The sequence below is a fragment of the Alligator mississippiensis genome, chromosome 3 (genome assembly GCF_030867095.1).
Source record: "Alligator mississippiensis isolate rAllMis1 chromosome 3, rAllMis1, whole genome shotgun sequence".
Taxonomy (NCBI): domain Eukaryota; kingdom Metazoa; phylum Chordata; order Crocodylia; family Alligatoridae; genus Alligator; species Alligator mississippiensis.
In genome coordinates, this window is record NC_081826.1 from 119313184 (window position 1) to 120466616 (window position 1153433).

Sequence of the window (1153433 nt, forward strand, 5' to 3'; positions counted from 1 at the left end):
GGTCCCGGGGGCCTCCCGGGACAGCAGTGGTGGCAATTTGGCTGCTAGGAGCCTGGCCAGCAGTTGGAGCATGGCTCTGGCTGCCCAGCCTCTGGTTTCAGATGGCACATGCTGCTGCCATGTATGCTGCACTGCTTTTTTCAGCAGTGGTTTTTTCTGACACCAGGATCCCCCGATGTCAATAGAAACATCCACACTGCAAATTATCAGTGTAATGAACACTTGCAAATGCACAGCGTGCAGTTTGCAGCACCTCAAACTGCTTCGAGGTGTCACAAACGGCACAAGAAAGCTTGTGGGGATGTGACCATAGGCCGCATCCAGATGAGCGTGGTTGTGTGGTATGTGGCACCACAGATGGGTCTGCAGCGGCACACACTGCACATGAAGGCGTTCCCCATACTGCTACTTTGCTTCTACTTGGGAGCAGTGCATCTGGCGACAGCATTCAGTGCTCAAAGCTGGAGCCTGGCAGGCTGGAGCCACACTCCAACTGCCAGCAAGGCTCCCAGCTGCCAAAAATCTGCAGCTGCAGCTTCCCAAGGCCCCCAGAACCCCAGGTAAGGCTGCTGGGGCCAGCACAGTTGGTAGTCCCAGCCCTCCCTACCCCACCTAGGGTAAGCTGCCACATGCCAGAGGATGTGTGGCATAGGCATTCCCCTGGGACAAATAGCAATGGCACAAGATGTGCTGCTGCTACTTGTCCCTGGAGAAGCAAACATCTGCACTCCTATAGACCTGGCCATAGGGTGCAAATAAGGCTTCAGAAGAAATACTTCAGAAACAATGATAAAATGACAAGCAATACACGCACACCATTGTACTAGAATAAGTGATTCATCAGAGTATACTGATGGAGTTCCCATTTTTTGGCAAAAGGAAACAGCTATGTTCCACCTTTTTTTTTTTTTTTGCAAATGTGACTCTGTGGGAAATTATGTTTGGTTCCAACTTCTAACCAGTGTAAATTTAATGAATACAGCAGAACAAGATAAACACTAAAACTGCCTAGAAAGACCAGCCTCAGCTTGCAGATACAATAGACGCTGTGACAGAGGTGTCCATGTTTATGTTACTAGAATATTTGCAAAAGTTGCAAACACATTTCTGCCTCTGCTAGGAAAGCATTAAATTCTCAGTCATCTTGTTCCATTCAAAATTGTCTAATTAGACCGAACTTTGCCAACATTTCAATATCAATATAAGTCTTTTTTTCCATTCAGTATTTCTAATTTCTGTCTATATTAGGCTCTCTTCAAAAGTCAGTAAACAGACTCTGTCAGTCATGGAAGCTATATAAAGGAATAATCCCTTAGAAGATTTCTCTTTGACATTTCTTCTTGCAGCAAAATTGCTTTTATCATGACAAGATTTTAAAAAATCAGTGCCTACAATTATTCTTCTATCCCCACGTTAAGGCAGGAAGGAAGGTCTAACTGGAGAGGTTACTGCATTAGGACTCAAGAGACCTGCGTCCAGTTCCTTGCATAGCTATCCGCTTCCTGCGTGACTTTGGGAAAGTCATTTTTTCTACAGAGCTCCTCAGTGCCTTGTCTGTAAAATCTCTCCATCTCACAAAGGCTAAAATCCATTTTGTGGTAGTCTAATACAACTGAAATTAAGGACCCATGTAAGTGGCTTGACTCTTGGAAGTGTTCAGCTCTCAGCAGGTACCACTGAAGTTGTTATTGTACAGCTCTGTGTGTTTTATTTCACTGGGGAAGTTCTCCTTTCTACAGCTTTGAAGGCATGAGAATACTAGTATTTTTTGGAAGGCAAAGTTAATATTACCTCTTTGCACAGCACTTACAAATTGTGCTGGTAGGTGGAAGAGTTTGAGTTTTTCACAAAGTTTTCTCAGATCAATCAGGGTAGATGTGGGGTTTAAAATAGTGTGGCATGTGCCAAAGACTGTTGCCTGCTTGCTTTTTCAAACATCTGGGTTATTTCTAGAGCTGCAGTCTTGGAGGAAGCTGTTTTGCATTCTCAGCCCCGCAGAAAGTATGGCAATCCCAGCTGCTACTATGGCAAAGCCATGCAGGAGCGTAGAGGACAAATTTAATTAGGAAAAATTAGAGAAGAAAGAAGTGAGCGAAAGCTCAAGAAATCCAAATTGGACCAGCTAACTTTACACTCCAATCACTGCGTTTAGGAGCTGTGAACCCTCTTGGCATACATCTCCCTAGCCTGGGTCAACTGGGTGAGGAAAAACATACACTAAGATTGCTGGGACCTTTCTACAGTAAGGAGAAAAAATGCTTTTTGGACAGCTTTTTGGAAAGCTATAAAATCAAATACAGTTCATAACACATGTTGTTTGATCAAGCAGAGCTTCTCCTCGCCTGCCAGAACTCTGCCCAAGGACTGAGAGATCTTTTAAAAACTGCCTGTGATAGTCTGATGTTTTCTTTTTGTACATTAGAATAGGTTATTCCATTCTGGGAGGAAACAACCAAAAACATGCATTGATGTTAAAGTATCATATTCCTGATGACTATTATTTACAATGGAGAGGTATATTTTTTTAAGTAAACCTCTCACTCTCTCCTTTTTGAGGCCTTTCATTTAAATCCTGTGCTTTTCAATGACCTATTTCCTCAACACAAGCATGAAAGCCTCAGATGATTATAGCATCCCTGCTTTCTGCAGCACAGCTCTCTGCCAACATAGTAATTAATTAACCTTCAGTGACCAGCTATGCCCTTTTAAATGTTTCTCCCATTTAAAAACAATTGTATACAGATCTAATATATAACATTCATAAAGAAAAGATGCTATTTTGTGCCAAGTGGAAATTTGCATTGTTGCCGGAGTTAGGGAATGTTTAAGCTGTAATACTTTGCATGTATGGCAAGTCAATAAAACAAATTCATGTTCATATCTAAATAAATAAATCAATCTCCTGGCTGTCAGGTAGTTAGTAACTCAAGGGTCAGTTGGATAACTAATTAATGCTTTTTCCACAAGGAGTACTTCCTCTTGTAGAACATCCTGTCCAGACAGAAAATACAATGGGAAAACAAGACCACTGTAAAAGATGCAATGAGACTCAGGAAAACCAGAGTCTAGTATGTCCATGAACAAATACAGATGACCTATACTGCCCTGACAAGAAAGTGTTGTGATATATATAGCTCTCTGTGCTCCAGGGCTCCAGCAGCCCTTATCATTCAGTTTGATCTATGATTGTTTACAAAGGGAGTGAACTTGCTTGTTTGGGTGAGTGACCTTGGAAGACATCCCACCATGACAGTCAGAGAGGTAGATTTATGAGATCATTAAAGCCTTTTACACCTTGGCCAGCTTAACAAATGAGTCCTTGCAGACACCCAAGTGCATAAAACTTGACACATCCTGTCTAGAAATAATTCCACCATATTTGTTCATTGAAAACCGATGGACATCCTTGTCAGATTCAAGACTAAACAATTTTATACATCTCAGCTCCAGTAATTAATATTTACTGTAGCTAATTTATTTTATTTATTTTAGAATCTGTAAAGCTTTGGAGAAAATCCAAACTGCTCCCTTTTCAATTTGGACAGATGAAAAATAATTTTTTTTTTCAACTTGATGCTTTTTCTCAAAATGTCCTTCCAGGGCAAAATTGTTCCCCTTCCTGATATAGACATAGTGTTTATGCTTAGAACCCATATGTAAAAATGCAGCAACATGGATTCAGTGAAACCAAGAGAAGATTAGCAAGAAACCTTAAAAAAAAGTAATCTGAAACCAGAAGTACAATTAATGCCTCAGTCACATCTGTACAGTTTTTACAGATAGTCAATAAAAGGTTGAGTTAAAGTTGTCCAGTGCCTTACCTGTACATTTTGGATTTTTTTAATTCTGAATTTCCTGGGATTTGGGGATAAATATATCCCTATAATTTATTAAATAAATAACTGTGTAGGAATATATGGAATGTACAGTGAGCTTTTTTTCTTCCAAGTTAAAACCTTGTAGTATAGTAAGTAGGTAGAAAAACATAGCTCTGCACTCAGCCATAGTTCATACCCCTGCAAATTAGAAACTGTTTCCTTGAAAAAGAGATTATTGGCCAGTATGCTGTTTTCTCTGAAAAGTGCCACAGCTTCAGTTTTTTTAAACTACAACAAAAGATGGGCTAAAGGTACTTATGCTTCCTATAGTATCCAAGGGATAGGCTTTTAAAATAAGTCAGAGTAAAAGTCAGTGCAGGGTATGAAGGCAAATTCTGGATAAGACATTTGAACCTTTGAGGACTGTCTGGTTCTGAACTTGTTAGCAAACAAACTGCATTGACAACAGGACTGATTGTTCTTAATTTGCCTGGGAAATAAATCTAAGCTTAGAATCAATCTAAGCCTGATAAATCTTATATGTTGATACATTTCCAAACGGTACTTTATTAAGTCAGATGGACAGCTAGCTAATAAAATGATATTTTACCTCTAAGGTAAAATATCTTTCATCTGGCAGCACGTTGCAAACCACGTGCTAATTCCACATTCACCCTGCTTGCTAACTCTTATTAGCATCAGTAGAACATGCTCCATCAATTTGTAAGGTATGGACATCACAAAAAAAAGAAGGATAAGCTGAGGATCTTCCCAGAATCTGGACCTATTGTACTGAGAAGTATAACTCAAAGACAACATTTATGCAGAAACCTAACAAGTGGTGGGGTGACCCAGGCACTCACCTAGAGAGGGGCACAAGAATGGCAGTTACTACTCCTGATTGCTCAGCTGCTGCCACTACTCTTGTCCAGGGCTTAGACCCTGGTTATTACACCTCTGCCAGTGGTGCTTAAATGTACTTACTGTAGAGCACTTAACATTTCTGAAAATCAAGTCATCCTCCACAGACGGTTAAGCATTCAAAGTGATACAATATACTGATTAACGGTAGGAATGCCTGGTACTTCTAAATACTTTCATTGACTAAGCAATGGTTGGTTTCAACCAACCCAGTATAAAAGCCTATAGTAAACATAAAGTCTTGCTTCTTTACCATAAGGAGAAGGCATCATGGTCTACCTGTTTGGGCACTGGACTGATAGTCAGAATACCTTTGTTCTATTTCTTTTGGCTTCTAAATGCATTACATTTCTGTACGCTTCTTGCAATGCAAATAACAACAGGGAATTCTTAAAACTACTACTGAATTATATAAAAGTTATTAGGAGACTTTTAAAATAGCAATTCTCTTTCTACTTTTATATTTCTAAAAATAATTCATAATCTCACCAGACCTACAAAATGAAGGAAATAAAAAGATAAACTGCTTTGAGTTAATATGTTATATTTCCCTTATGAAAAAAGTAGCTCAATATTTGTATTGGCTTTAATACTAAAATGGAAGTGAATGAAAACATACAGGAATTACTATATTCAAACACAAAAATAGTGCATAAGAAGGAACCTGGGAGGCATTATGTATACGTAGGGATTATTTGAGGAACAAGATTTTGGCTGCACTGAGTTTCTTAGTAAGAATTACATACTGTCTTATGATAGATATAATTAGTACCATTATAAACGTACAAGTTCATTGATATAATCTGAATAAATCTTTCCTGCAGGACTTTATACCCTTTGCAGCACATAGTCACATGAGACATGTTTACTTATGAGAGAAACTGAAGTCAACAGGACTGTTCATATGAGTGAATTAAAGTAATTAGGCTACCCAAACTCTGCCACCCACACTCAAGCCATGTAATATTTTATTTGAATTACTCAAGTTGAATAGTTCAATCTGCTGAATTACTCTGAAGGTACTGTGGGGTACCAAGGTGCTATGAGGTACCATGACAGTGGCAGGACGTGGTCCTCATTGAGTAACCTGTTGAATAATCCTTACAACTGTGCATAAGAACAACACTACAATGTAATTTCCATAAACTAGATATAATAGTGTAAGTGCTGGAGGTTTCACTGGGTTACTACTTCTATGATGAGGTGAGAAACGGCTACCCATTAATTAGTCTTCAAACATTTAGCGTAAAAAAAAAAAATTAATGTTCACCTAACACTAGTGCATACCCAATCTGGTCAAAAGCTAATGCTAAACTCTTTATTTCAAAGTCCAGAAAGGAAATTAAAAAAAAGTTAACCCTGCATGTACTTTTACAGAGTATCACAACAATGAGATCACTTGTTCTGTTTGTGAATTACAAACAAAATCCTTGTTTTTACGATATAATTTTGAGAAAATGAACCAAAGGAGACTTCCATTGTTTTGAGTCGGTTAGCAGTGTTGTACTGTAAAATTGTTTTATCAGTATGTTTATCAGTATGTATTGGACGGGTAAAATTCATACACACACACAGCCAAGTCCATGACCCAGGTAAGTGGAAAATGTGTGGGGAATGAAGTCACAACTGAAGTGGAAATGGAAGTTATCTCTACACTCCTTGGACAGATTTCACAGCTTTAGTGCTGCCACACTGCAGCTGTGACTCAAATCTAGTGACTGACATAACAGTCACTCACACCCTTCCCTGGTAGAGGTCTTGGGTCTCAGGTTCCTGGTAACCTGAATATGGGGATTCCTTTATATATGAATCATTTCCCTACCCCCCCGCATCCCTTACCTATCCCAGCACCCAATCCTTCCTTTCAAGCACCTGTTTACAGCCTGCACAGCGTGTACTCTCCTGATTTGAACTGGGTGATTTGTAGTTCCTCTGACTGACCACATTGTGTAAAGATATGCCTCAGGACCCCACCAGCAAAGAGATTCTTGCAAATCAATCCTGAATGGTAAGCTTTACCCTGTGGGTGTGTGTACACATGAAATTAATGTGACACAATAAACTCCAGTGCAGTTTGCACCAGAGTAAACTGCTCCCAGTTGCAGTGCATCTACATGTGTGCCCAGGACAGCAGCAATTCGAGCAGGGCAGAGCAGGCCCCCAGAGGACTGGGCTGACTGGGCTTACAATTTATGCCCCCAGTCACTTTCTACATGCATGTTTCAGCACAGTAAAATGCTCCGCCATAAGATAGTATTGCCCCGACAGTACTATCTTATGGCAGAGTTAATTAGTTTACTGAGCCCTAATACTAGGGCACATGTAGACTGTGATGCTTTACTGCAGATCTAATTAGTCTACTTCAGAGTAAAGCACACATGTAGATGTACTCTGTGTGAATATATTTATACATTATTATTTTTTTCTCAGCTTCTGCAACAAAAATATGGAATAATTGACTTTCCATACCAGTGTGCACATTGCCCAGGATAATTCTGATAAGTGGTGATAATTTTTTTACTTAACAGCTGACCATACTGTAGACTGAGAAAAGAAAAGAGGCATTAGAGATCTTATCAGTGGTGGAATCCTATAGCTGAACCTTCATTCAAAGTAGGTATGTGTGAAAGAACATCATTAGCTACATTTTTTAGCTAAAGAAGCATGTTTTTAAACATGTTTAAAAAACATGCTTAAAAATGCTAAAGAACATCATTAGTATAGTCAAAAAACAGGTTGCACAGTTCTGTGAACTTATTTTTCTTTTTGTATATTTTGAGTACACTGAGCTAATTATAAGCTACTTCCTAAGACTTAGCAAAATTATGTATATGTCTGTCAATTTTAAACTTTATTCTTAGAGACTTTACCTTTTGCCATATTATTTTTTGAAATCTAGCCTGGTGAATAGAAAATGCCATCTAAAAGAAGCTTTCTTGAATGATACCAGTAGGTGGGAGTGTTGACTTTATCCCAGAACCTTCACAAACCTTAATATGAACTTTTCATTGCTATGGAAAGGATAATTCCCAAGAAATGAGCAGATTAATCTTATCTATGTTTTTATACTTGCAAAAATATCATCCTTCATCTCAAATACCAATAGGACCTCTTTTTCAAAAGTACTGCTTTGTCCATATATTGCTTTTGGCTCCCTGTTCAGTTCAGTAGATAAAGGGAAATTCTCTGATTTGTCAGGTTTCAGTTATCCAGCACAGATATTTGCTTATCTATCCCATAGGTGGCAGGGGACTTCTGTTCATCCTGTCAAACAAATGATTTTCACAGGAAATCAAAGGGTTTTCCATGAAAAAAAAATACTAAAACATCCCTGGGGAGAAATGGGGGAAAGCATCTGACCTTGGATAGTAAGTATGTGAGCATTGGTCTGGAAGCTTAGATATGCTTGAAAAGCTTGTTTATCTTTAAAATGGGGTACTTAAATAAATGAATGAAAGGAGGAAGAGAGAAAGCATTATTGAAAAGTCAGGAGAGGAATGTGGGAGTCATGAGTCAACTCTGGGTTCTAATACCAGCTATGCAGCTGACACATAGCACGACTTCAAGCAAGTTACATACGTCCAGATTTTTTAAACTGACCTTTGAAAGACTCAGAAATAATATTTTAAATGACCAGCTTTAGATCCCTGTGACCTGATTTTCAGTGCTCAGCACTTGTAGCTCCCACTGACTTCACTGCAGCCATGTGACAGTCAAGTTTGGCCTGCTGTCATTACGCAGACTGAAATTTGGCCATTATGCCCCTGCAACAGAGAATGTCATGCCCAGAACAACCTTAATCTCATATCTCACCCAACCCTTTGCTTCAAGCACCTGTTTACAGCCTGCACAGAGTGCACTCTCCTGATTTGAAGTGGGTATAAAATTCCTCTGATTCAATCCTGATTGGCAAATGCAATCCTGTATGAATATACTCAGACCTTGTTATTTCATCCTCAGTTTCCACAGCAATAAAATACGCAGCAATAAAATGTCATGCCCAGAACAACCTTAATTTTGTATCGCCAGATAAAAAAATATTACGTCCAGCAGTTCATTTCCCATTGAAGCTCTTACTTAAGAACATAGATGAAGCCATGCCAGCCATTTAACACAATCCCCCTTCTCCACTTTAAAAATATTTTTTGGCCCGTGGTGCTTTCTAGAAAGATTGTACCCAGTCCAGTCCCATTTTATCCAAAGCACTGAGGTTGCACAAACCCCCACAACTTCTATCACATGTATTCTACCGCATAGGCCAGCTCAGCTCTGCTACTTGGTACCAATGGAGGTTGTGGCTTATGTCTGCCCCATTCTATCCCATTCCAGCTTGACAATCAGCACTGAAATACCTGAGTCCTTGTGCACCGAAGGCCACATTTCCTCAGTGGTAATTATATAAGTAAGAACTGAACTTGTCCCTGAGAACACAAGGACCTTGATTGCATCACATCCCTGCAAAGAAGCTCGAGAGGGAAATGCAGCAGACTAAGCACAATCAAACCTCTCTAGCAAGGGAACAGCCAGAGTTCAACATAATGGGAAAATATATCCAATGAAAACAAATCATTACAATACTATACAGATTGAACAAATTTAAGTGAAAGATTAGTTTTAAACTGCCAGATAAAATATCAGCCAGGCACATCTGCTCTTCAGGAGTAACTGAACGGCAAACCGTAGGTGGCTTTAATTTGTTTGCATAAATTCAGAGAAATTATGAATAATAATAGAATAGTCACCTATTCAAGGTTGGAGGTGTCTTTGCCACAAATTGTAAGAATAAAAAATAAAATGAAACAGCAATTTAGCCCTTCATATCCATTCCTCCCTCTCCCCTAAACAGTCAGCAGAACTCAACTTCCTACTAAAACACTGCCCCCTTACAGCACACAGACCAAACTCCCATCAAATCCAAGTCTCCACAGCTGCTTATACCACATACCTGTTGTGGCAGTTCTGAGATTCAGTAGTTTAGGGGAAAGGGAAATCTTGTTCTAAGGTTCAGAGGCCCTCATAGAGAGAATGTCTGATGCCAGACACTGAGGCACCTATACATGTGCCCAATGCCTGCTCTGATTCATTCGAATTAGAATGCATCAGAGCAGACTCCATTAATCAAGCCTCAGTATCAAGTGTAGTCAGCATCCCCACACTTCAAAATGCCAACGGGGGCATTTTAACTAAAGCTTATTGAACAAGCTTTAGTTAAAGTGCCCCTGCCACCATTTTGAAGCACGGGACTTTGAATACTTGAGACACTGTAGGCGCTTTAATTAAAGCAGCTCCCAAGAGCCACTGTAATTAAAATGCACCCCTACACATGCGCGCGCGTGCACGCGCACACACACACACACACACACACACACTCCAAAGCACATGTAAAGACACCCTTGCTGCTCTTCTAAACCAACAGGGATTCAGCTGCATCAGTAGAACATGAATAGGAAGGTCCCAAACTATTTAGGTGAAATAGCTGGACCACATGAAGTGGTTTATGTGTCTGTTGGAGACAGGAATAGACTCATAAACCTTTGAATGGGTTCAGCCATCTGGGTAAGACAAGAACTTGCATATTACCTACAATCTAACTTTCTGTTGGGATGGCTGGTTGCCAACATACTTGCAAAGATGTAAGCAAGAGTAGTGCTACAGAAACCTCAAGGAAATAAGAACTTTGAAAGGGTCCAGAGCCAATAGATGAATTCAGACAATTATGTGAATTATGTGGTGGAAGGAAGGCAAATATGACTGTAGTTTGTAGGTGAGCTGAAGCAGGGAAGAATCAGAGGCATGAGGTCATGAGTGACTGGTGCCTCCTGAATCTGGGGGGCACCCGCAGAGGCCACTGTCAGTGGTGGCCCTGTCAGGGGGAGTACCAGCCCTGCTGACAGCATCAGTGTCAGCCATCAGGGCGGGCACTGACCCCATCAGGGGTGGCACATGCATCCCCCGTGCACCCCCTACCAGTCGCCTATGCATGAGGTCAAAGAGGAGAAAAGGCAATGTCCTGACTTTTCTGTAACTGAAATCTCATTCATAATGTTTCATAAATGTAAATTTATAGCATGGGATTTCCTTTGATTTTGTTTAAAGTGAAGTTATCAAATAAAAAACAATAAACAAGAAAAGTGTGGGGCAGGAAGTGGAGAAGTATGTGGAGAACTGCAGGAATGAGTTCCATGGGTAAGGAACCAATAGTTGAGGTCTTATGTATAAAAGATGGGGCTCTTCAATGAAATCCCATTCTTCCTAGAAGTCTTCTATCTAAATACAACACAAGGACAGCTGAGTTTATTTTGGGAAACCTGGAAACACTGTCTAGAGTTTGGCCATTAAGCTAGGCTTTCAGAGTGTGATTTTCCAAGGAACATATAATTTTTATGATGAAAATAGGGTTTAGACTTCGAAATCATTTCGGTACTGTTGAAAACATTACCCGGGATCTTAGAGTCCACTTTAGGATTTTAAACTAGTGCCTGTCACCATAACCTCCAATCACCTCCCTCTTACCTAGATTAGAAAAAGAGGGCTGTAGATTCCCCAGATGAAGCTCGCCTATTCATAGTAGATGAATCATTTATTTTAGGCATCTCAGTTGCTTTTTCCACTACAGCTTACTGTGACTTTTGAAAACGTATTAATTCTAGAACTCAGTTCTACATCAGCAGTATCATTATTTGATTTTACTATATCGTTGCTTTCATGTGTTTACATACTATATGTAAATGACAAATAAAAAAGAATGTTTATGTTGTAGGAAAGGGACTCTTGATGAGCAATGGAGAACCTAACTGAAAAAAAAATCAACATATTGAGAGGCTCTTTAAGCTTTTTTTTAGTCATTTTCACCAAAATGAATTATTGGAGCACCACACAGTAGAATGTGTTTTTGAAATCAAGGGGGAAAAAAGACATTGAGCACACATTGAGAGCATTCTGATAAACATGCATGTGCAGGGGCACATATTTCCTGTGGGACAAATAGCAAATAGCAATAGCGGCACATATTTGTGCTGCTGCTATTTGTTCCCAGGCATGCCTCTGCACGTGAGCTCTAGCACGGGCAAAGGCACCCAGGTTGGGTAGGGGAAGCTGGGGCAAGGTCCTGGGGGCCTCCCAGGGCAGCAGCAATGCTGATCTGGCTACTCTGAGCCTGACCAGCAGCCAGAGTGTGGCTCTGGCCAGACAGGCTCCCTTTCTGGTGGCACATGATGCTGCAGCATAAGCCATGCTGCATTTTTTTAACAATGGCTTTTTTTGATATCCTGGTGTCAAAAATCCACCGTGCTGCCAATTAGCAGCACAGTGAATGGTTGCACTTGCACTGTGTGTAGTTTGCAGCACTTCAAACTGCTTTGAGGTGCCACAAATTGCACATGCGCACTCATCAGGATGTAACCATTGTGGGCTATTTTAGAAGTCCACAGTGAGAGTGGACTTTAGCAGCAGTGAGTGTTTTGAATCCAAATTTCTTTTAAAATGTTATGTGCACTATTAAGGATATACTCCATAGCAAACATGAATTTTTTAAACAAGCCCGTTATTATTTGTAGATTCTTCTCCCGACATGTAAGTCTGAGCCATGTAAGTCCATGGAACCACATTAGCTGGCCCATGGGCTCTCACGAGTCCAGAAATGTGGTGGTAGAGGGAGCCATACCTATTAACACTGCTACCACTCTCCCACCACCAAATTTCCAAAGCCCTCAAGCCAAATGACATGGCTCTGGATGCAGGAATGCACCAATGGATAGAGAGCTGGGGTTCAGGCCAAGACAGCAGGCTGAATCCAGGACATGCTGGATCATGGCCCTCTGCTTGAGTCCCAACCCTGGCCCTGGCTCCATGCATTGGATCCCTCCATGTTCCTAGATCCCTGCTGCCACGGCCCTGCACCCCTGGCAGAATCAAGCCCTGCCACCCCACAACCCTCGCTTTCTGCACACAGCAGGATCCCACATGCAGGGCCAGGTCATCTGGTCTACATAGCTAGCAAATTTGACAATAGGAGATTGGTGGCAGCCTTAATTAGTACCCTCCCTCCTCCCCTCCCCCCAATTTCTAGACCACTGGTAAGCCCCGTGACCAGATCACTTGGCTCTACAAGTTGGATCTAGCCTGCGAGAGCCTCTGAAAAAGGCTGAGAGCCTCTTTCTGCAGGGTCAGACCCAGAGAGTACTAATAGATGGATCTGTGTCGACCTGGCAGAAGGTAGCCAGTGGGGGTGAAAAGCACACTGGCAAGGTTCACCAGTGACACTAAGCTCTGGGGAAATGCTGCTGCGCATCAGGGTAGGCTGACAATCCAGGTGGATTTAGACAGATTAGTTAAATGGGTGGACCAGAACCAGATGCTGTTCGACACTGAGAAGTTTAAAGTGCTGCATCTGGGGAGGAAAAATCCACAACAAACTTACAGGCTCGGTAGTGCTATGCTAGTTAGCACCATGTCCAAATTGACCATAATAGTCATAATTGACCATAAAATGAATATGAGCCACCAGTGTGATGTTACAGTTAGCAGAGCAAACAATAAGCTGGCATTCATCAACTGAAGCATCTCACGCAAAACTAAGGAAGTGATTCTCCTGCTCTACTCTGCATTGGTGAGGCCACAGCTGGAGTACTGCATCCAGTTCTGGGCGCCACGCTTCAAGAAGGATCTGGAGAAGCTTAAGAGAGTCCAGAGAAGAGCCACTCAAAAGATTAGAGGCCTGAAGAGCAAGCCATACAAGGAAAGGCTGACAGATATGGGACTGTAGAAAAGAGAAGACTTTGTGGAGATTTGGTGGCAGCTTACAAACATATCAGGGGACAGCATCAGGGGCTAGGTGAACAACTATTCACCAAAGTTCCCCAGAGAAAAACCAGGAGCAATTCCTAGGAGAAGGTTTCAGACTGGATATAAGGCAAAAGCTCTTCACAGTTCATGTGACCATAATCTGGAATAGATTCCCAGAGTGGGTGGTACAGGCACCTACCCTGAAGATCTTCAAAAGGAGACTGGATGCACACCTGACTGGCTTTATCTGACCCGAGCAGTTTTTCCTGCCTAGAGCAGGGGGAGCTGGACCCAATGATCTCACAAGATTCCTTCCAGCCCTAAACTTCTGTGAATCTGTGTCCCAGGGGCACAACCACAAGGGAGCTAGGGACCCTCCCCACAGGGGACCCTGGTATGGGGGATACACACCCCAGGGTGCTACAGGACGCCAGATACAGGACAATCAAAGAGTGAAACCCGTGCAGTTCATTAGCCATGCTTATATATAGCTGGTGCTGGCGGGTGATGTCAGGAGAGATCACCAGCCAGCGAAGATAAAAAGGGACACTGGGGGAGAAACGGAGAGAACAGGAGAGGCAGCAGAGACCACAGAGCTCTCCACACCAGTGATGGGCAGCATCAGTAAGGAAATGGGGATCTCGCTCGGGGGGAGGCAGCGGAGGCTGTGGAGACTCCCCACATCGGTGGCAGGCTGCCCGGCACTAGGAGGCTGATTCCACTTGGGGAAAGGCATCCCAAGCATCTGCAATCAAAATTCAACCCCACACCGGTCACAAGCAATACCAGTGTCCGGGGAAAGACCTTGCTTCTGAAGGAGCTACAGGAGTCCCAGAGACGACAGAGACTCCCTACTCTGAGTTCCCACAGGTACAAAGCCAAGGAGAAGGGCTAACCTGGAGAAAAACAGAAGACACCCATGGCGAGGGAAAAGAGCGGAGCAATGCTGGGGGACACCACCTGGCTTAGGTTATAGGGCTGAGAGAAGGAAAGGGTGGCTCAGCCTGATCTATCCTTTTCTATCCGCCCTCTTCTTTTTTCTTTAAGTCTTTTTTCTCTTTAGTTGTCACTCGTCAATATATAGCCTCTTGTGTTGCTTTTTATGGCTTGTCTTCTTCGTTGGTTATTCAGGGATTAGGTCCACCTCGAGGGAATCCGACTGACACCCCAACACTGGGGGTGCTCATGAGGCTCAGCAAGTAGCTGGTAAGAGCAGGAGAGACAGACAAGAGAGGTGAATCCAGGAGGCCCATAGCCTGCCAACAGGAACGAAGGTAACAACTAGTCCCAGAGAAGGCATGAAGACCGAAGATCATCTGAGCTGGAGGGACAGCCTCAATAAGATCAGGTGGCCTGCTGAAGGTTGGCGTAAGGAAGGGGTGTAGGGGAGGTAGAGCCCTGCCGGGAGGAGCGAAAGACCCTGAGGGACCTTCAACAGAAGACCCCTCCATTGAAGATAGACTCAAAGTCATGGCAGGTGAGTTTAGGGGCCTTCTTTGGGGTGATCGAGGTCCCTCTCAGTGGTCGCATGAATCCTTACCACACCCATCACCAGGTGCTCATGCTAAGGCAGCTCGTGAGCGGGTATTTGAAGCAAGGCAGTCACAATCTATAAATAGAAGACCAGAGATGTACCACCTGCTTAAAAGGTATAGCTTGTGTTCTTCCATAAGCTAGTATGACATGGCCTGAGTACATGCTAGCAAGAATATTTGAGATGGGGAGCCTGAGAGCAGCTCAGGGTGTATGACTTCAAATGAGCTTTGCATCATAAATGCATTCTGCTTTCAGCCAAGCTAATTTCATTTGGAAAAGTTCTATTGTATCTTTGAACAAAGCCATTGGAAATGAGAGTTCATGGGATGACTACTCTAGAGTAGAAAGATGAAATTCAGTACAAAAAAATGGCTAATTCAGAAGCCCAGTACAATGTCACCAGAATTTCTCCCTTGCCTCTGTGACCTGATATCCTGAGGAATGAATTAATGATGTGTATCTTTCAATATCAACTTTGATCAGATTTTATGCTCCTCTCCACGGCAGTCTTTGAAAAGTTTCTCAGATCTTGGTGGGTCAGAGAATGAATTTTACAAATTGCAGTTAAGCAGACTGGAGATAATTACTTCAAAATAATGATTAACTGTCCAGTCTGGAGTTAGTGTGTCAGAGTAACATCCAAAAGAATTTTTGGATGCCTCCCCAACTCTTCTTAAGTATCATGCCCTTTTGTTAACAAATATCACCACAGTCCCTTTGCTTGAAGCCAGTTTTTATTTATTCCTGTGGTGCAGAAGAAGGAAGGCTATAAAATGGAAATTACTTTTGGGTACAGTTTGTATTTGGACTAGATATTGAGTCACTTCAAAATTAAAGCCAAACACAGAACAAAAAGGCAGTCTTTTGCCCAACCAAACCAGCCATCCTTTCACACACAAAGCTTTCCCAGATAAGCATCTTCCAGTTTACCAGTGTTTTAATTAAAAAAATATACAGAGCTAAGATTCCATTTAAATTCATAGAATTAAGGCCAGAAGAAATCACTAGATGATCTACTGTGACCCTGTATATGTTACAGGCTATTACATTTCACTAAGTTATGCTTATGTTGAGCTCAGTAATTTGCATTGAATTTCCTACAGGTTGGGAAATTTGGCTACAGGGGAACAGTGGCAATTAATACTGCCACTCCTCCCCTGCTGACAAATTCCAAGCCCCACACAGTCAGATCAGGGCCGGACCATGCCCCCTCTTCCCATGATGGGCTAGGTTGGGGCCGAGCCACGTCCCCTTCCCTCTGTATGGCTGAATTGGGACCAGACCACGCCCTCTTCCTGCATGGGGTTAAATCAGGGCTGGGCCCCCCTCCTATATCCACGTGACTGGATCAGTCCCCACTGTACCTGCCTGCCCACCAGACTGGGCACACCACCTGGACAAAGCCTGCAGACAAACCAGGCACCAGCCACCACCCATCTAGCCCACAAAGCAAAAAGGTTCAGCAACACTGGGTTAAACTGTAAGGTAGAGAGTGTAAGAGTTTGACTGTAACATCACGTTTTGGGGATGGAGGAGAAGAAAGAAGGAGTGGTCTACAGGCACATACCAGTCTTGCCTCATTACACACACGTACACATGTGTTCCCTTCAAGGTTTTCATTACAAAAATTCTGTTCTCATTAATTCTTCAATTCACAAAAAGTTCTCTTATGTGTAATGCTTTCCAAACCACAGCTTAAAGGCCCACAGTATTTATACAGCAATATAAATCACTTCTTTCTCAGCAAGTAAAGTTGTAACTAGTCTTAACATAAGTTTTAGAACTAAAAAGTTGAAATGTTTAATAATTTACATATGTTGCACAATCTGAGTAAAACTTTTAAACACATTTGCGTTGGTCATAATGATCCATAAATAAGTTGTACATAAGGGCTGAGATGTGTATACAGGCATAACTATGTACACATCATATCTCTTGCAGATAATGTATTCTCTTCCCCTTCTCTCCAGCAGGGATGAACTAAAATAACTTCCAACATTCCTGGAGGAAGTTTATTAGATCTCTATATAATATATATTTGACCAAGACACTGAAGTTAATGGAAGTCTTTCCATAGATTCACTGTTGGTAGCATCACTATTTAAATGACTATGGTGAAGTCCTCGTTGATGAAGTTAGATGAGTACATTGGTTGTTCTGTCTCTTTTCTCATGTTGGACCATGCATTTTGTTATCTCCTCCTGGAATTAACCTGATCCAATGGCCACTACAGTCAATGAACTTAAGTAAGTCTTAAAGCAAGTTCATTGTGTTTGTTTTATCATATATTACACAAAATCCAATCCTCTTATCCTCTTTCATGCGATTAGTTCTTACATATGCTGGTAATCTAATATAAGGACTTATGCATTGAGGGACTGTGCTATTTGTATTTAGACATTAAACTTTAAAAAAAAGACTAGATGCTCCATGCTCTTATTAGTATGTAATCAGCAATTTTGTGCCTGATTTTTAAACCTCCATTTCTATAGACAGAATTTTGCCCCTGCAAGAAATTACAGGAAAAAAAAATGAATTAATGAATCTTCACAAAAAGGATATACAGAAATCCAAAATATCCTTTTTGCTTATCAGGTCAGTACTGCACAGTAGGCACTCCTGGAAATCACAGTGAAGTCTGTGGGATGTTTTGGTTATGTATAAATTTAGGATCATGCCCCTACTAGAAGAATAATATAGGCTAATAATGTAAAACAGCTTAAAAGTATAGTAATGCTTCCAGTTTGGGTTATGAATTCCAGGAGCCTCCTACAGACTTTGTCAAACCTTTGTGGTTTCTGTTTAAAATTGCAGCAATTTTTTTCCACTAGAGCAAATCAGCCCAACATTTTAGCTCCCCATTGCAGAGTGGGAGGTTTCTCACATTTCCCCCTTACAGTTAAACAGTATTTTGGCAGCAATAAGTGCTAATTCAACAAATTTCTTTCCAATATTTTTTTTGCCAGCAGGCAACTAGAAACATCCTCAGGTATACAAAGAAGAGGTGATGTTAGGAATGGAAAATGGCATACTACATCCCAAGAAGCCTGGGGCATCTCCAGAGACTCAGTACTGGAACCTCCTGCCTGACTTTATACCAAATCAATATTTGATCTTAAGCAGCTAAGCATTTAAATGGGCTGACAGTTGGTTGCCATGAGGCAGAACAAAGTATGTGTACCATTTTAAACAGGATTGCGCAGAGTAGAACATATAAAGCACAAGTTTAAAAAGAAAATGTCTGTTTGTGTTGTGTTGCTGCCTACAACCCCTTTCTGTCCATTTTGACTTCTATTTTCCCAGTAGCTGAAAGAGGGATCATCTCAAACCTATGATAGGAAACTGAGTGTTTATAGGAAACTTTCTATGATTTACTCCATGAGGCCAATATTCTAGGTTGAATGCCAGGATAGGATTAAAAATAGCATGAACTCATCTTGATTGCTAGGGATTTATGCACAACCAACCATTACTGCTGTTGTGGCTAGGGGAGAGAAATCTATGGCAATTTCTTTAAGGTAAAAGTAAGGATTTAATGGGAATTGTGTGGAATTCCAAAGGGGTCAACTGTCAGAATTAAAAGGATGTTTCTGTTAGCATGTCTGTCTTGGACATTATGGCAGACTTTAAATCCACAAATTGAAGACACTACCTCATAGTTTATAGCCAGTGAGTCACCGAAAGAATCTCAAAAAGACTATCTATAATTATAGCCTCTGAAATTTTGTTAGACATGTTAGTATGGTCAGTGGTAGGATGGGGTTAGCTAATGCTGTCACATACTAACACATATCATATAGGCAAAGTCCAGTGGTGCTCAAGATTTGGACCCAGCAGGCTAGATGAGCATTGTAGGGCCAGTCTTTGGGCCCAGTTGAACCCTGCATGCTAGGATTGGGCCTTGCACAGCCTTGGCTGGCCCTCACATGCTGGGATCAGGCCTTGAAGCCCTGTGCTGCCTCTGCCCAGCCCTTTGCACCAGGATTGGGCCCTCCACTGAGCCCCACATGCCAGGATTAGTCCCTGCAGCCTCGTGCCACTTCCATGTGCTGCTGGGATCAGGTTCTGGGGCTCCACACCACCCCTGCAAAGTCCCATGTGTCTGGATCAGGTCCCAGTGCCCTGTGCCACCCCTAAGCAATGGGATTGGGCTCTAGGATCCCACACTACCTCCATGTGCCATGTTTGGGCCCTGGGGCCCTGCAGTACCCCTGGCTGGTTCTGCCAGGATTAGGCCATGGGGCCCCATGCTGCTCCTATCATGTGCTAGGATTGGACTTCAGGGCCCTATGCCACCCTCACCCAGCCAGGCACACCAGGCTCTAGCACACAGGCCACAGCCTGTGGGGCTTCCCAAAGACTTGTGGGGAGCCCCTTCGGTGGGATGACATGGTATTAGGGGCCAGATCTGGCCCATGGGCTAGGGTTTTCAGTACCTTTGCTCTAACCAAACACTTCAGCATAATGATGGGAATGTTTCCAAATAACTATTTCCCTCACAGTAGGCTGAGAAAAAAATATGGATTGGGATGAATGGTGAATAATTATCTGGAGACTTGGAAACACCAGAAAAGATAGGCCAGATGTATTGACAGGCCTCCACTTTTGGAAGCTCCATAAGGGCAAGAGTTTGCTTCAGTGCAAAGTGTCAATAGTCTTAGTTATCCCAAGGATGGATATTAGAGCAACCATGCCACCCAAAATATAGGAGGCTCTGATCATGAAAGGGGCTGTGGCCACCAGAGCTGGCCTTTGAAACCTGCAGACAGCCAAGGTACCAAATATCTCTGTGCTAATAAAAAATAATATTTTTAACATTCACTCAATGGAGATGGCCTTGAAAATGTGAACCAGCTCCAATCTGTTACTGGAGTTGTATGTATCAGTTAGCCACTGAGACTTTTTCTGAAGATCCCCTCTTCTTAAGGCTAAGCAGAGTGGTCTTTTGGGACACATTGAGGAAATTAATTTGTTTGAAGTAGGCTGTTGCCTGTGAACGCTAAGGTATCTGAACCAGCTAGTCTCTAAAGTCATCTTTACATGTGCTCCAGGGGGTGGGGTGCATCCTGCACTTCAAAATGGCAATGGGGGCGCTTTAACTAAAGCTTGTTGAATGATTTTGAAGCGCAGGGATGCTGAATACGCGAGCACACTAATTAACATGCTCCAACAGACTTAATTAATCAAGTTTGCTCTGGCACGCTGTAATTACAGCTCATTAGAGCAAGCATCCCTCACGTCTACAGGCATCATAAGGTGCCAACCTGCCCCACCTTCTGCCTGACTTCTGGCTAACATGGCTAACCACATCTCTGAAGAAATCTAGTAATTCTTTCTAAATACTGTTGTGCTAACATCTGGTAAAAATTTCTAATCAGTTCTGCACACAGAGATTCCCACATTCACTAGGTTTTGGAAGCATTTTTGCATAATTCTTCTCTCACTTGCTGCAGTTTTACACCAGTGTAACTCTAGTGTAGGGTTAACCTGGATTGACAGTACAGGCAGTCCTCAGATTTATGACACAATTGGTTCCGAAAACCAAGTTGAAATGTTGTAACTCGGAACTGATTTTCCCATAGGAAATGTCCATGACTGATATCCCAAGTTGCTACCACAACATAAACAAGTAATAATTCATTATCATCCATTCTGAGGCCTCCCAGACTAGACTGGTGGAGTATAGAGTTAGGATCTTGGTCTAAATGAGAACCGGGGCCTTCCTCTATTTCTAACCCTCAGTCTCTTCTGACATGGCAAACAAATTGAAATAGTGGAATGTCAGAATAACAAGTAAACTCCTTTGAATGAAACCATACTTCTTTTATGGGTTTGGTCAGAGCTTGGCATTGGTCTATTGACTGCTGTTCTTTGCATTTTTAAGAGAAGTTAGTGTTTTAAAACTAGGTTTGTATTTGTAGGTATTGTATATTCTTTATGAAAGGATCCAACAGCTGTAGATGAATTAAAAACAACTCCAGGGACCCAGTTGGAGCAGTTAAAAATACCTTTTAGTTGCAGCATTCACTTGTTTAATGGATTATTGATTTTCATTAAAACATATATAAATTCCTATATTGTATTCATCATAAATATCTTGGATCTAATTCTCTCTGTGCTGCCCAGGGCTTTTTAGCATGTGTACAGGGAGTGCAAAGGGTGTGTAAAACAACTTCTCTGATTTAGTAGCAATTTGCACTCATTTTGCATGTTTATTAAGGTGCAAGGTAGGGTGTCAGGTCCTGTTGTTTTTAAAATGTGAGAACAGCTCTGCTTTTCAACAAAATTCCCCCAAATGTATCTCTTGTTTTTGTCTCCCTCTTAATGTAGGGCTTGATCCAAAGTCCACTCTAATATAATACATGGGTATTCCAGGGACTTACCTGGGCTTTGTAAAAAAGCGTCTTATATCATCTTAAGATTGTGTTTATTATATGTAGCACACCCAAAATGTACAAGCCATTTTGTGCTATAAAGCATGTTTCATGTCACTGTGTATCTTGTTTGGCTGTAAAGCATGATCACATTTTCTGTGTGATGGTTGTATATTGTGCCTCCTCTAGAACTGCAGAGGACCACCTCCCATCCCTCTCCAGACCTTTGCCTTAAGATTCCTCAACAGAGCCTGTAAAACTAGTTTTGTGACACTGGCCAAATCCTGGAGTGCTGATCCCCTTTGAATTGATTGGTCTGCACCCCCACAGCCACTCAGGCAGGAGCAGAGATTGGCACTCCATAGTAGCTTGGCAGAGTCACATTAGTGGAAATCTAGGGCAGGAGCAGAGATTGGTGCTCCCCAGCTCACTGGAGCTACATCAACTCACCAGAGGGCCCTTGGCAGTGCAGAGGTAACCAGCACCCCTAGCAGACAGTGATGGCAAGGGGGATGACACACCCAAATTCCCAGGGACTAACCCCTTTTGGGTCAAGACTCCCCCACTCTCAGATTGCCAAGACTAGGGTTGAAGGCTCCCCAATAAGGGTAGGGGTGTTACAGGGTATACTTTGATCCAGGACAGTGTTTTTGTTTTGCTTGACCGTATGTTGTGTTTTTGTGTTTGCTACTGTAATAAATCATACTGCTTGAGATGGAAGGGTTGTTGGTTTTATTGGACCCCCTAGTGATTCATTTAGTGTTTCCCAGGTACACTGGGTTGGGGCTCAAGTCAATATATTTAGTACCCCCAAACTGAACCTGGCCCTTGTTGCTGCTGACAGGTGCTCAGCAGAAGGGTTACATATATGATATAACTATCACATACATATATACTGGTATGTTGATTTGTCTCCTACACATGCAATTCACATTTACTGTATTCTACTGTGCACACACCTGTGCCAAGTAAGGCATAAATAACATCAGGATGTCTGCTTACAAAAAAACTCTTGGAGATGTTCTATGAACTATGGAATTCAATATTTTCTTTTAATTTTCACTTATTTATTCTGTTTAGATTTTAAAAGATATATATGTAAGAAGAAAGCATTGCATCTAAAAGCTTGTCTATCCCAACCATGCATTGATCCAATAAAAGATATCATCCACAAAAATCCTCATCTCTTGCTGAATTATGTTGGGTTTTTCTAATTTATGATTCTTGCTTTACTACTAGTGATGTAAACTGTATGGCATGCAGATTAGTAGTTCTCAACCTGTAAGCTACAGAGGGCAAGGGTGATTACAATGTGGGGCTATCCAGCCAACTGTCCTGAATGTTCCCAAGGTGTCAGGAAGTGTCATGTGGAGATGCTGTGTTCTGTGCCCAATACCTCCCAAATAGAAAGCAGTATAGCTACCTTATTATGGTGTTATAGGCAGACTTCTTCTGCCAAGGGAGGGTTGCAATAGCTCACTAATGCAGCTATATTGCTTCTGGGTTGGGAGGTAACTGGTATATGGACAGTTTGCTGTGGTGCTGCCTTGATCTAAGGCAGCTAGACCACACATCTTCCAGTTCTGGATGTTACTTCTAGTTCTTCAGGTTGTGCAGCAACTTTGCAGATGTTTAGGAAGGCAGCAGGATCAAAAAGGTAGAAAATCACTGTATTAGATGGTTGTGAAAATGTGAGAGCTTGGATAATAATTCCCTGTCTTTTTTGGCAAGTGGAAAATGCAGATGTTGCAGACTTTCCTGACTAGCCTACAGTTTTCATTTATATGTAACTCTTGTTAAATTCATACACAGGAGACTTTTTTTTTCTTTTGTCTCATGGCTTTCATTCTATAGTTGGCCTCAGCTCAGGATGTCCTATTGAATCTCTCTCTCTCTCTCTCTCTCTCTCTCTATATATATATATATATATAGGTTTGTATTAAACATGCAGATAGAGAGTTAAGGACAGTCATTGAAGCTGTACACAGGAAGAAAGGGAAATAAAATATTGCTGACAGTGAATAAAAAATATTGAGACCTGTAGAAGGTATATCAGTATGCTGTGAGCTTTTTAAAGAGGTTCTATCTTTCTTCATTTTTAGCAGACTGTCAAGGCTGAGTATCAGGCTCAAAGACAGACAACACTGAGTAGATCACTGTTGCTTCAGTGACAAGGTAGCCACCAGCTACAAGCAGATAGGGATAAGTCATCCTACTGCAGGTGAGTGATTTCTCCTAAGTGGTGGAGGCTGAGTCATCATGCAGCTTGTTGGTTCATGGGACTACATGGTAAGAGTGATTGTGTGTGACCCATTTAGCTATAGCCATGTATAAAAAATAAAATTGAATTATTTCAAGGTGGGCACCACCTGTTAAAAAGAAATGTAAGAGCTAGCCTAGGACAAACTCTTATCTTTTATGGCATGGTGAAGCACAGGTTTGCACAATTATTTGGGATGGAAGTCCACTTAGGGGGTTGTGGTCATCTCTCACAGGCTGGGTCAACAGCCGCCACCCCACAACAGCTCATCAAAATTCCCTAAATGGCTCTGCCCTGGGGCCTGATCCCATGCTGTCACCACCAAGTGATCCCAGGGTCTCAATGGAGACTGGCCTGGGACACACATGGGCAGGGCATGCTCAGCCAGGAGGATGAGATGGGGCTGCAGGCAGGTGGGGAGCAGCTTCCAGAAGTGGGAGGAGCAGGCAGGACCAGGGCTGGAGTTGGGATTGCCGGGCAGGATTACAGGGCAGTGACAGTGTGGGGCCAGGGCCTGGGGCAGAGCCACGATCTGCTGCCTGCATGTCCCTATAATGGACACCCATTCCAAAGGCAGGAGTGTTCCACGAGTGGATTGTGGCTCTGCCCCAGGCCTTGGCCCCACACTATCACCACCCTGTGATCATGCCGCATTATCCTGGCTCCAGCCTTGGCCCCACCCACTCACCCAGTGAGCAATATACATCAACCCTCATCAAGACAGAATCTGAGGTTGAGGAAGTAGAAGGATTGTGGGTTAGGCTACATGGGGGGCAAGGAGAAAGGGATTTGGTGGTAGGGGTCTGCTACAGACCCCCACACCAAGGGGAAGAAATAGATACGGGGCTCCTGAGGCAACTCTCGGAGACCATAAAAGCTAAAGAGGCGGTAGTCATGGGGGACCTAAACTACCCAGACATCTGCTGGGAGACGCAGACAGCAAGGTCCCATCGCTCACGCAGGTTTCTAACCTGTATACAGGACCTCCACCTGACACAGGAGGTGCATGGTCCCACTAGGGGGAATGCCATACTGGATCTGGTATTGGCAACAGGAGATGACATGATAGGGGACCTCCAGATCGGTAGCCATTTGGGAGACAGTGATCACCTTATAATAGAATTCAACATAAGATGGCTAGTGGGTAAGGTAACTAGTAGGGTGAAAGTGCTAGACTTTAGGAAAGCTGATCTCAATGCACTCAGGCGATTAGTCAAGGAAGCACTGCAGAGTAGGAGTTTTGAAGGGATGGGAGCCCAAGAAGGGTGGCTGTGCCTAAAGGAAACTATCCTTCGGGCACAAAGCAAGACGATCCCCGAGCGAGGCAAAAAAGGGAAAGGGGCCAGAAGGCTTCCATGGCTGACCAGAGAAATCCAGGGCAGTCTAAGGGCCAAAAGGGGAGCACATAAAAAGTGGAAACAGGGTGAGATCACTAAAGATGAATATACCTCCTCTGCTCGTGCTTGTAGGGAGGCAGTTAGGCGGGCCAAAGCTACCATGGAGCTGAGGATGGCAACCCAAGTAAAAGACAACAAGAAATTGTTTTTTAGATCTATTGGGAGTAAAAGGAAGGCCCAGGGAGGAATAGGACCACTGCTAAATGGGCAAAAACAATTGGTGACAGATAGGGGGGACAAGGCTGAACTCCTCAACGAGTTCTTTGCCTCAGTGTTCCTAAGTGAGGGGCACGACAAGTCTCTCACTGGGGTTGTAGAGAGGCAGCAGCAAGGCACCAGACTTCCATACGTAGACCCTGAGATGGTGCAGAGTCATTTGGAAGAACTGGATGCATTTAAATCGGCAGACCCAGATGGGCTCCATCCGAGGGTGCTGAAGGCACTGGCCGACATCATTGCAGAGCCACTGGCGGGAATATTCGAACGCTCGTGGCGCACAGGCCAAGTCCCGGAGGACTGGAAAAGGGCTAACGTGGTCCCCATTTTCAAAAAGGGGAGGAAGGAGGACCCGGGCAACTATAGGCCAGTCAGTCTCACCTCCATCCTTGGTAAAGTCTTTGAAAAAATTATCAAGGCTCACATTTGTGAGAGCCCGGCAGGGCAAATTATGCTGAGGGGAAACCAGCACGGGTTTGTGGCGGGCAGATCGTGCCTGACCAACCTAGTCTCTTTCTATGACCAGGTTACGAAACGCCTGGACACAGGAGGAGGGGTGGATGTTGTATATTTAGACTTCAGGAAGGCCTTCGATACGGTATTCCACCCCATACTGGTGAACAAGTTAAGAGGCTGTGACGTGGATGACTGCACAGTCCGGTGGGTGGCGAATTGGCTAGAGGGTCGCACCCAAAGAGTCGTGGTAGATGGGTCGGTCTCAACTTGGAAGGGTGTGGGCAGTGGGGTCCCGCAGGGCTCAGTCCTTGGACTGATACTCTTTAATGTCTTCATCAGTGACTTGGACGAGGGAGTCAAATGTACTCTGTCCAAGTTTGCAGATGACACAAAGCTATGGGGAGAAGTGGACACGCCGGAGGGCAGGGAACAGCTGCAGGCAGACCTGGATAGGTTGGACATGTGGGCAGAAAACAACAGGATGCAGTTCAACAAGGAGAAATGCAAAGTGCTGCACCTAGGGAGGAAAAATGTCCAGCACACCTACAGCCTAGGGAATGACCTGCTGGGTGGCACAGAGGTGGAAAAGGATCTTGGAGTCCTAGTGGACTCCAAGATGAACATGAGCCAGCAGTGTGACGAAGCCATCAGAAAAGCCAATGGCACTTTATCGTGCATCAGCAGATGCATGACGAATAGGTCCAAGGAGGTGATACTTCCCCTCTATAGGGCGCTGGTCAGACCGCAGTTGGAGTACTGCGTGCAATTCTGGGCGCCACACTTCAAGAAGTATGCGGATAACCTGGAGAGGGTCCAGAGAAGGGCAACTCGTATGGTCAAGGGCCTGCAGACCAAGCCTACGAGGAGAGACTAGAGAAACTGGACCTTTTCAGCCTTCGCAAGAGAAGGTTGAGAGGTGACCTTGTGGCTGCCTATAAGTTCATCACGGGGGCACAGAAGGGAATTGGTAAGTATTTATTCACCAAGGCGCCCCCGGGGGTTACAAGAAACAATGGCCACAAGCTAGCAGAGAGCAGATTTAGATTGGACATTAGGAAGAACTTCTTCACAGTTTGCATGGCCAAGGTCTGGAACAGGCTCCCAAGGGAGGTGGTGCTCTCCCCTACCCTGGGGGTCTTAAAGAGGAGGTTAGATGAGTATCTAGCTGGGGTCATCTAGACCCAGCACTCTTTCCTGCTTATGCAGGGGGTCGGACTCGATGATCTATTGAGGTCCCTTCTGACCCTAACATCTATGAATCTATGAATCTATGAATCACCCATCTTGCTCCCAGAAGCCACTCCCCACCCTCCCATGGCCCCATCCCATCTGCCCAGCCTGAAGCGTGCCCTGCCCATGTGGATCCCAGGCCAGCCTTCATGAAGACTCCACCTGCTCTGTCCAGCATCCCCAGTGGTGGGTATAGGGAGGATGGGCCAGGGTGCCTGGGCAGTGGGGCTGGTTCCAGCAGCAGTGGCAGCCAAAAGGAGCTATTATCACTGTGCTGCCAGGAAGCGGAGTCTGGCTGCCACCTGGCCCCAGCCCTGCTGCACACCTGGGGGTGGCAGGACTGGCCACATGTGCTATGACCTGAACTTCCCTCCACACCTGGACTGGGTGGAGCCATGTGAAACCCCCTGGTGGCCACGTGGCCCCTGCCCCACTCTGGCTCCTCAGGATACCCTGCCCTGTTGACCTTGCCTGCCATTGTTTGATATTTCTTATGGAGTATAGGGAAGCTGCTCCAGGGTCCTAAAGTGAGTTCCAAGGTCTCAACCAGCCAGTCTCAGTCTTGACCCCCAGGGCACTTTTGGCTGTCAGTGCCTCAAGACATCGTCTGCTTTATGGGCTATATTCAAGGCCTCTATCCTTCCCTAACCCCAAGCCAGGCTGCTTTCAATGCCCTAGCCTTCAGCCCTCTGAGTCTTCAGACCTTAGCTTCAGACTAACTCAGTACACCAGCCTCATCCCTCTGGGTCCCTGACCCCAGGATAGACTGCTTTTTATTGACTGCTCTACCAGGCACCCCTCTGTGGCCTACATACCTCCTGCATAGCCACAACCTGGCCCAGCAGTATCTAACTTATCTACAACACAAGAAGAAGCACCCGCTTCCAAACTCAAAGTCACCCTCACTCAGGGTCAATGTCACCCCTGAAAGCTGTACTTCCCTTCAAGGTCTCAATTCCCAGCTCTTATGGGTGGCTTGGGTGCCTGCCAGGCTGTCTCCTGCAGCCCCTGTATCCCAGGAGAGTCATCTCCTGCAGTGTGCAGGGCCAGACTGTCCTCCTTGCTCCAAACACTGGGATTATATGCCTCTAAGTGCTGCCCCTTCCAATCAGGTGACTCCTCACCCATCAACAAGCATTTCTCTTTATTAAATGGCCAGCCCACCCTCCGCTGCAGCCCTGCAAAACAAACTCCTACCAACACTCCTACCAATGCAGTTCAGCCTGCCATTAAGCTTCTTGGCAACAAGGACACACTGCTGGCTCATATTCAACTTATTGTCCCCAGGTCCTTTTCTTCAGAGCTGCTGCCCAGCCAGTCAGCCCCCAGCCTGTACTGGTGCATGGGATTGTTCCATCCTAAGTGCAGGACTTTGCACTTGTCCTTGTTGAACCTCATGAGATTCCTTTTGGTCTAATCCTCCAATTTGTCTAGGTCACTGATTCCTAGCCCTGTCTACCAGTGTATCTACTACTCCTCCCAGCTTGGTGTCATCTGCAAACTTGCTGAGGGTGCACTCTATGCCATCTTCCAGGTCATTGATGAAGATATTGAACAAAACCGGCCCTAGAACCGACCCCTGGTTTGCTCTATTTGATACTGGCTGCCAACTAGACATTGAGAAATTAATTACTACCCTTTGAGCCTGATAATCCAGCCAGTTTTCTATCCACCTTACAGCCCATACTTCCTTAGCTTGCCTGAGAGAATGTTATGGGAGACCATAACAAAAGCCTTGCTAAAATCAAGGTACACCACAGCCACTGGTCTCCCCGCATCCACAGAGCCAGTCATCTCATTATAGAAGGCAAACAGGGTGGTCAGGTGGGCAAACTGCAGCCCACAGGCCACATGCGGGCCATTAGGCTATTCTATCTGGTCTGCAGGACCCCTAAAAAATTTAGAAAATTAATGTTTATCTGCCCCTGGCTGCCGGTCATGCAGCCCTCTATGGCTTGCCAAAATGCAGTAAGCGGCCCTCTGCCCGAAATAATTGCCCGCCCCTGCTGTAGACAGTAGCGTTCTGGCACTGTTATGTATGCATAGGATGACTAGAGGTTGGAGTCTTTCAGAACGTTTGAACTCCTAACCGTAATGATGTCATGACCCACTTCTGATAGCTGAGCATGTGCAGTGAGTTTTTTGACCAGTACCTAGTTGTTTGTTTGGTAACCAGGGGAACTGTGGTAGTAAGGACCATTATGCTAATGAGTTATTGTGGGTTCTTGGGATAGTTTGATTTGCATGGTCCTAGCTGTGGTTGACTTTGATTGGCATTGATTGAGAGAGTAATGATTGAATCTACAAGTGATTGACAGGGGGCGTGGTTCGGACGTTATAAAGCCTGTCCAGCGTAGGGTCTGGCACAGCTTTTCAGGGCTGTCGTTGCTGGAGTTAGAGCTCGCTGAGACTTGCTCTGTCTCATGTTCTCAACCTTTTTTGCCTGGTGTGTGTGCAACTGATTTAATCTTTGAATACTTGTTTTTGCGGAACCCATAATTTATTGACCAGAGCGAGTGAGAACAGTGTGTGTGTGGGACAGTGTTCGGGAGCAAGGGCAGGAGGGTCCTGATCACCTGAGCACTTGCCGGCCACTCAACTGTGTCATTACGTTATGTCGGTTGGGTGAAGTATCACCCCTTTTCTGAGGTGCTTAGTACCGACCTGTATGGGAGGGAACAGCATAGAAATCCTCAGGGGTGTGAGAATGCAGAGCAGGCCCTCCCTGCCTGTTAGCTCTCTAGGGTGATAGTTGGCCCCCTAGGGTGACAGACTGCCCTCGGGTTCTTTAGCTGTTCTGTAGTTTAACTGGTTATAGTAATGTATACAGGCAGTCCTCAACTTACAACGTTTCACACTTACAACATTTATAAATTGACACCCTGTTTCAACTTTATGATGTCAGTTTCAACTTACAACGCTTGATCCTATGCAACGCCATGCCAGCAAACAAGTTCTCTGCGTCGCTCATCACTTATGCTTTTGGGCAGGGGACTTGCTGGGGCGGGATGGGCTTCACCTCTCTCCTAAAGGCAAGTGTGTCTTCTCTTCCAGGTTGGCTGATCTTGTACAGCAAGCTTTAAACTAGCCTCACCGGGGGAGGGGGCTGCAGGAAGATGTGGAGACACCACCCGAGCAAGACAGGTGACATGTGCAAGGAGTGCCCAGGTAAGACACAGGGGTCCGGATAGTCTTCCTAATCAGGGGGGTGGCACGCGCAGCTACTCAAGGCCTTAAATGCCTATATACCAATGCTTGGAGTATGGGCAACAAACAGGAGGAACTCGCCCTCAGAATAGCCAGTTCAAACCCAGACATAGTAGGGATACATAGTAGTACAGAAACGTGGTGGGATTCATCCCACGACTGGGCAGTTAGCATTAGGGGCTATAGGCTCTACAGGCGGGATAGAGAAGGAAGGAAGGGACGGGGTGTGGCGCTGTATGTCAAAGAGCAATATACATCCTCTGCCAGCAAAATGGGGTCGGAGATGGGGCAAGCTGAAGTGCTTTGGGTCAAGATACAAGGGGGTCGTGGGGAGAGGGATTTAACGGTGGGGGTCTACTACAGACCCCCCAACCAAGGGGAGGAGCTGGACTGGGAATTTTCGGGCCAGCTTCCAGAGGCACTTAAGGCAAGGGATGTAGTTGTCATGGGTGATCTAAATTACCCGGACATCTGCTGGGAGGAGCAGTCAGCCAGGTTGGACCGTTCCAGGAGGTTTCTGGCCGAGATATAGGACCTTCATTTAACCCAGGAGGTGCACAGTCCCACCAGAGGGAATGCCCTGTTGGACCTGGTCCTGGCCACAGGCGATGATCTGGTAAGGGGGCTGCAGGTCCTTGACCACCTGGGTGATAGTGATCATCGCTTGCTGGAATTCATCATCCAGTGCAGGGTGACAAGGGCCTGCAGCAAGGCGGTAGCCCTAGACTTCAAGAGGGCCAACTTTAATGAGTTGAGGAGATTGGTGGGAGAGGCACTGGGGTTCTTGAGGGCAGGAGAACTCAGTGCCCAAGATGAGTGGTCGTTCCTTAAGGAAATGATCCTCAGGGCCCAAGGGGTGACGATCCCAACAAGAAGCAAGGGGTGCAAGAGTGCCCAAAAGCCTCCCTGGCTCACCAAGGATGTCTGGGAATGCCTGGTTGCCAAAAAGGCGGCGTACACCTGGTGGAGGGGGGGGGGGCGAACTCCAAAGAGGAGTATACCTCCACTGCTCGGGCATGTAGGGGGTCTGTTAGGAAAGCTAAGGCGGACATAGAGCTAGGACTAGCGTCCAACATCAAAGATAATAAAAAGTCCTTTTTCAAATATATAGGGAGGATGAAGAAGGTGCTGGGAAATGTGGGGCCCCTGCAAGATGCGCTGGGCAATCTGGTGGTTGCGCCAGAGGAGAAAGCAGACCTCTTTAACAAATTCTTCATCTCCGTTTTCTTGTGCAGGGACCGGGACTCCCCCACCGTGATTCAAGACGGACTCGAGGGGAATGCCTCCAGACCTAAGGCTGAGGAGGACTGGGTTAGAGTGCTTCTGGAAGGGCTGGACATGTTTAAATCAGAAGGTCCAGATGCTCTCCACCCCAGGATGTTGAGGGAGCTAGCAGGGGTTATTGCAGGGCCCTTGGCATGGCATTACAAGCCCTCATGGTGCTCGGGCCAGGTGCCAGATGATTGGAAGATAGCCAGTGTGGTCCCCATCTTTAAAAAAGGGAGGAGGGAGGACCTGGGCAACTATAGGCCCATCAGTCTTACCTCAATCCTGGGGAAACTCTTTGAGAAGATCATCAAGGAGCACATCTGTGATGGGCCGGCATCGGGGATGATGCTCAAGGGCAACCAGCATGGTTTCATTAGGGGCAGGTCATGTCAGACCAACCTGATTGCCTTTTACGATCAGGTTACAAAAGCATTGGATGCAGGTGTCGCCGTGGATGTAGTCTTTCTGGACTTCAGCAAGGCCTTTGACACTGTCGACCACCCCATCCTCATTAAAAAACTAGGTGACTGTGGCATTGATGCCTACACAGTCAGATGGATCGCAAATTGGCTGAAGGGTCGTACTCAGAGGGTGGCGGTGGATGGGTCATATTCGACCTGGGGGGAAGTGGGCAGCAGAGTCCCCCAGGGCTCGGTCCTTGGGCCCGCACTGTTCAATTTCTTTATCAGCGATTTGGACGACAGGGTGAAAAGCAACCTGTTCAAATTTGCTGATGATACCAAAATTTGGGGTGAGGTGGGCACGCTGGTAGGGAGGGAAAGACTGCAGTAAGACCTGTATAGGTTGCAAGGGTGGGCTAACAAAAACAGGGTGTGTTTCAATATGGACAAGTTCAGGGTGCTGCACTTGGGCAGTAGTAACCAGCAGCACACTTATAAGATGGGAAACTCCCTTCTTGAGAGCACGGAGGCAGAAAGGGATCTTGGGGTCATTACTGACTCCAAGATGAACATGGGCCGACAGTGCGAGATCACGGTTGGCAGGGCTAACCGGATCTTATCATGCATCCACCGGTGCATCTCAAGTAGGGCCAAGGAGGTGATCCTCCCCCTCTATGCGACACTGGTCAGGCCACAGCTGGAGTACTGTGTCCAGTTCTGGGCACCCCACTTCAAGAGGGATGTGGACAACATTGAGAGGGTCCAGAGGAGGGCCACCCGCATGATCCGGGGACAGCAGGGCAGACCCTACAATGAGAGGCTACGGGACCTGAACCTGTTCAGCCTTCACAAGAGAAGGCTGAGGGGGGACCTGGTGATGGTCTATAAATTCACTAGGGGGGACCAGAAGGGGTTGGGGGAGACCTTGTTTTCCCTAGCACCCCCTGGGATAACAAGGAATAACGGCCACAAGTTGCTGGAGTGTAGGTTTAGATTAGACATCTGTAAGAACTATTTCACAGTTAGGGCGGCTAGGATCTGGAACCAGCTTCCAAGGGAAGTGGTGCTGGCTCCTACCCTGGGGGTCTTTAAGAAGCGGCTTGATGCCTACCTGGCTGGGGTCATTTGAGCCCAGTTTTCTTCCTGCCCAGGCAGGGGGTCAGACCTGAAGATCTACAAGGTCCTTTCCGACCCTACTTCTATGATTCTATGATTCTGTGATCTCCCTGGAGAACATCTATCCAAACTTCTTCAGATGCTTTCTTTAAGAAAGCAGACAAGACTCCAGAAAAACCTGCAGCCAAGATTCCTGAGGAGACTCCAGCCAAGATCCCTTCAAAAAGTCCAGCAAAGTCACTTCAAAGAAGTCCTTCCAAATCAATATGATTGCTAATTATAATATAAATACATTAACGTAGCTATATTACTCATCTATAATTGATCTATTTTGAAAATTCTGGGGTATTTTTGGTGAAAATAGGGTATCGGGCCTTGGTTCAGGAACCAATCCCCCATTTATAACATTGTTTCTTATGAGAAAACTGGTTCTGAGTTACAATGTTTTGACTTAAGACATGGTTTTTAGGAACCAGTTGTGTCGTAGTCCAAGGACTGCCTATACTCTGTATGCTGTTGCCTGTACTGTGTCGTACTGTGTCTGTATGCTGTTATGTTGTGTTTGGTTTTGTTGGTTCTTGGCCTAATACACTTATTAAACTTTACATTCATGTGGAGTTTTGCTTGATATTTTGCACCTCTGGTCAGGGCTGGGCAATAAGTCAGTTTCCAGAGGGATTTAGCTCTTTGGTATCCCTTGAATCTAATAGGGAGGTTGGTAGGGTATAATGGCTTAACAACCCTCTGTGTGTGTTTGAGAGCATGGGTAGGTGCCTGAAGTGGTCCACGGGGTTCTCTGCTTTATTGTGGTGTGCCCACCTGCTCTTTCCCCCCACTCTTCAAGGCATGACTTGCCCTTGGTGAATCTATGCTGACTGTTCCTAATCACCTTCTTCTCCTCCAAGTGCTTAGAAATGGATTCCTTGAGGATCTGCTCCATGATTTTTTCACTGACTGAAGTGAGGCTGAGTGGTCTGTAGTTCCCTGGATCCTCCTTTTTCCCTTTCTTAACTATGAGCACTATATATCTTAAATGTCTTTATATATATTTTATATAAAACAATATATCTTTTTCCCTTTCTTAAATATGTGCACTATATATCCCTTTTCCAATCACCTAGGACCTCTCCTGATTGCCATTAGTTTTCAAAGATGATGGCCACTGGCTCTGCAGTCACATCAGCCAACTCCCTCAGCACCTTTGGGTGTATCCCATTCGGCCCCATGGACTTGAATATGTCCAGCTTTTCTAAATAGTTCCTAACCTGTTCTTTCACCACTGTTGGCTGCTTACCTCCTCCCCAAACCATGCTGCCAGGTGCAGTAGTCTGGGAGCTGACCTTGCCTGTGAATACCAAGGTAAAAAAGGCATTGAGTACTTCAGCCTTTTCTGTATCCTCAGTCACTAGGTTGCCTCCCCCATTCAGTAAGGGACCCACACTTTCCCTGATCTTCCTCTTGTTACTGACATATTTGTAGAAACCCTTCTTGTTTCCCTTGAAGTTCCTTGCTAGCTGCAACTGCAGTTGTGCTTTGGCCTTCCTGACTTCATCCCTACATGCCCAAGCAATACTCTTCTACTCCTCCCTAGTTGTTTCTCCAAGTTTCCATTTCTTCTAAGCTTCAGATAATTTTTCAAACAATGGAATAGATATTGGTGACTTGTAAGATGTTCATGTCAGCCACTATGGTTAAATTAAATCAGTGTATATGCCCAATTAAAACTTGAACTTATATGGCACTGATTTCTCGTAGCATCCATTAAAATGCAAAGCCCAGTTCATTGATTCCAACTCCCTATTGTGTGCACAAGAAAAATGCAGCTAAAACCTGCTGTCCTTAAGCACATTCACTATTACCATAAAGCTCCTCTCTAGCAGATGGGCCTGAAGGGCAAGAAATACCCTTCTGGAAATTTCCTCAGTATGAGAGGAATCCAGAGCCAATGAAGTGCTGAGAGAAGAGCTCTAAACTAGTCCATAAATAAAAAAAGCCAGCTGCAAACACAATTGCCCTCCTACTCACTATTGGTTTTAGCTCTGCACTAACTACAGAGGAAAAGAGAAGTGGGACCCTTGCATCTAATCATGTTACTGTGAAATTCCTATTGACTTTCATTGGAGTAGAGACAACTCCACAAGGCAGAGACATTAAAATAGATTCTCCTCCCATGCTGCTTTTACTGCAGCATAACTCTTTTGCCTGCAGTGAAATTACTGCTGATTTACACTGGTGTATGTGAGAAAAGGAAGAGACTTCTTTATTCTGGATTTTAATGGAGAGTAGCATGCACATCTATAGCAGTGATGATGATGATAATAAGAGCTGGATTTTAGCCTGTCAAAGCATGTGGGTTTGGCTGAGGGAGGGTAATCAGGGCATGGACTGCCAAACATTCTCCCAACTAAGGAAGCAAGTGGTTGTAAGGAAGGAAGGGAACAGAAAAAGCGTTGTATAATGGATCATGAAAGCTGAGCTAATAAATAGTTCCAGGTGGGACCCAGCAGTAGCCTGTGTTTTCCTGGTTTGAGGCTAATACTTCTAAACTTACTATGCCTCTGTATCTGCCAACTATATCTCCAAATCTTGACCAAACACAAGTCTGGCAAGTTATTAGAAGGGTAAGAATCACCTGTGAGATGTACCAGTCTTGGTTAACTTCTATCCACTTCTTGCCCTAAGAGTTACCATCCAGTACAAATCCTAAAATTCTCCTGGGAAAGAATCAAATTTCACGGGACTAGGGTTCAGCCCCACCAAAATGATAGTGGGCACCTGCATATTTTCCTTCCAATACTTAGAAAATGGAATGTGGGAATTCTCCCCCGCTCCTGTTCCCATTCTCCTACAATCCATATACATGGAGTGGCCAGAATGATCTTGCCTGTTTTCTCCTGCTATTGGCTCGTCTCACTATTGTTTCTGTATTGCTTTCCATAGATTCATAGATTCGGAAGGGACCTAAGTAGATCTTCAAGTCTGACCCCCTGCCCTGGGCAGGGGAGAATACTGGGCTCATATGACCCCAGCTAGGTAATTATCAAGCCTCCTCTTAAAGATCCCCAAGGTAGGAGCCAGCACCACTTCCCTTGGAAGTTGGTTCCAGATCCTGGCTGCCCTGACTGTGAAGTAGTGCCTTCTAATGTCCAGCCTGAACCTACTCTCAAACAATTTATGGCTGTTATTCCTTGTTACTCCGGGAAGTGCTCGTAGACCCTTCTGCCAGAATTTTCTTTCTTCCCTTTATTGCACCCATTCTCTTTTTCAGATCCTCTCTCCAAAATGTACTGCTTCTGTGAAGCCCATGAAGACTACCATTCCATGCATTATATTAAAGATGCAAAAAGAAAAAAGGAAGAAAGACTTTTCTGCCTTAACTTTCCTTTGGTCATCCCAGTATCTAACTTACTTGTTATGATAAAATGTAATCCCCACAAGAGGAGACTGTGAGACACATCCTACACTGTATCTATTCTCTGCTTTCCCCTGTTTTATTCCCGTCCCTTGAAGTTTAGAACAAACTAAAAACCACCAGGCTCATCAACATGTGAAATTAGCATGCCTGAATAAACTCCAAAGCAGTTTGCACTGGAGTTAATTGCTCCCAGGCACTGTATTTACATGTGTGCCCGGGAATTGACCTGAGTCAGAGCAGCCCTGAATGGTAAGGAGCCCTGGAGGTCAGCCTACCAGCCCAGGACTGTTCTGACCCAGCTTAACATGCTGTGGAGGGGCTGGCTAGGGCATTAGGGCACTTCAGTGTGAGCCTAGCCAGCAGGCAGCCCCTACACTGAAGCATCCTTGTGCCCCAGCCAGCTCTATCAGATTCTGCATGTGCATTGTGATACACATACTAATGCTGCCACAGGATAATACTTGTGTTTACAAGTACTATCTTACAGCAGCATTTGTGAGTTTACTGAAGCCTAATTAGTCATCTCTATCTCTGCAGTAAACGTCTTGTGTAGACGCACCCACTGTAAAGTAATAAGTCTTAAAGAGCCATCAGCTATCTGGAGATAATCAAAGTGTAATGCACTTTCATATCTCTGTGCTAGAAACTATAGGAGAGTGGCATAGCAACTAGTTGTACTATCTCAGTGCTTGCTGTGTATCATCCCACAATGTAGAATAATCCCAGCAGGAGGGGTATGGCCAGATTCTAACCCCTTTGTGCTACTAGAGTGATGCAGAAGAAATGAGGCAAAACACAGGATGGAGCAGGATCTGGTTCAGGCTTGCCTTTCAGTATCTTGTGCACAACTACTTGTAAGTGTACTTTAGAGGCTGAACAGATAAACGCTGATAATGGTACAGTAATTCAAAATTTCAGCCTCACCACTGTGAAGTATATCATATAGGTGGGGCAAATTTATCTCTGCTTTGACTTCATCTGTGTCAGTTGAATGATACTGGGGATGAATTTGGCCCATAAAATATAAACATATTTTATTCTAAATAAAAAATGTTCCTCTGTCAAAACAAGGTTACTTCTTCAAAAATAAGAACAGTCGGCTCCAATTACCTCCTTAAAGCTCACATCTACAACCAGTTTTTGAAAATCCCTGCTGGCAGCATAGAGCCTCATTAAAATATTTCACAATCTGGGACCAAAATTTGTATGTTCTTCAAACATAATAAACCAGCTTAGAGAACAAGAAAAAGGGAATCTTTTCCTTACTCATTTATAGTGCTTATTTTCTTTTATTTTGCATTCTTGAATATGTTTTTGATGTTGATGTTCATTTCCTCCACAAAATTGCTCTTCTTTCATAGGTTCATAGGTTCATAGATGTTAGGGTCGAAAGGGACCTCAGTAGATCATCGAGTCTGACCCCCTGCATAAGCAGGAAAGAGTGCTGGGTCTAGATGACCCCAGCTAGATACTCATCCAACCTCCTCTTTAAGACCCCCAGGATAGGGGAGAGCACTACCTCCCTTGGGAGCCCGTTCCAGACCTTGGCCACTCGAACTGTGAAGAAGTTCTTCCTAATGTCCAATCTAAATCTGCTCTCTGCTAGCTTGTGGCCATTGTTTCTTGTAACCTCCGGGGGCGCCTTGGTGAATAAATACTCACCAATTCCCTTCTGTGCCCCCGTGATGAACTTATAGGCAGCCACAAGGTCGCCTCTCAACATTCTCTTGCGGAGGTTGAAAAGGTCCAGTTTCTCTAGTCTCTTCTTTCTGCTCCACTTTCCTGAAAACATTTATTTTCTCTAATATTCTGCCTCCCTCAATGTCCTTTCTCACACTTGGCTGCTTTTATCTCATTGTTTTTGTCTTTGGTACTTCACTTCACTGATTTTTTTCTTCTTCCTTTTATTAAATTTATTTTTCTTTCCATCAGCCTCATCACCCTTTTTCCCCGCTGAGTTCTCTTTCTCATTTATTTCCTTACCATCCACTAACATGCAAATCCCTCGGTGGGTGCTAACAGAAGTGATATTTGTCATGCAATCACCCCCCAGGAAGTGCTTACAGCTGTACCCTGACAGAAGTGTGCAGCTGCAGAGGGCTTTAAAAGTGCCCAATTGCATTACAAATTAACCCTTATTTAATGAGGGTTCAGATGAAGGTGCTCCAAAGTGGAGCACCTTCACTAACTTCTGTTTGTCCCTGCATCAGGCATGGCTGCCCCTGTTCTATCTTCAGGATGGGAGGGGGGAAATGGCAGGGGAGGAAGCTCTGGGGTTTGCCTAACCTCCACTTGGGGAGGAATGGAGTTCCCCCAAGTGCAGGCTGGGTAAATCCCAGATCAGAATTCCCTCCCTTGCCTTCTCCCCACTCCCATCCTGAAGACAGCAGAGGGGCAGCCCCACCTGATGCAGCTCAGCTCTGCTCACATGCAGCGATCAATAGAACTTAGTGAAGGTGCTCCACTTTGGAACACCTTCATCTGAACCCTCATTAAACAGGGGTTAATTAGTCATTGCAACTGGGCACTTTTAAAGCACTCTGAAGTGCTTGGGCCAGGGTGGGGGTGTTCACTTAAGTCATGACACTTTCTGTGAAGCCCCATGAGTTACAGTGGGGAACTGCATATGTCTGTCAGCACCCTTTGTGTCTTATCACACCCTCCCCAGTTCCTGGCCTGGCAGTCATGTAGTTAACACTTGGTGGCCTGTGGAGAGTATGCCATTCTATTTGTCTGTTCAAGGTCTGCCTGTCCATTTGCTCCCTCACTGTGTATAAGGATGCTATTTCAACACTCCTATCTTCTTGCAAGGCTTTAAGGCTGTGTGTGGCATATGTGACCCTGCTGCCTTCTCTTCATGTAAAGAGCTTGTCATCAGTAAGATCTTGGCCATATCTGTGTGGGTGCCAAGTATAGCCGGAATGGGGCCGCGATGGAGTGGAATTAGGCACAAATGCGTACTGGTTGAATTGAAAAGAACTTTACTTACAAACTGACGTACAGGGACTTGCGTCGATGCACACAGTGTAGGTACAAGCAAAATCACACCGATGTTTTCCGAGCATGCAGGGTGCGGGGAGTCAGGGTGCGGTCATCGACGGGGAGTGGTTGGTGGTTGATCAGGCCTCCAATTTTGCTCCAAGGTACACGAGGAACTCGTTCCCAACATGCACGCAGAGTTCTCCGACTTGGGCGGAAACTACCCAAGGTTTTATACGGCTAGTGAGCCAATTGCTAGCCGCCGGGTATGAATAATTTACGATGAGCCAGTCGGTAGCATGCATCCAAATGGTGCAACTGCTAGTTTGGAGGGAGCTGATCACTGCACCAAGGCTTTTCCCGCCGTAACGAGGCATCCCTTGCACCGAGCACTCACATCGCGCTAAGAATTCTGCTGTGTCGAGGCACTTTTAATTACTAAGTACTGACATGCCCCCTTGCTGATGGCACAGCTGAAATTAGGAGCACATGCAAGTCGGTCAAGTCATCGCCTTCCCCGAAGGGTTCATAAGGCAAATAGGTATGAACAAAGGTAGATAACAAAACAAGTTCGTTCTCTAAAGATCAGATTAAACGATAACCTAGCAGAACACAACTACACAATAACAAATTCGTCACAAAAAGTTCAATCACAAGGATTTCGGTGGGTGTCATGATGACGTCACACGTCGAGCCCTTGCTTCCTGGAGTATTCTTTCCCTCTCTCGTCCGGCTCTGGCACGCGTCTCGGATCTCGGACCTGGGGAGAAAAAAACTCTCTAGACCATTAACCAATTTATCTTATAACATTATTTTAATAAGATGAGTCGTCATCTAGCTTAATTGAATATCGAAAACCTAGCTCGTATGCTAGTTTCCATTGACCCTCATCTCCCAAAATTCGCAATTGCCGCTTTGTGAGTCTAGAATGCTGCAGGAGGAATCCGAACATTATTCACTCCTCTGGTGGTCTCTGCGGTGACACATGTGGTCGTCGCGAGCTAGACTTGTGCAGGCATACGGTGGATCAATGCTCCGAATTACTGGTTGTTTCTATGCCCGGCTTGATGAGAGCTTGCAATCGTGGGAGTTGACACAAAAGATTACCTGCGGGCCGTCCGACTAGCGGGTTTAGAAGAACTTGGAGAATGGTGGCGGCTTTTCCTCCGTAAACTTCAATGCAGGCTTCCACGCCGTTGAGCGTAATCGGAACAGCTCCAGGATCTTGCAGGTAACGGTGAGGCCACGGTCCTCTTTGCTGGGGTGGTGTCAGTCCCAGTGCATGTGTTGTAGGATTCCAGGTGCAGTACGAGATTCCAATCGTTGCCAATAAGATTTGCTTTATATCAACTTTTAATGGGCAACCTCCGTGCCATGCATAGGACTTGCGGCTAACTTGATCTGCAACAAGCGCTGGAAGTGGGATGGGCCAGTGGGGATTATACGTCACTGTATTAATATCGGTGGCATGTCCTCCACTCCACGAGGCTCGTCCAGTTAGAAAACTTGCCTCTTCTCTGTCCACTAGGTCCGACCCAAACTCTACAACCAGGCATCCCAACCACATAGCTAAGGTTTCTTCAGGTCTCATCTTGGACTTCTTGCATAGCTCTTGCAATTCCGTCCAGGTTCCTGCGTGACAGGTGTTGACAGTGATACAAGCTGTACTCTGCGCACCAATCACTCGGCTTCTCGCTGCCACCAGATGTGTGGCCATCTGAGACGTTGCTGCATCCATTAGGGGAACCGGATACAACTGTTTCTCTGTTGCCCCGTTGCTGTACTGCGAGGGCGGGGCAGTCGGGAGCGACGCAGCCTCATGGGGCGGAGTCAGTGACTGAACTTCTGCCCGTCCGTCGAAGGATCCGCCTTTCTCTTCCGGGTCCTCCGGGCTTCTCCCTTCCCTCTCAACGCCATCTTGAAATGGCAGGGGACCAGGGTTTTTTTCTGTTGCCGTTTGCTCAGCCACCTGGACGGCAAGCAGTCGGGCTTCCAGGTCTGCTTTTTCCCACATCAAAGTTGTTACCATGCGGAACATTGCATTTAACATTTTCCCCTTTCCGTGTTCCGAGCCGGTCCTTCCAATCGCGGGGTGACTTTCCACTTCTAACTTTCCGCGAAGCTCCGAAAGAAGCTCGGGGTCTCTCAGCTCAGGTGCCAGTGTTAAATTAATCAGCACCGGCTCTTCGCCCTCCTGTGTGCAGCGCATGCAGCGGGCAAACTCCTGGCTGAGGGCAGTACTTTCTTCACTTGGCTTTTGTCCGGCGAAGGGTTCTGTGCCCCCTTCCTCTCGGGGTCTGAATAGAACCCGCTCACTTCCCATCACACATCAGAACGCCCCGGGATGGAGATGTACTTCCCACTCTTTCGTAGCTTCCTCTTCTCCTTCGAGCGAGAGGTAACCGCTGATGAGTCTTCCACCCGTTCCGCCCGCTTGGTGGTAGGCGATGTGTGCACCTAACTGCACGGCGTTCTGCACGTGGCGTTTCCCACTTCGCTAGGGGCAACTCTTAACTAATTCCAACTTCATTGAGTCTTCCCCGGATACTGATCCTGTTCGTGACGCCATGTGGGTGCCAAGTATAGCCAGAATGGGGCCGCGATGGAGTGGAATTGGGCACAAACACGTACTGGTTGAATTGAATAGAACTTTACTTACAAACTGACGTACAGGGACTTGCATCGATGCACACAGTGTAGGTACAAGCAAAATCACACCGATGTTTTCCGAGCATGCAGGGTGTGGGGTACGTCGGGACGGTCGTCGATGGGGAGTGGTTGGTGGTTGATCAGGCCTCCAATTTTGCTCCAAGGTACACGAGGAACTCATTCCCAATGTGCACGCGGAGTTCTCCAACTTGGGCGGAAACTACCCAAGGTTTTATACGGCTAGCGAGCCAATTGCTAGCCGCCAGGTATGAATAATTTATGATGAGCCAATCGGTAGCATGCATCCAAACAGTGCAACTGCTAGTTTTGGAGGGAGCTGATCACTGCACCAAGGCTTTTCCCGCCGTAGCGAGGCATCCCTTGCACCAAGCACTCGCATCGTGCTAAGAATTCTGCTGTGTCGAGGCACTTTTAATTACTAAGTACTGACAATCTGTACTTGGGGTATATCTACTCAGTGAATGAAGGCAGAATGGATAGGTTTAGTGGCTCAACTGTTAGTCTAGCTAGCGTAGGTTAACAACAGTAATGAAAAGGCAACAGCCCGGGGTAGCAGCCAGAGTTGCCCAGGGTTGCCAACACCTTGTACTCTGTTTATAAGCTAGTTCTAAAGCCTCTTTCACTGCATGTTCATATTTATCATTACTTGAGCTGGTTAGATTCAACAGGTGCATCCACACATGCAAGCATGTGTGCTTGCAGCAGCTCAAATAGAAGTGGTGCAAATTTGAGCCAGGGCTTTTTGCCTCAGCGCATGTGCTCGGACATGCACTTTATTGTGGAGCAAGTTGTGTCACTTGAGGCAAAATAACCTTGCCTGGCTCCTCCCGGATCTTCAGCCAGGGGAAGCTAGAGCCCGGGGCCAGCACCTGTGCTGTTCCCAGCAGTATAAAAAGCCGCCCTGTCCTGGTCCCAGCGGTATAAAAAGCCGCCCTGGCAAGTAGCTCAGAGCTACTCGCTCTCAGGAGTTTCTGGGGCCCAGCCAATTGGTACCTGAGGATACTATCCCTTGTGCCAGCTGGACTGCTGAAGAAGCCCTGAGAGTTCCCTGCACCCTCAACCCACTGCAGCAGTCTGGCAGTGGGGACTTCTACCTGGCTATGACTTGCTGCACACCTGCCAGACTTGGATGGGGACTGCACAGCCAGTAGAGGCATCTGCCCCTCTGGGCCAGCTGCCAATGGACTGCGGTTGCAGGGTTGGCCTTTGTGCGGCACTACTGCCATTTGTGCCCCCTGCCCAGCCATCTGGGCAGCAATCACCCGGAAGATGTTCCAGGTGTGGTGGCCTGCATTGAGCTGTCAAAGCATGTCCTCCTGGCTCAATCTGTCCAGGAGGTCAGCCACAGCCAGATGGGTTCAAGGTGCCAGCTCTGAGCAAGCAAGGTCCTGCCACTGGCCTCCCTAGCAGGAATTCTGGTGTCCCCTATTGGAAAACTGAAAAATCCCTGATAAAAAAAATCCCAAGGTCACTCTGTAAAATACCCCCAAATCTATGTTCCTCCACAAGTAAAACAAAAGACCACTATAAAGACAGAGAGCAAGACAGAGACAGTGATCAGTTGAACAATGTTTTATTGATATATCTAACAGTGTTAAAGCAAGTCTCTTATCATAATAATAAAGTGAACTCTAAATACATGTTTCATGAATTCATGAATACATGTTTTGCTGCACTCCCACAGGGCGATGGCCCCCACACAAGGGGTTTGGCCCCCCAACGGGAGGTTTGGCCCTCTCACAAAGGGTATGGCCCCCCAACAGGGGATTTAGCCCCATGTAAGGGTATGTCCCCTCAATAGGGGATTTGGCCCCCCAACAGGGGGTTCAACTCCAAAACAAGGGGTATGGGCCTCCAACAGGGGATTCAGCCCCCACATAAGGGGTATGCCCCCCCAACAGGGGGGTTCAACCCCCAAACAAGGGGTACAGGCACCCAAGAGAGGATTCAGCCCCACAACAGGGGATTCAGCCCCCACACAAGGGGTACAGGCACCCAACAGGGGATTCAGGCCCCATACAAGGGGTATAACCTGCCAATGGGAGCCAAATGGCCCCCACAGGGGCTACCACTCCCCTTGCAAGGCCCATATGCCCCACCCTAGCCCCCCAATTGCTGCCCCACCTGGCCCCATCCCCCACCAGTTGCTGCAGCCCCCCCCAATGACTGCTCCACCCAGCCTCACACCCCCAACTTGCACCCCCAGACCCCCAAGGCAACCCCCACAACCCCAGGCATCATCACTTAAAAAAAACCCAGAAAAAAACCCAGAAAAAAAATGGAAAAAGACTCTGCTTACCTTAGAAGCAGGGGTGGGGGGGGGGTCCACGGCCTCCTGGCAGAGCCCCCCCCGGGGCAGCACAGGGCAGCAGCGGGGCAGCAGGGCCAAGGCTGAGGGCCCAGCAGGGGGGCAACACAGCCCAGGCTGCGGGGTAGACCCCAGTCAGCCACACGGCAGCTGAACTGCAGGTAAGTGCTGGGGGTTTTTTGTTGTTTTTTAAAACTATGAGGTGGGGGGGCAGGGATCAGGGGAGCTTGGGGGGATGGGGCCGGCCAGGGCAGTGGTCAGGGGCCTCAGGGGGCTGGCGGTGGGAGGGGCAACCCCAGCAGGGATCAGGAGTCCCAGGGGGGCTGGTGGGCAGAGGGGGTGTTGGGGGAGTGGGCGGGGTTGTTTGGGGTCCCCTCCCATGGTCCCCTCCCCCCTCCTCCAGCCTCCCTGACCCCTTACTCACTGGCCCCAGAGCCCTGGTGCTGAAACATGTGGCCTGGCCAGCTGCGTGTTTCAGCACCAGGGTGAGAGGCAACCATAGAGATGCTCTGGCAGCCAGAGTGTCTCCATGGAGGACCCAGCCTCCGGTTGCCTCAGGGCATGGTCACTGCCCCGCTTTTTTAAACATTTTTTTGTTTCCACGCATGCCTGTTGCTCCGCCTCAAAGGGGTTTGAGGCGGGGCAAGAGGCACGTGCGCGCTCATGTGGACGTGCCCAACTGAGCCCAGGTTTTCTTGCCTTTGCCCAAGCACACCTAAATTTTGACGTGTAGGCATGCCTATGGAAAATCTTGGTGGTAAAATGTATATATCTCATGTACCAGGAAAGTGTTCCTAATTTAGTTATGATTTATGCCACTTTTTCTGTTAGAGCTCAATCCAGCCTCCTCCCCCATCTCTAAGCAATGTAAGATGCACCAAGAAACATGCATTGTGATTCACAAAACTACATGGGACTGTGGTTGGCAGAGATATATCAGTCAGAAGTCATACCCAAACATGAAAACTCATATTTGCTGGAAGAATTTTTGTTTGCTTGTTTTTAGTGGGAGAAAGAACCTAAAGAGACATCCTTGCCCCATATAAAAACAATCCTATATCTAAGGTGTAGCCTACTAAATTACTTATTGTCAGGTTGTCCTCTGCTTTGTGGTATAATGATGGCTGTAAATGGAAAGAAACAACAATTTGAAGCAATTCCTCAAAATACTGCAAAACCTGCCACAATCATTGCTAGAAGCATAACTGATTGACTATCTTGTCAATATCAACTGCAAAACAAGTATACTTCCTTTCTGAAGATGGCACTTGAATGGATTAATGCAGATCATATAATTTGAGCCAGCCAATCTCTCTCTAAAATGGAGACTAATATTTTCTGAATGGTTAACTGAAGAATCCTGATTGAAGGTGGTAAGAATAGCTAATTTGATAGTATGTTTTTTATCTTCTTTGACACAAATTAAAAAAAACAGCTATTGGTGCAATGTAATTTTCATATTATGAAGTATACTATTTTTTTTTAGATGATGCTTAATAAGCCAGGTTCAGAAACTGTTGGACCCACTCTTGGAATGAAATATGGCAAGTGTGTACCTGTATGCAGAAATATTATCTAATAGCGGGGAGGAAAAATGTTATATTGTTGAAGGGAAGAGAAAAATAGCTTGTCAGTTAAAATTGGGGGTGGGGGGTGGAGAGGTTGACTGTTGGTTGTTATTTCAAAGAGGAAATTTGCAAAAGTCTGTAAGGGATTTACAATACAAAGCCCATTGGAAGCTCAGATTCATTAAGCACTTTTGTACATCTGCTTAATGGATTATCTGCATCTAAGAACTGTGAATATATTGCATGGTCAACAAAATGCTGGGTTGTTGGTTGTAGCCATGTTGGTCCAAGCACATAGCAGACAAGGTTCTTTGGGTAAATGTGATATCTTTTATTAGACCAACTAAAAAACTTGCAAAGAACAATTTTCCAACTTTTTAGTTAGTCTAATAAAAGATAATATCATATTTACTTAAGGAACCTTGTCTGAACAATAGTAACAATTTTTTGTTCTATCAACAACCTAATTAACTGTTAGTGGAAGACCAGGTTTTGTGTTGCTTTTCTACTGAGCTGAGTAGGGGGAGGCAAGGGGAAAAATCTGTGGGTTTTGGAGGGCAGTCACAGTCCTCCTTGAACGGAGTCAGGTATGTCGTTCAGGATAACATTGGGGAAGAGAGAACAGTTCTCTGGGTGAGTAGGAGTGGCAGTGGGTCTACAACATGTGCACATTGGGGAATGTGAGAAGACGGTGTCTGTCTGCAAAGGACCCAGATGTGAGTAGGGGATTGGGAAGCATTGGGTGGGGAGAATGTTCCCTGAGAGGCAGGGGAGCAGGAGTGAGTGGTGTGGAGATTGTTAAGGTTTTGATGTTGTTTGGGAGGTCTATTTCTGTTTCATGCCTTGTGGGCTTTATAGTAAGCTGCCCTAAGCCTTCTTTGGGTAGGGTGGCATATGAATCAAATTAAATAAATGAAAATGTTTGTCAAAAGAAATTTTATTTTAGGAAATGCAATTACCATTGTAAAGTACCACAGCATCCTTAAGAATCGGAAGTAGACAGTATTTTACATTTTTATCTTTCTACTAAATACAGCACAACACCCCAACATCAGACTGGAACACCCACTCAAAGTTTCCTTAGAAATGCTGTATTACAAACAACCATTTGCATGGAAGCTCAGTGTGTGCATGTGTGCTTTTGTTTGCTGCAAATTGCATGGTGTACTGATCTTGGGCTCCTCCTAAGTTCCCAGGCAGTGCCTCTGCAAAGACCTTTTCCTCTTTGTGCAGAGCAACATTTCCTTCTCAACTAGGACCTGGCCATAACAATACATACCTCTGTGCCTTGACATTACATTGATTGAACATGCTATACCTGGGGCTGTGCTTTGGGCAACATCTATAAACGGAAACTAACGTATATAGTATACCTGTGGGAAGCAGACTATTCCAGTACATTGAAATTTGAATACACTTCCAGTAAGCTACTAGACAATTTTCCAGATACTAGGACTGTAAAGTGTATACAGTTAATCAATATCTCTTAACTGGATGAAAAGAAAAAGAACAATTAAGTGGCTAAGAACTAAAAAGTGTGTGTGTGGGGATGATTTTGGAGTTTTAGACTTGATGCATGGTCAAGTTATTTAATCTCTAGTTACTAGCAATAGATATCAGTTTTGCCAGCCACAAAACTTTAGAAGAAATGAGTCTGGATTAAAAATTGATTTGTGTGCAAACTTTGAGTTCTCCACCACCATATGGTCCATACCGTCTCTTGTTGAGGTTCCCAATTTCTTGATTCCAGAAGTTGTGACAATTGCCATTTTTTTCCTTTGCCCTAAGACTCAGGATGAATTAGGGAGGCTTCCGTCATTAACAACCTTGTGTAAGAGAAATCACTGAGACCTCAGTCTGTAAGATGGAAGGAGCTCTGAGAAGCGTAAAACATTGATGGAATTAAGCTGGAATTCCAGAGCAGAGAGTGGATGGGAAAGACAAGTTACTGGTGTGCTATCTAGTGAGGGGGACTGGATACAGCCATCCTGTGCTGATTCTTCCTCAAGGTTCTTGTTCTCACCCATATAGAAATGGTGTTTTATTATGAAAGTGCAAATGGGAAGCACAACACTGTTCCTGCCCGTTGAGCTGTGCCTGCCTGTCCAGCCCTGCTGCATCCTTTGGTGGTTTTAAATACCTGCTGCTAAGACAAGCTTAGTTGCTACCTTCCCACACTGCTGAGCCAGTGCTTCTCTAGCTGACGGTCTTTGCTCTTGGAGCTGAAGGGGAAAGCCCATGACCAGATCTAGGATTCTGAAAAGAGGAGGGGGTATAGCTGATGTGGTGCATTATCACACAGAACACAACACATATCTTTCTCCAGTTAAAAACAAACTGGAAGGTTCACTAGTATATAAGGGCCTAGAGCTATAGCATTCAATCTAAGATTGAAGCAAAAAAAAAAAAAAAAAAGACTTAATTGGCATGTGCATTAATTTACTGTATCATTTTGTGGCAGGCTTGTCGGCCATAGCTGTTCCCACCAATTAGGTCACACTTAGGGAAGGGCTGGGCCACTCCTACCCAGGGCAAGGTGAACACCTGGTTGTAGATGGGCTCCACCTCACCTTAATTGATCCCTTTACAATCCAGGGGTAGAGCCTCCAGAGGGGATAAGAGAACAGCATGTCCGACACGCGGGCAGATGCTTTGAGAGATGGAGAAGAGAGCGGGGCTTGAAAGAGCTGAGGAAGAGCAGCCCAGCAGGTGGATGCTGTTTTCCTGAAGAGTACCTGAAGACGCCTCTTGCTGGACAGAAGGAGCGGCAGATGGCTTCTGCCCCAGTCGGTGCATAGTGCGGCGCACAGGGCGAGACCCTGGGAGCTGCACAAGACAGCTCGGGTCTGCAACCCCTGGCGTGAGGCCGTAAACCCAGAGCCGGTAGTGTGGTGTGGTGCAGTGGGACCCTGACCCTGGGAACTGCTCAAGGCAGCTCGGGTCCGCCATTTCCTGGCACACAACCAGGACTCACGTGCACACTCGTTGTGCACCTGGTCCCAGGCAGGGACCTGGGTCTCGGAGCCACAGAAGACGGCCTGAGCCCCCAACCATGAGCAGCAGGCAGAGCCCTCAGTGGCTGAAGTGGGGCACAGGGCTGCGAGGGGATCAGAGGCCCTGCAGGAGCCAAAGGCCTACATCTTCATCAGCTGAAAGAAACCAAGTTTGGGGTGACAGGGACCCCACATAGCCCACGGGAGCTGCGAGTTACTGGGGAAAGGGTTCCCACAGGGGAGAAAGCCCCTGGAAGGGGGTCTAGCAGAGGGCCCTGCAAGGAAGGGGTCCCCGGCAAGCCCGTGAGGGGCTGAGAGGTTCTGGGGGCCCTTCCTTCTCCCCTTTTTTGGAGCAGTGCCAAGGCTCCTAGCATCAAAGGGGAATCTCCAGTACTCCCAGTGACTTGGTACACTGACGGGTGTGCATGTGCCTCATATTTTGTAGATAGTGCCTGATATTTTGTTATTTCTAATGGGAGTTGCTGTTTATCTGTTGTATATTGAATATATATTTATCTGTCTTGTTGAATCCCTTGTTGATACCCACCCCCCTGTGGTTTGCCAGTATTTATTTGCTGCTCACCTGTATTTACTTGTTGGTTATTTGGACTTACCTGTGCTTACCCATTTCAGATCAGTTACTTACCTGTGCTGGGTTCGAGGCCATTGGTGGTGGTATCATTTCCTGGTCACCAATTATAGACTAAAGCCTGATATGACAAGTGTATATATTTATTAATATCACTTTTTGGGTTGTGTGTGTGTGTGTGTATTATATATATTAATAAACCTGTATATAGTTTAAACTCTTTTTGTCCTGGCCTGACTCTAGAGAACAGAGGGGACGGGCAGCACAGGAATCCAATGCGAGGGGGTGGGCGCAACCTGCTACCTCACGTCCCGCCTGGGATGCCCAGCTGCCCCACGCCCCCTTGCCAGGAGCAACGCAGCGGCCCGGGCTGCAGTGTGCTCCTCCCTCCTGCAGGGGGCGCCCCGCCCCCTCCTCCCGGGAGCCCGGAAGTCGGGCTTTGCCGCCATTGTCCAATCGCAGCCCGAGAGCCGCCAGGTTCGGTGGCTCGTGTTTCTGTAGCTGCTCGTGATTGGCGGCCGGCGGCGGCTCTCGCTTTTCAAGTGCCCGGAGGGAGCGGGGTTGAGACAGGTGTGGCGGGGCGAGGTGGGCGCGCTGCAGCGGGGCGGGGCGGAACGCGGAAGTGCCTGCGCGCCCGGCGGCCGTTGCCTGAGGAGCAATCGCCGCCCTTGGGCGGCCCCGCCCCCTCCCGGCTCCGGGCGGCCCATGCGCTCCCCCCGCCCTCCCCGTTCCACATGGCTCAGCCACCCTCCTGTCCCGGCTCCGGCTCTAGCTGCGCGGCGGGCGACATGAGTGCCAGGAAGGTCGCGCTCATCACGGGCATCACGGGCCAGGTAAGCGATGGTAGCAGGAGCAACGATGGTAGCCGGCGGCAATAGCCACAGTGATGATGGTGATGCCGGGCGGCAAGACTCATGGTCAGAGCAGGCTGATGGAAAAGGTGGGCGGGAGGGAGGCAGCACTGGTGTTTCTCCGTCAGGGGGCTGGGGTGGCAGGGCTTTGCAGCAGTAGTAGCCACTTGCACTTTTCTCTGCTGTCCCTGCTCCCCTGGGGTTTGAGCAAGGTGCAGTAGGAGGGAGGGCACTGAAGCTCAGGGAAGCACGGAGGAGATGCAGTACGAGCTGGGGCTGGTGAGCAGGGGGGGCTTTGCCTCCCTCTGTAGTGGGCGTGTGATCCTGGGAGCTCTTGAATGTACATTGGCAGCATTTCTTAGAAGTAGGACCCTGGGTCCCCTGCTTTGCCTGTGGCAGGTGAGGGTGTTAGGTCTGTGTTGTGTGCGGGCTGACGGCAGCCTTGCGTAGAGTTTAGGGGATGGAGTGCATAGGGTGGTTTGGACAGCGATACTCCTAAGTCGGGCGGGGGCTTGGCCTAGGTAACTTGGAGGTCCCATTCAGCCCGACTTCTCCCTGAGTCATTCTTCTCTGGCTGTGCCATCTGTTAGGGCGAGTGTACACAAAATGCTGTGTCGCTGTAGCGATGAGCTACAGCAGCATAGCGTCAGTGGGCACAAACAGTCACACTGATGTTACTGTGCAGTACTAACCAGTTTGTTGCTACTGTGCAGTAGGGTTGGAAATTACTCCTGCGCAGTCATTTAGTACTTGCTAAGTCAAATACGAAATGACTGTGCAGTAACAACTGCGTAGTTGGGCGTGTGTGTAGATGCACCCTCTGAGTAACATACAGTTTATTTTTATATAGAGTCAGTCTCACCGTTGTACAAGATGTTGGATGTTCTGCAAACGGCCCAATCGCGGTATTGCAACATCTGGTTCCCAGGCTCAAGAGGAGAGATGAAACAGTTGCTTATATTTGCCTTCCTGGATCAGTCTGTCTTTACAAGCACTATCTGCTGAGAAGGTTTACCACAAGAAGAGAATAGGTCCTAACCCACATAAAATTCCCAATACTGATGTCTTGGCACCAGGCCTGAAATATGGATAGATGTGTGTTCTAGCATAGGTCTGATGGGTCAAAGCAGGATCTTTGAGGTCCTGGTGGCACAGGTTGTTGAGCTGCAGCTGGTGGTGGCACTTGGAATGAGCGCAGATCTCCAGGAGCTCAGCCTGCCGCTTCTCTACAGACAGCTGGTACTCAGCTGGGTCCAGCTCTGGTGGCAGCGACACCATTGGCCCAGGCTTGTAGCCAGGCCTTGAGGAGGCAGTGGATGCTATCATCCTGATCTGCTGCCTCTTATAGCCATCTGTCAGAAGCCTTAAAGTTGCCCTGTGCTATTATATACTGTCTCTCTGTAGTTGCCCAAGTGACAGCCCCCTTTGCTCTGTGATGCAGAAGCTGCATGCAGCTGCTTGCTCTAGCAGCTTTGAACTGTTGTATGGTACAAGTGATTTATTTGGAAAGCTCCACAGACCAGAGAGAGATGCTTTTGTTGCTGCATAGTGTCTAAGGCAGTGGAGCTCAACTATTAGCCTGCAGGCTAGGACTAGTCTACAGAAATGTGTCAATCAGGTCATGGGTCTGGAAATTTGGTGATAGGGGAGCAGTGACTGCATTAGTTACTGTTCCTCCTGCTGCAACATTTCTGGACCCATGGGGAGACTCAAGGGCCAAATGATGTGGCCTTCCATGCAGGATCTGGCCCACAGATGGACATCACTAGTCTAAGGTAATATCTTAGTCTACATGAGCAAATTGTACACATCTCACTAACTTTCTGTGCTATCCCTGAAAAGTCTTCTGTATACAAGATTTTTCCCCCCTTAAAATCAGTGATCTGAAAGACCAATAATTCCTACAAATGGTATCTTCTTCTTGTGAAATAAACCTTCCTTAGGCTAGTTATTAATTGTCATGTGGTCACGATTGACTATACAGTTCCCTTACAGTACACTCTCACAATGGAGATCTTGGACAGAGGCCCAGGACTGGAATGGGTCCGCACAGAAAGTGAACATGTTTTGGTGTTTCCTGCTGAGGGCATCCACAGCAGAAATGAAGATGTGTCCATAGCAGGGGTAGCTTTAACCTTGCTGCCACATCTTCATTAATGCTGTGTAGGTTAACTAAGACCAGCAGTCACCCAATGAAGGTGCTAACCTTCCTGTATTTGGAGTATGTTCTTGGTTGCAAGTTCATGATGTAGTTGTATTGAAGGTGTGACAGCACTATTGTTGCCTTTGTTAGCTAGCTAAAAGCTAGCATGGGTATGCCTTGTCCATACTCCAGTTATATGTGCAGTGCAGTTTGCTGTTGGAGGAATGGTTACTTGGAAAAGTGTCAGAAAGATACTATACAACAGTTGCTTGTACTTATGAATGCTTAAGGCTGTCATCAGTGCATCACCATTTGTAAGCATTATGTTTTTTTAAGATTGGAAAGGGCAGAATTTATATTTCCTTTTACTAATTGCTTATAACAACTACATATTAGCACAGTAAGGATGGCCTTCTCCATCTCTGATTGTACCAAGCGTGTTCAGATTCACGGGCAACAAACATAATTTGTTAAATGGGACATGGTTGCTGTACAGAACTGCCTGATGTCTTCTGTAGACCTAAATGGAACTATTAGATGCTAATAGAAGAGACTGAACCCACTGCAATAAGCTCTTCTGCCTAGCAAGTGAGTAGAGGCCTGGGCCATACCTGAAAAAGGGATAACTTAACAGGTCTAGCTGGCAGTGGCTTGATTCATTCTCCAGAAGCAGGTGCAGTTTAGAAGCTTCTCTAGAGTTGATCTAGCAACTTATTCACAACAGGCCATGCAACCTTGTGTTGACCAGCTCAGGACTTAGTAATATGACTATTAAAGCTATCTCTGTCTCATCACAGGAGGCCACAGAGAAATCACTACATTCAGACCTGTGTTTATATTGCATATGTAATGTCCAGGCCACAATCGGATCATATCTGGTTTGTCACTTTCTGCTGTTAACTTTTTGCATCTTACCCTATAGATTGAGGAGTAGTGTTGGCTGCCAGCGTTTATATAGGCTGACCAAGTGAAACCAGACTCGGCCAGTGGGACTGCTATTGAATGCTGTGCTCTTACTCTGATTCCAAGGTCTCCACATGATTTCCCTTTCCTTTTAAACTACACTAGGGAAGAATCTCAACTGCACAATCACTGGCCACCCAAGAACTTGGTCTTCAGCTTAGTGCAGTACATCTTGCTCTCCATTACCTGAAATGATTTTATAAGGGAGGCAGTTCCTGCAGTTGGATAGGTAAATCATGGATGCTGGTTTGCTGAAGGTTTTCTTGTGACTGGTGGACGTATGAGGAAAAAGCATGGTGGTCATTTATGTCTGCAGTGTAAAAGAATCCCTGGTGGAAATAAGAATAAGCTGTTCATTAAACAGCCTGTCAAATGAATAACATTCTACTTTTGTATAAAATGGTTGGGCTCGCTTTTGCAAATTTTTTTGTTGATGTTTCTTTTGCAGATCTTTGTGGGAAAAGGGAAGTTAATTATATATGGGCACATGCAGCATACCTTACCTCTGGGTGTTCAGACCTCCATCACCTATTTTTATGGGTACTGAAGCTGTTGTCTTTTAAATAGAGATGAGAGTTGTCTTCAGATATGCTTCATTGCAAGTATTTAATATTTGCACTTTGAAAATAAGGTTGTCAGGAAAGTACTTCTCTAATGGCCGGTTTGGGTGATGTCTTGCTATAAACTGACACCTTACAAGAATACCTAATTTAGTGAACAGTTGACTTCTGGATTGACTTTCTTATTGCTCATAAATTCTGTTTGGCCAAGTCTAGCTACTGAAGCCTCCCCCTTTTCTCCCTCACTTCTTTTCAGTGCATTTTCTCCACAGAGGTGTTATAAGACAGCTTATAGGCCAGTAGGAAAGAGCCACCTGCCAGGCATTCATAGCCTTGATTTAAATTTATAGAAGACCTTAATAGGTCATAAATGGTTAAAATGATTGTCTTGAATAAAGACTGCCGCCTTGTAGCTTTTGTGTACCAGGGAACTTCTGCTCACCTGGATGCCACTCTTTCTTTCAAACCCTATTACTCTTTGGGAAGCATGTGCTGAGAACCTTGTGAGGCCTTTTGCGACCTAAGAGCAGGTGGAAAGTGACCAGTGGTATATTAAAGTGATGGTATATTAAAAGCTTCCTCTCTTCCAGTGGTCAATTCAGGCAGAATTTAGGGGCCTGATTGTTGTTTGTTTGTAAGTTTGTTTTCTTTGTCTGTGTCCTAAACTTTGTGAACACAATCCCTGTGCAAATGGTGCACAGGTGCTGAAATTGCCACTTAGTATACACCTGATTTGAGAGGCTAACCTACCTTTCTGAGGGAGAAGAGCTTTGGAAAAGGCCAAATTTGTCGTGGTATATTGGTGTATAATATATTTGAGTATCTATAAAAACTGGCTGCTTAAAATGAAGCCGTGGTGGTTGAAAGCTAGAAGAGCAAGACAGAGCCTGTGAGGCAAAACCTGGAGAAATACTAGAGGTAAAAGATGATGTTTAAAGATGTTGCTTGTTGATATTACTAAACAGAAAGGTTGTAATTTGTGTAGCCAGTAATGAAGCTAATGTGGCATAGGTACTGTAGCCTATACGAGTAGTTGCAGGGGGAGCTGCTGTAACTTTCCTCAGTAGCTGAACTCCTTAGAGTATTGTTGTCAGATAGTGATCAGTTTTGTTATATACTTGGTAGATGAATGGAGATGAACACTATGGAAATAACAGGGTTGAATATTGTTTGTTTGTTTGTTTGTTTGTTTGTATAATTGGTGAAAGGTAAAATAAAAAGGGTAATTTTTCTGTACAAGAATGAGAGGGTGTAATTATCTTCAATCAGGGGTTGGCAGCCCTTAGTTACTGTAGACCTTTTGCTCGTGACCCAGCTCCCTGCCATGGACTGCAAATCCTCAACTCCCTGGTATGCTAAAACCATCTATGCTTACCTTTGCTGCAGTTTGACCTTCTGCATTGCCACTGGGAATGGGAATTGGTGGTGAAGCTAAGTACAGGCATGAGATAGCAGCAGGGAAGGCTGTGGAGCAGCAGGTAGAACTGCAACTGCATAGCCCACGCCCCAGATTCTGCCCTTTCTCCCTTCTGCCTTGGACCAAATCCATCCACTTCATGGGTCATAGGTTGCCAGCACTCCGTCTTAAGTTCCTTGATAGCTAGGGTTAGCCATGCAGCCGAAGTCAGGGTCACTTTCCAATTAAAAGAGACTTTCTCTGTCTCTAACACTTTGCTAACCTTTTTGGCTGCAGGTCTGGGTCTCCTAACATGTGTCTGGAACTGGGCTTTTTTTTCCTTAACTTTAGTTGAAATAGTATTATTTATAGCTATGATGGTCCAGGAAATATGCAGGAAACAACACTTGTTTGGTAACATTTTGGTTGGAGCAGCTGTATAGGAGCTTGCATTTTAAAGTCCAAAATGCTCTCCTTGAGGTTGAGGTCACTGGCAGGTTAAGTGTGTGGTGTTTCAGAATCTTAATCCTATGGCATCTCAAGTTGAATATCCAAGACTAGTGGTAACTTCAAAAATGAATTGGCTTAAGTGATATTTTGTTCCTAATTCATATAACGAGCTAATGGCATAGTTAGTAATCCTTTTTTGTCACTGGACATTTGCTGCCTTGCAGGAGGTGACAGGAAAAGGTTACCACACTATAGGGCTGTGCAAAACAGCTGTGCTTCAATTCGGTTTTCGAGGACAGTGATTTGTTTCAGTGTCTTGGATCACTGTCCTGTTTTGTTTCATCTGAATCAGATTCAGAGATTCGGCTCTGTGAATCTCCTCCAAATCTGTTTTGAACAGGCTGCAAGGGAAACTTTGCATAGCTCTACCCAGCTGGGTGGGGCTTGGGGCTGAAAGTCCCCAGTGGGGAGCAAGACGGGGCCGTGGGTGGCTCGTCCAGGGGAGGGCCAGTGCCCTCTGCAGGTGAGGAGACCTCCGCACAGATCTCTGATCTGTCGTGCCAGGTTGCAGGGCAAGGAAGCAGCACAGAGTGGCGAGCAAGCCTGCTGGTCCCTGGTCTGATTCCCCAGCTCTCTTATCATTCCCCTAGCTCTTCCCAGGGGGCGCTGGTCCCTGGATCTGTGCTCTGGGTTTTAGTGGGCTGCTGCTGCAGGCTGGGACCAGTGGCAGCATTGCGGTCTTCCTGGCTCTTGGCACGGAGTGTGCCAGGTGGCTGCCAGCGGCCCCAGCCTGCAGTGGTAGCCTGCTGAAACTGCCTACAGATTGGGGACCCACAGCCCCCTGGGAAGAGCTGGGGAATTGAACTGGGAGCTAGATGTCAATATCGGAGCAGTCCTTCCACCCCCCTTTCCCCTCCCTCTTATTAGTTTTTGTTTCCCTGCAAGCCTGGCTCCAAAACTCTGAAATTCTCCAAAACATTTTGGAGCCTTCTGTTTCAATTCAGTTTTGGGTGCTGAAACACCTCTGAAACGAAATGGTTGCCGAAATTTCACACAGCCCTCCCACACAGGTTCTTTACCTTCTCTAGTCTTTCTCCAAATTTGTGCAGCAGGACTCTTGTTAAGGGACTCACTACAGCAAAACATTTGAACCTTATTCGATGCAACATTTTTGGTAGAACCAGAGTATTACAGAACTTCTTTTCTGTGTCTTGGCCTAGTATTTTGATAGAATAGGTAAAATTGGGTGACACAACACCTTCCTTACAGGCTCCTTTGGAAGAATGTATCAGTTTCATAGCCCTTTAGCTCCTGTGTCCTAGGTGGGAATTAGAGCATGAAATGCATCTGGAAAGAGTTCTGGGGTTTGTGCTCTTTAGGAGTGCAACAATGAGAAGAACTGTAGGTCTTCACATCTAATCTAAAGGGCAGGATCTTAGCCTTTCTCTTGTCATTTCACCTTCAAAATCTTGCATCTGACAACATTGCCACCTTAAAGGTCTTAGTACATATACATGACAGGAAGAAAACCTGACCTATAGATGTGTCACGGTGCTTCTGGTAGTGTCATTTATCATGCCTCTCCTTTTATCTTTGTAATGTGGGTTTTTTTGTCGTTTTTCCTAACTGCTAGTACAACTCATTCTTCTGATAAGGAAAAAGCTCTGATTGTATGGCAAAGTTAATCATTCCATTTCCTTGTCAATACTTGCTTAAATGAAACAGGATGTGTACCGGTCACAAACTGGAATGTTCAGGTGGCACCTGAATTGCCACGTGCCAGTTAGCATTGTGAACCTGTTGCGGGAGGGGAGATAATACAAAATTTGTCCCAAGAAGCAGCAAAGTTAAAGCTAACTTTCATTTGTCACTCTGCAGGGGTACAAAGTAGGGTGGAGGTATGAAACTGAAGTCACACTTGAGTCGGTGAGTTGCTACCAGAGCACTTGGGCACAAATTATACCAGAAGCTGTTAGTATTTCTCTGTCTGAAACTACATGGCTTAGCAGCAGCTTCCTATCCGTGTATTTGTATTAAACCTGAACAGAAGGCAAAATTCTTTTGTCCTGCACTCATTTTGCTTGGTTATCTTTCCCATCTGGATGGATACATTTCACTGTCTCTTTCAAGCCCCTATAATCCGTTTTTGATTTTTCTGGTAAGGGATTTTTACATTCCTAGAAACACTTTCTTCTTATGTAGAAACTTGGTAGACTCCTTATCCTTCTGCATAACTAGGTATTCTCAACCCAACTGACACCAAGAAGACTTTTGTAATTCATTGCTCTGCAGAGTGGATTGATTTGGGGTAACTGCTATTTTACATAAACTAAATTTGAAAAAGTTACTAATAGCCTGGATTTGGACATTGCAAACAGGGCGTTAAAGTTACTTTGGTGGATAGAGTGGTAGGTAGGCATGGTGCTTCAAAAATCGAGTAATTGGATGAGCTAAAACAGGTATGGAATTGCCAGTGTGATGCCTGTTCATGCATCTCATACCCTAGTTTGAGGGAGTTGCTTCTAGAATAAGAAACCTAGTAAGCTAAAATGAACTGAAAGTATGAAACCAAGCTTTCCCCACTAGAGTGAGGAGAAAAGACTGGCAAGAGATACAAGCTAAGTAGCTATAGGTAAGACAAAATGTGCATCTGATTGAGCCATACTTTTCACTCCCATTTACAGTGTCAGTGTCATAAGCCCATCTTTAGATGGTCTTAAGGACAGAGGAGTTGTACTCGGAACTTTCTTCTGTAGAAAGATTTTTACTTCTGGCACTAAGAACTCTTCCTCTACACTGCATTTCAAGAGAGACAATTTCATGACTTGTCCCGCTCTGAGTGCAAAGCCTGACCAAAAAAAAAACTTCATCTGGAAAGATTTTCCATTATCTCCAGTAGTTCAACTTTTCCAAAGAGCCATTTCTACCCTCTCGCTGATTACAGATACTCTACAGCCACATCTCTCTGTGACAAACAAGTCTTTCTACTTTGATATGCTTAGTAACTTCACTGGTTAAAGCAAAAAACTCAAGGCCTGCAGCCTTTTATGTCCAAAGGAAGTACATTTTTATAGCTGACAAACCAATTGCCGTGGTGCACTTTTTCCTGCTGGAGCTTTCATGTTAACTGTTTGATTCTTAATTGGTCTCTCTCCTGTAGATGTTCTGAGGCAAATATGCAAATAAGCCAAATGTGTTGGTTGCACTATTTTAAGCAGTTTTAAGTTGTTTAAACATGAAAAAGTCTATAGCAGGTGTTAGCAACATATGACTTGCAGGCTGGATCTGGCCCATTGAGCAGGATGGCTTGCCTGTGCTTGTGTCCATTAGGGATGAAAACAGTTAAACAATAATTTATATTTATACTGTTGACTGCTTGCCACTTACCACTTAGTGACCTCCAGCAGGAATGGCCCCAGCCCCTTATGTCTTTATCATGCTCCCAGCACGGTGTGGGCACCAGGCCTCTGGCAGGGAGCTGTGGGGTAGGAAGCAGCAGGCACGGCTGAGTGACTAGGGGGTGCTGGCCAGCTGTGGAGCCTTGGCTTCCTCTTGCCCTCACAAGCAGGGGCTAGGGCTGCAGATGAGGATGGAGACAGGGCTGCGGACCTTTTCTGTGGTCGTATCCTGCCACCACAGGGTGGGAGGGAGGGAGGTGCCAGGTTCCCCACAGGGATCATGTGGGGCCATCCTGCCACAGCAGTGAGACTCCCAGCCCCATGGTGGGTATGCCTGGCTCCTCTGCAGCAGTGGGGCCTGGGCAAGGAGACGGACTCCCTGTGCCTCCCACCTCACTTGTGCTACTGTGGCCCAAACTTGGAAGGCTCCTTTGTGCTGCCTAGCTGGGCCCTCCCTGGCTTGCTGCGGAAGAAGTGGGGCTGGTCCTAGTGGGGCAGCCTCTGGTAGGTATGCTGTATCCTTCCCCTTCCTGTTTGTGATGCTGGGGCCCCATGGGGCCTTGCCCAGCCCTGAGGCAGGCCTGAGCATTCAGCTGGCTTGGCTTGAGGAGGTGCCACAGCAACTAGAGCAAGCAGCACCAGGTCTGAGTGGTTGCTGGCAGCCCCTTACATGGTGAGCATGGTCCCAGGTCTTTCCTGAGGGGTGGTGGCATAGCAGGTACCTGTTGGGAGTATTACAGGCTGCAAGGTTGTTGGTTGTAGCCATGTTGGTCTAAGCACATAGCAGGCAAGGTTCTTTGGGTAGATGTGATATCTTTTATTAGACCAACTAAATAGTTGAAAAAAATGTTTTTTGCGAGCTCTCGGACATAAATGCCGTTCTTCAGCATAGGGAGACTCTGCAGAGACATCTACTCAAAGAACCTTGCCTGCCTTAAGGTTGCAAGAGCAGCCTCCCAGAGTGAAGCCCCTGCCCCTCAGGAACACCCATGTTAGACTGGAGGTGGGTTGTTTTGGTCTGCAGCTTGTGGAAGTTTGCTGATCACTGCTCTATACTGTTCACACAACCAGGCTCTTAACTAGTTCTGTTCTAATTTCTCACTTGCTTGTTGCACACAGCACAGCTTTGCTATTGGTCTTCTGTTTGGTTTACCAGATGTGACTGATCCTTTTTTTTTTTTTTTTTTTTTTTTTTTTTTTTTTTTCTGCTTTTCTTGTTTCAGTTTAAGGGACTAGAGTAGCAGCAAAAAGAATTTTATGTGGACATGCCTAAAGAAGAACGTTCTCTAACCAGAGAACAGGTACAGCAGGTGCACCCAGTTCACTGCACACATGTGACATTGCAGCAATAATTAATCTGCGTAGGAGGAAATGCAGTTGTTCAACAATGTACACAGAAAATGGGAGTGCCAAACAAATGCCCAGAGCTTCAAATTTATATGTAGCAATCAGTCTAAAACAGAGGCTTTTCTATAAGGACTGTAGTCTTATATCCTTGTTCTACTTCCTTAAGGTTATATGGTTGGTCTAATAAAGGTAGTGCCAAAAAGTCCTGGCCTTATTTTTTCTTGGACCACCACTGCTACAACATTCCAACCCTACTGCAAAGATCCAAGGCATTTTTGTTCTCTTTTCCAAGAAGGCAGACTGAAAACTGGCCTGTTGCCATTTGTTGAACCCAGCAAACCTGAACTTCACGAGAGGACTGAGAGAACCTCCACATAGCTTGGATTCAGTGGTGCCTGATGAAGTTGGTCAGGGTGGGGGGTCAGGAAGAGTCAGGCCCCTCACCAATTTGAGTGTCCCACACAGGTGTGGAATCCCCATTGTTCCCAGACAGGCATAAGCAACTCCAATAAAACTCTTCAGAGGAAGAGGCCTGGGTTACAGGAGGAGTATACAGGATAAATACCAGCGTTGAGACTCCTGCAAACCGTTCTTGGGAGGACTGACTACAAAAGATATACTGAATTTCTCTCCAAAAGATGGATGGAGTAGACTTGCGTAAATTTAAATTGTATCATATGCAGCAAGCTGTGATGTTTATTTCTTGATGTCCATGCAATTAAAGTTGAGGCTCTCATTGGTCTCTTACTTCCTGCATAATCAGTGCAGTGGTCTTTCAGTAAGTTCCTATCTAATGTGGATTTGAGATTAAAGGTGAGCATTATTTTAAACAAAAACATACAACCTAATAACTTTGCTTAAAATCTTTGACAGTATGGGGAAGGTAAAATTCACTTTAGATGCAACTGCTAAATAGTAGGTCATATTATCCTTTGAGTCTGTATAAGCATTGTCAATGTTAACGAGGTTGATAATTGCCCTTCTACTGCATGAACCTGGGTGGGAATGTTTGTGAGGACTGGGCTTTGGTGCAAGTGCTTTTTTCGCAGTAATCTCAGTCTGTCCTCTCTAGGGATAGCTCTTTCTTTTTAAAGAAAATGCCTTGGTCCTACCTCTCTATTAGCATAGCTTGATAGGTTCATTTGTTATCTAGATTTTTTTTATTTATTTTTTGGTGGCTGCAGTGCACCTAAATATTAACTTCAGATTGCTGTTTGACACCTAAAACAGCAACAAAGCCTCTGGAGCTGTGGAGTTGCTGAATTGTGAACACAAAACTGTTTCTGTTTACACTTAATTTACAGCTGCAAGTATGTGTTTTTTGTATTTGTTTGGGGATTTTTTTTTCTTGTTTATTTCCTTGTTTGAATTTTTTTGTTACAAGGTCTAGAAACTCAAAATTGAGAGCATAGTTTAATGGCTTAAGCCCCCCCCCACTTTAGGCAGTTTTTACTCCCTATTGATAAGGAGTTTTCAAATCCATATAACTACTGATACTGATTTGTAAATGTTCACCCTCTTATTAAGGCCATACTGGGCGTGTCTACACGAGGTGCTAACTGCACAGTAGTTTAATAATGCGCAGTAGCGTGTCACAGCACAAACAGTGCTAATATGCTACTTGGCAGTATCTATTGGGCTACTTCACAGTAGTGCCACTAAAAAGGTGTGTGCTGGCACTATTACACAGTTGCATCAGTTACTGCCCATTCATTTAGGACTTGATTATACAAGTACTAAATTTTAATGCACAGTAACTAGTGCACTAATGAATATGTAGACTGTGTTCCAAACAGGAGCTTGCAAATGTATTATTGTACTTTTATTGCAGTCATTTCTATTCTTGTTCGTTCGCAAAATTTGAAGAAACATGAAGTAAAAACAACTGGGTGTAGAGAAGGCAAGTTAACCTCAGGTTTTGAGTACCTTTCTGGGTTACTTGGAGTTTGAAAATGAAATGACCCACCTGATGTTAATTGCATCTACTATAAATAATGCTGTTCAATTTCTTTATTGGCGACTTGGACAACAGGGTGAAGAGCAGCCTATTTAAATTCGTAGATGACACCAAGATTTGGGGTGAGGTGGGCACACTAGAAGGGAAAGACAGATTACAGCAGGACCTGGACAGGTCACAGGGCTGGGCAAATGAAAATAGAATGAGATTCAATGCTGACAAGTACAGGGTGCTGCACTTGGGCAGTAGGAACCAGCAGCATACCTCTAGGCTGGAGAACTCCCTTCTCGAAAGCACAGTGGCAGAAAGATCTTGGAGTCATTTTTAACTCCAAGATGAATATGGGCCGACAATTCGAGAACGTGGTCAGTAGTGCTAACCGTACCTTGTCCTGTATCCACAGATGCATCGCAAGCAGGGCCAAGGAGGTGATCCTCCCCCTCTATGCAGCACTGGTCAGGCCACAGCTGGAGTACTGCATCCAGTTCTGGGCTCTGCACTTCAGGAGAGATGTGGACAGCATTGAGAGGGTCCAAAGGAGGGCCACTCGCATAATCCAGGGACAGCAGGGCAGACCCTATGAGGAGAGGCTACAGGACCTTAACCTGTTCAGCCTTCACAAGAGAAGGCTGAGGGGGGACCTGGTGGCTGTCTATAAACTTACTAGGGGGAACCAGTGGGGTTTGGGAGAGACCTTGTTCCCTTGAGCGCCTTCCAGAGTAACAAGGAATAACGGCCATAAGTTGCTAGAGAGTAGGCTTAGACTAGACATTAGAAGGCACTACTTCATAGTCAGGGTGGCTAGGATCTGGAAGTGGTGATGGCTCTTACCCTGGGGGTCTAAGAGGAGGCTCACCGTTTACCTGGCTGGGGTCTTTTGAGCCCAGTCTTCTCTCCTGCCCATGGCAGGGGATCAGATTAGAAGATCTGCAAGGTCCCTTCTGACCCTACATCTTTGAATCTATAGTTCCTTCCTTTTTTGCAAGTTACATTCTTGTTCTCTAGCTGTTGAACTACATCATAGTATTTCTACTATACAAACTTATTATTAAATTTTATATTTAAAGAAATTCAGGTAAAATTTTTCAAATGTTAAACTGTTTCTTCTCTTATGTAGTATGGAAGAATGTTTTTGAACTTTGAATTTTCAAACTAGAAAGTAACATTTCAGTCACTTAAATAGTTAGAGGAGGTATTTCATTTGATGACATAATCCATCTGATCTGCAGCAAAAGTCATTACCATCAGTATTTTTATCACAGCTAGCATCTAGCTAGCCTAATCAGTTAAATTAGAGTGAAATGTAATGCATGCTCTGCAAATTGAAAATAACCAGTACAGTACCTGTAATGATGAAATGGCCCAAACAGTTTACTGTTTGTTTTAATTCAACTGACTCTAATTCAGAAGGGGTGGTTATATTATTATTGCCGGTGTAAAACACCTATGCATTCACCAACACTTTAATAAATAGGGAAATGTGATAGGGAAGTAGCATATTTGGATTGGTGGTATGCTCTGTTGCTTATGTTTTCATTTTTACTTACTGTTGTGTACAGATGCTACTTCCACTTAAAACTATTTACCCAGGCCCAGCCAGTAGTTTTTTGATATTCATATTGCAAATATTCATGACTCTTCAGTGTCTGTTAGCAAATGCAATTCTTATTGTTGCTGAGACTTTTTTTTTCTGCTGTTGGTACTCTCCTACAGTACTATAAGTCCTCCAGTAGTATAATTGGGACAGATTTTGCCACCTCTACTTCCTGTGGCATAGTATGTTGCTCTAGATGTAGTAGCAGGACCAGTAGAGGGTGAACATGCTACATGCAGCTGCCTTGCTAGCCCAGCCGTGTGCTGTTTGGGCCTGATCTGGACTGGCCTCAGTCAGTCAGTGCACAGAACTCATCCGAGAAAACACCCTGGACTGGCCATCTGTGCCAAATGTAGCACTCATGGCACCAGGTCTAGCCCTACGTGTCATGTGCAGCATACCTCGCTGGTTCCATCTACCACATGCAGCACACAAGGCTGGTGCCAGTGTGTCTTGCATGCAGCATGTGGGTTCAGTCTGAGACCTATGGATTGGAACCTATGATTTTTCCTCTAACTTTCCCCCATAACTTTAGCACCCATGCTTCTAGATCATGGATGGCAAATATGCAGCCTGCAGGTAAGGGTAAAGACATCTAGATGCCAGGCTGGGTCCGCATGTTGGGCTAGCCCAAGACTTACAGGCGGGACCTGGTGTTGCAGGTGCTGTTTGTGGCACAGGGGGGTTAATCTGGGGCATGAACTGTGTGGCACCTGCACTGGACTGACCTAGTGCAAAGGCTTCAGGACTTGTCCAGACTAGACCGTGCCAGGGCCATATCTAGTGGGGGGCCCAGTACATGCTGACATCTAGGGCCCAACCAGGACTGGCTCAAGAAGGCACCTGGGCAGTGGGCATTGCCCATGGTGCCAGGTCAGGCTTGCCATGGGGCTTGTGGGCTGGCTCCACATGACCCGATCCAGCTACAAACTGATCCAGAGATCCTGCTCTGGTGGGCCAGATTAGTTTGACACCTCTGCTGTCAAGGGCTGAGCGTGAGAAAAGGTGGCCAAAAATCAGTTAAAGAGAATGTTTTCATGGAGATAAAAACCCACATTTTTAATTAAGGCTTGTGGCCTGATGAGACATGTAATATGCTGAACAGACCAGTGTTACAAACTTGGTTCTGATCAGTAGTAGAGTGTTTCAATGTTTAGCTTTCTAATTTTTGTTTCTATCAGATTAATGCAAAGAAGGAATTAAAAAAAAAAAATGTTTATCTGCTGGCAGTCGCAGTTCTATCTCATATTTTTACTGGCTCTGCATACCACATGCTGGGTTGGTCCAAGACTAAAAATGAGAGATTTTTTTTTTTGTTAGCTTTGTTTATTTAATTGCATATATTTTGCTTCTATGGTACTGTTTTGTATCTTTTCTTTTTAAAAGGAAATACTTATAGGTGCAGTTCCTGAATTTACTTTTAGATGATGTTCAGTGTTTTTTAAATTTACTTTAATTGGAGTTGGAGAGTAGTTTGGGATGGGGATGAAGGGGAAGAGAAACCATTCTGGTATCTTTTTCCATGAACTGTAGTGTCTTACTTCTGTGTTTTGACTCTTACGTGGGGCAGTTCCAAAGACTTAGTTCTAACACGTTTATAAACAAAACAAGAAAACCTCTAAGCCCTCAGTCAGATTCCTACCTCATTGTCATGCTCAACAAATTATCTCATAGTGATGAATTGTATCACAATGATTAGTAGTTAGTGTTTTCTTTTCCTATGCTGATTACTTGCTCTTGCCTCGGTTCGTATGATTTTTTCATATGACCTTTCAGTATTGATTCTTATCCTTTCTAACTATGTCTTGCACACACTGTTGTGCAAATTCTATGTTTGTTAGGAAAAAGCTGTTCTGGATTCTAGTGTCTTTTAACTATATGTCTGTTGCATGGTCTCCCATCAGTACGCTTGTTGGTTCACTGAAGTGCTGAATCTCACCTTTTTATGTGGGGGGTGATAATTGCTCCAGGATGTGTTCTTAGTAATGTCCTTGCAATCAAGTTTACATATGGCTAGGTTTTCACAAATAATGATTTTTCATTTATCTCCTTTTTCCCACAAGAGCATATTTTGTCTGAATATGGGGTCTGACCCCACCTGCCCATGACGACTGTAGATCTCAGAATAAATTTTAATCTAATAATGATCTCTTATTGTTTGTAGTTTTGCACTACAGACAGGTAAGTTTCTAGGTCAAAGGAGTGCTTTATTAACCTTTAACAAGGGGGAGTTTGAGACAGTCTTGCTGGTAGGATACTTGTCTGCATGCTAGGGTCTTTAATTCCTAAATTAAAGTGAATTTAAGTAAAGGTCTCACAAATATTTTCACAGCAGTAAACATGAATGGGTGATATGATACAGGATCTCTTATCACCATTATTAAAAATTGGAACTATTATTTTTTTCCATTCCAATACTTTGGATAAATGCTTTCCTTCTAAAATAATTATATTAACAAGAAATTGGTCAAAATCAGAAATACCCAGTCAATATTATTAATAAGTATAGTTGAGTCTTTCACTAGGTAAAGCACAGTCCTGCTGCCTCTGTATTTAACCTTTATCAAGTCTAAATGAGGGCAGTTTTACAGCTGGGTGTTAAATGCTTGCACATAAAATGGAACTGATGATAGTCTTTATAGTGCCAAAAGTAGCATCTCCTTTACTGTACATCAGTTTCAGGGTTAGTATTAATAGCTGTTCCCTCACAGATGTTTGCTGTTAGACACTTGCAAGGAAACATTTTTAAGTTTCAAAACAGTAACTTGAATTTCCTTTAGATAAGTTTTCTCTTCCTTTGAGATTTGCAGGCATGAAACGAGATTTCATATATCCAAAATGCTCATTGTTTTCTTTATCATTTAAAAGTAGAGTACTGTGGTGTTAAGTAGAAGCTGAAAGTAACTTACCTGTGGTTTAGAGTGAACTGGTCTTGTCTGATGTTATTTCAAGTCCAGCCTTCCTCCCCCACCCCCAAATATATATATATTTTTTTTTTGTTTCTTTTGTTGAAGTTTTCATAGCAGGTATTTGGCTATCAGGATATTTCAAGTCTGCAATGTATACTTAAGTAAATACTTAGTGTATTTTAGACATGGTAAACCCTCTTCTCATATCTAATGTCAACACGACGTTTGAACACATTAGCAGTGAAAACCCTTTCTGGAACATACATACGTAAGTGTATCTTTACAATATGGATATTGGGCATCTCCTGTCTTAAAGCATGTAAAACCAACACTTGATAGCCTTTCTGTTGCTTCAGTTTGAGCATCAGCACTAGGAAGCTAAGAGAACAATGTGGAGCATTAACATCAGAATCCAGAATAATTTGGTTGCTTATGTTTTCCTGAACTGTCTGAGGAGTGACACCCTCGTACATCATGGGGAGAACCAAAAACTTGGTAACCACTTCTGTGCTTACTGTTTTTAAACTTCTTAAAGTAGCTCGAGAGTGATGCATTGCATCTTGTGGTTGAAGTAGGATTAACACTATAATGCATCTGGTAGGCCAGATAGCTCTATGCCCCAGAGCATTAATTTGAGTGTAACTGGAATTGGGTTATACTTTGTGCATACCTCTCCATTGCCAAAGGAAGACTTGGATACTGCAGTCTTCCTTTATGCACGGCTCACTCTTTGAAACGTGGAGCTATCTGTTCAGCTCGGATCTAAAGAGTTTTTTTGAGTGCCGTGGAAACATGGATTGTGAAAATGATATGTAGTAAAATGTAGTGCAGAACAGATAAAACATAGATTCTTTGCAGAACCTTCAAGATGTTCAAAGAAGTGGGTGAAAGAGAGAGATGTAGTGGTAACTTAATCTGATTTCAGGAACACCTCCTTTTGCATTGCATGTAAGCACATAGCCACACATGAAAATAGATTATTTATGAAGTATTTAATTTGGATATTCTTATTGCATTTAAAATGGTTGTTAGATTTTTTTTTTTTCTTCAGAGGGACAGTGCTTAATATGGGAACGAGGATCCTATCCATATCTAACACTGACTTACTTCTTGGCATGTTGTCACCCTTCTTAATGCTTCATGGCGAAACTTAATTCATTAATTAATTACATGGAAAAAGATGTTGCTGATTATGTAGCTAGAAACTGGAAAAGCTGAAGCTTCTGGATTTGCTGCTGCTTTTGATGATGCCCAGCTTGTTAGGTGACTCCAACCTTGTGACAGGTAGCACAAAGCCTGACAAGAGCATAGCACCTCTATACTTTGCCAAATGGCTGGTCAGATGAAGGGAAGTCACTACTTAAAATTAAGAGGTAATCATGTTTCAAAGGCACGAAAAGGACAGAGCTACATCAGGAGAAATTATTATTTAATAGTATTGTATTTTAAATGACTGAAGTTCACTTGCTTTGTAGGACAGTGAAGCTCTGTCTGTGAACTTGAAATCTCTCCTTCCCATTGTGTTAATTCGCATATCTGTTGTCAAATAGCAAACCGTTTGTCATGCTACAGAAGTACCATAGTATCATAACTGAACAGATAAAGTACATTTTAAAAATAAAGCTTGTTCATGTAGATTCACCTTGGTGAAATGTAGGATAATGTAACATTGGAAGGCCAACATAATGCATACTTTGCTAGAGGATTTGAAGACATCTCAGATAATGTCAGCCTTTGCACAACTCCTGTCAGAATTAAAGTTGGTGTAATGCAGTGGTTCTCAAACTTCTTAGGCTTGGGGCATCCATTGTTAGGCTTGAGGAACCCCTTGGAAAATGCCAGCTCTTTATTTTTTCCATAGTCAAAAGAGTAAAAATTATAAAGCAGTTTTTCTGTTGCCAAAACTGCAATAGGTCAGATTATTTTTAACAGTGGATTCCTTTTTGAAATCTCTAGGTTTATCTTGTGAATCATGTTTTGCATACCTAACAGTGCTAACATGCAACAGTGGCACCTCTAAAAGGATCTCAAGGCAGCCCAGGGTGCTGTGGCATTCTGGTTGAGAATCGCTGGTATGGTGCCTTGCATCAGCGGTGCTCAACCTTTAGCCCACAGGCCAAATACATCTCATCTGACCCATGGGGCTCCCCACAGGTCTGAAAATTTGGTGGTGGGGGAGCAGCGACCATTAATATGACCAAATTCCCAAGCCCTGTCTACCTGGCTGCGCCACTTCCCCATGCAGACCATGTTTGGTTCCCCCCTACCACCAGAGGCCAGGCTCAGGCTAGGCTGCCCCCATCCCCTCTCTTCATGGCCAGATGGCCCTGGGTCGGGATCACCATCTGGTCCATGATTGGACCAGGCACTGTCCATTTGGCCCAATGGGGGGGTGGAGGAAGGGTTGAGCACCTTAGATGGACTCTGTCTATACAGAATTACACCACCAAATAATGTAATTCTTCTTAAGAAAATTGGCTTCTTGTCTGTAAAAGACCTGTTTTGTGCAGATTTGTGGTATTCCATGGGCTGGCCAAGTAATTCTGAGGTGTGTTTAAAAATAAATTTGATGTATGCCTTAATTAACTATAAAAAATGGAACCAATGTTTAAATAAACCTTTGTTTGTAACACACAGTTCCTTGGAGTTCTTTCTTCTAGCTTTCCTGTCTTCTGTAAGTAAATACTTTCCCTATAATCTTTCATAATTTTTCTAGAAATATAATTTTGCTCCTTGGTAGGAATATACAATACCTTTTTTTTTTTATTGCTGAAAAAAATTAAATCTTGATATATTTCCACTTACAAATGCATTGTAGAGAGTGAACAGTTTGAATCCTAGGATTGTGTAGGAATATCAGTAAGTGGTCCATCTTCTAGGAAATAACACTTTTTGGGAGGGATTGTATGATACTACATGGAAAAACTGTTTTGGACTTCTCTCTTCAAATAAGGTTCTAAAGAATAACAATTGGAAGTACTAAGAGTTTCTTTTACAGATGTGTACTTGGACTTCTTTGTCCCTGAATCCTGGGCAGTGCTGCGTGCATACTGTTTCCGGTTAATTTGATTTGTTCTTTTGCCACCCCCTTTTATCTCCATCAATTCCCCTGCGGGCTACACATTGGGGAACACATCAGTGCAAAGAGGTGTGCCTGGGTTGAAAACGTTGCAGCTGCCAATTTTTTCTTTTTAATAAAGAAAACCTATTGAATACTGCTCTCGTCTCAGCTTGATCCCTCTTCCCATTGACACAAACCAGCAAACCTTTGGAGGGGATGGAGGGTGTGGTTTGTGAAAGGGATGAACTAACCTCAAAAAGGTAGTTAAGACAGAGGTGGGGGGGGTTGGAGTTGTGGGGGGTGGGGGTGGAATGCCACAGTTGCTGAACTCAACACACAACCTTGGAGGGAAGCATGAGATACAGAGGCTTTAGACCTGGCGTGCTAATTCCCAGACCCTCTGCACAGGTGAATGATCTCGGATCTACTGTCCACCAGAGAGGGCTGCAAGACGGGGGAGAAGGCTGTGGGGCAGGGGCCATGGACTCCTGGTGCTCCCTCATGGGATCCCTAGCTCCTCACTTCCCACGCCTGGGGGCCAGTCTTCCTTTGCGGGGAGACTCAGACCCTGCAAGCATTGGCTACACCTGGAGCCCACCTCATGCAGCAAGACTGAGCCTGGGGATTGCCAATTACTGCTGTGGCTGTGCCACTCTCTCCTGCAGCTGGACCCAGGCTAGAAAAGGGGCCACAGGAAGCAAAAAAGCTCTTCTCCCAGGCCCCTGCTTGGTGGGTGGATGGGCTGGGACAGGCAGTCTCCAGTGCCAGCTTCAGTCCCAGTGACAGCCTGGCCCAGTTGAGCTGGAGGACTGTGCTTTACCTTTGTTCTAGTTGCTTCTGTGCACCACTGAGACTGTCCTGGAATTGCCTGATCTAGACAGGGCGATTGCCAGGGCTAGGGGGCATAGATAAGCTTTGGGAGGGGGGGCAGTGTCCCAAATGGTCCTGGCATCAACGCCCAGGCATCCCAGTCCCACTCGCCTCATCCACCACTGTCTGCTGGTACACTCCCCACCAGGTGCCTTTCTGCTTCCAGAGACCATGAGTTGCTGACTCCCTTGCACCACATATCCAGTCCTGGGTCACCCTGAGTCAGGGTGTGGTAGGGACTGCTTTTCCCCCCCTGCTTGTCATCCAGGGGCCCCTCCCATGGGACCCCTGTTCCTGTTGTTCCTGGAGCGGGGCACAGTATGCTGTTGGGGACTGGGTGGCAGCATTTCTTGCCACCCCTGGCTTGGGGGGGACTATGGGCTCTTTACAGGAGGCAGCACTAGTGCCAGTTAGGGGTGTCATATGTGACTGCAAAGTGGTCCAGGACCCTGTTCATATCTTCCCTTTCCTGGCACTAGGACTCTGCCAGCTCAGCAGTAGCACGAGTTGCCTCCTCAAAACAGTAGGTGACCATCTCAAGCCTCTATTCCTGCACCTCAGCAGCCTGGGTGTCGGCACTCCCAGACTGAGGATGTCCTGCCCCTCCCCCATCTGGATTTTCTTCTCATGCATGTTCTGCAGCATATGGAGCCACTTTACCACTACTTCCATGGCAATGCCAGACAATATGCCCTGCTCCTGCTGGAAGACATGGGCCCCTGGGAGGTGTTCAGCACCTGGAGGGGGGGCTGTCTGCTTTGAAAGCACACAGGGGAAGCCCAAGGTGTTGTTCAGCAGGAGAATCCACCTTGTGTGCTACCTGTAGCTCTGATATGATGAGTTGATACCAATGGATGAATTTGCAATCGCCACAACTGCTGATGTGATGCTGGACCCTTGACTTGACCCAGGTAGAGGTTCCCCATACCGTGGCTACCTAAGAAGTTCTGCTGTGCACTGTCTTCAGTTGTCATTTTTCTGTTTTGAATAAACTGCATGGGGTGGGGTTTTCTTCATATTCAGGGCTTGGGGAGGTGGTGCTCTCTGGGACCAGGATGGGGCTGCATTTGGGGGGTGGGGGAAGGGCGTTGCTTAAGGGATTGAGACTATGACTGCCTGTAGCATATGACTTGGGGTCACCTGGCACCCATGGACTTCCCCTAGGGTTCAAATCAGATGGGTATCCTTAATCTGTGCCTGGGTCTTCAGCAGAAGTTGGAGGGGAACAGTCCATAAGTGCTGAAGGTTGTACTGTAGCAGCGACTGCTGCGTTGGTAATTGGGGGGGTGGGAACTGAGGGTCACTCCGTGCATCTGGAAGGGGGGTAGTGAACAGGCATTGGAGGAGTGGGAGCAGAACACCTGTGGCAGCTGTGTTAGGAATGGTATCCTGGGGGCTGTGTGTTTGGCCATGGTCCTTGGGGTCAAGGGCGGGGAGGGGGGGGTACTCCAGTGAGGTGGAGGGCATAGGCTCAGGCTCCAGAGCCTGGGTTTTGATTTCTGCGGCTTTGGAGCTTTCTCCATGCTCTGTGTTCCATGCTTCCTGCTCTCAACTATACCTAAGAAGATGTCAAGAGATCTCAAGTCCAGCAACAGCTACAGCTTCAACTCTGCTACCTGATCCTGCAGTGATGCAGGGACCAGCACCAGCAGGTCACACTCCTCTGGGCCCATCAGCTTTGTGGCCCCTGTGGACCTGCTCATAGGCACCTGGTTGTCCAGTCATCCCAGGGTTTTCCTGTGCTGCCTCCTCTGGTGGGGTCTCTGCCAGCAACTCCCCCTGTTCCCTGGGTGCTGTAGGTGTATGGGGTGGTGATGGCCCTGTCTATGTCAAGGAAATGGGACAGTTCCTTGTAGAAGGGCATGCTCTACATCCTGGCCCTGGACTTTTTATTGGTGTTCTTGCATGTGCCTATAAATCTTCATCTATTTCATCTTGGCCTGGCACTGCACCCAGTCCATGTTGTGGCTGTGTACTTGCATTTATTGTGGGGATATAAATATTGTTTAAAAAATGTTAGTGTAATTTCTTCTAATTATATCAGTTAAATGATTACCTGATAACACAGGAGCTCCAACATAGCTGCTGCTGGCAGCTGCTTTGGCTCTTGGAGCCCTTTTGACTGCAGGGTGTGGGGGAAGAGGCAAGCTCAGACAACACAGCCCACATGAAGTCATGCCTTGGGAGGGAGAGAACACCTGTGAACCAGCAGCAAATTGCTTAATTGAGTCATGCTGCTCCTGATTTTCTTCTTAGGCTATGGGTATTAGTTTCCCTCTCTCCGCCCCTTGCTCCTCCCTCCTGCTTGTCATCTGCCTTCTGGTTCCTGCTGGGGCACCATGCTGCTTCCCTGCCAGACTGGCCTGTCTGGAGGTAAAGGATAACCAGTTATCACTGCACTTCTCAGTTAAACTATTTAATTGTTTAACCTTTCACACCTCTAATTTGTTGAGCAACGTGCTTGGAACACATCCCTGTTGCCTTGCCCTTTGTGGAGTTGCTGCTGAGTCTCCTCTTTGCCCCATCTCCCTGCAGTCCCAGTTGTGTGACAGGTTAGGTAGTGGAGGAGGATGGGACATGTTCCTTCATGGTCTGCGGTGGTACCAGTGGCATCTCGGTGTCTCTGGATAGGTGAGGTCTGGGTTCAAGGGAGTAGATGGATAGACAGAAGGAATGGTGGGTGCACATAGATGTGGGTTCTAGCATGTGGCTACCCTTCTCACTGCAGTTGGATGCGGCCTCTGCTCCAGTGTGACCAGGACTCCAGTAGCCAGGCCACACTCATGACCTCATACTTTCCAGGGTCTTCCAGGATATGCCCTGTGATGCTGGCAATGCTCCACACCTCAGCCTGGATATTTCCAGTGTCCTCTACTTGCAATGCTGAAGCAGCTGCCCAGGCCCCAACCTGTTTCTGAAGTTTCCAGGGGCATCTGCCTACTTGTCCTGGCTTGGATGGTCAGCGTTGCCCCCCTCCTCTCCCCTCCCACCTGCCCTGGTACTACAGGACCCTGTAGCTGTGGGCTGAAAAAGCCTTGCAGCACTGCAGGTGCACCTGGCCTTGGGTACCTGCTGGCAGTGGCTGAGTTGCAGAAGTCACAGAGCCACCTCCATGCAGGCCCAGTTTTGATTTTTCTCCTATCACCCCAGCCCACCAGAGGTGAGTCACTTGTACTGGCTGCTGCTCACTCAGAAGTGTTGTCTATTCTGAGGTCTGGGGGGCAGGACGCCTGGCTCTGGCCTCTGAGAAATGGTATGCAGGTGCCAGGCATGTGGTCTGTAGGGCTGTGCCCAGGCACAGGAGCATGGTGGTTCCTGGCTGGGTGTGCAGGTGCCAGGGTCATGGTCTGCATGTATGCTGTGGGTTGCTCCATGATGGGGTATTGGGGATGCAGGGGCATGGCCCAGGGACTCGGGTCCCCAGGTCCCAGGGCTCGTGCAGGGCACACAAGCATTTCCCCCCCACCCATCTATAGGGAAACAGTACAGAAGTTCGATGCACCATCCTGCCCTAAATCAATCTGAACAGAGTGTACCTTGCACCAGGCCTGTCTTAGACCACTTGCACCATTTTTAAACCAGTCTTTGTGCACTGAAGTTCTTTATGATTATAGATTTAGATTAATTTCCATTCACTTAGACCGGTCTAAGTGTAATCTCTGTGTGTACTCTTACAGAAAAGTAGAAACTGAAACAAAAGAAACATCCCCTCTCTCTACTCCCCACTCCCCAAGTACCTTAAAATATTAAATAAATGAGTGTGACATGAATTTCATTTTCGACACATTTTGGGACATGGATGCCAATTAATCTTTCTTGTGATGGGATATGAACATAGAAGAAACACTTCTGCAGGAAGAGGCATAATCAATGGAAAATGTATGAGTGGTAGAACCTAAAAGGACTACTTTTTTGGCCAGAAAAGTAACTGATATATTACTACTAGTTGCTTCCTAACTAGCTGTTTCTGCTGCCTGGCAAAAATGTGAAGTATGGACTGACTGGTTTGGTTTTGTGGGGTTTTGTTTCATGTTGACGGGAAGGAAATGATAAGGCAGAGACAAGTCCCTTTCACTTTGGTTTCTGCTCTTTTCCAGGCTGCCACGTGTAGGACAAACTTCACTTGGCTCTGTAAACTCTAACCCTGAGGTGTAAATCATATGGTAGGTAGGGTGGTGTTGCCTTTCTTTTCCTGACTTGCAGTATTCAGTGCTTAGTAGCAACTGAGGTACAGTAAAGCTCTCCACCTAGAGGTAAAAGGCAAAACGGCAGTTTATCAGCACATGCCTTTGCAAGGCAGAGTTAATACGGAAGTCCTTATGCAAAGTAAGATGATGCACATATAGTCTCAGTTTTCCTAAGGTAGAAGAATATTTGGTTTGATTTCAAATAAAACTAAAAGGTACTCTTTTATGCATTAAAAATGGAGTTATAACACAAATATTTATTTTTGTTCATTATAATTTTTTTTTGCACGGGCATACATGCTCTGATTTGAAAAACAGACAACACAAAGTTTTTAAAATAGTAGATGCTTACATTGCTTTGCTTAAGGAGACTATTTTAGTAATTGTTTCCCTTTTTTGCATGTGAACATGCACATATTATACTTGCTGAAATCAGTCAAACCTAAGACTTTAAAGACTAAAAATAAATTCATTATTATTTCTGTAAGGTGCTGTAAACACATAAGGTAACAAGGAAGTAAAAGGCTTTTCCTGCCAACTATTTATCTGATTTTTCTCTTCTTTCTTTTTTCTTTTTCCTTTAAATCCTTTTGAAAGGTGTTCTTTCATTTTTGGGTTGTATTGCTGTATCACAGCTCAACTCTATGCCATCCACTGCCTTTGGATACTTGGAGAAAATCCCAGTCACTAGTTTTGACTGTCAGGGAAATTTCTGTCAGAATTGCTATCAGGAGTGGCTGCTACACTGTGTTAGTTTTCTGGAGGGACTAAATCAGGGGTAGGCAATTATTTCAGCTGGAGGGCCACTTAACAACTTCTGGTGAGCTGTTGAGGGCCACAAGGGTAGCTCTGCCCCCCAATCACCATCTTGGGACTTGAAGTCCCACCTCTAACCCCTGACCTTTGCCACCAGAAGTCCCTCCCCTTGCCCTTGGAAGTACTCCTTTGGGGGGGGGGGGGGCATGCTATCTTGGAACCGGAAAAAAACCCCAAAACAAAAATATACTAAAAATCAAGCATCTACTATACATATTTTAATTAGGGGTGCACCAATGGCTGGTTATTAACCAACTGTATTGCCCAATACTGATCCAATTGCCAATATGCAGCCCAGCAGCTTGGAGAGCAGTGTCCAGCTGGTAAGTCTGTTGCAGGGAAGGGGTTTGGGGAGAGAACAGATTGAGGCCCCTGTGGTGAGGGCAGTGGGGCTGGGGCAGGGGCAGGCGCTGCCCAGCTGGGATGGGGCAGGGCAAGGGATGGAGCTGGCAGCTTGTCTGCAGGGGGCGGCGAGTGGCTCCTGCTGCTGCATGCATCTCCAGGGGAGCCATGGGGAGCACATGCCCCCCCGGATCTGTGCATGGGACAAGGGTGGGCTGCAACTGTGTACTTGCGGGATGTGCCGGGGTCCTCCCGTGGGCTGTGCTTGGGCCGGGTTGGGCAGTGGCAGTGCTGGGAGGGGACCTACAGGTTGGGGGAGGAAACAGTGGTGGCTCTAGGCCCCCTGTCCCATAGACCCCACTTCCCAGCAGAAAACTGCCACCCAGCCTGAGCACAGCTCTGGGAAAAATCCGGCGAAGTCCACGAGCTCACGGTGGCAGCCTGCCCTTGCCCTGTACACAGATCCAGGGAGCATGTGCCTCCCCATGCCTCCTCCAGGGATGCACACAGTGGCAGGAGCTGCCTCCCCGTGCCTTCCAGACAAACCGCTGGCTCTGCACCGCCAGATGCTGCTCTCCAAGCTGCTGGGCTGCACTCTTGGCCATGTGCGTGTTGCAGCTGCGCGCGTGCATGTGGCATTTATTGGCAACATTTTCGGCCACATCAGCCAAAAAAGCCAATTGCTGATGAATGTCAATTTTCCTTTTATTTGTGCTGATATGCTATAGATTGATATGGACAGTACCTCCTATTTTTAAATTTTATTTCAAAAAAATATTTTTGTCCAGATTTACATGTTTGCATAGTGTATATATAGAGGTGATTGTATAATAAATACAGTTTTACTCTTGTATATTGTGTGGGGGTGTGGCTAGAGGTAGGTGTGTATGTGGCTTGTGAAAGTGGGGGGATGTAGGTGTGGGGTTTGTGAAGGGGTTTGTGTGCAGGTGATTGTGAGGGTGAGTGGGGTTTGCAGCTGGGTGTGGGACCCCCCCCACCATATACCTCCCCTGCACGTAGCCCCTGGTGGCAGCAGCCCCTCTGCTACATCTGCCTTTCCCCCCTCTGTGTAGCCTGGCTTGGCCCAATGGTGCATGGCTCCCACTTGCAGTGCTGTGAGCCCCATGTGCTTGCACAAAGCCAGCATGGTCTGGGTTGAAGGTGCACATCAGAGGGCCAGGGACTTGGCTGGAGCCATGTGCTGCTGAGATGCTCTTGCTGCTGTGGCTATGAGTACCCCAGAGACCTGCCACCTGCTGCTGCTGCCTGCAGCATGGGGATGTGCATATGGTGGGGGGAACCCACACCCACCTACAAACCCCACATCCATCCCCCCACCCCCTCCTGCAGGTAGGAGCTCCCCTCCTCACACATCGGCTGTCCAGTCGCGCACCATCACGCACAGTGCCTCCACATGGGGCTCCCAACTGGAGTGCTAGGACCCCCATGGAGGTGAAGGCACAGAGTCCACCTGGTCTAATGGTGCATGACCTCTGAAAGCTGATGCGTCCCTGCAGCTTTCGGAGGGGCAACCATGAGCTGGTTGGTAATAATTGGTTTCTGGAGGGGCCCTGTGGGCCGGATAGAATGGGCTGGTGGGCCTGATCCAGCTCACAGGCTGTATTTTGCCCACCCTGGACTAAAGGCTAGCTTTGGTGCAGACATCAACTGCTTAGTTCCTCAACTTGATTGGGGGTAGCGAAAGGGGGTGTGGGGAGAAACTCTTCAATGAATAGTCTTCTGCCCAGACAGCCATATGGAATTACGAAGTACGAGTCTGTCTAAACACTGTTTCCCTGTGTCACAGCTGGACTGCTCCACTGTGATATAGCTGGAAAATTAACACAGTGCTTATATCTCTCCTACCCTGGGAGTTGAAAAGTTGCCAGTTTATTCCCAAATTCAAATTAGCACACGTTTGAAGAAAGCCACAGTTGGCCTACGTTTCTTTTTCTTTTAAGGAGTTAGTCTTGCCCAGATGTTCATAGATTTGCATTTTTAATTCCTTTTTCAATAGTATGTGAAAATGTAATTAAAGATTGTTGGTATGTGTGTGCACAAGAGGCCTGATTTTAAAATTACGCAGGTATAATATGAGAGTTTATCCTGTGACTAAACCACCACTTCCAAAGTCATCTCCTTCAAAGAACTGGCGGGGTATTTCACAAAAAGGCTGGGGGCTAGCTCATCTCATTCAGATTTTAGGAGCATTAACAGAACTTTTGATATGCTGAACACCAACTATTACAGCAGTCTATGCCTCCCACACTAGATGAAGAATAGTCAGGCAAGTTTATTTGCTAGAAATTCCAAAGACAGTCTGTGGGAGTCTTTCTACTTGCTACATTACTGATTAGTTCTTATTTTGGCAAATACCCTCAGTGTTAAGAGACAAGATTTTTTCTGTTTGGGTGTTAGCATCCTGGAATCCTCAATCTCCGTCAATAGACCTCTTTGGAGCTGTTGGCAAGGTGAGGATTGAGGGAACATATTGTTTAAATGGTGCCTTCTTGCCCTTTCCTTTCCTTTTAAGGGCCACGTGCTGTTTAGAGACGTTTTCAAGGATGTCTTTGAAAAATATCTTTCTGCCTTTTGGCCTCTCACTAAAACAAGTTGTCAGCAGCTACCAGCACCTGTTCCTTTGGGAAAAATAAGCTTCAATTTTTCCCATCAGGAAATCTCCAGTGAAGTGTAAACCCAAGCCATTTCAAATTTCAGCACTTCTTTTTAGCAATTCACAATTCAAACATAAATCCTACTCTGATCAAAACCATATCTGGAAGTTTTTGAAAGCTCATCTAAGTCTATCCCAACCATGTAGTTAGTCCAATAAAATATATCATCCACAAAAATCGTTGCCTTGCATATTTCCTTGACTATCACAGCCACAACATCACTTAATCGCTATTTATTTCTTTATTTATTTTTAACTTTGTCCTTTTAAGATCTGTTTTTAAATATTCATGTTAAATCCATTGACCAGAATGGAAAAGCACCTAGGATTAGCTCATTTTATTCAAATTAATGTCTTTGCTGGGGTACTTGTCCTAAGGTATCAGGTGTGTTCACTGGAATCTAGTGATGAGAATAAACAGGCCTCTTCCAGCTTCTAAATTTTGGCTAACATAATCTCTTAATGGTGAGTCTGGATGCTAAGTAACTAGACAACCGCAGATGTGCTTTACCCAGCTGTTCTTTGTTCTGCCTGTGTCCTTCATCATTACTTGCATTATGCATGGTCTTGATCTCCAGCTGGGTGGAATTTTGCTGGAACTCCTGATTGTGCGGGCCGGGTGTGATCCGGGCCCTTTTCGTGCTGCATGCGGGCTGTGGCCAGCAGTCCGGGCACGCTGGATCAGAGAGGGCGGGCGACGAGCTAGAATTAGGCACAGATGCGTAATGGTAGATTTGAAGATTGTTTACTTATACCGGAGATGGTTGCGGCGCAGGCTGGAAAACTTGCTTGAGTTGCGGTTACAGATAAAACAACATGAACAATCATGTGGAGTTTGCTAGGCTCCACGTAAACAGAGCTCCAGATGCCCTGGACAAGCGTGCCACCGAAATGGAAACTTGTAGATATGTCTTATAAAATTTTATCGTTCGAAGACGGGAAGAGGTGGGCGGTGGATCAGGCTGCCAGACTCCTCTGAATCTCACACAAGGTTTCTATTGCTCTGCCGTGTACCCAGAGTCCCCACGAGATCGATGTGGAGTCCTCCTTGGCCTGGGCGGAAACCGCTCAAGCCTCTTATATGGCTAGCCGGCCAATCGCTAGCTGCCATGTGGGAATAATTTAGAACTAGCCAATAGCAGGGAACAAATTTGCATACGGGTGGCAGGAACTCCTTTGCACCGTGCATTTCTGTTGCAACTTGAGAAATGCACCCCGCAAATAGAGCTGCAAATTGGCAGAAACTTTTCCCTTGCACGCGGGTTCTCCATGCAGCAAAACTCCACCGTGCAATGAAGTCGCAATTCAACGGGGATAATTCTAGTGCCGAAGCACACACAAAATATACCTTTGGGTTATGACACTGATCTACAGAAATGAAGTAACTATATCAGTGGTTCCCTTTGTACCAGGACCCATTTGTAAACATCGATGGCCAGTCCCGACCCACAGCCCCCTGGCCCTGCCGGTGCCTCCTTATTCCTGACCCACAGCTCCCTACCCTCTGTCCTGCTGGTGCTCCTCACTCCCAGCCCACTGTCCCCACCCCCAGGCTCCAGCCCCCCCATTGTGTGGGGCTGGGGGTGGGTGTGTGGGGTGAAGGGATGGGGGCAGGTATATCCTCGGATTTGTGTAGGCATAGAGCTGCAGCCTGGCTGGACCAGCATGGGCCAGAGCCACCTCTGTGGGCCAGTGAGCACATCCCAGCATGGGAGGGTGGAGTGGGGCAGTGAGACTAGTCTGCCATGAACCCCATACCAGCTGCAGTTGCAGCAGCATGTGGAGTAACCAACGGGGGTTGGGGGGGAGGCCATTCTCTCCTCATCTCCTCCAGCCACTTCTGCACCAGGCTGCGGCTCTACCCTGTTGCCATGGCTGGGCTGCTGGCAACTAGTCTCGCTGCCCTGCTCCATCCTTGCGTGCTGGGACCCCACTCGCTGGGCCACAGGTGGCTCCTGCCCGTGCTGGTTGCCACCCCATGCCCGCACAAACGTTGGGGGGATAGGCTCCCTTCCTGTTATGTACTTGCAAGTGATGGAAGCCTAAAGAATTCTTCTGCATATGAAGAAGATACAGTTGAGACTCGTAGAATGGCAGTTGTCAGTGAATGGATAGTGCAAATTCTGTTACTGTGAGAATGGAAAATTCCTTACCCAGGTATGTTTATCAGGCAATAAGATTACCAATGAATATATTGTTGTGGAGAGATCCAGTTTATCATGCCACCGAGACTTAGCTCATGGAGGTTTGAAGAATAATATCTACTATGTGCCATTACAGATTGCACTGTTTCTGTGGTCAAAATGTGACAAATTTCACTGATATACATTAAACCGCTTCTAACACTGATGGGTCTTTTTTTCTCTCATCATTTTATAAACAATATGCAAGGTATGGAAAATACACTTACTGTCTTCAAATAACAGAAAAAAACAACCCACTCCTCCTACCACCTAATAATAATAGTGAATGAAACACTATGCATCTGTTGTCCATGTAATTGCAGTGAAGCATTTTCATTTGGAGATGGTGTTTTGCCTGTGCCATAGTCTTGAGGTTGTTCTGACAGATATTCCAAAGTAATTTAAAAGAGAATAGGCAAAACAAAAATGTGGTTGCATCAAAATATTTTTGCTTGAAATGGAACTAAAGCAGCCACTGTTTAAATTGGGTAGACTAAAAGTGCTTGTAAAAGTGCACAAATGATAAATTATCCCTCTTATCTGATTAATAGAAATAAGAATGTATACCTATCAATGCTGGAAGGCTATAGTAATATGAACAATTGCTTTGGTTTCATATTGGCAGAACTTGTTTAATTATTATTATTTTAACGCCATTGAATTCTAAAGTAATAATACAGTTGCCTTCCCATCTAATTGAACAAGTTTTAGCCTCAGAAAAGTAAAACCACCTTATGCTGGGCAAAATTCTGCATAGGTGGTAAGCCTAGGTTCTTCTGCTTTGATTTGTGTGTAAAAGAAAGCTGGAATTTGGCCCAGTATGTGTAATATTACATATGTTTTGCATGTATTTATTTGCACATGAAATCATTGGGTTGGATTATGCTGCATTGAAAGTCTCCTTGACTTGAGTGGGGGCAGAATTGAAAATTTTTAGTAGGAATGTTGTTTAAATTAGGAAAATAGCAGCTTAGCCTTCTCTCTCTGTATACCACATAAATAGATGCATAAGGATATGTACCTAGTTTTAATAATGCTCACAATTACATTTGTAAGAATGGAGGCCAGAACTCTTTGGTGAATTTAATACCTCAATACAGAATTTTGTAGTGGCCTCTATTTTAAAAGCAGTTCCTTGCTTTGATAACTCAAGATTGATGTAGTTGGGTAAGCTGTATTTTCAGGGTGTTTTTGTTTGTGTGTTTTGTCTCCCCCCCCCCTTTACACTTCAGCTTAATAGGCAGAAACAAAAGCTCCAAACATTTGCCTTTCCAGTAAGATTATTTTTTTTATTGTCATTCCATTTGGAAGTTTCCTTGGATCAGATGTTGAATAATTAACTTTTTCAGCTCAGAGAGATTATTTGAATAGCTACTTTTTATTTATAGAGAGAGCTTACATGCGCACTTTCCCATTCTCACGTGCGTGCACACTTATGCTCATGCGCTCTCCCTCTTTCTCTCTCTATATAAAATAGCTATTCAAATTGTCACTAGTCTATTTTTGTTTTGTCTTTTCCTTTGAAAGACTGAAACCTTCATGCAAGTAGAGATAAAAGGTTGCACACAGTAAAGGTGTCAAGGGTTTTAGTGAATAAGTTCTCTCTTTTATAGACATTATTTTTATGTTTGAAGATGACTAGAAGCTTTTGAGTAAAAACAAGCAGCCAAACTATTCATGGGAGCACAGTAACCTACACCACGCTTCTAGTATGCCACATACCAGACCCACAAAATACCAGTTCCCTAGGTGAAAAAGTGTGCTTGCAAAAGCTGAATATTGGAAGGGCTGTGTAGGAAAATTAAACTTAAAAACATTTTTTTCTGAAGTTACTGCCCTTTCCTTGTCAACTTTTCTGCCAGCTGTTATTTAAACTCATGTACCCCTGCATCATTAGGCTGAGCAGCTGAGACTACTGTACTAGCCGGAAACCAGGGCATTTATGATTGAGTTCCTGTTATTGACTTACTCTAGAGAAAATGCCAAGTTCTACTAGACATAGTACAGTAGGCCCACTGTGGGAATCTTATGCGAATGCTGTTTTGACATTTTAGACTGTGATTTTTGTTTTCTATTTCAAGACTTACTTTCTTTACAGTTTTTTTCCAGAGTCTTAAGTGCATTCTGCGGTAATTAATAAAATAGCTGAGCTTAACAAAATGTATGTGGGTAACATGGACTAAGAACGGTGTTTTGAAAAACCCTGTTGTTAGTGTATTGTGAAGGACGTACAAACTGTGTGTTAACATTGTTTGTGTTATTGTTATCTCTCCTTATTTAAATACCCTGGGACTTCTTTTTGGACACTACCTGCCGGCTGAATTACTGTTATTTTTGGTATTGATGTGAAATACTAGTGTTCTTAAACAAATTCAGAAAAAAAACCAGTATAATCCAAAGCCATATGAGAAGTACTTCTGTAAAGTTATTCCAACTTGTACAAAAAATAGTGCCACAGAATTTTCTAGGAATCTTTAAAGCTTCATGTTTGGCCGGTGTAAAATAGCTTTCTGAACTTAAGCTTACAACCTCTGAAATCTGTAAGTACTTGAGTTTAAAACTTACTTTACTTGAATACTTTTCAAAACTTGAGAACTGCAGCAGTAGCTTGATACTGAGGCTATACTGGGTGTTAAACTTACGGAGAAATATTTTACTTTGTTTTTTCAAAATACTGCATTGTAGTTTCATAGATCATTTAAGGATCAGTTCTGCTTAATTCATCTAAAATTTTTTTTCTGGTACTTATGAGAACAATTTACAGTAGTGGTAAGATGGAATTTCTGTTATCAGGCAAAAATAACTCTACACACATGCATTTTTTTTATAATGAGAATAGATGAGAATATGCTATACATGTCGATTCTCTTCTTATTTGTACCTTTCATTCTGGCTACTGACCATAAAGCATGGTTTACAATTACGTATAACCTTTAAGCAGTATTTGGTACTTTTAGCTGAACGGAAGAATACATTAATGTATATGTATGCTATTTAATCACAAGAAGAATAACATTTGCTATTTAACAATAAGAATATATTTAATGCTACATTTCTGTTATGAGATGGTAAAACTAATTTCTTGCTCAATAGATACCTTTCTTTCTTATCTGTGAGGTTTTATTTGGTAATAGGATTAAACTAGAATGCACAAAAGCAGCATTTTGAAATAATTTTGCTAAAATGGAAACAACCTTTAAATGTACTGGCTATACAAAAGGTAATCAGGACTCATAGTAGAGATGATATCTTTTATTAGACTAACAAGATACAACCTGGATACCTAGCTATACAAACTTTTTTTCTTAGTAATGAAGGCTTGCAGTTAAAATCAATGACTTACCAAATAGAAGTGTGATCTATGGTTAGTTGTTCTAAATTATTTTGTTTAGTTTTCTTGTTTCTCTGCACTAGAAATAGCAGATCTCATCCTCATCCCCTTAGTTTTTATGCATTGACTGGAAGAGAAAAACACGTGTTCCTGCTTTTTCAAATCCTGATAAGTTTTTCATCTTTGAATGATTTGGTTATTGAACTGAAGAAACTAGAATAAGGGAAATATTTTCTTTGCACCTGCAGAAAAAGCTTTTGCTGTGAAAAATCTGGCTTAACACTTCTACAGTCAGATTCCAGATGCTTATCCAGGGACTTCAAGTTTAGTGAATCGACTTTATTTGACTTTACTTAAAACTTTAAACAGTAAATGTTTATTGCTTAAATATTTAATTTTTAAATGATTTTAATGGATTTTATTCATTTGGGCCTTAACATAAGTTACCATCACTTGCTATTACTTTTAAAAAAAGAATTACCCTATCTAAATTGAATTTGTTGTATATTTTTATTTTTAAACATAATGTTGGGGAAAATATCTGTCTCTGGGAAAATAGCTTGATTAGTTCAGGATATATGTTTGTCTGCCACTTAGCAAAGGAAAGTAAAATCAGCTGCCTGAATCCTCCTCTCTTCCTGCAATCCCTTGCTCTTCTCCTTTATATTGCTTTGGCTTCCTGTAACAAATGACGCAATGGCATTATGGACAACACTCTCATTCACTGGACAGCCTAATTTGTCTGCAGAGCAGATCTGTTAAGGTGCTAGAGTTTTTTTTTTTAAACAAATTAGTTGTAAAGATTTTATATATATACATATAAAAATCACCCTAAAGTAGACACTTAGCATAGAGAATTTCATCACGAAATGTTTGGAAAAGTCTTACATAACTGAGAACAGGAACTTATGATGGAAAGCATTGGACAGCCTTAACAAGAGAAGCCTCTACCTCCATCACCTATCTTCAGTAGTTTCTGATTTTAAATAGTTTTATTGTAGTGACTCAGTCTCTTCTTTTATTGTTTTGTAATGCAATGAAATAAGTCTGGAGGAGCATAATATTTTGTATTTAGCATATGTGGAAGAGGAAGAATCATCATAACAGATGAAAAATTTTGTATATATAGTACACTTAAGGAAAAGCTGACAAACCTGAAAGTATAAAAACCCTATAGGAATGATGTATATACAACATAACACTTGTATTTTTAATACAAAAACATTTTTCACTGAAAGAGTGATTCAGAAACATTAATTAAAATGGGTGAAAAAAGATGTGCAGCCTTTTTTTAAATCAGTAAACTGTCTTGGACAGTTATTAAATCTAGGGAATAGGCAAACATTCATTTTAGCTGGTTTAAAATGGGGATGGGGGAGCTCCTGCTACAGTGCATGCACCAGCTGTTATACATGTTCCTGTAGAGATGCAAGGTAACTAAAACATTCAAAATTTGACCCTGAATAAGGCAGGGTTAAAATTGGAAGGGTTTTGTTTTACTTGTTTCATTACAGAATCCAGCAGATGGAATTGGTTGCATTGTAACAAATTGTATCAGTATGCTTTGATGGCATACTGTACAACTGTTATGTCTGTCTGTGCTTGGAAAGAAACAGTAATAAATTTCTTAAAATATTTTTGAGAGCATTTTATTCCTGGAAGAGATTAACTGACTTTACACATTCATTTAACTGTCTCCGTTTTTCAGATTACTTAAAATTGTAGTAGAGATTCCATAGAGACTCTCAATTCTAATGGGGAAAATAAAAAAAAAAGAGCAAGAATTGCTAACAAAATGAAGAGGCCAGGCCTGAGGGAGTGTTTATAGAATTGTGTAAAGCACTACAAGAAACTAAAGATACATTGATTAAAGCACTACAAGACCCTTGATTTCCTGAAATCTTTCAGAGACGTATTTTAAATCCCTGCAAAGATCAATGGGCATGTTTCCACATAGATCATTCTTTTTTAATTAACATAGATGCAAAAATACTACTGAAAAATATTGGCCAGTCTTCAAGGAATATCACCTGCTGTGATCAACAAGGCACACTTCGTGGCCAGTTTGTATTGCTTTTCATAATACAAGGTTTGTTTAATTTAGTATAATCAACTAAGGCTTGTTAAAGGATCAGTAAATTTGCATAGGGCCCAATTTTGTGAAGAAAATTATGGGTGGAGAATTGAGGCCTACTAATCTGGTTGCTTTTGCACAATTGGGGACATAGTGGGCTTTTTGGTGTGTGTAATGCAGGAATGAGGTTTTTGGGCAGGCTTCATAAAATGTGTACCAACCTTCTGCAATGCAATTGACCTGTTCTGCAACAAAAGGGGTATCATCCTGTTGACATAGATTCATAGATGTTAGGGTCGGAAGGGACCTCAATAGATCATCGAGTCCGACCCCCTGCATAAGCAGGAAAGAGTGCTGGGTCTAGATGACCCCAGCTAGATACTCATCTAACCTCCTCTTGAAGACCCCCAGGGTAGGGGAGAGCACCACCTCCCTTGGGAGCCCGTTCCAGACCTTGGCCACTTGAACTGTGAAGAAGTTCTTCCTAATGTCCAGCTAATGATAGTTGAGAAGGAGGATGCGTTAGGCTTGCTCTTTGTATCCATTAGTAATTGATATGATAAAGGTAGTTAGAGTTCTGTCAAAAGGCAGATACCATGGAATATGGACTATAACATGGCATTGTACAGGTAGCTAAAGAACTGTGATGTTAAATCTCCTAACAGGAAATTTGAACTCTTATTTTAGTTTCACATATGCCAAGTAGTTCATAAAGACAGTTGACTATTAAGCTCGTAAGTGAAATCTTTCATGTTGAAATTGGGGGTAATGAAGAGGGTTGTGCATAGCAGTCAATGAAGTAGGTTTGTCCTGAGGGATCAATGCTTCTTTCTGGAATATCTCATGATAATTCTTTTGTGTATGTTACATGTATAAGAAACTTAAACTTTGAGACGGGCTACTGCTCTTGTACAATCTTGTTTCAATTTTCTACGTGGAGGAGAAGGTTGCATTAGGACTTGTCTCTTTAGATTTTTAAAAAGCTGCGTGCCTTTTATTGTAATGAGATGTGAAATTATGAATGGCTTGAATAATGTCTATGACATGACATTGTTCAGTTTCCAACATCTTTTTTTAATTTCTGCTCTATCCCAGAGGTCCATTTTTTGCTATTGAAACACTTACTGTAGAATTGAGGATGAAAAATTTACTTTTTTCGGTTTCACAGATGCTTAAAGGCTAGAGCTATGGAGCAAAATTAAGCAACGATGCAAGTCTTCTCTAAAATCTTTATAAAATGTCTTTTACCACAGTCTTTTAGCTCTGACTTATGCTATATGTTTTATAATATGAACTTAATACTAGGGGTGTGTGAAGCAGGCCGTATTGGATTCAGATTTGGCTTGAATTGGAGGACAGTGATTTGATTCATTGATTCGGATCACTGTCCTGATTCGATTTGGCCAAATATGAATCTGAAATTTTGATGCCGATTCAGAGAATCAGTGATTTGCCCATAGACATGGCTTTAAATGTTTTTTTCTACATACCTCGAGGTACAAGGCGTGGCTCGTGGGATGCTGGGGCGGATAGAGCGTTCCACAGGAGCATGGGAGGGCCTCCCGCATGCTTGGCAGCACATCCAGAAGGGGACCAGAAGTACTTCCATTCTCCTTCTTGGTCCACTGCCAAGAGCATGGGGGACCCCCCCACATTCCCCCCGGCTCAGCAGTTGGCCATGGGGGGACCCTGGGTACCCCACTCCCAAAGCCAAGAGGCACCAGTCCCTGAGCTGGGGAATGGGGAAGGGTCCCCCATGCACGCTGCAGCGGACCCAGAAGTGCTTCTGATCCACTTCTGGGTCCGCTGCTGAGAATGCTGGGGACACCCCCCTACGCTCATGTAGGACATTTCATCTGCTCCACGAGCCCCCTGGTACTTTGAGGACTGTAGAAAAAACATTTAAAGCTGCCTATGTCTGAATCATTGAATCTCTCTGAATCGATTTAGAGGGTTCCAATTGGATTTGGAGAGATTAAAGGATCTCCTGATTCTGTTTGGATCCAGAGATTCGGCTGCCGAATTGGCCCAAATCTCTGCCAAATTGAATCAGTGACCAAAGGTTCACACAGTCCTGTTTAATACTAGCATCCCTATATTAAAACAAAATGTTAACTAATACAGGGTAAAACTGAATAGTGTGGTCGGTAAGTGTTTACAAATTCATCTGTTGTATCTTTTTTTTTTTATATAAGTTTTAATGTACCACAGTCAGTTGCTTCAGAAGAGTGTACCTGGTATAGAATAGTAAATTTTTAAACGCTGAAACTTTGTATCTTTTTTAGATAACATTGTTTTGCCATGGTCAAAGTAAGTAGGTTTTAATGAAAAATATTTTCTTTCTTTTTTCAATGAAAGCAAATGTCTCTGAATATAAAGAATCTGTAAAGTTATCTCTGAATAAGATTCAGCAATGATGCATTCTTTTCTGGAAGTGACAATGTTCCCTAAATTAGATGAGAAACCATGAGATCAGTCAAAGCGGGGAAGCATCAACTTCTCTTATCTCCAAATCTTATGGAAAAGCTTGTGGACTCTAAATGATAACTCTCAAGCAACATGTTCCAATCTGCAAATCATCTTTTAAGCTGAAAAGATAGAGCAGCATAAAGCTTCTGTTCTTTGCTGTGTAAAATTAAACATTTCTTCTGGACTCTTGAGATTTTTGTAACACTTTTGGAACAATCTTCTCATTTACAAGCTCAGAGAAAATAATCAGCATAAACACTTTCAAATTGAGGGTAGTGGTGCTGCCATTCTAATCTTTATTCTGAGGGATTCATGCCAAAACCTTCTTTAGGTATGTATAAAATTGAGGTGAGCAAAAGGGATGGAGAAGTCACAGGCAGAGAAGCACTGGAATAAAAAGAAATACAATTGCAGTCCCCCTAAACTGATAAAGATGCTCAGACAGAAACACTGATTTCGGAGTCCAGTGGCCAGGACATTCATCTAGAATGTAGAGGACTCTAGTTTATATTGTTCTTCCAATGAATATGTAATTGTACAAAGTGAGGCCGCTTCAACAGTAGATATTTGAGGGTCCTGTCCCAGAATAACAAGTAATCTGGGGGATAGAGCATTTGCCCCTGATATGAGAGATGTAGGCTACAGACAGGTGTTCATTTTTACTGATAAGAAATTGTTTGCCTTCCCCATCCCATCATCAGCTTATTGTACCCTCTTCCTGCCCCCTCGGGCTTTTTTTCCATGGTGGGAACCCTCCCAATAATTCCATCACAGGAAACAAGCCCCTGTTCCTTGCACACCTTTGGTCTGACCCAGCACAATGAAAGGAGGAAGCAACCGTGTTCTACTGCAGTGGCAAGTCTCCCTGAGTCTGGGCAGCCTTGCAGTAGTGGCACAACTGTCTCCCATCCCTGCTTCTTCCCCTTCCTCAACAATTCCTGGAAGAATTGGAGGTATGTAGGCATGGGGGACAAGCCTTCTGTGGTTGCAAGGTTGCTTGAACATGGGGAGCATTGCATTTGCAGGAGAACTGTCCTCTGGCTCCCCACAAACTTCTTGGTGGAGCCAAGGAGTGCATTAGGTGGGGGCTCTTCTCCTGTGGTAGAACCCTTCCTGGGGCTCTGCAAGGGTTTCTGGTACAGGAAGATAACCCTGCCCCACCTGTCCTGCCATTCAGCCGATTGGAGGGATAGGTGGGGAGGGGGCAGGTCATTCTCCCAAGCCTTGAACCTTCTTGGGGCTTCATAAGGGCTCCAGCCCAACATCTGTCTCCTGTTGTCTTTCAGGTTGAACTTAGATGAGTGTACCAGGTGGAACTTTTCTCCTGCCTCAGCACAGTACCTCCCCCCTCCCCTGCCAGTCAGGTGATTGGGTCCCCACAGGGTTCCCTGACATCTCACCCCTGGGTGGGCTGTAAGGGAGTTAGTGCTTCCCATCCTCCCTATGTACCCAGTGAGAGGATAGTGCATGTCATTAGCACCAGCGAGAAGCTTACAGCTGTTCAGATTTGTGTCGGAGGGAACAGATCTATCAGGTTTGAAGAGGTAGAATATTCTAAATAAAGCTGCTGTACACTTTCTGTGCTGGCTTTTTTTCTATCACAAATGTAATGTCTGTACATGTCCTTAGAGTCATGATTCCTAACCTTTTTTTTTTTCTTTCTTTCTGTGCCCCACTGCTGGGAGTGGAGTGTGGTGGCGGCAGCAGCCTGAGGGCGGGGGAGCTCCCAGCATGCAGCATGACTTGTCTTTTCTGTGCAGCGCCGCCGGCATTGTCCCTGAGACCCTCGTTTGGGTTGCAACTCAGGGTTAGAAACCACTGCCTTGGATTATAGCTTCTAGTTTGAATAGGACAATTGATCTCCCATATACCAGGTGATTATTCATTAGGCCATTGGCTGTTCTGGAATAGGCATGCATCTCTGATCAGAAATTTTTCTTTGAACCTAAGAAAAGTTTTCTGAAGAAAGCTTGATCAATATTAACATTCCCATAACAGTTTTGGTTCTGAGTTGGCACTTTTGGACTAAAATTTAGAAAAAACCTTTCAGGTAAGCAGAAAATTGCTGTCAGATTCCAGTGTGGAGCTGCCCCTGTGGTAAGATCTAAACAGCATTAAGAGGAGACATCTTTCAAGGAAGTGGGGGAGTATAAATACCTTACAAATGCTGTTTCACTATATCATTATTGCTTTAAAAATTAATTTGTCATTTTTACTTGAATAAGGGTGACCAGTTAAGCGAACAAACTGGAAGCTGTAGACTCTTGGCCAGTTTAAATTAAATGAAACATTGTCTGTGACAAAAAAAATACTACTGAATATTTTGTTTACTTTTTATATGGCTTGTTTTAAATGCAGAAAGATGTGATACAGTCTTAAGTAAGTGAATGAATTTTTTGAAGCAGCAATCAGTTTGAGGCCCAATATGTACAAAAATGCTTTAAATACATACACTTGGAAGGGTTAGTAGATTACTTGTAGTAATTTGTGCTGTATATTTGGTGATTGGACATTTTTTCACTTTAAAACCAATTTGCTTGAGCATTATTACAAAGTACTCCTTTTGACTTTAAATGGAAGATTGACACATCATCATTTGTGACAAGAATTGCTTTAACACATTTGCCCACTCTGTTTTCTTGCCATAAAAATCCTATAAAATTGCCCCTTATAATAAAAGCTCCATTAAGATACCATCCATTTAGGGTATTGTAAAATCAAACAGTAAAGGAATAGAGTAATAGTTTAAATATTCTGGAGTGTACTGAGTTTTCAAGTTTGTTGTTTCCATCTATTGTCTCAAAGCAAGTAGTGTAGGGAGCTGAAAAATTGGTTGCTTGAGACATGGCTTTTTAAAGGGCAAATAAAATTTTGAAAGCGGTGAAGATGTTTTTAAAGGAAATGCCTGTAGAAGCATACCCACGGGGTACAATTAGGAAACATATAGGACATGAGTAGAAAAAGATATAGTAGATATGGCTGGTATGATATTATTTGGGGTGCACTGATAGAGATTTGGGGGGGGCCAATACCGATAGTTGATTTTTAAGGAGGCCTATCGGCCAATACCGATTTGATTTTTGATGCAGCTGTGTCCAGCTGGTAGGTTATTTGTGGTGGCCGGGGAGTAGGGAGGGAGATCAACACCCCCTGTGGTAAGGAAGGGAGTGGGGTAGGGTCTGGGGCAGGGCGGGTGTGGGTTGGAGCCATGGCTTGTCTGAGGGGTGTGGGGAGGGGGAGCGACTCCCACCGAGTTGGGATGGGGGGCTCTTCCTGGTGCATGGGGGGGCTGGGCCACACTGCACTTGGGGAGGGCAGTGATGGCACTGGGAAGCGGTATGGGGGGGAGCTGCAGCCATGCCAAATTTCACTGTAGCCCCCCGTATAGCCCCCATTCCAGCACTGCTGCCACTGTGTGGCCCAGCCCTCCCCAACATTTATTGGCCACATCAAGTTGATTTTTTCCGATACAGTAAATGTTCTTTATATTGGTGCGGATCTGATATCGAAACAATGTGCACCTCTAGGTATTATACTTTGTTTCTGATTTCTGGTTTTTTACATTGTCTTGAACAGGACTGTCCAACTTGCACCTGGCTAGGGACTGCACACAGCACTGACCTGCAGTCCCTGGGTTGCACACTGTGTGGGCAGTGTGTCGTCCCCCCCGTCATGCTGGTCACTTGTGGTTCCCTGACGAGCTGTTTTCAGGGTCTGTGGGCTGCATGCTTGCCTCCTGTGGGGCACCAGTTGGACTGCTGTGATCTAAAACTATAGTATTATTTTTTTTGTCCTAAAAAGTTGTTGGAGTAATTCTTCATGTATAACAACTAATACATTCAGCAATCTAAAGTTTGGTTTTGTTATTTATACTAAATGCATGCTAAGATATGTTAAATTATAACACTTTAAACACTGAAAATCTGCCAAAGAGAAACTTTTTTTAACCTCGAATACCCGTTCCTTTTTGTTACTTCTCTGTTTTTCCCAGGTGAAAATGAAATTAACACTTAATGTAATGGGAAATTTGATTTGAAACTTGATATGTGTTCATTACTTGACTCACACCATAGATTTCTTTTAAAATATAACAGAAAAATAGATACTTAATTTTACACTTATCTCTATAGGGCATGCCTCTGAATGCATAAGATAATGAAATGGCTAATGCTGAATGAGGCAGTTCTAGATTAATCCTTACATCTTTTGCTAAAAATATCAGGATTATCAATTTGTTGAAGTGTTGATTTATATCCCTGTCATTAGAAATTAGCAGATTTTCAGCTGATACGCATGTCAGTTTGGAAAAAACAAAAAACCCTCAGAATACCTTTACTGACCTTCCTAACATTAGTATTATGAACAGTTAGTGTCATTGGGTACTGAAACAGTGCTGAGAATTGCATTTCACATGTCCATACTTAAAGCAGAAGAAAACGTACTATGTAGAGTCTTGGATGAACCAAGTCTTGATCCAAACTACTGAATTTTAATGAGCCATTAACTTTAGCCTTAATTGTATTGGAGGCGGTATTTTAAGATAGTTGAATTGCACTTTTTAGTCTGAAATATGATGTTGGATTTCCTGTTTTTAATAATTCACTGTTTTCATAAGGTAAAATGCTTTTGTTGTTAAACTCTTTTTCATCAGCACCTTCTTTTTATGATCTGCCAGCAGCCTTAGAAGGTGTGATTGAATTTGATGTGTGATCTCAACAATTGGAGCTCTCAGCCATGGGGAGAGCATCATATGCCCCTGCAGCTGGGAGCCCCGCCAGTGTTTAGAGCAGACTCCCATATTCTGTGGAGGCTGGGAGCATTGACCACACGTTGAATTAAAGGTGTGATAAGAATCAGCCACAAAGTTATTAGACGTTTTGTATAATATCTTTGTCTCCTCTTATTCCTGGTTTTATTCTGCCGTTAACTGAAGGAATGCGCAGCCAGGTCACTACTTAAGATATGATTAACCGGTTAATCATATCTTAAGTGTAATGTGTGTTAGACAGGATTCTTTGGATAAATCTGATATCTTTTATTAGACCAACTAAAATAGTTGGGAAAAATTCTTCTTTGCAAGCTTCCAGGTTCAAACACCCTTCTTCTGGCAGAGGAAATGTCTACAGATGTGTCTACAGATACTTCCTCTGCCGGAAGAAGGGTGCTTGTGCCCGAAAGCATGCAAAGAAGAATTTTTTCCAACTTTTTTAGTTGGCCTAATAAAAGATACCAGATTTACCCAAAGAACCTTGTCTGCCTGTGTCCTTAGACCAAGACAGCTACAACCAATGTCTCGGGTACCTAGAAGACATGCTATGCAGTTAGTTACAATTTGTCTGAATGCAGTATGTGACTCTGCACTGCACTGTTAACTTTGTAGTGATGAAAGTTGGGTTTTTCTCACTTCATAAGTATTCTGTATTAGCACTGTAGCCTTGGAAATTCCTACCTATTGCACCAGTGGGTTAATGTACTGGACTTCTATTATAAGGAAATAAGGGCCTTCAGTGTAATACTTGAGTTTCTGTATTCTTTGAAAAATAATTTTTCATCAAACCGGGTCTAGGAAAATCTCAATTATGGCAGAAGAGTAATCTTTTCAGGTAATTCATACAAGAAAGCTAACAACATGAAGTAAATTAGGCAGAGTAAATATTTATATAACTGAACAGCAAGAAGCCTACAATATAGGATTATGCAGAATTTCAAATGAAATGGGTCGTTACATTTCTTAATGCTGTTATAATTGAGGGGAAAATAAATAGATGGTTGGTGTTTATGATTCAGCTTCATGAATAAAGCTACTGTATGAGTTTCCAAAATGTCAGATAAAAGAATTTTGGCTTCTATATTATTTAATAGAAATTGAATTTATTCTTTTTTTTAATTGGATGTCTAGACATGGGAGATGCATTTGCTTTAACTAATAAACAGCTGATTTTTCTTTAAATATAGATTAGGGATTTTAACGTGGGTTGCATATAGATTAGTTGTAGTTACTTCAGAAAAGTTTCTGGGATTTTTTGCATGGCCCAGTCATTCAAATGTGACTGGTCTTGGTTTTTTTTTCTGTATTGCTGTGCTGTCAGAGTCAAAAGTGAGTCTTTCTGCTTTGTGTAAATGCAACCTTCTTAATGCATGCATGTGTGGTGATTCTGAAAAGTGTTGATTTTTTTTTTTACTGGAAATCATTACAGCATAACTTCATGAATTGGGCATGCTCGGGACTGAGCACCTGCTGGAAATGTAAAAATTCTGGAATTTTGAAACTGGAACAGCAGCTGGTCTCGGAACGGTGGTGGGGGGAGGGGAATAGCGGTGGCCAGTCTTTGAGCAGTGGCCACATGCGGAGCGGTGGCACGGGGTGGTAGACTGTGGTGGTGGCTGCCGCGTGCAAACTTTCCCTTCTGCTGCTCTGGGACTGGCTGCCGCAGCTCCCTGATGGAGTGTAGTTTTTAAAAAGTGTTGGATCTTTAATAATTCCAGATTTTTTATATCTGGCTTTATGGTGTTATACTGTCATAGGTTGTTGTTTTTTTAGGAGTTACACATGTATGTACACAGGTGGTCAAATACAGATCTGAAGTCAGAAATCTGCCATTTAGTTGGGCAGTCTGCCAGCCCCCACTCTTTTAAGTAGCATACCCCTTGTTCTTGAATTTTCTCTCTACCCTCTTCTGTTCCCCTCCCACAAGCAATGTATATTAACATTCTTATAGCTAGGTGAAGAATATAGGCGTCCTCCAAGCTTTACATTCCAGAGTTCTGATGCTACATTCTTTGTATGCACACAACTTTATATCAATATCTGTTAAGATTGGGAAAGATTCTGCACTCCTTTCTGCGCCTATTTTTATAATATAGTAATTATTTATTTTTAGTACCAATTCCATTTTTAAAGTACACTTGGTTAAGTTACCAGGCTCTTTTACATGGTATAGTAGCTGTTTTTAGAACTGCTAGGTTGCATCAAAAATGCAAACAGTTGTCCTAGATATTTTCTTAAAAATACTTAGGCTTAATTTAGACTTAGTAAAATGTGGTAAGGTAGACAATTGACTTGCGATATTGTTGCAATGTGTATATTATATTGCATGTTTACAAAACTTTGAAGTTGAAAGTGTTTAGAAACTTTGATATGCAAGCTTTCCATTGTTTTTATTTAACTATAGCTTTTACCTAGAGCTGCTATACATGTTTAGTTGACATTACTGGAGTGCAGTAGAACACCAATCCAAGATATATTGTTATAATTTTTTGCTTGTTAGTTTGTATGTATTGTATGTATCTTGCATTGCATGTATCTTGCCTTTTATTATTCCTTAGCCTTTTGCTGCTTTATTCCTTACTCCCTTCCCAAGGTAACTAGAGTGAAAATCAAGAGCAATATAAAACAGTACAATCATTTGTAATGGAATGGTTGAAGTAAAATGCTTCCTTGGAATCTGAAAAAAAATAGTAATTTATCAGATTACCTTCTACGTAGTTTACTTGCAGCATGTTGGCTTGAGCCTTTAGATTCATCTCAGTTTAAACAAGATCTTTCTTTCTTTCTTTTTAATCACAGCTGTGTTAGGTTATCACACTTGCTAAACTAAGTGAATTCAGAGTAGCATGCAAGACAAGGAGAAATGCTTCAGTCATAAAATATGTGAATGAAAAAGCTCATAGTAATGTAATATTAGTATTTTTAAATTAGTCCTTGCTAGGTTTAGAGAGATTTGGCCTAATTAACCTGCTGTAAATTAACAACACAACAGTAAATGCTTTGAAACCTTGGAACAAAAGCATAGTGCCCAATATAATAATAAATAAGATCCAGGTCCTCAAGGGTATATTGGTTTATATCTTCTTTTGAAATCTACTTTTGTGGCTGTGGCCCTAAGTAATTGTCTCACTTATAGATTCAGTGTGTTATATACAACTTTGCAAACTAGTTGCCTGAAGTTAGGCTACACTGAAAAAGAAAAGATGATTCTATAGAGTCTAGAATGGATTTTGCTGTTGCGGTCAGTTTTAAGTGGACAGTGTTTGGATAAAACAACATTAGAGGCAACAATCCTAAAACCAAGAGAAAGAGAGGCCCTTTAATGGACCCATCTTTCTTTTATCAAAAGACCTGTGTATCCAGGAGCTTCTGAACAGCTCTTTGGAGGATGAGTTTTCTTTGAGTAAGACTCAACATTTTATGAGTTTCATCTGAGCTGTGGCTTTCCATTGGGATGATGGTATTTTCCAGCTTTGACATCTTCAGCCTAAGGAAATATGAAGGTTGCCTAGTATTGACTTTCAGGATTGCTTCTTCTCCTGTCCCCTCTTCCCAGCTCTCCAATTGCTTTGTTTTATCAGGTTTTCTTTACATCTCCAGCAATACAGGGTAGAACTCGCACACAAACTGCAAAGCGAACTGTTCAAGGGCAGAGTTTAACTTCACAGCTATAGGAGGAGTCAGGGCTAGAATTGGAACTCTAGGATTCCTGGCTTTGCTAAGGCTCTGGTTTGTTAAAAGGGGAAGGGGAGGGGGGAGAATTAAGCTAGTTTATTAATCTTCAGTAGTGCATGTGTTTCAACAAGTTGATTCTTGCTAAAGGAAACAAAACCTAAACCTTAGTTTTATGTAACATGAATAAGGACTTACCAAAATTGAGGGGGAAGTGCGCTATGCAGTGGGTCCTTTAATTTTGCAGTTTCCTGGATGTACCCCCCTCATGTCTGCTGCTGATTGACAGAGGGGCCTGGCTGTTTGCTCCTGATCAGTGGGGAGGCAAAAACTGGTTTAAAATATGGTGCGGTTTTTGCCTTCTGGCTGTTAAGCAGCAAGCAGCAAAGCCCCTTGGCCAATCAGCACTAGGAGGCAAAAACCACATCATATTTAAAACCACATTTTTTGCCTCCCCGCCAATCTGGAGTGGGTGGCGGGGCCCTTCCACCAGTCGAGGGCGGGGGCACATGGGGAAACTGCAAAATTCAAGGAGCTGCAGTGCAGCACATTTCTGCCATGATTTTGGTACGGTCCTAAACATGAATATTCATCATAAAGTTGCACAAACATTAGTTCCTGTAAAGCCATTTCAGTAATTTGTTATTTGAAAACTGGTGGGATACTGTGAAGGGCATGGTCTACTGAAATTTGTCTTTAGGGTCATTTCCCATCATCTCCCATCTTCTGGGTGTATATATCCGTTCTATCTCTGGAGTCTCCATTTTTTTGGGGGGGTGGTGGGAGAAAAATTACAGCAACATTATAGTTTGATGCCTGGAGCCGTCTCCTAATAATGTCATTAACATTGAGCGTTAGCAGTCCTAATTTACTTGCTGCAAATTAACAACACAATACAGCATACATTGTATAATGTAAAGGCTACATAATGGTAAATAAATGCGCCAAAACACTTATTAAGCAAGTTTCTTGCCTTTTAGGCAAGAAAAGTTTAATTTTCTTTCTGCTTCTTCAAAATTTGGCCTATCTCAAAGGCTCTTCACATTCCAATTGAGGCATGCTGGTGAGAGGAAGTTTATGGTGTTGCTGTTTGTTTCTGTGCTGGACAAGTTTAGCATATGATTTATAGTTTGGTGTTTGATTTGCTTTTTGGTATCTTTTTGCAGGCAGTCTTTTTTATTTTATTTTATTTTATTTTATTTTTTAACAAAGGAGGAATTTAATTTTCAGTAATGCAACTGATATAGAATAGGCTTTAAAACCTAGACACACGTTTTGTTTTGTTTACTAGGAACAATGCACAGAAATCCATAAAATACTTTAACAAATAAATATGATATTTACTAATCACAGAAATTCAGAATTACTTTTTCAATGCTTTGCCACTTTATGGGAGGAATTACTGGTAATCTGTTTTGTACAACAGTTTTACAGTCAGTCACCAAAATGGTTTTGTCCTAAGGATACCAAGACCGTGCAAAATGAGACCTAACAATACAATTAATTTTAGGTCACAAACAGTTGCTTTAGAACTCTCTTGCTGACTGATGTCAACAGCCAAGCACTTATTAAAACACAGTATTTTGGGTTGTCTCTTGCTGTGCCGTAACCCTTACTCCATAGTAGTAGACTTAATAAGAGACACGTTGAATTATGACCACAGTATTGCTAATTTATTTACTGTGTGAATTTTGTTGGGTTCTGGCACTTGAATACGTGCAGAACGGGTTAATCAAAGCATGATGCAGTCCCCTATTCAAAGATGTATGCTGACTGTGTTTAGCATTGCAGTATGGGAAACGTGCCACCAGGTGGCTCAAGAATATAGCTCTTAAGACCTTTTAAAAACTATGGCTTGCATTATACCACAGCCTTGCATTACAGTTTAGTACTGTACTGTGTTAAAGCACTTGATCTGTGTGATGTGGTGTGTCATACTATATATTAAGTTTAGAATGCATCGTGTACATTTCATAGTCTGTGGATGTGGGGATAACAATATATTCCCTTAATTTAGTGTGACTTTATTCGGGTTTTCCATTTTTATTATAACTTTTGAAGAATCTGGAGGCACATTTCTAGTTCAGTAGGTCAGGAATAAAGCTTTCAACAGTGTATAAGCAGGTGACTTAGTCAATGAAAATTGTTATCCTAGATGTTTTGGACCAAGGGTTTCTATAGTGGTTGGGGAGAAAGGAAGGAGGAGAAGACAGATGCATTTCTAAAAATATGGAGGGCACAGAATGTTTCTAGACAAGTTAAGAGATCCCAGTGCAGCTGGTGAAGTGCAACAGTTGGGGGCCCTTGAATATGTCTTGAGATCAAAAAACTATCAGTGTAATATTGTCAATTTCCAATAAAAATTGACAATATTACTTTCAGTTTCCAGTTCAAAATGAAATTTTTTCCCACACAAGAATTCTGGTATTGGGACATATCTTAATGTTTATTTGCCTTTAGTATCAACAAGTCTTTAAATTTAAAACAAAAATTAAAAGGCTGTGTCACTAAGCGTTGCTTGAGCTGGAAGAGAATGCTACTTTCCTTTCATGGTTATCCTGGTTCTATCATGTGGTGAAAAGTTTAGTTTTAACACAAATTAAAAAGCATGTAAGATATAAAAGACGTATAGTAATAGGATGCACAGCATAAAGCTGTGTTCTAAGGATCTTTATGTTGGGGCTTATTGTTATACAGTTACTTCCAGGAATAACTGTGCTTCATCAACAGATAATCGCACAATGATCAAAAACTGCCTCCCACTATTGATCTTTGTTAGGGCTGAAGCACAGGTCAGGACAAGTTGTCCTAATATGATTGATGTCATTATCTCTCCCTAAAGCTTGAAACGTTCTGATTTGCAGCTGTTTGCTTAGTCTTTGTGGCTGGTAAAATTAAACATGACTTTCTTTCTGCTTCCTGCAGCAGGGCTTAATGTCCAAATCAATGTAGTAATATTATCACTTTTGCCTTTTGCATTAAGCAAGTTAAAACAGTTATTAAAATTGTGAAGGAAAAGCATCCTTGCACTGTGTTAGACTTGCACTCTGAACTACCAAGAAAAGTACGTTTCAGTTCAAGCACTGCTATCATATGAACGGTGAAAATGTAGCAAGTGCTCCCTGATAGGTCTTAATTGCTGTTAAGTACTGAGCATGCATCTAATTAACCTGATGTTGAAAATGATGGCTAAATTGAAGAACAGTCTGTATGAGGGCTTTCAATGCTGCTTACCATTGGTGTTGAACCCTTGTTAACAAAAAAAAAAAGAGAATCCTTTAAAACAGAGTTATCCTATTCTAGATAAAGTTTTAAGGGCATTGTAATCAAACACAGTTACATTTTTTGAAATCTGAACAATCATGTTGGAACTATGTGGGGAAAAAAATTGGTTAGAGGGGGTGAAATAGAGTACAGGGGTGTTACCCTGGTCTGCTTATGTTATCCCAGTTGTAGCTTTGTTTTGAATTACTTAGAAATTTGTAACTTCGGTGATTGTATTTAGCAGAGCACACTATAATAACCTAGTCTAGAGGTTAAGTTGGTGCCTGCAGATAACTAGCCTATTGCAAAGTCTGCATTTGAAGAATGGCTGATGTCTTCTGGCCAGTGCTTGATTGTAAAAAATCAGTGACATGAATGGTATCTATAAGCCAAGCAGCAATAATGATTCCCATAGGAACAATATTCAAAAACTTCTCCAAAAGGAAACCATTCCTAGCTTAATCATAGCTGTTTGCCTCCCCTTCTATGGAGACATTAACAATGCTCTTGAATAATGGGCATCTGTTATGGTACTTGGATCCATCTCTCCGGTGATTAGTTGCAAATCTGCAAGCATAGCTAAAACCTCAGAATGTGAAACTCTGTGAAAACCAACCTGTCTTGCAGATTTTGTACTCATAGTTGTTGTTCTGAGATTCCCCTTTTTCTAGCTAGCTCTCTTTTTTTTCCTTCCTGTGCTGTAGCATCTCCTTTCCCTGGCACATTTTATACATAGCGCTGAAGCATCTCTGTTGGAAACAGCATGGCATACAAGAGGAAAGGAAATGCTATGTCTAGACTAAACCACAACTCTTCTTCCTCCAGCATGAATATTTCTACACTACATAAGCTTGCATTGGAAGGGAATGCTATAACATACAGCAGTAGACACAATAGTATACTTGCTACAAAACCTGGCAAAAGCAAGCTGAGCTCCAAGCGCCTGATCAAATACCAACCCCATCATTATGACATACCTGCTTTAATTGGAGCAGAGTGTGGACTGTAAATGAGGGGGAAAGGATGGGAAAGGGGCTGCATTCTTTTAAGATAAATATGAGAAATTGGCAAGAAAACTCAATTAAAACATATGAAAGGTAAATGGATTTTTGTTTGGCTGTTATACTTGAAAGTTTCTCCCCTGGTAGAAGTCCCTCTTCAGCTCAGTTATTACTTGGCAGTGCCTGTAGTGAAGTAGCCAAAGAAGCCACAAATTGGTGTGCTTTTTCTTCCTATTAGAATACATGAGAGAGCAATTTTATAATATGGCTTTATCTAGTATGAATTGAAATAGTCACCAAAAAAGAAACTTGTTCCTTATCTTTATTCACTTTTTTTGTTGTGGCCACTGTGGTCTTAGTATCTACAACCTTTGAACAGACTAGTTATTACTACTTGAAATTCAGCACAATATCAAATGTTGCTGGCAGCATTAATATATCACTCCATTTTCAGTTAATTTACAGGTTTACAATGTTTCGCTGTACCTACTGATCATCAGTGGACTACAATGTTTCGCTGTACCTACTGATCATCAGGAAGAACTTCTCGTCTTGTTCTTTTTATACACATGCCCCCTGATGCTAAGCAGAATGTTTTAAATCATTCCCAAATTTTCTAAGAAAAGATGCCAAAACTTGTGAAGAACTTGTACATCATTGACAAAAATGCCTAACTTCTGGAATATTATGCAGCAGATCCTCAGTGTTGATGCATACATTTAAAAAAATTATTCCTTTTTAGGCATGTGTGACAATTTGTTTCCACGCTGTTGCAGGTGAAATACTTAAAATTGCAGTCTGATATGCCCTTCTTAATCTGATTTTTTTTATTTTTTAGACAAATGTGTCATACAAACAGGTTTAAAATAAAGTTTTAATGCTAGTTATGGAGACAGGTCTTGGATCAGTGAATACATTACTTCTATCTCCTTTGGTAGCTATTATTTATTAACATTTGTTCTTGGTTCATTATGCTTTAATAGCAGGTAAAGGTATGCTCTTGAATTCTAACTTAAAACAAGATGCCTATTTATTTCTGTTCAACAGTGTTCTAGGTTTGTGTATCTGTATGCATGTAAACATAAATATTCTTCTATTCTGCCAATTTTTTTTTAAAACCTGATAGAAAATCATCATAAAGGCCAAAGCAATATTCTTGTTTATAAATTGTCCTTAGCTTCTATACTAGTTCTGGAACTAGAGAAGAAATTCTTGAAGTCTTCTTGCAAAGTTATTTAAAAAATGGTTCCAACTTTTTCTTAACCACAGAGCCTCATGCTTCTATTCCATGTTATAATAGTGTAATTGCTTTTTGCTTGAAAGGTTTTTTGTTTTGTTTTAAAACCCCAAGAAACAACCAAACGCGTGTATATAGCAGGATAACAAGGCTTCCTTTAGCTTGTCATGAATTCCAGAATCGTTCACTGTCGGTCATGCCATTTTTTCCCTCCTTTAGTTTGGGAATTCCATGCCAATTTTTACTTGGCTCTTTGGATTTTACTTGGATATTATAGGTGTTTGCAAGATCAGGTTCTCTTGTTTACACAGTATTGGTAGGCTCTTCACTCCTATCTATTTCAAGTTTGAATCTTTTTGTCTAATTACATGCCAATTTTGAACTCAAAACAGTAGTGGGTTCAGTTGAACTATTTCTGCTGCCTGAGGGGATTTCATCATTTCTGGTGAGTAAATTATGTATTTACAGTTAAATGGGAAATCAGAAGTGATGTTTAAGGACAGATCTATCTGGAAAATACTGGGACCAGCTTTAAAGTACAGTTGCCATATACAGTTTTATTGACAACTTTTAAAATGAGAAACAATGCAAACATCCTCACTTTCTAGTTTCCTCCTGCCCTGACTTTCCTTGTGAAAGGCTTATTCTGATGCTCACTGAAGCTAGTAGATTTTGGATCAGGATCTAAATATTGTTATCCTTGAACTCTAGATATCCTAGATATCTTTGACCTCACACAAAAGAACCCTTGGTATTTGTGTTGCCATATTGTAGAAGAGCACCGAAAAGGTCTATGAGGCAAAAAGCCTAAAATACTGACTATATTAACTTTAGCTTTTTTTTTTTTTTGCTATAGGGCATATTTAAGGCTAAAAATATTTCATGTGATATCAAAATTTGATTATAAGAAATAAATTTGCCTGGTTGGTCTTTTAATTTAATTATTTTCCCCCATATTTTGTCTTGTGGTCATCTTCTGCTAATAATTAAATGGTTTTCAGCCATGTGTATGTGTTTTGTCTGTTTCTACTAAAGCTACCCTACCCTAGCTAACATTGAATATTTAGCTTTATAGTTCTGTGACAGGGTTGATTTGTATAGTTTTTAGGAATAGTTAGACAATTGATTATGAGATGATCCTACCTTGGGGGTTGGACTAACCTGAGGTCCCTTCCAACTCAACCTTTCTGTGGTTCTGTGACATAATCTGATAACGTTTTGAAAAGGGTTGTTCAGAATAGTGTTGTACAGACATATGGGCAGTACTCAAAGCCTTTAATGATCCTTTACTGTGCCACAACATAGTATTAAGGACTGTAATTTTAAATCCTTTTTTTTTATAATTAGTAAGATCTCTATGAATTAAGCCTTGTGGTTTTTTTGACCAAGAAAAAACAAAACAAAACAGTGGCCCTTTGCTTGCTTCAGTGAAAATTTTATTTTGAGCAACCAGAAGGGGCAGTAGAGAGGCAGATGTGGTTCCCATTGGCTTTTGCAAGTACTTCTAGTAACAGCAGGAAAGCTCAAACCCTTTGGTGCATTGGACATGCTAAATTTTTCTGAGCCTGCCAAAGTAGGTAAGGGCCTGAGAATGGCCATTTGTTTTACAGATGTCATGAAATTTGTCTTTATATGGTAGTTACTGTCAACCTAGACTAGACTTTGCAGCTGAAGGTTAGTATAGTTCATATTCCATTGCACGCTATTCTGAGCTATCAGGTTCCATATAAATGTTTTGTATATTATTATTTCCTTGCCTCTCTATGAGAAACTATACAACTTGATACTGTTGTGACTACTAACTGTTGAAATCAGGCTGTTTTTGTTTCAGAGCCTAATTTTTGGGATTTCTAGATCTGAAAGCTGTTATTAATATTAAACTTGATCATATCTGCTGAAGAATTACAAACATTGCTTGCTTCATCTTGACTATTGCATAGTTTTTACACCACAACAATGCTGTTCCAGAGGTTAATGATGTAAATTATTAGAGAATAATAGTGCAGTTAAGATAGTAGTGTCTCCCAAAGATTATATTTAACTTGAACAGTTTTTTTTATTTTGCCTGATTTAGCTGGGGATTAGCTCTTCAGCATTTCTAACTAGGTGCAAATCTAACTGGTTGTGGATATCTTGGGTATTTATCAAGTTGGGGAATGCTTGACCTTTACCCCTACTTGCCCTTTTGTAGTTATGTAACCTATGAACACTATAAACTAAAATTTTGTGATTTCTTTTAGCCTACTTGTTATCATAAGATGCCTTTTTCTTCATTCTTGGGCACGTTACATTTTTTAGGCGCCTTAATTTTCCCTTTCTAATACTGTGCTTAGTTCCAGGATTTGTATTTTGTCGTCTTGAAGGCACTTTTGTGCTGGGCAGGATTTTTATACTTGCAATGCACATCTTTAAAGCAGCCTGTGAGTTCTGTGAAAGCTGAAGCGAGATAAAGCAGTGGCTCAGTAGGTTAAAAATTACGCCAATATCAGTTTCCTCTTCTGAGATGCAAACAATGGCTACTGTTTTCTTTTCTCGCTCTTTCTACTGGTTCCAGTGGGACCATGTACTTCATCATATGCGTGGAACATTTGTTGTGATGTCACACTTTCTTAGAATTAGCAACCTGGAAGTAATTTGCAGGCTTATGTTCAAAGAGACTGCAATAATAAACTTATTAGAACAAAAATTCTCTCCATCCCCTTGTCTCCATTCCATGACAACCTGGTTTGCTTCAGTTTGAAGGAAGTAATTTCTTAAAGCTTAATAGAGCCAGGGACTCTGACTAAAGTTTGCTGAGTTAAAGATTTGAAAATGACTACTGCTGTTCATGTGTGCATCAGTGGTTGGGCTGTACCTTGCTATGAGTGCATGATCCTGTAGCAATTAAATTCAACTGTTGAAGTGCTTACAAGAGCTGCAAACAGCGTTTGAAAACTAGAAAAACTTTTTACTATCATTTTTTTTTCTTTGTCCCTTAAAAGCCTGCCAACTCCTGGTTTATGAGCAGTGGACTGAAATAACTCAGCCCCATCTTAGGTGGACCAGCTTCTTCAATTTGGCCAACACCACAGAATCCTGCTGCTTTAAAATCACCACCGATATCTATGGTTTGTGTGCTGAAATGGATTGGCAGCCTGGATACAACCCCACCTTAATCTATTAATTTAAGAAAGGACGTGATATTGTTGAGATGAAAGTGAAGCTATGTCATTTAATATATAAATTAAACTGAAGACTACTCATGCTCAAAATCAAGTTATCTTGCTAGTAGGAACTTAATCAGAGAAAGAATTACTGTATTTACTCAAATATAAGATGAGGTTTTACCTTAATTGGCATGGGGAGAAAAAGCCCCTTGTCTTATAATTACATACAAGGAAATCTCACTAACTATATAATTTGTCATTAAACTGCTGCCAAAACAGCATGTACTCAGCAATGAAAATCAGCTATGAAGTTGATTAAAAGCAGGCAACACTGAGTGTGAGTAGAACACATGGCTCACTTTGGGAAAACATGACGATGGAAACCAACCACAAGAATAAGTTAGTGTAGCCCATCTATAAGACATACTTGCTGCTGACTCTTTTTCAAGTCATGGTGAGCCACAACATTGCATACAGTTCACCCAGAATCCTTCTACCAATCCCTCTCAGCCTGGTGCATATGATTAATGTGGCCCTGCCCTTCATGAGGTGAAGTCAGACCAGGTTGCCCTCTGCCTAATCTGCATATAAACTTTTGGAGCATCCAAGGACTTGTGAGAAGAATATCCAGTTCCAGTCATGGGTGGGGGGCTAATTAGCACATGGATCCTTTGTGGCAGGTGTCTGGAATACATGCACATACCGAGCAGTGCTGAACTGTGGGTTCACCAATGCTCAAAATGTTGTTGACTTAGCTCATTGTGCTGGGCTCCACCAGTGTGGTAAATCGTGGGCCTTTGGCTTCCAAGTAGTATAAGTAGGTGCCAAAGTGCTGCTCTAAAGTGTGTTTATGGAATACCTGTGCTAAAAATTTCAGCAGTTTTGAAAAAAAGGTAACATGCATGAACTCCAGATAAACAAAGTGCATGGGTACTGTATGCAAATTGCTAGTCATGTGTAAATTCAAGGTTATTGTTTTCAAATTTGCCTCTCAGTCCCAGGGAGAGAAGGGCCTGATAGTGAGGAGAGGAGGGAAGGGGCTGCCAGGGGAAAAAGTTGGGAAGCAGAGAGAAAAGGGGCTACCTGACCCTACCCCCAGACTTACTTTCCCTGCTACAGCAGTGTGGGGAGGTTGGGGGGGGGGGAGGAGGCATGAGTGACTGGTGCCTCCTGAATCTGGCACCTGCAGAAGCCACCGACCCTGTCGGGGGGAGGCACCAGTCCTACTGACAGATTCAGTCTTGGCTGTCAGAGGGCATGTGCACCCATGCACCCCCTACCAGTTGCCTATGGGAAGGGGTAGTAAGGGGGAACACATTCAAGGCAAGTGTCCAATAATTTAAATTCTATACCTTGCAAAATATAACAAACTTATAAATTTTCCATATATAGAATCTAATTATTAGGGGGTTGCCTTATAATAAGCATCATCTATTCATGTAAATATGGCAATGATTGCTCTTTACTACAAACTTAATAAAAGCTTATCTGTTGCTCTCCTTTTTTGGGAAGCGTCTCCCTAAATTCAGCCCAAATTGCTTTTGCTCCTGGACACATTTTTTTTTCCAGTGCACCAAGACAGTTAGGCTCAGATCAGAAAATCAATTCATGTATCTTTAAAATTACATCTTTTGCTGGCTAGTGTGTTCTCATCACTCACATTTTGAAGCTTAATTGGAAAGATGCTGCCATTTTTTTTTAAGTGTCTGCTAGGTAGGGAATTTGCTAGCATTTCCTGACAGGAAAAATATTTCCCTGTAACCATCTGAGCTGATGGAATAGTTTTATACATAAAGTACATCCCAAGGAATTTTGCACAGAAAAATTCAATACTATTCACAGGAAAACTCAACATTTATTATTATTATTATTACAAATTAAACCTAAATATAACACTATTTGAACCTTCTTTACAAATATATGCAGGTACTTTGTATGGTTGGAGAGTGTGTGTGTGTGTGTGTGGTGGGGGGATTTGTGGATGGTATACTGGGGTGTGGAGTTTGGGGGGGGTTGTGAAGGGGTGTAGGTGTGTATGGGGATTTGTAGATAGGTGTGGGCCCCCCTGCCACACATTTCCCGCCCCCCCATGATGCATAGCTGCCAGTGGCTCAATGGCAGCAGGCCCTTGGGGCATTCATAGCCATGGCAGGCAGAGAGCCCCCAGCAGCACATGCCTCTGACAGAGTCCCAGGGCCTGTACATGCTGGCACAAAGTCAGCCCAACCCACTGGCACACACCTTGAAAACAGACCAAGCTAGCTCCATGCCAGACCCTGGGGCTTATGACACTGCAGGTGGGAACTGTGCGCCATCGGGCTGGGCGGGCTCCATGCCTCCATATGTGGCTTCCCACTGGAGTGCTGGAAGCCCCTCATGGAGGCACAGAGCAGTCTGGTCTGGCCTAATGGCATTTGGAGCGGGAGCTGCACACCATCAGGCCATTTGGGCTCTGTGCCTCCGCATGGGGCTTCCAGCACTCCAGTGGAAAGCCATATGTGAAGGCAAGCAGGAGCCCACCCAGCCCAATGGCTCACAGCTCCCGGTCCACGTGCCACTGGGCTGGACTAGCCATCCTTCCATGTGGGGCTTCAAGCACTCCAACAGAAAGCTGCACATGGGGGCATGGAGTTGCACGGCATCAGGCCGGGCAGGCTTCTGCTTGCCTCCACACGTGGCTTCCTGTTGGAGTGCTGGAAGCCCCACGTGGAGGCACTGAACCAGTTTAGTGGTGTGTGGCCCACGCCTACCCACAAACCCCATGTCCACCTCCCCATTACTGCAGGCAGGAGCTCCCCTCCCCACTTACCCAGCTGTCCAGTCGCGCAGCTCTGTTCCTCCATGTCATGGAGGTGAAGGTATAGAGCCCACCGTGGTTAAATGTTGCAAAATTATGCAATTATGCACGGTCATGCCTTTCGTGTGCAAAATTGCACGGGTGCATAATTCCCCAGGGTGTAATAAAGGTAATTGTGTCCTCAGTTTTAGTCTGGCAAGAAAACTGAGATCTTGTGTTCTTAGTATTCAGCTTATTCTCAGCAGTTCCCAGATCTATTTCAGTTCACTAAATTCTTTTAACCATGGTCTTTGGTAAAGTTTTTAGTTTACTGTGCTGGCTCTTCTGTTGCTGCCAGCTGTCAGATGCTCTTTTTCCCTGTTGTTTGGGTTCTCTTGCACAGTTGGAGGAGTGTCTGATTCCTGTCATCAAAGTATTATTTTTATTTTATTTATTTGCTGAATTTCCTGGGATTCAAAAGGCTTGTCTACACTGCCTCTAGCACTGAACTCAGGAGCAGTACTGGGAAGTGTGCCCCACCTGCTCACTTTCCTTCAGTGCATGCCAGATCTCAGAAATGAGACAATATAGCTGCCTTACAGCACCGCTAAGCACATACCAAGAGTGCCTAAGAGTGCTGGGGCATATGCTCTGGGCTGTTCTGTGGCAGCTACATTGCCTCACGAAGGAGCCCAAATTCCACAGAAGCTTGGGTGTTCAAGCACACCTGCTTTTAGCATCTCCTTTGGTTTCCTATTCCTAGTGGCTCCCTGCTCAGTCTGGGGCTCTGCACTGCTCTTTTGAGCCCCCCCACTAGTTCTTCCCATGCACTAGGGGGAATGGGATACTAAGCTCTGGGATGGGGGTGTCCAAATTAACATGCATGCCACAAATAGCATGAGCAAGCCTCTGTGTGGCACACAGTGGACTGGGAAGGGGACAGACAGCACAGTGGTAGGGCAGGGAGCAGGAAATAAGGCAGCAGATTGGTCAGGGAATACAGGTCAGGAAGTAGAAACCAAAGCAGCAGATGAGGCAAGGAGCAGAAAGCAGAGCAGCCTTTTGGGAAGGGGATTAGAGTGGGGCCTACCTGCCAAAAAGTTTGGCCCCCCACTGCTCTAGTCGTTGGTTTTCCCCTCTGAGCCCAATTTAAGTGTTAAACTTGAAACTGCTTCCAGATTGTTCAGAAGTACTTGCTTGCTAGAAATGAATGTCTGCAGTGGTCCTACTGGATTTTCTTTGTAATCGCGGCTTAACATTTTCAAGAATTCCACAATTCACCTTTTAAACACTATTAAAATATATGCACTTAAAGGACCTAAAATTCTTGGCGAATTACCCTCCAGATTTGCCCATTACATTTTTCTATGATGCTTCCTTATTAGGAGAGGGCAAGGGCCCAAGAGCAATTAAAATTCTTATTGTGATTATGCTGTGTAAATTCTAGACCTCTTAATTATAACAAAAAAGCACTGATAATTAAGCAGAAGTGAAGTTGTGTCCTGGGCCTGAATCATCCTTAGCATCTACATTCCTGACAGTTTCCAAGAGCATGCTAGATGGACACTTGACTGGGATGATTAGTTGGATGATTCTGCCTTATACAGGGGGTTTGACTAGATAATTCCAGCCCTGTTTTCTTTTGATCCTGTCATCTACTCTATTGACCCAGACAGCATGAAGTAAAGTTGAGGTTGGCCCACTCGTTGGTTTAAAAAACAGCATTTTGGTTTTGTCTCCATAAGTTTAAACTAGCCAAGCAAATGAAGTGGTAGGCGAAGCACCTTGTGCCTTCTTGAACAAGTAGGACCTATACAGTTGCAGGAGTTGAACGTCTTTTGTGTTTTCGCTCACCGTGAATCATTTGGCTTGCTCTAGGCGTGGGATGGTAAGCAGTAAGCTTTGAAAAACTCTCTGTTCTGGGAACAAAAAAAAAAGAGTAGGTGGTCCAGTTTCAGAATTCTTGCCAGTACCTCTCTCAGGTAGCTATGACTGAGTCTGAATGAGACTCTGGTAACATGTTCTGTTCACACACTTTTACTTGCTTATTGTAATGGCTCTTTGCCTTGTGCAAGGAGTCTGGTAATTGCTTTCAATATTCTCTTAGAAATCTCAAAGCCTCCCATTGTACACGAAATTTTGCATACAGCTGAATGGTTTGTTGTTCCTTGCAGTTTGCTAAGTCTTGTTCCTCAAAGTATCATTAAAGTTGGCCAGGGGCAGATTAGTAATTGATATTACTGGCTGCACCTTTAGCGGGATTTGTTTAGTGCCGTTAGCAGTAATTGCTATGCCAGAATATCACGCATTCTGCATTGTTGTTTGGACTAAGAAGTGTTGTAGATGGCCGTTAGTGACAAACAGAATAAGTTGGTTAACGCTGAATGCCTTCAGTATACAGCTTTTAAAATTTAATCTTCAGTTTGCCTTTTTATAGCAGAACACCTTGCATTCACAAGCCTTTCTGTGGAAAAGTCTTTTGTGTGCTAATAAATAGAATACATAAATATATAGGACTTAACAGGCTTCTGTTTTTGGCTTGTACTTGAGAATGAGCGTTTTAGATTTGTATTCATTTTGTTTCTCCTGTGGTGGTTCTTGCTAAGGCAGCTTGGTACTATAAATCTACCTCTCTTCCTTTTCCCTTTGCTACCCCCTTTTAAATGTAATTTGCTTGTTTTGTAGGATACAGGGGGATCAGAGTAACATAGATTTCCTTATTTTGAGAACTTACCTCCAAAGAAAGCAATGTTTGCTTAGAAATACTAACTATACATTTGGTATATTATAACAGTCTACCTCTATTGATAGTGCAGGAAAAGGCAGCTGTGGACCAGAGTCCAGCTGCAAGGAACTTCATATATGATATTAAAGTCAGATTATAGTAATCAAATGCCTTGTTGAATGTTCAAAAGAGATAATTTGACATCTTCAGTATCCCGTATCTCAAAGGCTGTACTTCAGCAAAGCTTTTTTGACCATGTAAGTATAGGGGTATTTTCCACATCCATTGCTGACAATCAACTTAACCCTTCATATGTTAACACCTAATTGCACTTCTAGTATGATCCTAATGGTGTCCAGTAATCTGAATTTTACCAAATTCCATAGGAGCAGAGTATTCCAACTTGCTGACATCTTGAAATGGGGGAAAAAACCCCCAAACCTTTCTATGTACCTACGTTGTTGAAGTATTTCAAATTAATAGTGAGGTTTTGAAAAAGTGATTTTCGTGCTCCTGACTGGTGGGTAAGAAACTTTCCTAAGCCCACTGATGGGGAAACAAAACCATCAAATTCTCCTCATACATGTTTTTTGGAAACTAAAGGATAAATTGGAATATTTCTAGTCCTTCTAAATAAGAAAATAGCAACCCTAAATGCGAGGGGGATGCAGTTTTATTCTCTTTAGTCTGCAACCAAAGAGACTTACTGCCTCTACCCCTTCTGTTTGGCTTCTGGAAGATAATTGTTTTATGAAACTGAGAGGGCTGGTCATTTTGACATATGGTATTAAAAATTGGTTAGTGCTGACCGTGACCATTAGATTACTTCTGCTGTTTGTGAAACTGAACAGAAGTAGGTTTTGCAGCTATTGCTTTGGGTACTGTGCCCAAAGAACTGGGTTGGAGTGTGTGTTTCTCCAACAGATTAGGGAGTGAGAAGCAAAAGAAGAGGATAAGGGGAACCCTTTCAAGTTATTAAAACGGTAGCAAGGTGGCCTTCACTTTTTTTGTTACTGCCAGGCTTCTGATAAATATGGAGCCCTGAGAGCAGGGTTCAGGGACATTATCTTGGCTAAATTTCAAGATACTGGCCCTGGAAAGGTTAGTAAGATGCTCTTTGTGATATTGCTGCTGGGCTTTCTGTTTCTGAGCTCCACTCAACTTCCAGAAAACATACAGGTTAGAGAGAACAAGGTGAGTTTAACTCAGAGGCAGGCAATTATTTTTGGCGGAGGGCTGCTTACTGAGTTTTGGCAAGCCATCGAGGGCCACATGACAGGCAGTCAAGGACGGACAAATATTAATTTTCTAAATTTTTAGGGCCCCCATGGACTGGATAGAACATCCTGGTGGGTCGCATCCAGCCCGCGGACCACTTCTTGCCCACCCCTGGTTTAACTCATGGCTCTGGATGAGTTTAACTTCTCTTCCAGCTCTTCTTTTCCCAGTGCTTCATTCCTTTTTCTCAGAGTACTACTTTTGTCTTGCCTAGGAGAATGTCGTTTTCCTATAATTCAGGGGCAAGCTGCTTATATGTGCATGTGTAAGTCTATCACCTTACTTAGTTTCAGATACTTAGTTTTTCTCTCTCTCAATGAAATACCTGTTACTGATGACAAAATTGAGTGTGGATTAGGGGAGATCACCTAACTTCATGACTACTACCTATATGCCTGAGGTAAAAGGTTTATACTTTTGTTGGCAATACTGTTAAGGGGAAAATAGTCAGACAAGAGTCTTTGCAAAGAAAGTGATTGGGGAAAAAAACCCACCATGGGAGCTGAACATGAAAGGCTAGAGAGCTTTCAAGAGTAAGTAAGGCACTGATGTGATTTTGGGATCTTGTTTTGTTGCTGCTACAGTTTATCATCTTAGAAACAATAGTGAATCACAGATGAATTGAAGCAAACAGGTTCTAACATGGGCTTACACCCACCAAAATTTTCAGATGCATTGGGAAAATCTGAAATAGGTTGTGCTTGTTCTGCTTCTTAATTGACCATTGTTTCACATTAAAGCCCTACACACCTGTCCTCTCTCTTTCAGGTTGAAGCATATATGTTTGTTAGGCAAGAGATATATTTGAGATTTGATTCTTCTCCTGTGGTCTCCACTTCCTTGAAATACTGTCTACAGAAAGAAGTGGTAAAATAACGTTGCAAGTATTCCATGTTTTGTTGTTGACTCATGCCTGAGGGACGTAAGTGTCTGATCCAGAGCACTTGAAATCAATGGATATGTTTCCACAAAGTTCAGTAGGCTTTTGAAAATCTTAAGTGACGTGAGCTGTATTAAGTCGAAAATAACCTGCCTTAATGCAAGGTGTAGAAATCTGTAAATGAGAGTGAGCGTGAGCACTGTGGCTACAACCTTATTTATCCTTTACTAGCATGTGTATGTTACATATACAGGCAGCCCTGGAATTTGCAACACAGTTGGTTCCTGAAAACCGCGTCTTAAGTCGAAACATTGTAACTTGGAACCAATGGGGGATTCGTTCCTTAACCAAGGCCGAATACCCTATTTTCACCAAAAATAACCCATAATTTTGTACTCAATCACTCATAGACAAGTAATATAGCTACATTAATGTATTTATATACATTAGCAAATAGCAATTGTGTTGATTTGGAAGAACTTCTTTGAGGTAACTTTGCTGGAGTTTTGAAGGGCTCTTGGTTGGAATTTTTGAAGGTTCTTGGCTGGAGTCTCCTCAGGAGTCATGGCTGCAGGATTTTCTGGAGTCTTGTCTGCTTTCGTAAAGGAAGTGTCCAAGAAAGTTTGGACAGATGTTCTCCAGGGAGATGAGCGATGCAGCAAACTTGTTTGCTGGTGTGGCATTGCATCAGATTAAGCATTGTAAAGTCAAAACTGACCTCAGAAAGTTGATACAGGGTGTCAGTTTATGAACATTGTAAGTGTGAAACATTGTAAGTCGAGGACGGCCTGTACTATTAAGCATCTTGTTTTTCTTTTGTTTTTTTTCCTTTTGAAGAGATTCCCCATCCAAGCTATTCATACAGTATCTATCAAAGGCTGCATAAATGCATTCAAATAATCGGGGAGAATTCTACAGGTTTGTTCTCTCAATAGAAAAACTTAACCAGAGCCACATGTATAAGCATTTGAATGCTGAGGTCCTGAAAAGTGGAGAGCTTCCAGTGCTGACTCTGTGTAGCTTGATGTTGAGGGCTTGATGCTGTGCACATATTTCGGCCTGCTCTGCAGACTTCCTTAGTCAGCCTGTTGACAGATGGCTGCAGTACATAGGGCAGCCTACTTTGAGTTAGACTACCCATGGTTAGCTTGTGTTTTCCTGAAGCACAGAGTGCAAATTTTGAAGGAGGCATGTTCTGCTTCCCGCTGTAACAGCAGAGTGTTGTGAGCAACGCAGTCTCCTGGGGGAGGTGGGGAGGAGGAAGGGAGATGCTAGAGAACTATGGTCTCTTTTGAGAAGCCACAGCATGCACAGATGCTCACTCTTCCCGAAGAAACTCTCCTGGGAGTAATTTAAATCTGGGTGTAATTCTCTGGGAGTAACTCTCCTGGGACTAATTTTTTTTTCTTTTATTCTGAAGAGGCAGAATTGTTTGGCATCAGGAGTCACAGGCCTGAATTTTTCATTCTTGAGCTGTCCAAGGGAAGCAGGATGCAGAAGAATGCTGGTTTCCCTGCCTGAACAGCCCCTGCTGTGGTAGCCCTGTCTTGGTTGCTTCCAGGTGGCAACAGGAACAGGGCAGTCTGGACGGGGCAGCTGCTCTAACTCCCTTCTTCCTACCCCTGTGTAGTGGAGGAGGGAGAGCAGAGCACTAGAGCGGGAAGGCCTAAGACTTGGCCAGACATTAAATTCGGCTTGAAGTTTGAAACAGGAACTTCTTTATTATGCGGCTGCCATTTTGTAGCAGAGATTGGATATTTTTTTTAACTTGGGGAATATCCCTTTAACATACGGTCTGTTATCAGTTGTTGCTGGAAGTTTGCACATATCATGTAACAAATGCATTGTTTGAAGGGGGGTGCACAGTGTACAACACTGATACCAACTATTCAGTTGTCCATGTTGAGTTAAATCTGTACATGTGATGTTTAAATGCAGATTCAGGTTAGTTGTTTTGTTTTTCTAACGCTATCATTTATTTGCAACAGAGAAAATAGATTTGCATGGTTTGTATCTCTGATGCTTTTTATGCATGCTGGATTTGAAACGCAGATTAAGTAACTTTTTTCTTATGTTTTTAGTCCTCAATCAGAAATTTTAAGATCTGAACAAGAGTATTGTAGTATGTAAAATTATTTAAAGCTTTGGGGTAGAAGGAAGACACCCAGGATTTAGATCCTCTGACCTTGCAGCAGTCTTGAGAAATGACTGTTTTCTTATAGATTCTCTCTCAAATCATAAAATCTCTGAATCAGAAACTATTGTGAGTTTTAGAAAATGCATTGAAAACATTAGAAAACACAACCTGAGCAATTTTTTGCTTTTCTTTTACACTTTGTGGAAAAGAAATAGTTGTTGCGAAACTGTGTAAATTTGTAAATGTTCTTTAATAGATTGAGGGGAATGGATTACAACTTTTTCTAAAACAAATGTTTGATTTTGTTTAATGATAACCAATTTTTTAAAATAAAGTTGATACTTTAATAAAAAAAAAATGCTTAACTAGTTGAATGATCAATGCTGAAAATAATATTTCTCTTTCAAGGTTAAAGGTAGCAATGGTATGACACATGGTCCATTAACACTTCATTTTTCTTATGGGCAGATTTTCCCTGAGGGATTGTGTTAATTGAAAAACCAGTGAGATTTCAGAGGGTATGTGGTGGTTTTTTGTTTTGTTTTGCTTTGTTTTTTATAACAAACTGTATGCTATCACTTTGGCTGTGTGGGATACACCAATCTTCTGCTGTCAGTCTGGACTCAGGTAGGTTGAAATGTCAAATAGTCATCCACTGGAATTGAGGAAATAAGATGCTTCCTTTTAAATGTTGAGGGAGTTGTTTATGAGGGGTGTCCAAAATGAGTTGTAGACTGCTGGTTACAGGTTTTTGTAACACAGAACATCCACCCAACTTTTAATTACTTTTAGCTACAAATTGTGGAAGTTCAGCTCTTTCTTTGGAACCAATCCAGTATTAGTTCCTTTATCAGTTGCCAAATTAGTAAAAAGGTTTGCATTAACTGCAGTTCCTTAGCTCCTTCAGTTTTCCTGTCCCCTAACATAATCAGAGGGAAACAGCATAGGGTTTTCACAAATGGATAAGGGAGAATAAATTTTGTTACATTCATGTATAGATAGTATTTATTTATTTATTTATGCATGCGAGAGAGGGCCATTCTGCAATGGAGCAAATATTTATGTTGTATAAATTTGGTACATCAGTAAAAAATAAATAAATAAATAAATAACCTGAATAGTTCTCTCTCTACATTACAATATCTATTGCATGTCTATATTTGCAGATATGAGAAGATGCCTGTTAAAAAGTTGCCTGGCTAGTGTGATTACTTTTAAATGACAATTTATTAAGACATATATAATTACCTACATCTAGATTTCATTATTGTTTCTCTACAAGCATTAAATGCTGAGGAATTCTTATATTGCTCTAAAAACCAAAGGTGTGCCATCTAGTTGTAGCTAATTTTTTCTGCTCTAGAGACACATCAGCAAAAGGTGGCTGCCTCTCAAGGTGTAACCATATGTTTTCCAGTCCCTGTTCTACTTCTGATAGAGAGCAGTTGGGGAAAAATGTACACAGGAACACCTCTGTATATGACCCTGGAAGATGCAGACATGTACCAAATGGCTGGCTTCTTGAATGTGAATTGTCATCTTGTCCACCAGTTCATTAATCCTGAGCTTAAAGGTTGAAACTGCCAAGTGTAGGACAGTATGCAGATAACTTGTGGTAAATCAGGATCTCAAGGGAAGCCTCTGTGACTACAGAATGGAATTGCACTACCTTCATACATAACTTCTAAATGAGAGCATTTATTTAAATGTGTTTATTAAGGAAAGTTATATGCGTGTGTGTCTCTTTGTGCAAATGAAACCAATGTCAGCTTTCTCTGGAGTTGGATTTCATGCAAACCACATAAATTAGCTGGATCTGAGTTAGTTTGGTGTACTGGAGGCATGCTTTTTTTAAACTGTCAGATCTGAGAAAAGATTACTGCTGTGGATGATTTTCACAACAAAAAATGCTAGATATTTAACAAACCATAACACCTAAATAACCTTGTGGTATGATCTATAATTCTGAAAATCCAAGCATGATTTCTCTAGTCAGTGTCTTCTGTGGTACACCTAGAAGCTGCAGGAAGTGGTACTGATATTTTGGTAGGTGGCACTTTGTTCTAATCAGTCCTCCAGCATGATATTGATGGACTCTAGGGTGCTAGAGGTATTAAAACAGAAACCAGAGGTTTTGACTACTTTGGCTAAAATTGAATGTCATATAGATTAAGAAGTCTTATTCTGGTTAGACTTCAGTTCTGGTGACTGCAGTCTCCTTGCTTAAAATTCCAGTCCCTATTTTCCTCTCTTCATGAACTTCAGTTATCTGCAGTGCTGTATTTACCCAAATCCAAGACTACTCTGAATTTAAAATGACCTCCCAATAATTAGATTCCATGCATAGACAGTTATAACCAGTCTGTACATGGAAAATATATAAATTAGTTACAATTTTCCACATATAGAATCTAATTACTAGAGAGTCATTTTAAATTTGTCCCCCTTCCAACACTGCAATGGAGAAGAAGGTGGTTGGGGGACAGGTGGTGAAGGAGGAAGTGGGGATGGGGGCAGGTGGTGGAGTTGTCAAGCATGGGGATGCCTGTGTGCCCCAACACCCATCCCTCCCTGTGGTGCCTGCCAGACCACCCCCACTTACTGTCTGGCTCTAGCTCTGGCAGGGCTCTAACCCTACTGCACTCTGGGGCACAGAACACAGGGTTGGTCTGCTCCCATCTTGGCTTAGTAACAGTGATGGTGGTGCTCCAGCTGGGCCTCAGGCTTGATTCTTGGGCTGGAGCTGCTGCCATGGCCATTGCTGCTATCAGGCTGGGCTGGGGTTAGAGTAACCACATATGCTCTGTGCCCTGGGGTGGAGCAGAAGTGGAGTCCTGCCAGAGGGTATGCAGAGGTTGAGGGGAGCAGTTGGTGGAGGCAGAGGCTGTAGGCGGGGGCAGGCAGTGGGGGCAAAACGGTGTCGGGGCAGATGGGGGAGCAGAGCTGATGGGAGGAGTGGACAGCTGCTGTGGCTCTGACCCGAACTCTGGAAAACCAGGGGAAAAATAATGCTACCTTTTACAGACTTCCTCTTGAACAAGATTGTATAAAAGCTAAAAACTATATTCTTTCAGCTTCATCTCCAATTTTCTGAGACCCCTGTTGATGATCAAGGTCATAGCATTAGCCTGCTTCCTCTGACTCTGTTGTCTAATCAGGTTCACAAATTTTTGATGTAGATGGGTAAAAAAAAAAATCTGTGTTGGTTATTTTTGCTCAAGCGTGGAACATCTCTGTAATAGTGTTAAAATATACGTTAGACTTTGATCTAGGAGTTAAAGGAGTCTTTTTGTGATTACAGCTCTACATAACCCTTTACATTGCAGCAGTTTTTTGGGATGCATATTTCACCTTCTTCCAATTTGTTTTGGTGCGAGGTGGTTCAGTACAGGTGGGAAGTCAGGTCAGTAACATACCTCTTGATTACTGTGTGGATTCTGCATGAAGGAATTTGCATGCTTTTAGAAAAATTGGGGATTATGCCATGGGTTTTAAAAAGGCGTTATGTTGGAGAATAGCTACTCTTTGCGGCACTGCTTTTTGGATAACTGGGCAGGAGTTAGAGCTGCTGAGGAGCAGTGTTTACCCCTGTTGGATTCATTGTGCTGCTGCTGCAGTGTAGTAGGGGAGGTTCCCAAGCCTAGCTAAAAAGTCTAGCTAGTATTTCATTATTTGTTATCATGAAAAATTAAGACGTTCCAATTTTATTGATTTAGCAAAGTGTTCAGATTCCCCTTTAAACCTCTTGAATAGGGTTGTGTTACTATAGCTTTATTAGTGAAGAGAGTACCTTTAGAGAAGGACGTGTACCATGTTTTTCTTGTGTGCACAGTTTTTAAACGTTTAAATAGTTTGTGCTGTTAAACATAGTATATTTCCCTCTGCCCATTAATTTTTTTGGTACAGAACTTTCACTCTTATCAGGCGGGTAGCCTAAAATCAAAAGTAACATATTTACCTCTGACCTGAGGTTAAAGTAGTTAGCTCTCTCAATTTGTGAGAGGGAAGAATGTTCTTTATAAAGGTGTATCATTACTTAGCTTAGTTGTTTTTGTGGTGATGCAATGAATTCACAGAAATCCTGAGTCTAGCAGTAGGCAGAAAAATAATTAAAAATCTCTTGTGGAAAGCAGGCAACACTATTTTGTCCTTTTTAAAAATACCTTAATATAAAGCTGTTGTCTGAATTAAAAATTATTCTAATTAAATACAATTCACATATGTTCAATAATTGAGTAAATTTATCATTATTTGACATAGTGATGCATACCTGTCAGCTACTTCTGTAGTATAATATATCACTTTTTCTTCTCCATTCTATGTAGTCAAAATTACCTGGCTTTCCTGCTTAATGTACAAGAGTAAATTTAAAGCTGCATAAGTGAAAACTTCTCTTCATACCATCCCTTACGGCAGTGGTTGTCAACCGGGAGTACATGTACCCCTAGGGATACTTAAAAAGGTCGTAGGGGGTACGCAGAACGAATGAGAAAAAATTACTGTCTTACAGAGGTGCACTGATGCATCGGTCCCATATCAGATTGACACCAATATAAGGAAAATTTACTGTATCGGCAATTGGCTTTTTTTTGGCTAATGTGGCTGATAAATGCCCTGTGCATGTGCGCAGCTGCAGCGCAGCACACAAGCAGCCCGGAGTACAGCCCAGCAGCATGAAGAACAGCTGGGTTTGATTGGTAAGTGTGTGGGGGAATGGGTATGTGGCGGGGGGGGCACAGATTGGGGCCCCAACAGTGAGGGAGGGAGTGGGGCTGGGGCAGAGGAAGGTGGTGTGCAGCTGGGACGGGGTGCAGGATGGAGCTGTGCCTTGTCTGGGAGTGTGGCCCCTGCCACTGCACGCGCCCTGGGGTGGGCAGGCTGAGGCTGGGGTTGTGTCGGGCTCTTCCCGGCAGGGGGGCTGGGCTGGGGCTGCATTTGGGGCAGGTGGCGGCAGTGCTGGGAGCAGGACTACAGGGGACCTATGGTGAATTTTGAGGTGGCTGCAGACCCCCCCTCCCAGCACCACCACTGCCCACCCCAAGTGCAGCCCACAGCGGCAGCCCACTTGTGCCCTTCACGCAGATCTGAGGGACATGCCCCTATGCCCTCCTGGGGTGTGCGCAGCAGCAGAAGCTGCCCGCATCCCACCAGATGAGCCACTTGTGACACCAATATAAGGAAAAGTGGACCAGATGAGCCACTTGTGGCTCTGTCCTTCATCCTGCCCTGGCTGTCCAATGCCTGTCTCTACCCCAGTCCCAACCCCCACTCACTGCTGAGGCCTCAATCTGCCCCACCCACATACCCTTTCCCTCCCTCCCGTTAATGGTAACATTAAAAACAAGAAAAAAGAATATAAAGGGATACATGAACTGAAACTTTGAGACAGAAGGGGTATGCTTATTAAAAAAGGTTGAAAACTCCTGCCTTACGGTATAGTAAAATAAGCTGCTACCAGTGTCTTCAGAAACTCCTAAAACTCCATATCTATTCCATGCTGCAGTTTCATTTATCCTTTGATACACTAGGGTTTTGGCTATATAGTATGTCTTGTGCCTTTTAATATGAATTCCTTCCTTAAGTGTCCTACAGGGTGCATCTACATGTGCTGATTTAAGGCTCGTTAGCCATTTGTAAGACATGTCAAGGGCACGGGTCTACACATGTGCGCCCTTAAATTGGTCATTTTAGGCTACTTGCACCTAGATTTGATACCTTGTAGTTCTAGGCCTGGGCATCAGATTTTACCAAATAAACACCTAAAACTGCTTTAATTGCAAATTGTGAACTACTTCTTCATTTTTTTTAAAGATTGTACTGACCCTAAACCTTGAAACAATTTTGCATTTGTTAATGCTGTTTTATGTTTCAAAGTGCTATACATTTCTTAAAGAAATAAAATAGAATGTTGACAGATGAAATAAAAATTATGGTTTCAGATTTGTTTATGGGTGTTTGGAATATTGCCATAGGAGAGGAGTTTCTGTAGTTGGAGGGCTGCCTGCTTTTGTGAACATGCTGCATACGGCAGACTGGAAAGCCATACTCCACTTGAGTGTTTTGTTCACAGCTTGAAAAGAATGGATGACCTTATGGCCTGGATGATGATGTGTATAATTTAAGAGTGATTTGTGATGCCTTATGGGTAAAAGTAGTACTTTTATCCAACCTACAAGAAGTTTGACTGTGTAGATTTCTTCTCTAGTTGGTAATATGTCAGATTTGACTTCTCTAAAGATTCATTGTGAATTTGTGCATTAAAATGTTTGACAAAGGAGGAGATTTAGTGTTGCCTTTTAATAAAAACAAAAAAAACACTTTCTACTAGTGTTAGTACCTTTAGCATCAGTTATCACATTCATCTTGCAGTCACCTCCCCTCCCTTGCCCCCCACCCCCACACTGCCGCCACTTCTCTGTGCTGCCCGATTGCCAAAATGCCACAAAAGACCCCCCCCCCCCCCAACTCCGCGGGCCAAAAAAAATGGATTTGGAATGTGGGCCATAGGTTGTTGATTTTCTTGGCTTCAGACTTTGTGTGACTTGTGTCAAGTCACCTAATCTACCCAGTGCTTCTGTTTCCCTTTTGTAATTTGAGGATTGTACTCCACCACAACCCCCACTTTACCAGGGTGAAGCAATAAGAATAACATTCATTTATTTCACTGTAGCCCAGTGATTGGGAACCTCTGTTTTAAGTGACGGTTTTCAAAAGTCACTTTTCAGAAGTCATTGTTTTATCTGTTGTTTAACTTAGGATGTCAGTAGAGGTACCCCGATACATCGGTTGGATATGGGGCCGATACTTTGGCTGATAAATGCCTGTGCGCATGCGCAGTCGCAACACAACACTAGGCAGTGAGGAGCACAGTCCCACAGGTTGGAGAGCTGCCTCCAGCTGGTAAGTCTGGTGTGGTGAAATGGGAGGAGGGAGGGAAGGGGCGTGGTGGGGTGCAGATCAACCCTTCCCCACGGTGAGGGAGGGAGCAGGGGCAGGCGATGCCCAGCTGGGGTGGAGCAGGCACAGGATGGAGGCGTGGCTTATGTGGGGGTACAGCTCCCACTGCTGCTTACACCCTGGGCAGGTGGGGGGGCCAGGGTGTGTGCCTCCTGAATCTGTACGGGGCAAACAGGCGGGCTGTAGTTGCAGGCTGGAGCTGGGTTCTTTTTGTCAGGGCCTGGGCTTGGAGCGGGGGCTATGGAGGGGGCTGCAGCCACCCCAAATTTCACAGTAGCTCTCTCCTAGCACTGCCACTGCCTGCCCACTAGGCACAGCCCTGGTTATTCCTGGCTCAGTCCCTGTCTCCCCCCACATGGGGTGCAAGACAGAGGTGTGGCTTCTTGGGGGGGGACGGCTCCCTCCCAGTGCCACTGCCACTGCATGCCAAGTGCAGCTACGGCTTTTCCCGCTGTGTGGGGGGAGGTAGGGGTTGAGCTGCGCTGTGCCAGGTGCACGGCAGCAGTGCTGGGAGGGAGCTATGGTGAAATTGGTTACGGTGCCCTCTGTAGCCCCCACCCTTAGCCCAGATCTCAGTGAGAAGAGCCCAGCTCCAGCCCGCAGCTGGAGCCTGCCTGCTCACCCTGCAGAGATCTGAAGGGCACACGCCCACCCTCCACCCTCCCAGGATACAAGCAGTGGTGGGAGCTGCCCTGCACCCCGATGAGCCACGCCTCTGTCCTGAGCCTGCCCTGCCCCAACTGGGCAGTGCATACCCCTGCCCCCTCCCTCACTGCAGGGGCAGGGGGGGTTGATCTGCCCCCCTCCCCTTCCACCACAACAGACTTACCTGCTGGGGGCAGCTCTCCACGCTTTATCAGAAATCAGATTGGTATCAGTAGATATGCCTCCTTAAAAATTGGATATCAGTATCAGCCCCCAAAATCTCTATCGGTGCACCCATAGATGTCAGTGTTTTTCCCAAACCTGAGAAGTAGCAGAGTGTGCCTAAAAGGCTTGTCTAATATTTCCCCCAACAATTCAACTGTTCCAATAAACGAGAGTGCTCCCCAAAACCTTGCTTCTTACGTTTTCCTTGACCATCACGGCTGCAACAACACACTAACCCTGTGTTAAGTATTTTCTCTTTTTTTTTTTCTTTTTTTTCCCCCACTGATCCCAGGGTTGGGGCAACAGCAAAAGTTTGAGGAGGTAGAAGGATCCAAGAGATCCAGGCCTGTCCTTACGGGCTGTATGCATCCTGTTGGCTCCCACTAGACAGCCGTGAAGATTCTAACAAGGAAAGGTGTGTCAAATTGTTTTTAGGTGACTTCTTGCATTTCTGTACTAGAGCTATTCAGTCCTGGTGCGAGCACCATTTTGCTTCTCCTGCTGTGGCAAAGGCTCCCTGTTGGAGGGGGTCCTGGCACATCCTTGTAGTTGGTGCCAGGGCATGGGGTGGCGGTTCCCCCATCCCCTGTCCTAGTTATACTACTGTGCTTTAGTGAAGCAGAATTATTGTTTAAAACTTGGTCCTAATTGTTCCAAGTTTTTTGTTTTCCAGTTTTTATCAAACTGCAGCTTTTTCTAGGAAAAGAAAGCAGTCACACTCCCCTCTCTCAGGAACATCTATGCATGCATTCTCTCATGCACGTATATTTACTCCTGTTCCACCCTACCACCTGCAAGGAAACAGTTCTCACGAAGCTACGGGTTCTGCAAGTGAGGCCTTACTATGCTTCCTTTTTTTTTTTTTTTTTTAGCACCATCTTATTTTAATTAAACTTTTATCCTTTTTTCCACAAATGTTCCTTGTAATACTTAACTAGATTGGTGATCTTAGCAAAAGTGTCTTTTAGGTGCGTTACATAGGAAGGTGGTACATAGGAAGTAATATCTATACTTTTACCGTTTTGGCTTTCATAAGCTACTATAAATTCTAGATTAATGATTTTTATGGCAACAAAAATAAAAAGCTTATAAATTTAAACCAATAATACTGGGGTGCTATAGTGTTTGGCTTTAGTTTTAACCTAATCAGAAATATATGTCAGAGAACAGTCTGCAAAGTAAATTAGACAGGGAGGTTTCTTTAGTATTTCCTGTAGTTTCCGGGATGCAAGATGGTTCAAAATAACTGCTTTAAAAAACTTGTGATTTGAGGAAATTACTCTGAATACAGACAGAGATGGCTAAAATCTGTCGTATGTAGTCAGTCTCTCCACAGCTTGTAAAATCTGTTTAGATTTATCCATTTTTAGGTTCTGTGGAACAGCAAATAAGAAAAGTCAAAGCAAGAAGTGTATGTGTGAGAAACTCTTGAAAAACCCTTCAAAGTAATTTGTTTTGACACTTTTTAAAGGCGTCTTTTGTGAAAGGGCTTTTAAATAGTACTTCTGTTTTCATAGATCGATGCAAGATTACAAAATAACACTAAGTAGTTTCAAAAGAGCTGGCGTGGGAATGTATTAAACTATAGAAGTGGGAATGCATTAAACTATAAAATTGCATTTGGTGCAGCCTTCAGTTCTCTCTCTCTCTCTCGTAATCCTAACTGAAAATTTTACATAAAACAATTAAAATTACTGTGCCAAAATCATCCTCATGCCAGTGTTTGGGTGAATGATACCTGGTGGTGTAAATGCAAGTTTATAAAAAGAACTGTTATTGTATTATGAATGTAAGGAACATAAATTAAACATCCTAATGACTTAATAGCAAGGTTGCCTAATCCAAAGCCTGTTTCTAATAGATATGATAAACAGAGAGACCGCATTGCTCACTTTTCTTTTCTGATCCCCCTTTTGACAAGAACCTTGGCAACTAATGAAACTGTCCTAAACTAACAAAGGAGAGCCACTGAGTTTGATCCACAAGGCATTGTATGGTATCTGTACATTATAGGAGTGACCTTCTTTAACCTTCTCTGAAAAAACATTTCATCCATTTGCAGTCTATCGTCTAGATAATTCCTATCCTGCTTGGCTTCCTGCCAACGGAAAGATATGTGCAGTCTTGATTAACAAAATGGCTGCAGCAATAGGCCATGTGCAATAGGAACATTAAGTTTAATGGCCAATAGTAACCAGTCTGTATTTCTTTAATAATTTTTGAACCCTAAACAGTTTATTCTATAGTTAAGCATCTTTGTTTGTAGTTGTTTTTTGCCCGTCTTTTTTGTATTTCTTTTATATACTGCCTGAATTATTGAATAGCTTTATAACTGGAGAAGTACTATATCAAGATTTACTCAGAAAGTCCAGTCCAGGTGTTTCATTTATTTTGGATTGCACTGTATACTATGTACTTGAAAGTTTCTGGACTCTAAAAATGCTTTTGAAGCCTGTTTACACTGTTGCTCAGAAGAATCTGACAAAATGTGGCGGTTCTACCAGACACGGTAAAAATGTGTTGCAAAACATAGTTATGGCAAGTGTTGACTTCGAAAACTGGTTTATAAGCATTATATTCAAACCTAACACGGGGTATAATGTTTCTTTGATTTTGCTAATAGTTTTTCCAGATTTGAGAACCTGCATGCATGTAAGTTTTATTGAGTGAAGACAACTTTTTGGAAGGTTCTGAGAGAATTCGTCTTCCTGTATTTTTGTTTGTTTGCTTTGTTGTTGGACTAAAGTGTAACTGTATGTATTTAACATTTGAAATGCTTCATGTGCAACTTTAAAAAAATCAAGCTCAAACAGCAGAGTTCTTCAGTTATGTAAAGAAGAGACTGCTATAAAGGCAGCCAAGATATTTAGTGGTAAAGGGGTAAGCAGAGGAGGAAGAGAAGGGAAGTCATTTAAAGGTGTAATTAAGACTCAGACTGGTAATTGGTTTCCACTGTTAAGGTTCAAAATGGACATATACCCATGAGATTCCTAAAATAGGTGAGGGGCAACATTAGTCCAGTCTATTTATCAGATTCAAGCTGATCCACTTATTTTTTAGGTTGGCTGCTTTTATACATGCATACATCTGTGTGACGGAGCACTTCATTAGTTTTATCTTTAGGTCTGTTTCTCAATAGTTTTGAATAAGTTTTTTTTTCCTTCTCCCCGCTGTCTTTGATCAATAAATGGTTTTGGATAGAAAGATAACATCTTCTAATGAAAGTAGTATATATGTTTGATATGTTGTGTAGGTCGAGCTCCAGTTTTTGGCCAGGCATTTCATCCAACATGCCTCAGAGTCTCTGTGTAGCATCTCAGGCATGTGATGGTGGTGGTAGAATTTCTGGTTTGCTTTTATTTCTGTTTTGTTGTTTGGATTCCAAAGCAAATATTAGATATTAGGGAAATCAGGAGAATGAGGCAGTTAGAGAAGAACTTTGTGAATGAGTACCTTTTTCAAGTGCAAGTCTTCTAAGAACCATGTTGCCTTGTTGGGGGTCTAGCTGATCCTCAACAGAAGAATGTGCTCACACTGCATTGGCATCTAGTGAAGCCTTGAGACTGGGCTCTTGTAGATGGAACTAACTCCTATCTTTCTAGCAGTGTGGCTGTCGAGGGGGCAAGGCCATATTTTTTTCCTGGAGTTGCTTCAAGCCCAGATGGTCGCAGGTAAACTGGAAAACCTTTGATGACATTTGTTACATTTTCATTTGAATATTGGAAGATACTTCTCTATATGTTGGTGTTCTGGGCTAGGTACAGACAGTTAAAAGCCTGAGGCTGAATCGATTCAGTCTTTCCAGGTTAGTCTAAGTTGCACAGATTAAACTGAAACAGAAATAAACAGACATTTTACCTTTGATTCAGGAAATGCAGCCACATGTCTGCAGTGGGTCAGACTAGATGCCAGGGGGTGCTAGAGTATGGCTTTCTGTGTGTTCACTTCCTCTTCCTGCTGCCCCTGAGGTCTCTGGAATTTGTAGTCAAGAATTACAGCAGCGGGACTCTGCAGGGTTGCTTATCACTAACACTTCCTGCTTCTAGGTGCCTCTGGGATTTGTAGTCCACAGTCACAGCCAGCAGGGCCTATCACAGGTGGGGCCAGGAGGGCCATTTGGTCCAGGCCTCTCGTTCACGGAGGGCCTCAAATTTAGCCTTTTGACATTATCTCCAAATGAGGTTATACATACAGACACAGAGATATACTGACAGGATTGAAAGACGAAGACGTTTATCATACAACTTTAAACTTGTGTCCCATTACTGGGCCACACTGCCTGTAGTTCATTATGAATTCATATTTTTTTAATATACCAGGAGCCTCAAAAAATGGAAGTGGCCCGGGCCTCTCTCGACCTGAGAGGGCCTGACAGCCAGCAGTAGGTTTGAGCTGGGAAAGGGGTATGTAACCCCTCGCCCTGGCCCCAGCCCCCAGCTGAGGTTTGTCTGAGGGGGGCAGTCCCTCCCCCTCCCCTGTAGGCTGGGCTGCAGCCCCAGCTGAGCTTGTCTCCCCCCACACTTGTCAACCAGTCCTCACTGCTCCAGCTAGGGAGCAAAGGGGCAGGGCCAACCCTGCTCTCAGAAGCAGACAGCACAGCCCAGCCCAGCCCAGGGCTGGAAAGCATAGTGGGATGCTGGGGGACTGTAATTTAACATGAATGAGGAAGGGGTCTGGGACAGAAGTTTCATAAAGCAGTTTTACTCAAATCAGTTAAGTCTGATACTACATTCAACCAGGTTCATCTTAAGCCAGTTTCAGCCATTTTGAAACTGGTTTATGTGCCCTGATCTTCTCTTTTGTTACAAGTTTAAACCAGTATCTGATCACTTGAATCAGTTTATGTGTAGCCTCTGCCCCTAGCCCTGCTGTTGAATACTACTGTGAAAGATCGGTATCGTATCTCATCTGTGACACAGCTAGAAACTACTGTAAGTGATATGCTCTAGTACAGGTGTCAGACTCACCGCAAGCTGTGGGTTGAATCCAGACTGCGAGGCTCCTCTTAGGCTGAATCTGTGGGGCCAACATCAGGGATCTGGGAACAGTGGAGTTGTGGGTCCGGTAGGGACCTGGCAGCGGCGGCCAGGCTGCTGCAAAGCGACTGAGGGCTATGTCACAAAACCTTTGCTCAACATCCTGCAGATGATAGCCATGTCCATGGGCCTGAATTGTGTATCAAGCCATTGTCTCTTCATGGCCACACCCCCAACTTCTGGTAGCCCGGCAGGCCAGATTGAACAGCTCTGCAGGCCAGATATGGTTTGCAGGCTGTATGTGTGACACCCTTGCTCTAGTATACGGTTGTTAGGGACTCAATTTTGAAATGAGTCAGTAGTGAATATCTACTTTTTTTCCACATCTTTCCTTAGCGCCACTCTGATCCCCTTCTTCTGCCCAGTCTGCTACTCTACTTTATGCTTTCTGCCCCGTGCTCTCATTCTGATCTGCTGCTCTGCTTTCTGTTTCTTGCCCTATATGCTGCTGTGCTGCCTGATCTGCCAGATCTGCTGCACGCTACAAAGCGAGAACTGCCTGTACTATTTGTAGCACTTAATGCTGCAGGTTGGCTATCCCTGGTTTAAATAATGGGTGAATTAAAAAAAAAAAAAAAATTGAAATGCTCATTTCTCTATTAAAGAGTATGGAATAAAAACCCAGAAAACTTGCTGGATACAAACTGTGAGCTGCAGGCAGTTTGATCTATTTATTGCTCAAATATCTATAAGTGCCTTCAGAGTTTTCACTCACAAAGTTAAGGTGGCTGCTTATACCTGTAATTCAGCTGTTTCTAACTGCCTTTATTCATGTGCACAGAATATGGGTGTTTGACATACAATGGGGTGTCTTTGTCTATAGCCTTTTATTGGCCACATCAGATAGTTTGCCCCTAGAAATTAAGTTACGTTTACTCCGTTGACATCAGTTTGCTTTATGACAGTGTCATAGTGTAATGTAGAAACTGCACCTGTGCATGAGAGCTAAACAAATTTGTTCACAATTGTATGGAATGGAATAGTTGAGTGTAAAAGGGTAAAAATATCTAATAAATAGGTAATAGTGAACTGGGTAGGTATAAATGAAAAAAGTGAGGACTAAGGGGAAGGAACCTTTTTGGGTACTGGGAAGAAGAAAGACAAATCTTTGTAATTAAGGAACCCAATATAGTACTCAAGTAGCTGTAATGTTTAGCAGCAGAACAGTGTCAGTGCTAATGTTGCACTGAGTAGGAAAAGTAATGATAATTCAGTCTTCCAACACAGCTTATTTGCATTAAAAACAAAATTAATTGGAAAAAGAGTAAAATTGAAATGAATTAAAAGGGAGGTTTGGGTTGTGTACTTTGTGGTTTAGGTTGCTCATTCTCTCTGTCTTTTTATAGTGCTAGCTTTCCCTCCTATTTCATACTTGTGCAATTAACCTGTTACAGAAATTTGCAATAAAGTGCAGAGCCTTATTTAAAAAAAAAAAATTATATATAGATTTACAATTATGTGCTCTTCTGTTGCCTTTGACTTTGGCAGCATGGACAAAAAGACTTTTGTTTTCCTAGACTTGCTTGGCCAGAATACAAATCACAATAATAAAATATCTACTGTATTTGGAGGATGGAAGCTTTAATAAATCAGGTAGATACTTAGAGTTCATAATTCTTCCTTTTTCTGTATGAAGTTTCTTTTTTTAATGTTTTAAAGTTTTTCCTCAAATATTGCTTGGAAGACTGTAGACAAAGTGCAGTACTGTTCTGTTTATAGTAGCTACAAAAAAATAGCCATTTCCCTCATAAATCATTAGAAATGATTAGAAGTATGCATTTTTCAGCAGAAATAACACTACACTACATTGCTTTTTCAGATTTTTTAAGGGGGTTGTTTTTTCCACATTACAGATGCATGAATAGTTATTATTATTTAAATAATTTTCATGGTGCTGTACACTTAGATGCTGCTTAACAGAATAGGACACATTCCCTGCCGCAGAGCACTTGCACTGTGCACTGAAATGGCATTTATTTGTAGTTATGTAAAATCTAAATGTTAAAAAAGGGAAAAGCTTAGTACTGAAGTGGGACTCTTCCAAATGCTCTATCATAGGTGTTGTTCCTTTATGATGGCAATGCTCAAGTACTATTTGTGTGAATTAAAAAAAATATTTTTGAAACACTATTAGTGCTATGTACTTCCCAAACTATCAACTTCACCAGATTTAATTGCATCTTTCAAAATCAACTTAACAAAGCAGTGCATATCCAGCTAGCCCAAAAGGAGTTTGGTTAATCACTGCCTCTTATGCCATCTGTCTATGTTTCTATCTATACTGCTGCCACCTTCTTAGATTCCACTGCAAAATAATTAGAAGATAATTTAATTAGAATCTAATATAAAACTTGATAGAAATATAACATTTCAAAGTTGCTCATTTGTTACCAAAAAGAAAAGCAGCAATAGTAGAAATAAGCTTTGTCAGCTTGGCTTCTATGTATGACAGAGCTGTACGAGATGAATGGATAACAATTGAAGAATAATTAATTAGTCACACTGTGAATATGCAGTTAATGATAGCTATTTAATCACAAATACTTTTCGTTCTTTAAAAACTCTGTGATCATAAATAATGCATTGGACATCAGGTAGATTTATTCTCTGTTCTAAATCCTCCAATTTTATCGCCGCCTTTACTCGTATGAAGACAGCCTAGATGAATGGACTCTCTTCCTCGACTGTAGTGTCTAGTAATGAGAATGAAATCTGCATGCACTGGGGGGTGGTAGGAGTGGAGAGGGAAACATGGTTTGAAACAGGGAGGTAAGAGTCAGGAGTGCTGGTTTCTATTCTGTCAGCATCATGTTTTGGGACCTAGTATAAGTCTTGTCTGTGTCTCCGTTTGTCTGTCTGCAATAAAGGAGTAATGTTTATCTCAAAAACATTGTGTTAGTGATATCCAGTGTGGTAGCTGAAAAGGCTTGACCTCAAACAGGAGGGAAAATTGAGCATGGGAGACAGAAGGGTAAAATTGACTGTGTATAGTCATTCAGAATTTGGGATGTGATCACCTAGTGATGAGAGTTTAGTATTGGCAATGAAATATTAGGATGCAAATTCTGCCGTTTTTATTTTTTGTTTATTTTATTTTATTTTATTTTTTAAGAAACTTAAAGCAAATCTTTGTTAGCTGGGCTGATGGCACACACTTTCTCTAGGAGTTTTGGGTATGATTTTTGGTGATCTTTTGTATGCTTTGGGAATTCTTAAAATGGGAGGTTCAGCAGGGGCTTTGTGGGAGTGTCGCTTTCACCAAAAGACTTGGTGGATGGTTTTTCTTAAACTACTTATCCATTTTCCTGCAGTGGGAACCATCTGTTGTGTTTGTGTGCATGAGTGATACAAAGTGCAGCAAGAATGATGCAATTATTAATTTTTGCCTTCTCAGAAATTCAACTATATATGTTTTATGGCCTGCTTCTTGTCTTCTTTATTATAACTCCAGAGCACCTCCATGGAATTAAATGGAATTATACTGGTGCAAGGGAGAGGAGAATAGAGTGCTTGGACTTTTTTTAAAGAAAGCCTGTGGAAGTTGTTTTTGGTCTAAAAGCTGCCAAATGAAACCTGTCAAAAATGATGAAACTGTTTTTCCTTAGCATTCTAGACATTTAGGCCCACATACTCATAACTTGTGATCATTATGATAATTCTTTTGCTCTTATACCTTACCAGTGGGTATTAATATTCTTATTGACTGTAGTTTTAATGTATTAAATATAAAAATACATGCTAATACTGTAGTCCAGCTTAATTAACTTCTCATAGGGATTTTTTTTCCATCTTGGAATTTGCCTTGACTTAGTTGTAAAGAAAGCTATGATTAACTAGTAAAATCTATTTGTGCATAGGAAGCAAAGAGAAATATAATTTTTTGTGGACACTTTTTCTATTACTGTATTTGGTTGTAAGTAATATAGTGAATCTCCAAACCAAATATGTTACAGTGATAAAGCATTTACTTATCTAGAGTAGTTTTGTTAAATGGTTATTGTGAAACTGTTTTGACCTCTCCAGGCTCCAGTGTAACTGTCTGGCATGTTTGAACAGGGCCAAACTTTGTTACAACTATATTATAAAGCAATTCCTTTAGCTTGGCCTGTTCTGTTTAAAGTGGGTGCCCTGGTCATGGAGATAGGGCCTCAAGTTTCCTGTCTCGTTCGGCTGGTTAGCAACATTTCAAAATGCAGCGTGCATTCATCTAAAAACAAAATTAAGCCAGAGAATTGAATAGCTCTTCTAAATTGAATAGAAGAGCACCTCACCCAGCAGAGCAAACTAACTGATTAAAACCAGTGTAGAATTAACGCTAGAAAATACTTTTGTCGGGTTTGGTGCAGTTTAAGTAATCCAGCTTTTGTTGAAAGGCTATTAAGTTTGGTAAGTATATACAAACACTGCCATTCAGAAAACTTAGGGCATTTTTACATGCGCTTTGGGATGCGGTGCCAGATGCTTTAATTAGCAAGCCACGCTAATTAAAAGCGTCCGCACACTGAAAAAATGGTGGTGGGGTGCTTTGAACTAAAGCTCATCGAACGAGTCGATGTATCAAACATGTATTTCAAAGTGTCTCACTGCTGTGTTTTTTCAGCGTGGGGATGCACGGGGATGTTGATGCACGTGATGCAGAAGGCTGCTAGAGTGCGCCAATTTCCGTGCTTCAGCAGACTTGATTTATCGAGTCTGCTCCGACCGCACAGGATTTCCAGCGCATCAGAGCAGGCTCCCTGCATGTCTGTAGGAGCCCTTAGATTCACTCTGGAAATGTATGTAAGAAGCATTGGGGGGGAAAAAAAATTCCAGCACTTGAAACAGGATCTAAAAAGTTCTGAAACTGATGCAATAACTGCCAAAAAAGCTGATATCCTTTTGAAAATTGGATAGGAGTGTAAACGTGTAGGACCCATACACAATGACCTGACAGCCAAGGAAGTCAGACAGCAATAAGTTTTTGCTCAGTATTAACATGCATTCAATTTTGAAGCTGTGATTTAGTGGTGCAATGCTTTGTATCCTATTTCCATTTCTTAAATCCATTGATTCACTACTTGTGAGGCCTGAAGATCACAAACAAGGATTAGGACTTAACCTAATATTTATAGGGTAGGTCCTGGTCCTTAAGCTGGAACACCACCTAAAGCCCCTACCTTCTCTCTCCCAGCCTTTACTCAGTTTCTTGCAGTGAGTCATCAGCGCTCCTTGTTCTGCAACACCTCTAGTTGTGTGCGTGGTAGGGATGGATGTGGTTGGAAGCCTGTGATTCAAAGAAAGCAAAACAGAAACTTTCAGAAAGTGGTTTTTATATTTCCTGGAATACTTCCCTCTAGTCTTTTCCATAAATAATTTCTAAAAATTGGGTGCTGTGATTGTAGAGTATAAATTTTTTGTTTTGAATAAAATTTGAATATACAATTTGCATATAATGTAGATTATTTTCATGCATAAGGTTGTTTTTGTTTTTGTTTTTATTGGAACATGTTTGTTGGAGGCCATTTAATAACCTCTGACCCTCGATCTCATTAGGAAAAGATTGAAACTTTAACCTACCTAACAAGTTGTAAACTTTTATGACATTTTAATCACTGTTCTGATTACTGCACTCATTGACAGCTACCATACTGAAAAGCCAGAGAGGGAAAAGTGAAACTTCACAACTGGTTGATACTGTATCTCAGAGCAAGACCACATCAATCTGCGTTGTGAGAGATAACCAGACAGTAAATCTGCTGTGCAGTGTTAGAGCCAGGGACCAGTAGCATTCGCACTTGCTGCCTCTTTCCCACTCATTGTAAAGCCATGCCCTATCACTTGATAGACCTGGAAGGGAAATGCAAAGGAAGTAAATGCCACTGCTGGTTCAGAATGTTCCAATGTGGCTGGAAAGTTTGAGAAATGGCCCGGGTGAGAAGAACAAGACCTTATTGACAGGGTTCAATCCTAGTCAGGTCTGTTTCACATCAGCCTTTTAAATAATCACAGCCTCTTCCCTCCCCTCTCTCTTTTGGGTCTCTAGCATTTTCACCTCTGCTTTCTTCTTTTTTTTTTTTTTAACAGGTTATGTAACTAAAGCAGAACTCTTTTCCCTCCTCCTCCTTTCCCCCCAAATCTTGGGGGATTTATGAAACATGTAAATTAAAGGTTTGCCTGTTATTTTTTTAAAACAAAATGTTGTGCTTTCTAATAATTAGTTTGTCTAATAAAAGATATCACATCTACCCAAAGAACTTTGCCTGCCTATTTGTGATTTCTAAGGCTTGTTTTACTGTACATTTTAGACTGTGTGTACCTTTTTACCCCTGTTGACTCTCATATATGACATTTAATTTATGGAACCACAGAATGTTCCAGTATTTCCATGGGTGGTATGCTAAATGTACGTTGTTATGTTCCAAATCAGCCAGCATTGTAATCTGATTTTGGTCTGAATCTGGGCATTTAAAAGCTAAGTGTCTGTATATCATGTGTGATAGAATATGTATATTCCAAGATACTCTTTTTTTTTTTTTCTCTCTGCTGCCCTCCTTCCCCTATCTATAAAAGCCTATAAAACAGAATATTTATGTCACAGTGTCATAAGAAAAGCTGCTGGAGTTTTAAAATGACCCACAAAATATGGCTTTTGTATACTGTGCCTTGTCATTCTGCATGGATTTATGTACAGCTACAGAATCAATATCATAAATGTGCTCTACTGGCAGCTCTTTCGTTTAGAGCTTCATAGTGCTTCTCAGATTTCCTAATTGACTATTTGATTCTCTTCAGGCTATCTGTTAGAAGGGAAGTTCATTAAATCAACGATCAATTAGCACACTTTTCTGGACCAAAAACAAATGTGTCGTTAACAATGGGTCCAAAATGAAAGTGTGTTCACTTTACTCTTGTGAGTGTCTTTGGCACATGGTGAACTTTATGCCTGTGAGTCAATTTGACTTCATTGCATTACTACAGCAAGTTAATTGAGTTTATTAGAAACACTTGCTTATGTGAATTTAAGCACATACCTCAATTTTCCCATGAGCAGGTTGTGATTGGTGAAAAACAGAGCAGGGAAGGGAACAATTAGCTGGGAATTGATGACTTGTTAATTTTTTATATGTGACATGGTACATTACATTCTATATGGAGTTTTTGCTATCATTGCAATAGTACTAAGTTTCATAAGTTTTTATAATGTGATTTATAGAATGCTATAATACAAATTGTAATAAAGAACATAAAAGAGTATTTATCACAAAAAATGCAAACCAGCATGTTCAATATTTGACAAGATTTTAATAATTAAACTCCCCAAAGGCAGAGACATAGAAGCCTAGCGATATGTAAACCTGGAACATAATTTTTATACACATGTACATCAGAATAGAGATTGTTAGACTCATTTTGTGGGACTGAAGTGATAAAGACCATGAAAATAAAATGCCTGCTTCTTTTTCTATCACAATATGTAGAATGAATACTGTTTTATGCAATCAGCAGTTCTTGGGCTTAACGCTGCATTATAAAACTTGTTGGGTCAGCTGGCGGGGCACTCTGGCTTCCCAGATCCAGAATTTCCCCCTCCTTTCCTCTGTGCAAAATAGCCTAAATTTGATACCCAGAGTAAGTTGCCAAAGATCTCAGTCTACTCAAGTATTTGAAAACTGGAGTGGGCAATGGAAAAGGAGGGACAGGAGATTTTTGAGTTGCGTACGTTAAAGTTACTTACTGTAAGATGGTTTATCTTGTATTGGATTGCTGTTTTAAACTAAATAATAGCACAGATGCATGGGTGTCCTCTTAAATAAATATACCCCATAAATCTCAGGAGGAAGTGCGAAAAAATCATGTGACATTACTTGTGGTAACTAAAAGTGAAATTTGCTCTTGCCCAGTCCAATATGATTCAAAATATTTTTAAGATTTTGTCCTACAAGTTGGGTACTTGCTACCCACTTTATTCTTAATGTTTTCCTATCTCTTGCTCTTTCTAGGATGGTTCTTACTTGGCTGAGCTCCTGCTGGAAAAGGGCTATGAGGTGAGTAACTCAAACACCAACTGCAGACTGATGGAATCATTTGGATACAGCCACCTCCAGCTTCCTTTGCTGTCCTCCTCTGTGTGTGTTTTCCACTCAACCCTAGATAACAAATCAAAACTCCCAGAAAAGAATGTGCAACACGGCTTGTAATCATGCCAGCTTATTGTACTATTTATCACATTGTGTCCACTAGTGGATTCTCTCAGCTCCTCTGGGTACAGCTGCTTTGCACACTTCCTCTAACTCAGATAAGTGGTGACCTGTGCAGCCAAAACTGTTTGAAAAAAAAAAAAAAGAGCATTATTTATTATGTAATATACTACATTAAAAAAGGAGAGAGAGGGAGTCGGGTGAGGGAGAAGTGGAGGAAGAAAAACCCTGCTCACAATGAAGTCACTTTTAAATTTTGAAATTGCTAAGTAATAAAAAAAAATCATGCTAATCCATGGCAGGCTCATACTAAAAATTTAAACCTGGAAGTTGCTTTCTAATAGGCATTCTGGTTTCTTTATGGAAGTGCAGACTTATGAATGTATTGTTGTAATATATTTTTCCCTTCTGATTTATTGCTTCCATGCTAAAAATGAGAGTCTTACTCACCAAACATAATACAACCAAATGCCTGAGACTTGTCACGTTGTATCTGTTGTCAAGTTTGCACTGGTAGTATCCATTTGTGAGCTCTCCCTTGAGTTTAAGCTTTAGCTGTCAAATGACTTGTACTTTGACAAACACAAGTATAAAGAAAATAAATATATGTGCCTTCCTGTCTTGTGCTTATCCCAGGGATTATATAGCTGAACAGTTCTGTTTGATGTTGGCATTGCAAAGGTCATACAGTTACAATACAATACACAATTGCTTGGCATTATTGTGGATATCTAATCACAGATGTTTGCCTGCACAGTAGAAAGTATCCCATAATCTTAGAATACTAGAAGGGAGAGGGGACAGGTTTCTCAAGAACACCTAGCCCTGTGCCTGGCAATACTGTTACAATGTTCTCTCTTTTTGGTAGAAAAACCTGAAGTTATGTTTAATATTGGCTGCTTCTGCTGTTTGGGAAGCCTTTGCTCAGCTTAGCAGAGCTTGCTATAGGGAAGCTTTTCTTGATATCCGCCTTTACTTTCTGCATTTCATCCTTTTGCATCTAGTTAATTTTAATGTATTGTACTACCTTGACTGTTACTTACATATTTGTGTTTCACAAATTTGCACAAAACTTGGCTCTTTCTATTTTGGAGCTACGTATGTGGAGGATAACATACAATTCTTGGAAAAGAGCCAAAAACAATTCTATATTGGTTATTTTTCTGCCTTGCTATAATTTGGTCACCCACACATTTTCTTTCACGTGTCCCCTTTCTCAGTTGTGATTTCAATGTAAATGCTTTTACCACAGCATAATATTTAGGGTTAGTACAGATTATTGACTCTCCTCAAGCCCATCTTCCTTATCTTTAGGGTGACCATATGTTCTTTTTGCTGGGATAGCGCCATTTTAAACACCTGTCTCTGGTGTTCCATCTGTTTCTTCAAATTAACACTTTTTATCCTTCTTTTTTCCCCTCTAGCAATGGGGATGGAAGAAGGTCATATGAACGGTTTTCCAGTCCTCCAGCCACACCTCTTTCCCCTCCCCCAAATCAGCTCTCCAAAAAGGGGTATGAATCTGAAGTGGGGAAGCTGATTTTTTTTTTTTTTTTTCTTCACTGGAATAGAAACAGGGAGGAATAGACCTATGCAGACACTGCCCTAATTATTGCCACTTCTCTTTGGCTTCTGCAGACAGAAAGTGTAGAATACTGTGTTAACTCTCGCAGATGTTAAGGAATTTGCAATAGCTGTTGGCTGAGCAGCATAGCTTGTGCCTGAAGCAGCAAGTGAGCTGGCTTAGGGTAAGTGAGCTGCTGCATGCTATTTGTAGTATCTTGAGGAGGCTTGTGTTGTGAAAACAGCACTTCTTTATACAACAATTTTTGTAAATAATAAAGTAACAGTCTTGCTACTGCCCTTGCAAGGGTCTGGAGCCTTGCCTTGCCTTGCCTTATTGTCCTGCCACACCAAAAAGTTCCTGCTGCCTCACCCAGATTGTCTTCTTGGATGCCACACTTTCTGGACACTGTTAGTCATCCATAACTCAAAAAACTCCCTCCTCCCCACCACATCCCCCACATTATGTCTTCCAAAACCAAGGTGTGCATTTTATTTGGAGGCATGTGGTATACAAGAAAATACAGTAACTTCCTAACTACAGCCTTATTCTTCAGTGTTACTGAATGCATAGCATCTTTCCTATAGAAAAGGCTCCTAAGTAGTTCACTGTGTAATATAACATAATTGAATGAAAAGACCTCTTTCCACACTTATCACTGGATTGGATTATACTATGTCTACTAGCAAACATTGTTTTGATCATTCTTCTGTAAGCGTTGTTCTGTCTGTCTCCTGCAGCATGATTACAAAGGCAAACTAATGTGTTTATGTTGGAGCTTGAACACCTATTGAGAGACAATATTGCTCACTTGGCGGATGGTAACAAGTTCAGTGTTTTCAGGTTTTATATTGCATAAATAAAGTCTGAGATTAAATATGATTGGCCTGATGTCTCAAATTTCCCTTCTGATCTAAAACCTGGTGAAAATGTCCTTATGGCCATTAGTAGCTTCAAATTAGCTATTTTTTTAACAGATGAGAAAACACATTTATAGGGGAATTTGAAACTGAAAAGTACCATGTAAATGGTAAAGTTGATATTCAACCTGTGGCTGAACTCATGCTACTGTATTTGTAGTTTTTAAATGTCATCCTGGCCCAAAATAAGTTATGAAAATAATATGGCTAGTACTAGATGCACCTGTAGTTATGTTGAAAACAGTCCCTTAGTTTGTATGAATTCAGATATGCAGAATAATGACAGTCGTTCCTAATTTACAGACATAGAAATTTACTTTGTTTGCTTCAATCTAAGTTTACTATCTTCCAAGTGTATGGAAAAAAGTATGATGGAATGAGCTGAAGGATAATGGCAACCTTAAGGACAATATTCAGCCCTTCAGAAATTTGTAGCTTAATGACTGGGGCCCTGGTCAAGCAAGAGACCTAGTACATGCATAACTGTCAGCATGTAAATAATATGGATTTAAATGAGATTATATAGGTTTTTAGTTATGCATGTGCTCGAGTTTTGCTTTGGATCATGACCTAAGGGGCGCTGAAGTTTTTGTTCATGGATGTGATATCCAAGTGCAAACTCTCTTTATGGTCTTTAGATGTTGAGCAACTGTTGTACAGGCCAGTTGTTATGCAGGACAAGAAATTAGGATCATAGGAAAGGAGCGCTGCAAGGGACCTCCTTGTAAGGTGATCTACTCCAGCTCAAGACCAGATTGTCCCTGACTAAACCATCCTAGCTAAATATCTGTGCAACTAGTTCTTGAAAACTTCCAAGGATAGAGATTCCATAGTTTTTCTAGGTAGCCTATTCCAATGCTTGACTAACGTTATAGTCAAAGTTCCTCCTCATCTCCAATATAATTTCCCCTGCTGAAACTTGAGGCCATTGCTCCTAGTCCTGTCCCCTGTGGCTACAGAGAACAGCCCATCTCCATCCTCTCTATAATTGCCCTTCAGGTATTTGAAGACAGTTATCAAATCCCCGTCTTCCCTTTTTCAGGCTAAGTAACCCTGGTTCTTTTAGCCTTTTCTCACAAGTCTTGCCTCCAAGGCTCCCAGTCATTTTTGTTGCTCTGTGCTAGACTTTTTGCAAACAGTCTACATCCTTCTTGAAGTGTGGGGCCCAAACCTGGACACAGGTGAGGCCTTACCAGTGCTGAACAAAGTAGAATATTCAGCTCCCTTGGTTTGCAAATGACTCTCCTCTTAATACTTCCGAATATGCTGCCAGCTTTTTGCACCAAAAACACACTCTTGGCTGTCACTCAGCTTAAGGTCAACTATAACCCACCAGATCCTTCTCTGCAGCACAGCAGCCTAGCCAGTCATTCCCCAGTCTGTATTTATTTGTGTATACAATCATTCTGTCCCAAGTGCAAGATTTTGCACTTATCCTGTTGATTCCCATCTGATTGATTGTGGACCACTTCTCTGGTGTATCCAGGTCATTTTGAATTGTAGCCTTACCCTTTGGAGTATCTGCAAATTTGCTAAGTGTACATCTAATCCCATAATTGGAATCACTGATGAAGATATTAAACAATACTGAACTCAAAACAGATCTCTGGTGAACCCCACTTGATACCTCCTTTGTACTGGGCATTGAGCCATTGATGACCACTTGCTGAGTATGATGATTCAACCAGTTATATCAACCTTACAGTGCTCATTAGCTTGTTAATGAGAATGTCATGAGAGAGTGTCAAAAGCCTTGCAAAAGTCTAGGTATATGTGGCAGAGCACCTTTGTGGGTGCTCGCCTCTTGAGGGCTCTCACAGGCTCCAAGGGGAGCCTGTTTTGGAGAAGCAGCAGGGGAAACCTTCCCCTGGTACCATTTAAAGGGGGAAGATGTGTGGCAGGGCACTGTGGGTGCCTACCACTTTAAGACCAGAGCCAAGCAGCCAGCAGGTGCTTGATTGAGGCAGCCATTTTAGATCCCTGGCTGCCTATATAAACAGCTCAGTTCCCTGCTGGCTGGGAAGGCAGCAACATCTCTTGGTTGTGAGGCTCCATAACAATGTGGAGGTAAGGGAGGAGCTGTAGGGGATGGATTGGAGGCTCCTGGTTCTGGGCATGACCTAAAACTGGACCCTGCCAGGACTGGGTGTCCTGGTGGGGCTCTCAGTGGTGCGGGAGCCCCCAGGAAATGCCAGGCCAGTTATCACCCCGGTGAAAGGTGGGTAGGGGCATCTTAACCCTAGCCCTCACCTTCTGGTGGGTCGCTTAACACCGGAGGTAGTTGGGGCCAGGCACGGCTGCAGCTACCTGAGCCCTGTGGGGTGCAAGACCCTGATGAAGGGCAGCTGGGGCTGGGCACGGCTATGGCCACCTGAGCCCACCAGGGAGGGAAGCCCTGTGGCCCTAAGTGACGGAGGGCAGACAGGTGGAGCCCCAAGTGTCATTATTGACTCCAAGATGAACATGAGCTGCCAATGCCAGTCCGCAGCCAGCAATGCCAACCGCACCTTGTCCTGCATCCAAAGATGCATCTCAAGCTGGTCCAGAGAGGTGATGCTCCCCCTCTACATGACATTGGTCTAGCCTCAATTGGAGTACTGCATCCAGTTCTGGGCACCACACTTTAAGAATGATGTGGCCTACCTAGAGAGGGTTCAGAAGAGGGCCACCTGCTTGGTTGGAGGGCAACAGGGCAGGCCCCATGCGGAGAGGCTGAGGGACCTGAACCTGTTCAGCCTCAGCAAACAGAGGCTGAGGGGAGATTTGGTGGCTGCCTACAAACTCATTAGGGGAGATCAGCAGCAAATAGGAAGGGTCCTAGTCCCCCCAGCAGCACCTGGGGTGATGAGGAACAATGGCCAGAAGCTGCTGGAGAATAGGTTCAGGTTAGAGATTAGAAGGCACTATTTAACTATTAGGGTGGCTAGGATCTGGAACCAACTTCCTAGGGAAGTGGTCCTCGCTCCTACCTTGGGCAAATTCAAAAAAAGGTTGGATCAACACCTGTCTGGGGTCATGTGATCCCAGTGTGTGCTCCGGCCTGTGGTGGGGGGGTCAGACTAAATGATCTATTTAGGTCCCTTCTGACCCCTAACTACTATGAAACTATGAAAGTGAGTGGGGGCAGAGATGTGGAGCCCTGAGTGAAGGGTGGAGGAACCAGAGAGTGAGAGCCCTATATGTTTATGTATATAGAGTTGCCCCCAGAAGGGGCCAGAGTAAGCTTAGACTCGGTCGGGTAATTGGCTGGCCACTACCCCGGTGAGGCCCAAAAGATGGTACGTCTGCCACTCAAGAGCTGGACTAGCTAAGCCTATAGCCTAAGGGGCCTGCTTCAAGAGGGAGCAAGGCAGGATGAGTCATTGAGATATGAAAGAGACCCTGTGACAGAGGGTGCAGTGTATGAGGCCCGAGTGAGAGGCAGGCGGTGTCAATGGGCATGTGACTGAGGTCTGACAGCGTGGCCTAAGATTGCTCCGGCAGTAGGCTGGGAGCACTGTAACAGCTGGATGCCATCTGCGAGGCATGGGCTGCGGTGTAGGGAAGGTACGGAGACTTAGATAGTGCCCCCTGGCATTGGGGCATGAATGGGCAGCCTCCCGCCTTAATCACCATCCTCATTAAGAACAAGGCATGGCAGGCGAGTCAGGTGGGGGGCTGTGCCCAATGGAAAGTAGGGACCCTAGCACTGTGGCTAGGTGGGGAGCCCCATTTTCTCACAGTATATCATATCCACTGCTTTCCTCCCCATCCCAGAGCCTGTCACTTTATAGATTCATAGAAGTAGGGTCGGAAGGGACCTGAGCAGATCATCAAGTCTGACCCCCCTGCCATGGCAGGAAAGAGTACTGGGGTCAAACGACCCCTGCGAGGTATTCATCCAGCCTCCTCTTAAAGACGCCCAGGGTGGGAGCCATCACCACTTACCTTGGAAGTTGGTTCCAGATCCTAGCCGCCCTGACTGTGAAGTAGTGTCTTCGGATATCTCGTCTAAACCTACTTTCTAACAATTTGTGGCCATTAGTTCTTGTTACCTCGGGGGGCACTAGAGGGAACAGGGTCTCTCCCAAACCCTGGTGGTCCCCTCTGGTGAGTTTATAGATGGCCACCATGTCCCCCCTCAGCCTTCTCTTGTGAAGGCTAAACAGGTTAAGGTCCCATAGCCTCTCTTTGTAGGGTCTGCTCTGCTGTCCCTGGATCACGCGGGTGGCCCTCCTCTGGACCCTCTCAATGCTGTCCACATCCCTCCTGAAGTGTGGTGCCCAGAACTGAACACAGTACTCCAGCTGCGGCCTGACCAGTGTCGCATAGAGGGGGAGGATCACCTCCTTGGCCCTGCTTGAGATGCATCTGTGGATGCACGACAAGGTACGGTTAGCCCTGCTGACCGTGACCTCACATTGTCGGCCCATGTTCATCATGGAGTCAGTAATGACTCCAAGATCTCTTTCTGCCACCGTGCTCTCGAGAAGGGAGTTTTCCAGCTTATAAGTGTGCTGCTGGTTCATACTGCCCAAGTGCAGCATGAAAGCTGAGGGAAGTCGAATTGGTCGGGGATAACTAATTCTTGGTGAACCTATGCTGGCTGTTTCTGATAACCTTGTTTTCCTCTGGGTGTTTTCCAATGGCTTCCTTGAGAACCTGCTTCATGATCTTTCCAGGCATTGTAGTCAGGCTGACTGGTCTGTAGTTCCTTGTATCTTCCTTTTTCCCTTTCTTAAAGATGGATACTATATTTAGCTTTTTCCAGTCATCTGGGACTTTACCATGAGTTCTCAGAAGATGGCCAGTGGCTCTGAATTTACCTCCGCCAATTCCTTCAGTGCCCTAGGGTACATCACATCTGGCCCTGCCAACTTGAAAGCATCTAGCTCCTCTGAGTAATCCCTAACCTGTTTTTCTACTATTAGGCTGTTTGTCTCATTCCCTGTTAGCTGTCGACTGCACTCATCTAGTAGCTGCCCCTCTTTGTGAAGACTAAAGTTAAAAGCATCAAATAGTTCAGCCTTTTCCAGAATTCTGCAGTCACTGCCCAATTAAGAAATACGCATAGGTAAGTCCATTGTCAGAGGAGAGGATAGTAGTAGAGGGGTAAAGCATCAAGGACAAATAAACTGGAAAATAGAACCAAATGAATATTTCTGTGGGAGAGCCTGCTAGGGTTAGCCCTTGCAAATGCTCTTTAAAAACAGTATAGGTAGGGAGAGCATACATATCCCAGCATTCTGTACAGGGTTATAAGTTTTACACTGTAATTTAAGTATACTTTTTAAATGCTTGTTTCCAGAGTTGTGCTTGCTGTAGGGTTTCTAACCTTGTACCATATTTCCTTCACTGAAATAATGTAGGTAACTGGTGATCAAATACAGGGAGGTGAATCAGTGATGGCTGGTATGAGCAGAGAGCAAGTTGGCTGCCCACACTTATAAATACATTAGATCCCAATGGCAATTGAATGATAGTATATGCTATGTTTCCACATAGGGAAACTTCTTATCGCCTTAGAATAACTTCATGAATCGACTTTGGCTTGTAGGAATTTCAGTTGCAATAGAATTAATATTATTCTTTAACAGGCTGTTGCATTATTTTTACATCATTAAATAATATAAACTGTTAGACTGCCTCAGTGATTCCTAACTCTTCTCTCATTGGTCACAGTCACTTAAGAGTGTAATGCTAGACATGCATAAGTCAGACTGCTTATTAGTGTGCATTACTTTGCACTTTTCAGCATTAAATTTTTTGAAGCCCATTCACTGTAGCTTTATTTGGTCAGTTGGATGTTCCATTTTTTCAAAAAAGTAAAATTTAAGTCATTTTAATTGAAGTTTACTGACTCAAAATACTGAGGTAACTAAACTTAGCACAAAAATCAGATGTAATTTATTTTTGTTTGTTTAAAAAAAACCCTCAACCCCTGTTGAGAGAAATCCACTAATCTTGCATTCTTGACTGGATTATCCAGTTTGCATGCAGTTTGGCTTGTCACAAAGTTTGTATTTCACCTGTCTTGCAAGCAAACAAAGGCAGCTTTCATCAGCTCTTACAGTAATACTTTCTTGCATGGATTAAGCATTTGGCAGGTTTTCTTTCTCTGGCATACACATACCAAAAAGGGGGAGTGTGGTGAGGGGGGAAGCTGAGTTTGTGTTTTCTTCTTATCACAGGATGCAAGAGACTCTCTATCTGTTTATTTGCTGGAACTTTATGAAGCTATGTGATGTTTGCATTTAGCACATCTCAATGGTTAACTGCATCCTAGTCATTCAGCTGACACAAAACTCCTGGAAGTACAGTCTTTCATCAAGCTTTGAGCTGCCAGTATTTGACTGTTGGTCTATGATTTGTGTAAACATGAACTTGAGCATAACTCAATTCTGAATCAAATAATCAAGAGCTGACAATGTCTATCATCAGGATTTCAAGTCAGAATATTTTAGTTTCAGAAATAGTGTTAGAATGATTAAGTTAACTTGATCATTTTTTCCTCTTTAAAATATTGTGTTTTTGGAATTCAAAGTTCATTACTTTCCTGGTTTAAAAAAATATTTGGATTAGAATATAACAATGTTTCCAATGTTTTTTGTAGCCTTTTAGTTATGGCTCTGTATTCTTTTAAGGATTTCATTAAAATAATTTTGCTGCACCTACAGAATTAGTGGAACATGAATTCTTATGTTGCAAACACATGCAATATTTCCTTCATTATGCTACAGGCATTTAGAAGGCAGAGTAGATTTGTACCTTAGACTAACTAAAGTAGATAACTAAGATCACCTCATCAGATTATATGAAAGAACATGCATAGAGCAGTATATAAAATGGAGAGAATGGTTTGACTACAGAAACCGGGAAGGGAAGGAAGGGATTTGTCATGTAATGGCATTAGTTAACCTCTAAGGCTAGGGACAGACATTCAAAAAGCCTGAGCCTGAATTGATTCAATCTTTGCAGGTTAGTCTAACCTAAATAGTCTAGCCTGGCTAGGCTAAATCACTTTGTAACCACACAGACATCCCCTCTGGTCTGAAAAAATGCTGGTACATGCCTGCAGTGGCTCAGGCTAGAATCCGGGGTGGGGCACTAGAGCAGCTCTCCCTTCCCTTTTACAGTGCTTGAGCTGACAGCGGCGGGGGGTTTGGCGAGTCCTCAGCAGGATGTTATGATTAGGCCCCTCCCTTGATAACAGAGCATTTATCAGCTCTGTTATCAACATTTAGCACGCTCTTCTTACATAGTTTTTTCCAAAGGAAGGAATCCAGGGACCTTACCAGCTGACCTGTTGATTAGCTCCAAAAAGCCCTAAGCAAACACTGTCCTATCTGCCTTACACAGACATCTCAGCATTAGCTAGCATACCACATTCTGCCTACAGTCCATGTTGTGGGAGAAAGGGATTCCGGCTTAAATAGCAAGTGGTGAGTGTAGAGGGGGACACAGATTGGGGCTAAGTGGACCCTGCTATGCCTGCAAGTCTCTGCCAGAGATCCAGCCAGGGAGCAGAGGGGAGAGGCCAGCTCTTTAAAAAAAAAAACAGAGAGAGAGAGGATTTATGGCTACAATTTTAGGGCAGGGAGTGATAAACAGATTAAAACATCTTAAAACCATGAAAGATAACGTGTACATCTTTGGTTGCCTCACTCAGTTTTGAGTATAGTGCATATTCTTCACTAAAGTCAGTCTTTATATACTTTAGATAAAATACAAGGAGTCTCTTGCATGTAGAGCCAGCCTTTGCAATCCAGAAACTTTGTCTGTGCTCTTGGGCACATGTTAATTGCTATGGGGATGACAAGAACAAAAAGAGACCTACAAGCAAGTTTGTTGCATCAAATTGTGAGGGAAAGCTTCAGAAATACCTGGAACAAGTCAGGTGTTTTAGTTTAAACTTCTACTTGTGCAGCTGGTGACTTAAACTAACATAAACCTTGGCAACAGAGAAAGGAGTATCTTGCATAAGGAGGAAATGGGATCAGTTTTTGAACAGATTCTCTAATGTATTAACACAAACAGGCTTTTCTTCAGCATCATGCAAGCTCATTTTTATTCCAACTATTTAATTTTTTCACAGACCTATTTATCAAGGAAATTCCCACTCTCAAGTTAAGTCTGAGTTGCCCTGTCTCTTTACATGTTATCTCAGAACACTGACTCTTGAGTTATGAACAAGGTCCTGTTTTGTCTGCTTGTTTCTGCACTTTCAATGTACCAGTTCTCTAGAGCAATTGACAGTGTTTGTTGAATGTCTGCACAATGTAATGGCAGTGTTTGGGCCCAGGAATGATATGCAGGGGTAGTAACAGGAGAGGATGTGAAACATTTAACATATTGGCAGAAGGATGGATCATCAAAGAACTCATCACAAAATACTTTGTGCTGAGCCATTGACAAATGTGTATTTATGTTTAATATTGCTACATGCTGTCCACCTTCAATTAAGAATAGAGAGAGATGCCTGTCAGCAAGCAGTATCTGATATCAGGATTTGTGAATTTGGGAAGAGAGGGGTTGGTAAACAGAATTAGATCCTAATGAGCTAATTAATTGTGCTTATTAACTGCTACTTTTTTGCTGTAGGAGGCCTTTGCAAAGGTGCTACCAATTGAAATCAAAGCTTTCCCTGTGATAATCCCTGATAACATAAATAAATAGAGGGTTGGTTTGAGCAGTTTCACTAGAGAAAATGTTTTAACAAGAATGTTCAGAGGTACACACAGAGGCATCTAAAATCCCATTTAATTTTACATTCTTCTTCCTCTTTAAACTATAGGTGCATGGAATTGTTCGCAGATCTAGCTCTTTCAACACAGGCCGGATTGAGCATCTCTATAAGAACCCACAGGCTCACATTGAAGGAAGTAAGGCTTTGTTTTTGTATTGTATTATTTCTCAGTCTCAATTTTTTCATGAGGCTTTTTTTTTTTTTCCCACAGCATGCCTTCCCCTGCCAGAGGTTTATAAATGGCCCCGTCTCTCTCTAAAACCTAACAAACAATTGTGATTCTAAAGCTTTCATCCTACCCAATTAAGGCTGAAGATAGTGGTAAAACTTCCATTAACCAAGCAAGGATTCCTTCTGGCTTCCTGTCTGTCTCTACCTCAGTGAGAAACGGAAGCACTATGTTTTTTTCTGATCAAAATGTGGCATAATTATTATGTATGCTCCTCCATGGTATGGGGAAAAATACATGCAAAACTTCAAGTCCATTTAATTGAAGTGGGAAGGGGATGGTATTTTATATTTTATGCAAATATTGATGTAATCTATGTACAAAGAGGTCATTGGTTCAGAAAAAAATAGTGGGTAGGTCCTGCAAGAAGCTGCAGATTGGGAAAGCTTTGAGACGCTGATGATGTGAAGCAGCATTAAGCCAGTATAGAAGACAGCCATTTTAACTGTGGATCACTTAAATTTAGATCCTAAAATGAAGGATCCAATTAACTTTTCTCTGTTTCTATTCAGTATTTCTTTCCAGAACTAATATAGTATTACTTCCTTACATCTGTTTGTCTTTGTGACCTTTGCAGTTACAGGGGCTCAGCTGTACCACAGCCTAGTCCTGGTGACTGATGAAATACTCTGGAAATGCTCATATTAGTTTAGCTGTACCTTGTAACTGCTAACATCTGCATCTTATGGATTTCAGTAAAAGATTTGCTCTTTATCTTTTGGAGTGGATTTTTTTGACTGTGAGATTTAGGAAATGAAATGCTTTGAGCTACTTTGTCAGATACTTTGGGTGGGTCTCTCAGTACTGCATCACTTTTTTTCCTCAAATCAGCTTCTATGGTTAAATCTTCCAGAGTCTGACAGAGGGGTCTATATGAAAAAGCAATAACTGACTCAGCATGAATAAGACATGATTGATTTGTTACCGAGTGGGAAGAATTGAATATGAAGACAGCCACATCTCTGCCTTCCACTGGATATGTACATACTTTTTGACACAGTGTTACAGTGTGGGTATCCCACTAGCTATGCCATTGCTCCGCAATTCGAATGCCAATGGCAGGTTGAATGCTCTGTGCAGGTCGGAGGCAGAATTCTAGGTACCTGTGGCTTGTCTCTGTTTTTTTGGTCAGAAAGCCGAAGCCATTCCTATTTAAGAGGTGTGAAAAATTGTTACAAGTGTTGATTAAACATCAAGCTCGCACAGTTTATATCAGACTAATGAAATTGGAATCAGGCATTTCTAGCCTGGTGGAAAAACCTCAGTCACTTAAAGGGCCTTGTCTTTGGTATCTGACCCCCTGGATGGTTTAATGGCAGCCAAGTTTGTCAAACTATGTAGAACATGATACAAGATATATATTTACAATATTTTTGCTGGTGCTTATTTTTAAAATGTTTAATTTTCAGCAAACCTTGAAGATGTTTCCAAAATGCATGGTTAGTTTGTGCTATAGTGACTTGTAATAAAGTTCAGGTGTCATGACTAGGGATATGAAAGGTTACATGTTTAAGTGATAAGATAACTAGTTAGCTTACCAATTATCCTTTAGCTGCAGATGATCAGTCTGGCAGGGAATGGAGGAAAGGAAGCTGTGTGGTACCCTGGCAGGAATCAGAAGGCAGCAGGGCAGGCAGAAGGAAGGGGGGGGGGGGAATGGAGGAGGGACAAGGGGATCAGTACCCATAGCTTAAGAGGAAAATAGGGAGTGGCCTAATGCTCATTAGCTAAGCAATTAGATGCTCATTTGCAGGTGCCCCCTCCCTCCCAAGGCAGGGCTTCAGGTGGACTGTGTTGTCTGGCTGGGCTTGCCTCTTCCTGACCTCCCAGTCAAAGGGCTTTGAGAGCTGGGATCAGCTCCCAGCAACAGCTGTGTCCTAGTCACTGTCCTGTTGGCAGGGGATCCTAGTTTTTTCTGCTTATTCACAAATCCTCTGATGTAAAAAAAGTGCAAATTTTCTGATTTTAAAATCCCTCAAATCTGTGTTTTTTCGACAATTAAAATGAAATGTCACTATAAGTGCCACCCCCCTGCCTGACCACCAAGGATCCGGGTTTTCTGTTTCCCACAGAAAAACAAAAAAACCCCATGGATTTTCCTCTTTACCCAAGAAAAACGCAGATTTTTTATCTTAACAGAGAAACGTGGATTTTGCTCTTTTGCAAAGAGCTCCAGCCTGCAAAGGGCTGGGGGAGTGGGATGAGGGTGGTCAGGCAAGGGGAGCCATGGGCATGTACATGCACATGGTTGTCAGGCAGCCTGGGGAGCAGCCCCCACAAGTAAATGTGGAAGGGGAATTGAGGCTCAGCATACGGAGGGAAGGAGGCAATTGGGTGGGGCTGGGGCTGCTGCACAGCCAGGCAGTGCTTGGGGCCCAGGGCCACAATGTGCAGCCATAAGGCCCTGTCTGGGAGCAAGGTGGGGCCAGAGATGACTCGTTTGAAGGGGTGGGGTGAGACAGGCTCCCTGCCACTGCATGCATCAGTCCCCCAGATCTGTGCATAGGCTCCAGCTCCCCACCCTGCCACCCACCTTTGGGACCTCCACAGCCTGGCAGGCATGGCAGGACCAGGCGGGAAAACTCACTGTGGATGCTGTGAGTCCCACCCTGTCCTAGTGATCAGCAGGGCAGTGGCATGGCAGCGGTGGGGGAGGAGGGGAAGGTGGCTCCTGCCACTGTACACACCCCTGGGGGAGGCACGTGTGCTCCACATTTGTGCCCAGAGTGAAGGCAGGCTGCGCAGCTCAGGACTTTGTGCCCTGCTGCTGTTGCCCCAGGAGCCATGCAATGCCATGCTGTGCCTCCCGCCATTGGGCAGGCAGCAGACACACAGTGCAGCCAATGCATGGCTCCTTGAGCAAAGGCAGTATGGCACACAGAGCCCCAGCTCACAGCCCACCTCTGCCCTGCACACAAATCCATGGGGCATGTGCCCCTCATGCCACCCCTGTGGGAGCATGCAGTGGTGGGAGCTGCCCTCCCCACCCCTGGAGAAGCTGCCCACAGCCCACCTCTGCCCTGCACACAAATCCAGAGTAGAATGCAGAACCTAGACTTGCAAAACTATAAAGTGTCTTGAAGACTGTCACTGAGGATATTTTTTCAGGTTTTTGCCAGTTGACTATGAACAAAGATTAATAGGCTATTACCACATTCAAATACAATACACACCTTCCCTGCTCCTCCCAAGAAACTTAACTCTTGGAAATTGAAATATGTGTTTTAAATGAGCAGAAGGCCTAATCATGTGAGCTGCATGGCCCCCCTTCTCCACTTAGGTGGGCAGACAGTGACATCTGCTGAGTCAGCTGAAGGGCCCACCTGCTTGAGAAGAGTTTGGGCAGTTTCATCCCTCAGATGACTTCCATTTCACAGGTTGAGCCAAGCTTCCTGGCTGCTCTTGTTTTTTGAGCTGAACTGGGTGGACAAACAGCAGTACCTACCAAGTCAGCTGAGTGCCTGTTGCTGCTGGAGCTGAACTGCCCAGCTCCTCCTCTTCACCTGAGTGGGCGCTTAGCTGACTCTACAGGTGCTGTTAGTTAGTATTAGGCCATCTACTGATCTGGAAGATGCTGCTGGCTCTTTACTTAGCTCAATGGAGGAAAAGAAGAGGGATCTTGTAGTTTGGCACAGGCGGTAGTGTCAAGGCTAATCTCTTTCTAAATGCATTTAGAAATGGGAGACTGTAACAGAGAGCCTGGGGCTTTCTGTTCCTTTATGAGAGAAGCAGCCCAGAGAGGGAGCTCTGCTGCCTGGTAGAGTGCAGCTGCTGCAGGTCACCATAATAACTGGGCAATGAGGCCAGTTAGCAGGCATATAAAACCAGGGCCCTAACTAGCAAACTAGTCTAGCCCTGCAAGCCACAGGGGTAAGAGCTTGTGGCCAGGGGGCCTAGCAGAGGATGCTGTAGGTAGAGACTGCTCTGCTGTCTGTGGATCCCCAGTGAGGCCCTTGGAGAACTGGGAAGCTATTCTGGCACAAAAGGTGAGGGAAAGTTTTCCCTCTAAAGTGTCTGTGTTGGTAGGCCCAGAGGGGACTGTTTGTAGTAGCCCAGAGGCTTACTGTTTAGGTTGCAGTTTAGCACCAGTGGTTTGGGTTGGGACTGTAAGGGATGATATACAAAGTCCCCATTAGTGCCCAAGGGGCATGTGATTGTCTCAAGTCTTGCCAGGGTTCAAACAAGTGCTGAGCCTGGAGCAGGGCCGAGCGTGAGGCCAAAGAGTCAGATGGGGGCCGGGGCCCAGTGCCTGAGAGGAGAGCAGCCAGACAGGGGCCAGGGGCTCAGTGCCCAAGAGAGCTGGACCACACTTAGTGCCTCAAAACCAGGTCCAGTACAGTGCGCCTGGATTTAGAAGGCCTAACTAAGAGGGAAAGGAGCAGTGGCAGTCAAGGAGGCTGAAACCCCAGCAGGAGAGTAACGATACAGCAGCACCCACAAGGCTTGAGGTGTGGTATAGCGGAGGAATGGAGACATGCAATTAGCCTTTAAGGCTATAGGGGCCCTGCAGTGGCACGGTCAAGACAGGCCCAGTGAAGAGCTTGGGAGTAGTGTAGTTGAAACCAGTAGGGTGCCGAGGAACCCCAGTGGGGATTCAACTGGATTGGAGCCCACGCTAAGGCCCAGGGCCCTTTTAATCCTGTTATTACATCAAGGTGTAACAGGTCCGTTTAATCTTGTTATTATATCAAGGTGTGATAGGCAAGACAGAAGGAAAGGCAGCCTAGGGACAGAGTGGGGCATAGTTGCAAAGCCACCAGGGGGAATTACAGCTGTCCCTGGTAACCCAGTATGCTACAGGGACGAAGTTGGTATCTTTTGCTCTATTGTGGCATTAAATTATATTGGCATGACTGTCTTCCCAGTGTGAAGAGTGGGGTGGTCATTAATGTTAAGCTTGCAGTAACAGCTCTGATTTGAATTTTGAGAATTTTCTCTCAGAAAATGTAACGCTGTGCTGCATGCACCATTTTTTTACATGGATGATGAAAGATATTATTCATAGCCAAGAGAAGTGACAGACATGTAGGCTATTAGCTGGGTGTCCTCTGCAGGAACCTGGAATTCTAATTTACAGCTGTAGCTTTAGCTTTGATCAAATTAACGTCTCCCTCCTAATAGCCCTGTCTTCAGTGTTAGTGTAAATTTACTTGCCTGGCTTATGGTGAGGAACAGAGATTGCTGGTAACAGAGTTCTTTGAGGTGCTTTGTCCATTCTCACTGGTGTTGTCTCTGTGCCTGAAACACTCAATTAGACATTTCTTTTGCCTTGGGAGTACCTGTGAGGTGCACCACAGCACTGCCCTGTCTTGTGGCAAAGAAGATAAGATATTTGCAAAGAAATAAAAGGCAGTGTGCACTTCCTGCTCCTCAGTTTTTTTCTCAGCCGCAGAATCTAATACTGCATGCAATTCTGTCCAAGAGGGTGGGATGCAGAAATGCGCACAGATTAAAACACTTGGAGAAACTCCAGTTACTAATAAAGAACTTGTCTCTTGTCATTATCCATGTGAACATTTTTGCTGGAAGTGATCAGAGCTCATCTGAGTGGCCACCAGGGGTCATGATGGCCACCCCTGGGGCCTGGTCCTGTCATAGTAATAAACCTGTTTTACTTTATCACTGACAGGACCAAGCCCCAGAGGTGGCTGTCATGACCCCTGCTAGCCACTTGGCTCCTGCCCTGCCCCGACTCCTTGAGTACCCGCCCTTTTCTCTTGCATGCCAAATCTCGATGAAGTTATTTTATTGAAAAAAAGGAGGCTGCCCTAGGGTCCCACAGCATATCCTTGTGATTCTAGTCCTGCTTCTCAAGCACCAAGTGGTTTAATTGCACAAAATTGCATAAATTTAGACCAGAAACATGTACAAAGTAATCATCACACAATAAAAATGACTATCCAACTATAAAAAGAGCTAACTAGCTATAAAATTAGTGCTTGAAAATGTGTAACAACTCGATTAGTTGATTTCTTTACAGCTTTAATTTGAATGTGTAGCAGGGCCCTCTGTCAAAAACGCTTTAGTGGTGACTTAAAGTTTGGCTATGTTTTGGGGTTTTTAAAAAATATAAAAAGCAAAGCCCCAAACCCACATAATTAGAAATATTGCAGTTTAAATGTTAAAAATAGCTTTGTGTTAAAATTGAAGAGCAACTGATCAGTTTTTATATACAGGTTTCCCTCGCTTTATGCTGTATATGCGTTCCTGCAAAACAGTGCAGAACTTGAATTTGCATAAAGGGAGCCCACTTTACAATGTAACAAATAGGGATACGTTCCAAGACCGTGACTGTACTGACCCCCAGGCCCATTTCTACCGTTTTTACAAAACAATTTTGGTACTCACAAACAGCAGACGGCACAGGGTGGTGATGAATGTTTAGTCGGTGTGAAGAGAGGGTAGTGAAAGGTGTTAGTGAAGCTCTCTTGCCCTTCATTGATGAACCAGCGATAGGGGTAGCACATAAGCTAATGGGATGCTTTGAAGCCATAATGGGGATGGCAACTATAGAGACACATGTCGCAGGCATCAAGCAAGGAGCACAGATTCACACAGGAGACTGTATTTTGGTGTGTGTCGCTCCCACACTGTACCACACAAAGCAGCTGACTGCGGGCTTCCACCACACCAATTCCATAAGAGTGAATTTACCTTGCATAAAACAATTTTTTGGTATAAAAAGGATCATCGCATAAGAGCGAGTTCGCGTGTGCAGAACCTGCATAAAGTGAGGGGAAACCTGTATTCCATTTTTGATGAAGTACAGAAGAGCACACATATTCCCAAGTAAATCAAATGTTAAGAACAATAAATTCACCATTATATATGCAACTCTTGTAAAGAAAAATGTTTCTAAAATATTAATTCTTATTTAGTGATGTTGTTACCCAATTAATGGATTGGACTTTAAAATAATAGGATCTTGTGGTTTTGAGAATTGTAGCAAGTATTGCTTTCTTTGGTCTAATTGTATATTCTCAATCTAAAGATATGAAGCTGCACTATGGGGATCTCACTGACAGTACTTGCTTAGTGAAGATAATTAATGAAGTGAAGCCTACCGAAATTTACAACCTGGGAGCCCAGAGCCATGTCAAAGTAAGCAGCTTTTGTTGTTTTCCTTTTGAATGGTTTGTGACTTGTGTGACTGTTACTGATTTTTAGTGTTTTGCAGTTTTCAGTATCTGACCACTGCTTTAGATCACGTAGCACTTGCCATGATGCTGTGTTCTGGTCTACTTTCAGTACTGAATGCATAATTAAATCTCATCCTTCTTTATAGATGAAGCTAACTCACCATTGCCAACACAATCCTCAATTTTTGTATAATTTCTTTGTCATTTGAAGCAAAATTGCGGGTGCAAGATGTTCTGCAAATAAACCCTAAGGGAACAGCGGCAGGCTTGTATCTAAACCAAAACAGGATTTAAAAATAGACTTTATTTTTAGCTGGCACATAGTATCATTTATACTAGGGATGTGCATGAACTTGAAGGGAAAAAAAATCTTAATTAGCTGAGTGTTCCAAATTCTAGTTGGAGGCCTTTGGGGAGAAAAACTTACTTTCATACCATCCCTCATCTCAAGCCTCTAAAGGTGCTGGCAGATGGTAAGGCAATTGTGCACTTTGGGCCTGAGGAATTTTATGTCCCATTCCTCACTCGTGTGACCTGCCTTGCCAGACATACATGGCAGGTTGCACAGTTCTGGGAATGGGGCATAAAATAACTCAAATCTCAATTGCACAACTGCCAATTGCCAGTTCTGGGCAAGGACACCTGCATTTGGGGAGCACAAAACTCTCTGCTCCCTTGCTGCACCCCCCCCCCACCCCCCCCGTGCATATAGAAGCAGCAGCTAGGGGGGCTAAGTGCTCCTCACAAGCCCCTTCCACAGGTTCCTGGGAACATAAAAAAGCAGGTGTACAGTTGGGACTCTCAACTATATGCCCACTTCTAAACATTTGGGGCACAGTGAGCCCAACATTGGGGAGCCCTTCCCTGAGGCTGGGCTCAGTAACCTGGACCTTTAAGGTAGGTGTGCAGCTAGGAGCTTTGGCTGAATGTTCACCTGAGCTTTTTGAGTTCCCTGGTTGCCCATAAGCCTAACATCACTTGTCGAGCTCATGGTGCCCCCGATTTGGTATTAGTATATGTGGGGGTTGGAGAGCTCTCATATCCCCTGCTGCACATGTTAGTTTAAAGAGGAACATGTTAGTTTAAAGGAGTACATGCAGCTGGGGATGGGGAAAGCTTTCTCATGCTTAATTGCACATTCCTGGTTAGAGTTCCGTGGCTCATATAACTGGGCCATATACTGGGTGGAGGGAACTTCCCCATCTCATGCTGCTAGCATCAGGCACCTCTTTAAACCAGTGCATACAGCTGGGGATGAGAAGCTTTCCCATCTCCAGCTGCATGTCCATTTTTAAACAGGTATATGGCATCCTCTGGAGAGAGTGCAGGGGGCAGCTGAGTTTGGGATCCCAAGCTGCCCCCTATCAACTGGGAAGGGGGTGGCTTTGTTTCAGACTCCAGGGCTGGCCAGCGCTGAATCCTGACCCTCAGTTGAGGATTGGAATTTGGCACTGGGCAGCCCTCATCCTAGTTCAGACCCTGGGTTGGCCTGTGTTTGATCCTGAAGATCCTGTGTCTGAGACCCCAGAGCTGCCCAATATCCCAAGGGTGTTCGAAACTTGATGGCTTAAAGAGCTTTCAAGAGAGGGGTCTGCAGGGAAGGCTCTTTAAGGTGCCAGGTTCTGGCAAGTCTGCACCCTGATGCTGACAATCAGTGATTGTCAACATCAGGACCACTGCAGCCTTGAGCCAGGTTCCAGACCTGGAGCTGCCCAGGTCCCAGTCCTGATAGTCAGTTGATTGGTGGTATTAGGATGATCATGCATGCATACCACATGTTGAATTTGTGGTGCCATATTTTTTTTATAGCTGGCTGATATTTTTTGGTCCCATAATGATGAATGTGTACTATGTTCCTATTTATGGTGCAGTTAATATGTTAATTGAGCCAAAATGTAATGAGCACCAGGGACCTGTCAACCTTCTGACTTGCTCATCCTTCTCTGTCTACCAGTAGTCTGTTCAGAACAACCCTTCCCTTTTGATCAGACTAGATTTTGAAGTGCTCTGGAGTGGTTCTTGGCTTTTCATATACTCATATTTGCAAATCTGAGTTTTTGACTAGCAGATGAGCAGCAATTTTATCATATATGTATAGTAGGTAACATAATAAACAGTATAAATATTTAATTATACTTAATTGTGTTCGTTCTGACACTAATATGTTTGAACTTTTACTAACATGGAGAGATTGCACAAATAGGCATTTCAGGGTCTTTGCAGTCCATGGTGATTTTTTTTTTTATTTATTTATTCTTTTAACAAGAAAGAAATTAAACATTTCTCTCTCTGATGATAACTTAACCCCTTTATACACTGTTATACTGCAAATGCTGACAGAATGCTGGCCTTTACAGAATTGATAATGGCAGCCATCTTCTCAACTTTTTCTAATGCTTTCAATTTATTCGTGATATACAGGGCATTTGATCTATTGATAGTTGTCTTGGCAGAGGCTGCTTAAAGTTAGTCTGGTAGCGGTCACATCTTTCTTCCTTCATTTGCAATCATTATGTATTCATGGGAAGTGAAAGTTCCACTTTACAGAGCACAGCTACAACCTATATCTCTTTACATAGCTGTTTTCCAAGCATATGTATACAAATGTATAACTTTAAGAAAGATTCTTCCTGTGCTATTTCTGATATCTATGTGTCTTTTGAAATAATGTGACTTACAAAGGAGGGGAAAAGGCAACGCTTCTTTTATGAGCAGAAAGTGAAAATTTTAAAATAGTCTACTCCTGCTACAAATCAGTAACCTAACCTGAAATACCACTCCTTTAATGGAGATGGATGGTAATGCTAGAGATGAGTTTGCTGTAAATGGGAGGGGCAGCAATGGGATGCGCAAAATGTTACACCCAGATCCCAGAAATATAAACAACATTTTAATTGTAGAAAACTCTTTAACAGGTAAAACCCCATTTACAATGGAAAATTATCGTTTACCTTTGGGGTTTTTTCAGTTCATTCTTACAAACTGACCCCCATAAACTACTCTCTACTGCTCAGTAGCAAGCTATCATTAGAAAAAATGGTAGATTATCCACCATTTCCTAGTCCTCTGGATAGTGTATAATACCCCCATGCATTAGAGATCCCTGGCCCTGAGGTCGTGGAGTTTGGAAGCAATGAGCAAGGACTTCGTTGCTTTCAAGACATAATGACTATTGTTTGTAAACCAGCCAACTGAAATTCATGCTTCAAAATAGCATCTATTGAGGGGAATAATGATAGAATTAAAACATGAAACAAGAATGCTTGGTTTTTAAATTGTGCTGAAAGAATGATCCTCTAGACTAGTGTCCATGTGATTTAGAACCAGTATAACAATGCTTAGCTTCTGACACCGAGCTAGGAAATAGGACCACCTGTTATTAGGAGAAATCTTGTGCCTTCATAGAATTTTTTTGGCGAACTCGTGAATATCATCCTCAGCACATATATTAAACATTCTTGCTTTAATTGTGGTCTGTTTAAATTAGCCCCTTTTTGTGTGTTGTACTTTCTAAGAGAAAAGTTCTAATCTTAGTTTACTGCACATCCTGGTCACTTTAAATTAGTGACATCTACAGTGTTATTAGATGTTGTTTGTGTTGGCCTGTGTTTATGTGGAATGAAGTGTTCTATCACTCTCACTTCCAGTTAACTTTGTGAGCTATGCTGAAAGTAAGGAAAATAAAATAATAGGAAGCTGGTCTGGTTTCCTGTAGGAAACCAATGAAGATGAAATTGGTTCTTGGAATGAACCCATAGCAGTCTGGGAAATACTGACAGAGAAGACATTTTTCTGAATCATAAATAGTGAAGATTATGACTCACAATGTAGGTCACAGAGAGGCTGATTTGATCTTACGTGGGAGGATGAGAGAAGATTGAAATTTACTGGTTACTAAAAACAATTGACTTAACAAAATTACATCATCATCCAAAACGTATGATCCAAGTCTGCAGTCCTGTTTGTTTGCAGAAGAATGGGGGTTATCCAGTCATACTATAACTGCTAAACATGCTGTTCAGTAACAGTAGTACACTCACGTCAGAGCTATTTTGCTACTACAGCGATGCCCAACCTTTTGGCCCTGCAGGCCTGGAGAGTAACATGGGATCAGTCTGTGGGCTGGATCCCTCTTGGAGTTGGCTTGCAGAGTTGGGCCCTACGTACCTGGCCACACTTCCCTGGTCCTGCTCAGATCAGGTTCCACACTGCCTTGGTCCAGCCCCATGCTCCAGGATCTGGTCCCACACTGCCTCAGCCCGGTGTACCTGATCTACTGAATGAATTCGGAACCTTGCTCTTCTGCCCATTGGGCTCCTCCTGGGTCCAGAAATTTCAAAGCGAAGTGCAGCCCAGCACCACTCTAGTGTATTTTGTATTTTAGTCTTGTTGACTTGAGTAGATGAATTGGTTAAATTGTGAAATATCTCTCTGCCCTCACAGGTATATTGCCACTGTACCAAAATGGGGACCCTCAGTCTGTTAACATCTTGGGGTTTCCCTGTCCTGTAGCTACCAAGTCCACCAGCAAAATCTTTGCTCGTCTGTCTTTCTGGGAGCTGGTCTTCTTATTGACCCGTGTCGTTAAATGGCTTGCTCAGAGTTGTAAAGTATAACACAGTTTCACTGCTGAAGGTAGAAATAGATATCACCTAAAAACTTTTTTGCAATCAGATGTCTATACATTTTTTCATGCCACAAATATCCAAATTTGAACAGAAGGTAGTCATAATTTGATCAGCTTTATTGCAGTGAACTTTGTATTTTGCATATTGCATTTGCTTTGTGGCAAGAGAGTGCGAGTAGCCTGGGTGCTGCCTGTGCTCTCCAACTGCCTTGGACTGGAGCTCAGGAGCTTGAGGGACCCAGTCTTGAATACTACAGGAATTCCCACACAAGATCTGGCCCTGGGAGAACTTGTTCGGCTTTCCCTGTGTACTAAGATGCACCCCTGGGATCTCTGAGGTACATCCAGATGAGCATTCCCAGGGTTTGAGGGACCTAATTCTGTGCCAATATTTCTGGGTTATGTAGGATTAGGCCCCTTAAGCCCCCAAACACTTCATCAACTCTTGTCCTTCAGTCTCAAAGGGCAGGAAAACAGGTGACATGTTTTGCCCAGTGAAATAGATCAGCTGGTGATGCCTATTTCTAGCCTGAGTAGAACCAAGGTTTTTGACCCTTAAGCCTTTCCCTAGCCATTGTGCCACACTACTTCCCATGTGATCCAAGTTAAGAGGGGTCAAAGTGTAAGAATATTTAAAATGCCAGTTGTTGTTTTCTCATAGTTATTTTTGTTATCTGCTGCAGCATCTTTACCAACTTACATGCATTCTAGGCTCCTGTATCTTGGGACTGGGCTGATGTATCTGAGAGAGTTACTGAAATGAAATAATTTAGGTGGTAGAAAGAAAAGAGTTGGACTCACTTCTTAAAATAATGTAAATGCATTTATTTATTTTTAAATACTTCTTTGATTTGTTGATACATGGCTCTTATTACAGTTGCTTATTTTTGCACCTCTTGGCAGAATTGTACTCTCAGAATTTCAGCACTTTTAAATTTTATGCATAGGATTAGATCAAAGTACAATGCACAGGCTTTGATTTTTCTTTCCATCTTGGTGGGATTAGTTTTTGTAGTACTTTAGTACCTAAAAATCAATGTGTTTTTTGTTTTTGTTTTTTTAAGTGGGAAGGTATTCTTGGACTGTAGAGGTGTGTTGATGTTGACTGTCTTGGTGTACTTTAGATTCAGCACCACCTGGTAAATGCTCTTTTACAGTTAAAGAACAAATTCCAGTACTGCTTGGCATAATATCCGAGCATCAGCAGCAATGAATTAATGTCGATCAACACTAAAAGTAACTGACCAGTATTTCTGTTTTAGTTAAGAGAATTATATCTACAATCTGCTTATAAACTATAATATGTATAATAAACACTATCCATTGTCAATAAGCACATCATGCTTCTGACCCTTGAGTTCAGACACCCCCCTGCCTTTTTTTTTGGCACAGTTAAGAATAGGGGTGTCAAAGATACGGCCACATGCCACATATGGTCTATGGAACATCTGGCCTGTGATGCTGCCTGTGGGTCTTGGGCTGGACCCATGCACAGCATGCAGTGTGCATCCTGAACTGGCCTGTGTTTTGTGTGCAGCACACATTGTCCCTGGCCCTACGTGCTACAGTGGCATGTGGGGCCTGAGTTGGTGTATGCACTGAACGTGCAGGACACAGGGCTGGTCTGGGATACCACAGGCCACATGATATAGGGCTCTGTGGGGTCTGGTGAGTTTTGATACCCCTACTTAGGAACTTCGCAGAAGCCAAACGCTCTTTGGAAAAATAAAGTAGTTAATATTTTACCTTTTGCCATTCTAAAAGCAGCAGTTTGATTAGTCCATGTAGCAAGATCTAGGTCACTTAGAAACCAGAACAATGGCACCATTATACCTGGCCAAGGGACTTAATAATGGATATGGGGAAAAATAATCTAATATGTCTTAATTTTATGGAATTTAAATTTAACAGTTGTGTTTTGTTGCATCACAAATCAATATTAAATGACCTGAAAAATCAACTTCATTTGCATTCTAAATTTGATCAGCTAAAATTGGGGTTCAATCTTCATGGTTGCAGCCATGGAACCATAGATGCAAAAGGGTGCATCTCTTCCCTGGGATGTCTTGGATAGTATTTGAAGGGGTAGATTAAGGCACCATATTATGCAGTCTGCTTTGCTTACATTTGTTAGCATGCTGTGCTCAACCACCAACTCTTGGCTGGCACTTCTTGCTTATTGCAGTTTGTAACACTAACCTCCTGACCACAGCCTTTGAGGAAGTGGTGTGTGGGGGCCAGTGCATCAGCTTATTCTGTGTCTGAACAGTGTCTTTCACAACACATCCCTGTCCCTTGACCAGGACACCATAAGAAAATGTTAATTAAGGTTTTTTTTCATTGCATGGTATGTTTGTGAGAAATGTAACACCCTACACATGGTAGCCAACTTAGCGAACAGTTGGAAGATGGCAGAACGGTTTTAGGCAATATATTTAACATGTGGTCTTATTTATGCATACATACATACTTACTTATAATAATCATCTCCTCCTACACATGCATGCATGCGCACATTCACGTGCCCTATGTGGGAAGGTTCTCTACTTGTATTTCCACAAGAGGAAAGGGGCTCTTTGTATCATCTTATTGCTCTCTGCATTAGGGGCTTCTTTCTATAGGGTACTGAAGAGTGTAGTTCTATGGTGCTCAACCTTTTTATCTAGACGGCTGGATTGGTAATGCCTGGTTCATCCACAGGCTGGATTCAGCTGGTGTTTCTGATTCGGCAAGCTTTATAGAGGGGAGAGGGGACAGGTCAACCCCAACACAGCCCCACAGGGAATGGAGCCTGACCCAGCCTTGTGGAGAAGGAAGGGGGCATGGCCAGGCCCTGCCAGGGATGAGGGGGCAGGGGGTATGGTCAGGTCCCAGCCTGGCTCTTGAGCTTGACCCAGCCCCATGAACACTGGGCTATGGCCCGGCTCCTGGTGGGGTGAGGGGGTGACCTAGCTCTGATCCAGAAATGGGGGTGTGGCCCAGCCCCTTAGAGGAAAGGGTTGCAGCCCAAACTGGCCTGACCTGCCATATAGGGCTTGGGGTTTTTGGAATTTGGCACAAGGGAAGTGCCCCCCACCACCAAATTTTCTGACCCGGGGGAGCCTCATAGGCCAGATGCAGTGGCTCTATGGGCCACATTTGGCCCATGGGCTAGAGATTGAGCACCCCTGGTCCAGTTCCAATCCAGCAAAGCACATAAACGTGTGTTTAACTTCAGGTTGTTAGGCTCCATTTGCTGGTGTTGAAAAACTTCACTGGATTAGGGCCAGAGTGCTGGGACCTTGTGGGACAGAGCCTCAGTGTGGCAGAGGACAGAATAGAGCTCTTGCTGCTCCTTCTTGAGAGCTTGTCTGTGTCATTCAGTCTGCGTCTGACTGGAAAACTCTCCTTTGTAATATTAAGCAATCTATTTCAAATGAAAAAACTTAAAAATTCCTTTACACTCAATATTTCATGTGGGAGGAAACACCCTCTCTGAAAAATCCTACTGTACCTGTTCAAACAGATTGCTTTGTTTTATTAGGTCTAGGAGGAGTTGTAACGTTGATAACAGCCAATAATTTGAATTTTTTTAATTGGTAGACCACACAAAGATCTAGTTGTTACATATCACACAATCAGCCCACTCATGCTCTCTGCATTGTTAAAACTATAGTAAATTTAAAGTCAAATATTATTTTTATAAGTCAGTGTTACTGTTATATGTACTAAAGAGATTAATGTAATTATTAGCTAAATATACATGTTGGACTTACTTAATGATATAAATGCATGTAAAAGGATGATGAGATTGTATACTGAATTGTACCAGTATGTATCAGGAAGTAGTGATACCAAATTCTTCCCTTTTCTAAATCGGAAACAAGTATTTTCTACACCCACGCGTTGTGAACTGAATTTAGATATTACTTTTTTGGGAACAGAGGGGCATACCCTATTGCAGCAAAAATCTGCTCTATTTTCCTTCCCTATGCCCACTCCACAAAAATCCCAAATTGAATTCTCATCTTTCCCCACCAGTTCCATACAAAACTCACCTCCTGTTTTTGAAGATGCAGGAATGCTTTTTTGGATTCTGGTAACTTTTGTTTGTAGGTCACATGGACAATTTTTAGATTTTACTTTTTCATCTTCTCTGTTTTCATGTGAAATTACTGGGATAAACACTATGCTGATTTCTACTACTTGGTTTTTTAAATTTACCAGGAAATCAAGCAGGTAAAAATGAAGCCTGACCACTTGCTGAATACTAATCAGGGGTGTGAAAAAGATGGTGTCAAACTCTGAAACAGAACTGTTCATACAGTTACATGGCAATGTGTGTATTGTCATGATGATCAACTAGCTAAAGATGATGTGTTGTATTGTCTTGTTTCTTTGTAACTCGAGCAGTTGTGTTTTGAGTCATATTTTACAAATGCTAGTAAAGGGATTTTTTCCAAGCTCTTCCCTTTTGCAATACAGCAGATATAGAGAATTAAATGTCTTGTGGCGAGTTGTTTTATCTTTGTGATCCTGATAGAAATAAAAAACCACCTCCTCACTATCCCACTTTCAGCATGCTTTCAATTTTAACACACCAGATGAATTTTGAAGTTTATGATGTTTGAAATCAAGACTAATGAATGAGGCAGTAGAGTTATATTCACTTGCACAGTATTGATATGGGTCTAGACCAATCTAATCAAAACCAGAATAGGACTCTTCTTTATGTTTAAGTTATTGCAAATAGGTGTAATTAAATCCCTTTGAAAGATTGATAATGAGATATGTAAATGTCCTGTTTTAAGATCTAAATTGAAAGTATTAATGTCAATTTAAGAATTCCTATTAAAATGCAGAGTTTATGTGGATATATGCTATGTTTAATATCCAGTTTTGGTTTTAAATGTACTTTATTCAAGTGGAGAATGAAGGTTCTTTGTGGGGCTCCTCTGTGTTCTTGTGAAAGTGCGCAAAAATATTTTACTATTTTTTCCTTCTGGCAGCTAGGTCAATGGAAAGAGAAGGAAAATGGCTATGGTGTTCCTGCCGTTCTATTTCTTCTGTCAAATAGATGGCAGCAGAGTGTTACAGACAATGGTGCAGCTGGGTCCTATAATTGTAATGAAAGACGAGTGACACTATAAGCTATCAACTGCAGCCTTGTATAACTTGTAGTTAAACATAAAATAAGAAAGAAAGCTACTATTGATAATGAAAGACCATAGAAGATGAAGGGTATGAGATGCTATAAAGTACTGAATTTCTGGACTAGTCTCAGTTGGGAAAACTTAATCTTTAAAGGTATGTCATTCACTCACGCAACATGATTCAGATCAGCTAAGATAATATGTATGTCAAAAGAGACAGAAAAAGGGAAAGTGTTCACAAGTTGCAACTGAAAGTTATGAACTGCTGCCTTGGGGTACTGTAGGAGTTGGCCTTCACGTGTGTTTTAGTGAAGCAAGTTACAGAAAGGAAATGTCAGTCCCCGAATCAGGCAAGCATTCTTTGGAAACATTTGCTCAATTGTCAGCATTTTTTAGAAACAGAGAAGCAGTCTATTATGCCACAATCCCAAAATTAGATTTGCCATTCAAATGGCTTCAATAATGCCCTTTCAGGATAAGTGTTGAATTAATAAAAATGCTGCAGAATCTTACTGTTCATTTGCAGACAAAATTAATGGCTACAGAAGAGGTTCATTTGGATACTGTGTATGAGCTATTGAATACTTGTTTGTACCTGGAGTTTTAGTAAGATTATTCCCAAAATATAAGGTGAGATCGTGGCCCCAGTGAAGTTCAATTAACTTCTGTGTGTGGCCAGGTTGTTGCACTTACAACGAGGAGAAATTTTAGAATCTACCAATCAATTTTAGTTATAGTATAGGAACTGGTAGCTTCTAATAAATTGTAAAGATAAAGGACAAATTGAAAAAGACATTAACAAGGAGAATATTGTTGTTGCATTTGTGTCACAAAGCTGAAAAGAAATTAATTTAGGGCAACAGTTTATTGTTACTAAACAAATTAAGGCTTTTATTTCTGGTAAGATTGTTAATATTGCCATTCAGGTTATGCTTGTGTTTCACCTTTTATTTTCCTGTTGAACCTTATATGGCTTACTTTTCATAAACAGACTTCTTTTTATTAAATTACTTTCAAGGGTGTATATAGCAACTTAATAAAGGTTGTATCTGGTGAGTATGTATTATGACAGTAACTTTTCACATAAGGTTTTTCCCCTATTAAATCTGACATTCTAACAATTCCTAGCCCTAGCTGGCAAGTTTAAAACTAACTGCCCCCCCCCCCTTCCCCCCAGTTCACTCTTCATGTTATAAAGGGGTATTGAATATTTCATTCTGAAGTGTTATAATTTATACTATCTGATACTTAAAAGTGAGAGCAGAAGGGAGCATACATTTATAGGGCTGTAACATTTTTCATTGTATACTGTAAGAGTGCTAAAATTGGTTCATTCTGGATGCTTGTGTTTTGATTACGATTGAATTGCTGTTTACTGCATCAGTAGGTCTGTGTATTTACAATATTTTTATAAAATGAAATATGGCAACATGTTGTTGGAAAAAAAAATACATTTAATAAAACATACAGCATATAATTCTGTTCAACCCTGGCAAAGCACTGAATGTGTCTGGATTAAATGCATGTAGTGTATGATGGCATCCTGCTCCTTTCTTTTTTAACTTTCTTATTATCTACCATTTATTCCATATTTTAGAAACTATTATAAATAAAGTATTTTTTGTCTTTTGGTGAATACTTAAGACTCCAAAGCAACAATGAAGTTTGAAATCATGCCATACTTGCATGCAAATAGTAATGGGGTTGCTCTGATACTAGATGGAAACCTGTAAGTGCGTACAAGTATATAGCAATACATGGATTACAGAAGGTCAATATCAACACAGGTATTAGAACAAGCATTGGCAACAGTCTCGACTGGTATATTGGATTCGTTAATAACATTTTTTCTAAAAGTATATCACCTGACAATTTTTTGTATCTTATTAAGCAAGTATTGCCAACCCTTACTGAAGTAAAAACTAATTGAAATCAGTGGGGGGGTTTGTTCACTGAATGAGGACATCAGCTTGAAAATATTATTTTTATTATTATTACTATTATTATTATTAATAATAATATTAATAAACTAAAACAAAAATCCTACTTTTTTGCACTGTAGAATGTACACTTTTGTAAATATTGTAAAATTTTTCTTTATGGGGCGGTTACATTTTTGTGATATTCCCCCCCCCCCCCTTTTTTTTTTTTGGTGACTAAAATCAGCTTCATTTTCTGTGTTTAGGAACTTACTCCTGTGGTTTGTACCTTTTAAAATACGTGGATTCATCCCTTCAGCTTCCATGATCCATGGAGGTGTATTACAGTATAACATGTAAAAAAACATTATATAGATTTTACATGTATGCAACAGTTGTAAATAAACCACTACTACTACTACTATATGCATGCAGAATAATTGAATATTTTACCAGCTTTAAAAGTTTTGCAGTTTTTTATACCATAACTATAAAAAAACCATTTTATTAGACCAAACTGTCTCAGTGAAACACATCTGAGACTACAGAACCTGTAATGATTAACTTCTGTAAGTTTAGTGATAAAAGTACAACTTTACATTGAGGTATCTTCATTGACGTATTGTTGTCTGAGCATTGGTTGCTTTTTTTTTTCTTTGAAAGTTTTTAAGGGAGTGAAGATGAAACAATAACAGGTTTTACATTCAAAACTGTACACTTGTATTGATTTATAGCTAATGTTGCTTTTTATGTCTGTCTTATACTTTTAAGCATTTAAGGTTAGGCATTGTTTGTACAACTTTACCCACATTTCAATAAAATATCATGAAGAAATGAGACAAAAATATTAAGTGTGATTTTTGGGATCTATGAACCTTAGCATTAACTTCGTATTGGCTTCTCTTCTAGAATATACAACCTATACCCCTGAGAATATTTTTAAAGCATTTATTGTTTACGTGGTCCATGCAAATTATTCTTTTATATGTATTGGTGTCAATTTTGAGTCATGTTTATCAATACAACTATTTGAATCAGAAATCAACAGATCGAATATACAACTTTTTGTTTCTGTTTTAAAGGAGGGAAAAAAAATCTAGAAATTATTTTGAGTTGAAGAAATACCATGTTAGTACCTTGAAATTCATTAAGCATAAAAAAAAATTGGTAAGGCCATTGTGGTTTATTTTCCTGAAAGAAGGATCAAGGACACTTTATCACTTTGAAGAATTAGGCCTGTAAAGGGAAAAATATCAGTAGATATTTAGTTTTCAAAGAAGCTGAAAATGTACTTTGTAGCAGGGAGTTGAAAGAACATTTTTTTTGTTAATACAGGTCATTGTCTGAAAGACCCCATGCTCTCAAAATTTCCCTGAGTTTTATCCTGGTTATGTTTCACATCCTTGTGAGTCGTCTTGAGAAGTTAAATCAGGCTTTCTGACCATATCCTTGGGCTCAAAGAGAGTTTAGACAGAACAAAGATAGGATTGGACCATAAGATAATTTTCTTTCTTACTCTTATTTTTATCACTAACAGCACTTTCCTATTTCGTTATGTTTTCATTTAAGTTATTAATATGTTGGTTTGATTATTTTGCAGTGGATGTTTGCAGAGCTTCATTTTTCTAACAACTAAGCAACAGCATTTTCATTTGTGACTAGCATTCTTTTATGATGGTGCTTTCATGATGATGCAGTTTCACTGGCAGCGCATCAAAACAACAGATAAACTATAAAACAAGGTTATAAAGCTAACTTCAAGGATGCTAAAATTTTAACAGTTTCAAGATTTAATATACATAGTATTTTTCCCAAAATTTTGGTTTCCAAAGTGTTTTTCCCCGCCCTTGTATAGATCAAGTTGTAAGTTTTGTGCTTTTCAGATTTTATATGTTGGTGTGATACTTGTTTTCCCTTGATTTTTTTTCTGTCTCTAAAAACTCATTGTGGCAAAGAACATCCCTGGTAAAAAATTATATATTTTAATTACAGGACATATGCAACCTTTTTATTTAGTTAGCTGGGCAGTAAAGTTTAATTGCAGAGCTCTAAAAAATGTTCTTGAACACATTGCATACATTCAGCACACGTGAGCACATTGTGTTATAAAAGATTCACTAAATCCCTTCCGTTAACTCTTTTAAATGCCAGTGCATAACACCCCCTCAAAAACAAAACAAAACAATAAGCTTCACTGTGACATGAATGGAGATGGGGGAAGATGCATTTTTAATATTTGTTATTCTTATGCTTTTTCAGTAATGCCTTTCCTTTTTACATGCAATTTATAGTAGCAGTTATATCATGAATTATCTGAAATATAGCTGAAATATTTTTCAAAAGGTGTAAACAATTCCTAACCAAATTAATTTACAATGTAAGAAGCAGATAAGCATGGGCTCTGTTTAGATAAACTGTACAGAACTTTTATTTTTGTTAAATACAGTTTTCCTGAACTTGGTTGTGGTATTTCTAACCAGAGGTAATATGACTGACTGTGAGAGAGAGATCTAATTCTCTTAAATTACTGGAAATGGTATTTCGTGTTGGAGGTTTTTTTCTTAGCTTAGTCTGATTTCTTACCAAATCTGATTTTTATAAAGGGTATTATGAACATCTAATTGTTTCTAGGTGTCATGCATTATTCTAACACAGTTGAACAGTTCTGTATTTTACAAGTCATCATCACTAAATGTTACAAATTCATTGAATTTGTGTTGATGTACTTTGGTGTGGGTAACTTTTATTATTAAAAATAACTTGCATTCATAGGATGTGTTCTTTAAAAATGGACGCTAAATATCAGATGCTAATTAAGATTTTTTTAAAAATCAGGTGTCAGTTTAAACTAATAAATGAATGTTGATGATCCAGGGAATCTCATACTATTTAAAATTGTTTAAATTGTGTAAGTACTTTATTACTCGTAATTCATTGCCTTTCATTTGTAGTAAAAACACTGAGCTAAAATTCCCCTATAAATATTAACATAAGGTATTCTTTATTTATTCTAAATAAATCAAAGCATATGACTTGTGCTTCCCTCTTAAAGGTAAAATAAATCATGGAAAATCTGATGTTTAGAACCAAATACTGTTAAATTCAAAACTTCACAGCGATAATATGCAATTGATCAATACTAAGAATTGATGCTATTTTGTCAGTGTAGCTTTAGGAATCTAAGAATAGCAATGCTGTTGCTATTTAAAGCTTGAACATGTATAGAACAGTACCTGACATCAATATCTATTTTGTATTCCAAAAGGCCAGTTTATTTTCATTTATTTCTTTAAACTAAAAGCTTCAGATAGAAAAGTAGGGAATGTACTACCTTTTGAAAAATCATAATATAGTGAGAACCCAGGGATAAAGCAGGATTATGTGCTATACATTACCCTTTTTGTCAATAAATATAGAATACAGTTGACTTGACTTCTGTAAGTAAGTGTTAACATCAATGATGTATTACATATGTATATTTTCTGGAACATGGTAACACAATCACAAAATGCATCATTAACAAATAGAAGCATGTAGTTTTTCAATAGCAGCTAACGGAAATAGTTCTGAAGTGATAAAAGTGGCTGATGCAATGCATAGAAAACATTGGTCTTAATGCCAGCAAGCAGTTGCACCTAATGTGCAGTGTAACCTAAAAATTTGATGCGTTTGTTTTTCTGTTTTTTTTTAATCTGTAACTATTTTGTTTTTTCATTGCTTCAAATGCCACATAAAATAGAAATGGCGCACATTTTGTGTTAACGTTTAGGAAAGGGATTATGTTTGATCGCAGGAACTATTTTTTTCCATTTTTGTTTCAAGTATAATGCAGTAATAGTTTAATTACATTTACAAATAATTTTTGGTCTTACAGAGTGGCTTCTCTTGACTATGCTAAAATTTAAAAGGACAAAGCGGAAGAATAGTTGCTTATCATCAGATCATTGCACCAAGTTCTGCTTTATTATTAATATTAATTAAATTAATATATATGAAGAGAGTAGGAATATAATGCAAGTGCTTCCAGACTACAACCATTAAGGCCTTACACAATGAGGCCTTGCTCTTGATTGCAACACGTTGTCTTAAACCACAGTGTTATACTGTAAAGATGCAATATAATTAAAACAAAAAAATTAAAATTGGAAATATGATACCTTTAATATAAATTTATTAAGTTACTTCCATATGTTAAAAATGAGTAATATATGTCTATTTAAATGGAAGTATTGATTGATGACTGAACTATTTATTATTTTTTCAAAAGGCTTTTTGAAACTATATAGTAGTTTTTTGTTTGTTTTTTGATCAGCATAGCATTATAGTTGCTGATCCCTGGTCTCTGTATAAACACCATTGTATGCCTTCCCTAACTTTCAGATATTGATGGCACATCTGGATAAATCAGTTTGTTTGGAATAGAAATCAGAATGGTTGCATTTTCTGAAGTGGACTTTTATTACTCATTAAGACTTTGTTCATTAATATGTGACAAAATCTTAATAAGAAATTTGTTTTCATTAGTGTCTTAATGAGTGGTACTGATGTAAAGGATGATGCATTTTAAACAGAAACACTGATGAATATTCATACAGCTGCTTCTTAATAAATGAACCATTGTTAATGAAGGAGTTTTTTTTGCATTTTTATTTCAGTGATGACTAGATTAATATTGTATTATATATTTGGAATGAAAACTGTATTAACAAGTTAACATCACTATAGCTTACATGATGAAAGACGAGAGCAATATGCACTTTCTTAAACCATTGACCAACAATTTCAAAAGGATCATTGATTTGTAATATATCTTTCAAGACTCTGATAACTATATTTTCCATAATCTATTGGCACAAGTGAAATATTTAATTTTATCATTTATTCATTTAAAAAGTTATACTTAAGAAAAAGAAAGGGTTTACTTACCATATAATGAAACTTTTGAAGCTAGTGCCTTATTAATCATTTTAAAAGTATAAATAAAATATTTTGTTAATTATTAGTAGTCTCAGGTTTTTCCCTCTGTTTTCCTCTAGCCATACTAGGAAAGCTCTTATGCAGGAGGTGCATGAAACTATTTTGAGGTAGTGATGGTAGTAAAAAGAAAGTTCAATTTACTGTTTTACTAAATTCTTTCTCCTCTTAGATATCACACCCACACGTATATTTAGCTATGTTCTTATAACATTTTCTGTTGCTTTTGCAGCATGAATGAATTACTTGGAATCTTATCAAAGCTTCTCCTGCTTATTAATATTGCTAAAGATTTCAAATTATTTGTCATAGCATACTGGTAAATGCAGTGGTAACAGTATCAGAGATTGTAGTGGATTTAATAGTAATGAAACACTGAAACTTGTGAAGAAAAGTACAAAAGTCAGACTGAATATATTTGTTTATTTCATCCTTTTTTTCTTCCTGCCACTTTTGGAGTGAAAGCCCCCACCTCTCTTTTTTTTAAGCATGGGGAATATGTAAAAATGTTATACTTTGCAACTGATTTAAAGGATTTTTTACTAGAAACGTCTATTCCCACCTCTTAATCTTCAGGTAGCTCTTGAAATACAGGCCAAACTTTATCTGTGGGTCAGTGGATAGTGGATACAACTAGCTATAACAACATGTAAAAAATACAAAATATACAGATAATAAAACAGGTCAGAATTTTTTTAACATTATGATTTCCTAATTGAAATTTCTGGATTTTCTTATGAATCATGTTTGTAACTTTTGCAAAAGCTTTAGCTGATAAAAAATCCAGTGATACATGGGATTAGCACACAAATTACATGTACGTCACCTCAGTTACCTTTTATTATCTTGATGTTTTAACATAGCATCTGTAGGACTTGCCCCAACTATTTCTCAGATCACTACTCCCTTCCATAACAGCAGTGTTGTTTGGGATCATGAAGCTGTTGATGAGTAGTGATGTGATTTATAAGTGGTGAGATGCATCAAGCTGCTATAAAAGTTCTGTAGGTTCTGATTTTTTATTCCTGGAAGAGACATAGGCCATGCCATTTTCAGTAATAAGTGCAAAACTCATTTCCTTGTATAAAATCTCTCTTGCACACAAACATGCAAGATCCTGTGAATTACTCCAGTGTGACTGTGTACATGAGAGAGAGTTTTTAAATGCTTATTGTAAAAATACTAAAAACAGAAAGGTGAAAGTGCGGAAGTGTGTGCACCCCCCACTCTCCACCCCACTCCGATGCCAGGAGCCAAGCATGAAACACTTGTAATAAACCACACCAGAGATTGACACCCTCTCTGCCCTCCCCTCATGGGGTTACACACTTTGGACTAGCTGTCTGTCTTTCATCAGAGTGCCCCTTGATGGTCCAACACAACCCACAGTGGTCCAAATTCTGTTGCAAGGTGAAGTGTCCAAACTTAACTGAGATATACAGACCAAGAAGTGGAGGATATGGAGGCATTGTCAGAAGCCAGAGGTGGCCTCTGCGAGTTGCTTTCTGGAGCTTGTCATGGTCATCATTTTGGCCTGGCCCAGCAGAAAATTGGCCAGGCAGATCACACTCCCTTCAGCTGCTTGGGACAGGATAGGGAAGAAGTATATAGTCTTAGTGAAGTCCAAGTCCAGAGCACCAGAGAGGTTGCTTAGGTAGCAAATAGTAGCCACAACTGGAGGCAGTTCAGGAAGGCATGGAAGGGAGTCTCTTCCACCTCTTTCTTACAGAAAGGGCAGGCTGCACCATAGGTCTGTGTGTGTGGACAGGTGTCCATTGCGAAAGAGGGAGGCATTGGTGCCATTTCAATTTTAAATAACTGGGAGATAACCATATGCTGTGGTGAATGCAGGCCATCAGTACATGTATGTGCATGTGTAAATGTACAGGTATATGTGTATGTTGTATAGGTTTGTGTGCATATATTTATATATATACAGTATACATATATATGCTTCGCTCCTCACGTACACACATTAGGTGTTTATGTAGTGTATAGTATTTCTCCATACACATATTAGGTGTTATATTGTGTATAGTATATCTATCTATACTTTGTATATGTTGTCATGTTACTCTGTTGGTGAAAGTACCAACATGCAGAATACGAGTGCTGCAGAAGTGGAGTTCTGGATAGTTGCTTAGGCTCTTTCTGCCTCTCAAGATAGTATCTGCTTATGTATCTTACCCTTATATTGATGATTAGTACTAATGGAATAAAATTTTACAATCTCTAAGTGATTTTTTTTAACCAGTAAACTTTGGTACATGACTTGCAACTTGCTCCTGAATTTCATGTTGCTTAACCATACATGTTACCTTGCTGTACAACTAAAGGCACTTACACAGAATACCCAAGGTCTCATCATGATGGCTTATTTCCATGTGAAAATACAGCCCTGGTACAAATTGATTTTTTTAGGACCTCCCTTGCCTCCTTCCCCCACATCAAGTTAGGAACTGGCCAGCCTTCAGCAACTGAAACGGGACATAGCTTGCCTCCTTTGTATTTTTCCACTGTTGTGTCTGTGCCTTCATTCCTGTTACTCCTTGTGATCAGTCTGCCAGCTATTTTCCTGGATGCCAGGTGTTTATGCCCTTGTATTGTAAGCAGGGTTCAAATATCTCTTTTTTTAACCAAATTTTTTCAGGTTTATTCTGAGCAGGCTTTGAGATGGCATTACACCTGACTACCATCCCCAGCATCATTTAAACTTTTGCTAAAATCTGTAAAACTGCACTTTTGTTGACTGTAGGTGACCTAGTGGTACATTTTTTTTCTTACTGCAAATGAGACTGTTACTGAAAAATAGGAGAACTCTAGACAAAGATATCCGAGTGCATATTTAAAGTATTTATGCTGAGAGTTATTACCAGTCTTAAATTCAGCTCACAGAATGCCAGTGATTTGTGTAAAGCCAAATGAGCTCCAATAATAATACTAATAAAGTATTATAGTGGTACTAGATCCATGATGCTAGTATACTTTTTGTGTTCTAGGAACTCCGATATTTATCTCTCTGTTTTTTAAAACTGCCTAGAAAAAACTCATACTTTGGCTTTTGTGTGAAAAATTTGGACTTCACAAAGTGATAATGACTTTAGAGCTATGATCAGTCATAAGCTTTCTTGTTAGCACTATCCAGTCAGGATGCAGCTGTTCCCCAGGCTAAGGGAGACGTATTTATTTTACTTCTTGTTATCACTAAAACTTATAGGCTTATTTCCTCTCTAGGGGAGACCTATGTTTCTCATTGAAGTTTCATAGACACATGGGACTTCACATCTTGGGTCAGATCAGGAGTGCATTTTTTCTGTATTCTGTACCCCAGTGGTCAGTGCCAGGTGCTTCAGAGGAAGGAATAAAGGAATTTCAAAAAAATTGATATATGTGTCTCCAATGGAAAATAGACCTGTTTACTATTGTACTATATAGTACATAGGTAGCAATAATTTGCTTAGTGAGAGTTGAGATGCATTGGTTTCTTTTTAGGGTAAAAAATTGACATCAAGTTGACAAATCTATTTGTATACTGAATAGGATAATGTTAGCACTGAATACAGAGCAGTCACAGACCTAAATACATCTAGCATAGAGCCAAGTGGCATTTCTGTCCCACTTCAAAATAGTATCCTGACTAACGTGCTGTAAAGTAAAGTACTCTTGTTAACCAGTAACTCTTTATTATATAGCATTTAGCTATTTATAAATGCTTTCATATAAGCTTTCCAGTACTGTCTGAAAGTTTGGTAACTTGTTGTGGCTGTATAAATGTCACTGCTACAGGCTTTGTAAATAATAGGGAAAGAATTTCCATAGAGCTACCTATCCTACTGAGGTCTGTTGACATGCAGGGAATTACTTTAAAAGTTGATCCGATCAAAATCAGGTTTTGGCATCAGAGTGTTTAGGACAACTCAAAAGTCTAGAAAGTGAATGAAATTCCTACAAGCCTTGCTTGATTATAACTGGATGTGTCTACATGAGACGCTTGACTTAGCAGCAGACTAATTTTCTGCACAGCAAGGTGTCACCATCTATACATGTGCAGCAGTTAAGGCACAGTAGACTAATTTACTGTACTGCTGGATAGTCCCATCAGATACAAGTGGTATCCAGCAGCATAGTAGATTACTGAGCTTAAATGCACATGTAGATGGTGATGTTGGGATTAGTTTACTCCAGCTCAAATTGAGTTGGAGCATATTCAGTTGCATTAATTGCATGTATAGATGCACCCACTGTGTTTTAAAAATAACATGTTAGGAACAAATATATTCTAACTTGATCTTGCTGAAATCTAGCAAAGGGACACTGATCTTTTTAATTGAAAGGAAAATCCTACCAAGCTGTTAATAGTTTTGAATTACTCTAGTGCAGCCAAAATACTGAAGCAGCTATAGTAGAAGAAACTGATGCCCACTGAATTATTTTAGGGACTATAATCACTGACTACCAACTGTTTGATTCTGTTCATTTGTTCAGTGTTAAAACCCCTCAACACTGATACAGTGAAACCAAGACTAAGGGGTAACTCTGTGTATCGATTACAAAAAGTTTTATAAAACTACTTTGAGATGCATTATTTATGGATTTATTCTGAAGTCTGCAAGGGAAGTTTTAATTTAGATACATACAATACTAACCATAACCATCTGTAAATTAGGTGACTCAACTATTATGTTTTGAATCACAATCCTTTGCTGTTGCAGCCTGGGGAGGTGTAGGGGGCAAATCCTGATCACCTGGTGCAAGTAGAACCAGTGAATTAATCTGAGTGAAATGGAGACAATTTGGACCTTGGTTAAAAAATGGAGGTGAGAAAGATGAAAAACCAAATGTTTTGGGGGGGATTTTTTGGATTTGGAGCGCAGGGTGTGTTTACTGTAGTTTAGGGAGGGGCAGTAATCTGAAATCTGGTCAGGGTAAAATTTGTCTCCTAAAGTTTTTTTGTATGTTACACCTGCCCCAGAGAAGCCAGCCCGATTGTTGTTGTTTTATAATTGCATTTTCTGGTTGGTTTGTTTGGGTTTTTTTAAGGTGGCCGCATCACCTTTTAGAGAAAGTAGCAAGGAAATATACTTTGTTCAACTGCACATTTCTGATGTGTGAAATAACTTTTAAGCATCAAGGATACAGAGTTATTCCTGTGGTTTGGACAGCATTTGATTGATTGACTGAGTTGCCATGATCAGACTTCTGATTTGGGGGCTTTGTGTTGTTTCATCAGTGCACATTAAAAGCAAGCCATAGCCGCTAAATGTTTTCTTGATCTTCTGTACAGTAAACCAGGAAACAATTTAGTTGGCGGCACAGAGGTGGACTGCAGTATGAAAATGAAATAAGATAAAGCTCCCTATGGAGAAGCAGTCCACATTTTACACCCTAAGGGGATGAATGCTGATACTATACATAAAGCACTTCTTTATAAAATCCTGGAATTTTAAAATATTTATTATGGCAGTGTATTATGGCTAAATTACATAATAAATATGTTGTAATTTCCTCCTTTCTCTGCTCTCAGTATGCCTGATAATTCAATCTTAAACAAAATTCTGCAATGATTCCTACACTGACATTACATTGTGATATTAATGCAGCTACAATTGAATTACATCAATAGAAACGTATAACAAAATTGAAAACTGAAAGAAAAAGGAGCAAAATGTTAGGTGAGGGTACAGTATTCTGATCAGTTGAAAGAACATATTCTAAGGGTTAGAAGATCTGTGTTTTAATTCCTCCCTCGGCTACTAACTTGCTGTAAAAACTTGGATAAAATCACGTATTCACTCAGCTGCTTCTGTCCATTGGGAATGCCAGAACCTATAGTACAGTATATCTTTTTTTAATTTATTTGAGACTCAGTTTAGAGATGCTGTGGAAATTTATGCTATATAAAACATTTACCTGAGAAAAATCAACATGTTATTGCAAACAGCATATGGACTTCAGAATAGGCAGACAGACATGGCAAGGATGGATGTACATTATTCTTGGCATACGAACAAGCTCCTTGGAAACTCTTCAAAATTGGTTCTTTTATTTCATTAAAATGTAACGTACACATGTTTTTGGTGATCTATTTGGAAAGTATAAACACTGTTAAAGGCTAGTGCAGGTATTTTGGCAAATGGCTTCTCTCCCTTTCAGATTATTTTTGGGAACTTTCTAATTTCTTTCCGGTAGCCATTGTACTACAAGAGGGCAGCCCTTAAGCTATTGGCAAAATTGCAAATAAAGCGTTCAGTGGAACAAAATGTAGGCTTGTCTTGATCTAATAGACACCATGTATTATGTTGGTCTTGCCTAAAATTGTATCTTGACCAAAATGGAAGTACTTTACAGTGTTTACAAAACCTTCTTAAAGTTCTCTGAAAATAATCTGATAATCAGTAGAGAACAAAAGATGAGCAATAAAAGAATTATTCTTTTAATATCTGGTATACTTAGTGTGCATAAACATTGAAAGAAGAGAAACAGACCTAAAGAACATAAGCAGTGTGTGAAAAACCCTACCTGCTGAACTGGAACTGGCAACCTGTCTATTTTGTTGTATTGCATATACTTACCTTACCTGAGTAGCCATTTTGTGCTTCACAATCTAAGCTTTCATTGCAAAAGAAGTAGTAAGGACTAAATTCACTGGTTCTGCAGATCCATTTTGTACTGAAGACTGCGAAGTAGAGATGACCGACTACTGGAGAATTCCACACCTAAGCACCTCTGCTGCCTCCTGTGCCAGAGCCACCCTTTCCCCTCCCTCACTTCCAGCATAAAAGTGTCGGGGCCGAGGGGCTGTGTCCAGCAGCCCGGGCACGTGGGCCGGGGAAGTCGGCACGGCGGACTAGAATTAGGCACTGACACGTGGAGGTTGATTAAAGATTATTTTACTTACACCGTAGATGGTCGCGGTGCAGGCAGGAAAACTTGCTTGAGATACAGTTACAGACAAACACAAGTGGAGTTTGCTAGGCTCCACCGAAGACACACGAGCGGAGTTTGCTAGGCTCCTCAAAACAAACATGATGAGAGCTCTCTGAACCGATACGAGAGTCCGAGCTGTGACTCTCAATGAGCACGCAGGGCAGGGGTACGTCAAGGATCATCCGGTGACGGGGAGAGACTCTTGATGGGTGATCAAACCACCGGTCGGCTCCGAGACACGCGCAGAGTTTGCTAGGCTCTACCACGTGGCCCAGAGTTCTCCACGAGATGGATGCGGAGTCCTCTTAAATGAGGTCCTCCCTGGAGATCTCCGACTTGGGCGGAAACTACTCAAGCCTCTTATACGGCTAGCAAGCCAATCGCTAGCCGCCACGTGGGAATAATTTAGAAACAGCCAATAATGGGGAACAAATTTACATGCGAGTGGCGGGAACTCCTTTGCACTGAGGTTTTCTCTCTGCAGCTGAGAATTGCACCGTGCAAAGAAAGTTCCATGTGGCGGGAAATAATTCTGCAGTGCCAAAGCACATACACAATCATTGGGTCATGACAAAAAGGAGAAAGAAAATGGTCCTTCAAAAGCAGTCTTAGCCCCTCTTGACTTTTTGCAGGACCAGATATGATATCCTTTGTACTCCTGTTTGAAACCTCCATTGAGAAAGTTGGAAGAAAGAAGAACCCATCCCTCTGTCCATGTAAACGTCTGCTGTCCATATAAAGGTCTGTTCCTAATACTTCTTCACATGGCACTATAGGATTTTGATGATTCAGATGCATTTACCATTCTGCTCTGAATTCCTAATTGCAGTTAGTAAGAAAATGGGGGGCAGGGATGACCCATGCTAAAGAAACAGAAGTTGGAATTCTTATTTCCCCAGGAGTGCAGTGTGCAAGTGGTAAGTCACCAAGTTGTCTAGGGTAGGGGTGGGCAAAATACATCCCGCGGGCCATGTCTGGCCCACCAACTGACTGGATCTGGTCCGTAGTTCCTGTGGTGCTCCACATGGGGCTGAGCCCACCCATTCCCACTGGGGCAGCCCATACTGCGCTTCTACCCAGGCCTGCTGGCCCAGGCCCCAAGCAGTATGTGGCTGTTCTGCTCCCTTTGCATCCATCAGGAGCTGCCCAGTTGAAGCTGCTCCCTGAATCCACCCAGAGCAGCATAGTGGGAGCAGGAGCCATGGCTGGAGGCGAGGGGAGCAATGCAGCACCCAGCTGGCTGCAGCTACTCCAGGAACAGCCCCATCAAAAGCTGTGTACACTGACTGGGGCCCAGGCCAGCAAAGCTGTTCTGCTCCCCTCACTTCCAATGGTGGCTCCTGCCCTTGCTATGCTGCTCTGGGCTTCAGTGTGTGGGGCTCTGGCTTCAGCTCTTAGCTGCCTTCTACCCACTCTGCCCACTTGGCATAATGAGCAGCCACCTGTGGGTGGGTGGAAGGTGGCTGGGAGTTGGAGCTAGATCCCTGCATGCTGTGGCAGGAGCTGCCCAGCTGAAGCTCCCCCCCTCACCCAGAGTGGTGCAGCAGGGGCAGAAGTGAAGACAACAGAACAGACCCACTGTCCCAGACTCAGGCCCTGGCTAGTGCACAGCTTCTAGTGGGGCTGTTCCTAGTGTGGCTGCAGCCGACAGGGTGCTGCTGTGCTCCCCTCCCCTCCGGCTGCAGCTCCTCCCCTTGTTCCTGCCCCTACTATGCTGCTCTGGGCATGGGAAGATTCAGCCAGGTGCCTCCCTCTGGAGGTGAGGGGAGCAGAGCAGCACCTGACCAGCTTAATACACTGGGAATAGGCCCACCAGAAGCTGTGTGCTGGTCAGCACCAGGCCTAGGGCTGGATTGACAGGCACGGGTGGGAGAATGGTGTGGGCTGCCCCAGGTAGAGCATAGCTTCACTCACAGCACTGTGGGGCAGCCATAGACCAGGTGAGCTCTGCTGCATGTGCCCCCTGCCTCCCCATTCCTCCCTTCTCCCACCCCCAAATGGCTCCTGGGGCCTAGCTCTCTGGCAGCTGTCCCTCCCCCACATGCACAGGCACATCCCACCACACACACACACACCTGTACACTTCTCCCCACCACTATTAGGCAGGGTGTGCAGGGAGCAGTTTGTGCTAGTCCCACTCTCAAAATCTGGTCCCTGCCTGCCAAAGCCCCGTAGGGAGTTTTGGTGAGTTGTTTTGGGGGTAGGGTGCTGACTCGACTCACAATAGCTCATCAGAACTCCATGTGTGGCCTTTGGGCCCAAATAATTGCCTACCCCTGATCTAGTCAGACAAGTTGGCAACTCTACTACTGTATTTAATTGAACAGAAAATGACCCTAATTATAAGACGGCCCCTTAGTAATCAGATTGTATATATGGAAAGTGGCTCAGCGGGGAACACTTCGGTAAACTAGGTCACAAAAAGGAAGCTTATAAGTGTAAACTTGGACAGACATCTAGGGAGGAGTATAAGAGCAGTGTTCGGGCACGCAGGAATGAAGTCAGGAAGGCCAAAGCGCAGTTGGAGTTGCAGCTAGTAAGGGACATAAAAGGTAACAAGAAGGGTTTCTATAAGTATGTTGGCAGCAATAGGGGGATCAGGGGAAGTGTGGGTCCCTTACTGAGTTGTGGAGGCAACCTTGTGACAGGATGCAGAAAAGGCTGAAGTGCTCAATGCCTTTTTTTTACCTCAGTCTTCATAGGTAAGGTCAGCTCCCAGACTGCTGCACCTGGCAGCATAGTTTGGGGAGGAGTTGAGCAGCCGACAGTGGCAAAAGAACAGGTGAGGGACTATTTAGAAAAGTTGGATGTGTCCTTGGGGCTGGGTGGGATGCACCTAAAGGATGTTGAAAGAGTTGGCTGATGAGATTGCAGAGCCACTGGCCACAATCTTTGAAAACTCATGGCAATCAGAAGAGATCCTGGATGACCAGAAAAGGGCAAGCATAGTGCCCATATTTAAGAAAGGGGAAAAACAGGATCCAGGGAACTATAGGCCGGCCAGCCTCACCTCAGTCCCTGGAAAACTCATAGAGCAGATCCTCAAGGAATCTATTTCTAAGCACGTGGAGAAGTAAGTGATTAGGAACAGTCAGCATGGCTTTACTAAGGGAAAGTCATGCCTGACCAACCTGATTCTTTTCTATTTTGAGATGACTGGCTCTGTGGATGTGGGGAGACCAGTGAATGTGGTATACCTTGATTTTAGCAAGACTTTTGATAGTCTCCCATAACATTCTCTCAGGCAAGATAAGGAAGTATGGGCTAGAAGAATGGACTGTAAAGTAGATTGAAAACTGGGTGGAGCATCAGACTCAGAGGGTAGTAGTCAATGGCTCAATGTCTAGTTGGCAGCCAGTATCAGGTGGAGTGCATGAAGGGTTGGTCCTGGGTATAGTTTTGTTCAATGTCTTCATCAACAACTCCTCAGAGTGTACCCTCAGCAAGTTTGCACAAGACACCAAGCTGTGGGGGGGGGTAGTAGGCTAGGATTCAGAGTGACCTAGACAAATTGGAGGACTGGGCCAAAAGGAATCTCATGAGGTTCAACAAGGACAAGTGCAAAGTCCTGCACTTAGGACAGAACAATCCCATGCACACTACAGGCTGGGGTCTGGCTGGCTGGGCAGCAGCTCTGCAGAAAAGGACCTGAGGGTTACAGTAGACAATAAGCTAAATATGAGTCAGCAGTGTGCCCTTGTTGCCAAGAAAGCTAATGCATACCGGGCTGAATTGGTAGGATTGTTGCCAGCAGGTAAAGGGACGTGATTATCAGGGATCCTGGTTTTCTCTGATAAAAAAAATCACAAATTCTCTGACAAAAAAATCGCAAATTTTCTGATAACCCTCAAAATCTGTTACTAAAATTAAAAGCCTCCTGCAGCCCCCAGCCCTGCTGGTGCCCCTCACTTGCCCCCACTGCCTCCTGCAGCCCTGCTGGTGTCCCTTACTCACCCCCAAAGCCATCCCAAACCTGCTGGTTCCCCTCATTGCCCCCACAACAGTCCTCTGCCCTACTCATGCCTCTTGCCCCCACCTATAGCCTTCCCTAACAGTGACACTAGCCTCAGCTAAAGACAGCTTTTAGAGTATGCATCAAACTGGGAAACTCAAATTGAAAAACATGGACTTATTTCTTGGTCTTCTCCCTTTTAGAGGACTGCGTGTTGCCCTTTGCTGTTCCAGGTAGCATATCTTCCCCAACATCAAAGTAGTTAGTCGTACTCATCAAAAAGAAACACCTCAGTAGTGGTTTTAGGTAGAGACGCACATAATAGTTAAAACATTTCAGATGTTGTGAGCATTTCAAAGGGCCAATTGGACATGGGTACAAGCCTTTAAAACATTTTAAAAATAGCTGAAATACTCTACATTGGGTGCTTGTATATGTGAAGAAAATTGGCCATTTTTTTCAGTTTAATTGCAGCACGTTGTACATATGCAGGGGGTTTTAATTATTTAAATGAGTTTGTTGCATTGCAGACTAATCCACATCTGCATGTAGCTTAGTTTGCAGTGTAACTATTTGTAACATTGCAGCCTTTTGACAGCTGCCTCCCTTTCTGCCATGGCAGAGGCAGGCTGAAGGCAGAAACAGTAAGGGCCCAATTTTTGTTTTATTTTGTTTGTTTTTCCTGTGGAGTCTACCCTAATCTCCTGCTTGCGGGGGGGGGAGGGGGGGGTGAGCTGTCAGCAGGACAAGTAGCCCCTGAGCTGTGGGGGGGAGGGCGGTCCTTTCTTCCATGGTGGCGGCACCCCCAGGGCCACCCGGGTGGGCTGTTAGTGGGCAGGTGCTGCCCCAGCTCAGGCACTAGCCATCCACTAGCCACCTACCCGGGGAGCACTGCGGGGGGAGGGAAGAATTGGGGTCTCCCATAGTTCAGGGCCCACCAGCAGCTTGCCCCTTGGCCACAAGAGAGGCAAGCAGGCTCTGGGGGTCAGGGAAATAAAGATCAGGCCCCACACTACTGCTTTTTCTTTTTTTTTCTTTTCTGGTGGAGCCTGTCTGCTTAAGCTGCCACTGGGCCAAGTGACCTGTGATTTGGGGGGGGGGCAGTCCTTTCCTCCACGGTGGTGACTCTGCCTGAGCTGAGTGCTAGCTGTTCAGGTGCTGCCTCAGCTTGCAGGCAGCACCTGCCGGATCCAACTATTTCCCCAGCCCACACAGTGCCTGGTGGGCTTCCAGCTTCCTACACAAGCTGAGGGAGGAGTTGCATCTGGTGGGTGCTTTCTGCAAGCTGGGACAGCACCTGTGCAGTTAGCACCCTGCCCAGGGAGGCACTGCCATCATAGAGGGAAGGCCCAGGGCTGCTTAGGCTGGCAGCAGTTTGCACAGGCAAGCGCTGACTGTGGGGGCAGTAGGAAGCAATGAGGGGCCTGATCTTTTTTTTGTGGAGCCTGCCTGCCTCTGCTGTGGCTGGGGGGCAAGCTGCTGGTGGGCCCTGAGCTGCAGGGGGGCTCCAGTCCTTTCCTCTGCCATTGGGGTGCCCCTTAGGTTGCGGCATAGAAAGGTTGGGAACCTCTAGTTTAGGGCCCTGCATGTCATAATCCGGCCCTGAATTTAGGGGATTAAACCCATATCACGTGTACAAGTGCCCAAGAGGACTATTTACATGAAATTTTTACTTTGGAACATTTCGTTTTGGGTAGCCTCTGTCCAAGAGTGCATGAGAGAGGAACTGGACTTAGCCCTTCCACCCCTCAGCCAAGCTGCATACTTTAAAAGCTCTGCTTTCATAGATTTCATAGACATTTGGGCTGGAAGGATCATCAAGTCCAGCCCCCTGCCCCAGGGGCAGGAAGTCAGCAGGGATCATAGGATCCCAGCAAGATAAACATCCAAATGTGTCTTGTGAGTGCTTGAGCCACCTCCAGCGGCAGTCTATTCCAAACCTTGGGGGCTCAGACAGCAAAGTTCTTCCTTATGTCCAGCCCGAATTGGTCACGGCGGAGTTTGCGACCATTCGATCTTGTCATCCCATGGGGCGCTCTGGTGAACAGATGTTCCCCCAGTTCCTGGTGAACACCCCTGATAAACTTATAGGTGGCTACCAGATCACCCCTGAGCCTGCTTTGCTCTGCCGTGCTTTCCTTTCCGCTTTCCCACCTGTCTCTATGAGGGGGAGGGTGAAGAGGGAACTGAGAGTGGAGCCTCAATTTGCTGAAACCTACCTTAGCATCCAGTTTGAGTGCCAATAGAAAAGCCTACAGCAGTGTTCCAGCCGGAAGAGCACAGGGATATACGTGTACCCACTAACTGAAATGTTTCCTTTTTGAAGCGTTTCCAAGTGCATTTTTCTTGGAAAATTTCAGTTGTTACGTCTGTCCTCACCCAATAAAAGGGTTCGTGGTATTTGCAGGTGCTCAGAAGAACATAAGGACTTTTCCATATTATTGAGCAAAGCGATCTTGGTTTTTGTTAAAAGTTGTTCAGAATTCAAAATGGTGATAACTGGTTTCTGATGTTAAATTGACAGCTTGTGACTGAGAAATGAGGGCTCCAGGTACCAAGACTCCTGGCAGTATGTTATAGGTTTGCTACAAAGAGGGAATTAGGTGGTGTTACAATAGGAAGAGGAGAATAGAGATGGGTCTTGTAAAATGCAGTGATTTAAGTTTAGCCAAGTTTTAAAAATAATATATTTAAAGTGGTGATGTCTCTTTTGTTGGACACTTGCTCATTCTGGTTTGAGGGATATACTTTAATATTAGCTTAAACTGCTTCCTCATCAGTCAGGGCTAATGCAAGATAAGTATCCCTGCAGGGAGTTTGCATCCATTTAACTAAATTTGTTTAAAATAATATTTTAATTACACATGTCAAGCCTCTCCGTATATGGATTATGGACCTCTTTTTGTTTTTCCTCCTTTTTTTCAATTTATCTTCATTAAATGTAGGGTTGTATCCTCCTAAATGTTCTGTGAAGCCTGTCTTGAGTTCATACCTGTTAGATGTGATGTGCCCTCATGTCTTTCCATTTCATAAAGAGCACTTCTGATGATTAATTTGCAGAAGGAGGCAGTTTCCCAAGAGGAGGCTGAGTTGGATCACTTTCACAAATAATACTCCCCCTCCACCCTGTCTTCTTGAATAAGTGACTGATAAATCCCCATCTTGTTCAGATGGCCATAGCTTCAACCTTGCAGTCAGTAGACCATTAACACCAGCTGAGGATCTGCCTCCTTGTTTGATCCAGGATCCTTCAGAAAGATAAGAACAAACTCCCATCATCTGATAGCAAAATGAAGGGAACATTTTACTGGGAAGCTGTTCTCAAGCTGAAAGACACTTGTTCAAGGAGATATTTAATCCAGGCCATTTTTTGGATTGAGCTAATTTGCACTTCAGATGATGTCAACTGTCTATCACCAAACCAGTCCTGTGGATTTAATAACTGGATTCTGGCTTCAGTTGAGTATAAAAATTGGCTCTGTTTACTACAGTGTTCATCAACTGCAAGGAAAAAACTTGCCTTTGAGTGTACATCTACTGTATATAACAAAAAGAATCCTTTGCACAGCCAAATATTAACTTAGTTTATTGTCTTTTTATTTAGCACACAATCTTTATAATAATTCACCCTTACAACTGTAATAACTTTGCTAAAACTTCCCGTGAATCCCAGGCAGCAATCCATGCTTATTGTTAGCATCACTTCAACTAAACAATATCAAATTAATACTTTTATTTAAAAGAATCTTTGAGTTTCAGCTGCCTTGGTTTTCATAAATCATATTTATGATAATATTTTTTTATTGTTTAGATCAAAAAATTAGTAGTTTAGATACAGTGTGCCTTATGGAAATGTATGATTGTCATAAAGAGCACAAACATATTAACACACTCTTATTGCAGCAAATACAAGGCAACAATAACACACACAGAGAAACAGAACAGTCAGTCTAGACATTCTCCATCAAACCCCTTCTTTCTTCACCCTTACCATAATCCTGACTGTAAAGACATTGGAAATGCAAGAACCCCTCCCTTTCTTTGCAGTAATCTGTATCACTGACAAGACAATAGAGGAAATAAAAGAAACTTGATATATACTTAAGGAAAAAGAAATCTCTGTCAATGACTTCCTCCAGTTTCCCATAAAAAAGAAGAAAGTCAGAAGGAGATTGGAGAAAAATGAAAAGGGACTAATATTTCACTATTGTTTCCTTCATAAAATCTTGATCAGCCATTGAAAAATCTTACTTTTATTTCAAATTCAGTTTTAATTTGGTACTCAGGGGCTCATTTCAAAACTTGTGCTTTGTAAAGCATTATGTATTCTAATAGCTACAATACAAAAAATGCTTAAGTAGTATTCTGTGTGTAATACAAAATAAATATGAACTGATAAAATAAGCAAACCTTCTTCAGTTCTTAAAAACACTTACTACTCTGATATGAAAAATTAGAGCCCAATTCTTGGTTTCCTTACGCGTTTAAGAGCTGTCATTGTACACCTTTCTCTAGATGTCCAAGCTTTAGGCTTTGCACTGAGGCCAACAAGCTCAATGCATTTAGGAAAAAAGATGTTTTTGGTTGGGTTAGGGCAGGAACTCATTTCAAAGCAAACAACCTTCGTGAGAGTTTGAGCATCTCCTTTAAACCAAAGTGGCTCCAACTTGGGTGCCTCATCTGTTCTCAATTTCAGCAGTATATTGCAGGGAACATGGGCGTCTTTACATGTGCTCAGGAGTGTGTGTGTGTGTGTGTGTGTGTTGGGGAGGTGCACTTTTAGCCACTCTAATTAAAACTCCCACAGCATCTCACTTATTCAGCATCCCATGTTTCAAAATGCTGGCAGGGGTGCTTTAGCACTCATTGAATGAGCTTTAGTTAAAGTGCCCCAGTGCCATTGAAGCATAGGGATGCTGAATACATGAGACACGGAGGCTGCTGGAGTGCACTAATTAGTACGGTCCAGCAGACTTGCTTAATCAAGTCTGCTCCAACACTCTGTAATTACAGTGCTTTGGAGCAGCATCCCCACATAGGTACATACATCCAATGGTAATAGTGCTATCTAAAGCCATTTAGAGCTTTATAAAAGGGTGTGAGAAATTAGGTCAGTACTTTGAAAATCCCACAAGAATGCTGATCAGAAACCATCAGGCATCCAGGGACCAGAAATGATTGGACACTGGTTATACTAACATCAAGTAAATCATCAAATCATGGTTCCACCCCTTCTTGCAACTTTGATATTTTTCTGGTCTCTCCCTGGTTTACCTACATAGGTGACAGACCTTTTGCCATCACCTCTATATGGGTCAAGTCCCACTATTCTTCCACTCTCAGGTTAAGTGCCTGGCCTTCAGAATCCTGTTACTCACCTCTGATTGATTGTTCAGCTGGTCCAGTTGGGTTTGACTGCCTATAAGTTCCCTTCAGGAACAATGACTAGTGAGAATATTAGTGCTGAATAATCACAACACTAATAACAAAGCATAATAGGAATTTTGAATCCAATCAGGTATCCCCTAATGTGTACTTAACCAACAGAAGGCACAGAGATCCCTTGGCTGTTTTCCTTGACCTATAGGCATTGTTTTATACTATCCAGATTCAGCTGTGCCAAGTAGTTCTCATCCAGCTCCCAATTTCACCCAGACAGGCCATCATCTACTAGGATTGACAGGAACTTGGGTTTCCTCAGTTAACTCTCTTACTGTATAAGACCAGAGAGTAAGTGGAACCCCGTGCAAGATGTCTCAGTGGTTTTCAGGAAGAGCTTTTGCTCAAAACTAGTTCCTGGGATCACTCAGTCTGAGAGAGATGAGCCATGTTGCCCAGGAGCAGCTATATTTGCTCCCACTAAGATCTGTGGGTAAGTCAACAATGCTTTATGATCAACGGTACTAAAGGCTGCTTTTGAAACCAGTAGTTCTATTATATATACCACATCTTTATCTGTTGTTATGAGGAGGTCATGCATCAACATAAATGGTATTGTCTCTGTTCTGCTCATATCATATAATATCCCCATGGTCTGGAATAATAACAGAAAGTTAGACACAGTAGGGACAGGAGAAGGAGGGGCTGCTGGAGGCAGGGGAAGCTGAACAGTACCTGGGCAGCTATATCAGTGGTTCCGCTGGGAAGCTGTGTTTGCTGGCTGGGGCCAGGTCTTGGATGGTTCTGTCTGGCAGGTGTGGGGCAGGTGCAGGTGGGAGCACAGCGCAGGCTGCCCCAGGTGGGCAGCCCCATGCAGAGTACTGCAGGGGTAGCTTGGCCCCATGCAAAGCACCACAGGGGTTGCTGCAGGCCAGATGTCGTGAGGGGGAGGTGGACTGCACCACCTGGGCGAGTTCTGTTGCATGTTCCCCCTGCCCCCTTCTCCTTCCCCCCCACCCCCCCCGACCAGCTCCCAGGACCTAGCACGCAGGCAGCCCCCCACCCATGTGCACATCAACCAGCCCACACATATACACCCCACACCCCTTCCACACAACCAGCATCACTCACTCCTGCCCTCTCTCCCCACAATATACAAGAGTAAGATTTTCATATCTATATCTATATTTTTAAAATGTTTTGAAACTTAAATTATAATATGTTATAGTACATGTTTGTTTTTTAGCATGATTTGTTTTTTATTTATAATTTGTTAAAATTATATCTTCTGAAAGATTTCATGTGTGTGGCCCTCAACAGCTTACCAAAACTCGTTAAGTGGCCCTGTAACTGAAATAATTCCTCCCTCCCTGTCTCCCCACCCAAAATAGGGGAAAGAGTGGAGCAATGTGGATGTTGGGGGAGCAAGAGATCCCCCTAATGCTACATGTAACTGTACAGATGTTGTATGTAATGCTTCAAAGAAGTTCCCGTTTCAAATGAACATTTTTATACTGCTACACATGGGGTGCATCCCTGTACATCCAATTTTTGTAGTGCTACAAATATAATACCCATCCATGGCTTGAATGTTCCCATTGAGGGCAAATTGCACAGTAGGTTCAGGGCTGGTAAGACAGTCAACCTGATAGGACTTTAGGGGCATGTCCAGATGAGCGTGCACATTTGATATGGGCCGCCGCAGACTCATCTGCCGCACCACACACTGCACACACAGGTATTTCCTGCACTGTTAATTTGCAGCATGTTTTTGTTTTGTTTTCTTTTATCTTTGGACAGCTGGAGGTCCTGGTGTCAAAAAACAAACAAACAAACAAAACCCACACAAAAAAAACCCACAGCAGAAAAAAGCATGTGTATGAAGAAGATTTTGTAGTTTTGTATTAGATTCAATAATTAACATTTCTCTGTTTTTTTCACTCGTATAATTCATTGTTTTCCTCTGTGAAAAACAGTTAAGCTTTTATAGTATTAATGATCTATAAAATGTGCTAATCACATTTTAAAATTGTCTTTAAAAATATGATTAGCACAAAACAAAGTGGAAATAAAAGGGAGTAAACCCAAGCTATAGGAGAGGAAGGAATAAAGAAAAAGTGTGTATTGAGAGGGGAAAAGTAAGGGAGTTTAAAACAATAGTTACATATGTATAATTAAAAATGTTGTGCAGCTTGTTAACTCTGGTGAACTTTTCTAGCTATTCCTTTAGATTGTCAGAAGAAACATAAGAGTAAATAAACTCCCTTTTTATTGAATTAAATGGTAGGGAAGCAACCGCTGATATTATTGGTTATCATTAGACCATTTGACTTTTTACTGTATTGCTCAGAATCCAGAATGCTTTAACTTGGTTTATTGGGCAAAGTTATGGATATAGTTTTGAACACAGATCAGTTGGGTGATGCAAGAGTTTTATAGTAACATTATTTATTAGATTTATATGCCACCCTTTCTGAGGCTCAGGGTGATTTACAGAAGAGAGAAAATTAACTTATAAAACAAGAACAAAATATAAGAAACAAAATAATTGAAAAAGATAATATTAGCTTGAAAAAGCTAATATTTAAGAGTATTAAAAGAAGAGTATTAACCTAAAGAGCAAATTCTCTGTAAATAAGATCTCAGCTTAGCCTTGCTTGCTAAGTGACTACTCAAATCAGAGCTTCTGGAAGATGTCCAGGCTCAGGCTCTGTTAGGCATCAAGTGAGAGGGAGTTCCAGAACAGAAGGCAACTATTGAGAATGACCTCCTATATGTTTTTGTCAAGTAAATTTGGTGCATTAATAATACTTGCATGAGGTTGCTTTTGGTTTACCTTAGCAATTGTGATGGTACAGAAGGGAGAAGGCAGTCCCTTCTGTATCTTGGGTCCACGTCATTTAGGGTTTAATACATCAGAACCAACACCTCAAGTTGTACCTGGAAAGCTGTTGGGAGCCTGTGGCAGAGTACAAGTTGTGCCTGCCACTCTAAAAGGTTAGTGGAGCAGCTGGCAGGTGCGGTCTGGCCCAATTAGTTGATCACATGACTGCAAAGGGGGCCACCTGATTCATAGATTCATAGATGTTAGGGTCAGAAGGGACCTCAATAGATCATCAAGTCCGACCCCCTGCATAAGCAGAAAAGAGTGCTGGGGCTAGATGACCCCAGCTAGATACTTGTCTAACCTCCTCTTGAAGACCCCCAGGGTAGGGGAGAGCACCACCTCCCTTGGGAGCCCGTTCCAGACCTTGGCCACTCGAACTGTGAAGAAGTTCTTCCTTATGTCCAGTCTAAATCTGCTCTCTGCTAGCTTGTGGCCATTGTTTCTTGTAACCCCCGGGGGCGCCTTGGTGAATAAATCCTCACCAATTCCCTTCTGTGCCCCCATGATGAACTTATAGGCAGCTACAAGGTCGCCTCTCAACCTTCTCTTGCGGAGGCTGAAAAGGTCCAGTTTCTCTAGTCTCTCCTCGTAGGGCTTGGTCTGCAGGCCCTTGACCATACGAGTTGCCCTTCGCTGTACCCTCTCCAGGTTATCCGCATCCTTCTTGAAGTGTGGCGCCCAGAATTGCACTCAGTATTCCAACTGCGGTCTGACCAACGCCCTATAGAGGGGAAGTATCACCTCCCTGTACCTATTTGTCATGCATCTGCTGATGCACGATAAAGTGCCATTGGCTTTTCTGATGGCTTCGTCACACTGCCGGCTCATGTTCATCTTGGAGTCCACTAGGACTCCAAGATCCCTTTCCACCTCTGTGCCACCCAGCAGGTCATTCCCTAGGCTGTAGGTGTGCTGGACATTTTTCCTCCCTAGGTGCAGCACTTTGCATTTCTCCTTGTTGAACTCCATCCTGTTGTTTTCTGCCCACTTGTCCAGCCTATCCAGGTCTGCTTGCAGCTGTTCCCTGCCCTCCGGCGTGTCCACTTCTCCCCATAGCTTTGTGTCATTTGCAAACTTGGACAGAGTACATTTCACTCCCACGTCCAAGTCGCTGATGAAGACATTAAAGAGTATCGGTCCAAGGACCGAACCCTGCGGGACCCCACTGCCCACACCCTTCCAGGTCGAGACCGACCCATCTACCACGACTCTTTGGGTGCGACCCTCTAGCCAATTCGCCACCCACCGGACTGTGCAGTCATCCACATCACAGCCTCTTAACTTGTTCACCAGTATGGGGTGGGATACCGTATCGAAGGCCTTCCTGAAGTCCAAGTATACGACATCCACCCCTCCTCCTGTGTCCAGGCGTTTCGTAACCTGGTCATAGAAAGAGACTAGGTTGGTCAGGCACGATCTGCCCGCCACAAACCCATGCTGGTTTCCCCTCAGCATAATTTGTCCTGCCGGGCTCTCACAAATGTGAGCCTTGATAATTTTTTCAAATACTTTACCAAGGATGGAGGTGAGACTGACCGGCCTATAGTTGCCCAGGTCCTCCTTCCTCCCCTTTTTGAAAATGGGGACCACGTTAGCCCTTTTCCAGTCCTCCGGGACTTGGCCTGTGCGCCACGAGCATTCGAATATTCCCGCCAGTGGCTCTGCAATGACGTCGGCCAGTGCCTTCAGCACCCTCGGATGGAGCCCATCCGGGCCTGCCGACTTAAAGGCATCCAGTTCTTCCAAGTGACTCTGCACCACCTCAGGATCTACGCATGGAAGTCAATTGGATGAGGGCTGGGCAGCCAGGGTATTTGCCCAGGCCCTAAGAGCTAGCAGTTCTGTACCCTGTTGGGGTTGGATGGTGTGGTGGGGCTGCCTGTGGCAGGGCAATTTCCAGGAAATGCCACACCTGTGCCTCCCCAGTGAACGGAGAGAATGGGGCACCGTAAAGCCTCAGCCCTGTTGCCTTGTGGGCATCCTGTGGATGCGAGAGGTGAGGGAAGAATGTCCCAACAGAAAAGCACAGGGTCCAGGCCCATAGAGTGGGGCCTGAGACAGAGGCCAAGCCTCACTGAGTGGGGCCTGAGGCCCAAGGGGTATAAGGCCCAGGAGCCCAGTTAGGGGAGGAGCAGTGACCCAGAAAGGGGCTAGAGACAGAGTTTGGCCTGGTGTGGGGCAGAAACCCAGAGGCTGCGTAGAGTAGGGCCTGTGAGTGGCCTGAAGGCCTGGGTGTAGGCTGGCCAGAGTGTGTGAGGGATGAAGCCCAAAGCACCCTGTAGACTAGGGCCCAGGTGGGACCCAAAGGGCTGTGCAAAGTAGGGCGGAATGGGTGAGGCCCAGTAGTGGACAGACTGTTAGAGGCCTAGCAAGGGGTAGAGTTCAGCCTGGCAAGGGGCCATAGTTGTCAGCAGTTTAGATGCCATGTGCGAGGCATGAGGCACGGTGTAGGGATGGTTGAGAACTGTGTATTTGGCCCAGTACACCAGGGCCACTGTTAGGGCAGCCTCCCACATTTAACAGCCATTATGGTAACATCAAAGGCATGGCAGGAGAGGCAGGGCAGACAGCCCCAGGCAGGGGGTGAGCCAATGACGTGAGCAGCCCAAGGCCGGAGCTTGTAGCTGCCTTCCTGCCAGAGAGCCGCTACAGACTCTGGAGTAACGTGAAAGGTGGGCCACCATGAACACCTGCCTGTTGGTAATTACATGTAAATTGGCTTAGCTGGTCACCAAAGTTCACACTTGATTGAATGAGCACTTGTTTAGTTGAGTTTATGCTTCCCTAGTAGTAAAATAGCATGGCAGAATAGCTTGTCATCTCTATCTGATTGTCTAAAGCTGGGTTAAGAGAGTAGCTAAGCATCTGCAAAACTAACAGAAGACAACAGTAGCAGATAAACTCCAGGGTCTCCTGGGGTGGTCTCATAGTTTGGACCCTGCAATGATGAGGATGCACAGAGACACTGTATAGTCATCGTTTGTGTGAAGTATTCTCCTGTTAGATTGCTGAGGTAGGGAGGTTATCTGGAGCCAATAGTGGTTGAATTCACTTTGAAGAGACTCTTCCCCTCTCTCCAACTTTTGCTTAGATATTACAGATACTAGCATCATGGCAGCATGTGTAACAGAAAGTATCTTCTACTCCTTTTCATACACTGAGCAGGGGCAGGTAGAATCTAGCCCTTTTGGGGTGTTTTCCTAGTATGGGTAATCTCAGATGTCCAGCAGTTGTAATATTAAAAAAAAAAGACTTTGACATTTTTTTATTAATCCTTTAATATTCATGCATTTTCTCCCCTAAGCTTTGCTCTGCAGTCAGAAATGCTAGGACTTTAATTTTATTTTATATTGAAGCTGAGTTTTTCCCAGGACTTCAGAAGCTAAGCCTTTTAATAATAATAAAAAAAGGACAACAACTATTGAAAAACTTGGCACTAGTATTTGTGCATGTCGTGTCTTCATGGTCACAATCCTGTGGATTGCTCCAGCTTCAACCCTTAGGTATGTCAGATCAAGCTGCTGTGCTGTGCTTTATGATGTTAGAAGGGATGAGGTGTTCTCAGAAACAAGCTAAATTCTTAATAGATGCTTACTGAATATAATTAAATTCTCAACTGCTGATTTTTTTTTTTTTTAAATCACTCCCACCAGGCTTCCCTGAGCTCTTTTTAGCAACCAATCTTGTTTTATGGAAGAATATACCATAAAATACCATACCATGCCATGCCATGCATGCATGCATACTCACTCACTCAAAAATGCCTGAATGGACTTCTTTCAAATTTTTCCAGAAAAATCAGTCCCTGAGATGAGACCAATCATAAAAAGATTCAGTGTCTATAGGAAAGTTTTTAGAAAGCTATAAATTTGTTATGTGAATATGGTCCCTTATTTCATAATATCGATATGTCTTTAACTATAGTCATCTGTGCTAGGCAGCTCTTATATATAAAACTTTAAATTAAAAAAACCAAAATATTTTCGAGCATGCATGAAAGTACCTGCTTTGCTGTATACTGTGTCGTAATGACTTCATACCCATCTTCATGCATAGTAGTATAATTTTGGCTGCTTACAGATGTAAACCCGCCCCCAAAAAAAACAAAAACAAAAAACAACTAAATATCATTTTACTTTAAATTCTGCACACCCCTGCTTGAACCCCAACACATGCCCAGAGGAGTCATCACATTAGTCGGACCCGGCTTGCCCAACATCTGTATAGATCAGGTGCTTCAGCGGGGCTTTTATGGCACTTTTATCTAATGGATGATTGAATCAGCTATTATATAAAAGCACCAAAAAGCCCCACTGAAGTACCTGACCTATACAGGTGCTGCAGAGTCGGGTTGAGCTAATGCAGTGCTTCTTCTGGTAAAACATGCTTTTTTTTTTTTCCCCCCCCCCTTCATGTCTGTCAGCACCCATAGAGGTACAGTAGAATGTAATCTGGGTTCTGCATGTGCTAACTCTGAATTTAACTTGACTATAATGCCCTACTTGTAAATTAATAAAGAAGCATGTTTAAGTTTGAAATCTTTTTGTGGTATTTGCAGTTTTTTTCTCTAAAAACAGTTAATATTTCAGATTTTTGACTTGCAGTTTGCAGCTGAGTACAGGTTTGCTTTATTAACCTGGCTTCTATGGAAGAAATGATAGAATGTAAGAGAGAAGTTGGTGACAAGTGGTTGCTCCTCTCATCTGTCTAAATTCATATGTTAGCATTTGATAACTATTGACCACCCCAAGGATTCCAAAACCTTCATAATTTTGGGTCCAAATTTTTTTTCTTTAATAATGGCTTGAAAAGCCATATGATTTTTTCAAGGAGTATTCCTTTTAATTTGACTTCTTTGCTTTCAGTTTGTATTCAACCCAGCCTTTTAAAATGTAGATTAGAAATTTACTTAAAGATTGAGATTTTCAAATAATCCCATGGTTCTGGAAACTGAAACTTCATCGAATAGTAATTACCAATGAAATTTTTAGTTGACGAGATGTCACTTTTCTGAAAGTGATTCTGATTGTACAATCTCAAGTCAGGTATAGACTTCCATTTTCAAATACCTGCTAAGTGTGGATTCAAACACCTGCTAAGTATGGTTAGATGTTAGGAAGGATTTTCTTACTAGGAGGGTAGTAAAACACTGGAACAGGTTGCCCAGAGAGGTTTTGGAATCTCTACCCTTGGAGGTTTTTAAGACCCTGCTAGACAAAACTTTGGCCTGGATGAAATAGTTGGGGATGGTCCTGCCTTGAGCAGGAGGCTGGACTAGATGACCTCCTGAGGTCCCTTCCAAACCTAATATTCTATGCTTCACTGAAATAATGTTTTTCTGTCCCACGGGGATTATTTTTTGCACATATTTCCTGTGTGTAAACTTGGAGCATGCATTGGCATTATGCTGGTCTGCCCAACCAAGATATCGCAGAGGCCAAATGAAATTGGATATGTTTAAAAAGAGACATCCAAAAAAAACCCCCAGAGCTATTCCAGAGGTGTTCCTGTGAATCCAGCATGAATATGGCATGTGCATAAATTACCATGAGTGGCTGCAGGTGGGAGTTGTATTAATTTTCTCTGTGCACTGACTGCCTAATCTAAACATTCCAACATGGAAATGAAAACTGTTAGTTAATATTTCAAGGCAAGGGTCAGTGAGCCCCTAATCGTAATAGGAATATAAAATGAACCAAGAAGATCTTGAGAGAGCTTATGTAGAATGTAAAACAGGGTAATGCACTGTTCATACTTTCAGCTAGCTGAGGTGGCCATAGGTTTGTGTGCAAGTTCTCTTCTTTTCTTTTTTTAATCTTTAAAAGGGCTTTGTTGGGAGAAGGGGGGGGGGGGGGAATTTAACATGGTGAGAGAAGAGCAAAGTGAAAATTCTGCTCTTTTCAGCAAGTTTTGCAGATATTTCAATCTGTTTTCATTTGCAAAATCCTGATGGAATGATCTTGAAAGAATTATGCCTGTTGTTCTTGGCATTTAGTGATCTTACTCCATGCAGTGTGAAGGACCTGCTGCTTGTCCCAAAAAGTATGAAATTGAACGAAGATTGATTCTGGATGTGTTCCAGTATCATTCCTTAAAACATATTCTACGAGCCTGTCCCCTCCTTAGGAGTTTAATGGGGCCAGGGTTTTACTCTGTCACATGTCCTTTTACATATACAGATAGACTTGTTCAAAGAATGTAATGCCTTTATGCATATCATTCTGTTGAGAAAAGTAACTTTATTACCAACCAGTCTGTCCCCTGGATTATTCTTATTAATGTGGAATCATATAGCATTCATGACACTGAGGGATTCCTGTTTTATTGTTTAATAAGGGCTATTGATGCATTTAGTGAAAGTACATATATGTTTATGTATGTATATTTGTGTGTTTGAATGCAAATGAGATTATTTGTAATTAATTACAAGAATTTTTTAGTGTACTAATATCTTTTATGATATGAGCTTCCTTGGATTAAAAGTATAGGTGTCAAAACCTCACAATTTACCTTTGGAGTTAGCTCACCCACGTCACTTGTGAGATCAAATTAATTCCATAAAGGATATGGATATACTGTGGATATGAATTATTTGCTGCATTAGTTATGGGTGACATGGTCTTCTAAATCATTCCAGTTTTCTTTTTTAATGGAGTGCTTTGACCTTCCTAGTGAAAGGAGTGATGAGCTCATTCATTTCATATATACCTTTAATTTACAAGTTCACTTTCCTGCTTACTGTCCTTTTTAGTAAACACAAAAATGTCTATTGCTGAGCAGTTGTTGATATTGTGAGATCTAAGGCTTTCTTCTGCTGTATTAGTTAACTTCTTTACTGGTTCACAGGAGAAAAAAGTGAACTTGAAACAATGTGGCTCAAATAGCCATTCTGTGTCTGCCTCTAAATGCAGCCACAATTCTGTTGACTTTGACACGCATCCCTTTCACAGATTAAGTTCTTAACCCCAGTATTTAATAATGACTGCTTTCCAGAGACAGTCTGCTGATAATTTCTAATGTTCTCAAAATATTTTAGGCAAGACCTATAACAGCAATAACGCGACAAAAATAAAGGATTTAACTGGTTACAAAGCAGAAGGCTGAGCTCAACTTTGCCATTTAATGCAGGAATCAGCAGCCTGTGGGCCAGATTTGTGTCTTGGAGCCATTGGATCTGGCTTGGCAGGGGGCTTAGGCCTCACCATGGCTGGGGTAGTTGGGTATTTAGTCCTCATTGTGACTGGAAGCTTTGTCTGTGCTGCAGCCAGGTGCTTGGATGGTGCCATGGCCAAGCAGGAGAGAGAAACAGTGGTGGCAGCAGGTCCTGTTGCCAGTCCATGTCGCATCTGAGCTGGGTCATTTTGTCCTAGTGGGCAAAAATGTTGCCAACTGCTGCTGAAATGCATCAAATAACCAGCATGTGATGGACTGCTCACTTTCAGTTGTAGCATCTTCACGAATCTGTGTAAACTCTCCCGAATTATTTTGCATCTAGTGTTGTCTGGTTAAGAGTTTGAGGAGATGTGCTGGAAGTACCTTCACAGTAGAATCTCTCTGTTTCCTGACCGTTCCCCCAACACAGGACTGGCCCTCCCATTCCACCATGCTGCCCTCTCCCAGAGATCCCAGCTGCCCTAGCAGCACAAGCAGTGGTGGGGAGAGTTACAGCTTGGTGCAGCCCACAGGCCATGTGTTAACCCTTCACAGGCCAGACGCAACCTTTGGGTAGCCAGGTAAACAAGGAACAGCTCTAGTTTGAGAAATCCTAGAAGGAGGGAAGGTGAGCAGATGGTGAAAATAAGATAAATTTGAATGCATACAATCTGTTCCGGTCTTTCCTGCTGACTTTTATTATGTTAGTCCAGGCTAATGGAACTCTGCCTCCCTGTGCTGTAGGTAATCCATTCATTTATGGCTACTGTGCTTCTGTTCTAGTCATAGCCTCTTTCATGATGAAGTAGTAACTTCAGATTTATTCATAAGGGTTAGGGACATACATTACACATAAACCAGGTTAAGTAATTAAAAACTGGTTTAAACGTGTAACAGAACAGACGCTCAGTGCATAAGCCAGTTTAAAAATGGCTGAAACTAGTTTGAGATAAACCTGGTTGAATATAGTATCAGACTTAACTGATTTAGGTCAAACTGGTTTATGCAGTGTCTATCCCAGACCCCTTCCTGGTTTAATGTAAACTGGAGTCCTCCAGCATCCCAGATGCTTTGCAGCCCTGGGCAGGGCTGTCTGCTCTATAGCAGGGCTGGACTTGCCCCTCTCCTCCTTCTGAAGCTGTGGCTGAGACTGCAGGTACAGCAGCATCTGCCTGGCTTCCCTTTACCCCACTCCCCTCACCAGCAGTGTCTGCTTAGGGCTTTTGGGGGGTAATCATTAGGTCAGCTGGTAATGCCCCTTCATTCCTTCCTTGGAAAAAGTTGTTTAAGAAGAGTTTGAACTAATGAAAGAAGCTTCTGTTTTTTTGATGGGGTGCTAAATGCTTTTTTATCAATGCCCTGCTGGCTCTCTGGTCAGGAGCAAGGGGCGGGGGGGGGGGGGGAACCTCTCCCTAATCAGAGTGTCCTGTCAGGGCCCCCACACTCCTGCTCAGCTCAACCCTGTGGAAGGGAAGGGAGGGCTGCTCTAGCGCCCCACAGCTTCTAGCCTGAGCCACTGCAGGCATGTGCCTGCATTTCTTTAGTCCAGAGGGAAAGTGTGAATGGTTGCAAAGCAGTTCAGCCTAGCCAGGGTAGACTAACCTGCAAAGATTGAATCAATTCAGGCTCAGGCTTTTTGAATGTCTGTCCCTAGCCCAGAAGTCATGGACTTTCACTGTCCCTATCCTAGGTGGCTTGCTGCTGAGTTTGTGAATATTTACAGATTTCACACTCTGTGTGATTCTGGTCTGCATCGATTAGATGCACAGTACTGGACTTGAAAGTCAGGGGTTAAGGAAGCTGCTTAGGACCTACTGAGAATCTGGTGCAACTTAGCCCTGATGTTCTGTGGAAATTGAGAGCTCTGTGGGCCAGAGTTCTGCCAGGCAACTTCATGATACTGCAAGCTGCCTGTCCTCCTCCTCCTCCATTTCCCCTCTTATGCCAGGTCTTCAGAGGAAGTCCTTGCATGGCAGTCTAATTACTACTCTTCTCCTGAACCTGGGACTTTGATGCCTTCTAAGCTATTCCAGCCCCTTCACACCAGATAGAGCAGCCCTGTGTGAAGATGAGGATCCCTCTGGTGCATTAAGAAAACACTGATTAAACTAGTTCAGTGTTAAGTGATATAAAAATGTTTATTGTAAATTGAAGCTTAGTTACAACTCTTCATGCTTTCTATGACAAATAGCTTAATAATAATGTTAATTTTTTTTTTTGCACTAACTTACTTTTCCAATTGGAATTCGGACTGTTTTTGCCTTGACAGCAACATGTACTAAGCACTATTTATTTCATATGCTGGGGCTTGTAATTAACCTCTGTAAAAATACTTCGATATCTCTATATGTAAAGGTACAGTATGGTTGCACTGGTTTCATTTAAATCTTCCAGTTTAGATTGTCCTAATCTCCCAAGTAAAGTGTTGCATGGTTTCTCCACTGGAATAAAGTGACTGTGGTAGGTACCATTGGATGGATTTGTTTGACTCTAAATAATCAAAATCTGACTGATTACCAATTTCCTTATTTATCTCATTTTATACTGAGAAAAAGCAATCTGCTGGGTCAGCTCATATCCAATTTCTACATCTGTATTTAACATAAATAGTAAAATAGATTATTCTTTTCATTTAAAGAATACTTCAATTTATATTACAAGTTCATTTTTGCAAAAAAAATTACAACATTGAATTATGAAAGTTTTAATGTCTTCCTGCCCCTCCCTCTGTTTAAGAAAAATATATACTGCTATAGACAGTGAATTTATGTGAGAAATGGAAAATATGAAGGATTAAATTTCAGACATTTATTTTTAGGTCCAATTTGTAAATTACAGATCATTTTTTAAACTGTGGCATATTTTCCATGCCTCGTGTCATCTTTTATGTAACCTTGATATCTAAATTTGTACATTACATGTGTATGTGTAACTATATTTATAACATCTGTTAACCAAAATTCTATTTTTGCACATAAACACAAAAGGTGGCAAGAATGATTGTTATTTATTGGTTGTTTTTTTTTTTACCCTCTCAGAACTCTACTCTCCAAAAGCTTGGGGTTTCTTTTTTCCCTTTTGCTTGAAGCACATTTGACACGCAAACAAAAGTGACTTTTGTCTTGTAATGGAAACATGCCAAGCTGTTTGACATAATGACAGGTGGCATATTATTTAGTGCTGCTAAAATTTGGGTTGTATGGGTGCTTTGTTCTTTCTAGATTGTGTTTTGACTTGCATGTTTCTGACTGCCATTGTAGCATTAACCTTCTTTATTGGACTTGGAATATGCCTGCAAGAGTTAGCCTTATAAATGGCATAGAGTTTTTTTTCCTATATTGTTAACATGTTTCTAAAACAAATTGTACAATAGTAGTTAAAAAGAGTTTTTCTTTTGTATTTTTTTCCATAGTGAATTATCCATTATACTTAAGTGTACATGTGACAGGAATATCTAATAACAAATAAAATATCTTACAAGTAAACTTGTAACAAATATTGAAGTTGCTTTTTCCTAAGCAACCTTCATAAAAGGTCCATGTACTCTAACTAGGGTGAGAGCTTAGTATTAACTTTGATTGGTTTTGCAAAGATGTTTATTTTGCCCAGACATCCCATCAGGCACCATTCTGTGAAGCCACAGTCACTGCAACCCCTGCTGGAGCATAGATCTGGCTTCTAGGAGTTCAGGCCAGTGTTGCTTTTAATTTTGTGTTATGTGTTTTCAGGGTGATGTCATGGTACTAGATTTTTTTATTTAATGCTCTGTTGTTTAAAATGACTATAAAGAAATATCCAGTGCAGTGCAGTAACAGGAAAGGGTTTTTTTGAAACTGCAAAACAGTAAAAGGAGCAGGCTACAGCTGATTCATTCTTTACCCAAGTGTGATGGAACCACTGTTTTCTTAGTTAGCCAGTTACCAAGTGAAGCTGACCAGATGTAGTTCCCCCTGTGTATTACTAGTTATCGGTCCTTGTGCTACCAATTTTCCTTTCAAGGTAGATGGCTGGAAAGATGAATATATTTGCCCTCTTAGAAAGATTAGTTTCTGTAGAGTGGCAGATTGCAGAACATTAACAATTGTTATACAGGCAACCCCCGCTTACCGCTCTTAATTGGTTCTGGAAAAAACGAGCGCTAAGTGAAACAGTGTTAAGCAAAACCCATTTCCTAATAGGATTTAATGCAAATAAAGATAATTGGTTCCATGCCACCTGCCGGCCCAGACTCTGCACTCCTGCAGCCCCACCATGGACCACGCCATCCTGGGTCTTGCACTCCTACCGGCCCTGGCTGGCCACTCCCGGTAAGGCACCACGCAGACTCTGCCAGGGAAGGCATCGGCTCCTCCTGGCCTCATTGTTCCCCTGCCGTGATGGCCCCTGCCAGCCTGCACCTGCCGGCCACCAGTGCACCTGTGCACAGCCCCAGCCGTCCTGCCCATGGGGCCTGAGTCAGGGGCCCACCTGCCCAGTGGTGAGAAGGCAGCAGGGCTCTGACACAGGGGGAGCAGTGGGGCTACCCACCTGCCCACGCCCCACTTTGCCCAGTGGGGGCTCCCTCCAGGTCACCCAGCACTGGGACGCCATTTCCAGATCACTGTAGGTTTGGGACAGTGTCTGCGTCCCATGGGTGAATGTGTGACGGGAGCGGAACAGGGCATGGGCTGCAGCCCGGAGGCAGGGGAGCTCTGTGGGCTCAGCTTGCATTGGCTTCTACCAGCCTAGGCCCTGCACTCCTGCTGGCCCTGGCCTTGGGCCCCACACTCCTGCTTCCCCGCTGGCCTGGGCCCCATGCTCGTGCCCCCCAACCGCCCCTTCTCACTGCCTCTGCCGCTCCTCCTCACCCGCTGGCTGCTCCAGCACCACATGCCAGAGTGGACCCTGTGCTCCTGCCACCCCGCCCTGGGCCCCGCTGTCCTGGGCTCCAAGCTCACACTGCCTGGCCCCCCATCCACCCCTTCTCACTGCTACCACTCTTCTCTGCCGACTCCAGCACCATGTGCCGGAGTAGACCTTGGGCTCCTGCCCCTCCTCCCTGGGCTCCCATCGACTGCCACTCACCACTTCACTTGATGCTGACTCTGCTACCACTGCTTCTCTCCACCCCCGTGCTGAGTGTTATAACACAATGTGCTGAGTGAAACCAGGTAGGTATTTTAAATGAGCGCTATAATGAAACAGCGGTAAGCAGGGGTTGCCTGTCCTGAATTGGGCCCAGGGACAACCTAGTACAGTACAGTGAAGAGCTGCCAAAGAAAGGGGTCAGAATCTTGCTGCAGACAAATCTGCCCTTTCTCTCCAGCTTGCCTGCAGTGTAGTGTAGGTACAATATACTGGATGGTGAGCTTGACCTAAATTCTAAGCTATGTCCACAGACTCTATGCTACAGTAGAGCACACTAGAAATCTTGTGGTGACTTTTGTTTAATGAAATGGAGGTTTTATAGCTAATTACAGTTTATAAATAATGCTACCAGTACAACGAGTTAGCAACTTACTGAGATAAATAGGACAGTTGGCAGTTCTCACAGCCATAGTTTTAGTGTGTCCTGAGTGCATTAGTTTTTACTCACTGCTTCAGCTTAGATTTCAGTTCATGTTTTTAATGTTAAACTCGTAACTGAGAACTAGGTTCTGGTTCAAATTCTGTTGTTGCATAATCTGAAAATACAGCTAATTTTGCTTATGAACAGAGGCTGTGCAGTAGACTAAATACATTCCAATGTTTACATTCATAAACCCGTCTTTTTAAAAAATGGGCCCAATAATAGTACTGAAATACAGAGTTCCAAATTACTTCAGTTGTATGGGAGTAAATCTTGAGCAACTCTTGTAGCCAAATAAGTTACCTCCAGCTTTAAAGTTGTGAAGCCTTGCAGTACAAATCCATGCAATTCTAATATTATAAAAGCCTCTGTCTGTCTGTCTGTCCGTAATGCTTTATTTACGCTCTGATTTGCTGATGGAAACAGCCAATCAGAGTGCTCCAAGTGTGGAAGAGTGCCGCCATGAAGGGCTGGATGGAGTTATAGAAGCCACCCTCCCCCACTACTGTTTATTGAAATCAGCTCAGGAAAGAGTGACATCCATAAGATAAAGCCAAAAATGGAAATTAATAAAAAATATATGCCTCTCAGGCTGAATTTAAGAAGAACTTGTTATATTTGTTATATTTACAAGTAAAGGGCAGTTAAAGAAATACCCCACAATCCCAATCTACTATTCTAGATACTCTGTAAGAATATAAAAGACAGTTGTAATGTATAGAATGCCCTAGTACTAGAGAAATTAATATGTTAAAATGTGCTAGTACCAATCTGAGAATCTCAGACTATGTAAAAACAGGGAAATGTCAGGGGCACTCATTTAAATTTAGTTAAAAAACAATACCTTTTTTACATTAGTAACTGACAGTGGACACAGTGCCAAAAATAGCAAAGCTGAATGAAAAAGCACACAATAAGCATGACAAATAAAAATGTAGTTTTCATATTAGTAAAGGTACGAAGACAAACCATATTGAAATATAGGGGAAAATATTAACTTTTAATTGTAGAATAATATGTGAAAATCAGATAAAAATTTCCTCCCGGTAAATAATTTCAGGCATTTGTTTTAATATTTGTTTTAAGAAACCATATGTATCCCTCAAATACAGTAATTTATTTTACTGTGTTTAGGTGTGAAAAGGGTGTATAGGATATAAAATGAGAAGAACAATGTTCAGGAAATGGCAGATAATTAGATAAAATATTAAAATCTCTCTCAAAATGAGTATAAAATGCTTAGCCAAATAGTATGTTGGATGTCAGCAAAGCATTATAGCCAGCAAAAACAACACAGAGGGGTAAAAATCCTGGGAAAAACTTAACAATTAAGCCAAGAGTTTCCTTCAAATATTTACTCTTTAGGAATAGCTCACATACAGCTTTTTTAAAAAGAACCTCTTTTACTAGTCAGGAGACTACTGACTGGAGGAAGTTTGGCTTATTCTCGTTGGTTCTCAAAATGTTATTGTGTAGTATTTGTCTGTGTGAACATGAGACTGAGGCAGTTGTGTTCCTTGTTTATTTTTCACTTAAGTAGCCTGCTTTCAAAAACATAGTACATGTCCAATGCAAAGTATTAATGCTATTAGTTTTAACTAGATTTTTGTTGTGGAACTTGGATCCAAAAGTTGTGGCTAGGGATTAGAAGCAGGCACTCAGTTAGTTAGCCACTAATGATATAAACAAGAATGCTCTGCATCCAAATAAAATAATAAAGGCAAAATCTTTTGCAACAAAAATATCAGCCTATACTTTACTGCACTTTTGTTGTGAGTGGTGTCAAGTAGAGATAAGTGCATGCAGGAAACGCTTAGAATCATAGAAAATTAGGTTTGGAAGGGACCTCAGCAGGTCATCTAGTCCAGGGGTTCCCAACCTTTTTATACTGTGGACCAGCAAACTCACTCAAAGATTGGGTACAAAACCAATTTAATTTACATGTTAAATTTGCAAACTTAAATTTAACCTTTGCATATTTAAATTGGATTTTTACATACTGGGGGTGTGTGAGAGCAGCCGGTTCTGGCTGGTAAGTCTGTTGTGGAGGGAAGGGCATGGCAGGTAGATTGAGGCCCCAGTGGTGGGGGAGAAAGTGAGGCTGGGATAGGGACAACCCCTGCCCATGCCCTCCCAGGATGTGCACAGCAGGAACTGCCTGCACCTCCCGGACAAGCTGCAGCTCCGTCCCATGCCTGCTCCAGCCCCAGCCCCAGTAGCTCCGCTCCCTCCCTCACCGCGGAGGTCTACAGGAGAGGGGCTTGTGCCACAGCCCAGCAGCTGATCCTTCATGGCTTGGTACTGGGTTGTGGCCCAGTGGTCAAGACCTCTGATCTAGTCCAACCCCTCCTCAAAGCAGGATCAGCCCCAACTAGATCCCAGCCAAGGCTTTGTTTAGCTGGCTTTTAAAAACCTCCAATGATGGAGATTCCACAACCTCTCTGGGTAACCTGTTCCATTAGTTTGTATATAGTACAAAAGACAAATTTCAAATTTCTTCAGTCTTTCACAATAAATTAGTAGAAAATTGCCCCGCAGTTGTTAAGTTTAAATATATATAATGTGACTTTTCAATATATGACAACTCTTTTTAAATTATCTCTCAATGTGTAAATGCTGAAGACTTTGGAGAGTCTTACCTAAGTAATATTTATTGGAATGCTTTCAAGTGGCTGCATAGGAATTTTGTGAGGATTTATTTTCAACCTACTTCCATGGACATCTAGCCTTTTTGTTTCTTTTTAGACTGTAAGTTCAAACAATATTTGTTTTCGCTGTAACTGACTTTGGTGAATCTGGATTTTGTCGGTTTGGAGACTGTTGATCCATATAATATAATCCCAGTATATAATAATCAGTTCTTCCATGGGGCTGTACCTCAGATTCATTCATATGGGTGGAGATTATTATATTTGGGCATATTATTTTAATAATGAGAGAATTTCATGGTAATGATTTAATAAAGTCAAGATTCTAAATGCCAGTACTTCACTGCTAGCCTGAATTATTTTCTACCCCCACAGTTGAAAAAAACTGTTATCATTTTCCAGATATAGAATCTAATTATCAGAGGGTTGTCTTAAGTTTGCACCCCCACCCCTGCACTGCTACAACAGGGAAAGCAGTGGTTGGAGAGGTGGGGTCAGGTGGCTTAAGGGGCAGTGTCAGGTGGCCCCCTTGTTCTCTGCCCTCCCATTTCTTTCTCCTGCTGCCTTTCTGTCCCCTGCCACCTGCATTCCTCCACCCCCAGCTCCCCAAAGTCCAGCTCCCCCCCCCACACTATCAGATGCCGCCTAGTAGGGCTGTGTGAAGCTTCAGCTGGTGATTCGATTCAGAGGAGATTCAGCCTGATTCAGTAGCCGAATCTCTGAATCCAGATTGAATCAGGGGACCAATTAAAAGGTCTGAATCAATTCAAAGCTCTCCGAATCTTCAGAAAAGATTCGGAGAGCTTTGATGATTTGGATAGTCCCTGGTGGCTGCAGCAGGGAGCTGGAGCTGGACATGGAGCTGGTAAGTAGGTAGGGGTTGGAGGAGTGGGGAGGGAACCATGGGGGGACCCCTGCCAGCCCCCATCCCCTCCCTGCTCGCCCAGTCCCCTTTCACCCCTGCCCACTCCCCCAGCCCTCCCCATGGCTGCCTGCCCCAGCTCCTGGCCCTTTAAAGAAAAGCCTTGGTGCTCACTGGGTGCTGCCAGGTGGAGGGGTATTCCCTGCTGCCCCCCACTGCCCCACGCTGCATGGGGGGTTCTACATGAGCCCCCTGCTGTCCCGCCACTTCCCCATGTCTGCCCCACTAACCGCGGCTTCGGCTGTTTAAGAAAAAAAAAATGGAGAAAAGCCCTGGGACTCGTTGCTCCTGCAGCATCCTTGGGGCTTTGAGGGGCTTGTGCAGACCCCCTACCTGGCACAGGGCAATGGGGATCGCCCCCACTGGGCAGGAATGGTGAGCGCAGGGTTTTTCTCGCGGTTTTTTTCTTAAAGAGCTGGGTCCACGGCAGGCAGGGCAGCCATGGGGAGGGCTGGGGTAGCGGGGATTGCCCCTGCCTGGCAGCACCCACTGAGTTAGGGCTTTTTCTTTACCAAGTACCGGGAGCTGGGGCAGGCAGGGCAACCATTGCTGGGCTGGAGGGGATGGGGCTGGCTGATCGAATCGGCCAAATCTGAATCTGAAGTGAATACTAGCCGCTTCACACAGGCCTACTGCTTAGGTTTTGTTCCCTGCTGGGTCATGGGTCACAACACTTGGGAAGCCTAGCCCTTGCCAGGCCATGCAGCAGTGCTGCGGATTGGCCTGGCAGGGGTTGGAGCTTCTGTAGGCTCTGTACCCCAGAGGGAATCCAACCCAAACTAGAATTGAGCTGCACCTGACAGTAAGGTGGGGGGAAGGAGGAGGCAGAAGCTGCAGAAATCAAATGGCGGTGAGGGAGGGAGCAGGTGGCTGCTGTGCATCTGACTCTGACCCCAACTGACTCTGGGCTCAAGGCCAGTCAGAGCTGCAGCAGCCACCTGCCCCCCTGACACCCCCCTCCATGCTGATGGGGGGGCGGGGAGGAACCTAGCCTTAGATTTCAGTAAACACAATATCAATCTTTTGTTTTACAAATCATTAATTTTACTGTAACTTGGAAATTGCACACTTTTTCCTATGAAGTACATAGAATAAATCTCTGTTTCATCCCAGTCTTAAATTTATGTAACAACACTAAAGTGGCAGTGATCAATTGGAACTAGAAACCTGAATCATAAAACTATCTTAGGTTTTTCTGCATCCATTTTAGCAATAATTTCATATCCATGAACATCATGGTATTAGTTATATTTTCTTTCTTTAATAGTAATAGTATTAAATGAAATAGTAAATTATTCTAGAAAATGCTAAGATTTGTTTTATAGTTGGATCTAATCCTTAAGTGTTAATCATTCCTGCAGTGTGTGCACATATATGTCTTACAGTACATTTTCCCTTAAATTCTCTACTCTTCTGATTCTTTTCTCGTTCATTTGCTCTTGATATTAAATTATTTTACTATGGAGATCAAATATTTGGAGATATAAGTGTAAGACAGTCTGCTCAGTAAAAGCTAATCAAATAGTGGTCTCTCACTACTGAGGATAAACGTATCCTGCAGATTACACTCTCTACAAACTGAGAAAAATATTTTAGAAATGGTGAATTTAAATGTATTTTATGCAAGATTTTAAGTCATCTGCTTGTAAGTAAGTCTGGTCTTATATCTTGGTAGATGCGTAGTGAAACACCTGTACTAAAGTGAACCAAAGGTACTTTTCAACACCTCGAACAACCAGCTTAGTTCTGAATCTCTGGGCAATGAATATAACTAAAGGGCACGATGTCATCACTCTCTTATGAAGGTGCAGGGATTAAAATGTTCTGCTGTAAAGAAAGAGGGGGAAAAAGGAAGGGGGAGAGTAGGGAATCTGTCATCCTTGAGGTAGGATTTTGAACAGTGCAAATACCAGAATCATTATACCCAGACATGACAGCATGTGGCAAGATTGTTACATGAAATCAGACATACAATGCACAGTGGATTGAGTGACAATAAGGTAATTGTTATAAACTGAGAAGCTGAGAAATGGACTGCTTACACTTAATTCCTACAAACATTCCTTGTGAAAGAGGTGCACATAAAGGCCACATTATGTGCTAGATTATAGGTTATTACACCATAAGTGCTGTGAAATTTCTGTTTGCCAACATGCCAGAATGCAAGTTTATTACTCTCATTTCATTCTCTTTGGTGCTGTGTGTGAATTGAATTGGGTCTTTTTGATATCCTAACTTAAGAATTTTGACCTAAAGACTGTATACTAGAGTCCCTTCTTCAGCACATGACATTTGTTAATAGGCTGGATATTTGTATAGGTTACTGGTTCCGAGAATCTTGTGGCTGTTTTGTTTTGTTGTTTGGATTTGTTTTTGTTTTAGGTTTTCAGCTACTTAATTCTGCTGAGAGTGAAATGCCTCCAAGCAACTAATTGTTGGATATTAATGCTGCTTATAGTCTAAAGAGGATAAAAGAAAATAGGACATTATTTGTCTATTTTTTCTCAATTAATTGGTCTGCCATTTGCAATGATTTTGTTTCTTTTTCAGGTCAAGATTTTATCTGACCATTGTACAATAAAGGTGCACATACTACCTTGCTAAGTTTGAAGTCAAACTTAAGAATCATGTAATGAACTTGCTATGACTGTGTGAAGCTATCTAAAATCATTGGCTTAGAAGGAACCTCATTAGTATTTTGTTCTACCCCCTTACAAAATTCCTCTATTATTCCAGACAAATTCCTGTAATGTATAGTATGCCATTTGTATGCCTACATATACACTCACTTCTGCACAAACATACACATATATTAGGCCTGTGTGAAGTAGCTAGTATTCGATTCAGATTCAGACGATTTGGGGGATAACGATTCGAATCGTCCATCTTTCTAAATCAAACAGGCCCCATCCCCTGCCCACTCTCCCAGCTCCGTCAATGGCTGCCCTGCCCAGCCCCCGCGTCCCAGCTCTTAAAAAAAGCCCTGCACTCACTGGCTGCTGCCAGGCAGGGGGCAGTCCCTGCTGCCCCACACTGCATAGGGGGCTCTGCCATAAGCCCCCAGAAGCCCCGACGGCCACTATAGCAACCAGTGAGTGCGGGTCTTTGTTTGTTTTTTTTAAGAGCCGGGACACTGGGGCCAGGCAGGGCAGCTGTTGAGAGCATATCGGGGCTGGGGGCTCATGGCAGAGTGGGGCAGTGGGGGGCAGCAGGGACTGCCCCCCCCCACACGCAGGAGCTGGTGAGGGCGGGGCTTTTTTTTCCCCTTTTTTCTTTTTTTTACAGAACCGGGAGCTGGGGCGGGTGGGGCAGCCATTGAAGGAGCTGGGAGAGCAGGCGGGGGTCAAGGGGTGCTCAGGGGACCGTGGGAGGCAGGGGATGGGCTTGGCGGGGGTCCCCCCGTGGTCCCCTTCCCCCCGGAAGCCCCCTTCCCCCCCATCCCCTATCTCCTACTTATCAGCACGGAGTCCAAGTCCAGCTCCCTGCAGCAGCGTGTGGGGACTGCCCGAATCTCCAGCACTCTCCAAATCTTTTCCAAATCAATTTGGACCTTTTTTATTGGTCTACTGATTCGATTCTGATTCAGAGATTCAGCCACCAAATCAGGATGAATCTCCTCTAAATTGAATCAGCACCCAAAGCTTTGCACAGCCCTAATGTATATCTGCATGTCTGAGTTGCACAATATATATTTCTACATAGAATTGAATATTCTGATTGAATTACATGAATCCAAGCTGCCAAAGTGGTGTACTACTAACGAGCAAGAGCATCATGAGAGATTTTTCCATCCACTGCTACATAAGTAATATTAAACGAAGTATAATTTCTGAAAGATCCCATTATGTAAACTATGAAACATATTTAGTAGTGGAGAAAGAATGAATCATTAAGTGCAGATTAAAATAGAATCTATATTTAATATTTCATGTCATATGAATAAGAATTTTATGACCATAGTGAAAGTGAGTCTGTTTACTTGCCTGTTAGTTGTGGCCTTCATAATGTTATATAACATCAGTTAAGCCTCCATCACAAAGGTCATGGCTAGGTTGTGAGAATAAATTTGATATTTTTGGCCAGAATGAAGTGTCAAATGCCCTTTCTGCACACAGGGTCAGTTTCTGGTCTCATCTCCGGAGTAAACTGAAGTTTAATTTAATTTTCTCTGGAATGAAGGTGCTGTATCTACATTTCAAATTCCATATTGGGCATCTTTAAAATGTATCTCTTTAGAAGACCTGGAAATATTTCTTATCTGTTTCTGCTTTGCAAATGTTTTATGCATTTTTCTTATGTAATGCACAGGAAAATAATGTTGGAAAACTGGAGTTAGCTTTACTGTTTTTCAGTCTGATTAAGTAACTCAAGGAAGGGCGTATCACATTAATTCTACCTTTAATTGAGAAAAATCAGTAATTTGCTGCAATAACTTGGAATCCTGTATAAAGTTACTGTATATGTCAGACAACTTCAGACAAAGCGTCTAATTGAAACTTCATAGCTGAAAAATGCTCTAATTAAAAAATTATTTTTCCCCATTTTAGCTTGTTGTTTTTTTTCTCCTTAATGCTGCATTAAGGCAGTTGGGAGTTGAGTTCAGTTGCTTAGTCAAATTACTGTCCTCATAGTTTTACATGGAACTTTTATTCCAAAGGTATTTTTAATTTCCAATTTGTGGTTTACGCTATATTTTTCCAGAGGGTTATTCCTACCTCTGTACTACAGTCAATATACTGTGCAGCTGAAACATCAGATATACATTTGATACATCAAGTGTCTTTTGTTGTAAAAACATAAGTGGCCTCCTGCTCATGGGAAAATTTCCCATTAGTTGATAGCTTGATCTCCTTATTTGATTTGGGGTTTTTTATCTACTTTCAACATTTATCTCCTAAAAGCTTTAGCCAGCTGACCTCCATTTTAAGGTACCTTGCACATAATCTGAACATTATTGTATGGTTTCCAGTATTTTCCTGCTGTTCTTCACATAGAAGGACTAGATAAAGAAGTGTTCAGAAATGCCTATAGAGTCATTCATCATCTCATGAGACTAATTATTAGGATTTTGGGCTTTCTTAAATATCTTTAGTCTTCCAAAGGAAGCTTACAAAACTGCTTAATCTCTGCAGGAGCCCCACATGAGGAAAAATTTCTGCATTCCAATAAAAGGCATGGTTCGGGGTTGGGTTTGGTTTGGTTTGGTTTGGTTTGGTTTGGTTTGGTTTTTAAAGGAGATTGACAAAAATTACTGGATGTTGCTTTGATGTACAGTATGTCTAACAGGTCATGTTGTTTTCTTCTTTTACAGGCTTGCTAGTTGTCAATCCAGTATAAAGAGAGACTTTGAAAACAGTAGTCAGTCAGACACACAGACTGTTCTGAATTAATGGTTACTAACTATATGCACTACTGTTCACAGAAAAGAAACGTCATGTTGTGTAAAATTTTCCATAAATCATATAAGTTGAAATGCAAGAAGGGAATTTGTATGACGGATTGCATATATTGCTGGCAGTTCTTTCTTTCTTGTCATGTTGTAGGACTATATTTAAAATAACAGGACCAATATCTTGTAAATCCCTCCCCTTGCTGCCAGAAAAAGGCCTGTGAGACGGCCCTAAAATCCCACACATTAATATCAGTATGGGTTATATACTTCTGTTTTTTGGAAGGGATTAACTCTTACACTCCAAAAACAAAATTAAGTGAGTATATGTATAGAGGAGCAGATCTGGTTTTTTTTTTTTATTCCCTTAGGTTTGGTTAGGATTTGCAATCAAAATTTCTTCATAAGAATAAACCACATTCAGTGCAGGCATATAGAAGTTAACTTGCCACATCACTGGCAAAAAAATTGGTATTGCTTGTTTTTGCATGCATTTAAGAGAGGGTTACTTATTTTTCTTCTTGCTTTACTATATGCATCTCAGAAGCATTTGAGTAGTCTCATAGTAAATTTATACGTTCATACCAAAAAGACATTATTAAAAGTAGGGGGCTAGTTGTGAATAGCTGGTTAATTGACTTTCTTCAGAGCTATTCCCAGTCTGGTATGAAGAAGATAGCTTTACTTTACAAGACTGAACCTTAATATGGAATAAAGCAAATTTTCAAGAATGGTGCCAAAAGATGTGTGTGTTATTATATGGACTCTAGCCAATGTCAATTGCATAAGAGCTATAATCTGGGGTGCGACTTGGGTATCAGTTTTGTTGCATACTCAAATACTTCTGATTTTTTTAAATACTTGGGATTTGTCCAAACGTAACAAAAACAAGCAATTCATACTCTGTGCAGCCTCTATTGCCAATAACTCCTGTCTTAGAATGGGAAGACTGGTAAAGCCTGGTTTCTTCTTTAAAGTATTCTCTGTTGGGATTTCCTGTAGGGAAGGGAGGGAAAATGCAGTTCTTGCTCTGGAAGAAATTGTGAGGATCTGTCTCAACACTTTTTGAAAAAAACCCTGCTCCTTCAATCACCAAACATTGGTCAGGGAGATTCTTTTACATCTTTGCACTGGCCTCTCATTAAGGCTAGGGACAGATATTACACGCAAACCAGCTTGAGTGATCAGAAACTGGTTTAAACCTGTAACAGAACAGATGTTCAGTGCACATAAACTAGTTTGAAAATGGCTGAAATCGGTTTGAGATAAACCTGGTTGAACATAGTAACAGACTTAACTGATTTGGGTCAAACTGGTTTATGCAATGTCTGTCCCAGCCCCCTTACTGGTTTAAGAGAAACCAGACACCCCCAGCATCCCAGCATGTTCTCTTGGCTGGGCGGGGCTCTCTGCTCCACAGCAGGGCTGGCCCCTCCCCTCTGCTTTCTGGCTGGAGCTCCAGCAGACTGCAAGGTGCTTCCCCCTCCCCCTCACTGCTCTCTGCTAAGCAGGAATTCCCCCCTCCACTCTGCCTTGCTGAGGAGGTGTCTGTGTATTAGCTAGCAGACTACATGTTGATTCAGCAGGGAACCTAGCCAGCAGGTAGCTGGTAATGTCCCTCTGCTGTTTTCTTAATGGGGTGATAAACACTGAGTTAGGGGGTGATAAACACTGTTATCAATCCCCTGCTGGACTAATCAGAATCTCCTGCGGGGGTCTGGCCACACCCCCCTCAGCTCAGTGCTATGGAAAGGATGGGGGTGCTGCTCTAGTGCCCCCCAGCTTGTAGCCTGAGCCACTACTGGCATGTGCCTGCATGTCTGGGATGTCTGTGCAATTACAAACCAGTTCAGCCTAGCCAGGTTAAACTAACTTGCAAAGATTGAATCAATTCAGGCTCAGGCTTTTTGAATGCCTGTCCCTAGCCTGCGGGTTAGTGTACATTGTAAGCCTACCATGATTCTGTGTAGCAACATCCTATCTCTTCAGGGGTGAAAATTAAATTTTGGAATTGAATCTCCCTTATTTGCATATTGTTTTCATTAAGCAGCTCTGCAAGCTCACCCCAAATGATTATCTGTCTGTTTAACATGTGCTCTAGGTTAGAGTTTTTAATAGAAATAAGTTATTTTTATTCCTGATTCTGTCTCTTCTCACTCAGAACGTTGTGAAAAAAATATTCTTTTGGGTCTAGAACACTTTAAAAATTCCCTGCACTTCTTCCTAGTCTGATATTTAGGATTTGGGAACATTTAATAAGAGGATTGCAATGGAAGAACATGAACTTCTAACACTGCAAAGGCATACTATTGAATATTTGGAAATTAGAATGAGGAATGGTGGTGTACCTGGTTCACCAGCCTTCCATTCTAGTGTCAGAACAGCTTTTTTCTTTTCATGTAACTTTTGCTTCTATTGTCATCTTGTGAATTGAATTGAACAGGTTTGGGGGTAAGGGAATTCTGTAGAAGAGTAGATACCCAATGTTATAGCATAAGGACAGACTGTATTCCTAAAAGATCAAGCAACCATAATTGCTACTTCAGGGGATAAAACCAGTGAAAATCAGCAGGTTTCCTGTTGGAAGAAAGGCATCAGTGGTTAGAGAGAATGTGTGGCTGTTTTAACGAAAGACTGACCTAGAACCAGCCTATTCTTTCCCTGCCATGGCTTCTGTGGTATGCATTAGAGAAAAATCTGACTGAATCTGACTTCTATATTCTGGTCCCTCCCAGAAAGTTTGTTCAGCATCTCAGTTGTTCCATCTTTAAAATGGAGAGAATTCTAGTTGCCTGCTTTTTTGGTAGAGATGTAAGTTCTTGCTCAATAACAATGGCTAGACAATGCACAGAATTGCCAACCACAAAGAGAAATGAAAATGGACCTCACAGGCCATGTCTACACAAGATGCTGACTACTCAGTACCTCATTACTATTGCATAGTAGTGTCACCTGGCACAAAGCATGATGTGATGCTGCCACACAGTAGTAACAAACTACTGCTCAGTCAACATCACCAAGAAGCCATTGAAGGATGCTACTGCTCAGTAACACCATGTATTCAATTAAAGAACAATGCAAACTAACCACAGAGATGGTCTGCATTTAATGAGTAACCTCTTTGAGACTAATTCATCCTTTTTACGACTACTTCTTCATATTTATTGTGTAGTACATTGTTTGAATGCGTGGCATGTTACAATTTATTGAGTGATTAACCCAATGTATTGCAGGGGTCTTATTAGTGACCTTTAGCTTATTTCTTTTTGCCTTTCTGAACTGTTCTGAGCCATTGTATTATTTTACCTATTCATTTCCTTTTATCTCATCTTTTCTTTACACAAACTTTGGTCAAGTGAATACAAGAAAATACAATACCATATTGCCATTAAGTAGCTTAAGGCAGGGGTGTCAAACTTGTCTGAGCTCATGGGTCAGATCAGTGGTGTGGGGCTGGTCCACAGACCTGATCTGGCCCATAGACCTCTACCTGTGTGCCTGATCCAGTGCATGCAGCACTCGCCCAGGCTGTTCTGGGATGCTTGTAAGCAAGCTCTGCCTGTGGTGCAGCCCGGAACTGGCTCCAGCAAGCACTGTAGCCCAGGACCTGGCCCCAGCAACAGCTACGTGTAGCATGAGGCCGGTCGGCCACAGCATGTGTCAATGGAGCAGAACTGGGGACTGGATTATGGGGCTCCTCAGGCCACATGTTTGATACACTTGGCTTAGGGTTTAATGTAGTCTATAGCATGTAAGTGAGTGTAGGTACCTAAATGTGATCTTACATAAACATCCTTGAGTCCCTGAAAGATGGGTAACACCTGGGTGAGCCCTGCTTACTACTTTTTGTGGTTTGATCTTAAGGTGAAGATGAAGGTGTATTACAAAATTAGACACGTTAATAGTCTGACCAGCGCCCGATAGAGGGGAAGTATCGCCTCTTTGGATCTATTCGTCATGCATCTGCTGATGGATGATAAAGTGCCATTAGCTTTTCTGATGGCTTTGTCACACTGCCGACTCATGTTCATTTTGGAGTCCACTAGGACTCCAAGATCCCCTTCCACTTCCATTCCACCCAGCAGGTCATTTCCTAGGCAGTAGGTGTGCTGGACATTTTTCCTCCCTAGGTGTAGCACTTTGCATTTCTCCTTGTTGAACTGCATCCTGTTGTTTTCTGCCCACTTGTCCAACCTATCCAGGTCTGCCTGCAGCTGTTCCCTGCCCTCCGGCGTGTCCACTTCTCCCCACAGTTTTGTGTCATCCGCAAACTTGGACAGAGTACACTTCACTCACTTGTCCAAGTCACTGATGAAGACATTGAAGAGTATCAGTCCAAGGACCGAGCCCTGTGGGACCCCACTGCCCACACCCTTCCAGGTCGAAGCTGACCCATCCACCACGACTCTCTGGGTGCGATCCTCTAGCCAATTCGCCACCCATCGGACTGTGTAGTCATCCAAGTCACAGCCTCTTAACTTGTTCACCAGTATGGGGTGGGATACCGTATCGAAGTGTTACCAAATTTGCCCATTACTTTGGGGTGTGCCCATTTATTAGGGATAGTTTCTAGGGTCTTGGTGATTCTGTCAATGTGCTGCTTGTGTTACTATACGGAGCTGTATCTCTCTCTTCTGCAAGCCCTCACCCCCAATGGAGCTATCTTGCAGGATTCAATCTCAATGGGACTGGGTTCCTCCAGTCACCAAATCAGTCATACACACAAACACACACAAATTAACGTGACACGCCTGACCTGGCCGGGCTGATCAGCATGGACAGGGTGACACCCTCATATGCCAAGAATCAGTTCATAAGAGCAACAATAAAATGCAGTCAGAGACAAGCACACAGGTGAACAGAATCCCTCTGAATCCGCTGGGTGTCCAGCTGACACCCTCATGGGCCAGCATTCAGTTCATAAGGGCACATCTGAGTCAAACTGGGTCAATCAGCCTGTACAAGCTGATCCCCTTATGTGTTTTAAACTCAGCACATCCCAATCTTTGGCCTCTTGATGAGCAGACCCCACAATATTTTTGGGCTTCACAGGGATCTTTAGCTTAGGTAAAAGAAGCGTTGCTACAGAGCATGGAAGGAAAGAGAAGCAGAGAAGGAAAAATATACCCAATTACTACCAGTTTGACTATAAAAGTTATTTATTGCTAAGCATATGAAATATATAATAGTACTAGTAGTAATAGACATGCAAAAGAAAAACAAACACAAACAATGACAATACTACCCTGGTTTCACTAAGTATTTGGGGAAACTTAGCTCAAGCTTAACTAATACAGTTCAGGTTCAGAAGTTTATGCCTACAGAGAAGAGAGAGAGAGAGAGAGCGAGCACTGGGATCTCACCTAGTCCAAGGTACTCAGGCTGCAAAGCTGACAGGCACAGTCCGTAGCACAATCCTTGAAGAGAGAGACGATCTGTTCTTCCAGCGTCCCAAGAACGACAGGGGATGGTGTCAGCACAGGAGTTTTCTTCTTCTTTCCTTCTTCTTCTTCTTTCCTCCTTCTTCTTCTGCTTCCTGAAGCGCACACACTTTTTACAGATTTTTATACCCTCAGTTCAGCTGCTTCGAAGCACCCTCAGTAGTGTAAATCATTGTCTTTTCTATTGACAAGGGGTTATCTGGTTTGGAACATCTCAAGAAACTGATTGATAATCAGGAAACACTTAAGATTAGGGAGTAACCAAATACTTGGGAGCCAGCTTGAGATTCCTATGGATGACAGATATACTGATGGGATATCTCATGGTTTCTTCAGGAACAATAGATAGCTTGCAGCATCAGGATTTTGGATTTTTACTTGTTGTGCCCAAGCCTCAGCTTAGCATGACTTTTCCAGATTTTACTATAGTCTTTTAACAGACTTAAGACAATTATTGGGGTGCTCATAATCTTTTGTGGAGAGGACTCCCACCAGTCGTCTTGGGAAAGGTATGACAACACCTGTGATTAGGGTTCCAACGGGCTGGACGTTGTGATGAACCCTTAACCATTGTTCAAATGTTGCCCATACCCCCGTTGACTCGGTCTCTTGCCTCAGCATTCACTAACCTGGCAACCGAGTTTTAGTCAATCAAGTTTAAATAGGCCTCCCATAGTGGGACCGGGGAATGTACGGCCCAAGATGCCTATTAAACTTAGAGGTGTGTGTGTGTCTGGGGGGGAAAAGTCCTTAGTAAATCCAGATTAGAACTGGTCTGATAAATGCTGAGCTGGGTGTGTGTGAACATGGGTTGATTAACATTTGGAGCACAGATTCCCCATCATGCAGTGCTTCCCTGCTTCTCTGGTCCCAGAATTCACTGCAGTCTCTGCTTCAGGCTTTCTGTTCTCCATCTCTCATGTAAATGAATGGTCATCTGTTCCATCTTGGATGTAAATGAGACCTAGGGCAGTTGGTTCACTCTTGTCACCCTTATCTTGAGGGTCTTAGGTGTCTCTCTCACTGCATCTTAATCAGTTTTGTTTAGGTAGAGGAGGGGAGGGAGGGGGGGTGAGTCCTTTGCGAGTCAGACAGACTGCATCCTGTGCCAGGGTTGCCCAAGAACACACAGCTGAGACGTAACAGAAGGCCTTCCTGAAGTCTAAGTATACGGCATCCACCCCTACTCCTGTGTCCAGGCGTTTCGTAACCTGGTCATAAAAAGAGACTAGATTAGTTAGGCATGATCTTCCTGCTACGAACCCGTGCTGGTTTCCCCTCAGCATAATTTGTCCTGCTGGGCTCTCGCAAATGTGAGCCTTGATAATTTTTTCAAAGACTTTGCCAAGGATGGAGGTGAAACTGACTGGCCTATAGTTGCCCGGGTCCTCCTTCCTCCCCTTCTTGAAAATGGGGACCACATTGGCCCTTTTCCAGACCTCTGGGACTTGGCCCGTGAGCCACGAGCATTCAAATATTCCTGCCAGTGGCTGTGCAATGATGTCGGCCAGTGCCTTCAGTACCCTCGGATGGAGCTCATCCGGGCCTGCCGACTTAAAGGCATCCAGTTCTTCCAAGTGACTGCACCATCTCAGGGTCTACGCATGGTAGTCTGGCGCGTTGCTGCTGCCTCTCTACAACCCCAGTGAGAGACTTGTCTTGCCCCTCTCTTAGGAACACTGAGGCAAAGAACTCGTTGAGGAGTTCAGCCTTGTCCCCCCTATCTGTCACCAATTGCTTCTGCCTATTTAGCAGGGGTCCTATTCCTCCCTGGGCCTTCCTTTTACTCCCTATATATCTAAAAAACAATTCTCAATCCAAAAACATAATATATTAAAAAACTAAGTTTAAACTAAGGAATACATATATGTTGGTACTTAAAATTATTTGGAAATAGCTCTGAGGTCAGAAATATGCTAAAGATAGCAGAGTATGTGTAGTAGTGACACCTTGCAAGTTGAACATCAGCGATGTGTAACTTACTAGGCAGTAAACCAAATGTATTGATGAATGCATTCGCATAATCTATATCCATATCTAAATTGTGGGTTAAATTTACTTTATAATGCTCTTTGAATTGCTATTTCCTTTTGGGGAAAAAATCCAAGAAATATACAAAAAGTAAGAAGCTTTACGTGAAACAGATTTAAAAACAAACAAACTGTATGAAGTAAAGATATCAGTCGGATCTTGAATGATGCTACACATCTTCAAGTCCCCAACATTTTAGCAAGTTTACTGTATTGGAATTACATGTATCCTGGCTTCTCCAAGTTCTCGATGCACACTGATACCATCTGATAGACAGCTTTCTTCACCACTTGGTTCTACAATCTTGCAGGGCATTTTTACAGTTCCTATACATAAATTAATGTAATTCAGCGAAAGTAGCTCCATCTGGGAAGGTTGTCTTTAGTGTGTATGTTTGTGTACTTTCCATACAGAATGCCTCTAGAAATGGAATTGTTCTCTTTGTCCCCTTATACTTATAATAAAGCCATAGTATTGTGTCATACAACAAAAGGGAGTACAGCTAAAGTTGACTCAAATCACTTTCTTTAAAAAAATAGGATTTTCAGATTTTTGATAGATACGCATTTTTAAAAATTTATTTACAAACTCAGTGTTTAACTTGTCAGAGCTAGAAAACTCTGGATAAAGTCTGTCAGGGCTGTTAGCTAGTGTGTCTGTTTTTTAGTACTTTCATCAGAAATGCAGCATTGGTGGTAGAGAGCCTCATTTTGCAAGCTGAAGTCTAAAGTGCATATTTCAAATCCAAGCATAATACTGTCATCGATAGAACCTTTGTGGTAAACTTTGAAGACTGGCAGCTGAAAGACTTGCACTTTGAAATGTTGGAATCCAATAGAGCACTGTTAACCTTTCAGTGCATGAATCTCTTGCATTTCAGCAACACAAAGTAGGCTGAGGAATCTGTGGAAAGAGATTTTTATCAGAAGGATGTGTTCACTCTTAAATAGCTGAAGTTTTTCCAGGGGTTATTCAGTATGTAGATGGAAAAATTCTTTTCAGTTCTTAAAGATCTTATTTCCCTTTAATATGCACCCATGTAGTTTTCATTTATGGAATGGCAGTTAGCCACATCCATTGAGAAGAGGTTATGCATCTTAGCTATGCATATTTTTTCTCCTTTACTGCAGTATTCCTTAGAGAGAGGCAGCAGGTCTCAGTTACATCTGTTTTCTTCCAGTGCTGTTATTCCTGTTTCTTGAACTTTAATTTGAACCTGTGCATTTGTTGTTCACTGGAAAGTAGATGTACCCAATCTATGCTGCTGCTTTTCCTGTGGAGCGCCCAACTCTTTAATACATTGAATTAAATCAGTTTTGTGAAAAATGAAATGAAGATTCATGAAAGCATGTGTGATAAAGTTTGTGTAGAAGTAGGAATATGTAAGGGAGCTAGGAAGCAATAATCCAAATCCTAACACCAGAATAGTATCTAAACCTGCAAACAGGTCCTTTTAAGTTGATGGGTCTAGTGAAGTAAGTAATTGTAGTTAGAGGCATTAAAGAATCTGAAAAGGCAGACAAGTGCATGGGGCAAAATTCAGCCTGATCCCATAATACCTCCACCTTAGATGTCATTGCCCCAAAATTAGGTGTTTTCCCCAGGAAGGTAAATCAGAAAAATAGGTCCTACACTACTTGTGCAGTGAATGAAGAGAGTCTGATGCCTCTGAAGGATGGTTCACAGAGCTCACTCTGAAAGGGGAGCTGCCAAAAGCTGGTGAAATGAAACATAAGCTTCATGATGTGTTTGAGTCCTCACCTTTCTGGAGCTTAGGAGACCCACTCAGGATTGAAATTTACATGCTTCAGGCCACTTTACATCCAAGCATTGAATTGTCTTCCAAAGGTAAGCTCCTTTCTGAGCACAGCTCACTGTTAAGAGTGATTCTTGCTTTCTGTTCAGTGCTCATGAAACCTCACCTGGAGTACTGTGTCCAGTTTTGGGTGCCACACTTCAAGAAGGACGTGGACAGTTTGGAAATTGTAGTCCAGTGAGGGGCATTAAGAATAATTAAGGGATTGGGAGGTAAGACTTATGAGGAAAGGCTGAAAAAATAGGGTTGTTTAGCTTGGTGAAGAGAAGACAGGAGGATGGTGAGGTGTATTTGATAACAATCTTCAAATACCTGAAGGTAGATTAAAGAGAAATGGACTTTTCTCTCTGGCTGTAGGGGACATGAGTAGGAGCAACAGCCTTAAACTGCAGCAGAGGAAATTTAGGCTGGAGATTAGGAGGAAATCTCTGGTTATGAGGGCAGTCAGGCATTCAACCAGGCTCCCTAGAGAAGTTGTGGAGTCTCCATACTTGGAAACTTTCAGAAGCAAGTTAGGCAGACACTTGGGTGTGATGGTTTAGTTGGGAATGATCTTGCCTTGTGCAGGGGGTGGATTAGGTGATCTTGTGATGTCCCTCCCAGTCCTAATTCTACGATCCTTCAATCCTAGGACATTTTATCCAGAGACCCTGAAGAAACCTGCTTCCTTAACCACTGATGATTTTTTGGGTGAATATGCCCTACAGGGTTGCGGCTGTTTTAACTCTTGTGCAGGGGTGGGCAAAATATGACCCAAGGGCTGGATCTGGCCCATGGAGGGACTTTGTCCTGTCTGTGGCGAGTCCCTTGGTCCCACTTGGGCCTGGCACTGTCTGGCCCATGGCGCATCCTACCGCTTCCTGCGCAGGCTGTGGGGCTAGTGTGACTCCACAGCTGGACTACCTTTCTAGGCAGCCCAGTTGGCAGCAGCTTCTTCCAGCAGCTGCAGCCACTGGCCCCAATCTTGCAGTACTGGTGGGGACCTGTACTCAAATCCCTGACCCTGGCTGATGGCTACTCTGGACCACCTGGCCATGCTGAGCAGTGGCAGCAGTAGCCATGGCTGGGCAGAAGCTGCCGCACAGTGCAGGGAAAAAGTGGCCCCTCACCGCTGTCGGGCCCTTCTTGCTGCAGCCTCCCAGAGCCCGTGCCTGGGCTGCCGTGCTGCTCCTCTGCACAGCCAGTGCTGCTCCACTGAGTGTTCTGGAGGCAACGGCAGTAAAGAGGAGCAGCAGAGCAGCCCAGGTGCAGGCTTTGGGCAGCTGCATCAAGAAGTGCCTGGCAGCAGTGAGGGGGAGAAGCTGCTTTTCCCCCTCACTGAGCAGCAGCTTCTGCCTGGCCACTGCTGCTACTGCCGCTACTCACCTGCTACTAGTCGAGCAGGTGCGGGGTGGGACAGGGCTGTGCGCATGGGTTCTGGCTGGTCTGGAGCTGCTCCTTTGTGCCAGGTTGAGTCTGGAGCAGGTATGGGGCAGGCTGGCGCTAGTGCTGTGTGTGCAGGTGCCTGCCAATACTGCAGTTCTGAGGTCAGCGGTGGTGGCATCCAGAAGGAACCACCGCTGCTGCCTGGGCTGCCTAGAAAGGTGGGGTGGGCCGGGGGCTGTGCACTGTTGGCAGTGGCACGTGGGCTACAGACTGTTGTAGTGGGGAGGAGGCGTGCAGAGGGGTGCTGACTGGCCCATGGCAGCTCCCCACAGCTGCCTTGGGCAAAAATAATTGCCCGCCCCTGCTATAGTGTGATCTTTTTACTTAGCTGCTACAGCTCTGCTGGTGGAACTTTGCAGTGCAAACAAGGCTTTCATATCCATGTAGAGTAGAAGAGGACCTCTGTTTTTAAGGACTCACTTGAAAGCCCTAGATACCAGTGAATTACTTAGTGCATATAGATGAGTACATTGATTCCAATGATTTTTTTAAAATGTATTTTGAAAGATGCAATCTGTTTGAAAGAGACTAGATGAAAAGCTCTATGTGCCTTTAGCACTGCAACACAAAATCTCCACTAAAGAGGTAGGGAGGCTGTGGTGTCTAAGCCATTTTTGTGTTCTTTTGACCTTTGGCAGCTTCAGAATGTAGAAAGGCCCCCAGATTAATTCAGTACTTTTCGTCCAGTCTGCATTTCCTTAGCTCGTGAAAGAGGATGTCATGGGAGACTGTCAAATGCCTTGCTAAAATCAAGGTATACCACATCCCCTGCTGTCCCTTCCTCCACAGAGCCTGTCAATTTATCATAGAAGGAAATCAGATTGATCAGGCATGACTTACTCTTGGTGAACCCAGACTGAATGTTCCTGATCACCTTGTTCTCCTCTAGGTGATTCATAATAGATTACTTGAGGACCTGCTCTATATCCTTTCCAGATATTGAGGTCAGACTGACTGGGATTTAGTTCCCCCTATCCTCCTTCTTCCCCTTCTTAAAGATGGCACTATATTTGCCCTTTTTCAGTCCCAAGGACCTCATATGACCTCCATGAGTTCTCAGAAAGGATAGCCAATGACACTGAAATTATCTCAGCCAATTCTTTCAGTACCCTTGATTATTGTCCCACTTTTGGACATTGATGTACAGAATACTCAGAACTTTTCATGATTGGATGCTATACAGTGAGTCTTCTGTTGCCACATAAAATGTAGAAGTGATTCAATAGGATATGTAGTCTTAATGCTCCATCTGGTGTTAAGTTATACTATGAAGGTTCTTGTGTCAGAACTGGACACAACATGACAGTCTCTTTTTAGATACCTGCACTTTGTAAAAGAGGGAGCATTTTATTATTCTGCTTAATGCATGTTTCATTCAAGATAATTCAGAAAGAGGTCACCGGGTAAAAAAAATAAATCCTTATCACCCTTTGATAAAGAAAGCAAAAAACAATAAAAAGTAAAAGTTTTTTAACATAAACACAAAAGGCTTGGAACTCAGATGTTGCATGCTTCTCTAGAGGGAAACTACCCTTACTCTACACTAATTCTTAACTATGACATTCCTGCAAAAAGTGGCACACTTAATAGAGATAAACAATCTCTGGCTACTTACAGTAAAGGTAGCATTTAGCTATGTTCTCTTTTAAATAATTCCTTAATGGCCAAATTCAAATCCTGTGGACTTTGGGCATGCCTAGTTTTTTTTCTTATTTGGAGGATATCGTGCTATCAGTATTACCCAAATGTTAATACTTTCAAATTGGTAGAACAATTGCATCTAGAAATACATTTTATTTATCTGTGTAGTAATTATTTTATTTATTTCATAGTTTGGTTGAATGCAAAAAGGAAAAGAAAGCATCTAATTCAATTAACCAAACCATTTTATAATGAAGTGGTTGAAGAAAATAAATCCTTTACTTCTGAGAGTCTCAAAACTGTGCCTGGTGGTACTATTTCTACAAACATTGCTGCCAATCTCACATTAAAATGTTCTTTCTGTTGTGGGATTGTTTAATATTTTTAAAATTGTTTTGTTGGTTCGTGACTAAAACAGCTTTACATTTTTATTTAGCATTGTGCCTTACTCCATAATGAAACCAGTCTGCATGTGGTATAAAATTAAAGTATAAAAGGGATAGGCAACCTTTTTTGGGCTGCAGTGACCCATCCCAGGTCAGAGGCAGGCAGGTGGGTAGGCACTAAAACCCAGTCACCACTGTCACTTGTCTTCAGCAGTACACACAAAGCATCTGCAGGCAATCCCCCCTCCCCCCAATACTACTGAATCCCACTGTATGTGATCTGGATGCAGTGGTTCTGTGGGCTGGTTCAGCCTGTGGATCATAAGCTGTCAACTCCTGATCCAAATGATTATATACTGCTCTGCAATAACAATATAATTATCTGGGATGGTAACAAGCACTCAGATACTTTAACTTAATCACTTTCAAAATACTCCTTTTGGCTGTAATATGAGACAATCAAGGCTGAGCAGTACAGTGTGCAGGGAGTATTTGCTTTGTCATGCACTGTACGTGTAACATTATCTAGTCCCTATCCCACTGTACTGAAAATTTACTCCATTGCATTTGTGGAGTGATGATTTTTTTGAACAGCTTAAATTAATGCTAAAATGTAAATGGTTTTTATATTAGTGGGATTCTTTTTTAAGTATAACTTGGACGTATCTGTAGAATGTAATATTTGATAAAAGATTAATATTTTTCTAGGAAGCCTTTGAATGACATCTGTAGTTAATTCACAAATTTATTTCCATAGGTGCTCAGTTGAAACTCAGAAATTAATCACAAAGAATCTTTTTTTCTTTGAATTGCTGTTAACAAAAAGTTAGGCAAAAATTTACCCCCATGTGTTGCTGGCTTGTGGTTGAGCCCGACGAGCACATTTCAGTGGGGAATTTTTTTTTAATGCTGCACTTCTGGTAACATTTCAGATTGCCCAAAACATTTTTATAAAAGGTTGCACTAAGGGAGGTGGTTGTTTTTTGTTTTTTTTTTAAAGCAGTTTTATATTATTATTTCCCATATGCACAGGATATTGCTCTGACATATCAAAGAACTGGTTCTGCTGTAAGCAGAAGGAAAATAAGCATATACCAAAAATGACTGAGAGTGGGTAAAAAATCAGAAACTGGGGAACACTATGCAAAAGATTCAGGTTGCTTCTACCAAACAAGTCAGACATTCATTCCTGAAAGTCTCAGCCCTGGCTCTTTTGCTGGTTTTCACTAGAATGGCTTGCTTATCAAAGCACTTTATCAGTGGAGAAGGGATGTGGGTTAACCACTTCAGTCAGCTTTAACTTCCCAGCTAGCAGTCTGTCACCAAACAGCTGTCTCTCAATACATACACTATGAACTGTAGAGCTCCTGACAAGAACAGCATTGTACTTATTCTAGGTGGGGGCTGGTTTCCTATAACCTCCAAGGAAAAAGAACTGAAGATCAACTTGAGCTTTTATTTTATTTTTAAGGGTTGCGTTGGCTATTGCATTTACATTTAAAAAGTGTGTGTGTGTGCATGTTCTTAAGGCAGTGTTTGTCAACCGTCTGGGACTTGAGACACCCCCTCATTCAACTTGATGTACTTCTCATTCAGCTCAAGGCCCCCCTCCATAACTTTTGTGAATTAAGTGGCACCCAATTTCAAAAACTAATCTATATATTATGTACTTAACTCCTTGCATAGGGGCCAGGCAATGAGAGTGGAGGATTGGCTGGGCAGGGACAAGCTTGAGCCTGCTTGTACCTGCTTATCTCCTCACACCTCCTTTATAAGTTCATACCTTGCAACACCCTACAAAGGATCTGGCAGCACCCCTGCATGCCAAAGCACTTTGATCAAGAATCACTGCTGTAGGGCAGTGGTTTTTAACCTGTGATCTGCAGACCCTTGGGGGTCCACAGACTACATAAGAGGTCTGCGAAAGATGACTATAATCAATTAAAAGTATGTGAATACCCACATTTAAAAATTCAGAGGGGTCCACACCTCCATTTGAATTTTCCAAAGGGTTCCACAGCTCCATTTGACATTTTTTAGGGATCTACAAATGAAGAAAGGTTGAAAACTACTGTTGTATGGTGTTTCTGGTGTTTTGTTTCTGGTCTTTTGCCTTACACACGAGAGAGGATTTGAAGTCATGATTTTGCAGCTTCTTGAGTGAATAACTGCCTGGAAGCAGAGGGTCTGGATTTTATGGTCCAAGAGTCCCCTTCTAGTCTTATGTTCCTGTATGTGTATAAGTACAGTAAAAGCTCTGTTATCCAGCACTTTACAAGCCGGCACGTTCTATTAACTGGCATGCCGGCTTGTAAGGTAAAATGAAACCGGAAGTGCCTACTGTGGCACTTCCGGTTTCTCTGAGCCCCCACAGCCCGGGGGAAAGCAGCCTGTGTTGATGAGCCCCCACGGCTTAGGGCATAGCAGGCTGCACGGGGCCTGCCTCTCTGTCCCAGTCCTCTTGAGATTCAGAATCAGAGAGGAAAATTGGCTGGAATGGAATGCCATTCTGCCAAGGCAAATCCCAGATGGGCAGTGTTGAGGCCTGATTTGGCATTGCTGTCTCTGTACAACTCTGTTAGGTTGTTAAATATACATACATCTGTGGTTCTTAGAGGTAGAAGATTTTTGATTTTCATCAAAATAAATGTGGATACATGGGTCTTGTGAGATGTTAATTATACTGAAAAAATGTCCTGAATATTGAGAGAAAACCACATATAGGCAAATAATCTAAAAAGATTAGGTCTGAAGGCAATTTGTATAATACAAGTCCATCCTATATCCTTGTTTAATTAACCTGGACCTATAATTAGTTTAAGTCTCTCTACTTCAGTACAGTGAACATACTTGGCTTCAAGAATGTAATGAATAGGGAATTTGAATTTTTTCTCAGTATTATTTATAGCATGGTATTAATGTTCTCAGAAATGATTGCCTGTAACAGCTATATTGCCTGATGCCTGTTTTTGAGAGGCATTCCTGGTGTTACTATGACGCATTAAGTGCAGATCTTTGTCTTGGAACTACTGATTTTATTAACACCTTGTTATCTTAAAGACCGCCCACAGAAGGACCATAAATCCTTCAGAAAACAGCTTGATTTTATCATTTCATTTTGTCTCACTGATTTCTTTCTTTGGGTGTATGAGGGAGGGGAAGGTTGCATTGACTTCTTTCATCTGCAAGGATGTCTGTTAAACTGAAGCATGTTTTTAAAAGCTCAATGAAGTAAAATGGTACCATTTTACTCTTAGTAACAATTAAGTTGAAAACCAGAGACAAACCCCAAAGCGTAATTTGCTTCTGATATACTAAAAGTGTGGAAGACATTAGCTGAGAAAACAGTACTTCCTATTACAGAAAACTGTGATAATTTCTATTTGCTGTAGAAGATAGAGGTGGTATTGCGTTTCATATGTTCAACTTTTTCAAATTATTAAATAGCAGAGATGAGGCTTGAATTTTATTCCAGGAAGTCAGGCTTGAAAATAGAATTTCCTTTATATCTTAAGGAATGAACAGATGAAGACTATTTGTTCAGACATTGTTTCAATAACTGCCATTAACTAGGAGAGAAAAGGTGGCCCTATACCTCTTTAAATTTCTTGTCCATTTTGTCATTTCTGCCAACATGAAAGAAATTCTTTATTTGACAGGAACCCCTTTTAAAAATAAATGCACTCTAACGATGCAAACTTTGCCACCTTCCCTTTAGGAAGTGCTCTCCAAACAGGCTAAAGGAAACAGAAGAACATTTTGCTGCTGTGACTAAATGAAGGTCTTGTTTATTTGATTGGCCCACTTCAATATTCATCTTTTTTTCTTCCAGAAACTCTGTAAAGGTTTACCTGGGCCACAGGACAAAAATAACAGAGAATCCCCTGCCAGCTACTATAGCTTTTCTTTTCCTTAACTGTTTCAGATAGATTAGTCTTGGAGCTCTCCTTCAAGTTGGGGCTGAGAGACTTTATCACCTGTAGCTTCTTCTGTATCCTTCACTTTGCTAATGTCCTTTACTTTTTTTTCAGTTTCATAGTTCCATAGTTGTTAGGGGCTGGAAGGGACCTTACAGATCATCAGGTCCAGCCCCCTGCACTTGGGCAGGAAAGACCCCTGGAATCAGATGACCCCAGCAAGATGGGTGTCAATACACTTTTTGAAGGTTGCCAGTTCCATCATTTAACTGCCAACTGTTTCTTTCTAACAGCCCCAGAGCCTTTTCTCAATTTTATTTGCGTGTTCAGTAACATAAAATATTAGAGAGAGGAAAAAGTAGGCCTCCTCCCCCCAAATCAATGTATTTAAAAGCAAACAACAATCTGTAATGTAAGGTTGTGCTAATATAAATGGGGTTTTTTTTGGTTAGTTGACCTATTCATTGGGACTCAGCCTCACAGCTCCCCACTGAAGCACTGAGATGCCTGGGAGATGTTAATTTAAATGTGCATTGGGAACTGAGGAACTTTAACCTGGATCACAAAAATCATGTGTCCAGGCATTTAAGATATGGTATATAGCAAGACATGCAATTTGGGGGATTTGGATAAAATATCTCAGACCCCAACATGCATGCAGACTTCTCAAGGCTCTCTGGGCAGCCTGGTATCAAGGAACTAGTCCCAGATTCTGGATTGGTCAGCACAGCTTTAAACTCGCCAGTGGGACGCCCAGGATCATTGCATTTAATATGGAATATTTTTGTGGCTAGTTTACCATTTTTATCACACAATAAATTGGTTGAATGTCTGGTATGTTACCATTTATTCTGTGATTAACACATTAATCATGTGATAAATGTGTAATGTCTGCCAGGGGTCTGAGGGACATGGATCTATTGGAAGCCCTTGATTCCTGAAAAGGGGAACAACTTCTATTTCTCTTTTTTCTGATTAAGTGACTTCAGTACTTGTTATCGTGCTCGTTCTTCATTACGTTTCCCTTTGCCATTGGTTCCTTCCCTTTCAATGTTCCTTCCTTCTGGTACTTTTCTTTGCTCCTTTTCCATCCCACCTCTCTCTTTCTCTCTCTCTCTCTCATATTTCTCCCTCCCATGGTGGGGGAGTGGCTTCTCTGATCTTCCAGCATCCACTGGTTTGATTCTTCTTATTTCAGTCAGTGCTGCCCTCAGAGCTTTGCTCACAGACTGAAGGCAAAGCAGGGAGAAAAGCAATAGCATTAGTTTGAGGAGATCAGGCAGCACAGGAGAAGCATAAGCAAAGTTCAGAAACATGCTGGGACATGGTCAGGAAAATGGCTTAATAACAGGATGTGCCATGAAATGCAGAACACTTGAGAAATGTGACAGCCTGTAGAACCCTTAAGGGTTGTAACATCTGTAGCAGTTTTTGGAACGCACACAGTTTCAATTACAGCTGCTTGTACTATATAAGGTTTGACAGGGACTCAACAGCTCAGGTAGCTTGCTAAAAACTGGTTATTTAAAAGAGTAGTAACTTAAAATTTCTTGTCTTGTTTTGAATTACCCCAAATCTTAACTTTTCCTTGCTGAAACATAAATGTAACTATGAGCAATATTTAGGGTCCTCTCAGTGCATCTTTCAGTCAATTTTAAGGGCATTATTTACTTAGTTAAACATGCATTTTGCTTCTGTTAATGTATTATTTATCTGATGGATCCTATTGGTTTATTTGGATTCTTTACAGCCTGAAGGGCAAACACATATCTTGGCATGTGTAGCAGTTTAGAAAACATGTATTATTTACCCATCAGAAAGTAATGGGTCCAGAGGAGCAATTATGGTCCCCCTTGTAAATCCTTCTCAGTTCACATATTATTGACCCAATAGACAGTAACAGCTCTTGGGAGCTTTTGTGGTCTATCCATATTCATTTAGTTGCTGTGAATGTTCATAAAGTCTGCTTGCTGCAAATCCTTACAAATGTTTAGTTGAAAAAATATATACAGAAAGCTGTGTTTATAAATGAAATTGCTTGGTCAAGTTTAATTTCCCTTTTTCTCCCCTTTCTTCCATAAATACCTAAAGACACATTTATGGAAAATTATTTGCTTTGGAATTATCCAAACACCCAAAAGATTTGTATCCTAGTAAAAAAAAAGTAACTTAATACACAGACTGACTTTTGGAGAATTTTTAAAAATCTTTTTGCAGCATTTTTATGCCAAGTTTTAGACTAAAAACAAAAATTTACAGCTAAATTATAAGTCATGAAACAAGAGTTTATAATGGAAATGTTGCAGGGGTGTAGGTTGTTGGAAATGTAGGGTGTAGGAAATGTTGACACTTCATAACATTTGGTATATAGAGTTTTAGTACAGTAACACTTTTGTATCTTAGAGGCATTTACAGTTTCATCCAAATCATGTTTTATAAACAAAAGAACAAAAATACCCACCTTTCAAGTAACATTTATGCATCAGTCTAGACTGGGTGAAACAGGTGTTTCCATTGCTGCTGTTATCAACATGTAGAGCCACGCAAGGTTCAAAGTGTTTTATGGTCATGAGCTAAATAAATAAATAAATAAAGAGCCTGGCCATTTTCAGCATGGGAGAATTATATCAGTATCAAACAAGTGTTTGGACTGTTTCCAGCATGATTTCATTCTATTCTAGTGCTCCATCACTGTGGAAGCAGATGCATACGGAGCACACTGACTTTGGTGCAGCAGTTGCTTTCAGTCCTGTTTGGCCCTGCACTTCTGTGACTGCTCTTTTCTGTGGATGGCATTCCTTCTTGCCTAGAGGACTGGCGCAAGTCCTTTGCACCAAATTCTCCAAAGTAGGTTTTGTGACGTAAGAGATACAGAAGCCTTGTTTTGGCCCACTGCACAAGGATGTCATGGTACGTATAATGTGCAGAAATATGCTGCTAGTAAGGCACTCGGTTGTCTCTGCACAGAACTAGCCAGCACCTCCTAAAGGCGCTTCGACATCTGTAGACTCACAAAGCCCAATTGTCATTTGACACTGCGTTAGCCTGCCTAGAACTTGGACAGGAAATCAGTCACAAGCCAGTGCTGTACAATGGCTGTTCAGCATTTTAAGCCAAAGGCCTTCTTAAAGACTGTAGAAAAATTCTTTGATCCCAAACCAACAAATTTAATAGGGTAGCTGTATTATAAACATACAAGGGAAGGTTGAATCTTGGGATTGCCCAGGGGCAATGTTAAGCTAGTTTGAGTATCTTAACTGTGAATTTTCATGCTTTCAAGCTTTTGTGAGTATAACCTGAAATATAACCTGTGAGTATTTCCTGGCTTTTTATTTTTTCCTTCCTCTAACTACATCATTATTAATGGTTTTTTTCCACTTGTCCTCTCCATCTCAGCAAAGTTATTTGGGATGGTACGTGACAATATAAATTCTCCTGAGCCAAACTGACCTAATTGTGTTTAGTCATGGGGAAAGGCAACACTAACAAATTAGTATGAAATAAGACTGCAGTGGAGCAGTCAGTGGTTTTTATTTTTATTTAAAATGTATAATATGATTGCAATGGAACATGCAGTTCCATATATTTCTTTTGCAAAATTTGCATTGAAAGAATCATGTCTTTGTTGCAGCTATAAAGTCCAGATTTGTAATAGCAAATAATAACTGTCCCAAAATGATTGATTTTATCAAGCTTAGAAAAAGGATCTGTACCTTGTTCTCCTCAGACCATCTGAAGTAGCACTAGTAGTTTTGATTTCAGAGCCTAGCTTGAGCAAGAAGGCTTAAAGCAGTTTGACCAATCACTTCGTTGTGCAAAATACCATCTGTCATCTTTAGCTTTCATATGAAACCATCAATCAGTAATTGTAGCTCTCATTTGTGGAATATAGCAATCAGTGCTTGCTAACCCCCATTAGGCATAAGTAAATCAGTGTAGAAAAATTTTAGAGGGCGTATATTTACAGTGTGTTTATTTAAAGTTCTTTATAGGTAATCCACCAAAAGTTGTGTTTTGCCAGAGCCAAAGAAGTCTATTGCTTTTTCTTTAGATTTCGCTTATCATTAATAGAAAGCAGCATGTGTACATCCTGCAGACTCATTTCCTTATTTAAAGTGGGCATCCTTCCTTTACTGAGATTCGCTTCCTCTTTTAATACAGGAGTGAGGACGAAGCCTTTGTAAGCTCTTAAAGTCACATCCCTTCCAAATGACCTTTTGTCCTGCACTACTAAGTTGCATTGTTTAGTCAATTCTGTGGACAGTATTAGTTACATGAGAAGTCCTAGGAAAAGAGAAAAAAACTTTTTTTTTTGCTAATTACATTTGGAACTAGATCAGATTTTCCTATTATAAAGTATAAATGAAAGCTCAGAAGACTGCATCGTTCCTTTTTAGATTCTACTGGGTAATATGAGTTCTAAGGGATAATACAATTTTTATAAAATTGTATTTTGTCTCAGAGACCATTGTACTGTATTAGCTGTAGTATTTCCTTTTTATTTTGATTATTGGGACACTTTAATTTGAACACACACTTGTTGCGCCTTCCTATTAACAACAACAACAACAACAACTGGTTGATTTGCTGAACAGTCCCCCAAGCTAATTGATTTTGCACTTAATTGGTGTGGAAGAGATCTTACAGGAGAGTATCAGAGAAGAAGGTAGGTAGTTATAAAATAAGTAGTTCTTATTTAACAGCAAATACTGGAGCCACAGTAGTCAGCAGGGAAGGAAAAGGAAATTCAGAAAAAAATGACTGAGGTTTTGATAGAACCTTAGGACCAGATATTGTCCTTGGATGCCCATGTTGGCTAGAAGAGTAGGTAAATTGATCTCTTCAGAGGAGAAACGTAACTGTTCCAAGCCATGACTCTTAAGAACCATTTTTTTCATCCCTTCCTCCATTCTCCTCTATCCTCCCTAATAAATGACCAGGCACATACAGTCAGAGTAATACTTTTCCTGTGGAGCTGCAGTCTATTTAGTTTGCTGTCCTTTTTGGGAGAGGGGGATGGAGGAAGTTCAGTAATACTTATGCATTTAATAGGAATTATACCAAGAAGTTAAATTATTTCTTCCAATTATTTTCACATACTGGAGAACAGTGACTGTTAATTTTGGGTTGTTTTTTTTAATTGGTCACTTTATTTCTATTCAGTAACTTATTTTTCAACAATGTATAGAACTTTTTTTGTTTTAAAGTCATGTTTGAAACTGGGGTCTGCTAATGCAGACTTTGTGCTTGTGTGGGCACCGATTGATTTAACCAGGACTCTGAATGGAGGCAGGGGTTTGCACTAGGGCATCCTGTGGCAGGATCAGAACTCAGGCCCCACAGCTGCAGTGATATATGTGGAGTCTCATCTTAGTGCACTGTTGACTTTAATTGGACTACACATAAGTTTCTAGCCTATAGATTTTATAGTCCTTGCCAAGTCACACACCCTCTCGGTCTAACAGTTCTCTCTTTGTAAAGAAGAAATGCAGATCCTTGCTTTTTTTCTCTTGTCTTTCTGACTGTTGCCTTGGCTATTTAAATTAGAAGCTAGTCTCCAGAAGGACTGTCTCTTTAATGTGGTAGGGGTATGTCTACATGCAGTCCAGATGGTAGCTCATGTTAATGCCAATCTGGCTTCATGTCAGTTGAATAAAACTCTATAACTTTTTCATTGGAAAGTGTGACTGTTGTGGCAGGGTTAATTCTTACTTGCTGTTAAATTTTACTGCAGCAGCCCTTGGGGACTCGGTCACATTTGACACTTCATCATGCAAGTCAGCTTGTGTGTGTGTCAACACCCTGAAAGGGAGAGAGACACAAAGATTTGGAGAAAGAAAAACAACAGTATTTCCTTTCTCAGGCAGAGAGCTAAATGGCGGTGAGATGGAGAGTGTATTCAGTGGCACAACTCTGGCTGATTTTAACGGGGCCTTCATACTCGGTGGCAGTGACCACATACAGATAGTTACTTTCTCCTAGGAGAGTTGCTGCTCTCCCAAGAAAAACCATGAGTGTACAGGTGTTCAGGAATTTTCTCCCAAAGCAAAAATAGCCAGTCCAGGAGAAAAATGACATGAGAACAACAGAACTAATACCTGTACAGCTTAACCTTCTGAGAGAAGCCACAGCACAGTCCTCCACCATCCCACAGTGCTTTGCTCTGCACCTTTCCCTACCCTCACCACTGAAACACTCTTCCTTCACAATCTGCAGCTGCTGGGAGACAGGCTGACTGAGCAGTCTTGGTCAGCCAGTCATGGCTGCCTTGTCCACTGCTGCAGTCTGTCACCAAGCAGACTGAGGTATCCTGCTGAGTGTGCCGAGATGTTTACACAGGGGTCTCAGCTGTGCGGTTTCAGCACTGCAAGCTCTCTGCTCTTCAGGGGCTCAGCATTCAAGTGTCTATTCAGGCATCCCCATGCAACCTTTTCTGCCAGGAGAACAACTCCAGGAGGTATTTCTTAAGTCACAAAGAAAGTTTTTAGCAGAGCTGGAATTTGAACTGCATCCCTGAGTCCAAGTCCCAGTCTTAACATATTGCACTTCCTAGAAACAAAATCTAAAACTAAACCTGTTGACATACTGCATTAAGATTTTTTTATTAATTTGTTGCACGTTTATTAGAAGTAATGGGGGTTTGAAAGTGCAATAAAGTTCAAGCCATCTGCTTCTTAAGAAGGTCATCTGTGTAGTAAGTAACTCTTCTTGCTAGAAGAGTTTGTGTCCAAGCCATATGAAAGCATCAGTATGACTTCATTATAAAGACAGTGCTGTTTGGCAGTGGCCAACTTCTTGCACAAGTCACAAAAAAGCATTGGGATCTGACATTTAGTTTTTGTAAATTAATGAGTGAAATTATAGGTGGAGGGAAAAAATATTATTTGGGAGGTGGGGGAGCTGTGCGCATACCCCCCCCCCCCCCAGCATGTAAGTCTGTCATGAAGGGTTGGGGGGGGGGGCAGATTGAAGTTCCTGCAGTGACAGAGGGAGTGGGGCAGAGGCAGGGGCTGGGGTGAATGGGAACCTCAGAGCCCAGGCAGCTATGCAGAGGCGCAGGGGGGGCTCCTTCTGTTATGCGCACCCCGGCAGAGGCCCAGGGGGCATGTGCCACCAGGATCTGTGCACAGGGTGGAGGCAGGCTGCCACTGTGGGCTGGGTTCTGCACCCCGCGTTCAGCATGCACATGGTGTTGCACTACTCCTGGGGCAGTGGCAGCAGGGTGCAAAGCCCAGCCTGCAGCAGCAGCTCACCTCTGCCCTGGGCACAGATCTGGGAGGCACATGCCCCTTCCCCCCACCCACACCCCCAGGCTTCTGCTGGGTTGCGTTCAGCAGTGGGAGCCCCCCGGCACCCCTGGGTGAGCCGCCCAGGCTCCAAGCCTCCCACGACCCGCCCCAGTCCCAGGGCCCCATTAACCCCAATCCTGGCACACAGGGTTCAATCCAATCTGTGGATTGGCCCCACCCCATTATCTGGCCTGTGGGGCAAAAGCTTGCGCACCACTGTATTTGAGTTTTGTTTGCTTACTGGCTGTGTGTGGGTGTCTGTTGGTGTGTGCATGTGCATGCCTGGGAAAAGCCAACTGAGTTAATGATCTTAAGCCTCCTAGAATCCTGTGCTCTTTTAAAAGTGGAAGATGGTAACTTCTTGGGAGTGCAATGTGTAGTTTCCTAAGTCAAATGCACTTTAGATTACAACAACTTGTGTGCCTACAGATACCTTGTTAGAAACCGATAAAAATTGTTCATCATAGAACTATAGAGAATTATGGCTAGAAGAGACCTCTGGAAATGACCTGGCCCAACCCCCTGCTCGGGGAAGAATCATCCCTATCCAAACCATCCCTTACAAATTCTTATCTAACCCAGTTTCATATTTTTAATCAAAGGAATTGGTATGGCTTCAGCTACAACTGTTTTACAGTATTTTCACCTTGAATATCTTACTTACAATATAAAGGGTTTCAGTTTTATAATTTGAGGAAATAAAAAAAAAAAGCTGCTTGGTTGCCAAGTTATATGAATGAAGACCCTTTAATATGTTTTCATGTGTTACTGCTATTGGGCAATTTGCACAACATGGTGTAAGCTGGGGGCATGAAATTATGTACAATTTGGGTTTGCTGTTTTGTATGCATATGAAAATAATATTATTTGAGTCTCCAATCCTGGAAATACAAACATATGAGCCTAACTAGGAGCACGTGAAGGCTTCAGGGGGACTTTTTGTGTGTTTAAAGAGAAGCACATTTATAAGGTATTGAAGATTGGGGCCTAACGCAATGTCAGCTGGGCTAGGATAGCTTAGATTATGCCACCCCTTACAGAAATGACCTTGCTGTTTAGAAGCCTTTTTTACGTACCTGGATAGATACAGATCTGTAGGTCCAATTCAAGTCTAGTGTAAATTCTATTTGTACGAATAGAGTAGCATTGGATTTGGTCTGTGCATGTGAAATGTATGGTTTTAGTTTTCAAAAATGCTTTTAGTTTAACTTAACAGTTCAAAGTGGCAACTCAGGAATATTTGAATTGAGCACAACTGCTTGTCTGCACACAATCAGACACTGCAGTCTGTTGTCAAATCATTTTTTGAAATTAATAAAACGAAAAATGCATTTGACTGTACAAGTAGATTGCATTGGTGTAGGAAGATGTATTCACTCTGATACGTGTCATTAAATACTTTTTACAAAGGTATTTACTCATGTGCCCCCCTTGCATTGCACTGCCTGAGCTGTGCTACATGCCCCGCCTCCCCACTGCACTGTACTCTGCTTCACAGCTTCGCTCCCCAGCGACAGGGACCTGGATCTGGCCCACGAGCCACTAGCTGGACAGCCGTGTATTAATAATTATTGGATGAAATACAGAAATAATCCTGGGAGCAGGGACTAGAACCCAGTAACATTTATCCCTCCCAGCTGGAAAGCAGTTGCAATCTCTCCAGAAACTCCTCCACCCGCCCCGCAACTAACACTGACTCGGCGTGAGACGGTGACTGCACAGTAGCTTGATACTATTGCTCAATAACATTGCATGGCAAAAACTGTGCCAAGACGCTGCCGGATAGAAAACTGGCTGGAGCATCAGGCTCAGAGAGTAGTAATCAATGGTTTGATGTCTAGTTGGCAGCCAGTATCAAGCGGAGTGCCCCAGGAGTCAGTCCTGGTGCCGGTTTTATTCAATGTCTTCATCAGTGACCTGGAAGATGGCATAGAGTGCACCCTCAGCAAGTTTGCAGATGACACCAAGCTGGGGGGAGTAGTAGATATTCTGGAGGATAGGGCTAGGATTCAGAGTGACCTAGACAAATTGGAGGATTGGGCCAAAAGGAATCTCATGAGGTTTAACAAGAATGGGTGCAAAGCCCTGCACTTAGGACAGAACAGTCCCATGCACCAGTACAGGCTGGGGGCTGACTGGCTGGGTAGTAGCGCTGCAGAAAAGGACCTGGGGGTTATTGTGGACAATAAGCTGAATGCAAGTCAGCAGTGTGCCCTAGTTGCCAAGAAGGCTAATGGCATTGTGCTACATTTAGAGGTGTGTTGCCAGTAGGTGAAGGAAAGTAATTATTCCCCTCTAGTCAGCAGTGGGAGGCTGTATCTGGAGTATTGTGTTCAGTTTGGGGCCCCCCACTACAAAAAAGGTGTGGACAAATTGGAGAGAGTCCAGCAGAGTGCGACAAAATGATCAAGAGTCTGAGGGGCATGACTTATGAGAAAAGACTGGGGGAACTGGGCTTATTTAATCTAGAGAAGAGGAGACTGAGAGGAGACTTAATAGCAGTCTTCAGCTACCTGAAGCAGGATTTGAAAGAGGATGTAGCTAGTCTGTTCTCAATGGTGGCAGATGACAGAACAAGGAACAATATGCTCAAGTTGCAGCAAGGGAAGTTTAGGTTCGATATTGGGAACAACTTTCTCACTAGGAGGGTAGTAAAACACCGGAACCAGTGAGGTGATAGAAGCTCCATCCTTGTGGGTTTTCAAGATCTGGCTACATGGTGCTTTGACTGGGATGATCTAGTTGGGGCTGCTCCTGTTTTGAGCAGGAGGCAGGACTAAATGATCTCCTTAGGTCCCTTCCAACCCTAACTTTATATGATTCTGTGATCCTATGATCACTTAAAAGGTGTTTGCTTGCACTACTGTGCAGTAACTCTGGTTACTGTGCATTTATTACTTTCTTAATTTAATTACTAAATAAATGCACAGGCTAGTCATTCTGTGTGTCTACATGAGATGCTACTGCACTGTTGTTACTGTGCATTTATTTAGTAATTAAATTAAGCAAGTAATAAATGCACAGTAACAATTGTGCAGTAGCATCTCATGTAGACGCACCAAATGACTAGCCTTTTGGGCCAGTCTTGAATATAAGTAACTTTTAGGACTTCCCCCAGTTACCATAATTCTTCCCTTACGAAGAGTTTATTCCATAAATGATAGGAGATACTCCATTTAGGATATTCTTCCCAATTCCAACACAACTTTACACGCTTCAGAAAAGTACTAAGTTAAAAAGAAAAGAATCTTTCTGTTCAATATTTCTAATTTTCTATGTCCTAACCAAGTCTGCTCATTTGGTGTAAGAGAGCAATCTGTGCTATCAATAGTACTGTCATTTCAATTTTTATTACTGAAATTTTCTGACAAGTGGTGATATAAAAAGCAAAGACATCAAGATCCCAGGACAGAATTTTAAGGTGGAATTAGAAAAAGAAAATAATCCTTTGATTCTTAAGACATAGTGCTTGGAATGACGTTAAAAAGAAAATTATTTTGGGACCCCAAGCAGGCCCTTTTAGATTAGGTTTGTGGCTCCTTTCTAACAGACTGGTGGTTAGTTGAGCAGAACTGTTACATTCTAGGGCCCGAAGTTGAAGAGACTGCATTCTGCTTCTCAGCCTGGTAATTATAAATAGGCATGAAAATGGCAACAAGCTGCATCTGTTGCTTCTCTTATGACCCTTTCCAAATACTTTAAAGCAAATGATTCATGAAATGAGGAACAACAAAAAGAAGAAATCTGCCAATTTGTAGAATTTGACTCCTCCTAATCAGAGCAAGGCAACAGGATGTCGAGTTCCTGCCTTGCACCTGATTAAAGCCAAATGCACTTGAAACAGCTGGGAATAAGAGGAAGCTCCAAGCTTCCCTCAGTTGGGGGTAGGACAGCAAAAGATTTAAAACACAACAACAAAACCCCTCCCCTTTACCTTTGTTATTCTGTTTTTTGACTCTTTGACAGATAAGCACCTACTTCCCCTGGTACTTGAACCTTTTAGAAACCGCGTGCAATGTACAGAACATAGGAAGAAGTGAGACGTGAATGTGCCTGGCCTAGAATTCATTTTTGTCATGGTGTTATAGGACATTCCTGGTCAGCAGAGTTTAGCCAAATTGCTAACTTTACAGACTGTGATTGTGCAGGTGCCAAATTCTCAGAGTTCTGCCCACCTACCTTCAGCAAGTCAAAAGCTGTGCAGGAATAGAAAGCAGACTGAGATACATTTTCCATCTGGACCATTGTGGTAGTTCTAGCTGCCCCATGCACACACAGTCCCTCTAAATGTACGTGTAAACTTGCATACTTTCACCCTTTTTTTTTAATAAGGTAGAAATAAACCCACTTTTGAAACTTTTTCTTCTTTATACTGTTTCATCTGTGTGGTCTAGAAACTGTCTGTGCTCAACTCTTAAAGTTAAAAAGCATCTGAATGTCCTAAAATAAGGAATAAACACATGGTTATTTTTTTAACTCATTCCAAAAACACAAGAATGCAAAGATGTCAAGTGCTCTGTAGATTGTGCCTGTAAATGTTGTAAGTTTTTCTTTTAAAAACAGGTATTCTCTTTGTGATGTCAGAAAGTTGCCTGAAATGTTAAGATGAAAACATTGTTAACATTTAGGAATTTTTTCCATTATGGATAGACTTGGCAGACTTGGTTTGTTTGTTTGTTTTTAATTTTGATGGCTAAAATTGATGTTTATTTTTTAGCAATTATTTCAATTGTTATCAATTGAAATTTTTAAGATTGCATTAAATTAGGGGTGTTTTTATCAATTTAGTGCACATGCATGCGCACACACCCATGCGTGCATGCATGCGTGCAGCAGCTGCTGCAGGAGCTGGAGGCCATGCTGGTAAGGCTGTGCTGGGAGTAGGGGTTGGAGGGATTGGGTTGGTAGCACCAGGGAGCTTAGTGCTGCTGGCCCCTTGTTCTGCCCAGGTCCCAGCTGGGGCAGCTGCCAAACTCCCATGGATGTCCCCAGCTCCTTCAGTAGCCTGTGTGTGTGCATGTGTTTCGCGTGCAAGTGCTCATCACCCCCTGCCCTGGATTTCCTCATCCTGGATTTTTTTTCCTCTAAATTTCATTGATTACCGATGGCAATATTTTTATGTCAGTCTGTCAGTGTCATATGTCTATTGATAAACATCAAATCCTGCCACGCCTAATTATGAATATACCCCATTGATGCCAGTATTTAGTACTGGCTATTCTGCAGTTGAGCTATTGTTAATAAAACAAGCTGTTTCTGTGTGCTCTCTGCTCTGTGCATGGGTCTTGACCAACAGGTGACTGACTTCAGCAGTACCCCTGTTGACTTCAGTGGGCTTTGGATGAGACCCCATTATTTTACACTGTGCACTGTTATACAGCTCTTCTTTCATTTGTTATGAACCCTTCTGGAGCAACAGAGTGAACAGCATCATTGTAGTGCTTCTGAAAAGCAGGTAACCAAAGGAAACTTTGCTTCAAATACAAACTTTTAATGTTCTCAAAAAACATTTTTTTTTCTTGCACTAATAAATAGTTTTCAGTTTAATATACGTCCTTCGTTCTCACCTGGCACTGGCCAGTTTCTCTCCCTTTGCTAACTCCTTGTACCCTTTTTATTTTCTAATTTATTTTCTGCCTTGTTTGTAAGCCTCCACATGAATACTGCGTTTGCCATAATAGTATTAGGGCTACTACTAATTGACTATAATACCATGAGAATGAATAGCCAAAGTTTTATGACCTTCATAGTTGTGTATGTAAGATTTCAGTATATATCAACCCAGGACTATGTCTTTATGTCCAACAGAAGGGAAGTGCTACTTGTACTCCTTTGTCATTTCAACTATTGCAAATATACAACCATTGAAAAACAAAAAGATACTTCAGTAAGCTTGCTCTGTAAATTAGGAACTTCAGGTATTTATGCTTCTCTTTTGGCTAACAGTGGGATGCAGGAAGCTATCAGTCACAATTCTATGGGAAACATTTTGCAGGCATCTCGGTTTGCTTTGTTATTTTGGGCATGACCCAGTACTACTAGACTGGATAGAAGTCTTGATATTTACTTGAAATGAGAACAAGAACCAGGCCTTTGGAGCAAATGGCATTGCATTTTAAAACAGTTTTGCTTCAGTGATTAACAAATATAATTTTGTTGTTACAGCTTTTAGCACCTGTTAGAAAGTGGCAAGTTACTTTCCCCTCTTACTATTATACAGTCTAGGATGCCTATTAATTCGTAATGCGCTTGCTTAATATAGCATAGGAAACTCTATGAATTATTGTGCATATTCAATACAACAATGCAACAAGTTTTATTTATATAGATTTAGTTAAAACAGCAAAGCAATTAAACACCTACTCACCACTGAATGCATTTTTCCTGTCTCATAGTGCCAAAAAAGGTGTTTGAAAATATCAAGAGATGCACTAATTTTCTCTGAGTTAATGGAACTTGCCTGCTGCTATTTTGGAACACACAATCATTATGTATTCTTCAATGTATCTATATTTAAAACTCCAAAACAGATGTTGAATATTGAGACAACTTGTGGAAATGTTATGCATCAAGTTCAACTTCTTTTGCTCGTTTGTTTTTTATTCCTGCAAAAAATAAAATGGTGTAAATGTCAGAGTTTATTGCTTTTTTTTCATTTTAAGTGGACAAAATATGCAACTTTTGAATAAGCATCTTAGAGCTTTCCTTTTTTTTTTTTGCTTTATACTATTCAAAAAGATTTTGTCTGTTTACAAGCATATTATAGATTTCAAAGAATATGCATATTTACTGTTAGGTTACTGGGTTACAGATGCACGCTATTAGTTTAATTGGCTTCTATTTGTATTAGACTGGCAACATTTATCTGCTTGATCTCCACACTAATATTCTGAATTTTAAATTTAGAAATATTTAAATTGAGTGAAAAGTAAATGGACTTATATATACGCACAAGAAATTCATTCTCTTTTCCTTTCCTGCTTAGTGCTTCCCTAGTCCTGTAGAGTAAGATCAGGCCTTTTATGTGCAGTTGTAGTAACTACATGAATGATCAATTTTCATTCCTTCTGGGTGCCTGCTTCATAGTCTATTTCATTTACATCCTTCAGATCCATCTATGCTGGAAATAGGTCCCCTATAAGCAACAAGAAAACAAAACTCTTGTGATATTATTCATTCTACAAAGGCTGATCCCAAGGGGAGAAAACTAACTGACCTTGTAACTGATTTTCCTGTCCCAAGTAATAGAGACAAGGCTTGTAGCTAACTAACAGGGTAGACCCTCGGATTAATTCTTCTCTTTATTTAAGCTGGCGTTTTTTGAGAGAACTTCAGTGAGTCACTTTTAACTTAATTGGAATTAAAACTAGTGTAAATTAAAAATAAAACTGAGGTTTTTTTTCCCTTCATTTACGTATATTCAGGTTGTATTGTTTTGTGGATTTAAAGAATTCAGACTGTGAGGGTGGAGATATTTTAACCATATGGTTCAAATGTTAAGTGCAGTAGATTTTCTTTTTGCTTTAAAGTTGAGGCATATGTATCTGGATTTCACCATTGGCCTAGCCTGAGGCTGTTCAATTATAAGCAGCCAGGAGGCCACACACCTTGCAGGTCACATCAGTGAGGACTTCAAGCCACATGGGCCTCACCAAGGTGAGCCATGGGTCCCCAGGCCATGTGCCTGTGCAGGTGCCCACCCACCTCTGTGTTACATAGCTGTTCAGCCCTAGCCTCACCCTCAGCTACCTGGGGCAGGATGCAGAAGCCAGAGGACTGAGGGGGAGCCCAGAGACTCTGGCTGCTTTTGCAGACAGAGCAATGCAGTAAGTGGCAGCTGGTCAGTAGCCCAGGGGCTGCAACTTAACCCTGAGGCTCATGGGCTAGCAACTGGACAGTCAGTTGTCATAAAGGAGTATGTCCTGGCATAGTCTGTAATACATTTCTCCTGTTTTAAATTTTGGACTTTTAAAAGCCCTACCATTCCATAGAGCTGTTTGTCATAGGTATAGCTTTGGTACATCTTTACTGAGGCAGATACATTTGACCACTGCTTTCCAGGGAAAGAAGTTTATTAACTTGACTGTAAATAGATGACTGATTGCTACCAGGGAAGTAAAAAAACTAGGTTAGCCTAGCGGTAAGGAAGGTACCTACCATCTTGACTGGAGTCAGAGTGCTGGATGAAAGGCTTGGCGGCTTCTTAAGGCCATACATGGTGGGCATATTTACACATGCATTAATGCACCATCATTTCAATGTATTAAGTTGAGTACCTGCAATAACAGGTACTAAACAGGTACTAAACTTAATATGCTGTAAGCAGCGCTACTGCACAGTAGAGCTGGCACATCTTACATGAGGCTAATGTGCAGTAGACTAATTCTACTGCACATTAGTGCATTAGCACAGTTTTTTCTGTAAAGCACTAACGTGCACTAGAATTAATCTACTGTACCTCTAGCATCTCATGTATATGCACCCAGTGTCTCAAGACTGCTGGTAAAGAATGCCTGTGCTACCTTTGGTTGCGAATCTTTACCTCCTACTAAAGCTTGTCCTACAGAAGGAGGGTGCCCCCTGTTGGAAAGACAATTTTCTGTCTAGAACTGTTGTAAATCAGATCTCTTCAGTTACATTTGCCTAGGGCTTGGGGGGTCTGGTTTCTGGGATGCATGGGGAAGCAGTGCAAAATAATATATATTTTTCATGCTATATAGTTACCATGTAGGAACATACATTTATATAAATCAGTTGTATACACAAATTTGAAAGAGAAACAAATTTTCCATCCTACCAACCAATTTAAAAACCATAAGAAAACACATTTTCCACAAAGCCAGTAATTCTGACAAAACCCCCAAAGAAACCACACTATTATTTTTTTAAACAAAAAAAGGTGGGAGGGGGCAGAGGAAGTTGCACACTTTTTTCTTTTTTTTTAAACAGACATAGAGCTCAGGACTGGGGAATCATTAGCTTGCCAGTTACAGCAACTTTGTACCAACAGTATTACTTCTCTTAATAAAGTTTCAGATGATTTGGAATAAATACCTTTTACCATCAATGAAGCAGAATTTTCATATAGTATTTAGAGGCATTCTTTGATGTCTGATTCTTCTTATGTCTTGTAAATGATGACTTGAAGTGATTTCTAAAAGAAGTTGTTTATCCATTAGGTATGTATGCATCATTCCCAAAGTTTACTTCTCCAACTAATCTGACTGGATTCTTTGTCAGAGTAAATAAGATTGTCCTATTTATGTATCCAAAGATCATAAGTAGGAACAAGAGGATAATATTACTTGTAAATGGCATTGATTAGACCACTACTAGAAGACAGCCATTGGTTTGGGGGTCTGCATTTCTTTAAAACCATACTGAAAGCCTGGAAAGGGTTCAGAGAAGAAATATACCAGTTTTGCCCAATCTTTTGGCCCCATGGAACAGATGAGTGCTATGGGCTCAATCTGTGGGCCAGATCCCACAGCTGGATCCAGCCCTGCACACCTGCGTTGGACGCCATGCAGGCCGGATCCAGCCCCATAAACCCACATTGGGTCTTGTGCTGGATGGATCAGGCCCTGCCTGCATCGGGCCCCATTTGCCAGCCAGATCCAGCCCCATGCACCCTCATTGGGTCTTGTGCTGGATGGATCAGGCCCCACCTGCATCAGGCCCCATGTGCCAACCAGATCCAGCCATATGTACCTGCACGGGGCCCTGCATGCTGGCTATATCCACCTTTGTGCCTACACATTGGGTTCCACACTAGCTGGATATAGTCATGTGCCTGGATCCAGCATGCACCAGCATAACTCTGCAGTCTAGCACAGAAGGCCACATGATTTAGCTGGCAGGGTTCTCCATGGATCTGCAGTTTTGGCAGCAAAAGAACACTAATTAATGCTACCACACTCCCTGCTGTAAAGTTTTCAGACCTGGGAGGAGGTCTGTGGCCTGGATGAGAGCTCTGTGAGCCAGATCTGGCTCACAGCCCTGGGGTGAGCACCCCTGAGATACACAATTGATATAAGACTTGTGCTTGGCCTGGATGCCTGGCCTAGGGGTTCTGTGCTGACTTTGGGACCAAAGAGTTGCAAGTTCAAGCCTGGGTGGGAGCTGAGGCTTTCTGTTATTGCATCCAGTTCTGGGTGCTGCACTTCAAGGGATGTGGCTAACCTTGAGTGGGTCCAGAGGAGGGCTACTTGCATGGTCAGGGGGCAGCAGGCCAGGCCCTATGAAGATAGACTAAAGGGCCTGAATCTATTCATCCTCCATAAGAGAAGACTGAGAGGGGATCTGGTGGCTGTCTATAAACTCACCGTGGGGGACTAGTGGAAAATAGATGAGGCTCTGTTCCCCCAGGCACCCCCTGGAATAATGGAATAATGGCCACAAATTGAGGGCTGCCAGGCTCTGGAACAGGCTCCCAAGGGAGGTGGTGCTCTCCCCTACCTTGGGGGTCTTCAAGAGGAGGTTGGATAGATATCTGGCTAGGGTATTACGATCCCAGCACTCGTTCTTGCCCAGGGCAGGGGGTCGGACTTGATGATCTGTTCAGGTCTCTTCTGACCCTAGAAACTATGAAACCTGCCTTTCAGTAGGAGACAGAAGATGATTAACCTGCTTTTAGTTCATTGAAGTGAAGATTAAGATTTATAATAATCTATACTTGGAAAAGGAATTGGATGCTACACAGCTTAAACCTAGCAGGCAGTTCTACAGAGATGCAGTGGTGAAAATGGGGTTTGGCATGGCATGAGCACTAAGGCACATGGGGCATTTATACACATACCTTTTTTTCCTGCAACGCACTAAAGATTCGCTGCTTCGGAGCAGATTTGATTAATCAAGTCTGCTTCACAGATGAGCTGATGCGAACTGTGCTGCACTGTGTGCAGTTGTATAAGTGGCAAAATGTGCATCAGAGTGCAGAAAATGGCAGCAGTGCACTTTTGAACTGAAATGCCGTCTTTGTGTTTTAGTTTAAAAGCGTGCCACTGCCATTTTCTTAATGCTGACATGCATTTCACCACTTATACAACTGCAAGTGATGCAGTGCCAGGAGCTTTTCAAAGTTCCCAGCGCTGTGGCACTTATATGTGCAAAACTGCCTGTGGTTGACAGCCCAGAAGTCATGAGTTTGAGGCTGCAACAGAAGCACTTACAGCATAGACCTGTCAGATACCAATGAATCTGCAAATTCTGCTAAAATACCTTTTTGGAGCAGTTAATCCTGGAAAGATGAGAGGAAAGACCATTCTAGACCTAGTCCTACGCAGTGCACAGGATTTGTGGCAAAGGGTGAGTTTCACTGCGTTTCTCTGCAATAGTGACCACAATGCAATTAGATTTAATATCCATGTAGGATGGGAGATGAGACTATGTACTACAGTAGCCTTTAACTTTAAAAAGGAACCTCTAAGGAAGTGAAGAATTTTCAGGCAACATGGGAATTGCTTAAGAACACCATATTGGAGCACAGAACAAATACAGGGTGCAAATCAAAAAAAAAGGGAAAACACACCAAAAGAAAGCCAGCATGATTTAATGGCACAATTGGAAAGATGACAAACAGAAAAAAAGGCTATTTTCAAAAGATGGAAGACAAATTCTAATGAGGAAACTTTGAAAAAGCATAAACTCTAGCAAATCAAATGTAAAGTCGTAATGGGACAAGCTAAGAATGAATTTGAGAAGAAACTTGCTATAGACATAAAAGGTAACAATAAAAGTGGGTAGTAAATTTATTTAAGTACATTAGAAGCTGAAGACCTGCCAGAGAGTCACTTGGGCCTTCAGAGGATTGGAGTGTAAAAAGGGCACTAAAGTATGATAGGGCCATTGCCAAGAAACTAAATACATTCCGTGCATCTGTCTTCACTGTGGAAGATGTTAAGAAGATTCCCTCACCAGATCCACCCCTCTCTAGGGAAAAATCATTGAAGTTGACTCAAATTGAGGTATCAGTTGAGGTCATGGAGGAAATTGATAAACGAAACTACATCCAGTTCTGGGCGCCACACTTCAAGAAGGATGTGGAGAGGCTTGAGAGAGTCCACAGAAGAGCCACTCATATGATTAGGGCCTGAAGAGCAAGCCATACGAGAACAGGCTGACAGATATGGGACTGTTCAGCTTAGAAAAGAGAAAACTTGGGGGGATTTGGTGGCAGCTTACAAATATATCAGGGGTGAGCATCTGGGGCTAGGCCAACAACTATTTACCAAAGCATCCCAGGGGAAGACCAGGAGGTCATAAACTCCTAGAAGAAGGTTTCTGGCTGGATATAAGGGAAAGCTTCTTCACGGTTCTTGTGACCAGACTGTGGAGTAGACTCCCAGTGGGGGTGATGCAGGCACCTACCTTGGAGATCTTCAGAAGGTATGAATACAGTAGCAAATCACCAGGACCTGATGGGACCCTAGGGTCCTGAAGGAGCTCAGATTGGAAATTGCTAAACTCCTAACTGTAGTATGCAACCTATCACTAAAAACAGCCTCAGTACCAGAGAACTGGAGGATTGCCAATGTGACTGTAGCAGGATCACGGCCCAGGGGTGGCTCTGATGCCCCCTGGTGATCATGCAGCTCCTATCCTGCTCTAGCTCTCTGGGTACCCTCCCTCTTCTGGCCTCTTTCCTGCCACGTCTTGTTGATATTATTTAATTGGGAGAAAGGGTGGCTGCCCAAGGTCCCAGAGTGAGTCCTTGGCTACTGTCAGTTGCCGTGTCCTTCCTGACCCCACTGATCATCATCCTGCACTCAAACACTAGGTGGGTCCTCCTAGCCCATCTGTGCCCCCTGGGGCACTAATTGCTTTAAGCGCTAATTTCATGGTGTCCAGTCTCTCCTACAGCTATACCCATGCCTCACAGATGTTGACAGTCATCACTTAAGCAGGCACTTTGCCCCCAAGCCAGTGCTAAGCCTCCTCAGGCCTCTGTGCCTTTGTTAGGACCTTAGCCTCTTCAGCCTTGGCCCCTTTCCTCTAGCTGGGCCCTTTTGCTTAGGTGCACTATGCCAAACCTGGCCTACAGGTCCCAGCCCTAGTCTAGCTTCCATTTACCCTAGGCTTCAGTCCCTTCCAGTCCTCTTGGCTTCAGTTCCACTCCTCTTGGCTTCAGGCCATCTATTGCCCCTCTTGGGCGTATGCTCTGGCCCTTTTGGCCTCACATATGCTATTAACTTTTTTAGGTTTGTGCCCCGAGTCCCTGTTTGTGCTTCTCTGGCACCATTGGGATCTCCTCCTCCCTTGTTAGTTCCAACCCAGTCTACCCACATGAATCAAAACATAAAAACAAGCAACCTCTTTGTCATAAACCATCCCTTCTGGGCAAACAAAACTTCAGAGAAACAGAAGATATGCTACCATTTTAAAAGGAACCCTCTCCCATGCCCCCAGAGCAGCCTTCACCTTGGGTTCTCACTGCTCTCTAATCCTTCCGCTCTGGCTCAGGGTCCATCTTGCTGCTCTCTACCCTTCTGCTCCTGGAAAACTGGTAGAAACAATAATAAAAAAATGAATTGTTCAGCACATAGATGAACATGACTTATTGGGGAGGAATCAATATGGCTTTGTCAAGTGGAAATCATACCTCAACAATGTACTAGAAGGTGTCAGTAAGCAGGTAGATCGGGTGATCCAGTAGATGTAGCATATTGGGACTTGCAGAAAGCCTTTGACAAGGTCCCCCATTAAAAGGTTTTAATGAAGTTAGGTAAGGGCGGGGTCCCCCAGGGAGCTGTGTTTGAGACCAGTGCTATTTAATACATATTCACAAATGATCTGGAAAAGAGGATGAGTAGCAAGGTGGCCAAATTTGCAGATGCCACAAAATTATTTGAAGTGATAAAGACAAAGGCAGACTGTGAGGAGCTACAGAAAGATAGATGCCACTGAGAGAATGGGCAACTAAATGTCAGTGTAGATAAGCATAAAGTGATGCACATGGGCAAAAATAACCCAAGCTGTACCTACACTATAGTGGGCTCTACATTAGCTGTTACTACACAGGCAGAGATCTGGGAGTCATTGTAAGCAGTTCTTTAAAAACATCAGCTCATTGCTCAGCAGCTGTGAAAAAGGCAAATAAAATGTTAGGAATTATTAAGAAGGAAAGTATAATAAAACTATCATGCATCTTTATAAATTCATGGTGCATCCACACCTTGAATACCATGCCCTGTTTTGGTCCCCACACCTCAAAAATAATAAAGAATAACTAGAGAAAGTTACAAAGAAAGGCAACAAAACAAAGATGATTAGTGGTATGAAAAGAAAACTACTAGCAGATAGTAAATTTAAAACTAAGAAAATTAATTACACCGCTTGTAAGTCAAGGCGACTTGTACACATGATGGGGGTTTAGTCTCCTAAATGGAAAAGGGTGGTTTTTAATTGCAGTGATTAAAACCCACCGTTTCAATTTAGGGCCTTCTGTCACTGTTATGGTGATGGGCCCGATCCTTTTTATTCCCTGTGGAGCCTGCCCATCTCTCACTGCTGGGGGGCAAGCTGCTGGCAAGCCAAGCAGCCCCAAAGCTGTGGGGGCCCCCAGTCCTTCCCTCCACTTGGGTGGACTGCTAGTGGAAGGCATCTGCCTGGGGGGGTGCCACTGCCATGGAGGGAAGGTCCCAGGGCCCATCAGCTGCTCACCCCCCAGCCACAGAAATGGCGGGCAGGCTCTGTTGGGGGGGGAGGGGGGAAGAAAAAGGGATCAGGCCCCTCGCCACTTCCCCTGCCCCATCCCCCCAGTGGAGCCTGCTGGCACAAGCTGCCACTGGGCTGTGCAGCCCCTGAGCTGGCAGAAGGGGACAGTCCTTCCCTCTGGCAGCAGCACCCCCAGGCAGCACCCACTCGCTAGTAGCCCACCCAGGGGGCACCATTGCCATGGAGGGAAGGACCTTACCAGGCTGGCACCTGGCCACGCCCCCTGCTGCTTAAGCAGTAAGCAGGGGTGAAAAGCCAGCAGACCCCAGCTGGGGTCCCATGCTGTTGGGAGAGGGGAGGCAGGGAGTTTAATCTTTCTCCCTCCCCTCCACCTGAGGCCTGGGCCGGCACCTGGCCACATCCCCCACTGCTCAAGCAGCAAGCAAGGGAGAAAAGCTGACAGACCCTGGCTGGGGTCCTGTGCCGGTGGGATGGGGGAGGCAGGGGGGTTTAGTCCCCCTGCCTCCCCTCCACCTGAGCCTGAGGTGCTGACCAGGCCTCTGGCTGTCCACATCCCCCACCGCTCAGGAAGAACCTGGTAAGAGCTGCTTTCCCCCTCCCCATCCAAGCACACCCTAGCTGGGGTCCCTTCAGGCCAGGGTGGGGGTTTAAGCCCCACCCCAATTGTATTCCATGGCCTGCCGGGACCTGGCCACATTCCCACCCCTCGGCTCAGCTTCCCTCCAGCCTTCCTGCCACTTCCAAAGGGAAGGGAGGGCTCGCTTTAGTGCTCCCCCTGGCTTGTAGCCTGAGCCTCTACAGCCATGTGACTTCATGTCCAGAATCCAAAGTGAACGTCTATTCGCTTGCTTTTTCATAGAATCATAGGGCTGGAAGGGACCCTGAAGGATCATTGGGTCCAGCTCCCTGCATGGGCAGGAAAGACATCTGTAGTTCTCTGGGATTTCTCCAGAGGCCCATAATTTTTGAAAGACCTTTGCCAGGGGCTCTGCGATCTCTTTGGCCAACTCTTGCAGCGTTCTTGGGTGGAGTTCATCCAGTCCTGATGGTTTATATAGTCTAATGTCTTTATTTGATCGTACATCAGTTCTATGGCAATGGTGGGAACGGTGTCAATTTTCTCAGCTCCTGTAAGAGTGGCTTGCTTGGTTTCATTGTCAGTGGAGTTTTCCTGTATATTGGTCCCTGGGTAGGTTCCAGTTAGCATTTTCCCATCCCCCTGTGATCTTAGTTTAAAGTCCTATCTAAGAGATTGGTCATCCTGGCTGAGAAAAGGGACTTACCTTTCTACATGAGGTGGATGCCATCCCTCCCCTCTTCTGTGATCTCCTCTCTTCTCTTCTGTGATCTCCTCGGTTCAATCTGCGTAGGTTAGACTACCTACAAAGACTGAATCAATTCAGGCTTGGGCTTTTTGAATGTCTGTAGTTAGCAAGAAAGACCCCAACTGTTTGAAATATCTAGGTTTATTCTGTGAATCATGTTTGTGAATCATTACTAACATCTGTGGCACCCTTGAAAGGATTTCAAGCACTCCATGGCATCTTGGTTGATAATCACCACTGTAATGTGTTATAAAGTGAAAAAAAAAAGCAACCCCCCCCCAAACAAAAAACAACAACCAACTAAACAAAAAATAGAGTCCATGAATGAATATTTTTGAAATATAGTTAAACAGCTTGAAGCCAAACATTCGTTTATGGATTGGACTTGGGGTGGGGGGTTGGGTCAGGCAGAGATGAAAATTCTGGGTATTTCTTCATGAGTCCTTCTAGATTTTTTTCATCATTGGGGAACTTATGATTTCACTGAAATATGAAAGTCAATTTTTCAGGATACCAGCCTTAGTCAAGTTCTCTCTGGGAAGATTCCACTCTTCTCTTCTTAAGTTTCCTGCCCTCAAATCTGGAAAAGTAACATTTTTCTCTTCATTACTGATTTTCCTCAATTTTCTAGCTTTCCTTTACATTTCTTCTTTTTCATTGGTAGTTGAGAATTTTTACTATGGTAGTTCAGGAAGTGTCTCTTTCTGCAGACCATGGCCTCTCAGGCCAGGAGTTTGGATAAGGAGAACAATTTTAGTTTGGTCTAAATGGATTTCTGTATAAATGTTATACAGTTGTCTTCTTCAGTCCATTCTCCAAAGTCCATGAATCATAGATTTAGCCTTCCAGCTCCTATTTTCCGGATCATCAATTTTATCAGAGAGGAATTCCACTCTCTTTCACCAGGGACAGTAATGTCTCCTCTGAAGTCTGGTGATCTCCCAGCTCACTAATTCTGGTTTCTGCATTTTCTATTCTAGGCTGCAGGGCATCAGTCTTACTGTTCCCTTTTTTTAACAGATACCTTAATTTCAGAAACTTCAGCTAGAGACTTAGTTTGCACAGCTTGAGTGCTTTATTTTTTTTCTTTCCCAAAGCAGTCTCCCAACCAGGCCCTTCATCTTCTTCCAGGCACACTTTCCATTTTGTTTGCAGTAAGCGGGATCTATTCTTTAGCTGGCCTGGAGGTGTAACACTGACAAAAAGCCCCTAAAATGCTTTTAGATTTGTGTGACTGCTCTTCTTCATCTTATCTTTAATATTGAGCAGTGGTGTAAGTGAACCTGCAGGTTTAGTGCTGTTAATCAGTATTTTAAGCAGGTTTTAGGGGCTCTCAGGAAAAGCATGTCTTCTGTTTCATATCCAGTGGTTGCCCACAAGCCAAACTTTCCAAAGGAACCAAAGTTCCTAGTCCTCAGTCTGGATAGTAGAATGAAAAAAGTCTAGATCAGGAGGGGACAACCTTTTTAGCAGGCATCCCACGTACTAACCCTGTACAAGCCCAACTGCCACTCTGATCTCCTTCCCCTGCCCAATCTGCTGCTCTGTTTTCTGCCACTGCTCTTTGCCTCATCTGCTACTTTGCTTTCTGCACCCTGCCCTGTGCTCGCTGCCCAATCTGTTGCTCTGTTTTCTTTTCCCTGCCCTATCTACTGCTGTGGTACCTCCTCCTCCCCCCCCCACCCCCGCACCAATCCATCGTATGCCATGCAGAGGCTACTTAAGCTACTTATGGCAAGTATGTCACAGGATTGTCACCCCTGAACTAAGATTTCTATAACTCAAGTATTTTAAAGGAATAACATGTTTAAAAAATGACATATTTTGCCAAATCTTGATATTTCATACAATCTTAGAATAGTAGGGCTGGAAGGGACTTCAGTTGGTCATCTAGTCCTGACCCCCTGGTCAGGGTAGGATTGTTCCTGAAATAAACAAGCCCATTTAAGTGTCTGTTTATGAGATGACACAGCTGGCATTTATGGAATGAGTCATGTTTAGCAGGCTTTGAAAAGTACAATTTGGAAGACAAGGTTCCTTGGGTGAATTTGATATCTTTTATTAGACCAACCCAAATAGTTGGAGAATAGTTATTAAGCAAGCTTTTGGGTTCAAAAACCCTTCATCAGACTAAGGAAGTCTCAGCAGTTGGTGTGTGCTCTTCCTGGATGGAATCAAAAGTAAAGAAGCCAGAGGCTGGGCTGGGGAGTTAGTTGCCAGGCAGATTATAATGTGTCAAAAATCTAATGTCTATATTTAGTCCACAATCTCTAGTATCCAGGAGGTTGATGAAATGGAGTTCATAGGCTCGTCTCTGGGAAGTGTTGTGTAAGTTTCCCTTGAGGACTGAGAGACTGGAAAGAGAGTGGCCCTCCTGTGAGAAATGTACCCCCACCAGTAATTGGGTATTTCTGTCTTTGATAGATTTCCGGTGTGCATTCATTCTGGTGCGCAGTTGTTGTTTGGTCTCTCCTCCGTATTTTCCATCAGGGCATTTGGTGCATTGGATGAGGTATATTAATTTTCTGGAGGTGCAGCTGTAAGATCCTGGGATGCTGATGGCTCTGTTGTGGGGTGTAGTAATAGTGGGAGTGGTGGAGATGTGTTGGCAGGTTTTGCATTTCTTGTCCTGGAATGGTCTGGATCCTTTTGTTGTGTTCTGGGCTTGAGGAAGTTTGCTTCTGGTGATGAAGTACAATTTGGAAAGAGTTCTTAGAATATTTTGGTACCTAAAATATTAATCTTGCACACTCCTCTTTCTTCTTCTATCCCTCCCTCTTCCCCTCCTATTTTATTTCCCCCCCCATTACCTACTTATTGTTTGTGATAAACGTACAGAGTTCAGTTTGTCATGTAGAGTTGATATTACATATTGATGATTTTTGTGTTGCATTTAAAATAACAGTAATTTTTGTTTTAATGTGAGAAACTTGGATTTTTTAGGGTGGTATTTTTTTGGACCAGCTTTAGTTGGGATAAACTTAAACAAGCTTTGGAATGCAAGACGTTCTTCATCAGATCTGGCTTATTTTTTCTTTAGTTTGTGAATTTTTCATTGTTATCGGTGGATTTTGATATCTTCCATGTTATAGTAGTGCAAGAGTGATGTTGTAGCTGTGATGGTCCAGAAATTAAGTGTGAGGCAAGAATTTCTTAGGGTGATATCTTTTATTGAACCAACTGTGTCATTGGGATTGGGTTAGACAGGTTTTTGAATGCAAGCTATTCTTCATTAGGTCTGATGGGGAGGTGGGAGGGAACCAAAAAGACTTCCACAACCTTTTTTGGGTAGCCTGATCCAATATTTAACCACCTTCATAACGATTAAGTTCTTGCTAATATCCAACGTAAACTTCTCCTGTTGGAATTTAAGACCATTGCTCCTTGTCCTCTCATCTTTAGCCACAGCATCCTGCATATTTTCTCTTTATGCCCACTCTTTAGGTATTTGAAGATTATTATCAAATCAAACCCTCTCCCACCCCAAAGTCTTCTCTCTTCAGACTAAATAATTTCAGTTCTTTCAGCCTTTCCATATAAGTCATGTTTCCCAGATCTCTGCTCGTTTTTGTTGCTGTCCTCTGGACTTTTTCCAATCTCCACATCTTTCTTGAAATGTAGTGCCCCAAACTGGACACAGTACTGCAGGTGAGACTTCACTAGTGCTGAATAGAGTGGAAAAATCACTTCCCTGAACTTTCAAGTGATATTTCTACTAATACAGCCCAATATGCTGTTGGATTTATTTATATGTATTTATTTATTTTTGCAGCTATATCCTTTGCAGGGTCAGCACATGGGGTCAGGTCCCAAACACCCAGGTCAAGTCTGTGCACCCAGATCGGGTCCTGTGCCACCCTGGCTTGGCCTACCCTAGCTTGGGGATAATTGGGCCCCAAGCCACTCTACTCCAACCCAGCCCAGCCCTGTCCTAGTCTGGACCCATGCTCCCAAATCTGGCCCTGTGCTGCCTTGGCCCTGGCTTGCACATGTAATCTAGCATGCAGGGCCACACTGTCTTACCACAGGGCTCTCCATGAGTCTGGAAATTTGCCAGAAGGGGAACAGCAATTAATGCTGCCACTGCTACCCCACCACCACATTTTTGGACTCATGAGGCGCCTGTCATGCTAAATGACAAAGCTCCATGAGCTGAAGGCTGGGGGTTGAGCATCCCTGTTCCAACTCACTCATGAAAATATGAAAACAGTATCAGACCCTGGACAGACCCCTGGGGAGCTTCATTTGATTACATTTTGCAAGTAGATATCAACTCATTGATGCCTCCCGTTTGAGCATGGTGACCCAGCCAATTATGCATCCACCTTACAATCCTTTCATGCAGTCTGTATTGTGTTAGCTTGCTAGTGAGACTGACATGGGAGATATTGCAAAAACTTTGCTAAAGTCAAGCTATATCACACTACTGTTTTCTCCCCATCCACAGAGCCCATCATATTGTCATTAAAGAAATCAGGTGTATGCTTGTTGGCTATTCTGTGTCAGGTTGTTCTCCTCCAGTTGCTTAGAAAAACATTCCTTGATTATCTGCTCCATGACCTTTCCATGCATCAAGGTAAGGCTTATTTGTAATTCCTTGGATCTTCATTCTTCCTTTGCTTAAAAGCAGGTAATTTGCCCTTTTCCAGTTGTCCAGGATCTCACCCCACTAACAAGAATTCTCAAAGATAACCAAAGGCTCTGCAATTACCTCAGCCAGTTCCTTGAGGACTCTGGGATGCACCCTGTCTGGCTCTGTGGACTTGAAAACATCCAGCTTCCCTAAGTAACCCCTGACCTATTCTTCCACTATTCAAGACTGCTTATCTCCTCCCCTATCTTTGCTTCCAGCTGTGCTTGCCATCAGACCTTATTCGTGAAGACTGCAGTAAAAAGTCATTACTTCAGCCTCTTCTGCATTATCCATTATTAAGTACCCTCTACATTTAGTAAGGGAATCTATGCTTTCCTTGGCCTTTCTCTTACTTCTGGCATACTTTTGTAGCTCATTGTTTCATTTTATCACCATGCTTTCCAAGGAGACAAACTTAGGGTATCTGTATAATTGTTTTTTTATTTAAGTTTGGTAGTGGGGAAGAGAGAGGTATTGGCTTAAATCAGCTAGTAGAATAGTTGGTACAGTAGAAGGACCAAGAGGGAGACCTCAGATGGGGCAGGTAAAAATCAGGCTTGATAATGGTAAGTGGACCTCTGGTTCAGTTTGCTGCCTCTCCATAACATTATTTTTGAGGTTACTCTGGAGAAGTAATGAATGTAGTAAAAGTTTGGGACAACTATTTGGCAGCACAATAGAATTAAAAAAAAATCTAAGTGGAGAGTAGGGTAAGCAGTATTATTGGATAGATGATCTGAAGCAAGGGCTACTCCAGTCATAGCCAAACACTCTTTAGTTAATTCATCACCGTCCTAAAACACTTCAGTTCTTCATGCTTAGAAGGTTGAGGTTGTAAATAGTTTATTACCACTGAGGCCTTTTGAATCACTGTTGAATTCCCTCTGTTTAGATGCAAGATCTCTGAAATATACTCTGTAGATTTAGTCTGAGAGCAGGATATTGCCTTGAGGATTTAAAATTTGAAAGCAGATCCTTTTTGCAGCTAGAATGCAACAGGCTATAAAGATAGACTAGTGTGAAACAATGCAGTTGTATGTGTGCACGTACATATTTATTATGTATTTGCATGAAATAATAGAGAAAACCTCTGAGTCAAGGAAACGTTAAGTCCTCCTTCAGCTCTTCCCTTTTATGTCTGTACATTACCTTCAAATTTTTTGCTGCACATGCTGTAGGTTTGAGCAGTTGGCTTCTATCCTGAGCCTAGCATTGGAGAGTTATTACTTTCTTAAGCAGCAATGAATTTAAGGTTCCTCACTATGTACAGCTGAAACACTGTAGTTATGTTTTTCTGAAACATCCCGTTGTTCATAATTTTTATATATGTTTCAACAGTGCACTTGTTCAATGTACAAGATTTTTAGTGTTAATTTAGAGAAGACTTGAATGCAGGATTTTGGATCATTTGTCAATACATAGTGCTGATTTAATGCCTAACTGGCCTAACTAGCTGTGTGAACAACAGTGTCTGCCAGAATATGACCATATGGCCAGGTACAAACATTATACTTTTACCAGCATAAGTGATTGGAAACCCATAGATGCCCATAACAGAACAGGGCTAGGGACAAAAGTTATACACAGACTGGCTTAAGTCATCAGAAAGTGGGTTAAACCTGTAACAGAACAGAAATTCAGTGCACATAAACCAGTTTTAAAATGGCTGAAACTGGTTTAAGATAAAGCTGGTTTAATGTAGAATCAGACTTAACTGATTTGGGTCAAACTGGTTTATGAAACTTGTGTCCCAGACCCCTTCTGGGTTCAAGTTAAATCACAGTCTCCCAGCATCCCAGCATGCTTTCCAGCCCTGGGCTAGGCTGTGCTGTCTGCTCTAGCAGAAAAGGGTTGGGGTGGAGGGGTATGCAGGGACTGCACTCCTGGCAAACCGCAGCTGGGGTCTGGAGCTGGGAGAGGGGTGTTAAACTCCCTTCCCCCCATCCCCCCTGAGTACAGAGCTACCCTGCCCTGCTAAACTTCCTGTTGGCTATGACTGTGGACTACAAATCCCAGAGGCACCTGGAAGTGGGAAGAGGAAGTGATGAGCAGCCCTGCAGAGTTCTCCTACTGTGATTCTAGACTGCAAATCCGGGATACCTCAGAGTGCAGCAGGAAGAGGAAGCAAACACAACTCATGCTGGCTATGTGCCAGAGAGCCGTACTCTAGCGCCCCCGCAGGGCTTGGCCTGAGTCACTGCTGACATGTGGCTGCAAAAAGTAAATGTCTGTTCACTTGTTAGTTTAATCTCTGCATTTTAGACTAACCTACAAAGACTGAATCGATTCATCCTTGGGCTTTTTGACTGTCTGTACTTAGACCAGAAGTTTGGTGCACACAGACTGGTTTAAAAGTGTTGGAATCCAATTTATGATTTGCACCCCTTGCCCCTCCCCCACCAAAGGGCGAATGTGTGTTCTGTTCACTACCAATCTAAACTACACCACTTACAGGAAACTGTATAACTTAGATTGATTCCACCTCTGTACCTAGCCAATGGCTATGGGCTTTGAATCTGAATGTACTAACTTATATAGTTGGTGGGGAGACATTTCAGCATCTACATAAACAAAAAAAATCTCAAACTGAGTGTATTCTTGTTGACTGTTGCCTTTCTGTCAACATGTCAATATTTTTTATTGTTGGGCTATTTTATATACTTACTGTTAGTTCTCATTAAAGTATAGTGCTTGATTATTCTTTGGTCCTAGTCCTTCATGTGGTTCTGTGCACATTAATATCTGTGCTTAACTTAGATGAGGATTCCATTATTTTAATCATCACTAACCCCAAATAGTTGTAAAAGAAAAGCAAAAAAGCAAGAAAGAGGGGAAAGAAGAGAACTACTAACAACTAATGTAGCAAATTCCTCCCAACACTGCCTTGCTTTACTGATTCAATAGAAAATCGATATCCCAGATTCAGCAAACATTAACCTTGCTATTAATCTTCAAGTGTTTGGAGCTCTCCATGTAGTGCTCTTTCAGACAGAGCTATGAACAGATGGAGTATGAACTTTAGTCCTTTTGCATTAGAAATTATTTTGATTTTAAAACATCGGTCCTGAGTGGACCAGGTGCTCCTTACACCCTTTAACAATGGCAGAAGTTTCATTTGTCATAGTCTGGCTGCAGTTAACAGACAGTTTATTCAGGAGTGGTGTGTGATGAATAGCAAAGGGAAATCCAAGAAAAATGGCATGATAGGCACAGGGGAGAAAACCTGGGCTGCAGCTATTCTCTTGAATCAATAGCAACTCTGTTTGATTCAGTGGGAGCAGGATTAAGCCCTAAAATGGGGTTGATGTAACACTGTAGAATCTTATTTGTATTTAAGGCCATGTTAGAATATGAACGGCAAACAGTATTGTTGTCAGCAGCTCAGAAAGGCATTTTCAAAGCATCTGATTCTGGTGATGTCATACTTCTATTAAAAACAAATCTGAGACAAAATTTGTAATACAAAAATTGTAAATGTGTGACTAAATATGGTGCCTGTTGTTTTTAATAGCTTTTGTTTCATGACACTTAACTGATGGGAATAAAATAATCAGCAGTTCTAATGATCTGAACATTTTTTTTACTATTTAATTTAATTTAACTTTATTTAGTTTTTTGGGGTATAGTGTCTATTAGAATGGTATACTTTCTTTTGGAAGTTGGTTAGAGATAAGCATTAAGTAGTATATATTTCAAAATCTTTTCAGTATTCATAAACTTTTCAACAAGTTGTAACTTGTCTGGTTGAAAATTATCATTTTTATATATGTTGATGTGCACCTTTGAGGTATTTTTGGAATAAAGCAAGAAAATTGAGAGAGGTTTGCTATTTCATTCTGCCTTGCTGTCTAATTAAATCTCTGTTCTAAAGAGTTGTGCAGCATTTTAGTGCGCTGGTAAAGAGATCTAGCCACTGTAGTGTAAAGTTACTGTGTTCTATCTCTCTGACTAATCTGAGAAAGAAATGTATACATCATTTTGGCATCCTTCAGGATGAAAGGTGCCATATAAATACAAAATGTTACTAGGTTGATGTATAAATATACTTTTACATATGTAGTAATTATTTTCTTCATAAATCTTGCAAGCATTTAGCATGCAGTAAAAAATGGGTGTATCTGCATTTCAATACACAAGACTATAGCCAAGTAAATACCATTAGCATGAATGGGATTTATGGAGCTTAAACCCATATATATGAAAATGAGAATTGTGCATGAACAACATCTGGATTAACAGGTGGCATGCATCAGAACCTTAACACTATTTAATCAACTTTTACTGTAACACTTTATAGTCTTATCCACTTAGGAGAAGCATTGAAATTTTTAAAGGATCACAAAGGGCTTTCAGCCAAATGCAAGAAAACAACAGAGCTCTCTAGAATATTTTCTGTGAATGATGTGTGGAAATCTGAGGATATAGTTGGGGCAGGGAGGTAGAATTTTCAAATGACATCAGAGCTTCTGAGGATAACACTATTTATCAGAAATGGCTGAGCACAGAGTAGCCTGTATGGGGTAAGATTCAGTAGTATTTAATGTTACCTTTTATTAAGCCCTTCACCATGTTCACTGAGATTTACTTGAAAGTCTCGACTTTGTAGGTGTGTAGACTCAAACTGTTCTGTTTAATGCTGTTTGTCTCTAATTATTCCTTTGTCATCCTAAGCATGACTCTTGATTTGTTTCTACTTAGGCAATTTGTTAGAAGAAGAAGAAAAAAAAGAGTAGTAGTCTAATAATTTGAAATAATACCTATTCTTGAAGGAAAGGTTAACTTGCTTGTGTTAATCAGTGGGAAAAAAGCATATGAGGTTCAGTAATATAAGCTATCAATCTTGTGTTTATTGCAGTCAGAAATATACCTCTCATTTCCAACTCAATAGCAAAAAAGACAGTTCTGGGGGGTGTGGTTATCATGAGAAAATTGCACCCCTGAGGGATCTGAGACACTTGGGTACAATTCATATCTTGTAGCCATCTAAGGATGAGATTTTTTTTTACATGAAGGCTCCACCCCATTATATCTTATTTTATTACCTAAATCGGTCCACATATTTATGGGTCGTTTATCATTTCTCTAATATTCTCAGGAGTACAAGCAATACTCTTCCATTTAACCTCCTCCTTTCTCCCTTCCCCCGCTTAAGAAAGAAAAGTTGGCAGGACAAAATCATATAATGGCTGATCTGTATTTTCATACAGAAATCATATGTTGCCCTAAAACCCTTCACCCCCAGAGTACTTTTTGTACTTTGGAGAGCATGATATAGAGCTCCTTAGTGTGGTTTCAGTAGATATTTTTTGCTGTTGTTTAAACTCTTCAGTTTTTGGAAAAGAAATTACTGCCCGGAGCATAACTAATATTATTATTGTGTTCACGTTGCAATTACTGTATACAACTGTTTAAATCTGTATGCACTGAGAGCATTCTTAGAGTACCAGTGTTGAGGAAATCCAAAGAAATGGAATTTGAAACGTTTCAAATATGTATGAGATTTGGGAATACTAATAGCTCATCATTTGTATTTATTTATTCATTTGCTCATTTATTTATTAATTTATTAATTTTTCCACTCTGCACCAACATGTCTTATTTATATTTTGGATTCTCTGTCTGAAGCTTCCCCAGTTTAGTTCCAGCAGAACCTACCACTGTTATACAATCAAAAGGTAACTGGCATTGCTAAATCAGACCCTGAATTTTGACACTTTCCTCCTCATTCCTCTAATAATAGAGAGCAAGAATTCACTTCTTCCTGCATTCCCACTTTTTTTTTTTCTTTGGTTTTACTGTCTTTCAGGTGAGTATAGAGGGATAACTGACATGGCAAAGGGTGGGCAGTTCTGGCAGCCAACCAACGATCTCATTTCAATAGATCACTGAAAAGGAAATGCAGTTGTTTGATTTAGGTCTATGTGGTGTCAAGCTAGGTATCAAAACTCAGTTTAATTTTTATCTAAATATATCCCAGAAGTACTCAGCAAATTTACCTTTCTGTATGATATCTATCATAAATGAAAGTATTTCTTTAGCATTACTAATGTGTAAATATTTGCAAGTTTCCCTATCTAGATATTTATTTGCTGACTAGTTAGTGAAGTCTCCCTTAGTTTAGTGGATTCCAGCTCAGCATAGCAGTTGCAAAACTAGTTTCTTTATGTTGCTTGACAGGCAGCCTTGGGAAATATAACTTCCTTAGTTTTAGTAAACTATTTGTGAATACTGCTTGGTTGGAAGGATATGGAAGCTTAGTACACTGTGTTCTGTGGACTTGCAGCCTTTTGTGGAAAACATGTTTGAAAAGGGAGAGGGGTTGGAAAAATGCTGAGGGGGAAAAAATCGAGTAAAATGTGCAAACCTGTCTCTGTGTGATGCAAGTCTCTTTCTGGCATGCCTTCTTAGTATTCATAGATATTAGGGTCAGAAGGGACCTCAGTAGATCATCGAGTCCAACCCCTTGCCCTGGGCAGGAAAGAGTGCAGGGGTCAGATAACCCCAGCTAGGTGCTTGTCCAGTCTTCTCTTGAAGACCCCCAAGGTAGGGGAGAGCACTACCTCCCTTAGAAGCCCGTTCCAGATTCTGGCAACCCTCACTGTGAAGAAGTTCTTTCTAATGTCCAACCTAAATTTGCTTTCTGTTAATTTGTGGCCATTGGCCCTAGTTATTCCAGGGTGTGGCCTAAGAAATAGAGCATCTCCTATTCCCTGCTGCCCTTCCCTGATGAATTTATAGGAAGCCACAAGATCACCTCTCAGCCTGAAGAGATCTCAGTCCCTTTGTCTCTCCTCATAGGGCCTTGCCTGCAGGTCTCTGACCATACAAGTGGCCCTCCTCTGAACTCTCTCAAGATTCGCCACATCTCTCTTGAAGTGCGGTGCCCAGAACTGGACACAGTACTCCAACTGTGGCCTGACCAGTGCCACATAGAGGGGAAGCATCATCTCCCTAGACCTGTTCATCATGCAAAATAAAGTGCAGTTAGCCTTGTTGATCACTTTGTCACATTGACGACTCATGTTCATTTTGGAGTCAATTGTGACTCCAAGATCCCTGTCTGCTGCTGTGCTGCTGAGAAGGTCATCCCCCAGCCTGCATGTGTGTTGGTGGTTCTTTTTGCCCAGGTGCAGAACTTTGCACTTGTCTTTGTTGAACTGCATCCTATTTTGTTCTGCCCATTTTTCCAATCTGTCCAGATCTGCCTGGATCCATTCCCTACCCTCTGGTGTGTTAATTTTGCCCCACAATTTGATATCATCTGCGAACTTGGACAGGGTGCTCTCCACGCCCTCATCCAAGTCACTGATGAAGACATTGAATAGCACTGGTCCAAAGACCAAGCCTTGCAGGACTCCACTGCCCACATCTTTCCAGGTCAATATCAACCTGTCCACCACCACTCTCTGGGTGCGACTCCTAAGCCACTTTGCCACCCACCTGACCGTGTAATCATCTACATTACAACCTATTAGTTTATTTACGAGAACAGAATAAGATACTGTATTGAAGGCCTTCTTAAAGTCTAGGTAGATGATATCTACCTCGACTCCTGCATCTAAGCATTTTGTGACCTAGTCATAAAAAGAAACAAGGTTAGTCAGAGAGGATCTACCTTTCAGCATTATTTCCCCTGCTGGGTGCTCAGATGTGATTGGTAATGATGTTTTTCCAGGTTTCTTAAGGATAGAGGTGAGACTAACTGGCCTATAGTTTCCCAGTTCCTCCCTCCTCCCTTTCTAGAAAATAGGGACCACATTGGCCCTTTTCCAGTCCTCTAGGACCTGAACGGAGCACTATGAGTGCTCAAACAGCCATGCCAGCAGCTCTCCTAAGAGCTGGCCAATTCCTTTAGTACCCTTGGATGAAGTTCATCCAGACCTGCTGATTTGAACACATCTAGTCCCTCCAAGTGCCCCTTCACTAAGTCTGTGCTAACAGTTGGTGGGCTGGTGTTTATCCTGTGTCTATCTATGATCCTTCTGTGTCTATTGATGTTGTTCAACTCCGATACTCATTGCCTCAATTTAAAAAAAATGTGATCAAAAGGAAACACTAATTGAAATTTAAAAACTGCATACAGTAGAGACAGGATGGCATATATCCAAGTTATACAGGCTTTTATTATTTTTTAAGAGTGTTTTGTGCTAGTAGAAATGCCCTCCCTATTGACAGTCATGGAGAGGGCATTGGTACCACAGTGACAATTCAGGTTTCACTGCAGTCCCCTACTATCCTGCTTTATTACTAACTTGCAGGGCCTACCACAAGTGGCAGGAGAGTCTTTTGAGTCTAGCCAGCCTTTGGAAACTTCCTAGGCTCCCACAAGTAGGGGCTGTGGAAAACAGTTCATTGGAGTGTTTATTGCCAGTTCCATTCAGATTTCATGACTTAGACTATGCTAATGTTAAGGAATATTATTTCACTTCCCATAAATGGTCAATACATCTTTTTACTCACTGCTAACTTCAGTCAGTGACCAAGAGGTGAAAAAGTTTCTATCCTCTTAGCCACCCACCCAGTCCTCTCTAGTTCAGTCTCAATTTTAGCAAATGTAGTAAAACATTGTATGAATTTTTAGACTAGAGTTTTGTGTAATTCATCAGCAGTCTTTGATACCCTGGCTCAAAATCCAGTAAGTGCTTTGCCACCTGAATCCATATAAGTAGAGGGAAAAGAACCCCAAACTTCCCAGTCTTATGTTATTACTCTGAAAGTTATGGTAGACTATCCTGTCTACAGCTATTTCCTAAGCTCCGTATCTTAATGGTCAAATGAAAGGTAGCTGTTGTTCCTGTATCCATGCCTTGTATTGGAACACAAAAATGGATTAAAAAATGTTAGAGAGGGGCTTGGTAGCAATTTATAGCAGACAAGTCATTTGTGATGTTCATTGATTTATGATTGCCATACTTCATGTGTGTCAAAGTGGAAAAATGACTTTTTAAATCAGTAGCTATTTATCTTAGATGAGTTGCGCTGAAGAAATGTTAGTCTTCAACATAATAATATCATTAAAGGAGAATTGGATGCCAGCTGCAGACCTGACGACTCTGTGATTTATTTTGTGAGACTGGCCTCCTTGTTCAGGAAAGGGAAAAAATGACGTAACAGATGGGCCTTGTCCCTTAAAAGTGTCCTTTTCTCCCTCCCTCACTCCCGCCCCCTCCCCTTCTCTCTGCCTTTTCCCACATACCTGTCAAGCCACATGGATTATCTGATTCATCCCACAGATTTCTGGTTTTCCACCCCCACCGCACCACACCCCCAACCAAACCTCTCCTTCCTGAAACTGGTGATTTGATTAAATGAAGGATTTTGTATCAGGGGGGTGTTATTTGAGTTTGCAGAAATGTTCATTTTCACACAGAAAGAAAACATCAGTTATCTCCCAAAAACCAGGCAGTTGGGGAAAGCATACAGTTCCTACATTCAAGTATAACCATACTGAAACTTCATTGGTAACAATGAAGGTCCTAATGGCACATCACTTTTCCATAGCATTTCAGTTTCTGTAGTGTCTTACAGTAATGAATTAAGCAGCATCCCACTGAAGTAAGGTAACTAGAGAGGACTGGATGGTTGGCTAAGAGGACAGAAACTTTTTCACCACTTGGTCACTGACTGAGCTGTTATGTTACAAGCTTAAAAATACCTTTATCTTAAAATGACTCATTGCTCTGTTAAGCATAAGAATGCATATTGTGTGCCACTTATAAGCAGTGCCCACCTGTTAAGATAGCCCAGTCCTTCTCTACAGTTGCTTGGAAAATGCACTAGGCTGAGGGAACAAATTTTCCATATCATGTGTCTACCTCAGGCTAAAATTTTGTATTTTTATTTTGGGATTTTGGGGGGGGGAAATTCAATGATTTCTAAGTACACGCGTTGGGGATGGGGGGTGGGAAGGAGAGGAGAACCGCTTTGTTAGTTTAAACAAATTCTTATGTCCTCTTCTTTAGAGTGCTGTCATGACTTGTGGCTTTAGACCAAGGACTTGAAATTTACTGGAGTGGTTGCCTTTCTATCAGGGATGTTTCTTTTGCTGTCTCTGTGAAAATCCATCCCAGTGTGGCACTAGTTTTTGAAAAAATATTTTACATGTGCTCAGTAAAGACCCATTAGAGCTTTACTGCTTAATTGCCACTGAGCATCTGCCAGCCTGTGGCTGGACCAGGACTTTCCCTGTGTGACAGTTTATGGAGTTCTGTAGTTGCATGCCAGAATTGGGCCTGGATCTGGGCACAAGAATTAAAAACTAGGGGCGAATATATACAAGCAGTGAGGCTGCTCCTACGTGCTGTAATTACAGTGCCTCGAAGCCAGCTCGATTTAACTGAATCTGCTGGAGTGTGGCAATTACTGTGCTCCAGCAGACTGCAGCATCTCATGGACCTGATGATCATTCAAGGTCCCTTCCAGCCTTACAATCTATGAATCCCGCCTCCTACCAAGCACATGGTCAAAGACACGATTGTGTGGATCATGCTTTATATCCTATCACACCTTTATCTGAACTTCTCTCTGAACTTCTAGAATCAAATGATTATTGTCTCAAGTATGGAGCCAGCCATTATCCAAACTAGATATTTGAGCTCCCATTTTCATCACATACATGTATCTCTCAGTCTAAAGTATTTATTCTCACAGCTTGCATGCAACTCCTCTGCAGTTTTAATGTGGCTGCTGAAAAAAAACTGTAGTTATTAAATAAAAACACACTTTTTTCTCTATCTGCTCATTTATTTCTGTTTTCTGTGTTCTGTTCTTGCTGATTATTTATTCAAATAAGTCATTTAATGGCAAGTTATTTGAGCGGCAGTGCTGAGTGCAGAGTGCTGATTCTGGAGCATGTGCAACTCAGCGACTGGGGGGGGGGGGTCCCCCTGCTGCCACTTCAAGGCCAGTGTGATCAGCTGCGGGAGAACGTCTCCACTCCCCAGTCAGCACAGTTGGCCACAGGGGGGCATGGGAATCACTTCTCTTGGTGCTTCTCAGCCGGTGCTCTCAGGGGGGACACCAGCACTCTCGCCTGCCCCCCCCCCATCACCTAAGTGAAGAATGCTGCTGTCAGGAGGTGCACCAGCGCTCTCAGGGGGTGCATGTGTACCCCCTACACATCACCACTATTCTCCAGAGTTTTGTGTCCTGCAGTTCTCAGCCCTGTCAGGGTTTTGGTTTGTGGCCAGAAGTGTTAGGAAGTTGAGTCCCCACCTCTGCCATATTAGGTATAGAAAAGCACAGAGGGACTGTTGGGATCTTTTTTTTAGTTTGCAGACCAAAAAACTTAAGGAATTCCTGCGGAGGAAGAAGTGTGAGCTTTTATAGAGAAGACATGGTCATTTTACAACACAACAGTAGTAAAGACTCCTTATTTCAAAGTTTCCCCTTTCTTATTTCTGTTCATTCAGTGGAAAACGTGGAAAGGTTCTGCAAATCATGCTTAAGTGTGACCTTGAAAAATTAAGGATGCAGTTTAGGAATGAAAATGAAATCCCACTGGTTGCTGGTTGTTTTCTAGTTTTAATGTCAGTTAATGTACAGATTGATTACAAAAAACAGGAACAAAACAACAGTTGATATAATTTGGAGGGCTGAGTAAGAAATCTCAGTCAATGAAATCTCAGCCAAAAGTGGAATGAAAAAATCAGTTTTGGAAAAACAAACAAACAAACAAAAAATCCCCCCACACTTTCCATTTTCCAGCAAGTTCTTCTAGTGTGCAGTGGCTTCTCCTTGAGAAATTCATTGACTCCTTGAGAAATGGTGTGATTTGGAGGTTCTGCACCTGTTCAGTAGATTGTATTTATTACTGAACCACATGTCTCTGAATATAACTAGGGCACTAGTCCGTATTCAAGGCTGCATAAAAGCCAAGTACGACATTTTATTTAATTGTAAAGCCATTTTTCACTGCTGGGGAAGCACCTTCTCCCCAGTTGTTGGATAAAAGAGAAACAGCTGCATGTTTGTTTTTTTTTAACTTTCCAAAGCCAGCTTTCTGGGTCTGAAAGTGAGTGGGAGAAAATCATCCCAAAAAATAATTTTCTTAAGTGATAAATAATAAAAATCCAGTAACTTTACTCTCACTGGGAAGAGATGACTTCTGGCAGTACCTTTGTGCTTTAAGCTATGTTCTGCCTTGTGCAGCATCCAGAACTCTCAAAAGGAGGGCCATGTACTAATCGCACTCCCCAAGGTAATTCTAGTTTCCAAACAATGCAGCTGTTGCACCACCCTTTGAGAGGGCTCCATGTCTGGTGGTTTTGTGGGCCAGCAGAGAGGGAGGAGGCCTTTGCTTTTCTTTGCCAGAGCTCTGCCCTCTGACAGAATAGCTAGGACTAGATTCACAATAGAAACTTATGTGAATGTTGAAACGTTAAACTCTTAAGATCAATTCCATCGAACTGTGATGCATCATCAGTGGTTCTGCAAAGAGGTTGGAGTTAAAGCGAGGCAGAGCACTGCCTCTGCTGGGCTGAGTTGCCTGGCTCCATGTCAGCCCATGTGGCTCACAGAGCCAGGGATAGGGGTTCTGCAGTAACAGGAGTGATATGAAAGGGTCCCATGAGTGCAGGAAGTTCAAAAATCACTGTCTTAAAGGGTCCACTGTATTAGTGGACTTCACAGCCCCATATTAGCTGGTGCTTCTTTCTTTGGGATTTACACCTGTGAATCCCCTCCTGCCAGTGATGTACCATGAGTCTCCGGCACCCGGGGGCCAATGCTTGCATTTTGCTCCCCACCCCCATTCTTCTTGTAGCAATACTTAGTCATGTCATGCAATAAGAACTCTAAAGGGCCCAGCCGCCTCCCCCTGCCTCCCTTTCAGTCCGCCACTGCCCTACTGCAATTAGATAGCCAAACACTTTCTTCCAGAAATCAGATAAAAGCAAGTCCTTTCAAGCCACGGCTGGAGGATAGGTGCTTTTGATGCCCTCCTTTTGCCCAGCAACCAGGAGATGCCTTAGGAATAGGGAAATAGATGCTCAGAGCTCTTGAAGGAAGACAAGGAACTTAATCCTAGGTTTCTATACATCCTGGTAGCATTTCCCAGTGAGCTGTTGAGTGGCATCAGAACACCATTTCCCTGACTTGTTTTGGTTCTGGTAGGCATAGTCTGAGCACATCTAAAAGACCAGACCTTGTCAGTGGCAACGGGGAGAATAATAGGGTTTAGATGTGAAGGTGTGCCCAGCAGTTCTACATGGTTAGGGTTTAGATGGCTGTATTCCTACACAACATTAGAAGCCAGGACATTAGCAGCAAAAACCTACCTACAGAGGGAGTTTGAGTACCTCCAGGGTTTAGGCAGGATTTTTTGCATATGCCAGTGTTTCTAAGTGAAATCTGAGGCTTAGGTACTTAAAAAAGTAATTAGGCATCCAAAGTCCCCTTATTAATATTGCCCCTACTGTGCATGGGGGCACCTTGTGAACAAACAGGAACTATGTTTTTTTTCTGTGCAAAGGCTCACAGAGCGACTGCTTCCACTTTTAAACATGTTGTGAATGGGCTGACCAGAACTTGGCTTCATGTTTGGAGCATTAATGAATGAGCATTGGCTTAGATTTAGGCTTAGGCCACGTGTCATTTATATGATCTGGCTCTCACTCTGTTTTCTCTCAACCCAATGAGTCATGCCTCCTTTATATTTAGAGGAAGATTGTTAACAAGTGATATATATTATCCACATCTATATTAGTCCACATCTCCACATAGAATTCCAGCACCTGGTTGTGTTGGCCGGGAGCGGTCCGAGGTTCTCGGGGGCACGGGATGTGGCCAGCAGCCCTGGCACGCAGGTCGGGGAATGCAGGCCAGCGGACTAGAATTAGGCATGGACGCTTAGCGGTTGATTAAAGATTATTTTACTTACACCAAAGATGGTCGCGGTGCAGGCTGGAAAACTTGCTTGAGTTGCGGTTACAGACAGAAAAGAAGAGAGGAGGACAAGAGTTCCTTCCACGCGAACCTCTAGCCCAATCCAGTTGAAGGCTCTAAACACGCGAGCCCGTTGTGTCAACCGAAGAAAACAACTCGGAGAAAGAGCTCTGGATACACTCACACGAAGTTTGCTAGGCTCCATGGAACTTGCACGCAGGGAAGGGGTTCGTCGAGGGATCGTTCGGCGACGGGGAGAGGCCAGAGGTTGATCAGACCCCTATAGCCTTCTTAAGGTACACGCTGGGTCCGATAGGCTCCGCAGCGCTTAGAGATCTTCATGAGACGTGAAGTTCTCCTCCTCCAGATGGTTGTGGAGTCCTCCAACTTGGGTGGAAACCACTCAAGCCTCTTATACAGCTAGCAAGCCAATCACTAGCCGCCACGTGGGAATAATTTAGAACTGGCCAATAGTGGGACACAAATTTGCATGCAGGTGGCGGGAACTCCTTTGCACTGTGCATTTCTCTTTGCAACTAAGAAATGCACCTTGCAAAGAAAGCTCCGAGTGGCGGGAAATAATTTAGCAGTGCCGAAGTGCACACACACCAAATCACACCCTTGGGTTGTGACACTGGTAACAGGGAATCAGCTGATGATCCTGCTGCTGTGATATTGAATTCTGAGAGCCTCTTCTCTATGTTTTAATATATGACAGTGGTGTCCAACCTTCCAACTTGATACATGGCACAGGGCTAGTCTGTGGGCCAGATCCAGCACAGAGTCATGAATAGGATCAGTCCATGGGTGTGGTCTGACCTGTCCAATCCAGCTGTGCCTCCACATAGTCCCACATATCAGATCTGGCTGTAGTGCGACCCCACTACTAGCACTATCTAGTATTCAGAGGCCCCCATGGGTCTGGAAGTTTGGTGGCAGGGAAGCAGCAATTAATGCTGCCATCATTTACCCATTGCCAAATTTTCAGACCTGTAGAAATTTAATTGGAAGACATGGCCTTGTGGGGTCAGATCTGGCTCAAGGGCTGGAGGTGGTCTCCTGCTGATATGGGATGTCATTACAAAACCATTTTGCATGTATTATTTTCAGTGAATGCAACCAGCAATCTGCTTTGCTGTCATTGTCCCCTTATTAAATTTCACTATGAATTTTGAATCATTATGAATAGTCAGAACAGATACATTAGCTTATTATAACATGAAAATATTTCTGGAAAAAATGTTGTGGCTTATGAATCTCATAGTAAGCAGCTGGCTTATAAATAAACTGAGTAAAAAATGTTGTAGGTATTTTTATGAGAAATTATTTTGTAATGAATGAATTTAAGGGATAATCATTCAATGATGTCCAGAAACCGTTGAATTAAATCGGTCATCTGCCTCTCATTCAATAGGAAGTCCCAATTTTTTACATTTATTGTGGTGTCATCTTGCATCTGGTGGGTATTAAATCTGTCAATCACTGCCATAAATAAAAGTGGTATAAGCCACTGCATGGGTAAGAGTGCTGCCACATTGGCTAACACTGAATATATTTTGAATGTAAATTAAAACTAGGAATTAGTTGCCATAGATTCATTAAACAGAAAGGTAAGTTTAAATTACCATGTACACATTCAAATATCTTGTAGTGGAGTTTTCATCATTTCTTCAATTAAAAAAAAAATCTTTCATCATGTTCTGGAAGCATCACCAGATTACAGGAGGCAATAAATGGACGAATTTCATACCGTATCAAGAAGAAAATATGTTTTAACTGTGGATAGGTTTTTAAATAATAAGTACTTTTCATATCCATTACTTTATCCATGGAAATGAACAGAAAGAAAATTTCCAAAATGACTCCTTCCCCTCTCACATTTTATTCATAGTCCTTTATTCCCCTGGTGTGTATAAAACAAAATGAATTGGCTATCTTTTTACATCTCCCTTTCTAATGCTCTCTTGTGACTCCACAAGTCGCCCCTTTTGCCTTTTTTTGAATAGTGTTTAAAGCTTCTGGCACGGCTGGATTTCACTATGTAAGAAAACTTTCAGAGTATTATAGTGTCACTAATCATTGAAGTTACAACATTTCAAACTGCCATACCGTTCCTGGCTTTGCTTACATGCTTTATTGTGCTTTAGCAGAGTGGGGTAAACATATATGTCCACTGAAAAACGTAGTTGAACAAAAAAGTTCCCCTCTCTTCATTTCAGCTTTTTCTTAATTCTGTAATTTGAAACTAAAGACTCTTTGAACAGTGGGTTGGAGATTGTTCTGCAAGATAAATTCCTTGCATCACATAACCCTGACAACTCCCCAATTCCATCAAATTAATAACGAATGGATGGGAAGATAAGCAAAACTAATGGGGAGGTTACATTTTTGTGACAAAGGTTTATGGCCATTCTGAATCTCATGTTTTATTATATCCCTCCTCCTCTCTAGCATTTTATTACTATCACATCTGAGCATTCCTATATATAAGCCTAACTGTGGAGGAGAGATGATGAAAGGTAGACAGAGCCGTAGCCAACTAAGGACCTAATTCTGTGATGGTTTGTGTGCCTCATAAGAGGTGTCTCTCCGTAAATGACTCATCTTGTAGGATCAAGCCTTACACCTTTAGTATCCATAACTAATATTTGCTGCTTCCTATTCAAACGATATCACTTGAGCATTAAAACAAGTTGATAGTGGCATCTTTCTGATTTTCTAAAATAAATTCCAAGAAATGTGTCTCATCTCTATATAATCAGCAAAGATAAAAAATAGAATGCTGTAAATGATCTCCTAAGTCTTCATATCATTAAACTAAATCTGAAAGGCAACTGATATTCTAATAAAGAAATGTGGTGTTAGAAACTTTGTAATAACTTGCAGGTAGTAGCTTTTCTTGACAGCACATCTTTTTCATCTGTCTGATGTTTACTACTAGTTTGCTTTAAAGACTAAGATTAAGTCTGTGGTGGGGGTGTGTGTGTGTGTGTGTGGGTGGCACTGTGGCACACACACAATGAACAAATGAACTGTGCTTCAAATTGTATCTTCATTGCTACAAGGGGCAGTCTTAGGAAAACCCTATGTTATAATAGTTTACTGAGTATAAGCCCCTTTTTTTGTTTAGAACGATCAAACTGACCATTCAGGCTGGTCTATTTTCCCACCCTTGCTCTCTGCTTCAGGTTGATTTTATATATAGATATATAGCTATCTATAGATAGATAAGATAGATAGATACACGTATATCTATATAGATATATATAATCTTTTAATGTTTCAGTAAAAGGGATATATCCAGTTTTGATAGAGGCCAGGGGAAAATTGTTCATTTTAATAATGCCAATCTGCTTATCTCTAAAAAGTTCTAGCACTTTCAAGGTTTGAAGAAAGACCCTGAAAGTTTTCAGCAGGAGGGTTGTTCTCTGGTCCCCAGGAAAAATTGGTCAAGCTTCTAAATCATGGAAAAATCAGCATGCATCCATATACAATAGAGCATATTTAAAGCCCACACCTCTGAATTTCATCTGCACTGATTATGCTTCCTGCCCCCTCCCTTGACCTCCTGAAGCTCCCTTGACTCCCAAAATTATGCTAGAATCCAGTTCACCTGTCAACTAGCCCATGATTTTGTGTGTAGGTTGGTAGGTTAGAACCAACACACTTTTGTCATCCCTTTTATGGTTATAAGTGATACAACTCATCTGGCTATGCAACTTTCAGTGCTTAGGGAACAAGAACTAGTACAGAACACTGTAGCATATCTTTTCAACAATGCAGACTCCCAGGAGTACATCAAACCTTCTTTTGTCCACTGCTCTCATTTCCTGTAAGATGATAAATCAGCTTCAAGGTGTCAGTCCTTATTGTCAAGATTCTTGGTGGCCTGGCCTCAGATATGTAAAAGATCAGCTGAAGCTTTGGAATGAAAACTATGCTGAACAACTCCATTTATTTCATTATACAACTTTCTAGGTTACTTATGCTGCTTCTATTCGCATCTGGGTGAACAGATTTCTAAAGTAATTAGTTTAATGGGTTCTCATTATATAGAGTAATAATTATTCCTTGCAGTTTAGCATCACTAAACAGTAAATAGCTTATTATCATTTAGGACTTGACAGTTTAAGTCCTGGCCCTGCTGAAATATTCTGGTATTCTCTCTCTCTCTCTCTCTCTCTCATGGTTCTTGTATTTGATATCCTCTATGCTGCTACTTTTTGTCTGGGGAAGGTGGTTGAGAAGAACTTATGAGAGGAAGCTGATATGTTTTCTTATAAGTTCACTTGAAGGTTTTGTAGACGTTGTTTTGTGAAAATTATTTTCATTTCTTGAAATGCCCTATGATATTTCTTTTTTCAGTATATTAGGCCTCTCTAGGAATGTTTGACTCTTATCCTGTGTTGGAGTTAGATGCTTTTAGATGCCTATTCATAAGGAGTTGAGCAGTTGGTTAATTAAGATGGTATAAGTGATCCCAGTGCTTTTATTGGTAAAGAAAGGAACAATAAATAGTCAATATGCACCATATTGATTTAAGGAATTCAAGAAAGTATCTACTGCAGACACCCTTTTGAACCGTGGAACATTTATCAGCAGTCTTTTCCCTTTCTCCTGATTTGCTTCTCAGGTTAACCTTTCTGGAAGCTTTGAGAGTGACATAAGCTTTTTAAGAGTGGCAACAATCCTCAGTTTATTGTTACTAATAAATTATCCAACTTTAGCTTTTTTAGTGAAATAATTATTTGAAATTGACATTACCCAGTTTCCTCCTCCCCTTAGTGTCTCACACTGTCAATCTTTTAATAGCCCTTTTAAAGATCTACAGGCTTTGTGTCTGAAGCATTTACCCCTTCCCATACATTCTGCAGCTGAAAAACAACTGAAGAGACGCACACATACATGACCCACAAATTTATTTTTAAAAAACTTTGCATTTCATGACTCAGTTCAGAATGATATCCTTCTAGCACATGCTAGTTTTGCTTTCAGTCCATCTTTTTCATTGTTTTTAATGACAGAGCAATGAAAAATTTTACAATGCCAAGCCTATGTAAGTGTACTAAATTAGTATTTATGTTCACAACTTTAGCCATTACTGACAACACGGTGGTCAGAACCAAGTACCAGTAAATCTGTATGCTTTATGTATTATCCATAGACATGATAGGAATGTGTTCTTTTTCGAGGGTAAAAGTCCCATATGTTTTCATTCAGATAGCTTTCAGTAAGCTTTTAAATCTTGTTAAAGACCTTGCTAAGCTTAGTTTTGAACAATCAATTGGGAAGAAACATATTTAAAACATTACCCCGTTAAGTACAAATCTTGTGTAAAGATCGAAGCTGGCAATTAAAAAAAAAATTGCAGGTTCAGAATATAGCAAACCACAACGTAAAAAGGGTTGTCATCTTTTTTAGTTGAGTTGCATGATCTCTGAGGTGAGTCATGTGCCTGTTTTGTGTCACAAAAGATGTTAAACAATTTTAAAACATTTTCTTATTGCTAAACCACGTGGTGCCATTTTATATTAGCAAGTTTACACAAATATCAATAAATTCCACAATTTGGATTTGATCCTAGAAGGAATCTGCTTTGAATTTCAGAACTCATCATGTTGAAATGAACATGAATTGAAGGCACTCAGCATCAGATAGGAGAGCCTTTCATGTATAAGTGTACTTTGTGTCTATCTTTTTCTGGGACCAATCCTACAAGGTGCTAAATATCATGCTCGACACCCTGCATAATTGGAACTTGTGTTTTATGAAGAGTCATAAATCTTGTTCTGTCCACTGCTTATGATCTAAGAGTTTTTCCCTTTACCTTATGTCCCTAAACTTGTTTTTTCTCAACTTCATCTTTTTCTTTGCTGTATTTTGTTTGATGAGACAGATTTATTTTGTAAACCAGTGTCTTTTTTCATTTCTTCAGTAGGGCAAGCAGACACGTACTTAAAAATTTGAGCATTAACAATGCTTCCAAAAATTGCTTTGTTGCTTCCAACCCTTTGGGCTAGAGACAGAAATTGCATATAAACCAGTATAAGTGATCAGAAACTGATTCAAATGTGTAACACAGCAGAAGTTCAGCGCACATAAACTGCTTTCAAAATGTCTGAAACCAGTTTAGGATAAACCTGGATGGGCATAGTATCAGACTTAACTGATTTAGGTTAAATCAGTTTATTGAACTTGTGCCCCAGATCCCCTCCAGATTCAAGTTAACTCGCAGCCCCCCAGCATCCCAGGATGCTTCGTACCTTCCCCACAAACCACCCCTCACAGGGCAGGCAGATGGGCTAGCCTTGGCCCAAGCTGTCTGCTCCAGCCAAACACAGAGATGTGTTCTAGCACCGCCTCAGCTTCTGACCTGAGCCATTTGCAGGCATGTGGCTGCATTTCTGGAATTAAAAGTAAATGTGTGTTCATTTGCTTATTAGTTCAATCTACACAGTTTAGACTAACCTGCGAAGATTAAAATCAATTAATCCTTGTCTATTTGACTGTCAGTACTTAGCTTAGGTTCCCACAGTTGAGTTCAAAACTAAGGTACTCATAATGAGAGCTTATGTTTCTCAATGCAATTAACATTTTAAATATGTAGGATTTTCAACCATTTTAAGGGCAGTTACAGAAGGATGACTGATTAGATATACCTGTTCAAAGTGTTACTCAGATTTCATTTGTAAATTACCCTGTATATGCTTTTTAAAAATTCTTTAAGAAACTATGTTGCATTTTTAAATAATTTATTACTGTTTTGCCATAGCCATGATAGCCATAAAACTAAAGGAACAATAACATTGAGTTCTTTAATATTTGGATGTGCCCTTTGGGGGGACTTGATGCTTTTTCACTCAGCTGCTTCATCAGGAAGTCAGGAATAACTGATGGCAATTCAGACACCCTCTGCTACCACCATTGCTGTCATCGCTCTTTCTTTTCTATCCTTTTTATGTGAAGTGATAAATAGTTCAGAATAGAGGGAGAAGTTTTATATCTGCACTTCTAATTTTGTCCAAGGCCAGAATTGTTCACTTTCCTGGGAACCATTCTATTTGAACCAACAGCCCTATCTGAAATGAAGTTAGTGGTCTGAGCCTATTCCCTAGTGAACAATAGCTCACAATTCAAAAACACCAAATACACGCAAAGCTGTCAGTTACTACTCAGGAGACATTCAGAACTGGGCAAACATGGATGCAGAATTACCTCACACCCTGGAGAGTGATTTTTCCAGGTGAACGTCAAGGTCATTCACAAGGCAATAGGGAAAAACATGCACTGTGTATTTGGTGTGTGCATAAACCAGTAAGAGCAGTTTCCCATATTACTACTGCAGGCTCATTGTTCATTTTGGAAAGGGGATTTATAATCTAGGATTTAAAAAATAATAATTCTATCCCTTTAGCTGAACTCACCTGAGGGCATGGACACACACAACACTTAGAATGGTTTAAATGCAGTTTAAATCTTAAGTGAACAGGCATTCACGCTTGTTAAATCAATTTAAATCCACCTGGAAGGGTTTGAAAATGTACCTGGAAAATCAACTACCATTTGAACTAGTTCACTGTAAACCAGTTATTACATGTGGACACCAAGCCTTCTGTGACATGGCTCTGGTTAGTCCTCCAGGCATCCCACACTACATTAACCCCCCCACACACACTGCTGCAACTGGCCACTCTGGTATGTAGTCAGAACTCTGGTCCCCTGCCCCCCACTTCCTTCTCCCTTTCATTGGCACTTTTTATCAATGAGCTCCCTTGTATTTCTTGTACAGTAAATCTGTCTTTCTAACAGCCATCTCTGTCCGCACTACCTACTTGACCACAGACCCTTTTCATTAGAGTCCTACCTAAATCATGGCGGAAGTTTCTGGCACAGCAGCACCTTTAATCTTGCTCTTTTTGCCATGTCCTCTCCCCCCCTCTGCCCCTCCTCCCCCACACCGCTGAGTGGCCAAGAGGCAATTAATGCCGTGGTTTTAATGCAGCCAGGGGGGAGGCGTACAACAAAAAGAGCAAGATTAAAGGCAGTGATACACCATGAACTCCCACCATGATTCAGATAGGTCCCTACTCATCATGCCCCTCTAATCCCTGAGAACCAAAAAGGAAGGCTCCAAGCACTTCTCTCCACCTCCCCTTCCCTACCCACAAATCAGGCATGTATACTGCAGACTTCAGTCATATGCAGGCTACTGAAGTTTGAGATCATGTTTAGGAAACAAAGGAAAACAGAAAAGTGACAACACCGGCAGCCACAGGTTACCCACGCCTGGGACTTCCAAAGCATAAGTGCAAGCATTCTCCCCTTTCCCCACATGCCCCCAGCTCACCCATTGAGGGACATGCTGTGTTGGGTGCTTACTCCCTCATCTTGCCCTCTGATACCAGAGCAACAGCTCTTCACAACATTGTGAAAAGGTTCCCAATCTCTGATGTCTTGGAATGGTTGAGTTATGAGCATCTGCACCCTGTTTATTATCCATTTGTCTGGCAGTAGGTGTCAGCAAACTGTATTTAAGAAGGCATTATTATTATTAGTGGGTAAGTATACTAGAAATAACACATATTCCAGAGGAAATCCTAGCCCAGGCTTGTCCAACATATGGCCGGTGAGCTGGCATGCGGCCCGCCAAGCCATTTTCTGTGGCCCGCGGTGCTGCGACGGGAAACGAAAGTAAACGCTGTTTACTTTCATTCCCACCCCTTGTCCCTCCTCCAGCCCCTCAGCAGCTTCCTAATGGCTGCTGAAGGGCTGGGGAAGGGACAAGGTTCCCACATGCACCGCGTCAGCTTGACGTTGCCAACGCAGTGCGGCTCCTTCCCTCCCCCCTCATTTCACAGTGTCCCTTCCTCGCCCCACCCCTCGCTTCCTCATTTGCATGCCAGCTCCTCCCCTCTCCCTCATTGCAGGGTTTCCATTCCTAGCCCTTTTCCTCCCTTCCTCATTTGCATGCTGGCCCTGCCCTGCACCGGTCCCCACCAGCCGCATGGGCTGGAGCAGGTCTCAGTGCAGCGGGTGGGTGCAGGGGGCGTGGATGCCGGCTCGGAGGGATGCTGCAGCTGGGCCTGCAGGAGATGCTGCTGCCCCTCCTCCCCATGTTGGGGCGGGAAGCCGGCACTGCTTCCACCTCCCTGTGCCCACAGACATCGCGCTGGGGGTGGTGAGTCACGGGCCCTGGGGAGAGAAGGACCCCTGCCTCTCTGGCTGCCCCGGGGGAGAGGGAGTAGGGGGGTGTCCCTGCACATCCCGCACCCCCCTGTAGAGTCCCCACATGTCCCCCTGGCTGTTGAGCCCAGGTGCGCAGGTGTGGGAGCATCCTTGAGGCCGCCCAGGTGGCAGGGAGGACACAGCGAGGTCAGGCGGCACCTCTTGACCCGTGCGTCCCCAGGCTGTGGCCGAACTGGACAGGCCGTGCGAGTGCCCGCTCCTGCCGGCCCACTGGGTGATAAGAAGTTCAAGATCCGGCCCCATATTCAAAAAGGTTGGACACCCCTGTCCTAGCCCCATTGCAGTCAGGGAGAATTTAGCCATTTACTTCAAAAGATAAGACTTTATACCATAAATGTTTTTCATGTAACAAATTGGAGAGATGTAATAAGCATATCCTTTGACTGGATCACCTGCTTGCTAATGCATTTTCCCAGGATTTAGTCTAGCATTTCAAAACTTGGATAAGGTTCAAGTGGCTGCCATGTTTTAAAATGAACACATCACAAAAATGGTTACTCCTCTCCATTAAATCACTAGTTGATTTGTTTGCTGGTCGCATCAGGGTGATAAACCAACTCCTTTATTTATTTACATACTTACTTCTTTGCCAACTTATTTATTTCATTGAGATTTCCATTTTCTTCAGAATATCGAGTTTCATTAACAAAAAACAAAACAAAAAAACCACTGGAAACTTGCCTTTACAGCAGAGGTGGGCAAAATGTGGCCCCCAGGCCATTCTATCCAGCCCACAGGGCCCCTAAAACATTTAGAAAAATTAATATTTAACTGCCCCGGCTGCCTGTCATGTGGCCCTCAATGGCTTGCCATAACTCAGTAAGTGGTCCTCTGCCTGAAATAATTGCCTGCCCCTGCTCTACAGAATAACTAGAACTGAAATAGCTAAACTAACTACTTTTAATTCATAGCTTTAGTTATTTATGTGCACCTCTGTGAGCTAACATATATTTTGGAATAAGAGTGCCTCATTTTGAAATAATGAAGTCAGCCAAAATTCAGGTTTGCGCCAAAATAACTAGAGGTGTGAATTACAACTGATTTACTTATCTTGGTTTCAGTTGCTGTGTCTCTAGCTATTATGACTGTACAAAACAACTTAGAACGTGAAATGAATGTAGTGTTTTCTGGATCTGCAAAGAGCCTGAAACAATATCTGAGAAGTGTGAACTACACTGTACTTCAGTGGGATGGTAGTTCAAATATCTAGCTATGGCAGTTTAAAAGGTCTGTTAACTATTCATAGTATTGAATACAGTTCTGCTCCATCTGCTGTGAATAGTGTCTCTTTTTGGTAGCATGAGTTGATGGCATGTGGGAAAAGGTCAACCCTTTTTTTCTAAATTTCAATGTGCAGCCAAAAAGCTTGGAAGGGTGGAATAGAATCTAGTTGTTTGAGCTGCCCAAAATCAGTCAATGGCTAGTGGCTTGTCCTATAAACCCGAACAGCCAGCCTTTACTCCCAGAATAGCGAAGGCCAAGCTTTTCTCTGGCAGTGAGTGTAAACTAGGCAGTCTCTTGCCTGGCTGTCATAGCTCCTGATCCTCCCTCTCTACAAAGGATCTCCTCCCTCTCCTGCTCCTCCCTCTGGAGATATTCAAGCAGATACAAGGACATCAGTAACATGGTACTTTTCCCAAACATCTGCACATGGCCATGGCAACTAGAAACAGTATATATGATACACCTTAACAAAAGCTTGGGATCTAATACCCTAACACGGCTGACCCCACTGCACCTGTCTTTTGTGCTTCTGCCTTAATCAGACCTACGCTAAAATGATTATGAACTCCATGGAGGGTAAACTATTTTTTATTGCTACCCATGCTGTGAAAGTCTTCTTATTTTGGTACGTCAAATGGCTGGGACCATGAGTTTTTGGGAGAGCTTGAGAAAGGAACACCACTCTCCCCTTCCCCCCACTGAAATCCTCCAAAATTACCTGAGACCAGTTGTCAGCTATTTTAGACATTAAAGGTAAGTCACAGCTCTAAAGCTATGTCTCAGGACCATTTAGGGCTGTGAATGCCAGTAGGCAGCAGATCCCTGGCTCCCTGTGCTTTCTTCTGCTCTTTAGTTGTGTCATCAAATTGCAGAACATTGTGGGGTTGGGGGTGATCAGGGGTAGGGGCAAGTTTTGTTTTATCAGTTCATTTTGAAAAATAAAGTGTTCAGCCAATTTTTGTAAGTTTAAAAATTAAATTCATCCTGAAAGTTGTATAGATGGCTCTGTTACAGATATAGTATAAATGTGATACTGTTGTGCATACTTACAGAATTTGTGGTTGCCCAAAATAAATGTCTTTTGTTTTTATTTCTTCTCTCTCCTCCCCCAAGATTTCTTTTGACCTGGCAGAATATACTGCTGATGTTGATGGAATTGGCACTTTACGGCTTTTGGATGCTATTAAGACATGTGGCCTTATCAACTCTGTGAAGTTCTACCAAGCCTCAACCAGTGAACTTTTTGGGAAAGTGCAAGAAATACCACAAAAGGAAACCACCCCTTTTTACCCAAGATCACCATATGGTGAGTATTCTTAGTGTGTGTATGCCTGACTGTCCACTGTGCTCATGTTTCAGGGCTGAAGTAATTAGGGTGTGAGATTAAAATGAAGATAGAACAAAAGTGACTAGACATGTTTAGAGGCATACCTTTATGACTTACTATATAAAAAGCATTCACTGCCATTGCCTGAGGGTTGGAAATTACCATTTCACTTCACAAAACCTTGTTCATTCAAATCTGGAATGGAGAATTCTTTTCAAAAGATTCAGGGGAGGAGTAGTCCTTTCTTCATGAAGGATTGTAAGATAGCACTGAAGTGATAAAGTTTCATATTTTTTGTTGCCTAAATGAAAATCTCCCAAGAGCTCACTTGTCTCATGAACTTGCATTAAATTTGAAACACTTATTAAAGCAATGTGCATGGAAGACTATAGTGATAAAGTTTCAAATCAGTTTGAATGCTAAGGCACCAGATTTTCTCTCTTATTCCCCCAATGTCATTTTTTTTATTAGCAGAGGTCACCACAGTGGCATATTTCACACGGTCTGGCTGTGTTAATTATATTGTAAAAGAAAAAGTGCTATGCTTGTGTGTGCATAAGAAAACAAGTGAGAGGTGCTTAAACACTTCCTGACCAGCACTACAGCTATATAGAAAAGACTATTTTCTCATTCAGTTACTGTTTATTAGGTTGGATGTTTTTTTCATGGTGAAACATGACACACTAAGGGAATTAATCAAACTCTAATTTGCTTTGTTGAAAGGTGGACTTTATTCACTCTGTGTATATGTAGTAGGTGTGCATATGTGTGTATTTCATATATATTTTATACACATGCATTGGGGTATGTATATAATATTTTTAATTTTTTTTAGGAGCAGCAAAACTGTATGCCTACTGGATTGTGGTGAACTTCAGGGAGGCCTACAATCTGTTTGCTGTGAATGGCATTCTCTTCAATCATGAGAGTCCCAGGAGAGGTTAGAAAATCTTTGAAAAACTCTATTACCACCCCATTGTACATCTGAGCAGTAAAAAAAGAAGCAATATATCCACAGGTTTCATTTAAATTTACCAGTGTTCTAAAGCAGGGGTTTCTAACTCCCAGCTTGCTTGATGTGTTTATATGACCCCCAAGATAGACTTAGCGTCTGCAGAATGCATGCCTTCACTTTCAAACATAAATTCTATTTCCAACCCCTTTTGGTTTTGACTTTATCCTTCTGCATATGAACTAAAGTAGTACTGTCCTAGACTAATCAAAACAGCCTCTGTGAATTTGCCTATTCATCTTGATAGGTGTGTTAATGCTAACTTGTAAAGATGACATTTAAAAGACCAGTATTTTAAATGCTACAGTAGGCAATTGCACGTGGAAAGGAGGCACGATTTAATGTCTAATTTGCACACAAGTAACAAATAAAGGGGTAAAAATAATAATTTTTCTAAATTCATAGGTGCTGAATTCATCCTAGTATGTATAAAACTGTGGATTAAAGAACATCTCATTTTCTGTGAAAGTTCTTTCTCAGGGCTGCAAGCTATCTTTTATTGTAATACCAGCTAGTCCTTAATACCAATATGAAAGGGTAGAATACAGATGATTGTATACCCCATTTAATAACTGTTTTCTTCCCAGTAAAAATAAACAGTTAATACTAATCTGGAATGTAAATTATGCACCAGAATTTTCACCATATACAGTGAAAAATTTTTACTACCCATAAACTTCTAGAATTGTATTCAAGTGTACTGTTTAAGAAGATAATTGAATTAAAACAAGAAGCCAGATTTTCACTTTAGAAACATTTTCTTGTGGTCTGTCACTAATGAAAAGTAAATCCAAGTTATAGGGAAATATAATTACGTAAATTCCATTCTAGCACAAAACCCTATAAAGATGATGATGATGATACAGACAGCTATATCATAAACCATAATTGAAACTCAATTAGAAAAGTGTAGATCCCAGGCACATTTAGGCTAGGGACAGAAATTACACATAATCTGGTTTAAGTGATCAGCAACTGGTTTAAATCTGTAACAGAACAGGAACTCAGTGCACATAAACAAGTTTCAAAATGCCTAAAACTGGTTTAAGATAAATCTGGTTGAATGCGAACTGATTTGGGTCAAACTGGTTTATGGAACTTTGGTCCCAGACTCCTTCCTGGTTCAAGTTAAATCACAGTCCCCCCAGCATCCCAGCATGCTTTCCAGCCCTGGGCTGGGGTGGGCTGTCTGCTCCAGAGAGCAGTCTCTCTGCTCTCTAGCTGGAGCAGTGAGGGCTGGCTGACAAGGGAGGTCGGGGGGGGGGGGAGAGGCAAGCCCAGCTGGGGATGCAGTCCAGTCTGCAGGGGGAGGGGAAGGACATTCCCCACCACAAACCCTGACTGGGGTCTGGGGCCAGGGAGGAGGGGTTAAACACAGCTTCCCTTGCTTAAATTTACTGCTGGCTGCAACTGTGGACTACTTCATGAAAGCATGAAGAGGAAGTGATAAGCAACCCTTCAGAGTCCTGATGGTGTAATTCTGGACTACAAATCTCAGACACCTTGGGGGCAGCAGGAAGAGGAAGTGAACACACAGCCAGAGAGCTGTGCTCTAGCGCCTCCTGGCTTCTGGACTCAGCCAGTGCAGACATGTGGTTGCATTTCCTAAATCAAAAGTAAACATCTGTTCACTTCTGTTTCAATTTAATCTGTGCAGCTTAGGCTAACCTGCAAAGACTGAATCCATTCAGCCCCAGGTTGTTTTAGTTGTCATACTTAGCCTTAAACACAGCTTTTGCAGTGGTCATTTTTGGGGTCATTTACTAGTGTACAATTTGGTAGCTTATCAGAGCTAGAATCACTTCCTTACTTAGCCAAATCCTTGACTGCTGCAAATTGATATCACATATCCACTTTTTTGTAGGACTGCACAAGTGGTGCAGAACAAGAGAGAGTCAGCCACAATCTTTTACATTCTTTGGTACCATGTTAAGGAAAAAGTACATATTTAAGAAAATTGTTAAATTATTTAATTTAACTTGTCCAAATTATTTGACTTTTGTAGAAGTAAGTACTGTCATAGATTTTCACTAGAAACAGTATTCTGGGTTTTTATAGTAATTTGGCACTTGGATTGCCAGGAGAATCAAGTTTAGTATGTGAAAGATGTTCTCTGTGCTGTCTAGTGTAGGGTGTGGGCAGATCATTGCAGGTTAAATGACTACTGGGGCCCTGATCCTGGCACTTATCTTTATGTGCCCCATTTAGATTGGTGGTGCTCTATGTGTTGTCACCACTCTATCCATGCATTGTATATGACAGGATCCTTACAATTCCATGAAAAGTTCTGTGCAGTTTTCCATAGAGAAAACACCACCAAATTATAGATCTGATAGAATATGGCTTAACTCCATTTCTACACCACTGCAATGCAGTTGATTTTCAGTAACATTTATTTGGTACAAAACCAGAATAAAGCCGTATTAAATAAAGCTCATAGTAGTTTTGTTGGTCGCATTAACTTTTGGATTCTGCAGTTCCCCCTTCATGCATTTCAAGCCCACTATAGTTTCACAGTGTTAAATAGCTGCATGATATTATCCATTTGCATACCTGATTTATGGGGTGATGAGTGTATACTTTATGCAGTAGTAAACAAGTCACTGCAGTATATTCTAATGATGTCATGGAATTTGATACCAGGAATATCCAGATTGCTATACATATTTTGAGTTAGTACAGGATGATACAATTGAGAACAGATCAACCACCATAAAAAATGGCAAGAAAAAAATAAAATCAACAATCTTTTTGTATAACAGGACAAGCAATGACAGATTCTTGCATTTCTGGTATGCCTTAAGAATTAAAGGGTCAGCAGTATATTATCTAAATTCATTTTCAAGTCAGGATGCCTGTCTAAAGACTGTTGCCATTTTGAAGAAGAAGAAACATTTCAGTACCCATTCCTGCTTTCGATCCATCAGGCTGTACTGGCATTCTGTTCCAGCTTTGAGACCAGTCCAACATAGCTTCCAGTCCTAAACCTCCTCCTCATACATTTAACGTCCCTAAAGACATTGCAAGTTTGTGATTTGAAGTTACAAGCTTTGCTTTACTGGGGAAAAAAATTCACATTTGCCATGAACAGGGAGCCCTTTCTTAGAAATGGATTTAGCCTTGCTCCATTAGAACAGGAACATAAGCAATGAAAGTAGCAGTAACCACAGGTTGGTGCCATTTTGCTACAGTTTTAGTGTCAGAATGTCTAAAAAGAGCTAAAGTAACTTCTTAATAGCCATTCATAACTTTTATAACTTTACAAAGATAATAATTTGTGTTGTCTGGGAAGGAAAAGGTATAAAAATAGTGAAAAATGCCGGAAAGTAGTTTGCTTGCCAGTTTAAGAGGTTGGAAAGGTAAAAGCAGACAAAACTGAATTCCTTCAAATATTGTATGGTATTAGTACTGTAGGTTCCGTGTTCCACTGAGCCATTAAGAGACAATTCTATATCAAGAGTGGTGTTGGAATGCATCGAGCTTGGGGGTCTGTGGGAAGCAGTGTGCCCAGTGATCTGATGAGGAGTTAGACTGATGTATGCTAGGTCCCAAGGGCCTAAGTACAGACAGTCAAAAAGCCCAAGGCTGAAATGATTCAGTCTTTGCATGTTAGTCTAAGCTGCAGAGACTAAATTGAAATAGAAGTGAACAGACATTTGCATTTGATTGAGGAAATGCAGCCACATGCCTGCAGTGGCTCAGGTCAGAAGCCAGGGGGCGATAGAGCACTGTTTTCTGGCACCTAACCAACATGGGCTGTGTGTTTGCTTCTTTTTTCTGCTGCTCCCAAGGTCTCTGGGATTTGTAGTCCAAAATAACAGCAGCAGGACTCTGAGGGTAGCTCATCACTTCTTCCTGCTTCCAGCTGCCTCTAGGATTTGTAGTCCACAGATGCAGCCAGCAGGAAGTTTGAGTGGGCAAAGGGGTCTTTGAAGCCCCAAGCCCATCCCCCCCTTCCCCCGGCTCCAAATGCCAGTCCCAGGGAAGCAATCCCTTTCAGCTAGGGAGCAGAGGGACGGGGCAAGCCCTGCTCTATGAAGCAGACAACACAGCCCAGCCCAGCCCAAGGCTGGAAAGCATGCTGGGAAGTTGGAGCACTGTGATTTAACTTGAACCATGAAGGGGTGTGGGTCAGAAGTTTCATAAACCAGTGTGACCCAAATCAGTTAAGTCTGATACTACATTCAACCAAGTTGATCTCAAACCAGTTTCAGTCATTTTGAAACTGGTTTATGTGCACTGAGCTTCTGTTCTGTTACAGGTTTAAACCAGTTTCTGATCACTTCAACCAGTTATTATGTCTCTAGCCCTATTGGCTAGGGACAAACATTACACATAAACTGGTTTAGGTGATCATAAATTAGTTTAAACCTGTAACGCAACAGAAGCTCAGTGCACATAAACCAGTTTCAGAATAACTGAAACTGGTTTAAGATATACCTGGTTGTATGTAGTATCAGACTTAATTGATTTGGGTCAGACTGGTTTATGCACCGTCTATCCCAGACCACTTGCTGCTTTAAGATAAATCAGAGTCCCCCAGCATCCTGGTATGCTCTCTTGGTTGGGTGAGGCTTTCTGCTCCACAGCAGGGTGGGCCCCTCCCCTCTGCTCCCCAGCTAAGCTCCCCAGCTAAGATTTGCAGGTACAGCAGGATCTGCTGACTTCCCCATGCCCCCCTCCTCTTCCCCTCCCCTCCCCTCTCAGCACTTGCTGCTTAAGCAGGCATCTCTTCTTCCTCTCTCCCATAACACAGACCATAGCCAGCATGTGGTTGCTAATACTGTATAAGGCTCTGGCAGAAAGTGCGGACACAGCAGGGCCTGCCTGGCTTCCCCCTGTCCTAACCCCCTCCCTCCCTTCTCCCACAATCCAGACCCCAGTGCCAGGGACCCAAGGCATATGGTGTGCTAACTAATGGGGAGAGGTGTCTGGGTGTGAGTCTCCAATTTCACTGGAACAGGCAGGCAGACAGAGCAGGGCTTTTGGAGCTAATCAACAGGTCAGCCCAGTAAGCTGTTTAAGAAGTTTGAAGTAATGGGACAGAGACCACTGTTTTGCTAATCGGGTGATAAAGACTGTCATCAGCCCCCTGGCTGGCTGGCTTGCCTGTCAGTTTGCTGCAGACAATCTGAGGAAACAAGGAGGGAGATTGAAGAGCTCTGTATCACCAACAGATGCATGCACTACACCCCCGCTCCCTTGCCTCGGAGTGCTAGCCTGGGGCTAGGGGCTGACAACACTCCCACCCCTAGAACAGCCAATGGAGAAAAGCCTGCGACTGTGCACATAGGCCTCCCTAATCAGAGGTCCTGTCAAGGCCTGGCCATGTCCCCCTCAGCTCAGCTCCCTGCAGAAGGGAAGTGGGGGCTGCTGTAGCAACCCCCGGATTCTAGCTTGAGCCACTGCAGGAATGTGCCTGGATTTCCTCAGTCCAAAGAGAATGTCTGTCCAGTTTCCAACTAGTTCAGCCTAGCCAGGTTAGACTAACCTGCAAAGATTGAATCAATTCAGGCTCAGGCTTTTTGAATGTTTATCCCTAGCCATTGTGTTACAGATTTGAACTGGTTTCCAATCACTTATACTTTTTTATGTGTTATTTCTGTCCCTAGCCATTAGTACATTGTACATTTGAGTGTTTCTCATGCAGAAGTTTTCCACCTGCATAGTGTTCTGCACATCTCTCTTGAGCATCACCCAGGCTTGCTATAGTGCCTGTATTTGCAGAGGCAAAGTTTGTAAAAGCCTCTGTAGTTGTCTTGTGGGCTGGCTTCTGTGCATCCATGTTGTATGATTCACATTAAATGAGGAGGCCTGACAAAATGCATTTCAGTGTACTGCTAGCTTGGTGTGGTGGGTTGATCAAGTACAGAATGGAGGAATGAGTAATAAACCACCAGCAAATTTGTCTTCCATGTTGACTGTCTCTGATTGGTCAATGGGTCTGACCTGAACCGAGACAAAATTGGGAAGAGCTCACTTCTTTGTTACCTTTTTCCTTAACATTTCAGATACCAGAGGAATGGAGAGTAGATAAAAGGGTTCAATGGGACTCTAACTTAAAAAACATAGAATCCTCCTCTTTTGCCTTGATAAAGGAGTTTGGGGTCCATAATCATTGGGCTGTGGGGTATCTGGCACTATTTTTGTTATGCAACACCTCTATTCTGGGTAAATAATGTGAGGCAATTCAGCATGATTCTCAGGAGCATTAAAATCCCCAAAGGTCAATCTATTTACTCAGTCCTAAATTTAAATGTATTTTGATCTTGTCACTTAGTGAGTCAGGAAATGGGTGAAGAAAGGCCTGAAGGATTTATTCTAAAAGGTAGCCCATTAGTTTGAATTCTGTTTTAAGAAAATGGAAACAAATACTTTGAAAAAAAATCCTTATATAGAAGGGCCATTAAACACTCCCAGAGCAAGCTTACATATCTTGGGCCAAAGAAAAGAAAAGTAGACTTTTTAACCAGTGGGTCCCGCAGTGGAATAATCTGTGCAGAGGGAAACTTTCAAGAAGTATATTTTCTGCAGATGAGGGGTCTGATTCACAATTGCATCAAAACAGCTTTATACTAGTGTGTCTTTACTGAAGATCCTCTGTGGTAAAAACAGCATTACACAATAAGAAATCTAACCAAAAACCTTCATAGGAAGCCATAGGAGAAATTGTTTTTCTTATATTTCAAGCTGTTGGAAAGAAGATATCTTTATTAAAGCATTTTATTTTCATTTTAAAATAAATCAAAACAAAAAAGTTCTTTGCCATCTACATATTTTTCACAATGTGTTTGAAAAGGAGTTTTAGTAGTTTTAATAGCTAACGCCATGGAACCTGGATAATAACGTGCAAATCTACTCAGAACGCCCAAGGTTTACTGTGCAAGTCTACTCCTGGATAATAATGTGCAAATCTACTCAGAATTCCTGAGTGTCTTAATCTCAATCTAAGAGGTTTCCTAATCCTCAAAATTACTCAGATTTGAGGGTAATGCTTATTTTGTGAATTAGCCTCTTAGATTCTCTCTATAGCCTTTACTTCTGTCTTCCTCTTTTGCTCTGTAGAAGTACAGCCATACCAACAGTTAGTAAAATGTGAAATTATACTACAAATTTGAACAGTTAAAAAGCAAGCCCACACAATGAGCTTATGTTGGACATGTCTTGTTCTGACAGCCCCTGTGACTTAAAAAAACCCAGCAATGATAAATTTCAGAGTGGTTGAACCTGCTGTCTGAGCCTTGCATCTCATTTTGAAAACAGTGCTGTAATATCAGATTATACACATGCTGGGTCCCATGGTCATGTGTTGCAAATGTATGTTTAATAATAAATAAATAAATAAAGGGTTACCAAACTGCTTGCATCATATATAATAACACGAGAAGTTAATGTTAATAAGGGAAAGGATGTTTTGCAAACCATCATTGGGAGGTTTTCCCCCCTTATTTGCATGTGTCTATTGCCTTTATCTCTGTGACAGTTACTTTATGGATGATATGGAGTATTTTTCAGGAAAAATGCTACATCAGATCTTCAGCTCATGTAAATCAGCATGGCTGTGCTGAACTGAGTAGAGCCATGTTGATCTATACCAGCTGAAATTTTGGCATCCAATTTCCAGTCTTGGACTGATAATCCATGATAACTTGTGTACAGCTTGCTTTGTGTGAGGAACAGGTTAGGTGCACCATTAAATTCTTGGGTCTGATTTTTCCTGTTACTTTCACTATATTTATGTTAGTGTATGTCATTTGACCTAGGGTGGATTTCTTCTGATTTATACTATTGTGTAAGGAGAGTCAGTTCTTCAATATTTTAGCTATTTTTAATATGTAACTATGATATTCACAGTATTTAGATAGTATTTTTTTGCTTTCTATGTTAAGAGCTAGGATTTTGCTTTTATTTCCAAAGTGCTTCCCAGGTTGCAACATCCTGAGGAAGGCTCAGAAAAATCCTAACCATACTGTGCAAGGTCTCTCTGGCACATGCCATGTGTGTGGCCAGATAATATGTTTCGCCATTATTATTTGCTAGAGTTTTGTTTTTCACATTGACTGGTTCTAGAAGGGCAAGAGCAACAGTACTATAACTGTGATCTTCAGACAGGCACTGTCTTTGCATCTGCACAAAGCCGGCTAGCTCTTGTTTCCAGCAATAAGGCACCAAAGAGATGGAAGTAGAATATTAAAAGGAAAGTAAAAGTGGACAACTTTTTCCAAAAGTTAACCAGAACCCTGCCCCCCCACCCCCCCGAGAGTGATGTATAAGAGATTGTTAAAAATATCACAGCACTTCCTCTAATATTATTTTTTAGTGTGTGCAACTGCAGTCATTGCAACAGATTTGTTTTATGGTATTGAACAGGAAAAGTAACTGAATCATGAATCCATATTGCTATTAAAAAACACAGTATGTGAGTATTACAAGCTTGGGAACCCTGCTCTGCAGAATGATGCGAATGAGAATTTTCAACCACTGAAATTGTTTGTTTGTTTGCTTTGATGTTCAAGTGAATACGTGGTTCATTATGCAACAGAACATAAGTTTTTCAGGGAAAGTTAGGGCCTGATCGAAAACCCATTGAAATCTCTGGAAAGACTGCCATTACTTTCGTGGGATTTGGGTTAGACTTTTTCTTATTATTGTTTTCAAAGAGCCAGAAAGGAGACGTGTTCATTAAATTTTTTATCACGTGCTAGAGATTTAAACATCCTAGCTACAGATGAGATGTGACATGTAATTGGCTTTGATAAGTTTCTTCTGAATGTCTATTGTTGATAATGTTGTTTCTTTTTTCTCCTTATTCCCCCTCATTTCTTGCTTTCTAATTCTGTGTAATAATGTTTGTATATAAACTTCACATAATTTCTCATCTCCCTTAATGTCTCTCTCTCTACTGTGTTCTATGTAATTAATACTCCATAATATATATGTATGCATAAATATTAATATATATTTATATATATACACATATGAATACATATACAATATGAATAACATATAATATGAAGTATTAATTACATAGAACATACACTTTTGTGTAATTAATACATAAATATAAATACAGTGTATACTGTATTTCATGGTGTATAAGTCAACCCCATATTTCTGATCAAAAAAGTTAGGATTTTCGTAGATCTGGTGCAGAAGCTGACCCACATTTTATAATGATTCATTTGTAAAAAAAACTCCATGTACAGTAAGTATTCTCTTGTAGCCGAAAGAATTCAGAATGAACAATCACTGCCATGATTGTTTCTGATGACGGTCATGCTAACTATCACAAGCCGCGAGTTATATACAATGAACAATTTCCGGAGCACAATTTAAAATCCCTCAGTCATTTTAATCTTCAGAAGTGTCAGGCACAAATAGTTCCATTCAGCCATCTAATGTCATATGGATTCTCAACCCTGGAAGTTTCAGCATCTTCATCCTCGCTTAGATCTTCATCATGCCACAAGCAAAGAGAATTGTTGCACTTTTACACAAAGGGGTATAAACAGTGGTCCAAACCATTGGATATTATCATGGTAACTAATTCATGTAATTAGTGTGACTGTGCCTCATACATTCAAACTATTATCACTATCTTATTGTGTAATTAATTGTAACACATTTTTAAAGTTGGCAGCCATTCTTTGCTTTGATTTGATGACTGTTTCAAAGATGAACAAACTTTGAAGCGCAATATTTTTTTATTTCAAAGTATTGATATGGTGTATAAGTCAAGGTGAAAATTTAAGGGTAAATATTTTGGCTTCAAACTGTGGCTAGTACACTGTGAAATATGGTGTATTCACATATGTATAACTTCATGTGCACACACATATACACACGTATATAACTTTATTACATAGAAGTGGGAGATGTATATTATCACCCCTCTAATTTATATATAATGTAAAATAAATATAACTTCACATATATTTATTGTTATATACGTACATGTACACAGAAACACATATACATTCACATGCATATAATATGATTTTTTTTTCTCCGATTTACAATGGCTGTCTCCAGTTAGATTTTGGTTTTCAATCAGTTTCCAAATCAAGGGAAGTGATTCTTTCACTCTATTCAGCACTGGCGAAGCCTTCACCTGGAATATTGTGTCCAGTTTTGGACCCCATGCTTCAAGGAAGATGTAAACAGTTTGGAAAGAGTCTAACCAAAGGCAATGGAAATTATTAGGGACCTGGGAAACAAGACTTATGAGGAAAGACTAAAAGAAATAGGGTTATTTAGCCTGAAGAAGAAAAGACTGAGGGGGGATTTGATAAGTCTTCAAACACCTGAAGAGCAATTACAGAGAGGATGGAAATGGACATTTCTCTGTGGCTGTAAGGGTCCAGACTAGAAGCAATGGCATCTCAAGCTGCTTATGTTGGAGATTAGGAGGAACTTTCTGACTGAGAGTGGTCTGGGACAATCTACCTCAGGAAGTTGTAGATTCTTCATGCTTCAAAACTTTCAAGAGCTGGTTGAACAGACACTTGGCTGGGATGGTTTAGTTGGGAATGATCCTGCCTTAAGCAGGGGGGCTAAATCAGTTGACCTTGTGAGGTCCCTTCCAGCCCTACTTTCTTGTGATCCTGTGATTTCCTTAACCTTTTGATTATTTGGCTCATTTAATCCTTCAAAGCAAGATGTTTGCAGTGTCCAGGATCATTTTTTTTTTGGCTTTTACATTGTGTAAAAAAAAGTAATAACTACTGTGACTCTGTACATGACATCATTTTCTAGATCGTTCAGTAGTGGAGCTTTCTTTCCTCTGATAGCACCACAGGTAGAACGCTTGTCATCACACAATTATTGTATAGCTAGAGGGAAAGGATATAGCCGTTCATTTCTCTGATAGGTCTCAGCTAAGAAGGAAACTGCAAAGTACTTGTAGTCAGATTAATATAAAAAGAAGTCATGGAACTCAAATGTGTTGGAGGTAATATTCACTTTTGTGTTTATTTGTAGTTTATCTTGATATAGCAGATTTTTACCATTTGGGGAGTGTCTTTGTAATAGCGATTTTCTTTTACAACCTTCCATTCGTCCTTCTACCTTTCTCTTGAAGAGGACAGTCGCACATGCTGGTGTCTTCTGAAAACATCCAGAAAATCCCTACAACGTGACAGCTAGGTCTTCTGAGTCTCCCAAAAGATGAGCTAGCCAGCTTTTCCAAGGTTTCCCTTTTCCCTCTCTCTTTTTTTCCCCCTCCCAAATGAGAAGAGGAACTGGAGTCCACCCCTCCCCCACTTCTCCCCACCTCCAGCCTCATTTTCTGCATAAGAGGAACCTGTCAGCCGACCCCACCATAAAAAGCTAGGTGTTAACTAATTCCATGCTCTTAGAAGACACAAAGGGACCTTCTGACTAGTGCTGCTTTTATCCCCTAAATTCCTTATGTCCATAGGACTTAAGTATATAACATTTTGTATGCAGAACTTTTTTATTTTATGTAAATACAAAATTTCCAGATCCGTTGAGTACAGTTCTGCTCTACTAAACAGCCAATTTATATCTGGTCCTTGACTGTTTGCTTCTGATCAGGTTCAATGGGTAGCATGTGTGTTTTTCTACCAAGCTAAGTGAATGCAAAGTACTCCTGGCAGCAAATGTCAGACGATTGCCTTTTTTACTTATAACCAAATATGTGTAGGAAGGAGAAGGAAGCCAGATCCTATTATTAAGTATGATCCAGCTATGTATTGAGTGAGGAGTGTTTGATGTAAGGTGCCATAGCAAGTAGAAAAGAAGTTGTTCAGACAGTTGTGTATCATTTTGCTGTCAAGATCACATAATACATTTTAAGTTTGCATGTTTCAACAAAGAAAGCATGCTGTGTCCCAAAGACAGACATTCTTACTGGCTTATTTTCCTTATTCCTCCAAGTGATCCAGGCAGGCAGCATCTTACACCTGCTATTAGTCAACTGTCAGTAGAACTAAATGTGGGCATAGGATTTTCAGGGCACAGACAGCTTAGGAGGAATAGTGAGAAGGCTGCCAGGTAGTCTCCTATCTATTTATATGCATAAATTGCCACCTGATAGGTCCAAGTTAGTTAAAAAAATTATTTTAGTTAATTTTGCTGCTTGTGAAGCTAACAGTGGCCAGCTAAGTAATGTTGATTGGCTCAATTAAAATACCTTAATCTCGACTTTCATCATCTCTGCTTTTTTTTTTTTTTTTTTACTGAATCACTACTAAGCAGGGAAATGTGATTATTGCAAAATATTCATTGATTTTTTTTTTATGAAAAGAATGTTTTGCAAGTAACTTCAATAGGCTCAAATTTCAAATTTAAAAAAATTAGTCTGCAAACATTTATAGACATGCTTAACTTCAAGCATATACATTATACAACTGGCTTCAGTTGAACTACTTACATGTGTAAAAAATAAAGGATTTTAAATGTTTGTCTTGGAAGATGAGTCTGTATGTCACATAGTGTCATCACCAAACCCTATCAATTGTTATATTTGCCACAATAATCGATGACAATCTGTTCTACATCTAAGTATTTTAGTCCATCTTCTTTGCTTATCTGCTTTAGGTATTTTTGAGGGACCTATCACCGGTTTATCTAAATACTTATGAATATTACAAAAAAACAGTCATTTTTTTGCCCGTGGGTTTAGATTTTCAGAACAGCTGTGTTCACAATCCAGATATCTCCTCAAGCAAATTGTTATCTTATCAGGTACATCTTCTTGTCATTAAATCATCCATTCCCTTGTGGCTCATTCAGTGCTGAGAGGAAAAAATGGAATTACAGTTTCTAGTCTTTCCTCTGATTAACGTAAATATGTTTTCACTACACAATGTAAACTAATGAATGATGAACACCAGCAAAATGTTAAATGCTATGATTTCTTATAAAGACCTTGCCATGTAATTCCTAACATTTTCTAGAAATATATTTGATCTCCCTTTAATATTTCCAAATTTATCATTTGAAAACTTTGAAGGATTTGGTGAAATTTCAAACCAAAACATTATGTTAATGTTTTGTGAAAGACCATTAAAAAAAAGTATCACATTTAAGGTTTCCTGTCAGCAATGATAAATGATGCAGTTAGGGCACATACCTAATTTACAACATTCTTATTGCCTTTTTAATACATTGAATCATGGCAGAATTTCTAAAAACATGATTCATGTTTGATGACTTCTTCTCTACTGTCTTTCATTTTGTTCAGTTGTTCAGATCTGTGCCAGTTGGATTTGGTGATCTCTTACCTATTTTGCACTTTGTTAAATAAAAAAGCAAACTAACATAAAATGAGTGACGTTCCATTGTAATCCTCTTTTCTTACATGTGTAATACTTTGTACTGTCTTACTAAAGGTGGAACAGTAATTTTCTGTGCTTGGTAACAGTCCAGAAGTAATTTGTTTGTTAAAGTATCAGGGCTTTGTTAAACTTTGCACTCTGAGTTGCTCAAATGTTGATTGGTGTTAGTACTAGCTTGAGTTTAGAACAGTCACACCTGAAGGTTAAAAACCTTCTCTGACTGTCTCCCACCTGCACAGCTATGACTTGCCATGAGAGGGCCGGTGAGCAGGGGCCCGACCAGCTTCTATCCCTGCTCTAGGTCGAGGGTTGAGATGGGTTGAGGGTGGGGGGGGAGGCGGGAACATGAAGCTGGGAGGCCAAGAGTTGATGGGATGGGGTGGAAGAACTGTGGTTAAATGAAGGAAGTCAGCCACTGAAGGATAAAATAAAAAGAGGATAAGATTAATAATTTAAGACGAAATAAAGAAGAAGTAAATTAAGGAAGGTCTTGTTTTAACAAATTGGGGCTGGGATGTGGGGGTGCTGGTCATGCTTCCTGGGGTGGCTTGGACGTGGGAGCAGTGAGGGAAGCCATTTTTGAGCATGCTACTGCCCTGACCTGGGAAGGAAGCCCAGCTGATGGGGAGCCAATCTAGCCCCTACCTTGTTCCCTTCATTCCCCCCAGACCCGACTCCTGGACCTGTCTGTGCTCTGCAACCTGGCTAGATGGCATGTTCTCTGCAGGCTGTTTGTGGGGGGTTGCACCCCTAGGGGTGGGAAGGTCACACCCTTAGGGGTTGAAAGGATAGTTGGATTGGTGCCAAAATTGCCACCTGGGCAATAGAGTTCAGAGGATGGAAAGGTTGTCCATACAGAACAAGAGATGGGGGAGGGACACTACATCCTAGGATGCTGGAGGATCACAATTTGTACAACTCATCTGTGGGGCGTGGCTACACTAATGGAACACAAGCTGGGTAACATGGATCAGAGATAAACCTGCCCTGAAGTGGCATAACTAAGCCACCTACAGTTTGCTTAAAACTAGTTTCAGTTGTTAATGTGTGGATAGTCCAGGGGTTTAGAGCTTCAGAAGCTTCCTAAAATCAATGTGTAACAAGGCCCTGAGAGAGAAAGTGGTGTGAAGCTTAGTGAGGGGAACTGAAATAGAAAAATTCCTGTTCAGCTTGAAATAAACTAAAGTTTCTTGAGTCACCATTATTCACTAAAAAAAATAGCTGTAGAAGGAATCTTCAAATTGAATACAAAGCTCTTCCTCCATTGAAAAGAATTCCTTGTTTGAGTTTGAAATGATTAATTGAAAAAAGGTAAGGTTATAAGTAAACAATACTGCCTCAGTACATCGTCAGATTTTACTACAGTGGCAAAGAAAGGAAAGCTGGTTTGACCAAGATCACATAATTAGTAAGGGCCAGAGCCAGAAATAGAACCCCGAGGTCAGATCCTTGGTTGAATGTTTAGAAATGTAAAATGTTCTACCTTCTGTTGAACTAAATCATACTAAATATCCCCAGGAGGCTATAGTAAGAAAACACCATTTGGGTCTGAAATTAAAAGGTTGTGAACCTTAAATGCTTTATTCCTTCTGTATATACACTTGTGTGTGCTTTTTTATATAAAGTAAAATCCGTCTTTGGCAAAAACACCCTTTGCTAGCTTTAAATATCTGCAAATCTAAACAATGGGACAGACCATCAATTCTGACAATTGCATACTCCAAATTATGGATGTATTTTGAGCATTTTAATTCTTCTTTGCTCCCACAACATCTTTTATTTTAAAGTATGTGACTATTAAACATTTTCCCTATACTGCTACCTGTATGTGCCTTGCCAACTGTACTAAACTGTTTCTTCCTCTTGGTTAACATTTCATAGGAACTGGAATGTAACTAAACATTCTATTGATTTGTTTGGTTGTAAATAACAGCTTGAGAAGTTTTGCAAAATCTGAAAAAATCAATAATCAATTTTAAGCTAATGACTTCTTAAAGTAAAGAAAGATTCCTTGGATGTAATTCTGAAGATTCATGCTTACTGTTATGTATGTTAAAATTGTATTACTGTGGCAATTCTGCAATAAAACTAATTGAGCTTTGGATGTAAAGAGCTGCAATGCATGCAGAAGTAACACTTAAGATTAATGAGGGGGCTCTGTTGCTAATTAATTAAGCCATTTAGGGCCTGGGTATGTGACTCATGTAAGCCATTTCTCCAACAGCATGAAAAAGGAGCAACATATAATATAGTCCCCTATACTGCACAGATATAAATCCCACCTGAGTATTTTTGTATGTTCATTCCTCTCCCAAGAGAGGAAGTTTGCTAATGCAAATAATCTATTACTGGCTCCCCCACCACCTGGTGGTGACATGTAGTAATAGACCTATTGTAGCATCTGTTCCAAGGGAGCTGGTTGTCTGTCCATTTGGACATCTGTGTAACTTGCATTTGGGTTCAAAACCAATGTAAGTTCTACCAGTGGCAAGGTGTCATGTGTTCAGGACCTTAGCCAACCTTCTTTTTCCTTGTACATATATGTGGACAAAATTTTACCTGATCATGAAGTGAAGATTGAAAGTATGTTGGTAAATGAAGAGCAAAATCACTTCGAAGCAATTGCATTTATCTAGACATAAAACACTGGGAAGTCAGAAAAGTTATATGTTGTGTTTCACTTAAAAGAAATCACAGGTAAGATACACAATCTCAACTTAAAAGATATTCAGTGGGGTTTTTTTTCATATATATCTTTCTTTCAGGATAGAATTAAAGCTTTTGCTGGCTCCCCCCCTTGCCGGTGTCTCAGCTATAGTCCTTATTTACCTGAATCTAAGATTACTTCAAATTTAAGACACACCCCTCCCCCCCAATAATTAGATTGTATACATGGAATAGTTTCATTTTTCAAATAATTTCCCATGTAGAGAATCTAATTAGTGGAAGGTTGTTTGAAATTTGTCCTCCGGCTATAGCTATGGCACAGAAAGCAGCAGTGGGGGAGGGGGGGGAGGGATGTCCAGAACCCTTCCGCTTGTTCCCCCCATGCCTGTCCCATGCCACGTGCCTTCCTGCCATATGCCCCGCTGCTGCTTCCCCCACTCCTGCTGCATCTCTACTCCAGATCAGGGCACTCAGCTGCAGTTGTGGCCCCTCCTGACTACCAGCTCAGGTAGGTAGCGGCAGTTCCTGACCAGACCGGGTCAGGACTGGAGGAACCAAAGTTAGAGCAGGAGGTAAGGTGGGAGGGGAAGCTGATCTATGGGGCAGGTTGCAGGTAGAACAGTGGGTGGGGTGGAAGGCACAGGCTGGCAAAGTATAGTGGGGCAGGCTACAGGTTTCCTGTTCCCCACAACTGTGAGCTCCCTTCCCCACCAAATAAAGCATTCCTGCCCAGAGCAGGTGGCAACTCGGCTCCAGATTCAGCGCTCAGCCTGGGGCCAAAGCCAGAGCTGAGCTACCACTTGCCCCAGGCTGGTATTCATATCCAAGGCACAGCTTTTTTTTCCCCATGCTGATTGGGTGCAGGGTGGGGAGAGGAGCCTCATCTTGGATTTAAATAAATATGGTATTCCTTTTCTAAAGACGGGGGAGTAGATTGCATTATCTCTAGTGTTACAATGGCTCTTACCTTGAGTGCAGTTTATTTTATTCAAATATAGCATATGCATGACATTTGATTAATGTTAACTACACAGAAAAGCTGAAGAGTCTGGTGTTTCATTAGTATTATCTTTCAGGAAAGCTAAATACTTAGTAAATTTCTTTGAGACCTTAATTTTAATTTATTTTTATCTCAAGCTAATTAACATATTTATTTGCTAAATTTATTCTGGTCTTAAAGATTATTTTTTATAAGGTTGGATGGGACACCCCATGTTTCATACATAAGAAAACCCACAGTATAACTTCACTTCCAAGGCAAAAGAAGACTTAGCTTCAATTATGGCGTCATAGCCAGTGCATCCTTAATTTGTATGGGCTGTTAGAAGGATTCCTAAGATAAAATGGTCATTTCAACAAGCTCATATTAAGTTGTGCTCCAATAGGTATGTTGGTCTCTAGTTCAAACCCTGAATAATTTGAACTTTAGTGTTTGGCAAGCTGCTCTGTCTACTTGCAGCAGTTTTTTAATTAAGTGACAGACCACTGATTTAAACATAAAATTGGTACTTGCATCTTGTGTACCATAATCATAATAGTTAGATAATATTTTTTTGTTGTTATTGTTGTTTAGATTTATATCCCACGTTATCCAGAAAGGTTCAGCATTTGTACTTTGGTTCAATAGAACCAGTGTCTATTTGTTTTTGGCAAAGAGGGTTAGTTAGCCATGTTAGCCTGAATCCAGGCAGAAGCCAGGGTAGATTTACACCTTGTAGACTTACAAAATCAGAGATGTATGGTATACGTTTTTGTGATCCCAAGCTCACTTCATATTAGTCTTTGGCACATTAGATTTTTCCCAGGCTTTAAGAGAAGGGATTGATACTGTGTGTGGACTTTTTATATGAAAAAATTATATAGTGTTGATAGTCTTGTTGGGTTTGATGATTACTTAATTGTGGTAGAATATAGTCTTCTATTTCCTTTGATTTTGAAAGGTTATAGTTCAAATTTTTTTCCTGGGTGTATAATAAGAGCAGGGAGAATGAGTATTGCTCTTCTGAGGGCTTAAACTCACTATATTAATCCAATATTTGATCCTAGAGAGGGAAAGAAAAATAGTTATTGAAAACAGTCTAAGTAAGTGCTTTACTGAATTGCATGATACTACTCACATACTGAGGCTAAACCATTTTACTCTCATTATGAGCAAAGCTCTGGTAACCTCAGAGAGGGGGCTGGCAGCATTCTGCTTCCTTTTACCAGCACAGCTCAGGCAAGTAAGGATCATATTTGATTATTTTAAATAAAATGCATCTTTTTGCCACTTTCCCTATAACTTAAAAGTACTGCCTTTAACATGGCATGTGAGGCTTCCTTGAAAGTATTGGTGAAAATGTGGGATGGAAGACAACAGCTCCAGTGCTGTATTTTCTTCTTGGTATGTCATAGGAACACTGGCATTCCAATATTTAAAAGAAGGACTTGGCATGGGGCACATGTGCCAGCTTTGTTGTTCTAGCAACGTTCTGTCCTCAACTCCTATAAGAGTGCTGTTTATGCTTCAGGAATGCATGTTCCAAGATACTTTTAGTGTCTTCATAATGTTGTACTCTTCTCTTCTCTTCATGAAGGCTTAAAAAAAAGAAGCTGTTAATTAGTTGCCTTGTTCATAAAACAGTGTGGTAGTTAACAGAAAAAATGTGTTTGCAACACACATAGTATTCATTTTTTATGCGTCTATTAATATTTCTTGTTTTAAAAACATCAGGGCATACTGCTACAGTTCATCTTTGTGTTGGGAAGATTTAATGACAAAGTTTTCCCCACAGACCTTGCACAATTTAATAAAAACATTTAGTCTAGATTGGCACAACAATAGCCCATGCAAAACTGACCTAGAAAGCTTGAGTTCATCTAACAACAGCAGTAGGCTGATGCTACCTTTTCTATCTAGTCCATCAAGGCCAGGTATGGGCATTTCACTTTTACCAGTGTAAGTGATCAGAAACCTGTAACAGAATAGAAGTTAGGCACACAAAACTGGTCTATACCTGTAACAAAATGAAAGTTGGACAAATATATGCTGGTTTAAAAATGGTGGAAGCCAATCTAATATTTGCTCCCCCCCAACCCTCAACAAAGGGCAAAAGTGTGTTCTGTTTGCTACCTATCTATAATACAACCCTTACAGAAAACTGCATAACTTAGATCAATTCTACCTTAGGCTTCTTGAATGTCTGTACCTAACCTAAATTGGCCATGCCAGTGTTTCTAAAGAACTGGCAACAATTTTGATCTTGCTAGTGAATCCAAGTAATGCAGCCAAAAGCATGTCAAGAATCAAACAAACCAGTAACTAACAGCTCATTATTTTGTTTATGCTTCTATCTCATAATGATGTCTTCTTGTTTCAAGATGAGCATCCAGCCTTAAATTGCTCTTAAAGGAAAATTAAACTATACATTGTGAAATCATAGGATGAAGTCATTCTGGGTTCAAGTTCATTAGTATACTTGCTGTTGTTGCACAACATCATTTTATTTGCAAGTCTGTGAAGTGTCTCCCTTTCTCTTCGTATTCCACAAGAGTTGGGTGCTCTTTCTGGGTTTGGTGTTGCAGTGACATCATCTGGTTTACCATCACATTTGTAGACTATGATAACTCCCTCAACACCCACAATGAGAAACCACAAAGTTGACTTGCTCTGACATTTATTCTTCTAAAAAAAGTTTGAATCTGTATGACTGCTTATAGACCAAATGCTACTTAAGGGCACATTTAGGGACTGTTGCTATAAAAACTGAATGAATCAAGATTTATTTATTATGAAAATCACGTGAAACCTCAGGTCTATTAAAGCATTCAAGTGAGCATGATAGCAATATTAATATTTACTCTGAAGAGAGTGGTATCATAAGAAGTCCTGATAGGGTTATCATATTTTCCAGCACACTGTCCTTTTAGAATCCTAAAGGAAAAAGCATTAACAAATACCTGAATACTATTTAACTTGCTTGTTGGTGGATTGATAAAATAATTTTGGCTCTGCAAATTCTTTTTGTTCTTAATTTTTATGCAGTTTTTCTTGCATATGTTGGTCCTTTTGCCTGACATGACATACATCTTAATCACTGTTCTAATTAATGGAAAAGACATGAAGGAAAGTTACCTTGAAATAACCAGTGATGAATCTCTTCAAACAGTAAATTGGTAGCCAATATAAATATGCTTCTAAAACCTTCTAAATACCAGTGGCATTAAATCAAATGTCTGAAAATACAATAGTAATGTCTTGTGGAACATTAATGAACCATTCTGATTATTCCAGGCACGTATTGAGGGCATTGGTTACTTATTCCATCAACTTAGTTTCATAGTTAGTAGGGTCAGAAGGGACCTGAGCAGATCACCATGTCCAATCCCATGCCACAGACGACCCCGGCAAGGTGTCTATCTAGCTTCCTCTTAAAGACCCCCAGGGTAGGAGTGAGGACCACTTCCCTTGGAAGTTGGTTCCAGATCCTAGCCGCCCTGACTGTGAAGTAGCGCCTCCTGATACCCAGCCTGAATCTGCTCTGTCAGCTTATGGCCGTTGTTCCTTGTTACTCCTGGTAGTGCTTGGGGGAACAGGAACTCTCACATTACCTGCTGGTCTCCCTTGGCCAATTTATAGATGGCCACCAGATCCCCTCTCAGCCTCCTCTTGTGGAGGCTGAACAGGTTCAGATCCCATAACCTATCTTCATAGGACCTGCCCTGCTGCCCCCGATCATGCGAGTGGCCCTCCTCTTGACACTCTCAATGTTGTCCACGTCCCTCCTGAAGTGTGGCACCCAGAACTGGATGCAGTACTCCAACTGGGGCCTGACCAAGGTTGCATAGACGGGGAGGATCACCTCCTTGGACCTGCTTTTGATGCATCTGTGGATGCATGACAAGGTGCGGTTAGCCTTCCTGACTGCATCCCCACATTGGCGGCCCATGTTCATCTTGGAGTCGATAATGACTCCAAGATCCTTTTCTGCCTCTGTGCTGGTCAGAGGGGAGTTCCCCAGCCTGAAGGTATGCTGCTGGTTCTTACTCCCCAGGTGCAGTACCTTGCACTTGTCAGTGTTGAAACCCATCCTATTCTCATCCGCCTACCTCTGTAACCTGTCCAGATCTGATTGTAGCTTGTCCGTCCCCTCTAGCGCGCCCATCTCCCCCCCACATCTTAGTGTCATCTGCGAATTTGAACAAGGTGCTAATCACCCCCTCGTCCAAGTTACTGATGAAGATTTTGAACAGTGTAGGCCCAAGGACCAAGCCCTGGGGAACCCCACTGCCCACATCCTTCCAGGTCAAAAAAGACCTGTCCACCACCACTCTCTGGGTACGGCCCTCCAGCCAATTGGTGACCCATCTGACCATGTAGGGATCGACACCACGGTCAGCTAATTTTTTAATGAGAATGGGGTGAGAGACGGTGTTGAAGGCTTTTCTAAAGTCCAGAAAGACTACGTCCACCATAACGCCTGCATCCAAGGATTTAGTGGCCTGATCATAGAAGGCCATCAGGTTGGTCTGACAGGACCTGCCTCTGATGAACCCATGTTGGTTGTCCCTAAGCATACACTCCCCTCTTGGTCCCTCGCAGATGTGTTCCTGGATAATTTTCTCGAAGAGCTTCCCCAGGACCGAGGTAAGACTAACAGGCCTATAGTTTCCTGGGTCCTCCCTCCTCTCTTTTTTTGAAAATGGAGACCACATTGGCCCTCTTCCCATCCTCTGGCACCTTGCCAGAGCACCACGAGTGCTCGTAAAGCTGTGCCAGGGGACCCACAATGACCTCTGCTAATTCTCTCAGCACTCTGGGGTGGAGATTATCAGGACCTGCTGATTTGGACACGTCCAGTCCCATCAGGAGTTCCCTGACTAGGTCCACTCCGACCCTGGGCCTGGCTGTGCCTCCCCTGGGACCGTCAGGGATCATGATGGGGGGGATGTCCTGGTCTCTGCTCAGAAAAACGGAGGCAAAAGAGTTGTTAAATAAGTTAGCTTTGACGTCTGGTGTGACCACCAGACTTCCTAGTGTGTCCTGCAGAGGCCCTACATTACCCAGAACCTTCTTTTTACCCCCTATGTATTTAAAAAAGGACTTCTTATTGTCCTTGATCTGGGTTGCTAGTCCCAGTTCCATCTTCACCTCGCCCTTCCTAACAGCCCCCCTACAAACCCGAGCAATGGCTGTATAGTCCTCCCTGGTGATGGCCCCTCCCTTCCATTGGGTGTACACCTCCTTTTTAGCCTTGAGACATTCCTGGATGCTTTTTGTTAGCCAAAGGGGCTTTTGAGCACTCTTGCTCCCTTTGACCCTTGTTGGGATTGCCACGCTTTGAGCTTGGAGGATCATTTCTTTAAGGAACAACCACTCTTCTTGGACTCCCAACCCCCCTCCCCTCTGGGACCCCAGTCTCTCCCCGACTAATCTCCTTACCTCATTGAAATCCACCCTCCTGAAGTCCAGGGTTACTGTCTTCCTGCAGGCCTTTGCCGCCCTGCGCTGGATGATGAATTCCAGTAAGCGATGATCACTGTCGCCCAGGTGATCGAGCTCCTGCAGTCCCCTCACCAGGTCATTGCCTGTGGCCAGGACCAGGTCTAACAAGGCATTTCCCCTGGTGGGACTGTGAACCTCCTGGGTTAGGTGGAGGTCCTGTAACATGGCTAGGAACCTACATGAGCGGTCAGACCTGGCTGACTGCTCTTCCCAGCAGATGTCCAGATAGTTTAGGTCCCCCATGATGACCACATCCTTTGACCTAACTGCCTCTGCGTGCTGACCTGAGAATTCCCGGTCAAGTTCTTCCTCCTGGTTGGGTGATCTGTAGTAGACCCCCACCATTAAGTCCCTTCCCCCCCCAACCCCCTTGTAATCTGACCCAGAGCACTTCAGTGTGCCCCTCCTCTGACCCACTGCTGCTTGTTGAGGATGTGAATTGCTCTTTGACGTAGAGCAGACAGGCGCCACGCCTCCACCTTTCCTCCCTATTCTAGCATTCATTAGGAAGCAGTATGCTTGCTATCATTTTTTTTTATAAGTATCATGCTTACTGTAAAATTATTTAAGATAATTTCTAACGATAATATCAATAATCTGGCTTCTTTGGATTTTATTGTACATCATTTTCGCATCTATACCATTTACGTGGAAACGCTGTCTTTAACAGCAGATGCTGGACTTAGTTGTAAATCACATTTGTTATATTGTTCTCATTTCCATGCCTTATACTTTGTAAAAAAATAAAATAAAGTTAAAAATACAAACATCTCCTGATTTCTCTGGAGAAGTGGATTGTTAGTATCTAAATATAACCTTTCCTCCTCATGTAAAACTAGTCTTTTACATTGTATGAAGGCCTGCTGTTTTCTTTAGCATACTGTTAACTTGAATTATTTTCAACAAGAAGTAAACTTGCCCCTTCTAGCCTTAAGAATCCGGATTTAGTCTATCCCCTGAATGGATCAGACAGGCAAAGTAAAACATCTCTTCATGAGAACACCATGTCCCCCATACAGTTATGTCCTTCTGCTTTCCTCAAGGTATGAATATTGTCCTTGCCTCTTGTCTCAAAGGGACAAGGCAAGTGTTTGGGATGCCATCTGGTATTCTACAAGGCATCCCAAAAGGAACGTGTATGCAGTCACCCACTGAAAAGAGTACTTACAGAACCCGGTTGGCTTTTCTGGATAATTTAGATGTTTTTCTAAGCTTTACCTTCTATGTAGAGTATATAGCCTTACTTTTGCTCTTTCATGAATACAAACAGGAGGAAGAAGTTGGTAAATTAAGGTCTTGATTCTACAAATACTTTTGCATGGAAGTAGTCCTGTTAAATTCAAGCTTTGCAGAATCTGAGTTTAACTTTGAACAAACATCTTGGCTAATTAAGCTTTTTCAAAATCAATTTTTCTTCAACACTGAGAGGAGAGGTAAAACTTCTCATATTGGCATAGTGCTGGAAGCCCCTGGTTTGCCTTAAGTGCCACGGTATCTGACACATTGCAGAATCCTTTAAATTCCTAGAGCACATTGAATGTTTAGGTTCAAGAAACAGCTTCAAAAGGTCACTGTTCTATAATTCTTCACTTCTAAAGGTAAAACTTCTCATCTACTTAATGTTACTAAGTTCATAGTTTGTGGTAATGTGGGTGTAATCTTATTGAGTGTTTACAGACGTGAAAAAAACCAAACAAACCGCACTTTACTTTCAGCTTGGCGCACCCCCACACTAAGCTCAGCGTATGCCCAGGAGAGGCATTGTATTAGTGTGGCCCAGGTCGCCCAAGGTCTGTATAGATCAGGCACTTCAAGTGTGGCTTTTTTGTGCTTTTATCTAGTAGCTGATTGAATCAGCTTTAGGTAAAAACACCAAAAAGCCCTGCTGAAGCACCAGATCTGTACAGACACTGAGGGGCCTGGTCAAACTAATGCGCTTCCTTTTCCAGTAAAGCGCTATTTTGTTTTTTCACATCTGTCATTGCCCATTATCTTTTTACTGTACAATACTTATATATGGGAACCTGAATTCAAAATTGCTCATTCTAAAAATACAAGGAAAGTTGATTTCTGTGCTACCAGTACCACACTGGATTGCAATACCTAACCAAATGAAAATATTACAATTTTTGGAGAAAAATAATTATAGGAAAAATCTGCTACTGTGGGTGCATCTATATGCACAGTTTACAGCGATGTAGATTAATTTGCTGTGCAGTAAAGTGTTACCATCTGTACGTGTTGCAGTAATCTAATTAATTGCAGTATTGGGCTGCAGTAATCTAATTAATTCCATCATAAGGCAGTACTGCCGGGAACAGTACTGTTTTATGGTGGAGTAAATAAGTGCAATTAAACATGTGTGTAGATGCTGACTGCAGACATAGTTTATGTCTGGTCAGCCCAGGCAGCAGGGGGCCAGACTCTTGCCTGTCACTTAGGCACATGGCTCCGCACTTGTGGCACACTGATGCCCCAGCCAGCCCCTCTTCCACCCAGTGCTGCCACCCAGAGCCTGAGGCTGCCCCCCTGTGCCCTCTGCCAGCGCAGGCCTGCTTCACCCTAGCTCAAATCGCTGCTGTTACTCCAGCTCAAACTGCTCCTGAGTTTATTAAAACTGCTGCCGAGTTTATTCAAACTGCTTGCTTTGCATTCATTGCATGTGTAGATTCACCCTGTTTTGCTATTTTTACTACACTACTATTTAAAAAAGAAAGAAAGAACCCTTATTTAAAAGGTAAGGTGCTATGGTACATGATTTTTGTTACCCCCTTCCCCTCCACACAAAAAAAGTCTTAAATAACAGTTACATGGCCCAGAAGTGTTTTATTGTAGAGTCTTATTATATGATTATTTGCAAAGAAAAGAGAATCCATACGCAGGGAAGGGATGAGATGAAAACGCAGCAGGCAGGAAGGGCATTTTTACACATGCAAGTGCCACAGCAACGGACACTTTGAAAAGTGCCTGGTGCTGTGACGCTTGCAGTTGCATGAGCGGTAAAACGCATATCATCGCTGAGAAAATGGCAGCAGTGTGCTTTTGAACTAAAACACATAGAAGATGCTTTAGTTCAAAAATGCACCGCTGCCATTTTTTGGTGTGCTGACACGCATTTTGCCCCTTATACAACTGCATGTGGTGCAGCACAGTTCACATTGGCTCTTCTTGATTAATAGAGTCTCCTCGAAAGCAGCAGATCTCTGGCGCATCGCAGTACAAAAAAAAGTGTATAAATGCCCAGAGTTACTGGAAGGAGGTAATCTCACCGGGAACCACAGGTGTTCCATGCCAAAGGTAGTAGAGCTCTGTGTTCTATTAAATATTCTGGGTTCCCTTTCCCCATACAGGTTTGGAGCTTGATACAGCTACAGCCAGAAGAAGTCCTTGAAGCAAGGTTCCAGTGGAAGTGAATTGTTTCTAGAGCTTGTTTAGCTCCATAGAGATTAGGACTAGAGCGATGTAATCTCTTCATTCTTGTTGCAATGTAGGGGAAACTCCACAGTTCTTCACAGTTATTCTCATCCCTTTGGTCCCTCCTCTTGAGGAAAAGCCGTAATTATTTTTATCACTAGCCTTGATATGGGGAAACCCTACTATAGCGTAAACTTGAAAATGGGTTTAACAAATGTGAAAAACCAAAAAAGCTCCTAAATGCAGAACTGATTTCCTAATAGATGTATTCTGTATCATAACAATTGCTAAAGTGTTTACTCACAGGCAAAAATACTTAAATGGCCTCCTTAATCTCTAATTATTATTGCCCTCTGAGCTTGACCTCTCTTGAAGTTTTCTATAAACAATTTAAAGAATAAATGAAGTATTAGAAACAGTTATTATAGAGCAGGAAAAGTTATTTGCTTTCCTTGGGTGAAAAGATATCATTTATAAAGAACTGATTACACTCATCTGTTTTCTGGGTAGCCTATAAGTTTACTTTACCATGGCAAGCGAGAATAACAGAGAAATTGTGTCGTGGGAGCCAAGTAAGATATTGTAGCGGTAGGAAATCCAATTGCCTTGTTTTACAGCCATTTGTCTTGTCCATAGACTTGGTCAAATGACAGTTTGGATCAAAAGCATTTAAAAGGTTTTCCTGCTTTACAGTAATGAGAACAACAGAGACTTTTATGTTGTAGGAGGTTCTTATAGGGCCTTTCCTTCTTTAACATGGCTTTCTGCCAGTGCATTTTTATTAAAAGCAGCTTCATATAGTAAATTATATAAAATGGCTCTGCTTGGCTTCTTTGACTGTCACTAAGGTTATGAGTCAAAAAAAGGGGGCCGGAGAAAAGCTTTTATTCTATGAAACTTAACTATGAAGGTCATCAAACAGGAGCTTGAGAATACTGATAGCTAACTTTGTATTTCTTGTGTATTTTTTTTAAAGATGTCAGTCTGTATCTATAATAAAATGCTGGGGAACATGGATTTGATCCATCTTTGAGCCTGATCCTCTTCATATTTATTCAAGTATAAACCAGAAAGTGACTGTGTTGTAATTAATTGAGAACACATAGATGCCAAACCTGCATACATGAGATCAGAATCAGGGTTGTTTCTACTCCAGCAGTAGCGTAACTAGGGGTGGATGAGCAAGGCATCAGCCCCAGGCACCAATTTAGGAGGTGTGCCAGAATCCCCCACTTCTAAGGTGACTACCTTTTCAAAATGAAAAGGCAGGACACATGCCCGCCTCTCTCCCCATGTCCCCTTCTGCCAGTGGCATGGCTGGAGCAGAGCCAAGCCCAGTGGGGGTGCAGGCAGGCTGCCTACTGTGGGCTCAGGGCTCCCCGCTGTGCTGCCTTTCCCTTGGGAGGCTTATGTTGACCATGCACCCTCTGCCTGCCTGGTGGCAGTGAGGGGCACAACTTCATTCTGCTGTCGCCCCCACTTTTCTGGGTGGGCAGAGGTGCTGCACCATGGTGGTGTGGCCAGCACAGGGCTCCCAGGGGGAGAGCAGCAGGGCAAGGAGCCCCACGCCCACAGTGGGCAGCCCGCATCTACTCCACAGAAATCTGGGCAAGCCGCCCTTGGCTCCATCCCACTCCATACCCCAGGCCCTGGACCCATGTACCGCCCTGGCTAGGCAGTGCCCCCAGCCCCTGCCCTACTCCCTTCTTCAACATCAGGGCCCCAATCTGCTCCCCTTGGCCCCCCTGCAGGGATCCAGGTTTTCTATTCACGGTGGAAACCTGCAGGAAATGGTTAGTTTCCCTTGCAGGATGGCAGCATTCCAGCCTGCAAGGGGCTGCTTGGGGCTGCTGGGAGTGGGATGCAGGGGGTGCCACATGCACGTGCATGCCTGCACACATGCATGAAGCCCAGAATACAGCCAGGCAGTATGGAAAGCAGCTCCTTGCAGGTAAGTCTATGTGGGAGAGAGAGCAGGCAGACCATGCTGTGGCAACAGCACCAGCTGGGGACTGTTTTTGAGTCCTTGAAATACAAAAATCTTCTGTGTGCCCCTCTCCTGCTCTCAGCAACACCACAGCTCAAAACCTGCCATATTCTCACCTCCATAGATTCATAGATTTTCATAGATTTCATAGATTTCATAGACATTAGGGCTGGAAGGGACCTCGGAAGATCGAGTCCAGCCCCCCGCCCAAAGGGCAGGACGTCAGCTGGGGTCATAGGATCCCAGCAAGATAAGCATCCAGTTTCATCTTGAAGGTGTTCAATGAAGGAGCTTGAACAACCTCCGGCGGCAGGCTGTTCCAGACCTTGGGGGCTCGGACAGTAAAGAAATTCTTCCTTATGTCCAGCCTGAAACGATATTGTAGTAGTTTGTGACCATTCATCCTCATCATCCCTTGGGGCGCTCTGGTGAACAAACGTTCCCCTAGATACTGGTGATCACCCCTGATAAACTTGTAGGTGACCATCAGATCACCCCTGAGCCTGCGCTTTTCCAGGCTAAAGAGCCCCAGGGCTCTCAGCCTGTCATCGTAGGGTCTGCTTCCCTGACCCCTGATCATGCGCGTGGCTCTTCTCTGGACTCTCTCAAGCTTCTCCACATCCTTTTTGAATTGTGGAGCCCAAAACTGGACGCAGTACTCCAGCTGCGGCCTCACTAAGGCCGAGTACAGGGGGAGAATGACATCCCGGGATTTGCTTGAGAAGCATCTATGGATGCAAGCCAGCGTTTTGGTCGCTTTACTAGCCGCAGCATCGCATTGCAGGCTCATGTTCATCTTGTGGTCAATGATGACCCCCAAGTCTCTTTCTTCCATAGTGCTAACCAACATAGCACTGCCGAGCCTATAAGGATGCTGCGGGTTTTTCTTCCCAAGGTGGAGAACCTTGCATTTATCGGCATTGAACACCATCAGATTCTCATCCGCCCACTTGCTGAGCCTGTCCAGGTCAGCCTGGATCACCCGCCTGTCTTCTGGCGTGGATGCTTTGCCCCAAAGTTTGGTGTCATCGGCGAACTTGGCCAGTCTGCTTCTGACTCCAGTGTCCACATCGTTAATGAAGATGTTGAACAGTATGGGTCCAAGGACAGAGCCCTGGGGGACCCCACTGGTCACAGGACACCACGATGAGTGACTTCCATCAATTACTACCCTCTGGGTCCGACCCCGGAGCCAATTTTCCAGCCAGTGGATCGTGGGGGACCCAAGGTGACAATTGGCCAGTTTCTCCAAGAGACGATCATGGGACACCAGATGGAAGGCTTTTTTGAAGTCAAGATATATGACATCAATCTCATCTCCCTTGTCCAGGTGATAGGTCACCTGGTCGTAGAAGGAAATGAGATTGGTCAAGCAAGACCTACCCGCAACAAACCCGTGCTGGCTATCCCTTAAGATGTTGGCGTCGGCCAGTCCATTAAGGATGGCCTCCTTAATAAACTTTTCTAAGATCTTCCCCGGGATAGAAGTCAGGCTGATGGGCCTATAGTTAGCCGGATCCACTTTCCTCCCTTTCTTGAAGATAGGCACCACGTTGGCCTTCTTCCAGTCTTCGGGCACTACACCAGAGCGCCAAGAGTTTTCAAAGATCCGAACTAGAGGCTGGGCTATGATGCTCGCCAGCTCCTTGAGTACCCTGGGGTGAAGATTGTCAGGGCCAGCTGACTTGAAGGTATCCAGCTTCTCAAGATGTTCCTTCACAAAGTCAGCATTAATGGAGGGCAGGGGATCACCCTCACCCGGACTTCCCGGCCCTGTAGCAGGCACGGGCGTCCCATGGGGCTGATGAAAGACCGATGCAAAGTACCTATTTAATAGGTTGGCTTTTTCCTGGGCGTCAGTTGTCAGTTGCCCCATCTGGTTCAGCAGGGGTCCAACGTTGCCCCTGCTTTTCCTCCGGCTCCCCACATATCTGAAAAAGGACTTTTTATTGTCCTTGATGCTCAAAGCTAGCTGGAGTTCAGTTGCAGCCTTGGCTTTCCTGGTCTGCTCCCTACAGGACCGGACCAGTGCAGAATAATCCTCCTTGGAGGTGACTCCCATCCTCCATCCTTTGTAGGCCTTTCTTTTTAGCCTCAGGAGGTCTGCTAGGTCCCTGGAGAGCCAGGGGGGCTGCTGTGCCCTCTTGCTGCCTTTCCTCCGAGATGGAATAGACTTAGTTTGTGCATTGAGGATCGCTCCCTTGAGGAGCAACCACTCTTCTTGAACTCCCCTCTCCCTGCGGTCACGGTCCCTTAGGGCCTCACTGACAAGCCTCCTGAGCTTGTCAAAGTCGGCTTTCCTGAAGTCAAGGACTTGCATGTTGCTGACCGACTTGCCAGCTTTTCGGCGGATGGTGAAGGTGATCAGCTCGTGGTCGCTGTCACCCAGCTTCCCATCGATCACTAGGTCGCCGACTAGGTCCTCCCCAGTAGCCAGCACCAGGTTGAGCAGCGCTTTGCCTCTCGTTGGCCCATAGACTTCTTGAGTCAGGTAGAGGTCATCCACGCACAAGAGGAAGCTCTGCGACCGCTCAGATTTTGCTGAGCGATCCTCCCACAAGATGTCTGGGTAATTGAAGTCACCCATGACAACCATGGTCCTGGAGCAAGCTGCCTCAGCCAGTTCCTGGGCAGATGTTAGGGTCGGAAGGGACCTCAATAGATCATCGAGTCCGACCCCCTGCATAAGCAGGAAAGAGTGCTGGGTCTAGATGACCCCAGCTAGATACTCATCTAACCACCTCTTGAAGACCCCCAGGGTAGGGGAGAGCACCACCTCCCTTGGGAGCCCGTTCCAGACCTTGGCCACTCGAACTGTGAAGAAGTTCTTCCTAATGTCCAATCTAAATCTGCTCTCTGCTAGCTTGTGGCCATTGTTTCTTGTAACCCCCGGGGGCGCCTTGGTGAATAAATCCTCACCAATTCCCTTCTGTGCCCCCGTGATGAACTTATAGACAGCCACAAGGTCACCTCTCAACCTTCTCTTGCGGAGGCTGAAAAGGTCCAGTTTCTCTAGTCTCTCCTCGTAGGGCTTGGTCTGCAGGCCCTTGACCATACGAGTTGCCTTTCTCTGGACCCTCTCCAGGTTATCCGCATCCTTCTTGAAGTGTGGCGCCCAGAATTGCACGCAGTACTCCAACTGCGGTCTGACCAGCGCCCTATAGAGGGGAAGTATCACCTCCCTTGACCTATTCGTCATGCATCTGCTGCTGCACGATAAAGTGCCATTGGCTTTTCTGATGGCTTCGTCACACTGCCGGCTCATGTTCATCTTGGAGTCCACTAGGACTCCAAGATCCCTTTCCACCTCTGTGCCACCCAGCAGGTCATTCCCCAGGCTGTAGGTGTGCTGGACATTTTTCCTCCCTAGGTGCAGCACTTTGCATTTCTCCTTGTTGAACTGCATTCTGTTGTTTTCTGCCCACTTGTCCAACCTGTCCAGGTCTGCCTGCAGCTGTTCCCTGCCCTCCGGCGTGTCCACTTCTCCCCATAGCTTTGTGTCATCTGCAAACTTGGACAGAGTACATTTGACTCCCTCGTCCAAGTCGCTGATGAAGACATTAAAGAGTATCGGTCCAAGGACCAAGCCCTGCGGGTCCCCACTGCCCACACCTTTCCAGGTCGAGACCAACCCATCTACCACGACTCTTTGGGTGCGACCCTCTAGCCAATTCGCCACCCACCGGACTGTGCAGTCATCCACATCACAGCCTTTTAACTTGTTCACCAGTATGGGGTGGGATACTGTATCGAAGGCCTTCCTGAAGTCTAAGTATACGACATCCACCCCTCCTCCTGTGTCCAGGCGTTTCGTAACCTGGTCATAGAAGGAGACTAGGTTGGTCAGGCACGATCTGCCCGCCACAAACCCGTGCTGGTTTCCCCTCAGCATAATTTGCCCTGCCGGGCTCTCACAAATGTGAGCCTTGATAATTTTTTCAAAGACTTTACCAAGGATGGAGGTGAGACTGACTGGCCTATAGTTGCCCGGGTCCTCCTTCCTCCCCTTTTTGAAAATGGGGACCACATTAGCCCTTTTCCAGTCCTCCGGGACTTGGCCCGTGTGCCACGAGCGTTCGAATATTCCCGCCAGTGGCTCTGCAATGATGTCGGCCAGTGCCTTCAGCACCCTCGGATGGAGCCCATCCGGGCCTGCTGATTTAAAGGCATCCAGTTCTTCCAAATGACTCTGCACCACCTCAGGATCTACGTATGGAAGTCTGGCGCCTTGCTGCTGCCTCTCTACAACCCCAGTGAGAGACTTGTTGTGCCCCTCACTTAGGAACACTGAGGCAAAGAACTCGTTGAGGAGTTCAGCCTTGTCCCCCCTGTCTGTCACCAATTGTTTCTGCCCATTTAGCAGGGGTCCTATTCCTCCCTGGGCCTTCCTTTTACTCCCTATATATCTAAAAAACAATTTCTTGTTGTCTTTTACTTGGGTTGCCATCCTCAGCTCCATGGTAGCTTTGGCCCGCGTAACTGCCTCCCTACAAGCACGAGCATAGGAGGTATATTCATCTTTAGTGATCTCACCCTGTTTCCACTTTTTATGTGCTCCCCTTTTGGCCCTTAGGCTGCCCTGGATTTCTCTGGTCAGCCAGGGAAGCCTCCTGGCCCCTTTCCCTCTTTTGCCTCGCTCGGGGATTGTCTTGCTTTGTGCCCGAAGGATCATTTCCTATAGGCACATCCACCCTTCTTGGGCTCCCATCCCTTCAAAACTCCTACTCTGCAGTGCATCCTTGACTAATTTGCAAGTTCAAGAAGCAGGAATGAAGTCAGGGACTAGTTTTCTCTTAAGTTATCAAAACAACAGGGCCTTTTGTCTACAGAACAACAGAGCATGGGAAGATGTCTGCTTCTCCTCTCTCATGTGGTCTTTTCAGTCTCCTCTCCTATCTCCCAGAGAGGCAGACAGAATGGAAGCAGAGGAGCAGTAGGGATGGGGAAGGAGTGGCAGCAGTTGCTCACTTTAGCGACTGGAAGAGCAAGCTGTCTTACACCTAAAATCTGCCAAGCCCAGCTCTGAAGCCCCTGGGGTAAAAGGGACCCTTTGCCTGTATAGTATATTTGGCAATAAGAGAGGCACAGCCATTTTCACAAGCGGTATTTGACTGAAGGAGGAGGAGGAGGGAGAGAGAATGTTATAGACAAGTGTATCTTCCCTTCCCTGTTCTGCTACTTAAAATAAAGGGAAAATGAGAGGAGAGGGAAAGTTAGTGGTATACTGTACATTTTAGGAAGATAAACGGTATAATAATCCATTTTTTCCACTTCTGGGACTGTTTTAGCTATTCCTTAGGGTTTTGCATTCATCATTTATTTTCAAATATACAACGTGCTCTGTAGGCAGGTGTGATGTATACCAGTAGTTCTCAACCTTTTTGGACTCAAGGACCCCCTCAATCCTGACCTGCAGTCCCCTGGCCCTGCTGGTGCACCTTACTCCTGACCAACAGCTCCCCGCCCCCAGCCCTGCAGTGTGTGGGGCGGTGGGGGCATGGTCGAGCGGCTGTCACTCTCCTCAGGCCACCTGTGCTGTCCCCTACCCCACCTCCCCTCTGGTGGTGGGTAGAGGTGAGGACAGCATGGCCCCCACCCTGGTCTGGTACAAGTCACGCTGCTGGCAGCGCAGCTGGTGTGGGTGTCCCAGCAGCAGCAATGAGTCTCACAGCCATGCTTGGCCCTCCGATGCCAAGTCCTGCTCACTGGGCCTTAGAAGTGGCTCCTGCCCATGCTGATCTGGCCATGCTGCAGCCCCATGCCCACTATGGGCACAGAAATCTGGGGGGGCACCCAGATTTGCCTGCAGGGCGCAGCAGGGCAGGGTGGCCTGCAGGGAGGAGTAGAGCATGGTGCTGTGGCAGGTGGTGCTGCATGAGAAGATGCATTCAAAGAGCTCACTGGGCTGCTTCACCAACAGCACTGTGCAGCATGCTGCCTGCCCCTGCAGCTCATACAGTGCCAGGCTCAGGCAGCACAAAGAGCTCCCAGCCTAAGCCCCCTGCCTGGTAGCAGTCTGTGCCCAAACACAGCTCTCCCACCTGGTCCCTCAGATGTGGACCCCCTGAAACCTGCTCATGTCTCTCCAGGAAGCTGCACATCGCCAGTTGAGAACCACTGATGTACACTACTCTGGAAAGTGCCAAAACCTGAGCATGAGATGCAGGGTACATCACAAGCTCAAAATAGATGTTACATAAAAAGCCCATAGGAATACATGGGGTGGAGCTGGGGAGCGAAAAAGCCCATAGGAAGCCTAAATCTCTCTTGAATCAGAATAACTCTGAGAACCAGCTCTCAGCTCAAAATATGAAGGTTGTGTGGGACAGAGGTAGGTTTGACCCTGGCTCAAGGGAGGCCCCTTGTCATGAGATGACACATGAAGGTTTTGCATGTAAGTTCCAAGCCTTCATGCTCCCATACTGCGCTGCATTTCAGAGCCTGGAGATATCAACAGGCTGTAGCTGTTTTAAAATAACAACTATGAATTTTCTCTGTTTATCTCTGTTCAGTGGGATGACTGTTAAGTCCTTTGTGTTTATTCTTTGATAAGGCCTGGGTTGTCTTCCAGGCTCATCAGTGCTTTAACTTTGAATCAGGTGTGTTTCTGAATAATATCTGGCAGGAAATGTATTAAATAGTAGGCAGGGTTTAAAAGATTCTCTCATGAATAATAGCCAAAAGGTGGCAGATACAGTATCCCCAACAAATACACATTATGAATGGTCCTCTTTTAAGACCAGAATTCCTTTAAACATGCCTGTTTGGTTTTGAGTACCTGCAGTTAAATAGTGTTGCTCTTGGCAGGGCTTGGTGAGCAAATGAGGCATAATCTCTCTGATCTCAGTAGTCTGGTCAGTCATCCATGACATTCTCAGTGTCTTTTCTTTCTACACCCTGTCTGAACAGAGCCCATAGCCCAGGCAGCACTCAGTGGGGTTGCCAAAGATCACCATGTGCACTGGAGAAGCAGATGGCAGGACAGTGGAAAATATGCAGCTCCAAGGCTTGGGTTCATGTGGGGTTCAGGTTTAAATTTGACCTATTCCCTACCCCACCCTCCTTCTTGAACTGTCCACTGAGGATGATGATTCTCCACTGCAATCTCTAAAATTAGGGGGTCTGGTTTAGGGGCTCGGTTCTAGATTAGAATGGTATTTGAAAACTCTTATAGGTGCTTAGAGTACACAGACACTTTTGCTTTTCTTTTAGTCCGAATTTCAGTAGTTTGTGTAGAAGAGAATGTGAATAAGATTACACCCAGAAAACTAAGTTAAGGAGCATCATTAAGGTTTGCAACCCCAAAGTGACTCAGAAGGTAAGCAACAGCAAAATAAAGTTGCCGAAGCAAACTTTATTTGACTGCACTGCATGTCTGTGCTCTGATATTATCCTTAGGTACATGATCAAATACTCTTTCTACAGTAGCTCTGCTTCACTCAGAGTTTCTGATGGACTATATTCACTTAATAATCTTCAGTATTTCATTTTTTTCTCATTGTCAGGCTCCATGCCTTATTTACTGCTCACTATTCAAACCATGGTCTGGAGAGAGACTTACTAATTTCCTCATAGGCAGGCCATGTTCTTTGGATAGGTGTGATCTTTTATCAAACCAACTGAGTAGTTGGAAAAAAGCTTTCGGGCACAATCACCCTTCTTCAGGCCTAGGGAGTCTCTGCTGTTCTAAGATCTCCAAGGAATGAAAGAAGCTAAGAGTGTGATAGGATGTCCGTGAGAATGTAAATAGGTGGAAATTAGGAAAACAAAAGGTAGAGAAGGGAAGAGGGGAGGAAACAAGGAGAGAAAAAAGCCAAAGGTAAGTAAGGGAGACAAGTATAGTAGTTTTCCAAGGTAAAAAAGGCTTTCCTCATAGCTTCTCAGTGCTGCTCATCACTGAAATATCAGAGTGCTTCCCAAACATTTATGAACTTATTTTCATAACAACTTTTTAATAGCTGCTGCTATCCGTTTTACAAATGGGGAAAGGGGGCAAAGTTTAAGCTAATTTTGATTGGACAATTGGAGATGCCTAGTCTCTCATTTTTCTTGAATACTTGGCATTGGAGCACTTAATGCATTCAAAATAAGTGCTCAGCATTTCTGTAAATCAGACCTGAGGATCCCTCAATTCAGGCACCCACCAGATGGGGGTCATGCAGTTACTAATTGACTGAAAAGTTTTGTTTTGGTGACTTGCCTGACAACACACAGGGGCTCAGTGGAAGAGACCGGTGTAGAATCCAGTTCTCCAAGGCAGCACTCAGCTGTCTGTACCAGGAAGCCATTGCTTCTCTCCCTGCAATCCCCTTGATCTGTCAATGCGTGCTTTCCATCATTCACAATAAGTGAAGATCTGTTTCTGCTGATGATATTAGCCTTTGTGGCCCCAATTCTGTCTCTTCTTTATATTCAGACACTGAAGAAAGAACCCTGTTGAATGAAGAATTGAATGAAAGTTGCACAGGGAACTTGCATTCCAACATTTTCTAACTTGGGTGCAAAACTGCAGCCTTAATAATTCAATGTAGCTTTTGCCTGTAATATATAGACATTTTGTGTATGTGTGTGTGTGTGTGTGTGTGTGTGTGTGTGTGTGCGTGCATGCATGCAGGTGTGCATGTATGTATTTGTGCACATGTGGTAGGAAAAATTATGTTAAGAATCTGATTTAAAAGACAAAGCCAGGAAATTCATAACTCAACTAACATTCTGTCCTTAACTCACCCCATTGTGGAGGATTGTAGTGATCTCCAACAGTGGGTGATCCAACTGTCTCTTCTGTTCTCAGGGGAAGTATAAATAGGAAATATCACAAAAGCAGGATAACAGTGTTTCAAGAGTCCACAATGAAAAAAATGTATTTTAAGTTTACAAACTCTAGTGCAGTCCTGGGTAAAACAGATTGAATTCTGGGCCCCAGTAGAAATTTCACTGAGATGATCTTGAATTTGCTGTTTAGTTATAGTTCTTTACCTTTTTTATACAGTTGTTTTCTGTTGCCCTTTTCTGTTCTAGAGGGTAGCATCAGTGGAACTTTCTTTGATCATTTTTGCAGCTCTTTCACTTTGAAATTCACAGCCCAGATTCTCTGCTAGTGCGAATTGGTGCAGTTTCATTGGCTTCAGTGGAGCTACATCTATTTGTGAGGAGAGAAACCTGTGTCCTTTATGTATAGCTATTATGAATTCATATTTAGGTGGACATCCACTGCACATACACTCATATAAATGCAGAGACGACAGACTACCAGTTACTTGATAAAACTTCAGTGAAACTTTCATTGTGCAACACCTCACTGCAATTAATATCATTTTCAATAAAAAGCCATGATGTTAACATTTAATCTGTGTTAAAATAGTCTTCTAAGTAACTACAAGCACAATTGATGCATACACTGTCTAGTTTTCTACATAAACAAGTTTTCTGCTTTAAAATGGAGATAGAGTTCATCACCATTACCAACCATATTAGTAACAATTTTGTTGGCTGGTTTGTTGCTGAAAAATGTTTAATTGATTTAATCCTTTTGGCTTAAATAGAAAATAATTAAATTTGAGATGACAGCTTGCACAGAGAATGGTAGTTCCAAGCAATTTAAAACATATGAGTTATACTGTTAATCCTTGGAACTGACAGTGGTGTCAGATATGTACTTTTCACATACATTAGTCTGGGAGCTAAAATGTTGATCATTCATAATATGTACACTAGATGGAAGATGGTTGCTCCGAGTATTACTAGGGAAATTCATGATCTGTATATTTGAGGAAGCTTGGATAATTCTCCCCCCTTGTATCCACAGGGGCCTGAATTACTCAGTCAAAAAGGGAGTGGAGTAATGTCTGTTGCCACTGCTACACATTACATATATTATGCAATTAACTGATGAATCACACATTTTTACATGACCACACATGCAAAGTAAGACTGGCCACAAGTGTGAAGTAATTATCACACAATTGACTTGGTTAATCTTTCAAATTTAAACAAGACACGCATGCCAAGTAATTATCACACAATAAAAATGAATTTCCAATGTTAAAAGCAGCCAACCAGCTATAAACTTAGTGCTTGAAAATGTATAACAACTCTATAGCTGGTTTCTCTCCAGTTTTAATTTAAATGAGTAGCAGGGCCCTGTATGTCAACCTACCCCACATAACCCAAAGGATAGTTCTTCCTCCTCATTCACCCTGCATGCTAGAGTTTCTAAGGAACAGATAACCTGTGCTTAAGTGGCTGGGCATAGCTAGCTCCGCATCACTCTCTGTACAGGGTTAGTTCCTAAATGAAACAATTTAAGTATAGGTAGGTGTACACAGATGTAGTTTCACCAGAAATCTAGCATGGCATATCCACTTAGGGTTCCTGATCCTTAGCATTAAATATGAAAACCAACTGGTTACTATTTTATATTTGTTTAATGTACAGTATCCTGAATTTGAGTTTGACTGTCCTTAAACAGTTAAGTAAAAGTTAATGATTTTGTGTTCTAGAGCAGGGGTTGGCGACTTACTCTACTGTTTACTCTCGCCTGCAGACATGGGGCTTCAACAGCATTCAGTGCAAGTGGTTTGGCATCAGTCACTTTCCTAGTGCTGCTGTGGGGAAAATCAGTGACAGCAAGAGCTTTCCCTGTGCCATTGTGGGGAGAAGCATTGGTGCCTACCCACCTCTGACCTGAACTGGGTCATTCTAACCCAGAGTCTGAAAAGGTTGTTGATCGCTGTTCTTGAGGATCATAAAATGTCTCCTACAGTTCTTAACTTCATTGGGCGTTGAGGACCAATTCATTACAGCATGTGTATAGCTTTAATTGTTTAAGTGTAGTTAAAGAAATGAATAAGAATACTCAAATGCTACCGTGCATGCCTATAAGTTCATGTCTTGTTTGATGACACTGTGAATTAGCAATGTGCTTTGATAATATCATTCATATAATTTTAAAGAAAAATTAGGGTATAAAAATGCTGGGTTTAAAACTAAAATTGATTAAATAAGATTTCTTTAGTTTGTTTTGAAATTATTGCATATGGAATGTAGTGTGCTTTAAAAAGCAAGTATGAGGGACAAAGAATAAGAGAAACAGTATTGTGTTCATAAAAGCATTACTAACAGCATGGAGTAAACTTGGAACAAAAAATGCTTTAATATTATTAATACTGAAAATAATGTTTAATGTTTTCCTCTGCAAGAATTTTTGATGCCTCACCTTTTCCTGTCTGGTATATATTTCCTGAGATAAAATATTTTAATTTAAGAAAAATTGTAGAAAGAACATAGTGATAGAACGCTTGTGTGGCAAATGAGGATTGTTGGTCTGCTCTTATATACTTTTAAGTAAACTCATATAGCAGGATCTGACCAGCACAAAATACTATAAATCCTAACCATGGAAAATGCAATATTTTTATATTTTCCATGCAATATTCTTTTCCACTGTAAACTTTACTACGGTACTGAAGAATATGCAGTGGTCTCTGACAAGCCTCTGCTCTGACTTTTATCGTTTTCTGTATTTGCTAAGTGGCCAGGTCCTAATGTATCTGATCCCACCTAAACATGGGCTTTTTCCCCCTTTGAGCTACCTCCTGGCAGCCTTGTGTGTATAAATTTCTCATTATTTTCCCACCAACTTTTACAAAATGAAAAATTCAAACAAACCCAGTTTTCCTGTTTTCCTTCCTCCCAACTCTTGGAGCCTTTTACTACTCAGCCTTAGAAGACCCCTGTCTCCCACGTTGTACCCTGCAGTCGTGGAAACCACAAACTATACCATCTGAGGGACTGTGCTGAGGCGTTGCATACCTTGCAATCACATGGGCCCCCAACATGGTCAGGCAGTCCCAATGCATTACGTTTTTGCTTTTACTGTAGCTGTCTAGTAAAGAGCAGAGACTTTGGGCCAGTCTAGTAAAGAGTAGATAAATCCTGCTCCAGTGTCACCTCACTCCCCAACTCGCATCATTCCTTCAGAATTCTCTTAGGCTATAGGCCTTATTTAAATATTAAATGAGGAGTGAAATAAATTGTGCGTGAAAGTGTACACCTGGAACCACGAGCTTAGGTGTGCTATTCTTGGCTCTGATGCTGGTTACTTCTGTGACATTAGGAAAATCACTTCACTTTCATTCCTCAGTTTCTCCAATTACGAAATGAGGGTTATATTCAAAGAACGTCAGTTGAAGAGTACCAGATAAATAGGAAGTGGGGCTAATCATTTTTTGTAAATAACAATTCTGCAATTTTTGTTGAGCTTTATTAATTTTCATGGGAAAAAGAAGGAAAGTGATACACTAATGGGATTTAATTAGTAGTAAATTACTTAATTGTCATGAAGAGTGTCTTCCTAGTTGTAAATATTTGTTGAGGTTTCCTAAAGTTGACTAAATTTCCATGGATTTATTTTATGGAGTGTTAACATTTTTTTAACATTCTAAGAGAGTGTATATTGCAAAAAAAATTAAACACAAAAAAAAAACCCAAAACAAAGTGTGAAACTAATATTTGCATATGAATAAAACTAAAAAGGACTAGAGAGTATTACAAATAAGATTAGCAAGAAGATTAGCATCTTCATATGAAGGATTAGAAAAGTAAGGCCATTTCACATCCTGTTTCATCTGTTGCTGAGGTCAGAGAAACATTTCCTGTATTGTGCGTGACTGAATAATGAATTGCTTGTGAAGCTTTCCACCACTATCTGAAGTGTCTTTCATTTGTGAAAAAAAAGATAATGGGACTTGCTGTTCCATAATGGCTATATTTGGTAATCAACTGAACGATGAATGTATCATCTAAATGATAGAAAGAGAAAGAGTGGTAATATGCTTCAGTTACAAGTGTCTCTGCTGATATCATTTAATGTAGGGTTAAATAAATAAGGATTTGGTATGTCCGGTTAAAAGTGGAATTATAGGTGATACATATAGTTAAGTTTAAGAAGGTGCTGAATAGATCCTCTATGAGAAACACCTAAAGGCAGCACTGTCCCTTCATTAATTTAATACTTTAATCACAAATCACACTTTGAAATGAATGCCGTTACTTAAAATCGGCGTAAACAGCTGGTGCCTTATTTTCTTTTGATTTATGCTAGCATAACTCCATTGGCTTTAGTGTAGTTTGCTCTTAATTCACATCAGTATAAGCAAGGGGGGAATATGGATTTCTTTTCTGACAGAAACAGTTTCATTATTTAATTTTAATAAGCCGTATAAACAAACTAACTCCTAGGAGAATGGAAATTATGAGTAGTTTAGACTTTGGGGCAATCAGAACATTTTAATGATCTCATTAAATATATCATTTACAGCATATATGTGTTAAAAGAAATATGTTCCCTTTGTTTAGTAAATGCATCAGGTATAGCATGTGTTTGAACATGCTGGACCTCCATTCCAATCCTTGCCGGAGCCTAAGAAACATATGGAAAAAAATTCCCCTTTTTCTCTTGCCAGCATCTGTAGAGACAGAGGCCTTTTTGTCATTAGCCTTCAAATGTTATCTGCAAAGACTAACAAGAATGAAGTTATTGAAATTTGATAGACTCCATTATTACTGCATCAGCAGACAAAACTCTTGGGGTAGAGGCAATATCTTTTATTGGACCAAATAGATAGTTGCAATTTTTTTTATTTATTTGCAAGCTTTCAGGCCCAAACACTCTTCATCAGGCAAACAAAAATTCAAAGATTGTAAAAATTCTCCCAGGTAGAAACGAAACTTCATATTGCAAAGAAGAAATAAAAGATGTAATAAAAGTTCTCTCTTTCTTACCCAGGAGAACCCCATACCATCTTTTATTTCTCCCGTCCAATATGAAGTTTTGTTTCTGCCTGGGAGAAGTTTTACAATCTTTGAATTCTCCTTTGCCTGATGGAGGGTGTTTAGTCCTGAAAGCTTGCAAATAAAAAAAAAAATTTTTTTTTGCAACTATCTAGTTGGTCTAATAAAAGATATGGCTTTTGCCCCAAAAGTTTTGTTGGTCTATGCCTCTAAACCAATGCTGCTACCAGCAATATCTCTTATTACTGCATCTGAATTGCTACATATTACTGTCAAAGTGTTACTAAGGTGTCTGCCCCTATATGCTATTACAGGAATTGCGATGGATTTTTTCCTATGCATGGTATAAGTAATCTTATATCATTGCAGAAATTCTGTAGTCAAAGACCAAAGCTTGGAGTATTATGCTGGTTGTGACACTTTAGTAACAGGTTGTTGAAGTGTATTTAGCTGCAGCAGTTTGAGAGATATTGGGATGTAAAGTGGAATGGTTACTTACCTTGCTGCAATATGTTCTTCAAGAAGTCTAGACCATGTGACTTCCACTTCTGATTGTGTACACACTTGAAACATACAAGAAATGGACCTTCTCAAGGAGAACTACTTCATTCAGATTTGAAAGTACAAGATAGAACACAAGGGATGAAATATTAGTTACATTGAACTGATGGTCCAGGATTTAAAGTAATGTATATATGGCCCCTGACAGATGTTAAAATGATGCTGCAATTGGGATTGGAGTAATTTTATGCCCTGTCCCAAACATTGCATCTCCTGTCATGCCATTTTAGAGTTTTTATAAAAGCTCCTTTAGATCAAATGAATCATATTATTTTCTTGTAAGAGAACAAATTTGGAGGAACTGCACTGAAATCAATAGCAGCAAAAGTGAGAACAGAACTTGGTTGCTAGTGTTTGTTTGTTAGTCTTGTTACTGTTAGAACACAGCAGGCAAATGTAAAGCAAATGTCTTTTCTTCCAAGCTTCTAAAAGGCCTTTCAGTATGTTCTGGTACATCCATAAGTATACATGCATGGTCCCACAGTATCCATTGACAAAACAACCTTATAAATTGTATAGGAGTTCAAAAATTGTTCTAAAACTGAAGAAATGAGGGGAAAGAGCAATACATGCACAGTCTCTTTTGCACCCACAGCTGTGTGTGGTAGATCTAGCATACTTGGCCCCATTTGGGGGAAGAAGGAATGCTTTTCATCACATTCCATCATTTGGTCATTGTACTTCTGTCAGATATCAAGAGCCCAGGGATCGTCTCTCCTGCTTTGACGTTTTGATTAAAAATCAAAATATGTCAAGCTAAAATCACTCAATCAACAGCAATGCATTTTGACTGACTGATAAGTATTTGAACTCTGCAAGTTCATTTTTCTCTAGACGTAAAAGATGAAGGCTGCCTTATGGGCCCCAGGACGGAGGAAGGAATGCAAAGCCAGGAGACAATGGGATTCTCACATCTCTCCTTCCTTAAAATTCCTTTGTGTTTTTTTTCTCTTAGCATTTCTCACATTGAAAATCTTTTTTTTAAAAAAGGGGCCTTCAATTTATACTGACATGGTCAAAAGCACTGCCACAGGTGGTAGCTCTGATGGAAACACAAATACAGGTATCCACAATTGGCGTTTTAGCCACTGCATCATATAGACCAGCTCAGAGGAGATCTTAGATGATGCAGGGCCAAGGGCAGATCCAGAGGGCACAGTGGCATGGTTGCACCCCACTTCCAGAAGGAAGGTCACGTACCAGCAGCTCCATTTGTCCATGGTTCCTGATGCCAAGTTCCCTTGCTGTGTATGGTGCACATCTAGAGCCTCAGGCTGGACTGGCACACCCACACCTGGGGAACCAAAAAGTAAGGAAGGAGGGTCTCCCACTGCCACTGCTGTCCCCAGCTAATGGAATGGGAAGGCCCCAAGATGACTCCTGCCCTGTTCCAACTGGACGCTGTTAGGAGTAGTTGCACAGGAGGCTGGGTTACTTCTCCCTCCTCCTCCACTGCATTTTTCCCAGTGGCCCAAAGGCTTCAGGGATACATGGGGAGCAGACAGGTAGGAGTGCCTGGAAGTGGAGGGATCACCCACTGATGCTGCCATCCTCAGCCCTGCCCAGCACTTAGGGCAGCTGCTCCCTGCATCAGGAGCCCTCAGGACAGTGGAGAAAATGTCGTAGAGGAGGAGGGAGCAAGGAGCTGGTGCTTCATGTAGATGCTTCCCACAGCCCCCAGCTGTAGCAGGGCAGGAGTGGTCCTCAGGCTTTTCCTGCCCCTAGGTCAGCTGGAGGCAGAAGTGGAAGCTGGCTTCCAGGTGCTTCTGCTCCCTGTTCACCCTCCACATATCCCTCATTATTTGAGAGCAGGCGCTGGAAGGGAGCAACTGTCCACTACTATGCTGTACCCATACCCCATGCTGCTACTTACTGAAGTCCCCAGTCAGAGAGGAGCAGGAGCAGCCCTGGGGTTCCCCTGCCCTAGGGTTCCTCTGCCCTGGGAACAGCAGCAGCAGTAGGCAGATCCCTCCTGGTTGCACCCAGAGCCAACCCTTGCTGAAGAGGGGAGGGGGTGCCAAGAGCTGTGCATGTGTGTGTATGGGAAGGGAGGAGTCTTACCCATCTCCCCCAGAAGCTGCCCTTGTTTAGTCTATGAATGAGAGGGAGAATGCAATCTCCCCTGCAGCACTAAGGGTATGCCCTGCACCCTACTTTTCAAATGCCTGGATATGTCCTTGTGCAGTGGTTAAAATACCAGCCAGTCAGTCATGCTCCCACCGATACTACTACCAATAATTTTCTCATGGGAAATTTTAAGAGAAAAAATGCTACCCTAGGTACAGCAGAGTCCTGGAGATTTCTTAAGGAAGAAGGAAGTGAACTATTTCTGTGCCCCAACACTTATTTTGTTTTTAGCACTAAAAAAATATCTGTAGAACTTTGTGTAGATATATAGATGAAATTACTCCATAGAAGAGAGACATCCTGTCTGCCAAGTTTCAGGTCAAAGCAAATTTTTATGCCCAAATTACAGAGCCCTGGAAATAGGGCTTTATAATGGAAATGCTGACCTCACCTTAACTACTGCGTATGGCTCTAGTGGGCATCATTTTAAGTTCTAGTTATGATGTGCATCTAATGACATGAGATCAAGCATGAAGTGTAATAGGATATTTTAAGATACTGCGTTTGAAGATAATCAGTATTTAAACATTATTTATGATCCACATCATTTCAGTGCCTCTGAAACATGTCATTCAATCCTTAGTCTAGGGTCGCATAAAAAATCATGATCACCCATCCCAAACTGAACAATAGCTTAGCTTTCATGCACTGCTTTTGTAATGTGGTACTTAAAATTAGGTCAGCCCATACAGAAGACCTGAAGCATTTTAACTAAACATTCACCAGATTATTGCCATATAGTAATAGTTCACATTTTTCATCTCAAATCTCTCTCACTTCTATTGTTTGGGGGTTCTTCATTAAGTAAGTACAAATTAGTGATAGTTATACTGTCTATATCTATACATCCATATGTAAAAATATGTTTATCTATATATCTATATCTATACATCTATAGATGTATAGATATATAGATACACAAAAAGACAAAAATATGTTTATGGCCACTGATAACATTAGCTTCTAGTGGTAATGTCTCCTTATATCCTGCGTAGTAGTGTTGATCCTGCTTTAGTCAGTACCATGTTAAACCAGAAAAAAACAACTCTTTTTGTGTTGCCTCTGGAGGTAATAATGCCAAAATGGAGGTTCTTTAACCTAGTAGGTTAAGGCATTAAATCTTGCTGCAGCGCAGATGATGATTATAACTTTCATTGTTGATATGGTGAATGGGAATGCTGTGCTGAAAGCTGCTCATTTCACATGTTACTCCCTTGCAGTCTAAAACCTCAGACCATATATTTTAACTCTGTCCTTGAGAAAAAAAAAAACTGGTGGTGAAAAGTACCTTTTCTGTTCGTGTGGGAAATATAATGTGATTTCAGTGCAAACTTTAGCATTGCCCTGAATAGATTTGGCTGACAATTAAAATGTAATAAAAAGAAAAGCACCATTACAAATATTAGGAATTCTTGAAGTCTTAAAGCAGTTTACTAATATTATACAAGAATAAAGGACCTTATGTAAAATCTGCTGTTGACTTCAGTGAGCTCGGTATTCCACTCCAGCCCCACATCTGTTATAGAGGACTTGGAGCACTTTGCTTTATAAAAATTGCAATAACATAAAAGCTAATTTGACTCTCCCTTGTTCTGGAGTAATACTAAAATAAATCTCTCTTCCCCCCCCCTTTTATTTTATTTATTTTTTTTTTTTTTGGAGTATTCCAACCATGTCACAGAGGATTGGCTGAGGCTTTGATCCTGCAGTGACCTGTGGATAGGTATCTCTCTATTATCCATACCTGTCACATCCAAGTTTTCACACATGCAGGTTGGGTGAACATAAATTTATGCATGGTTTTGTGTGCATGCCTTTGTAAATCTGATTCTCAGTGTCAAGTATTACAGTTGGGATAAGATTTTTTTTCCCACAAAACAGAAATTCGTAGTCACTAAATTATTTATTTTTTAAATAAATGCACCAGAATGCCATTAAATATTTAGCATTTATATTTAAGGTTCTGATTAATCTGTTCCTTGGAATTTTGATTTTTCCATCCTTCCAGTGATCAGGGTTTGAAAGTAATGTTCCCAAAATTGGTTTTTTTTGTGGGGAAGAATTAAATAGTGCAAAGCAGTAGCCATGATTCATTTATTTTTGGACTAAAGGTTATGGTCTGAAATATTGCACAATATATCATACTGTAAATCCAAAGAAGGACCATTTGTTAGACCAGCAGTATACAAGTGTACCTAATACAAGCTGAATCATATCATTGAGATGCCTGCTGCATTGGTTTGTTGTTTGAATGTGAATAATCATTTACAAAAAAATAGTGTGATTTATTTTGTTAATGCTCCTGGTTTCTATTTAGATAAAGTATATCTTGTCACTACTCAGTTATGTCCTTTGACTCTTTAATTGTCATGTGCTTTTGATTTTAGTGGCATATTAGCGTACTAGTACCATTGGGGTTGTTCAGCCTGAATTCACAAGAGTAAGATCTGTTAACCTCTTTTTTTGAGGAAGCAATTGATCAGTTTTTAAAAGTATTGGGATCAGATTCTCATTATTAAATATGAAAAAACTAAAGGCAAATATTTTAAGTAACTCTAAAAGGAGCAGATGTGGCATGTGACTTTTGGAGGGAAACATTCAGAATCCCACTGCTTGCAGTAGAATACACTTGTGCAGTTCCCAAACAATAAATTTGGAACTGCTATGTTAATGTCTTGCCCAAATTGGGGGACTGAGAATCCCAAATGGAAGTATTCTCTTTTCTAGTGAAGCAGTAAAATCCTTTGAAGGAAGTTTAATTTTTGGACAGCCCTACCAGCAGTTTTATTAATAGACAAAAATTATATGTATATATTTTCTTTATGAAATGGAGGGTGGTCTAAAATGTCTGTCTTCTGTTCTTTATGTAACCTTTTGCATTTGTGTTCAGAAACTGACATTCCAATTGATTTTCCTTGGCCTTATGCCTGGATTGAATACTGAGACAGCAAATTAGGCGTGCTTAAGAAGTCCCACAAAGAAAGATTTTTGCCATGAAAGAGGAACTAATGTGACTCTTATTTGAAGCATCTTAGCTTACTCAAATGATTAAATGATGGCATAGTTTAAGTGAGTTAAAGCATGTGAGAGTAAAGACTTGAAAGAAGTTATCATGAGTAGAGTTTTGGGGTCCTACTAAAGATTGCTCTCAATACATATGAACATGCTGTTATTTCTACTTCCTTTTCAGGGGCTAATTTTGTAACTCGAAAAATTAGCCGGTCAGTAGCCAAGATTCACCTCGGACAGCTGGAATGTTTCAGTCTGGGCAATCTGGATGCTAAGAGAGACTGGGGCCATGCCATGGACTATGTTGAGGTAGGCTATTGGCCATGTGCCCTCTTTGAAATGCTTTCTGTGGTTGATATGTTTAATGGAATAACTTCAGTCAACATGCATGACCTGCAGAGGGGTATCTCATGAATTTTTGCCCACAGAGGCCTGTTAACTTAGTGTTGTTTTCAGTTGCAGACTAGGGAGTTCAATAACATAGCAGTCTACCCCAAGCAAGACCTAAACAGAAAAATAAATCTTCAGGTTTATATTTCTTTCCTGAATTACTCTGTGGGGAGGACACAACAACTACAAACTGGATCTATTTTAAAAGGCTTTTTTGCCTATTGTTTCTGAAACTTTTTTTCATTAAGACCATAGCAAGATGCAGTGAAACCAGAATTTAAAGACCTTCTGTATAAGCTGGTGTCCTGTTATCAATCTGGGTTGTTAATGATATTGGTCTGGTCTGTTCTGTGTAGGAAAGGAGCTTCACATTAATATTATAATGACAAGTATTGTAATGTGTGTGCCTGTCAGTTTCAAATCAGTTTAAAATGTTTTCATACTCTAAATTTATGTCTAGCTGTATGCAATATATATATATATATATATATATATATATATATATATATATATATATTTATTTTTTATTTTAAACTGCATATATTGAATTGTAGAGAAATGTGAATAACGTCATAAAATACTGTCTTTTCCCCAGGGGACTCTTGTCCTCATTTTGGTGCTTAAAGATTTCCTCTGATCATTAATAATTTCTCTATGAGAAACAGGATCTGGCTTACCAGTTCATTGATGTGATTCAGAAAGAGGGCAATTGTTTGTTTAATTTTTTTTATTATTTTTAATTACAAAACAAAAGACAAAACAAATCAGGTGCTGGGATTTCTTTTAATTCTTTGTGTGGTTTTTTTCTTTAAAAAAGAGCTCTGGGGTCTTGATTAAAGCTGTTTACCAAAGCCCCCAGAATTCAACAGTAAGACTAAAATATATCACTGATTTATCTACTCTCTCAATGGACAGTCATGAAAATTAGTGAGGCCTTACAATAATAGAATGGTAAAATCTTTAAAAAGATGTGGTGCTTCTGTGCATCAAAACTATAATACTAGGTGAGTGGGGAAGTATAGTTTTGTCAACTGGGCAATAAGTTTGGGCCCAGATTCTGCAATTTAGCATCATAGATAGCCTGTTATGGTTGTAAACAGAATCACTGATATTACATTACATGATGCATTATATCCACTACTTAGATGGAATCTTTTGTGAGGGACTACAGCATGATTAAGTAACCCTGGAATTGTCCATCATATATTTGCCAGATTAAATTGCAAACTATAATATATTATTTTGTGTATAAAGCTATTTAAATAATGGTAAACAGAATATACAATATTTTTAAAAATCATAGTTATCTTATTTTCAATTAAAACCTGACCTTCCAAGATGAGCAATATTCCAGAAGCATTTCCTTTTTAAAAAAAATTAAAAATGACCTAAAATAAATATTGTAGCAAAACATTAATATTGTTACTCAAGTAAAATATTAAAAGAAAATGTGGAACTTGGGTTTCAGTGTGGATATACAGAATTCAGCTTCTTCTACCATGCTATCAGTCTGCTGTACTGACACCACGTACAAGCATGAATGTTTCTACTGGGAGAATTGCTGTTTTCCTGGTAGAAATCACAAGTGTACAAGAATTCACACTGTTTCTCCCAGATCAAAAATGGTGATTTCAGGATTAAAAATAAGTTGACTCCAACCCGTTCAAATTATCTCTTGAGAGAGTTTCTTCTGGGAGAATGGAAATTTGTATGCTTTCCCACAGCTTAAGTCCTCCTATGGAGCTGTGGGGAAAGGCTCCCGTGCTGTTTGGAGACTGAGGTCACCCTGGTCTGGAGAAGATGCAGAAAGCAGCTGCCAGCTGATTCTTGCTAGCTCCTCACATACCAGGGTCCCTGGAGTAAGAAGTAAGCAGGGGGCTTGTGACACCACTCTCTCTGCTCAACTCCTGGGGCCTGAGCCCAAGAGCCCAGGGGTTGGAAGAGTGGAACAAAATCCCCTGCCTGCCTTCAGTTATTTCAAAATAATTGAAATAAAAATGTATTATATTCAGCAAAACAATTAACTTACAAGTACACTGACCATCAGACAGAGTGTACTCAGCTGGGGTCCCTACCAGGAACACATGTTGGTGATGTAAATAGCATTCCAGAGCTCTCTTAATTTACATGTTTTGGGATTTTTCCCAAATCTTCTGGAAATAGTTCCTCACCAGGATAGAGTTCATCATAAGTATCTCATTCCCCAGGGAAGCACCCTTCTGGCTCATGGGAGAATTATCATCAGTTATTAAATTCCTTAAATATAGTAAGAATGTGCTTAATCTAAACTTTAAATGGCTAAAAAAAGAGAGAATAACTTTAAAATGGAAATAAACAACTATTCCAGGTTTTAATGGACTGGAAAATAGGACTTAAAGATTTAATCTTTAGAGTAAATATATTATATAATGTTAGAAAGCACAGTCATATTTATAAGCATTTGGGGAGCTTCCTTAAATATATGGCTAAACACAAAGGGATCTGTCTTATCCTCTCCATATGTACTTTTAAATCCCATTGATGTTAATACAAGTAACACATGTGCATATAGGCCAGACCACATACTGGGTTTTTTTTTAATTTCCTTATTAGGGATAATAATAAAAACATAAATATATTCAAGCTATTTTTTTATAAAATATTACAGATGAAATCTTGGTTTTATTAGAGTCCATGGCAAAATTCCCATGGACTTCAGTATGGACAGTTTTCATCCTTATTATTTGCTAGTTTTTGAACTGGCAGTATGAAACATGCCAGGTACTTTGAAACCAATAGGAGTCAGGATTTTCAGGTTCTAATTGTAGGTATTCTACTGACTTGTGTTATGATCGTATGCAAACTGTTTCCTGATTCAGTAAAGTGCTTAAGCATATGCCTAAATGGAAGTGTCTTGTCACCGTGCTGACTTTGTGATACTCACATGCTTAAAGTTAGGCACTTAACAAAGTACCTTTGCTGAGTTGGGAAATAATAGTCCTTTTTCAAAGTGTTTTTAAAAATGGAATGTGAGTGGGGAGGGAAGGTGTGTGTGTGTGTATGCGCGCGCACTTAATTTTACCAGTTTTGCTTGAGAGTTAAACCTGCAGTGGTTGAAAGTAGACTTTGAAGTTTTGTGCCAAATGAATGAAAACCTGGACATAGCTTGTTCACAAAAAAGTAACTCATTAGCAGGGATTTGGGTTTTCTGTTTGCCATGGCAAAATACGGTAAAATCTGAATTTTTCCATTTTAAAGAGAAAAGGCCAGATTTTTCTCATTTTGAGGGGAAAAATCCTGATTTTCTCCTTTAAAGGAGAAAAATGCGGGAAACAGTGGGTTTCCCCTTGCAGGCTGGCAGAGTTCCAGCCTTCAAGGGGCTGTGGGGAGCGGAAGGAGGGTAGTCAAGCCGGGGGTGCCATGTGCATATGCCCATGCGCACACATGCACATGGCCACCAGGAAGCCTGGAGAGCAGCTCCCCACAGGCAAGTCTGGAGGTGGGGATTGTGGCCCCTAGAGCAATGGAGAGAGGGAATGAGTTGGGCAGGGATGGGGCTGATGCCCAGCCCGGGTGGTGCGTGGGGCCTGGGGCCAGAATACACAGTGGCAGTGCCCGGGCCAGGAGTGGGACAGAGCCGTGGGCAGCTCGTCTGTGGGTGGGGTGGGCTGGCTCCCTGCCGCTGTGCATACTTCTGGGGATAGTATGGGGGGCATGTGCCCCCCAGATTTGTGCATGGTGTGGAGGTGGATGCGGGCTGCCCTCTGCGGACTTGGGGCTCCCCGCCCCACTGCCTTCCCCCTGGCACCTCCACAGCCCAGTGGGTGGGACACAACGCAGCAAGGCAGAGTGGAGCCGGGCAGGGAAGCTTGATGCTGCTGTCACGAGCACATGCTGCCATAGCAAGTTGCCCAGCAACCGCGGGAGCAGTGGCATGGTGTTGTGCCCCTCCTTGCTGCCAGGCAGGCAGGGGGTGCCTCAACATGATAGTACAGAGCTTCCAGAAGCATCAGTGAGCTTCTTCTCCCAACCCTGCTCTGCCCTGCCACACCAGTTCTCACCTGCTAGGCCACAGAAGCTTCAGGGAAAGGGCAGCACGATGGGGAGCCCCAAGACCGCAGCAGGCATCCTGCACCCGCTGCCTCTGATGGGCTCCCATGGTAGCACTGACTGGCCTGGGGCTGGGTCCAGGGAGATGTGGGTGGGGAGTAAGGGGCACCTGCAGGGTGGGGAGGGCTGTGGGTGGGGCGTGAGGGGCAATGGCATGGACAGGGCACCAGCATATCAGGGTTGTCAATGCCACAAAACAGTGGGGGTGGGGAGGTGCAGCTGCAGTTGGCCCCGTGTCCTGGTGAGTGAAGGGGGCAGGGGGAGCTCTGATTTTCCATGGTATAACACCCAAAATCAGACACCAAAATGTATAGGTATTTAGGATTTATTATAGGAATAGAGGTACTGGTAGGCTTCCAAATTGTTTTAAAATTGAAAATATATCAATAAAACATTGTGTTCATCTGATACATATATATATCTGATACATATATATATTGTGGCTTTTCATTTTAATCTTGGGAAAACACAGATCTTGGGGTTTTTAATCAGTGGAGTTATGTTTTTATCAGAGAATTTGCAATTTTTCAACAGAGAAAGCCAGGATCCTTGCTCACTAGTCTGCTTTTACAAGCTTTACCTAGGTGTTTTAAGCAAACAAATGGTGAAAACTTGAGACTTTTTATTTTTAATTTTTAATCCTAGTTGGTATTGATAACAGGTAAGAATTGTTTTTAACATGTTGATAGCCATTTTAATTAATATGAGGTTGATTTATTTTTTGCAACTGAATGTGACCTAGCGGAAGGAGTTTGCTCAGATTGTATATGACTGACAATCAATACTATCAAATTGTTGGGAGGAAAAAAGTAATATATCAACACTGTTGATATATGAATCTTCTGTGTGCTGTTTTATTTTGTGAGGGTAATTTATACCTTGTATTTGATACAGAACATTAGAATAAACCATCTGCTAGGTATTTTCAAACACAAGTACAATAGCAAGTACTTAACAGCCTATGACTCATTCCTATACCACGTAAAAAACACAAGGCATACAAATTTCCTCGCACCCCCCCCTCCCCCCCAAGAGGGTCTTATTTCAAATTAATACAGGTTCTCACAAACATTTAACTTGGAGCTCTCAGAAAATACCCATCAATTCATTGCTTTTTATTTCCCAGCAGCCAAACACCGTTAACGCTAAAATCATGATGGGCTATCTGCAAGTGAAGCCATAAAGGAGTCTCCTTCTATGGGAAGCAACAGACATGTTTATTTGTGAAGTTGTAATAGGATAGCTCGCAAATAGAACACAACTTCACCATAAAGCTACTCTGGGGAGAGAGAGAGTTTGTCTTTCTTCAAATTCTTCCTCTCTGATAGTTCCTGCATGCTAGCCCTAAGAAATGATCCTTTTGTAGCAGTGCTGCCCAAACCTGAGGGCTGTACAGACTGCAGAGAAGAGCCCCAGTAGCCAAAATTAGTCACCGTAACTCTAATTCCATCTTCCCCCAACCACCCATCTATATATGGATATAATATCATTTCCTTACCTTAGAGATGCGTCTTAAAAAACATGTAACCTTTGTGAAATGCTTAGATTTGACATGGATAGATGTGACAGAAAAGTCTATAAATAAATAAAAGATTAGAAAACATTCCTAACCAGGGTTTTGATGACCAGAATAATTTACAAAGAGTTTGCATGTTTTACAGATCTCGTGGAAGCATTCCCCCTTTCAAAACATGGTTACAAGAATTAATATGGACACCAATCCTACATAGCTCTTAAGCATAGGTCTCCTTAGATGCCAATGTTAAACGTGTTTTTGGTGCTATGCTGGATTGTGGAAACCTTTATGATAGAAACGGATTGCCATTCTTTTATATTTATTTTCATTAAAAATATACAAAGTAAAAATATAGGTAGAACAATGAATACATATGGAATTAATAAATATAAATGACCATGAGTGGGCTCTGGTTACATCAGACAGATTGTTATAAGAGTATAATCTTTGTACATGGCAAAATGGCAGGGCTATGCTGAGATACCGGAGCAGACTCAACCCCCAACATGTTAGTGAGACATTCTGCCTGGGACAATCTAACCCAGTTCTCGGTGAGGTTAACGTTCATCAGAGCTGGCTTGAGTATCTCTGCATACCTCTAGATTGTACCACTCAGCCATACATGACAAACTATATATGAGTAGTACTGTTACAGCTTAGTAATAATATAGTGCCAATGCCATTCATGAATAAAGTAAACAGGAAAATCCACAGCACTTTTCCAAATGATCACCTTAAGCATTTTAGAAATTAAAAGCAAAATCTAGTCTGACATGCTACGGCATCTTTTTTTTCCCACATGAATAGTATGTTTATGATTCCCATTGGCAATAGTCAGACTTTTGTGCATAAATTTCTCTACATACATTCCTAAAGAATGGTAAAGAAACAGGGTTAAACAGCTGCATGGAGCAAAATTTGCACTTCTTTTGTATTTGTGTGTATATGTAGCATAGAAACATATTTTTATTTTAGTTTGTGTTTGGTCCTGTCTTGTGAAAGACTCTTATGAGTCGCTTCACCTTGGGAAATAATTTATAGATTAAATATCCATCCAACCAAACTGTTGGCCAGGATACTTCTGGTTCTGCTTTACTGCTTTCTTGGAATGTTAATGCCCTGTGTCATCATCTGTGCTGCATTTTACCTTATTCTGCTTCACTCAGCATCTTCTTTTATGACAAACCCTGAAATCCTTCCTTGGACATAGCAAAAGTCAGTGGATGTTTTGCCATAAGGAAGAATGTGGGATTTTTCCTTAGGTAATATAAGGAATGTCAATTATCTCCTTCTGGGTAATTATCATTATAATATGATATGAGATCACTCGCATGGTGTCTGATGAAAGGTATTTTGCCTGTCTTTTTCTTTGCTTCTGTTTTAAACTCTCTTCTTCCATTCTGCTCTCTTGATTAGAGATACTTGCTTTGATTAAAAGTTGAACTGCCTAAAACAAATGCTGCACATGTATTAAGGAATTACTCTTCATTTTTAGGTGTTGGAAATTTGTTGTTGTTGTTGTTGCAGTTTATGGGTGAGGTATGTTAAGTGCAACCCTTATATATATTCAAGAATATTTTATATTTTAAAGGCTGCAATTTTCCTGTCAGTTCCTGTGAGCAGGGATAATTAATGGCTCTGTTAACCTAATTTGATCTTGAAATCAGATACAGTCTTCTTTGAATGATATGGTGATCCACTACCCTGATTATCTTATCACTGCCATCTAGGTGAAGTAATTGTGAGACCTGGGCTTCAGTGGAAAGGTTTAATGGACTGCTCTTTTTTTTTTCTGAACACCAATCTTGACATCAGTATCAGAAAGACAGTGTCAGAACTTCATAGTTGCTTTTCCTAGACAACAAAACTTTAAAAACAAACTTGAACAGGAAATTGTGGAACAAGAATCCATCCACAGATTATTTTATATGCCCTATGTCCCTCAATGGGTTAAGTGCTGTGTTTTTCTCTCTCCTGCCTAGCTTGCCTCACTCAGCAGTGTTCCCTTCTTTTTCCTCCCCCTTTCCTACCCTGTGTATTCTAATCGCTGCTTTCTATTTAGCAGCTTTGCTTCCTGCAATCCCTTCCCAGCATCTGACGAATTTATAAGCCCTCTCCTTCGAAAGCTTGTGGTATACATCTCTGATTTAGTCTACAACTGTGCAAATCTACCCACCTTCTTTTTTTCTGGAACAGATGCTGCACATTCATAACATTCTTGACCCATAACTTGTATATGTACCAGAGACCATACCTTTTGCATTACTTATTTTCCTCTAATAGTTTAAAGAGCTGCTGTACTGTTTGAAACATGGATCAAAGCCTCGCCCTGAAATTTGTATTTTGGAAAGCAACAGACTTCAAAAGGAAATAAACAATTAGTGATGCCCGAATATTATTTTTTTCCTGGTATAAGTACTTTGCAACATGCTAAATGAGTTGTGTCCAGAAAAAAAAGGGATTTAAATATACCCAAAGGGCCATGTATAATCCACCATATAAATAAAGATCACACTGACAGGGTACAGTATAGGAAGTGTACGTGACATGCCAATAATAGTGGTTTTCATATAAAAGAAACCTAATCATAAAAAAAACAAACCACTTTTCAAATTTAAACAGGTTTACTCATCCAGTATTGAAAAACAACCTCTTTGGAGCTGAAATGTTGCCCTTTTTCCAAATATGCAGTAGTGACACTGCACAATAACTCAAGCAGGCGTTCAAGATGATTGCTTTCTCCAGCTGAATCTTTGTGAGGAAAACATAGGTAAGTGGAATGCAGTTACCCAGGGCAGAATACAACTTTGACATCAGCTGTAACACCTCCAGCCTTTGTGCACCAAGGGATATCAAATAAGTACAAGTGGTCACAAACTTTGTTTTTCATTTCTCATGAACCAAGCCATTTGAATTAACAAGTACCCTTAGCATTGCATATGCATTTTGACTGAAGAGTGCCACATACGTAATTGGAATGATATATTAATTTTAAGTCATTTCTTTATGTAAAATCTATTTCTTAATTGCCACTGAATCAATAAACATATATACTGAACAAACAAGCTAGCATAGAGGCAGAAGAGCACAGTAAAATACTAGGTTTCCAAGAAGACACATCCTTCAACTTATTTTTATGACCCTTTATAACTTTTCCCCTTATCTTTAACAAGTTCTGCAAACAAGTTACTCTTCAGAATTGGGTGGTTGAATCTTTTTCCAAAAACATATATTTTTTACAAACAGTATTGTTTCTAGAAATACTTGAATTCACCTTTCTTTTTAGTGTGGTGATTTTTATTGCTTTCGTTTACATGCTGTAGTGAACATACAAAAGCAGATGTAAATATAGCTATAGCAGTAGAAAATAGATCCCAGGCTTATTATGATTTTAATTATTGTATTTTGGGAGATGTTCAGATAATGGGTATCCTTACAAGAATATAGAGCAGGGGTGTTTAACTCCCAGCCCGTGGACCTGTGTCAACCAGCCCTTGGGGCTCCCCATAGATCTGGAAATTTGGCAGCAGGGCAGTGGTAGTACTGCTCCCCTATCGCCAAATTTTTGTACTCATGGAGAGTCATGGGATTTGCACAATGGATCAAGCCACTGATCCCAGCACCCAATGCCAAGCAGGGTCGATGCTGGGCCCCAGGGTCCAATCCTGGCACACTGGGGCAGGATGAGGCAGTGCTAGGCCCCAAGGGACCAATCCCAGTCTGAGGGACAGTTTTGGGCCTCCAGGGACCAACCACAGTATGTTGGTATGACGGGGGCAGTGCCAGGCTCCTGGATCCAGTTGCGTTGTGCTGGGGCTGGGGAGAAGGGTGTTGGGCCCCATGGCCCACTCCTGGCATTCAGAGCAGGGAGAGGGTAGTGCCAGGCCCCAGGCCCTGATCCTGTTACTTGTGGCTCAATTCTGCCTGCAGACTGGCCCTACCCCACCCTTCCCCACCTCTCCCCACCCCATTCATCTGGCCCATGGGGCCAAACAGTTGAGTACCACCAATATAGAGTAATCTTGAGTAATGCTTATACAGAGGTGGAGCATCTTTCTGTCTTCAAGAAGAAAGGCTCCTTTCCAGGAATAGTCCAACCCAGGATACCCTCAGGACTTCTGGGTTTTTGACCCACTAACCTCCAAAACAACACATGCCCACAGCCCAGTGTTTTCATTTCATGATTGGTGGCTTTTGTATTTTTATTGAGGACATTTAGTCGTGATTAAATAATGCTAATGACACCAACACTGGAATAGGGCACACACAAATTCTGAAATGATTTAGAAGAAAGAACATAGAGGTCTCTAGGCAATGAAGAGTTCTAATAAAACTAAACCTTTAGAGAGAAAATGAATGATATAGAGTTATAATTCAGTAATTGCATCCCAAAAGGTCTTTATTTTTGTATTCTGCTACCATAATATTATTTTAATGTTAGTTTTGCTATAACCAACTACTGTAGTTGTTCCAGGGAAGGAGTGGAATCAGATGTTTACTAACTCATCATCTGAGAATCACTTTATTTAAAGCATTCATTTGAACACTTGATAGCAAAAGATACCATTGAAGGCAAAAGTGCCTTAGAAAAAACTTTCATAAGAAATCCTTCAACCAAGCAGCACTACATGGCTTTCCAATGTATCTTTAATCCGTGAAAATAAGCAGTTTTGCTGGCAATACTAGAATCTAGTTTGTTTTTTTGTTACAGCAAGTCTGTTTGCCATCTCTTGAAGTAACTGTTATGTGAAAACTTAGTCACATATAAAAGGCATTTTAGCTACCCACCAACTAGCAGGTATATTTTCCTTATCTAAAACATATTTTATTTTTAAATGAAAAAAGTAGAAATAATTGAAAATCTAATTCTCTTGAAAAATATTGCTTAGCAGAAAACATAAATAGATGCACAAGGACACAATAAAATCAAAGATATTCCAAGAAGACATGTACTCCTTTTTATGAAGCAGAATAAACTTATTTTGTCTGTCTTTTTTTGTATTTCCCTTGTCTTTAAATGTACACATCTTCTCTTGATATATTATCATCTTTCTTTATTCAAAAGATAGCCCTTTCCTCAGTTCAGGATCCCATTTCTAATTCCCAACTATGCAGCAAAAAAACCTATGTTCTTCCCAGAAAAGAGAAACCCCATCTGGCACGCTGTTATATCTCCCTTCTGAAATTGCCTTCTCATTTTATGTGAAATAGAATTAAACATAGTAAGAATACTGACAAAAATATTTGGCTCATATTCAGAGTATGCCATATTATAAAGCAGCCCCATTTGTCTTTCCCAAATCTACTTTTTAGAACAATTATGCTCCTGGTGATAGGTAGGTGCTACTCCTGTTTATAGTAAGAAGAACAGAGTCTGTCTTCAGTGTGGCTGAACTGAAAACTCAGGGTGCCTGTAGATGTGCCAGGAGGCTGCTCTAACATGCTGTAATTACAGTGCATTGGAGCAGACTCAATTAATCGAGTCTGCTGGATTAGATCGATCGAGATTCTGGAGTGTGTTCATTTGATTAATCAAGTCTGCTAGAGTGTGCTAATTAGCACACTCCAGCCAGCCTCTTCATCTTGTGTATCAGCATCCCCACACTTCAAAATGGTGGCAGGGGCACTTTAACTAAAGTTCATCGAAAGAACTTAGTTAAAGCACCCCCACTGCCATTTTGAAGTGCGGGGATGCTGATACAGCAGATGCTGTGGGCACGTTACTTAGAGTGGTTCTCAGAGTGGGCACATTACTTAAAGTGCCCCTCTCCACCCAGCCCTAGAGCATATATAAAAACACCTTCAATGCTTAGAGAGTATATCTGAACACTCTGCTGCTTTTACCCTTCTGCTTGCTATCAGCTGAGCAAAATATCTATGTTTGTACTTTCATTCCCTTTCATCCTGAAAACGTAGGAAGGCTTTTGTTGATTTTCTTGCCATTTTGGTTCACATTATTTCAACATATGGAGTTTTGCATTACCTTTAGAGACGATGCAGCCACAAATACTTAATCCACTCATTGGAAGGAAAAATCTCTTTGGGAGTGATTTGGTCCTGAAATGTGTGTTCAAACTCCCACATTGGTTGGGGGATGACAGGGCTCACCCAACACTGCTCTGATGAAGTACCACAGTGAGATGTCACTCACAGTAGTTTGGGCAGTTCTCCACAATGTATGCTTCTTCTCTTTTTTTGCATGCTTTGAGCAGTAAAAGAATTGATGTGTTATGTACCACCATGGGTATAACTGGATGTGTGAGTACCTGCAGAGAGCATGGTTTGGTCTACACATCTCAGAATTCTTTCCTTCTGATTCTGCAAACTCAGGCAATCTTCTCTTCTGCAGAGTAGATGTTTTCAGGACTTTCTCAAAAACCTTAAGCGCTCAAAAGTTTATTTTTTAACAAAAATAAAAGCTCATATTCTAGAGAATAAGAAGGCAACATGAAAGAAGGCAGTGTGATGGATTAGAATGCCCAAACTACATTTAAACCCTGCTGTTGAAACACATCTCTTTAAATCTGCAGGTGTTTTGAACTCCAAACAGCAAAACACTGTTTCTTTAATTCCATTCAAAAGTACAGCATTGAAATAAAGGCTAAGTACAGATGTTAAAAAAGCCTGAGGTGGAAGCAATCTAAGTTTCGTATTTTATTCTAAGTGCCCTAACTTAGGTTGGGAGTGAACAGAACACATATTTGCCCTCGTGTGGTGGGGAGGCATGCAGGCTGCCTGCACTGACCAAGGCCAGCAGACTCGGGACTCTCTCACACACCTCCCAGCAGTCAGGCCACCTCTGATTAGCCAGCATAGCCCTTCTCCCTAGCCCCACTCCCCCATCAGTGACCACCTGTCAGCAGCAGCCAGGTAGTGGAGTGGTCCCTCACCCCGCAGGTCTGGGGGAGTCAGGGCCAGGCCTCTGTGGTGAGGGTGGAGGCCTCTGCTTCCCACCCCACTGTCCAGCCTGCCTGACAGCCGTACAGCTACAAGTCCTGCCTTCTGCCTGCACATGTCAGCAGAGGCAGGATGGTGGTGGGGGTGGGGTAGTGGAGGACTGTACTGCACAGGCACCCTCCAACTGAGCTGGCTTCGGCCAGCAGTGGCCTCTGCTTTCCTCCTGTCCCCTGCCCTCCTGCTGCCACTGACAGCCAGCTGCTAACAGGGAGAGGTGGGGCTGGGAGTGGAGCTGCTCTGGCTAACTAGGCCAGGCAGCAGAGGGAAAGTCTCCACTGGGGGGCCTCCCTCCCCCAGCTCTGCTGGCTCAGGCCAGCAGGGGCCTCCACTCTTCTCCCACCCTCCCACACCCCAGCCCATGCTGTCCTCCCACCCAGCCACTGCTGACACGTTCAGATAGGAGTCAGAGGCTTTTCTAGCTCGTCTCTGTGATGTCTCGGGGCTGCAGGTGGCCCGTCACTTGCCTGCAGCAGATTAGTGCTGGCTGAGGTGAGCATGTCTCCCTGCAGACAGGGCACCGTGAGGGGAGGGGGATCACAAAGGTGCCTGGGATGCTAGCAGACTGCGACTTAAGTAGAGTCAGGAGGGATCTGGTACAGAAGTGCAACAGGCTGGTCTAATCCAAATCACTTAAGTCTAATACTACATCCATCCAAATCTATCTTAGACCAGGATCCACCATTTTTTAAACTGAGCTATATGTGCTGAACTTCTGTACAGTTACAGGTATAGACCAGTTTCTGAGTACTTATTATTGTCTATACTTTGCCAAAATTAACTTGTTGGGGGTTTTTTGACTATGAGACTCCAGAAGTGATAGAGGTATTTGTAAAAGATGTGATTGTAGACAGCTTCTGCAGCATGGCATCTAAAGATGTTAGGAAGCTAGAGGTTCCAATTTTTTTCCACCCATGGTTCAGAAAGAAAGAAAGATAAGACAGTTGGACAACTAAAAGTCACTTGTATTAGCTGCTTTCTTGCATTGAGGCTTGGCAAGATTGAGGAATAAGACTTGGAAGAAGGAAGAACATAGGCCATAGTTACTTTAGACATGAATGGGGTCTGTATTTTAAAGTACATAAATGAGGCAAGAAAAGGGTTTTAATGATAAATACGTAGGTGTTCTGTCTAATACAAATCATATGGCATTAATTTTGAAAGCTGTTCTGCAGTGCCTACTATAAGTGTTTCTGTTAGTTTTTCTTTAAGAAAATGATACTGATTAGTTTCATACCTGCTATACCATTTTATTTTCCTGCATCCATACTTTATGTGATGGGAATATAATTTTTAAGTAAATTTTCTTATTTACATAAATCTTCCTTTTAGCTTTGTTTCACCTTTTTTTGCATTTGACCTATTAGTGTTTTTTTGGTTTTATAAAGTTAAAAAAGTGCTTTCCTCAGCAAAACCATCTGGTTTAGTTTCCTGTGCTTCAACATCTATATGTGTATTATTATCAAGGCCACCCCTGTGGCTTACTAAGTGGTCTTGTTACAGCGGTGGTCTTAGAATTCAATTGGAGTGATGGAAAGGTTAGACTAAAGCCTTCTTTCAAGTATAAAGTTTCCAGATTGAGAAATTATATATTATTGTCATATTTTTAGACTAACCTTTTATTTCATTATTAACCAGAATACAGTATTGCTTTAAATAGCATAAACACAGTAGTGCTCTAACAAATTCAGCTTTTGCAATACATTTCTTTTCTTAGGCTGCCAAATTAAGACAGCTCTCTGAAATAAGTGGGAGTGTACATTGCACTTGTACATTGTCAGTTTTCAGCTGTGCAAGGCGATTTGGAGGTAAAACAAACAGAATTGTAATTGTAGTCCTTGCTTAGGAATTATTCATATACTCACTGCAGGAAAAAAATAAAGAAAAATCAAAACAGAGGATTTTGTTGAATACAGGGTAATGTATAAGGATCTACATTACTATATCCTTTTCAGTACAGATTCAGGGTTGTACTTGGGCATTAGTAACTGGGACTATTTCACATGGATGAAAAGAAATAAGGCTACTTAAAATGAGTTTAAGTATCCAGAGCTTTGTATTGGGTATCCAGGTTATAGCTGTATTGATCTAGAGGAAAAGGCAATCAGGACTCGTAGTAGAGATGATATCTTTTATTAGACCAACGAGATTTTTGCAAAAAAAATTCTTAATTCTTTAATAGCAAGCTTTCGGGGACAAACACCCTTCACCAGGCATTGGATACAAGATTGTAAAAGTTCTCCTGTGTAGAAATGAAAGTTCATATTTCATAGGATTTCACAGAGGAGTCAAAAGTTCATATTTCATAGGATTTCACAGAAGAGTCGCAGGTGTCAGCAGCAAGGGGGGGTGCGGATGCAAGCGGGGGACTGCCTGCAGAAGCCAGCAGCAGCCAATCTTGGGGGGGGGGGGGCACATCCCCCCCCCACTCCCAGTCCCCCCCCCTATGTGTCACCTATGGGCAGATTACATTCAAAGACACCTTTAGATAAAATCTAAGTATTTTATCCAAAAAGAAAAGTGGTATATTAAGTATGCTCCATGGGTTTGCAAAAAGTTTCACACGTGAAAAAAATACACTTTTCATAATCAGAAAGCAAAGAATAATTATTGATAGAACTGATTCTCTCAATAATAATGTATGGAATATTAATAACTACCCTATAGCAAGAGGGGTCTTGACTTTTTCATTTACCCCCCCTGAAATATTTAATCTTTCAGTGGAATAAATTTGAGTGCACTGCAATCATTGGAGAGAAAGAAATCAAAATTCTGGGAATGAACTGCCCATAATGTTTCTCTGGCTTCTTTTCAAATGAAAAGAATTACGGTACACTGAGGATGTTACTACACAGACATAATAATACCTTTAACTATTCTGACTTCTAATGTAAATTGAACCATTATGGGGTTTTAAAAGTGTCCTCATTAAATTTTAATGGTCTGTTTTAAGGGATTTTTCCCTATTAAAATTAAAAAATGGGTGTGTTCCTTAGCCTTCCTAGAGCATAGACCATAACTCTAAGATTAAATCAGAGTTTAGTTAGTAAAGAGAAAATACCTGGATTATTATAGGTTGGGTTGGAAGCATCACCTATATTTATGGTTAATGGATATTTTTGCATTAAGAAACTGTTTCCAGTTGCTTACAACTTTGCAAATAATAACTGCCTACACAAAAAATATCTGTGCCAGGTGACTGCCTATGGCTAACCTCTCTCTCTCTCTCTCTCTCATTTTTATTTTTAATATTTTTGCTGGGGAGATGGGGGTAGGGGAAGAGAGAGAGAGTTTCTGAAAACTGTAGTCCTGTGATTTGAAGAAGGGAGCTGAAATTTGGCTGAAGAGGTACTTCTGTGTGAGGGGTATTCACAAATTAGGCTAAATCACAAATCTGGGGGGGAGGGGGAAATCACAGTCTGAATATGCTCAGCAGCAACTTGCTAGAGCTGTGCAGTTAAATTATCTACAGATTCAATCCACACAGACTACAATCGATTCTGATGCTGAACAGGATTTTCCCTGAAATTGCAGATTTGTGGCCTGCTGTTGATCACATTGTCCCCAGACTCCTATCCAGCCAAATTCCCATTCCTTCCATTCTAGTTCCTCATTAGGAATAAGTAGAGACAGTCAAAAAGCTTCAGACTGAATTGATTCAATCTTCACAGGTTAGTCTAAACTGTGCAGATTGAACCAATAAGCAAGCCAACAGACATTCACTTTTGTTTGTGGAAATACAGCCACATGCCTGTGGCGCATAGCAGAAGCCAGGGGGTGGCTAAACCACCTGGGGAGGTGGGTGCATTGTGGGGGAGGTGCAAAACATCCTGGGAAGCTGGAGAACTCTGAGTTTTAACTTGAATCCAGAGGGGATCTGGGATGCAAGTTTAGTAAACTGATTTAACCTAAATCTGTTAAGTCTGATACTACATCCAGGTTTATCTTAAACTGGTTTCAGACATTTTGAAAGTGGTTTATGTGCAGTGAACTTCTGTTGTGTTACAGATTTGAACTGGTTTCCGATCACTTATACCAGTTTATATGTAATTTCTTTCCTTAGCCCTGTTGTGTTACAGATCTGAATCAGTTTCTGATCACTTATGCTGGTTTATGTTTAATTTCTGTCCCTAGTCCAGATTTCTTTCTTTCTCCTCAGTCTGGGCTCCAGTTCTCCATGTTCCATATCTTTACTGTCTCCCAGAGTCCCAATCTTCCTCCCCTGCCTCCTCCAAGTACAATTTTGCTGCCATCTTGGGGTGGGGGGGAGTATGGGAGAAGGAGAGTGGAGGAGTACTTGCTTTGCTAATCTAAAAGCAATACAAGGCTCTGAGGACTCATAGTAGGGATGATATCTTTTATTACTTCAACAAGAGTTTTTTTCCAAAAAATGTCTTTAATTGCAAGCTTTTGGGCACAAACACCCTTCATCAGGCATTGGAGAAAAGATTGTAAACGTTCTGCTGGGTAGAAATGAAAGTTCATATTTCATAGGATTTCAGAGAGGAGTCAATAGATGGAAAACTCCTCCGGGCAGCTGCGAGCGATTCCCACTTGCTGCCATGGTGCCCCACCAGTCTCGGGAGGCACCAGTCCGTCATGAACCTGTCTTAACAACCAACCAACATTAATGGTCCAGAGATGAAGCAGGTGAATTTTCCAGTCAGCCTTTTCTGGCTGACATTAAGCTCTCTCTGAGGCCATTTAGTACTGCTTACCAGGTTAAATATGTGGAGAAAGCTTACTTTGGTGTCAAGACCTGTATTGTAGTATTGTGCCCTTTTTTACTCAGTTAAAAAAAAACCACACCCCTCATGTTTTCTATCTACAACAAATAACTGTGTGTCATCAGAAATGTACAGAATAGAAGTGTTTTCTTGAATAGTAGACAGACAATATTAAAATCTTCAGCAAAAATAGGTCTGCCTGAAGTAGGGTTGAGAGAGGATGGACAAAGTAATCAGTGTTTCCCTTGACCCATCATGTACCCTTAGCTTTGGAATTAGAGGTTTTGGTAAGGCTGTGACAGTAGTTCTATTGAAATAAAAAAAATAGCTTGCCTCTCTGGAAAGTCATGGGCTATAATGGAACCAGGGTTTTGTTGTGTATGCCTGAAGTGTTGCTTCAAGGGCTTAGGGCATCTAGATCTGGTGCAACACAGTGGGCATCTCTACACGTGCTGTGAAGGTGAAGCGATAAACTCCAGAACTTATATCACTGGAGTTTATTGCTCCTGAATGCCACATTTATGCATGTGCCTGGGACTGCAGCACATTGAGCTGGGTCAGAGCAGCCCTGGCTGGCAAGAGACTTGGGAGTCAGCTGGCCAGCCCGGGACTGCTCTGACCCAACTCAGCATGATGTGAAGGGACTGGCTGGAGCACAAGGGTGCTGTAGTGTGGGGGCTAGCTGGCAGGCAGCCCCCAAACTGAAGCACCCTTGTGCCCCATCAGCTGCGTCAGCATCTACATGTGTGATGCTGTAGAGTGAAAAGCTCTGCAGCAAGATAGTATTTGTATTTACATGTATCACCCTTCTGTAGAGCTAGTTTCCTGCAGCCTAACAGGGCCACACATGTAGATGCAAGACATTTACTATGGGGCTAATCAGTCTATGCGTCAGTAAATGTCTTGGGTAGACACGCCCAGTGGGATTTGGAGAACCCTTATATTGAATTATGGGAGTGAAGATTATGGCAAACCTTTATCCCTAAAACATGATTTGCCAGGACTACCTCCTTGTAGAGAGGAGATTGCTTATTAATAGTCACAGCCAATCTAAGTAGATTTTCCTAAATTATTGGTTAAGAAACTTTCCCACTTGGGATCACTTTTCTTTACCCCCTAACTCCTTCAATTTAGGAAAGTAAGAGAAGTAAGGTCATCTCAGTCCCTTGAAACTTACTTCCATTCCTCAAGGATTGTGACCTCCAATTTAGGAAACCCTGTTCTAAATTGTTGTATGCATTGCATTATTTTTTTCTTTTCAGACTAATATTAAAAATATTAAAAGCTACAAAATTTGGCTTAATGAGTTCCATATATATATTTCATTTCTTTATAAAGAGACCACACTCTGGTTATGCAAATTATAGCATTCATTCTCCAGGTTTGCATTTAATAATAGGTTTTATGCTTTTTGTAAAATCTTATTCCTATCATAAAAGTGATAGTGCCTCAGCATTTCTTAATCTGAAAATTGTATGAAATCAAGTTTTCCTTTTTGCTAAATGCACCTAAGGAGTTATCTTTACAATATGGTGAGTTGCATAAATGGAGCACTAAATCTGACTTGTGTCTTGACCTTTTACATGTGGGATGTCATTTTACAAGTACTGTCTAACCACAGCTGTTTATCATGGCAACCACTAAGGTATATCACTTGACCCATATGTTACTTTTGGTATAATGAACACTTGTTAAAAATCATGTATTCTCATTGCATACTGTGCAATTTTTTTTTTATGTTATGTTGTATAGCCAAAACAATACAACATATTGTCTTCTAGCAAAACAGGCACTTTTTTTCTTGTTGATCATTTATTTTCCCCAATTATTTTTTAAGCACAGTTTATCTTGTCTTACTGTAGGTTCTTCCATACTTTAATTTTTTTATTTCAGCAAGTGGTCAAGATTTTTAAATTTTTTATGCAGCACACTAGCTCAGGGGGGTGGCAATATTTTAGCAAGAGTGGGTTGAATTGTTGCAGCTGGGTCTTTAGGCAGGCTGCTGCTTGTCACTCAGCCACCACTACTTTCCCCTCTGTTGAATGCCACTAGTTTCCCCTTGCCACTGATGGTTGGCACTGTCCTGGTTTAGAGGGCCAAACAGAATTTGTGGATGGGATCTGGCCTGTGGACTGCAGGTTGCTGACCACTGCATTAGATTGATTTTCAGGGAGCTGTGGGACAGGGAAACTGGTGGAGAAAAATATTAAAATTCTGTTATGGCAATTTTGGAGTAATATTGTAGCCATGGTGGCCCAGAAGATATGCAAGAGGCAAGGATTTATGTGGGTGATATCTTTTATTGGACAACAAGACACTTTGGGATTGCCTTAGACAAGTTTTTGAAGGCCATACATTATTCTTGTGCTTGTCGTAGTCAGTCCCAACCATGCAATTGGTTCAATAAAATATATAACCCACAAAATCTTTGCCTCTCAAAACAATTGTTAATTTTATTGTTAATAGCTCTTACTGCCATGCAGTATAAGTATATCTTTTATGCAGTATCTCTTTAAGTAACACAGGGTGCAGCTACATGAGATGTTTCCTGCAGAGCTGACTAATTAGCTCCATAGTAAATGTCTCAGCATCTAGACATGCGCACCTATTAGAGTGCAGGAAACTAATAAATTCAGCAGCAGGTAGTACTTGTAAATACAGGTCCTACCCTGCTGCAGAGTTGTTGTTTTTTTGTGAGCAGCAGTACACGTGTAGACACTGACCCGGCTGGCTGGGGCACAAGGGTGCCTCAGTGTGGGGGATACCTGCTGGCTAGCCCTGCACTGAAGCACCCTCGTGCCCCAGCCAGCCCCTCTGTAGCACATTGAGCTAGGGAGCAGCCCCAGGTTGCTGCCAGCTGGGGCTGCTCTGACCGGGCTCCATGTGCTACACCTGAATAAACTGTAAAGCTTCTTGCTCCAGAGTTAACGGCTCCCAGACGCGTGTTCAAATGGCATGCCCAGGAGCCATTAACTCAGGAGCTATAAGCTCCTCAGTTTATTCAGGCACCATAATTGCATGAGTAGATGCACCCAATGACTACAAATGACAGCATAAAACATTCTAGGCATCCTTTCTGCATGGGAAAGTGGAAGAAGTTCAGCCTTTTTCTGCAAATATGAAACTATTTCAGTGTGCATATTTAGTCATAGATCAGGATGGAGCTTCATAGTTATAGGAAAGTACAGTAGAATATCTTCTTTGCATTAAACTGATTCAGGTTACCTCAGTGGCCTCTTTGAGAGATCGCAGTGCCTGCCAAGAGGTATTCAGTATCTTGTAAATTCTGACTTTACCTAAGGTTCATATGTATATTTTGTGTGTGTGTGTGTGTGTGTATGTATACTCACACACAACATACTTGAAAAACCTTGCAAAATTCTTATGTACCTTATACAGGGGATCCAAGGACTAGTGGAAAGGACCAAGTCTCTTGTCCACACACAGCTACACCTCACCTGTGAAAGGAACAGCCACAATTTGGCCCCAAATTTACAATTAAAAGAAAACAATTGGAAATTGAGACCTGTTTCCATTTAACATGTTACCCAATTTAAACTAGAACTGGAATAAAGAGGTTTCACCTGGCCCATTCTCTGTCAGCTTGCAGCCTCATGTACAACAAAATGATGAAATTGGTTCATGACTGATCACTCCTTGTAATTAAGCAAATTATGCTTTTCTCCAAGAATTTTTGTTGCTGATTATCATAAGGTCACATCTAAGGAAGGCAGGCATGAAGCCATGAGGCACACATGTAAAACTGTAGCTGACAGATGAACAAATTTTAATAAAAAGTCTGTCCAAAACCAAACTAAATTAATCATCATTGCTTCAGAATTAATTCAGTGAATAGAGAAAATAGCCTTGAATACTTACAGGACTGAGCACTTACTTATAACATTTATCTTTAAATATACTGTGTAGTGCAAGACCCCCTCCCTCCCCTTAACAGTTTATGTAGGCTTATGAGCTTTTCAGTGAACTGTACAATGAAACTCTTCTGTGGTCACATACATTTGTTTATATGGATTTGTAACAGTTTAATTATTTGTGTATAGTATTTCATAAATATTTCAAGATGGGGGAAGAAGTTACATGTTGAGATTTTCTGGTGTTTTAATTTTGCTATTTTGAATAATTGTGTACATAGTGTAGCTGCTTAGATTAATCAGCTTATATATGTCAGTAGCTGCATGTCCAGACATGATTCTTCAGTTCATTTTAAGTAACTTTCACAAAGGTAGGCAAATAGTTGGTCTCTGCAAGTTCTAGGTGGTGTTGGTATTAAAAAGTCCTTTTTTAAGGGAAAAATAATTTTACATTAAAGTTTTTTGATCACAATACTGTATGTTAAAGTAGATTTAAAATGAATAAACTTCTGCCCATTCCAAAGAAACACAAGATCATTTTTACAGAGAGAAAATACAGCTGCATTCAGATGCCTGATATGGATTGTTGCAGCACTTTTGTATCCCCTCTATAAGCAAGAAATGTTTTACATAAATTAATATTAATATAATCTTCTCTGTGAATTTTCACGTGAATGTTGATGAATATTGGTGTCAATTTAAACATTCCTCTGCAATGTTTATAGCCAGAGCACAGCACCAGTGAGCAAATTACTGCAAAATCTGGAAGATGAATCTGATTGTAAATAAAAGTAAATTTTCAAAGTCTAGGGCATAGAGCAGAAGCTCAAGTCTGGAATCCTGCCCAGCACCAGCTTTTCCTGGCAGATATGGAGGTGGGTCAACTAACGTATACTCTGTAATCAAAGGAAGCCACTACATATACCTCCCACTCTGACACAGGCTGCTGAGCATGATTCCCTGATCAAGAGAATGGTGCTGTGGTCTTGTCTACATTGCTGCAGGACAAAGTGATCCATCAATTCTTTTGTCTTCTTTCCTATTGCTTCCTTTAAGCTTGGCTGTAGGGCTGAGACAAGTTATCCAAAGTGAGTAGAGCATGAGATGGAAACCAGCAGCATAAATAATAAGAAATAAATTAGGGGTTTTTTTGCCATTCTTTCTGTTAAGTTTTAGTAGAAATGCAGGAAATGAATTTGTTTAATAGAAGATCTTAACTAACACAATCCTTTTAGAAGTCAAATTATGGATGGCTTTTACTATTGAAACTAAAATGACCCAGTTTCCTTGCAGCCCATTTTTTAGAAAATGAGGGTATGGAAGTTTAAACAAGGATTTTTGGCACTGCTTACAGAAACTCAGTCTTGGAGAATGAAGTCCTCTGTGCATAGACATGCACAGACTGTATGTCTGAAATCCCCATGTTATCTATCAATGTACCCGCAGCTTGAATTAGGATGAACTTATCTAGGGATAATAAGACATGATTTCAGTATCCCATGTCCATTCATTTCTGGCCTCTTGAGGCTTTCAGCCAGGTTGACACTCAGTTGTGGCAGGCCCTGGACAAAACCCAGCTATTTAGATCCTCATCTGGTGGAAGCTCATTTTAAACAAGTGTATAGTCCCAGTGAGACTTCTCACTTGCTTGAAGTTTTACTCTGCCTAAGTGTCCTGCTGGGTGAGGGCCCAAATTCACATACTCTTTTGAGCAGTCCCTAGGTAGTAAAACTTCTAATTGCCATCTTTCTGAAGCAGATTTATAAGTGGCACTCCAGCCACCATCTTGTTTCTGCCTTTTTCTCAGTCTCTCTTTTTCTGCCTCTATTGCTGTCATGTTACATAACAAAAACATTCCCCTCAAAAGATGGTCATTATGTCATGACCAGTTCCTTTAGCCACTCAACACACGGTGTAACTTTTAAAGCTGACCCACTTCTGTGCCCTTTTTGATGTTTATAGAGGCCTAAAGCTGTTTGGGGCACATGCATGCATAAATACATACACACACACACACACATTATTTAGTGTTATTTTGATAGGTCTTTTTCCCCTTGCACTTCAGAAATACCAGGAATGCAAAGTCCGACATTCCCTGTTTTTGCTGGAGGACTTTTTGAGATGGTCACAGAGGTGTTATTGAGAATAGGGCATCGAATCTTTAACAAAACTTCCTTTTTGACAAGGGTTCAGTAGGCTTTGGAGTTTCGTAAGTGTCAACACGTAAAAAGTGCAACACTCACAACCCTTTACTTTTTCAGCTTCTCAGCTTTCACTCTCTTTTCCTTAGTGATATAAAATGACTGTGAATTCTCCTGTTTCCATAGCATCTTTCTAGTGAAATGAGACCTGAATTTCAAATGTTAAAAGCAAGTGTGTGGGGCATGGGGAGTAGGGTTTGAATTTTTTTATTTGTTTGTTTTTAGCAAAAGCATTTTAAGGAAAAAAGAATGCAGCTCTTTTTTTTTTTAAACTTGCACAAGAAGACCAGGCATTTATTTAAGTGTGCATACAACTGTAGCTAATCAGAGATAACAGATCTAAAGTGGTATTCAAGAAAAAATTGTCAAGTCATCTGTCCAACAGAATTTGAAATAAACAAAACAAAAGTAAAATGGGCAAACTTGACAGACTTTTAAGAGAGTAAGTCTACCCATAGAAACAATAAGCCTTTATAGTTCAGCAGATTGAATTTGTTATTTAATGGTTCAGATTATTATGTTTGTTGCTTTATTTAGATGAATAGTTTGGCTCTCGTTGCCTTCATTCTCTTTGCACAGAAGACTTGGCACATAGCATGCCTTCCATGATACCATTTAAATAGGGAAGACCTGCTAGAGGACATCTACCTAAGGTGGTCTGGCAGACAATAGAACATCCTCTTCACTGAAAGCAGTTAGTCAGGAAAGCATCAGTCCTGCTTCTCTGTAGTTAGCTGAATGCAGATGAGAGCCATAATTAACTCTAATGAGTGAACAGGGATCTATTGTTTTCTTAGAGATAAGACATGGGCTTCCTTTGTTGGCACTTTCAACTAACTAATTCAGTCTTAGCTTGTTAAACTTGTTGTTATATTATTTGTCAGGGGTTTTTTGTTTTGTATTTTTAAGTGAATTCTTTTCCAAAATCTCTAAGGCACATGGACTTTTTCGTGTTGCAGATTGTCTGAACTGTTTGTCATTTGGGCCATAGAAGTCTGGAGGTCCTTTACTCCCATCACGTGTTCTGCATCCAACAGTGCTTTTTCTGTTCAGTGCTTGCCCTCCTCCCCAAAGCTGAAATAAATCAAAGTTGGTTGAGACTCAGTCGCAATAAATCAAGACCTGTCCAAAGCTGGAGCCTGCCCAGTCAAAATGTCATAGCTTGGCTTTCACTGAGGATTAATTAAAGGCCTGATATAAAGCCCAGATGTGCTTCAGGAGAGTAGCAAAATGCCTGGTGGTGGCTATACTAAAAACCAAGTCTCCCCATGAATCTGCCCACCCAAGAACATGGAGGAGGATCAGGCTGAAAGGGAGGAAGAAAAAGGAGCAGATTGAATCAGGCATGTTCTTAAGATTATTATGCAGTAAAATGCAAGATTTTTGGTTTAAAAAAAACCAAAAAAAACCCAACAAGGCAAGCTCTATGTTATAGCACCTCTGGAAAAAACAATAAAAGTGTGTGTGTGTGTGTGTGTGTGTGTGTGTGTGTGTGTGTGTGTGTGTGTGTGTGTGTGTAATTCTAGCAGCAGCAGTGAACATAATTGTTAAAATGTTCTACATTAATCAAGGGGTGAGAGAAAACTAACACAGTGAATGAACTTTTGCACTTTTATGCTTAAAAAAAGCATGCCCAGTGACTGAGTTTGCTCTATGCCTGTTTTGCATTAAATTCCTGAAAGTCATAGTGACTAAAATAATTTAGCTGAAGATTCCTGAAACTCTGATAGGGAGGGATATGAAAAAATATTTGAGTTAAAGGCTGACATTTTTCAGTGCAATCCTCCCAGAATTCCAGCATCAGCTCCAGACGAGTGACTGTTGGACTGAATAGCGCGCCTGAAAAAGACACCTTTTTAAGTTCTTTTTCTTTAAATGAAATGCATTATGATTGACGCATGGTACATGGCAGGGTTCATTTTATTCCTTGGCATAGGGACCTGATGGGCTCCTGAGATAAAGTACATATGAGTATAATAAAAGAAAATCAGATTTGCAAACAACTATTTGTGCGAGCCACTTGCATGAATATGATTATGCTGAAAGCAGAGAGAGGTAGTTTAGCCATGTTAGTCTGAAGTCAGTCAAAAGGCAGGATAGGTATGTACCTTTACAGATTAACTAAATAAGATATATAGAGAGAACACAAGCTTTCATGAACCAAAATTCACTTCATCAGCATCTGCTCAGACTTTGGTTGAACTTTTGTTCATCAGATGCTGGCAAAGTGAACTTAAGTTCATGAAACTTGAGTGCTCACTCTTTATTATATATCTTAGTTAGTCTATAAAGGTGCGTGTCTACCTTGCCTTATGCAGAAAGCTCCATAATGATAATGCTTGGAATGTTACATTCCTAAATGATCAATGTACATTTTATCTGCTTGGGTAAAATGTGATATAAAACAGAAATTACATACTGAACAAAACTAAGCAGTTACTGTGGCACGATACAAGACCCTGCACAATATAGTCCTGGACTTTTGAAGTTGGGATAGTGATGATGTGCTGTTTGCTCCCCACCTTTTTCTGTGAGGTTTCCAAACTGTGATAGTACTAGATGTTCACAGGTGTGGAAGGTTTTTTTAGTGACCTAATGCTTAGTTACCAGCAGTTCTATGTTCCCATTTAAGAAGTGCCCAGCTTTCTCCCAGCCCTGGCTAATTGAACACTGTCTCTCAGACATTAGAGCTTAAACCCACATCTTCAAAATATAAGACTCAAAGATACTGCAGTTCTTTGTTCAGAGCGGAACAAAACAACTTTTTAAAATATGTGAATAATTCAGTGGCAGACCTCTCAGTCCTGTGCTTGTGTCTGGACCCTGTATCAGGTATATGGTAAATGCGTGTCCTTGCACCATTTTGGTAAACCCAGATGTTCCTGATCCTTAACATTATGTATTTGTACCACAGCTACAGAAAAATTGGTCAGCATGGTGAGGGTTGGCTCTGATGCATGCATCCTGTGAACCAGGAATCCTACATTGCCACGTCAGGATTCCATGGGGCAGACCTGGGCTTGTGCAGCTCTGCTGTAGCCTTAGAAAAGAGTGTTTTACATCATCTTGGGTAGTATGAGATGCTGCTTCTATTGAATCTCCCATCTGTACCTCACTTCAGCCACCATCTTGTTTCAGCCTTTGTCTTAGTCTTGTGTTCCTTCTGTTTTTTTCTGCCTTTATTGCTGTTAAATTGCATTATGAAAAAGTTTGCCTCGTCACCTAATTACCCCTTACACCTCACTCCTTTTCATAACATTTTTCTTTTCTCCTCCTCCTCCCCAGTAATCTCTCCATGTGCTCCCTGGGGACACTGGCTTTGCATTTAGCATGTATTTGCCCTGTCTCTCTCTCTGATGGTTAACCCTTCAGGGCTAGAAGGATGGTTACCATGCGTTAGCTAAGCGACGCATACTGTTACTACTGTTGTTGTTATTACTACTAACAGGTGTTAGGGGAGGAAAGAGTTACTAAGTGCAGGTGAGGATATTACTGATACTTCTTTCTGACACAGGAACAAGCACTGAGGAAGGTTTCCACCTCATTGCTTATGTGTATTGATGGAGAAAGAGACTTCCCCATGAAGCACCTGTGCAGCAAAGGGAAGGAACTAATTAGATCCAAAGTGTATTTGTTCTAGCAGACAAGGTTCTTTAGGTAAATCCGATATCTTTTATTAGACCAATTCAAATAGTTGGAAAGTTTCTTCTTAGCAAGCTTTTGGGTTTAAAAACCCTTCGTCAGGCTAAGAAATGCTCAGCCTGACAAAGATGCTTCCTCAGCCTGATGAAGGGTTTTTAAACCTGAAAGCTTGCTAAGAAGAATTTTTCCAACTATTTGAGTTGGTCTACTAAAAGATATCGGATTTACCCAAAGAACCTTGTGTTCCTATATCCTTAGACCAACACGGCTACATCCTACACCCCTGTATTTGTTTTAGAAAAACTTCGACGCAAAAAAGGGGAGATGAAAACACTTTGCAGCTATTGCTTATATCAAATGATGGATCTATTTTTAAGGAGCACCCAATTAGACCATTATTGTAGTCCTGAAAAATGGGTAATAAAGGCATGCTTTCTGTCTAAGAATGCAGCACTGTTTTGCCTCCACCTCCTGTGTTTAGGTGTTACCATATACATGCAGTTTGGGGCAGCATAATTTCTGGAGGAAAGTCTAGAAAACAGAAGACTGTAGCAGAGAGTCTGGATTTACTGTCTGAGCAGCAACTGGTTGGTGTCACATGTAACATATATTATATATATGATACTTCAGAGTTCTATAACTTGCAGAAACATGCAAGTTTTTACCACTGTGGTGAAGGCCTCTCTTTACTACCATATCATTTTCAATTAATAACTTGCCCATAAAATTTCACTGTGGGTCTAAAGTTAGTAAAAGCCATTTTTACAATTTTTGTTTTTAATAACCTTGCACAAAGATCAGTCTTGAAGTCAGGCTTGTGAAGTACTGAGGAGGTTTTGTGCTAAAATTAAAGCCTTGCTGTAGTTTTGAGAGCCTCTGCAGGTTGTTAGCTGCAAATGTGAACCAAGTTCATGTGTGTGTGTGTCCGTGTACACATGTGTGTAGAAAAAAAAAGATGCAAAACAGTTAAGTGGTTAGAATTTGACAATTAGCTACTGTACATGCTCAGGAGCCTTTTTCCCCCACATAATGTTTTCTTTTTCTCCTGGGTGGTCCATAGCATCCCTGTTGGTTTTCCCAAGAACCCCCTTCCCCTTTTTCTCAGTCTTTACTCTCTCTGTGTTGGGGCCGTCCCTTCACAGCCACTATGCTTCCTGTCAAAGAAGGCTGACTAAGACTCCTCTGGGAGCCAGGCAGTGATGCACTTTGTTTTATACGAAAGAACCAAGTAGAGATGAGTTATACCAGAGATTAGACCTGAGGAAAATATTTGTGTGCGGAAACAATGCTGAATCCCAAACTGTCAAAGTTGTGCATAGTGTAAGAGTACATGCAATATGCCCTGCCTGTTGTGGCACACAAGCATCTATGCTCCCCCTTCCCCTTTGATTGTCAACCTGCCCTATAGACAAGACACTGTCCAGCTAAGTTGTGTCATTCTGTATCTTCCTCCTATGTGGATGGTTGTGGGAAGGGTTACAGTGGGTGCATCTACACAAAATGTATACTGCAGTTGCCTAATTAGCTCTGCAGTTAAGCCTCAGTGTTTACTCATTTGCAGACATATTAGGCCACAGTAAACTAATAAACGCCACTGAAGGTTAATACTTGTAAACACAAGTACTATCCTATGGTGGCGTTATTTAGTGTGCCATTATTTAGTGTGCCGCAAGGCTTGTGTAGATGCTGACGGGGCTGTCTGGGGCACAAGGGGTTGCTTCAGTGTGGAGGCTGCCTGCTGGCTAGCCCCATGCTGGAGCACCCTTGTGCCTCAGCCAGCCCCTATGCAGCATGTTAAGTAGGGTTGGAGCAGCCCAAGGCTATTAGGTGTCACGTTTAGATGTGCACCTGGGAGCAATTAACTCCAGCATGAACTGTGTTTGGAGTTTATTCAGTTGCATTAATAGCAAGTGTAGATGCACCCACTGATAGGTACTGCTGTGCTGAAACTCAGTGATCTTTGTTCCTAGTAGATTTGGAAACATTTTCTTGTATTCTTCATCAGGGGCTTCCAATTCCACTAAATATTTCCTTTAGCAAGGTACCCTATTCAGAGCAGTAGAATTATGCTCTTTCACACCAGCTGAGGAAATACCCCAGTATGCAAATACAAAAGTGTTACATGGTAGATGAGCTTCCTGTGATAACACTTGGGGATTGCATGAATCTTCTTTTGAAGAGCACAGGTCTGTGAGAGAAAGTGAAAGCAAGCAGCCAGGAAAGTGTATATGCAGGACAATTTGTAATGTATCAAAAATCCAATGTCTGTGTTTAGTCCCTGATCTCTAGTATCCAGCAGGTTGATGAAATGGAGCTTATAGGCTCGTTTCTGGGATGTGTTGTGTTTACGAGCCTATGAGCTCCATTTCATCAACCTGCTGGATACTAGAGATCAGGGACTAAACACAGACATTGGATTTTTGATACATTACAATCTGCCTGGCAACTGACTCCCCAGCCCAGTCCAACCCCTGGCTTGTTTACTTTTCATTCCATCCAGGAAGAGCATGCAGCAACTGCTGCAGGGTCCTTAGCCTGACGAAGGGTTTTTGAACCCGAAAGCTTGCTTAACAACTATTCTCCAACCATTTGGGTTGGTCTAATAAAAGATATCAAATTCACCCAAGGAACCTTGTCTGCCTATATCCTTAGACCAACACAGCTACAACCTAAACCTATGCAGGACAATTGATTTATCTTGATGGTGAATCATTACAATTAGTAGGAGCTGTGACTTATGCCTTGCCTGCACTGGAAAGTTGCACTGTTTCAGCCATGCTTGGTATAATCAAATCAGGACCAGTCCTCCCTTGTCCCTCCTCCTTGCATCTCAAGCAGGGCCAAGGAGGTGATCCTCCCCCTCTATGCAACACTGGTCAGGCCGCAGCTGGAGTAGTGTGTCCAGTTCTGGGCACCGCACTTCAGGAGGGATGTGGACAGCACTGAGAGTGTCCAGAGAAGGGCTACCCGCATGATCTGGGGTCAGCAGGGCAGACCCTACGAAGAGAGGCTACGGGACCTTAACTACTTCATCCTTCGCAAAAGAAGGCTGAGGGGGGACCTGGTGGCCATCTGTAAACTCACCAGGGACGACCAGCAGGGTTTGGGAGAGACCCTGGTCCCCCTAGCACCCCCCGGGGTAACAAGGAATAACGGCCACAAATTGTTAGAGAGTAGGTTTAGACTAGACATCCAAAGACACTACTTCACAGTCAGGGCGGCTAGGATCTGGAACCAACTTCCAAGGGAAGTGTTGATGGCTCCTACCCTGGGGGTCTTTAAGAGGAGGCTTGACGTCTACCTGGCTGGGGTCATTTGAGCCCAGTTTTCTCTCCTGCCCAGGGCAGGGGGTCAGACTTGATGTTCTACAAGGTCCCTTCCAACCTACTTCTATGAATCTATGTAGAGGCAGCTTTAGCAGTATTCAGGTGTTTTGTACCAGTACAGGTGTTTCTGTTCAGAGAGGAAGAATACCTAAGCGTAGGCCAGGCTTTAAGGAAGGCACATTACAGATGGCAGGCTATAGACATATAAAATGTCCAGATTACCCAGGAATCTTTAGCACAACTGGAAACATCCTCCTCAGTCTTAGTACAGTGTCTTGACCACATATTGTCCACCAAAAAGTATATACTTACAGTTCTCACTGATTTGATGCATTTGCCATGGTGGCCCTTTTCCCTCAGTTTAATAATAGAATGAGTATCATAATACCTGTCTGCAGTTCAGTGATTTTGGAGAGCCTAGAAAATTCCTGTGGTGTGGGACTTGCTCATTATCTTAACTATTCTGCACTTTGAACACCTTAAAACTTAAGGCTGACTATACATGTGATCAGAGGTGGATGGGAGGGGCCGTTTTAATTACAGCAGTTCCTGGACAGCCATTCTAATTAAAACTGCTCACCGTCACATGTAGTAAGCACATTTCAGAATGGCTGTGAGGGCACTTTAACTAAAACTCACCATTTTGAAATTAAGGGGGGCTTAATACATGTGACAGTGAGGTGACACAAGTGTTCTAATTTGAATGCGGAGCAGACTTGATTAATCAATTAACCAAGCCAACTCTAATTAGAAAGTGAATGAATACATCTGTAGGCAGCCTAAATTCCTATATTTGTTAGCATTCTTAAGAGTGTTATTTACTTCTGTGTTCTTTGCGTCAAAATGTTTCCAGTACACCAAAGTATCTCAGTGGGAGAGGGATATGCTTTGTTAATTCTTTTTTAAAAAAAGCTTAAAGAAATTGGCCATAAAACTGGAAGTCTCTCGAAATGGTATTTACCAGAGTTTGCTTGCCATAGAAGAGGATGATATTGGTGTAGCTTACAGAATATTCATAACTTTGGTAATTAAGGAATTAATGCCTTTGAAATAATTTCAGTGTATTGTGATCAAACAATCACTTAGCCTGTGATACTTCTGAACTTTTCACATGTAAGACTTTACACTGTACTTGCTTAATATGATTATAAAATAATCCTCAGTCCAGTTTCCTGGAATCATACAAGCAGTCTTTTCTTCTCCACATGTGTTCCTGGTTTACAGCCTGACTTGGAAGGAAGCTATGTTTGTGAACCTTTGTTTCTCTGCACAGCAAAGTCCAATGCCAACGTATTTCTTCTTTTTTTTTTTTTAAATGTTTGTGCTCTGTGTCAGTCCCATGTACATTTTGCTGAAATCTCCTCTCAGAATTTTACATAACTGGATGCAGTTTGGTACAAATACTCATTTCCTCAATATAAAAATTATAATAATGCGTGGTGTTTTCATAGTTTTGCTTTTAATCTCTACATGCAAGGTAGAAAATGTTGTCTTGTTTTCATTCTCCAGATACTTATCTTTTGTTGGAGTTTGGTCAAAACCAAAACCCTGTGTCTGACCACCTCTGTTTCTGAACCAGTTCAGATCTGGATTGAATCTTTATAGTTGACCCATCTCTCTAATGGGACCAAAACCAGCTGTGGGAGTCTTACTGCACCATAATCTTCAGATCTTTGCCTGTCTATTAAACCTTTAAAACTGCTTTATACTGGGAATAATACACTTTTTAACTTAAATATATGTAAGGTTTTAAGTTTTGCAAAGTATTGGTTTGATACAATTGCAAGGATTCTGCTAATATTTTCATGTGATGGATATATTTGAAAAAGCAAAGTAGGCGGAAGATGTTGGATGTTCTGTTGCCACTGTTTACCCTTGCCTTTAAAAATGTGCATGGTTCCATACACATACTCTAAATGATCCTTCATATATCATCACTTACTACAGTACTTCATTCATGTAGGTGTTGTTTTTTGTGTGCGCGCAAAAGGTCAACTATTCAAAATTTAACGTCTGAACGCTTGGATTTTTAAGCAACTTGACACTCCTTTGAAATTGGCATTATTTAATGATCTAATTCGTTGTTGAGGTAAAGTAACCCATTCCAATTGTAGACCTAGTTTTCTAACACCTTTCAATTGATTGTGTATACTCATAAGATCAGGATGTTATCATATAGATGAGATGGTCTAAGCATTGCACCTGAGAACCCCAGCATGATTGTCTTGTAGGAACTACAGTGTGTTAAGTGGTTAAGATTGCTGCAAGCAAAGTATAGAATTCAGTCAGTAAATTTATATTAGTTCTATGTACCATGTTACAAAAAATGAAAGTTTGAAGTTTGCCCTTGGCATTGTTTAACCTCATTCTTTATAACTCCCTTAAAATGCACACTAGGCTTTGAACATTTTTAGGGCCAAAGAGTGTCAATATAGAACTACAAATACAGTGTTTTAAATTTGTTCTCTTAACTTCTGAGATCTGGATGGGTAGTTAGTTGTCCGTGTAATAAAGTTCTTGTGACTTGAGGTATGAGGATGGTAAGTTGAAGGAACAAAGGGAAATGTGCTCATACATTTTATTTGTTAGTGATTTTTTTAATAGAAGCTGAAACCTTTTTATTATATTAAATACATTAAGTAATTTATCATGGGAAAAGAATGAACATGTATGGATTGGAAAAATATGTAAGTAGATATGTTAACTTTGTATAAATATAGTAGCCTCGGTCAAAATGGGTGTTAAGAAATTTTACACAGTGCTGCTTGTTCATGTCATTAGGGTGTTTCAGTATTTCCATTGCAAGAGTATAATTTCATGGGTAAAAAAAAAAATGCCCAGGGCTTCAGCATGGTGTACAAGGTATGAACTCAGGAGTGATTTTTTTTCTTTAATGCTAAATTTTAGTTGATTTATTGTATACAGTTTGTAAACCACTCTGAGATTTTTCAGGACAAAAGGCACTGTGTATGTGAATTATCATCATGGTTGTTTATTGTTAAACTCTGGGAGTAACACACACACACACACACACACACCCATCTTGTCTCTGATATGGTTCAAAAACAACATCTTTAAATTTTAACGTTAAAAATTAAATTCCAAAAAAGTAAACTCACAAGAATTTGCAGGACTCAGCCCATATGGAGCATTACCATTTTAACCTAGAAAAATGTATAATGTATGTTCATGACTTCTGGGTTGTGTACGAGCTGTGCTCAGTGCAGTTCAGTGAGAGGAGGGAGCAAAAATAGCTGGTTTCTAACATTCGGTAGGAATTGCCCCTCATCCTCAGAGGTGCTTCATCCTAAACTGTTGCCTGTGGGCACTTGTACATGTGATGGAGGGTTAGTCTTCTATGTCCCCTAAATTGAAACGGTGGGTTTTAAATTGAAACCCACTGTTTCAATTTAGGGATTTTATTTTTCCGTCATGTTACAGTGAGGGGCCCGATCCTTTATTTTTCATTTTGGTGGTGCCTGCGCACAGACTGGGGGTGATCTGCTGGTGGGGTGAGCAGCTTCTGATCTGTGTGGGGCCCCGGTCCTTCCCTCTTTAGTGGTGGTGCCCCTTAGGGAAGAGTTGGATTGAGCTGGGTGCTGCCTATGAGCTGGGGCAGCACCCACCCTGCTAGCAGCCCACCTAGCTGGCCCCAGGGGACACCGCCGCTGTGGAGGAAGGACTGGGATCCCTTGCAACTCAGAGGCCACTTGGCCCGCTGGCAGCTCACCCCCTGGCCGTAGGAGATGTTGGCAGGCTGTGCTGGGCAGGGTGGGGGAGAAAGAAAAAAGGATTGGGCCTTCTTCACTTCTGCCTTTAGCAGACATCTGTTGAAGGCAGAAGCAGCAAGGGGCCTGATCCTTTTTTTCTGTGGAGCTGCCTGCCTCTCCCATGGCTGGGGGACAAGTTGATTGGTAGATGCAACACATCATTGCAAACTAAACTACATCAGGATGTAGTTTACTTTGCAACGATGCAAACTCATCTAAACCCCCCAAAACTAGTGCACGTATAATATGTGACACCATTAAACCACACAAAATGACATTTTTGTCACGTGTACATCGTGACATCGTCAAATGTACAAGCACCCTGTGATGCTGTTGGGTCACTTTACTCTCTGTAGCATGGTGGGATACAAAGATGCTCTGAACATCCACCTTTTTTCCTTGAGTGTTCTCCCTTTTCTAGAAGCCATGGTGATGGCACACCCACTGCTCTGATTGTCTGCTTTTGTGGTTATTGCTACACTTCTAAGACTATTAAAATTAATAAGAAAATGCTATGTCCTTCGGCTTTAACCATCCCTCATTAGAATTTTACTTTATGTGTTTATTATATATAAATCACTTTGTTTAATTAGATACTGATTTGTTTTCAGTTTATGCAAATATTTACAGCTAAAAAATCCTTAACTCAAACATTTTAGGATATGATTTTTAGCTTCAGCCTTCCTTTGTACACATAAACACGCACATATGCACACATACCTGTGCCTGCAGTTGCCAGGATGAAAAATCAGAGTGCATATAGAAGTAATAAACTTTCATGCAACTGTTGGATATCCCCCCTCTCCTAATTAGTCTTGAAGGGAAAAGTTCTCATGCCTGCCTTTGAATTCTTAATATAAAAAATGTGGATGCTTACAAATGGAAACTCAGTAAAGATGTAGTTGAAACTTTGCACCTTAATATAAATCAAGGATGAGTGAGGGCAATTATATTGTTTGATCTGGATTTATCTATTTTATTCATGCTATTTTAAATTATTTTTTTGATTCCTCACCTTCCAATGATGTTGCCAGAGTAGCCAAGCAGTGGAGTGCAGAAGCTGTACTAATGCAGGATCAAATTTCTACATGCAACGTGCCAGCTAAACGAGTGTGTTCCTGGATAAGAAGTAATGTGTTGCATTTTTTTTGGAAGAGATCCTAGTTAGGACCTGATTCAGTTCAGTAGGAGTTACAAGTACATTATTCCACTGAAAATCCATGCCTTAAGGGATGGGTTTTAATTTCCCTGTTTCTCTGTCTGCCTTGGTAACTCAGAAAGGAACACCTAGATACTGAATATGTTCCAGCAACAGTGTTTTATAAAAGATTGTATCATCAGATTGGCATATAAAGAACACTGTGTCAGCCAGTACAGAGTATATGACTCTATTGTCATTGCCTTTGCAGGAAGTGACTCTCCCAGAGCCAGAGTTGGGGTTGGGAGGAATGATAAATAATGCCAAGTATCAGAGTGCTGGAAAATCTGATTTCTCCCATCACCAAGTTCCTAATATTATGAGTCACAGTTGTAGGCGGGGGTGGAGAGGAAGGCAGGCACTGCTTGGCAAAAGAGAGGAAGGACAGGCAAAGTGGTCACCCTACTTTATAAAGCTCCCACAAACAGTCAGACTTTGGGGGAGGGAATTGGCACAAAGTGCCAGCATTTCTGGCATTTTGGCTCAACAAATGTGTTTCAGAAACCTTTAATGCCTGGACAGATGTGTAATATAAAAGTTTATTTTTAAGATGCCCCAGGCACAAATGCAGTGCTAAAGATAAGAAGTTGATAATACTAGGGAAATATTTTGTCCCTATAAGTCCCAATTAATTTCTGCATTCAGTTGAGGGTTACCATATTTCCAGTTTCAAAAAAGAGGACATATCTCAAGGAGGAGCAGGTAATATGATGCACGCGGGGGGGCAGTGATATGCCTGTGCCCTGCCCCTCACTCCCAAGCCACAGTCTGCCCTGCCCTGCCCTGCTGCTGCCCCTCATTCCCGACCCACAGTACCCAGCCCCGCAAGACCATGTTGGTGCCCCTCACTCCCAGCTGCTGCACCCTTGCAAGTACAGGCACCGGCCCCAGTGCCACCGGCCCAGCCACATAGCTCCCTGTTACCCCCGAAAGGCCCTCCTGTCCCCTTGCTCTGCTGGTAGGGCAGGCACCTCCCCCACCCTGCTGCAGCCCCAGTGCCTAGACAGCTTCCCCTAGTGCCAGCAGGTATCCACTCCCTCTACACACCCCTGCCACACACACGTGCACACCCTCCTCACCCCTGGACAGTCCCCAAGCCCCGGCCCTCCAATCCCCGCCCCCACATAGACTTACCTGTCTTTGGCTCCCAGCTCTGCTCCCACTACCCTTCCTAACTGCATGCCAGCCATATGTGTTTGCATAAGCAGAGCACATAATGCCCCTTCCTCCAATCGCCCTTGCCTCGCTCCCCCCAGCCCCAAGCAGCTCCTTGCTAGGGCAAGCCATGAAGTGTTGGGAAAAACTTTGATTCTGAGCAGGGGAAAATCTCAGACGTTTGTTGATATTTTAAAAAAGCACCCAAACAGAGATGGGAGGAGCCAAAAAGAGGACATGTCCAGGAAAACCTGGATGTATAGTAACCCTAATTTAACTGCTGCCTTTATAGTTGCTGTTAATTCACTTGAGGCTTTGCTTGTAGTCAGGTAGGAGCACTGGTCCAATCTGCTGCAAATTTTCCATGAGATCCTGGGTGAATGAGTTAACCTCTGTCCTCCTTAATTTTCTCATCTGTAAAATGAAGAGAATATGGCACGTCACAGGGATGGTGTGAAGCTAAATTCATTAAGAATCACAAATCAGCTCAATGAGATCAGTAGAAAGCATTATTGTAGACAGAATTCTAGTATCATATAAGAGGAAACAGAAGCATTTGCATGTATCATAGGTTTGAAACTAGATCACGTATTCATTACAAGAAGAAGAGAAAATTTCTTACAATCAGGGGCCTCTGAGGTAGATAACAATGAACTGACTCCAATGCTTCAGGAACACGAGGTTTAACTATTTAACTGAACTATGGAAAAAAAATACACTTGGGCTCCCATTTCACAGTCAACCATTTAAAGATCCCCCATGTAGCCATATAGCATTTCTTTCATTGGAACAGTCCTAAAATCAGATTAGGGCATGTGTGAGGGAAATATTATTGTAATGAATTATGGTATTAGAGTTTATAAAGTTAATCAATAATGTTCCCAAAAACAGGGTAGTCCATGATTTCTTTTGATTTCAGTGGCAAGGGTTTTGGCAGCAAGGATAAAAAGGCATGTTTATTTTTTCTCTAGGTATCTGCTGATTAGTTAATTAAATATTTTCATCAGTCAGTGTGACCTCTGTATTTGGGCTGCATATTGGTTTACACTGGATTTCCCAGAACAGTCACTTTGTCCAAAGATGACTTCAGTTAACAGAAACAGAATTTGTTTTATCCACTTGGTTTCTTATCAAGTTTGGTAGCCTACATCCTCTGAAACTTGTACCTTTGGCAGGGCTGAACTGGCCCTGCTAGCTCAAAGGTTCCTGCTTTGTTAAAAGGTTCACAGCGGGTCAGGTATTTTTCAGTATATTTTTAAAGGCTTGGTTCAGCTAATTTAATTTCTGTTCATTAATTCCTCCCCCCACGCCCCCTTCAAAATAAACGGCCCTTCACACGAATCCAATTTAGCTTCAATATACCTTATTCACACTGCCTTTTATTGCAAGCCACAGTTCAGCCAGCTGTAAGATTGCCCAGCTGCCTCAGGTTTCCCAATTTAGCACTGGAAATTATTTCAGCATGGCTAAAACTTTTCACTGGCCAATTTGGAAACAGGATTTGAGTTGTGAAAATGTCACAAAATGGCCACTGGGAGAAAAAAAAAAGCAACCCAAACAAACAAAGAAGGCGGGAGTTGGGGAGAGCTGGGTTCTTTTCTGACTAGGGTGAGGGGATGCGTTATACAGCAGGAGGAGCTGAGGAATTAATTTTTAGCCTTGCACTTTTGCCACCCTCTGAGGGACTTCTCTTCTTGGCCTGGGCTTAATTGCAGCACTGATATAAACAAGGGGTTTAGTGTGAAACTCTGTACAGGCAGCTGGAGGTGAACTGGCAGTGAAGACCAGGATTGAGTTAAGCACTGAGGCAAAATAGCGTGGTTTTAGCTGGGAGCAATAGTAGGAAGGGAAAAAAAAAAAATTTGCAGCTGTGTGGTGAGAATGCATGTCCAATCAATGAAGCCTAAGGCATCAAATGTTCATATTTACGTGGCCAAGGGTAAAAAATAGTAACACTTCCATCTCTTAAACACCATTGAACTTGAAGCTGCTTCAGTTTATACCGAGCATCTAGCTGTGAGATCTGAGTTGCGTTTTACAGTGTCCATGTGTGCGTAGCTCAACAAAGGGTTGATTAAGTATGGATTTATTGTTGCACTTTTATAGAAAACCTTAGCGTGGCTTGAAGTTTATAGAGACAGACATGTTAATGAAACCTGTTGGCAAACCTAGAATTCCAAAATAGGCAACAGTCAGAAAGTCTGAACTTAAAGCTAAGAAGAAAAAAGTGGAATTATGTAAATGCATTCTGTGATTTTGCATATAAATTGCCATAATTGCGGAGCAGAGTTCAGGACTTATTCATTCAGTTAATATTTTGCTTTTCCCAGGGCTTATTTTAATATCTAGGACTAAGGATTGCTCCTGATTGTGCCCACTCAGGTTCTTTTTTCTTGTATATGTAATTTGGTTATGTAGACTTTTGAAAAGAACATATGTATTGTTATTGATTGTTTCAACTGTTGTAAATTGAAGGTGATGAGAGATCAACATATTTGTCTGTCTGTCTAGTTAGAAAGACTGACAGGCAAACAATATTGTGATAGCTGCATTGAAAATATATTTTTACTTTACCAGTTGATGAATATTTTATATCAGTGCTGTGTTATGGTTTCCAGTTTTCCCCATAGTCATTTATTTAAACAACCAAAGCCATGTACATAAGGAAATTTCACAAGAATGAAAGTACCAATTCAATAGATCTCGTTATTATTTTATCTGAAAATCAGTTGCAATTCCAGTATTTTTGCATGCAGTACATTATCACACAAATGTCACAGCTAGTCCTATTCTTCATGTTTAGACATTTCTGGTTAATCTTAAAAGCTTAAAAGGTTTCCAAATAGGCTTCTATTTGTCTAAATTTTCTGAAGGAAATAGAGAAACTAAAAAATGTAATTGACATAATTAGCATAGGTGAGTCCCAAAATGTGATTTTGTGCTGAAGAATGGCTTTGTAAAAATGGGATTCTATGGTGATGGCTATTCATTGATTTCCATGTCAAAGTATGTCCACTTTATACAAATTTTAAAGACTGTTCTCATAACTGCCAGTTCTTCCGATTCCTCAGAGATCTGAAAATCTAGCTATGTTCTTTTTTTGGCTCAAGCATTAATCATTAATATAGGTACTGCTACTGGATTTAACTGATGATTTTACTGCGCTGGTGTGAAGCTCAGTTCCATATATTTGCATTTGCTGTGCAGCAGATGGAAAAAAAAAAAGAAACAAGAATGCATACATGTCAAAAAAATAAGCAATTTTGACTCAGAAAACAGAGCAGGTGTATTAAATAACAACATGCCATTTTTATAGCCACTATTCAGTTTGTAATTGTATGTTAAAAATCCAAAAACCTATCACTGAATGAGTAATCAACAAAGCTTTTATTTTTTTTTAAGTATAAGCAGTTTCTGTGTGTAAATTTAATCCATTGACCTGAATTTAGACCTGCAAAATGAGATAACAGGTTTTAGCATTTTAAAAAATTATAGTTTTTAATTATACAGATTATCTCATTTGATGATGATTGTTTGTCTTAGCCTTCACTTATTAAGTCATATATCTTTCTGGGTAATAGACTTCAAAAATATGCCAGCATGGAGGGGGAGAGAGAATTAGATTTCTAAGATATACAGTCTACCATTTGTAGACATTGGTAGGAGTGAAATGCAGCTTCTGAAGGAAGAATTTTTCAGATGAGAGGAGTATTATCTGGTTTCTAAAAGAAGAGCAAAAACCAGAAAATTTTGCTACCTGACACCAATGATTTAACAGTCTAGTATGTTTATGCTTATTTACATTATAATCTAACCACATGTCCCCTTTTTCATCTCTGTCTTCCACCCCCACAATCCCCACCTCCACCATCAAAGATAGCCCAAATTGAAATAAAATGTCATGCCAATAAGGTGGTGGCACATTAAATTACTCATGACCTTGATGCAGCCAACTAATTAAGCAGGTGCCTGGTTTTAGGCAAATGAATAAGCTTTTAAAATGGATGGTTCTACTTACATGCTTAAAGATAAGCATAGACCTAAATTGTTTGTTGAATCAAGGACTAATAGCCCATTTTTGTCATCGCTATGACTTCAAGACAAAAATGGTAATTTTTCTTTTCTTACGCGTTTTAAATAAGTGTTAAAGCCATGGTCTTTGTCACCCCAGGCATAATTTTAAACACTGGTTTAGGAAGGTCCAGTAGGCTTATCAAAACAAAATAGCCTCAACAAGTTGTGGGGTTTGTATTATTTTCTTCCCATTTTGTCATGTGTGTGATTTGGAATGAAAATTGCCATTCTGGGCAGGTTTTCAGATGTGGATGCCTAGGTTTTTGTCCTTGGAATCTCGAAACACTCAAGGTGCAAGATAGTTAGCATAAGTCAAGCACAAGAAGCCTTCAGAATCTTGAATGATAAAGACGCATGGGCAGAAAACACTTAACTTAGCACTTGGCCACTTTTAGTTGATATTGTATGTGCCCCTTCTAAAAAAGTTAAACTGTGAGCATTGATTTCTTAAAAAAATATTTCAAGGTAATCTGCAGTTTTGAGGAGTAACAGGCAGGTTTTGAGGACATGTTTTCAAAAGTGTTGATTTTCCCACAAAGACGCCAGGTGTTTCAAAGATCTCATCATCTAGGCTCGGTCAGTGGAGACCATCTAGAAGTGGTCACATGCTAAAAACACTCTCTTAGAGCAGCACAATTATGACAGAAATTGAAATAACACATCATGTTTAAATGCAGACATTAAGTTTTGAAATCTAGGAACAACATGGAAGACTCTGGACTGACATCCTGTATGAACTATGCTTGTTGCAATATGCTTTATTTTTAAAATATGAGTTCCCTTCCTTTACATAGTTTTGTCACAGCCTTGATTCTCATTGAATGCTCTTTTATTCTTTCTGAATAAAGAACATTAAGAATGGTGCACAACATTTTTCGCCGAAAAGTGCCCACATAGCTTTGATTACTGTACCTCATACTTGCCTGTGAGAGAATTCGGGGTGTGTGCATTTCAAAATCCTTATGCAGAATATTGTTTACATATTTTAAGGGTGCTTTTGAGCTATAATCTTTGAATGCAGATCTGAATGTTCCCAAAGAGTGTAAGGGCTTTGGGGCCCAATGTTCCAGTTAGATTTCATGTCTAGGTGCCCAGTTCTCTCATTCCCCAAAAGCTAATTCTTCATTATTTTGTTTGTGATGAGTGAATGGAGGAGGTGTGTGTGACAGAAATGCTAGAACTGGCAAACACCTTAGAGGCAAATGGATATTCCTCTATGCCTAAAACTACAAGATATTGGCATTAAAACAGCTCCATACAATCTTGTTTACTTCTCTCTCTCAAACACACACACCCACGCTTTTCTGCTTCAAAAAAAGAAAAGGAAAAAAGGCAAGCCATGTAACGTAATTACACTTATGCCAGAAATGTCATAAATACTGTCTTGGAACCAAAAATAAACTGTAAATGCAGCCTACTAATCTATGTTTAAAATGTGCATGATAGTTTGATTTAATTTCCTTTGAATTAAGTAAACCATGAAAGCTTTTTTACAAATAGTTGCTTATGTAGATGAGGCAGATAATGACAAAAAAAGGGTGGGCATAATTGATGAGAATCTGATTAATATGCTTGGTTTTATGCCAAAAGTCATAATAATTCACTGGAGAAAGTGGGATGTGGCACAAATAATCATTTATTTAAAATTAAAGTCTGGTTTAGGCTGCCACAATTAAGTTTACATAGACTATGGAGGTCTGCAAACCTAATCTCTCATTACAGTAACCAGACAGTAATACCTTTATATGAGAATTTTTAGTTACTGGCATTGATATCAGCACTAAAATAAATAAGAGAGATTTTTGGGAGTGGTGGCTTTTGATTAAACGCACAATGATTAATTAGACTGAGCCAGATGATAGGGTCCTGGGGTTTTCTGTTAGATCCCAGAAACTTTAGACCTAAATTGAAGATGTCTTCGTGTAAATCTTGAGTTCCTGAGAGCATCTGTCTTTCTTGATATTATTTGTGAGCTGTGAGTGAGTGTGCAAATTTCCTTTAAAAAATTTTTTTTTCAATGTGTCTCTCAATCTCTGGACTTTCCCACAGTAAAAGTTATTTATGTCTACACCGGCAATTCCTTTCTTTAATGTCATCTGATGGAATTAGCTAAATTATATAAATTAAAGTTGTTACCCTTCACTCACAACTCATGCAAAATCCATGTTGAAGTTGATCACGGTTGGAGTGAGCAAAGTGGCCAGAATGGGACCAGTATCCACAACTCATGTTTCCATGCAACACAGGCTGAAATAAAAATATGAAACTTTATCATTAATAAAAATTATAAGGGGAGTTCATTTTTCCCAAGTGCTATGACTACCTTTCCCTGTATTTTCCTCTGACTAAGGATTTTGGCTGTGTGCATTTCAGTCCAAAAATTCTAAGTTGAATGACTTGCCATAGCGATAACAATAATGCTTCCATTTCTTTCCATCATAGAGTAAGAGAATAATTAACTTGCAAAGAATTGCATAGTCATTGTAAAAAAAAAAAAAAATCATACAACAATGGTTATTAAAATGCCATTACATGCCAAATACTGACACTCACTGTTGCCTCAGCTTGTCTGTCGTTTTCCCTGAGTTTGGAGTAGGAGTCAGAAACAGCTAGCAAATGATAGCTTTTAATAGCTTCCATTGTAAAAAAAATAAATAAAAAGAGAGAGCGAGAGAGAGTCAGAATGCATTTACATAACAGTAATTAACATATAAAGCTAACAATAAATACATTTTACTGAAGTGGTTAATGGTTTAGGTGACTTAGTTTTGATACCAAACTTGACACATCCTAATGAAATCTGATTTTTAGAGGGAGGAGATCATTCTGCAAAACAGGCCCCTTTTAAGTTATTTTAAGGTGTGCACCCAAAAAGTGAGGCAAATAGAATTGCTAGTTGCATTTGAAAATGCATAGTAAGTTTGCTCGAACATGTGTTTGCACATGTGTGCGTGCGTCCTCTCAGTTTCCAGAGCACCTATCACAGATGCATGCCTGGTTTTTAAAAGACAGTGGAGTCCCTTTAAAGGCATAGTCTCATTCTCTGACTCCAGGGTTGGATTTGGAACATGTTGGTGGGTTTTCTTTTGTTCTGCTGCTTTGGAAGACTTCATGTTGAAGAAATGAATCTGGCAGTGGAATCTGAAGGTGACAAAGATTGGGTTTTCCTGATTTGTGAAAATACATTGTGTTGTCCTGCTATTGAGAAGGCTGTTCCTCCTGATCTCTGAGGGTCATAGACAGGTTCACATGTATATATCTGACTTGGCAGGTTCTGAAAGGAAAGGTGGTTCATGAGACAATATGGGCTTATTCGTTAAGGTCTTTTTAAGCCGGTACCAGAACATAGAAGCAGTAGAAGTAGCTGATAGAGAATTAGATTTTGGAACAGTGATAAAACATGCTGCTTGACTTGGCTTAAACCATTAGTAGAATATTTCTGGGGGTTGGGGTGGCACCGGCACTGATGCACACAATTGACAACCCAGAGGTCGCAAGTTCAAGGCCATAGCACAAGTGCTTACGGCACAGCCTGTCAGACTCCAAAACACAAAATCTGTGAGTTCTGCTAAATACCTTGTCACAAAGACATGAACAAGGAAAGTAAAAAGTATTTCTTCAACTATAGGGATGAATTCCTGCAGAGGGGCACAAACAGCTCTCTGTGGTTAATGGTATCTGAAAGAAATATAAATTAGTGTGTAACTTTTAACAAAACTACATGGGTCTGAAATGGGAAGTAGGAACCAGCTGAAAATTTGGTTTCATTTTTCTGCAGTGGAGGATCAACTCCCCTTTCACTAAGGAGGTGGATTCTGGCATTATGCACTGCTTGTAGTTTCTCACCTTGACTCAGCTAAATTGGATTAAACCAGTCCAGCGTGGAGATAATGAATGAATTGCTGTCATTGTAGCCAGAGATGGATTCATAGCCAGAGGGAAAACTTTGCTTTGGCGGCTGCTGCTCCATGACTAATCAAGGACTGTTGAGTGTTTTGTGTTAAGGCCCTGATTCAGGAAGACTCTTATGCACATGCTTAAATTAATCTTTTTCAAAGCTAGTTTAAGGCCAGGAAACCATAGGCCCAGTAATTTCAGGTTCATTTAAAACTAAATAGATTTTTAGCTTCTATGGCTGTGAAGGAAAACTTAAAGATGAGACTTGAACATAATCAGTATCTTCCTGACATTCGGGCATCCTGTTCTTCATTGTCTTCATTGTCTTTGGAGAAAAACTAATTCTGAGAAGTATGAATTTCCCAAGGCACGTCACTGGAGTAGAACTCCAGTCTCTCTTGTCATTTGGCCTCCAATACCATACAAGCAAAAGACTCTCTGTAGCATATTAAAGCAGATATATTCTGACTACTTGAAAAAGTACTTCTGGGGATACCTTTGGTGCCCTTTGTCCCTCTGAGGTAGGAAAGATGAATGAGGGCTTCTGCCTCTTCAAGGAAGTAGGGGACTTGTGTTGCAACAGAAGCCACAGGAGCACCTAAAATATTAAAACCTTTTATCTAACTTTGATTCTTGTTTAGGAGAGCGTTTGTACACATGCTTAATTTAAAGCATGTGCTTAAAGTTAAGGTGGTGTTTAAGTGCTGTTCTGAAGAAGGAACTTGTCATGAATTGAAATCCTGGCATATCAGAGTTCTTGTCTTTTATCTAACGATAGTGACTGAATATGCCTTGTGACCCCTACACCCTGGGATATTAGTATTCAGGATTTGTTCTATTGCCAGTGGGATTCAGTTATCCAAATTAAGTGAAAACTATACTGAAGCCAGGATAGGAACCAAACATTGCATTGCTGTATGGATTCTGAATAAATGTTTGAAATTCTGTTTTCCTGGCTGGTAAATACCGGGTGCTTTGCTAAAGCAGTGTGCTTGGCCTTCCACAACAATCCTGCTGATCAAATGGTTCTGTGAACATCCTGTGATTAGCAAATGAATGAAGTAGCCGGTCAACGCAGCAAAAGCAAAACTGAAAGTGCCCACCACTTCCAGTTTCGCCAAGCCCCCATGGCCTGAGGCAAAGCAGCCTATGCTGCTGAGCCTGCACAGCCTGGGGCAAAGCAGCCTGCGCAGGGCCCACCTCCCCATCCCCTGGCACCAGATGCAGCAGGAGAGGTGGCAGCCCGAACAGGCAAAGAAGCCTATTTGGGCCTCTCAGGTAACCGACATATTAGGTTATCCAGTATCCCCCATGGGTGCTGGATAACAGAGCTTTTGCTGTAGTAGTAAGAACTCACTGGAAAATGCAAGGAGAAAGTAAACAGTAGCAACATTAGTAGAAGAGCTGTAGATTCCTATCCAGATCCAACTTTCAGCAGTTTTGGAGTGTTCTGACATCTCTGTGGTTCTAGTAATAAAGATAGGAGAAAACAGAACTAGACTATCATTGTGTAAGGCTGTTTTCATTTTTCACATTTGTTTACAGTCTTTTTTCGCATCTTTCTAATAATAACCTGCTGTCAACTTCAGAGTTTTCTGGAATCCTGGATGTTTTTTTTCCCAGTCTCCCCTCTCCTTAACTCTGATTGAATACAGGTTCAAATTAAAAGTTTTGGCTCTTTACTATGATATCCCAGGGACATTAAACTGATATATATGCTAGATAAATGTGTAGTTAGAAGTGTGGGAGGTCTTCAGTTTTCCCAGGATAACTTTTCTTATTGGCTTTACAATAAAAAGCAACAGCACTTGTCTCTGCGTTATCTCCATTATCATTTAATTTTCATCTAGTGAATTCTAATAAATTACAGATCCTTATAATTTTCTCAACAGAGATGCCTAATACGACATTTCTGGGTCAAACAAGTGAGTGATCTCAGACTGTTCTTTTTAAAATGACTGTTGCATCCTATTTTATCCAAAAATATCAAAGCATCTTTTTAACTTCTCAGAGCAGAGGTGCCAGAATGTTTAAGTATTTAATGTTTTATCAAGCAGTTATGTTAATTTTTCATTGGTTTCAACGCGGCTTTCTCAGGCTTTGCAGTTGAATCAGTGTTTTGAAAGTTAACATTTAGTAGGGAGTTTATAGATAAATGATAGAACTTTGTAGCCTGAATAGATAAATTTTGAATAGGTGCCAGTAGGTAAATGACTAACTTCAATTCAAGCAATTTAGTAGCAATCAGCTTTGAGGTCAAGCAACTATGGACAGTATAGCTTAATGTATTACTCTTTTATGAGTAAATCATTGCTGACTTCTGTTCTCAGAATTTATTTATTTTTTATTCCTTTCCCAAAGACTGTTCCTCTCAAGTTTAGTAAGGTACTGCCAGAACTGAAGGGGACTGGAAACATTAACAAATGGAAGTGACACTAATGTGAACCAATGAATTATTTGCATTCCAGTGCTTAAGTTATCACTTAATAGTTATAGGCTCTGATGGCAAGACTGTGGACTGCGTTATGTTAGACTCAGGAACAAATGCTAATATCTTCAATGTTTTCAGATTCCCAACCATATTTGGTAAATTGTGCTAGTATAGACTCATGAGGGCTGCCAAGAGTCTTGTTGGCAAAAATGTCACTTTGGTGAAGACATGACTTCAACCACTGGCTTTACTTTCAGGCTGTCCTTATTTAAAGTGGTATCATCTCACTTATCAGGTTGCAGATTTTATTTTGGCTGGATTTTTTAAAATTAAATATGTTCATCTGAGTTAGCATAAATTATTCTGTTATATAATAATGCTTTTTTCTATTTGAAGTGCTTTCATCTTTATATATAAGCTTTTTCAGTCGTAAAGAAAAAATCTGCTTTGTAGCAGTTGTGCAAATCCTTCTGACCTCTCTATTTTTGCTAAAAAATAAAAAAGTTCCTGTGCATTGCTGAGTGCTTGCACGACTTCTGAGATCTGTACATCTGGTTCAAGTGGTACAAAATGAATGCTTGCATGCTTAAATTTAGGAAACCAGGGTATGCTCTAGCAAACAACACCAGCAGTCCTCCTTCTCTAGTGTGCTGCCACTGACAGTGTCCAGTACCACATGCTGCAGAAGAAAGGAAAAGAAATTCTAAGTGGGCACTTCGGAAATAGAGTTCTTTTAAAGTAAATTTCTTCCTCCTCCTCCTCTCATTTACAGGTTGATTAATGTCCTGAAGCAGAACGAGTTCTTTCCAAACCTTCGTGGGGTTTTTTAAATCACGCATGGGTTTTTTTTAATGTCAGTGGCAAGTTGTAAGGGAAGTAGCCTGTTCTTTATTTACATGGGTACAAATACAAATAATATGCAAAGGTATTCATGTACAGATAATTGAAAAAAAATCTAATGTTGTTGTTCTGATAGAACAAAAATAACTAAACTTTCTTTTTTTTAAGGAAAAAAAGAAGTTGCATTTTTTATGGCAAAGCAAAAAAGCCAAAGATAAAACCGTTATCGAGACTTGTAAATGTTGACTTCAATCCTGCAATTGTATGTGTCAAGGTGAAATATGGTGTTGTACTGAGCATTGTTCCTTGTGGGTGTAGGGATTTATTCGTATATGTGCAGCTGCAGGAATGGAGCCCTGTTTAGTCTCTAGCTGAAAAATGGTGCAAAGCATCGAAGGGCCTTTTAATCTGGTACTATGCTCTAATATTTTGGGGAACAAAGGAGCTTTTAACACAACCATTTTAGTTTTTACTGAAAGGATAGGGCACTGCATCAGTGTACAAAAGGTTCTAGTGACTCTCAGTAAGGAATTCCTCAAGAATGTCTTGCACTTCATGGGCTGAAAATGACACAGGCTATTGTTTTGTGCCCTTATTGCAGGGGTTTTCAACCTTTTTGGATCAGTGTACCCCCAGCAGCTGGATGTGGAACGGGGGATGGGGTGGGGGTGTAGGGGCATGTGGCGGCAGCTGCTGCATGCGAGCTTCCTCTGCATCCAGCCAGGCGGGCAGTGCCTGCGCAGCAGCGCAGGATGGTATGTGGCAGCACTCCTTCCCTGCCCACCCACGCATACCTCCTAGGGCCTTCTCAAGTACCCTTGGGGTACGCATACCCCCAGTTGACAACCCCTGCCTTATTGGACAGTACTTAGTGTGCATGTGTTGTGGGGGGGGGGCAGGGCTGCCCACAGGCTAGGTCCCAGAAGCCATCCAGAGGTGGGGGGAGGAGGGGGCAGGGGGTGCATGAAGCAGAGCTCACCTGAGCAGTGTGGTGCAAGTGCAGTCTGCGTCCCCCACCCGATCTAGCCCATAACTTCCCACCCAGTGCTCCACATGGGGCTGAGCCCCACCTGCTCCCCGCCGGGCAGCCTGCACCGTGGTCCTACCTGTGTCCACCAAACAGCACCACCGCTGAAGTGCTCACAGCTTCCCAGCAGGACTGCTGCCACAGCTACCCAGGTACTGCTTGGCCCCCACCCCTGCCTCCAGCGGCTCGTCGTCCTCCTGCCCCTACTGCACCACTCTGGGCAGCAGGTAATGTGGGGAAGCTGTGGGGACATGGGTCGAGCACCACATGCCCAGCCAGGTTGGGAGGAAGCTGCAGCCAGGCGGCTCCTGCCCCAGTTCATGGGGCTCCAGTTCCTAGCCATTTTTCACCCACTCCATCCACCCAGCGCGATGAGCAGCCCTGAGCAGCCCTGAGCAGCAATAACAGTAAAAGTATCTAACAAAGGTAGAGAAAGAATGCCTTTTGGCAGACTGGTTCTTATGTTCCTGTGCATTGCTATCATCCTTTAATTCTCTATCTTCAAACAACATACTTCAGTAGCTTGAAACGTTATTTTCCCCTGACAACATTTTGTGTTCTTTTGTCCTGATATAGTCAATGGATCAAAACTTGTTTAAACTTCTTGGAAGCTACAATTTTGGGGGGGTTCTGTTTTTTAAATTTGTCTGTTATATTTGGCAACCCTCCCGCCCCCCGATAAAAAATCCTTTTGGCTAAATTAGAATAAGGAACAACAGATTTGGCCTAAAATATCTACAGTTACAGATTCTGGCACATGTACATGCCTGTATATATTATATGCCCTTAAATGACGGAATCTGTATAATGCACTCATTCTTCATAGATCAGCTTCACTTTAAAGGTTTGATTATCACTAAGGTGAATGCATATTGCAGTGCACTTGAGCAGTTTGAGTCCTGTATTCTACTTCAAGCTGAGCATTTTTAGTAACTTTTACTGTAAGTTAGCCCCAGTATCATTTTTAGTCTCTCACTCCTTGGCATAGTGAGGGCTGAGCATACTGTGTTTATACACACACATACACATCGCCCAGATGCTTTTGTTTTAAAACAAAACAAAATACAGCTTGCTGATTCTGCTCTGTCCACTTTCCCACTAGGATGCTCGCTGTGCTGTACTGGCTGCTGATTCATTTGTTAAATCTTGAATGATGACTCTTGCCTCATCCCTGCTGTGTTGGAGATGAAAGCAGATGCTCTTGATCATACAGTGTTAATCTGAATCCTCAAATTTCAGTTTGACCTGGCTGGATTTCTCTGAAGATGGTCTGGAGCATTTGTAGCACCACAGTGTTACAAAAAAAAAAAAAGGCACCGCATGGAGGTTTTGTGCAGCTATTTAAAATGCTTTCTGTCAATAATTTCAGTATGTTATGAATTCTTCAGACTTGCATTGTTCTAGCTACGATGCCTACCTTTGATTCCCTTGGTTCAGTGGTCCCTCACTGCAGTGCTCCAAACCCTGTTATGTCTGTTCCTCTAGTGTGTATGAAGGCAGCTTCAGCCTCATCTGCCAACTCCATTTAAACACAAGTTTAACAGCGTGCAATGTTTCATTGCAGCAAGGTTTTCTTTTGTAGGCTTTTCCTTCAGGTGACTGACAGCTGCATTAACCAGGAGTTTACCCTTAAAGTGAAAAGTACAAACCTCTCCTTTCCCAATGTGACTAGTGCCTGCAAGAAATAAAAGGTTTCAGCTGCTGTAAATTTCATTATTTTACTTGAAATACTAGAATACTTGCCCCTCTACAGCCATGGGAAAGCAAGATAAGTTTTCTTCCCTGTGGCAGACTGGCCTTCAAGAGGTCATTAGAAGGAGGTGTAGTAGAGCAGCCATGTCTGCTGGGAGAAAGGAAAGAGTAAGCATCTTATAAATAGGCCTCAAGGCTCGTTGACTTAATTAAACTTGAGCCGCAGACTAGCCACAGGCCTCATTTGGTCTAAATCCTTTCAATTTTGTATGTTAGATTACATTGCTACCTGGTACATATATTAACAGACTGAATCTCTTTCAATCACAGCCATAAGAGAAATAGTTTATTCTCAGAATTCCTTCAGAATCACTGTGTACTATCAATTTTAGCAAGTTATAGGTCTTTCCTCTTTTTTTATTTTAAAGAACTTTAAGCAATGTTTTTCACAATGCTTTTTCCCTCTCCCTTCTCCTATTTGTTCAAGTGGCTATAACTGTATTCTGTGTGTGCGCAGCATGTTAGTATGTCACAAAATGCATATTTGAGGGCATTGCACATAACCAGTTCAGCAATGTGATATACATATATACACAGGTTAAGAAACATCTCAGCAGGGAAGAGAGATCAGTAGGTACTGGTTACAAACATTGTATTTAAGAAACCTATGGAGTAGAAAACATTCAGAGGTTTTACTAGTTATTAGGACATAATTTGTTCAGAAGATCAAGTTTACTGGACTGGGTAAGGAGAAGCTGTGTATTAACATTTATCATTTTAAGGCTTTTTGCCTTAAACACAGAGGATAACAGGATAAAGGAAAGATTAAACAATATCCTGCAAGCAAATTTAAGTTTTTAACATGTTTGATAATGCAAAGTAAATAAAAAAAAAATACCATGACATTGAAATAAGAAATAGGTGGTGTGAATCTAACACTGTTTCAATTTCAAAATTATAATTGCAGTGAGGAGCAAGAAGTGGTTGAATGGACTGACATAGGATAAGCTGCTCCTTTCTGACTTCCTGCTTATGAAAAGCGGGGGGAGAAGGAAAAGAGGCCCACACACAGGTCTATGGACAATATAAATTGACTCTTCACATAGAGCTCGTGGTGTGAGTGGCGGATCCTCTTGCAGGAGAAGCCGTTGTCTGTTCTTGTCCTCGGGCTGTGACACTGAATTGTGATACAGTAATATTTGGGACAACTGGTATAACAACAGGTTTTCAGCAGTCTGGTTAAAACACCATGACATTCAAGAGATGTTTTGGCATATTTTTAATTTGCTGTTGTTGTTGTTGAATTCGACTGTCAGGGTGTTATAAATGAATGCCAGCACCCTATATATGGGATAAGATGCCTCCTTTTATTATATAACAATTTTATAATCCTTTGATATCAAAATATAACCAAAATAATATTTTATAATCGCATATGATTGACTCATTACAATTGCTGATTAATAAGAATACAAAGAATCATATGCTTAGAGACTAGAGCTGGTAAAAAAAAAAAAAAATTGCTTGGTTAAAGATGGGACAATTTTTTATAAAAACATGCCTTCCTGAAAAGAGAAAAATATTGCTTTCCAAGCAGCTCTTCTACAGAAACCTCAGTATTCCCTTTTATTGAAGGCATGTGGGTCAAAAGGCCTGTCTCTAGTCCATATTCAAGACATTAGGCCTTCTGCTAGAAAGAGGTGCCTCTTGCTTGTACATAGCAGAAGGCCCAGTCACCCTGCCAACAGTGTCCTCCTTCCTTCCTGAGAAAATATTCAAAACACTTGATGTACATTTGTCAGAAAAGTAGTTCTTTATCGGAATAGAGGCTAGATATCTTAAGTAATGGAGTTTACTTACTGAAAACCAGTATCTCCAATACAAATGGATCTATGGTTTGGCTTTAAAGAATTTATGTTGTTCTGAGGTATCATAGATACTGTATTGTCAACCCCATCCATTAAAAAATTATGAGAATCTCAAAATCACTAGATTTGCTTTAAATCAACCAAGAGATTTAAAAAATAATCATAATAAATATGGGGCTCTTTTCTTTTGTCTTTTGGTTTTTTGAGCCTGCATGGCATACCGAAGTTGTGTTGTCAGTCTCTTGTTTGCAACCATAGGAGTTGTTAAAAAATTATTTTACTGAAATCTGAGTCCAGGACAAAGGGAGGGCTTCAAGGAAAACACCAACAAGGTTTGCTTGAAAAATCACAACACCGAGTTTACTCTTCCAAACACCAAATCTGTATTCTGCCTTTCACGGTTTTATGCAGACAGTTGTTTAACTGGTAACTGGTGTGTTGAAATGTTTCTCTTTAAAATAAATGCTCTTTTTTACCTCCTCATTTCCTCCCAGACTTCTCCGTGGCTCATAGAAGTTGGAACCTGGTCTTTTTCTTTTTTTCTCTAGAAACCTTTTTCCTTTAGAGTATAAAGTTTTTTTCATAAGCTAGAATAACAGCACAAGTCATTCATGGATATACAGAATGTGATAGATGGATTATTACATTAATGCAGTAAAATGATCTTCAGTACAGTTTTCAGATTGCTGTACTGTGTAACTACCAAAAAGCTCAGCAGTATAGCATAAATACATGGGAACAAAGGCATGACTTGACAAAGATAAAGTGACACCAAAAGAAAAAGGGTGATGAACAAAATGTTAGAAGATTGATGAAATCTTATGATGTGGTTAAGGTCTGTAACGTTGATTAGGAAGTGATTCCTATTTGAAGATTATCCCAGACTTCTGATCTCTCTCTGTAAGTTTCCCCCCCTCCCGCCCCCTCCTCCCCAGTAATTGGAAAGCATCCATAAAGCAATTTTGGAGAATTTGTGTGGATCTGTATTTCTGTTTATAAAGCTATTTCAGCCATTCACCCTCAGTATCTTAATCTCAGTATCCAAAAATAGATTGGGAAAAATCTTTATTCCATCCAGAAAACCTGACTCACTGCTTTTGATTTTTACAGTATCCCTATAACCAAGATTTAACTTACTTATTTTGCACCAATGAGTGTTGAAATACATTTTTTCCTACTTTAATTATAGCAAACATTCCTAGGATACAAAACTCTGATCTTGTATTGAGAAACAAATGTAGTGTCACATGTGCAAGTTTAATCTCTTGGATGAAGTCACTGTGCAGTAAAAGATAGTGATTAGTGTACTCCTCTGTGCAAGCACTTTCCCCTGAAGCTATCTGCAGTAACAGAGTTGCTGTAATACAGATGGAGCTGTTGTGGTATGCTGAAACACAATCAATGGATTGTTCCATTTTAATAAACAGTGTGTGTGGCATAAGGAGAACTTTAATTAGTTCTGTTACATGTCTTTGGAGTGGAGGAGGCCCACACGAGTCATTCTGAACACCTGACTTTTTACCTTTATACCCTCTCTTCCAATAAAGTATGGTTACATCCTTATGAGGTAGAATGTAGTGTGTTCTCGCTGTCACCAGCTCATTTCCATTGATTAATCCTGTCATTCAGCAGGCAAAGGTTTGTGCTCTTGCTATAATCACAGATAGAATGGTTTGGATCTCTGTGACTTAGTAAGTGAGCAGTTACATTTCTTCAGCTGCCTTCCAGCTCTGTTTTATCTGTTGGACCTTCTAGGCAATAATCATTCTATTATCCCTGTCTTACATTCCTTTCTTCACCCCTTCTCCTTACCTCCACATTCTCCAACGTAGAACATCTGCTAAATAATACTGGCTTTGCATTTCTTATCATCAGACTCCTCTTAATTTCTACACTCTCTACTCATCGTCTTTCTGTTTCAATGAACTGGTTGCCAATAGCCACCTTCCCTGTACGCCAACAGTGCTCAGCTTTCTAACTTCATGGGCACATGAGGTCAGCCCATGGTTTGTGATAGAGCATGTCATATGGCCACATACACCAGGCTGATCTCTCACACAGCCCAACCCTGCATGCCAGATCCGGCTGCACCCTGGCATAATCTAAAGGACAGGGCCACGTTATCTGCCCTGCAGGGCTCCCCACAGTTCTGAAAATTTGGCAGCAAAGGAGCATCAGTTAACATTGCCACTGCTCCCCAGTGTTCAAATTTCTGGGCCCATTAGGAGACCCATTGACCTGATGACATGGCTTTCCATGTCTCTACACAACTGATGAATGAAGCTCAACTGCTTCACAGAATGCTTGCTTCTATTTTAAAAATGTTCAGGTGAGCTCCCAAAGACATGGCAGAGGGGACTGTGAGGGAAAATTGATACTTTTGCAGTTGTTCTCTCCCACTAGATGATGGTTTGTGCAACTGTACTCAATTCTGGTCATTTCAAATAGTCACAGAAGCCAATCATCTGCTCTACAGGCTTCACCTCCACTTGTCTAGTTTCATGATAATGTGCTTCACGGTATTTGGCATTTTCAGCTGTGTGCAGCTTGCAAGAGAGAAATGCAAACTGCAAACATGTAAACAGCTGTTTGGGGGGGGCAACTTCATGTAACAGAATAGGCTGCCAAATTCATCGCTACCATGTGTGCTGTGTAATACTTGTCATCTCAAGTGAGTCATTAAAAGGTTTCCCCCTAATGGTACTTTGAAGTGCTGTGACAGCTTGAGAGCATCTATAAATTGCCACAAACAGCCCTCATACTGAGTTAGCTAATTGCTTGCTCTTTGACTTATTAGGAGTCACTGAGTTAAATAATTTGTCACATGTGTGGCTCATAATAAATAATGTGACTAGCCAGTTTGTGAGCTGTTTTTGTGATATATAGTGCCCCTTTGGATGTTGTCACACACAGCTAACAAATATGGGTTCATTTTGACCCGAAGATTGTCAGAACCTTGTGAAAATAATCACATCTGACAGAGCAGCAGGTAAAATAATAATAATAATAATAATAATTTAGTTAAAATGGGCTCTTTGTGAAGTTTACAAAGAAATATTTTATAACTGTTTCCTTTCTTAATCAATATCGAGAGCATGCAGTTTTCCTGCAGAAAGGCCTCTTTCTTTTAATTTATATAGTGATGACCACTGAATTAAAAAATAAATTAACTTTCCTACCAGTATACAAAAAGTACCTTCTCAGCAGCAGGAAAATATCATTAGTTTTTTTAATCTGTTTGTTTGTTTGTTTTTATAAAGAACTAGCCAATTGTCCATCGAGAATGATAGGGGGAGAGGACTAGGATGGAGTGCCGCCACCTAACACCCCATGCTGCTGCTGTTCTGCCTCTTGCAGGGAGTAGGGTGGGGAAGCTGAAGCCAGTGCTGCTGGCCCTGGCTCCCCCATCCCCTGTCCAGTCCTTGGTGCAGGTTCAGAATGATGGTGGTGCTCCCCCATGCTTGGAGCACTCTGATTGGCTGTTTCTGTCACCCAATCAGAGCATGAATGAAGCGTTACGGACAGACAGACAGGCAGATGTAGGCTTTTATAATATTAGAATTCTGATTACACTCATACCTTATCATGACAGATAAGACAGATTTTCCCTGGGCCTCATCTGGCTTCTGCTTGTACGTATGCAAGTTTTGGACAATGTGATCACCATGCTTTGTTATGCATACTACTTGAGACAGAGGAATAACTAAGCAGTTTTGCATCTTAGGCAGTAGCAGTGGCCACTGTAAAGTGGAGCACCTAGGACTGGTACTCCACTCCTCTACTTCTAGTTATGCTACTGAGCTAAGGGCTTGACTGTCTGATTTGGAAACAGAAATACAGGAAGTGCAGCTACAAGCAGTTTTGCTGTTGTGAAGGTAGAGATAATTTTTGAAAGAATACGTAAAAAACAAAAGTGATATTTACAGTTAAATGAAAATCTTCTCTGATTTCCAAGTAGGAGAAGAATCCCAATTTTTTTCCCATGGAGATAAATGGCAATATCCACAGTAGTTTCAGTGATGACTTAGAAGCCAGTTGTCAGCTCTTCCGGTCTCTCCTATGACCACTCTTTCCATACAACAGGCCTCTACTGGCACTCTTCCCAATACCCCACTCTAAACTAGATCACCAAACTACAAACTTCCTATTGCAACTGCACTACAGGTATTAAAGAAGAAATTGTATTTTTACAGTCCTCAATAGTCCCTTGTGAGCATGACCCTTTAGGGAAGAGTTTCACCTTTCCTAAGTGGTTACAACTGATCAGAAAGTGATGTTTCCCTTCATGTAGATTTGAGGTAGGGGCAACTTGACCTACAATCAAATGTTCATCAGCTGAGCTATTCCCCCCTACCTCTCTCCTATGGATCCATAAGGCTCTACTACTTTTAAACTGGATCCCAGATTTATAGCTGAGATTGAGAGTCTGCACAACTTTTCACAAAATGGCCTTTTTCTTTTCATTTCATAATGATGGCCACTGAATTGAAAAAGAGGTGTTGAAAGAATGGGCCTGACCAGGAACTCATAGTTGCATAAGACTCCTCTGCATGCCTGTGACTCTAGATTTGATCAAAGTGAGCCAAAACAAATCTCTGAATACATAGTTTATTCTCCCAAAGGGAATCTGCAAACAGGGGGGAAAGAATGAAAGCAATTAAAGACCTCTAATCCCTCTAATCACCTGAAGGTCATTGTCATTTAGAGATGAGGTGAGCCCAGCTATGGCAGGTACAGCAGAAACATTTATTTACTTGAAAGTCTTAAGTTATTGAAACTCAAGGTCTTGTTAAGAATGTATGTGTTGATTTCACCAACGAGGTAATTTCAGGTGAAAAGCAGAGAGGCTAATGTCCACTGACCCTATAATAGCTGGTAACTGGTGATCAAGGTACTGTCCTCAGGTATGGTAGAGGGAAGTTCAAACTCTTGCTCCCAATCATACATAAAAGCAACTTGAACCTGTGTTTTCCATGACCTGATGGCTTCCTGCCAAGCCCTGGTTATAGTTCTGGGGCCCAGCTGTTTGCTCAGAGTCTCTCAGTTTTCCTCCACTACTCCCCCTAGAAGTTACTGCCCCCTCTCCAATCCTTTACTCTAGACTTGATTTTTTTTTTACACCTTGTGCTGTGGACAAATGTACCTTTTAACTGCCCTAAAAGTTGAAGAGCAACTGCCATTTAGGCAGTTCCCCTTCTCCTAAATGTTACAAAATAACTGTTACTGTTGCTTATGATGCTTTATTAGTACTAGAAGGTAGGTAAATAGTTGTATTTTTAACCCTAAAGGAGGCAGGGACAAAGTTACAACCGTTTTCTCACATTTCTATTACTATAGAAGTAGTCAGATGCAAGAGCTCCATTGTAACAACTTATATCAATATTATTTGATATTGATACAATATTGACATGTCTATTTCCCAAGTGATTTTTTTTATTTTAGCTTGCAAAAATAGCAGTTACCTTTCTGGCAAGAGACAGGTAGGGACAGGTAGGGATTTCACATGACTAGTTCACCTATTGTTGATCTTAAGGACTTTTTGGCATTTGTCTACACTGCCTCCATGCTGAATGCCACCATGAAGTATGTTCTGTCCACTTGCCCCTGCTTCACACGTGCCAATCCCAGAAATGAGGTAGTGTAGCCATCACCAGTGACAGGATCCTAAAAGCTGTACATGCTCCTAGTCCTGGGACAGCAGCAGTTTAGACATACCCTTTGTATTACGCCAGGAGATGCCATATCTCTTCAACTGCTTCATTCCCTGCTTGCTGTTCCCTAACAACCTCCTTTGAATAAACTCCAACTGTTAAATGGTTATAACATCAAACAGATAAACCAAGGCACATAAAATGTTCATAAAGAATCATACAGAAATCTTCCTTAATCTCAATTCACTGACAGCAAGAATCCGTGTGTGAAATTCTGACCTCATTGAAGTCAGTGGTGTCAAGATTTTATCATGTTTTTTATTCCTTTTTTTTCTTTTGGTAAAAATGTGGCACTGTTTTTTGACATTTGAAGGTATTAAGATTAGCAGCAAATAAATAAATATAACCACAGTCGTGGATATTTTAATTCTTGAATGCTCATAAATAAAACTTTATTATTTTGAATGTGTCCAGCCCACCTCCATCCCAAAATCTTATCTGGTGTCTGTCTAACATCTGCTTCCATCTGAAGATTTGTTTTTATTAACCAGTGTTGTCAGCTCTCATGATTTTGAGAGTCTCACACAAGTTGGCATTTTTTTGTGTTTGTTTTTGCTTAAAGCTCCAGGTCCTCAAGTCAAAGTATTTCATGAGGATCTTACGAGTTATGTGGAGGCAAAAATGTTTCTGGCCCTAATAGTTATGGAGAGAAAAAACAGAAGATCCCAAGAACTTGGGGCTCAAACCAGAAAGCAAATAGAAGGAGTATAAGATATGTTCTTTCTAAACATCTCATGATTGTTTCATTGCTTAGATCCCAATTTCTTTTTCTGATTTTTGTGCTTAGCAATATTGAGTGTCTCATTAGACTTTCAACATGAAAAATATCTGAGTATCTTATTTACTAACTTGTTTTTAGATCAGGTTGGTTTATAGAAGATAAATGATGTGTAACCGTCACTACATGTCTGCTGATTTCTATGTGGCCCCTAATTTTTTCCATTTAAATATAACATATCTATATGCTTGCATATTATCACTGGGACAACAGGCAATAAAAATGCCAGAAAGTCTAAGAGAGTGAAGCAGAGAAGTCACAAACAGCTCCCAGCTGGAGTGTTCAGGCCTTACTTGTATGATTTCTCCTCCCCCTTCCTCTCCCCACTGAAGACTTCCTCACTACAATTTGGGTGGCTGTAGTAATTAAATGACTGTTCAAATTGCCTTTTTGTACCCAAAGCGTATCCTCTCTATTTCAAGCTTATGAAGCCATTTAGCCCAGTATTATTGGCCTCCTGTGGAGCATGTGGCTGAGGCTTTTGTCTGTGCTGGAAAAGAGGAGTATACTTATAAATCCACGGATCTGTATTTGCTTAAATTGTGCTGTCTTATTTGTTAGTTTAACATAGCTAGGTTAGTCCTTTTCTGCCCTCTGTGACCTGAAAAACAGTATTGAATGCTTCTTCTTGTGTAATTTAGTGCAAGGTTAATTTAATGCCCTTTTATACTGCACTCCATTGTAACATCCTTTTATTATTAAACCTTATTTATTCATCCTATAGGTGGAGAATTTTTTAGGTATTTAATTAACATTTAATTGATAATGCTTCTGTTTTGAACCATATGCTGCACTAGAGAGCCTTCTGTATTTAAAAGTGGCTTACGGAATTGGTGAATGGAGTAACTGGCTACCAGCCATCTGCCCTGTCTTAAGACATAATGAATGTAGGCTTGACACATACTTCTTTTTACACTGCACTAACTATATACACAAACAACATACAGTTAGTCTGATGTTCAACTGAAAATATGATTGAACTGGGGATGGTGTGGGGAAAACAGGGCATTAAACATGGGCTTGAGTTGAGAAGTCTTGTTCTAGATCTGCATTCAAATTTTCCAAAAGTTCAAAAGCAGTGGAGGTCTGTACATCTGTTTTTCCTATTTGGACTATATTCCAGCACAGCTGAGATGCAATTACAGTAACATCAGAATTACTTCATTATTCGGTATTACCATAAGTCTGTTTGTTATCTCCATCTTGTTATTACGTATATACTGAGTTGTGGGTGGGGGGTGGGGAAGCAGTTCTAAATATATTTTCTGGTGAGGAGCAGAATGGTTTATCACAAGGTTAATATTGGCTAGAAATAGGAGTAGTTCAGGAGAAACAATTATGTTTTGACGTCTTTTTAGTAAATAGGCTAATCACATAAGAACTTGCTAAACAGTTTCATATATGATGTAACTGATTCTCTGTGTGCTGAAATCATGCCCCGTGCCAATTTCCACAAAAAATGGTTCACAGTTAATCTGGTTGTCTAAGCCATGTACACATCACTTCATGGTTCTGCATCATGCAGTATGCTAAGTCACTGCCAAGAGCAGAAGAAACAATGGTGAGGTTTGGATATCTGGATCAGTAGAAGTTTACATTAAAACCCCAAGTTGAGACCCTGTCCCTAAAACAACTTTTAAGTGATGTTAGGGGATGTTTCCAAGAGTTTTGTGGAGCCAGGACTAGGGTACAAGATACATGCTTTTTAATTCACCTCTATATATCTCTATTTCAACTAACTCTCCTTTAAAAGAGGTAGCTTGGACTTAGATTGGTGGCAACTCCTAAAAAAAAAAAAATCGGAGTTAACTAGTAATACCTGTTCAGTTTCCACATCCCAATTTCATTTTTAATTTTGTGGCTGTGATTTTAAGCTTTTACCCATCCTGTTTTGTGAATGTATGAGTGTGATCATAGTAGAGAAATTCACATGCTTTATAATGCACATTTGATATACCTACATTTAGTGCCTGTGCCAGTATAAATCTTAGTGGAAGTCACTGGCAGCAAAAAGTTTACCAGCAGACCAAATAGTGAAGTGGGGCTGACTTACTATCAGCATCTGGATCAGCCTGAAAAAAGTTGATGGTACTAGCAGGAAAGGGTAAGGCCAAATGTTGATGTTGTGTGGTCTTTCCATTCAGCATCTCCTGCTGATAGAGCTCCCGTAGAGCCCAGCATAAATTAAAATGTGTTCTCCCCCACCATCAAGCAAAAAGCAAGCACGCTGCCAAAATCTGACCTTCTCAGAATGACTCTCCCACCTCCAGGCTTCAAGGCGTAGTTGGCACAGGGGGATGAAATTTATACCATCGTTCATCATCTTTCCTAAATTAAGCCTGTATTGTCTCAGCCCCAAGAAGAGCGATGCACAGCTGGGGAGCTGTTTCTGCATCTATTTCTTACATAATTTTAGTCAGAAATCTCAAAGAAATTTCAGTTTGGAAATAAAAATAGAGTTTCTAAACTGGTCCTTTATTTTATCTTAATCTTGGAATCATTTAAAGGGCCAAATGAATGATGCTAGCCAAGCAGGAAGGCATACATGTTTTTTTCCTGGTGTCATATTTAATAAGTGTATTAAACCAGATTTGTGTGTTTCTTCAAGAGAATCACCCTTTGCGTACTGCTGACTTCCAATAAGTGACTTTGTAGTTAAAACATTTCCCAACAGATGCATTTCGACTGAAATACTTTATGCTAATACAGGAATGAATCAATTCTTGACCAGAAATGCTAGTTCTTCTAGTTTCCTGGCCTTATGAGGTTATCTCTCTAATTATTATTGCCCCTGCCCCCAGGATGCCTGCCTAATAGGAAACTTTGGGGGTGGTGGGATTAAGTTGTTTACTACTGTGTTTAAATTAAGATGTCTGTTCTTTAAAAGCCATTTAATTCATGTGTGGTTTTTTGATATACTATATATTGCATACCTTTATTGTGATTCACTGCCATTCATTCAACATTCCCAACTGTATCCAAACAAATATAATCAAAGACTAGATTTAAATGACTTGCTGTATATGTTGTGCTCCTGTTTTAAACAGTTTGTTAATGAGCTGAGGGGACTTTACTGAAATTTTTCTATAGTTTGGTCCTATTATACATAGAACTCAGTGCTATTCCTCTGTTAAGTCACATGAGTTTTCCAATTGACTCAATTGAGCCCTTACACTTTTACTGGAATAAGTGATCAGAAACTGGTCTATACCCATAACAGAACAGAAGCTTGGTGCACAAAACCAGGCTTTACCCCTAACAGAACAGAAGCTCGGGATGCATAGACTGGTCTAAAAATGGCAGAACCCAGTCTAGGTTTGCACCCCTCCCCCTAACCCAGGGCAAATGTGTGTTCACTACTGATCTAAACTATGTCACGTACAGAAAACTTTAGATTGATTCCACCTTGGGCTTTTTTGAATGTCTGTACTTAGCTTTAGAGTGTTTTTATCAGAAGTGCTGATCACTGCCCAAACTCTACTTCCATTAAAGTTAATGGAGGGTTTCCAGTGAGTTCAGTGGGAGAGAAAACCCAACACTAAATGCCAGTCTGGTAAGCACACACTTAAATCTGTCCACATTCAAAAAAGCACAGGCTTAACTTTAAGCCACATTTTACCACTGTTGATTAAAACTTCAGCACATTTTAACGGCATTTCTGATTCAGGTCTGTAAGTAATAAATTCTCTTTCAATGTCAGCAGAAGAATGCCTCCTCTTGGCAGCATTCTGATAAATTAGTGTAATAAACATGAATTTACCTTCATAGATTTAAGTGAACTAAACGTTATAATGCTGTATTTATTCAAGTATAAGATGACCCTAATAATTATATTGTATATATGGAAAATTTATAAATCTGTTACTGTTAATTTTACAGGTATATCCATGAAATGGTGGTGACTTTGTCAGTTTGTCAGTTCTGTGGCTAATCCTGGCTTTACAGGAGATGCCACCTTAGTGTACTGTGACATTCTGCCAGGGTCACACTCAGTAAACCTGGGATTTTTACAAAGGGCTAAAGCAGGGATCGGCAACATTTTTGGACAGTGCCAAAAACACCCACAACCTTGACTTGTAAGATGTTGGCGTGCCAGGGGCAGATGGTGAGGTAGCTGCAAGGAGCCCAGTCCTTATTGTGGCAGCACAGCTCCTGCCCCTTCCCTACCATCTGCCAAGCAAAATGCCTTCGCATGCCATACTCTGTCACCTGTGCTGGGAGTTGCCTAAACCTGGGCTAAAGGGATCAGGAGCAAAAAATTCAACTGAAAGTCATTGGGAATTGGGCATCTAAGTCCAGCAGCCATGTTTAAAAACTCTAGTCTGTGTTCTCAAAGTATGATCATTATGAGCTCTTAGACAAAACTAACGTGGCATATTAACAGAAACTGAATACTAATTAAGGAAGAAAAAATGTGTCACTTAGAAAATGACAGTATTCCCCTAAGTAGATATCCTGTCCACAGTGCAGTTAAAAGCCAAATATATATTTACTTACTGATTTCTATGCTTTTACATTTTCTTCGGTAGATATGTTTGTTTTCTTCAGGAACAATGAAAAAAGTATTTTAGAGGTTTTGTCTTATACTGCTTGTTTTGTTACATATTGTTATATGGATGGCATAGTAATTGTGTATATATTTTGAATTTTGAAAACCTGTAATATAAGGAAGTTCCTTTTAATATATTTATATACTTTTAAATGAAAAATAGTTGGAAAACTGGTGCCTAATGCATTTTATTGCAGACTAAACAGGTTCTAATCGTGTAAGCATCGTCACACATGACTGTTATTGAACTTGTTGCAAACTAGCAATGAATTATAGGTAGCTTCACAACCAACCATAATTATGGGCCATACAAATAAATAGTGACCTGACTTTATACCGACTCCAGTAATTCTTCCTACTGACCTGTTGTTAACATCTTTTAAAAATTCCTGTAACATAATTTATAAGATAACTATAATGTGACATAGTTAAGGCCTTTTAAACACGTGACTTTCAGAACTGTAAGTAGATTGATACAGTAAAATCTTTGTCCTTTGCAAAGTGTGTGTATATGTGTATGTATGTACAGTATATATTTATCTGGTCTGGAATAAGCATTAATCTTTAATTACTGTATAAACATTTTAAACAGGTGTGGAATAACTGTACTTTCAAATATTCAGTGTTTCTTTGCTAACTCAGTGATGTGTTGGCTCTGCTGTTTGAAGGGTTTCACCTTTCTATGCCCAAGGTTTAGTGGAGGGGGGGAGGGGAAATGGGGAGTGTAGAAAAATGCCCCAAATCCCACATAAATCAGAAATTTCCAGGTCTAAACCAGTCATAAATTATGCACCATCATAACATCCTTTACCACAGTTTGTGAGCCAGGACTGCAGCTTGGGTAGTTTATAGCGGAAAAATGGTTTTTCAATGGATAGCACACCCTCGGACTACTTCTTCTCCTAGGCCCTATGTGCTGGGCCTGTGGTGTGAGGAGATATAAAGCAGCATTTTTCTAACTGCCTTTGAAAACAATGAGGGCTCTGTTAGCACAGAGCCCAAACTCCTGTAGCCCCTGCCTCACAAGGTTGGAATGACTGGTTAAACCCAGGTTCAAAGCTCTTGGCCTCCAAGTGCCTTAATTTAGCACTATTTTTGCTTCTCTAACCTCTGTTTTTTCTACTTAAACCATCTAAGGTCTCCTTGTTTTGCAGGGAACTAAGCAGCTCCTTTTTATAATTAGATTAAAGATAATCAAATGAAGGCTTGGATATTTTTTAATGTCGTTTAATCTTCTCCCCCTTCCCCATCTCCAAAATAGCTTTTTATCACCATTGCCTAGTTTGTTGAAAATTTACACACAGTAAATTTACCTTTTTTTGCTTTTGCTTGTTCTGTATTTCAACCCTCTGGTTTTCTGGTTCAAAAATACAGTTTGATAGGTATTTTTCAACATTTTTATATGATGCTATAAAATAAAATTTGCCAGGTGTTTCAGGCACGATTCACAGCACTCTTTCTTTATCAGTTTCACAAAGCTGTCTGGCATGAAATTTAAAAAGAAATAGAAAGAGCACAGAGAAAGAAGGGGGGAAATAAGGTGTGTAGGAAAGGAGCAGTGCAAGACACAGCACACAAAGTGTTTTGCTACATAAACATGTTGACAAAACATGTCTAACTTAGTCTTTTTTAATTTTAAAACCAGAATCCCAGACTTGGAACTTGTTAATACTTTCCTGCAAGTAAATAATTTTCTAAAAATTTTGCTGAGAATTACAGTTGTATACAAAATCATAGCTGCTGATCTTAGACCTCTGCATCATTTCATTTTTTTCCCTTTCTTTTCAAATCTTATTTTCACCATCCTACATTATACAAGCCTAATACAAATGTCTTTGAAACAAGAGCTGAAAATGTTATTGGCATCAGATTTTTATCACGCTTAATATTTTAAGCCAAAGAAACTGAAGATGAACAACTGCATATTTCAAAAAACAATCCTCTAAATTTACAGTGTATAGAATATCACTGTACTCTTTGTCCAGTCCAGAACTTCATACTGGAAAAGACAAAAGGAGATTCACCACTCAGAACTTGACAAGATTATCATTTACAGACTTATCTGAGGAGGCCAAGGTAGAGATCAAGTTTCCAATTTGTTAGATTAGTGGGTACAGGGGTACTAGGTTGATAGGTCTGGTTCTCATTTTAAAGCTGGTGCTAAAAAGGTTATGGTTCACATTTCCTTTTTTTTAAATTTAAAAAGGGGTCATCACCAGTCTTTTGTTTTAGTCTTTTCTGTAATTTTTGTTAGTATTCTTTTTTTTTAATGTGATCAAATATCTTGAGGTGGAGGGGGGCTCTTTTCTGCTGTATATGAAGCTTGTAGATATAAAGTATTTTTAGATTTAAGATTTTTCCCTGGTATTACAAAAATACAAACTAAAGGAGGGAAAAGTGGTCTTAAAATTTAAATAGCAGCAAAATTTATTTAATAAAATAAGAATGCAGTTCTGTAGCTTCCATTCACCTGACTAATTCTTGCACAGCTGACTAATTCCTGACTGTCCCTAGGATTAGACTGGGACTTTAGAAGTCAAATTCCTTTTACCACTAATTGTTTGTTCCAGGATTTTTCTTGTCTTTACAACTTTGTGACAGATTGTAAGAAAGTTGCTGTAGAACCAATAAATATTTGGTTTTTTCTACATCATCCTTCAGTAATAGTACTTTATCAAATGTACCTGTAGAAATAGTCAAAGTGACAGTAAAAATGTTTTCTAAAATAAGTAGCTGTTGTGGTTGATGGAATTCTTTTTTTATTATTATTTATTTTAAAAGGAGTTTTAAAATATTATTGTTTTTAATGTACAGGCATATCCAATATCAGACTTCAATTGCTGAATTAAAGAATGGAAGTGTTATTTGTGATGGTAGTGTTATTGGCTAATGCCTGCTTTGTGACTGGATAACACACAAGAGAGAATGCAATATGACTTTAGGGTTTGGGCACATAGCATCCTGTGGTGGCAATTTTAAATAGCTGATTGGAGAGAAATTAAATTATTGGGGAAAGAAGCTTCCCTTCCCCAAAATCTCAAAGGAGAAGACTACAGTCGATAATAAGTATTAGATTAAGGAAGAGGCTAGGAATCGAGCGTCCTTTGCACTTCTTCTGTAGTCTCCACAGAATGGAGAATCTGTATCTTTCTGGTGGTGACAGAGATTACTCTGTAAGTGGAAGGCACTCATGTTTATTTAATTTTTACAAATACGTCTGGCAGGTTAAAAAGGAGACTGAAAATGTAATGCATATTTTGGTGTCAGAGAACAGACAGGTTTGCAATGGATAGTTTTCCTAACTTCTCGTGGCAAATCCATAATGATAAAGTGTGCGTAGTAATAGGCAGGTTACGAAACTCATGGAATGACCAAAATATTCAGGTAGGCATCTTGCAAATCAGAATAATAAATAATAACATCCCAAGATATCTGTACCTTGAGGGAAAAAAAGTAAAGTGTATGTTGTCTTAAATTAGGCTAAATATTCCATGATTTCTAAGATCATAGGGATTCTTCAGACAGCTGGAGCCTTTGGTTAATGCAGCTATTGTAAAGTAAAAGTACTGATGACTAATAAAATAACCAGTTGTCTACATATTAATTTTTCATTTATAGATCCAAAAATAGTCATTACATTTCCTGAGGCGCTATACATATATTATGGGGGCAATATATTAGTATACATGCTGGATTTATTTCCCTCCTACTCCATCCTCCTCCACAAAATTTTTGCAATGTAACTTTCCAAAGTAAACGTCTGAAACATTTCATTTTACCTGTCAGTTTTTCATTTTTTCTGTTAGAGAAAGACATTAAGTTGTACAGTTCTGATGGTAGGTTTTTTTCGGAAGGTTAAATGAAACAAAAGTGTAATTTATCATTCTGAGACAAAAAATGACTAATGAGCATAACTAATCCCTTTTCCAGTTCCTAGGTGTACTTAGTTGAAAGCCATAAAGGTTACAGAGGTTATCAAGCCTTGAAGATAAGAAGCAGAAGCTGTTAAACTTAGTGTTGAAAATCAGTTTCCTCATTTTTCTTTTTTCTATGTGAAGTAGTAATTCTGCAGATTCACACTATTCATACTGTAGAGTTGTGGCTGTGAGTTTTCTTGTCCTTTAAATAATTTTAGCTCATTTCATAATATTTCCTCTTATTATTTTCCTCCTATGCCCCTACTGTTTTGCCAGTTGTTGAATCTCTTCACTACAAACCTGGTGGCATAGCTTAGTACACAGTGGTTGTGTCTACACGAGACGCTAACTGCATTAAGTAACCTGTAGGGCAAAATCTGTGCAGTAGTAATGGGATACTGTGCAGTTAGCGTCAGTAAAAAGCCATGTGCCAGTGCTACTGCGCAGTAGCACCAGTCACTGCACGTTGATTTAGTATTTGATTATGCAAGTACTAAATTTCATGTATAGTAACTATGGCACGTTAATGAAAGTGTCGATGCATCCAGTTTGGTTTGTATGTTGTGTTGGTTTATGCTTCATGTTTGGTCTCCTAGCCTAACTTCCCTTCCCATTTCCCCCACCAAGAGAATTTAAGTTAGGAGTAGTGTGAAACAGTAGGGTTTGAAAAAAAACCCCACGTTAAAGACACTGTATTTCATCAATAGTCATCTTCACAAAACTAATTTAATAACACCTTTCATTTTGAAGCATTTATGTCTAAAAGAACTGGGGTAGATTCTTTCTTGAGTATTTGTTTGGCTGGGGTAATATGCTGGCAGAAGAAATTATTGAAATTTGTTAATCATAAACTATGGTGGGTTAGATTTTATAAAACAGTCTGTACCAATTGTACCAATTAGCCTTAAGAAGGACTTCCTGACAAGGTAATGACACTTCTTTAACAATTTTTTTCTAAAGGGTTTGCTTACTGCTACTGAATGTACATGGTTGCCATCATAGTTGTTTTACAAAACAATATACAGTAAGGATGGTGGAAGGGCCTTATCCGTATCCCTGTGCACTTGAAAACAAAGTTCCCCTTGGCTTCTGTGGTTCAAGATTATGTTAGTATCTGGAGTATGTATTAAAATGAATTATCTCATGTATTAAAATGATTCATCTCATCTATTCTTGTTTCCTTTTGTTGAAAGAGAGGAAACCATCGCAATAGAAGTGATTTTGTTTTTACAGACTACACTATAACCATAGAAATGTTGTTGAATCGCTTTCAAACTTAAATGTACAAATGTGCTTTTGGTCATCATATGGAACATTATTTTCTTTAATCTGATTTATGGGGAATGATACTACTTGAGCAAAAATATCACTGTTCTATCTCATCCTTATTACATTTTCTAGTTCAGTTATTTTTGCAGGTCTTGATCTAGTTTACACTAAAGTCAGTTGGATGCTTTCTTCTGCAGTTACTAACAGTTGAGTCTTAAGGCTCTGCAGTTGAATGCCATGTTTTACAATGCACTTCACATTTAGCAATATAGGAAAAAATTCTCTCCATTACTGAGCAGGTGAAAAACAAGGCAGAGGAAAATGTTAGGATCCCTTCCCACTGAAATCAAGGTCTTCTTAGGGTGCTACCTTTTATTGAACCAACAATGTAGTTGGGATAAAGTTAAACAAGTTTTTGTACGCAAGACTTTCTTCCTCAGGCCTCTGATCGCAGGGAGCCAGGCACAGCATAGAGAAAAAGCACTGGTTTTTTTTATCTACCTTTATCCCAACTACATAGTTGGTCCAGTAAAAGATATCACCCTAAGAAATCCTTGACTCTTGCATAATTTCTGGACATCACAGCTACATCACTCTTACACCATTAAAATCAAATCAGCATTCTGGAAGGTAGCTAAGGTATCAGGATATAGCAAAGCGTGCTTGGCATTTGTCTACCATATATAAGCCAGCCCACCCTGAAACTAAAGACAGTTCTTGTGCCAGCTGTGCAGCTAGCAGTGCTCAGCTTCTCCCCCACCCCACTCCCACTACCACCACCAGCATATAGCCCCATCAGCTAAAAATATAATTTCCTCTTCCTTGAAGAAGAATTTAAATAAAAGCCGATAAAAAGATTGTGCGCTCTTCAGAGAAAAACAGTGCAGATCTTCCATAAATGCTGGACAGTAGCTTCTGGTTTCATTTTGATTTCCTTTACTTGCAAATCCCAATTTCTGCATGAGAGGACTTTGGGGCCATCAGCAGGCTTGATTCTTTCCTTCATATTCAATACATTTTTTTCTCACCCACAATCCAGAAATATTAGAAGTTGATAGGTGTAGGATATCATCATGCATTACTGAGTATTGGACATACTCAGCTTTGTCTTTTGGTCTTGCCACCCACTGAAATCAGGACCCATCTATTAATCTAGGGTTTATGGAGGAGAATATGACAAACATATTCACTTGTAACCAAAAAAGATGTTTAGTTGGAGGGGTCTGCTTTCCTTTTTTATTATTTTGTATAGTTTGGGACAATGAGAAGTTGCCAGATTTTTCTGTTTGTCTTTATGGGTTCATGTTTTTTATTTCGTGGAAAAGGTTTTGGAGTTTGGAATGGATGTGTGTTTTTTTTTTAGTTAACTAAAGGTGTAATTATCCCGTATCAACCATATCATAGTTGGGGCTAACCAGAAAATAACAATTTTGCTTCACCAAAAACAGAAGGGAAAAAAGGGGGATGGGGTGAAATTTGTTCTCATTCCAGTGCAGAGTTCTCTCTCACACCCACCAGAAATTCCATTCTGGCCTGAGAACCATTTGCACTGGAACTGCAATGTTTCCCTAAAGCATTACTGTTTTGAGAAAAAGGTATTTTTCAATGGGAAAAAGTTTTGTCATTTTTTTTCTTTACCAGCTCTACCAATAGCCCTCTCTTGCTCACAGTAAATAAAAAATATGTTAGTAAAGGCCATAAACGAACCAAGGTCTTCAGTTTGTAGAAATAAACAAAATGGGTTTCTCCAATTCTTAAGCAGTTCCATAAATGGGCATGAAAGACTTCATTTTAAGAGGTGCTTGTACTTACTATTCATCTGAAATCAGTAGCAGGGACAGGTGCCCCATGTATCAAAGAAAAAAAAATAAAGTCAGTATTATCTAAGTCTAATGGCGTGGTTGACATGTTATATACAGATATGAAAACATTTAGAACCAAGTAAAAGTAACTAATGCAGTTCCCACTGTTGTACTTTGTGACCTGTATATGTACTGGCTGTCCTTTTAATGAACTAAATTGGGCATTAGATATTAGTAAACCGGCACTCTTTTTTGTGAAGTAATGACAAAATTCTTAGTCCAAGGAGTGATGGTATGAGCTATTGGCTAGAGGCCCATACAAGAAGTGAGAGTGACATTAGTATTTCTTTTTAATAGACATAGAGAAAAATAGTCTGATTCTTTTCCTTCTCTTACACTGGTTTAACTCTGTCACCTTCTTTGGAATTACCTATGATGCAAACCAGAATTGGCTTAGAGGTTTCTAAAGCTGTTTCTAAAGCTGTCGTTACAGCACTTTGCCTTACAGTAGCTTTTCCTAATGCTGATTTTCATAGAGATGAACCTGAAATCATTACTATTTTTTTTTAATTCCTTCCTGTCCTCAGATGTCATTCTACAAAATTATTTGCTTAGTTGATAGGATGCTGTGTGTGACTTGAAATTGTCCAGTGGAAGTATTTTATTGCCAGCAGCACATCATTGAAAATATGCTATTAGCAAAGGAATAGGGCATCTGATTGATCTCATAACAAAGATCTAGGGAATTACTTCTAAAACAAATATTAATGCATTGTAGGAAAATGTTATAGACTTCCAATCCAATCAAGTTAAAACTCTAATAATATATTGAAACTTGTCATCTCTTCTTTTTGACATCTGGTTTTGATCAGGGGTCTTCTTGAAAAAGACATCTATCTCTTTACAATGAAAAATAGCTATGTTATGGCATAACAAAATAAAATGTTTAATCTGTGCTTTAGCTGAAATATAGAAATTGAACAATTATCTAATAAACACCATTTTGAGCTTTAATACAAACTGAATAAATGTGTTTATGTACATTTAAATGTGTCTTGAGAGATTCAGAAATGTATCTTATGAATGTTGTACAAACTGAAACAAATAGAAAATAATTATTATAATTTATTCCTGGACAAGGGTTATAAATGTTTTCTCACTATATTTGTAGAACAGAGGGTTTTTTCCATTTTCTGCACTGTTCATAGATGCTATCAGTCTAATATGCACTTAAGTGTATCTGTTATTTTTATGAAGAGTTTGAATTCTAAAATAGAGATTTCAGATTGACAAGTTTACTTCATTATTCCAACTTTGGGGTTTTTTTATTATCTAGTTCAAAGTACATTTAAATTAATTAATTGATAGGCTTATATGCTCACTGAGGCTTTAGAGAAGCCATCTCCAACAGCTCAGTTTAACCTTAAAAAGTGATTGTATTAAATTTTGTGATGCAGTATCAATATCCACTTGCAAGTTCCTAGGTGAATGCTGTGTCTGGATGTCAAAATGGATCATGTGAAAGTATGTCAGTCAATTAATCACTGCCAATGAGCCATAGCATGCCACAGCTCCATTTCATACCCGCTTCCTTGTTAAGTTCACAAAATTCAAATCAGCAAGCCAGACCTTCTTTTAGACCTCCAATAATGGCCAAAGTAATTTTGGATTTCTCTGGGTCATCTTTGCAGTAACATGCATTTGAACTGTTTCAGGCTTCTATAGTGAAACCTTAAAATCAGTATGCAGTGCAGTTAGCTTGCAAAACATGTTTGTAAATATTTCTACTTTATTTACTGGGAGATGCCTAAATAACTAGTATGGTAGAAAGGATGATGCTGAGTGTTGGTATTGATAAGCATAGTGAAAATCTTCTAGCACAAACCTAAGAAATATCCAGGGTGAGTTTTCTGTGAAGCATAATTCAGAATTACCAGGAAGCTGACCTTTGATTAACAGCAGTGACTTATTATAACAGGGAGAATCATTTACATTTAATACCCTTTCTCCTCTCCTGTCTGTTTCGTGATCCAGTTCTTACCCCCCACAAACTCATCCAGAGAAGTATAATCAAAATTGAATACTAGCTTGATATACTAGAAAAATTAAATTAAATTCTTGTGACAAGTAAGGCATTGTTATTGGGGGGGTAGAGGGAGGGGTTGAGAGTCTCTCTAACTTTTCTGGCCTGTTGAGGAAGTTTGGTCACTGGTACAAAGCCATACAGCTGCATACAATATAAAGTAAGTTTAACAGCATATTTGGTGAGTTTATAACTTCCCCAGGGCATTTTAACATTAAAAATAGGGATTGTTAACCCGGCCCATCTGAACTTAAATATGAGCTTACTTTGCAAGAAATGAGGGGTAACGTCTCAAGTACTTTTCTTTGTGTTTTATTATAGCGTAAAGATTTGCATTGCTTTATGGCTGCATTTTATATTCACTATGCAGAGAGATTCAGACCCAGGGTCTCGGTACAAATGATAATCCCAGGGTGAGATTACATACATGTTTTTTTATAGTGCAACATGGATATTCATGGGGAAAAGGTGTAGGATAAAAAAGTCAGTTGTGTATATTTCTGACTAAAATAAAAATCAGAAGGCAAGGTAGATATGCACCTTACAGAGTAACTGAATTAGATATATAACGTAAGCTTTCATGAGATGGAGCTCACTTCATCAGATGTACTTCTTCATAAGCTTTTGTACCCCTAGCTCACAAATGTTTATGCTACATGTATGTGTGTGTGTACATATATATATAACATAAGCGTGCATAAGCTGGAGGTACAAAAGCTTTTGTATATATATTATATATATGTAATTTAGTTAGTCTATAAGGTGCAAATCTAGCCTGCCTTCTGCTTAACTTCAGATTAATATGGCTAAGATAACTGCATCTCTCTGCATATATACAATAAAAGTCTCATTGCCTTTGTACTGTGTTATTTGGGCGACTACACCAAAGCAAGCAAGCAAACAAACAAACTATATGTCTTTTAAGTCAGTAGTATTTCAGATTACATTAGGCATTATTAGGAATTTCAGACCGAAACCCAAATTAATATTTATAGGATATGCAAGATATGGCTGTAGACTTCAAAGAGTTAACATTGCCCTACACACTGCAGTATATTGCTTGAAATTATTTTAAGGTACTGTGTATAAAAGCACAGTACTCTAGATTGGATTGTCCTTAAATACTGGCTTCTCCCCTGAGGTGCATATGTAGTTTCCAACTCTGAGTGCTCAGAGCCATGAGTCATGCGCCTTCACAAATTAAGACATTGGCTTAAAAATCAGGAGATTTAAAAATCTAATCTACTTTGGGTTCTTCTTATTTCTGTACAGGTTTGTGATCCTTCAGATATTTTCATGCTTTTCCCTGCAGTCATGAGACTAACAGCTTATTTATCCTGGGGCTGAGCCTTGCAATAAAAATATAGACCACCAAATATTGCAAAACTCCCAGTAGTCTTATAACTTGGGAACGCTGTGTAAGAGCAGTATTTGGCCCTAATGGTCTATGTTCAGAACTTCAGCATAGTGTTCGCTGATACAATGCCATTCCCCCAGACTCTTTAGCACTACTGAAAACTGCAGTGTAGTTAGCAATGCTGAGTGTACTGCCTATCTGTAGAACATGGTTGTACTGCATTGAATATCACAGTGGCAGTGTATCACTAGTTTTGCTTTGTTTTTCTTCTTAGTATTTTCCACTTCTAAGAAACAAATTGGAAAACCTGTTTGGAGTTAGATTTTTTCTTTTTACTTTTTTGTTTCATAAATTTCACTACATTTTAGACGACAGTGAGATCAGAATGAGGTTTCTAGTCAATATTTGCCGACTATTTAAAATTATATGGAGGTTGGAGCCACCGCTGACTGTTTACAAGCCCTGTTTATATAGCATTATAGCATTCTGACTTGTAGGCCTTGAGTATCATGACTTCTTGTACTAAGTAACACTAAAAAGACCTTCGTTCTGCAGGCAGTACTGCCCTGTAGAGCTTGTGTTCTGTTTAGTGGACTAGTGTCATTTCCATGTATGGACACTAACAGTGAAATTCTCATCCCTGTGTAATACCAAACAAAATTAGTTTAGCACAGGGCACTAGCAACAGAGAGGTTGGGAGGGAACAGAACACCTACCTAGAAGGGAAAGCTCAGGGCAGCTGTTACCACTGTGTGTGATTCTGGAAGTGGGCATGACCTTCTTGCACCCTTTATATTAGGTTTCCTGGCCAGTGTATCAATATACTATATTTCCTGGAATGACAATCAAGGTTTTCCCCCACATTTAATGGGGGCAAGAGAAGGCAGGCAGCAAGGTGCACAGAAACTGGCAACAGGGGAGAACAAATAAAATTATCATTCCAAGGAATGAGTTTTGCCACTGACTTCAGTGGGGTAGGATCAAGCCTTAGGTAACTTTGTGCGACTTAAAAATATCAGATATATAATATTGGGTCAAACCAAAGGTCCATCTAGCCCAATATCCTGTCTGTCATAGTGGCAGAGAGTGGATGATAATGGAAGAAATCCTTCTCTAGGATATATCTAGAATATAGTTTGTTGGTGGTACATACTAGTATGATACTGAACATTCAATGAATAATAATAGATTCACCTTTTCCCCAATGATCTTATGATGTTGTTTGCTCACAGTATGAATTAGTCAGCTTCCTAATTCCATTTTGGAAAAACAAGTGACTTTAAAAAATTTAAATCGATAAAGTAGTTGTTTTCTTTATATGTGAAAAACCCCAAACTGTCTACTTCTTATTTTTTCTTAAATCTCTTGTAATTGGCACAAATACTGTTGAAGTCCAGTACCTGGCCTCAGCCCTACCACTACTTTATGCATCACTAATGTAAGTGGTTCTGTTGGAATCACTGGAGCTGTTCATGAGTTGGGCACATGTGGTTTGCAGTTGGGCACATGTGGTTTGCAAGTTGGACACATGGTTTGCAGGATCTCGGCTTGTGTTTGTGAATTTGTTGTAATTTCTTGACAATGTGTAAAGGAGGAGGACATTAAATCCAAGGTTCAATGGTCATTTTTTATTTAAAAAAAAAAGATAAAAATCGTCAATAGCCCAGAACTGATCAGCTACCTTACAGCCATGAGCTAATGTTTGCATGTGAAAAAGAAAATTAGAAATTTGACAAGATAAAGCGTTGACTGTAAATCCATATCATAAAGAAGGCTTTGGATTTTTCACAACAGTCTTTGAATCTATGATATTTTTTTACATGAAAAAAAACAAACAAGGCTGCAGTTATGTCTGGCATGGAAATATTCAGTCTCTGAATGAGGCGTGCAATACAGTGCTCATAAGTGCTCCTTGACTTAAACAGTCGTAAAGAATGGCCAGGCTTAGTCTTTGCGAGTCTTCCTGTATAATGTCTCAAATATATACAGCCCTTTGTTCTACAGTTAAATCTCTCATATCTTGTCTTCATATCCTTTTCTCTAGACTTGACAAATGCAATATTGACCTGCATGCATTCATTTATAATGCTAAAGCAAAGATCATATCTCTAGTCCATCACTTTGTTCATGCCTCCTTCCATTGCCAGGTTCATATTTGTATCTCTGATTGGCTTTCTCTTCTCTCTCACATTAAACATAAACCATTCATTTCCACCATCAAGGCCCGTCATGTTTTATATCCATCCTACACTGTCATCTCTCATTTTCTATGAAGAGGTCAAATCCTTCCTCCAATCACTCTATAATACCATCATTATCACCAACTTATTTTTTCAAACAATCTCTCTCCCACACTGACTCTAACACTTGATAAATATCTACAGATCTGCCTCACTTGTTCTTCAAATCACTATCTAAAACTCCTTTTTGCCTTGATGCCTCTAAAAATCTTGACAGTGGGTTAGACTGCAGTTACAGAGCTCTCTCCTTCTCATAACAATCTTTGGTGGGATGAGGCCCCCATGTACCAGAAGACCCCTGTCTTGACAGACTTGATGTCATTGATAGGTTCTTGACCTAGCTTTTGTATCATCCTATGGCATTTCAGCAAGGTGATTTATATTCATGTCTCTATTCATGTCTTTCATGATTTCCTTCTCTGGATATAAAAAAGCATGATATATGAATTTTGACATTTTAAAAAACATTCTTGAAGGCAAAGAGAGAAACTTTATCATGAGAACCTTTTAATCAAGAGAGCTGCTCCATCTCCTAGAATGTTGAACCAATTTTCAAACCCATCTAGATGTCTGAATTTTAGAAAGGAAGTAAAAAAATTATTTAAACTGAAATCATGCCACAAATGTAATTATGGTGCAGCCATAGCTTCTCATAATACATGTACACACACAAAGGTATGGATGTGCCTGTACATTATATTTATTTTTATGCACGTAATATAAAATTTTGCTAAAAGAATGTGTCCCAGACTTGTCTGGCAAGTTTCAGGTGGGAGTGAGTTATTATAGCAGAGATTTTGACCTCTGAAACAGGGCTTTATAATAGAAATGTGGACATAACCTTTAACAATAGCCACAAACAGCATCATTATATTACTTGCTATTTGCTTATGTCCTTGCTGTGGAAACAATGGTGGCACTGTCTACTACTAATAGTGCTAGGGGGACGGGGATAGTTGGCACTGATATCAGAGGGGGAAAATAATTTCAGATTAAAAGTTCACCTTATATGAGTCATCGAAACCTAAGGGATTTTTAAATGAATGGCTTTGGTTTGGATGTGTGTATAAAACATTCTAAACTTTTTTTTTCATAGACTGCAGATAAATTTATAACGGACATTTACTGCATACAATGTATTTTGAGTATTTTAGGCCCCTTAAATCTTTGACTTTCAAATCTAATTGCTCTTTTTATTACATTTTTCCCAGTTTTTATTGTAAATGGAAACTACAACATTAACGGAGTGTTGCTAACTTTCAAGATATCAGTTCAATTTTTGCAGTATCTAGTATTTTCCAAAAACCTATCTCCTGGAGTTCTCTGACTACATTAGAACCTTGGTTTTTAGGTCCACCCGTCTGTCCATCCTTCCTTCCTTTCTTCCTGCCAAGAAAAGATTGAGAATCTGAACACTAAAAAGACCACCCTCCAAAAAAATGTACTTTATTTCTTTAATGACTTCTACACCAATTCATGAATTTTTAAAAGGGGAAAGGGTGCTGACTCATGATTTTTAATCTCTTGTACCTGACGGTACTGAGAACATAATCAATTGGAATGAAAGTGTTAAGAATTCAAATTGCTCCCAGCAATGGAATTGCTTAGTGATATCCAAAGCAAACTCCCAGAACCAATCATTTCTGAGCCTTGAAGTTTAGAAGCAGATCTGAATTCTGATCTCAGTTTATGGGTGGCAAGTGCTGAGGCCAACCTTCAAACCATATTAGAACATTCCTGAAAGTTTGGACCTTGATCCAAATCTTGTTGCCTGTTGACCTGGTGCAAAAGCATTTTGATGAAGAAAATGACGTAGTCACCAATTTATTGTGTTGTTTCTTTTTTTAAAAATGAAATGTAATGAAAAAGATCAGCAGAACTACATTATGTTGGATCCTCTCTTGTAGATGGAGTATACTCACTGGTGTTGCTTAATCATAAGTACTGTAGTTTATTGTACAAATGGATGTGCAATCTGTCTGCAGATGCAGTGTAAAAGGCTTCTGTCGAGTAGCCTGTTACTGTTGTTTTCTTTTAGAGGTGCTAATTTAAAGATAAAGAACTAATTGCTTCTAGTGACACATGCAAAAAAGGCTGCCAAAACTGTTAACTGTGGGAAACCTAACAAACATGGGAAGCAAATGGCTTGATAGATGAGTTTCAGACAATTAACTTTTTAACAAACTCGCCCTTCAGTAGTTCTTCAGCACTCCATCTGCTAGGTTCTCAGTGTCAAACTTTGCGTTAGTTAATTTTGATTGTGGGGGGCACTCAGAGGAAAATTTTCTAACATTTATAACAGTTTTCTGTTTTGTGATGGTTTTACCCATCATTTTATATCTGCATAAAAAGCATCTATAATGTTTATTATTTGGATGATGTGGAAAGCATAAATTAAAAATGGAGTCCAGTTGAGGGACCACGTCGTACTGTGAAAAGTTATCAAAACTACACCCAGTTCGACCAAAAAGATATTGGATTGCAACAAGTCTCTTCTGTTAAAATGGATGTGAATACTTATAGACTCCATGTTTAGTATATATTTTAATCCCTATGGTTCTCTGGAGCACCACCTGCTGAAACAAAGTCTTCTCTGCCTGCAACTTCCAGTAAAAAGATGAAAGGGCTATGAGCTACATGGACTTGTTACAGAACTTGCATTTGACCTACAGTCCAAACTTTAGCCACTCTTTTGAAAGAGATAGTCCTTGTCTCTTTAGGAACAGAAGATGGAAAATCAAAAGTAATTTTTACTCTGTAATATTTCATTTAGATTGATTTAAAGGGAAAAAAAACTTTCTAGTGCCTGGTAACTCATGGTGTGTCTGCCCCATATATTCTGTAGTTTAAAGTGTTTTTCTGCTCATGAAGTATCATTTTAATGTGTTTTTGAAGCCTTGAATACCTTGATCATGATGTGAAATAAAATTATTGGTGACATCAACTGCCAGCCACTGAAAAGACTTGCCATATAAAAGTATTCCTTTTTGTTTTTATTGAATAATCACAACAATTGTAATTGAATGAAGACAGAATTAGTCAGTCAACCATCTAGCTTTTTCCTTTTTGTTCAATGAAAACACGCAAAGCTTAAAGCTTCTTAAGGTTTTTGTGATATGGATTTCTATTATCCTTTTTTTAGGGTCTCTAATTTGTAAGAATGAGATTTTGATTGATTAAAACCCCCCAGTAAATCTCTCAAAGTCCTTAACCACTTACTGCTTACTTGATATAGCATTTGCTGTTGTTTATAGTCTGCTATCCATGGGATTGGCTTTCTGTGTAATAAAGTACTAAAAATCTCATAGAGTCGGATCAACTTGGGTGTTCTGCGGTTAGCATGGTGGTTGTTATGCCTAATTCCCACAGCAGAGAGGGGGAATTAGGGGGAGCATCATAAAGAACAAAAGTTAGTAGATTGCCAGCTGAGTAAAGCCCTCACCGTGAACAGGTTTGGGTAATAGCAATATTTCTAAAGGGAAAGGTAATGACACTTAAGTGAGGTTGGTCTTAGTAAGCAGTTGCAGGTCTGGATCCAATAATGTATCATTTACTGCGTCTGGAATAGATCGCTTGGATAAATTAAGTGAACTCTTACCCTGCTGTGAGCTTTTTTGCTGTGTGCTCTGTGCTTATTAGCCTCCTAGCCCCTCATTTGACCCTGTTCCTTTCTTAAATTAATGCATCTCCAATTCCCTAATCTAGACATTTTTTTTAATCTCATGTTTCTTTGTTTCCACCCATCTTGAGGAAATAGCTGAGGAGTTTTCAACTGTTTACCCAGAGGCAAAATTAACAGGTGCATTCAGGGTTATTGTAAGGCTCATCAAATGCACTGAGGGCTTGGCCCTGCTCCAGCTTCGATAAACAAAATGGTATTGTAAATTAATTGAAAACTGACAGAGATAAAAGCAGTATTTAAAGCATTGGAATAATTTCTACAGTGGGGGAGGGTATACAAAAAAAAAAGGTTTCACTGTGTGAGAATCTTATCACCTCTGGCTAGCACGGACAACAAAGGTGGTGACACCACTAAAAAAGATGCATCATGGTATTTGGAGCCAGTAGCATCCTAGTGCATTAGGGCACATAAGCTAGGGACAGCAATTACATATAAACCGGGATAACTGATCAGAAACTGGTTCAAATCTGTAACAGATCAGAAGTTCAATGCATATTAACTGCTTTCAAAATGGCTGAAACCAGTTTAAGATAAACCTGGATGGATGTAGTATCAGACTGAACTGATTTAGGTTAACTCTGTTCCAGGTCCCCTCCAGTTTTTGATTTTTCTCAGTCCTCAAGCATCCCAAGGTGCTTTGCACCTCCCCTGCAAGCCCCCCTCACAGGGTGGATAGGCTAGCCTTGGCCCAAGCTATCTGCTCCAGCTGAGCAGGAAGGTGTGCTCTAGTGCCCCTGCCTTCTGGCCTGGATCACTGCAAGCATGTAGCTGCATTTCCAGAATTAAAGGTGAATGAAGTGTATGTTGCCATTTTGGAAATGTTTAAAGTTTGAGACTTGTGGTCCTTCTGCTCCCAATGGTTTTCAGGCAACATGTTTCCTGTAAGATGTTCTAACATTACTTGCAGCCATAAGGAAATTAAAAGGCTGAAACAGAGGTTGATAGGGAGAGCAAAACACATGTTACTATCTCAGTATTGTCAAAAGCCCACTAAAAGATGGAGACCACACTTTTAGATAAATTTCCTGTACGTCACATGGGTAATGCTCCTAAAACACTAATGTCTTCAGGAGTTTATAGACGTGTTCTGGGAGTGGGGTGGGGGTGCTTTAATTAGAGCAGCTCTGAAAGTCGCTCTAATTAAAGCACCTGGAGCATCACATGCATCAGCATCCCTGCACTGAAAAATGGCAGCGGAGGCGCTTTAACTAAAGTTCATTGAATGACCTTTAGTTAACCCGCCCCTCCGCTGCCATTTTTCAGCACAGGGGTACTGATACACATGATGCTGGGGTTTCCTGGAGCTCAGTAATTGCCACCAGCAGATTCGATTAATCAAGTAAGTACAGTGCATTAGAGCAGCCTCACTGCACATGTATAGGTGCCCCTTTCCACTGAACACAGTGAATTTTTTATGTACATCTGTTTTTTAGGAAAAAAAAACATTTAGTATGTTGACATGTATTTGCTGTCAGTGAATGCTTTTTTTTTTTTTTTTTTTTAAGTACTTAGCAAAGGTTCTGTGTGTGAAAAGGGAGGAAGGGTTAAAAATATTCTCTGTTAAGACTTCCAGGGATCACTTACGCACAGGTTTTAGCCAATGCTGTTTTACATTCTAAAGGACACTTTAATAGGGACAAAAGTTCTTTAAGGCTCAACTTCCTCATTGTGAAAGTTGAACCTCATATTTTTCAAAGAATGTTCTCTCCATCCAAGCACTTCTAGCACCAAGACAAAAAGCATTGAAGAGTTCTTTGTTAGAAGGCATTTTGCAATCAATCTTAGGTCACAATATCTGATGGCATTTTATTATATAAAATGTCATGAAACTCCAGGATGTGTTATTGAGTGACCTTGCATAATGAATCTATTATTACATCAGAATTCTATAGATTAAGATTATTATAACAGATTTAGAACACCGAATTAAGAAAGAACTGTAAATAATTTCTCATTTGTTTGTTTGGTATTACCAGTATCTTTGTAAATATGTTATATATTTGAAAACACAAGAATAGCTCTAGCGTCCCTTTAGGTTCCACAAAAAGTAGCCATTTCAATAGAATATAAAGTTATTAGTGTTTAATGCTGTTACCAGTCCAAAAGCTTTCCTCCGCACATTACTTAATTTTTTTGTCTGACATCCAGTAGTATTAAGGAAAGCTTTTGCATACACTGACTTCCTTTTACATATTTGCATTTATGACATAGAGGAATCATTAGTAGCCATGTAGTTGGAGAAGAAGAGTAGTAGACCTGCCTAGCTGAGGATGGCCCTGTTTTTCATTTAACATTGCGCTCTGCACCTTTCTAATACTTTTGCTGATATGTAACTATGTAGAAATAATCTAAGGTGGTCAAGAGAAAGTAGGTTGAGGCACAACTAAGACAGATTTTGTTTAATATCTCTGATACCTTAACCTGAACTCTGTCCACCAAGCCATCTCTTCCAAATGTGGTTGAAGATTTCAGTTAGCCACTTGAATAAATAGTTGCTGACCTCAGTCTTCCGATCTTCTGTAATTTTGATGTGTGGTCAGATGATCTGGGCCAAGAAGAAACCTAGTTGTCTTAGCACTCTGTGTGATGCACTAATAAAGGTACATTATATTAGAAGTCATTACACTTGCAGTACAAACTGAACCTTGGTTCCTTTTTCACCCCTTCCAAGGGTATCTATTGGATTAGAAGCCTGTTTTCTTGCACCTCATTCAGTTTCCACCCATTGTTGGATTAGATCTTCGATACAGTATCCCACCCCATACTGGTAAACAAGTTAAGAGGCTGTGACTTGGATGACTACACAGTCCGGTGGGTGGCGAATTGGCTGGAGGGTCGCACCCAGAGAGTCGTGGTGGATGAGTCGGCTTCAACCTGGAAGGGTGTGGGCAGTGGGGTCCCGCAGGGCTCGGTCCTTGGACTGATACTCTTTAATGTCTTCATCAGCGACTTGGACGAGGGAGTGAAATGTACTCTGTCCAAGTTTGCAGATGACACAAAGCTATGGGGAGAAGTGGACACGCCGGAGGGCAGGGAACAGCTGCAAGCAGACCTGGACAGGTTAGACAAGTGGGCAGAAAACAACAGAATGCAGTTCAACAAGGAGAAATGCAAAGTGCTGCACCTAGGGAGGAAAAATGTCCAGCACACCTACAGCCTAGGGAATGACCTGCTGGGTGGCACGGAAGTGGAAAGGGATCTTGGAATCCTAGTGGACTCTAAGATGAACATGAGTCGGCAGTGTGACGAAGCCATCAGAAAAGCCAATGGCACTTTATCGTGTATCAGCAGATGCATGACGAATAGGTCCAAGGAGGTGATACTTCCCCTCTATCGGGCGCTGGTCAGACTGCAGTTGGAGTACTGCGTGCAATTCTGGGCGCCGCAATTCAAGAGGGATGCGGATAACCTGGAGAGGGTCCAGAGAAGGCCCACTCGTATGGTTAAGGGCTTGCAGACCAAGCCCTACGAGGAGAGACTAGAGAAACTGGACCTTTTCAGCCTCCGCAAGAGAAGGTTGAGAGGCGACCTTGTGGCTGCCTATAAGTTCGTCACGGGGGCACAGAAGGGAATTGGTGAGTATTTATTCACCAAGGCGCCCCTGGGGGTTACAAGAAATAATGGCCACAAGCTAGCAGAGAGCAGATTTAGATTGGACATTAGGAAGAACTTCTTCACAGTTCGAGTGGCCAAGGTCTGGAATGGGCTCCCAAGGGAGGTGGTGCTCTCCCCTATCCTGGGGGTCTTCAAGAGGAGGTTAGATAAGCATCTAGCTGGGGTCATCTAGACCCAGCGCTCTTTCCTGCCTATGCAGGGGGTTGGACTCGATGATCTATTGAGGTCCCTTCCGACCCTAACATCTATGAATCTTTGCATGGATTCATACGGACTCTTATTTCCAGACATGTTAAGACCCAGGTTGGTTTTGACATCTGTAAGGGTGAACTTACACCCATACTTAGACCATACTAAATCTGTGGAATGTTAAGCAGTTTTGAATTTAGAACATGCTGTGAGCAGTCACACAAAGATTTAATACCATTTATTGCCTGCACAGCTCTGACTTGCCATTAAAGGGCTGGTGAGCAGGGGCATGGCTAGGAGGCAGGACACCTGGGCTCTGGGTGGGTGGGGAAGAGGCAGTGTTGCAGCAATGGGAGCATGGAGCTGGGAGGCAGAGGTATAGAGGCATGGGAGCTGTGGCTTCTCTCCACAGGCCCCCTGTGTCCCTAACCTGCAGTGGGGGCGGGGTAGGAGGGGGCTGTGCGGCAGAGTCCTCCAACCTGCTCCCAGGTAGTACCACTCCATAGGCAGTAGAGTTTGGGAGAATGGAAAGTTAGTCCACAGAGAAGGAGTTGGAGCTCCATGGAACAGACTGAAGTTACCCTAACATGAGCTGGGTAGCCTGGCCCAGAGTTAACCCTCACCAGAAGTAGTGTAACTTTGAGATGCTTAGAGAACACCTTGAATGAGTTAACCAGCTTTATAGATTAATTGATGTTTGGGTCAGAAGGGACCTTAGCAGATCATTGAGTCCGATCCCCTGCTTTAGGCAGGAAAGAGCACTGGGGTCAGACGACCCCAGCCAAGTGTACATCTAGCCTCCTCTTAAAGACTCCTAAGGTAGGGGAGAGCACCACCTTCCTTGGAAGCCCATTCCAGATTTTGGCAACCCTTACCATAAAGAAGTTCTTCCTGATGTCTAACCTAAATCTGCTGTCTGTCAGTTTGTGGACGTTGTTACTAGTTACCCTAATGGGTGCCCTGGTAAACATAGTGTCTCCTATTCCTTGCTGTGCCCCCCTGCTGAATTTCTAGGCAGCCACAAGATCACCTCTCAGCCTTCTCTTGCAGAGACTGAAGAGATCTAGGGCCCTCAATCTCTCCCTGTAGGTCTTTGCCTGCAGGCCGCTAACCATACGAGTGGCCCTCCTCTGAACTCTCTCGAGGTTGTCCATATTCCTCTTGAAGTGCGACACCCAAAACTGGACAGAATACTCCAACTGTGGCCTCACCAGTGCTGCATAAAGGGGAAGTATCACCTCCTTGGACCTGTTTGTCATGCACCTGCTAATGCATGATAAAGGGCAGTTAGCTTTACTAATCACTTCGTCACATTGACAACTTATGTTCATCTTGGAGTCAACAATGACTCCAAGATCCCTTTCCCTGATGTGCTGCTGAGAAGGTCCTCCCCCAGCATGTAAGCATGCTGGTGATTCCTTCTCCCTAGGTGCAGCACCTTGCATTTGGCCTTATTAAACTGCATCCTATTCTGTTCCACCCACTTTTCCAGCCTATCCAGATCCACCTGGATTCATTCCCTACCCTCTGGCATGTTAACTTTACCCCATAATTTGGTACATCCGTGAATTTGAACAGTGTGCTTTTCACGCCCTCATCCAAGTCACTGATGAAGACATTGAACAACACTGGTCCAAGGACCGAGTCTTGTGGGACTCCACTGCCCAGATCTTTCCAGGTTGATACCAACCCATCCACCACTCTCTGGGTGCGACCCCCTAAGCCAATTTGCCACCCACCTGACGGTGTAATCATCTATGTCACAGTCACTCAGTTTATTGATAAGAATATAATGAAGTAGTGTATCAAAGGCCTTCTTAAAATCCAAGTAGATGACATCCACCTTGATTCCTGCATCTAAGCATTTTGTGACCTGGTCGTAAAAAGAAACAAGGTTAGTCAGGAAGTATCTACCTGCTATGAATCCGTGCTGGTTGTCCTTAAGCATTGTTTTCCCTGCTGGACTCCCACAGATGTGATTCTTAATAATTTTTTCGAAGGTTTTTTCAAGGATAGAGGTGAGACTAACCAGTCTACAGTTACCCGAGTCCTCCTTCCTCCCCTTCTTGAAAATAGGGACCACATTGGCCCTTTTCTAGTCCTCTGAGACCTGACCTGAGCACCAAGAGTGCTCGAACAGCCATGCCAATGGATCTGCTATGACACCAGCCAATTCCTTCAGCACCCTTGGATGAAGATCATCCGAGCCTGCTGACTTAAACACATCCAGCCCCTCCAAGTGGCTCTTAACTAAGTTGGTGCTAACAGCTGGCGGGCTGGTTCCCCCTTTATGCCTGTCTATGATCCAGTTGGGAGATTTGTCCTGATCCGAGTTCAGGAATAGAGAGGCAAAAAACTCATTGAAGAGCTCAGCTTTGTCCCCCCCTCCTCCCCCCCGCCTCCCCATCTATCACTAATTGCCCTAATTTGTGTAATAGGGATCCTATGCTACCCTGTGCCTTCTTTTTTGCTCCCTATATACCTAAAGAAGGAATTTTTGTTGTCTATAATTTTTGTTGCCAGCCAAAGTTCCTTTTCTGCTTTGGCCTTCCTGACTGCCTCCCTGCAAGTGCAGGCCAAGTAGGTATACTCCACCTTGGTAGCTACCCCCTGCTTCCACAGCCTATATAGGCCTCTTTTTTTGCCCGAAGGTTTTCCTGGATTTCCCTGTTCAGCCAAAAGGATTTCTTGGCCCTTTTGCCCCCTTTCCTGCACCAGGGGATTGTCTCCTTCTGTGCCCGTAGGACTGCTCCCTTTAGGAACTACCACTCTTCCTGGACCCCCATCTCACCAATTCTCCTGTTCTTCAGTGCCTTGCTAACTAATCTCCAAAGCACACTGAAGTTAGCCTTTCTGAAGTCTCTTCTGCCCTACTGGTTATCTTTCCCATCCTACACTGGATAGTGAATTCAATCAAGTGATAGTCACTGTCCCCTAGATTACCTTCTGTCAGTAGATTCCCCACCAAATCATCTGCTGTAGCCAGGACCAAGTCCAGTAAGGCATTTCCCCTAGTGGGACCGTATACCTCCTGTGTTAGGTGACAGTCCTATATGCAGGTTAAGAACCTATGTGAATGTTTGGATCTAGCTGACTGCTCCTCCCAGCAGATGTCCCGGTAGTTTAGGTCACCCATGACATATCCCTTAACCATATGACCTCTGAGAGCTGTCTGGAGAATTTCAGGTCCAACTCCTCCTGGTCTATAGGTGCTCTGCTAGGGATCATTTCACCTGTTGTAATTGCACCAGAGTTCCATCTAAAGTAAAGAAAACAATCAGAAGTCTGGGAACTACAGTAGACCCCCGCTACCAAGTCCCTTTCCCCCCCGGCCCCCTTGCATTCTGATCCACAATACCTCAATTTGCCACTCCTCTGATCCCATTTAATGTGAGGACGCTCAAGTTTTAAGTTCTCATAGTGTCTTTTAGGTATCTATGTGTAACATGTAACTTCAGCCTAAAAGTTTTTCTTCAGGAGCATGAGCCATAAGACATAATAAGTCTGTAGTGATACAGTGTACCCTTGCCTACATGCAAAGGCTTGAGTGCTGACTTTCTGGGCCCTCCTACACTGGTCGCCTACGATAGACTTGTCAGTGTCAGAGGTTTTGCCCGTCATGACTTCATGAAATATGCTGACATCCACTGTTATTCTAGCTGCACCTTGTAGCTCTGGGCCACTATTCAGGGCCACAGACTTCAGGTACAACATAGTCCATGCCAGGCTTGCAGCTGCTAAGCCAAGCAGGGTTACTGTTTACGCAGCTCAGCAGGCACTTCCTAGCTGAGCTTAAAGAGCCAGTCCTTGGCCTCACTGCCCTGGTCTATGGCAGTGTCTCCTGGCTGCCGTCTGGGTCTCCCTCCTCCCCACCTCAATATGATCTGGGGCACAGGTGCTCTGCTAGGGTTCATTTCACCTGATGCAGTTGAACCAGAGTTCCATCTAAAGTAAAGAAAGCAATCAAAAGTCTGGGAACTTAGCTGGTTCCTTCACACAATGTCTCCTATCATCCTTATTCAGCTGCCGCCTCCACTCTGCTCCAAGGGGGGAATGCTGGCCGCCTGTTGCAACTCCTGGGAGCTGCTTTACCTCTGGTCCCTGCTGCTGCTTTCCCCTGCCACAGTCTGTGCTTCTATCCTTGGCATCTCCCCCATCCAGACTGCTCTTCTTTGCCCCAAGACATGGACTTATGTAGCAGGCTTTGGGTCACCTGACTCTTCACTTCTGCCTCCTGGGTCATCAGGTTATGTCTGCACCTAAATTCAGTGGCCATCTTGTTTCATGTCCCTCAGCCTGTGTGCAAACTATGGGAACACCCAGAGACCCACCAACTCAAACTGTGTGGTACGATAAAGGGAAAGAGTGAGTGTGTGTACAGGGAGAGAGATGGAGGTGAAAATGGGGAAAAAGGGGTGAGGGAAGAGGGTAACAGTGAGAGCAAAACCTAAACCACCTACTCTCCCTAGTAACGGGGTAGGGACCCCAGAAATAGCACACAGAAATAACATCTTCAAAACAAGGTATTATATATACATTCTTCAAAAGTACTGAACTTGGAGCACAAAGGTAAAAGAACAATAAAAGGCCTATGTTAACGTGTGATGCACCTTAAACTTCACTTGACAACATTTATAAGTTCACCTTAGGCCAAATAACTCCACCTCCTATGGAGTGAAAGAGCCAGTTCTTTTGCAGCAGTCTCTCTAACTGTATTTCTTAGTTTATTAGCTTTTATTGACAACACTGTGTAGCTTCTGTCCACTCAGTCCAGCCCTTCTTCCCTTTCTAGCATCTTTAAGGTTTAGAGGTCTTTTGATCCTAACCTTAGCCTTGAGAACCATAAGCCCATCCTAGGTTGGGTGGAGACAGGCAGGGAGTATTTGCTAGTTGATCATTCCAATCCTGCCATCCATTGCTCCTTGAGGACCTTTATATTTGTCATTGTTTATTTTCCTCTAATTTTCTCCTTTTATAGCTTCCTTTGATTAAACTCCTGAAATTTTAGCTGATTAAGATTCATTTTAAGGGCATAAGATATTTGGAAAATCTATTAGGAACCACCTCTCCCTTGTTATCCACACAATTTACTAATTTTTTTGCCAAAAAAGCAGCAACTAGGTCACCTTGATCTCTCTGGAGAAGAAACTGGAACAAAACTGGAACAGACTTCAGCACTTTCAGATTTTCCTACAAGCAGGTGGTTGAAGAGAAATTGGAAAAGGTGAAATCCTTCATGCTGCTGTTTGTGGCAAGCCCACAATCACTGATGACGCACATTATATTCCAGAGGGAATGTGAAAGAGATTGCTGAAGAAAACTTTTCAAAATATTCAAAAGTACTATAGTCTTGCAAGAATGTCACTTGATCACTTGCAACTTGCCTTCATCATTGCCTCACACCTGAGCTAAAGCAATGGTTCAGATTAGGATAGAAGCAACATGCTGATTTGGGAGGTAAGATGGGATATAGTGGGAAACCACATATTATTCTGCAAAATGCCGAAAGTAAAGGAGATAAACTGAACAGAAACACAGACTTGTCTGGGTGATATGAGTGGTGCAGGATACATACTCAGTGACAAAGAAGTTTACATGAGCCCAAGGAGGTTGGCAGGTATTTATATTAATGGAAAGATTCTAAAACACTAGACAGGGGTAGAGATGAGTGCAGTATTCTTCAAATTCTCCAGCCAGAGAGGCCAATTTGAGACAACATTCACAATAGTGTGTGCAGATATTCAAAATACACTCAGGGATGCTCTGCTGGGTTCTTTGGTTTCCTCTTAAAGAGATTTGAGTAACTCCCTGGGTTTTACTAATCTCCTGGGCTTGACGACTCCTTGGTGGGCTTAGATGTTACTCAGGGTTCTGCTGGAATATGGTGTTGGTTTCTTAGGGATAGGAAAAAAGGGTTAGTATCTCTCAGATGCCAGTCTCTGTGGCGCCAAAATGAGCTGTCACTCATGGTAGATCTTCATGATATACATTTTGCCATTTTGCATGCCTTGATCAGCATGAAACACCTAATTATCATTCTAGGGTATCTGTGTTAATATGTCACTGAAATGAATATGGGCAGTTTGAGTTGCAGAGAGACTTCCACGACCTTTCCATACTCTGACAGACATTGCTGTAATGATTACATTTGCTTCAGATTTTCTTCATAATAAGAAGAGATTTAGCTTGAAGAATCTAGGCTTTTCTTTTTTAAAATAAAGCAATTTCTGGTGGCAGCTCTGGAGATATGGACTTATAGCTTCCAGAAATTCATGGACAAACTGACATACCTGAGGAAATTATTTCCTAATTTGTCCAAATAAGGTGCTATCGTCAAGGGGGATTTGCCCCAGTTACCGCTATCGGAGGGCAGCATCAGCATCAGTGCAAACTGTTGCCTGAGAAAGGTAAAGTCTCCCTGAGGAATTTTACCAATGTTTTAAATTAGGGAAATAAGTTTTGGTTATGAACATTTTTGTGAATATGTTTATGGGCAGAACTGAATTGAGGTAAAACAGCATAAATCATTGGAAGCCATATTATTGAAACCATTCTGTAAAGCATCTCTTAGATTTCCACAGTGTCAAAGAATCATAGAAAAATAAGGCTGGAAGGAGCCTGAAGAAGTCAGGCAGTGCAAATCCCCTCCTCAAGATTTCTGCCTGCCATAGACAAACTACTTCTGTCTACATAAGGACTGTCCAACTGGTGGCCTGCAGGTGATTAAATTGCAGTCAGCTGCCTGCCCAAGCCCAGGGGGTGAATACTACCAGTGCTTGCGCACCACCAAACTCAAGGTCTTCAGTTGCCATTGGAGACTAAAGTCAGTGGTGACTTAAGGCTTTGGAGCTGTGCCAACACAGCGATTCTGGCAGCCACATGATCTAAATCCAATCCATGGGGCCAAATGAGTCAGACACCACTGGTCTAAACCTTCTCAGATAAATACTTGTTTAACCTGCACTTAAGAACTATCAGTGATGGGGATCTATAATATCTCTATGTAATCTGTTCCAGGGTTTAACCACTTTCATAGTTCATAGATTTCATAGACATTAGGGCTGAAAGGGACCTTGGAAGATCATCGAGTCCAGCCCCCTGCACCAGGGGCGGGAAGTCAGCTGGGGTCATAGGATCCCAGCAAGATAAACATCCAATTTTCTCTTGAAGGCGTTCAAAGTAGGTGCTTGAACCACCTCTGGTGGCAGTCTATTCCAGACCCTGGGGGCTCAGACAGTAAAGAAGTTCTTCCTTATGTCCAGCCTAAAACGGTCATGGAGGAGTCCGTGACCATTCGACCTTGTCATCCCCTGGGGCGCTCTGGTGAACAGACGTTCCATCAGATCCTGGTGAGTACCCCTTATAAACTTATAGGCAGCCATCAGATCACCCCTGAGCCTGCACTTTTCCAGGCTGAAGAGTCCCATAGCTCTCAGCCTCTCATCATATAGTCTGTTTTCCTGACCTCTGATCATGTGTGTGGCTCTCCTCTGGATTCTCTCAAGCTTCTCCACATCCTTTTTGAATTGTGGAGCCCAAAACTGGATACAGTACTCCAGCTGTGGCCTCACCAAGGCCGAGTACAATGGGAGAATAGTCATCAGGTTCTTCCTAATATCCAAGCTAAGTCTCCCTTGTTCCAAGTAAGCCCGATTGGTATATTCTCTGTGTGCACAGGGGACAGGACAAGAACAGGGATGGGCAATTATTTGAGCTGGAGGGGCACTTACGGAGTTTTGGTGAGCTGCAGGCCAAGTCCACACCACCACCACCCCTAACCCTGCTTGCAATGGCTCGCTGCCCTGGGGCCTACCCTCAAGCTGTCACTACCCAGCGATCCCAGCCCTGGCCCCAGGGTCTCCATGGAGATCAGCCCAGGATCCCACAGGCTGGGCATGCTCAGCTAGGTAGTTGGGATGGGGTTGTTGGCAGGCAGGGAGCAGCATCTGGGAACGGGATGAGTGGCTGGGGCTGGGATAACGGGGCAGTAACAGTGTGGGGCTGGGACCCGAGGCAGTTATTTGGGATGGAGGGCAACTTAGGGAGTTTTGATGAGCTGTTATCGGCCGGGTCAGCACCTCTTCACTGTGCCAGGTCAGCAGCCACCTCCCGCCTCCCCACCCCAGGTCTGCAACAGCTCACCAAAACTCCCTAAGTGGCTCTGGCTTGGGGCCTGGCCCCATGCTCTCACTGCCCAGTGGTCCCAACCCTTGCCCCAGTGTCTCCATGGACACCAGTCCAGGACTCCCATGGACAGGGCACACGTAGCCAGGTGGATGCAGTGGGGCCACAGGAGGGCAGAGAGTGGCAACAGGGCATGGGACAGGTGGTTGGAGCTGGGACCAGCGCTGGGATTGCAGGGCAGTGACAGTGCAGGGCTGGGACCCAGGACAGAGCCACAGTCCACTCCCAGCACACCTCTGTCCACGGAACCAGAACCCATCACAGGGACATGCAGGCAGCAGATCATTGCTCTGCCCCAGCCCCAGCCCCGTGCTATCACCGCCCTGTGATCCTGGCCCTGGCCCCGGCCCCGCCTTCCCATCCCATTCCCAGATGCTGTTCCCTGCCTGCCTGTGGCCCTATCCTATCCTCCCAAGCAAGCACACCCTGCCCACGTGGGTCCTGGGCCAGTCTGCATGGAGATCCTGCCCACCTGCTCTATATAGCACCCACGGTGGTAGGTGCAGAGTGGATGGGCTAGGGTGCCTAGGCAATGGGGCCAAGGCCAGGGCTAGGTCTGGCAATGACAGCAACACAGGCAGAGGCAGCCAGAAGGAGTCCCTGCTGTTGGGGCTGCCAGAAAGCAGAGTCCAGCTGCCACCCCATTCCAGCCCCACTTTGCACGTGGGGGCAGCAGGACTGGCCACATGCCCCATGGTCTGGTCTGCCCCCTGCAGCTGGGCTGGGCAGGGCCAAGGGACTTACTGCAGGCCAGATAAAATCCCTTGGCGGGCCATAATTTACCCACCCCTGGAATACACTGTCACCATCCTCTTTATAACCATCCTTTGTACTTGAAGACTGTTATCAAATCATCCCCTAAATCTCCAGATTAAATAATCCCAGTCTTTCCAAATGTTTCCGTATATATTGTATTTTCTGAACCTCTAAGCATTTGGTTGCTGTCTTCTAGGCTCTTTCCAATTTGTCCATGTTTTTATTAAATGGCAATGTGCAAAACGAGATGCTCCAAGCGTGGCCTCACCAGTATTAAGTAAAGGAGACAAACTACTTCCCATGACTTGAATACAACACTCTGGTAAGGCCAGGTTCTTTGGTTAGATTCCTAACCAAATCCTCCTGTTAATACATCCTAGTATGCTATTGGCTATTTTTGCAACAGTATTACACTGTTGTCTCCTATTCAGGTTGCAACCCACTATAATCCCCCCCTCTATAGCCCCTCCCCCAATGTCCTTTCCTTTAGTCATTCCAGCCTATTCAGTTGTATTTGTGCATTTTGTCGTTTCATCTTAAATGCAGTCCCTTGCACTGGTCCTTGCTGAATTTCATCCAAATTATGATGAAATTGCAAACTATCTTGCTGTTTGTGAAATGGAACAAGTAAGAGCGTTCTTCTGGCAGACATGTTTTCAAAAGTACTATAATTAACAAAAGCATGGTGATTCCAGAAGAGCAGTTTGAAGTAGATATGACTTGGGTACAACTCAGTTCTGATATGAGACGTGCTTCATTGTCAAATAAAGCTTTGACACCTCAGATGCCTTTTTGTCATATTTAGGACCGCTACCAAGAAGCATACAGCCCAGCTGCTCTCACCTCCTTGGTAGGTCCAATCCCAACAATAAATCCTAAGAGAGAGCTACCTTGGAGTGGCCCTGAGTTCATCCTAATCCTGGGATAAGAAGATTAGGGTTTGGATTTTGGCATGCACTGGGCACAAACAAGTGGGGGAGGCATGTGACAACACAGAGAAGATGGAGATTTATCTTCAGAGTGCTACAGGTCTGAAAAGTAGAGAAGAAAGGTTTCTAGTATCCAAAGATAGAAATAGCACTTGTTTCATAGAGACCTAACAATTGTGTCACCAGTAAAGGATACCAAGACAAAGGTGGTCGAATGCAGCTGTTACATCTGCATGATTCTGTAGTGATACCAATGGCAAAACCATTCCACCTCTAACCCTGCTTCAGTCAAGATCAAAGTTAGGGTGATTTAGTTAACTTGTATTGCTGCAGTATTGCTGATACAGTGTGGACTCCCAAGATCTCTATTTTGCATATGAAAGCATGGGATCAAATGAAAGATAATTGTTAAAAGATTAGACAACTGGTTAAATCAGAGTATTAATAATCTTGTTTTGCACAGTGTGTGTTATTTTTGAGATGCACAACAGCTTGAAGAAAAATGGGAAACTCTGAACCTCTGGGACTTTGCCATTTTGTGGTGCAGCATAGTATTATTTAATTGTAGTTTTATTTTTTCATTGCATATGAAGGATGTGGAGCCTATTATTTAGCTAGTATCTTGGCAGTGAATATCAAATAAGTATCTGAGGCAGATCAAAAAATAGACCAAAATGCTTTTGAAATGGAGATCATGCACTTTCTAATATGTGCTTTCCAAAATGTGACATCAAAGCCAGAATGCCTTCTTTTCAGTGTACTATTGCAAGTGATTGAGTCATTTCTGTACTAATTACTTGCCAAACTTCTCTCTTTCATTAAAATCAAAACATTTATGGAGCAAGCAAATTTGTATTTATTTATTTATTTTGTTGCTGTCTAATTCAAAATCTTTTTGATATATGCTCTGGGGAAGTGGCTTGTTCTTGTTTTAGGGGGAACTTTTGTTAGGTTATATTCTATTTTGAGCCAACTTATATTAACAGTATTGTAAAAGGAATGTTCTAAAGCACATACCTTGGCCAAATATGTATAAACAGTCGCATGTGCATGTGTCTGTGGCTCTGATCCTGCGAAGACACGTGCATGTTCTTAACTTTACCTCCTGTGAACGCTACCAGTAAAGTAGATTACTCATAGCATATGAAGCTAAGTACATGGTAATTCTTTGCAGAATCAAGGTATGTGTGTCTGTACATGAGAGACAGGTTTTTAAAATTTCTGTTTACCACCAGGCAGCAGTTATCTTTGTTGTAGCATTTGCCATTTTCCTCAAAAATTATTTTTGGGAAACACAGTTATGATTGGGAGTAGACAGCCTGTTGTTAATGGTACTATGTATGTATATTAGGGCTGTGCAAAGCTTCGGTCCCTGATTCAGTTTGGCAAAGATTCAGCCCAATTCAGTGGCTGAATCTCTGAATCCAATCAGGAGACCCTTTAATCTCTCTGAATCGAATTAGAACCCTCCAAATCGATTTGGAGAGATTTGGAAAGATTTGGAGATTCGGATATAGACACAGCTTTAAATGTTTTTTCTACATACCTCAAGGTACCAGGCAGCTTGTGAACGCTGAGATGGTGGGGCAGATGGAGCATCCCACAGGAGCAAGGGGGGTCCCCAGCACGCTCAACAGCAGACCCAGAAGTGGACCAGAAGCACTTCCGGTGCACTTCTGGGTCCACAAGGGAGTGTGCAAGGGGGCCCCCCATTCTTCCCCCCAGCTCAGCATCTGGTGCCTCCTGGGACTGGGGGTCATTCGGGGTTCCCCTGTGGCCAATTGCCGAGCCAGGGGGGTGGGGGGATCTGTGCACTCAGTGGCGGACCTGGAAGTGGACCAGATGTACTTCTGGTCCAATTCTAGGTACACCACTGAGCACATGCCCGCCCCCCCCCACGCTCCTGTGGGACGCTCCATCCACCCCAGCATTGCAATGTTCATAAGTCGTGCCTGGTACCTCAAGGTATGTAGAAAAAATATTTAAAGCTGTCTATGGCCAAATTGCTGATTCGGAAAATCAGCATTGAATCTTCGGATTTGGCCGAATCAGATCAGGGACAGTGATCTGAATCAACGAATCGAATCACTGTCCCCGATTCGGGCCGAATCCAAATTGAATACGGCCCATTTCACACACCCCTAATGTATATGCATGTGATGGCACAATATAACAATTCCAGTGCTGAAATCTGAGGTGTCACATTACCAAGTGCAGCAACCATAAGTGAGTTAAGCAGGTCAAATGCCACTGAACACTTTGTGGTCCTAAATCATCCTCAGCAAAGTCTTTAGCTTTCCAGAATGCTGGAAGTGCTGCAGAATACTGCATTTCTTGATGCGATCACGGACAGAGTTTTACCATTATAATTGTTCATAACTATGAATTACTGCTACCCCACGGGAAGATAGATGTTAATAGTCCCTGATTTAGGTGTTTCTAGTGTAGACTTCAGTATTTGGAGCACATATTAAGAAAAATGCACAATATTTTAACTGATATTTAAGTTTTCCAGAAATGTACATCATAAGTGTTTTGTATCCCTTGTAACTTGAAAGTGGAGTAGCCTCAGTTACTGAGCATTCCAGGAGTTAAAGCTATCCAATTATACAGGCACCGTGAAGTTAGAGAAAAATTAGTAGTTCAGTTGAAACATATATCCTGACCCAGGTTTGTTCTGTTTGAACAGATTATAAAATTTGATACTTCACCATTTGGCTAGCTTGAAAGCTAGCTATGGGCAAAAGCCATGGGAGAAGCAAAATCTTCCAGGGAATTCTCTCCAATTAACTCAATGGACTTTTCTCCCCTTAGAGAGGAGTGTTCTCCCCTTAGAGCGGGAGAAACCTTGCTGCTTATGGAAATAACCTAATTTTTTCTTGCAAACCCAGTATCTCTTCAAGGAGAACCTACATCCTTAGAATGATCTCCCCTGTTATAGGAAGTTTTCTTGGGAGGGAGGTGTTTCTTGGTTGGCTCCTCCTACAGGCTGCAGGACAGACAGAAGGAGTCATGCAGTGCGGTTTGAAGGACAGCTGTGCACTGGTTCTGTCTTCTCCTCACCCATGGAAACCTTATGGACAGATGTGTGTGAGCTCAGTGTCATAGGCTGAACATGCCAGAGATATGTTCTTCACCTTTCCCTCCACATTTGTGATTAGAAAGGACCATTGAGCCTATAATGGGTAACAGAAATCTCATTTGATATTCTTTTTAATAAACATACAAGCCAAGTTAGTATAGCTTGGATACAAGTTGTCTTCTAACATAGTTAAAGTACTATTTAACAGATGCTGTGGCCATTTCATACAATCCAGTAAAATTGTGTATTATTATATTTAGAATGGAAATTAAACATTACAATTTCATTGGAGGAGGGAAGATGTGTCTCATTTAGAGTGACTGGAGTAGTAACTCATGAGCAGAATGATGAATCTGAGATATACTTGAAGGGATAATTGTACACAACCAGTTTAAAAGCTGGTAAATATTTAAGGGTCAAGGGTTAAATGTCAAAGCCACAGTACTTGGGCTCAGCTCCATAAAGTATCAAGAATGACTGGTAATTAAATCCAGGGTATATTTCACCAAAGGGAAATAAATTTGACAGCTAACAACCAATACTGGATTACCACCTTTCAGAGGTTAGGGATCATGCTAGTAATTGTAGGTGGTTTACAGTTGTTAACATAATAGTAATAGTAGAATGAGTGCTTACTCCTAGACATCGCCATACTAAACAACTAAATCATCTGCATGTTTAAAAAAAAAGGAAAGAAAAAGTTCCTGGTAAAATGTCTGTATTTTAGTTCATTCAGTACTTTACTGTTTAAAATAAACATCTTCACACTGTTTCTGCTTGAATCACAACAACTAAATGTGATTATGAAACAGTTTTGAACATGTTTTGAGTTTTGGAAATTTTAAAGATGAAATATAAAAATGGCTTTGTACTGCGGGGGGGGGGTTTCTGAGTCATATTTCTTTAAAAAATGACAGGATGTCAAAGTTATTATTGAACGTAGTAACTTTTGCAAAATGTTCAAGTTCTTTAGCAGTTGTTTTTATGTCATACTAGGACATTTTCAACTGTATGATACACTATCAAATAAGCTGCCATTGGAATGCTGCTAATGGCTTATATTTATAGACCATATTCTAACCAACAGGCTCAAGGTGTGTTTCAGACCATGTGTAAGCATTTCAGTTTTAAATTAGAAACTTATCTACAGAGTAAATGAAAGACAAATTAAGAGTTGCCTCTAATTTTTGTGTGCCTAAGTTTAGTTGCCTAACTTGAGATGCCATGGGCCTGATTCTTTTTTTCAGAGATGTTTAGTACTCAAAGCTCCCTTTCTTTCTTTTTTGCTGATGGGTGCTCAACCTAGAGCTGGATGGAAAAAATGTTGAGGTTTTAAATATTTATTTTTTAAAATTCTTCATTGGAATGAAAACAAGGACCTTCTGAAATCTGTGAATGGTACAAGAAAAAACTGGGATACAGCCCACCATCGGAGCAAACTTTGCTATAGTTAAAATGTCAGTTCTACAAGGAGCTCAGTACAGGTGGACGTCAGCACATACACTAAGCCTCACTGGCTTCAGTGAGCCAGTGGGTTTTAGCTCACTGAAGATATTTCGGGTATAGCCATCTTTACCCACAATAGCAAGTATAGGAAAGTCAAATGCTTGTTTTACTAAAAGCATGCTGCAATAAATATTGTTCTTGGGAGGCAGTGAGCCATCACTTCATCTCAGGGTAGAATTCAAGTGTTACCTCTTTTCCATACACACAAACCTCTATGCTAGGTGAAATCGGTGGTGCATTACCCTCGACACACAGCCACACTTCACCAATAATATGAATACTTAGGTGGTTTATACAACTTGAATGTTTTGCAGCATAGCTTGAGCCACGCTATTCAGGACAGGAAAATCAAGCTAATAACACTGTAGTGAAGATAACACTGTTAGTATTTCTAGCTAAAACCCTCCACAGATATGGATCTCTTTTCACATTTATTAAAATATCATTATACCCAGTGTGATAAAATGGACATAATTTATATTTTCATCTTGTCATTTGCATAACAATAAATTGTGGTAGGGTACTCGGAGAATAATGACTTTGGTTTAAATATGTACAAAGAAATCGTGCATAAATATACAGGGTGGGTTTTTTGTGGGTTTTTTTGTTTTTTTACATATTTCTTTTTAATTCCTTTCCTGTGTCTGCAGATTTCCTGCTGGAACAGAACATTCCCTTAGATTCAGCATGAGGGAAGTAGTTTTGCATGAGTAGCATCAAAGCCGGCAGATACCTGTTGTTGACCTCAGCATAGTTTTTGCCCTTTTTTTTTCCAGAGCTCACTGTGGGCAATCATAATGTGTGGCACAGCTTTGGGTTTGTCTCCCAGGTCCTCCTGTTTCCTCCTCGTGAGGCCCATAGTTTCCAGTGTCTGCAGTAGATTCAGGTCTTCCTTTCAGAGAGGCAAAAGCTGATCTGGAGATCCTGTCCAGACCTGTGGGAAAGTGCAGCAAAGCAATAGCTATTAATACTGTTCCTTTCCCACTCACTTTGAAAGGAACTCCCAACAGGAAGATTTCAGCAGTCTGCAGAACTTAACTGCTTGGCTTTAACTCTTTGGCTCCTACACTATGAAGTTGCTTCAACAAAGTCTTCACCTTTCCAGAATGCTGGTTGTCTCTTGATGCAATCACAGAGTTTTACCATTATAATTTTTTATAACTATGAATTACTGCTACCCCACAGGGAGATGGATGTTAATAGTCCCTGATTCAGGTGTTTCTAGTGTGGACTTCAGTATTTGGAGCACATCTGATTATTATCAGTTTTAAATGCTTTAGAGACTAGTGTCAGTGAGTTCTTTCAGCTTACGGTCATAATTGCATCCTAAAACTTTTTCAGTCTGTGGATCCTTCAGGGTCTGCTCTGTCTTAGTGTACCTATTTAACTTCTATTGAGACATTATGCATCCACTACCTCCAGGCTTAATTATTTTCTGATATGCAGCATGTTACCCCTTTTATATGACCCCAGTTGACACAGTAGTAAAATACTAATACATATTTGTGGTATGTATTAATTGTTTCAAACTTGACTAAGTCACTTAAAGAGATATGCTCAGATAGAAAAGAGAGAGAGAGAGTGTGGGTGCGTGTGTACATGCGCACGTGTGCGCGCGCACACACATACACACATGCACTCACAAAGAAAAAATAATTAGATTCTACACTATGAAAAATATCACCACGTAGAATTTTTCAAGTTTTCATCATTTTTTGTATTTCTGTCCTCTTGGAAATGAGTGGTTGAGGTGGTTTCACTTTTGTTTCTAGACAGTTTCTAATCAATAGTTCTTACATCCCAGCCCATGCCATATTATGCTACAGCGAGGTTTGTACGATGAACAGTGCAGAGAAATACTTAATACATGCATTTTTAATTTAAAATCTAGACCAGGTTGGCTGTATTTTTTAAACTCTGCTCACTTTCTACATCTTCAGAGGAAAAGTATATTATGATATACTGACTAGAGTTTGTGAGACATAATTACCAGTGGCCTTCTTCAATATACTCTGGGTTGCATAAAGAGTTAACTGCAATTTCTTACACTTATTATTTTTAATTTGCACAGTTTTGGCATTCTTACTCATCATGAACTCCCTTTGAAAGTAATGAGAGTTATAAGTGAGCTTTGCAAAATCGGATACAGTGGTTACATGCTCTTTGAGAATCTCCAGCTATGAATAAGATTTTATTATTTCATAATTTTGCTGGAGTCTTTTTCCATTGTTCTTTCCTTTAAATCTCCCATCAAAAAGATTAAATGTTCCTAAAATACTTCCTTAAAACACACTTGGAACTGTTATTTCTTCTTTTATTAAAAAGAGAAAAGACATGCACGCACATTCTGTTAGAAAACCTAACTTACGTCAGAAAATAAATGCTATTCAAAAGGAAATCTAACCAATGAAGTATAAAGAGTTTCACTTCCTGTATTTGGATTTTTAACCTTTCCCAAACTTTCTCTATTGTAAAGTTAAAACAAAGTCTTATCAGCAAGTAACATATAGTAGCAGCTGGATATCATTAGAGCCCTCTGTATGAGCTATTCTTCTTCATTACCTTTTTCATGACAGCTCTTACTTTGCACAGAAAATGTTACTTTGTGTTGGAGATTTATGTAATTCAGGTGTCTTCCATTCTGAAAGCATGGCTGCAATGGGAATGAGTGGTTTACAAGTGGAGCCAATAGAAATTTATGGGGGAAAAAGATAAAATTTACAAAGAGCAGTGAAAAAACATGAGTTTATACAAGTAGTTTAATAACCTCCCTCCCCTCATCAAGTCTCCCTCTTTCCCTTTGTGGGCATTTCACATAATAGAAGGTGAGGAGAGGTATTTTGTTTTTGGTGGGGACTGAAATAAGTCCAGTGGCCGGGGATGTTGGGTAGCAAATCTGTTTCTAGTTTCTGTAGGCAACTAAACTAACCTGATAGATCCATTCCTGCAAGGTAGGATGAAGAAGGTACACTCCTTTTTGTTTATTGTCTGATAAACTGATGTGGTTAATTTTTAACTATAAATGTTTATTTACAATCTCTTTAATATATTTAAATAGTTATTCAAATTTAGAGCAAGCAGATGGATAATTTACTAGTGCAACATTTGTAAACTGATTCCTCCTTTGTAGAGCCTTAGACATTCTCCTTTGTCTACTGACTGACCTGCAAGCGGGGGCAGTGCCCAGCTGGACCGATATGTTGCCCCTGCCCCCCCCGCCTCTCACAAGGAGGGGCTGGAGAGGGGGTGGGGCTCAGCTGATCCCAGCCTGGCAACCCAGGCTGCAGGGGAGTGAAAAGCCCCCAGTGGGGGCTTCCTCCTCCTTATCTATTCTCCCCCCCTCCCCGCACTGGGAAGACCATGGCTGGAGGGGGGCAGTCATGGGCAGGGCTTGTGCATTCCCTTTCTATCCCAAATCACCTTGTGGGGGGGGGGGGAGGGGGGGCTGGAGAAGAGGTTGGGCTGAGCTGATAGGCAAGCCAGGCCGCAGGAGAACCAAAAGCTTTCCCCCTGTGCTGGGCAGATCCCAGCTTGGGGGGCTAGGGCCTGGCGGGTGCAGTTTCCCACCCTCCTTACAGGCTGGGTGCTGGGGAGGTGGTGGGGCTGAGCTGACACCAACCCCACTCACCCGGCTACTGCAGTGGTAAAAAGCCCCCACTGCTGGGGCTTTCCTTCCCTTTGTCCTGTACAGACACAGGGCTAGGGGACTCTGGGGAACTGTTCCCTTGCCCCACCCCCATCCCACCAGGTTGACAGGCCCTGGCTGGGAGCAGAGGCTTTAGTGCCTTAGCTCTGTGATAGCTGGTGGAAGGGTCAGCCTTGTTTCACTGAATCATGCAGCACAGCCCAGGGCTGCAAAGCATCGTGGGATTCTAGGGGACTGTGAGTTGACTTGAATTGGGAAGAGATCTGGGACAGAAGTTCCATAAACCAGTTTGATCTTAATCAGTTAAGTCTGATGCTACATCCAACTAGGTTTAATCTTGAACTGGTTTAGGCCATTTTGAAAGTGGTTTATGTGCACTGAACTTCTGTTTTGTTACAGATTTAAACTGGTTTTAGATCACTTAAACCAGGTTATGTGTAAGTTCTGTCCCTAGCCCCCTAGTGATGTCATCTGATACCCTCTTTGACCCCTGACAGCCTAAGATGATTGCACATTTCATGCAATCCATTCCCCAGAGAATATTGCCATATCTTAGTTATAAATTTTACTTTGCACTGGTGTCTTGCCTTTTGTAGATCTTTTGTAGATCTCTTCTACTTAAATCCCATCCCTGATTGTCGTCTCTACTGACCTTAAGCAAGATGATGTGGTCCCCTTTTGAAAGCCAGCCCTATCATTCTTTAATCAAAAAGCCAGCCCTCTGCCCACAAACAAGGGACTGTATCACCATCACAATGCAATGAATTTGATTTATTTTGCATGTTTTAAAGTGAATTAATACACAATGTAATAGCATGTATATGGCTCATAAGCTTTAAATGCATAATATCATCATCCTATGGAAGCCAAATGATCGCTATCACTTTAGCTGACTTTTTTCCACATTGCCATTTGAAAATTTATTCATTTGAATGCTTGCTTAAACAGATGTACCATATGTTAAGCACGGATGAATGCCAAACTCCTAAGTGTAGTAAACTTTGTGAGGAAAACGGTTGTGAGGTCAGTGCTTTCTACTGAAACTCTTTGCCATTTCAACCTCAGATGTGGGCTAGGAAATGCTTCTCTCACATCTTTAATTTTCTTCAAGGATACTACCATGGATGCTTAGAAAAGAACTGTCTGAAGCTGTTCTGTAGTTTGAAAGGACTTTAAAAGGTCTCTGCTTTATTCGTGCTGATAAAAGAATTAGATTACTGTAAAAACTGCTTTCGGCCAATTGGTGCCAAATCCTGAAGTCCGTATTCTCTGAGGTAGGTCTCTCCGTCTCTCCTGTTGGAGCCATTTCACTTTGTAAAAAACTCAGTTTTTCCTCAGGCATAGCTCCCATTAGCTTCAGAGAATATTTTTCCTTATAAAATGGGAGCAAATGCTCCATGCTCTTTGGAATTCACCCCAGCCAACTTGTGGAGTCTGAGTGAACGTACGCAGAAACAGTTCTCCTTTGAATTCAGACAGTTCATACTCATAGGCCAGAATCAAAAGCAAGGTCTACACTTTCTCTGCTGTTGCTACTGGGTCCAGAAGCCACATAAAATGTCAATTTAGACAGGTTAAAAATGCTCTTAGTAAAAGCATTTAACTATGAAAGCAGCTAACAAACTCTGACAGGGAAATGGAGAACGAAGCCAGAAAGAGTTGATAAGCAACAGATTGAATCTAACAAAATGGGGAGGGGGGTCTGAATGGGAGGTATGGATCATATGCATGAAGGTCATGAGGGCCACAAGTGTTTCAAGTAAGAGCTGCTTCCTTTTCCAGAGAAAGCAATAGAGAGAATTGTCAATAAAAGAACCCAAACTAGGAAAGGAAATCCAAAGAAATATGTTGAGACAGAACACCTAACAGCGTAAGACTCCAGGTGAGGTAGAAGTAGAACTTCAAAGAGTACAGAGAAATTTGATATGAAATCTTGTGGGAAGAGCGCTCGGCCAAATCCGAGCAGTCGCAAAGCTTTCTCTCATGCGTGGATGAGCTCTATCTGACTCGAGAAGTCAACAGGCCAACAAGAGGTAAAATGCTGTTTGACCTGGTACTGGCAACAGGGGATAACCTAATCAGCGACCTAATGATCGAAGGGAAGCTGGGTGACAGTGACCACGAGCTGATCACCTTCACCATCCGCCATAAAGCTGGCAAGTCAGTCAGCAATACAGAACTCCTTGACTTCAGGAAAGCTGACTTTGACAAGCTCAGGAGGCTGGTCGGTGAGGCCCTAATGGACCACAACCCAAAGGGGAGGAGAGTTCAGGATGAGTGGTTGCTCCTCAAGGCAGCAATTCTGGATGCACAAGCTAAGTCTATTCCGTCTCGTAGGAAAGGCAGCAAAAGGGCACAGCAGCCCCCTTGGCTCTGCAGAGAACTAGTGGTCCTCCTGCATCTTAAAAGAAAGACCTACAAAGGATGGAGGACTGGATCCACCTCCAAGGAGGAATATTCTGTGCTGGTGTGGACCTGCAGGGAGCGAACCAGGAAAGCCAAGGCTATGACTGAACTCCAACTAGCTACAAGTATCAAGGACAATAAAAAGTCCTTTTTTAGATATGTGGGGAGCCGGAGGAAAAGCAAGGGCAACTTGCTAAACCAGATGGGACAATTGACAACCAATGCCCAGGAAAAAGCTAACTTGCTAAATGGGTACTTTGCATCAGTTTTTCACTAGTCCTAAGGCATGCCCCTGCCCATTACAGGACAGGAACGCCTGGGTGAGGGTGATCCCTTACCCTCCATCAATGCTGACCTTGTGAAGGAACACCTTGAGAGACTGGACACCTTCAAGTCAGCCGGCCCTGACAGTTTACACCCCAGGGTACTCAAGGAGCTGGCAAGCATCATAGCTCAGCCCCTGACACAGATCTTCGAAAACTCCTGGCGCTCCGGTGAAGTGCCTGAAGACTGGAAGAAGGCCAATGTGGTGCCTATCTTCAAGGAAGTGAGGAATGTGGATCTGGCAAACTACAGGCCCATCAGCCTGACCTCTGTCCCGGGGAAGGTCTTAGAAAAGATTATCAAAGAGGCCATTCTTAACACAGTGGCTGATGACAGCATCGTGAGGGATAGTCAGCATGGGTTTGTTGCAGGTAGGTCTTGCTTGACCAATTTTATTTCCTTTTACAACCAGGTGATCTATCACCTGGACAAGGGAGAAGAGATTAATGTCATATATCTTGACTTTAAAAAAGCCTTTGATCTGGTATCCCATGATCACCTCCTAGCAAAACTGGCCAACTGCGGCCTCGGCTTCACCGCAATCTGCTGGCTGGGGAATTGGCTCAGTGATCAGACCCAGAGGGTGGTGGTTGACAGAAGTCAATCGTCGTGGTGCGCTGTGATCAGTGGGGTCCCTCAAGGCTCTGTCCTTGGGCTAACACTATTCAACATCTTCATTAATGATGTGGACATTGGAGTCAGAAGCGGACTGGCCAAGTTCGCTGATGACACCAAACTCTGGGGTAAAGCATCCACACCTGGGAACAGGAGGGTGATCCAGGCTAACCTTGACAGGCTCAGGAAATGCATGGATGAGAACCTGATGGTGTTTAACACCGAAAAATGCAAGGTTCTCCACCTTGGAAAGAAAAACCCACAGCATGCTTATAGGCTCAGCAGTGCTATGCTGGCTAGCACTATGGACAAAAAGGATTTGGGGGTCATGATTGACCACAAGATGAATATGAGCCTTCAATGTGATGCTGCGGCTAGTAAAGTGAGCAAAATGCTGGCTTGCATCTATAGATGCTTCTCAAGCAAATCCGTCATTCTCCCATTGTACTCAGCCCTGGTGAGGCCGCAGCTGGAGTACTGCGTCCAGTTTTGGGCTCCACAATTCAAAAAGGATGTGGAGAAGCTTGAGAGAGTCCAGAGGAGAGCCACACACATGATAAGAGGTCAGGAAAACAGACCTTATGATGAGAGGCTGAGAGCCATGGGGCTCTTCAGCCTGGAAAAGTGCAAGCTCAGGGGTGATTTGGTAGCTGCCTATAAGTTTATCAGGGGTGCTCACCAGGATCTGGGGCAACGTCTGTTCACCAGAGTGCCCCAGGGGATGACAAGGTCAAACATTCACAAAATTCTTCATGACCATTTCAGGCTGGACATAAGGAAGAACTTCTTTACTGCCCACACCCCCAAGGTCTGGAATAGACTGCCACCAGAGGTGGTTCAAGCACCTACTTTGAACGCCTTCAAGAGAAAATTGGATGTTTATCTTGCTGGGATCATATGACCCCAGCTGACTTCCTGCCCCTGGGACAGGGGGCTGGACTCGATGATCTTCCAAGGTCCCTTTCAGCCCTAATGTCTATGAAATCTATGAAATGAGAGTAGAAGAGAAAAAGATGACGGCATCAAAAATTAAGGCTATGACAACCTGAAAGTGCACCTCATCTCATCTGATTTTGAAAGCTACACAATATTGGATATGGCTGGTGTTTGGAGGGTTAACCACCTTTGAATTCTAGGCACTGCAAATACAAGTTGAGGAGTCACCGTGGAACACTTGGCAGATATTAGAACACAGATGGCCAATTGTGGCTCATGAAATAAGGCTCTTGAAGTCATTTAATGACAAATTAATAGTTGAGCTGTAGTACTATATGCACATCATTAACTCAGACTCAGACATGCTCATCTTGCAAGTTTTGTGTCCTGTGACTCAGTTGTGTCAAGGTTTTGGTTTGCAGCTAGAAGGTTTCAAAGGTTTAGCCACCCCTCTACTGGAGCATAGAAACCAAATGAGTGGTATGACTTCATTTGGCCCCACTGTCACTGCTGAGCTGATGGATGGGAATAAAAGAAAGAAAGGAAGGAACTAATATTAAAGTACTTAAGTATTAGCTAAATGTTTGTATGGAAAAAAAACCTTAATAAGGTGCTCAGCACCCCTGAATATCAGGATACTTCTATGTCAGTGCCTAAATGAGGTTGCAGGTACAAAGAATTGAAAAAGTTGTGCTAAATATTTGTATCAAGGTGCTTGAAGATTGTAAATCCCAATGGCAGGATTCTGGTCTCTTTTACATGAGTTGGGAAAATGAGCACAAAGGGGTAGTAATAGGGGAGAAAACAGATACCATACTCCTTTAAACATGATGTGAGACTTGGATACTGTGCCTGTTGACCCAAGATTCATAGTAGAGGTTGGCTGTTTTTAGGGAGCAGGGCAGATGGGTATGAATGTACCAAGGGCACCATGCACTGCTCTTTTTGAAGAAGCAGGAAGGGAGCACATTATAGAATATCAGCCCCTTGCTCTGGCAATCCTTCCTGCCCTGTAGTATAGGATATTGGTTCGGTTCTTCTTTACCACCAGCCCCCCTTCAGCCCTCCCTGTGGCTTCTGTCTTAGAGTCTCTAATGAGTATCACAGCACAACTTGGTTTTAGAGAGGGACTCCCCATAGACCAAACCCACAACAAAACAGCAAGCTTCCCTAAAAACACCTCCCCATCACTGCTCTTGAGATCTGTCTCCAACACACTTGAAAGCAGGACCCAATTTCCCATACATTACTACAGAATTGGGGTATCAAACTCAGACTTGTTTGAAAGTTGGACTGTACTAGACAGGGTAGGAATCCATCATGACTAGGCAGGAAGAAGAGGAATGGACAAGTTCACCTGCTCTGATAGGCTTTTTATCTTTCCCTAATTCCCATACTTTTCAGAGGGCAGTGCATATTCTATAATTGGAACAGTATGTTTTCCCATTGTTTACAATTTGACATTTTGTGATGATTATCTTTCATTGTTGAGCCTTCACAAAATTCCTTCATTCCTAAATGAAGATAAACTTTTCTATGTGTATGAAAATGTGCTAATAATAAAGAATAGCCATTTAAAGGCCCTCTCTGTATTTGTCATGCACTAAAAAGATGGATCCCAACTGGAACAACGGAAGAAAAGATGTATCATTGTCCTGCTGACATCATATAATCTTCCAGCTCCCCTTGGGATATAAAATGCAATTGCAAAGAAAAATAGAACACTGTGGGTCTGTTTCTGTCCTGCAGAATAAAGTGAAGACCTAAAACAGTGTAAATTCTTTGTGACTGAGAAATCTGTGAATGATTTGGGGAAAAAAGAACTACAGAATATTCCGATTCTATTAGGGAGATTATACTTTTCTGATATACTATAATTTAAATATTTTATATTGTTGTTACGTCCTCATCTTTTATAAGCCCAGAATGTTTCTTCTTGTATCCTTCTATTTTGAATAATTCTGTGAATACAAGAATTGTTTCGTCATTGATACTTTCACTATATTAGCTGACTAGAATTTGTAGAAAATGGTAATAAAAAAAAAACTTTATTTTTTAAAGAATTAAGGAGCTAACTATGCTTTTTGGTTTACTTAAACACAAATATTTTATTTTTTTTAATGAGAGACTTGTATTTGAAAAGACATTTTTGCCAGGAAATGTGTAACAGATGCTAGCACATTGATTTTTCTATATATTAATTCGAATGTTCCTGAATATTTTGACATTTCTGGAGTTTTGTCCATTTATTTTCTGGTATTTTTTGTTTTGAGTTTTAATCTTGGATTTTGTTTAGGAAACAGGTAAACAAAAGTGTGTGCATGCGCACACATATGTGTGTACATGCATCTGTGCATTTCATGAAGCAAGTTGGCCGTGAACATGAGCATAGGTCCCACTTCATTTTAAGTAATTTACAGCTTAATTACAGCATGTTCTGTTCTCTCAGGGAAAAGAGGAGAGAAGACAAAAAAGGCTTTGTAATCATGTGCTGTATTCAGGGTTTAGATCTCACCTTGTAAAAGTTTTTATTGCAGCCGCCTCCTCCACTTGTGCCATGAAATAGTGAATCACTCCTCCTTGTCTCTAAGCACAACTGCAGCTCTCATGTTTTATCCTGACACCTCCTAGATGAGCTTTCCATACCGAAGGAAGGGAGGACATTTGATGCTTCTAATATTATTCTGACGCCTCCCCTTCTCAGAGGAGTCAACCTTGCTAGCAGCGTTAGCAGTTAAACTCAGCATGAGACTGCATTCAGCCTCTTACCCTAGTGATTAATGTATGTGAGAGCTCAAACCACCCCTTGCCTTCTTCTAGTGCATTCATTCTCATGGCATAACGTTTCGTGTGTTCAGCTGTAGGATGACCTGGGCAGAAGCCCAGTGGCGCCAACAATTTTTCCGTCCTTTGTACAAGTATCCAGAGAGACTAGTCCAGAGAAATTGACAGTGGCCTCACTCACCGCTGCTAATGATTGTCAGTAGCTGAAGACTTCCTTCCTTGTGTGGCTGTAACTTCACTGGATAAACATGTAATTTGGAAAGTAGCAATAAAGATAGAATGTGATTACTTTTTTTTAACATGTAATATTTTCTCAATAGAAAAGTTTTTCTCTGAGCCCTGTCAAGTAGAGATATTGCAGATGCAGCTTACTTTGCAAATTTTGGATTAACCTTTGCCTTAGAGGCCCCAAATGTTTGAGTTTCTCTAAATACAGAGACCTAATTTAGAAAATTATTTTTTTTTTACTGCTACTAATATGCACATATGAGCCAACAGTACAATTAAAACACTCTAATAAGCTGATTGTTTTACAGCAGGATTATGGTAGGCTTATGTTCAATAGTGCCTTAATTTAAATTATACTATTTCTGTAATAATATCTTGGTCCACTTTATTGGCCATAACCTTTCTATTAAGACTCAGGCATTGGGAGAGAATATGTTTTATTACCTTGTTATTTTGCAGGTTGTTGATTAAAGTTACTTTAATCATTAATAACTTTGTAATAACAACATATTCTTATGTCCTAACTTTCACCAGCAAACACTAGCCACTTACTCCTCTCCAGTTAAAAATCAATGGACAGAGGGTGTGAGAGAACTAAGGGACATCCCCAGTTTTTTCAGCACAGTGTGAGACACATAGATGAACTGATATTGTTGGGAGCATCACAAGGCAAGAGTCAAGGAACTAATTCACATGTACCCGCCGCCATGTCCCATACGTTTTAGAATGTATTTTGACAGACTAGCGTTTGAATTTCGGTTTCTATCTACCTAGTTCCCATTGTTGCTCTGAATAAAAATGGATTGTTTGAAAGGCCTCCCGTGTGGGGTTTTTTTGGTTTTTGTTGTTGTTGTTGGGGTTTTTTTCCTGAGTCCAAGCCCTGAATTTTGGGAATGGGATGGAGAAGCAGGGTTTCAGCTGCCGGTTGAAACATACCTTGATTGAAAAGTCCTTGTTAAAATACAGTGCTACATTACCAAATCTACACTCCCATATTGGTGCATTAGGCAATGTGCTACTATATGATTGAAAATCCCCCAAGTTTTCTTAGATTTTTTATGTGCTTGTCTCAAAATATCAATGCACTGAATGTTCCCAAGGAAGCAAGGAATTAACTTGTATTTCTGTTTCCCAAGAACAAACTTGCCATATCAATAATCTATGGCCCAGGTTGCCTGAGGGTTATCCATATATGGGAGGAATGATTTATTTAGAGCCAGATTTTGCAAACCCTTAATCAAGCAAATAGTCCTTTGATTTTACTAGGACTACTTGTAAGCAGCCATTTATATGATCAGCCTCAGTAAGAGGAACAATTATTTAAGGTACAGGGGAGAGTATGCTATTAAATATTCAGTTCTGCTATTTCTTTCTTATGCTTCTATTTTCCTTTTTAGATCAGAAGGAGGATTTTAGGAAAACAAATTCAACTGAATATAAAAGTCTGTTCTTTATTTAGAATAAAATCATTGACTCACTAATAAGAGGTGTAATAATATGGTTCAGTTCTGTCCTCACTGAGTGCATCTACACTAGACACTTTACTGTGCAGCAGACTAATTTGCTGCACTGGAAAGCATCACCTTCTAAACATGTGCAGCAATTAGTGCACAGTATATTCATTTACTGCGGTGCAGGATAGTCCTGTCAGATACAAGTGGTATCCGGCAGCACAGTAAATTACTGTGCTTAAATGTATGTGTAGACGGTGACATCAAAATTAGTTTACTTCAGCTCAAATTGAGTCGGAGTATATTCAATCGCATTAATTGCACATGTAAATGCGCCCACGGGTGCTATAACAAATTTTTCTGTTCTCTTCAATAGGAGCAGAATCAAAATTTTACTGAGTCTCTCTTTCTCTCTCTCTCTCCAAGTTGTCTATTTTATATTAACTGTGTATGTGTCCACTTAGCTGTTAAATGATTCCTGTCAACCAGAGTTAGATATTTTAAAAGACCTAGTATATAGTGTTAAATCCTTGATTTCTGAAATGTTTTGCATGTGATTTATTGTTGAAGGGGAGGAGCTGCTGTACCTAATTGGATAATTGTAAATTATAAGTGTGAAAAATGTTCACTATAAAATGTTCTTTATGCTCCACCATAGCATTCAAACCAAGTTCCTCCCCATTTTTGAAAGACCATATAAAGTAAAAAGATATGTGTTTTCCTGAATTAAAGCTGGTTCCATGAGCTGTTTCTAGTGAAAATCTAGGACAAAATACCCTTTAAGTTCAGTGGTCCCACAGCCTTCTTTAGGCAAAATCCCCTGTTAACTTTCTCTCATTTGGAAGATTTAGGTTGCCAGATTTGTAAGTTAAAGCAAAAAATGTTTTAAAAAAAGGTTTACTGTTCAGAAAGAAATCTATCATTTCCAAACGTCATGAAAACCAGTCTGTTTTGTATTCCTTAACTAAAAAGGTGGGTAGTGGCTAGCAAAGTCTTTTGTGGTCAGAAGAAAATCCATGTCAAAGGTACAGGTTGGATATGAGACTGCTCTACAACACTGTAGCTAAAGCAAAAGACATTTGTAGCAATTTCTTTATATTCCAAAGTCAACATAATGGTTCTATGGCATTTCTGATGAAGTGCATTTAATATGCTGGGCCTCTGTGGTCATCAGCATCACCAAAATTAAATTCAGTTTAATGAGCAATTATTTTTAGCATGACATTTATTTTGGTGAATAAAGTTTTTGTCTATAAGTTATAGAGTTTCCACCAAAGGAAATAAGCATCTACAGTAACTTACTACTTTCTCTTTTATCCTCCATATATTAAGGCACCAAACCTGCAAACACTTATTGCACGTAAATAGTCCCATTGATGTTGATGGGATTGGTCACGTGCATGAAATTATTTACATGCATAAATGTTTGCCGGATCAGGATCTTTGCCTGCATTCTATGCAGTATTTTGTTCTTTTTTTCATTGTGTCCTTGTTTTACAAGTCCATTTTTTTATTCTTTGAAATTTAAAATATATTTTACTTTCATAATAGAGGCTTCTTTTAGAGGATTTACATAAGCAAGATTTGTGAAGACTCTTTTTTTTTTTTTTATTTTGTAGGTTATTTTTACCCAAGTTCTGCATATTGAGCCAAATCTTTATTCTTTGTAAAGCAGCATCAGTTGTAAATTGTACCCAGTGGAGCTCTACCAGCTTACTCCATGTGGGAATTTTGTTCTTATACTTTCACCATAATCCACTTCGGTTTTCTAGTAATTTAATTATCCTAAGACTTGCTTACACAAATAACCTCAGTGTTTTAGTTGAGGACATACATATTTTCATACCAAGCTTTTAATATGTTTCTCTTCACAAGCTTAAGTATTTTAAAGTTCTAAGAATAACTTTAAAGACTGATCAGTTATGAAAATAAGTATAAAGAGGAATGTACTGCTATTAGCAAATATAAATGATAGGTAGTTAAAGGTGCACATGAATAAAAACAAATTTCTCTGACCCTTTGCAGTTTAATGGTTGCTTTAAATATAAAGATAAAAAAATATTTTGCTGATAATACTTCAAATTATTTTGTTTCAGTTTTACCAATCCAACCTCTCTCTCAAAGCTTCCTTGCTTTTGGAATCTTACTTGAATGATTTAATGAGTTTTTATATTGCTAATAAATACTCTTCCGATAGATAAAATGTGCTTTAAATCAGAATATTTAGTTTTTCATAGGTCTAATGGCCATTTCTTACTCTATCACTTCATTTAGAAGAATGAGTAAGGGATAGGTTTTCAGAGCTGTCTATTCCATGGTAGTTTACACAGCAGAAAGAGAAATCTGAGAACAGGACTTGAAAGAAAACAAAGAGCTTTACAGTATTTTTTTTCTTTTCAGGAAAACACACAGAAGCTAATTTTAGCTTCTTGATCAAATTGACCCAGTCTTTAACCCTGGCAAACGTTACCACAACACACTTCCAATAGACAATAGTTTGCATACCAACATCACACTGGAAACAGATGTGCATGCAGAACTGGCTTTTTTGGGAGACTCTCTGAGAATTCCACTACAGTGAAAGTCTGAAAGAGCTTTCTTCCTAATTGGGGTATAAACTGGGTCTTCTTTCAAATCCAGTCTGTGAGCTTTTCAAAGTCTCCCTCTTTCTTTCTCTTTTAAAAAATGTATTATGTCACAACAGTATTTTTGACCAGAGTTTCCAAATATCATTCACTTGGAGAAATGTTGCCTGGCATGAAGGTTGATGATTATCTTGGAAAAAAAATTGTTAACAGCTGGACTATTCATGGGCGAGGGTTGCACAGTTTATATATCAAAATGTTTGGAATGTGAACAATTACCTCTTTTACTTTCTCACAAAGTCTCCTATAGTTTATATAACTACGTTTTTGTTACCAGGAATATGTAACCCCCCTCCCTGCTGCCTCTTCTCCATCTCCCCTCCCTGTCTCCTGCTCTACCCTCACCACATTATCTTTTCTTTTTTTCCTCCCCTGACCTGCTGGGGTTCTGAGTTCATAGTCCATGGAAGCATTCGTCCATGTAATATTTCTGGTCCTTTGGTAACATGTATTCTTAGAAGACAGAACTGTGCTTAGAAAAGGTCCTCCCACCCAGACTGTTTATTCCTTTCTAAATTGCAAAGTTTTTTAAGCTTCCAAGTATTTCATGTGGATTCTTTTTTTGTGTTCTAAAGAATCTTTATAGTTTCTGAATGTTTTGAACTGAGCCATGTTTGCAAAGAGCAGAGAAATCATTCACTGTGTAAAATACATTTCCCGTTTCATCCCCCACTATATTCTGTAGACTCAGGCATGGACAAGAAAGTAACTTTACTCAGATGACTGTTCCCCGACCTACTAATAATTTGTATTGCTCTAGTGCCTGGAAATCTCAGTCATTGACCAGGTCCTAGTTGTGCTGTCATGTCAAGCATAGCAAAAGGTTGTTCCTTCCCCCAAATTGCTTATAGTCTTAAGTCTAAGGCAAGAGGCAACAGAGGGATACGGGCATATAAGAAGAAAAAGGAAACAATGAAACAACACCAGCTACCTAACTGTTGTCAAGCATTTTGTAGGCATCTTGGCAAAGGAAGGTTTTAAAGAGGGACTTGAAGGAGGATAATGAAGGAGCTCTGCAGTTGATTTGAAGTAGCTTTTCTTCTCCCAAGGACAAAAAGCCAATATGGACTCTTGGGGAGAATCTAGGGGAAGACAGCAGAATTTGCTGGTGAGATTGAATCTTGTGTGGCAGCATATGGATTCATCCGCCTTCCAGAACTTACTCCCATTCATACCTGAATCAACCTCATCCACTGCAGGGCCATCTTGGGGTCAAGGTAGAAATATTAGTATTAGTAGCATAAAAGGGAAGGGGAAATCAGGATAGGCACCAGTTCTAGATGCCAGCTTAAGAGGTTAAAATCAATATTTAGTGATTGCATATATATTTTATTAAAAAAAGAAAATAAAACAGAAAACTAAATGAAAATCTTTCTCCTCTTCATTTCTCTCCCCCCTCCCAAACTGCAAAAAAGAAAAGACAATTAGCCAAAACTAATCAGCCAATTTCAATCAACTTGGGAGTCAGCTGAAATTGCATTTTTAACATGAAATCACGATTCATCAGAAATAATTAGTGACCCTCTAATTTGCAGTACAGATAGCACAGAACAAAGATGTATGGCATAAGCTCCTATAAACTGATTTTGCCCAGAAGGATGGTACAGGTAGCTGATATACAAATGTCTTGCAATACTGCAAAACACCTGTAGGTCTGATGCAGACCCCATAGATCAAGCACTTGAAGCACGAACAGGGAAATTTGAAACAGCTTGCTGAGTAGTTGATGACATGTTCTGCTGCTTATCTGTTAATTTGGTCTCCTCTTTACCTATGAAATCATCATCATCTTCAGCTTTACAATGTGCTATGGTGTGACATAAAGGCGATTAGGATCTTTTGCATGATGGAACACAAAAAAACCCCTGTTGTGTTTCAGGAATGTTTTTGGTTACCAAACAGAGATCTTATCATGCGGTCTTACTCACGTGAGTAAAGATTACATCGTTAACAAAAGCCGTCTGTGTAACAGGCATTGAACTGAGAAGCCTGAAGACCAGCAGCACAGAAACCATTCAAAAATGCTACATCTAGATAAACTACTTTATGCTATTTACAAATATGCCATCACTTACCTCTTCAGGAAGGAGTAGCTGTGATTTATCACTGACCTGTGCTAGCCACTCAATTTTGGTTTGTTTAAAACTTGTTTGTCCTGTCTTTGGGGAAAAAACAAAGTGGGGTTCTTCTCTTTAGAACTGGATTTTAATTTTGCCAAAGGCTATGAGCGTTTGGTTCCAAGTTTGTGATGTAGCCTGTTAAAGAGATGCAAGCCAGTATAAAGCTAGAATTCAAATTTGGATATGAACTTTCTGAGAGATCAGAAGTGCTTTGAAATTCCGATTTACCCCTGCCTTATTTTTAAACCTCCTTAAATATCTTCATGTCAATGTTTATCCTAATTAGAACATACTTTCAGTGCATGTTTGCAATACAGTTCTCTGACTATCAGTCCAGTGCCAGAGTTCAACTCCTGAGTCTATTATGAAAGACTGGAGCCACCAGCTGAATTGTAATGGATTCCAAGTCCAGACATCTCTGAGTATTAGTAGAAGATGACAACCTGCTTATGTTCTTCCCTGTTAAGTGTGAAAGCACAAGCAATGTCATTGCTCCAGCGGCTGAAATTCAATCTTTAAACTCATGGCCACAAAAGCAACAGCAATGTAAATGGCTCTTTTGAGGGTCAAATAAATCATTACATCAGACCCTTTCTGCGGATTATACAACTCTACATTAAGGAACAATCTAGTGCAAAGAACAAAGTAAAGTGTAGACTATTGAAAACAAACTACATGGATGTCTTGATATTACAGGTAACCCATGTAGCGGCTCCCAGACCCCATACTAAGATCTCTGGTTACACACTAGTCACTTCACAATATCATCCTAAACATGGCCTTGTATTGTACGTTCGTAGGGACATACAGGACAAGGTGACAGTGTTGATCAACAACAATGGCAATGCTATCGCCATCAAGATTGGTGAGATATATGTGGTAAATGTGTATAAGTCTCTATGTGCATGGAGTGACTGAAAATTGTACTGCCAACACCTAAACACCCATCAGTGCATATAGCAGACTTTAATAGCCCCCATACCACGTAGGGATATAAAAAAAAAAAAAAAAATCAGACAAAAATGGAGAAGACTTGCTGTACTAGGCATGTGCAGAAGATCACCACCTGCTTCATGACACCAAACAGCCTGCAACATTTGGATCAACATGGTAGAGGAGGTCTTACAATCTGGATCACTGCGTCCTTTCCCGTAGTGAAAACAGTATTCTACGCCCAGCAGAAAAATCGTACTTTCTGAATTTCCCCTCACACAACATAGGCCTGTTGTCGTGCTTGTAGGACTTCAGCTTCCCGTGATCCAATCCAAGCCGAAAAGTTACTGGAACTTTCATGGCATATTGGACAGATTATTCGGCATATTTTGAGGCAAACATCAATCATATCCAACGTCCAGCCTCAAACTACAGCCATTTTATCAGCCTGGTGATGAAAGCAGCAAAGAAGATTATAACTCACAGCTTTTAAAAAAGACCTACATCATGTTGTTCATCAGAAACTGAAAGACTGTTCAAACAGCAGCAAAAAACACAAGCCACAGCAACAGCTCTCCTAATATCATTGAACTCAGAGCACTGAAGGCAGTGGCATGAAATGGTTGAAAATCTTGACTCTACAAAGTCAAGCTGCTGTGCCTGGAAACGTCTTTGGTCTCTTGGCACTACAACCCCAGCAACATATCAACCATCCCAAGTGACATCTGATTCCATTGCCTCTGTTCTCATCACTAATTCAAAGGTACCAGTCATCAAAACAGTCAGGCAGCATGTCCACAAAGAGCTGCGGCAGATTAATTCAGCCTTCCAACCTTCCTCCTCTCTCTCTCTCCCTCTCTCTCTCACACTGAAGGAAGTAGACAAAGGGCTTGCAGCCACAAAGTCTGGGGAAAGCAGCTGGCTCTGACAGCATGCTCCCAGAGTTCCTTAGGAACCTGGGATCACCTTCACAGACTTGGCTTGCAAATCTTTTCAGCAATATACATATCACCAGCCAGCTCCCTAAAGAGTGGAAAGAGGTGAAAGTCACTGCAATCAGAAAGTCTGGAAACCTTGCTGATGTACAGGCCAGTCTCTCTTACATCCACGGCTTGTAAACTTCTGGAGTGGTTAATTCTCACCCATCAGAAGCCTACCCTGGAAGGCATCATATTCAAAGAGCAAGTCAGCTTTCAGACAAAAAGAAACTGCTGTGATCAGGTATTAGCACCGACCAGTCATATTAAGGCTGGATTTTAGCACAAATTAAAAACTAGTGCAGCATTTATAGATCTTTCCTCTGCCTATGACACTGTTTGGAGAAAAGGACTTTTGCTAAAGTTGGCGTATGTCATCAAGTGCAGACCAACTCCCACACTAATAAATGCATTCCTATCAAGCTGTAGACTCCAGGTACATCTCAGCAAGGATTTGAGTTGCTGGCGGGTGCTAAATGATGGTCATTTTCAGGGTTTTGTTCTTTCTTTTTTTTTTTTCCAACCTATACACCAGCAACATCCCACTGACAGAATCACATAAATTTCTTTATGCTGATGATATTGCATTAGCCACACAAGGTGATTCTTTTAAGGCAATAGAAAAAGTCCTTGAAAAAGTCCTCTAAGGTGTGCAGATCAATCTCAGATGTTGGTGATTGAAACCTAAGATGGACATTTCCTCATTCTCCATTAACAACTCTCAGTCCAATAAAGTGCTAAATGTAGTTTTGTGGAACTAAAATAATGCATGAAAAACGTTCACGGTACCTTGGAATCACTCTAGATCAAACTCTCAGTTACTGCCAGCACCTCCAAATTACTGTAAAAAAGACAGCAACAAGGGTAAACATTATAGAGAAGCTCCCTGGAACATCCTGGGGAGTTGCTCCTACCTTCCGTAGATCAACCCAGGACCTGGACTCTCTACAGCTGAATACTGTGCTCCATCATGTCGACACACAGTTGAACACCACCATGCAAGTAGTAAGTGGTATTCTAAAATCCACACCACTTCCATGGCTGCCAGTGTGTGATAGGGAGTCATCTCAGGGGCTTTTCAAAATGTCAGCCCGCCCACCTGTCTACAGCAGTCCACATACCCATCTCACCTGCCACGTATTTGATATAATTGATAAGGTGCTTCTAAGGCAGCTGGATGCTCATTTAATGCCTGATGCCAAGGGCATAATGCGTGGCTCCAACCTCCCCTTTACTGTGTCCCGTGTCTTACAGATGGCATCCAAATCACTACCACAGACCTATCAGATTGCCCCTGGAAAAGCGCAACTATAAGTTTATCGGGGTGTTCACCAGGATCTAGGGAAACAATTGTTCACCAGAGCGTCCCAAGGGATGACGAGGTCGAACGGTTATAAACTCCTGCAAGACCATTTCAGGCTGGACATAAGAAGAAAATTGGCTGTTTATCTTGCTAGGATCCTGTGACCCCAGCTGACTTCCTGCCCCTGGAGCAGGGGGCTGGACTCGATGATCTTCCAAGGTCCCTTCCAGCCCTAATGTCTATGAAATCTGTGAACTCTGGCCACACTTGTTGGGCTCCATGCCCCTCACACACACTCTGGGCTCCTTGCCTTTCACTAGGCTCCATGCCCCTCATTAGGCTCCATGCCCTTCCCGCAGACTCTTAGCTCCTTGCTCCTCACTCACTCTGGGCTCCTTGCCCCACTCTGGACCCCCTTGGTCCTGCCGACCTCCTTGCTGGGTGCTTTTCTGTTGGGATGTGCTTCCTTAACCTTTCCCCTCCACAGGATACCCAAAAAGCATTGGGGGCTGAGGCTTTCCAGCGTCCCATACTCACCTTTCACTAGGGAGGCACAGGTGTGGCATTTCCTAGAGACTGCCCTGCCACAGGCAGCCCCACCGCACCATCCAACCCCAGCTGGGTATAATTTCAGGTCATGCCCTGGGACTGTTCTCCATCTCCCTAGCTCCTACCCTGAACCTCCAAGTGTTCTGGGAGCAGCAGCTCCAGCTGGTGATGTTATCCCTCTAGCTCCCTGCACCAAAGGCCAGGTCAGCCCTGAAGGCCTGGGTTTACATTGAGGCTGCTCAACCCCATCCTTCAATCCAGGAGCCCTTCTGCGGTCATATGACTGCCTCATTAGGCTGCATTGCACCTACTGGCTGCTCCACAGCCTGAACAAGCCTCTTAAAGTGGCAGGCACTAAAGGTGCCCAGCCACATGGTGTTATCAAATATCTCTCCCTCCAAGGTGAGAAAGGATTCAGCCATACTTCAAGAGTATGAAAAGATCATGGCTGACTCTAAACTCCCATTGTATGAAGATATCACGCACCCCACCCAAGGTGTAGGCTTAAGTCAGAAAAACCTTTCTGGTTACACACACTCAAACTTTCATTGAGCCGTCTGGATGCTGAGAGCTACTGGCACAAAATCTGGTCTGCAGCAACAGTGTGGAACAAAAATGTTGTCATCGATCCAATCATCAAGTTTCTGGGTTTCCACCTGCACCGTAAATATTGGACTGCACTGAAACGCATTCATATGGGACATGGAAAGTTTGACTATTTATTGAACAAGTGGGGCATCAAGGACTTGTCAAACTGCATATGTGCTGAGGTGCAGTCAGTGAGCCACATGGCAAACTCCTGCCCTGAACTTGCACATCATGAGGGGATTGAAGCAATTGGATATCATCGACTGGCTATCAAACCTCAAAATACAACTTTAATTAACCTGCACCTTCTCTGCTGTTGCTTGCTCTAGCCATATGAAAGAATAGGTATTCACTGAATTTACCAGCAATGCTAGTGGTGCTCCTAGCAATAGTTGGCTCGTGAGAAGTTTATCACCAAACGGTAAGAGAAAATGAGTTGCTTGCTCTGCTACAAAATGAGCGCCCTGCTATGAACTTCCATTTGTACTATTCACATGTTTTTGGATAATGTTTCCAATTACTCATGTTAGAGTAAACCATAACTTCTTTCATAAGCCTGCTACTGTAGAGGCAAATGTGTACCTTTTTGAAGTATTTCACTACTACAAGCTTGGAAATAGAACCAGGAAAATGATTGTTTCATGGGCATTTGACTTCAAAATTCATTTTCTCATTTCTACCAAGACCATATTTGCTGTGCTGCTTACACGAACGACCATGGAATAACATGTCATTATACTAGGGGAAAGAGTACTTCTTTTGTCAGTTGTGTTGAATTTTGTGGTGAAATGGGAGAAAACAAATCATTAAGAAAATCTATTTTGGTTCAAGACATTACACATTGTGAAGAGGCTTTTTTTTTTTTAACTTCTCTGCACTCCAAATAAATTCAGGCCCAATTGTATCCAACAAGAAAATATAGTCAAAATTATCCATTTATCCAAATTATCCAAAATTAAGCAGAACTGCACCAAGCTCTGTTAATTGCTTATTTACATCCATTAATTTTGCAGCCACCCAGAGAACTACTCTAATTAAAATGCTATAGCATCACATTTATTAAGCCCCCGTGCACTTAAAAATGGCCACGGGATGCTTTAACTAAGGCTTATTCAATGAGCCTTAGTTAAAGCTCCCCAACAACCATTTTTAAACCTGCAGGGGCTTATACATGTGACACCGCAGCAATGCAAGAGCATTCTAATTAGAACATGGAGCAGACTCAGTTGAGTCGGAGAACACATTGGGGCATGTGCATAAGCACCGTTTATGGGTAATGACACATAGGTTTCTTGTTCATTACAAGTGGCAAGAATGATTCTTGTCAGGTGTGGCAGCAGAAACAGGCAGCCAGCAGGTGCTTGATTAGCGTGGCCATTTTAGGTCCCACTGTTTTATGATGAAGCAGCAGTTTGCTGACTGAGGAAGTAACATCTCTCAGTGGAGCTGCTGCTCTGAGAACAGTGTGGAGGTAAGGGCTGGAGCTTGGAGGCTCCTGATCCTGGGCATGACCTGAAACTACACCCTGCTGGTGAAGGGTGGCCTGGCAGGGCTGGTTGTGGCAGAGCAGCCCCCAAGAAATGCCAGGCCAGTGACGTCCCTGGTATAAGGCGGGTAGGGACACCTTAACCCTGGCCCCCACCATCTGGTGGGTAAGATTGGAGGGTAGTGGAGCAGCAGGGCCAGATATGCCCATTAGGAGGCACGTGACCCCATCAGGGGTATGAGTTCCCAGAGACCCCAAAGGGGGTAGTTTGTTGTGTGCAGAGTGAAGCCCCAGTGAAGAGGCAGTGTGGAGCCCCAGTGAGGGGGCAGTGTGAGGGCCTGCTCAGAGTAGGGCACAATAAGGGGCATCTGAAGGACTGAGCATGTGGGGGTGCAGAGTAGGGCTACAGAGGGCAGCTTGAAGGATTGCATCAGGGGTGTACTGAGTAGGGCTGCTCAAGTGGCTTGAAGGATGGTATATGGGCCAACCGTGTGTGTGGAAATTGGTTGCCCGGTGAGGGGTTTGGGGCAAAGGCAGCCCAGCATTGGCACAAGGTTGCACCACATAGAGTAAGGAAACTCATGGGAACTGAAGAACTGTGTGGTAGTGCCGGGGTGCAAGTAGCGAAGCCCGAAAGCCCAAGAAGGGCCGCTCAAGAGGAGCTAGGGCAGTAGAGTGTGGCCTAGTGATAGGCAGTATTGAAGAGCCCCCTTTGAGAGGGGGGTGAAGTGCAAGAGGTCCCCCTATAAAAGGGGGGGGCAGAGTGAATGGAGTTCAACAATGGATTGAGTTTGCCTCGGCCTCAGGCCAGGGAGCAATCATAATTTGGATGCCATCTGCGAGGCATGAGCCATGGTGTAGGGGAGGTTCAGAATCACAGATAGCGCCCCCTGGCATCGGGGCAAGGAATGGGCAGTTTCCCACTTAACATACAGATAACATTCAAGTTGTGGCAGGCAAGTCAGGAGAGACTGCCCTAGGCAGGTGGGCAGGCCAATTTGAGATCAGGTCCTAGGAAGGTCCCCTGTCACACAAGGATTACAGTATTATCATCTAATCTATGGATACTATACAGTCTCCACTACAGGCTGCCTTTTGAACCACGCTGATAAACCTGGTCGTTCTCAGGATGATTTATAGACTAATTCAGTCACTATCTAACCTGCCCCAGCCAGCTGGCTGGTGTCAGTCACCCATTTAGGCCAGCATTCCTGTTTATGAGAATACTTATGGTTAAGGCCATCTGCAAAGGTTTTCTGGAGTTCAAGTGAACAAACTTCCTAACATAAGTAGTACTATTGATTTTTTTTTTTTTTTTTTTATGGCAATCCATTTTTTGATGGCACTAAAATCAAGGGAGCAGTTTACATGAGAAAACAGTATAGAATCAGGCCCTCAAATTGAACTGATCAGTTACATATTTGGATAGAAATGTAAGGCCAATATATACATACATCATCATCATCTACCCGCTAGACTAATGAGACATAATTCTGTTTCAATTTGTCATATGTCTCTATTTAGGTACATGGCAAACCTTTTTTGAACTTTCATTATAAAAAAATGTTACTGAGCATACAGAATGTCGTTTTCAGCATTTTGTATCATAGATGTATAAAGAATTTTCCTTTCAGGATGCCAAAGGACTTACAACATATTACGAGTTAAATAAGTGCCTAATTTCACTTGAAAAAATGTTTTGTTTTTCTTAATATATGGAAATTGATTCAAGCTTTACTATTGCTAAAGAAAAGAAAAGCATTCAAACTTAGCTACATTTGTGGCAAGCTTTTATTCCTATAAACTTGACAGGAAAAAAAAATCTTTTCAAATCTAAAGTAGTCTTCCAAGTTAGGTCCTCATATGCCAAATTTAATAAAATTTAGTCTTTCTACCCAACTTATACACCAAAGAAAAAAGCAACACTGATGGTAAATTCTTTTGCTTGAGTGATGACAACATGGCAGTTTTTCAATTAAAGGACACTTTTGGGCTCTGATCTTTCAGACACTGAGTTCAAAGGGCATTATGACTCATGCATAATAAATACACATTATTCCCATGCTTAAAATCACTAGCTTTTTGGAAGCAATATAATGTGCTTGAAGTATTAAGCTATTATAATGCCTAGGCAGTAGTGTGGTCAGCTTGTCACCTGGAAAGTCCATGTGAGTGGTCAGTGTAACAGGGAGCCCTAGACCTGTTAAAAGACAGAAAGGCAAAGAAAAAGGGGAAAACTGCTTTAAGAGCCTGATTTTTGTAGCCTGAAAAGGCAGAGTCCAGGACTATATAAGCTCCACTCCTGAATAAGGCAGGGCAGGGCAGTCTAACATGGATCACAGAGGAAAAAAAAACTCCTTGCCATGGGCTGTGCCCCTTGGGTCAGCAGACTGTGAGCAGAGACTACTATTGTTATGGCTAGAGGATCTATCAGTAAAAAGTGTGAGCATGCTACAAGGGAAGGCCCTTTTTCTTCTGGGTTGTATTGTTTGTCCAGGTCTGTGTTGATTGGTGACAGAGGAGTTGAGTTAAGGGCTTGCAGCCCTGTGTGTGGGAAAGAGCTGAGTTAAGAGATACCAGCCATGTGTTTGGGAAGATCTGAGAGTTTTCAACCTGTGTGTGTATAAGAAGGTTTATACTAAATCCCAGGGCTCTGGGCAAAGAGGGGGCTTGTACCAGTCTCCAGGACTTTGTGCAACGGGTTTTGTACCAGCACTGAAACTTTTGTGCAAGTGTACTGCAAGCCCTAGGATAGCAAACGGGCTGTGAGCCCCAAGACTTGTGCCATATGTAAGGGAGGTGGTGGGATGTATTAAGTAAGCCAAGAGGGGAGGTTATTACCAAGCTACCAGGCTGGCCATTTACCCCATCTGGTAGAATAGCATTTTTATCTATCAGTCTACTCCCTGTGACTGGCCTGTAAGCCAGAAGGCCTAATGCTAGTTTGAGCCTTATTAGGTCTTAGGGGAGGACTTAACTAGAGTAGGTGTTCATTTGGACAGCATGGGCAGCTATGAATGACAACTTAATCTTTTTTCTATGGAAGTCATTCATAAACTTTCTCGATTCCAAAGGAGAAGTGTGAGGCAGCCCATAATTCAGTATGACTAGATTGTATCCCTGATTCTATACTACAGTGCATTGGAGTAAGAATCATGATTATAGCTTCGTAAGCCTTTCCAGCTCAGGCTCCACTCCCAGCAGTTAGAGCCTCAGGGACCAAAATCTAACTTCTACTGTTGTGTTAGATGTATACTATTGCCAATCAAAGGTCAGACACAGCGAACATGCTTTTTTAATTTTTTTTTTTGGCAGAATACATTTACATACACCCAGACACACACACACACCCCTACCTCTACTTTAACAGTCTTGTCACATGAGCAGTCCAGTTCACTTGGTGGTTCCTACCCCATATGCATCATTACACCATCCACTTCCTGTTACAATAACCACAGCTGCGCACCCATTGCTGTCTCTTTACCCGCTACAATAATGCCAAACTGCCTCTGATATACTTACACTTCACTACAGCCCCTCCTAGTCAATCCTAGCCTCACTTGCTACACACAAATTCCTTGATGCTTTCCCATCTCCCCTCAGACTAGGATGGCAAGCAAAGGAGGCAGAAAAGTTGCCTTTCCACTGGAAAATTTCACCTCGCAATAGGATTCACCACCAGCTGTGACCAGCCACCTTATGCTAGATGCATATTTATTTTGTACTCATACTGAATGAGCATAATTTTAAAAATATATAAATAAACACATTCCAGTTAAATCTCTGATTGAAACATTTGCTTGGTACAAGCCATGCTTCTGCTGACGGATGAATATTAGCATTCCATTAAAGAGAAAAGAAAACAGAGATACTTTCCCACAGCTTGAAACTGAGAGGCGGGAATGCCTCTTTTTTCATTCAAGCTGAAATCACATAGTCCATGAGTTATTTCAAGGTTTCATTCTGTAACACACCTAGGCATTGTTTTAGAGCCAGACCTTGTTTCTTCTACCTTTCTTACCATGCTGCTAACTTTCTTGCCAAAGTATTTTTGAGAGAGGAGTCCAGAGAAGAGCAGAAAGGTTTGACCGTGATACACACTGAGATGGGTGAGCAAAGACCAGTTAAACATTTAATTATCATCTTTCCAAACAAGAATCCCCTTTCAGTTCATATCCTTATAAACACATTTAACTCTGCCTGTCTGGATAGCCTTATTTAAAGAAGAGTTAATTAAAGGAATAATATACTGTCAGAAAAGGAGTCCTCAAGACATCTACTGAAGTGTCATGCCACATCATGGAAACAGCTGCCTTTGGTACCACCCTTAACTGTAGTCTAAGGTTTTCTTGGTTAGCCTTTCTCTTAGACTGAAGCAGATGTGCTGTCCTGTTGCCTTCAGAGAGAAAATGTCCATCTATTTGGCCTGAAAAACTCCAGTGCTGGGACAGCAGGTCTTCTCATTTTACCAGGTCCTCTAATTCATCATCTGTTTGTTCCCATAACTACACAGGCTCTTGGCCCTTTGAATGAAAGGGTGACAAGGTCAGCTGGCAGTAAGAACTCACTGCAGTTTAGCCCAGATGGTCACAGTACATGAAGGACAGTGTAGCTCACGGAAGTCTTTGCTGGGGGTAAGGAATTTTAATTTTAGTTTTGCCTGCTTAGGCAGTTTTGGAATTTAGTGAGTTGTCTAGTTAATGCACTGTTTTCTTCACTATCACAAGAGAGGCTGCCAGAAAGAAAATTAACATGAAAGAGAGGAAACGCAGGGCCCCTCCACAAAGCCAAAGTTGCTGGCTCCATCCTTGAAACTTGTGACAAGCAGCCATTAGCTGAAGTTGGATCCAGCTCCCTTCCTGCAGAGCAGCATGTTAGACCACAAATCTAAGGAATCATATAGGGAAGCATCCCTCTCAACAACAGGATGTAAAAGTCCCTAAGGGCCTTGCTTCAGTCTTCATACGGATGCACTTACCCTCCTTTTCAGGCTACTACATACTCCTCAGACCAGATGGATTCAGAGATCTAAATGAAATGTGAACTCCCGAGTAAGTGATTACAGATTTTTTTTTTCTTCAGGTTTGCTGTTCCCTCCCAGGAAATCCAGAAGTTAAATTTCTGAGAATAAAGCAAGCTCCAGCTCACTTGAGTTTCTCTTCCTCAATCTCTCTGCTAGCACAGGAAAATAAATCCATCTCAGTTCTAGTGCAAATAGCTTTTTCCAGGAAAGATGAAACTTTCTCTTCTGTCTCTTCAGGTTTAAAAGAGATTATTATTTCAAAAAAATATTTCATGGAACACATTCTGACTTGGGTCCTGAACCTGCAACTGCATCTACCTGAAACCCAATTCTGAGGACTGCATCTGTGCAGAGGAAGGCACTCAGCTCATGCCTTAGCTAATTTTTTTCCTCTTAAAAAAGATTTGAAGCATTTTTTCTTCAAGCTTATGATAATCAATATTGCCCTGTTGGTGAAAGTTGTACATTTCATGGCTTAGATAATGGACTAGGCAAGGTAGACTCATTTGAGGAGACTATCTAGTTTTGTTCTATGTACTTCTATGTCATAAATACTACAGCATGATTATGAATCAAAAAAAAGAGTGCCAGATTATCAGGGAACCTTCACTATCTTAAGGAAAAAAAATCCTCCCATACAAGGGTCTAGTCTTCTGTAGACCTGGAGAGATTCCTCAAAGTAGCAACCATATTAAAAAAATCTTAAAACAGCATAGAGTTACAGCTAATAGCATAAGTAAAGAGGGAACCTGGGGCAGCAGCCTGGTGGGAAGAGCGGGGTATAAAAAGAGCAGCAAGTGCTGATTGACTTTGTCTGTACTGCCCATTATGCCTCTGATTACTAGATACAGACCTGAGGCCTGTCAGTATCATTCTGAAGAGTGAAATAAACATTTCTCTCTGTGTAGCCCTTAAAAATGTTCTCAGAAAGTGAACACAGCTTGTGGTCTCAAAACATGATTGAAGTGAGGGATAAGTGGTGGATATGCCTTTTATTGAGCCAAAAACATTTAGGATTGTCAAGAGGAAATTCTGGATTGATGGTGTCTACGTTATGGGGACTCTCGTATATATCTGTTGTAACCAAATACCATATTGCCTTCCTCAGTCTGCAGACAGCCTGAAGCAATGGCCTAGAGAGGCATGACTTTTTCATCCTTCATTTTATTGAACTGTTAACTGGGAAGTTTAATGATAATTATTTCAAATTGAAATTTTAGTATAAACTGTTTCATCTATGCAAGTGAAGGCCATAAAGAATAAAAATGCAAAATTGTTGGGCAGGGGAGAGCAGAATTAAACAGTTGAAGAAAATGAAAAAAAGGGAATATACAAAGATAGGCAAAACTGAGAGAAACTTAAAAGGAAATGGGGTAATAAGTGGGAGGGAGAGAAGACATGAGTAGTGGTTGTAACAGCAGATGAGAGGTTGGACATACCACATTTACTCAAATCCCAGAAGAGGTTCTTTTCTCCAATCAGCATGGCCATGGTGGGGAGCCTTGTCTTGGATTTGAGTACCAGCCTGGAGCAGGTGGCAACTCAGCTATTGCTTTGACTCTGGGCTCATGGCTGAAGCTGAGCCTTTTTCCTGCCCTGGGCTGTTGTGGCTCATTTGGTGGGGAAGGGGCCATGCAGCTGGCAGAAGCACTGGGAAGACTGCAGGGGGAGTAGGAAACCTGAAGCCTGTTAACCTCACCCTCCCTTCCCCATCTGCTACCTGCTCCCCCTGTTGCCAGCCCTTGTCACCCAGCAGCTCCAGTACCTCCAGGCCCTGGCACATCTGGAAGCTGCTGCTGTTTCTTTCTAGCTGGGCTGGGCTGGAATTAGCCAGAACCGCTGCTACTGCTGCATGCCTTGATGTGGAGCACAGTTGCAACAGAAGGCAATGGAAAGGATGTGGGGCAGAAGGGCATGGCTGGGCAAGCTGCAAGTGGGAGTAGGGTGCAGGGAAAGCAGGCTGCAGTGGGGATCAGGGTGTCAAGGGGTCAGATTGATACCCTGCTCCCCCTTCACCTGCCCCTCCACACCCTGCTCCCTCCTGCAACCTGTCCCCTCCTCTAACTTTCTGGCAGATTGCAGATGAGAGCAGGATGGCGGGGGAGGGTAGGGGGGAGAGGCAGAGAGTGGGGGGGCAGTCACAGGGTCAGCATGTGGGGGGCCATGTTGCAGGGGGCTCATAGTAGGTGGCAGCATGAGAGAGACAAGGGGCAGGAATCTGGCCCCTCGCCCCTGCTGCTGCTTTCCCCACTGCAATAGTAGTGGGGATAAAGTTAAAATAACTTTCTAGTAATTTGATTCTGTTTATGTAAAATGATAACAAATTATAAGTCTCCATGTAAAGAATCTAATTATTGAAGGGTCATCTTAAATTTCAAGTTGTCTTGGATTCGGGTGCATGTGGTAATTCGAGTTTGTTGTGGCTAGCAACTTTAAAAATGGAATGATCCAGAGTGTTACAGTTCTTGTTTAAACTGTCTCCTGAGTTTACACTTCAAATCCTCCAGATTATAGTTTATGAACAAAAAATTATCAGGGAAAGCCTCTGGTGGAGCTATCAGCTACCAGCAAGCCTCCAAGTAATTGGACTTCAGCTCTATAGAGCAATAAAGGGGCACCAAGCATTCCAGCTGATATCAGGAAGCAGTGCAGTCTACCATAGCTGAAGAGAAAGGAGCAAGCTAATAAAAGCAACTTGTATTTGCATACAAGGGAAACCAATTCACCAAGCTGATTGGTTGAGCAGCCAGACTTTACTCCCAAGAAGCTTAGCCAACAGATGTTTGCTCAAATAACAAACATGTGGAATCTCCTGGTGATAGATTTATTCAAATCCAGGTGGCCAGAAGCCAGGAATATTAAAAAGAAACAGGGTGAAAATTTATATTTATAGCTCCTTACCAGTCCCTCAGACTATACTTTTCACCAGTATGGATGATGTCAATCATCAAATTATGGGGGGTTTCAAGAACTTATTGTGATGGGCCCCATGTATTCATCCAAACCTGAACAAAATGGATGGTTAGATCTTTGTGTGATTAGATATTACCAGAATCATCAGGAGCTGTTTAAAGTTGAGAAGAGATGCCTCACACATGGGATTCGAGGGTTAAATTCTGCTCTCTGACATGTGCTTGCCACTCTCCTTCACTTAAGTGGAAGTCATGGCTTGCATGTGAAAGGAGAGTGGCCTGTGTTGTACAAAGACATCTGGTAATCTTTTCTTTTCATGAAATAAATCTTGGTGTAAAGCATCTTTTGGCTTCTTCATCAGCTCTCTTACATGCTTATTCTTGGTATATAAAAAGAAAATTGTAGTAGCTCCTGAAGAATTCAGCTTTCTGCTATAGGAACACTACATCCAGATGAGATAATGGTAATATAATTCCCTTCCACAGACTTCCTGTTTCTTAGGGCAGTGTTTTGTTTACTGTGTGCATGAATATAAGACAAGCCCCCCCAATAATTAGATTCTATAGATGGAATATTTTATCAACTTGTTATAATTTTCTAAGTGTAAAATCAAGTTACTGGAGGTTTGCCTTGAATCTGGGGAGGGGGATTAGGTGGCCCCCTTGGCCTCTGCCCCCCCCCCCAAACTTCTTCCCCCTGCAGCCTTTTTCCCTTGCCACTGTCAGACTCTGCTCTCCCTGAGCACATGAAAGTGAAGGACAGATTTAAAAACACCAACATAGAAATAAACATACATGTACTAATTTGTATATAGGCAAATTACCATGGGTGCCCATAGACTTAGATCAGGCATGCTCAACCTCTGGGCCACGGGCCAAATGCAGCCTGCAGAGCCATAAGTATCCAGCCCAGGGGGCTCTGCATGGATCAGGAAATTTGGTGGCAGGGGAGCACTGGGAATTAATATGGCCACCCTCCCCTGCTGCCAAATTCCCAAACCCTGAGCCCTGCACAGCAGTTTAGGGCCAGGCCACATACACTACCCCCAGGCTGGATGGGGCTGGGCCATTCCCCCTCTCCGCTCCCCCGTCAGGGCCAAGTCAAGCCCCCTTCCCCCCATAGGGCTGGTCTGGGACTAAGCCATGCCCCATTCCCCTGTGAAGCCAGGTTGGGGCTGGGCCAAGTCACCTTCCCCTGTGGGGCTGGCTTGGGGCTCTCCCTCCTTTTTTCCCTCCCTCCCCATCTTCCCTGCGTAGGGCCATGTTGGAGCTGGGATGCTCCCTGCCCTCCTCCATGTAGTTAGATGGGGCCCTGATGTAACTACCCCTTGCTGGATCAGGACCATTAGCCATTTCCAGCCTACAGAAGGCTTGGGCACTGCCCAAACAGACCACTGGCCAAAAAGGTTGAACACCACTAAATTTGTTCCTCCAGAATTGATTCATTTTACCTTTTTTTGAAACTGCTGCAAGTTTTATCATGAGTACTCCATGAACATACTTTTAAGCATCACTTTTATATCCACTCACATATAGTACAAATTATGCATGATATTAGTCCAAAGCCAAAATCTTATGATTTACCATATTGTTCATTGGGCTGGGCCCCAGCAGAGTCAACAGCACTTCAGACCATGGTGACCACACATACTGAACAGTGCTGAGCTGTGGGTATTCTAGATAACCCCCACAAAGGATTCTATGTTAATTAGCCCCCCACTCATGACTTGAACCGGGTGTTCTTGTCATGAGTCCTGGGACCTTTCAAAAATTTATATGCAGGTGAAGTTCAGGGCAACCTCATCTGGCTCCAAAACCCGGAGGGTGAAGCAACACTTGTCATATGCAACAAACTGAGAGAGGGGCAACAGAGGGATTCTGAGTGAGCTGTTTGGGGCCCCATTTGGTGATGTTTACCAGACATTTAAGGCTGGTGAAGAAACAAGACTCATAGGGAACAGAAAAGAAAGGCACAGTTCAGCTGTAGGAGTGAAGAGGAAGTAATAACATATGTAATGTCGTAGCTCACCATGACTTGAAAAAGAGTTGGCACTGAAAGGAAATGAGTGCAATAGGCATTATAACATTTTTTTATTCAACTGGGCTGCATTAACCTGTCCTTGCCTTTTTGGCTAAGATCAAATTTTTAGCAACAAGGGGAGTGTGTCAGGGCTGGCTCTGGCCCTCCTGGTGCCAGCCTGGTTTTGCAGTACCTCTAGTTCCCTGTGGAGGGAAAACCACTCATTTGGTTTTTTTAAGGACCAAAAAAAAAAACAAAAAACCCCACCCCCAAACAAACAACAAACAAAAAGGTTCATATCAGCATTTTTGGCATAAGCAGTGGGTGTTACTCTCCAAGTGCTGTTCTGGTATTGTTGTTCTACCAGACCCAGTGCTTGTTCTCTCTTGGGGGGATAACTGCCCATTTTTAAGGGAGACACACACACACACACACACACACACACACACACACACACACACTTCTCATCAGTATGTTTGCTCAATGTGGGCCATGTATTTTATAGTCATGCTTACTGTTGACTGCATTTAATCAACTTCATATTTGGTTTCCATTGCTGCTTTTGGCAGCAGTTTAATGATAGACAGTGTATTTAATGAGGTTTCCTTGTATGCAAATATACCATGCTGTTTTGGCGGGGGAGGGGGGAAGCCTCATCTTATATTCAAGTAAATACAATATTTATTCCTCAATGAATTAGACTTGTTTTTAAATTAACGCTATGTAATGGTCCTTGGCTTTGTATAACCTTTAAGCCCCCTTCGCTTGAGAGCATAGCATGGGTATGAGTATGGATATGGATGCATCAAAGCAGACAAAGTTGTAGGAAATAATGAAACTTAATTGGTCACACACTGACTAGTTGCATGCTTGGAGCAACTGTCCCTAGGCACTGCCAAAATGCAAATTATAAACAATAAATGTAGTAGCAAAACTTGGGATAGGTGAGCAGGAGAGTAGCTAAAATCACCCTTCAATCCCATGGAGTATGCACCCTAGAAGCAAAAGCCACCCCATGGCATTGCTGTTGCATTAGCAGTTGGATTCATGGACAGACCACACTGCAAGGGACTGGTTTTGAGTCCCAGGCATAGGTAAGACTCCTGCACCCCTACCTTTCTGGCTGCTCAACAGCACCTCTCTGGTGCAAACCCTCATCATTATACCTCTGACTAAATGTCTTTCAAGAGAAGAAATTGGACAGTCTATTTTAAGTCAGTTTATCTTAGCTGAACGAACGAGAAGACATTTAAGAATTCTAAACTGAAGCTGTAATGAGGACCTTTGAAATTAGTCTGAGATGCTTGTTTGTGAAGAAATATGACAATGGCCATGTGCCATGACCACTGCTTTCCAGGCTGACCAGTTTTGTTTTGTCATTAACTTTGTGCTTTCTATCTCTGTTGTATCTGTCTATTGTCTCTTGCCTTAAATTACAAGATTTTGAGGCTGGATGCTGTCTTTTGGTTAGGCTTGTGTATAATGCACCAAGACGTTTCAGGCATTATACAAAGACACAGCATTTGTTCTTACCCCAAAGAATTTTTTCAGTCTTCACAGACAATGGACAAAGGTTGGAAGGGGAAATAGAAGCCTGAAGAAGAGAAATGACTTGCCAAAGGTCAAATAATGGCAGAGCTAGTAATGGAAACCAGGTCTCTTGATTCTCTGTCCAATATTTCCATACACCAGATTGTACTGCATCTCCTGTGGCTCAGTTGTGAGGCAGAACATATTTTTTCTTACTATGTTAATGTATTTTATCAGAGGGAAAACATTCATCAGTACCAAGGAGGCTTGCCTGTCTTTGAGAGAATGAATATGTGTTTGGCTGAAGTGAGTTGCCTTATGAATGCCATTTATGAAAATAAATGTTTTTGGTTTATCCATATAGATAAATACATTTTTAAAAAATGATATACTATGTCTTTATTCCTAAAGGACCCCCAGTCTCCTTACTAGATATGTCAACAGAAAATGCATCTGCTTTATAGGGTACAGGAATGGCTCAGATGAAAGTCTGTTGTGCAGCACAGAAGAGGAGGTACTTGGTTAGAGATACTCCAATACAAACCTACAACCAGAAAACAGTGTCCCATGCAGTCCTCCTAAGACAGACAAAGCCTTTCTTTTTAAGGTCTCTGGTAAAAGGCTTCAAACACAATTTACCAGTTGTCTTGGGGAACCTTATATATCTCTAAATAAACTCATTGTAAAACAACTGGTCAAAACTAAGTACAGCACCCTCAAGGTTCAATACTGCAAGTAGGGGTGTGCGAAACAGGCCATATTCAATTCGGATTTGAATTCGGCCCAAATCAGGGACAGTGATTTGATTAATTGATTCGTATTACTGTCCTGATTCGATTCGGCCAAATCCAAATCTGAAGATTCGATGCTGATTCAGAGAATCTGCAACTCGGCCACAGATGCAGCTTTCAATGTTTTTTCTACATACCTTGGCGGAGATTCAGCCCAATTCAGTGGCCGAATCTCTGAAGCTGAATCGAATCAGGAGACCCTTTAATCTCTCTTAATTGAATTGAAACCCTCCGAATTGATTCAGAGTTTCAACGATTCAGACAGACACAGCTTTAAATATTTTTTCTACATACCTCAAGGTGCCAGGTGGCTCGTGAATGCTGCGATGCTAGGGCAGATGGAGTGTCCCACAGGAGCGTGGTGGAGCAGGGCGCATGCTCAGTGGCAAACCCAGAAGTGGACCGGAAGTACTTCCGTTCCACTTATGTGTCTGCCGCCGAGCGTGCAAGGACCCCCCCCACCCACCCACCCACCTGGCTGCAGGGGGACCCCGGGTGCCCCCCAGGCCCAGGGGGCACCAGTTACTGAGCTTCTGGTCTACTTCTGGGCCTGCTGCCGAGCACACTGGGGACCCCCTGTGCTCTTGTGGGACACTCCATCTGTCCCACCATCTCAACATTCATGAGCCGCCTGGCACCTTGAGGTATGTAGAAAAAACATTTAAAGCTGTGTCTATGTCTGAATCTTCGAATCTCTCTGAATCAATCTGGAGAATTCAAATTCAATTCAAAGAGATTAATGGGTCTTCTGATTCGATTCAGCCACCGAATTGGGCTGAATCGAATCAGTGACTGAAGCTTCGCACAGCCCTACTGAGCAGCTCTTGTAGGGATCTGAGCTTAGTTATTGAGGAGAAATCCTCATTGTAGTGACTTTACCAGGGTCAAGATTTCATCCTTGGAAGTGAAACATGCTCTGCATTCACATTCTGGAGCACTGAGGTACTAGCCAGGCCTTGGATGACCAAGTAAAACCTCTGTATCTCTAGAACAGTTAACTCTCTCCTTAATTTCCTAATGCTATGGGATGGCACTGCAATTATGATCACCAGTTCTGCAGCTGTATCATGTTTCTCTTTTAGAGTGCTCTGTGCCATTTCCAAGTGCTCCATCATCTGTTAATTTAGCATTTACATCCATGGTATAAATCACTTCTATATGTTTTTCCTCTCTCAAATTATTTAGTTTCCTTGTTTGAAAAAAAAGAGACAAAAGAATTGGGAACTTGTCTAATGAAACTTTTATCTGCCCCACGGTCCAATAAAATCACAGTAGAACTGCCAGAAGCCATCTAGGAAAGTAAATAGAAAGTCCTTCAACTCTGGTTCACCCAGATAAGATGGATATTGCATGGTGCTTCACAATCTTAATTAATCTTACTTTTGGACTTTAAAGTCATTTGAATCATATTAGAATTTTGGTTTTTTAATATACTACCAATGACAGTTAAGTTATCTACTTCCAACAAAGAGTTCTATTAGCAGTTTTTCCATAGCTATAACCCTCCTTTTTGCTGTAGTTAATCCTTATCTGTCTATCTTTATGATTTCAGTATTGTTTCACACAGTCTCACACTTTGCCCTAACTCTTAATTTACACATTTGGCTTGGCTGAGTCCCCTCACCCTTCTTACAAATTTATCCCATGTCATCTCCTTATAGCAATTTATAACCTCTATAAAATGTCATGTAGAGTCACTTTTTTATGTTTCTGAGTAATGGTTAGAAAGAATTGCACAGGGAATCAAAAATCTAATGAGTTGTACATTATTTTACTATTTATAACCGGAGACCAGTCATTGACAATATTTGGCAATTTTACAGCTAAGAGCCCGGACTATTGTGCTTTTGAATGTAATTTATTAAGCAAATAAAACTCTTATTGGTAATGGGTCCTGTTAAACCTGTGGCACTGCATGTGTTCCAGGCCCATACAGCTGTGGAAGTTTCATAGTACCTGCATACATCTTGCATGTCTGGACACTAATATTTTACACTTACTTCATAGTTTTATTTATTCAATTGCTTTTATGCTCCTGATTAGGTTGTAACCAGCCATTTATAGTAAAACCTTAGGTTGGGGGAGGAGCAGAAAGAGAAATAAAATGCATTTATTCTGAGAAGACTTAAATCCCTGTTTTACGAGGCATGGCATTTACTAAAGCCAGGCAGTGGAGAAAATGGCAGAAATGTTAATGGCTTCCACTGGTGTAAAAATAACCTCAATAAATAGAAGGCAAAGCCTGGGCAAAAAAAATTACCCCAAGTACAAAATTATCCTGAGATAAGATGCAGTGAATCAGAATTGTTTCTGAACTGGTCATATGTGTTTCATTCCTATTTTCTCAGTAATGTCTGTTAATAAAATAGTTCAATTCACTAGTAAAAGGGTTTGCCTTACAACACCAAAGGGAAGAAATATAACGTCATTGTATGAGTACATATACATGCTTGTGTGTGCATTTAGTATTAGGTTTTTTTGCTAGAATTTGTGAAGAGGGCAAAGGACAATAGGGAGTTGGAGTTTGTTTGCTTTTTCTTCTAAGAGTGATTGGACGTTTTCTTCTGAGGAGCAATTCCACTGAAGTGAGTGGCTTTATACCAACGTTAAGCAAAAGTGAACTGGAGGTGGATCAGGGACATCAGATATACCAAAGATTATCCAGTCAAATGTAGGCTTGTTATTGATTTGATCTCTCTATGTAGTAAGTCTTGAAGCCAATGAGTAGATATGGTAATGTACTTCCTGCTAAACAACCATAGGGAAAAACAGGTAATTGTCCAGATCTAATCCCAATTACGGCTCTGTAAATCCAGAGTAATTTACTAGAAATCAATGGAGTTAGATCATTGCAAGTCAAAATAACTGGGATCAAATATAGTGCCATACCCTAGGACTGGCTTTATTTTATTTATTACAGCTGATAGGATAGCTTCTTAATACTATATTAATGAAACAATAAGCAAGATAACAGAATAACTACCATTTTTATGGGACTTCTTCAGTAGAGGGACAATATAGAAAGACATTATGTATTAATCTAGGCCAATCTTTTAGAAGTTGTTTGGGCTTTTTTTGGTATTCAATTTAAATCACAGACCAGGATGCAATTTTTTAGAGGGTGGGTGATGCTCAGCAATTGAAATGTTCATATTGGACACCCAAAATCGCAAGTTTGTTTCCAAAGTTTTGACCTTACTGATTTAAGAATTAAAAGCATGATTTCTCGGACTGGCAATGAACTTAAATGTAAAACCTGTGAGACCATTCAGGAATCCTGCATATTAAAAGCTGATATTTCAGAATTTAATTCTATCTCAAGTCTGTAAAGATGCATGTGTTTTAAATGTGGTACAACTAATTAATTGCTAAGGATACACTTGTGCATATACATGCTTCCTCATCTTGTGGCTGTTTCAGCTTTCAAGAAGACTTCTTGCATATTACTCCTTCCCTCCCCACATTTCCCCCGCCTGCAGAGAAAAAGGAGTTTGTGTTAAATTGATTCAGATGACACCACCAGAGTGAAAAAAAGTTTATGAAAATTAGCAAGCCCCTTTTCCACGTGAGTAATAACCAAGATATCTTGTGCCTTGGTCATTGCTTTGAGGAGGAGGGACTTTTTATATATCTAATATACTCTAGTTTGTAGCTAAAAAAAAGAAGAGACCCCATCTATTCTAGCAATATAAAAAGGGAGTGGCCATAGGGGGGAAAAACACATTATTTTTCTAAATCTGTTTTGTATTATTCTATAGGTCCTTCTGGGTGAATAAATTAGTAACTAAAAGAGCTTGATACCCATAACCATCACTTACTACACTGCAAAGAAATAAATATTCCCTTTAGGTCAGTATCTACATATCATATCTGTGCAGTTTGCAACAACTTCTTATAACATATATAGTAAACAGTTGTGAATGGGCGGACGGGGATTTTGGCTTTGGAGGGTTTTTTAACCAAAAACAATTGGAAAAAATATAATTTCTGGATATTAGTAATGCATCACTTAGATTTCACTACACTCTTTATATACAATATGTCTGGGGTATAATTTAATCATCTATACAAACACGAAGTTAAACTCATACCTGAGAGATCGTGACATAATAAAGTCACGTTTCTTCAGCAGCTTGAGTCATTTCAAAATCAGGCTAAATTCTTCTCTTTCATTGATTTTTAGAAGGCTTATACTGACATACAAGGATGGAGTAGAGGACACAGGTTTCTCCAAACATAATTCTTCCCTCATTTGAAGTGGTGAAATTCATGTCCTTCCACCAAAGCTACCCCTACATCTCTGAAAAATGTGTTTAAATTCATTTAGAAGTCAAACAAGGACTGAGAAGAAAAAGAGATGAGTTGACACATGCTGACCTTTGGTACTAACTTATAAGGCTAAATGTCTATATTTTGCATTTAACAAGCACCAAATTGGTTTGTTTCTTCATTAGCCACTTTCTCCATCCCTACTTCCCCTCAAGTATAACTGCAGCTGGAGTACTGAACAACATTGTTAACTTCATTTTCATTCATATTTACTGATGCAGAAGAGTTAGACAGGGCAAGTGTTGATCAACACCTCCGTAGTGTTTCTCTAATTATTGAACTAGTATCTCTAGGGTCCAGTAACATTTTGCACTGTTAGTAATAAAGTAACTGAACTGCTTTTTTTTTCTTGGTAAATTCTGGCTGTCCTAAAGGGAGCCCCTGCCTACCGTAGTAAATTGTAGCTATGGTCTTGATAATACACTGCTTGGACAATAAGGTCTCAAGGGGTGCTTACTGAAAAAGATTAAACTGTAATTAAACTGCTCTGTGAGTAAGAAAGAAGGCGAAAAAAAAAAAGATTTGTGGTTTTCATAAAACAGAAAAAAATACGTTGACTGGTGTTTACAGCCCGGAGACTTTTTTGCTGTCTTGACTACAAAACAATCTTATTTTTAGTAGACGAGGGTTTTGCAATAGTGCCATATCAATCCCACAATCCTGTTCTTTGAAATAATTGTGCCGGGTTAGTCCCAAATCAGCAGTTACTTACTGAAAAGCAGGAAAGAAGCATTTAACACACACACATAGAAATGGATTAAATTTACCATAAAAAGTATGAATTTATGTAAGCAGTCTGCAGTTCTACATCTTTTTTTAATGAGGCCTTAATTGAACGTGCAGCTATATAATATCCTTTTGTTTAAGTTAAAAAATAGTGGCTTTTTTTTTTTTTTGGTTAACCCCTCCTCTTATCAGCTCAGCTATTAAATATTGTGGCTTTCCAGCTATCAGTCTCCGATCAGCACAGTTAGTGCATTTTACCTTCCAAGGAAGTGCACTTTGAGCCAGCTGGAGCACAAAAAATGTAGGAGCTGGAGAAAGTCATAATTGAAACAGGCGACTGCTCCAGTACAGACAGGAAATAAAAGGAAGACTGGGCCCTTCAATGGATTAAATTAGATGTTTCAAATTCAGACAGTATCAGGAAAAAGAAGACTTATGGTAGAAAAAAAAGGTAACAGTAAGTTCATTCAGTTGAGTGCTCACCCCTCCTGCCTTTTCCCCTGTAACACATGTTTTTGCTGGAATCTTACTGCGATGCACTGTAGGGTAGAAATTGCACTGGCCCCTTTCTGCCAAACAACAGAGTAGCAGGTTCTTATGCTAATGTTATCCTATCCTTATTTTCCCCCCCTTCAGACAGTCCTTGGATATTCTCTTTCTATAAATTAGGCATGAAATTAAGTTGGGCCAAGGATACATGGTTTCAGCTGTTCTATAGAAAGAAAAATACATTATACCTAGAGCAAAAACATAAAATGTATGTACTTCCTGAATATTAGTTTACGATATGCTTATTAGGTCTGTGTGTGTTGGTATATGCATACATATATTATTTTGTTCATCAAGACTAGCTCTGCTTGCTTTATGGAAACTGCCTGAGTATTGCTGTGAGAGAGGCTGCAAAGTTTTCTTCTTAGTCATTTGCATGTGTGTGTGTATGTTGTAGTACATGATGACACAGTAGGAAGATTTTTATTGGCTTGAGTTTCAAATGCCACATTACTCAGGAGTGGCAAGGACATACGGGTGTTGTGCTGATCATTTTGGGCAAGTGCTTATGAAATGCTTGTGCCCACAATGCCATCATCTATTCTATTGTATATGTTCCACATATATTTGAGGGAGAAAAAAATGGAAAGACTATTTGGACTATATTTGTACCTTTCGTTCTTGCTGTGAATCCATGAATTCCAAGATTTGCAGGCATAATAAAGACCTCTGAAAATGACTTAAAATTAGAGCTGGTCATGGTTCCTGGTTCAAAATGGTCATCATTAAAACGGAAATTACAGTGGGAGAGGTCTGTTTGTTATTCATTTAATCTGGTTTTAATTGCAAAGATGACATTCCCCCTACACGCACACAGTTTTCAGCAACCCCCCAAATTTAAATGAAAACTGGTTTTCAATTTCTTTAACAAAACCCCCAAAACTTAAAGAAAAAAATCAACAACCATTTAAGGGCTGTTTTGTTTAGTTTTCATGGAAGGGAGGAACATTTCTCAACCAGCTGTACTATAAAATAACTTTTCCACTCATTAAAGTTCATTAACTTGGGACCTACCAGGACTAGAAGTTAGCGTCACTTGAGAAACATCACACTCCTCTTTATTTTAAAATACAGGGCAAAAGGCTATTTTTTTTTACCATATAACTAAAATGAACCACAGTCCTTTAAAAGTGTGACCAATCAGATACTGTACCCTGAAGCCTGCTGAACTGAGCATTTTAGAAAAATGAAAACTTTGACTCAGAACAATTAGTCTTCACAAAGAGTATAAATTACAGCAGCAGTGCCCCTAATTACTCATTTGCCTTCCAAAATGCCTCCAGGTTTTGGATTAGGAGGAGAACCAGTAGAATCTTAGAAGTCAATACAGTATCACAAAAGCAAATTGAAATTGATGTATAGAAGTACAGTAGTTCTTTTTTAGATTTCACAGAAAATATTTAGCTATTTGGTACCTATGAGCAAAAGACTATTTTGGAGGTAAGTAAAGAGTGTTTTATAACGAGAAATGCATGCCAAGATAATGCTGAGAAACATGTAGAAGGGCATAACCAGACTAAGCCCAAGTAAATTGTCATAGCTCTCTTATTTCTATATGCCCTTCCTTGGATGAGTTAGATCCTTCTTATCTTCAGAATGGCTCACTTTCAACTAGAAAATCTGAGGGGTAAATGCACTTTTACAGACATTGGCTTTGCTATGCAGTTTACACCAGCTTTTTACACCAGATCTGCCCCTCTGTGGAGGAAGCCTCTTTTTTCTCATCCAGCAGTGTTCTGTTATCATATAAGCATCCTATTTTATTTCCCCACTACAGTAATAATTAGTTCCCATAAGAGTAAGGCTAGAGAAATGTAAAATGGGATAGAAACTGGTAGAATGGGGTTTTGGACTATTCTATCTGGTCAGGTGAAAAAGCAATGAAATGGCATGACATAAATGAGCTCCTCAGTTCCCTGAAACCCAACATGACAGATCTAACATTTAAATAAATACATATGTGTTTAAGTTAGTGTACAGTTATGTGCAGAGATTCATATCTGTTCTCTAAGTTGTCTAGATTGTTACTGCTCTCACTCCTTGGAAACCTCTTCTTTGCTTAGAAAGCAGGCATTTTATAAAGGAAACAGTTGCTGTAAGTGCTTTGTAATACTTTGGTACAGAAGAGCTAGCGTGGCGGAAACAAAATAGCAAAATAGGGCATGACTTCAGATGTGACTAGAATGAAGTTCCTGCAAGTTGAGCCTTGAAGTTTTGGAAGTTACCTAAGTATGATAGAAAAGCAGAACATTTGACTGAATTCTTTTTTTCTGAACCATGGAAGGAAAAATAACACAGGTATATTACACTCTATTTGGTGACAACATTAGAGTAATTTGTTTGGTATGGGTTTTTTCAGATTTATATTAATGGGGAATGGAGTAGGAAGGGGTTTTTTTACTTGATTCCTCATACCCCACGGTTTAGTTACACAAATTAGAGAGAGAGTATTTTCTCTTATACAGCTTTCTATCTGCCTATTCCTTTTTTTATGTAGAAAGTTGAGAACCACATGCTATGTGTTCTTGTAACTGGATCATTTCGGTAAGTAGCAGTAATACTGGGACAGAATGCATGAGATCTTATTAGATACCCTGCATTGCAAGGATGCCTTAGTGATCTCTTGACAATGGCACATAAGTAGTTTTTAAAAAATTAAACAATGAAAGTATTTTTAAAGTAAGGATTAGCGGGAATAATTCCAGTGCTTGAGCTGTAAGCAAACAAGATACATAGAACAATGGCAAGCAAAGTGTGCCCTTAGAAAGTTGAGCCTTTTTTTTTCCTTCAATAAAGCAAGTTTTTATAAAGGCCTTTTTCACTTAGTGTTGTAGGTAAAGTAGTGCTGTGGAGCTAGAACTACATCTGTGGAATTTGATAGCTAAAGGGCAAATCCAGGACACAAAACAGCTAAAAAAAATGACGATAGGAGTTATGCTGGGGGACTTGGACGCAGATCTCCACATGAAAGAAGATGCCCTGTTTCATTGGCAGCTATCCTGTGAGCCTCAGTATGCTGTGTAACTTGAAGGCAGGTATTTCAAAGGGTATATGTGCGTGATTGCACCCCGTGTAGACATAGCTGAATTAGCTTTAAACTAACTAACTTGGGACTCAGAAAACTGTAATGAGACTGCTGCCTACCCATAGACAGGGGTCTTTAGGGTTAGGGTTATGAAATTCAAAAAATAAAGATCTGGTAACATTTTATAGGAAATGCAAGCACAACAACAAACATGTTAAAATCAGGACTTACTGGTCACTTCTGCATGAGACACTTTACTGCACATTAGACTAATGCTCAGTAAATCATCACCATCTACACATACACTGGACTTCCTGTGCACTAAACTAGTCAAATGTGCCATTTGCTAGTACCAGGAAATAGAGGTACTAGATAAATAACGCATTAGGTAATGCGCAGTAGCGCATGTGTAGGTCAGCCCAGACAGCAGGGGGGCTAAGCCCTGATGCGTGGGGAACTGTGCTGGCTGCAGGGACACCTATCTCCCAGCCCTATGCACATTGGGACTGGCCCTCATGCCACCTGCCAGCCTCTGGGTTGGTACCCCAGGGAGTCTGGAGCTTCCCCTGGCTGCTTTAGCAGGACAGAGCATGGCAGGAGCAACAGGGCACACATGTAGATGCATTCTCAGCCACATCTTACTGTGCCTTATTTTACTGTGCAGTAACCTTACTGTGCATTAATTGCATGTATGGATGCACCCACTGTGGCTTATTCCATATATGACCTTGGATCATTTATTTGAAAAAAAGTTTCAAATGCATCCCCTACTACAAGACAAGAGGTGTAATCTTCTGCGTGGCTGATAAATCTCTGAATGCAACAGCATGGTAAAACCTTGGGATCAAGCTGAGGATCCTGGTATCTTGACAAGATCCATAGTAACCCATCTGCCACAAGAGAATTGTGAACATAGATCCCAAGTCACCAACACAGTCTTGTTTGAAGGACTGTAGCGGCCTAAGTTCCTCTAATGCCCTGTTACTGCCTTCAGAAGAAGTTGGGAAGGAGAGCTGGATTCCAGTCCTGTCTTCTTTTTTTGAAATTTGATGTCAACCTCCTTTAAGAATGCATCTGGGGACTGGTGGTAATTAATTTTCAATCACATTCAATTAAAATACTTTTTAGTTTCTGAAACACTTTTTATTAATTATAATTGGAGAAGAGTGGGTTCACATTTCATTTGTGCCAGTAATAAGGCAAGATTGTTGCACTGTACAGCTTGATTCTGCTTCTATCTACACCACCACAAAACCATTTCTTTCCACCAACATCAGTGTAAAAAGTTTCTTTCAGCTTAACAGAAAGGAAGATTCCAAACTGTAGCTTGCGTAGCTATTTGTATGGTTTGTTTTTTGGTTCTAACACACCTGGAAAGTAAGAACAAGCCAAGAATTAATTGGTGCATAGGGATAGTCTCACTTTGGCTTTACTGTCTTTCTTTTGTACTTCATTAACATCCCTGGTTTCCAAATCGGTTTTGTTGGCATGTAGCAATACGCATTGTTGGACTGGAGAGGTTCATAGGAAACATTCTTTCCAATTTCAGTTCCTGTATCTTGCATTTTCTGTTCCACTTCTCAATTCAGCGCCAAAACTGCCAGTGGTTGCTTGGTTTCAGGAAGAAACAACTATGTTTTTTTTAATGGTTTTAACCTGAAGTCATAATTTGGCCTACGAGTACGTGAGAGTTCTCAAGCCTCAGTGAACCTTCTGGCAGGGTTGGCTCCAGTTCCATGTTTGTAATGAAGCCTAAATCAGGTGAATATTTTGGATTTTGTTCTTCCAGTCTTTATAACTTCAGCAGATGCCAGTTGCATTGCTTCGCTCTTCAGCCTCCTTTGCACAGGCCATTAGTGAGCCATAGAGAGAGATTTTCAATGACACAAATTGATGGAAAATGCCTTACTACCTTTGGAATTAGGCACCTAATTGTAATTCAGCACCTAATTACTAGGTTTTTGTTTTACTTTAGAAAATCTCTTACTTATACTCTGACTTGTGGCAAAGACCTGCTGAGGAGGCTAGGTAGTAGGACAAGGTTTGGAGGGAGTGCACAGAGGAAATATGTATCCCAAAGGAACGGTAGGAAGAAAACGTGCTCTGATGTTTGGACTTGCTTGACTCCAAAACGAGGAGAAAAGTGGTGAGATGTGGAGTAGGAAACATATTAGTGTTTTTAGATGGCATTACCACACCCTAAATCTGATATTTAAAATAGCATTTCCAGAGGACTCATAATCTTGTGGTATTTCATGAAGTGTTGGAGATGTCATTATAGGTATTTGCCTGTGGTCAAATTTCAGTGGGGCTATTTTAAGTGGAAAGGATCTATTATTTTCACTTTTTATTATATCTAAGGCAGAGTTACTCTCTGCTATTAAATCCTGCTGTGCTGTACCCCAAGAAGGGGTTGCATTCACTAACTTTTTAGATGGTACTTGGGCACATCTACATGAGATACTATGTCGCTGTAGCGATGAGCTACAGCGACGTAGCTTGTCACTACAGTGACATAGCAGGGGCGAGCATGAACCGTGACCCTACCACTACTGCACAGTAGCTCATTGCTACTGTGCAGTAGGGTCGAAAATGAGCCATGCGGCACCAGGACTATGCAGTACCAGCGGTTACTGTACACTCATTTAGTACTTGCGAGTACTAAATAACTGCCCAGTTACAACTACGCAGTCAGACACATGTGTAGACGCGCCCCTTGTGTATTTCATGTTTTATTCCAGTTGGGGGATGAAACATCTCAACATTTTAGTTAGTAGGTTGATTTTTTTAATGTGGGTGTGTCAAAATTAATAATATGGAAGAAGAGAAATGGAACTGTAGTATTCAATGCACATGTTTTCTAAGACAATTGATATGAAAGGCACATAGAAGCTACTGGTTTTGTAGAGTTGTGTGACATTGCGCAGATTCCTCTCATAGATATTTGTTGGGGAATCCAGCCAGTTTATTTAAAAAAACAAAAAACTCAACAACAACCTAAATATAGACAAAAAATTTCTTTCACTTAAGAGTTTAAGTTTTTGCTAGTCTGGATGTTGGAGTGATTCTTTAGGATCACATTACATTCTGCTTAAGCTATGTTTAAGTCAAAAGCCTATTTAGTTTCAGTGGGCCACATTCTCCTCATGTATTGATAAAAATCTAAAATGTACATCTACGTAAACCAGTGACTTCCATAGTGTTATTTTAGATTTACACCAACCTAAGTGAGAACAGAATGTGTGGCTCACTGTTTGCTATAAAATTGCTTTATTGAAGCTGATTTGAGTGAATTGAAGTCATAATAAGCACATGTATTTACATTAGTATCCATTAAAATGGAACACACACTTTACCTCAAAGATGTTTAATGTAGATGCCATACCATGACATTGCTGAACTCTAATTTTATCAGATCAGTGGAATAAGTCCCATTTTACAGGGCTGTGTTACAAATGGCAAACAGGATCCTGACACAGATACCATTCCTGACTCTGAAGTTCTAATTCAATCATAAATAATAAATGCTCCATGAGGCCCTAATGATTTCACTAATGCCTGGAGTCTAGGTAATTAATTATATTAACACTTGTAGGCCATACATTGGTATTTCTTATGATATTTGTACATTGTGTGGGTTTAAATAATAATAACAGAACTACTTGCATGAGTATGATAATCAGATTTTGAATGTGAATATTACTACAACAGTTTGACTTCATAGCTAAGTAGAGACAGCCAAAAAGCCCAAGGCTGAATTGATTCAGTCTTTGCAGGTTAGTCTAAGCTGCATAGACTGAACCAACAAGCAAGTAAACAGGCATTCACTTTGAGTTCTGGAAATGTAGCCACATGCCTGCAGTGGCCCAGGCATGGGTGAGGGGAGGGGGGAGCACTAGAGCACGCCTTCCTCTTTGGCTGGAGCAGACAGCTAGGAGCCAAGGCTAGCCCATCCATTCTGCAAGGGGGAGTTTGCAGAGGAGGTGCAAAGCATCCTGGGATGCTGGGGGACTGAGAGTTAATTTGAATTTGGAAGGGATATGGGACAGACATTCAATAAACTGATTTAATCTAAATCAGTTAAATCTGATACAGCATCCATCTAGGTTTATCTGAAACCGGTTTCAGCCATATTGAAAGCAGTTTATATGCACTAAACTTCCAGGCTAAGTTCAAACAGTCAAAAAGCCTGAGGCTGAATCAGTTCAGTCTTTGCATGTCAGTCTAAACTGCACAGATTAAATTAAAACAGAATAGAGCAGACATTTACATTTAATTCAGGAAATGTAGCCACATGTCTGCAGTGGCTCAAGCCAGAAGCCAGGGGGCAGAGAGCACAGCTTTCTGGCTGGTTGTTCACTTTCTCTTCCTGCTGCCCAGATCTCAGGAATTTGCAGTCCAGATTTAGAGCAGCAGGACTCTGTAGGGTTGCTCATCACTTCCTTGTCCTGCTTCCAGGTGCCTCTGGGATTTGTAGTCCACAGTTGCAGACAGCAGTAAGTTTGAGTGGGATGAGATGTTTAACCCCCCTCCCTGGCCCTAGACTCCAGTTGGGGTTTGTTGTGGGGAGCAGTCGTCCCCCCACATAGACTAGGCTGCATCTTTAGCCAGGCTTGCCCCCTCCCCCCCCCCCCAGTCTGCCAGCCCTCACTGCTCCAGGTAGGAAGCAGATGGGCGGGACCAGCCCTGCCCCCTGGAGCAGAAAGCACAGGCCAGCCCAGGGCTAGACAGCATGCTGGGATACTGGGGGACTATTCATTTAACTTGAACCAGGGAGCAGTCAGGGACAGAAGTTTCATAAACCTGTTTAACCCAAATCAGTTAAGTCTGATACTACATTCAACCAGATTTATCTTAAACCAGTTTGCGTTTGCGTGCACTGAGTTTCTGTTCTGTTACAGGTTTAAACCAGTTTCTGATCACTTAAATCAATTTATGTGTAAATTTTGTTCCTAGCCCCATTGTGTTACAGATTTGAACTGGTTTCTGTTTGCTTATACAAGTTTATGTGTAATTTCTATCCCTAGCCCATAAGTGTAGCAGCAGAGCTGTATTTCCATTGTGTGGATTTGATCTAAGCAGTCCTTTAGAATGAGAAAGTATTGTATAGTATTAAAGAATATGTCTTATACACAGTACATTTTCACATTTCAGTCTCTTTAGCTTGGTTTCAATGCTTGTGATATAATGGAGTATTCATAAGGGAGAAGAAAATTTTGTATATGGCTGGATTTTATTCTTAGAAAAAGGAGAAACATCAAAAGTTTCTGAGTAATTGTAATAAGCAACCAAAATTTCTTGTGCCTACATAAACCTTAACCAAAGCTATAGAGGTCTTCCCAACTTTACAATAAGCTTGTGTGACCTACTTTTCATTCCCCAGATCTACATTAGATTTTCATTTCACCCCATCTTATTTTCTCTGTTCCTCTTTTATCATTCTTTTCATACTTTCATATTTTCTCCCCTCCAAACTTTTCATCAGGGAAGGCCTAACAGATCTATCCACAGCCCTGAATATGTCCTAGTGCTTCATTTATTGTCAGTTTATTCACTTACTTGTCATATGTATCTATTTTTGGAATCTCCAGAGCAGAAATTTTCTTGTGATTTTTTTTTTTTCCTGCAGCTTGCTAAATCACCTAAAATATGAGTAATGGCCAAAAACCAGAAACCTAGCAAATTTGCAGTGAATAGTATGCAGAATCCAGGGGGGAAAGGCACTCCACCCTTTATGCCCTTCAAAACACTAGAGAGAGAGCAGTAATGCATGGGTACTAAGACCTAAAGGCAATAGGGGTGGTAAGTAGTGGGATTCAGGTCTGCCTAGACAAGTGCAAATGTGGATGGATGGATGCATACATGCATACATGCATGCATGCATTTTGTTGTTTTTTAAAAGATCACAGTTGGTTGTTTTGCCTGGCATCATATCAAATCTTGCAGATACATTTTCATATTTTTGGAGATTTCAAGATGTGAAAAACCAGCATGTTCAACCCACTGTACCCTGTTACTACATTCCCACGTCACCAGTTACATGCCAAATGACCTACGGTTTAAGCTTAAGACATCTGCCATTTGTATGAATGTTTAAAAAATAATTGTGCTGTTATGATTTTAAAGCTTTTGCTTTTTAGAGTGATTTTGGCATGATGACCTCAGACATAGTTTCTGCTTGTGTTTCAGACACTTGATGTAGGTCTCCAGAGGAAGAGTTACAGGCTGTATGAGAATAATTAAGTTTACTTTTAAAAGAAATATTGTAAAGTGATTAAAAACCTTCCAGTGAAAAAACACAGTTTACCACTTTAACATATGATGCTGTTTGTTTATCTAGATAATAGTGAAGTATGTTTTACTTATTCTAAACAGTCTATCTGATCAACAAAATTTGTGGAAATGACCTAGGTTTTTTGGGTTAAAAAAAACCTGTTTTCTGACAACATTTTTTAGCAGAAAAGTTTGCTTTTCCTCAGTGTGTCTCAATTTTATAATGAAATTCTGACACAACATTTTTCTGACACAAAGCCTTTGTTATAGACTGGTAAGGAAAGAAATGTCCCACTTTCTCACCTTTTAAAACTGTTTTATTTAAAAGTGTACTAGTTAAAAGTGTGACGGGTAGGACAGAAATTGTTGTGAAAAATAAGTGCTTTTTGTTGAAAATAAAGCAAAAACAATTCTGAAATGAAACAAAAACAGTTCATAAAACAAAAAAAATTTGACAGTATTGTTTTATTGAATTTTTTTCTCAGTAATGATTTAATATGCAAAATATTCATTTTCCCCATTCCAATTCCATAGTTTTCCCTGTCAGCTTCATGGAAGTAGAACTGTATTTAATCCCCAACCACCCCCTCCCCACCTCACCCCACTCCTAATTGAGCAAATGCTCTTTTGGATGAATGAGCTATCATAATCTCAGACAGCACTGGAAAACAATAATATGACTCTGGGAGGGGTGACCAAGCCAGCATCCCCTGCTACCGCCTCACCTTTTGGGGGAAGGGAAGAAGGGGGGGGGGGTGTTGTAAATATAGCCAGTGCTGCCCTGTGTACCACTGCAACCCAAGGTGCAAAGCTGCCCCATTATGCTTCTGCTAGAAGAAGTGAAATAGGTGTGTGGCCTATCCCTGAATAAGTATTTTTTTAAAAGGGAATATGTAGGGTCCTCCTCACCTCCAGAATAGCACTGCGTAGACTAATTTAAATTGTATTTAATAATCAATACAAAAACAATGCAAGGAAAGAGAATAAGGGAAGGAAAAAAATAGATAAATTCCATTCTTACTGAGTAAATTGACTTTTCTCTAGCTTGCCCTTACTGTATTTAAAAACTGTTAAAAAAATTATTTGTGTAGTTGAGTTTCAGTACAGACATTGCAGATGCCTTAAGGTGAGGGGGGTGCTTATTTCCCTGCATCAAAATAAGCCAGATTTAGGTTAACACACCATGGGATCTGCTCTCCCTCGAAGGTGGACATAACTCCCAGTAAGGTTGATGGAAATTAGGGCCATGCACTGGCAGGAGAATAGAAGCCCTTGTTTTCTGAGATGGACTTATCACATGGTTAGCAGCTGGAATTTATATGGAGCCTTATTAAATAAAACAGCAGTAGCTAGCCATGTCCTATTGCAATATACTTGAAAGTGTAGTACCTAATTTTTTTCCAAAAGCTTTTGGCCTTTATACTTCTTTCAACATCTCTGTAGTTTGTCTTGTATGTGCCTGACAGTTTTTGACCTCGCAGTAAATTTTTATTATTATTTTTATTACAGTTTAGGATTGTGATAATTTAAAGGCTTGATTTATATGATTACAAGTTACTAAAGAGAAGATAAAGACATACCCAAGAGCATCCGTTAAAAGTAGAGTCCTATACCATTAACTCTTATTTTATTAAGTTATAAACTTTTTGGCCTAAAGAAGTTCACAAGATGATTGGTTGGAAAATCTGGAATAACTGAGTAAAACAGAAGTATGAATTGAAACAATATAGTGCTTACATAATAACAAAAGACACTTCATTAAAACAATTTCAGCATATTTTAGTCGGTTAATTACATCATTTAAATAACACTTCTCCATATGAGAATCCTAACTCCTTTGAAATTATTTTGTGTGTGTGTGTGTGTGTGTGTGTCAGTTGCTGGAGAGATTATAATTTTGAGAATGGTGCTCCATGGCAGTCTGAACTACATGGCAAAAGGAGAAAGCCATAGGTTACCTATGTATTCCTTGGTGATGGTAACAGTGACTTTTTTTAAACTTTATTAGTCATTTAGGCTAGGGACAGAAGTTACACATAAACTGGTTTAAGTTATCAGAAACTGGTTTAAACCTGTAACAGAACAGAAGTTCAGTGCACATAAAACAGTTTCAAAATGGCTGAAACTGCTTTAAGATAAACCTGGTTGAATGTAGTATCAGACTTAACTGATTTGGGTCAAACCAGTTTATGAAACTTCTGTCCAAGACCCCTTCCTGGTTTAAGTTATATCAGACTCCCCTAGCATCCCAACATGCTTTCTAACCCTGGGCTGGGCTGTGCTGTCTGCTCCACCAGAGATGGGGTGGGGTGGAGGGGAGGCAAGGACTGCCTCCCCACCCCAGGAAACCCTGGCTGGGGCCAGGGAGGCTAGGAGTTAAACCCCCCCTTCCCCTGAGTACAGAGCTGACCTGCCCTGCTAAACTTACTGAAAGTTACTTCTGGCTGCGACTATGGACCACAAATTTCAGAGGCACCTGGAAGCAGGAAGGGGAAGTTATGAGCAACCCTGCAGAGTCCTGCTGGTATGATTCTGGACTGCAAATCCCTGAGACCTCGGGCAGCAGGAAGAGGAAGAGAACACACAGTCCATGCTGGCTATGTGCCAGAGACCTGTGCTCTAACACCCCAAGGCTTCTGACCTAAACCACTGCAGGCATGTGGCTGCATTTCCTGTATCAAAAGTGAATATGTGTCCAGTTTTTTCTCAATTTAATCTGTGCATCTTAGACTGACCTGATTCGACCTCAGGCTTTTTGACTCTCTGTACTTAGCCTTACAGAAATGCAAAGACGACATTGTTTGTCACAACAGAAGAAGACCAGAGCTCCACAGAGCAGCTATGTTACAGTCTGAATTGCCCCAAAACAGTGGATCCTGCTTTGTGGCCTTGGGGCTTTTAAACCTACACATCTCTCAGAAATTCTTGGGTTATTTAGAATCTTTCTTAAAAGTGTTTTGCTGTGAAAAACTGGTGTCCTTGAAGCTCTTTGTCTATAAAACAAGTCCAGTGTTGGCAGTGGAACTGCAATTCCCGAAGTTGTCATGCAAATGTTTCAACCCTGATCATCTTAACTGCTGAAACTCTTGACAAGTGAGCTTTTGACAAGGACATTTTTGTGACAGAACATGTTTCCAGAAGGAATGGGTATGAGACCCCAGAATGTATCCTGTGCAAGCCAGCTTGTAGCATTAACTCTGCCAAACAATGAAAAAATCAGATGCATATTAAAAAAAATCCATGTAATGCAATTTGTTCATCTAACTTGCCCACTATACATTTGTTTTGATAACTGCAGTACAAGGCCACTTTTTTTGGTATTTACTGTTAGGTTCTGGCATACTCTGTTAGAAAAGGCAGGTCCAGTAAGACAGCAAAGATAGCTTTCATTTTCTGTAGCTAGAAATACATAAGCCGGATGAGTAAAGCTGATGCACCTGCCTAAGTAGAAGTAGATATGGTAATAAAGTTAGTCAGTCAGAGAGAATAAGTTATAAGTGAACTAATGGCAAATGTTCAAAGAATAGAAGTAGCAAAAATATTAGTTCCTGACTTTTATGTTTCTGGTTGGTTTTATCTCGGTGTAAAATGCTTGTATACGTACAGCTGATAAAAAGGCCATTGTAAATGTATCTCATGCCACAGCAGAAAGCATGTGATTTCATAGACAGGATGTTCCACCCACTGCCAAGATTTTATTCTTGAGAAGGCAATGGACAACATCATAGTTTCTCTTTTTATTTTTATTCAGCTTCTGTATAAATGGGCAGGCAGGTTCTATACTGGCTTGTATGTAGAGAGAGGAATTCAGAACCAAGAATTGTTTTCTGCTTCATTTTTATTTATTTTTGAGTTAGTACAGCTTGTACAAATGTGTTGTTTATAACCTAGACTAAATGATCAGCAGCCAGCTACAATAAGCAGTGCCTACCCTCTAAGAGAATGTTATCTAAACAGCAAGGAGTTTACTCCTTTGTAAATAAGGAAAGGAATCAGTACTGACCTGTTGAAATAAATGAGTATTATTATAAATATTTTTCTTTTTATGGGAAGACTGTTGAACATCAATTTTCTGTTTGGCAGATTAAATTTTGTTTGAATTTTGAAACATTGTTATGTCACTAACTGCCAGTTGGTCTGTTCTCCCTCGATGCGCTTGTGTCACTAAAATGGTATGCAGCATTGTTGGGTAACTTGTACTTTCTGTTTTCAAATTTCCTGTCTTATTTCAGATTTTTTAGCATAGACCAAATATATATAGACCTTTACTCGTGCCTAGATATTTTATTTCAGAAAGCATTATTGTAATTGATGTAAAAAAACAACAGCTGTTAGCTTGCCTCAGTAAAAATTCAAGTGCACTTTTCAGAAGGAATTTCTGTTAGTGCTTTCTTTTAATTCTAATATATTTTTCAAGGCCTTGATTCTTTTTTGATATTGTTTTGTAAGGAGGAGAAAGTTCTTCTTAACACCATGTGAATGCTAAACTAATGGAGAACAGCAGGCCTGCTATTAGTTAATGCATGATTTAACTAATACCTTTTGTGTGGACTTTTCCTTCCCCAGCATATCAAATCCAAGCATCTTGTCCTCACCTTTAAAACCATTCACAATTCAGGCTCCCCTTATCTATTCAGTCTTCTGACTTCTAGCTTCTGACTTCATCTAAGGCTCATGGCCAGGAAAAATGAGAAGGCCGGAGGGAGAGGCTTACCAGGTACACAGGTGTGGACAGAACATGATCTTATAGATCAGAGTGGAATGGAGAACATCTCAAGTTGCTTCTGCTTGGGGCCAGCCCTCCTATAAAATATTTAGCTGCAGCACTGTGGGTCAGATTTGAATTGGGGACGGGGTTTGTGAGACAGAGAGAAAGGAGATGGAGGCACGCAAACCCATGCAATGGTCCACAGTGGTGGAGGAAGCAGGTCGACGAAAGTGTCTCAGTCCATACAGAGTCTCATCGCAGGGGTCCTCTTCGGGTAGAGCAGGGTGGTCTGTTGCTGAAGATTCCTCTTGAAGTGAAGTCCCATCAGGTGCAGAAGGGGTTCAGGTGGTCCCCTTTGGGTCCAGTCTGGCGATGGTTGATCTGATGGGGTCGGAGTAATGGCGGTGGCCCATGATGTGCTCCACGTAGATGTCGTGGGTCCAGCAGATCGTGTCGGACACCACGAAGCAGTGCATCAGCTTGGCATAGCAGTGGGAGATACGGCAGGCACGCAGAATGCTCTTGTTGCTGGGGTCCCAGGCTCGGAGCGTTCCCACAATGAGCACGTCGACCATCACATCATAGCCACGGCCCCACAGGATGTTGGCCAGCAGGGCGTACTTCTCCCACTTGCGAGTCCAGGTGTCAGTGAAGGCTTGGCGCTGGTTCTCGTAGGGGATGGTCATGTCCACGATCATGATCTTCTTGGCCTCTTCGTTTGTGATCATAATGTCGGGGCGCATCTGGCTGTCGCAGCCCAGGACGGTGCGGTTCACAGAGATCTCCCCCACCGTGGCAGAAATGGCCCTCACCAGGCGATCCTGAACAGCATTGTGGCGGAGCTGCCAGGCTCTGGCCTGCAGCTGCACATCATGTGGGGGAGGGTCTCTGCCATGTAGCTGCACCGTCGGCACCTCTTGTCCCAGTGGCCAAAGCGGACGGCCCCATTCAGAAACAGGCAGTTGAGGCAGGCGTAGTGGAGGAAGTGCCAGTCCGTGAAGCACGCAAAGCTCTCGCTGGGCATGAAGTAGTTGCTGGAGTCCCACTGGAGTGCATTTGATCTTAGCCAAAAAGCTGAGATGCTGATGGGAGCAGGACAGGCAGGTAGGGCCAGCATCATAAGACAGGATCCCGGGGCAGCCAGAGCCCAGGACAGAGCCAATAGCACAGTCCAATACCTTCACATCCCTGAAACAGGCACCAGTTCCACGGGCACAGATGTGCGGAGAGCAGTTTATGGCTCTGACCCTGGCCCAGTCACATGCTATCATGGCCCCACAATCCCAGCCTCAGCCTTGCTCCTGGATGCCACTCCCCGCCCACCCGCAGCCTCATCCCATCAGCCCAGCGCAGCATGGAGCAGAGTCACTTAGAGAGTTTTAGTGAGCTGTTGTGGGGGGGATGGTGCTGATCTGGCCCATGACAGATCATCAAAACTCCCTAAGTGGCCCCCTGTCCCAAATAATTGTCCATCCCTGTTCTACACACAATATTACCTTCTTTTATCCTTAATTCCTACAGGTATTCCTACATTTGAAAATCCCAGGGGACCAGTTGCTTCCTACGTATCCAGGTGCTCCATATCCTCAGTTTTCTAGTCTCCATGTGGTTCTCCACTATCTAAGATTTACTTTTCATACTTTGATGGGTCTTTATAACACAGTCTTCAGAACTTTCCTTTAAAACCTGCCTCGCTTTTTATGCCTGTTAGGTTTTTTTTTAAACAGTATGCATTCACTTCAAGCACTCAGCATTGCTTTGCTGCTTGCAAACCCTAGCTTTTTAGCTGGATAAGTTTTGCCCTGGTGTTTTACAATATTGTACAGATCTGGGCATTCATAGATTGGTGTCTGACATCAAAGAAGAGACTCATCCTTATTGTCTGAAGCTTGCTAAGCCTTGTTATACTCTGCTCTGCTCTGCTCTGCTCTGCTCTGAAGGCAGACAGTGTGGTCCTGTCATTACTTTCCTGTCTCTTTGCATCATCTGTGCATAAATGAACTATAAAGCAAGAATTCAGCTCTGCCAGTGAATACCAGAAGCAGCAGCTGAAAATGCCAAGTGCAAAGGCTTGTCTACCAGCCCTTTCTTAGTCTCCAGCCCAATGGACGACCTCAGTTATCCCCCAGTTTGCCCTAGTAATAAAGAAGCTGCATCCAGAATCTTCTCCCCTGTGGTTCAGCTGTCTGATAGTTCACATAAGCAGAGGCTAAGATCCACTACACTCCTCATATATAACAATGTAACAATGCTCAGGAGAATTATAGGTGGTAACAGGTACTCCATCTGTTTCTGAATCCCCTTGTCAAGTAGTGAGCCCACCTACAAATTCAGTTGCTTTAGGCAAATCCAGTCATCTTTTCAGAGCAGACCAGAAGGGGAGTGTGGCCTTTTAAGGGAAATGCTTGTGGTCAGCGTACCAATTTGGTATCATCCAACCTTTTCCCTCAAGCAAATCCATCAGGGAAGTGCCGTATTCCCACTTGTCGGGATAGTTTGACTTTGCTTCCACACTGGTAGATCAGTTCCACCTTATTTTGTATTATTTTACCCTTGGTATTTATTTTAATTTGCATATCTTTTACTCACTATAACTTCTCCATGTTTTAAGTGATAGATTTATTCAGTAGGCAAAAAAATAGGCATTGTGGTATAAGCCTATTGCTCTGGTACCATTACCCTATGAACAAGAACCCATTTGGGGATTTTGCATGGCTTTATTAGCATTAAGTGGTGTGTTCCAGAGAATTGTGCACTGTTTTATGGTTCTAGATAAACGCTGAGATCAATCAGAATTCACCCCAGTTTTAAATTGATTGCATAGTTGTTGCACACTTTGTAAGCATCTAATATGTGGTACTTCTGCCTAAGTCTTTTTTTTTTCACATGCCTCACAGCTTGCTGAGGCCCAAATATGGGATACAGACCAGATGGCAAAATTCAAAAAAATATTTTCATGCTGAGAACTTAAAACACTGTGGGATTGATTCCTTTAAAGTAAACAGCTCCTTCTATAACCTCAGTTTTGAGATACTGTTTCCAAAGTAAGTAATTTTCAACCATAAAAACAAAGGGATACCAAACTTGTATGGAACATAAGCTTTGGGACTAAAATGAGAGCCGTTCCTTGAAATATGGGGCATTTGATAACTTCATTCCCTCAATAATGAATGCAATGAAAAAGAAGATGATCTAGCATATTTGCAGTAAAGCCTGTTTTATCTGTCCAATGGAGGAAAACCTGATGATCTTTAAGCATCAAAGACTTCACTGAGTTTTAACTCTCACTGCTGCAAGATGAAATCCTGTCACACCCTAATCTCAAGAGAGTTTTGGCAGCTGAGAGGGAAAGGATGCCTTCTCTCTCTCCTGGTCTGCAGAGTGATTCATGTTGGTTGAGGAAAAGGAAAACCGAAGCACTAGGAGTCTAGTCAGAAATTAGTCATTGCAAGACAGCTTCCACTCAGTCCCCTAGGATTTTTCCATTTTTGTTCTCTTTCCCTACATCAGGTGACTCACTCTCCTGCCTTACAGTTCATACTGCAGTTGTTTCTGTTGGAACAAATGGTAACTTTCTTATCTTGTATGTCCAATTAAGCAAATCTCACTATGAATGTAAAGGCCTTGGCCAGTTCCAGAGCAGCTTCTCATATGGTTGGTAATACTACAGAACATCTGGGCTATGTTGCTACCAAAGCAGCTGGGGATGAAAACCAATCAGAAGTAGCTGTCTTGGATCCAGCTATTCAGATTTTAATTATATTCCTTTTTTCAACTTACATGGCACAAAAAAATGAGCTAAAACACTATGATCTATTCATGGGGAAAAAAGGTGGGATTATATAGTTGTATACAGTGTCGTGAATAAATATTACCATACATTGATCTGCTGATTCATAACGGAAGAGATGTTACATGTGTCTTTGTCTTGGTGATTGGTTCTTTAATTCATGCTAGAAAAGTTCTGTATATATGTGTTACTGGAGTATATGGCATTTTGTGCCCAAACTGATGCACAGGGTATATGAAAAGTATGTTCCTTGGGTGTATGTTCTCTCATAGGTCACGTCAAACTACAATAATGGTAATGAAGTTTCATATTTTCCCTGAAGGGGAGTTAGAGCTTTGGCAGAGGAGCAGGTTAGATACCTCCCCACTATGAGCTATGGGCCAAGTTCACTTCTGCAGGTCTTTCATTTGCTCTCATGCTGCTGCCTGCTTCAAGGCAGCTTTCATTTTTCCAGAGAACTTAATATGATATGGTCCCTGCAGGCAAGGCTACACACGGAATTCAGGTATCTTTCTCTGCTGTTGTGACCATGCTTTTTATTCTGACAGTACCTCCTACTTTCAGTATCTGTAGATTCGTCAGTTGATTATGAACTCCACGTCCCAGCACAGGATCCTGTGAGCAGACTTTCATTTCCAAGACTAATCTGTGAAGCTATGCATAAAGATGTGGAGTAAGTCTGGTCCTGTGTATGTAGAAAACTCTTCCATAGTTCTGGAGTACTCATGGTCTTTTGAAGCTGTGGAGGACCAGAAGGGTGTGTTACATAGGTGATCATGCAAGAGAGCCCTAGTGTAGAGTCCTGTCTGGCTGCTTCATGCTCTAGAGTAGGAAAGGGGGATATACCTCAGGAGGATTTTGCTAGTAAAACCATGTCACACTACTCCACAGACCTGCAGCATAGTCTGTAGGTGTTAGTATCCAGCCCAACAATAGCCACAGGATGGGCAGTATGCTGTTTTTTATAAATGCCATAGTTGGTAAGAGGAGTAGCCCTTTAAATGGTCTTTGAGGAATCTTTGCAGTGAAGATCTGCCATTGTCACATGTCTGGATACTAGCTATCCATTGAGTGTAGTACTAGTCTATGGAAAAATCTCTACATGCATTGCTTCTTTCAGTACTAATAAACAATGGTGTGCTTCCTCTCCTTCACTGGGGAGTTTTCCTACATGGAAGGTAATGTGTGGAGATTAGTAATCTGCCTCTGGCCTGATTGTAAATGTAAAAGGAAGTCAGCTCTGTGTTTCTCCTTAAAATACGTTCTCCTTTTCCCACCAATCCACCCATCCTAGATATTCCCAGATAGAGAGCAGGAAGGATCATTATACCTTCTGGGCACAAGATATGGAAAGGAAACTAATGCAAATCAGTGACAGTTGTGGGCATTTCAGGGGCCTGTTTCCCAGTTAAGCAACCACGTGGAGGAGGAGAACAATGACAGATGAGTTAAGAGAGATTTGGACAAAATGAGTTGTTCTGAAAATTCTCAGGAAACACGGGGCATCTGTGTTGCATGCTGATACAAGTAATCCTTTATCCATTGGGTTTTTAACATTTGAACATCAGCAGTAGCTTTCTTTTTTGTATGTGGCAATGGAAGAAAGTTCACACAAGAGACAGAAAAAAGTCTGGGCCATGAGGCACAGACAAGGGCTATAATGGAAATTAATTGGGTAGCATGTTAAATAATATTACTTTAATCCTGCAGCTTTGGGCAGTTGAGCTGAATTTCTTTTTTATGGCATGTTTTACAAACTAAAATATTTCAGGGCTTGGAAACTGCTGGGCTTGAGTAGTTCAGCTCAGGAAATACGCTTCCATGCTGTCAAATGCAACAGTCTGTACTCTGCATTATTCACTGTGGCACAGTGCATGCAGACAGTTCTCCCCATTTGCTATCTCTGCTGAACCTTTCACATCAGCTCATTTATCTTTCAGGTGTTATAATAATTGACCCTCAATCAGTATTCCATTATCCTAAACAGGCAATTATACATATTGTCACTTTTGCATTTGCTCTTTTGACCCAGAGGTCACAGAGGCCTGGTGTAACTGAATCCAACAAAATTATTCCCTTACCTGTCATATAAATAGTCATCCTAGCAAAATGAGACCCATGGGGGCTTTTGCTGAGGTGTTGAGAAGGCCAGTCTAACTCGATCCTTTATTCTGCTCTTTAAGGAATGCAGTACTGTTTTGGCACTCTATCAAAATAAAACAAAGTTCCATTTTTAGACCCTTCATTTTTTTTAAGTGAGCACCCCTGCACTTACAAATGCTTCTTTGTGGCCCACTTTATTGAAATTTCCATTCAGCTCTTCCATCTGTTAGCTGTGTTTACCACTATTCCTAGGGAAAGAATTCTGCATTTCACCTTCATTCGGGGGTGTAAGGTCATAAAACTGTCTAGATTATTTCAGCTATATTTATACCTAAGTTAATATTACTTCTTTAACAGGTTTAAAGCTTTTAATTCCCCAGTTCACTATTCATGGTGAGTGAACTGAAGTGAACAGTGTTTTTGTTTTATAAAAGAGGAAAACATTTTGGTATTCAAGAAAGTGTTCTGCAAAGGTGAATTTCATCTCAGAAAATTCTGATTAAGTTCATATCTCATGCTTCTCCTCCTATCGCTTACGATCACCAAATGTCACATTAGTTAGTTTTATTTGACCGGCTTCTTTGTGTTATTCATATATGTACATCGCCCTCCATATAATTATCATTCTTCTTAACATTAACTACATGGACAAAAACTGAGATAATACATGTCCCAGACGTCAGTTATGTCAGTCGGATTTAATTGGCTCCATTACCAGATGTGCCAAGTGACTCGCCTCAGGTCATGCATAAAGTCCATGGCAGGGCACGGAATGAAACTTAGGTCTCCCTAAGACCCAAGCTGTTTAACTATAGGACCTACATGTGCTTAGAATGGGATGATCAGACCAAATCAGGAGCTAAAAACATCAACTGGGAGCTGAAGTGAGAATATAACAGCAATATTTTATGATTCTTTGTAGAAATATAACTAAAGGACTTCCCCAATGACTGCACTGCTTCAGCAACTGAAGTAGGTTTCTGGGGAGAAGAGATTGCTGAAACGGAATCCTGAGCATGAGCCCTCTACAAATAATCTGACTGTGCAATCACATTACGGGAATACTTCATCTGCAACTGCTAACAAAATACAGCCAAGGATATTGTGGGGTTGCCACTGTATTCCCATTCAAATTTATAATCATTCATAAAACTAAGTACTCTTGTACCCGTTATTACTCTGCTTTGCAGTGAAGTGGTTTTGCACTCCTTTCCTTTAGATTTGAATTTGCCTTCCAAGGTACATACCTACATACATACATACTTTGCTATCCCCTTCAATAAATATAATAGTTTATGTTTCAGTAGTTGAAGCATTGGGACCCATATGCTAGAGGATAGGATTGAACCACAAGCACGTGTCTGCCTGCAAATACATTGTTGGAAAATCGATAATGTCCCATGGTTTTTAAAAAAGTGTCACCCATCTATGTCAATGCACGATAGCTTTTGGGTGACATAAGAACACTGAAAGAAATAGTATCATGATTGTTGATTTGAAGTGTTTCGTATGAACTACAAAAATCAGATATTATTTTGTATTTGTTCTGAGGCAGTCATTTTAAGTTTAACCATAAACTATGGTAACGGGTGGTGGCATAATAGGAAAGAATTTGACCAAAAACTTAAATTTGGAGGAACAGGGGGAACTTAATTTAAAAGTATGACCTGAGGATTAAATGAAATTAAACAGAATTTTCAATTAAACAGAGTTGTTTAATTGGAAATAGTGCCAAATCATCAAAATGTTTGGTCAAAAATGGTGTTTATGTCCTTTGTGAAGCAGTTATAAGGTCTATGGTTGAAAACCACTCTATGTAAAAGCTACCAATAGGATTGTTTGTGCCAAATAATCTTTAAAGCTTCCTATACTATTTTTTTCACTTCAGACAGGAAGGCTCTGAAGGCACATTTGGCCCTATAGTCCTCTCTTGTTTGCAGTAGTATAAGGGTGTGTACAGAAGTGCTCTGTGCACATTTTATAGCGCTGTAATTTGGAGCATGTTTTATAGTACTATAAAATTACAGCATTCTTCAACATGACAGACGTGCAGTGTTTGGTGGGAGGGTAGCGGAGAGGCCTCTGAGCCTCCCTGCACTTTCCAGGCTAGGAGGCAGGGAGTGCTCTGCAGCCTCCTGGGGCTGCAGGAGACTGTAGAGAGCAGCAGACCAGTGAAGAAGATGGAGCTGAACCCATGGGATACTAATGGAATTGCCAAAAATTTGACTAGCATACACAAGTTATTTAATGCACTATAGGCTGCTAGAGTGCAGTAAAATATAGTGCTTCAAATTTAATATCTCACTTAACAAGGGTTAATTTAAAGCATTCTACCCATTTTTAAAGTGCTGAAAAGCCATGCACTTCTGTCATGTCACAGCAATAAATGGCTGTAAATGGGGAAAAATCAACTTCTGTACAAACCCTAACTAAACTAAACTTAACAGGGCAGCCTGTCCCTTTAAAGGGAACAGTCAGCTGTGTTGAGACAGCCCAGCTGCAGGGCATTTGTATAGGAAAGAAGTGTTCCACTAGGAGCTTTAAAAAGCTCTCAGAAGAGTAAGCAACAGAGGAAAAAGCAAAACAGAACAGCTTGCTACAAAGAGGGTCCAGGTTACTGTGCTGGATGCCAGAACCAAAAGTTTCCCCTCCTAGGGTGCTCGTACATGTGTGGGAAAGCTGCTCCGATGCACTGTCATTACAGTGCATCAGAGTAGGCTTAATTAATCAAGTCTGCTGAAGCATGCTAATTAGTACGCTCCAACCAGCCTCCGCATCTCTTGTGTCAGCATACCCATGCTTCAAGATGGTGGTGGGGACACTTTAACGAAAGTTCATTTGACAAGCTTTAGTTAAAGTGCCCTGATGCTATTTTGCAGCAGGGGGACACTGATACACAAGCCGCTGAAGGCACTTTAATTAAAGCGGCTCTTGTAGTTGTTCTAATTAAAGTGTCCTCCCACCCTCGGAGCATGCATAAAAACACCTTTACTGCCCAGAACAGGATTTCATTTTGTTTGTTTATTTGTTTGCTTGTGTGTTGCTTAAAGACTTTTGTTTGGAAGGACTGCCTGAGGAGGTTCTCAAGGAGCAAAATGCACCTGAAGAATCCAGCAGATTATACAACCTGCTTACACCCTTCTTGGTTGCATTTACATATGTGCTTTACTGTGAAGTTGACTATTTAGCTCTGCAGCAAAGTGTCACAGTCTACACATGCACCAGGATTAGGGCACATTAAATTAACTCCCTACCATGGTAAAATTATTCCCTTCAGTTCATTATAGGGGTTTGTTTGTCCATTATGATTTTAATGGTACTTGACTTTATTCAGTGCAAGCAACATAGATTGTTCAATAATCCAATAAATCTCATTATCCTGACAGTTTTCCTTATACTGTCTGGGAAAGTACGATCCGACAGCAGAGTACTTGCATGTGCTGCAAAATACATGTAGACCAGTGTTTCCCGACCAGTGTGCCACGGCACACTGGTGTGCTGTCAGGCATGTCCAGGTGTCCCATGGCATTTTGGGCTGGAGCCATGTCCCCGCCTGCTGCTGCTGCAGATACAGACAGACAGGGAGCATGGCTCCAGCCCAAAATGCCATCCGGCTGGCCACACACCACCCCTCTCCGCTGGTGTCTGGCTGGCTGCGCCCCGCCCCCCCCGTCAGTGTCTGTCTGGCTGTGTGCCACCCCCTCTTGCCCCCACTCGGCATCCGGTGTGCTGCAGTACTTTTTTATTTAAGTAAGTGTGCCATGGGGTGAAAAAGGTTGGGAAGCACTGATGTAGTCTGTGACAGTGGCTGGCTGGAGTATGCAAGTGCTATAGTATGGGAGCTGCTTGCTGGCTAGCCCCACACTGTAGCACCCTTGTACCCCAGCCAGCCCCTCTACTGCCCAACACTGTAACCCAGAGCCCAGGGCTGGCCCCCTGCCAGCCCAGGGCTGCTCCACCCAAACTCAAAGTTCTGTGGTCCCAGGAGCATGTAAATGCTACACCTGGGGCCAGGTTTCTCCAGTACAAATTACACCAGGGTTTATTGCTCAAAGTTAATTGCTTGTATAGATGCACCCCTTGTCTACTAGAAGAATAGAGGAGGAAGAAACAAGTCCAGTCTTTTTTACAATATCACGTTATTATATTTTAACTGTAGAAAAATGCATAGAGGGAAAAATGATATTTGGAAAGATAAACTGAGAAGTAGGTAGATAGATAAACTGTATGACTATCCACAGGTTTTTGGTGACTCTGTTGGGCTAATAATCTATTTTAATAGCCAAGTGAGAGGTTGCATAATACTTTGTTTTATATTATATGAAACTATCTGCAGCTGTAAAGGAATGGTCCTCATAATTCAATTGAGGCTGTAGCCTTCTCCCTTCTCCCCACCCCCCCTCAGGTTTTGTTCTCTGACTTTCTCAAGGGATATTTTCGATGTCTCTTATCAGCTTGCTGCATGTGTCCTTAATAAGCTCAGGAAGATCATGTGATAGAGTGTAATGAAACAAAAAAGGTAGGATTTGGAATGCAGGTTACATTCTCTAACATGTGAGTAACAAAGCCAGAAGGAAGATCTCTCTCTCCATTTTATGTACACAGAGCACCGTGTACATTACAAAAAAATTAACCCCACACCTACCCCACGCCCCACACACAACTGAGACATTGCATTGCACGCATAAGTCTACCCCTGGGGTGAGAATAAGAACAAACCACAAATCAATGATGTTACTCATGTTTCTTAATTCACTTCTGGAAAGTGTTCAGATATAATGATGATGAAGAATAATAGAAGAATTCTGTAAATCAGATAAAAGCTATTCGTTCAAAAGAAAGCAAGCGATTTGGTAAAAAGCACTCTCAAATTAGAAATTAATAAACTAACGGTGGCTTTTCATCTTGATAGACATTTCTCGATTTAGTTTTATGTTTAGGCGTCTTTTTAATTCTTTAAGGCAAGCACAACCACATAGCAATTTGAGTTCCTTGTTTACTAATTAGTTTTATACAAGGCAATTTGAATATGCTAAAGACTTTACGATACTGATCTGGCTTCTAAAGATTGACAAAACTCTGCATTCATCTGAGCCGTATTCTGTGAATTGTACTTCGGCCATTTCCTGCCTTTTTCTTGCAAGCAACAGCTGTTTGCAAATGTACATTTAGCTATGACAATCTGGATCTTTGGTTTTAAAGGCTAGAAAAAAAGGAGGAATATTTATTCTTTTTGTCCTGGAAGCAATTTATTAATCTTGTTTGGGATTACTCAAGATGGTTTAGTAAAGGGAAGAATCCAGAGCTTTTTAGAAATAGTATTTTCTTCTACTGTTGTATTTTTCCAGTCTTTGCTGTTGATTAGATTTCCAGTAAGATCACTCAGGTAGGGTAGCACCAAATGGTTCACAATGGTATGGTCCATTTATGGCCTCTGACAAAATAGGTGATTGCCTATTAAAGCTCAGGCCTCTCTGAACTAGTCTCTAAGGGCATTTTTACATGTGCTTTGGGATGCGGTGCCAAGCGCTTTAATTAGCAAGCCCTGCTAATTAAAAGCACCCACGCATCACATGTATCAGCATCCCCACACATCCCTGCACTGAGAAAATGGCGGCAGTGTGCTTTGAACTAAAGCTCATCAAATGTGTTTTATTCCAAAGCACCCCACCGCCATTTTTTCAGCACAGAGATGCACAGGGATGCTGATACTTATGACACTGAAGGCTGCACCAATTTCCATGCTCTGGCAGACTCAATTAATCAAGTCTGCTCCAACGCTCTGAAAATCCAACACATCAGAGCAGGTTCCCCGCGTGTGTATAGGAACCCTAAAATGCCATCCTGCCCTGCCTTCTGCTTGACTTCAGACTAACACAACTAACCACCTCTGTGATCAATATGCATGGATCTATTGAATGCTACTGCGAAACTTGGACCATCATTTCTCCATTTGCAATCAACTATCCATGTAGTTGATGGTGATTTTGGATTTTTCATCTTTTATAATGTATTTCTGGGACTAGTAGATGTTATATCCACACATACATACCTCAAGCTTTCATATGAATCATTTTACCCATCACTGACAAATTGGTAACCCAGCTGAAGCGTGACTGTGGTTTAGCAACTCAAAGTAATGTTACACAACAATTTAGGCAAGAAGTCAATAATATGGTCACCAATAGAAGCTACAGGAAGAACCTAGGTAGAATGTAGCTAGAAAGGTGTAGTGCTTTTCATTTCTGCACATAGCATATTCTGTGGTGTGCAACCTAGTGTCTAAGCTACCAGCTAATTGAACCTTGGCCAGATTTTTAAAGATACCTGGGTGCCTAACTTTCACTGAAATCTGTGGAGGCTAGGTGCCTTAGTTTTTTTAAAGGTATTATCTCTGTGCATTGTGGATGAGTTAATTAGTGAGTTGCATGTTAGGATCACCTTCATCCTTTGCCTCCTTCATTCCAGCATGTCAATTAATGAACAAAGGTAAACCATGACCAGGAAAGGAGTTAACACTACTTCTCTTGGGAAAAGTATCATGAGACCTCAGGTTTAGATCACTTCCAAGAGGCAGCATGTGGTTCAGTAGTGACAAGAAAAAAAGCATCACCTTGTAAATTAGCTTTCTGTTGAGTCCCAGATTGGATGTCCCATTAGCATCTGTCATCCAGAGAGTGGCCTTGCTGAAAACTACTGAAAGCTGTTATGGCTAATGCATTAATTTTTCCTTTGTCAGTTCTGGGTTTTATATTTTCAGTGGTTCCATGGGCATTGGATTTACTCATTACCTGTATGAATTGTATTTTGTCTTTTGCCTACTCATGCAAACATAATTTATATTACAAGTATGTTTAAATATCCAATTTGGTATAATGTCAGCAATTAATATTAAACAGACACTGTCCCTCTGATAAAGGAAGGAATAGGATTTATTTTATTCTGCAGGTTACTTATAGCAGAAAAAACCAAAAGTGGTGCGTGTGATTTTTTTCCTCTTGCATTTTCTTACTTAGAAATATATCCCAATTTAAACATTAGCAAAATCAAACATTAACATGGGAGTTAATGTTTTAAAATAATGACCTTCTGCCAGAAGCCTGTTGGTGCTGAAACCCTGCCAACTGCAAAAATCCAAATGAAGTTAGAAACCGAGGAAAATAAACTAATTCTAGTTTCATTCTTTGCTAACATTTATTGTACATCCTGAAAACTTGAACACTTCATTTTATTGTACTGAAATCTTCTTTAAGTAATGGATTAGAGGTGCCATATTTCTATTATATATTTAGGCTACTTACTTTTTATTGTTCAGTTTAGTTTTTTGAGTCATTTAATCAGTTCATCAAAATTTAATTGGCATTCTTGCCACTTAGTAAATTCAGTTTACTAAATGATGAACTTTTGAGAGATGATAAATGGCATTATCAGTGTATAAGAAAATCTAGAACAAAAGTTGAAAATACTTGTGCATAACTGTAAAAAAAAAATGTAGACCATTTCATACAAACGTTCTATGGCAGATGGCTTCAGTGGTAGCTTGTTGGGGAGTTAAGGAGCCTCCCTTAATTTTGCATAACAATGTGTGGATTTCAGTCACCACCTCCTTTCGTATAGACATATGAGCTAGGCAGACCAGAGGGCCTGTCAGATCCTTGGATTAAGTGGAAGCAGTTAATTTCAATATTTGTAATTACCAAGAGATGGACCTCCACATGGAAGCTAATGCAGACCTTGAATGGAATTTTAGAAACGTCAAGATAGTAGTTAGATTTGCAGCTAAAACTTGGCACCCTATTTTTGATCAATGTGATCTACAATATACACATGGGTTATTTAATGCCCCAGAAAAACCTTATAAATGCTGCCAGAGGCAATATGCAGTACTATGTATTAAAAGGGGATCTTTGAGTTCTAATTCCTTTTGTGTGACTTTGGGAATGATTTCATTACTTTCGTCTTCTTTATCTTAAATAAAATAAGAATAATAGCACTTACCTAACTTATTCACAGCACGCAAGGTGAATATTAGGTAAATTATCTATGTAGAACACCTTGAAAATTATAAAATATTATTTCTTAAAAACTGTAATCTCTGCACATTCTCTAGGTATTTGGTCCATTGAGACAAACTAAAATTCTTTCTCCAAATATGCCATAGGCTCTGATTCAGTGAATCACTTCAGTATTTACTCGAGTCTAATTAAAGTCAACCAGATTGAAGCGCTTCCTTAAAAGCAAGTAGGTACTCCAGTACTTTACTTAATTGGGATGGAGTCAGCATGTGTTTAACATGAAGCACATGCTCTAGTACTTTGCTGAGATGGGACTCTATTTCAGGGTCACACCTTTTACTAAAAATAAGTTAAAATTTACCTCTCAATTGCTTGTTTCACCATTCAGTAAAAGGGACACTGATAGAAATGCAAACAATCTTTAATAAGCAGTAGTGTAAATGAGGGGAGGCAACAGGGTGGAAAGGGGGCAAAAATAACCATCGCCAGTGGCAGCTGCCTACATTGCCATCATCAAAACTGCAGCAGCCAGCACTGCCCCATGCACTATACCTGCCCAGAGCACAGAGCTGCCCTTCTGTGCCTCCGTTAGTAAGAAGTAAACAGACAAAACAAGAGGCATGTGTCCAGAACACTTTAAAGCAGGCTAAATGCTTTTGCACTGCTTTAATGGTGTTGGTGTTTGCATACTTTGGCAGCGCATTGCACATTAATTCCAGCTGCTGTAGGAAATTTGACAGCGTAATGCGCCTTAAATGACTTGGGGTGCAGCAAACCAAAACTCCTTCGAGGAGTTTTAGTTTGCTGCCCCTACAACTGTGGAGCAAAGCACCAGGCTCTGTGCAGCTCTGTAGGAAACCCTGCAGGCAGCCTGGCAGCAGCCTGAAAAAGCAGGCTCTGCCCAAGAAAAGTGGTCAGCCTGATTTTCCGCCCCTCCCGAGCCTGCATGACCTGCGCGGGAGCCCGGTGCTTCCCTTCACGACTGTGGTGCCCCCTGGGGCCACCCAAGCCAGGTGCCTGTGGGTAGGTGCCATGAGGGGGTAAGGGGGGGAGGAGGCCGCCTCTGCTGCGGAGGGAAGCACTAGCCCCCTCATCCCCCATCCCCCTGCAGCTCAGGGACCACTCCACCCACCGGCAGCTCGCCCTACCCTCTCTGCTGGAGAAGCAGGTAAGTCAGCAGGGTGTGTGCACAACATGGGGGTTTAATCAGCCCTAAATTGAAGCAGTTGTTTTTAAAACCCACCACTTCAATTTATTACACTCGTTTCATATACACATGGCCGTAGACTTCAGAAGGTACCTGAAAATTACTATATGCTGAATAGGTTCAGATGCCATCTTAAGAAAAAGATGACTATACAACAGCGATAATTTTATATTTTGCATTCAACCAATATCGTTTATATTGATTTGTTTATCTAATAAGAAAATTGCTACATTCCACTTTATTTATCCATACGAACGCTTTCTGCACAAAATTATTAACAATAAAACAGGCTGTATAATATCCAGATTTGGTAAAGATGTGACAGAAAGGACAAAGCAGTACTTTATGGCCTGCTATAGACTGGAAATGACAACAGATGTTTCTCTACCATTATCTTGAGCAAACAGTAATTTGACTAGATTAATAAGGGTTGGTTTACCTGCTTCTTACTCCTCTGTGCTCAATGTCAAGTCCTGATTTCGATTGCAGCTGGAAAAGGGTTTATAAAGAAAATAATAAAATTGCACAAGGAAAGCATGATTACCCTAGGAGGACATTATTATTTCAATTAAGAGATTAAACGGTTTGGAATATGCAGAAAGAATTTATACTCCAGTCATTATTCAGCAATGCCTGTTGGTGAGATCAGAACTGATCAAAGGCAAGTGCTTTGATAATAGTTTATTCAGGAGTTCAACAGATTTTTATGTTCTAGCTGCTGGAGAATTTTATAGCCTCTTTTTATCCCACCAAATGACAAAACTCGGAGCCATAAATGCAGACTCTAAAAATATGTTACTTATCACTAAGAGCTTTGTGTAGGTCTGTCTTGAAATGGGAACATGTTTGGAAAGGACTGTTCCTCTAACACTAATCCCTTTGGGTTAAAAGGGAGAGAAAAGGAATAATAAGTAAATGCCTAAATGCTGAACAAGTACATCAGCTTCATTTTTGTCTTCTCTTTCTCGTATAGAGTATCAAATTGGATATGGTATCTTTCTGATTTCAAAATGACAAGTGGCTAGATTAATTTTAGAAATCAGACAAGACATAGACCTGCCTACTTTTAGTTATATGTTGAGTTAAATAAGCAATTTCCAATCTGCCTTGAGTAAGGGTCAGCAGGTAGCAGCCCGAACATGAATAAAGGAAGCAAAGAATTGCGACTCTTAAAAATCACTGTTTGTTCCCTGGTTTCTCCCAGATTTCCAGGATAGGCATGATTTGCTACTAGTCTTTGCTAAACGCATAATCCTCCCCTCCCTGCACAGCTCAGATGCATTGGCCAACAGGGGCAAGAAAAGATTTCTTCCCACCTTGCTGTCCCGCTTGCCTGCATGGGAGGGATAAAAGCAGCTCTAATGCGGGTGGCCCACACAGCATGGCTGTTACGGTGGCCCACACAGAGACTTATTCCACTGCCCAGACATGAAGGGCAGGCCTCAGTCTCACCCCTTGTAATTTTATAGGTCAGTTGTTACAGAATGCCAACAGTGCTTTGAAATCCCCAATGTTTTTCTATGTATTATCACTCTCCCTGTAGCTATCAACCATGAGGCTTTATAAAGAAAAAAATAACTGTTGAAGATGTTTCCATCACACATATGCTGCTTAAGGGAGGGAAAAAAAACCCAAACCTTTTTTTTGTGGAGCTGCTTGACTGCATCTTAGAATCTAACTGCCTTGACCTCCCTATGATCTGAGATCTGTGATAATATACCAAAGATCTCATTTAAAAAAAAACACCATGCGTTAAAGTGTATAGGGGAATGACTTTGTAGTTATTTATTGTGCTACTTGCAAGGCTTCAAATACATAAAAACAATGAGATGAACAGCTGAAGACATCATAACTTTTGCACTGACCACAAAATACACAAACGTGTTACTTTTAGCAAATATCAAGAAATACATTTTCATCTTGGCACAACAGCCTTAGTTTTGCCCCATGAATTGTTTCATTATTTAGGTTGCGTTTACTTACTGCAGTCAAATTAATGAAAATGTCCTCTTAAGGAACACCGTTAAAATGGAAATATTATCTGATGCATATTTACCAATTAATAGTAGAATGTTTGCTTAAATTGCTTTGAGTGTCTCTTTATAATGTATAGATTTAATGGGATAATTATAAAATTACTGCCTTAATTTAAAAATAGTATATGTACACTTTATTTTCAGCTAAACAATGCATTTCATCAATGCATGCAAGTGTAATTTTTAAATGGACTTTTCAAAGGATTTTGTGTTTAGTGTGCATTTGGATTTACTGATGAACAAATTCATTTGGGGGTCAGAGTTAAGGCTCCTGAATTGTAATGAACTTTATATTTCTTTATCTTTAATTAGACCTGACATTACTTTCAGTGACACCAGTGTATAACTGGAGTGAATTACCATAAATTATTGCTATTGTTACGAGTGGAATTTGATTCAGTGTGTCTACATTTGTAATGTAAGCAGAGATTGATTTAAAGATGTCCTTGACTCTGATTCGTCTTGTTTCTAAATGCTCCTGTTTATAAATGATGAGATATGTTGTCATTTTAACAGCCATTATTGCTTTTTGAACAATTTTTTGGCCCTGGGGATATTCCAGGGTTGGGGGTTAGTTTGTTTTGTGTAAATCATACACAGGTTTAAACCCTGCTTGAATGTTGTTCCATTCCCTGAAATCCTATTAATTATTTCCCAATCTGGCCCACCCCCCATTTTTCCCTTGCATGCATAAATAGTTTAATTCAATGTATCTTAGAGGATCAGGGCCTATGTTTAGAACCATTTCACAAATGTGGAGACTTTCTGGGACCATTCTGGGACCTTCAGTTTCCAGACTATACCAAAGGGGAAGGCAGCAAGTTTAGTTAATCATCTTTGACCTCACAGTGTTAGGTCTGGACGCTCCCACTACATATGCACATGTTTATCTTTAGGCACAAGAGTTTGAGACATCTTTCATGCCTCAAGATATGCATGTATATAACTTCTTTCAGAATCAGGGCTTTATTTATCATTCCAATTTTAATGAAAATCTCATAGCCTGGATAGTACCACAAAAAAATCTGCAGTGTTGGTTTGTCTTGGCTTTCAGAGATGGGGAGATGTTGTCAGGGTTTTTTGTTTGTGTTGTTTTGTCTTAAACTCCTTCTCACACCTGCCCCCACCCCCCAAAAGAAATGGCATGAGCCATTGGGTTAATTTGTGTCCCTCTCTCCACAATGGCTGCTTTTTTTCAATATTTTTTAGAAAATCAACATTTTACTTGGGGGGGGGTTAAATTAGCAAAATATGAACTGTGATGAACTGGTACAATTAGCTCTCCATCATTCTACAGATGGGGAACTAATTTTAGATTCATTCTATAGATGAGGAAGCCAATAATCCGGTAAACAACAAAATCAAGCCTACTCCTCAAAAAATCCAGTGATGTTAATATATCAAAAGAAAAGGTATATTCATAATTGGAAGTAGTATGGAAATCGTTCCTTAGATGATACCTTATTTACTCAATAGAGCAGCCATTCCATTTTGGTTTTTAGTGCAGATCAGTGAAACACAGACTGTAGATGCGTTTTTATCCACAGCAAAGTTTTTGTTGTTTCTTAAAGATCCCTTTTGCTCTTCCATGCAAATTATTTTAGGTTGGAGGAAAAAAAAGGTGGAGAAAACTGGCTTAGGGGCTTCTTCCAGTGGTAGGTACTGCAGTCTGTCAGTAATAGTCCTCCTGCTGAGTTGGCAGCTGCTTTCATAAGTTCAGAGAGGTCAGCATGGTTTCTTTCCTGTTGCTCCTTCAGGCGTTGAACTGCTGGAGGAGCTGGAAATAAGGCACCTCCCTTGGTTGTTCTGAAACAAGTCGACAAAAACCTTACTCAGTTTAGATTGCAATTCTAAGTTATTGTAAGGCACAAACATTTGGGGACTAAAAATTGTTTACATTTATATCACATCTTGATCCAGATATATCCTAAAGTATGTTACAAACTGACTTCAGATATGTATGATGTGATATACGAATGTGGATACATAAATATGTGCATACTACATGGAAAAAACTTTGTTTCTGGCCATGACAGTTCCCCCCTTCATGTATCTGAAGTACTGTAGGATTTCAGGGCAAAGACTCACTGGCAAGAGAGAGAGACTTAAGAATCATCCTTCTCTTTAGAGAGAGAGGGAATATTTTAGACAACTTATAGGGATTTTCACTGTGGATGATCAGGCAGTATATATGTGAGCCCAGGTTCCTGCACCTGGGAGCCCGATCTTTCTATGGAAAGCGAGAAAATTCCTGTTGACTTTAACTCTGTAAGTTTTCAGGTTGCATACTTGGAAATCAGAATTGGGTGTCAAACCAGTACTGCTATATCAGAAAACAATAGAGTACCAGCTCAAAACTACTGGAAAAAAGAGAGGGACCTCTTGAACTGTGAATGTTTCAGTCTTTAGAACCCTGTTCTTCCTGAGGAACAAGAGAAACAACTAGGATATCAAGTTTCATTGGTACAATTTTATTTCACCTTGTCTTTCTCTTACGCCAGCTACATCCTCGTCCTGTTTATATGGAGAGAACATGCATTTGAAGGTATTCAGTGTTAATTTATTTTAATTGTGATTTTCTCAGTACTTGAGGAATTACATGGCTTTTGTTTAGATGTGCCTGTCTAAATAAGCCTGTATATCACCATGACAGTGTGGCTGTGCTGTGGCAAAGCAGTGGTGAGATATCAACACTCTCTTATGGGTGTGTGATTTATTTCCCACGGATTGGCCCTAAATAAAGTTGTGTACAGGTATAAATAACGTGTGTTTGGAAGTTTGTAGAATTTGCTTTATCCATCAGTGCTAAACCAGCGTGTGTGTGTGTGAAACATAATGCCTTTCCAGATTAGAGTTCATGTTTTCTCACCAAAGATCTCACATGAAGACTGAAATATAGTTATGTTTATCTTTTGCCAGTGGATGCGTCTCACGTAGTAAAGCATAAACGGGCCAGGCAGCTACTAATCAAACTTCTTAAAACTGCCAAACCCACTTTTTGTCTTTATTATGAAACTAAGATTTGGTCAACTGAGGTCAAGTTGTGCACTTAACACAGCTTCCATTATAGTCAGTGAACTCTGTTACAGAGAGTAAAGTCAAAATATAAACATAGAACATTTCTGAAGCAGCTCAGGGCTGGGATTAACTTGGATCACCTAGTCTTCTGCTTTTAATGAAATTCTCTCCCTTGTATTTTCTTGTTTGGAAGAGAGTCCAAAGTTATCTCATGTTAATTTAGTTAGGCAGTGCCCTCCAGGGATGTCGCAGGCCTCCATGACCCCTCCAGAGAGACTCAGTGAAGGGATGAGGAGAATTAAACATTCCTGAGAAATTGCAAAGCAGCAACCCCCAGAGATTTTGCATAGAAACTAGCTCCAGACTAGCTGCCAGAGACCCAAGTCACCTTTTCAGCACTTCCTTGACATCTCCCCACCAATCCCATCTGGCTTGACTCAGGAGGTCACTGTGGGGACTGCAGAGAGGTGGCAGCTAGAAAAAGCAGAATTCAAGGGAGGTCTGACTACAGTACTTTCAGCTTTTATATGTTTCAGTGGGATGTGCAGGCAAATGGAATGAGAAATGGAGGAAAAGAATGTATCTGATTTCACTCTAAAGCCTTCCTTTTACATGGGGCTTTCAGTTAAAGACAATGACTGTGAAGTTTTGATATTATTGCCAGTAAGTTTGATCATTGTTATGTGCAGTTTTTTGTTTTATTTGGACTTCTGTTGCAAATGCCTTCAGAACAATGCCTTTGGGACCTGATCCTGCAAACACATATACTATATACAATTCCATTGACTTCAGGGGGGTATTTAATGTAGCAAACACTTTGGACCCATCCTCCCTTCTCTTACACCATTATAAAACTAGAATCAACAGCACAATGCTGATGTTGGGTCAGAAATGGGTCCAGTGCTTGTCTTCAAGCTGAAGTCCTGTATTACTTTGTTTAAAGAGAAAAGAGTTTGAGGGATTGTTTGTAGATTTATCTCAGAATTTCACAGCAGAAATGGAAAAGTCTTGAATTCCTTCATTTAAAAGGTTACTGTTCATGTGCACTATCTCCTTTAAGTCAAGCTGAGACTTTTGTGCCATTTTATTTGAGTTTATTTTTTATTACACCAAGCAAAGCCGATTGATAGTATGCAACAGTGTTTTAGAAACTTTAATTTTAAAAAGACTGTTTTTTCATTATATAGACTCAGCAAAATGCATCTAATTCTGCTTACCATTTCAGTAGTTCATTTCATCCTAAAATGCCTTTAAAGATACAGTATTAAAATTATTAAAACACATCAGTCATATAAATATGCTTTACATTTGTAGGAAATTTAGGAATTGGCCAAGGCCAAGAGAATCATTGCCATATCTGAAATTAGGATGCTGAGGAGTCTAGATCTTCATCATTTACCTACACCAAACTGACACTAATAGGCTAATCAAAAATCCAGTATAAAGAATTAAAATATAGTTTTAGTTAATATTGGTGAAAATGTTTATTCCAGGGCTGAGAACAGCACACATCGGGTTCCAATTTACTTCAGTAATTGAGCTATAAAAAAGAGATTTCAATATGGAAATAGCAGGCACAATAGTAACAACACAATAATGACATTGTAGTGATAAATCAGGTCTGTAATGAATTGTGTCAGTATGATCAGTTTTCCAGCAAATAAAATGTCAACCCTAGCCAAGTAGGATGAGAATGTCACAAGCTTTAGGATACAAGCTTTGGTTCTGGCAAAGGCTACTGAAGATTCTCTTTTATCTCTAGTGGAAAAGATCTGCGTTTGCCTGGGTATGGTATAACTGGTGACTATATGTATAGCACAGAGATTTATTATAAGTGCAAGTTGTAATGTAGTAATGCTGCTAGGGGGTTCTGTGATAATGTGGTAAGAGACTTGTCACCACTTCATCTTGGTCTGTGAAAGTGTATTGTATGTGCTTCTGCAGAGACAGATAAAAAACATAAATACACTTAGAGCTTCATATGGTTTGCATTTTTAGTAACAGCTCTCCTGACTCTAATATAAGACAGGTTTTAATTTTGTTTTGGATAAGTGGATGTGCTTACAGTCTCACACCCACAATTTCATGGCTTTAAATAGAATCATTCCCACAGTATATAAAAGAACACACACTGCTGTGCAGAGGGTTTATATCTGAAATGCTAGTACTGCATGCATTGCTGAGAAGGAACTGAATAACACTTTCTGTTCCACTGTGCCTGCAGCACATGGAAAGTACCTGTATCTCCAATTTAATGCCAGAGAAATGGAAAGCTCTATCTTTGGGATCCAGTGTAAAAAGTAATAATAATGTTAATGATAATAACAATAAAAACAAAGCTGTAAGTTTAGCTGTTGTTAAATATGACCTCAGACTTTGATTTAACACAGTTTCTATGATCATTTAATCCTCAAACTCCAGTAGCCCTCTGGAGAATGTTGTTTTGAGGGATTAAGTTGGATTTTGCCCTACCAAGGAAGACAGTAAGTACCAACAATGGTAGCAAATTTGGCAGGTGAATCCCTGTTTGTTAGCAAATGGACTACAACTCCAAAGCCCTTTCACTCAAGTCACTGAATCATATAGGGTAGGGACAAACATTCAAAAAGCCTGAGCCTAAATTGATTCAATCTTTGCAGGTTAGTGTAGCCTGACTAGGCTCAACTAGTTTGTAACCACACAGACATCCCCTCTAGACTGAAAAAATTGAGGCACATGCCTGCAGTGGCTCAGGCTTGAAGCTGCGGGGTGCTGGAGCAGCCCTCCCTTCCCTACCACAAAGCTAAACTGAGGCAGGGCATAGCCAGGCCCCAACAGGATGCTCTGATGTTCCCCCACTCCCCTGAGCATCCCAGCAGGAGGGAATGTTTATCACCCCTAACTCAGTGTTTATCAGCCCATTAAGAAAACAAAGCCTCTCCATTAGTTCAAGCTCTTCTTAAACTGCTTTTCCAAGGAAGGATATTACCAGCTACCTGTTGATTAGCTCCAAAAAACCTGTCTGCCTTTGTCATCTACCACTGCATGTAGCCAGCATGTGGTCTGCTAGCTAATACTGAGAGGTGTCTGTGTAAAGCAGAGGGGCAAGGGGAATAATCCCTGTTTAGCAGGGAGAAACCAGACAGATGCCTGCAGTCTCTGCCAGAGCTCCAGCAAGGGAGCAGAGGGGAGGGGCCAGCCCTGCTGTAGAGCAGAGAACCCTGCCCAGCCCAGAGAGCATGCCGGGATGCTGAGGATATCTGGTTTAACTTAAACCAGCAAGGGGTCTGGGACAGACATTGCATAAACCAGTGTGACCCAAATCAGTTAAGTCTGATACTACATTAAACCAGGTGTATCTTAAACTGATTTCAGCCATTGTCAAACTGGTTTATGTGTACTGAATATCTATTTGGTTACAGGTTTAAATGAGTTTCTGATCACTTAAACTGGTTTATGTATAATGTCTGTCCCTAGCCATAGTGTCAGCTTGTGTTAGTCTTTATCAAAATTCAAACTCATGACAAGAGTTGAAAGACTTTATTCCTGGTCTGTGTCCACCCAGAGTTGACTCCTATCTGCTTACCATGAAAAAAGGTTTAACCTGTCATTCCAAAATGTTATATACCAACATGTTATTGTAAATGAAAAAATTAAAATTCCAATAATTTGTCATGATCCAGGAAAACAACAGGTTTTTCATGGCTTGCTTGTGGCGTGTTAATCAATTTCTTGGCCTTTTTGTGGCAGCCCCACCCCCCACCACTGATTGGCAGAGGGTGTCTTTACTCAATCTACATCACTGTCACTTTCTTTGCCGTGCCCTTTGCCACTTATTGACAGAGAGTACCTTCACTCAGCCTACCTCACTTCCCCCCCCCTTTTTTTTGCTTGATTTCACAGGAAATCATGGAAAATGCTGTTTTTTGTGGTTTCTGTGAAATCTGCAAAACTGCAATTTAGATAAGTCCCTATTTATAGTTACTAGTTACTGTACTAGTACTAGAATTAGTACTATACTAGAATGTAAAGTTACTAATTCATCCACTCCAACTCCCTAACATGGTAAAATAATTCCCTTCAGTTCATTATAGGAGCTTGTTTGTCCATTATGGTTTTAAGTATACTTGACTTTATCCTGTGCCGACAACATAGCTTGTTCAATATTCCGATAAATCTCATAATCCTGAATTTTTTCCTAATACTCAGCCAAAGGTTGTACCTCATTTTAAATTTTATTCCACTACTCGTATAGTATTCTCTGATGCTGTCCTAAAGAAATTCTGCTGTGTCCTTGGCATTTATACTCTTAAAATATGTAAAAATGTTTATTGGATATGTCAGCCAGTTATCTCCCAGCCAATCTACTGCTACATGTGCTTAGAACTCTTGAGTGCTTGATTCTGCCATGTGCTGAGCTGTCTAGAACAATTCTTCTAACTGGACAGCCTGGTCAGGACCAACCTGCACAAACAGCGAGAGATAATCCCTAGGTGGAGGGACCAGCAGTCCATAGAGAAAATGTAGACAAAAAATGGGCAGAGAAACTGAGCTAAACAAAGATGAAGTGACTTGCTTGAAATTACAATGCAAGTAAGTGACAGAGCTGTGGTGTTCTGACCCCTGAGTCATTCTGCCTCTCTGGCCTCGATTGAATAGCAAGTATGCTTAATTCTGAGCATGTGACCAATCTTGACAAGAAGGATGAAGCACACTGACGTTTTAAGCAGAAGGTTTTCCTAGTCAACTGTTGCATCATAAACATTTTGCGATCAATATCTTCATTGCGATTATTATTTTGGAGCTGATTGTGTTTTTATAGCAAACATGCCAACACTTGACTTGAAAGTCTAGTCTGGTTTCTTGTGGTTGGATCATGGACTTTACTAGTCTCTTCTTGGCATTGATTTCTAAAATTTCTCTATTCTAACCGCAACCTGGGTACAACCCTTTACTTCTGTGGTGAGTAATCCTGTCAACTGGAGTCTGCTTCTTTGTGAAAGAGCATTTTGTCTTTCATATAAAAATAGCAGGAAAAATTAATTCTGGAAGGGAAAAAAAAGTGGGTCAAATATCTGCTTTTAGAATTGTCTGCTAGGTGGAACCTGGGAAACTTACACATAGATTATGTTCTTGGCTAGCTCAGACAAACCTGCATGATTAAAAGGAAATGAATGCATTCTGTAATTGCTGCATGAAGGAATAATCTAATAGGGGTTATTACCTGTAGGCTTATCTATCTATTCATAACTGTAATATAGCCCCTTATATGCCTCCAGACCCTGTGATTTTCCTACATAATTCATTGTTTGGTTTCTAATTAAAGAACAAAAACAGCTTAAATCACTTTTAACAATTTTCATCCTTTCCAAAAGAAAATTGAAAGAAAAATAACTTACTTACATCATTTCTGTATCTTTTCATTGAAGCTACTTTATGTCATACATGTCACTTTCGATTTCTCCGCTTAAAGGGAAAATAAACCATGGTGGACTTCAGAAGCAAAAGTCTGTTCAAAACTCCCTTTTTGGCAGGAAAAAAAAGAATATATTCAAAGCTTTCTTAATTTTTATCGCTAGTGAGATTTCCCAACAAGCAGCTTTACTGTTTCATTTTGCCTCCAGCAAATATATCAAGATCAGTAATAAGGCCCTATAGAAATACTTTTATGTATTAAAAGAATAATATTTTGACACTCATTGACACAAGCGAAAATACAACATTAAATTAGTGTTTGACAACACAATAAGAGCATTGTGCTTTCTCCTAAAACGAATGAGAAAAATGTTATGTTGCATTAATAGGGAAGGTTATTCAGAACTTGACCTTTAACATTGATCTGGATTATACTGCTTGTTGTTTTATTAATAAAATTACATACTACTGTCTCCTGCATCCACTTGAAGAGTTTTAAAACAATTGGACTATCAACTTACAAGAGAAAAGTTATTCAGTATTTCCTAGTATTTCCTACTGGTGTGAGGCCCTTTGTTCCATTAGACATTGATATTGTTTTTCTTCAAGATGTTTCACAAAGATTATCAGCTTTTTTTCCCCATCTTCATGACTTTAGAATTGTTGGATTATTATCTAAAAATGCCAACTATTGTACTTGAAAATTAAAAAAAAACAAACCAGAGTTGGGCCTGAACCAAACCCCTGGATCTGAACATAACTGACTTCTGAGAATGTTCACGGCTGCATCTCTACTTTTTGGCTTAAGTACACCACTGCTTAACATTTTAAATTGCTTCTATGACAAGTTATTTGTGTATAACTTTGTGTGCTTCAAAGAGAGTTTACAGTACAAGGGCTGACACTTTGCAGAATTCTGAACACTCACTGCATTCTGGCAGACAAAAATATTTGGTCAAAAGCTCATGAGATTGTTGGCGATATATTGTATTTCATTTTCCTCCTTCGTGGAAATTGTTATCATCTTAATTCTGTCTCCATATTTTTACTACTTACAGCAGAAGCGTACCTGGGCACTTCTGCACCCTGGGTGGCAGCAGCAGTTGGGGCAGCATCAGCAGCTGCACAGCCAGTTGTAGCCAGGCCAGCAGCGTAGTAGCTGCCATTTTTGCAGCCCCCACCTTCAATGGTCACCCTCCCCTTGGCTCTGTTTCTGTTTTAGTTAGACAAACTGTCTCTTGTTTGTGAGATTGCTGTTATGTGCAGACAGGTGATTGGTGGTGTTAGTCTGAAACCAGGCAGCAGATAGGGCAGGGTATCACGTTATTCACTAAGTGTTTTGTACAGTGGTAGTAAGTATGATATAATAAACAGCAAGTTATAATAGTCACTGGAGGCAGTGGGCAGTAAAAAATGGAGTAACATGGATACAGCTAGAGTTATCTTTATCTCCAGTTTTGCATTAATGAGGAAGAAAGAAAACCTCATTAAGAAATAGCTCAGCCTTACCCAAACATTTTTAAATTAGTTATGTTTGGAAGAGAAATATATTCAGGAAAATATTTAGTGAATATAGGTGTCACGAAAAAGAACTTGGTCTTACAAAGCAGGAAGTTGAAAACTGTTCAGTCACAGAACGATCTAAAATTTCAAGATTTACTGGTGAGGTGATTTCAAATTGAGGGGGACGGGGGGTTTGAAAATCAGAGTAAGAGTATTTATCCCTTCCTGAAAAGCAACTCTTTCAGATTAGGTGCTCCAAATACATTATTGGTTCTGATGTATAGAGCCTTCCCCCTCCCTTGGTATCATACAAATTCAACTCTATTTGATACTTCCAATATGGTCAATACATCTTACCAAGAACAAACTATAAGCTTTTATTTCTAGCAAGCTGCTGGTAAACTGGGTACATTTCTTTCATGGTTACAATTATGCAATATTGTTTTTTGTTTCAGTGGAAACACAAATGAGCAGATTAGTTGCCTACACTCATATTTCAGACTAAGGAGCCTTTCTGCTATGTTTGTCTTTCTAAATAACACTGTCAGTAACAAGACTCAATAGTGGGCCAAAAACTACAATCCTAACTCAGGCCAAATTGACCTTGTGGTAAAAGCTGTGGAATCATGGTTTTGTGTCGGCATTGGGATAAAATCAGCTTATACTTACATTTTAATCACAAGGCATTTTCCCCTGTAATTGAGCTACATTACTGTTTGTTCAGCCTTCTGTGTGATGCACATAATGTGTACAGTATCAGTGCAAGAAAACTTTTGCTCTGGGCAGCTGTATATATATACCTTAGTGTCTTTATATAATCTTTCTTATACAGTGTGCTCCCGTGCATATTCTTTGTATATCCAGTACACACCTTGGTTTTTACCAGTAGAAGCAATCAGTCAGTCTCCTGTGACTCGGCCCCTTTTTCTCCCCTCAAATGTAAAGGGGCAGTTGAAGTCTAAAACTATCAGTCATCATTCCCAGTTTCCCATGTAAGTTTCTTTCTATTAAGCAATCAGAGATTGTGGTTTCTGTTTCAGAAACTGCAAGTCCTCGGCCACGTTCCATTGGAAAGGGCCAAATTGTGGCACTTGGAACCACTTCACACTGTGAGTCACTGAAGCAAGGGTTGTGTTGCGGTAGGACACAATTCCTCCCCAGACAGTCTCGTGTGCACAGAACAGGGCAGCCCATTTTCTCCCAGTGCAGGTGACCTACTTGATGTGAAACCAATGCGAAGGGGGCAGGTGAATTAATAACCTTACCCCTTTTGTGGCACAAAAACAATAGTCCCTGACTGTGTATTACTGACCTGGCTGCTGCCCATATTGAGCAGAGTGAACTCCTTTCTGGCTCCCCACCCCAACAGCCACATCCATGTAAAAACTTGTCACAGGCTAACCAGAACATTCAGTTTGGATTCTCAGTGGTGTCCCACCACCAGAATAACTAGACTTGGGATCATCAGACAGTACCGTGTCCAGCCCACTGAATTCCTCTCTGGCTGCTAGACAATGAAGTACGAAATGTTGCAAAAAACAAAATTGCTTTAAATGGTGACAGTGCACTGTAGGTTCTCAATAGGTGGGGATGTTTTTTGCTTTAATCAAAATTGTTTCTCTAAGTGTTGCAGCCTTGAGGTAACCATCCACAAGAAATGAATAAATAAAACTAGGTGCCTACCATGGTGCAAACTTTGTTTTTGCACCATAAAAATGATCCACTCTGGATGAAATGCAACGTATCTGTTCAATCTCCTGTAGTAAATATTACTGATTTGTTTTTTAAGTAGGTAATTTTTTTTTCAGAATAATTGGGTATGTTACATAGGGTTGTGTATGGAAGGCCTTGGTTTTTTTATTTCATAGTAATTGGGATGCAGATGTTCTGTAATAGTAGAATACAAAATTAAATTAGATCAGAAGCTATACTTTTCATCTGTCTCTGACCTTTCAGCCATCATTTTATTAAAATGTAGGGCTTGCCACTCCATAAGTCACAAGAAAGGCTTTACTCATTTTGTGGAAAAATTGACAATGAACACTGTCTCCAGAGCAGAAAACATCAGTTGTATTTTAAAACATAAGCATCCTCTGATGTTTGCATTTGCATTTTTCATTTCGTCCTGAACAAACAGGTCCCTAATTAAGCCAATTTCTAATAATAGATTGTACTTGCTACTAGGGGTGCTGGAGTGGTCAGTTTAAAGAAAAGGAATCAAATGAATATAGTTAAACAAAGCCTTGATTAACAAGTCTTGTTATTCATGGATGGCAGCACAGTTAATAAGTGTTTTCTGGCTTGGATGCTGAACTGGAAGTTCATGATGAGGCACATCTGAAACATGCTCCAGATTCTTAAGACAAACACTCACACTACCATCTTAATTCAAGCAGCATGCACAGAATTAGTATGTATTGGTTGTGCTGATCCAGTTCAGGTTTTCCTCTTCACTAGTCCAGGTGTGAACAGTACTGTACTCTAAGCTAATGACTTTTACATGGTAGTTGAGGAAAACTGGCTCAAGGATAGAAATGGAACCTAAAATCAGCGTCGTCTAATCAGAGGAATTTAGAAAACATAAGTAGAGGAGAGGCTTTTGACAGGAACTGTAGTTAATACATGCAGAACAGATATCTTGGTTGTATAATAACAAAAGTGTATCTACTTGTTAGACTTGCTGTGAATCCTTCTACAGTTAACTTTCTTCTTCAGAGTGTACATGGTATAGTCAGTATTGCCTTTAGACTTTGTGAGTCACTAGAGCAGAGCCAAGAGGAGTTCAACTATGAAAAATGTGTTTGGTATATTTGCCATTAAAGGAACAGTGTTATTTTTAAAAAACTGAAGTTTTCATAATTGTTTTCTTCCTCTCCACAGCATTTACCTCGTTTTGGTAACCAATTCCAATGAAAGGGGAAAGAAAGGGTTATAAAAAATGTATCACAGTAAGTGGCTTAATATCAACCCATTAAAAATCCAAGAAATTTAGGAAAGCCCAAAACCTTCCTTCCTCTCCACAAAAAAATCTTAAAATATGTGACCAGATGATAGTTAAAAGATAGCCAAGAACCAAAGCTGGACAATGATTTTATCACAGATTGCAGCCCAGCCATGTTATGGGTCATGTGGTTCAGCATATGAACAGGAAGGTGAGAATTGGTGAACTTTTGCCTCAGTTGTGCAGTCCATCAGAGAATAAATGGACCAAATCACTGTGCAGCTGTATAAGGAGGTGAACGGCTGAATACCTCTCACACAGAGGTCTTTGTGTTCTGGACATGATCTAGCATTACGATGGGATGCAATGGCTGCGGCTTTGTAGCAATTACTAACCCATTATCACGCTAGAACACAAGATCATTTATCTTCTAATTCAGAGTGTCACCTGTTCTTCATTTACCAGTCAATAACCATTAATTATGCTCAGTGGAAATTTAAACAAAGCTTTTCCCCTCTGTTAAAACCAGTAAACCATTCAGTAATGACAAATAAATTTGGAGCAGCATATCTTCTCTTCTCCTTGTTCTCAGCCTGAAGTCTGATAAAATATGAACTCTAAAAGGAAATGCCTTCAATAGGTCAAGGGCCTTCAATAGTCTGATGAAAAAAAAACCTCACATTTTTAACGTTTACTGTAGTGAAAGTGTGTGGCTACTACTAGCATGCAGATTTTTGATCAGCTGTATGATATGTACTGGTAGAAATGAATATTGTAATGCTGAATATGTTAAATATATTTTCCCTTCACCAACTTTGCTTTTGTCTTGATTTTACAAAAACAACAATGTGCCCCCTTGGGAAAGCAATCAATGATTTTCTTCTTTTTTAATTAGTAGCATATTCTTTTTCACTGATTTGATTGAGGTAAGTTATAAGAAAGATCAAATGACAAAGAAAATAAAAGGGAAAATAGTAATACATTCTCAAGTAATCATTATTCCAAGCTCTGTTTTTCTACTGGGAACACAGGCAAAGTTGCTTTAAGTTTAGCTGTATCTATGGTATTCTTTCCAATTTTGACTCAGTAGAAATGTACTACTATGTAAGTAATATTTCTAGGGAAATGACTCACTTGCCCCTTTAAATTGTAGAAAAAGCATGACAAAGCAAATGCAAAAAGATCTGATAGGGATGATAAAATTTGGTTTTGTTTTATATTTCATTAGTTGTCTCATTCAGTTAAACTAAAATTGCATCTGTAAAAAAAAGCGAGGGCAAACTATAACATTCCAACAATACTCTTAAGTTAGGGATTCTGAACCTTCTTAGACTCAGGGCATCCCTCACTAGACTTAAGGCAACCTTTGGAAAATGCCAGCTTGGTTTTCACTTGATTTTTGACTATGGAAAAATAAAGTCATTCTTCCTTAAGTTGCAGAGACCTCAGAAAGACCACAGCAGGTCTGAAAATTTTTAACACTATGAATTCCTATTTGAAATCCCTAGATTTATCTGTGAATCATGTTTGCACAGCTAACTGTGCTAATATTGTGTGGCACCCTTCAAAAGATCTGAAGACTGCCTTGTTGAGAATCATTGCCCTAAGTATTACCTGAAAACAACTGTAAATATTTAAGTCCCTGATGATGCACTAAGGGATATTTGGTTTTATTTCTTAGTTTGGCAATATGAATATTCTACAATATTAACTATGTAGTAAAATGGCATTCAAAGTATTAAAAGATTTGCCATTAAATCAGAAAAATGCATGATTGTGATCTGTCTTGCACTTGTTACTATTTATCTTTAACTGTGAAATGAAAATCAGCCGTATTAAAATACATAGCATTTTGCTTATGTGGCTTTACTACATAAAAGAGGTGAAGTAGCTACATCCCTGTTAAGTCTGCTGTGTCTATTTTGAACAAAATACAATGGGCCATAGCCTGAATCTATTTTGCACGTAGATCTCCCATTTAAATTGGTAGAATCACGGCAATCTTTGACCAATTGAGAACTGAAAGGCTGATCCTGGAAATTATTATTCTGTTGAATAGTGCTCCCTAAGAGGCACAATCCCGTTGTTTTCATCAAGACTCCTTAGGTTAATTAAGAGATCAAGGACTGAGTTAAGACAGCAAGATTTGTGTTCTGCATATTTGAGACGCTGATTTTTGTTCATTGAGGTTGCAAACCCTACAAGTCTGTTCAGTCACAAAGGAACACAGTGGAACATAGGGTATCAGTGATTTACCATGCCCTTCTGAATCAAAAAGAAACTGAAACATCCCATGAAAGATAGTAGGAAAGATAGGAATTGAGACGTCTCTTCCCAACAGGAGGAATTTCATCAGTCAGTCGGATATTGCTGCGTCATTGGCTAGGACACTCAACCCTGAGGAGGAAAAATAAAGCTGCTGCCATTGTCCTGCCCAGCAGGCTACATCCCTAAAGCACAATTAATGTCAAGGACATACACAGCAGTTGCCCAAAATCCGTCCTTCCCTACACGTCCGAGATGCAAGAGGAACATGCTAATAACGTCTCAAAGAATTATGAAAGATGCATAGAATAATAAGCTGAAAGAAAAATGGCTTGCAAATAGAGGCACTTTAAAAGGAATATTTCTTCTTGCTATGTCTGACACTGATTTACTGAAAGAGAAAAAAAGAAAAAGAATTGAACTTTTCAGGTGGTATTTACTAAGAGAAACTGAGCTGTCCCAGAGCTTTTATTAATCTGATTTGCAGAGTATCTCCTAGCAGCTGGGGACCTACTAAAGTTGTTTTCTTTAAATCTGATGTGAAGAGGTCAATGCAAATAGCATTGTGAATTACACTGTAAGAAGACGGAAGGGGGGGTTTTGGTCGGGGGGTGGGTTTTTTTTTTACCAGATGGAGAGAGATTTGAGTTATTTTTGTGTATTAGTAATTTATTACCTGGCATGCAGGTACTGCTCTTTTCCTAAGGAAATACAGTATTTCCATCACTTTGACTGACCTGTAGTAACAGAGTTCACCCATAATGTCTAGGGGACAATTTGGTCGATGAGGTAGGGCACTGGACTGGAAGTCTGAAGAAAGGTGCTCTATTACTGACATTGACCTGCTGTGTAATCTCAGGCAGGTCTCAGTACTTCCCTGTGCTCTTGCTTACCTTCTCATCTCTGTCTTGTCTATTTAGACTGTAAGTGCTGTGGGGCAGGGATTCTCTCTCATTCTGTATTTGAACAGAGAAGCGTCTGAGGAGACACCTGTAAAAACCATACAGAGCATTATGATCTGGGCAGAATAATTATCTGTAAAACTTGGATTCAGATTCAATACTGATTTTTGTCACTGTGCTGATCTATGCCCCCCTTGCCCCCTTTGAAAGAGAAATGGCAATGTTTGCCTAACTTTCTTCCCTGGTATTTCTGTACACAAGAAAGCTTTGTTCAAATGTTTCTCCTTGTGTGAGAAAAACAAGAATAGCTGAATTTGAGATAATGAGAAAATATTGGTCCTTGGTATTTTTGAGGTGCATGCACGCGTGGGTGTATTGCTGGGCATTATGGTTAAGTCTAGTTAAAGACAGCCGGAAGAGTATTTGACCAGTTTTATATCGCTATGCAAACAGCAGCACGTTAAAGGTGAGAGAGATGTGCAAATATTGCTCTCCATTTATTACAAAGGCAAACAAATTGAAAATCAGCTACATTGCTGACTTTTAAGTACTATGAAATGTGTTCAATCCTGTAAAAGTTGTCCTGAACTGGTTAATAGTCCCATGTTTAAAAAGTGGTAATTACCCTGGCTGGATGCATACATATATCTGGTTATCTGCAAATCAAAAAATGTGGTAATACAATATCATGTACCAAAGAGGCCACTTACATATGTAGTAAATCTGGATTTGTTTATCTTTCTGCAGGCTATGTGGCTGATGTTGCAAACGGATGAGCCAGAGGACTTTGTCATAGCTACTGGGGAGGTCCATAGTGTCCGTGAATTTGTGGAGAAGTCATTTAAGCACATCGGGAAAACCATCGTGTAAGTAGCAATATGAGAGTGCAGCCATGGACCTTAGAATCCCTGTAAGCTATTTACAGGCCATTTTGGTCATGTCATTATTGAACAGTACTTCACATGTTTTTTCACGTTCTGGTTTTGTAACACAAGGTCTTTTGAATATAAACACTTGACCGTTCCTCACCTGATCCAGCCTCAGGGTACATGTCCAGCATTCTATTTCATACCTAAAAAAATCCTGCTGAATATGATCTATTCCATGTGGATTATGTTGGTCATTTGTACAGCCTGTTCATCTTCCAGTTTTAGTATATGTGCTGCCAAAGCATGGATCTGATGCTCTCCCTGTATGTGGGAGGCATCTCCACCTCTGAGATTACAATACAGTGTCTATACCATTCTACATTGACTTGTAGGGGACATTTAAGATAACGTTTGTCATTGGTCTATTCTTCTTCCCATCCTTTACTCTTTCCCTCTCCCCTCTCCTCCCCCACTATGCAAAACATTACCTCTGCTTTGCTCCCCGCTCTGCCGGTTTAAGGTGTGACACCTGTAAACTCATTTCCTTTCTGCCTGGCCGCACACCGTCCATCCGGCTGGGATTACATAGCAGCTTAATCCACAGTCTTATTAGCCCTCATCCTACTGAGCCATAAAAATGTTGAGCTGTGGGTGCGGAATGTTTACAATGCATATTCTGCATAGTTTGATTGAAAATACAAAATTCCTTCTCAAGGCCAGATAATAAAATCAGGATGGCTTTGTGAATGCTTTCCGTAATTTATATTTTTATTGTTTATTATTTTTTCAATTTCCCTCCTTCTGTATCTTCTCTGGGCCCCATGCATCAACATACCAATCTCAGCTGGAAAAGGGAGAGGAAAGCCACAGGCTCTTCCATGACACTAACACCAGGGCTGTTCCTCAGGCCATCAAAGTCACTGGTGCAGCTGGTGAACTTTTGACAGGGCCAATAAGCTTTACTTGGGAACAAAAACTTGACAAATTCAATAAATATGCAGAAGTGCACAGATATATACAATATTATTTGAACAGGCAGTGGGTGGCTGGGGAGATAATAACATTTTCCCTCAATAGCTTTTAGTCTGGTTTCAATTTTTGGCCTTTAATTTTAGAAAAAAATCAGAGAGATTTGGAGCAAAAGAACCTCTAGCCCAAAAGCTCAATTTTTAGGACATTTTTCTTTCCATGATTAGCATCTCTCAGATTGTTTGCCAGCACAAACCTTAACAACAGTGACATTTGTCCAGGCAGAAATGAATATTGGCAACATTAAGAATGTTCCTCTCTTATTTTACTTTTTTTCTCTTTATGTATTACATTTACTTATTATAGCTACTTTTTTTCTGGTAAATGTTGTTTTAAATTGAAAGCAGCACCTTTTAGAATAGCAAGTAAAATTTTCCTATACATTAGATGACAGATCTTGTGATACGAATTCGTTCTTCTGTCCTTTGTCCAATGTTGCTTTCCAACAGGAAGATGAAGCATTAGACAGCTTGTAAAAAACAGGTGCCTAAGGAAAGGCACTTAAATTTATAGATAGATACCTAAATGACTGACCTGACTTTCAGAGTGTTAGGCACCTACAGCTTCCACTGATGTCAATGGAGCCACTCAGTTAAAATTGAACACGCTAGATAAATGTTTTGCTACATTATGCTAGAATACTCAAAACTCCAAAGGAGAAAGAGGTGAATGTGTTAAAAAAATAAACCTTCCCCGCATCTGCTCTCAATGGCTTGAAAAACACCGAAAAAGTATTTTTGTAAATATCGCCTGTTTTAAAGGAGAAACTAAGAATGTCCTTTAATTTTTAAGTGGCCATGGTACACAGAATGTTGCCTCATTTTTTTTAGTTTTTTATTTACACATAAAGGAATGGGTTGCATTTAACAGTGCCTTAATTAAAGGGATAATTAGTATGTTCAGTGTTTAGATAATTAAACCAATTTTAGGTTTCTAAGCCAGTATTTTTCCAATTAGAGAGATGGGAGTGATTTTAAGTGTGCAGAGAAAGCTGTATTATGCTTCTTGAACATACAATGAAAGACGCTGGGTAAAATTTTCATTGCTTAGGTGCTGAAATCCCAATTTCAGAGTGCTTTGGAGGTTAAATCCAATTCTCTGTACATAGGACTTAAAATCATAAGTGGCTGGATCACTTTAAAAAATTTTAGCTACTAATCATGTAGCTGCCTTTGATATTTTTGCCTTCTTCAAAGAATGTATTAATCGCATCCGTAAGTGATTTCTGGCAATACTAATGTATTAACTTACTCATCTAGTAAAGTCAAATGTTAACACAGTTTCAGCAGTTTGTATTTTAAAAAATTATGTTGTTTAAGTACTAATGATTTGCTTTTAGAAATGTTGCCTTTAGAGTGGTGCAGCCATGATCATATTCATTAGTCCTCCCTCCCCCCCTTTATAAAGACTCAGCTAATCCTTCTTATACTGATTCTGGGTTGATAGTAAGGATGGGCAAATTAGAGTAATGTAAAACCCATGTGTTACTCATTAAAAAGTGTTGCTCATCTCTCAGCTGAACTAAAACTGTTTCTGAAGATTGAAAAATATTTTTTTGGGAACCTGTTTAATTTTTCTACATCCTGACAGAGGTTGTTCCTTCTCAACATAACACCCCCGCACACAGAGCTCCTCCCCACTACCCCTCTCCCCCTCTTTCATTGCTGCTGTCTTATTGACCAGATGCCTGATAACCTCTCACATTCTTTGAAACCCCCAAGGGCCTGTTACACCATCTCCTCCAGTGTGAATAGATCTTCTTTAAGGAGTAACCAGACACCCCAGTTCTCCACATTAATGTAGTGGGATTCCACTGGTACATCCCTTTAATCTACTATTTAAAATTCTACGTGATGTCTATGACTGATGATCTAGAACGCACTGTAAGATCATTATGTCGGTGCCTGTAAGAAAAGTGGATTCCTTCATTACCCCATCCTGAAAAATCAGTTGTTTTTGGGAATTAGGAAATTTCATGATCCCAAATGACTCTTTGGGGACAGAGCATCTGGCTGCCTGACTTTTTTTTTTTTTTTTAAGTGACAGAAAATCTTTCTGATAGTGCTCCACAGCATATCTTTCAAAATCCATAAGCCTGTGGAGTAAGTATCCAGATGATATTGCAATTGAAACAGTTTATAACATAGGTGGGGGCTTGAGGCAAACCTACAGTGACCATTAAACCCTGTCACTGTGATGAGTTTTATGTTTTGGATAGTGCAGTTAGAGTTTCTCCTCATATGCAGACTCAGTCATTGCGGTTTTGGTTGCTTAGTATTTGGTAGCATGTAGTACCCAGAAAAACAATCTTGAATACTCTACTGCCAAGTTTAAACTGTTGTCGTGATTCATATACTTCTTTTTCTTCCTAGTACATCATATTAACTTGTGCAGCTAAACATACCGGACAGGCTAATAAACCTTTCCAAAAAGTAATATCATACCATGCTATTCAGAGGTTACAACACATTGTTGGACTGTATGCCTTAGCCCAAAACATGAAAAAGGAAATTTTTAATACATGTCATGTAAATAATTGAATGTACAGCCCTAACAAGGTTGGCACATTATTTCCCCGAAATCTAGTATAAACAGAAGTTTGTTTGTATGGGTTTGTTTTACTTAGATTTTCCTCTTAACACTTTTTGTACCAGGAATAAATTTGGAATGATATTTATATAATAGCTGTGAGTCATTTTAATTCAGTCCTTTGTACTGACAGGAAAGCCTTTGAGCTACAAATATTTTCCTCCTGTAAGCATTACACTTTTTTTTCCCTTTTACTTTCCTTTCTACTTATTGCTAATTAAGTAAAACTAGGGGGAAACACTTCCCTCTGTATAATTTAAACTACAGCAGGGTAAACCAAACAGGCAAACGCTTGTCTTGACTAATTTTCTGTCAATAATCTTATTAAATTAGAACAGGATTGCAAGGATAGCCTGAAACTATGACAGCACTCAAGAGTTCTTTGCAGACTGCTGTCTGCATATTGGGGGTAGGAGTAGGGAGGGGGGAAAGGGGGGGGGGCTGTTCAGGCAATGGAAAGATTTATTGTGTTTTTTTATTAATATAAAAAGTATGTACATTTGTAGCAGAAATATGCATCGCTCCAAGGCCAGAATTAATGCAGGAAAATGAACAAATTATCACAATCATACTGGCTCCACGTTTTAGTTTCTGTAGTGACTAACATGCTACTTTGTCTGTAGAAATTCTCATGAAATGGGATTCCTCACAGAAATCACTATAAAAGTCTGAAATCAGCCACTAGAAGACTAGGAGCTTTTCTCCCTTCACTGATGTGGACAGTTGAACTGAGAGGGGTTTTATTTTTAAGACTTTAAATTGAAAAGCTAAGGTATGGAAGCATATAAGAGATTTGAAGTGTTCCTACAGGAATGCAAAGCAGACAATGGAGAGGCGATGGTGTGGGAAGAGGAAAGAGATCTATCAAAAGACTTCATCAGGAATCATTATTTTCAAGTTTGGCTTTTGCCCACAAGAACTGGCTGTCTGATCAGTAACAGTCTGTTGCACTTAGCAGTATGGGAAAGCCAGAAGCTCTTAGGTCAGGAAGAGAGAGACTGAAATTTGGTGCACAACTGAAGTTGTTTTAACAGCAAAGGATGAAAAAATCCAGTCGTCACTGAAAAATATTCACTTAGTTGAAGTTACACGGGAAGCAATGCTTTCTTTTGATTTTTTTTTTTTTTTGTTAAATTTTGCTCTCCCTTTACAGTATTGATCACTGTTTTATTTGATATGCTGTATTAATATGTTGCATTTCAGCCTCATATTGAAGGACTGCCACTGCAGCCAATTGTATATACCTCAGGCAGAAAACTGTCTTAGAAATCTTAGAAATGCAAGAAGCTTTTCTGCTTTCTCTAAGCTTTCTGGTCACATTGGAACATAAGACTGAAGGGAACCATGCTCATCACCAAATACAATCCCTTGAATTAGCAGGCAACCATTTATCTGTAAAGTCCTAAAAATGGTGCAGCGACCCCTCTCATCTGCCACAGCCACGTAGCAATCATGAAAACAAAACTCAAAACACCCAACTCCCTTTAGTGTGCCAGAGGCAAAAAACAGAGGAGACAAAGGTGCTGCCAATGCCCTGCCTCTGCTATGGCAGAAAAGTTACTAGGTGAATATCAGATCACAGTCTTAGGAGTTGACAGATATGACAGCAGTCTCAAAACTCAAGTTAACCCTGATTTGAATTTTGAAAACTTATTTTTTTTATTATTATTATCATTATTTACTTTCATAAACCAAAAGTGCTGAGATGCTGTGCAAGGTGTCCCACATGATAGCCAGGTAGGCACTGGATTTTCTCTTTTTTGGGAGATTTCAGCCTTTTACAATTTTTTGGTTTCAAAATGGAATGAAAGAAGTTCCCACAAAATGAAATTCTAAAAAAAATTCCAATTCTGGACTGTTGAAACATTTTTGTTTTGAATTTGACTTCTTTTGGATTACAGTTTTTACAGTAAAAAAAATTTTAAAAGCAAAATTTACATTCTGAAAATGTCGTGGCATCCTGGGTTGATGGTATCAGAATGCTTCCTTTTGTTTTTTTAATGAAATTTCATTTAAACGAATTCATTTGCAATGTAGTTTCATTAAAAAAGAAACACATTTTTTTGTCCAGAAAAACCACAATCATTTTGATGAAAAATTATCAACCAGCCCTCATTCCTGTGGTATTTCTAGTCTGGTCAGAGGAAAGAAATACTAGAATGCCATTCAGCAGACTAAATTACAAGATTTCTCATCCAAATTTGCAGACTCAAAGAGATTTGGTCAGTATGGAGGAGCGGTCTACAACAGAATGAAGTGGAAGTACCTGCTAAACCATGTTATAAGTTCCAGTCATGTTCTCCTTCTTGTTGTACAGACGATCAGGGAAGGGAGATACTCAGCTGAACTTATCAACATGTTTACCGTTATCTTTTGAGATTTACCACTATTATGTGAACATGTTTGCTTCTGAACATAGGCCTTCCTAATCAGAAGCAGCATTACTCTCTCAATTTTTATCCTTAATCTCTTGATATTTGGTGGTTCCCCTAAAGCACCAACTCATGCGGTCAAGTAATGCAGTCAAGTAATTCAGTTATTTTATGAGAATATCAACTTTCATTTTATTTTCAACTGAACAGTTCTAGCTGTCAGGGTTAGAGAGAGAAGCTTGGAAAGGTAATCCCCAAAGAAACAAAGTGAAATATAAAAAACCCCCAAATGTATTATTGTTAAAAGCCTATGACTTTGAGTCTGAGTCTTTATTTTCATACACTTGGTGTTAGCAATAGGATGGCTTTGACCCTGTAATTCTCTCACCTTTTATTAATATTTGTAGGCATTTTAGAGCCTGCTTCTGCAAAGTACCTTGTTCAGCAAAATACTTCAGTCTTTGCTTACCTGTAAGAATGTGCTTGAACTCTGTCTCTGCACTGAGAGCTTGGGTTGACCTTGAGGCATTGTCCTCATGCTCATACTTGCTGGCTAGCTACACTGAAACCCCTTAATTTGATCTCTGACAGCAACATCCCCCTAGCCCAGAAAGTTCTTCTGAGTTTACCTGGGTGTGAAAGTCAGTGTCAATCCCACAATTCCCTATTTCTGACTGACATTCCCCTTTTCTCTTTACTGACTATACATAGACAAGCCCAGATGGAGACATGAGTAATCTTTAATCAAATTTATGAAAGGTCTCCACAATAGAACTTGAGGTTCATTTTAAAGTGGAGCTTAAAAATTAAGAAGCACATTGTTGATTGAACAGCTTTGATGTAGGCCACAAGATATAATATAGACAGGGAAAGGTAGATCATCTCTTTTTTTGTGGGGGGGGAAGGGGAGGGGAGATGGGGGGGGGGCACACACACTCCTAACCATAACCCGTTACAATATCCGCTATCCACCCAAAACCATTACAATAGCCACACCGACGCACCACACACACAAATGCTCGTCTCTCAGACCAGGCAACCCATTCCCTTCATGCCCACCCCACTTGCAGGGTCACAGACTCAGTTCACCTGTTGTCCATGTCACCATTGCTCCAGCTTCCGCTGGAGGACACGCTGCTCCTGTCATTTTCCTCAGTTCTGTTTGTCTCTTCCTCTTCCTCACTGTCAGAACCGACTCTCCTGCTAGGGGGGAGTTGCTAGATCCTGTGCCAAGTGTCTCTGTGCCAGGTAGTTTTGGCCCTGTTCTCTCCATCCTCTACTACCAATTTCTGGTAGTAAGTCTAGAGTTTGCTCAGAGCCATTTTCACACAGTGTACCACCTCTACGTCCATGTGCCTGTACATTAGAAGGTTCCTACAGGGCACTCTTGATGTAGGATGCAAACTGGTCAAAACGGGCCGACTGGCTCCCCTGGTGTTTGGGGAGATGCCCATACAGCACCACTTCTCTGGTTAGCCAGCCCTCACCAGTCACCGCTTTGCAGAGCTGTTTCACCCTGCTCCATACCTCCTTGGTGCAGATGCAGAGCCAGAAGAGATGGTCAGTCATCTTGGTGGTTCTGTGGCAGTTGGTCCATGGACAGCCGAGTCTCCCTGGCTCTCCCTCTCTATGCCTCTGGGCCCTTGCTGGCAAGGCCCGATGGGCTATCAGCCAGTTCAGGTCCCTGTGAACTCTGTCCGTTCCTTGTGGACAATGCGCTCCCACACAGCCTAGCAAGCGTTGCCCAGGAGCAGGTCCATGGACAACATAATGTCCCTCAGCCTCACCCTCAGCTCCTGGATCTTCTTGTGAGTGCTCATGATCACAGGGCCTGTGCTCTGTAGGCCGTACAAACTGAGGAACTGGTTTAGGATCTCGTAGAACCATGGTGAGCCCATTATCCATGGTCTGTGCTTGGTTGAGGTGAACCCCCACCCCACAATATCTCAGGATGTGCCTGCCCTGCAAAATATCTCACCAGTCAGGCAGTTTTAGATTCCGTACCCACTGCTGGCTTGCAGATCTGGCTCACGTACTTGGCCCAAAAAAACAGGAGGATGTCTGGCATGCCCCTGCCCCCAGCTCTCTTGTCCTTGTACAAGGTCTTCCTGGCAACCTTTTTCCCATCTGGAGCTCCAGAAGAAAATGCACACCGCCCTCTGGATCCTGTGGGCGATGCACTCAGAAGGGGGAAGACCAGTGCGGTGTACAGAAGCACTGGTAAAAACACTCCGCCTTCCCCCATATGGAAAGTGAGAGCGTGTGCCACAGCCTGTCTCCATTACCTTTGTCTCTGTCTTCTCCCACGCTGGTCTGCCACTCAGCTCAGGGTCAAAATCTATCCTGAGGATCTTGACCCCCTTGTGGGGGACAGAGACCCCCAGGGACTCAAGATCCCCAAGCTCACCCACGGCAAGGCAGGTGCTCTTGCTCACATTGAGCTTGGCCCCTGCCACTGCCTCATATACCTGCGTGTACCACAGGGCTCTCTCTACCAACCACTTTCATCTGAACCAAAATATAGGTTAGAATAACTCATCTGAACAAGATATATGATAGTGCCCACTGCACTCAGTCCTCCTCAGTGCTGACTTTTTAGTCATTGTGAGGCACTACATTGAATACATTTCAATTTCCTCTTTGTTTCCACAACTTAGCTGCACCTTTTTTTCCCATTTACAAGAAGTCCTGTTTTTTGACCAACCTTAAATGTCTGGCAAACATCACTGAACAGGGTCCAAAACAGCTTGCCCAGAATCTCTCTGTTGCCTCCTCTCTCAGCCTGTCACATATGATTAGTGTGACCCCACCCTCCATGAAATAGAGCAAGGCCAGGTAGTCCTGCACCACATCTTCATATACATTTTTGGAGGATCCCAGGACTCCTGACAAGAACACCCAGTTCCAGTCATAAATGAGGGGCTACTTTGCACCTGGATCCTTTGTAAGGAGTATCTAGAGTACACGCACATTTTTTTTTTTAAGGATTTTTTTTTTTGTGTTCCAAGCCAAATCAGCCAGATCAATTCCAAATCCATGAGTCATTCAAGAACAATATGTGGCAAGCATCCTCCACCCCACCTGGGGCTTCAGGTGCTTCCAAGTCCTTTGGTGGGCATCCTATGCACAAGCCCAAGCCAAAGGCTTAGGGTTCAGATGCCCCTGAGTTTCACTTGTCCTCAGCTGTATGGCCACAGAAGCAAGCTATGCACACATATACTGTGGAGTCATCATGACTTGGAACACTGTTGTCTCCGAGGCCAGCCCAATGAACTATATAGTAAATCATTTTGGCTTTGGAGTAATGGCATAGCAAGGTTGTACTATTGTACTACTGTAGGCTGGGGGAATACCACGAGCACCAAGGTGGTTTTCCTACTGGCAGGGGAAAACCACGAACGTGGCATGGGGTAGTACTGTGACTGAGGTGATACAATTAAAATGGCACAGTGTAGTGGAGGGTTGCACCCTTGTCTGCTTGCAGACGAGACTCCCTATGAAAGCATCATAGTTAGCCTTCCACTTGGACTTCCAGGAGGATGTTGACTACATGCCAACTTTATGGAAATGGGAGACTCCTCCCTAGCTTGCTCCTGTGGCCATACAGCTGAGGGCAAGTGAAACTCGGGGGCATCTGAACCGCAAGCCTCTGGGCTTGGGCCTGCACGTAGAATGCCTGCCAAAGGATCTGGAAGTATTTGAAGCCCCAGGCAGGGATAGAGGATGCTTGCTGGTAGCAGGGCCACATATGGTTCTTGAATGATTTGCACGGATTTGGAATTGATTTGGCTGATTTGTCTTGGGACCTGAAAAATTTTCCAAAGGAAGGGAAAAAAAACCCCAAAAAGGTTGTACTATTGTAGGCTAAGATCAAGTGTAGTTTTTGCTGCACTGGTCTGCTGCCCTAGCTGAAATCACCTTAAAGTGGCATCGTGTAGTAGTGGGTGCAGACCTGTCCAATGCACTACAGACAGGACACATTACAGAAGTGTGATATAGCCTTCCTGTGGGAGAATCTTGGCCACACACCTACTTTATGGAAATGGGGGACCACTCTTTAGTTTGCTTCTGTGGCCATTGGCTAAGGGCAAGTGAGACTTGGGGGCATCCAAACCCCAAGATCTCCAGGGTTGAGCCTGCACATAGGATGCTTGCCACATGGATTTGGGAGTAGCTGAAGGATACTTGCTGGTTGTAACGCCACATACAGTGTTTGAATGATTGAGTTTTGCTCAATCGATAGGATTCAGAATTGATTTGGCTAATTTGACCTGGATTATGAAAAATTTTGCAAACATAATAAAATAAAAGTAGATGCAGATGTGCTTTTTGAAAGTGTGTTTGGCTAAATCGAGCCTGAATCAAGGCTGAATCAATTCAATCTTTGCTTATTAGTCTAGGCTGCAAAGATTAAACCGAAAAACAACTGGACACACATTTACCTTTGATTCAGAAAATGCAACCACATGCCAGCAGTGGCTCAGGCCAGACAGGGGGTGCTAAAGCATGGCTCTCTGACACTTCCGCTTCTTGCTGCCCCCAAGGTCTGTAGGATTTTCAGTCCAGCATCATAGCAGCAGGACTCTGCAGGGTTGCTCATCACTTCCTCTTCCTGCTTTTAGGTGACTCTGGGATTTGTAGTCCACAGTTGTAGCCAGCAGTAACTTTCAGTAAGTTTAGCAGGGCAGGACAGCTTTCTACTCAGGGGAAGGAGGCTTTAACCCCACTCCCTGGCCCCAGACCCCAGCTAGGGTTTGCCTGGGTGGGGGGGCAGTCCCTGCCTCTTTCTTCTCCCCTCCTCCCAACCCTTCTCTGCTGGAGCACAGCCCAGCGCAGGGCTGGAAAGCATGCTAGGATGCTGGGGAACTCTGATTTAACTTGAACCAAGAAGGTGTCTGGGACAGAATTTTCATTAACCAGTTTGACCCAAATCAGTTAAGTCCGACACTATATTCAACCAGGTTTATCTCAAACCAGTTTCAGTCATTTTGAAACTGGTGTATGTGCACTTAACTTCTCCTCTATTACAGGATTAAACCAGTTTCTGATTACTTAAACCAGTTCATGTGTAACTTCTGTCTCTAGCCTTTATGTTCTAAAACTTGCAGCATTTTCAAAACAGGTAAACTGCATCAATTCTGGATGAAATAAGTGGATGGTTTTCTGTAGTAATTGCCCTATCTTCAAGTTACAGTAGGTATGCTTATTTCTAAGCCAGTGTTTTCAAATTTGCTTCTCACTTCCATGTGCTGAGGGAGAGCAGGGTCTGACAGTAAGGAAAGGGCTGTAGGGGAAAGAAGTTTGGGGAGCAGAGGGCAAGGGAACTACCTGACCTCCAAGGGGGGACAAATTCAAGGCAAATCTCTAATAATTAAATTTTATACCTGGAATATTATAACATTGTATATAAACTTTCCATATATAGAATTAATTATTGGGGAGTCATCTTATAATCAGAGTCATCTTATATATGAGTAAATACAGTACCTTTTCTGACACCTGTAAACGATAAGCAGGATTTTCCTAAAGTTTTATTTTTAAATTTTGCATTGTGTTGCTTTTTTGAGGTACCATTTAAGCTTACCATTTAATTTAAATTCATGCAGAAAAATAAGAAGGCTTTAATGTCATGCTGTTGAATATTTGTCAAACAGTATCAGCTTTGCATATACCTAAAAGCTGAAATTGAAGACAAATAAAGGTTAGGAGGGAAAATGAACTGATATATTGTTCAGTTTATCTGTACTCTTGGGAAAAGCTTTAGGATTAATCAAATTCTGAGATATCTCCTGTACTAGTTCCTGGTGGCATTTGTTACATATATCCATGTCATGGTTTATATGCAGGATACTCCAGCAGTCACATTACATTTTGGAGAGAAGGAAGGCAGTTTGTTTGTTTGTGTTTGCTTATCTTACTGTTTCACAGGACAGTGGTAAAAAATGCAGAAGGAATTCTACTGTTTGGAGTTAACAAGGATAAAATGAATGTTTTACAATAAGTAATATATAGGGTCTGAGCAAAAATGACAGTGACTTTTAGTATAAAAATCTACCCATGAAATAAAAATCTCTGTGAACAATGAAACAGTGACAACATTCAAAACATGGTCAAACATTTTCATTGCCTAAAAATTTCTGAATCTTTTTTTCTTGGTAGTGTCCATCACTCATAAGAATGAGTCCATATTATAAGTATTTACAGGGCATGTCTCCAGTAGTGTCTCTGTACCATGAAGGCAGCAGGAGATATACTAAACTCAGATTATCAGTAACTGCAGACACCATCATCCACATGCTTCGCACTGCAGACACCATCATCCACATGCTTCACAATGGAGGGAGATGCGGAGAGTTCTGCAATACAGCTGCAGTAACAAACCAATTTGACGGTTCCCTCACCCCACTTTTGAGGGAGACAAAGATGATCTCATTGTGATGGTGCTTTATTTTCTCCAAGCTCCAGGACTAGAGTTTGTCATATATATGTATAAGGCCAGAGACCATTTGCTGTAAGCAAAGTGTTATGACATTAGCAGTGTTGGGAGTTCACTTTCCATTCTGTTTTAATTTAGGGAAACCCTGATTAACCAGAAATTGGTTATCCCCCCCTCCCCCTCCCACACACACACATTGCTTAAGTATGTTTTATTGCCTGATAAGACTTCAGCCTTGCAGAACCAAACTTCAAGAAGGCTCCCAGCTGTCTAAAACCACAATAATGTGAAAATTTCAGATGTCTCTTTCCCAACCCTGAGACTTGGTAAATTTTGTGTTATGTTCTCTGAATTCACGAAGTTTCTTAATGATTTTTCAATCATTTGCAGCTCATTAAATCAACAGATTCCTGATACCTGATTTGTGTGGGATACAGTGTTGTTTTTCAGCAGGATAGTATTCACCAACTGTGGACTTGGAGGTGCCATTTGTAATTAAAAATATTATTTTCAGTGCTTACCTCCATTTTGTTCAAACTAAAAAAGGGCTCATTTCCTTATGAACTTTTCACACTACTGGCTAAGTAAAATGGGTGGAGTTTTTCCTTCAGTCATTTCTATTGTTACATGTCTTTGATAGTAATGTTCAGTGAGTCTTTGCAACATTTGGAGAGACTCTTGTAGACTATTGGGTGTTAAATGGTGTTCTCTGCTCAGTGACCTCCAACAACTGACATCTCCTGTTTTAAGAACTTCCTGTTGTTTTACTGGTGAGCATTGGTTTTTTATTAAGCACATTTGAGTTCTGCACACTATTATCCTTTGCCCTTTAAAGGGAGGGACTAATGTTGGTTTTGGCTTCTGAATGAAAATTTTACTTACTGGCTTCAAAAAGAACCACTGCAAAAAAAATCTCAAAAGTTAAATTACAAATCATATTCAACATCATATGTTACTCTCTACAGCTTTGTAGGCAGCGGAACATGGCCACAAATTTTAGTGCAGCTAATGTCTGTGGTGTGCAGAAATGACTTAAAAATGTAGCGTTGCCAATCCATAACATTTAAAAGCCACGATCCAATCTCCAGAAGTTGATATTGGCTTAAAAATCACATGGTCTACCTTAAAAAAAAACTTCACATTTCTAATTTTATTTCTAAAAACATAATAAGCATTCAGTTTTTGAACCTTGAGGGTGCCTTTGGATCACCTTTTCAGCTTTTTCTCCACAACATCAAAAGCTAGGAACTTGAAACAAAAACTTGGAGATTCTTCCAAAATTAAAAGCTGCAGGAGCTGGAGTTTTTAAGAAAAACATTAACTATTGTGTGATAACATTGCAAAAACTGACAGTACTGAATATGTATATATAAATGGGCACTTCTCTTTTATTGCCTAAAGCCAAATAGTTTAAATTGCAACTGCTGCTTTGAAACTACATAGATTTTGCCTAAACCTACAAAAGCAAGGAATTTCATCCTCATCACCCTTTTGTACTAAAGTACTGCAATATCAACTTTCAGAACTCTACGCTATGCTAGACCTAAGGAACATTAAAAAAAAAAGGATTTCAGTCTTTAATTCTGAATGTTTAAAGGTTTAGTGAATCTGTTCTTTAATATTATTTGAACAATTTGTTTTGAAATTAAACAAATCCACAAACTCCAGATTTGGAGCAGATTTGGAGCTTGAACATATGGAATTGAAGAGCATGCTGTATCTAGTGATAAAGTTAAAGCAATTACATTGTTCTTCAGATCTTACCATTATGGTGTATTCCAGGGGCTCTGTGGACCAGATCCAACCCATAGAGCACTATAACCTGAGTCTCCAGTGCTACCTATGGTTTCCTGTGCCACGTGCCAGACCAGACCCATGCACTACCCAGAGAGGAGGGGCAGAGGGGGGGGGGGGGGGGGGGCTGTCTATGCATTGTGGGCAGCACATGGGACTGGTCCCAAGGACATGCTGTTAGCTTTGCTTAGGTCCAGTCTGTGAGTCCGATTCAGCCGAAGGGCTGGTTCAGCTCTAGTCATCTGGCTTGTGGGGACTGATGAGTTTGACACCCCAATGTAGTCAAACCATGTTGAATTTTACACCACAGCTGGTGCTGCCAAGGTACTGAGAATGAGAAATGCATATGCACAATACTTTGTTAGCCTAGCAATATCCCACAATTGCATCATAACAGAGTATGAAAAAGTAGGAAACTAATTTAGCTGCCATTCAGCATAGTAGCAGATCACAGCTTAGTAGTAGGTTAGTAGTCCTGTTCTCATTAACCATGTATTTAAATACTTTGCTGAATTAGGACCTTAAAATGGAGGAGCCTTTTTTAAACTGAGAATGAACAGTTTAAGTACATGGAACAGTGTTTTCCTAACAGTGTTTGGTTTGACTGAATTCATGTGCAACTTAAACATATTGGAGACTTTTGCCTTGATATCTAATATCTATTTAAAAAGACATGTTTTCCTAACAGCTTTGTACATGTCAGTGAATAAAAGTATCATTGTTATATTTATTTGAAGATTAAGGAAACATTGGAATTAACAATAAGTTGTTAATTTTTTTTTCAATATGATGTGTTTAACTTGGAAGTTCTAAGTTTTAGATCTTTGACTGGATCAAAAAAAAAACAACCAAAAAAACCCCCAAAACTACAGAGGACTTCAAAAGCTATTGATGCTCCCTTCTGGTCAGACTTCTGTCTTTGTTCTTGTCATTAATTAGTTTATTCTGTCCTGCAGAGAGAATTAACACCACAGTCCAATAAAAGAAAGCAAGCCAAATGCTGCTAGGATCAGAGCACTAAAGTAATTATGGATTGATTTAAATGTTTATCTACTTTACAGGTGGGAAGGAAAGAATGAAAATGAAGTGGGCCGATGCAAGGAGACTGGCAAGATTCATGTGACAGTCAATCTCAAATACTACAGGCCGACTGAAGTGGTAAGAAAATGCCTTCTCCCAGCTTTACAAATGAATAATCCAATCACTCAGCCAATAAATTGCTGCATTTGGTCAGCTGTCTGTGAAAATGTTCTAATTGCACACCTACTGCCAGCTTTCAAAGCTCTAAATTAGGCTGCTCATCAGCCCCCCTGCAGTAAGTTACCCAAAAACAAACAAACCAAAAAATGCAAAGGACCGGATTTGCAATGCACTAATTCACCAGCTGCTGGGTGGAGGTTGGTGTCCTTGGACAGAACTAAAGGAACATGCGTGTAACTTCACATTGCAGGAGATGACAACAAAAGTCCAATCAAATTGTTGTCTCTCTTGAATTAAAATCTGCATCTGGTCTTCTCTTTCAGAGCTGTTAGAAATAAATAATGGTGGTGCAGTGATATGTTTCCATTTTTAAATATTTCTTCCCATATGTTAATAAAATCACATGACTTAACCTATGAATTCTCTCCGGTGACTATCCTCAGCAAAAAAATTCTATCTTTGTGACTTTTGGAAGTAGTATAAAAGTCATTTAATAACTGCATTCCACAAATCCCTTTAAGCATAAAAACTAACTGACACTGACGTGATACCTCCCACTGAAGTCAATGGAGACATCTTTAAAGCACAGCCTGCAGAATCAGTCCAGTAGTACATTTCTTCTCTATGAATACTGAACTAATTACAAAAAATGAGCTTTTGCTTAATACACGGGCAGATAGTGACAATTCAGTGCTGGCACGGAGTGGGGTTCAGGTTTATAGATGAAGCAAACAGTTGTTCACAGTGCTAATGGAGAATGGGAGTTCCAAGGAAACGTTGTGCTTGACATCTCCTGGGGAGGTTGATACCAGCCCTGCTGGCTGCTGTCATAACATCAGCTGTCAGTGGATCCATTCAGAAATGTTGGTATTAACTTCCTGATACAAGTGAGGTGTCACAAGAGCACATTTGTCTTGACTCAGACCCAGGGGAAGGTAAAAAACAAGTGTGTGTGTAAACACGTATCAGTTCCAAAATGGAAATTCAAAGAGGCAAAAGAAACCTGATGTTACATAACTAAAAAGGGCTGGATCCGTATTTCAAAATCCTTAAAAAACTAGGAAGTTGTTAAGAAATGTCTGTCATTCTTTACTTAGGCAGGGTGTCCAAGAGAGAAAGACATAAAGACATTGACTCACTGAACAGGAAAAGGACCCTTGTCCCAACACATCTATGCTTTGTAAGGCCTGCTTTCTTGCTTTGTCATTATAGGCAGTACCTTTTCCTCAAAACCATTGATTTATTCCTACAGACACATTGTAGTGGGGCATTTGCCCAAATGACTTCAGTCCATAGGGTTAGTATTCTCTGCCCATGATGTCTCTATCTGTCCCATTTTTAGAACCCAAATCCTGGTTTTCAAATTCCTCAGCACTTTACATAGACTTTAGTTCTGCATTACTGCTTTAATACTTAAACACAGATTGTTGAGAAGTGCTTTTGTCATCAGAGAGATATCTGTGTATGGCAGTGGTGCTCACAGTTTGGGCCCTACAGGCCCAATAAATGGCATGGGGCCAATGTGAAGGCCAGATCAGGCCCTGTGCCAACCCTGCACACCTGAACTAGCATGCACAGCCACAGCCTGTGAGGCTCCCCACAGATCCTTCGGGAGCCCTGCAGACCAGATGACATGGTGCTGGGGGATGGATCTGGGTTGCAAGCTGGAGGTTGAGCACCTTGGTGTATAATATTTTACTTATAAGCAAGGATCCAGTGAGTGTACAGTGAAGTTTGGGTCTGTGCAAAGTCTATTGACTTTGAAAATCTAGCCCTACTGAGCTATCATGAAAACTTTTCCTATGCAATAAAAATTATGCAATAAAATATAAACTTTTCCTATGCAATAAAAATTTCCTATGCAATAAAATATAAAAATAACCTCTTCAGTATTTCAGGAAAATAACAATACCTAACATCTTGGAATCTACCTAACTACCATGACTGTGTTACCTATGAAGTAATAGCAGCCTTACTGATAAAACTAGAACTGAATGCAATACTGTACGTTTGCTCTCCTATTTCCAGTATTCAAAGCATTCAGGAGAAAGTGTAAGGCTTCTTAGATATGCCCAAGCCTAAATCTTTAACTACACCACCTTTCCAGAACTACTAAGATTTAGGATTTAATATCTTTTTAATATCTTTTTAATCTTCTGTATGTATACAAAAAACTGTAGCCAAGATTTTCAAAAATTGTTTTGGAGGTCCATGTTGCTAAGCACCCACTTCATAAGCCCCCTTTAGTGCGTCTCATATCAGACATGTAGAATTATAACTTGCTTTTGAAAATCTTGGCCAGTGGCTCTTACCTGCTCTTACCAGTGAAAATCAAAAGTAAATCCATTTAATTCAGTGGAATCGCATCTATATAAATAAAAGACCAAAATCCAATCCAGTGCCAAAAAGCAAGTGAACATAACCACTTCGCTAAAAGAAATGATTCTGCATATGCCTCCATCCCCTTTTGAGGGCAAAGGCTTGGGTTGAGACTTTCAAGGTTGGCTGAGGGGCTTAACCATGCAATTAGGTTAATAGGAGTGGTATGGCTAAAGTACCACACTTGCCTTAGAAAATCTAACACTCAGATTCTCGCCATTCAATTCAGAGAAGTTTTGTTTGGTTTTTCTAAACTGAATTCAGTATTCTGAAATTTAAAAACAAATGCTTGTGTTATATGCATATACATGCACACACACATGCATAGGCATTTGTTTTTATATATAAACCAGTGAGTGTTGGTAGTTAGGATAAGTTCATTTTAAAATGCATCTATTCCATTCAGTTAAGTGCACTCTGGGGTCAAGGCCTCTGTCCTGAAGAGCTTAACAACACTGAAGAAGAAACTGTGAAATGTGAGACTATCCTCTGGTTGAACTGAGTGGACTGTTTGAATACCTTGACTCTAAATCTGTTGGCTCCCTTTGGATACTGAAGCTTTTGACTGCTTTGGGGGCCCTTTGGTACTCACTGGCTTTGGGAATTATCCCCTGCTAACCCCTCCAGCCACCTGTCCTCCCTCCTGTTTGCTGCTTACAGACCTAACAATACTTTTGTTTTGGTTTCCATTCTATTCTTCCCATTTGGACTTGTTTACAAACTGTACCTTGTAACAATAGGCTGATCACTGCCAGTCTTTTTTGTATGGTAACTCCTGTATCCTTCTCATAATCACTGGGTTTTAGAAACATGCTGTTGCAAATGTGTTCTCTGTGCAGGGCTCTTTGTCTCAGCTCATTACAAAATATGTTTTCAAATGTAGTGAAGGCTTCTTAAGCCCATACCTCCTTGGCTAGAAAGTAAATAACCCAAGACTCATGTAGAGATTTGCAAATTTAAAGAAAGACTGTCATTACTCTTCCATTCATATGAAGGATTCATATCCTTCAGAATCTGTTCTCTTTAATCTTCCAAATCAAGTATGGCCAAAATGTTCAGGTGTAGCTGCCTCAAGTTAGGCACTTGTATAGTATGGACAGACAAGCCAAATGTACCAAGTTAAATAGGAAGGAATTTACCACTCATCAGTCACTTTCTGGCAGCTGTGTCTTCTCTCCACTCTTATCCCATGATAGGTGGAAGCTAAACTGTGGTAACTTAGCCCTGTTTCATTCAGGAGTAAACTGCTTCAGTTTAGCTTTCATTTATGGTACAAAAGCAGACACACAAGAGTTACTGTGGAGCATCTAGCATGCAGAAGATGCCCTTCTCCTTTTAACGCAGTACGATTTGTTTATCATTCCATACCCTTAGGCACTGAAATAAGTGGCTTGATTTGCAAAAGTACTGAGCCACCCGCAGCTCAGCAGGTCTGAAAATTCAGGCCTCTCATTTAGATATTCCAATCCAAATTTAGACAACTATGTTTAGGGAGCCATTAGAAAATTCTGGTCTCTCTCTCAAATATTTTTCTCTTTCAGCAAATGTTGTTTGCCACTAATTTGTCCTTTTTTGTTCACCGTATGTACCTATGCTGAAAAAAACAGCCCCAAAATGAAAACCACCATAGTACTTTCTCTGAGGGAATCCAGTAAGCTAGTTAAGCAAAGGCTTCCCTCCGAAAATAACATGTTGACTGTTTCTAATCAAATTATTCTTGTTGAGGTGTTCTAGCAATAGTGCCTTTAATATTTTTCCCACAAATGATGTTAAGCTAACTGTTCTGTAATTGCCCACACCATCCCACAGCCCACTGCTGCAACAGTGACATTTAACACTTTCCAGACATCAGGAATCTGATCCGTCATCCGAGAACTTACATAAATACCAGTTAGGATTTCACTAATTTCTATCTTCATTTCTTAAAAGAAAGGAAAGAACCCTTTCTACCTTGTGGACATATTGTATGTTATTTATATCTTTGGCTTTCTTTGACTTAAATGAGATCCTTTTCTCTACACACACATCCATTGCTGTCATAGAACTTGCTTTGAGCAGGGGAATTTGCACTCAAGAGGGTGTGTCATTGGTGCATTATGAGCTTGTACAGACATAACTGCATGGAGGTACTTAACACCATTGCAAATTTTCATAATATGGACAAGACCTAACACCTCGATCATGTCAAGTAACATGATACTTGTTCATCCTTTTACCCCTTTGTGTAAAGAAAAAAAAGCACACTAACTTGTTCCTTTTCTATATTCTCTGTTTCCAGTTCTTAGAAATTGAAAGGAAGAATGTTTTTTCTCATGTATCTTTCTAGTACAGAAACCATAACAAATCATTATGGTTAGTTGGAATATTCTTGGGAGCAGAATCTTCAGTGATTCTTTCTCCTCCCGTAATTTTCTTCTGAACCTGCTTTTGCTTATTTTTAATAGATGTCTCAGCCCTCCTTGCCAGCTTGTTTATATTTTTCAAAGAGTTGTTTATACATATATATACATATATATTAAAGTCTTCTACTTATTGCTTACACTAATCTTTACATCCCTACTTAATCACATTTGGCCTCGGCTGCCCTTTTTTCCCTCTTTGGAATTAACCAGGATAGCTTTAAATTTCACTCTCTTCAAATGTTTTTTAAATAGTCAGATCTATGTTTCCCATGCTTCATAGGATTCCACTAAAAATTCCTCAGGGCATATCACATTCCCCCAAAGTCAGCTCTCCTCAAGTCGAAAACATTTGTGCTTCTTCCTCTAAGTTCTCCAGCCCTAAAGAGCTTGTAAAATGTAATGAAACTGTGATCACAAAATCCTAGATGCCCCCAACTTCCACTTTATTTTTCATACATGCTTCATTTCCTACTATTAGATCCAGAATAGGCTCTGACTCTCTACATTGTTTAAAAGTCTGTATAAGGAAACCCAGGCTTCCCTTCCTTAAGGGTCCATTTTCCCATTCGTGTGACTTGTATCCCAATCATGCAAGTAAGATTAGGGCATTCAAGGAAAAATAATCCTTAGAAATGTATTTTCCTGTATTCCCAGCTAGAAACCAGATAAATAACCTCCTAAGTTTTATGATAATAATGACTTTCTGACAAACCTGTCTTATCTGAAGGGTTGGGGGAAGGGAACAACTGCTTTACTTTCTTTTCTTTTCTTGAAAGTCTGTGTCAACATCAGAAAATCACTACCTTAGTAAATGATTACCTTTATTGTCCTTAACTCTTCTCCAAACTCTGCTACTGTGCCAGCCAAAATATTTATATCTATAATTACTTCAGACTCAACAGTATCCTTTGGTTCCATTTACACCCATTCACACTTCTTCATTTTGCCCCTTCATCCTAATATTAAAAATTGCACAGCCACTTTTCTATTTCCTTCTTATGTCTCAGATCAGAAGCTACAGAGTTAGTATGGGAAACAAATGCCTCTAATTCAGCAAAGCATAGTAATGATTCATTTATAATTTGTCCCTCACAACACTTTTCTGAAACACTCAGCCCTTGACAGATTGTAAATATTTAGATGTCTCACTGCAAGATGGGTAAAAAGTATCCATCCTGTTTCCAAGATGGAAAGAACTTGTCTGGTCAGGGGCAGAGTCAGGAACAGAACATAATGGTGACACCCTCTAAGCCCTGGCTCACCCATCCCATGCACATGTGTATATATACGTATGGAAGACTTTTTGCTTTTTCTTATCTTGCTTTTGCTTTTTTCTTCTGTATTCCTTCAAATTCTTCCTTGAATGTCACTATGCCCCCCAGTACAGTATGTAAAGATCATATTTTGTTATCAGATTAATTATCTCTCACAGTGTGTCTTCCAGCCTTTGTCTTCAGCAAGCTTATGGCCGGTGCTCCTCACTATCTTAATCCTCCTAACGGATGCCTTTGTGCCTTTGCCTCAGTTATAAGACTAATTATCCTGATATTACGTCCCCTTGTACAGGAACAACTACCCACGAGGTCTGCTTCAGACACATGTACAAACCTTTGACTCTTTTTGTTGTTTCTTCATGGCTTGCTCATTATGTTATATTTGACAAACCCATCTTTTAAATCCTCTTTGGTGATATCCAACACTGGAATCTTACTGGATGCCACCATGACAGTCGTTCCAGGCTACACTTAATAGTTAACTAATTGCTGTCCTTTACGTCATTCTGCTTCTCATCTGCTGTGCCTCCAGCATACTGCTCTGGAAACTTTCACAGCTGGCCTTGTTCCTCCTCCTCCCCTGCTGTCATTCCTGAGGTTTAAAACCAGCCATGTGTCATCTGTGAACTTTGCTTATTCATTGATCTTAAACATCAACCTGTCTCTCTAAATCTGCTATTTGATCCCCTAGAACTGCAACTAACTGACAACCCTTGCCAAAAGAGAAGTGTCCCCTTACCTCTTCAGATCTAAGTCAAAAATGGCTTTGCCCTTTGACTGTTACACTGCACTTGTTGCAAGATTCATGGCCATTTTTCTGAAATGGTGAAAAAATGGCTGATGAAAATTTTGACTGACTGTAAGCAAAACAATCCTTTGCTGTGGTTGTGCAGGGAGTGTGCAAATCCTTTGAAAGGATAGTTTAGAGATAAAACTGTCTCACAGGCATACACGCAGAAGGGTGATTTTTTTTATTTTCATTGATCATTTCCCTAAATGAGGCTGACAGGGCAATTAATGGTAATTTTGGAATTGCAGGAGATCTAGGCTTGACTCTTGAAAGACTATTTTTAAGTCAAGCCTGAGTAAATGGAGGATTTGAGATTGAGGGAGGGGAGCAAAAAATGAAGGCTGTTCTGCTCCCTAATAAGGCCATGATCCCAGGCATTTATGCTTTTGCTTAATTTTAAGCCTGGCCATTGTAGTTTGTATAGCTTGTATGCTTAAGGTGAACACACGCTTATGTTTTTGCCAGATCTTAATGTGAAGTGAAGCAGGCCAGTACAAATGAAAACTGACTCAACCAATCAGTAGAGTTTCGAGAATGTCATTTGGGGGTTTTATTTCCACCCACTGCTAGCGCGTGCTTCTCTAGTCAGGAGTGGACAATGTTGAAATACCTCAAGAGAGCTGTTCTCACCAGATTCCCAGCAGTTTTTCAGGCTGGAAAGGATCTGATTAAGTTCAGAGAACTTTGGGGTTTTTTTCTTTTAAATCAACTGCTCCTGAGGCAATACTTCCTGTCTGTGATTGACAAGAAGTGCTGTGGTTATCAGGCTAGATTATCTTAAATCATTCCTCTCCTACCTTCTCCTCTTCTTTGGGTGTCCCTCTCCCATCTTTGTATTTATTCACATGTATTAAGTCTCTTCTTATCTCACCAGTTATCCCCTGGTCTCCTCTTTCCCTCAGCCTCCCATTTGGCCCTTTCCTGTTCCTCCTCATCTACTCTCTCATTTTCCCCATGCCTTGTTTTCTTATCTCTGCCTGTCCCATCCTGTTGAAGCATGGGCTCTTTAGGCTAAAGCAGCTGTGTCAAAAAAAAAGCAGAGGAGGGAACTGGGAAGGGAGCAGGATGAGAGCATACAATATGCCTAATGGAGCTCGTTTTCCGATCACTCCAGCCCACTTCGTATTGTCCAAACACCCTGTCCCTTTCCAATGTATTCATATGACGTCAGCTTTTCAAAAGAGCCTAGGGACCAGCTTTGCATGTGCCCAATTGTCACAAGTAGGTCCAAATTTCCATTCAGCACCCTGCAGTTCCCAATTCGGCACTTATAGTAAGATTTTCAAAAGACTTCAGTAACTGAGGCACGGGGTACTTTTAAAAATCTATATAATTAATTTCTGTTTCCCCAGATGGGAGCTGAGTAGTTCTCAAACTCTTATCCTTTTCTAGACACGTACCAAACATTTTTTAAAATGTCCAATGATGCCAGGTTTTCATAGATTCATAGATTGTTAGGGGCTGGAAGGGACCTTGAAGATCATCGGGTGCAGTCCCCACCCTCTAGGAAGGAAGACAGCTGGGGTTAAGTGACCACAGAGAGGTGACTGTCCAGTCTCCTCTTGAAAATCTCCAAGGTAGGTGACTGCACCAGCACTGGAGGGAGTTTATTCCACAGTCTGGACACCCTGACTGTGAAGGAGTTTTTCCTGATATTAAGCCTGAAGTGGCCTTCCAGGAGTTTGTATCCATTGGTCCTGGTCTTCCCCAGGGGTGCCCTAGTGAAAAGTTGTTCACCGAGCTCCTGATACACTCCTCTGATATAGCGGTAAGCTGCTATCAAGTCCCCTCTCAATCTTTTCTTCTTTAAACTAGATCCCCAGGTCCCTCAGCCTTTCCTTGTATGGCTTGCCTTGCAAGTCCCTGGTGATACAGGTGGCTCTTTTCTGGACCCTCTCAAGTTCTTCCACGTTCTTATTGAAGTGCAGCACCCAGAACTGGACACAGTACTCCAGCTGTGGTCTCACCAGTGCTGAGTATAGCACGACTATCACTCCCTAAGTTTTATATGAGATGTTTCAGTTGATGCATGCCAGCGTGTTATTTGCCCTGCTAACTGCCACCTCACACTAACAGCTCATATTCATGCGATAGTCAATCATTACCCCTAGGTCCCTTTCAGCCATGGTGCAAGTCAAGCTGTCACCACCGAGCCTGTATGTATGTTGAGGGTTGTTTACCCCCAGGTGGAGCACCTGACACTTGGAAATGTTAAATTTCACCAGGTTTCGGTCTGCCCAACACTCTAGCCTGTCCAGGTCCACCTGTATCTGCAACCTATCTTCTGACATGACCACACTGCCCCATAACTTGGTGTTGTCTGTGAACTTGGCCAGCGAGCTTTTCACTCCCCCATCCAAATCATTGATAAAGATGTTGAAAAGCACCGGTCCAAGCATGAACTCCTGAGGGACACCACTAGCCACTTCATGCCAAGACAACACAGATCTGTTCATAAGAACTCTCTGGGTCCTGCCCTGTAGCCAGTTTTCCACCCACTGAACTGTTGAGCAGGTAAGCCCACAATTTTCCAATTTTCCCACAAGGATATCATGGGATACTAGATCAAAAGCCTTTTGGAAGTCTAGGTATATAACGTCTACCTCGTCTCCCATGTCCAGGTGGTGAGAGACCTGGTTGTAAAAGGAGATGAAATTGGTAAGACAAGACCTACCTGTGTCAAAGCCATGCTGGCTGTCATTCAGAATCTTAGCTTCCACGAGCATATCACACATAGATTCTTTAGTGAGCTTTTCCAGGATTTTCCTGGGCCTATAGATGCCTGGATCCTCCCTCTTCCACTTCTTGAAGATGGCCACAATGTTGGCCCTCTTCTAATCCTCAGGGTTTTCCCTTGTGCATCATGAATTCTGAAAGAGCTTTGCCAGGGGTTCTGCAATGACCTCAGCCAGCTCCTTCAGCACTCTTGGATGAAGTCCATCCAGTCCTGCTGACTTATAAATGTCTAGCTTTTCTAGCTGATATTGCCTCTGCTCAGTATTCACAGTGGGGAGGCTGTCATTCCTGGCATGCCCCTTATGAGCCTTATCTCATTTGTCTTTCCCCGTGATCCCATGAAATATTGAAGCAAAGTGGGCATTCAGGAGTTCATTTTTTTTCCTGAATGCCAGTTACCAGGTGTCCCGAGGTGTTAAGCAGGGGTCCCACACTTCCATTTGTTTTCCTTCTAGTGCCTACATACCTTAAGAAGAACTTCTTATTGTCCTTGACTCCCGTGGCTAACCTAAACTCAGTCACCACCTTGGCTTTCCTGATCATTTCTGTACAAGTGCTGGCCACTATTGTATAATCCTCCTTGAGGACCATCCCTAGCTTCCACCGTACGTACAACTCTTTTTTCTTTCTTAAGAGGACCACAATGTCCCTATTAAGCCAGGAGGGCTTGCCAGCCCTTCTGCTACCTTTCCTTTTTGAAGGAATGGTTTTCTTTTGTGCTTTGAGGATCATATCCTTGAGCAACGACCACTCTTCGTGCACCCCATTCGCCTTCCCTTCCTGGTCCCACATCGCCGCCTCTACTAATGCTCTGAGCCTGTCAGAGTTAGCATTTTTGAAGTCCAGGACTTCAATCCTGCTCATTGATTTGTCAGCCTTGTGGCAGATGGTGAACCTGATCATTTCATGGTCGCTGTCACCCAGGTTACCCTCAGTGTTCAAGCCACTCACCAGATCATCTTCCTTGGCCAAGACCAAGTCTAGGAGAGCGTTACCTCTGGTTGGCCCTTGCACTTCCTGGGTCAGGAAGAGCTCCTTGATCACAGTTGGGAAACTATATGAATGATCTGACCTGGCCAAGTGTTCCTCCCAATCTGTATCCAGGTAATTGAAGTCATCCATGACAACCAAGTCCCTTGAACGCGTGGCCTCTGTCAGTTCTCAAGAGAACTCCAGATCCAGCTCCTCTTCTTGGTTCAGTGGCCTGTAGTAAATGCCTACAGATAGGTTTCTCTCACCTTCCTGCCCCACCCTTGACCCAGAGGGTTTCAAGCTGCTTATCTTTGGAGCCAATGTCAGCCTCCAGTGAGGAGTACTGCTCGCTCATGTAGAGATCTATGCCTCTGCCTTTTCTTCCTACTCTGTCCTTTCTGTGCAGGGTGTAGCCCTCTACGGCTACCCTCCAATCATGCAAGGAGTCCCACGAAGTCTCTGTGATCCCTGCTAGGTCATGTTGCCCACTAGAGAGCAGGAGGGCTAGCTCCTCCTGCTTGTACCCCATGCTCCTGGCATTGGTCTACAGGCAGCTGAGGCCCCCAGCTGATACCCTCAATTTCCTGAGATGCTGTGGGAGAACTGTTTAGTGAGCATTTTCAAAAACAGTTGTGCTAGTGTCCTCCACAAGCGAGCTGCCCCATGTGCCAGTCCCCAGACATGCTCCACTTCGAGTTTCCCCATCCCCCAGCAAAGCCAGTTTAAAGCCCTGTCGAGTAGATCAGCCATCCTGGCTGAGAACAGGGCATTACCTCTCTGTGTGATGTGAATGCCATCTCGTTCCAGGAGTTCTCTCTCCCTGAAGTGTGTGCTGTGGTTAACGAAACTGAACCTCCCACAGTAACACCACCATCTGAGATGTCTGTTAACCTCTTCCACACAACCTTCCCTCCTGGGTCCATGGCCTGCAACAGGGAGCACAGAAGAGAAAACTACTTGAACCCCTAGTCCCTTGAGCCCAGCCCCCAAAGCCCTGTAGTCGCTCATGACCTGGGCAAGGTTACCCCTGGCCGCGTCATTCGTGCCCACATGGATGAGGAGCATGGGGTAATAGAGGGACAGCTGAACCTGGGGATCCTCTCCGCAACATCTCAGATGCAGGCCTCAGAGAGACAGCAGACCTCTCGGGGTAAGGGGTCCAGATGGCAGATAGGTCCACCCCCGTACCTCTCAGGAGAGAGTCCCCCACCACCACCACCCAGCATCTCCCCTTAGGGGTGGCGTGGCAGGGCACTGCTTGTGCCTGCCACTTTAAGACCTGGGGCCAAGCAATCAGCAGGTGCTTAATTGCAGCAGCCATTTTAGAGCTCTGGCTGCCCATATAAACAGGGCATTTTGCTGCTGGCTAGAGGTGCGGCAACATCACCTGGCTGCGAGGCTTCATGGAACACTCTGCGAGGCATGGGCTATGGTGTAGGGGAGGTATGGAGTCGCAGATAGCGCCCCCTGGCATCAGGGCAAGAAATAGGCAGCCTCCCGTTTAATTAACAACAATTAATTATCATCAGGGCATGGCAGGCGAGAAGGCAGGCGGTTAGCCCAGAAACAGGTGGGCAGGCCAAAGGTAAATCGGCCCAGAGAAGGCCCCCTGTTACAGGTGGGAATACTTACCTCCTGAGTCTCCTCATGTGTAGTGGGGGGAGCATACCTGTTATGCAGTTCCAGGGGAGGAGTGGCCCTAGCTCTGCGTGCTCTGGACTTGGAGACAACTGTTTTCCAGGCAGCTCCAAAGGGGTCTTTGTGGCCACCTCCTCCCCCTTCTCCACATTCTTCCTCTCTCCTCCATTTCCCTGAAGTAGGGCCCGGCAGTAGCTATCAATATAATCTTCATGGGCCCTGATGGTGCATAGATGGCGTACTTTCTCCTCAAGCTCCCACACTCAGCCCTCCAGGGACTCCACTAAGGAGCACATCCCACAAGGCAGGGTGCTCCTATGCTCAGGTATTAGCAGCCCCTGCCACACCAGGCAGCCCCTGCAATCCAGGGCTGCAGGCTTTGTCTGGGTGGAGGTCTCGGTGCGGAGAAGCTGATGCTGATGGGCACAGCGAGTCACTGCCATGGCTGCAAGGTACTTCTTGTACTTACCTGGTCTCAGCAGCTGCTCTTTAGGCCTCTGGAATCAGGTGTTAATAAAGATGTTCACATCCTGGTTTTTAACCAGTTTGAGCCTAACCTTTTCCTTGCATGCATTTCTGCAGCACAGCCCAGGTAAAACTCTCACAGGGAAGGGTATTACCACAGAGCCGTGAAAGGAACAGACAAGGTGAAAAAGAAAACGGCAGGTCTGGGCTTTGAATGGAAAGCAGATTGTGTCTATGGGGCCAGGTTTCCTTCCTAAACTGTGAAATAAAGTGCTAGAATGCTGTGCCTACTCATTCATGCTCTGCTGGAGCCCATTTGCATTATCATTTTCTGTAGTAGGTATAGAGAGGGAACAAACTCCAACCAAATATTAAAGTGTTGCATGTGATACTGATTAAAAACTAAGCTTTAGCTTAGTTTGGGTAGATAAACCTCATGGATAATTACCACTTAACAGAAGTCTTTCAAAAATGTTATCCAGACAAGAGGGGTCATCTGCTATGATATACAATATATTTTGTGTTCTTAGGAAAATCTTTATGTCCAGATACAGGGAAGTCCTGTTTCTGTCTTCCCTTTCCCAGTCTCTCTGGTTTCTGTTGTATTTTTCGTATTGACTTAACTAGCAAATTATACATTTGAAAAAATAAAAAGGGCAAATGTCTATAAAAACAAGGCATTGATTTCCAGTAAAATATTGAATGTTTCTGCAACAGGATGTGGATTTGGAAAGTTTTCAAGGGTGGAGATACCATATAGGGCAGCTTATGGGCAGGCTTTTCCTCTTGAGAGATGGCTCAGTGCTGTTTTCCAAACAGTCACCTTTTGCAGCAGTATCAGGGAACTACTTATTTGGTTGTGCCATGTCCACATGATCTTTTTGCTTTTTAATTAATTGCCAAAGTTTGTTGTTTGATTTCCCTCCTGTCAGCTTCTTTTAAAAAAAACCAAAAACCTATATAAATGTTACCTTTAAAATGTACCTTAATCTATGCTATAGTTGTACTGCACAGAGGCGCAGGTCTGATACCCTATGGAAGTAATAAAGTTCCTGAGAGGAATTGATTATGATCATATTAAGGCATAGTCATTGAAAGAGAACCAGGTTGTGGCCTAGCAGTTTATGGATGAGTGAGGAAGAGGTAAAAGGACATCCTTTGTTCCCCTACACTGGACAGCCACATGACAAGTATCACTTCTCCTACTAGTGAGCCCCACAATGCAGAAGGTAGTGCAGTCACGCTGATCCAGAGAGGGAATTGAACCATATCGTGGAGAGGGTAGGCTCTTTCTCAAGACAAAGGGAAAATAGCAGTGCTGTAGCATGGTGCCCTGCTACAGTGCAGTTGGACCAAAGGCACAGTTTAGCTCTAGGGTTCTTCTCGAGCTAACCAGCTATGAAATCTTTCTGATTCTGTAGCCTGATTTTTCAGAAGAGCTGAATGCTTGTACCTTCCATACTCAACACCTTTGAAAACCAGACCACTAAAGGTAAAGGTCTAAAAAAGAAAAAAGTATGAAACCTGATTATCAAAGGAATAGATCAAAAAAAGAATATTGGTTAAGCATGAGGGCCATATGAATACATACATCAGTAAAGTAACCTGGAAAGGAGTATCAGTCTATGAAGAACATTCTCTCTCTGACCTCAGTCATAAACACAGATTTTTTTTTCCACAGAAAGAGCAGAAGAGCCCAGAGAGGTACTTGCCAAGAGCAGAAAGAAATCAAATTATCACCTTCTACAAAAATCCATAATTTCTGAGGAAAACAGACACTTTTCAGGAATACTCTAAATTGGTTTAAAAGTTTACAATATTCTGTCCAAAAAAAAATGTTCCACAGAAAATTTTTGACCAGCTTAACTTTCTATGGCAGTTCCTCTGTCCTTCACACCTCAATATTTCTCTCTTGCATTCCATTAACTAAGTGGTTGATAAGGAATGTAGGATTGAACATAGTTGCTTATGTAACCTAAATGTTCACCTTTTTAAGTCTTTGTTTCTAAATGGGCAAAATTTAGAGGGAGGCCTGAGGAGTCCGGGTATTTTCTAGTGTCATTGCCTAGACACAGTGGTGATAGGTGCTTTATCAATGATATGTGGAAGAATGTTATCTTGGGATGACACTGCTTGCTGGCTCTGCCAGACACCAGACTAGCCTGTAACAAGTGGACAGGTACAAAACTAAATGAATTTAAACAACATTGCCAATTGATTTTAGTATCCCATTACTTTTTTGGTATTCCCTTGTTTTCAAGGAGAAATTCAGTATGTTTGCATTGCATGGAGGGCACACATGGAAGATCTGTTTCATATAAATTGGTTATTTTGCCATAAACCCCAGAAAGTGATCTTTCTGTTAAAGCATCCACATACTTATGCTGCACTAGGGAATGGATCTTAATGGTAATGTTGGATGATCCAAACTGTCTGATCTCCCAACTGAGTGGGTGAAATCAGGGAGCAGTAATTATTAGCAAGGCAGGGGAGACTTAAACTTTCAAAAGCATTATGCCTAGGGCCAGTGGGTAGTTTTGTCCAAGGTTCACACATGGTATCTGAGTAGACCAAAGCAGACTGTAAAGCTGAAAAATATTAACAATCTTAAAAAAAAACCCCACTTTTAACAGTTTAAAAGTGAATGCCTCCCTTGCACGCAAAGAAAAAAAAAAGAATTATTTGAATCCAGAAAACTGAAGTGAGTAGATGAATTTGCATTATTGTCTATGAAATATTAAAGCATCGATTTCTTATTCAGCAGAGCTAGCATTTAAAGTATTAGCATTGTCTGGCATAACATAAAACAGGGATCAGTCACTCAACCCTTTGAAACATCTAACCGAGCCTCATTTAAATTTCACCTTTCCAGCTTTGCCAGTACATTTTAATGTAGTAGAGTTCTCAGCTGACTAGTCCTTTTAGACTTTTATCTGTTGTACTGTGGTTAGGCAGGAAATAAGTTAAAACTTCTCATCAGCCTTTCTGCACATGCCATGACACACAGTACAGTAGTGCAGACAGCCATTGAAATTCAAACCAAACCACCTGACTAGCTACCAAAATATCTTTTAAATCAGATTTCCTTTTTCTAAACTTCTTTTTTTTCTTTTTCTTTTTCTTCTTTTTTTTGCAGGCTTTCTCTTTTCCAAACTGCTGAACTGTACTGCAGTTTGGTCATACTTAATCCTACGTAACTGTGTGAGGAAAAAAAGGTTAATGATAAGGAAAGCAAAAAATGTATTTTAATATAGGATAGTTGCCTGTTTTCTTGTGTAGTAATCTGTGACAAGTACATGTTTATAATTCACTACATCTGTAACTGAGTCGGTGCTTTCCAGACCTTAGCTTACTAGATTCCTGTTGGGTGAGTAGGAGCAGAATTGTTTTTGTTTTTATTTTGTTTCTTTTGATTGATTTATAGAAAACATGACTTCTATATTATGATTCTTAAGAAGGAAAAAAAAATATATATATATATCTCACATAAACTTTTCTAAAATAAGAATCTCTGACCAAAGCGATTGACTCCTACTATCATTTTTCTTTAGATAACAGTTGTAAATCCCCAAACCTCTAATCTCTGGTAGCGTTTTTCCCTTGATCCCAGATTCTGTTACCATGTGATGGGCGGGGGAATTAGAAAGTTGGTTATGATGGTGGAATTGTAAACAGAGGAAATGTGAGGTATTAGTAGAAGCTCAGGTGAGTGATATGACCAGGTTTGGTCTGTGCGCTCTGCTGGTAACTATGCAACAAAGCCTACTATCCCACTTTTTAGACCACTGTTTGTCCCCACTGAGTAGTGAGTATGTGTTGTGACATTTACTCCTCACTCCAAAGAGTTCTTTTGCAGTGCTAATCCCATATGATTAGCATAGTCTTTTCTCCTGCTAACAGTAGGTCAAAGAGACAAGAAAAGAGTTTCCCAAGTCATGTTCAAGCATTTTTATTTCCAGAAGTTGTTAGTATTATTTGCATATTTAACATACTAGTCAGATGCCTACTGCATGATATGTGAGCTCCAAACAATCAAAAGCCCAAATCCACAAACTAGTTCAAATGCTGGATGCAGCAAGAAATGAACATAAGAGATTGGCAAAGGAGGAAATCAAAAAACCTCTAGAAACAAGGCATGAGAGGGATCAGTATGTATGCTGTATAAAGGGTAAGGGGAAAAGGTAGTCTGGAGCAAAATATTCAAACCAGGAAGGGAGTCTGTAAAAACATAGTAACAGAGGCTTGTGCATGCTCGAAATGCAGCCAGCAAGCAATTGTGACTGATTGCCTTGGAAGGGAGTTCCTTTCCTAGGATGCTGCTCAAAGAAGTTCTTGCTCTTTCCTTCCAATGTTAGGACCCAAAAGCAGATCCACCCTGGCCTTAATTATAACAACTGCTGAAAAGAATAAAAAAGTAAGAAATAATCACTCGCTCAAGTAGTTAAGTACTGTATTGTATTTATGTAATAACACTCGCATCTTGTGTTATATCTTTTTGACGTCCCCAACAGTAAGTAAGTATGGTTGCAAATAGCATATTTGGCCCTATCTTAAGGAGCAAGCAGCTGCATCCTGTAGCTACTTCAGCCAGGGATCAGTTTCAGAGTACACTTGGGTTGGCAGTACAATTTAATGTTCTAACCAGGAGGTGGCAAAGGCATGACTGACTGTGGCAAAGTTTATGTCTGAGTGAAACTAGCAGATTTTCCATATAAGCTGAAAATGATATCTGCCAAGATAAACATATGCCAAGTCTAACAAAATGGGCTTTTAAGGTCAATATAGAATTGTTTTAAAGTGTCCCATTGACTGAAATCCTCTGTTTAGCCACAGGACAGAGCAGGTAGCTGCTGCGCAGGTTTTTGCACAAAGTTTTACCAGTTGATCAGAATCTGAATCTAAAGTGACCGCACAGTGGAGTCCAGTAGTTTGGTCTCTGCATCTTGACAGAGATTGCCAACAAATTTACTAATTACAGTGGTGTTTTCTCTGTTGAAGACATGTGTCCACTACTCAAAGAAACATGATAAACAGGTCATTTTACATAACCCACCAATGACAGCAGGGAAGGACAAACCGATTTGATTAGGAGGAAATGCCTCTTGTTCCTGTCCACTGCTTTTCCATAGCCCTTTTTTTTTGTGCCTGAAGCTTGGTAGGTTTACCCAGGGGCAGATCCAAGGGTCTGTACTGGTGCAGTTGCACCATTCATTTGATTTCTGCTTCACCCAAAGTGTAAAAGCAACTTTCTAGTAGTGGCAGGAGCGTTTCTATTCTGGAGCAGTGAGGGAGTCAACGGACTTTGTTTTTCATTAAAATCTACCCGATTCCTCCTAAAATCTTCATTCCACAAGTGTTAATAGTTGTCTTTCCTTCTAATAGTCTTGAGGTTCTGAGTGATAATCAAGCTAGCCTTTCTTCTGTAATTCTGATGTCTGTCAGTTGCTCCTGGTAATGAAGCTCCTATTTCACAGCCTTGCAGACTGCTTTTAAGTCATTCCAATAGTTATATTTCTTTTTGTATCAATCTTAAACTGAATAATGGAGCCCTAGGCCCCTAGCATATTAGTAAAGCTTCTAGTTTCTTTTTAAGTAGAGAAAAATATGTGTTGTGTTGTATGTGATGATGCACCTTACCATCTGCACCCTCTTTTCACAATCTTAGATCCACCCATAGGTTCACCACAAACTCCTCCTAGTTACTTATAGGTATCAAAAACTCAGCCTGCTAGCACCTGGGGTTTTTGTTGGTGAAATCTCAGAGGTCTCAGCACTGCTAGGAAAGACCCACATCTTGGGTGATCTGAGGTCTTCCTGTGATAGTTCTTTCAGGAAAGCCTCAGCAACACTTTGTTCAGAAAGGACATCAATACCAACACCCAAGGTGATGTGGGCGAGGATGTCACAGGCTTTCACCTCACTTTCCAAAGCTTGCAAAACCCATAGGAAGATAGTTTGGCCAGAACAAAGAATAGTGTGATCAAGTCCCCCATTGCAAAGTTAAGGGATAGAGAGAGATTCAGCTGGGTGAGTTTGGACAAGGATCCAAAATGCACGAAAATACAGATTTTTTTTGATAGCTGTCACCAGTAGACACTATCAACCTGACTTAGTTTTGAACTGGTGAGTAGGGCTGTGTGAAGCTTCAGGTGCTGATTCAATTTGGAGGAGATCCGGCCCGATTCCGCAGCTGAGTCTCCAAATCCAAATTGAATCAGGAAACCAATAAAGAGGTCTGAATCGATTTGAAGCTCTCTGAATCAATTCGGAAAAGATTCAGAGAACTTCAGAGATTTGGGCAGTCCCCACTCGCTGCAGCAGGGAGCTGGACCTGGACTCGGACTCTGTGCAGGTAAGTAGGGGGCAGGGTGGGGCTAGAGGAGAGGGGAAGGGACCATGGGGGGACCTCTGCCAGGCCTCATCCCCTGCCTGCTCCCCAGCCCTGCTGAGCACCTCCATCCCCTGCCCACTCTGTCCCATCAATGGCTGCCCTGCCTGGCCCAGTTCCTGGCTCTTAAAAATAAATAAATAAAAGCCCCCACTCACTGGCTCCTGTGAGGGGGGCAATCCCAGCTGTCCCCCACTGCCCCACACTGTGTGGGGGGCTCTGCCACGAGCCCCCATCCCCCACCCGCTCTCCTAGCCTCAGCCATGGCTGCCCCACCCAGCCCCAGCTCCCAGTTCTTAAATAAACAAAAAAAAGCGCCCCGCACTCACCAGATGCTGCAGCGTATGTCAGGGCTTCTGGGGGCTCATGGCAGAGTGCCCCACGCAGTGCAGAGCAGTGGGGGCAGCAGGGATTGTCCCTCCTCCCCCCCCCGCCCCGGCAGTATCGGGTGAGTGCTCGGCTCTTTTTTTTTAAAGAGCCGGGAGCTGGGGCTGGGCGGGGCAGCCATTGACGGGGCTGGGAGAGCGGGTGGGGGATAGGACCTGTTTGATTCGGAGACTCAGCTGATTCAGCAGCAGCTGAATCTCTGAATCAGATTCGGCCAAGTCGATTTGGGACAGTAATTCAAATCACCAAATCGAATCTGTGTCCCCCAAATCAGCCAAATCTGAATCAGAAGCAAAAACTAGCCGCTTTGCACAGGCCTACTGGTGAGGTAGGAATGAAAAGCACTATATAATATTTCCACTCACTAGAACCATCCAGCATGACCACCCACCATCCAGATATTTATGGTGAACAAGATGGAGGCATGTGTTGAAAAAATGTAGGAGGACCTGGAGCCTATGTTAAGGCAGACAGTAACATATTCTGCTAGCACATTATTTATTTTAATTTAGATATAGAAACATTAAAAAAAACCAGATATGGAAAGGGTGGCTTAATCTCTCCTATAAAGAGGGTACCAACTTAAATTAGTGCATGAATGGAAAAAGATGACTGGACACACCACACCAGTGGAGAGATAAACAGTCTCATTTCTGTGAAAATGGTAATGACAAGCAATGATTCTTGGGAAGCCTCCAGCTAGAGTCCAGACACTGACTTTAAGGATTTAGCATTATAAAAGTGATTATTAAAAAATGAAAAGACATTTATATCAGCTGTGCCCACGGTGGGTTTTTTTAATATACTTTTATTCTCTTAAACATTTCCAGAAAAGCTTGTACAGTTAAGCCTAGTACCATGAAAACAGATAATGTCATTTTTGGATACATTGTTCCTTTTTTGTATTTGAGGCAAACCGAATATGTTTCAGCTGTGAGTCAAGCCTGCTGAAAGAAAGGACATGCAAGACCTGGGCCTGGTAGGCCTCAAGGAAATATAGATCTGAAAATATTTGATTCCAAATGATGGCCAAGCATGATCTGTGTCACTCACAGGATACCGCCAGAGAAATCATACTGACCTCTCCACACTGAAGTGCCAGTCATCTAGGTAGGACCATTAGCCAAAGTCCTAAATGTTTGTCTCTTCCTGTATCCTGGCCTCCAACCTTTGTTGGAAATACAGAAAAGGACAACCAAGTTGATCAGGCATATGGAAAAGGTGCTATGCCAGGAGAAACTAAAAAGGTTAGGACTCTAGTTTGGAAAGAAGGCTTGGGGGCAGGGGGATATAATAGAGGTCTATAAAATGATGAAGGGTGGAAACAAAGTAAATAGGGGACTTACTCACCAAGTCCCAGAATACTAGAACTAGGGGACACCCACTGTAATTAGCAGGAAACAGGTTTAAAACTAACAACAGAGTACTTTTTTACACAGCACAGTTAACTTGTGAAACTCATTACCACAAGAGATTGTAGAGGCAGATAGTGTAGCCAAGTTCATCCATCATTCATGGATAATCCATTAATAGCTAATAAACAGAACAGTCAGGATGTATTCTCTGGCATCTCTAAACCAGTGACAGTGGATGCCAGGAAGAGTATGACAGGAGATAGATCACCCTAGATATACCCTCTTTATATGCTTTCCCTCTCAAGCATCCACTCCTGCTACTACTATAGGATACTTGGTTGATGAACCATTAGTCTGGACTTTTCTTATGTTTTTATGTTTTTGTCCTTCTATTGCTTGATGACATAAATTCTTTGAGGCATGAGTTTTGTTATTCTATTTTGTCTTTAAAATGCCCCATAGATGACTTATGATATCTAAATATGTAACATTCCATGCCCCCCTTTCTCCAAATCAGCATCCTAAATATCCAGCTACAACCTCACACAGTCCCCTGGACTTTTGATATCTGGGCCACACTTCTTCTTCCACATCCTACTCTTGGCTATTACTCAAAGCTCATCCCAGCCCCTGGTTCTAAATAGCCAAGAATCTTGCTCCCATGTGCCTCTCACCCTGGTCCTAGACATTTAAGAAGCATCTGCACCCTGAAACTAAATCCTGGGCACCTCTTGCTTGCAAACCTGAGTTCTAGACATCAAAACGCTTGTAAGAGAAAGTGTTATTGAATATTGGTGAGTGCAATTTTTTTTTTTGTAAGGGAATTTCTGTAGAATTCATCAAGGAGTCTGTAGGAAGGAAATCACTATGTTAATTTCTCTCAACTCCAACTTCAAGTCAGCCCATATTTACCATCCTCTATCCTCCTACTTGTTAGATTTTCACACCAACGTATTTGTGTTTTCTCCCATGCTGTCCACCAGACTCAGGAGCAGCTCCCCGTAAAAAATTTCCAAGGGTACCTCACTATCCTACTTCAGATCCCTTCTTAAAACTCTCCTTTGCTGGTATACCAATCAAAATCTTGATGATTACTGCCTATGTTAACCAGTTATTTGTTTCCTGGTGTTCTGCTGTCCATTTTGCTATCTCTTGTATCTTGTCTTACTCATGTAAGATCCTTGGGACAGGAAATAATGTTTCTGTTTTGAGTTTGTACAGTGCCTACTACAGCGGAGTCCCAGTTTGTCACGGGGGCCTACAGGGCAAGAATAATAAAAATTGTCATCATCACATATAGATAAAGATTTAGAGTAACTGCTGTGGACAGTGGACACTATGGGTACCAATACATGAGTGTGGAGGTTGCTCCAGTTATTTGAGTCTCCTGGAACCTGGCAATTACCCTGATCCAGCAGCCTCCTGCATCTCATGTATCAGTGTCCCCAGGCTTAAAAATGGTGGCAGGGTGCTTGAACAAAGCTTGTTGAACAAGCTTTAGTTCAAGCACCCCTGCTGCCATTTTTAAGTGCAGGGATGCTTATACGTTCTTGGAGCTGCTCTAATTAAAGTGCCTCCTTTCCTCCACCCCTGGAGTATGTGTAAAAGTGCCCTATTCGTTTTGTCTGTAAAAGCCATGACACAAGGGTGCAAGATCCCATCTGTTTGTCAGGTCAGAACAGAACATAGGCTTAGTTCACTGATCAGGCAACAAGACAGCTCAAAAATACCTTCAGACTCAGGAAATTCATCCGCATACTGGAAACTGCTTGTGTGTCATCTTTAAAGAGCTTTACTGTCTTTCTGTTGCATAGTTTCCAGTTGTTGGCAGATCAATGAAAAGTCTGGTGTGAAAGCCAAACCTTCCTTTCTTTGCTTTAGAAGGGTGCATGTGAGCTTTAAATTAATGCTGTGAAACGTACTTCCTTGCTGATGGACATGCATTTAATATATAAACCTCTCACGTGTGCCTGTGCAGTTAAAAAACTGTAGGCTGCCTGCATGTTGTAAGAAGATATGGAGTGTGATCAGGACCTCTACTATGAGTTCTGTACCCAGATATTCATGAGGAAATGAAGCATCCATGGTATGACACAATGGGTGGCCTACTATAACATATAAATGTTAGTATGATATTAATAACTATGTTACTGTCAATGTCAGACTAACACACTTCTTAATAACTCTGAGGAATCCTCACACACTTTTCTGCTGGTATCATTTTAGAAAGATGCATTTTATATACATGTGAACTGAAGCACGTTAGGGCGTAAGTGTGGTCTGATTTATTCCTTACCTCGTGTGTAATGTGCCTAGAGACAGGAAGGTTGTTTGTTGTTGGCTTTTGTTTTTCTGTTTCAAAAGGATGTTGCCATGATGTGACCTACCTTGTAGTTGTTCTTCCTGATCTTGATTTTTTTGGCCTTATGAGAAACAGTGTCTTCTGGAGCAATGAGCAAAGAGCTAAGAATCTGGGTTTTGAGTTGGCATTGTCACTGATTTGCTATTTGACATTAGGCAAGTCACTTTAACTTTTTGCCTATTTCGACATCTCTAATCCTGTAACAATGAGGAAGTAAGATAATAATATTCAGGGATGTAGCGGGGAACAATTAATCTCTATTTTTCTGTTTGACTATAAATACTAAATATTACCTATTTTCTTTTAAAGGGAAAGGGGCAGTTTTATTTTTAAAGTCTACAAACCACGTAATTACTGAGATTGAAAGTAATGAAGTACTACTTGTTTTGTGAACCTTACAATGATTCATTGAGGTCAGTAGCCAGAGGCGACCTGAGCAGGGTGCGGGACCTGGAGCAAATCAGCCCATGTGATTCCCACGGGCCCTGGACCCGAAGAAGCTGCTGCTGCCGTTGGGGGGGGGGGGGTAGGGAGGGGGTAGCGAGTGTCTGGATGCAGAGCTGCTGCTCTGCCTGGCTCCACAGGGCCCCCCAAAGCACGGGGCCCAGGGTAGTCGCTCTGATTCACCTCCCCTGTTACAGCCCTGTCAGTAGCAACAGTTAACTAACAAACACTGTTTCCATTACTTCATTTATATTAAAAAATATTCTAGGGCAGTGTCAGGCCTTGGCCTGAAACCTGGGGCCTCGGCCTGCACTCACCCCAGCCTGCCACCCTACAGCTGACCACCCAGACTGGACAAGGCTGGCTTGAAGCCTCTATCGGGGCTTAGCCCTCCGCCCATGTCCTGTCACCAGAGTAGCTGGTCAGGTTCAGCTGACTCTTCACTTCCCCTATATAAGCTCCTGAGCAGGAATAGGAAGCGTGTGGGCCACAGGGTTCAACCTGGTCTTAGATCGCTTTGCTGTTCCCTTCAGCTTGCTCTCTGCGTAATCTGGCTTCTCACCCCAGCTTACTTTCCAGCTCCAACTTCAGTCCCTGCTTGATCTCCTGACTTGTCAAGCCAACTTGCTTTCCGACGCTGCTTTCTGTCAGATCTCCCAGCTTCCTGGCTCAACTTGTTCCTAGACCCTGCTCTTGAACTGCTCTCCTGGTTTCCTGCTTTGGCTTGTCCTGGGTTCTTTTCACTCCTTCTGACCCTGGTCACCACCTCAATTCCTGAATGACCCCAGACCTGGCCGGCCACAACCCAGTGTGACAAGCAGCAGGCAGCAATGTTTTCTGGTAGCAGGCCAGAATGACCAGCACAGGTTTGAGGCAGGCTGGATCCAGGACATGGGCTCTGCTGCCATCTCCTCTTCCTGCAGCACAGACAAAGGCCCCCTTGCCACTAAAGCCCCCTGGCTCTGCATGCTGTAATTTGCCAACCCCTTTTTAGCTAGCACACTAAGCTGAAGTTGACAAAATTAGCCATAAAAATTTCCAGCTTTTTCAAAATCCAGGAAGCAATTGAGTTTGCAACTAAAGAAAGAAAAAAATGACATACATTTTTTAAAAAACCCTGAATTTGTATGCTTATAAGAGGACATTCCAAGCAGCAGGAAGAAAAAAAAATTGAATACACTTGTTAAAAAGAAAAAAACCCTAGCAGTCCCATTTATTTGTGTTGCTTTATTTTAACATCAGAAAGTTTTTGTTTCTGAGGTTTCAGAGCTGACTATCATTTACAGGCTGCCCATGTTATGCTACTCTTGCATAAAGAGAACAAGTTATGTTTATACTGCTGGAGAGATGTCAGATCGCCTTAATATGAATTAAAATCAGACCCTGTAAAGTTTAAGGAGTCCTGTAAACCCTAATGCACACATTTAATGTTTTTGCTAAGGTGTGTTAAGTTATGCATGTGTATAAGATAAGGGAGGGTTTTTTGCAGAATTGGGGCTTGCTTTGATTTCACCTCTGTGTCTGCCCATTGAGAGATATTGGCTGCATCTACACGAAATGCTGACTGCACAGTAGCTCATTACTACTGTGCAGTAGTATCAAGATTACATTTCCTGGAACACAATGGTACTGCCTAGTAGCAATGAGCTACTGCGCGGTCAGCATCACCTAAAAGCCATTTGGTGATGCTACTGCACAGTAACTCCAGTTACTGCACAGTCATTTAGTACTTCTTTATACAAGTACTAAATGACTGCACAGTAATGCCTGCACAGTCAGAGTCTCATGTAGATGTAGCCATTATCTTTTGTTTGATTTTCCTACCCTGCTTCACACCTTAGCTGCTTGTACTGTAAGTCATCCATGAACCTAGATTCCTACCTCACCTCAGTGATTCTGATTTTTTTTTCCTTCCTCCTTCCCCATAATTTTCTATAATCCCCAAGGCCTAGAAGATGTCTAGAAAACTAACTTCCAGTTGATTTCAATTGATATTAGGTGCCTACATATCTTTAAAAATCTGTGTAAATACACTTTCATTTTATTTCCTCCTTTTTCTTTTGGGTCAGTAATAAAATGAACAGAATTGGACTTAGTATTAATCTCAGCAAGGCCTTTTCTTGCTCTACCCTTTCTCTCTCATTTAAATTTCTGTTTAAATAATAGTTGGTGCCTACTGGAAATTGCATTTCATGTATGCCTCTAACCTGGAGGGACAGTCTTTTCGAATACTTTGCTACCAATCAAGGAACTAAAGACTTATAAAACAGAGGAGATAGGATCTGCAATGAGAAAATGCAGTTCAGCAGAACTCAGGCAGTGCCTTTTGAAAAATATTTTCCTACCAACCTCCGAGACTTTCAAAATGTGTACCTTGAGCAGTTTTTACACTTAGCCAGGGATAGTCTTATGAAGCAGGAAAAGGAAGAGCTTCACACCCAGACTTGAAACTTCTCCAGTTTCATTTTGACAAGGAGTTTTACACAGCTTCAAATTAAGCTGAGGGCACCTGCAAAAACCTGCTTTTTGCTATGTGGGCAGGGGAACAGAAAGTGTGGGTGAAAGTAACAAATCTCTTGCTTTTTTCTAAAGGAAACACTTTTTTTTTCCCCTATAAAGTTCACCTTCAATGTGACTATTTTTGCAGTTTTTTTCTCCATATGATTTGTGATTCCTAGAATTTTCTTACTGCTCAAGTTGCACACATAGGGTTTCAGTTACCTGTCTACAACTACCTGCAGAAAATTATCCTCACATGTACAGTAATTTTAATAGGTTTACCATCATTTTATTAAAATAAGTAATATGGCAATGGCAAATTTATAGTTAGACTGATTCAGAGATTTATGTTAATAACTTACATGCTCCAGTACTAAAGAATAGTAAAATTTTAGTAAGTCAAAATTGTGGGGTCTATTACTGTAGACTACTGTAAAATTTTATAAGGGAGTGTTAATATTGAACACTTGTAAAAAATATTTAAATAATTTTATTTACAGGTACTAATTAAATATAAAATATTCCATTTAATGAGCAGAACACTTAATGAGCAGTGACCATTTAAGCAACACAAATGACAATAATTTATTAACAGTGATGAATAAATGGTTGGCAGTGGTAGTCATAGTGATTTCTCTTTGTTATGCTTTAATTATTATACATATGTGATATAACAAAGTAACTGGTCTGTGTATATTACTTTAAGGAAAAATCCCACACATGCTGGGCTGTTCTGCTTTGGGAGTTCAGTGAATTTTTATCACTATTTATTTCATCTGCATTTTTCTAATGAAATATTTTAATTGGAATCCTGATGGGAATTACTGTACAGCTGCTCTGAAGTGTTGATTTTAAAGAATGAGTTTATAAACCTCCCATTTTGTGACTGAAATACTGTTAATGATATTACAACACATTTCTAACACCATTAAACCTTACTACCATATTTAGCTAAATAAAGGAGGATCCTGAATATAAAACAGTCCTCCAATAATTAGATTCTATATATGGAAAATTTATAAATTAGTTTTAATTTTCCAAGTATGGAATCTAATTATTAGAGATTTGCCTTGAATTTATCAGCCTCTCACTGCTACAGAAGGGAAAATAAATCTGGGAGGGGAGTCAGGTGGTTCCCTTACCCTTTGCCCACCCCCCTACCCCCCAATTGATTTCGCCTGCAGCCCTTTCCCTCCCATACTGTCAAACTCTGCTAGCCCTAAGCACACGGAAGTGAGGAGCAAATTTGAAAACACTGACCATGAAATAAACATACCTATAGTAATTTGCATACAGGGAAATTACTGTGTGTACCCATAGGCTTAGTTCATCTAGAACTGAGGCATTTTAACTTTTTTGAAACTGCTGCAAGTTTTAGCACAGGTACTTCTTAAACACACTTTTGTACTTACTTATATATAGTACAAGCTGTGGGGGGGAGGGTGTTGCAAAAATATTTATTTCTATCTAAATAAATGTATATAACTGTGACTGCTATGGTTCACTTAACAGTCCAAAACACACTTTTACAGTTGTATCATTCTTAGTCCCATTACAAAGACTGCTCTTGCCTTCCTGCACACCTGTGCACCAATCACTATCACCTTGAAACCATCACAGTTATGCAGAGAACTACCTCAGTCATCTCCGTTTGTCCAGTCCTTTCACTTGTTGTCGTATTCATCATCATCATAATCATCGTTGTCATTTTTGGTGCTCTCTTCAGGGGGCTCACCTCTGAAAAGTCTATGCCAGTCCCTTCTCTTCCATATGATGCTCGCCATCTCTTTTCCGATCATGTTTTACCATCATTCGGTAGTACCAGTACATCTCATTCAGTGCCATTTTAATACAGTCCTTGCCTCAGAGCTTTGTGTGCCTGTTTATGAGCAAGTTCCTGTTCTTCCACCGTATGTTCCTGAAGCAGGAGATGAATTGGCCAAAGTGGGCTGTCAGGGCCCCTAGCTGCTTAGTCAAGTTTCCATATAGAATCAGCTCTCTGGTCAGGGTTATGAAACCTGTCACCAACAGGAGGAGTATATATATTCTCTTCTGCACCACTGTAGTGTATGGGCAGTCCCAAAAGAGGTGGTCAGTTGTTTCTGCCTCCCACCAGCAGTATTACCTGGAACAGTTGGATGGGCCTCTCTGTCCTGTTAGGTTTGTTTTTTTTAATGCACTGTCAAGCTGTGTATAATAATAGTCTAAAGCCAAAAGACTTATAATTTATCTTATAGTTCAATGGGCTGGGTCCCTGCAGAGTCAACAGTATGTCAAGCCATGGTGACCCCATAGCTCAGCACTGCTCAGCATATGTGTGTAGTCCAGATACACCCCACAAATGATACACATGCTAATTATCCCCCACTCCTGACTGGAACGGAATGTTCTTGTCATGAGTCCTGGGATCATCCAAAAAATTATATGCAGATGAGGCGTAGGGCAACCTGATCCAGCTCCACCTCATGGACGGCAAGGCCACACTAATCATATGCAACAGGCTGAGAGAGAAGGTAACAAAGGGATTCTGGGTGAACTGTTTGAGGTCCCATTTGGCCAGACATTTAAGGCGGGTCAGGAAAGAGAAATAATTGGAAATGGAAGAGAAAGGCACAGCTGTGAAGTGAAGAAGAAGTAAAAATGTATGCATTATGGTGGCTCACCATGACTCAGAAAAGAGTCAGTTCTGAGCAGGGACTAAATGTATTGGGCAGTACCAAATATCTTATTTAGATGGATTGTACTAATCCATCTTTGTGGTAGATTCCCATTATTATGTTTTTCTAATATGGGTCATGTATTTTATAGTTATGTTTAGTATTGGCTGCATGTAGTTGACATCATACTTGCTTTCCGTTACTGAGCACATGCTGTTTTGGGCAGCAGTTTAATGTTAGACACTGTGTTTCATAAGTTTCCTTTTATGTGAATGTAAGATGAGGAGCTTTTTTTTCTCTATGCTAATTGGGGAAAAAAACTTGTCTTATGTTTGAGTAAATATGGTAGTTGCTTTAGCAATTTGAAGGCAGGTCTCAAAAGTAGAGGAGCAGTGATTTGCCAGTTTCTTATTATACTGAAAAGTGCCCCTCCCCCCGCCCTCCCAATTTCAGTAATGCGTAAATATCTAATAATAAAATATTCTAACATCAGACCAGTCTGTCCCTGAACCTAACACGGCTGCTCAGGGGAGTTATATCTTGCTATTGCATTAGTGATCCCACAATGTTGGGATCCTGATATAGTAGCTATGCATTCCTTTCAAGCAGGTAGGCAAGGAAACCAGAAGTGGCTGGAGTCATAGTGTTTGCTTACACTGCCCCTAAGCAAGACTGAGCATGCTGCTGTGATTAATCCATGCATGATTAAGCCACAAACCTGTTGAAGAGATGGCATGGCATGATCTTAAATGCTGGCCCAAATGCTGTATTTAGGCTTTAGAGAAGTCAAGTTCACTAAGAGCAAGTATGAGTGGGTGTGGCTTATTTCTCTGCAGGGTGTCCCATCTTCCTCAAGAGGTAGTATGAACATACCCTCAGTTCTCCCCTTTCCACCAAAGTGCCTACTAGCAGAGCTGTGGCAGTATGAGAGGACTGCAGCTGGAGAAGGGCTATAGCAAATCCTCTTCTCGAGGGAGGAGGACAGGTGCTGAGCAAAGGCTTTACTCTAACCCCCAAATTCTTATCCTTCAGAAAACAAAACTTTGTTAACCTGGTTGGGATGTATGACATCCCTCACAAATGTATAATCTGTGTATTAAAAGTGGCTTTGGTTTTCAAATGAATCCACGCAGTGATGAACTGGCATCCTAGACAGATCACAGGGTTTGTGTCTGCACATTCATTAATGCACCATAGTTACTGCACATTCAGTTTACTACTTTGATAACCAAATACTAAATCAGTGCACAGTAATTCATACTACTGCGCTGTAGAACCAGCACATGGTGGGGTGTTTTGGACATTAACTATGCACTAGCCTAATGCTACTGTGCAGTAGTGTATTAGCACAAGTTCTGCCCAACATGCTACTGTGCAGTGTTATTAGGCTAGTGTGCGGTTAGCATCTCATGTAGATGCACCCAAGGAGAAAGTAAAGTGCTGCCTAAACATGTATTTTTAGTAAAGATATAAATGGTATCCAACTGGTGTTTTCTCTTGATTTCATCATTTGATTCCTTTCTTTTGGATAAAATAGTGGAATTTTAGTTAGAGTTGCTATGAGCCGAGAATAACAACTCTTACATACACACCATGGAAAAGTACAACAGAACTGTACATACATTCAGTAACAATCTGGACACAGGAATGGAGAAACCAGCCTTCCCATGCAGAACAACAGAAGGCACTTGGAATTATTATTGATTACAGCTGCTGTAAATTTTATTGATTGAAACTTTTCAATACTCCCATTTCCAGCATATTTGGGGGGAAATATAGTATTTCTCAAGGGTAAAAATGCTGCCTGGAAAGGTGAAAATAAAAATTACTTTGATAATATTTTATATTAAAGAAGCTTTTAGAGGTTATTTAAAATATGATGTAGAAGGTCCTAAAATGTGTGTTCTGGATCTAAGCTGTGATTAGATGAAGGAACATAAAAGCAAAGAAAGTAAGACTATGTACTTAGGGTAACATTCTAGGAAGGACACTGGAGACTTGTAATATATCATATCTTATGTGTTAGTTCTTAAGCAGATTTACATTCTTATATTACTGTACACTTTACAACAGCATAAACTTCAATTTATTACTTTACATTTGTAATTTTGGAGATATCTCTGTGTGAATGTGAATACTGTCTTTAAAGTAAACATGCACAATGGCTCTCTGCAGTTAAGAAAGGAGCTGGTTTCCTCAATGGAAATATCTGTACTGGCTATAGAAAGAGCTACAGTTCTGCTCAAGTATCTCATTAAACACTTCAAATTGTCTTTGCATATATGGGCTAGAATCCAATAGCATTAGGAAATCCTCAGTGGATAGTAAGCTGGAACACAAAAAACATCAGTCATAATTCAACACAATTGATAGTTTCTGCTTAGAGCTGGCTTTGGGCTTAAATTATCATAGAAACTAAATTAACTGTCTTTTACTGAGAAGGTGGTTCCTTTCCAGATCAAGGTCATTGGTAGGGCAGCATTGGCTATATGTGGTTATGAACAGCCTAGTTTACTTGTTAAAAAAAAAAGTTCAGACTTCAGTGCTGTCAGCCTTGACACATGCAAAACCATCCCTCCTGTAATATTATAGCCCATCAGCCAACCACATTTGCCACCAGACAGTACCAGTTCAGACTTGCAAACGCAAGCATTTCTCTCTCTTCCTGTCTTCTTTATGTCAAACAAGCGACTTTGATTTCCATCTTCATCTTTCACCAAGTAATAAAACAGGGTACATTTTTAGTCGTGTTGACTCTATAGGGGACAAATAAGATTCATTCCATGTAGTACATTATTCCAGAATCCCTCCTTCAGCTCATGGGTTTTTTATTATGAATTTCACAGGGATTGAAAGCTGACCTCAGGCTAGAGGCCCCCTTGTTGCAGAAGTGCTTCCTGTCATAGTTCTGATTGGTGCTGTGTCCAAAATAATAATTAAAAAAAAGCACAACATAAGAAATTGTTTATTTCTCTGGGACAAAAGAAAATTGAGTGTGTCATTTCTCACCAAGAAAACAGAGTTTCTTGGCAAAACAATTTCCTGAGGTTTTCAGCAGAATCTTCTCCCTTTTGACTCTATCTAGTTTAGGAAGGAGCAGCATTGGCTTCCCAGCTCAATTTGGGATTTGACAATGCCCAAGGGAGGAGATGCGTCAGTTTTAAGGAATCCCCCACACCCCACTAATCTTGGAAATTTTACATTTATAACATCATGTCTGCCTTGAGTCTGTTCTCTGAACCAGCATTTAGGTGTTCTTTTATAAGTATTGTTTTCTCTTTTCAGATAAACAGACTTGATTAAAAAAATCATACTGCTTGCGATTCCATGTCAATCATCAATATCAAACCACATAGTGAGGGGAAGAGGTGGTGGCAATGCGTAGGGGGTGCACATGCACACCCTGAGAGCGCTGGTGCACCCTGTGGCAACCAGCATTCCCCACTTACGTGTTCCCCTCTGAGAGCACCAGCTGGGGTCCAGGAGCACCCCGGCACTTGTGGGCATGCCACTGGCACTTCTGGATCGGCATGATCAGCCCCGGTCAGTGCGATCGCCCAGTCACTGATTGGCCGCTGTGGGAGGCAAGTGCCCCCCCATGGGAAGAGGGATGGAGATTTTTTTAAGAGATTTGGGACCAGCCTCTCAGTTGGTATAAGTGGTTGTAGCTCCATTGATTTACTTTATTCATTGTGGTTTCAAGGCAGAGCACAGTGATTCAAGGGTTTGACCGTAACCGCACATCCTTTTCCTAGAGTACAAATGGGGGAAACTATGGGCACCCCATAATGCCCCCTTGCTCCATTGATATCCAGGGGGATGGGAGGAGAGTTGTGTAACTTACACGTTTCTTAAGAGAGCCTGGGTGTTGATTTTTTTTTTCCTGCTATTTTTTCCTGACCATGTGCTGCATATCAGATGAGGGCATGAGGCCTCATGTGCTTCTTATTTGCCAGTTTCCAGAGGTTATTACCAGACTTCTATGGGTTATCTGCTAAGGGGAATATCTGGCACACTGGGAGTGACGACCAGTCAGGAATGATCTACATGTCTTCTGAATACTTTCCTTGCACTCAACGTGCAAGTCTACCTTGACTTATTTTCTTTTGCTGAGGGTTCTTATCTCTTTCATTATCGCTGGAAATCAATAGGGAAGAAACATGTCATATTATGAATGAAGAATTGGCATGGGGACATGAGGACTAAACTAAAGTCTAGATTACACTTAGCCCACTGTGAGGAGGATAGCAACTTGCAGAGCTAGAGTTGAGGAACGAGTGGTGCTGGACTCAAGAGAAGGAAAAAGTATAGTGAGAGAAATAGGGCTCATGCTGAGTTGGGAGGAAGAAAAGTGGAGTAGTCTAGCTTAGCTTTTATATCCTCACCAAAGACATCCCAGGATGAATATTGTAAAAATGTTATAGTTTTAAATGATAAGGGTACTTTTCAAGGGTGGAGAGTAGAATGATAAAATTATTATTTGATCCTGAAGGAATAAATTCTCAATCTCCCCTGAGGCAGAACATTCCCTGAGAAAATCTCAGTAGATAAATGAGTTTCTGTCTGGTAGAGCTGGCAGAAGAATTAGGGTCTAGGAATTAGAATCAGATTTTTAAAAACTTTATAGATCACAAGAAATCAAAATACTGGCATACCACTGATTTGTTCCACAAGGTGTCCATCTTTGTAGTACTAGGAGACTAGTTGCTATGTTCAACAAGGGCAGAAAAAGCTGGCAGCCTTGAACTCATGCTGTCCTTGCTTCTATTCCCTCCCTATGATATATCTGGTGGCGCACACCCCATTTTAAAACTAAAATTGTCTTTCAGATTGTCCCATTGCCCTCACCAGAGCAGCAACCTTGGTGGCCCTTCACACTCCACATTTGTCACTGAGATTTATTAAAAGGATAAATTATCCTTACTCCCTCTATCACAGCTTTTCTGCAGTTTATTCCCTTAAAATACTAATAGTCTCATATTTCCAGTTTTCAGACTGACATGGAAGAAATCAGTGGAAGCCCTTTGTGTGAACTAGTGCTGTTGAGAGGGTATCCATGTTAGCACAGCAATGACCAGCTTCTTTAAGGAGCAGCATGGATCTGATTTAATAGCTGCAGATAAAGAATACCATTTACTAGCACTATGTTGTGCTGATAAATTAGGTTGATTCAGCCCACCCACTCTTCTGGTTGCTTGTGTAAAATAAGCCCCAGTCTGTGTAAAGTTCAAGGCCACAACATACTAAACAGACTCACACTTGTTCCTATAAGTCATTCTCCTCCTCTGAGTATTGTTCTTGCAGTTCAGTGGGTTATTGTCTGCAGTTCATCTTTCTGTCACATGCAGGAATTTTAAATATGGTGCAGCATCTTTCCTATGTAGCTTTTAACCTCGCCTGTCATTTGGATGATTTGGCACCTAAAACTTGTCAAGTGATCCCTTCTGTGAAAACTTTTGTTCTAAGAGAATTTCAGGGCTGCAGGCCTAATCCTGCATCTCTTCAAGAAAGGCATCTCACTGAGCTCAGTGGGACTTGCTCTCAGGGGGAGAGAGCCAAAAGATCAAGCCATAGTCATGAAAAAAATTCCAGTGGCACACAGCAGAGTTTTATCAAGGTTGTTTATGTATGTTGGGAAATGGCAGACAATTTGCTGTGTGACAAGGGAAAAAAGCTAGGTAGAATAGAGGGGGCCAGATATTCAGCTTGTGTTGGTTGCTGGCCTGACTTCCTTAGAAATCAGTGATGCTGCACTAGTTTCCACAATCTGAGAACCTGAATTTAAAAAAAAAAATTAGATTTCAGTTCCCCCAGCCTCTCCCCTCCCCCCAGCATGTTTCATATTTGTATAGATTGTGTAACATATAAATGGGGCAGAAGATTCTGAGGTCAGGGATATACATGGATACCAAAGGTCAGAGGAAAAACATGGGCCTCCTTCTCATAAGCAGTAATGGTCGTTATTCTGGTCACTGGTATAACTTTAAAAGAAATCCACTGCAGTTAGTATAGTTTTACCAGTGTGGAACAGGCATGAGAGTACAGTGGCTCTTACTTTTGCAGCTGAGTATTGAAAAACATGGTCTTTTGAAAAAATGACCAATCAAATGAAAAGTGGTTCTGTGCGGATATTGGAGGGCTGTTTGTTTTGGTAGATTTTTACTGCCTTATCTGGTTTCCTTTTCCTGCCTGATTTTATACATCCATGCAGATATTTAGTTAATAAATGAAATTTGTCAGAATTTTCAAATAGGTCTACAGTGTGTGGCAGATGCTTGTACAATATTAATTGGTGATATGATATTTTGTGATGTCACAGCAACCTGAGCTATTTCTGTAGACCTGCCCTACCTATTTATATTACAGAGACATTCCAATAACCCACCTCACCTGTTTATCTGCTCCTTTCTAGAGTGTTTCTTCTTTTTGCCCTTCCCAACTGTTCTGCCTCAGCTGAGCTGAAGACATGGTTTCCTCGTACTCCCTTCTGCTTATCCTTTTGTCACATACATCAGCATGATTTCTGAATGTCATACATTGTGACCTAACCAATACCTCCTGTCCTGTGTCCTGGGCCCCAAGAGGTCAACCCTTAGGCTAGGGACAGACATTCAAAAAGCCAGAGCCTGAATTGATTCAATCTTTGCAGGTTAGTCTGACCTGCAGAGATTAAACCAATTTGCAAGTGGATAGACATTCACTTTTGATTCAGGAAATGCAGACACATGCCTACAGTGGCTCAAGCTAAAAGCAGAGGTGCGCTAAAGTGAGCCTTCCCTCCCCTTCTATAGTGCTGAGCTGGGCTGGGCCCGGCAGGATGCTATGATTAAGAAGGGATTTAAACCCCCATCCTGCTCTGCACAATCCCCAGATGAGGTTTACCTGGAGCAGGAGGGGCAAGCAGCCCTCTTCTGGCTTCCCCCCTGACTCACTGCTCAGGAAGCGGGCAGTGTTACCAGTCCCCAGCTAGCACTAGCACTCTGAGACAAAGGGCAGGGGGGAAGGGAGGACTGCTTGTGTGGACTGCATGTATCTGTTGATGATACTGAGCTTTTCAATCTCCCTCTCCCTGCTTCTTCATACTGTCTGCAGTAAACTGACAGGCATTCATTGCATACCAGGTCATTTCTCACACCTCTCTCTGTCCTCTTTTAAACACTGCCAGCAGGAACCTTATCAAATACGAAGCTTATCAACCCATCAAGAAAACAAAGCCTCTCTCGTTAGTTCAAGCTCTTCTCAAACAGCTTTTTGCAAAGCATTTTTAAGGAAGAACAGAGGGACATTACCAGCTGACCTGTTGGTTAGCTCCAAAAAGCCCTAAGCAGACACTGTTCAGTCTGCCTTTGTTCCCGTGAAATTGGAGACCCACACACACAGATACCTTTTAGCATTAGCTAGCACGGGGGTAGCATGACCATGACCAGATGCCGGCTGGGGTCTGTGCCTCTGGGGTCCACGCTGTGGGAGAAGGGAGGAAGGGAGTGGGGGGGAGGGAGGGGAATCCCTGCTTGAGCAGCAAGCAGTGAGGTGGGTTGGGGCAGGGGGAAGCCAGAGAGATGCTGCTGTCTCCCATCTGCAGTCTCCACCTCCTTCTCAGTCAGCTGGAGCTCCAGCTAGGGAAGGAGAGGGGCAAGGCCAGCTCAGCTCTCTGGAGCAGACAGCCCAGCACTGTCCAGGGCAGAAAAGCATACCGGGATGCTGGGGGACTCTGATTTAATTTAAACCAGGGAGGGGCCTGGGACAGAAGTTCCATGAACCGGTTTGACCCAAATCAATTAGGTCTGGTTCTACATTCAACCAGGTTTATCTTAAACCAGTTTTGGCCATTTTGAAACTGGTTTATATGCACTGAACTTGTGTTCTGTTACAGGTTTAAACCAGTTTCTGATTACTTAAACCAGTTTATGTGTAACTTCTGTCCCTAGCCTTGAAGCTTTTTCACTGATCTGCTTTTGGCTTAAAATCTAGGCTCTCCTTGATTCCTTCTCCCATGTGTCTATCCTGTGCTTATCTGTGACTGGGCTTGTTTGGTCTCCCTCACATGTCAGTGCTTCTGGCTCGATGCTGAGTTTTTTTTAATTAAAATATTTTGTGCTGCTTTAGATTTTAATGACTCTTACTATTTGCATGTATTCTCCCACTTTTTTCCCCCTGACATCTGAATCCAGGAGAGTAAGACTTGCCCATTTTATTTTATTTTTCTCTATGTGAAAAGTTGGTTTGTTCTGGGTTTTTTTAGAACAAGATACCTGAGTCGTAGACACACGCACTGTAAAGGCTACAGGGACCTATTTAAAATGAAATTATTTTTACTGTGGTAGTATGTTTTGTTCTGACATCATTACAGATGTGAAGTATTCTTTTCATCACTACATGACTGAGTGGCTATATAAAAATACATGCACATACATACAACAGTTTTCTTAATAAGCTCCCCTTTTGCCAATCTTATGCAAATCTGTCAATAGAGTTATTGCACAAGAATAACTAAGAAGGAAATGTGGCCAAGTAAATGCAGTCCAGTTGATCAGATAGCATAATAATGTTTGTTGTTTTGTCCATAAAGTATTGATCTATTTCCTTTTCCTGTACACTTTGTTAACATTTGTGAAATCGTAAGTTTTGACATCCAGCAATATGTAGTCCAACCCCCTGCAAAAATGCAGGATTCCTATATCACCTCAGTATATCCCACCTCTTATTGAAAATCTCAAATGAACCGAGTTCGTTTGAGCAGCTTGTTGCTCTGTCCTACTGCTCTGACAGTAATGAAAACTTTTATGAGAGTTTATCTTCTGCTTTTCTGCTGTTCAAACCCATTACTTTGTGTCCTGTGGCAAGAGAGAATGGTTGTACTCACTGTTTTTTATGGCAGTGTTTCAGTTGAAAATTTTTTAAATATTTGAAAATTACTATCATATCTTTCCTTAATCTCATTTTCACCAAACTAAACATACCTTCTTTGTATGACGTGCTTTCCAATCCCTTTATCATCATTAGGTGTGTACACAAGTTACCGTTTTAATGCGATGAAGCCCCCGAAAGTGGTCGATAGCCATAACACATCAAACATTCAAGGCTACAGAGTACTAAATGGTCAATTGTATGAAAATTTAACCCTCATCTGATGTAGTGTAAAGCACCATAGTTAGAGCGCTTCCCCAACAGGCTGCTTGAACTTCTGTACACACCCTTTGTCACCCTCCTCTGGATCCTCTCCAGTTTTTTCACATCCTTCTCAAACTGAAGAGCCCAGAACTGAACACAATACTCTAACTCAGGCTAACCAGCACTAAGCAGAGTGACACTGTTATCTTTGGTGTCTTGAACACTATATTCTTATTAATGCAGCCCAAAATTGCACTTGTTTTTTTTAATGAGTGCATCACACTTCTGACTCATTCGAGTCTGTGATCCACCAAAATGTCCAGGTCCTTCTCAGCAATGCCATTGTCTAGACAGTCATCTCCTGTTTTGTATTTGTGTATTTGTTTATCTTGCCTAGGCATAGCACCTTACATTTGTATTTGTTGAAAGTCATTGTGCTGTCTAGTGTTCAGTTCTATCAAGATCCTTTTGAATCTATGCCTGTCCTCGCACGTTTTCAAGCACTCCCAGCTTTGTTTCACCTGCCCATTTGATCGAGAAGTTCTCTCCTCCTGCATCTAAGTCATTAATTAAAATGTTAAACAATGCCATATGCAGAACAGACTATTCTCAAGCCCTATTTGAAACCTCCTGCCATTCTTACATTAATCCATTTATGAATCCTCTGTGCTTGAGGTTATTTTGCCAATGTATCCATCTAACAGGAATTCTATCTAGCTCATATTTTTCTAGTTTACTTAGGTATGTGAGACTGTATCAAAAGTCATACTGAAGTCCAAGTGCATCGTGTCCACTGCATTTTCTTCACCAAGCTAATTGCTCTAGTGAAAGCAAAGAAGGTACTCAAGTTCATTTGATACAACTTGTTCTTAACAAATCCGTGTTGGCTACTAGTGATCGCCCCTTCCTTCTTCAGGTATTTATAAATTGCACCAGTAAATTTACTTCTAAAATAATAAAAACTTGAAGGTATGGAGCAAATGTCCTTAACTATCCCAAGAGATAAAATACTGTATGGGACCCAAGCACTAACTTATTCTAGGTAGGCCTTAAGAAATACTAAACAAAACAATTGCTGGGAACTGGCCTTACACTTAGTCTGTTTCCAGTCTGTCCAATCCAGTTGAGGACGAATATTCCACAGAATATACTATGTCTAAACATTACCATGGCCTGACTGTCATTTTGGCTATCCTGGGCTCCTGAGGCTTTAAGACCCACTAGCAGTCTCAGTAAATAGCTTGTGCCTCCTTTCTTCAGGTAGGCAGAGGAATCCATTGCACCATCAGGAATAGTCAGGAAGGAATTTTGGATTGGAGACTGGAATTAATCCCCATGTTTTTTTTATGGGAGATGTACCTATTACACACATTTTGTCATAAAGGAGATGAGAGTAACCAATGGGAATTTCAAATCTGAGTGAATATGAATTTAATCATATTTTTCCCAGTCATGAGCAGTATCTTGTCAAGTAATATTTCCTGTATATCTTATTTATAAATGCCAAAATGGGTTTGCATGAGAAATGGGTTTGCATTGGTAGATATGTATATAAATATATACTTGTGTGTGCACCTATATATGTAAATATATCTGTGTATAATACACACAGAACTAAAGTATACATTAAGCAAGATAAGCTGTGCTTGCTAGTGCTTTAATCTCAGTGGGAGACTGTTATTACTGGAGTCAGACTCTTGAGCACCAGCTGAGGATAGGAAACTAGATTCTGGCCTGCAGGGTGTGGGAGGAATATCTCTTTGTCTAACCCTCCCTCCCTTTTTTTCTGAATACGTACACAAATAACATTCACATGTGGCCATGGATGATGTAATGTATGTAACTGACCTCAAAAGAAACTTTTCTTGTGACTGTAACCTCTTTAGAGCATTTATCATTGTAGAGAAGTACTAAGCAATGCATTACCATGCCACTAGGTAACATTCGGTGTTTCAGTTCCTATTTTTCCCCATGCCTGTAATTTTTTTAAAATATTATACAAATAAATAGTGATGTAACAGATAGCTTTGTGTTTTGAAAATCTGCTTTGTTTTGTTCCTTTCTGATTTTAATGCATCTGACCTGTATTCAGAGGTTGAATGTGTGCAACAGAACCATCCCTCCCTTCCCCCCTGTCACCCCCCGGGGAACACTTTAGCACACAGACAGACGTAACAATTATATAGCTGCAAGCTCTTACAATGCAACTATTAGGTCAGCATGATGCTGTAGCAATACAACTATAGCAAAACTATTCCAGCTTTAACCCTGCTTCAGTCAAAGTCAAACTTGGGACATTTTAGCTCAGTTATATCACTACCGATCATTACAACAGATTACAATAGCTGTGGCACATACCTTAACAGCAGCTGCCCCTCCCCTTTTAGAGTAGTTAAAAGGTGCATTTGTCCATACCCATAGATGCTTGTTTCTGTGGCTTGAGCAGGAAACCAACTTCACAAGTTTTTTTTTTTATAGATTCTGCAAGCTCTGATCTTCTCTGTGCGTAACTTCTGTGGCCCCCATGCATTGTACAAGGCTGTTTCCTGCAAAAGTATTCACCCGAGAGAGAAGTTATGAGGAATATCATTAGTGGATGTAAATTGACGTAGATCCACCATACCGATTTCCTAACTAGAAGTATTTGGGAGAATATTTCCTTCATCTGTTCAAATTAAATATTTCAGAGGCAAAACTTGCTTAATCTTCCACGCACATAGTTGGAAGTAGAGGAAGGCAAAAGTGTCAAATTCCTCCATAGCTCCAGGGAACCCATGATTGGAAAACAATTACAAAATTTTGTAGTATCTGCTGTTAGGAGAAGTCATTAAAAAACCTTGGCTGAGGAAATGAAGAGTTTGATTCCACTTCGTCCATGACCAATGAAAGTTATATCAGGTTCTAAACCTGGAGTAATTCATGGAAGTTAAAAATATATATTAAACCTGGTTTTTTGAGCATGGGTTGCTTGCTGGCAAACAGGCTTAACCAAAGCCTATCTGTCATAACTTTCAGGAGAGAGCAGAATTTGCCACTTGGAGGAGGAGATAGGAAAAAGAAATGCTCTACAAAGCACAATCTCCTTATATGTGACTCTTAAAGAGAAGATTATGTGTGTTTGGTGCTTAAAACTATCAAACTTTGGCTATTAACCAAAACCTGGATTATTCACCCCCAGTGGTCACACCTAGTTGTGTTAATAATTTTGATCTATAGGATTATGGGCAAGAGCCATCCATTTTGTCTTTTGTTAGCTGTGCCTTCACCTTATATACTGGTGTTTTCCATTCAAAATAGAAAAGTACAAAGTCATTTTGCTGATACCCAGCATCAGGTCTCCTTGATGGTGTCATGACTCATGTGACTGCATTAGAGTGTATATTAGGGAGAAATTACAGAGGAATTATATTACCACAAAATCCATCTGTATGATAAAATGCTAAAGTAGTTGCATTGCACTTTCCAAATGCAGGTAGGATGTGTTCCCTGCCCCAAGGAGGCTTCAGTCAAATGAAATAGAACTTCCCATATTATGCAGGTTACCCTTCTGAACTTTCCTGTTTTGCATTTATTACCCAGCCGTTTTATGAAGGAACAAACTGTCAGTGAAATATAGTTTGTAAGGGCTATTTCTTCCAACATGCTTAGAAACCTAAGTATATGAATAGGTATCTAATACAGTGGTCAGCAACCTTTTCAAGTTGTGGGCCAAAATGACCCAGCTTGAGTTAGAGGTGGGCGAGTGGACAGGTGCTAGGGCTCAACTGCCACACTTCTCTCTGTGACAGCACACAGAGAGCAAGCACCTGCCAAATGCTGAAGACCAGTGTCTGCAAGCTGGATCCATCCCATGGGCCATAGGCTGCCAACCCCTGATCTAATAGGTTTTGGAAAAAAAACAGACAGAATTGGTATCTAATTCCTGTTCACTCCGATGGGAGTTAGACACCAATCCTGCTCAGGAAAATACTTCTAGGTACCTATCTACATATTCAACCACCTCAATACCTTGTAATGTCTGACTCTCAGCAACTAAGTTTGGACTGTAAAAGCAAAACTCCTAACTGGGCATATTTAAACCCAGACAAAAGTGTTGCTTGTGAATGTTAGAGGATTTCATTAATCAAGTCTCGATGGACCAATGTAATGAAAGCTTCCACTATCATGTCTTAGTCCTCTGAAATGGAAAGAATAAATGTGAGGCCTAGGACTTGGATTAGAAGTAGTTGGACTTAGTTGGTACATTGGCCTTGTGTTAGCTTTTGGTCTATGGGTGACTTTCCTTTAGTAAAGTAATACTAACCTAAAGGTGAGGGGATCTTAATTCCACAGTGGGCACATCTACATGAGATGCTTAACTGCACAGTAGCGAAGTTTACTGCGAAGTAAAGGTGTGTCTACCTGTGCACATGCTTACTATGCAGTAAACCATGCTAATCACGAGTAAATGTGCTATCTGCAAATGCAAGTAGTAAATTTACTTTTGATTAGTAATGGCGCAGTAGCTGTTCCCTATCAGCTGTCCACCAGGGTGCAGGAGATTGCTCCCTGCCCCCAGGACTTGCCTTCTGCCAGGATAGGCTCCACCACTGGAGCCTGGGTGGGGACCATATCCCCCTGCCCCAGCAGCAGGGAGCTCCAAGCCCTGCTGGGAGAAAAGGGTCTCCCAGCGTCAGCCCCATGATTGCAGAGCTGGCAGTGGGAAATAAGGGTCTCCCAGCACTGGCCTCAGGCTTGCAGAGCTGGCACTGGGAGATACGGGTCTCTCAGCACCAGCCCTGCAACTGCAGAGCTGGTGCTCAGAGCTCCCTGCTGGTAGGGGCTGGGGAGCCTGTTCCCCACTCAGCTTCATGAGTGCAGAGCTGAATGGGGAACAGGCTCCCCAGCCTGTGTCCCACAATCACAGAGCCGAGGCTGGGAACTGTCTGGTCAGTGGGAGGTCCCAGCCCCATGCCCCAATTAGGTGATCAAAGCACAGGGCTTGGAAAGAGTTGAAGCATTGGGGTAGGTCCCAGCCCCCTACCCTGATCTGCTGGTGGGGCAGCTAGCAGCCTAGAGCTCCCCCTGGTGGTGGCAGCGGCCCATTGCAGGGACCCAGGAAGCAGGAGCAATTTGCTTCCATTAGCAACCAATCTCCTGCTCCTCTACACGTGTAGACGCCTACCCAGGAGCGTTTGCTTGCGAGTAGTTTACTCGCGAGTAAACTGACCCTGGATTAAATGCACTTGTAGACATGCCCACTGTTATCAGATGGTCTGTTCCTAAATCTGCCCAGAAGAATTATTCAAAGGAGAAGACAAGACAGGTTTGATTAGTTTGACACCTGTTTTCTTATGTTGGGCAAGAACCACACTTAACACCTGTGTTTTGGAGAATTTTTAGATGCAGCCTTATTTTTCCCACATAAAATGACCTCAACATATATTCAGTAAATAAGCTAGCTGTCACTAGGACTTTTGGTGCAAGGTACAGGTTTATCTATTCAGAAATGCCATAATGTGAATAAGCAGTTTAGCTTGGGGAGAAAAAATCTATTAATCAGCCATAATAAACCATAGACCAGTTAAGGTGAGACAGTTTATTTTCCCCTTGAACAATGATAGAATGTGAATTAAAAAGCACTAAGCACTTAGGCACTTAAGATTAAAGTGAAAAACATGGTAATGATACCTTGATGACTGAATGATGTCTGCCAAACTTCCTCGGGGACTTCAATAATATGAGGGTAATAGATCATTAGAAGTGTTGAACACTGTGTCTGACATGTTTAAATTTATGTATCACATTCCTCTAAAATAATAACTAGTAAGAGGTTAAAAGCTTTGGAAATATGTGGGAGATGTATGCAAAACCACAGGGTAGGTGATAGTTTGAACTGGTGGCATCTCAGTGAGGAGTTTGAGATTACTTAAAAGTATATTTAAATTTTTTCAAGAAGGGAACCTAACATAGTAGTTAGCCATTCTGTCAAGATCCTTGTTATAGCATATATAAAGCATACAGTCAATTAATGGTGAATTTAATTGCTCAGTAAATATCACTAAAATATACATATAGTTCTAGGACTGGTTGCTAATAATGTAATAATTACCAGAGTTAATCAAGAAACAGAAAAGTCATGAAGCAGAAAGTGGATATTTCTAAACAGTGATTTGAACATGAAGACTATATTGTCTATCTTGTGATGTGTAGTTCAGAGTTGTATGTGCATGTTTGTGGCAATGCATGTCACTTGTATAGAATTCACAAGTTGGAGCTCCTCCTGCTGTATTGAGTGGAACAGGAATGTGTTGGGTTTCTTCCTAGTGGACATGGGTGGGGAGCAGAGATTATGAATGAAAAAATTGTCATGTTGACATGTGTGTGGACATATTTCTGTATTTTGTTTGTAGCAATGACATGGAAATGTATCCATCCCAGTCTCTTGGTAACTTTGACAAACAATACAGTTCCTACATAAGACTTCGCAGTTGACTGACTGAACGTTAGCTATGACCCTGCAGCCATGTAAATATAACAAAAACATAATAATAAATCCTATTAACAAACCCACCACCAAAGACCCAATCACTTGCATTTGAGCGTTCATGTCCAAGAATCCACCATGTCACAAATCACACATTTCCATGAAATGTCAAGGTGTCACTTGGTGGATTAATATTAATTGGAAACTGGTCCGACCCAGTCTGACCAAAGGAACCCTTTCCTCTCTCTGTTCCTCCCCACTCTCACACAACTAGTCTCTCCAGCTAGTAGCTCTCCTGACGCTCATCTCTCAAAGTGCTACCTAGAATAACAGATGTAGCAGCCTTTAAAAAATGGACCCACCTGAACAGAATGGGAAGGGCTGTCTGGCAGAGACAGAGTTTGTCCCAGAGGGGACACTGTAGGCTCTGAGGGCAAGTGAAGCTATTTGGGAGCAGCCCTGTTGGAAGTGGGAGGGGTGATGTAACCCCAGCAAAGTTTGAAAGAGAGCCATTAGCAAAAGCCCGGGAAGGGCCCTGAGCTGGGATTGGCTCAGAGGCTTGGATAAAAGGGGGAGCAGTTTTCCTGCAGGGGGGGGACAAGAGAGAGAGAGGGGGCTGAGGGACAGGCTGGAGGCCAGATTGAGAGTCTCAGTGTAGTGGTCCCTCGGAGAGCCCCTGAGAGAGGCCTGCAGGAGCAGCAGTGGAGAAGCTGCAGCGACAGGAGCAGGCAAGGACTGCTGGTGTGGAGAATCCAAGCCTAGAGAGACCTGACTGCAGCCGGTGTGGCTGGGTGAGCACAGCAGAGCCGGGGGAACGGGGAACTGCCAGAGTCTGCCCTAGATTCCCTGAGGGGTGAGGGGCCCTAGGGGCAGGCAAAGCCCAGGGAGGGGCTGCATTTGCCGGGGCTGTGAGGCTGTGTGGGGCAGAAGGGTCGCTATAGCCTGCAGCCCAGACACTGCTCCCAGCAGAACCAGGGAAGGGGGCAAAGGCAGGGGAAAGCTGTCTTGCAGGAACTGCAGAGGAGCTGCTGCTTGCTGCTCAGAGACCCCCGGAGCACAGAGACGGACACCAGCGCCAGGGAGCGTCCACAGACCACGTGCAGGGACACAGACAGTCCCGCTTCCTGAGATACCCTACCAGGGGCAGTGCACAGTACGCCACGTGCAAGTGAGAGACTGTGTAAATAAGTTCTTGAGGGTTTATTAGACAGGATATCCATGTGCTTATTTAATGATTATTTGTTATGATGTAAATAATTAAATCTTGTAAATAGTTTGAGAACTGTCTGCAAGGGTGCTTGATTGTAAGGGGAGGCTCTCCACTCGGGGGCACTGCAGCAGCTTCCCAGGGGGGCTGGGCAGGGCAGGGCTACTGGCTACCGGGTACCCCAGGATCCCATTATTCAGGTGAGGGCGCATGTAGTGTCGCGCCCAGGGTTACATTGCGGGGGCTCGTCCGGGATTTCTGGCAGTGTACCCATTTTAACAGGTGCCATGTACCCGTAGCTGAGCATCTCCCCCACCTTGCTGCAGGCTTGTGTTTTTGTTTTGATTTGCTTGTCCCAAATAATTTTTCACTCTATTGTGGGAGTGTTGGTGTGAGGGTTCTCAATTGTTATGGCCATGGCCGAGCTTCTGCAGTGGTGCACGGAGCTGCAGGTCAGCCCAGGGAGGGTGATTATGATTAGCAACATCCCCAAGGGCCTTTCAGCCGAGGCCATTCAGGATCTGTTCAGGGGGTCCTCTTGATGCCTTAGACTATGTCCGGTGCGTGGAGTGCGCCCTGATGGGAGAGGGGACAATCAGATGGCAGTATGTGAACTGACAACTGCAGTGGATGCCCTGCGTGTTCCCCGGATGCTAGAGGTCACAGATGAGGAAGTCTGGGCTGTAACTCTAGTAGATAGGGGGCCAGTGCCTCACCCAGACTAGGAGGGGAATCCGAAGAACCACCCCCTCCAGAGGAGCTGAAGACTTTGCCAGCTGCCCCAGGCGAGAGTGGGGTGGGCTCCAGAGCACCAGATCCAGAGTGGGCAAAGGCATTGGGAAAAGCCCTGAAGGAGGCACTCCAGCCATCACCTGAGTCGGTTGCCTACAAGAGGCTCCGCATATTTTCAGGGAAGGACCCACTTCCCCCAGGGGAAGAGACTTTTGAGGCTTGGCATTCCCATGTGATAGAGACTTTGGCCTCATGGACAGTCTCAGAAGAGGAGAAGCGGAGGCGGCTGCTGGAGAGTCTCTGAGATCCAGCTTTTGAAGTGGTTCGAATGATTAAGCAGGAAAACTCCAACATTTCCGTTCTCCAGTGTCTTGAACTTCTGTCTGGTGTCTTTGGAAAATCAGTGCAAGCTGAGGCTTTTTTCCTGGTATTTAATGAGACATACCAACAAAAGGGGGAAACAGCCTCAACTTACATCCTGCGATTAGAGAGAGTGTTACAGCAGCTAGTGGCCCAAGGAGGACTCGCTCGGAAGATGGCTGGCAAAGCTCGTTTGCAGCAACTCCGGGTAAGAATACTTTATGATGAGCAACTGGTAAGGGAGCTCAACCTCACTGGGTGGAGAGAGAATCCCCCTACATTTGGGCAGTTACTTCGGGAAATCAGGGAGGCTGAAAGCCTACAAGCTGTAAAGGCCTCTATCAAAGCGGTAACACCAGCACCAGCCCGGGGATTGACCGTGGCTCCGTGCCCACCACGAGCATTGGTTGTCGAGATGCCGATGGCGACTAACTTTGACAATGATGCCCCACAGCCACTGGCCGTGGTGCACCAGCAAGCCCAGGTGACACGGGGAAATCAGCCCAGGGCCTCCCAAGACTCACTGGCTATCAGGTCACAATGGCCTCGCCGGCCCGAAGGGAGAGGAAAATTTTGTTACCGGTGTGGGGAAGACGGACATTTCAAGCGCCAGTGTACAAGTCAGGGAAACCCGCCCCTGGTATGGCATCAACTGCAGGCAACAAGGGAGGAGCCGGGAAACAGTGGTGAGGCCCGGGGAAGGAGCCGACCTGAGTCTCAGCTCCCTCAGGCTCTGACAGTCTGGGAACCCCAGCTCAGTTTCCACCAGGACTAGTGGGACCTAGGGCAGAGGTCCCTGTGGTGATAGAGGGACGGAGGTGTATTGCTGTATTAGACAGTGGGTCACAAGTAACTATCATGTTCCAGTCCTTCTATGACAAGTTTTTGAAGCATTTACCACTGCAACCACTAACTGGGCTGGGGCTATGTGGCTTAGGCCAAGAGGTCTACCCATACAGTGGGTATGTTACTGCCCAACTAGAGTTCCCCAAGGAAGTGGCTGGGGTATGCAAGTCTGTGGCTGTTGCTGCGCTTGTATGCCCAGATCCTAAGTGGATGTGGGGGGCCAATATAATTGTCAGAACTAATTCCAGTCTGTTCCAGGTGCTAGCGCAATATTGTCAGCAAAAGGCCAGGAAGCAGTACTTAAAAGCTTTGCCCATGCATGCCCTTTGCGCTGGAGCATATCAGCGGATTGAGACCTCGGCCGGCCCTGAAACTGATGTCAGGCTGGGAGCTTTGTATTATGCAGGCGAGACTCCCGAAAAGGTGCCTGTGCAAGGCAGCCAGTTTTTACTCACTGCCCCTAAGGGCATTGCCCGGACCCATCACAAGAAGCTGGCTGTGGTAGAGCCACCTAAGAACTCTGGACCCTTAGGGCAGATGCTGGTACCCAGTGGGGTAGTTGATATTGGAGGGCAAGCTCCATCTTCAGTGACTGTATTAGCAGTGAACCCCACAGGAAAAGACATCACAGTGAAGCCAGGACAATGTGTAGCTGAACTGGTTGAAGCAGAGGTAGCTGTGTTGCCTACACAGTCTTCGCAAACCCCGATTGTGGACCCTGCAAAGTTCAATTTTGGGAGCTCTCCAGTGCCAGCCGCTTGGAAGACCCGACTGCAGGAAAAGCTAAGTGCTCAAGGGAACGTATTCTCTGTGCATGAGTGGGGTGTTGGGCTGGCTAAAGGAGTGGAGCATTCTATTCAGCTTCAAGACACCCGACCGTTTCGGGAGCGTTCCCGACAAATCGCCCTTTCAGAGTTGGAGGATGTGAGGCGGCACCTCCAGGAACTTTTGGACCATGGTATCATATCCGAGACACGTAGCCCGTACGCCTCCCCAATTGTGGTAGTGCGAAAAAAATCTGGCAAAATTCGGATGTGCGTCGATTATCTAACCCTCAAGAGCCGCACTATGGTGGACCAATACACCGTTCCCTGAGTGCAAGATGCCCTTGATTGTTTGTTGGGAAGCCAGTGGTTCTCGGTGCTTGATCTGCGGAGCGGTTATTACCAAATTCCACTGGCACAAGAGGATAAAGAAAAAACAGCTTTCGTCTGCCCACTGGGGTTTACCAATTCGAGCGGATGCCCCAGGGGATCTCCGGTGCCCCTGCTACATTTCAGCGGTTAATGGACAAGGTAGTGGGAGATATGAACATGACCCAAGTGCTGGTATACATGGATGACCTCATACTATTTGGGAAGACGCTAGAGGAGCATGAAGAGCAACTGTTGAAAGTCTTGGATCGATTGCAAACTGCTGGGCTTAAGCTTGCCCTGGACATGTGCCAGTTTTGCCAGACGTCAGTCAAATACGCTGGACATATAGTGTCCCAGGAGGGAGTCAGCACAGACCCCGATAAGATCAATGCTGTGGCAACGTGGCCAAGGCCAAGGAACTTATAAGAACTTAAGCAATTCTTGGGGTTTGCTGGGTACTATAGACGATTTGTCCAGAACTATGCCAGATTGGCAAAACCCCTAAATGACCTCACTCGGGGATATCAGGTGAAAAAGAGCCAGATCTGAAGTAAAGAGCTCTGTCTAAGGCAAGAGCAGGCAGGCCCTTGGGTTTGCAGGACCCATTAGAGTCATTTGGGCCGTGATGGGATGAAAATTGTGAGCAGGCATTCAGAGCCCTCATCCGGAGTTTGACATGTGCCCCAGTATTAGTTTATGTAGACCTGCAATGGCCATTTGTATTGCATATGGATGCCGGCCTTGAGGGGTTGGGGGCTGTGCTATACCAAGCGCACCAAGGAAAATTAAAACCCGTTGCTTTTGCTGGCCGAGGTTTAGTTGACAGTGAAACTCGGTACCCAACGCATAAGCTAGAGTTCCTTGCGCTCAAGTGGGCAGTGACTGACAAATTCAAGGACTACCTGTATGGGACCCAGTTTGGAGTTTGGACTGATAACAATCCACTGACCTATGTGCTAACAAGTGCCAAGCTGGATGCAACAGGGCACCGTTGGGTAGCAGCATTGGCCGATTACTGTTTCAGCTTACACTATAGAGCAGGGAGGAAAAACATAGATGCTGATGCTTTATCGCGACAACCGTATAAGCAGGAGAGAGAAATAGCAACGGCGGATGAAGTACAGAGCATCTGTGGTTTGGAGGAAAGAAGAACATCTGAGGCAGAGAGACTACCTGACTGTGCAACAGAAGTGCTGGGCTTGCCACCAGACAGTGTCCCACAGGCCATGGTGGGTTACGTGACTCTAGATCAATTGCCGCTGCCATGACTCAATGCCACGGGATGGCAGCGAGCTCAAGAAGCTGACCCTGACATAAAAGAAATTTTAGAAAAAAAGAAAAAAGGGGACTTGTCAAAAGAGTTCAAGCCTAAAACACTTGGTGGCCAACACCTCCTTCGTGAATGGCCCCGACTGAGGGTCATAGAGGGAGTGCTGTATCGAATGGTAACCACCCTGGATGGGGGCACTCGCAAGCAACTAGTGCTGCCCCAAGAATACCGGACACTGGCACTAAGAGCGTTGCATGACGACCTCGGGCACCTTGGGATCGAGCGAACGCTGTCATTGGTTCGGGACCAATTTTATTGGCCTGGGATGGCCAGAGATGTCCAAAAGAAATGTGAAACTTGTGCACGCTGAGTGCAGCAGAAGACTTTGCCGACTAGGACAGCATACCTGTACACCGTCAGCAGTTCAAAGCCCTTGGAGCTGGTTTGTATTGACTTCCTGAGTATTGAAACTGATTGCAAAAACATCAGCAATGTACTAGTAGTCACAGATCACTTTACCAGGTATGCCCAGGCCTACCCCACCAGGGACCAAAGGGCCACCACTGTGGCAAAGGTTCTGTGGGAAAAGTACTTTGTGGTGTATGGCCGTCCAGAGCGGATCCATTCTGATCAAGGTCGAGACTTCGAAAGTCACCTGTTAAGAGAAATTTTCCAGATGGCTGGCATCCGGAAATCACGGACCACTCCCTATCACCCTCAAGGGGACCCTCGGTCGGAGAGGTTTAACCGGACTCTACTTAATATGTTAGGTACACTGAGGAACAAACAGAAGGATCGTTGGAGTCAACACCTAGCTTTTTTGGTGCACGTGTACAACGCTACCAGAAATGATGCCACCGGAGCCAGCCCCTACTCACTCATGTTTGGAAGGGAACCTCAACTACCAATAGATCTCTGCTTTGGGGTTGCCAAGGACCAGGGTGAGTCCGAATCATATGGGCAGTATGCTCAAAAGCTGAAAGAGAGACTGCGGCGAGCGTACCGGCTGGCAATGGAGGCTGCCCATTGAAACACAGCCTGGCACAAGCAGAGTTATGACCTTCGAGTGCGTCCGCAAGGCCTACAGTTTGGAGATAGGGTGCTGCTGAGGAACCTTGGGGTGGTAGGAAAACACAAAATTGCTGATAGGTGGTGGCCCTCTCCTTATATTATTGAAAGACAACTTGGGAATTTACCAGTCTACAAAATATGCCCTGAAAGTAGAAGGGGCCCAGAAAAGACTGTGCATAGGAACTTGCTCCTTCTGGTAGGGGAGTTGGTGGGACCCCCATTGACAAGAGAAGGGGGTCATGAGTCCCTGCGGAAAAGTACCACACGGCGGCTGATCCGTTGTGCAAAGCAGGAAGGGCATGAGCTCACTGGACACTGGCATGAGCCCAATAATGAGTCTGAAAAGGACTATTCTGAAGGGTTAGACCTAGGTACTGGGGTCGCCTGGCGTCACTTGGAGCCTGAGGACCCCGTGGACCCCAGTGTGGGGCCCACCCCAGGGGGTTCCTCTCAGCCCGGGCAGAGTAGTAGCCTGGCTCAGAATACAACAGGAGTCTCATCAAGTCCTGCTGCAGGTAGCACCGGTGAGGAACAGGAGGGCGATATTAACTGGGACCAGGACTTGGAGTCCCCATGTGGTCAGGGTTGGAGTCCTGATGGCAGTGAAGAAGTTAGCTCCAAGGAGATAGCGCTCGATACACCCCAGCCCATTCAAATAAGGAAAGGAGTATCCCGGCTGACATACGATGTGCCAGGAGTCAGCAGCAAGGTCTCCATCTCTTCACCGTGGAAGTACTAAGGGACTGAGACTGCATCCAGCCCAGTTCCCTGGGACAGCGAACCTTGACGTGGGGGACGATGTAGCAGCCTTTAAAAAATGGACCCACCTGAACAGAATGGGAAGGGCTGTCTGGCAGAGACAGAGTTTGTCCCAGAGGGGACACTGTAGGCTCTGAGGGTAAGTGAAGCTATTTGGGAGCAGCCCTGTTGGAAGTGGGAGGGGTGATGTAACCCCAGCAAAGTTTGAAAGAGAGCCATTAGCAAAAGCCCGGGAAGGGCCCTGAGCTGGGATTGGCTCAGAGGCTTGGATAAAAGGGGGAGCAGTTTTTCCCGCCGGGGGGGGGGGGGGGAACAAGAGAGGGGGGGGGGCTGAGGGACAGGCTGGAGACCGGATTGAGAGTCTCATTGCAGTGGTCCCTCAGAGAGCCCCTGAGAGAGGCCTGCAGGAGCAGCAGTGGAGAAGCTGCAGCGACAGGAGCAGGCAGGGACTGCTGGTGTGGAGAATCCAAGTCTGAAGAGACCTGACTGCAGCCGGTGTGGCTGGGTGAGCACAGCAGAGCCAGGGTGGGGACTGCCAGAGTCTGCCCTAGTTTCCCTGAGGGGTGAGGGGCCCCAGGGGCAGGCAAAGCCCAGGGAGGGGCTGCATTTGCTGGGGCTGTGAGGCTGTGTGGGGCAGGAGGGTTGCTATAGCCTGCAGCCCAGACACTGCTCCCAGCAGAACCAGGGAAGGAGGCAAAGGCAGGGGAAAGCTGTCTTGCAGGAACTGCAGAGGAGCTGCTGCTTGCTGCTCAGAGACCCCAGGAGCACGGAGACGGACACCAGTGCCAGACCACGTGCAGGGACACGGACAGTCCCACTCCCTGAGATACCCCTCCAGGGGCAGTGCACACGGGATCCCCAGTACACCGTGTGCAAGTGAGAGACTGTGTAAATAAGTTCTTGAGGGTTTATTAGGATATCCATGTGCTTATTTAATGATTATTTGTTATGATGTAAATAATTAAATCTTGTAAATAGTTTGAGAACTGTCTGCAAGGGTGCTTGATTGTAAGGGGAGGCTCTCCACACGGGGGCACTGCAGCAGCTTCCCAGGGGGGCTGGGCTGGGCAGGGCAGGGCTACTGGCTACCGGGTACCCCAGGATCCCATTATTCAGGTGAGGGCGCATGTAGTGTCGCGCCCAGGGTTACACATAAATGTAAGGTACGTGACCATAACAGGGAGGCATGGGCTCCTGTTCTCTAAGGAGAAAGCAGCCATAGAGAGTCCCCCAAGCAGAAGGCAACACTGCCCTTGAGTTGGCTGCAGGGGAATAGGCAATCAGGGTCCAGAGGCTATGAGTGCCTATTGCAAGGCTAGCTGCTCTGCAATAGGATAGTAGGGCAGAGGTCTGCTTTGGCAGCAAGGGCACTGCTAGAGAAGTCAGAGCAGCAGTTGCAGGCTGCCCTGGAGCTAGCCATCAGGCTCTAATTGTAAAGCCCTGCAGGTGGCTGGAGAGCCACCTGAGTGGAAGAGGCAGAGCTTTCATAGATTCATAGATGTTAGGGTCGGAAGGGACCTCAATAGATCATCGAGTCCGACCCCCTGCATCAAGCAGGAAAGAGTGCTGGGTCTAGATGACCCCAGCTAGATGCTCATCTAACCTCCTCTTGAAGACCTCCAGGGTAGGGGAGAGCACCACCTCCCTTGGGAGCCCATTCCAGACCTTGGCCACTCGAACTGTGAAGAAGTTCTTCCTAATGTCCAGTCTAAATCTGCTCTCTGCTAGCTTGTGGCCATTATTTCTTGTAACCCCCGGAGGCGCCTTGGTGAATAAATACTTACCAATTCCCTTCTGTGCCCGTGATGAACTTATAGGCGGCCACAAGGTCGCCTCTCAACCTTCTCTTGCGGAGGCTGAAAAGGTCCAGGTTCTCTAGTCTCTCCTCGTAGGGCTTGGTCTGCAGGCCCTTAACCATACGAGTGGCCCTTCTCTGGACCCTCTCCAGGTTATCCGCATCCCTCTTGAAGTGTGGCGCCCAGAATTGCACGCAGTACTCCAACTGACCAGCGCCCTATAGAGGGGAAGTATCACCTCCTTGGACCTATTCGTCATGCATCTGCTTATGCACGATAAAGTGCCATTGGCTTTTTTGATGGCTTCGTCACACTGCAGACTCATGTTCATCTTGGAGTCCGCTAGGACTCCAAGATCCCTTTCCACTTCCGTGCCACCCAGCAGGTCATTCCATAGGCTGTAGGTGTGCTGTAGGTGTGCTGGACATTTTTCCTCCCTAGGTGCAGCACTTTGCATTTCTCCTTGTTGAACTGCATTCTGTTGTTTTCTGCCCACTTGTCCAGATCTGCTTGCAGCTGTTCCCTGCCCTCCGGCGTGTCTACATCTCCCCATAGCTTTGTGTCATCTGCAAACTTGGACAGAGTACATTTGACTCCCTCATCCAAGTCACTTTGGAGGCATATAAGCTCAGGGCTTGAGCCTAGGCAGGCAATCTGACCCTGCAAGCTGCAGGGAGAAGAGCTTGGCAAAAAGATGACGGTGGGTAATGCCTGAAATCCTGCTACACCTGGGAACTGCAAGTAAGGGGCTGAGGGCTTGCAGGGAGCTGGGACGCAGGATGAGGAGGAATTTGTTCTTGAGCTAGTGGACTTAGAGTTTTATTCCAGCCAGAGGGGCTTATATTTTGGTTTTCAGTTTATACAGGTGGATCCAACTGTGACCCTCGGGGGAGGTGGCGCTCACGGAGTGCCAGAGAGACAAGTGAGGACTTGAACCTGCTGCGGGCAGGGGCACAAGCTGTAGTGGTGCCCTAAGAGGTGTCTGATGTTTTGAGCCCTGCCACAGGAGCTGGGGCTCCTGGGACAGGCAGTCAGTGGTCAAGAGGGCCAAAGCCTGGGCTAAAGCTGACAGAGATGGCCTGAAGCTTGGAGGGCAAAGACCAGAAGCCCAAGAGGGGTGAGAATCGGGGCTAGGGAACCAAACCACATAAGGGGAAGAGCCCAAGAGGGACAAAACCAGAGCCTGAGAGGGCGAGACTAGGGCTGGAACCCAGAAGCCAGGTCTGGTACAGTGGGCCCAGGCTAAGGGACCAGCTAAAACTGGGGGGCAGAAGCTAGGAAGGCCAAAGCCCCAAAAAGGGGCAGAGGCCAAAGGTGGCCTAGTATTGTCTTGGGGGTAAGGTGCCCCACTAAAATGATGACCAGTAGCCTCTGAGAGGTATGGATGTGGCTGCAGGGGAAGTTAGAGACACAAAATCATCCCTCAAGGCAATTAGTATGACAGAGGGCAGATGGGCCAGGAGGGCCCCACCTGATACCTGTGGGCAGAATGGGGATCAGTGGGGTTCAGAAGGAGCCCGCAGACTAGGGGGAGACAAAGGATCACTCTGGGACCCTGGGGGCAGTCTCCCTTTTCCCCAGTAAAATACTAACAGTAAAGCATGGCAGGTGAGGGAGCAAAACCCAGAGAACCAGAACCAGACAGGAATCACGAGACCACCAGGGGGCATCACAGTTGCCCCTGAGACCTGGTCCTGTCCCACTGACTTTCACTGAGGTCTGCCTCTATGAAGAACCAGTGTCAGACTGTTCTGCCTTCCCTCTACACTGGTGAGGAATCCCCGTTACGCTAAACATGTTCCCCAAGGGGGAAAGCCAAGCAGATACCTCTAAGGGTATCCCGAGGTCCTCAAGGGACCTCTAACAATCCCAGAAATGTGGTCTTTATGTTTATATCTCTTGCATTTCTCTTGGAGGATTTGATTAAATGTTTACCTTGTACTTAGGCTCACACTATTCAACTTTGGACTCTCTTCAGCTTTTCTTCTTCATAAAGGCCATGGAACTACACAGAAGCTATTTCTATTTTAACAGTTATTTTCCATTTTAACAGGCATGTGTGGTACCCTGTGCCCCTCGAACAAGGGTAGTAAAAGCTATCACCACAGTAGAGTGCTGTTGTAATATTATTTTAGTGTCAGAGTTGATAGTCCCAGCTTACCAAATACACTCTTCAGTGTTCAACTATAAAAACATTCAGCTGGCCATTTTTATTCTAAAAAATTGCAGGCTCTCCAACAGATGGCTCTGCTGGAAACAATCGTATGACCCAATAATAGCACGTAAATTTGAACTTAACTTACTTACAAGGGTGGTTCTATCTTCCCTTTGTGTAGTGATGGTGAAATGCAGTTGCAGGCACGTGTGAATGCAGTGATTTTTTTTTTCCAGCTGCTCTTCAGAGGGCGTACCCCTTAAAACCTTTATGTAGGGGAGAAAATGCTGAGCATCCCAAGATCACTTTCAATAGCTCAGTATTGCATCATCATGTGCATTCTTTTCACCTAACAGCTAACCTATCACAAGGTGCTGGTAGCACAGAGGTTCCTGTACTAAGTTTTGAGCAGTGATGCCAGTACAGGCTGAAATGGAAAAACAGTGTACAGAGATAGAGGCCAGGAAGAAAAGAGATGACATGATGGGAAAAGCAGAGATTTCAGGAATATCGTGCAAGTCTGCTCCTGTTCTTTGTTAGCCCTAGTGAGAATATTGTTATTAACTTCAAAGTGGGCAGTTCTAGGCTATTAAGAATTAGCTACAGTGTCAACTTCCCATTCTTTTTTAGGGCCCAGACTTGCAACATGTTTATGCTAGTGTAATTAATATTGGTTGCATACACTGATGTAAAATGCATAGGAGTGCAAAGCCAACAGATGACCTGCTTTTCTGCCATCACTGTATGCAGTACGTGCTATTGCAGAACCTTACACTGGGGTGGTTTGTCTCCAGCAAAAGCTACCCCTGCATAAGCTACAGGCAGACAACAGCTGTGCTGGAGTGACTTCCATCAGAATGGTTTTTGCCTGGATTTTTCCTGAGGTAATTCTCAGTAAAGTCATTAGAGAGGAGCAAGTGGGACACCAACCCTGCCCACTAACTATTGGTGGGATGCCAGAATCACGCTTCCCACCTCCACTTCTCCAGGAGTCAGGAATCTGCTACAGCAGGGCCAGCCCTGTACAGGGCCCATAGGAGTTGAACTGGGCAATGCCACACCAAACAGTGTATCTGGGGGACAGATGGTGAATGGACCAAATAGAATGGTGCTTCCCTGCTCCCCACAGAAGCCTTTGCCAGAGTAGACACTCAATATTTCTGTATTGGGTTCGGAGGGAGAGGTTGGGACACCTGGGTTGGTTCCCAGGGAGCCCAGCCACTGGAGTAGAACCGATGCTGCTACAGCAGCGGTAGCCTGGGAAGAACTATTCACACATCCTTGTCCCTGTCTACTGAGGCCAGTATACCACTGCGCTCTTTCCCCCCTACGCAGTGGTCTCGAGTTCAGTGAGCTCACCACAACTCTGGTAATGCTACACCATTTTTCAATAAGCTGGACTGGTGTATGGCTATATATTGTGTGTCTGCTCCTTTTTTCTTTGTCTTTTTTTAGCACCAGTGTAAAGACCAATTACACCAGTATAGATGTGTCACATGCTTGGGGCCTTAGGCAGACTTCCACTGACTCACTCAATGAGTTTTTCGGCTGAGTGAGAACTGCAAGGCTTGACCATTATGGTACAAGTCCCTCCTTTTACAGCTGTGCACTTCTTCTGTCGCATTCCATTTTGATCTACCACAGTGATTTTCTCACTAGGGTGCCATGAGATCTTTTGAAGGGTACCACAAGATGTGAGAGGATAAGTGCAGGCTCAGACATTACTGCCTGGCCACTGCCCCACCCTCACTATTCAGCCTCTCTGCAAGGAAGTAAGCACAGTAATAAGTTTGTTTTTAAAATGGCATGCTGCTCAATTCACAAAAGCTATGGAGTAGTGCTTCAAGTCACACAAGAGGTATCACAGGTCTATAAAGGGATGAAAAAGACTGTTCTGTCTATTAGGATCTGCATTCAGAGTTGGCAACAAAAGGCCACCTGAAGTATGCAGACGTGCACTTGCATCTGGGAGTGGTTTGCTAACTGCATACTTCAGAATAGATATTTGGCAGGAGGATTTCTCTTTGAATCAGACAAGTCACAACACCAACTTTAAACAATTCATAAAAATACCAAGTGACAAAGGTTCAGCGTCTTCTCGCATCTCATAAGTCTGTGAAATCTGGGTTGTTGTATGGTATGGCACTGACTACTACCTCAACACAATCTGTTCAGGTTGCTGGTATTGATGCTGTGTTATGAGGTTAAGCAATAGACATTGGACTAGCTCTTATTCTATCTATCAGGCACCTAGGAGTGATCCAATTTCATCCTGGTCAAATCCCTGTGAAAACATACACGCCAGGGTAAGACTAAGTCACAAAAAGCACAAACCTGTGGAAGATTCTGCATTATTTGTTTTTCAAGGAGTTTGAGCAAGGTGGAATGGGATGATACTTTATGGTGCCTAAGTTCACTTTGGCACCTAAGTGGAGTAATATCTGGCCCATTGTCTTTTCTGATTTGAAGAACAGTCCAGAGTTTCCTAAAAGTTTTAATAGCCAATATACCAAACTGCTTCATGTTCAGAAAAATCAGTAAATCCCTTCTCTTCTTTACAGATAACAATAGACTGGTGAACATTAAATAGAAATATACATGGAGATAGGGAATTTCCTTTTTATGTTGTCATAAGAATTTTTTTAAAGATGATATATAACATAACAGGTAGGTGTTTTTTATGTTGAAGGAAATGTGGTTTGTACCTAATGAAGGGGAACAATTGCACTTAATGGATTATCTGCCCCTGTGTCTTAGAGGTAATTTAGGGGCTGAATCCTGTTTACCTTCCTTACACAAGGTATCTGAAATCAACAGGACCAGTTGTTTGAGTAAAGCAAGCTGAATTTGGCCTTTGTGCTGTGAACATAACTTTCTCTAAAATTGGAAGTACAAGTTTCTCGCTAGGAGGGTAGTAAAACACTGGTAAAGGCTACCCAGAGAGGTGCTGAAATCTCCATCTTTGGAGGTTTGAAGACCTGGCTAGACCAAGCCTTGACTGGAATGATCTAGTTGGGGGTGGTCCTGCTTCGAGCAGGGAGTTGGACTAGATGACTTCCTGACGTCCCTTCCAACACTATTTTTCTTTTATTCTATGAGTCTGTTTCATAGTTGTGAGTCAGAATTTCTTTCTTTATGTTTTAATTTGTTTTTGTATCTAAAATTCTGGACTTTAGATCAGAGCCAGTAAATCCGTTAGAATGGAGGGAGCTGCTCCATCCTTTTTCTTCTTTGTTGAAGCAAAAATCAGTTGTATGGTGGAATGCAGGAACTGGTACCCTATTTTGGATGGCTCACACGAGATAATATAATAGGGGTTCCCAATCTGTGTTACAGGTACCACCAGTGGTATGCAGACAACCTGGTACATGTTAACAGATTTATTATAATTACTTTATATGACAAAAATTTGCTGGTAGTACTTAAGGTTGTATAATTTTAAATTGGTGTGCAATCTGTCAGAGTTTAGGAACCTTTGGAGGATGTGTTGACCCAGAGTATGTAAAACTAACACAATGAATATCTGTGAAGGAAGGATGTACAAAGTAGCACTACGAACAGCACAGCTGAGTCAGCAGAGGTATATGCTGTATGTGATATACTTTTTGGCTTCATTCTTAGGCTAATTACATGCCACACAAATATCATAATGTTAACTGTTCTTTTGAAATGTAACCATTGCATGGAGAGTCTAGCTGAGAATTGACTTGATCTTTGGCTTATTTGGGTTGTCTGAGTTTTTTCACAAAAATAACATCTGGGATAATCCATTGTAAAATTATCTTTTGGGTTAATCTTGGTGGCATTATTACTACTTCTAGTCTTATGAAGAGATTTGCAGCATACTTTCAAGTAAAGTGTTTTGAGAAATTGTTCTGTGTCCTAAAGCCAAAAAAGACACATTCCAGTAAACCAGTATATAGAATCTCCCACAAAAGAATCTTGTAAATAATGTGCAGACTAGAATTCACCAGGGTAAAATTCACCCATATGCCCAGGTCCAGGAGAGGAGGCCTATTGATCATTTTTTAAATCCAACTTCAACTGTCAAAATTAGCAGGAATGGAGATGGTTTTGGATGGACCATCAACAGTGAGTAAATTAGACCTACAGAGATTTGTAGTGGATCAAGACTTAAATGTTACGTTTTCCGTAGAGTAGAATTTCCTCATCCTTTATATCTTAATTGAATGGTAAGTATCTACTGTGTATACCAAACAGATTTTGCATCTACTACACCCAATGTAACATGTAAGACTAAAGATTAAATCATCAGGTTGGCAGGTATTTACGTAATGCAGCTTTAATTTGTCCAAGCTGCAAGAATATAGTCAGGTTCGGTGTCAGGTTTTTTAAATTTTATTTTGGATTTTTCCCCCCCTCTAAGACCAATTAATTATTCAAAGGTAAAAGATGAAGTATATTTCAAAAGGTTTCTGTTGCCATCCTCCCTGACCAGTTATGGTCTGGCTAACAATAGAATTTATATTTGTTTTGTAATGCTAATTTCAAAATGAGCTGGAATCACTTTGAAGCACCTACACTTCACTGTAAGTACATTTTGGAGACTCATCTGTCTGCTATAAAATGGTCTTGTAAGAATATCGGATCTACTTTACCGCTGCATTACTCTAATTTTATGCGTATGTAATAACTCTACTGATCTGATTTAAACTGACATAGGTTGGAACAGTGCAATGGTGAATCAGGCCCAGAGGCTCCATATGGCAAATATGGGAGTTGTTGTTGTAGTCTAGGAGGTGGTTCAGATAAGAACAGGAGCAGCTGGGGTGGAGTGGGGGGGAGGGGTAATGTTGCACTTCTCTAATTCCTGCGCCATCCAGAGTTTAAAACTAGCTGCCTGGCAGTGGCAGCAACATTTCTATAAGGTGTCAGTTGACTTCATGACTCATTATATCTACCTGATTCCTTTTAAACTCTTCATTCCATAGGTGTTAATTGTCTTTTTAATGATCTTGGTGTTCCACTAATTTAGCTATCCTTCCTTTTGCAGTTCTGCTGTCTGTTAGCTTCTTGTCTTAATGTAACTCCTATTTCACAGCCCTCCAGACTATTTTTAACTCTAGCTAGAAACATTGACTCAGATGAACATCAACTCAGGTATGAAAATAGTTTTCAGTGAAGCAGTGAGCATCCAGATGCTCAAAGAGGCTAGGTTTTGTCTTATGAATCTGAAAGAGTTGTATATTTAATTCTAATGACAGCAGGACTAAAGAAACAACAGCTTTTGATAATTTTTGCCTAGTTTGTTGCATTTTATATGTAATATATGATATAGCAAATTAATGCACATTCTAATAAAGCTATATTTATTTTTGTTTCAATCTTAAACTGACGTCTACACCCTCTAGCATGTTAGTAAAGCTTCTAGTTTCTTCTTACCTGAAGAAAAATATATGTTGAGTTAGATATGATGTTGCACCACACCATCTTCACACTGGCCATAGTTAAGGCTTACACTTACGAATAAAGAATTGCAGGATGGTGTCATTTTTTTTTTTTGTGCTAAATTGTTATCAATTTGCGGTAGACTTCAGTTACTGCTATAAGAGGTATTTTACAGGCAAGAAATACATATATGTGTATACAAGATCATATATTTGCATTCAGGATCATAACTAAATATGAAAAATATAAACTGGAGAAAATTCATTTCCTACTGTATGGAGGTGTATGGAGGCATGCTCCCTAGATTACAAACAGTTACAAACTTTTTGCTGACCTTGAAGTGATGAGAAGATGCAAGCCTAATTCCCAGTCTCACTTTATGCCTAGCCATTCTAATGACCAGCAAGAATAACAGCCCCTGCACTATAGAGGGCCCAGAATTAGCTCTGTCTCCATTCAGGATCTTACAAGGCTTCAAAAAGGCATGGGATCATGATCCATCCTAGTGATTCTCAACCTTTTTAGACTTGGGACACCCCTTGTTAGGTCCAGGGCACCTCTGGGAAAATGTCAACTCTTAGTTCTTACTCAGGTTTTGACTACAGAAAAATAATAGAGCAATTCTGCTCATGTAGAGAATTCAGAAAGATCACAAGAAGTCAGAATGTTTCAGAGACTATGGGTTTCTGTTTGAAATCTCTGGTTTACCACATATACTCAATTCTAACGCAAGGGTTTTTTTCCCCCATTTAACATAGGTAATAGAGCCCTTCATCTTAGAATCGCATATGAGAGCAGAGGGAGGGGGCAGGTGGCTGCTGTGGCTTGTGCTCCTATCTGGGATCAGGGCCATAGCTGCAGCTGTTGCCTGCCCCCCTCACCTCTATACCCCACCATATCCCTCTTGCAACCTGTTCCCCTCATCGGTGGGGGTTTCAGAGGCATCAGACCTCCCCAAGAATAGCACCAAACAAATCAAGTTGAGGGTCATGCACATAAAATCTTTCAGAAGAAATCGTTTTAACAAAGTGTAGATAAAAAAAAACTTGTATACTAAAAATTGAACATCTTCTATAACATATTTTAATTTTATTTCAAAAAATATTTTTGTCCTTACTTATGTGTGTTTGCATACTGTATATAGAGGTGACTGCATAATAGCTCAAAATAAAGTGTTACTCTTGTATCTTTTGTGTGGGAGGGTAGGGGGAGTACGGCAGGGTGTGGGGGATGAGAAGAATGCGAGTATGTGTAGCGTGGGGTATGTGGGGGGGTGTAGGTGTATATGGGTATGATGGTGTGTGGTTGGGGTGTGGCTATGTGTGGGGGGCTACCCAAGTGCTAGGTCCTGGGAGCTAGGCAGGGGGGTGGGTCTGCAGGTGCAGTCTGCCTCCCCCACCCCTGCCCCCAAATCCAAGGCTGTTCCCTGACACTGCATGGGGCCAAGTCCCACCTGCTGCCAACCAGGGCAGCCCACCCCATGCTTTCATCTGCATCCGCCCCATGCTCCTGCCTGCACCCACCCTGGCCCCAGCCAATGTACACAGCGTCCTAGAGGGGACAGCTTCCACCTAGTTGGCCACCCACAGATGGCTTTTGATTGTTGTGGACAGGCAGAGTGGCTGGAAAGTGACTGGGAGTAGGAGCTACAGCTGGAGCACCATGTACTGGGGCAGGAACTGCCCAGCTGCAGCTTCCCCCTCACCTGCTGTCACTTCCCCTCTCTACCTGCTGTAGCAGGGACAGGAGGAGGAGCCACTGCAGGTGGGGGAGAGCCAAGCAGTTTCCTGTGCAGCTGTAGCAGCAGCAGCTCCACCAGGAAGCTGTCCGCTCTGGCCAGGCCAGGTCCCTCCAGCAGGTGAGGGTGGTTATAGGTGGAGCTCAGCCCCGTGTGGAGCATAGCAGGGGTAGCTGCAGGCCACATACTGCAATTGGTGGGTGTCCGCCCACAGGCCGGATCCAAACAACTGGCAGCCCAGATCCAGCCCATGGGCTGTACTTTGCCCACCCCTGAATTAGTCAACCTTTCAATAATTAGATTCTATACATGGAGAATTATAATAAATTTATAAATTTGCTGTATATAGAATCTACTTATTGGGGGTCATCTTAAATTTGGGATGGTCTTAACTTGGAGTAAATAGTTACAATATCCTGTGACACATGTTTTCATACCTAACAGTACTATAATAGTGTGGCACTCCGTGGCATCCTTGGAAGGATCTCAAGGCACCCTGGAGCTCTAAAATGCCTGGGTTGAGAATCACTGACTTATCCGCTCCTATAAGGGTTCACAAAACACAAACTTCAGAATGAATCTTGTAAAGGGGTGCAAATCACACCTGAATACCAGGGATCTTTGGGAAGCCCTCAGCCTTCCATGACTCCCTGTAAGGTTCTCCCTATTATGTATAACAGATGAGAGCTAGCCTCTCACTGGCTTAATTTCAATTATGCTGATCAGCACATAGGCCTTTGAAGGGATCTGTTTCAGCTGCTGCTGGCAAGTGAGTCTAAATTTAAAGGAGTTTTTTTGTTTGTTTGATAAGCTGATGGATAGGAACCAACCATGGAACTGAAGATCTTTCCACCACTTTCCATCTTGTGCTACATTGTGGCTTCATCTTTAAAACATTTCTTGTTCTGCGCCACTCTTTACAGTATCTATCCAATGTATAGCTTAAAGAGGTTTAAAATGGTTTAAAGAGAAGCTTATTTTTTTCTACTTCATTCTGATATTCATTGCAATGTAGAATATCCTTTCCAGGTCTCTTCTTGACACATATCCAAACCATCCCTACCACCTCCTTGAATCTTTCGTAACAGCATTATTTCTTGTCCTCGGCATCTCCTTATCACTTCATTTTTCATTTATGTGGTCTTGAAGCACTCTTTGTTCCACCCAGCTGACTCATTTTTGCAATTAATATCTTCCAGTCTTGATTTCCCCTCACACTCCCGCATTCTGACCTATACAACAGGACTGCCACAATTGTCTCATACCCTGATTTTCATTTTTCACAAAATGCCTTGAGCCTTCCAGGTCTTGCAGATCTTTCTAAGGATAGTTGCAGCTCATGGAATTCTTCTTTTTTCAGTCATTTTCCAAATTCCTGTTTTTCAGTGCTAGTCCCCCAGAGAATGCAAAAGTCAGATTTTCTGGATTCCTGGTCTACACAGTCAGTTAATCTCTATAGATCCTTATTGATAAGTGCTTTGAGGCCAGTATTATTATCTGCAACTCTGAGAATATTTGCTGTCTCCCCCTATAGAATTACTCCACCCATTTTATGTCTCAGCACTAAATTGCTTCCCACACAGAATTGAATAAATCTGGTAATAGTGAGCATCCACATCTTGCTCACATGTTTATCCTGAGCTATTGTGTTAGCTTCTTGCTAACTCTGACCACATTCACTGCATTCTATAGCAGGGGTGGGCAAAACGGCAGCTCTGGCTGGTGGCTGGACTCCATTTCCCAGCAGGCCCTGCCTGCATCACTGTGGCATGTGGGCTGTGGATCGCAGCTCTGCCCCAGCTCCGGACCACACCATCACTGTGGCAAGATCCAAATCTACTTCCTCTGCTGCTTCGTTTGTTGAAATACTGTGCTTTATCCTCAGTTGATAACTGTTCCCCTCTTTAGTTTTTTTCAGTCCAGATCTTGGTTTCTCCAGCACATGAATTCCACTTTGATCTTACCTTTGCAATAAAAATCCCTTATCACTAGTAACATAGCTCATCTTAGAACATCTTCTTTGGCTTCTATAGATCCTTACAAAACTAGTCAGCTTCTTTCCCAGGCATTGCTGGGGTCAGTGTTTATACTGTGACTGTACTAGAATTCATTCTAAATCTTGTCGTCAACCCACATTATAATATTAAGTTAAATGCCACAAGTGTCTGGGTTGCCTTCACTTTGGCCCCAAAGCAATTGCCATAACCAGTGTCTTTTCTTACTGTAGTAGAATTGTCCTTTTTCTTCCCATTTAATTTCACATACACCAACAATTTCCCATTCACGTCTTCTCAGTTCAGGCATCATTACCGCAAGTGTTCAATCCTGCTGTAATCTTACTATACACCTGTTCTGACAGGTGTCTTATGCTGTGACTTTGAGGCATCATTCCCATTTTTGTATGATGTGTATTTTGTGTTCCAGTCATAAACTTTTGGACTGGTTCCTGTTTCCTAATGGTAAACATATTCCTTGTTTATCTGGGCACAAGCAGAGTCAGGGTACTCTTGTTCTTCTTTCCATTTATCATTTGGTTCCTGTGGTCTAATTCTTGCCAAGAGTTTGACCACAACTCCTTGGTTTTGTGACTGAGCAGAGCATCATGATCTATCTGTAGTATGGCTTACAAGAGAGTTCCACAAGCAGGGAAGGTACCTTACCTGTCTGTAAGCTTGTTCAAGCGCTGTTGGGACTGTTGTCTTTGGAAGTTGTTGTGCCAGTTGCACCATAAGGGACTTTATGTGCTAGACATACCCTTTTGGTAGCAGTTGGTACCAGTAGCTACCCTGACTAAAGTTAATGTGACAGTTGAGACAAGATGCCAGGGTGTGGCACTTCAGTGCATACTCAACTACTTGGAGCCTACTAATAGGAGTTGAGTGAATTATCAGGACCAGCTGCAAGCAAAACACTGTTTGCGGGTGTGGCTATCTACTATGAATAGGTACTATTTTATGAACTTGCCTCATATACCCTTTTAAAAAGGTATTGGCTACATATTTAATTAACGTCCTAGTTTTTGTGCATGCTTAAATCAAAATGAGAAGATTAACGACAAGTTCATCCACTCCTGTTTGCTTAAACAATGAACCTGCCTCATTTTCAGATGGGTGTTGGACTGTTTGCATAGGTTTTAAGCTAGTGCAAGATGAAGTGTCTGAAAGGTTGTTATTGCCTGTTTAGAGATGTAACTCATTCTGTGCATCAGCTCAAAAATATTTGAGAACCTTTGTGTGCATTTGGCATAAGGACGATGAGAAAAATGGAAGCATTTACTTTTTCACTTTTTTGGTACGTGCCATGTGTTAAAATGCAAGCTCTTTTATTATAACCAACATTCATAACAGTATATCTATATGTATAATTACAACTTCTGTTATGAAATATCCAATCCTATGGTGGTATGTGTATCTAGGCAGAAGGCGAAGCATCTTCCAGAAACATTTTAAATGCTATCCACGTAGTGTTTGCTGTCTTCTGTACCTTCAAAATAATTCTCATTTCCTTTAAACAGTCTTGCACAAGGTCCCTGTTAACAAACCTATCAATTGGGAATTATTCCACCGAAATCAATAGATTTACATGATGTGAAACCCATTTAGAATTAGGTCAAAAACTTTAATTTTTTTCAATTTCAAAATTACATTTCTAAGTAATATTCACATTCCCCAAAAATTGCTACCAATTTTGATTGTAAAATGAAGCATACTAAAGGATTTTTGTATTTTAAAAGTGGGATTTTTAATTTATGGTAATAGACACAAATTAAATTGACTGTTACACATAGTCCTTGCACTTGGATTTTTTTTAATACAAGCTGAGAACATATAAAATTGTTCTTCTTGGAAAGACATCAAAATATGAAAACAGCACTTTGTGTGTACATATCTATATATGAATAGCACACAAAAATACAGGAAAAGAACATTGTTAAGATTATAAAGTCAACTACACAGAAATTAGAAAATGCAAGAATTATACAGATGTACCAGTAAACGATTTTTTCAGTTTGCTGGCTGAACCCTTACTTCGCCACTTCCAGTCCCAGTCTCCTTTTTATGCCAGTCTCAATCCCTACCACACTGATTCCTTATCTAATCTCAGTTTTCTTCTCAGCAAGCTGTCTTCCAGTCTCCACATCCCTCCCCACTTTCATATCTAGCTCCCAGTCTTGGTCCTTCTGCCAGCTTCCAGTCTTAGGCCTGAGTATTTCTGTATATCATAGATCTAGCTCTTTTCCTTTACATATTCTAATTGAGCAATTTCCTCTTCCATGCCACCTGGGTACCAGTGGGGATTTGGTAGGGGGGCAGGGAAAATTGAGATCTCAGAAGAGTCAGGATCCAGTCTCCAATCTCACCCTGATCAAGGTCCAGAACAGCTCATGATAAGGAAAGTCCAGCTTCATCCCTGTGAGTCAGGGCCAGAAGTCTTGTGTCCATTTGTTTTGTCATGCAATGTCTGGTCAGCATTAGGAACTGGGAGCAGTTTGAGTATGCTTGTTGAGGACTCACCTGAGATTTTAGCTATCAAGTTTTAACAAGACTTCAAGCTTGTGGAAACCAGTGTTATTCCAGAGGTGTATAACTTGGCTAAATGTGGGTGGATTTTCACTGGAATGGTAAACAGCATATCTCTGACATTTCAAGGCTGGTAGCGCTGGATTTTGCAAAACAAAAGTCACCATACATTTTCTAATAGGGGTGTGCGAAGCGGGCCATATTCTATTCAGATTCAGATTCGGCCTGATTCGGGGGACAGTGATTTGATTAATTGATTGGATCACTGTCCCAATTCGATTTGGCCAAATCCAAATCTGAAGATTCGATGCTCATTCGGAGAATCGGCGATTTAGCCATAGGCACAGCTTTAAATGGTTTTTCTACGCACCTCGAGGTACCAGGTGTGGCTCATGAAGACTGAGATGGTGGGGCAGATGGAGCGTCCCAGAGGAGCACGGGGGCCCCCCCGTGTGCTTGGTGGTGGACCTGGAAATGGACTGGAAGTACTTACAGTCCACTTCCAGGTCTGCCACCAAACAAGTCCCCCCCACCCCCCTGGTGCTCCCCCAACTTGGTGATCAGCTGTGGGGAGACCCAGGGTGCCCCCCCAGACCAAAGAGGCAACAGTCACCAGGGTAAAGGGGGTGTCCCCCGTATGCTCCACAGTTGACCCGGAAGTGGACTGGAAGTGCTTCTGGTCAACTTCTGGGTCCACCACTGAGCGCGCTGGGGACACCCCCACCCCCATGCTCCTGTGCGATGTTCCATCCACCCCACCATCTCAGCGTTCACGAGCTGCCTGGTACCTTCAGGTATGTAGAAAAAACATTTAAAGCTGTCTCTATGTCCGAATCATCGAATCTCTCTGAATCAATTCGGAAGGTTCCGATTCGATTCAAAGAAATTAAAGGGTCTCCTGGTTCAATTTGGATTTGGAGATTTGGCCCCTGAATCAGGCTGAATCTCTGCCAAATCGAATCAGTGACTGGAGCTTCGCACAGTCCTATTTTTTAATATTAAAAAAACTGTTCCTTCTCATCTTTCTCAGAAACAACTGAACCATTTTTGGTGATATTTTCCAAAAAGGTTCTGCAGAGGTCACTTGCAAAGGGAAGAGATCCTTTTGCTTTATTCAGTACTGGGTCCAGGAGTACTGGAGATTCACCAGGAGTACTGTGTCCAGGTTGGGGCCCATCACTTGAAGAAAGTTGTGGACAAATTAGAAAGAGTCCACCAGAGAGTATAAAAAAAAATATTAGAGAATATTTTATAGAGAAAAATATTAGGGAAATGTGACTTACAAGGAGAGGCTGAAAGAACTAGGGTTATTCAGTGTGAAGAAAAGAAGACTGACATAATAAACAGTCTTCAAATTTTTGAAGGGCGGTTTTATAAAGGATGGAGATAAGACTATTTTCTGTGGCTGCAGGGAAGATGTGGAGCAATAGTCTTAAATTGCTGCAAGGGAAATTAATGTTAGATATTCAGAAAAATTTTCTCACTATGGGGGTGGTTAAGCATTGGAATAGGCTACCTAGAGAAGCTGTAGAATCACCATCCCTGGAAGTTTTAAAAAATGGGTTAGACAAATACTTGACTATAATGTTTTAGTCCGAGATGATTCTGCCTTGAGCAGAGGGTTGGACTACCTGGGCTCCTGGGGTCCTTTCCAGCTCTATTTTTCTGTGATTCTATAATAACATTTCCCAGTCTGGGAAATATTAGTGGTTAAAATCTGCAGCATTCTACACAACTGAAAACAATACGGTTTTGTAATGGGAAATGTTGGTCAACCTTAGTAATGTGTAGTTCTACTAGCCCTGCCTGTAAATACAGGTAACTCATGTAGATGCATACTTTTGTATTAGCTTGTGATGTAATGATAGCTTCATTGTGCTTGCTGCATATATGGTACAGAAAACCTCCAAGATAAAAAATGTCTGTTTCCACAAAAGTACTATAACCATCTTTGAAAATGTGTAGTCCTCTAACATAGAATCAGAGAAGATTAAAGTTTGAAGGGACTTCAGGAGGTCATCCAGTCAAAACCCCTGCTCAAAGCAGGACTATGCCCAATGAGAATTCCAGTCAGGGCTTTGTCAAGCTGGACCTTAAAAACCTCCAAGGATGGAGATTCCACCACCTCTCTAGGTAACTTGTCCAGTGCTTCACCACCCTCCTAGTGAGAATGTGTTTCCTAGTATCCAACCTAAACCTCCCTTGCTGCAACTTGAGATCATTGCTCCTTGTTCTGTCATCTGTCACCACTGAGAATAGTCTAGCTCCATCCTCTTTGGAACCCCCTTCAGGTAGTTAAAGGCTGCTATCAAATCCCATTCAGTCTTCTCTTCTCCAAACTAAATAAACCCAGTTCCCTCAGCCTCTCCTTATAAGTCATGTGCCCCAGCCCCTGAACCATTTTTGTTGCTCTCCGCTGGGCTGTCTCCAACTTGTCCACATCCTTTCTATAGTGGGGGGCCCAAAACTGGGCATGGTACTCGAGATGTGGCCTCACCATTGCAGAACGGAGCAGAATAATTACTTTCCTCAATCTGATTGCAACACTTCTGTTAATGCAGTCCAGCATGCTGTTAGCCTAGTTGGCAACAAGACCACACTGCTGACTCATACCCATCTTATTGTCCATTGTAACCCCCAGGTACTTTTCTGCGGAGCTGCTGCTTAGCCAGTCAGTCCCCAGGCTGTAGCAGTACATGGGATTGTTCCATACTAAGTGCAGGACTTTTAACTTGTCCTTGTTGAACCTCATGAGATTTCTTTTGGCCCAGTTCTCCAGTTTGTCTAGGTCAATGGCGAAGTACCTCAAGCTTCATTGTTCTTGTTAGGAGTTGGGGACAGTTTCCCAGAGGAAGTGCTTCACTCCTCACAGATCAAACCCTTCTGTTAGAAAAATGCCTTCCATCACTGAGAAACTCAGACCCAGAGAAAGAGGCACTGGGCCAGATTTGTCACTGTGCTCTGCCATTGAGGCTGGCAGAAAGGATCAGCAGTTGGTTAGGGCATATTGGGTGCATTTACACATGCTACTAATGTGACTGAATATAAACTCTGGCACAGTTCATGCCAGTGTTTATTGCTCCCGAGCACCACATTTACATATGTGCCCAGGACCGCAGCACACTGAGCCTGGTCAGAGCAGCCCCAGCTGGCTGGGGGCCCCAGGGATCAGCCTGCCAGCCCATGGATGCTCCAACCTGGTTCAACGTGCTGCAGAGTGGCTGGCTGAGGCACAAGAGTGCTCCAGTGCAGGACTAGCCTATAGGTAGCCCCTGCACTGAAGCACCCTTGTGCTCCAACCAGCCCTATCGGTATCTATATGTGCACTGCAGTGCTCTAAATGATGCTGACATAGGATGATACTTGTGTTGACAAGTACTAACCTATGGCAGCATTTATTAGTTTACTGCGGCCTAATAGGGCAGCATGTGTAGATGCTGAAATTGTACTGCAGAGCTAATTAGATAACTCCACAGTAAATGTCTCATGTAGGATGCACCCATTGTGATGCAAAAGGGTGTTTGGGCCTACCCTCCCCCCCCCCCAAATTCTTCAAGTCACCCACAGCAGCATTCTGGATGGGGCAGTCTAGAAGGAGGAGGAAGTAGCATAGCTAGAAAATTCTCGCATAGGGACTTTTGCAATAGGAGCACAAGCTAGAGTAGTTTTCAGGGACATACCAGGGACTGAAATAAAAAGAGGTGTACAGGTAGCCTTATATCTGTACCAGAGCCTCTCTCAGCACAGGGATATAAGTTTTTTCCTTTGCAGTTTTGATCAGCACAATCTATCCTTCACAAGGGAAAATGTGGCCAGCGTAACACCCTTTAAAAGTACACAATATAAGCCTTCATACTGAATCCACAGGACACACAAAAGTAGCACAAAATGTTGACATGCAGTTAATATTGTGGTGAAGAGTAACATGGCCTTTGTTTTCTATATGTTTCTTTCTTTTTTTTTTATCTCTGAAACCTGTCTTGTCTGTACAGTCATAAAATAGGATAAATCTACCACCAAGCTCAAACAAGCTGTCTGACACTTCTCTAAGCCATGAGGTTGCCCAGAAGGATAAGCTGATTGATGCATTAACGTGGTTTTATAGTGCAATGGGGGCCTAGCATCAGTTATTGCAGTTTACCAGGGAGACATTGTCGATTACTCCAACTGAACGGGTGAACTTGCTTTTGTTCAGAGATGAGCCACATGGTAATGAGCTGCCTTGTCTAGAATTTCCAAACGCCCTGCAGCTGTGCTATGACAGTCAAACAGAGCAGAAGTCAGTGTTGGAGGGTGGGGGAGAAGAGCAGGAAGTGAATGGGGGTTCAGATAGAGGGTATTTGTGGAAATCTAACCTGCCCAGGTTGTGTGCATAGTCAGCAAGAAGATACATTTTTTTTTTAAATTGTTTAGGTAACACCTCAGGCCATAGTGTGACCTGCAGATGACTTCTGTCTTTGGGACTGTGGAATGCAGAATAGAGAGGAGGGAAAAGTAGCAGCCGAACGTGGGTAAAATGATAATCTCCTACTACTTTAACTGTCCTTCAAGGAGACTTTCATTATCTAGAATAGCAATCTCCTTCCTTTGGTTTACTTAAAAGATCTTGCTGCTTTATATTAAATTGGATTCCTTTTTTCTAACCAGGGTTTCAAAGGGCTTAGTCTGCACATTTAAATATACTGAGCATGTACTTTTAGACTCTAAGCTTCTCAAAGACTTTTTCACATTAGCTTGCACCAAACCCAGCACAGTAGCCCCTGCTCTTAGTAGGGACTTTGGCCAGTACTATTACAAATTATCTCTGTTTATTAATATTAATGTTATCTCCTCAATGAAAGTGCTTTTACATCCTCATTTTTACACACACAAATTAATTTCATGAACAGCTATGATTGGTATCTTACAATCATAGAAAAGTAAGGCTGAAAAGGACCTCCAGAGGTCATCTAGTCCAACCCCCATGAATGAGGGAGGGTCATCCCTATCTAAACTATTTTATACAAGCCATAATCTAAACTCTGCATAAGACTACCATAAACCTTGATGCAACACAGACCTAACACCCTAACCTGCCACAGGTAAAGCAGAGGAACCATAGTAGTGAATGTCCTGCTTCTGTGAAACATATGCTCAAGAGATCCCAGATAGAGGGCTATGTTCCCCGCTACAGAGGAAGGTGGTAACCCCCATGTTCCATACCAGTCTGACCAATATTCCTTCCTGACCCCAGATATGACAGTTAGTCTGAACCTGAGTGGAAGGGCAAGACCCTTAGCCAGGAACCTCCGGCTTTGGTCCCAGCAGGAACACTGGAACACCCCAGTCAAAGTCCCCAGCCTTGGCTGTAGCCAACCCCACAATGCATCTGTGGAAGGCTTAAAAACACCCTGATACATGTAGCAGAAAGGGGGTGGGTAGAGTGGGAGCAACCAGCAAAAGGCAGAAACAGAGGCTAGCTACTGAGATACCCAGAAATCAAGAACAGATTAACAAATGAGGCAAAATTGTCATGTGTCCCTCCAAAAGATGCAAAAGTCCAGATGAACATACAGCATTTTAATACCAACCTCAGACTGAGAACAGATTATGAACTAGGCAATGCATCTTTCCCATGGTTTAATTTGGTCCCTTCCAAAGCCCTTGCTAACACTGTGTGTCCCCAGCATTTAGTTCCAGGGGAAAGATTTTACTCCACCCTTGTCCTTAGAACTAAGCAGCACTGTTTAGGAGAGAAAATGACCCAAGCTGAAATGACAGCTCTGACACATCTGTTGGGTGGCTTCTGATCTATTCTGAGCATTACTGCTGGTCCTTCTTCTCTATGATGGACACATCACTATTTGCAAAGGTGGTTAGCTGACTTAAGCAATTAGTAAATCAAGTCTGACATTGAGATGACAGCAAGTTCCAACTCACATGAGGCTGCCTTTGAACCAAGCAGCCGTGGTCCAGAACACTGAAGTAATGAAGGGACCGTGTATAGGGAGGACACGAGGGAAAAAGCCCCTTGTCTTGGATCTGGGAGGGCGGAGGGGGGACAGGCAGCTGCTGAAGCTCCAGCTCCAACCCTGTCAGGGCTGAGGCTAGAGCTACAGCTGCTGCCTGCCTCTTTCCTCACCACCCCACAAAGCCTCAGGGCTCCGCTCCTCTTCTGTTCCCCTCAGCCTCTGCAAGGGGACAGAGGCATTGGGGAACAGGCATAAGGGGGAAGGCAGCAGGAAGAGCAAATGATAAGGGAGGGTTAGGTGGCAGGGGGCAAAGTATGGGGATGCAAGGGGCAGGAAGAATTATAACAGCTTTCAGGGTCTTAAATTCAGCAGCATCTTGGATTTGGGTAAATATGGTCATCATCAGGCTGCCCAAATCCTCCTTGGCAATGCACACAGCTGGTATAGGTGATACTTTTGTCTTAGTCTGGCTCCCATTTAAATTAGCAAAGCCTGGATTTCAGTATGCTCATGTTAGCAAAGTTTTAGCTAAGGACTGATTTCCTGTAGCAATTACTTTTCATACTTTTCTTATGAAGGGTTTTCCATGTATAATAATTAAAAATAGTTGTAATTCTTGTACTTCATGAATAGATTGCTGTTTTTATTTAGACTATTCATATAACTCTCCTTCCTAATACTATAATATTGGCTGTTTCTATATACCAGAAGCTACAAGGAATCATAATTGAGGTAGGATTTAATGTATCTATACCAGTGGTTCTCAACATTTTTAGATTCAAAGTAACCCCACGAAAAATGTCAATTCTTAACTTTGGGTAGATGTGCTTATCTTTTATTAGACCAACTAAATAGTTGAAAAAAGGTTATTTGCAAGCTTTTGGGCACAGGAGAACCAGTGCAGGAACCGTGAGTCTTGCCGCAGCAGAACCGTTGACTGGCCCAGGGCACCACCTATCCATATCCATTTGGATAGGTGGCACTCCCAGCAGCCAATCAAGATACTCACTACTCCTAAAATGGGGCAGAGCTCATTAGCTGGGGCTTGCTGCAGGCATAGCTGCTGAGGTACTTGGCCCAGGCTGGTCTGCCTGATCAGTGTCCCTGACTTTGGGTAGCACAGCATCTGCCCTGTACATCAGATGGATAGGGGAATGGAGGAGCTGCTCTGCAAGGTCTCTTCTTTAGATGAGAAAATTAAGCATCAACTTAAAGAGCAGATAGCGTACAAAAATTTCTTCCTTGCTGTCCGATATACCTGGCAAAGTATCCTTAGTTAAGTGGTATTGGATCTTGGGGAAAGGTAGGCCCATCCGTCCATTTCCACAGTATCCATCTCCACAAAGTGCTACAGGACTGATGGAGTAGAGCGCTTAATTTAATCTGATCCTAATGAGTCACCTGAGCCTGTGCTTACTTCACAATGAAAGAGGCAGAGGGGTCCAATTTCCCCATACATATATCCAAATGCCTTCTATGGGCATTTGGATATATGCCTTGTATTATACCACCAGGGAGAAAAATTGCACTGTCCATTCTACCACGGGTGCTGCCTCTTGCTCTGTCTGTGACATTGGGGCCAGGGACAAAGCTACCCCCTGGAAATGACAAGAATTAGAAATACAGATAATATATTTCCTCCCAGTTGAAATACTTTCTCCCAAAAGATCAGTTTGATCATCCCCCTTAAGAAAATCTAAACACTTCTGTATAGTTTGAGTATAACCATATTTTAAAGAGTGCTCTGTTTTCACCTGAGCACTTGCTGTTCTTTGGTGCTGAATCAAGTCACCTCTTCATAGTTTCCCTATCATTTTATGCTTTTAACGTGCTCTGTGAACCTGGGCTGAAAAAGCATGAAATAAATGTTAGATACTGTAACATTTAGAAGAATAATAACATTACCAGATTCTTGTGCTGATCTTACAGTCATACGACTAAAAGAATAACAAGACATACTGGGATATAATCTGCTTTAAAAGTATTCATGCAACTTCCAAGAATGCCCTTGGAAGCTACAGGCAAAGAGGAAACACCAGTGGCAACTGTGGTGTCTTTGATTTTTCATTTAAAGTTGCACCAATGAGAGATCCTAATGGAAAGATTCCTAGTAATCTTAATGGTCTTTGGGTCAGAATTTAAGAATTTATAGGCCTCTGAAAACAGTCTCTTCCCTCTTTATGGATGACAGAGTATGTGTATGTGCACTTCTGGATGTACAAATATATTTTCAAATTAGATGAGTAAGGTGGGGAAGAGGATAATAAGAAAAACAATGTGGTATGTATCTGTAACACGTTAGCAAAGAAAATGACAGTATCCTTTGTCTTCCAGCTGGTGAGGTAATAAATGGCAGGAAGGGGATATCTACACTGAAGATTGCAATTTAGTATTGAGATACATAAGGTAGCTCATTTAGCGTCTCAGGAGGGTACACTAGCCTGTACTGGGCCCCACTCTGCCACAACTAAACTACCTCCAGTACCTGAACTAACCTGGAGTCTCTGCTGCAGCACAGCAGAAACCCTGTGCGTGGTGGGACAGAGCACAACCATACATCATTAAAACCAAACAAAAACCAGATGAGAAAGTTAACAAATCTTACTATTTTGTGTTTTAGTTTTTGTTTTATTTCATAGGATGAGTTGGTTCTGTCTGTGTCATTCTCTTCATGTAGAAAAAAACCTAGCAGACATTCCTTCAGTCAGGCTATTTGATGATGTCATCTTTAAATGTTAGGTTTAATTTTCACCATTTTAGTTTGTACTTTATTTGTATGCATAACCTGCTTTAATATGTTACAAAAGAGCTCAGATTCTGATCCTAGATTACTTATTTATTCTGATTTACTTGCAGTTATATAACAGATACTCTTTCTCTGTATCTCCACCGTCTTCCCACAGTGGGATACTGGCATTTGTTAAGTTTAACGAAAATCAGATGCCATTGCTGCTAGGAGTAACTGAGGTAGTAAGTCAGGTAATTTAACTCGTAAACAATCTCCTTTCCTTCTTAATTACTTTAATAGTAGCAGGAGGTTTTTGATTTGCTTTTTCCAAATTAAATGCACGCATATCCTTGTTTCTTTAGGTTCCTAAAGTTAGTACTTTTTATTTTTTATGAAGTAAACTAAGGCATGCTTTGCACAAGTATTCAAGAAGTGGAATTGTTAAATCTGATTTAATTCACTTCCTGTCTGCAATACTGTCAGCTGTTTGAATGACTGACCCTGCTATAATATAGTTACCAAAGACAAATCAGTGCTTCTGTTTCAGAATGACAAGCCAGTGGTACACATTTCTTTTTATTTTTCGTATGTTTTCCAGTTCAGGGTTAAAGGCTCAATCCTCCAGGGTGCAGAGCATTTCAGTTCTCCCACTGAAAAGTGTATTTTTTTCAGGATTGGGGCCAGGGTGCTCAGGAACTGGCATGATGGAAAACCAAATCCTGCTTGCTTGTTTCCTTCATTATTGTTGCTTTACCAATTTGTCCGTTCTAAGAATCCGTTCTAAGGCAGGATTTATCACCTATATGTAAAGGCAGACAATAATAAATCAGTTCCTGGTTTATGTTACTTTCTTGTTCTTTGCCTGATCTTTTGGAAATCTTGTTAGAAGTATGTACCAGTTTCTTTCAGTTTTACGTCTCTTGATATTTGACCATGACTTTGGGGACATATGTTGCTGTAGAGAAATAATGGGATTGTGGAATTTTGATGAGATTAATCAAGATTACCTAAAGGAGAAAAAGTCCAAGTTTGAATAGAACCTAAATGAAACTGAGATGGTAAAGATGTTACATTCTCTACCAGAAATTTAGGTTAATATACAATACTGTATATACCTTTAGGGATTTGGGGTCTTTTTAGTTGATGATTTTTAAAAAGCAACTTAAAAATCAGTATTTAGAAGCAACTGTCTGGAACAACCACAAACCCATCACATTTTTTAAACCTATTTCAGTCCGGTTGCTGCTCTTCTTGTGCTGACATTCTACAAACTGATTTTCAAAAAGGACTGTCACCATCAATTTTTCTTTTTTAAAGGACTTTAATTCTTTCAGCATGTCCATATGGTTTTATAAAGCCCCAGATACATGGCAAATCCCCTTGGTGTTGTAAGACAAGATTGCTGTTAAAAAATGTTTAGGCTTAGTCAGCTTCTTCTCACCACTGAAGTCATGAGGGACTCTGGGAAATGGTGTTTATACTAAGCTTAAATTGATAGGGCAAGTTTAATGCAATCAGGTCAAAGGTACAACTGCTTAGCTAGTCTCATCAACCACTCAGGTTTCAGCATCAGTTTATAAGTAAAGGCCTGTAATGATAACATCTGGCTGCTAGCGCATGGGCTGCATTTTGTGTGCTGTGATTGAATGCAATTTAATGGTGGGGAGGAGCAAAGCTGAGGGCAGCTTCATTCCTGAATTATGATTCCAGATAGATAAGGGTATAATGCCAGACTTTGATCCATCTGGGTCCTGCTCTCCATTCATTTAATGGAGAGCCTTTCTTCAGCTCATCCTGAGCTAGGCAGGTCCCTGCTGAGTGGAAGAGTACAGTCCGTTACAAGACCTTTGTGTGGGGAAAGTCTGGTTCAGGCCAAGATTTATCCCTATCCAGCGTTCTCATTCTAGCACTTAATTTTCACACTGAATTTATCAGGCAGTTGGTTCAGGTTTTACATTCAATATGCATCAGGCAATCCAGGAAATGGCCAACTCATTGGGTTGCTGTCCTAATATAAGGATGGTATACACACTAATAAGTTACCATCTGTCTCCCAAAGCCATCCAAGTTTGTTTATGCCAACCCAGTAAATGGTTACTGTCAAGAAGTGTAGGCTCTAAAATATACCTTTCTTAAGAAAAGGTAAACTTCTGTAATATCATAAATGTTTAGCTATAGGCATGGCTGGCTGGTAATGCCACCTATTATGACAGTTGCCCCATGTTTCCTGATTATGCAACCTTGTTTTCGGTAGCTTATAACTTTGTGAAACTTTAAGCATCTGGGCTGAAATTTTCCATGCCAGGTGTCTGCCTCAGGCTAAGGAATTTTGGAAAATCTCAGCCAATATAGTTTAGTCATTTCCAAGAATGAAGTTATAGAGAAAAAATATGGTGTTTGGTCCATGCCAGCCTTTTTGTTAAAAAGCTCTAGCATGTCATGCTTTGGAGCAGGCACTTGAACTTAGGTAAGAACGTGGCCTCTATATATCAGGGATGTGCCTTTTACTGTTTCCTGTGAAAATGTGGCCAAACTAAAAACCTTTGAAAAATCACAGTTTATACATTTAACAGAAATGTCTTTAGTTTTAGCAGCTACAATCTCTGCAGCTTCCATTTGCACTGAGCATGCTCAAGCCCCTCACATCTGCTGCTGACCAGGCTGCACCATGCCTATAGAGTGACCAAGCACATTCTCTCCAGCCCAGGGGTTACAGGGGTAAAGCCAGACTTGGTCTGTAATGGCTGTTCCAGACACGAGAATTAAAAGGTGCAAACCTGTCTCTGGGTGCATCTGCTCATGCAAATGCTCCAGGGTGGGTTTACTCTAGCGTAATTTACTCTAGATAAGAATCTCCCAGCCCCCGCTCCATCATTGTGGAGTGGGGGCTGGGAGCTCCCTGCTTCTGGGGCAGGGGCTTTTTTTCCCTGCACTCCTGTGGCAGAGCCCGCCCCAGCAGCAGGCAGCTGCCAGAGGCAGGGAGCAATTTCCCGTCTCCTTCTACCCTGCTGACCAGGAGCACATTTGCTCCCAGTCAGCTGTCTACACGTGCCATACTACACAGTAATTACTCCCAAATACATTTGCTACTTGTATTTACAGGTAGCAAATTTACTCAGGATTAGAGCAGATTACTGCACAGTAAGCATCTGCACATATAGACGGTGACATTTAGTAATTTGCTCTAATCTCAAGTAAAGTGTCTTGTATAGACATGCCGTCTGTGTCCTGGCTATTTCCTAGACAATGTGGAAGAAGAATTGATTGCAGAGGGTACAAAACCAGACCAGAGTGGGGGAATAAAGCAGACAAGAAAACTGGCGAGACTAGGACCAGAGGGGTTGAAAGAAACTATGTATGGTTGGTTAAGGATAGCATGAAAGTAGCAGGGGAGGCTGGGATAGGGGGATGACAGATGTAAAAACATCAGGGACTGCTTGGACAAGGAAATTGGAATTAGAACCCTTGAGGAGGTGTAGACTAGGAGTAGGAGGTAGTAGTGTTGGGCTAGGACCCAGCTGGCTGTAAGGGAGTGCTGGGATTGAGCAAGAAGCTGGTTGGAAACTTAAACTGGCTGGACGGAGACTAAGACAAAGAACCACTTGCAGAAGAGTGAGGGAACAAGTGCAAGACAGAGGATACAGATCTAACAAGAAATTAAGAGTATGAGGGGAAAACCTGAAACAGTCTGGGCAAAGAGATAGGGACAAAGACTTAAGGAGTGAGAAACTGAGATTGGTTGAGAAGTCCAGAGATAATGGCTAGAAACCACAGGGCATGAAGTGAGGGAACAGATGGGAAACTGGAACTGGATAGTGAAGGAGACCAACTACAAGAAATTGGGGAAGAAGGTAAAATATTTTGTGACTTACATATCAACATAAAACTAGCTTATGTTCATGGTAATGGATAGATCTTCAATCTCTTTTTTCTGCGTAAACTTGAAGCATATGCATTGTTACGTTTGCAGTTATAGATCTTATAATAAAATACTTACTAATTGCATAGTTAGTGATCAGCCAAAGGTTGGCTCACATTTTTTCCTACTTTTGGACTGCCTTGTTTTCAGTGCTTACATTAATCCATTTATGTTTCTTCTGTTCCAGATGGAATGGAACTCTTTCAGAGCAGTAATGATTGTATACATTGTACAGCTAAAAGTATAAATTGCCTTTGAACATATTAGCAAAGGCTAAATTACCAACTGCTAATTCAATGAATCATATTTTGCACAGGAGTGCTTTATAATACATATATAAAATCCAACTGTATATGTATATGGAAGGCATATATTTACACACCACATGTGTAAGATATAAATGATCCTGATGAAGACCACTGGAGTAAATTATGTTAATACTTCAGTTAGAACTATTTTTACATTAGTTTCAAAATGTTTTTGTTATACTGTAGATTGGATGTCGGCAAGATAAAGGAATCTGGACTCTTAACTGCAACCTCTGCACTGCAGTGTGGCTCTGTGGGGATGTTCAAAATTAAACATTTGGTTTAAGCATTAAACATTAAAGTTTTCCTTTTAATTCCTTGGTCTGTGTTAAAGCAGATTGGGAAATGGTTTACAATATCTCCCAGTGGGGGCTTCCACACTGAAGCTGTCAGAAATTACATCACTTTTTCTTTTCTTTTTTTCTAGCAAAATGTCACTCATAAAAGAAGGCTCAAAATACCAAGAATACACTTACAAATGTATATTTCAAGTAGAATTTTGCAGCGTTTTCCTGGTAATACAGCCTTTTCCTGTAATTTGTGTTTCTCCAGAAAAAGTTCTGAGTTTCCTCATTCATTTTTACTGGGCCTGGTAAATATTGAAAGACCCCATCCCTAGAAGGGGCGTTATTGACTCGGTCACTTCTGCTTCCCCACCACAGTTGCCCACTTCATTCAGAATAGATGGCCAACTGTGCACAACCAAGCTATCAGCATAGTTGGGAGAACCGACTGACCTCTCTGGTGACTTCCTCAGTGCTTTTCACACAGTGTCTCATGTGATGGAGCAGTAAAGGGAAGCAGTATCCATACCTGCTCTGCCTCCAGCAGCATCAAGTCTCTTCTTTATGACTTAACACCTCAGTATGTTATAGGGAAGTAATAACTTAGTTATTACTTACCCAGTTGCAATGTTGGCTTTCATTGGTTTGTGTTGAAGGAGGCCATACTTCTCAGACATGACTGTGAATCTCCAGTGTAGCTGATGGTTTGAGTTAATAAAGTGGATCTGAATTAAAGTTATGTACTTTAACATTTTCTCCAACTAATTATGTGGCTGGAAGCTGCTCTAAGTTATGCACAGCACACCCAACTGGCAGTAGTCCTCTGGGTTTTAAGGGACCCTGGGAACACTTCCCCATGGACCAGACCCCTTCTGCTCATTCTGGATTGCAGAAAGATATCCTTCCATTTAGGTGGTACTCCCAAAGTTAGCTTTAGCTGTTTAGGACTATCTTAACTCCTGGGGAAAACCTGGAACAATTTTCTTATGTATTTATGTACTGTGGGAAAATGGGACCATGGTGTTACTATATAGCTTTTGGTGCAGGCTTATTAGTATTTATAAACAAAACATAATTTGCCAGGGGCAAATGATACTCCTGTATTTTAGTTTCATATGACTAGACATGAGTGGAAAGTTAGTCATGTATAAAAGGGTTCAGGGTCCTGCCAAACTTAGTAGAATATTCAATCCACTAAATCTGATCCTGGAAACTTAGTGCATGTCATGCTAATTTAGAGTATGCCCATTTCTTTGCCATCCAGCTATGATGATATGAAGGATTACACATTTGCATAGAAAAAAAAATGAGAAATGATGAACTTGTAAGGCTTGTCCAGAGAAGCATGCACGTGCATTTTCTTGGGGACAGTAGCAGTGGCACATATTTGTACCACTGCTACTTGTCTCTGGGGAACACCCATGCGCATACGCTCTGGCACACAGCAAGTTGCCTCAGGTGAAGTAGTGGAGGCTGGGGCCAGCACCTGGGCTGGCCCCAACAACCTTACCTCAGGTCCTGTGGGGGGCCTCCCAGGGCTCCAGCAGCGGCGATCTGGAAGCAGGCAGCCTGGCCAGCAGCTGGAGTGTGGCTCTGGCTAGCCAGGCTCCAGCTTCAGGTGATGCACGCTGCCACCACATGCACCGCCTTGCTTTTTTCTAACATGCTTTTTTTTACACTGGGATTTCCCAGTGTCAAACCTCCCCCCACCCCATAACATTGCAAATTAGCAGCATGGGGAATACCTGTGTGTGCAGTGCCGCTGCCACATACCGTACATGCACGCTTGTCTGCATGCCTCCATAAGGACCCAGAAATATTCTTACCTTATCAAACAAGTAATCCATCCAGTCCAGTACTAGAGAGAACAAAAATGCTGTACTGAATAATACACATTTGCAAGATTGGACCCATGTGTCCTCACTGGATGTTTTCTGTCTATTACATACCACACTAAATCTGGACCCCAGAATGCATTTTTTTTATTTGCGCTTGTGGAAAGTTGTTGACATAGACATAGTCAGCCAAGGCATTCAAAATGTATCCAAACCTTATTTAAAGTAAACCTTTGGAATTCTACACTAGAGCACAGAGAACTGGCACTGACAAAAGAGTGACTGCAATATGGTGGGTGATTACTTTAGAATGCTGTAGTAGCATTATCTTAATAAGGGAATTGTGGGTTGCATTGACTGCTTGCCAGGAACCTGAGGGCTATGTCTAATTTGCATTAAATGGAGCACATTGTAGCCACCCTCATCCTTTAATACAAAGGTGTGTCCCTTAATGACTGCAGGTCTCAACATGCAGTGATCCACTTTAATCCAAGCAGGCAGGCCAGAAACGATATAATCTCTGCAGTCTGCATATCCGTGTTAAAGATGAAAATGATAGCAAGTCTCTTTTTGGCTACAGTGGTTGTGGACATACTCATGCTAAACATAAAGTTAAAAAGAGTGCAGCCAGTATAATTAACTTATATCTTGCAGAAGTTCAAAAAGATAACTTTTTCACTACCATTCTGTTTTCCTCATCTGCTCAACAGCCATTTCAGTCATTGGTGGTTAATGTGGAAATTAAAGGGGAGAATGATTGTCATAGCAGCATATTGACATCTAGGGGTTATTTTATATACTAAACTGCTGAAATTGCTGACAAAATGATCAAACAAGACTTTGTGTTTGTAAATGAGCATTAGAAACTCATAGCAATATTTTAATGATATCAAATGATCAAATAATTTAATTCTGTACAGTTGAAGTTCTGTGTCTTTCTGTAGACATAAATAATTTCACCTCCTTACTTTTATGAGTAGATTAGTGTTTTATGTGCACAGAGTTGTTTTGACAAAGATTCATTTAGGATTTATTCAACAAATCATACTGAGGAGTAAAATGAATGAATCATGAAAAGATTCAGTTCAGCCATGCTCATTTTTCAGTCTGTAAATAATAATAATAATAATGTTTCAACTCCATATAGAGTCACTTGCCAAAAGCTTCAGCTCAGGATCAGGCATCTCCTTTTGGTACCAATTACTATATAAGTATTGTCTAGTAGCTGCTTGCATTATTATAAGGTTTTTCAATCATTGATACCCTGAAGAATATGCACATTTAACACTCTTCAACTGCTTTGTACACAACAGCATACTTCATTAGTGAATGAAAAGACAAGGCAGATTTTTGATTTTCATTATGTACATAATTATGTTCAGTCATCTTCAAAAGTGAAATATAAGCATATTTTAGTATATTCCTATCATTTTATTACTTTAATTATATCAGTTTTCTGATGGTAACCTCATATGACACCAACAAAGGATGTAGCTTTTCTTTACTCCTTTTTATTAACACTGAGCAGGTAAAATTTTAAAATTCTGGGTTTTTTAATTTTGTATTCCATTTCATTTCATTACTTCTTGAATGCTACAATTAGGAAAAGGGTATTATGAAAGGTAAACAGTACCACAAAATGAGTGCATCTACACATGCCGTTAAGGCGATGTGATAAACTCCAGCACATGCAACTTTCATGCTGGAGTCCGGTTTTCCCAGGCACAGCATCTGCATGTGCATCCAGGACCACAGCAGTTTGAGCCTGGACGAAGCAGCCCCAGGCTGGCAGTGGGCCTGGGGGGTCAGCCCCAGGCTCCACGTGGCAGCATCGGGTGGTGTTTGGGTTGACTGGGGCATGAGGGTGCTAAAATGCAAAGCTAGGCAGCAGGTAGCCCCCCCACTTTAGCACCTTCATGTCCCAGCCATCTTCTGTCACCTTCTGTACATGCATTTCAGTGAACTTAAGTACTCTGCTGTCAGATAGTACTGTTGGGGACAGTACTATCTGACAGCAGAGTTAATTAATTTACGTCACCCTAATATGGGTGCACATGTAAATGGTGATGCTTTACTGTGGAACTAATTAGTCAACTCTGCAGTAAAGCACACAAGTGGCTGCACCCCATATCTTTTAATTTAGTTTTCATACAGACTTTTAGCACCAGAGAAAATTGCATTAGGTGACTTGAACAACTTGTGAAACTAAGAATTAGTAATACTGGTTACACTAGTTTAGCACACCTTGAAGTTTTGTGTCTTTGGGCTTCTCCTCAAAATTCACCAGTTTCTAGTATTCAGTACCAATATCTGGTCTGTCTAATGTGCCAGATTCTGTGAGTGGTAACCAACAATCACTAACACGGCAAAGAAATGAAAAGCATTGGTTCTATTAAGCGAAGTTATTAAAAAACAATTTTAAAAAAAATTATTTATTATTCAACCATCCTTAGTTTGAGGGTTTTTCCAGAGCTAGCTAGTGTTGCTTGATTGATTCCCCCATTCTGTTCTCTTCTCTGTGTCCTTTATCCACACTCATTTCTTTCTTCCCCGCCTCATCCTTCTTTCCAAACATCCATGAATGATTATCTTCTCTAACCACAAGTCCCAAGCATTTTATCTTCCTTCTCTTAATGGCATTGATAAGGTATTTTTTTTACAGTCTTCTCCAACACCCCATCAGATTTTTTTGCTCTCGTGGAATTCTCAATACTTTTGGATAGGACTGTGTTTCATACATTTCTAATATCTGAATTCTCTGTTTTTTAGTGTCTATAAAAAAACACAGCTAGTACATTTACAAGCAGTTACTTTTTTAGATGTACTTATAGAGCATGGAAGCAGAGCATTAGGGTTTGGTCCAGGCTCCAGAGGCAAGAGTTTGAGCCTTTCTCAAGTCTCATGCTGAAGGCTGCACCCAGTTGGCCCCACTGTAAATGGGTGCCTGGTCAAAGGCTGCAGAGGTTTAGGTTGTAGCCGTGTTGGTCTAAGGACATAGGCAGACAAGGTTCCTTGGGTGAATTTGATATCTTTTATTAGACCAACCCAAATGGTTGGAGAATAGTTATTAAGCAAGCTTTTGGGTTCAAAAACCCTTCGTCAGGCTAAGGAAGCTTCAGCAGTTGGTGTGTGCTCTTCCTGGATGGAATGAAAAGTAAACAAGCCAGGGGCGTCAAAGGCTGGGGTGTCAAAAGTGAAGGCCAACTTCAGTGCTAGCCAGAACACTCCCTTTAGTTCTGTTGGTGACAGGAGCTGAAGTGTCTTAAACATGGTAGCCCATTGACAGTGGTGCAACTAAGGCAGGGCAAACGGGACCAATTTGGGAGAGCAAAAAAAGAAAAAGTGGCTGCTACCGGCATCTGGGCAATTGTAGTTGTAATCACAGCAGCAACTAGAAGTCAGTGCTTCCCCTGTGCCCCTGGCACTTACCCGCATCCCTGCACTGCTGCCCAATGGGCCCTTTAGGATTAGGCAAACCATGCCTAACTGCTAGAGTAATTTATTCTATGTTGTAATTAGTTGTGCCATGCCTTACTCTATCAGATTACTCACAGGGATGGCATTTATTGCTGATATATTAAAATGGCATTCAAAATGTTTGGGAGTTGATACAGTTTTAAAGAGCATTTCATTTCTGGTTCCTGTGATCTTTCTGTAAGGTTATGAGGATTGTAGGGGTTTTGGGTAAATCACCTGGCATATTTAAGGTATAAATATTATAGTTCTTATCTCAAACTAAACTCACAATTTGAGTGAGGATAGATAAATAAATAAATGCAATTCTATTTCAGTGATAGAACTTCAAACTTCACTTCCAATATAGATTTGTAAATCTGCTGTATCACATTTCAGCACTGTTGGAAAAAATAAGATGGCTGCTATTGAAAAGGAAATATGTCTTTTCCAGTTCATATGTGATAATTCCATAAGGATACATTTTAGCATACTAGACAGCAGATCATATTTATGTAAGACAACTGAAGATGTAATTCTACCAGTTGGCATCCTAGATGTCTTTGCAAGTAAAATATGTTTTAAAGACAATAGGCCAAATTGCTCCCTAGCATTAGATCCATTGAAGCCCTCTGGTTTGGTGCCCCAGATAACCAAATATGAACACTGTTATAAAAAAAGAGCTTGGAAACATTTGGAATTTGATATGGACAACTCTGAGTTAGGATGATATCTGAAAATATTGGCTGGATGTAATTGTTACATTTAAAATATTTGGCTAGATTTGCTTAATGGTTTATGCCAGTTTCAGAGGACACAGATACTCTTGAAGAGGGAATCTATTATGGAAAGAAATTATAACTTGGGAAAGCGGCTGTTGTCTCCCTTGTTACAAGGGGCAGTGCCAACCAGGAAAGCAGAAGTCCTGTCATCTAATCACTGGAGAGTGTATTGACTCGCCTTCCCACCTTCAAACATCCTAAGGAACACCCTTGAGAAATAAAGTTCTCTGCCTACTCACACGCCCTGCAGGAACCATAAGATCCTCCCTCAAGCAGCTTCAGCTAATCTTGTTTACTAGATAGTCATCATTTTAGAAAATGGTTTCCATAGAGGATTTCTTTTTGTTTTACATTATAATGATGCAATGCTTGTGGATGCCCTAAGGTGTGATCACCCTGTGAGAGGTCACTTTAAGGCCAGTACCACACCCAACATGCAGTACTATCATGCATGATCAGTACACACAGTTGTTCCCTATTGCTTAAATTTGGAGAGGTGTATCAGTCTTTGTCAACAAATTTCACTGTTTTGGAGATATTGGAATAAATATTTTTTGAGCTAAACAGAGTAGCTCAGAGCCTTATATTAATGTGGCACCAGAAGCACTTCACTAGTGCTGAAATGCAGCTGCCTCAGTACTGGAGCATGGCAACCATTTAACAATTTAACAACACTCCACAGTGTTTAGGAAAGGAAGTTAATATGCTATAATCTTTTTTTTTTTTTTTTTTTTTTTTTTTTACCAAAAATGGTAATTTGCAATTCTTCAAATTATTCCTGGGTTCAACATACATATTAGGAGAAAGGGGATGACTGAATACATTGGGATAGGTCCCTATTTTACACTGGTGTCAGTTGGTGTCAATTAAACAGTTATAGCTGCATAAAATCAGAATCAAGCCCCTAAGATAGCATTCATGCATAGAACTCAGATATGATTGGCACCAAACTCTTTAAGAGCCATTTTTCTCCCATTTGCAAAGCAAAGCTCTAAGGAGAGTTGTTTATTATTATTATTACTATAATTGTTGTTGTTAAAGGGACTGCAAACCCAAGAGGGGTTATGAAAGGGTAGAATAGCAGCTGAAGGTGCAGTATAATTTTTGTGCCTGTGCTTTAGCTAAAAAAACACATTGGTTGACAGTATAAACCACAGTCGCCACAAAAAACTCATGATATGCTCCAGTTATTTTAATTTTTCCCAGCTCCTCCCTCTTACCTTTCAAATGTTGTCGTCTTTTCAGCTGCCAGCAGTTACAACCTTAGAGAAACACCATAAAAACCTACCTCCTCTCAATGCCTATGCCGAACACTGACAAACAGTTTTTTGAGTACTTCAAATATTACTTGGCATAAGTTTATGAATACTAACAGCATAATGTTTAGTGGCAGCAACAGACTAAGTTGTGGCCAAAAACATATTTTTTAGGTCAGGACCTAAAAGAAAAGCCTAATGAAATTATAAAAATGTGTACTAACATTCAGGTATCATGAGTAATGGCAGTAACCAATAGTTCTATGAAACATGAATGTTACTGTATGTGCCTTATCTGTTGTGACTTTATGGAAAATTACAAACTTAGTTTTATGAAGGCATGTCACCAATTCTTTCACTATTACGACATAAAAGTCTGAATGACATCTTCATTTATCATTAAAATAGTTATGTATTTTATATAATATGAACATTATAACAGAGCCAGAATTCTGTTATAACAGTATTAAAATCTCTGACACCTTACACAGAAATGGCTTGATTTTAAGATACAAGGTAGCTGCTATATTATGCGGGTAGGCAGATCCATTTAGTAGTTCCAGCTAGGATATAAGGAGAATATAGAGTTAGGTACAGCAGAGATATTACTGAGTAAGACTTAATGTGACTTCCAGGGAGAATGCAAACCAAGTGCAGATCAATGTATGGGTTATTATTTACCAGTTAGGGTAAACTAGGGAAGTTTTAGATGCTGCTGTGCTGAGAGACAGTGGGGTGGGACTCTGTCCTATTTCTACACATGCATGTAAAATCAGAAAATTATTAAAACAAGATACGACTCTGTAGATATATATACTCTTTTCTTGGCCTTCACCATAATGTAGCTGAAGTTTTTGCCATGCTTATTTTTGAAGCTATAAAAAGAGTAGTGGGGAAAAGATTATGAAAGAGTTCTGGTGTGTATTGTAGAATTGGAATCGAATTCTCAGTTAACATGTTGTTAAAGCTAGATAGGGAAGTACGAAGGCAAAGTTTGATTTGTAAGTTGTTGCCTATGAAAGCTCATGCCTTCTGAATCCATTAGTCTCTAAGGTCCCTATGCTGCCTCTTGCCATTTAAGAAATTAATTTATATTGTCGCCTCCCAGTTTCCAATTTTGTGTTCTAACTTCATTATGGTGACTTTTGTTCAATCAAAAATTTCAACACAATGAGTGAAGGATAAGATGTCCTGACCTCTGCTCTGGAAGTTCCTTATATCATAGTTAGAATACGTAAGAGCCTGTAGCGCCTTTTACAGCTGTGACCGTCTAGTGGCTTAGAGGGAGGCAGAACATATCATAGAAGGAGTCTATACTTCTGCCCGTTCGTCAGAACTAACCAAGATAGGCCAACTATCCCTGTAAATGCTTCTGTCCCCCTAGGATCTCTGGTCAGGTAAGAGGTGAAGAGATGAGATTGGGTCAGTCCCTTCTGGTACAGTTTTGGCCACAGTCTCAGAAGACTGGCAGTGACCAGAATGTAGGACAAGCACAAAAATCACCTTGGCAAGCAAAACTACAGTCACTGCAGCACCTCAGTACCCCACAAGGTGCTAGACAAATAGGGGAAGCTGTGCCGGGGAGGGGATACGTTTGAAGCAACCCTAGGAACCAGGCATTCCAATTCTGAAGGGATCTCTAAAAGAAAAAGTGATTGTGTTTTTGTAACTGACAACATTGTTGGGAATTTGGCAGGGAGCCATGAAGGTGTGCATCAGCTCATTAAAATGATGGAAGGCCATTGTAGAAAAAGAGCTTTGATTCTCCTGTCAGCCTTGAAAAAAGATTAGAGTTGTGAGTTGCACAACCCTTCTCTGATGCCACTGAGGGAAAGGGTGAGGCTTGGGGTGAGAAGCTGGTCACATCATCTTTACAGACACAGCAGAGGAGGACTGGAATGTAAAACAAGAACCTGAGCATCTGTTCTTGTATTGTATTAAAAAGACAGGAGTTTGATGGCACCTGCTTAAATAACATTTGCAAAATAGCTTCATTCACAGCTCCTGTACCTCAGGCTCTGTAACTTTCTGAAACACTTGTCTTTTCAGTTGAATTTTCAGTGCTTAGGCTCTGTCCAAAGACAAATTTCATTAAGCAGAATCCTTTGTGCTCTTTTTCCCCCCTCAAGTTTGGTGAGGGCAGGGGAAAGGCACCATTTTCCATGTTTGAATAACTAAACCATAGCATTTTGACACAGCTAAAGAAAAGTGGCCAGAGGCTGGGACCCGGTATTGATATAAGTCTTTACTGATGCCAAACACATTTAATTTGTTTGGGAGAAAAATACTGGTTTTGAAACACTATTTGAAAAATTGTGTTCTGCTGGTGCAGGGAAGTAGATTTATGTCTCAGGTGGTCCCTCCAATGTAGAAATACTGCTACCTTGTGTACAGCTGATAGAGTGCTCAGTAGGGCTAGGGACAGAGATTCAAAAAGCCTGAGCCTGAATTGATTCAATCTTTGCAGGTTAGTCAACTGGTATGCAAGTGCACAGACATTCCCTCTGGATTGAGGAAATGCAAGCATATGCCTGCAGTGGCTAAGGCTAGAAACCAGGGGGTGCTAGAGCAGCCCTCCCTTCCCTTCCATAATGCTGTGCTGAGGGGGGGCATGGCCAGGCCCCAGCAGGACCTCTGATTAGGGAGGGGTTTAAACCCCCACCCTCCCTGCACAATCCCAGGATTTTCCCCACTTGCTGCTCAAGGTGTGGGAGTGTTGCCAGCCCCCAGCTAACACTCTGAGGCAAAGCGGAGGGGTGTGCATTGCTGGCATCTGTTGATGATACTGAGCTTTTCAATCTCCCTTTCCCAGCTTCTTCATACTGCCTGCAAACATGACAGGCGAGAGAGCCAGCAGGGAGCTGATAATACAGCATTTATCAGCCCATCAAAAAAACAAAAGCCTCTCTCATTAGTTCAAGCTCTTCTTAAACAGCTTTTTCCAAGGAAGGAATGGAGGAACATTACCAACTGACTTGTTGATTAGCTTCAAAAAAGCTCTAAGTGGACACTGTCCTGTCTGCCTTTGTCCTGCCCCAGTGAAATCACACACACACACACACACACACACACACACATATCCCCCTCTCTCTCAACATTAGGAAGCATACTACATGCTAGCTGGGGAGATGGGAGGGAAAGAAGGAGGGGTGGGCGGGGAGAAGCTGTGCCTGCTCTGGCTAGGAAGCAGAGGGGCAGGGGCAGGGCTTCAGATATCCCAGCCCAGCCCAATGCTGCAAAGTATCTGGGATGCTGGGGGTCCCTGGTTTAACTTAAATCAGGAAGGGGGTCTGGGACAGGCATTGCATAAACCGGTTTGATCCAAATTAGTTAAGTCTGATACTACATGCAACCAGGTTTATCTTAAACCAGTTTCAGCCATTTTGAACTAGCTTATGTGCACTGAACTTATGTTCTGATACAGGTTTAAACCAGTTTCTGTTCACTTAAACCAGTTTATGTGTAATGTCTGTCCCTAGCTCAAAGGCCTAGTAGAAAGACAGTTGTAGTTAGTTGCAGGCTGTTGATTTCAGCAGGCTTTGGATGATTCCTGTAGCAGAGAGTACACTTGTTGTTTCAAATAAACCCTCAAGGTCTTCTGGCAAGGATTTTTAGCCAGTCTCCTCCTGTGTGGCAAAATGAACAGGTAGCAGTCAAAATGCAGACTTTTCTGATTACTTATTTTACTGAGATTCACAACAAGTAAAGAGAATCTGTCACAGTAATTGCTTTCAGTAGTGGGTCTTTCAGTGCTGTTACATTGCTTGTAAAACTCCTAGTATCTTCTATGTAGCCTAGTGGCTGGACCCATGGTTTTTCCTCCAGGCTCTGACACTAGCTAACTCTGAAAGAGTTGCTTATCTTTCTAGATCCCTGACTCCCTATAATCACCTATGGAAAATAATTTCCTGACAAGTGGTACACAAGTACAAGAAATTATATTATTAATATTATTACCAGAACTGTTAACTTGACATTATTGAAGCAGAAGCCTGGTCATGTCAGAAAGAATAAAACAGAGGAAGAGAATAGTGTGTCTGCCTGAATGGGATCAGAAAATTTTATATCCTTCCTGCTGTCAATCATAATTAACATTATTTGATGACAATACTGTTGCATTGTTTTGGTAATCTTCCAGGTGTCTTTTCTTGCACTCATGAATATCAGTAGCTGTTGCATAAATAACTATTTATATATACCCTGTCAGGGGTGTCAAACTCACCTTGTGCCCCAGCCTGGATCTGGACCACAGGCCTTTTTGCAGTCTGTATTGTGCCCAGGACACTAAGAAGCTGTGGTGTCAGCAGCGGCAGCTCTGGCTTCTACCCAGAGCACATAGCAGCTGCAGTGGCATCTCTGACTTTGACCCAGGGCACATGGCAGCAGCTCCAGCCCCCGCCAGGTGCCCTGTACCAGAGCCGGAGCTGCTGCTGCCACTGCTGTCACTGTGTGCCTTATGCCACAGCAGCAGCAATTCAAATTGCACAGCTCCAATGTGGGGCATGTGCAAAAGCCAGCAGCCAAAGAGATTGGGCTATGGTAGTACAGATAGAGAGCGACTGGAGCTTTGTTAGTCCACGCTCACCCTCCTGCCATCAATTGCCATGACCACCAGGGCCAAAGGGCCCCTGATTCTATGGCAGGCCACTGCCCAGCCACACTAGTAATCTGGTGGAACAGATAAGTGGCTCCATGAGCCGCACCCAGCCCCAAAATGTATGTTTGACACCCCTGCACTTCATCAGTTCATACCAGTTGACATTTTTATTGTGATGCAAGTTACAATTGAGTAGTTATCTGATAGGTCATCTGGTTTTTATGATGCCTGATGAGAAATATAGCTGTCATATATAAGGAATTCCCATCATAAAACCCAGTGCTTTCATTTCAGTATCTGAATGAATTCCGCCTCAGGTGCTGATTGTGCTAATAAACACTGAGGAGTGATTTTCCCCATTTGCTTCCCCTCCTTCCATTCATACATATGTACTGGCATATTTCTTACGTACCGTTCTCAGACAGCTGATGCTATCAGTGCTTGCCATCAGGGTGCTATCAGAGATCCACAGTAGGTAGTGAGCGCTGCTGGAATGTCCCTGTGAAAAGGTCTGGAGGGATGGTAAGATATTATTTACCTGAAGTAGTGTCTCAGCAGAGAGTTAATTCCTTGGAACACTATCCATAATGGAGCAAACCCATTCAAGCCACAGAACTGTCGCAGGTCCTAAGCAGAGCTTACAATATTCAATTTATGTAAAAAGTTTCTTCTGTGTAAGAAGACTGTGGGAATGTTGTATGTTGAGATCAAGACACAATGTCACCATAAGCTGGAGCTGTTATCCATTATGTTTATGATTTTTGGTATAATTTTCATTGAGGTGAATAGGAGAGGAAACTAGACATCAAACATGAGGACTGAGCCAAAGGTGAAAATTCCCCTCTTGGATTCACTCTCCAGATCTCACCCTGTGTTTGGAACAGGCTGCTTGTCTGAAAGTGCTGACAGGCACCACTGCACGCAGTGTTTGATTTAATATTGGTTTACAGTCTTCCAAAGAAAGTGTGTTGCCTTTGTATCCACGTGCCTTTGATGTTCATGATGGTGCATCCCCATAAGATGGTGTGGTTTAGCTGAAATTGTCTACTTCTCACAAAAAAGAATTAATGATTCCTATACTACTGTCTGAAAAGGTGGATCTGGAGCCAATTTAATGAGCATAAGTTACAACTGACTTTGGAAGCAATAACTTACACTTCTGAGCTTCCTTAGATGGATAGCCAAGGAGCTGTCTGACTGCATGTGTTTTTACACATCTTTTAGCTAAATTTGAAATCCAAGTACAAAATTCAGTACTTAGATATATCAAATAGACTTGTGACCCTCCCAGAAGAATGTCAGGTCCATAAACCAATGACTGTGTCACCTGGATTCATAAACATAGGGTTTTTTTCATCTGTGGCATATACAGTCACCTGAATTGTAGTCATTATTAATCTTAAATAATGAACCCAGGTCTCATTTGCCTCCATCTTTGCAAATGACACTTTCATGGACCCAGAGGGACAGACTTCCCTCTTCAGCTCCCTCTGTGCAAAAATGAAGTTTATTTCCTACCTATGGGGACTTTTTACCATCTTGTACCATCTACACTTTTCCCAGAGCCTGACAAAGGGACTTTTATCCTGACAGCTTGCAGAAAAGGACAGTTTTCTTGCCATTTTCCAGTTGCTCTAATAAAAGGTATCATTTTGGAACCACGAGTTCTATTTTTTTGTATGTCTTTTTGTCTCGGACCAACACGGCTAACAAGTACACCTCTTTGCAAATGAGGCACTCACTTAACTGGAAAGCTGAGAAGTAGAAATAGCCAAACTAACACTATAGCTTGTATGAGGAAATGGACAAGCGTTGAGTATGTTTGTGTTTGTCAAGGTTGGAAAACTTTCAGGTCAGGGGCTATGGAACTGAAGGTAAGATCATGGTGAAGTGAAGAGCAGACTCATTTGGTAAATGTGAAAGAGGAGAATGAGTCTGATAGCAAAATACAAATGGAAAGAGAGAGTCTAACCAGAATGCACTGGGGAATGGCCAAGAGCAGCCAATATAGCGGAAAAATGGTTGAAAAGATCTGTATCTTCTGCTGGCACTTGTGAACAATCTCCCCTTCACTTCAATTGATTTTGCATCAAGCAAGAGGAAGAACACATGAAGGAGATTACAAAGAATAGGAAGTAAGACAGATACAAGATAATATATGCTCTGGCAATCAGGACTTGAACCTTCTGGGGTGGTAACATAAATGGAGAGTGTTGAGAATTAATGTGAGGAAGTACCTGCCTATTTTATCTTTTTTTTTTTTTTAAACTCAGCCCTTATTTGGTCATGCTCCCATTGATTTCAGTAGGAGCTTGCCCAAATGGTTTGTCTGCTTATGTGAGAACCCCCAGAAAATAGCAATTGCTTATGTGAAAAAGTCAGACACATTGGACAGAAGAGTGAATTGCTGGAGCATCAGATAGGTCTGTTTACAACATGTGGACAAAATTTTCAGTATTGGCTATACCTGGAAGCACCTGGAAAAATGGATTCTTTTCAAAGATGCCGAAAATCCACAGCTCTTACCAATTGGTGGAAACGTCTCCACTTGAAAAAATCAAGCCAGTTTTAGCTAGGTGTATAACTATAAATTGAAATGTTTCACTTTCAGCATCAAAGCCTGCAAACATTAGCCTGTGCAAATTGAGGCAGTCCTTTCTATGCTGCTTTGTCTGGTCATACATCACATGTAGTACTTTGAGATTTCCAATGATCTTATTTTCCTTATCTAGGGACAGGTTCTCTGCATTCTGTGCGTGCGTGCTTTTAACATGAGCCTTCACTACATTGTACCTTGTTTAATCGACACTACTGCAAATCAGAGGCATAGATAGCTATTTTGTTGCAGTGGACAGAGTGGGAGTAAGGAGGGATGTGCTGAGCCCTGTAGAGCAGGCTTGTCCAACATGTGGCCCACCAAGGCATTTTCTGTGGCCTGCAGTGCTGCGATGGGAAACCAAAAGTAAACACAATTTACTTTTGTTCCCACCCCTTGTCCCTCCCCCAGCCCCTCAGCAGCTTCCTAATGGCTGCTGAAGGGCTGGGGAAGGGACAAGGTTCCCACATGCACCGCGTCAGCTTGACGTTGCCGATACGGTGCATGTGGGAAGAGGAGTAGCCATGTGCTACTCAGGACAGGATGAGCCCAGCCGGAGCAGCAGGGGGCTCAGCTGCACTTTCCCCCTACCTGCGCTGGTCAGTCCTGAGCGGCACACGGCTCCGCTGCCGCCTCTGCTGGCTGGTGCTGACCCAGGCAGATCTGTCCCATCCGGAGCAGCATGCAGCTGAAGCCAGATTCCCACGTGCTGCTGGGGACGGGAGGAAACCAGCCAGGTTGGCACCAGCCAGCAGAAGTGGTGGTGGAGCCATGTGCCGCTTGGGACTGACCGGTGCAGGCAGGGGGAAAATACAGCTGAGCCCCTGCTGCTCCGGCCGAGCTCATCCCGCCCCAAGCGGCACATGGCTACTCCTCTTCCCACACGCACCGCGTCAGCAACGTCAAGCATTGGCACACCCTCTAACTTGACACCCAGGGCTGGTGTCCCACTCACCTATCACTAATTGCTGCAAAGTATGTGCAGGATGAGTATTAAACACTGACTAATCAATCTGTTAACAGCTGACATGGTGCTCATGTCTGTAAGGTTCAAGTTCTATGCACCTAATTTTTCCATGAACATTATCATGACTGATCACGCAGTTCACACACGCTGCTCTCAATAGTGACTGCCCAGGCAGATGGCCAGTTAATTGTCTAGCACAGGGGTCAACAAACCCCAGCACATGTGCCAAGCACGGCACATAAGACCATTTTGCTCAGCACACCACCACCACCCTGGGGTCTAGGCAGCTGCTGCCAGCCATGAAGCCCAGGCTGCTCCCAGCAGGAGGCAGCTGCAAGCCCTGCTGCAAGCAGACCAGGCTCTGTGGTTGGCAGCAGCTACACAGAGCTTGGGCCAGCTGCAGTCAGGAGGCTGAAAACATCTGCTCTGGGCTCCGGCATTAGCTCCATACTGGCAGATGCACGTGCGCCTCAGAGCAGATGGTGTGAGAGGGGCCTGAGGCAGCACAACCCCAGCTTCTCCCCCACTGCCGGCACAGAGCTGATGACTGGGCTCCACAGCCCGGCACAGCTGTTTGTAGCCAGCCTGGGCTCTGGGCAGCTGCAGCAAGCAGCAGGCAGGCTGCAAACAGCCCTGCCTGGCTCCACAGCCCCAGCATCAGCTCCATGCTAGTGGCGATTGCACGTGCACCTCAGAGCAGACAGCAGGAGGGCTGTGCTGCCTCAGGCCCTATCCCCACCATCCACTCCGAGGCACACGTGCACCCGCCGGTATGGAGCTGATGCCAGAGCCTGGAGCAGCTGTTTGCATCCTCCCAGCTGCAGCCAGCCCAGGCTGTGGTAGCTGCTGCCAACCACAGAGCCTAGGCTGCTTGCAGTAGGGCTTGCAGCTGAGCCCGCCTGACTCCCACCGGCTCTGAGCCCAGCCCCGGCCCAGCTCCCCCACCAGGATGAGGCTGGCGCTGACCCTTGCCAGGAGCACCACACCTTTTGCAGGCTTAGCTGTGCAGGGTGGGTGAGTGGTTGGGCTGATGGGCAGGCTCCAGGTCAGGGCCTCAGCCAGCAGTGCTGCAGCCCAGGGGGCTGGCTCCTGGGGAAGCACAGGGGCTCTGGCGGGACCAGGGCATTGTTGGGTTGGACTTTATCCAGTGGTCCAAGAGCCCAGCTCCATATGGCTGCGCAGCTGGTTCTGTGCATTTGTCTGCCTCTGTCTGGTTCTGTGTGTGTGTGCATATATGTGTCCAGTTCCAGATGTTTGTGTGCATGTGTCAGTTCTGGGTGTGTTCTGGTTTTCTGTGTTTGTGCACGTGGTACTCTGTGTGCGTGCGTGTGTGTGTGTGTCTGGTTCTCTCTCTGTTCTCCTTTTTCTTTCTCTCTCTCCTCTCTCTCTTATTTGTCTCTTTTTTCTCTCTATCATTGCAACATGCTTAACAGAAAAGGAATACACAACAACAAAGACAACATTTATAATTATTAAATATACTAATATGCAGTGCATCCTGCCATGTCCACCCCTTCCCCGCCGCCCCCATTTTGTTTTTCTGGCATGTCGACACTCCAGCACCTTCCAAGGTACACATTGTGGGGTTTTTGGCACTGTGGCCAAAAAACGTTGCCTACCCCTGGTCTAGCAGGTCATTTTCATGTTCTCTTAACACAACTGCATGCTCAGTTGTGATAATGTATGTACAAAATAAACGAGCAAATGCACACCTGGAATTATTAAAATCTCTCACAAAATGTCCATTGGAATTGTTCTGCTGTTTCACATGAATTGGAATAGAGCTGAGTAGGAAATTGTTCTTAAATTAAATTAAATGGGGCACATAAGTAGATGCAAGAAAGGCATCATTTCTATATTGATCTAATTGTGGTTTGAATATTGACCCTGTTTGGCAGAAGCACACATCTGTAAACCAAGCAACCTCCAAGCAGTTCTACCAATGCCAGCCTGTGTGGGCAACCAGAAAGCAAAATAAGCTACATCCTCCCAGTCTTGAATAAAGATTGTCTTAAATTTTGCACTTAAACACCTTGCTCTTTTTATCTAAGATCATGGGGAGGACCTAGGCATTGCCTGAAGCAATTAAGAATCAGGCTGTAGCTGCTGAGAGAACATCTTAGTCTCTGTTTCTCTCATTTGCAGGTTGCTTTTCCATCAATTCCAATATGCCCTTTTTTCCCCTTCTGCAGACTTATTTGCCTTAAAGGACTTGTTGAGGGAAAGAATCAAATTTGCACATCTGAGCAAGGGAGGGAGGTGTCCCAGAAGCTCTCTGGGATTTTTTTTTTTTCACTAGTAATTTATGACCTGCAGTTTAATTACTCACATTTTCCTAACCTGTGTGACAAGCTGAGCTGAAGAGGAAGAGAAACGATGAAGCCACAGAAATGCCAACCACTACCTACGTGCCGCAGCAGGCATAAAGCAGCACGACCATTAAGTGGTGGTGCAGGTTGTGATCAGATCCAAGTTCCTTTTTCAAATGGATCACAACTCTGACTCTAATTGTCCTAATAAATTATTCCAAAAGACCAAGAAGCAGTGAGGAGCCACCCTTCTCCACCCCCTTTCTGATTGCTGCTTGTACAGAATAAGTTTGTGATACTTGCTGATATATCCTATTTATTCAGAATACTTCACTAAACATCCATAATGAATTTAGTTGATCTTTGAAACTAAACTGCCAAGCACATCTGTCAGGCTTGTAAAATCATTTTCTTTAATTTATTTGTTTCTCATTCTACAATTTTAGTCCTTATATTTTCAAAACAGACCTTAAGACCCCAAGGTTTAGTGACTTTCCTTTCATATACAGTATGCCAGTAGGTTGTTAAACTGAATTAGAAGCTATTGTAGCATTTTGGTTTGGGGTTCTTTTGTTCCACAAGTTACCAAAGACTGTGGGTTGCTACATGTTGTAATCTTCAGTGTGCGCTGCTTAGTGCAGCAGCGTTGAAAAGGTGGAACATCTTCAAACAAAAAGTTATCTTAAAATGTTTAAAGAAATTGCTTTGGGTATAACGCGATTTTGTAAGTAGCTCTGCAGTCAGCTTTTTAAAGAGCTGTACATGTTTTAAATACTTTGATATTTGTTGTATTTTTCTAAAAAGTCTTGAAGGCCTTCCATATTATTTTTTTTTAAAAGGTATAGATCATTGATATGATATGGAGTGGCAATAAGATGGTAGCGGTGGAAACTGTTTTTCCCTAAACCATAGCATGAAACATAACGAAGGGTCTTTTGCAGCCAATGAGAGACAGGATTACTGACAGAATAGAGTGACACTGAATTCTGCTCAGTATTATGATGTCCAATTTTACCTCTGCTATAAAAGTCATAATAATCCTCCTCAAAAAATAATAATGTCCCCAAAACCTGAGCTTCTGGAATCCTGTGATTAAATAGGAATCTTTCTTTTCTTTCTTTTGTTTTTCTGTTTGGTTTTTTTAATGAGTTGCTGGACATTTCAATTGTGAAGAAAATCTTGAAAATATAAACCCTGAAAGATCAACTTTCAGCAGATTTGAAAATAAATGGTTCCTTATTTTTATCTCATTATTTTTAAGTGAATCTTTTGTGGATTTTTTGTGATTTCTGCATACTTGGGGGGTTTGTGATTTTTTTTTTTTTTTTTTTAATATCCAAAAAGTTACAACAGGAAGCAGGAAAATCTAGAAACTAAAAGCTGATGCTTTAGATGAGAGAGAGAAATCTAGGGAATGGAAAAAAATGGAGACAAGGTACTTACTGTAGTAGAGGTAAAATAGAGCGTATGACCTGCAGAGCTGATGGAGGAGGAATGATTTTCTAAAGGCTACATCTTACTATGAGTTCACAAAGGAATAAGGAGGCATGTAAAAGAGTCCAGAATTTGATCCAAAGTGATCTGAATACTTGGAGTGCTATATAGGTACTAAGATATATATCTTAATAATAAGAAAGTAGCATGGTACAGCAGATAATACTTGACTGAGAGCCAGTAGACCTGGGTCCTTTGCTCTGCTAATGACATGCTATATAAAGTTGATCAGTCATACAGTTTGTCTGTGCCACAATTTCAGCCTTTGTAAAATGGAGGTGATAATTCTTCCCTGCATTTGGAAAATGTGCTGAGATGTATGAAAGATTAGTGCTGGGTATTTTTGTTGTTTTATTATATGGAATCTGTATCTTTTTTTTTTGTCTTTCAGTTAGACCATTATTTAATACGCCAGCACTATCTTGCATTAGTAGTAATAGTTCTACTCTTGAGTCTTGCTCAGATTACTAACAGAGAACAGCTACCGAGATACTTATCTAGCCTGTTACTTCAGTTGATTCTTGGTTGCACTGTTGGTACCTGACAACCCTGCCATTCAACATTTTCTGTGTTGTACAATATTGCCCATGACATTAGAAATAGATATAATCAAGTAAGTCAAATTATAGGAATTAGAAGTGACTGTCACGGCGGGGTCCTCACGGAGGACCGTGAGCTCCTTGAGGCCCTCTCACCGCGCTACTTCGGCCCGAGGGCACCCTCCATTCTCGCCCACCACGTCTTGATGGAATATGTAATAGGGAGGCTGCCTTGTGTTTCCTCAGGCACGTAAGCTCCTGGACCCCTCGTGGGTCTCCCCGTACAATGGGCGCTACCCAAGCGCCCCAGCCTTATGGGCTATGCGTGGCTCCTACCTCCCCTGATACCACGCCCCAAGCCTTGCAGATGTAATAGACGTTGTTGGGTCTGTCTCTCGTGCCCAGCCTCCCGCTGGGCCTCCCCTGATGGTACAGTCCCGCTCAGGGACTCCCTAGCGGGCCCCAGCCCTTCCCTGGCCAACCGCACGGATACCCTCTCTGACCCCAGCTCACCGCGCTGCTACTCCCTGTCTTCTCGGGGCAACCGCAGCGCCCTGCCTCGGTCTGAGAGGTGTTACCGCACTAGCCTGCGGCCGGGCTCACTATGCCCGTCTCGGGCTCCTCAGTAATTGCCCCCTCTCTCTAGGGCTCTTCAGTATGGCGCTCCCCCTCTTTGGGGCTCGCTGCGCCCCCACGGGGCTTCTCAATCAGATTGCCCCTCTCCCTGGGGCTGGGGTCTATGTACCCTGCACGCAATCCGGGGTCTCGGTCCCCCGTCTGCAACCTACCGGTTGCGCCCGCGACCCACTGGCCGCACTCCTCACCACCAGTTGCTCACGCACTGGCGTGCGAGCTGCGCCTTCCCTGGTGCTATGAAAATAACGCGCCCTCTTGGCGCTAGGGCACCCCACACTCTCTGGGGTCCCTATAATTGAGGCCTCCTCCAACCCCTACAGCCTCACCCAAGCCTCCGGGTGTAATAACAGAGCCAAACAAACACAAGCCTCCTGGCTGTAACACAAACATAAAACCCCCTGGCTAAACCTTTAGTGCCCACTCCTTTCAGGGCTATCATGAGCTGTACTTGCCCCCTCAGACTTCTCCCCATAGCTTGGCTAAGTAAGCTCCTGCCTCTCCAGCTGCTGGCAGAGAACTGCTAGCCTGGCCTCAGCCCTGAGCTTTATAAGGGCCAGGCCCTGCCTCCTACAGGCAGCTGGTTCCCCTTGGTTGCTCCGGCAACCCGCAGCTGTGCTCATTACCTGAGCAAGCCTCAGCTGGGCTCATTATGTCAGGCCAGGGCGCGCTCACTCGCTCCCTGGCAGTTTCTCCTCTATAGGAGCAGAGCACCGAGGTGCCCTGCGACAGTGACATGTACCAGAAAAAAGATATAAGACTTGGAAGTGTTCTGAGAAAGCATACGTTTGATATTGACAGCTTTTTGGAGGGGAAGAACTGCCATTTATTACGTATTTGTGCAGTGTACAAAGGGACTCTCACCTAGCCTTTGTGTGTTACCACAATTTAAATGAAAAATATAGGGACAGCTGAATATCAGCCTGTTTGAAAAACAGTTCAGTCTTTAATTGTTATTTAAACATCTCAAAGGACTATCTATTCTCAAAAGAACTAAGTACTGCATGATGCATCTTGCATTTGGAATATCACACACGACAAGTTAGGGATATTTCGATCCCATACTTACTGGTATATGTGGAGCCATGCAGAAAATGACTGTGGGTTTTTTTAAATCCTGGTTTGAAAGAAGAATTTAGTAAATAGGGCAGGTCTAGTAGAAAATGCTTACTTGTCTCTCACTATAATACTCTTTCATATTTGACTGCTGCAGGGTGAAAAAAATTTAGAATGTGTTGGTAACAGATCAAAAATTCCTTTCTTGTTTAATTGAAGGTGTTTAAGTGAAGGAGGTCATAGAAAGGATAGCTTTAAAGCTGTGGTATCTTCATTCAAGAGTACTGTGAAAAGGAGCAGAACATACGTGTGCTTTTAAAAGTGTATGTGTACGCGCACGTGCATGTATACACGTGGTGAGTGTGTGTTGCCAAATTTGTCAAAGTTATGCTTCTAGGCAACTTCTCTGAGCAGTAATAGTGGTTCTCGTGTATGCTTCTTTTGGACTTGCTTCCAGATACTGCAGTAGTTTTAGTCCTGTCAGCTTACTCACTCTGTGTAAGGGGCATGGCGTATTGCTTTTAAATCTGTGCAACAGTTTCAAGAAGACTGAGGGTGAAGGAATGAAGAAATTTGATCTTTGTATCATCTCAGAGTTTGGGACAAGTAAAAAGGAATAGGCTGGTGGCATAGGAAGAGAGGATCAGAGCAAAAGGAATCTGAGGTAAGAGACAGCAATGGGAGCAAAACAGCCCTAGCTAGAGGAGAAAAGGGGAACAAATCTAGCATCTCCTGGTGAGATGATAGGGTGGGAGGAAAGGAGAAATGGGATGGGCATAGGCATAGGAGAGGCAATGGTGAAGTGGAGAAATAGGGAGAAACACTGAATGTGGGATGATAGGGATGATGCTACCTTAAATAGGAGATTGGGCTAGATGGGAGTTTTGAGGTCTCAACCTGCCGTATTTTTCTATTATTCAATGAGTCTAAAAGAAGAGAATAACATTATTTTAAAAAGTGAGAAATTAGGTTTTACAGGAGAATAAAATAATTTAGATATTTTAACAGAATGAAAAAATGAAACGACAAAGACAGTAACATACGGAATAAAGTGGAAAAGATGGGGAAAAAAGAAGGAAATGTTATTTAACAGGAAAATACCTTTATTAGTGTTACTGAATCTGTGATTTACTGGTAGTTTGGGTATTTTCTCAGGTTTTTTTTAATTAATTAATTTTAAAGAGAGAGTGAGGGAGAAAAACAGAAAAATTTCCCAGTCCTTCCTGTCTCAGGGGTTTAGGCTCTCCCCTAGATCTGGCAACTTCTGTGCAATCTTTACCATCCCTCTTTTCATTCTCAAAAGCTGAAAGTTACATCTAGGAAACTGTTTTTATTATCAGTCTAGCAATATGCAACAGTAAATCACAAAGCATTTTGTGAAAAATGAGTTTATTTTGCAAACTGCAACAATAGGACTCTCAGGTATTAATAAGTAAAAGCTTGAGTTGAATTTTAAGAGATGTGAGCTGAACTCACTGCATTACCCTTGTACAATATACATGTGCTAGCTGATTTGCATCACAGACAAACAGATGTATTAAGTATATTGTTTACTGACTGTATCTTCATTATTTTATGTTCTGGAAGGGCTTCTTCTAAAACAAAAAATGCACTTGTTTGATTTATTTTATAAATGTGAAATCATACAGATGTAAAAGGGATGTTTCATTTTCTAGAATTAGTATAAATTGAGTTTGAGGATAACATTATGAAACTCCATGTGCATTTAGACTGGGACATAAAAGGCACCAGGTGTAGAATACCCAGGATGTCTTGAATGCTAGATAGATGGACGGAGACAACAAGTGCCTTGCTAAAGCATTTTGGGATCCTTGCTGAAATGTAATACTTAAGCTTGGTGTATCTGTTATCTGGAGTAGGGCTCTCTTGTGCTCAGATCAGGGTCCTGCAATAGATTTTCCAAGATTCTAATTTTTGACTTTGAATTCAACATACTGGCATAATAGAACAACTCAGCCAACCATGAACATAACTACAACTGAGAGATATCCCCTTCTATTGAAATCAAGAGTTGAAAGAGCTTAGCTCTGAAAATCAGGTCCTGTCATGTGTAAGTGGCTTTTCTTTTTAAAAGATTAAGTTCTGGGCCCAGTTTTGCAGGTAGTTGAGCCTGCTCAGCTCAGAAGTCAGGAGGGAGGGAGGCCAAGGTGTCCATATACTATACTGATGAAATATCTTGCTCTTGGAATGCCCATGGATGCTCCAGCTTGCAACTGGCTACAACAAACTGCAGTGGGCCATTCCTGCAGCTAGGGGTCACCACAGTGCAGCAGCACTTGGACCACACCCCAGCATCCCTGCCCTAGGACTGTGAAGGTGAGAGAGTGCAAGGAGGCAGCAATGGCATGTCTGCACTGCTGGAGGATTCCTTTCTTGCAATGGAAGTTCTCAAGTGCTTGCTCAACTCAAGTTTTACAGTGGCCAGGATCTGACCTTTTGTCCTTGGCAGTCTTATTTGGCTGAATCCATATACAGAATAAAAATAAACATATTTAGAAGCAGGAAATACAGCAGCCTCCTATTGGGCAATGAATGAGTTTGCAGTGTTAAATATTGCTGCTTTGTTGCAAATACATACCTGCAAAGGGTTACTGTTTGTAGTGTCCTACTTGGACCGGCATTCTAAAGCTTTCATCAAAGTAAATCTGATTATTTTGCACATGGTTTTCCTGAAAGGATGTTATGATTTTCTAGATGTTTGGTGGCTGGTGATAAATTAGGCTTTTATGATGTCATGTGAAAGGCCACCACTTGGGCTTCCTACTCTATCAAGTGTGCTGAAGGATGCATTCAGGGCACGCTCCAAATGAATAATCCTCTCCTATCTTGTTTGACTTTTTAACCCTTTCATGGATTTCTTGCTTTATAGTGAGAGGTGTTCGGCAGAGAATAATGCAGCCTATTGTATCAGTTCCATGGAGATGTTTGCAGCACCCCCTTTTATGTACTCAGAGTGCCTCTAGTCTTGTAACAGGAAGATTACTTCTGGGCACCTCCTGAGCCATAAGAATCCTGCCCTGCCTGTTTTTATCATCTATTGAAAAGGGTTTCTGAATCTGGTATTTGTCAGTGATTAACTGAGATGCAGGGAGGCAAAAAGGGCCACTGTGAGATTTACAGAGATGTATAAGAGGCTGCCTCCAAAACGGACAGTATTAGGGACAGTATCCCTGCTTTGTCCCAGACAAGGAATTGTGGCTCAAGGTGCTACAGGGTGACCCAAAAATGTACATACTGAGCAAGAAGCCATCTAGAACTAGCCAAAAGGAAACACAAAGCACAAGGGTGAGTTTGAACTTCTATCCCTCTCCAGTGCGTAGGCCCCTGAGTCACTGCAGGCAGGGGCCTCCCTCCACTCGCAATGCAGACCCCAGAATTCTTTCCTGAACTAAGCCACCCCAACTGTTTTTTTGGAAGGAAATGTGCAGTGGCGATGCTGGTCTTTTCTGCATTAATAGTTGCAGCATTTGCTCAGAAAGCTGAAGACTTGGGTTCAATGTCCTCCTCAACCTGAGGATGTTCAAATCTACATCTCCTCCCTCCCAGGAGAATGCCCTAACCCCTAGACTAGGCTGTGGGGAGGAACTGTCTACCTCTCCAGTTAAAGCTGTGCCAATATGCAGAAAGGAATGCAAGAGTCATGAGACCTAAAGAAGAATGTGCAAGTGGGCACATGGCTCTAGTCCAGTTACTATAAGCACACTTGACAGGGTGAGCAGTGGGCTACAATGGGACACGCAGGTTTGGGAGAGTCAGAGTTTTAGACACACGCCTTTCTTCTATATTTCCTATTGGCTGGTTTATGTGTCTCCCCACTCTCCCCCAATCTCCTCAAAGGACTGGCTAGTTGAATCCCATTCCAGACCCTTTAAGCTGTATGGAAAAGGTGTGTTTAAACTGGTATAAGGTTACACTCCAGGAACCAAGTGCAAATATCTCATCACACCTAAGTCCTTACAGGGACCTGGGCCTTATATATTTGGTCACTATTTTGTTGATAACTTAATGAACCACATTTACAGAAAAATGCACGCCTGTCCATTTTTTTAATATGACCTTTTTTAGATATGTCTAATTTAATATATGCAAGTAGAGTCACTAGTTTTATTCACTTTAATAAAATCACTAGTGACCACATGCCCTGTAATGGTATAGAGCGTTACTCTGTAAATGGTAAATAGGGAGATATTCAACTGTTGCTTCATACTTCTTTACATATAAAATAATCTCAGTGTTGTAATGATTACTGTCTTCTTTCTGATACTTGCATGGCAATGATTTGTAAGCCCGTGATGGTTATTATAATATTAAAATGGTTCTTAATTATTTTTTTGTGGTGAAGGAGGAGTGATGTTAGTGAGACAGCAGGAGCAGCTGAGAAGGTGGCCAATTCTCCCTTTCATTCTAGTATACAAATCAGTGTTGAAACCTGATCTTTTTATGTATGGGTTAGCACATTTATGCCTTTAGCAATTAGGTCAAAATTCCACTGCCATTGGGAAGTATAATTCTTACTGTGCAATTAATCACACTGAAATCAAACTGTTTTACAAATACAGTAATTTGCTAAATAAATAAATACAAATAAAAATAAAAGCAAGATAGGAAAGGGGAATTTAAGCTTCAGATATAGCACAAAGGACCTTTTTGTAACAATTGTGGTTAAGGATTGAAGAGGTATCAACCACTTGCTAAAGTACCCTAATAAGTACTCTGCCTGGTGATGAGACCTTACAGGTTCAAACCACAATTACCCAATATCTCATCCTTACTCAAGCAAAACTCCCATTGACTCCAAGAGTAAACATATGTACACAGCATTTGTTCCATGCTAGAATGAAATACTGTGATATAATATAGCCCAATAAGAGATGAGCACATTGATTGATTAATTAAAAGATAATCTGGCATCTAGAACACTCTCCTGGTGTTAATTCTTTTCTTTTATGACAACCTGTCCCTCATTAGCCCATTGGGAAATAATTTATCCCTGAGGCTCCTACTGTTATTAAAGCTCACTAATTTCCCTAGAAACTTTGAATGACTTGATTTTGTTGAGAAGCTTACTTTTTCAGAAGCTTACTGTAGCCCAAAGATCTTTAATTCTTTGTACATATGTGGGGATGGGTGCATGGGTGATGGATGGATACAATACCAGAGCACGTGTATATGTCCACATCACTAAAGTCTAGTTCCCATTTAGAAAATAGAATACATATTTCAGTTAGGGGATGTGATTTTTTTAACCTAAAAAGTTTCATCTATAGAAGCTGTAGTGTGGATGCTGCTTTTTTCCAGGAGAAAGGTAATTTATGGGTACTTTCCTTCCTAAATGGAAATAACTAAATTGATATAGTTACTGTACATGCATCCATGGGGGGGGGGACATTGCAGTGAGTGATGGAGTATTATACCCCCTTTAATAGCCTTTTTGAGTGAGTTCTCCCTGTTGTAGTGCAGGGAGCAAAGACAGTGCATTGCAGATTGCAATGAAAATTTCAGTCTTCCACGCTAGGGAAACTTAAACAACTTTTACTCTATCACATATGTTAAATTTATATATATGCACATACAAAGGTAAACTTGTCCCATGTATTGGGTTTCTTTTTCCAAAATAATCATGACTCATACAAATGGCGCATATCGTATTGTGGATTTAATCCTAATCATCTTCCCAGGAATTCTCTCAGTTCTCTCCTTGGGCACCTGTTACACTTAACGGGATCTAATTGTATAAACACTTCACCTGAGTCGACCATGCCACCAGTTGTCATTATGTTTACAGACTCATAGAAGTTGGCGCTGAAAGACCCATCAGTTCATTTGATTTGTCTCCCTGTAAATGTAGACTTGTGCCCTGAGGTAAATTGCTATTAGGTGAAATCTTGGTGCCACAGAATTCCATAGAAATATTGCCACTAGTTTCAGTAGGGCTTCCTCTGATCCCATGAGGAGAATAGTCCATACTTAATATTGTCACCACCCAGGGCTGAAGAGTCCTTAAGGGTTAGCAGCTCTCTTTTGAATTCCTATAGTATTAGCTGGCCTGTGGAGATAGATCTCCAGTTCGGACAACTTGCATTTAGCAACTAACAGCCTGATCCAAAGCCCAGTAAAGCCAGTACTTGTTATTTCTTTGCATTAGGCTCTGACTCGGGAGGAATTTAGTCTGGCCCAAAGGAAAACTTTCTCCAAGACATTTTCTCAGGCTTCCTCTGGCAAATTAAGAGATTGAAAAATACTCAACCATATTCACATTCTTAGGCATGTAAATCAGTTGACTTTTGCACAAAAGATAAAAGCAGCCGTGATCCAGTGTCTGCCTATGCTCTTGTAAGAGTACATGAGCATTATGCCCTTGTGTTGATTAACTGGTGCACTACCTCCATCAGAGTGATTATGCTCTGGCGACAAGAATTGTACAGCAGAGAGGGCCAGCTCCCTCTGTTTTGCTCCATTTGCCGTTTTATCTCCAGTGTCAGTGTGCTTGTCAGAGCCAGTGCTGACTGACTCAATTTCCCTGAAGTTGAGCTGAAGCATTGTTTTAGCACTGACGGCATTCTCTTGGCCCTGCTGATGGACAATACCACTGATTCCCAACTTCCTGAGCAGACCAGACAGCTTGCTGTTTTCTTCTTGTCTCTTATCACCCCCTGTCATTAAAAGAGAGGTCTGGCTTCAGCTTCAGTTTGTGCAGATACACAGCAATAAAATGGAAAAGGCATGAGGAAGGGGAGAGGGAATATTCATTACTGTTATTATCACTCTTGTGTTTGTTGCTGCTGTGAGTTCATTTGCTCTGTGGCAATTGATCCAATTGAACGTTATCAAATAGCTGAGATACAGTTACTGTTGTAACATCTGCTTTGTGGTGGAAAAGCAAGAACTGATTTGATTTATTGGCTAAGTTCTCTTAATGTTAGAAGGACAATGGATCTCCTTTATAAAAAGGAGCTTATTCATAAAGTGCTGAGCACCTGCAATCTATTCAAGTCACTCAGGTTTGCAGGTCCTCAGCATAGGGCTCATTCTGAGGGATACTGAAGTTTATGGGGGGGGGGGGGGTTAATTTTATTTTACATGGAGTTTCCTAAGCAGAAAATCAATTTATATATTAAACACACTGGGAAAAGTATCAGAACTTCCACTACAAAGGAAACTTCACAGTATCCAAGTTTTGCTTTGAGCTGTTTCCACTTGATAGGCTGTCTGCAAACAATGCTGTGTCTCTGAAAAAGCTGACTTGATCCAAGAGTGGAAGCTAGCCTGCTTGTGCTGCATTAAAAACAAATATAGACCAGGAACCAAACTTGCTGGCATTCCTTTATTCCCTTGGCACTTTAACTGCTCTACAACTTTCCCTTCCTAAAAGCAGTGGAAGAAAAAAATAAAAATTGAGTGATACTCCTCATTGCCTTTCTGAAAGTCATATTTATTGGGTATTTCCTAGATTTTGAGCCTTCCTCACTGATGCACTTTGTTTTCATGTTCCCCTTCCACTTACTACACTTACCAACTGCTATATTGTTACATTTTTTTCTTATGGCATGATAAACATATACAACACTTCACAGACAAATCAAGATGGTGAGCCTTACCTTGAAGAGTTCAATCTTAAGGGTCCCATCCTGCAACTACTTACAGGCAGACTTGGTGCTTATTGATGTGACTACTTTCATTTGCTCTTTAACTTGGTGTTTCTATTCATAGTGTTTGTACCTACTAATGATATTTCTGCACTCCCCTTCTGAAAGACTTTTGCTTTTATTAACTCTACACATTACAAGTCATTCAAATGAGGTCAACAGGGAATGCTCACATACTTAAATCTTTTTGCAGGAGCAGAGGTGTAGTTAAGACACAGTATATCAATACCTGTGGTGACAAATACTGGGTGTGTTAGAGGTATGGAAGGGTAAGGACAGCAGCAATTGAATTATGCAGTTAGTGAGGCAAGCATCCCAAATATGGTAAGCTGTTTGATGGGGCTTCTTCCTGATCTTAGCAAACATGTTAACTAAATCTTGTTTTCTTTAATAGTTAGGTGTAGCAGCCCTACAAACATGCTATGTGGCTGACCTTGGGTGCATCTACATGAGATGCCTTAATGCGCAGTAGCCTATTGTACTGCACATTAGTGTGTCACAGCAAAAATCATGCTAATAAGCTACTGTGCAGTAGAATTAGTCTATTGCACATTACGCATCACTAAAAAGGCATGCAGTTTTGCTACTGCTCGTTAGGACAGCCTAATACACCTTTATATAGTACGGCATATTAGAGGTGCTAAACTTTAATACATGCACAATAACCTGAGTTACTGCATAGTAGCACTGGCAAACACCTATTTTGTGATGATACTGCACAGTAGCAAAAGTGCATTAGTGAACATGTAGACACACCCTTTGTCAATGAGATACCTTACAGGAGCTCTTATTAAAAATAAAAATTAAATGTTTAAATATGATAACCAAGAAACCTGAAGAAAAAAATCTGCATAATAAAATAAATATAGGAGGAGATGTACATTGAAGTTATCCTATCTCAAAGAGCAGTGGGGGACACTGTAAAATAATAGTCAAGTGAAATAGTGTGTTTGTTTATTTCATAGCATGAGTGGAACTTGAGAGGCAGAGCCGTGAGGAGATATATGGGGAGAGAATAAAAATGGAGCTAGAAGGAAACATTTTATTCAGACTGTTAAGACTCTTGAGAGCTGAGGGCAATCTAGAGGCCCAGGCTTGACAGCTTTTCTGCACTGAAAAGAGTGCAGGGCCAGGCACTTAGTTTAGTGATTCTTTAGCACTTCATTTGTCCACTCTTTGTTTATGAAAGAGCTGTAACATAAAAAGTCTCCTTCCTGAAAAACCTCTTGCACCATCTTGCAGATTTTGAATGTGATCACTACAACTTTTCTGACAGTGTAGAACTATTGTATGATCAGCTGCTTATTTTAGGGTGGGACTCATGTCTCTGCTGAAGCCAATAAGGTTGGGATTTCACCCTTGGTGTTTTATAGTGCCCATGTTTCCATTAGCCTTGCTCTTGATTTTATATTGTGGGATAACTGAGAGCAAAATCTGAGCTGAATTGATGAACATTCTAAATGAATGATACTGTCTGTAGTATTAGGAGAAAAATTACACATCTTGTTAGGCATGAAGTACATCTCTCTCCTTTTTTTTCTCATGCTGTTTTGAAACTTTCAGATTTCCAATTGAATTAGGCAATTGTAAATTGCACTGTGAAGCCAGATCAATTACCTAATGAGTCAAAATAAAAGTAGTGATGACATCCTGTATCAGAACTCAAGAAACATGATATTTACATAGAAATATTTGACATGTCTTCCTTGTGGTTGTATAACCTATCTGTAAAAATGTCTGGCCATACTACAGAGTAGGTTTCTCTGTGTGAGCCTATTTTTTGTCTGAGGACCATAACATCTCCATAAGATGAAGTTTGATGAAACTTTAGGGGTTCTTTTGGGCACTTACACTTCAAGCTATAATTAATGTGAAGGGGGGAGAGAGCTAGGCAAACAAAAGATTGTATCAAAGTTAAACTCATTCTTTCCCTAGAGAGAGGATCATATCACCACTCAGAGAACTTGTATCTTTTGAGTGTGAAACAGCAATAAGCAATTTGGCTCCTGTCTGTTACCCCTTTAGCTACTACACTGTGTACTCAACTCTCTGTATCCAAGAATAGATAACCACTTGCAGGTTAAACTTGCGATTTATGTCCTTCCTTTTCTCTTTCATGGAAACTAAAAATGTAGTGTCAGATCCTCCTAAAATGTCTGTTTAACAAAGGACAGTTTACTAGTGTGTTAATTGGAAGTTCCAAGTAAAAACAACAGAAAACAAATTCTTACCTCCTGTACCTAGCCCCTTGGAGTATTCGTAATGTCAAAGAACCTTTTTTTTTTTTTTTTTATGCCTTGTATATTTACATCACAATGGGCGCATCTACACGAGACACTAGCTGCACAGTATCCCAATACTACTGCAAAGTAGCGTCCTATGGCAAAAGCCGTTATGCGACGCTACTGAGCAGTAATATTAGGCTACTTGCACAGTATCATCACAAAATAAGTGTTTGCCAGTGCTACTGTGCAGTAACTCAGGTTATTGAGCATGTATTTAGTTTTTGTTTATACAAGTACTAAATAAATGCACAGTAATGGTGACTCTGCAATAGCATTAGTGTAGACACAGCCAGTGATAAAGAAAAAAGATTATGCCGTAATGCTAAAACGTGAAATATGCTGTGATTTTATCACCTACTATTCCATCAGAAATAGGAATATTGACAGGTCTTCATTCAGTAGTAGCTCTGCTTCGTGAATCACAAAGGTCCACTTTTCTTTTTGGGACCTATTCCATCTCTTTCACAGACTTTTTTGGTGTGCCTGTACCTCAAGGAAATAAAACCCTGGGCCTGAAAAGTGGTAAGCCCACAGAGTGGTATGTGGAGCTTCAGTTAAACCTAAATTTGAAAGTATCTGGTTGAAACTTTGAAATCTCTGGTTTCAAAAAAGACTTTATTAACATAAACAAAGAGTGATTCTGTTCCAAGAGGGTTTCTTTTTAAACATTCTTTTTATTGTAATTACCTTATTGTTTTCATATTATGAGCTACTTGCAGAAAAATACAGGAAACATGACTGCAATACAATCCTTTAATTAGTAATAGCTGTTTTCCAGTCATCGTTAAGAACATTTCTATTCTGTACTTCAAGCTTTCACTTGTAACACAGCCCTCAGATATAGATGTGATGTTAGGCTGGTTGGTTTAAACAGCAATATTGCATCTTATATCCATTTTATCTTATGTCTGTGTATTAACTTTCATAGAGCAATTTAAAATGTCCATAGGAATAATTGTGTTTATATAGAGCTATTTTAAAACAAGTCTTACTGTAAAGTAGTGTTTCAAGAAAGGCTATAAGCTACTTTGGGAGAGCGTTTTAACCTGAGTCAGATGGGAACATTGCATTACCTTATATACTAAATATTTTTACAAACTAAGCACTGTTGTACTTTATTGTTAGAGTGTGTAACCTTTTTAAACATGTTTTTTGGACTCTTACACTTTAGAGTAAGAGTTAGAAGTACGTTGGACTTCATATGCAAGGCTTTTACATTAGTTAGCTTTACCGTTCAGTACCTTGGTAATATTTGTAATTTTTATTGCTTAGCATTTTTTTCTTATATATGGCTACTCAGTGATTGAGTGTGAAGGGCTTGAATTACAGAAGACATTTTTGAGGTAGACAATTTTAATTGGAGAGTATTTTTACAGGAAAGTTTAAAGTTTGCTCCCATGCTGTTGAAAATCAGAATAAAGCTGCATACAGTGGGGTTGCATTCCTCTGTCTCTAACCCTTTTTCTAAATAAGTAAAGAATCATGACACTGGGTAAGGTTTTAAAAAAATCTGTTTTTGAAATAAAGATTGCATTTGTAAAGTTATGACTGCTGCAATGTTTATGAAAAATAAACTCCAGTTTTATGATGTAAAACTAGATGGAAGTAAACAGCTGCTAGCTAATGAATTAAATAATGTTTTAAATGGTTTATTTTAGTATTGATTAAAATGCAACTATTTTTACACTTTTTAGTGGGAGGGTCTTGTTTCTTCACATATGTGTCTTTGTAATGCACATTTAATTAAAATCCAGATAAAAAGCAACGGTACTTAAATGTACCCTTATGACCTGAACCAAAACCTATCCAAGGGGAGCTTTTGCCATTTTAGAGCCCATTTTGCGATTCATATTCATATGGAGATCGTTTCTTCAGAGGAGTAATCTTATGACACCCCACCAATGGGGGACCCCTTAAATTGGCATGGTTTTGAAGGATTTGGCCCAAAATCTCTATTGCAGTTTCCAAAAGCCACCCTAGAACTGCGGTAACAAATTAATAGGATAATTTAGGGAAATAAAGTAGATTTGTTCTAACAGTGATTTGTTTTGAATCCGTTGTTTACTCTCTTCTGAAGGAGGAGGCTAACTCCTTATTTGTACCATGCAGTTTGAATTATTAAAAATGCTGCTTGGAACAGTCTCAGCAGACTTGTTTGTTCCATATCCCCCATTTCAGGATAATTCCAGGAGTGATTTTCCTCTGCTCCTAGAATAGAGCTGCCTAGCTTTATGTAGCATAATTATGAAGAATTTCCTATATTTTGCTGTGCAAGATCTGTCAGTTAACATAATGTGTGTCTTTGTCTCTCAAAAAGAAATGCAAAACTCTAGAACTCTTGATTCAGATATTATAACTTGTATTAGACCAACTAAGAAATCACCAAAAAAAGTATCTTCTTCTGGAAGTTTTTGGGCTCAGTTGTCCTTCCTCAGGCTCAGGGAAAATTAAAGATGGTAAGAAGTCCACCATCTTTAATTTTCCCTGAGCCTGAGGAAGGGTGACTGAGCACAAAAGCTTGCAGAAAAAGATGATTTTGGGGGGGATTTATATCTAAAATGCACAGTGCTCTTGGAGTACTTAAGCCAAAATGTTCATCAGCTTCCACACTGGACAGGAGAGTGGAGGATGGAGAAAAACATATTTCTCCAATTTTAAAGAAACTTAATCTTGCTGTGTTATGCCACTGAAATCAAACCCAAGAGCAGAATTCAACCCGCAGATTTTATCTCAAGGTTAAAGAAAAGACCTTGCTATACAACTATGCAGTTATCTTGAGTGGTCACCTACAGACAGCTTTTAATGATGCTTTAGATGAGAATGCTTATGCAAATTTAAGCAAAGGGATATTGATCTATACAACTAACTATTAATTTAAAAACAACAAACAATTTATAGTAGTCCTTAATTTCATTAGAGATGCAATAAGTGTATATTTTTGTAGCACTTTAAAGGTACTTGAATCAGTAAAGATATATTTGACTGACAGCTTCTCAGTTTCTTCAACAATATTTCAAAGTTGTTTCTGCTTTTATATATCTGGTTACTTTCTTTTCTACTTGGCTGTTCAAATTACTTTAAAAAATATTGCGTCAAGAACTTTCTCGTTCCCAGTATCAGCTGGCTGTTCCTACCCTACCCTGTAGCCATGCAGTCACAGAGATTCTTAGCAGTTTAACAGCACTGTCCTTTGCTGATCACATGTTTTTTATTTGAAAGAACATTTCAGTTGTCATGTTTGCTTTGTGATTTACTCTTATTTAAGTAAAAGGTGATGGGGGGGTGTGTGCATTGATTTGAAACAGCTCTTGCGGTAGCATGATCAGGATACATGACAACTTCATGTAAAGTGTTCATCATTAAAGAGTCAATTAGATTTGATGTAAAAAAAGAATTACCCCTTTACTTTTTATATGGGTTGGGCAACAATTCTTTAATGTTGCTTCCTGGTGATTTATAGGCATCTAAGGTTTGACTGAAACTGAAGCACTTCTCAAAGGAATTGATTTTTTTTGTCTGATGTTTCTAAAAATGGCCTGAAATGATGTAACAGAGCTGTGAACCACGGCCTTACCTTTCCACCTATCATTGCAACCTGTTAAAGAAGCCAGGCTGAAGTTTTCCTTTGCCTGAAGGCTTTTATTCTAGCTTTTCTTTTCAAGACAAATTATAGCTACTGAAGGCCTCAAGATGCATTATATAAGAGCGAACAGTACAATGGCAAATTTTAACGTTGCAACAAGGAGCCAGATGAAGAGAACTTACAAATGTTTTTTTTTTTCCTCTTCCTCAGGAGTTTCTTCAAGGAGACTGTACCAAAGCCAAACAAAAACTAAACTGGACACCCAGAGTCACTTTTGATGTAAGTTCTTCTACTTCTTCCAGTATGTTCGTGCATGTGCGTGTGTGCGCGTGTGTGTGTGTGTCTTTAAGAGACTGGGTGTGGGGGGTGGAGGAGTTCTGTGTTAATTGATTTAAACAGAAAAATAAATTACATTTGCAACAATGATTCAAAGAAGACTATTTTAAAAAAAGCCACTAGAGGAAAGTGGAGTAGTAATTGAATGTCTAACATCCTTTGGATGGAGTACTGCGGTTCTCAACATTTTGGAAAATAGCTAGCTTTGAGTTAGGATCCCAACCTTAAAACACAGGCCAAGGCCAAGATTGAATAAATCAGTATAATAGCAGCACAGCATTCATGTCACAAAGCCTAGAAATGCACAAATAAAATAAGCCACAGTTGTTTTTAATAAAGCATTTAAACTGTCAGTGCTATTTTAATGTTGACTCTATGGGTGGTATTATTCTATATCCATTTTGTGGTATTTTTAAATAAGTGCTCAACTTCACACAGCTCTAGTTGTGCTTTTAAGGAGATGCAGAAGGTTAGGTTCTTGGGGTGCACTGGATATTACAAATATGAATGTAGGCTAAATAAGGGGAAGAGTGAGTCTTCTTGTGGCGGATAAACAACATATGCCTCTGTTTCCTCTTGCAGGACCTGGTGAAGGAGATGGTGGACGCTGATGTGGAGTTGATGAGGAATAACCCTAATGCTTAAACCTGCTCCTGCTCCACAGCACTCATGTCATTTGCCCTAGGAAAAAAATAATCACTCCGGATGTTTGCTTGAAAGGATACTGTCTGCCTGTCAGTGGGACGTAATCTATTGGAGGGGAATCCTTGGACTGGTGCAGGATGATTTGGTGTTGGGGCTTTTGTGATTTTATTTTATTTTCAGTCCTTTTGTAAAGGGAACGGTTTAACTTTCGGCCCTTTCGTTTTGCACATGAGATCTCGCATGCCACTGCTACTCCATTCTGCTGTCACTTTTTTTCTTGCATTCGAGATTTAACCCAAGAGAGCCTTTTTGCCTGATCATGAACCTTAATATACCGGCTGAGATCTAACTGGGGGGTGGGAGGATTCCCATTAATTTCCTTTTGATATTAAAAATGATCTTTCCTATTAACCAGGAGTGGATTTGAGTACTTTCTCTAAACAAAGTGGGGGGGATTAAAAACAAAACCAAAGCACTCCAGGCCTAGCACTTGGTCGCTGCTCCCTCTCTCCCTCCTCCCCAGCTTCCCTTTGCAGCGCACACCTTGTTTTTCTACCCTCCACCCGTGTCCCGTTTCCACCACTTGAACTCTTTCAAGTCGGGAGAACTGATCTGACTGACGGTGAACTCGCCTTTTGACCGTGCCGAATTCATTCCTAATTGCTCGAATATCTTTCAGGGCAAGGGGGGAGAAGGAAGGGGGGTGCAAGGCTTTCTGAAACCTCCCTTTCGTCCGGGGGGGGGCACAATAAGTTTCTCTGTCCAGCAGCTTTTCGCAGACTCGAGGCTTTCACAGCCCCAGCTTCTGCTCACTATAATTAGATCTTATTGAAGCGGCTGGAGAGAGCCAGCTTCAGAAATAAAAACAAAATCAAAGATGTGGGGGGGCTGGGAGGTGAATAAATAGTGTTGGGCCGCGCCATGCCAACGTGCCCGGGTTAGCCAGAGGGCGGCGGAGCCCATATCCTCTTCAGCATCTGGCCCCACCCGCACTCCGCTCTCCCGCCTAGGAGGGGGCAGAGCCCTCCCTCGGGCCTCTCAGGCAACACCATCTCCCTACTCGTTTGCAGGCGTGTGATGGGGCGGGGGGGAAATGGGCATCAGATCCCTAAGGTTTCGGGAGGAGGGGGAAGGGCGCAGAAGTGGACAAGGAGGGCACGAGAGGGCGCGAGCCTGAGTGGGACTCGGACCCGGGTGGGGGGAGGCACTCGCCGGGGTGCGCCGGGCGGGCGGGCGGCGCTGCCCCGGGACGAGGAGGAGGGGGTTGCAGGGGCCGAGGGCGCGGGACGTGGCGGCCGGCGCGCGGGGGGCAGCGGGGAGCGGCACGCGGCAGCTGCGGGCTGCTGCTAATTGGAAACAGATGCTTCCTTTCAGGCTGACCCGCCGGGCAGGGGCTGAGCACTGCAACTGCAGAAAAAAATAACCCCCCCCCCGCCCCCTCGGCTTGCGCGGCTGCCTACAGGTGCAGGGGCGCGCCCGGCTGCCCGGGGGTTGCTGCTGGCCGAGAGATGCAGAGAGCCTGCGAAGCGCGGGAAACACAAGGATCCTCCCCCCTCTTCTGATCCAGGCTTCTGCACTGCGACTGGCTCCGACTCGACCTCGCGGTATAGCTACACACATTTACACGACTGAAGACGACGCACGTGGCCATCAAACTCCAGAGGCTCGCACAGAAAAGCGTGAAAGCAGTCATTTGGGCATATATACATGTAAATGTATATGTAGTTTGCTAATGTATATATAGCACGTAATATATGTACTGTATATCCTTTGCTATAGCACGTAATTTGCATGTGCTAGGTACGTCGTTCTCTATTTTATATAGTTCGCAATTTAGAAACAATGTAATAGCGAACAACATATGCCTAGCACAGGTATTACGTATTATAGCACATGTATGTTGTGTGCTTTTATATAATAGCAAACTATATCACGCGTTGTGTTCTATAATAGCAAACAGAGAACTAGCCCGTGGATTAGGTGCAATAGCAAAATAATAATACAATAGCAAAATATATGGCACATATGTATTACATGCTATAAAATAAATATATTAGGTATGTATTACATGTTATGTAATCGTAAGTATATAGCACTTATGTATTATGTGCTATATAATAGCGAACTATACTAGGACATGTTTCACATGCTATATAATAAACTAGTATAGCACACATTTTGTTTGCATAGTTTGCATTTTTTGCATGTTTTGTTTGATATATATAACGTATGTGGTATATATAATGGCAAACAAAATATGTGTAGCATCTATTATGTGCTATGTATAATAGCAAACACACATATACATACACATATATAGCACATGTGTATTATGTCCTATATGGAATAGCAAACCATATATATTGTGCTCCGTATAACAGCAAACAAAATAGATATAGCACATACTATGTGCTATGTCTAATAGCAAACAATATATATAGCACATATATAATGTGCTATATATAACAGCAAACAAAATGACTGTTTTTCACCCTTTCCTGTGCAAGCCCCTGAATTATGTTGGCCAGGTGCCTCTTCTTCGATCTTACCCGCGAAAATGCTTTCCTTTCCCCATGATGTTTTCCCCGGGAGGGAGATAAAAGTTTGTCCCTATTCGGATTTTGTTAATCGACCCGGTATGGACAAGCGTGTGCGGCCTGTGCGCTCGTGTCCAAGCCGCGCTGGAGAGCAGCCGGAGCCTGCTCCCCGGGTTATCTTTTCGTGCGCAGTTAACAGGCGTGTGCGGCTGGAGATGCGCCTCTGCTCGTGTGCGTGTGCCCTCTCCCAGGCACCGGCACACACGTGCGGGAGGAGAGAGGCTCACACCCACTTGCAGAATGAATCGCCGGCGAGGCTGGGGGTTGCGTTGTTGCTGCAGCTGAAACGCGAGCCCCAGCCCGGCGGGAGCAGCGGAGCTTTCGCACGTGCCCCTGCAGAGGGGCGCACAGAAGGTGCCCCCCGCCGGGGCAGGAGCGCTCTGCACGGGGGTAAAGCCTCCACTGCCACTTCTGCTTCAGCGGCGGCTCTTGGTCGCCAGGGGGTTTTGCTTTTAGAAAGGGATCTGAGAGCGATCTTTCCCCTCCCCAGTAGCTGTGACCCAGTAACGACACCATTTGTTGCAGATCTTTAGTAGCACATACTTAAAAAAAAAAAAAAAAGACGTTACAAGGCGCTATTCATTGCAAGGGACTGGTGGGGATTTTTTTTTTTCTTTAGCCATAATTTATTGGCTGATCTGTAACTCCGACCTGATTGGATATTAATTAATGCATCCCTTAAGAAGAAGGGGGGGGGGAAGCACTCTAGCTAGTTTACACACGCTAACATTTATTTCCCCCCTTGCTCCCTTCTTTTCTCCTGTGGCACCTCGAAAGCTGCTGGTGCACCCCAGGAGATGGTGCTGATTTTGTTTTGTCCATCTGTTTGGGGAGGGGGGGCTTGGTTGTACGTGTGACTTTGTTGCAGAGACTCATTGTATGAGTCGAAGGGACAGGAGAAAAATGAACTATACGGATAACGTTTTTAAATGGGGGCGGGAGGTTTGTCAGGGCTAAATCTGCCTTCCAGAAATGCCCCTGGTGTGTAAGGTTGGAAAGGTCCAAGCTGTGATTAAGTTGAAGAAGAGCTGGCCTTTCCCTGCAATTCCCTGTTCCCCTGCAATTCCCTGTGTTTTCATTCTGGTCTTTCCCTGCAATTCCCCGTGTGACTCCTCAGTCCTCCCGCTCAGCCGCTTCTCGCTATACTGCACTAGCAAAATGCCCTGAGTTTTGCCCGGGGGTTGGAGTTCACGGGGCTCGGATGCGGTGACTGCGGGGTGCTGTCACGCCCCAGCGGTGCCCTGGGTGGGGGATATCTGGGGGGGACTCGTGGCCGCACCCTTTGGGCTCCTACTCCATTAGCAAGGGCGGCCGTAATTGCAAGTAGTCGTTAAGGCTGATCTCCCTGTGCCACTAGTGACTGCAGCCTAGTCCCAGACACGCCGAGCAAGGGATGGGACAGAAAAGAAACGCTTCCCCCACCACCACAAGAGTCTCTTTCTTGCGAACAACTGGGGGCTTCCTCTGCTGAGGGGGCACGATCCCGGCCCCGGGGAGGCAGTGCCCGCTAAAGGGCCAGTGCTGGGGGCTCGCCCCCGTCCGGGCTGCGGGGGCGACGGGCGGGCAGAGGAAAGCCCCGCGCCCCTGCTGACATTGTGTCGGGGTGCGGGGCTGGAGGAAATCACGCCCGCTGGGGGCGCGGGGCTTCCCGGGGAGCACAGGGGCGTGCAACGGAGGAAACCCGGCTTGGAGGGCGGGCGGCCAGGCCTGGCTGACAAGAGTCCCCGTCCCCGCGGCTGGCCCCGCTGCCCACTGCCCTTCCCCTCTCCCACAAAGCCGCTTTTTCAAGGCCCTTAAGAGCGCGGAAAGCCACCGGCGGTCCGTGCCCTTCCTTGCACCCCCAGCCACCCCTCAGGACAAGCGGGAGAGGGACATGCGCTAGGCTGCACCTGACCCGCCCTGCCGCCCAGCCCCGCATCTCCACCTCCTGGTGCTGACCCGGGGTCGCTTCCACTGTGTACACGGCGGGGGCCGGAGAGCAGTCCCCGGGCTGGGCTGCAGAGCCACACACAGCTACACAGGGCCAAGCTGGACCAAGCACTGGGGCTTTTTTTTCTGCTGATGCTCTCCCGGGTTTTTCTCTGAGGGTTTGGTCTGGTTGCTTCGCTCTGGGGGCTTTTTTTGTTTGTCTGTTTTAAACAGATCAATCCCTTTCTTCCCCAACATCCCCCCGCCTCGCAGCTCTCGGCGCGGAGCAGAGGGACAGGAGGGGCCGGGATCTCCGCCAGCGCGCAATACCTCCCCGGTTCAGACCACGAGGTGAGCAGCAGCGAGCCCGAAGCCAGCCTGGACCAAGCCTGGCTGATACGGATCGGGCTGGTGTTTTCACCGTGACATTTACAAAACGACAAGAGCAGGCGGCGGAGGGCGCCTGGCTTCGGACACAGGCGGCCGCGTTCCCTGGAGGGGACGGGAGCGGGTCCGCGGGGCGAACAGACGCGGCGATGCTCCGCGCGGGCAGCCCCCGCCTCTGCCGCTCCAGACACAACAAACCCCGAGAGTCCGCGTCGCGCCGGGCCGCCCCGCTGCGCTGGGACTCGAGAGGCAAACATCAGCGGGCCCTTCGCAAGTCCTGGGCCGAGGGGCTGGCACGGGGCTGAGAGCAAAGCAGCTGCTTTACTGCGCTCCTGCAATCACGGCAGCTATCAAACACACACATACACACACACGCGATTGCTCAGGAGGCAGAGAGAAAAGTTGCCTATTGCTTCCCCCCCCTCCCCCCCCCGCCCCAGTCCATTCTTCTTGCTTTATTTTAAACCCACTCTTTCAGGGGCAGCAATGGGCGAGGGCTGCCCGTGAGCACCTTAACCCCACTCTCCCCGCTCCCCCTTGTTAAGAGAGCATTGCAGCCAACGCCTGGTTAAAACTTTATAGGGTTATTTTGCAGTGCCCGCGGCCGAGATCCCGCACCCCAGGCACCGCTGCACCAGCCTCTTCCCTGCCCTGCCCTGCCAGGGTGGCACTCAGAGGAGAGAGAAAGACGCTTCGGCCCACCCTCAAAACAAGAGGGGTGGAGGGGAGGCTCAGGCAGCCCTTGCAACAAAAGCTCAGCTCCGGGCCGATGTATTTATCCTGGGCAGTCTTGCAAGCCCCGACACTGTTTAAACAACTCTCCCCTGCGCCGGACGATATTATCAGGATTTTTTTTTTTACATTATCGTTCTATGGAAAAGCATTCCTCTTTTAAATATTTACGAAAAAAAACACCCTCGATGGCTTAAAATGTCCTGGCGAGCAAAGCAGTGCCAAGAGCCTGAGGACAGAGGGTCGCACGGCATCTGGCTGCGCTTTAAATCGAGTGAGCGCGTCTGGACGGACACGCATGTTATCTCTTGGACCTGCCTCTTCCGAGCTGGATCTGACCCTCGCTCGTAGTAACTAAGCGTTGCTTTCAGGCGAGAGGAAATGCAGCTAGGTGGAGAGTGAATGGCTCTGAATGTCTTGGTTTTCCTCCTTCCTCCCCAGAGGTGATGGGGAGGGAAAGATCCGGTACCCATCCATACATATTCATCTAGGGCTGGCATCGGGCGCGGGTCGCCCACCCGAGGCCGGGGTGAGAGGCGAGCCGCCCCCTTGCTAGCGGAAGGGCAGGTGGGTCTCCCGCAGGTAAGAGCCATGCTGGCCGGGAGCCTCCCCGCCGCACATCCCCGCTGCCCACCCAGGTCGAGTCAAGCTGTGTTTATTTTGGGGGCAAAACAGCATCGGCGACCACCCAATTGCCAGCCGGGCGGCGAGCTCCCCCCCCTCCCTCCCTCCCTCCCAGCTCAGCCCGGCTACCCCGCGCTTGCTTTCCGCCGGGGTCCCCGCTGCGCCCGGCCCAGCCACTCCGCACCCCCAGGGAGGGGCTCAGCCCCCGCTGCTGCCTGCGGCCTGTGCAACCACCGGCCCCGGCAGGAACTTAGCAGCAGCCTGTCTTTGGGGGGGCAGTGGCTGCTGACAACCCCCACCCCTCGACTCTGGGAGACACACGCAAAAAGGCCCTAGTTGTGTGTGGGGGTGCGTGTGTGTCACTTAGCGGGACACACACACACACACACACACAGTGTTAGCGCGTCAGTTTCGCCTCTCCCCCCATAATACGCTCAATATGCTCCAATTTAAAACCCAGCCAGAGGGAAGGGGATGGGGGAGGAATCACGTAAACAACCAAGCCCCCCAGCCCCAGCTGTAATACAGAGCAGCGGGGCCAGGAGGCCTGGGGATGAATGTAAGGGATGACGGCGGGGAGGGGAAGGAAAGTCACCCCCCCCCCCCCCCCCCCGGCCTTGCTGGTTCACGCTCTGAGGCTACCAGCCCGTCTTCCCGCTGTCACCCCATGGCCCTGGTGGCAGCCCCCGGCGGGCTGTCCCGCGGTGCGCGCCCCCCAGGGGAAGGCGACAGCCGCGCCACCAGCCTAGAGGCTGCGGCCAAAAGAGCCCCCCGGCGGGGTCAGGCCAGCAGCGCCCGCACCCTCCGGCCCAGCCAGCCGCCCTGCCAAACCCCCGGCCCTTGACCTGCCCTCCCGTGCTCCCCCCGCCGCCGCCTGTCTTCCCGGGCCCTGAAAAATGACTGCGCTGCGCCGCGATTGAGTTTTATTCCTTCCTGACCCGGCCGCGTTTGTGGCGCGGACGCCATCCATCTCGCCCTAACGCGACGGGTTGTTTATGCCTCGGGAAGAGCCGCGAGGGGCTGCGGGAGCCCCGGCCTCATTAGCACGGGAGCCGCCGCCGGCCCGGGGCAGCCCCGCCGGCTCTGGCGAGGGCCGGGGGGGAGGTGAGCGGGGTGTTGGTGGGATACATCTCCGCCCTCTCCAGGTCTCTCCTGCCTCTCGGCTCCGGGCACACACGAGCTGCCTAAGCGCACAAGCCCAGAAAGCCAGAAAGAAAGGATGCCCCTGGCTGGGCTCCCTCTTGGAAAGCTCCGAGCTCCTTCAAACACCCGGCACGAGGCCCGCGAGGGGCAGCGGAGCCGAGCCGACCCCCCGCGGGAAGAGCAGCCTCGGCCCAGTTGCTTCAGGCTTAAAACGAGGAAGTAGAAAGCGGGGTGGGGAGGGGGGAGGGAAAGAGTGTGTTTGGGGAGGGGGGTGGCTGGAGGAAATGGTCTGAACATTAACAATGACCGTCTGAGGAGCAAAAGAAAATAGCGAGCTAAAAATAACGGGGTGATTCTTAATGAGCAGGAGCTACGCGAGCGCTGAGTAAAGCTGCCTGGAGAGGGTTTCAGTCCGCACCCAGCGCGCCTATTGACGTGCTGTGCCACAGCCTCGGGCTCCCTGTCACAGACGCGACACACACTTATGACGACTACTGGGCATTGACTGCCCCGTGTGAGCCCGGTGCCCGCGTTCCGACGCGAGAGGCCATCGGGCTGCAACATCAAGACTGTTCCCCTCCCAGGACACGACGCCCGGTGGCCTGGGAAATATTCGCCCCTCCAACTCGAAGCCTGTCAGGCTTCGTAGCTCGAAAAAACACTTCAGAAAATACGCGATTAAAGCCCTGAAATGTCTTTCCAGGAACGGCATGTTAATATAAAACTCTGCTTTCCACCATTGTTTTGTTTCTTTCCTTGAGGAGGGGGCAAAGAGGGCAGAAGAAAAAGGACAGATCGCTGCTGGGGCTAAGAAATGATAGTGGGAGAGAGATGCAAGCCCTCGGGGTTATTCAGACCGGGAGAAACTTATGAAATCTGAGTCCAACTATTCAAATAATATTCTCAAGCTTCCTTTAGGGAGGGAAAACAAAACTAGCTTCGTGACTTTTCAATGAAGCCTTGAGATTTTGATTTCCTAAGTGTATTTGTAAACAGTAGCAAACACACTGCCTGCTGAGCACGAACGTGCTCGCCAGGTTTGGTTCTTTCTTTCTGTTTTTCCTCTTTAAGTCTGACCTGGCCTATCTAGGAAAATAAATGTCAACGATTTGTCTGCGCAATGTAGCCTCTTTTTTTTTGTACATGGCTACAGACAAGTGTCACGCGCTTTGTGAAGAACCTCGAAGAAGACTAAGTCAAGCTGGAAGCGAGAATGATCTTGCTTTTAACGAGTGTGATGCAAAAGCATCTTAGCTGAACTGCAGTATTGGGGGGGAGGGGATCCCCAATTTGGATCACTTAAAATGAACACCGTCGCCGGGTCAAGAGCATCAGAAGAGAGAGTCGCTTCCCCAGAGAAAAGGCGATGAGAGGAGGGAGGGGGAGGTGGAAACGGTGCTGGACTCCAGACAGACCAGACCCCCATGCAGGGCAGGGGAAGGGCGGCCAGCTCTGCTCTTGCCGTGTGGCCGGGAGAGGGGACCCCTCGGACCTAGGGAGACCCCTCCCCGACTCGCCCCTGGCCCCCCCAGGCCGAGCCCCACCCCGTGTCTCCTCGTGCCCTAAAGGCTCCGTGCGAGGAGGGCCAGGCAAGAGTCCGCCTAGGGACCTTGCTTCCAGCGCCCCGAAGACGGGGTCGCACAACGCAGCCTCCCCGTGGCCTCTCCCCCTGGAGCAGCAGCAGCCAGGCCAAGAGACCCGGCCTGCCCCTTCCTTGCCTACCCCACAAGCATCAGCCAGCGCCTGCCCTCCCGGGGATGCACCTCGGGGCAGTCTGCCACGATCCACCGCCTCTTCTCCTCCCTTGCTAACCTTTCTTTTGCCAGGGAGCCCCTGGTCTGGCGAAGACCCCCACCCCGAGCTTGCTGGCAGAGCAGGCGGCCTGCCTCGGGGCCCTGCTGCCTGGAGGGTGTCCCGGGGCAGGGGGGGGCTCGGGTGTCGCTACCCGGGGAAGGGCCCCGCGCTGTCCTCGGGAAGCGCCGCCACGTGTGTCCGCCCAGCGCCAGAGGCAACTGCGGAGCGCAGAGGTCAGCAACCCCACTTCCCCCCGGGCCAGGGCAGCGCAGCATCCCCCAGCTACCAGCCTTGCTCCTGGGGGCAGCGGGTCGCCCCCCGGGGCTGCTCGGGCATTAGGAGCAATTACACAACACTTGTTCACGCCGCCCGGGTCCTCCCCCCCGCCCCCCGGCCAGCCATCAGCCGGGTGATTAAACAATCAAAGCTGGCGACCGGGTTTCTCCGCTCTCTCTTTTCCCCAAACATCTGATTTCTGGAGACCGCGGAGACAACTGAGGGCATCGGACCCTAGTTTTAAAACACCCCGAAACCACGGCAACAATAAGCGCAGCGCGGGCAGCCCATCTCCCCGCGGCCTGTCAGCGGATGGAGGGGGAAATGCAAAAGCAATTACCCTTCAGGCAGCTCCGGGACAAACGCGGAGCCCCAAAGAGGGGAGGAGGTCTAACACTTGCAACATCATGTTTTGTTTGGTTTGGGGTCCCCCCCTCGCTGCTGCCTCCCAGCTTCTGATCTGCTTCTGCTTTTAAAACAGAAAGAGAGAATCAGACCGGGGGGGGGGGGGAAACTGATAAGGGAAATAGCCTTCCATTTCTGACACCCAGATAAGCCAAAGGATCCCTGCTCTCCTGCAGGGAGAAGACCTAAGCTACACATATCCGAGCACAGTCACAATATAATCGACGCCTGCTTAAAATCACGTTGGGGGGCCCTCAAATATCCACGTCGTGAGCCTGGGGGACCCGACACTGGGAACAATTGCGGTGTGTGCACAGCATTATGTTTCTCCCGTTAATTAAAAAAAGTAGCCGGCGAGCTAAGGTTGAAATCTCTGCTTTTCCTTACAGCAAAAGAACAACAAAACCTTCCTCGATGTCACTATGCTGTGAACAAAAAAAGATCCATAGACTATGCCTGTTCCTACTCTATCCAAGACTTTTTAAAAAATTCTATATTTTTAAGGCAATGGCTGCAAAGATAGCGTGCAGCAGATAACATTAAATATGTATCCAACCTGAATTCACAAAAAAACCTCGAGACCGCATATTGGATGTCCATGATGATTTCTGAACACTGGATTAGTGCTTCGGAGAAGCGGCGCAGTTCAAAAGCTACATAATAAGGCTTTACTGACATTACCTGGTTTTTATTTACAGTGTTACCCTGAACAATGAGAAAGCAATTACTGCTAAGTGTTGCCTTAAGATAAGAGGGCCTGATAGGAAACTGTATTATCTTGAAAGCAAACTTTAGGCCCTAAATATCTCTAATCAAATAATCGTCCTCTAAAAGTCTGACTGACGGGCCGGATCATTGGGAGATAATGGATTTATTACATTTTCTTCGTTATTTACAAAGGGAAAAGGTGATCCCGATCGCCCCTAGCATTTCATTGTAAATTGACCAGAAGGAGAGACCTCTGATCTGACAACATCGGAGAGAACAGTCATCTACTCTGGCCTTTTTCCTTCGGATTTAAGAAAGGAAGGTGGAGAGATTTCAGTGGTAAAGGGAGAAAAACTGCAAAAACATAGGTCTCCCCGTCTAATATAATGTCAAGCAGCTAAAGTATTGAAAGAAGAAGCTATGTTTATGCTGACAGGCAGAAAGTGGAAGGGGGAATCTTGTTTGTAAAGTAACTCCTGCTTATGTAGAAAAGGGTTTGGATTGTACTGTTAAAATACACATTTCACAATCTGGTTACTATGTATATATAATTATCCGCTCTACGAAACAAGGGTATAATCTATGCTTACATTAGAATTAAGAATACTTTACCGAATGTCTCCTGTATAAAATACTATATAGCATGCAGAATGCCATGGGTATATATATATATAGCTAGATATATCTAACTATGTATATATATCACGATAGATAGATAGATAGATAGATAGATAGATAGATAGATAGATTTTAGCTATATATAGATGTGTTCTATCTAGATAGATTCTTTCTATATATCTGTATATAGCTAGGTATATTCTAGCTATATACAGACAGCTAGATATAATCTCTCATATATATATATGAGGGATCTCTCATATATACGAGAGGGATCTCTCTCATATATATATGAGAGAGAGATCCCTCTCATGTGCCTCTCATATATAAATATGCCTCATGTCTCTATCTACATGCCTCATATCTACATCTGTCTAGATATCTATTTACCATACATCTGTCTAGATATCTATTTACCATAGATATATGTATGTATATATAGACAGATACATAGAGGGAGCATATATATATATATATATATATATATATATATATATATGCTCGCTCTGTCTATCCAGCTATCTATCGCTAGAATTACTCGTCATGCTGATAAGAAATAGATACATATATGAAATCCTGCTATAAATATGCACACACAGAGGGAGAAGCCTGTTTCACATAGCCTTACAGAGAAGACAATATACCCTGTATGTAATATTTGCATACTATATGAAATATGCCATGTCCTAAGGCTACTATGTATGGTCAAAAATGTCTTGACCATGCATTGCGAGGCAAACGTGTCTGTTTACGTGCCAACTCAGATTTGCTATGGGAAAGTGTTGTTGTTTTTATCCCCTAGCGGATAAAGCAAGCTGAGTGGACCATATTACAGAAGAGATTAGAACAAAAATTTCGACCTGACAGTTCCTAAATAATCTTTTAATTTGGTGCAGAAAAAAAGGAACATGTTGTCCCATCGCTAACGTTAGCCATGACATCTTTCATTAAAAATATATATAGATGAAAGTATCCAGACGTATCAAGGTATTATTCCAATCGAATGGTAATTTATTAATAAACAAACAATGAAATACCTTCAGAATATTTTCAACAAAAAAGAGGGGGGGAAATCGATAAAATAAAATGAATACAGTTTCCCTTGTTTCATATAGAATTGGGGGGGGGGGGAGGAAATCAGGCAATTTTAACGTCAGGTTTTAAAAGGGGGCCCGGAGGGGGGTGGGGGGGGCGACACTTTCTGGCGTTTGGTCCGCAACATCCAACTACAAATTAAAAAATAAATTACTATGTAGCAATTTACATTTTAAAACAAGTCCTTGTAAAGAAGGAAAGGGGGAGGGGAGTGGGAGGGGGAAGGAAAGGGCCGCAATGCTGGTCAGCTAGGCTGGAATTTTTTTTTTTTTGGTTTTGTTTTTGTCTTCCTTGAATCACAGGGCAGAAGCGGGCAGGGGAGAGGAGAGGAGAGGAGAGGAAGGGAGAGGAGAAGCGGGGGAAAGAGGATTTCTGAAAAGCAAGACAAACTTACGTGTTATTTGGAGTAACACTGTCCTTTAACAAACCAAGACATTTGGGGTGGGGGCGGGTGGGGAGGGGGGCTGTCTCTGTCCGAAAAGAGTCTCGTGCTTGTTGTCTGCTGGGCTTCGAGCAAGGCTCGGGGCTGCCTGGCCGGCCGCGGGCGGGGGGCGCTGTATGTGCGGGGGTGGGGGAGCGGGCTCGGCTTGTCGCTGCCTGCCTCTCGCCCGGGTCAGAACTTGCTGCAGTCGTAGACGAAAGCCCCTGAGGTGCGGTAGAGCGGCTGGCTGGAGGGGAAGGCCATCTGACAGCTGCTGGGCCCGGCGCCGGCGTTGCCCGGGGAGCTGCCGAGGCCCAGCCGCTGCGGCTCGAACATGTCCCGCACGGTGTGGAAGTTTTGCGCCGGCTGCTGCTGCTGCTGCTGCTGTTGTTGCTGCTGCTGCTGCTGCCCGGGGTAGGCGGCCGCGCCGCCCAGCGGGGCCAGGTCCCCGGCCGCCGCAGCCGCCGCCGCAGCCGCCGCGGCCGCCGTGGCTTGGTTGAGGTACCAGGAGGCCAGGCGGCCGGACGGCCCGTCCTGGTGCCCGGGCGGCGTGCTCAGCCCCCCGCCGCCGCCGCCGCCGCCGCCCCCTCCGCCTCCCAGGGCGTAGTCGGGCAGCGGCTCCTCCACGGGGCTGGCCCCGCTGCTGCCCAGCTGGCCGGCGCGCTCGCCTCCCCCCGCGGCGGCGGCGGCGGCGGCCGCGGCGTAGAGGCTCATGGCTTGCATGTTGCAGTGGTAGGTGCCCGCTCCGCCGGGCGCGGCGCCGCCGCCGCCCGCCGTCTGGCTGCAGGGCGAGCTGTAGATGGAGCTGGGCCCCGGCGAGTAGCTGCCGAGCGCCAGCGCGGGCGGGATGCCTGTGCGCGACGGCGCGGCCGCGGCGGCGGCGGCGGCCAGGAGGCCGGAGCCCAGGTCGGGCGCGGCCTGCGGGGAGCCCCGCAGCGAGGTCATGATGTTGTCCACGCTGAAGCCCGGGCCGTGGTGGTGGTGGTGGTGGTGGTGGTGCGGCGGCGGCGGCGGCGGCGGAGGAGGCGGTGGCTGGGGCGGCTGGGGCGGCTCTGGCGCCTCCAGGCTGGACGGCGCGCCGGCGCTGTGCGGGCTGCCGCCGCTCGACAGGCTGCTGCTGCTGCTGTCGGGGCTCTCCACCTTGGGCACCAGCGCCGCCAGGCCGGGCGGGGAGCCGGCGGTGGGCGGCGAGGCCGTGCCGTTCTCCGTCTTGATGTCCTGGATGCGCACGGGGCCGCCCGCCTCCTGCTGCTGCTGCTGCTGCGGCGGCTGCGGGGGCTGGTCCGGCGGGGCGGGCGGGCGCGGCGGCGGGTCCTTGAGCTGCAGCCGGTCCTTGTCCTCCTTGTCCTTGACCGCGTCCTTCTTCTTGAAGCGGCGGCGGCGGCGCAGGAAGGAGCCGTTCTCGAACATGTTGTAGGAGTCCGGGTCCAGCGTCCAGTAGCTGCCCTTGCCCGGCTTCTTGTCGTCGCGGGGCACCTTGACGAAGCACTCGTTGAGCGAGAGGTTGTGGCGGATGGAGTTCTGCCAGCCCTGCTTGTTGTCGCGGTAGAAGGGGAAGCGCTCCATGATGAACTGGTAGATGCCGTTCAGCGTGATGCGCTTGTCGGGCGCGTTCTGGATGGCCATGGTGATCAGCGCGATGTAACTGTAGGGCGGCTTCACCATGTCCTTGGGCTGCGGCGGCGGCGTGTAGGGCCCGTAGGCGCGGGCCATGCCCCCCGCGTACTGCTCGTGGGCCGCGGGGTGCGAGTACATGCTCATGGGCGCCGGCATGGCGCTGTAGCCCCCGCCGGCCGCCGCCGCCGCCGCCGCCGCGCGGTAGTAGCTCTGCTCCCCGCCCAGGTAAGGCACGACTCCCAGCGAATTGGGGCTGGACACGGAGTAGCGAGCCTGCATGTCCTCCTGGCCCTCGCCGCCGGCCCGGAGCGCCCGCCCGCCCCGCGCAGCCCCGCCACACCACTCCAGGACCGGGCTGGGGGCGGCCGGCTGCCCCGCACCGAGCCGGGCGGCAGCGCGCAGGGGCGGGCTCCGCTCTTCCTCGCCCCGGCCCTGGCCCTGGCCCCGGCCCCGGCCCCGGCCCGGGGGGCGCCGCGCCGGCGAGGGCGGCCCCGAGCCGCGCGGGACAAGGCGAGCGGCCGGGGCCAAAAAAGCAGCCGGGCCGGGCCCTCGGAGCCGCCGCGGAGAAAGCAACTCCCAGGAGCAGCGATCAAAAAGCAGAGGGATAGAAATCACAATCGCAAGGATCATAAAGAGCGGCGGCTCGGTCTGGAGAGAGATGCACGCAGCGGAGAGGAGAAAAAACAACAATAAAAAACACAAAAAGCAGCAAAAACAAAACAAAAACAAAAAACACCGCACCAAACAAAACAGCGCCTGGGCGAGGAGGCTCCCGCACTCCCAGCGCCCGGTTCCGCGGGGATCTGCCACAAGCTGTCTGCAAAGGAGGGGACAAAAGCAAAAGGGGTGGGTGCTTGCTTTTTTCTTTTTTTAAGGGAGAAGAAAAAAAATAATATCCACCTTCCTGATCTCCCCGGGAAAACTCCCCCTCTCTCTCTCTCTCTCCCTCTCTCTCTCTCTCCCTCGCTCTTTTCAGTCTCTCTCAGTCGCAGGGTGCTCGGGGAAGCGTTGGAAAAAACTTCTGAACTTTTGAGCATCCGTCACCGAGGCAGGAACTTTTTTACGCACTTACAGCTCGCCTTTTTTTCTCCCCCTCTCCCTCTCTGCAGGCTCCGACGCCCCGCCCCGCCCCGGCCCGGCGCCCAATGGGGAGGCAGCGCCGGGGACTGAATGGAGAAAGGGGGGAAACCTGCAGCCGCGGCGGCTCCGCAGAGACCTGTGGTCCCGGGACGGGCCACACGCGCGAGCCCACGCGCGGCTCCCTGCTCCTCCACGCACACACGCACAGGCACACGGATTACTACACACACACACAGACACACACTCTCTCTCTCTCTCTCTCTCTCTCTCTCTCTCTCTCTCTCTCCAGGACATCCATTGCACACGTTCGGACGTGTACACACACACACACACACACACACACACACAGAGGCAAGCGGAGGGCAACTCATATTATTATTTACACTCACACACCCTTTCCTGTACACTCCCTTGCACATGTTCGAATGTGCACACACACACTCGCACATATATTCCAGTACATCCTTTGCACACTTTTGGACGTGTACATGCGCACGCACACACAGAGGCACACGGAGGGAAGCTCATATTACTATTTACACTCACACACATTCTTGAACACCCCTTGCACATGTTCGGACGTGTACACAAACGCACACACAGGCACACGGAGGGCAGCTGCTATACACACACATTCCAGTGCACCGACTGCAGATGCTTGGACGCGAAGACACACACAAACACACACTCAGGCACACTCAGGCGTGGGACAGCCTCGCCCCCCCCTCCCCTCCCCCCAGCAGATTTGCCTGGCGGCCCCTGTGGGCAGCCGCGTTGCCTCGGAGGAGGCAGCCTTTTTCCACCAACCTCCACACACATTCCTGGACACACCCACGCACACTCCCCCGCAAAGATACACACAGAGGTATTTTCCCACATGCACAAAACCCTCGTCCTCTCCTGCAGCCTTGGCTAACTTGACCCCAACTACCTAGTGGATCCTAGAAAAGATACCACCCCAAGAAAACCCTGCTCCCCTCCTCAAAGACACTCGTGGTCATTCTCCTCCACACACACACACACACACACACACACTTTTCCCTCTGTACCGTGCCCACACTGACACACCACAGAGCCCTGTGTACCTCGAGAACTTGCACGCACAACTTGCATCCACAGAGCCGTGTGTTGCCTGGACAACTTGCACGCACAAGTGCTCAGCTCCCTCCCTGCCCCCTGCAGTGGAGGGACTCTCACAGCCCCAAACCACTCTTCTCACGATCCAGGAAGGGGGACACGTTTGTATGGACTGGTGGGAGGAGGAGGGTGACAGGCCCCCCTTCCTCCCCAGCACCACGCTCCTTCCAGCCAGCTGCCAGACCAAACGCCCCTGAAGAGGAGCCTTTCTTCCATTTGACCAGCGTTTTATTCATCAGCCACCCAGGGCTTTCTTCTTCCAGTCTGCAAAGCAAGTGCCCGCTGCCTCTGTTTTTAAGAAGCCGGGCAGATTGCTTTCGACTCGTCTTTTAACTGGCTTGCTCGGGTGCTCCTTATAGATATGCTGGGGGATGATGCTTCACCATTTCTGATGAGGGTGGGAGAGAACATCGGTCTGCAAAAGATAGTGGCCAAACAGGCGTGTGGACATAGGGAAAATGGGGTCCCAAACCGTTAAAGGACACAACTGGCAGGACTTGATTTTTGTTCATGCCACCTCCTGTTTGCCTGTCAGAAATAGAATCTGGGCTCTAATGACCTGTTTAGATGCACATCTGAACAGGAATCAAGCAATGAGCTGAGGGGAAACACCGAGGGAGAAAACAAGTCGTCTCCTTTTTTTAACCGCGTGAATCTGCATTAGGCACCAAACCTCTGGGTTTTGTCCCTTTGAAAAGCGTGAATGGGAATGAAGAGTTGTTCGTGTTTTAAACATATTTGACAATGCCATGCGATTTTAAATCCAACCCGCCACCTTCTTCTCTTCTTTTTCCTTTTTTTTTTAGCCCACTAATCCTTGCCTCTAAAATCTCATTACTTGGTAGGACCATGATGAAGTGGCGGTGTCTGCATCGCGCCCGTGTGTCTGTGTGAGATGAGTTTCACACCCACGCACCCCAGGGTCTGTAACAAACTTTCACTCCGAAGATGTGTCAGAAGCCCCTTTTGGCTGCCCTGATTTCAATACCCCTTCCCTCACTTTTTACTATGTTTGCTTGCTCTGGAAACCACACCGCATAGAAACAATGTGAACATGATTTCCCCGGCAGTGTTTTAACAATCCTGCTTTTTCTTTTGAATAACTAATCTACCGGTCATCCAAAATATTAAACAAGAAAGGCGAAGGGGAAGGGGGCGGCGGTGGGGGGAGGTTGGAAGTAGTGGGAAAGGAAATCGCTTATATATTGTAAGACTCAGACATTCCGGTTCCACTTCTGTACTAAATACTCGCCTTGTAATAAATACAGTGTCCCTGTTAGCATTTAATCTTCTGCATTTCACCTGTTCTTGTTTAATTACATACTTTCCCCCAAATACTGAACTTTGAGGCAGTGCTCTATATATTATGTTAGATGTGATTTCAACACGTTGTGTCTTAACTCCCCTACCCCCCACCTCTGTTTTGCTAAGAAAGACAGAGAGAAAGAAAAAGACTTTACGTTTCCCAGCTCAGATCAACCAGTTTTTTTCCCCACGGTTTTTACGTGCAATTAAAACGATTTCCATATATCTCACATTCATTTCCACTAAGCATTGTTCTTTTCTATTTAAATAACCTAACTTGAAATAGCTTACCATTTTACCAGGACACCGCTCAAGTTTTTTCACGCTATTTCTAACTTGAATTGAGCAGTAACACTGAGGCGCTTTGTTTTTTGTTTTTTTTTTGTTTTTAAACCGAAATATATTGCATCTAATATATTTTGCAATAACACTTATCTCTCTGTCTTCTCTTGCTGCGAAATGATGCAATGCTTAGCATGTGTTAAATTACAGATTTGCAAGCAGTAAGACTCTGGTTTCTCTCGTCAAGGTACAAAAGTTGCCATTGTCAGACTAGTAACTGGCATGTGCAAACAGTATTTCGGGGGGGGGGGGGGGGAAACGTTTTTCAGAAGTAAAAAGATCCGTTTTCCGTCTGCTTTTCCAGTCTGGATGCAACCCAGAAAAAAAAAAGTAATTTGTATTGGTGTTTAGTATACTCAGCTATGCGACAGAGCTGAGTTTCAGATGACTTATTTATTTGTTTATTGTCATGTTCAAGCTGGCCTCTGGATGAAAGAGCAACATTTGGGATGTGTTTTATGGCTGGGCGACAGAAACGAAACAGGTTGGCCGCGTTAACAACTGTGTACATTGGAGGAGCAAAGCAATCCAGCTTCCTCTTTTTTTCTTCTTTTTTTTAAGAATTGTGCGAAGGATTCCTCAAGCCCTGGTTTCAACCATGGCAAATCATTTTCAGACAGGGAGGACTTGCTCTTAACAGTTTCATAAAAACTTCAGTGTGTGTGTGTGTTTGCAGCCTTTACTTCCACCGTTTTTATTAAGGTGAAAGAAAGAGAACCCCACAGAGACACAGTGAAGGAATACTATTTGGGCTGATTAAAGCCCACAGGTGGATCCAAACAGCTGGCTGTCGGTTCTGCTCAGCTCAGACCTAGGGGTGAAGTGTTTTGCAGCCGCTGGCTGTTGATATTTATACCTAGTCACAGCTTCACCTCTCCCTCTCTCTGCTCTTGGCTCTAACATCACAGCCCTCTTCTTGCCACGTCCAGCCTTACCTCCCTCCCTGTTCCCGGCTTCTTGAATCTCACGATCTAGATTTCCTCGTTTCCCAAACTATGTGCAGCTTCTTTGGGGAGAATAGCTTTTTTTTTTTTTTTATCCGGGGAAAAAGAAATATCTGTGATTCAGCAATTGAAAATCTCTGTACCAGAAAACCGACTCAGCCAGACATACCATGCTGCTAAGGATTGCCACTCTGCTCTCTATCTCGGGTTTATGACTAGGATCCATTCGTTGGGATTTTTCCACCTGAAACTAATACAACAGATCTACAGCAAAGGTCTATTTTGAGGGCATCAATGGATCACTTAATTCATTGATGCGATCGTTCATTTGTGTGCAGCTCCCTAGCCCTCGGATGCAGAGGAGTCATTTTCAAGTTTATCATTTGAAATGAATGGCAGTAGGAGTAGTCCTGTATTCGTTATTCAAAACCTCTCTTCTTCCACCACCGGCGCCCTATTTCGTTAAATCAAGAAGTAACTCGGGAGCGGGTACAACGGTCATGGGCGATGCATCGATTTGCTTTGCAAACCGCATTGCCTTGCGCCTTCTGAAACCGACCCCTACCCTCACTTTGCAACTTACAGGAGAAAAAAAAACCAACCCCCCAGATCACGACTTATTTTCAGGCTCCGCTTCCGACCCCGGCACAACAAGGGTCTTGGGACAGCAGTACTAGGTTTATAACTATAGGATTTTTTTTTCTCTAAAATTGTGCACGTCTCAATCATCCCAAGCAGGCAGCGGTACAAACACTTACGACTCTCCTGCCCTGGGAGGGGGGAAATCATGGACTATTGCTGTAGTGGCTGTTGATCACGACCAAAACGTGGGCAGAATAAACCACCGGGCAGAGTTTTCTAACCCTGGCATACGGTGGTAAAGGATCTGGCGAGAGATGAGACGTGATTTCTCTCTTGCACAGAAAAATGATCAACGGGGCTGAGTTTACCCCTCGGTTCCCTTCCAGCTCTCTCCCTTGTCTCTTTTGTATTCCGTTTCCTTTTTTTTTTTTTTCTTCTTCTTTCTTCCCCTCGACTCCAGCTCTGGGAAGGGGCAGCGAGGGCTGGAGGGGGCTGAATCTATTGGATCCGCTGAGAGACAGCAACCAGACACCCACAACCGGGGGTGGGAGGGGGACCCTTGCCTGCCTGGCGCAGAGGGATGTGCTTGGAGGGGTTTATTTCCATGCGAGTGAAGCCACGGCTCGGAGCTGGGGGGCGAGGTATTTATTAGATAAAACAGCTCGCGATCAGCTCGCCGGGCAGAGGGCTCATCGCACCGCCTCGCCTGGTTTGCTGTAAGAGGTGGGATGGGGGGGTGGGAGACACGGGGGGGCAGTCCAGCAGCTCCCTGCCCCTGCCATCCCGCAGCCAGACACGTGGTCCCAGCCCTGGCAAGGGCAGAGGGACCGAGGGGAGGAATCGCGGCAGCCCCACGGGGGCGGCAAGCAAAGAGCCCCGCCAGCAGCACGGCTCCCACCTGCAACGAGGATGCCCCCGGCCGGGCTGGGACTTGCCCGCGGCGGCTCCTGCGGGGCCAGCCCGGCTTGCGCGCAGCCTCACCCCGCTCTGCCTTTCCCCAGAGGGGCCGGGGCCCAGATCCGGGTGCTGCTGGGTGCCCCCCGGCCAGGAGGGCCCGCTTCCCGCACGGGCTGGGCGCGCTGCGCGGGCGGCGGCCGAGCGGGCCGGGACCCTCCGGGGCTCCGCGGGGCGGCTGCAGCTGGCGGCCACCTGTGCGGGGCTGGGCCCGGGCTGCGTGTGCCTGGAGCTCCCCCTGACGGGCCAGGCCGCACCAGCGCCTCCACTCCCAGCTCTGAGAGGTCCCCCCACCGCTCCTGCAGCGTTTTTTCTGCAGCAGGTGGCATCTTCTTCTTTTCCCCTAGTGAGCATTTTGCCCAGAGCCCCTGACTGGTGGCGCAGAGCGGTGGGCGGATTGCACCTGCCCGCTCTGGGCTTTTCTAGAGATCTCGGCTTTCCACTGAGTGCTGTAATCATTGCTGGACCCCATGGCGGCTGTGCAAGAGGCCCATCTTGTACAGTGTTGTTCTCAAGCCTCCCTATCCGGATCTCGCTCTGTTCAGCGGGACCTAGGCTTGGTGTTGGTATAAAACACTGTAAGAATAGGCCTGGCCTTTCCCAGCGGTCAGCCCACTGTGCTGCTGCCCACAGGTTTGTTTCAGTAGCCCTGATCTCTCCCAGGAGCTTGTGGGCTTGTGCAAGACACTTTGGATGTTTAGACCTTTTAAGCCTGGAATAGCCTGCCATCGGAGATGGTTCAAGCACCTACTCCGAATGCCTTCAAGAGAAAATTGGATGTTTATCTTGCTGGGATCCTGTGACCCCAGCTGACTTCCTGCCCCTGGGGCAGGGGGCTGGACTCACTGATCCTTCGGGGTCCCTTCCAGCCTTAATGTCTGTGAAATCTAAGTCTCCATCCGTTCAGGTCTTTAGTTAACAGTTATTGGAACAGGTCATTTTTGTCATCTGTTATCAGGAATGATTAGATAATAGCAGCAGATACAGGTGATGTCAAGACAGTGGGAGGCAATCCTTTCCCCACCAGGCTCTGCATGGCCTTCTTGCCTTAGGGTTTTGACATGGACATTTTGCTAAGGACATTCTCTCTCTGCCCCCCTGCTTCTAGTAACAGAGAAGCCTGAACAGATACACAAAAATAAGAGTGCCTTTCCCCCCAAACAGGCCATGCACCTCATCCAGCAACAATTTTCCTCAGCCTAGTTACCATCCACCTTCTAAACCAGCTACCCTTCCCATGCACTCCAGCACTCTTCAGCCAGCCAGCTAACCAGCACCATCCAAAGGACATCAACATCCCCCAGACATGCCCAGCACCTCTCCCAGAGCCCTGCCAATCTCATACTCTGTCATGGATACATCCCCTCACAGAACAGGCAGCACAGTGGCAGATAGGGCAGGGAGCAGAAAGCAAGAGGGCAGATCAGTCAGGGAGCACAGGGCAGGGAGCAAAAAGCAGAGCAGTCCATGGGGCAGTGGAAGGAGATAGAGTGGCTGTGGGGGAGGTCACGGGACTAATTTGTGGCACACCTGCCAAAAAAGTTGGCTCCCCACTGTTCTAGGTGATGCCAAGAATGTTTTTATGAGTTGCCTGGGTAGCCAATAAAGCTTGCAAATGAAAAAGTGTTGGTTTCCAGGAAAATGTACTTCTGTTTTTTAACCTACTCCTTTCTTTCCAGTTCACAGATACCACATCTCCAAGAACCAAGTTTCAGAGCACTAAAGACTAATGAAAACCAGCTGAGAACACCTCCAGTACCTGCAGCCACGGGTAACAGTCATACATACATATAGGGAGACATCTAGATACATATATATTCAGAAATATACACATATTTTCTAGAACAGAGATTTACCAGACTTTTATGCTGGGACATGTTTGTACAGTGCCAATCATGATAGGGTCTTGGTCCCAGAGTAGGACCCTCAAGTACTATGATAATGCAAGTAATAACAATACATCATGTATCCGTTTTCACACACATTTATTAAGACCTGTAAAGAACAGTATTTTTCCACCAGTAGTTGCACACTGCTAGACAAAACATAATAGAGTGGCCTGCACAGAAAAATGGCTAGCTATGTCCAGACCATTTACATGGTAAATAAATAAAAAAGAGCAAAGCAAGCTATAGGGATTTAAAACAGAAAATGCAATTAAGAAAGCTAATTAGTCTTACTATTTGCCACTTCTAAGAAAAAGGAGGACATATTGAATTAAACAGTGACAAACAGAAAGATAAGGATTTTTAAATGTAGCGTATAATTAACGTACAGAACTTTTGGCTGCAGGACAAGAATAACAGCAACTGTTACACTCGGCACAGATTAAATTATATGGGCATCTATACTTTAACTTCAGGAAAAACACAGATAGCTTGTTAAAGAAAAAAGTCATCATTCACATCCCAAATACCCTTTCCCCAATTTTTCCAACTATAGGCCTTAGGGATATAACTCTTTTCTTTTTTTTCTATCAAGAGCTCCTTGTTTGGTATCTGAAGATTGTGAATCTTCCTGTGATTCCTGACCAAAATTGCATGATATTAGCAATTCTTTTCTTCAACCGGCAGCTGGAAATGTGGATTTGTCATACTTCTAATATTGAATCAGCTCAAGCCTTGCTTCATTCCCAGGAAAGAACAGCTGTCCAGCTCCACTAGGGAAGATGCTTTCTGATCATGAATAAAGCCTGACTGAACCCAAAACACTTCATCCCTGTTGCTTTGCATGATGGAAGAACTTGCCAGCCTAATGATGATGCGCATATCATCCACTTGAGCATGCTTTATTGTGTAACTGTAAATGCTGATTTGTGTTTTACTATTAAGAAAAAATGGGAGATTTTTTCAAAGTATTTTTAAGCGCTTACTATGGTCACCTTGAAAACAGACTCTTAGCATGGCAGCTAATGCATACGTTTGACAATAAATTGGATGTGTATAATATGTATACGAAGTTGGATTAAAATGATATCTATATGTAACTATCTTATTTTATTTCATTATTGCACTTAATGGCAGGGCAACAACACACATTTAGACTGTAAGTTGCCTGTATGGGATCTTGTTATATTGGGACGTCCTAGGTGGGTGGTGATTTGTTTTTTTATATTTAGGAGAGAATACCATTTCAGTATTAAAGAAGCATTCTGGCACATTGTAGTGAGTTTTCCAGGGTACTTCATAGCTCCAAAGAGACAGCAGAAAGCATCATATCTAGTAGGACAGGGAACAACCCCAGTCACAGAAAAAAACCTTGTATCAGGCTATTTGCTTCTCTTATAGCAGGTAGCAGCCAGAAGCAAGAATTGCTAAAGTAACTTGCCTGGTCGTCTGCCTGTATCTTTACTAAAGAGGCTCTGAAAGCTCTGTTTTAAGAGCAGACAGACATGATTAGCTTGAGCTTGAGACACAAAAGCCCAAGCAGTATAAATAACTACGAAATAACCTGAAGGCATCCTAATTAAATGGCATTACCTTCCCTTGAAGATGCAGTCATTACTAGTAAAGCCTCATTGGTTTTTAACTGAGTTTTCCTCATTAGGTAGATTCCCTGATAAGGTGCATCTAAATTAAATGGTGTGAATTGTGTGGAAATGTGTGCTTGTGTTTGTGTGAGTGGCTCTGAGTTTTTCAGAAGTGCCTGGTAATTACAGGTGCTTGAGTTGAAACACCTTTACAAGGAAAAGGGGATATCTTCACTTTCTGAAAAATCCCAAATTATTAGTCACTTTTGAAAGAAGTGTGAGCTTGGGTGCATGTGTGGGTATAAAACTATACTCCCCCCCCCCACACACACACACATTTTCACATTTAAATTCTCTATTCCACTTTAGACATGTCTAATGCCTTTGGAGGTATAAAGTCCTACTAAGCTGTACTTTGAGTGTACACCTTCATGGCCAGGACAAAAACCCATTGTTTTCAGATACTATGATTTCTGTAAGATGAAATGTGCCATACATTTAGGCAGCTGGAAAGTTAGGCATTAGTTACATAGCTTTTTAATGCCAGCATTTCATTCTAACCTAGTTATTTTTGATTCAGGCTTAAAGATCTGCACAAAGAAAAGACTAACAACTGTATGGAGAAGGCCTTCCGAATGATGCTCCTTTCAATAGCCATGAGCAGAATCAACCAAGTGATCTTGCTGGAGAGAAGAGTCTGGGCTAAGGTCAATTGCCTTGCCCTCCAAAGTATCCTGCATAGCATCTGAAATGAACCTTCTAGTTGAGAGACTTCTGTAGGAGGCAGGAGTGGGAGGAGGCGGTTTCCTTTGGCAGCCAGTACTGCTGTGTCTGTCAGTGTGCCTGCTTCCTTCCCAGAGGCTGTGCTTGTCCTGTACCCACATGCTGAATGGGGTGAAGAGAGCAAGTCCTCCACCACACCCAGGGCTTCCAAACTTTGCCAAGCCTAATTGTCTATTTGTGACTCTTCAGACTGTAATCTTTGCAGGCCAAGGATTGTCTCAGATTACATGTGCCTAACACTTGATCCTGATTAGGGCCTTTACTGAAATCATGATTAATAGTTGTAATCATTGCAGGGGCATATGCCAAGGATTCCTGTTGGGCAAATTAGTTAAGGGATAAAGTATGCCACCTCCTTGAAAGAGGCGGACTTAATCATGCTAGTACTGTGATAGATATAGTTTTCATAGATACGCAGCATGGATTTGCATAAAATTAACAGCACAGCTTATTCATTTTCCTTTGAAAATAATGTGATGGCAGCAACCATCTAATAGTTGTTTCTCTGAAGACAGAGAGAACATAGACTTTTTTGCTGACTTGCAGTAAAGATATGCTATTTAGTTGGATGCATTTTTCAGTCTGTCAGTCCATTAAGTTCTGCAGGTTTATGCTGTTATTTCACTGTAGAATCCCCTAACTTGGATACCCTTCTTCTATTGCACAGCAGCAACAGTGTATTTTGTACCAGTACAGAGATCCATATTTCACTTTCCTTTTTTTTTTTTTTTTACTTTCCACATTTACTAAAAAAAGTAGACTAGATTCTTAAACATCACTGGGCTGAATTGCATCAGCTGTGGAACTGGTGCAGAGAAATTAAATGCAAACACCTGTACTAACTCAACACCCACACTAAGAAATTAACCATACAGAAGCCAAGATATATGAAAGTTAACATAAGTAGAGCTATGGGTAGCACAGGCATGTTGTTCTATGTGCTTTATAACTAAATCCCTGTGAGCAACACTGGGAAGAAATCTGCTGCTCAGCTATATAGCATTAGGAACTGATTGCTCACTCCATCCAAGGCCCAATTCTGTCTTTTGGTAAGTTCAGTATGAAATTATGGCTTTTTGCAAAGGGCAATATTTACTAAACCTTCAAAACTGCTAATATTACTGTATCTGGCTCCCGAAAAACCCAGTTCTATGGCAATCAGTGGAAAGATTCATATTGATCTCAAAATATAATCTTTTAGCTCCTTTCCTCTTCTTAGTAAAATACCTTATCAAACATGCTTGATAGGAATCAGTAAGTACTGTTCAAAGATTTTCTCTCTTTGCCCAGAGAAAAAATTATGTATAAACTGAAACATGATGCTGAAAACTATGTTTAGTAGAATGTGTTTAGTCTAGTGCTGAATAAATAATGAAACCATGTATTCGTGAATAATCTATTTGACAATCAATGGGGAAAAAGGCACTGATTGAATTCTTTGTTCATTTTTCTATAGAACTGGCAGGACAATGCACAAACAAATCACTCATACTTATTCAACCACCAAAAGGCCAATGTTTGTCATGGAAATTATTAGTACTGGTTTTTGACCAAATCTAGTTTTCTGGAGTCTTTTGGACAGAAAATAAAAGAAAGAGAGTATTTACTAATCTGTGCATTTAACATGAATATTTATCTAATCTATCTTTTAGTTGTATTCAGAACTGTACTGAGAGTCATGCACTTGTAAATAGCCATACATGTTGGTAGTCCTACTAATACACTTCATGGTTTTAGTTCCCTTTAAGCATAAAAAAAATGTAGGCCAGATCACAGAATTCCCTCACTGTCCCTTTTCTTTAATGTGTCCCTTGCCAACTCCTGCTGAGCTCAAAACCATGTATAATATGTACAATATTTGCTATGTGGAAATAAGAGACAACTCTTGTTAAACAGAAGGTACCATTACCAGGATGGCTGTAATCTGCAGCTGATTGCCATCTAGAAGCTGCTTATTAATTTTTATGGGAGGTGGAATACTGAGGAGGGAGGAAGGTACAAGGAGCCTCTGAAGAACTGTCTGGAAGCCTTTTGCCTGGGGACAAAATCTCTGCATTTCTGCACACATTTCCTCCCACACCCCTTCCCATTCCCTATGCCGCACCCAGCTTCTCTCCTGACACTCCCTGTGTCTGCTGCCACCTTCACAGCTTCCGTGCTACTGCATATGCTGACCTCAGCTTCCTAATGAATGTTTTCCAAGCTCTCTTTCCCTGTCCTCTCCTTCAGAAGATCGGGGGAAACATTTTTTTTTAAGTGTGAAGTGTGGAAGCCACCAGGACAATTCCATGGCCCTTTCCAGGTGTATTTTGAACTACACAACTTGTCCAAAGTCCAGTGTTATGGATGCCATACACTTTGGATCACACCTTTAGACTGTGAGCTCTTTGGGACTGGAACATTAGTATAGATCTGACTGGCCTGATTGCCAGAAGAAAGGTTGCACACACATGCATCCCATGGAGGGGGCTGCAAGCAAGATGTGTTCAAAATCAGGCTCGTTTGGTGTATTTTCCCCACACCTACACACATAGAGTCAGAAAATTGGGGTTGGAAGGGACATTCCTTGAAAGATGGCTTTTAATTGTTTGCATTATTTTATCTATTTGTTGTTGTTTAATTCCACTGTGTTACATTGCAGGTCTGTATTTTATTTGTCTTGGGGCTGTATCTTGCTAAGAAGGTGCAAGAGTGACAGGCTTTAAAAAAAAAAAGTTAAATGAATAACAGATCTCCATCCTCCAAGGCAAATTTCTTCCCAGATAAGGATCATCTGCTTGTCAGCTCCTGCAAAAACCCAGTTGCCCAGGCTACCCCAACTGCCAGCTTTTTCAAAAAGGCACCTTGCAGTGAGGTAGGAAATTTTCCACTCTGTGGAGCAGGCCATGGTAGACTTCATCCCATGAGTGTAGAACTACATCCCTCCCCAACCACTTGATATCTGGGGAACCGGACATATGAAGTCAACTGGAGGTGCTGCAGCATGAGGGGATGGAAGGGAGCGTACGTTTTTACTTGGTGGTTACCAAGGCAAATTTCCTAGTAAGTTTAGGGGAATTTTGCCTGATTACAGACTAAATCAGCATCACAGAGTTTAACCCTCTGTCTCCATATTACTTTTGTGTAGGGTTATACTTTGTTATAGACCTAATCTTGAAGAGGCCATGCATAACTGGCAAAAAATGCAAAAAGCCAAGGGAAACACCAGCGCTCTTCCTTTACAAATCTGGTTGCCAAGTCTGGCTGACCTAATCTTGAAGAGGCCATGCATATCCTCAATGATAGCAAAAATTCAGCCGAGTGACCAAAGTGACCATTTTTCTATTTTCCTGTCTAGGGCCAGCTAGGAACTGGCCCAGCTTCTGCCATAACTTAAAGCAGCGTCCAAGGCTGTACCAAGTTATGCTGTGCTACTTCAGCTTCTTTCTGCTGCCTGTTCAGGAAGCTGGGGAGAGCATAGACACTATGGGCATGTCTCCACATGCAGAAACATGCAGTTGCTGTGGCAAAAATAGCAGCAGCACAAATTTGTGCCATTGTTTTTTGCTTCTGCACACACCCCTGCATATGGGGTTGGTATGGGGCAAATTGTCCCAGGTGGGGTAGGAAAGGCTGAAGCCAGCACCTATGCTGGCCCTAGAAGCCTTACTTGGGAGTCCTAGGGGCCTCCTGGGGCAGAAGCAACAGCAATCCGGCTGCTCAGAGTCTAGTTAGCAGCCAGAGCATGACTGGCCAGGCTCCCCTTCCGGTGGCACAGGCTGCTGCCGCGTGTGCTGCACCACTTTTTTCAGGGGAAGTTTTTTTGACACCGGGATCTCTTACATAATGCAAGCGGAATCCTTTACTAGCTGGTTAAGCCAGCTTTAAGGCTATTATGCATGACTGGAAAAGCACAAAACAGGCTTAACAAAGGCTATGGACCAGGCCCTCTATTTTTACATGGCCCTTATTCAAGCAGAAACCACCGCCAAAGTCCTGAAGTGGGGATTTTGGCATTTAGATCTGTAACATTCATCTGGGTTGGTTTCTGTTAATTTCTCAAGTGAGTAGACTTTCCTTTGTGCATTCCTGAAGGGATTGCCTCTGCAAGCTGGTAAGGGTGAAGTTACACATTACACTTAGACCATACTGAGGGCACTTAAAAAACAAGTGTCTGCACATTAAAGGTCATTAACTCATGCTAAGTGCCCTTTGAGCCACATCAGGTGAGGGTTAAATCTGGGCCCTGCTCCTAGCTTGTGTTAGGGTGACTTCAGTCTGTTCTATGGAGATAAAACAAGCACTTTTCAGTCCTCCAGCATCCTAGGATTTATGGCTCCCAGACCTGCCCCCCCCACAAGAGTAAGTATAGATCCCAGGTGCCCTGGCTCCTCGCCACACCTCTGCTCACCAGCCTTCTAGTAGCAAGTCGGAGCTGTGTGGGCAAGAAATGGCATTAACCCCTAACATGCAACTGTTCATAGCATGCTCTGACTTTAACACCTCTTAACATTCCACAGATATAGTGTGGTCTACGTGTAACATGCAACTTCACCCTAAATGCTCTCCGTGACTAATGAAGCCAGAAGGAGTTGAAGGTGACTCAACACCTGGCAGTAATAAGACTTCAAACTGGTAGTCCTGTAGAAGCTCCGTTCAGGTCACCACAAGATTTAGCATGTATTTTACTTTGTCCTTATTCCAGCAGAATTTCTTACTGATGTCCCTGACACTTCCTCCTTTAGGGTAGCATCCTATTCTAATTGTAAATGGCATGCAATTTCCACTTATAAATATGAAGAAAAACATTCTTTCCTATGGTGTTAGGTAGTTAAAATAGTTACAATATTTAGCACTTGTAGCCAGGCTTTTACTTTCTTAAATACTGGACAAGCACCAATAACTAATTTGCTAAGTTATGTGGCACCCTGTAAAGGAGGGGAATTGAATGCAGAAGTCCCTCCAGTGCAAGCAGACCCTAAAGGCAGGGGAGCGTGGGATTGTGACCCCAAGGCATCACAAGGCCCCCAGTGCTGCAGATGTGCATGGAATGCCTGCTTCTCTGTATCATTTGCAGGCCTAAGATGCCGTACTGTTAACATATTTGTCTCATTAGTTTTTCTCCCACTGGTATCCCAGACATGTCTGTCTGGTTCTTAGTCTATTGCAAAGGTTAGAAGGTGTAGGACAGAAGCTAATGCGTCTCTGAGCAGATTTTAAGCTGGGCTCTGTAGGGGGTATAGTATGCTAGCTGCTCTTCAGTTCCTTCCCCTTTCTGGCCTGATATGACTGCTAGATTTTCTGTGGAGTCTTAACTACCTCTTGTCCATGACACAAGGCTTCCTGTGTTTATAAAACTACAGCAGCACCACCTCTTCCATGCTTTAGTGAAATCTTGGTCATAGCTATTTCTTTTTCTGTTCTTTTTGCCTTGCCAAACTGCTATGGGGAGTGATGACCTTTACGCATTTGGCAAAAAGAGTGATTTTAAAAAACAGAAAAGATATCATGGAGACTCAAATTTTCAAAGGGCCACAGCTTTGCACTTACATGTGCAAAATTGCCTGTACTTTTTTTGCTCCTTCTTACCTACTCATCTGGATTCCCACATGTAGAACCCCTTTGGGAGGGTGTGGGTGTGTGAATGCCGGTGTGTATAAAACTGCGTGCATTTGTGTTTTCTTGTGTGGACTAAAGAGAACTTCCTTGGTTAGCCCATTCAGCCCCCAGTCCTCTAATGCTTTTAGTAAATTTGTTATACAAAAATGAAGGCCACAGGTCAAACATTTGACCTAAATAACTTTGGGAACCTTATACATTCTGCATTTTTAAAAGTCTTATTACTGCAACCTGTTTCCCAGAGAGACTCATTTCTGTACAATTTGTCCTTGCTGCTGCTTGTGTACTGTATATCAACTTAGACAAAGTTATTTTTTTACTAAACAAGCAAACTTGGCTTTGCATTTATTTTTAGGCAGCAATATATATTTCCTTTGTTTGTTTTTCCCCCTAAGCAATTTTTGGGAGAAAGGTTGTGAAGCCCCTGATGAGAGATAAGGGTAGGCAGTCTGCCAGCTGTCTCCTACACACCAACACTGCTGCCTGTTCCATTTGTACAGATGAGAAAAATATGGTTCTACTTCATAAAATGAGGGCCCATACCAGTGTTGTGTCTGATTCCTTTGATCCCAGTATCAGTGAACTGGACAGAAGAACCTGTTGACAGATCTTATGATTTTACAAAGAACTTTGAAACCTTGATTTGGAGTGGAATTCTATTTCTCTGCATAAAGGGTGGTTTTGATACTTGAGCACAAGTTGTGATCCTATTACCCTTCCCTTCTGGACATGTAAGTATGGGTGAACAGACTGCACAGGCTCTGTTGGTCACACAGTGGCTAGGCAGGCATGTGGTTATGTTCCTAGCTAAGCATAAGTCCTGGAAAAAATGGAGGACCCTCCCATGTTTTAACTTGAAGCATTCAGCTATTGGAACACTTCCAAAGAAGCAGGTGAAGGAGGCCCTTCCTGATCTAGAGGAAGTTTGAATCTGTATCTCTCTGAGTTCCCAGCACACTGCTATAACCAGAGGTGTAACTGAGTGCTTGAGTGTCTTGGGCATGAACGGTGCGTGCCCCCGGTGGCTGAGTGGGCGCGGCTGCACTGGTGGTGGCAGGAGTCTGGTGGTGGTGGGAGCCCAGCGGCAGTAAGGTGAGAGCTCCCACAGATGCCACCGGCACTCTCTGCAGTGGGAGGGGTTAGCGAGTGCCAACCAAGGGTCAGTGACCACCCGCAGGCACTGGCGGCAGTGTTGGAGGTGGCCAGTGGCAATCACAGACTGCCGCAGACATTGGCAGTGGGGTGGCGAGTGGCGATCACCTGCAGGCCTCACCAGAAGTGTTGGCAGCATCTTTTTGCAGGGGGTGCACCCGTGTGCACCCCCTATGCATTGTCCCTGGCTTGGGTGGGAACTATGAGGGCTGTGCAAAACTTCGGTCCCCAATTCGATTCGGCAGTGATTTGGCCCAATTTGGTGGCTGAATCTTCAAATCTGAATCACATCAGAGGACCCCTTAATCTCTCTGAATCAAATTGGAACCCTCCGAATTGATTCGGAGAGATTTGGAAAGATTTGGACATAGATACAGCTTTAAATGCTTTTTCTACATACCTCTAGGTAGCAGGCGGCTCATGAACACTGCAATGGTAGGGTGCATGCAGCATCCCACAGGAGCATGGGGAGCTCCCTAGTGTGCTTGGCAGCAGACCTGGAAATGGGCCAGAAGTGGACTCCCATTCCCCACCCCCAACTCAGCAACTGGTGCTTCCTGGGTCTGCGGGGGGGGGGGGGGGGGACACCTGGGGCCCCCCTGTGGCCGATTGCAGAGCCGGGAGGACACGGGGGGGGGGGGGGGGCAGCATGCTCACCGGCAGACCTGGAAGCAGACCAGTACTTCTGGGTTCACCACTGAGCACGTGTGGGGGGGGGGGGGGGAGGCTGCACTCCTGTGGAATGCTCCATCTGCCCCAGCATCACAGTGTTCATGAGCCATGCTGCCGGTACCAGTCTGCTGGTGAGCATGCTGCCCCCTCCTGGCTCGGCAATCAGCCACAGGGGGGCCCCAGGTGCCCCCCCCCCTGGACCCAGGAAGCACCAGTTGCTGAGTTGGGGGTGGGGAATGGGGGTCCACTTCTGGCCCATTTCCAGGTCTGCTGCCAAGCACATTGGGGAGCCCCCCACGTTCCTGTGGGATGCTCCATACGCCCTACCATTGCAGTGTTCATGAGCCGCCTGCTGCCTAGAGGTATGTAGAAAAAACATTTAAAGCTGTGTCTACGGCCAAATCACTGATTCTCTGAATCAGCATCGAATCTTCAGATTCAGATTTGGCCGAATCGAATCGGGAGCAGTGATCCAAATCAACGAATGGAATCACTGTCCTCGATTTGGCTGAATCCAAATGCAAATCGAGTAGGGCCCGCTTCACACACCCCTAGGAACTATGTATGGGGCAGCATCAGTGGCTGAGGTCCTAGCACCACAGCTGCTGTTCTGCACCAGCCTCAGGCACTGAACCTTGGAGGGTGGCCCCCACTTCCCACCCTCCAAGGTTCAGTACCTGGGGCTGGTGCCCTGGTTACTCCCCACTTCATTATGTAGTAGCTCTAACCACCATGTTGGAGGTTAAGCTCTGTCTAAGCCCCTCCCCAGTTCTCCTCTTGAAGTGGAGCTATTTCTCATTTAATATTCACCAGATGGAGAGCAAATGAAGTGGGGAAGTTTTGGCCTCATTGAAAGCATGGGCACAGGCTAGAACCCAAGGTTGGCTCCTGTCCAGCAGGGAGGGCATCCATGTCACTGACCCTGAGCCACACGCACACCAAGCTGGGAAGTCAAAGAGACCCAACCACAAGGCTACTGGGGATGAAGTGTTGGAGGCACCTTTTCTTTCTCTAGTATCTAACACCCATTAGTCACGGGCTTTTGCCCAGCTACACTGTTGTGACACACACACACATCTACAAAGGGCACATGTACATGTCTCACTACACAATAGTCAGACGTATGTGCTCAGTCTATGTCTGAGCATGTGCTCAGTCTGTGTGTGCATGTTAACATGTCTACAGTGCAGGGGTAATGGAATTGCAGCTTGTAAGAGCTTAAAAAGTTGTCCCGCATGGCTCACAAACTGCTCTTGAGGTGCACAAGAAGAAATACAATTCCATCCTTGGTGTTTTTTTGAATGATCTCACTCTTGGGATCAACTCATTAGAAGAAAGTCTCAGCTTTTTCTTACCAAAAAAGTTTCAAACTCCTTACGATTACAGAGAAAAGCCTCCTGTGAACTGGAGTGCACCCCAAAGGCTCAGAAATGGGAGGTAAAGGTAAAGTTCTGCTTCCCCAAAAGGCAGAGTCCTGCTCCCTGGGTCATCTTCTGGGTGAAGAAGCCAATAAGAGTCTGTCTGAAGGCTGTAACCATTGTAACTTGATCTCCTGCTGCTGGGGTTATGACTTATGAGGATGGGCTTTCTATGGGACCAACCAAACACTGAAATCCTTCCTCATGCTCATGCTGTTCCCATGATGTCAATCAATTGCTCAATCAGTATCTTACTCTGAATAAAATTAGTTACCATTTTTTCTTTTTAATCCCCTTCTAGGCTCTTTAATAAAGGTTCAGCCAGACCTGGCAACCAGCTTTTGTAAAGGAAGAGCGTTGGTGTTTCCCTTGGCTTGTTGTATTTTCTGCCAATTATGATGTGATATTCCCCACCCTGACAAGTCCCAATCACATACTGAAAGTGCTGTAGGAATCCACTTTTTCCCCCTCATCTGGCATGAGATGTGCACTTTAATCTGAAAGCAAAATCAAGCCAAAATTATACTGGGGAATAAAATATTGTCATCTGCTTATTACTGATGAGTCAAACCACTTAACCCAATGAAAGATTCTTAAATGAAAGATGAAACACCCAGCAGCCTTATCTTGTCTGCTCACTTTTGGGTAAAAAGGTGGAGCTGAGGAAACTTGAGTAACCTTATACCTCACTCAAGGGCACTTGAGAAGAATTAAGTGGAGCTCAGGAGACTGCATTAAAGTGAGTGTGTGTGTTATTAAGAGGCACTAAGGATGAAAGAGAGGCTTTATCCACACACATGCACACGCATGCGCACATGCACCCCCCCCCATATACATATTTACTTATTCTGGTATTTCTATATAGGTAGGAGAATAAACAGTATTGGTATAAGGCAAGTGGGGCTAACCTGCAGCTTGGATAGCATGGGCAGCTTCTGTATGGTATGCAGCAGATTGGAGAGTGGACAGGCAGCATAGTGGCAGGGAGAAGAAAGAGGAGCAGCAGATCAGGCAGGGAGCACAGGGCAGGAAGCAGAAAGGTGAGCAGCAGATGGTGTAAGGAAAGGATCAGAGTGGTACTTGGGGAATGCCAACAAGTTTGACCCTTGTATAAGGCATCTCTATATTGGTATGACCATGTCCATGTTGGGGTTGTTCTGGATAAAATTATACTTCACATAGTATAACTTGGCATAACTATACCACCACAGCGCCATGTATAGATCAGTCAAGTATCTGGCAGGAGAAAAGGGTAGGTCCTTTAAGAGTGGTGGCAGAGGTTATATCAGGGCAGTTCAAAAGATGTGACTAGAAGAGTCATCACGAGCCACCTGAGTAGGAAGGCGGTATTGCAGGGTGTGCTGAGGGGAAAAGTCCTTCCCCGAGTTGTACACACACTGGTTTCAAGGGGATATTTGGTTTCAAATGATCCATTTTTAAAACAAAAGAGGTGGTGCCAAATTTCAGGGAAGTGAGTTAACTTGCTATGAAATAAAAATCCCCAAAAGATGTAGGTCTGGTGTACATGGCCTTGTTTTCTTGGTATAATAATTTTCATTAATGATATGATTTTAAAAAGATGAAACATATACTGGGAAAAGCCCTGTGTAGATCCAGTTATAATGGCATGGATGTAACTTATATCAGGGTAACTTATTTTTGCTTTTCAAATCATAGCGAGCTATATCAACAGACGACTTTTATATTGGTATAATGGTATCCACACTGGGTAGAGAGGAAGCCTTCCATTTTAGCTATTCCAAAGTCCTCGAGGGGGCAAAACTTTCTAGTGGAGGTAAGGCTTGAGTTTGAATATGATGGAAAAGTCTGTTCAGGTGTTTAAGTTTCTGAGAGGGAGTGGTAGAAAGCAACTCACCTCAAGCTGGAAATCACATCATTGCAGCTTGACTAGATGCAGTCAACCTAGTTTTAAACTAGCATGAAGTCCCGCATGAGCTACCTGCTCAAGTGCTGACGTCTCATGCCGGACTCTGTACTAACACAGCTAGAGAGTTACTGGTACGTGAACCAACTTGTTTCGAGCTAGTTTGGGCACATCTATGCAGGCTGCTGTCACAGCAGTGACTGAAGTGTAAATGTAAAATTGGATAAAATGCAGGGGTATATTTTACACAAAATAATCTATTATGTCAGAGAGAGAAAGAGAGAGAGAGGTTAAAGATTATCTCAAGGGTCATTATCATTTTTACTTTCTATGGTAACTTTTTGGAGGGAGGAAGAGGCAAGGGGCTGAGGGAAAAGAATACTTCTTTCTATAATAGAGGGACTTCTCCCTCATCCTAGCCAGGCTCTGCTTCAGGTTGATCCCTAGGGAGCCTTCAGTAGAGCGGGTCAGGATCTGTTAGCTGAACACAGCTCACAATTACTGTGGGAGATGATGGCTCCACAGGGTTGGGGCAGCAGGTGGGAGCCAGTGGGCACTGGGATGCTTCAGCAATGCCCTCCCTGGCAAGATCATCTCCTTAGCTTGCTACAGGGAGTAGAGAAGCTGTGCTTGATTGATTGTAAACCAACAGGAAATCTTTCTAAAGGGATTGCCACTCCCTCTGTTGGGTGGTGCTGTTGGCGTTAGGGACTATTTGTGTTGGGGAAGGGGTGGAAAGCAGTCCTACAGCAAAGAAGGACTGGGGCCCTGGCTGACCTCCCCCTTATTTAGGTAAGTTTTATATCAGGTTCCCTGAACCATGAGACTGGAAGGTATCGGCTAGGTTTCTTATGGCTCTAAATCCTCCTCTGGTGTCATTTTCCTTATGTCTGCCTTCTCAGCACTGCCCCACATTGTGATGTGGGTTGTAGCCAGGCAGGGAGAAGCGCGTGGGCATCTCAGGAATTAGACTGCATGGACTAAGGAGAGAGCTCAGACAGAGCCAAATAGAAGAGGGAGTGCAGAGAAGGGCAGAGCTTACGTATATGAGTTGTTTGTCTGGTTTCCCCAGGTCTGTTCTAGGCGAGCCTGCAGGGAGATGGCCCTGAACTTGCAAGCCGTATGGAAGAAGTTTGCCACCTGAGCTTGCCTCCTGGCAAATGCTTCTTTCTTTGGAGAGCCACTAGAGCCGATGCTACATTTTAGGAGCAGCAAAAAAAGATATAGAATTACTTCATGCTAACTGGCTTTATATGAAGAACATGGAACCTGAGAGTCAGGAGAGAGGAAACAGAATAAAAAAGGCATTTGTCATTTTAAAGAAAAGCCAAGAAAACCCATTTATTTCTCCCCACTCCTCTAAAAGTGAATTATACATAACTAATAATTCATAAAGGGCTTGTGTTATGGCACGCTTGACAAAATCATCTGTCTCTCTCTTTCTCTAAAGGCACATTCCAGATTTTATGCCTAGTTGTCATAAGTCTTGTTGTTATGATTTCATTATAAATTGATTCTGATATGTGTTTCCTGTGATGCCGTATTCATTGGAACTGAATTTCTGCTTTGGAAAACAGGCACAGAGCTTCTGGTTCTTCATCTTTCGCCCCCATATGAAAAAGAGTTTTTCAAGGATGTGTTCATGTTCTGGCTGCTGGCCCCAAGTTGGTGGGGGGGGGGGGGGGGCACACATTTTACTGAGGTGGAGCAGTAGTTCCACCTTGTGGTAAGAAGGAAGTAAGGCACCTGCTGAAGCCCAAGCCCAAATGCACAAAGACAATTTGGGAGACACAGGCAGGCACTGTTCTTTGGGTAAATGTGATATCTTTTATTAAACCAACGGAATAGTTGGAACAAAGCTCTTAGCAAGCTTTCAGGCGCAGTCACCCTTCTTCAGGCATAGGGAGATTCTGCTCTGTTTTGAAATCTCCAAGGAGCTAAAATTGTGACAGGAGGGCAATGAGAACATAATGTTGGGAATGCAGTCTCTACTCACAAACTACAGTGGTTTTATACTAGGAAGAAATGTAACCCACTAGGGGTCCCAGGAATGCTGTTCAGACAGTAGGCAGGCTCTTCACTCCTGAGTTGTTTCATGTGCGGTTGTACTGTTCACTTATTTAACACGTTGTATTCACAAGCTTGTATTTGGTTTGCATACCGGAGTAGTCGCTCCTATTTTTATACAAGTTTGGTTTTTATTCAAAGGATGAAGTCAGTAACTCATAACAGAGGACTTATCTAACAGACACCTCCTTTTTATTTGATTGTTGAATAATTTTACTTTTAAATGATTACAGATCTGTTCAGAAAATAGATCTTACTGACCTTCTGTCACACACTTAACTTCTTGCATTCATTGGAGATCTCAGAACAGCAGTGGACTCTTTAGGCTTGAAGAAGGGTACTTGTGCCTGAAAGTTAGCAAATAACTTTGTTCCAACTACTCAGTTTGTTTAATAAGATATCACCCAATGAACCTTGCCTGCCTATATCCTTAGACCAACACGGCTACACCCAAAAACCCTGCATATAGGAAACATTATATTTTGCTCTCATAGGCAATGGCAGAGTATACTTGATGGCCCCTTTTGTTTTAACTTAGTATTATACTATACAATTTGATAGCTCAAGTAGGGCATGCAAATATGAATGTGGCCTGTAAAGTAAAACAGTAAAAAGACAAAATGTGGCAATCCTGAAAGCAGTAACAATCAACAAGAGCTAGAAGTAGCAAGTACTTCAGAATGCAGGGAGCCCATGCACTTGTAAAACACTCTGCATCCAAAGATCTCCACACATTTTACAAAGGAGGGTATTTTCATCTCCAATTGACTGAGAAGGAAACTCAATCCCAGAGAAAGTTTTATTAAGTAGTCTTTAAGTTTGAGCACCTCCATTTTGATGTGCTGAATCTGAAACATGCAGGACTTCAGAGATACTGAGTTGTCCTAATTCTATGTGACAAGTTTAGGCTGCCTGCTCTTCTGGGACAGGGGGCATCTTTTCTGGGTTTGTGCTGGGTCTAGGCTAGGGAGGGTCTTGGTCCACAGCTGGGACTCGCATGTTACTGCTTTATGCACAAAGAAATAAATAATAATGGATTTTCTGACTCTGAAAAACAGGCCCAAGATAGGTGGCTGGAACTGAGCCATTTCACATCAGCAAACACTTCCAAAGGTATGAAACCTAAGTGAGTTCAGGTCAGTGGCAGAGCTGGGTAGCGATTCCCAGGAGCTAAGTCCTTTTCCTATGGAAGTCGATGATAAATACCCCATCAGCTTCAACAGGGGCAGAATCTGGTCCCAAGTCTGCTGACTTGCCACCAGCAAGTGTCCTCTGAGCGCTAGCTCTTGCCATCTCTTTTAAGCTGCCAGAGGAAATCAGCAAGGGTTTTATTTTATATGATCTCTCTCCCAAGACGGGTGATGGTGAGATCTCCACATACACCCCTCTCATTTCTACAGAGGATAGAGGTATGAGTTTAAAAGTGTAATTCCATCTACTAGGTGAGAATAAGGGCAACTGAGGTGGTTCTGCAGAGAATGGAGGCATTTGACTTACACCTCTGGGTGGATTAAACAACAAAGCATGACACAAGGTGTGTTTTAAGTTATTTTAGGATGCTCAGGGCAGCCTTGGGGGTGTTATGAAACCCTGACACACTGCCAAGTGGATCTGATTCCCCAGGGGTGTGATTATCTTATGGTAGTCACACCCTCTGGATTGGCTGCCTGGATGCAATTATATAAAAAGTCTTTATTAACAGGGAAAAGTGAATAAGTTATATGGGAGGAACACGCAGGTCATTGTTCCTCCTTGGCAGGTGACTCACTCACATTGAGCTGTCTGCTTAGGTTATCCATTAACATGGTGCATTAGGAAAGCCAAATAATTTTGTTCTTTCTTAAGAACAAAACCCCTTCACCCGTCCCCAATTTTCAGTCACCTTTTGAGCCCCCCCCCCACCCCACTTCTTTGACAATTGTAGAGATGATGGTAATTTTTATTAAAGAAGAATCATCATTAATAATTATTCTCTGCCCCCTCCAGATTGAACACCCTTTTCTCAAAACTTCAAAGCACTTTACAATTATTAATGGATGAAGCCTCTTGATGACCCTGAAGGTAAGCAAGAATGATGGCTAATAAAAGCGTTACATCTTCTCACTGTCAGACCTCTGATCTTCCCTTCCCCAGTAGTAGAAAGGGCTGTTAGCTTTGTGGGAGCCTAAACCCCACCTTCTCACTTCAAGGCTATGAGCATTGAAGCTCCAGGTCTGAGGGACCTCACAAGCCATGGGGATAACCCTCCTTTAGCCTTGGGTGGGCTTAAAAGACCCCTGTGTCTAGCTCTGTAATGTCAGCATATAGCCTTACAGCTCATGGCATCTTGCAGATCATTTCATTGGCTGCCACTGGGGCAGGGAAGGCAAAATCTTATCCTCTCCACAAAGTGGCTGTACAGTGACTGATGGTTGTCTTTCTAACCCTGCTGCCACAGCTTGGATGGTGCTGGCATCACTGCTCCACGAGGTAGAAAAGTACATTGGAATCTATGTACAGATGCACCAGCTCCACTTGGGTTCCCCTGTTCCATCCTGTTATGTGTGCAAGACATTGCTCAGGGCCTCAACAGGAGCACCATGCCAGGAGTGCACACCCTCAGACCCCCAAGCCCTGCCTCCTTTTGCACAGAACTGCTCCAGAGCTAGTGCATGTGGTGACTGCTCAAAGGATGTAATGCAGTTATCTACCTGTAGAACCCTTCCCAGGCACTTTCCTTCCCTGTTTTTAAGTTGTCAGGGTGTTAACATGGGGCTGCCTCTGGGCTGAGGTAGCAACAAGAGTCCAACTAATAGCCAAATTCATACAAAACACAATTCAGGCATTCTCTGACATCCTCTTCCTATCTCAGTGCTGCTAAGGTAGTAGAAGCAGCTGCAGGAAAGCTAATAGCAGGGTTGAAAGCAGACTTGGCCAGCAATTTCATTCCTGGCCAGACAGTCAGTTTTTTCGTGCCTTTGTCTGGCTGTCTCTCTTTCAGGCTGTGTTAGGAGAGTAGTTTTATTTTGTGTGTGTATCTATCTTTCTGTCTTTCTGACTTTCTTCTGAATTCAGCTAGGACTGATGTAACATCTCAGTGGCACATTGCTTCCAGAGAGGTTTGAGTGACTGAATAATGAAGATAAAGAAAAAAAAAAACTTGCTTTCCATGCAGCCTAAACCCAAGGACCTGCTTTTTGCCAACGACTTCCTGCAAAATAGAAGAGAGGCTTTTATTGTGTCTCCTCATTTTTTCTACATGCACAAGGAAAGGATTTTTGTTGCATTCCTGTCACCATCATGTATACCCTCTAAAACCAGTGCATGCCCCCTGTCCTCTCAGGAGTGCAGGGGGAGAGCAGTTTAATTTTTTTAGGAAAAAATTTAACGTACCTGTAAGTTAGTTTGCAGGAGAATTCACACTCTCTGTACTTCAGTTCAGCTGGGATACTCCTGCTGACAAAGGTGATGTCTACTGTCTTTGGCTTTGCAAGAGCATTTATTAAAATACCACAAGTTCAGACAATGCTGGTTACAAGAAAAGTGCAGTATATTACATGTGGGAGGACTGGTGCAGAGTTTCCTGAGCAATGAAATGACTTACAAAAAAGTCTCTTCTCTAATCTGGCACATCCCAAGGAGCTAATTCTGCATTTGTGTTTTGGATGAGGGCTGTCTTGAAGCCTGTATATAATGTGTGTACATGCAAACCTCCCAGAAAGTCTTGGGAATCATTTGGCTCCCCAAAACCATGCAGCACAAATTTCAAAACAGCCAAATTAATTATTTTTAGCCCAGTTAAAGTTTATTCCAGATGACAAGCATTGTATGCATTAGGCCAGCCACTTTAGTGGGTGTAAATCAGTATAGCTGTATGGACGTTGCTGGGGCCATGCTGACTTATGTCAGCTGAAGATCTGTCCCCCCGCTCCCCATCCCTCTTCCTCTCTCCTCCTTCAAATCCCTCCTATCTGGATTTGAAGAGCCAGACAGTACAGGAAAAAAACAAGTGCTGCAAAACAACCACACAGTGACAGCATAATGATGTCTATCTTGGAGGATGCACTAATGTAAGACAATTTTATGATCTATTCGTGCAACACTGCAGTGCTATGTTAGGACATTGCATGGCTATTTTGTAACAGACTCTGTCTGCCTTGATACCTATATTTTCTTTGTCTATCCTTGTTAGCATCTAAGAAGTGAAAGAATGTTTCATCATTCCTTTTCCCTTACTCTCCTCATTCTGGCCAGTATGTAGGAATAGAAAGGTCTTTCAGGGCTCCTGTTTGCATGATCAGGGTGATCCCACGAGCTCTGAGCAATGTTGCAATCTGAATGGGAGGTTCTGAGGAGTTGCTTGTGGTTCCAAGAACATTTATTGTCTACATTAGGTGAGCTAGATGACTCAATGAGTGCAACTCCATGACTGGAACTGAGGCAAGCCCCAGATCCAGGATCTTCACTCCATCTTTCCCCCCGTTCTAATCCACTGTGCTTAACTCACTCCCGGTTCAGAATATGAGCTGAATCTATTCTAGTGTGAAAAAGGATAGAAATTTTGAAATTCTGCCTTTCAAACCTACAGCGATGGGATGTCTTGATTTTATAACCTTTGCAAATCATCCTTTTTAAACATGCTGGATTGGTTCCTCTGCTAGTGTCTGTCATGGTAGCTGCACTGGAGACAGTGGAGTTAAGATGATTTACCCCACCTGAGAAGTTGATCCAGCATCTCTGTTTCAGGGCAGAAAATGAGGTTTTGGTGTTGACATTCAGAGCTCTAAATGTGCTGGGATTTGACCACCTGAGAAGCCACGTTTCATCTTGTGTGAAATAGCATTGAGAATCCTGTCTTAAGACAGAAGGCTTGGTTACAGGGGAATTTCCTTGAACTAGGCTGGATTCTGAACTCAAGCTCCTTTCTCTGACCCTCCACCCTTTCCCCACCACACACAAACCCCCCCAAATCAGAGGGAGAATGAACCAAGGGAGCTAGACTACTTTCGGTAGCTGACTCTAGGCATTTTTTTTTGTTTTGTTTTGTTAAATGAATAAAGACACTGAAATAACTCTGTGCAGGGATAGGAACTCAAGACTCCCCCTCTGCCAGCTGCCCTCTGTAACTATTGGACTACAGTAGCAGCTGGCAAAAACTTTTCAAGCTATGGGCTGGAAAACCCAGCTCAGGCCTGACACAGGTCAGGTGGCTTCTGGCTAGAAGCTGTGTCCACACCACACCTGGGGGCAGCTAAGAGGTAGGGGGGAGAAGCAATGTGGGCAAGGGGGCAGCTAGAAGTTGCCTGGCTCTGGCATAGTCCCCTTAGCATAGGCAAAAGACTTTGCTAACTCAATCCAGTGGATCTGCAGACTGGATCTGGCTTGTAGGATACATTGTTGACCCCTGGGCTATGGAGTTATACTTCTTCTCGTGCACTCTTCCTCATCCCATTCTTACTGCATAGGGGCCCAGCTGCAACAGGAAGAGCAGATGGTGTCTTCCACCAGCAGGCTAGGCACCAGCCTAGTGGTTAGGGCAGCCTTCTTGGAGTGGGTTTTGAACTCCCACAGATTGAGGCTGGCATGGAGCTCAGGTTTCCCACTTTCTGGGTAAATGCTTTGTTCAAGAGGCCACCACTGCCACTTGAAAGGAAAAGGGACTGTGCTTTCCTAGAATGTTTGCAGTTGCCTCTCTTCAGGAGGGGAATCTGGGGTCTGGATCCTCAGTTGATAGAGGTGGTGTCTGTAGTCCTGATTCAGGTACCTCTCCTCGGAAGAGGGGAAAGTTGTCCTTAGTACAGCCTATCATCTAGTTTTAAGTAGTTCCTTGTTCAGCTTGCTGATTTAAGATTACCTTTCTGTGGTACCTAACTCTTCCCATGGCACCTAACTTGCTACTGCTCTGGGATGTGCTAGGTTGCATCATTTGTACCTAGATCCAAAAATGACTTGGCTTAGAATCTAAAATTATAGACCTACTAGGCACACTGAAAAAGCTCATGCTATGTTTTGGGGCCTTTTCTGTTCAGATTGGGTTGAAAGGTAAGGTGGTGAGATGAGGCTATTATGCTGGTTCTGTGTGTGTATGTGTGTCTATCTGTCTATTTATCATTTCATATATATATATGTGAAATTAGAAGAGAAATAACATTCACACCAATGGAAAGCGTGCCTTTCCTTTGGTAGATTTCCATTGAGGTCCATGTGAGTTTTAAGTAGGACTTTCAAAAAAGCCTAATTTCCTTTTGAGCACAAATTCCAATTAGGAGCCCCGTGCAGGTAAGGCTGTGTGTGTGTGTGTGTGTGTGTGGGGGGGGGTGTTGGGGGGTACAGGCAATGTATTGGGGGGTATGGGGGTACATGCTCCCCATATTTGTGCACCCATAGCAGTCATGGAGCTGCAGCCTGGCCAGATCAGCATAGATGGGAGGCACCTCTGTGGCCTATCAGGCAGGACATAGCACAGGAGGGTGGAGCAGGGTGACAAGACTTGTTGCTGCCACCACTGGGACCCTTGCCCTGCTGTGCCACCAGTAGCATGAGGAATAATGGATGGGGGGGGCCTTGCTGCACTCACCTTTCCCAGCTGCCAGTAGCTTGCATGCCAGGCCATGGCTCTACCCCACTGCCATAGCCTGACCATCCACTGCTGCTGCTCCTGTCAGGCTATGACTCTACCCAAGAGGGGAGGTGGGGTGGTAGGCAGCACAGGCAGCCTGAGGGGAGTGGTGGCAGCAGCAGCTGGGCCATGGTGATGGGGTACAGGCGCGACCTGGTGCGCAAGGAGTTGGCAGTGGGAGGAAGTGATGGCAGTACAGCCCTTCCCCCCTGTACATTACTGCTGGCAGTGTGGCTGGCACAAGGGTCCTGGCAGCAGCAGTGGCAGCAATGAGTCTGGGCATCCCACTCTGCACTCCTCTGATGGATTCTGCCTACTGGGCCACAGAGGTGGCTTCTGCCTATACCAGTTCAGCCAGAATGCAACCCCATAACCACTGTGGGTACACAAATCTGGAGGGGCACATGGTTCCCCATGCCCCACACGCGCTCCTCCTGCCCCACACCTCCACCCCCCTTCCCCACACACCTGGGGGCTGGGCATGGGGGGCTGTGGGGTGGGAGTGAGGGGCACCAGCAGGGGCAGGGGGCTGTTTTCTACTTAAACTATTTACTGGGTTGGGACTGGCCATTGATGTTTACAAATGGGACCTGGTGCAAAAAAGGTTGGGAACCACTATCTTGATAGATAGGACAAGCAAAAGGAGAGGGAAGTGATATAACGTGTGAACAGAGTGATAGCATCTCACTCTGTCATGTTCCACAAGATCTTTTTGCTTGCTAAGAGAGAGAGTAAACTAGATGCAAAGAAAAATAAAGGGGGTGGAGACAATGAAAGGGAGGCGGACTAGATGGAGAGAAGCATCCCAAAATTTTCTCTTGCCATTAATTTTTTTCTTTTAAAAACCAAATCCTCATGTTACATCTAGGTTTACTTTCTGGAATCAGCACATAGCAATGCATTTTCTCTGAAGTGGTTACAGTGTATATATTTGGTCCTACAAGATTTACATTTTCCTTCTGGTAGCTGAAGCAAGGTATAAAACATTTTTATTTTAGGCTCAGCTGTAAAAAGAGCCATTAATAAAAGCAGAGCTGATGAAGGGCCTGATTCTCCCTCTTATTTACCCGGGCTTAACGCAGGTATAAGTCCACTTTTGTCAATGGATTTAGTCCTGAACTACCATGGTCTGAAGAACATCAACTACTTCTTACCTGAAACACTCTGCATATTGTTTGGCTGTTGATCTTGGAGAGGAAATCTCTGATTTCTCCCATTCTCAAACTATAAATTCAAGATTGTGGGATGCTGCAATCATGTTGAAGTGGGTTTTAGGAGTCATGTTGTCAAACAACCACATATACTGAGAGTCATGAACGATGTGTGCCCCTGGCAGCTGGGTGGAGCAAGGCAGTGCTGGTGGCAGCAGGAGTGCAGCAGTGGTAAGTGAGGAGCTCCCGCAGACACCACCGGTGCTGTCAGCAGCTGAGGGGGTATCATGCTCTGGCCAGGGGTCGGAGACCATCCGCAGATGTGTTGAAGGTGGCCAGCTGCAATCATTGACCACCCAAAGATGCCGCTGGTGGTGTCAACAGCAAGGGGGGAGAGGGGGTACTTTCATAGGGGTGCACTGCCATGCACATACACCCGTGTGCACCCCCTACACATCACCAATACTGAGAGTCATTTGTCAGTGAACAGTCTGAAAAGGTCAGCTGATATGTCTGACCAACACTCCTTACCTGCAGTTCTGGTGTCCCAGGAGCCCTATGGGCTAGGGACAGAAATTATACATAAACTGGTTTAAGTGATCAGAAACTGGCTTAAATCTATAACAGAGCATAAGTTCAGTGCACATAAACCAGTTTCAAAATGGCCAAAACTGGTTTAAGATAAATCTGGTTGATGTAATATCAGAGTTAACTGATTTGGGTCAAACGGATTTATAGAATTTCTTTCCCAGATTCCTTCCTTATTTAAATTAAATCAGAGTCCCCCAGCATCCCAGCATGCTTTTCAGACCTGGGCTGGGCTGGGCTGTCTGGTCCAGAGAGCAGGGCCTCCTTCCTAGTTTGAGCTCCAGCTGGCTGAGAAGGAGGTGGGGGACCACAGGCATAGCAGCATCTGCCTGGCTTCCCCCTGCCCCACCCCCTCATTGCTTGCTGCCCAGTCAGGGATTCCCCACCTCCCTACCTTCCCTCTCCCACAGCAAAGACCCCAGCTGGCATCTGGTCATGGTCACGCCACCCCCATTCTATCTAATGCTGAGAGGTGTCTGTGTGTGCGGGTCTCCAATTTTACTGGGACAAGCAGACAGAACAGTGTCTGCTTAGGGCTTTTTAGAACTAATCAGCAGGTCAGCTGGTAATGTCCCTCCATTCCTTCCTTGGAAAAAGCTGTTTGAGAAGAGCTTGAACTAATGAGAGAGGCTTTTGTTTTCTTGATTGGCTAATAAGCTTTGTGTTATCAGCTCCCTGCTAACTTGCTTGCTTCAAAGGCCACAATCTTTCAGTGTTCAAGAGGGGACAGAGAGAAGTGTGGGAAATGACCTGGTTTGCAATGAATGCAGTGCCTGTCAGTTTGCTGTAGACAGTATGAAGAAGCAGGGAGAGGGAGATTGAAAAGCTCAGTATCATCAATAGACGCATACACTCCACACAAGCAGTCTTGCCTCCCCCTACCCCTCTTTGCCTCATTGATAGCTGAGGGGTGGGGTCTGGCAACACTCCCCCCACTGGCAATGTGTAGGGGGTGCATGTGCACCCCCTGAGTGTGGTGGTGTACCCCCTATGAAAAGGTGTCACTGACACTGTTGGTTGCGGGCAATTGCCGTTCGCTACCCCCCTCACCACTGGCACTGCTGGCTGTGTCTGCGGGCGGTCAGCAATTGCTGCTGGCTGCTGCCACCAATGCTGGCAGCATCTACAGGTGGTTGCCGACCCCTTGTTGGCATTTGCCACCACTTCCCCCCCATTGCCGGCAGTGCCAGTGGCATCTGCGGGAACTCTCCGCTTACTGCCGCCATGCTCCCACTGACACTGCTGTGCTCTCACCACTGCCAGTGCTGCTGTGCCCCCCAGCCACTTGGGGCATGCTTAGTTCATGCTCCCACCCCTTAAGCAGTGAGCCAGGAAGAGCCTGGTGAGGGCTGCTTCCCCCTCTACCTCCAGGTGCACCCCGGCTGGGGACTGTTCAGGCCAGGGTGTGGGTTTAAACCCATCCCTAATCACAGTGTCCTGCCAGGGCTTGGCTATACCCCCCTCAGGTCAGCATTGTGGAAGGGAAGGGAGGGCTCACTCTAGCACCCCCCCCAGCTTCTAGCCTGAGTCACTGCAGGCATGTGCCCGCATTTCCTGAATCAAAATGAGGGTCTATCCACTTGCAAATTGGTTCAAGCTCTGCAGATTAGACTAACCTGAAAAGATTGAATCAATTCAAGCTCGGACTTTTTGAATGTCTGTCCCTAGCCATAATGTGTGGAAGAGAGAGCCTCACTGTGTGTCAGAGTATAAACATGTCCTTTACTTCATATATTCATACATACTTACACTCAGATTAGGTAAATGTGAGTGTCTGTCTATTACTCCATTCATCCTAGGGATCTCAAGACTGGGAGGAAGTCCTTAGCAGGCAAAACTCTACCTTCCCACATAGAATAAAGGACATAAACCTTTGCTTAGCACTGTTACATTGCTCTTGTAACACCACACAGGGTTTCTCTTCCATGCAGGGAAATAGTGGAAGCTGGGTTTCCTCGAGTCAAGTTTAGGTTTACCTGGGATGTCAACTCAGTGGAAAAATGAATACAGTTTGAGCATTTCTTATTGTTTTAAGGCCTCCCTCCTGCTACTCCTATGTTGATGGACTCTGATGTAGGAAAGCCCTGAGGTGACATATTTCCATTGCAGCTGCACTGTGAGGCTCTGGAGGTGGGGCTGGCCCTTGTCTGCTTGGGATCTATGAAGTTCAGAGGTGCAACCGAAACCTCCTCCCTTGATTGGCATAAACCATTGAATGATTCGGAGGAAAATCCTTGAGGGGAATATCAGAGATTTTTTCCCCCCTCTCCTGGTATCTTTTTCTCATGAGTCTTCCAATGAGAAGGAGATTTAAGCCTGGATAATTATCTGGCTACATTAGACTTTATGCTTGCTCTAATTCATCTGCCTGGGCACCTCAGGAGAAAGAATACGTGGCTGACAAAGTTAGAGTCCAAGATCTTTGTCATAAAGCTGGAGAAGCAACTTCACAGAACTCGAATGTTAACATCTGGGGTGCAGCCTTAGGTGCCAACTTTATTCTTTATATGCGGCATGGGAAATTTCCTTTGTGAATTTCAGCTCTCAAATTTAGTACTTTGTTTTCTACTTTCTTTCACAGAATGTCCCTGTTTTCCTTTCTGAGAGGAGAAAAGCAGAGAAGCGCTAGTGTTCAGACGCCTGTTAATTTCCACAGGATATTTGGCTATGGGTAAAATGACCAAATGAGACAAGAATCAAAAACAGTGTTACACAGGAGGCAAAGAACTGATTTATGCCAGCCTCCTGGGCAGCTAACTCCTAGAGCTGGTATCTGCACTTTGTGGGTGGGCAACCTTCCACAGCATACCATTCTGTCTTCTGAATAGGTCAGCTTGTCACAGGCTCAGCATCTGCAGCTGTCTGCATGGAGTACAGCCTTTCCTGTATTGGTGTCTGATATTTTCTCATGCTGGGAAAAGCTGTATTTTCTCATGCCAGTACCCCCATGAAGTTCATTGGAAGCAAATGCTCAATACTGTGAAGAAGGGTTGGACATGAGAGTAACCTGTTTAGTTGCCTCTGTCTTTCACTGCATGGATATCTATAAACTGTCAGGGTAACATGCCTTAAGTTTAGTAGATGCAAAAATACTAAGCTTGAAGTAGGTGAACTGGAATAATGGCTTGTGTTATATCTTGTTCCACCTATTAGATATTTAAGCAGTACAAACATCTAAGTAGCTAATGGCCTTTTTACACATGCTCTGGGAGGTGTTGGGGGGTGCTTCCGGAGTCATGCTAATTAAAAGCACCCGGATGTCACATGTATAAGCATCCCTGCACTGAAAAATGGTGGCAGGGCACTTTGAACTAAAGCTCATCAAATGGTCCTACCACCATTTTTCAGTGTGGGGACACGGATACATGTGACACTAGAGTCTGCTGGAGCATGTTAATTTCTGCACTTCAGCAGACTCAATTAATTGAGTCTGCTCCAGTTCCAGTGCATCAGAGCAGGTTCCCTCCACATTTATAGGAGCCCTAAGTGCTCTATGCTGCTGAAGTCACTGAAAAAAAACATTAATGTGAAAGATGGGTGAGTCCTTCCTGCTTTTGCAGACAGAGGCCTTAGGCCATGTTGAAGGTGCATTTCAAAATGTTTTTTCAGGGTCTTGAGCAAGGTGAGATAGGATTGGTGAAGTACTTAGACATGTCCCTGATTACTTTCCTGTACCAGGATCTGACCCAGGACTAGCTCCTATTCTGCCCTTTAGGCAAGCAAGTGGATAAATATGTACTCACACTTAGGATCACATTGGTGAAGATGCCACCAGGGTCTAGGAGTAAAGCTTTATTGCTTGCTCAGGCATATAATTTAGGAAGTGTTTTCTAACACCCAACCTCAGTTCTGATTTACAGCTTCATTTCGTGTCTAGGCATCCCTGCTCTTTCTCCCTTCCTTTAATGCTGAGATCTTTCAAATGTTTTGATATGGTTGGTTACATAACATCTAATTTTTTTTGTGCAGTGCTTTGGAGCTGTCAAACACTATGTAGTGGTCAGAAGGGTTGGTGACTGATGGTTAATCATTCTCACTTCATTCTTTTAACTAAGCCACACAGGCAATTTTTGCTCTTTTTACCTTTCATTCTCACTTAGTTTTTTCCCCCCAACATTTTAATCATTGTTCATTTATTTTACTTGTTCATTTACTGGTACTTCAAAAATTATTGTTTATTTATTGATACTTCCTCCTGGGATGTTCATATCCAAAATGGAATGTGTTATTTCAAACATGGTCAGACCAATGCTGCATAAAGATTAAAATATCATGCACCAGGGAGTTAACTCTTTTCCTCTGTACAGTCCAAGGTAACACTGAACTGCTTCAGATTGTATGATATCTTTTTTTATTGTGCTATCTTCTGTCACATTATCCTCTGCTTTATTGATTTTTTTTTGATTTTTTTTTTTTTTTTTTTAAGCTTCTGATCTTCCCATTATGTTCTGTACATCTGTTTTTCCTGCAATATAACTTTGGCTTTCTGTATATTAAATCTTGCTGGTTAAAGCTAGGATAATCCTCACATCCCTGTAAGCCCATTTGCGTTTTCCTTTTATAGTTTCTGGTTTACCCACTCTGCTCCCCCTTGCTAAGTATCAACTCTGAATATAATTAATAAGGTTTTCTAGTTCTGCTTCCAGATAACTGCTGAAATTGTTAAACAAAAAAAGACTCTGGCAGAACCCTGCTAGACAGTTCATCCAAACATATCATCCTACAGCTCTGATAAAAGGATCTCTAGGATTTTGTTTCTTAATGAGATAATATGTTTGTGTTCATTGTAGCCAGTCCTAATGGGGTAGAAAGTATTATGGTCTACTTAACACACACTATTCAATTAAAAGAGCCATAAAAGAATGTAAAGACTCAGAGACAATTTGCATAGACTGCAGGCTTTATTTCATGCTATGTAGTTACCATATTTACTTGAATACAAAGCAAGGTTTTTTCCCAATCAGTATGGGGAAAAAAGCCCCATTCATTAAACTGCTGCCAAAAACAGCATGTGCTCAGTAATGGAAACCAAGTATGAAGTTGATTAAATGCAGCCAACACCGAACATGACTATAAAACACATGGTCCATATTGAGCAAACATACTGATGGGACACTACAGGGAACTGGCACAAGGCCTGTAATACTAGGTTGGCACTGAGAGGGCCAGAGCCAGCCCTGACATCCTCCCCTTGGTGCCAAAAATGCTACATTTGATATGCTGATAGGAACCTTTTTTAATTTATTTACAAATTTTATTAAAAACACTAATCGCCCTATGCCTGCAAAGCTACACATATTGAGCATGCTTGTTTTACCAAGACTTCATAGCATAGAAAAAATACATATAAAAAACATACAACTACATATATTAAACCCTTAAACAACATACATCACTGTCCCACAAAAAACAAACCTTTACAGAAATCTTTTTCTTCATACAGAGCCCCATAAAAATGATTACCTCAGTAACCACCTGAAACTCTCTGCCCCTCCCATTGGTCCTCTTTATTGGTTTAGTAAAACAAGAGTGTCCAGCCCCTTCTCCTCCACTTCTTCCTCTCTGATTTCTTTCTTGTCCCAATCTATGTAGAATGTCAATTCATGCAGCCCCAGCTTCAGACACTCTTTCAGTGAAAGGCAACACTTAAACAGCCAGAGGTTTCTTACTTTTCATAAACTAGTTATAACACATGCTAATAAAGTTGTTAATAACATTTCTTCCCATCCCTTTGGTATGAGTCCATATAGTAACCATCCCCTGCACTAATGACAGGTTTATTTTGGTGACACTCAGAAAGCAGCGGACACTCTCCCACACCCACTTTGCATATGTACACTCCCAAAACACATGTTCTACTGTTTCTTCTTCCCTGTACCTCTTTCTTGGTCACCTTGATGAGCTTGTCAAGTCCTATCTGTGTTGCACTTCTCTCAATGGCAAGATATTTCTTACAACCATCCATGCTAGGTCAGCATGTTCACCTTTTAGTTGTTTACCCACCACTGCTCCCCACACTTCACTTGTCCTTCTGTGATGTTTCCCACTGACGCCATCCTGTCTCTCTCCCTTACTGCTTTCATCAATTTCTTATGATCCTTCAAGACCTCCAGCCCTACCTTCCCTATTATATACCTCTGCATGAATCCTTCTATCCTGATGTTTCCATGCCCATGGATTCTTCAAAGAGGTCTAGTATTGTCCCTATTTCCTCAAAATTGCATCTGTGTGAAATCAGGTGATGTGCTGCTTTCCTTTCTCCCTCCATATCACGCCTTGCATATCACGCTTATATATTTTGTGGAGATGAACAATCCTAGGTCTGGCAGCCTCCATCCCTGCATTTCTCTTGCTTTGTGGAGCTCACATCTCACCAACTTTTTTCTTTTGGCATTCCAGAAGAGCACACACTTTTCCTTCTGTACTTCTGCTCTCTGCTGCCATGCTGGTGGGAACACAATTTCCATACATAGAATAATTGGCAGTAGCACAGCCATAGAAGTGGCCACTTTTCCGGACCTTAACTAAAGTATTTGTCATAGCTTTGTTGCCATCACTTTTTCCCATGCTGTATTATCTTACCCTTTCACATCCTTTGGGATCCTTAGCACTCTGATTTTTCTCCCTCTTGTTTGAAGCCCCAGCTTCTCCAAGTCCCTCCAGTTCTCCACGCCCATTATGGTGCTTTTTGATTTATTTAGTTTAGCCCCTGTCATTTTTGTCATACTCTAATGTATGCTTTAGCACCTTTTTCATCAAAAGTCCTTCTCTAACTACTACATTTATATCATCCATGTCTAGTACACATTTTACCTTTCCCCCTCCTAGTATCTTTACTCCACTTATGACCTTGTCTTTTCTTATTTTTTGTGCTAATGGTTCTATGCGGCACACAAATGGTAGTGGTGACAGGGGGCACCCTTGTCTCACCCCTGTATGGATTTTAAAGGCCCCACTTAGGTGCCCATTAATTTGGACTTGACTCCATTTTTCTATACAATAACTTTATCCGACATGTACACTTCTCTGGGAACCCCATTTTTCCTGTCACCTTGAATATGCATTCATGATTCACTCTGTTATATGCTTTTTGTAAATCTAAGTTTGCTATAACTGTTTGTTACCTCTCTTGGATGTGGGACAGTGTGTCTCTGATCACTTTGGAGATTCTTTTACCTGGTACTGCACATACTTGGTCTTCATGTATTATCTTCTGGAGGTGTTTCCTCATCCTCAAAGCCAGTATCTTGGCCATCAACCTATAATCCATATTAAGGAGTATAATCGGTCTCCAGTTTTTCAGGAGTTCCTTCTCCCCTTTCTTAAAGAGCAAGATCACAACACCTCTTGTAAAATCTTTCCCTATGTCTCCTGTTTCCATTATTTACTTGAAAACTTCCATTATATCCCTCCCTACCCATGCCCAAAACGTCCCAGGCAGTCTGTCTGCTCTTGGTGATTTTACCTGTTTTAAAGGTTTTTAAGCATTCCTACACTTCCTTTAAGCTTATCCTTATCTTTTCTTCCATCTTCTTTGCTTCCTCCTTCTCTACTTTGTCTTCAATGGCTTCCAAGGAATCCTTCATCTTCTTCCTGTTTTCTCCTTCTGGTATAGCTCTTTGTAAAATCTTCTTGCCACCTCCAACACCTGCTCCTGCTTTTCCATCTGGGCACCATCTTCTTTCTGCACTGCTTTAAGCTCTTCTTTTGCTATCTTCACTCTGGCTGAAAAGTATCAGGAGCACTTTGTTCCCAATCCTGCTTTGTTTTCATTTGTCCCTGACCACCAAGATGGTCCCCATCTCCACCTTTTCTCAAAGCATTTATAATCCCTCTCCCCTGGTATACCACATACTTGTAGGCAGATTACGTCTGCCCTTACGTGGTTCAGCATTTGGTTCAGTCTGTTCCCATCTTTTCCTTGTTAAGGTACTCCTGATGTTTTCTCCCAGTCAGGGTGCTTGTGCTAAGAACATTTTCTCTTTCATCTTTCTTTTAAACCAGGTTTCTAACTCTTGCCTTGTTTCTTCTAGCTCTTCTTGTACCTGTCTTCTTTCTGTAGCTTCCTTTAGCAGTTTCTGCATCTTTCTTTTGTAGCTCTCTTAGTTCTTTCATTCTTTTCCTTGCACATCTTCCTCTTTCCTTCCTGAAGAGTTCTCTCATCCTCTTCATCATCATCTGCCATTCTCTGGTAGTCCTGAAATATTTCTTTAGTGTTCACCACCCCTCATACTATCTCTTGTACACTTGATATATTTCTTTATCTTGTAATAGCTGGACATTTAACTTCCACAGTTCCTTCCCTCTCATGGGGCTCTTTCCAAGACTCATTTCCACCTTCAGCATCCAGTGATCACTAAAAGCCACATGTATGGTTCCTTTCTTCCTTATTCCTGTTTCTTTTGATAGAAACACAAAGTCAGTTCTTGATTGTTTGTTTCCACTGGGGTCTGTTCTAGTGAAAACTTTCTCCCCTGCCCACACATCTCTTAGTGACTCTTCTTTAATGATATTTGTTAACAGTCTGGATGAGCTGTCTAAAGCTCCATTTCCTCCTTCCCCTGTTCTGTCGCCCACTTTAATTACACAGTTGAAATCTTCTGCTATTATGCATGGTCTCCCTCCGACAACATAAACTGTTAGTTTTCTAAGCAGTGCATTCCTTCCTTTGCTCTCTAGTGCTGCATATACATTAAAAATTTAGTGTTTATAATCCCTCTCCCTTGGTATATAACATTCTTGTAGACAGATTATGTCTGCCTTTACTTAGTTCAAGACTGGTTCAATCTGTTCCCATTTTTTCCTTAAGATACTCCTGATGTTAAGTGAAAATATTGTCAATACCATTTATGCTTGTTTTAAAATGTGTGCACCGGTCCCTTTAAGGCTTGTCTGTGCTATTGCTCAGGGTGGTCAACTCACCTCCTTCCCTCGCTTTTATTCCTGTAGCCTTTGCAAGCTGCCCAGATTGCTTTTGCATTTAGGAAGGCTTGCATATTCCCACCTTCCCACCACTTCCTGACTCCTGGTCTTGACTCTAGGCTGAAGCCCAGAGGCATTAGTGGCAGGAAACTGTTCTCTGGCTTTTCCACCAACTCACATCCCCCATCATCAGGTTTCTTCTTCCTGGTCTTCAGCCTTTGCATTCACTTTCTTTTCCAGGCTTGTCTCTCTGGTTCTTAATCTTGCTCCATCTCCACTTCTGTTGTCTGTGGGGTGTCTTTCTTCCTCACTTCCACCTGTCTGAGCTGTTTGCTGTACTCACCTTCCCTTCCCTTCCATCTCCTATCTCCTCCTGTGCTGCCTCAGTCACTGAAATTTTGCCCTCTCCTTCTCTGTTTCACTCTCCTGGGGGGTTTCTTCTATCATTTCTACCTCTATGCCCAACCTCTTCTCTTCTCTGCCCTCTTCCTCCAGGTTTTGCTGTTCCTCAGGGGGTCTGACTATAACAGGCAATCCTCGGACTTATGACACAATTGGTTCCTGAAAACCGCATCATAAGTCAAAACGTTGTAACTCGGAACTGATTTTCCCATAGGAAGCAACGTTATAAGTGGGGGATTAGTTCCTGAACCAAGGCCCAATACCCTATTTTCACCAAAAATAACCAAGAAATTTGAACCCAATCAATTATAGATGCATAATATAGATTCATTAATGTATTTGTACTGTAAATAACAATCATATTGATTTGGAAGGGCTTCTTTGAGGTGCCTTTGCTGGACTTTTTGAAAGGCTCTTGGTTGGACTTTTTGAAGGGATCTTGGCTGGAGTCTCCTCAGGAGTCATGGCTGCAGGTTTTCCTGGAGTCTTGAACTTGTTCACTGATGTGGCATCACATAAGATCAAGCGCTGTAAAGTTTAAATTGACATCAGAAAGTTGAAACAGGGTGTTAATTTATAAATGTTGTAAGTGTGAAACATTGTAACTTGAAACATTGTAAGTCAAGGACTGCCTGTACTTGAAAAGGTTTTGAGGCACCTAGGATACAGGTGTCCCTCTCATTTTATAAACGGTGCATTTTAGGGATTCCTGGCACTCTGCTGCTCTATGCCCCATCCCTTCATATTGGTAGTACACTGTAAGGGGACTGTGTGTTCCACTTTCCTGCAACATTTCAGTTGGCTATGGTACGTTATAAAACCCCAGTGTACCCGATTTGGATCATTGATGGGAGGTGCAGCACCCCACCTGGGCTTCAATTATCTGCTTGTAACACTGTTCATTCCCTCCAAGATCCCGTCCAGATACCATATTTGTCCCTTACTCTCTCTACTGACAATACCCTTTGGACATACTTTTCTATCTGTCTATGTCTTTTGCCTCTAGCAAATCCATGTACATTTGAATTATAATCACTCTTTCTTTTGACTTTTCCACTGCAATGAACATTATTCCTCTTAATTCCTCCCTCCTGTGTTTCTCTGCATATTTCTCCCAAAAGTTTTCAGACCCTTCTCCATCCCTGTAAGTCAATTCCCAAGTCTTTTGCTTCAAGAAAGCAATCGGGTTGGTGAGATGTTCTGTCTGCATGTCCAAAATCTCAAATAGTACCTCTTCCAGAAAATCATATCTGTTCCTCGTTGATCCTGTCTGTCTCCCATCACCGGTTAAAGTTGCTTTTATCCGCAGCCTCTGTTCCTCTCTAGCTTCTCTTGGTGCCTCGTTCATGTTTTCCTGCCATGCTTCTCCCAGTGCTGGCCTGCCATCATGCTCCCACCATCCTCTGCTTCTCACCCGATGTATCTTCTTCTGCTGCTTGTGTTCTGTCTCCCGCTCTCCTGCTCCTGTTTTCCTTCTGGCATTTGTCATTCTCATAATTGCTGCCTCTGCCATGCTCCCACTGTCATCTACGTTGTTTCTTCTCCATCTTTGTCCAGTCTCTAGCTGTCTCCAGATCTTCATTTATGCTCTACAACTCTTTTTCCACGTCATGCTTACTTGCCACCACTGCCATTGCTTTGAGCTTTGGGTCTCCCTCCTCCACTCCTTATACCCCACTGCTTCGTGGGTGAGTCTACATGAAATGCTTACTGCACAGTAGTCTAATAACACTGCCCAGTAGCCTGCTAGTCAAAAACCATGCTAATATGCTACTGCACAGTGTTGTCAGGCCCAGTAAGTGTCAAAACAAAATCATGTGCCAGTGCTACTGTGCAGTAACTGTAGCTACTGTGCATGTAGTCAGTTAGCATTAAGCAAGTACTAAACTAAATGCACAGTAAGTATTGCGCATCAATGAACATATACATGTGCCCCGTCAATCCCTTTCTCTGCCTTTAAGGCATTGATCAGGCTTTCAATGCTGATGGGAATGGATTTTTTTTGTTTTGTTTTGTATTTTTTAAGGAAAATTTTTTGTATCCCAAGTCAAATCACCAAAACCAATTCCAAATCCATGTGAATCATTCAAGACCATATGTGGCCCTGCTACCAGCAAGCATCCTCCACCCCTGTCTGGGGCTTTAGATACTTCCAAATCTTTTGGTGGGCATCCTATGTGCAGGCCCAAACCTGGAGGTTTGAGGCTTGGATGCCCCCGAGTTTCACTTGCCTTCAGCCGTATGGCCACAGGAGCAAGCTAGGGTGGTGTTTCCCATTTCCATAAAGTTTGCATGTAGCTGAGATCTTCCCACTGGAAGTCTAAGTGGGAGGCTAACTATGAGGCAATCCAGATAGGGAATCCTGTCTGCAAACAGACAAGGGTGCAACCCTCCACTACACTGTGTCATTTTAATTGCGTTACCTCAGTCAGGGTACTGCTCCCTGCCACACTTGTGTTTTTTCCCTGCCAGTAGGAAAACCACCTTGGTAGTCATGGTATTTCCCCTACCAGCAAATGTACCACAAGAACAGGTTAGTGCAGCCTATCTGAATAGAATATACGCTAATGCCCATTGCATTCATTCCCCATCAGTGCTGACTCCTTTCCAGTCATTGTAAGCCACTACGTTGAGTACATTTCACCTTCATCTTCACTCCCATGAATGAGCTGCACCTTTTTTTCCCATTTCCAGTGATTCCTGTTTAGTTAACAGCCTTAAATGTCTGGCAAACATCACCAAATGGGGCTCCAAACAGTGCACCCAGAATCCCTCTGTCACTCCCTCTCTCTCAGCCTGTCACATATAATTAGTGTGGCCCCACCCTCAGTAAGCTGGAGACAGACTAGGTTGTCCTAGTAATAGAGTGTATCTACTAGGTTGTATCTACTTAGGTTGTATCTAGTAGTATATGCAGTGAAGGGTAGGGTTAGGATTCAGAGTGACCTAGACAAATTGAAGAATTGGGCCAAAAGAAATTTCATGAGGTTCAACAAGGAGAAGTGCAAAGTCCTGCTCTTAGGACAGAACAGTCCCATGCACCAGTACAGGCTGGGGGCTGACTGCCTGGGCAGGAGCTCTGCAGAAAAGCACCTGGGGTTTACAGTGGACAATAAGCTCAATATGAGTCAGCAGTGTGCCCTTGTTACCAAGAAGGCTAATGGCATACTGGGCTACATTGGTAGGTGTGTCGCCACTTGTCAGTAGGTTAAGAGAAGTGATTATTCCCCTCTATTCAGCACTGTTGAGGCCACATCTGGAGTACTGTGTTCAGTTTTGGCCCCCCCACAACAGAAAGGATGTGGATAAATTGGAGAGAGTCCAGCAGAGGGCAACAACAATGGTGAGGGGACTGGGGCACATGACTTATGAAGAGAAGCTGAAGGAATTTGGCTTATTTAGTCTAGAGAAGAGAAGACTGAGAAGGGATATAATAGCAGACCTTCAACTACCTGAAGGGGGGTTTAAAGAAGATGGAGCTAGACTGTTCTCAGTGGTGGCAGATGACAGAACAAGGAGCAATGGTCTCAAGTTGCAGCAAGGGATGTTTAGGTTAGCCATGAGGAAGAATTTTCTCACTAGGAGGGTAGTAAAACACTGGAACAGGTTACCCAGAGAGGGGGTGGAAGGTCCATCCTTGGACGTTTTCAAAACCTGGCTAGACAGAGCTTTGGCTGGGATGATCTAGTTGGGGATGGTCTTGCTTTGAGCAGGGGGTTGGACTAGATGACTTCCAGAGGTTCCTTCCAACCCTCATTTTCTATGGTTCCTGTTCCTCATCATCATATACATTTTTGGAGGATCCCAGGACTCATGACTTGGGATCTATTCAAATTGAGGAGGCAGTCAGCTGATTTCATGGCCAGATCATGGAGCTGGCTGCCATTTTCATGGGCTTATTGCAGCAGGGGCCCCCACTCCTCTGATTGGCTGAGGGGCTCTGGAAGTCCTGCCCCTTTCCAGAGATTGGCAGATGGCCTGAAACCGCAGCTTAACTCCTTACCTTTAATGGCTTCTGTGGGTTTAATCGGGGATTAAGCCTAAGGAAGCCATTAGCGGAAACATTATTAAGCAATCTAAGCATTTCATTGAAATGTCTTATGAAATTAAAGCTATACACAACATGAGTTGTAATTAATACCATGACTATACTTAATTAAAGGACATTGTAAAAAGAATTCAATGCTAACCTTGAGACAGGCAATTCATGCTAGCTATTTAAATGCTAGCATGCAGGATCCAATGGCAGTAGCTGCTGACATATTCTATGTCTGTGGGGTGAACTCTTGTCCATATACTGAGATGGCATGTGTCCACTGAGTGTCAGTTTCTACTGGGTTTGTTGCCAGGGCATAGGGATGTGGAAACTGGTCATAGACGGAGTCCTAAAATACAGGCAGAGATATCCAGCACTTTGACAAAGTTCATGTAAGCAGCATGTTTGTTGTCATGCTCTTTCTTCCATGAAGGGATTGATTTCAGTAGCTGAGGGTCACAACTAAAAACAGGGATGTGGTTGAGGTCCAGAATGTGAACAGCACTAAGAAAGGAGGCAGCTGGTTGTCTGAACTGCGGTGGCAGTGTTAGGCTGTACCTGTAGTACTGGTTCAGCTTCACAGTTATTGCCTGGAACAGGTTTCTTCTCTGTTGGTTTTCATGAGGACAGCTTGACAGTTCTTGTGATGCCATCCCATGTCTTCAGCCCAGCTTATCAAATCCATCAGCTTGTTACGTGCATGGTAGATCACTGCCTGCTGGCCTTTAAGCTATATTAGAAGCTCCCTGAACTGGATGGCATTTTCCACCACAAACTTCACTTGACCTCAAATGTCTCCCTGTTCCAGGAGACTGTGAAGCTTCAGCATGCACTGTGAGCTGTGATTTCCAGCTCCTTACTCTCAAACTGCTGGTAGTACCACATATGCTTGGTGCAGTAATGGAACGCGCTGAAACAGGAATTACACTGTGAGCACAGGCTCTGGTGGCAGCAACGCAGTGGCATTTAGTTCCCACTTTGACTGGTGAGGGACTCCCTGTACCAGATCTTATGTCCTGGACAGTGCTTGAAGGCTTTTGTGAAAGAGGGCATCAAGCTATCCACATTGGGGAACTGAGTGTACCAGATGTCACTTACTAAAGGCAGAACGTGTGCATTGCGGGTGACATAAACTGCATTGGGCAGTATTCCTTGGAGCACATCGGAGAAAGCTTCGTACATGTATATGGCATTTGTCACACAGGAGTGCTGAGATCTTGTTAAATTCTAAGCTGTAGTTGATAATTGCCTTTACTATAGCCTGAGAAACTATAGAAAAATTGACAGTTGTGAGGTTTGAAACACAGGCAAGTCCTGATCTGTCTAGCTCCCAGGTACAAATAAAATGTGCAACACAGTTATCTTGAAGGTCAGTGGCTGCATTGGCTTGGTTTTTCTTGGTTTTCCTTGACACATCCAGAGTTACATTTCAGGTGGTACAGAACAGACTGCCTCCATTTGTGTGCAAAGTCCCTGAAGGATACTGCCATACACAATCAAGACCTGAAATGTTTTTGGCTTCCTTGGAAGATTTCTTCTTCGTGTTCACCTCTGCTCAATCCTCCTCAGGCTGCAGCATGCTGCAGCAGCATGTCTCTGGCTGCTTAAAAGATGGTGCCAAAACACACTCGCTTCCCTGAATGGCCCCAGACTGACTCCTGTACTGAGCTTATGTCACAGGCTCAGTCTCTGATTTGCTCCCTCTCCCCCACATCCCTCCATGCTTCAAGGCTGCAGGGTTTCCACCCTTTTCTCTGTTTGCTGGTAAGTTTTTTTTGGGGGGGGGGCGTTTTCTGCAGCAACCCCACCAAAATCATGGAGCCTGCCATTTTCCACAGAAAACAGCTGATTTTGCATTTTCCATGAAATATATGAAATCGCAATTTTGGTAGGTCCCCACTCGTGACAAGAACACTCGGTTCCAGTCATGAGTGGGGGATTAATTAGCACATGGATCTTTTGTGGGGGGTAACTGGAGTACACATACATATTGAGCAGTGTTGAGCTGTGGGGCCACCATGGCTTGAAACACCGTTGACTCTGCTGTGGCCCAGCCCAATGAATTATACGGTAAATCATGAGTCTTTTGGCTTTGGACTACTCTCATGAATAATGTGGATTCAAAAGTTCTGTTTAGAAGCATGTTTATGGAGTACTTGTGCTAAAACTTGTAGCAGCAGTTTCAAAAAAGGTAAAATGCATCAGTTCTGGCTGAGCTAAGTCTATAGGTACTTGTAATAATTTTCCTATATGTAGGATAATACAGGCAGGTTTATTTCAAGGTCAGTGTTTTCAAATATGCCTTTCATTTCTATGTGTTCGGGGAGAACAGGATCTGACAGTAGGAAGGGGCTGCAGGGGGGAGAATTTGGGGGGGATGAGGGCAAAGGGGATATCTGACCTCCAGATTTATTTTCCCTGCTGTAGCAGTGGGAGGGAGACAAATTCAAAACAAGTCTTTAATAATTAGATTCTATACCTGGAAAATTGTAATAAATTGATAACGTTTCCATATATAGAATCTAGTTATTGGCAAGGTTGTCTTATATTTTAATAAATATGGGATTATATGAAATCTGTTTACAAGCTAACGGGCACTGGGAAGTGTGGAACTATAGAGAGATGATTGTCCTTTTATTGATGTCAGACTGGGTATATTTTACTGTATTTACAGCATTATCTGGGTGCGAGGAACATTTTAGAAGAAAGAGGAGTAAAAAGAGTAGTGGAAATTTCCTTTTACAAAAGTGGGTTGATGGCTTTTGTTTTTATTGCTCCTGTATTTTTGCCATACATTTTCTATAGGTGGCTTTTCCACTGGTTTGAAATATTTTCTTGCATACAATATGCACCTTTTCCCCAACATTCAGCTGCCAGACACTGGGGTGTGCATTATATCTGGGGAAACACAATAATAGCAGTTCATGCCCCTGTTGGGAGAAATCAAAAGTGCTGCTGCAGTGCTGCACATGTTGTTTAGCTGCTGTCTGTGGATATCTTCTCTTTCTCCCCAGCAGAGGCTGCTTCTTCAGAAGCTGTTATTCAGTTACTTATTGCTACTTACCAGTATTTTAAAGGACAGATTTTTTCCTTCATTCTGCTTTTCAAAAACATGGTGTGCAGCTTATTTGGGGGCATGTTGTATGCAAGAAAATACAGTAATGCTTTGACTAATTAGGATAATAAAAAGAATTAGGAGAATAGTTAGGATAAGAAAAATAAATATTAAACAAATAAATCGGACTGGCTAAAAAAATAAAGCAGTGCCCACATGCTGTTTTCACCTCAGCATCCAAAGGCACTGTTCACTGTTGCTGAGCTTGCATGTCATAGGTAGGGTGACCATATGTCCTGGTTTGGCTGGGACAGTTCTGGATTTCGTAGGCTGTCATGGCTCCCCAGCCAGTTGACTAAAATTGAAGCAAAAGTCCTGGATTAGTGGCACCACTCCACCAACATGTGCCAGGCCTGACTCCTCCTGGAGGCTGCAGGGTGGGCTGGGCTGAGCACTGCTCCTCCCTGGGGCAGGGATTGGGTACCTGTGCAGGGCAAGCTAGGACGGCTACCTACTGCTGGCAGCTTTGTGCTCTGTGGCTGTGGCTGCTGCTGAGACCTGAGCTGTGCATGGCAGCTCCGGGCGGCTGCTGGTGGCGGAGGGGGAAGTGCCATGTGGCCACACAGTGCAGGCTGGCAGAGTCCGGGGGTCACACAGGGGCAACTCCCAGCTGGGTCCAGCCTTTGCAGGATGGGAGGTTTGTACCCTAGATGCTATTGCCTACTTGCCTTTCTGTCTGTCTCTTTCTTACCTGCTTCAGAGAAACATCTTTATTTTGTTCCTTGGTTTTTATCTAAAGTGGTCCCTCATTTTAGGCCTGACTGAGCCAAGGAAAGACTCTCACTGGCTTGTATGGCCTTTTAGGTCAAGCTCTTTAATGAGAGAGGGCTGGAAAGAGTATGGTGTGGAGGTGTAACACGTATCCTCCTCAGGCTGTAGGTTGCACTGATGTGGAGTGTTGCACACATAACCATAAGGGAAAAAGTGCTGAGCAAGGAACAGAGGGCAGGAGAACCTGACCTGAAGAAATGAATGGGCTCGCAACTGCATGGCCTTTAACAGTCAGGTATCATAGCAGGAGTGAGGCCTGAAAGGGGAAAGCTTACCCATGGGTCTCTTCAGCACCATGAAACTTGCACTTAAACTCTTCAGTCTGTGTCTGAGTATACAAAAGTCAACTCTACTTAGCTTAAAGGGTCAAACCTAATGCTTGACTTAATTGCACGCTCCGGTAGGGTACAGGCCCACACTACATAGTACATTGACTTTACTAGCTAGTGAAAGTGGAGTGGGCATACAGGGCACAGTCCTACCAAGTAGTAATTCTCAGGAATCCAGGGTCCAGTTACTCCACTGAAAAATGTGTACTTTTACAATAAAGTTACTATATAAAAGTTGCTGTTTGTCTGCTTCCCTAGCCAATATCATCCTAGGGCAACCCCTTGCTTGATGCGGGCTTGCACTCTGTCTCCTGGTAGCCGGGCTCTGCGCTAGTGCCTACTGCAGACAGCCAGCTTGAGGGATCTGACTGCACGTCATCTTCTTACTGTGGAGTAAATTTACTATGGTTTAAAGTCTAGGGCAAATCATACCATAGTAACCATGCTGTCAGCAGAGTAACTACTACGGTTTGTGCCTTGGGCAGTAGTGGCAGAGGCACTGTGTTGCTCCTGTGTTGTGTGCTCCCACCTATGGTTTCCACTAGAACTAGTGCTGGAGAGCAACAGCACCAGACTGAGTATTGCATGGGCTTCATCTTGCATAGAAAGGCTAGCAAAAGTGGAGCTTTTGAATAGGCATGATACCAAGCAAATACAACCAGTTAAAATGACACTGCAGGAACACAAAGGGTGAATACAGTGAGCTAGATCTTAGTGCCATGCCAAAAATCATACCCTCTGTGCAATGAGGAAAAAAAAAAAGAAAGGAAAAGCTGATCTTGACTGGATGATCAAGCGAAGTATTACTGAGTAAATTCAGATACCGGTTCTAGTTACCATAACTGATAAGTTCCTGTACTATAACAAGTAGCTATACAACTTACTGTAACAAGACAAGTAAGGGATTTGTTCAAATACAAAAGATTTGATTAGGGTTACGAAGCATGAGGATTATCCAACAAGGAGAGAGATGGTCACGTCTAGACTTTAAAATGCCATAAGCTTCAGAGAGATAAATAAAAGGCTGTGTAACAGTCTTCAGCTGTTCATAGCAGGTGGAGGTGATACTGAGTGAAAAATAACAATAGGAAGAAGAGGATGGTGAAACCAGAAAGGAGAGTGTTGGCCACCACTTTCTAAGTAACAAGTGACTCACTGAAGACTTATCTTCAGTGGTTTCTGGAGAAAATGTAAGAGATGAGAAGCTTTCAAAGAGCATGGAACTTGTGATGGATAAAAGAAATTCATTTATGGGCTGGATCCAAACTATGGAGTTTCCCAGCAAAGATTTCAGTCCCATTCTGGTTTTTAAAAAATGTGCGACTGGAATGCATGCAGACTGCTGTCTTGGAAGTCAGGAAAAATGAACTTCCTTTCCCCAGACCCAGAGCTCACATGGTCCTTGCCCAAGGGTGTAATGAAAGCGATTGAAATACCATTGACAAATCTGATGATGCAGAAAAGAAAGGTCTGCCTGGTTAAGAAACTTTTAATTATGAGTTAGCCTTACAGGGGAACAAGGGGGAATATGGAAAGTTAGCAAAACTCAGACAAATAAACTAAAGGGGAAGGAAAAGAAACAGTTAAATCTTGCATCAAAGAAAACAAGAAAAAGTGTAAGTCTAAAGTCAAGGTGAAGAAAAAAAGGAGGCATTCCAGAGAAGAAATTGCTGTGTATTAATAGTGAACTAACAAAAAGAAGGAAGCACAAATCTCTTAAGAAGCCTTGTAAATTCAGGTAATCTAACTTCCAGGTAATATTGGTCTAGTTTTTCCATTTAGTGAAAGATTATAATTAGACCACTTGGGTCTTCTCAATATTAATCTATGTTACAAACTGAGATTGTGAAAAAGGTCCTGTTTGGTTAGCTATATTTATATGGAGGTTTTTTCTAGACATTCTTTAAGGGTTTTTTTAAATACATGGGCAATAAGGCAACATGTTCATGTGCTGGGGAGGAAGAAGAGGAGAAAGCGCAGCTTTTCCCAAACTGGGGGTCATGACCCACAAGCTTAGTGGGTCATAGCTAAGGATTAAAAAAAAGTTTTAATTTCCTTTCTTCCCAGGGCTGGAGCTTGGATGAAAAATGTGACAGGCAGGCAGGCAACTGGCTACCCCCACTTTCTGATCGTCATCCAGGAATTATTTTATGATCCATGCTGAAATGCAAACTGCTCGCGTTGATGGCTCATTAAGGTTAGAATAATGAGAGTAGGGCATTCCTGCTGATGCCAGTGGGGAAGACAGTCATGGATTCATAGGCTGCTGCTGTTGCCATTTCTTTGTATCTCATTGTTTAATCAGTCCATATACCATATACAACTCAGATGCCATGGTCATCAGCTGTTCTGGGTGTAAACATTATCTGAAGGATAACATTTATTCTGACTTCCTGCTCCGCAACCCAAACTAATCCCACTGTCTGAGCTGAAGTACAATCTTTCAGCTCTCTCGTGGTGATACTAGTAGTAGGGGCACATATTCATTCACTAGAGCAGTGGTTCCCAATGTATTTTGACCAGGACATCATTCTGGAGCTCAACTACTAGTACTTCCAACCTGCTTGTGACCTTGTATGGCCCTCCTGCTTGTGATCTGGGCTTATCTGAGATGTCTGAATACTGTTGGGGCTTATGATCCCATTCATAAGAGCCATCATGACTCCTAGTTTGGGAACTCCAGCACTGAAGGGAGACAGTGACATATATACATTTGAACAGCCCTGCTCAACAGAGGGTGGTAGTAACACACATGCCCTAGGTGTAGTCATCACATTTCACAAGCAATTGCATGTTATTCCAGAAATTCCTGATGTTTTTAATAAGCATGAGATTCAGAATCGCTGGACAAACGGCAGCTCAGTTAAAGAACTGGAGGCCAAGCACTTGAGCATTATGCTTGCCAAATATGATTTAACTTGCTTATACCTGGCATGTAATGTAGCACTGGAGAAGTCTGATCCATGCAGGTTAAAGCTCAGAAAAAGTAAATTAATGTTACTTATGTGGTTATTGGGAAAAAAAAATTAAGGAAAAATATTTTCTTCAGAAATACACATGTAACTTCCATGAACACCCATGAATATGTACGTGTGGCTTAGGGGAAGGATGTACACACGAGTGATGCTTCTAGGGCTTCCAAGCTCTCAAATATGGTCCAGGGTATCATCATTTCACCTGAGACAATCCAGTGTTCTCCCTGCACCCGAACAGTTTTCAGTGTTGCCTGATTAGACAATACTCTTTTAAATGTCAAATGAAATGTACTATTAACCAGACAGCACTTCATATCAATTATTGCCACCTGGCACAAACATCCTCCCCCAGCCCAGGTAAACTACTCCACGCAAACCAGTCACGTGGAACAGTGACATGGACTGCCTAGGATGAGGATCTAATTTTTTGCTTTATGGATCCATTTTGATTCCCACTGGAGTCAGTGGGAGCCATTCTATTGGCTTCAGTATGTATCAGATGCAAAGTTAGGAGAGAGTCAAGAGAACTGCTGGGCCCGGCTTACTCAGCACCTTTTAAGATTGATCCTAAATAATGCAGAGGAGGGAGAGAGAAAGCAGTAGGGACTGTGAAGCCTTGGCTTTTAGTGACTTAATTTGTGGTTTGAAGTATGAATTTCACCTGTTGGAAAATTCACATCATCTACTGCAGGGAGATGCCAGGCTTGAGTATAATGGCAACTATCCAAGGAAGCTGCATCGCTGTAATCTAAATCCATTTTCATTTAGATCAATGGTAGTAGCAGTTTTGACTCTGTGAACAGAGGAATGGTGCAGGTCTGATGTGTGGACCGGATTGGGTCCTAGCCTGTCTCTGCCCTGCAGGTAGGCCCGTCCCTGGGGGCGTGAATCGGGGTGACTACCCTGGGCCCCATGCTTTGGAGGGCTCTGCAGAGCTGGGCAGAGTGGCCACAGCAACTCTGCACTGCCGGCTTTGCATCCAGCCGATTGCTGCCCCCTGCCCCCTTCGCTGCTGATGCCACCGCTGCCAATGGTGGTGGCAACTTCTTCAGGTCTGGGGTGTGTGGGATCGGGGTGGGGGCGGGGTCCTGGATGGGCTGATTTACCCCAGGCCCTGCACTCTGCTCAGGAGTGGGCTGCGGGACTCTGCCCTGGCCTCACCCGACTCTTGAGCACTGGGATCAGGCCCTGCACTGCCCTGCATACCTGAGCTAGAGCACAGGACATCTGTGGGGAGCCCCACTGGCCAAATCACATGGTGCCATGGACAGGATCCAGCCGAAGGGCCAGGGTTGAGCACCCCTGGTTTAGATTAATTTAGATTAATCCTAACCTCTGTGTGAAATCTTTTATCCCAGTTTGAAAGTGGCTTGGTTGGTTTTAATTTAAACTAATATTCAGCTGACTGACACTGAAGTGAAGTAGCCCTGATTTAAATGGAAAGAAGAGTGTCCAATAACTTTTTGCAAGGTTTAACTACTTCAATTTAAAATCCTATTGTAAATTAAAGCAATGCAACCTTCTCACATGGAAAATCGCCTTTGCAAGAGATACCAATATCTTTGTCAATGGTGCTAGTTGGGGTGTGCAAAGCAGGTCCTATTCAATTCAGATTCAGGGACAGTGATTTGATTCGTTGATTCAGATCACTGTCCCTGATTCGATTCTGCCGAATCTGAAGATTTGATGCTGATTCAGAGAATCAGTGATTTGGACATAAACACAGCTTTAAATGTTTTTTTTCTACATACCTCAAGGTACCAGATTGGCTTGTGAACGCTGCAATGCTGGGGTGCATGGAGCATCCCACGGAAGTGCACGGGGGGGCCCTCCACATGCTTGGTGGTGAACCCGGAAGTGGACCGAAAGTACTTCCGGGCCCGCGGGGAGCACGCTGGGGTGCCCCCCCATGCTCCTCTGGCTTGGCGATCAGCTATGGGGTAGACCCTGAGTGCCGACCCAGGAGGCACCAGTCACTAAGCCAGGGCGGGTGCTAATGGTCCACTTCCAGGTCTGCTGCTGGGCGCGCTGGGAACCCCCCTGCACTCCTGTGGGACACTCCATGTGCCCCAGCATTGCAGCATTCACGAGTCACCTGGTACCTAGAGGTATGTAGAAAAAACATGTAAGCTGTATTTATGTCCAAATCACCAAATCTCTCTGAATTGATTCAGAGGGTTCTGATTCGATTTGGAGAGATTAAAGGGTCCTCTGATTCTATTCAGATTCGGAGACTTGGCTACCAAATTGGGTTGAATCTCTGCTGAATTGCCAAAGGTTTGCACAGCCCTAGTGCTGGGACTTTTCTACTTTTCAGATTTTTTATATCTTGATTTAAAATCTAACAAAATATGTCCTTATTTTTTTTAAAAGATAGAACAATAAACTAAAAGGGAAGGCTTCAGATTCAACTAAAATTGGGAAATGGTATTTTTTTTATGTCCTTAAATAAAAATGATGGTGCAGAATGCAGTGGAGCTTTGGCATTTCAAATAGAAATGGCCAGACAGTGCGATGTGTGGTGTTTTTTTGTGTTACTATTATCTCAAAAATGTCTTTTAGCTCTTAGGTGGCTTACAACTGGAAAAATTTGAGAGATACTGAGCCTTATTAGCCTGTTGTTAGTTTCTGCTATCATGTCTCATGGGTAATATCAAAAACACAATATGGCTTTCTTCCCCTTTGTTGTACAATTACACTAATGTTTAAGGTTGTGTAGTGTAATAGGGCCCCCACACAACACTCCAGTTTGCATATTGCTCTGTTTTATGGCAGGGTTTGCATAAAATGCATTAAGAAGTTTTTTTTTTTCTCTTTTTAAAATAAAATATCCTTTTGAGTTATGACCATTTTGGATGATTCAATTAGCTGTTAATAGGTGTTCACAGTGGTGCGTTGTAAGAGGAAGTCAGGTTGGAGTTAATGGTTACCATAAGTTAGAGCAGCTTTAAAAACAGCCGTCTTGTTCAGCTCAGCTATACAATCAGAGCTCTGTCTTTAGAACTCAGCTTGTCATACTGAAGAGGCAGGAACTTGCTTGTTGCTGGTAATGTTATTACTTTCCTTCTACTGCTCACTTAATTTGAATAGGAATGGCTATATGGGACTGCGCAACGAACCATAAATGTGGAAGGGACCTCAAGGGGTCATCTAATCCAGTGGTTCTCCACTGTTTTTTGTACCAGGACCCATTTGTAAATATTGTTGGCAGTTCCGACCCAGTGCCCCTCACTCCCGACCCCCTGCCCCCAGCCCCCCAGTGTGTGTGTCTGGGGCAGGGGTGGGGTATGTGTGGGAAATGGGGGCCCCAAGCATCTCCTTGCAGGCTGGAACTCTGACAACCTGCAAGGGAAAACCCACATTTCCCCACATTTTTCTCCTTTAAAGAAGATCCCATTTTTAAAGCTGATCCTTTTTTAAAGTTTGTTTGTGACCCTTTCACATATTCTTGAGAACTGCTTTTGGGTCATGATCCACAGGTTGAGAAACACTGATTTAGTCCAACCCCCACACAGACATGGGATACAGAAGTATATTAACCTTCAGCAAACTGCTGTATTCATTTTACATCCTTGTAGGGTGCTTCTGACTGTGCTGTTTTCTTTTTTTTTTTTCTACAAGGAATTATTTTCAGAATGCATAAACCATGTGGAAAAGTGTGAGGCAGATGAGTGTGACTTAGTTCATCACAAAACCAAGGAACTAGTTCACTGATGGTTTGGAATTTTACAACATTGAAGATGAGGATATAAAAATGAGCAAGAGACTCTCCTTCGAGCCTTTCAGTCTGTCTGCTGTTTTTCAAAGGACACCATCACATGGTGCTGGAGAGTTAAAAGGTATCATGGGAACCAGTCTCAGTTAAAAGGTATCATGGGAACCAGTCTCAGCTCGTCAGGATATTACATGACATATCTTTATGAAATGAAAAGCCATCAGATGAGAAATATGTGGTACCATAAACAAGTCTATAGTAATATGAATGAATGTGGATATATTTAAGTCTCTCAGGACTACTGGTAACTATGTATGCTAGCCCATTGCTGCAGAGAGCTAACAGGGCTTCTGCCAGTAGCATAGATAAGGTAGGGCAAATAGGGAACCAGTCCCCACACTGGCATAGAGGGTGTCAGTAACATACCACGCCTATACTCTCCAGTTCCTCCTGTTCTCTGGCTCTTGACAGCATCTTTACCCAGTGTGCTAAACCTGCTAGTTACACCTCTGGGTGCCACCAATCCTCTCCTCCTCACAGCTTTCCCCTGCTTCCTGCCTGGCTACCCAAATAGGCAACTCTAATGCACTACTCTTCATTTGACATATTACAGTAGTCTCCAGAGGCTGTGGCTAAGATCAGAGCTGTACAAACATATTGTCCCAAGGAGTTTCTGCTTGGTACCCTTGCTATTGGGAAGGGGTCCAGAGGCAAAGGGCTGGGCCTACCAATGAGTGAGGCATCATGACGCTGAGCATTGTGGTGCTGCAATGGAGTCCTAAGCCCTGAGCAGAGGCTGGGGGGGGGGGGTTAGGGGAGCAGGTGGGGCTAGCAGGGGTCTCCCCCATAGTCCCCTCCCCCCTCCTTCAGCCCCCACAACCCCTTACTTACTGGCACTGGAGCCCTGCTGCTGGCATGCTGACTGCCTTGCACAGGCAGGCAGCGTGCTTCAGCGCCAGGGCGAGGGCCTACCACAGAGATGGTCTGGCAGCCACAGCCTCTCTGTGGAGGACCCAGCCTCTGGTTGCCTCAGGTCTACCCTTCTTTTTTTTTTTAGCTCCATTTTTTTTTTTTTTTTTTTTTGACCCCTGGTTATCCAGGGGTCTAATTTTGCCCCCAGGCTGCAAACCTGCAGTGGGGTGAACCTTTTCCTATTCCTGCACGTGCCTCCTGCAGTGTCTCAAAGGGGTTTGAGACACTGCAAGAGGCATGTGCGGGCTCGTCTGGACATGCCCAGGGCGTCTACACTGTGTCCCCATAATGTCCTGGAAAGGATGTTCCTACCTGCTTGCTCCCTTGTTGATGCTCCAGACCTGGAAATGTATGTGCAAAGATACTCCAGAGATATGGGCACTCAAGCACATTGGAGACCAATGTCTGGAGAATGGCCATGGAGAGGAAGTGACCCCAGAGTGGCTTTTCTGGATGTGTAAATGGGAATGGGTGAGCAGTGATATCTCACCTGGGACATGCTGGGGATGTGGTGTAGACACATTCACTTAACTCTCCTATGGGGGATCTACTATACCTAATAAAGAGCTATGGACTCTATGCCTGGGAGTTATTTGGGGAGGAGGGATGGGTCAGTCCTTTATTGGATTTAGTCTAAGGGTGATGAGATAACTTGGGGAAAACCTATAGAGGGTTTTATAAATGAGAAAACCTAGATGTTAAAATGAAAGTTGCAGTTGTGAAACTGAGGATATGGCCTGTCATCTCTCTATGTGAGAAGGGAGGCAGCAGTGGTATGCACCTACTGCAGTTGGAGGATCTGTGACTCATTACTATTTCATGTGTGAATACCTGTAGGCTTAAAGCAAGTTAACCTGTAGGAAAAGGGGGTTAAAATAGTTAAGATGGTAAGGGATAGAGAGATGGAAGAAGATGTTAGCAGAGGTGACCTGGCACCAGGTTAAGAAAAACCCTGTCACTCAGAAACCTAGTACAAAAGTAGAAGTAGGCACTTAAAATTTCTGCCTGTCTGAGGAGGCTGGGGATGTACTGAGTCACATAAAGCACAGAGACAACAACCTTTTAATCAGATGAGCAGGTGGCTACAGGTGTTGAGTGCACACAGGGCAAAAAGATGTGAGCTGCCTGAAGATAAGAGGGAATAGAGCTCAGAGGCTTATTAGAGATGAAGGTGCAGGAGGAGATGGGATTCAGCTGGGCTGAGTCCTCAGGACAGGGCTTCCCCAGTACCTAATTGCTATCAGCCACTCAAGTAATTGTTTGAAATTGAAAGGTGGGACCAGGGAGAAATGCATGAGGCTGAGCCTCTTTTCTGATGTGGGGTTTATTAATGCTCTGAACAGTGGCTTGGGCTTATTTGAATGGGGAAAGAGTAGGCTGGGAAAATTTTGGTTAAGGGCAATTTTTCTCTTCCAAAAAACCAAAGCAAACAAAAGGAGTGATTTCCCAGCCAAATCAGATTAGGCTGCACAACAATTTTCAGAGCATGGCAAAAGTAGCAGGAGTTCTCACTTCAGTTCACTGTTACTTTGTACTGAGAGGGAGAGAGAGTCTTGTAAGCTCTATGCTGCAGTTAGAGCATTCATCAGCCATTGCTTTTGCTAGGTAGGCAACCAGTAGCTTATTTTGCTAATCAAGCTAGTGTAGGGCTTGAATTAAAGTAAACTGTGATATTTTAATACTTGCTTCTGCTACAAAATGCAGCTGCGTGTGACTTTTAGAAGGGCAATGGTCACTCTACAATACTTTGTCAGAGCCTCTAGCATTGTAGACTTGTCTGCTGCTGCTTCTAGGGTTAGGCAGTTTAAATAGCCAATCTTTCCTGTCTTTAATACTATTTTGACCATTTCTTAAACCTATATGCACACTGAACTAGTGGATCTTTCGTGAAGGAAAAATGTCCGAGATACAGCACACCATTCTTCTGGAATGCATTGCGTTTTTGGGAGGATGAGGTGGGTTAAAACCCCACAAATGTTAGCTTAAATCATCAAACAATTAGAGGGAGGTTCCCTGGCAAAAAGGGATGGAATTAGCTAACATATCACTTTGTTCACTAGAAACTCCTATTACTAGAGTCCCGCTTTCATTTTCCCTGCAAACTGCTCACAGTGCTTGATCCACTTATTGTGATTTTGATTTAAAAGATTTATCAGATGCTCTGCAATTTGTCAGTGGAAGGTGGCTGTGATTGCACTGAACTCGCACCCTCTGAATGTGTTTAGAAAAAGCAACTGCACAGTTCTTAAAGAAATGTTTTAGAGGCACTGCACACTGCTAGGTTTTAATTCTGGGCTTGATGATAAGAAGTCTGTAGAGTGTAGATGGACAGGTCCACATACATAAGCTTCATGAAGGAGGTAGAAAAATGGGCTGCTTTAGAGAAGTGCCATGAAAAAGATTAAGAGACTGAAAAATTTTGCCTTATTATGAGAGACTTGAGGAGTTCACTCTAGTTAGCTTTTTAAAAAGAAGGTTAAAACTTTCTGAAAGTCTACAGGTATTCACACATGAAATAGTAATGTGAGGATAGAGGGCTCTTTAATCTCCTGGACAAATATCTAAGAGGGCAATTGTTAGGAGCTGAAGCTAGGTAGATTCAAGCTATAAAGCAGGCACTTTTTTTTTTTTTTTTTTTTTTTTTTTTTAATGAACAAGGCTGATTAGATCTTGAAACCACTTACCAAGGGCTGGGGGAGATTTTTCAGCACTAGATGTTTGTTATGGTACTTGTTTAAGCTTTGTTGTTGGACTTGACGTAAGAATTAAGTCAGAGAAATCCTATGGCGGGTTATGGTCACAATAGTATTTTTCTGGCCTTAATATTTGTGAAATGTGTGGGGAGGGAAATTTTGTGTTCTTCTTCCTATCACAAATCAACATAGAAATCTGGGACTGTTGATGTACTGCAGAAAAAACAAAGAACTTCTGGGGATCATGGCTAAAGAGCTTTAATAAGAATTGGCTGACCTGAATTAAGAGGTGCAGTAGAAAATATACTCTTCAAAAGTATGCAGACCAACTCTAGACAAGATACTGCTAACTCTGGTGAGAAATGCTGTTAGTAACATCTTAGCTTTCAGAGAAGAGAATCCCTGTTCCTAAAAGTATGAATGTGAAGGACAGCATTAATATTTATTATTTCATTCCCAAAGGTGAAGGCAACCTCAAGGTTTTACTGCTGGCTTCTGCAACAAGAATGAAGGGTTGGATACATGTATACAGTGCACGCCATGTTGATAGTGAAGCCAGACTACTGAAATCATAGATTCATAGAATCATAGATTATTAGGGCTGGAAGGGACCTTAGGAGGTCATCTAGTCCAACCCCCTGCTCAAAGCAGGACCATTCCTGACTATATTATCCCAGCCAAAGCTTTGTCTACCCAAGGCTTAAAAACCTCCAAGGATGGAGATTCCACAACCTCTCTGGGTAACCTGTTCTGGTGTCTTACTACCCTTCTAGTGAGAGAGTTTTTTTCCTAATATCTAACCTAAACTTCTCTTGCTGCAACTTGAGAAAGTTGTTCCTTGTTCTGTTATCTGCTACCTCTGAGAACAGTCTAGCTGCAGTTGCTTTGGAATGACCCTTCAAGTAGTTGAAGGCTGCTATTAAATCCCTTCACAGTCTTCTCTTTTCCAGACTAACTAAACTTAGGTCCCTCAGCTTGTCATAAACCATGTAACCCATTCCCCTAGCCATTTTTGTTGCCCTCCACTGGACTCTCTCCAATTTGTTCACATCCTTTCTGTACTGAGGGGCTCAAAACTGAACACATTGCTGGAGATTTGGCCTCATCAGTGCTGAATACAGAGGAATAATCACTTCCCTTGATCTGCTGGCAGCAGTCCTACCAATGCAGTGCAGTATGCCATTAGCCTTCTTTGCAACAAGAGCATGCTGTTGCCTCATATTTAGCTTATTGTCCACTGTAATCGCTAAGTCTTTTTCTGCAGAGCTGCTGCTTAGCCTGTACCGGTGCGCAGGATTGTTCCATCCTAAGTGCAGGTCTGTGCACTCGTCCTTGTTGAACCTCGTGAGATTCCTTTTGTTCCAATCCTTCAATTTGTCAAGGTCTCTCTGAATCCTAGCCCCACCCTCCAGTGTACGTACTACTTCCCCCTAGCTTGGTGTCATCTGCAACCTTGCTGAGGGTGCACTCCATCCCATCTTCCAGGTCACTGATAAAGATACTGAACAAAACTGGCCCTAGGACTGACCCCTGGGGCACTCCACTGTCCTCCACTGTCAACTAGATTTCGAGCCATTGACTACTATCCTGTGAACCTGATGCTCCAGCCAGTTTTCCATCCACCTTATAGTCCATTCAATGAACCTGTACTTCCTTAGCTTGCTTGCTGCCAAAGGTCACAAGCTTTCAGCTTCCACCTTCCTCAGGAGTCTATGTCCTCTCCCTTCTGTAGCACTGCCTTTGGCAGTCCTTCCTTCACAGTCCTAGAGGTCTCCTCCAGCATCACAGTGATGAACTCCTAATGGTGGAGGATGCTTTGCAGCCTTGCCACCTCCTTACTCTGTAGCTGTCTTGCTGGCTCCCTAAGGGACACCACTAGGAGGCACCACTCACATTGCAGGCGCTCTTCCATCTGGCCGTCACTGAAAGGAACCTGCAAGCTGCAGTCTCCGCAGTGCCAAGCCAGGACCTGGGTGGAGGCCTCGATAGTGAGTGGTTCTACCAGGACAGACACCTTGCAGATGCAAGCAGAGGAAGAGCTCTAGCATTGTAACAGCCTGTGGCCATTTCTCTGTTTCTCTTAATCTGCTGCCTCTTTCTTGCTGCTCCTTTTCCAAGCAGACCTTTCCTTTTAGCACTTGGTTATCCCCTATTTGGAACACACTATGGAAACTGAGTCAGGAGCACTGAGAAGGAGAGAGAGGCAATTTTTTGAGCAGTTGATGTTTACAACTTAACCTTTGTTTACTGCTTTTCAAAGAAAGCTTATGTTTTTGAGGTCATCCAATGTGCTATGGTGGGACTCCCTACCTTACTAAAGGACAGCTTTTAATTCTACATCCCAAAATATCTAAGATGTTGGATTTCAAAAGGGTTCACATTTCTGAGTCTTTAGAGGCAAAGCAGAAAAATATCATTAAGCTTATATCTGTCAATGAAGGGACTAGTATCAGATTTATAAAGTTGACAGCCACCACTTTTCACAATGGTTTAAGTCAGGGCTTTCCAACTGACAGTCTCTGGGCCACCTGGGCATCTAACTTGCAGCCTGTGGGCTCCCACATGGGCATCTCTTCCCTCCATTGCTCCTGCTGCTGCTGCAGCTGGGGTCTCCAACTTCCACTTCTTCATCCAACCTCTGCTTGCTGCCCTTGCCCCTGGAGGAGGGATGGAGCAGCACAGCGTGCAGGGCCTGGGGAGCCTGGGGATATGGAGGTCTGGGAGGGCCCTGGTTACCCAGAAGTTGGACCTCCCTTGTTTTAAGTCCTTTAACTTCACATAGGGCCCCTCCGGTGCTGTTGTTACTATATTATTATTTAGTACTTCCTTTTGGAAGCGTGTTGCGCCATGCAGGCGGTGCATGATTATTTTTAGTCCCTATGTCAAGCAGCGATGCACTATACTGAGGGAGCATGCCGCTACAGCGAAGTAGCTGTAGAGTCCTGGTTTGTGCCTGCTGCATCACAGTAGCACATTGCTATGGAGATGTAGTGTCATGTGTAGACGCACTCATAGTGATTAGAACATCTGCCTTACAATGGTCTTGTACAAACAGACAATCTGTCATTTTGCTTTACGTGACAATTGAATGAAAAGCAAAAGGAGAGTGCCCAAGTGAGTGTTGCCATTAAAATGGCACTTAAATACTATCAAATCCACAAAGTCATAATTGTGAATACACACATTTCTGAAAGCTTGTAACCACTGGGCCACCTGCCCTTCTGCATACATTGCTCATAGTGGCAGAGTTGTTCTCTGTGCTGTAGCAATGCACTAATAGACCGTGGTTTTCCACAATGAACTGTATCAAGTTAGCCCACACAGAGAAAAGCATACTCTAGGGCTTGATGCAGATAGCAGTGAATGATCCAAGTGTTGAAGATTTCCAGCCTCATTATACTGTTCTGAACTGAACAAGAGTTCTCAAAGAAAACATATATAAAAATTTCCTTAACAGGGATAAGTAGAAAATGTCTGGTCTCTTAGTTTTCACTGGAATTTCTGTGGGTGAATTCTAAAGTACTTTTATATCTTGGGGTTTGGATTAGGGGTCAGACAGCTGGAAAAGGAATTGGAGCACAAATATTCCAATCAAAATAGTTTTATTCCCAGGGATGTTAAATCCTCTTATAATCGTCTATGAAATCAAAGGCCTGCTTCCTCTCCCTGGAAGCTCACTTCCTAGCAGATGGATGTAAGAAACTGAGGGCTGAGCCTCAATGTGAAGAGATGCATCTTCCAGGAAAGGGACTTGATGAAATGAGAGATTTATAAGAGAGATCTAAAACATCCATGGTGTAGGAAGATGATGCCAGAAGAAAAGCTTCATTGATAATTTCATTGGGAATTCGGAAAGAAAAGACTAATGTCTGTGCTTTGAGGGAGGCAATGTCGATAAATAGACTTTGTCTGGACTCTACTCATATTGCTGCACGTAGGTGTGTGTAGCTTTGTACAACTATGTCCCTGCACAAGAGAAAAATGTGGACAGATATAAATTATTAGTGCCCAGAGAGGAAGAACAAGTTTGTTTGTGTGTTTAGGGTCCAGAATTAGGCCTAGGAAATATGGGTTCAAGTCCTGGTTCTGTTGCAGACTTGCTTGGGCAAGACCTTCAATATCTCTGTGTCCTGCTTTCCCATCTGTAAAATGGGGGTATTGCCTTTCTCTATACCTTTGTTCTCGTGAAGAGAAAGACTTACATATTTGTCTTCGTAGGACAAAGAACTGCTTCTTCTGTGTCTAGGCAGTGCCCATAGTAATGGGTCTCAAATAATATTTGCATCCTCTTGGTGCTTGCCTAATACAAAAGAACTAATGGAGAGGACAGTTGGGGAGAAAGGAGATCAGGATTTGGGGAGAGCAAGGGGAAAGGCACAAGAAGAAGAGGAGCTCAGAGGCAAATTTGGGAAAGAAGATGGATGTGAGCTTGGATTCTTACCAGATCATTGACTCTGTTATAAGGGAGGTCATGATGTAATAAATTGTAGCATTTTAGGTGAATCCTGGGAAATACCTAATGCACAAGAATAAGCATGTGACTAAAGCTAAATAGTTAATGAGGGTTGGATCAGCATATGGGGCATGTGAGGAACGTACAGGTTATACCGTCCTGGTGGGAGGTGCCTCAGACTCCTTAAGTTTGCCTGTTCTACCTTGCTTCCTCTATGGCTCCACCCTCTTTGTGAAATGGAGAAAATAGTTCCTGCCATAGCCCAAGCATAGGAATTGTGATATGCCTGCGTCTAATGTGGGGTGACCAAGCTAGGTGGGGAAGGGACTCCTTATTTTCTGCACAGAGGCCAGGGAGATCTCATTGTGGTCAGACTTGTATTGTTTTCCAATGATTCTTGGCTTCTGTGGTTGTGACATTGGCAGCTTCAAAGCAGAGTTATATGATATCTTGTTTGGGAAGGCTGACTCAGGAATGATGGAAAAGAAGCCAGTTAGCAATATAAATGATCTTGGTGTGTCTGAACTATCATTCTGAAGAGCATGTGCCCCTCTTCATGTTCACTCTACCAACTGGGAGGCCAAGGGGTTGGAAATATTGAAAGATCCATGGTAGTGTGAAATGCCCCAACTAACATATTTATCTAGAAACATCATGGTAAGCTGCTTGTTTCCCTATTGTGACTTTTAATAACTTGCGTTGGCTGCTTGTCTAATACTGTTAAGATACCAGAGGGAATTTTTGTGATTTTTTTCCTAAAAAACGTGTAGCAACAGTTCTTCCACATTTCAACTTGGAAGGGAATCATACTTATTACTCATGCAAAAACATTTTAAAAATTAAAGAAAAAATTATTGCTTGTGATATTCCAGGAGTAACATTTTTCTGAGAAACTTGTATAGTTACAAGAATGAGTCTAAGGGCTTGTTTATGCAGGGAGATTTACCAACATAATTATTGTAGCAGAAAGCCCCCTTTTCCTCTTGCCTGCATTTGCTCTCCCCTTTTTGGATATGTTTCTCTTTTTCTACCTTTTCTTCCTTCCTCTCTCTTTCACTTTAAGATAAGGAATTGTATTTTAAAATTTGTATGTGTGCATTTTGTATCTCCCCTTGTAGTTTGGTATTTTTATCTATTTGTGTGCCATGGCATTTGTAGCTTATATTTTATACTCCTCACCTTTCAACTTTCAACTAAATGTGTTTTAGTAAGTTATACATTGTAACATTGTTAACAAAGGCAGGAATCAAATTGCCCTTCCCTGTATCAGGCTGGCCTCTGAAAGAGTGAGTGAATCAGTGATTGAATGTGTAACATGGAAGCAGGCAGCAATTATCACCTGGAAGCTGAACTCAATAGAAGACAATGTAACAACCGGGAAATCTCTATACCTCACTGATCAAGGGCTAGAAGCCCTGGCCTGACTTAATCAACACCAGAGACCAACTTTTGGGCTGAATATCTCCAGATCGACCACTCCCAGAGCCCTATTCTAAATTCATCAATGGACTCCCAAACCTGCACGTACATGCGGACGACCCCTGGGGCTGACAGATGCTGTCCAGTAGCCACCGAGGGGGGGGAAGTCCCACGAGGGTCAATGACCCCTGGATTGGGCAAACCAGAAAACTGGGGAGTCACCAAAGTCTGCCAAGGACAGAGAAAAGGCAGTGAAAAGTGACCCTCAGTGGCGCCCTCTTGATCTCCAACTCGACCAGACCTGTCCAGCCAGAAGGACCAGCCGGCGACCCCCTTCTGGAAGATAACACCACACTGAAAGAAGCCTCAACGACAGACTCCAGCGCTTGTAGGATAGGTATACCTGACTCTGTAGCCTGCTACTGTGTGTGTGTATGTGTGTGCATGTGTGCATGTGTGTGTGTGGACCAGCCCCAAGGTTTAGGATTACAGTGTTTCAATCTGCCTAATAAACTAGAATTTTAAGGATCCCGAGTTGGACATTTGTAACTGCTCAACATTATGAGTCCAATTATGTTGGTAAATTTGCCTTAATTTAAAAGGCCCATTGTCTCTGAATGCACACCCAACAAGCTGTGGGGTTTTAGGTCCCCCAACCATGCTTGATAGCTGTGGACTTACTGCCTAAGCCTTTGACTAAGTTTTGTCATTTCAAGGCAGGAAAAGTCTTTGGAAACTAAGACCCTGCATTAAATAAAATAAAAAGGTATCTAAGCAGTTTGTATCTGCTGAAGTAACTCGGTTTCTTCTGAAATCTATTGACAAGGGTATATGGGTCAGTCACCACAACCTCCTGCTCAAAGGAGTGTCAGACATATCAATATGCGTGCGACTGTCTTCTTGTGTTAGCTGACTTACTAATGCTACTACAACAGCAGATTCTCCTTTAGCCGAAATACTAGAGTTTGGGATTTTTGGAGTGAGAGAAGTTGAAGTCACTTCTTCATGTTGCATGCATGCACAGAAATGACGATTAGTGGAGGATCTGAATTGTACGTAGCATATGAATTTGGTTTTGTAAATATTCACTGACTGATTTTAATACCTTTTAAAATAGGTCTTGCCTTTTGGTGAAATCTTTAACATTAAGATAGGAAAGCCAGTTAAGGCCAAAATTTTGTACTTAGTTGAGTAGCTCATCTGTACATTTTTGTCATGACAGTGTACAAACATCTGAAGATCTGTACATTCACGTGGCTCGTGAAACTGGCTATTTGTAAACCTGCCCATGTAATATATTATTATGGGTTGAACATAACTGCTGTCCTTTTATAGGCAGTTCAACTGTTTTTTACAACTCTTGTTATGGAGTGACAGGTAAAAATAGTAACACCCACAGGCATCCCAAACATGGGCACAAGTCACCAAAACAAAGGCAAGTGCAAGGCATGTAGGTTGAGGGTTGTTGCCAATTGTTCTATTGTGAAGGTTTGTGTGTCTGCGGGAGGGGAGCAGAAGGAAACGCCAGAGCAGCAGGGGCAGAAAAGCTAAGGTTATAGTCAAAACAAGCAGTGGGAATGTGTCCTGAGAGAGAGATTTTTGGCTAGGCCCCCAAAGAGAAGTTTTGGGCTAAGTGCTAACTGGAAAGCGTTTGGAGCTGTGAGCAAAGATCCTATCTTTTGCTATTTTATTATTCAGCAAAACAAATTTTTGTACATTTTCTTTGAGTAAACAAATAGGATTGCATTAAAGAAACACACCAGATGTTACCAATTTTTCCTTCTAGTGGAAACAACCTACAGCACCCTGAGTAGCCTAACTGCTCAAGTAAAAAAGATGTAGCAATATGCAACTCAGTCACTGCAACTTATTTATGCATGCATGGATTTTTTCATTCTCCCTCCTCAAATCCTACATATTTCCTTGCCAATGAAGAATTGTCTGGGAACTATATAGGATTCTTTAGCATGGTTATTCATTTGGAAGGATCTACTTTATATTTTAATTTATGTTTGAATCAGGTCAAATCCAAATTCCCAGATTTGAACAGCTCTGGGTTTTGTAAATGCAGATCTAAACTGTACATTTCTATCCCTTTTGTTGCTTCTAATATAGTAGTGCTTGTGACCCCATTGTGGATCAGAGCCTCATTGTGATAGGCACTGTACAAATGCCAGTTTTCTCTTTTATAGTCACAGGTATTTGCATACTTTCTAGCCTGGAGCTACGTAGACCCCGAATGGGGTTAGAAAGCATGATACTTTCCTGTGACTGTTCTACGGTTATCTCAGTAGCTTTTTGGAGAGCACAGCACAGTAGGCTTGATTAAATATATTTTTGAATGCATACTCTGCAGTAGCTCAAGCCATTTTTCTGGGACTAGTTCCGACAACAGTAGCACAGACTGTGAGATGACTTAGGTCAGGTGCATGTGGTTATGCAGGTTATTCTCAACCCTGGGATGCCTTGAGATCCTTTCATGGGTGTTGCAGGGTGCCACACAATGTTACCACTGTTAGGTGTGCAAATATGATTCACAAGATAAACCTAGATAGGAACCCATAGTGTTATAGGAACCCAGTGGTCTTTCTGAGTTCTTTGCGGCGGACAAATTGCTCCATTATTTTTCTGCAGTCAAAAAGCAAATGAAAACTATGAGCTGGCATTTTTCATGGACGGCCTTAAGTCTAAAAAGGTTGAGAACCACTGGGATATGCACAGATGCACTTTGCTGTTTTAAAAAAAAAAGCATTGCATAGTGTAAGTGCACGGCCCCACAAATGAATGCAGCTGGATGCACAATATTTTTCTGTTTTGGTGTTGTCTATCAAGGTGTTGACTCAGGGATATTACAAATGCCCCAGTGATCTTAGAGTCTGTTTAGAAGATGAGACAATAGCAGGGAGACAGGATGGGCAAAATGAAACAGGATGGGCCCAAGGTAAGAGTGATGTGATGAGTATTTTAATAAGCAGTGGTTGTGGCACACTAGCTGCCTAGCCCTTGTTGCAGCTGCTTTTCCAAACATGATCCTTATGGAGATACAGGTGATTGTTTGGAATAGAGCTTGCACCTGTGTCCTCTCCTGGGCTCTCTGTTTACTGCACAGGCGCAGTAGTAGAACTAGTGCCTTGCTCTCTTGGTGGCCATTTTTTCTGAAGCAGATGCAGGGTGTTTTGCAGCTGGTAGACAGTGGGTTGAGAATGCCCTTTCCCTATCCATCTCCCAGCTCTTCCTAAAATGCATGTTCTATGCTCATGGCTCCAAGGTAATTCTGGGATGATTTTGTTCAGCAAAAATGTTTTGCTCTTGGTAAGCTACATCGTTCCTCTTAATTGAGCTTGCATGCTCAGAAATTCTTAACCATCCTAGTCATCTCCCCAGCATAATAAGCCATTCATAAGGGGAATATATTACATAATCACTGTGAGAGGTTTTTCTTTGTTTATTAATCTTAGATTTCCTACTAGTCAGTGGATAAGTAAAATCTTCCTATTGTAATTGTATGGCATTTTTCATGGTTGTGCTGCTATGTGCAGGTTATATAGCAAAAGTTCTTTGTGGTCAGGCTTCTTTAAAATGTTGACTGAGGGGGGCTCTGTCTAAGGACGTGATATAGCACAATCAGATTCACACATGAAAACAACATTTTCCGGGTCTTCTGCAAGTTATTAGGTTTATTATCATGCAAAAATCTCTCTTTACCTTTTTAATCACATATTCAGAGTAGCAAACAAAATCATCTTTAACATAAACATCTTTATAATCTTTAGCATAAACAAAACCATCTGGTTCAAGCACTGTCTTTCCATTTTACTTTACAGTTTTCTTTATTTTCACAAAGTCATTTCACCTTTAAACTGTGACTATAATGTCTTTACGGAAACCTATAGAATAAGAACTCTGTGCAAACTAGAAAAATTGGTCACTTGCTTAAATATTTGCTGTAATTTAGCTTTCTGTTCTACATTCAACTTGCATTATTAGTAGTTATCTATAGAAGAACGGAAGATATTTTTATTCTTTAATAAAACTTTCCCATGAATTAGCAATACCTCTCAAAATCTAGGAACACTATTATTATTTTATTGCAATGGTTAATATTCCAACTAAGATTAGGGTTCCATTGAGCTAAGTACCATATAAAAACATAGTGTAAGATGACACCTCCAGAGAGCTTACAGTCTAAATATCACATCGATAAATCACATTGGTATATTGCAACCTTAAAAAATTATCTTCTTTAGCTCTTCTGTGTGTATACACATTGAAATTCCCTCTAATAGCCCCCTGAGAAAGGGCCTTTGTACACACAACAAAATTGGCCTTTAAAGTGGCTTAAATGCCCTTTTGCACCGCTTTAATGGCGTTGTTGTTTACACTCTCAGTGGTATATTGCACTTTAGATGACTTCGGTACCTAGCAAGATAAAACACCTCTGAGGTGTTTTAGTTTGCTACCTAACAAAGTGCAACAGGCACGGAGGGAAGCACCAGGCCCCGTGCAGCTCAGGGGCTGTATAGGCAGCCTGTGGGGGGGGGGGGGGGAGGTGGTGAGCCTGATCTTTTTTTTTTTTCTCCCCAGAGCCTGCATGCCTGCCTGAGCTGTGTTGGGGCCTGGTGCTTCCCTCCATGGCTGTGTGTGTGTGTGTGTGGGGTGCCCCCTGGGACCACCTAGGGCGGGTGCCAGCGGGTGGGTACAGCCTGGGGGTCACCGCTGCTGCCGCAGAGGGAAGCATCAGCCCCCCCGCAGCTCAGGGACTGATCAGCATGTTGGCAGCTTGCCGCCTCCCCCCAACCAGAGAGGCAAGTAAGGATCGGGCTCCCACCCTTGTGTACACACCACGGGGGTTTAGTTTGGTTTAATTCTCCCTAAATTGAAGTGGTGTTTTTAAAAGCCCACAGTTTCGATTTAGGGAGAGCTAAACTGAATTAAACCCCCGTGGCGTGTACAAGCACCCACAATCAATAAATCACATCGGTATATTGCAACTCCCTCAGATAGCCCCCTGAGAAAATTCCTGTCTTGCTTACAGTGGACCCTTACATAGCAACAAGGTATATGGTGAATAAAACTGTTTGCTAAAAAAACTAATTCTCCTCTTTACAACTATCTTATTAAGAAAATTTTCTCTCCTATGTGCAACAGTATTCAGATGATATCGGAGAGTACTTACATCATCAAAATAAGATATTGAGGCATATAAACCCTCAACATTGGGTGTCACAAGAGCTAGATTGATCAACAGACCTCAAAGTACCCATTTTACAAAACAACTCTTGTGTCTTTTGCACACTAGTAATGCATATGCCCACACGTGTAAACAAACATTTAGGTTTGTAACAATGTTTGTGTGGATGAATCAATGCCAAAATCTATATTAAAGATTTAGGAACAGCAGTAATGTAAAAACCAGAAAAGTTGATCTTTTGGTATATAATGATTTTGTTTTAGGTTTCTATATCAACCCAATATTTCTGTTCCATTCCAATAATTTTATATACTTACTTTTCCTTGGGAAAGTTGGAGTTCCCTATAAGCCATAATTACCACTTTACACCTGCTAATTTAGCTGTATTCAGTATTCGAATGCTTTAGAAGATGAACTGATTTTTCTAACAATTTGATTATCCCTTGATTAATTGTATTGGAAGGATCTGAACCAGTCAAAACATGGTTGCGTGTGCTTTTTGAAAAAGAAAGCAGAGCGACAAATGTTATACCTATTTCATCACTGTTTTCAGTGAACAATCAGGCTACATTTTTATCTTTATTTTGGGCGGGTTTGTAGATGACATGATCACTTGCTGAATGTTTGCACTTAGCTCTTTAAGATGATTTTATTTATTTATTTTTTGCTTTCAGTGACACTTAGCTTTCACCCACAGCTTTGCATGGCAGCCTGTATGTCACAACTTCTCTTATGGGTCTCTTGAAGTCCCTGGGAGGGAGGGAAAGAGGGGTAAGCCTGCAAAGTGAAAAATGCAGAGATCTAGGAATGGCTCAGCCAGCTGAAAGTTACGGGAAGGGAAAAGCTCCAGTTTCACTCAAATTAAAAAAAAATAAAAAGAATGGCTCCTTTCAAGGCAGGCGGAGGCAGCCTGGCTGAGAGTCAATGAGGTTTAAAAATCCAAGAGGTCCAATAACTGAAAATCTGTACATATTCAAAGCAATATTTTAAATACCGCACAAGTGCAGATAAAAAAAAAAAAAGTGTGATGGTTTTTCCATCCTTCTGGTGTATGCAGCCAGCCATGTTCTAAAACCATGTAATATTTCTTTCTCAAAAACTCTGAGCATATGTGGTTAAGTTCAGCCAGCCCCTGTTGTCAAAGGATGTGGGTGAAGGCCTGCGATTGGAATGACTCCTTTGGTCACTTTTTTCAGTAGGAAGATGGCTGGCCGTTCCAAGAAAAGAAATTAATTACTTTTGTTATCCCATTAAAATGCAAACTGCTGCTGCTGTTATTGTAAAACCTGGGCAAAGTGAAGGCTCCAGCAATGATGCAGTCATTAGCCTCTAAAACAGAATTACTTCTCCTGACAGGGTTCCAGTTTATAGAGCTCATTTCATGAAGAATAAAATGACATGAAAAATAAGAGTCATGGGATTTGGGGCACCTGGTTGCAAGTTCATACCAGAAATCTCACACTCCCTTTTTCTCTTCCTCCCTCCACCCCTTGCTTACTGTCTCCTCTCTTTTTCTCCCTCCCTCGGTCTGTCTCTTTCCTTTTAATCCCCTTGTACATTGTTCCAGATTTTCCCTATAGTCCCAGACAGGCTCTGAAGCCTTCTACGAAAGCATAGGTAGAGGGCAAGAGATCAATGAATAAAGCACTGAGTACTTACCTCTTAGAGCCTGTTATACTGTCAGCTCAAAGTTAAAGTGCCATAAATCTGGTGGTCTCACGTCAGTCCCCCGTGTATTGCAGTCCACCTCATAAAACTACTACATAATTAAGTACAGTTCAGTACAATTGGCAATCTCTCTACTCAGCAAAGGCCTAGGACTAAACACATAAACCTGTTCCCAGTCCCTGTAGGTTGGGGCTTGAGGCCAGGAGAGGGTGAAGGCAGAGGGGATTTTTCAGTTGCTAGCACAACACTTTTACTTGCTTGTGGAGAAAGCAAGAACTTTTGTTCCCATTGCTGAAATGTCCATGAGCATGCATATTTAGACAGGAAAGGATGATGGTGAATAATTCAGGTGTCTCATGGGAAGGAACAGTAACAGCCTGATGAGGAATGTATCTTGGCTTTTAGCTAGGTTGGGAGTGACCAAAACTTATTACTGTCAATTGTTTATTGGCCAAAGTGAAGTGATTTGCTTCTCAGTGAAGTTTCTAGTGAATAGGGATCCATACTCCTAAGAGCATCATTTATATGTGGCAACTTTTGGGACCAGTCTTAGTGGAGAGTCTCAGGGACTCACTGCTAGAGGAAGCTGGTGCTTCATGTCGGTATTGAGATATAGTATTGATGCTGCAACAGTTGTGTGGGGAGAGCTATTGGGGGAGAGAGGAACGCTTTGGCAATTTTATTTATTCATTCTTTCCTCTCCTTCGTCCCTGACATCTAAACACACTATTATGAACATGTAACTTCTAATGCTGCCAAAAAAAACTTTTAATCAAGCCTGTGGTCTTAGAAGGATGAAATACTTGAGTACTGGAGGACAGCACTTTGATGTCTCTTGCCTGTTTCTTCTGAACATTGGGCGTCTCAGATGTGCAAGCAGGAATCTCCATTAGAAGCCTATCACACTTTTATTCTGTTTTTTAGGTCCTTACCAGAACAATAATAATTAATGTGCTTTACTTGGCAGGCACATGTATTTCTGGGAATTAGTCAAAACCCTCTTTATAGGGTTCTTTAAAAAAATTACTAGACATAGATATTTTATTCCTGCTATTGATAATTCAAAACCTTGACTAGCAGCTGGAAAACTGGCCTTATTACACTGATCACTCCTTGTGTGACACAAGGAAGGTGTCAGCTTTCAGCATTTCTACTGTGAAACAAAGGACAGGCTGGTTGTAAATGTTCAGTCCGGGATGTGAATCTTTGCACAAAATAAGTTAGAAGGGGAAGAAAGTATTTTATATTTTGAAAAGTAAAATATACATTCAACAGATTTTGAGTTGTATATGTGTATTAGGGGGCGGGGGGTTGACCCAGACCCCAACTTCTGTCTCTGGCTAGCATTAATAACAAATATTTAGCAAGGTTTCTCTCTCCTTTGTGTACAACTCATTCTTGTGAAAAAGATCTATGTGTTGCTGTGGTTCTCAATGAATTTAACTCTTTATTCTTTATTAATACTATGCTAACTCCAACCCAACCAAATTTGAAGAACCGTTTTACTAAACTTTATAGCATATAGTGAGAGGGAGTCCCTGCCTAAAGAGATTAAAATGTAAGCAGGTAAGCTAGACCAGGGGTTAGCAACCTATGGTCCGAGGGCCAGATCCCGCCCGTGAAGACACTGGATCCAGCCTTCAGCAGTACAGGGAATCTGCAGAATGCTGCAACCTGCTGTGTTCCAGCTGTTCTTTCCGCAGCATCTGCTGATTACTGGTGGGCATGGAGACTGGTAGCCTGCAGCAGTGGCCCATGGTAGTAAAGGGCTGCCAAGCCCCGAGCTAGAAAAAGGGAGGCAAGAAGTTGGTACTGACTCCTCATTTTATGGATGAAGAACTGAAACAAGCACAATAAAATACTGGCCCCTTGGAGTAAGTGGGAAACAACCTAATTGACTCCACTGCACCAGGATTGCACTCATAGACACTGAGTAACTTCTCCAGGGGACTAATGCCTGAATTAGGGATCAGCCCATGATTTTCTGAGTCCCAGTCTGGTACCTTAGTTTTTTGTACCTATATATCTCAAAACACAGTACAAAGATAAAAGTAAGTGTGGCAGGCTCGCTGCTTTTTCCTGGCAAGCCCAGCTTGGAGAAGGACACTTTGGATTGGTGGGACATTTCCACCAACCAGGTAACAGCTGGTAGGGGTTTGCCCTGGGGAATACGAGGAGCCCCTGGACCTGACTGAAGATACCTAAATACCTCTGAAGGATCTGCATCTAACTGCCTTGTTCAGTGGCACATGGTATATTCATAGATTATAGAGTCAGAAGGGACCCAATGGATCATCGTGTTCGACCGCCTGTCCCTGGCAGGAAAGAGGACCGAGGTCAGATGACCCCAGCCAGGTGATTGTCAAGCCTCCTCTTGAAGACCTCCAAGTTAGGTTATAGTACCACCTCTCTTGGAAGCCCGTTCCAGACTCTGGCCACCCTTACTGTAAAAAATTTCTTCCTAATGTCTAACCTAAATCTACTCTCCACTAGTTTGCACCCATTATTCCTAGTTACTCCCTGAGGCACTCTGGTAAACAGTGCATCCCCAATTCCCTGCTGTTCTCCCTAATAAACTTGTAGATGGCTACAAGGTCTCCCCTCCGCCGTCTTCTGTAAAGGCTGAAGAGATCCAGATCCCTCAACCTCCCCTCGTAGGGTCTTTCACGGAGACCACTAATCATGCAAGTGCCCCTCCTCTGAACCCTCTCCAGGTTCTCTGTGTCCCTCTTGAAGTACAGCACCCAAAACTGGACACAGTACAACTGCGGCCTGACCAATGCCGCATAGAGGGGGAGCATCACTTCCCTCGATCTGTTGGTTATGCATCTGCTAATACATGACAAGGTGCAATTGGTTTTGTTGATGGTCTTGTTACATTGCCGGCTCATGTTCAACTTGCAGTCAACTATGACTCCAAGATCTCTCTCAGCCTCTGAGCTGCTGAGAAGGTCATCCCTCAACCTGTAGGTGTGCTGGGGATTCCTCCTCCCTAGGTGGAGTACCTTACATTTATCTTTGTTGAATTGCATCCTATTTCGTTCTGCCCATTGATCCAATCTGTCCAGATCCGCCTGTATCTGCTCCCTGCCCTCCATTATATTAACTTTGCCCCATAACTTGGTATCTTCTGTGAACTTGGAGAGGGTGCTCTCCACACCCTCGTCCAAATCACCGGTCCGAGGACCAAACCCTGCGGGATCCCACTGCCCACCTCCTTCCAGGCTGAGAACAACCCATCCACCACCACTCTCTGGGTGAGGTCCCTAAGCCAGTTAGCCACCCACCTGACTGTGTAGGCATCCACTGCACAGCCCGTTAGCTTCCCTATGAGAATAGGATGTGAAACTGTGTCGAAGGCCTTCCTAAAATCCAGGTAGATGACATCGGCCTCAGCTCCTGGGTCAAGGCAGTGTGTGACCTGGTCATAAAAGACTATAAGGTTTGTCAGGCAGGATCTACCTATGATGAACCCATGCTGGTTTCCTTTCAGCATCATTTCCCCTGCTGGGCCTTCACAAATGTGCTCTTTGATGATTTTTTTCCAGTATTTTCCCAGGGATAGAGGTAAGACTGGCTGGCCTAAAGTTACCCGGCTCATCCCTTCTCCCCTTCTTAAAAATGGGCACCACATTAGCCTTTTTTCAGTCTTCAGGGACCTGGCCGGAGCACCATGAGAGCTCAAACAGCTGTGCCGGTGGCTCCTCTATGACACTGGCCATTTCCTTCAGCACCCATGGATAGAGGTCATCCGGGCTGGCTGACTTGTACCCATCCAGCCCTTCCAAGTGGTCCTTAACTAAGTCAGCACTAACCTTTGGCGGCCTTTTGGATATCTGTCTAAGCTCAAGAATTGTGGGGGAATTGTCTTGGTCAGTACTTAGGAATACTGAAGCAAAGAACTCATCGAAGAGCTCTGCCTTTTTCTCTGCATCAACCACCAACTGTTCTGATTTGTCCTGCAAGGGCCCTATGTTACTCTGTGCTTTCCTTTTGCTTGCTATATATCTGTAGAAGGACTTTTTATTTTCCTTAATTGTTGTAGCCAGCCTAAGCTCCAGTCCTGCCTTGGCCTGTCTAACTGACTCCCTGCAATAGCGCGCCAGGGTGGTGTATTCCTCCTTGTTGGCTGCCCCCTGCTTCCACTGCCTATAAATCTCTTTCTTTGCCCTCAGTCTTTCCTGAAGCTCCCTGTTCAGCCAAGCGGGGTTTTTTATCCCCTTACCCCCTTCCCTGTATAAGGGGATAGACTCTTTTTGTGCTACAAGGATCACTCCCTTGAGAAACCTCCAACCCTCTTGGACCCCCATTAGCTCGATGCTCTTGAGTTCTGCCACCTCACTAACTAGGTTTCTAAGTTTACTAAAGTTGGCCCTTCTGAAGTCTAAAACTTTAGCATCACTGGATATTTTTCTCGCCCTTTGCTGGATAGTGAACTCTACCAAGTGGTGGTCACTATCACCCAGGTTAGTGTGTCCCCGCAGGTCCCCCATGAGATTATCCCCTGTTGCTAAGACCTGGCCTAGCAAGGCGCTACCCCTGGTGGGACTGGACACCATCTGGGTTAGGTGGAGGTCCTGCACACAGTGTAAGAACCTCCTTGAGTGGCTTGTTTTGGCCACCTGCTCCTCCCAGCAGATGTCCGGGTAATTTAGGTCTCCCATGACCACTGCCTCCCTTGCCTGTATGGCATCTGAGAGCTGCTTGGAGAATACCTTGCCTAGCTCATGATTCTGGTGAGGAGGTCTGTAGTAGACACCCACTACCAAGACTTTTTCCCCTGGCCCCCCCGGATCCTGACCCACAATGCCTTGGTATTCCCCTCCTCCACTCCTGCCTTGGTGATGGAAGAGGTGTACTGCTCCTTAACATAGAGAGCTACACCCCTGCCTTTTCTCCTCACTCTGTCTCATCTATACAACCTGTACCCCTCAATGCCTACCGCCCAGTCGTGCATAGAATCCCACCATGTTTCAGTTAAGCCAACTAGGTCATACTGTTTGCTAGCAAGTAGGAGTGTGAGCTCCTCCTGCTCGTTCCCCATACTCCTGGCATTTCTGTAAAGACATTTTAGCCCCCCCAGTGGGTGTTCTTAGTGCCCCTTTACCTTGATGGCTTGTGTTCCTCTTAGGGCTCACCTGGTTAGGTCCAGTGCTTTGATTGTGGCTTTCCAACCCTGGGTTCTCATCGACCGCTGGTTCCCTGTCCCCCATTGAACATAGTTTAAAGCTTTTCAGAGGAGATCAGCCAACCTGTGGTAGAACAGATACTTTCCTCTAGGAGAGAGATGAAGATCATCCCATCCTAGGAAGCCTTCTCCCTGGAAGTATTGGTCGTGGTTGTAGAATCTGAATCCCTCCTGAAGACACCATCTCTGGAGCTGCCGATTGACTTCCCTGATGTGGGCATCCTGGTGCCTTCAGCTGCTGCTAACTGGAAGGATGGAGGAGAATACCACCTGTGCTCCTGACTTCCTGAGCCTGACCCCCAGCTCATGGAAGTCCTTCATGATGCAGTCAGGACTACTCCCAGCCACACCATTAGTGCCCACACGGACAAGGACCATGTGGTCGGAGGGCTTAATGAAATTAGGAATCCTTGCAGTGATGTCACTGATCTTAGCTCCAGGCATGCAGGAGACATCTCTCATCATGGAATCTGGTTGGCAGATTGTCCCTTCCTCAGGATTGAGTTGCCTACCACAATAACTTGGTGTTTCTTCTTCTGCCTGGGCAGTGGTCCTCCAGTCTGCTTGGCAGTGGCTGCAGGGACCACCTCATCTGCATCCTCCTCTTCTGGAGAATGTTCATCCTCTGTCTCCTCCACCAAGGCTGCCAGGGCCCCATACCTGTTCCCCAGATGCACTGGGGAAGCAGACACTGGGTGAATGGCAGAAATAGGACTTAAACCTCAGGTTGCCTTATGTCACAGGTTCCATGAGGGGGGTGCTTGCTCAGGGTCTCTGGCCTTTCCTAGTCTCTCTGAGTACTCTGTAAAGCCAGGCAGGCATGGCTTCTAGGGCAGGGGGAGCCCCTGGATCATTTCATCTCTGAGACCCCAGCCTTTAGGTCCCTGACATAAGTGGTTACCTATGACCTTCCCTTAGGGAGTTACCTTCCAGCTTATCTCCTGAGAGAGGGACTTTACCAAGAGCTGGCCTTAGGGAAAATGGAACCCTGGGCAAACTTACATTTTGGCACCCCTCCCTGCCAGTGCCCTCCCCCCACCCTCAAGTCACCGGTGCTCTTGCCCTGCTGCAGAGGGACTCTATCCGACCAGCCAGGGAGCTGGACAGGGCATCTGCCTGTGGCAGGCACCACCAGTTGCAACTCCATGGAGCCAAAGTGGAGGGAGCAGGAGCCTGTAATGAGTGGCTGGCAAGTGCTGGTATGGGGGCTCCAGTGCCCTGTGGCCACAACAGGACTTCTCCAGGGTCCAACATGCAACCAGCTGTATGTAGGGGAGACTCAGCTGAAGCCCTCCGTTGCTCCCCTCCGTGGATAGGTAGCCCAAGCCCAGGGCTCCCTGCAAGCACTGCTTCGCCCTTCCTACCTGGGTGGGAGCAGGTGATGCTGCTGCCCCTGCACACAGAATCCAGGCAGCCTGCCCTGCCCTGCCCTGCCCTGCCAAGGCCCCCTTCCCACCTGCCCTGGTATTGCATGGGCTTCAAGCAATGCCCCAGGCCAGCACTGCTACTGGCTGCTCATGGCGCGCATGTGAGTGTGTGTGTGAATGGCACCCCCCCCCGACCATGGTGCCCTGGGCAGTCACCCACCCCTAAGGCTGGATCTGATGTTACCTCTTCAGAGGGAAAGAGGAAAGTGCCAAGCAGTAAACCAGACTACTTCTTTTCAATAAAGGCCTTTAGTGGGCAAATTCAAGTCCAGCAAACAAATTTCAGAGTCCCCAGTCCAACCTGTGCAGCCCTAAACACCCCAAAGGTAGGTCCGCTCTTCTCTCTCTCCTGGGCTTCTCTGTCTCTTTTTCAGCCCATTTTCTCTATTTTTTACCTTGTTTTATGTACAGAGGCAGCCTTTTCTGATCTTTGTTATTTGGAGTCCACTTGATGCCTCAATAAGGCTATTCAGCTTCTTTGTTGCTGAAAGTGCCTGTTGTCTCATTCAGCACCTAGGCAGCTCTGGTTCCTAGTACGGACCCCATTAACTCTTCTTTTCCCGAGTACAAACTGGTGAGAGTAACTGAGGCATGCAACATAATTACAACATGAACACATTTTAAGCCACAAATATTACAACAAAACCATAGTCTATTCTATCTTAGTACCAGTTTGAACCATTCAACCACTGATCTCTAGTCTCCAGGAGCATACTTCTTCTTTTTGTGGCTTTGCTTTTGGAATCTGTACACAGATCAAGCTCCAAATGTCATGGCTGGTCTGTATTTCTATCTTGGGCTGAACCAAAACCACAAGTGTAAACACCCTGAATGCCGAGGGGTTCAAGATCTGGTGTCAGAGCCAGCTCCAAATGTTGTGGATCAGGTATGTCTCTAAAATAATATATTGAGGTCAGCGCTTTGGAGTGTTAATAACTTTAAAGAAGAAAAGTTTGGGTTTTTTTCAAGAGAGGAAACCAAAGTTTATAAACTATTTTTCCACAAGGAAAACTTTTGGTCAAAGTTACTTTGGTATTTGGGGAAAAAATATTTATAATGGCTGATATACAGAATTCAATCAGAAACCTCAACACGGTGGATGCTGCCTGCCAGAGGCACAGCATCTTGCACAGGTATAACTGAGACTTGGGTTTTTTTCACTCAAACTGCACAGCAACACCTTTTTAGTCACCAAACTCCTGAGAGCTGTCTCTGTAGTGTTGTCAGCTGTAGGGTGAAATGGTCATCCTAGAGAGTTCTTTTGCCTTGTTTCCAAAAGTTTTTTGCTAACCTGAGGCCAGAGCTTTTGGTCTGACTGAGCACTGCTTGTTGCAAGGCCAAGAGAGTTGGTACAAAGAGGGTTTGTACCAGTATAGATCCTCAGCATAATTCAGTGCAACCCTAACTTAGATTAGCTTCCCACTACCCCAAGGTACTGTTATAGCAATTAGGGACTAAGAGATGGAGGTGATCTTACCGTGTTCTTACCATTTGCCCTGGAGATGCAACCAAACCACAGAAATCCACAGTTGTGGTCTTTCTGAGTTCTTTGCAATAGGAAAACTGCTCTATTATTTTTCTGTAATAAAAAAAAAAGAGTGAAAACTAAGCTGGCATTTTTCCAGGGGTGCTGCAAGTGTATTTAAAGGTGCCTGGAGTCTGAAAAGGTTGAGAACCATTGGTCTACAGTCAGCGACAAGTGTAGAACTCTCCACGACAGCTTTGTGACACAGAGAGATTCCCTAACAAGGGAAATGCTCACAGGGTTCGTTAAACCAATTGGGTGATGACTTTGTATCAGCAAAGTGGCACAGAGAAGCAGGAATGGAGTTAAGGATCAATCCCTTTGAATTTTGAATACTCCTGCACTGATATTTTGGATACAAAACTTACAGAAGATGGTGGTGGCCTTTGGGTTGGCTCATGGGGTGCAAATCCTTACCTTTGTAACCGAAAGATGGGATTTGCATAAACTTTTGAAAACTCACACGGAGGCTTTTCTATAGCTACATCTCTGTGATATGATGTAGTTATGTGCTTCAACATCATGACTGTCCGTGGGGATCCTGTGCCTGTGGGGAGACTTGCTTCTCTTAACGGCACAGCTGAATGATTTGAGTCCTCCACTGTTGAGTGAATTACATTCCAATTACAAAACTCCTACTGACTTAGCTGGGATCGGGATCAGACTTACTATTCATCAATCTCTGTACAAGGGTGGAGAGTATTCATTCCACAGTTGTCTCTCTCTGGTAGCTGAGTTGTCTTCTGTCACAGCAACAAATCCTTCCTAAATGTTGTGTTTAATAATTTTACAACTGGGAAGTCAGAAAACAGGATCCTCCAGTAGCTTTATTTGCCCTGAAAGCTGAGTTGTTGTTTTGAAGTCTGATTTTATTTTGGATATGTACATCCTAATTATATAAGCTTCCTAATTAGATTTTCAGACTTGTGGTGCCTAGGAAATTCAAGGGGAAGGTTCAGAGGAAGAAAGAGTAACTGTGTGAAGATTCTTTCCAAAAGGCAGTTTGAGCATTAAGGCCAAATTCTGACTTCATTTGCAACATAAGTGACCAGACTATGTTCCATACATAAATTTGGCCCTTACTCTTTAGCTCATTCTTATTCTTGAACTTGAAGAAATGAAAGCACACAGACATCAAAGGGAAAGGTTTTTTCCATTTAATTCAAAGGTCTTTGGATTAGGCCCATCTAGAGAAAGTTAGCACAGAATCTGAAGCTCTAGGCTGATGGAAACCCTGTGGCTAGTCCCCAGATGAAGCAATAAAATAATATTTGTACAAAGATTGAATTGCCTTCATAAAATGTGGAGCAGGGGCCAAAGCAGCTGAGTCATCCATAGCCAGCAGAACCAATGCAGTAATGCGGAGCTGTCCAACTGGGGGCCACATGTTGGCTGCAAGGGGTTACCATGCAGCCTCCTGCCTGGTCCTCCCATTGCTCTTGCTGCTGTGGTGGTCTAGGGGTCAGGACTCTCCCTTTCACTGGCTTCTGCTTCCCACTTCTGAGGGAAGGGCAGAGTTGGGGAAGGGGGCCAGGGAAAGTCTGTGCTGCCCATACTCTGTGCAGCCGGGGGGGAGAGGAGGGAGGCTAGGAGTAGAGCCAGGTGCATGTAGCAAGGGGGGGGGGGGGAGTGGACCTGCATGATGGGGGGGGGACCTCAAAAAGGCAGGCCCTGTGGCAAGTGGCTTGTGCATCATGCAGCCTGGGGATCTGCAGCTCACAAGGCCTATGGCCTTCCTACCACCCAGCTGTTGGACAGCCCTGCAATAGTTTTTCACCCTGGAGGTGTGATCTCCCATGTGTGGTATGGATTCCTGTTCTACACAGGTCTCCTCTGGGGCATCTTACAGGTGGCAAATGACATCAGACTTGGAGTGGTGCGGAGATCCTGTGCAAGAGTCTCATGTAAGGTCAATTCAGTGTTGCGGATCCACCGGCCTCTGTTTTTTAGAAGCTATTCTAGAGTAACAATGAGAAAGCACAGGTTAAGTGAAACCTCTTACAAGCTTAGAAAGAACAATTTCAAGGCACTGCATCATGGTGGGACTTTTGGCAATATATACTTCTTGTGAAAGGCAGCTGAACTCCTGGTGCTCCCCGGGTTCGGTGGCTAGACATTCCAGAGACCTGGGCTGCTTCAACTTCCTCATCCCTGTAGGACTAAATGCTCCATCCTCCAGTTAGATCTTATATAAAGTGATGGAAATTAAGAGTTGGCAGGTAAAGTTAAGCTGCAAGCACAGCAAAAATCAGTATGAAAAGGGAAAAGTAAAACACTGAGTAGTCTGTGCGTGAACAATATCACGACCTGGGAAGAAGCAGGACTTTCTCCCAGTACTAATAAAGCTAATGTTCTGTTTCTGTGCTGCAGATGAGGAGCTGGCCTTGCTACTTAGTCCAGTTTATTGCAATAATCTATCTGGCAGATTAATGTTCTCTGGTTATTTGACCAATGTGCATCATTAGTCTGGTGACTTCTTAAGGACAACATAAGGGACCTGTGACCAGAGATTCCCCAATGCAATAGCAGAATATGGGGTGGGTAAGCAAGGCACTAGCTCCAGGCACTGACTTAGTGGGGGCACCAAAATGGCTCCATTACAGGGAATTTATGCTGTGGCAACAGCAGCTGAGTTCCAGGGCATTGCACGCCTGCTGTTGTAGCAGCAGCAGCTGAGATGGTCAGTGAAGGGAAGCCCTCTATCCCCAAACTGGGACAAAGGAAGCCCAGCTCTGCTGGATGGGGCCTTGGAATAAGAAGGGAGTTTCACTTGTTATTGGAAAGCTAAATGTAAGTTTAACTAGCATTCAGATCAGGCAATGAAAATGCAAAAATATACTTGCACCTGGGAGGACGGGTGTAGGCCAGACCCCGGGAACTCTGAACTTTTGTTCAGTTCTTCCAAGAACTCAGGTCCATGATTGTCCACTTCCCCCAGGTTTACAATCATATATATACGAATATTAATGACATGCATCTATCTACAACCTGACTTGGTATATAGTAATCAAAGGGGTTGATTGTGAAGACCCTGCTGCCATCTAAATGAAGTTTTTATGGTAAATATTTAAAAAGTGATTAGCTAGGATAGTCTCAGATGTTATCAGTTAGGTTTTTACTTCTGTCAATGAGTCCTATTCCTTATGGTAATGGGTCTCATCTGCTTTGTTGTGTGACTAGTCAGACAAGTTAGTGCTTTCTTGTTTACATCAGCAAAAACATGGAATTTGGCCTTGCAAGCCTGTTTCTCTACAAAGTTACTAAAAGTTTGTTCCAACCTTTATATAATGGAGGGTGTAGACAAGATGGAGGTACTTATGCCAAGTCCTGTAGTCTGTTACTTACAGTCAGACCACACCATGGCAGCAGCAGCCAGGGACCTGGATTTTCAGGGGTGGATAAGACTCCTGCCTTCCCTTTCCTCCCTCCTATGTTTGGCACTTCACGCCTCCACTGTCACCTTCCACTTCCTGCTCTCCAGCATAGTTTTGCTCAGGACACAAACCTTGCTAGTTATGCCTCTGCTCTGATGAACCACCACCAAATATTAGTCTTCTGAGACATTTAAGGTCCCTCGGCCAGAAATTAGCTGCACAACTACTAACCATAGCCACCAGCATCACTTTAGCTTTAGGCCAAATCCGTGGCCCCACTGTGGGGGCTTTGGGCCTGTCAGCAACACAAAGTAGCTTTAAACCATGGTCAAAGAGCCATAAGGAGACTTCCCTATGTAGGTGAATCCTGTGGTGGTTTCTATGCCAGTACTTCTGACTGATGACAGAATGGGTATAGCCAGGCATGAATTTAGCAAGGGAAAACTTCTGCCAATTAGTGAAACTAATCTGCCAGAGGCTCCCTTTTGAGCCTGGGGACAGCAGGTTGTTTTATATTACAATAGAAGCCATCATGCAGCCAGCATAAAGCCATATTTTGTACTTCTGGCACATGAATTGGATGGCACCAAGATGGGACTGGAGAATACAGTAATTGGTTCCTGCCATGGCAGGTCTTGTTTGGTTGAAAATTTAATCCAGATTAAGGTCGGTGTAAAGGTTGCAGTGCCATAGCTAGTCCTGATTAACTAGGCTGTTTGGATACTCTTCGTTACGGAGTAAGGTAGCTGTGTTTGGGTTTAACCTTCCCAGTCTCCTCAATAATTCCATGGGTAGACAAGCCCTTAAGTCCCTAACTTCTGAAATACCATTTCTTGTAGGATTGGAAACAGTAGGAAACAGAGCAGATACTGCCATCTTCTGATAGCGGCAGAAATCAGAAGCTAGGGTAAAAAGCAGTAGCATAACTAAGGCAGTGCAAGGGGGAGCACCAGCCCACAGCCCAGCAGCCACAGTTAAGCAGTGTGAGCATGAAACCAGTCTCAGGTTTGGGCCCAGCAAGGCAATGATCAGGCAGCTGGCCCCAACCTTGGCCTTGATCCCAGCCCTGGAGGCAGCATGCAAGGAATGAGCTCTGACAGCAGCAGAAGCCACTGCCAGGTAAGACCCTCCCATGCTTGCCCCTGCTTCTCCCAGGAGCTTGGTGCAACCCCACCAACCCGGCATCTCTGCCCAGCATATAGAAATCACTAGCTATGCCTCTGGAAAAGAATGATGAAGTGTCTTCTAAGAAACGTAGTGTGTATGGGAGCAACTGAGACACCCCCTGTGACCTGGATCTGTTGAGGGTGTGACTCAGTGTAGCAGAGCTTTTTTCTAGCTGTTCCGAATGCAGCTTTGATGATTTCAATCTTACTGTTCATAATCAAATTAGTCCCCTTTGTAAAAAGTATTATTAAAATGGTAGCACCCGCTGAGGGAGATGAGAGCCCCACTCGCAGATGGAGGCACTTGAAAGAGAGACAGGTATTTTTAATATGTGTTTGCAGCTTCCTCTTTTTAATATACCTTTTTCTGGGTCACTAACTATCCATTTAGTTACCCCACATATCATAACCAGTCACCCCAGGTCTCTCTCAACATTGCACTATCCGTTTGAGTTTAGCAAAGCCTGTGGTCACTGGCAGAACACCTCTTGGCCAGGGGATTGCCTTTCCACATGCAGGTGGTGGAGCCTCACACCTCCAGAGCCATAAAAGCAAGGCTTTTTAATCCACAGTTGAGGATTAAAAACTCCAGCAGCCATGCATGCGGGGACGCCACCTAAATGTGGCCATGGTGGGTACTGGAGTTTTTAATGCCTAACTGTGAATTTCCTACCCCATTTTTGTGGGGCACTCTCTCACTATGTTAACATTCTTGTAATATGGTTTTTGTTGTGTGACTACTGCCACACTGTCAGCTCGAAGCCGAAGTGCCATAAATCTGGTGGTCTCATGTTAGTCCCCTGGGTATTGCAGTCCACCTCATAAAACTACTACTTAATTAAGTACAGTTCAGTACAATTGGCAGTCTCTGCTCAGCAGCCAAAGCTGAGGACTAAGCACATAAATGTATGCCTGTCAGGTTTATACCTGAAGGAGTGGTAAAGGACCTTGCACTGCAATAGTGGAGAGAAATTTCTAAGCAGAGCTGACATAGAAATCCCTTTAGAACAATAGAAAATGTTTATAAATCATTAAAAAAAAACAAAACAAAAAACCTCCTCTAATCATAGGGCAGCTTTTCTATGCTTGAGGGATTTCTTTCTTTCTCATATGAGAGTCATCCAGGCAGCAAAAAATTAGAAGTAAATTAAAAAGTACAGAGGGAAAAGAATGGAAATAAATGAACTTTTATGAATTGTTAGCATGGACTGAAAAGAGTGTTTTAGGGTTACCCGAAAGCAGTCTGTCCCTGGCTAAGAGTAATTAAGAATTATACCACTGAATAATGAATATTGCCACAGTTGACTCCTTTAGTGCCAGGATCTCAAACATCAATTTGCTGACCCTGTTAATGCTCCTGGTCAGTTGGTAAGTATTTTTCCCATGTTTTCTACAGATAAGTTGAGTGCAAACTGGAGAAGCTGAAGTGATTCTAGGTCATTCCTTGGGGCTCTAACTTTGTCAGATGCTCCTAGTGTTACTATTTAAATGAAAAGCATTTCTATTATTAAATAACAAGCATTAAATAGCAACAATGACTACATCTTTGATTGCCACTGATTTTTTTGATGAATGAATAACTACTGACCTGTGATGACCAGGGATCTGGGTTTTCTATTTTGCACAGGAAAAATGGAGAAAAGCACGGATTTCCCCCTTCACCTGAGGAAAATGCAGATTTTTCATTTTAATGAAGAAACCCACAGATTTTGCACTTTTGCAAAGAGCTCTCTGCAGGCTGGCAGAGTTCTAGCCTGAAAGAGGCTGGTGGGGAGTGGGAGGAGGGCGGTCAGGCAGGAGATGCGCTGTGCATGTACATGTACCTGGGCTCCAGGCAGCCTGGAGAGCAGCTCTTGCAGGTAAGTTGGGGGAGGGAGGGGATTGAGGCTCCCATAGGGAGGGTGGGAGGTGGGCAGGGCTGGGGCTGCTGCCCAGCCAGGGGGTGCATGGGGCCCAGGGTGGAATATGTGGATGCAGATGGCTTGTCCAGGGGGTGGAGGGATGGGGCCAGCTCCCTGCCGCTGCATACACTCCCAGGGGGCAGGGGGGACCCGTGCCTCCTAGATCTATGTGTGGGGCAGAGGGAGGGGCAGGGACGGGCTGCCTGCTGTGGACTCGGGGTCCCCACCCTGCTGCTCTCCTCTGGGGCCTCCACAGCCCAGCAGGTGGGACCCAGAGTGGCAGGGCGGAGCAGGGCCGCGTGGAGAAGCTCCTTACTGCTGTGAGCCCTGTACTGCCCTGACAAGTCACTGCCTGCTCATGTGGCAGCAGTGAGGGGCACAACTCTGTGCTGCTGCCCCCGCCCCCACCCTGCACACAGATCTGGGGGGCCCAGGTCCCCCTGCCCCATGTGAGTGTGCACAGCAATGGGGAGCTGGCCCCAACCCCCGTGCCCTGCCCAAGCAGGCAGTGGTGGGGGGGAAGCTGGGCTTCCCACTCCGCTCAGCTGCAGCAGCTGCTGCCTCCTACTGGCAGCAGCCAGGGCTCACATGCTGCTGCAGACCTGGGTCCCTACTCCCATAGCCCTGGCAGCTGGGGGCCCCCTTCAGCAGGCCTGGGCAGGCAGGGGGCTGGGGTGGGAGGGTGAAGGACCTGGACCTGCATTCTGTGAGCTCAGGGGACAGGGGAAGCTTGATTTTTCCATGATAAAAAACCCAAAGTCAAATACCAAAATTTATAGGTATTTATAATTTATTTTATTATAGTGACTGAGGCACTGGTAGGCTTGCAAATTGCTTTGAAATTGTAAATATATCAAGAAAACACTGTTTTCAGCAGATACCTATATATCTATATATACACACACACACACACACACAAACTGAAAGGCCAAGATATATTTATTGGCCTTTCATTTTAATAATGGATTTTGGGCTTTTAATCAGAGAATTCACAATTTTTTAATCAGATAATATGAGGGTTTTTTTTATCAGGGAAAACCAAGATCCCTGGTGATGACTGCTACTAGCTTTTCTTCAGGCCTTTACATTCTATGCCTGCTTAGTCACTAATAATATATTACCAGCACTTATGGATTGCAAGTATGAAGAGCTGTGATTGCTTGAGTCAAGAGATAGCAAAGGTGGATTATGCTGACAACTAGGAGATCTGGATGCAACCAGGCTGGCTAATTCAATATACAGAACCAGCAAGGCCAGGATATGTTGTAGTGGACTTTGTGGGACCACGCCCTGCTGTTCTTCCATATACACATTTCCATGCTTTATCCCCATTCACACGACAGCCTATTCAAATCAATGGGGATTTTGCCTTAAAAATCAAACAGAGTAATGGTCCAATCTCTCTCCAGCATGAACAGTTTTTTAGTCATCAGTATTACACCTATAATTAGCAAAGCTCTGAATGCAGGCAGTAGTTTCCCTTTGCCTTATGCTAGAGCTGGCGGTTCAGGGACAGGTGTGAAAGGATTTCCTCTATCCTCTGATTTTCATGCCTGAAGGAAAATCAAGGTTGGGCAATTACTTTCCTTTTTGTTCTAGTCCTTTTGCAAGCACATCAGGATTTACTGAATCAGCAAAAGCTTTACCTTTCAGCCCTCATGAACCTGGTCCCCAATGAGTATAGTTTAAACTAGTGGAAACATTAAAACAACAACAAAAACCCCAAACTGGTATTTTAGAGACAGTTGTGAGCATCTGTGCAAGAGAAAGGAAAAGATTTAATTGATGGAACATGGATTTTTATATGCCCTGAAAAGTTAGTGCAGTTCCCTTTAACATATAGATTGTGATTCTACAGTGACGAGAGAAACAGAAAGGCAATAGGACAGAAGACATAGCAGGGTTAAAGAAGATATTGCACAAAGTACTACACATACCTGATGTATAGCGTGAAAAATGATGAAAACTCATTGCATCTGAAAATCAAGCTGTCAGTGCTGTTGCTTCTTTTCTACTGATCTTGGAAAAAAGAAATGGAAACAAGTGGCAGATCTCCCAGCATTACCATAGCAAATGAAATGGTGAACCAACTCCAGAATTCAGCATTTCCATAATGTAACTCTTGCTAATATAATCATGTATTAAAGAGCTTGAAAATGAGATTAAGCAAACTGAAAGGACTGGTGAGGCAGTACAGCAATGGAGATGAATGGTTTAGTTGAAAAGACGCAAGGGAAATATGTTTGTTAGGATTTGGTTTGATTTTTCCATTAAAACAGAAAACTGACACTAAAAGGTGGTTTCGTTCTAAATTTGCTTGGGAGCATAACTATACAGGAAATGGCAAAATTGCTTAATCTAGATGGCTGAGATGAAAAACAATGTTAAATGGCAAAATCTTTATTATAATTCTTAAGATTAATATTATCATCACCTATTACATATCATCACCTGGCATTCAGCCACTTGAAGCCTGTCTTTCTCCAATATGTCACACATTCCTTTGTAGTGATTCCCATAGCATTTTAGTGAACAAGTCAGTTCTCTGAGCGATCCAAAGGAGATACTGCAAACGCTGGGGTTGATGGTTCATAGGCTGGTTTGGGCACCTGAAAAAGAAGAATTGAAGGAGGCTGAATAAATTCATCTCAATAAAAGACTGGACATAGCACAAGGCGGTGGAGAGGGAGGCACAGTTTGACCTAATCACCCTAAAGAGCTGCTGGTGACCTTTGGGGGTCATGACCCACAAATTGAGAACTGCTGCCTTAGACCATCTGGTTGTTTTACCAAAGATTTGTTGCTTGAATAGCAGTAACTGCCTGAGCTGCATTGACCATTCACTGGAAACACCTTGCCTGTCTTTGGAACTGTGCTCTGATTTCTTTCTCCTTCAAACAAATATTCTGCACCTCCAAAACGGCATTCTTACATCAAGGTGTGCATAGCAGTTTATTTGTAAGCAATTTGGAATGATCATGGTTCTTATTGCCATTCTCTAGTTATAGTGTGGTACTTCCTAGCATTTTCCCTTCAGTGTTGAATTTTCCCTTTGTATTAGGCACTCAACTAATTTAGAGATTACCTCAGGTTATTTATGTGCATTTAGGAAATAGATATTTAAGACTCCCGTAATCTTGCAGAACTTGAGCCGAGCCAAAACCTGATTGCTGACTTATAGTGGATGTGTGAGACAAGCAACATTTATTTGGCTCTTGTAGGCGTTTGGAGTAGGAGTACATCAAGGTAGGGCCTTTGGCAAGGCTCTTTTATTGTCACATATAGACTGGGTAAATCTGGTCATGAGTTGGGCCTTTGACTGACTGCAATAGCTGGATAAAGCTCAATGTAACTTTGGAGACTGTGTGTAGTATTTCCTTAGGAAACTTTGAATTAAAGGGGAAGTATATGGAAAATAAAGTAATAATTCTTTCCAACATGCACAATAAAAATAAAGCGTATGAGTTAGACCTTCAGCTAATGTACACTGGTTTTGGTGTACTGGTACTAAATTATTATATAATTCTAAATTATTACATGGGTGCTTTTTTGTTAAATGGAAAATGTAGAAATCAGTGACAGGAGTCTTGTAGAACGTCCCCAAACACATGTTCCAATTTACAGGTCAGTTGATATCTTCCCCAGAGACCGCTTTAATTTCTAGTTTGGACATGTCAATATATCAATGCCACAATCTATCAAAGAGGCAGTATCCAGTGAGGCCAGACTCTGGATCCCAAAATATGCAGCTCAAAATGGCTTGATACATTTTTTTACCTCATTAGTTTTTGTTTTACCTAAAAATAGTGGGGGGGGGGGGGGGTTCTCCTTTTTACAGTGAATCATCATGTCCGCCTTAAGGCAAATAGGTCTATTAACTATGGTGGTTAAATAAAGAAGGGAAAATTAATTCCAGTGTGGAACCAGTAACGCAAGGCCACTTTGAGTTATGATTTTTTTTCTCAGGTGAGTGTACCTTTTTCTAGGCAAACATAAATTCTGCTCTCATATAGAAGCAGATGGAGATGTGATAGATGAAAAAAGCTTCTATGATCCTTTTTGGTGCCTGTGTATATTGTAAGACTCCACATATGAACTCTTTTTACTATAGCTGTGCTTAGTGCAGAGTGGTGGCACAGACACAGCTCTGTTTACAGACTTTATTCTTAACTGAAGTGGCTGAAACAATATAGCGGATGACTGAAATAATATGCCAAAACTGCATACACTAAATACAAAATTCTCAACTGCTTTGTACTACATGGAGACTTTTACAACTGTAACAAATTGGACATAAAGTGCCACCAAGTCAGCTTCCCTGATATTTATTGTTTTCCTCCAATTTGTGCTTTGTGTACCTACTGGCACCTGTGCAAGGCATGGGCAAAATATTATAGCAAATGGTTGAGTTTTAATGCTCACCCTCTTCTCATTTCACACAAATGTAAATGACTATGCCATCTGCCAGGCAATGGAGAGTGTTCATCCCCCAGAGATATTCTGGAACCAAGAGAGGTTTGAGGAGCCAGTCCCACAAAAAATAAATACTCACAAAAATAAATGTAGATAAGTTTTAATAGCAAATGTAATAGTAAAATACAGATAAAATATAAATGACCAAACAGCACAGGGAATGCGTATCAAGCAAACGATTACAATTTGTAAAATGTATACTCACCTAGAGAAATAACAATCTTGTTAACATTTAAGAGAATTTAAAATTAATTCCTTTAAGCCCTAAATTTTTAGACAACCTCTAACTCATGGCCAGCCTGTTAGGGGAAAGGACTTCTCACCTAGGTTTCAAATTGTATATTAAAAGAGCACTTACCTTGGTTCATCTGCTAATGGGCTATTCAGCAAGAACTGTAGTTCAAGGCTGAATAGCAAAAGTTCCAAGATGAACCTAGATATTTCTACTCTATTGCCTGGCTCAGTATTAAAAAGCTTACTAAATAAACCCAAAACTTTAAAAATGCTCCTAGTAGGTTCTACTCTAATTAATATTCATTTGCCTATTTTTATTCTCCATGCCAGTGGCTTCCAACCTCAGGGCGCAAACCAAATCAGGATTGTGGGGGGTCTGCCCCTCACTCCGCCCCGCCTACCTGCAGGGCTCTCACGGTGCACAATCCACATGGGTCTTGCCACTGCTACCCCTCGTGATCCTGGCGTGGCACCACTGGGCATAAGTGAATTGGGGGGCAGGAGTAGGGGCAAGGGTTGGGGTCATGACCCAGATTTAGGGTCGCAGCAAAAAAAGGTTGGGATCTAACTGGCATAAAACTGGTAATTATTCTCTGAGGAAACCTTTATCCTGGATGTTTTAAATTGTTGTTCTGGAACTTCGGCCTCTGATCATGTGCAGGGCCCTCCTGTGGACTCTCTCCAGCTTCTCCACGTCTTTCTTGAAGTGCAACACCCAGAACTGGATGCAGTACTCCAGCTGTGGTCTCGCCAAGGCCGAGTAGTGCGGGAGGATGACATCTTTAGCCTTGCTTATGATGCCTTGGTAGATGCATGCCAGTGTTGGATTAGCTCTGCTAGCTATGGCATCACATTGATGGCTCATGTTCATTTTGTTGTCAATCACAACACGCAGGTCTCGTTCAGATGTGGTGCTGGCAAGCGTAGCACTGCTGAGCCTGTGTCTTGTGGATTATTTCCCCAAATTATTCTTGTTTCTGACATTCTCTTGCCTGTTCATATCCTTTGGGTGGCATTACACTTAAGTGAACAGTGAGATGAAAAACAGCAGATGAGAAATTTAGACCAAACTGAACACAGCCTAATACACTTTTAGCTCCACCCCACACCACAATTTAACAAAAGCCAGCCACTGTTAAATGTATTCTTAGTGGTAACATGTCTACAATGTCTCCAGTTGACAGACAGCTCACACTCCGAAATCTTGCACTTTTCTTTGTAAGAAGCAAAGAACAGGAAGGAAATACAATCTCCGCATCTCGGATATTTTGTCCAGGATCAAGCAAACAGATTTTCTGCTGTTTGCAGCATGTAGCAAGCAACCCAAATCTTGACCTCTTGAGTAAGTTAGAGGGGAATGCTGATTTGGTAGTGCAAATGACTAAACAAGGCATGTGGGTATGGAAAATCAGTCCTTATGTCCCTCTGAGGCAGTTATGATCATCCAGCTGGTCTTTACACACACTTCTCAGAAACTGTCTCAGACCAGGGAGCACTGGTAGGGAAGAGGAACTTGATAAGTTAGGGGAGGAAGTATGGTTCAGTGGTTAGGGCACTAGCGTGGAACTCTGGAGTCTTTCTGCTCCACCACAGACTTCCTTTGCTTTAGCGTTTGCTTCCTGTGCCGCAGATGGAAATAATAGCACCTCCCTACCTCACAGGGAAGTCTTGTGAGGATATAAACATTAAAGATTGTGAGGCACTCATATACTGTAGTGATGGAGCATACAAGTGCCTGATATAGCTATTATATCTAGTCCCTGCCAGTGTAGCATCATTCCTTAAAATTGTGCTAGTGTATTGCATATTCGTTACATGTAGGGTCAAATTTAACACTTGCACTCAAATGTTTGCTATTGTTTTATACTCTGGCTTCTGCACAAAATATCAAAAAAAGTTTAAGCTATTACTTACATGTTATGAAATGGTTTAAAAGGACTTTAATTGTCAAATAAGGAAAGTTACTCAGAAGAGGACTGACAGGTTTTACACAGCTAAACTTCTATTGCTTGGTCTTTGATTCATAAGCCATTGAACTCTTCCATCTACGCAAAGATAAAATTCCTCCTCTACTTATTGTTCCCTATGCTCACCTAAAGTCTGCTGGTCACGATTGTGTGCTACTGAAAAATCCTACACTCTTTACCTGTGGCTACTGCTTTTTTTCCCTGAGTTTCTTTTCGTCTGATAGTTTGTGCCATAATGATAGCTGTAAGTGTTGTTGTGGACCTTACTGGCAAGAAACAAAGAAGGTGACTGTTAGGGATTTTCTCCTTGAAAACTATAGTCTTTGTCACCCTAGCTAGCCTGTTCCTGAGAGAGACCACCTCATGAATATTCACAGCTGGGGCTTTATACATAACCAGTGTAGTAGCATATGAGAGGCTAAAATGGTTTAAAATAATTATGGGATGATTGTCAAAAAGTAGATGATTTCCTGTAAACTAAAGGAAAAACTGCTATTCCAGTTTAGTATTAATTAAACTATTATATGCTGAGATTTTTCCCTTTTTTAAGTAACAAGCATTGCTTTTGGATTGCTTTTGTCATGACAAATATCTAACTTTAATTTCAACTTTATAATCTTCCACAAAAGATTTCACATTTGCAACCTTGTCCAACACCTGCTGAGTTGAACCATTTATATTACAAACCTCTGTTTTGGTCCTACGTAACAACCAATGCCTTGGTTGTTAATTCACTGCCGGTTCACCATAAATAACAGCAGGATATAAGTGTGTTCTTGCTGGTAGTAGGTGAAATAACAAACATTGTATTAAAAAACCCCTTTCTGTTGACTGTAAATAATAGTGGGGTATAAGTGTGCTCTTAGTGGAAATAAATGCATAAAGTAAAATACAATACAGTATCTTCCTCTCTATTTATGACTACGTTTTTCTTACACAGTGAATTCTGTCTTGCTCTTGCTAATTATTAGCTTACCAAGTTGTATCAGAGTCCAATTTTCTCTTTCTTCCTCTTATGTCATGCACTTATGGTTGAGTGGTGACACATGTTTGTCTTTCAACATGGGAGGCGCTAACACATTTTGGAAACAGCATAACAGAGATAATTGCAGAACATGATCCATGGCTGTTTGCTGTACTTGGATTTTAGAAAATCAGGTCTAAACAGATCTCTCAAACTCTGCCACCGTGATAAAAAGCAAAGACCTGATTCTTTCTCTTATGCCAGTGTAATTAAGGAGACACTTCATGGAAGACAGTGGAGCTGCATTAATATAATTGAGAACAGACCCAATGTTTTCTGGCTTTGGTATTGTTAATTGTAATTATATTATCTTTCACCATATCTTCATAAACCGAATTAATGATTCAGGAGATGCATGGTGGGCCAAATACGCTCTGGTACAACTTGTGCAATACCGGCTCTGGGACTTCATGCAAAATTGGTAATTGTTCACATATGCACCCATTTTTGTTTTTCCTATGGACTTTCCACCAGATTTGCAAATCATGCTTATCTGTCCCTTAACTGGGATATAGTTGCTTAAAAAAAATCACTGCTGGTTATATGGTTTTCATTGTGAGAATTTGCTTTACTGCATAACGCTAGGTCAAAACACAGACAGACGTGTTCAGAACTGCCCTCAGACTTTGAGTAAAAATAGTAACAAAGATTGAGTTTTATTCACAGACAATTGGTCTGGAGCTCCTCCATAGAACAGAGCATTGTGGGTAGAGGTTAGAGGTAGGAAGCTACTGTGTACATGATGTTGTTTGTGCTTGTGTCTCTGACTTATTTCCAGCAAGACAAATAACAAGGAAGTTACAGCATTTTTATAACCATTACAGTAGCAAAAAATAATATTTAATACCCTTTCATTTTAACATCAAAGTATACATAAAAGAAAAACCTGTTCCTAGGGGATACAGAAGACAAGCCAAGACACTTTGCTATCGTTTAAAGAAAAGATTTGTCTTGCCAAAGACCTAAGGAAAACAGGTCTTTTCAAAATGCAAAGCTGATGCTTTTTGGCCTGATATCAAACTAATACATTTCATGTGTGGAAAAAAAAAGACAAACCATTATTACCAATAAGAGTAAACAGATAATTTAACTAGAATTACATAGGAAAAAGCCAATGCTATTCAATATTAACATAACAAATTATACTGTGTTCTTTTGAATAAGACACCCCTGAATTTGAGATGTGCCCATATTTCTGACTCTCAATTTTAAAGTCAGATAAAGACACACAAGGATAAAATCTCTAGAGTGTCTAAAATATTTTTTTTTTTGCTTGAAGTAAGATGCCTGCCATTCTTTGAAAAAATACTTGGGTTTAAAAATGTCTTAGTCAAAGAAATATGTTATATAGTCACTTGAAAATGTAAAGGACTGTTGCAGCCAGCCAATCAGTCATTCCAAAGAAAGAGGGGCTATTGGTCTAATTGGCTGGCATAATTTCTTCCACTGACTCCCGTTGACTCCAGGAAGGCTTCAGTCAGGCTTCAGGCATCTGTAAGGCGCTAAGTGCTTTCAGCATTGCCTCAGGTGAGGTGTTGCTGAACATCCTCCAGAACTGTGCATTTCTTAGAGAGGCTTAAAACTCTTTGTTTAATGAAAGCTGAGATTTCTCTTTGGGGTGGGGGTTTTAAACTGGTTCTGCTAGAAAAAAATGTTACCCAAGCAGTGTTCAGCTAATTGCTGCAACTTTTTTTATTGTTTTAAGGGCTATTTGTAATATATGTGACCTCTCCCACCCAATTTACATGAGTCTGAGCTAAACAGGATAATTTGGAGAGGAGACTATTTGAAAGCTCATTGCTTTCAAAATTCAACATGAAGGTGGAGGCCACACTAGAAAAATATGAAGTTTTGTCTGTGTGTTTGGAGCTTGAGGATGGATCAAGAGAAAGTGTAGTTGCTTTAGTCCTTGTTAGGACTTCAGTGTTTTGGCCACACTCTGATGTGGTGTTGAGAGAGAGGGAGGCAGTAGTCTACAGACATAATGGTTGGACCTTTTGGTCCCTTTGCTTCTCCAGGAAGAACAACCTATGACAGGTGTATCCTGCATAATGTATGTTCCTTAATGCAACAGCACAACTAAGTTACTGGGCAGGTTAAAAGGAGGGATCCTGAGTTTAATCTGTCCCAGAGTTCTCCTCCCCACCCGCATGGACTCTCTTCATTCGTGCATGGCTACTAGTGAATAGCTGATGCAGCAGCTAAAAGAAACATCTTGTATTCCCTCAAGCTGCTATGAAGCAAAGGCAACACTGTGGCCCCTGATTACAATTCACTCCTGGGTCAGTGGGATCTGACTGTGATATATTAAGTCTAAGTCATATTAGGAAGTGCTACATGGGGGGGTGCTTCTACACATGCACTTTACTGCAGAGCTGACTTATTAGCTCCAAAGTAAAGCATCACCATCTACATGTGGGCCTGTATTAGGACAGAGTAAATTCATTAACTCCACTGTAGGATAGAACTGTCCGGGATAAGTACTATCCTAGGGCAGAGGTATTTACTCTGCATGTGTAGATGGTGATGGGGCTCGCTTGGGCACAAGGGTGCTGCAGTGAGGGGTCTGCCTGCTGACTAGCCTCACATTTTAGCACCCTCGTGCCCCAGCCAGCCCCTCCGCAGCATGTTAAACTGAGGTAGAGCAGCCCTGGACTGGCAAGCTGACCCCCACGACCCCCTGTCAAGCCAGAGTTGTTCCACTCAGGCTCAGTGTGCTGTTGTCCTGGACACACATGTAAACTGCACCTGGGAGAAATAAACTCCAGCACAGTTTATTGCTGTGTTAATTGCATGTATAGATTCACCCAGGGAGTCAAAATCTGCCAACAAGTAGGTGGCCTTCATGTCTGTCATTTAACCTTTCACTTTTAAGATTAAATTTTACAGGTAATCATTTGATGATGGAATTAATATATGCACTGGAGGGATTACAACATAATGGTTCTGTAAGAGAGAGATAAAAGAAATCTGAAATACCAGTCTGAAAGTAACTGATTTCAGAAAGACCTTCATGATAGATTGGGGGATTTAGGAGTTATTTAGGGGATTAAGAAACAGAAGTGAATTTAGCTATTCTACTTGCTTGAAAACCACAAGAAAGTTTTTCCATTTTACTTTTGGCTCATGTTCAAATTAAATTTAAACAGATGTGCACCAGCTCTTTGGTTCAAACACTTGAAGAAAGATCATGTCTGCATTTCTACCAATAGAAAGTGACACACAACCACCATAAAATGAAACTCATTGTGTGATGGAGCTATTTATCTTGCTCATTTAAGATAGAGATTTCTCTAAGTCTCACCAGAAGGGATGCCAAAAAATTACTACTAAAACATATGCTAGAAATCAGAAAATTGAAAATGAAAAAATGAAACATTGTAACTAAGAGACCTTGTCACAGATAGGAGAGAGAATGGGAAGAAGGGGAAAGAAACAACAGCTTTTAGAGAGATTTAGGTATCTAGTAATTATTGTAAAGCCTCATTAAAAGAAAATCAAATGTTATGTGACTGGATTGTTGGTGAGTCTTTTGCTAATGAAATGCTTAGGTGGTTTCTTTGCAGGGTACTTTGCTTTTGATTCTTCCGGCATTAAATAAATATGCACTGTTCCCCACAAAACAAGGAAAGGTAGGTTTGGTTCCTCAGTTGGTATGAACTGAAGCAACTCCAGTGATTTAATTGAGGCTATGCTGACTTCAGAGGTGACGATCCAGCCTGTAACCTTCAGTCAAGTGGGTGGTTATATTTGAATCCATTTCGGTTTTGTTTATTCGTTTTGGGTTAATTTTTCCAGTCCTTAACAAGGTTCCTGAATAACCTTGCCAGTCTCCTTAGACCCACAGGTTTTTTCCTAGGTCAGCTTTCAAGGAGGTCTCTTTCCATTGTCTTTTTTCAACTTTGGATGAGCATTATTCTCCCTTCATCTCTTTGGGCCTTTACTAAAACTTTCTAACCACCCCTCCCCCCCCCCCCCGCCGCGTTTACTTCTCTTTTGTTTAACCCCCACATTGATAAATTGTCATTTTAGATGCTTTCCTTAAAGCTTCTATTAAAGGTTTTGTAGATATTTTAAATGGTAGAAGTGACATCAGGAATATTCCTCCCCTTTTTCAAGCCTCCCTAAATCATGCTATTTTTTTCCGTAACATCCTCAGAATTAACAATTTCCTCACTGTCACCACTGCCAAAATTTTAATCAAGCCCTTTCATAATTTCTTTCCTCAGCTACTGTAACACCCTGGTCTCTGGCCTCAGCTCATCTCATGCCTCGTACCTATCATCCAAGATAATTTTTTACTGGTAGTCATGCCATGTCTACTTCTCCTTGAAGCTCTGGACTAGTGTCTCCTCTCGTTTTGCAGGCAGTTCACTCATCTCCTTATTTTCAATGCCCTTCACATTTCATTCCCTGCCTAGAATGCTTCTCTTATTTTTCCTGTGTTTTTCTCCAGCTCCTGATGCTCTGCTCTGACTGTTTCTTTTGTTGCCTTAACTCACTCAATTTTCTGCCACCTTTCTTGCCACCTCCTAATTTAAGGTGTGTCAATACCTTCCATTTCCTTTTCCAAACTACTTCTGAGACGTCCACCTATTCCATAAAATTTACCCAGGATTACACCTGCATGGTATGATTTGAGCCTGATCTCAGTTACCCCAGTGAAAATTAGAAATAATTTTGCTTAAGTCAGTAGAGTTAAATCAGTGCAAAATCAATAGAAGCAAGCAGCATCTCAGTAGTTTCCTTTGCGCTTTATTTAGCTACATCTATGGGCACTGGCTATAGAATGCCTTTTGTTATTAAATTAAATGTTATGACTTGGGTTCTCAGCTATGCCAGAATTATACCCAGCAGTTCAGGAGCAGGGGGGAAAAGCTGGTTTTCAGGTATCCGTGTGCTTCCATAATTTCCAAGTCGATCACAAGCCAGATTGACCTCTGGTGAATGTTAGAACAGCCTCAGGACTGCTCTACCTTAGGTTGTCTTGTAACAATCCCCATGGATTATTGTACTGCCTGGAAATTGCAGGAGTGGCACTCCTCCTCCCCAAGATGCTCCTACTTCTACCCCTCACATACCTCTCATACCAGTGGGGGTTCATTGAGGATGGTTTATTGTGGTCTAAACTTGTTCTGTGCCAATTGAGAATATTCTTGATGTAATGGTAATCCTAGATGTCCTGTCAGGGCAGCTTTAAGGCTGATTAGCCTTGTTCCACTTCGTGACATGTAGCATAGCAAACTAACTTTACTGGGGCCCTGGGCCTACCTACGGTGAGTATTTTCAGGTCTAGATTTTAATATTTGCTCAGTATATTTCACTTATTTTAAGGTACCACATACTGCTTCAATACTCTCTGAATAAGAATTCCTTCAAGGGTTCAGAAATAATAATGCTTTTTGCATGGATTTATTTTTATGATGATAATTATACCGCATGTGTTTAATAATTTTAATTTAAAGCCGTTTCTTTGTGTATAGTGTATATTGGATCTAGTCTTGTATTTCTTTTTCTCTCTAATCCAGCCAAGCCCTTGTAACACAGCATTTTACTTATATTAAAGCTGTGTCTCACTGATAGTACGTGTGTTTCAACCTGGCTGCATTTGGGGGTGTTTATTTTGGCTGTTTGCATCATCACGTATTTAGGCAAGAGGAAATAGTGCTGTGCCTTCTAAATTGCTAACACTAAGGGGAGCACTTAATCTTTAGAATATCTTAACTATAAATCCAACATCAACACATGCGTCAGAAAACACATGAATTCTTTGTGCCTAAATATTCAGAGATTGTGATTAATGTTTAATGCAAAGCACACATTAAGTGCATGGAACTGGAATGCCAGTTGCCTTAAGTCTCATTAAAAAGGTTTAACATCTCAATTTAACGATATTTCGAAGAAGTCACATGTACTTCCTGAGCCATTTGTGTTTCTCTATTGGTTGATCACTGCAGTTCTTAAGTCTTGCAGAAATGTGCCCTTCCTTCAATGTATCCAAACCTGTAGCCAGATTCCCCACATGGATGCACATCCATGATATAGGACATTAGTGAGAGAGGAGTAAGTATGGAGGGAGAGACTGTGCCTTCCCTGATATCCAGCATGGGGTCAGTCTTTCTGGCTAAAGCAGCTAAGAAGATTCTCAGAAACTGAATAATTCTACCTCCCAGTAAGACAAAATGGCTCATTGGCCTGGAGATACTCTTCACCTATGGACAAAGGCATGACAAAAATGACTCTTTGGGAATTACAGTCATACCCCATTCCCAGGACATTTCCTTCCACTCCCCTTTGTGAAGGCTACTGCTCGCTATCCCCTTCTGGCACTTCTTGAGATATGACAGCAAAAGGAACTAGCAGCCTCTCTAACAGCTGTAGCACTGATCTGGCAGTGGTAGTCAGAGCAATGGGCTGTTCACCTCTCCATGAGTCAAGGATTTGCCTTATTGACCTCTCTGGGGATAGCTACGTGAGTAAGCAGAGGGATTTTTGATTTCAGGTGTTTTTTAATGGCTCATAAATAAAGCCTTCTCGTGGGCCTTATTTCTGTTAGGCAGGTTGCTTCTCAAGTAAGAAACCTTTGTGAATGATAGACAGAGACAGCTGTAGAAAATAAGTCACAACCCACTGTTGTACCCTTATGACTGAATCTGTATATATGTGGTGAATCCTTAATACATATAACTACTAATGTTACTCGTCACTGAGACAAATGGTGTCAGGATGTGAATTCCCAGTTTTATACTTGTCCTTTAATTTTTGGTATTTCTAAATTTTGACTTTCCATGTACAGATTTGTGTTCTGGTCAGTAGATTAGCCTGGGTACATTGTATGAAGTGGGGAAAGTTTTACACTTGCATGTCTCTTAAGTGTGGTTATACCCATTGATCTTTTTAAATATTAAGTGGGATTGTCTGCATACAGCTGCTCTGCACTGAAGGAGTAATCCTAGTCAGAAAGCACTGTGCAGTAGACTGACTTCACTGGGCATGTACAACAGCTTCTAAAAAGAGCTGCCTTATAACATCAATACTTTACTTCCCCAAGATCTACCTACCTTATTTAGTACCACAGAGCTGGTGTGCCCCTTTATAATGGCTCCATCTGGTGACCTGCTGTCTATATTACATATATTCATTTCTTGAAGTGTTGTTATGTATATATGTGTATGAGCATGTGCGTATGTATGTATATATGTGTGTGTGTGGGTATCTTCCAATATATATATGGTATTGGGAGGATACAGTCACTAATGTTTTATAAGATGTTCAGCTGTTTCAGTAAGGAACTTATCATACACTGTAAATGTCTGTTTATATGCATCAGTCTGATTTGTGCACTGTGTACAGTTTGATGCTTCGTTTGCCAAGTTCACGTGGTCACCATGGGACTTAGCTATCTGCACCTTGGTCAAGCACAACTTGCAACATTGAGGAGTGGCTGGTGTGAGGAAGTGTTAGGAAATTTAAAGAGGAAGCAGTTTTTAGCAGGGACCAAATAGAGGAGAGCTGAAAGGGATTGAAAGGGAGGAAGCAACATATGGACAGGGGGGAGACTCATGTGGAGAGTAAGCTGACTGAGGTTTGTTTTTTTGTGATTTATAAAATGTGTTATGGGGGAATAAGTTGTGAATTCCTGTTTGTTCAGAAACTTTTCTTAGGTTCTGGCTCCTGCAGTGAAGAGATGAGCAGTCTCTTTGGAGTGACTGTCTAGGAGCATCATACCACACAAAATTAAAAGCAGTGGCTGCTGCATCCTTCTGTTCCATGTTCCTAAGATTTTGCTTTTCTAGAACAAGGGAAGTAGCCATATTATTTTGTGTGACTGTCATGTATGTTTTAGTTTACCTGTTTGATATGATTGTGATTGATGGAGTTATGCTAAAGCATGTGTTTGGAGACAGCAAGCAGGAAACAAAATACCGGAAAAAAGTAAGGCATCTCAGTTAGAATACCAAGGGTCCTCAAGAGAAACAAGGGGTGAACTAGTCACTGGCCCTGCTGGACATGGGGCAGACCTAATTTTTCAAAAGCTAGATGGAATATACTAAGCAGTAAAATAAAAGTGCCCAAACTAGAGAAAAAAAAGGATTAAAGGTGAGCAGCATCTTCCTGGAAAAAGACCATGATAGAGAAGGACTGTAGAATAAAGGCAGAGCCTCTGCAGTATGTGGCTAAGACCTTGTGGAGAGATTGTGGAGAACTGTATCTTTAAATGACTATCATAAAAGCAAGATGGGAGTGACGGCTGTGTTGTAGAGGCTAATGTGACATAGTGCTGATGAGTGAGAGCACAAATACTGGCTAGAGAAGACTTCTGTCAGATGCCTTGGCTCTGGGTGATTGCTGAATGCCACAAAACACCTGGATTATGACCTGTACAGTATTATATCCTTTTTGGAAACATTACATGAGAGTCATTTCAGGTTTAAAACTCCCCCTACCCACTTGCCCTGTAGCTTGGGAGGGCATGAGTTTAAGCAGTTTTCAATTATGTACAGGTTTCGGCAGATCCACCAGCAGTCCCCACTACCTCCAGTCCAATGGATGTTTAGAAAATGGTATAAAAATGAAGGACTTGCTCAAAATGGCTGCCAAGTCAAATTGATGCATCCATAACCTTGTTTAAATTGCTAATTGGCACCAGTGCAATACAGGTTGTCATTTAATCATATTAGTTAGAAAAAGACTGAAAACAAAAATGCATGTACTGTTAGCGACTAATAGCCAGGGCACTTGCAGATGTTTAAAGAAAGAGAAAAGGCAAAGTAAAAATCTTCCTACACAATTTGGAACCCAAGGAGTGACACTGCTTTATAAAAGGGCACTGCCTATCTGCACTGTGCATACTGAGAAACAATACTTGGAAAGGGCAGCGGTAGCTCGGCAGGCATATGAGACAGATGCATTTTGTAGCAGAATAGAGAACACTTGAAATTCCACTGAGCCAGCTGTTTTGCTGTAGAGAGTTTGGGACAGGCAGCAGCAACAGAAGGCTGAGACAATGGAACCGGATGACACGAGCATCCAGGATTGATAGATTTACAACCACAGGTGCTAGATGGGTCACAGGAGACCACACTACAATACAAAGTACTTCCGAGATCAACTGAAAATTGTTATTCAAGAGGTTGTTTATATGTATGTGAAATTCTCTGTTATTTATAAATTGATTGGTAGTTGTTACGTATCGCTGGAGATGGAAAACCTAGGAAACTCCACCTTTTTAAGAGGCTCTTAAAAGTTATGCCATTGTGGTTTAGGGCCTTGTTACATAGTAATACTGAGCAGCTCCTGGAGGTCTTAACACATTGACTGTCCTCACATTAACACCTGAAACTAGTTTTAAGCGCTCATTATGCTGTTCAGTTATGCCACTCCAGGGCAGGATTATCCCTGATCCATGCTACCCAGCTTGTGTTACACTAAGATGTAGCTGCTGTAGGCTATACCTTAATGTAAACACCCTCCCCTCCCATGCTGGCCCCCCCTATCCTCCCCAGCACCCCAGATCCCTGCTCACTGCCCTCCTACCCCCTACCCCTGCCATTTACTTGTGGCTGCCCATGATGTCTGTTTGGGGGGGAGAGAGAAGGGGCTGGGCCTGGCAGCCACAGTGGCTGAGCAGGCATCTTAATTTTTCCCTGCCTGCTCCCCTAGGACAGATGTGGGGGAGGGCAGCCATAAGTAAGTCAGGGTGGGAGCCCTGGGGGCAGGGGAGGACAGGGGGGGACCCTGAGGGATGGGGGGAGGGCAGCCACGGGAGCAGGGGGAGCCCTGGGGAGTGGGGGGCAGGGAGGAAGCCCAGAATGGGGTGGGATTCTTACTTTTCAGTCCTCGAGGCCCCTGCTGGCCTGAACACGTGGCAGCTCCGAACTCGCACCGGCACTAACACCCATCAACATGTGTCCGGCTCATTGTGTAAGGTGTAACAAGGCCCTTAGTTTAGCTGAAAAAGTGCCAACTAGATAAGATATGAAATAATTGCTCCTCTTTCTTATATCCTAATCCTAATGACTGCTTGTTGCAGAATATACCACTATATAGGTCAGCAGAAGTAGAATTGTTTACAGGTGAAACTACAGTGCTTCATGGCACATGGGAGTAACATATTACTCTATAAGGTAATGTGTATGTTATCTTATGGCTTGTTAGCTGTGGTTTCCAGTCATGGTATCTGTCACAGGCTGTGATCAGTCTAGAATCTGTGCTGCTTCTCTGAGGATGAGCATGTATTAGCTGGAATGAACTATTACTGTAGAGGTTTCCATGTATGGTTCCACTCTGAATAAATAGTTGCAGGATTTATATTCTTTTGGGCAACAGCCAGACCTGCCCCCCATTTCTGATTCCATAAGCCCATGATATATTACTCAGGTATTATACTGTGATGTAATAATGATATAAAGCATTTTGGGCTCTTGTTCTAGTGGGGCTAGGATTCAGCTTGCCTAGATAGGGAAAAAAACCTGAAAGAGCTGTTTTCAAAATGCAACGGCTTATTACAATGGAAACCAATTTCTCATATAATTGAAAGCATTATTGCAGTATAGACATGCTGAGGAGCACCCTCTGGTCCAATGAGAAAAGCTGAATCAGGCACTGTAGATGAGGAATTTGCCAACCATTGTTTTCTCTCTTAGTTGTTAAGCTGTAGTCAAACCACTAATATTTTATGGAGCAATCGCAAACAATTTCTCCAAAGGTGTAGCATCACTAGATAGCATTGTCACACATAGCTCTTTACATTCTTTTTCTTATGTGCAAGCAAAAGTTTAGTTTTGAGAAGACATGGTCTGTTGTGGCTTGTTTGTGCTGCATGAGACTGGGTAGAAACAATGTTCCAGGGTGAATTTGAAAAGTATCAGAAGAGTTGCTGTGAGGCAGGAATTGGTATTGAGCTGTGATTCCTGAGTTCAGAGAGTCTATGACCTTTACTGCAATCTTTCACAAGAGCTTTAGGGAAATACAACTAACCTCTTTTTGATTGGCCCTTGGGCATTCACTTGAAAAACAAACAGGACAAAAAAATCACAGGTTGGTTAGCAGAACAACCCTCCATCCTTATCATCTGGCGGTTGCCATGGTAGTTGTAAGGATAGTGCTTCACGAAAAACAGAAATAGGGTCCTTTATTTCCTAGATTCACTGCAAGGCTATACTCTTTGCCCATGCCTGTGGCAAAGTCTACCTGTGCAATATGCCTCACAACCCCTCATCATTTTTTTGCCTGTCCAAGAGGGGTGATGCTGCCTCTGGAAGTTCAGTTGTTATAGAGAGGAGAAGGTAAATAGAGGGAGGTTCCTGGGTTACACAGAGGAGGAGCCATGCCTGGGACACCCTTTAAAGGGGAATCCAAAAGAGCAATCTCTTTGGAGTGGGGTTTCTCTTTAGCTAACACAAATCAGTAATTGAGAAAAGAAAAAGCAACCATAATCAGAAGATCAGGACAAGTGATTGCTCCTAAAGGGAGCAATCCTCGATGCACAAGCAAAGTCCATCTCGTCTCATCTCGTCTTGGAGGGAAGGCAGCAAAAGGGCACAGCAGCCCCCTTGGCTCTCAAGGGGACTGGTGGACCTCCTGCGTCTTAAATGGAAGACCTACAAGGATGGAGGACTGGAGCCACCACCAAGGAGGAACACTCTGCTCTGGTCCGGACCTGCAGAGAGCAAACCAGGAAAACCAAGGCTGTGATAGAACTCCAGCTAGCTACAAATATCAAGGTCAATAAAAAGTTCTTTTTTAGATATGTGGGGAGCTGGAGGAAAAGCAAGGGCAACATTAGACCCCTGCTAAACCAGATGGGACAACTGACAACCGACACTCAGGAAAAGGCGAACTTGGTAAATGGGTACTTTGCGTCAGTTTTTCACCAGTCCCATGGGACGCCCCTGCCCCTTGTGGGTCAGGGAGGCCCAGGTAAGGGAGATACCTTGCCCTCCATTGAAGCTGACCTTGTGAAGGAACACCTTGACAGGCTGGATACCTTCAAGTCAGTTGGCCCTGACGGGTTACACCCAAGGGTACTCAAAGAGCTGGCAAGCATCATAGCTCAGCCCCTGGCACAGATCTTTGAGAGCTCTTGGCGCTCTCGTGAAGTGCCCGAAGATTGGAAGAGGGCCAATGTCATGCCTATTTTCAAGAAAGGGAGGAAAATAGATCCAGCAAACTACAGGCCCATCAGCCCGACCTCTATCCTGGGGAAGGTCTTGGAAAAGATTTATCAAAGAGGCCATCCTTAACAGACTAGCTGAAGGCAATATCCTGAGGGATACCCAGCATGGGTTTGTTGCAGGTAGGTCTTAATTGACCAATCTCATTTCCTTTTATGACCAGGTGACCTATCACCTGAACAAGGGGGAAGAGATTGATGTCATATATCTTGACTTCAAAAAAGCCTTTGATCTGGTATCCCATGATCACCTCTTGGCTAAACTGGCTAACTGCAGCCTTGACCTCACCACAGTCCACTGACTGGGGAATTGGCTCTGCAGTAGGACCAGAGGGTGGTGGTTGATGGAAGCCAATCGCCTTGGTGCCCTGTGACCAGTGGGGTCCCTCAAGGCTCTGTCCTTGGGCCTATACTATTGAACATCTTCATCAATGATGTGGACATTGGTATCAGAAGCAGACTGACCAAGTTTGCCAATGACACCAAACTCTGGGGTAAAGCATCCACACCTGAGGACAGGAGGATGATCCAGGCAGATCTTGACAGGCTCATGAAATGGGCAGATGAGAACCTGATGGTGTTCAACACCGAAAACTGCAAGGTTCTCCATCTTGGGAGGAAAAACCTGCAGCATGCTTATAGGTTCAGCAATGCTACACTGGTTAGCAGTACAGATGAAAGGGACTTGGGGGTCATGATTGACCACAAGGTGAACATGAGCCTTCAATGTGATGCTGCAGCTAGTAAAGCAAGCAAAATGCTGGCTTGCATTCATAGATGCTTCTCAAGCAAATCCCGGGACGTCATTCTCCCGTAGTACTTGGCCTTGGTGAGGCCGCAGCTGGAGTACTGCGTCCAGGTTTGGGCTCCACAATTCAAAAAGGATGTGGAGAAGCTTGAGAAAGTGCAGAGAAGAGCCACGCACATGATCAGAGGTCAGGAAAACAGACCTTATGATGAGAGGCTGGGAGCCATGGGACTCGTCAGCCTGGAAAATCGCAGGCTCAGGGGTGATCTGATGGCCACCTGTAAGTTTATCAGGGGTGCTCACCAGGATCTGGGGGAACGTCTGTTCACCAGAGAGCCCCAAGGTATGACAAGACCGAATGGTCACAAACTCCACCACGACTGATTCAGGAGGGACATAAGAAAGAACTCCTTTACTGTCCAAGCCCCCAAGGTTTGGAAAAGACTGCTGCTGGAGGTGGTTCAAGCACCCACTCTTAATACCTTCAAGACACATTTGGACGCTTATCTTGCTGGGATCCTATGATCCCTGCTGACTTCCTGCCCTTGGGGCAGGGGGTTGGACTTGCTGATCCTCTGAGGTCCCTTGCAGCCCAAATGTCTATGAAATCTATGCAAAATATCATTGAAAATATCATTGGAGAAACACATGAAAGGGAAGAAATGGAAGAAATATAAAAATGCTTGGATTCTCTGGCCTAAAGACACCCCCACCCCGACCAACTCCAGCAGTCTGGCAAGAGATGTAGAGAAAGTCACTGGCTTTCAGCCATGGCAAGTGAGAGTACTGGAACAGGACATGGCATTTGCCCCTCACAAGGCCCAGTCAGCACCTCCTGCTGAACAGAACCATTCAAAGCAAAAATAGGAACAGTCTCTGTGCTAACAGCAGTGTGTGCCAGAAGGAGGGAGCTGCATCTGTGCTACAGAATGGGCATCAGGGTGTACTGTACATTGATGTGGTGTGTGACCCCAAGCAGGATGCCTAGTATGGATGCTGTGAAGTTCACTTAGCCCAGTACAAAGTGCAGTGCTACAATAGTCTAACCCAGTAGTGCTCAAGCTTTTGGTCCTGCAGGCTGAATGAGTGGTTTGGGGCTGGTCTGCAGGCTGGATCAGACCCTCTGCCCCAGGACTGGGCCTGCATGTCCAGATTTGGATGGTACTGCCCCTGCACAGACCCACATACTGGGATTGGGGCCTGGGGCCCCATGCTACCTCCACCAGGTCCTATGTGTTGAGATTGGGCTCTGGAGCCCTGCACTGCCTCTACCCAGCCCTATGCGCTAGGGTCACGTCCTGTGCCACCCTGCATGCCAGATCTAGCATGCAGGGCCATGGTTCATGGGGCTGTCCATGGACCTGTGGGGAGCATCACAGGCCAGATGACAAGGTATCGGGGGTTGGATCTGGCCTGCAGGGTGGGAGTTTAATACCCCTAGTTCAAGGGCAGGCAATTATTTTGGGTGGAGGGCTGCTTACTGAGTTTTAGCAAGCCATCAAGGCAGACAAGGGCAGATTAATAATAATTTTCTAAATTTTGGGGGGGCCCCATGGGCCGGATAGAATGGCTTGGTAGGCTGTATTCAGCCCACAGGCCGCATTTTGCCCACCCCTGCCCTAGTCTAATGTAAGTGCAGCTGAAAGCAATTTGCAGATGGTGATTTGATGGAGCAAAATCAAAGACACTCCTTTTTTCCTTGGGTCTTGGGTTAGTATCTAACTGGTCCTCTGCTCCAAAATGTGACTATATGGATGATTTCCAAGTTGATCCTGTTTCAAGGTCTATTTTGTGAAGGGAACATGCTTACTAGCTAAACACACAAGACAGTTAATGATATAATGGTTCAGGCATCAAGCTAGCCACATAGATTGACCCTGAAAACACTTGGATAGTCATGTTTTTTGGTTGGGAGATTTCATGCTGTTAGAATGGTAGCTTTTACAGACTTCTCTTTTTTTATTTTACCTGGGATGTCCTTTTCTTAATGCCCTTGGCACTAATCAAATGTTCATGCCTACAGCCCAAGGCTAACATTTGCTCTGTATTTTGAAAGTTAATTTGCAAGTGCATTTGCCAGATTTCTTGCAGGCAACATCTCTTTATGTCTGTCTTCATGGACAAACCTACTTCTCCCAATCTAGCCACTTGCCCATCTAAGTTTCTATCAGCTCTGATTTCTTGCCAGCAGCTTGGACAGAGCCAAGACAACTCCTGGTATGGCAGCTGCTCTTTTAAAATGCTGACATCAGGCATCAGTCTTAAACAAATGCTGTGTGTTTAAAGTTGCAGTTTGCAGAGGCCTGAAGCATCATTGTTCTCCAAAAAAAAAAAAAGAAAAAAGAAAAAACAACTTACAAGACAACGGGAAAAAGAAAAGCAGCAGGAGGCAGGGACTCTTGTGTGTTGAAAGTTGGACTAGAATCTCAGCAGACTTCTCCTACTTTCATGTAAGTGCAACAGTTTTCCGCAGCTTCCTTCAAGGCAAATCTGGACAAACATGTATGGGAGGGGTGGGGAGTGAAATGTTCTTTACATTCATTATGTACTCCATATAATCAAAGAGCAAAACATTGTCATTTTTATTCTTGCCTTGTTCAGTGTTTGGTCTGGAAACTTTACGAAGTGGAGCTGGGAAGATTAACAGTTTGTTACCTAAGTAATCAGAACCAGAATTTCAGAGTGGGAGCTTCTCCCAGACACAAGCCCAGACATTAGCAGGGGGACCAAATCCAGGTCTCACTGCAGTATCACTGGATCCTCGCTATTTTTTCCATAGATTTTTTTTCATATGTTTATTCTGTTACTTTACCCTGCGTGTATTAACACATTGGTGCTTATGGGCCAACCAAGAATGGAACCCTGTTGCACAAGGAACTGCACAAACTACTCCCAAAGCGCTTACAATCTGAATTGACAAGAAGACTGGATGAAAGACAGAGGAAAGGGAGATAACATCCTAATCAAATAAAGCCTGTTCCAGCAGCAAGCATCATGTTAGTTCCATGATTTGATGGTAGTGGAGATTCAAGGGGTGGAAGGACAAAGGGGTGGAGAGGACCATAGCAGTGAGGAGAGAAGGAGGAGAAAGATGTAGGAATGGATGCAGAATGAGGCTGAGATGGAGAGAATTGGAAATGGATTGGAAAGGAGCTGGAATAAAAGGTTAATTCATTATTTCGTCTGTTTCACTTGGATAGATAGGGTTTCTTTTCCCAAGGAAAACCCATAATCAGTCAGAAACTGCAGTGGAGGGAACCGTGTAAAAGCTTGGGTGCAAAGAGATGTCCGCTAGGCTGTGTGACTGGTGCCTCCTGGGTCAGGGGGGGCACCCAGGATCCCCCTGTGGCTGATTGCTGAGCTGTACACTCCTTGGCAGACCCAGAAGTACTTCTAGTCCTCTTTCAGGTTCACCACCAAGCATGCGGGGGGCCCCCACTCCTGTGGGATGCTCCATCCACCCCACCACTGCAGTGTTCACAAGCCATGCCTGGTACCTTGAGGTATGTAAAAAAACCATTTAAAGCAGTGTCTATGGCTGAATTGCTGATCTCCGAATCACCATCGAATCTTTAGATTTAGCCGAATCTAATCAGGGACAGTGATCCGAATCAACAACTCGAATCACTGTCCCCAATTTGGGCTGAATCTGAATTGAATATGGCCCATTTTGCACACCTCTAATGTCCTCATCTCTAGGCGGAGGGTAAGTTATGGGCCTTCCTTCCTTTCACCCATACACTGGATGACTTGAAATAATCTGGTTGGTTTCTTGGCCATGGCCTGGGCTCCAGAGTGATTGTTCTGGACCTTGCTCCTCAGACTGGCTGTGTCTAATTGGATGCTTACATTAATGCTGATATGAATTTTATGTATAAGGTGTGAAGAAGCATCTGGATCCCAGTATATTTTAAACCTTCCATTAATAATTTTTATTAAAAAAGAACTTTCTTCAATTGTCCTTTACCCTTAAAAATTTCCTTTAGGGAACTGATGGTGATTCTTGTACAGAGAACTTTAAAAGTATGATTCAGATAAACTAGTAAACTGGGCTTTGCTTGCAATACACATTTTCATTGAAGATTGTACAGAAAAATACCCAGAGGCTTATACAAGTTTACGCTTATGCAAGCTACATCCATAAGATGGAGCTCTTGTGCTATGAAATAAATCCCTGAGTGTACTTTTGTCTCCTTGTTGCTCTGGTTGGGTGCCAGTATTTATTTAACATTTATATTATGGTAGCAACTAGACACCCACCCACAGAAAATCCTAATTTAGAAATGCAATATCACACGTGACATTGTGAACTGCTCTTTCATCAGGATCAAAATAGATTCAATTGGATCTTTGAGGTACACAAAATGTTTCATAGTATTGTCAAAGTATAATAGATTTACCTACCCTTCCAAGAGGTAAAAAAGTCTGTCTAATCAAATACAGGTTAGAAAGATTATCTGGATGGGCAATACTTTTTGGATTGAGGCTATAATATAATTATTCTTCCAGACATTTTATGTTAAACTGTAAACATTTGTTTATGGGATTAATAGTAGTAATTATAATGTGAGTAGTTTGATATTGTGGTATAAGAGAATTGCTATATTTGTGACAATAAATTAAATTATATATTTGGAGTGTCTCGTATTTGACAGATCTTTAAATAAAGATCACCTGACAGAAATGGTACAGATAAAACAGCAAAAGAAGGGAAGAGATTTTTTTTTCCCTGAACGCAATATAAAATATTTTTAAATGAAGTGATGACTCCTCCAGTTCCTCTGCTGTTTCTGTATATTTAGACATAAGGCATTTTAAATTTTGATGATATGGGGAAATTAGTGAGGCTGATGCTTCTCTCAGTGATGTCCAAAGGCAATACCCATATAATTTTCAATGGTGACTGAAATGGGGTTTGTGTTGCTTATTATTGATATTTATAAATCACTCAGGAAAGGCTTTGAAATTTTACATGAAATATGCTATTTCTCTTAGGAGATTTATTTTTTTCTCATTTTCCCCTTCAGGTATTTTTGTCTTTTCAAAATTAGGATATGGTACACTGAACATTTTTGGAGTGGGGGGGAAAAGGGTGGTAATTCACATTCACACAGAGGATTTTTTTAAAAACATAAACAGCTGTAAGACAAGGTTATTTGATTAATGGAGTCAATAATCAACTAGTTAATGGGATATAATTTCTGCGGCAGAAATCTTGAAGATGAAGATATTTTTCCCATAGTGAACACTTACCCACTTAGGACAACAGTTTTTGGAACCACTCTATAAATGCAATGAGTCTTTTTTTAATAATAAAAAAATCTATTATCTCAAATTCATTCTAAATTATTACTTAATTTTAATTTTCCTCTATTTAGGGAAAAACCCTGTTGGGGCTTTCTTTGTATGTTTGATAGCCATCAGCTTGGACTGGAACAGTTGACCTCCCGAGCTAAAAACATGAGTGGCTAAGACCTGTATGGAACAGTTTGTTCTCCTTACCAGTGGTTACTTGCATCCTTTATGGAGTGTCACTGAGGAGGCCCTGAATGCATACTCACCAATGGATTACAGATAGTAGTGCTACCAGTATAAATAGATGGCTGCTCATAGCCTTCACAGACTGGGGCTCAAGTGGTGCATCTACACAAGACATTTATTTCAGTGTAGACTAATTAGCTCCACAGTAAAGTCTCAATGTCTACACATGTGGTTGTATAAGGCTGCAGTAAACTAATAAACGCTGCTATAGGTTAATACTTGTCAGCACAAGTACTACCCTACGGTGGCATTTTTTAGTGTACCACAATGCATGTATAAATGTTGATGGGGCTGACTGGGGCATGAGGGTGCTTCAATGCAGGGGTTGCCTCCTGGCTAGCCCTGCATTGGAGCACCCTCATGCCCTAGCCAGCCCCTCCACAGCATGTTGAGCTGGGCTGAAGCAGCCCCAGATGGGCAGGCTGACCCCCTGGGGCCTCCTGCCAGCCAGGGCTGCTCCAACCCAGCTCAATGTACTGCGGTCTCAGGCACATGTGTAAATGTGGTCCCCAAAAGCAATAAACTCCAGTGTGAAGTATGCTAGAATTTACTCATTTGCATTAATTGCACATATGCCCAAGGAGACCTGGATTTAATTCCCAACTTGGCCATAGGTTTTCTGTATGGCCTCACATCAAATTGTGTAGACTGCCTTGGCTATTTGTAAAATGGGGCTTAGCTATATGTAAAATGAGGCTAGTCCCTTCCTACTTCACACAATTATATATGAAAATAAAATTAACTGGTGACTTCAAGGCACCGCTGTGATGTTCCAGTGATGAGAATCACATAAGCAATTTGTGACTAGTACCAGTAGCACATTAGATAAAGGGTTATTTAGTATTTATTTAAGTATATAGACTGACCTAAATTCTAAGGTAGCTTTTTCAGGGTCACAACTTATTTATGGGAACTGGTGCCATCCCTTCTTATGGGTCTTATCATCAGCACTCTAACGAAGGACTAACTATTCTTATTTTCACATACATAACAAGGAATAGTTTCTTTGGGCAGGACCTCCTGGATGATAGACCAGAAGCATGATTCTGATCTCATACTGAGCTAAATCAGGAGGCATTCCATAGAACTTTTATTGGTATAAATATGGTATGTGTGATTTCAGAGCTCGGGTCCTGGAGGTAGATGGATAGTTAATCTAAATGCAGGGCAGTTTTTTGTGAACTGAGGTATGGAGAAGGGTGTAACAGACCCTGCTTCGCTTATATGTGACTGAATATGTTGCTGTTCATACAGATTGCCCACCTTTGTTAAAAAAAAAATCATGGAAACCTTATGCTGAATTTAAAATTTATAAAATAAAATAATCTACAGATTTCCAGGGTGAGCCAGTCAAATGATAGACTCCCAACATATCAGCTCTTGTCTCCATCAGGGGGATAAGAGCAGTTCCGTTCCTCCTTTGTTTCTTATATGTTTCCAGGCAGCTGTTTTGCTGGATGCTGACCTCAGCTTGTAGATGCCAGGTCATCTCAGGAGAACTTACTGACTTCTCCTTAAATCCCTTCATATGGGCCTTCTTTTAACAATCATTTGGTGTGTAGAGTCCCAGATCCTCACTGAACTGGGCCTTTCTCTGACTTTCAAGTGTCTTACAGATTTTTGCCAAATCATTGAAATTTGATTTTGAGCAGCACATCATACAATAGAAATCCCAAATGAGATGTTTCTGAGAATTATCACCATTTGACATCTAGTTCCTCAGTTAGCATACTAATAGGTATGCTGGCTAAGAATCTAGTTCCTATTATGTCAACACATTTCTTCCTCCCACCTTCATTTGTGTGTTCACTCTAATAAGCATATTAGAAATAGCATATTGCAGTCTCAGTAATATAATTGTTTCGCTATCTGCCTATAGTTTGTGCGTAGTCGTAATTCTGCAAGGTTTCGAGAATTACCTTCCAGACATGACATGCCCTTGGCTTCCGTTGTACTCAATAGGGGTTAGTGCTCGGCATAGCCCCACACAGGACAGCAGCACCCTCTGACTGTAAAACCCCCTCTTGGAATTTAATATTCCCAAGTTGCCACCAGCACAAAGCAAATGCATCAGTTTTTAAAGGAAATATATATAAGTAGAAATTTCTGGAAAAGGTGGTGGAAGCAGATGGCTTTAAGGAACTGAAAATCAATCTCACAGCCTATCACACCCCACCTTCCCTGTCACTGGTTTGAACTGAGCCTAGATCTCTACCATCTGACTACTGTCAAGGAGGCTCAGCACTTAATCCACTTTTGGTGTGCACAATGCAAAAAATGATGGCATTACTTGTCTTAGTCTGTGTTCTTTGGAGAGCGGCTAAGACTGAATCAGCACTGAGAATGAACTATCCTTTATAGAGGTGGTCCTATGTGTCTAGAGCTGGGATACATTTATGGGATAGATTTAATTCACACCAGCAGTTCTGGGCTAGAGCTGCCAATCTGGTACCTTGACCAGCAGTAAATACTGGGACTTTTGCTCCAAAAAAAATCTGTGAGAAAACAGTCCACAAAAATAGGTTTCCTTGAACTCCTCCTTTTGGCAGAAACCCTCAAGTCCTTCCCCAGATCCTTTTTCAGAAACACTTGCACCTGACCTGAATAGGAGATTTATATGCATAAGTACTAAAAGGAAAAACTTAGGAAAGGTTTCTGGTTTCACCCTGTGTGAGTTAGTGGTACATCCCCTCCATCTTGAATTGCCCTTATTTCTTTTCGTCAGAAGCTAAACATGTTGGCACCTTTTGATGCTTATTTGTTTGCCTGGCACTGGAACTCATGTGCTTTTACAAAAATAAACCTTTGAGCATAACTTTTTAATGGGATTATGGTCTGAAGAGTGGCTTTGAATTTGGAAAAAAACCCATCTCTTAAACTGAAGTCTCTCTTTTTTTCTAGCTCACACTTGCTGAAGACAGGCAACTTTTTTGTTTCATGCTTTGTTACTGAATTTCAGCTTTTCTAAACTGAACTGGATAAAATATCATGAAAAGAATGCTGTCAGGAAATAATAACATTCCTTGTCTCACACTTGAGAATGTATAAAAAATGATATAGAGGAATGTCATTTCCTCGGCAAAATTCTCAATTTGTTTGGCAAAATTCAGCAGTTCTGATTCGCCAGTTGGCCCATACCAGAGTAAATTCTGTTATCAAGAAAAGTGCAAAGGCACCTGAAAAGTCAAGCAGGACTCATAGTAGAGATGATATCTTTTATTAGACCAACAAAATTTTTGCAAAAAAAATTCTTTCATTGCAAGCTTTTGGGCACAAACACCCTTCATCAGGAATTGGAGAAAAGATTGTAAAAGTTCTCCTGGGTAGAAATAAAAGTTCATACCCAGGAAAACTTTTAGAATCTCTTCTCCAATTCCTGATGAAGGGTGTTTGTGCCCGAAAGCTTGAAATTAAAGATTTTTTTTGCTAAAATCTCATTGGTCTAATACAAGATATCATCTCTACTATGAGTCCTGATTGCCTGTTCCTTTGGACCAATATGGCTACAACCTGGATTCCTGACACATGGAAGATATTGAATTCTAGCCAATTTAAAAAAATGAAATCTTCATATTTTCCCAAGCAGGAAGCAACTGTGACCACCTGAAACCTGAGATCCTGCTCATGCCTTTGTTTCAAAGTAATTTGCATCATCACAGAGCCTCACAGGAGGTGAGAGGCTCTATACCAGCTATGAACTGACTGTCCAGAGGAGTTTTCCTTTTATTGACCTCTCTGTGAAAATCGTATGAAATATGAACTTTCATTTCTACCCAGGAGAACTTTTACAATCTTTTCTCCAATGCCTGATGATGGGTGTTTGTGCCTGAAAGCTTGTAATTAAAGACTGTTTTTTGCAAAAATCTTGTTGGTCTAATAAAAGATATCATCTCTACTATGAGTCCTGATTGCCTTTTCCTCTAGACCAATATGGCTACAACCTGGATACAAGGCACCTTAAAGTCATCTTTTGTTTCTCAACTACACACTCTTGGTGCAGCTGAGGTTTGTCAGCTGGAGAGGAGGGCCTAATGTGGTTTGCAGAATCTTTCATTACTAGAGATGGAAGATGAAGCATAAAGTACAGTTTTTGACAGTGAAGGTGATTAACCATAGGGACAACTTACCTAGGAATGGGGCAGATGCTCTTCAGTTCCTGAAGTACTTGACTGTGAACTCTGGATGGGACATCTCTCAGATAGGCTATAGCTCAATCAGAAATATGGATTTCACGTAGGAATGCCTGGGTGAAATTCGATGGCCTGTGCTGTGTAGCATCACAATCGTATGTCCTGACTTTCTAAAGTCTGCAAACATGAGAACTCAGTTTGATTCCCAGAGCCTAGCCTGAGCTTGCAGTAGTGGGAGTTTGGGAGGGGGGGAAACACAGTTTTATTTATAATTTGAGTGAACTTTGTGGGAAGATGATTGTTAGACAACAAACATGGTACCCTGTAATATTATTTTTATTGTTACAGAACTACACCTTAGCAATTCTGTTGCTGATGCTGAAGACAGAGTCCACCATCTCTCTCCTAGACTTCCATTAGTTTTTCCATGTATACAGGAGTAAAAAAATATAGTAACAACTGTGTTGAGCCAGTAAACTTATCAATTATAGATCTGAATGTAACCAGTTCTCTAATTAAGGGCCTAGTTTCAGATGGAGTGCAAGCATGGTGAAGGTAATAGAATCTCAGCACATGCTTAAAATGCTCTTCTGAATTGAGGCCTAGAAAAAAATGAACCACTTTTATCCAATCACAGTTTATAATTGCACTTTAGACTCAAAAGAGTTCATTTCACAACGAGTTTAAAAGAAAAATGAAAATGTAACAAAATGTGTTAACAGTTGTAATTTAAGTTTGTGTATGAAAAATATGTAAATATCATTGAGTGTTTATGGCATAGGACTTCTAGTTGTATGCCTTTGAAGTGCAGATCAGATACATGATGCGTGGTATTATGCAATGGTAAAGTGAAGATAAGATATATGATACCTGGCATTATTCAATGGCACTGTGCTTTTGTGCATAAATCTGGATTCAGATGTCTTGCTTTAGCTGCTATTTCTTTTTAAATTAAAGATAAACAGAACTGTTGACATTCAAAATTATTCAGGCCAATGAGATGCCAAAACTAAAGCAGCCAGGGTTGAAAGTGTTGGCTTAGGTGACTTGTCTAAGGTCTTACAGTGCGTCAGTGGCACAGGCAGGAATAGAACCACAGTCCCTTGCCACCCAGCCCACACAGCTGCCTCTATACAGCCACAGCACTTCTTAAAGTATTTTATTGGTTATATATTTATCTTTCAGAAGAAGTGAAAAAGACTTAAAATATACAAGACAAATTATCCAACATATTTCTCTGGGAAATATTGTGTATCTTAAATGCAGCCAAAGGACAGAGTGCATGCCAGTTGTAACAATAATCACTCATTTTCTGTTTTGAGCTTACTGAGAAATTACAGGGCTGCGAAAAGACAATTTTAATATTAGAATCTTTTGTAATTTTCAAAGACTTTTCATTTTTATTTTTGGGAGCAGCGTATGCTGTTTGCAGTTTCTTGGTTTGATCAGGACATGTTACTTTCCATCCAGTTCTGCTTTCTATAGACAGCTCATTTAATCTGGATACTAAATTATGCCACAGCCATCCCTGTGCTGCATGAGCTGTTCATCCAGACTCATCAATGGACTTGTTGGGTTAAACACCCATACTTAACCCACTAGTTGCAGAAGAATTCTTTGTTCTTCCCAGGTCAAGAATATGACAGACACTTAGAGGTTGATTTGTTTATGAACTGGGGCCTGTAGACTTGGAACATATTAATACACAGAGCTGGTCTGACACAGAGACATCTATTTAATAAATATTTACTTTATTTTGGAGAGTGTGTCCATTGACTGTGCTCAGCCCCAACGTCCCTCCTCCCTGCCTTTGTGGGCTACCGTTTTGAAAACTATTTTGTACTAAGGTAAATCCTGATCATTTACCTACCAAAGTGACAATGACTTTTCTTTAATGGGAATGTGTTTTTTGTTGGTACAAAGTGTATTCTGTACCCTGTTTAGAACCAATAATGAGCTCAATAGTTTGCTTTTATTACTAGGACTGGAACTGACTTCACAGAAGGATCACAGTTCAGCTGTTGGCCTGAAGTCCAAGAACTTCTCCCACATTAGTCATTCTGGAAGTTCTTATCCTGTCATTTAGAAAGCACCCTTGTCACATGTGTTGAAAAGGAACATGTGATATATCCTGCAGGAGTATAAACCTCCCTCCCCTGCCCATCCTTGCACAGCCATGTCATTTGACATAGAACAACATATGAAGCAGGTTAACACCATATCGGTCTGCACTGGGGAGTGCTGCACTGAGAATACACCCTTCACTCCTGCTTCAGGCATGTGGAGTACTGAAAAACGAATTCACCTATGTTGTAGCACTTGCTCCAGGTGCACCCTGTGCCACTCTTACCAGTGGCTAGATTGCTGATTTGTAGTGGGAGGCCGGGGCCAAGCATGTTTTACTTAACACACTCTGGTGTAGTATAGATCTTCCACAATGTGCTAAGGGCCAAATACCCTCAGATATTAATGCACCACTCTAATCTATGTCATACAGAAGAATGTGTGTAGTACTTGGCTCACAGTGCTTTATTCCCTTTGGAAAAGCATCTATAACATATTGTTCTTTGAAACAAGCTTGCTTCTACAAATTACAGCTGGGCATATCACCTTCCAATGTATATGTAACTCCATGTATTTAGCATAATTTCCTGTTCATGAAATATCCATGGACAGACTGGAATTTTCTCTAACCTATTTACTTTTATACTTAATCATTTACTTTCTACATTGATTATGGATGTTCTGACTTTGAGCTCTGTTGCTGAATGGTGATCGGTCAGATAAATAATGTGGTATTGTTTGTTTCCTGGCTGCACAAACATTTCTGGCAAGAGCGTTATAACATGCAAATTTAAAGATCAGTTTCTTTGAATATTTGTGCATGTGACTGTTTATTTTCCACAAACTTGTTTTGCCAGGAAACTTCCATGGTTTGAACTTTCACAGAAAATGGGCACATAAAAAAGACACAAGCATGGCCAAAAAAGAATCAGTTAAATGACTGGACTGGCTAGTTAGGCAGTAGTATTTTGGATTACTGGCTCAGATCTAGTGAAAGGGTTGCAAGAGACCATTTTTGGTCCTGGCTTGAAGTCCTCTGAAGTCAAAGGGCAGCTTTTTATAGACTTCTAAGGCTTTGGCTCAAGCCCATAAAACATTGTTCCTTTGTGATTTAACTTTTTACATCTTCTAAGAAGCAAATGTTGTGATCCCCAAACCTGAACTATTTTATTTATGGTGGACGTTGTTGTTATGTGTCAATTTGTGTATCATTAGGTATTCTTTTCCCGTCTTTGCCTTTTAATCAGTGTTATTCCCTCTTCCTCTAATCATTCATTTATTCTAGCCAAGCCCCAAGGTGAAAAATCTGAGGCAACAGGCCACACTGCAGTTTCAAACCTCATGGGAATAAGCATGAGACGTTTCTCCTTTCATATGATGGTTTGTTGTGGAATAGCATCCAGGGTTGCTTTGTTGCAATAAACATCTACTGAGATTGATTAAATGTTGAGGCTGAGGAATTCAAACAATCCTAGTGACCATTTACTGTAGCCTTATGCTCCAAAAAGATACAGATTATAATTTAATGACATGCTCTTAATCTATATTTATCCATCATGTTAACTAATATTTCAGCCTATCAAGCTACAAGGATAATTTCCATAACTAACTACATATTGAAATTATTTCTGTGTAATCATACAGAATTGGCATAAAGGTTAGAAGTTCTCTCTAACTTTCTTAAGTTAAACATCTCTTTAGGAAGTCTTTAACTAGACCAGGGCTTCACATTATTCCAGGAAAGATGGCCACAATTACATGACTGGAAACACAACACATGCGCATATGTGTATCCACATCTGCACAACGCACACACATTTTCCCGCTCTCAAATAGCTTTGCAGCTCAGAGAACAGTGCATTTTCACAGACTCCCATTTTGTGCTCAAAGGAAATGCAGTAGACATTTAAATATTTCTAAACCAAACAAGACATCCTGAAAGATTCTCCTCCTGTGGCCTCATTATCTGCTTCTGTTCATGTTTTAAGATATCAAAAGAAATAGGCAATATTGCTCTAAGAAGAAATACATAAACAACCTGAAAAAATAATTATAGCTAGCTACACTTTAAGATGAGCCCCTTTCACTTTGTGAAGGTTCAGTTTAAAGGCATGATGCTCAGAAACGTGAAACAGAAAAGTAGGGCATTGGTGTATCAGCTTCTAAAACACCACAGAGTTTAAATGCAATCTGGAGTCTGAGGGAACTCCTGCAAAGGAAATGGTGAGAATGATAAATGACATATCCCCTTTCTATAACTGAGGGAACCTATTCTCCCTAGAATTAGGTCTTTGAGCTGCTTTATAATAGGAAAGTTTAGTGAATTGATCCTTCTCCCCAGCTCAGTGACTGGGACCTAGAATGACTAGATCCTGTTTGACACAATCATAGATTCATAGATTGCTAGGGGCTGGAAGGGAGCTTGTAGATCCTCGGGTCCAGTCCCCCTGCACCAGGCAGGAAAAGACAACCGAGGTCAAGTGACCCCAGTGAGGTGACTGTCCAGTCTCCTTTTGAAGAATTCCAGGGTAGGTGACTGCACCACCACTGGAGGGAGTTTATTCCACAGTCTGGACACCCTGACTGTGAAGGTGTTTTTCCTGGAATTGAGCCTAAAGTCCTTCCAGGACTTTGTATCCATTGCTCCTGGCCTTCCCCAGGGGTGCCCTGGTTCACCGAGTTCTTGATGTATTCCCCTGATGTAGCGGTAAGCTGCTACCAAGTCCCCCCTCAGCCTTCCCTTCTGTAGGCTGAAGAGGCCCAAGTCCCTCAGCCTCTCCTCATATGGCTTGTCTTGCAAGTCCCTGATCATATGGGTGGCTCTTTGGACCCTCTCAAGTTTTTCCACACCCTTGTTGAAGTGCAGCGCCCAGAACTGGATGCAGTACTCCAGCTGTGGTCTCATCAGTGCAGAGTACAGTAGGAGTATTTCTTTCTTAGTTTTGCATGAGATGCAATGGTTAATGCATGCCAGCGTGGTGTTTGCCCTGCTGACACAGCATTGCACTGCCAGCTCATGTTCACACAATGGTTGATCACTACCCCTACGTCTCTCTTGGCTGTGGTGCAAGTCAAATTGTCACCACCAAGCCTGTAGGTTTGTTGGGAATTTTTTGTCCCCAGATGGAGCACCTTACACTTCTGAGTGTTGAACTTCATCTGGTTCAAATTCACCCAACTCTCTAGCCTGTCCAGGTCCACCAGCAAGCTGTTGATATCATTAGTAGGGGAATTCAAGCAAGACCTTTTTCAGTGGTTGCCAAATGACATCTGATTCCTATCCATGCCCAGTGAGAACATCCCAAAGGGAGCTACTTGTCTTGTCTCTCTCCTGGAGCTTGTTCTTGTTGCTAGTCTTCACTTGCTTTTTTATAGTAGCCTCATGCATCTTTAAATCATACAAATATAAGGTGTGCCCCTGCACTGTCTTGTGCACCTGATCATATTAACAAGTAACATTAAAAAAGCAGTTTTAAAAACATATGAAACTGCAGAAGCACATGAGTGTTGTGGGTTAACTTTCTGCAAACATTCAGTACTGAAGGAGTGAAATCAGCTTCAAAGTCAATGGCAGGATATGACCATTTTACTGAGTGGGAAGGAGCAGATTATGTTCACACAATGAACAGTAGCAGAGAAATTGTGGCTGGCTTATGCAATGTATCTCTACTGCTACTCCAGGGGTAGCATGACTGCAAAACCAACTGCTGTTCACAGATGTGGCTGTAAAGTCACAAAATGGTCCAGATCCAGGTGCACTCTGGGAGGCAGTTATCTGTTGATGCCATGATCCAGAAGACCAGCAACCACGGTTTTGTGCATTCACCTTTTCTCTCAGGGGAGCATTGTGTTGTGGCTGGGTGTTGGACATGGGGGTGGGATCATAGGAGAGAAGACACGGGACCAAAAGTGGATCTGATGTAGGGAAAGAACATTCATTAAGAAACCAGGTTGAGAGAAGGGTGAAAGAGAAAAGGAGAAGACTGAAGCAAGTGGGGAGGAGAATGGACAGCAAGAAGACAGAAAAATATAAGACCACTTCCCTTTTGTCCCACTTAAGCCACATCCTATGAATCTCCTCCCACTGAAAAAGTGCTGTGTTTCTTCACCTTGAAAATCTGATCAACTTGTAAATAAACTATTTTTATTTTCAAATATAAACAGTGTCCCAGACTATGAAACTCCTGTAAATATTTGCGACAGCACAATTTTGACCAGCTCATGGTTCCACCAGGGCCTTCATTGACCTGCCTTTTGTGTATGAATTAATCTTCTGGGCTGCCATACTTCCAGCTTCCTGACAGCTCACATTCTACTGAGGTTGCTGAAAGACCTGAGGGCCAAATTCAGCATTTCTTTGTGTTGTAAGCCTCCCTCCTTCCCCCAGTGAATAGAACTCCTTCAGCAGAAACCTCAAGGTGTGGAACAGCTGCACCTAAGTCTAAGACTGGTCAAAATGGATGACAGGAGAAATGTGTGCACGGGAGATCACACAACAAGACCTGCATAGGGCAGTTGGAAGCACGTTGACCTGCCCTTGTCTTGTGGTAGAACTGAACCCAGCTTGAAGCTGTAGCCCCATGTGATGAGAGAAAGTCCATAATGAGTAGGGGTTAGAGCAGGGACCAGCTACTTGAGCTACTTGCTTTGACTTTTAACCCATGCCACTCCTTACCCTCTGAAATTGTCCTTTCTTGCAGCTGGAAGCCAACTGGCTCTGCTACAGGTGACCCAAAATGGAGCCAGGAATCTTCAGAAAACTCAGAGGCTTGACAGCTGTAATTATTCTGGATCTTGGAGCTGGTCCTGTGGTACTCTGATGACTGACCTGCAATTTTTAGGCCAGCAGTGTAATAAGCATTTGACTTCAGTGATTGTTCCCCTTGAGCCTATATTGGATGCCATGATTAGATTATAATTGCAATGATGAAAGCCTTCTCATTGTTTTAGATAGAAGCCAAGTTTCTCCTTTATGATACAGCCATACAGTTTGGCTTTGACGGTCTTTACTTTCCTCCGTGAATTCTGTCAAGTATGTCATATTGAATGAAATAGTTTGAATGTTTGTAAAGGTTGCCCATTAGCCAGTTTCAGGAAGAAGATAAGATTTATCTCCTTATCTAGTTCTTTGTTTTTGGGACTACGTGCAAAAGATCCTGACTTCGCTTAAAGTCTTAATTTAAATTTCATCTTTTAGAAGTCTTTTACAAAGAGAGCAAATATCCTGAATTCCAAGAGATCAAACCCTGAGGCCTTTTGACCAGGTTGGTAAGAAAAGGGCATTTGCAGTGATATGGAAGTTTCCCAAAGGTAATTTAAAATGCTCAACAAAGGTAAAAGAATCTGTTGAGTAAGATCCGAGCCCAAATTTGGGAGCAATGATATATTGAGTAGGAGGAGCCCACTGACGGCAGCTCGCTCAATAAAAACGGTAACTTGCTGTCCCAATTTGGAGGTGACTATACTTGTAGAACAACAAAGGAAAAATCGCAAGTATAGCCCGGGTCAGACTGATCACCTGAACTACCCTCTCCGTGAACACGAATCTCTTAGTTCATGCTGAAGCCGCGGAGCACCTGAAAGGGACTGAAGGAAGGGGACTTAGTCCTATCACTGCTGAGGCCAGCCTATTGAATTGTATTGCTGAGCCCATTTCATTGAACCGTACTACTGAGGCCAACCCATTAAATCGTACTACTGAGGAATGAAACCATATTTTGGTATTTGGCTTCTTGGAATTCTAGGATTGTAAGTATAATATGAAAAATAATAGTATTGATTCAAATTTAACTTTTAGTTGTAATTGTAGTTGTTTTTGTAACACTAATTCTTATAGTATTGTTTGGGAAGGAAGTGCATTCGGAGCATTGTTTCTAATATATGTAATTATTGTGTTTTTAATGTTTGTGGTGTTTCTTAAAGCTAAGCAGTGTTATATACGTAGCAAAGAGTTTTAAAATAAAATCGTGTTGTATAAATTAAGTGTGTAATCATTGTGAAATCGTGCAATCAGTTAACTACTCCCCCAGCCAGTGCATCAAAACGAATCAGTAAATTGTGTGGGATTTTCTCTATTCCATAACCCACTAGAGACAAAGTACCGGTGCAGCAAATAAGTTACCTTTCACCTCTGAGACATTTACTCTCACTGTGGGGAGCTACTAGGTGCTGAGGGGGTTGCTCCAAAAATTAACTAAACATTGCCTTTTCTTTATAAAGGACACTTGCCGTTGCTGACAATCCAAACCCACAAATCACATCATTTGGGGATTTATCACACCACTTGGGGATTTATTGAGATAAATACATTTGTACTTCAGACTTTCCTGATTCAGAATAATTTTGGAGCATCTTTTTTATGCCAAAGTAGCCAACTGGGGCCTTTGTCTTTTAAGGACCAGGAAGCCACTGAGGCTGCTTTCCAGACTAAAGAGTTTGGATGCAAAGCTTCCCAAGAAATGCATAGTACTTCTCTAAAGAGCCTTGGGACAATGCACTGTTATTTATTTACTTAAGCCATTTTATAATAATTTGGCTGTCCAGTCCAGTTGTGAGGTCCCAGCGGGCTTGGGCTTTTTAACCTCTAAACACAGGATGTGCTTATTGAAGCGATAAGAAAGAAACAGGGTTTTCTGGAGGAGAGAATCTATATTCTTTCCGGATGACTGTATCTTTTCAGGCAGATTCCAGGTATAAGGCAAACAGGAATACTGAAGCATCTGAAACAGCTTAAACTTCATATAACCCAGAATTCACCTTTGCAGGGCTATTCAGAAGGTTTCTAGTTAAGCACTCATTTGCATGAGAGCTTAAAGCTGTATTGAACTAAGGTGGTCAGATTTGCACTAGAATAATAGGTGTCACTTCTCATCTCTGAATATGCACAGAACTCATGTTAACTTTAATAGGAATTTAAAACATATGTGGCAACTTCGAGCTAACGTAACAAAGTGCTGTAAAATCAGTGCAGAAGGGTAGAAGTTCAGCCAGGTAGATAAAACCCAACCAGTTTGGATACATTGAAACAATAGCTTTAATCTGTATCCTAAACTTAAAACCAAACATAACCATTTGGGGGGGTTGACTATCCCAATTCCTCTATTTTCTACTGCCCTTTCACTTGAATGTGCGACTGCACTTCCTGATTTTGCAGGGACTGCAGAAGAGAACTGGTTCTTGTGACATTTCTGATCTACTCAATGACAGGCATCTGACGATGTAAGCTATTGCCAGGGCAGCTCCATACCATGGGCAACAGCAGCATATGGGGCACCACTGGATTCTGTGTTGCTGGCAGTGATGCTGCAGTGAAAGCTATTTTTGCATAACCCCCCAAAGATGGCATCTGGGGATGCTGCCCTGGTTGTTCCCCCCACCCCCACACCCCAGTTACAGTACTAGGTATCACCTGCAAAAGCTTATGCCTCTTTGAACCAATTAGTTGCTAAGGACACCCTGCCCTACCTCATACCAGTCAGTAAGAACTATCCATCCCTCAATAATACCAGTTCAGCCCTGTTAGCTTCTCTCTCTTCTCAAAGAATCCATTGACTGGAATCTTCTCTCATTCTCCATCAAGTTCACTAGGCCTGTGCGAGTCAGCAGCGATCCAATCTGGCTTCGGATCCAGCCATTTTGGATGGCCGCGATCTGATCTGGAGCTCTGGACCAGGTTTCCGCCTTGATCCAGCCGAAGCGGCTCTGAGATCCAGCCATAGGGTATAATAGGGAACCAACTAACTATCCATACTTTGTTGTTTTTTGTCTGATTTGGATAAAGCTTGCAGAAATGGTAGCCTCTGCTAAGAGCATGAAACCTACCCAGTTTCAAGAAGATCAGTGCAGGGGTTTGGGGAAAACTGTACCACAAATACTTGAAAGCCAAACTCATGTCACGTCTGTGTCACACCACGGGGGGGGGGGGGGGTGAAAACTGGAGGGGTGGTGGCTCCTAGTGAGGCCACAGAACCTGCCAAGTTTCAAGGAGATCGATGCAGGGGTTTTGGAGGAACTGCCCCTCAAGCTGCAGACAAGCAAAACTCATGGCATGGGTGACCCTGCGTGTGTTAAGGCGCAGCAGGATGACAGCTGCAGGGGTGGTGGCCCCTGCTGACGCCACGATGCCTGCCAGCTGTGGAGGAGATCGGTGCACGGGGGGCGGGGGGGGGGGGGTGCGGGGCCTGCACCCCTAGCTGCTGACAGACAAAATTCGTGCCAAGATTGTCTCTGTCTTGGGGCAGTTGATTGTCCGTATTGATTCTTTCCTCCCCTTAGCCTGGTTTTGTAGGTGCTAATTGATGCTCGTTAAGTCATTATGTAGTAGCTAGGTCCTGTGTATTGAGCTGGGCCCTGAGTGAATCCCATGACTGGGAACTGGGAACACAGCAGCTTAGCAGCCAGGCCTGCAGCAGTGTCTCCCCGCCCCACCCCAAGACAGACACAGTCCCACAAGCACCCATGGCACGAGTTTTGCTTGTCCGCAGCTTGAGGGGCACTTCCCCCCACGCCCCTACACCGATCTTCTTGAAACTTGGCAAGCTTTGTGGCCTCCGTAAAAGCTACCAGCCCTGCAGTTTTCACCCCGCTATGTTGTAACGCCTAGACATGACATGAGTTTTGCTTTCAAGAATTTGGGGTGCCATTCCCTCCAAGCCCCTGCACTGATATTCTCAAACCTTGGCAGGCTTTATGCTCTCTGCAGAGTCTACCACCCCTGAAAATTTCATCCAAATCGGACAAAAAACAACAAAGTTATAGCTAGTTTATTGTTTCCCCATGATACCCTATGGCCAGATCTGCGAGGCACCTGCGAGCCGCTCGGGGAGCCAAAGGAGGCCGCACGTGACCCGGCCGTGCCGCTTCCCACCCCCAAGTCTCTGGAGCCTCGCGCAGCCCTAAAGTTCAGTCTCCTCAGTCCTGCCTTCATGCCGTCTTCAGGTCTGCCCCAACAGCACCTCTTCAGAGTCTTCTGCTTGTTCCTTGGAGTCACCTTACCTCTCCTCTGCCTCTTTCGTCTCCTCTTCACACCTTCCACACACACGTTATTCTTTGATGTGTCCCTTGGCATGGAAGTGCTCCCCACTTACCACGTGCCACGGGCCCTCTTTTTCTTCATCTGTTTGTTCTGCTTCCTTAGGACGGCCTCCTCTCTAACAATTTCGCCACATGACCTTACATTTGAATCTGTTCTCTTTCATGTGCCATATGTGAGGTCCCTTTCCACCTCAGCTTTCTGTCTAGCTGCACCCAACCCCACCCATATTTGGACAGCCCAGTAGCAGCGTGGGTGGGAGGGGAGGGGAGGGGCAGCCCTAGGTGCCAAATTAGGTGGGGGTGCAAAAACAGTAGCCACCGTACTGCTGCCTTGGCCACTGCTGCCAGCAGCTTAGCCACTGATGCTGCCCCCAGAAATACCCAGGTACATTTTATACATCTTACACAACACTTCTCAGAGATAAGCCTATGAACTTCACTTCATCAACCTCCTGGATACTAAAAATCATGGAATAAATATAGACATTGGATTTATGACACATTATAACTTACCTGACATCTGACTCCCCAGGTACCTGTCCACTATTTCACTGCTACATTCATCCCCCTTTTCTCTATGCCCCCACCCAGCCTGTCTCTCACCCACTGACTCCCCAATTTACATCTTCACTGCCTGCCTGTCTTGCATGCATACCAGCCCAGCCTCTGGCTTCTTTATTTTTCATTCCATCCGGGAAGAGCACACACCAACTGCAGAGACTTCCTCAGCCTGACGAAGGGTTTTTAAACCCAAAAACTTGCTAGTTTTTTTCCCCCAACTATTTAAGTTGGTCTAATAAAAGATATCATATTCACCCTAAGAACCTTGTCTGCCTATGTCCTTAGACCAACATGGCTACAACCTACACCCAGGTACATCTCTGCATTCCAGCATTGTGTTTCAGGCTATTCATAGATTCATAGATTGTTAGGGGCTGGAAGGGACCTTGTAGATCATCGGATGCGGTCCCCCTGCACCAGGCAGGAAAAGACAACTGGGGTCAAGTGAACCCAGCAAGGTGACTGTCCAGTCTCCTTTTGAAGATTTCCAGGGTAGCTGACTGGTTGTTTTTTTGATCTGGAAAGCTCAGGCTCCCTTGTTCCTGAAAATCCATCATAGTTCTCCTGAGAAAAAGGACCTGAAATTGTTTTAAAGTTAAGAGGTACTGTGTAGAATGAGCACTGGTAGGGACCTGTTGTGGATCACAGGGCATGATATGCTTTGTACCCCTCCACAGTTCCTTGTAAGTGCACCCTTCCTAGTGATAACCTCTGGATTCTTGAGCAGGAGTTCTGTCACTCTGCCACTGTTAAACTGAGTCCCTAGACTCAAGTAGGTCCCCAGGCCTGGTTTGGCTTTGGTTCCCTGCTGGAGTCTTCTCTCTCAGAGCTTTGTAACCAGACAAAGCACAGAGTGACCCCAAGTATTACTGAAGAGTCCATGGAAGTCAGAGAATTGGGTTAAAACAACAAAGACGTCCTACACACATGAATTTCACTTCAATGTCATTCTGTTTTTTGCAAATTTTGAGTACTTTCCACTCCATCTGGACACCCCCACTCCTGACTTGGGAATGACAGACCACCCCTGCAGGGTTATCTCAATGTCTCTTTGTCAAACACTCACCTGCATCTTCCTGTCTATGCATCACTCTTCAGTAGTTGAGAGTTTCTTTGAACCTAGCTTTGGGTGTGGAGCAAATAAACCTACTAGCCAGATGGGTAGACATTTCCTGGAGGACTCTAAGTATTAATTCTGGGGATATCTGTTCTTTCATTTCCTGTGTGTTTGTTCCTAGCACACTCTCTTGATTTGCTCTACGTAGTCATAGTATCATAGTGCTTAGGGTTGGGAGGGACCTAAACAGATCATCAGGTCCAACCCCCTGCCCTGGATAGGGACGGGTGCCGGGGTCATATCACCCCAGGCAAATATCTGTCCAGCCTCCTCTTGAAGACCCCCAAGGTAGGAGAGAGTACCACCTCACTTGGGAGCCCTAACTGTAAAGTAATGTCTCCTGTGGAGGCTGAATAGTCATAGTGAACAGTGTCAAGTGAGTAAACTAAGGCACACAGGATATTCATAGAAACCTACAACAGCCTCCACTGGCTTTGTACCTCTTACTTTTCATCCTCCTTACTTTTCATTAACATTCTTTTTTCTTTGCCCTTGCACTGAAGCTTTGAATTCACTATCACCTCTTTGATTTCAACAGATTATGTTGATTATTTTAATCACGTTAATGCTGTTACATATAAATATACATAGCGTGGTGCTCTGCTCTCAGCTCATGAGGCAATGGGTTGTACCTGATAAATCTTATTTATAATTGATGATTATTATTATAGTTGATGATCATTTATCATTTTATGTGTCTGATTAGATTGCAAGCTTCTCAAGCCAAGTAGACCATATCCTTTTGGTTATACCAGTTTTGAATGTGGTTAAGTTGATGTAAACCAGTGAAGCTATTTCAGGTTTATACCAGTGTAACTCAGCAGAACTTGGCCCTTTGTCTTTTTGTGTTTGTAAAGAACCCTGCACACTGTAAGCCATAGAACATCTCATCTCATCTAAAAATGCCTATCCTGAATAGCATATCATTATCTGAATTTCAGCACCTGACTACACTATTCCAACTTTATCAGGTCAATCCATTGCTCAGGGTCTTTGGTATGGTTCCTGATATAGGTTGACGAGCAAAGTACCAGTACTTTGGATAAAATATTGACTAAGAAAGAGGAAATAAAGAGTAGGAGTAAAGGGCTAGTTTTTATCCTGGCAGTAGGTTTCACCATGCTTCTGCTGTGCCAACACTACTACCTGAACTTTTAAAGCAAGCACAGGGCACTGGTGCCACAGTGACTGCCATTGTGACTGGCTCCTGTATGACCATGCAGATGGATGCAGGAGCTAGCAACTAATTTCATAGATCATTTAGCATACACACTGTTACACAGCAATGTATAGAAGTTCCAGGCAAGGCCAGGCATATGTACAATACCTCAAATAAAAAAAGAAGTAATCATCAATCTGTTCTGCAAATCCTGGGTCTCCCCAAGGAGCTATGCACCCATGATGATATCATTAATCTCATGTTCACTATGCCCTGCCCCCACAATCCTTTTGTCTTTACTATGCTTTCAAAGGGCGAAATAGTGATAAAGGGATTTGGCCTTGACCTGAGTTTAGCCAGCCACATCCACTTTCTAGAGAGTACAGAAAAATGGTAAGCCTTCTAATCTGTGCCTAATGTCCTTCTTCCTTATGATGGGCACTGAGAGCAATATCCTTTTCAATGAAACACAAACCTTGTCTATAATTGGCCCTGTTTAGTCATCAGTGACCAGTTACCAGCACAACTGCATCTTCCAGGATATAGATAAGGAAAGCAGTCATTTGCAGCAGCAAACAATCTATATAATTCCTAGGTGACTTCATTGCAAGGGTGACTTCAGTCTAGGAGGGTAGGAAGAACCAACTGTGGGCAGATCCAAATTCTTTCTGACATCTCACACCTACATGTAATGTCCAGTGGCCTTCTCTGGAGAGACTGCCTCCATGCAGCCAGGAACCTGGTAGTTATGTACATTGAAGGAGGCATTGCATTGCGCAGAAGATCAGCCTTGTGACTTTGTTGACTACCTTAAGGATGAAGCCAAATCATTTGCTTAATAATGAAGGTGTGCTCAGCATGTTTGAGGATACTATGTGCTCCCTTAAGGTCCCCAGAAGAAGGTGACCTGTGTGCGCACTTCACTGTGCATGTTCTAGCCACTCTCTGACATGGAAGGACAGAATGATAAAAAGCAGGATCATACTGCTGCTAGCATCCCCCTGCCAGACCTTTACACGACACTTAAAAGCCAAGTACCCTCTCCACCTCCTTTTCCTCTTTCCAGTTCCTCTGACAGCTGTAATGTGCTGAGTCACTGTGAATCTGCCCTGTCTTGTCCAGATGGCTTTCCTTTTGACCTCTTCCCTCAAAAGCACAGCTGGGGAGTTCCTGATCTTTTCTTTTAGGGGTGGGAGGAAAGAAAGAGTAAAAAAGGAAATGGACCAAGAAGAGTCAAAGGAAAACTATGGATGATCTTGATTCTCCTTTTGCAGCAGTACAAAATCCAGCTGCAAGCAAACACCTCATCAGTAGCAAGCAGCATAGGAATTAGGCTGTAGAGCTTGGTTGTGGTGTCAGTAGCTGTTCCTCACCAAAAAAGAGACAAATTGACTAAAGAGAAAATTTAGATAAAATATCAAGTGATTAACTTGCTTTCTGTGCTCAGATTCACTAGCTGATCTTTGTCAAAGTTGTTTATGATCATTTTTCTTTTATTTTTTCCCTGCAAACAACATGGGACATTTGGCTGTGGTTTTCCTTCTACAAGGCTTACTTGTACTGTAGGTTCACAAATTGGAATTTCACCACTGTGAAATCCCTCACATAATACCAATAATATGTCCCTCTTACAGAGCAACTGTCCCTCTGTCTCCTTCCTGGTCTGCGTGTCCCCTGCCCAAATCATGGGCCTTGTGTCTTTTTTCTTATGTTCCCTCAGGCAGAATTCTTCCACTCTTAGGGCAGGTACACTTGCTGATTTAAGTGATCAGAAACCAGCCTATAACAGAACAAAAGTTCGCCATACATAAACTGGTTTAAAAATGGCGGAACCCAGTCTGAGATTTGCCTCCCACCAAAAGGCAAATGCTTGTTCTGTTTGCTATTGAGATAAACTATGATGCTTACAAAAAATTGCATAACTTAGATCAATTCCACCTTGGGCTTTTTGAATGTCTGTACCCATCCTCAAACTCCAGACAGATTGAACAATTATACTGTTTTAAAGGGGGCAGGAGGGGCTTACTACTTGTGAATGCATGTCAGCTGATCTTTTGGAATAGCTCTGTGTGCCTGCTTCTGTCCTGTAGTAAGTGAATTTAAGCCAGGTAGTTTATACTGGAATGAAATGGGCAATGCATTGTTGTGGTTTAGCTCCTACTTACTATGGGATAGTGGGCACATCTACACAAGATGCTTAATGTGCAATAGCCTAAAACACTGTGCAGTAGCATGTCACAGCACAGACAGTGCTAATACACTACTGAGCAGTGTTATTAGGCTACTGTGCAGTAGTGTCACTAAAAATATATTTGCTGGTGCTACTGCACAATAAATCTAGTTACTGCACAGTTAGTTAGAACTTCATTAAGCAAGTACTAAATTAAATGCACAGTAACTACTGTGCATTAATGAACATGTAGATATGCCCAGTGAGGACAAACAAAATGGTTAGAATGGAACACCCTGAAAATGAGTAAGTCCTCCCTTCCCTTTTCAAAGGGTTGTTTGATGAAGTTCTTAGCCTGAGCCCTATGATACAGTATGCTTTGTATCAGTTAAAACAGAATATTGAGTCATTTTAACAGTAGGAACAATGCATGTAGAGAATAAAGATAGTAAAGCAAAAGTCCACACACCTGTCTATCTTATCTATGGGCTTACCCCTGCTTGGTGGTAGCAGGCCTATCTTCTTAAGACAACAATGCATTGCCTGAGTCATATGTGCACATTTTTCCCAGCAATTCTGTTTGATTAAGATGCTTTCCCCTGCAGCTTCAGAGCACCTACAGCTCTTCTGCCACAGATCTTTTTATTTATTGTAGGATACTCAGGCATCCTTCAACACTTCCACAGTGTAGATTATGCTATCTGATGGATATACCTCCTCCTTCCTTCTTAACTTCTCTGTCTTGCCAACAGTCACATGATATCCCTGTGCAGATGTAGCAATTACTAGAAACATTTGTGGATTTTACCTGCTTTTCAGTGTGTCTAGTGTTTGGCATTCCTCCATGAGAGGAGTCAACCACACTACCTACCCTGCTGTTCACTGGATCTCCCACTCTCATCTGTTCCCATTCTCTCATCTGGAAAGCAGTAGAGCTAAAGCCAGCACTGTATAACCAGATAGCTCTCCATGAGTCAGCAGCAGATACTTTGCAGGCCACCAGTAGCCAAACCCCCCCCCCCCCCCCCAACCCACAGTCAGGGAAACCTCCCAATTATATAGCAAAATGAAAATGGGTTAATTATGGAGTCACGCCTGACTGTTTGGCATGGCAAGTGATCAGCCATTTACATGGTGATGCCAATGTGGGCCAATAGACAGTTTCTGTAGCAGCCTGGTGCATGGCAGAGGTACTGCTGGTGCACAGCTGAAGCAATGTATAACATGGTCCATAGTCTATGATTCATGACTGCTGTCATACCTCAGGCTGTTTCTGAGAGCTCAGAGATAAAAGAGATGGATGCACCTGCCCTACTGTATTCTGATATCATTTGTTTTTTCAGGGTAGATCAAATCTAGGAGGGTTTTTTTTGCTGAGGGGTTGGCAATAAGGTGTTTGCGGACGGACATCAGTGCTGTTCCCGGCTGCCATCTGCAGTCCAAATTTCCATATTTAAAGTGTTTCCTGTTTGAATCCACTTCAGAAGCATCTTCTAATATTGGATTTTTCACATGAGAATGTTCCACTGGTACGACTTAAGTTGCATTGGTTTAATCTGAATTGACAGTGTTGAGCAAGTACTCTTGTATCACTTTAAAACTCGTTATAGTGGTGAAGTTTGCATTGCAGATTAGCAGTTGCAGCTCAACCAATATAAGAGAGTTTTAAACTGATCTGATCAATACATAAAAGGTGCATCAGTTTAACTACATCAGGATAAAAATCAAGAGCTGAGTTACATTAGTAACACATTGTGGGTAGAGCAAGTTTCAAGGTGTCACTGTTAAACTGATTTTAGTTAAGCCAGTGCAGAAGTCTGTGTTGATACTTTCATTTTGCTTTAAACTAAAATTATTTTGGTTGTGCTTAAATTGATTAGGAACAGGTGTAAGCTAATCCAAAACAAGCCTCAGGATAAGAGTAACTCAGAGTTACTCATGAATTAAGCTAAATCCATTTTTTAAAAAAGCTTTAGCTTGACTGTGGCAACTCTTGTATAGACAAGTCTTTCTATGAACAGCTGCTTTCTCTATAAGAGAGATCATGTCTTATCCCTATCCAGCAGAAAATGTCTGTTGAAAAAGTGAGGCTAATCAGACAAACTGCTGTGAAGTTTGGAGTTGAGATTTCTCACTTTTTCTAAATCTTCCTGATAGCTTTATTGCGCTGGTATTGCTAAAATTGTATTTGGAATTGCATTTCTGAATCTGGACTCTCAGCCCAATCAGTGCAGCTCTACAGCAGTCAATGGAGCAACACCAAATTTCACCAGATGAGAAGCTGTCCCTAAGGATTTAACATAATTTTTATCTTCCTAAAGCTGACAGAAAATGAAGTTATCTGTAAGCCCAACCACATTCTGTACGGTTATAAACTGAATGTGAAGACATTAAAATACTGACTAATGCAAGTCACAGGAAGTGCCATTCTTTCCAATATTACATTTAAAAGAGTAGTAATGCAATTAAAAAAATGTTAAATCTAAAGCCGCAATTAAAATACCTCTAATTCCAGCTGTGGTTTGAGAGTGACATCAGTTCTTAACAAATTTTCGAGCATCGCCAGCATACCGGTATTTCTTCTTATAAATGACCGAGGGAGAAACAAACCCATTTCCATAAATCATTGTTGGATGAAAAACAAGCATTAAAAAGGAGGGTTGAAGTTGTTTAATATTACAAATGTTTTGGAGCTCTATTCAGTAGTTGGCAAGTCACACAAGGCTGCTCTGAATTCTTTATAATCTAGACACAAAGATCATAGCACTCTGGAAGAACCTCTGGGCTTTTAGTCAAAAATATGTTGGCTTCTATTTACCTCTTTCCTCATTTGTATCTATCAAATGGCTAAATGTATAAATAAAGTCCGGGTGTTCTTATTAGCTAAGGCACTATTTCATGCAGATTAATGCCAGCAGGTTTAGTAAAATACATTTCTATTCAAAGTTAGAGTATGTTTTGAATTAATTTTCTTTGTGTATATGCATCAGGTATATTCTGTTTGAGCCCCTATGCCCATGGGGGCCAACTTTTTTGGCAGACATGCCAGAATTTAGCCCTGCACCTACCCTGAGTGCCACATTCATCTCCTTCCTCTGTCTAATTGATTGCTCAGCTTTCTACTCCCTCCCTATGTGTCCCCTGCCCAATTTTCCTGCTCTGCCTTCTGCTTCCTTCCCTATTTGCTGCTGTGTTGCCTGTTCACTTCCTGATCTGCTGCATATCACACACAGAGGCTACTTGTGGCACTCATGGAGTAGGCTGGCCACCCCTTCTCTACTTAATGTTCAACAGCAGCAGATTTAAACAACTTTTGGTGGCATGTTCAAGTCCCAATTTGGCCAACCTTCCCTATCCAGCAAAAAGCTTCCCTTTTAAGCACATGCTTTACTCCCTTCACTTTAGTGAGACTTCTCATGCTCTCAACATGATTAAAATGCAATTTAAAGCAGGATTTTGATGACTAGCAGTGTCGGGGCCTAACTGACACTGTTAGCTTTCTCTGAAAAACACTGATTTAAAGGTTACTTGATGTATATGTCACCAACATATTCATCAGAATTCAATGAAAACAAATTTATGGCAACTAAATAAAAACTGTCCACTTCCCTTCACCCTTAAAGCCAGCTAAAATTCTGAAACTAAAACTAAAATGCTGCACTGGCAATTAATAAGAAAATTAAATTGCTTTGTGAATTGGGCTAAAACAGTGAGATTTCAATCTGAGGGCAGTTTTATTGAACTAATGTGTGATTGGATTTTGTTCAAATAAATACACTGGATGTTTCCAGGAACTTTTTGATCAGATTGCCATTACAGATCCAGCACCCCATGCAAGATAACTCAGAATTTCACTATTTTTGCAAATATTAAACTGCTTTGTTAGAGCTCTCCTGGCTTTGGAGTGGTTGGGTTTGTAAATGTAAACACCCTAACAAGCCAAATCCCCAGACTGATGCATAAAGCTGTGATGAAATCAGAGAATGGTGAGGGAATCTATATGGGATTAGGGTGCAACACAAACTCTTTGGATCATTCCAGTGTTCGTGTTAAGGATTTAATTTCTGTGCTACAAAAACTTATTTTAATATGCTACAATTACAGAACGGTTTGTACTTAGTCCACATTTTAATTCAATTACTCCAAAGTTGCATCAAGTGTGAGCTATGCTGGACAATGTAATATAAATGAATGTATCTGCAGTCGTGTACATCAGTGGGTCTCAGCTTTTCCATTCAGTGCAAAGAAAAATAGTTTGGAGACAATGCAGCCATTTAGGAAGGAAGGATGGCTGCATCCCCAGGAGCCTGGCCATGGCTCCTAGATTGAGAGCTTATAATGATCATGTTATCACACCCAGGCAGTGGAGCAGAGGCAAAAGTCTGGAGGTTGTGATTTAGACTGAACTTTTGGTTAAAAGAAAGGAGCTAGTGTTCAGGCATCATAGTAAGGTGTGCAAATAGAATAAGGCAGAGAGAAGCATCTCAGTGAACACAAAAAATGCAAATGAAATGCAACTCCCCCTCCCCCAGAAAATACATTTTTGCCATTGAAAGTAATGATGTTTAATCATTATGATGCTTAAACTGAGGTCCCCTAAGGTACAGACCAACTGATATCTTTGTCCTTTTAATTTCCCCTTCAAGGTGGCCTGCAATTTTTTTTTAAGTGGAGTTATGCTGGGGTTTTTTCCTTTTTCTTTATGATGTATTCAGAAGCCCTGAAAAAGAGTTTTCCAACTAAACAGATACAATTATAATGATGTGAAGGGTTTGGTTTTTTTAACTTTAGAAATAGCTGGAGGCCAAACATAGTCTTCTCTGAGTTTTCCTGGAGGGTCTCAAAGGTCAATGTTATGAACATTACCCACCTTTAATTAAAAGTTTCAAGGTGCTAGACCTTTAACAGTAGCTTCTTCTCCCTAAACATCAAGTGGCCATTTAAGCTAAATAAGTATGAACAAAATCTTACACAATGCAAACCATTTTCAATGTTTGATATCCCTTTCCCCCCTCAGTGCTCAGCTGTTGACTTCCATATCTCTGTAGCTAGGGGATTCATGTAGGATAAGCAAGCCCTGACTTCCTGAGTGTAGAGAATGAGAAGATAGAATACAAAGAATATTTCCTTTTACCCTTGTTTTGTGATCACTTTTAAATTTGGGGACTTTCTTGGGTAAGGATTAGGAATCCATTTCATTATCACCAGCTAGCATTTGCCAGCATTGAAAACAGAGCTGCTTCAGAGGGGGTCTCTTTGTGGGTGTCTTCAGTTTTGTAAAAAAGAAATATTAAAAGTTACCAGGCAGAAACTAGGGAAGCTCAACACCGCCATAACTCCTAACGTTGGATCCCTGGCTTTTGTTAGAGCTCTGTAATATGTGCCTGAGTCACCGTTTCCAGGGCTGTAATCGCATCCAGAAGCAGAAAGGAGGAAAAGAAATGCAATCTGCAAAACTGAAATACTGCAAAAGTGTGGAACAGACCAAGCTTGTAGCCTCTCTCAGTGGCTGTGCCGGGCCACAGGGGGGCACTCCAGCCCTACTCTAGCTGGCCTGTTAGGCCAATGCAGTTTTTTTGTCTTTGAGGTCCTGTCATTCTCTGTATAAACAAGTTACGTTCAAGTGTTTAGGATATAAATTACGACCATGCAGGCTTGCCTTGGAAAGAATGTAAACACAGCACTGTGGTCGGAGCAAACTCTGAAGCTGACTTTATAATTTATTGCAGGCCCCTGAGAAGCTCAGGGGGGGAGTGGGGGGAAGAAGGGGGCATGTTGGAGAATGGCTATGGAAAGGGAGATTGCACAAAGGAGGCAGAGAATCATAGAAAATTAGGGTTGGAAGGGATCTCCCGAAGGCATCTAGTCCAACCCCCTGCTCCAAGCAGGACCATCCCCAATATCTCACACCAGCCAAGGCTTTGTCTACCTGGGTCTTAAAAAAAAAAGAGAGAGAAAGGAAGGGCAAAGTCTCCTGTTCCCTGGGTAAAGGGGCAAGAGTGATTGGGGTTGCAACATGCTGGGTCAGGGCTCACTGACTGGGGGAACAGGGCTCTCCTTTAGCAGGGACCGGGTCACCAAGTCTCAGACTGGGGTGAGGGGGAAACCCTGCCCAACACTATTCATGACCCCCCTTCCTCCTCCCCAGCACTGGTTGGGGGAGAGCTGAGGATGAAGGCTGCCAGGCTCCCCCCAGCAGTGCTGAGGATTCCCACGGGCCCTTTGCAAGGTCCCCTAAGCAGCCTAGTGGGAGAGGGGCACCAGGAGGCATGGAGGAGGGCCCCTATAGATGATCCCCGCAGTTCCCTGCCTCCAGCTGGCAGGGAGATGTGTACAGGGCAGCAGCTAGGCAACAAGCTGGGTTGATGAGCTGAGCTGCAGGACCATCTGCAGCCCTGGGATCATCTTGTCTATAACAAGGATAATAGACGTACATGGCCCAGGGCTTTCCACTCACTTGAGCTGGGGCAAGTGAAGGAAAAAGCCACGATAGCCAAACAGGATGCTCTTACAAGGCCTGTCTGCTCTCTTCCCCACCCCCACCCAGCCCAAGTAAGCGGTGAAGATGGGTGACCCTGCCTGCCAGCTCCTCGAAGGGCAGCAGGGTGGGGTCCATGTCCTTCCTCAGCTGCAGGGAAATAGGGGATCAGAAGGAGCAGGGTGGAAAAGGCAGCCCTAGCAGCCAGGGCCCGGCTCTTGGTACAACACAAAGCCCAGGGCACTGCAATCAGTTGCTTGGATGTGCTGTTATTGCCAAACACAGAAAACTCAAGGGTGCCTGTGTGTTTGCGTGGGTGCCTGTGTGGATGGTGGGGGAGAGGCTTGCAGTGGTCAGACCCATCCCAATATGGATCAGCTGCTTGGAAGAGATAGTAGTAGGTTTAAAAGGACAAGTCCACGGACCATGACAGTGACAGGTACAGCCTGTCTGGTGCATGTTGGTTTATATACATTTTATTGGAAAACAACAACAACAACAAAACCAAAAAATTTTGTACATCAAAATAGTTTGGCAAAACTGTAAAAGTTATACATAAGTGCAAATATATTCTCCTTTTAAAGCAATAGTGTGTGAGTATACACAAGTTTTGTTTAAAATATTATTTAAAAAAATACTGTGGTAGAAAACGTTGTAAAAAACATCGAAACACAACGTCGTGTTGCCGCAATATGGGAGGAGGGGCGGGGGACAACGGACTTTCTTAAAGTCTATACACGAAGTTTCTAAACACCATTGCTGTAATACTATCAATCGGTGCTGGAGTCCGCAAGAGTATTTTGCTTTTCCCCCGCTTCGGAAAAAAGAAGTTAATTTTAACACTACAGCAACAGAAAGGAGGTTTCCCGCAGGTGTTGGGATTGAGGAAGGCTTTTTTTTTTTCTGCCCACTCTCCTGAAACATTTTTTTAGTAGGAGAAATGGCCTTATGTCCCCTTTTTCCAAAGCTTTTTTCGCCCGGGGAATGGAGATCGCAGAAATGCATTGGATGATTAACCTGCTCGGACTTCCCATCCAGAGACCCGTCTCCCGCCCGTCCCAAACACAAACACAAAAGAAAATCTTTCGGTGGGGCGGGGGCGGAGGGGGGAAGCTGTGAGCTGTTATATCATGTGGGTCTGTCCTTCAAGGAGTGGCCGGGCGGACACTGCCGACACTTCTGCCTCGGGGAATGACTCGTGCTAAGTGACTCGTGTTGTATTGAATGCTACCAGAGTGCACATTACATTGGACCTGCGTGAGCCCCGCTATACCTCCAACCTGTTACACAGCCCCCCGATCGTCTGTCTGTCCGCCTGCCTGGGCTCACTGCCGCTCCCTTCACATCACGCAGGGCTTGATGTCTTGACAGACGCTTTGGTGGTGATGGTGGTGATAATAGGATCCACTAGCGGATGGATGGAAAGAAGAAATGCCATTGAAATTGAGAACGAAATCTTTCCGGTCACACACTGGGGAAGAGTGATGCTGGTAGCGAGGCAATCCCACTGCAAGAGAGGAGAAGAACATAATACGGGTGAAGTCAGGCTGACAGCCCGGTTGGGCCAGTTGCCGCGCATCAGGAGGCTCCGCTCCTGGAGGGCTGATCTGGACACGAGTCTTTCAAGATCTCGTGTCTCGGGAGCAGGCCCCTCCCCGCAGTGAACAGCTGTCCGCGTGCGTGGGCACCAGGACGCGGGTTTACCCCTCCGCGGGTAGCCATCTCCGCAGCTCGGAGACCTGCGCCTGCCTGGCCATGGATGTGTGCACGGCTGTATCGGGGCGTGGATGCGCTGCAGCACCAAGACCGCTGGTATATTTTTCTGAGCCTGCTTCACCCCCTCCCAGGTCAATCGGGGACTCGCTCCCGGCTTTGCCTGCCAGACAGATGCCAGGGAGAAGGAGCCCCGCTGCTGGGCGCGCTTCGGTCTGTGTCCAGGAGGCGGGGGCCAGGCTCCCGTGTCACCTACCTCCGCTCAGGACAGAGGCCGCTCCGTGAGTGCGTGTGTATCACAGGGAGAAAGCAAAGTCCTCATTAACCCACTCGCCCAAGATCACGTCTTGGCCTCCCTTGCCACATCCCGCGGCTCCCCCCGCTGGGTCGGTCTCCGGTGGCCTTTGGGCAGCTCCGCTCTGCAGCAGCGGGCCTGATCAGAGGGTCCTGATTCCGGGCATTGCTCTCACTGAAGCCGGGGGGACTGGCTTGGGGCAAGGCTGCAGGGTGGGACGTGGCCCCGGGACATCGGCTCCGATTGGGATGAAATGGGGAAGAGGCGGGGAGGGCATGAACTGCTTTTTTTTTTTTTTTTTGCATGGACTTTGGGACGCGGGCGGAAGGAGCTATATTGGAGGCGCTCTTCTCCCACGGTGGAGTAAGAAGCCCCCTGGCAGCCCCGGAGATGTCTCAGGGTAAGGCGGAGAAAGCTCCACCGAGCTCTGCGGCAGCAGGCGGGTGTAGGTCCCGCCTGCCCCCGTGCTCACCCCGCCGCAGAAAAGCCATAAACCGGGCGCTTTCTTGCAATCCAGATCCAGGGTTTATCACAGCGTCCGAACCCCCCCCGCCCAACCCACTTTCCCCGAGCCTGCAAGGAGACCTCGCCTCTGGTTTCAATCTCGGCCAGTTCTTCTCCGGGCCGGTGTTAGCCCGAGGCTCCCAGCCTGCACTGTAAGGCGAAGGTGGATGAGCCGGTGATTGGAGATCGGTTTCTCCCCGGGTAAAAAAAAAAACCCCAACCAAACCAAACCCCCTTGCAGCCTACCCTGCTGTAAAAAATGGAGCTATCGGGTAGTGACCTGCAGCACGCTTGATGCCCTTTCTGATGCTGACCTGTCATAGCTCCACTTACTTGGTTGAAAAGACTGATCCCAAATCATTTTTACCTCCCGCCCCCCCAAACACACACATAATTGCCCCGCAGACAGTTCTCCATAACGCCAGCGGGGTTGTGTTGCTCCGCACGTGCAAGGCATTGTTAAGCAACCAGGCAATTAGCTTTCGAGCTGCTTTCATTACAGTCATGGACCATTAATCCTGGCATCGGATTTTTAAACACTAGCCCGCCGCTGGAATTATTGGGGGAGACCTGCCTGGCGAGGATGCTCCCACTGGAGTCCCGCGGGGGGGGGGGGAGGGGGCACATGAATGTGTCCCTTGTGACACAAACGGTCCCACTAGAACTGCTCGTTTGTCTAGAAATGTTCGTCTGTTTGTCTGTCTATCGGACCTGTAGTTCTCTTTATGTCTCAAAGAAATGAGGCTGCCCTTCACTTATCCCCGTCTTGGAAAGATTTGAGCATTTTTCGCTGTGACACAAAGCCTTTTCTTTTAATACACGCACACGCATACACACAAATATATGTCAGAATCAGAGAGGGCATCAAATCCAATATATATAGAGAAGCCTTATATATATGTGTACACACACGTGTGTGTAACCCCCCCCCCCACAATAGTGATGTCGATCTTGAGCTGTCTCTGACCTTCTTCTCTTCATTCCCCCAGCTCTACTGGTTTTTGGTTTTTGGTTTTGTTTTGTTTTGCTTTGTTTTTTGTTTTTTGTGTTTTTTTAAATCTCAGGTCTATGGAAGGAGGGGGTGCACTTGGCGTCCTGTTCGGGGTTTGATCACAGGCTTCAGGTCAACCCGCTCCTGCGATGAGGTAATTTGCTATGTTTGCTTGTTATTTGTCAAGGTTAAATTTGTTGCTGGTGGCTGCCACGGGAGGAGGGATGGGTTGGTCTCAGAGTGGGAGAGAAGAGGCCATTCTTCACCCGTGTGTCTGCACGTCAGCCGGACCAGGGGTGATGTCTGCCCGGTTCTCATCACGAAACTATGGTGAGAAATGGACTGAATCTGGACCACGGGACTGATAACGCAACAAAGCCCCGATGTGGCCTTTTCTATTTACAAATCGGCTGCAGCGCAGATCGCGTCTGTGCAGACTGGACATTTTTGGGGAGAGTTGGTCTCGGTCACCCTTCTCCTCTCCGGACTAAGGTCCATTTCTCCGGAGCTGCTGAAAAGACTTAAATCCCAGCAGCCGTTGTTGCCCCTTTAGCCACCCGCGTCCCGTGTCATTGTCGAGGTACCAAAGCTGAGTGTTTTTTACATAGTTTCATGGAGCTAAAAAATCTAGGGCAGTTTCACGGAGCTAAATTGCAGCCAAGGCACGAACTCGAAGGTGAGGGGAAGCGGGTGTGTGTGTGGGGGGCGGCGGGGGGCTCCCTTCCTACAGGACATCCAGAATCGCTCTCATTGTTTTCGGGAGACTCAGCTCCCGCATTGCTTTCCAAAGCAAAGGCTAAAGCGCTTGGCAAATCTATCCAGAGATACAGCGCAGCGCTCCGAGGTGGACAGAAGGGTGATTGACAAGAAGGAGGGAGGAGGGAGAAAGAGCCCCCACTGAAGAGGGGTCGCCTGTATTTGTTACTTGTTGAAATTCCCATAAAATTGAACAAGACCCTGCTCTCATATGGGTTAAGTCAGGCTAAAATCCTCTTCGGTGTGGTCCAGCCCAGACTGTCTTTGTTTAGTTAACCTCCAAGACCCGCATTTAAAAGGGCTATTTGGAAAATTTCCCCGTAAGAACCCAACATCTTTTACCCATTTCTATGCCTTGTTTTCTCTGCCAGTGCCCCCCTTTTGCAGATTTTTTTCTCTCTCCCTACATATATATTTTCTACGATCACCAGAGTGGCAGGAGGGGAAGAGGAGGAAGAGCGGGGGGCGCATTTCCCCTCCGGTTATAGAAATATATTGGATCTGCTTTAATCTCTCCCGCATTTTGAAAGATCAGCGATTTTTTTGGTAGCTTGTAAAACTTCGGAGATATTTAAAGCCTTTCCCCCCAGTTGCGCCTGCTATAAATCTCCCTGGTTTTTTTCTTTTTTTTTAAATTTTCATTTTAATGCTTAATGAGCTTAAGGATTTTACGATTCTTTATGGTTTTCCTAGTAGTTCTGGCTAAGAACATATATATTCTTAGCCAGAGCTAAGAATATACACAGCACACACGAATGTATATATATTCTTAGCCATAGATAGATAGATAGATAGATAGATAGATAGATAGATAGATACACACACGAACGTACACACATATATATATATATTCTGTCTGTCTATCATCTTTGGCTAAGAATATATGTACGTTCGTGTATCTATCTATCTAGCTAGTTAGCTAGCTATCTAATATTCTTAGCAAGAGCTACTAGGAAAACTATAAAGAAAAGAATAGTAAAATCATTTATATATACATGCACATACGTATACACACGCACACATGCTTGGGGGGGGATATTAAAACAGGTAAGAAACTTTGAAATTGACAAAGCCCAGGTGAAATTGACAAAGCCTATGTGAAACTAACTGCACGCATATGAAACGGAGTGCCTGTATCCGAAGGTGATACAAACACACACACGTAAATACATATATAAAATGATCGTGAAAATACTGAGAGCGATCACCTGGGCGCTCTACAAATACAGCCCCCAACACTAGATAGCAGAGTAGTGGTTTTTTCCTCTCTCTCTCCCCTTATCTCCCCCACACAGTAGTAGGGGAGAATGTTTCCACCAAGAATAGGGCTCCCCCCCCGCCCCACCCCCGCACCCCATGCAAAGCGGGTTGTGTCTGCTCTCCTCCCGCGGAGCGCCACAACAGCCGGCCCTGTATTTGACAGCTTCCCTGCCCCGGGGGCCGAAGCCAGGCGGGTCCAAGCGCGAAGGAAGCCCCTTGTCCCTGCCCCGAGAAGCGGGTCTAGCTGCAGGCGGGGTGGGGGCAGGTGCCTACCTGAGAGGTCTTCCCGGGCGTTCTGGTGCAGGTAGCTCTGCTCCAGGGAGTAGGAGGACATGCTGGAGTGGATGCCCGAGGGGGCGGCGTTGCTGGGCGGCAGGGCCTGCTGCTTTATGTAGGGCGATGCCCCTGAGGCTGTCCAGTGAGCCGACGGGCTGGCGTAGGGGGAATGGCACTCGATGGCACTAGCCATGGCGGGTGAGGAGGGCACGGGGCTGCTGCTGCTGTCCGGGCCGTACTCCCCGTTGGCAGGCACGGGGCAGCTAGCCATGTAGGTCGAGCCCGGGTTGGGGGACATGTGCGGCACGTGGTGGCCCTCGTAGGCGCCCGCCATGGAGTTGGGCATCATGTCGAGGTTGTAGCCATTGGCGTGGCAGGCCAGCGGGGCCGAGGGCGCCTGGAAGTCGAAGCCCTGCGGCAGCAGCGAGGCGCTGAAGCCCAGCCCGTTCATCATGCGGTACATGGGCTTCAGCGCCTGGCACTTGCGGCGGAAACCCCGCGGGCGGCGGCGGAACGAGCCCTCCTCGAACATGAACTCGCTGGCCGGGTCGATGGTCCAGTAGTGGCCCTTGCCCGGGCGGCCCAGCCCCTTGGGCAGCTTGATGAAGCACTCGTTGAGCGAGAGGTTGTGGCGCACCGAGTTCTTCCAGCCCTGGTAGGAGCCGCGGAAGAAGGGGAAGCGCGCCTGCAGGAACTGGTAGATCTCGCTCAGCGTCAGGCGCTTGGAGGGCGAGCTCTGGATGGCCATGACGATGAGTGCGATGTAGGAGTAGGGGGGCTTCTCCGGCCGCCGCAGCCCCGAGCTGGCCTTCTTGCCCTTGGACGAGGACGAGGACGACGACGACGACGAGGACGCGGAGGAAGACGACGACGACGACTCCAGGGCGGAGGCGGCGGGCGGCTGGCTCATCAAGACGGCCTGGAGAGCTCCGCGAGCCGGGCTGCAGGGGCGGAGAGGCAGCGGGGGCTCCGGCGGCGGCTGCCCGCTCTCGCTGGTCATCTGGAGGGAGGGACTGGACGGGGTGGGCTGCGGGGGAAGGGCGGGCTGGGCCGGCCCGGGCGGCGGGCTGCGCAACGAGGGAGGTGGGTGCCCGGCTGCTGGGGGGCGGGGGGCACCTCCTCCTCCGTGCTGCCGCTGCGGAGATGTGCGGGCAGCCCCCCGCAGCAGCCGGCCCCTTGCGCAACGCTGCCTCCTTCCCGCCCGGCTCCGAGCTCCCCCCGCGCCTCTCCCGCCCCGGCCTGGGAGGGGGCGGCTCAGCGCTGCTCCCGCCCCCGCCTCGTGCCCATCCCGCCGCCCAAGTGCGAGAGCCAGGAGCGCGGCCACCGCTCAGCGGCTCCCTGCCGTCGCGCTCCCCCCACCCCACCCGCAGCCTCTCCCTGCCCCCCGGTCCCCAGCACGAAACCAGCCCCCTAGTAGCAGCGGCGGCGGCGGAGGGAGAGAGCCCAGCCCCTTTGCAGCTGGCAGGAGGGGCTGCCCGCTCGTAGACACGCAATTACACCATCCATCAGCCGCCCCCAGACAAGCCCCAGCCCCAGCGCTCGTGTGCCAAGCTCCAGAGGTAAAGTGCCGATCTCTCTCCCTCTCCCTCTCTCTCTCTCTCTGGCAGGGCAGTGATGCAGGGAGTTCGCCACAGGCAGAAGGGGGTGGGGTGGGATGGGGCTCTGTGGCTGCCCAAGCACCCGGCAGCCTCCCGGCTACGCTGGCCACCAGCTGTGCTCCAGGGAAGTCCGCATAGGGAGACCCTGCCCACCTCCAGAGACCCTGCCAACAATATGACCCCCTCCGCCCCCCAAGAGAAATCCTTTCGGTTGAACCTCAGGCTCAAAGTGATTGGGTTACACGGAAGGAATCCCGGTCACTAAAAGCAGCCTCCCACCCATATCTGTATCTATATCTATATCTATATAGATCTCTCTCTCTCTCTCTCTCTCTCTCTATATATATATAAATGGTTGGGAGCAGCAGGGGAAAGATGCTGGAGCAGAGCAAGGCCTGGGCCATATCCCTGTCTGTCAACCGGCTGAGCGCCTGGTGGGTATAGGCAGGGGTGGGGGCGGGGGCTGGTCTCAGACAGTGACCTGCGCTTGAGTGGAAGCAGGCTTTTTCCATCAAACTCTGCCTGGATACCACACACAGAGCCCAAGTGTCAGTTTACTGCCCTGAGCCCGGCTCCTTTTCCCTAAGCTCCACAGTAATTAGACAAAGAAAACCTAAATTAACTGAACAGGCGTCGACAGCTTCCTCCAGATCCCCACTGCCACATACATGGGAATGTGTCCGAAAATGGCCTGATTGTACCTGAGAATCAGCTAAGAAAACACCACAAAGCCCCACAATGTTTACTACACATTTTAATAGAAAAACACACTCGCTCTGTCAATAGCCTCGTGTTGATCTTTCGTGGGGCATCGGCTAAAGGGCTTCCCACAGCCCCATCGGAGACGCATTGTTGGAATTGCCTCTGCAGAGAATAGAAATGACCCCGTTTTATTTTTTCCCCAATCAGCGGGTGATTTTTTCTCTCTGTCTCCTGAACTGCTTGACCACTGCTTAAATGGGAGCATCCTTCCCTCATCCCCACCCCACCCGACCCCGAAAAAAAACCCCCAAACAAACCAAAAACACATTTCCACAAACTGCTGTAAGATCACAGACACTGAGTAAAAGGCCATGAGTTTATCTTGAACGATTCCAACCTGCTGATACCTGGTTGTAGCTGGGACGTGGTGGTGTGTGTTAGGGAGGGCTTCACTGCAGGTGACTCTCCGGAGAGCCTGTTACTCTCGGGAGAAGCACATGTCATTCCATTCAAAGCAACTTGGAAAGAAATGTTTCAAATAAATCAAAATACTGCCCCCCTCCTCCCTCCCTCCCTTCGATCCAGCTGTGCTGTGCATTCATCTCTAGTCTATACACAGGCGATAAGGGCTAATAGATTACATCAGATTCCTTCTACCTGAACAGGAATGTGCTTTTCCTGGGCAAACGCTTAGTTTCAACAGCTCCTTGAAGAAGCCAGGCATAGGATCAGAAACGAATTTAAAAGATCTGGGGAACTTTAGCAACAGCAGTGGTGGTCTTCGCTTCTGAGCCTCTCTGGCCTTTTTATTTTCTAGCCACCCAAATCCTGCCTCAGAGACAAGGTACTGAAAGTTTAAAAAAGACTTTGCTTTTTTTTTTTTTTTTTTGGCGGGGGGGGGGGGGTATGGAGGGTAGGGGTTGCATGAATTTGAAGTGCCTGAGAGTCGACATTGGCTGGTTGGTTTATTTTGATTGGTGTATCAGTTTCTCTGCTGATCCCCGCTTCGGAACACAACTGGTTTGCTTTACCATAGTATACGGAAATTAAACTTTTGGCAGATTTGGGTGCTCAGATGTTGTTCTATAATCATCGTTTTTATTCTAGGAAATCTCTTCATTATTGCGGTTTCAGTTTCATGCATAACACTGTGGCCCTCCTGCTTCTCCGGCGAAATGAAAGCCTAGACTAAACCAGTGAAGAAAATGGGAGACAAATAGGAAAGATAAATGTTTACTGCTATCTCCCAGCCCTCCTTTTTCCAACGCAGGCTTCAGTCTCTCCCTCCCTCCTACTCTGCTCTGAGGTCCTGCGGATGAGAAGCCTTTTTTCAATTAAATCCGAGGCTGAAACTTAAAACAAATCCCTCCAGCGTTGTAAAAGGCCGCTTCCTTAGGCCCCGGAGGACTTTCCTTTCACTGCCCGTTTCAGGGTGCCTTTCATGATGTATCTAAGTCCGCATGGGGAAGGGGGGATCTGGATGGACTGGTGCATGGGGAAGGGAGGATCGGTCTGCATGGGGAAGTGGGGATCTGGATGGATCGAGGTCTGCATGGGGAAGGGGGCATCTGGGTGGATTGGTGTCTGCAGTAAGGGCAGGGGCTGCCTTCTGAAGCCAAACCTATGAGCCAGTAGTCAGGGCCTGAAGGGAAAACCCCAGTGAGGAAAGAAAGGGAGTGGAAGGAGTTAGGACCAAGCCCAGACCCTTCTGTCTCTCTTCTGTATCCTGTGGACTGATCCCGCACACTGCTCGGACCTGGGCCATCCGTTTGTTTGGCTTGGCTCTGCGCCGTGCCCGGCTGGCCCGGAGCGTTTCACTGCCCCGAGCCAGCTGATCTTCGGGGATCTGGGGTCTGACTCTCCCGTGGTAGGGGCTTCCTGACATCTGGCCTCTGGGCAGCGCGGCTCAGCCAGGCCGGCCCGGAAGGGCCGTGGGAGAGAAGTCCGTGGTCCTGGCGTGCCAACGTGTGTCCCGGGGGCGGGGAGGGCAGCACACACCAGGACACCTACAGGCCTGCCTCACCCCGCAGGAAGGGCGCCTGGCTTTTAAAGGCCCCGATCCTTATCAGTTTGCTCTGAAGGCCGCTGGGCAGAGCAGACTGGGGTTTAGGAGAAGCATTTCCCCGCCTGAGCCGGATGGATAGAGTGCGCCAGATGCATCTTCTCCCGAGGGCTGTTGGTCCCCGCAGGGAGGGCCAGGACGTCTGTGGCAGGAGGAGCCGCCCCGCGCTGCCCAGCGGTGCCAAGCAGAGGGGCTGCAGCTCGCGGGTGACTTGTGGGGCAGCCTGAAATCAGGCCGCGACGGGAGGAAGAGGGGGGAGGAGGCCACGCAGGACCGCGCTCAGGCCCCGCTCCTACCGATTCCCATGTAGCTCGCCTCTCGGTGGGTGCAGGGGGCCACGGGGCATCCACGGGCATCCATGCCCAGGGCAGTCCCACGAGGGCATCCATGGACATCCATGTCCAGGGCAGTCCCACGCTCCCCCTGCTCCCCGCCCCAGCACGCACCCCTTGAAACGTTTCTCCTGCCCATGCACCAGTCTGTGCAATGTGCTCAGGGGGGATCCCATCCCGCAGCTCCCCGGAAAGCCACCCCGCCAACCCAGCGAGGCTGCCTCCCTCCCGTGAACCCGCTTCGGCCTCTGCCTTTTCCTTGAGAAACGCGAGGCTGAAGTCTCTGCGGTGCCTGCAGCCAGAGCAGTTGGGGAAGGCATGGGCACGCTTTAAACTCTCCCTGCTGCGGGAGTGGGGGCATCTCCAGGGGGCACAGCCTGGGCAGGAGACCCCGGACGGGGTACAGAGACGTGGTTGACTCAGGGAGCTGGCTCCTGGGATGTCCCGGCGCCTTGTGCCTTCGTATTTCCACCCCCGGGGAGGCAGCTGCGTCGCCTCTGCTTCCGCGAGCTGGTAGGAGACTCACAGTCCTGCCTCCAGGCTTCTCCCGATGCCCGCGATCCGCCTGCAACACAGCAGCCTCATGCACACACCCTGCATCGTGCCCTCCCGCCTGCCCACAGCTCTGGATCAAACCCCCCTATATTGTCTTCTTCTGTGCGGGGATCACTTGGGACATTTTGTTTTGTTTTATTTTAACTACTTTCGTCCATTGTTTAGGGAGATCTTGCTTGATGACACTGCAAAGGATTTTTCTCCCCCCCCCCCCTCTCCCTCTCCAACTCTGTGATCTGAACTTCCCGGGGCATCAAAATAAACCCCCTGCTGCGGTCAGGATATAGGTCACCTCTTTAAAGGAAGCACAAGCCTTCCAAAAATATAAAACAGCTTTGACGTAAGGAAAAAAAAAAAAAAGGATTCTTTTGTCTGCGAGCATCCTTTGTCGGGTAAATAAAACGTGACAGGCGCGGAGTCGAGCACAGGCACAACAATGCTGCGTGATGGCAGGGCGGAGAGGAGGCAGCGGGCTGCATGCACTTCTGCTCCGGAGGGGAGGCTCTTCCCGGCCTGGAAGCGGCAGCCTGGGCTGGGAACAGAGCAGCGCGCCCTGAGCTGCGCCACCGAAACCCGTGTGGCCCTGGCAGAGGGGGCACGGGATGCCCAGCCTGGTCCAGCAGGGTGTCCCGCCTGAGAGCAAAGAAAGAACGAAAAAAGATAAAGAAAGAGCTGCTTCTAAAGAGGCAGTGCCTGCTGCTTTTGGCCCTGGCTGAGCTGAGTGCTGGAACAGCTCCGTGCTTTTTCATGCATGCTCCCAGCTGAGCTTCTTTCCCTGCAGGGGCGGCAGCGTGGGGAGGGGCAGGGGCAGGGGCAGGGGCAGAGCTGATCCCAGCCTAAAGGGCATATATCCCCCGCACCCATTCACGGGCAGGCAAGCTCCACTGCTGGGGGCTGCTCTCAGTCTTATGCATAGAGATGGGGAGCCTGACCCCAGCAGTTCTCAGACAGGGGCTGCCCAGGGGATTAGCCCCTGGCTCCGCTTGGCTGTTGTGTGGCGCACCCACGGGCCGGGCGGGGGGGTCCTCACTGCAGCCTGACAATGGAGAGGGGTGGCGCCCCGAGGCCAGATCCCTCCCCGCTCTTGCCCCAGCAGCCGCCGCTGGGTGGCGCCAGGCTCTCGGCAATGCGGCCACAGCTCCCGCCGCCAGCACCTGTCGGGAGCTCCTGGCACAGGGCGCCAGGGCCGGAGGGTGCTGCACTGGCTGGGGCTGCCCGCCTGTCCCACGTCCCTTTTAAACACGTTTGCTTGCAACAGGGTTCCTTGCACCATGGCTTTTGACTTTCCGCGTGGCTTTAGCTTCTGCCTCAGCCAATGCAAGGGACATAGGGGATTGTTCCACTGCCCGAGATCTCGTAGACATCACCTGGCGTCAGCTCCTGCTTGCAGGTCAGAGAGAGCATATGCTCCCTCTGATGTAAAGTTCCCCTTGGGATCCACAGTGGCACCGAGATCTCAAGAGTTGGCACAGAGATTTTTTTTTTCAATTAAGAATAAGTGAGTTATTTTCAAGGTAGCTTTGGAGGAGCCTCATGTTGCAGTCGTTTGCTCCACACATTTTGATATGCTATGTATCAGACAGACAGATATATATCTCTATCTAGACATATATCTATAGATATAGATATCTATCTATATATAGATATCCATCTATAGACAGTATCTATAGATATCTATCTATATCTATCTATATATCTGTGTGTGTGCGTGTGTGTGTGTGTATCCTCTTATATAGGGCAGTATAAAAGTGATGTTGTAGCCTTGATGGTCCAGAAATTATGCAAGAGACAAGGACTTGTTAGGATTCTCTTTTATTGGACTAACTATGTAGTTGGGGTAAAGTTAGATAAGCTTTCGATTGTAAGACGTTCTTCCTCAGGTCTCTGATATGATATCTGTATTGATATCGATATCGATATGTTTATATAAACACGTTATGTATAACAGAATATATGACATACTTATATATTTTTATATACTATAAAACGCTATACTATATATGGAATATTTTATATACTATATATAAAATCAGAGACCTGAGAAAGAATGTGTATATTCCTTGATGTGAAACAATGTAGATCTATCTATCTATCTATCTATCTATCTATCTATCTATCTATCTATCTATCTATCTATATGTGCCTCATCTTTCTTTATCTACATGCCTCATATCTGTCTGTCTAGATATCTATCTCTGTCTATTATCTGCCTCCCCACATATATACAAATATATACCTCATATTTATATATGGCAATTCTACATGTGCCCCGCAAGCAGGGGGAAGATGCCAAGGAGGGCGAGCACTGCTGCAAATCAAAAGCCTGTTTGCTGGCTTAGCGCAGTGCCCAAACCTTTGCAAAGTCCTCTCGTGCCTGGAGCTCTGTGGGTGTAGCTAGCAGCATCCCATATTCCTAATGTGTTGGCATGTTTCTGTGTGTCTGTGTGTGTTTGTGAAGGCTGGGAGCACTAGAAACACACCTGTATATTTCACACATCTCCCTCCAAGCCCGTTTGAAGACGCTTCAGCTTCCGTAGGCTATCAAGAGGAAGGGGTAAGAGTTTTAGCACAATGTTTCTTTCCTGCTTTTCTTTTGCTTTCCCGGCTTGCATTTATGGTGCACGGTTTGAAAAGCGACTCAAACTCAAAGCCAGTGATGGACAGGGAGCTGCAGCACCCTGGAGTGCTTTGAGATCCGTCCAAGGTCGCCTACAAAGGTAGCACTGTTGGGCGTGCACACATGAGCGGCCAGATAAACTCAGAGGTTTCAAACAGGAATCCAGTGTCAAAAGCATCCCGACCTGTTGTAGGCTTTCTGAGTTCTTTGCAGCAGAAGAATTCCTCGTATTGTTTTTCTGTGGTCAAAAAAAAAAAGAGTGAAAGTTAAGAGCTGGCATTTTTCGAGGGATGCCTTGAGTCTAGCGGGGGTGTAGGTTGTAGCAGTGTTGGTCTGAGGACGCTGGCAGGCAAGGCTCTTTGGGTAAACCTGATATCTTTTATTAAACCAACTCAAATTGCCTTGAGTCTAACGAGGGGCTCCTGGAGCGTCAAAAAAGCCGAGAACCACCCTGCTGAATACCCATTTTCCTCCCCTTCAGCGTGGCAGATTTGCTGTTGTTGTTCAGGGAGTGGGAAAGAGCTCCTTCCAAGATCCCCAGTTCATCATAAGGCGTTCTTCAGCCCAGCTCTACTTCATCCATTTGGGTTTTTTTTATTTGGAGATCTTGGGAGGTACGAGTCGATGCCATTTTTCTGCTGTGGCGGTCCCACGCTCTGTGGAAAGGCTCCTGGGTAGTTTTCGTTAGGCTGAAATAGACACGCGTCCTCCGAGAGCTGCTCAGTTGCAAAGTTTTCCCTTGGATCCAACTGGAAGCGGGGAAATAAGAATCGGTTCCCAGGGCCCACTGCTTTGGCTTGTACGTCCTGATCTCTGATCACGTTCAGTCTTGCTTCTTACCACGGCTGGAAGGTCCTCTCTCAGACAGGACCGACCTTTCCTGCTGGGTGGAGGCTGGAGCTGAGCTGATCAGCCAGGAGCTGCGGTGAAATAGAGGAGCGCCGCAGCTCATCTGCTAACACTTATAATGTAACAATCGGCACTGATGGCTCGGCTGAAACATCCCTCCAGATGCCCATCAGAGCTGCTTCCAAGGCGTCGTACTATAAAGACCCACCCTACAGGGCTATTTTAACCGGAGGAGTGGGCATCACACGTACGTGACGCGCTCAGGTTTTATCCGAGGCCAGCTGTATTGCTCGGACTGAAGGGAGATGCATTAGGCGAGTGATAGGGGTGCAGACAGACGTGGCAAATAAAGCCCTTGTCGCGCGTGGCATGCATAAGATCTCCAGGGGCTTCTTGCCCGAAAGGGATCCCTCTGTGCTCTCAATCCCAGGTAGGAGGAAAACACAGGAGTGGGCCAGGCAGAGCACTCATTTGGCTGTGCTCTACTTTCGAGGGCGAGTCACCCACCCAAGCTTTCTTCCAGCTGCAGATGTTGGGAGAGCGGAATAAATCAGGGAGGCGAGCTATGTGCCTTGCCTTTCCCGGGGTGAGAGGGGGAACCCCAGCTCTCTCCACACCGCGGCGGGTGCCTGGTGCTGATCATCCGATGTTTGCAGATCAGACTGCCCGGGCTGTTTCCACCCACCGGGGAGAGGCACCTTTCACCCTGCCGACACACTGGCACATTCACACATTCACAATGTGAAGGGCATCGAAAGGTTTTCCCTATTTATTTGGCAGATCCCAATCACTTCCCTAGATTTCCTTTGGGGGAGGTGGGGGTACTATTGGGACTATTTGGGGGCAGAGGGCTACTATTATGTTTCTCTCCGGAGTAAGCAGCAATGCCATCTGTCCCGGGGCACACGAGATGCTGCTGCTGGCCGCGGACCGAGCGAAAGCGGGTGAAGGCGAAGAAACGCCAGCAGAAAGCGATCAGGGAAGTTTCCATCTCCTCCCTCGGAAAGCCACGTGGGAACCCGGATTTGACATTAACCGCACGGGATCTCTTTGGATGACACAAACGATCACGTTCACACGCCTGCAACGCTTGCAATGCCCCGCAGCACCAATAATGACAACGCTACAAATAACATAGCCGGATCTTTTGGGGGTGGGGGTGGGGGTGGGGAAGGGGGTCTATCAATCGATTTATCTATTTAATTTTACGTCTTTGCATTTATCTTAATTACTCCTTTACGTTTGTTTCTCCTGCTGTAAGCCGCCCTGAGGGTTGGCTGGGAAGGGGGGCAGGGGCAGATACACCGCATAAATAAATGCATATATTAATACTTGCATATATTAATGCACGCAAATAACATTTCTCCCTTGTTTTGGTTAGGAATGAAATATGACTCTTTTCCCCGCACTAAACGCTGACACAAAGCACAGCAAGTTTGAACAGCATTCTACTTTTTACATATTAGGCATGCAATGAACTTTCTTCCTATTTGGATACTTATAGCCTTTGTGGCTCTGCCCAGGTACCCTGTTTTTTTGCGAATCCAGCTGAAGGCTATAATAGCTGCTTTCCTGGGATCCACCCCCGCTGAAATCAATGGCAACGCTTCCATGGAGGGAAGCAGGAGCAGAATCAAAAAGTAGATGCTCTGTGCCTGTGATAGGGGAGCCCTGATGGCCCAGAAATTATTTGACAGGCAAGGATTTCTTAGGCTGATCTCTTTTATTGGACTAACTATGTAGCTGGGGCAAAGCTTTCGAACGTAGGACATCCTTCCTCAGGTCTATAGTCTTACAGTTGAAAGCTTGTGTAACTTTGCCCCAGTTACACTGAGGGTCCAATTAAAGAGATCACCCTAAGAAATCCTTGCCTGTATGATAAGGGCACATCATGCTGCGCACTGGCTGGGTTTTCAGGCTGCAAGACATGTAGTTGTCAGGAGCCTGAGATAGGACACCATCTGCTAAGGGATCCATTGAGCACTAAAGGGATGTGATGGCAAGTGTGGAACAAGAACCTCCAAAGGCATTTTAGCTACTTGGTGGATATGTCGACTAGGGAGGTGATTTGGTGGAATGGAAAAATAGGCACATCAAACAGAAGTATGGATCAGAAGAAATGCAATTGGTTTGGTGCTGCCAAAAGAAAAGGCAGAGTTCCATATTCTGATGTTATTTCCTACTCGACATTGGGCCCAGCCATGCACAGTGTGTTTTCATTTTCTGACTTGATAAATACTTCCTGGGATCAGGCCCCATGTAAATAGTGAATATCCCAAATGGGAAAATATCCCAATAATCATATAGAAAATAACATAACTACATAGTTAGGTATTAAATACATTAGTTCCACAGGTTATTACGTTTCTTACCACATTATTTTCCTTTTGTGCCTCATTTAATGCTTGATCCAAAGCCAGTAGGAGTCCACAGGAGCCTTTTCTTTGATTTCCATAGGAGTTGTACTGTGTCTTGTACGCTGGTGTCACACATCTGGGTCACAGTAAGCTGAGAGCTATGGAGAAGAAATTTGAGCCAATCTGTTTTGAAAATGCTGGTTAGATGTGAGGAAAGTCTTATATACCTGTGTTTATATTATGAGTGTTGGGAATAAGAGTGCATATGCTTGATTTGCTTGGATACTGTATTGTATATATGAAGGCTGGAAGAAGGGATATATGCAGAAGGGATGGACATGGCAAACTAACTTTATACACATTGAATCAGAGAGGTTTGAAACCAATGAGAGTTAGAGGGATCTGAGACTGAGACGGATGGTCATTCACCTCATTTATGCAGAACTGGCCTTTGGACTTCTGAAATGTGCAATGGTGGTAGTAATGTTAGGAACAAGTCCTAGTTTGATGTTTGCATGCATGATCTGTGGTTGGCTGAACATCCCTAAGGAGACTGAACACTTGATGAGCTATCTGCTAACTCTGTCTATATTTAGAGGGGGCAAGGGGGAGGAGAGAAGGAAAAGACTGGAAAGAATGGAATGACTCAGATGTTTATGGGGAGGATTAAAAAAGAATTCTGAGAAGAGGCACTAATGTTAATTCTAAATCTAAAACACAAATCAAAACCTTAAAGCAAATCCTACTGGTGAGAATAAAAAGACAATTTCTCATCCTCGTAGCCTTGATTCTCATTTATACTTGGCTAATGGCTAAACAAGGAATAACTCATCAATGAAGAAACATTAGCGTAAGTCTGGCATACACGAATTGGGCCTATCCTATTGAAATCAAAGGAAACATCACTGATGACCTAGTAAAGTGGCCCTAGGAAGCAAAATCATACCTCAAAGGACCATGGGACCTTACTCCATTTTGCACATTGTTTACATGATGGTATTAATCTGTAGCAATATCTCTTGTCATAGTTTAACAATGCAGAAGCATTGAAAAAAGTGGAAATGCTGCAGTTGATTTTGGTCTGTTGCCATTGGGTGCAGTCCATTTCTGTGGCCATGAGTTGGTTACCTAAGAAACCACAATGGGATGGAGTCTGATTGGCTATGTTGTTAGGTTTTTGGGTTGAGTTTAAAGTAGTTGACAGCTCAGCTTTTCTCTTTCTCTCACAGGCAGGCACATATCCTTGATATTTTTACATTAAAAATACATTTGAATGGAATGCTTGACAAGTAAGCTTGGTTCTAGCAAGGATATAATTTGGATGGTTAGAAGGAAGAATATTTAAAAAAATAATTTAGAGGGAAATGTTGGTATTGGTGAATTGTACGAATGACTCTTCCTCCAAAGAATATACTTACATATTTATGCATTGAAGTAATTTCCAGCTACTGTAGTATAAATAACAAACAACACCTGGCTATAAGGGCTCATTGGAAGGGTGAAAAAATTACTGGCACTGCAGCCATAATGTTGAAGAGCAAAGCGGCACAGGGCCATTGAATGATATGGTGCATAAAGTAATTTATTATATTTTCAGTGTTAATCTTTTAGTGTTTATAGTGTTAATCTTTCAGTGTTTATAATGTTTTCAGTGTTTCAGTGGGTTAATCTTATTTGTGTGGACTGCAATGGCTATTTAACTTGAAAGCATGGTAGGCCTGATCCTGACTCATTAAAGTTAGTAGGAGGAGCTTTGTTCTTGATGTCATTGGCAGAAGGACTGGGTTCTATGTATCTGAGCACATATTGTAGAATCAGTTTAAATTATTTTCTTCAGTGAAAAATGACTGTGTCTGAAATTAACAAGTTTGCAGAAACTATTTGCTTTAGTTTGAGTTTTCTGTTTTTTGAATGAATATCTTTTTAGTTTTTGAAAGTTGAAACCATTTGGGCTTTTTCTTTCCTCTTTCTTTTTTCTAACCTTCCCTTCTCTTTTCCAGTGGATAAATGTGGAATATATGTGCAGGATGTAAAAATATTTTTTTCATTTCTTTTCTTAATTAGAAAAAAACGACTTTCCAGGAAAATGAAACTATGTCATGTTTTGGAAATTTTTCACTGAAAATATTTTTCAGTGAAAGAGACATACACAGTATTTCTGACCAGTTCTGAAGAGCTGTTATCTAAGTAGTCATCTCTCTCCCGCTTCAGGCAATGGCAAAATCATCAGTGGGAGCTGGATCAGATTTCTGTTGCTTGCTTCCATAAACACTAACACTATGACACTGGTGTTCCAGTTAGCCTGCTGCTGTTCCAGAGCTCATGATTTTGAGAAACAGAAAAGTGTACATAATTTTCCACCCACCCACATATATTGTTCTGGCCACATTCTGAGACCCTGGCTTAAAGCCTGATCTTGCAAGTTTTTATGCATGCACTTAATGCCAGCTGAATAAAAATAAAGTAAGGACCTCAAGGTTTGGCCCTGTTTGTGTATATCATTCTAGGCACATGTGCATCAAGAAATGTGGGGAGATGTTTACAACTTATACCATATGATTTTTCAATTTGCATGAAACCTTTTAAAAGAATCTGTTAAAGAGCTGACGTGTACCCATCAGCAGAATGATTACATTTAAACTTTTGAAACTATATTTCAGCAACAATTTCCTTGTCTACAAATTTACAAGGCTGTAAATGGCCCCTGTGTGCATAATGAATCCTGACATCATAGGCCAGGGCACTTATACACAGCAGGTTTGCCAGAGTTTTTATTAGCAAGTATACCTTGAGGCTAAACAACTCCCCCCCAACTTGCTATTATAAATGTTACAATAAAATGTTCCTTTGAGTTTCCCTCATGTTCCATGTTTCTTCTTTCTTCCCGTTCCAAGTTATGCATTCTTTAGAGAATAAGAACTTGATACAGTCAGATTACACAGAAAATGTGTTTTGCTGCAGACATATTGGAAATTAACTATTGTTACAAGGTGGTTTTTACATCTGGGCTTGCAGGACAAATCTACAAGGGTGATAAAGAATAAAAACCAAGCTCTCTTACTTCCATATCACTGCACTGAGGATTTCACTTATTCCTATGTGGCCAATGGTGGATGTTTGTTGCTTCTACTTATCCAAATGATGTGTGTAATGAAGGTGAAATGGAAGCTAAATGGAATGAAACTAAAAAAAAACCTGGTCAGGAAGGATTTCTAAAACAGAGAAATGATGCAAGTATAAACCTGTAATGAACTATTCCTCTTACCTTGTCTGCATATCAGCAATGTTTTAATACTCATTACACAAATCTGTTGCAAATCTAGAAGTGCTTTCCTTATATGTTAACGTGTATTTCCTATGTAGTGCCTAGCAGAAAACCCATGTCCTGAACATAAAAACACTCACAATTTGATATAGTGCTTACTGTTTTATATTGCCCCGTTTGGTTCAAGAAGGCTATTTTCAGCATCCAGAAATACTTTAGTTCAGGAAAACAAGGACATATATTCTAATTCCAGCTCCAGCACTGTATTGCTGGTTGACTCTGGGCAAGTCCTCTATCTAGAGGTGAAAAGTGCTGCACAACACCTAAGTGATAATAGTTATTGTTATTATCATCATCATCATACAAAAAGGCATTTTAGTGTTTGCTTAGGTCCCATTAAACTTAAACACCTCATAGCTCAGCCTCTTTTTAAAAATGTTTTCAAATATGTCTATTTGAAAGTATTAACAGGATCTGACCCATGGTATGTGATCTGTTCTTTCATCCGGCAAGGAAGGACTTTCTTTATATTTACGGTGTGGTTCTCACTGTATACTGAATTAAGTGTACTTACCAATATTAACTGTTTTATCCTGCTTTCTTAAGTCTTTTGGATATTTTTAGTCAGTTAATTATGGATGTAGAATTCATGAGTAGCTACTCAACTCCCTCCCCTACTTCGCTTTCACTTTTATCTCTGTTTTAAAGACCGTTTGATTCATGTCCATACATTCCAGGATTTCCCCTTAGCTGAATTACTGAAGCCACAGCTCTGCGCATCTACAACAAAAAAGCTACCCTACAAACTCCATGTTCACATCGTTTTAACCAAGATGTATATTTTGGAAGCTACATTCTTGTACAATTACATTTCAACTGTTCCTTAGAAACACCAGAGTACCTAGATTCTGAAGGGAAAAGTAGACAATACCCACCTTTGACAGCACCTGGCCCCCCATGCTGCAGCAAAGCCCATGATGAATCTCTTTGTCAAAGCCTTGACAGAATCTGAGCTGAACTAAAAGCTTTCTCTAATCAGAGCTGATTTTCTTTTTCTTTTACAGGCTCATCAAGTGAACACCAAAAGTGACGAGAGAGTTTTGATTGGCCCAGTTCCTATGGCAAAGCAGTATCTTTTTTTGCTTGTTTTTTTCAGCATAATGTAAGTTTCATTGTTATTGAATAGGTTATCTAGAGGTCAGTGGGCTAACAGGTTGTTTGGATTTCCTAAAATGGTGCCTCTCCCTAAATGTGGCTAAAAAGATTGTTTACCGACTGCTCTGTGAACCTGGGCTACGCACTAAAAATTGCACACAATGCTGCTATTTCTGTTTCTTTTTCTTCCCTTCCCCTCCATGTGGATATTACAGGACAATGCAGGACTCATTCACATTCTTAAGGAGACAAGATACAGATGGTTCTAGCCTCTTCTCTTATTCTTGGGAAGATCTGTAGTAAAAAGGTGTAGTTCAAAAAGAGATGTCTTTTAATAAGAATCATTTATAAGTGGCCTTTACAACAAGGCTGAGAGCTTCCTCTTAGACTGATTTCCTATGTGACCTGGGCAAGTCACTGCATCAGTCCAGACCTCATTTTCTTTTGTGTATAATGGAGAACACAGCACTTGCTTGTCTCTGTTATCTATATTTTGTTTAGACTGCAACCTTTTCTGGGGAGAAACTATCTCTACATCATTTAACACTATTATAGCTGATGCTTCTCAGTACTACTGTAATGTTACAAATACAGTGGCCCATTTCTGCTGCCATTGAAATTGATACCACTTTTGTCATTGACTTTAGTGGGACAGGAGTAGTTCTTGTTTGCAGTCATGTTCCTTACGTTTGAATGACTATTAGTTCTATACTCCGGTGAGGTGAGGCTATTCCATGGGAAAGGGTTACTTTTGATCTGACCTGACATACTACAGTACTGAAAAATCCACAGAAGTACTCTGAGATAGTTTTTATGTTTTCTTCTACATATACACAGCACTGCCTGGGCCTGATTCAGCATTTCATTATACCAGTATATACCAGTGTAACTCTGCTGCAATAATTTACTTGGTTTTATGACCATGATCTTCCCCCCTGTTCTCTCAATAAACATGTACATTTAATAATATAGTCCAATTTATTCATCATTATGGAAACTTTCCATTGAGGTCAATGGACCAGTGCTTTGGACTAAGCACTAAGAGCTGAGAGTGAAAGGAATGATCTACTCAATAGAACTATTCTTAACCTTTAAAACAAATTAAAAAAAAGACCTGCTTTGCACTCTTCTAAAACTTGTAATATACTGAATATGTAATCAAAATCAAACCTAACTTTGGCTCCTGTTCCCTTTTAAAAATACAATATAACAGCCTGAATATATAATATTTTTGGTGCGTTTCCTTGCCCGTTTATCATCAAGATAACATTAGAAACTCCACATGTTACAGTCTTGTTTATAGTTTGTTGCTAAAACATTATACATAGGAAAGAATCTGGGAAATAGATGTTTTATGGGGAGTGATACCAACCCTCCTTAATGATACACATCTGGAAAATATTCCGAGGGGGTAAATTTGAGGCACTTTTTGGAATTCAGTCGCTCAGTTTTCAAGACTCTGAAAGTTCCAGGTGTTTTTGAAAGTTGAATATTTGTTTGTGATGTGTAAAAATCCAGAGAACTCTGGCTGGGTGTTTTAACAACTGAGATATTGAGAAACCCACGTTCACACAAGATGACTGGATTCCATTTCCCCTGCGTACACTTGTGACCAAGTATCACAGTGCTTCAAAGTTTGCATAGCAATGCTAGATGGTTACACCATTTCTGCTATGCCTTCTCTGGAAGGGAATATGGGAAACGTTGCAAAAATGGAACGTATATCAGATAACGGTCAGAGTATCATCTTCAGATTGCACAGACTATGGAAAGAAATGTCACGTGTTTGCCACAGTAGCCTGGGTAGCCCACTGACCAAGGGAATCCAACGAGCTGCATTACTGGACAACCATGCTCTATTGTCTGTAGATGGAACACAGTAGCAGAAGGAAGAGTGCACAACATGCTTTTGGTGCAGTGGACTGGCTCTGCATTCCCCTTTCATAGCCCCATAGAAAGACCATAAAAGAGGTGGGTGAAAAGGGGATTTGGCTAGGAACTACAGTGCTCCAAAGTGTGGGTTTAGTCAGCTGGGGAAGTTTGGAACTAGCCATAGCTTAAAATTTATATAATGTTTTTCCCTCCAAATTAAAATTAGTCACTTGATTAGACCAAAAACAATTAATCTATCAAACAAAAAAAATCTTTGTTTTACTCTAGAAGAAAATGTCAGGAGGACGCAAAAAACCCGGCCAGCAAAAGAATGTTGAACAAAATCTGATTCATTTAGTTTTTCAAATTTCCACTTGAAAAAAAAAGTAATTTTAGTGAAAAGTCAAAATTTGTCATAGAAGGGGATGGGGACCAACCATTTGTACACAGGACTAGTATCAGTACTGGGGAACTTCACCTTACTAATATGCACTTCCTACAGTAGCATGTTCCACTAATGCACCTGAAATTTTACATACATCATTTAATCCCAAACTATTTTTGGGGGGAAGATTGAAAAGAAAAAGATTTTTACGGGCTCTGATTTTCCACTACTTGGTCCTTTATCTACTCATTTATACTTGTGCAGAATGAGGGTGTAACAACTACACAAAAGACAAGGGAGGGGAGAATTAGACCCTATGGTACTTAAAAAGTTCTGAGCAGTTGACTTCATATTTACTAGATGTATATTGACTGCACATTTATTTATATTAATATTAAGGCCCTGTAACAGTGCCTGAATAGCATAAAGTTCTTGGAGAACTAATAAGGAACAGCTCTTAGTTCAGTTACAGGTGATGAATTTATCTTTGATTGTCCTTCTTAGAGCAATGTGGTTTATAAACTGAGGACAGTATAGCTTTACTAGTGCTGCCATTAGAGATCATGTTTACTCTGATTGTAATGTGCTCTGTCTTTTTTAAGAGAGCTGTCCCCCCTCCAACTCTTAATGAATTCTTATTACTTGTGACCTGTGGGTCTTCTGATAATATGTAAAACATTTAAAAATCAAAATGAAAAGCAAGAGAACTTATTTATTCATGCTAGAGGTATTTGCATCCTTCATTTTAAATAATATAACATGTTTTCTCTTACCAGTCAATCCATCCCACATCATTTTACAGTCAAATGACATTAGAATGACAAACTTCCTGGGTTTCATATATTTCCACTATACTTTACTGTGCATGGGAAGAGCAGGATAAAGCTGTTCAAGAATACCCAGGTGTATTGCTGTTATCTTCAAAGGTACCTGCAGGCTGCAGTGTTGCCTTGATTATCTGCACACCTACTACAAGTCTTTACTTGATTTTTTTTTAACATACGTGCCATAGCAATTAGTTAATCATAGAAGTTATTGACAGTGAAAAGCAGGAGCAAAGCAAGTGACTTAATTTGGAAATGAAATAAAGAAGCTGTAGCTAGCTTAAACTACGTAAGTCAAGAGAATGAAGGAAATGTGTAATAGTCTATGGGTATGGTTGGGGAGAGTGAACACAATGTTTGTCAATAACATGTTTTGAATGAGAAGATCAGCCTTCTGTTTCAAATAGTCAGAGACCCAATACCCAAAATCTTTGCTTATTATTATCTTGAAAAGTACTTATTTTTCAGACAGCCCAGTACTGCCTGTCTCAACATTTGACGTAAGTGAGAAGAAGAGAAAAGAGACTGAGGGCCAAATTATGTCTTATGGGAGAACAAACTGTGTGATTCAGGACAAAACATTTTCATCATCCTCTAGTAGAGGTATGGGTGAAAAGGAAAGGAGAGATGAGATAGACATTATCTGCCAACTCTGTAGAGGAAGTGGAGAAAAAAACCTTTGTAGAGGTGATAGGAACATAGAGAACTCCTGGGAGCAGTGGGAAACCCACATAACTGCTGAGGTCGGGAAGCTAGGGAAGAAGTGAAAGGCTGTTTTTTGGGCCCTCCTGTCCTATCAAGACAGTATGACTTCATTCTGCCTACACCTGGCTTAACAAAAAAACGGTACAATAGGGGCAAATTGGATGTCAGTGGGACGCTCATTTAGGATATAATGCTGCATTTCCTCACATGCTGGCAGGTGATATCACATCTGTTATCAATCCTCCAACTATATCCCTTCCCTTGTACAGGTGTGTATCCTCCTAATGCACAGAAATTTCCCTAGAATCCAAGAAAGAGATGCACAGGATAATGCTATGCACATTCTTTGCCCACAGCTTCTGAACAACATTGCCTTATTTGTTCTACCGTCTTTACCATCCAGAGGTTTTTCTTTTTTCCCCTGATGGAAAATGATCAGACTGACAGTGAGATTCAGCCACTAGTATTTGTATAACCTTGTGACAGACTCACTCCCTTGAACTATAATCAGTAAGAGCTTGTCATTTGGGAAATAACTTAAAAAAAAAAAGAATCAATTTATAGAATCATATCTTTATCACTTACCTTCATTGAACAGTTAGAAGTGCTGCCAAGAACAGGACTATAAGAGCTGATCAAATGGGCTAGCTTCTGCAATGCTGGGTACCCAAAATCATTTGTATTCATAATTAGCTTTCAAAGTCAGTGGATTGAGCATCCGCTACTCCTAATGTAACCAGTGGGAGCTGTGGATTCTCAGCTGCCTCTAACAATCAGGGTATTACCTGCTTTCCTCTGCAATGTTCACTCAGCTCTTGTCCTTTCTGTTTCTTGAAAGCCTGGTAAGAAATCCCAAATCTTAAAAAGTAAGGGCTTAATCCAAAAGCAACTTAAGTCAAGGCAAAAATGTCTCACAAATAATATCATGGATTGTCACTTGGGGACAATAATGAGCCTTTGGTCTGCCTTTTAATGATGAATGGCTATGGTATGAAAAGCCTTATGAAATATCTGGTGAAGTTAAACATCATATATAAGGATATGAGCTTAAGATCACTTAAGCTGGTTTCTGGGGTTGTGTAACAAATAATTATAGCATCTTGCAGTGCTTTGCTTTATTATTTCAGAGCTTCAGGCTCTTACCCCCAGTGGCTTTACATGCTTATAAAGATTTAAATTATAATATAAATTTGGGTAAGTGTTAAGGGGCTTTCTTTTTTGTTAAGGCTCTTTTTGGTTTAATTTTAGCTTTGGTAACAAAAATCACTTTGGAGGAGGGTGCAATGAATGTCATATTTTTCTGAAAAGGCAATCAGGACTCGTAGTAGAGATAATATCTTTTATTAGACTAACAAGATTTTTGCAAAAAAAATTCTTTAATTTCAAGCTTTTGGGCACAAACATCCTTCATTAGGCATTGGAGAAAAACACCCTCAAATGCCTGATGAAGGGTGTTTGTGTCTGAAATTTTTTTGCAAAAATCTTACTGGTCTAATAAAAGATACTACTATGGTCTACTATGAGTCTTTTCTACTATTGCCTTTTCCTCTAGACCAATACGGCTACAACCTGGATATTTTTCTGAAGGCATTTCCCCCCTTTAATAATTCCTTGCTGATTCACTAATACAAATGTGAAACATAAAAATCTTCCAAATCCTCTTTTTTCTTGTTTCTTCAGGAAGCAAATGATAAATTATTTGGAAAGGCCCCTATTTAAAAAAAAAAAAAAAAGCTGCATAAGCAGTGGAAGACTTTAGCTTGTCTGGGTAATACTCTCACCATATTAAAATATAGAAAACTTCCAAAATGTTAGCCTGATTGCCTGGTAAAATTAAAATGAAAATCTTCCTTTTTTTTTTTTTTTTTTTTACGAATTCCAAGAGCCTATTATCTCTCCACAATGTTGACCAATAGCATACTGGCTTCAAGCAAATCTGTGCTTCGTTTCCTGGCTCACTTTAATGATGACTGTGGTGTCTGCCACTTCAAGGACTGAGTCAAGCAGCCAGCAGGTGCTTGATTATGGTGACTATTTTAGAACCATGGACACCTATATAAACAGAGCAGTTTGCTGCTGGCAGCCAGGTAGGAAGCACTGCCTGACTGAGCTGCTGTATGAGAACATCTACAGGTAGGAGCAGGAGGCTCTTGGTCCTGGGCATGGCCTAAAAGTGTACCCTTGCTGGGAGTGGGTCGGCTGGTGGGGCTCCCAGTGGTGCAGGAGCCTCCAGGAAAATACCAGACCAGTTACCACCCTGGTGGAAGGTGGGTCAAGGTGCCTCAATAACCCCTAGCCCCCACATCACTGTGGGTAGCAATTGAGGCCAGGCGTGGCTATGGCTACATGAGCCCCCATTGGGGAGGGAAGCCCCATAGCCCCAGTGAGGGGGTGGAAGATGTGAAGCCCCAGTAAGGGTAGGCCCCCAGTGAAGGGATAGGGATGTGGAGCCCCAATGAGAGGGAAACCAGAGGGCTGGGAGCCTGGTGTGTGTGAGTTTATATAGAGTTGCCCTGGGAGGGGCCAGGGCAAGCTTGGCCCTGGTTGGGTAATTGCCTGGCCACTTCCTCTGTGGGGGTTGTGGGAGAAGCCCAAAAGATGGTATGTCTGCCACCCAAGGTGTTTACTAGATACAGCCTATGGCCGAAGGGGCCCACTCTGAGAGGGAGCAAGGCAGTATAAGTTGTTGATGCATGAGAGAGACCCTGTGAGAGGGGATGGAGTGTGAAAGGCACTAATAAGAGGAGGGCAGTATGAATGTATGTGTGTCTGAGGCCCAACAGCAAGGGCTCAGCTTGGTCTGGCTGTAGGCTGGGAGCATTGTCACCTGGATGCCATCTGTGAGGCTTGGGCTGCGGTGTAGGGGAGGAACAGAGCCACAGATAGTGGTCCCTGGCATCGGGGCAAGAATGGGCAGCCTCCTGCCGAAGTTAGAATCAATTAAGAAATAACAAGGCATGGCAGGAAAGTGAGGCATGTGGCTGACCCTGAAACAGGTGGGTGGACCAATGGCAGACCAGCCCCAGGAAGGCTCCCTGTTACAATAACGTTAAAACCTGTCAGTAGACCAACACAGATTTCTCCCAAACATAGTGCAGTTGGTTAATAAGGTATGGAGGATGATGCATATAACTCAAAATGGCCCAAATACTGTACAACATGCAGCTGCCTTTTGTGTGGAATTTTTGAAATGGCTCACTGTTAACTTAATTCTGCTTCCATTAAAATCAACAGTAAAATTCTTGTTGGAAACATTAGAAGTAGAGTTCATCCAGTGCTGAGTGTTTTGAAAGCTATCACTCCATATGTCCTGGGGGCAATGCCATGGATCTAACTCTTGTGCATCCACCTCCCTGGTGACCTACTAAAGCCCAGATATATCTGTAACAAAGGGACTGAAACAGGGAGGCAACTAGCTAAAAATAACAGCGCTGGAAGTTTGAAATTATTCAGGATTCATCTGTTTTAACATTTATGTTCTTTATAAACATAAAATGCATGATGTTTCTCATATTCTCAGTCTCATGACAACTTCCAGTAATAATTGATGAGAACAGAGGAAAGCTTTTTGTGTAGGATAGAGGTAAATTTGATTTTAAAATTAAATACCTATAGATACACTATACAATGCTGTGTTGTACAAAGCTGGCTTAGGTACTGGATGTAGTTAGCAAAGTGCTTCAACTGTGCTAATTTATCCTGTCTGGGTAGGATCATAGAATCATATTTTTTTAAGGAAGTTCATCAAGCCATTTAGTCCAGCCCCCAGCGTAAGGCAGATTGTCTCTGACTAAACCATTCCAGGCAAGAGTCTGTCTAATCTGCTCTTAAAAACTCTTTTAAACTCCTCTCTAGACTAAGTAATCCAAGTTCTTTCAGCCTATCCCCATAAATCATGTTTCCCAGGCCTCTAAAGTTTTGTTTTGCTCTCTGTGGGACTCCTTCTAATTTGTGCACATCGTTCTTGAAGCATGGGGCCCAAAACTGGACACTGTATTCCAGGTGAGAATTCCATAGGGAGAATCTACTGTTGTTTTGTGTTCTCCTGGATGGAATAGAAGCCAATATGCAAAATGCAGTTCTGTGAAAATGCAGATATGTGGTGGTGAGGATCAGAGGCCATGGGGCACAAAAGGTATGAGACAGGTGGTAGGGAGAAAGGGGGAATGTTGACCTGGTGACAGAATGTAGTTGATAAAATTTAGAGAGGTTACCTGGGGTTATCGGATGCCAGGCAGGTTATAATGTGCCAAAAATCTAATGTCTATATTTAATCCATGATTTTTTGTATCCAGTAGATTTATGAAGTGAAGTTCTTAGGCTTGTCTATGAAAGGTGTTTTGTAAATTCCCTTTGAGGATTAGAACTGAGAGATTGGAGAGAGGGTGATTATCTTGTGAGAAGCGTGCACCCACAAGTAATTCGGTATTTTTGTCTTTGATAGTTTTTCCATATGCGTTCATTCTGATACACAGTTGTTTGGTTTCTGCTACATATTTTCCATCAGGGCATTTAGTGCACTGGATGAAATGTATTATATTTCTGGAGGGGCAGGTATAAGATGACGATGGGAACCTACCAAAAAAATTGGTTTAGTGCAACCCACCTGAATAAGACATATGGTGGTACCCATTAAGCTCAATCACCCTCAGCACCGACTCTTTTTAAAAATCATGGTTGAGCCACATCATTACATATATCTCAACTTTCTCTTCACTCCCAGAGCTAAGCAGTGCCTTTCTTTCCCATTTCCAATGACTCCTGTTTCTTCACCAGCCTTAAAAGTCTGGCAAACATCACAAAATGGGGCCTCAAGCTGTTCACTCAGAATCCCTCTGTCACCCCCTCTCTCAGCCTGGCACATATGATTAGTTTGGTCTTGCCCTCCATGAAATGAAGCTAGACAAGGTTGCCCTGAGCCTCATCTGTATATACATTTTTGGAGTACCCCTGGACTCATGACAAAAACACCTGGTTCCAGTCATAGTGGGGGCCTAATAAGCACATGGATCCTTTGTGGGGTGTATATGGAGTACATACACATACTAAGCAGTGCTGAGCTGTGAGGTCACCATGGCTTGAAATCTTGTTAACTCTGGTGAGGTGCAGCCCAGTGAACTGTATGGCAAATCATAAGCCTGTTGGCTTTGGACTAATATCATGCATAGTTTGTACTATATAAAAAAGTAGGCATCAAAGTGCTGATTAAAAGTGTGTTTGTGGAGTACCTGTGCTTGCAGCAGTTTCAAAAAAAGGTAACTTGAATCAATTCTGGATGCACTAAGTGGTTGCGTACTATATGCAAATTGCTATAGCCGCATGTTTAATTTCAAGATAATTTTTTTCAAATTTGCTTCTCACTTCCATGTGCTCGGAGAGAACTGGGTCTGACAAGGAAATGAGGAAGGGGTTGCAGGGGAGAGGAGGAAATTGAGGAGGAGCAAAGAGGTACTAGAACCCCCAGATTTATTTTCCCTGCTATAGCAGTGAGAAGGGGATTAATTCAAGGCAAAACTCCAATAATTAGATTCTGTACCTGGAAAATAATGTTTGTTTTTTCCGTATACAAAATCTAATTATCGGAAGGTCATCTTATAATCATGGGCGTCTTCTATTTGAGTAAATATGGTGCATTCCCGTAAATCTTTACTCATACATGTATCCCTTATTCTAATATCATAATCCTTAAAGGTGCAAGATATGTAAGTAAAAAAATACTTGCATGAGTAATACTTTGCAGGATTAGGTCTTGCATTCACAGTTCAAGCAAACAAACAATATAACTTAGATTTCCTTGAAATCATATTATAAAGTTTCTTAGTAAGACGGATCTGCTACTTGAAAGGATCTAGTTCTGATATAATCTAGAGAAATATATGACCAGGCTCTTGGCATATGCAGTGAGACACAAATTAAACTGGACTTCAACGTGTAACTCAAATAATATGACTTAATCAAATTTTTTGAGTAGATAAATAAAAAATTGCCATTTTTGTATTACATTTTTATTGATAATTTGTTACAAAGCTTATTCCTGATGCCATTTACTAAATACAATTATTTTCCTAAAACATATTTTTGTATCTTTCAGGAAGAAAAGAGAAGCTACAGAAGAAATGGATGGATGGATATAAGAACAAGACCACAACCAAAACATTCAGTCATGCTCCAGTTTAATGTAGCCAGAGTTCTCAGGTTTTACACAGACTGATAGAATAACATTCTATTATCACATTTATTGAATCAAGACAAAATAAGTAAAAATCTATTGGATATTATAAATTCTCTCCCTTGGAATACTTTATGACAACAATCTGTAAGAAGCACTTTCAAACAAAACCAGACAGATGTTGTTTAAATATTATCAAATATCTTCCATCATCCTGAAACTACAAATTTCAGTATAAGCACAAGAAGATGCTGCTTAAAGTGGGTGAAGTGAAGAGAATGTTTAAGCTGGACCTTTAAATGTCTTCACCAATGCTCACTGATGCTCAGTCAGATGGAAAAGAATCCATTTAATTGGTGTTGCCTGTGCTCAGTGGAATCCCAGTATTGTTCACAACACCCTGGTCACACTGGTGAGGGACAATTTCCCTCTATAATGAAGGATCAAAATAAGCTTCTGCGGCTGCATAAAGCACCAAATCTTATTTGTCTGACTATAAATTGGACTATTTAGGGGATGTGTCTACATGAGATGCTTTGTTGCACGTTAGACTAATATAATGCTCAGTAAAGCATCATCAATTACTATACATTAAATTAGTGTAATGTGCCATTTCTAGTACCAATATGGTACTAGAAAAATGGTGCATTAACTAATGTGCTTAAGTCCATGTGTAGACTTTGACCCAGAGCAATTTGCTTCCATTAACCCTAAGCCCCAGTCTCCACATGGCTGAGAGACCTGTCCTGGCTCTGAGGACACCTGCTTCCCAGCCATATGGTGGGTCCCAATCTCCATGCGGCTGGGAGGCAGCTGCCCCACAGCCAGGGCAGGTCTTTCAGGCATGTTGAGATTGGGACCTGTCTTGATCTCTACACTGCTCGGAGGCAGCTGCCTCGCAGTCAGGACAGCTCCCCCCACCCCAAAGAGATCTGGAGCAGCCCCTGTGTTTCCTGCCAGACTGGGGCTGGCACCTGGGGGAGTCTGGAGCTCCCCCTGGCTGCTGCAAGGGGGGGGGGGGGGCAGAGCAGGGCAGGAGCAGCCCTGGACTGAATTGTTCCCATTGGGAGCAAATTTGCTCCCAACAGGTACATGTTCAGATGCGTGCAGGGGCGCAGTTTCATGTGCCTGAATTTTCTGCACATGAATTGCACATGGGAGACATAAGATTTCCTGTGCATTACTTGCACACGGAGATGCATCCATGGTGCAGAAAATTAAGTTGTGCCTAAATCTTTGCAGTAACAGGGTTTTAAAAATCATGCACACCTTTACTCTGGTACTGTATTATACACTGAATCAAAGCTTGGTTGTTTATAGCCTGACTCTTCAGACTCCAGGTAACTTCCTGCAGATTGCTCAGAGTTCTCATTCCCCAGTGAAATCAAAAGACCCTTTATACCATTGGTAGAGAGGATACAGAACAACATTTTTACTGTCTAAGGTAGTACGCCTCCCAGAACTCCTGGACTAATTGACCACTTATGTAAGAGCCCCCATTCCCCATCCCACATGGCATAGCCAGAAGGTGCCATCTAGGTATTAATCCTCTTCCTGGAGGTGTTCAGCCCTTTGCCAGGTTGGGGCCTTAATTAATTTATTTTGCTTCTGTGATGTGCTTATTACCCAGTATGGTGTAATGCATAGGAAAAAATAGGCCTGTTGGAAATGTGATTAGAAAGCATATCATCTGAACATCTTTTAGAGCAGTTTACCCTTGTCTTCCATAAAAGTGTTTAGAAATTAACACAAAATGCCATGCAGGAGAGATCAAAGACTAGCACTGATATTACTATTTATTTGAAGATCTTTTGGGCTTTGTACCAAGAAAAGGACGACTGGTAGAAACAGGATAAAAGCTAAAAATCATACTTAGTGTAAAGGTAATGCTTGGGAATTTTTAACCTAGGTAGTAGGCCTCTACCATGATTAATAATTGGATAGGCCATTTTTTTGTCTCCCATGTGCTTCTTTTTGATTGTCCAGTTCAGGCAGGATTTCCAAATAAATTCAAGTTGTTAAGAGAATAACAACAATATTTGCATAGATCCTGACCCTGTTAGGATCTGAGCAACTCACTGTAGGAGTTGAATGGGATTAGTTCTAATTGACTTCACTGGGAGATCCACCAGAAATTAAGGCATCAAGGGCCACTAACTACTAGGAACTAGGCGTCCAGGTGCTTTAAAACCCCCCGCTAAGCATCTGTCTGCAGTTTCAGGTGCCTAAATGCCTTAAAAAATCTGATTTATTTCCTGATATCAACTGTTTTCATGTAAGTAGTAAACACTCTTTAAATGAAATTGCAGAGTTCAAACAATTTAGGCAATATACAAGATATACCTATGAAATTAATGAATTAATGATGATTTTTCTTATTAGTCCTATTCTTGATGGTAATGTGTGAATGCTATAAAATAAATACATAACAATGAATTAATATGCATATCAATTTTGGGGGTAACTTTCACAAATTGTATGGGCAACAGAAATCCTGTTTGTTTTTTTTTCTCACAGGTTCTGTTATGGAACAGTTAAATAAAATGATGAATATTTTAGATATAATAATTGTATTGAATTGTTCTTGGCTTGCTTATCCAGTTTATGGGCTACATGCTGTCTGGCTCTAATCGATGCCAATGGAAATTGTGTGTATGAATTCAGAGCAATAAATGCCACTTAATTAGTTACTAAAGAAATACTCCAGACTACAGGGGAATGGACTCTGGTAACTGGTTTATGGATACAAAGTTCTTCTAGTAGTGTCATGAATCCCTTTGCTGTTCCAAGTCCTGCATCTTGCATAATAATATTCAATTTAAATGAAATATGTAAAATATTTCATATTTTAGGAAGCTCCTGTTTTACCTCGCGTCTGAGGTGCTATTGTTTTTAGCTTTTTTTCAGCAACAGTCTGAAATTGGCTGAACTCAGGGTTAAGAATAAAGGAGTGTGTCGCAGGGCACCTCGGTACCCCTGCTCCTATAGAGGAGAAACTGCCAGGGAGCGAGTGAGCGCGCCCTGGCCTGACATGACGAGCCCAGCTGAGGCTGGCTCAGGTAATGAGCGCAGCTGCGGGTTGCTGGAGCAACTAAGCGGAGCCAGCTGCCTGTAGGGGGCAGGGCCTGGCCCTTATAAAGCCCAGGGCTGAGGCCAGGTTGGCAGTTCTCTGCCAGCAGCCGGAGAGGCAGGAGCTCCCTCGGCCGAGATATGGGAAGGAGCCTAAGTTGCAAGTACAGCTCAGGATAGCCCTGGAGGCTTGAGCTATGATGAGGAGTTATGGCCAGGTGGCTTGCATTTGTGTTACAGCCTAGGGGCTTGTGGTTTTGTGTTGTGTTATTACACCCGGAGGCTTGGGTGAGGCTGTAGGGGTTGGAGGAGGCCTCAACTAGAGGGACCCCAGAGAGTGTGGGGTGCCCTAGCGCCAGGAGGGCGCATTATTGTTCATAGCGCCAGGGAAGGCGCAGCTCGCACGCCAGTGTATGAGCAGCTGGCAGCGAGGAGCGCGGCCAGTGGGTCGCGGGTGCAACCTGTAGGTTGCAGACGGGGACTTAGACCCCGGATTGCGTGTGGGGGAACATAAACCCCGAAGGCGCAGCTTGCACGCCATTGCACGAGCAGCCGGCGGCAAGGAGCGCGGCCAGTGGGTCGCGGGCGCAACCCGTGGGTTGCAGACGGGGACCTAGACCCTGGATTGCGCGTGGGGGAACATAAACCCCGAAGGCGCAGCTCGCACGCCACTGCGCAAGCAGCTGGCGGCGAGGAGCGCGGCCAGTGGGTCGCGGGCGCAACCCATAGGTTGCGGACGGGGACCGAGACCCCGGATTGCGTGTGGGGGGAACATAGCCCCCGGCCCCAGGAAAGGGGCGGTATTACTGAGTAGCCCAGTGTGGGCACGGCAAGCCCCAGAGAAGGGGGGAGCACCATACTGAGCAGCCCTAGAGAGCGGGGCCATACTGAGTAGCCCAGTGTGGGCGCGGCGAGCCCCCAGAGGGGGGGGAACGCCCTTGTACGTTATTGAGTAGCCCAGTGTGGGCACGGCGAGCCCCCAGAGAGGGGGAACGCCCTTGTGTATTATTGGGTAGCCTAGTGTGGGCGCACGGGCATAGCGAGCCCGGCCGCAGGCTAGCGCGGTAATACCCCTCAGACCAAGGCAGGGCGCTGCGGTTGCCCCTGAGAAGACAGGGAGTAGCAGCGCAGGGAGCCAGAGTCAGGGAGGGTATCCGTGCGGTTGGCCCATAGGACCGGAGGCCCGCTGGAGAGTCCCGGAGCGGAACCACACCAGCAGGGGAGGCCCAGAGTGGGCCAGGCGAGAGTCCCAGCAAAAGGCTGGACATGAGAGAGGAGGCCCGGGAAGTGGGCGTATAGACCGAACAACGTCCTTTACATCTGCGAGGCTTGGGGCGTGGTATCAGGGGAGGTAGGAGCCACGCATAGCCCATAAGGCTGGGGGCGCTTAGGTAGCGCCATTGTACGGGGAGACCCACGAGGGGTCCAGGAGCTGACAGGCCCGAGGAAACACAAGGCAGCCTCCCTATTACATATTACATCAAGACGTGGCAGGCGAGAATGGAGGGTGCCCTCGGGCCGGGGTAGCGTGGTGAGAGGGCCTCAAGGAGATCACGGCCCTCCACGAGGACCCCGCCGTGACAGAGTGTTAGGGTAGAGTCTGGGTTAACTCGTCTCATTTTTTGGGAAATTTGAGCACCAGAATATTAGACAAGTATTCATCCCAATTCTAATATATTCATTGAAAAATGGCAAAATAATGATTAAAAGTTTGCCAAAGTAATAGATTTCTCTGAACACAGATTTTATATTACAAGGCTAGGACTGAGCCTTGTATTTTTGTGAATGGTTTTGTCTGTCTCTAAACCACAAAACCTTGTTTGTGTGGAAAAACGGGCAGGAAAGATCTAACTTGATATTGCAATGAATCTAAATTAAGAAGTACTTGAAATTAAGAAAGTAAGGCTTAGATATGAGTTCTTCTGATCTTGACAATGCACTATCTTTGCACAGTTTTGCTTATTTACATGCTTGGTTAGAATCCAACTACCTAAAGCAAAGCAAAACAAAACAAACAACCCCCCCCCCCAATACATTTTATTTTTATTCAAAATTCACCTTCCAACTTAAAAAGAGGTAAAGGTCTTATGGACAAGACTATTATTAACTGTACAGCTTTGCTTCATCCTCAAGGAACCCTCCAGTCTCTGCAGTGAAGGAGGAAGAGCTCTTTTGGGAAGAATGAATGTGACTGTGTATTTAAAAGCTGTTTTCAAACAGTGTACACATGGGGGCTCAACAAAGGTTGCATAGGCAACTTTGATTCTTGAATTTCTTACCTTCGAGTTTGTAAACTTGACATTTATTTTAATAAAGTTTTATGTAGATAACTTTATAGACTGTGTAAAATATAGTTAACTGTTGCTGATATTACTATGTGATGTGGGAAATAAAAATGCACACATATCACATTAAGACAATAAGCTGCAGCTTTCATTACAAGAACAAACATTAGCTCAGAAATTATCCAGCCTAAACTTCTTGGTCAATATGGCAAACAGCCCATGGGCATCAATTCAATGCTAACTAACCCAGGAGCAAATAGACTCAGGCCATGTCCAGACATGCACGGATGGTTGGTTCACTGGGGACAACTAGTGATGGTGCACCTTGTGCTGTCGCTAGCCATCCCTGGGGAATGCCTGTGCCATGTGCACTCTGGTGTATGTCAAGTTACCCTGAGTAGGGTAGGGAAGGCTGAACCCATAGTGGGCTGGCCCCAGCAGCTTTCCCTGTGGTCCTGGTGGCCTCCTGGGGCTGTAGCAGCAGTGATCCTGCCACACAGAGCCTGGCTGGGAGCAAAGTATGGTTCTGGCTGGCTGGCCAGGCTCTGGCTTTGGGTGGCACATGTTGCTGCCACGTGTGCTGCTTTACTTTTTTTCCCACATGTTTTTTTGACCCCTGGATATCCAGAGATCAAAAAAACCCCTCTGCAGTGCTCCCTTGCAGTGCAGAGTACAACTGAACGTATGGTATGTGGTGCCACAGATGTGGCACCACAGACATATAAAGCATGACTGCATTTGTCTGGACATGGCCATAAATTCTTCAGCCATTCATTTCCCTCTTTTTGAAGAACTGGGCTCATCCAGTAGAAGAAGCCAATTTGTACATATGGTTGTCATATTATTTCCCCATTGTTGTATGAAACCATAAAAATTTAACTTTAATCACTTGTAGCATTAATATTGTAATAGCTGCTAAAGATGTTAGTTGCACTAGGAATAAACACTAAGGATCTGATTTTGATCTCTCTTACTTGGGTGTTACTCAGGAACAACAAGTGATGTAATGAAAATTACTTTTGAAATGGTTGAGATCAGAAACAGATCTTTATTTTAGCCACTACTACAATTAGATGGTAGGTTAAGCATGTCAAGTATGTCAGCCCACTCAGCTCATTCCTAGAGACAACTTCAGGATAATGGGAGGGAATACTCCCTTCAGGAAGAACAAAACCAGGAAACTGATGGCTCCTGAAGAAGGGGCAAAGTCTTCTAGAGGGGATCCGGTCCCAGGAACAAGTAAACTCTAAATCCTGCTATTCCTGCTGTGCATCTGTCATGATTTGCTCCTATAGATGTGGCTAGATACAGAGCATTTAGAGTGACTGTAAATGGAGCAAGGCATTTGCTTTGATTTGGTAAAAGCTTTAATAGTCACTTTATCATAGTGAAATTGTAAATCAGGTTAAACTAAGAATTAGGTTTTGAAAGTTCTTCAGTTGATATTTCAACTCTGTCTTTATTTTATATTTCAAATGCTAAAACGTGTGCAGCCACTCACAAGAATGTTCATAAAACGGGGTGGTTGTTACTGCCTCCTTAGCAAAGGATACTGGGAAAATGGAGGGCTGTGGGGCCTGTATACAGGTTTATCTCTCCTTCCCTCTTCCTCATGGTGTTTTGGAAGATGGACCCAAGGAAGGGGTCTACTCCTGTTCCATGAAGAAAGGCTAGTGACAAATAAAGGTAAGTTTCCCCCCCTCCCAAGTTGAATGCCCTTTACTAATTGTTGTTCTTCATGATCTCTGGGGATTTTTGTTGCTTAACAGTTTAGGGAATTGCTTTGTGTAATCTGTTATCATATACCAGTGAAGGCTTGTTGCACTTCTCTGTCCTTTTGTAGCTCATCTTTTCTGTGCTAGATGTGGAGGGTTTCAGGCTGACAACACTGTGCATTACAACAGAGAATGCTATGCCCTTGCAGTGTCTTATGATTAGTCAGAAACTAATAAATCTGAGGGAGTTCAGAAGAAAAAACAGAAATGAGCAGAGAGCTTTCTAAACTCACTTGTAAATAAAGAGGGAAAGAGGTGTTTCATGGGCATACAATTTTGCTCAACCTTGATTAAGGGGTGATGCAATGATGAACAGGTACTTGACCCTTGTTTATGCAAAGGAAGGAGAGGTATTTAGTATGGTAACTGGGTATGAGTAAAGAGTGCCAAATTACTTTGGTGATAATGTAATTTGATAATGTACCTTGATTGGTAGTAATTGGTTGAAAATCAGAAGGAATCTTTTTTAGACTGAACAATAAGCCATGGTCTTGGGAAATGAGTTCTGTTTCTTTGTGGCATAGTCTCCCAGAGAAGGTAGTGGAAAATCCATTTTTGAGATATTCAAATCTAGACAAGATGTTGGCTGAAGTAGTATAAGGAACAGTTCTGTGTTGGAAGGAGAATAGGTTAGATAGGCCTTTCCTGTCTCTGCTTTCTTCCTCTTATTGAAAATCTAGAGGAAATTACTTTCATAATGAGATGCCACAACCTTCCACTCTAAATACTGTAGAAGGAATTAAAGTAAACAGTTCAGTGTCATAGGTCTATTCCAAGAGGTCATGGGTTATATCTGAGACCTTATTGAAAATGGAGGTGAAATTACTTTCCAATAACATATAGGAAGATCTCAGATTCATTAATAACCTTTAGTAGAATATGCATCTTGCTAATCATAATGACTGCTGATTTAAAAAATAGAGAGGAAAGAAAGTGTAATGTATTCCAATTATGTGTTCTTCTGAAACTCTAGAATCTCTTAGGTGCTGTGCAGAAGTTTGGTCTAATTAAACCTCACATTATAAAAGTCTTCATTCAGATGTATTCATTCAGGGGTTAATTTTGGATCAATTGGTTGAACCCTGGTGCTGAAGCATTACATTGATTTGGTAATGATAGTTATTATTAGGGCTTTAAAAGCCCTAGTAACATATCTTTAGGAATCACACCTTTTGGCAAGGAGTATATTTGGTATCTGTGTTGGTCTGAGACAAAAAGAAATGCAAAACTCCAGAACTCTTGGTTCAGAGACAATAGCATTTATTAGGCCACCTAAAAAAATCACAATTTTTTTTGGTGATTTCTTAGTTGGTCTAATAAATGGCATCATCTCTGACCCAAGAGTTCTAGAGATTTATCTTTTGGTAGGGGTACATGTAGTATTTCATAAAATGAAAGCAAATAACTGACTGTTTACAGCCAGGAACATTTGTTTTATAAGTAGGTATGTAAGAGCTAAATATTCAAAAAACAAACAAACAAAAAAACCTCAAAACAAAACTGTTGTACTCTAAAATAGGATTAACAGTTAGTAAAACATTTATTAACCCTTTACGGGCTACTCATAAATAATCACTTAATACAATGCATAGACAAGAAAGTGGTACGAAAGAAAACACACAATAGAAAACAAGAAATGCAGTAAAAAAAAATTAAGGGTCACTTTTTTTTTTTTTTCCCCAAAAGGACTTAACTGTTTTAAGATCCTCTGTCCCACTGACTCCCCTCCCCTTTAAAAATCACTGGAGTACAGGTTGGGGCTTGCTGTTTTCTAGATACATTTGTATGCATTATTCAGTTGACATGAATAGTATTGATACATTGTTCTGAGTGAGGTAATAACTCCTAATTTTTGCTCTTCTCTTTGTATTGTTCCTATTGAAATAGCTTTCTTTGGTGTAAGGAGGTTTTAGACTGTTGGGAGGCTAACGATTTCCTTCTCGAATCTTGCAGACCTCAGTACTTGTTTTCTTTGTGGTAAGGTAGACAAAAATATCATGGTGCTATAATGAAAATATAATAATTGTTTGTACTTAAGAAACTCATTTTAGACATGCTTTGGTCTGGAAGAAGGACTAGGACCTGTCACATCCCAGGTAAGTTGATATGGGGCTTCCTAAAAGGGGTGATGAGAAAACATTTCACTCCTATACATAACAGAATGCCATTTTACCTATACTGTCCCTGCAACCTGCATTATCTGCAGGTCTAAATCAAACTTTTAAAGGAGCAAAAATTGTCCTTAGCAGTTTGAGCTAGCTCCCTGACTGAATACTTTGAAGCTCCTTTTGGAGTGTTGCGAGTTTGCTACTGTAACCATGAATGATAACCCCTTCTCTGCTAACTCCCCTCCCCTTTTCCTCCCCTCCCCCAGCATGCACAAAGCAGCTTTCAGGACCCTGGGTTCTCATTTTAACACACTGGTGTATATATTCACCACGATACCTTCCTTCAGAATATGAAAAAGATGGAAACAAATTCAGCCCTGCTATAAGAGGGCATCATGGTAGAAATAACTTTGAGCAGCAGGGCACATCCATTAAAGTATTCACCCTTTTTGTGATCTCAGTAAGATTGGAATTAGCATAAAGATATATTTTACTTTGAGCAGGATAGTGCTCTGCTTCAATGGTAGAATAGCCCCTACCTTCAAAAGGAAAGAACTGGACAGTTCAGTTAATCCTGTTGTAGATAAAATCCAGTAGAAACACATCCTTTGTAGTTTGGCTGACGTTTTAAAATCACGTTTTGTTAGTTCCTTGAACAAAACTTTGTTTGACCCAAACTAAAATATTTTGTTTTCAGCTGACTTCTTACCTGATTTAAAAAATGAAACGTACCTGAAACATTATTCTGCGAAATGTCAGTTCCTTTTAGAAAATCGGGAAACAAAGCATTTGGATGTTTTGTGTTTCTTTTTACTTTAGTTTCAGCTGAAAGTCTTCAAGTCAGAGTTACTAAATAGTTTTGTCAACCCCAAACTGCATATTTTGGCAAATAAGCTGTGTGTGGGGGGTTGGGGGGGGGAGGAATTGTTCAGCACTAATAGAAACCCTTATAGATCATCTTGGGTGTCTGAGGGAAGGGACCGTGCTCAAGCTCTCTCTGATTCAGGGGGATTTTTGTCTGACTGTGAACTGGCAAAACTCCCCTGAAAGTCCCGGAGTCCACTCAATCAATAAAACCACTCAGATGTTTGGGACTGCATTGATTTTTACCTGTAGGGCAAGAAAAAGGTGGGGGTGTAGGAGATAGCATTGGTTTACTGCTAAGGTATCAAATATCAAAAGGATAAGGAGTTTGCCTCCCTGTTGTCATCCTGATTTATTAGGAGTTGGGAAAGACAAAGTAACTAGACCTACCAGCCTCGCTGTATTGGGAAGGGCTCAGAAAATGTTAATTTCCTTGTTCCACACAAAAATGTAAAGTGTCGGTTCTCTGATTACCTGCTGCTGGAAAGTGTTTGGACAGGTGCTGTGTTTCACCAGTCGTCTTTCACAGCTGACAGGCTTGATTTACAGTTGTAAACCAGAGGAGAATTCCCTTCTCCACCCTGGCCCCAGCGGGGTGTCTGCCAGGGGGCTGTCAGGTACCGCAGCCTTGACCGAAAAGTGGCTACCCTACCTGGATGAAAAGATGTCAGCTACTAGGGGGACCTGGATGGACATGAGCATTCCCCGTCTCCTCCACAGTATTACTAGCTTCATTAATCGTATTGAATTTACTCTAAGGAATAAACGAAGCGGGATTTGATTCATTTATCCCTTAAGTCCATTTGTCTGGTTTGAGCCCAATACAATCAATTTCTCTCCAATTTACAAACAATTAAAACAATCAGCTTTGATTTTTAAGAAAAGAAGCGAGTAAGGAGCATCTTAGGTAGGCGGAAATGTTTCCCTGGAAGCTCAAGATTCCCTCTTTCTGCTTTAAAATAGGGTTCAATTGTGGGGGGAGACGTTGACAAGGCAAGGACCCAGTCCTGCAGTTCAGAGCAGGATCAGACCCGTGGTACACTGGCAGAATATGACCCTAGTTTGTAGCAGTGGGAAAGGGGACCCGAGGGAACCTCTTGGGTGTCTCCTCTGCTGTTTGTGGGTGTTTTAGTTTGGCGCTTTCGACTTGCTGCTTTGGCCTGGGGATGTGAAAGACCCCTGTTGTAGATGTGGGTGGGGAGCACTCAACCTGCCAGGACGTGGAAGGATGGTGCTATCGGATATACTGAGCATTGTGCACAGCCTTGACTCGCGTTAAGGAAATCGGATTCGACTCCTTCCCAAAGCAGGCTTTTAAGGTGCTTTTGTAACACTCTTTAAAGGAGATTTTGTTAGGGGGGGAGGGTGTATATTCGATGCTCCAATTTGAAACCTCCAAATGTATTTTTTTAAACCAAAAAGGCTGTCATCAAAATATGCATTACATTTGATTTTTTTTCAAAATATTAGACTGGATAGAAGACAAAAACACCCCCCTGCTTTGCCTCCCGACAGCTCTGTCTGTGGGGGTTTAACAAAAGAGAAATTATAAAAGACCGGGAAGAGATTATAGACTGACATTTGCAGGGAGCCTCGAAGGATAAATGGAAAGAAGCGCAAGAACTTTTGTTGGGGGCGGAGGGGAGGCTTCTTCCTACAGGCTGGATCACTTCTCCATCAGTCCCTCCTGTCTTGCACTGGCCGTTTTGGTCGGACTTAAACACCTTGTGAAACCTGCATGGGCTTTAGCGAAGGGATTCTGTGCTTCCCGTTTTGAGATTGTACTGAAAGGTAAGACATTTTTCACCTCTCCCTGTTCACCTTGTGCAAACTGCTCCGTTAAAAGCAAATGACTGGAGTGGTCAGCGCAGGAAACATGCAACCCCCACAGCGCCGCTTATTCCGATTCCCCCAGAGAGGGTGGCTTTATATTTGATAGCCTATTTGGTGATTTGCATTTATAATAAGTGCATATACATTTCTTCTACCTCCCAGTTGTTTCACCTCTTCCCACTTTTATCACTTCAGTGGGAATTTTAATTGGCTCGGCAAAGCTGTTTGAAATCTTTAATTCTAGACTAAAAATTTCCCTTTCTTGGCTTGCTTGTTTTTGCTTTTTTTCCGGATCATCCAGTAGTAAGCTTCCTTCCCTCTTCCCTCCCGCATTACCAAACTCACCCCACTACATACTGGGACAATGCGATTATGTAGCTCTTTATAACTTAAATAAGAAGGGGAAGGGGAGCTTCTCGCCCTGCCAAGTTCTCCTAAAAATGCAAGATTTAAAAAAGCCCAAAACAAAACAGTAGCAGTGGCAATCAACTTCATACAAAATAGCTTCTGCTTGTGCTAAAAAAAAGGCCACGATAGGGTTTCATTTCATCTCTGTGATGGGGAGCATTGCATTGCACAGGACTTCTCTACGATGCGACCCTTTGCCACCCAATGCTGCCTCACACTTTCAGCCTTTCTTGCCTCATCAAGCAGCAGCAAATGCCACGAGGGATCCAGCCGAGCTATCGCAGGCTTGAAACGAGAGCTTCTGCCCTAGTTTGAGGAAGGCACGGGGGCTTGGTGAACACAGGTTCAAGAGGAGGAGAGATCCTACCGGATCCCGTGTCCACGACCAGTGCTGCACATCATGCAGGGGGATGGAGGAGGCTGAAAAGCGAGGCAACCCGTAGCCCAAGAGGCTGAGCCAGGCGCCCTTCCTGCCTAGTTAGTTCACCCCCCGGCTGCTGTCAGTCCCCCCTGGCACAAGGTGATGCCACACCCAGACAGCAGAGCGATGGGGCTCTAATGTTGCACACAGACAGCAGGCATGCCACACAGACAGTACGCCACCCCTTTCTTTTTTCCTTTCTCTCTCTCTCTCTCTCTCTCTCACGTTTTGGCAACTTTTATTCGAGAGCACCGACGCAGCCGCCTTTCCCCGAAGCGCGCGCACTCGCACGTGTGTACAGACACCCCACATTGGGAGCGGAGAGGGCCAATCCAAGTCCCTTCTTGCTTTCCAGTCGCAGTGATTTTTTTTTTTTTTTTGGCCTCGCCACAGCCCAGGCAAAGCGGTGGGCGCGCAAAGAGCCCTCCATTCTTCCCTGTCAGGGAAACCAAGGGAACGGTTACAGAAAAATAAAAGACCTGCAGCCTGTCATATTCCAACACGGCTTTAAGTTATAAATAATTTAATGAAAAGTCATTGACCCCCCTCCAGAGCAGAGGTTGCCGCCCTGCGGTGCAGGGGGGCACCTGTTGGCACAGTGATGCATTGATTTGAAGCATTAAAAACCCTCCAGCTTCTCTTCCCCCCGCCCCCTCCTGCCCCGCGCACAGCCACCCCCTTCCCCCCGGAGGGCACAAGGGCATCGCGGCCACCACAGCTGGTGCTTGCTCGGTGGGGGTGGAGGTGGGAGTCTCTCTCTCGATACGAGGCAGCATTTTGGCTCCTGTTGAAGTCTGCCCCGCTCCTCTCCGGGGTCTTTATTTGGTGTCAAAATGCAGCTAAGGCACAGTCCCTGAGCAGGCACAGTCCGCCGCGCCCCCTCCGTCCGTGGGCGCTCAGGCCAGCAGCGGCTCCCGGGGGTAGGGCTGGTAGGAGGCCGCGCTGCCGGGCAGGCGGGCGGGGCAGCAGGCGGGCAGGCCGCCGGCTTTGGCGGGCAGGAGCGGGGGCTCGTGCTCCAGCGCGGGGGCGTCAGGCCGGCCGTAGGGCAGCAGCTGCAGGGCGCCGCGGGCGTAGAGGGGCTGAGGGTAGGGCAGAAGCGCGTAGGGGCCGGGCAGCGGCGCCGGCCACGGCCGCCCGGCGGGCTGGAAGGGCCGGCTCAGGATGCTCTCGATGGCGAAGGAGCTGGAGAACTTGGGCGAGGAGCCTCCGGCCCGCGCCGCCTCGTCCTCCGCGGGCGCGGGCTCCGGCTGGGCGGCGGGAGGCGGCCCCGCGGCCCCGCGGCTCAGGCGCTTGCGGCGGCGGCGGAAGACGCCGTCGGCGAAGGTGTACTCGCTGCTGGGGTTGAGCATCCAGTAGTTGTCCTTGCCCCAGGGCCGCGCCGGGTCGCGCAGCACCTTGACGAAGCAGTCGTTGAGGGACAGGTTGTGGCGCACGGAGTTGCGCCAGCCCGTGTAGGCGCCGCGGAAGAAGGGGAAGCGGCTCATCAGGTAGTCGTTGATCTCCGCCAGCGTGAGCCGCCCGCCCGCCGAGTCGCGGATGGCCATGGCGATGAGCGCGATGTAGGAGTAGGGCGGCTTGGGCCGCCGAGTGTACGCCTTGCCCTTGCCGCCCTCCGCCGCCGCCTGCAGCTGGCGCCGCTGCGTTCCAACAGCTGGCGCAGCAGCCGCCGCCGCCGCCTGCCCGCCCGGGCTGTGCGCCGCGCAGTCGCCGTCCGAGCCCAGCTCGCTCTCGGCCGCCAGCGGGGACGGCGCGATGCTGCCGCCGCCTTCCTGCTCCTCGTCCTGGACCGACAGCCCCCCCGCCAGCTTCATGGCGCGGCCCCGGGGGAGCGGGGCTGCCTCCCTGCCCCTGCTCCTGGGCAGCTGCACAGGGGCTTCACTCTGCCCCCCTCGGCCTTATACTCCTTTTTGGGGGTGGGGAGCGGGTCCACTTGGAGTATAAGGGAGAAGAGTAGGGGTCTTCCTTCTCTCCCCCCTCTGTTCAGAGGGACGCCCCGATTCCCTTCCCCACCCCACTGTGCTGTGGCTGTCCCCGGGCTGCGGTGAGGGGGGCACAGGAGGGAGGAGGAGAAGTAGCAATAATCGAGTCACTCAGTGCGCTTGGGCCGGGGTCCTGAGCCGCCGGCTCCTCCAAGTTTGTCCTTCTGCTGGAGACGCTCCTAAGGTCCCTGCGCGCGGGTGCCCCGAGCCATGAACCCCGCGGGCTGGCCCCCGCTGCCGTGCTCCGACCTGCTGCTGCTTCCCCGGCGCCCGGGGGCTCTCAGCAGGCTTCTCGCCGGGCTGTCACGCTTATTAGGATGACTGTCATTATCTCTCCTGCCGTGGCTCGCTCTCTCCCCACCACGTTCAGACCAGCCCATTATAACATTCAGGCAGCCGGGGAGAGGCGGAGCTAGGGCGAGGAGCTGGAAGCGTGGTGGGTGGGGAAGCAAGGTAGCAAAGGTGGACACTCGCTAAGAAGCAGGAGTTGGCGGCATAATGAGGGGGGGTGGCAATTAGGGCTTGTTAGAAACTCATTGCTTGCTACTTGTTTGCATCTTGCTCCTCTCCCCGCCCCCTGACTGCAAGGGGCCGCCCCTTCGCTTCCCTCCCATTCCCGGGTGTTTGCAAAGGAAGAAGCCAGGTCGGGACAGTTTTGCACAGCAGGTTCCTCCTCCCAGGTGTAAAGGGCAGGCAGGGTTGCAGGTGGCAGAGCGAAGCCGGGTGCAGGCGCCTGTTTTTCAGCACAGCGACAAGTTGTCATGGGACAGCTGAACAACCTGCTGGAATCCAGCACAATCCTTCCAGCCCTGTGAATGCCTGATGATGATTTAGGGGTGTTGGTCTAAGGACACAGACAGGCATAGCTCTCTGGGTAAAAACTGGAAACAAGTAGTTGGAAAAAATGAAATAGTTGGAAAAAAATTCTTTGCAAGCTTTCAGGCACAAACACCCTTGTTCAGGCATTGGGAGACTGCTGCTGTTGAGTGTTCTCCAAGGTAGAAAAGAAGCTAAAGTATAATGATGATGATTTATGTAGCCCAACAAAGTTATTTCATCCTCTCCCCTACTACCACCCTCTGCCATCCATCCCCTGGAACAGGTAAAAAGTGGAAAATGTGCTCCCACATGCTGCTTCTGCTGCGGGGCCGGATGTTGCATTCAACAAAATTCTAACCTTAACTTCACACTTGCATAATGTGCAGAGATACGTCACCTTTTTTTTTTTAACCTTTGCATACCGTCATTGTTGCTCTGCAAATAAAACCTTTGTAGATTTTTTTCTAGACAATCTAAGATTTGATTCCCTACCACACCCCAATTTAGGGCTGTCAAGGTTGCTCTTATTTAGAAAATTTATCATGTTAACTTCAGTGTAACTTACATTCAGGAGGGCTACATGCTAAAGAGAGCAAGAGCCCCACCCTCTTGAAACCTGACTTCTGTATTGGGCCTCATCCTGCTTCCAGTTGAAGTCAGTCAAAAAATCTTTTTTGAACTGAAGTCTGAAAGCAGACTCTAGCCTATGAAAATTCTGCATTTTTGGAGGTTTGCAAAAAAGATGTTGGCAGGTAGAAACTTTCAGGGCTGTTTATAAAAAAGCCCAGTACAGTTGTTATGTGTCTTATTTTATACACCCCCCCTGCCCCCCAAAGATTTTTGTATTCTAGAGACACTAATAGTTTCATAACTGTCAACTAAAACCAAATTGTAAGATGAGGTGTATGGAGGGCCTGAACTCTGGGAAAAATTGACTGCTGAATGTGCATAGTATTTAAAGGAATAGCATTGAAGTTAAACTGCTGTTTTTCATGTGGTTGCTGAGAATTGTAAGAGAAATAGGGAAGGATTCAACTTTAGAATACTGCATAGAAAGAGACACTTAGAAACTGTACTAGTTTCTCTTATAACACATCTGAAATAAGATTTATTTTTAGATGTGCACCTGAAGAAAGTCTCACAATTTACCAGTATTAAAAACTCCACAGGTCTTTTTTTTGAACAATAGATGTTGAATAATGATGGGAACTTTTCCTTCTCATTAATTTTATTAATAGGATTGGTGTCTTTCTTCCTCAACTCTCATTTGACATAGTGTTAACTTAAAAAGTCAAAATATTAGAGGTGGAAAGCCTCTCTTGGTTTCCTGCAGATTTTTTTTTCAATGTCAAGCAACATGAGCTGAGACCCTTCAATAAATAGTTGACTTAACGTTTTTTTTAACTGCTTATGTTTGTGTTAAGGGTATGGGAAAAAAGCTCCTATTGCTTCCAAAACTTGTATTTTCTAACATGATGCCAATGGTGAGGGTCAGTTTCTTCCTCTTCCTGCCTTTGTTATAAATGGCAATGGAGAAGCGATGATTTGGTAGCCTACCTTTGATGTTTATTTTATTACCTTTCCAGCATTTGTGTGGAAAATGTACACATTGACTCTTATCTTTAGTCAAAGAACTTAAAAGTCATTCAAATGCTGTAGGTAAACATGTCAGACATAACAGAGGCTTTTTCATGGCTGAGTTTCAAGAGCAGGAATGAACAGCAAAGCTGGTTTTGCAGGCTTTAAGAAGGGACAAGGCTTCAGCTCACAGGCAAGTGCAATTTCAAAGACAGTCTTCAATGGGTGGGAGACAGGGTCTGATTTTACACCTACTTTGACAGGGGTTTCAGGCCTTCATCCTGTAGACATTTAAGCAGGGGCATAATTTGACTGAGGAGAAATGCCAGTGAAGCCTGTGGATTTGATGACTTAAGTAAACTTAGGCAGGAGTTGCTTTAGTGTTTGCAACATGAGGCTCAAATCCAGAATCTCTCAGTCTCTCTTACTAAGGGAACAGTGTTTGGGGCAATCCTAATACCACAATCATAAATCACCTTGGTAACCTGCACAGTGCAGCCCTTCAAGCCTTTTCCTGCTATAGTTTAAAAAACTCAGTATCGCCTTCAGGTTTATGAGATTAGCACAATCATCGGAAAAAAGCTGATTCCATTAAATAAACTTAACATCAAACACACTTTGATGTGCTGTATTATAGCAATACACGCAAAAAAAACCCTTTAATGAAACAAATCTAAATAAAGAGACAAATACTACTTTGTTCTACAATGAAGATTGCTGTACCTCTTAAAGAACTGCAGGGATATATTTTTTTAATGGATGAAATTCCTCACTACAGCATTATTCAAAGAAGAGGGAATGCAATTATATTTGCAAGTTCCGTACCTGATTCTGCTACTTCCTAAGTCATCCTTTTGGAGTCAGTAAGGAGTTAGGCACTAGCTATTGCAAGTAAGAGTATTAGATTCAGGCATTTCCTCTGCAGTTTGTTTAAGACTTTGAGAACAGGATTCTTTTAAAACAACTATTACTGGAGCTAATATTGCTATTAGATGGCTTAGTCAAGGATTGTACTTTCTGCCCAGTTTTTATCCAGTTGCACTGCCTCTGTGTTGGCTAAATAAACTATTTGCTTATACACATTGGAATGCAGTTTACAAAAGCAGGGCGTGGCTCTCTCAAACATGAAGAGCAAGAATACCCTTTCCATCCTGCCCCACCTGTTTTATTGAGGTATACTGCATTTCCTTTCTGTACTGCCCAGTAATTGAATCTACCCAACTGTAATTAATTATTAGCTCAGAGAGGATGTGATTGGCAGAATCTCATAAAGGTAGGTATCAGTTATCTTTCTCTCACATCTGGAGTAATCCTGTAAATGGTAGCAGACATATTTCTAGATCTGAGATGTCCAGTTCTCCAATAGGACCGAATACGTGATTTCCCTCCCTCCCTTTAGGGACTTGCTAAGAATAATGAAATCTGAGAGCACAATCCACCTGTCACTATGGACCAGTTCAAAGAGATCTCTTTGGATGAGCTCCCCATAGAACAAGACACACCTGACATAGACAAATGAATCAGGCTGTGAAGGTTGGCAAATCATGCCATAAACTTGAATAGTTCAAGGAAACACAGCTCAAACCATAGAAAAAATAAGCTGGTAGAAGTCCATATATACATGAAGAAAAAGAAAGACATTTGAATTAGCATGTGTCTGCACATATCTCTCCACTAGGTCTAGGGAGTTGCACTTTTTCTACAGTTTAAACATTTAAAATCTCCATACCTTTTAGGAAGAGTTCAGCAAGAAGCAAAGCTGAGTGAAACGCTAGTACTTCTATTTCAACTTTGTTTTCCCATTCATAAATTTAAGTGTTCCTCTAGACTGAAATTTTCCATGCTACAGTACTACAGTACATTACAAAAAACTGTGTAAAGTTTCAGCAAAATATCTTCTCCTATATCCCGGTTGGTGCCAGAACAGAAAAAATAGATAATATTCTACCAACCCCCCCCAAACAAAACAACAACAAAAGAAAAAATAACCCCTCCAAACCAAAGCAAAACAAACCTTCTCCCACCACATATGGACCTTAATGCTATTAAGACCCTTAATGCCATAATAATAATTCTTAGCTCTTATGTAGCACTTTCCCTCAAATAGATATCCAAGTTGGGAAATAACATTATCTCCATCCTAGTTGAAAAGATGGAGGTACAGAGAGGGAAATTAATCTGATGGGGTGAACTTACGTGTTACACAACATTTCACAGATTTAGTACTGTTTAAGATGGGTTATTTTATGTTGAGGGTTAATACCATTTCTTAGCTGCACAACTCTCATTTGCCACTAGAGTGTGGGTAAACAGGGGTATGGAACCAGTATACCTGGGTGGGGAGGTGTGGCTGGGAACAGTGCATCCTGGGATGCTGGAGGACTTCAAATAGCTTGTTTTATCTCCATGTAGAGCAGACTGAAGTTAACGTGAGTTACTTAGCATAGCCCAGAGTTAACCCTTGCCTGCAGTGCATAACTTTGAGATGCTCCGAGGGCACTTAGAACAATTTAATGAGATTTAATATGTGGATGCTAACAACCAAGAACAGGACTGATAATAGCACCCAGCTTCCCAGAATCCATGTCCAGGGTTCTATGAGTTGAGGCTGGGCCTCCTCAGTGGTGGTCACTGGGCAAGGGGCTGTCCAGATCTGAGAGACATTTTATACTGCAGGGAATTTACAGTTTAATTCTCCAGTTTTGGAACTGTATCTTGAGCCTCATGGATTTGATTAGACTTGAAAGGGTCAGGCTGAGTGAAGTGCTTTGTAAGCCTAAGACATGGTAAGACAGATGACTTGGAGGGGGAATGTAGCTAAAGATACTTACAAAATGCTTTGTGACCATATTAGCAACTGTTGACATAGCCTCCTCTTTTCCCAAACGTAATAATAACCCAATTTCATATTGCTGCCATAATGAAGGCAAACTCCAGATGGGGAAGGAATAGTGGCTTTACAGATCAAGTCAAGAGGGAATTTCTTCTAAGAAAATGGCTATTGTGTGTTTGAGGCTGGTGTCATGGTCAGGGCAGGATGCCCTTCCAGAGGACAGACTGTAGCTCAAGCAGTAATTATGAACATGATGCAGGAGACATTTGTTGAGATTGTACATCCTGTGCATGACAACTGAAATGGTTTTGGTCTTAAAATCGGAGAGGACAATGTGAAGAGAAGATGAGACAAGTGGAAAAGAACAGGGAGTTGAAGGGCTTTGAAAATATAGCTGTAAAGCAACAGAAGTTTCTTGGTGCCAGTCCATGCAGCCAACCTGTGGTGGGGGAGGGAGGAGAGGGGGAAGAGATTGATAAGCAAGTACAAAATCATGCTTGGTATGGCATACACTTCCACTAAACTTAGTTACGGTACTATTTTTGGAACTGTGGAATGACCAGTGCATTGTATTTGCAATATGTAAATACATGTGGTTTTGATCTGCTATTTCACAGTAAGATATCCTATCTTTATAAGTGTTAGGCTATGCAAATGTGGAGGTAAATATGAAGTTAGTACAGATATTTTGATCTTTTTTCTTTCCTTCCAAAAACAAAATTATATACTATATATAATAAATAATTGTTATTAATATATATAATTCATATAGAAAATAATGGTACAGTACTCTTTAAATAAGGTACAATATTTTTGTTAAAGTTCTGAACTCTAGGGGTGAAATTTACTGTGATAAAGAAAGCCTTCTGTTTCCCTTCATGTAATAAATGAGCTGTGCAGAAGGAGCTTATAGACAGGATGGGTTGGATTTTCCTAAACTGTGTAGGGGTCGGTGCTTGGTGGTATTGCACAAAGATCATACTATTACTCTACACAGTAGAGCTGCATAAAATGTTAAAGTCTACTCTTCTTTATACAGGATTAAATAATCACTATAGTCATTCTATTAATTCCTCCAGTAAACTAGTGGGGAATTTTAGGCTAGGTTCTGTTCTGTTCTGTTGGAGTCTAAACAATCTTGAAAGTGCCAGCAAAGAGAAATTATTTGAAGAAATGAGTGGAGATACGGAAAATTATCTGCAAAAAGTACTCGTTTGGGAAAAAAAAACCAGCACCAGGGCTAAGACTGGGGTCAGGTTTAAATATACTTTAGGGACCTGGACAGACTAAGGGAACATTGGGCTCTAGGCCAGGGGTGCTCAACCCCCAACCTGTGGGCCAAATCTGGCATGTGGAGCCATAGCATCCAGCTCACAGGGCTTTCCATAGGTTGGGAAACTTGGTGGCTGGGGAGCAGTGGCAATTAACACTGCCAACCCTTCCCTGCTGCCAAATTCCCAAGCCCTGCATGACAGGTTCAGGGCTGGGCTACATCCCTTCCCCTGTGGCCAGAGCAGGGATGGGCCACACCCCCTCCCCAGTGTGGCTGAATCAGGTCTAAACTGTCTTTTGTCCTCCTCTGCACAACCAGATTAGGCCCAGCTACTCCTGCCAAATTAGGATCTGGCCTGCAGATGGACTGGGCACTTACCCATCTGGCCAGTGAGACAAAAAAATGTTGAGCACCTGTTAGGGTGCTGGTTTATGGGTGGTATTAGCTGAGACTATCCAAAGAAGAGCTGTTTGCTGGATGGGGGAAGGAAACTACTGTTGATCTTTCAGCAGGTTGGTAGCTTTCCTGCTTCCTAGACCTCTGTTTTGGATTTAGAAAGGTCTGAGTGGGGAGGATTTAGATGCTCTTTCCCAAACCAAACAGAACCATCTGTGTAGGAGAGAAACCTACCTTGAGGTAGCAGCAACTTGAGTACCCACCTGCAGGGCATGAAAGTAAGAAACATAACTTCTTCCCTTTTTTGATGCAAAGAACACATTACCCAACCTCAAACTGAAAATCTGCCAGCGCACCCATTCCCTTCTTTCTTACTCTGTTCCCTCTGCTGTGTCCACCCCTTCAACTACTCATTCTTCCCTCCTTGTTGACTATTGCCTTGCATCCATTACCACCTCTCTCCCCAACCTCCCCCTATCATACACCCTGCTCTCCATTTTCTTTCCCCTTTGCTCATGAGCATTAACCTTGATCTGGAGAAGTCATTTGTTTCACAAGAAGATAAAGAGTAGTGAGGAAGACCTCCCAAGTTCTGATGCCCTTCTTAGCTTATTCTGCAGCAGCAGTAGCATCTGTAAAAAAACTTGTCCATATTGAAGTTTGTCTGCTCTTTTACAGCCTAGATTCTGGCTTCATTGCTTATGAATGTCATCAATCATCATATATATGATCTCAGCAGTATTCCTGCCCAGAGCAAGTGGGTTGGACTCAATGATCGTTCAAGGTCCCTTCCAGCCCTTAATTTCTATGATTCCATGATCTCAATATATTCTTACAGTGACTCCAGAAATTGGGTGGTTTTGTGTTGCTCTTCAGCTGAGGGAAGAAAATACCATATATCATTATAAATTTGGAGGGCCAGATGCTAGGCTGGAATAAATCAGCACAGCCGTGATAAATTTAGTAGAGTTACATCAATCTACACTAGCTGAAGATCTGGCCTTGACTTTCTAGATGAGTCTTCAAGGGATTAGGTGAGATGGAATCTAGTGTATGTGAGAAGAAAAAAAAATACTAATTTAACATTGTAATGGCCTCTTTTTTCTAATGATTGAACATACTTTCCAGATGTGATGTTGCTATCTCCAGTTTTGCAAATGATAATGGGAAAGCAGCATGTCAGTGGCATAGCTAGGAACTCTTGGTCTTCTAGGCTACTGTGCTTAGCACTAGATCCATTGCCTCCACATACCATTACTTATAGTTGAATGTATTAATAATTAATTTCAGAGTGGGGCATTTTGAAGCAAGTGTAAAATCAAACCATACACATACATGCCTTGGTTTTAGTCATACCAGATTTGCATAGAGGGTGTGTTTAAATGATGCAGGCTGATAAGGTCTTGCTAATTTAGATTACAGGAAAAATCAATACCGTATCAAGGCAAGTGACTAATACCCTCCACAAAAAAATCCTGTAATTTACTGTATGTCACTCAAACTTATTTGTATTATTTCAATAGCACTAATAGGCTGGCTGGATAAAAAGTTGTCCAGGTAATTGCTATTGTAGAAATTAATCGATTCCTATAAGCAGTTTAAGATTCTGATAATTTTACTCAATCACTTCACCTTGTTTGTTTTTAGTGTGTAAACATGTGGATGGGAGGAGACTCATGTGAGTCACCAGCATACCAAAAACACAGAATTTGAACCTAGAGTTAGGGTGTTTGGCTCACTCCCATCTCCTTTAAGTGAAAAATAGGTGGCTTTATTTTACAGTGGTTTTTTCACAATTGCAAGTTAACCAACAGTTCAACAGCTGAGCAAAGTTAAACAAAGACAAGTGAAAAGAGCTGCACCTGGGCAAAAAGAACCACCAACACACTTACAGGCTTGGGGATTACCTTCTCAGCAGCACAGCAGTGGAAAGGGATCTTGGAGGCAACTATGACTCCAAGATGAACATGAGTCATCAGTGTGATGAAGTGATCAGCAAAGCTAACCGTACTTTATCATGCATTAGCAGATGCATGACAAATAGGTCCAGGGAGGTGATGCTTCCCCTCTATGTGGCACTGGTCAGGCTGCAGTCGGAGTACTGCATCCAGTTTTGGGCGCCACATTTCAAGAGGGATGTGGAGAATCTTGAAAGGGTTCAGAGGAGGGCCACTTTTATGGTCAGAGGCATGGGTGACTGGTGCCACCTTAGTTGGGGGGCATGTGCCTGCCAGCAACCACTCAGTGACCGGGGGTGGTCCCTGTCAGGGCGTGCACTGGTGCTCTCAGGGGGTGCATGTGCACCCTCATACACCCCTTACATGTTGCCACTGGTCAGAGGCCTGCAGGCAAGGCCCCACAAGGAGAGACTGAGGGACCTAGATCTCTTCAGCCTTTACAAGGGAAGGCTGAGAGGTGATCTTGTGGCTGCCTATAAATTCATCAGGGGAGGGCAGCAGGGAATAGGAGATGCTCTATTTACTAGGGCATCCCCTGGAGTAACTAGGAACAATGGCCACAAATTGATGGAGAGCAGATTTAGGTTAGATATAAGAAAGAATATCTTCACAGTAAGGGTTGCCAGAATCTGGAATGGGCTTCCAAGGGAGGTAGTACTCTCCCTTACCTTGGGGGTCTTCAGGAGGAGACTGCATAAGCACCTAGCTGGGGTCATCTGACCCCAGCGCTCTTCGCTGCTCAGGGAAGGGTGTCGAACTCGATGGCCTACTGAGGTCCCTTCCAACTCTAACATCTATGAATCTTTGACCAATAAAAGTGCTCCTGAAAAGATCTGGAATGGTACAAGGCGATTTGGTTCTGCAATGCATATGATTAGAAATTTGAAAATACATATCTAAGAATAGAAATACTGGTGATAGGATGAATGCATAGGGTAAAAGAAGATTATGATGGGACTGCATTTATCTTCAGAAAGATGCATGCAATTGTGAGGAATCATTAAATAACTATTAACCACACCTGCAGAGAGCCTCTGGCAATGCTGGCATAAACAGAATTTTAAGAACTGCCACGTGCTTTACATCATGCTTTTGCTAACAAGCAAGAGAAGTCCTGGGTATTAGCCCATGGCTGGCAAATAAAATATTATCCATTAATTAAAGTCAATTTACTGTCTCTTAGTGTGTCTGACTTATTATGTCCAATGTCGCCAGCAGCTTTAGTTTGCGGGGCTAAAGGAAAGTTGCAGTAAGAACCTCCTGTAATACAACAGCTATCTAATAGTAAGTGCTTTGGGGCTGTTGTTTACTATGTGCCTGGCACACAGTGTCCTGACTTGTTTGAGGCCTTCTGATGCCATTGTGAGGGAATTCAAAGCTGCATGATTTTTTTTAAACCTGGAACATTTTTTCTATCATTTTTTCCTCTCCAAAACTGATTTTAGTTTTATGCAGGGAAAATGTAGCTCAAAACACTTCAGCTTTACTGTGGGAAAATCCTGAAATAAAATATTTTGTTCAAAATTCTGTTTTTTTTTTAGTTTTTTAAAATTAAATTCAATGACATTAACAGAAATAAACAGAAAGAAATTAAAATAAATTATTTTAAATTAAAAGAAATTAACAACCTTCATTTTGCTGATGACATTGATCTAATAGCTGGAATTGGGAAAGAGCTTAACAGAAAGGCTGCATAAGGCTACAAAGAGATATGGAATGGAAATTAGTTTAGTGAGGAGAAGAGCAAAGTAATGATAACATCAGCCAATAGCAATGATGATGCATCAGTAAAAAATGGTAATGAGAAGCTAGAAAAAGTGACACCTTGGAGCAACCATCACAGAAGATGCTACATCAGAAAAAGAAGTAAAAACAAGAATAGCCATCACTATTGGACAACTAACAAAGCTGAAGAAAATCTGGAGTAGCAGCAACAACACATGAATACAAAACTCCACCTACTATATGATGATGTAATTTAAACAACTCTTTGCGGCTGTGGGACATGGACAATCACTAGGGCACCAGAAGTGAAAACTGAGACCTCTGAAATGTGGTTCTAGGAAGATTTCTAGGCATACCTTACGTTGCACATGGAACAAATTAATCTGTGAAAGATCAATTCAAACAAGAAGTCAGCAAATATGAACCCTTACTTGAAATCATAAGAAAGATGTTGTGGTTTAGACATGTAACAAGAAGGCCTGGCACCCTTGCCAACACCATCCTGCAGGTTGCTGTGGACAGACAAAGAAGAAGAGGAAGATCTAGGACAAGCTGGACCACCAACAGAAACTGGATGGGATTAAAACTGTGTGATTGTGCAAGGATTGCAAAAGACCGGGAAGAATGGAGGAATGTTATTGCTACGTCAATGGTGCCCCAACAGTCAATGCAGCCTCGGGACTGACTGATTGAAATGACATTTAGAGCTGAGATGGAATTATTCTCTTTTTATTTTTAAATATTAATCTGAACCAAGCAGTTCTTTTTTGGCATCACTCTGAAACTTTTCCTGGGAAAACAGACATTTTTGACCAAAAGATTTCAAGGAGAGATTTGTAATTGAAACTTCTTGGAAAATTGCAATGTTTCCTACCAGCTCTAACTTTAAACTTTATATACTAAGCAGATTTCCCATTTTTTGCCAACTTTTAATGTCTGTGGAGAGGATGCATGTTACCTGTTCCAACAGATACGTCATTCTTCATTAAAGTAACCTGTGTTTTTGTGTTCTAGTAACTTGGGCCTAATCTTGCTCCTGTTGAAATGCATGGAAAAATTCCTAATCATGTCAGTGGAAGTAGGTTTGGTTCCAAATCTTGACATTTTTTAATCTGTATTTGATACGATTTCTTTCCACTGAAACCTGTATTTTCAACATATGTCCAAATCTGTGAGAAAAAATGGCTTAGTTCTTTCAAAATTTTCAGGTTCAAGATAGATAGACATTTTTGGTTGCATTTGTTCAAGAGACTTATGGCTCTTATCGATAGGGTGACCATACGTGTTGGTTTGGCTGAGACAGTTCTGGATTCTGTAGGCCAGTCCCAGCCTGGCCACCCTCCTGCCTGATACACTTTGCTGCTCTGCCTCCCCACCAGACTCTAGCCTGGGACTTTTGACTAACCATCCAGGATCTGGCTATGGAATCTGGGACTGTCCCAGCCAAACCAGAATGTATGGTCACCTTACTTACAGATAAATGAATGCTTCACACATTTTAATCCTCAAATACCTTTTTTAAGATAGTCACATATTATTCTCTTCATTTCACATAGAAATCGGGAGGGCCAGATTCTGTAGCACATATCAGGCTCATAAATGGACTTGCATGCCTAAATGTGATTCTATTCTGTCCTGGTGGAGTTTCTGAAAAATGGTGGATACAAAAAGGTGGGTAGGTCCTCCTCCTTGTCCTTGCTGCCTGTAGCAGGCTGTTGGAGCCAGAGGCTACAGCCCAGCTGTAGATGGTAATGCTAAATATAGGCTGCTCAGGAGGACTGAGCCAGCTGAGGGAGATTATTAGCATCCACAGGAAGTTAAAAGGCAGAGAGGAGCTGCCAGGAAATCAGACAGACAGAAGTGGGAGAGAGTGGCCTAGCCAGCAGTTACAAAAGCAGACCAGGGACTCTCAGGGTCTAGGGAGAGACCCAGGGGCTGCGAGACTTGGAACAGCAGCATAACAGAGAGCTGAGTCACAGCCGGCCTGAAAGGAAACACTGCAGCGAGGAAGGAGCAGCAGTAAGCTGGAGGCACCTTCTCAGGGTTTGAAGAGAACGCAGACCTGTGAGTTAACACTAACATGAACACAGTCCATAAAGAGTTTGAAGACTGACTGATGTAGGAGGACGCCTGTGGGACAGGCGTGCCCTGGGAATAAAGAACAATATCATATTTAAAGGTTTTGTGAGCTAAGCAATAACCCCGAACCTGCTACATTGCTTACTTGTGCCTTATTCTTAAAAGTCAGATGACAGTATGTTACAAAAGTAGATGCATTGATGAATTTTCAGTGACTTGAAGAGGCTGGAATAGACTTACACTTATGCACCTGAGTCCACTTAGATGTCCAATAGATGGACAGCACTATGCTGAGACACCCCAGACTAGTTTTAAAAACAGAAGCAATAGAGCTGTGTGAAAGCAATGCTGCTTATAGGGTAGTACATTTTTCTGAAAATCAGGGTATATTAGTCCATGTAAAGTGCTGCAATACCATGCTCCTGGTTCAGGAGATAGCGTGCCATGTTCCACCTCAGGATTGCCTTGTGCTAAGTAATCATACCCTATGGGACTTGCCTGAGGTTGCATAGGAAATCCATGGAGGGACTGGTTCTTGAACTTTGATGTCTTCAAGTCTTAGCTAAGTGTCTTCACCACTGCACTATCCTTCCTCTTTTTAATATGACTTGAACTCTGTACATCCTTGTCTGACTGTTACCCTGCCCACCCCTGTCTGACTGTTTCATAGTTTCATAGTAGTTGGGGTCAGGAGGGACCTGAACAGATCATCTAGCCTGACCCCCTGCCACAGGCAGGACTGAATGCTGGGTTCACAAGACCCCAGACAGGTGATCATCCAACCTCCTCTTGAATTTGCCCAAGGTAGGGGCGAGGACCACTTCCCTGGAAAGCTGGTTCCAGATTTTGGCCACCCTAACTGTAAAATATTGCCTTCTGATCTCTAACCTAAACCTATTCTCCATCAGTTTATGACCATTGTTCCTCGTCACCCCAGGTGGTGCTGGGGAGAAAAGGGCTCTGCCTATTTGCTGTTGATCCCCCCTGATGAGCTTGTAGGCAGCCACCAGGTCCCCCCTCAGCCTCCTCTTGCTGAGGCTGAACAGGTTCAGGTCCTTCAGTCTCTCCTCGTAGGGCCTGTCCTGCTGCCGTCTCACCAAGCGGGTGGCCCTCCTCTGAACCCTCTCCAGGCTGGCCACATCCCTTTTGAAGTGCGGTGCCCAGTACTGGACACAGTACTCCAACTGCGGCCTGATCAAAGTCGCATAGAGGGGGAGTATCACCTCTCTGGACCGGCTTGAGATACACCTTTGAATGCATGACAAGGTATGGCTGGCCTTGCTGGCTGTGGTCTGGCATTGGCAGCTCATGTTCATCTTGGAGTCAATAATGACTCTGAGATCCCTTTCCACCTCTGTGCTTTCAAGAAGGGAACGCCCCAGCCTGTATGTATGCTGTGGATTCCTTGTCCCAAGGTGCAGCACCCTGCATTTGTCTATGTTGAACCCCATCCTATTCTCGTCTGCCCACTTCTGTAGTCTGTCTAAATCTAGTTGCAGCCTCTCTCTCCCTTCAAGTGTGTCCACCTCACCCCACATCTTAGTGTCATCAGCAAACTTGGACAGCGTGCTTTCCACCCCCTCATCCAAATCACCGATGAAGATGTTAAACAGTGCGGGCCCGAGGACCGAGCCCTGGGGTACCCCACTGCTCACATCTTGCCAGGTTGAGTACAACCCATCCACCACTACTCTCTGGGTGTTTCCTATCAGCCAATTTTTTACCCATCCAACTGTGCAGGCATCAATGCCACAGTCGCTTAATTTATTGATGAGGATGGGGTGAGAGACAGTGTCAAAGGCCTTCTTAAAGTCTAGAAAGACTACGTTCACAGTGACACCATCATCCAAGGATTTAGTTACTTGGTCGTAAAAGGCAATCAGGTTGGTCCGGCAGAACCTGCCTTTGGTGAACCCATGCTGATTGCCCCTGAGCATGATCTCCCCTGCAGGCCCCCCACAGATGTGCTCCTTGATGATTCTCTCCAAGAGCTTCCCAAGCACCGAGGTGAGGCTTACAGGCCTATAATTACTTGGGTCCTCCTTCCTCCCCTTCTTGAAAATAGGGACCATATTAGCCAGTTTCCAATCCCCCGGCACCTGGCCAGATGACCATGAATGCTCATACAGCTGGGCCAAGGGCTCCGCGATGACCCCTACCAGTTCCCTCAACATCCGTGGGTGGAGGGCATCTGGATCTGCAGATTTAAAAATGTCTAGCCCTTCCAGAAGATCCCTAACTACATCTGCACTGACTGAAGGCTTGATAGAGCTATCCCCAAGATTGTCCCTACCTCTGGTAAGTGGGATATCCCGGTCTCTGTTCAGGAAAACAGAGGCAAAGAAACTGTTAAAAATATTAGCTTTTTTGTCTGGCGTGGCCACCAGATTGCTATTTGTGTCTTGCAGGGGCCCTACATTGCCTGGTGCCCTCTTCTTGCTCCCAATGTACTTGAAAAAGGACTTTTTGTTGTCCTTAATCCTGGACGCTAGCCTGAGTTCCAGCTCTACCTTGGCCTTCCTAATAGCCCTCCTACGTTCCCGGGCTGAGGAAGAGTACTCCTCCTTGGTGATAGCTCCTCCCTTCCACTGGTTGTACGCCCCGCTTTTAGTCCTCAGGCATTCCTGTATGCCCTTGCTGAGCTAAGGGGGTTTCTGAGCACTCTTACCCCCCTTGCTTCTCTCAGGGATTGTTATCCTTTGGGCCTGGAGGATCGCCCCCTTAAGGTACGATGCTCTCCTTATCACCTTGTTTTTTGCAGTTTCCTGCTTTCCTTATTAACTTGCTTTTTGCAGTTTCAGCAGATCAAAGGACTTGGAGTAGTTTAAACTCTGTATGCAGGCATAAGACTTTAGACTATGTAAAAAGGATTTTAAAACACCCAGATTTGTATAGGCAATGAGATGGAAGAAGACTAGCCAGAGCAGGGGTCAGCAATTTTTTTTTGGCAGAGTGCCGAAAACACCCACAACCTTGACTTGTAAGATGTCGGTGCACCAGAGGCAGATGATGGAGAAGCTGCAAGGAGCCTGATCCTTGTTCTGGCAGCACAACCTGGTCCTTTCCCTGCCATCCACCCTGAGGTATGCATGCCAAGCAAAATATTTTCACGTACCACAGTCTGGCACCTGTGACGACGGGTTGCCTACCCCCTGGGTCAGAGGATAGGTTATGCCTATACTTCCTCCAGATTTTTTGTATTGCTTTACACAGACTTAGAGGTGTGTATATGTAGACACAGGTTTGGAAATATGTATGGTACTTGTCTTTCCATACTAATAGACCCTCATTAGCCTTTAGCTGCCTACTGCCTGTTGCATCTACAATGCTACAGTTTAACCATTATTTTTATGTATTAACATTTATTATGGTGGCACCTAAGGACCAATCAGAAATGGGGTTTCACTGTGCCAGGCAGTGCACTGACGCTCTGAATAGTCCCTGTTCCAAAGAGCTTGCAACCTAAATAGACAAGATTAATTGGGAAGGTGGATACTATGCAAGAAAGGTGAATAACATGAGGGTGCAATGTCTTTCTAGTCCCATATGTGTTTGGCTTTATTTTGCATGCATGTAGTTAAAGAGGGATCAGGTAAATTGGAGGGAGAGAGGGGCAGACAATGAAGGGATGAGGTGAAGAACTAGAGAAAAAAGGGTGAGAGGAGGTGTACAGTGTAGTTGATGTGAACAGACTATCAGAGGGGTTGAGAGCGTGGTCACTTGCTTCAGCCCTATCAGCACAGAGACCAGTTGGAACTGGAGGAAGTCCTCTGAGAGCTTGTTTATGCTGTAGCTGTACCATATCCTGGGGAGCATGGGGCTGAGCAAACTCATTCAGGTCTGTTGACTTTTTCCATAGCTGGAAGCTTGCTGGTGAGACTTCTCTGGACTATCCCTTAGTGTTTGCTCTTGAGCCCTCAATCTCAAGCCCAGAATAGCCTGACTTGTGAACTGGCTGCTTTGAAGCTTGCCAGGGGACTTGGATGGGTGAGGCATGGGAAGGATATGCTCAGCTTTATTCTACTCAAGACCAGCCACTGCTGCAGGTAGACAAGTCCTGAAAATCAAAAGGCTCTTGTGTTGGTTGCTTCTAGAGCTGGAGTCTCTCTAGCTGACTCCTCTTTGTAGTTTTTCCCCAAAGCCATTTGGCCAGAGCAAGGGAATGGAGGTACTGTCCAGATCCTTGTTTCCTCAGAATGCCTTAGGGAGGGGAGTCCTTCTCTTCACAGATAATAATGTGTTTGCAAATCAGATAATAATGTTGATAGGTGTCAGTCAGCTTTTACTGTCTTTAATGATTGATGGTTGTTGGCGAACACTTCCCCTGCCCCCGCCACTTGAGTCAAAAGTCAAGAAACTCCAAAGCTGAGGTTGGACACTAGGACTCAGTGTTGTTTTCTTTCAGATTCAGGGCTCAGACTTGGGTGATGTGCAGCACACTGAGATATTGGCATCTCTCTCAAACTGCTGTGGTAGGGTGTGAGCACCCCAACAAGCCTATTTGTTAAGTTGTTATAGGCCAGCCTCTATTGACAAGAAGGTCAGAGCTTGCCCAAGCACTTATTGGATAGATCTCAGCCTCTTTTTTTTAATTGAAAGTCTGTAGCAGTTTTGTTTATAAAGAAACCCTAAGAAATGTGGACAGAGTGTAACCAAAGCAGAGGAGAAAATAGGTTTGAGGTGTGAATTGCCCCATTCACTTTAGCAAGTTAACTCAAATGTCCAGTGTTCGTTCATAACTTATTCCACCCCCATTTAACAGAAGTGAAGCAAGGCTATAGATCTGCACAGTCTCTTATGAATGATACATAGCCCCTTTTGTTGCCAAAAGCAGGATTGGAAGATAACCCAATGTAATGGTTTTTCCCAATTAGAAAGGAATGTAGCCTAAGGAGCTTAGCAGAGTCTTTAGGCATATTCAAGCCTTGACCAAGGGGTGTTTTGAATGTCTGTACAATCTATGCTCAGTCACTTGGGCAGAGAATTTTGTGGGCAAAACCTGAAAGAGAAGTACTACCTTCTCTTCTTCTCTGACATTTATGTGCATTACAATTCAAGGCATGCCTTGGGCAGAAACTCCAATTTAAGGGACCCATAGAGTGCTAAAGAAGATGCAAGTCTAACAGTCTTCTGCTGTTTTGTGACATTTTCAGCCACTTTTAGTTTTTAAAATTCATCAAACCCTCCCAAAACTTATACTTGGGATTACTATAGATCCTTCTTGTATGGCTGGGAAAACTCTTGCTCCCCTACGTTGTTAGTGGCTGTCAAAAAACCCACAAAGCTCAAGGATCCCCTATGATCCTCTGTGATAGAAGCTTCTGAGATAAGATCTAAGGGGCAGACAGAGGACCTGGCTTCTCTGATGCATGGCATTGCTAGCGTGAGAGTGAGTATTAAAAATTACAGTGAGCAAGACTCAAGAATTTGTTATAAATGTCCAGGCTTTGTTGGATGCCCTGGTGAAGTGGGTTCAGGGACTGGAGGACAGTTTCTGTTTGAGGCAGAGTTTTTCTGTTGGAAATGGTCAGGCAGATGGGCTCTTACAGCTGCAGGCTCTAAGGGAAGGCAGATCTAGGAGATACAACATCCGTATTGCTGGAGTGCCTGAGGGGGTCTGAAAAAGGTAATCCCACTGAGTTTTGTAACAAAACTACTTGTCAGCATTTTAAAACTCCCCTTGGACACTGATTTGGAGAAAGAGGTTTCACTGGAGGAAGGCTGATCTGGGAGGAAACCATTCATAGCCAAGTTCTTATGATTTTTCCACCAAAGAGAGAGTGCTCAAAGCTGCCAGAGAACTAGGAAAGCTGACATGGGGGTAAGCTTGGTGTTCCTATAATGCTGTTTCCTGATCTTCCCCATGATGTGGCTGAAAAGCCAGCAGAAAACTTCAGGCCAGATGCAAGCAGCTGAGATGCTTCATGAAGTATCCTGTAGTTCAGAATCTGATTCACTGAGGGAAAATCTACTGTTTCTCTGACCTTAGGAAGCAGAAACCTTTATTCTATTGATACCATATGGAAAGGACAAAGTTATGCATCTGGAGAGAGTGAATTCATGGAAAATCATGAGTTGTAGAAAGAAACAAAAAAAAATCCCCAAAACAAAGGAAAAAGTGAAGGTTTTAGATTGCCTGCTTATTAATGAATGTTTTACATAATTTTGTTAATCTTTGTTTTTATGTTGCAGAGTGCTAGGGAGCTTTCGGTTACAACTGCCCAAACATTCCTGGTGGGCATAGTATGTCATAAATTAAATTTACTATTAGTAATTCTTGTATTTTATGCTTATTATGTTTTTCTTTTTTCCTTTGTTTTCCTCTTCCCTCTCACAATCTTGCAAATAAGTGCTTTGGACTGTATGTGATCTCTAAATATATGGATGTCAATATTGCAGATTATGACAGTATACAGGTAAATGTGGTACATTTGATTTAAGGAACCTGGAATATTGCCAGCTCTGTATGAAGTTGAACATAGAAGATAGTCACTGAAAAAGGCCAGTCCCATTAAGTGTGTATCTTGGAATGTAAAGGGCCTCAATAGCCCTACTAAAAAAGAAGAAAATAATACCAGCTGTCTGTCTTTTAAGAAAAGATAATGTTATGCTCCAAGAAACTCCATCTGTCAGTAAGGAATCTCAAAAATTAGAGCATAGTTGGGTGGGGTTAATAATCTCTAGTGTCTGTAACAGTCATATGGAGTTTCTATTTTAGTGCATAAAAATTGTGCCCCTATTTAATTAACATAGCTGATGATACAGAGGGTAATTTGGTTTTGCAAATGTTAAAATTATGGATTCCATTTTTACTTTAGGCTGTGTCTGTGGTCCCAATGCAGACAATCCAATATATTTATTTTATTTTATTTTATTTTATTTTTGTAGTGCACTCTGAATTTGAGAAATATCTTTTTTTTTGGGGGGGGGGGGAAGGGGGAAGTGGGGAAGAAAGCAGAACTAGAATGAATGTTTGGATCCTGTCCCAGATGGATCTTGTGTGGCTCTTTCCATGAAAGTTATTAAAAGTTATGTCAGATCTGGATTTAGTAGATATTTGGCAAATAGTGAATCCAACAATAAGAGATTATAATTCCCCTCCCCACTCACCAGTACCTCATTCAGTATATTCTAGAACTGACTACTTCTTAAATTTCTCAAAGCATAATTGACTCTTGTGGTCAGTACCTCAATTGACCCTTTAGCTGTCTTGGACCATGCTGAGGAGGAACCTCAGCATCCTCACAGATAGATCACCTGTAAATAATTACTGGTGACTCAACACCTTCCTGTTGAATGATTATAAATTTGAAGTATTAATTCTAGAGGAGTTCAAATATATACTGGAGCTCAATCAACCTACTGCTTCCTTTGCTTCAATATTACGGGAAACTGCTAAAGTCTTCTTATGAAGGTATAATAATATCATTTGCTTACAAAAAAAGGAAAAATGGAATACAGAGATAGATACTTTAATAAGAAAAATTAAGTCCTTGGATGAGGATTATGTCACAAATCCTTTGCCTGATAAACTATGCATTCTTACCAAGCTGTGGTATGAATTGAATAAATTACTGTCTCAGAAGATGGAGTATGCCTTATAGATTGCACCAAGATTACTGGGAATTGGGGGAGCATGGAGGCAGGCTAAAGAGCAGATCCAACCATAAAAATACACCAGGTATACAACACTCCCTGGGGAATATGAGTATAACACAGACAAATTCACCAATAGTTCAGTCTATTCTATTCCAGTTTGCACAGAGAGAATCAGAATGTTATTCGTGAGGAAACAGATATGTTCCTGGACTTTATGCCCCTACAACAAATTTCAGAGATGGAGAAGGACATTTTTAGAGCCTTCTTTGTCATTAGATGCAGTAACTTTAGCCTTAAAGTATATAAATGATGATAAATCTCCATGAAGTGATGAATTTCTCATAGAGTCTAACAAATATATTGTTACCTCAGTTTTTGGATGTAAATAATAATAGTAAAAAGCAAGGTATGCTACCTGGGTAGAGGTTGTAGCCGTGTTGGTCTAAGGACAAAGAAGCATTTGCAAAAAATAATTTTTACAACTATTTTAGTTGGTCTAATAATAGATACTGGATTTACCCAAAGAATCTTGCCTGCCACCTTACATGAATCTATTTATGTAATTTTTAAACCAGGCCCGGATTATATGAATTGTTCTAACTATAGACCAATTTCTTAATGAATATAGACATCAAAATCCAAGCCAAAACTTTCATGCAAATTGAAAAAAGTCCTCCCTAAGTTAATTCACAAAAATAAAGTAGGATTTATCAAAAAAGGAGTGGTTCAGATAATGTATGTCAAGGATTGATAAAGTAGCAGTAGTACACAATGCTGGAGTTCCTATGGCTCTTTTAGCACTTGATGCAAAGAAGCCCTTTAATTGTGTTTTGTGGAAGTGCCTTTTTGTGTATTACTGTAGCAGGCCTTGAGGTCTGCCCTGGTGCCCCTCTGTGGTCCAAATGGCATGCTGGCTCTGTCCCGGTCCTCCCTCACTTCCAGTCTTGCTTGCCACAACTTTATTGTGGTTTGTTGGGAGGTGGTCCTTGGTGCTGAGGGTAGCTTCTCTGGTCCCTTGATGGTCAGCTCTGCCTTCATGGCTAGGTTCGCCCCACGTGGGGCCTGTGCTCTTCCTCCTAGAGCGCTTTTCCTTTAAGTGAGTGCTTCCTCGGGCTTCTGAGCACCCGTCAGGACTTCAGATGTCAGTCTTAGCCCCATTTTTCTCCAGCCACATCCTCAGGCTTGATGCCCACTGTCTAAGACCTCAGCTTCTGAGCATCAGGCCTGACTTAGCAGCAGCCCCTCCTGAGGCCCCAGTTTCACCCCACCAGCCTCCATATTCTCTAGCTTCTGTCATCTACAGTGGAGCATCCCCACTCATAGCCTCCTTTCTTGTAGTCACAGTCTGGTCCTATGGCAGAAAATTTCCAACACAAAACAGTGACCTAACAGGTCCTAATTTAAATATAAACTCCTCTGGGGCTCGAGCTCTGCTTCTCAGGCTGGCTCACTTCCATCTCTCCAGCCCCCAAGTACCTCTCTCTCACTGGCTTGGCTTCTTGTTGCAGCCAGTTCTTCTCTGAGAGATCCCCATCCTCCTGCAGTCAAGGCTAGACTGGCTTTTATATGATCAGAGATTGGGTTTACGTGCTCAAGCCCAGCCTTGCTCTAGTGTTATGCTGATCTCCTGCACCCAGGAGTGAGGTACAATTAATTGCATCATTAACTGCCTGGCCTTCTTAGTCCTTGGCTCAGTTGACTTGCACAGCTACTATTTGCTATCTCCTAGTGTTGGGTTCCTTGTCTACTTCCACTTCCCTAGTAACAGGGGTAGTGGTTCCTTGTCTACTCCCACTTCTCTAGTAACAGGGGTAGTGGTTCTCTGTTACAATTATCAAAGATGGGATTTGGTAAAGAATTCATTAGGTGGTTATGGTTGTTATATATAAACCCCATCTCGATAATTATGATCAATAATATGTTATCTAATCCATTTCTCTTACAAAGAGTGACTTGATAGGGTTGCCCATTATCTGCCCACCCCCTAGTTAGCATGTAAGCACTGGCTACAGCTATAAGGAATAAAGGGGATCTAAAAAGTGTTAATGTAGGAGATAGTGAACACAAGATCCTGTAGTATGCAGATGATGCACTAATATTTCTGTCACAGCCTGAGAGATCAGTTCTTGCCCTCTTCTTATTAATCAACAGTTTTGGCAGTCTATCTGGCTATAAAATTAATTGGAATAAATAATTATACCATAAAGGAAATGTTTAACAAATGACAGTTTCAATACCAATCAGAAAATATAACTTATTTGGATATTAAAGTATCCAGAAATATTAACGTTATTGTCTGCCAAGACTTTCATATGATTCTTGTTTTTATATTACAGGATCTGAACAAATAGAGTAGTTTAGCAGTATCCTTGTGGGCTCAGGTTAATATTTTAAAAATGAATGTCTTACCTTACTACTTTACTTATCATTTAACCTACCTGTTGTAATCCCCCAATCCTATTTTGTTAAAATTGACCAAATACTCAACAGGTTTCTGTGGGAAAGGATAGAAGGGTTTGTCTTGGATCAAAAAAGATGCAACTACCAATTGAGATGGATGGCTTCCATCCTCCAAACCTCCGTCAATGTCACAGTGCCTTTTTAGTAAATCAGGGTATGTACTGGATAACTGATGTAACTGAAACTCTCATGTGCAGGTAGAAATTGAATAGGCAGTCATATTTCATCTTCTATTATCAACCATCAAAAGCTCTACTTATCACTGTTTTACTAACTCTCTAATTTATTACATCACAAGGCCTGTATTTGGGGCAATCCCTATTTGAAGTATGGGTTTCCCAAAAATTATTTGGAGAAAGCCGATGGATAAGGGTATTGTGCCTGTAGAACAGCTTCTAGTAGGAAATTGTATTAAATCTTTTCCGAATTATGTGATGAATTTAATCTTCCAAAAACAGTTGAATGACAATATATTATATATGGTTGCATAAAGCATTAGAAAATCAATTTGGACATGAGGCTTTTGCACTTGGCTTCCTCTAAACCTAACAAATTAAATATACTTCCAGTAGATACATGTTGGAGATGTGATGAGTCACAGGCAATGCTTGATCATGTTTTGGTTATTCCCTATTATCAATTATTTTTGGAAATAAATTCTAACTAGAGTTAACACAGCACTGATACTATTGGCAAATATGTGTATTGTTGGGTATGTCCTCAAGGAATTCAAACTGAATCCTTCCCAAGTCACACTTTTACATTGGGCCTTATTAGTAACACATAGGATTATGTTGCTGCATTGGAAAAGTAGGACATTTCCAAAGGTCAAGATTTGATACAATGAAATGGTATAGGTGGCATCTGTAGAGAGAGACATGTTTAGCAGGCCTAACTGATTTGTAAAGGTTAGTGCAATTTGAAAGACTCTCTTAGAATATTTTGGTAGCTAAATTGTTGCTCATTGCACTCTTCTCTTTCTTTTTATATCTCACCCTCTTCCCTCCTTTTTTCTCTTATTGCCTATTGTTTGTGAAAGTTTGGGTTGACATATATAGCTAATATATATATATTTGATTTTTTTCAAATGCAATACAAAAAAGGAAGAAATCAGAGAAACCATATATATATATATATATATATATCATATGACATACACACATACATATGATACACACACACATAAATATATGATTTATCTGATTTCTTTCTTTTTTTTTATTGAATTTGAAAAAAAACCCCAACAATAATAAAAGAAACTCCAATTTAATCATGTAAAGCAACTCCAGATGTAGAACCAAACTTTGTGGATAGGGTTTTTATTATTATGGCCTTAATTCAAACCTCTAAAATTAAAGGAAGGCTTGGATTTGGCTCTTCTCTTATCAGGTTTCCAACTACTACTACTACTAGTTCAGCCTTTAATTAGGTTATGCTGGATATGTAAAATAAGCATGCAGAGACACTGGGCTGTATTATGTAGTGTTGGTTGACAAAGCATCTAATCACCTGATTAAATGGAGAGAGAATTCCCAATAAATAATGCATTTGATTAATTATTTCCTACTGATCCTGATTTCAGGCTGAGAAGGATCTCAGTGCATTAATGATTTGTGATCTGTTTCACAAGGGAAATGTTTAATTTATAGAAGGTTTATGGGTTGATCCATAAGATATACAAAGTCTTTCAGATTTCTAGCAGCAGAAAACATGTATTTTACATTAAGGTGACTATGACTTTGTAGATCAGAGTGTTTATAAATTGGCTTTGTATTTCATTGCTGGGTAGAAGTTGACTGTTATTCTGTGATCCATGTTGTGTGAATGCTTCTGTGGGCCTCTCTTTAGGCATGTGAGTATTCCTACTGAATTAATTAAAATTACTTTTGTGCATAAAATTATCCACCATGCATTTCAAAGGTCAGGGTCAAAGTACTATGAGTCTTGAAGGAAGAATCTTGACACTATATTTGAAACTCTCATCATGTTTTGTCCCATCTGTATTCAAATATTCATGTTTACTTTAGACCATGACTAAGATTATATTTCTATAGCCTCTTTCTATATTTCTTGTTTAATAAGAAATGTTAATGTAACAATTAGTTTTAGTAATGCATTTTTTATAAGTGTTGGTCAACTTTTTGCTGAAGTTGACCTAAGGCCTCTTGCAGGAAGTCCTTTTTTTTAATGCATTGTACCTTCATATCCAGAAACAGTATCAACTGAGTGTCAGGTGTCAACTGAAAATCTCTTGAAAAAGGAGAGAGAGAGTCATTTCATTCTGCACTGAGTGACCTGCTTAGCTAGACTATTGGAGCAAAAGTAGGAAAGTTGTTTTTTCTTAAAGGTATAATACTGAAAAGGAACAAGAGTGATCTGAACTAAGTGAAAGAAAGGTATAATTCTATGTACAGGAAGGAAATAAAATGAGAGATTGGAAACCAGTGCTTGAGACTTCCACTTTAATTAAGTTCCACCAAAAATCTCCTACCTCTAATTTTTTTTTTAATATACAAATCCTGATTTTTTTTTTTTAAGAGGCTGAAAAATCACAACTTTGGCTGAAGCTATTGGAGGCTGCAAATATTTAATGTCTTTTTAAAAAACAAAAAAACCATTAGAGAGTAGGGATTTCTGGTTAGATGCCTATGAAACAAAACAAGGCAAGAGCCTCCCCCCCACCCACCAAAAAAAAAAAAAAAAAAAATGCTGGAGCAACCAAAGTATTAGAAGTTTTGGAACATTTGGACTTTATATGTATAGTTGATCTATTTACTTTAGGTACTTTATCATGTATTAACCAAGTCACTTTTTGTATTGCTTTTCTAAAAATTGAAATACGTGTGACATTTGATACAGTGGCTAAATGGAAATTTTGAGTGAAACGAGGAGGTTTGGTTCTCAGTATTTGTAGTTGAACAGGTTTGCATTCCACCTCAAGAATTGCTATTGTCATTTCCCTTTTTTTCTTTCCTTGTTTGACTCTCCTTCAAGAGTGTTTCTCCATTCTTCATGGTATGACTCATGGAAGAAGACACTTATGCCAGAGTTTTGCAAGATCTTTCCATGAAATAGAAAAACATCAGTGCTTGCTCTAGGAAAAGGTATACACTTCTGCTTGACTTGCCTAATCAATAATAATGAGGTTGCACTTACTGCTACTTAAGGTGTTTCAAATGTGTTAACTGGAAGCTTCCAGCATTGCCAATACTGAGTATTCCAGTGTTGCCAATAGACCTACTTTAATCATTGTGCACTGGCCTTTCTTCTTTGGTTTGTTTTTTTAATTAAGTTTTTGGGTGTAGGTTGGCAAATATGGTAAGTAGGGGACTGGATAAACAGATGTAGCATCACTGAAGTGAAAGAAGCTATCCTGATTTTTACAGTGGCTGAGAGTCAGGCATATAATTTCCCTATTACTCCAGTTTGGGCTCAGGGATTGGGCTCGGAGCCAAATTGGGAGTTGAGCTGCTGCCTGCCACAGTCTGGTGTGGTTTATGCGGTAGAGGAGGGAAAGTACTGGGGAGACAATGCAGTGAGGCAGAGGGGTGCAGGGGGAGACTGCACAGCCTGCCCCCACCACTTGCCCCTCCCCAGTGTACAGGGGGCAAGGGATAGTGGGGCTGCCAAGGGAGAAATGGGGTGGGGGTCTAGCCCCTTGCCCTCTTCATTGCTTTGGTGGGGGGGGACAAATTAAGGTGACCTTCCAATAATTAGATGCTATAATAGAAAATTATAACAAATTTATAATTTTTTGTGTATAGAATCTAATTATGGGGGGTTGTTTTAAATTTGAAGTAGTCTTGGATTCAGGTAAACACAGTAACTACTTCTGAGCCTTTTAAGCCAAAGTAACTAATGCTATGTGTGGTGGTAGCTCTGGTGCCAAAAGAGGTGTATCTGTTTATACCACTGAAGTATTTGACTCTTTGTATAATTATAATGGAATGATAATTATTGGGCTTAAACATAAATGCAGATCACGGCATTTTATATACAGCATGCCTTTATTATATTGAGACCAGGGTGACCAGGTTTATGGCATACCACATCTAGAAAGCTTGTCTGGCTACAGCTGGGTGAATTATTCACAATGAATAATTACTTGAGTTGATTTCATTTTGTTTTTGCAAATTGTTTGTGAACATTCACACCCGCCTTAAATTGACTGATACTTCAAAATTATTCACAAATTTCTTTGGCAAATAACTTGTGACAACAGATCATTCCCAAACAATTTGTTGATGATATTTGAAATGAACAGTTTAATTGGTGTCAACTCATTACATAAGACTGTTGTTTCTCTTTTCTGATTGGTGAGTTACAGAATATATTAATCCCATACATGTTATAAAATGCAAACATAATATCCTAGATTTGTTTTAAATATATATTTGATCATTTAACATTAACTATTTGCCTGTAGTTTCACTAGTAAAGCTTATCTTTTTGCACAGGTAATAGAGCACTTGTGCTGAGCTTTTTATAGACATGAAGTCTTGCAAATATTTTCAAATTGAAGTTGAATTTCAAATTTGGGTGACTTTGTAGGGAGTTTTTCCTATTGTTTGTTCAGTTCTATCTGTGACATACCTTTTTTTTTAAAAGGTGTGTACAGTATGACACAACATTTTGTAATTCCAAGAACAGGATGTTGCAATCTCGTGGTCTAGTATGTAGTGTTTCTCTAAGTAATATGTGATTACAACATTGCAATAGGCAATGTGAAATGGGGACAAATTTTATATGCATCATATCTCTTTCATAATTGAGATATGCTACTCTGACTCAGTAGTTTCATCTTTAAATAAATTTTAAATTATTTCCTCAGTTAAACAGCGATTGGCCCAGGTATTTAACCTGTGTGACTTAAAGCACATAAGTAGTTCCACTGACTTACACACATGCTTATGTAAATTACTGAACTGAGGCTACATCACTAAGAAAACAAGTCTCTGTCACTTGATATTGTGTCCAGCAAGAAAACAAATGTGAAAGTCTTATAATAAATTAGAAACAAAGCAGACTTCATCAGACTTCATTACAAATGGAAACTTGCCTTATGTTTGTTATGATTTGTTAAAGCTCACAAACTCGGTTTAATTTAGGCATTACTTAAATTAAGTAATTACTATTAATAAGAGACATGAGCTAAGCCATGGTTTGCATCAATTTATGTGGTAGTTGCTTTGTGTACACTTAGGTAGAATCAGATACAATTCAGCCAAAACCACTACGTTTCATATTAAGATTTTGGGTTTGTACCCACAATTAAAATTGTAACTTGAGGGCAGTGATATGACCCAACCCAGACAGAGCTCTTGTGAAGTAATCCCGTCAAGTTTTGCAAAGTTCTAATAAGCAAACATTTCTGAGTGATCACATAGAGAAGGTGTGTAGAAAACCAAAACTTAAAGCCAAAGCATATTCCACCTCTTAGGCTCAAATGGACTGAAAAACAATTATTATTGTATTATATTAGTTACTGTTAAGAGAGTATCATTAAGAGACTATAATACAGACAGTCACACTTAAGGCGGGTTACGTTCCTGGAAAAGGTACAGTAAGTCAAAACAATGTAAGTCAAATCTGATTTTCCCATAGAAACAATGTTAAATAGAGGGTTATGTTCCTGATCAAGGGTCTGATGCCCAATTTTTTTATAGAAATGACCATAAACACCATATTTAAATCAATTGTTCAATCAACTATAAATGATATACACTGTACAGTACAAAGCTTTCTAAAGTATACTGTATATAAATCGATTAAACAGGGCAATACAGTAACTAATCACATAAAATTTTATTTCATCAGAAGGTGAAGGAACGCCATCATCAGGGTCATGTGATTCAGAAGGGCTTCTTTGGGGAGACTTTGGGGAAACTTAGGGCCACTTGATGGCTTTTTGAGACACTGATCCAGGGATGTTTGTTTTGCTGCCCTCTTTTTTTCATTGTAAATTTCCCTGTAGTGCTGTAAGTGCGAGGATACAATGCCATAAGTAATAACATGGGTGTAAATTGTGGAGCACCACAAGTGTGAATCACCATAAGTCAAAATGCCATAAGTCGAGGACTGGCTGTAACAGCTAGTGAATTGCCTGCTAAGAATGATGGGGAGCAGGGGGTGGGGGGATGAAGTGCTGTCACTCACCACCCCGCGCTGTCACTGCCTCTCAGGAGTGGGGGGGCAGGGGGAAAGTTTGCACGTGGCAGCTGCCACCACCACTACCCACCACTCCATGCTGCCGCCACCCTGTGTCCAGGCGCGCACCATCCCCCCCTTGCTCTGCGTCTGGCCCTGCGCCACCCCATCCTCCCCGCCCCCCCACTCCACATCTGGCCCCACGCTACCCCCTCCTTCCCCCCACTCCATGTCCACCTGGCCTGCTCCACTGGAGCCATGCCCTGCCCATCATTCTTGATGGGAATTCTTGCTGCAGCACTGGCTGAATCCATGCCCCTCAAAAGCGTGACAGACAGACAGACAGACTAAGCCCATATATATATTTAGAATAAATATATAGAAAAATAACCAACTTTATCTCAAAGGCTCAGAGCAGCTTACAATAAAAAAAAAAAAATAGCCCACAGAGAAGATTGCATAAACAGCCCAAAAGCTGAGAACTCCATCTTCCCCCAACCCAACCAGTCTCTCTCTTTGCCTAAACCCCCTCACAAGCAAACCTTCCCACCACTTCTAAGCACAACTTCATACCACTATTTGCATCCACCCCATGCCATCCCCACTCCCTACAGACATACTCCCACATCCTATCTCATCCCTAGGGGAGATTCTCACTTGCTCTTCCCCTCCCTCCCCAACAACCTCCTCCAACATCTCATCCAAGTTCAGACTCCTCTCTCCTATGGAGGGGCTATGGGTGTCACTCCCTTTCCCAAAACAACACACCTAGCTACTTCTCTTTCCCCCAACAAACAACATTAAATTCCAAAGAAACCTAACAAAAAGGTAAAAGAAGGTGGTCCTCTGTCCCTGCCTTGATCACTGTGAAAGCAAAGTGCTAAAGTGAGGGGTGGACCCTCCTCCTCTTTGCTGCTTTTTGTGGCTTGATCTTAGTGCTAAGATGATGGCATATTTATAAAAGTAGGTATGCTGTTCTTTTTTAGGGACCTGAGCAGGGTGAAATAGGATCACGGTTTAGTGTACAAGTCCAGTAGGTGCCTAGTCGGTGGAATAGGATCTGGTCTTTGAGCCAGATGCTGTATTCAATAATATAGAGACTGATCTCTGTGTCTACACAGAGCCCCATTGACTGCATCTGGGTTTTGAGTCCTGGCATCCACCTCTGCTGTTCTTAATGCAGGATCAGGCTTCTAGATTGACAAGCTCAGGAGAACGATTTTTTTTCCTTCCAATTGTATGTCCTATGAAATTTGAAATCTTTTCCCAGTCATTGGGCACCAGTGATTCTGTGGGAATTTCAGCTTTTATCTATCTTACAAATATTATATTTATTATGGTGTGTGCATATACCATGTTGTGTTTGGGCATATTGCAAACAAATATTTTGTTAGCTCCAGATTGATTCTTTTTAATTTTTATTATTCTTGTTATATGGGAAATGCTGGGTTTTCATTCAGCTTTGGGATGAAAACAGTTCTAAGAATGTCAGAATTCCTCATATAATGAGGATGATGAAGGCAATCGGGTAAACTTTGAGGGACTGCCTCCTGAGTTTGAATATTTAGAGGATGAGGCAAGATTGTAAGCTAGCCTGAAGACTCTTTTAGAACATAGACACAGCCTGATTCTGTACTGTTAAGCATCACACGAATTTAGGCTTTGTTCACGTAAGACACAAAAATAAGAATTAACGATACCAAAATTAATTATAATAGTTTTATAAATAATAATGAACACTAATTACTATTTATTATGCACATTGTGTCTTGGATGAAATCTGGCTGTATTTGGCACAAGCACTGACCCCAGCTTCTGAAACAGCAGTACCTGGTATAAGAAATTCTTCCTTTTAAAAATGTAGCAAATACACACTTTTGTTCCAATAATCTATTTTAATGAAGATCATAGACTTAAACTTAGGGACTTTCTTTATACAGGGTCTCTGGGAATTGAGGAAAAATGCAAAACTAAGCCAATTTTGCTATACAGGTATATGCATCTTATTTCATGTATATTTTCAGAGACTGTCCTTAAGGATCATAATGCATGCACTATAATGTTCTCCCATTGTCCCACCTCAACCCAGTAAAAGATACATATCCAAACACCCTTGCATATGCACATACGCATGCACACAAATACACTTTTTTCTCTCTTTGAGGGTTCCATTCTTCCCCAGGTTGTCCCTCAGCCAGAAGATAACCATTATTTCTACCTTCAAAGTCAAGATTTCTTGTCACTATTTCTTTCCTCAATCACAACTGACTTCATTTACAATGAAAGGGTAACTGGGGCTGATTAGCTAGCCATACTTCTTCCTGGACTGGGGAACAAGTTCAGTGAAGGCAGTGATATATTTCTTTTATTTTATCTTTTTCTGATATATTTCTTTTATTTATTTATTTATTTATTTGCTCTTTAGCTCTTTTATTTGCTCGTGTGTGTGTGTGTGTGTGTGTGTGTGTGTATCACTGCCTTCACTTCATTCCCTTATAAATCCCACATATGTGGGATTTTTTTTTTCTCTCTGAAGGAAGGGGACCTTTTACCCTCTTAGAAACTTCTTCCTAGTAAAACATTTTTCTTTTAATTTCCTGAACACAAAGTAGAAGTGGTCTATCTGAATTTGGATGTAGGGACCTGGCTGACTAGAAACCAAAGCAGAGAACAGGGTGTTCTAGATGAGATGAAATCCTTTTGGAATCAGATCTGCAAGAAGACCGGAGGATGGAGAAGAGCCCAGTAGGGTTGCTGGCTTGGCTGGGAAGATTATAAGCATTCTGATCATCACATCTTTTTTTTTCCACCTGAGCTGGTGAGCAGCCCAAAGGGCATTTGCTGACTGGGACATCTCTTGGGTGGCTTGATTTATAAATGGATCAGATTTTGGCCTCAGAGTGCTCCTCCCTGGGAGAACTGAGTTTTAAGAACACATGGTTGGCTTTTTCTACTTTAGGTATAAATGTATATTTTGGTTCTGATAATTTGATTTTACATGCCTACTTAGCAAATATGTTGATTCAATACCCAAAGGATCATGTTTCTTTGTGGTGTAGAAGTATTTATTGCAATATTTGTGGTATGCTGATGACACACTTTTGATGATAAAAAGGTGTATATTTTTGAGACTGTTAAACCAGTTCTGTCAAAATAGAACTAGTAGGTACTGGTGATTGTTTAGACAGTTGAAAAGGAACAAAAATTCCCCTACAGTTACTGAGAATGTCACAGGGTTATGTGGCGTTTACTTGATTTCAGAGACCTTTATGTCTCAAGGTTTTTTTTTGTTTTGAAGTTGAACTCGGAGTGCCATTTAGCATGAGGATATACCTGGATACCTGTGTTTATACCTGTGTCATACAAACTCAGGGATGTCTGTTTAGGTACAGTGTAACTGAAATTAAATTTTCTCCTCTCATTTAACACAGTGTTTTAATAGCAGTACAGCCAGCAGGATTCCAGGGTTGGTACCCTTGGCTGATTATTTGTGGCAAGGTTATTTTTATGTAATAAGTAATAGCATTACTTATCATAAAAGAAAAGAAAAACACATGTTTATAGATTAATAAACCATGGTCTAAACAAGTTACATGCCTTTTGACACCTGAAAACAATTCACTAGGGGGTAAAGCATGAAGATGCCTTTGGATTCCTTTCTGAGCTTATGAATCATAAGGAGTCTGGCTGTTGCTATACCCTTCACATGGTTCAGCTGCATGTTGGTCCATCAGTGTGAACCAGTGGTGAAGTCCTGGCTAAGCCCTTTCCCCATCTTCTTTCAATATGCCATTTTGAGTTGTATTGCACCAGGCACAAAGACCAGCCACAATATAATTTGTTTTCTCCATTGTTTAATATATTAGCTAAATATTGCTACCAAACGTCCATAGATGTGGCTTAACTTGCTGTCATAGATGTGTAGCCATAGAATTAGAGGGAGATAGAAATATGGGACCACTGAATACTTTATAGAGTCAGGCAGCATGAGATCGATGAAGTATTCTAATGTAGTGGTTGGTGCAAGGAGTAGATGAGTAAATGGGTTTACTGAAGGCAGATTGTGCCACAGTGTCTTGATACAGTGCCTTAAGACAACTGGTTGCCTAGACAATGGAAATATAGTAGATTTCTATACTCCAGTATGGTAGTAAAATCTGGAGGATTTTCATAAATTCATAGATTCATAGATGTTAGGGTCGGAAGGGACCTCAATAGATCATCGAGTCCGACCCCCTGCATAAGCAGGAAAGAGTGCTGGGTCTAGATGACCCCAGCTAGATGCATATCCAACCTCCTCTTGAAGACCCCCAGGGTAGGGGAGAGCACCACCTCCCTTGGGAGCCCGTTCCAGACCCTGGCCACTCGAACTGTGAAGAAGTTCTTCCCAATGTCCAGTCTAAATCTGCTCTCTGCTAGCTTGTGGCCATTATTTCTTGTAACCCCCGAGGGCGCCTTGGTGAATAAAACCTCACCAATTCCCTTCTGTGCCCCCATGATGAACTTATAGGCAGCCACAAGGTCGCCTCTCAACCTTCTCTTGTGGAGGCTGAAAAGGTCCAGTTTCTCTAGTCTCTCCTCGTAGGGCTTGGCCTGCAAGCCCTTACCTCCTTGGACCTATTCATCATGCATCTGCTGATGCACGATAAAGTGCCATTAGCTTTTCTGATGGCTTCGTCATACTGCCGACTCATGTTCATCTTGGAGTCCACTAGGACTCCAAGATCCCTTTCCACTTCCGTGCCACCCAGCAGGTCATTTCCTAGGCAGTAGGTGTGCTGGAAATTTTTCCTCCCTAGGTGCAGCACTTTGCATTTCTCCTTGTTGAATTGCATTCTGTTGTTTTCTGCCCACTTGTCCAACCTATCCAGGTCTGCTTGCAGCTGTTCCCTGCCCTCCGGCGTGTCCACTTCTCCCCATAGTTTTGTGTCATCTGCAAACTTGGACAGAGTACACTCACTCCCTCGTCCAAGTCGCTGATGAAGACATTAAAAAGTATCGGTCCAAGGACCGAGCCCTGAAGGACCCCACTGCCCCCACCCTTCCAGGTCGAAACCGACCCAATCCACCACGACTCTCTGGGTGCGATCCTCTAGCCAATTTTCCACCCACCGGACTATGTAGTCATCCAAGTCACAGCCTCTTAACTTGTTCACCAGTATGGGGTGGGATACTGTATCGAAGGCCTTCCTGAAGTCTAAGTATATGACATCCACCCCTACTCCTGTGTCCAGGCATTTCGTAACCTGGTCATAAAAAGAGACTAGATTAGTCAGGCATGATCTGCCTGCTATGAACCCGTGCTGGTTTCCCCTCAGCATAATTTGTCCTGCCGGGCTCTCGCAAATGTGAGCCTTGATAATTTTTTCAAAGACTTTGCCAAGGACGGAGGTGAGACTGACTAACCTATAGTTGCCCGGGTCCTCCTTCCTTCTCTTCTTGAAAATGGGGACCACATTGACCCTTTTCCAGTCCTCTGGGACTTGGCCCGTGCGCCACGAGCATTCAAATATTCCCGCCAGTGGCTGTGCAATGATGTCACCTAATAATAGAATACACCATAAGATGTCGAGTGGGTAAGGTAACTAGCAGGGTGAAAGTGCTAGACTTTAGGAAAGCTGATTTCAATGAACTCAGGCGATTAGTCAAGGATGCACTGCAGAGTAGGAGTTTTGAAGAAATGGAAGCCCAAGAAGGGTGGCTGTGCCTTAAGGAAACGATCATTCGGGCACAAAGCAAGACGATCCCCGAGCGAGGCAAAAGAGGGAAAGGGGCCAGAAGGCTTCCATGGCTGACCAGAGAAATCCAGGGCAGCCTAAGGGACAAAAGGGGAGCACGTAAAAAGTGGAAACAGGGAGAGATCACCAAAGATGAATATACCTCCTCTGCTCATGCTTGCAGGGAGGCAGTTAGACAGGCCAAAGCTACCATGGAGCTGAGGATGGCAACCCAAGTAAAAGACAACAAGAAATTGTTTTTTAGATATATAGGGAGTAAAAGGAAGGCCCAGGGAGGAATAGGACCCCTGCTAAATGGGCAGAAACAATTGGTGACAGACAGGGGGGACAAGGCTGAACTCCTCAACGAGTTCTTTGCCTCAGTGTTCCTAAGTGAGGGGCACGACAAGTCTCTCACTGGGGTTGTAGAGAGGCAGCAGCAAGGCGCCAGATTTCCATACGTAGACCCTGAGATGGTGCAGAGTCACTTGGAAGAACTGGATGCCTTTAAGTCGGTAGGCCTGGATGAGCTCCATCCGAGGGTGCTGAAGGCACTGGCCGACATCATTGCAGAGCCACTGGCGGGAATATTTGAATGCTCGTGGCGCACGGGCCAAGTCCCGGAGGACTGGAAAAGGGCCAACGTGGTCCCCATTTTCAAAAAGGGGAGGAAGGAGGACCCGGGCAACTATAGGCCAATCAGTCTCACCTCCATCCTTGGCAAAGTCTTTGAAAAAATTATCAAGGCTCACATTTGCGAGAGCCCGGCAGGACAAATTATGCTGAGGGGAAACCAGCACGGGTTCGTGGCAGGCAGATCGTGCCTGACCAATCTAGTCTCTTTTTATGACCAGGTTACGAAACGCCTGGACACAGGAGGAGGGGTGGATGTCGTATACTTAGACTTCAGGAAGGCCTTCGATACGGTATCCCACCCCAAACTGGTGAACAAGTTAAGAGGCTGTGACTTGGATGACTACACAGTCTGGTGGGTGGCGAATTGGCTGGAGGGTTGCACCCAGAGAGTCATGGTGGATGGGTCGGTTTCGACCTGGAAGGGTGTGGGCAGTGGGGTCCTGCAGGGTTCGGTCCTTGGACCGATACTCTTTAATGTCTTCATCAGTGACTTGGACGACAGAGTGAAATGTACTCTGTCCAAGTTTGCAGATGACACAAAACTATGGGGAGATGTAGATACGCTGGAGGGCAGGAAACAGCTGCAAGCAGATCTGGACAGGTTGGACAAGTGGGCAGAAAACAACAGGATGCAGTTCAACAAGGAGAAATGCAAAGTGCTGCACCTAGGGAGGAAAAATGTCCAGCACACCTACAGCCTAGGAAATGACCTGCTGGGTGGCACGGAAGTGGAAAGGGATCTTGGCGTCCTAGTGGACTCCAAGATGAACATGAGTCGGCAGTGTGACGAAGCCATCAAAAAAGCCAATGGCACTTTATCGTGCATCAGCAGATGCATGACAAATAGGTCCAAGGAGGTGATACTTCCCCTCTATTGGGCGCTGGTCAGACCGCAGTTGGAGTACTGTGTGCAATTCTGGGCACCGCAATTCAAGAGGGATGCGGATAACCTGGAGAGTGTCCAGAGAAGGGCCACTCGTATGGTTAAGGGCCTGCAGACCAAGCCCTATGAGGAGAGACTAGAGAACCTGGACTTTTTCAGCCTCCGCAAGAGAAGGTTGAGAGGCGACCTTGTGGCTGCCTATAAGTTCATCACGGGGGCACAGAAGGGAATTGGTGAGTATTTATTCACCAAGGCGCCCCTGGGGGTTACAAGAAACAATGGCCACAAGCTAGCAGAGAGCAGATTTAGACTGGACATAAGGAAGAACTTCTTCACAGTTCGAGTGGCCAGGGTCTGGAACGGGCTCCCAAGGGAGGTGGTGCTCTCCCCTACCCTGGGGGTCTTCAAGAGGAGGTTAGATGAGTATCTAGCTGGGGTCATCTAGACCCAGCATTCTTTCCTGCTTATGCAGGGGGTCGGACTCGATGATCTATTGAGGTCCCTTCCGATCCTAACATCTATGAATCTGTGAATCTATGAATGTCGGCCAGTGCCTTCAGTACCCTCGGATGGAGCTCATCCGGGCCTGCCGACTTAAAGGCATCCAGTTCCTCCAAGTGACTCTGCACCATCTCAGGGTCTATGCACGGTAGTCTGGTGCCTTGCTGCTGCCTCTCTACAACCCCAGTGAGAGACTTGTCTTGCCCCTCTCTTAGGAACACTGAGGCAAAGAACTCGTTGAGGAGTTCAGCCTTGTCCCCCCTGTCCGTCACCAATTGCTTCTGCCCATTTAGCAGGGGTCCTATTCCTCCCTGGGCCTTCCTTTTACTCCCTATATATCTAAAAAACAATTTCTTGTTATCCTTTACTTGGGATGCCATCCTCAGATCCATGGTAGCTTTGGCCCGTCTAACTGCCTCCCTACAAGCGCAGGAGGAGGTATACTCCTCTTTGGTGATCTCTCCTTGTTTCCACTTTTTATGTGCTCCCCTTTTGGCCCGTAGGCTGCCCTGGATTTCTCTGGTCAGCCAAGGAAGCCTCCTGGCCCCTTTCCCTCTTTTTCCTCGCATCGGGATTATCTCCCTTTGTGCCTGAAGGATCGTTTCCTTAAGGCACAGCCACCTTTCTTGGGCTCCCATCACTTCAAAACTCCTACTCTGCAGTGCGTCCTTGACTAATCGCCTGAGTTCATTGAAATCAGCTTTCCTAAAGTCTAGCATTTTCACCCTACTAGTTACCTTACCCACTCGATGTCTTATGAAGAATTCTATTATTAGGTGATCACTGTCCCCCGGATGGCTACCAATCTGCAGGTCCCTACCATGTCATCCCCCATTGCCAATACCAGATCCAGTATGGCATTCCCCCTAGTGGGACCGTGTACCTCCTGTGTCAGGTGGAGGTCCTGTACACAGGTTAGAAACCTGTGTGAACGGTGGGACTTTGCTGCCTGCGTCTCCCAGCAGATGTCCGGGTAGTTTAGGTCCCCCATGACTACCGCCTCCTTAGCTTTTACGGTTTCCGAGAGCTGCCTCAGGAGCCCCGAATCTAGTTCTTCCCCTTGGTGTGGGGGTGTGTAGCAGACCCCTACCACCAAATCCCTTTCTCCTTGCCCCCCATGTAACCTAACCCACAATCCTTCTACTTCCTCATCCTTCGATTCCGTCTTGATGAGGGTCGAAGTATATTGCTCATTGACATAGAGCGCAACCCCTCCCCCTTTCTTCCCCACCCTGTCCTTTCTGTACAGCCTATAACTGTCAATATGTACCGCCCAGTCGTGGGACAAATCCCACCAGGTTTCTGCTAGCCCCACTAAGTCATAGGTGTTTTCTGCAAGCAGGAGCGCTAGTTCATCCTGCTTGTTCCCCATGCTCCTAGCATTAGTATATAGGCACTTGAGCCCTGTGACTGGTGCCTGTGCTGCCCCCCAGCTCCGAATCCCAAGGGGCCCCTTATTTCTTACCTGCTTATTGCTTACCTGTGCTGTATTGCTGGCCGTCCCATGGCTTGCAGGTTCCTGATGTTCTCCTTCTTCAGGCTAGGCTGTCCTTGTGGGTGCCACATGGTTTGGTGGTCCACAGCTTCCCCTGCCCTCATCTTCCCCTCCCCCTGATGAGCCTAGTTTAAAGCCTACCGGAGGAGATCTGCCAACCTAGAAGAAAACACACGCTTACCTTTGGGGGACAGGTGAAGCTCATCCCAACTGAGCATGTCCCTCGTCGTGATGTGTGGGTCGTTGTCCAGGATGCTGAAGCCTGCCTCGAGACACCATTGCCAAAGCCGCCAGTTGGTCTCTCTAATGCAGTTGTCGTGCCGTCTTCCGCGTCCGTTCACTGGTGGGATGGAAGAGAATATCACCTGTGCACTGAACTCCTTCAGCACGCTGCCCAGAGCACTGTAGTCTGTCATCAGGTGATCGGGGGTTCTCCTGGCCGTTTTAGTAAAACATTTGGTATGGTACCATCTGGGAAAATGATTAAGCAGGAGATATGTACAAGAATTGTTAGGTGAGTAGCGAACTGGTTAATAGAAGGTCACAAGAGGTTACACTGGAAGGGGAAATATTAGCCTGGAGAGGGAGAAAACAAGTGAGTAGGGACCCTCAAGGATTGGTTTTGACACTGACCTCATTTAATGTTTTCATTAATGACTTTGGCAGAAAAACTTGTGTGTGGGCTGATGTCATAAAACTGTGAGTCCTTGTCAGCAGAGAGGAGAATCATACAGAAAGGACTGAATGACCTTGATAACTGCAGTAGTCGGACTGGAATAAAATGTAATTGTCCAAATTGCAAGGACATACGCATAGAGACCAGAGAGATTTCTGCTATATGCTGGGAGCTCATCAGCTGGAGGAGAACGTGGATGGTTTAAAGCTGGAGTTGTCAACTGGGGGTATGCATACCTGTGGGGGTACTTGAGAAGGCCCTAGGGGGTATGTGTGGGTGGGCAGGGATGAAGCGCTGCCACACATGATCCTGCACTGCTATGTAGGGGCTGCATGTCTGGCTGGATGCAGGGGAAGCTTGCATGTGGTGGCTGCCACTGCTCCACATCTGGCCATGCACCAGTCCCTTCCCTCCTCGCTTTGTTTCTGGCCTCCGGGAGTACACTGTTCTGTGTCCGGCTGCCAGGGGTACACTGACCCAAAATAGTTGAAAACCTGTGGCTTAAAATATGGGCTGGTTAAATAGTTCTAGTACGGTACACTAGGGTTGGGGTGGGGGCAGAGATTTACTGCTCTGCAGTAATTGCCTAAGTAGGGCATGATTATACTCCATGGTAGGGGAAAGCTAAATTCTGGTAGCTTAGCCATCTATTGTGGGGGGGGGGGGGAGAGGAAGAGAAAGAGAAGGGCTATTAAAGCTAAAGAACAATGTTTGCACAAGAACAAATAGATATAAACCGGCCTTGAAAAAACTTAATCTGGAAATTAGAGGAAGGTTTCCAGTAGGGCTGTGCGTAGCTTTGGGTGGTGATTTGATTTGGAGGAGATTTGCATGCCTGATTCGGTGGCCAAATCTCTGAATCTGAATTGAATCAGGGGACCAATTAAAAGTTCTGAATCGATTCAAAGCTCTCCGATTCTTCGGCAAAGATTCAGAGAGCTTTGAAGATTCAGGCAGTCCCCTGAATCAGGCCACTCTGAGCTGGTAAGTACTAGGGGCTGGCAGGGGACCCTGCCAGCTCTACTGACCCCCACCTGCTCCCCCAGCCCCCCTGACCCCCACCCATGGCCCCAGTACCCCCATGGCTGCCCCTGCCCGCCCCAGCTCCTGGTACTTTAAAAAAAGCCCTGGTGCTCATCGGGTGCTGTTGGGCGGGGGGACAATTCCCACTGCCCCATGCTGCATGGGGGGCTCTGCATTAGACCCCCAACCCCCCCTGTTCCCCTGGCCCCCCATGGGTGCCCCGCCTGCCAGGGCTCTGGCCCTTTAAGAAAAAAAAAGCCGAGAAAAGCCCCGGCCCCCACCGCTCCTGTTACAGCCTTGAAGCTTCGGAGGCTGGTGCAGAGCCCCCATGTAGCACAGGGCAGCGGGGATCACCCCTGTTGGCAGAAATGGTGAGTCCCAGGGTTTCTTCAGGTTTTTTTTTTTTCCTTAAAAGGCCAGAGCTGGCCCAACTGGGCACACATGGGGAAGCAGAGGGGTGGGGTTCAGGGGCTCATACAGAGCCTCCCATGCAGTGTGGGGCAGTGGGGGGGCAGCAGGGATCACCCCCTGCCTGGCAGCACCCACTGAGCCAAGGCTTTTTGCCCCCCAAGTACCGGGAGCTGGGGTGGGTGGGGCAGCCATCGCTGGGCTGGGAGAGGGGCGGGGGATGGGCCTGGCCTGGCTGATTCAGAGATTCGGCTCCTGCCAAATCTCCAAATCAGATTTGGCCAATTGAATGGGGACAGTGATTGGAATCACCAAATTGAATCACTGTCCCCCGAATCAGCCAAATCTGAATCCGAAGCACATACTAGCCGCTTTGCACAAGCCTAGTTTCCAGCCTTAAGGAAGTATGTTTCTGAAATGCCCTTCTAAGAGGAGTTGGTCAAATGTCCTCCTGAGCCTAGTGGGCTGTTTTGGTTAACGCCTACCAGTTTCTTAGTGAAATGCACACCAAGGCAGTGAGTGATGTGGCCAGATTTTTCTGTCCAGCTGGGTCAAGAGGGGGGTGGGGGTGGGGTCTTTATCACAAGTCCATAACAGGCCTTGAACTCATACCTCTGAAGCTGTAGCAAAATCCTCTGAAGCGGGGTTTTCAACCTTTTTGGATCAGTGTACCCCTGGCGGGGGGGAGGGGTGTGGTGGCGCATGGCCGGATGCAGAGTGGGGTGGGGTGGTGCCTGCGCAGCAGCGCAGGATAGCATGTGGCAATGTTCCATCTCTGCCCACCCACACGTATCCCCTAGGGCCTTCTTAAGTACCCCTGGTTGACACTCCCTGCTCTAATATCTCTGTCAATGAGCCCTATAATAGAAATGGAAGAGACAAAAGATACTAAGCAGTTGTAGGATAGAATGTGGTAAGTTTGTGAATGGGATTTATGTTTTGTGTGCTGTGATAGCAGAGGGCTGAACTTGATGACCCAGGAGTAGTATATTTGCTTTGCAAGGGGATGAATGTAGAAAGGGAAATTGTTTTGGGATGCACTGATTAAGCTTCAGAGACTCCAATAACAAGATCCAATATTGAATGGTAGTACACCATTTTACTCTTTTTTTTAATGTGCATTAATTTCTCTATAGACAATGTATTCTAGATTTTTATGGAACTCATTATTTGTAATTGGGCTTGTGTCAACAGGCAGTAAAGACCAGCCTATCTGCCATTAGTGACAGTTGACTTAACTCAGTAATAATACTTAGTGGTTATGTGGTGCTTTAAATTTTCAAAGCCCTGTTCAAATATTAGCTAATTAATCTTCACAACAATTGCTTTAAGTATTATTGTCCTTTCTATAGAGGTGGGTAAATAACTTTTATTATCCTTATTTTAGAGACCGGGAAATTGAGATCCAGGTGGTCAAGTTACATATACCTGGATGTATCTACCTGTTCTAGGTATTCTAAAATATCTGTTGTTTCATCGTTTAAAGACCTGATTCTGATTCTAAGTTCCTTGCAGTCAATAGGGGTCTTCCAGTGACTTCAGTCTGAGTTAGGTTAAGCTTGGGCAAATTTTTAAATAAAAACTAGCTTATACATGGCACTTTTAATCAGTAGATATCAAAATACATGACCATGAGTATAAGCAGCATTATTCCTGTTTCATAGATGGTGAAACAAGCACAGAAAGGAAGGAAGTCACTTGCCTAATGTCACTTGCCTAATGTTACACAGAAGGCCAAAGGAAAAAGAACAGAACTCAGTAGTGGTATTCTGCTCTTTTCTGGATGGCTAGATGACCCAGATTTGGTCACTAACAGTGTCATCCAGGTTTCCCAAAATACTGCTTACGCACAGGTTCTTACTTTGTTCCTGTGTGTGTAGTCCTACTCATGTAAATGGCTACATATGCACCCAGTACAGAATGCCAAACTATTTAAGTGGCATTTTGAGACCTTAGATGACCATGCGGATGACCAAAGTCTGATCATGCAGGTATTAGAAAATAATAGAATATCATCTCTAAGTTCTTTGTCATTGGCTTGCTGGATGTAATACTTAGGCCTTGGTCTTGGGGGCTTTATTTCATGATCAGGTGTGTATTTGCACTTTCAACCAAAGTCAGTCAACATGTTACTTTCAAGGAGCAATGGTCTCAAGTTGCAGCAAGGGAAGTTTAGGTTGGATGTAAGGAAAAACTCGCATAAGGAGGGTGGTAAAACACGAGAACAAGTTACCCAGAGAGGTTGTAGGATCTCCATCCTTGGAGGTTTTTAAGACCTGGCTAGACAAAGCCTTGGCTGGGATGATCTAGTTGGGGGATGATCCTGCTTTGAGTAAGGGATTGGACTAGATGGCTTTCTGAGGTCCCTTCCAACCCTAATTTCTATGATTCTATGACACTGGGCAGGTGACTCAAGTTCCATATTCTGTCCACTAATAAAGGGACTAGTGATGCAGACAAGTCTCAGTGGGAGTCAATGGCCCAATCCTGTTTTGCCCTCAAGAGCTGAATGACTAGGGTGCTCACCCAGGAAGCAGGAGATTTAGGTTCTAGGCCTCCCTCAGAGGTGAGGGAAGATGAATCTGTATCTCCTTCTCAGCAGAGTGCTCTAACAACCAAGCCACAGGTCAGGCATTATCTTGTTGCCTCTTTAGCCCTGGGTCTCCTTCTTCTTGGGTAAGTGCCCTTACCACTAAGATATTGGGCTTAATGGGCTAAAACAATAGAGCATTCTCATCCTCCTTCCCCACGTCATGGTATTTTTCCTGGCTACAATTTCAGGACTTATATTCACCAACTTAAGCATGTATTAAGCTACTTATCTTGCACAGCCAGAGCACAGCATGTTCAGTGTTCATGTGAATGTTTGTGCATTCACACTGTATATAGAACAGGATTGCAAACTGCAGGTGCTAAAAAGGGTGCTTGCAGAGCTGGGTATGTGCCATGTGGGCTTGTAAAGTGAAATAAAATTCTGCCTGAAGTGTCTACACACAGATCTCAGGAAGTACGTATCCGCATCTTTAGGCACCTAAATAATTTTAAAGGCCTAGTCCTAAGGGTCCAGCAAAGCCTATAAGCCAAATTTTTACTTGTAAAACTTCAGTGGTGATGTGCCAAAGAGATGCAGTTAGTCTACTGGGCGTACAGCAAATCCTAGTCAGACAGGTGAAGGTCTAGCTATTTCTAGTGTCTGAAGTCTAGTGTATGGGGGAGGAGGAAATCTCATGCTAATATATGCTGGTAATGGATGAAGACAACTCTTAATGTAAATGAGTGGCATCCAGCTTCACTCTACAGATTGTCTATGGACAGCTTATTGTAGGATGTATTCACACTTGGGGCTGTTTTGCTGCACACGTGGTCTCCCAGTGTATTTCTTTTCCTTGATTTAATGAAAATAGAAACTTCCTAGGTTCACTTCTGGTGCAAGCAGTCATGTGTGCATCCTCTAAAGTTTCCTCTAAAATTCTTCATTATTCTTTGCTTGAAACAGGCCAGTTTGTGAGACCTTTTCATTGTAAACTGGCTGGCAAAATTGCTTGTGACAGGTGAACACAAAAGGGTGAAACTTCCCTAAAACCACATGTAACTGGTCAATATTGTTACTAGGGCAGTCCAATCCCATCACCCCCTCTAACTTTGTTGCAGTGCTCTGGTAGCATACAAGAACAGTAGCTGAAGATTGCGGCTGCTGCTGCTGCTGTGGGGAGATGTCAGCTCTTTTTGCCACAGACATCTATGTCGAGTAGGCAATAAACCCTCCTATTTTCAGCAGCAAAAAAATGGGGTGACATGTCAGACATCAGTGAACTCCCACTGCCTGATGGAACAACATTTCTTAGAATGCCCTTCACACACTGCCCCACTACTGCTTGCTACTGGTGCTGGACCACGCATCCTTCTTCTACCGATGAATAATCAGCATAGTTTTCCCAGCGTTTGCCTGACAATCCCATCTGGTTTAATGCAACATTTCTTAAACTTTTGAAAAACAAGGTCTCTTTGATGAAAGTTAAATCAATAACACCCTTGTGTGCTATTAAAATCCCCTCCATCTCTGCGATTAAATCCTCTCCATCTCAACGTATGCATCTTTTGTTCACCTCACCTCTCCAGTTAGTCCTTCTCAGCCGTAGATACCACACACTTGAGGAAACACTTGAAAACAAGAACATAACTATATAGATAGGAGCCATGAACAGTAGCATAAGTAGGGCAGGGAGAGACTGGGGCAGCTGTCTTGGGGGCCAACTTGGGGTGGAGGGCAGGCAGAAAAATATCAGCTGCTGCTACAGCTACACAAACATGGCAGCAGCTGGAAGTGGCTAGTGTCATCCATCCTATTGCATTGTTACAGCTCTGGCCACCGGCTATGCTCTGTTGGTAACTGTTTTTGAAAAACAAGTAACAACATTGCATAATAGAAACAGGAATTAAAAGAAGAGACACCTCTCTTCTAATCATGTATGTAAATCAAAGAAAAGAACAAACTGGAAACTGCTACTTGGGGTACTGTAAGATGTCATTTATGGGGTCATTGTAATCAAGCTAACTTGTTTACAAGAGCGAAGGGGTGGAGTGAGCCAAAGAAATGAAGGATCCCGAAGAAAACTCTTTCTAATTAGTAATTGGTGACCGGTGGATGCAGCAGCATCACTAGAACTGGGCACGTGGAAGTGAAAGATAATGACATTCAGTTCCAAGGGCCTAGTTCTGATTGGTGTCTATCCAGAATAAATCCTCTGGAGCCACTGGCCTCAGATTCTCTTCACAATAACAGCTTGGAAGTGAGGGGATAACACCATTAAGTCTTGCAAGGACTGCAGGGCTTGCCCTGTTACACAAGTGCAAAATGAGATCAGAATCAAGGTTAAGTCCCATAAATTGCTCTTGTTTTGGGTAATGGGAACTTCACGTAAAGCTTGTTGGCAGGACAGGGCCTTAATCTCATTCTTGCAAATCACTCCTCACTCTTCTACAGCAGCTTCACTACCTCTGCTGATTTCCCACTCCCTCCCCCATGATTTGCTAGTTTAAAAGTCAGCACAAGGATTTGCAGTGGAGGACAAGGAAAGATGATAGACTTTATTTACCCATGCTGAATCTGAGACCCAGCCATATTGTATGCATCTGGTGTGCCATAGTGACAGAAGTGCTGGCATGGTTTTCTGTTTTTCCTGCTCTGAAACTTTTGGATCTTTGTTGATAGTAGAAATGTGGCAAGTTTTAGGTCCATCCACTATAGAATTACATGCATTGCTACCTCAGGTATTTCTTCAGTAAGTGATTTCGGCATGCTCTATCAATAATTTGTCTAAGTGATTATTTAAATATCCTTGGAAGAGTTACAAGATTGATGTGAAAGATTCTTTTGGTCATTTCCTTGTCCCTCTTTCTTTCCTTGCTTTGTGGGACTTGTTTTACTTGTTTATCTGCCTGCCCGTTGGAGTCACCGTTTCCTTTTATGGAAATTTAAAATGAACATTCCCCACCCACTCACCCTAATCTGTTCTGATTTACATTGAATGATTTTAAATTTTCTAAAACCAGTTTATTTAGCTAACTTTCTCAGTTTCGAATTTTTCCCCTTCAGAGTTTCTCTTACTGATACAATGAGAACAGTTGACTGACTGGAAAAGTTATATAGATTGAACAAAAAAATATATATATGGAAAGAAAATGTAGCATGTGGAATAATACTTTGCTGGGAATTACATGGATTACATGACCTAGTGAAAGGTGTGGTCTGAACACACACCTGGAAATAGGACTCTTCTGTTATTTTAACCTGGCATTAGCTTGTGTGTGTGGCCCTAGGCAAATCCATGTAACTTCATTGCCTCAGTTTCCCAATTTGCAACCTAGGGATAAAAATACTCGCTCACCTGTTTCATCAGGAGGTTAAATAATATTAAGAAACTAACAAACAGAATTACTTATTATTATTATTATTATGATTTTTGGGGTGAGGGAGTGAGGGGTGTGTTCCTAATTATGACCTCCTTCCTGGTAATTTTTTTTAAATTGGTGACTGGTGATTCTAGGTAAAGAGAGATCCAAAGCAGGTCCCCTGATTATGTCATCACATAGGTTTGTTTATCAGATTCAGGTTGAGATCCTTGGGCATGGTAACCTGATGACTTCCAGCTCCCCATCCAGCATAATAAACCATTTGAAGTATTTCAAAGATATGGATGCCTCTGAATGTTTGAAAAATTGTGAAAAGTACTGAAAACTGCTGTTTCCCTGAATCTTGCAAAAGCAGCAAACAGACAGTATTCTCTGAGTTTGCTCAAGATACACAGTGGTTAACAGTTGTCCTTGTCTATGGTCCTTACTCAAGCAAAGTCCCTGTTAGCTATAATAGAAAATTCCCTGAACAAGGACTGATGGGCTTGGGGTTACCATTTATTTCTCGTCCTTTAGTTCGTTACCTCACCATAACCGAACCAACTTCCAGAAGACTTTCCTGTATGCACTAGAGAGGGAGTAAACTTATTCTTCTCTAAACAAGATGAAAATATTGGTGGAAAAACCCAAATATTCAGCTGGTGTAAATGACTAGCTCTATTCAAGTCTGTTGGAAACTGTTAATTTGCTTCAGTAAAGCTACACTAATTTTTCTGCAGCTGAGGCTCTAGCCCTTATTAATTTCGTACTAATCTGTTTATAGCTTTCAAATGTAGAGCCAGTTTGATTGCTGAACTGTTTATTGGGTGTGGTTACAGAATTACAAAAGTAATTATTTCACTGAAGTCCTTTATTTAAAAAAAAAGTACACTTCAGATTTACAGAATGGGACTAGACAATGACTAAGGAGCAAATTACATAAAAATTATTGCATGTACTTAGGTGTATATTATGTTTTCATGACTCAGAATGGGGCCTGTTTGGGTTGCATTTAGGGATGGTGGTTTCTTTGGGAAGAAAAACCACTGTGAAGTGCAAGAATTGCAAAGAGAACCAGCCTCTCAAATCCTGTGCCGAGACATGATATTAGATGATAAAATGCTACTTAAGTGGCAAGGCTGTTGGTGTTGCAAAATTTTACAACTTTACACGCTACATTGGTGGAACAAGGTGTTGATTACAGTATGGGAACTAATGCAAGGTTTAAAACCAAATAACTGCTTGAAAACACCTTTCTGCTAAACAGTTTCCAATTTGGGCTTGTGAAAGTTCAGAATTTGAAACAGTATCTTTTGGATACCTGAATTACCAAAAGTCAGCATCCTTCTCTGCACCAAAGGACTGGGTCTGTTGCCAGGGGCAATTATAACTTTTTGTTTTTTGCAATCATGTATTTGTTTCCCCATCACCTATAATGTTTCCAAACAAATCCAATTGGTGCTTATGAAATCTTCCATAAATCCTTCATCTACAAAAGATTTACGCCCTAGGGAGAAGCAGTGAAAGTGACGTGGCTATTACTGACTTAAAGGAAATACCTCTGGTGGTCAGAGGGTCATGCAGTTTTCTCTTCCATTGAGTTCTCAACTACGTGAATACCCTGGGCAATCAGGGTGCCAACATCAATTCTGATACTGGCTGATGAGTGACATGTCCACTTTCACCCAGATTGGGTACTAGAATTAATCTATCCCTTGCTCATCTGTTTAGCTTGCATTAGAATTTGCAATATGGAAGCAAAAGTCTTTATGTTCAATTGAATATTTCTTAGAACGATCCAGTTACTCTTTGCCTACCTCCTAGTGGTTAAAATATCTACATAAGAAATGTAATATTCCCCTAACAAAACTGAGCACTGCTGTCATGTGTGCTTGGTGTCATCATGTAAGCAGAATTTGTTATTGCTGGGTTGCTTATGGGTACTTCAGGTGTTTTGCTTTCTTTCAACTAAGAGGAAAAAAAGTGGAAATATTTTAATAAATTAATTGATCTAATGCATCCTCAAATGTTAAAAACAATTAAATAATTATACGGGTTTCATAAACAAAAACTAAATGAAAGCTAGGTCACATTTCAAGATTGCCAATTTTAACACTGCCTCTTTAAAAAAAATGTGAAGAAGCTTACTGGAGCTCTAATAACTTTGAAAATGACCTCAATCTTCATAACTGCTTGTTAAAGGATTTTCTAAAAAGAGCAGCAACACCTGGAGACTCATTTATCACTGTCTCTGCCTACTGGCGATCCCACCTACACACTGAAGAATGACTGCTAAAATAATATTTATGCAATAAACCATCTGAAATATGTAAGAGAAACCCTTCTCCAGGGATAGTAGAGATTAAACAACTGTTTGGGATAATTCTTGGTGGCTGGTTTATTGGTTACTTTTTGCAGCTTTGTAAATGTGGAAGTTTCTTTAGGTTTCATGGCATAACTTTGTGGATTTTTTGGGGCTTTTTTTGCACAATGTATTTCTCTGTTCTTCCATCTGACATCCCATAGCCTACCTAAAATTAAAGTGGTTTCCTTGATGAAAACAGTTTGCATTTTTTATATTGAATTTATGCTGGTGTTTTGTTTTTTCGGGGGAGAGGGATTGGTCTTGTTTGTTTTTTTTTTTAAGAAGAATATATTGTTTCCCTGCAACCCGACCTCATGGAGCAATGCAGGGATAGAGAGACAAAGTAATAAAGTTTTCCACTGATGGCCTGGTCCCTATGTTCCCTATCACAGGTAGATTTCGAATCCTGGAAGTGGCCTGGTAGCCAGGTCCACAGGCTGCAGAACTCAATGGAGTGACTCTTGCTAACTTCAGTGGTCCTCAGGGCTTGGTTCATGAGTGATGTAGCGGCCTGCAGAACACTGACTTTCACAAATTTTTAATTCTATACAAAGGCAAAATGTTGTATGTCCAAAATCCTACCTGTTATGCTCCAGTTGCTCTGCAGGCCACCTTTGTAGCCCAGTATCTCCAAAAGAACATTTAACGCAAGCAGCTGGTTAGCCCGTGTTGATCTGAGAGAAGAGGGGGCTCCACTATGGCAGTAAGTAGAATTCTTTACATTATAGGAGCAGGCCAATGCATAGTTTAGACTATTGGAATGAAAAGGACTAATTTTAACAATCTCCTTTAACCTCTAAGCCACACACATTAATTCTCTTTGTTCACTTAGTCCCAGTTACATCACAGGTGCTTGCACAGTAAATAGAGAGAGAATCTAATCATAACTAGCTAGCTGGACTTCTCTCAGCAAAGTAAAAACAATATGCCCACCATGACTGATAATCTATCTCTAGCCTGGGATGATGGGACACTGGTATTTATCACTCATATACAGTAGTATTTTATATCTAGCAAGTGCATTCATTGAATTCACTGTTCTTCCCTTCTGTGAAAGGTGATATGGTACAAAAGAGGAACTGTCATGAATAGATTAGTAGCTGTGGCCTGGGTACGTGTGCAGAATTCTAGATGGAAATACTATGTTAGAGCTCTCTTAACACCTCTGGGTTGGGGACCTGGCCAGGGGACAGGGTAACTTTTTAACAAGTGTATCTTTTATAGTGTTAATCTGGCAGTTTTTTTGGTAGCTCCTTTTGCTGGTCATGATGAAGAGGAGGGTTATCAGTAGAGTGAACAGAGAGTCTGCCAGGAAGACATAGATAGGGTGTCAGGCAAATGTCAAGGCAAAACTCCACTGGAGGACTCTCCAGTAAAGCTGTATTGCTATGACTTGACATTACTAATAGCAGCCCACCTGGTTCCTAACAGCCAGTCTATCAGTCTTTTCTGCTGCTGAAAAGAAAAACCTTCGGAGATGCGGTGAGCCCCATATTGAGTACAGAGCAAAGGATTCAGGCTCTGTTTCCTATTCATAGGATCAGGTCAGAATTTCTGAAAGGAGCAGTTATATTTGTGTTGCATGTTGGTAATTGGGAAGGGCAAAATTATAGAGGATGTTCAAAAGTTAAACATGGAGGTTATGGCAGGGGACAAAGATAAGCCTTGGGGAATAGGGGGAAAACATACTTGGACTCTGATCACCAGTATTTATGTAATCCATAATGTGCTCTGCTAATAGTCCTGGACATGACTGTAAACTGCAGCTGGCTAGAGGGCCTGGTGGCAATGTGGTGGGTCTATTCATGTTCATGGAGGGCTAGTTCCTATAAATTACTACAATGTTGCAGCCTCCAGAATAAGGTGAATATTGGGCATCTCAAAACCATAGTGTCCGCTAACTTGTGGGTACTCCTTGGTTGGAGTAGGGCTAAGGGACATCACCCTGACAGAAACATGCCCTCACTGAATGAGTCATTTTTGACCTGGAGGGATGTGGGCAGTGGGGTCCCCCAGGGCTCGGTCCTCAGACCCGCACTGTTCAACATCTTCATCAGTGACTTGGATGAGGGGGTAAAAAGCACCCTGTTCAAATTTGCTGATGACACTAAGATGTGAGGGTATGTGGGCATGCTAGAAGGGAGGAATAGGCTGCAATTGGACCTAGACAGGTTACAGAAGTGGGAAGATGAGAACAGGATGGGTTTCAACACTGACAAGTGCAAGGTGCTGCACCTGGGGAGGAAGAACCAGCAGCATACCTACAGGCTGGGGAACTCCCTTCTCGTCAGTGCAGAGGCAGAAAAGGATCTTGGAGTCATTATTGATGCCAAAATGAACATGGGCCGGCAGTGTGGGGACGTGATCAGGAAGGCCAACCACACTTGTCATGCATCCACAGATGCATCTTGAGCAGGTCCAAGGAGGTGATCCTCCCCCTCTATGCGGCACTGGTCAGGCCACAGTTGGAGTACTGCGTCCAGTTCTGGGCGCCGCACTTCAGGAGAGATGTGGACAGCATTGAAAGGGTCCAGAGGAGGGCCACCTGCATGATCAGGGGTCAGCAGGGCAGGCCCTACGAGGAGAGGTTAAGGGACCTGAACCTGTTCAGCCTCCACAAGAGAAGGCTGAGGGGGGATCTAGTCATCTGTTACAAACTAGTCAGAGGGGACCAGCAGGCATTGGGGGAGTCCCTGTTCCCCTGACTGCTACCAGGAGTGACTAGAAATAACGGTCACAAGCTGGCAGAGGGTAGATTCAGACTAGATATCAGGAGGTGCTACTTCACAGTCAGGGCGGCTAGGATCTGGAACTAACTTCCAAGAGAAGTGGTGCTGGCTCCTACCCTGGGGGTCTTTAAGAGGAGGCTAGATGAACACCTTGCTGTGGTTGTTTGACCCCAGTACTTTTTCTTGCCATGGTAGGGGGTCGGACTTGATCTGCTCAGGTCCCTTCTGACCCTACCAACTGTGAAATGATGATGTGTCAGGCAGTCAGCACCAGTTCTTATCTGTTGCTTTCTGGCAGAAGCTACAGCCATTGAAGCTCTGAATGTCTGGACTCAGTGTGGTTTTTGGATTCTGTCTCAATGGTCTAAAAGGGGAATGGTAGGTCTTGGGCAGCCTCCACTCCTTCATAGTATTGCCTAGGCGTATGCATTGAGGGTCTTGATGTGATGGTTGCTGGACTCCATACAAAGGGAATCATCAGGCAGCTGACTAGATTTCATAGATTCATAGATTCATAGATGTTAGGGTCGGAAGGGACCTCAATAGATCATCAAGTCCGACCCCCTGCATAAGCAGGAAAGAGTGCTGGGTCTAGATGACCCCAGCTAGATACTCGTCTAACCTCCTCTTGAAGACCCCCAGGGTAGGGGAGAGCACCACCTCCCTTGGGAGCCCGTTCCAGACCTTGGCCACTCGAACTGTGAAGAAGTTCTTCCTAATGTCCAGTCTAAATCTGCTCTCTGCTAGCTTGTGGCCATTGTTTCTTGTAACCCCCGGGGGCGCCTTGGTGAATAAATCCTCACCAATTCCCTTCTGTTTCCCCGTGATGAACTTATAGGCAGCCACAAGGTCGCCTCTCAACCTTCTCTTGCGGAGGCTGAAAAGGTCCAGTTTCTCTAGTCTCTCCTCGTAGGGCTTGGTCTGCAGGCCCTTGACCATACGAGTTGCCCTTCTCTGTACCCTCTCCAGGTTATCCGCATCCTTCTTGAAGTGTGGCGCCCAGAATTGCACGCAGTACTCCAACTGTGGTCTGACCAACGCCCTATAGAGGGGAAGTATCACCTCCCTGGACCTATTTGTCATGCATCTGCTGATGCACGATAAAGTGCCATTGGCTTTTCTGATGGCTTTGTCACACTGCCGGCTCATGTTCAACTTGGAGTCCACTAGGACTCCAAGATCCCTTTCCACCTCTGTGCCACCCAGCAGGTCATTCCCTAGGCTGTAGGTGTGCTGGACATTTTTCCTCCCTAGGTGCAGCACTTTGCATTTCTCCTTGTTGAACTGCATCCTGTTGTTTTCTGCCCACTTGTCCAGCCTATCCAGGTCTGCCTGCAGCTGTTCCCTGCCCTCCGGCGTGTCCACTTCTCCCCATAGCTTTGTGTCATCTGCAAACTTGGACAGAGTACATTTCACTCCCACGTCCAAGTCGCTGATGAAGACATTAAAGAGTATCGGTCCAAGGACCGAACCCTGCGGGACCCCACTGCCCACACCCTTCCAGGTCGAGACCGACCCATCTACCACGACTCTTTGGGTGCGACCCTCTAGCCAATTCGCCACCCACCGGACTGTGCAGTCATCCACATCACAGCCTCTTAATTTGTTCACCAGTATGGGGTGCGATACCGTATCAAAGGCCTTCCTGAAGTCCAAGTATACGACATCCACCCCTCCTCCTGTGTCCAGGCGTTTCGTAACCTGGTCATAGAAAGAGACTAGGTTGGTCAGGCACGATCTGCCCGCCACAAACCCATGCTGGTTTCCCCTCAGCATAATTTGTCCTGCCGGGCTCTCACAAATGTGAGCCTTGATAATTTTTTCAAAGACTTTACCAAGGATGGAGGTGAGACTGACCGGCCTATAGTTGCCCGGGTCCTCCTTCCTCCCCTTTTTGAAAATGGGGACCACGTTAGCCCTTTTCCAGTCCTCCGGGACTTGGCCTGTGCGCCACGAGCATTCGAATATTCCCGCCAGTGGCTCTGCAATGACGTCGGCCAGTGCCTTCAGCACCCTCGGATGGAGCCCATCCGGGCCTGCCGACTTAAAGGCATCCAGTTCTTCCAAGTGACTCTGCACCACCTCAGGATCTACGCATGGAAGTCTGGCGCCTTGCTGCTGCCTCTCTACAACCCCAGTGAGAGACTTGTCGTGCCCCTTGCTTAGGAACACTGAGGCAAAGAACTCGTTGAGGAGTTCAGCCTTGTCCCCCCTATCTGTCACCAATTGCTTCTGCCCATTTAGCAGGGGTCCTATTCCTCCCTGGGCCTTCCTTTTACTCCCTATATATCTAAAAAACAATTTCTTGTTGTCCTTTACTTGGGTTGCCATCCTCAGCTCCATGGTAGCTTTGGCCCGGCTAACTGCCTCCCTACAAGCACGAGCAGAGGAGGTATATTCATCTTTGGTGATCTCTCCCTGTTTCCACTTTTGATGTGCTCCCCTTTTGGCCCTTAGGCTGCCCTGGATTTCTCTGGTCAGCCATGGAAGCCTCCTGGCCCCTTTCCCTCTTTTGCCTCGCTCGGGGATCGTCTTGCTTTGTGCCCAAAGGATCGTTTCCTTTAGGCACAGCCACCCTTCTTGGGCACCCATCCCATCAAAACTCCTACTCTGCAGTGCTTCCTTGACTAATCGCCTGAGTGCAATGAGATCAGCTTTCCTAAAGTCTAGCACTTTCACCCTACTAGTTACCTTACCCACTCGCCGTCTTATGTTGAATTCTATTATAAGGTGATCACTGTCTCCCAGATAGCTACCGATCTGGAGGTCCCCTATCATGTCATCTCCTGTTGCCAATACCAGATCCAGTATGGCATTCCCCCTAGTGGGACCATGCACCTCCTGTGTCAGGTGGAGGTCCTGTACACAAGTTAGAAACCTGCGTGAGCGATGGGACCTTGCTGTCTGCGTCTCCCAGCAGATGTCCGGGTAGTTTAGGTCCCCCATGACTACCGCCTCTTTAGCTTTTATGGTCTCCGAGAGTTGCCTCAGGAGCCCCGCATCTATTTCTTCCCCTTGGTGTGGGGGTCTGTAACAGACCCCTACCACCAAATCCCTTTCTCCTTGCCCCCCATGTAGCCTAACCCACAATCCTTCTACTTCCTCAGCCTTGGATTCTGTCTTGATGAGGGTTGATGTATATTGCTCACTGAATTTCTTACGTGTACACATTGATTCAGAGGATCAGTGGTTGCCTACTAATGTGCTGTATACAAATATCCTACCAGCAGTTGTACTGTGTACAGGGAAAGCATCAGCTTGCCATTTCATTTGTGGTGATAAGCAGGGAGACTGAGTATGAAACTATCCTGATCGCTCAAAGCCTGGCAATAATGTTGGCTGAAATTTCTCCATCAATGCTGCTTTTCTATGTAAAATTGGGTGTCCCCACTTCCTCCCCACATCCCCCGGATAGTCCCCAGATGAGTAGGAATCATTTAATTTTCTAGTAACGTAATCATTTGCTTTTCATATTTTCTTCATCATGGATTATTGTTGGTGGGATATAGTTGGTTGTATATTGCCTTGTATGTTTGTACTTGGCTGTATAAAAAGGTAACACATTTGCCTAGTTAAACTGATAAATAGAGAATCAGCTGTATGAAAAACAGGGATGTGACACTGTGCGTGTTTAGTGTGTGTGGTGCTGAGAAGTATTCCACATGTTGGGTATAAACCCTTTGTTTAGATGGCCCTTGCATTTTATCTCTACACAATTTGGGGTAGAAAAATGAAATGGGTTTTAAATAATGTTCAGAAGAACATTGCTCTTCCTGAATAGCGATGGCCTGCAAATGCAGAAGGGTTGCACACAGGGTAGAAGGACGGAGGCAAAACTACTGTTGGCTTAATTACTACAGACCAGCCTTTTAAATAAATGAGTGACAAACACCAAATATTGAAACAGTTTTCTGTTTCTTTGGAGAATAACAAGCAAATATTAAAAAAACAAACTTTTTTATCTTGTTCCTTGAAGTCAATGAGTCTGTTTACTTTTTATTATTCAAATTATGGGAATGAAAGAAGAAACTCAGTTTTAACTTTAGCTTATCTAGAGTCTCTGGAAGCTAATCAGACTGTTTGGTGTTTGACTATCACTGTTCATGAGATAAATCAGTTGAAAAGAGATAAAGGAATTCCAGGGAGGATGATGCTTATATATTACCACTGCCAGCTCAACCAAAGTGAGGATAAGCATCTTCTAAACACCAGAGATATGGTAATATTATGCTGTATAATTAAGCAGTTACAACAATTTTTAATGGTAGGTGTTTCTTACTGTTCTGACCTCTCTGATCTACAGGTCTGCAAATTATTTAGTAAATTGCAAAGCAGCCTAAAACAACAGAAACAGTCATTTCACTTTACCAAGTCACAGGCCTGGGTAAAATACCGTGGCCTTGTGAAGCTTTTTTTCACTCATTCTTCTAGTGTTTATGCAGTTGAATAACAGTTATTGAGGATTGGGTCTAAGACTTGTTGGCAAACAGTCATTAAATGTGAATCATCTTTCAACAAGATCTGTTATCTGGTCAAGAAAAGGAAGGTGGTATCCAGCTTTTTAGGATGCCAGCCTGAAACTTAAGAGACTATGGTTAGGGCTGTGTTACAGACTCTTCACATAAAATATAAGTGACAAAAAAGTCACTTAATTTCTTGATGTCTCAGCTATCCATCCGTAAAAATTGCATCACAGCACTTCCTTCCCTCACAGCGGTATTGTTAGGATTCTATATATAAAGGGCTTAGTCTGTCTGTTTGTGTGCCTGTAATGCTCTTGGGGGGCATGGCTCCCAGCGGGATGTGGCTCTAGTCAATGCTGCGTGCGGGACGAATTCCCAATCAAAAATGATGGCAGGGATGGAACGCCACCACAATGAGGGGAGGGAGTGGCATGGGGCCAGATGCAGAGCTGAGGTGGGTGGAGAATGATGGCGGGGATGGAGCATCACCATGACGTTGGGGACAGAGGGGACAGAGCTGGGCGGGCGGCAAAGCCAACACTGCTGGCTTTGGGCCCTGCCCCACCTGGCCCTGCTCCTTGGAGGCAGTGGCGGTGGCGTGGGGTGCTGGCGGTGTGGCGCTGGCCTTAATGCCCCCTCTGTCTCTGCCATCATGGTGGCACTCCATCCCTGCGGTCAATTTGCTAGTAATATAATAAAGATTGTAAAGTGCTCAGATACTGTTACGGTCATATTTACACTTGAATTAGTGAATTGCTCTGATTAGAAGTCTACTTTTTTCATTCAAAAGACTCATAAAATAGCACTTGTATGCAGAGCTGATTTATAATCAGCAGTCTTTATCCTGTACTAGCAGTATCTTTGTGCATGCAACAAAAATACAAAGTCAGAAATATTTTCCACTAGACTTATTTTTAGTGCATTTAATTTTTTTCCTTGGTTGTTTCATTTTTTCCTCTATTGTTATCAACTTGTAGTTAGGAAATAAACTGTTTTTACTAAAACTGAACCTGGAAGTGTAGGGTCAACTTATATGCAGGGCTGACTTGTAATTGGAACAATACAGTAGTTGCTTTATTTTGTGAGGGATTATTATCTATTGCAGTGGTGTAACAAGCAGAGTTGGTACTTGGGATAAACCCTGCAGGAGTGGAGGTGGGTTCGGAGAGCAGGGGTAAGAGGATGGGGACTTGTGGTTCTGAGAGTTGAGGGAGGGAGGGCAGCAGTCCTACCCATACTGGCTGTGGTGATGTATAGCGGGTGCATGGGGGTGCATGTGCACCCATTGAAAGCGCTGGTGCACCCCCTGACTGGCTGCGCTCGCCACTTAGGTGATGGGAAGGGGGGGCAGGCAGGAGCGTTAGTGTCCCCCTGCAAGCACCGGCCGATCTCTGCAGCCACTCCCAGAAGCAGCGCAGAGCCTCCTAGAAGCGGCTGCCATGATTGGTGGCAGCAATTGGCCATTGCAGGATCAGCCGCAGGGGGACCCCCCTCCCCGGTCGGTGGGACTGGTCGCAGGGGGGGTATGTGCCCCCCCTGATTAAGGCGGCACCTGTCACCAGTGCATACTGAAACTCCTAAACAGTTCCTGGCTGAACTGCTGCTGCCACCACCATGTGCCCTACCCTCCCTAGCTGTTGTTCTTCAAGTAGCAACTGCAGCTGCTGCAGCCAAGGACTGTTTTTGAATGTCCAATATGGGTACGCCACCAGGGTGTGGACTCTGTGGTGGTGGGGGAAATTTTGGAGCCCTTCTAACTTGAAACTCAAGGTGGGTGTCCCTCTCACCCACCCCTAGTTAGATTCCCAACAGAACAGTAGCTTACTTGCCCCTCCACCTTTTAGTCTCCCAAGATTGCCACCTAGAAATAGCATATCTAAATAGTGGTAAGACCTTACGAGTGGTGTTCAGCTGGGACACACTTTGTATGCAGGTTTCTGTCCAAGTATTTGCTGTCTTCTAGGGCTGTGCAAAACAGCACCATTTCGTTTTGACTTCCATTTCAACGTTTTGATGGGACAGTGTTTAGTTTTGAGTTTTATTTCATTTCAAAACCACTGTTCTGTTTCGTTTCATCAAAACTGTATTGTTGTTTTGACACTGTTTCAACATTTTGCCTGTAGGATATAATGGGGAAGCACAAAATTGCCTATAACTTTGTCATTTATTGCCTGATTCAGATGAAACTTGCAGAGGTGGTAGCCCCTGCTGAGGCCACAAAGCCTGTCAAGTTTCAAGGAGATAGGTGCCAGGGTTTCTGGGCAACTGCACCTGAAAGTCTTGAAAATAAAACAAGGCACAGCAGAGTGAAAAACTGCAGGCATGGTAGCCCCTGATGAGGTCATGAAGCCTTCCAGCTTTCAAGGAGATAGGTGAAGGGGTTTCTAGGAAACTGCACCTCAGGCTGCTGACAAGCAAAACTTGTGACATAGGTGACACTGTATGTGTTAAGGTGCACCCTTACTGGTACTGGGGCCTCTATACAACATGGTAGTGTGCCCCAATGAGGACTCCTCCTCCCCTACAGCCTCAGTTCAGTCCACCACTTTAAATGACAACAGGTAATAAAATAATGTAGTGAGTACTAGCACTGTAGCACCAGCAGCCCAACTGTGACAGAGCCTTTCTTTCCTCTCCTGCAGGAGCTTCTTCTCCAGCAGTTGCCAGAGAACTTTCCCTGCCAGCCCCAGCCCTGGGGCTTAGATGTGCCCAGGGCCCTGCATTGTTCCAGTCAGGTGCTAGGGGTGTTGGTCTAAAGACATGGCATTGGCAGACAAGGTCCTTTGGGTCAATCTAATCTGGTATCTTTTGGCAGACCAACTGAATAGTTACAGAAATATATCTTAGCAAGCTTTTGGGTTGAAAAACCCTTCGTCAGGCTGAGGAAGCAGCTGCAGTTGGTGTGTGTATGTGTGCTATTGCTGGATGGAAGAAATAGTAAAGAAGCCAGAGGCTGGCATGCAATGCAAGCAAGAAAGCCAGTCAGTGAAAATGGAAATGGAGGTGTCAGGTGGTGAGGGACAAACTGGAGTGGGGGCGGGGGCAGAGGGAGGTAGCAGTGCAGGTAAAAGTGGAGAGGTACCTGGGGAGCCAGGTGTCTGGCAGGCTGTAGTGTATCAGAATTCCAATGTCTATAGTGAGTCCATGACTTCCTGTACCTAGGAGGTTGATGAAGTGCAGTTCATAGGCTCATCTGTAAAAAGTAGTTTGTAAATTCAAACAAGCACTGAACCTCACTAACCTCATCACCAGAAGCGAACTTCCTACAGCCCAAAAAACACTGAATGGATCCAGGCCATGCCATGACAAGACACAAAACCTACGAACAATATCTCCAATATGGGGATATCTTCACAGTATAATACATATCTCCACCGGGGCACCAAGTGCCCTGATGGAATATACGTGGAGACACCAAGCAAGAACTGTGCACCAGAATGAGCGCACACGGAAAATCTATCAAAGACAACTACAGAACACCACCTATCTCCAGTCTCTCAGGCCTGATCCTCAAAGGGAATTTACAAACCACTTTTCACTGATAAGCCTATGGACTGCACTTCATCCCTCCCCCAGAGCACTGGGATTGGAAGGGACCTCGGGGAAGGATCACAGTCACTGGTCAGCTACACAGTCAATATGAGAGCAGTCCTTCCCCCCTCTTTCCCCCTTCCTTTCCTTACTTTCTGTTTCCCTGCAGGCAAGCCCAGCTTGAGCTTTGAAACGCAAAATGTTTTGAAACTTTCAAAACATTTTGACTGTCCTTGTTTCATTTTGAAGCTGTTTCAAAGCCCTTTGTTTCATTTTGATTTTGCTGTTTTGAGCTCGAAATGAGTTGAAACAGCATCAAAATGAAACAGACAGTGGAATTTCTCACAGCCCTACTGTCTTCTTATTGTGGGATTTGGATTTTGCATAAATTGTGTGTTATTTACATCTTGCATAATTTCTGATTCTGAGATTTACCCTTTGCATACTTCCTGATGGGAGTACAATGGAATGAGTTGGTCATGACATTTTTCATGCAATTGGAAATCAATGACTGTGCAGAAGCGCAGCCAAGATGTTTGTGAAGGTTGAGCTGCCATGTAACTATGGTCAGAGATGGTAGTGACCCAGCAAGTTCAGCTAACTTTTTCCATTTATAAAATCCTAATTTCAGTTATAACTACTCAATTTCAATAATTCAAGTCAAATTTTTCCATAATGGTTATCTGTCTTAGGATGCATTTTGGGGCAATTTTCAGTTAAAGGGGTGGTGGGAAGGGAGGGGGAGGTCAGCCATTGCTCAGAATATGGTTAAGGGGAAATATATTGATTTGCCCATGTTAAATTCTCACATCACTTCCCTGGGAAGCTCTAATGCCTTTCTTTGTCCTCCGGAGCAGGGGCTTAACATTTGATCTGGAGGGTTGCCATGATGCCTTTTGCTCAACTTGAGCAAACTTCTGAAACAGTTCTGGCCATACTTGTCCCATGGAGGCTTGTTAGAAGTTAGCAACTACATTTTTCGAAGACTCAACCCATACTGCCCAGTGGGTCTGCCTCAGGGATGAATCAGCATTGTATAGGTAATAGACTTTTGGACTCTACTTCACGTATGATAGAAATTGGAAGGTATGTAGTGAATTTGGCAGCATACTGAAGGAGGACAAAGGTTGGGCTCATGTGTAATGCAGTTGAGAGCTATCCCAGAGTACTAGATATTATTCTTTCCTCTGCCATATCATCACGGGTGACTGGTGCCTCCAAGTCTGGCGGGGCACCAGCGGGGCACAACCGGGGGGTCCCCCTAGAGACTGGGAGGGGAGGAGAGGGGAGGGTTCCTCAGCGGCCAGCTGGTGGCTGGCAGAGCCAATTTCAGGACGGACACTAGCGCTCTCCATGCCCCGCTGCCAGCTGGAGTGCTCACTGTCAGGAGGGGCAGCAGCACTCTCAGGTGGGGCATGTGCCTCCCCCACCCGTGTCCCCCTACGCGCCACCTATGCATACCATTGTTATGTGATGTGAAACAAATCACTTACCCCAGGTAACCACTAGATCTCTCTTCCTCACTTTCTGTGTGCCCAGGTTGATAACAAAGTGTGTCATTGATTGTTTTGCATTCCTTCTCACCTTCCACCTTACACCATAACCCAGTGCAAATAACATGCAGTTAAAAAGACTCCAAGGAATGTCTTTTCAACAAAGCAACTTTCCCCCTCAGCTGTAGTCATTCAGAGCTATGCTTTGAATATAGAAAGGACCATAAAAGATTGTTAAAATTCTGAGGAATTGGACCCCCCTAGGCATCTTAAACTGGATGTCCCAAATTGGTGGAAACTGTTGACAACTTTAGCCTTTGTATCTCTCCCTGAGCTGCCATTTGCGAAATGGGGATGATGATACTCCCTCATTTCCTAAACATATAGTGCATATACAAGCATTATTCTTTGTGAAGAGCTTAAAAAAAGATAATAATTTGCATCACATGAAGATTAGTAACTCTGAAGATCTGAAGAGGGTGCACTATCTGTCTTGTTCACTGAATAAGGCTGGGATTTATGATTATGTCATTAAAAAATGGAACATAATGCATGAACCCAAAGGGGCCTAACTGAGGCAACCTTAAATTCTGGTATGTCCTAAAATGTATAGTGCTTAATTTTGCAATCTCAATTTTCTTTTATTTCAGTTGTTTTTTCTTTCTGTGTGTGGGTGTGTGCTCGGGGCGTAGAATGTGTGCATGTGCCTTCGTGTATGCTGTACCTAATATGCATATTGTTTTTTTATTGAACATAAAGCATGCTACTTATATCTGAAGTTTGGAAAGAGTCAGTAAAATGAAAGCATGAACAGTAGAATATGTTTAATACAATTTATTCTTTATTTATCGTTAACAAATATAACTATCCTTCCAACCTAGAAACACTGATCCCACTGGGGACAGGTTCTGACATCAGGTGCATGGGTGATAATTTGGAGTGACTTTTAACATTCGTGGTATTATAATTCAGTGAAATGACATTACTTATGATTCCTACCAGTTTAAATGAGGTCAGAAGGCAGCCTCATAGTGTTCATGACCTTTCTCTGTAATCAAATAGCAGGGTTTGGTTTTGGTCAGTTCTTGTTCCTATTGTTATCTGTATTACCATGGACCCTGGAGTGCTGAGCACTGCAAAAATACAGAGCAAAAAACAGTCCTTATCTCAAAGTGCTTACAATGTGAGTGTGACAAAAGGGATAACACTGAGTATGGAGAGATGGAGTTGATCCAGAACACAATGCAAGAGCGGGGGTTAGCACAAGAGGTAGTGAATGCAACATAGCAGCAGCCTTATTGTTGTCAAGTTTTTTGTAGGCATCACAGCAAAGGAGAGGTTTGAAGGATGTGTTTGAAGTGAGGTAACTTTCCAAATGTTTAAGGGGTTCCCCAAGGAATTAAAAAAAATAAAATATCAAGGCCTACTTTACATCCCACTGCAATCTGCTGAAGTCAACAGCAATATTCCCATAGACCTTTATGTATATTGGCTTAGAATTGTTCTTTTTACTGTCATTTGTGCTAATCTATTTATGTAGCCCATATATTTGCTAGGATGTATGTGAGCCACTGTCGAGGAATATCTGATGTTCCTTTTTCTTTATCGGAGAAATGACTTTCACGCACTGAAGACTTTCATGCAACACAAGAGTTGTAGAACTCAAGGACATTATGCATGTTGTGACACGCCTGAAGGACCTTAGGGTCCATCAGTCAATGAAAGGATGAAAATAGTTCACAAAACATGTGAAAAACATCTTATAAAAAGGCAGCCACATTTCATCTCCTCAGGATCTAGTACTCACTGCAGATATCTTCTTCACTGGCATTCTCTCTTTCTAATCTAAATGAGCCTCAACATGTTGAATTTCTAGGTATGTTGCATATATTGCCTGCCAAAGTATGCACTGGAGAATGGATTGAACAGTTGAGCTTGGGCTTCTGCTTGGACAGGAGAAATTTAGGGTCAGGGTGGGAGTTATAGTTGCACTGAGGATGGATGACTAAGATGTAGATGGAAAGGAAATTTTACTGCTTTGCTTACATAGTTTGGTTTTATTATTATTTTAGATTCATGTTGAATGTGTAGACTCTTGAGTTTTTTATTTTGTTTGTTTGTTTGAAGCCTTTGAAACACAACAGCGAGCTGCTACATGAGGCTACTGACTTACAGCCTTAGAAGCCAACAGCCTTCCACTGACTTCAGCGAGCATTGGCTTAGGCCTTGGTACCTGATGAAAAGAAATTCTACATTGATTTATGCTTCCTTGATGGGGTCAGTCCTTGAAAGGTTATTTTCATCCATGAGTTATTGCTGCCTGCTTCCCTCAATGTTTTGTACTGAGGCAACAAGCTACGAGAAAGCTCCTTTAATTTTATCCACTCACTCTCCTCCTACACCAACAGGTAAGGGTTTCAGGTTATTTTGAGTTGTGTATATTTTGTCTTAGTAACTTAGGATAAGGTTAAAAAAAGTAAATCTAACAACACACTTGTCAGGTTTAACCACATCAGTTACAGAGTATGTAAAAAGAGATGGATTTATGGCTTAAGCAATGGATTTGTGTTAGACTTCTGTATCTACTTCCCTATCTCACTGAAGCCTTGGAAATGAAAATTAGTCCCTCTGTTCTCCCTTCCTGCCCCTGTGAATTGAATATAATCATATTTCCTTTGTCTATCTCTGTTTTTTTTCACTTAAACATCTTCATTTTATTTACAAAGTATTAATTTCTTGAGGCATGTATAACTGAGAGAAATTTCTGTATCATGGATAGATCAGTTCACTAACTACAATGAATATAGTATTGCAAAGCAATATATGGTTTTCCTGTTCCTTATAACTATATCTGTTAAAAATGAAGTAAATATATATCAAGAAGTGTTTAGATGTTGAAAACTTTAAAAAAGTATTTGAGGAAGTTGTTCAAAAACTAAAAAATCTAGGCCAGCATTTTAGCTGCTCCAAAATGCTGAATATTTTTCTTTTCTGAAGAAAAATTTGAAGGAAAAAAACTTAGGTTTGGAAAAAAATCTCTCAACTGTTTTGTGACAGAACTCAATGCTCCACTGGACAGGATAGTTATTGGTCAAATCTTGTAAAGCGAGAGATGTGCTAGTGTGTAAATTCCTGTCTGCTGGAAGCAAATGTTGATTAGCAAGATGACAGAGTAGGCAGTGGCAATACAACTTTTCTCTCTGCCTCCCACAGACCTGGGTGGAACACAAAGTTGTCAAGAGAGTTCATTATCCAGGCCCATTTGAACTTTGTTATGGACATTGCCCCTAGAGATCTTGTTCCTTAATAACTAATACAAATCACTTTCATTGACCTTAATGGGACTTTGAACCTGTAACAAAAGAGTAGGTGGGCTTTCAAATGTGAAAACCAGTAGACTGACACTGATGTAGAGCAGTGGTTCCCAAACTGTGGTACATATACCTCTGGGGGTGCGCACAACATTATTTGCTCCCTGTACAATTTCCAGCAATATAAAATATATAGTTACCATTTGGCTTCTAAAATATTCTGACTCTTAGCACTGCTAGTAACTTGCTACTTTCTTTGATTTCAGCAGCATATACCCAACAGCATTTAAAACTGGGATGCTTTAAGGTACACCTGTAGATATAGATTTAAATGCTTAACTGTAGGCAGTGGGGTTGAAAATTTAGGGCAATATTTGCATAATTTTAACTTAGATTAGTGATAAAATGTTACTGATAGAATTTTATTTGGGGTTAAGATAGAAAGTCAACCATTTCTGGTCCTATAAAAATATTCTGTGACTTGTGGATAGGCCTCTGTTTCTCCTGTCTCTTCCTGGGTAAGAGGTGGGCCAAGCAGACCATCATTCACAATGTTTTGTTCCTGTTTGAACTGGAAATGTACTGAGCCTGCTGTCCTGAGTGTCTCTCTGTCTGTCTCTCATTTCACTCTGTTAAGGCAGTTTACTCATTCTGTGTGGGTGAACTAAAATGATTCTTGGCAACAGAGTAGTAATTAATTTATTTGCTTGTATATGTAAAGGATGTAATTGGGTTCCTATGTACTTTGGTGACCAGCACAACACAGTTATGCACATAGCTGGGTATCTGGTAGTGCACAGCCTGGTTCTGCTGTTTTGCTGTCCTGCACAGTATCTCAGTATTGAAGTCTGAAGTCCTAACAATGAGCACTATCCATAGTATTGCATTTTTTTAAAGGACTGCACTCTGACATTGTAGACTGCACAGGTGAGGGCCTATGGGCTAGATCCAAAATAGGATTGAATGGAATCTAGAGCCCTGTTAGAGGCCTGTGTTCTCTGTACATGGAGAAAGTAAGGTGTGTGAGAATGACACCCAAAATAACCACCATGCTGAGGGGGAAGTCCCTTCAAACTAGCCTATAGGAATTGTTGAGAATAAGGAGGTCTTAATTCCTGGGGTGGGATGGGATTTACTTTTGGTTGTAGAGAGATGACCTTGTCCACTCAGGGCACATTCTAGAAGGTAGGTGTGTACAACCTTTCTTTCAAAAACAGAGTAGGGTTCATGCTTTCCTGGCAGAACCAGGGGAGAAGGAAGTGTGGTGTGCCTCTTGATTGGTAGTCTAGTGCGTGGAATGCTCTCTCAGATTGTATGGGACCTGGAGTTAAATCTTTTCTCTCCAGGTCTCCCATCTCCCAAGAGAGTGATTTAACCACTATTGCCATAGGCCAGGGGTTCCCAAACTGTGGCTGTGTACCCCTGGCGGTACACAAGATATCTCTTGGGGGTATGTGGGAGACATTGTGTAATGGTGGATTTAATTGTCATTACAATAATAATAATTAGCATTAAGGGGTTAAAATATGCTGGTAGGGGTATGCAGGCAGCTGGTAAATCTGGAAGGGGATATGCAATAAGAAAAAGTTGGGGAACCTCTGCCATAAGCTAGTCTGGGACAGGGGACAGGATCCTGATGAAGCTGATCCACTGGGCAACAAATAATTCAAGATCCACTGGGCTGGAGTAAAGGAAGAAGTCTCTGCAACCTATTGGTCAGCACACTTACCTGGGAACGGGGTGACCTAGTGGTGATCCCTGCTTCAAAGACTGCTTATGCATTTTTCTTATTTAAGAACTATTAAGTGTAAATTGTATAAAATGTCCTGGGAACAGGGACCAGAATCCAGGATTCCTCTCATCCAGGTGAACGTTCTAACAACTAAACTCCATGAAGTCATGAGGAGCTTACAGTCTGATGGCTAGGGCATTTGTTGAGATGGTGCCTAGTGTGGCTAAGAACTCTCTCAGGATGGAGAGCATTGGGGGAGTGCTCTAAACCTGTTGCATGTGTCAGGGATCTTTTCCAACAGCTGTTTCTTTTCAAATGAAAGAGGTGCCTGCCACTGCATCTTGGGGAGAGGCTGCTCCATTTAGTGTACTCTGAGCATGCATAAAGGATGAAGTCCCTCAGAAGATGTAGACAGAGGAATGCCTAGCTTCTGAGTCCCAATAAAGTTTTAGGCATAAATGGGGTGCTGAGCTGCTCAGCATTTTCAAGGCTGATGTGTGTCTGGGCATATGTAGAAGCAAAACTCTAACTATCAAATACTTTTTAAGTTTGAACCCTGAGGCACCTCTGGAATTCAGGCATTTCTATGGTTAAGCACTAACTGAGCAGGGGGTTTTGTGACTGCAGTTTTGAATATAGGTGCAATTAGGTGCTAAACTCCCACTCCCAGCACCTAAGTCCTGCTTTAGAAGTGGTCCCTTGGCCTTTATTTATTTATCAAGCACTTTGGTTACCTTTGGAATTAATCAGCAATATTAATAATGACCTGAGAAAATAGCGCTGTGAATTCACATCCCATAATAGAGCATAAACTACTTGTACTGGCGGTGCGCAGCTGGAGGAACTCTGGAATCGCAGTGAGTGGGTGTTAATAGAAGTAAATGGGAACCTAAGAAAAGCTATTAGATGGACAAGTTTCTGGCTGCCATTCGCAGGATGGTTGTGGTTGTCTGTGATATTTAGCAATTCAGTCATTCTGTAACCTCTAATTACAGGCCCTTGAAAATGACATGTTGTTGGTGCCATAAACTAAGCATTTTGTTCTAACCATGTAGTTGTGTGGAGAATGTACTAGCTCTTTCAAACAGGTGATTATAGAGTGAGAGCAGCAGAGGCAAGGACAATGCAATAGTAAAAGTGAATTTGCCTACACAGGGCATTTGAGAGAGTGATTGGTAAAACTCATCAGCAAAGCCTATATGCAGTAGGGCTGTGCAAAATGTCACCAGCTGTTTTGTTTCGACACTGTTTTGACTTGTTTTGAGCTCGAAACAGCGAAATCAAAATTAATTGAAGGGTTTTGAAACAGCCTCAAAACGAAACGAGGGCAGTTGAAACATTTTGAGAGTTTCAAAACGTTTCAAGTTTTGAAGCTGAAGCTGGGCTTGCCTACAGGGAAATACAAAGTAAGGAGAGGAAGGGGGAAAAGGAGGGAAGGACTGTTCTGCTATTGACTGTGACTGTTTGGCTGCCTGAGATGCTGCTGGTGCTACTGTGCTGCTTACTAAGTTATTGCCTGTTGTCGTTTGAAGTGGTGGACTGGACTGAGGCTGTAGAGGAGGAGGTTGTCATGTAAATGTCCTAGTGCCAGTGAGGGCGTACCTTAACACACACACACAGTCATACATGTCACAAGTTTTGCTTGCTAGCAGTTTGAGGTGCAGTTTCCCAGACCCCCCCTGCACCTATCTCCTTGAAACTCAGCAGGCTTTGTGGCCTTAGCAGGGGCTGCCATGCCTGCTGTTTTCACCCCCTTGTGCCTTGACACTTACAAGTTACACAAGTTTTGCTTTCAAGACTTTGAGGTGCAGTTTCCCAGAAACCCCTGCACCTCTCTCCTTGAAATTTGCAGGCTTCATGGCTTCAGAAGGGGCTACCATCCCTGTTGCTTTCATTCAAATCTGCCAAAAACCGACAAAGTTATAGGCAGTTTTGTGCTTCCCCATTATAACCTCTGGGTGAAATGGCAAAACAGCGTGAAAACAGCAAAACAGTTTCAACAAAACAAAAAGGAAAAGTGGTTTCGAAATTAAACGAAACTCAAAATGAAACACTGTTCTATCAAAACATCAAAACAGAAATCGAAACAGAACAGTGCTGTTTTGTACAGCCCTATTGTGCAGCTTTCTGATACATCCTGTACACTGGTTAGTAAACCTCTCTCAGAGCAAAGTCCAAAGTTACTTATTTCTTAAAGAAAGCAGTAGAAGGCAAACAAAGCAGATCAAAATATGAAACGACATGAAACAGATCAAAATATTGTTACACTCAGCCATAGTAAATAAATATATTCAGATTTCAATAACATTTTGTTATTTTAGATTCACATGCATTTTTCCCAAAAAAGTATCATATAGCTCAGTGGTGGCCAACTTTTTTGGCAGGCATGCCACAAGTTAGCCCACCTTTTCTCCCATCCCCCAAATACTGCTCTGATCCCTGTCCCCTCCCAACCCCCTCCCAGGAGTACTTGTTAGTTTGCATCCACATGGATGCGCACAGATCCAGGGAGCACGTGACCCCCATACCTGCCCCAGGGTGTGCCCGGAGGGGGAAGTCCCCCCCCCATCTCTGTAAAGGCCCAGGCTGCCTTTGTGCCAGCCTTGCTGCAGGGATGGGGCATGCTGGCCTGAGGAGAGAAAACCCATGGGGAGCAGTGGGCTGCTGCTGCACGCTGTACCATGCTACAGCTGCCTCTGGAGTTGCATGGAGCTGCCATGTGCCTGCTGCCACCGGGGGGTAGTGGGGGGAAGGACACAGTGCAACTAATGCATGGCAGGCACATGGCATTGCACGAGGCTCCCAGGGCAGCAGCAGAATGATGCAGAGCCCAGCATGCGGTGGCAGTCCACCTCTGCCCCACACACAGATCTGGGGGGCACGTGCCCCACATGCCTCCCCCAGGTTGTGCACAATGGTGGGGAGCCCCGCCCCCGATAAACCACCCAGGCTTATCCTCTTTTGAGCCCCGCTTCAGTTCATTGAAGGCTGCTATTAAATACCCCCTCAGTCTTCTCTTCTCCAGACTAAATAAGACCAATTCGCTCAGCCTCTCCTCAGAAATCCTGTGCTCCAGCCCCCGAACCATTTTTATTGCCCTCCACTGGACTCTTTTCAATTTGTCCACATCCTTTCTGTAGTGCAGGGCTCCAAAACTGAACACAATACTCCAGATGTGTCCACACCAGTGCTGAATAGAGGGGGATAATCACTTCCCTTGACCTGCCTTCTCAGGCTCCCTCATAGGAAACCTGAGTTACCTGCAGTGATGTGACCCCCATGCTGTATTGTGTGTCTTGGACAGAGAGCGGAGCCCACTTCACCACAGGTGATGCTACCTGGTCAAAATTCCACAGCAGCTCTGAAGATGAATAATACAGTTATTGGTGTGATCATTGTCTCAGTGATTCACTGACTGCATCCTGTTTTTCTTCCTATATGTGTACCATAGTACTACTTGCACCACAGTCTCTTCTTGAAATGATTCACAGCAAATGGTTCTTTGTTGTTTCCATGGTTGGTCACATAAGTTACATGACCAGTAGCATAATGATGGGTGGGTGAATAGGGGTACAAATCTCTGGCACTGCCAAAAGGGCAAGAAGCTGGGGGGATCCCTCACCCTCCTGTCCCCCTTCCCTGCTGTGACTCTGGCTCTAGTGGGGAGGGTATAGCAGCAGCAGTGGTGCACACTGTAAGAGCTGCTGGTTTGTGGGGGAGGCAAAAAAAGTGGGTTTTTAGGTTGTTTGACATACTTTGGCAGCAAAAAAAAGAGGTGACATCCTCTCTACAGAAGCAAAATTATGACAGCTGCTCCTGCACTGTGCACTGCCATCACCTAGGGTGCAGTACTGGCCAGTTATGCCTGTATGCATGACCATGATTTTTTTCTGCTGCCTGATTTCTTTTTTTTAAACAGGAGAATAATGAATAGCAAATGAGTCTGTTCTGGCTGGGATTTTCTGAGGAGCTGTCTTTCCCGCTAAAATTCATGAAAACTTTTTACATGCATCTGGCAGTTGCCCATATACTCATGGCAGGGAGAGGGGATGGGATGGGACAACACAACAGTTGCAGACTCCCAGAGATCATTCCTGAGCTGAAATAGACACGTATATGTCTAAAAATATTTGTGGATTTTATTCATTTATTTTACTACTTGACCAACCTTATCTCATACCAGTTTGTGTTAGAAATGTCAGTTCTCTGATTTTCGTTGCTCCAAGGTTCTCATATTTCCATATTAAGCATCTACAGGAATGTGTGCATGTATGTGTGGGAGAGAAAAATAAATTTTCCTGACGATAGACATTTTAATGAGTAGGCTCTATTTGGAATGCAGCGTCATTTCATCATGGAGTTATCCAGTTAATCCTGTCAGTCATGTGTCACCCTCCAGGTTATATGATAGAAATGCATCTTATTTGACTTCAAAAGTTATGAAACACATGTATCATTAGGAACATTGTGAATGGTTGGACATGAATCCTTGCTGGACTATTATGAGTTGAGGGTTGGGGTCATACGTTCCTGGAAAGGTAATTTCCCCTTTATTTAAATTAAGATCTTGGATTGGAAACAAAACCTGGATCTCATAATGACCTCATTAATGCAGATAATATACAGGCTAGTATAATGACTCTCTCCTTGCCTGAGGTGAGCCAGCAGGATGTAACCATGTCCATGGGCTTTCAGCATTGAAGGACAACTTTAACTATCATGTGGTTGTTGCTTCTTCATATTATGGACATATAGAAAAGTTTTTTTCAAACATAAGTGCCTCAAGTTGAGTTACCTAAGTCCATGTTTACAGTCCAGATTTCCTTTGGTAGACTTCAGTGGCATTATTATTAATAATTAGCCATAATACAACTTTATAGGGTGTTCCTCCAGGAAAGCTGCTAGTCACTTCACAAAATATAAGCAAAAACCTAACTTAATTTAAAAAAAAATGCAAAGACTGCCCCCACCCCCTCCCAGTAAACTTGGAAACTGGCAGGAGAACAAAAATGCCCCATAACCCAGCACAATGTGCAAGAAATAAAGAAGCCACCACCATTAATAAGAGATTTTCATGTGCAGCAGAGGCTCAATCCTATGCTATACAAATCAGTATAGAGCAGAAAAGCAATGGGATTTTTCACTGACTTGACTAGTAGCAGGAGTGAGCCTCAAGTGAAGAGCAGAATGGGCCTGTGCTACACAGAATTTGGACATCTGTGGTGTCAGCTGTAATTATGTAGGCTGAGCTTTAAACAAATATTTTCCTAACTAAGTGGATGATGGTATTGGCACACTTCAGACTTACTGCTTCCTTTAGTTAGAGGGAGAGCATAGAGTTAGAGCCTTCTGCATTGACTCATAAACCTGGGAATGGGCAGGCCATGTTTTTGTGTGATGCTCGTGACTTGTATTTCTGTTGCTTTACAGTACTATCAAATTCTTTGCAGCTTAGTGGCTGTCTTGTTTTGTGTGTGTGTGTGTGTGTGTTTTGTTTCTAATGGATCTGTGGCCCCCTCAGCATGTTACAGGCATTGCACAATTAACTGGTTTGTGTAGAGGGGACCTATGTTATCAGGTGCTTCTTATCTCCTAATCTAATCAGGATCATCAACATCCTGGCACCACCAGTGAGTTCTGGGGCAGGTTTGGTAGTTTTTTAAATAAACCCACTCAAGTCATTTAACCACGCCTAAATAAGGTCCAGGTTTTCCAAAGTTCAGTTTACTAATGAATCGGCCACTTACTTCAACCACTTCATTGACAAAAAGGGACCTGAGCTGTTCTGAAAGTTCTGTTCTACTTAGATAATCTCAACAGTTCTCAAAGCTCATAGTAACCTACATTATTTAGTGGAAAAACTGCTCCAGCAAAGTTCTAAATAATAGTTTGCTCAGTTTTTTTGCTTTGTTTTTTCCCCCATGGCTTCTTTACCTAGCTGCAATTTGTGAATGTCCGTGTTATCAGAAACACCAGCCTATCTTCCTGCAATCACAACTTCTTAGTTTCCACTGTTTTACCAGTCATCACTTTCCTACATTTTCTTTCACAGAACCACAGGCTGTCGCAGATCAAAGCAACATGGCAACAATGCTGCACAATAAGGAGGAACTGAGTAGTACAAAGCTCAGATTTGCTCAGCATAGGAGGGGTGAATAAGCAATTATAGTGAATTTAAAATAATAAAAGCATGATCGTTAAGATGAAGGCCTTTGGCGTGGTCACTTCTTTTAAGATTCACCCTCATATAAATATTGTTGTTGTCTATACTTGCTTTTGAGTAGCCCCACCCTATTCGTGGGTGGAGAAGAATGGATCAAAGGGAGGTAGAAGATATACAAAGTTTATAAAAACATTTACTTGTATTTTCTTCAGTGCCTGAGGCTGAGGTATTGATCATAAAGGAACCGAAACCAGTTAAACTGTTCCTGACTTATTTATGTTTGAACCCTTGCACTTATATTGCAACATACCATGTGAAAACTGACAATGATGCATAAAACACCCTACACAAGAAAGACAGACAGCAAGAGCCCAGTTAGTTAGGGTAACTCACCAGCTGTGAAATTGGGACTCAAATTGGATTTAATCTTACAGATTCTTCTAAAAATCATTATCTTGTTTAACATTCTTGTCCTGTCAGTTCAAATGTATAAACTTGTGTTAATAAACATAGAGAACTCCTCTTGTTGAAGTGCCAGTACATTTAGAGTCATAGAGCACTTTTACACATGCTTTGACATGTTCTGATTAATCAAGTTTGCTGCAGCGTTTCATGTAATCAGTGTCCCTGCATTTCAAAATGGCCAAGGGTGGGGGGGGGGGGGGGGGCGTGCTTTAACTAAAGCTTGTTGAACAAACTTTAGTTAAAGCACCCCTGCCACCATTTTGAAACTCAGGGCACCGAATACATGAGATGCGGCTGATAGTCGCTCTAATTAATGTGCCACAGCTGTGCTGCGCAACCCCCCACCATGCACGCACACACTCCGGAGCACTTGTACAGCTGCTCAAAGGGTTGAAAGGGATTTGGGGAGTCATCTCGTTCAATCCATTCACAAATACAGAAGAAAAGAATGGACACAAATGCAGGCCTCTATCTCTACTTTCTGTTGTCTGTAGGGGGTCTTTTTTCTCCCCCACCCCCACCTCTACATCTGAGCTGTTTGCTGTTTCTGCCTTCCCTTGCATTCTGTCTCATATTTCCTCCTGTGCTGTCTCAGTCAGAAATTTTGCCCCTTCTTCTCTGTTTCATCCTCCTGGAGGGTTTCTTCTACCATTTCTAGCTCAGGGTCCAGCCCTCCTCTCCTCTGCTCCCCTCCTTCAGGTTTTGCTCAGGAGTTGATTATTCTTGCTTTGGGGCACCTATGATACAAGTGTCCCTCTCCCTTACAAATAGTGCATTTTAGGGACTCCTGGCACTCTGCTGCTGTATGCCTCATCCTTTCACATCTGTAGGACACTGTGAGGGGACAGTGTGTGGACAGGTGCCCCACCTTTCCATATCTGCTGCACTGTTTTGGTTGCTTGTGGTAAAACCTCAGTGTGTCCTGATCTGAATCACTGGTGGGAGGTTTAACACCCCACCTGGGCTCCACTCATTTGGCTGGCCCAAGACTTTGTCCAGATACCATATTTGTTTCTTTCAAATTTGTTGGACATACTTTTTCATCTATCTATCTATGTCTTCTGCCTCTAGTAAATCTGTGTACATTTGAACTATAATCACTCCCTCTTGACTTTTCCCCTGCTATAACTTTATCCCTCTTAATTCCTCCCTCCCACGTTCCTCTGCATATTTCTTCCAAAGGTTCTCATACCCTTCTCTGTCCCAGTAAGTCAATTCCCAAGTCTTTCAGTTTGAGAAAACCGTCGGGCTGGTGAGATGCTCCACCTGCACCTCCAAAATCTCAAACAGTACCTTTTCCAGGAAATCATGTGTGTTCATCATTGATCCTGTCTCCTTCCTGTCACTGGTTAAAATTGCCTTTATCCAAAGCTTCCACTCTTCTCATGCTGTTCTCATTGTCTTTTCCATGTTTTCCTGCCATGCCTCTCCCATTGAGCCAGCTTGCCATCATGCTCCCACCATCCTTTACTTTTTCCCTGATGTACCTTTTCCTGCTGTTCCTGCTCTGTCTCCCACTATCTCTGCTCCTGCCTTTCTTCTGGCATTATCATTCTTGTCATTGCTATGTTCGCCATTGATCCTGCTGTCACCTTTTTTTCTTCCTTTCTTCTTCACCTTCACCCAGCCTCTATGGGCGCATCCAGGCAAGCGGGCACGTGCCTCTTGCCCCACTTTGAGGCGGGGCAAGAGGCACGTGTGGGAACAAAAAAGTGTTCCCCGCACTGCAAGTTTGCAGCTTAGGGAGAAAATTAGACCCCTGGATATCCTTCCCCCACATACGTTCCCACCCCTTTCCTGCAACTCACTCCCTCAAATTTATTGTCCCTGCTGTAGCAGTGGAAGAGGAATAAAATCACAGCAGACCTCCAATAATTAGATTCTATATCTTGGAAATTATAACCAATTTATAAGTTTTCCATATATAGAAACTAATTATTGGGGGGTCATCTTATATTCTGCATCATCTTATATTCAAGTAAATACAGTATATTCTGTCACACCCCTTTGATTCCTGGTCCACCCAAAGTTTAAAATCAACTTCCTGGGAGGGACAACAGCATTTCTATTCAGGCAGCAGTGAGGGAATCACTTAACTTCATGGCTCATTATAGCCTGCCTGATTCCTTCTACATTTCTCATTCCATGGGTATTAACAAACCTCTTTCCTTTTTTAATTGTCTTAATGCTTCACTAATTAAGTTATCCTTTATTCAGCAATTTTGCTGTCTGTTAGCTGCTCTTGGTAATATAGCTCCTATTTCACAGCCCTGCAGGCTGCTTTTAACTCTACCTAAAAACATTAGTTCAAGTGTAGAAACATTAGCTCAGATAGATATTAACTGGGGTACAGAGATAACTTTCAATAAAACACTGGATGCACTTTTAAGTGCTCAAGAAGGCTTGATTTTTGTTTTATGAATCTGAAAGAGATATACAGTTAATTCTAATGACTTCAGAAATAAAGAAACAACATCTTTTGAAGATTCTTTTTTGCTTAGATTATGTTTTTAAATACATAATACAGCAAATTACATATGGTAAATCCATGCACATTCAAATAAAGTTGTATTTATTTTAGCTTATTATTGTGTTAAATGTGATGATGACACCCCATCTCCATCCTCCTTTGGAAAATCCTAGATTTGCCCATGAATAAATATATCAAAGTGATATACAGTAGAAGTTCTGTTAACCAGCATCTTACAAGCCAGCATGGTCTACTAGCCGGCATGCTGGCTTGTAAGATAAAGTGAAACAGGAAGTGCCCACTGTGGCACTTACGGTTTCTTTGAGCCCCCATGGCCTGGGGCAAAGCAGCCTGTGCTGCTGAGCCCCCATGGCCTGGGGGCATACCAGGCTGTGCAGGGCCCACCTCCCTGTCCCATGGGGCCCGCAGGGCCCACAGGAGGGGTGGCGTTGCGGCAGGAGGGGCAGCAATGCTGTGGAGGGGCGGAGGGATGCCCCAGATGTGGTGGGAGAAGCAGCGGCCGGGGCTGCTCAATTAACTGGCACATTTTGTTATCCGGCATCCCCCATTCCTGGCACTGGGTGCAGGCTGTGCCCAGCACCAGAAAAAATTGCTGCTGCTGCCTGTCTCAGGCAGCAGTGAGAGCCTGAGCCTCCTCTCATCTGATGTGCAGATCCAGGGGCTTGCACCCCTGGGAGGGCTGCCTGGGGCTGCCAGACTCCTCCCAGGGAGTGTGACCCCCCTGGATCTGCACACTGGGTAAGAGGAGGCTGCCTCTACCACCTGGAACTGACACTGAATCCAAGTAAGTCAGACTTCAAAACTCGAAACATTTAAAAACTTTTGAAATGTTTCGAGTGCCCTTGTTTCGTTAGAAGCTGTTTCGAAGCCTTTTGTTTCATTTCGATTTCTTACCAGATTATTGAGGTTAGCCTGACTGTAAATCCCTGGATCCTCCTCCTTCCCTTCTTAAAGATGGCTTCTCTGGTGATCTCTTTTTTGTAACCAATTAATATTTATTGTCCACGTGCCTTGTGGAACTGCAGTTGTTAGCTTCATGTAGTGTTGTAAACAGAGAACACTTTGCATTTTGTCAGTGTCTTAAGCCATGTTCTCACAGGACTCTGGGACTGCAGCATTTCATGCACTGTGTGATTTCGGGATGTTCTGAATAGGATGTTCAGGATGCTCTCTCCCTTTCTCCCTCCCTCTCACTCTTTCTGTATGTGTGCACAGTATGTGTGCATGTATATATTTACAGAAAACAGCCCTTAGTCATCAGGTGAAGGCTAATTAGCGTTCAGTGTTTAAAGCAGTTGTGTGTCTTGTCTTGTTGTTTGTCATGTTCCAGTCTTTTGACTTCAATCTCATGGGATTACCACTGAACAGCTTTTTCAAAAGCTGCACGTGTTTTGCTAATTTTCTCATGGCTTTCTTGTTTTAATTTCTCTCACCCAGCTCTATAGTAAGCCTTAATGTCCTATAGGGATTGATGTCTGGAATTTTTAAAAGAGCTCGGGCAGAGGAGGGGCTAACTAAGAGCTCGGGCATTGTGCAAGATAACAAATTACCTGAGCCAGTTGCCTGTGGTATTTGGTTTTTATTTACTTTTTAAAATTTTATTTAGCCACCATAACTTGGGGTTGCTACACTTTTGGTCTTCTCCAGGGTAGGATATTCTCTCTGAAGGTACCATTATGCAGAGGCATTGAACCAGTGGTTTTGTCAGTGATAACAGTTAATTCAGATAAATGGAAGCTGAATGGCTAAATCCCCTGCCCCACTTTGAACTCCCAACTGTCAAGTCATTGAGGTGCTGCTTGTGTCTTAGAAAATCCTCTTATATACTACTCACTTGTTAGCTGACATAACTGAATCTCTTCAGCCTTATGTAGTCATTTGCACTTGTGCAAAGTAACTGTAAACCACTACCATGTCAATATGCTTGTATTTTGCATCTGCTTGTGTAAATCACACCAGTGGGTACAAAACAGTGGACAGTCAGCTCCATAAACTGCTTGTGTATCCTGTCAGAAATGGGTGCCTTTATGGTGGTGGAGGACACCAACTCTAACATGAACTGTGATTATTCAGTACATCAAAGGAGTTCTGAGCTTGAAGGGAGTGGGTTCATGGTGATAATGATGATAGAAATCATTGGGATTTAAAATGGAGAATGTGGCAAAAACAGCTGAGATTTTAAGAAGCAAATATATATGAGCAGACTTTTACAAGATGAAAACAGTCATTTATATCTATCTAGCATATTGTATCTATCAGACCTACCACTACTTATCATATTATACACTATTTACCACCTACAAACACACACACACACACACACACACACACACACACATATATATATATATATATATATATATATATATATATATATATATATATATATATATAGTTTATACACACACACACTGTGAAACTGGATGGTCATGCCAACAAAAACTTTTTTGGTCCAGTCCAGTTATAGATGGAGCTACGGACTAGCTAATAGTGGCTAGAATTCTTTGCCTTGCTATATGTTAACGGTACTGATTCGAGTTCTGGCTCAACTCAAGCTTGGCTCTGCTTCTAAACTAGCCCAAAGCCGTAGGCAAAGGTCAATCTTATGGATCGTGGTGTATGTGTAAGGGGTCTAGTCAAGTGCCTGATGAATCTGCTTATACGGAGTCCTGCAACCATCACACCAAAACCTTCAACCGTACACCTAGGCAAGAGTATGGAGGAGTGGAGGCTTCCAAAGACCTACCATTCCCACTTTAAACCACTGAGACAGAATCCAAAGACCAGACTGAGTCCAGCCATTTAGTGTCTCAATGGTTGTAGCTTCTGCCAGATGTCAACAGATTAAAGCTGCTGCTGACTGCCTAACCCCTCCGCGAGGATGCGTTTCTGCCCTGGTGATGTCCCTTAGCCTTTTTCCAACCAAGGAATACCCACAAGTCAGTGGAGGCTAGGGTTTTGAGGCACCCTATACTCACCTTACTGTGGAGGTTGCAACATTGTGGTATTTTATAGGAGCTACCCCACCATGAGTATCCCCATCACATTGCCAAACTAGCCTAGAACATAAGGGTCCAAGGTTTCAGCTCTTACTGGAGATAAGGCTAGCTGCGGAGATCTTACCTGAAAATTACTTCTCCCAAAAGTGGGTGATGTAGATGTAGGTGATGTAGGTATTTTGGTTCAGGCCCATCTCCAACAGCAATACAAACTTGTTTGGCAGTGATTCCTGCTTGGGATGATGCCCTTTTTATCTGTGGCTGGTAGACAAGGATGTAGGAACTGAGAACCTGAGTGTCCTCTAACACTGGCCTAAATTAGGAGTAATTCTATAGGAGATTACATCATTATGAACTCAGTGTATGAGAGCTGGATCCAGCTGTGGCTAAAAGTTTCAGTGCATACCTGTTGTGAGAAACACAGCTGAAACACATTTTTTGGTTGTTTTCATTTTTCCTTGTGACTACAAGGGAACATTTACATTCCCAGGAGCAGTTCTCACTTATAACCCTCTGTTTCTTAAAAAACTGAGGTTTTAGGGTAGGATGGGGTGGCGTTGGCTTCTGTCTTGCTCTTTCTTGTCAATACTAGACTCTTTCATTAAAACGTGCTTATTTTCATGGGTCAGCATAAATCCATTGGCTTTAATACAGTTGTATGAGGGAGGTATTATAGCACATAACAATTGGATTGTAGCATTCATTCAAAAGGGCAATGTAATGATATTCTGCTCACATATAAGATTTGCCCAATACTTTCTTAGAATTCTAGCGTAAAGCAATAATTAACCTGTTTGATTTAGCTGTCTTGAACAATGATTTTAAATCCCTGTTTATTTGGCTGTATTAGTTGTTTGTCTGGGTAACATCACAGCTGAGCCTCCAATGCTTCTGAACAAATGATTATTATAATGTCTTTCAAAGGAAACACATTTGGTATTAAAAAAACCCTCCAAAGTAAATAACTTAAGATGTAGTTACTGTCCAACTATTGTCTGTCTTAATAGATATTGAGTTGGGTGAAGTTTCCTATTTTTAAAGGGCTTAAAAATTTGCACATTGGGAACCCCTGTCTTCATTTAGTAGTCCAACTGGAAAATAGTGACTGACTTTCACCTCAGATTCCTCCTTGGTCACATCATTCAAATTCCTTCCTACTTTTATCATTGCTATTTACCTAAGCCAGATTCAGCAGCTATAGCACATTGGTGAATCCATCTCCATGTCGGTTACAGCTCATGAACATTTCTTAAGAAACAACAGGACCCATCCTTTTCCCATCCCCTAATTCAGAGAAGTAAAGCCGCAGTTTGAATCTTTAAAGAATACTTCCATTGTAAACTCTGGTAGTCTAAATTGTGTCTTATCTACACTAGAACTTTGTACCAGAGCAAAATGTTTACTGGCTACTGATTACTGAAATCAGGACTTATACACAATATATTTAAAAAGGATAAAGTTTTAAACCTTGACTGTCCTGAGATAAGTAGCAGAGAAGCTCCTGCCTTATCATACTGATCATTATTTTGCCACTGTGTCAATGATGACATTGATTTACTTAGATGTATTCATTGTACCTGTCTTAAGCTCTAGCCAATTGTGCAAAGGGAAATTCCCTGTTCAAGTGTCCGTGATGTTCTGTTCCTGAATGTATTAAACCACAGTTGCCTCATTTAAAAATATTCTGTTAAGGGGAATTTCAGCTTTCCTGGTTCCCTTTTGAGTTTGAGCCCTGCTGTCATCCCATCCTATCTAGAAATCTAAATGGGAAATATGCAAAAGCCTTCAGGGAGATTCTGACACACTTCAGTAGGCGTTGTTATCCTGAGAACAATATGTAGCACCTACTCATGTACTGTTTCATCTGAACCAGCCTTAATGCTGATAAATATGCTGTTTACTGAATTATTAACAATGCAGTATGAAAGAGAAAGAGATACAATGTAAACCGCTTAGGGCTAGGATTCGGAGAGACCTATACAAATTGGGGGATTGGAACAAAGGAAGTCTCATGAAGTTCAGTAAGGACAAGTGCAAAGTCCTGAACTTAAAGCAGAACGATCCCATGCACCGGTGTACAGGCCGGGGACTGACTGGCTAAGCAGCAGCTCTGCAGAAAAGGGCCTGGGGGTTACAGTGGACAATAAGCTGAACATGAGGCAACAGTGTGCTCTCATTTCTAAGAAGGCTAACAGCATACTGGCCTGCCTTAATAAGAGTGTTGGAAGAGTAGGTTTCTAATAGCAGCCTTCAACTACCTGAAGGGTAGTTAAAAGAAGATGTCACTCAGTGGTGGCAAGTGACAGAACAAGGAGCCAAACATCTCAAGTTGCAGTAAGTGAAGTTTAGATTAGATATTAGGAAAAACTTTATCACTAGGAGGGTAGTAAAGGAATGGAACAGGCTACCCAGAGAGGTTGTGGAATCTCCATCCCTGGAGGTTTTCAAGACCTGAATAGACAAAGCCTTGGCTGGGATGATCTAGTTGGGGATGGTCCTACTTTGAGCAGGTGGTTGGACTAGATGACCTCCTGAGGTCCCTTACAACTTTTCTATAATTCTATGATAATATTAATATCCCTACTAGGCCTTGCATGAGTAAATAAAATCAGGCCTTGAATAAATAAGTGCCCAACACATTTGTCATTTGCATTTGTATGCTTGGTGACAACCAACATTTCTCCTCTAACAGTTTCTGCTGGTTAGTATCCATGAGGCCTCAAGCATAATGAGATCCTGTTTCTCCCATAGGGAGTCAGTTTTAGAGGTGGTCAGTGAAAACAATTAGCCTGTCCCCTCCCACCTGCCCCAAAGGCTAAGTTAAACCAAAGGATGGTTGCTAAGCATGTTAATGTCACACCATCTGATGAAGCAAGCTGCTGTTTAGGAAAGCTTATGCTATGTAGGACTGTGTGAAATTTTGCTGTCCGTTTCATTTCAACACTGTTTCAACTCATTTCAAGGTCAAAAAAGCAAAATTGAAATGAAACAAAGGGCTTCGAAACAGCCTCAAAACAAAACAAGGCTAGTCAAAACGTTTTGACCATAGCGCTGGGGATGGGAAGTGAGTCCAGCTGGGCTGACTTCCCATCCCTTGCACTAGACCAAGCCGGGGGTGGGAAGTCAGCCCAGCTGTTTATCAATATTCCCATCCTCCAGCTCAATCTAGTCGGGGGGAAGGGGATGGGAAGTCAACCCAGCTGGGCTGAGTTCCCCTCTCCAGGGCCACCATCGCACTGGGGAAATTAACTTAGCCCAGCTGGGCTGAGTTCCCCTCCCCAGCGTGACCATCAGGCTGGGGACAGGCTGACTTCCTATCCCCGGACCAATCTAGCATGGAGGATGGGAAATCAGCCCAGCTGGGCTGACTCCCTGCCTCTGACCTGATCTAGCACGGGGGATGGGAAGTCAGCCCAGCTGGGCTGAGTTCCCCTCCCTGGGGCTACCATTGTGCTCAGGAAACTCAGTCTAGCTGGACTGAGTTCCCAACCCCAGCACAACAATCGCCAACGTTGAAACTGAGTTGAAGCAAAATGGAACAACTGTTTTGAATCTAAATGAGATTCAATACCAAATGCTGTTCCCTCAAAACCTCGAAACTGAAGGCGAAATGGAACAGTGCTGTTTTGCACAGCCCTAATGCTATACATCTCTGAGTCTATAAGGTGCAAATCTACGCTGTCTGCTGCCTAAAGCAGAGCAAACCACCCAGTGTGTGGGTGGGAAGAAGTATTCACTTCAGTCTCTACCCAGGACAGATGGATACAAGTGTTATACCTTATTACTTTGGCTTCAGTTTATCAAGTCTATGGACTCTATTGGCCAGCATCATCCATTTGCTGCTAGCTGTGTGTATAGCTGGATTTGAACAACGAAAATTATTTCCCTAACAGGGATGAGTCAACATGTGGTGCTGTAAGTTACACCTTCTCTACAATAAAAAATGAGCAGAACATGTGCAATAGGATAGTTTATACTGAGTATAAGGCTTTATTTCTTGGCATTCTCACCTATTTGTTCCTTGGGAAATTATGAGTTTGTTTTCTATTTGTCCAGCAAAGGTTTAGAACAATAAAGCTTAGGGCTCTCTGTTTATACAGCCGTAGAGTTGGTTTTTGCTCCTGATTTCAGAAAAACATACTTCTGTTGAGCTCTATGTATGAATTTTAAAAAGCACAGGAATACCCCTGCTGTCCCCAGATAAGCACACACGTACATTCATCCCTCCTGTCTCTTTGATGTGTTTATACATCTCCAGTTTCACTATTAAATATACTATGTGATACAATGAGATTTCATCTGATTCACTTACTGTGATGTGCTGCCAATCTCTTAACAAATGGGAATATCATAAAGTTTTCCCATGAGTCTGTGAACAACTCTATATTGGGGAAGTAGAGGTGCATGTGATCATAGGTTATCATAAGAAGCTCTGAAAGCCTGGGGAAATCTATCATTCACTTCCCATTTTGAACAAAGCATTTGTTTTTAGTCATAACTGTTGATGAAAGAAAAAACATGGAGCAAATAAATTTGCTTTAAGGGAATGTTCTGGAAATGCTTATATCATAATTTTGGCGGAACTTTTGTACAAATACCCACCAAATGAAGCAGCGTCCTGTGGAAAAAACTATTATGGAATTCAAGATGGTATATTTACAGAATGTATATGTATGTGGGGCAGAGGTAGGAGAGGAAAGGAATACTTACTAGGCCACCTGAATTCTGGTATTTTCTAACTTCTGAATGCTTGACTTTGTAGTCTGGAAAAATGTTCTTTTGCCTTGGTTAGTTTTTTTGCAATTTCTTAGTTTCTTCTTTTTTTCTAAATAAAGTAAATTAGTAGAAATTCCATCCTGTAGTACTGTATTGATACCCAATAGAGCTTGAACTATTACACTGACCTCTTCCACTTGATCTAATGGACTAAATCACAACACTAGGTTTTCATCCACTTTGGGCAAATCTACATGAGATGCTTTACTGTGCAGTAGACTAAATGACTGCACAGTAAGTTGTCACCATCTACACGTGTAGGCACTTACTTTAAATTAGTGCAGGTGCTTACAGTAAATTAGTGGACTGCGCAGAAAATTAGTTAAATGCAGGTAGCAAATTATCTGCGTTGTAGTTGTGGCAGTTGTGGCCAGAGTCTCCAGCTGCCTTTTGCTGCTGGGGTGGGGGAGGGCAGAATCAGAGGAGGCCAGGAGCAGGCTACTGCCATGAGGAGCAAATCTGCTCCCAAATGTCTGCATGTGTAGATACTTACCCAGGGTGGATTTACTGCTCAGTAAATTACTATGCAGTAAACCCACCCATTAATTGTATGTATAGATACACCCTTTCTGGATGAATACTATAGGAGGATATGATATGGCCTCAGCTTTGTAAGTACTTATACAAACAAGCAGAGGAATGGTGAGACTTGGGAACCATGGACTACATACCAGGCTTAAGGGGAGTGTGCTCTCTGTCCATTGTTTTTGAGCATGGAGGGACCTCTTCAATCTTGTCCCCTCCAATCTGTTTCTGGACTGGTCTTGCCACTTCCCCTATCTCTAACTCATCATCCTCGCCCCAGTCTTTTTGTCTAACCAGTCCCAGGTTACCCCTGCCCCAAAACTTTTTGCCCCAAACTCTTTGCTTAGTCACTCCCATGTTTCTGTTACTGGCTTCCTGTCCTGTTTTCCATGGGGTTCTAGGTGCCAGCCTTTTTCTCTTGGCTTCTCATTCACTTTCACTCTCCCATCCACCCACTCCTTGGCATTTTCTCCAATTCTTTTCCCTTGCCTTCCTGGCTTCTGACTCCTCCTTCCCCAGTTTCAGTCTTTTGACTTCCTACACTTCTGCATCAGGTCTCCAGTTTCTCTTACCAGCCAACTGGCTCCATTTCTAATGAAATTTCCCTCTCTGACTCTTCTCACTCATCTAATCCCAATATCTCCCCAACAGTTTTACAGTTTCTCTCCCTCTTCTTGTCTCCTCTTTTCCTCTTTCCTGGTCTGACTCTTGCACCCTCTGCATTGCAAGCAGATGGCTTCTTATTCCTTGGTGACTGGGTGTCAGGAAGTGGGTAATGGAGAGTTGCTTACTCCCTGTTCCAGTGCCTGACCTACACAGGGCCAGAGCATCTAGGAACAACAATTACAGGGAAAGTCTGGATGTGTGTGTCTGCCTCTAGGCTGCAACGTACTTCATTGCCTAGTGGAGCTGGAGCATGCCCAGTCTAATTGAGATAGAGAAGTTGTGGAAAGATGAGATGATCCCACGCTCAGTAAAATTTTGCCACGTGCATTTGGCCTATTTTAATTTGTAGACAGGTCCCCTGTATTCCAAAGTGTTAGAAACTAAAATGGTTTATGTTAAGCTCACTGAGTCTCATCTCTTACTGTAACAATAATTAGTCTGGGCATCTTCATAGCCCTGTACCTGGTGCTCTCTCTTTGGGTGTCAGATTCATATAATTAAATGTGACATTCTGATATGAATCCTGTGGTGCCCTGGGTGGAAAAGTAACTCCCCAAATTCAAACACACAAATTCAAACAAAGATGGGTGTAGGTAGGTGGCAGTAGCATTGCAGAACAAGACTTATCAAAGCAGTGGCAGATTTATGTACCAGACTTCTCACCAACTCCTAAATATTGCTCTTCAGGATGTCACACACATTTGGCTGCTTTTACAAATTTATGAAGTTTGGTTTTATTATAACTATGTTTAATGATATTTGCACCTAAATGCACTGTTTAGATACCACTAGAGTTGCGTTTTATTTTTGATGTTCTTGTTTGAAGAAGTGGTCTTCCTTGTAATGGTTGAGACCCGCTATCTTTTAGAGCATGGTAGGGCTCATGTTCATAAGAACCCTGGTCTTATAAAATACTACTGACTTCCCTCCACTCTCCTAGTGGCAAAGTATCATTTTCATTAACACCTCTACATCAGGTAGAGAGATAAAAGTCATGAATGCATTGTGGAAGCACTGAAAAGCCCCAGTTGGGATTGGGGCCCCATTTTGTACTAGACATTTCAGACAGCAAAAAGGCTGATCTCTGCTCAGAAGGGCTGGTCTAGTATATCGTTAGGTTTGGCAGGATTCTAGTTTTATCAGCAAATATTGCTAAACAGTGTCACAACCCAAAGTTGTGATTTTTTGTTTGTGTGTGTGCGCTTCAGCACCGCTAAATTATTTCCCGCCAAATTTGTCGCTTTCTTTGCACGGTAGAGTTCTCTGCTGCTAGAGAACTCTGGTGCAGCGGGGGATTTCCCGCCAAATTGCAGCTTCTTTGCAGCGTGCATCTCTTTCTTGCACCGTAGTGATATACGTTGCAAAGAAGTTCCCGCCATTTGTATTAGGATCCGTGCCATGTTATTGGCTGATTCCTAATTTAGGCACACGCGGTGGCTAGCGATTGGCTTGCTAGCTGTACAAAAGGCTTGGGTAGTTTCCTCCCAAGCCGGAGGAGGGAGGAAGAGAGAGAGATTCTGTGTGAAGATCTCTAAGCGCTGTGGACCCTCGCGGACCCGACGCGCCTCCCCTAAGCAGGCAAGAGAGGCAATAGAACCGAGCCTACGGAGCTTTCGCTTCTCGCCTCACCCCGTCGCCGAGCGCAATCCTAGACGTATCCCTTTTCTGTAATTTCGGACCCCGCGGAGCCTAGCAAACTCCGGGGAAAACTTATCGGACCCGCGGAGCCTGAATAACTCCGGGGAAATTTTCGAACCCAACTTAACCGGACCCGCGGAGCCTAGCAAACTCTGTGGGAGCAATTGTTTTGTCAGAATCCTCCAACGAGGGTTCAAGCAGGAGCTGTGCCTGGAAACTTGTCCAGCCTACATCGATACCATCTTTGGGTGTAAGTAAACAATCTTTTCAATCAACCATTACGCCTCCGTGACTAATTCCAACTCACGTGTGCAAAACCGCTTCGTGGCTCTCTCCCACCCCGTGTGTCAGGGCTGCCGGCCACAGCCCGCGTGCACCGGAGACGGGTCCAGTACGACCCCGGTTCGCCCCCGGCTTGCCCGTGGCGGCCAGAATGGGATCAGAATCACCGCCGCGCATGGCGATGAGGGCGGGCTCGGGGTCTGGCCCGCACAAACAGCAGTCTTGCCTCATGCTCAGAAACCAGCAAAAAATATTTCCATCATTAATAATTGAAACGAGAGGGGAAGAACAGAAGGGAGTTGCAGGCTGGAGTATAGAAGGTCTTCCTCAGCTGTAGGAATTGGGAAGAGACTGTAAAAAGAGGTGAAGCAGCCTACTGGTGAGATTGGTACATGGAGAGAGAGACTCCAATTAGAATAGATACAGGTTTTGGTGTTTTCTTGGCCTTTTCATTGTGTTGTTTGCCATCCCAGGGTAGAAGATCTTTATGTTGTTAATTTAATTTAAATTGATAAAAATTAAAATACATGCTTAAAAATAAATATTGAAATTATCCATTGAAATGATTACAGAATGAAAATTAAATTCTGCCAAGCCTATGTATAGTTTAGCATAGTGGTGCCCAGCCTTTTTTGCCCTGCGGTCTGGATGGGTGATACTGGATCCAACCGGTAGGCCCAATCTGACATGCAGGCCAGGTCCTGATTTGGTCACACTGTGGGAAGGTGGCCCAGTCCTGATCTGGCTGCACGAGCTTGGGAATTTGGCATTAGAGGAGGCTGGTATTAATTGCCATTGGCGGTATTAATTGCCACTGCTCCCCTGCTGCCAAATTTCCCAACACATGCAGAACTCTGTGGGCCAGATGCCATGGCTCCACAGGCCAGGGGTTGAGCACCCCTGGTCTAGCATATAGTCTAGTATTTATAGCATCCTAACATTATAGGCTCTGTGGCTTTATAATCTAAAGATACAATGAGAGAAGAGCTAGATACTCAGGCAGACAAGTCTGCAAATAATTGATGTAGCTTTATAATGTAGGTGGATTGAATTGTTTTAAACTGGGGTTTAGAAGTAGGGTAGGTTGGGGGAGGAGGAAGAAAGGGAAAGCAGGGAAGGAGGAACTGTCACAGCTCATCCTCTGGCTTTGGCCAGTCATGCTTGGCAGGCTCAGGTTTGTTGGCACCATAGCTGAAAGAAGCCTCTGGTAGAGGTTTGAAGGAGTGCAAGATAATGAAAACACTGATTGTGTCTTCTATCCATGCAGTTAATCATTTCATTTCTTTTTCCAAGATGCCTCTCCAATACCTGTAATGGTTATTTTGGGGCAGAAAAAGCTAACTTCTGAAACCCTAAGGTTATCAATGGCTCCTGCTCGATATGTTTAGCGTTTCTTTGCTTTGCCATAGTTTATAATGCCTGACATATAACACAAAATCCATCTGCACTGTTTCTCTCTATATTTTTCCACCAATAAAATATATTCAGGGGACATGAACCCAGCCTTGCATGTGTTTGCAACTGAGACAAGTGAGCAATTTCGAAGAAAGACTTTTCTGAAAGAGTCAATAAGATGACCTTGGCTGTGGATTTGCCAGCTGCAGTTGGACTCTCTCTGCCAACCTCTGTGGTAATATCATGCCTAAAAGATAGTAACTTGGCAATTGATAGAAAAACATATTGTAGAGCTTAATGAAATTGCATCATGAACATTTAATTGATTTTTGTAAAGGAGATTTTTTCAAAAGCAAATATAATTATTAATCTAATTAGTGCATCAGCTAATATACCTAAATTATATTTGGATATCAATATATCAAGCAAATATTTATTTGAGATTAGGCATTTCAATAAGTACTCAGCTGAAATGTACAAATCAGTTTCTTTGATTTTCACGTCCTTGTTTCCTAAAGCCTTCATACAGAGATTACATGTAGACCATTCTAAGTGATTGGAAATCAATCTAAACCCATAACTGTACAAAAGTTCACTGCACATAGACTTGTCTTAAAATGGTGCAAGCAGTCTAAGATGGACTTGGTTCAAAGTACACTCAGATCAGATCAATCTCAGTTACACTGGTGCATTGAAATTTTGTACCAATTCCCTATTGATTCAAGTTAGATTGCTGTCCTTCGATATCCCAACCTCCCTTGTGGCCCCTGCTACCTCTCCTTTTCAGAAGGGTGTAGTAGCACTCAGCCTGCTCTCAGCTACTCTGGCTGAGTGCCCAATGGGCCCTGCCCCTGAGCTCTTCCAGAGCTAAGCCAGCAAAGTTTCTCTCCTCATCCCCCCCTCCTTCCTCCAGCTGTCTGTCAGCTGCAGGAAGGTAGCAGTGGGAAGGGAGGTGTCTGTCCCCTGCACAAACCCTGGGATCTGGGCACCTGCGTCCTAGGTCATGCTCCCACACCCTGTCAAGAGGCACACCATGATGTGCACACAGACCTGACACTGGGCCCAGGAGAACCCCTGTGCCTGGGTGCAGTCCCACAGACCCCAACCCTGGCACCTGCACACCTAGCCCTATGCTCAGGCACAGTCCCATAGACCCTGGCCCTGGCTCCTACAAACCTCATATTGGAGGCCAGAGCTAGGCACCCTGCCACCCAAACCCCAACATGCCCCCCACCTCCTTCCTGATGAGGCACTGGTGCAGGCAGCTCACCTTTGGTGTGTTGGGGTGGTGGGGGACTCAGCCTTCACAGAGGCAACCTTGTGACCTTTGCAGCTCAGCCACTGCCAGCAGGTACCATGGCCATGTGCACCTAGGGTGCTCCAAAGTCTTTTTGGCCTGCAGCTACAGGGTCCTTGAGTACTAGGGTGGGGAGGGGGGCACTGAGCATCCAAGTTGGGGCAAACAGGCAGTTGCCCCTGGAAACTTCAGGAGTAGGTGGGGCATGGCCAGCTGCCTCCATGTTGCAGGTAGAGGACACTGGAAATTTCCAGGCTAGGCTATAGGGCATTGCTAGACTCATGGGATGTCTGCTGGAAGCCCCTGGAAAGTTTGCGGTTGGGAGGATGGCTTGACCAGTGAAGCACCAATCACTCTAGAGCAGGGGCTACACCCAGCTGTAGTGAGAGGGAGAGCTACATGCTGGGACCTGCATCTATGTGCATCCACTGCTCCTTCCATCCTTTCTTCCATCCTTTCATCCACTGCCTCACAGCCAGACCTTTACCCACCCATGGATGTAGAGACTCCACCCATGAATGATGCAGACCATGGATGAGCCCATCCCATCATCCGCCACAACCCAACACTGGTCACACAACTGGGATTACAGGGAGATGAGGGATCTTGTTGCCATCTGGGATGAGTAGGAGACCCAGCACCAGCTCTACAAAGGGCACCAGAAAAGGGATGTTTTTGAGCATATTGCCCAGCAGATGCAGGCATGGGGCCACAGTGGGGGCTGAGTGCAGTGATGTGCCAAGACTAAACAGGTGAAGATTTAATACAGGCATGTGGGTGATGCCAGGGAAAAGTCCAGGGTCCAGAGGCAAACCATGCCCTTCTATGAGGAGCTGTCCCACTTACTCACCATGGACAGGGCCACTGAGGCCCTCAACACATATGGCACTTCCTGGGGATGGGAGAAATCATCAGCAGGGACCCCACTGGAAGAGGAGACACTGGGAGGCCCCAGGACAATGGAGAAACTGGGTGTCCAGGACCAGATTCCCAAGGACCCTAGGATAAGAGGCCAGTTCATGGTGATAGACTTTGAGGAGTCTGTACCATTGGTGCTGGTCCCTGTGTCATCACAAAATGTGGGAGCTGAGTTGCACCTACAGCTGGACCAGAGCTCCCTTGACATCTTCTCAGACATTGTTAAGAGCAGGGAGTATGGCACACAAGAGCAGGGGGGAAGTTCCAATTCCACAGAAATTGAGACCCTGGACTTGGAGACCAGCACTCAGGACTGCATCACAGAAGAGTGCTCTAACCTTTAAGCTACAGAGCCATGCTCCTTGTAGCGCTCTTGCACTGACCCCATGAATCTCTAATGTTGATTCTGCCCAGTGGAACAGTGTCAACCAGGTAGGAGAGACCATTCTAGCCCAGAACAGCTTATAGCCTGGTGCTTAGGACACTCATAAAGGCAGGGGATGATGTGACTACCGCTGCAGTTTGCCAGTGGCCCCATTCTGTCGTGTACACTAGACATGCCATGAGAGTAACTATTGGACCAGTCCCCCACCCTTCCTTTGAATTACTGATCAGACTTAGATGAGAACTCTGCCTAGGCTGGGGCATTCCCAATCATGTATGGAGGCACAACCTCTAAGCTCCCAACTTTAAAAACAGAATAAGGGCTGCTTGCAGATGTTAACCGTCCCTCCCCCACAACAAAAAACCCCTGTGCTTTACTGTAAGAAGCAGCATGTTACTTCAACCCAGCTCTGCAGCATCTGTAAATATCAGGTGCTTCAGCAGGACTTTTTGGAGCTTTTAACCCAAGTTGATTCAATCAGCTATTACATAAAAGCACCAAAAAAACCCCACTAAAGCACCAGATTTTTACAGAGGTCAGATGAGCCAGGTTTAAGTAATGTGCTGCCTCTTCTGGGCATGTGCAGGGCTCAGAGGATGACCGCTCTGAGTTTAAACAAGTGCCATTTTTTTTTTTTTTACATCTGCAAGCACCTAAGGAGTCTATTGGGTATATCTTGTCATGTGCAGTTCGCAAATTATACCCTAGACATGGCAACAAGAGCTGTGTTCAAATACCACTGTACTCTCTGGTCTGTCATTTTAACAGTAGTATTGTGCAAGTTTGAATGTAAGGTGATGCTCACTAATAGGAGTATGATGATGCATATTTACACAACGTCTTTAAACAAGCTACAATTGGAGGACAAGTTATTTTCCTGTCAAGTGTGCCTGCTTGTCTCTTATTATTGCCAATATGGAAAGATCTAAGCCACAAATATTTGGGTGTATTCAGATCCAGGGGTTGGGTCCAGAAACCTATCTGTTTGATTGGAGTTTTGCAGTGACAGAGTAGATGTCCCTAAGGTAACAATTGCTTGAAGGCTATGAATTAATAAGGGAAAACTAGCTGAATTGCCTGATTTCAACTCCCATATATTGTATCCCAAGATAAATAAAGGAGATATAAAAACACAAGTTATTTTAATGAATTTGATTACAGGTTTGGAGTAACTTATGATAACATTTTTATGCATATTGCAGAATAAGGAGATACAAATAAAATGTAGAACCATACCTTTTAAAAAAAACAAAGTTTGCACTTATTTTATATTGCAAAACAAGTTTTAACAATGTACATTATTAAAATAGAGAAATTTCAAAAATTCACTTTACTCTTTCTTTGTTTTTGTTTACATTTCTTCCATTTCTCTCAGTTTAGGAAGTGTAGCCAGATGAGGCAATATTGCTTTTTTTGTTTAGATTCATTCTAAACTTTTATTTGGATTAAACTTTCTAGCCAATTTCATTAAGTTCTTCTGACACTGCCTAGCAGTCTCTACTTTCCTTACAAAATATTTCACTGGATTTTTTGGGAGAAAGTATGTAAATGTTTGTTTTTCACTTGATGCTTTGCCAAAGAGTGTGTAAAAAAATCCCCCAAATTTCAACCTGAGGATGTCCCTTCAAGTGCAGTAAATATTCTCTCATAATTACTGTAAAAAGAACTTGGCTTGAAAGAGCTCTGAGGCTCAAGTTTTTTATTATTTCTGGGTGTAGCATTCTAGCTACTTCTGTGCTATGTCTTGCTGAGTAGTGGTTTTTAAGCCATTAGTGTGATTAGAAGTTTGGGAATATACTTAATTTCCATGCTTGCTCCACCTCTTGCAATAGACCCACTCATTTGAAAGAGTTATCTGATTGATTCAACCTGCTCATTTGCTAGTATAAGTGAAGCACTGCTGCTTCAGTATCTAAAGCTACTGCTCATGCAGTATAATTGCTGCATACTAGTAATTCTTCTTCATTCAGGGATTTATTAGGTACATATTGGAATTTAAATTGGACGATTGAAAAAATAATAATGAACTAACTAGCCTAATACTTTCTTATAAGTATACCTAGGCAAATGGTATAAGGAGGCTTTTTCCATTGTGAAAGAATGGGGAATGGTGCTTTATGAAAACAATTTAACCATTAGCAAAATATTAAGAAAGAGTCATAGGTGGGACTGACTTTTTAGGGAATGTATGAACTTGTTGTGGCTAATACTGAACCCACGCTAAGACATGGGTGTGAACATTCCACTTGCATTCTAATGTTACTGGGTTTGGCCTCTAATTGGGATGGGCTGAGAAAAGAGAGACAGGGAAGTTAGTTAGGCTGAAAATTACACCAAAAATTAATTAAAAAAAAATCAGAAATGGGGAGAAAAGAAGGAAAACTGTCATGGAAAAATACCAGTAAATACACTGGAGGTAGGACTCTTCACATCTGCTAGTCTAGTTTTATGGTGTAGACGATCTATCTTTAATATATAAAGTTTTGTTTACTTACAAACTACAAATACTGAAATTAGTCTTATTGGGAAGAAAACCATATGTTTAAATTAGATGGGGATGGCATTTCAAATGAATTGTATGACTTTCCAAAGGAGTTAGATTTTTCAAAAACTCCAGCTTCAAAATGGATCACACTTCTCTGTCAATTACCTCCTTAGTTTGAAAAGTCTAGCTGTAAAGTGATACATTTGTGTTTTATCGTTACCAAAGGGATCTCTTGGTAAGTACTGTGGATTCCGATGCTGGTAAGCTTTCCTCCCATTATAACATTTATGAGCAACTTTTTTTTTAAAGTTTTCATCCCTTGCTTGGATCCTCTAAGATTTGTTTAAGAATGTTTCTAGACAGACAAAACTCTTGAGGTAGAGGTGATATCTTTTATTATTATCAAGAATAACTAGTATCAATAGTAACTATTATTATCAATAATAATCAACTATTATCAATTAGGACACTTAGATATGTAATTAGTCTTCTGTGATAGCCACTGTATATTAACATGTAAAAACTGACCATTTCCCTAAAATCGATCATGCAATCTATATAAATGGCCTTACCACAGTATTTGAGCACTTTATAATCTTTAATGGAATTATCATCAAACCTGCTATTACTATCTCCATTTTACAGATGCAAGACTGATGATCAAGTTACATTAACATAGTTACAGTACTGAAGATCACAGAAATCTGCTGTAGAAGTAGGGATTAAATCTGGATCCATGTTAGTGCCAGTCTTGACCATGTACTGATATTTACATAAAAAGCCTGACATTTTAGCCCAAGCAATTAAAATCTGGCAAATTTATAAGCAACTAAAAGCAGACCTTAGGATGGGAAATGTTGAACAGCCTTAATTATAGGTAGTTCTATCATCCCTTCTCTCAGGTATAGCTCAAAGTGGAGTAAGTTAGTTAAACAGTTTTACTGGTGGAGGAAAAATAAGGTCTGGGGAAGGGTGTGGAACTAGATGACCTCCTGAGTGCCTTTCTAGTCCTATTTATTTAGTTATGATTGTAAGGTTCAGAAAAATGATGTGGCTGGTCCAAGATCAAGCAAGAGACAATAGATATGTGGCAGATACAAAGATTTCCTGAATTCCTTTCAGAGCTATAGCCACTGGGAAATATAAAGATAGTTTTGAAGAATTTAAGGACAGGAGGGACCTTTAGATCAAGTCTGGCCCTTCTGTATGTCACAGGTCCTTACGTTTCATGTAGTTATCTCTGCATTGAGACCATCAACTTTGTGTTTAGCTGAAGCAGAAAAGAAGCCAGTCTTTCTCACAAGGCATCAACAGGTGGATTGTCTGTTGCTTGGTTATTTTCATCCTAGGAGTGTATTTACTCCATCCCTCTGGGAAAAAAAATTGGAACAGACTTCAAATTTGTTTTTGTCTGGCTTTAGTTTCCAATTGACAACTCTTGCTACATTTTCCATATGAGATTATGGAGTCCTTTATTAGTCCATTACTTTTTTTCCCCCAGGAAGGCATTTACACACTATAATCAAGTGTCATGCAGGGATGTGGGTGGCTGTGCCTGGGGCCACTTGGGGATCAAGGTGATGACACAGGTCAGGATGGGTGAGCAGAATCCAGCGGGGACAAATTGGGTCAGGCAGCAAGGAGGTCAGTCAGAGAGAGGAGTCTGAAAGCATGCTGTGTCAGAGGTACCAGAGGAGTATTTACAGAGCAAGGTAACTAATAAGCAAAAAGGGAAGCTGGAAGGTCAAGCCAGAGGGCATGGCAGAACAGTCATGGATCAGGTAGAGCCCTGTTGCTCAGACACTTCTTCCTGTTAAGAGGTTTGCATGTGGGAAGTGAAGGGTCAGCTGATGGACAAAGTGGGTGGGCCATCCTTCTCACTGTTTTTATAACTCAGTCTTAAGGGTCAGATGATGGTGTGTTAGAAAGGTAGATGCCTTAATGGATTTTCAGGGATTTGAACAGGATGGAACAAAATCACACTTAGATGCCTAAGTTTATTTATCTACCTAATAGGTGGAATAAAATCTGGCCTAACTAGTGTATATATTACTGATTGTGAATATAGTTAGTATAATCATGATCGCTGGTCTTCAGATTTCCAGTAAGCTTTCAGTCTAGTGATTTAATTAATCTTTATCCAACATAAGGAGATTTTAAAAAGTTGCCTTAGGTTGCGAGCAATACCTTTTTATATTAGAAAATTATCGTCTGTCCTCATTAGGAATTCCTGTTGATCATTTTACTGCTGGCTGTATGAGATCTCCAACAAGTATCTCAGGAGATTTAAGCCTGGTCCACTAAAACACAATAATTTTTTCTTTCCAGGCATGACGGGTATTTATGAAATACCTTATCCTGCTCTCTAGTTTGATTTAATGGTCTATAACAGATCCTCATTGACAATCTCTCCTGAGCTTATAAGATCTTTTTTTTTTCTCAGACACAAATGTTTCTAATTCTTCTTACTTGTGATCAGATTCCTAACATCAACCTATAAGCAAGCAATTGAAAAAAAATCTTTTTTCACTTTGTCACATGGATCTAATTTATGACACCAGTGAGTTGTACCATATTTACCTTCTTAGAACTTCTCCTGATATTCTATCTATGCTCCAAACCTGACTATCAGCTCTATAATTTAAGAAATGCAGAGGCCATCCCATTTGTACAGTCCTTCTCTCACTGCAGTGTGGTCTAGTGTTCCATGAAATCAAAACCTTCATCTCTATGCCTGTTGCCCAGCTAGCAGTTCACCTCCAGTATTTTCTGCCTTTTCTTGCTCATTGAACCAAAGAGATCTTAGAGAAGACCACTTTTGTATTTTTCTCCTCTTCGGTTCTCTTCCAACATCCTTAACTCTTCATTAATCTGTATATTTCTACATGACACTGTCATTGGTTCCAATGTGTGTTATCAATGGTGAAACCTTACCAGAAACCTTCATAATTCTACCTAGCAATTGCATTTTATACTTTTACATCAGTAACATAACACATTGTCCTGTTTCCTTGTGTCCTTTGCTAAATAGTCTGTCTGCACCTTCTACTGAGGAATCACCAATGATGACTGTTATAATGCACTAAACCAGTGGTGCTCAACTTTTTTAGACTTAAGACACCCCTCATTAGACTCGAAGCACCCCTTGGGAAATGCCAGCTCATATTTTTCACTCATTGTTTGACTATGGAAAAATATTAGAACAGTTCTTCTGATGCAAAGAACTCGGACCACAACAGGTCAGAATGGTTTTGACACTATGGATTTTTTTTTGAAATCTCTCAATTTATCCTGTGAATTGTGTAGGCATTTGCGCACCTAACAGTGCTAATATTGCATGGCTCCCTTAAAAGGATCTTTCAATACCTGTGTTGAGAATCATTGTGCTAAACAAATGCTGTCTGGTATATGTATATATGCACATAGAATATGCATCCTATTGTATTTGTTGTCATATTACTTGCAAGCATTTAATGAAATGTCCTGTTGGAATACATAGGATTGAGCACACCAACTTACTTCCTGAGTTTTCTCTGACTTAGGCATCTCATCTTTTAGTACTTGCATAAATATTTTTTATATAACATGGAAGAGGGATGTTCTGTTTATCTACAGCTCCAAACTAAAGGCTCAGGCGCAACTCTCCCACATAAACCAAGTTCTAGAAAGTTTGAATCTGGATCTGAAGTTTCTGGGCTTTGGCTCAATTCTGTTTGTGAGTAAAAATTTAAATATCAATGGATCTGTTCATCAGAAGTGGCTGTTCTTAGGATTACTGGGTCTCTTCCACCTCCTCCTGCACAAGCCTTAAGACCTGTATGGTATCTGGGGATTTGCATCATTGCAGTATATCTCTGCTCTTAGTGTGGCTGAGATATGGATGAGCCAATAGGTGCATGGTAAGAGGATCTTCAAGAAATCTTGCCTTGAACCCTGGGAAGCAAGGGTCAGATTCACCTATGGGCTCATTTTCCATACTCCGCTGATGGCAAGGCTGATTCAGTATGCTTATGACTAGTGGCTGCCACTGGAGAACGTCCTGATGGAGTCACAGAGTATCTAGGGAGAGCCAATGCTATTTTCTGACCGTGTGATTGGCACTGGATGTATCACTACTTTGCCAGTCCTTCATCTCCCCCGGCTGCCCATGTTTCCCTTGGTCTTCTAAGGGTGAGCTTCTGCATTGTTTTGGAGAGGTAGCAGAGGTGGGTATATGGCAATGAGAAATCACTTGGCTACATTTTCCTTCTGCCATTACTCTTTGACCCTCTTCCTTCCACAGGATTGCCACACTAACAGGTCTCATTTTTGCACATGGTGATGGGAAACATTTGTGTGACATGGTGCTTCAGCTTCAGGTGTCTCCTTTTATTATTATTAGCTGCTTTTTAATTATAGTCTTTCTCTCCCCACTATTCCTTGGTAAGGTAGTAGCTCTGCTGGTAGAAGGTTTATCTTGAAAAGCTGTTGTTGCTTTGTATTAAATATCAAAGCAATGCATTCCTGAGGGATTTTTAACTTTTTTTTGCCTTCTATATCTGGGGCCAAACCCCAAGGTTCTTACTAAAAGTGTCACTTGGGCAATTTCCCATTGTAGTTTATGCATGTTTGCCTGTGGTAGGAGCATTCTGTTTAGTCTACAGAAGAAACATATCTAGAGAATGACACATTTCTCAGAGTTTGTGTATGAATGGTCCTGTTTGTTATAATGCCTGTCAGAGATTCAAATTATAATAATATTTAATTTATATTATGATCTTGTCACAAAGCCCCAGTTGACATTGCGGGGTCCCAATGTGCTGTGGGCTGCACGATGCAAACAATGAAATGTCCCTGCTTTGAGCAGGGGATTCCATTCAATGCATCAAAAGGTACATTTTTCTATCTCTAGGGTGAAAAGGCTGGTTTTAACATGGGCTTGCCCAAGAAGATATCAGGTTTTAATAAGAAGCTTTGAAACATAGATTACTTGACAATATATAACAACCTCCAAAGGAGACTGAGAGCTTGCTGTTAAGTAAGGGTGGGGGTAAATGCTGCATCTCTAGAATGAATGATGCATGTGGTTTTTGGAAAATGTTTTATATAACAAGAGAAACTGCAACTGCAGGTTTTCTTTGCCCTTTTGATTTAACAACATTGAAGACCTTTGCCAAGCCACAAATATTGCTAATTTTAGATCAAGCTCTAGTCTCAATGTTTTTTTTTCCCTCCTTGATTCAAACCATTTATCATCTATATGCTGTAGAATGGATTTCTGGTAGCTAAAAATTTCTTTCTTTTCAAGTCTCCATTTGGATCTTTGAAACAAAGAAAATATTGGTCTTCTAAAGTAATTCAGTTCCTGATCAATCTTTACACCAAGTCATGGTGTAAGATGCCAGGTGCATGACAGCTTTAACGGATTCATCATCTGTAAGAAACTAAACTCTATGTTTGCTACTAGTTGGCACTAGCAGTGATATAAAGATGAGGTCACAAGGCTCAGTTGATGTGCTGTTTCCACAGGAGAAATAAAATACTCTGCCAAACCAAACAGAAACAGCAGTGAAGAGAAGTAAAAGTCTACACCATGCTATGGCTTTTATAATCAGCATTTTTATGTAAAGCATATTTAATATATTTTGGCAAACAGGTAGTAAAAGATCTAATCAGTAGTGGAAATGTCTTCCAGCAAAAAGAGTGGAAGCCCTGCCTATTTCTTGAGATGCTTTCAAATTAAGCTGGAAAGAACAAAATAGCCCCCCACAATCTAATTTTTGTATATGTGGTAAATATGGATTGAATGACATGACTTTCTCTAATTGGTTTGATTCCAAAAAGAAAAAAGAAAAAAAAAGAAAAGAAATTGGAATACTTTTTTTTCCAGATAATCAAATAAGGAAAGAAGAAACCAACATATGCAGAGTAAAGCAAGACCAGTGGCATGTAACTTACATGGTAACATGGACTCAAGAGAGCATTAACTAGGAGGTAGAGTACCAGTGTACATCTAATCCCAGTAAGTCAACAGCCTATTGAGGGGCTACTAGGCTAAATCAATCTGGAGCCAGATAAGAATCCACTTACAGGTGTTGGGGAAAAAGGAATGAGAAACAGATTGCAACCCTGGACTATTGGGATACAGGGTTGATAGCCAAAGTGTTTTAGAAAGGACGTGGAATTGTGGTGGATTCAGTCCCAATATAGCTGTAGACAGTTGCTCACTTACATACGTACTGTTTAAAAAAATTAAGTAAAAACATGGATTTTCAGTGGTGATCATCTTTTATAAATAGCTGCCCCTTAGAGTGAGAGTCCCCCTATTCCTTGTTCCAGGCCCACAGATCAAAAGGCTTCTAGTTAAAAAGGATCATCCTGGGAGGAAATTTAAGAGACTGGCAGATTGCCTATAAATAAACATTTCCTTGCAAAATACATGTGCATTATGACATTTCTTCCTGTCAGATATTTCTATAATATGCATTTCTGCCTTCCAGGCCAGTTGGAAATTCTCTGTCTCCAGTAATAGCAAGGATGTCCCAAAGATACACCAGGTAGTTAGAGACCTGAGACATAGTCATTTAATCTTTTGCACAGCTTGGCTGTCCATGCTGCACGAGCCCCTGAGCAAAAGAATGAGGGGGACTTTTTCATAACTATTATGAAATAGCTTTCATAACTGATAACAAAATGTTGACTTCCTGACCCTCCTTAACCTGCAACTTTAACTGTGCCTGACTGGAACTTTTTCCCCCCTTTGAGGTTAAAAGTTGAATAAACGATTTCAACTTTCTACTTCTTGGTTATGGGCAGGAACGGAAATAGACAATCTCAAACAACTGGAGAATACTTGTTCTTGTGGTTTGTCCAGCCTGACTAGAAATGCCATTAGCTCTCCCATCTATTCTTATAGGACCTTGAGGCAAAATTCAAGAGAGAGTCTAAATTGATGTAACTTGGATTCCAAGGAGAGAGCAATTATTAACATGTGTGCATTAAAGTATGAGTTGGTCCTCTTGTTGATTTCCTTGTCATTAGAAACAATATTTAACTTAATATTGTTAAGCCTCATTCCAGCTCCTTAGTGTATGAGTTATGTCAGTTGAGATGCTGTTATATATTGTTTAGAGGGTACAAGTAAGTTTCTAAGCGTGTTTAAAGGGAGATTGTTGGTGTATCAAAGTCTAATTAAGTAGAAAATATGGTAGATTTGCACATTATGGACTAACCAAATAGGTCAGTTGGTGGGTTGGTCTGTCTGTCTCTGTCTCTTTGGTTAGTCCATAAGGTGCTAATCTACCCTGTCTTCTATTTGACTTCACACTAATGTGGCTAACTGTATCAGTCCAATTGGCTAGGGACAGGCATTCAAAAAGCTTGAGCCTGAACTGATTTAATCTTTGCAGGTTAGTCTAAACTGGCTAGACTAAACTGGTTTGTAGCTGCACAGACATCCCCTCTGGACTGAAAAAAATCAGGCACACACCTGCAATGGCTCAGACTAGAAGCCAGAGGGTACTAGAGCAACTCCCCCTCCCCCCCACTTCCACAATGCTGAGCTGAGGGAGGCATGGCCAGGGCCCCACAGGGCACTCTGATGTTCCCCTCCCTCCTGAGCAGCTCAGCAGGGAATGTTTATCATCCCTAGTTCACTGTTTATCAAACCATTAAGAAAACAAAGCCTCTCTCCATTAGTTCAAGCTCTCCCTAAATGGCTTTTCTAAGGAAGGATAGTACTAGTTACTTGTTGATTAGCTCCAAAAAGCCTGTCTGCCTTTGTCGTCTCCCAAAGCATAGACTGTAGTCAGCATCTGGTCTAGTAGCTAATGCTGAGAGGTGTAAGGCAGAGGGGCAGGGGGAATAATTCCTGCTTAGCAGGGAAAAGACAGGCAGATACCTGCAGTCTCTGCTGGAGCTCCAGCCAGGGAGCAGAGGGGAAGGGCCAGCCCTGCTGTGGAGCAGAGAGCCCTGCCCAGACCAGAGAGCATGCTGGGATTCTGGGGAAGTCTAGTTTAACTTAAACCAGCAAGGGGTCTGGGACAGACATTGTATAAACTGGTTTGACCCAAATCAGTTAAGTCTGATACTACATTCAACTAGGTTTATCTTGAATTGATTTCAGCTATTTTCAAACTTGTTTACATGCACTGAGCTTCTGTTACAGGTTTAAACCAGTTTCTGATCACTTAAACCAGTTTATGTGTAATGTCTGTCCCAAGCCATTAAGACCAACTTATATTCACCTTTTTATCTGGTTCATGAAAGTGCTTAATATGAAATCCTGTTCCCTGCAATCCAGGGGAGTTGCCTTTTGTTCTGGGAATCACATTTTACGAAAGATGCAGGCAAATTGGAGGCTGTCCAGAAGAAAGCAACAAGAATGATAAGAATAATGAAACCATTGAGGTTAAGTTGAAGGAATTCAGTCTCTGGAAAAAAGAAGACCAGGGAAATATACACTAGGTTGTCATAAAAAGGACATTGATTGATTGATTGATTGATTGATTGATTGATTGATTGATTGATCTGCATATTCCTGGGGTGGGGTGGGGATAGGACAGGAAAAAAAGTTTAATTTACAGAAAAGAAGATTTAGAAGGTTTTTCAAAATAGCTAATGTAACCCTAAGGAGAGTTTAATAAACATCAGAAGAGTCTGCCTTTGAAGCCTGTGAAATCGCCATCACTGAAGCTTTTAAAGAACAGGTTAGGTGAAAGGCCTACAGGAATGTTCTAGACATACTTGTTCCTGCTTCCTAATAGATGGGGAGGAGTTGGCTTAGATGGCCTCTTAAGATTATTTCCAGCTTCTGTGAATTCAATGGGGTCAAGATTTAACCCTGTAGCTTTTGGATTTTGGTACACATGGAACATTCAAAGATTAAAAGTTAGTATGCTGGCCACCCAATATAGCCAAATGTTTCCCCACAGCGTATCTCCTCTGGTGATAAGTATTAAACATCCCTATAAAGCATAATGGAACATGAAGTAGGAAAGGTATTCAACATATGAATTTGTCTCTGTTCTTTAGTAAGGAATTTGTGTTTCTGTCTCAAATTACAGGCATACCTTAAAGTGCTGAGATTGGCATGAATAGCACACATTTTTATTTGAGGGGAGCTTAAATCCTAAGTATCTTGTTTGTGTATAATTATATCTGCCCTCAGGTTGCAGCATCTTGTGCACACAGCTGCATTGTGAACATTTTTCCAAGTTTATTTAGTACTGAGTGCAAGTACATTACATGTCAGAGCTGGGAATGCTCCTGTTTCAGCTGACTCTGCCTCTTTGGGGGTTGTGCGGCACTTGGGTAAATAAGTGAGAGGCAGTTGTGCAAGCCTGGGGAGACAGGGAGCTTATTTTATCATATTAGGGAAAGAGGGAATGAGTGCAGCAGATAGAGCTGGTTTATGACTAGAGACAGTGCCTATCAGCAGAATAAGGCCAGGAAAAAGGCGTTAGAGTCTTCATTTGGCAATTAATTCTCAACCAAATTATGCTAAAGAATTTTTGCAAGCACTTAAACTTCATTAATTCTTGACAACTCTGTCTCTTATTTAGGCACCTAGAGTTACAGGCCTGTTTTCTGTAAAATCAGAGCATCCAGCTCTGAGTGCTGAAGATGGGATTCCTGCCTTTTCTAGCCACATACTTTCATTCTTTCACTGGGCCATTTCTTGCACAGTGATCCATGCTAGGGGATCAGGATTCAAAATTAACAGACTCCTCTGCTGTTTTCCATATTCTTTTGTCCATTTAGATTAAATCATGTGAAGCTTATTCTAGAGTAAAAAAAAAAAAAAAAAATGCCATCTAGAAATATTAGTCCAGCAATATCTCTGGGGTGCCCCAAGGTTTTGATTCTCAGTTCTAGTCAAAAGACACATCCTGTAAATTGAGGTGCTGGTATCTCCTGTTATGAAATTAGTAAGGGCAGTTGGTGACACTGGTTCAGGCATTTTATGTCTGCACATGGCAGAGGAGACTCAAGGTTTTGATCTGTGTGATACTGAAAAAATGCCTTTAATTTAATCATTTCAATAATTATTAAAAGCCTACACAAGTTTTTAGGGTTTTTTTAAATGGGCGTAGACAAATGCATATAATGGCTCCTCCACAGCAAGCATTTTTATATTCCTGGGGGTCTTGCTTGTTTAATCATTTTAGTTTATTCTTCAGTCAGCTTTTTTCTCGTGCACTACTAAGGTAGAGCACCTTTGATATACCCATATGTGGCAGGGCTGCTAGCCAGAGGTCCCAGGGAGACCACACCCAAGAGGGGAAAATAGTTTTGGGGGGCTAGGTAGCCTGGATGAAGGCAGAGAGGCCGCCTGAATGGAGGGATCGTGGAGGGGTCCTGTTAGGAGGGTTCTAGGGCCCAGTGTGGGGCCGGTGATGATGTGAACATCAAGATGCCATCTGCGAGGCTTGGGCTGCGGTATAGGGGAGGAAAGGAGCCACAGAGAGCGCCCCCCTGGTATCGGGGCACCAAAATGGGTAGCCTCCCGCTTAATTGACATCAATTAATTAATCAATTAACATCAAGGCATGGCGGGCGAGAAGGCAAGTGGTTGGCCCAAGAACAGGTGGGCGGGCCACGGAGATCAGCTCAAGTAGGCCCCCTGTTACACCATAATACAGGTGATCTTATTGTGTGCTATGTCTAGTATGGTAAATGATTACAAGTCTACAGTTTGAGGAGGTGCAAAGGACAGGATTAGACAAGAGATTAATTAAAAGTATGTACAAATCCCTAGCAATGATTCTGAGTTCTGCCAGAAACTATATTCATCCCTATTCTTGTGTCCAAGGATCAGAAATGGAAATGAACTTTAGGATCAGTCGTATTTCATCCTCTGTCAATACAGACAGAATGAAAGGTAGATACATAACTGGTTAGGTCATCATATTCAACAAGTAATCATCAATAACTCAATATCTAATTGGGAGGAGGTACCAGTGCAGTTCCCCAAAGGTCTGTCCTGGGTCTGGTATTGTTTTACATCTTCATTAATGATTTGGACAATGAGATTGAATGCACGTTTAGCAAAGTTGTGAATAACATCAAGTTGGGTACAGTTGCAGGCACTCTGGAGGGTAGGCCTAGGATCTGAGTGACATGGATACATTGGAGAAACAGTCCAAAAATCAACAAGATGAAATTCAATAAGGATGAGTACAAAGTGCTGTCCTTGGGATGGAATAATTGCATGCACAGATACAGACTGAGGAATGACTGGCTAAGCTACAGTACTGCAGAGAGGGACCTGGGGATTAGAGTCAATAGCATACTGGATTGTATTTACAGGAGTGTCACTTGCAAATCAAGGAAAGTGATTCTTCTACTATATTCAGCTACGGTGAGGCCTCATCTAGAGTATGGCATGCAGTTTTGGGCTCCCACACTTCAAAAAGGAATATGGACAGGTTGGAAAGAGTCCAGTGCAGAGCAGTAAACATGATTAAGGACCTGGGAGGCAAGACCCGTGCGGAAAGGCTGCAAGAACTAGGAGTGTGTGTGTGTGTATGTGTGTGTGTGTGTGTTATGTTCCAACTCAGAAAGAAAGCCATAAGATAAAAGTGGCTTTAAAACTGAGTCACATTTCTCACGTTTTAGCAGAATTTGAAAGGATTGGGATTCAGAATTCTGGATTTATTGAAAAAAAATCTTGATCTATGAAGTCTCAAGACAATTGTCACCAGGGTACAGTACCAGAAGATGCATTTGTGTACCTCTACTTTGTCAGGAAAAAAACTGGATAGTAAGCTGTATAAAATGATGGTCATTAAATTTGCAATTTTCCATTTCAGGTTTTACTTCAAAGTGTGAGCTAGGTTTGCTGAACATTGTAAACCTTGGCAAATCTATAAGGAAAGCCTGCAAAATGTTTTATTCCAAAGCTAGCAAAATATGACAGCTCTGAAAGTTTGGCTTTGAGTATAGAGTTCATTTGAGCTCACCTTAGCCAAAGCCCATAAGAAAAAAAAGGTTTGCATGAACTTTTGCAAGGTGAAATTCCAGAGTTTTGTACAGATTTAGCAATCAGAGATGACTAAACAATGTGTCTGCCAACCACATATGTTTTTGTTTGTGTGAAAAAGAGACAACCTACTTAAGGTCAAAGTTGATGGAGATCTGATATTTTTAAGTTTGATTTTAAGGCCCAAGGACGATTATACCTCAGGGTTCTCAGCTAAACAGGTCTTCATAAATGGATTCCATGTCTGAATAACTTGGTCTGGGTCTGCCAGGATATAAAGCATAGGCAGTTGGGAATGATCAGTAAGAAACAACTCAAATATTTGTATACTGAGGCAAAAAGCCCAGGTAACAAAATGGAAAAATTAAAGTTATTATTGGGATAACAGATGTGACTAGAACACAGGGATTGAAGGATACATGCTGTTCAGGAAATTAATAAATAGAGGGAAGAGCTGATAGAGTCACATTGTTGGTGGCAGTAGCAATCCCACAATGCCAGGATGATCCCTTCCATGGCTCATTGATGAGTCTGCGGTTTATAGACTAAAGAAAACTCTGTCTCAGACAGAGGTCATCTAGTCCAACCCCCTGGAGGTCCCTTCCAGTGCTGCTTTTCTATGATTCTATGATGTTCATAGACCAGGGGTGTCAAACTCGCTCTACACACTAAGCCAGATCTGGAGCAGGGCTTCTTGTATATTGGACCTAGACCTAGCAGCAGTGGGGCAAGTCGCAGAGGCATCAGGAGAAGCGGCAGAATAGCAGGGTGGTAGGGCATGCAGCACGAGTGGTAGAGGCAACAATGGGTCAAGTAGCAGTGTGGTGAGTGGCAGCAGGTCAAGTGATGGCAGATCAAGTGGGGCTGTGTCAGCATAGCCATCACTTGCTCCCTTCCTACAGACAGCTGTGTCCAACAGGACCTCATAGGCCCTTATCCACAGGCTAGAGGGAACAGCTCTAGGGGTTGGATCCAGCCCATGGGCTAGATGTTTGACACCCCTGTTATAGATTGTAAAGAAATTAGGAGTGATCACATGGATAAAGCAGAGTCGTTTGGGTCAAAATCACTTTGGATGAGGATGGTGAAAGAGGGGTAGTATTGAGAGTCTGCCAGAGGGTCAGGCATGAATATGTTATAGAAGAGACATGTATTAGCTGGAGTTGTCATTGTGGAAAAATCTAACATCTCAGACTAGCAAAACAAAATTTACTGGCAATGATGGGGCCCAGATATTCCTGGGTGTGATAGCTGACAGATTTCTTCACCAAGTAGTCACTGAACCATGAAGAGATGATGCTATATTTGACTTGTTCTTGATAATAGTGAGAACATTATGGAAATGCAGCTTGAAGAAATAATGTTGAGCTGAATGATTATGATCTGATTCAGTTTATCCATGGAAAGGATAAAAGTAGGCCTGCAATTGGATTCTGACTTCAAAAAGTAAAATTTTGATAAACCAAAGGGAACTAGTAAGTGAAGCCAACTGGACTCAGGGACTTGAATGTAGAGAAATTTCTCTTGGTCAGAGGAGTAAAAACTATTTAGAAGTGGTATCCCAAAAAAGGTGGTGGGGGTGTGTGGGGGGAGGGGGGAAGGGACGACAGGGACGTGAAAAGTGGTAGGGAAAGACCCTAGGCCTATCTGGATAGATAACCACCTAAAAAAGGATATTAGGAATAAATAAAGAGCCTACAAGGAATAGGGGCGAAAGGACTAGTCAGCAAAAATGTTACATTTAGGAGATCAGGAAGTATATCGACAAAATGACAGTTGCCAAAAGTCCTTGAGGTAGACCTTGCAAAGGACACTAAACCACTAAGAAATGGTTCTTCAGGTACATAAAAAGAAATAATAGAAAGATGATGTGAGGCTGCTATGCAGTGCAAATGAGGTAGAAATTTAAAAATGATTATGACCCCAAAGCCAAATGAATACTTCCCCTCAGTTTTTAGAAAAGGTGACGATTTTGAGCCAAGGGGCAAAGGCAGGATGGCTAATGGGAATGAGGAAACAGAAATGTAAATGACACATCCAAGGTGAAACTGGAAGAAAAAGGGCTCAAGGGGGAAGAATAGTCTTCACCCCAGATTTCTGGAAAAATAGAGCATTAAATCATAATAGTAAGAGTTTTGAATAAAATTATCACATGAAGAGTCTTACCATATGGCTGAACCACCGCAGGAAAAAGACAAAAGTGATCCAAGCTAGTATAGGCCTCTTGGTCTGACCTCAGTAATATGAAAAGCTTTAGAATTAAATTTTGAAGGAAAGAATAATTAAAGGCATGGACATAAACAGAAAATGGGATAAAATGCAAAAGACAACTGAATTTCTAGGCAAATGAAATGGAGTGTATCTAATTTATATGGCCTTCAAATTCTACCTGTCTCACTGCAGCAATGAAGTCTTTGATACAGTACCACCTGGGGAATTAAGTTAAAACACAAGAAATGTCAGGTAGGTAAAACAAAGGCTAAAGGGGAAATAACAAGTGGCTTTGTTGAGGTTGGAGATGGTTTTCTACTGGAATTTCTCAATGATTAATTTGGGGATCAAACTTTTATATGTTGTATTCATAACAAAAAATAGGACTGCACCTAAGAAAAAATAGGACTGCACTAATGGAGCTTGCTAATGGCATAACGTTGGGAGATATTGTCAATAAAGAAGAGGACAGAAATAACATTTAGGAAAAAAATGTGTGATCCTAAGGACTGGCATAATAGAAAAGGATGAAAACAGTACAGAATGCAAAGCCATGCACTTAGGGACTAATAACAAGAATTTCTTTGGTAGGATGGGAGCTCTTCAACTGGAAACAACTAAGGAGAAAGGTACCAGGCAAACTAACTGCTCACAGGATGGCTGTGAGCCCCCAGTGTGATGTGGCTATGAAATAGTCTAAAGGGCTCCTTTTCCCTGAGCTATGACCAGGCAGGGTAGAGGGAAGTACTCTCTAACCCCCGTGTTGATGCTGTCCCCTCCTCCTCTGAGTCCAGCCCTACTCAACCCAGCTGACTCTGCAGTTTCCTTGCCCCCCAAAAGTAGAGAAAGCAGCTGTGGCAGGCTGAGGAGTAGGGGGAAGGGGAGCGAAGGACCTGCCTCTGAAAAGGATGGGGAAAGAAGGGGGTATTTTTACCTGCCTTAGGATTTTAAAATTTCTCCAGAAGCTCTGGCAATGTGGTCTGACTGCACTGGTGGGGGTAAAGGAGGCCGGGAGCAGAGGGAGCAGCCACTCTTGCAGCATGGGTTGCTGTTCCCGCACCTCTCTTTGGGAAATCTGAGATCCGCTCCTGAAAAGATCCATTAAAGCTAAAAGAGATGCCCAAAAAAGACTACATGGATACAGATTAGCCATGGATAAATTTAGGCGAGAAATTAAAATAAAGTTTCTAACCATCAGAACAGAGCAATTCTGAAATGATGTTCCAATAGGAGTGAAGGCTTTTGCGCCAACATTTCAAACAAGTTTGGAGCCTTGGGCACTTATTGTGATTACATTCCTTTATCAGATTGATGGCAGTTCTTGATATGGAGCAGAATCAAACTCTCTCTCTCTCTCTCTCTCTCTCTCTTTTTGTGGTGAGCTTGGAATATGTTTAATTCTGGTTAGGATTTAATTTGGCTTTAAGTCATTTTGCACTTTCTCTTCGGTCCTTCTGCAGGCAGATTCCCAGGCTTGGATATAAGCTGAGAAAAGATCTTGAAGAATTTTATCTTTTTCCCCCTCCCCCAAAATATTGCAGACGAAGCCAGATTTGTTTCTTGAACTGAGGTTTGGTTTTTACTTCAATTGTCAGATTTGAACTTTAGTCCTGCATGTGGTCTGGCATCGGGAGCACTTGTTTAGTTGATTGCCTCCCTGGCTGTGTGAAGATTCTTTGCTTCCCTGGTTGGGAGGTTGAGTTTGTTGGGCTTGAATAATGATAGGAGTTCATTTTGGATTTAGTGTTTAAACTCTCTAGGGCTTTGGCCAAGTTGACAGCAGGGATCACCTCTTCCTTGTTCCATGTTGATTATGAAGGTGGATTGCTTTAATGTTCTGTCTGAAGCCATTGCATGCAGCATGCCTTCAACTGAGAGGAATGCCAGGGATTTCAGTGTGTTTGACTGGAGCTGGGTGGAGGCCATCAGTGTCTATGAATTCATTAAAATTCCATGTTGTGTTGCAGGGTAAGTGCGTGGGCCTTAATATGCAGGGCTCCAACAGGTAAATACTCGAATCTCAGGTACAAGATTCAACGCGTTTTTACCTGCCTTTCATCCCAAAAGCTCATCAAGTACTTTCCACCCACCTAAAAGGCAGGGTTCACCGCTGCCTGAATCTAATATGAACTGACTGAAGCAAGCACAGGTTAGGGGCAGAGATTCATTTTTATAGCTAGTCATCTACCATAAGAAAGCGATAGAGCGTATGCGTTTGCATGTGTGTTATTAGTTAAGAAAACTAATTCTTGTCTTAAGAAATCAGACATTCTTTGTTTGAGCAAATTCTGCTTCCCTGACAGCATCCATTTGCGCTGCAGATTACATAAACATCCTCATACCTTCTGCCTCCTTCATGGAGTTTGATAGGCACAAACCATGCACCAGACTATTAGTCCCACAGAACAGAAGAACAGAGATTAGAGGCCAAATTCTGCCATCAAGCACTTCCCTGCACAGACACTGAACTCTCTGAGGCTGAAAGCAGGCATTGTCTTTGTGCTGACATAAAAAATGTTATGGAAGTGAACAGCACAAGCAGTGCTCAGAGCCCAAGTAGCAGGAAGGAAGGGGGAGTGGGCCTGGGGTGTGGGGATGGTGCTTCGTCCCCGCCTGCTCCCCCCACCTCATTCTTGACGGGCAGTTGGCTAGTATAGATATAATCACTGTGCTAATCTCCTTCTACAGCACTAACCAGGTGCACTGATGTAGCAGCTCATGGCTACTGGTGTGCTGAGTTTGCCATTACAAGGGAAAATGCCTCCTACCCTGAAAGTTGTACCACAGCAGGAGGGAGCTACAGTGGTGGGGCCAATCCTAGCTTTTTGGACACTGGTGCAAATTGTAAATGACTGTCAATGAGGGAGAACTAGAAGAGTGTGTGTGTGTGTGTGTGTGTGTGTGTGTGTGTGTGTGTGTCAGTAGACAAGGGTCACATAACTGGTCGCGCGCGCGTGCACACACATACACACACACACACACACACATGTATATATGCGACCAGTTATGTGACCCTTGTCTCCTGGTAGCCCTGATCAAGGATGTAATATACCTGGGATAGAGAAGCAGAAGCCCTTTACAAAAAATAGCCATGGTAGGTGCCTTGTGTAGGGAGCAGGTGAACAGCTTAGGTTTAATATATCACTTATCTGTGGTCCCCAGTTCCACACAGATCATAGTAGAGAGAATCATGGATGTGGACAGAAGACAGGAAAAGCTGAGAAAAATGATCAGTACCCACTGAACCTCAGAGAATGTAGATTGCTACAAAGATCATTAAAGGAATCGTAATAATTGTACCAGACAGTGCATAATGGTTGTATAAATTGCAGTTAGATTTGACTCACTCATATCCTGCAAATTTTGATACTCTAAGCCCTTTATTCCAGATTGTATATATGTGCATATACCTAAATTTCACCCCATAATAGGTTCCACTAAATATCCCAGGAACTCAAGCCTATGTATATGGTGGCACTCGGCATTACAGCTCCTGTAGCCAAAAATAGTTGCAGCCCTGTAGACAACCCAAAGACTGGCCATTAATTTAGTGGAGAGAGTCAATATCTTTCTCCCTTAACTTTTCACTTATTTCACTGGATATTCCATCAAGGGATGTGAAATCATGCATCTCAGATCTTTCTTATCTTAGTTTGAAAAGGAGAAATGAATGAAAGGTTAAAGCATAACTCTAGTCCCTGAGAGAAAGCTAATCCCTTTGCCTCCGCAAGAGAAAAGAAGGAAAACATCTGGAAAAAGAGAAAACAGTACAGTGTGGTGTTATTCTTGCAAGAGAATGTTGGGATTAGGATTTAAAACTCTTTTAATTTTGAAAGGGTCCAATTTTTACTGGCTTCAGTTACTTCAGATATTTAAAATGAGTTTTCCTAACCTAATTTTTCCTTTGCAGGAGTTGAGTATTTTCAAAGAGTTGCTGCACATGCACGCCAGTTACTTGATCTGATGTTGTTTTATTAGAACTATTATTTAACTAACCACAAGTTAATTTCATTGGTCCTCTGGGAAGCAGCCACAAATGGTAGCATGTTATTGTTTAACCTGGCTAAAAGCAAGCTCCTTGTCTTTCCTTCTAACCACCCTCATTGGCAGTCACTTAAAATTGGGCTGTTTTTGTAAAGGGAAGAGATGGACTAATATTAAAAAAAAATGAACAGCAAATGCCAGTGAGATTCTGAATAGTTTTTTTCATACAGCCGTTAGCCCAGTCCTTTTGTTCGGTTTTCCATGCCCACTTGTTTCAGCAATTTTCTATCCAGTGGTTTTGGGAGGAGCTTTTATACATGCAAACATGGAAAGCCCTATTCAAATACATGCATCTGCATCTGAATGTCCACCTTCATGAGTGAACAGATATATTTTTGCCTGACTTACTTACCTTGCCATCTTTTGTAGCTTCCATATAAAGTTAGATACATGTGTTTAGATACACTGCTATTCCTTATCCATTTTCTTCTTTATTGACTGTCTGTATACCTTTGAATTAGAATATGGGTATGGAGTAGGATAGTGGTTCTCAAACTTGTTAGACTTAACGCAGACAAGGTTCTTTGGGTGAATCTGATATATTTTATTAGACCAACTTAAATAGTTGGAAAAACATTTTTTTAAAAGCAAGCTTTTGGGTTTAAAACCCCTTCATCAGGCTGAGGAAGTCTCTGCAGTTGGTTTGTGGTCTTCCTGGATGGAATAAAAAGTAAAGAAGCCAGAGACTGTGCTGATATACATACAAGATAGGCAGTCAGTGAAGATGTAAACTGAGGAGTCAGTGGGTGAGAGAGAAGCTGGGTGGGAGGGAGAGAAGGAGGATGAATGGTGGAGAGGACCTGAGGAGTCAGATGTCAGGCAGGTTCTAATGTGTCATAAATCCAATGTCTATATTTAGTCGATAATTTTTAGTATCCAGGAGGTTGATGAAGTGAAGTTCATAGGCTTATCCCTGACAAGTGTTTTGTAAGCTTCCTTTGAGGATCAGGACTCAGAGATTGGAGAGAGAGTGGTTTTCTTGTGAGAAATGTGCTCCCACAGGTAATTGGGTGTTCTTGTCTTTGATGGATTTCAGGTGTGCATTCATTCTGGTGCGCAGTTGTTGTTTGGTCTCTCCTATGAATTCTCCATCAGGGCATTTGGTGCATGGGATGAGATGTATAACATTGCTGGAGGTGCAGCTGTAAGATCTGGGAATGCTGATGGCTCTGTTGTGGGGTGTAGTAATAGTGGGGGTGGTGGAGATGTGTTGGCAGGTTTTGCATTTCTTGTCATGACATGGTCTGGATCCTTTTGGTGTGTTCTGGGCCTGAGGAAGTTTGCTTCTGGTGATGAGGTTAGCAAGGTTCAGTGCTTGTTTGAAGGCTAGGATGGGTGGCTCTGGGAAGATCTCTTTCTAGTATGGGTTGCAATTGTTTGAGGATTTTCCTTATGGGTGATATGTCATAACCAGCGGTGTGCGATTCATGGGGGTTTTTCTTCTGTATTACATCAATTCTTTACATGCTAGCCAGGTGGCTTGAGGCACACCTTGATAGACTCGAGACACCCCTTGGAAAATGCCAGCTCTTAGCTTTCACCTTATTTTTTGACAAGAAAAAAATAGCAGAGCAGTTTTTCTTTTGCAAAGAACTCACAAAGAACACAAGTGTGGATTTCAATTTGAAACTTCTGCATTTACCTTGTGAATCATGTTTGTAAACCTAACAGTGCTAACACTGTGGAACCCTTGAAAGGAACTCAAGGCACCCCATAGTGCTGTGGCACTCTGGTTGAGAATCACTGGAATAGGGAGAGACAGGTGGAGAGTGACACAACTGAACACCATGATCTGTGCCAATAATCTCATGCCTTAGATTTCACAGAAACAGACTCATGGAAAATTAGGGTTAGAAGTGACCTCAGGAGGTCATCTAGTCCAAGCCCTTGTTCAAAGCAGGACCATGCTTACCTAGATCATTCTAGCCAAGGCTTTGTCTAACCAAGTCTTAAAAACCTCTGAAGATGGAGATTTTGCAACCTCTGGGTAGCCTGTTCCAGTGTTTTACTACGCTTCTAGTGTGAGAGTTTTTTCTAATATGTAACTTAAATTTCCCTTGCTGCAGCTTGAGGCCACTGCTTCTTGTTCTGTTATCTGCCATCACTGAGAACAGTCTAGATTTCAGTCTTTTCTGTTTAGTTGATGCTGTTCCCTGTGCTGCTTCAGCTGGTTGCTTGTGTGGAGCAGGAAAAACAGGTCCATGGGTATGTTCCATATGTTTTCTTTCAGGCTTTCTTTCTTCACAAGTATCTTTTTAAAATTTCTCTTTTCTATCCTATTGCTTAGCCAGCCAAGTAATTATAGTCATATCCCATGATTTATTCCTTTGACCAGCCACACACATAGCATGTTCTGACTACTGCATCCTTTTGGTATAACAAGTGGCAATGACTAGCTTGGGTTTTAAGTCATGTCAGGTTTATTCTGTCAAAACTATTTTTTTCTAAAGAATTTTTTTCAAGGCAGAAAGTTTGAAAAAAACTATATGGATCTGTTCATATTGACAAGAATTGAGAAGTGGAGGAGCTGGGAGGTTAAATTCAGTGAATAAATATTCCCAACTGGCTAATGGAATTAGCTCTAATTCATGATATCTAAAAAAGCTAGAAACAGAGAGCTGTAAAGAGTGTTCCAGGGAAGATGCAATGTACTATGTTCCTTAAAAACATGTTGGTCCATTTTGTTATCTGTATGGATTTAGAATTCTGGTTTGCCTAAAGTGTAGTGCTGTGCATCTATGCACTGGAGATGTAATTTCTGATCCCTAACTAATCCACAAAGGAGTGTTACCAAGGAACAGGCCAGTGATTTTTGCTCTATCATATTGCTTTGGAACTGAGATTGGATCTTTGTCTTCCTCTCTGGTTGCTTGGGTTGAATAGGAAAGATAGCTGTATGGGTATCTTCCACATTTCTTTTTTTAACTTCTCTTATTTTACAAGTATCCCATTTTTTTTTCTTTTTCTTTTTTTCTTAACTCTTTCCCATTCTAATATTTAGCTCAGGGGTCAGCAATGTTTTCTGGCAGTGGGCTGGAGTGGGCCTGAGATGGGCACTGGGACATGGCTACCTTTGCTGCTTCTCTCTGCCACCCAACTGTGGCATGGTGCAGGGAGACCTTCCCTGCCATCCTTCACTGGAGCCCACGCCACCTGACTTCAGCACAGTGTAGCTCCCTCTCTGCCAAAGCCCACAGCATCCAGCTGCAATGTGGCACAGTGCAAAAAGAGCCCCCCATCAAAAAATACCATCAAATCCATGGTTGCATGTGCTAGATCATAGGTTGCCAAGCCGTGGTTTAGTAATGGCTGCCAGTCCCTGTTGATTTAATAAATGGTTAGTTACACACATAGCATATTTTGAGTACCCCATTTCTGAGTAATTTTAATAAGTATGAAGTCAATCGAGTCAAATTGTATTGATTTTTTTGTATTTTTTTTTTACAAATTTTCCATGAGGAGAAAAAATGTTCAAGATATAAAATATTTCATTTGAGAAAACTGTTGTTTAGGAAACTTTCAAGCTGTTTATTTCATTTTGATTTGGAATGTTTCTTTCTTCCTTTCTAGGCTATTTCTATGCGTTATTCTATGCAACCTTCCCAAATGCAATAGACATTGTCTTCAGGGCTTTTAAGCTAACCTGCAGAATTTAATAGAGATTGTAATTGGTGGTTGCCCTTGTGTCTCCTGCTCTTTACCTGCTGGCACACTGTAGGGCTGTGGCATTGATTCATAGGGTGGTTCGTGACTGAGTTGGGACAGAGGGGTCAGAATGAATGATCTTTTGGACCCATTAGAACAAATGTGTGCCTGTGAATGTAGGGGACTGAACTCCCTTACAATCCTCTGCTCCTTTGCTGCCATGGAACTGTTAGGATTAACCTTTTGTCTTATATTTAGTTTAGATGCTCTTTTGGGCCAGGTTAATCATTTGAAATACATTTTGCCTAGGGGTGGAAACCATGAGGCATTGCCCATCACTGGAGCTCCTAGGCATTAGTGCCTTTAGAGCTGGTTAAAAAGCTCATACTGACATACGATTCTATTAGAAAGTTGGAAAATGGAATTAGTTTTTTCCACAAATTTCCCATTAGGGGTAAAAGTTACAAAATTAAAATATTTAATTATCAAAACTTTGTTTCTGAGAAAATTGATATTTTTTTTAAGTTCTAAATTTTATCTTAAAATTGTATTTGATGCTTTCTGTATTTATATTACTTTTTTTTACATTATTGTTTGGTTATTGTTGTTTGTTTTTCAGGGTTATAACTTGTTTTACATTATTTCACAGCACAACACTTATATACAATTATGTCAAGTCAGGGCCTAATATGACATTGCTAATACTATTGTAACCCAGGTGGTACTCCAAAAGGTACCCCCTCTCCAATTGAAGGGATCAAAGCAGGTGCACAAGCACTATGGGAGGTGTAGGGACTCTCTTCCCTCTATAGAGCAGAGCCAGATCACCACTGGGGACTTAACCATATACCTTTTAATGAGGGAACAATACTGGGAACATAACAGGCATAATCAGGGGGTATAGTGGACACTACAATGCCCCAAGGGGCAGGATTCAACAAAGATTAGACGCTTACAATCATTGATAAAAGACAGGGTTAACAAAATATAAAAGCACAAACAGCAGAGCAAACAATACTGGTTGGGGAAATATAAAAAGGCACAAAATACAAAATGTCAAAGGACAAAGAAATATAGGGCCTAGGTACCTGGAAAGGGAGAAAACACAATGGCCCCTTTCCACTGCAAGAGGAATTTCTCCTTGTTGCCTCACTCACCCCAAGTCACCAAAGCTGAGACTTGAACTTGCACATGGTAGGCAGGAACACTGCCACACAGCCACCAGTGCTGGTATTACTCCATGTGGCTAGGGGTCTTGACCTTCCTGGAGCCCTGGCCTCATGTTGAGCTGCCTCGTCTCTGACTGGAGGAGCTGGGAGCCAAGCTGGGAACCCCTCAGGTCGCTGCTCAGATCCTTGCTGAAGTGAGAAGCCTCTCCTGCTGGCCACAGCCTCTCGTGGGGGATCCTGGAGCCCAGCAGGAAGCCTCTCCTGCCGGCCACACGCTGTGCTGCTGAGGGTCCAACTGCTGCCTGCAGGTCCTGCTCCTTCAGGCTCTTCAGGGCCAACTGCTTCCGCCCCACTGGCTCAGCTCTTTGAAGCTCCTTCCTCAGGGTCCCTCACTGGTCTCTCCCCTGAGTCAGCCGTGCCCCTTTTATCCCCCTCCAGGTGACCCAAGGGGCCAATCAGGGGACATGAGGGCTGAATCTCTGGGGCCTGATTGGTGAGGAAAGGGAATCCCAAGTCCTCCAATCATCTTTTGCCCTTTCAAAACCCCTGGGCTAGGTCACTGCCAGCTAGCCCATCACACTATTAATATTGACATGTCACAATATGGCTATAAGTCAAGAATGTTGTTAATTTTTTGTTTTTAAAATCATCATGGGTAGCTGGTACTTAGCCCAGATTGATCTTGACAATAAGATGAGAAAATTCAAAAGTGTTCTCTGTTTGTAATGGCATACTTTGACATTTGAAACACAAGGTAAGTACTAGATGTAGCAGTTAGAGGGGCAGCTGTTTTCAGTATCCTTGTGTTAGCATGGAGTCATGTTTTTAGATCATATTATGACATGACAAATGCCTAAACATCCAAGTAGGATCTGTTTCCATGAGGTAAGAATTCATGTTACAAACCTAGTAGACTGTTCATCCTTTATCTGGATGTCTGTGTTCTCACTGATCATTGTGTCAGAAAATGTTTTTAAATGAACCTCCAGTTGCAGAATGCAAAACACATTCAAATAAGTAGGATGAGCAAAACATCTTGATGACTGTTGGTGAAGGATTCTGTGAAAGGCTCATTTGCCAGGACCAAATGCAAATCGCAAGTCCAATCACCACAGAAACCCAAAATCTCCTGCTCCCAGATACATAAACACTAACACTCAACTTCAGAAGCCACTGATCAATTTTTCGGAGCTCTATTAATACCGGGGCTTACTTTGAGCCTCAGAACATTAGGACTATTTCTCCAATTTGAGAAAATCCTAGCATTGTTCCCATTTTACAGGATAGAAACTGAGGTACAGAAAGACTAAGGCTGTGTCTATGCTGACTCAATATGGTGCTAGGCATCATGGGACAGAAACATGTAGCTCCTACTTGGTGTGTGCAATTCTCTGGCCAGAATTAGTGTAGCTGCCATGCTTTCAGTACTATACTGCTTTTGGTGGTGGTATAGATATGCCCTCAACAGCTTATATGAGGCCCCTATAAACGCCTGTGGAATATTTTGCAATTTAGCTTAGGTTTCCCAAGTCCTCAGCTTGTGCCCTAGTGCAGTCTCCCTCTCTCCCTCTTTCTGTCTTATGACTGATTCAGTAGTATATTAATTTACTTTAATTCTGGTATAATTCTGCTGCAGTCAATCATTTGGAGGAATGCTATTTGGAATCAGACCTCATGTTCTTAAGAGATTTGCTTGTCATTGAAAATTGTTCAATGCTTGCCAGACCTGTGTGATTGGTCACATGATTTTGTTTGTGTTCCCTAATTGTTTGGCAAGGAGGGGCCTTTTCCCTCTTCTCTTTGGAGAATCAGTTGGTTTCTGTCTTCACTCCATTTTTACTTGTCCCACTTTCAAACCAAGAAAGCATGGTATGTGACTCTCTCAGGAGAAGTGTAAAAATGAATAGACATGCTTAATCATACTAAGATGCACAGGCATGTGTGTCAGTAAGCATGTTTACATGAATATAAAATCAATTGCTAACATCCATATATTAGAAGGAGTGTTAGAAGGGAAGTGAATGCAATAAGGGCCTTGTTACATGTTGCACTTTGAGCTGCTCACATGTTGATCAGTGTTAGTAGTGGCTCAAGTAGGGAGCAGTCACGCATTCAAACCACCAGGGGCCTTGAGGACTGAATGGTAAGAATTCTCCTCCCCTCCCATTCTGGGCACCCCATTGCCCGCTGCCCCTTGCAGTTCTTCTCTTCCCCCTGCCCCAGCCCTGGGCCCCTCCTGCCCCCCTCCTTCCCCACCCTCCTGGCTTGCCCTCACCCCCAGGCTCCCTTGTGCCTGCCCACCCAGCCCACAGAGCATCAGCAGTGGTGGCCAGGCAGACAGGGTCCCCTCCCCTGCGTCAAGGATGTGAAACAGTATGAAGTAAGCCAGGACTGGGAAGGGGGATACATGGGGATCTGGAGTGCTGTGGGGAAGCGGATGGCAGGCATAATCTCATAGATTTCACAGATTTCATAGATGTTAGGGCTGGAAGGGACCTTGAAGATCATCAAGTCCAGCCCCCTGCCCCAGGGGCAGGAAGTCAGTTAGGCTCAAAGGACCCCAGCAAGATAAGCATCCAAGTGTTTCTTGAATAAGTCCAGAGTAGGTGCCTGCACCACCTCTAGAGGGAGTCTATTCCTGGTCTTGGGGCTCGGACAGTAAAGAAATTTTTTCTTATGTTCAGCCTAAAATGGTCTTGTAGGAGTTTATGACCATTGGTCCTTGTTTTTCCTTGGGGCACTCTGGTGAACAGACATTCTCCCAGATCCTGATGAACACCCCTTGTGTACTTATAGGCAGCCACCAGGTCCCCCCTGAGCCTGTGATTTTACAGACTGAAGAGTCCCATGGCTCTCAGCCTCTCTTTATAAGGTCTGTTCTCCTGCCCTCTGATCATGCGCATGGCTCTCCTCAGGACTCTCTCAAGCTTCTCGACATCCTTCTTGAATTGTGGAGCCCAGAACTGGATGCAGTACTCCAGCTGCAGCCTCACCAAGGCCGAGTACAGTGGGAGGATGACATCCTGAGATTTACTTGAGAAGCATCTGTAGATGCAAGCCAGGGTTTTGTTTGCTTTACCAGCTGTGACATCGCATTGGTGACTCATGTTCATCTTGTGGTCAATCATGATCTCCAAGTCTCTTTTAGCAGTGGGGCTAGCAAGCGTAGCACTGCCAAGCCTATAAGTATGCTATGGGTTTTTCTCCTGAGGTGGAGTACCTTGCATTTATCAGTATTGAACATCATCAGGTTTGTGCCCGCCCACTTACTAAGCTTATCCAAGTCAGTCTTGATCACTAGCCTGTGCTCAGATGTGGATGTTATGCCCCAAAGTTTAGTGTCATCGGTGAACTTTGCCAGTGCGCTTCTGACACCAATGCCCACATCGTTGATAAAGATGTTGAAGAGAACAGACAGAACCTTGGGGGATGGCACTGATTATGGAGCGCCATAATGACTCGCTGCCATCAATCACTACTCTCTGGGTCCGACCTCAGAGCCAATTTCCCAGCCATCGGACTGTGGTGTAGTCGAGGCCACAGTTGGCCAATTTTTCCATGAGGAGGTCTAGGGACACCAGATCAAAGGGTTTTTTAAAGTCCTGGTATATGACATCAATCTCTTCTCCCTCGTCCAGGTGATACATCACCTGGTCATAGAAGGAGATGAGATTGGTCAGGTGTGGCAAAGCACTCTAGGTGCCTGTAAATTTAAGGGCTGAGCCAAGCAGCCAGCAGGTGCTTAATTGTGGCAGCCATTTTAGATCCATGGTTGCCTATATGGCAGTTCTCTGCTGGCAGGCCAGGCAGTAACATCACCTGGCTGCTAGGTTGAATACAACATCCAATAAGGGCAGGAGCTGTAGGAGATGGTTTGGAGGCTCCTGGTCCTGGCCATGACCTAAAACTGCAGCCTGCCAGGAGTGGGTGGCCTGGTGGGGCTCCCAGTGGTGCAGGAGCTTCCAGGAAATGCCAGGCCAGTTACCACCCTGGTGAAAGGCGAGTAGGGGCACCTTAACCCCAGCCCTCACCTTCAGGTGGGTCATTTACCATCAGAGCAGGGTGGGCCAGGTAAGCTCCGGGAAGCACCTGAGCCTGTTGGGGGAGTGACTCCGCAGGGCCAGGCATGCTTCTAGAAGCACCTGAGCTGGGAATGGGGGACCCTGATCCCTAAGTGCAGGCAGGAGGTATAAACCCAACTGAGGGACTCGACTGGTCAATGCTGGGGCCAGGACTGGAAGGGTCAAAAGGACCAGGGGCCCACTGCGAGGGATGCCCATGATAAGCAAAGAAGCTTGGGGTCCCGACTGGCCTGAGATGGGGTCAGGGTTTATATGGAAGCCAAAGTTCCCATGAGTGGGGCCACAGCTAATGGGAGAAGAGGACAGTTGACCTAACTGCCAGAGATGCCATCTGTGAGGCTTGGGCCGCAGTGTAGGGGTGGAACGGAGCCGCGGATAGCCCCCCAATATTGGGATGTACAATGGGCAGCCTCCTGCCCTAATTAACAACCTAATTAATGATAACAAGGCATGGCAGGAAAGACAGGTGGGTGGCATGCACAGAGGCAGGTGGGAAACTAGCTCTGCGGCTAGTCCGGGACCCCACCTTGCCACACCAGGCAAGACCTACCCATGACAAACCCATGCTGGCTATTCCTCAGGATGTTGCCCTCAGCCAGCTTATCCAGAAGGGTCTCCTTGATAATTTTCTCTAGAATCTTACCAGGGATTGAGGTCAAGCTGATTGGCCTGTAATTCTGGGATCTACTTTCTGCCCTTTCTTGAAGATGGGTACCACATTGGCCTTCTTCCAGTCTTCAGGTACTTCACCTGAGTGCCAATAATTTTCAAGGGGTTTAGGTTGTAGCCGTGTTGGTCTAAGGATATAGGCAGACAAGGTTCCTTGGGTGAATTTGATATCTTTTATTAGACCAACCCAAATGGTTGGAGAATAGTTATTAAGCAAGCTTTCGGGTTCAAAAACCCTTCGTCAGGCTAAGGACGCTGCAGCAGTTGCTGCGTGCTCTTCCTGGATGGAATGAAAAGTAAAGAAGCCAGGGGCTGGGCTGGGCTGGGCTGGGGAGTCATTTGCCAGGCAGATTGTAATGTATCAAAAATCCAATGTCTGTGTTTAGTCCCTGATCTCTAGTATCCAGCAGGTTGATCAAATGGAGCTCATAGGCTCGTCTCTGGGATGTGTTGTGTAAATTTCCCTTGAGGATCAGGACTGAGAGATTGGAGAGAGAGTGGCCCTCCTGTGAGAAATGTACCCCCACCGGTAATTGGGTGTTTCTGTCTTTGATGGATTTCCGGTGTGCGTTCATTCTGGTGCGCAGTTGTTGTCTGGTCTCTCCTACATATTTTCCATCAGGGCATTTGGTGCATTGGATGAGGTATACTACATTCCTGGAGGTGCAGCTGTAAGATCCTGGGATGCTGATGGCTCTGTTGTGGGGTGTTGTAATAGTGGAGGTGGTGGAGATGTGGGGACAGGTTTTGCATTTCTTGTCATGGCACGGTCTGGATCCTTTTGGTGTGTTCTGGGGCTGAGGAAGTTTGCTTCTTGTGATGAGGTTGGCGAGGTTCGGTGCTTGTCTGAAGGCTAGGATGGGTGGCTCTGGGAAGATTTTTTTAAGAATAGGGTCTTTTTCTAATATGGGTTGCAATTTTTTGAGGATTTTCCATATAGGTTCAAGGGATGGGTGATAGGTCATAACCAGCGGTGTGCGATTTGTGGGTGTTTTTCTTCTGTACTGCAGCAGTTCTTCACGTGGTATCCAGGTGGCTCTTTCAAATGTGCGATCTACCTCTCTGGAGGAGTGTCCTTGCTGGGTGAAAGCCTTTTTAAGATTGGTGAGGTGGCGATCCTGGGTGTTCTCTTCAGTACAGATGCGGTGGTATCTGAGGGCTTGGCTGTATATCACAGCTTTTTTGGTGTGTTTCGGGTGATTGCTGGTTTTGTGCAGATATGTGTGTTGGTCTGTGGGTTTCTTGTATACTGTGGTCTGTATTTTACCCTTCTGGATACTGATCATTGTGTCTAAAAAGGGGATGTTGGTGCTGGAGTATTCTAAAGAAAGTCGGATGGAGGGATGGTGACTGTTGAATTTCTGGTGGAACTCAATTAGAGATTCCTGGTTCTCACTCCAAATGATGAAGATGTCATCGATATATCGTAAGTACAGCAAGGGTTTGATGGTGCAGTTCTTGAGGAAGTCTTCTTCCAGGTGGCTCATAAAAAGGTTGGCATAATGTGGGGCCATTTTAGTGCCCATAGTTGTTCCCATCGTCTGGAGGAAGTGTTGATTATTAAAAGTGAAATTGTTGTGTGTGAGGGTGAAGTGTATAAGCTCAGTGATATCTTTGGGTCTGTATTCTGGGTTGTAATCTTGTTCCTGTAGATATGTAAGGCAGGCATGGATGCCATCCTGGTGTGGGATGTTGGTGTATAGGCTGGTAACGTCCATGGTGGCTAGGAGTGTGTTGCTGGGAAGGTGGTCTATATTTTTAAGTTTCCGTAGCAAGTCTGTGGTGTCTTGGACAAAACTTGCTCTGTGGGTGACAAGCGGTTTTAGGATGGATTCAACAAAACCTGATATTTCTTCAGTTAGGGTCCCATGGTTGGATATGATAGGTCTGCCAGGGTTCCCTTATTTGTGGATTTTAGGGAGCATGTAAAAAGTCCCTGGGTTAGGTAGTGGGGGGATCAAGGTCAGTAGTTTTTCTTGTAATCTCGGTGGAAATGATTTGATGGTATTGTTGAGTTTTTTGGTGAAAAGGGGAGTAGGATCTTCTTGTAGTTCTTTGTAGTAGGTGGTGTCAGAGAGCTGTCTGTTGGCTTCCTTTATGTAATCCTCACGGTTTAGTATGACTATGGCTCCTCCTTTATCTGCTGGTTTTATTACTATTTGGTGGTTAGATCTTAGAGATTCTATGGCCTTTTACTCTGGTAGAGAGAGGTTGTTGTGTTGGCGCGTGTTGCTGATTATTTCATTGTTCATTCTTTCCCTGAAGTAGTCAATGTAGCGGTCAAGGTTAGGGTTTCGTCCACTGCGAGGTGTCCAATCTGACGTTTTTTTGGGTTTTTTGACATTGATCTTTCTTGAATGTTGTCAGAGGATGAGTTGTCATTGGGAGTGGGTTCAGAGAATTTTCAAATATTTTTGCCAATGATTGGGCTATGACTCCTACCAGCTCCTTGAGTACCCTAGGGTGTAATCTGTCAGGACCAGCTGACTTGAAGGTGTCCAGCGTGGGAGGTGGGAGGGGCAGTGGGCTGATCTGGGCTGTTGGTCCCTCAGAATTCCCCCTTGCTTCCCTGCCTCGCAGCCCCCAACTTTTAGCTTCTGGAACAGTGCTGCTTAACACTAGTTTCATATGTTAATGTGTGGACAGTCCCCAGGGGTTAAGAGCCCCAGGAGCTGCCTAAAATTAACATGTAACAAGGCCCTAAAATGTGAAGGTGGTGATATCAAAATGTGTGTTAGAATCTAAGAAATAATTTTCTCCAACGTTTGCCTGTTTCTATTCACCAGCTTCCATGACCTAATAATGTATTAACTACACTTTGTGTAATAGAGGAGCGTGAACCAAACCCAAGGACAAAAGCCCTCTTCATCTGGATTGGTAGCTAGTTTCCTAGCTGTATCTATAAGAGTAGGTATCCAAACATTTTATTGGATAATTCAACTCAGTTGCAAACAAAGCATGCGAGTGGTGTGGGGATTCTAATCTTTTGATCTTGCTCATTATAGAGAGATGGGGTGAGGTGCACAGATGGTGAAGAGTACAAATCAGAAAGGGTTGTTTTAGTATGCTATAAACCTTTTGATCTCTCTGGTTCTGTTTTGTGCATTGCTATTTCCCTTATTGGGTGTTACAGCAACCTGCAGTCTTCTCTAAAGAGAACGGCTGCAGCGGTCACAAGTTGCTCATAGTACAGCCCAGAATTAGAATTGCACAAGGGCTCCCCAAGCTTCACTCCTTTCTTTTGCTTCACTGACAAAGGGAGGAAGACACTGCTGATGTCTTAATTATTTTGACAGGGCATATGATGCTAGCAGTAGGATGCCATTTGACAGTATGGCACAAGGGGGCTTAGACTCCAAAGTGTTGGTGTTTGGGTTATTACAAAACAGTCTTTTTCCAAAGCAGAAGAGTGACAAAAAGGTTTGGTGCCCCGGGTAGCAGTGGTGGTGCCTGGGCCAGCAGTGATGGTGGTTCCATTGGTGTCTCTTCTAAGTTGGGGCCAGGGGCTTGTGCCCTGGCCACATTCATAGTTATACTACAGGTTCAAAGTAACCAGGCTCTAATTCTTCATATACGTGGAACTCAGTGAGACATCAACTTGTCTTTTCAAAACAGGCAGATACAAAGCTGTTTAAAAATAAGGTTATAAAAAGTGTCCTCTCTTTTCTTTCTGTTTTTGCTTGCTTTTGGGCTGTTTAGCTTGCTTGCTTGCTTGTAAAATCCTCCTTAGGGCCATGTTCGTGCAGACAGATTAAAACATTTTTGACTGTGAAGGAATTCCCCAAGGTAAAATTCGCCTAGATAATATCAAAATGACTATATAACCTGTTTGAGTTATTTTCTAACCCTATGCTGCAACAGCATCAACAAAGAAAAGCTCTGTGTGATGCATGCAGGTAGTAACTACCTTCAAATTAACCTTTAGAAACTCTGGCTTTGCACAAGATAACCCATGCAGCATTTCTCTGTGGGTTTTTCAACAACGAGATATTAGGGTCTTAATATGAAAGCCTTTTCTCCTCCCCCTTTTCAGTCTATTTTGTCAAAAAGCAAGACTCAAGCTGTTTTTTCAGGTCACAGGGAAAGACAAATAGATTATTTGAAATATGCAGGCTAGCATACAGGTAACACTCACATTATAACATTAATAAACAAGGCAAGCAAAGCTGAGTAATTATTTTATAACCAACCATGATTAGACATGGATTCAAAGCAAAAGCTAGGCTCTGAACATGCCTGAACTTTCCAGTTCTGATCAAAATATCATGACTCGTCCTTGTAGGTTCCCTGGGCTAAAACAAACCCCTTGTTCTGAAATTTGGAAAGATTTAGATCTGGATCCACATTTTGCTCTCACAGTTTAGGCTAATCTTTAAAAAGTGGCTATGTTCCAAGGACCCTCTAATCTTCTCTCTAAATGTAAATTGTGAAATGGATGCTCTTCCAATAAGACAATACCAAGATGGCAGCCTAGGCTTTCCAGAAGTATTGCTTTTTCTAATGGCAATATATAATAGGTCTAGTTATAGCTCTGTCAACAAAGGTTATCCCATGAAAGCAACTTTATTTGTAGTGTGCGAGTGAAGGAAGTAAGGGGGTGGTGATGGAAAAAAAATCCTTTTCTTTGCTGCAGCCAGGAAGGGGTTGGGAGTGTTGGGAAATATAGGATGATACCAAATTTAACCTATTTCTGTACTGAAGATTGGACCTATAAGAAGAAGAATTACAAAGAGAAAGAAAGTTTTTAAAAAGCTATCAAGCAAAGTAAAAAAAATCCACCCATAAATAACTGGTGTAAACATACCAATAACAATGTATTTAACTATAAGTCTCTTTGTTTTAATCTCTGTAAAGCTCTATGGGACAAAAGGGTACAGTGCTTTGAATATCAATAGTGCTTTATCAGCGGATCTCTTTGTACTTGAAAAAACATCATTTGATCCAACCTCTTAACATCCATATGAGGGAGGAAAGGTGAGTATTAGGTCTGTGCAAAATTTTGTTGGGTGTTTAATTTTGAAGCTGTTTTGGCATGTTTTGAGCTTGAAACAGAGAAATCGAAATGAAATGAAAGGCTTTGAAACGAAATGAGGGCACTCAAAACGTTTCAAGTTTTGAAACCGGGCTTGCTTGCAGCTAAACAGAAACTAAGGAAATGGAGGGAGGAAAGGGGGGAAGGACTGCTCTGATATTGACTGTGTAGCTGGCCAGTAACCGTGATCCTTCCCCGAGGTTCCTTCCAATCACAGTGCTGTGGGGAAGGATGAAAAAAAAACAGCATAAAAAGTCTCACATGTTATGAATTTTGCTTGTCAGCACCTTGAGGTGCAGTTTTCCAGAATTCCCTGCACCTATCTCTTTAAAACCTGACAGACTTCATGGCCTCAGCAGGCGCTACCATCCCTGCTGTTTTCATTCAGATCAGAAAAGAAATGACAAAGTTATAGGCATTTTTGTGATTCCCCATTAAAGCCTATGCGTGAAATGTCGAAACACGTTAAAACAGAGACAAAACAGTGGAACAGTTTTGACGAAATGAAATGGAACCGTGCTTTGAAACAGCAAAATGAAACAGTGTCCCTTCAAAATGGCAAAACAGACCTTGAAACAAAATGGTGCTGTTTCTCACAACCCTCTTCATAGGTGAGTAAACTGAGTCACGAAGATGTTAACTGACTTGTCCAAGTTCAGAGAAGGTGCAAAGCAGTAGAGAATCTTGCTTTGAATGTGTGTAACAACTCCCAAAGTTAGAACTTTGTTTTCCTGACAGTCTTATACCACTATTACACCAGGATTCTTCAAGTACCAAATTCACAGATTCATAGATGCTAGGGTCAGAAGGGACCTCAATAGGTCATCGAGTCCGACCCCCTGCATAGGCAGAAAAGGGGGCCCAGCCAGATACCCATCTAACCTCCGCTTGAAGACCCCCAGGGTAGGGGAGAGCACCACCTCCCTTGGGAGCCCATTCCAGATTTTGGCCACTCTAACTGTGAAGAAGTTCCTCCTAATGTCCAGTCTAAATCTGCGCTCTGTTAGCTTATGGCCATTATTTCTTGTAACCCCCAGGGGCACCTTGGTGAGTAAAGCCTCACCAATTCCCTTCTGTACCCCTGGGATGAACTTATAGGCAGCCACAAGGTCGCCTCTCAACCTTCTCTTGCAGAGGTTGAAGAGGTCCAGATGCCCCAGTCTCTCCTCGTAGGGCTTGGTCTGCAAGCCGTTAACCATACGAGTGGCCCTTCTCTGGACCCTCTCCAGGTTATCCTCATCCTTCTTGAAGTGTGGCACCCGAAACTGCATGCAGTACTCCAACTGCAGTCTGACCAGTGCCCAATAGAGGGGAAGTATCACCTCCTTGGCTCTGTTTGTCATGCATCTGCTGATGCATAATAAAGTGCAGTTAGCTTTTCTGATGACTTCATCACACTGATGACTCATGTTCGTTTTGGAATCCACTAGGACTCCAAGATCCCTGTCTGCTTCCATGCTACCGAGCAGGCCATTTCCTAGGCAGTAGGTATGCTGGACATTTTTCTTCCCTAGGTGCAGCACTTTGCATTTCTCCTTGTTAAATTGCATTCTATTGTTTTTTGCCCATATATGACCTCATAATGTAATGTAAAGCATGCGGTATTAAAATGTGAGGATACTCATGAAAATGGCACATTATAAGATCTATGATTATATTTACTATGGGGATACTGGTATTATGCATTTAATATACACATTGGGTGCATCTACACAAGCAGCTAACTGCACAGTAGCCTAATACTGTGAAATAGTGTATCGCAGCACAAACGGTGCTAATGTGCGCAGTATTAGGCTACTGTGCAGTAGTGTCACTAAAAAGGTGTGCACTGGTACGACTGCTCAGTAGTAAGGCCGATTACTGTGTATTTAGTACTTGGTTATACAAGTACTAAACTTAATGCACAACAACTACTCTGCATTAATGAAAATGTTGACATGACCATTGTTAGATGAGGATCTAGCTACAGATACATAAAATGCCAGTTGAATCAATTAAGTAATTATAACTATTAATATAAAGTTATTATAAAAATGAATGATTTATCTCAAGTTAGGACAAATAGCCTAACTTCTATCCCAGGGAAAATCCTGGAAAAATTAATTAAGGAGTGTATGTGTGATAGGTTTGCAGAAGTTAGGATTCTGAACGACAGCCAGCATGGCTTCGTCGTGGGCAGGTCTTGTCTTACCTATCTCATCTCCTTTTACTATCAGGTGACTCACCACCTGGATAAGAGAAAGGAGGTTGACATTAAAAAAGCTCAAAAGCTCAACTTTCAAAAAGCTTTCAATCTGGTATCCCACGATGTTCTCACAAGAAAATTGGAAGACTGTGGGCTTAACTGTGAGACAGTCAGGTGGGTAGGAAACTGGTTGTGGGGCAGGACCCAGAGAGTTCTAATGAATGGATATGCGTCATCTTAGTGGGAAGTGGCCAGTGGTGTGCCACAGGGGTTGGTGCTTGGTCCAGTGCTATTCAACATCTTCATCAAGGATTTGGGCATGGGCGTGAAGAGCTCACTGGCCAAGTTTGCAGATGACACCAAGTTATAGGGAAGCGTGGTCACGCTTGAAGATAGGCTGCAGATACAGGAGGACCTAGACAGGCTTGCAAGTTGGGTAGACCGGAACCAGATGAAGTTCAACTTCAAGAAGTGTAAAGTGCTCCACCTGGGAATGAACAATCCCCTACATACCTACAGGCCTGGCAACACCAACCTGACCTACACTACAAATGAAAGGGACCTGGAGGTAATAACTGACCACAGTATGAACATTAGCTGGCAGTGCGACGCTGTAGCAGGGTTAACAATACCCTGGCATGCACCAATCAATGCATCTGCAGCAAAACGAAAGAAGTGATTCTCGCACTCTACTCGGCACTGGTGAGACCGCAGCTAGAGTACTTAAACAAGGATGTGGTAAAGCTTGAGAAAGTCCAGAGAAGGGCCACCTGTATGATCAGAGACTTGCAGGGCAAGCTATATGAGGAAAGGCTGAGGGACTTGGGACTCTTCAGCCTGAAAAAGAGAAGGCTGAGAGGGGACTTGGTAGCAGCTTACCGCTACATCAGAGGCGTAGATCTAGGGCTTAGTGTACAATTGTTCACCAAGGCACCCTTGCAGAAAACTAGGAATAATGGTCACAAACTCCGGGAAGACTGTTTCAGGCTCAACATTAGGAAAAATTACTTCACAACTAGGGTGTCCAGACTGTGAAATAAGCTCCCTCCAGAGGTGGTGCAATCTCCTACCCTGGAAATCTTCAAGAGAAGACTGGACTGGCACCTTGCTGGGCTTACCTGATCCCAGTTGTCTTTCCTGCTTGGTGCAGGCGGCTGGACCTAATGATCTTCCTTGGTCCCTTCCAGCCTTACAATCTATGAATCTGTGAATCTTCCCCCATTAGAACAGTACCAGCAAAGCTTCTACTGAACTGAACAGGAAGTCCCATCATTTTTGTTCTCTGCTCTTACAGCACAAAGGTCAAGGGCATCTTGATCTGAAACTGGATTGTCTAGGCATTACTACAGTACATGTAAGCAATAATAATTGTGATTATCACACAGTTGGCTTTAGGTCCAATATATTTATGAATTCTAGTCCTGTAAAGTCGGGTCCTCAACAATCAAAGGCCATTTCATTTTCATCTTTTGAATAGTTTAAAATTATGGGCCCAATCCTGTTCAATAGATATTTGACTCTCCTTATGCACTATCTAGTGTTCAACACTTGTTGTAATCTTTCTTATGTTGTAGATTTAATTTACATAACTCTAAATCTAAGGTGTGAACAAGTTGTAGCTTGGAACAATTTTTTATAGGTAAGGCGTAACCTAGCAAAGATTATAGGTAGAAATCCTGACAAAGCCATCACCAAAACAATGCTCATTGGCACAGTGTACTGCTTTTCTGGGCAGTAACCCCTTTTCAAAGTAAGCTCAACTGTATTTTCCAATGTTGGAAACTAATTTCTATGCAAAATCTTTTTTTCTTTCTTTTCTCACAGAGCAAACTTTTTATCCTTGGGTGCCCCAAAGTTAGGCTTATACATCTGCATTTAAGGTAGTGAAATATAAATGGTCAATTTTTTTCAAAACTAGTGACCTTTTACAAGTTCTGCTACAGTCAATGGAAATTGTTGCATTTATTTTAGAAAAATAGGCCATTTTTCTTTGGGTGTCTACATATGGATTTTGAATCATAGATTCATGCACTCATGCTTGTTAGCTATGCTATGATATTAATTTTACAAACCAATGCAACACTTCTAAATGTCCCTTCAAAGATTATCATGTTAAGCCTCCATAATTTGACTCAAAATACATAACCCACTGGGTTAAAAATATACTTTTGAAAATCTGTGTATTGTTACAACAAAGCCATTGTAATGTGTGAAAGAATTCAGTGCTGATTCAGCATGTAAGCATGCCTTTTAATTTTAAATTGTGATTGACCTCGGTATGTTCATGAGCTCTGCTGAATTAGGGCCTTAATCATTTTTCATACATTTTTCATACATTTACCCTCTTTTTCTTTGCATGCATTTATGCATTTGCAGAACCACATTTTTCTCTTTTAGGACACTCTAATTCAGTTCCTCAGGTTACCTCTCACCTTAGCTGGGTGTGTAATCTTTTAGTTTTTAATTAATGCTACTAAATAAACAAACCAACTGACAAATCCCAAAGGAAAATAAACCGCAAAAAATGATGTTGAAATACTGTCAAGAGCTTAATCTAAATCCCAAATTCCAGGGCATGCAGAAGTAAGGCTGTGATTCTGCCCTTGACTCACCCTGTTGTGCTAACAGCTTATATATTGGTTTCTAAACAGCAGGTGAAAGGTGATCTAAAGCACTATGATAGGAAGTGTGAGGCATAGGCCATTAGTCCTGGCACAAGATTCAGAGCAAAAAGCTTCTAATTATGGCTCTGATACTGACATCCTCTGTGGCCTCAGGGAAGATACTTACCCTCTGTGCCTTAGTTTCTTCATTTCTAAGAAAGGAAATAGTGATACTGACTGTTGTGAAATTAGTTGGAACTATTTCTTCCCTTTGTTTCCAGAATTAGAGGGAAGCAAAATAGCAAAGGGTTTAGGTAGATTGGCTTGAGGGTTTCACCTTTTACAGAGGCTTTTTTGGGGTGGAGAGCAGTGGAGGCAAAAGTTTGTGTGGACATAGTAAAATCATAGAAGTCTTAGTCTTTCAGGTCCTAGGCAGCAATAGCAAGTGTGTAGGGCTGCTCATTTGCCCTGTTCTACAAGGTATCTTTCAAAGGCATCACAGCGAGAAGAGACACCAGGAAGAGCAGGTTTCTCTAGCAGCCTAAAATTGGTCTCCACTGGCATTTAGGTTGGGGCTTAGAAACTGAGTGACGAGGTACAAAGTTCAGGGTTTTTTCCCCTGCTGGTTCCATAAAAATCCAGAATGAATAAATGGGAGGAAATTTCTCTAGCCCTTTTTTGTGAAAGGAACCCTGGGGATGACTTGGCTCTTTGTTAACTTTCACCTCTTTGAAAATTAAAAGCACTGTTAGAGCACAGTGTATGAGTACTGGTCAGTATGGATGACTGTAGCCAGGAATAACATAAAGTCTAGGGACATACATTCAAAAAGTCTGAGCCTGAAGTGATTCAATCTTTGCAGGTTGTCTAACCTGACTAGGCTAAATCACTTTGTAACTGCACAGACAGTCTCTCTGGGCTGAAGAAATTCAGGCACATGCCTACAGTGGCTCAGGCTAGAAGTTGGGGAGTACTAGAGTAGCCCTCCCTTCCCTTCCATAGTACTGAGCTGAGGGGGGCATGGCCAGGCCCTGGCAGAATGCTCTGATTAGGGAGGGATGTAAACCCCAACCCTGCCTGCATCATCCCAGGCTTTTCCCTGCTGGCTGCTCAAGGGGTGGTGGTGTTGCCAGTCCCCTGCTAGCACTCTGAGGCAAAGGGGGGTATGCAGCGCATGCATCTGTTGCTGATATGGAGCTTTTCAATCTCCCTCTCTGCTTCTTTATACTGTCTGCAGTAAACTGACAGGTGATCAAGTGGGTAGGGGGCTGATAACGGTGTTTATCACCTCATCAGCAAAACAATAGCCTCTCTCCATTAATTCAAATTCTTCTTAAACAGCTTAATACCTGACTTGTTGATTAGCTCCAAAAAACCCAAAGGGGTCACTGTTCTGCCTGCCTGTGCCAGTGAAATTGGAGACGCTCGCACAGAGACGCCTCTCTGCATTAGCTAGTATACCACATGCCTAGGGTCTGTGGGACATGGGTCCATGCTGTGGGAGATAGGAGGAATAGAGTGGGGGGATCCCTGCTTATTCAGCAAGCAGCGAAGGAGGGTTAGGGTAGGGGGAAGCCAGGCAGACCCAGCTGTACCTGCAATCTCTGCCAGAGCTCCACTCAGGGAGCAGAAGGGAGGGGCCATCCCTGTTGTGGAGCACAGAGCCCTGTCCAGCCAGAGAGTATGCCGGGATACTGGGGGAGGCTTGTTTATCTTAAACCAGCAAGGGGTCTGGGACAGACTTTGGATAAACCAGTTTGAGCCAAATCAGTTAAATCTGATACTACATTCAACCAGGTTGATCTCAAACCAGTTTCAGCCATTTTCAAAGTGGTTTACGTGCACTGAACATCTGTTCTGTTACAGGTTTAAACCAGTTTCTGATCACTTAAGCTGGTTTATGTCTAATGTCTGTCCTTAGCCAAAAGGATAGTCTCCAGCTTCACAGTGTTTAAAATTAGTTTAACTTTGCCTTTTCTAAATGGCACTTAAATGGGGTTTTCCTCAGTCTTTTGGTATGATTTAGCAGATTTTAACCATCTCAAACTCCCTCTTGGAGTGGATCTTACATGGTATTGCACATATCCTTTAGCAGAATAATGAAGTGTTTACATTATGCAGTCCTATTGTGAGATCAATCAGCCTGCAGTGCTGGATGTATAAACAGAATCTGCAGGTGGTCTCTGTGTCTCATTGCCCAGAAGATATGCTTTAATCCTAAGGAAATAGGCAGCATATAGGTTCCAAAAAGCAGACCAAGCAAAATAAAAGAACAAAACTAGCCTGAACAATGCAATGCATGCCAGCGTTGTAGAACAATCACCACAAATAACTACTGACAGCAGAATTTATCACAATTTATCCATCAACTAAAATTGCCAGATTCAGGATCTTGGTATTTGTATCTTACCCAGGCAGTACAAACAGGAAATGTGAAGCAGAAAGGATAGATAATGGATCTCAAATGCCATCAAATGGTTCAGTGTTTTTTCTAAGCTATTTTTGACTTGGAAAAAATAAAGCATTTTTTTTTTAATTTCACTTGTTCCACACTCAGGCTTCTCATTTGTAGCTTGTATATATCCTGTTCTGCTTAGCTGCAAATGGCCACGTAAGTCATATCTGTACCATGAGTATATCACTAATCCTTGTGTGAATGCTTGCTGAAGGTAAATGCCAAAGTCACATATTTGAGTTTGCCAGCTTAACATGCACCATTTATTTAAAATTGTTCTAAATCATTCAAAATTATTTAAAATATGTGCAACAAGCACATACTCGTTTTTGGCAGTATTCGTCCAGCGGAAAGCACTATGGCTGGAAGTAATGAGAACTTGGCCTGAGCAAGGGCAAAAAAGATTTGGCCTGATTTTTACCACAGGCATTATATGGATTTGGGATTGTCTTTCTGTGGAGTAAAGAGACAATCAAACATCAACCTGGAGAATAACAACAACAACAGTAATACATCCATGCATCTGAGGTTGCTTACCTGGTAGTTTTCTGTGGCGTTATATAATTAGATTTATGAAGCAGAGAGATGACAACTGGGTTGTGCCATATAAGGAAAAGCAGCAGTTAGAAGAAGATGTGTAACAAAATAGACTAGCCCAAAAGAATAGATTGTCTTTGCCGCTGTCTCAAGTAAATACTTAAACCAGTTGATGCTCAAAAATAATGAGAAGTGAAGCTCAAGATATATGGAGATACTTTTCTTTTTAGATGCTTATTTTAGCCATCTTGGAGAGTGCTTGAAATCTTATTAAATCTGAGTGCATACTTCCTACTTCCACAACAGTCAGTCATTAGGCACGAATAACTTTCAGCACATCCAATTGTGATTCTCTTTAAAAGTGGAAGCAGAGCATGAAGCAGAGATTTACAGGTTGGGGGAAGGACAAAGACAAATAAAAACGTAACTCACCTTTTCTCACTTTAGAAACCTCAAACACCTTGTGAAGCACTCGGATTGCTGTGGGAAAGTTTCCCACTGGAACAAAGACAACATCCATATACCCTGCTTGGTCAAATTCACCCACTTCCAGAGATCTGACTTGGGTAACAAAATTATGGGTGCCAAGACACAGAGGTGTAACTAGCAATCTTGGTGTGCTGGGCAGAGATGCTGTCAAATGCTAGAGAGCTGGAAGGGAGGAAGAAAAATGTGATACTGAACTCTGGGGTGTAGAGTGCTGTATTTACCTTCTAAGACAGTGGTCTCCACCCTTTTTAAGCACAAGAACACTTTTTGAATTAAAATGCAACCCAGGATCTACCTCAAAGAAAATGTGCCTACCATGTGCTAGCTGAGTGCCTCTGCCTGCCTGGCAGCAGCAGACACGTGGCATCCTGCACAGGTCTGGAGGCAGTGCCACGTGGTGCAGAGCCCAGTGCACAGCCTGCCTCCGCCCCACACACAGATCCGGGGGCTCGTCCCCCCCCTGCCTGCCCCCTGGCCCCCTGAGAGGGTCAACTCATGACTAGTTAGCAACATTACTGTTTTGAAAGGGTCTGGTCTGATGTGATCATGCACACAGATTTATTCATGCCTAACTTTAGCTTGAAAAAAACCGAGATGTGGGACTGACACTGAGATCAACTGTTAGAGGCTCCACAATCGACCAGTCGATCATGTTGGTTTACCAGTTGGTTACTACTGCTCTAAGGGTACGTACAGGGGTCTCCTCTAAGTGTACGTACAGCATGTACAATACCCAATCCTGCAGGCATTCTGCAGGCTTAAATCGTCCAAAACATGGCATGCCTGATGTTAGTTCACCTGAAAAGGTGCAATAACTTCAAATGAGATTGGGTTGACCTGATTAAGGAAAGGGTTAACTGCATGTTGCAAATGCCTGCACAGGTTCACAGTACAGTCCCAGGGCTGGAAGAATCCAGCTGCTTGCCATAGCTCCAGGGTTGTGCTATTCTCATCCCCTTCATTCTGACCAGGCGATTTTTAAGACCCCTGAGCACTTGCCTGTGGACCTGTCAGCCCCCCCAATCCCATTCATTCCTCCTTCCTCCCCCAGTTACTTGCACTTGTTTTCCTGTGTGGCTCCCAGGTGCAGCGAACAGCTGTATGCACTGTTCCCAGTCTGCATTTAGGCGGTTTAAAATTAGCTATATGAACATAAAGCAGTTGTGGGGAATGGCTGTACGCACCCCAAATCAGTGCTTGGGGCTAGTGCCCCATTTAATCTACAGTAGTTATTTGACTGCTAAAACAGCCAGTCAAAGTGTTATCTCTGTACTTACAAACTTTCTCACTCAGGTCCGTGAAGTCTATTGCGTTGATCATGCCTACATTGCCCTTAGGACCATTACTTAAGAATAAGGCTAAGCTTCACAACTAGGTAACATAGATGACCTCTAGTTGTCCTGAGAAGATGCCTCATTGTCCCTTTTTCCTGAGACAGAAAGCCTGAGTGTGGCAATGGGTAAAGGAAATGTGACAGGATTTAATTACAATATGGATGAAAGGGAGATGATTGAAGGCAAATAATGGGATCCAGGGAATGTGTACAAGTGAAAGGGGGAAGCAGACATTAAGTAAAATGTAAAACTTTTAGATAAAATGAAAAAGGTTTATCTTCTTACTTTCCTGCAGTGGACAAACCCAAATGAGGTTGACGTTGTTTTCAGTTTTGCAAAAAACTCATCAAAAAGGTTTTAGTTTTGCAAAATTAAAACCAAAAGCAAGATCAGAGTTCTGCTTTGCTAAACCAATAATTTAACTCTGATGTTTAATTAGCTTGACTTAGAAACTTAAATATAATGTGATAGGATTTTACTTTTGTTTGTATATATTTGGTCTTTTGTTTTTTGTGGGGGGGTTTTTAAACCACTGAGGCTGGAGGGGTATTGGCTTATCTCTAGGTTAAATCATGGAGAATTTATTTTTCCACTCCTTATAGTTCTGTGTAGGATACAAAAGTGGTGTACATTATTTTGTATGATCTTACACTTCAAGTACATTTTATATCTATCTCATGTCGGTACTTAAAGGACACATATTGCAGATGTGCTGGATTCTGCTCTTAGACATGTTTTTAGGGGTCTGATCTCTCTGATTTTAATAATGTAAAAAGACCGAGATGTATGTCATATTAACTGGTAGAGCTGGAGTTGAAGAAGTACAGTCTGATCACTTCAGAAGTTATGTAGTCTATATAGCAGCACGGAGGAAAATTGCAACCAATGTATTTATTGTGCTAATGAATGAAAATAAAAGAAGTCAAAGTTTTGTTAGACTCCAGGTGGAAGTGTCATCTGAAGCTTGAGTAGCATAATCTCAGTTCATGGACCCATCAGGCATAGATTAGGAACTAAGAAAGAGAGACAGAAGGACCAAGGAAGTGATATGTTGAGTAAGATACTAATCAACTGCAGCTGGTGCACTCATTACATAAGAAGTATCTTGCTGAATCCTACTTTCTTAACCATATCAGAGTGTGTATGAACTTTTGGAACCACCTGAACTTGCAAAACTCAGCTCAGTTATTTCCAGGACTAACTTTCTCACAAGATTTCTGTTGCTTCCTGGTTCCATTCGGAATGGAAAGGAAGAGGCTTTTTTTCAGGGCTCTGCCACCATAGAGAACCTGGAAGTGCTTCCACATACAAACGAGAGAAATAATAAGAAAGAAAAGTTAACCAAAGGGGATTCAGTTTGAGGCTTGGTGACCATTTTGTCCGTTTTTTTTTTAATTATTTATTTTATTTCTAATGAAGGTCTGGAACATTTCACCATGGTCTAAACTGTGGAAAGGGGTGGATCCAGAGGGGGTTCAGGAGTATGGATGCACCCCTCTTTTAGTTGACGTGTGGCAGCAATAGTCCAGGGCTTTTTATGTACTATCCCCCACTTCCCCTCTGTGGCACATCCTGTCTTATCCCATTCCCCACCACCCCCTCCACTTACTCCCTTGCTGCTGCTGTCCCTGATGCCCTGGGGGTAGGGGGATGTTGCTCCACAGCTGCTGCTTTCCTGCCAGGTTTCCCCCCTCCCCAGGTGTTCCCTGCCAGCCCAGGAGCAGGTATGGGGGAAGGGAACACACCTGCTGCCACTGCTGTGGCTATCTTCCGCTGATTCTGGCTTCCTATGCAGTCCAGCTGGAGTGGGGAAGGATCAGCATTGCCTAGTCTTAAATATGAAATTATTGTATTGAAAGCTCAAAATTATTGCATTTGCTGAAAAACTATGGTATACTGAAAAAATATGCAAATACATATGCAAATAAGTCTTTTTATTTACTTTATATTGCGAGTGAATAAGTGAGTAAGAACTGGTCACCTAAGTTGAAGTATTTCTTCATTTTGAGGCAAGTGATCATAAGAAACTTACCTGACCAGGGAACTACTATGAGCACCAAGGTGGTTTTCCTACTGGCTGGGGAAAACCACTAACATGGCAGGGGGTATTACCCTGACCAAAGTAATGTGTAGTTAGCCTCCCACTTTCACTTCCATTGGGAACATCTTGGCTATACACCCATGCTATAGAAATGGGAGACTCCTCCCTAGCTTGCTTCTGCAGTCATAGGGCTGAGGGCAAGCGAAACTCACGGGTATCTGTACCCCAAGCCTCTGGGTTTGGGCCTGGACATAGGATATCTGACAGAGGATTTGGAAACATCTGAAGCCCCAGGCAGGGGTGGAGGGTGCTTGCCAGTAGCAGGGCCACACATGGTTCTTGAATGACTCACAGATTTGGATTTGATTTGGCTGATTTGACTTGGGACATGAAAATTTTTCCTTAAAAAACAAAAAAAAACCCCCCAAACAAACCCAAAAGTCAGTTAAAGCTTTCTGAGAATGACTTGGGTTTTGCATATATTGCATCAATTAGCTGCCTCAAATATTTTCATACATGTTGAACACTTTTACTGTTATTGATTGTACATTGTACAGGGGTTGAAATTATTGAACAAATATGATAATTATCATACATCTGGCAACACTGGGAAGGAGTGGCTGTGAAACCACCCCCTCTGCCTCTGGAGCAGCCAAAGGGAATGAGGACATTGGCAGTGGTGGGTGAGGGAGGGGGGAATGGAGGAGAGGGGACGAGTTGCAGCACACAGGTGGGAAGGGAAGAGGGACTGAGCCAGGAGGGTACATTCTTACCTGACTGGGAACTTAGTCCTGCACTCCTGCTCCTGCTGCAGGGTCTGCCCCACTGGTGGTGGGTGGAAGCTGGGAGCAGATGTACAGCCACCCATGCAATGTTCCTGCACCCTCCTTTACAAAATCCTGGATGCACCCATGACTTTGCAGGATTTCTTTTGAGCATGGACTTCCTCAGGGAAGTTCTGTGGCAGTTTCTTTTCAACCCCTGGACTCCATGGTGTGGGGAATTCTTCCTTTGAGAATTACTTGCAAGAGCTAGTTGGAACTGGTTGTCGTGTTGCTCAGAGGCATATGATTACATAATGCTGATGCATTAAAACTCAGATATGAGATAAAGCAGACCTTTCTTTTCAGACTCTGGTTCTGAGAGATATTTTGAACGCAGACGATATAGCAAAGATGAGGTAGTAAAATGAATTAGGAAAATGCCCAAAGTGGAAGACAGGAGCAGTTAGAAGTCCCACCAGAATTGAAAGTCTGTGGAAACGTGCAGGCCAGCGGGGGAAGGTTTAAACAGCTTTTTACTTTGTATCTGCAAGCAGTGGGAGCCCATGAGCATGAAGACAGTCCAAAAGTAGCTCTGTGAAGAAGTGCTTCTGAAGTACCTGGTGTTTTCAATAGTTTTCAGTTCACTCAGACAGAGGAGGTTAGCAATAGAACTGCCACTTACGTGAAAATGGAATAGGTGGAAAATGTGGTTTTAAAACAGTGTACAAAAAAAGAGAAAAAGTAGAAGTTTATGACTGACCTAAAGCTGATGAAAAATTATATGGATGTAAGTAAGTTTGTATTAAAAAGGTCCACAGTGTGGCTCTGATCCTTATGGATCACTGTTAAATTACAGAACAGCATTAATGGAGCATGAGTTGTGATCTGCTGACATTTTGTTCAACAGAAAACCAAATGCCAGAGTCACTGGGTCTTAAAACAGAAGGGAAACAACAGAGAAAGCAAAGTAGCAGCAGCAGCAACAACAAATGAATATGATTTGGGGTCCTGTGAGGTCCCACCAATTTCATGAAAATAATACCATGCAGATCTATGATGTAAAACAATGGTCAGAGATACTGAAGGCAGAAGTCTGTTTCACTGACTAAGATGCAGGAACATCACTTGTGCAGTTCTTAAATATCCCTGCTTCCCATTAACATTGTATTTCACCTTGCATAACAGACCCCCTATCTGTTTCCCCCTATCTGATTCAGTCTGTCCCTGCTGTGCATGCTCAAAGGGAATCAGTGCTGTGTCAAATGTATCCAAGTCCATCTTTGCTCCATGTCAATTTGGCTCTGCTCTGGATGCCCACAAGTGCTCTGTAAATCATAGAAACTGTAGCTGACCAAAAGTCATGGGGTGTGTATCCTTTTCCTCAGCAGCCTAGTGGTTAGAGTGCCAATTCAGACAGGAGGAATATAGAAGACCCAGGGTCAAGGTTTGCTTCTCCCAAGTGGGATTTGGATCCTTATGCTCACATCACAGGAGAGATATTTAATCATCAGGGCAGGCAGGGCTAAGAACACTTTCCTGTTGAGGCTAAGGCACAGGGATGGCAGGAGAACAAGCAAGAGGGAGTCTGACTGGCTCAGGGAGTTGTATGCTGCTGTAGTGAGGGGCAAATGAATGCTTGCTTCTGGTGTTTTCTGTGCACTTCACAATACTTGATAAATAGCAATTAGGGACAGAGAGCAGGCTTCTTCCCATCCTGCTTCCTCTGCTTGAAATTTCTTTCCTGTGGGACTGGAGTAGAAACAGAGAATTGGAAGGAGCCTCATGTGCTGCTGAGTCCACCCGCTAGCATTCACAGGTATTCATTTGCTGAAGGAATCCCCCAAATGGCCACTTTAAGCTCTTGTATGCAGCGATAAGGAGCAAAGTTCAGAACACAAAAAGCCACCTTTAAAATGCCATAGGTAAAGGCAGGGAGAACAAGGGCACTGCTAATGCCTTGTCATTTCATTGACAGGGCAGTAGTTAATACATTCTCAGAAGATTGTAGTAACAGGACCATGCCCCCCACAAGAGCTTTATACTCCAGCCAATGCCCAAACTCCAGTATACAGTATTTGTGACACTTCTCACCACACATCCAGCTTATGCAGGGCAGATGAGATGCATAATGAGAGGTGTCACAGTAGAGTTAGCTGGTGTCCCACATGACAAGATGGACTGGAGAATACCAAGTACTGTGAGTGTGTGGGCTTTCTTATTTTCTTAAAGGAAAGTCCAAGACCTTGAGGTTTGCTACTATCAGTCTACCAGACTTTCTTTTTCTCTCTCCAGGTAGAGGGGCTGATGTGATTCCATTGGGCCAGATCCTGTATCCCATCACTAAAATGCAGTGCAGAATAGTTCCAGGACATACAATGGCATGACTCCAGATATACATTAGTGTCTGTGATGTGTTTAGTGTTAAAGAGTTATTGTATAAGATGCAGAAACAGCCTTGGGAACAGAGGCCAGAACCCAAGGTTCCCACTTTCCCAGGGCAGACTATGGAGTCAGGCAGCTTCTTTCTTGCTTTCCTTCTGGCCTCATCTTTCTTCTCTTGGCTATCCAATGGGACAAGAGGAAAGGGACAGAGGATGCTAACAGCTGTATCTATTACTTGGGGACTAGGGATCTCTAACAGGAAATAAGAAGTTTAAATTCAAAACCCCTATAGCCTAAGTCTTCCATGTCCTGGCAAAGTGCTGGAACCACTAGTCTGTTTGTGGAGGAAGGGGATCTTTATAGTATTCACACAGATGTCTGAGACCTGTATGCCATATACAGTCAAAAGGAATTAGAATTATGAGCATCCAAACATGTTGTAGCAGAAGTTAAAATTCCCCATTGGAAGAATTCCCCATGTGCCTCTTAAATAACAGAAGGATCTCTGAAGGTGTCAAATGATGCCTACCAAAATGGATGGAAAATCTACATGGCCCAGCAGGGTGAAGTAGAATTCAGCACTGTGGGCACACCAGCTGTATACATGGACCCTTGAAAATACAGGAGAACTAGGTATCATTACATGAAAAGCAGGATGGCTTCCTGATCCTGGTTGGTTATATCAAGACCTTGCCATCAGCTATACATTAGATGCTTAGTGTGTGAACCAGGATTTAGGTGCGAGTCAGCCATCTTGCTAAGAAGACCTCAGAGACTCTCCAACCACAGAAGGTTGAGATGGCTGAACCCAAGGACATGAAACTCTAAGCAAAAAATCTGATTGACTGATCCAGAGTAGACAGAAAACCAATTGCAGAATCTAGATGATCTGACTTCCTATGACTCCCAGGCCTGGCATGCAGTTGACAGGAGAAAAAAACCCCAATGCCTCACCACCAGAATCTTTGATATCCATTGAGCAGAAAATGTTTTTTGCTAATTGACCCATAGTCAGTTTATAGTTTTGTTCTTCTCAGCCAGACATTGTTTGTTTTAGCTGCTCTTCAGGATGACAACTTGTCTAAGAATGTGCTGGCAGTTAGCAGAAAAGGGGGGTGGGTTCTCCTGAGCCTGCCCAGCTACCTGGAAAGAAGTGATGCGAATTGCCAAACTAAAGACTTGCACGTGACCCAACCAGCCAAAAGAATTCACTTTGGGTAAGGCATGACCTGCCCACTTTGTGAATTGTTGCCTTTGTGGTATATGACTGCATGGGATCATCATTAGAATAACTACAACTATTTTACAGCAGTCAATGAATATTTTTACAGATAGAGATTTAGGGTTTATGTTCATAAGTCTTCCCCAGGGAAATCCTCTTTGCTCAGGCAAGTAGTTTTGACTATGCACTAGGGCTGTGCGTAGCTTTAGTCCCTGATTCGATTTGGCGGAGATTCGGTCCGATTCGGCACACTCCTCAGCAGACTCGGAAGTGGATCGGAAGTACTTCCAGTCCACTTCTGGGCTCTCTGCCAAGCACACAGGGGGACCCCATGCTCCTGTGGGACACTCCATCCACCCCAGCATTGCAGCATTCACGAGCCATGCCTGATACCTCAAGGTATGCTGAAAAAACATTTAAAGCTGTGTCTATGGCCGAATTGCTGATTCTCCAAATCATCATCGAATCTTTAGATTTGGATTTGGTCAAATCAAATTGGGGACAGTGATCTGAATCAACTAATTGAATCGCTGTCCCTGATTTGGGCTGAATCTGAATTGAATATGGCCCATTTCACACACCCCTACTATGTACCAGGCCCTATACTGGTGAACAACACCCCATACTGGTGAATAAATTAAGAGGCTGTGACTTGGATGACTATACAGTCCGGTGGGTGGCAAATTGGCTAGAGGATCGTACCCAGAGAGTAGTGGTGGATGGGTTGGTATCGACCTGGAAGGGCGTGGGCAGTGGGGTCCCGCAGGACTTTGTCCTTGGACTGATACTCTTCAATGTCTTCATTAGTGACTTGGACAAGGGAGTGAAGTGTTCTCTTTCCAAGTTTGCGGATGATACAAAACTGTGGGGAGAAGTGGACACACCGGAGGGCAGGGAACAATTACAAGCAGACCTGGACAGGTTGGACAAATGGGCAGAAAACAATAGAATGCAATTTAACAAGGAGAAATGCAAAGTGCTGCACCTAGGGAGGAAAAATGTCCAGCACACCTGCTGCCTAGGAAATGATGTGCTCGGTAGCATGGAAGCGGAAAGGGATCTCAGAGTCCTAGTGGACTCCAAGATGAACATGAGTCGTCAGTGTGACAAAGTGCTAATGGCACTTTATCGTGCATCAGCAGATGCATGACAAACAGAACCAAGGAGGTGATACTTCCTCTCTATCGGGCACTGGTCAGACCGCAGTTTGAATACTGTGTCCAGTTTTGGGTGCCACACTTCAAGAGGGATGTGGATAACCTGGAGAGGATCCAGAGAAGGGCCACTCGTGTGGTTAAGGGCTTGCAGGCCAAGCCCTATGAGGAGAGACTGGGGCACCTGGACCTCTTCAGCCTCTGCAAGAGAAGGTTGAGAGGAGACCTTGTGGCTGCCTATAAATTCATCATGGGGGCACAGAAGAGAATTGGTGAGGCTCTACTCACCAAGGCACCCCTGGGGTCACAAGAAATAATGACCATAAGCTAGCAGAGAGCATATTTAGACTGGACATAAGGAAGCACTTCTTCACAGTTAGAGTGGCCAAAATCTGGAATGGGCTCCCAAGGGAGGTGGTGCTTTCCCCTACCCTGGGGGTCTTCAAGAGGAGGTTAGATGGGTATCTGGCTGGGGTCATCTGAACCCAGCACTCTTTCCTGCCTATGCAGGGGGTCAGACTTGATGATCTATTGAGGTCCCTTCTGACCCTAACATCTATGAATCTATTCTGTGTCTCTGACGTCAAAGTGGATCTTATGTCAAAGTCACTAAGTGCAGCATATTTGACACCAATCAGTAGACACCAAACAATTAAGATGTCTAGATTCCTTACGTGCATCTATTTTGGCTGGAACAGATTCTTATGTAATTAGGATTGTGTTACTATACATGTTGAGGAGTAAGCAGATGGTCTACCTAGACCTAAGCACTCTTGTGATCCAATTCTGTCTAGGAAGCTCATGTATTCCACATAAGTCCCCAGTTCATTAAAAAGAGAAAACTCGCATTGAGTGATTTTTTGGAACTGATATTATGCATATTACTGGAATGAGGGGGACTCCTCCATGTTATGCCCAGTAATAACCTACTGGTCAGGGCCCTTGCCTAAGATATTGGAGACCTTGGCTCTAGGCCTTGCTCAGTGAGAGGGAATTAGAGCCTACATCTTCCACTTCTTAGGAGGGTGGGCTAACAACCAGGTTATGAACTAAGATGGAGTCTGGCTGTGCCCTCTGGGATGGAGCAAGGCCCTGTGTTCTGACCCATTCCCAATACTATTTATTCATTTTGTATTAGGTACCAGTATTCATTGGATGAAATGCATAAACATCATTGGGAGCAGGCTAAGCAGTACTAGTAACTCTCCCAGAGATCCCTTGCAAAGTTAATAATGGGGATCATGTTATGTTACAGCCCTAGTCTCATACACCACCACCACATCTAGCTTTATTACTCTTCATATGGGGTAATTTCATGTGTGTTCATTGTGGAGGTGGGTGGGAGGGGAAGGGAGAGCAAAAATAGTGTATTTTTCCAGTGATCAGGCAATGAACCAGAAGATCCTTTTTATCCATGCATAGTTCTTGCTGGCACCATTTAGCCCTGAGATGTAATTTGAGAAAAGTAAACAGTTTACTGTAAAACTTCTCTGAAAGTTGGGATAACAGCCAAACTGACGTGGATTAGAGTATTGGTAAAGGATTATATGTTTTAAACTTTGTTTCTAAATGTCACCTGTTGTTTGATTGTGATTATTGCCAGTTAAGTGTGGATAAAAATGCTTTTGTCACTTTGAAATGCTCATCAGCTTTCTAATAAACTGTAACAAATCATATGTTACACCTGGTAATAACATGCCTGGAAGCTGCATGGTAATAAACGAATGATTGTATTTAAAAATATTCCAAATCTTTAGCTTTTAAAATTAATTTTAAATAATAGTTTTGAAATGGCAATCTCATTTACAGGATATCTTTGGGGTGGCTTTTTCTTAAGACAACGTAAAATATATTTTCTTGAGGATGATCATTGTTATTCACAAAGCCTTTAAGGGCTAAAATCCAATAAATAGAAAATGGGCTGTTTTCTTCTTTCCATTGTTTAATTTTTTTTTCTGGTTTAACTACTGAGTCCTGTCTCAGCTTGCTTATATTCCGACTCACCTTGACTGTAGAAAACCTTTTTTTTTTTTAAATAGAGAAACATTAAATAGCATCTTAATGCACAATTAATGACACAACTGAAATTCTCCAACTCTCTTGCCCTTTTAGCTCTGTTTGTTCCATTAACTCTATATTTGGCATACACTATATAATGCTTATATGACCTATTGTATGAGTGTAAGGAGCAAGACACCTCAATATGCGCCTACTATGTACACAGAAGCCACACACAGAAGTTCTTTACCATCATGCAAATGTTGTGAACTCTTTTGAACATCCTTCCACACTTGTTCTGTTTAAGTTCAAATTAACATTCACAAATGGTCACATTAAAAGAACAAGCATTCTTCTTAACGTACATTTCTGTTCACCAGATTAATGCATTAAGTATTGTATGGTGAATCTTTCAAGGTAAAGTAATTGGGTTTCCATGAATTTATCCTTGACTGTTGTTGAGTGTGGGGGCACATAAAGAACAGTGAACAAACTCTGTTTTAGTCCCAGGAAAAATATTGATAATATATATTTTTTCAAAATAGAAAAAAATAGAAAAATGAAATACTGCTTTCTTAAAGTCTTGGTTCTTAGTACTTCAAGTTGAGGCTTGGGACCGTGAAAATCACTGAAATGACTCCAGCTTTCTTAGGTGAAATTCATTACACCATAAAAACAAAATGTGTATACACGACCTAATGGCTTAAATTGCAACAAGGGAAATTTCGGTAGAATATTAGTAAGAATTTTTCCAGTATGACAGTGTTTAAGCAGTGGAAGAGTTTACCTGTATGGGTTGTGGAATCTTCTACACTGAAAATTCTTAAGTGCAAATTAAACCAGTGATTCTCTGCTGGGATGCCACGCCAGTCTGCAGTGCTGTGAGGTTCTTTTAAGGTACTCTGCACAATATCAGCACCATTAGGTATATAGACACTTGCACGAGTTACAAGACAATAGAGACATCCTGGCAGGGGTTCGCTCCCTGCCACAATGTGAAGCACTGGTTGGAGCCATGTGCTGGGTGGCAGTGCATGCACTGGGCATGAGTGCCCTTACCTGCTGCTGCACCATGGGTGGATTATGAGGGGGGTCCCCACACCCCCACCACACTTCTTCATACTCCACAAATGCCATGCTCCCACACCTTGCCCCCACATATACACAACCTACCAACATACCTGCCCACATCCCTCAAACCACCACCCCCACAATATACAAGATTAAGAATTTATTTTTGAGTTATTATGCGAACACCCTATATACAGTATGCAAACACAAATTGTGACAAAAATATTTTTTGTAATAAAATTAAAATATGTTATAGTAGGTGTTTGACTTTTAGTATATGAATTGTTTTTTCTTTTGGTTCTAAGATGGCAACCCCCCTTCCCAAAATAATTATTTCTGGGGGGCAGGGGGAGGGATTTCCAGTGGCAACCAACAGGGATTGGGGTGGGAAGTCTGGTCCCAAGATGGCAACCAGGGGACGGGGCAACTGTCAAGGGGTGGGGCTACCCAAGCGGCCCTCGAAAGCTCACCAAAGCTTGTTAAGTGGCCCTCCACCCAAAATAATTGCCTGCCCCTGATTTAGACCGTGATCCTCTGTGCTTGCAACAATATTGCAAAAAGTCGAAAGCTGCCGTAGAGTATCTTGTAATCCCACAGGTCAGAGCATAGCTGTTTATTTTATGAAGATGACACCGCACAAGAAGATGTATTATAGAGGAGTTTTGCCTTCGTAAATAATATTCATGGCCTCATGAAGAAGTGCAGGGCTTAATGTCTACTCCCTGCTCTCAGAACGTTGGAGATTGCACACATGCTCATGAGTCATCAAGCATGATACTAGACACTGCGTTTTGTCTGAATTACACCATATACTGATTTCACCATGTACTAACACTGTTTTGTCATGTCATCCATCTGGATCTGGGTTGGTGGTCCCGCCTCTTCATGCCTGATGTCATTTGGTAGAACTATTCATTGCTTTGTGGCTGTGATGTCTGAGAGGGACCTAAGCAGATGTTCTTATGGACTTTTTTGGATAACTGGTGGCCTGCAAACACAGAGAACTATACATGATAGCACAGGAGGTCTCTTCTAGTCATATATTTCAAGGACAATCTGATTACATACCTGCATATAAACCTTCTATCCAAGCATCAACAACATGTTGCTCTAATGATGCATGTACATTATATTGATATTTCTCTTGTAATTTGTCTTAGAGCAATCTCTTTTTCTCTCTCTCTTTCTCTTTTTACTTGCAGCTCAACCATCTTAATACTATGCCTGTTTGCACCAGGAGAGTTTTTTAAACACACGAATAGACAATAGCCTCAAAGATAAACTTAATCATTATTATCCTTATAAAAAACACAAACTTTGGGGATAAGGAAATAAGCTTGGGATCTAAATAGAGATCTATTATCAAACAATTTGGCACCCTACTATGTCTGTTCAAAGGCAAACTAAGCACAACTCCAAAACCTAAATCTGAGGCAGAGGCACATTGCTATGATAAGAGCAAGTCAAAAACATTGCTAAGCAAGGAGAGGAGCAGCAAGTTCATAAACTTAAGAGAATTTGCATGCTTCAGTTCAAAACAGAAAAAAAAGCAGGTCCCTGCTGTTTGCAATCAGAAAGGGCCCAATTCTGGTCTTGTTCAAAATGAATGCAGCTTTCCTCTTCTCTGCATTGGTATAGAAACAAGCCTTAAGTTTTAGGAGCAAAAAAACCCCCAAACTTCTCCGAGTTCATGTTGTGAGTGTTGCAAGAAACCAATGTGAATTAGATCCTCTGACAAAAATATTTCCTAGCCATGCAAAGAAGTATTAAGAGTTATAAAATCTGACTGGCAGATAAAACTGCTTTTCCTTAGGGTATATGGTATCCACTACAAGCTATTAATCATTTTAATAACAATCTCAGGGGCATCTCATTGTCTTTCTACACTAATGACAAAATAATTTGTGGCCTTCTTAATAGACAACATGTCATTTATATTAGCACTGCCAAGTGAGATTCATGCTGTGATGCCATGTGCAATGATAAACTGCATTGCTGAGGCCCCCTCTACACATACAGATAAAGACATAATGGGATCTAATTCATGATCCACACAATTGCACCTCCTGCCATACCATCCATGCATGGTAGGAGGCAGAATTGTGGGATTATGCATTACAGCCCATCATGCCTTATTGCCAGTGCTAGGGAAGCCTGATCCCAGGCTCCTCCTGTGCCAGCAGGAAGCAAGATCTCACTGTTGGGAGGCCCCTCAGCTGACAGGGCTACCAGCTGCAGGGGAGACTGGGCTACACATGCAAATTGAAGCTCAATAGCAACCAGATATAAAGTTACTATGCATTTTCAAGGTCTAACTTTATAGCTTGTTGGAGCTTTTTATAGCATGATAGCTACTTTGCACATGCAGCTGGTTTCAAGGTAATCATGCAATTAACCAGTTAATTGCATAATACCTGTAATATATAGAGGGGGCCTGAGAGACCAGCATTACTTCTGGATAATACATGGTTTATTTTTCTGTTTCCCTGTTTTCCTTTATCAGTTCAGAATAGGATACAGTAGTTTAGTACATGCTGTATCAGAAAATGTATTGCAAATGTAAATCTGTTGAATATAAAAGAACATACTGATTTAAAACATTCAGGACACATGGTCAGATAGAAGAAGAGAAACAAGGGCATTTTTACATGTGTTGGGATGCGGCACTGGGCACTTTTAATTAGTGAGCCTCGCTAATTAAAAGTGCCTGTGCATCCCATGTATCAGCGTCATCACACATCCCCACACTGAAAAAATGGTGCTGGGATGCTTTGAAGTAAAGCTCATTGGATGTGTTTTATTTTGAAGTGCACTGCTACCATTTTGTCAGCACAGAGATGCTGTTATACATGACATGCAAGGCTCCCTCATCCAAAGACGTATGCCCGTTGGATGGTCAGCTGAGGATATTCTACAGCTGAATCTATTCTCCTGACATTTGGAACAGTACAGGGAACTGGTTGTATATGGAAAAAACGGCATAATTTCAATCCTTTCTATGGTACCAGAGAGGTGAGCTAACCTCTGGAAATTATTTTCTCAGATCTTGAGTATTTGGATTGTTACAGATGTGTCTAAAAGTCCTTTCAGTGTTTGTGTTAAAATATTCATTTCAGAGAATTTACTGATTCAGATGTCAGCATTCTGCATGAGTCATTTCTGACTGACTAACTGAGAGTCTGTAGGATACTTTAAATTGTTTAAAAGTTAGTTGCTTCATAGGGCAAGTTGATTCATAATGGGTTTACCAGGTCATTTTTTACTTTCCTCACTGAGCTATTATATAACTACACTATTTTGCATGTATTTGTATAACATGACATGTATTTCCAATGGAAATATATAGTTGTGCAGTGTTACTACATAGTAGTATCAAGGCTTCTTTCCTGTGTTGGTTTTTTGAAAAGAGAAGGAGGAAAATAAATTATTTTCTGGAGCACTTTGTTTAATCTGGCTTGCACATGCTGTAAATGTAAATCTTCTGTTCTCAGAGGGCACATCTACATGAGATGCTAGGTCGCCGCAGTGATGATCTGTGGCAATGTAGCTCGTCACTACGGTGATGTAGCATTGGCGGGTACAAACCGTGATGCTAATGCTATGTCACCATAGCGATAAGCTACGTTGCCGGAGCTCGGCTATGTTGCCGTAGCTCATTGCTATGGCAACATAGCAGTTAAAATTAGCCATGTGCCGTTTGGACTGCACACTACCAAATGTACAGTCCCGGGCATATGTAGATGCACCAAGAAAGCGTGAGATCACTGCTGTCAGATACAGCAATACAGTGCAGTCTAATTAATATTTGTTAGGGTGGAAATTATTACTATTTAATAATAAAAATTAAAGGTTTATTCCACATCCTCAGGTACTCTTGAGTCACAGAGACAGTAGACTATAAGTACGATTGGCAGGATTAGATTTTTATCAATAAACATTGATAAATAGTGATTTCGCCTCACACTGGCAGACCAATGGAAAATGTTTTCCATTGATAAAAATCAAAATTTATAGAAAGGGGACTATAACAGGGAGCCCTTACTCTATTACTGGAGAATGAGAGAGAGAGGGCTGAGGGGTTAAAGAGAAAACAATAGGCAGCCTAACGACTCATCAATTAAGCAATTAGCTGCTCTTTCTGAGGCTCCAGCCTGGTGGCAGCAGGGTCTATTAGGGCCAGGCTGGGCTGGTTCAGGTCAGGGTGGGCTAGCTAAGCAGCGGGGCTGAGGGCCAAGGCTGCCTCTCCCTGTGTTCCCAGAGGTCTGGGAGTGCTGCTGCCCTCCTTTGCTGGTCCTTGCCTACCAGGCTCTTTCCTGATGAATGAACAGAATGATTTAAAGCAGGTATGATTTATTCATTTATGTATATTTACTTTTTATATTTTGACATGTGACTTTATAAAGCTTTTAGCACTATACTGTCATTACTAAAATGGCTGCCCCCTTAATTTTGTGCAATTCTGAAATTTTAAATCAATAAAAATTGAAACAAATGCTTAAAAATAAACATAAATTCTTAGCTGTTGAAATTATAAAAAATTTATATATCAAATTCTGCCAAGCCTTGCTATACATATTGCAGTGCAGAGAAACTCTGTAAAGCAGTTGGGGCCAACCTTTCTGGCAGACATGCCACATATTAGCTCTACACTCTCCTTAAGCATCACTCTGATTTCTTCCCCCTGCCCAATCTACTGCTTTGCTTTCTTCTCCCTGCCCTGTGCTCCCTGCCCATCTATTGCTCTGTTTTCTGCATTCTGCTTTGGAGTCCCTGCCTGATCTGAGCTCCCTGTCCTATCTGCCAGTGTGTCTGTTGCCTCACTAATCTGTCGTATGCTACTTGTGCCACCCATGCCATAGTTTGGCAACCCTTGGTCTAAAGCAGAATGGTAAGCATCCTTTATTGGCCAATAGTTCAGTTTTCTATTTACAAAGGTGAAATGTCTTAATTATAGTTAAAGAATTACTGTCTCCCCTATATGGGCATGGGTGTACGTGGAAGTGTGTACATACATGGATTGTAAAGAATGATGAGGCTTTAGCACCATGACAACATGAGTGACTGAATCCCTCTTTATACCAATATAACGATTTCCATACTGTGAGTGATATTTTCCAGACTAGATGAATCCTTTTCTGAAGGAATATTAGGGACACAGAGTACAGGTAAACCTATAAAGGCAAAATAAGTGAGTGCCTGAAGTCATTTAAGAGCAAGAGCTACTAAAATCTATCCAGCTGTGAAAAAGAGAGCACTTTGGGGTCTTTGTATTGCTCCCTGTTTGTCAAGTAATATCCCTCTTGGAAAATTTGAAGTTTCCCTTGCATCTTTTAAGCAACTCTCCTCTTCAGTTTTCATCTTAACTCTCTACCTTCACTTGTGTCTTTCTAGCATTCTTATATATATATATATATAATATATATATAACTGAGTAAGACATTGTTTTCACTCATGGAGTTTGGTGGAGGAGGAAATCTTTGAAAAAAAAACGCCACATTTGCAGCATTCACTAAGGGATTTTGTCATCTAAAGTAACAAGAATGTCCATAACCATGGGATCCTTCGAGATTCTTCGTTTCAAGAAACCCAGACATCTTCAACTTCTGAAAGTACTTTCTTTTGTCTGCAGCTTGTCAGCAGACTGTACCCCCAAGCTAGTGTTGTCCAGCTTCTAAACTCTATGCTTAGAAGTGCATGGGAGTGGGCCACATGCTGCGTGGGCTGCACCAGACAATGCATAGCTCACTGACTGCATACAGCACAGACTTCCCCCATCACTTCTTTGGTACACTGTGTGCCCAATGCCCATATAGGTAGATCCCCTATTGCTGCCTTGGGTGCCTATGTGGGCATCCCTTCCCACCAAGACTGCAATACAAGGGCATAATCCCCCTTCACCTCCCCATGGAGCCCTGATTTTCCACCCCCTCTTAATCCTCTCTCCTACACCCCAGACCAGGACTCACCCTCAGCTCTCTGCACCGCATGCTGCACTTCCACACACAGGGGCAGAAGCAACAAATGGCAGCCAGAGGAGGGAGAAGGAACCCAGATATCCCAACTGCTGATGCAGCAGGAGCACGAGAGAGAGGAGTGGCTAGGCAGGAGCCCAGGGGCTGCAACCTAACCCCTCCCGAGCTGCATGAGGCCTGTGGGCTGCCAGTTGGACAGCCCTGCTCTAAACCGTAAACTCTAGTTTGACCAGTGATCCACGTGTTTATGACCTTTAAGCTTATTGCAAAAGAAAGTGGGAAGAAAATGTCGGCCTTGCTGGGATTTTGACTCAGAAAAATGTTCTAGTTAGTTCAAAATTCTGAAATGTCTTGAATTACTTCTGCACCTGATAGGTTGTGAACCATTTAAACTACAACCTCCGTATCTACAGAAGATTTACCTGTAGAAGTTAGGCTTTTTCAGTCAGTTATTACTGTGTGTTTTTGACTTTCCTGGCTTGTGTTATGTAATGAACTTCTAAAAAGGTTTGAAGATTAATATTGTCAGCAAAGAAATAAAGACTATCCTCTGTTTCTAAAGAGTATGAAATCAGTTGTGATATAAGAGGGATGAAAAGTGTCATCAGCTTTTGTTTCTTTTGTGCTTAGAGTGAGAATGTAAATCGCTGGATGTAGTCTTTGTTATATAATGTACTTAACTCTCAGAGAAAATAATCAAAAACTCCAACTATTTTTCAGGGAGTTTAAGTCAAGGTGAACTACACAACATTTGAGAGACAAGAGAGATTTGTTGTCACTTAGTTGTTATAATTTTCTTATGGAAAAGATCATCCATTGTTTGTGATTGATATAATGAATGAAAGGCTTAAACCTCAGTGTTTTAGATCAGTTCTTGTTCAATCAGAAGTCTGCTTACTGATGGGTGCTATCTATTTAAAAGCCTCTGTTACTCTAGTATCTGAACACTTCATAATTGTGTGTATGTATGTATTATACTTGCTCTGTTCTGTTGAGGCTGGGTGGCTAGATAAATTGGCATTGATTTTCCTCCCACCCCGCCTCTGATTACTTGCAGAAAGAGAGAGGCTCAACTGAAAACCTGTATAGGTCCACACAAAAAGTGAAATAACTTTCTGCGGTTGATGGCTGGAGGGCTGAACTGTCTCATTCTCCTTTCCAAGTGAGTAACATTTAACCCTAGTGTGCATGTTGATTAATGTACAAACAGATAAAGACAGAAATAAATACACAAACAAAACACAATTCTCACCTGCTGATATCTAGGGATCCTGGTTTTCCCTAATAAAAAAAAAAAAATAGCATATTCTCTGATTAAAAATTGAGAATTCTCTGATTAAAAACCCCAAATCCATGATTAAAATGAAAGGCCACTATATAGATAAGTATCAGTTGAACAAAATGTTTTCTTGATATATTTACAATTTTAAAGCAATTTGGAAGCCTACCAGCGCCTCGATCACTATAATAAAATACATTCTAAATACCTATACATTTTAGTATTTGATTTGGAGTTTTTTATCCTGGAAAATCAGAGGTCCCTCTGCCCCTTAGCTCACAGAACGCAGGTCCAGGCCCCTCAATCCCAAGCTACAGCCCCTTGGCCCTGCTGGGGTCCCTCACTTCTCCCCCACCTCCCAACCCTGCTAGTACCCCTCACTCCCCCTCCCACAGCCCTGTTGGTGCCCCTCACCCTCCACCTACAGCCCGTTACACCCCCCCAGCCCTGCCGGAGGGGTCCCCAGCTGCCAGGGTTATGGGGCCAGGGACCCAGGTCCACAGCCCTCTGCCTCCTGCAGCAGCATCTGAGCCCTGGCTCCCACCCGCAGGAGGCAGCAGCTGCTGCAGCAGAGCACAGCATGGAGCCCACTTCCCCGCACCCCCACTACCTGTTGCCTGCCTGCTGCGGGCTTAGGTGGGAAGGCGGGGATGGGGCTGCTTCCTTGCCACTGGGTGCACTCCTGGGTGGCAGGGGGGGACCCAGGTCCCCGAATCTGTACGTAAGGCAGGGGTGGGCTGTCCACTGTGGGCTTGGGCTCCCTGCCCTGCTGCCCTCTCCAGGGCCTCTGCAGCCTAGTGAGTGTGACCTGGCAGAGCAGGGCTGCATGGGGAAGCTCCTTGCTGCTGTGAGCCCTGCACTGCCCTGGTGAGGTATCTCCTGCTCATGTGGCAGCTGCAGGGGTAGTGGCATGAGGTTGTGCCCCACTGTGCTGCCATCCAGGCAGGAGGTGCCTTGCCAGGGCAGTGCAGGGCTCACGATGGCAAGGAGTTTCCCCACACAGCCCCGCTGTGCCCTGCCCTGCTAGGTCCCACCTACTGGGCTGTGGAGGCCCCAGGGGAGGGCAGCAGGGTGGGGAGCCCGCAACAGGCAACCTGTGCTCACCCCTGCCCCGTGCACAGATCTGCAGGCATGGGTCTGCTCCATCCCCCTGGGATTGTGGGCAGCAGTGGGATTCCAGCCCCACTCCCTGCCCCCTGAACGAGCCACCAGTGGCCCCATCCCACAGCCCTGAGCCCCATGCACCCCCTGGCTTGGCAGACCCAACTCCAGCCCTGCCCAACACTTACCTGTGGAAGCTGCTATCCAGGCTGATCACCCTCCTTCTGTTCCCACCCCAGTCCTTTGCAGGCTGGAACTCTGGAGCAATTTGTAAAAGTGCAAAATCTGTGAGTTTCTCCATTAAATTAAAAATCTGTGTTTTTCTTGAGTGAACGGGGGAGGAAGGGCGGGGAGCGGGAATCCATGTTTTTCTCCATGTTTCCGTGGGAAATGGAAAACCTAGATCCCTGCTGATAACTGCACGTGTGTGCAGAATCAGATGCGTCCTCAACCAGATGAGATGTGACTGTCTGGAGTGGCATCCACTCCTGGAGACCTACACACACACACTGCCTCCAAGATACCCCTGGCCAATAGGTATGTATTTCTCACTATAGCCCTGAGAAGTTGGACATTTTACAGAGGGGGAACAGAATCCCAGACAAACTAAGAGTATGTTTGTGATGCAATGTAGCACCAAGACAATTAAGCTAGCTTTAAATGAGCTATTTCAGATACCAGCAGCAGTTTAGCCATGGTAGTGTGGAGTTTTGCAGAAAAGCGGGATAACCTAGCTCACATAGAACTCCCTGCTTTGGGGGCTGCTTCCAGTAATCAGGCTAGCTCAGGAATCTCTATGCTATGCTTCACTTTGTAGACAGACCATAAGAGATTTGTTGAAGCACGTGCAGAAAGTCTATGGCAAAGCAGGGGATGGACCCGAAGCCTCCTAAGTTCCTGACTAGCTGGACTGCCCTTGCTTAGCATTCCTGTATCATCATGTTTATTTTCTAACTTACAACCAATGGGGGTGTACAGTTTTTCCTGCCCCTGTATACCATTCTTTTGTTGGGTTTGACTAAGAAGTCATGTGGCAGCCTGATTGCCCCAGTGTAGAAAAGAGCAATTTAAAAAACATGCAGAGGCATGTCTCTAAAACCAGCCCCCATCCCTCCCCCAACCCCTTTTTCCCCATTAACATTTCTCTTTGCAAGCCCCAAAGGAGTTAGATTTAGTGGAGTGATTTAGGAGAGTTGAACCTCAGCTGCTAAATAGCCATTAGGGCTGTGCAAAGTTTCAGGTACTGATTCAATTTTGGAGGAGATTTGGCCTGATTCGGTGGCCAAATCACCAAATCTGAATCGAATCAGGGGACTAATAAAAAGGTCCGAATCAATTCAAAACTCTCCAAGTCTTTGAAAAAGATTCAGAGAGCTTCAATGATTTGGACAGTCCCTGCCAGCTGCAACAGGGAGCTGGACCTGGACTTGGAGCCAGTAAGTAGCGGGGCAGGGCAGGGGGGGGTGGAGGAGGGAGGAGGGGACCATGGAGGGACCCCTGCCAGGCCCTGCCTGCTCCCTCAGCCCCCACGTGGCTGCCCTGCCTGCCCCAGCTCCCGGTGCTTTAAAAAAAAAGCCCCAACTCACCGGGTGCTGCTGGACGGGGGGGGCGATCCATGCTGCATGTGGGGCTCTGCCACGAGCCCCCCCAAACCCCCCTTACTCCCCCAGCCTCCCGCATAGCTGCTTCACCCGCCCCAGAACCGTCCCTTTAAGAAAAAATCAAAACAAGAAAAACCCTGGGACTCACCAGGTCCTGCAGCAGCCTCGGGGTTTGGGGGTCTCGTACAGAGCCCCCCCCATGTGGTGCAGGGTAGCAGGGGGCAGTGGGGATCACCCCCTGCCATCAGGAAGTGGTGAGTCTGGGGTTTTTCTCAGTTTTTTTTTTCTTTTTCTTTAAAGGGCTAGAGCTGGGGCAGGTGGGGCAGCCATGAGGGGCCCTGGGACAGTGGAGGGGGGGGGTCAGGGGGCTCGTGCAGAGCCCCCCATGCAGTGTGGGCAGTGGGGGTGGGCAGCAGGGATTGCCCTCTGCCCGGCAGAACCCGGTGAGTCGGGACTTTTTTGGAATCAAATCACCAAAGTGAATCACTGTCCCCCAAAATGGCCAAATCTGAAGCGAATACTAGCTGCTTCGCACAGGCCTTATAGCCATTCCTCTTTCTCTTCCCCTCCCTCTCACCTGCTGAAGTTCATGGGGTTGTGGCAGATAAGACAGTCTTCCAAAAGTTTGGGTGCCCTGAGCTACCTATTACATATACTATGATCTCTCCCCTCCCAAGGAAATATTAATAAAAGAAATGCTCACAGTACAAACTACAAGAATCTGAAGCACCTTGCAGTAGACAACAGTGGTTATTTTTTAATAAGGGAGCATGGGGCCAAAAGTGGCTCCAGGTTAATACTTCACTGAGGTTCATACATTGTCTCATTTACAAAGCTGCTTGGGAAAAATCTTTTTCACCATAAAAATATCAGAGACAACATGAATTACTGTTGTAAAGAAAATTCTTTCAACTTATGGTTTACAAGTCAGAAAAACAAACTACTTGAATTACCAGAAATTAAAAAAAAAAATTGTTTGTTTTTTTCATTAAAAATCCAGATGTTTTTAATGAAAATGGATTTTTTTCTTACTAAAATTCTTGTTTAATGGGAAAGCCACTTATATACTGAAAGAAAATTTCACTGGAAAATTTCCCAACAGTTCTAACAATGTGTGAGTTTAACAGTAGTCAAATGCTGTTCAACTCTTTCTGTTCACGTGGAAAGCTGAGTTCCTGGTCTCTAGAAGCCTGCAATCTAGTTTAACATATGGCAATGCTATTAGGGATACCAAACTGTCAGTAGGAGACAGGGCAAAAGGGTAAGATTTACAAGAAGAAGCTTGCATGGTTCCTCAGTTCAGCTTCATGTATATCTTGGTGCCATTGACTGTGATAGGAAGATGAAGATCCATTTTTAGTATTCAGGAGTACTTGACAATATACAGCTGTAAATGCATGACAGGGTAGACACAAAATTATATTAGTAGATGAATGCCAATACGATCTGGTTTCGTAAACTTTTCTTTTTCCTCTTCAAGACTAGCTCTGTGTTTCTATTATTGCTAAGTTGCGTGCCTTCCCTTTTCTTATCTGATTTTTTTTTTCTTCCTCTTGATTATTTAATCAGCATTTTGTAGGTAAAGACACATTACTACAGCCTTTTAAGGTATACAAGTACTGCTTTTTCTGCCACATGACTTGGTAGTCAGTCATTACTTTGCTATCAGATAAGACCTGTCTGATTGGTGCATTTCATTCATGGCTGAATAAACATTTCTGATAATTTTATTTTTTTTTTTAAAGGGAATAACTAAAGGAGTGGGACCCAGATAGTCACTACTGGAGATGTGCCAATATGAAGGCTGGCAGCTAATTTCCTTCCAGTTCTCCATAGTACACAGGTGGGATTTTTTCCCTTCTGTGTAATGAGTACTATGTCTTTCTGCCTGCTTTTAAGCCACAAGCTTCATTTTTCTTTCCTTCCTATTAAGTACTCCAGGGTGGGCAAGTTTGATGAGGAAATTGTACCACAAATTCAGGTTGAAATATGCAAAATTAGTTTAAGCATCTGAAACACAGTGGAGTCATTGAACTGAGACCACCAGCTAAAATAAGTTAAATGGTTTTAAAGAAGAAGGGGAAAGTACCTCAGTAGCCTGGTTATTAATAAAGAAGCTTATTACCCAGATGTGATATAACTTTGGGCTAGATTCCAAAACTCATGGTGAGCACAGCTGTATTCCTTAATGAATTCCACTGATTTCAGTGAATAAGAATATTAGAATCTTGTCCTACAACAACTAAGGAAAGAAAGAAACAGTGGCTCCAATCCTGTAATATAATCCAGACAGGGTGCCCATGTGCATTAGGCCTGTACAAAGCAGCTAGTATTCACTTCCAATTCAGATTCAGTGAATTTGGGGGGCAGTGATCTGATTCGGTGATTCAAATCACTGTTCCAATTTGATTCAGCTGAATCTGCGAATCAGGGAGGCCCGTCCCCTGCCTGCCCCAGCTCCCGGTTCTTGTAAAAAAAAGTCCCGACTCAGCTGGAGCTGCTGGAAAGGGGGCAATCCCCACTGCCCCACGCTGCATGGGGGGCTCTGCACAAGCCCCCTGACCTCCCCCTCGCTCCTGCAGCCCCCCCCACAGGTGTCCCACCCAGGCCAGCTCCAGCTCTTTAAGGAAAAAAAAAAAAAAGTAGAAAACCCCCGCACTCACTGCTCCTGCTGGCGGGGGGCAATCCCCGCTGCTCCTCATTGCCCCATGCCATGTGGGGGGTTCTGCACAAGCCCCCCAAAGCCCCAAGGCCACTGCAGGAGTGGTGGGTCTCAGGGCTTTTCTTGGGTTTTCTTTTTTCTTAAAGGGTCAGAGCTGGCTCAGGCAGGGCACCCATGGGGGGGGCTGGGGGAGTGGGGGGGGGTTGAGAGGGCTCGTGCAGAGCCAGCCATGCATTGTGGGGCAGTGGGGGACAGCAGGGATTGCCCCCTTGTCCAGCAGGACCTCATGAGCACCGGGGCTTCTCTTTAAAGTACTGAGCTGGGGCGGGGGCAGGCATGGAGGGGCTGGGGGAGCGGGTTGGGGGAGAGTGGGGGTGGTTGGGGGGCTGGCAGGGGTCCCCCCATGGTCCCCTCCTCCTTCCCTTACCCTTATTCCTTACCAGCTTGGAGTCGGCTACAGCTCCCTGCTGCAGCCACTGGGGACTGCCCGAATCATCAAAGCTCTCCGAATCTTTTCCAAAGTTTCGGAGAGCTTTGAATAGGTTCGGACCTTTAAATTGGTCCCCTGACTCAATTTGGATTTGGAGATTCAGCTACCAGATCGGGCCGAATCTCCTCCAAATCAAATCACCACCCGAAGCTTTGCGCAGCCCTAATGTGCATCTATTTGCAAGTTCAGGGCCAACACTCCCTCCATCTGAAGTGCTGCCCTTAGATGTGCTGTATATATAATATATACATACATAGTATGTACATGCCCTTACTTGTAAAAGGGCTAGCTGGTTAAATAGGACACACATTCTGTTCATCAAAATTGCAACAGAGCATTGCACAGTCATAACATAATGGGTGCTTACACAAAACACAGTCAAACATAAATACTTTCTGTATAGTAACAATGGCTTACATGTTAACTCAGGAGCTTAATACTGCTCCCATATACTCATTAGCCAAATTCCTATTAATATCTACTGGTCATTCTTACTTGTTACACTAAAACAGAGAGAAAATAGTGACAACAGAAGCCAACCAAAAGCTAATGAGTAACTTCTATAGAGATATCCCTATTTGTAGGCATGAAGGAGTGATTTCATTGCACCCATTTTCCATTTTGGAGGCAACAGCATTGTTTAAATTTTATCTTGGAATTGGAACTGAATATATTTCCTAGGTGAAACTCTTTAATCACTCCCAGTAATCCATCCTTTTTTCTGATCTTCCTGAAATAATGTGCCTGTAGGGACTCACTGGTTAAAGTAAGTGATAACAGTAAATTACATTTCACTTCTCAAATAATCCAATTTATTTACTTTATAGTTTACATCAGTGTTTTCAAGTAGAAGAGATTTAGATACACATAACATGTGGCCTTAGTTATAAACAGTTCCTGTGTATTCAAGGCACTCTGTTTTCTTTCTAACCCTCTGTTTCAGTAGCTCAGAGCTTTAAAAAAAATTAAACTCTGCCAGGAAATATCCAAGGCTTGGTTATTGCCCAAATTCGATATAATGTTTACAATCAAATGCCTCCTCTTCTACTCCAACAGTTACCATAGCTCTTTTTTGGTGTTCTAATACTAGTGTGATGCAGTGGAGTGATAATGCCTCTAGAACAGTTAAATGTTATTTGAGGATACTAATAATAAATCCATTACACTGATTTGGAGATGGGAGTGCAATGTTGACAAAGGGCAGGGCTTCAAGATAGTATTTTATTTTCATCAGAAGCAGAATGAGCTAATACAATATGCTGCTACTGTGTACTGGGTATGAACCCAGAATCATGATTGCAATCTACTTGGCTGGCATGACTATAGAAGATTGTCTTGAAAAGGATGGGTTGGGCAGGGTGGATCGTTAGAAGGAATAGTTAATTTAGTTGGGATAAGCAAAGAGCCCTAAAGACAAACAATTTTTGGTCCTTTTATAACTTTGCTTTCCAAAATTGTTATGACATTATTATGAGCAAACTCAGTGTTTCTATTCTGTAATAGAATTCTGTTTCACCTGAGCAGTGAATTAAATAATTGAAAAAGGAAACTCCCTTTGAGGCACTGCTTCAAAAAGTTTTCCGTGAGCCAGGGGAAGTCTAACAAATGTTCTATAGTGCTCCTTGCTAAGGATCTTCAGAGTGGATTTGTATTTAGCAGTTTGAAATCAGATTATTCTAAAAAGCAAATAGTAAAGAGGGGATTATTACAATAGCATGAATCATTACCATCTGGCAAGTTGGGAAAACTATTTTGAGTCCCTGTTGCTGTGCAGCAGCCTTGACATGTCTCTCTGCCTCAGTTTTCCCATTGGTTAAACAGGGATAATGGCACTACCACACATATACTGATATTATTGTAGCTGCTGAGCCCATTCCCAAAGTGCATGGGGATTGTGCCTGAGAGAATGGCTACTGAGGAGCATGGGTCACCAGGCTGTTCCTTTGCCGCATGACTAGGGACAGACGTTCAAAAAATGTGAGCCTGAATTGATTCAGTCTTTGCAGGTTAATCTAACCTGGCTAGGCTAAACTGGTTTGTGACCTCACAGACATCCCCTCTGGACTGAGGAAATTCAGTCACATGCTTGCAGTGGCTCAGGCTAGAAGCCAAGGGGGGTGCTAAAGCAGTCCCCCTTCTGCTTCCACAGTACTGTGTTGAGGGGGCGGGTGGCCAGGCCCTGGCAGGATGCTCTGATTAAGGAGGGGTCCATCGCCGCCCCCCCCAGCAGCCCAGCAGGCGGTTGATAACACAGTGTTTATCACCCCATTAAGAAAACAAATGCTTCTCTCCCTTAGTTCAAGCTTTTCTTAAACAACTTTTTCCAAGGAAGGAATCAAGGGACATTACCAGCTACTTGTTGATTAGCTCCAAAAAGCGCTAAGCCAGTTTGACCCAGATCAATTAAGTCTGATCCTACATTCAACTAGGTTTATCTCAAACTGGTTTCAGCCATTTTCAAGCTGGTTTATGTGCACTGACTCTCCTCTGTTACAGGTTTAAACTGGTTTCTGATCACTTAAACTGGTTTATGTCTGTCCCTAGCCCTTGTGTCAGACCTGGAAATGACACTGCTATAAGGTGACCCTGACACTTCTCTCAAGCTCTCCATCTCCAGCTCACTGGAGAGTGGCACTCTTCAAAGCACTGATGAGGTGGTAGAGACATAGCTTGAATGGAAGAACTAGAGACTTCAGATTATGCCCCTTTGCTGCTTTCTAAAGGATTAACTAGATAAATGTCATTTGATCAACTTCTCCTCTGCAATGAGTAATCTAGAGGCATGTTTATTTAGGTCAGGGCAGGTGGGGGAGAAGGGAATGGCAATTGTCTTATTCATTTAAATGTGATAGATGATCCACTGTGGTAACCTTTGAGCAATCTGGGCAGGAATATATAATCGTGCAACACCTTCTTTTGGGGTGATGATGCCTCCTTTTGTTGGCTTGTCTGTGTGGTTCAGTCAGGTGTGTCTGATAATCGAAGGGAAAAAGGCAGTCCTTCCTTATTCCACTAGGTGTAACAAAGCCTCTAAGCGGGTGCTTTCCTGGGCCCTCAGCCATCTGTAAACTCCAGGGCTTTTCAGGAAGTTTACACAGAAGTTTCACAAAGGGAGGACTTATTTTTTTTCCACCTTGTACCAGGTGTGTTTTGAAAACATACCTGTGGAAGTAAGTAGGAAACACACAATAGAGAGCAACAGGTTTTGCATTAGAGCTATCCTTTCAGCTATTGTAGCTTAGACTACTCAAAGCTGCCTGTTTAAACTGGCAGCAGTGCTGTGCCTCAAAGACTTAATTATCTGTGAAACATCACTTTAAATAAACAGACCCTCTCCTACAAAAGGCAGGTATGCCAGGGATCAGAAAGGTTAGAGCTTAGGGTTTTGCCCTGCAGTTTGGAACTTCCAGTACAAGACCTGCCAATGATTTTCAAAGATAGCCTGCAGATAACACCCCCACTCCCTTCCCTAATGAACAAAAATAATTACAAAAAAAGACCCTTAGAGAAGTGCAGAACTCTGTCAGCTTGTTCTGCACATAGGGGGGCAAAGTAAAGTTTCTTCCCATTTACAGCTTGCTCTTTGCTTTTCCGACCTAGGGATGAAGAGTCAAAGGAACAAGTTTTTGGAAAGGAAAGTAACTGGTAGTAGGACAAATACTGCAAGCCTGTGAAATGTGGGCTCAGCTAGGTGAGTGTCAGGGTTCAGCCTGTTTATTTTGGAGCCCAGTTTTTACAGCTTCTCATCCTATTTAAGGCCTACAGTTGTGGAACAGGATCTTCCTCATACCTCTGCTGGTTCTCAAAGTTGTATTGTAAGACCCTGCTGGCTGCTTTTGTGTTCAAGTGCAATTAGCAGCATATCAGTATTCAGTGTGCCCTCGGCAGCCCTATTAGGATAATTACCCGGGCAAGAGCCAGTATGTTCCTGTCCATCAGAGTGCAGAACCCTTGCTGCTTAATTGTAAGTGGCTTTACAGACATTTTCTAATATTTATTACAACCTCAGTTGCTTGAGCAAGCCAACACATTTCATCAGAGAAACTAAACATGTGTATAAGCCCTTCTGTGGTATGTGTGCTTTGCTTCATGCATCAAAAGGTTGTTTAAAAACCTTTACAGGAGTGGAAGGAGGATTGCCAAAGCCTGTGTAACATCTGTAGTTTATATAATGGTATTTAGACAGCAGAGATTGATAGATAGAGAGGTGCTAGATGTGAAGCATTGGATTGCTGCATGCTGTTTGGAGGGGAACTCAAAATGAACCTGTAAACTTCCTTGGTAGCTTTCCTCTCTCCCATCTCAAAAAATATAAAGGACCAATTTGTATTGTCATTTACACCTGTGCAATCATGTTGCTAACCAGCTCTGCCTGAAAGAAAAGTTTGGCTCTGAGTCTGTAGGTTATTACTCAAACATACCAACTGATAAGCCCCTGTAGATATGATTAGTACCTATCAGCAAGGTTTAGAGTAAGGTGAGTAGGTGAATTGCTACGTGCTCCCAACCCCGTCAGCCCAGGTTGCAGCCTAGTTTTGATAGTACGAATCTATGGGAGATATGGAATGGGTGTTATTGTACCTGGCAGAAGCTGGGGTGGGTCCCTTGTACTGAAACATTACTGTTCTCACCAGATCCGCAATGTGGGTTGGAAGATTTTCAGACTTGACATTCATGCACACAAACAAGAGATGGTGATAAGAGAAGTTATTTCTTTGTTTCTTAATAAGGAAAAGTAATCTTTCCCTTCTGACTGCTGGGAGGAAGGAGCTGTCTTCTGGTCCCTATTGTGTGAGTCTGAGTACTCTTCTTCTTGGGATAAGTAAAGACAGTCAAAAAGCCCAAGGCTGAATCAATTCAGTGTTAAACTGCAAAGATTAAATGGAGAAACAACTGGAAACACTTTTACCTTTGATTCAGAAAATGCAGTCACATGCCTGCAGCGGCTCAGACCAGAAAGGGGGGGGTGGGGGTGTGCTAGAGCATGGTTCTTCTGGCACTTCCTCTTTCTGCTGCCCCTGAGGTCCCTGGGATTTGCAGTCCAGAATCACAGAAACAGGACTCTGCAGGGTTGCTCATCACTTACTCTTCCTGCCAGTGGCAACACATAGGGGGTACATAGGGGTACATGTACAGCCCCTGAGAGTGTCGGTGCACCCCCTGTCAGGCCATGCTCCCTATTTAGCCGGCAGGCAGGGGGGCAGGTGGGAGCACCAGTGCCCTCCCTTCAAGCGCTGGCCAGGGAGCGGGGCTGCCAGCAGAAGTGGAAGTGGCTATAGGACTTCTGGAAGCGATGCGGCTGCTGTTTGGTGAGTGAGATCAGCTGCCAGGGGACCCGCACCCCCGGTTGCTGACTCCAGAGGCACCAGTCGCCCATGCTTCCTGCTGGCTCTGGGATTTGTAGTTGACAATCACAGCCAGCAGTAACTTTCCATAAGTTTAGCAGGGCAGGGCAGCTCGGGGGGAGGTGGATTTAACTCCCCTTCCTGGCCCCAGATCCCAGCCAGGGTTTGCCAGGGGAGGGGGGAACAGTCCCTCCCTCCTTGCCCCCCCAACCCTTCTCTGCTGAAGCAGACAGCACAGCCCAGGGCTGGCAAGCATGCTAGGGAGCTGTGATTTAACTTGAACCAGGAAGGGGTCTGGGACAGAAGTTTTATAAACCGGTTTGACCCAAATCAGTTACTACATTCAACCAGGTTTATCTTAAACCAGTTTCAGCCATTTTGAAACTGGTTTATGTGCACTGAGCTTCTGTTCTGTTACAGGTTTAAACCTGTTTCTGATCACTTAAACTGGTTTATGTGTAACTTCTAACCCTAGTCATTAAGAGCAAAGTAGGGGTGGATGAATAAAGCAATACATTAATCAAACAACAAGACTATTCATGCTCTTTCGTGAGGGGAGGTTTTAGTTTAATAGCAACCCAAATGATACTTGGCTGCCAGAATATCTTTCTTCAAATCTTAATTTGTTACTAACACCATGAACTAGTAGAGGGACCCTGTTCAGTGATTATAGCTCAATATAGTCATCCAGATGAAGAATTCCTCTCTACCTGACTTCAGAAGAGGTGGACAGAAGGGTCCCAGAACAGTTGATAGCATCCCAAATTTTGATAGTGTATTAATGAAGCACCTGAAAAGGCCTCGTGAGAAAAGAGTTTCAATGGCAAGGGAGCTGATTTTTTTTTTTTTTTTTTTTTTTTTTTTTTTAAGCGCTTTCAACTCCAGCTGATGTCAATGTGAGCTCCAATTGCTCACAATTAAGGTAAGTAAATATCAGTTGTATAATGGTATAGGAGAATCACTACTTCAGTTAAGACACTAGATCTCTTGGAACAATAAGAGTTACATATGGAACAGGCACAATGGTTTGAAGGCAACACTATCAGGATTGAATTCATTCACATGTAACCAATGTCCTTTTCCAACAGAACAACCTAGACAACTGCCATGTCTTGCCAACTTCAAGCTGTCAGGCATAAGAGTTGTAACAAAAACTCAGGAGGGCATCATTATCTCATATCAGAGAAACTCAAACAAAATAAACGAAGATTAAGTCTTGACCTTTTTGGCAGGGAATGCCTGAAGATATGAAGCATCATTTAGGAACACAAAGATTTGTTCATATATTAGTGGGTAAATATAACAAGCCTGAAATGAGACTCCAGAGGCACCAACATAATGTAAAGCTGAGAGCAAGGTTCTGTGTTTCTTGGCTGCACAGTCAGCCCTGCTTGTAGTAGTAATAGTAGTAGTAGTAATAATACTATCACATCTTCAGGAAGGCAAAGAGATTACAAATGACTAAAACTTTGGATGCATACAAGAATGCAGGAGAGAGATTGCAAAAAGAGTGTATTTGTCAAGGAAAAATCAGTGCAGCTGAACTTTTTGCTTGATCTGAAAGAACAAAAAAGGCATTATTTTAATTCATGTTGCAGCAACACACTGCCAGCAGCAGACAAATACACCCTATCCTTAGTTTCAAAATAGGCTACAGATAGAGAAACATTGCAGCCACTGGGCTGGTTTGTCACCCTATTTGGTGCCAAATTCTTTGCTGGTGTTAGCTTTAATCACACAGATAGGGAATTTTGCCTTTTTATCTTAGCTATCAATAGTTATGTTAAGCTTGTCATTGTAGATCTGGTAGTTTGAGCTACTCTTTTGACTGCGTTTTAAGGGAAGGAGAAAAAGAAACAGCCTTTCACCTGATTTAAGAAGGAATAAAATAAGAGAAACCTATCCAGGAAGAATGAACTCAATTGATAACTTTAGCTGTTGATTGCTAGTAACTGCAGAGTCACATCTGGTTGTTTATCCAGTAAACACTAGAGTGATGGGGCCAGCTCCAACTTAATACAGCTCCTTCTGATTTTAAATCAGAATGTATTCTGATTTATATCCACTGAGGGTCCAACATATAACATGTCCCAAACCATTTTCATTTAAGACTTATCATTACATTCATGGACACTAACTTTGGTTTTTGCTGGTGGGTGCATTCCTGTGCTGCACACATGCCCAAAAGAGGCAGCAGGTTACTTCAACCTGGCTTGCCCAATGTGGCTTATGGGTGCTGAGCACCTGCTAATTCTTTTTGGTGGGTGCTTGAGCCCCAGACCATCTACAGAGTCAGCGCCTATGATTACGTTTGCTTGTTTGCACAGATTTCATTTCTCTCTCCTTCATTCTTCAGTGCTTTTCCACTTTTGCAGCATAGAATCCTATCATTCTAGGCTAAGGCAAGGTCTGTCTGCTTGGGTGGCATCAGGCTTTTGAGTTGAGCAGTAAGACAGCTGCTGCTATGCCAATGGAGAACAGAGTACAACAGGAGTAGAAAAGGGGAAGTCTTCTAAGGTGAGATGTCTTTGAGTCACCTTCTTGCTCAGATTTGCTTTTAAAAAGTCTGTCATTCCTTGATTTCTCTGTCTGTGCTATTTTCCTGCCTGTAAACAGGAGAGCATATATGTTGTCATCAGCTAAGAGGGGGAAGGGGGATCAGTCTCCCATTGCAGTTGCTACCAGGAATCCATTCCTGTTTTTAGGTGTACATTGTAGGCTGAGAGTGAATTTCACAATTTTTGAGACTCATCATATCTGTTGTTGTCCTGTGACTGATAATGCTGCAACTATAATGGGATAATGCAGCTCTTTGTACAGTCAGTTTTCTTCTTGCTTACTCACAGCTATCAAAAATAAATTTGGGAGAGGAAAGTTACGGGGTTCGGTATCATGACCGTATTAGGCCTTCCATTTTGCATTCTAGGCAGATATATTGTAAGATGTTGCATTGAACATGCATCTTTAAAAATGATAATACTTTCCATCAAAGCTAAGTGGAGACACAAAATACAACCATACCCAAGTGAGAGGGTTATAAACATGACATTTTCCATAGTTCACTGGTTCTTTTTTTCTTTCCTTCAAGGAAAGGTATATTGATGGCCAATTGCTAGCTTTGTTTAATAGATTACTTTGCAGAATGATAAATTAAAGCCAAAATCTCAGAACAACAAAATGAGATCAGCTGATGAGCAGAAATTTCAGAGGCATTAAAGGAATATTATGAATGTAAGCCAAAGCATGAACATGATGAATCCTAAATGACAGAAATCAACTGGTTGGTACTGCTGCATGAATCGCATTAAGTTAATTGGTTTGACCAAAACAACCCTAGAGCACCTTCTCAGTAAATTATAGGAAAGGAGATTTGAAATCTCAAATACTTGGCTAGCATAATTATAGCTGAGGATCTGTCTTAATAGTTCTTAATGGTAGATTTCCTTTGCCACTCCTCCAAACCCAAATTACTGTAGTAAGAAGCAAGGTGAAATTTTTAAATAGATCTAAAGACATTTTATAGGTGTCTGCCTGTTTTGAGAGACAATATATTTGTACCAAGTGAGGTCTCAGCAGATTGACTGTCTGCGAGTGCGGCTGTAGAACCCAATTCTTAAATTGGACAGTCCCATCCACACTTATCATATGTGAAGTTCATATACCAGCCCCAAATGTGGTGCAGGGTTCTTTCTGGGGTTTCTTCTTTGCTTTGCATGTTGGACTCTTCTTTCCTCAAAAGCCTTCATGTCATGCTTAATAGATCATTGTGAAGCATTTTGATCCTCAGAATTCTTCTCGCAGTCTCTTGACTCATTGCCTTCATATGTCTCTTGCAAACATCCTTGGAATGGAGATAATGATGCCCACATGGTGCTCTTCCTGTAAAAAGTCCCCCATACAAGGTACCTTTAGTATACAGCCATCTCTGCACATGACCAAGTCAATGCTGACTGAGAAGAGAATGGGTAGTCAGAATGCTGGCACATCCCAAGACCTCAGCACAGGCAACTTTGTCCTGCCTAGAATGTGGTGAAGGCAACATAAGTGGGAGCTGTTGAGGTGCTTTTCTTGAGTAGAGTATGTAGTCGAAGATCGCAACGGGGTGTTGGTGATGCAAGTATGATATACTTTAACCTTGGAATCAATTTGATCAATTTGTTGTTGTTTCACATTTGTGTGTTCAGCCTGCTTATAAAACCTGATGTTTTGCTAATATTGGTATTCAGTTCCACTTCAAGTGACAGGTTGCTGGTAACAATGGAGCCAGGGTGTATAAATTTACGTATAGCAGCCAACATGTTTTCATCTGTTGTGATTGCTGTTGGTGAATCCATGTTCTGGTGCATAACATTGGCCTTCTCGATGCTGATTGTAAGATCAAATTCTTGGCAGGCCTACAAGAAGTGACTGAGGTTTTGAAGGTTGCTCTCTGTGGGCTATCAGTGCAGTGTCATCAGCAAACAGCAGCTCACAAATCAAAACTTTCTGCACTTTCCACACTTTTTAGTCTTCTCTGTAAAGCATGTGAGGTTGGATAATTTTCCACCTGAGTGTGTATGTAGATAAATTGCTTTGGTGGTGGCCCCAAAAGCATGCACTGGAAGAAAAGAAAATCTCAAACAGGGTTATAGTCCTGCTTGACTCTGTGATGGGCTAGCTGGTAATGATCTGGCCCAGGGGTTTTGAAAGTGCAAAAGCTGATTGGAGGGCTTGGGATTCCCTTTCCTCACCAATCAGGCTCCAGAGACTAACCCTGTGTGTCCCCTGATTGGCCCCTTGGGTCACCTGGAGGGAGATAAAAGGGGCAGCGCAGTTGACTCGGGAGACCAGCAAGGAACCATGAGGAAGGAGTTTCAAAGAGCTGGCAAGAGCTGGGCCAGCAGGGCAAGAGCATTTGCCCCAGAAGAACCTGAAGGAGTGGGACCTGCAGGCAGCAGTTAGACCCTCAGCAGCATGGCGTGTGGCGGGCAGGAGAGGCTGCCCTACTGGGCTCCAGGATCCCTCTATGAGAGGCTGCAGCTAGCAGGAGAGGTTCCCCAGCTCCAACAAGAGGCCAGGAAATGTGATGTGAGGTCAGGGTTCCTGGAAGGTCAAGACCACTAACAGCTTGGAACAGGGCTAGCATGGGTGGCTGTGTGGGAGTTTCTGCCTACCATGTGGGAGATCTGAGTTCAAGTCTCAGCTGGGATGAATTGGGGTGAGTGAAATGACAGGGAGAAATTCTTGTCCCAGTGGAAGGGTTGTGTTTTCCTTCTTTCCCCACTCCAGGTACGTAGGCCCTATATTTCTTGTTATTTGACATTTTGTATTTTGTGCATTTTATATTTTGCCAATCAGTATGGCTTGTTCTGCTGTTTGTCTTATATTTTGTTAAACCTGTCTTTTGTCAACTAGATGAATGTGTGTATGATTGTAAGTACCTAACTTTTATTGAATCCTGCCCCCTTGGGGCATTATAGTGTCCCCCTATACCCCCTGGTTTATACATGTTATGTTCCCACTACTGTTTTCTCATTAAAAGGTATATGGTTAAGTCCCCATTGGTGGTCTGGCTCTGCTCTATAGGGGAAGCAGGGTCCCTTCACCTCCCACAGCGCTTGTGCCCCTGCTCTGATCCCTTCAATTCGAGAGGGGTTACATCTTGCAGTACTGCCTGGGTTACACCTCCATTTTGAATCTCAAAAGCCTCAGGCGCTAATTCACCATAGTTGACTGTTCCCTGCATTCTGTCATGGAAAGATAGGATTATACTGAGGAGTTTTGGTGGACAGCTAATCTTTTCCAATAATTTGAAGGGCCCTTTTCTGGTGACAAGGTTGACAGCCTTGATCAGTTCAATGAAGTTGATATAAAGGAATTTTCTTTGTTCCCTACATTTTTCTTGGATTTGTTGGAGTCAGAAGATCATAGCTATGGTGAACCTGCTCACTTTGAAGCCCCACTGTGACTCAGGATAAAAATGGTCAGCAAGGATCTGAAGTCCTCTGAGCACCATCACCACTTAATAGGGAAATGCCATGATAGTTGTTACAGTCACTGCAGCAGCCTTTATACTTGAATAGAGTGACTGTATTGGCATCTTGCATATCTTGTGGCACTGCCCCTTCTGTCTAGCAGTTAGAAAGAAGCTCATATGGGTGGGGAAGAAGCATGTGTTTCCTGCCTTTGATCACTTCTGCAGAATGTTGTCCTTTTCTGCAGCCTTGCCAATGGCCAGAATGTCTATAGCTTTACTTAGGTCCTCAACAGTTAGAAGATCATCAAGCTCTTCAAGGACAGACAGACTCCCAGTAAAGTTAAGGGCTGTCAGTGACACCATTCTCTCTTGAATAGAGTTCAAGATAGTGTTCTTATCCATCTTTCCATCTGTTGCTTTTGATCTGTTATGACTTCTTCTGGTGCTGCCTTCTTTGCAGTTGGATGTATTGCTTTCTCAGTTCCATCGTATGTGCTTCTGATGTTTCCAGTGTCAAATGTGGATTGAATTTCCTTGCAGAGTCACAACTAATAATCATTGGCACATCATCTTGATTTGTTGGACAACACTCTTTGCTTTCCTCAGTTCCTTCAAAGTTTCATCAAAGGCATTCTTCTTGTGACTTAACATAGTGGTTTGATTGGCCTTGATAAATGGAATCAATTCATGTGAGTGTGCCTCAAACCAATTCTGGTTTCTTCTGATATGTTTGCCAAATGTGGAATCATCAGTGACCAAAAAAAAAAAAAAAAAAAAAAAGATTGTTTTGAGGCTTTCCCACTTCTCTTCCGCAGCCTCACACAAAGGCGGCTCTGAAGCTGCCTCCTCCAGAAACTCCATAAACTGTAAGGTTTTCTGATGATCAGATGTTTTTGGTGATACTGCATGGCAAACACTGAAACTTAGAACCAAATGTTTTCTTTAGTTTCAGTTTGATCTTAGTGACCACAAGTGAGTGATCACTGTTGCAATAAGCATTATGGTAGCTGTGAGTAAGGAGAAGGTTACTGTGAAATTCAGGGATATAAATAATCCATTATTGTAGCCCTTGTACAAGTTTTACCTGTGGCCTTTTCTCAAACCAAAGATGGCTATGGAGGCAAGGCAGACAAGTTCAGTTGAGGATGATGGAAAGAATTTTTAATGGTTCCCATTATAGTATTCTGACTTGTTTTTGATTTAAGTCTATTTGTGGGAAGGGAGTAGTCTGGACACCTGAAAGCACACTATGTGCATTACATACTTTGACAACAGCTTGAGACCCAACCTTTTGCTTAGTCTCTGTCATGAAACACATTTTAGTTATAAAGTCTTGGGGTCAATGATGAGTTGGGGGAAACTGTTCAGAGGTATAATAGGGAAGGAACAGATGTCCAGGAGGTATAAGACTATACAGACCTCCCTGGCTTCCAACAGATTTCCAAAAACTGTGATTGTGAGTTCCAGAGTCCATGGACGTTTTGCATGTTGGAGAGAAATGCAAATTCTACTCCTATATTTACATAGCGATGTGACAAACTCAGATAGGGTTTTCCTTGGGTAGGATGTGATGATGTGTTCTCTCTTAAACTCATGTTGAGCCCAGTTTACTTTACTGGAAATGGCAGAGTTACTTCTGATAGATATCAGTATTCCTGAGAGTAGAATATGGCCCACAGTCAGCTGGAAAATCAATGTGAAAGTAAATTTCATTATATGAAATAGGTGGGCATGCACCTGTGTGCTTTATCAGGCATGTCTTTACTTTGAGTTGATAACCAAGAATACATATGTACTCTAGTAATTTTCACATTACATCATCCTTATTCTGCCACCTAAGTTTACAACAAGTGTTCTAAGAAATGGAGAAGAAAGCACTGAGTAGATTTTTTTGTTCTTTGTGAGGATATATGCATCATCAGAGGTACTCCCCAGAGATCCTCAGTCTCCTGACCCATTGCTTTAATTTTCAGGATCTATTAAAGTGGATTGAATCCTCTCAGACTTCTCCAGAAATAAGCATGGGTATAAGTGCCTGGAGGCCCTGCATATTATTCTGGGCTCTACCTTCCTGAATAGTCTTGGGCAAGTCCCTTTGCCTACTTTCTGTGCTTTCCTCATTTGAAAATCAGACTTGCCCACCTACTTCAGAAGGGAAGTAAAAGGATGAATTTGTTACTATCTGTGCAGTATACTGAGCATGGAAGAGGCTATAACTACATTGATAAATATTTTTTGTGAAATAATAATTTAAGTCAACATTTTGCCCATGAAAAAATATCAAAATCTGTCGGAAGGAAAAAGTTGAAATTGAGGGCTGTCTATACATGTGTTTGGAGGTGGGGGGGAGCATTTTATTTAGAACAGTTCCTGGACAACCACTCTAATTAAAACAGCTCACTGTCATGTGTATTAAGACCCCCTCATTTCAAAATAGTGGTGGGACTGCTTTAATTAAAGCTCATTTAATGAGATTTAGTTAAAGTGCCCCCGTGGCCATTTTGAAATGTGGGGAGGGCTTAATACATATGACGATGAGGCAACGCTGGAGCGTTCTAATTAGAATGTGGAACAGACTCAATTAATCAAGTCTGTTCCAACGTGTTCTAATTAGAATAGGAACGAGTGTATCTGTAAGCAGCCGAGCTTTCCTTATTTCCTATATAGACAAATTTGAGGGGTATAAATATAATTAAGTGAACAGTCTCACTAAGGAAATGATAAAGTGAGACTAGTGGGGGGGGGGGTGTCCTTGCTTGGAGCCAGCTACTTTGCTAGCTGGCCTGCTGTTGGGTTTTCTCAGGCTGAACATGACATTCAATCCACTTTGCTAGGCTAAACTTTGTTTTAATACAGCTTTGTCTTGTAACTGAGTGAATTGTGGGGCAGTGGATGCAATGTCATGACCTGCATTAATGAGTGTGGATGCGGAGACAGAATAAAACATGTCCCTTTCATACTACCTGCATTGTCATTGGTCGGCTTCTTTTGCAGGCTACCTTCTAGGGCAGCAGTTCCCAAAATCTGACAGACTGTATACCACCAATTTAAATTGATACAACCTTAAGTACCACAAGCAAATTTTCTAGTTCAATCTAAAGTACCACCAGAACATTTTTCATACACATAGGTAACAGACTGTGAATTAAAAAAACCATCAAAACCTTTAGTAATCATAAAACATTGTTTTATCAGTTACGGTAGCCATATAACATAATAGTAAATTGGAAAAAAGACACTATCAACTTACCCATCCAGAGATGCTTTTGGGGATGCCTTTAGTGGGAGGGGTGAGACATGTGCGCACACCCACACACACAGAGCACCCAGCAGGTAAGTCTGTGGAAGGGGAGGGGCAGGGGGAGAGGGAAGGGATGGTGGGGGACAGATTGAGGCCCCCACAGTGAGGGAGGGAGTAGGGCAGGGGCTGGGGTGAATGGGACCCTGGGGCCAGGGCTGGTCATGGGACAGAGCCATGGAAGGCTCATCCAGGGGGGTGGGAGGGCGTGGCTCCCTGTCATTGTGTGAAGCCCTGGGGGAGGCATGGGGGGCATGTGCCCCCTGGATTTGTGCATGGAGGGCAGAGGTGAGCTGCACGCTGGGCTCTGTGCTCCACTGCTGTTGCCTCAGGAGCTGCGTGCGACACCATGCTGTACCTCCTGCCACCAGGCGGGCAGGGGACATGGTGCAGCCAGCATGCAGGACGCACATGGTGTCACGCATGGCTCCCAAGGCAATGGGAGTGGGGTGCAGAACCCAGTGTGCAGTGGGCAGCCCACCTCCACTTCATGTACAGATCTGGTGGGTACATGCCCCCCATGCCTCCTCCACGGTGCACGCAGTGGTGGGAGCCCCCCCATGCCCCTAGATGAGCCACCCAGGGCTCTGACGATCCCATGACCACCCCAGAGCCCCATTCACCCCAGCCTCTGCCCTACTCCCTTCCTCACTGTGGAGGCCTCGATCTACCCCTGCTGCCCCTTCTTTCCCCCACAACGCTTCTCCCCAACACACGTACCTGCTGGGGGCTGCTCCACACGTGGCCAGCCTGCATTCCTGGCCACCTGCAGCAGGAGGCAGCTGGGTGTCTGTGTCTGTGTCTGTGCACACCCCTTCCTCCCTGGGCTTCTGCCGCCTATCCGTGTACCATTCACAGGCTGTCTGCGCAGCACTGGTGGTACACATACCACAGTTTGGGAACTGCTATTCTAGGGGCTTTCTAGCAAAAGGGGAGGTAAAAAACCTCAATGCTTCTTAACTGAGCAAAGCTCTCATTGAATGAGTGAGAGCTCTGCTTGATTTAAAGACTGCAGAACTTATGCAACCATGCTTTGGGACTTTAATGTGCTCCCATTGAAAACTAAATTCCAAATTCAAATAACAGGGCAGGTTTCAACCTGCATTGTGCCCCTTTGTGCTAGAGTACTGTGACGTTTCAAATGGATTGCACAGCAACATGTTTCTCTGTCTAGGGAGCCTCTAGGACTAGCTTAGCACTGACTCTAGTACTAACTTAGCACTGCTTCGCATCTGAGGTCTTCTCTGTAAGAGTAGGCAAGGAGTTAGGTGCTATTTGCTGGCAGGCCCTGGCTGGCAATCTGGGGGGGCTGCTAATCGCCTGTCCCTACTTTCAGCAACCCAGAGTTGAAGATTCAGCCCTAAGCATCAGTTGAGAATTTGTCACTGTTATTTTGGGAGCAGGGGATTGGATCCTTTCAGAATTGGCTACCATGTCTCTATAAGAAGAAGAAAATGAGGAGGATAGAGCCAAAGAGGAACGAACCAGACATAAAGTTACACCACTCAGTCTGGCAATGCAAAACTTTTCTTTACACTAGAAACATTTTCAGTACGTGCAGATGAGCGTGGCCCTTCTTATTTTGCATGGAACGTTTGATTCCTGTCCTCAAAACCACAAAAATCTGAGCTCTCCATTAGTCTGAGCAATCAAGACAACAGGAAGTAGATAATGGGACATTTGTGTCTCCACTAAAAGAGACCTCCCATTAAATTGCTAGTAGGTCTTTGGAAAGGTCAGTCATAGCTTAAGCAACCCCCTGTTGTTTGACAACATCAGAGCTCGAATTCACTGTGGTCCTGCTGGAGAACTCCGCTCTTTGAAAAGGGGATGTTTAATTACCTTTTGAAAGCTGGCAGCAGCACAGAACACAAGGATGTTTTCTTTCTTTTGTGTGAGCTGCAAAAGTTACTATTTTGGTACACGAGAGCCAGCAACCCACCACACTGGAGGAGACAGTCCCTTCCTCTATCCTGCTGTCAGGAGAATAGCAAAGGTGAGCCTACCACAGGAAGGAAGCCTTGACATGAGGATGCTTGTGGAAAAGAGAGGCAAAGACTTCTGTGCCTTTCTGAATACCCATCAACCTACTCAGTCTCTTTAAAAACAAAACAAAGCTGCATTTTATTCTATTTATTTTTCTTTATAGAACAACGTCAGTACAGTCACAGGAAACAGACTGCTGTCACTTGAATGATGATGAAAAGCAAATTTCAAAGGCACCAACAAACTGGTTGCAGGGGTATTAATTTTCTGAAACTGTAATACATCTGCTCCCTTGCAGGGGCAGCCTTTTACAGTGCTTTCTTTGTGTGTTCTAACCGTGTCTCTTGAAAGTGGTTAGATTTGTAGCATTTAAACAAGCTGAACACAAACTTTGCCAAGGGTAGAAACATTCTCTAAAGTAACTGGTAATACATTTGGATGGCATGGCTAATGTATTGTACATGTTCAGAAACATGCACATTAGTAATGCAATATTATATATAGTATTTACTATTGTGATGCACAAGTAAAGTACGTATGTGGATTGCCTATACAGATGGTACAGGTAAAAGGAATGCATTTCTGGCAGAGATAATTCAGCGTGGGAAGAAACTTAGTTTAGTAGGAGCCCAGCTTCACTGAAGGCCAGTAGACCTCCCATCCTAGCTTCATGTGTTGTACTTGTCATATATGAATTTTGTGGATTTGAGCACACCTGTGTTAATTCAGCATATATAATGCAGATATATTTTCATGTGGTACGCTGAGATTACCTTTGGCAGAAAACAAAACTTGCAGGTTGTCAACTAAATTCTTTGAATCTCAGCTACTGTGGATTTGAACAATTTGTTAATATTTTTATTAAACAGGAATAGCCCTGTCACATGAAGATGTTTTCCAGAGTTTCAGTTTCTGCAAAGACGACAAAATGGCTCTGTAATATTTTTAAACCTAACTTCAGGTGGTTTGTACTTTTACTTCCCCTTCTCCCAGTTGGAAATAAATGCATTCTCATTTCTTTCTGGCAGAGAGTGAACCCTTAGGTGTACCTGCCATGTAACCTACTATAACAATTTCATGATGAGCCTATTTGACAACATGTTGGCTTCTTACCAAAAATGGAAACAATATAACACCTATTTTCATCTGGGAAAGCCACACTCTGTGAATTCCCCAGCCTAGACAAAGAGCTGAAGAAACATGACACAAAGTGTTCTAAGTTCCCTACATAATTTTTAACAGTCCAGGTTTATATGAGAACTTATTACTCAGCTTACTACTTTTCCCCCCCCCCCCCCCCATCTCTTTCCCCTCCAAAGATTTGGTAGCTTTTTGAGAATAGAATTCCTTGCCATAGTCAAGTTTTTCTTTTGTCATAGTCAAGCACTGACATGTATTTAACTATGTACAAGGAGCCTCACAGGCCCTTGGAGAAGTACACAGGCTCAGAGGAAGGACAGGCAGTCCCACAAGTGACACTGTCTTCCTACAGAGAACAGGGCAGCATATGAGCTGTTTTGCAATGTTGAACAAGGACTGACATGATCAGGACCCTGTACTGAACCTTATGAAGAAGTACTTGCAGTCCCATCAGCTTATGTCTCCATTTTGTTGGCTATACAGATTCGTAGGGTATGTGAGCTCCGTAGTTCATAGGAAACTAAAAGGCCTCTGAGATCTCTATCTGGGCCTCCTTTCATGCCTTAATGCAGACTGTGATCTGAAGACTTCATAGAGCAGAGAATAGCAAAAGAATTAATTGTGATAGGAAATACTGCAGGTTTGAGCATATTAAAAGCTGAACCTTGCAAAATGTTGGAGGCATACAGTGCTGTGGCTACCCCAAGAAAACATGCTACTGTTTATTTTTAAGCTTTGCAATCAGATATACTAATGGAAACAAACCAATCCTTGGAGTAAAAATTCACCCAAACCCCGAACACTGGCTATCTGATGACACAGTCATCAGCGGGGAAGAGGTACCTCACCCTGCATGCAGACAAAATAGTCAAGAAAGAACAACAGCAGACCATGCAAATATTGAATGCTCATGCCTAATCCCTATGCCGAGAGTTGCTTGCCAGAATTAGTCAGTGGATAATTCTGAGCATCAAATAAGGCTGACAATACTGTGAAATGTTGTCACATTATTTGTGGCAAATTATAGGCTTGGCTCGGGTACTTCATACAATATGGAATCTTCATTAATCTGCCACACAATCCCACTAGGTCAACTATCTCTCTCTCTGCTTCTGTTTCTCTTTCCTCCTCATTCCCCTCACCAGTTTGCTGACTATCACAGCATGTCGAGGGTACTTTTTTTAATCTTCACATGCATGCTTCACATGCAGTCTTCCTTGCATGTTGGTCTCATTAGTCAGCACTTAGGCAGATTCTAGTGCAGTACCTATGGGAAAGGAGAGAAGGCTTAAGGAAAGATGAGCTCTGTAAACAGTGATGCTGAGCTTTCTGTCCTCATAAACACTTGCTGGGTGGGGAGAACTCTCAGCTTCCCTGCAGTCAAACTGTTTAAGGTTGTTTATCTTCTTGCTCTCATGATGTTTTATTTGGTTGGTGGTGACACATGAGATTATCATCACTTCTGACTTCCAAGTACACTAAAACTATGGAGCAACCATAAGGAATCCCGAACTGCTGTTGCTGGCAGAATACTAAATAAACAACAGTAACACCTACCTGTGTGGGTGGCAATTAATCAAATCGATCATCCAGCTCTGCTAGCAAAGCCCATTTTTTTTTTTCTTTTGTTCCATGTCTCCTCCCCTTGGCATATTTCCTGGCTGTTCCTTGTTCATGATTAAAGAGTAGGTCAAATGCCATTAAAGTTTGGGTATATAATTTCCCTAGCTCTTTTTCTCTAATATGCTGATCATTGTGGGCATTTCAGGTAGTAATTTTAATTTAAGAAAGGGTGTTCAACGTATGCTGGAACAGGGATTTTATTTTGACACATTAATTCAGGGTCCATGTTGGTGGAGTGAAAGGCATGTTTAGTAAAGAGTGGAAATCAAAGGGGAATATGGCTTCCTGTCACTTCTGGTAAAATCTGAGAGCAGATTGCTTCTGCTTCTCTTTCTCCTCTCCCTTCTTTACATGCTGATGCGCTGCGGATCGGGTGAGCTGTAGAATCTGCAGTGGGATTGGTATAACTATCTGGTGCTGGGGCAATGACATACTGGTGTTCCCACCCTTCTTGCCAGTAGGTGGAGCAACACCGGATGGGAGAAGAAAAAGTATCCCACCTGGGGGTCTCCTATCCGCCTCTTCCAAAGAAAAATCTCTCTCTCAATGCAAGGCTTCCCTTTACTTCCTGATTAAAAAATGGTTTATGTTACAATGATGTTTTGCATCTGATCAGTTTTCTGAAATGGCTTAAAACCTCATCAACTATAATATTTACTCATAAACATTTCTCCCAGCTGTTCAGCTGGTCCAATAAAAGACATCACCAAAAAAAATCACTTATCACATGTTTTCTGGACCATCATAGCTATGATACAGTTTCCTATGGCATATAATATGTTATCAAGCATTTAGGACTGAAATAAAAGCACTGGTCCCTCTTTCCTTCTTGCCCTAGCAGCTCTGACTCCCTTCTTGGTAAACATTTTTACATCTAAGTAGAGGCTCCATCCTGGTTAATGCCTAAATGGCATTTGTAGCAAGGGAGATAGAGGTGGTCCACAGCTCTCTGAGATAATCTAAAGAAGCTTCTGTAGAAGTAGTCACCAGTCTGGCTCCAAACAGAGCAATATAGAAGGGTGCACCAGAAGCGTGTCCACTCCAACTTCCACTCTAGCATTAAATGGAGTAACTTTGGAAGGGATACTCTTGTATTAAGGTGTAACTCCTTACGTTTTGCAGTTACTAGGGCCTGTTCACACAGTCTCCACTTATGGCAATAAGGCTAGGTCTAGAAAAGCCCGAAGCTGAATCAATTCAGTCTTTGCAGGTTAGTCTAAACTGCACAGATTAAATTGAAACAGAAGTGAACAGACATTTCCCTTTGATTCAGGAAATGCAGCCACATGCTTGCAGTGGCTCAGGCCAGAAGCCAGCAGGGGGGCACTAGAGTATGGCTCTCTACCTGTGGGATCACTTCCTCTTCCTGATGCCCTGGAGGTTTCTGGGATTTACAGTCCAGAATTACATCAGCAGGACTCTTCAGGATTGTTCATCACTTCCTGTTCCTGCTTCCAGGTGCTTCTGGGATTTGTACTCCACAGTTGCAGTCAGCAGTAAGTTTGAGTAGAGGAAGGGGTGTTTCATGCCCCTTTCTGGCCCCAGACCTCAGCCAGGGTTTGCCCGGGTGGGCAGCCCCCTGTCTCTTCCCCACTGCCCCGAGTAGACTGGGCTGTATCCCCAGCTGGGTTTGCTCCCACATCTTGTCAATCAGGCCTCACTACTCCAGCTAGGGAGCAGAAGGGCAGGGCTAGTCCCGCTCTCTGGAGCGGACAGCCCAGCCCAGCCTAGGACTGGAAAGCATGCTGGGGGTTTGTGGTTTAACTTGAACTGGGAAGGGATCTGGGACAGAAGTGTCAGAAACTGGTTTGACCCAAATCAGTTGAGTCTGATACTACATTCAACCAGGTTTATCTTAAACCAGTTTCAGCCATTTTGAAACTGGTTTATATGCACTGAGCTTCTGTTCTGTTACAGATTTAAGCCAGTTTCTGATCACTTACACTGGTTTATGTGGAACTTCTGTACCTAGCCTAAAAGAACAGCATGGGTGAGTTTAAACTGTTTCTCTGAGGACCCTGTGGGTCCACACGGAGGGCCAGCAACTAAACTCTTTTAAATACATGCAACTTGCACTCTGCAGTATTGGCTATCAGCTAGTGTAAAATGGGGTAGGTTCACAGTCTCGCTTTATGTAATCCCATTTCTTAGGGAATGTCTGATAGTAACAGCAGTGACGCATGTTCTCAGGCACCACAAGTGTCAGAACTCTGACTGCCCACTGCACAGTGAAACTGGGTACCCTGATTCCCCCTGCCCTTCCCCGTTCTCACTTTGTCCAGCCATAAAACAGCAACCAGAATCTGTGCCCTACATCAGGGGTTGGCAAAATTTGGTCTGTGGGTTGGATCCAGCCCACAGAACTAGACACCTTTGCCAGTGCTTGCACCCATGCCTGCACTGGGGCCAGGCAAAAAGGAGCTGCACCCTTGCCACTGCCACTTCTCTTCCCCACCTGCATTCCCCTTAGATGCAGCATGGGTACAGCTTCCAGCTTGTGGAGAACTGTGTCAGGGCAGGGCAGGGCAGGTGGCAACTGCTATCTGCACTGGAGATGGGGGAAGTGGTAGGGAATCAGGGAGAAGTGATAGCTCACAAGCAGTTTTCAGATCCCAGATCCCTGTGCAGCTCCCATTGGCTGAAAGCTTTGCCCTCACACCCACAGATCATGGGGGACTGGGAGAAGTGGCACTGGCCAGGGCACATCTCCTAGCTGCCTGGCCACAGCATAGGTGCAGAGAAAACCCCCTTGCCCCTGAAGAGCTGCTGAAGCCACCTAGGCTGTATTGAACAGGATCTTGGGTGTTCCTGCCCACAGTTTAAGGCAACTGCCCTAGATATTTATGCTACAGAAGCTTCTTTCTCTGTACTGAAACAATAATTCTTTTTCTGTCTGCAAGGTAACTGTTCATGAAAAAACCAAAATACCCATAGCAATTATCTCTTTTATGTAGAAGCTAAAAGTTATGTTTGGTTAAATGTAGGCCAGGTATAAAATACTACATTTGATTAACATATAATGATAATTAATAACCCTTAGAAATCTTCTGAACCTCCCAGGAAGGAGCCATATGCTCTATTTTATCTGTCTGGTGATAATGATTGATTACCACATGGTGGTGCAAGAAATAGCAAAATAAGAAGAGAACATTCAGGAAGAGTGGTGAGAAAGGCTTGGCATGGGCTGTAACCAGGCAAAACCCAGTTGGATTCCAAGTAAGTTAAAAATATGGTTATGGTTTTGTATAAACTTGGACTAGGTTTTCTGCAAAATTGCTCTGTGGAATCTTTGTAAGATTATCTAAAAAGTTGTGACTTTTTTATGGTTTTAATTTTAAGCCATAGAAAGAGCAGAAGTTTCAGGTGAGTTTTGCACTGACTTCAATGTTGATGTTAGGTTCTAAAGGACATGAAACTGCAAGGGATACACATTCACCTGCAGCTTGAAACTAAGGGTGCTGAAGAGCGGACACAAATAGCCGTCTTCAAATATCTGAAAGGTTGCTATAAAGAACTGGAAAACACCTCTCTCCCTTCCTGCAAAGAGCAGGACATAGACTAGTAGCTTGAAAATTGCAGCAAAGTAGATTGAGATTGGATATCGGGAAAAACTTCTTTACTGTTAAAACAAGGCAATGGAATAGATTGCTGTGGGAAGTTGTGGAATCTGCATCCTTGCAGGTCTTCAAAAAGAAGCGTTAGTCAGGGATGATCTAGGAGTAGTTATGGTATTTGTCACGCTTCTGTGCTTTGCTGGTTCCACATGGGGCCAGGAAGGAAAGTTTTTTCCCCTCCTGTTGCTACTTGTGAATTTGTTTCCCCCAGGACAAAAGCATTAGGTATTGGTTGCAGCCAAGGCTGGGAAGTGTGACTGTGATAAGCTAGTGCTCCTGCTGGGACTAAAACCCAGAGGTTCCTGGCTATAGGTTCTTGCCTCTCTGCTTAGGGTCAGACCAATCATCAAATTTGGGGTCAGGAAGGAATTTTGTCCCATGGTCAGTTTGAAGGAGACAGAGAGGCTTGCCTTATTCTGTAGTGGGGGTATGGCCCTCTTCCTTGGATCACTCAAGGGGATTGTAACAACCCTTGCACCAGCTAGACACTGGCTACTGCTGTACCCTCCCTATTTTATCTGTGGCATGTTAGGGTTATGCCTTATGGTCATGTGTCAGGGTTGACTCTGTAGTTTTACTAATAGATTAGACAAGGATTTGTATAGGACGGTTTTCATAGAGATGATCCTGCCTTAGGTTGGGGGTTTGCACTAGATGATCTCCAGAGGTCCTGTCCAGCTCTTATTTTCTGTGATTCTATGGAAGTTTCACACTAACTTCATTTGCCATGCAGCTCTAATGGAGGGCTCATCACACAAGCGCAGAGACTGTTTATGAATAGCTGCCAGGTTGTTTTTGAAACCCAATACATTTAATTTCGTTAATGGCACAGGCAGCAATTGACATTGTGAAACACTCTAGACTTACAATACAGTATAAAGTAGCTTTTAGTATATTAAATAGCTCATCTTGAATGAGTCTTAAAATGAAACCTTTCTGCTGCTTTCATTTGATGCTCATTACACAAGAACTCACCATAAAATATGAACCTAGTCCTTGGCCCCAGTGGAAAGCAGATTGAATAAATATCCCTCTGCATCATGGTCCTTGGCACTAACTAGTTTCATTTAGATAATTTAGAGCTGAGGTTTATTCCTGTTTGTGAAGAACACGAGTTCTTTATTATGACAAAGCTGTAAAGCCCTGCACTAGAGAGAAAAGGAATGGAGTAAAACACTAAAAATGCAGCAACTGCCTGATCCAAAGCCCATTGCAATCAGTTGGAACCTTTCAGCTGATTTTGATAGGCTTCACACTGGGTGTGTCTACACATGTTACTGTAGCAACGTTGCTACTGCTCCATGATTTAGCACTTCCAAAGGAAGTGCTAAATCATGGAAGAGTAACAGCCCGTACTGCTCTGTACACATGGCGCACAGTTATTTTTAGCAGCTACTTTGCTGTAACAGTGCACTATACTGGCAGAGCACGTCACTACAACAAAGTAGCCACTGGTCATGTGTAGATGCCCATGGACACTAAGTCACTGTAGCACATTGCTGTGGCATCATAGTGTTACATGTAGATGTGCCCACTAAATCTTATAGTCTAGTTGGAAGCAAAATAGTCTGCCAAGTTTAACTAAAGTGACAGAGGCAGCACTGAAGAAATTGTAGGCATTCCCTTCTTAAGCCCTTAAAAAAAAAAAAAAAAAAAAAAAGGGTCATTCACTTTTAAGATTTAAGTTTTTTGTGGGTTTTTTTGGTAAGATTAAATCTGTTGACCTATATAAACATTCATTAGAACTGGTATTAAAGTAGGCATGCAAGAATTGAGATTATATTTAGGGTGGGGTTCAGAATTTGAGTTCAAGGCTAAAGACATCCTAGAATTCAGGGCAGAGTTTAGAAGTTGATAAGATGTTCTTACCAGATTTTTCAACAATAGCCAGAATTGCCCAAGATTCAGGAGAGTTTTAGAGCTGAAGTTCCCAGTTGGGCCAATCAATAAACAGCCTGTAAAAAGGCACAATTAAGGATAATCACTTTCCTCTTCCCCTTTCTTAGCCTACCGTCTCCTTAACTTTTCCCTTCTCCTTCCTTCCATTTTTGTCTACCTTTTATCCTCTCTTTTAAAAAAAATAACTCTTTAATTTTGGTATTTTTAATTGTTAATTAATTTAATGGTCTTGCAAATTATTTCATTAGCATCCTTGGGGACAGGAACCCTCTGCTTCTGAAAAGTAAGAAACAGCAGAGTGTGACAGGAGGCCTCCTGGGGCCGAGCTCTGTGGCCCGCCTGCCTGTCACCGTGACAGGGGGCCTAATCAGGGCCGAGCTCTTCTTGGCCCGCCCACCTGTCTCTGGGCAACTGCCTGCTTATCTCGCCTGCCACGCCTTTGATGATAATTGATTCGTATATCGATGTCAGTTAAGCGGGAGGCTGCCCATTGTAGTGCCCCGATGCCCAGGGGCGCTCTGCGGCTCCAACCTCCCCTAATACCGCAGCCCAAGCCTCGCAGATGGCATCTCGCTGTTCTCCTACTCACCGGCCCCATACTGGGCCCCAGAATCGTCCTAACAGGACCCCTCTCTGATCCTTCCTATCAGGCGGCCACTCCACCGTCATCCGGGCTATCTAGCCCCCCCGAAGCTATGTTCCCCTCTCGGGTGTGGTTCCCCCGGAACCTTCAGCCTCCTGCCCTGGCCCACCTCAAGGCCAGTCGGGACACCAGGCCCCCGGCTCTTGGGCGTCCTTCACGGTGGGCCCCTGGCCCTTTTGACGACCGTAGTCCTAGCCCCAGCTTGGGCCAGTCGAGGGTACTGTCCCCTTCGGGCTGGGTCTCTCTAGCCACTCATTCTGTCACTGGGCCTCACCGTGCCACTACTCCCCATCCTCTCGGGGGCAACCGCAGCACCATGCCCACATCACTCCCACTCTCGGGGTCCACCCTCTCTGGGCCTCTCACAACACTGGCCCAACTGGGCCCCCCAACAAACACATGAGTAACCCACCTGGTGGTGGTGGGAGCTAGGGGTTAAGACGCCCCAACCCGCCTTTCACCGGGGTAGTAACTGGCCTGGCATTTCCTGGGGGCTCCCGTGCCACTGAGAGCCCCACCAGACCACCCACTCCCAGCAGGATGCAGTTTCAGATCATGCCCAGGACCAGGAGCCTCCTGCCAACCCCTTGCAGGTCCCCCTTACCTCTGGGTCATTCACAGTAGCTCTACAGCCAGGCAATGTTGCTGCCAGGCCTCCTGCAGCCAAACTGCCTTGTTTATATAAGCAGCCTAAGCCTCAAAATGGCTGCCAGCTCCAGGCCCTTAAAGTGGCAGGGACACCCTGTGCTCTGCCACACAGAACAACTTGCTTCGACCTGGTGCCTCAGCAGTAACATAGAAGAGCCTTTTGTGGGAGGGGTTTACTATCTAGGCCAGTCCGTTTTTAGGTTCTTCTTCAGAGAGAGTTAGCAAGGGGGCAGTCATATTTGGTAGGTACTTGTCAGAGGACTTGCTTGTGGGAATGCCAACCTCGCTTCCCAGAAGCCCCTTATAGTCCATGAGTAGGAATTATGTGAAATTACTAATACTGCCTACTGTGCTTTGGAAGGTGTTATTTACTAGCACAACTATGGATGGGTGACTAGAGCTGACTTGGGAGTGCAGGAACAGCCATTGGTGCTGCCAGCTCAGGCGCTGCTGCTGCCCTTCCTCCCACTGCTACCTAGGATGCAGAATCTTCTTGTTCTACCTCTGGTGTTATACACCAGCTTCTGGACTGGAGTCACACTGGTGGTCTTCAGAAGTGAAAGTAACCATATCTGTCATCCAACCCAGCACTTTTAGTTTTCCTCTAGCATTTTCAGGGCCTATTCTGTCTTTACCTTCTACTCACATCAGTTTCTTTAAATATCATTCTGATTATATTTAGAATACACATTCTTCTATCTTAAATTTGGCCTGTCTTTGGATTGCCATTGTGCTGACCTAGCTCTTATAAGACCAGTTCTTTCTCTCTGAGGAAACTAAAGGTTATCTCCACTACAAATGTTGACTCATTGTCATGATTGACAGGAAGATGTGCAAGAGGCTCAGAGGCCTCAAAACGATAAATCCTTTTTTACAAAATACAGGGAGGTTCTGGTTTTTACCAAATGGGTTCACCCAGCTCTAGTAGGGATTAGCTGGGCATTTCAGAAGATAAAGGTAAATACTATGAAAAACAACTTCTGGAGGTTGATGTTGAAAGCTACCAACAAGTTAGACTTCATTCAAACAAAATGAAAATTAGCATGATTTACAATGAACCATTCAATGGGCTTTTGATAAAATAAACATTCTTAATGTATCCAATTGTTGGAAGAGTAAGATGAATATGCAGTCTCGGTTTACAACCTCAGAACCTGCAAGCACATGTGGTTGCTATATGAGCTGAGTACCCATTGATTCCATAGGTGATGAAAAGCCTATGGTGTGCACTTTTTTAGTTATCCTGTGAGAGGTGAGGACTTCCTAGGGTGATATCTTTTGTTGGACCAGCTATGTAGTTGGGATAAAGTTTTAAAAGTTTATGAGTGTAAGACATTCTTCCTCAGGTCTCCTGTTACCAGTAGGGTTTTTTTTGGTAGTCTGTGCCTCTTTTAATACCAACAGCTTCCTAAGCTCTTTCTCTTGGCAGAGTGGAGGGGGAGTCATGGCTTAATCTAAGAGTTTTTAATTGGTGTGTGCTGACAGTCCAGCAGGTACTAGAAAAATGAGATTCCCACCTTTGAAGGTCTTGCACTTTCTCTCAGGGTGATGCTGTGTTTTGCTAAGTTTGGGATCTGGAAGGGATTTTTCTCCCAGGTCAGACTGGCAAGGGCAATGGTGGGGTTTTCTTCCTCCTGTGGTGTGGGCTGTAGTCCTCTTCTTAGGATCCTCTGAGTATATATGCTGCTTACAGACATTGGGAAAAAAAAAACCCCAAATGGCATACTTTAAACTGTGCACGCTCCTGTGCCAAACCCAGCACATGTCCAGAAGAGGCATCACATTAGTAGGACCCAGCTCGCTCAATGTCTATATAGATCAGGCACTTTAGTGGGGCTTTTTTGGTCCTTTTATCTAGCACCTAATTTATACAAATGCTGCAGAGCCAGGTCAAAGTAACGTGCTGCTTCTTCCGGTAAAGCTTTTTTTTTTTTTTTATGTCTGTAAGCAGCCATATTGACCAACTCATTCCTGGTAATTGCAAATGGAAGGCATTGTCTGTGCCCCTCATCTCCCCTGTTATTATTTATACTGTGTTGTAAAGTGGTCTTGGTGTTTCTGGTTTTGTACTTTGTAGTTGTGTGAGAGGCTTTGACGTGGTAATTTAGGGGCATCTTTGAATAAAAGCTGCGATCATTTGATCCCAGCAGTTTTTCCTGCCTACATGTAGGGGGACTGGACCCAATGATCTGTAAGGTCCCATCCAGCCACTAACAACTATGAAACTATGAAATGGAAGATCCTTTGAATGCAGGGCACTAAACGTAATAGTCCAGGAGACCCCCTTCTAGTCTCATAGTGCTATATTTTCTATGCCATCCTTCTTTGCCTTACTTTTCTACTGTATTCCTGATATGAACACAAGTATAGAGAAATACTGTATTATGCAGATGTATGATAACCCACATAAATAGTAATTATCCATTAGCCATAGTAGCTGAGGCACTTACTGTTAGATTAAAACTACCAACTAATATAGTAACATTGGATAACTTAGGCTCATGGATACAATATAGATCGGGGCAGGCAGTTATTTTGGGCGGACGGCTGCTTACTGAGTTTTGGCAAGCCATTGAGGGCCGCATGACAGGCAGCCAGGGGCAGATAAATAGTAATTTTCTAAATTTTTTTTTAGGGGCCCTGCAGACTGGATAGCATGGCCTGGCGGGCTGCATCCGGTCCATGGGTCACATTTTGCCCACCCCTGATATAGCTGTATCTTGCTGGCATGACAAAATATTTCTAAAGCTGCTCCTTTTTGTTATGATTCTTGATGTTGCTTTATTTATTTTGAGTCTGCTTGGTCTGACACTTATGAAGAAACCTAGCTATGTTATCTAGGCTAGGGGCAGACAATTAAAAAGGTGAAGCCTGAATTGATTCAATCTTTGCAGGTTAATTTAACCTGCCTAGATTAAACCAATATGAAAGTGAATAGAAATTCCCTCTTGACTTAGGAAATGCAGGCACATGTCTGCAGTAGCTCAGGCCAGAAGCCGGGGGGGGGGCACTAGAGTGCACACTTGGCCAGTGGCAACATATAGGTGGTGCACAAGGGTACACGTGCACCCCCTGTCAAGCCATGCTCCCTCTTTAGCCAGCAGGCAGGGGGGCAGGCAGGAGCACCAGTGCCCCCCCCCCCCCGTGAGCGGTGGCTAGGGAGCGGAGCCGCCAGCAGAAGTGGCCGCACCACTTCCAGAAGTGGCTGTGGGACTTGTGGAAGCTGTGTGGTCACTTTTTGGTGAGTGAGTTCGGCTGCGGGGGACCCTCCCCCAGTCAGTGGGATTGGCTGCCAGGGGGGCACATGCCCCCCCCCCGGTCCCTGACTGGTGTTGGGGGAGGGGGGGCATGTGGCCCTCCCCCCGACTCAAGAGGCACCAGTCATCCATGCCCTTGGCTGCAGGGAACCTGGGTGTGGGGGGCAGAGGTGGGACTGGCCAGCCTCAACAGTAGCTTTAAGTGAACTGGCCAGGGAGGGGGTTTAACTCCCCCTTCTGTGTCCCACTGGTATGGACCTGAGATGGAGTCTGCCTGGCATTCCTCCCTTGCTGCTGCAGTGGCAGGGGTGGGAGCATGGTCAGATGCTGGCCGGCATGGCTCCCTGAGACAAAGGGGACAGGAAGTGGTTTATTCCCCACTCTACCCCGGGAGACTGCCGCTGGGGGCTGCCAGCCCCAACTGCCACCTCCGACGATCACACCCTGCTCAAGGTGAGTGGCAGAATAAGCCCCCTCCCTGCCTCCTCCACCAGGCACCAGAGGGAGGGGGGAAATAACCCCCCTCTGTACCCCAGTAGCTTGAGGAAATGCCAGCTGGTCCCTGGCTGTGCCCCTGCCACTGGAGCAACAAGGGGGGAGGGATCCTTGGAGGGATAGCAGTCCCTGTCATGGCTTCCCAGGAGAACAAGCCTCTTCCTAGTGGTGGGGCTGTGCTGCAGGCCAGGGCAAGAGTGAGGTGGGCGGGGCTGCCACAGACTGGGAAGGGCAAGTGGCAGCAGTGCTAAGAAGGCCTTGGGAGGCTATGGCCACCCCACCCGAGCCCTGGTGCCATCTGCAGCAGCTCTGTCCGCCCCACTCCTGCCCCTGCCTGTAGAGCAGCCCCCCCCTGTTGGGAAGAGGCTTGCACTCCTGAGAAACTATGACAGGGCCTGCTGCCCCTATCTGGGTCCCTCCCCACTTGCCACTCCAACAGCAGGGGCAGGGGTGCAGCCAGAGGCCAGCCAGCATGGTCCCCCTAGGTGATGGGGGCACAGAGGGGGGTTATTTCTCCCCTCCCTCTGGCATCTGGTGGAGGGGGCTGGGAGGGGGTTTATTCTACCACTTGCCCCTGTCAGAGAGTGGTCAGTGGAGATGGCAGTTGAGGCTGGCAGACCCCGGCTATGGTCCGCCGGGGGTAGAGGAGGAAATAAACCCCCTTCCTGTTCCTTTTGCCTCAGGGGTCCATGCTGGCTGGTGTTTGGCCTCATCCCCACCCTGGCCACTGCAGCAGTGAAGGGGGGGGAAAGGTGGACCCCTGCTCAGGTCCATGCTAGTGAGACAGGGAAGGAGGAATTAAATCCCCTCCCTGGCCAGTTCATTTGAGGCTACACCTCTGCCACTGGAGCAGCAAATGGAGAAATGCTGGTGAAACAGGGGAGGAAGGGAAGGAATAAATCTCTTCCCTCCCCCCTTCACCTTAGGGGGGCTGGTGTCTGTCCACACCCCTGCCCCTGCCTGCCCTTGCTCTGGTTAGGGGTAGAGGGACAGAGCCATCCCTGCTCCACTGGAGCAGAAAGCCCAGCCCAGCCCAGGGCTGCAGAGCATGCTGGGATGCTGGGGGACTCTGGTTTAACTTCAACAAGGAAGGGGCCTGGGACAGAAGTTCTATAAACCAGTTTGATCTCAATCAGTTAAGTCTGATACTACACTTGATCTGCGCCTTCAAGAGGCCGAGAAGCCAGGTGTATCTCAAACTGGTTTCAGCCATTTTGAAACTGGTTTACGTGCACTGAACTTATGTTCTGTTACAGGTTTAAACCAGTTTCTGCTCACTTAAACCAATTTATGTGTAACTTCTGTCCCTAGCCCTAGTGTTTGTAGCTCTCACTTTGATCTGTGACAGGAAAACCCAACATTGACTCTTTTGCCCATTGGGAAACAAAAGAGATTAGAATGTGTCAGTTAAAGACCTCATTAGGTTGGCCCTAGGTGGGATTCTTACTTCTTAGTTAATGCAGAACCCATCTTTACTATAACCCAAACACTGTTTCCTATCTGTGCTTATTTATTTGCAAGAGCTTGAGGCTTATTTTCCAGTTATTCTTTATAACATATAGTTGTTTGTTGCTTTTAAGTCAAAGAAAGATGATAGTTCCCAAAGTCTCTCATTTACTGTAGGTTTTTGATTGTTTGTTTGCTAATATTCCCTTACTGGATAAAGTTAGTGAAATTGTCACTGTTTACAGAAAGTTCTTCCATAAACGTACACAGTTATAAAGCAGGATAACATGATATCAGACTGGGTGGGGATAGCAAAGGTTTCCCTTTCATATGTACTTACCAGATTCAACAAGTACTTTGTAATTGTGCTGGCAGTAATGAGTAAGCTGGTTGCATAGGCTGCACTTTGTGCTTACTAAGGAACAAACTTGATTCAAGGACACAAAAGAAATGCAATGAAAATGAACTGAAACATTGGAGGAACAGATGTGGAACGTGTCATTTTTTCTGTCTGTTGTTTCAGTGACATGTAGGGGTATTATGGCAGGGGAGATGGAGGCCTCTCTTCCCAAAGCTGTGGAAGAAACTTTTGATCCTTCCACATACTTCATTCTTTTGCTGGGCCACAGAAACCAGCTTGCCTTTCCTGTTTCTGAATTCCATATCAGCTCGGAGAGACGGGTCAAAGCTGGGTTTCTTCATCAATTACTGAGTCCAGTAATGAAGACCAGAATTGCTGTTTACCAGGGATGAGAATCCGGATTTACTAATTTAAGGTTTGCTGTCCAAAAGACAGGGGAGTTAAGTGACTGCAGCAGAGAAACATTGTGCTCTGCAGTGTATTCTATGGTTAAACCAGGAAAAGAAGCACAATGCATCCATGAGTGCCTGCTGGTAGGGACATCACTGAATGATGCTGAGAGGTAGTTTAGCTGTGTTGGTCTGAAGTGATACAGAAGGCAGGGCAAGATATCATCTTAGGGTGCTTACAGATGCAAGAAAAAAAACAACCCCTACCTAGCCACACGGCTCTATACTTTTTCAGCATCCTTGTGCACCAGCCAGCCCCTCTGTTGACCAACACTGCCACCCGGAGTCTAGGGCAGAACAGGGCAGCAGCAGCCATGGCATAAACTGCTCTGCCCTGGCTCAACTTGTGGCTGTCCTGGGTGCATATGTATACACTGCACCTTTGAGTAGTTTACACTGGCTCAAACTGCTCCAAAGTTTATTGCTTTGAATTAATTGCACACATAGACACATCCAGCAGGTCTTAACAGGACATCTCCAGCTGTGCAGGGCTCTATTTGTGTAACCAATATTAGTCGATTCAAGTTGTAGAGACATCTGTGGCAGGGGACATCCCAGAGAATAATATCTCATGTAAGTAACATTCAGAGTTCTCTGACCCTGGCATTGAGTAATGAGACTTAGCGGCCCAGATATGTTCCAGCATGAACTGATCTATATACATGATGATTTAGCCTGCTAGGTATGGCCAGGGCATGAGGCTGTGTGTGTAGCAGTATTGAACTATGGAATTCTACCTGCAAAAGTGCAAGATGAGTGTCATATTCTGGTCGCAATTAAGTCTGCAGTGTTCATGGGCTCCATTGGGTGTGTCTACACATTCAAATAACTTGCTTTAGGTAATGCACGTTAAAACTAGTACCTCAATTGTGAGGTACTAGAAAAATGCACATTAGCCTATTTTAATGTTCTTTAGCTAAAGAACACTTTTTTTGTGATGCTTTAATGCAAATTAAAATAGGCTAATGGGCATTAAAGCACACATGTAGATGCACCCATTGTGTCTTAACTTGACTGGCAGGGGCAGTTTCTTGTAAGAGGATCATTTGGTCTCCATGGTCATTAGGTATTTGGCCAATAGGCTGAAATTTGTATATACCCAGGTTACACAGTGAAGGGTCCAACTTCATCTCACTTCAGATCTAATCCTTAAAGTAATCATAAACATGCACCTGAAAAATACAACAGATTAATTCCAAGTATAAATATTGAATAGGAGTTGCACCTACTAATGCTAAAACTAAATATGGCCTTAATCTCTTAATCCTTTGGAGACCATGATTATGTATATACATTCTCTTACGCATTTATTTGCTTGGCAGTATAAAAAGACCATTGTAATAAGGTTTAATCACAGCTATAACCACAGCTGAGCCTTAAATGCAAGCTTCACCCAAAGCCTTAACCTAATTGCCAACCACAGAAATTCTAACCTTAATTCTAACTAGTTTTCTTTCAGTCTCATGTCTAACAAACAGCAGGGAGTTTGCAAGCAGGGAAAACTTATTCACTGTCATTCAAATATTGTAGATTTTATGGTAGGTCTGTATTACCTATAGGAATGAAAACTTTACCCCTTAAAATAAAAGAAGGGATTAATTTGTCTGGATTTTCTTTTAATATTTTTATATTAAACTCAAATAGTCTCAGTTCTTTCAGTCCATTTCTTTCTCCAGTATCTTCCCTTGTAGATTCAGTGGAGAAGATGGAAGAAACAAACAAACTGAGGACAGAATATCTGAAAGGAGGATTAAGCAACTGAACTCAGAAGAATCCTATTCACAGCTACTCTAGCAGAAAAGGGAGACAATACTTGGTCTTACATCTGGCTACTATAAGAGCCACTTACAATTTATGGAAATAGACTAGTCCTGAAGCTGGTGATGGAGGCTGATAAATCCTGTATTTAACAGTAGAGACCCATCCAGATTGTTTAATGCTGTCTTTCCTTCTTTCCCTATAGGACTTATACAGGGTGTAGCTCAATTGGACCAGTGACTGAGTATGCACCTCTATGACCTGTTTTGGGGTTTTTAGCCATATGGAAGTTTGTATTAGGAGGCTTAGTTCATTTTAATAAAAACCTTTGTATTTGAGGTACCTTTGTATAAAAGTAAATTTGAAATAACATATTACTAGTTATTAATAAATGTTCTTTATCTATCAATGCAACACACTAGTTACAAAGGATGTAATAGAAAGTTGTCAGTGGGCAAGTCTACACAAGACACTATGTCCGCACGGTAGTGACGAGCTATGGTGATGTAGCTTGTTGCCATGGTGACATAGTGTTGGCGCGTACAAAACATGATGCTGACACTACATCACCATAGCAATGAGCTACATTGTCGCAGCTAGTCACTATGGTGACATATTGTCTAAAAATAACCATGCACCGCTGGGAGTGCGCAGTACTGGCAGGTACCGTGCAGTCATTTAGTACTTCCTAAAGTAAGTACTAAATATAACTTTGTAATTTGCTAAAGCAAGTACTAAATGACTGCACAGTACTAAATGTGCAGTCATGGGCATGTGTAGACACACCCTGCTTTATGAATCTAGAAACAGGGTCACAGTGCAACAAAATATGTACAGCAGGAAAACATCCATTATTTCATTTATTGACACTAGGGAAGATCATATAGGTGGAGAAGTCAAATGAGAAGTAGACTGCTCAAAAGTGATGCCCAATCAGTTTCTGGTAGAGATATGCATGAGACAAATGCCAAACTGGGATTAAACCCTAACTTAATGCTGTTGCGTGGCTTGTCTGACTATACAGTATACACCTCTCATCCTAAATTTATGAAAGCTAAAATGAATTCTATCTCTTCCAGAGTTGCTTGGTGAGTCAATAAATAGGAAACATAGTAGGACCAAGCATTTTGTGAATTTGGCCATAAATGTTATGGCTGCAGAAAGGCAAGGGAAAGAATAAAAGCAAATAGAGGAGTATTTCTAAAGGAAATTATAGTGTGAGTGGTACTGGGGCAAGAGTGCTGGAGCATAGGAGACTGAACCTATAAATAGATGGAAGATACTAGGCATACATTGTGAAAGCCATTGGAGATTCTATCAGCAGGAGGAAAACAAAATCAATAGTCATATGGGCTGGGAGCAGAGTGAAGTGAGTCATCTCTGAAGATTCCTTTTTTGTAGAATAGTACTTACTTCTTTGACAAAAGGATTTGAGATCTGTGCAGCATGAGAGGAGCTTGCTTTTACTACTTATTACTCCTGTTTTCCATAAGGGATCTGGCATCCCCTGCCCTGTGTCTTATTGCCTGTCTTTTAAATAGTTGCCAAAGGAATTGCTGCATCTCCTCATCATGTATTATCACAGAAAACATCAGTCCCGCAACGAAATTTGCACTTACGATGTTTATGCAGTGGTTTCCCGCTGCTGTGACATAACCTAGATAAATAATGTTTCTAAAACAAGTAATCCCTATTTGGAAAACCAGTAAAATCCCATTTTAAACTAGTAATCCCCAGCTCTAGTAGCAAAAACTGATGATTTGCAATGTCATGATGAGCTAAAGGTTGAACTGGAGCTGTTTCATGAGGAGCCTACACCCTTGCAGATTATTCCTCCATGTTTATAGCTTCATATTTTTGGATTCATTATTCATTTAAATATCTTCTCTCCCTGTTCAGAGTTGCTTGTTTCTGATCTGTTTCCTCTAATGGAGTTTTGCTTTGAGCTGTTGGAATAGCAGTGTCTTCAAGAATTGTACTGGGTGCTGCGGAAAGCTGATATCAGAGATTCAGAATATGGCATTCCTTTTCAGAATCGGAGTTGAACTAGCACAATGTTGCATTGTTACCTCCCCTCAAAGGAAAAGAGTTTCTGTTATTGAAGACTGTATGGACAAAATTCACAGTAGCACAGAGAACCCTTACAATGTTATCATTTTACTTCTAATTCATTTATAAAATATTTTAAGAGATCCCAGACTGAGTGCGACCCAAAGCACAAATGAGTCTCACACTTACAGTAGGTACAGGCACAGATGCTTTCTCCAACACTGAGTTTAATCAAGCATGCTCAGATACTACAGAGAAGAGAACAATAAAAGTTCCCCAATAGTAGTCTGTACATGATAAATAGCAGTTTTAGGAAATATTATAGTATTTTGAGCTTCTCCAAAATTTCTTGGTGCATTTTGTTTTCTGTATGTTAAAGGAATACATATAACATTTTTGTTTGTGCATAGATGCATGAATTAATATTTTGTGAGAGATTTTTTTTTTCTGCAGGTAGTTTCAATTTTTTTTCCTGCAGTGATTTCAAAATCCCATTGACAAACATTTCTGAAATCTGGTTGGGTCCTTTAAGCTAATGTTAGGAAACACCTGACTTACACAAAACACCTTCAGCCACTCACTTAGGTATATTCTGTGTGGTATAAGCAAAATATTGAACTGTAAGGTCTCAGTGTAATTGAACAGTTCATATTCAGTTTGAAACTCCTTTTACTTGCTCTCCAGGCCTTGAATGGCTGTTGCAGTCCTGCTTCCTTGCTTAATTAGTAATATTGTTTTATAGTAATCTGTCAACAATGAAATTAAGTCTCTCTCCCAGTGAGCATGTATGCTAACAAATGGACACCTAGAAAACTGGACACAGTGGGAAAACACAGGGTAGATCTGTACCTTATATAATAACTAAGATATATAGAGAACATGATATCTGCCATTTATGGGTCATACCATAGGTCCGTCTTGCCCATTATCCCATGTCAAATAGTGGCTGAGACTGGATGCTGAAAGGGAGAGTGAAATGGGTATGAACAGGGTTTTCTCCACTGTTCCTCTCTCACTTGCAGCCTCCAGTGTTTAAGGTCTAGGTCAGAAGTTCTGATTCAGAGGTTGTACCCCAAACTCCCATGCTCAATAGCTACTGATGTGCCTTTCCTCCAATAATTTGTTCAATCCCTTTTTGAATCTGACTAAACTGTCAGCTTCCACATCATCTGGTGGCCAGGAGTTCCACGCTTTAAAGAAAGGCCGTGTGAAAAAGACTTTTATACCTGGGTTGACTAAGGGTAGTGTTTGGCACCAGGGTGGAACAAAGCTCACGTGTAGGCCTCTGGATATGTTGTGAAATGTCTTAAATATTCTTCCACTACCCCCTCTGGTAGTGTGGTTATTATTATTTGCTTCTTGTGGTTTTGAAGAGGAAAGAGAGAAGCTTTTTAAGGGTGTGCATAAAGATGGGGTCATGATGCAGCGAACAGGAAGCAATATTACAAAAATGGCAAACACAAAGATCAAAATTATACAACGTGTTATAGCAAATACAAGCAAAAATAAGGTAGGCACTTACATTTTTGTGTTGTTAAATATGGCTGGTAAGCATCTAAATCTATGAGAGTGTACCCCAAGAGGGGCTTGGGAGTAGGAGGCAGAAATAGGTAAAGTCATCATCCTACCACTTCAGGAGAAGGTAGGGCTTTGAAAGAGGGCTTCTTGATACAGAGAATCTAAGGAAAATTCTGGCTTGCCTCCCCCTCTCAGTTATTACTGAGTTTTACCGAGCCCTAGAAATAGTTTCTGTCATGCCTACCTGCCTATAGCCTATAAATAATAATAGGCTAAACACTTGATTCAGTTTTTCATTTAGACCAAATTCCCCATGTTGACACTGCTGGCCTCATCACAGCCAGGTTCTGGCTTAGTTCTGTCATGTTCTCACTGACTTCCAGTTTGCGTCATGGGAAACATTAAGAGTGCAGGGGGCCCAATCTGATTGGTGCAAATCAGTGAAGCTCCAGCTGAAGATCTGCCAACAGGTACACAAAGGGCCAGGGGATCTTACACCCCCACAATTGTAACTGGTGATTTGACCATCCCCTTACCATTATTTCAGGTAATGACTGATCATGTCAGTGTGCCAGTTTTGTCTTGCCGGGCAGCATTTCCAAATGGATGTATGGGCTAGATGAGTTTTTTCCTTTGTGGATAAATCCTCTGATTGTCATGCAGGTGATCTAGTCCACCATGTTTAGCTGTACAGCATTCTGCATTCCTGCCCCTACAACTCTTTGCTTTGACAAACAATATATCAATCGGGGATTTATTCGGGGATGATCCTGCCCTGAGCAGAGGGCTGAACTAGATGACTTTGTGAGGTCCCTTCCAGCCCTACTTTGCTAGGAATCTAAATACATACATATGTACTTCTAGTAATATAAAATTTCCTCCTACAGGAAAGCTTACTTTTGTTTTCAGCAGCTACTGTTTTCAGTTCACTACTGTTTTAGTGAACTACTGGAAAACCCAAAGGTAGCAAAGGACTGCTGCCACCTGATGTTATCACTGAGCCAGATGAGGAGCTTGGAGTAAGATTTGGTCTTATTGTAGAGGCCCTTGCGGGGCAGGGTGCCAAAAGGGCAGCCCGTATTGCTGCTGGGGGGCACCGGGAGCCTGAGCAGCGTGTTGGGCCGCTCGGCCAGCTCGCCGGGTACCGCTGGGATGACGGGTAGCGGTGGGAAGGCGTCTTCTGCGGCGTCTGCGGCGGGGAGGGGCCGGCGAGTCTGGAGATGGGCTTCCAGGGCGGTCGCTGCCTCCGTCGGGAGGGCGGCCCTAACGGCCCGCAGAAGCCGCCCCGCGGTGCGGACGGAGCGCATGGCCAGCCGGGCAGCCAGGGCCTCGGGTGACAGCCAGTCCGACCGAGCGGGGTCCAGGAGGTGCTCCAGGCGGGTGGAGCGCGCCTCGACGAGAGCTGCCGTGAGGCTGGCGGAGGCCAGGCTCGGCACGACACGGTGCAGGGCCGGGTTGTGGACCAAGGGCTCTCGAAGGAGCTGCGGGAACCGCAGGTGCCTGGCCTGGGGACAGAGATGGAAGGCCGCCCGCCAGGCCCGCACCACGCTGCGGTAGAACGGGGGAAGGACCGCCCCGTTCAGGAAGGTGAGGTCCAGTTGAAACAGCTCCCGGTCAAAGCCGAGGCCCCCCACTCGCCGCAGGAATCGGCACGCCAGCTGTCGCCACGGGAGGTGGCCCTCGGTGTACAGGAGCCGCTGGAGGGCCTGCAGCCGATAGGCGGCCACCCTGCTGGCCAGATCGATCAGGCCCTGGCCCCCCTCGCCGGTGGGCAGGTAGAGGGCAGCTCGTGGGAGCCAGTGGCGTCCGTCCCACAGGAAATCGACCAGGAGCCGCTGCAGTCGCTCCAGTAGCTCCGGCGGAGGGTCCAGCACCGCGCAGCGGTGCCACAGGGTGGCCGCCGCCAGGTTATTGATGACGAGGACGCGCCCCCGGTAGGAAAGGCTGGGCAGGCGCCAGCGCCACCGCTGCAGGCGGGCCTCCACTCCCTCCTCGAGGCCGTCCCAGTTGCGCGCCATGAAGGTCGTCGGCCCCAGGAACACGCCCAAGACCTTGAGGCCCTCGCGGCGCCAGGCGAGGCCCCCCGGCAAGTCCGGCGGAGGCCTGCCAGTCCATGCGCCAAGCAGCAGAGTGTCACTCTTGCCCCAGTTGATGCGGGCGGAGGAGGCGCGCTCGTAGGCCCGCTGGCAATCTGCCAGAGCCCGCACGTCTTCCCGGGTGGCGAGGAAGACGGTGACGTCGTCCGCATAGGCCGACAGCCGGAGACGAGGGCCAGCGGACGGGCCCGTGGCCGATGGCAGGGCCACCCCACTCAGGCGGCGGCGCAGCGCGTGTAACAGCGGCTCGATGGCCAGGGCGTAGAGCATGCCCGACAGCGGACAGCCCTGGCGAATGCCCCTGCGCGCGGGGAACGGAGCGCAAAGCACCCCGTTCACCTTGAGCAGGCTGGAAATGTCCCGGTACAAGACCCGGAGGGCCCCGGTGAAGAGGGGCCCGAAGCCAAAGGCCTCCAGCGTGCGGAAGAGGTAGGCGTGGCCCACGCGGTCAAAGGCCTTCTCCTGGTCGAGAGAGAGGAGGCCGACGTCGAGGCCAAAGAGCTCGCTGGCCGTGAGCAGGTCCCGCAGCAGGAACAGGTTGTCTTGTATGGTCCTGCCCGGCACGCAGTAGCTCTGCTCGGGCCCGGTGAGAGAGGCCATGACCGCGCGGAGGCGGGTGGCCAGCGCTTTGGCCAGAATCTTGTAGTCCGCGCACAGCAGGGAGACCGGCCGCCAGTTCTTCATGTAGCCCAGGTCTCCCTTCTTGGGCAGCAGGGTCAGCACCGCTCGGCGGCAGCTGATCGGCAAGACCTTGTCGGCGAGGCTCTCCTGGAAAACGCGCAGGAGGCTGGGGCCGAGGAGAGGCCAGAAGGTCTTGTAGAACTCGGCAGGCAGCCCGTCGAGGCCCGGGGCTTTGCCGGAGGCGAGGCCGGCCGTGGCGGCCGCCAGCTCTTCCAGGGACAAGTCCCGCTCCAGCTCGCCGGCCTCCAGGGCATCGAGACGCGGTAGGCCCTCGTGGAGTTCCCGCGTGGCCTCGGGGCACGACGGCTCGGCCGCGAACAGGTCGCGATAGAAGGCGACGGCACGTTCGCGGACTTCGCCCGGCTCTGTAATGACCCGGCCCTCAGGAGTCTTGAGATGGTCCAAGACTTTGCTCGCTGCCCGCCGCCGCTCCAGGTCGAAAAAGAAGCGGGTCGGGGCGTCGGTTTCCACCAGCTCCTGGCAGCGGGCGCGGATCCTCGCGCCGCGGGCCGCGCTCTCCGCCAAGTCGCGCAGGCATTTCCTGCGGAGCCGGAGGCTCTCGCTCAGTGCCGCGTCGCTGCCGGCGGCCAGCAGAGCAGCCTCGAGCTCCGCCACGTCCTCCTCCAACTCCCGGATACGGCGGCGCGTCTCGTTCGCGGCCAGCTGGGTGTACTGCTGGCAGAAGGCTCGGGTCTGGACCTTGCCCACGTCCCACCACAGCTTCCAGGAGGAGTGGCTCGGTCTCGCAGCCTCCCACCTCCGCCAAAAGTGGGCAAAGCAGTCCCGGAAATCAGAGTCCTGGAGCAGACTAATGTTCAAACACCAATACGGTGCCCGTGCACAGGCTCTCCCCGGCAGGCTCAGTTCGCTGAAGGCCAGGCCATGATCTGATAGACCCGAGGGAGCGATGCGGCTGCTGCGCAGGAGTGGCAGGTGGTGCCTGGTGATATAAAGGCGGTCGAGGCGAGCCATGGTGAGACCGCCGGCGCTCGTCTTGGCCCAGGTGTACTGGCGCGCATCGGGATGCAGGGCTCGCCAGACGTCCACGAGGTCTGCCCCCTCCAGGGCAGCTTGCAGCTTGCGAGCGGAGGGCAGGTGGGGCTCAGGCCCTGTGCGGTCGAGGCGCGGGGCAGTGGTGCAATTGAAATCGCCCCCGAGGAGGAGCAGGTCATCATCCTCGCTAGCGTCGCGCAGGAGGGCAGCCAAGCTCTCAAAGAAAGCGACCCTCTCCTGGCCATCGGAGGGCGCGTAGATGTTGACGAGCAGCAGACGGTGTTGCGCGAGGGTGACGCGGACGGTCAGCAGGCGGCCGGGGACGACCTCCCGCGGCACCGCCGCGTCAAGCTGCAGCTGCGGCGATAAGAGTGTCGCGACCCCCGCGCGGAGGCTGGTGCCGTGGCTCAGGAACACCTGTCCTCGCCAGGCAGCCCGCCAGGCCGCCTGGTTGAACCTGTCAGAGTGGGTCTCTTGTAGGAAGGCGATGGCCAGCCTCTTCTGCCGCAGGAGCTCCAGGACGGCCTCGCGCTTCACCGCGTCTCGACAGCCGTTGACGTTGAAGGTGCCAATGGTTGTGGCTGCCATGGGGGTGGGTGTGGGAGAGGAGGAGCAAAGCAGAGTGCGGGTGGAAGAGCGAGCACCCAAGAGCAGAGCAAGGCAATACAGACAGGTCAGGGAAGGCCTACCGTGCCCTACTCTAGTCGAGGGACCCGCCCAGGCCCCACTCCACTCTCACCCTCTGGGCAAGCTTGTCCAGACGGTAGGCCATCTGACGTGTGCCCCGATCTTGCTTCATGAGCTTGACTGCCGCCCTGGCAGCCTTGACAAACACTTTGGGGTCCGCACACCACTGGGTGATGTGCCCCGCTACATTTTTCTGCCCCTTGGTTAGCTTCAGCAAGGACAGGAGTCCCCCATAGTCAGGAGAGACCCAGGGGGGCTCCGCCAGCTTGGGGTGGATGTTGCCTACGGAAGAGCGGCAAGGCCGCACCCCCGGCGGGAGCTCGCCCGCAACTGCAGCGTCGACCCCCTCGATGTCCAGGCACATCAGCCGCCTCTCGTCGTCCGAGTCGAGGACCGGCTCCGCGAGGACATTCCCTGTCTTCTTGGGGGGGGAGGGGCCATCCCGCTCACGACGTCTCTTGCGAGACTCCGAGAGCTGGATCTCCATCTCGCTAACGTCCCCATCTGCTCCGGTAGGCTGGGGCGTGACCAAAGGGGCAGCGGGCTCTCCCGCCACCCCTGGGGCCAGGCCACCGGAAGAGAGACATTCGCCACTATCCCTGCTGCCGCCTGACTCCGGAGGCTGGGGGACAGGCGAGGGGAGGGGGACCCCTGAAGGCCCCTCCCCCCCACCCGCTAAGTCTGCCTCGTCGGTGGCTACATCCGACGGGGCGGGTGGTGTGGCGGCCGGAACGGGGTCCGGCTCTGTAGTGGGGGGGTCCTCGGCACTGGCCGAGGAGGGGTCTGTCAGGGATGGGGTGTCCTGAGAGGCCCCCCTCATCTCCCTCTCTTTTTCGGGTGGTAGGGAGGATGCCCGAGCCCCATCATCCGATGAGGCTCCAGCACCGCAGTCCCCGGCCACCCCAGCCACTTCGACCGGGGCAGGCAGGGGGCAAGGGGAGGCGTCCGCCTCTCCACCTGGTGGGGCTGCCGCACCGAGGGCAGGGGGCACCACAGACGGGGGAGGGGGCGGTGGGGCCATGGTAGTAGCACCAGCCCCTCGGCTGGACGATGGCTTCCCGCTGGAGACCCCGGTCCCCTGAGATGGAATGGGGGGGGAAGGAGGTCGGGAGGAAGAGCTCCCAGCCTCCCTGGGCCTGCCGCGTGCCCCAGAGGTCGACGCGCCGTCTCTCGGCGCTGCCGCAGGCGGCGATGGTCCGGCCGCCTTGCTCCGAGGGCACTGCGCGGCCAGGTGGGAGGAGCCCCCGCACTTGAAGCACGTGGTCTCTCCCACAGACAGATAGATAATAAACCGCCGCCCCTCGAGCGTGAGGCTCAGGGAGCGAGGCAGCGACTGGGGGCCCTCCTTGAGGAGCATGAAGACCTGCCTCCGAAAGGACAGGACGTGCTTGCCCTGAGGGTTCTTGTTTCCCATCGGCAGGCGGCGAAAAGGACTCGCAGGAAGCCCATAGGCCTCGAGTCCCCTGGCCAGCTCCCGATTGGAAACGTGCGGTGGGACGTTGGAAATCACCACCCTCACTGCCTGAGTCTCTAGGGGCGTGACAGGGTAGTGGATGCCCGCAATGTCCAGGCCCTCCGCACACACCCTGTCAACCAAGGCGGGCTTGCTCAAATAGATCATCGGGACCGTGTTCACGCGCCCCGCGTAGCGGATGGTACGCCATCCCAGGAGGGCGGCCAGAGCCTCCACGCAAGCCTCGAGCCCCACATGGAGAGGGGCATGAACCCTCAGGCCATGAGACAGTGGGAGGTCCTGAGAGACATCCTCATGCCAGCTGCCAGGCGTAGGAGCCGCCATTCCTCGCCAGGACAGGGTTAAACTGCGAAGCGCAGCAAAGAAAAAAAAAAAAAAAAAAAAAAAAAAAAGCCTCAGGCTGAGGCTGGGGGACTGGGACTGGGAGGGGGCTGAAAACGCCCCAAAATCGGCCTGGGGGGGGCAGAGCAACCCCGCAGGGGCTCAGGGCAAGCCCCAAGGCAGGGGCAGATGGCAGGGACCAAGGGAAGGGGCCCTGGGGGAGGGAGGCAGCAGAAATCAAAGGGACAACTCAGGCGGGGGTGGGGGAGGGGCAGAGGCAAACGAGGCTGCCAGAGCCCAGGGGAAAAAGGCTCAGAAAGTGGGGGGAGGGGGCAGGGAGGGGGTCCCCAGGGACAGGGTGGGGAGAGGCAAGGGTTTTTTTGGGGGGGGACAGGAAAAGGGGGGCAGGGAGTGCGAGGCAATGAGCTGAAAGCACCTGAGCTGGAGGAGCTTAGAAGGGCTTCAGCTGTCGGCGGCCATCTTGAAAGAAAGAAAGAAAGAAAGAAAGAAAGAAAGAAAGACTTTTGACTTTTAAGAGACCTTTATTCCCCGGAGGGTGATGACTCGGAGCCAGTCAAAAGCATGTACAAGGACGCCCAAAGCTCTGGGCCTCATGGACAAGGCCTGGGCTCGTGGCCTGCAAGGCCTGCCCGTACACGCTAGACAAAAAAAAACAACCAACACAAAGAAACATAAGGACTATTTACAGTATTTACAGTTCTGCCAGCAGGGACACCCATGGAGGCCTCCGGGGTCGACCCGCACGAGCAAAAGTCCAGGGCCTCGGCCCGCTTGACGCGTCTCTGCGGCTTGAGCAGCCGGTGGCATCACAGAGCGAGGATCAGGCGTCCCGCCTCGACCCGGCACAGCACCCCCTCGAGGGCCCAGCGCTCCTCAAAGGCGGGCACCGCCCGCCGGAGGACAGCGTGCTCAAACTCGAGCGAGAGGCGGGCCCGCACCAGCAGGCGGAAGAGCTGCAGGGCGTCGACCATCCCGGTGCCGCTGAGCTGGTTTCGCCGGCTCTTCAGGGTGGCCATCTTGGCCTGGCCCAGCAGGAAGTTGGCCAGGCTGACCGTGGCCCGCTCGGCCGCCCGGTACGGAAAGGAGTGGACGTAAGCGTCTTCGGAGAGGTCACGGCCCAGTACCCGAAGCAGTGCGCCCAGGGCGGCAAAGAGAGGCTGCAGCCGGGGGCAGTCGAGGAAGGCGTGGAAAATGTCCTCGTCCAGCACCCCCGGGCAGAAGGGGCAGGCCGCCGAGGCCGCTGGGTCCAAGTGACGCACAAAGGTGCCGGTGGCCAGGATGCCGTGCACGAGCCGCCACTGCAGGTCGCCGGTCTTCTTGGCGATGGGCGCCTTATACAGCGTGCGCCACGCCGGGGTCCCGGGCCGCGCCAGGCGCCGCCGCCACGCGGTGTCCGGGCGGCCGGCGAGCACCTGGGCGTGCCGGGTGCGCACCACCCACATGTAGAGGCCCTTGCGGGGCAGGGTGCCAAAAGGGCAGCCCGTATTGCTGCTGGGGGGCACCGGGAGCCTGAGCAGCGTGTTGGGCCGCTCGGCCAGCTCGCCGGGTACCGCTGGGATGACGGGTAGCGGTGGGAAGGCGTCTTCTGCGGCGTCTGCGGCGGGGAGGGGCCGGCGAGTCTGGAGATGGGCTTCCAGGGCGGTCGCTGCCTCCGTCGGGAGGGCGGCCCTAACGGCCCGCAGAAGCCGCCCCGCGGTGCGGACGGAGCGCATGGCCAGCCGGGCAGCCAGGGCCTCGGGTGACAGCCAGTCCGACCGAGCGGGGTCCAGGAGGTGCTCCAGGCGGGTGGAGCGCGCCTCGACGAGAGCTGCCGTGAGGCTGGCGGAGGCCAGGCTCGGCACGACACGGTGCAGGGCCGGGTTGTGGACCAAGGGCTCTCGAAGGAGCTGCGGGAACCGCAGGTGCCTGGCCTGGGGACAGAGATGGAAGGCCGCCCGCCAGGCCCGCACCACGCTGCGGTAGAACGGGGGAAGGACCGCCCCGTTCAGGAAGGTGAGGTCCAGTTGGAACAGCTCCCGGTCAAAGCCGAGGCCCCCCACTCGCCGCAGGAATCGGCACGCCAGCTGTCGCCACGGGAGGTGGCCTTCGGTGTACAGGAGCCGCTGGAGGGCCTGCAGCCGATAGGCGGCCACCCTGCTGGCCAGATCGATCAGGCCCTGGCCCCCCTCGCCGGTGGGCAGGTAGAGGGCAGCTCGTGGGAGCCAGTGGCGTCCGTCCCACAGGAAATCGACCAGGAGCCGCTGCAGTCGCTCCAGTAGCTCCGGCGGAGGGTCCAGCACCGCGCAGCGGTGCCACAGGGTGGCCGCCGCCAGGTTATTGATGACGAGGACGCGCCCCCGGTAGGAAAGGCTGGGCAGGCGCCAGCGCCACCGCTGCAGGCGGGCCTCCACTCCCTCCTCGAGGCCGTCCCAGTTGCGCGCCATGAAGGTCGTCGGCCCCAGGAACACGCCCAAGACCTTGAGGCCCTCGCGGCGCCAGGCGAGGCCCCCCGGCAAGTCCGGCGGAGGCCTGCCAGTCCATGCGCCAAGCAGCAGAGTGTCACTCTTGCCCCAGTTGATGCGGGCGGAGGAGGCGCGCTCGTAGGCCCGCTGGCAATCTGCCAGAGCCCGCACGTCTTCCCGGGTGGCGAGGAAGACGGTGACGTCGTCCGCGTAGGCCGACAGCCGGAGACAAGGGCCAGCGGACGGGCCCGTGGCCGATGGCAGGGCCACCCCACTCAGGCGGCGGCGCAGCGCGTGTAACAGCGGCTCGATGGCCAGGGCGTAGAGCATGCCCGACAGCGGACAGCCCTGGCGAATGCCCCTGCGCGCGGGGAACGGAGCGCAAAGCACCCCGTTCACCTTGAGCAGGCTGGAAATGTCCCGGTACAAGACCCGGAGGGCCCCGGTGAAGAGGGGCCCAAAGCCAAAGGCCTCCAGCGTGCGGAAGAGGTAGGCGTGGCCCACGCGGTCAAAGGCCTTCTCCTGGTCGAGAGAGAGGAGGCCGACGTCGAGGCCAAAGAGCTCGCTGGCCGTGAGCAGGTCCCGCAGCAGGAACAGGTTGTCTTGTATGGTCCTGCCCGGCACGCAGTAGCTCTGCTCGGGCCCGGTGAGAGAGGCCATGACCGCGCGGAGGCGGGTGGCCAGCGCTTTGGCCAGAATCTTGTAGTCCGCGCACAGCAGGGAGACCGGCCGCCAGTTCTTCATGTAGCCCAGGTCTCCCTTCTTGGGCAGCAGGGTCAGCACCGCTCGGCGGCAGCTAATCGGCAAGACCTTGTCGGCGAGGCTCTCCTGGAAAACGCGCAGGAGGCTGGGGCCGAGGAGAGGCCAGAAGGTCTTGTAGAACTCGGCAGGCAGCCCGTCGAGGCCCGGGGCTTTGCCGGAGGCGAGGCCGGCCGTGGCGGCCGCCAGCTCTTCCAGGGACAAGTCCCGCTCCAGCTCGCCGGCCTCCAGGGCATCGAGACGCGGTAGGCCCTCGTGGAGTTCCCGCGTGGCCTCGGGGCACGACGGCTCGGCCGCAAACAGGTCGCGATAGAAGGCGACGGCACGTTCGCGGACTTCGCCCGGCTCTGTAATGACCCGGCCCTCAGGAGTCTTGAGATGGTCCAAGACTTTGCTCGCTGCCCGCCGCCGCTCCAGGTCGAAAAAGAAGCGGGTCGGGGCGTCGGTTTCCACCAGCTCCTGGCAGCGGGCGCGGATCCTCGCGCCGCGGGCCGCGCTCTCCGCCAAGTCGCGCAGGCATTTCCTGCGGAGCCGGAGGCTCTCGCTCAGTGCCGCGTCGCTGCCAGTGGCCAGCAGAGCAGCCTCGAGCTCCGCCACGTCCTCCTCCAACTCCCGGACACGGCGGCGCGTCTCGTTCGCGGCCAGCTGGGTGTACTGCTGGCAGAAGGCTCGGGTCTGGACCTTGCCCACGTCCCACCACAGCTTCCAGGAGGAGTGGCTCGGTCTCGCAGCCTCCCACCTCCGCCAAAAGTGGGCAAAACAGTCCCGGAAATAAGAGTCCTGGAGCAGACTAATGTTCAAACACCAATACGGTGCCCGTGCACAGGCTCTCCCCGGCAGGCTCAGTTCGCTGAAGGCCAGGCCATGATCTGATAGACCCGAGGGAGCGATGCGGCTGCTGCGCAGGAGTGGCAGGTGGTGCCTGGTGATATAAAGGCGGTCGAGGCGAGCCATGGTGAGACCGCCGGCACTCGTCTTGGCCCAGGTGTACTGGCGCGCATCGGGATGCAGGGCTCGCCAGACGTCCACGAGGTCTGCCCCCTCCAGGGCAGCTTGCAGCTTGCGAGCGGAGGGCAGGTGGGGCTCAGGCCCTGTGCGGTCGAGGCACGGGGCAGTGGTGCAATTGAAATCGCCCCCGAGGAGGAGCAGGTCATCATCCTCGCTAGCGTCGCGCAGGAGGGCAGCCAAGCTCTCAAAGAAAGCGACCCTCTCCTGGCCATCGGAGGGCGCGTAGATGTTGACGAGCAGCAGACGGTGTTGCGCGAGGGTGACGCGGACGGTCAGCAGGCGGCCGGGGACGACCTCCCGCGGCACCGCCGCGTCAAGCTGCAGCTGCGGCGATAAGAGTGTCGCGACCCCCGCGCGGAGGCTGGTGCCGTGGCTCAGGAACACCTGTCCTCGCCAGGCAGCCCGCCAGGCCGCCTGGTTGAACCTGTCAGAGTGGGTCTCTTGTAGGAAGGCGATGGCCAGCCTCTTCTGTCGCAGGAGCTCCAGGACGGCCTCGCGCTTCACCGCGTCTCGACAGCCGTTGACGTTGAAGGTGCCAATGGTTGTGGCTGCCATGGGGGTGGGTGTGGGAGAGGAGGAGCAAAGCAGAGTGCGGGTGGAAGAGCGAGCACCCAAGAGCAGAGCAAGGCAATACAGACAGGTCAGGGAAGGCCTACCGTGCCCTACTCTAGTCGAGGGACCCGCCCAGGCCCCACTCCACTCTCACCCTCTGGGCAAGCTTGTCCAGACGGTAGGCCATCTGACGTGTGCCCCGATCTTGCTTCATGAGCTTGACTGCCGCCCTGGCAGCCTTGACAAACACTTTGGGGTCCGCACACCACTGGGTGATGTGCCCCGCTACATTTTTCTGCCCCTTGGTTAGCTTCAGCAAGGACAGGAGTCCCCCATAGTCAGGAGAGACCCAGGGGGGCTCCGCCAGCTTGGGGTGGATGTTGCCTACGGAAGAGCGGCGAGGCCGCACCCCCGGCGGGAGCTCGCCCGCAACTGCAGCGTCGACCCCCTCGATGTCCAGGCACATCAGCCGCCTCTCGTCGTCCGAGTCGAGGACCGGCTCCGCGAGGACATTCCCTGTCTTCTTGGGGGGGGAGGGGCCATCCCGCTCACGACGTCTCTTGCGAGACTCCGAGAGCTGGATCTCCATCTCGCTAACGTCCCCATCTGCTCCGGTAGGCTGGGGCGTGACCAAAGGGGCAGCGGGCTCTCCCGCCACCCCCGGGGCCAGGCCACCGGAAGAGAGACATTCGCCACTATCCCTGCTGCCGCCTGACTCCGGGGGCTGGGGGACAGGCGAGGGGAGGGGGACCCCTGAAGGCCCCTCCCCCCCACCCGCTAAGTCTGCCTCGTCGGTGGCTACATCCGACGGGGTGGGTGGTGCGGCAGCCGGAACGGGGTCCGGCTCTGTAGTGGGGGGGTCCTCGGCACTGGCCGAGGAGGGGTCTGTCAGGGATGGGGTGTCCTGAGAGGCCCCCCTCATCTCCCTCTCTTTTTCGGGTGGTAGGGAGGATGCCCGAGCCCCATCATCCGATGAGGCTCCAGCACCGCAGTCCCCGGCCACCCCAGCCACTTCGACCGGGGCAGGCAGGGGGCAAGGGGAGGCGTCCGCCTCTCCACCTGGTGGGGCTGCCGCACCGAGGGCAGGGGGCACCACAGACGGGGGAGGGGGCGGTGGGGCCATGGTAATAGCACCAGCCCCTCGGCTGGACGATGGCTTCCCGCTGGAGACCCCGGTCCCCTGAGATGGAATGGGGGGGGAAGGAGGTCGGGAGGAAGAGCTCCCAGCCTCCCTGGGCCTGCCGCGTGCCCCAGAGGTCGACGCGCCGTCTCTCGGCGCTGCCGCAGGCGGCGATGGTCCGGCCGCCTTGCTCCGAGGGCACTGCGCGGCCAGGTGGGAGGAGCCCCCGCACTTGAAGCACGTGGTCTCTCCCACAGACAGATAGATAATAAACCGCCGCCCCTCGAGCGTGAGGCTCAGGGAGCGAGGCAGCGACTGGGGGCCCTCCTTGAGGAGCATGAAGACCTGCCTCCGAAAGGACAGGACGTGCTTGCCCTGAGGGTTCTTGTTTCCCATCGGCAGGCGGCGAAAAGGACTCGCAGGAAGCCCATAGGCCTCGAGTCCCCTGGCCAGCTCCCGATTGGAAACGTGCGGTGGGACGTTGGAGATCACCACCCTCACTGCCTGAGTCTCTAGGGGCGTGACAGGGTAGTGGACGCCCGCAATGTCCAGGCCCTCCGCACACACCCTGTCAACCAAGGCGGGCTTGCTCAAATAGATCATCGGGACCGTGTTCACGCGCCCCGCGTAGCGGATGGTACGCCATCCCAGGAGGGCGGCCAGAGCCTCCACGCAAGCCTCGAGCCCCACATGGAGAGGGGCATGAACCCTCAGGCCATGAGACAGTGGGAGGTCCTGAGAGACATCCTCATGCCAGCTGCCAGGCGTAGGAGCCGCCATTCCTCGCCAGGACAGGGTTAAACTGCGAAGCGCAGCAAAAAAAAAAAAAAAAGCCTCAGGCTGACAGGGGGGACTGGGACTGGGAGGGGGCTGGAAACGCCCCAAAATCGGCCTGAGGGGGGGCAGAGCAACCCTGCAGGGGCTCAGGGCAAGCCCCAAGGCAGGGGCAGATGGCAGGGACCAAGGGAAGGGGCCCTGGAGGAGGGAGGCAGCAGAAATCAAAGGGACAACTCAGGCGGGGGTGGGGGAGGGGCAGAGGCAAACGAGGCTGCCAGAGCCCAGGGGAAAAAGGCTCAGAAAGTGGGGGGAAGGGGCAGGGAGGGGGTCCCCAGGGACAGGGTGGGGAGAGGCAAGGGGTTTTTTGGGGGGGGGGACAGGAAAAGGGGGGCAGGGAGTGCGAGGCAACGAGCTGAAAGCACCTGAGCTGGAGGAGCTTAGAAGGGCTTCAGCTGTCGGCGGCCATCTTGAAAGAAAGAAAGAAAGAAAGAAAGAAAGAAAGAAAGAAAGAACGCTTCACGAATTTGCGTGTCATCCTTGCGCAGGGGCCATGCTAAGCTTCTCTGTATCGTTCCAATTTTAGTATATGTGCTGAAAGAAAGAAAGACAGACAGACAGACAGACAGACAGACTGGCCTGTTTGGATAGAGATAGGGATAGAGATATCTATCTATCTATCTATCTATCTATCTATCTATCTATCTATCTATCTATCTATCTATCTATCTATCTATCTATCTCAGAAGTTTTATTCCAAACTATTTTTCAAATGAAAAATTTGTCAAAAATGGCCTTGTCTTGCAAGCAATTTTGACAAATCAGCCTTTACAGGGAGATATGTTTAACTGAAAATTCCTACCCAGCTTTACTAATTACAGAACTTTTGTGTGTTCTGTAGCACATGGGCCACAGCCTGTTGTTACCTTGTTCCTCTCAAGAAATAAAAAAGTTAAATTATCCATCCTGTATCTACGTGGATAAAAAGTGGTGACATGAGGCCTTGTCCTCCTACATTTGTTTTCATAGGAAACTACACCCAACTGCAAATGTAAACATTTCTTCAGTCTATTAATATTATCTGAAACATTTCACTATATAAATTAAATAAATTGCAGTCATTATCTTTTTGCCTGAAACTCTGTTCTGAAAGCAAAATGAAGCTATTCAACAAAACACATCCAATTGGCTGGGGAAAGCTCTAATCTGTCTCTCCTTGATTAAGCTAATGCTTTCCCACAAAAGTTAGCCTTGGGCTCTGTGGTGTAGTCACTGAATCATGCTTCTTTTGTCTTTAACTTTTTTGTAAAGAAAAAAAAGCAAAATATTGAACTAGGAGAGGTTACTAGGGTTACTGTACCTTGGCTACTGTTGATGAGAAAAATGGTAAGTGTTTGGCACCATAATTTGGCACCATAATTTGTTGGGTGAAAGCGTTCATGGCAACAGAGGGGAGGAAAGGGAGGGCTCTGGTTCACCGTGCACTCTCTCTTTGTAGGTTATACTAAAAGCCAATTTATTGTTGTATCTATGTTGAGTTTGTTTTAAAGAATGTCAGAGTGTAACTGATTATTTTTCCCAAAATATGGGTGGGTGGTCACTTTAACCTGCAAGGGCTTGGTTCTGAAGTCAATAGCACATGGAACAAAATGCTACTTGGTAGAATTAAGGTATTAAAATCTGACCCTTAATATAGCACCACAGAGAATTTGTCAGAAATCTAAAATACAGTACAAACTTCCGGGACTCTTCCCCTGCTCTGTGGTTTTTCTCCATACTTCTTTTTTGCTATCTTTATCCCTTTCTCTTTTTATGTCTCATTATTTCTCTTTCCATTTTGTTTGCCTGTTTCCCTTGCTCTAATATCTCTTCTGTACGTCTTTCTTTTCCCCCACTGCCAACAAACCCTTTTCCTTTTCCTTTTAATCTTTTTCTCCTTTCCCTTCTCCTCCATGGAGGGTTTGATTTCCCCTAAAAAGGCAATGCTTCTTGGTAGAGTGTCTAGAAACTTGGAGGACCTCTAAATCTCTAATTAGGCTGAAAGAACAGAAACTATGCTATGCAGTAAAGTGGGATTAGGAAGTGACTATCATTTTTAATTTTTTTAGTAGCTGTCTAGGATTTTTGCTGAGATATGAGACATAAAGGTTAAAATACTTGGACTTAAATCCTCTGATTCATCACAGTTGAATGTCAAGCAGTTGCCTCAGCAAAACTCATGACCAGGATTCTAACAAAGTTAAGCAGAGAAAAAATGCAGTTTTCAGTGGCTATTTTGGATAGAGAACCCCTTCTTGATAAAATTAATGAATTGATGGACCCATTAGTTGCTGTGTCAAAACCTCCCTAGGAGGCTTAAAACAATGCCATTCTTGAAATACATTCCCCATGGTGAAGTGGCATTTGCCAAGAGTTTACTTGTTGCCATGCTTTAGGTTAAAAATTTGGTGGGGATGTGGATCAGATTGGGCCTGCGAGTCAGAGCACTGGAGAATGGAGCCTGGTGGATTCAGTAAATATTTTTTATTTTCTTTTTATTATGATCAGGGTTCAGTAGAAATTAGCATAGTTCCATTGACTTAAAGTAATGCAGATGTATACCTGCCAAGAATCTGAAGTGAAAAGTATGAAATCTGATGTTTAGTTGAGGGGAGTAAAGGGGAGTGGATATGAGAGAGAGAGAGCACACATTAAGGGTCTCTGTTGTTAAAAATGAACACCAAGAAAATGTCTTCTCTGCCTTTGAATCACATTAGGGAGTGCTATACATCATGCTGACTCCACACACTACATCTTGAAATATATGTAGTCTCCCTTCAGTGTGGTGCTGGTGGACATATACCAATAAGCACACCCCAGCCAGAGAACATGTGGCATGAGTACACTGTCTTTTAAAGGGGCATTTCTGGGGGTGTAGCTCATGGAACAAGTTGGTACCTAAAGAAAACTTCAGGAATCCTGAACTCTGTGGAGAATTTCCTATTCGGAGCAAATCCATCATTTTGTCTCTGTATTATTTCTAAATGCAATGCAAAGCATATGGCTTTTTGCACTCTATTTTCACCATAACTAAAATTCAAATGAAGCTGTACATATTTTGCATGTCACTACTGCTTTGCGCTTGTAATTTGTAAATCATACATGTGTGTGTTTCTGAATCCAAGGCTATAACCCTGATCATTTATTTCAAAAACCAAAAATCTGTGTCACTTTTGCTAAAGGATTCTCCCTTTAATTGGCCACAGTAAAAGGTCTTTTAGCTCCTTTCTAGACCAGTTGCTAGGGATCAGAATCATACATATGTTCACTCTTGCATACTGGGCACCTACCTAGCCTCACTTGCAAAGGTACAGTGCTAATAGATTTGATTCAATTGGGTGTGGGAGATATTAACCATCAGCCCTATTAACATTTAACCACATCTTTGCATTCCTGCATTTGAAACTTTTGGCCTGAATGGCTCACTTGGGTTACACAAGAATCAATAGCACAGCCAGGAGTAGAGCTCACGTTCCCTTGACTTTTATTTATTCCCATAGCTAAATATTATGAGAGAGTATGGTCTGTCTTTAAAATTGTTTTGTAACTGTCATTATGGGTGACCTCTGCAACTGTCCACAGTGCTTATGGTTATCTAAGGCTCTTTTCTGAGCAAGAAGAGCTTCTGTTCCTGTACCAAATACTTATTGTTCTATAGCTCCATTGAATTAAAAGAAAAGATCAGGAGTTTTATGTATCTTTATTTAAAGTGCATGTATTACCACAGTGTGAAGACCTTCAGGGAAATGTAAATATAATACAGATACATTCTTTCTCAGTGTGCTTGATACTGACCCTTTTGTATGTACCAATCACCTGACTTTTTACTGGTTGATAAGCAGGACTAGAAAGTCACTCTTCTCAGCCTGTATTGTGTACAAGTTATTACAAAGATCCATTAAGTGAAAATACATAATAAGAGAAAAGACATTTATGAAAAGCCTATGTAGCCCAGGTCAGTGTGGGTCTTACAAATATTTCATGGGGTCAAATTAATCATATGTGCAACAGTCCCTAAGCCTTTGAATTCTAGTTGCACGCCTACCGGTCGATCAAAGAAATCATCTCTATTCAGGGAGTGTGAAAGCCCATTGATTTCCAGTAGGATTTTTAACATGGGTAAAGTTAAGAAAAAATTACCGTAAACATGTTCTAGGTACTTCTGTGAGACTTATTTTATCAGCCATGACTGTATCCCAGTGAAATATGCGCTTCTCACATAGCCTTAATGTGGAATGCTTGTTTTAGTGCAACACATATGCAATATATGTGTTTGTAACATGTATGATCCACATGGATGAAATAAGAAATGAATGATGAATCTTGGCATGGTCACACTTGGACCCATTCATTTATTTTAGTAGAGAGAACAAAACACATGAAAATATAGCAACTGAAGGTTTAGTTGTCTGAACACTGAACAAAGCACTGGAGAATGTGTGTATATGACCTATTGCCTTTTTTGCACCCGAACTTCTAAGATTTCAGGATTCTAAGATTCAATATGGCAGTAGCCATATTGAAATGGATGCAGCAAGGATTCATATTTGAATATGTACATTTTTACAGCAGTGTGCTTACATATATAAAGCCCCCACACTTGTTCAGGCTAATAATGCAGGTGGAAGCCCAGGAAGCAGTTAACAGTTTAAGGAACTTGCATTTTGTGTGTGCAATGGTGGCTGGTGCACTGACTTTTGAGGCACATATGTTATACAAAGCCAGTTTTTCAAAGTTCACACCAGTACTTGGGATCAGAATTCAGGTTAACAGAATCTAGTTACTCTTATGCTGTGTGCAATTGTGCTAATACTGCCCTCTCCTAATTCATCCTAGGATCTCATTTTATTTTTTCATGGCCATATCACATCACTGGGTGCATCTACACAAAACACTAACTGTACAATAGCCTAATTCTACTGTGCAGTAGTGTACTGTGCAAAAACCATGCTAATACACTACTGCGTAGTAGTATTAGGCTACTGTGCAGTTAGCGTCACTAAAAAGCCATGCACCGGTGCTACTGTGCAGTAGTGCCAGTTACTGTTCATTGATTTCGTACTTAGTTATACAAGTACTAAACTTAATGCACAGTAACTATGGTACATTAATGAATGTGTAGCCATGCCTACTGGCTCATAGCCATCCTATGGTCAACCAATGCATTCATCCTCACCTCAGCCATCTTTAACAGATCAGCTCTTAGTTTATTGCATAAATTCTTGCTATTTCTTATTATTAATCCCTAAATTCCCATTATTAGTCCCTAACTACTTGACCTTGCAGCTCATCTTGTTGAATTTTCATCTCATTTATACCACTCTGGTCCTCAAGGTCATCCCATTCTTTCTATATGACATTTCTGCCCTCTTCCATGTTGGCAATTCTTTCCAACTTTATCTCATCAAAAATAGAAATGTTAACTAAATTGAGGAACTCCACTAGGATCCTGCCTCCAGCATGCTACTTTTCCTTTCAGCATTATTGGTTATAATCTTAGCTCAGGGGGTTTCAACCTTTTGGGATCATTGTACTGCTGCCGAGCGGGCGGGGGATGGGGAGTGTGGCCGGACACAGAATGACAGCAGCCACTGCATGTGAGCTTCCCCCGCCCCTCTAGGGCCTTCTCAAGTACCCTTGGGGGTATGCATACCCCCGGCTGACAACCCCTGTTTAGCCAATTCCTTATCTACCTTATTGTTCTTATATCCTGGTCTTCTCTGGTTAAATTAATAATTTTCTACCTGGTGCCATATTAAATACTTTACTTAAATCCATGTAGATTAGATCTATTGGATTTTCTTTGCAAAGAATATCAGTTATCTGGTTATTCTGGAGCAAGCTACCTTTGTTAAACTCATGTTGCATTTTATCCCATCTTCCTTTTACTTCCATGACTAATTATTTTTCCACTTAAATTCTGTCCTAAAGCTTTTCTTACTACTGAGGTCAGACGAATGTCTCGCTAATTGCCTAGTTTATATTATCTGATAAACAAAGAACAAGACAGCACTAGTTTTTTACTTTATGTACTTATCAGATATCATCTACCCTCACCCCTATAGAAGTTGGATTCCTATGGCACTGTCCTATATTAAATGGGAACACCCTTTTGAAAGGCTGTTATTTTGGAGGAAGGCATATTATACAGGGAACTGGAAAGGAGTTGCTGAGCTAGGAGGAAGAGAAGAGATCAGTGAATTAGGGCAATGTTTCCCTTTCCATGGTTCATGGGCAACATGCTGCCCATCAGACCCTCCAATGATTCTTGCTGCCACAGGAAATTAAAATGTTAGCACTGAAATTGAAAGGGCAGCAAGGTATGATGTTATCTGCAATGTGTTACTTCCTTGATAGTATTATCCATGGGCCAGAGAAGGTTGGAAACAACTGAGTCAGTGACATCAAATCCTTTTTTGAGATCAGGATACAAGATTAAGACTTAGCTTCTGGACTAAAGAGATTAGATAACAGAGGTCAGAGTTAAGAAACTAACATATGGCAAATATCTACAATCCCTTGAACAAGTACAATTTACACACATTTGTACTTTAGGCTGCTGACAGATGTTTATTTTAAGACAGAATGGGATCTGATCCCAAGAATCATTGCTCCTGCCATGCACATGTGCCATCCACACAGTTGTGGGGTGGGGATCAGATCCCAGTTGTGAATGCAGGGCCAAGTTTAAACTATCACTGGCAAGTTGAAAGCTGGGTGCCTGACAATCAGCTGATTGTTGGCTGGCTCCAGGACTGCAGCAGGGCTTAAACTGGCTGGTAAGGTTCCTGGAGCTGGTAGATGACTAATCAATTGTGGGCCAGCAGCAAGCTGTTTGTTGGTTCACAGAGACTATGCTGGGGCTGATTTGAACCCCAGTGCAGTCCTGATCCAGCTGACAATCAGTTGATTGTTGGCCAGTAGGGATTGCATTGGAGCTAGTTAGGATCCTGGTGCGGTCCTGACCCAGCCGTATGTTTAGTTTAATGTGTGATGGAACACATCCATAAAAATATTGACCATTGTTTGGGTAATACAGGTAGTCCTCGGCTTACAACATTTTGAGTTACAACGTTTTGCACTTACAACATTTCTAAATTGACACCGTTTCAACTTTATGACGTAAGTTTCGACTTTACAATACCTGAACTGATGTGATGCCATGCCAGCAAACAAGTCACTGTGTCACCTATCTCCCTGGAGAACATCTGTCCAAACTTCTTTGGACACTTTCTTTAAGAAAGCAGACAAGACTCCAGAAAAACCTGCAGCCATGACTCCCGAGGAGACTCCAGCCAAGAACCCTTCAAAAAGTCCAACCACGAGCCTTTCAAAAAATCCAGCCAAGTCACCTCAAAGTAGTCCTTCCAAATCAATATGATTGCTATTTACAATATAAATACATTAATGTAGCTACATTACGCATCTATAATTGATATGAGTACAAAATTCTGGGGTATTTTTGGTGAAAACAAGGTATCGGGCCTTGGTTCAGGAACCTATTTTATAGCATTGTTTCCTATGGGAAAATTGGCTCTGAGTTGCAATGTTTCGACTTAAGGCACCGTTTTCAGGAACCAATTGTGTCATAAGTCTGAGGACTGCCTGTATTACTAAAAATGTAATATTATATAATTGTGTTATATGCAATGTGTTAATTACCCATTTTTGCATAATGTTACTTAATAATGTGTGTGTCTATACACACACACACATATACACATATATATACACTATTGAGTAATATTACACAAAATTGGGTAATATTTTTTGTGGCTGCTTTTCCTTTTTGTGGCACCATTAATTGCCTGAACACGTGGCTGCATTCATGTTTAAGAGTAAGACATGAGTATGACACTAATTACATCCTAAATATAACGACAACCAAGGTCTGTAGAAACATGATGAAAGGACAGCATCCCAAATTATTAGATAGGTAGAGATTTCCTCCCTTAAAGAGTCCTCAAATGTTATTAGAAAAATGTAGGTGCTTTCTATCATATCCTACATATAAGGGGGGATACCTTTAATTTCTTTCTTTTTCCATGACTGCTTGTGCTCTGGTACACAACACCTTCCTGCAAATTGGCCTGAATGGGCACTAATCTGGGAGGCAAAAATAAATATAAATAGAATTTGTCCCTGGTGGAAGTAGATATATTTTCAGTCTGATAGTTTAAAAAATAAATGAAACTTTAAAAAAAGGGGACATTTATAAGTCGACTTTAGATAAACTCTCCTCCAGTAATGGGCTATTTATAACAGATTGGGAGAAATGCCTAGTGTATTAACTGAGTATTCCTTAGGGCTTTTAATCCCAAACATAGCATTTTACACAACTGTTTCAAGGTCAACTAACTGGCAGATATTTCTGATATTTCAAAGGAGTCTGAGCTGACCAGATTAAACTGACTTTGGTGTTTGTCAGTCTGTATTTAAGCTTTTTTTTTTAAACTGTGTTTCTTTAAGAAACTTTTCAAAAGTTAAATCCAAATAAAAACAATGATAACATTTAAATGAAGTCAGGTGAACTTAGACATCTGAGCTGTCAGTTTAAACAAGTGCCAACAGGTCTTTCCTAAATTGCCTTGTGAAAGCAATTTTGACTTCTTGTAATAATAATGATATATTTTTGCCTACACAAATTAAGATACTGCAGAGCAAAGAGCCCCATAAAAACACAAACTTGTCCCCCTAGGCAGTGTTTCTGGGCACCTGAGTGGTATTTACTGCTATTTTTATCTGAACAGTTGTTGGGCTTTGTATCTTTTTTTCAGCATTATGTAACCATAGAGAACACTCGCAGTGCTCCTGTAAACTGAGAAAACTGATTGAAGAGGCAGTATCTACCTCACAAGTAAACCAGCAGGGGTGAGATTTTACAGTTCTTTGCAAGTGACTAGAGGCATTGCATAACAAAAGATATTTAGCTTAGACATTTAAGAAGTGATATATTAGTAACTTGCATTACATTCTAGATGTATCTACACTTGATGCTACATTGCCATAGCAATGCACTACGGTGACAAAGCATCCACAGGAGGCACAGCACCAGCAGTTCCTTTGCCGTAGCGATGTGCTCCCCCGGCAGAACGCACTGCTACAGCGAAGTAGCTGATAAAAATAACCATGCACCATGCATACGGCACAGTATGAGCTGTTACTGTGTCGTGATTTAATACTTCCTTTTGGAAGCACTAAAGGAAGTACCAAAAGGGAATACTAAATCACGGCGCAGTGACAACGTCGCCATAGCAACAAATGGAGACGTGCCCTCTGTATCTGTGTTTGGGAGCATTTTTCATAGTTGTCTCCTCCTTAAAAACTGACTGGCACCAGATTTTAACAGGAATGACTTATATTCCCTGAAGGGGACCTGCAGTTTATAGAATGAAATGCTGGGGGCAGGAAGGTTAAATCACTTTGAGTTGTGTTTATATAGACTTTATGTTGTAATTAACATAATATATTATGTAAGTCACAGTATAATAACACTTTTTAACATATAATTTTTTTTCATTCAACATGCTTTCTGAAAAGCTCAGAGGTAACATTTCTGAGCCTGCATTTAGGTTTAATTAAATAAATGAGGGAATGTTTGAAATGATTCTGATTTGTTTACAACTGTTTAAGCCACAACTACATACAGGGCATATTGGCATAAACATGCATCTATGAGTATGTATATACATGTGTGTATGATTGAATATATTTGTAAACTATGTATGTATGTGCATATGCTTGCAGAGTTTACTTATTTAGATGTTTTGCAAATTTATATCTCAACATATTTATATTTACATATGTGCACATATGTACTTACATGAGCTGGAGACAGTGATCTCACTAGCACATACCAAGGGCCACTCAAAGCAGACTGTATTACATTCTTTCGGAGCATATTATGCATGGAATAGGAGTATCATGCTTTATATCTATGCTCCCTAGCACCGTCTGATGACAGTGCTGACTTTCTCAATGTATCTTCCAGTCAGCAAAAATGAGTATACTCTAATGCAGCGGTTCTCAAAATCTGGCAGATTACACACCACCAATGTAAAATGATACAACATTAAATACCCCACTATCAGAAAATTCAGACTCTGGTTACAGCAGCTATAGTGAGTTGCCCTGCTATAAGCCCTACCCCTCAAAGCTGTAATACTGTTTTGTCTCACAGGATTGTGGTGTGACTTGATTCATCTTTTTAAATTGGGGCTAGATGGAAGTCATCAGAGCAGAAAGTATTGTGAATTAAAAGCAGTGGGATGATTTTTTTTTCAGAGACTGCATGGAATAATTTATTTTATATAGGAGCCACTTACAATAGTTGTTACCAAAATTGAAACAGTATGAACTCTATTCTGGGCACTTCTAAGATAAAGAAGTTATGTTGAAATTATCGCCTCCTTGCTGAGGGCTTGTGCACTTTAATCAGCCAGTGATAGGCCATCTACTAAGTAGGGATTTTCCATTACATCCAGCAATTACAGACAACTGACATTTGATTATAATAACCAGCAAACTTTCATGAAATAAATTATACCTGTGTACGTTTCATAACACTATGCCTCGCCCTTGCCTGGAATGTATCAGTGCTATGCAAGGGCTAGGAGAGGTTCTGTAGGTGGCAAATAAAATTATTTGAAATAAAGATTATAGAACTTTTCAAAAATAGTATAAGTATTCATATATTGTTTGTGAGAAAAATTTAGAAGTGCTTATACATCTAATTTTATGCATCTAAAAGCACGTATGTGGCCTATTTTATGCAAGTAAAATAGCAAAGGATGTACAATCAACCTTCCCTATTTGTGCACCGATTAAAAACCTGCCTACTTAACCTACTAGCTTCTCTAGGTCTGGTTCTGCACTATCTTGCCTTTTGCCTAGTCTGCTGTCAGGGAATTGAAACCATAGCCAGATCAGAATCTTTTGGCACTAATTGTATACAGATATGCACAAAGGGAAAATTGTGCTGTTGTTTGGCACAGCAGCACCTTAGATATGTATATGCAAAACTGTATTTACCTGTGCAAAGTGGATATTTAATTATGGAACTATTTCTTGAAATTCGTTTGTGCAAATACAACTTGTCCAGTGATAGCAGATATTTCATGCATGCAGATAGTGTGCAAATAGACTCTCATCTCAAAATGTGTCTCTTAAAATTTGAGCATATTAACATTTGCAGAGAGCAGATGAAAAGTAGGGTGAAAAAGTCCCTTTATAAATCGGACAGCTTATTTGGCAACCCTTCTCAGTACATGGACACCTCCCACGTATCTTCAACCAGCAGCTTGTGAAGACCTCATTTCGAGACCAGAAAGGAAATACTCTCTCCCCAGCTGAGTAGCTAAGGTAGCCTACCTCCTGGGGTACTTACTTCTTTCCCACGCTACCAATTGCCCCATGGACACGGGCCATCACCATGGACAGCAGAAACAGTAGAATATTTGCCTGCCTTCATAGCCTACTTGATGGAGAAGGTGTACAAGCAATAAGCAGTGCCAGAAAATAGGAAGATGGAAAAACATAAAGTACATTGCTTGGTTGGCAACTTTCATATCTCTATTAATAGTGCTGTTTTGAATTCCTGATGGCAGGGAACTTTCTTCTACTACTTTAACAATATATACTGTACTAGGATTTGTTGTTGGTTTTTTTTTAAATGAGGCCAGAATTTGGTGAAGAATGTGAAACTGTACTTTTATACTTGGACTGGAGTTGGATGTTAAGTCTAAACGTTTGTCTCTGCAAAGACTTTATTGTGCTCACTGCTTCCAAATATGGATGGTGAGAGTACCCTGAGTTAGCCACCTTCATCAAAGGACTGTAAAAGAACTGAGAAAGGAGTAATGTCATACTGGTGTTGTCTCTAAAATGATGGCTATGTAATATACACAGAAGATTTTAAAAATTTGAGGCCCCTCTGAACCCTTACCCGCCTTGCCCTGGCCTGCCACACAGTTTTCCATCCTAACCTTCTGCTCAACTCTTTGATCTTTCTCCCCCTCCAAACAGAATTGCTCCTCTCCATTTTCCCCCACCCCTGGTTTCTGTCCCTAACATATTCTTCATTCTTGACCCTTTCTTCCCAGTGGACTTCTCAATCTTCCCTTCCACTTCCAAGATGATAGACTTGGACCCCTGGCTTCATTTCCTTCAGGGTTCTGCTTTAGTCGGCTTATGTGACAGTTCTCACTACAGCACAACCAAATTGGAAGGGGAGGGAAATGGTTGACAGAGTTCAGCTGTAGTTAGGAAATTACTACCTTATCACTTATGGCGTCTCCTGTAGCCTGGTAATGAGGGCACAACCTTTTACAAATCCACTAAGACATTCAGCTGACATAGAAATATGACTACAGAGAGCACATGGCTAGAAATGATAAGAAAGCCCCCTTCACATTCAAATTTTCTGCCTAATCCTAAGAGCATTCCTGAATATATATAACTGGAAGTGCTCTTTTACTTGTTAGCAATGCCCATGCTATTCTTATTCACTTTGAATTTAGCAGTCTTTATAACAACGGCTATTAGACTTTAGAGTTGTTTAATCTCACATGTAATAAACAACTTAACAGTTCTGACATCTGAACTCTAGAGAACCCTAAAGAACTCTTAATTGCTTCATTTAAAAAAAAAAAGCAGACCCTGCACAGAACAGATGTATAGTAATAAACTTATCTCATAGTGTCAAATGATTAAACATTGGATTCTTTTTTACATTTAAATATACAAGATTTTCCATTAAGGCACTTTGTTGACTCTGATAACAGTTTCACAACCATTAAGTTTATTTCTACAGCTATTTGTTAAACGGTAATAGGGAAAATAATAGAAACTAATTGAAAAGCAAAGCAAACAGAGCACAGCCTAGAATGTTTCAGTTAATAAGCAATAGAGATTGTATTGATTTCATTTTATAAACAACATTAATCCTCAATAACAATTAATGTGCAGACAGGTTGCTTGTTTAAGTTATCTGATAAAATAGCATAATCAGGTCCATACATTTGGGGTATTAATTTGAAAAGGATATGAGGATTCAAGAAGCTATTGATCTATTCAGTGGGGGGCTATGCTAGGGAAAAAGGCCTCTTGGTTACGTGCAGTCATTCCACTTTTCCATATCTGAAACCACTGCAGCTTAAAGATCAGCAGTGCAGAACTTCCTGCTGCTTCAAAATATTTCCAGCCTGAGTAAAAGACAAATAGTTCAGGTTCACATCTGATGATGCAACATCTCAGAAGTTGCTCCTACAGAAATGGAATGGAATGTAGTTCCCTGGCTTTACATAGGGTAGGTCTGGGACTAGAGGTGTGAATGGAAATGTCTACCCCACAAATTCAAAGGCATTTGGGCTTGAGGTTCTAATGTTGTTTGTATATCAATTAGCAACAGTAGAGTATAAAGCTCAAATTCTAAACTCATTTGTATGAACACAGCCTTTGCAGTTACTTTTCTAGTAGTTATTGAACTGTTATATGTAGTAGTCATTGTTAAAATAGGTCTTAGGGTATATTTGTATGTCTTGCTGAAGGTGCACTTGTGGCCCTGGTAAGCATACCTGTGCTAGCTTGAGTACCAATGGCAGTGAAAATGTGGCAGCAGAGACTTTAGAACAGGCTAACATGGTAGGATCCTGGCCTGAGTTGCTGAATACTAAAATATACAGTAGAGCAAGGAGTTGATGCAAGGTCTTCCCACTCCTAGCTAAATATCCTGTAGCTGGTAGACTTAGGCCTTTCTTTGGCTTAGTGACTATAAAATTATCTTATTCTTGGGTAATAAACTCTCACTGTAAAGTGTTTAATGAGCCTGGGAACCTAACTAGGTGCCTGCACTGCTTGTGGAGGTAAAGCCACCTTTGGATCAAGCCTGGATTATTGTTTAGAGAGGCTCTTAAATAAAATCCACTTATACAGAAGCCCAAGATTTTGCTAATGACAGAGAGATCATTTTAGTGTGAAACCGCTTAAATGGATCAGGTATGTTTCAGAGTCTTTTTTGATGGGAGCTGTTGGGAAGATATTATTTTAAATCTTTCCTAAAAGATGCTGAATACATTTAAAAGAATAGCTAGATCAACTAAAAGACATGAATAAAGAAGGAAAATATAGGTATTTGTAAATAAAGCACAAATTTTCCCCTTAAATGTATTACTTACATAATATTAAGATCAAAGATCGAAATGGAAACAAAACATTGAACAATATTTTTTTGTACTTTAAAAAAACCCCAACTTCTCATTCATATGTTCTTGAATTTTTTTTAAAGAAACCAGTATAAATTGTCATAATCATGAAATGACTTGGGCGTTAGCAGCAAAATATGGTTTAGAAATGAAAAAGAAACTTCATTGCAAAGAAGTTTCCCTTTATGATGAAATTTCCTGGACTTAGCACAGGAGACCTGGGGAAGATGGTAACAGAAACAAACAAATTGACAAAGCTGTTTTATAGGCAGAAATCAGCTAACAATTGGTCCTGGGTAAAAATTTCCGGTTAACTTTGCAGTCCTTGGAGTGTAGTTGACTGTCATTGATTCTAGTCAATATTTGAGTAATGCTCTTTGGCAAATCACTCCATTTGCTATTTGCTTAATCAGTGCATAATAGGCCAGTGACTCAATATTATAAAATTCAATGACCTGTGAAACTTCAACATTTACATTTCTTTCAGAATCTCAAATTGTTTTTTATTAGTAGGAACTTCAGCTAAAATGTCAATCAGATAAGTAGTGACAATTATTAGCTTGACTCTTAGACAGGGAATAAATGAAATTATTTTTAGACTAAGAATAAATTGCTGTATTGCGAGTATGTGTATTAGAATCTGACCTACTGCTTTTTAGACATAATGCCAGAAAGTCATCTCCCAAATGTTGCCTGGTATGTCGCTCGTCTTGATTTACTCTGCCTGCTAAAGTAGGACAACATGTTTTCTTTCTAGAAGTGCCAATCAGGTGCTTTACAGACTCTCTCTGACTGGATTCAGACTGCTATTTGGTTATATATATCTAAATATCTCTGAAGTTTTTAGAGCGCTAAATATAGGAGGTGAAATTTTAGCTCCATTGTAGTTAGTGACCAAAGGTCCAAAAGGGTATATCCCAGGTCTGAGGAGGACAATGCACATGATCCATGTAGAACTAGCAGAAACACTTAAAAATCCAATTTCTTTACAATGAGTGATACTTGAGGTTATGGGCATATGACTAACCACAATGTAAAAGCAGGCTGGGATTTACTGCAGTCATTTAGGGTTAACTTACTGTGATTTAGCTTCAACTTTCTGCTGTGTAAGTGTGTGCTCAGAGATAGTCACTGCAGAGCAGCTGTTGTGCAGTAAAGCCCAACCCTGTTCCTCAGCAGTGAATTGTTTGCATGGCCATGCCTTTACTCATTAAATGGCTCCACTGATTTCAGTGGGACTTCTCACTGCATAAAGCAGTGGTCAGCAATGACCTAACTTAGTGCCAGCCTTCCTTGGACCTAAGAGCTGGCTGCTACTGCCACTTCTGCTTATCCCCGCTGCCCAGCTGCAGCACAGGCAACACTCCCCTCTTTGGTGTAGGCAGACCTCTAGCTGCCATGGCCTCCTGTTTCTGTGAACCAGATCCAATGACTCAGGGGGCCAGATCCAGCCCAAGGGCCCTTAGGTTGCCAACCCCTACCATATGGTACCACTCAGCATGGTTTAGCTGATTGAGGCCCTGTAGAAACTAATCTTGCACAAGAAAATAGAACTGGATAAATGCGGCACGAGGGGGGAAAAAACACAAATATTTTCTCAAGTTTTTTCATGTTTGTGCTCATTAATTAATATAATAGCACAAGGGTGGCCAAACTCTGGCACTGGCAGCCTCTGTGTGGCATGTGTCAGACCAGGGAGGGAACAGGCAGCATAGTGGAAGATACTGCAGGGAGCAGAAAGCAGAGCAGCAGATGAGGCAGGAAGCATGGGGCAGGGTGCATAAAACAGAGCATAGCTGATCAGGCAGAGGAAGGAGATTTGAGTGGTGCTCAGGGAGGATATGGGGCTAATTTGTGGTACATATGCCAAAAAGGCTGACCTCTACTGTTCTAGCATATGAGCTTACTAGCAAAAATGCTTGCTGGAACAACACTATGTAGCATACATAGTAAAAATACTCTTTTTAAGGGTATGTTCATACTAATGTGCTTTGTTCAGTGTGGGCAGTGAACAAAGTTAGTGTCATAGCATCAACCCATGAAGGGTGGGGATGCTTCAGTGAATATGTCCCAGCGTCGACCCATACAGTGTTTGTGCTATTGTATCTCCTTCCCCAAGTAAAGTCTGCTCCCTGCCTAATCTCTTGCCCGCCATGACTTTGATGAAAAAATAGGAGAATCGGTACTGCAAGGAAGCAGCATTTAGCTTGGAGAAAAACTAAGGTCTGTCCTGCTAGCTTTTACCAGCCACCAAAAGAAAGGCTCATTGGCTTGACCCTTAGGCCATCTACATTGGGAGCTCCTCCGCCCCTATGCTTCTACCTCAAGCCTCTGTCCATGTCCAAAACCCGTCTGTGGCTGTGCTGCTGGCTGGGTGTCGGGTCACTAAGTGTTGCCTGCACACAATCCCTAGCCAAGGGCCCTAGGTGGCTTTCCAGGAAATCCCTGACAATCCATCTTTTTACAAAAATCAAAAAGTCTGGGTAGCTTGGCTGCCTGTCATCTGTTTCTGGTTCTAGTCTCATCACTCGCCATCCGGCGATCCCATTCCTTAGTTCTAGGATGTTTTTGTGTCTTCCTGCTGGGGCTTCCAGTCAGAGATTCTGTGTGATGTCCAACTGCTGTACGGTATCCCTGCTGATGAACCCACGTGTTGCCAGTTAGGGTTGTGGGGCTTCCAATCACCTGAGATGAGGGATTCCCACAGGCCTGGCTTCCAGCTGGGGAAACTTCCCTCCCCAGCCAGGATGTCCCTTGCTGTGCACCATGCTGTTCAGCCCAGCTGATCCTGCCTAGTCAGTTGAAAACTCAAGCCTGGTCCCACAGTGCTTACTGCTTCACCCATCTTGGCAGCTGCCAGGGGAAGTCTCCGCTGCCACGCCAGTAAGGGGAAGAGAGTGAGCGGGGTTTTATTTTTTTCTGCCTCACCCAACCTGCCACAGTTAGCAAGTTTTCTTGTGTATTATTAGGCTTTTATTGCACTAAGTGAGGGCTTATAGTGACATTGTACCAACAAGCAGTGAAAAAAGAAGTCCCTGTTCTGAAGAACTAATAACAACCTAATGTAGTTACTAGTGAAGCCTAGGTTATATGGCACACAATAAGATTTAAGGGAAAGAAATAGGAAGGAAAAGGTAAGGGTAGAAATAAGTCATTTGTTAGTGAGAGAAAAAAATAGCAGCTTTCAGTTATTTCAGTGTAATGTAAAAGTAAGGGAATGAGCAATAGTTAAGAATAGTTTCGGGGGTGGGGGGAGGTAGCATTGTACATATTGGACACTTGCAGTGACCTGCTCTATACAGCATGAATTATTCAGATGAATAGGGTGTGTTAAGCCACAAGTACATGAAAGAAAATCACTACCCAATTGTTGGCCTGCCCCAAGAGGCAAGAATTATCACTGTGTCAAAGTATATTTTTGAAAAATTATTTGCACCACTGGCTTATTCAGACCATGTCAGTCTCTAGCACAGCACTTCTATTTTAGCAGTACTCTGCACTCCTCCCTTAGCACAATGGGTTTTATTTACCTTGTACATTTGAGTACTCTGTAAACACGCGAGTGTGTTTAAGTAAAGGTTTGCTACATGTACTTATTACTTAAGAATAAGAACAACAGTTGTGTCATTATTTGCATGAGGAATGTGTGTGGGTTTATCTTTATGCAAAAGGTACTTGACACACCTTCTAAGGTAAACTAGACGATTCAGTCTAGAAACAATGAATCTGCCTTTTACTCTAGAAAATATCTATAGCAGTTACTGTTATGCATCACATGGTCCACTTTAGTTGGGACATGCCATAGGGGCCCAGAATGGTTCATATGGTCCATATTCAGGAAACCACTGAAGAACACAAGATAAATTGATACTGGAAAAGGAGAGCTACCACAGAAATCAGGAGATACCCTGTCTTATGAGAGGAGGCTGGAAGAGCTGAGCTTGTTTAGCCTAGGCAGGTGAAAGCTGAGAGCACTTGATGTTTGTTCAGTTTTGGCTGTTTGCATACCATCATGGTTCTTCCCCCAAATCACTGTTTCATTTGACATTATCTGTAATCAGAAGAGGTTGGTTGATAAAGGATGGCCCTAAGAGGCAGCTCACCATAAACCAGAAGTTCCTCACCTTTTCCTTGACCTATTCAGTTCACCAAATGTGACCCTTCTATGCAGTTGCATTTCTGTAGGATGTGCTTATCAAATCACTGTTTGACTTCTCTTCTATCTAGACAGCATCCAGAAAATAAAGGACAACTCTTCCAGACTTAACACTACCTTTTCAGATTTTACTTTATTTATACCAGGTTCATAACGTAATTTCAGGAGTGACTGGTCAAAATTAGGCTGTCATCAACAGAGCTATGTCAATTAGGATATGGTTCATAGTTTCATGGTGCTTAGGGTCGGAAGGGACCTAAACAGATCATCAGGTCTGACCCCCTGCCCTGGGCAGAAGTGAGTGCTGGGGTCATAACTTCCCCACCAAATATCTATCCAGCCTCCTCTTGAAGACCCCCAAGGTAGGAGAGAGTACCATCTCGCTTGGGAGTCCATTCCAGGGCCTGGCAGCCCTAACCATGAAGTAATGTCTCCTGATGTCCAGCCTGAACCTTCTCTCTAACAATTTGTGGCCGTTATTCCTAGTAACCCCTGGTGGTGCCTGGGGCAACAGAGCCTCCCCCGCTGGTTCTCTCTCAGCCTTCTCTTGTGGAGGCTGAATAGATTCAGGCCCTTTAGCCTCTCTTCATAGGGCCTGCCTCACTGCCTCTTTGTCTATGCGAGTGGTCCTCCTCTGGACCCTCTTAATGCTAGCCACATCCCTCTTGAAGTGCAGCATCCAGAACTGGATGCAGTACTCCAACTACAGCCTGACCAACGCCGCACAGAGGGGAAAGATCACCTCCCTGGACCTGCTTGTGATGCATCTGTAGATTCACGACAAGGTGCGGTTAGCCTTACTGACTGCTTCCTCGCATTGGTGGCTCATGTTCATCCTGGAGTCAACAATGACTCCAAGATCCCTTTCTGCCACCATGTTGACAAGAGGGGTGTTCCCTAGCCCATAGGTGTGTTGCTGGTTCCTTCTCCCTAGCTGCAGCACCCTGCACTTGTCTGCGTTGAATTCCATCCTATTCTCATCTGCCCACCTCTGTAACTTGTCTATATCTAGCTGAATTCCTTGACTTCCATAGCATTATTCCTTCTTAAAATAGGAAAACTGACTGAGATCCCTGATAGATCCCTAGAATAGTATGTATATTCCACAGCTCTAAAGTATGTTTAAACTATATTCTTGTTGTTCTCATCACTCATATATTTAAGACACAGTTGCACAATCCTGGGACTGAAGGGTTGCTTTGAGAAGTTCAAACTCTGTTTCCTCGTCCTACCTTTTATGTTATCTCTGTGTGCTGTAGTAGATGCAACATCACCCATAGATTCTTTGTTTTAAAAGCCTGCAGGGCTATTGGGACTTGTTAAAAGGTAAGTTAATTAGGTGAGTTTGAATAAGAAAATTGGAGGTATCAATCATACTGAAAAAGATTAAATGGGGCATGTCAACTTGAGAACATGTAGTAAAAAAAATACATAAGAATAGTTCATAACATTGTCCATGAGTAAACTGCATTAATATAAACACAGAAAACAGTTTAGGCATGTGTAGCAATCGTGGGGCACTGAATGCCAATATAGGATGAGATACAGGTAAGTATCTAAGTATTACAGTGTAGGAATACTTGAGATATTAAAAGAAAAACTTTGTCTGGATAAGTAAGGTAGAAAGAAAGAGTTGTAGTACCATGTTTACTCAAATCTACATGTTATAAAGCTTAGAAAGAAGGAGGAGGACAAAGAGAGAGGGGGAAGGAGACAAGTTAATGAAATTCTCAGTGGAGCTAATGTGTTTTTAGGATTAACAGAGAGGGGAAAAGGGAGGGAGCAGAAAGGTGAGGGGAAAGGGATATTTCTTGAATATCAAAGCAATAAAACAACTGGCAAAGAGTACAGTGATGTAAAGAGGAAGAGGATTAGAGCTGACTGCATCAAGCAGCAGCATGGAAGACACAAAATTGGTAGAGACATGCAATTTAAATGGGCAAGCATGACTTTGTGTATTGCATATATAAATGTCAGGAGTGTATTATCAAGGAAGAAGTGGGATAAGATTATGCCAATACTGAGTGGGATCAAAGCAGACGTAATATGTTTACAGGAGTGTGGAATCCCATGGGAGCGATTGCAGGTGTTTTGTAAAGAGATAGGGTGGGGTCCATTGTGGTTGGTGGGGAATTAGGAGAGGATTTTGCAGATGTGGTAGTTTTGATGTACAAGAAGAGAAAGGAAGATGCGTTAGGCCAGAGGTCCCCAACCACTGGGTCATGGCCTGATACCAGGCCGTGAAGTATTGCCCACTGGGTAGTGGCACAAGCCCACCGCTCATACCCCCATCTGTCCATTCAGGCAAGCAGCTTCTGCTGCTGGCAGTCACATGTAGGGTTAAAGATGGATAGCAGGGAGGCAGCCAGCTCTGTGCTGCGTGTCCCATTCCCATGCCAGTCCACAGTATAAAAAAGGTTGGGAACCACTGTTACAGCGTGGAGAAAGATGACAGCAAGATTACAGTAAATAGTTTGGTTATAGTCTGGAAGCACACTTTCCATTGCTGGAAAAGTGGCAGTGTTTAGGGCTGTGCTACTGATGATTATTCTGTATAGGAACTGTATTCCCACTGATGTGGTAGCAGATAGCAAAAGTACAGTGGGAAAAATGTGTTCTTCTGGAATGCCAAAAGGGAAAGTTTGGCTAGAGCTGAACTGTACAAAAAAAGAGAGATGGGGGGATGGGGCTGTCAGACTTGGGATTGTTCATCTATGCAAAATATAGAAATGTGATATGCAAGATGGTAATGGAGGGAGAGGGGAAAGCAGCATTTATCATTTGATTTCACATGGCTGCAATTTTGAGGAAATGGTGTGTATATCAGACTTCTTTGAAGAGTCCATGGGTATGGCAACCACTAGTTCATTATATCAGGTTTCATGCAGAGGTATATAACAGGGCTGTGTGAAACAGCAGCATTCCATTTCGACCAGCATTTCGATGGAACAGCGTTCTGTTTCGAATTTTGTTTCAATTTGAAACAGCCGTTCTGTTCTGTTTCGTTGAAACAGTTTCTCTGTTTCAACCCTGTTTTGACATTTTGCCAATAGGATATAATGGGGAAGCTCAAAACAGCTTATAACTTTGTCATTTCTGGCCTGATTTGGATGAAACTTTCAGGAATGAAACTTCTGAGGGCATGAAGCTTGCCAGGTTTCAAGGAGATAGGTTCAGGGGGGTTGGGGAAACTGCACCCCAAAGTCTTGAAAGCAAAACTCATGTCATGTGTACATGTTAAGCTGCAGGCCTTCTAGCCCCTGCTGAGGTCACGAAGCCTGCCAGCTGTCAAGGAGATAGGTGCAGGGGGGCTCTGGGGCCCTGCACCCCTAGCTGCTGACAGGCAAAACTCGTGACATGGGTGCTTGTGCAAAAGAATTAATCAATTAATATAATAAAATAAAAGAGCCTTGAGGAAAAAGGTATTCTGAATCTGAAATCCCTCTTGCTAGCAAGTAGGGAATCCTTTAGAAGATCAGTGCTGCTTAGTGGTCTGATGCTGAGCTGCTGAAACACAGACAGCTGACAAACTGATACCAAGGCAGAAACTAAGCAGGGCAGTTTAAGCAGTGCTGCCTTTTTTACAGTTTTTCCATCCCTCCCCCAGAGCCCTGGGGTTGGAAGAAACCCCAGGGAAGGATGCCAGTCACTGGCCAGCTACACAGTCAATAATGAAAGCACTCCCTCCCCACAACCCCTCTTCCCCCCTCCTTCTCCTTACTTTAGTTTCTCTTTCCCTGAAGGCATTGAAAGCAAGCCCAGCATCAGCTTCGAAAGTTGAAACGTTTAGAAAATTTTGAAACATTTCAACTTGCCTCATTTTGTTTTGAGGCTGTTTTGATGATATCTATTTCATTTTGATTTTGCTGTTTTGATCTCGAAATGAGTCAAAACAGCATCAAAACAAAACTGGCAGCGAAATTTTGCACAGCCCTAGTATATAATAGGGAGGTAGGGCTGGAGGTCTTGAAGGATCATAAGAAATTGATGAAAGCAGTAAGGGAGAGAGACAGGAAGGCACTGGTGGGAAACTTCACAGAAGGATGAGTTAAGAAAGTAGGTGTGGGGAGCAGCGGTGGGAAAACAAAGGGGAACAGGCTGACCTAGCGTGGATGGTTGTAAGAAATACCTTGCTGATGGGAGAGGTGCAACACAGATGAAGCTTGACAAGCTCATCTAGGTGCTCAAGGGAGAGATTCAGGGAAGAAAAACAATGGGATGTTCTGTGCCATGCAAAAGGGGGTGTGGAAAAGGGTCTGCCACTTTCTGAGTATCTTGTTAGCGTAGGAGATGGTACTGTATGGACTCATACCAAAGGGAATGGACGAAACATTATTAAACGACTTTATTAACATGTTTTAAAGCTAGTTTATGGAAAGTAAGAAACCTCTGGATGTTTAAGGGGTTCACTTTCACTGAAAGAGAGTGCCTGAAGCTGGGGCTACGTGAACTGTAATACTATATCAATCAGGACATGAAAGAGATTGGAGAAGAAGAGGCAAAGAATAAGTGGAGGAAAAAGGATTGGACGCACGTATTTCACTAAGGCAACAGAGAGGACTGATGGGAGGGGTGGAGAGTTTCAGATAGTTACTGACGTAACAGTTTTTCATGGGTTTCTGTATGAAGGAAAAGAGTTCTAGAAGGGGTTCTTTTGTGGGAATTGATGTATGTTGTTTAAGGTTTTAATATATGTAGTTGTAGGTTTTGAAATGTAATTGTTTTTGCAATATGAAATTTTGGTAAAATAAGGATGCTCAATATGTGTAACTTTGTAAGTGTAGGGTGATAAGTGTGTTTTTAATAAAATTTGTTTTAAAAGGTTCCCATTTTGGCACTGGGGAGGATGTTGGAGCTTGCTCCAGCTTCTCCAAGTGCTGGCCTGGTATTGCAGTACTTCCAGGCTAGCGACAGACATTACACATAAACCAGTTTAAGTGATCAAAAACTGGTTTAAACCTGTAACAGAACAGTTGTTCAGTGCACATAAACCAGTTTGAAAATGGCTGAAACCAGTTTGAGATAAACTTGGTTGAATGTAGTATCAGACTTAACTGATTTAGGTTAAACCGGTTTATGCAATGTCTGTCCCAGACCCCTTGCTGGTTTAAGATAAACCAGAGTCCCCCAGCATCCCGGCATGCTCTCTGGGCTGGGTGGGTCTCTCTGCTCCACCGCAGAGCTAGCCCCTCCCCTGTGCTCCCTGGCTGCAGCTCAGCACAGACTGCAGGTGTCCCTGTTTATCCCTACCCCATCCCTGCACCCTCTGCCTTATGGACACCTCTCAGCATTAGCTAGCAGACCATATGCTGCCTACGGTCCTGTGCTGTGGCAGATGGGACAAAGGGAGAATCAACCATTAGCTGGTAATGTCCCTCTGTTGTTTTCTTAATGTGGTGATAAACACTGAGTTAGGGGTGATAAATACTATTAACAATTCCCTGCTGGGCTGGTTAGAAGGGGGAGGGGAACCTTCTGTAATCAGTGTCCTGCCAGGGCCTGGCCATGGCTGCCCTCAGCTCAGTACCATGGAAGGGAAGGGAGGGCTGCTTTAGCACCCCCCAGCTTCTAGCCTCAGCCACTGCAGGCATGTGCCTGCATATCTGGGATGTCTGTGTAGTTACAAAGTGATTTAGCCTAGCCAGATTAGACTAGCTTGCAAAGACTGAATGAATTCAGGCTCGGGCTTTTTGAATGTCTGTCTCTAGCCCTAGGCTAGTGCCCATTCCCTCCTAAGGGAGCAACTGCCCTTTTTTTTTTTTTTAAACACACACACACACACACACACACACACACACACACACACACACACACACACACACACACACACACACACACACTCCTATCTGTATGTTTTCCCAATTTCAGTCGCATGTTTTTGTAATGGGGCCTGTCACAGAGCACTTAGGTGCCCCACTCCGAAGAAGGGAGAAAACTGCTAGGGAAGGAGCCCTAGCAGTGAGTAATGAGTCCAGCTGCTGGTTGCCAGGGCAACCAGAGGAGGTCAGCTGACCAGAAGGGGCAGGGCCTGGCTCCCATATAAAGCCCGGAGGCAGTTTCCTGCTAGCAGCCAAGGAAGAGGGAGCTGTTGGTCATGGAAGAGAGGAGAAGCCTGAGGCAGGAGCAATGTCTGACACTGGTGCGGGATGAAAAACCCCGATAGGCTTGAGTGTGATTATAGCCGGGTGGCTTCTGTTTATGTTATAGCCTAGGGGCTTGAGTTTGTGTTGCTGTTTATCACCGGTGGTTTGGGTGAGACTATTAGGAGTTGGAGGAGGCCTCATAGGGGACTCACAGCAGAGTGTGGGGACCCAGCACCAGTGGTGGCACAGCATTTGGGGTGCACAGACCCCAGCCCCAGAGGAAGGGGCAGCATTGTGGTGGTCCCCGGAGAAAGGGGCAGCGCTTGAGAAGGCCCCCGAGAGAGGGCGGCATTACTGAAAAGGTCCAGTGCAGGCGTGGTGAGCCCCAGAGAGGGGCGGCATTACTGAGGAACCCTGGAGTGGGGGTACCGCTGAGAAGCCCCAGTGTGGGCGTGGTAAGCCCAGAGAAGGGCAGTTGAGGAGCCCCAGAGAGGGGGCATTGCTTGGAAGCCCCAGTGTGGGTGCAGAGAGAGCCCTGAGAGAGGGCAGCATTATTGAGAAGGCCCCAGAGAGAGGGCGGCATTTATTGAGAAGGCCCTGGAGAGAGAGCAGCGTTACTGAGAAGGGCACGGAGAGAGACAGGGCTGTGGAGAGCTCGAGTGCCAGAAAGGGCTGCAGAGAGCCCAAGTGCCAGAGAGGGTGTGGAGACAGAGAGAGAGAGACACAACAACATCCGTTACACCTGTGAGGCTTGGGGCGTGGTACAGGGGTGGTAGGAGCCACGCATAGCCCATAAGGCTGGGGTGTACGGAACACCCAAGACAGGAGAACCGTGGCCAAGAAGACAGAAGGCAGCCTCCCTATAGAAATATATAAAATCAAAGTCGTGGCGGACGAGAATTGGAGGGTATGAATTGGCAGCTTAGCACGGTAAAGGAGGTGACAGGGGAGAGCATGGTAACTCTGACCACCCTCCTGTTACAGGGCCCCTACTCCATTACTAAGAAGAGACTGCAAACTCTGGAGCCTGCTAGCCAGAGAAGCCCCCAAGTGTAGACTTAAAGGTGGGAAAGACTCAATCAAACACTTACCACAGAGCCAGCAGCAACAGCACCATCAGGAGTCAGGGACCTGCATAAAAACACCACAGGTCCCAGCAGGAAGGGGCCTTCCTGAAGCTGCTCCACCAAGCCAAATCAGAAACCACCTATGGCAGCTCTGGGAGGCAGGTGACCAGCATGGGGCAGGGCCAGGGAGCCATATAAACAGAGACCCTGAATGAGACCAGGGCAGTCTGTCCCTGGGAACTGCAGAGGGAAGAGTTGCTGACCTAGAAGCTGCAGAGGAGAGCCTGGCTGACAGTAGACCTGCCTGGGGATGGCTGGCAAGGTGCTACTCACTTACAGGGGGATATAGCCCATGGGCTAGGTGCAGGTTTGAACCCAGTTGATCTGGTTTTGTGTTATAGCCCAGGGGCTGATCTTATGGTTACAGCTAGTATTAGTGGCTTGGGTTTGGAACTAAGGGGTAGTTTGGAGGTCCCATTAGTTCCCTAGGGACACATACTCACCTTGAACCCCACTGGGTGTAGGCTCAAGGCATACTGAGGATGCAGCAGCCAGGAGCATAGTAGCATGGGGCCGGTGAGCCTGTAGCCCAGAGCAAGGCAGGCAAGGCCCAAGACATGTCAGGACAAAGCTGAGACCCAGAAGCTAGGTCTGGTGCAGTGGGTCTAGTCTACAGGAACCAGCTCAGAGGAAAAGAGGGCTGAGACTGGGAAGGCTGAGTCCCAACAAGCATACACAGGTACCCAAAGATACATAATTAGCCTGTGAACCAGTGGGTGAGACCAGACTTGGAAAGCCTTGAGGCAGCCTCCCTTCCTCCAGGACTACAGCCTCAAGGTATGGTGGACATGCAAAGGGGAGAGTTCCCTAGAAAGGTGGACCAAGCTAGGGCTGAGCAACCACCAAGGTGGGTCACGGTCACCCGCTGGAATAAGCACTTTGTTGCAGTTTTACAGACATGTTCAGTGTGGGTTGCATTCAATCAACTTCGTAGTTGCTTTCCATTATTGACCACATGCTACTTCTGACAGCAGTTTAATGATAGGTAGTGTATTTAATAAGGAGGTTTTCCTGTATGTGAATATAAGATAAAAGTTTTTTTTCCCCCAATACTGATTTAGTGGAAACACCTTGTCTTATAAGCAAGTAAATATGGTAAATGCTAATGCGCAATACCTGTCATTATACCCTAATTTATTATTGACCAGTCTTAATGCATATGTCCCCTGCTATCATTTCATATTTAGATTAAATAATTTGTCTTGTGTTAATTTCTGCTTGTGCAAGTTTGAAATTAATTTTCTACCTAAAACAAAACTTCCCTACAGAGCTTTAAGTAAGCCTTGGCAATCTCTCAGATGTACCTGATAAAATAGGCTTTGGGTAGCTACCCTTGCTTCTGTCGTTTGCACAGACTGTCTTGTCTTACTGTCTGACACAATTTGCAAGCATATTTCCCCATTAAACACAAAGACTTTGGTTACATTGAACCTATCTTCGCCTCTTTTCAGAGATGAAGGAAGTTGGAGAAAGTTTTTAAACCTGGTTTGAAACTCCAGGATTATAAAGCTGTTGCTTTTTGCTGTTCAGTGAGAAAGATGCTGTGCTGATGGCACAGGAAAGAGGAGTAAGATTGAATGATTTTACTGTTTTAATTTTGTTTCATTTCTCAGGCTTTACAAAGTAAAAAGCTAGTAACTACAGTGGAGAAAGCAGATAAAGCTACCAGGGGAAAAAGAAGAAAAATGACAGGAAAAAGAGGTGGAGAAAGGATCAAAAGAATGTTTTATAAGTAGATATAGAAGATTAAAGAAAAACTGAAGAATTGGTAAGCACAGTCATGGTAAGAACATTTTACACTGAATCTGAGTATGTTATAGGTGAGAAAAAAACATACAACTTATTGAAGTCCAAGGATAATTACCATGTTCTTATCTCATTGAATACATCACTGCTATATTTTATCCAAGGATGTCCAGCTTATCCCAGTAGTCCTACCCACCAGAAAGTGTTTAGACCATTTGAAGACTTTTTGTTTCCCTCCATCCACTTGAGCATAAATCTTCAATTAGATTTCATTTAAGTCAGTGGAGGAAATGAGAGGGCATTTGGCAAAGTATAATTATGACTAGTCTGTAGACTTGGAGTTTTGATTACTAAATAAATAAAGGAGGCAGATGCGTTTGTGTACATACCTAAGGTGATATTGACAAGGTGGAAAAGATCATAATGTTTACAGCTCTGTCCTCTGGGAGATAAAGAAGAAAGTGTGATTTGTTTTTTCCCTCTTTATTTGATAAGCAAAGATAAGTTCTCCTGCTCGGTCTCTGTTTTGGGTTGGAGTGCAGAATGGATTTCTATACCCACCAAAATAAAAAATATAAATGCTAACCATTGTATAAGGGACTTGGGGTAAGCTATAGCGTCCCCATCAGCATAACAAAGACAAGGTTCTTTTGCTACCTTTTTATTTCCTTTTTTCCTCTGACATATTCTTGCTAAGAACTTGCATCTAAATAAAAATTGTGATATGTTGCCTTATAGAAGTGGATGTCTAAATTAAAACAGTGCAACAAAGTCCAGACAAGAAGCTGCTTGATTCTTTAATGGGTGCCCATGACCATTAGGGTTGTGTGAGGCTTTGGGTGCTGATTCGATTTGGAGGAGATTTGGCCTGATTTGGCAGCTGCATCTCCGAATCCGAATCAAATCAGGGGACCAGTTAAAAGGTCCGAATTGATTCGAAGCTCTCTGAATCGATTCAGAGAGCTTTGGCAATTTGGACAGTCCCCGCTGGCTGCCACAGGAAGCTGGACCTGGACTCCATCCTAATAAGTAGGGGGCGGGGAGGGGAGGCTGGTGTAGGGGGGCGTGGACCATGGGGGGACCCCTGCCAGGCCCTTTCCCCTGCCTGCTCCCTCAGTCCGCCTGAGTGCCCCCAACCCCTGCCCCTTGCCCCAGCTCCCATTTTTTTTTTTTTAAAAAAAGCCTGGACTCACCAGCTACTGTAGCAACCTCAGGGCTTCTGGGGGCTTGTGGCAGATCTCCCCATGCAGCGCAGGGCAGTGGGGGGCAGTAGGGATCACCCCCCCTCAACCTGGCAGCAGCTGGTGAGCCAGACCTTTTTTTTTTCCAAAGAGCTAGAAACTGGGGCTGGGCAGGGCTGAGAGAGCAGATGGGGGATGGGGCCTGTGTGATTCGGAGATTCGGCTGGTTCGGCAGCAGCCAAATCTCCAAATCAGATTTGGCTGAATCAACTTGGGATAGTAATTCGAATCACTGAATCCAATCATTGTCCCTTGAATCATCCGAATCAAAATCCCAAATGAAAACTAGCCGCTTCGCACAGACCTAATGACCATGTCATTCTGCAGTATTTTAATCAAAGGAGAAAAAAAGACCTAATAGAAACTCTTGCTTGGACTGTTTTAGCAGTGCCAATGGAATATTTGACTGATCAAGATCTTTACAAAGTCTGTGTCTCATTCTCCAGGTAGTGAACTTGAGGACATGCCAGATTTTGATAACAGATTGCTCTCACCGGGTTTGTTATCTAATCCATAGTTTCATAAAATATGAGTGCCTCTAAGAACTTGACTATCTTCTATCATTAACACATCTATCAGCTTGGCATCTGAGTACAAAGAAAAAGGGTCACAGAAACGGCATTTGATCAGCAGTACTGTGGTTTTTCTTCCATACTCTTGCAGGCCCAAAGTATGCATCTGTTTATTATGTACTAGTTCATGTAATCATAGAATGGTCATTGTTAGAAGTGAGTCAGCATTATCAAATTTTACTGAAGACTGAATTCAAATATTAAATATTAATATTAAAATATGAGTTATACTGAATTGATTCGCATACAACATGAAGATGTTTTTCTGAAAATTAGCTACTGAAAATTAGTGTGCATGTCTTAAGGAAGAAAGTATGGGAAGCAGAGGGTCCAATCATGTAGAAGCCAAGCTGCCCATCCCCTCTTCTCAAGGTGGATGGGCAGGAAGCCACACCTGCAAAATCAGCTAAGGGCCTGATCCTGCTGGAGTGGAGCTGCCCAGCTTTTCTCTTGGGCATGTCCTGCCACAAGTTTCTGTTCCCTCTGTTCAAGCTGCCTGTGGTTTCCCTGCAAAAATACTACTTGGCATTTTCAAGGAAAGATCTTTCTTCATTCTGCCTTTCAAACACAAGAAGTGTGTCTGTCTTCTTTGGGGTGGGGGTAGTATGAAAATATGGTATTTCTTGAAAGGTGGTGAGGCAAGCTGTAAGATGGCATGAGGGACCCTCTTACCTAATGTGACTCCTTGATGCTAACTTAGTCTTTTTTAGACCCTCTTGCACTGACTCTCCCTTCAGAAAGTTTATACTGCTTTGGCTTTGTGTGCCTGCTCCTTTAGTTAAGCCTTGGATCAGTGGAAGCAGGTTGTCTTGCCACCTAGTGGCAGGTACTATAATATCACCTAGCCTATATACACAAGTTTTCTCAAATTGGCTATGCTCCTCATTGTAAAGTACAGTTGGAGTGGTGTTGTAACCATGATGGTCCAGGAAATATACGAGAAGCAACCTTTTTTCAGCAGCAGTTTCCTTTCTTGGACCAATTATATCATTGGGAGAGATGCTAGACAAGCTTTCATGCACAAAGTGCCTTTCTTACCAAATGCTATTCACCTTAGCCCAGTGGTGGGTAGTTATTTAATCTGGAGAGCCCCCTACCGGCTGACCCAGTGACACACAGACTGGGAGTTGCAGGGAGTCCTGTGCCATTGGGCCAGGTGGGCTCTGTACCTTCATGTGTGGGTCCCCACTGATGTGCTGGAGCCGGCCCAACCCAACCTGATGGCACATGGCTCCCACCTGTAGTGCTGGAAGCCCCATGTGCTGGCATGGAGCCAGCCCGGTCTTGTTTGAAGGCTTGTGCTGGCAGGCTCCATGTTGCCATGTGCAGCTCCCAGGATTCAGCCAGTGCCATACACCACTGGGGGGCTCTGCCTGCAGCAGGCCAGGACCACCCCAACAGCCTGCCTTCAGGCTGTGCGCCATGGCAGGGGGACCCACACCCACCCACAAACCCCACACTCACCCCTGCCTCCTGCAGGCAGGAGCTCCCCTCTCTCCTCACCAGCTGTCTAGTTGCACACCATTGCACTTGGGGTGCCTACACATGGGGCTCCAAGATGGAGTACTGGGAGCCCCATGGAGGTGGAAGCACAGGGCCCTGGTCAAATGGCACACAACCTCTGAAAGCCCTCCTCCCACTGGCTTTCAGAGGTAACACTGTGAACAGGTAATAATTGTTTTTTGGAGGGGCCCTATGGGCTGGATACAGCTGTATTTTGCCCACCCCTGCCTTAACCAGTTTAAGTAAGGCCAAGAAAGTCTCAGTGTACAAAGTGATAATGGAAGAGCACCTACCTTGATGTATCATTTCATGGTTTAGACCTAGTGCTACAAGTACAGATTTCATAGGATCAGAATCTTGGAAAACCAATATAATGAATGCTTCAAACTGCCTAGGAATCATAACTTTACTTTGTCAGCTGCAGGGATTACTGGTGGAAAATGTAAATGGAAGTGGGAACCAAGAAATTCAATGGAAATGGAAGTGGGAACCAGAGAGTGAAAAGAAGAGGAAAAGCTGACTGGTGCCAAAAGGATATATTTGTACTAAATTGCCTGGATATGATTTATTGTTCTCTAAAAATGAGTAAAAATTAAAAACACAGAAAAATGAGAGAGAACCATCAATATGTATGTCAGATGAAAAAGGAAGATGTTGAGACAAACAAGCTTTTTTTTATAGTGGAGTACCATCATTTTTTTTTTTTACTACCATTTTCTAATTCAATTAATTTATATCAATTTGTTCTTAATTCATGTTTCTGTGGGGTTTTTTCCCCTCCAATTCCCTCCCAGTGGAATTTTTTTTTTTTATCCAGCTATCTGAGTGTTCCTGATGGTTTACCCTGTGGTCTTTTGTGACTAAAAATATTATCCTTTTCCTTTCTGTTAACAACATTCATCCTCACCAAAATCAAAGGCATTGTCCAGGACTTTCCATAAGACATCTGGCTTCTAATCATTAGGTCTTTTATTATACATTTCTTTTTGTGTTTTATAAACTTGCAGAACTAGTTCTTCCTTTACATTCTTGTACAATCTTCATGATTTATTCTAACAGGCTTATTTCCATGCATGTCCTGCTTCTGTCACACTTCTCGGCATGATTCTCCAATAATTTATTTGTGGTAAAGGAGAACCAAATTAGATCAGCATTATCTTTAATGAAGTCATTGTTTCAGAGTTAGCTCGCTCAGGACTTTATTTTTTTAATGTCTCCAGATTCAGTGTTGAGTTCGATGTACTATGTTGCCCATGCTATTGCAATAAGAATTGTATTGATGTTGAACACTTGAAAAATAAAACGTATTATACCTCAGTGTCAAGTTAAAGTTAGTTTGCGTGATCTTGCTTAACTGTGCTGTTTTCTCACCACTAATTTGGACTTCCATAGGTTGAATGGAATGATAATCTAGAAAGATGGGATGATCTACTTTAATTTTGATTTATGAAACTAACTTTTATACTCATCATAGTGGGGAGAAATAATTTGTTTTAGAATAATGGTATGCAGAAGCAGATCCAGGGGGTGCCCTGGTATACTTGCACTCCCTTTTGATTCCTGCTCCACCAAAAGTTTAAAACCAACTGTCTGGCAGTGAAAGCAGCATTTCTAGTCAGGCAGTGCTGACGGAGTCAACTGACTTCATGGATCATTCTAATCTTCCTGATCCCTTCTAAAATCTTCATTTCACAGGTGTTAACAACCCTTTCTTCTTTTTAATGGTCTTGATGTTCCATCAATCAAGCTATCCTTTTCTTCTGCAATTATTCTTTTTCTGTTAGCTGCTACTGGTAATGAAGCTCCTATTTCATAGCCCTGTAGATTGTTTTTAATCCAGTGGAGTTACATTTGTTTCTGTTTCAATCTTAAACTGAATAATACAGCCTTCAGCCCCTAGGATATTGATAAAGTTTCTAGTTTAATTTTAAATGAGAAAATATGTGATGTTTCATATGTGATGATGCACCTCACCATCTGTACACCCCTTTTCAAAATTCTGCCCATGCTGGTCTGTTTTGTTCTTTGACATGAGCGTGTGAAAGACAAGGCAAAAAGTGCATGTTGCAATGCTACCCTTACCATCCTTGGCATTTCTCACTCTGCTCAGCTGGAAGGACAACTTCCTAAACCCTGAAGCAGTGCAGCTGCATCCACATGGTCCTGCAGTTGGGCTGACTACCCAGGGTGCAGAGTGATTGGCTTTGTCACTCAGCATGGCTAATTAGCCCATCCAAAATTATGCACAGAAGTAGCTGCCCTGGTTCTGCTCTAGGAGACAGCTCATCTGAAGCAGTACATTGCATCTATTACAGTGGTGGGCAAAATGCAGCCCATGAGTCATATGCAGCCCGCCAGGCCATTTATCTGGCTCACGAGGCCCCTAAAAAAAATTAGAAAAGTAATATTTATCTGCCCTGGGCTGCCTGTCATGCGGCCCTCGATGGCTTGCCAAAACTCAGGAAATGGCCCTCTGCCCAAAATAATTGGCCGCCCCTGATCTAGGGGCACTGGCACTGAGAATGCTAAGCTGACCATGCCGATCTGCCCAAAATGGCATGACTTCTTCACAATTGCTCCCAGCCCATTAAAATTACTGTACATAGTATTGATTTTTGAGAGAAAAAGAAAACTACAGGATTTGTGTTGCTTCTTTACACATGTTTTCTGCCTTGACTGAAGCAAAGTCTATTTTACAGGGCTATGCTTTACCATTGTACTGGTACATTATACTGGTACACTTTGTCAGAGAAACATTTTAATTCCTTTCACTTTGGTGGAGAAGGTGGCCGGGGATGGCAGTTGTGTGGGGGTTGCCATTGCAAGCTTCATCTGCTTAAAGTATCTGCTTGCATATCCGCTGTGGTTGTTGATCACAACTCTTCAGTCTGCTGACCAATGTACTTTTGCCAACAAAAGCTTTTTTGTAAACCTGGCCCAATTTTAAATATTAGTAAAGATGGAAAATGAAAGAAAGAGAATTGGGAACCAGTCATAATGGTTTGTGTCCTCCCTTTCCAGTCCTTTGTCTCTAAATGCAGAATGACTCCAATTCATTCTTTTATTTACTTTATTTTCTTTAAATATTTTTACTGTTGAAGGAATATTTGTGTCTATCCAATCAAAGAGGAGGAAAACACAATAGTTAGAAATGAAATAATACATTGTGGAGGGGGATGTGTAGATGAAATATGCTATTCAAACTTAGAGATAGTAGGAAAAATATTATTTCACAACCCATACCTAATATATTATAAGGTCTAGCCATTTTCCTATTACATGATAGAAAAATCTGTGGAGAATATTCACATAAAATCAGAAAGGAAGATAGGCCTGAATATCACAATGTTATAATGCAGCGCTTGTCTAGTATCCAGGAGCCAGAAGTGACCTGCTTGCACAAACTATTTTGCATTATTGAGATATATTCTAAAGGCTATGTGTTTCTGAACATAATTCAAAAGGCAAAGGAAAGTAAAGGTTACTGGAAGAAAAGCAAGAAACTCTGCCTCTTCTACCAACAAGGAGAGTCCAAATACAGAAAGCATGTCAAAAGAGACACAGCAAAACAATCTTTTCTAAAGTATGTTTCAAGGCCGCCTTACCTATAAAGCAAATTTGTGGCTAACTGTGGTAGGCTATGGAGGGCGCAGAGTATGTTGGCTTGTGCTCATTTTCAAACAATGTCTAGCCCTTATGGAATTGCAGTGTGCCTCCACTCATCGACTGCACACTTTTTATGTGCTTTTCACTCACTCCACCATGCACTTCAGTGAGCCACCAAAGAGGCTTGCTTCTCAGTATCCCAGATGTATAGAGTCCTCCCTACATGCAATTTTGATTGCCAGGATTTTGATTAACATTTCTGCTTCATTTGGGCCTTAAACAGCTGTATAGAACTCTTACAATCTAAGGGTCAGTTAATGAAATACCGTATTTTCCCTGTATACATCAAGCCTACAAGTAAGACTTGTTTTTGGAAGGCAGAATGTAGAGAACAAGATTTTTCCAGTCTTGACCAACTGTGTGACATAAAGTCCCCCTGGGAACATGAGAGTGTCGAGGATCTGTGACATCAGGAACTTCTTGGTATGGCAGACTGCTTCCTGGACACGCTGGGCATTGATACATGTACCTTTTAGTTCTCAGATGCACTGGAGATCCACCGCTTCGGAGCAGACTCGATTAATCAAGTCTGCTCGACACAGGAGCGGATGCACACTGTGCTGCTCCACTTGCAGTTGTTTAAGAAGCAAAATGTGTGTCAGTGTGCAGAAAATGGCGGCAGCACGCTTTTGAACTAAAGAACCTCCAAGGTGTTTTAGTTCAAAAGCATACCGCCAGCATTTTTTGTGCTGTCACACATTTTGCCATTTATAAAAGTGCAAACATTGCAGTGCTTTTCGATGTGCCTGGTACTGCGGCACTTCCACATGTAAAAATGCCCATTGTGTTCCCAGGAGGACTTAACTCTGTGTCACACAAGGTTAGGCCTGAGACCCTTGCAAAAGGCAATAGCAAGACGGTCAGTTTATTGAAAATAGTTCTTTATAGAAGTTTCTGTAAGTAAAATGTTGTTTCCACACCACAGTACTCCTCAAGCATCTCATCTGCAGCTTTGGGCACAAGCTACAGTGGTCAGGCAATAGGTATAGCTATGAAAAGGTTAACACAAGATTCCTCCCCCTACATTTACTGAGCAGAGACAAATGGCAGCCATCTTTGCAGCTGTGTGGCATGCACAATGTCTCCAAAAATGCTTCTTTCCAGCAAAGAAAGCAGATTCCCCACTTAAAATGTGTACCCCAATTTTGGGGGGCTGATTTGGGGGGGGAAGATGCATCCTGTACTCAAAAAAAATGTAGTATAAAATGATCAACAACAAATTAGCTCGTCTTTTTGTTGAGGTGGTGCTCCAGATATCCTTATAGAATCCTAATACCTTTGACCAAATGTACATGAAATCAACTGAAAGAAGATGAAAAACTGATTCTGCCAGGAAAAAGAAATGTATATGTTTAAAAAAGAATTTTACCTAGAAAAATCTGCCTCTGTCAGCACTAGAGCTGATGAAAGCCTTCAAAACACTGAGCAATGAATATTCATTCACATCTTCCGAATGAATTCCCTGCTGCTTCCTCCATGCCCCATCTGTGTTAGCTTTCTGCAAACATTTTTATGATCAGATTTTTCCAGTACAAATGGTCATGGAAAGTGAATTGTATATTTCTTTCTCCAAGAATTCGTACCAAATACCTGAACATATAAAGTTGTCTGACCAGTCACAATTACTAATAATTTGATCATTTTCCCAGTGTTTTCTGTTCTGTAATTATCTGTGAACATAGAGTGATTCTTAGATGTATCAATTATTCTTCCTTGTTCACGAACAGCCCATAGTGAGTATTCAATATTTGGAAATATTGCCTTTTGATTGGATGCAGGAGCCATATGATGTTTTCTATGATAGAGGTCTGTAACTCTTGGAATTAGGTCTTTGGTATGGATTTGCATGCATATGGGCCAAATCCTCAGCTAATTTAACTCCACATAGACCCATTGATTTCAATTACCATTACATATCAAGCCAGCATCTGCCACTATGAAACCAAAATTACCATTCTGAAAAAATCTGCAATATTTACTTAAAATGTGTTGCTTCAGCGATCATTCCTACCACTAGAGCCTTTTGCTAGAGTATTCATAAAGGGTGTTCACAAGAGTAGTGGAGACTAGGAAGGATAAAATCCAAAACTACATTTATGGGAAATATTTTCAAGTATCTAATCCAAGCAAATACTTGAGAATGTGAATTGACTGCACAAAATGTGAGAATGGGAGGTAGCATATTGTGGCATGTCACAAACATCAAGGAGATAAGAACAAATCATAAGTAGAGCGTTTAAACCTTTTGACAGATTTAACAGCAATGTTCATCATTTTCTCTGGTGTAGTTCATGTTCTTCCTGTTTTGCTTTTCCCTAAAACATCCCATGTTGAGCCCCGTTAATTGTATATTAATAAAGCATAAATTTGAGAAAACATCTGGACTTTCTTGAAGATATCAAAGGAAACTACCACTTCCTCCACTAATTAATCAGCCTCGTTGCAAATGATACAATTAATTATGATGCCAGATTTTAAGAATTATAGCCTAGTGCAAGGGTCACTTTTCTACCAAAAGTTTCAAGACTGTGGGAAATTTCTCAGTGAAATTGGACTGATTCAGATAAAAAGAATGTTAAAAAACCTGAATTGCTGAACTGTTTAATTTTTTTATTGTTAATACTCTCTACGCTTATAATAACAGTGTTTTTTTCCCACAACATTTTATGTCTTTGAATAAGGAACACAGTTCCATTTCTAATATTTCTGCCATAGGCAAGGTTCCCTTTGCCTATTGTTAGCCCTTATTTGTGTAACGCTGCCTGAAAAAATCCTTCAGATTATCTGTTGGCAATTTAGTGCGGCAGCAGAAGTGTACACGTGCTTCTGATAATACTAATCCCATTACAAAGGCAATAATTTTACATCCTCTGGGATCAGAAAGATACTAGGGAACCATCACATGTTTTGATTATATGCTTTTAGAATGGTGTTTTGTAAACTATCCCCAGAGCTGCACACAGAAAGATAAGAATTTATAAAGAAGCATAATCTGATAGATGTTTTGCTGGACTGCCACTCTCATGCTTGACAGATATGCCAAAAATGTTCATCTTATATATTTTTCTTCTAAAGAACAGCATCTGGCCTCATAAATGTGGCCAGCATTCAAGACTATATATTTTTCCAGCACAATTTATCATTTCTTTGTTTCATCGCCATTTCACAGCAGATTTCCACTGTGGTATTCTCATGACATGCTCTATATTTTATTTTTCCAGTGCATTTTTACAAGTTCCTAGCAGTTTTCTTTGCTTCTGTCATTTGAGTATTAATTCTCTGAAAAACTGTCTACAGTTATTTCTGATTCTAAGTATTATGGACCTCCCATTGCACCACAAAACTGTTAGCTAGTGGTGTTCAAAAGAATCCTCTTTCTTTCATGATAAAAGTAGGGTATCTTTAGCTAAGTGTTGCAGAAATTCTTTTCCCCATTCTGATCAAGGGTAAAATCCTTACCCTATTGAAGTCAATGAGACTTTGGTGCAGCCAGGATTTTGCTGCAAATCATAGAAAATTAGGGTTGGAGAGCCTCAGAAGGTCATCTAGTCCAATCCCCTGCTCAAAGCAGGACCATCCCCAACTAGATCATTCCAGCCAGGGCTTTGTCAAACCTTAAAAACCTCCAAAGATGGAGATTCCACCCCCTGTCTAAGTAACCTATTCCAATGCTTCACTACCCTCCTAGTGAGAGAGTTTTTCCTAATGTCCAACTTCAATCTCCCTTGCTGCAACTTGAGCCCATTGTCACCAGTTACCACAGAGAACAGTCTAGCTCCATTCTCTTTGGAACCCACCTTCAGGTAGTTGAAGGCTACTATCAAATCTCCTTCCTTTTTTCTGCAGACTAAATAAATCAGTTCCCTCAGCCTCTCCTCATAAGGCATGTGTCACAGCCCCCAAACCATTTTCACTGCCTTCCACTGGACTCTCCAAGTTGTCCACAGCCTTTCTGTAACTGGGGGCCCCAAACTGGACACAATATTCTAGATATGGCCTCATCAATGCTGAATAGAGGGGAATAATCACTTCCTTTGATCTGCTGGCAATGCTCCTACTAATGAAGCACAGTATGCCGTTAGCCTTCTTGGCAACAAAGGCACACTATTGGCTCATATTCAATGTATTGTCCACTGTAACCCCCAGGTCCTTTTCTGCAGAGCTACTGCTTAGCCAGTCAGTCTCCAGCCTGTAACAGTGCATGGGATTGTTCTGTCCTAAGTGCAGGACTTTGCACTTGTCCTTATTGAACTTCATGAGATTTCTTTTGGTCTAAGCCTCCAATTTGTCTAGGTCTCTCTGAATCCTAGCCCTAGCCTCCAGTGTATTGACTACTCCCCACAGCTCGGTGTCATCTGCAAACTTGCTGAGGGTGCACTTTATCCCATCTTCCAGGTCATTGATGAAACTGTTAAATAACACTAGACACTGGACCAGCCCCTGGGGCACTCCCCTTGATAAGGGCTCCCAACTAGACATCAAGCCATTGGCTACTACCCTGTGAGCCAGATGATCCAGCCTGTTTTCTATTAACTTTACAGTCCATTCATCCAACCCATACTTCCTTAGCTTGTTTCCAAAAATGTTGTGGGAGACCATATCAAATGCCTGGCTAAAGTCAAGGTACATCACATACACTGGTCTCTCTGCATCTACAGAGACAGTCATCTCATCTTAGAAGGCAATCAGGTTGGCCAGGAATGATTTGCCTTGGCTAACTATTCCTAATCATCTTCTCCTCCAAGTGTTTAGAAATGAATTCCTTGAGGACCTGCTCCATGATTTTTCCATGAACTGAGATGAGGCTGACCAGCCTGTAGTTCCATGGATCCTCCTTCTTCCCTTTCTTAAAGATAGGTATTATATTTGCCCTTTTCCAGTCATCCAGGACCTCTCCTGATTGCCATGTGTTTTCAAAAATGATGGCCAGTGAGTCTCCAGTCACATTGGCCAACTCCCTCAACACCCCCATGCGCATCCCATCCAGCCCCATAGACTTGTACATATCCAAGTTTTCTAAATAGTCCTTAACCTGTTCTTTTGCCACTGTTGGCAGCTGGCAACTCTGCTGCCAGGTGTCTGGGAGCTGATCTTGCCTGTGAAGACTGAGATGAAAAAAGTATTGAGCATTTCAGCCTTTTCTGCATCCTCCGTCACTTGTCTGCCTCCCCCATTTAGTAAAGGACCCATACTTCCCCTGATCCTCCTCTCATTGATGACGTATAGAAACCCTTCACATCCCTTGCTAGCTGCAACTCCAATTGTGCTTTGGCCTTCCTGATTTCATCCCTGCATACCCACCCAATACTCTCATACTCCTCCCTAGTTGTTTTTCCAAGTTTCCACTTCTTATAAACTTTCTTTTTTGTGTTTTAGCTCCTTGAAGAGTTCCCTGCTAAGCCAAGCTGGTCTTCTGCCATACTTGCACATTGGGATGGTTTGTTTCTGCTTCCTCATAAAGGTTTCTTTAAAGTACAGACAATTCCCCTCGACTCCTCTTCCCCTCAGACTGGCCTCCAAGGGGATCCCACCCATGAGTTGCCTGAGTGAGTCAAAATCTGCTTTTCTTGAGTCCAGAGCTGTACTCTTCTGCTGTCCTTCCTTTCTTCCTTCCTCTTTGGACACTTCAGACCAGGCGCATTTGGAGTTGCGTGGGGCGATCCTGAGTGTAAGACTCCCCGGCTTCCTATCTCTTTTCTTTTCTGACTCCGACCTGTCTAAAGGTCTCTAGCTTCTGTTTATCTCGCTTTCTGATTCTTTTCTTGCATTTTTGCAGCTTTTTTCCCCCTTTTTCTCTCCTCTTCTCCCCTCCCCCTGTACTTCCAGTTTCTTTGTCTGTGAGTTGCTTCTTTAGAGCCTTCTTTCTTACTGCCTCTTTTCCTTTCTTTCTTTCTTTCTCACGCAAGCCGCAGAGACGCGTCAAGCGGGCCGAGGCCCTGGACTTTTGCTCGTGCCGGTCGACCCCGGAGGCCTCCATGGGTGTCCCTGCTGGCAGAACTGTAAATACTGTAAATAGTCCTTAAGTTTCTTTGTGTTGTTTGGTTTTTTTTTGTCTAGCGTGTACGGGCAGGCCTTGCAGGCCATGAGCCCAGACTTTGTACATGAGGCCCAGAGCTTCGGGCAACCTTGTATATGCTTTTGACTGGCTCCGAGTCATCACCCTCCGGGGAATAAAGGTCTCTTAAAAGTCAAAAGTCTTTCTTTCTTTCTTTCTTTCTTTCTTTCTACATGTGGGTGGTGCGCACCCGGCACGCCCAGGTGCTCGCCGGCCGCCCGGACACCGCGTGGCGGCGGCGCCTGGCGCGGCCCGGGACCCCGGCGTGGCGCACGCTGTATAAGGCGCCCATCGCCAAGAAGACCGGCGACCTGCAGTGGCGGCTCGTGCACGGCATCCTGGCCACCGGCACCTTTGTGCGTCACTTGGACCCAGCGGCCTCGGCGGCCTGCCCCTTCTGCCCGGGGGTGCTGGACGAGGACATTTTCCACGCCTTCCTCGACTGCCCCCGGCTGCAGCCTCTCTTTGCCGCCCTGGGCGCACTGCTTCGGGTACTGGGCCGAGACCTCTCCGAAGACGCCTACGTCCACTCCTTTCCGTACCGGGCGGCCGAGCGGGCCACGGTCAGCCTGGCCAACTTCCTGCTGGGCCAGGCCAAGATGGCCACCCTGAAGAGCCGGCGAAACCAGCTCAGCGGCACCGGGATGGTCGACGCCCTGCAGCTCTTCCGCCTGCTGGTGCGGGCCCGCCTCTCGCTCGAGTTTGAGCACGCTGTCCTCCGGCGGACGGTGCCCGCCTTTGAGGAGCGCTGGGCCCTCGAGGGGGTGCTGTGCCGGGTCGAGGCGGGACGCCTGATCCTCGTTCTGTGATGCCACCGGCTGCTCAAGCCGCAGAGACGCGTCGAGCGGGCCGAAGCCCTGGACTTTTGCTCGTGCGGGTCGACCCCGGAGGCCTCCATGGGTGTCCCTGCTGGCAGAACTGTAAATACTGTAAATAGTACTTATGTTTCGTTGTGTTGGTTGGTTTTTTTTTGTCTAGAGTGTACGGGCAGGCCTTGCAGGCCATGAGCCCAGGCCTTGTCCACGAGGCCCAGAGCTTCGGGCATCCTTGTACATGCTTTTGACTGGCTCCGAGTCATCACCCTCCGGGGAATAAAGGTCTCTTAAAAGTCAAAAAAAAAAAAAAAAAAAAAAAAAAAAGTCTTTCTTTCTTTCTTTCTTTCTTTCTTTCTTTCTTTCTTTCTTTCTTTTCTGTTTGCTTGTTGCGGGGAGTTATCTTTTTCCATTAGCTTGCCTTCTGAGGGGTGCTTTTAATTACCCCTTCTTCCCCCCCTTTGTTTTCTTTTATTTTCACTGTTTTCAACCCCCTCTCCTCCCTGCCATTTTTTTTTCCTCCACTCCTTTTCCCCCTCCCATCTAGAGTTTTGTGGCCGCTTTCCCAGACACTTATCTTTTTAGTTAGTATAAACTTTTTTTGTTTTCTTTTGCTTAGTTATAACTTCAAATTAATCCGGTCCTAGCAGGAATGGCTGCTCCTACACCCAGCAGCTGGCATGAGGATGCCTCTCAGAACCTCCCCTTTACTCAAGCTTGAGGGTTCACACCCCTCCCTAAATCGGGGTCGAGGTCTGCGTCAATGCCCTTGCTAGTCTCCTGGGACAGCATAACATACGTTACGCAGGTTGTGTTAACACGGTCCCAATGATTTACCTCAGCGATCCCACCTTAGTTAACAGGGTGTGCACATAGGGCCTGGACATTGCGGGTGTGCATTATTTTTTCACACCCCTAGACACTCCAGCAGTGAGGGTGGTGATTTCTAATGTGCCCCCACATGTGACCAATCGGGAGCTGGCCAAGAAACTCGAGCCCTATGGGGTTCTTATGACTCCCTTTCGCCGATTAACAATAGGAAGTAAGAACCCCAAACTGAGGCACATCCTGTCTTTTCGAAGGCAGGTTTTCATGCTTCTCAGGGAGGGCCCATGGTCTCTGCCTTAGTCCTTGAGCCTCATGTTCAATGGGCGAAGGTTTCTGATATGTTTTTCCTTTGGGGAGACCATGTGTTTTCAGTGTGGGAGCTCTTCCCACCTAGCAGCCCAATGCCCGCGGGGGAGATTAGCCAGAATATTGGTGACTACAGCAGCGCCAATGAATGGCGCATCCACTTCTGGGATGCAGGCCCCACCCAGTGAGGCCGGGAGCTTTTCCCTACCTCCTTCTACCCCTGTTCCGTCTGAGGGAGCTGGAGTCTCTGGTGTGAGAGTGCTGTCCAGCAGAGGGGCTGGGACTAGGTGCCAACCCTCCCCCTCCACTCATTCCACCTACAGTGCCCAGCCCCACGAGTATAGAGACGCCACCAGGTGGAGAGGCTGATGCCTCCACTTCCTCCCTGCCTGCACTGACCACCCCAATTGAGGTGGCAGGGGTGGCCAGCGATTGTGGCACCAAGACCCTGTCGGATGATGGGGTTCAGGCCTCCTCCCAGTTGCCCTCCACCATGACCTTGCTTGGGGTGGATGGCCCTGGGAAGGCAGGCCAGAGGCAGTCTGACCCATCCTCTATGAAGGGTGGGCCATCTGCTACAAAGAAGAAGAAGAACAAAGAGAAGAAAGTGAAAGGGACCACTCAGGACTCTCCATCCCCGCTGAGACCTTCCTCAGCTGGTGCTGGGGTGGCCCCTGCTGGAGAGCCTGGCCCCTCTCCGGCTGTCATGTCAACGACCCTGTTGACCGGGGATGACGGCAGCTTGGAGCTGGGGGAGGTGAAGGTGGGGGTCACTGACCCCTCACCTGTCTCCCAGCTTCCGGAGGTGGGTGGTGGTAAGACCTACGCACCATGTCTCTCTTCTGGAGATCTGACCCAGGGGGCAGCAGAGGAGTCTGCTGACCTCTTGGTCACACCCCAAGCTACTGAACTAGATGAGGAAGCTAGTGAGGTGGAGATCCAGCTTTCTGAGTGTTGCAAGCAACCTCGAGAGCAGGACGGCCTCTCTTCCTCCAAGAAGGTGGGGATTGCTCTTCGAGAGCCAGACCTTGACCTGGAAGATCAGAGGAGGTTGATTGGTTTAGACATTGAGGGTGTAGAAGCTGAGCTCCCAACTAGGGTGCAGCCTCGCCATGCGTCTGTCGAAAATGTGCAGCCCATGTTGGCAGACCCCCCCGGGTCGGTCCCAACTATGGGGGACTCCTGACATTTTTTAAGCAGACTAAGGGACAGAAGAACATAGCAGGGCGCATAACCCAATGGTGCACGGATCCTAAAGTTTTTATCAAGGCTACCAGAGCTGTGGCCAAACTGATGCAACAAGATCTAGGCACTTGGCAGATGGCTTATTGTCTGGAGAAACTCGCACAGTGGGTGAGAGATGAATGGGGCCTGGTGGGGTCCCTGGAGTAGAGTAGGGCATGATAGGCCTTTTTTTTTATCTGTCTCTGCTTTTTGCTCTGCTCTTGGGGGCTCGCTCTTCTATTTACACCTTACCTCACTCTTCGTCTCCGATACCCACATCCATGGCAGCCACAACCATTGGTACTTTTAACATCAATGGCTGCTGAGATCTGGTGAAATGGGAGGCTGTCCTGGAGATCCTGTGCCAGAAGCGGCTGGCTGTCGCCTTCCTCCAGGAGACGCATTCCAACAGGCTCAATCAGTTGGCTTGGCACGCTGTCTGACAAGGCCAGTTGTTTTTGAGTCATGGCACCAATCTTAGTGCCGGAGTTGCGACTCTTCTATCGTCACAACTACAGCATGACATGGCGGTGGCACGGGAGATTGTCCCCGGATGCCTGCTGACTGTCCATGTCACCCTAGCACGCCACCTGCTACTCATCAGTGTTTATGCACCTACTGATGGCCAGGAGAGGGTCACTTTCTTTGAGACCTTGGCTGCCCTTTTGCGTGGTGCTAGTAAGAATGATGACCTGCTCCTTGTAGGTGGGGACTTTAATTGTACTGCTGACACCCCGCTCGACTGTATGGGGACTGAGTCTCACCTGCCCTCGGCCCACAAGCTACAGTCCATCCTGGAGACTGCAGGCCTCGTTGATGTCTGGCGAGCCCTGCACCCAACGCGCACCAGTACACTTGGGCCAGGATGAGTGCCGGCAGTCTCACTATGGCCCGCCTCGACCGCATTTATGTCACCAGGCACCATCTGCCACTCCTACACAGTGGTCACATCATTCCCTCAGGCCTGTCAGATCTTGGCATGGCATGCTGTGAATTGAGCCTGCCAGGGAGAACCTGCGTGCGAGCATCCTATTGGTATTTCAACGTCAGCCTACTTTAAGACTCTTACTTCCGGGACTGCTTTGCCAACTTTTGGCAGAGCTGGGAGGCCACAAGACTGAATTACTCTTCCTGGAAGTTATGGTGGGATGTGGGCAAGGTACAGATCCGGGCATTTTGCCAGCAGTACATGCAGCTGGCCACCAGTGAACTGTGCTGCTGTATCAGAGAGCTGGAGGAAGATGTGGTAGAGCTCGAGGCTGCCCTGCTGGCTGCCAGCAGTGATGCAATGCTGCGCGAGAGCCTCCAGTTCCGTAGGAAGTGCCTGCATGACTTGGCGGAGAGAGCACCCCGTGGAGTGAGGATCCGCGCTTGCTGCCAAGAGCTGGCCAAAACAGATGCCCCAACCTGCTTCTTCTTCAACCTGGAGCAATGGCGGGCAGTGAGCAAAGTCTTAGATCACCTCAAGACCCCTGAAGGACAGGTAATCACTGACCCGGGTGAAGTACGTGAGCACGCCGTTGTCTTCTATCGTGACCTGTTTGCGGCCACGTGGGAACTCCATAGATTCATAGATGTTAGGGTCGGAAGGGACCTCAATAGATCATTGAGTCCGACCCCCTGCATAAGCAGGAAAGAGTGCTGGGTCTAGATGACCCCAGCTAGATACTGATCTAACCTCCTCTTGAAGACCCCCAGGGTAGGGGAGAGCACCACCTCCCTTGGGAGCCCGTTCCAGACCTTGGCCACTTGAACTGTGAAGAAGTTCTTCCTAATGTCCAGTCTAAATCTGCTCTCTGCTAGCTTGTGGCCATTGTTTCTTGTAACCCCCAGGGGCGCCTTGGTGAATAAATACTCACCAATTCCCTTCTGTGCCCCCGTGATGAACTTATAGGCAGCCACAAGGTCGCCTCTCAACCTTCTCTTGCGGAGGCTGAAAAGGTCCAGTTTCTCTAGTCTCTCCTCGTAGGGCTTGGTCTGCAGGCCCTTGACCATACGAGTTGCCCTTCTCTGGACCCTCTCCAGGTTATCCGCATCCTTCTTGAAGTGTGGCGCCCAGAATTGCACGCAGTACTCCAACTGCGGTCTGACCAGCGCCCGATAGAGGGGAAGTATCACCTCCTTGGACCTATTTGTCATGCATCTGCTGATGCACGATAAAGTGCCATTGGCTTTTTTGATGGCTTCGTCACACTGCCGGCTCATGTTCATCTTGGAGTCCACTAGGATGCCAAGATCCCTTTCCACCTCTGTGCCACCCAGCAGGTCATTCCCTAGGCTGTAGGTGTGCTGGACATTTTTCCTCCCTAGGTGCAGCACTTTGCATTTCTCCTTGTTGAACTGCATCTTGTTGTTTTCTGCCCACTTGTCCAACCTATCCAGGTCTGCCTGCAGCTGTTCCCTGCCCTCCGGCGTGTCCACTTCTCCCCATAGCTTTGTGTCATCTGCAAACTTGGACAGAGTGCATTTGACTCCCTCGTCCAAGTCGCTGATGAAGACATTAAAGAGTATCGGTCCAAGGACCGAGCCCTGTGGGACCCCACTGCCCACACCCTTCCAGGTCAAGACCGACCCATCCACCACGACTCTCTGGGTGCAGCCCTCTAGCCAATTCGCCACCTACCGGACTGTGCAGTCATCCATGTCACAGCCTCTTAACTTGTTCACCAGTATGGGGTGGGATACCGTATCGAAGGCCTTCCTGAAGTCTAAGTATACAACATCCACCCCTCCTCCTGTGTCCAGGCGTTTCGTAACCTGGTCATAGAAAAAGACTAGATTGGTCAGGCACGATCTGCCCACCACAAACCCGTGCTGGTTTCCCCTCAGCATAATTTGCCCTGCTGGGCTCTCACAAATGTGAGCCTTGATAATTTTTTCAAAGACTTTGCCAAGGATGGAGGTGAGACTGACTGGCCTATAGTTGCCCGGGTCCTCCTTCCTCCCCTTTTTGAAAATGGGGACCACGTTAGCCCTTTTCCAGTCCTCCAGGACTTGGCCCGTGCGCCACGAGCGTTCGAATATTCCCGCCAGTGGCTCTGCAATGATGTCGGCCAGTGCCTTCAGCACCCTCGGATGGAGCTCATCCGGGCCTGCCGACTTAAAGGCATCCAGTTCTTCCAAGTGACTCTGCACCACCTCAGGATCTACGTATGGAACTCTGGTGCCTTGCTGCTGCCTCTCTACAACCCCAGTGAGAGACTTGTCGTGTCCCTTACTTAGGAACACTGAGGCAAAGAACTCGTTGAGGAGTTCAGCCTTGTCCCCCCTGTCTGTCACCAATTGTTTCTGCCCATTTAGCAGGGGCCTTCCTTTTACTCCCAATATATCTAAAAAACAATTTCTTGTTGTCTTTTACTTGGGTTGCCATCCTCAGCTCCATGGTAGCTTTGGCCCGTCTAACTGCCTCCCAACAAGCACGAGCAGAGGAGGTATATTCATCTTTAGTGATCTCACCTTGTTTCCACTTTTTATGTGCTCCCCTTTTGGCCCTTAGGCTGCCCTGGATTTCTCTGGTCAGCCATGGAAGCCTCCTGGCCCCTTTCCCTCTTTTGCCTCACTCGGGGATCGTCTTGCTTTGTGCCCGAAGGATCGTTTCCTTTAGGCACAGCCACCCTTCTTGGGCTCCCATCCCTTCAAAACTCCTACTCTGCAGTGCGTCCTTGACTAATCGCCTGAGTTCATTGAGATCAGCTTTCCTGAAGTCTAGCACTTTCACCCTACTAGTTACCTTACCCACTCAACGTCTTATGTTGAATTCTATTATTAGGTGATCACTGTCTCCCAAATGGCTACCGATCTGGAGGTCCCCTATCATGTCATCCCCTGTTGCCAATACCAGATCCAGTATGGCATTCCCCCTAGTGGGACCATGTACCTCCTGTGTTAGGTGGAGGTCCTGTACACAGGTTAGAAACCTGCGTGAGCGGTGGGACTTTGCTGTCTGCGTCTCCCAACAGATGTCCGGGTAGTTTAGGTCCCCCATGACTACCGCCTCTTTAGCTTTTATGGTTTCCGAGAGTTGCCTCAGGAGCCCCGCATCTCTTTCTTCCCCTTGGTGTGGGGGTCTGTAGCAGACCCCTACCACCAAATCCCTTTCTCCTTGCCCCCCATGTAGCCTAACCCACAATCCTTCTACTTCCTCAACCTTGGATTCTGTCTTGATGAGGGTTGATGTATATTGCTCAGTGACATAAAGTGCAACCCCTCCCCCTTTCTTCCCCGACCTGTCCTTTCTGTACAATCTATAGCCCTCAATATGTACCGCCCAGTCGTGGGATGAATCCCACCAGGTTTCTGTTAGCCCCACTAAGTCATAGGTGTTTAGTGCAAGCAGGAGCGCTAGTTCATCCTGCTTGTTCCCCATGCTCCTAGCATTAGTATATAGGCACTTGAGCCCTGCAACTGGTGCCTTTGCTGGCCCCCCGCTCCGAGTCCCAAGGGGCCCATTGTTTCTTACCTTCTTGATTCTTACCTGTTCTGTAGTGCTGGTCTCCCCATGGCTTTCAGGTTTCCAATGCTCTCTTTCTTCAGGCTGGTCTGTCCTTGTGGGTGCCACATGGTTTGGTGGTCCACAGCTTCCCCTGCCCTCATACTCCCCTCCCCCCGACGAGCCTAGTTTAAAGCCCGCCGGAGGAGATCCGCCAACCTAGAAGAAAACACACGCTTACCTCCGTGCAGGCCTGCTACGCCTTTGTGCCCTGGAGGCCAGTGAGCTTGAGCAGGAATTGTCTCTGGCACAGCTGACAGCTGCTGCAGCTGGCCTCGCTTCCAGCAAGGCCCCAGGCCTCGACGGGTTACCTGCTGAGTTATACAAGACTTTCTGGCCTCTTCTTGGTCCCTGTCTCCTGGTTGTTTTCCAGGAGAGTCTTGCCGACAAGGTCTTGCTGATCAGTTGCTGTCTTGCAGTGCTCACGCTGCTGCCCAAGAAGGGAGACCTTGGCTGCATCAAGAACTGGCGGCCGGTCTCCCTGCTGTGTGTGGACTACAAGATTCTGGCCAAAGGGCTGGCCACCCGCCTCCACACTGTCATGGCCTCTATCACCAGGCCTGAGCAGAGCTACTGCATGCCGGGAAGAACCATCCAAGACAACCTGTTTCTGCTGTGCAAACTGCTTACAGCCAGTGAACTCTTTGGCCTAGACATTGACCTCATCTCTTTGGATCAGGAGAAAGCCTTTGACCAGGTGGACCACGCCTACCCCTTTCAGACCCTGGAGGCCTTTGGCTTTGGGCCTCTTTTCACCAGGGCCCTCCGGGTCTTGTATGAAGACACTTCCAGTCTGCTTAAGGTGAATGGAGTGCTCTGTGCCCCGTTCCCTGCATGCAGAGGCATCCATCAGGGCTGCCCCTGTCAGGCATGCTCTATGCCCTGGCCATTGAGCCACTGCTGCATGCACTGTGGCGCTGCCTGGGTGGTGTGGCCTTGCCACCGGCCATGGGCCTGTCCGTTGCCCCTCCACTCCGGCTGTCAGCATATGCAGATGATGTGACCATCTTCCTTAACACCCAGGAAGATGTAGAAGCCCTGACAGACTGCCAGCGAGCCTACGAACATGCCTCTTCAGCCCGTATCAACTGGGCCAAGAGTGATACCCTGTTGCTTGGTGCATGGGTCACCATGACTCCCCCAGATTTGCCAGGGGGCCTTGCCTGGCGCCATGAAGGCCTCAAGGTCCTGGGCATGTTACTAGGGCCATCGATGTTCATGGCGTGCAACTGGGACAGCCTCGAGGAAGGAGTGGAGGCCCGCCTACAAAGGTGGCGCTGGTGCCTACCCAGCCTCTCTTACTGTGGGCATGTCCTCGTCATGAACAACCTAGCAGCGGCAACCTTGTGGCACCAGTGCACTGTACTTGATCTGCCATAGGACCTTCTCGAGAGACTCCAGCGCCTCCTGGTTGATTTTTTCTGGGATAGGTGCCACTGGCTCCCACGAGCTGTCCTTTACCTCCCTGTAGCTGAGGGGGGCCAGAGTCTGGTTGACCTTGCGAGTAAGGTGGTCGCCTTCCACCTGCAGGCCCTTCAACAGCTCCTGTACAGCGAGGAGCGCCTACCTTGGCAACAACTGGCGTGCCGGTTTCTGCAGAGGGTGGGGGCCCTCGGCTTTGACCGGGAGCTCTTTCTGTTGGACCTCACGCTTTTGAACTGGGCAGTGCTTCCGGCTTTCTACCGTGGTATGGTACGAGCCTGGCAAGCCACTTTCTGCCTCCAGCTCCAGGCCCATCACCTGCAGTTCCCACATTTGTTGAGGGAATCCCTGGTGCACAACCCAGTTCTGAGGCACCCCGTGCCGAGCCTGGCCTCTGCCAGTCTCACAGCCATTCTTATCTAGGCACGTGTCCTCCGCCTGAGCCATCTCCTTGACCCCGTTCGGTCAGCCTGGCTCTTGCCCAAGGCCTTGACCACCCGGCTGGGAATGCACTCCGTCTGCAGAGTGGGCCGTCTCCTGTGTGGCATCCGGGCTGCCCTCCCAGCAGAGGCAGCAGTCACCCTAGACGACCATCTCCAGGTGGGCCAGGTCCCCTGTGCTGCGGATGTCCTGAGTGAGGCTTTTCCTGCATTACCAGTCACCCCAGCTGTGGCCGGCAAGCTGGCCAGTGGCCCTGGCACCCTGCTGACGCTCCCTGTGCCTCCTGACAGTGACACGGGTTGCCCTTTTGCTTTTCTGTCATGTAGAGGTCTATATGCCTGGGTGGTTCATGTCCGCCATGCTCAAGTGCTGGCAGGCCGCCCCACAGGATACACTGTGGTGATGGCGCCTTGGGCCACCAGATTCCCCACCAGCCCACCCAGCGTGGCGCACATTGTATAAGCCACCAACTTCCAAGAAGACTGGCGACCTGCAGTGGCGGTTGCTGCACGGCATCCTAGCCACTGGCACATTTGCGTCCCACTTCGACCCAGTCGCCTCGACGGCCTGTCCCTTCTGTCCGCGGGGTGTGAGGAGACCCTCTTTCATGCCTTCCTCGACTGTCCCCGCCTGCGGCTGCTCTTTGTCACCCTTGAGACGCTGCTGCAAGCGCTGGGCAGGAGCTTCTCAGAGACCACCTATGTGTGCTCCTACCCATACTGGGCGGTTGAGAAGGGCCCCATCTGCCTGGCCAACTTTTTACTGAGTCAGGCCAAGATGGCCGTCCTCAAGAACTGCCAAAACCGGCTTGCCGGGACCGGCTCAGATGATGCCCTGCGGCTTTTGCTCCTCCTGGTGCAGGTGTGCCTCTCGCTAGAGTTTGAGTACGCTGTGCTCTGGCGGGCGCTGCCCGCCTTTGAGACATGCTGGGCCCTTGAGGGAGTGCTGTGCCACGTGGAGGACGGCCATCTCAAATACACGCTCTGATGTCATGACCGGTCTGGGCGACTGGGCTGGCTCAGTGTCAAACTACAGCTTCCAGCTTGTGCCGTGTCCTGGGCCCTCCCCAGGCTGCTTTTTTGCTTTCTTTTTGTATGGGAAGTTGAAGGTGTTGTCACGTCTATGATTGGATAGAGCAGGGTACAAATTGTTTATTTATAGTTATGGCACTCCGACCACATAACTAGCATGTAAGACACGACATGGAATGCAGTGAAGGTGTCTGTCACAGTGTGATGTGATGAATGCAATGACATGGTGTTCTTGGTTTGATAGTAATTTGTTTGGTTTTTTGTTCTGTAAGCGGCCAACCTTTCTGTATCCCTGAACCCCTGAATAAAGTAGTTAAAAAGTCAAAGTCCTTCCTTCCTTGCCTCAGGATCCTGAACTCAAATCATATTGTTGTCACTGCTGCCCAAGTTGCCATCTACTACTACATTTCCCATCAATTCTTTCCTGTTTGTGAGCAGCAAGTCAAGAAGAGCATGGCCCCTAGTTGGCCACTTCAACACTTGCACCAAGAAGTTGTCCCCAGCATCCTCCAGAAACTTCCTGGATTGCCTGCGCACTGCTGTATTGCCCTCCCAGCAGATGTCAGATGAATGAAGTCCCTCATGAGAACCAGAGCATCAGCCATACAATGTTTCCTTGTAAACCTTTTATTCTTCTGTCCAATTTTCCAATTCTATAGATTGGTATAGCAAAATGCAAAAGCAGCTAAACATAAGATCTACAGAGCACCTGGGTTTACTATAAGATAAATCAGACTCAATATGTCCTTGAATTTGCAGATGTTTCAAATATGGAGTCAGAATATGGTGCTTGACCTTCTTTCTGCTTAACAAATTAAATTGAATAGGTCTTTTTTTTTAAATCTAGGGTATGCTTTATTCTTTTCTTGACTTCTGATCCTGCATTCCTTTGCTTCCACTCCTACAGAATTTTATTTCCTGTCTGACTTTTTTAATCCCTTCCTATTTGAGTTCTTTGGATATGTGGAGTCTTTTTACTAGACTCTATATTTTTGCAGTAGTGGTGGGAAAATGAGATATATATTGTTCTTGTGTGTGAACTTGGTTAAGCTTTATCATGTGTGTTCCTTTGACAGTTAAATCTGTATTTCCTGCTTTCTTTGTTACCCACAGCAGTAGGTAACTTTCCTTCTTTTGCCCTTATTCAAACATAAAAAAAAGGGAAAATAGCATATCAGGACATGATTTCTGATTCTTAGCTTTGTGCTCTACAGCCAAATATTTTACTTTATGACAGCATAAACACCTATTGCTGGCTTATTTGTGCCTCTTCACATATGATCAATGTCCAGTATCAGTTTTCAAACTTCAGTTAATATTTTTGCCTTTTCAGATCACTGTAGGTCCATGGTCACCAACCAGTGGATCTTGATCCATCGGTAGATCTCAGAGCCTCTTGCAGTAGATCTCAGAGCCTCTTGGAGTCAATCCAAGGCTGGGGTGGGGGGCTGAGTGGCCACGTGGATGCACGCACATGCCCCAGCCCAGTAGGTCAGTCCATGGGGGAGGAAAGGGGCAGGGTTTAGATCAAGGCCCCTGTGGTGAGGGACAATGCTGCAGAGGCAGGAGCAGGGGTAAGTTGAGTGGGGCCCTGACCAGGTGGGACTTACCTGCTGGGGAGCCCCAAATAATTTTTTCGCCCTCTGCTTCGATCTCCCCCCCCACTTTGCAGGTTTACATGCTGGGCGGGGGATGGGGGGTGGTGCACAATAGATCTTGAGTTGCTTTTAAATGTGAAAGATGATCTCCTACATAAAAAGTTGGGAGACCACTGCTGTAGGTTAAAATGATGGTTATCTAACATTTATGATGGGTAGACCTGAAAAGAGTTTTCCCATCTTCCATCTGTGTTGTGCTAGATATGCAGAATTTTAATTTTTTTATTTTTTGTGCAATTTCTCAGTTGGTCCAATAAAAGTTATAATCTCTGAACCAAGAGTTCTATATTTTTGCATTTCTTCTCAGCTTTCAAACTTTTTTGAGATTTTTGACTTTTTGAAATAGAAAAAAAATCTAGAAATGTGGTGAATCAAAATCCTAAAAAAAAAAAAAAAAAAAAAAAAAAATTTCATATGGGTAAAACAAAAATTGAATTTTGATCATTTTTACACATTTCATTTGGATATTGACTATTTTAATATTTTTTACTGTAACTCCTAAATAACTTTTAATTTAACTTTTTATTTAGAAATTTAATTTTGAATTAGAAAGCAAGCATTCATTTTAAGAAGAGAACATTTTATCATTCTTGATGCTTCTTTTTCCAAGTTTTTTCAAATTGAGAAATTCAGCAACACTGACTCCTTTCCCACAAGGAAACAATTTTCATAATATCTCTTATTCAACCAAGTTTATAGTTGGGACTGATGTTAGGCACAGAAAGATTTGGTTTTGCAAGTGGTCATTTTATAATGAAGAAAGCTACACTAAAAAAACCTCCAATTAGCTCCACTGCTGACTATTAAGTTAAAATAAGTAACAGGTTAAAGCAGCGACTCTGAACCAGGTTGCCAGGGCACCTAGGGGTGCAGTGAGATCCTTTGAAGGATGCCATGAGGTGTGAGAAGATAAGCCAGGTATAAAACAAGCAGATAAGCACAGGCTCAGGCTCAGTCCCTGCCTGGCTGATCCTTGACCTGCATTGTTGGCCCTTGCTCTAAGGAGGCAAGCATAAGTTGTTCTTTTAAATGGGGTGCTGCTCAATTCACAAAAGTTATGGAGGGGCCTGAGACTAAAAGGGTTGAGAACCATTGGGTTAGAGGAACATAAACTTCAACTGACTACCGTATGGTAAGAGTGATTATATAAAGCTTGATCCAAAACTGACTGAGGTCCGTAGGACTTTGGATCAAATAAATAGCTACTTTCATCTGAGGACTACAAAGTGTTGCACAGGTATTAATAACCCAACCCATAAGGTTAAAGGTGTAGCAGGCTCACCTTTCAGAGCTTGGGTTGAGTCCCAGGCTTGAGATCCTGCTATTTTGATTGGTAGAGCCCAGCCACCAATCAGGAGGCAGCAAGAGAAATAAAGTCACGCCCCTTTCCTGAAGGGAGGGGGAGAAGAGCTCCCCCAGACCTGATTGAAGACTGTAAACTGTCAGGTCCGGAAGACTTCAGGGGCAGAGCCCTGGAGCGTATAAAAGGAGCTGCGTGCCCAGCCAAGCTCAGCTAGGAACAACGGTGGTGGTGGTGGGCAGGTTGCCCCTCCATGAGTGCATTTCTAGGCTGGTGGGGAATGGCTGGGGAGATAAGGCAGAGAGGAGGAATCCACCTGCTCCTGCCACTGTCACCAGCTGAGTCTGTCTCCCCATGCAGCCTGTTTGGAGTAAGGTGGGAGTAGCTCTAGAGCTACACTTGCCCCCAGGGCAGCCAGAGACAGTAGCAGTAGAAAACAGGGAAAAGCAGCAATGGGAGGGGAGGGAAAGGGCTGCTGTGTACAGGGAGAAGGTGGGGGGAGATTCTTACTTGATTTGGGGACTTTAAACAGTTTCCAGCTGCTGTTCCCATGATGTTGTCTGATAAGGGGGTGTGACCACACCACTGCACCCATTCTGGATCTACTCCTGTTTATATGTCCCAGCCTCTGAGATTTCAACCTATCTGAATTCATAGGCAAAACAGCCAGATCAATGTCTCTTACTCATTTTCTCCTTAGATGCGGAGACATGGCCTGTTTGTCTGTCATATGTATCTGCATGGGGTGACAACCCACAAGGCTACTTCTTGTAATACCATTGTTGTTTTGTGGTGATTGTTTCCCAGTGTAGAAGCATTTGGTATTATTTTTCATGAAGTGGTAGCAGGTATTAAAACTCCAAATAATACTTCAGTTTCGACATCCCTTTATACCTTTGTAAGTTTACAGTACCTCTAGGGCCTTGGGGGGTCTGCTTGGGTATGTGGGGGGAGGCATGACCCATGAGGGGTGGAGGGTAGGGGAGGCAGGCACGACCCATGGGTGGGATGGGCAGGCATGACCCATGGGCTAAGTTTATATCAGGTGGGCATTTTGAACCCAGTTGAACCCCCACAAATGTCTTAGCCCTGAGATCAGTTTCCAGCATTCCAGGTATTTTTGTTTTTGATGATCTAAACAGAATTTACTGTTTTATCAGAATTTCCCTTTAGATTTCGGAAAAATGGAGAATATTGATTTAATGTCTATTACTTTTCTTCACTACAAAATGATTAAACCTAGGCCCATGAAACTGTGGGCCACTAACAAACATTACTATACAATCCTTAGCAAAAATAGAATTCATATACATAACCACTAGGGGTGGCAAAACAGGCTGTATTTGATTCAGATTTAGCCTGAATCAGGACAGTGATTCGATTTTTTTGATTTATATCACTGTCCCTGATCCAATTCAGCCGAATCTGAATTTGAAGATTTGATGCTGATTCAGGGAATCGACGATTCGCCCATAGACACAGCTTTAAATGTTTTTTCTACATATCTCAAGGTACCAGGTGCAGTTCTTGAATGCTGCAATGCTGGGGTGGATGAAGCATTCTACAGAAGCACAGGGGGGCCACAGGGGAACCCTGGGTGCCCCCCCAGACCCAGGAGGCACCAGTCGCTGAACCGGGCGGGGGGGGGAGGGGCCTGCGTGCTCCCTTGCAGACCCGGAAGTGGACTGCAAGTGCTTCTGGTCCACTTCTGGGTCTGCTGCCAAGTGCACTGGGGAGCCCGTCGTGCTCCTGTGGGACACTCCATGCGCCCCAGCATCTCAACATTCATGAGCTGCCTGCTACCTTGAGGTATGTAGAAAAAACTTTTAAAGCTGTGCCTATATCCAAATCACTGAATCTTTCCAAATCTCTCTGAATCCCCTAGCTGCAGATGTGGGAGGAGCTGGGAAGGGTAATTTTGTCCCAGGTGGCACAAATTGCCCCGCACCAAAGTGCATGTTCAGGTACATGTGCTGAGGCAAAAATCCCCAGCATAAATTTGTGCCACTCTTATTTGAGCTGCTGCAAGTGCACATGTCTATATGAGTAGAGGCGCCCAATATGGGTATCCTAAGGCAGGGATTTTTCTGGGGAATCTCTTTTATGGGGCCAACTGCATAGTTGGAAGGGATATGGACAAGGTTTCAGGTACCTTCCTCAGGTCTCTGCCACATGACTTAATTAAAGCTATTGGTACCGGGTATCTAGCAATGCCTCTGAGGAAGGGTACTGATTTTTATATTCGTAGACTTAGACCAAAGCTTCCTTATCTACTTGAGAATCCTGACGCACAATTTTTATGGTGCTTGTGATGAATATGGCACTAGTCCCCACTTTTGAATACAATATAGCAAGAGGACTATGCCTTTGTCCTCCTTGGATAATTTAGTTTTGTGCTTCTTGTCATATAGAAAGGACTGGGGCCTCTCTAACCCATAGAGTTTTGTATATTACTAATATTTGAATCCCGTATTCATTAGATATCTTTGTATAATAGTGTTCTCATGTTTCTGGTTTGGACAAATAGAATTAGCAGAAATTTCCCTACATATAGATCATTATTCCAAGGAATCTTTGTACCTCTTCCTGAATTTTAGAATGTCTACCCTAAAGCTACCCTAGGGACTTAGGGCCAGATATACCATCTGCTGCCCCTCCAAGTTAACTTAGGCACCTAAGTGAAATTCTATTCCACCCTGTTCAAGTCGAGATGTAGTATACAAAGCCAAAACTATAATTCAATTGTTGTATCTCAGCTTTGTTTTATAGTCTGTTTCATTCCCTGCAACTGGTTCCTCTCTGGGTGAGTCAACAGGAAGTGACACTTCATAATGTCCTGCAGAATGGGTGGAACATTAAAAATAATCCTGCCAAAGGGCTGACTTTTTGGTCTTTAAGCACTATATTACTTATACAACAGAGCATGAGGATTCGTCCTTTCCTTCCTTGATTCCCAGTGTCTGGACCTGCCCTCTGACCCAGCCCATAAACACACTCCAAACATATTTCCTACCCCCTGCTTAGCCATTAGGGACTGAGGAATTAAGCTATTTTCATTCAGTTTTGCCAACTGCCTACTGCTACTGTTATTGTGACTGTTAAACAATGACTCGTTAGCTGCTTCTCTTCATCCCTGCACTTTAATGTCTCCGTTTGTCATCTGCTTCCCAAATTGCACAGTGGAAGTAAGGCACAAAGTGCAGATGTGGGATGCAGTTGGAGGAGGGAGGGGGGAAGGGCAGGGCAGAAAAGATGAGGGGCAGGGGACTGTTTTAACAGTCTATGTTCCCAACTGTGGAGGGCAAAGATTCATGTAGGTAGTTATGCTTTTGGACTTGCCTCGATGCAAGGCAGGAGATGAAACAGGTTCTGTCTTGTTCTCCCCCCACATTACAAGTCAGCTTGGTCTTCGTGGAGGCAAATGGAAAAGATGAGACGGAATGCAGAAGAGGCTGAGCAAGAATGGAGTAAAGTAGAAGCGAAGAAGAGAAATGCAAAAAGAAAAAAAAGGGTAGTTGTTTTAAATGTAATGCCACAACTTCAGACACTGGCCACGTCTACACGAGACACTGACTGTGCGGTAGCTTGTTACTACTGCGAAGTAGCATCACGTGGCATGAAGCTACTGGGCAGTCAGCATCACCTAAAAGCCAGCAATGCTACTGTGCAGTAACTCCAGTTACTGCTCAGTCATTTAGTACTTGTATCTCATGTAGATGTGGCCACTGGGTAGAAATAAAGTTTGATCCTCAACACAGAACAAGTGTAATATCCATCTCACCTGACATAGGCCAGGTGTGCAATATATTATATACCTGTTAAATGACCTGATTAGCGAGTTCTGCTACAGGGTAAATGACAGGTTAAAATAATCTTTTTGAAAGAAAAAGTTTCTTCACCATACTAAAAATATTACTTTACTCTGGGCAGGTCACTTTTCTGTGCTAACATTTTCATCTGCAAAATGGAGATAATAAAATTTACTGCCATTATAAAGACTTTAAGATTTAATCAGGAAAATGTTTGTGTTAGAGCCAGGTAAGAATAAAAAAGGAAAAGAAAGAGGGGGATATTGGTTTAAAGAATATAATGTGACTTCATTATTTATGCCTACGGGGTTTGATCAGAAGTGCTATTTCTGTATTTTGTGTTTCTTTCAGTCTGATGCATTTGTGTTTCTAGCACATTTATTTTCAAGTTCTCTAACCAGAAGAGAATGTTTGTTTCTTAGCAACTAAACAAAAATCATGAAATTCACAAAATCTTTTCCATTGCTGTTAAATTCTACAAAAGCTCATTATCATGTATGAGCTCTTCCAATTTTATGTCAGGTATTGTCATGTTTAACTTTTAGGACTTAAAGATTAAAAATAAAATTAAGTCCCTATGTAACATTCATCTTTCAAGAAGTTAAGTTTTTAGCCCTGATTGTTTCCATGGGGAAAAAAAACTCTGAAAATATAACTTGAATACTTCCAAAAGCTTCAAAAACAAGAACACTAACAAACCCAAATTTTATGTTATAAAAATCCCAATTAAAGATATTGTTCTTTTTTTTAAAGGTAGTTTCCAAGATTCTTGAATATTTAATTAGTCACTCTTATAAAATCTCAATGTGGGGTTCAAATTAAACTTTAAAAATAATTGGTTATCTCTATTTACTAGAAATTAGAAAATTGTGATTCAGTCTTAATGCTAGGACACAAGTAGTTTATTTTAATACTGATTTCTTACTTAATGTGTCAGTGCATTTGAAATATGCAATGTGTGACATAAACCCAACTGAAGGTCCAGGAAAAATTACTTATAGATCTCCCAGATTCATTTCTTGTGTAAATAACCATTTCTATGACCTTGAATAACATGCTTTGCTACTTGTTATATAAATTTCAAGCATAAAAAGGAAGAGATGTCAAGTTTTTGGAGTATAGGGAATGCTGCAATTCAAGGTCATGACCTCTGAAGCAAGATACACTTCAGAGGCACGATTGGATGTAACTTACTGAAATTCACCCTTTTTTTTTTTGCTGTCATACCTCCCAAATCTGCAGAATTATAGACACATTGCAACTCTCAAGCTGCTATATAAAAAAATTGAAAAATTCTGGGTGCTTTTAAATAAACGAGGTGTTTCCTCATCCTTTGCTATATGTTGCACATGCCCCTGTGGAAGTAAGTGATACTTTCTGCAGACCAGTGTACCCCAGTAGAAACTATTTAAATCCATAGATTAAAACTGAGAACAGAATGCTGTGGGGCACAGCTCTTCAGTCTCCCTTAAAGGCCCATCCCAGAATCTCACTGGAATGTTGTAACGATTCAAGAAATGAGAAAAGGGAACATCAAAGCCAAAATGCTGCCAAGCACCAGAACTTATAAAGATTCCTGAGCCTGTCTAATTATCACATCATTCTTTGAGTCAACCTGTTATGGTTTTGGTGCCAGCTGTGAAACAGGCAATTAATGACTTTAAATTGAGCCCAGCTTCAGGCACATGATGAGAAGCTGTGAAGAACCCTGTGTAAGTCATGGACTATGATTTATCCCATAACACAGCTGTTGGACAGTTTCATTGTGTTATACTAATGACTTCAAATAGATGGAATCCCTTCAAGAAATTGACCTAAAGGATGAAGACCTTTATCCACTTTAAACATTTTTGTTGGCCTTAGGAAGATAATAAAGGCATTTTGGTACAGGGCACTTTGTTAATATTAAAGTACTATTCTGTACATATGGTTACGAGAAGATGAGTTCCCTTTTTGTTATTTAGTTTCTCGGGCTCAGTTCAGAATAGAGTTCATTATAATTATGTGTTTTGTCTTCCTATAATTATGTTCTGTCTATGGATCTAGAACCTCTTTAATAAGCTGATGGGATGCAGAGGTGTAACTATCAATTTTGATACCCCAGATATCAAAACAGGTGGGGGAGGGAGGGAGGCAGTGCAGAGTGCCAGAGAGTAGTTGGGGAAAAAGGAGGGAAACAAGGAAGGAAGATGATCAGTCTTACCTGGGCAGCTTGGGGAGTCATGCTTCCTTCCATATCTGGATAACTGGCTTCTGCAGCCAGGCAGTGCAGAGCTGCTCCTGATGCAGCATGGACTTGCAGGGAGGAGGGTACCATTCTGGAGCCCCCTCTAAGTCAGTGCCCAGGTGCTCCTCTTGCCCCAGCTCATTATATTACTGATGGAATGAATGATTGCAAAACATTTGTAAAGTACCATGGGCAACTAGCATCATCTCCATTTCACACAGGAGGGAAAACTAAGAAATCAAGATAAAAAAATCTTCTCAAGTGTAACTCCTGTTTTACATTGAGAATAGTAAAGCTACTCTAGAGACTTGGGGCCAGATAAACCATATACTGTCCCTCTAAGTGAACTTAGGCACCTAAGTGGAATTCTGTTCCACCCTGTTCAAGTTCCTGAAAATCCATATTACATCTACTTTTGCAACTCACCATCACCTGATACTAAAAATTGAGTCACCACCCACCTTTTGCACAATCAGGTTTTCAGGTCCTAGAATTGTAGTGCCTAAGTCCACTTCCATGCCTAATCAGTGGAGTAGAAGTTCACCTTTACCTGGTTCAGATTTCAGCATAAGTTTTCAGTCAGACACAAGAAAGCATGCACACCTTTGTGTTCAGACTGTGGGTATGAAAGGTCTTTCCAGATCACCCAGCTTTGGAAAATTTGACACTGAGGGAGCTGCTCAGAGTCGTGCCACGGGAAATCTTAGTGAGGAATAGGAGCAAGGCATCCTCATTTCTATGCTGGCTCCATAACCAAAAGATTTCCTTCCTCCTTCATAGTGTGCAAATGACCTGTTGCACATTCTCCGTGTCCTTGCATGACACACACTAAGCACTTTCCAGTAATGGCTGACTGATCAGTTGTGAAAGAGATCATCAATCTCTGATGTATGGTTTATGGAAAGGATTTCATTACCACTTTGCATCACATTAATTTCAAGAGTGCCCAACCATTTTATACATTATTTATATAGCTTGCTAGCTAGATAGATAGATAGCTATACAATGCTTGGGCACTCTTGCTCTAATATATATATATATATCCCTCCAAGAAATCCAAAGCTGTTTCTAACCACCTTCTTTCAATTTAAGATTGCCTTACAATATAACACTTCTTAAAAGCTGCATGTCATTATATTTTGACTTAAAATTAAAAGAGTACCATAATTTCCTTTATTTTGTTAATATTCCAAAAATAAATATTTTTACTCATAAAGCTTTTAGGAAAATTCATTCCTGTTTACAGTCCCAGCACATGTATGAGGTTTGTTTCCAATTCTGTCAGCCAAGCAGCTGTCCCACCATTAACGCTCTTTAGCAGCTGTGTTCTTTTGCTACCTAGGGACCTGTTAGAAAGCGTTTACAGAGTTTCATTCAGACAGGTGTCCCTGCAAAAGAATGCTGTCTGTAAAAGAATATAATAAGAGCAATCTCTCTTCCAACACTCTTAAATATTTTAAATGGTTTATACAGGTAATAAAGAAGTAACTTATTAATATATTACCCTCCTGCTGTCCCTCCCCTCCAGATCATTTAAACTAGAAATTGCACCTTTGCAAAAGTGCGAGCTTAAAGAAAAAATGTGTTTGCTTTTTTGTTTGTTTGTTTGTTTTTTTGCTTTTTTTTTGCTTTTGTAACTCTGTCTGAGATGACTATGCAAGATGCTTGGGGGTAAAATTCATGCAGCATGCAGAGATTTCATTTTTCATCAGAGTTACTGGATTGATCACTGACATGACTGCAGTGCTTGATTTGGCTCTTAGCTATTATGATGACAGACAGCAAGAAGAGGTGTCAGTTGAATGATGGGAGCTGTAAACTATCAAGTACATGAAGAAAAAAAAGTATGTTTCATTTTTCTCCCCTATCTTGAAGCCAACATCTATTTTGGCTTATGTTAAAATGAATCAAATTACAGATCTGGGCATGTCTGTCAGCTTGGAAAAATAACTTGGATTATAGCTCAGCAGTAAGTTTCAATTAAACATGAACATTCATAAAAGTATCACTCAGGCCAGCTTAAACCCAAACCAAACTTGAAAACGTGTGTAGTCTTAACAGAGGCAGTTTCAGAAGTAACTACTGGCCAAAACTTTTACTGTTTAATGACTAAAGCAAGACTCCTAAATCAAAGCTGCCTGATTTTTTTCAGATATGCCATGCATGCATGCAATCGAGCACTGTCAGCATAGCTTATTCAGAAATTCTTGACAAGCTCTTTCCACCACCAAATTAGGAGCATTTAATGGTCCATTGGAGCCTATAAGTTTTCCTCAAAGACTTGATGGACATCATGCAGTCCATTTGGAACACAGCCATTGCAATGCCTTTGTTATGCTTGTATGATATCATGAAGAAAAATAGCAGTGACCTGAAGTTCTTTTCACCTACAAAGAAGTCAACAAATAATATTTAGTTTTGCATGAGGGACATAAATATTTAAGGTGGACAAATTAAGACTCCCTGGGGAAGTAACCCAGATATTTCAGTTTGGGTTGGCTCTTTAGTCTGGGGCCCTTGTGGACCCCTGTCTTTGGGCACAGCCACTTGATGCATAAGAATTTTGGTCTGCAGGTACTATCAGTGGCTCTTTGTATATCTTTGCTAATAGGCTGAGCTCCATGAATTCTTAACCTTTTGGTGTGGTAGCTGTAATAAAACTAAACAAAAATTAAGTTCAGATCAGTCCAGAATGAAATCCATTCAGGTTTTTCTTACTGAATGAAGAAATTTTAAAATGTTGGTTTGGGGAAAAATGAAATGTTTGGTTTGACCTGAAAAAATATTTTGTCACTATTTATGCTAGTGTTAGAATGATGCTGTAGAATATTTTACATTAGAAAGCATGTCTAATTCTATCCCAACTATAGACTTAGTCCAATAAAAGATATCACCCTAAGAGATCATTACTGTATATAGCATTCTAAAAAAGGCAATGCAATGGAAGTCAAGTCAGCTTAGGTATTGCTTCCAAAACCAAAATTTTTCAGTTTCTTATTTTACAAAATCAGGATGGAGGAGCCACCAACGAATAGCCAGTGCATTTGACAGGGATGTGGGATACCTAATTGAGAACAGGGATCTGCATTGAGGTTTTCTACCTGTTAGGAGAGATCCATAAGTGCTAAGCTATACATTATTCTAGAATGGCTCTTTCTCTTACCCTCCAACTGAAGCTGCTCTATTTTATATAAGGTAGTTAAATATGAGTTAAAGACCAATCCCTTTTCAACAGACTGTTTTTATAACTTGGTATCTAGAGTGGCCCCTAGGAGCTGGGACACTTGAGAAAAGATCCTGTTCTACCTATCAGGAGCCTAAGTGTGATCTGATTGAATCCCTGAAAAATAATATCAAGGTGCCTTATTTTATAACACTCCATCATCTTTGCCTTAAGACTAAGTCATAAAAAACAGTGAGCAGAAGGATGAACCAATCACCGTTTCTGTTAAATGTTCTTCAGGGACTTGAACAAGGTAAAGCAGGACTGCATTTAGTACCTAATAGGTGGGGTAGGACCTAGTTGTAGGGTTACAATCTCCTCTCTGAGCAATATTTTATACAAAGTATAGCAATGACAACAGGAGAGGCTGGTGCCCAGAATACTTACCCACCTGGTATTGAGATCCCTGCTAAGGAAGATTTGAACAGAGGTATCCCACATCTCAGTTGAGCTCTCTCACCCAGTGTGATTGGGTAATGGCTTCTCTTCACTGATTTTGTGACTCTAGTCCCATATTTTTCACATTTTTTGTTTCTGCAAAAATAAATAAAATAAATAAATAAAACAAGAAAAAATCATCCAAGACCTAGAAGACTGTGAGAATGGCAGCTGTCTACTCTTCGTGTCTGGGATTTACTTGGAATGAACAAGATGTCAACTTCCTGTTTGGACTTGGCATTTTCTTATCTGTTTGAAAAGCAAACACATCTCAGGGGCTTCAAATATCACTTTTATTGCAGATTTTGGCCTGTTCCACCCAACATACCACAGTTTTATAATTCTGCAGCTCCCATTCTCTCTTTGACCTCCTTTCCTAGCATATTCATTGGTCTTAGAGAGGGGGTATCAAAGTAATTCTTCACAGAATGGGTTGACTGAACAATGGGGAGAAAAGGTGGAGCAACTCAGAAATTTGGGAAGAAGGGTACACACATTGATTGTTCTACTGACCAGTTTGATCAGTGCATTCCAGATCAAGTGTAATGCGAAGTTGGGGCCAGGGTGGAGCAGGAATTCTTGCTGGCACCAACATGGCAGTTCTTGGATGATCTTCTCACTACTCAAACTTAGTTTTGAAGCTAAAAATATAATTAAAAATATCAAGAAAGGGTACTATCACTTACCCAGCAAATTGGTTTTAACCAGTAAATGAAACAGTAGAAATTTATCTTAAGCTTCTATACCATTATGTCACGATCAAAGATATCCCCAAGCCCAGTAGGCCACTGAGCTAGCATGGTTAAGGCATACTATTTTTTGCAGCCAGAGGCACACAAGACAGTGATCTACTCAACATCCCATCCAGCTATGAGCCCTCAGCTTGAATGATTAGGTTTCTGTTCACACTTCAGTCCACTGGAGGCAGCCTTTGGCTTGAGTCCAGAACAAGGCTCAAATGCATATCTCTGAGGTATAACAAGATGCTTTAACTACACTACCACTACATCCCTGTCTACATTATTAAAATAATTCATTTCCTTCAAGAACTGTCAAAATACAGCTGCTTTATCAGAGCTTTTCTATACATTCTGCTGACATCCTTTTAAAATAAGTGCTGTCAAGTAGAATTCACCTTATATGTGATGTTAGGGAATTTTTTTTAAATTAGTATGATCTGCTCTGTTATTCTATAAGAATTCATTTCAAAAGGACATATTTGGGTAAAAAAACAAAACACTTCATATGAGAAAACAGGGTCAATACACTCAGGGCTAATATAAGCATTCAGGGAGCCAGCTCTGATTAATTGAGTCTGCTGGAGCACGGAAATAAATGCGCTCCAGGACCCTTCCGTGTCACATCAGCACCACTGCACTGAAAAATGGAAGCAGAGCACTTTGAACAATAGCTCATTGGATGACTTTTCATTCAAAGCACTCTGCTGCCATTTTTCAGCATGGGGGACACTGATACACGTGACACTTGGGCACTTTTAATTAGCATGGCTCACTAATTAAAGTTCCCTCCCATGCCTCCTGGAGCACATGTAAAAATGCCCTCGATGTATACTATTTTATGGGATTCTAGTTAGCTTTGCTGTATAAGGTAAAATGGTTATTACTCAGTCAATATCTCTATTAGGATTGTTTTGCTTGAATAAGCACAGCAGAATGTAGCATCTCTTATTTAACTGTATATTGAAGTTAACTGGAGGATGCTGTATTCCACCTGTGTTCTACCTCCAAAGATACAGTAGGTTTCAAAGTGTAATGGGAAAGATGGTGTAGGAAGAGCTAACATTTCTGAACCTGTTCTAAGGAAGCACTAACAAAATTTGGTGCTGGGAGTTTTGTACTAACAGTAAAACAGAGTTGTAGTAATTTAGGATATTTTAGGCAAGTCTTCAAAGGTGTGCAGAAGGTTACATAACAGTAGACATGGACTTGAGTGTTCCCATAAATAAAGATTATCCTAAATCAGATTTTAAAAAGGGAGAGACAGTGAGCAGTTATACCACCTTATCTACCAAGTTACAGCTCTTAGTGTTGGATTCTGATTAGTTGCTAATGGTTTAGAATTGCTTTATATTGTTCAGATCTTTGGGATATAAATACACTAGTGACCTAGAAGTACTGTTGTAGATAATGTAGAAAAGGCATTAGGAGTCAGAACAAGGTACAAGGATAAGACTGCCTGACTATATCAGTCTGAGGTAACTTTTTCACCCTTCATCATTATTTCCTTCCAATAACATGTCCTCATTTCTTTACAAATCTATTTTCAAGCATTCATAAGTGAATAGTTATATTTTGAGATTTTACCATTATAGCCTAAGGTCTATAGTCCACATTCTTGCACTATAACCATATATAAAAAAATCAATGTGGTTAAAAATCACTTCATCATGGTTCATGTTATATAGAAGTAACAAGCCTTTACCTATTTTTCCATTCAGATGTCTCTATTATTCAAGTGTGTGTGTGTGTGTGTGTGTGTGTGTGTGTGTGTGTGTGTGTGTGTGTGTCTGCGGTTTCAAAGAGACCAACCAATTTGTTTTTGTCCATTCAGGAAACTTTAAAGTATCTGATAACAGAGAACAAAATTGCCAAATGAAGGATAGCTTGATTAATAGAACATCAAGAACATTAAAAAGGGGAAAGGATTGTCAACACCGATGGAGTAGAGAGCAATTGGCAAGAATCACGTAAATTATAATGAGCCATGAATTCAGTAAAATCCATCAGCCCTTCCTGAACAAAAATGCCACTGCTGCTGCTGTACATTTGGTTTTAAACTTTGGGTGAAGCAGGAATCAAGGCAGGGAATAACAACATCACTACACCCCCACCTCTTTTCCCCCTCAGATCTGCCTCTGCTGGATTTTGTCCCTCCTTCCATGCAGCTCCTGGCCACGTCTACACGAGTACAGACATGCGTTATGCAGCATCATAGGTCCATCTGCACCGCACCTAAACTGCACATGCAGGTGTTTCCCATGCTGCTAATTTGCAGCACAGGGTGGGGTTGTGACACCAGGAGATCCCAGTATCAAAAAAACCTTGTACCTAGAAAAAGGGGGACGGTGCATGTAGTAGCAGTGTGAACCATCAGAAACCAAAGCCTGGCTGGCCAGAGCCATGCTCCAGCTGCAAGCCAAGCTCCCTGCTGCCGAATTGCTGTGGCTACAGGTCCTGGAGGCCTGCAGGATCCCAGGTAAGACTGCTGGAGCCAGCCCAGGTGCTGGCCCCAACCTCCCCTACCTCACCTGGGGCAACTTGCTGCATGCCAGAGTGCACATACACAGGCATTCCCCAGGGACAAGTAGCAGCAGCACATATTGTACTGCTGCTGTTTGTCCCTGGGGAAATGCACATTTCTGTTAGTGGGGATGCACTCCCTGAAAACAAGAGAAGGAAAAGCAGCAGCCATCTTAAAACATCTCCATCTGTATGCTTCTATTCTGGGCAGAAAGACATACACTCCAATCTCGGAAAGCTAATTTTTGGCCAAAAAAAATTTGTATGGTATATGGGTGAATGCATTATAACATTTTCCTTGTGTGTAATTCCCTTTTTGTCAGTGGGAATAATTTATCAGCAATTTTGCTGAGGCTACATGGCTGACAGTAGAAGGCAACACAAATTCTACATCTTGAAATATTTGTTTCCCAGGTTTTGCTATGGCATGATGCTCATAGATACCTGTGGGTTGAACTCCTGTGCCTTCCAGAAGAGGTCCAATTCGCCACACTGCCTGATTTAATTAAATTCCAGGGACTTCAGTGAGAATTACTGATATGTGTTTTTTGAAGTTTAGAAAGAACAAAGGAAGGACATTGGAGAGAGTCAGGTTCCATGGATTTGGGTTTTTCTGTGGGTTATTTTTGTTTGTTTGTTTTTTTACTTTACCGTGTTTAAAAAAAATGTAAGATTCCACGAATAATATTAGGGACAAGGTATTTGAAAAAAATGTAAAATTAAAAACAATATGTCCACTAGTTTTTCAGATGATACCTCTAGGGTTGAACTTCTCCATGTAACTGTGCAGACTCATAGTAAGGACACTTCTAAGTCCTGCAGTCCTGAGGCTAAGGATGACCTTAAGGATTCCTGCCATAGCCTTTTTTTAGGGCTCCTTTACAACAAATGTTGTGTGGACAGCATTAGGGTCTAACCTAGGCAGATAAACTGTTTTTTTATTCTTTTGTACTACTACAGACTCCTTATTCTGTGCTTCCATTATATATAATGCAGTTGCTTGCTTTACCTGCCTTCTGCTAATGTTGAAATGAGATTGGTGCCAAGCAGAGAAGATCATAAGCTTCCCCTTGGCAACTACAGTAGTGTGATAAGGGAAGCTGTTTTGAGGAGGCATAGAAAGCCTCATCTTGGGGCCAGCTATTTACATCCGTTAGGAACCTTGAGCTGAGTTTCTGATAAACCTGAGTTAATGTAAAGCTCCAAACTGAAACTCTAGTGAAATATTGAATGAATCTGCATGATTCACAAGGTGCCTATGTTCTCATCCATGTGTGAGAGCTCCCATAAAACTCACGTGGGCAGCAGCATTGGGCAGCTGGGGCACAGGAGCAGTGGTGACTTCCAGTTACTGCCATGATTGCGATTGTGATCACATGGCTGTCAGCAGCAGCCGCTTTTCTTCGCCCATGCCTTCCCCTCCTCCCCACACAAGTCAGTGCCCAGGGCAGTTGCTCCCTTTGCCTTGGCCTAGTTATTCCAATGCACATGGGGAAGATGTCTGAAAGGAATGGTCCTACAGTTTTAGGAGTCCTAAATTTTGTCTCCAAAAGATACTCATTAACAGTATGCTCTGTGCCAGTGCTTTCCAAACTTTTCCTCAGCATGATGCTATTTATGGCCCCATTTCTTCAGCATGGCCCCTCACTCCCAACCCACAGCCTGCCCACCCTCATGACCCCATCCACTAATGTTGCAACCCCGTTTGGGGTCACAACCTGCAGTTTGGGAACCACGATTCTGTACCCTATTTTTAAAAGTCCTGAGAGACATGAGATTGTTATTCAAAACTTCTGACCAATTACAGTTATCAAACTTCTCGTAATCAAGACTCTTCCACTAAAGTCTCTTTTATAATACGGGCATTATATGTTATATCTGTTGGGAGGGGAAGGAAGGGCAGGAGAGGATGGAGTTGGTCAACTGACTTCTAAGAAGGAAGTTTCCTATTGGCTCACTAGTTGTGGTCCTGACACCTGATAATGATTTGGTTTCAGTATTAAAGTGGTATTAAATTGCCTTCAAAATATAGATTTGGTCCATTTGGAGGTTATTTATAACCAGATGGACAGAAATATATTGACCATGTTTAAGTGAAGATTTAACTCTAATCTAATACTGAGCCTGATTGGATTTTTTGGCTGATTACACCTCCCCTTGCTTTTGATTGGATAATTGTCAGTCTAATTTAATATCAACAGTGGCCTAGCTTTGGCGATATGCTTTCTTGATTTTATTTTTAAATGTTTTAAATAAAACGTATATGAAGATACAGAGTTAGTTTTGAGCCTTTGAGGTTTGGGTAGATACCAACTGGATGACCTAGAAATGTGACCAAGTCCCCTAATTAGACTTTGGTTCTTGCAATATGTTATGTTTGGTAATATTTGTACTGACTAGATTCCCAAGTCCTATCCTAGCATATCCTGAGCTTTGGCTACAACCTAGAATGAGCTATTTTGGGCAGTTTTTTATTCTGGTTCTCCAAAATCTAACCAGAAAAACATAACAAAAATTACCTCTTTTTCCTTATCCACTCACCCCCCCCCCAATTTCCAATGCTTTTTAAAATTGTGATAGTTTTTTTGAAAATCAAAAATATCTTGACTGTCAAAAAAGTGATGTGACATTATAATATTTTTCTTTCATATTAGTTTAATCCCTGGATGAAAAGTTTAATCAAAAACCTAAAATTTAAAAAATTGTTATTATTGCTACCAAATCTCTATTTCAGCCAGTATTTACTATGGATAAATGGTGAAATTTTTCAAAGGCCCCCAAATCCTGTATAATCAAAGTTATATTTATAACTTTGATAATCAATCCTGTATAATCAATGTGGCACCTATCCCACATTGAAATCAATGGAATTTAGATGTTTTAAATGTCTTTCAGGCATTGGGTCTTAGGTGAAAGTCAATAGGAACTAGGACCCTAAATCTCATTTACAAATACAGTTCAGGAAATTAGGAGCTTAACTGATTTATGCATTAGAAAATGTTCCTATTGCTCATCTAACTGTAGTAGTCTGTAGCAAAATATCCTGCCAAGTCACTCCTTGTGAATTCAAGATGGTGGCCATTAAGAGAGTCGTCTGACAAGCTGAGCTCTCTCTTGTGGAGGCTTTATTTTTGTTCTCATGTTTTTCTCAGTTAAAAGTACTTTGAAATTCAGTATGCATTCTGCCTCGTATTAAAGAAACAAATTACTGAGGAAGCTATAGAGGATGTCACTAGGACAATTACAGACCATTAGTAGGAAAAATATTGCCCTGAATCCCAAGTTTATCGCTACAACCAGATTTTATGATGGCTGTTTGGGTAATCCTAACACGCTTTAGCTGCAAGAAAGATATTTTAATCCCTCGTAACTTTATAGTGTTTACTTAACCTTGCTGTGTCATGGCTATTGATTTTGGAGTTATAATTACAATTAATAACTGAGTAACCCTGATGATATATTGCAGCAAACTGACCAATCAAGATGTAAGAAACTACACAATGGCAGTCATTAGAAACTAAATGGCACCAGCCAACTTTAATTAGAAATGACTAATATCTTCCTCCTCTATGGCCAGGGTGCTTAAGATATGGAGTACAAAAAGACTAAAATGAATATTAGTTTGGATTATTTTAACAAAATGATGGTAAGTTAAGTGCATGAATAAAGACATCTTTTTGTAAATAGGTCCTGATCCTGTGAGATGCATCTCTTCACCTGCCATCAAAGTTGGTGGCAACTGAAGAAATTTAGGACTTTGCAAGTTCAGTTCCATAAGGAACAGAGAACAAGCTATCCATTTATCAATAAGCAATACATTGATCCAGAGGGACAAATTTCATACTTAGAAATATGTAATACATGTGCAAGAAGCAGGGTCTTGCAAAAGGACTCAAGAACAGAGAAGGATTTTTCTGTTCAATAATTTCACCAACTCTGTGGATGATGAGAAAGGACAAAGATTTTACTTACCTCCTAACTGTCAAGGGTGGCCACTTCTATAGACACAAAGACAGACAAGGGTTAACAATTTGAACCAAGCTGACATATCCTGGGGTTTGGATCTCATTATATTTGCTTCATCTGTTTGTCACCCTCTCCCACAAGCATTTTTGCATCTTCTTTTACCCTGCCCTTGATTAACTTCCTTGCTTGAATTAGTCTGTAAGGCCAACTACCCTTTTGGCTTTTAAATCTGTCATCAAGGCACACCTTTGACATGACCACTTTAATAATACCCATTTTACATGGGCTGCAAAAGCAGCTGATATACACTGTTTCTAATAATAGTAAAAATGCAAACACCTACCTACCTACCTACCTACTTACTCACATACAAGATGAGGTTTTTCCCCAAGGAAAACTCATTAAATACATTGTTTATTGTTAAACTGCTGCCAAAAGCAGCATGGGCTCAGTAATGGAAATCAACTAGGAAATTGATTAAATGCAGCCAACACATGAAACCATACTGATGGGAACGTTTCATGTGTGTGTGTGTGTGTGTGTGTGTGTGTGTGTGGGTGTGTGTGTCCCTTTAAAAAAAATGGACAGTCGCTCCCCAGGAGGGAATGACCACTGAGGTCCTTCAATACCAGGCCAGCACTCAGAGAGGCCAGAGCAAGCTCCAATACCCTCCCCAAAAATGCTGATTGCAATACCGGGCCAGAGCCAGCCCTGGCACCCTTCTTTTGGTGCCAGAAGTTCTTGATCTTAGCCAAAAGGCTGAGATGCTGATAGGAACTTAACACAAGAAGATGTTAGTGCAGCCTGTCTGAACAAAATATATGCTAGTGCCCATTGAATGCAGTCTCCCTCAGTGCTGACTCAGTGCCAGGTTGTGCATTAGGTTCTCTATTCTTTTACATGATTACAATAGGAGTTATTTGGGAAAAAGGTAAAACCATTTGGCATGCTGACAGTGAGATGGATTGAGATGCAAGAAGTGCAAAGCTATCTTGAATTATTTTTTCTTTTTGGAGCCTAGATATGGAAAAATTATTTTTTTTTTAAGTATTTTACTTGAATTTTTCAATTTTTCCTGTCCCGTTCTCCCCTCCTTTCTTCCTCTTTCCTCCTCCCCCATAATTCTTGCCCTTTTAAAATTAAGATTCTGTGTGGCAAAAAACATACATTTAAAATAAACCTTGTTCTCTCAACTTGCTGAGCTAAGGCTGGGAATGCTGTTGTGGAGAAGGTCCTGCTCACTCATGTCCACTTCAGACTAGCTCCTGGAAGTGAGGCAAGGTTAGCCACCTTAGAGCAGACTGGAACGTGGGCCCAGAGCCATTCTCAGTCTGTCTGTTTCAGGCATGCAGATGATATACTTGGGCTACCCTAAGGCAGCTACACTGCCTCATTTCCAAGAGTTGCCATGCACTGAGCACTCTCAAGTAAGGCACAAAGGGCATGTAGACACATCCTTAGAGCTTAAGAAAATAAAGGCTAATGACTTTAATCTGAGCCAGGCATAATGGGGTCTCATCTCCTCTTGTATTATGTGTCTTTAACTTTGGAGAAAGTTACACTTCCATTTTGAAACAGGAAACTAACCCAAAGCACTTGTCAGATGCTGGACAAGTTTTCTCAGACCCCCATGCCTCAGTTCTGCACATCAGAGTCCCTGTTTTAGCAGGAGTGCACCAGTCTTGCCAGTGGTTTTGTGATGTGCCAAGTTGGAGACTAGAATGAGACAACCAAATTCAATTTCATTTAGGTTAAAACCTTACTTGAAGCTACAAGTGAAAGGCAAAAGCCCTGACCCACTGAGTTAGATCAGTCTTAAAAAGGGTCAGAGGAATAAAGAGCTTATGTAATTTTATAGTGTAAGTGTCAGCAGAATTTTATAGTGGTTTTTTTTTACAAATGTGAAATTGCAGCTGAGTTCTGTACCTTCTGTATATTAAGGATGGCACAATCCCCGGTGTAGTACAGAACTGTACTTATCCAAGCATTACTCAGGCCTCATTGCAGTATGCATATATACCTGGGCAAATATCCTCTAGCCTTCATTTTCAGTATCTGTTGCATATTTTGGCTGTAGTACAAGTGATCTTCTTTCACTGTAACTCTTGTGAGTTATTGATGCTAACCATTGATTTTTAAAAGGGCAGTTTATATTTAAATGTAAGGTAGTATCTGGTTTTAATTGGGCAGAAGATATTTTTCATGGTGAAACTGAAATAATGATTAATTTCTCTGCAAGTGCTACCATTTTGGAACAATTAAGAACATTATAACTAGCAAGAAATAACTTTTCCCATCCTTTGCTCCATTTATATCCAATTAAAAGAGGAAAACTCAGCTAAGGGTCAGTTTCCACCTTCAAAAGGAATAGAAATAGTTCTATGAACATTTCAGAAGATTTATTGTGAAGAGATCAACAAAATCCTTTTTTCCTGTTTTGCTTTTTTTCAAAATCTCTCTCTCTCTCTTAACTTTGACCGCTTCTCATAAGGGAAGCTTTATTTAAAGAACAGTGCTTAAGGAATTTTCTTTCAGTGCTTATCTGTTGTTCAGAGCTCCAGCACTTACCTGCTCTACACCTGGTAGCTCGATTGATTACACTTTACAAGGTGTGATAAAGACACTTAAAGCTATTAGCCATATTCCCACACTAATAATCTTTGCCTAGGGTTACAGGCAATGTGACTGCCAGTAGGAGATTTTATTTCTCCTATATGCCAGTTTATCAAGGTGTATACACTTTACTTTGTACATACAGTTCAAGTGTGAATGTAAGCAAGTTCATTCTTGCATTATGATTAGATCTGTATTAGAACAGGAAGAACTGCTGCATTTGCTTTAGATTCTTATGCAGCTGCGGAAACCTGTGGACAAGTGTCTTGAAGTTACAATGGTATTTTGGGGGGTGATATTTTTTATTGGACCAACTGTAAGTAACTGCCAGTAATAAAGTGAGAAAACAATTGAGAGGTTGGTCATACACATGTTGAACATAAAGAAAATATGGTTGTATTCATGAGCAACTGGTGCCTGCTGAGACTGGGAGGGCACCATTTGTAGGCGGCAGCATTGGCAACGAGCAGCAAGTAGGGACTGCCCGCAGACGCTGACAGGGTGGGCAAGGGCCTGCAAGCAGGGACTGCCCACAGGCACTGGAGGGGTGGGCAGGGGCTGACAAGTAGGGACTGCTCGCAGACGCTGGCGGGACAGGCTGGGGCTGGCAAGCAGGGACTGCCCACAGATGCCGGCAGCGATGTTGGCAGCGAGGGGGGTGGGTGGCGAGCAGCGACTGCCCGCAGAAGCCGGAGACAGTGGCAGTGGCCAAGCTCAGCGGGGGCACATGCCCCCCGTGCCCTCCCTACAAGTCACCTATAGTTGGATTAACTCTTCTAGATTTGTTATAGAACCTTAGGCTTCTTGACAGATCTGTGCAGGCCATATTCTCTATTGCGTTGTGCTTGATCAGCCATTTATACTTGTTCAGGTTTGGATTTCACAATTATGATATTGGTCCAGAATCTGAGCTTTCTAAAGAAATTCTCTAGAATCATCCACCTGTAATCCTGGACCTGAAAGGTTCTTGTGGTTATAGACAGACACAAAAGTCTGCTTGTTCCCTGTCTTGCTCCTTATGTAGTTATTCTCATTTATAAAAGTTCATGAAAAATGTTAGCATATTAGAATGGTTAGCTTATTACACTCACCTTGCACTAGTGTGAACGACTCCCAGAAGGTACATAGCAATGGAGAATGAAGCCCAGTGACTGAGCGCATGTCTCCATCACATACTTGGTGTATTTCTGAGTTGCTGCATGCTAGCAGGAGCAGGTAGACAGGGCGTGTCTTGGAGCATTTCTTCCAGGACACAGCAAGGAAGTGATCTAAACCTACCCTGAGTCAACTGCAATTTCTCACTGAATTCAGTGGTGCCAAATTGGCCTCTGAATGAGAAATGGCATTAGTTTTTAGTGGTTTAGGGTCTTTCACTTCACAAGATGAAACATAAATGGCATTGCAGCCTCTAAACTGAAAAGGACTTGTGGCCAGGCCTGTTACAGATCAAAATTTCATTCCTGTTGATTAGCTTCCAGAGTAAAATCAGTGGATAAATGCTCCACCTTATTCTGTGTGAAAAGTCAGCAGGTTGAAATTATCCCCTGAGGGAAGGAAGGTTTTGCCCTCCCACATAGTCTTTCATCCAACTTCTCCATTCTGGGCTCTTGAGGGATAGAGCTGTAAATGAACCTTGCAAAATTCTACTTGCCTGCTCACCCAGGGTGAAAAAATATTGTGATTGGTGAGTAAAATATTTTTTGTTTAAATTAACATCAGTAACCTCAGTAACTCACAGGCAACTAGCAGTCTAAAATGTAGTTCAAAAAGCAAATGTTGTTTGCATTTGCATCCCAAACAGAATATTTTTGCTTCTTATTTCTTCAGTGGGCCATTTAATGCCCACTACTGTGAGTTACTAATTAAAGATGCCGTATAGAAACACAGGAAGGAAAGAAATTCACAAAATATCCTGTTTCCCATCCCTTGGATGAGAATGGACTAGAGAGAGAAAATGAATCAAAGGATGAGCACAGGAATATGAAGTTAAACTGCAATAATTACAATAAGGGTTTGTTCTCTTCCACATAGTCTGTCCTAAGAATGGATTCCCAGCATGCCATTTCCTGTTCACATTAAATTCTTTCTCATGAGAATCCACTCTGAGATCTTGTTCCTCTTGTATTTTCTGACAGATGGTGGCATCCAACAGTTCTTTGATGACTGAATGAAGCTAGATACTAGAATTAACAGCCAATCAAACCACAGAATACTGGAAGTGTTAGAGCATGATGGACAATCTACAGACAGTACTCATTTTACAAATCTGCAGCAAGACTGAAAAGACATGACAAAATTCCTTTTGGCTACCCCAGACAACAATAGGGTAGTAAGTCTCCAAAGATTAAAAGCCTTGGAGGAGCTTTAGCTTGTTTTCATTTCAAAGATCATTTATGGATGTAAATGTCAATTTGGAGTCATCAGGCCTGATCCCATAAAAAGTGGTTTCTAAAAAGTGCCACACTCCTGCAGTACTTAGCACCCAACCAGAGACACTCAGTACCTTATATAATTGTTTTTGAAATAGAGTACAAAATTTCTGTTGCACAATATGAAATGTTCAGTAGGCCCCGATCCTAACTCCATTCAGGTTAATAAAAAAGATTCCCCTTGACTTCATTGGGTTTTGTATCAAACATTACATGTATACTCATAGGGTGCATCTACACATGCTGGCTTAAATTTCATAGTTTCATAGTTGGTAGGGTCGGAAGGGACCTGAGCAGATCATCAAGTCCGACCCCCTGCCATGGCAGGAAAGAGTACTGGGGTCAAATGACCCCGGTGAGGTGTTCATCCAGCCTCCTTTTAAAGACCCCCAGGGTAGGAGCCAGCACCACTTCTCTTGGAAGTTGATTCCAGATCCTACCCGCCTTGACAGTGAAGTAGTGCCTCCTGATATCTAGCCTGAATCTACCCTCTGCCAGCTTGTGACCGAATTTACTGTACAGTAAGCAGGAATAAACCAGCATCTAAACATGCAGGTGTTAAAGTGCATTAATGCTGTGTGTGGATTGACTTGGGACTAAGGTTAGTCCCAAGTCAGTCCACACACAGTGTTACTACACAGTCGGGTATCTACACATGCATTACTGCACAGTAATTAATCAGATGTAAATTTGTTACCTGTGTAACCCTGGGCATGACACTACATGCGCCCTCACCTGAATAATGGGATCCTGGGGTACCCGGTAGCCAGTAGCCCTGCCCAGCTCCCTTGGGAAGCTGCTGCAGTGCCCCAAGCAGAGAGCCTCCCCTTACAATCAAGCATCCTCGCAGACAATTCTCAAACTATTTACAAGATTTAATTATTTACAACATAACAAATTATTGTCCGTTTATGGATGTATCGTAGTGGATGGGTCGGTATCGACCTGGAAGGGTGTTCATAGTGGATGGGTCGGTATTGACCTGGAAGGGTGTGGGCAGTGGGTTCCCGCAGGGCTCGGTCCTTGGACCGATACTCTTCAGTGTCTTCATCAGCGACTTGGACGAGGGAGTGAAGTGTACTCTGTCCAAGTTTGTGGATGACACAAAACTGTGGGAAGAAGTGGACACACCAGAGGGCAGGGAACAACTACAAGCAGACCTGGACAGGTTGGACATATGGGCAGAAAACAACAGAATGCAATTCAACAAGGAGAAATACAAAGTGCTGCACCTCGGGAGGAAAAATGTCCAGCATACCTACTGCCTAGGAAATGACCTGCTTGGAGGCACAGAAGTGGAAAGGGATCTTGGAGTCCTAGTGGACTCCAAGATGAACATGAGTCATCAGTGTGACAAAGTCATCAGAAAAGCTAATGGCACTTTATCACGCATCAGCAGATGCACGACAAACAGAACCAAGGAGGTGATAATTCCCCTCTATCGGGTGCTGGTCAGACCGCAGTTGGAATACTGCGTGCAATTTTGGGTGCTGCACTTCAAGAGGGATGTGGATAACCTGGAGAGGGTCCAGAGAAGGGCCACTCATATAGTTAAGGGCTTGCAGGCCAAGCCCTATGAGGAGAGACTCGGGCACCTGGACCTCTTCAGCCTCCGCAAGAGAAGGTTGAGAGGCGACCTTGTGGCTACCTATGAGTTCATCACGGGGGCACAGAAGGGAATTGGTGAGGATTTACTCACCAAAGCACCCCTGGGGGTTACAAGAAATAATGGCCACAAGCTAGCAGAGCAGATTTAGACTAGACATTAGGAAGAACTTCTCCACAGTTCGAGTGGCCAAGGTCTGGAATGGGCTCCCAAGGGAGGTGGTGCTCTCCCCTACCCTGGGGGTCTTCAAGAGGAGGTTAGGTAGGCATCTAGCTGGGATCATCTAAACCCAGCACTCTTTCCTGCCTATGCAGGGGGTCGGACTCGATGATCTATTGAGGTCCCTTCCGACCCTAACATCTACAAATCTATGAAATAATCATTAAATAAGCACATGGATATACCGACTACTAAACCCTCAAGAACTTATTTACACAGCCTCTCACTTGCACACGGTGTACTGGGGATCCCGTGTGCACTGCCCCTGGCAGGGTATCCCAGGGAGCGGGACTGTCTGCGTCCCTGCACGTGGTCTGTGGACGCTCCCTGGCGCTGGTGTCCGTCTCTGTGCTCCTGGGGTCTCTGGGCAGCAAGCAGCGACTCCTCTGCATTTCCTGCAAGACAGCCTTCCCCTGCCTTTGCCCCCCTTCCCTGGTTCTGCTGGGAGCAGTGTCTGGGCTGCAGGCTATAGCGACCCTCCTGCCCCACACAGCCTCACAGTCCCAGCAAATGCAGCCCCTCCCTGGGCTTTGCCTGCCCCTGGGGCCCCTCACCCATCAGGGAAACTAGGGCAGACTCCGGCAGTCCCCACCCTGGCTCTGCTGTGCTCACCCAGCCACACCGGCTGCAGTCAGGTCTCTCCAGGCTTGGATTCTCCACACCAGCAGTCCCTGCCTGATCCTGCCACTGCAGCTTCTCCACTGCTGCTCCTGCAGGCCTCTCTCAGGGGCTTTCCGAGGGACCACTATACTGGGACTCTTAATCCAGTCTCCAGTCTGTCCCTCAGCCCCCTCTCTCTCTCTCTTGTTCCCCTCATGGGAAAAACTGCTCCCCTTTTATCCAAGCGTCTCAGCCAATCCCAACTCAGGGCCCTTCCCGGGGTTTTGCTAACGGCTCTCTTTCAAAACTTTGCTGGGGTTACATCACCCCTCCCACTTCCAACAGGGCTGCTCCCAAAACAGCTTCACTCGCCCTCAGAGCCTACAGTGTCCCCTCTGGGACAAACTCTGTCTCTGCCAGGCAGCCCTTCCCATTCTGTTCAGGTGGGTCCATTTTTTAAAGGCTGCTACACCTGCATGTGTAATTTTGGTTGCTGTGCAGTAAACGTGCATGTGTAGATGCACCAATAGTATATGGGATTCCTAAATACTGTAAATTTGTACAAATGGAAGAAAAAAATCTCTCCTCTTTCTTCTGCCTCACACCTACACAGATTTTTTTCCCTCTGTCATTTCTTTCCTGCCTTCATGTTTTTTGGGATGTTTTTGATTTGCAGAAATAAACCATTTTAGGCCAAGAAAGATATACAAAATAAATATGGGGATGATAAAAGACTTAACAGTGGCAATAGTAGCAATGTAGGTCTTCTGCTCCTTGAAGTATAGGGAGAAATGAAACAATGCTAGTTAGACCCCATTAGGCCCCAAGGCTAAGACTTCCCTGATTTCTAATAAGACCTGTCTAGGATAAAGGGCCCATTGTTAAAAGAAAATTATGGGAGGCTGGAAAGTAATATACAGGAAGAAGAGTAGTCAAGTATATAAGGGCAATTAAGGAGTTTTAGAAGTAGGTATTATATATTCCATGTAGAGAACATGGGGCTTGTGAGGCTGTATCCCACAGAAAACCACCTACTAATAAATAATGCTCTTGAGTTTGGAAAGCTCTCTGGGTATTCTAGTCAATGCTTAAACAAACCCATTTAGACAACACTTGACCTTCTGGAAATTAGCCCCAAATTATTCCTTCCAGATGTGGACTGACAATGACTTGAACATAAAAAGTTAAAAATAAATATATACATACATACATACATACATACATAAAACTCTTGTCTCTGCTCCATATTTACAAACTTTCCTCAAGTTAGCTTTCAGAATTTAGATGGTGTTTCAAATGAAGTCTACCAAGAAATTTCCAGCACAAAGGCAGAACGAGGCTTAAAACATTTACAGAAAATATCCAATAGCTAGCAAAAGAAAGGGGAAAATCTGATTGTTGGATGAAAATGAAAGCTTTTAGAACAGAAAAGGACATCTCAAAAGCATAAAAAAGGGAACTTCTCAGACCATTTTAAAAGACCATAGCAGACCATTTTAAAATCTATTAGACAATTAGGTAAACATTTTTGTGGTCTTACTTTAATGTTTGCAACCTTTTTATGGTAATACTTTGCAAGAGCCTCTCTAAAGATCTTGTAAGATTTCAGGGATTTCCTCTTCACCCACATTATTATTGGGTGCTGGAATCCTGTGTATCATTGGTCAAGTTTTCCTGTAGCTTGTTAATAAAGAAAGCAAGAGTCTCCTCCCTTCTGGGAGAGGATTCTAGGTTGTGTGACCTAGAGCTTATCTCTGAAAGATTGCTTATATAATTAAGTGCATATGTTCAGATTTTTTCATCAGCAGAAGCTCTGTAACCCACAAATTCAAGGGAGTTTATTATGAAGAACTGGATGCATCTACATGAGACGCTTACTGTGCAGTTGACTAATTAAATGCACAGTAAATATCTCAGCATCTATATGTGTGTCCCTGTTAGGGTGCACAAAATTAATAAACTCTTCAGCAGGGCTTCAACACAGGGATAGACAGCAGGCAGCCCCCATGCTGAAGCACCCTGTGTCACAGCCAACCCCTCCACAGCATGTGGAGCCTTGTCAGAACAGTCCTAGGCTAGCAGGCTGACGCACTGGGTCCCCTGCCAGCCCGGGATGCTCAGACCATGCTCCACATGCTGCACATAAATAAAAGCCAGAGCAATATGCTCTGGAGGTTTTGCTCCCAGGTGCACATTCAAATAGAGCACCTGGGAGCAAAAAACTCTGGAACAGTAAGTGCTGGAGTTTATTTGTGCACATTAATCACACATGTAGACGCACTCACCGAGGCATACGTTTTTAAGCCATAGTGCAGATGATGGCGAAATTCATTAAAGTAATTCACATTTTTGAAAATATCACCACAAACCCTGGTTCCTAGTTCTGCTCGCTGAAGCCACCTGTAACTCTGCTATTGACTTCAGTGGATGCATCTACATGTGTGTTTTAATGCAGGGTTGATTAATTAGCTCCGCAACAATGTGTCACAGTCTACACATGTGCCCATATTAGGGTGCAGTGAATTAATTAACTCCACTTTATAATAGTACTGCCAGGGACAAGTACCATCCTAAAGCAGAATACTTAACGTGCGCTCAAACGCATGTGTAGACTGTGACAGGGCTGGTTGGGGCACAAGAGTGCTACCGTGTAGGCACTGCCAGCTATAGTGTCAACCAGCTAGCCCTGCACTGTAGCACCCTCATGCCTCAGCCAGCCTCTCTGCAGCCTGACACCACCACCCAAAGCCTGGGGCTCACCCCCTGAGCTGCTTGCTCTGGGTCATCTGCTTCTGGGTGCAGCAGTGGTGACGCATAGGGGGTGCATGGGGTGCACGTTCACCCCCTGAGAGCGCTGGCTCACCCTCTGACAGCCAGCATTCCTAGGCAGTGGGGGCAGGTAAGAGCACTGGTGCCCCCCCTGACAGCACTAGCCAGGGAGTGGGGACTCCAGGAGAAGTGGTCCTCTGCAGCCTATTGTGCTCACCTGGAAGTGCCAGCAGCGCACCGCTGCCACTTGCAGGTCGGCAGGATTGGCTGCAGGGGGATCCCCTCAGTTGCTGTCTGCAGGAGGGACAAGTGCCCCCCCAACTCAGGAGGCACCGGTCACCCATGGGGTGCAGCATCTTCACATACGCTTGGGATTGCCCAGGCTTGTATTGCTGCGAACTTGGGTGCACATGAAATGCTGTGCCCAAGAGTAGCTGTCTTTTATGCAAATTCCACCAGAGTTTATTGCTGCATCTAATAGCCTGTATAAATGCACCCAGTGAGAACAAGACTCTGACTTTGTATTGTCAGGTACTAATTTTTTTTAAAAGACCTCTAGTGGCTGATTTGGAAACAATTAGTACTGGCATTAGAATGAACTGCACTCCTGGCAAGCATGCCCCAGAATCAGCAAATTAAACTTCTCAAGGAAGATTCTAAGTGGCTGTTTTCTACCTTGTGGATGTCCAAAGGGACTAAGGGACATGCTCAATATCTGCTGAGCAATTTCAGCAACACAAGTAAGACCATGACATTCCCTTGAAATCTCTTTTAAATTCATTCAGAAAGAGAAGCTGGCTTAAATAGGTATTCTTGTGCACTATAGTAAACAACCTTTGGGGGAAAAAAAAAACTAAATTAGTATTTAGGAAGAAGTAGATTAAACTAAATCAGCAGGAAATCTTCTGGAGCCAGTACCCATATAGCTGTTATTCAGTTGTGGAACAACTTTTCTATAATAACTCCATGTCTAACAAGACCTTAAACGTGTAGATATGAATCTTGTTGTTAATTTTCTAATTTAACTTTCATGTTATAACCCTGTTTGGCTAATAATGTTACAAAAAATTGTTAGCAGTTTTCTCATCCTACATGTGCATCTCCCATCAAGATCACTGGGATGCTTATACAAATAGAGAGAATAAAACATGGCCTGAGGAAATGGTGTGTTTAGTTACACACCCACAGACACATTTCCTTGGTTTGCTGAGATTGTCCCAGGATTTTAAACATACCTTTTCCATTTTCTATGTGTGGAAAAAGTCTAAAAAATTCAGATAATCTATTGTGAGATATCACAGTGTGTGAGTGTATTGTAAATGCTAGACAAGGTTCCCTGGGTGAATTTGATATCTTTTATTAGACCAAGAACCCTTCGGTTCTTGAACCCGAAAGCTTGCTTAATAACTATTCTCCAACCATTTGGGTTGGTCTAATAAAAGATATCAAATTCACCCAAGGAACCTTGTCTGCCTATATCCTTAGACCAACACGGCTACAACCTAAACCCTTGTAAATGCTATAATTTCTGCAAATGACGTAACTGATGATGTTGCCTAACAGACTGGCTATTGGATAAAGATTCTGTCAGAACATGCAATATATGTTTTGAAGGTTTACTTTTCATGATTTATTCTTGGTGTATTCTTTATCCGATGTAATTGCTTTGAAGTCCAGCCCTGTCTGTAGCTTTACAACCAAAAACAATGCAGAGGACTGTGCTGCCTTCCAGCAGTGTCAATCAGAGCCCTATACCCTACACAATAGAAGTTCTGCTACCAGCAGGGACACTTTTAGCGCCTGCTTCAGTATGGTGGGGCTGGGACCAGTTAGCACTTCTCCAAAACTAAGCAATACTGCTGAGGATGGGCATGGTATCAACAAGTAGCTGAGGGCATGGGCTAGTTCAGCAGTTATGTCAATACTGCCTTTTCACTGCTCTTCAGACCACTGTGGAAAAATAAGCCCTGACCCCATGTTTTTCTGCTTTGTGCTCTTCAAACCAGAAATGAATCAGTAAGGATATTCCAGGAGTGTCTGAATCTGCTGCTCTCGAGGACTGCAGTGGCACGCTTAAGGGCAGCCGTGGGAGATATCTCCAGTGTTCTCACTACCTCAGTTCTGGGTTTGGAGTGTGAAGAGCAAAAGTGGTTAGAAAGGGGTTGTTTTTGGCAGCAGTCTTGAGTGTTGTGGAGGCAAAGCAGATATGCCCATGGTATACTCAAGCAGCCTGGTCATACAGCTTCTATGGACCACTGACCGCACTTCATAGGACACTTTTTGGGCACCATGTGGAAGGAAGTGAAGGAGGCACCCTTCTTCTTCTTTGGAGGTAAATGTGTCCCCAAGACAGTACACTGCAATTTGTGTTGCCTTGTGTCACCAGGAATCAGGGTGTGGTGACAGAGCAGCTGAAGTCTCCTGCCCTAGCTCTGGAAGCATTGGTGTGTACCCCACTCTGGACTCATGCCAAAGGCTTACCCCCATCAGCCCAAATGTACATGGTTACCTGATCATATAGGAGGAGTCAAAAATAGCTGGTCATTTTGCTAACCACAATGCTTCTTTGTGTTCTGTTGGCTATAGAAAATTGTGTGCCTTGACCATGCTAGCCTGATAGGCCATCAACTTTTTCAGTTGACTTTTGCCACAAGGTGAAGATGAAGCTTCCTGCATTAGGTGGGTACTTGGAGTGCATAGCTTCTGAGAGAATTGGGCCCTAGTGCATTTTCCATAAATTCATGAAGTAAGTATTAAATTATCTTGGTTCTCTCTGTAACATATTTTTAAATGTGCAACATGGACACTATTATTTTAATGTTTTAATTTTTACTGTTAACATTATCGTGACCATCTGAACAAATCAAACAGCCAGCTCACAGGTAATTTTCAAAATAGAATTCTACAATTAACATTTTTTATAGAAGAGGAAATGCCTCAACTGTGGCCAAACTGAATCAAAGAGAAAGGTGCAGAAACAATAAAACCCAGTGACCTTAATGCTCAGCATTTGTCCCTGTCTCTGAATGATGGCTCTCAACACACAGCCAGATCACTGACGAATCCAATGGAAATCCTCACTAGCAGATCCAATGATACAGTTGAAGGGCAAGTTTTTGTAAAAGTGGCCAAATTCTACAGTTATATGGAATCCAAAATTCCCAGGGAAAGCACTGGGAGTTTTAAATGTAGAGCTGCAAGACTGTAGTTGCTGATTCTTCAAGGAAGGCATTGTGGCTTGAGTATGCAAGTTACAACAGAGGGGATGCACGTGGGTTCTAAATGAAAGTTTTCTCATTTAGTTAAAAAAGACATCTTTACGTGTGCTCTGGGGAAGGAGGGGGAAAGGGGGAGCACTTTAATTAGAGTGGCTCTTGGAAGCTGCTCTAATTAAAGTGCTTGCAGCATCTTGTGTATACAGTGTCCCACACTTCAAAATGGTGGCAAGGGCACTTTAACTAAAGTATGTTCAACGAACTTTAGCTAATGTGCCCCCGCCACTGTTTTGAAGTGTGGGGACCCTGAATACACGTGATGTAGACCCCTGAAACATGCTAATTAGCATGCTTCAGCAGACTCAATTAATGGTGTCTTCTCTGATGCCTGCTGGAGTATGCTAATTAGCACACATCAGAGCAGACATCCAGCATGTGTATAGGTGCCTGTACATTTTGCTGTATCAGAAGGCAGCTGTTGGTGGAAAAATATTAGTATTTTACCCTAAATCTAAAATTCCCCACAAAAATGTAGTCTAATTTATTTGGTTGTTCCTCTTTTTCTTTACTCACCAGTTTTTATTCTTTATCTGAAATAACTGTTTATATCATACATTAGTTTATCATACAGAACACCTGTGTGAGAACTGGAGGTGATAATAAGGACATATTGAATATATCACAGTTTTTCTGTTAGGAAGGTGTGAGCAAACATAGGAGTCACTATCTATCATATATTTAAGGAAGATAAGGGAATTATAAAATGGGTGTGTTCTACCTGTGGTCAGTACAGAAAATCCCACCTGAGAATATAAGTACTTGAAAACTATAAATTCAATATAAAAACAATATATCAAAACATTCAGTTACGGCTTTTGTCAGGCACTAGTTCACTTGTGTTGCTGTGTGAAAGGGGCATGGGTTTTTTTGTTTGTTTTGGTAAAATCTGTTCACAGTTACAAACTATTGAGAGACGCTCATTTTTGTCCTGCTTCTTCTGGATTATGTTTAAGCAATTTCTTTGCTGCTTGTAATAAACTGACAGTTAAAAGGATGTTTAATGGGTTACCAGTTTATAAAGAAATTTAGGGAGGATCATAATCTTTGCTGCCCATCCTTAGTTAATCCTCAGAATAGCAAGGCAGAGAAAATGGGAAGGAGAATCATTTGCAAAAAGAACAAGTTTTAAGAAATTTGCCCCACTTAGTAAACATAATATCATGGGGAAGAGGGGTGGTCTTGCAATTAAGACATTAGATTGGCATTCAGTAGATCTCCCATCATTTTCTATCTGAGTCACCTATTCTTTTTGCATTTTGGAAAATTCCATTGCTCCCACAAACATATTTAGATGCTTAACTTTCATTGAAATCATTGGAGGATCTGGGCTTTATTTTTTCTATGCTTCAGTTACTCATCTGTAAGACAATGATAATACTTCCCCTATGTGTGTGTCTGTCTGTCCCATCTGTCATGTCTATTCAGATTAGAAACTCTTTGGAGCTGGGAAATTCTCTTAGTGTATATATGATAATTAGCACAATTCACTGTAAATCTGACAATTTATTTTTCTTGGAGTATTTCCCTGTGCCCCTGAAGCTTTCAGGAGCTGCTGTAATTAAAGCCCCCACAGCAGTTCATGTATTTAGCATCTTGTGCTTCAAAATGGCCATGGGGGTGCTTTAAATAAAGCTCATTCGCTGAGCTTTAGTTAAAGCGCCCCTGCTGCCATTTTGAAGCGCGAGGACACAGCATACATGAGACGCCAAGACTGCTGGAGCATGTTACTTAGCATTCTCCATCAGGCTTGATTAATTGAGTCTGCTCTGATGCTTGCTAATTAGCACACATCAGAGCAGGCTTCAGGTACATGTATAGGTGCCTTATGTTTTTCACAGGGATGTATATTGTATATATAACATAAATAGTCAACCATAGGTGCCTAGTATTAGGCATTTAATTTCATATTTAGGCATTTCATAATTGGCCAGAAATTTAGGAATGCTGGGTCCATCTACATGTACCCCCTGTGGCACAGTTGTTACTGTGCCATCATTTAGTACTTGCTTTAGGAAGTTACTGTGCTGTCCCAGTGGTGCACAGTTATTTTTAGCAACTATGTCACCACAGAATGCGCTATAACAAGGTAGCTCGTCGCTATGGTGACATAGCGTTGGCATCACAGGTTGTGCCCTCCAAAGCTACGTTGCCATAGCAATGAGCTACATTGCTGTAGTGCGTCACTACGGTGATGTAGTGTCTCTTGTAGATGCACCCACTGAGTACTTGTGTTTCGCACTGACATCTCAAAATGTTGTCCTGTGCACCTATTCTCTTTAAACCTTGTAAATAATTTTCTGTTTGCAGATGGCAAAGGATTTCCATGTAGTGTAATGCAGGAAACCCCATTTCAAGCCTGTGAGCATATAGCTGCCCCATGAAGCATTGCTGGATGGTTTCCATTAGGATGTGAAGTCAATGTCATGAGTCAAGTACATTATCCTTGCAATCTTGTTAGTATACAAAAGAACATCTTTTTTATCCTTAAACATAGTAGACACTACCAGTAGCAAGCAATTCATTTGCTCAAAATCCTCAAATTCACTGCTGCAGTCAGCCCTGTGACCAAAAAGTTCTGGGTATGTCTGGGTATATCTCCAGCATTCCTGAGCCTGTCTGCCCAATGCCCTCTTGCTGCATGCACCAAGCTTGGTCATTACAGGGGTGTTCCTCTTGGCTGTTTGGCACATGCAAGCAGGAACAGATTGATGGTATGTATTTGGGTGTGTCCATCCCCAAGGTCAGGATAGGCAGTCCTGTCTCCCTGCTTCTTCCCAAAATGCTAAAAAATACTTCTTTTGCATTTTGTATTCATATCAATCACCTGCATTTGCAACCCAGGGAGTGCATCTACACAAGATGCTTTACTGTGCATTAGACTCACCTAATACACAATAAAGCATCAGCGTCTATATGCGCATGGGACTTACTGCACAGTAAATGAAGCTAATGCACGGTTTGCCAGTACCAACAAATACAGATACTAGATTAATGATGCATTAGCTACTGAGCAGTAGTACATGTGTAGATGCTGTCTGGGTGCAATTTGTTCCCAGTCAGACTGGGCAGCAGGGGATCACAGGGGCACAGGGGGCGTTGTGGGGGGGGGGGGGGGGGGGAGCTGTCCATGGCTCCAGTTTAGAGCTTGGGATTGCAGTCCAGATCGGTGATGCTGGCTTGGGCCAGTGCCCCATGGCCAAATGATAGCAGCACTCTGGGACAGCTGATCCCCGCTCCCTGGAGCCCAGACCTGACCCCTGTGCCTCCTGCCATACTGTGCCTGGCATCAGGGGAGCCTGGAACTCCCCCTGACTGCTGCAGGGGCAGAGCAGGTCAGAGAAGCAGGAGCAACCCTGGACTCAACTGCTCCCATTGGGAGCAAATTTGTTCCCAGTGTGGGCGCACATGGAGACGCATTCCTGGGCACAGTTTACTGTGCCTTATTTTAATATGCAGTAACCTTACAGCACTTAATTGCATACGTAGATACACCCAGGGAGACCTACCTGGGTTAGCTTTGTTCAGGTTGGCCAAATCAGTTTACTGCCTCCATTGTCTGCAGCTGTTTTACTATATAAAAAGATTTAACAGTTTCTTCCAATGAATGGGAAAGAGCACAGTTGGCATGCCCATTGGCTTAATGAAGCCTGCAGTTGGATCCAAGACTCCTATAATGGCAATTATTAGCACTTTTCAGAATAAAAATATTTATATAGGGTATACATTTTCAAAAGGGCCTGAGTGAAGGTCAATAGGACTTGGGCATATTTTTTTAAAAATTACTCATAATTAACAGATGTTTGTGGTCCTGCAATAAGAGAAACTATTTTAACAGTACTTGAGTGAAAAACCAAATACTTAAAATAACTCCTTGGTTGAAAAGCTGAATGACTATTTAGCCTCATGGTGGGGGCACTCTCCTGGGGGGTGGAATGCGTGAGTCCCTGTAAATGTTTAATTGTTTATGCAACATGGAACAGCATCAACAGAGAGTTGGAGAGCCCTTACTAATTACTCTTTGGGGTGGTTTGTACGGCGCTCTACTTACCCTCTAAGATGGTGGATAGGGCCACCCTAGTTGACAGGATACACTCAAATCCCCTCAGATAGAGGAGAGGATTGAACCTGGGTCCCCAACAACCAGGATAACTATTGTAATCACTGGGCTATTGGATAAGGGAGACACCACCTTATCCTCTTGTTCTGAAAACTAGACCTTCACTTCCCTTGTTTTTACTAAGAGTATCTGAATATGAGCTTCTTCCTTTGGGATTGAATAGAGCATTTTATTCAACACAACATGAATTTCTTCAGTTTTTCATGTAAGAAAAACTGAAATGTTTTTATTTTAGCTTGATCTGATGTTTTTTTCAGGTTAGCAGTCAAACTGAAAAATGAATTATTCCCACAGCACTCAGCACTACACACTCTGAACAGTGGGTTATGCAAACATGTGCAGTTGATTTTAGTTCTTTTCATTTAGAAAACAAAGCAGCTAGCACTTTTGCTAATATTTTACTTCAGTGGGCTATAGCGAATGCATAAGCGTTTGCAGAATAAGGGCCAGATTTGTGAACTTATGTTGTGGACAACAACCATAGAGGATAAATTCCATTCATTTTTATCTGATTTTCTTTCCCTTGTTATCACCTGCAGCTTGTGCATTGTACCTGACTATTTTAATAGCCCTTTGTGGGTTGGGAATTAAAGCTTTGCATGGTAAACCTACACTCTACTGACTTGACCAGCTTCTGCCAAGCTGTTACCTTGCATTCTACTGAAGCCAGTGGAGTTAACTTGGTGTAGAATGAAAGAGGAATCTGTGTCTAGATATAGTAAATTAAGTGGAATTTATAGTCACAAAACTGTGGAGGCTAGATGGATATCTCATTTATCCTCCAAAACATAAATGAAAATTGCATGTAAAATATTATTAATAAAACAGATGGCTCCTTTAGTTATTTTAGGCTTGGACTCTGCCAAGTGCAAATACAATAAATAATTTTAGAGAGAAAACTGGGTACGCCAGTCCAGAATCTGTTTTTGTGTTTTTTATAGGGATGCCAAGACTGTTTGATCAGCATGGGAGAGCAATTTGTTGACTCACGAACCCAGCTCTCTCTGATTACTGCTTACATAGCACTTCAGTAGGGTTGGCCAAATACCTTCAAGTCAAGTACCTTGTTATTATGAACATGAGTGCCAATAACAAAAAATAGCCTACATGTCACTTAATAATAAATCATGGAGCCAAATAAATGTTTTTTCTAAGGAATGCTCAATTTACATTTCATTGTGTGACACAGATCTGTTTATGTTCAGGGATGTGATAACACCTAAAAAATATTTCCCTTTTCAGTGCAGCATCATGACATCAATCATCTCAAAGTCACTACATATTCTGGGATCTGTTTGCAATCAGGCAAACCAAGTGACAAGGGAAATTTAAGAGCAAGACTCCCTTGTAGAATAAGCTATGTGATAAACTATGAAGATCAAGAGGTAAATATAACTGGCCGTGTTGTGCAGTCAAGTTCTACCTCCTTCAGGGCTACTTTTGGCATATTTAATCAGGCAGAAAAGGGATTCATCATCTGTAAACACTGTCTAAATGCGGCGATGGTAAAGTTATAATAGAACATGTATCCCAGATGAGAAGTTCCTAACAATTCTACCTGAGGTCAATATATAAAATCCCATCTGAGGAGATAAGCAGTTGGAAACTGCAAATTAAGTATAAAAAAGGTGTCAAAACATTCAGCGATACGGCATTTCCATAATATTAGGGCTAAATCCACAAAAGGTCTAAAAGCAACTAATTTGCTTTCTAATTGTCACTGTTAGCACTTATGTTCAAATTTTTAGAGCCTCAAAACTCAGCCTTACCTGGTATCTAACTTTGGAGGTTAAAGTCTGTAAGTCTGTAGCCTTAAGTCTTTAAGCTCCTAAGATTTTGCCAGCACAGTTCTCTAGGAGACTGAAAATCTGCTTCTGGGCATCCCCAGAATTGCCTTATCTTAATAAGTATGAACAGGTGGGTACCAAACTCATAGTTTAAGCCCCGTCAAGATCCACAATGTAGGTGTTTCTTCTCCTGTCTCACCTGTCAGGCCTCCTATGGCAAATATTCTGAGAGCGTGCCCATCAGGTTGCACTCAGCAAAAAACACAGCCAGCAGTTCTTTCACTCAGTTGTTCAGTAGTGAGAGTATTTGCTCAGGATGGGGGAGACATATAATTCCTATCTCTGCCTGACATGATTTGAACACATATTTCTACCACCCATAGGAATGTTCTAAACACCTGGCTATAGGATACTCAAGGGGCATGTCTATACGAGACACTTTACTACACAGTTGATTAATCTACTGCACAGTAAAGCGTCACTAGGTAACTGTGCTCAGGAGCTATAGCATAGTAGATTAGTCTACTGCGTGGTTATCTACTACCTGTAAATACAGGTAGATTTACCACACAGTAACTACTGCACAGTAGCACATAGTTAGATACCTGACTGGGAGTGTAAGGAACAGGAGAACAATTCCCTCCCCCAGCAGCTGTTGGGACAATGACCCCCTGCCCCAGCAGCTCCTGATCCTGGGTCCACAACCAGAGTGGTGGCTGGGACATTGTTCCCTGTCCGTGACAGCTGCCTGCTGCCAGGCTGGACTCTGATCATGGAGCCCGGCTGGGACAATGTCCCCCTGCTCTGGCAGCAGGCAGCTATCAACCCTGGTTCTGCGATCAGAGGGGGAGCTGGGACATTGCTCCTTGCCCCAGCAGATCTGATCCATGTCACAGGGGCAAGGCTAGGATTTGCCTGCTGCTGGGTCATGAGGACACCTGCCTCCATGAGGACAGTTCCCCACCCAGCCTGGAGCTGGCTGACACCTGCCCCAGAATGGAACAGGTCCCAGCCAACCCCAGGCTGTGTGGGGAGGCCCTGCTAGGCACAGGGCTTGTCCCCATGTGCCCAGGGCAGGACAGCTCTGCAGCAGCAGCTGTCTCCTGTCCCTGTGCACATCAGAACCCCTCCTGATGTGTATGGGGTCAGGAGACAGCTGTTGTTGCAGCCAGCAGAGCTTTCCTGGCCCCATGCACATGAGGACCATCCCCATGCTCCCTGCCAACCCCCAGGCTAGAGCACCCAGGGGGAGCCTAAAGCTCTCCCTCGCTGCTTCAGAGAGGCAGAATGGAGCAGGAGCAGATCTGCTCCTAAGAGGGAGCACATGTAGATGTGCTCCCTGATAGGCTTACTGCACAGTATTTTTACTTAGCAGTAAGCCTGCTTTGAATTAATAGCATGTGTAGATGCACCCAAGATGTACTTTACTTAGTCCCTTAGTTCACTTTGCATGACATTTTGAAATATCTATTGGACTGAAAATCAAGACAGCATGACTCTATAGGCTGATGGGCATAGTACTCATCTCAGTCATGGGAAACACAGAGACTATATAACCTTTTTATAATAAATACTCATTAGAACATAGACTCAAACCCAGGTTTTCTTCCCATACCTATGTAGCTAAGCTCACTTCCTCCCTTTCTCTCTGACTCAGTGAATCCCATATTAGTGTGGCTAAATGAATCCCAGTGAATACCACATGAAATGGAATACCATGCAACATGGAGGAGGGAACCATGCCTTCTAGAGTACCCATTAGCCTGGCAGTTTGGGACTAAATGTTCATTAGCCTGCTTGGACTCTTAAAGAAGTTAGGTGCTGCCATGCTGAGCATTTCTATGCCTCAGTCCCTTGGTGGATCTAGGCCTTAGATATTGTGTCAGTATCAGCCTTGGGACAAGTGAGTATAAATTCACTCATATACTTAGGCATGGAGTTGACCTCTGCAGTGGTCATGATGTTCCAACTGAAAGTGTCTCGTTCTCAACTTGATCCATGTTATATGCCAACCTGCCCATAATATGACTGTAAAACAGTTGCTGCCCTCCTGTCATCTCAGAAGTGGCTGCCTATTAATGTTGAGTGGGGGAAGGATTTAACTTACAGAATTTGTGCAATACTTCACACAGTGTTCCCTCTAAGCTGCATAGCGTGTGCGGCCATGCAGGTGTGCTTATGCCGTGCTGTCATGTGCACCTGTGGCCGTGCATGCCGTGTAACTTAGAGGGAATGCTGCTTTGGGGCAATCACGTAGCATGGAAGATGCATTATAAAACATCAAAATATATTAATTTTTATGATAACACACATGTTCTTTCCTCTGTAAATTAATCAACAAATAACGTTTTATTCCAGAATAAGTGTCAACACATAGTTATTCAACAATACCTATTGCCCTTTAAATTCACTCCTTGCCTTAATCCAAATTAATTTGCAAGTGTAGACAAGCCATAAATGAAGAGACTTCTTAATGTCATAAGACTGTCACTAAATGTCAGTAGGCCATTTTGTAGGGCAAAACGGCTCTCTCTTTTCCAAGTATTGACTAAAACTGAGTACTGAGTTTATTTCCTGGTATCCAGTGATGCACCTAAGAGTAAGCCTGGTACCAAAGCTTGAAACTGAACAGAAAACATACACAGTGATATCTCTTTTTTCCTCTTCTCTTTCACTTTGAGAAATAAATCCCCAGAGACTAATAACACAGTAGAAATGCTGTGGCACTGTTGTAAGGAGCACAGCAAATAGAAATTACATAGCGTCTGTGGCATCATAGTATTACTAGAAAGACAAATGAGAGCTATTGTACATCATGAATAGTCTCATCTCTCCAGCAGCTTCCTTAAGAACTCTTTTTTAAAGCATCTGAAGTTAATTTGTTCTTCAAGAATTGCTGGAGTGGTAGCATGCAGAGGTGAAATCATACCCTCAGGAGAGGTAGCTCAACATTAACTGCATGTTGCCACCAATTTATTCCCAAAGAGAAATAAGAAAAGCTAGTTCCTTCCCAAGGTTAGTTTTCAGACCAAGGTTCCTATGCTGGAATTGTTACTTAGGGCAAGATGGGCCATAGTGTAGTAAGATGAAGTTTCAGTAGGGACTAGACATAAAATATCATGCAAATTCATTTGCATCTAGTCCCTTGTACTCAAAAAGAACATAGTTCTTGAATGAGCCCACTACATCCTGTCTAGTCCAATTTTTTTTCCACAAGACTAAAATTAAGTTCATCACTTCTGGATGGAGATCCACAATCCCTAGTTTATGCCTGGAGCTCATTTTAAATTGGAATTATAACACCCTAGACTGTACTGGTATTTATAATTAAAGTGATGGCACAATTTGAAATAAGTATTGCTATAAAAAACTAGGCATTCTCCAAACAATGCATGCCTTTATCAGAAGGTGTGC

At 43.1% G+C, this 1153433-nt stretch overlaps 4 protein-coding genes, 7 long non-coding RNA genes and 1 other non-coding gene across 15 annotated transcripts; 5 read left to right on the forward strand and 7 right to left on the reverse strand.

Moving 5' to 3' along the window:
* Positions 1 to 27376: 27376 nt before the first annotated feature.
* LOC132249361 (uncharacterized) lies at positions 27377 to 33590 on the forward strand. The gene is made up of 2 exons (XR_009460828.1): positions 27377 to 30160; positions 31435 to 33590. It is a non-coding gene; the product is annotated as an uncharacterized LOC132249361 (long non-coding RNA).
* A 16397-nt stretch (positions 33591 to 49987) lies between these two features.
* GMDS (GDP-mannose 4,6-dehydratase) lies at positions 49988 to 651269 on the forward strand. Its single transcript, XM_019490465.2, has 11 exons — positions 49988 to 50340; positions 136809 to 136853; positions 148264 to 148351; positions 155436 to 155545; positions 283087 to 283279; positions 284136 to 284240; positions 331835 to 331962; positions 518770 to 518888; positions 534173 to 534269; positions 650088 to 650156; positions 650796 to 651269. Exons 1-11 carry the CDS (start codon positions 50242 to 50244, stop codon positions 650856 to 650858), a joined length of 1116 nt encoding a protein of 371 aa, XP_019346010.1. The 5' UTR covers positions 49988 to 50241; the 3' UTR covers positions 650859 to 651269.
* Positions 651270 to 663660: 12391 nt separating this feature from the next.
* Positions 663661 to 665462, reverse strand: FOXC1 (forkhead box C1). Its single transcript, XM_019490330.2, has one exon. The coding sequence runs from the start codon at positions 665460 to 665462 to the stop codon at positions 663759 to 663761; it is 1704 nt and encodes a 567-aa protein (XP_019345875.2). The 3' UTR covers positions 663661 to 663758.
* Positions 665463 to 676334: 10872 nt separating this feature from the next.
* Positions 676335 to 701282, forward strand: LOC109283865 (uncharacterized). The gene is made up of 3 exons (XR_002091168.2): positions 676335 to 676828; positions 690558 to 690632; positions 699490 to 701282. It is a non-coding gene; the product is annotated as an uncharacterized LOC109283865 (long non-coding RNA).
* Positions 701283 to 805473: 104191 nt separating this feature from the next.
* FOXF2 (forkhead box F2) lies at positions 805474 to 811945 on the reverse strand. The gene is made up of 2 exons (XM_006267277.4): positions 810817 to 811945; positions 805474 to 806531 (listed from the first exon to the last, which is right to left on the reverse strand). The coding sequence occupies exons 1-2, from the start codon at positions 811817 to 811819 to the stop codon at positions 806365 to 806367; spliced, it is 1170 nt and encodes a 389-aa protein (XP_006267339.2). The 5' UTR covers positions 811820 to 811945; the 3' UTR covers positions 805474 to 806364.
* Positions 811946 to 812117: 172 nt separating this feature from the next.
* Positions 812118 to 836379, forward strand: LOC132249362 (uncharacterized). Its single transcript, XR_009460829.1, has 3 exons — positions 812118 to 812378; positions 826221 to 826318; positions 836189 to 836379. It is a non-coding gene; the product is annotated as an uncharacterized LOC132249362 (long non-coding RNA).
* A 13156-nt stretch (positions 836380 to 849535) lies between these two features.
* Positions 849536 to 851449, reverse strand: FOXQ1 (forkhead box Q1). Its single transcript, XM_014606623.3, has one exon. It carries the CDS (start codon positions 850838 to 850840, stop codon positions 849926 to 849928), a length of 915 nt encoding a protein of 304 aa, XP_014462109.1. The 5' UTR covers positions 850841 to 851449; the 3' UTR covers positions 849536 to 849925.
* Positions 851450 to 891090: 39641 nt separating this feature from the next.
* Positions 891091 to 1091779, forward strand: LOC102564556 (uncharacterized). Of its 4 annotated transcripts, XR_009460830.1 has the most exons (4): positions 891091 to 891177; positions 913815 to 914095; positions 1087001 to 1087170; positions 1090868 to 1091779. It is a non-coding gene; the product is annotated as an uncharacterized LOC102564556 (long non-coding RNA). The 4 variants fall into 4 exon arrangements; XR_009460831.1 differs by lacking the exons at positions 891091 to 891177; positions 913815 to 914095 and adding an exon at positions 1003275 to 1003398; XR_009460833.1 differs by lacking the exons at positions 891091 to 891177; positions 913815 to 914095 and adding an exon at positions 1014356 to 1014678.
* LOC109283810 (uncharacterized) lies at positions 986504 to 990226 on the reverse strand. Its single transcript, XR_002091075.2, has 3 exons — positions 988447 to 990226; positions 987378 to 987463; positions 986504 to 986645 (listed from the first exon to the last, which is right to left on the reverse strand). It is a non-coding gene; the product is annotated as an uncharacterized LOC109283810 (long non-coding RNA).
* LOC109283809 (uncharacterized) lies at positions 996410 to 1006903 on the reverse strand. The gene is made up of 4 exons (XR_002091074.2): positions 1006795 to 1006903; positions 1004805 to 1004874; positions 1003489 to 1003517; positions 996410 to 997252 (listed from the first exon to the last, which is right to left on the reverse strand). It is a non-coding gene; the product is annotated as an uncharacterized LOC109283809 (long non-coding RNA).
* LOC109283811 (uncharacterized) lies at positions 1027270 to 1035536 on the reverse strand. The gene is made up of 3 exons (XR_002091077.2): positions 1035478 to 1035536; positions 1034201 to 1034286; positions 1027270 to 1028361 (listed from the first exon to the last, which is right to left on the reverse strand). It is a non-coding gene; the product is annotated as an uncharacterized LOC109283811 (long non-coding RNA).
* On the reverse strand, positions 1060285 to 1060392 carry LOC132249747 (U6 spliceosomal RNA). Its single transcript, XR_009461299.1, has one exon. It is a non-coding gene; the product is annotated as a U6 spliceosomal RNA (small nuclear RNA).
* Positions 1091780 to 1153433: the final 61654 nt, after the last annotated feature.

Coding starts and splice junctions, on each gene's coding strand:
- GMDS (XM_019490465.2), top strand. CDS start 50,242: ATGGCTCAGCCACCCTCCTGTCCCGGCTCCGGCTCTAGCTGCGCGGCG. Junction 136,854..148,263: donor TGCTGGAAAAGGGCTATGAG/GTGAGTAACTCA, acceptor TTTAAACTATAG/GTGCATGGAATTGTTCGCAG. Junction 650,157..650,795: donor CACCCAGAGTCACTTTTGAT/GTAAGTTCTTCT, acceptor TTCCTCTTGCAG/GACCTGGTGAAGGAGATGGT.
- FOXC1 (XM_019490330.2), bottom strand. CDS start 665,462: ATGCAGGCTCGCTACTCCGTGTCCAGCCCCAATTCGCTGGGAGTCGTG.
- FOXF2 (XM_006267277.4), bottom strand. CDS start 811,819: ATGACCAGCGAGAGCGGGCAGCCGCCGCCGGAGCCCCCGCTGCCTCTC. Junction 806,532..810,816: donor CGCCCGGGAAGACCTCTCAG/GTAGGCACCTGC, acceptor CCTCTCTTGCAG/TGGGATTGCCTCGCTACCAG.
- FOXQ1 (XM_014606623.3), bottom strand. CDS start 850,840: ATGAAGCTGGCGGGGGGGCTGTCGGTCCAGGACGAGGAGCAGGAAGGC.